Genomic DNA, 1,040,124 nt, shown 5'->3' on the forward strand with positions numbered 1-1,040,124 from the left:
GGTATGTCTACCCTAGCCCCCAACTTGAAATAGGGAGGTTAATGTAGGCATTCAAAGTTGTAAATGAAGCCCGGGATTTAAATATCCCGGGCTTTATTTGCATGTTCCCATCCGGTCATCATTTTTAAATTCCAATAGTCCGAAGTAACTGCCCGTGGCTACACGCAGCAGTGAAACGATAATTCGGACTAAGGACTTGGTTAGAAATACCATTTCACTGCCGTGTGTAGCCGTGGGCAGTTACTTCAGAGTAGTGGAATTTAAAAATGGCGACCGGACGGGCACATGCAAATAAAGCCTGGGATATTTAAATCCCGGGCTTCATTTGCAACTTTGAATGCCTACATTAGCCTCCCTAGTTTGAACTAGGGGGCTAGTGTAGAGATACCCTTACTTCCTTATTTATGTACTCTGACAACATTATCAATGTAGCACAGCTTAGAACAATGCTCTGTTAATTAAGCCTAAGTTAACCTTGTCGGCTGATTCTGTAGCAGTAAAGCACAAACTAGTCTAGGTCCTACATATTTAGAGACTGGGTCTACATGCTTGCTTCAGTATAACTACATCACTCAAGAGTGACAGTTATGCCAGCCTTGATGCCCCCAAAATATAGACTGTGATATGTTGGCAGGAGAATATCTTCTGTCAACATAGCTACCACATCTGGTGCAGGTGGAGTTAAGTTGACAGAAGAGCCAGTGCTTTTTTTGTGATGGTATGCACCAGAACAGTGTACCGTCACCTTTTTTTGGGAGCACTTGTCGCTTTTCCCGGGCACAGCCTTGGGGTATTGGGCAGCAGGCTCTGTCCCCCAGCTCCAGGGTCTTGGACTTCAGCCCTAGGAGCACTTGCGCCACACCAGATGGAAGCCCACGTGGGACATGTGGCAATTAAAGGGGCTGCAACTGCATTTCAGCCCCGGCGGGTTTTTTTTTTTGCTCAAAAATTTTTTGCCCGACATCTGGTGACCCTAGTGCCAGCACTTTTTTTTTTAAACAAAAAGAAGAGCTATTTCCTGTCTGCTTACAGTGTCTTCACCAGATACAACGTAGAGATGCAGTTACGTAGGTGGATTAATGGGTTATGTGGGCCAGCCAGTCAAATGCACTCCCCTTTGCAAGAGGACGCAACTGCCGACCCATTACCCTTGCCTACTTGAGAGATAGTCTTAAGTTCATATTTCAAAGCACACAAGATGTTTTTTAAAAGAGGCAGTACGCCCCCCGCCCCCCCGCCGCCCCCCACACACACACAAGTTACCAGTCCAGAGTCTGTATCAATCTAGTGGCCAGCTAGATTGAACACGGGGGGGAGCAGGGCCTTTGTTGATTGATCAATCCGATGCTTCTCTGGATTTGTTGGCAAGATGAATCCAAAGTTGCATAGCAAAGCACCCTGCTTTTATAATTCTTTTTTCTGTTGAAATCAATGTATTCCGCTGTGTCGTTCTGTGACCGGAGTGTTATCTTGTTGATGTCAATCGTTCCCAAACATTTCTTGAAGGCTCATCCTGTCCTGGATTGTTAATCAGTTGTTTTTAGGAGTGCCCGCCCTTCATCTTTAGAGCTGTCAATTTTGCCGATCTGATCCATTCTTGACCATGGGTATGCACTGACGGTTTCTCTGCTTTTCGCTGTCTGTCTTTTACAGTTTGTTTTCACCCCCTGTTCTTCCCCTTCTCTCTTGACCATCTGGCTCTAACGATGACCTTTACACAAAGGTCGTCATACAAATGGTCTTTCACACAGAATCCTTCATACAAACGGTCTTTCACACAGAATCCTTCAAAGGTAAACAATACTGTTTTATGTTAATCAAAATCAAAACAATTCACACTGAAGGCCCGGGCCTTCGATATTTCTAATCTTATTAGCATAGACACAATATAGGATCCTGTCTCTTTACTTACTAAAACTTTCAAACAAGAAAATATAGGAGATATATACTTAACTAAAGGATTTGCTTGCTACAATATTAAATATGATTATATATATATTACCAGAGCTAGACAAACCCCGGCGAGTGCCTCTCGCCAGCCCCACACTGCATGAGCAAGACCGGCACTGCGCATGCGTGAAGCATCGGTGAATGGGGCTCATGGCACGACCAGCTGAAATCTACTCACCACAGGCAAGTAGATTCAGCAATTTGTCGAGCCCTGTATATTACTTTACATTACTAAACGTAAGATAAGAAATATAAAAAGAATAAAACTTTCAATCCCAACAATTGGTGCAAATGTGTGGGGAGGAGGTCCTGTCTTCTCTCTGGGCTCTGCTCCTGGCTGTTGGGTGCCAGTGGAATAGAGCCAGCATATAGTGAATAGCTAGGTGGTGGGGGCTTTTCACTGTGAGAGTCCTCGATCCTCAACTCTGACTCATCAGATCCGAATCCTGCCAGAGAGCTATCCTCTATAGCGTGGATCACACCGTGTGACAGCAGAAGCTGATATTGGATCTTTTTGTGACAGGCACCATGGTTGGTAGTGCCTTTACTGGGCCATTTGTCCTCTTTCAGCAGTTGCCTGACACCAGCTTGTGATTCTTTCAGCTTTTTGCTGAGTATCAAGTTCTCTTGTTCGGTTGTTATCCACTTTTCATTTAAGTCCGGCAGCTGTTGCTCAAGCTACGTCAGCTGCATGGTTAAGCTGGTGATTTGTGCAGTCACCAAGCTGTGTTTAGCTGTCATTTTCTCCAATTCCTGATTTTTTTCCTCCTATCAAGCGACAGATTCTTTATTGCAGTTTTAACTGCCTATACAACTCCTTCCTAACCATTGCCAACCCGTAGGTTAGAGCTCTCTTTTGAAACTTCTTCTTGGGCTGTGCTGTAGTGACCAAATATCTCTCTGAGGACTTTCCCAATTTAAGAAGGGCATCCACAGCAGAAAATATCCCCTCCTCCCAGGAATTATGACCCTTGCCCAATAATGTCACACAATATTCAATTGAAGCTTTAATTAATTGAGGCTTCTAGCTACTGAGTCCAAAGACTGTCCATTTTACCAATGATTGTCTTAGCACACAACCAGCACAGTCCCCAAATAACCAACCACACTATACATGTAGACTTTCACCACTGCCTCCCAGGCCTTATAGAGGTCTTAGGTGTAACCTTGTCATGGCAGAAGTGGGAGACTGTGATGGGGTGGACTAGGCCCTATGCCTTCTGCTGAAAGCCTTGCCACATCCTGCCCCAGGGAGAAGAGCAGAAGAGAGGTCCTCCAAGCAGAATAGGGTGTCTGCTTCTGCTGCAGCCAATCAGGGTCCAACAGGCCGATATTAAAGAAGCTGCTAGACCAGGTCCTGGCATTTCCTCACTGGAGCTCAACCCAGGTAGATCTAGGCTCTGACTGTAAGGACAGCAGCACTTTGGACAGCTCCGAGGGTGAGCTGAACTTTAGCCCTGGTTAAGACTGGGTCCAGAGACTGAAGACCAGCCACAACTGTCTACAAAACTTTGCAGAACCTAGGACAGGGTGTGTTGAGACCCTAGCTTCAAAGCCCCAAGAGAGAGAGCTGGACAGAGCAGCACCATGGGGAAGTGGCCCAGGGAGCAAGGTAGCAGCAGACACTAGAGACTCTTAGTTGGCAACTGCTATTTACAGGGTCCCTGGGCCAGGACCCAGAGGAGTGGGTGGGCCTGCTCACCAACTGCAGCAAAGGGGTAAGAAGACCGGTCAGTTTAACGTCTGTCCCAGGGAAGATAATGGAGCAGGTAATTAAGGAAATCATATGCAAACACTTGGAAGGTAATAAAGTGGTAGGGAATAGCCAGCATGGGTTTGTGAAGAACAAGTCATGCCAAACTAATCTGATAGCTTTCTTTGATAGGATAACGAGCCTTGTGGATAAGGGAGAAGCGGTGGATGTCATATACCTAGACTTTAGTAAGGCATTTGATACGGCCTCGCATGATATTCTTATTGATAAACTAGGCAAATATAACTTAGATAGGGCCACGATAAGGTGGGTGCATAATTGGCTGGATTAACGTAGTCAGAGAGTTGTTGTTAATGGTGCTAAATCCTGCTGGAAAGGGATAACAAGTGGAGTTCCGCAAGGGTCTGTTTTGGGACCCGTACTGTTCAATATCTTCATCAATGATGTAGAAATTGGGATAGAGAGTACGCTTATTAAGTTTGCAGATGATACCAAACTGGGTGGGGTTGCAACTTCTTTGGAGGATAGGGACATAATTCAAAATGACCTTAGCAAGTTAGAGAAATGGTCAGAGGCAAACAGGATGAAGTTTAATAAAGAGAAATGCAAAGTGTTCCACTTAGGAAGGAACAATCAGTTCCATACATACAAGATGGGAAGCGACTGTCTAGGAAGGAGCATGGCGGAAAGGGATCTAGGGGTCATAGTGGACCACAAGTTGAATATGAGTCAACAGTGTGATGCTGTTGCAAAAAAAGCAAATATGATTCTAGGTTGTATCAACAGGTGTGTTGTAAGCAAAACTCGTGAAGTCATTCTGCCGCTCTACTCTGCACTAGTTAGGCCTCAGCTGGAGTATTGTGTCCAGTTCTGGGCGCCACATTTCAAGAAAGATGTGGAGAAATTGGAAAGGGTACAGAGAAGAGCGACAAGAATGATTAAAGGTCTAGAGAACATGACCTATGAAGCCAGGCTTCATGAACTGGGCTTGTTTAGTTTGGAAAAAAGAAGATTAAGGGGGGACATGATAGCGGTTTTCAAATATCTAAAAGGGTGTCACAAGGAGGAAGGAGAAAATTTGTTCCTCTTGGTTTCTGAGGACAGGACAAGGAGTAATGGGCTTAAAGTGCAGGAAGGGAGGTTTAGATTGAACATTAGGAAAAAATTCCTAACTGTCAGGGTGGTCAAATATTGGAATAAATTGCCAAGGGAGGTGGTGGAATCTCCCTCTCTGGAGATATTTAAGAACAGGTTAGATAGACATCTGTCAGGGATGGTGTAGACTGAGCTTAGTCCTGCCTTGAGGGCGGGGGGCTGGACTCGATGACCTCTCGAGGTCCCTTCCAGTCCTATGATTCTATGATTCTAAGACTCCTGGTCTGGGGAATGGACCTGAGATCCTCCAGGGAAATCTCCACTTCCGGAGACAGCCAGGCCAAAAATTGCAGATGTGACCTCGGCCACAAAGGGGCACTCACAGGAAATGGAACCCTTTACAAGGCCTCACTTATGATATGCTGCCACTTGGCAAAGCAAATGAAAGGTATGAGACGCCTAAGGCTAATGGGAGAAAAGGGCCTAAGTATGACTTACATATTTCAAAAACATTATGAAGTCATCAAACATTTATCTATACACATATTTACACAAATTAACGTATTTGCCTGGGTGCCTGGCTCCTACTACATTTAAACGGCAGAGCTGCAGCCATGGTAGCTCCTGGACCCTACCTTCCTTTATCAACTAATTCATGTAGTCAATAAAATTTGTATCAACTACATGATTAGTCAATTACCTGATTCTTAACATCCTTAATCAGGGAACATTTTTTTACTCGTTAGAAGAGAGAAGAAACATTCTTCACTACACTTAGTGATTATTAGTGACAAATAAAGCCATAATGCAGTTTCAACATTTGGGAAATATTCTACCAAATTGGATGTAATGAGAACTTGATACATCCAAATAAATAAGCTTTTGTCATATTTTTCTCTATCTATCTGAATGATTTGAATTCAACAAATGGAAGAAACTCTTTAGTAAAAGGTATGGGAGATCATCTGGGTACTTGTAACACATCTGTTTGATAAGATCCTGGGCACTATGTGGGGACTTTGGCTACCACCAGGTGACTTTTGGTTAATTCAGGAGCTGGAGACCCAGAGGGGTCTACTACTGTGTCCTGTCTGTAGCCAGTAGCCTCAAAAATAAATACATTTCCTCTGTAGCCATTAGAACTTCCACAATTAGAATATAAGAACATAAGAATGGCCATATTGGGTCAGACCAAAGGTCCATCTAGCCCAGTAGCCTGTCTGCCAACAGTGGCCATCACCAGGTGCCCCGAAGGGGGTGGACCGAAGAAAATGATCAAGCGATTGGTCTCCTGCCATCCCTCTCCAGCCTCTGACAAACAGAGGCCAGGGACACCATTTCTATCCCCTGGCTAATAGCCTTTTATGGAACTAACCTCCATGAAATTATCTAGCTTCTCTTTAAACTCTTAGTATAGTCCTAGCCTTCACAGCCTCCTCTGGCAAGGAGTTCCACAGGTTGACTACACGCTGTGTGAAGAAGAACTGTCTTTTATTAGTTTTTAACCTGCTACCCATTCATTTCATTTGGTGTCCTCTAGTTCTTCTATTATGGGTACTAATAAAAACTTTTCTTTATTCACCTTCTCCACACCACTCATGATTTTATATACCTCTATCATATCCCCTCCTCCCCCCATATCCCCTCCTCCTTCCTCCGGCTGCCTCCTGCATTGCAGGACTCTCTCTGCTTTTATACTCTGACTCTGCTAGGAGCATGCCCAGCAGGGCTGGATGGGCGGGGCCTTCTCAGCCAGGAACCTGTCGGCCCAGTCACAGAGCTCTTCAAAATTAGTGTAGAAACATTAAACAAATTCTAAAGCCTGTCAGCTTTTGAATGATTAGGACAAAACAGAGCTAGTCCCTGATATGTTCTCTGCCTCCCTGAAAAAAACACTTCACCGAAAATCAACATCTCAAAAGAACCATCAGATCTGGCTGGTGTTTGTTTACTAGGCTAGTGCAGAATGACGGATCAAACAGACTGCAGACAGATCTCGTTGTTTTCCCTTAAAATGCTTAGAGTTTAAGGGAGGAAAGTGAATGAGATCCTGATGTGAAACAGCAGAAAGGACCAAAATCTATTCTTCTGCAAAAATCTGTTCTCATGGAGCCTGGCCTGAAGTCCATAAGGCTAGAAAGATGCAACTGTCAACAGGAATTGGTCTGTGTCCTCATTTCCACCTGGGAAAGCAGTTACTTTGAACTTAATGGTTAATCTAGTCCTGTTGCTCGGGCCAACCTAAATTGACCTTGCTGCAATTTAAGCCCAGTGCTTCTTGTCCTATTATCAGAGGTCAGTCATTTCCCATTTTTGCATGTTTGCAACTGATTATTCCTTTTTAAGTGGAATACTTAGTATTTGTCCTTATTGAATTTCATCCTATTTACTTCAGACCATTTCTCCATGTCATTTTGAATTTTAATCCTAGCCTCCAAAGCAATTGCAAGCCCTCCCAGCTTGGTATCATCCACAAACTTTGAGTGTATTTTCTATGCCATTTTCTAAATTATTGACAAAGATATGCATCCACTTTACAGTAACTCCATCTAAGTTAGGTTATATTTTCCTAGTTTGGTTATGGGAAGGTCATGCAAGACAGTATCAAAAGTGTTAGTAAATCAGGATATACCACGTGTACTGCTTCCTTTCCATCCAAGATGTGTTACCCTGTCAAAGAAAACTAATAGATTAATTTGATATAATTTGATCTTGAAAAAATCCATGTTGACTGTTACTTATCGGCCTATTATCTACTAGATATTTGCAATTGATTCCTTAATTATTTGCAGCCCGGCCTTAGGGCAAGGCAAGCAAGATGGTTGCCTTTGGCCCCATGTTGCCTGGTATCCACCCGCCCAGCTACTCACTCGCTGCTGCAGCTGGGAACCACTCAGCTGCACAGTTCAGCCAACCACAGTGTGTTGCCTTGGGTCCTGCAAACTCTTGATATACAGTATATAATGTATACAGTATATATATCACCAGCTTATAGTACCTCCTGATAGTCCGTCATATCTGATAATCCGGCACCACCTAGGTCCCATAGGTTCCGGATTATCGGAAGTCTACTGTATTTGCTCTTTTTCAATCCTCTGCAATCTCTCCCGTCTCCATGACTTTTTAAAGATAATCTCTAATAACTCAGATAAGGTGCTGACTGAGGAGTTAAGTATTGTAGGATGCTTTTAATCAGGCCCTAGTGACTTGAAGACATCTAACTTGTCTGTCATTTCTTATTTGTTCTTCTCTATTTTAGCCTGCCATTTCCACACTTCTGCCATTTCCACACTTTCTGCTATTGTTTCCTCCCCTCAGTAAGTAATGGATCTACCTAGTTGTTGGTCTTCCTCTTGCTTCTAATGTATTTGTAAAATATTTTGTTGTTACCTCTTTAGTCGCTAGCTAGTTTAATCTCATTTTATGTCTTGGCCTTTCTGATTCTATATGGCTATGTTATTTGTTTATATTTATCCTTTGTAATTTGACGTAAGGTACATCTAGATTGTGTTGCTATTTCAGGATAGAGGAAGTGTCCCATAATAGCAATGCCATGTCTTTAAAAGCGCCCACTATTCCAGTGTCTCTATAACCCTCGTTTTATGAGGGTTAAGGAATTTTTCAGAAGAGTGTCTTATTTTGAAATTGGCGCTATTTAGTCAGCGCCAAATTTCAAAATAAGCTTTTTTGACTTAGACTCGGCATAAGCTACACAATTTGTGCTGCGCAAATTGCACAGCTTATTCCGACAGAAGGGTGCTATCTAGATACACCCTTAGTAGCCACATTTTGTAGGACTCTTTCTTTTAAAACATTTTTTAGATGATTGAAGATCTCTTAGTAAATCCAACGTGGTCTCCTATCTTTCCTACACAGAGATATTAAAGGATAAAACTAAACTAAGTCTATCTTTTATTGTGCTCTTTTCCCTCCTTCCAATCTTTAGAATCATGAACTCTATCATTTTGTGATCATTTTCACCTAAACTACCTTCCGTTTTCAAATTCAACCAGTTCCTCACCATTTGTCAAAATCAAATCTAGAATAGCCTCTCCCCTAATAGCTTTCTAAAATAAAATGTTTCCAAAGTATTCCAAGAAGTTGCTGGATAATCTGTGCTCAGCTGTATTATTTTCTCAACAGATGTCTGGATAGTTGATGTCCTCCTTCACCACCAAGACCTATGCTATGGCTTTTTTTTTTTAGTTGTTTATAAAAAGCATAAATTAATGCATTGCTAAAGAGTAGGAAGAGAGAAATAAAATGCAATGGGAGTAAAGTGTATGGTGGCCACCCTTTTCTTCTCTAAGCAAAACAGCACTTCATATATAATATAGTTTTACCTTTGGTTTGGAGAAAGCTCTTGAGCCTGATCCAACAACATTTGAATGCCATAGGAGCTGGCTCAGACCTTCTCTTGTAAAATGTGTCTGAATAACTTTTCCCCCGGCTCATTGGTTGTGAATCATTGGATATGATATTTTTCAATGTGCTCACATAGAAAATCACATTTACTTTATTGAATGGCATCTGCTATACAGAAACAGACTACTTTCTTGGGCAAATATCCCCACTCATACATCTCACGGGAAGTGGAATAGCTGAAGTAAAGAGTCAGATTAAAGGTGAATTTGCCCACATTCAACAGAGAAAAAATAATTAGAATAGTTACTGCACATCCCTGTGCATATTTCATTAAACAAATTGTTTTTTTTTAAAGTGCTGGGGCCTTTGCCACAGTTTAATGGTCTGGATCATAGGAGGCATAACAATATCAGGTTTTCAATGTTCGTTACCTAGAGATAGGGCATAGTGGTGTTCTATCACTTTTTGAAGCAGGAGCTCTCATAGACATTTTCTCTGTTACCCTATCATAACTTCCATAAACTTGGCCTGAATGTGCTTGAGAGTGAGGGACTGGGGAATCTCTTAATTCATTTTTCTGTTAAAGTATTTTCTCATGACCACAGCCAAGGTGGGAGGCACCAGCTTGTATTAAGAGCATTTACTGGAAATGTTTATAATTATTTCTGGCAAGTTGCACACAGTATGATGGTATAGCACAATGTTATGCAGGTATCATTTAAAAAGAGAGAGCAATGGTGAATAGTTTCATGGGGATGTAAGCTAATGAAGTTCCTATCTGCAGCTAACACACAACTCTCTAAGCACTGGATCTGAGCCAAGCTCTTAGCTTTGCTTGAGTTTGCCTTTAATGTTTGTAACAAAATAACTGAAACCTCAGCTGAAGCTTCTTCAAAAGTTAGCTGTTCCTGGAGTATTTCCTTGCAGGATCCCTTTTCCTCTCTTTTAGAGGGAGACATTAAATAGAAGAACTAGAGGACACCAAATGAAATTAATGGGTAGCTGGTTTAAAACTAATAGAAGAAAGTTCTTCTTCACACAGCGTGTAGTCAACCTGTGGAACTCCTTGCCAGAGGAGGCTGTGAAGGCTAGGACTATAACAGAGTTTAAAGAGAAACTAGATAATTTCATGGAGGATAGGTCCATAAAAGGCTATTAGCCAGGGGATAGAAATGGTGTCCCGGGCCTCTGTTTGTCAGAGGCTGGAGAAGGATGGCAGGAGACAAATCACTTGATCATTGTCTTCAGTCCACCCTCTCTGGGGCACCTGGTGTTGGCCTCATTCCACGAGGAGTAACGGTAGTTCGAACTAGGAAGCCTAGTTCGAACTACCTAGTTAGTGCCGCGTGTAGCCACGCGGCACAGGGTTCGAACCAGCCGGGATTTAAAAATGGCGGCGCCCGGCTTATGCAAATGAAGCCCGGGAAATTCAAATCCCGGGCTTCATTTGCAAGTGCGGTATGCCTACATTACCCTCCTATTTCGAAATAGGAGGGTAGTGTAGATATACCCTTAGTGCTTCTTGTGGAAATACTATGCTGCTCCCATTCGGGCAAAAGTCCTTTTGCGCAAAAGCTTTTGCGCAAAAGGGCCAGTGTAGACAGCTCAGATTTGTTTTGCGCAAAAAAGCCCTGATCATGAAAATGGCGATCGGGGCTTTCTTGCGCAAACCCACGTCTAGATTGGCATGGGGTTTTTTTCGCAAAAAGTGCTTTTGCAGAAAACTGTCCATGCCAATCTAGATGCTCTTTTCCGCAAAAGCTTTTAACGGAAAACTTTTCTGTTAAAAGCATTTGCGGAAAATCATGCCAGTCTAGACGTAGCAGTTCGGAAAAATAACAGGATGGGCAGAGTGTGCTGCTAGAAGAGCACTATGTTCTAGTGTCTGACTCCCTGTTACTCCTCTCCCAGCTTTTTGTTCTAAATACCTGACACTTGTGCAGTCTGGTGTTTTAAAGGAAAAGTATTTACTCTTCATAAATAGGAGTCCCAAACATAAGTTATTGCTGGCCGATACAGTTTATATAGGAACTCCATCATCCTAGGCAGAAAAGTAACTTTCATCTCCTCTTCAGAATGATTGGGGGCACTTTGCCACCCATTGTTAAAATTTCATCAGACGCTCCCTCTAGTACAACACTGATTTATGGAGCCACTGGCAATCACAATGGATCTACCTGACTCAACAAGAGAACAGGTCTCCAGTTGACAAAGAAACAAAACTATAGCACAGCATCTGAGAGCTGACATCCATGTGTCATGGGCAGTGTGTTGAAAAATGAACAACCATGAAGATGCATTGAGTATGGCATATGTGTAGCCTGGGATGTATTGTCACACTGGTGCCTAGAAATAAAATGTAAAAAAAATTAAATTCAGGAAGCTATATTCGGTAACATGAACAATTATTTTAGCCCAAGAACGTTCAGAGTTTAGGCTCATGCTCTGTTTTAATTTTGATCTACTATATTGTACAATGGTCCCCAGACTTTTTACCTCATTCCTCTCTTATCCCTGTCTGCTCCCTTTCTTCCCTTCCCCTGCCACAGTCGGGAGCCAGGAACAGGCCTCCTGTTGGGGCTAGACTGCCGCTGAGAGTGGGGCTGTGGTCAGGGCTGGGTGCCAAGACTGGGGCTCGAGTGGACACCAGGCTGGGAGCCAGGTCTGTGCCAGGGCCAGAGGAGGCAGGGCATCCTTGTCCCCCCCACGCCCGAGGACTGACCCATTCCCTATGGTGCACCCTGAATGTTTCTCTGTGCCCCTCAGGAAGGCACTCCCCATTACTGCTATAGTGGTTAGGCGTACACAGATTTTAAGAAACACAAAGAATTTTCCTGTCACTCTTCTTATAGCCTTTCTTTCCTACTTGTCATTCAAGCCAGTGAGAACAAGAACAGAATTGGATAATAGCTGCTATCTGGCCTTATCTCTTAGGAAATGTGGGTTATTCACTGTGCCAGGTGCATCACTAACTCTTCTCTCCACACTCCTTGCCAAATTTCACAAACTGCCTTCTCCCCCCTGTGTCTCCCTGCGTATTGATCGCTCTCCCTCAGCAGTTTTGTTTACCACCCACTCTCCTCCCACAACACATTATAACCTCTCTTCTCTGTGACTTTTCCCCTCGTGGTGTGATGTTTGTTTCTCAAAGTCAATAACCTTCTGAGTTATTAAATAGGAAGCAAGTGTTAGTGTATAACATGAGCACACACGCACATGGTGACAGAGGATGTTGAAGGCAGCATAGGACTCAAATAATGGAGAGGTTTTTGCATGGAAACAGAATTGAGGCATCATTAGCTAAAGATAATTTAAAATAAAAAGATAGCATGAAAGAGTCAGCAAAGATAGAAGCTGAATTAGCCTGAGGGTTTTAATCTCACTCCAGCATGTGGGTTTGTGTAGGTGCTAGCTGGATCCATTTTTAAAACCAAAAGTATGGGGACACCTTGGCTTCTCTTCTTCCCCTTTGTCTTTCCTCCCCTCTGCTTCCCCTGTCCCCCCCGCAGTCCTCATAACTCTGTCTGATAGTTTGTCCTTCACTCTGACTTCCTCTGTAAGGTCAGTCATCACTTCTTGAGCAACATCCCCTTTTTGAGCCTGAAAAGTGACAGTTTGTTTGTCAGGATAGATATTTCCTTCATCGTTCTTCTCCCATTTCTGCCTCTCTTCTTCTTCTATCCATTTATCACTACTGTTGTCTTTTTTTTTCCTCTGTCACCTTTTATCTTCTCTTTCGCCCATGTTTTTGCTGTTTCCTCCTCTTTTCCTCTCTCTCTCACTCCCAGCTTTGCTCTTTTTCTCTTCCATTTAGGCCCATGTCAAGTATTTCACCTTCACTGAGAATACAGAAGTTAACTTTTTGGGTGCTTTTCTTTCCCAGCAGTGCTGGAGCTTGTTTGGAGTCTCCTATGCCATGAGGTTTCCTCCTTTGACTAGGACTTTACCTCTGTCATCATGATACAAATGTTAGCCTATAAAATCACATTTAAATAAATGGAGTTTGTCGTGATATCCTTACTACAGATACAATTAGCTACCCAAAATCTTTCTTGATGCCATCTTAAAGTTGCTTAGTGGTGCCTCATCCCCTTCCAGAATGTCAAATCTAGCTATGCTCAAAACTGTGAAAACCAGGGTACAAAGAGTTACAATAAAGCAAACTCAAACATCTGAAAAAAAAAACCAGGAAATAGGGAGCTAAGGTATGCACCTCCTCTACAATGCAGTTTGCCAGTAGCCACTGGGAATGGGTCTGTGAGGATCATGATATGATCATTAGGAATGAAGCAGAACCAATTATGGCACATTCTTAATGATGTGTTCCACAGATATGAATTCCAATATTTATCTGATTGCATTCCGACTGTATTCACTGGGTTGGAGTAGCAGTGCTGAGTAGTGGAAAGATGAGTTGGAACGGGTTGGCAGAGTTGCCACAGTGATATGAGAACTATGCCTCCTTTCAGCATTGAGTTCTATAGGTTGTTGGTATTTGTGAATGGGAGGATTGTCTGTAGTGTAGGGGCATACAGGTAGTCTTGAGGGGTAGGTGAAGGCAGTATCTCAGAAGCAACCCTCAGGGCCAGAGGGAAGGAATGATAGCAGTTTGCAGGCCTTGAAATGGGCTCAGGGACTAAGTGTAGGCCATGTGTAGGTAGTCACTGTCTGTTACACCAGACTACTTCTTTTCCCTCAGAAGGAGCAGAAAGAGGGTTAGAGGAGAAGAGCGGAGCTCTGGGTATTTTCCCTGATTGGGGAGTGTCAGGGCTGTTCCCCACCCTGGCACTCCAAGTGCAGAAGGAGGGGGCCTGCAAGAGACCTTAAAAATACTTTACCTCTATAGGCTTCTGCTGGAAAGCTCCCCAAGGTCATAGATTTCCTGGCCTTGGGAGGTAGCTGCCACCATCAAATGATTTAATCCTTGAAAACCAGGAAAACACACTTGAATTTCTTCCCAAGGGACACCCCCAGCTCTTTTGCCACAAGAGAGCTTGCAAAAAAAAAAACAAAAAAAGAAAACCCCACACAGGAAACAAACTGCAATTTGGATAGCTGGCCCTTTAGTCTAGTCTACGTACAAGATAGGGACTGTAGGTTTGTTCTTAAGTTGAATCTGTATGTAAGTCGGAACTGGCGTCCAGATTCAGCCGCTGCTGAAACTGACCGCCAGTTCTGACTTACATACAGAATCAACTTAAGAACCCCAAGCGTCCCCAAGTCAGCTGCTGCTGAAACTGATCAGCAGCTGATTCCAGGAAGCCCGGGGCAGAGCAACTCTGCCTCCGGCTTCCTGTAGTCAGCACTGGTCAGTTTCAGCAGCGGCTAAATCAGGATGCCTGGGGCAGAGCAGCTGGGGTACTGCTGGGTTGCTCCAGTAGCGCCGCTCCTCGGCACTACTGGACCAACCCAGCAGCACCCCATCTGCTCTGCCCCAGGCGTCCTGATTCAGCCGCTGCTGAAACTGACCAGCAGCGGCTGAATCAGGACCAGAGCAGCTGGGGTGCTGCTGGGTTGATCCAGTAGCGCCCAGAGCGGCGTTGCGGGACCAACCGGCAGCACCCCAGCTGCTCTGCCTCAGGCGTCCGGAGAAAAGCCTAGTCTGCTGGGGAGGTGGCGGGGGGCGTACTAGCTGCGCCCCCCCACCCCAGCAGACCAGGAGGACACGGGCGGCGGACCAAGACGCACCGCGGTCCCGCCGCCTGGGTCCTCCGCGGCTTTGCTCCCCGTCTCCCTGGTCTGCTGGAGACCAGGGAGACGGGGAGCAAAGCCTCTGAGGACGCCGGCAGCGGGACAGCCGCGGGACGTCTGGGCTGTCCCGCTGCCGGCTTCCCCCGCAGTTTTGCAAAGCCTCGGGGAAGCCGGCAGCGGAGCAGCCCAGGTGCGTCTGGGGTGCCCCGCAGCCCGAGCCCCCCTGCGGCTTTGCAAAGCCTCGGGGAAGCCGGCAGCGGAGCAGCCCAGGCGCGCCTGGGCTGCCTTGCTGCCCGAGCCCCGCCCCCCCCTTCCCCCCTCCGCGGCTTTGCAAAGCTGCGGGGGGGCTCAGGCAGCGAGGCAGCCCAGGCGCGCCTGGACTGCTCCACTGCCGGCTTCCCCGAGGCTTTGCAAAGCCGCCGGGGGGGGGGGGGGGGCTCAGGCAGCAGGGCAGCCCAGGCGCGCCTGGGCTGCCCCGCTGCCCAAGCCCCTCCGCGGCTTTGCTCTGCGTCTTCCTGGTCTGCAGACCAGGGAGACGCAGAGAAAGCCCCAGAGTACACAGGCGGCATGACCGCGAGGTCCCGCAGTCCGTGTAATCCGGGGCAGCCCCGTTCGTAACTGCGGATCCGACGTAAGTCAGATCCACGTAAGTCGGGGACTGCCTGTAGTGAATGGGGGAGGGGGGAGGGGAGATGGAGAAGCACATGGATTTCACATAAAAATTTTACCAAACACTAAAATAAATAAAAATAACCTGATCACGATTAAGTATACATTTTCCCTCTACTCACGATCCATACCTCAAGGCCCAGTCCCCCATGCCAGTATTGTTTGTAGGCATGGTAATTCTGGTTGATTATTTCATCTTGTTCCTCTAGCTTCTAACTTAGACCTCACAAAGAGAAAGGGCAGCAGGATTTACATTTAGTACTGTAACCCATTGGTTCTTCTGGCCCTCTGCCAACATGTTGTATCATGCAAGCAAGATATTAACAAACTTCAACAGGCCTTTATTTACCAAAGGTGAAACCTCTTTACAAAACTGCTGCTGATCCCCTCTGTAGCTCTCATTCAGGCCTAGCCCATCTCCTCCCCACTCCTTCCTGTTTCCTGTGCTTCCAGATTCCCAACAGCCAGTGCTCCCAGTTCTAATAATTACAAGCAGCATCTAAAACACCACATTCCCTCCTCTCTTAAGAAGCTCTCCCAATTATAAAATAAGCATTGTTGTTCTAACCACAGCAACAAATATGGAACAAGACACTATACTGTTGGCAGAAATATTACACTGAAAACACTGTAAATACTACATAACATAATATCTACTCCAGACAGGTGGTCATCTAGGTCTGACTGACCATCTCTCAAACCCCAGTTCCAGTGCAATGTCTTGTTGTGTTGGTGCTACGGTGAAGTCATACAACATGGGCTGGGCGTTGGCATCATCTCCTCTTGGTGCATAGGCAGGTGCAAGATAACAAGCATTCCATACACGCCCATCAGAAAGTTGATCGGTGTAAGGTCCTTTCTTCTCTATGATTTTAAGAGAAGATATGAATTTATGGTCTCCTTTGCGTCAAATTCCAGGTTTTCTTACTCTAACAAAGGAACCACACTCAACTTAGGTTCCTTAGCACTTAGTTTGTCTGTGAAAGTCTTATACTTTGCTTGCTTCTGTTCAACTGTTCTTCTCACAGCATCCTCATTTGTTAAAGACAAGACCTGATGCACCAATCCAGCAATGTTCAGTTTAGTATTCATCTGTTTTCCATGCAGTAACTCTGTGGGTGATCTTCGCGTTGTGGCATGTCGTGTAGCCCTGTAAGCTTGCAAAAAATCAGTAGTGAAGGTTATCCACGAGTGCCCTTCCAGTTTAGCCATTTGCAAACTCTCTTTCAAACTTATGTTAAACCTTTCTATTTCCTCATTGGCTTGAGGGTAATACAGGGACGATCTTCTATGTAAAATGTTTCTCTCTGCAAGAAAAGTTTCAAATTCCATGGAAGTAAATTGACTACCATTATCTGAAACCAGTTCTTTGAGGTTACCTTCCCTGCTAAAAACTGTAGAGAGGAACTTAATTACTGTAGCAGAAGAAATTTGCGATGTAAATGCCACTTCAGGCCATTTACTGAAATAGTCTATTAAAGTGATGGAATAATGACAGTCAATTGGAGCAGTATCAAAGGGTCCTACGATGTCCATCACAACTTTTTCCCATGCAGAATCTGGAAGAGGAAAAGGCTGTAATGGTAGCGTACATGTCACTGCCATCTTATCATGCATTTGGCAAGTAACACTGGATTTTATGATTGCTTCAGTATGGGAGTCCATCCCTGGCCACCAATATAGATCCTGTAGTCATTGTTTGGTTCTGACAATACCTTAATGAGTATCGTGTGCCAGGTGTATGAGTTTTGGCTGTAATTCTTCTGGCACAAGTAGCCGGTGTGTACCTCGTAGCACACAGCCATCAAGCAAAGAAAGTTCATCCCGAATTCTAAAATAAGGCAGCAAAACTGGGTCAAGGTTTTTAGGGTTACTGGGCCATCTCTTTGTCAGAACTGCTCTCTTGTTACTGCAGTAAGAGTGCTTGTAATAAGCGCAACTGCTTCATCCTCATCTTCCGGTCGACGACATCATCTGGTGAGGACAAAGGCAGGCGAGAAAGGCAATCAGCTATCACATTTTGGTTTCCAGGCTTATATTCCAGTTAATAATTGAAAGAGAGTAGGCTTGCAGACCATCTAGCAATACGATTCCCTGCTCTTCCCAGTCCTTTCATGGTTAGCAATGTTGTCAAAGGGCTGTGGTCTGTGCGCAACTTGAACGTGTGGCCCCACAGGTAAGTTCTCCATTTTTCAGTAGCCCAGACACAAGCAAGTGCTTCTTTTTCAACTGTAGAATATTTTCTCTCAGCATCACTCAGTGTCCGAGAAGCAAATGCAACAGTCCTCTCTGTGTTGTCATGATGAAGTTGTGTGAGGACAGCCCCAAGTCCATAATCAGAAGCATCAGTAGTCACAGTTGTGGGCAATGCAGGACTGAATAGTGTAAATACTGGACTATCTACAATCAAGTCTTTCACGGTTTCCAAACTAGCTTGTGCATCCGTTGTCCACACCAACATTGAACTTCTCCGTAGTAATTCTCGTAATGGTTCAATGACAGAAGCATAATTGGGAATGAATTTTGCATACCAGGAGGTTAGACCCAAGAAGGAACGTAAGGTTTGCAAATCTGATGGAGGAGGAGCATTTGAAATTGCTAGGATGATATTTGGATCAGGTTTTAGTCCAGCCGGAGAAACTGTAAGCCCCAGAAAGGAGAGTTCTGTTTGTCTAAATTTGCATTTAGACATATTGAGCTTGAGGCCTGCTGTGCTGATGCAGTTTAGTACAGATTGCAGATTATTGTCATGTTCCTCGGAAGTATTTCCAAACACGATAATATCATCCAGATAGCACTGAACTCCATGTTGATTCTTCAGAATCAATGACATCATTTTTGGAAGGCACTTGGGGCAGATGCAAGACCGTATGGAACCCGTTTAAAACAAAATAGTCCCTCATGAGTAATAAATTCTGTGAGGACTCTGCTATCTTCATGCAACATAACCTGGTGGCATGCGCCCTGCAAGTCAAGAGTAGAAAACATCTTTGCTCCACAGAGTTCTGCAAATACTTCTTCAATGTGAGGAAGAGGGTGGCTGTCAATCACAATAGCTTTATTTGGCTCCCTTAAGTCCACACAAAGGCGAATGCCTCCATCCTTCTTGTGTGTCACTACTATAGGTGAAACCCATTCCAAGGAGTCAATCTCTTCAATAATGTCTTTTTGAACAAGTTTAAGTTCCTCTGAAAGAGCTTCCCTGACTGAAAATGGTAACGTCGTAACTTCTGTTGAACAGGCATCACACTATGTCGCATTTTAACTTTATGCACAAACCCATAAGCACAGTCAAGTTTCTCCTCAACCTGGTCTTGGGTCCCAGCTGAAACTGGTGTGCATACTGCAAGAGTGCTTTACTGAGGAAGATCAATTCGTCCATTAACTACCTTGAGGTTTAAAGCAACCAATAAATCTCTGCCAAGGACAGAAGTGCCTTTGTGGACAATGCAGAACTCCGCATTTACACAGCAATCACCAAAAGTCACTGTTGCTGACAGGCAGCCATGTACTGGAATTTGGTTTTTCAAATAGCACACCAAGTGACGTTTGGGTTCAGTAAGAGGCACATCTTTAAAGTAATGGAAATAGATGGAATCAGGTAGTATAGACACTGCTGAACCAATGTCCAACATTAGCTGAATAGGATATGCATTTACAGTGCACCTTATCTGTTCTGGAATATGTGCAGTAGCGATTTTGTCCACACTCAGCACAGTAACATCTGGTATTGTAACTGCATGCACCTGCTGATTGGACTGGCTACTGTGACATACCTTAGCAAAATGCCCAATCTTTTTGCAGTGATTGCACTGAGCTTCTTTTGCAGGACATCTTGTGTAGATTGCAAGGTGTTGTGGTGATCCACAGCGAAAGCATGCTTTTGCTGTGCTTTGAATTTGCTGATTCTGTGGTTTTTCATTAGTTTTCCCCTTGTGATTGTTTGTCTGCAGCAATCGTGGACTTTTCTGCAAAGGAGTCACAGCCTGGACTGGGCCTCCTGTATCCATGCTCATTATTTTGGCTTCTGCTATAGCTGACTCAATCTGGGTAGCAATGGATATTTCTTTTTCCAGTGTAAATGGTGGTTCTAGAAGCAAGCGTTCTCTTACATGAAGCATGGTTGTTTTCTCAATGAGCTGGTCTCTAATCATCTCATCTGCCATATTCCCAAAGTCACAAGTTATAATCAGACTCCTCAGAGAAGCAACATACTGCATTATAGTCTCCCCTGGTTTCTGCTCACGCTGGTGAAATCTGTAACGATTAGCTACTACATGCACTTTTGGGACAAAAAAGTTCTTTAATGCAATGAGTGTAGTCTCATATTTATCATCTGCAAGGGGAAAAGTGCAAAATATATGCTGCCCTTCTGCTCCAAGGCAGTGGATTAGCAGAGCACGCTTTCTTACTTGAGAAATCTCTGTAGGACTGAATGCAAGCAGATAAGTATCAAACTTATGGATCCAGACAGTAAAAGCAATTGGAGGCTCACCTGACCTTTGCAGAAAGGGTGCAGGTAGGTGCAGAGGCAGAAGGTCCATCCTCATTGCCAAAATGTTGTATCATGCAAGCAAGGTAGTAACAAACTTCAACAGGCCTTTATTTACCAAAGGTGAAACCTCTTTACAAAGCTGCTGCTGCTCCCTTCTGTAGCTCTCACTCAGGCCTGGCCCATCTTCTCCCCCCTCCTTCCTGTTTCCTGTGCTTCCAGATTTCCAACTGCCAGTGCTCCCAGTTCTAATAATTACAGGCAGCATTTAAAACACCACACAATTATCTGAGTTTAACCCTCTAGCCAATGAGTGTTGGCCAGGGGATGCTGGTCATTACAGGGAGCAATAAAATAAAAAAGTAGCCTTTTGACCTGGTGAAGAGGCTTGGGGAGGAATTGAGGAGGATTTGGGTATTTGTAGCATTAAGAAAACTAATAGTTTTTTCAAGAAAATATCTAACTCTAAAACAAGTTATGACCCTTATTTTGCACAGACTTATGTACATGCTTAAATTTATGCACTGGGAACAGTCTCATTTACTTCAACGGACTAGCTGTGATATGCAAGTCTTTGAAGTATCTGATCCTGAATTATACATTATATATTACAATAGATCCTCACTATAATGCCCTTTGTGATGGGGTGTGATCACAGAAAACCCCCTGAGGGAGCTTCCCGGAGTGCTGACAAAGCCACTGCCATTCACTTTTCTGCTCTCTGGGGCTTCTCAACATTTGATCCTGTGAGGCCAGCTCCCTCATCTCTCATAGCCAAGGCACCAAGCTGAGATTACTGTCTCCCCGAGAAGAAGCACAGACACTGAATCTATTCAGGTCTAAGGAAAATGTAGATCAGGGCCCAGCTTCCCGGGATACCACTCCCCAAATGAATCAGAACCCCCAAATGAATTAATTGGGTAAGCCCCTTTTAACAATGAAAGGGGAAATGTACACACTAACTGCTACCCTATGAAATAATTATTTACACTGGACTTGATAGTAAGTAAAAGTGATTTTATTCAGTAGAAGCAATACGATTTCAGTGGTAATAAGTGAGAACAGGCAGAGCAAAGTAGATTACAAAACCAAAATAACAGAAAACGCTTAGTGAACTCACACTGTAACCTCAGTACACAAACCTGTTACAGACTCATTACAAACTCACCCTACAACTGTCTCTTTTCCAGCTAAGTCTTCAAACCAGGGCTTTTCCTCACCCTGGGGTTTTTGCTCCTTCTCTCAGGTGTGCCAGCCAAAGACCAAACATTTCTACTTTCCTATTATTTTTAAAAATTCCCTTCTTGCATGAGAAATCACCTGGCCATTCCCTACCAACCACTGCTAAGACTTAAGGACAAAAGGCTGTTTGCATATGATTGTCCAGACATTGAGGCCTCCCAGCAGTGGAATCACCTTGATGGCTTTCCATTTACACATTTAAAATCATAAAGCATTTTATACTCCATGGGAACAAAGAGTAGGCTGCATCACCCAGGACCATGATGAGCATGTTCACCTCTCTGACTCTGATGTTCCAGTCCGGGAAAAAAGTTTTGGCTTGCATCTTTTGGAAGAGGCAGGAATTCCAAAAGATGTGCGTCTCATGCACCTTTCCCGACCATCCCACATTGATATTGATGAAGTGGCCATTCTGATCCATGAGCACCTGCAGCACCATGAAGACGTACTCTTTGTAGTTTATGTACTCAGAGGCTTGGTGTTTGAGGGTCAGGATGTGTGTGCCGTTATGGTGCCCCTGCAGTTAGGGAAACTCATGATGTCAAACTTTCCACAATGTTGTCAACATTTTCCAGAGTCACAACCCTCCATAGCTGGATGCTGTTGATGGCCTTGGCTACTTGTATGAGAACAGCCCCAACTATAGATTTCCCCACTCCAAACTGGTTCCTGACTGTCCGGTAGCTGTCTGTCATGGCAAGCTTCCAGAGGGCAATTGCCACTCACCTTTGCGCAATCAGAGTGGGTCTCATGTTCATGTCCTGTCACCTCAGGGCAGGGGAAAGTCATTTGTACAGTTCCAAGAATGTAGCCTTGTGCAAACGGAAGTTCTGCATCCACTGCTGATTATCCCTGCATGACAATGCAGTTCCACTAGTCTGAGCAGGTCTCCAGATACCAGAACTGGTGTTGCACTTTGTCTAGGGGACTGACTGGTGGCTGCAATAGCATGAGCACCAGGGCTTGCCTAGACAGCGCCTCTGTGCCATACCGAGGTTCATTGTCTTCGTCCTCCTCCTTCAGGTGGAGGCAACATGCAGGCACACTCAACGTACAGTGCCATGAGGTGCACCACGAGAGACATGAGCGTGGCAATGCTTTCTAGCACACTGGCTCCATGGTCGCAGTGCTCTTGTGTCTGCATGGGCAACCAGGGCATGAAAAGGTGCGTGCACATTGCCTCCCATTTAATTTGTGCAAGGTGGAAAAGACTAGAGAAGTGCCTTATGGGATGCAGCTGATGTGGACTCCTCTAATCACCTGTTGCCAATTTTTGGACCAAGCAGACAGTGGAAGCATAGGCCAGACTGCCTGGCTACCCACACTGACTTGCTTTCTGAGTCGCCAGCAGGCTCCGTAATGTGGACGCACTACTTCGGAGAGCATTTGATTCCTGCCCGTAGTAAGGACACAGACCTTTGCCTTCTCCACATCGGGTGCCCAGAAAGTGACCACTGTAGATTCAACCTTTTCTCATAATGTAGATGTGGCCTTAGATGGAAGGGCATAAGATACACTGTTAGGGTGTGCACTGATGCATCCCCACAGTACACTCATTCAGTTATGCCTGCTCCCTCCTGTGTGACTCTGCCGCTGAAAGTTTGATCTCACATACACCACCACACGGAGGGGCACCATTTTGCAGAGTGCATTTGCACTGCACTGCTCTCACAATCTCAGATACCTTGCATGTGCAAGGTCATGGTGGCAGAGGTGGAATGGTACACTCTGTAATATTACATCCTCTATGCATGATACCAGCCAAAATCATGTCTGGTTTTATACAAGCACCAGAAAAGGGGATAAACCCTGCAAAAACAGGACTGTTCAGATTAAAACCAAATGACTGGCCTTCCTATACATTCCTGTCATCAGCATTGCCTATTGCTTATCCTGCTCTCCATTCAGTTTGCAGGCTCCAGTAAATCTGTTTTTATGCACCTAACTCTTCTTATTCATTGTATAGGGAGCCTGGGTTTCTATCTTGGGCTTGTGAATGGCAGTAGGTAGCCTAAAAGTTAGGCACAGCCATCTTTAGCCTTAGCCTGTACTTTTGAGTCTCACCCATAGGACTGTGTACAGGATCCTACAGTATGTGAAACAATATGCAAAGTCTTATGTATTAATCTAAATATTAATGGTTTGATATTTTTCAAATGTACTGTGTACTTGGCATTCCCATTTTCTTTAGTGGGAATGGGGTTGCTTTGAATCTCTACCAATTAGGCCTTGTGTTGTGTATTAGACTCTATATTTATGGAAAGGAATTGGCTTATGCAACACACTGCTTTCTCCCCAGGGTACAGTCCCACCAAATTAAGGAGAAATGTCATTACAAGATCTGTAATGTAATCAAATAGTGAAGGAAATGGCTTAGTTTGAGTCTGCTCTTAAATATTTTTTGGCTTTTATAGGAGTGTTCAGATTAAACTAAAGATGATATTCCCAGCTGTCAAAAGAAATATAAGCCAACTTGAAAATAACCTAGTATCATCCTTACTGGGGTTATATGCAAATAAGACATCAAGAGAAGGAGGTTCCAATTCATTTTGACACAGCTGTGGACATTTAAGTTCCCTTGTCAAGCACTTTCATTGGCTGCTCTGTTCTGCATGGTGGCTTTTAATACAGTTGCATAATATCTTCTACAATCAACCTAGAATTGGGAAAAGAACATGGAAGCAATTTTGTTATAATAAACTGGGTTCAGCAGCAGCTGTTAGCCAAGGTATGGCAGTTAATGACTGTACACTATTCCAATCTGATTCTAGCACTTACTGAGTTTTTCTGCATGTCACTGACACAGTCAACTAATTATTCACTCTTGTCTCCTCACAAATAAAAAAAGACCAGCCTCCAACACTTTTGGCTTTATTAACCCAGCAGGTGTATGTAATTAGGTCACACATTTCTCATCATAGTAACTAGCTTTTGTTTGGCAGATTTTAGCAACTCACACATAGATGATAAAAATTGAACCATCAAGGAGGTCCCAATGCTGTAAACATATGAGTATTAACTGACTTTAATAGTGTGTTTTAAGCTAAGCATATGTTGTTTGCAGAATTACGTTGAAAGACAGGACTTCTAATCAAGTATTAAATAACTAAATAAACAATTAATTAAAATTTGTATTAAATTATACAGGAAGAAAAAATACATACCAAGAAAAAGTAGTTTCTCCTGTACTACTTTAACAAGCTGGCTAAGAAAGAGCAAGAAAGAATTAGACCTCTAAAAGAAAGGTCTCAACTGCAGAAACTGAGTTTGAGATTGAGACTGTGTGCTCAGAACATTGAACATTGTGAGCCACTTTGTTATCTCTCTTGGTCTCTGCAAGTGAGGGGTTTCCTGTTGCTAAGCAGTGTGTAGTTCCCTGACACACTATATTGTCTACCCTGCTAGTAAATTCTTAAGGACTCTTATAGTCCAAACCATGTGTTGCAGGTAACACTCAGTGAACTCCAATCTTGAGTTCCCCAGAAACATCTCTCTGCATCTCTCTTGCTGAGACATTAACTGAAATTATGAAGTTTGCTGTCTTCAAAGAGTCAGCACACACAAAAGCCTGTAGGTTTAACTGAGAACTCGTGCTCCATTTACTGCACAACACAGAAATATTTTTGTAATAAAATCAAGAATCATTCTATTAACAGAGTAATTTAAGTGATATTAAGGAAGAACAAAAGAGCTGGGTATGGTTACAAGCAGACAAAACCAAACAGTCCAGTGAGTAAAACTTAGTTCCAGCAAGTTACAATCTTTCTCGAAGCATGTTTTCACTCACATCAAGTTTCCAGTAGCTCTTGGTTTTCAGACCAAGAAAATGCAGTATTCAGAGACTCAGAGGGTGCTGGACTATATTGTTCCATCCAAGACAGATAATTAACATGTCTTTTTTCCACCTTTATGTTCCCCAAAGTCTATTGTCTCTATTTCAGGAGGCAGAAAGCTTCCTGGAATGCACATGTAACCCACACACCTTCTGCGTGCGGTTCATTGTCCCATCTAGTGGCACTTAGGGTATGTCTAGACTACAAGCCTCTTTCAAAAGAGGCCTTTTCGAAAGAATCTTTCAAAAAAGCCTCTTTCGAAAGAGAGTGTCTAGACAGCAACCAGTATTTTCGAAAAAGAGAGCCGCTTTTTCGAAAGAGCACCCAGGCAGTCTGGATACTCTCTTTCGAAAAAGCACTGTTTGTGTTCAATAATACACTTTTGAAAAAAGGCATTATTCCTCGTAAAATGAGGTTTTCCGCAGTTGAAAAACCTGCTGCATTCTTTCGATGTAATTTAAAAAGAACGCATCAGCAGTCTAGATGCAGGAGAAGTTTTTTTGAAAAAAGGCCACTTTTTTCGAAAAAACCCTGTAGTCTAGACACACCCTTAGACCATTTACAAAGATAAAGAATGAGTCTGCTTTACAGCCTTAGCTGAGTGCCAGCTGACTTTTAGCTCAATTGGTGGAGGCTCATGCACTAAGCTGCATTATTCCCAGGTTTGGTCCTGCCTTTTGGCATTACATAGATTTGGCATGATTGTTAAACAGTATACTCCACTTCCCATTTAGTTTGATTGAATTGTTTATCTTACATACAAATGTATTTCTATTGTCCTCTGTACAGAGGAATATATTATCTTTTGGTCTCAGAAGTTCACACTTTCCCAAGGTGTAAAGAACATTCAGTTAGCCTCTCTTTACCCTAGATTTCTATAAAAACTTACCAGTAAGAGTATGTAAATGCAATGGTTCATTTTCACTGCAATAATACATTGAACTTGCATGTGTTTCCCATTCAAGAATCTCAAAGTACTTTACAAATATTTTTCTTTGCAAGACCTCTCTAAGGTAGCTTTTCAGTTACGCATAGGTTTTAAGGTACTGGGCACTACAATTGATAAGGAAGATTGCTTCAGCTTCCAGTTTCCAGTGCAGTGAAACTTTATAACAATATTTGTTCCATTGTCACTATGTGGAGAATAGATAGGGTATTTAAAAAGCAAAAATACTTTATTTTAAAATGTCACCTCTAATTTTACCTTTTGGTTTTTTGTTTGCATTTAAATACTTTTTTGCAACCCAAACATAATAGCATCACCTTAATATAAAAGGGAAAAAAAGTGAAAATGAAGTGGGCTAAAAATTAAGTAAAATGAACATGATACTGACTAGTAAATCTTTGTTAGTAGAATGAGATGGAAAGTATAAAGAAAAAAACAGTGCAACAAAGCATACATTTTCCTTCAGTTTCACTACTCTTTAGATTTTTACTAATACAGATTAAGAAAGAAGAAATGGTGAAACAAATCATTTGTATTCCTTCAGTTTCAGTAAACTATGTATTTTATTAATACAGATGCACGTAGAAAAAAGTTTAAAAAGACTTTCTCAGCTAACAACTTATTTTAGAAAGATCAATATTATGATGAAAGATTGTGCGTCAGTTGCCTAAAATGCCTTATATCACTTTAAATTAAAAGTTTGCAGAAAAGCCTAAGGAAGGAGTTTAAAAATCAAAGAAATTATAATTGAATTAATTGAATATAAAATGAATGGTGGTAGTGTGATAGCATACCTTTTTGGTATGCTAATAATTAGTTTTGAAATAATGCTTTAAGTAAATAGAAATTAATAACAGAAAATCCAGTTAATGGCATATACAGGCATAATAGCAGGAAGTAGGGGTGGGGTGGGGTGCTGCAGCATCCCCAGGTTTTGTGCCTGATGACCCTGTTGCCACCCCCACACCACTGCTGCCCAGGGTCCTGTCCACCAGGTCCACTGCTGTCCAGAAGCTCCACTGCCACCCTCAAGACCACCTCAACTGCTGTTCCCAGGGGTTCCACTGCCAGCCCTGCATGCAGAGTGGTGAGTGGCGCAGAAAGGAGTAAGAGGAGGGGGAACTCAGCACCTCTACTCCAAAAACTGTATCAGTGTCACTGCCTAAGGGTGCTGTAATATAGTGGGAGATTTCATTTCTAAAAGACATAGGGATCCATTGTTTATGATGTAATAATTCACTTCCTGTGATGTAATGGTAAATTCAACTTTCTCAAGGGAATGACAGGAAGTAGCTCAAGTCATCAATAGAACAGCTAGAAAAACCCCATAAGAATATATGGAAAACCGTAGAAATGTATAAGGATGATGCAAATGGGTGACAAGATTGCATCATTATCAGGTGATGCAATCAAGGCACACTATTGCATCACTTCCTGTGGGGCTGGCTCAGCAAAATCTCATAGAGCAGAACAGTGCTGTACACCTGTCAGAAGATGATTACATAAAAGAAACCAACTAAGAAGCAACATCAGAACCCTGCAAAGAAAGAGTTGCTTGCAAAAAACAACTACTACAAAAGCAGTAGCAGCAATTTGCACCGGACAATGGCTGCTTCTACCACCCAGTCAGCAGAAGGCCCTCATAGTATCCACCAGTGCAGCAACCAAGCAGGCTTCTGTATCTGCTACCAGATAGGCTGATTTACCAGAGGAGCAGACAGGCACCCAATAAAGAGACAACTGCAGAGATTACAGCAGTCTGCAGCCATTGGACAATGCTCTCAAAGTTTGTGACAGAACAGAAGGACCTTTAAATTGTCTCAGAAGGAATCTTAAAAATCCTCTGTAAGATAAAAGCGTTGTCCATTTAACATCCTAAAGCATATGGCCTTCGTTTGTAAATAAAGTGACTGTGGTTTGAGTAAGATCTTTTCCTGTCCATATAATAAATTCCAGGCCAGCACTGACTTGACACTTAGTTTTAATGTTGAATATTTAATTCATATATTGTTACATTGTTATAAGGTAGAGAGCATTAAGTGAAGGTTTATATTGTTGTAAGTTATAGGAGTGAAAGTTTCAGAGGGGCAGCTGAGTTAGTCTTTAACAGGAAATCTTAAAAAACAATGACAAGTCTAGTAGCATCTTAAAGACCAAAAAAGATGACACCTGAAGAAGTGGGTTGTGCCCACAAAAACTCATGATACCATCTACATGTTTCGTTAGAATTGAAAGTGTTATTGTAGCGTGTCTTTATTTGCTGTGCGGCTTCATTCACTTTTTAACTGTAACCCTATTATCTATATCTCTACTCTTATGCTGTAACCACTCATTTCTAAATAAATATTATTCTTGTTTATGATATTCTTCATCAGAATGCTGTATCCATATCCTTGCAAGGGACTGGCTTTTCCTGGAAATTCTTTTAGGGCAGACCACAACCATAATTACTGGAATAGATAAATTAAGGATAAAAGGTTTTTAATTAAAAGCAGTGGTTTTAGGCAAGCTCATTGACTTAATATAATTGGTTTCAAATCTTTTGATAACAGTATGATACTGTGTTCCATTTTGTGCATATGTACAACAAAACGTCTGAGCTCAGCAGTAGAGGTTGTTCATAACTCTGAACAAAACATGATGGTTATTCTTTCAAAAGTTCACAACTGGACTTTGACTTAATACACTTTGAAATTTTACTATGCACAAGAAAAATGCTGCTTTCCCTTTTTTGAATAGCTTACATTTAATACAGTACTGTACTGTATTTGCATTGTGTGTGTGTTTGTCTGATTGCATCCTTCTTGTTCCAAATGAGGTGTGTTATTGACTAGTCAATTTGTAACTCTGGTGTTCCTAACTCCGTGGTTCTGTATTGCATCTCCCAGAGTTGTGGCAAGATGCTTCTCATTGGTCAGTTTTGTCCCATTGTTACTTTGTGCTCCCCCATCTGATTGCTCTTGCTACCTGTTGTTTTTCACCTTATATTTAGACATTGATCCTGGAGACACTAATGAATGTACTCCGCTTTACCATTCTGAGTAGTCCATTTGGATTACTTGCAGATGCACAGGTTTGCAGAATCAAGGAATTAGATAGTAAACTGTTTGGACTGGGACTGCATATTTATTATTTGTTTATTTAGTGCATAGCACAATGGGGTTGGGATATTTAAGTGCTACCACAATGTAAATAAATAATGATAATGCTAAAATGGCCTTTACCAGGTCAAAATTTGGAATAGAGCCATGCCCATATAAGGCTACATTACCATGATTCACGAAATAGATATCCCAATGCTGTGTATAAGTTTAAAGTATTGCCTCAATACTCATTCCTGCCTAGCCACTACAAAGCTCAAAATCCAGTCTCTCCAAATTAAAGCCTAACAGATCTTTGGGACTGCCAAATAAAAAGATGTCTATTATTTGTATTACAGTAGAACCTGGACTTCTGCCCAACTGAGATATGGGTCTGGCTGTTTTACATACTGTAGAAACTGAGAATGTAAAATCCTATTTAATTGGTTAACCGGTTAAATGTGATGTTTAACAGGTTAACTGATTAAAGGAGGAAAGGTTGGGAGGCTGAGACTGGGCTGGAGCAGCCCCTCCCCATCATTGCAGGCTTCAGCCCAGCCAGAGTAGCCCCTGCCTGCAATGCACCCGGGCCCCACTGTGCACAGGAGCTGCTTTGGGCAGCCAGAGCAGCCCTTGTCTTCAAGCGTGCCCTATGGGGCTGTAGCAGCCACCCGCCTGAGGTGAGCGGAGCTTCTTCAGCCCCCACGCATTAACCGGAACCAATAAATCTTTCATATCCCTCATAGATACATGTAGAAGACAATTCCTGTCCTGAAGAACTTATGCTCCAAGGACTTGTCTACTGGAAAAAGTTGTACCAGTACAGTTATGTTGGTATAACTTCCTGTTTGGACATTCTTATTCTGAAAATAAGAGGGCTTTTTGTTTTTGTTTAGCTTAAACAAAAACACGTTATGAGTGTCTGCATGGGAAGTTATAGCTGTATAGTAATAGTGGTTTAAAGTCAAACCATAACTTATGTAGATATTACTTGTTAAAGTCTTAAATAGATGAGACAAGACAACTAATCACAAGAAAGTGGCAGAACCAGGAACTGAATTCTGATCTCACAAGTTTGTCAGTTCCCTTCTGAAACCACCATCCTTCTGGAAGGATTTGTCTTTGTTTTAGGGGGCCTTATAAGATATATTTGTGTTCCTAACTTTTGGGATATGTCTTACTGATACTTTACACTGGGGTAGGTTCTGATGTCTGTCCTGCTCTGACATCAGTTGAAACACTGTGTGTGCACAAACGTACAGTTGCGCTGAGCTAGTGTTGCTGAAGGGCAGGTAGTTATGGCCCCAATCCTACAAAGATTTAAAGTTCCATCATGTGTACAGTTATGATGGACACAGGTAACAAGTCCATTGCGTTAGGTCTTTATGGAGCCAGGCTAAGTCAGCCATTACAGCAAGTCAAAAAGCCATGTCACCAAAGCAATGACACTGAAACAACACAGTCTACTGGAAGGCGCTAAAAGCATGGGGCAACCGAGATGCGTCCCAGGCCTAGTTGTGCTCTTCTAAGCAATCTGCCTGCACCTGGACAGGCTATAGGTGGGCGAGCCATAGTCTCAATCTGGTTCCAACTCAGAGCACCACCTCTCTGGGGTGAGGGGAACTGCTCCTGCTACGGCCCAGGGCAGTGCCCGGGCTGTCCCATCTACAGCACTAGCTCTTTCCGCCTCCGCCCACACCCCCTTTTCCCGCTGGCACCGCCTCACGTTGTGACTCCGGCCCTCTCCCTGGGTGGCAATAGAATTCTAGGGGGCGATCCGCTGGCCGGACCGAGGCGCGCGGGGGAAGGTTCCCAGCCGGGCTCGGCGTGGCTGCACCGCCTCCCCCTCTTCGAAGTGGCTCGCTCAGTGTCTCGCGCGGATCGAGGCTTCCTTCCGGCCGCCATTTTAGTTGCTGTTCTTGGCCTCGCGGCGCTGCCGCCGCTGCTGCTCGAGGAGCGGAGAGCGCGGAGCCGTAGCACCCATCCGCGCCCGGAGTCCCCGCCGCCGCCGGCACCATGTCCAAGCGCCACCGCCTAGACCTGGGGGACGACTACACCTCCAGCAAGAAGCGCGCTACGGCTGACGGGTGAGGGGCGCCGGGGCTAGGGCCCGGGCCTGGCCGCGCGGCCTGGGGGCGGGGGCTGGTCTCTCTCCCTCTTGGAGCGGTTCCTGCCTAATCCGCTTTGTGCCTCGGCGGCAGACTCGCTCCCTGCAGTGCTGGGCCTGGCCGAGGCGCGGGGGGGGGACCGGACCGGCGGGGCTCGGAGCCGGCCGGGCGCGGCACGCAGGCCCCATGGCGAAAGCGCTAGGCAGGCGCGTCTCCTCGTCGCGCTTGTGGGGGGAGGGGCGGCCCAAGAGCCCGGCGGCTTCCTACAGTCTTGGGAGGCTCCGTCCGTCCCGTTTAAAAGCCGGGAGTCCCGGTGCGGGGCGGGGGACGTGGTGGAGGCAGCGGGTACCGGGCGAGCTGCGTGAGAGTGGCAGGGAACCGGCCCCTGTGCCTTTCCGCGCAGGAATCGGAAATCTTGCCGGGGTAGGCTCCGATTAGCAGCCGAGATGTGCCGTGTGTCCGTGCAGTTGGGAACCCCATCGGTTACCCGACTCCTCGGGTCACTGAGCTCCCGCCGCGGCCCCGCATCCCGGGCGAGAATAGTCCCGTGAACCCGACTCCCAGTGCAGCGCTGAGCAGGGACCAGTATTTCTAGTGTTTTTTTTAAAATTCTGACAAGGCCTGAACCAGATCATAGTGTTCGGCCCTACGCCGACCGTCTTCCTTCAGTAAATTAGAGTGATCTCCGCAACTTCTGACTACAGCTTTTCAAGTTGCTGTTTACAGATAACGGTTACGATTGTTGAAGTTGGCGGGGGTGGGGTGAAGGGGGACGGCAAAGGTATTCTTTTGTGTGTGTTCTCTGTCCGCCTCTACATGCATTTTATGCCTAGTGAGTTTCATTGTTCCCCGTGTTATCAATCACTCCTTTGTGTGAGTTTTTCTAGAGGTGGACAGAAAGAGTGGGAAAGCATTTATAAACATAATCTTAAAATCACAAACGCAGGAAGCAATGGTGGGCGACCTAGGGGTGAATTTAATTACTTCTAAATTTATTTTTGTTTTTAACTTGCACTGAAAATTGATGGGGGAGGGGGGCTATGGATATTGAACAACAAAAAATTGAGGGTAATTAAATTAGTTTACCTTTGGGTTGAAGCATTTACATTCTGAAATCAAAAATATAATTCTAAAGATTTTTCTTGTTGGAGTGTGGACAACAGTTAAAGTTAAATGGAATGATTGAAAATGACCACATATTCATGGGAATTGCTGTGCTAGTTCAAATCATTGGTCTGTCTAATCCAGTATTCCATCTGTGAAAGTTAATAATGAAAGCTTCAGAGACAGAGGCAAGAAATGTCAAAGTAAACGTTTACAGAATAGTGCCTTTTCCTTTAGGGAAAATTTCATCCTAGTCGATGTCCATTGGTGACTGGTACATGCTTTAAAGCATGAGGGCTCCTGGTCTTTATTTACGAAAAAAATTACCCTATCTCATGCTGCTGTATGTGGTCTCATTAATAAGTCTGATCCTAGGAGTAGGCTTATTGAAAGCGTTTCATTGTCAAGGGATGTTCTTCTTTCAAACTCTCCCTCCAATCAAATATCTATTTTTAAGTCCTAGCCACTTCTGCAGCATCCCAATGGACTTCCCTTCCCCACAACTGAATACATTGCTTCTAACCCTGAAAACAAATGTCTTTTGAGTTGTAACTAAGTAACTAGGTAGTGTGAAGACATAAGAAGACATCAGTTTCTGTAAAATGTAAGCTTTCATTTAAAATTAGGTTTTAAGCTTTTTTTATATTATGCTCTTATATAAGTACACAGGCTTCAGTCACATAACTCTCATTATGATGGTGTTGGTCAAAAGGATAGCATGAAACAGGTGGTGGATAAAAGAGTTATAATCCAAGGCCCTGAGGCATCTTCTAAAAGCTCATTTTAGGTTTAGTGCATGAATTAAGATAAAATGGAACTAATTTTTGAAACAAACAACCAGAGGCACTAGAGAGGGAGAGTGAGGGTAACGATGACACAAAGTATTGTAGATTTTAGATCTCTTCTAAAAGACAAATTAAACAACATATTAATGGTGTCAGAGATTCTTGCTGGTCACCTCGGGAATCATACAATTAATGGAGGATTAAGATATAGTAAATTAGAGCTTTTGTGGGCCTTTTCTCATAAGAACAAGGATTATTGGCCTTTGCCTGGTTGCACAGCTACTTTTAAAAACAATCTTCATCCTAGAATGTGCAAAAAATAAAGCTACTACATGCTAACTTAAGCTGGTTATAAAAAAAATACAGTGGTACAGGTAGACACTCCTGTACCTAGTCATCTATTTTGTTAAAGGGAGGAATGGCCAGCAGCAGTCTGAGATGCATATAAGATGCTGTGGGGGAAAGTAATTGACCACAAACTCTCTTCAGGAACTCTGCATATTCTTGCAATTCTCCTGAATAATATGAGGCAGCCTGGTACACTGTATGAAGAGTTTGTGTTGCCCCCCAAATTTAAAGGGAGAATAGAAGTGTTCCTGAAGATATGAGTTGGCCTTTCACTTTTAGGTGAGAATATTAGGATTATTTTTGTTGCACCATTTGAAATTTGCAAATTGAAATTCAAAGTAATATGAAGTAGAGGGAATCTTCAGCTTGCAAGTCAAAAAGTCACTAATTATTCTTGGCTTTTTACATATGTAAGTATAACAATTGTTGTTGTAGTTGCTATGTCTGACCACTGAACTGTTTTGAGGCAATTTTATTTGTATCAACAGCATATTGTGGAAATTCCAGAGACGAAGATGAGGGCACTTCTAGTTGAAACAAAGATTTGTAAAAGGCACAGTTTCTATTTAAAGTGTTTTAATTAAATACCTTATTTATAGCTTTTCTGATAAATTAATAAATTACCTCTTTTGCAGCAAGAGACAGTGCTGTTACCTTGAGGTACTAAACTATGTACTGGTACAGTAAATATTTTCTAGGAACAAGTATAGTACATCCAACTATAGTTAATTTTTCAGAGGGTCAGATTCTCAAAATTATCCTCTGGTTTTAGGTGCTTGGCTTTAGACCTAGGGCTTAATTTTAAAAAAGCATTGAACACCTGCAGCTTCAACTGAAACTAACTGAATCAGGTTCTGCAGTATAGACATAAACTCAAAATTATACAGCACTATGTCAGTATAGTCACCTAGTGTAGATTAGGGATGTAAAAACATTTAGGAAATACCAACAGTATAATTGATTAAGTTACATGGTTAAATGGGTCCTATGGGCGCTGGTGGCTGCAAAATCCCAACAGTGCCAGTATGATTCAAGGCCTGGTGTAATATATAAAACCAGTCCCCCCCCCTACTCCCAATGAAAGGAGAATGGCTAGATTCCAAATTCACCACATCCCCTCCAGAAAACTATTCCTCAGGAATTGGGGAGGGAAATTAGGGGAAACATTTTTATTGGTCTACAGTCCTTGTTCTTGGAAGTCTAAACCCAAGGCTAAATTAAATTTGATACCCACCTGAAGGCAACTTGTAAAACTAAAACATGGATTGAGTTTACTCCAGCTATTTGATCTGAATATTCCCTCTTGCATCATTAGGATTAATCCATGTTATTTTAATTTTGTAGTTTCTCCCTTAATTTGAAAGAAATTTATCCTACAGTTCAGGCCCCAAATTTGATATGCCGTCTTATGTTTTGTACCTTAGTTTCTGTGTCTTAAAAAAAGCTTTCACACTGGTTTCTCTGACTATTACTGAGAAGCTTAATTATTTATTTTCTACAGGAGGGCTCATGCTACTAGATCAATGTTCTATAACCAAGAACATTTAATGATGCATTATATCTTTCAGATTAATTTATAACTAGATTTTGGGATATAGCGGAGAGGGTTGACTCCTTTGTAAATGCAGTTAGTCTTGAAAGTCTTGGGATTCATTTTTGAGTCTAAGTGACTTAACGTGTCAAATTTGCTCTGTTTAAGTATAAAGGGGATTTTTCTGATTGTTAGAGCTACAAAACCTTCATGGAATTTGAGAATCAGACTGTATTCTTTCTGGTTCATGCATCATTATCTTTGATAATAGATTTGAGCAGTTGGTACCGTTTTGCTACTGCACATGATTAAGAATAGAATTCAGCTTCCTCCCATAACTTTACATGGCTCTGTAGTGTTATCAATAGAAGGAATGAGAGAAAGCTGTTAGAAAAGTTAGAAGAGATAAAAAAGCCAGGCTTTCTTTATATAATTTTACATGTAATGGGTTAAGATGATGCTATTTTTGTAGTCTTTTCTGACTTTACCTGCTCTTAAAGGTACATGACAGCATTAATGAGCAGTATTTGTAATTTTTGCAGAACTAACATGACATACACATCAGACACAAAATTTGATCTGTGTAATGACATTAGTGAAACATATTTTTCCTTTTCTGTAATACACTTACTGAAACTGCTTGTGAAACTTCAAAGTATTTTCTGTGCATTCACATCGCTTGAGCTGCATAATGTATATCACAATGAATCATTAACTTAATTTCTTCATAAACTCTTCATTTTTCTCTAGTTCTGTTAACATTTCCTGCATTCATAGCTATATATCCTGTCTTGTATTTACTTAAACATTCTGTTTTTTTGCTGTGTTCTGGAATTCCTTTTAGGAAGGATCGAGATCGTGACAGGGATCGTGATGATCGTTCTAAAGACCGTGACAGGGATCGTGACAGAGAGAGAGATCGTGACAGAGAAAGAGACAAGGAAAAAGATTTGCGTCCTTCCTCTAATTCTATGCTTCTTCTTGGTGGTGGACTACCACCCCTAAAACCAGCAATACTTCCACAGGGTATCAATCCATTCACAAACCTACCACATACACCTCGATACTATGAAATCTTAAAAAAGCGGCTTCAGCTCCCTGTCTGGGAGTATAAGGATAGGTTTACAGATATCCTGATTAGGAACCAGTCTTTTGTACTGGTTGGAGAGACCGGGTCTGGTAAAACGACACAGGTAAGTTGTTGTTCACTTGATGCTTCATGCTTAAAGTTGAAGATTTTGGTATGGGCTGGAGTGTTTAAATCAATGTTTACTATGATACATGGTTTAGTATTGTTAGAAATTTTATATCCGTGCCTTAGTAGCATATCACAAGCTTTACCCTCTTGAACAATACTTATTTAATGAACTTTTCATTTGCTTAATAACTAAAACATTGATCTCTAAGATGCTAGTCAAACTAATACATGAACATTAATAGGGATGTAACCCGTTGAGTGGGGAGGCACATGGAGGGGCCACAGGCAGGGCGTGCTTCAGTCTGGCCCTGTCCATGGTGGGCCTGGACATGTCATGGGTGAGGACTGCTCTGGTTGTCTGGAATAGATGACAAAGAATGGGTGGAATACTGCCGCTGTGCCCCTGACCCCTCCCATAGAGGCGCCCCAGCACCTGCTCTTCCTGCCGCCCCCTGTCCTCCCCTACTGCTTCTTTCTGATAGAAGCAGCAAGAGGGAGGGTGACTACTGTGTCAACTAACTGATAAACTTTTGCTTTTGGTTAGTTGATTAGTTGCTTACATCCCTAGTTCTTGTTGTTCTCTTCTGTAGGTTGCTGGCTCGTTTAGAGGACATTGGGATGTCCTTTTGTATCCTAGGTGGAAGACTCCCCGGGTTAGACTTGTACTGAATATATAGCTTTCCAAAGCCACTGGTGCAATGAACAGTGTGCTATTTAGATCTAACGGTCCCCTGCTAACGCACAAAAGACTCAGGGACTTACAAAATAAACAAGACATTGGAAGTGGTATGCAGAATTGTATCACAAAATTGCTTGGGTATAGATATGAATACTTACATATAACTTATGTAGGGGTGGACAACATACAGGCTAAATCTGGCCTGCCAGTCCTTTTAATCCAGCCTCAGACCCGTAGCACAGAGCAGCACCGCTGAAAGTGGCTGGCTGCTCCTTCTGGCTCTCTGCGTGCGTGGGGTTGGGGTGGGATTGACCAGTAGGAGCTAAGAGATTTTTCTGGGGGAGCATCGTGTGAAGTCTCTGGTCCTCTGCCCCCACAAACACCCAGTGCAGAGCGCCACTTGGAACAGCCAGCCACTTTAAGTGATCTGGAGCTGCTGGCAGGAAAAGAGCCTGTCTGAGTGCTCCTGGCCTGGAGGTAAGTTCCTCCTGGCCAGAGCCTGACCTCCTAACCCCTCCTCCGCCCCCAACTCCCTCCCGCACATTACAGGACAGAATCCTCTCCTGCACTTATACCCCATCCTGGGTCATACATCCCACTCCCCTGCCTCAGCTCACAACCTCCTTCACCCAACTCCCTCTCGGACCCCACACCTTTTCCTGACCTACTTTGGGCTCCTTTCTGCACCCAACCTCGGTCTCCGATGCCACACTCCTTCCATAGACAAGTCCAGCTCTTGACCATTTACCCAAAATCTTGGAGTCCCCCCCGCCATCAACCCGGTTTCTGCTAAGAGGGTTGATGTGGAAAAGTCCTCTATTGAATTGTATACATAAATCTCCCTGTACAGGTAGAACAATAAATTCATGAAGACAAAAAAAATTTAAAAATATAAGTGGATTGAACTACAGGTTGAACCTCCCAAATCTGGGACTTTCTTGTCCGGCACATCCATGGTCTGGAAGGAGGGTTCCTGGATTTTGCTGCATAAGAGAGCCCCAGAGGTGAGGAGTATGAGTCAGCTAGGGTTCCTGTGGGTGCTGGGGAGCCCCAGATAGGCTGGCAGGGGCTGGTCCTGCGGTTGGTGGGAAGTCCCACGCTGGGAAGCCCCGGGCTGGGGAGCCCCTGTGGTGGCTGAAAGGAATCCGCAGTCCCAGTCGGGAATCCCGGCGGCAGCGGGGCTGGTGCTGGTGGGGAGGAATCTCTGGCTAGGAACCCCAGCATAGAGAGACTAGTGGTGGCTTGTGGGAATCGCAGCCCGAGGAGCCTGACCCTGGGAGCCCTGGCATGGGGCCAGCAGCAGGGAGGGAAGGCCAGGCTCTGGGGACACCTGCTGCACAGAGAGAAGCCTTGACCTCCCTTGGTCCATCAAACTAAGTGGTTTGGGACCACTGGGGTCCCAAGGGTGCCGGACCAAAGAGGTCCAACCTGTAACTTATAGCATATATTAGTCAAAATTAAAATGTAAAACTCTGGGAAAACATTGAGAACATAAGTACAAGATGCCCTCTCACTGCAATTTTTGGAGCCATTTGTTTGTCAGTGAAAAAAAAGCATGCTAACATACCTCAATGGTACTGCAGCTGAAGTACTTCTTTAAAAAATGATGAAGACAGCACTTTGTGAAATAGGTTGTCTGAGGCAACTCTGAATATAAAAAGCATTTGAAAAAGAAACTGGTATTCTCAGAACTCCATAAATGAAATCAGTTGCTTGATGGACTTTCATACATTCAAGGATAAAAGCTGCAGTCTCTGAAAATTCATCAGCAGTGGTATAAGATGGCCCATATCTGTCAAATTAATAGCTTAAACCTCCAGTGTGTTTGGTTGTGGGTCATATAGAATAACATTTTCAGAACTGACTGGGACTTAGTAGGCTAAGTCTTAAGCCATTTGCACACTACAAACTTTGGTCGATACAAGCTAAATTGGCATAAAGCCACCATTGTTGTGCGTGTGTATGCTTGTTTCCTTGTGTCAGTGCTTTGTGCACTGTATCAGTGAACAGTGCAGAGTACTATTGGTAGTTATCCTTTTGTGAAACATGCCACTGTCTAGCATACTGTATTTTGGTAATTTTTGGAAATGTAAAGTGGGGGCAGAAATCGGTCACACAGAGGTGAATGGGTGCGAGGGATCAACTTTCCAGTTTGAAATTGTTTCCAGTCCATAATGACATCCATCATAATTTTTATGCTCTTTTAAAAAATCCCATGAACCTGCTCGGCCATCCTTGCTCTCTGCTGTTTCTGATGGACACATGGAGCCTGTATAGCTCTGCTCTGTTGTCATAAGCCTTTCAAGTATAGAACAGATAATCCTTCAATATTTGCTGAGCTACCGAAGAAGTAAATCAACAGGGAACATGATTTCTTGGTGGACAGTTGATTTTATTTATATATATACATATATCTCAAGAACCAATTGGTGGTTGGCAATGGTGTTCAGAGCAGCTGCAGATGGTTGCTGCCTCTGTGCCCAAGGAATGAACACTTGACTGATGGGATTGCATGCTAATTCAGTTTTGGGATGATGATCAGTGGCTGTAAAACTTTTGGATGTGCATGGCCACATTTCTGGGTATGTGCGCTGAGCTTCCCCATGCCTTCCAGCGCCAGGATCACAGTGAGAGCTGCGGTCACAATGGACAAGGGAGTGGCAGTGTCACCATGGAGATTTAGAATGCTGGATCATTTTGGAATAGGAAAATTCACTGCACGGGCTTTCACGCAAGTGTATAAGGCTGTTAATTGTTTCCAGCCATGGGCTTGTGATTCCTGGCAATGTATATGATACAATGAATGGATTTGCAGCAGTGGGGTTTCTGAACTATAGTGGAGTAACAGATGGCACACTCATCTCTATTGTGGTACCAGACCACCTTATCACAGAGTATGCCATTAGAAAGGACTATTTTTATGCAAACATTGGTGGCTCATAGAGTCAACTTCACTGATATTAATGTTGGCTGGTCAGCAAGGTACATGATGCTCACACATTTAAGACTTTTCAGAAAGCTACAGGCAGGAACTTTACTGGAAATGTTGAAATCCTAGTAGTGATCCAGGGGGAGCTAGCCTGCCCCAGGCGCACTGGCTCATGAACCTGCACACCAGACGCTGCAACTGCATCAAGGAAAAATGCAGTACTGGCTCAGCAGGTACAGAATTACAGTTGAATATGCTTTTGGTAAATGGAAAGGATGTTGGCATTGTTTAATCACAAGATTGGATTTCAGTGGTTATTGATGCCTTCTCTTTCCTGCATAGTATCTGAAGCAAATGGGGAAAAGTTGCTGCCGTGATAGAGGTGGAACTCATGTCCGCTGAATTTGAACAGCCAGGCACAAGGATTCTTAGAAGAGCTCAATTTCAAGCTATGCGTCTTGGAGTCTATAAAAAGAGCACTTCAACAGTGGGTCACAGTAATGCATTATGGTATACTATGCTCTACCTGGCCCTACTGTTTTGGTGCTTTGTGTACATCTATAAATACAATGCTCAGTTAATCTATTAATTTTGCAGTGCTTGCTGTACATTTGATAACAGTTTTGTCACTGATCCTATGAGTTGTGGTTCACGTTATAGCAGGGCTACTCCACTTTGGAAGCCCTGGGAGCCACAATGATACTTACAGCACATGCCGAAAGTAACAAAACTAGTGCAAAGAATCTGCAATTTAAAGGCAAATACATTTAACTTAATTTTACGGAACAGAGCTTAAGTGGAAAGAGCATTTATGTCCATTTTAGCTACTTTTACAGCAACTGTGGCATTCATAGATGAGGGTATATAAAACCTCTTTATCCTTAAATTTCTCCCAGTGAGGAGTGGTAGGGCTAAGTTTGCGGTCTTGGGGAATGTTCAGGAAGAGGTGTAGGTAGGTGCTGTAGTGGAGTTGTCCATGGACTGCAGTGGCAAGTGAGCTACGATTGTTGAACTTGTAGATGCACAATTTTTAGTGTGGGCTGGTGCGGTGGAAAACTCCTGTTATATCCTGGAACTCCTTTTCCTGCTGGTACTCTTGGCGTGTTCTCCTCTCCACTCTTTCCTTCTCCTGTCTGTATTCAGTGTTCACCTTCCAGGGCCTCTGCTTGCCTTGTTGATAAAACAGAAGCTTGCAGAATCTAATTGAAAATGTCATTCCAAGTTCTCTTTTTTTCTCCTCCTTACTTAGCTCAGGCATTCCATGAGACAGAGAATCCTTCAAGGCTGCAATTTCAGCAGTGTTATCAGAATATCCCATTACTTTGCTTCCTGCTCATTTATTTGGATTACTCTTTTTTGGTGGGGGAGGGTTTACATTCCTATCAATGTGCTGCTTGTGGCAGTACAATCCTTTTTTTTTGTGGCGGAGCAGTACAGTGGTATCAGTATACTACTTGTGTTTTCACACACAGTTCTGCTACTCCATTCTGCAAGTTTCCTCCCAATGGAGCTTATCCAAGGCTTGGTTCTTCCCTCCCTAAATCAGATGAACATGTGCACACACATTAACAAGAGTATGTCTGAGAGGAACAGATTAATCAGCAGTCCCAAGCTGACAGCTTATGCCACTGGGTTGAACAGCAGTTCCAAGCTGTCATCCTCATACACTCCTACTTTAAGCATTTAGGTGGCTAAATAATTTTAGAAAGATATGGCTACAGGGGGTCCTTTAACAAAACTAGACCCTCAGTCCGGTTCTGTGACAGCCATCATCTCTCAACTGGTGGTATGCCTTTCTCTTCCTTTAATTCTTCAGAGATAACTCACGGTAGGTAAACTGAACATATAGAAAACTTATTTAGGGAAAAATTACAAAAATAGGGAATTCAACGGGTAACCCAAAGTAGTTCAAAACCAATTTAACCAGTATAGTAGTCAATCCCCAGAACCCAATGAACAAAATAAACTTTTGGCTGAGTATGAATAATAAGGTAAGTATGAGAGACAAATGTATAGAAACCATCTTGAAAGTTTCCAAGATGGATGTTCAGGACTTCAGATCTCATGGTCCCGGAGAGCTCTGTGAGAGGAACACTGAGGAGAGCCTTCATAATCTTTCCCGCTTCTGGTAGAAGGTAACTGTGTTGTACCAATAAAAGCAAGCAGGATCTTATGAGAGGGATAAGGCAAAAAGCCACATTTATTGTAAAGATAATAAAAAATAAAGAAAAGATAGAAGCAAACAATGTTGTTTAACTACTTATTCCTATCACTACTTAACTCTTATACACTTTTATTTATATATATATATATATATATATATATAAAAAATAAATAAAACATTTATTTATACATCCATTTATTTAAGTTCTGTGTATGGATACCAGCCTGGAAGTTGCTTGTGACAGAATATTGGCCAGGTACTCTGTACACAAGTGATGGTAGTGGGGAGCAAAGTTCTGATCAGATGCGCATCTGAAGCTCCCGGTGGGCTGGCAGCAGAACCTTGGACTCTAATTCCATAGTTTTTTAGTCCAGTTCTTATAGGAATTTTTTCCTATGCCAGTCTATGGAAATTGCTGCATCATGCTGATGTTTTCAGGGTGGCTGCCAGGTGCTCGTTAGTGATCTTATCGGGTGGACCTCCAGTACTTGGTTTTTTCCACTTGACACCTTTTGGTTGCACTGGCACCTGACGCCTTCTTCAGCCCTTTGTTGCTGTATTCTCAGGCTGGCACCTCTTAGAACCATTTTCAAGCACTCTCTCTTTCTTACATACATTTCCTAATTAATGTTTTCCATACAGTATTTTGTATAATAATAAAAGTTGTAGTTACAAAAGTTTCTGGGTGGTATTGCTTAAAACATTCTCTGAGTGCTGAGTAAAAAGTTACAATGTTTTAAAGAGAACAGGCGTTAATTATGTAACAATGCCCTTAGTCAATTACAGGGCTTGGCTCCCATAGCAGAGTTAGTGGCTTGACAATGCATTGTTACAATGTCAATTTCAAGCAGCCCCTTGTACAAGGTTGAGCATGTCCTGGGACACAGAGGGGGGGCTGTTTTTGGCTACATAGGATTATATTCTTAACAGTTCTAAGTTACATGATCTAATACATTATATTCTAAAGGGGGCAATAATAATAATAAATCTAAACATTTAACAATCTTAACAAATAATAAGAATAAGAATTAATAATAAATCTAAACACTTTAAGTTGTGAGGAACAAATTATGGGGAGTCACTTCCACTTGGGGGAATCATCTTTAATACATTGATATGTTATCCCTACAACTGGCAAAGTTGCTGGCTATCTAGTAGTATATGTGGAGTCTTCAGTATGATTGGTCCGAGTCTAGATGACCTGAAAAGGAAAACCCCACACAACCTGCCACTAGGATACGCAGCCCTGAGCTGTTTGGTTGCCAGCCTTTTATGCAATCTATGGCAGGAAACCCTGTAGAATCTGCCCCGCAACTCTTTACGGGTAGAATCTTCTGAGGTAATTCTGGTTCTCATTGGAACTTGTTTACCTCTCAGCTGTAAAAAAAGCAGGAAAACCTGTCAGACCCAATGTCAGGGGACTAATTTTCCATGTTGTTTTTCAAAATGGACACCCTACAATACATTTAATTATCAAAAACCTGGGATTTTTACCCTTAACAGCATGTCTGTATTAGGGATGTTAAAGTATATACAGGCAGTCCCCGACTTACGCGGATCCGACTTATGTCGGATCCGCAGATACGAACGAGGCTGCCCCCGAGTACACGGACTGCAGGACCTCGCGGTCCTGCCGCCCGTGTACTCTGGGGCTTTCTCTGTGTCTCCCTGCTCTGCAGACCAGGAAGACGCAGAGCAAAGCCGCGGAGGGGCTCGGGCAGCCCAGGGGTGCCTGGGCTGCCCGAGCCCCTCCACCTGCCCCCCCGCGGCTTTGCAAAGCCGCGGGGAAGCCGGCAGCGGAGCAGTCCAGGCGCGCCTGGGCTGCCTTGCTGCCCGAGCCCCCCCGCGGCTTTGCAAAGCTGCGGGGGGCCTCGGGCAGCGAGGCAGCCCAGGCGCGCCTGGACTGCTCCGCTGCTGGCTTCCCCGCGGCTTTGCAAAGCCGAGGGGGGGGGGGGGCCTTGGGCACGGGGCACCCCAGGCGCGCCTGGACTGCTCCGCTGCTGGCTTCCCCGTGGCTTTGCAAAGCGGAGAGGGGGGCTCGGGCAGCGGGGCACCCCAGGCGCGCCTGGACTGCTCCGCTGCCGGCTTCCCCGAGGCTTTGCAAAGCCGCGGGGGAAGCTGGCAGCAGGACAGTCTAGACGCCCCGCGGCTGTCCCGCTGCCGGCGTCCTCAGAGGCTTTTCTCCCCATCTCCCTGGTCTGCTGGTCTCCAGCAGACCAGGGAGACTGGGAGCAAAGCCGCGGAGGACCCAGGCAGCGGGACCGCGGTGCGTCTCGGTCCGCCGCCCGTGTCTTCCTGGTCTGCTGGGGTGGGGGGGGCGCAGCTAGTAGGCCCCCCCCCCCCCCAGCAGACTAGGCTTTTCTCCGGATGCCTGTGGCAGAGCAGCTGGGGTACTGCCGGTTGGTCCTGCAGCGCCGCTCTGGGCGCTACTGGTCCAACCCAGGAGCACCCCAGCTGCTCTGGTCCTGATTCAGCCGCTGCTGGTCAGTTTCAGCAGCGGCTGAATCAGGACGCCTGGGGCAGAGCCGATGGGGTGCTGCTGGGTTGGTCCAGTAGTGCCGAGGAGCGGCACTACTGGAGCAACCCAGCAGCACCCCAGCTGCTCTGCCCCAGGCATCCTGATTTAGCCGCTGCTGAAACTGACCAGCGCTGACTACAGGAAGCCTGAGGCAGAGTTGCTCTGCCCCGGGCTTCCTGGAATCAGCTGCTGATCAGTTTCAGCAGCAGCTGATTGGGGGACGCTTGGGGTTCTTAAGTTGATTCTGTATGTAAGTCAGAACTGGTGGTCAGTTTCATCAGCGGCGGAATCTGGATGCCAGTTCCGACTTACATACAGATTCAACTTAAGAACAAACCTACAGTCCCTATCTTGTACGTAACCCGGGGACTGCCTGTATAAGTAATCATGTAATTGTTGAAAATGTCAGCAGTTATATGTGGGGCACAGGCAGCTCCCACTTGCTGTCCTGTGCTGCTGCCTCTGTGTCAGAGGCAGCCATGCCGGGTGGAGGAGGATGGCAGCTTTGCTAGAGCCAGTACATGTGGGGAGTCGGCTTTATACAGAGGCAAGAGTATGGTATGGGAGGGGAAGCTGTGTGTAACCACGCATGTTAACCAATGAGCCTAGGCTCATTTCTTAACTCTGTTCATGACTACACTTTCACATCCCTAGTCTCAATCCCAATTTTTACTTTATGGTACTAACCCACTTGATGAGCAAACCCCACAAGATTTTTGGGCGCTGCAGGGATCTTTAGCTTAGGTGTGAGAAGCCTTGCTCCAGAGTGAATGGGGAAGCCAGAAGTACTCAGCATGGGTGGGCAGGTAGAGGGGGAGCAACTAGGTTAACCATGGAAGTTACTTATTTCCAGGTAGTAACCATACAAGGGGAGACAAACCAACAAAACCGTTGCAATATTAAATCTAACTGAAATTGGATTACAAAAAGTTAGGTTTAGCATACTGTAGCTGATGACACAAATCAGGGTTAGAAGGCTATACCTAGAGTGAGAGATGGATCTTGCCATTCCATGAAGCTTGAATTAATGAGGGCTCTCAGGTGGTGGTGGTAGCTGATGGTCTGGAGTACTGGAGACAAGCAGAACCCCCAGCACAGTTAGGATAAGATGAAGTCCCAAACAAACTGGTGCAGAATTTGAATTCATACATCAGAAACCTTACTTGAGCATAGCTAAGAGCTTTTGTGGAAAGGAACAAAGGTTCAAGGGGAATGCTAGATTTGTTTATGGGTAAACTGAGCATTTAAGGGAGTGTATGAAAGTTTTATTCGGGCTAGACAATAAGAACTAATCATTCCTGGCTGTGGATGGTGTTTCTTCTAAGGAGCTCATAATGCAATTAAGTAGCTTCAGTATTTTAGATACCAGTAGACGATTTATTAATAGAATTAGTCTAACTACTGAGCTGAATGTGTGTAGGCATGGGTTTGTTAACATCTGGAGCAGAGATTTCCCAGAATTCATGTCCTTCCCTGCTTTTCTGGTCCTAGTGTTCTTACCTTGAAATCTTGGTTCTCCATTCTATATGCTAATGGAAATTTTTTCCAATCCTGCCTTTGGTGTATAGGGGAGTTTCCTTAATCCTGTCACACTTGGCTGAAGTGGTTCAGTGTGCCTTCTCCTGCCTTTTCATTGCTTTTGTAAGTCTTCCAGTCCACATTGGTTCAAACAGAGGGGCAGAGGCCTTTGATGAATCAAGCAACCTGGATACTGTATCCTAGTTCCCCAAAGAACATAGAGCTGGTAGGTGACGGCAGCAGCAGTGAAAGCACACAGAGGTACCATTGTTGGCATAATCAGAATGGAAAGTGCAAATTAAGATTCACAACTCTTTTCCCATGCTCTCTTAAAGTTTATTAATCAACATGTGCTTATTGACAGTACTGTCAATAAATGATTGAATCTTTGCTGAAAGTACAAAACTCGAGTTCACCTTCACTCTGGAATTGTAACTGGCACTTGGATAATGCTCTTAAATTTTGTTAGTGTAGATCGACTCATGGAGATAATAGCTACTTCCCTGAGAGGGTCTTGTTATTAGGGATGTGAACGAGTAGTCTAGTAGATGATTAACCCATAAGCCTAGGCTTATGGGTTAATCTTCTAGACCACTCGCATTCTCCCCTGCCCCCCGCTTGCTGCCTCTGTATCGGAGGAAGGGGGGGGAGGCAGGAGCTAGTGCTGGGGGAAGCCATCTTAAAAGCTAGTTTTTCTTCTCTCTCTCTCCCCCCCCCCCCCCCCCCCCCCCCCGCCCCAGCATGGGCTCCACATGTCACCTGCCCACTAGGCAGAAGCTTGGGGCACCAGGGGGCTCCCTGGTAGTTGGGTCGGATTGCATTGACTGATGGCCACGCCCGTGGGGACTATAAAATAATTCACTGAAGAAGAATTCATGATTTTAGTCGAGTAATCTATTACCCGCTCTCTAGCATCCCTACTCATGCAGAACACAGCACTATCAACATGCCCGCAGTGATGCCTGTGCCCTGTGCTTGGTTTATAAAAATTGAGGCTGAATACATAGGAATTCTGTGTGTATGTTGTCCATCCACGAAGAATTACAAGAATTGTAGTTTTACCATGGACTTCGTGAATTTTGTAAACTTTTAAACAGTGAAGGTTTTTAGAAGATGAAAAGTCTCATTTAAATCCTGTAAACGCTACCTGTGTCCTTTCCTCTCCCTCTGCGCAAAAAACTCCAACAAAAGCAAACAAAAATTGGAATTTTTGGTTTGATAAGATTATTCATTTGACTTAATTTGTGTTTTTCCCCTAAAAGAACTTTACTGAATGGTCATTTAGTTTGTTTGGCTTGTCAGAAATGTATCCAAAGCTGGCTGTCTTAGGGTTGCCAGGCGTCCAGTGTTGGCCTGGACAGTCCGGTATTTGTGGCCTTTGTCCAGTAAAAAAAAAAACCCAGAAAATACTGGACAGAGGCCACAAATACCGAAGTTGGTTACTCTATTCGATTTGAAGACTGCAGTAGTGCAAATACTACTATTTGAAATTCTCTACCATCTGTTACTGGGGTGGAGAACTTAAGGCCCAGGGCCCAGATGTGGCCCCTGACTTCCCCGGATCCAGCCCTCAAGGCTCATGGGGGGCCTCCCTCTAGCATTGGGGAGCCCAAGTGAGGAGAATGTGGTGAGTGTCTTTCTCCTCAGTCGGGCCACAAAAGTGAGGGTTTTTTTCTTCTCATTTGTGTGGGGGCCCTCACCAATTTTTCTGCAGGTCAGTAACAAAGCTAATGAAAGCTCTTTCTGATCCATTTGATATCTGTGAAATGGCTTTCTTACAAGGAAAGTCCATTTTCCTGGTGACAGTAATTTTGGTTCCCACAATGGCATCAGATTCTTACTGATCCGCATGATGCTAAGTTTTATAAGGACTGTGTGGTGCCATAGTTTTATTGTAAATTCCTATCAGGGATGAAGACTGAGTTCTTTATTGTGAAACAGTCGTCTACCTTTGTGCTTGCACGTTGATTCTGGTGAGGCTTTTCTTTGTAAACTTGATGTAAAGAGATCTTGTTTTTATCTGAATCCAACTAAATCCCTGAAGTCCACCCAGCTTTTTTATTTAACACCATTATAGTAGATTCTGCTGTTACCAGGAAAACTTATTCTAAATGGCAGTCTAAGTGTATTTCTCACTTCTGTAACTTGGCAGTCCTGCTGCTTTAAGGTCATGTTGAGACTCTCTCTGTTTAGAGAGGTGGCACTTCAGCAGCTAGCTTCACACTTACATTTTTACTGGCGTCTTGCATAGTGGCGTCATTTTGCTTAACATATTTGAAGCATTTATGTGCATGTTTCTATTCAAGAATCTAAGTACAGCTGTATCCATGTTACCGAATGCACTCTTGCTACTTGTGTCCAAACTTTTTTACTCCTTAGGATTCTTTTTATTCAGATGGTTATTCCTCTTTAGACACATTTTATTAAGTATTCTTGGAAAAAAAAATTATAAATACTGCCAGTACCTATAGTTTTTGGGGACACACAATTTTTTTCTAGCATTGCAACACGTTTGCTTAAACAATGTAGTCGTAGCTGGGTGGGTGATTACATTTTTGGGTGTAAAAAGTACAAAAATAATAAAGCGCTGTAAAACTTAAAACAAAAATTTAGTTTCCTAAAAATTTAAGTTGACGTACCCCCCCAGACTTTTCTCGAGTATCCCTAAGGGTACTCGTATCACTGGTTGAGAAACACTGATTTAAAGTGTGTGTAAATTGCAAATTTTTTCTTTACAGATCCCTCAGTGGTGCGTTGACTACATGCGGTCATTACCTGGACCTAAGAGAGGTGTAGCTTGTACCCAGCCTAGGAGAGTTGCTGCAATGAGTGTTGCACAACGAGTTGCTGATGAAATGGATGTGATGTTGGGCCAGGAAGTTGGTTACTCTATTCGATTTGAAGACTGCAGTAGTGCAAAAACAATTCTGAAGTAAGTATTGTAACAGTCAATTAAAAGCAGTCAGTTGTCTTTTTTTGGGGGGGTAGCAGGCTTGTGCCAGGGGTAGAGAGTCTGGTTGGGTGTCTGGAGTTAGCAAAGTTATGAGAGAACGGAAAAAATATGTGGGCATAGAGGTCTTTCCACAAGGAATAGGAGAAATATAGGGTTTAAGCTGATTGGGCGGGGGGCGTGCAGATTTGCGGGGGAGAAGTGAAAGGACTTGTGAAGAGAGGATTTTCACCTATCATATTGGAGATAAATTGCATATTAATGAATTGCTATGGCTTATTAGAACAGCTGCTGTCAGGAGTTACCTAGTCCAGGTCCTCCAACTACAAAGTTAGGGTTGCTCTCTCACTGAGAGTCACTGTGGGATTCCAGTCACTCCTTTGTTTCCAATCAAGACATACTACCCATAAACCCCTTTTCTTCATTCACACTAACTCCTTTCTTCTCTTCTGGATGTCTGTATGCACATCTTATAGAGCACTTTTGGAGCTGAACGTTGTGAGTGATCATATAAAGGGGAGCAGGGCAATAAATTGGGATGCCTAAGAGACCTTGGTGTATCAGGTGCTTCTGCTACACACGGTTCTTTGTGTATTGTGGTTGGAATGGTAGAGCCCCCAAAGTGCTGGCATATGTAAACCAACACACACTGAGTTTCCCCTCTGATAGGCTCATGTGCAGCTTTTGGGATCCCTCCCCCTGGATTCATAGATATACTTGCTAATATTCCCCATCTCCTACAAGCTCCTGGCTCATTATGGTCATGTGCAGAGATCAGTTGGTTAGTCAAGGAAGTAGACTGGCATTGTAAGGAAATAAAAGCTGACAGTCTTAGCAGTTCAGTCCTTTTATTGTGGTGAGACTCAGTTTATTTGAATAGGGAGAAACAAATCTATATATTTCAAAATTCACCTATAATTAAGACCATGAGAAAATAGATGAAATCAGACTTGTGGCATTGGACGAGGCCCTCTTATTATCTAGAAATGAGTTTTATGACGTTAGAATCATAGAACTGGAAGAGACTGTAGGACGTCATCAAGTTCAGCCCCCTGCCCAAGACCGGACCAATCTCCACTAAATCAACCCATCCAGGGCTTTGTCAAGCTGAGACTTCACCTGTAGGGATGCAGATTCCACCACCTCCCTAGGTAACCCATTCCAGTACTTCACTGCCCACCTAGTGAAACAGTTTTTTCCTGATGTCCAACCTAGACCTCTCCCATGTTCAGGTTGCTCATTACCAAAACAATCCAGAGTATTTCCAGATATAAATACAGGTTAGACCTCTCTGACCAGACACCCTCAGAACCTGACTGGTTACAGATGAGGGATTTTGCCAGACCAAGGGAGGTCATTTCTGGACCCCCCCCCCCCCCCCATCCTCTCGCTGACAGTCCCAACCTCTGTCTTGTCCCACTGGGCTTCCCAGCTCTCCCTTCTCCCCCTTAGCCCAGCTGAGTCCATGTGCAGACTTCTTCCCCTCCCCCCCCAGCTAACAGGTAGGGGCTGGAGCAATTGCCCACCTGCCATGGGCAAGCAGCTGCTCCAGCCCTGTGAGGCCCAGCATGTTGCACTTGGGCTGCTCTGGGCAGGCTGAAGCAATCCCTGCCTATGGCAGAGGGCTATGATGGGGTCACTCCAGCCCATGTGGTCAGGAGCACCTCCTGCCCCAATAGGTTAAACTTGACATTTACCCAGTTAAAGTGGGATTTTACATCTCTACTCCCTTCCTGCCCTGGCTCCGTGCCACAGGCCCGTACAGCACAGCCTCATGTGTTTGTGGTAGAGGGAGGGTCTTGGCATGCTGCTCTTTCCTGCAAGCATCGCCATCCACAGTTCCCATAGGTATGGAATGGAGATCTTTGGCCAGTGGAAGCTGATGGGCATTGTACACCAGCAGAGAGGAGCAGTACAGAGCCACATGCCCCTCACTGTTAGGGCTCATGGCTTCCTTCTGGGAGCGGTGTATACCACTCTGCATGTCTACAAATGTTTGCCCACAGATAGACATCGGTATCCGCTGATCAGCAGGGCTCTACTTGCAGGGGACGTTACAGCGAAAGGAGAGGCTCTACTCCCAGGAGCCAGCGCCCCACACCGGCAGCTCCTCTCAGCGTGTGGCTGAACTGCTCCCAGCTCCTGCTGCCATCTGCGGGTCTTGTCCGAGATAACGGCCACCTTGCCCGAGCCTGCATTACAACCTCCAGCCCCCTCTTAAGAGCCAGCACTTCTTCCTGCATCGCAGGCCTGAGCCCATTCTTAGAGCCCAACAACCATACCTCTTCCTGCATCCCAAACCTCTATCTAGTCCAGTAAAAGTGAGTGGGTGGAGCTTGGGGAAGGGCCAGATTAGATCTTATGTTGCCCTTACATTTTTTTATCTTGGACATAAGGATGGGGACCACTGCTTTAGGAAGAGAAAGTTATTGCCCCAAAGAATTTATAATGTAAGATCACATATACGTGAGTTACAGCAAATGATATGAGGGAGCAGGGGTGTGAAAGATGAGGGTAGAAGTTATATCGGATGTATAGACTAGTAGTGTGCATAACCAGAATCACTTAATCCTTTTCTAGAAATTGTCCTTCTTTAAAAGAAATCCTTAACAAGCTAAGGACCCTTGAGCTTTAGCTCTTGCTTTATCTAATTCTCTTGATTAAAAATGTGATCCTGAGTCTCACTGGGCTCCCCCCCCCCCCCCCCCCCACACACACACACACACATTCCTGTAACCATTTGACCCTGAGTTGTTGCTGTTTGGGGGAGGAATTGGTAGGGTAGAAGTTATTGTGAGTGAGAGAGAATTATAGAATTTTCTATACAGATAATACTTCAATATTAATTTAAAATTATTGTGTTCAGGTACATGACTGATGGTATGTTACTTCGCGAAGCTATGAATGACCCACTGTTGGAGCGCTATGGTGTTATAATTCTTGATGAGGCCCATGAAAGAACATTGGCTACAGATATTTTGATGGGAGTTCTGAAAGAAGTTGTAAGACAAAGATCTGACTTGAAGGTCAGTACCACTTATGCTTTGTAGGAAGCAGTACCTATTCCAATTCTTTTATAGATGTCCTTATGTTTACTAATAGATTTGCTAACAATAAGGATTATATTTGCTTTGAGATATGACTTTCATTCTCTTTAATGAAAGCCATGTAAAAGCAGTTTTGTTATAAAAATTGTTTTTCTAGTGTTTGTTTCAATATATCAAGAAAACTTTTTCTACAGTTTCTCGTGGGTTGATTGTACCAGTAACCAAGGAAATTTTGGAATGCAATACTAAATTTGATCCTTAAATTATATATTTTAAGTAGAATTTCTCACTATCTATTAAATATAGAATACTGTAGGTTCATGATGTTAATTTTGGAATAATGCTTTTTTTCTTCTAAACTTACAGGTTATAGTTATGAGTGCTACTCTAGATGCTGGCAAGTTCCAGATTTATTTTGATAATTGCCCTCTCCTAACTATCCCTGGTCGTACCCATCCTGTGGAGATTTTCTATACTCCAGAACCAGAGAGGGATTACCTGGAGGCGGCCATTCGAACAGTAATCCAGATTCACATGTGTGAAGAAGAGGAAGGAGATCTTCTTCTCTTCCTTACTGGGCAAGAGGTATGTTTTGTATTTATTCATTATAAGAGCTAGGTTCTGAAGCTTATACGTATTTTGTTGCACATTCATGTTTTATATCCTGACAAATGTGGAATTTGTTTCAATTTATTTCAAATGTGGAATTAAGGAATCAGGTTCTGGGGAGTGAGGCAGTAGATAAATGTTGGGCTGATTATGTATATCAAAATTTTATGTTAAAAGAAAACTGCTAAGATTTTAGGGTCAGTCTTTTCTATATGGAAATTTAACATTAGATTCCTAGTCTCTTATTTTTATATAAGTAACTTGAAATTGATAAGTGCTATAGGTGGTAAATCACCAGTCCTTCATAGTCTGCTGTGATGTGAACATATATAACAGGATATAACAAAGTTCAAGCCTTCTCTTCTGGAGGGATGTGAGGGAAGAGTTTCTGGCCCTGGCAGAGGAGGGTGATGGAGCGGTGCTTGAGGCTGCTGCGGATGCTCCCTTGTGTACCGTGGCGTCAGGGGTGTCCATGCAGAGGGTGTCTATAGGGAGGGTGTCCTGGTTGCGCATGTCCAGAGTTTCCACACACCAATCTGCACAGGACCTCCACTTTGATGGTGCAGCCCTGTTTACAGGCACACATTAAGATGCATTGCTTAAACTCCTACATCCCTGTCTGCACGCTCAGGTTATGTGCCCTGGAACCTCCATGTAAAAAATTTAAACCAGGGATTCCTCTGCTCAGCCTTTCTATTCCCATCAGGACAGGGGATAGGGCAAATATATAAGGGTTCAAGAAGAGACAGTCAAAGCTTCACTCTTACTCCCAACCTGACCTGTCCCAAATCAGTGTCCAAGTGTCTTTTTTGGAGGGTGCGCCCGAGGGCAACATGCCCCTCAGACTGTCATGGTGCTCCTTAACTACAGATCATTGGATCATGAGTATGATGCCACAGGGCTATCCACTGTGGCTCTCTTCTACCTTCCATGAGCCTTTTTCGATCCAGCTTCAGGGACCCTTCTTCTGTAGGAGGCTGAAGGGTTTGCTGCAAATTGGGATGGCTGAGGAGGTTCTACATTGCAATTTTTTGATCCCTGAGGCCTATCTAAGGCACCAAGGGGTATGTAGATCTACCCTTACCCAGATGATTGGCTCATCAAAGACAATTCCAGCTGCAAGGTATGCTGAAATGTGGATTTTCTGCTCTGGCTGACACCACCTCAGCATGTTGGTAAAAGTCACAGCCAGTACTGCTCAAATGGGTAGGTCACAGGCATGGTACTTGACTTAACCTCCGCGAGGGCTTCCCTCCTTCCAGACAGGCTTCATGCCTTTGCAGACATCATACCCCTGCTAATCACTTCCGATGTCCATGGCCACAATATTCTTTCAGCTGCTCAGGCACATGGTGATTTCCACTTACATGGTCAAATACACCAGGCTCAAGATGCTTCCCCTTCCATGTGCATCCTCCAGACATTTCCTCAGCAGGCTTGTGACCGTTCTGGCTCCAGTCTTCTACACTCTCACCTAGTGGTCCAGCAATGAAAGTGTTCTGAGGAGAGGCTCTTTCCCCACTCCATAGAGCCAGGATTGGATCCCCACTCCATAAATCCAGTATTGGATGCCTCAGATCTGGGATGGGGCACCCATCTAGGCGACCTCTAGACCTGAGGAGGCGCTTCACATAAATGTGCAAAAGCTAAGGGCGATTCTCAGAGGTGTGCGAGGTCTTCCTCATCTGGTGGGTGGAGTGGTTTGTGTCTTCAAGGACAACATGGCCACATCCAATGCCCAGAGCTCTATCCAGAATGCTCTGTCAGGAGGCAGTCTGTCTCTGAAACTTCTGCATCCAGTGCCTATATTCACCTGGAAACCCACTATCTCCCAGTTAGTGGGCAGTTCTCATCTCACCATGAGTGAGCTCTCTATCCACAAGTTGCTTCCATATTCTTTTGGAAGTGGGGCACTTGGCAGTTGTATCTCTTTGCCGCTGAGCAGAACAGGAAACTTCTGCTCCATACCGCATGCGAGATTGGGGTCCCTGATGCGTGCCTTCCTCATCCTGTGATTGTCTGACGTGTTTTATGTATATTCCCCTTATTGCTAAGCTCTTTGCGAATGTCAATCAGGACAGAGCCAAGGTCACTCTCATCATGCTGGTGTGGCTTTGCCAGCACTGGTTTGCCACTTTCTGAGCCTCGGAGTGATTCCTCCTTGCCTCTCTGTCCAGACCTGCTCTCTCAGGATCATAGCCATCTACTCCTCTGGGACCTGTCATTCCACTTCATGGCATGGCTGCTCAGGTGGCCTTCCGGGTGGCGATTACATTAGTTACAAGAGTTTCTGATCTGCATGCCTTGACTTCAGAGCCCCCCTTACACTATCTTGTTTAAAGACAAGGTCCACCTTCAGTCATACCTCCCTTCTTCCTATCCAAGGTGGTCTCGCAATTCCACATGGGTCAAAGATGTCTTCCTCCTGGTATTCTCCCTGAAGCATCATACATCCAATGAGGAGAGGTGACTGCATGCCATGGACTATGACATGGCCCTCGCTTTTTATATTGACAGAAAAATGCTATTCCATAAGTCACCCCAGCTCTTTGAGGCATACACTGAGAAGATGAAGGAGCTCCCAGTATCGAGACACAGGATCTCCAATTGGATATCCGTGCATTCAGACATGCTACCAGCTGGCAGGAGCACAGCTGCCCCCACTTTTCAGGGCCCATTCAACCAAAGAGCAAGCCTCCTATGCAACCTTTCTTGCTAATGGTTCTCTCCAGGAGATTTGCAGGGCTGTGGTGTGGTCTTCGGTGTACAGCTTTTCTATGACTCAGGGTGTTGTATAACAAGCCTGAGAAGATACAGCCTCCGGAAGAACTGTGTTGCAGTCTGCATGTCTGTACATGCAGAAGTTTCCTGTTCTGCTCAGATGGGAACTCCTCCCATCTTCAGAGATACAGCTTGCAATTGCCTAAGTTGAATAGACATGAGCAAGCATTGGAAGAAGAAAAGACATTTCCATATTGTTCATATCCATTCAACATCCTACCCTTTCTCTTCAGTTGTGTTGTTTTCCAACAAGAAGGAACTGAGGGGGGAGCGGTGCCCGGATGAGCCCTATATAACACAGCATATGAGTGACATTTCAGGGGACGCCTGAGCCAGCTCCTCCATTTTCTATCACTGGTGCCTCTGGCAAGCGTGAACACTCTACATTGAATGAGCAACACATCACAAAAAACACCAGATACAGAAACAGGTAACTGTCTTTTTTTTCATATAACTCTCAAGGCATACTTCATACAAAATTTCAGTCTTGTAAAAAGGGCAAACATAATCTTTGCAAATGCCACTGCCTTTTCTGATGAGCTTGGTTTAGTATCACAGAGATGCTTTTGAAAGTAATGGTTGGCTTTCATACAGATAGCTCCTTGCTTGCTCAGCATTTTTCCTATACTTGATTTTCCTTGGCCCTTGTCTTTCCCTAAGACCCTACTGTTTGTACTGCAGATAGGACCTTGGAAGAGGTTTCTAAGGGTCACAAAATTCAGTTTCTTAAAGTTAGCCTAATGTGTTGCTCATAATATGACTATTAAAACATTTTAAACCCTGGTACGGTTCATTTGCTTTGATATTCAACATTTGCAGGCTTCTCCTTGGATAGTCTTGCTAATCATACAGTTGTGTTTCTCTGGTTAAGATTCAAGAGAGTTAGTTACATGATGTAACGGCTTCTGGTATCCTGTACTTCTTTTAAGACACCAAGATAGCACAGAAGCAGAGGCTCTGGTCCTGTTCCCTACCTAGATTCTCCCTCTGATATCCTGCTCCTAGATCAGTGAAAGTGAATAGAACCATTCAAGGTATAATCTGTCAACATTTCTGACTCAGATAATTTTTTCCTCCGTCTCACAATGTAGAATGTGACCTTGAGAATGGAGATTTAATGAGATTGCTGTGAGATTTTTTTTTCACATCTGGATTAAGTAAACAGCTTGAAACTTACCTGATAAACCTCTGTTGAGAGAGTCTGTTCTGTAATTTGGTACATTAGAATGCTTAAAAATCCCCTCACTTCCTTGAGGCTTTTTAATTAACTAAATGAATGGGTTCAGATCCTTGTTCCCATTCAGATTCCAGTACCTGAATTAGGAAAATGGCCTTTCTTCTGTGTATTGACTTCTGACCTTTAACTGTGTAATGAAGTGAAAGACAGAAACTGCTCCAGAAAGATGACTTCTAAAAGGTTTTTTTATGAGAAATTTGCATTGACTGATTTGGAAGCCTAGTGGAGAACTAGTGAATGTGACATCACAAGAGTGAAAGCCAGTAGAGAGGAAAAGGAATACTTACGTTAACATTTTTAACGTCTTTAACTTAACTGATTTTAACAGCTGTGATAGAGCTCCTACTCAAAACTTGGTGGGTCCTGTGCTTTCAGGCAGATTTTGCCTCGGGCTTTCAGCAGTCCTCAATTTAGGCACCAAACCTAGGGCATCAGCTTGCTGTTGGTTGAGCTGCTCATCATTGGCCAGCATAAGGTATAAACTCCGTAGTGTCAGTGGACTCCCAAATAATAGAGAGGGGGGGTAAACCTCTTTCCTTTCCCCAGCAGTCTTTTCTCTGAGTTGAGATGGGGAAGTGGTTGCTGGTGGGGATCCGGGCCCACCCTCTTTCAGGCTCCATTGCAGGGCCCTTTAATGGTAGCTGCCTATAAGGGACTCTAATACCAGCTGTGATATGGCTACAAAAAACACTGGGCTATTTCCCCAGTACCTTCCTTCCTTTCAGGCTCTTTCTGGTATGTGCTGTTGCTTGTTTCTCCTAAACGCCCGGCAGCACTCCCTCTTTCCTTTCAGTCACTTGTGCACCAAAACTAACAGCAGGGAAGCTCTTCTTATAACTGGTCTCAACTGGTTCTTTAATTGGCCCCAGGTATTCTAATTAGCCTAGGCTCACCTGACTCTGGAGGCCCACCCAACCAGCTCTAAGTGCTTAACTGCCCCAGTTGACTCTGCTGGCTCTGGACTAGTCACTTCCAGTTACCCTGGGTACAGAGATGTTCTCAATCTGAGGCTAATATACCTCCCTTCCATTACTCCTTTGTGTATCTCTGACCTGACTGTCACACAGCTTTGAAGGAAGCCTTTGTTATAGATTCAATACATATATTTGTCCCGTTAATGTGTTACAGTATGGATGTTAAATTACGAGTAATTGACTAATCGAATAGTCGATGCATTTTGCTGTCGCTTTTGAAGTGTAACAGCTCTAGGCAGCAAGGGAGTGGGGAGCTGTTGCTACACTTCAAAGCCTAGGGGGATATTTGAAGTAGAACCAAGCAGAAAAAATTCAAGATTGGTTTATATATCATAAAGAAACCAAAAAAGGGCAAAAGAGCTCACTATAGCAGCAACCTACAATTCAGTTTCTAAAGGGGTGTTCTGATGTTCTGAAAACTTACTATGTACACAAAGACTGAAAACTTACTATACACACAAACAATAGGTTTCTGAAGGCATGGTTACACACAGCTGCCCCTGCGTATGAGAGGAGATAGATGGATGGCTGCATCTAACCAGGCATGTTAACTGATGAGCCCAGGTTAACCATGTAATCATTGGTTAACCATGTAAATGGTTATACTTTTACATCCCTAATCTACAAAACTGGTATTACACTTGCTGGGGTCCGGGTCCAAGTCCAAGCCCCACTGCCCAGGCCTGAAGCTAAAGCCTAAGCTCCACCATGCAGGGTTAAGGTTAACCCTTGGACTTCAGCTATGGTCCCGAGTGATGGGGCTCAGCTGGGCTCAGTATTCAGTATCTTTCCCCTCCCCCTCTTCCCTGGAGTCATGAAATAAACTTTGTTGTCAGAAGGAAATCACGATGCAATGAAAAAATGGCTAGACTACGTGATTTGATACATTTCTTCTGGCCTTAAAATCTGTTGTTTCAGTATGGATGGATTATGAGGAAAGAATTTAGCAAGGTTAAGGAAGTGGCTTGGCACACCAGATTGGCAAAAGTATTTCTGTCTGGGCTTGGTGAAAATACTAGGTAGATAAGGGCTTAAGTTGAAGTGATGACAGCATTGGTCAGTGTGTTCCTCTTCATGCCTCAGTGTTCCAACATAAATCACTTGTGTTTAGGCCAGGGAAAAACTGCATATTGGGATACGTTCATCCTGATTGTTGATGCAACGAGGATATGAATTCTTAATCGGTTAAGGCTACGCTCCTCTCCCTGCCCCCATGGCAGGAGTGGGAGGTCTGGTCCAGCCCAGTGGTGGGCAAGTGCTCACCATCTCCTTTAATTGGTTAACCCATTGAACAGGATTTTACAGCAACCCTAACAGTAACCCTTTCTTGTATTCAAGTGCTGAGCCTTTTTCCCCTATGGTTGCCATGATAGTCTTCCCCTTCCACATGCATTTATCCAGAGGACAATTTTTTGAGCCACTATTCAAGAAACCCTTTATTTCTTACATAAATAATATATTGTGTGTGTGTGTCCCTCCCTCCCTCCAGTTGTAGCAGGGAGTTTCATGAGCAGATGGTGTAGTTTCTTTTCGTATTCCTCAGTGGAATCAGAGGAAAGAGGCCTGTAGAATGTGGCCTCCTGTTGGTAATCTTTCCTGTTCATGATGACTATAGTGGTTCCTTTGACAGCCTCTCTTATTATAATGTTGGAGTTATTTTTGAGGCTGAGGTTATGTCTCATGATATTGTTTGTCCACAGTGTCAGCCTGTGCACGTTGCAGAAGCAATCGGTGTAGAAGTCCATACTCTCATTACAACTGTTAGGAGGCATCCACATAAATGTCTACCTCTTGTGGGATGGATTGGGGGCGGATCCTGAGGGTCAGTACAATGTTTAGTGGTGTGTTAGAAATATTGAGCATCATTTACTGTTGAGCATCACTTGCTGTTTAAAAGATTGATCTATTCTAAAATACACATGCTGACTCAGATTGTCTGGAAATTATCTACTTCATGGGCATATGAGGTAGGATTAGTACTCCAAGCATGGGGTTGTTTGAGCAAGGGAATCCTGATTTAGTCCCCCCTAAAAATCAACTGGTTACTTTATTTGGCATACATTGAAGCTCTGGGTATGGCTGTAATCCTACTTGAACTAAGCACTGCATGGCACGCTGCCATTTTGGGATAGGCAATATTGTCAAAGATATTTTGGACAATGTTTAGAACTCAAGGTTAGGTTGAGCCTCACTCATGAGCCAGAAAGAAATGTGCTTATACAGTAAAACTAGGGCTCATTTTAAGCCAGAACTTTGGTCAGCATCAGGGGTGTGCCACAGGACTCCTCGCTGCTTTTGGTCAGCAGTATGCTATCAAGTAACTGGACGCTTCTGGTGATATACTGTGGCAATTAAATCTGAGCAACATCTTTGTACTGTGAGTTCAAGTCCTACGTATGGCAGCTTTCAGAAAATAGGCAGTGAGCACCAGTTGTTCATGTCAAGTTTTGTCCTCCTTTTTCTCTAATGTCACAGACTCTAACTTTGCTAGTCAAGGAAACTAACATGAGGGGGGAAATGAAAGATTCTAATAAGCCATTAGGTGAATGTAATCATGACTCAGGAGCTTTGCTTGTTTCCCGAGTAATGGGGACTGAGTATGATTGAAAAAAAGCGAGTTGTTTGGCCCTTCGGTAAAAGGATTAACATGCCCCTAACATGAACTGAGCACAAATCTGAAACATTTTCGGTGCTGCTAAGAAAGATTGAGTTTGGAGCAGTGAGGAGGGTTTGTGTGCGTGTACTGAAATAGTGCAGGAATTGTGGGCACTCAGGAGAGTGCAAGGCAGGGAATCTCCACCTCTGTCCCTTATTAGTCTAAGGGATCATACAAACACTGTTCTTGAAAACAGAGGTTGGTGACTGAGGAGTTGACAGAAATGGGTTTCCAAAGAAGTAACTTTTCAGTGATCCCTCAGTGAATAAGGAATTGTCTCGTAAAGAACCTTTGTCTTTGAGAACTCAGATCCTGACATAGCAGAATCATAAAGGGAAAAGTCATACATTCTTGGGAGAAAGGAAAATGGAGCCATCTGCTTCCTCATCCACCATAATTTTTCTCCATAATCCCTTTACTGAGGAAGGGACTCCAGGGCTCCTTAATCTTCATTTCCTTATTTCAGGAAAGGAGTTCAGAACTCCCTCAATCTATGCAGATATTCCAAGGAAAGTGAGTGGTTGGTACAAAGATCTAAGGTAGATCGTAGCCTTTATACAGTAATTAAACTCTGATAAAGTTATGGGAGCATTCATCCCTCATTGGGGAGGAATAATGATTCAGGACTTCTGCTCTTTTTGTCTCTTGTGTAATTGCAATGCAGCTCTGCTGTTCAGGTTTACATGAAGATTGCTATATCTGTTTCTATGAAGCATAACTGCAGCCAGCCTTTCAGTAGGAATCTATGTGTGGTCACAAATCATTATTTGGGTTCAGTACTTGAAATGTAACTTTTCACTTGCAAGTTCCATAGATTCTGTAGTATGCTCATATAAGGCTTTTCTGATGTTGGCATTGTAGCTATAGAAAAGGCAGATGCCTCTTTTCTATTTATATGAGGTGCAGATTAGACACTTTTATTGTATTCTCAGCTGTGCTGGTAATACAAGTTGGCATTGTTCAGTTATGCTTCTTGGAGTATTGTCAGTGCTTGCTTGCAAGAAGCACTTGCATCCTGCATAAGCCCAGGGCCCTTGTGAAATCTTAAATTGTTGGTAGATGTGCAGACTTCATTTTGAGCTATGGAATTAAGTAAGGTTATATAAGGAGGCATAAACCTCATGCCCGCTTAGTTTCTCATAGTAGCTGAAAAAGTCACTGATTGCTGATTACTTGTATTTTTGTTTTTTCCTTTAATTAAAATCTAGTTTTAATGTATATAGTTAAAATTCGTTTTAACCAAAAATGTGAGTGCTTAAACCAGGGGTGGGAAACGTCAGGCTCAGGGGCTGGATGCGGCTCTCGGCTTGCTTGGATCTGGCCCCCAAGGCTCAGCATTGGGGAGCCCATGCTGGCACTTGAGCCCTCCTGCCCCGTACCCATAGGGATGGAACACACAAAATTTACTAGCCTGGGCCCCTCTAGGCTCTGGGGTGCAAGGAGAATGGGGGGAGTTGCTTTTTCTCAGTCAGGGGCTTCTCACTTGTGTTTTGTCCCTGACTGCTTTTTTTTTTCTTCTGAGGGTCAGTATAAGGATGTAATTAACTAGTTGCTTCCCCTCCCTCCATTTGCTGCTTCTATCAGATAGGGGCAGCAAGGGGGGAGCTGGCTTTAAAAGCCGGATTTCCCCCCAGCACCATCTCTGGGGGGCAAAAGAGTCAGAGGCATACAGGGGGGGGACCAAGTATGAGCCAGGAATAAGCCAAGCTCCTACTACATGTAAAAGGCAGAGCCGCAGCTAGGTTAGCTTCTGGGCCAGATAGCTACTAAGTAGCTGATTACCAGCAATTTAACATCCCTAGGTCAGCAGTCGCTGGCCTAAACACTGGAGTGGAATCTATCCCTTGTTTCTCAACCTTTTTCATACTTGTTGCCTTCCTAAACGATCAGGGGTATTTCAGAGACCGTTGCCACTCTATATTCCTGTTCAGAGGCAATGTGAAGTATACCTAAACCAGTGGTCTCCAACCTTTTTATGCCAAAGATCACTTTCTGAATGTCAGAACAAGCCAAGATCTACTGCCCCATCCTTCACCCAAGACCCCCATTGTTCCTTGAAGCCCTGCCTCCCTCTCTCCCTCTCTTCCTCTCCCTCCCTCCCCCCCATCACTTGTTATCCCCATCCCTTATAAACTCTCAGGGTACAGCTACACTACCGCTTTTTTTCAGTTCTTTTGTAGAAAGAGGTTTTTCCAACATTTGGCCTGTCTAGACCGGGCCAAAGGTCAGAAAAAAACCCTTTTCGGAAGCCCCCTTATTCCTTATGGAAAGAGGAATACCGGAGTTAGAGAGCATGTTTGCACGTGGAAGAGTTTTTCCAAGATACCTCTGGAATACCAGAAACTCCTGCAGTCTAGCCGTACCCTCACTGGGTTGAGACAGGATGTGTGGGCTCTGGGGTGGGAATGAGGGATTTGGGTGTGGAAAGGGGTGAGAGGTGCAAGCTCTTGAGGGAATATGGATGCAGGAGGAGGTGGAGAAGGGGTTGTTGGCTTGGGGAGGAGGCTACAGGCTGAGGAGTGTTGGGGTCAGATGGAGGGTTTGGGTACTGAGCAAGCCAGAATCTTGTGGATGTGAGGGCACAGGGCAGGGATGTTGGGAGTATGATGGGCTTAGGACAGATTTTCAGTGTGTGGATGGTGCAGAAGTGTTTAGGCAGAAGACTGAAGATGTGGGTGTGCAGAAGTTTGAGGATGTGAAAGGTTCACTACAGGAGGTTCCAGTGTATGATAGGCTCAGATCTAGGGTTGGGGGGTGGTGTGGTGTGGTGCAGGAGTGTTAAGATGCTGCGGACACATGGGGGCAAGGCCCCAATTGGGGGTTTGTGGCCAGGCATCATTTTTAAATAAAATGTTAAACACAAAGTTTCATTCATGAGAAGGGCGGGGAACCTGTTTTGAGTCAGGGGTCACTGACCCACAGAAAAGTCAGTTGTGGCCACACAAGTGAGATGCAAAAAAAAAAACCCTCCTCCAAACCCCTCCCCCAAACCTCACTAATGTGGCCCCAACTATCCTGGTGGAAGTAGGGGACATGGTACTGGGGAATGGTGCTAGTGGGTGCTGGGGCAGGGGACAGAATGGCAGGGGGCAGGTTGCCAGTGGGTGCTGGGGCAGGATGGGGTTCTGTGGCAGGGGACAGGACGCCAGTGGGAGCAGGGGACAGGGTGCTGGGGCAGGGTGCCAATGGGGTCAGGGTGTTGGTGGGAGCACGCGCTTCCCCGGCACGTGCTTCCCCCTGGGACTCCGACCTCCTCCCCCACACACAGAGGAGGGAAACCCTGGCATGGCCCTCCTCCCAGGACTCTCTCCCCCGCCCCTCCCTCTGAGGAGGAAAGCCCCAGTAAGTGCCTCCTCCCAGGACTCTCCCCTTGCAGAGGAGGGAAGCTCCGGTGCGTGCCTCTTCGGGGGGACTCCTCCTCCCTCTGCCCCCCTGCAGCAGAGGAGGGAAGTCCCAGTATGGGACGACTCTCTCCCCCCCCCCCCCCCCCCCCCCCCCCACACAGAGGAGGGAAGCACCAGCAAGTGCCTTCTCCCAGGACCCCCCCTCTCCCTGCAGAGAAGGGAAGCCCCCGGTGCGCTCCTCCACTGGTGACTCCTACCCCCTTTCACTCCGCGCAGCAAGTCCCCGGCGTGCCACAGACCTGGGTCTGGTATGGCACTGGCTGTTTGAGGGAGGGGGAGCAGCTGGCGCACTTCCTGAAACCCCAGAAGTGGCGCACAGCTGCTGGACTTCCTTCCACCCTGAAGGAAGCTGGCACTACCTCCAGTGTTGCTGAAGATAAGTAGTGGGGTTTCTTCGGGGTGGGGAGAAATGGGGGTTGGTGACCACGGACCTAAACCATCCCTGAAAGGTGTTTGTCTCTAACCCAGTGGTCTCCAGCCTTTCTAAGCATGAGATCACTTTTTGAATGTAAGTGCAATCCAAGAGCTACCTCAAGCTCAAATTCCCTTGCACTGTCTTCTTCTTGCCTCTTCTCTGAGGCCCCACCCCTGCTCACTCCATCTTCCCTCCCTTTCACCAGGCAGGAGCAGTGGGTTGGAGCGCAGGCTCTTGTCTTAGATTAAGGGATTTGGAGTGCAAGGGGGGCTCTGAACTGAGCCTGGGGCAGGCAGTTGGGTTGCTAGAGGGGGTTCTAGGTTCAGGCTTTGGGAGGGTGCTGGATGCAGGGGTGCTTGGGGCTAGGGAAGGGGTCTGGGGTTCGAGGGGGTTCATGATTGGGATAGGGTTTCAGGATGTGGGCTCTGATTGGGCACTGCTTATCTCAGGTGGCTCGTGGGTGGTGGTGCAGTGAAGCTAAGGCAGGCTCACCCCTGCCCTGGCCCTGCACCACTCGCAAAAGCAGCCAGCAAATTCCCTCCCAAAGTCTGTTGTGCCCCCCGCTCTGCCCTGTGGAGATAGGATACAAGGTGGGAGAGGGGGCATCTTGACATCAGTGCACAACTTCTCCCTTCCCTGCCCTGCACAGCAAGCAGGAGGCTCCCGGGGGAGTTGGAGGCGGCATCTCCAAGACAAAAGGGCAGGAGATGTGCAGCTGTAGGGGGAGGGGCATCCGAAGTGCCAGCAATTGATAGCCTCTTGGCCAAACCAGTCAGGATCACTTGTCAGAGGCTCCAAGATCTACCAGTAGATCCCGATCTACTAGTTGGTGATCACTGCTCTAACCTATATGTAAAAACTGCGGTAACTGGGTTTCCGCAGTCTCTCTTGGTAACCTTTTCCAATAGTTAAATATCCTTATTGTTAGACTTTCTGAATATCTAACCTAAATCTCCCTTGCTGCAGATTGAGAAGATTGCTACTTGTCCTACCTTCATAGAAAACGCTTGTTTCCTGTCATCTTTATATATATTTTAAAACTAAATATGCCCAGTTTTTAAATTTTTTCTCATAGAGCATGTTTTCTCTATCTTTTATTACTTTTGTTGCTCTCCTCTGGAGTCTCTCCAGTTTGTCAGCATCTTTCTTAATATGTGACAGACACCCAAAACTGGACACACTGCTTCACCTGAACCCTCTGCAGTTCCAAGTAGAATAGAACAAATACCTCCTTTGTCTTAATATGAAAGTCCTATTAAATACATCCCATAATATTAGCCTTCATCACTGCATCACATTGTTGAACCATATTCAGTTTGTATTTCCTTTAAAGATACTCAATTTGTTAAGGTCTTTGTGAATTTTAATACAGTTCTCCAAAGTGTGAGATTCCTTCTAGCTTTGTATCCTCTCCTGATGCTTGTAAACATATTCTCCATTCCATTGTTCAGTTAATGAATGAAAATAGTGAATAGCACCTTACCCACGACAGACCTCCATGGGATTCATTGTAGATGCAGCCTTCCAGTTTGATAGCACAGAATTGATAATTGGTCTTTGAGTGGGGGATTTCAACCAGTTGTCTATCCTCTTCATCATCTCATATAGACCACATTTCCCTACTGTGTTTAAATGCTCTTTCAGTAAAGTATTACAGGACTTAACCTGCACCATAGATCTGCTCTTCCTTGAATGTTTAGGTGAAAATTGGTTTTGATTTTGCCAAGCTACAAGTCTTTTACAATTGCTCTCCACTAATCTACAGTAAACTCAGATGCACTAGAGATAATTCTTCTGAAAAAGGTATTGAGGGGGCTTGTGTAATTGACATGCACTGCATATTTATGGATGCCAACAGCAATATATGTACATATTGTTTACTGGAAGCTTGTGAGGAATGAGCATGTTGTACGACGTGTACATGGGACCCAGCCTCCTTCAGTGCTTAATTTAATGTGCACCTGAAGTTTCACTGATCATGTGTTGTTTCTCAAATCATACATCATACCCTGTGACTTTTTATCTATAGCCTTGTAAGAATCCCTTGCCAGATTTTCTCTGAATAATGAATAGGGAATGAAGCAAAAGCTCCAGAGAAGCCTAGCTTCATCCAGTGTCTCATATGTTTATGGAATCATTTTGCATCTCTTACACAGAATCCACGGAATAGTATGAGATGCTACAATAGTATCTGAAGTTTTTAAGAAAAAAATTCTTTGGCACTTAAAAAATACAGCATGGTTGTATAATTCAGGACATTGTAATGAGTTCACAGAGTAGGGATGTTAAATTTCGATCGATTAACTAATCAGAGTTGATGGATTTTCCAGCGACTATTTGATTAGTTGAGAAGAACTTCCATGTTCCATCTTTGAAATGTACATTTCAAAGTTGGAATGCAGTATGGAGCCACGGGCCAGTAGGGAGTCCTGCTGACCCCGGGCTCCATGTGGGTGCTTACGCTTTGAAATGCACAAGAGGCCCAGTGAGGGCTTCTTGCTAACCCTGGGCTCCATGCCCTGTTCCAACTTTGAAATGGACAAGAGCCCCAATGGGGGGACTTGTATATTTCGGAGATGGCCACTGCTGCGCCTCTGCCCCCTTCCATGGAACCAGAGCTGGGAGGGGGGGGGGGGAACTGGCCTTTAAGCTGGCTCCCTCCTCTTCCCTCCCCTTGCTCCCCTCCCCAGAGGCAGCAACAAAGTTGATTAGTCGCATACATCCCTACCACAGAGAGAGTTAATTATTCCTTCATCGTTACCTCTGGCATTTCTTGACTCTTGAATGCTTAGCTGTGAATCCTTAGTTCTTTCATAGCACATTTTTGTTAGTATACACTTAAAAATTAGCATTATCTCAAGACAACTTGAGAAGGAAGCAGTCTTACCTGTGAAAGTCTCTGTTCTGCTCATTGTTGGAAGTGAAGGTTTTAAAAGCTTTTATATGCTGCACATCTCTAGTATGATTTGAAAGAAAGTGAACTGGTTATAGATAAGGCTAAATAATGCTTGTTAGCAGGGGGCAGAGGGTAGAAGCATTTAAAGAAATAACATGTCATCTATTGAGGATGGAGACACCCCATGTCATTCCATCAAAATGGTTCATAGCCACAGGATTCTCCAGTGTTCAATATTGCTATAAGACTAACAGAAATGGCCATTGTTGCCCTTCATGTGCACCTGGGAAGGAAATAAGGTCCACACGGTGACTATAGCAATGGTTAGCTGTGTGTTTCTTATTTCTATGCTGGACTATTTTAATGAGTTCTGATTAGGATTACTCTTCATTTGGCAGCTCCAGCTAGTATGGAATACAACCTTCCTTCCCTTGAAGAGAAATGGGTGGCTTAGAACACAATACCTAACTTTTTTCTGTGCTGTTTGCAAATAGACAACTTGCTTGTCCTAAACTCAGTTTAAACATAAAATTACCTGTGAGATTACTGCAGTTGGTATTTAATTAAATTTGAGCACTTTGTGACCAGAAGCAGGGCTTTATTATTTTATGGGTCCTGTCTTTGGTATTGGTTGGTGGCATTCCATCAGAACTAGATTGCTTTCTTTTTCAGGGAAGGTTGCAAGGTGCATTTATTTTGTTTATCGCTTGACAGTTGATTTTTGCCAATGACATAACTAATTTGTTTTAATATTTATAATGGAAATGCCTAGATAATATAATTATCCTGGAAATGGATAAGATTGGGTCCAACTTCAAGCAATGGAACTTGTTTGCAAGGCTTACCTTAGTCTAGTAGAGGTTTATTTTAAGTACCTAGTGTATTTAAATTTTTAAGAAGATACAAAACTTACATCTGAGTAACCAAATATCACTTAAACTGATGTCAGAGGAAAGCTGGCAAACTACCTATTTCTGCTTCATTGGGCCTACGTGGGATGTCCATCTGTCAATATGACATGCGATATTGTAAACACTGAATTCATACTGAAGATTATTGTGCAGAAAACTCAAATACCAGTTAAATATTTATTTCCCATGTTTTGTAGGTTATACCTAATAGATGTTTTAGCAGTATGTTGCTACTTTCTTTTATATGTGAAATAACTTTGTCTTAAAGTTTAGAGAGAATTTCAGAGACTTAGATTAACTCTAAAAAATCCTTCTGGGCTAATCATACATTTTAACAGCATAACCCTAAGGGTGCCTAGTTATATAAGGCAAGGGATATCTGGTCTTATTATTTGGACATAATGTAGTAATTTTTGACTTCTGTTAAATGTGTTTTTCTTTTAAAGAAAACTTAATTTAACTCTTTAGTATGAAGGCTATTTGGGGAACAGTCAATTTTCACTTGTACCAAAAGGAGTTGTTAGCTTGCTATTCAGAGAGTATTTCATAGGATCACGAGCCACTGGCCTAAAATTCTGCTGTCTACAATTTCCTATTTTAATTAAACCTTCCCATAATTAGGGGTCATTTGACTAAAATAACTTTCATTTAAAATACAAGTAAAATAGAGTTGTAAATGAATGGGCAGCATTAAATATTTTCTGTACTTCAGAAACTAGATACTGTGGTACTATAGAAATGCACACATTATTTTTTTTTCCGGTGTTCATTCAGATGGATTGATGTATTCAGTGATTTTGTGTTCAGGTGGAATTTTAACAAATTTTAAAATAAGTCCTAAAATATTTGACTGAGTTCTGTCTGCTTCTTGAACATCCATGTTTATACTGTAAAGGTGTTTGTTCTTATTAGGTACAATGAAGCAAATCTTCCATATAATTGCATTAGTGATACGTGACATTAAAGCTTAATTGGCTTATTTAAAATATCTTGCACATCAATTTCTTTTAGATTGTGAAAATTGAAAAGGTCATGAGTGCAGTTTAATATTCCTGGGTGAGAGATTTCAATTTTAGTACAATTTGTAGAGAATTAATTAGGAAACAGGACTAAAAGAAAAAGGGGGTTGAATGCAAATAAGGTTACATATTCATTAGAGTACAGAAACTGAGGTATCATGGACTTTTATGGAAATCCCTTTGGAAGTTTTACAAGCACCTAGATTGGGTTTTAAAAGTAAAAAATTAGATCTGCTCTTTATAAATGGAAATAATTTAGTTGCTATGCAAAATTTTAAAATAAAATGACCATTAATTATTGTTATTTTCCAACTTTTGCTTTGTAGGAGATTGATGAGGCCTGTAAGAGGATAAAGAGAGAAATTGATGATTTGGGTCCTGAAGTGGGTGACATCAAAATCATTCCATTATATTCAACGCTTCCCCCACAGCAACAACAGAGGATTTTTGAACCCCCTCCTCCTAAAAAACCAAGTGGTGCAATAGGAAGAAAGGTAATAGTATCAGAAAATGTTTGTACTTTTGTGTGCTGTTCACTATCAAACTGATTATAGTGGTAGGAGGAATTAAATATAGTCAGTGTGCACTGTTAATCTTAAGTGTATTTGGAGAGCAAAAAATAGAAAGATAGGTCTCAAACTCTTCTTTTGAAGCAGTCTTGAGCAATATAACCAAATGTTCCTTAGGTTAACGGCTTACAGGGATGCTGTCAAATTAAATATCACATCTGCTTTGAGATGCAGTCTTTCAGTTTATTTCTGGGTGCAGTTCAAGGCACTGACTTCCGCCTACAAATCCCTGAATTGTTGAATGTTAAAGCTCTGAATGAAATGGGATCTGTCTATCAGAAAATTGCTCCATGTAATACCATGGTAGTTGAAATCAGCTGAAACTGGATCTGACAAAATCCTTTACTTTAAATGCTATGGGTGGTCAGTTAAAGGATTTTGAATGTGGAATTTGGTCCCACCAGAACACTTACTTACCTGTTGATCTACAAGGGAATTCTTTAAGGCAGGGTTTCAAGATATTTTGTCTAGTCTTTGAGAATTGGGTGAGTTAAGACAAACTATTTATTAATAATAAATATCAGAAGCCTTTTTCTTCTCTGGGAAACACCCTGAATTTAGGTGTTTTACTTTCCTATATTGCCCCTTTTGGCTTATTGGGGTTCCTATAAAACTGAAAAATTATATGTTACGACCTTAGATTTATAATTGTAGTCCATCTGGGTATAAATGATATTAGAAATCGTTCAATTTTCCATAGTTTAAAAAAAAATCCCGAAGGTCATCTAGGTCATTTAAATATTATCTAAATATTAGACCTGCACTGGCTATGTTAAACTGTAATGTTTATAAAGTTGAGCAGAAGATTAGGAATTTCAAAGCTGAATGTATTCTAGCCAGTGGTGTTTCTTAATTATTGCCAGTGCAGTGCATGTAGAATACTAGTGACAATTACTTGTGCTCTGGATGAATAAATTACTTATTAAATCTGGTGAAATATTCCTTTTTTTCCTAATGAAGTTAATATGCTTTCTGCAGTTCTTTGAGATCATGGAACTAATGCTGCAACCAGATTGTATTAGTACAGCTGGTCCCCAAGTTGCGAATGGTTGAGTTACCACCATTCGCATTTGACAAAGTTCCCCTGGAGCGTTCGTAAAGGCGGTCCCCGAGTTACAAACAAGAACCGTGCTTACAAACAGCACGGTCACTATGTAATTCAATGGGGTCCGAGTTACGAACAAATCGAGTTACGGGCAAGTGTTTGGTCTGTAACTTGTTCGTAACTCGCGGAAAGGCTGTAAATGACTTGAATGAAATTTGCTTCTTGGTGAGGAACAATCGATAGCATTGTATTTCATTAATTTTCCTTCATGTTAAAAATATAACTTGTTTCAGAATAAATAGTGTCTGGTTTTCTTGCTGAGTGATAACCAATGTAGATGCATGGCTTTTAGTATGCATTGCTGACAAAGCTAGTGCTAGTGTTCAACACTGCATTGATAACCTGGAAAAGTAGATATTATGGGCAAAAGTAGGCATACAAAATATTCATGCAATTACTTCTAACCTAAAGCGTCTATGTAAAAATGATCCTCTATGTATTCTGAATTGAACATCAGGATGCAACAAGGAAAGACTAACAGTTTCCATAATTCTGAGAAACTTGGAGAACTGAATTTTTTTTTTTTGTTAACTTAGTCCAGAAATCTACAAAGGCCACAGTTGCCATACCTATACCAAGAATACTCATCCAATAGGTTTGTTGTATCTTTGCACCTTAATTTTGGACCAGGTTGTAAAAATGTCAGGGCCCCCGTGTACAACTGCTCTAGATTTTCAAGTATCAGAGGGGTAGCCGTGTTAGTCTGAATCTGCAAAAGCGGCGAGAAGTCCTGTGGCACCTTATGCTCCTACACTTCAGTTAGTCTATAAGGTGCCACAGGACTCCCAGATTTTCAAGTGATTGAGAACACTGTTGTCTTCCTATGACATAAAAAGTTATGTTAATAGTGCTGCTGGTGCAGGAAAAAATAACATGTTAGCACACATTTAGAAATAGAGATGTAAAATCCTGGTAAATCGGTTAACTGGTTAAACATTAGTGAGTTAACTGGTTAAACATTAGGTTAACCTAAAGCAAGATCTGGGCTAGAGACTGCTCCAACCCAGCTGGAGCAGCCCCCAGCCTGCGGGGCTCCCATTCGCTGTCCTGGAGCTGGGGTTGCTGCTGGCTCCCAGTTCCTGCTGGAGCAGGGCTCCAGACAGGCTGCTCTGGACACTGGAGGAACTCCTGCCTGTGGGTGTCCCAGTAGACACAGGCCATATCAGTTGTGGGAGCAGCCTCTGACTGCAGTGTGACTTAGCTCCCCATGGACAGAGGCTGGTTCAGACAAGAGCAGCCCTTGTGGGTGGTGGGTATACTCTCCTGGGCTGGAGCAGCCCCCTTGTCTGTGGCAGGTGAGGAGCTGCTCCAGCCCCCACCAGTTACTAGTTAACCAGAACCAGTAAGCATCACCTTTTTAAGGGTGATACTTACCAGTTAACTTCTCATATCCCTATATAGAAACACTATTATTTCTTCTTCGAGTGGTTGCTCATGTCCATTCGAATCAGGTGTGCGCACCGCGTGCATCGCATCTCCGGAGTGTTTTCCCTAGCGGTACAAGTGGCGCCGCAATAGCAGAGCATAAGTACCCCTGCCAGCGCTCTCCCTCATCAGTTCCTTCTTACTGCCTGTGACGGTTTTTGGAGCATGTCTCTGAGTAGTTAATGGTTCCCGTTTTTCTCTTAGTGTAGGGTTTGTAAATACTTATAAATAGTTTTAATTAGTTATATAGTTAGCGAGTTCTTTGTTTTCCTTCCCCCTTCAGGGATGAGGAATGCCAGGGCCGCAAGGCTTTAAGGCTTGCGCAATACATGCCAAGTTCATGCCTAAAGGAGACCCTCATGATAGCTGCTTAAAGTGTTTGGGTGAGGGCCACTTAGCAGATGCCTGTAAGATCTGCACGTTGTTCAAACCGCACATGAAGAGGGAGCGAGCTTCTCCTCATGGAGACAGCTCTACAACTGGCACCCAGTGGCCACTCCATGGTGCGCAGTGTGCCGGCGCCACACCCCATCCTGTGCGTGGACTTCGGTACCGAGGGCTCAGCACCCTTCTCACTCCCCGGCACCAAAGAAACTAAAGACTTCGTGGGGTAGGTCTCCGAGTCAGAAGTCCAGGTGGGACGCTGGTCGCTTCGAGTTGCTGGTGCAGACATCTCCAAGTGCTGCTGTGCGGCGGAAGCGAGTGGGCCAACCATCCAGTCCGGGTCAGCTACCCTCACATGGTCCCTCGATGCTGGAGATTTTTGAGGTGGCGCAGGACTTGATTAGTCTCACTACCTCCCCTCCGTCGTCTGTTGAGGCGGAGACGTCGAGGTCTTCTATGCTGGCACCAGTTTCTCCTCCTCACTGGTTGAATTGGTTGGCACCAGTCACCTATGCAGTGGGACCAGTACCGCTTGCCTTTACGTCATTGCCAGTTTCAGCACAGGCTGCCAGGCCTCACCTGGCGCTTGACTGGACTCGACCTCCCTCAGTGCTGGGACCTCTCCCGGAACCCGTCTTAGCTCTGCCGGTGCCATATAACTCAGGCCTTGTGACACCGTCAATGGCACCATCAGCAGTACTGGCACCGGGCCTCTTGCCCGGGGTGCCGGTACAGTCATCGGCGCTGCTGCAGGTTCTGGCACGGATTCCAGTATCAGCATTGGCCCCATGGGCCATGCCGGTACCACCATTGCCAGCGATGCTGGTCCCTTCTAGGGTGGCCACCATGGCTCCGGCGTCTTCAGTTCTACCCACCATGGCGTCCACAGCGGCACCGATAGGGGCGCCATCTCTGGGGCAGTTGGACTCTGCAGTTCCATGCCCGCAACCGGCACCGACCTTGGCACTGCAGTCCACGTGCATTTTGTCGGCGCCACAGTCGAGCCCGAAGCCTGTCTTTCTGGTACTGGCACCAGTACGATCTCACCGCACGCACACGGGCAAGCCAGAATCCATGGCCAGGTTTGCCCCCTCGGACGCCGATGGGGTACTCGTCATCGGCGCCACCCTGGCCCGAGTCTGATTACTCTTCAGATTCAGATGTGGGCTCTTTCAGATCGGGGTCCCCGAGGGCTTAGTCACAGCATAGATCCCGTTTCCGGCACCGGCATGATCGTTCGCACGTGCAACAGACTTGGCCGCCTCAGCCACGCTGGCCTTTTCGGATGCCAAGGGCATACCGTCCGTGGCAAGGGCCTGTGCCCCCCGTCTGTGGTGTCCAGTGTCTCCGGGCACCGAGCGCCCCCATTGGCGTCGCTATCGCGACCCCCTCCCTTGCCCCAGAGGACTGCTACCATAGATGCTTTAGAGATGCATCGGTGCCAGAGCCACTTCCGCACACGGTGGTGCCTGTCCTGCTGGCCCCTCAATCGGGCCCTACGCTGGATTCGGTGCCGATTCAGGAGTCGTTGTCATTGTCTCCTGATGACGTCTTAGTGGATCCTGCACTGGCGATGCCGACCATGGATGCTTGGTCGCATCAGGATTTGCTCCAGCATCTGGCCTTCAACCTGGGTGTCCCAGTGGAGCCAGTAGTAGAGGACACGGGTCCGATGATAGACATCCTGTCTGACGATGCGCCCGCCCGTTTGGCTTTGCCATTCAACAATACTGTGGCTAAGATCACTAACGCCCTGTGGCAGACCCCAGCTTCCTTAACCCCTACCTTAAAGGGAATCAAGAGGCGCTATTATGTCCCGCAGTCAGGGCACGAGCACCTATATTCCCAGCCTGTCCCGGGGTCCTTGGTTGTCCAAACCACGGCCCAGAAGGAGAGGCTTCTGCAGCCGGTGGCCATTCTTGAAGGCTAGGGAGCCCAAACGCCTCTGTTTAATGGGGCGTAAAGTGTATGCCACCGGTGGGGTGCAACTCTGCATTGCTAACCAGCAGGCAATGCTGAGTCGATATGCCTATAACACATGGCAGGCGATGGATAAGTTCAAAGATAAACTCCCCGCTGAGGCACGTCGAGAGTTTGGGGCTATGACCACAGAGGACAGAACTATCCCTCGCACGGCTCTTCAGGCTTCCCTGGACGCTGTTAACTGTGCAGCCCACACTATGCCGTCGGGTGTAGTTATGCACCGTGGTGCCTGGCTGTAGGTGTCTGGAATACCTCCTGATGTCCAGGCTACTATTCAGGACCTGCCCTTTGATGGTCAAGTCTTGTTCTCTGAGCATACTGACTCGAGGCTCTATACACTCAAGGACACGAGGTCCACTCTCCGTCGTTGGGGATCCACACACCGGCTCCTTAGTGACGTCAGCTTCCCTACAGACAACGGGAGAATGCAGTCCCAGGTCCCCCGTGGGGATTACTGGAGACGCCATCCTTGTGCTCCCAGTGGGGGTGCGGGGGCGGCTGCGGCCCCGTCTTCGTCCAGAGCTCGTTGTTGCCACCCTAGAGGGGACATCCCCCATGGGGTTGGACAGGGCCCCTCTCAACAATCCAAGCACCCGTTTTGATGGTTTTCTAGAGCGTTGCACACCAATTTCCCCCCCCCCTCCCCCGACCCCTTGTTTGGGGCCAGGTTATCCCACCTTGCCCGCATCTGGGCAGAAATCACCACCGACGCTTGGGTTCTGAGACTAGTCAGGGATGGCTATAGTATCCCTTTCCTGGGCTCGCCCCCTTCCAACTTGCCCACCCCATTCCTTTTTAGGGACACCTCTCACGAAGGCATTCTCTGCCAGGAGGTGTTAGCACTCCTCCAAAAGGGAGTGGTAGAGAGGGTCCCTTCCCACTTAAGGGGCAAAGGGTTTAGTTCCCGGTGTTTTATTGTCCCAAAACCCAAGGGCGGGGTTCGTCCCACTCTAGACCTCAGAGACCTCAACAAGACGGTGGTGAAATCCAAATTCAGAATGGTAACCCTAGCCTCTGTTATCCCAGTATTAGTTAGGAGACTGGTACACAACTCTCGATCTCAAGGATGCTTACTTCCATGTGGCAGTAAGACCCAGCCATAGGAGGTTTCTCCCGTTTTATAGTGTTCCACTGTCACTTCCAGTTTATGGTGCTCCCCTTTGGACTTTCAACAGCGCTGAGGGTCTTCTCAAAATGCATGTCAGTCATAGCGACGTTCCTCCGCAAAAAGAGGGTACACATTTTTCTGTACCTAGACGACCGGCTAATTCATGGTCGATCCTATGAACAAGTGGTGGCTCATGTTTCCCTTACAAGGACTCTTCTTAAGATTAGGTCTCATGGTGAACGAGGAAAAGTCATCGTTGACTCCCTCTCAGCGCCTAGAATTCGCGGGGGCTTTCTTGGACTCCAGGGTGGCGAGAGCATTCCTCCCCAGGAACAGCTTTCTGGCTATAATGAAGCTGGTCTCCGAGTTAACCCGGTTCCCCATTATGACCGCCCGAGACTGCTGGGACACATGACGGCATGCACTTACGTAGTACGCCATGGTCGAATGAGGCTCAGATCGCTGCAGGCCTGGTTAGCAAAGGCGTTCAACCAGTCCAGGGGTCTCTGGGACATTGTTCTCCCAGTGCTTCCAGCGGTAATTGCTTCCTTATAATGGTGGACTCAGGAGGCTGTGGTGTGCAGCGGGGTTTCGTTTACTGTACATTCCCCCCTCGGTGACACTAGTCACAGACGTTTTGGACCTGGGTTGGGGAGCTCACCTGGGGTGTCACAGGACCCAGGGCTTGTGGTCCCCTGCAGAGCGGGCCCTACATATAAATGTCCGGAAGCTCAGGACAGTCAGGAGAGCTTGCAAGACCTTCCTGACAAAGCTGTCACGCCGCTCCGTCCTGGTGCACCTGGAAAACACAGCAGCTGTGTTCTACATCAACAGGCAGGGGGGAGACGGGTTGCCTCCCCTCTGTTGCGAGGCTTTGTGGCTATAGGACCTGTGCATAGCGTGCACAATGTATTTTTGCAGGCAGAATACCTGCCGGGGTGCAAAAATTTGCTGGCCGATGCTCTGAGCAGGTCCTTCGGAGCCCACAAATGGTCCCTCAAGGATTCGGCCCTTCATCAGGTCTTCCACAGGTGGGGTTGTTCCCTAGTAGACCTGTTTGCCTTGGCACAAAACACCAAGTGCCATAGTTACTGCTCCCTGTTGGGGCTGGGGGACCGCTCCTGGGGAGATGCCATGACCGTGCCGTGGCCAGCGGGCATCCTCTATGGCATGCATTCCCACCGTTTCCCCTGATGCCCAGGGTTTTGACAAGGGTAAAGACCTTTAGGTCCACGATCATCCTGATAGCCCCTCAGTGGCCCAGGCAGTTCTGGTTCCCTATCCTGGTGGATATGCTCTGCAAGGAGCCTATAATGCTCCCGCCAGTTCGGGATCTCCTGACCCAGCCTTGGCTCATGGTTCACCTGAATCTCAGCTGTCTCCACCTGACGGCCTGGTTTATCCATGGCTGATGCAACCAGAAAGCGAATGTTCCCAGGAGGTGTAGATGGTGCTCCTAGATAGCAGGAAGCCATCCACCAGGTGGTCCTATGCAGCCAAGTGGCGGCACTTCTCTTTTTGGGCGCTCAGAAGGGGGGGAGGGGTGCCTGTCCTGTGCACCTGTCCTGTCCATTCTGGCCTACCTTTTTTAACTCAGGTCTGGTGGGCTCTCTACCTCTTCTATCAAAGTCCATGTGGCATCACTCTCTGCCTTCCATGTTGGATCAGCAGGAGTCTCTCTGCTCTCTAACCTTGTGGTCAAAAGGTTCCTTAAGGGTTTGGATAAGTTGTACCCCTCGGTTAGACCGCCTCTCCCCACTTGGGACCTTAACCTCGTGTTGTCTAGACTTTTGTCGCCCCCCTCCCTTTGAGCCGCTGGCCATGTGCTCTTTGAGGCACCTCTCTATGAAGTTTGCGTTCATTGTAGCCATTATGTCGGCTCGCAGGGTCTCCGAGCTGAGGGCACTAACTATAAAGCCGCCCTACCTAGTGTTCTCGGAGAATGTGAGGCTCCGCCCTCACCCGGCTTTTCTCGCCAAGGTGGTGTCACTGTTCCATCTGTCCCAAGAAATTTACCTCCTGGTTTTCTTTCCAAAACTCCATGCCTCCCCTATGGAGCAAGTGCTCCACTCTCTAGATGCTAGGCGGGCATTAGCCTTTTATGTCGATAGAATGAAACCCTTTCGTAAGTCCACACAACTGTTGGCTGCTTTCGCAGACAGAATGAAAGGGCTCCCAATTGGGTCGCGGGGTGTATCAGGGAGTGGTATGTCTTTGCCAGGAAGGTCCCATCCCGGGTTACAGCACATTCCACCAGGGCGCAGGCGTCCTCTGTAGCCTTTGGGGCGCAGTTTCCAGTTACCGAAATCTGCAGGGCAGCCATGTGATCCTCACTGCATACCTTTACGGTGCAGTGTGCGCTGACACAGCAGGCCAGGAGGACGCAGGGTTGGGTTCTGTGGTCCTCAGCTCCATGTTGTAAATGTGTTTGTTTTTCTGTACCACATTGCACTTTTTTTCCCCCCCACAATTCTTTGTTCTGTTACTTGAATAAATATGTTTGGGTTGTTCAACTTTTGTGGATTTCTCTTTCTGGGTGCTCCGACCCCTCCTCCGTGAAGTGGGGTTAGCTTGATTCGAATGGACATGAGCAGCCACTCGAAGAACAAAAGAACGGTTACTTACCTGTAACTGTTGTTCTTCGAGACGTGTTGCTCATGTCCATTTGATTCCCCCCCCACATCCCCTTCGTCGGAGCATCTGGCAAGAAGGAACTGAGGAAGAGGTGCCCTGGCAGGGGTACTTATGCTCTGCTATTGTGGCGCCACTCCAGGGGGTGCCCTACGGGCACTACGGGTACCACTAGGGAAAACGCTCCGGAGACGCGGTGTGCATACCTGATTTGAATGGACATGAGCAACACATCTCGAAGAATAACAGTTACAGGTAAGTAACCGTTCTTTTCTCCTATTCTGTTTGACTATTCACATAAGATGTCCTGGTATCCTGTATGTACATAGTTGTAATTCTGCAAACTTAGGCACAGATTTGTATAGCCCTGTATTAAAAACATAGTTAGAAAGCCTGGACCTAGACAGCGGTGAGGAACCTTTTTTGGGTTGGGTTCCACTGACCCACAGAAAAATCAGTTGGGCTGCACACAAATGAGAAGCGCCCCCCCCCCCCCCCCCAAAAAAAACCCCAAACCCTTATTGACATGGCCCCTAACTGAGAAGGAGAAAGATGTCTCCTCACATTCCCGTCATGCACCAGAGCGTAGGAGAGCTCAAGCTGGTAGATTTTGTGTGCTCCAGCTCCATGGAGAGGCAGCAGGGGAGAGGGGGCTCGAGCACCAGCGTGGGCTCTCCAGTGGTGAAGGGGAGGGTCCCAGAGACTCAAGAGCTGAATCCAGGCAAGCTGAGGGCCACATCAGGCCCAAGGTTTCCTACCCCAGCTTAGACCATTAAGCTCCTTGAAGATGTTCAGTGTCCTGCCAATGAGATTAATGAGGTTATCTTTCATCTCTTGCAGGCTGTATGCAGGGCTTATATATATATATATATATTGCAACCATAAGGGCTATAAACTTCAGAGGAAAACCTAGATTTGCAGTATGTGAATCTGTTATGGATGGTGTTTGACTCTGCTTATGTAATCAGGCTTTAAATCACTCCTAGACATGTCCTCTAGCATACCGACCCTTCATACTTTTATTAAGATATTTTTTCAAAATCTGTACTATATATTGCATGTCTTCTAGTATAACTTGTTTATCTAAAGTCATCTGAAAATGGTCCCCCTTAAAGAACCAATGCTGCTTTGATGCCATCCTGTTATACTTTTGCAAGTGTTGTATTAATATGTGTTTAAAATCCTTTAAATTAGAATCAAATTTTTAAAATGGTAAAACTTAAAAGCACAACGTGATTCTGTGACGCATTGTTTTTCATACTGAATTTAGGCTCCTATGTACTTTTTAATTTTTTTGCCAAAAAATCCCTAGTGGTTGCAAAGCAAATAAAATTTTAATAAAGGATGTGAGTTAAAATTAGATTTTGTAGACATATTTATTATTAATATATTTAAGCATTTCATTATAGAAAGAAGAAATCTCACTATATTACAGAAGTATGTGTTAAATTCAGGTATATTTTTTTTAAATTGAGATCTGAAAGTTGTAAGGCTTGTTCCTTGGTTAATGAGCCTAATGTTTATTAAACTTGTAGTCAAACTGGAGACTAAATTGTTGTATCCAGTAATATAACCCGAGGGAGAATGAGTAAATATCTTTGTAGGCCTTGGGTGCTGGCCTGAAATACTGCCCCTTTACTTGTTCTCTGACTGCTAAATAGCAGACTTATCAGTGCCAAGTATTACCTCTTAAATTTTTTTTTTTAAACTAGCATGATTTGTAGTGAAATGAAATTGAGTGCTTGCTCATGTCCATTCCATATTAGGTACATGTGTTTGCCTCAAGCACCCATGCCTTAAGTTTTTCCCTTAGCAGTATCCATAGGAGACCTACCTTTGATGCCTTCTAAAGTTGTGCCCTCCTGGCACAGTATAATGGGTGCTGCTGGATTCCCTCACCCTTCGTTCTTTCTCGCCACCAGTAAACCGTTTATGGAACTTCTGCAGCTTCTGCCAGTTCTTGAGAAAATTCATTTGCACAGAGCAAGAGCTATAGCATAAATAGTAAGGATGTAAAATCCCATTTAATTTGAGTTTAACTGATTAAAAGGGGGAGGGGGAGTAGGTGGGCTAGGGAGGCACAAAGTCTTGTTTCTGCTGCTCAGGGACCACGTGGGTATTTGCAGCGTGCTGGTGGGAAGGCTTCTTAGATGAGGAGTGGAGTTGATGGGATAGACACCTCTGAAAGGAGCCCCATGTTTTTCTTAGGAAGTAGCTCCTGATGGGGCTGACTGCCTTGACCCTTAGTGTGTTGCGGTTGGAATAATTTACAAGCAGGGCTGGGAACATAAAGTTGTGTGGGAGTCCTTATGCCCGAACAATTGTGTCCTTTTGCTCTGTAAATAGAACGTGACCATTGAAAGTAAAATTCACTGATGGGCACAGAAGGCTTGCACAGTTCACAAGGTTTAAAGCCTGGGAATCAGGGCATGTCCCCTTCCTAGGCTGAGTTTCGTTCAGGACATTGACTAAACTATGAACTAATGCTAAACTATTACGCTAAGGGAACTAAGAATTATGAACTATTTACTAGGGATGTTAAGGAGTAACGGGTTAAATGGTTACCTTGTACCTATGAGGAGCCCGTGGGGGGGGGCGGGGAGGGGTAAGGAGGTCTGGGAGCTGTGGTGGCAACCCCTGGGGGATGGGAAGCAGCCAGGTTGGAGCAGAATTTATTGCAGTGTTCTCAATTCAACCCAAGCAAGGGCATTCCTATTACTAGACAGATTTAAAGACGTGATGTACCTCATTGTGGAGGTTTCCATACTTCCTCTGATGATGGCTAGGATGTTCCTGTGGCTGTTGGGTCACACAATGGTATGCACATACATGGTCTGTCATGCCAGGCTCTGCGTGCAGCTCCCCAAGCACATTAAAGATCGGTTAATTGAATAGTTAATAAACATCATGAGTTCTTATCCGTTAGTTGACTATTCTATAGTCCCTGGGGGCAGGGCCAGCAGCCAGTGCCTCCTGGCCCCACTGCCGAGGAGCCCCCTGCCACTCTACACTCTTGCCTCTGACACACAGGCAGAGGTGTGGGGTGCCAAGTGGGAGCTGCTCCTTAAGGGAAGCCAGTTGAAAAACCAGCTCCTCTTGTGGACCAGCTGCCTGTCGCCCTGCACTGTTGCCTGTCGTATGGAGTAGGCATCTAATAGTGTAGTTCAGTGTTTCCCAAACTATGGGCCGCGGCCCGCTACCGGGCTGCAGGAAAAAAATACCGGGCGTCAGCATTCCTGGTGGCTGCCGGCAGGGCCGGCCTTAAGCTGATTCGGGCCCCGCGCCCCTGAACCCGGAAGTGCCGGTGAGTTACAGAGCTGGGGGCCCTGCTCCACCAATACGTGGAGCTGGGTCTCTCCCTCGGCTCTGCCTGGAGCAGGCCCGGGCCCCCCTCCCCCCCCGCACGTCCTCCCACCCCGCCCCCAGAGCGAGCTGCGCATTGCGGGGACCTCCTCACCGTGTGCTGCTGCCCATGTGCGGCATTGCACGTGGGTGGGGAGGACCCCTGGGCATGACGTGATGTCACGGCCCGGGATTTTAAAACTCTTCGGAGGCACGTGGCGGGGCCACGCTGGCTCCGGGTTTGGTCTCCGGGGCCTGAGCGTGGCCTCCGGCCCTGCAATGTGGAAGGCAGAAGGTAGGGAATGGGCTTGGGCGGCGAGGCGGGCTTGGGCGGGGGTGGAAGGAGAAGGGGCTTGAGCTGGGGGAGGGGAAGGCACCAAGGTACAGGGTGCAGGAGAGAGAGACAAATGCCAGGGGGCCAAGTGCAGACAATGAGGGAAAGGGCAGGAGGGGAGGTGTCAGTGGGAGGGGGGACAGGGTGATGCTGGGATAAGAGAGGAGAGGGGAAGGGCATTGGGAGCTGAAAGAGGAAGTGCTGGGAGAAGGCTTGAAAGAAGGGGTGGGCATGAGGAAGGCCAGGATGGAGCAAGTCATGTGTGAGGTCACAGAGGGGCAGGAGGGGAATGGGGCAGAGAATGGTGAGGGGGTGGGTATTAGGGAAAAAGGGGGCAGGGGCAGTAAGGGAAGGGGGAGGCACCAGGAGGGGGCAGGGCTAAGGGAAGTTGCAGGTGCCAGGGGATTCTGGGGTGAGGAGGAGGGGAGAGCTGGTCACCGGAAGCAGCACTGGATCGGGGAATCGGGGCAGGCTGGGGAGATTGGGGGAGCTGGTGGAAGCAGGGCTGCAAGGGGGTGTGAGATTTGGGGCAGGGAGCTGGCCGGGGAGGATGTGGAGGGGGTGGGAGAAGCGGCTGCCGGAAAGAGGGCTGGCCAAGGGAGATTGGGGGGAGAACTGGCTGCCCAGGAGGGGGTTGGTGGAAATGGGGCTGGCCAGAGGCGCAGCGGGGGAGGAGTGAATTGGCCTGTGGGGAGTGGGACTGACCCGGCCATATGTAGGTCTTGGGGCACTGCCCTCGTCCGTCCCCGTCCCCCCCAAAGCACAAAGGATGAGTTAGTCCGGCCCAGGGGTTCTGTGTTCACCCCTCCACCCCCGCCAAGTAGTTGCGAACTGTCTGGCTGGTAGACACATGCAGCCTGAGCACATTTACCAGCTAGGCAGTTCGAAACTACAAACTGATACATCTAGTAATAATACAGCTTACCTAATGAGAAAATACCAGACATGTTACATGTCTGATATTTTCTCAGTTTGTTTTTTATGTGTTTATATTTTTGGGCTGCAAAAAGTAGTACTGGGGGGAAAAAAAGGGTTCCAACTAAAGTAAAAAGTTTGGGAAACCCTGCTCTAACCAGCTTTCTGTCTGTCTTACAGTCAGTCCATTTATCCAATGCATATTCCTTAACTTGCTGGCAAGAATATTGTGGGTAACCATATCAAAAGCTTTGCTAAAGCTGGCACTGGGGGTTTTGGGAGGACCAGAAACAACTTATTTGAATATTCATCATTTGTTTAATGAATATGCAAATATGCAAATGAACATTACTGGTCCTCCAAAAGTTTGTGAATGGATTTACTGGTCCTTGTGTCAAAAAGTTTGGGAACCCCTGGTGTTGTTGATTAACCAATAAGCAAAAGCTTATAGGTTAATGCTATAGACTACATGCATTTGTTGCCCCCCTTCTCTCCCCTCCTAACAGTAAATATTTTAGCAGGCTGGCCAGCAACCCAGCTCAGTCCTGGCTTGTGCCAGGTTGGGGACTTATCCCCACTGTGGCTCTGCATTTAAAGTGTATTAGGAGCCAGGTGGGTAGGCAGCCTGGTACAGTTCTAGCTTGTGCCGGGTCCAGGAGTCCTGGGACTATAGAATAGTCAACTACGAATTCCTACTAGTTAAGGTTAATCGACTGTTCAGTTAACCAGTATTTAACACTGCTAATACAGAGGCAGCAGTGCAGGGTGACAGCAGCCCCTATTCGGGGGGCTGGGGGGTCTGAGCTCCCAGACCCAGTATGAGCTGGAACTGAGCTGGGCTGCCTGCTTGCCTGGCTCCTAATACACTTTAAATGCAGAGCTGTGGCAAGGGTAGGTCCTGCATCCGGTGCAAGCCAGGACTGAGCCGGGCTTCTGGCCAGAAGGCTAAAAAATTTACTGGCCAGGTGTGGGGGTAGAATGTGTGTAGTCTGTAGCATTAACCGATAAGCTTTTGCTTATTGGTTAGTCGACTGTACTATTACTTTCCTAGTGTCAGCCTATTCCCAGTCCAGAGGTCACCTAGAAAATATTGCCAGTTTCCCCAGCAATACTTAATTCACTACAATGCTGAACAGACCACAAGAAAGTTCTAGAGGGAGTTCCCTTTGTCACGCCTATCATGTTGGTGCCTTCGCTGGATTGCACAAATCTGATATCTCCGCATTCAGTGTATAGGATCTTAGGGGGAGATACTATATATAAACAGCAAGATTCTCAGGGTGGTCTCTCTGGCACGTGGGCTCTTCCTGCTTCACTGTCCATATGGTGAGAGTCCTTACTAAGAATGTTAAAGTGAGCTTATTTTACTGATGAGTACTCGATAGAATTATTGACTGCTTCATTAGTTGATGGGGAAGGCAGCCAGCTCAGTCCAGGTTCGCGCTAAGACCAAACCTGGCTATGGCTTTGCAATTTAAAAGGCAGTAGGAGCCGGACAGCCTGTCCTCCGTCTCCTACTATCTTTTAAATTGCAGAGCTACAGCTTGGTTTGGTCCTGGTGTGAGCCAGGACTTAGCTGGGCTGCTTTCCCAGCTGGCGACAGCAGCCCCTGTTGGCAGGGATCTCAATTCCCCACTGGGATCCCCAAGGACAAGTGCTGCTGCTGGAGCTGCCTTCCTGACCCCCCTCCTCTCTGAAGCAGCAGCATGGAGGGGGAGGCAGGTGGCACCGTGGAGATGGTGCTGGGAGGAATCGGCTTTTAAGCTGGCTCCTGCAGTACTGGCTCCTGTCTCCCCCCCTCAGTATTTCTTGCTGCATCTGATATATTGGCAGCAAGGGGATAGATTTGAGTAGTTGACTTGACTACCTGATAAGCCTATCAGGTAGTCGATTAATCTATGCTTTTACAGACATAGCCCTCATGGACAGCATAGCCTCAATGCTGTTCATTTACAGGCAAGGGGGAGCATATTAGTCTTTTCTGTCTCGGGGGCTTCTTTATCAGCCACAATATCTACTTGGAAGCTCGTCACTTCCCTGGCATCAGGAATATGCTAGCTGATCATATTAGCAGGGACTTTTGTCATCATGACTTTTGGTGCCTTTGCTGGATTGCACAAATCTGATATCTCCACATGTCACCATTAGGGATGTTAAAATGTGTTTATTTATGTAAACATGTAACCACTGAAATGGCACAAACCAGTACCCTCCAGCACTGTTGGGAGTGGGAGGACTGCTTGTAACCATCCTATTAACCAGTGAGCCTGAGCTCATTGGTTAACTCTGTACACAGGTATACGTTCACATCTCTCGTCACTACACCCAGAAGGTGGCCTGCATCACCTTCCAGAGGTGGGGGAGTCCCCATGTAGACCTGTTCACTACTAAGCAAAACAGCAAATGCAATCAGATTTGCTCCCCGTGAGGTCTCAACAAGAGCTCCCTCTGCAGTCTCTTTTTCCTGTTGTGGTCCGGAGGCCTGATTTACATGTTTCCTCTGTGCCTTCTCTTGGGAGTATCCTGATAAACATCAAAAGGGACAAGGCACGGGTGATCATTATTGTCCCAGTGTGGCCATGCCAGTTTTGTGTAGGCATGCTCATGAACTTGTCAGCAATCCCTCTTTGGCCCCTTATTTCTGACTGTACCTGCTGTTGCAAACTTATAGTCAACTCCAGTACCCCAACCTCACCTCTCAGTGTGGATGCTCTCTGACTAAATCTAGAAGAGCGTACCTGTGTGGTGGAGGTCCAACATTTCCTCCTGGGAAGCAGGAAGTCCTTGACTAGGATGACTTACTTGGCCAAGTGGCTGAGGTTTCTCCCTCATGTTTTTTTCTGCAGCTCATCTTAGATTTCCTGTTGCGTCTCAGATATCAGGGCCCGCTCTTCCATCAGGGTGCATTTTGCAGCTGTCTCTGCTTTTCATTTGTTGATCCAGAGCCACGTGACATTTGCTCATGACACCATGGTCAGATTTTTGAAAGGTCTCTTTCCTTCAGGTGCAAACCCCATTCATCAGTGGAATCTTAACCCAGCCCTTTACAGGCTCACCCATCTGCCCTTCAAGCTACTGGGTGTCTGCTTATTTTTTCATCTACTTAGAACAAACCTAGCCCTTCCATTACCTCAGCTCTTCGTTGCAAGGGGCTGAAGGTGTGAGAAACTGGCGGCACCCCTTACAACAGTGGTGGGCAACGTGAAGCCCTTTGGGGTTCTATGTGTGACCCATGAAACATTTTGTTTACTGTTGCTCATGCACAGTGTTGCCATATTCTGCTGGTTTTCATCTGCATGAGGGATGTAAAAAACTTCAAAATGCGGATGCTGAATTATTGCTGTCCATGGCTGCAGATACTCTTGCATGTTTCGTTGGTTTATTTACTGTAATATCTGTATCTTACACATTTTCATGTTTTGTTTCTCAACAGGTTGTTGTATCCACTAATATTGCTGAAACATCATTAACAATAGATGGTGTTGTGTTTGTGATCGATCCTGGATTTGCTAAGCAAAAGGTAAATCTGATGTCATAACTTAAATTGCTTCTTTTTTGAGGCAGAAACTTGTTAGGGGAAGATTAAGCCTGTGGCGTTCTGGCTGTGAACATCTCTACTTTTCCCTAATTAATAGAAAACAGGAACAGACTTCTGTTTTCTTTTTCCTAATCCTCCTTTCCTTGTTATGTAATGTCACTGATCATGCAGAATTTTGTTTCTGCTGCTCATACGCAATGTTTTTTTAACCATATGGCTCAGTAGTAGTTGTGGTGTTTTTGCACTGGTGCCCAGGACAAGTCTGGGGTGAAGAAGCAGCAGCATAGGTTCAGTCTCTGTAGAAAGGAGTAAAAGAGGAGGGCTGATCAAGTGGACAAATAACTGAGTCCATGTTTGCAGGGGCTGAAAGTGCATTGGTGGTAACACACTAACCTACCTTAGGAAAGCTTGGCTTTGTTGCTTTTTACAGAAAACTCAGCCATTTGAAGGAGCCGTCGCTAGATTGTGAAATGTGGTGTCCTATCCATCTCAGTCAAAAGAAAATAGCTGTTGTATATTGATTTCAGGGAGGATGGGCAATTAAAGACATCTAACTTACGTTACAAACTTGTTCCAATCCTCTCCTTTTAGTTTTTTTGTAACTTTAGAAAATTCTTGGATTAGAAGGCTTGTCTTGGTTACAGTTCCAGAAAAGATTTTTTGAAAGTTTGAGCAAAGTCAGCTCATCATTATTGAGACTTCCACTTTTTAAGAAAAAAAATCAAAACCCTATTGGTGCAGTCAGATACATGCATAACTAAAAATGGCTGGATTGATGATTTGATATCTGTCCATTTTAAAAACTTTGAAATTGAAGCTGTATTAAAAAACAAGGCAAATTTTAAGTTGTGTTCAAAGATTTTCACTTGTACACAATAGGACTGTGCTTGTGGCCTTACATTCAGGGGTGGGGAACTGTTTTTGGATCGGGGGCCACTAACCCCAGAAAAATCAGGGGCTGCATGCAAGTGAGAAGCGCAAAAAAAAAAGGTGGCTTTGTCCATGTCTGGATATATGCAGGAGACAGTAGCCCATACAGAAGTAGATCATAACCTTTAAGATACACTGACATTTCTTTCTAACTTAAAAATAATTCCACACAAAACAATTCTTGTTGCAACATTAAGGTGGAAAAATTTATCATTAAAAGTTAGCAAATTCAGTATTAAGGAGGAAAGATATATTTCTACTATTAATACTACTATCTAGCTTTTTCATCATTAGAACTCAAAGCACTTTACAATGATCTGTTTTACAGATGGGGAAACAAGGAGGTAAAATAACTTCCCCCATGGTTACCCTGCAGGACAGAGACTGAGTCAGGAACAGAACCCAGGCCTTCCAAGTCCTAGTCCAGTGTTCTAGACTAGGGATGTTAGCTATTGGTTAATTGAATATTTGACTAACCACATGAATTCTTAGTGGTTAGTTGACTATTATATAGTCCCCAGGGCTGGAACTGGCTGCCAGTGCAATCCAGACCCACTCCTGGAGCTAGCAGAGGCAGCAGTATGGGAGATGATCTGCGAGGGGCGCCAGTTTGCATGGGGAGCTGTTTTTTAAACTGGGTGCCTGCCGCCCTGTGCTGCTGCCTCTGATATGCAGCAGTGTGGGGTGGCAGCGGCCCCAGCCCACGGAGGTTATGAGCTCCCCATGGACAGAGGCTGCTGGAGGGTGCAGGGACTCCCTGGAGCCCCCCATGGACAGGGGCTGGTCCTGCAAAGTAGTCTCTGTCTGCGGCAGTGGTGATACTGGCTGTGGACAGAGGCTGCTCCAGCAGCAGCTTCCCCTGGCCCTCTATCTGCTGGAGGAACTGGGTTTTAAGCTGGCAGCACTGGCTCCTGCTGCCACCCCCTTTGCTGCCTCTGATACAGAGCGCGGGGGGAGGGGGGAGTGGGGAATGTGTGAAGTCAGCTAGATTAAACCGATAAGCCTAAGCTTGTTGGTTAATTGACTAGTTGACTACTCATTCACATCCCTACTCCTAGACAGTAAACCATACTTTCTCAAATTCAGTTTTACTTTCTACTTGAAAATGTAGTTTCTTGATAGCCTTAGAAATCAGTGTGGAATAAACTGTAGAGCAGAATACTGATTTATAATAGAACCCAATGTGTAAAATGTAATTTTTTGTATTTTTGTCTTGATCTACAAAACTAACTCTAAAGAAAACATATTAAGTAGTGTAATGTTATATTTGTGCATGTCTAAAGATGTTGAGTTGAGGAATGTGTATGTATTGGATCAGTTCATGGGTAGAGCAACTTAGACCACGGAGCCTTCTTTTTTTAGATGCTTAAAAAAACAGTTCAGTAGTTATAAAGTAAGTCTGCAGACTACATGTATGTATCTCACATAAGGAAAATTCTTTTATTTTCAGTTTGCATTTTGTACTATGTGATGGATTCTTTATATTTTAAAATATAGTCATACTTTGTCATCAGCAGAGTTTTACAATTGTTTGATTTCCTGACCCCTCAGTATTTAATTATTCAGCGTTAATTGCATTGAGGATCTATTGTTTTGAATTGAGTTATTTGAACTCTGCAGCATGTTGAGCACTATATAGAACAAATTGGAGACATTAGTCCTGTCATGAAAATCTTATAATTTAAACTTAAAAGAACACAAAAGTTTATCATGTGCAGACTAACTCGGCTACCTCCTGAAGCTTATAATTTAAACATACACATACACATATAGTAAAATTGGACAGGGAAGCCTACCTGGAAAACATGTTAAAAAATGAGTTGGCAAGTTACCATTTCTTAAATACCAAGCCAATTGTTTCCTATAATGAGAATGTGGCTGACATTAATGCACATAATCCTCTGGTTAGAAACAAGAATTCAAAAATTTAGACTAAAACCTTTTCATTTTGTGCATAGCATTCTTTTACCTATATGTGAATGTTGTTCACTCTTTTTCCTGCTTGGTCCTTTACTATCAAATAGGTATACAATCCTCGTATTAGAGTTGAATCTCTTTTGGTGACGGCGATCAGTAAAGCATCTGCTCAGCAGAGAGCCGGCCGTGCTGGTCGTACTAGGCCAGGCAAGTGCTTCAGGCTTTATACAGAGAAGGCATACAAAACTGAAATGCAGGTAAGGTTTAGTTGAATATAGAATCTCAAAAATTGCTTTACCATGTAAGAAATCCAAGACAACTGTTCTTAAAAAAAAAAAAAAAAAAAAAAAACGCCTCCCCCCCCAGTAACTCCATCCATTACAAAAACAAAAGTGGAACGAAGTACACTCTATAACCCACAAAAGGTACTCAAATAAAAGATGATATCTCTCCAATCTTGTCTCAGTTTTACTAGACATTTTCCTAATTGAAGGTTGATAGAGAGGAAGGAGAATTAAAGACAAAGTGGAAAACATACAAGCATGCTTTTTTCTCCCCCCACAGGACAATACCTACCCTGAAATTCTAAGATCCAACTTGGGATCTGTGGTTTTACAGCTGAAGAAGCTTGGTATAGATGATTTGGTTCACTTTGATTTTATGGACCCACCAGGTATGAACTTTTTATCAAGTTTGTTTAAAATTGTATCTTGTGGATGGATGTACGTTTATAAGTATTTTAGTTTCTGTCACTCCAGAAAAATTTATCTTCAGTGGATACTGTGCAAGTAATTCATTGCATTAGATATTAGTATTCTATCTGCTAGTTTTATTTTAACTATTTTGTGATCATCCATAATGAACTTTCTCAGGCTATCCTGATTTTTAGTGCTCTGAACCTTTTGTTATCCTCTCTCCCAAGGAAAAAAACCCAATAACAAAACAAATAAAGCACAGCTCATCTTTCTGTCATTGCTTGTGTGATTGCTTTTTTTTATTTCAGGAAGGAGTAACATACCATGCCCCCTGCTTGGAGAGGATAAGGCAAAATCAAATCATCTGTGTTAGAAAACCTATTAGTTTAGTTAATGAGTTTTTTTTACTTAACACCTTGATTACACAATCTGATTGCACATCAATTAACAATCCCATGTAAATAAAATTGGCCAGCACTTATAAAGTGGCATATTGAACCATAAAATGAAAGCAATAGCTCAGTTGTGCATTTAATTTTTGCAAACCTTTAAAAATGTTAAAAAATCAGTTCATCTTGCTACTTAGATATTCGTCTGAGATCTGCTTTTTAAAAATTATGTATCACACTATTTTTAAATCCTTGTAATCATTGTTCCCATTCAGGAGATATTCATAGTGGTAAATAGCGTGACCTTTATCTATGTGTACCTACATCTGGAGGACATGAACAGCATTTTTGTAGGACCAGCAGACGTTTGTTGAAACTGCAGGCATCTACATTTTTTTTTATTTTAAAAGTCTGTCCTAAAATAGCTTGGTATTCAACAAGTGTCTATCAGTTCACTTGTTGACTGACTTTGTATGAAACTAAAGGAAAGACGTATCAGCACAATGGTAGAAGATGTGTCTATACCACTAATTGTGATGATATTTGTGTCTGGATTCTGAAGAAGTGTTTTTAAAAATAAAAATCAACTGCGGATTGTGTCCTTTACAATAAAAATTTAGTTTCTTTTTTTGGTGTAGATGGCAAACTTTTTTAACCCCATTTTTGCAAAAGAATGACAATTGTTAAACGGATATGTAATAAATTTACTTTGCTTAAAATTTATACTTAATTAGTAAAGTAATAGTTACACTGTACCCTCTAACACAGCTTTGCAGTTTATGAAAACTGTCATAAACAAAAATACATTTTCAGGTGTGCCAAGTTAAACAGAGAATATTACAGATGAAGCTTAGCCTTTCTAGTAGTAACATTTTAAAAAAGTTGTTACAATTGGAACTGGAGCATCATGATAAAGTTTCTGCCATCTTTAATAGGGTAAATTAACTAATTTAAAAAAAGGCTTTGAATTGTGTATAGAATTATCCTCTATCAAACTTTTGAGTATTATGTGATTCGTTGGTTGCTAGGTCTCTAACTGAATTTGATGACAACTTGTGTTCTGAATTTTTGGTTCACTACAGATAGAAAAAATACATTATGTATAATAGTTTGTCACGTAGTTTACTAAAGACAGCTTAACTAATTTTTTTTCTTTCAGCCCCTGAAACTTTGATGAGGGCCCTAGAGCTTTTGAATTATTTAGCTGCTTTAAATGATGATGGAGACCTGACTGAATTGGGATCCATGATGGCTGAATTTCCACTGGATCCACAGCTGGCTAAAATGGTTATTGCAAGTTGTGACTACAACTGTTCTAATGAGATCCTGTCTATAACTGCCATGTTGTCAGGTAATAGCAGGGGGAGGGAAAGAGATGCTAAAGAGTCCAGATCTTCAGTTTGGGAAAACATTTCTTTGTTTTTCCGAGTCAGTACATATAAATTACTATGAATACATCTTTTAATAAAGCTAGGATTGTGCCTTTTGAAGCTTCCTGTATAGAATTATTCATAATAGGTTAAAGTTTTAGAAATTAAATTAACACTTACTAAAACATGCAATATTCATGAAGTAGTGAAACAAGAATTTGACTTTGTCTATTCTAGCAATTTTTTTTATGGAAAAATTCCATGCCATTGGAACAGAAATGTCTGAGGGTTGTTGTCCATTTCTACTCAGGATTAGGAGAATTCATGTGGCCACTTTATTTTTAACCATACCCAAACTATTTTGTGGTATTCCTTTCCATAATTTGTGAACCCAACTCTTCTTAAAGTTATCTTATTTAAAAAAATTAATTGGTAATCTTATACTCAGATAATGAAATGCTATATACATTTCCAAGTTTTCAAAGTAAATGGGAAAAAATCAAAAGGGCAATTCTTTAGTAATGGCAAAGGAAATACAATTCTGTAACACATTAATGGATATGTCTGCACAGCAATATTTTGCTGCTGCAAAACATGAACATTACTATTCCATAGCAGAGCTGCTTGTCAAGAAATGTCTCTTCTGAGGAAAAAAAAAATCAAGAAGTCAAGCAGGTTCCATGTTTAAATCCCCGGTTATATAGAATGATTGACTTTATGCTCAGTCTTCACAAGGCAAGTTTTATTCCATTGTGGTAATGAGGATATTAATATTGGTTCTTAGCATTTACAGTCTTGTTTACAATTATACTGCTGATCCTTCTTGAAATGATTCAAGCTTAATATAGATGATGAGAAAAATGTTTTGGCTAAGTGTAAAATCTTGCTATAGTTTAGTCTTTCAGCATAATAATAATGTGAAAGTTTTGTAAGAACAAGCTAAAATGTTTGCAGAGTTTTTGACTGTTCAGACTCAGAGCAGATGGGCAGGGCAGAATCTAATAATTTAAAACAAAATTGTAGCCTTTTTTTGCGGAGGTGGTGGTAGGTTGGTGCCTGGCTTTTCTGTCACTTTATCCTTTCCCCTTCCTAACCACCCCAAAAGTCATATTAAAGAGAAAGTGTGAGGCAAATAAACTTGGAATTTAGTATCTTGCCTTTTGTTTTCTACTGAGTATTTTAGGGGTTATCTAGATGAACAGTGCATGGCAATCTAGTGAGTCACTCTACAGGGCACTTGCATGTCACACACTTACCTGTCTGTGTTCCCTGCTACCATACAATAGAGGTTTCCTAGGGGATATTGAACTTTTTCTGTTTCAAAGCTGAGAGCAGCCTAGGAAACATCTGGGGGGCGGGGAGAGTGCAGTGAACTCAGTGTTTAGCATGTAGTGCACTATAGATTCACATCCCAGCTTACTGTGCACTATCAGTTTGTCTAGACAACACTCTTTTTCTGTTGGGCTTTCTCCCATCCACGCCTAAATTTAAAAAATGATCACCATCTATTAGAATAATAATATAGAAAGCTCAATGTTTTGGATGGTCACTGTCTTGGATGTATTTTAATTACCGTTTGTTAAAATAAAAAATCCGATAAATGTTCTTCAAGGCAAACAGCTGTGTTGGTGACACAAAATGTTGAAGAAAGCACTGATAGCTGTCCAGAATCAATACAGAGATTAGCTGTTTGGATTAAATGGAAGAACTAAATACCAAAAAGGAGATAGAGCATTAATGAGTACAGCAGAAAATTAGGTAGCTAATCCATCATACAATACATTCCTTTTATAACAAACTGTTTTGAGAAGTTTGAAGACTTAATTTAAATTAAGTAAAACCACAGTATTCCATATTCGCTCCTTAATTTATTGTTTTAAATACTTTGTAGCACTTCTTTATGTGAAAATTGCCATTTTATGGAGATCACTGTCACATCTAGGCAAAACACTTGAGTCAAGAAGTGAGAGCATAATTAAGAATTATATTTGAAAACAAAAGCAATACAAAAATTAAAGTCTAATTTGAGCTAATAAAAACATAGGATCTTATAGATGTGGGATTGTGGAAGAAATATCTTCATTTACATTGTATTTGATCCATTGGTCTTTCAGATTTGCTACTATGTGAATTGAAGAGTAGGGTTCTTCCAGTAACATTGTTACAATGAATTTCATTCAGTATTCAACTTGTGCAGTATAGCTGATCTTTAAATGTAGCATTTACTAGCTGTTGTGAGAGATGAAAATCAAAAGGTCCTTGTCTGTGTTATAGACAAATGATACATAGAATAGTGTTTTTAATTAGGTTTGTGGGCTTTAGTTGAAAGTGCAGTAAGTCCCAAGTGACTGAAATAACCAAGAACTTCGGCCTTCAGGGCTCTCCTTTGAGCCTGTTTTTTAAACACATGCAAAACCTTACCATGCTGTCTACCTAAAGAAAAAAGTGTTTTTAAATGAGGTGAAGACTTTGTAGAATAACTCCAATCAAAATGGGGTAGGTGCTTATAAAATGTTGAAAGACCATAGAATTAAATGATGCTGCAGTAAATATTTGTGCACTTAACTTTGTCCATTTGTCTTTAACATTTTTTGTACTTAATTTCTGGTTTTGAGTGAAGTCGAAGCATTCTTTAGGGATAAAATTAAGTATATGGGCAGAAACTGAGGATAGATAGAATTCATCAACTTCAGAGTGAGAATTTTATTTCACATAGTGCCAAAGGGCGGTTTAACCTTCCACCACTACCGCTACCATCATGACCTTGGACTTTTTGATGCTTTTTTGTTCACATGAGTTTCTGTGAACCAGTGCTGATCGCAGTACCACTGGAGGTGACGGAATACACGTAAGGATATAATTACCTAACAGCAGACTAGTATTAGTTTCACCTCCTGTTCTAGTACAGTGTATTTCAACAACTCTTCTGCACTTCTGTCCACAGAGAGCCTCTCTAAAAAAGACTTTCTCTTAATTAGACGTTCATTGTCACTACAATACTGGTATGTGGTACAGCTATCAGCACTGGGTCTTGAAGTAAGATCTGTTGAGCCTTTTAGTATATTTAGGCAATCTTGATGGCCTTCAGAATAGAGATTTTGATGCCTACGTATAGTTCTAGTCAAAATAATCAGGTACTTTGTAGCTTTGAAACCCTCTTGTCTTACAGATGTGGTTAGGTGTTGATGTACCAAATCAAGGTAGTAAACAGTCCAAGATGCAGTTGGAGGCCATCCTGCCCTGCCCTATGCTCTGTGAACTGACCTAGCTAGGCCTTGTTCCTCTATCTCTGAATGCGTGACTCATCGATATGGGCGTTTGTGTTGGGCCCATACCAACCTTGTTTAGTCCCACAGTGTTTTGTTCGCCCCACGGAAGCCAAGAAAGCAGCAGATGAGGCCAAGATGAGGTTTGCCCACATAGATGGAGATCATTTGACTTTGCTGAATGTCTACCATGCTTTCAAACAAAGTAAGTGTAAACCTAAGCATTTATATAATCTATAACTTTTAATGTTCCATTCTCAAATCCTGGTGTCAGGTGCACATGACAAGATCCTATTTCAAAGTACCTGTTTTTTATATAAGAGTATTTTAAAATAAGTTACCATGTGGGAAACGATTGGCATCTTTTAACAGTACTATCTACTTTTATCTTTGCACTAGGACATCACCTCATTTATTTGGATGACTAATTTAAGACCTGAACTCATGTATTTTGCCAGTTCCCCATCTGCTTCTGCTAGATCTGCTCCCTAAGTTGTCTTACTGTGCCTTTCTGAATTGAATTAAGGCACTGTTTTTCAGGTGGCAAATGCTGCTAGTCTAAGAAGCTATTTGAAGATTATTTTAGAGTTTTTATAAACTGATTCTGATGTATCATCACCTGTAAAACTACATGCCGTGGTTATCACAGTCCATCCGTTGAGCTGTGAGAGCGGGAGAATAAAACCCCTTTGAGAGATGTGAAATAGCACATCTGTAACTCTCAGAAATCACTGTTTTAAATTTGGGTATATTGGTCTGGCCCTGGTCTTGAAGTGAGTGATGGTAGCCTAAGACAGCAAAGACTCTGCCTTTCCCAGGAATATGAAATATTAGGTGTAGAAAAGCTGTATTTTGCTTGTCTTGGGAAGAGGTTAGTGTCTATAGTAGTGGTCACCAACCAGTAGATCAGGATCTACCGGTAGATCTCAGAGCCTCTGACAGGTGATCCTGACTGGTTTGTCTGGGAGGCTATCCTGTGCCAGCACTTCAACTGTCTTTCCCCCCACCTCCCTGCTACTCTTGCCCTGAGCCTCAGAGCTGTCCCCTGGGAGCCTCCTGCCTGTTGTGCAGGGAGGGGGGAAGCCAGAAGCAGGGGGCTCTGATGTCACTCTGACCCTCTCCCCTGTACCCTGTCTTCAGAGTAAGGAGGACTGGGCCTCAACAAAGAGGTGGGACAGGGCCTCGGAGAAGGGGTGGGGCAGATCCTGGACTGACTTAAATTCAAAAAGTGATCTTGTGCTTAAAAAGGTTGGAGACCACTGGTCTATAGGTAGTTGGGAGAGGATCTTTCAGATTTGGTAGAGAGGACCATATCTGGGATCAGACTGATTTGGAAAAAAAGGCTGCATGGGTAGGAATAAGTCTCAAGGATATTAATCTTATGAAAAAAAATATACGTGACATGTCATAAGGAATGGTAAATTTATTACATGGTTATCACTTATACATACTGTCTGTGTGTGTGTGTCTGTGTGTGTGTGTCTGTGTGTGTGTGTGCACACATATAGTATTCTTCCTCCAAAACCATCACTCTTTTTGTTCACATTTATTTTGGCAGTTTGAGCAAGATCAAAATGACAGAACAGCTTATCTTCACTTCTCTATTTGTCTTTTTGAAAAATTACTATAAAAGTGGCATCCTGAGTTTCAGTATTTTGCATCATTGATTTCCATGTCCAAATTTGCTCTCTTTTTATAAGTCAAAAGATGACACTAACTGCCAAGAAAGCCTAAGCTGGAGTTTAGCAATTCCAGCTGTGTTTTTACATAATCAGTTAAAAAAAAAAAAGTAATTGCTACTCAAGACTTGGATGGCAGCTTTGGTATATGATGCAAAATTGAATCTAGTGTACTCTTCTATAATGTTATTGCAATTCTAATTAGAAACCTACAGTTTTTATTCCTAAGTTAAACTTGTATGTAGAGTAAAAATGCCATTATTATCTAGTAGCTTTTTTTACTATAACCACATGTAGCACTCTATAGTGAGAGATTGTCCGTCTTTTTGATAAAGAGCCTACAGATGTCTTCATATCTTAACTTTGAACAGTAGTTAAGAGGCTTCTGTGAGAATTTACTATTAGTTTTGGAGAAGCTTCTACTGCTGCCATCTTTATGCTATCTGCTCTTGAGGCTTCAAGATGCTTCATGTACATTTTATGGGCCCTTAATTCAAACTTTTATGGAAGTCTGCAAGTGAAGGAAGTGCTTGATTTGCAGGTGAAAACAGTGCTGGTTATGAAAATTAGATTTGGAATACTATGTCAAAAATGATAGCAACTTTCAGTCCTCACAATCAGCATAATATTTACTGGTGGTTTTGTGTTGGGTCCTAGATCTGTATTGTTTGCGATATGGCGGTTGTGGCAAATAACTGTTATTGTTAGTATACCTGTTTTTGCCACCAAAAAAGCAATATGCTTTTATGAATACAATTTTTCCTCCCAAAACACTGCCCTTACAAGTACCCTGCTGAATCATACGATCAGTAATGATCAAAGGAAAACTGGCTTGACAGTACATTTTGCAGCAAGATGCTGTGGAGATGTATCCAGTTTGAGTAAAATGCTACTCTCTTAAATCGGAAATATCTGGGGAACCAATTATTGCTTAATTTCACTGTGTTCATATGGTATGTTGTTTTGAAGTGGGAGACTGGGGACTTCAGGTGGATGTTAGAGGACACCATAAAATTCTTAAGTTCATTGAGTGGATAAGGTTTAAATGGCATGCAGTTGAGATTTTTTCCTCCAGTGAAATTTTAAATTACTTTAGGGCTGGTTTGTATTGTTCATTCTACCAAAAAGCCTCAATATTAGTCCTTTGTTTGTAAAGTGTATTACAGAGGTGGCCAACCTAAACCTGAGAAGGAGCCAGAATTTATCAGTGCACGTTGCCACAGAGCAACAGTTATGTCACCAGCCCTGATCATCTCCCTACCATCACACTCAGTACATCCCGCCTATTGGCAGCTCCACCTCCTCTTCCTCCTGCCCACTATGATCTGCTCTCTGTTGGAGACATTGGAGGAGAGAATCATGGGTGTGACAGGCTCAATGGCGAGAGTAGGCAGTGGCAGGATCTAGGGGGAAAGGGCCTACGGCAGAGCTGGGGGTTGAACAGTGGGCACCCTCCAGCCCAGTGAAAAGTTGGTGCCTGTAGCTCCATCCCTGGATTTGGTACCTATGTAAGGAGCTGCATGTGGCTCTGGAGCCAGAGGTTGGCCATCCCTGGTGTATTATGAGAGAAAAGTATATATAATAGTTAGAACATCTTCACTTTGACAAAATAACTTGACAGCTGCCTCAGTAAGAAATGTATCTTTTTTTCCTAGCCTGAAAATATGGAAAACTTACTCACAAAGCAAGTACCTTAAATTTTGCACAACTTCACACATTTCACCTTTTTGTTAAGTGAAGGATCACTTCTCTAAATGTTCAGGCTAATGTCTTATAGAATGAAGTGTTCCTGTAATCTAATTTCACACACACACACACACACACACACACACACACACACACACACACACACACACACACACACACACACACACACTCTCTCTCTCTCTCTCTCTCTCTCTCTCTCTCTCTCTCTCTCTCTCTCTCTCTCTCTCTCTCTCTCTCTCTCTCTCTCTCTCTACACACACACACACACACACACACACACACACACACACACACACACACACACACACACACACACACACACACGTTTTTGATATATATTATCAAAAATAAATCCAGACGAGGAAATTCTGCCCTACTTGGCATTGGTGAGGCCTCCACTTTTGTGGACCCCACACACCAAAAACATGTTCAAATTGGAGAGAGTACAAATGAGGGAAACAAAAATAAGTTCAGAGAATATGACTTCCAAGGAAAGGTTTTTTTAAAAAAGGACATATTTAGTCTTGAGAAAAGAAGATAGGTGGGAACCTGATAACATATTTGAAGATTTAAGGGCTATTATAAAAAGGGCAGCTCTGTCCACTGAAAATAGATAAGTAGTAATCTGCAGTAAATGAGATGCTGGTTAGGTATTAGAAAAAACTTTCTAACTTGAAGGGCAGTTTTGGGTACTAGAATAGGCTTCCAAGGGACGTAGTGTAATTCCAGTTGTTGGAGACTTTTGAGAATAGATTAGATTAATAGCCTCCAACCTTTTTGTGCCCCAAATGACTTCTGTTTAATTTTAGGGCAACCCTGGATCTACCCTGCCCTGAGACCCTCCCCCTTCTCCAAGACCCGCCCTGCTCATTACCTGTTGCTTGCTCCCCTCCATCCTCACCCACTAACACTAGGCTGAGACGGGGTTGGGGAGGGGAGAGGGCTCTGAGCTGAGAAGAGTGTTCGGAAGTACTAGATTAGGTTTTGGATGGGGTGGCGATGTGGGATGCTGGCTCTGAGGAGGGTTTGTGTTGGGGCAAAGATTGGATTTAGGAGGGAGTAAAGATATGGGATGCTGGCTCTGGGAGAGGGTTGTGGTGCAGCCTTCCACTGGGCAGCACTTAGCATGTGGGACTCCTAGGTGGTGTAGCAGGCCTAAGAGAGGCTTTCTGCCTGCCTTGGAAGGGGCCAACATGGTCATGGTAGTAAAGAGCAGAGTGCATATGGCTCTGCATATTCCCACCCCTCCCCCCTTTGCAGGCATTGCCTTAGTTGACCAATGTGCACTACCAGTAAAAACAAAAAGCCTATATGTATTATATATTTTAAAATTACCAGAGGGATAATTACCCCAGCCAGGACAGATTAGGCATTTTAGAACTCACTGCTCAAGTAATTACATTTCAGTGCAAGAGAAATAAAAAATATTAAGTGAATAGACCAGTCAAAACACTAAAGTAACACACTGTGAAATAATAAAATTATAGCGTGTGTGTACATTGCAGTAAGTACCAAGTAGTAACAATACAAGTATATGTTGGATGTGTGTGTGTGTGTGTGTGTGTGTGTGTGTGTGTGTGTGTGTGTGTGTGTGTGTGTGTGTGTGTGTGTGTGTGTGTGTGTGTGTGTGTGTGTGTGTGTGTGTGTGTGTGTGTGTGTGTGTGTGTGTGTGTGTGTGTGTGTGTGTGTGTGTGTGTGTGTGTGTGTGTGTGTGTGTGAGAGAGAGAGAGAGACAGACCCTAGGGGTGCGTCTAAACTACATTCCTCTTTCGAAAGAGGAATGCAAATGAAACACAGCTTTACAAATCTCACGTTTCATTTACATAATCAAGTCCGATCATTTTTTCAAAAAAGTTAAAAAAAAAAAAAAAAAAAAAGCAGTCTAGATGCAGTTCTTTTGGGGAAAAAAAAATCTCACCACTTTTTCAAAAGAACCTGTATTTCTGAAAAAGTGAGGTTTACAGGGTTCTTTCAGAAAAGGGGGTGTTTTTATTTTGAAAATTGTATACTGGGTTTTTTGAAAAAAATCTTTTGAAAAAGCGATCAGATGCGATGATGCAAATGAAGCGTGAGATTAGTAAATCTGCTTCATTTGCATTTTTGATTTCCCTCATTTGTATTCCTCTTTCGAAAGAGTAATGTAGTCTAGATGCACCCTAAGAATTTGTGCGAGAGAGAGAGAGAGAGATTAAGCAGGGTACTGACGAAATTTACAAAATTGTGCACTATTTCTTTGAGAGGTAGTCACACAGCTCACTGTTCAGAGTAGATTTCTCGGAATGCTCCTGAGCCAGCTAGGCCCTCCTGTGTTTTCCCAGGTGTGTGGAGATGGGGGACAGAGACAGCGAGACACCCTGACAGCAGAGCCTCCTCTGCTTTGCATAGCAGAGCCTTCTCTGCTTTGCATAGTAGCAGGGTCCTGGGAGCAAGTGTGAGATGGGGCTTCCAGCAAGCCTGCTTTACTGCTACAGATAGGGATTGAGAGTCTCCAGGATCAACTAGTCAGTTGCAATCAATGGGTTGGTGACTAGTGGATTAGACAAACCTCTGTCAAGGTTTGGTCCTGCTTCTGGCAGGGGCCTGGTCTGGATGACCTTTTGAACTTCTTTTCTCTCTGCCTATCTATGATTCTGTGATGAAGTAATGGTGTTTTTGTCGGATTAGTAAAGCCACAAAGGTGTCTTCCAGGGCATAATTTGAAGACCATCTGGCACTTCTGAGCTACATAAGAATGAAACACATTTGTTTTGATATTGTCTACATGTTTCTGATTTTTTTTTTGTTACTGAAGGAAACTGATGCTGCTTTAATGTTATCCGCCGCCTTTAAACTCACTGAAATGAGCTTATATAAAGTGCTTCGATAGCATACTCCTTTTACTGTTGGGAAAGGATGGATGTGTAAGCATTCTTATAATAGGCAACTAGACTGGATAATCTAGAGCACTAACAATATTTAATTCTGGAGATGTTCCTGTGATAGGCTGTGACCTGTCATTTGTCTGCTTTCATTTTCTGTTCAAAAGACAGAAAACACTTAACCTACCACTCCTCTAAGGTAGCCAAAGTGTGGTTCTATTGCTGTGTAAAGATACAAAAGCTTTTTAAAAGAAGGAGTTTTTAATATTTGGATTTGTTTTATTTAGTTGATCTATCAATGCAATATAGTTATACCAGGCTTTCTCATGCAATCATTACCCATACACTAAAAGATTTCCACATGCTACTTGCAGCCTGTTCATTTTTCCTAGCAGTGTGAACATTTGCATTTGCCTGGCATATTGCCTGTCTTAGGAGGGAAGATTCATTGGCACATCATTTCAGCAAAACAGTAGTGTTCAAATGTATTACATGTGTTACACCTCTTTAAACCAAGAATCTCTGGTCCGGCAACATCTGTGCTCCTACTGAACATTGCAAGATCAGAGAGTCATGGAATGCTGCATGCAGAAGCATGTGGGAAGTGGGAGGGAGCCCAGCATGCTGCAGAGGGAAAGGAGCCCGGCGCAGTGCAGCTGGTCTGGCCGGGAGCCCCGTGTGTGTCTCAGCTGGGCTTGGGGGGAAGCAGGGAAGACCAGTGGGGCAGCAGCAAGGGGGTCAGAAATGATCTCCCCTGTTTCGGCAAAATCCCTCATCCATGACTAGTCAGGTCTTGAGGGTGCAAACCATAGAGATTTAACCTGTACCCCACACACCCAAAAATGTTAAGTGTGTTCTTTGGTGTTCTCCACATATTTCCTGAGTAGAAGATAATTTAGTTAAGTTATCTGAACGTATAAAATCCATAGAAGAGCCTAAGGACTGTGTGGGTTTTGTTTGTTTCATCTGATAGACCATTCAGGTGGTCATTGTTTTATTTGTTTGTTTTAATTGGGTAAAATGTTCAGTTTTGGATGATGTTTTTTTTTTAATGTTGCAGATCATGAGTCGGTTCAGTGGTGTTATGACAACTTCATTAACTACAGGTCCCTGATGTCTGCAGACAATGTACGACAACAGCTGTCACGAATCATGGATAGATTTAATTTACCTCGTAGAAGCACAGACTTTACAAGCAGAGACTATTATATCAATATAAGAAAGGCTTTGGTTACTGGCTATTTTATGCAGGTATGTGTGTATCTCTAAATGAAATGTATGGACTCTTTAATTTTTGCAGTGCAAATTTTAACTTACCTTAATTATCATCAGTTATGGAAGTTCTATAAATATTACTTATAAAAATATTTAACCATAACTTATTCATGCCTATTTAGTAGGAGACTTATTGAGTAGGAGTGTGTCATCAGTCTTACAAATGACAGTCATCTCAAGAAAGCCACATACTTGGAAGAGAAATTGCAGTTGAACTAATCTAATTTTCTTAAAATGTTATTTCTGTAGTCTTTACTAGATACCTTGCTGAATAATTGACAGTTAATCCCTGGTAAATACTGTAAAAGAAACAAACCAAAAACCAATCTTAATAAAATTGTGTTTTTCAAATAAAATGATTTTAAAATGCAAAGCAGTCTTCTAGACATGAGTAATATGGCAGAACTTCAGAAAATATATTTCTATAATTATTTGATATTTAAAGCATGAAAAGGAAACTGCATTACAACTAAGGCTGTAAGTGAGTAATCAAATGAAGTTCTTGACTGCTAAGCATGAGAGGCAGCAGGGTGGGGAGAATAGGAGAGGCTGCTCCAGCAGCAGCCTCTGTCGGTGGAGGGGGGCCCAGCGGGCCCCCTCTTGGTCAGTGGCTGCTCTGGTACCAGCCTTTGTCCATGGCCAGCTCTGGCCACTATGAACAGCGGCTGCAGACAGAGCAGCCTCTGTTTGCAGCAGCCAGGACTGGGCTACTGAACCTGGCATGAGCCAGGACAAAGGAGTACTGGCTCGCGTTGGTGCAGGGTGTTGTGCCTCTGCATTTTAAATGCAGAGCCACAGCGGTCCAGAGTTGGTTCAATCTGGGACTGCTCAGCACCGGTCCAGCTGGCTCCTGCTACAGCTCTGCAAAGGGCACCCTTATTGACTAGTCATGTAGTTGACACAAATTGTATCAACTACACAGTTAGTCAGATAATTGCAATTTAACATCCTTAATTACGACTGCCATATTAGACTTCCAGTATGAAAGGGAGAAGGATCAGGTAGCTGCTTACTTTAGCAAATTTCAATTAAAAATTCAGTTTTCAGTGGCAATAAGCTTCCATTTGGATAATGGTCTGCTATGGGGGTTGGCAGTAATTTTAGACTGGGCCAAGGTGCAAGGAGAGGAAGTAACTGCAGATATAACTGCACTGTCCCAAAACTTAGAGGAAACCTGCATCTCAGATGTGTGAGGAGTCAAAGACAAAGTAAAATGAGTCTTCTATTGAAATCTAAATATTTATCAAAAATAATTTAAGATTACTACCATCAGTGGAGTATCTGATAAATATTGACCAGATAGTTTTTATTGCAGATAGTAGGCTTTTGAATACTGATACAAAAACAAGGGCTGAGAGAGGCAGGGGAAACCTTGCTGCTGCTGTAAAGGTTTTTGTCCTGGTAAATGAATATGCCTTTATAGTGCTTAATAGATTGGTGCCCTGATCTCATTATTATTTATTTTTATATATAATGATTTCCGACTATGACTTTCTTAATGCTCAAATTATAGTTATGGCTGTAACTCAAAAACGTCTTTTTAAAAGTGGTAGGTGCCAGATGTCTTTTTCAACTCTACTTCCATGGTTACTTCAGTGGAACCACTATTAATCAATATTAATAAAATAATAATAAATAGCTAACATCTCATTTTTTGGTATATTTTATATTATAGTTCAAAACCTTTCATCAACCCGGAACTACTCAAAATAATGAAGGAGCATTGCTGTCTCTGGTTATAAGATAAATAACCAGAAAATGGAAGAAGCTATGATATTGGGGGAACCAGATGTTGAGATTTTTGTGTAATTTTAAATAGAGCCAAGAGCAATTCAGATATTAAGCATACATGTTAAAAGAAAATATCCACCAGACAATTTCCTAAAATAAAATATGTAAATGAATTGTTCTTCTCTTAGCTCTTCCACATATAACAAAACCAGTTAATCAGTTCTCCCAGGAATATTTTACCAGTATTCCATTGCCAAGTTAAGAAACAAAATTGATTAAAATATTGTTTTAAAATGGCGGGAATTATCCAAGAGTAAAATATAAATCATTATTGGGTAGACATCCAGACATGAATTATAGTGGTATAATCTGTGAATTGTGTTTGTGTTGAAAATGAGGAGTGGGTAAAAAATTACTAATTATTTAAAGGAATATTTTAAACATTTTAAAACATACCTTTATAAATAAAATTCTACACATTGTAGAGACCATCATAGAAGGTGCAAAACGTAAGCACAAACACTTGAAAAAGCATATAAGAATCTCTTAATGTGGCATTGAGAAAATATCCTGATTTTCTATAAGTAAGCACAGGTAATTAGTTATTTCTTTAATACTTGTGACTAAAGCCAATAAATATATGTAATCACTATGGGAGCAAAAATGACACTGTAGAATGTGGATGGCAAGAAAAAAAGAATGATGATAAATGAAATAATTTACTGCCTGACGATTCTGGAAACATGGCCCAAGTTGCACTGATTTTTAAAAGAAGAATTGATGTAACTAGCTGTAACTCCATAATCAGGACTGTTTCAACTCTGCTATATTTCCTTTTGTTATTTTTATCACAATTTTAGTATGTGTCAAAACAGTTGTTGACAGTACAAATTATCTTCAATAAAAACTTAACTAGAGGGATGATAAATTAGCTTTAGATTAAGTCTATAAACAAAGCTACTGATATAAAGATCTCTGAATACTTTGCCAAATCCTAATAAATTAAGTATTGGAACAGCTCTGTGATTATCTCTTTAGACAGGGGAAACGTGGACATGAAGAGGTTAATTGACTTTACCATGGTCACAGTAAAAGTGTGTTGCTTAACCTACATTTCTCAACTCTAAATCTGATGCTATACAAGACCATTCCTCCTCCTGCGATATTGGATCTCTAGCTCTTTTTTGAGCTTAAGCACTTTTCAGATCCAAAGTGTTGTTAGAAATTGCAGTAGTATAGATCCCCTATTATAAACCAAAGTAATATTATAGTTGGTGTTAACTGAAAATTTAAGATCCAATCTAGTGTTCCTTTATTAGTCCAAGCGAAAGTAAAATGACTGAAGCACTTAAGTCAGATGTCCTTATTGTACTGATGTTGACTATGTAAGACACTGCTAATATGTATTTGTTTCAAAAGTTTTCATTTCAAGGAACTGTATTTGGTATGCTTCTGTGCTGTTGGTCCTCTTCTTGAGAGAACTACTAGCTATTTTTTTATCACTTTGCTTGAACCGCTTATGTATATTAAGTATATTTTAGCAATTACTAAAAATACTGGAAGTCTTGACAGGCAATAAATAGATACTCTTGGTTGGCAGCTATGCAAAGTCCATGTGAGACTTTAAAAAATATTCTTAACATATTTTAGAAAAAGAAACTATTATTTCCAACGTAAGAAGTCTGCTAGAGAATTGCATAGTCAGTAAACTGATGAGTAGTTTTAAACAATTTCAAACAGAGTTCATGAACTAGGAGAGAGTTTCTGCTGTGTAATGAAAAGCTCTGAGGGGTTTTTGTTTTGTTTGTTTTTGTTTTAAAATTTTAGGTGGCACATTTGGAGCGAACAGGGCACTACCTAACAGTAAAGGACAACCAGGTGGTACAGTTACATCCTTCCACAGTTCTTGATCACAAACCTGAATGGGTGCTTTATAATGAATTTGTTCTTACAACAAAAAACTATATCCGCACATGTACAGATATCAAGCCAGAATGGTGAGCAAAAAAGTCAACATTTCCTCTTGTTATAAGAATGCATTTTTAAATCTGAAAGTGTTTTCTCAGAATTCCCTAAAGTTAGTATGTTTTCCACAACTTTTTACTTTAAAGCTTTTTTTCCCAATAAAATATTTTGATAGAGTAGATAGATTTGTAGACTTACAGATGACTTGAGTGCCATTAATACATGCATTGATGGAAGTTATATGTGTGAACAAGGGGTTTTGGCTTCTGTTTTAGATATTTATATTCCTTAGCAAGGAGTCTTAGGATTTGTTTGGAGGGCAGAGCAGGAAGTATTTAACATCACACACCAGGGGTGAAATCCTGGTCTCAATCAAGTCCATGGGAGAACTCCAATTATCATTATTGCACTAGGATTTTTCCCTTGATATAAGAACTATAGTTTCTAGGGGCTAACTTTTTGGTGGTAGATATATGATTACGCAGGCAGCACTGCAACTTTGTCATTTGTTTTTCAGTGTGTTATATGTATGTCTGCATAGTTCTAGTCTAAGTTGTAAAACACAGTACTTTTTGGCATTACCTAATTATAAAGTAGTAAATAAAAATGTTGCCGTATATCATAATGTTTAGAACTTCAGTATTATTCAGTTCACAATGCTCTTTTGGATTATTGGAATACTAGTGTTTGGCTCGCAGGCAGAGTCCCCTTAAAATATATTCCACACACAAATGGAAAATGTTAAGGAGCACCAAGGCATGTGCAGATGTGCACCACCAGTAGCAACACGTGCTCTGCTAATCAGCTGCCAGTGTACCCAGCTGATTAGCAGAGTATGTATTCCTGCTGGTGGTGCACATCCTCACATGCCTCGGTGTGCTTTAACGTTTTACATTTATGTGTGGAATATATTTTAAGGGGACCCTGCCTGCGTGCCAAGCACTAGTATTCCAATAATCCAAAAGAGCATTGTGAACTGAATAATACTGAAGTTGTAAACATGGACATACTGCAACATTTTTATTTACTACTTCAAAACCAGATACTTTTTGGAACTATCCTGGATGGCAGCCCAAGTGCTCAGCCTATAAGAAACACATGGGTCAATGAGAACTTGTATTTCACCATAGCAGTTGATTCAATAAGAGATATTTCCTCATCTGCCCTGTCACCTAATTTTTAGTGAATCTTATTTCTTCTTAATAAGAATTACTGTATCTTAAGAGATCCTTTTGATCTTTGAAGTGGCTACTTCCTCGAGGCTAGCGTGAACACATTTAAATGTTGTACTGCATAAATAAGCATTTAAATTCTGGATACTTTTTGTATAACATTTTTCTGTTTGAAAATTCAAAACTTCCTTTGTAATGCTGGACCCTTGGAGCCATAAGATGGATCTGCACATTTCTAGACAGTACTAAAGAGATGGACAATGTTTAATTACTTTACATAGCTGCTAATTAGGCAAAATGGCTATGGGTTTTATAATGTTCCAACTTGTATATTAGTGACAACTTTTTCTTTTTTTGGCAGGTTGGTGAAAATTGCCCCTCAATATTATGACATGAGCAATTTTCCACAGTGTGAAGCAAAGAGACAATTGGACCGCATCATTGCCAAACTTCAGTCCAAGGAATACTCACAGTACTGAATTTATGCTTTGAACTGAAGTTACTCAGAGGACAGCTTTAAAAGACGAATGAACTCAGAGTTCAAGTTGTGCTCTTCACTTTGGTTCAATAATGGCCTTTATTTGAAAGCTTTTAAATTTTTTTCTTTACAGTAAATATTCCATTCTGATTTCATAAATTAAACATTTATGCCTCCCTTTTGTGTTGACACTGTAGCTCATACTGGAAAAGCTGATCAATGTTTTGCAGTTTATTGAAAGTAGTTCTATATATAACAATGTTATAAGCATTTCTTTAGAAATGGTTGAAAATGCTTCTAAAATGTGATTATCGACCATGGTATGCATGATCGTTGTAATTGTTGACATTCCTTTTAGAAGTTGTGAAATGTTACAACTTGTGCTTATGTAGACACAATCTTCAGCTTCAGTACAGAGATACTGACTTCAATAAAGTCTATTTATACTAATTTTGTGGCACAGTACTTCAGTATTTTTCTTTTTCATCAAAAAAATTGAAGAATCATTGAGTCTCCAATCTTTGGGTGAATTGCTTTTTTTTTATATTCCTTTTATCTTCGGTGTTCAATGTTGACATTCTGTGTATCACACTTAGTACAGATAGTGATAAGTGAGATCTCTTTTAACAGAGTTTAAAGAGAAGCTAGATAATTTCATGGAGGTTAGGTCCATAAAAGGCTATTAGCCAGGGGATAGAAATGGTATTCCTGGCCTCTGTTTGTCAGAGGCTGGAGAAGGATGGCAGGAGACAAATCGCTTGATCATTGTCTTAAGTCCATCCTCTGAGGGGCACCTGGTGCTGGCCACTGTCGGCAGATAGGCTACTGAGCTAGATGGACCTTTGGTCTGACCCAGTACAGCCATTCTTATGTTCTTATATTATTAATATAATCTGTAACATGAATTCCCAGACTTAATTCTTGAAATGGTTTAGTGATTTGTTTCAGATGGAAATTCCTTATAATCTTGTTGCAGTTTTGACAGAGCTCTTCCTCCGAACATGTTCATACACACTTTATTGGTCAGAATTGTAATGAGACTGCATCTTGGTTAGAGTCCTTATGGCCAGCTTGAAGTTACCCTTTTAGGTGATGGTCAGATAAGAGACTACGTTGTCAAAATGCAATAATTCTTACGAGGTTGGATACAATAGCATGAATGAACTATTCTACTGACAAACTCTCCAGACATAGTAGTCTTATTATGCTAGGTACTTTTCACTTCTGTACCCTAAGACTGAAGTTTTAAGTCTTTCCTTCTGGCCATGAGAATGGAAACCTAAGTTATTGTCCTTTGCTGCTGATACTATTCAGATTGTTCTTGAGTACTAACATTTAGGATGCTTTGTTTAAGTTATAACCTGTGTCTATAAAATACATGGAGTAAAGTTGATCAGGTTTCCCTCCCTTTTTCCAATTATAAACCTTAAATCCTTTTTTAAAAAATCTGACTTTAAAGAGGAAGGATGTGAGATTGTGGGGAAAATATCCCTTAGCAGCTTAATAAAGATGCTATAACATAGTCTAAAAGATAATTCTTGTGTGTGGATTCAGCACAAGTAGCATGATTAAGTACCAGGCATTCTGTAAAATCTTCCCATTCCCTTCAGTGGACTTCACTGCCCTGGTCCCAATTTTTGTTTAGAGTTTACAAAATACATATTGTGGAGAGGAAGGGGGACAAAGGCAGACAGTTTGTTTAAAAAGTAAATGTAAGATAAATTGAAATGGTTTAGAACAAAATAAATATTGCAAATTGAAAGATTAAACATGTACTTACAATGTAGACATGAACAGTCTTTATTTTCTCCACACATTCGCTAACATTCACCTTCTATCAAGTAAATTCTGCTCTAAAATAACTTGAAAAAATCTACTGTGGGATTCCATTTTGTCTTGCTAACTTCCACATCACACTTGTTCAGTGCTTGGTTTGCAAAGAAAAAGATACTAGAGTTACATTCTCTATCGTTCTTCTAGCTACAGAGTATGTCAGTGTAACAATGGCTGGAGTCCAGCTCTAAATGGAACATGGTCCCATAGTCAGCTGGCATAAGCTAGGGAAGCTTAGGTGCTTCTTTAACATTATGACTGGGGCAGTTTGAGAATTGGATAGCAACTGATTATGACTTCAAATAGTTCTTGATATGAAAGACTATGGCTAGCCCTACAAACTCAGTTTGAGCCTTGATAGTCAGTGTGGAATCTTTGTCACTCTGTAGTCTTCCAGTTAAGTCAGTGACACCTGTGCAAATCACCTGAATTAAATAGTGACACTTGCGAGACCCTCGCTTCTTGGTGTCATTGACTTACTTGGAAGACTGCTGGGTTTCACAGCAATCACTGACTTTTCTCATTTGTCTAGTAGTGTCTCCAGTACTAGAAGTGAAGAAGTACAGGATAGAAAGAGTCTGGTGTTGTCAAACTTTTTTTTTAAGACCAGTTTCTAAGTTGGAAGTTTAGCAGCCTTTATATGGAAGTCAGTGCTTACAAATGCCACTTACATATCTTTTTTTAAGGTTAGATTTGAACTTTTTGATAGCATTTTAATACTCAGATGTAACTTTTAAATTCAAAGTCAACTTTTGTCAAAGATATTACACATTTATGTGTATATTACCAACAGAAACATTCAATAATACTGAATTGTATGTTGAGCTAATTTATTCTATATATTAAAAAAACTCACATGCGACAGATGCAAACTATGCTAATATAACATTTTAGTACAGTTTAATAGCGCACTAGCTATTACTTCTACAATTATGCAGTATTTATCTTAGCCATAAATAAAAGTAGCACCGAGGCTACTTATTTGGCCTATACTCTTTATTTCAACAGTCTGTCATGAAACTTTTTGAATTGTGTATAGTGGCTTCTTGAATTATTGTATAATTAATATATAATTATTTACACTGCAGAAGTATGTTTGTTGTGTAAGAGCCCTACAATAAAAGGGCAAGTTAACAAACATGCTACTATCACTCATACCGATACAGGAAGTAAACTAGTTCTCAGCTCTGAGAGAATTGGAAAGGAGTGAAAGAGGCATGCTTACTGGATGTAATGGTTAGTAAAATACAATATTCAGTTTGACAGGTCACTTAACAAAACAATCTCTTTAAATGAGGTGTTTTATCTTAAGGACACAGGATAAATGCATATTTTGTACATAGATTTGAAAATACTTCACATAAACATCATTGTGATTTTGTTGCTAGAAAAACTTGAGGGTAATGAGGATGAGACTTCAGGTCACACAGTATCTCAGTGATAGAATTATGGAATAATGTTTGGTAGTGCTTGTATTTTAATTATGAGCATGCAAGGTTCATTGTCTGACACTTAAGGAATGTTATAAAAATAGTATCACCCTGTTCATCACTGTAACTTTGTTTTTAGCTATTTATAAAAGAGAAGGCAGTCAATTGAAACAAAATATGAAATCCGGTATTAATATATGGCCAAACAATGGAAATGAGTAACTTCTTAAAATTGGACAAAATACTTTATGCATAACAGTAAAATAATTCAAAGTCTTTCTATACTATGTAATGATCTATTCACGTTAAATAACTCCACTACCCCTCTTAGGAGGCCAAACAGATCTCCTTTTTCAGCCTTCAGTTCTTATGAGAAGTGAAATACTCTGCAGATTTCTTCTGGTATGTAGAACAAAAGATTTGAATAAAGTATGGCTACTGACATTAGTTTGCATCTGGTCAGACTCAGCTGTTTGCTTTCCTGTTTTCCTTCTACTGTATTCTCAACCTTTATAATTTCTTGTAAATTGGTGCATATGTATCAAACAGCAGTTAGTGTGTTTTAGGACACTCAAGGCTTGCCTATATTGCCATTTTACTATGCTGTAACTTCTTCGCTCAGAGATGTGAAAAAACACTCTAAGTGCAGCAAGTTACAGCATTGTAAAGTACCAATGTAAACAGGCTCCTAGTGTGTTTAGCTACTTCCTGCATTAGATGGTTTATCTGGACTTCTGGGAGAGCTCTCTACCAGCACTAGTTCTGTGACCACGTTGCCTTGTTAAAGTGCTGTGGTAGCAGCGCTGCCATAGCTGTGCTTTAAACTTAGAAGTGTAGACAATGCCACAGAATAAATCCTGATACAACTCTTCTGTAGTCAGTTTAACTTTTGAAAAATTACTGCAGTTGAGTTCTTAATGTGAGACTTAATGAGTTCCTTTGGAACGGTTGATGGAAAATAAGTGTTCTATTTACTTGTAGAGTGGTTGATTGTGGGAGGGAGGGTCATTTGCTGTATATGAAGATACCAGAGGGATGTAGAACTAAGTTCAAATTGGATTATGAGATTTTTGTTTTCTAGTTTGGGTTAAGTAAGGAAATAGTAGTACTAGAGAGTAAATCAGAGGAATGTGATTTTTCAATGAGGGAGAGTCCCCCACTTTTTAATAGGGCTTCTACTTAATTCCTCAAAGCAGTTAGGGCTAATGTTGATCTGTAATAAGTGTGTTTAAGTTTGTGTGGATGACAACTGCATTTAGAGAGATACCTGCTAATGTTGTTGGTGATTTGTTGTACAGAAGTGACTGGTCCTGCTTACTTTTCCCTATTTCTCTGTACTTTTATAGCATTTGTTGTTTCAGTGTAATAGAATAAATTCAAGCCAGTTTGCGCTTGTGAACTTGACTGTAGAAGTTTGAGTTTTTACTTACTAAATTTGTCTGCACATATAAAGAACAGTGATGTGCAGAAATTATGTACCTGTTGTGGCACATTTCTGGTAGCATGATGGTGAATAATTTTCATTGTTAAAAATCTTTTGGCATGGGGCAGTTGTTTGCTGTTAAGTGTGGTCTATTTATTTTCGCATCTTCACATCTAATTATAATAACTTCTGTGAGCTATTCCCTACTCTTCAGATGACACAGCATAAGTTTTAAACTTGGAATTAATTTTGAGCATTCTCTGCTGAATATTTTTATCTTGTAGTATAAACAATAAACTATGTAACTGAATAGTCTAAACTGAATTTGGGTTCTATTGGAGTGTAATACTTCAAAAAGGAATTTTTAAACAGTCACAGGAAAAACTTAGAAGGCAGTTACTACTCAAAGTAATATTTCCTTTCTGTTGGATACAGATTCATGTCTAACTTATGAAAGATTGCTACAAATTCTTTTTTACTTATTAAACTAGAAAAGCCGACATGTAACTAGATAATGAGAACCCACATAAATGCAGTTAGCTGTTTAAAAATCTTGTATGTGTGATGAGTAAATAAGTTAGGTTTTATCCTATGGTTTGAGCGTGAAAGACAATACCTTTGGTCCTAATCCTATACCACAGTTTTATAGTCCTTTTAAATCTACTTTACTACAAGGAATACAGTATGTCATGAGTATAGAAATTAGATACATTGTTCCTGTCTCTACTACTGCTCTGCCATTTCAGTTTTCTTTCTTGCATTTTTCCAATCACATTTAAAAATGTCCCATGTGATTAAAAAATATTTTTTAGATTGAATGTGGTGGCTTCAAAACAGTAAATAAGAGGGTTTTTTTCCCCTTCCCTCTCTTCCTTTTTAAAATACTTGCAAAAGACTAAATGTTATGATTATGCAGTACAGGTTGAACCTCTCTAGTCCAGAACTCTCTGGTCTGGAAACATCCATTGTCCAGAGTGATTTTGGTTAGCTGGATGCCCACTTTTCATGGGCGTGATTGAATTTCCCACAGTCCCATAAAGTTTGTTTACAGCCACCAGTCCTAGCTCTCAGTATTCTGTGCTGTTATTTAGTGCTAATTTACCCCTAAATGTCTACTAAGAGTCCAGTAAGCAGCGGAAGTGTTGGTAATGCTACTAGACAATATTGGCCTCCCATAGGCTGGAAAATTCTCTCATTCAGAACTGGTCAGGTCCTGAGGGTGCTAGATCAGAGACGTTCAACCTGTTTTGCATTTGAGATAAGTCGTTACTATTAAGGGCATCCTGACCTCCCAATATCAATGGGTTAAAAGAAAAATGTTGACAGCCAGTGAATGTCAGTACAACCGCAGTGGTCTGTAAATAGTTTTGTTTTGACAATTTTGAGGTGATTTCATTTTGTAGTCTTGATTAAGATACAATAGAGTCTTTAAGTATGTTGAATGTTGGAGGGGCACTACAATACAGGCAGTCCCCGGGTTACGTACAAGATAGGGACTGTAGGTTTGTTCTTAAGTTGAATCTGTATGTAAGTTGGAACTGGCGTCCAGATTCAGCCGCTGCTGAAACTGACCGCCAGTTCTGACTTGCATACAGATTCAACTTGAGAACCCCAGGCATCCCCAAGTCAGCTGCTGCTGAAACTGATCAGCAGCTGATTCCAGGAAGCCCGGGGTAGGGGCTTCCTGTAGTCAACCGCTGGTCAGTTTCAGCAGCGGCTGACTTGGGGACGCCTGGGGCAGAGCACCCCAGCTGCTCTGCCCCAGGCGTCCTGATTCAGCCGCTGCTGAAACTGACCAGCAGTGGCTGAATCAGGACTCCTGGGGCAGAGCAGCTGGGGTGCTGCCGGGTTGGTCCAGTAGCGCCCAGAGCGGCGCTACGGGACCAACCGGCAGCGCCCCAGCTGCTGTACCACAGGTGTCCGGAGCAAAGCCGCGGAGCACGGGGGCAGCGGGACAGCCCAGACGTGCCGTGGCTGTCCTGTTGCCCTTGGGCTCCGCGGCTTTGCTCCCCCTCTCCCTGGTCTGCAGACCAGGGGGACGGGGAGCAAAGCCGCGGAACACGCGGGCAGCGGACAGCCCAGATGCGTCTGGGCTGTCCGCTGCCCGCATGCTCCGCCGCTTTGCTTCCTCTCCCTGGTCTGCTGGAGCCCAGGGAGACGGCCCCGTTCGTAACTGCGGATCCGACATAAGTAATTCGGGGACTGCCTGTATTCACATGTATACATAGGGTTTCAAGTGATTCTGTAAAGCAACTATAATTGTATAGGGGAAAAAACCCTTACAAATTAATGCTGATAATAAATATTTCTTGTGCTTGCATGCTTGCTTATTTTTTTTGGTTGGATTTTATTCTTTTACGTAAAGCATGCCATTGCCTTCCATTTGACTAGTTTCTATTTTGTCGGCTTATCACATTAATGCTCCTAGGCTCATTGCCTCCAACAGCATAAACTGTAAACGTTTAAACTATCAAGTACTTACCGGGTCATGCAGCAGAGGGTTGCAGATAGATCTGAATGCTTTTTCAATTCAAAACTTCAACAATATAGTAGATAGAACCACTTCTGTTTTTTCCCTCCATCAAAATTCATTGCTACTTAAGAGCACTGCAAACTGAAGTGTAGAGACTTGACTCTTTAGACCTTAGAATTATGAGGTTATTTCATCTTACATGTTGAATAACAGGTAATTTATAAGCTGCTTATTATGGAAGGGTGCAGTGTAGTTTTTAAAAAGTTTAATTTACTTTGAACCTTTCCTAAAAGGCCTATAGTTTGTACAGGGGCAGAAGGTTAAAAGCAGGGAAAGTTACAAAAAATGTGGATGATAGTATCTGTCAAAGAGAACATCAAAAACATTGTTTTAATGAGTTTTTGGATGTGCAATAATATGGATGTTATCTTAAATTAGTGCTACTTTGAATAGCCTTTAAAAAGTCCTTGGATTAAGAACAGAAACTAAAGATCAAAGATTATCATGAATTTTGCATTCTGGGCTTTAATGTTTAAAATGAAGAACACCCTTTATGTTGAAAGCTGAGACTGGTTTGCTTTTCAGGAAATTTATTGACAGTAAATAGCTTTGCCCCATAGTCAAACAAGTGGGACAGAAAAATCCATAAAGGCAGTAAAAATTGAATATTCAAATACTTTTTCATTTTACAACAAGTAGTATAGTGTATAGTAGTTGAATATATAAGCTTTTGTGGGCAAGTGGAAAATTGATTAAGTTTTGCCCACAAAAGCTCGTGATACAGTATACTTTTGTATGTCTTTAAGGGCATGTCTACACTAGGAAATTATTTCAAAATAAGTTATTTCAGAATAAGCGTTTGAAGTAGTGTGTCCACACAACAGGGAAGCCTCAAGATTTGTCTGAGGCAGGCTCCCTTAATGTGAACATGCTACCTCAACTTAAGAGCCCCAGGAAGCACTGGGGAGTAATTACTTTGACTGACTTTGAGTAGTTCCTTTGAAATAGCAGTGGAGTGTCCACACTACTGCTGTTTTGAAATAGGTGTTATTCCTTAGGGGAAGCAAGAGTTATTTTGAAATAACCTGCCCATTATTTCGAAATAATGGGCTTGGTAGTGTGGGCACTCCGCTTGTTATTTCTAAACTCCCTAATGTAGACCATGGCTAAGGTGCCACAGGACTACTCTTGTTTTTGAAGTTAGACTAACATGGCTACCCACTGAGACACTATTTCATTTTGGATGCTAGATCATGGGTCTGAATTTCCCATCTTTGCTGTAAACCTTAGTGTTGGATCTGCTACATAAAGCATAATAGTCTATTTCTTAAAATGTCTACTCTAAAGATGTAGCACAGTCAAATACTGTCTTTAAACTGTATATAGTAGCAGAAGTGATTCTTTTTTTCCAATTTGAAGAAATGTGATTTTGGAAGCATGGAGTCTGTTTAGAAGATTTGATCAAACTAATATGTGCTAAAACAAGCCTGACTCTGCATTAGCCTTATTTCAGTCCATTGCAGATCCAACCTGTGACCTTTATATTTCGCTTCATGTTTGTTGGTTGTGTAATGGAAATGATAAATGTTAAGATATCACAGAGAGGTGTAAAAACTTAAATAAAACAGAATAGTTTCTGTTGTGCTCCTGAATAGTTTTTAAATTTTGTCCTTGTGAGGTTCAGATTCTGTCCCAATCTACTTAACAAGATTTCAGCTGTGGCAGTGTCCTGAGCCTATGTCCCTCTGAAACATTCTTCAGTTACTTTTTTTAGCTTTGATGCTTCTCTGTAGAGTCCCTTGTGTAAAACAAACTGATCAAAAGTTCTTGTGCATAGTATAGTGCCTGTTTCAGTGTACTAATAGTAAAGTGCAAAACCAGGAACAATCTTCCTGATTCCACTGTCATTGCAAGCCCTTTTTTCTATCAGTGACTGATAGTGATTGCAGAAGAATTTAACTCTTACAGTATGCTTTTGGAGGACTATGTATGTATAAATTTTAAATAATCATATGAATGGGTTGTTCAGTACATTAGGATGATTGTGCTTCAGAAGTTCTCCTAATAAATAAGTCTTCTTTGTTATACCTTTTCAAGCATTCTTGGGGTGGCATCCAGCAGTTTGGACTTGAGAGGCTTGATCCTGTTATATTGAAGTCATGTTATATTGAAGCTTTGCCATGGACTTCCACGTGCTCAGGATAAGCCAAAATGTTCTGTGGTTTCTTTTCAATAGCATTCACTGGGATTGCATTATTCCATGTATGGAAGCCTGTCAGTTATCCAATCGCGTCTCCTGTTCGACCAACTATCTTGCATTACTGTCAATTTTGACTCTTTTCTTTTGTCTTCTCTGCTTTATCTTACTGTAGCTAGTAGTGGACTTATGCGTTTAAAATTTCCTCTGTGGTGGATTAAATTTTGGATGAAATTTTGTTTTAATCACTTACTTATATTGCTAGTTGGTGAAGATTGCCATCAAGTTCAAGACTTTATCTAAGTTTTAATGGCATGTATTCATGGACTGATCTTGGCCATTTTGGAGGAGAGGTTGTTGAACTCTAATGGAGACTGACCCTGGATTATGATGACACTGAAAAGCTGTTTGAAAGCTTGAACTGGGAATTAAATTATCACTGTGACTTCATTTTAGTGATAACAATGACATTTAAAATGTCTTGCTTGCGGGATCATGAAACTCATCAATGTTCTGCTTCAGTAGACAGTTTCATTCAGTCACATATGATCTTATAGATTCCAAAGAAAACTATTTCCTGGACTTCTTGAGATGAAACATACCCATTTTATCTTGCTATTTAATTCTTGAGCTTTCATTTTACTTTTGAAGGTTCAGGTTTTACTTCAGTCCATTCACTTGCTTACACAATGGACTCCTGATCTAAGCCTATGGCTCCTATGCACTGAGTTAATACAAATAATAAGTAATGTTTCCTATCACTTCTGTTACCATAGAGATATCCGTGTGCTTAGAGGAGATCAGTGCATGGTTGAATAGCTGGCTGAAGCTGAACTTGAGCAAAGACAGCAGTGAAGCTGGTGTGCAGAGAAAAGAAAGAATTTAAGAGTAAAGCCACCATGCAGTTTTCTTTGGTTGGAAGTACAGGCCACTATTGGTCAATTGGTTTCCATAATGTTGTGGACTGATCTTTGCCTATGCTAAACTCTTAGTAGCAACCAATAACAATGTTCTACCACCTCCAGTGGGCTAGACCACGCCGGCCCATCCTGTTGAACAGTGATCTGACTTCAGTCATTTGTGCCTTTGTTATCTGTAGGCTGGACTATAGCATGTAGTATACATTGGCATGGAAGCCTTTCAGAATTTAGGAAGCTTCACTGGTACAGAAGCCTGCAGCACACCTTATTGGCATAGAGATGATGTGTTCCCAGTAGCCTATCTTGAACCTGCACTGCTTTCACACACAGAATATAGAATCAAGTTCAGAGGCTGTCTTTATCTTCAAGGGAATCAATGGCCTGGGACTAGACTCTCTAAATTATTACCTAAACCGCCTCTTTGGGATGCAGATTGTGGTCAACAGCTTTGCTTCTCTGGTGCAATGGAATGTTCAACTATAAGGGTGAAGCACATTTGTGCAGGAAACAATTTTGTCGGAAGGCCCAGTCAAAGACGAATGAATTCCCACAAGAACTAATTTTTCATTTTATCTGAATCGCTTACTGATTTAAAGTGTGCGCATAGACAAATATATTTGTCTTTCCCTGCATTCTTCAGAATCTGTATTGTGTGGTTTTATTTTGTGGATGATAGGGGTGGTGATCAAGTGAGGATAGGTTGAAGAAGTAAATTTTGCATTTTGCTCTAAAGGTGTTACAGATCCTTCTGACCTGAGTTCTGTCCTGTAAGCCAAGTTTCATGCTTAAGATTGGCTGTTCTAGTGACACATCCCTGTTGTGTGGAGTTATGATCACTTGGATGAGGTGATATTGTGAGTAATTTGGAACAATCCTCTGGAAGACTTTGAAGATGAATGCTAATCTTGGATTTGATCTGGTATATGACAAGAAACCAGTAAAAGAAACAAACGCATTTGGAGTGATATGCTGTAAGTGGCCTGCTATGATTTGATCTGGTTGGAGCCCATTTCAAGATTGTGGTTTCATTCTTGGATATTCCATCTTTACATTGTATTATGGACATGGACTTTGTTACTAGTTAACTAGAAATATACATGTGCTGGATTATTCAGATACTGAATGGAAACGAAAACAGTGACAATTACTTTTTTTTTTAATAGATTGGTTCGCTGGCACTCTTTAGTCTGAGATTTGATATTTGCTTTATCAATGTGGTTTTACAAAGTTGCACTTAATGTTGTCTTCTCCTTCCATTTATTTCAAGGGGACTAGGGAATTGCTACATTAGTTCTCAGACTTAATTTCCTCACATGTTACAAGGGCATAACCCTTATCCCATAAAGTGTTCATAAAGCATAATGAAGTCTTCTAATGGAAGGTACTATGAAAGCTTTAAAATACTAATACTTCTGACTAAGGTATAGGAGGACTTTAAAAGCTGTGTGTCTTCCATTTTATGGATACTCCAATATGTTTAAAGGACTTGTGTATGCACTTACACATTGGTGAAGTGAAGGGTTTTGGGGGTTTTTTTGTGCACACAGATACACGGACCACACGATGCTCATTTTGTTTTAGAAAATGTGAGATTATAGACATTGGTCCAAGCAAAAGTGGATTTTCAATTGTTGAGGCCTGGTAATATTTGGAATAAAAATATGCAATGCTAATGCTGGAAGCCTTAAAAATGCAAAAATTGCAAATCTGGCCTAATTGACTTGGGAGAAGTGGATCTGACAAAATTGGTTTCTTGGAAATGTGATGCATGACCAAAATCATTATGAGATGTTAATTCTTGCCTACAAGCTTTACATAAAGAGAGGGGCTGCTTTTATACAGGACCTTGGGTACTCTATTTAATTACTCTGGTGATAGGGGGTAGGGGTAGGGTATATATGTACCTAGATAAAATACACAACTTTAGAATATGCCTCAGAATTATACTCCAGAATCTAAGGGTGTGTTTACACTGCACCCTTAGCTCGAAATAAGATACACAATTTGCGTATCTTATTTCAAAATAGGCTATTTTGTAATTTGACATGTTTACATAGTGCCAGATTTTGAAATAACACTATTTCGAGACATCTTTTATCCCCTGTGGAACAAGGTTTGCAGGGATGCCGAAATAGTGGGTCTGCTATATTTCGCAATAGCAGATGCAGTCAAAAGACACAGAGTAGTTATTTTGGGATACCTCTGGTATCCCGAAATAGCCTTGCAGTGTAGACGTACCCTAAGCTTCAGATGACTATTCTGGAACTTAATTTATTAAAGGGGAACCCTGCTCCTCTTTGAGTTCTAATTCATGTCTATTTAAAGGGCATACTTTAAGGATTAAAGACTTTTGGTTATTCAGTCTTAAGGCAGTATGTATACATACTTAAAGCTAAGACCCATAAGAGGAGTCTTACCTTTTAGGAAATTCTTGCAAGTAAATGAGTGAGCATCTGGAAAAAACAATATGGTCCATGGCAGTAGCTTTCAGTCGTCATGAGCGAACAAGAACCTTAGCATTATTTGAGTGAAGAATTGTGTTCTTTTTGAGCACAGAAATCACGTTCAAATGCTTGCTGTTTAATGGGAAAAGTTAACTCAATTCCTGGGGCTAAGTAGTAACATGACGATTCTCCCCTCAATGTTTTAGGAAATGGATTTATGGAAATAAATGTACATATATCAAAGATACTTTGAACGAATTACTTCATGTTGTCTTAATCTGCTGGATTTATCTTATTTTGGTGTATGTATCATTCTTGCGCGTAAAATTAGACATACGGAGTAGCGAATACTTTATGGGTTTTAAATGTATAATGAAAGCCATCAAGGGTGATTCCAAGGTTGGGAGGCCTCATGTCTGGGCAGTCATATGTAAATAGTCTTTTGTCCTTAAGTCTTAGCAGGGATTGGTAGGGACTAACCAGGTGACTCCCCGTGCAATTGGGGAATCTTTAAAAGCAATCAGAAAGTAGGAGTGTCTTGTCTTTTGGCTGATGGGTGTAGCACACCCAAGGGGGGGAACCAGAGAACCCAGGGAAAAGAGACTTTCCTGGTTTGGGAGGCTTGGCCTGGAAGGAAACAGTTTTAGGGTGAGTTCGTAGTAAGTCTGTAATAAGTTTGTACTGAAGTTTTAATGTGGAAGTAGCTAAGCCTTTTCTGTTACTTGGAGGTTGTAATCTACCTTGCTCTGCCTGTTCTCACCTATTAACACTTAAATACTACTGCTTATACTTAGTAAAATCACTTTTATTTTCTATCATGCCCAGCATAAATAATTATTACCTGAGGGAGCAATCAGTGTGTACATTCCCCCTTTCATTGTTAAAAGGGGCTTACCTAAATAATTCATTTGGGGAGTGGAGTCCCAAGAAGGTGGGCCCAAAACATCATTTTCCTTGGACCTGAAGAGATTCGGTGTCTGCATTGCTTCTCGGGGAGGGGGAGGATGACTGTGATTCTCAGCTGTGTGCTGTGGCCAGAGAAGACCAGGGTGCTGGCCCAGCAGGTCAGGATGGCGAGAAGCCTCAGAGAGCAAAAGGAGGGTGGCAGTGGCTTTGTCAGCACTCTGGGACTCACCTCCCAAGGGGTTATATGTGATCATACCCCATCACACGCAGGAACAGGCTTTCCCCATTGTAATATTTCAATCCATAGTGCTACACATATGCTGTCTTGTGATCATGAATCTCTGATTATTTCTGGAATTCCCAACTCCTCCAAGCTTTGTTCTCATACCTCATCATCTAGCACAGGTGGTGGGCAACCTGTGACAGGTGGGCTGCATGCAGCCCTCTGGGCCTCCACTTTGTGGCATGCAGACCCCTGGCTGCCCCTCTCGCACACTGGGGCACCACACTTCCTACTCCTCCCTTTCCCAGCACTTTTGGAGTTCCACAAATCTGCTGATTTGCGCACCATCTCCACTCCCCCCACCCCTGGAGCTGCAACACAGAGAATCAGCCGTTTGCAGTTGTTCAAGCTCTGGGAGGGAGCACCAATCAGCAGATTCGTGGGGCTCTGAAAGTGATGGGTGGGAGAGTGAGAAGAAGGAAGTGTGGGGCTCTGGTGCAGGTATGTAAGAGATGTATGAGGAAGGGAGATGGAGAGAGGGTCCACGGGCTGCAGGTAGATTCCCAGTAGACTGCAGGCTGCTGTGGCCCATTGAGTTGGAGGGATGCTTATGCAGCCCACTGGCTGTTCTTGGTTGTCCATCACTGATCTAGGTTATGATGGTATTGCCTTCATTCTGTGGTGGTCCCAGGGCCTTTTGTTGTTAGTGTCTATTCTTTCCCCTTTACAGTGATTTTAAAAACAAAGTTAAAAGCAAACACTCATGATAGGTTTTCAATGGTCAAGAAAAGCCTCCCTCATTCTTCTGATCATTCCCCATAGAAATAATGATTTTTCTGTCCATCTTTCTTTTGTCTTTGAGGACTAGTCTTTACATACATATTTAGGCTGTGGCCTGGATGGGCTGAAATGTTAATCTATCATATGCCAAATTGAGGGTACTTTGGATAGTCAACTATCTGTTTCTCTGTTAAGATTCATATATGTGAAAAACCATTTAATTTGATACCTATCTTAACTGTTGAAAAAATAAGAGAAATTTCTCTGTGGGTTGCAAATGCTGTAAGGGAAAGTTTATATTTAAAATCCAAACCTTGCACTGGAATGAAAAAATAGGAATCATATGTGGATACAAAGATTTTTACAAAATAACTAAACCTAATTTTGAGCCTCAATAAATCTTTGACCTTCAATCCAGAATGGAGATTCATTGACATGGAATCTTACCTAGTTTCAAATTCCTGCTGCCAGAAATAATATTGAGAGGACAATAGTGTTTTCTTACAAATCCAAAATCAGAATAATTTAGCATATTAAAAAGTTAAAGGAATTGCTAAGTCTGGTTAATAATAAATAAAATGGTTTATTTTAACTTTATCCATAATGACTGGTTGAACAACAAACCAGTACATGATCTGGAGAAGCGGATACTGAGAATTAATTATTTTTAAATCCTGTTTTACTGCCAATAGAGCTGCTGGAATACTCGCCACACATCTATGAATTAGATTCTTATGCAGGAGAGTGTAAGCACTCCATTAAGTTCGAGTTTGCTGCACAATTAAGTTTGACCTCATGCTAAACAGGGACTCCCCTAGCATTAACTCAGAGATGAACTTTAATCTAACAGATTTTAAAATGGGGGAAACAACTTACAGTACGCACAGGGAAAAGTTTAAAAAAATCAGAGCATGATCTGCCCAGAGGCTAGTTAAGAACACACATTGCATTACAGGCACAGATGGTATGAATACCTATGAGCAAAAATAAAGGCAAAGTAAAGGGGTGTAGTAAAACCTGCAGGGTTCATTAGAAATTGGGGGGAAAATCCAAGCTCTAGCACCTGAAATGTGAATTTTGTCTGCAAAACGTAGAAAGGCATATTAGAACACATTATTTGAGGGTGCAAATTCAAAACTGTGCATATGAATTTAAAATACCTAACTATCACATTGTGTTTTTTAGAAGTTAGAAACAAGAAGTTTGGAAAGTTGACCCTGAGATCCAGCAAAGAGGGGAAAATCATTCTAAAAGGTGAAGTAAACAGCTAAAAAACGAAATGAATTCTCTGCATTAGTCTTTGCTGTCTCTGATGATGGAAAATGCCATTTTCATGGACAGCTGATATTAATAAAAATTGAAGTCTCTCTAAAGAAAATGATGGGGCAACACAAAAATCAGTGGGGTAGTATTCAATAATTTGAGACTATGTCTACACTTAAATCACTACAGCAGCAGTGCCTCTGCAGCACTTCAGAATAGATACTCACTACAGTGATGGGAGGGTTTCTCCTGTTGCTGTAGTTAATCCATCTTCCTGAGAAATGGTAGCTAGGCTGATAATACAAGTTCTTCTGTTAATGTGTTGTCTACATTAGGGGTTAGGTTGGTTTAATTGCATTGCTCAGGAGGTAGATTTTTCACACCCCTTCGGGATGTTGCTAGGTCTATCTAACTTCTTAGTGCAGATTTACCCTAAGTGTCTCCCATATTCTGTTCCTTTTCGCTATTGTGTTTTCCACATGATTTGGGGAGAAAAGTGTTTTTTTTAGCCAGGAAGCCTTTATATCAATCTTTCTGGCACAGGTTACTTGACATAGATGTATGGGTCAGGGGTGTGAAAAAAACATAATACGTAGCTGCCATAGCTATGCTGGCAAAACTCATGACAGAACTCATGTTATTTGGGATGATAGCATTGCTATATGAAAATAAAAATGTCTGGAGAACCAATAGGCATGAGGAACTTGGGGACCATCAAACAGAGAACTTTAAATAGACTTAAAAAGGCCTTAAGGCTCTCGGTTTGATTCAATAGTTCAAAACAGTGTTTTAGAGAATCCTGAAAGCTCTTCAGTAATCTTAAATTTTATTCTATTTGTCCCATTTTGTATGATTTATTTGGAGTGGTTTAAGTACACATTTAAAAAACAAACAGGTTGACTTCATGGAAAACACTTGAAAGCAAATTTACTTTTCTGTATGTTTCTTCCCTTGTATGTTGCTGCTCCAAATATTTTGCATGAAAGGGAATCTTTGTTTCTCAAGACTGTTAGAGAAGAAACAGGCAACCCAGGAGTGGATGGGTTAAAGGAAATGCTTTAGAGCTCATGCACATTTACCTCAGACTGGTGTCCATTCTGACACCATTTGCTTTAGCCACTTAGATGTTTCAATGGATCGCATTGGTTAAGTCTAATGGGCTCTTTACTGCAACAACTTCAACACAAAGCTAATTCCCAGTGTTACTAAGGAGGGGGTGAAAAGTGTTGCATTAACAGGTACGTTGTGAGCAAGACACAAGAAGTCATTCTTCCACTCTACTCTGCACTGATAGGCCTCAGTTGGAGTATTGTGTCCCGTTCAAGAAAGATATGGAGAACTTGGAGAAGGTCCAGAGAAGAGCAACAAGAATGATTAAAGATCTAGAGAACATGACCTATGAAGGAAGATTGAAAGAATTGGGCTTGTTTACTTTGGAAAGGAGAAGACTGAGAGGGGACATGGTAGCAGTTTTCAGGTATTTAAAAGGGTGTCACAAAGAAGAGGGAGAAAAATTATCCTTAGCCTCTGAGGATAGGACAAGAAGCAATGGCCTTAAACTGCAGCAAGGGAGGTTTAGGTTGGACATTAGGAAAAACTTCCTGTCATGTGGTGAAACACAAATAACTTGCCAAGGGAATCTCCATCTCTGGTGATATTTAAGGGCAGGTTAAATAAACATCTATCAGGGATGGTCTCACTACTGGCTCCTGCCATGAGGGCAGGAGACTGGACTCTGACCTCTCGAGGTCCCTTCCAGTCCTAGTATTCAATGACTCTATGAAAAGCTTTTTTTAACCACTCTGACGTTGCGTGGAATGTCTGAGGTAAACATGCGTGGGCAATAAAGCAGTTCTGTTTACCCCATCTGCTCCTGAGTTACCTATTTCTTCTCTAACAAAGACTATATATACCTCTGCTGATTTCTGCCTCTCTGAATTCATCGGTGGCTATTTCTGACATTAAGTATAGTTGATGTGGAAAATTGTTTATATTGGCTGAAGACTGTGCTCTCAGGTATTATACAAATGGTGCAGGTGAACTACTAAAGGGTCATCTTAATCTCAGTTGGCTGATTATCTTTACTATTGTGACAAACATCTAAATGACTGTACCTGAAAGATTAAAGATTTTTTGTTCAACTTTACTTAGTTTGACAATGGTGTGTGTATACTGAATTCTTCTATTTCTAATCAGAAAAAGTTCCTTGTTGATTTTTTGCAGGCTTTCATGTAACTTGGAGAGAAAAGCCTTTAACAGGAAAAACACCAAAGTTATATGAAGGGTAACTTCTGTACTTAAAATTATTCGAATTTTTAAACAAAGTTTAAGTTGCTGTTCCTCTTCCAGCAACAAATTTTACACATACCCCTTTCAAAAAGTTTAACTTACTCCAAAATTCTCATGCGGCTTCAGTAGCCGGGGGGAATTCCTAATAGCATCCTGCATTAGGTTTTATAGGAAGTACTACTATTGGGGCACTAACCAAGTTGTCTCAGAATTCAACTATTATTCCATATACTGTATGGACTTATGCTGGTGGAGGGTTAAATTGGGACAATTTATTTTTGTGTGAGGAAAAGAAAGGGCTTGCTAATACGTGGACATTATTTTTTGGAGAATGTAGATTTTATTGGATCATAGTCTGGAAATCTAAAAATGAACTTAATCCTGAAGGCGGGATGTAAAATTGGAGGCATGTAATTGAGTTTTCTTGCAGCGAGAAGCAATCAAAGGGCAGGTGTAAACGCTCTTGTGCAGTATGACGCTGGGGGTGGAAATCTGCACCTCAGCTCCCGAGGCGTAGGGGTAAAGCCTCATCCCCTCCTTATCTGTCCTCTTTGCTTGGTGCAGCAGCACGTTCAGCAAGCGCCCTCTTGTTTCCTTGCGCAGGTTGCGGGGCCGGAGGAGCAAATTGGGGTGGGTGGGGACGGAAAGGTCACCTGGCGCTGGTGATTTAGTACCAGGGGCTGTAGCACAGCGTGTCCCCAGCAGCGGCAGCGTCGGAGTGAGCGCGTACACGTGACTCCGGCTTTGGCTCCTCAGTGCCTCTACAAACAGACGCGCGCACACACATCCCCTCTCTTCTCCAACCAGTCTCTCTCCCCCGCCCTCACACACACACACACACACGCCGTGCAAGCAGCCACCGCCAGGGCAAAGCTCTAGGCACACGCCGGGGTAGCAGCGCCAGGAGCAGCGTAGCAGTGATCAGCCAAGAGGCAAGAGTTTGCGAAGGCTGCTGTGCCCTGCGAAAGAGGCTTCGCACGCGGAGGATGGCTGGCTGCGGGCTGTCAGAAGATGCCTTCTTCTCTTCCTTCTTCTACAACTACACCTCCTCCTGGGAGAGCTCCTACAACCAGGTAAGAGGTTGCGGGGCTGCCCGCCAAGCGCTCTCCTCGGCACCCACTTGCCGCCTCGGTGGGGAGACGTGGCTTTGCCGTGCGTGTGGCTCTGTATTGGGGAAGGGGAGGATGGTGCACAAATGACAGCGAAAAGGAGCTTTCCGGAGGTGGAATGTGCCTGGTCCTCGCTTCTCTCAAGCCCCTCCTGGGAGGACGGAGGAGCCCCAGCGGGAGGAGGAGAAATAGGAGCGGGTGCCGGTGGTGCGTTACCCAGAAACAACTCACAACAAGGCAACTCAAGCGAAACCTTCCCAAGTGCCCCCTGGGCTGCGCTCTTCCTTTCGTCTTGCACTGAGGGGTGTGGGGGCGCGCGTGCATTTTTGGGCGGGGGGGGGGGGAGAGGACAGCGCTGGTTGCGAAGCTGCTGAGCAGCCCCCCCAAAATGGCTGAATAGGTATCACATGTCCTAATTACTGACCCCGTCTGGATGGGAATAGTTCCGATTCTTCCTCCCTCCCGAAGCGCTCCCCACCGCCACTTAACTTTGATGACTGTGCAATGCAGCCGGTGCATCCCAAGGACCCCCCCCCCCCCCCCCCCCGCTTTTCCCCGGTCTCCAAGCAAGTGGTTTTGCAATGAGGTGCAGGCTGGGAGGGAGGGGAGCGAGCTGAGAAGCAGGAAGGGTAAAAAAAAAAATCTGTCTGAGGTTGTCAGGAGCTATTCTGGGCGCTTCCCGACTGTCTTCAATTAAATAGCGGTTGTCGTCTGCTGCCCCCACTGCCGGCCGGGGGACAGTCCAAGCGGCGCTCCCGAACAGGCGGGGAGGGGAAGGGCTTGCATCGGGGCGGCAGGGGGAAAAGTTGAGCCGAGGCTGAAGGCTGCGCGGACAGGTGACCTGGAGCCGGCTGCCTGCGCCCGGGAGCGGAGCGGAGGGGGCGGCGCGGCGGGCGTGTGCCTGGGTCAGGTGGCGGAGGGGCTCGGGGGAGGCTCGCCTGCGCGGCTCCCGCCCTGCTGGGGGCAGAGCTGTGCTGAGCTCATGGAAAAACGTGCGGCCCAAAGGGCCGGGCGGCTTCCTGGAAACAGTCGCTGCCGGTGTAAGGTTACCCCCTGGCGGCCGGGGCTCAGCCGCCGCGCTGCCTGCGGGAGGTCACAGCTCGGGGAGCCCGCGGCGCCTGTGGCTGGAGCCTTCGAGGGAGCAGCGAACTCCCCGGCCCTTGTCGTGGGGGGCGGAGGGGGAATGTCTCTGCACCCGGTGAGGGTAGATGGGGGGGAAAGCCGGGAGCACGCGAGCCTGTGTTGCTACGTGGGGGTAGGGTGAACCCCCGGCTGGCTTGTTGGGGTGATCCGCCCTGGGCTGCGGGTGTGCGCTGAACCCCTGTAACCAGAGCCACAGTCGTGCCCGCTTCCCAGGCCAGCCCCTGGCTGGAAGCACCGAACCGAGCAGTCAGGGGGCAAACGCGGGGATCGCCGGCAGCGGAGCGCGGCCAACTAGCCAAGGGCAGAGAGAGCGTGCTAAGTTTGCTGTGTGATTCTCATCAACCCACTGCGCCTTGCACTCGCCCTGAAAGGCAGGACCGCCGCTGCCCGGGGGGGGGGGGGGTAGGTTTTTCTCCCATTAGATATGAATCCACAGCATTAGTGTGTAATCTAACAAGGGTTTATGCCCCGTTTAAGGCAAGCAGTCAAAGGAAAGCTCCTTGGAAACCGGGGGGGGGGGGGAATATTGCTAAGAAGGACGCAGACAATAAATCAGGTCTAAACCAGTTCCTATAGATAAAGTTAGTTTCACTCTCTAATATTTCCATAAAAGGGAAACAGTGTTAAATGCTAGATTCTTTTATTCCTTTTCTTAAATTGCCAAACTGCAATGAAAACTAAGAATTACTGTTCAAGCTATACTTTATAGAGACCAGTGTTGAACTGGGGACGAGGAGTCCTGTGGCACCTTATAGACTAACTGAAGTGTAGGAGCATAAGCTTTCGTGGGCAAAGACCCACTTCGTCAGATGCATGGGATGCATGCATCTGACGAAGTGGGTCTTTGCCCACGAAAGCTTATGCTCCTACACTTCAGTTAGTCTATAAGGTGCCACAGGACTCCTCGTCGCTTTTGCAGATTCAGACTAACACGGCTACCCCTCTGATACTTGACAGTGTTGAACTGTATCTAAGGAAAACAGAAGATAATTTGGGATGCTGATCTATTTTTAGTAGGGCTATGTAAACTCTAAGATATAGTACACAAACTTGAATTAAATATTCATAATTAGGGAGGTAGAAGTAGAAGGTATGTATAATCATATATGGCAGTGCAACAAGAATGAGTGCATCAGATTTTCCAAAAGCTAAAACCCAGATGAATTTAAGATACAAATTGGTTTTGCTTCATGACTCCCTTGTGTTGTCATTTTATGTATCTCATGTTTGTATTTACAACAATTGGATTCACCTAAATGAAAATTAGCAATAAGCTGCTCACAGCTGATCTGTAATCCTACAATGAATACAATCAGTATTGCTGAGAATCAGTTTGTATATGGTTTTTTAATACTTAAAAGGTAGGTTTGGCCTAAATTTGAGAGCCAGACATATTTGTGTTTTTTTTTTAAATCTGAACTGCAGCCAAAAAAGCTTACAAACCGTTTCTTCTTACTAAAATAGCAACATTGCTCAAATCTAATTTGTTTTGTTTACTCCACTTCAGTTTTTTTAAAACAAGCCCTCAAACTTTAAAGCACTACAAAGTGCTTATGAAGGGAAGGGTTGATTCTACCGAAAAAACTATCTTTTTATTCCTAAATCAATATGATGCACTCTCAGCATCTAGTGCCATGTAAAAGGATCCTTTGTACATTGAACTGTTATTGATAAACCATACCTCACTAAGGAGATTTCTTCCTGGCATCTCAAGCTATGTTTTTAATAAACCTAAACACAATCAGAATAACACTTTTCAATATAAACAACCAAATGAAAGAGAATAAAGTGAATTCTGTAAATACAGTATAACAACTAGCAGCTCTGAAATCAGCAGTAGAACAATTATTACCCTGACTGAAATCTTAGGTTTAGGAGTTCTAATTTTTGTATTTTTGGCATATCATTGCAATTCATCTTTCAGCACTGGCTGTGGAGGGGTGATTTGTTGGTAATGTTCTTAGAAGTAACTTCTTGAATTGCATATAAAACTGGAAAACATCACAGAAGACTGTATAAAGAAATCTATTCTGAATACAGTTCTAAGGCACCTCTGCATGAAAATGAAGGCCTATTGTAGTTAAGCTTGCCATATTTTTGTGTTAATATAGTGTTGCTGAGAACCCTAAAACAAAACACTTGTGTTACTAAAGGTTTGTTTTTAATTTTAAAAGTGTAGTGGTATTCAAAGTTTGGATTACCAGTATTGGAGGCTGAAATTCTCTATTTATAGAATAGCACAAGTTCTATGAAGTGAAGGAACCAGTAGCTTTTAGGATGATTAATTCTATTACTTTTGAGACTTATCAACAAAGCTGGCAATTCTGTTGATGATTTTTAAGGACATTTGTGAGATTAACAAATGAGTCTAACTGACTCTAACTAAACTTCCCTTTCCATTTGTTTATGTAATAGTCATGAAACATTTACCATTACTTCTACTTACCCCACCATCCCCCAAAAGCTATGGGTTTTCTCAGAGCTGAGATCTAACATAGTGGCATTGTCCATAATTTCCACTTCCCCTCACTGTGAATTAATGTTCTTTGCATTAGTTAGCTGCTGCTTTCATCCCAGAGGTGTCTGCATTGCAATGATATTGAATCCGTGTAGTGATATGAGCTGATTTAGGATTCATTGCAGGTATTTCACTGATTCTAGTTGGAACTCTCAGCTGTAAGTTTGTTAGCTAAGCCTCCATTTCTCTTTATACTATTTTTAAGCATTGCAATATTTCGTATAAATACTTCCAGTGAAAGCAGTCAGTGGATGCAGGTAAGTAGCTGAAAGTTGAACAGAGAGTTGTTTCTGTGGTTTGGCTCTTTGTTCCTGAATATGGAATAGCCAAGGAAAAAACCTAGTGAGAGCATTTTGCCGATACTTCCTGGATGGTGGACTGAACTGAATATGTTGCTTTATGCATTTTCTTTTTTCCTATGTTGAGTAACTCCAATGGTTCGGCTTGTGTTTTGGCATATAATCAAGTCAGACCTGTGATTCAGCTGTGCTTTCAATATTTCTAGCATTTTGGATTTGATCCCTATATTTTAGATTTTCTGCTATTTTAAAGGTTACTGTGTAAGTATTTGTGCACTGAAAATATATACTATATATTTATGAGGTAAACAAGTGTCGAGTGAGATGCTGTACACATCTCTTCAGATAGCCCTGCCAAAATGTTTTAGGTTTTTATAGACTGGCACTTTTATTATGAAAAAAAACCCTATGAATTGTCATAATTTTTTGTTCCCCCCCTCCCCCCCCCAAGTCTTAAAACACTGGATTGAAGCTGTCATTTGTTTTCGCTTGTACGCTAATCAAAATTTGTACCCAGGTTTCTGGAGATTAAAAAGACACTGGTAGGTTTAATCCAAAATTTAGGTTATATACAACTTTTCTTATTAAGCAAAAAAATCTCCTCTGTTAGTAACAGAGATGGACTTTGTGATTTTGAAAAAATTAAAGTGTTAACCTTGCATTTAAAGATTTTCCGTGTCTTTTGCTATTCAAGTGTCACTGTGTGCTAGTACATATGAAGCAAAAAGTGAAAATAAACTGAAAATGAAACGGACAAACACATTTTGCTTGATTAAACTAAATAATACAAAAAGTAAACAAATAGCATAATTGAGTAAATGTAATTTTGGATTTAAAATCTTTCAATTTGAATAATTTAAAGTGTCCTTAGTTAAGGGCATTTTTGTTTTATATTTATTTCAGGATTTAAATAATTTAAAAATAGTGTTTTTACTGTTCTACGTAAAAGAGTTTAAAAAGATTGCCATCAGTAGTCACTGTTGATTTTTAAAATGTATTTGCGAGGGTTGTCAAATAAAATGATTGCTCAATTTTCAAAATCATTTTATTGTTTAATAATCACAGCCTCGATTTTAACAGGAAGTGGGTTTTTGATACCAGTTTAATCTGGCATAAATGTGTGTTTTAAACTGCGGGCATAATATTTCCTCATGTCCATGAGCAAAACAGCAAAATAATGTCCGTTTAAACAGATATGCAAAAGGGACAAAATGTTATTTAAAATACTGACTTAGAACAAAAGATTTAGCTACAATTTGTAAGTTACAGTTCATGATAAATGAATGCATTTTAGAAGTTCCCATGTGGGTATTTTTGAAGACCACAATCTATCCCATCAAGAAGGGAAAAATGCCAGTAGTTACAGCAGAAATGCATTCTATAGGAAGAAGGAAGAGAGTTCTTAGTTGGTCACATGTTCTTTTGGTCTATGCATTGATTATAAATGCAGGGTTTGCATTGGAATGAGAATGGGGCCATCCACCCTTTATACTCTTCATCAGGGAAGCAGTACCTTCTTCCAGAGAGGCCAGGGGAAATCAGTGGGTACTCTTTGCTAGTGTAGAGATAAATGTATACTGCAGAAGGGTATTAAATATAAAAGAGCAATGGTAAAATGATTTACTGTGTGAGGCAGTAAGACATTTTTTGGTCACCTGAGAGGATTTTTGTTTTTGAGATAATTATCTTAATCTTTTTTTCATATAGAGATCCAAAAAGATGATGATTAATAGACCTTTCTGAAGGAGTTTGAATTGTATATATTGAGATGCTCATGTATAGAAAGAGACTTACTGAGGAACATGTATGCATTTTTGAAAATATTACTTGATCTTTATCATTTAGATCATCATCTGATCTGATTTACGAAAAGCTAATGGGTTTTGTAGTATTTTTTCCTGAGGCAGTGTGAATATCTGAGATTGGGTTAGTCTTGCCATGACGGGAAGGTATCACTGAGGGATATCAGCACAATGAACACATTTAAGGAGGCAAGGATAGCTCAGTGGTTTGAGCATTGGCCTCCTAAACCCAGGGTTCAGAGTTCAATCCTTGTGGAGGCCATTTAGGGAGTTGGGGCAAAAATTCATCAGGGATGGTACCTGGTCCTACTGTGAAGGTACAGGACTGGACTCAATGACCTTTCAAGGTCCCTTCCAGTTCTAGGAGATAGGCAATCTCCATTATTATTATTATGCATGTAACGGAGAACCTGACATAAATTTAGGTATAAATGCTAAATTAAATGTGGAAAAGCAAGTGCCCATTTCTAATGTCTTTTTGGTTTATCTTATGCTTTTCTTTGCTTTGTGTGCATATCTTTTCATATATTTGAAACTTAGTGCTATAAAATTGCTGAAAAGGAAGGAAAAATAATACCTCTGAAGTCCTTTGCTCCAGAGCTATTTAAAAACATTAATTAAGCTCCAGGGACCTAATGTTGAGGGTAAATATTTGTGGGGGTAAGTACAAGCAGATTAAGGGCAACATTTTCAAAAGTGGTCACTAGTTTTAGGTGTCTAAGTTGAGACAATATGGGTTTTATTTTTGGAGGAGATTCTGAGTCACTAGGAGCTGCAGGTGATCAGAATGTCTGAAAATCACTCTCCACATGCCACAATTTAGGCACCTGTAGATTCTTGAAAACTTGGGCCTCAGTGTCTTGTACAAGTGCATATATGGGAAATATGTTGGAGAAGCAAGAATAGAAACAGTCTCCTGACTGTCTTGTGCTTTAATCATAAGAACTTCATTCCCTCCATAATAATCTGGTTCCTGTCAGCATGAAGAGAAGAGTGTCATCACCTGTCATATGACGTGAATGTTTGAGAATTTGGTACTTTTTTACACACACACACACACACACACACACACACTCTGTCTCTTTCTCTCTCTCTCTCTCTCTCTCTCTCACTTTTCACAGTTTTAATTCATTTTATTATTTGCAAGAATAATTTAGTCCCTTATGTTAACAATGAATGATTAAGGTTTTGTACTTCCATTTACAGCATAAATTAGCATTTTTGTTTTCCATTACAGCTTTTGAATGTAGAATTATAATATATAATTTACAGCAAATAGATGTTATCAGCTCTTTGGATTAGAACAACCACATAAACTTGTACAAATGATAAAAATGGAATCAATTACTTCTCAAAATGGAAGCAGCTTACAAATCTTCACATATAAAGTGGCAGGACTAGCTAGTTATTGTAACTAATAATTAGTTTTTAAAAAAACATTTATTGCATTCTGTTGACAATCTAGTAATTGTTCACAGCAGGCTGTCTCTCCTCCTCTCACAAAATACCCACCTATACATAATGTCTGCTGCATTTTGTAAACTACAGTTTGTGGTAATGATAGAAACTGCAGCACTGTTTACCCATATAACCCTTTCAAAAAAGGGAAAAACTGAGCTCTACTTCGCTGATAATTAGCATCTGTGCAAGTTTCACGATGCATTAGATGCCATAGACAAGGGTTCATACTCTTCAAGAGAGAACTATTAAGTGTGTTTACTGTGGGCCTGATCTAAACTTCATTGAATCTGATTAGGAAATTATTCATTGGCTTTATTGGGCTTTATATCAGTCCCTATAGTCAGTGGGGATGAGGAAAAGAGAGGAGATGATCAACACAAGAGAATACACCATTGAATTGGTAGGTGTTGTAATGGCAATATTTCCTCTATGCCTCCTGATAACAACCTTCCTTTTGTGGAACAGCCCTTACTCACTATTTTGTTTGTTTTGGTTACGTCTCATGATGATGTGCCATTTTCTTTGTCAATTGCTAAATCCTGTTGTTGCTTGTTTATACATTTGAGTGATTAATTCTTGGCAAAAGATCACTTCATTGTCCAAAATAAACTTACTTTTCCTCAAACTCTCACCACTCCCACCCACTGTTTTACTTGTGGCAAAAATACCCCTTCCATCTCATTTAGGACCATAACCTGAGGATCATAGCTGGCTGGAAGGGAATATGAAAGTCCATGTAGTCTACCTCTGCTGCTGAGACAGGATCAAGTATACCTAGATCATACCTGCAGGTACTGGTCTAACTAGTTCTTGAAAACTGCCATTGATGGGGATTCCACAAATTCCGTTGGTGCTTCCCAATATCCACTCTCAATTTCCCTTACTGCAATTAAAGCCAATTAATACTTGTCCTACCTCCAGTGGACATGGAGAACAATAGATCATCCTCCTTAAAAGATCCCTTAACATATTAGAAGACTTCCGCAGGTTCCTCCCACCCTTTAGTCTTCTTTCCCTAAGACTAAACATAATCAATATTTTTCCTATTTCCTTATAGGTCCGGTTTTCTATATCCTTCATCATTTTTGTTGTTTTCCTTTGAACTCTTTCAAGTTTGTCTACATCTTTCCTAAGCATGGTGGCCAAAACATATTACTTCAACTGAGGCCTAACCAATGCAGAGTACTTTCTTACGTGTAATTTTTTTTAATACCCAAAGTGGTATTAGCCTTATATACAACTGCATCATGTTGGCTTGTATGATATTTGTGATCCACTATAACACCCAGTTCTTTTTCTGCAGGACAACCACATAGCTAGTTACTCTCCATTTTGTATTTGTGCATTTAATTTTTCCTTTGTGAGTGAAGTACTATGCACTTGTTTCCCTCGAATTTCATCTTGTTGATTTCAGAAATATTCTCTATTTTGTCAATGCCATACCGAATCCTAACCCTGTCTTCCAAAGTGCTTGCAATCCGTGCCATCGTGATGTCAGCAGCATATTTTAAGATCATATTCTCCACATAATTATTCAAGTTAACAGTGAAAATGTTGAATAGTACTGCTACCCAGGTTTTCAGAACCTAAAACTGTGGTAATTTAACCTATTTTTTTTAGGTGGTATCAGGAATAAATCAGTGGGGACACAGCTCCTTCATCTAATAAAAGATTGGTACAAACAAGAGTGCTTTCATCCATAGCTCCTTCAGTACTGAGTCTCAAGCACCCCAAGCATAGTTATGCACAGCCTGAGATGGTTTCAAGTGGGTAACAGCTGGGCACCTGCATTCTGTCCAGATTTTGGGGAGAGGATGTCAGTCTTTGCTCAAAGAAAAACTACCTTGAACTGCTCCAAGGCGTACTGTTACTTAGTTTGACATAGTGAGCTTAAACAAAGTATATAGTTGCACCTTGTGGGTCACCATAGTAGCCCCAGTGGATCACTACTTCTAGCTTCAGCAAATTGCTCATGATCCCTTATCAGTGAAATATTTCTAGATATAATAATAAAACGTATATGTTGGGGGTACTCAGGCCTAAGGTTGAGTATCCACACACTTCAATTCTCATGGTACATTAAATCTCTGTCCCATCCTCCCTTTCTGATTAGCATAACTGCAGTCATGCAGCTGTTGACTTTGTCTGAGAGAGCCCTAACAATTTTTCCTAACTATGTGGTGTTTGGTTTTCAGCTACTGGATACAGAAAATGGCTGCAGTTAAATCCAGTTCAGTTTTTTAGTTGAACTGCCAAGAGAGACCTCTTTAGGACTCCACCAGATAATGTCCTTCCATTTGACAGTGAGTCATTAATAACTACTCTGAGTACACTCTTTCAATGAGTTATGCATACATCTTGCAGTAGTGTAATTTAGACCACATTTCCATAGTTTGCTTATGAGAATGTCATGTGGATGTTAAAAAACTTACTAAAATCAAGATATGTTATGTCTACAGAATCCCCACCATCCACTAGCTCAGTAGCTCTGTCAAAGAAGAAAATTAGATTGCCTGGTCATGATTTGTTCTTGACAAATCCATGTTGGCTATTACTTATCGTGTAGGTAATTTTTTCCAGGTATCAGAGTTAGGCTGACTGGTCTACAATTCACCATGTCCTTTTTAAAGATGGCTACTGTGTGTGCTCTTTAGGGAATCTTACCCTTCCTCCATTAGTTTTTGAAGATAATTGCTAATGTTTGCAAGATTGATTCAGCTGGTTCCTTAAATATTGTAGAGTGCATTTTGTCAGGCATTGCTGACTTAAATACCTCCTGACTGTCTTTGCCTTTTCTGGGTTATGTTCCTTTTTAGTTAAACTTTTTAGTGAAAACTGAAGTAAAATAGGCATTAAACACCTCCACCTTCATGATGTCTTCTGTTATTAGCTCCCCATTCCTGCTAACCAGAGACCTATATTTTATGTCTCATTTTCATCTTTCATCTTCAACTCCTTCCTTGTCCCATATTTCTTAGCATTTCTTTTTCCACAGCGTTCTTTTATCTAGACTTTCTATCTAAAACTATTACCAGGCCCTTATCATTTCTCATCTTGATTTTTTTCCCCATCTTCCTCTTTTCTGGTTTACCTGACACACATCAACTCTCATCTAGCTGATATAAATACAGTTGATAAAATAACTTTTCTGTCTTACTATTTGCTTGTCCACGCCTCTTTTTTTTTAAATCTGTGCTCTGACTCCTCTAGTGCATCAAGTTTAAACTTCTTATATTTATATTTGAGCTCTTACAGAATTTAGCAACCCTGTTTCTCTGATCTTGTTTCTTGTTGTGTCACCATACCTTCCATTCTGCCACTGATGCCAAACTTGATTCTCTTTTTGATTACTTTTCTCAAAGCCATCTGGATGCTCTTTCTGCACTTTATCTTACGTTTAAATACATTTTGGGTACGTCTACACCGTTGGCTAAAGTCAAGTTAAGATTCGGAACTTCAGCTATGTTCATTACTTAGCTGAAGTTGAAATAGCGTAACTTGGCTTTTGGTGCTGTCTAAACAGCAGGAAGTCGAAGGAAAAACACTCTTCCTTTGACTTCCCTTACTCCTCGTGAAATGAGGGTTACAGAAGTCGAAATAAGAAGCCTGTTATTTTGAAATAGGCTTGCAGTGTGGATGCACACTGTTATTTCAAAATAACATGAGTAGTTTCGAAATAAGCATGTAGTCTAGATATAACCTTCCTGAATTGATCCACATGGCTACTAACTTCTTTTCAAGACACTCTTCTCTGTGATAACTAAACGAGTCTGTAAACTTTTGGTTATTTTTATGTTTAAGAAACCATGGAGCAAACTAGACATGTACCAGCTATCCCCTTGAATAAAACTTACATATGTTACATCTCTGTACCAAACCCTTCATCTGTTTGCCCTTTCAGATTTCAAATTATTCAAGAGAGGCAGTCTTGAACTGCACACATCTTTAAAATTGAGCAGGAGTTTAAGTGATGTGCTGGGTTAGGGTTTTAGATCATTAGATCTTCAGGACAGGGATCTTGTCTCGCACCTATCTCAAAGGCCCAGTTCCTCAAAGGAATTAAGGCACCTAATTATCATAGAATGATAGGCTAGGGGAATTAAGTGCATAAACACCTTCAAGGAGTTGTGTCTGACATATAATCTTTTATGGAATATTGGTGGTAACAGTTTAGCAATGAGAAAATTAAAAGGTGAGTTAATTACAGTCTAAATACATAGGGAACAACATGATCCAATGAGTGGAAGTTGAAGCTAACAAGTTTGGACTGGAAATAAGAGCTTTTTTACAAACAATAATAGTAATTAACCATTAGAACATTTTACCAAGGGTTGTGGTAGATATTCTATTTCCAGCCATTTTAAAATCAAGATTGGACGATTCTTTGAAAGAATATGCTCTAGGGATTATTTGGAGGATGTTCTGTGGCTGCAGGGCTGGCCCGAGCCATTTGTGCGCCCCGGGCTCTGGGAGAGCGGTGCCGCCCCCGGGAGTGCAACGCATGCGTGGCCCCGCCTCCGGGTGCACAGCGTCTCCTGCCCCCGGACATCCAGTGCATGCATGCCCAGCGCATGTGCGGTGCCATCCCCTCCCAGCTCGGCAGACACGCGTGGCACCCCCTACAATGGGGCGTCCCAAGCGGTAGCCCGGTCAGCCAGTACCTTGGGCCAGCTCTGTGTGGCTGTGTTGTAAAGGCAACCAGACTAGATTGTCACAGTATTTCCTTCTAGCCTTGGAACTTATGGCAAATCCAAAAAAAAGTGTGAAGAAAACAGAGAGGAGATCAAGAAATTGTAGCCTGGTTTACAGTATTGATTATTGCATTAAAATTTCCAACTTTTTGAGATGGATATGCAAATAAGATTTTTTTTTAAATGTGGAAACTGAGCCTTGTAATAGAATGAATAGTTGGCACTTTTAAAAATGCAAAGTCATGTGAAATGATTAAAGCCATGAAAGACAGATTCTAGAAAACAGAAATCTTTACCTGGATTGTAAACCTGATAACAGGAAAAATCACAGCTAAAGATAAAGGATCTTAAATTATACTAGGGCAGGTGTGAGCAAGAGGCTGAAGCAGGGCGGAGCCATCCCACCAATCCACTGCTTTCGGCCCGCAGCTGCCTTGCTGGGACTCTTAAGCACCAAAGAGTGGCAGCTGCTTTAAATGTGGCTGGTCTATTTTGGATAGGGTTGCCAGATACTTTCACAAAAAAATCTTGAACATGGTGGGGGAAAAAAATTGATTGAGGGGACCAAAGTTGTTGAGCCAAAAAAAAAAGGTCACTGCGCCTTTAAATCCACACCCTCCTCCGCCAGAAGTGTCAGGGACCAATGTCCCCGATGGCCTTTTGTCTGAGAAAAACAGAAAATACTGGACATTCTCTGTTTGTTTATTTTTTAGTGGACAGGGGCCACAAATACCAGAGTGTCCGGGCGAAAACCGGACACCTGGCAACCCTAATTCTGGGAGCGAGGAGCGAGGCTTTGTCCTGCCTCTCGGCAAAATCTTTCAGCTCCCATTGGCTAGTTTCTGACCAGTAGCAGCTGACAAATTTTGCTGGTGGCAGTGGCAGCCAATGAAGCCTCCTTCCTCTTTCCCTTCTACTCCTTCACCTTGCCTGGAGCAGAGCCATGTAGAACTGTTTCAGGTTCCTGCAGGGCTGTTGATTAGGAGCTGCTTAGGTAAGTGCCTCCCAGCCAGAGCCTGCCTCTGGCACCCCGATCCTTTCTTCCCTCTCTCCCTCCCAACTACCTGCCTCAGGCCACCATCCAAACCCTTTGCACCCCCTTCACTCAGGTCACAACTTCCTCCCAGACCCTGTACCCTCTCCTAGAGACCCTCCATCAGGCTCGAATCCTTTACTGCACCCATACTCCTTCATGGATTCTGCACCCCAAGCCTCTGCCCCAGATCACAACCCCCTCCTTCATCAAAACTCCCTCTTAGACTACACACCCCTTCCTGCATCTCAGTCCCTTCTCCCAAGCTCTCTTCTGTACCCAATCTCTGTCCCAGACCCCAAACCCCATTGGTAGAAATGCAGTCCTTGACCACTTGCAGCACTTGATCTCTAAAATTTTGGAATGGCCTCCTATTAAAAATTATTGCCCCTCCCTCATAAGGGGGTGCTACTCGCTATGCTTGCCTACCTCTATGGCTGCTTTTGCTTCACTGAGAGAGCCTGTTGATGATGATGACATCATTCTGTTACCCGACAGGAACATTCTGTCATCTGGCAGGAAAAACCTTTTAATATATATAGAGAGAAGAACAAAATTAATTTACAAAACAAATTTGGTCAGCAGTTCATTTATTCATTTTTTAAAATGGCTTAAATATTTAAGTAAGGTTGCACTTAAGATTTTTTTTTAATTTTAGTACAAAAGGCTGTTAATTGTTAGAGGATTAAAATTATTTATATGCAAGGATAGAAAGTGATAACAGCATATAATGTGCAAAGGCCTGGGAGCTCCAGCTGCACAAGAATCTGCAAAAAGAATATTTTTCTCTTCGTGTGATGTCAAAACAAAAAAGAAGTCATGCTTCTTTGATGTCACTTTTAGAATAATGCAGTAGAAGAAATGGCATAATCTTATTTCTGTTTATCAAAAACCTTTTTTCTAGAGAAGGCACCATTGTTAATTGATTTTTCTGACACTCATAACAACACTTGCATTAAAAATAATTTATAAAGGATTTTTGTCCAGAAGCACAGCTCTGCATAATCTATTGTGGAAAATTGGGTAGATTAATTGAACATCAGTGTTCTGACAGAATTTATAATCCTCTTGATAGGTAAAATACATGTGTGTATGTTACATTTCCTGTCTCCAATCAATGGTATCTTCCAAACAAGATATACTTCTAACTGTTCTTGGGTGATAATAGCACCATGGTATCTTAAAATACTTTTTACTGTAACTACAGGCTCTAGCTAACAGCTGTTCAAATTGTGCTGGTGCAGTATTTCTCTTTGTTTTGGATGCCGTTTTTTGGCTAGGTTGTAAACATAGTGAAGCCTTACATTGGCTACTAATGGTTGAATTCTTTCCAGCTGTGAACACAGATGTGTGGATGTTTTGGAAAGTAATGTTATCAAGGGAGGTATATGCAATCTTTTTTTTTTTATTTGGGGCTGAGAGGATATATTAGAAAGGGAGGATATTTGCCTGAGCAAGAAATTAAATAGAGAACATCTGCATCATTATTGGAAAATTTATGGATGTACCTGTCCATGACAAAAAGCAACTCCTTATTTTTAAGGGAAGTAGGAAATAAAAAAGAAAAGACATTTAAAACAAAGTGATTAAATTGATAATTTATTTAAAATGGAAAACTAATAGATATGAGTGGTTCATTTTTTTTCAACTTGTACTTTAAAATTATTATTTGGTCATTCTGACCAGAAGACGTTATTTTCCAGAGACGTTTTCACCTCAACAGTTTCTGTGAATGAAGAAACAAGCAATAGAAATATTAAAAGACCAAAATCTGCCACGTGTGAAAGTATACATTCACCTAGTTTCTGAAAAGGAAATATCTGGCATGTTTCATACACTTTTCCTTTCTATTTTTCCTTTTCTATTTTATCTGGGCTGAAATTTATGCCTTTATATTTTGAAATATGCTAGCAAACACAAGTACTCTGGAGAAGAGATATCTTTTATATAAAAACCCTAAAGTTTGATTTCATTCTTACTTTTTTAATGTCATAGCTAATTAATGATGAAAGATGCAAATAATGTTGGCAGCAACTCATTTAATTTTTGTTACTTTTGGGCAAAGAAGTGAGTTTATGAAAGGGAAAACTATTCATTAGAGCATCCTGGAACTGGAGAAAAATGTGCATAACCTAAAGCTGCACAATGTGGTACATAGTAAAACCCCAGATGTACAAGTGTCTTTAGAATTATCACTAAACTTTCATGCTGAAACAAAACCACCATCTCATTCAAGAACCACCATCTCGTTCAAGAACCACCATTCCATCTGACTAAGAATGCTGTAAGTGTAAACCAACAATACCAGTGCCAGGAAGACGGATCATATTTAGGATGGTTAAAAATCAATTTTTTAAAAGCAGGTTTTTAAAATTAAATCTGATTTTGATTTAAAATAAATAAAAAATACCAAATTTATTTTTTAAAAATAAATTAAATTTCATCACACACATGCTACATGTGCATTTATGGTGTCATAAAAATAAATCAGTGACTGTAGTTTGTCCAGCCTAAGTACCAGCTCTTCGTTCTTGAAAGTTCTGAGTTTTTAATTTCTGTTTCTCAGCAGACTTAAGTGACATGTGCAAAGAGAGAGACCGGCTGAATAGGATTGTTTTTGTTCTGAGCTTATGTGGTGGTGAACCTGGGCCAAACATGGCAGAGGAGTTAATTAAGACATTGTCTTAAAGACAGAGACACAATATATAGGAAAGGATGGAGTCAGAGTAGATCTGAATAGTGGAGTGGACTGTAAAGAAACAGGGAAGACAGTATTCAGCATACACACAGTTTCCTATATTCCCCCATGCTTTTGCCACAGAAAAACTGTCATGGCTTCTGGGCATACCCTATCTGGGAATATTTTGACGAAATTTGTTCCCGCTGTAAAAAAGGAAAATGTGACCAGTATAAGGAGGAAATGCAAGATGTAGTTGCAAGAATGGAACATCATAAGGAAAAATGCTTCTAGAAAATATTTATATATAATGACGTGAATGAAGATGTGACTGTCTGAAGATCAATGTGGATCAATTTGATAATTAAATTTAAATAATTCACTTATTAAGCAATACTTACTTACTTACAATGCAGACTCTCTATGCCTTTTAATGTGAATTTTAACATGTAAATTTCCAAACTGTTTATATATGTCAATGTTTCCCAAATGGTGTGCCGAGGAACCCCGGGATTCCGCGAAGTAAAAATAAGGGTTCAGTGAGAAAATTCCATTACAATAACATTTTATGATTTAAAAAAATATTTAAAAAAATAACAATATTAATTATGTGCAATTAAACTAAATGTTGATCTCAGGACCTTGTTGAGCATTTGTTTATTATTACCCTTACTTATTTGTGGTCTACTTTTTCAGCTCCATATATTAGGCTGTTAGGGGTTCCGCAAAATTCTTTCGAGTTTAAAAGGATTCATGGCCAAAAAAAATTGGGAAACACTGATAAATGTGTTATGTGTTAGCTTAGCTAATCCTTATGGCTTATTAATTAGTTAACTAGGTTTAGAATCGATCACTTAAGTATCTACTACAGAAAACCGAAGTAAGAGAAATCTAGAGTTGCCGGTTGCCATGGAGTGTCTTTATCTTATTTTATATTGAATAATACACACCCCTTATTTTAAAACTTCCTGGCCATAGACCATAATGGTGATGTCATAAGTCTATTCCCTATTTTACTTAAGCATAACTCTGCTTTCCCAAGAGAACCCCATCCCATGCTTGTTTTCTCAAAAAACAAATGCCTAACTTCTGAAGATGCTGCTGCTGCCATGGCATAGACATCTCAAAATCACTCCTCAGTTATGCCATTCATAATACATTTCAGGGCAGGAGTGAAACCATATAAACAGTAGGGCTATGTCTACACTGGCCCCTTCTCCGGAAGAGGCATTCTAATTTAGAACTTTGGAATAGGGAAATCCGCGGGGGATTTAAATATCCCCCGCGGGATTTAAATAAACATGGCCGCCGCTTTTTTTCCGGCTTGGGGAAAAGCCGGAAAAAAGCATCTAGACTGGCGCGATCCTCCGGAATAAAGCCCTTTTCTGGAGGATCTCTTATTCCTACTTTTGGTAAGTAGGAATAAGAGATCCTCCGGAAAAGGGCTTTATTCCGGAGGATCGCGCCAGTCTAGACGCTTTTTTCCGGCTTTTCCCCAAGCCGGAAAAAAAGCGGCGGCCATGTTTATTTAAATGCCGCGGGGGATATTTAAATCCCCCGCGGATTTCCCTATTCCAAAGTTCTAAATTAGCATGCCTTTTCCGGAGAAGGGGCCAGTGTAGACGTAGCCTACATGTTTATTCATGTTTTGGACAAAGTCACTCACCTGAATTGGTGGGAATCATTACCCAGGCACCTTGAAACAGAGTTCCTTTAGTCGTTAAGCTAACTTTTTACAGCTGTAACTTCCTCTGCAGGCAGAGAGAGAATATTTTCACTGCTGGTGGTATTCTCTCAAAGCTAAGAAATTGACTGGGAGTTGAAAAAGCGGGAAAACTCATATTTCTGTTTTAGTCTATGAATCAAAATGACAGTGGGAATGGGGAATATGAGAGCTAGTTGTAGAAGTTAAGGACACTGTACATTTAATGTTCTGAGGACTTGGCAGAGTTAATAAAATTTGAAAATTAAAAAAAAAAAAGTTTAAGGATAGCTGTCAGCCAGCAACTCAGGAAACTGCTCCTATTGCAAATGGAAAACATTTATGTAACACTTAAGATTTAATTTAATAAAATAAAAGTGCTATTGTATATGTTTGTGATTTAGTCCATACCATTCCTAGTGTATTGCTGCATCTTCAGCTTGACATTGGTGTTAACTATTAGGTGCTATTGCCTAAACTAATAAAAATCAAGTTATTTTAAAAATGGTACAAAGTATATCCTCTTAGATGTTGTAAAATGCTATATTGAGTTGTAAATTAACATGTTTTAGTGATCAGATTTGCATCATTGTTGAAGAAATATGTGAAGTATCAGTGGGAAACTTGATTTAAATTGGTGATTTTTTTTCTTGTTGGCTTTAAATTAATCCACCCTGATCATATTTTATACCATACATATTTGTCTTGTTAATAGTCATTTTTTTTTTTTGGAAAAAGATTAAGTGTATTGCATAAAAAAATTGCTACAGAGCCAACCAAATCCATGTGCCTGAGATATCAAGGACAACACTTTCTCCTCAGAAGTGTACACTGTCCTGCATGCAGTGGAATGCATTATGAGTCTTGGATTGGCTCCCACTGGAAGAGTTTGTAAGAAAAAAACTTTGTGTGTTTTTAAAAAAAAAGTGTACAGCAAAACTAGAGTTTTGAAAGAGGGAGATATGTTTCACTGCAGAAATGAATCGCTGCCTTGTTTGTTGCTTTTCTGATTTTCCATATTGGAACACCTCTTCTGGTTAGCAGTCAGAGAGCAGAGAGATTACCATAATCTAAACTGGGCATGTGACAGTGTATAAATGAAGGGCTCGTTGGTTAATGTTGATGGTTACACTCAGTCTCCCTGTATAGTCTAAAAAGTCAGTTCCTGGCATGCACCAGCTCTTGGGGAGCCACCTGCCACCCCATGCTGCTGCCTCTGTATATAATACAGAGGCAGCAGCATCGGGCAGCATGCAGGAGCCTATATGCAGAGGGAGCTAGGAACATCCCTAATCTAAACACCTGTCTGTTTTGCCAGCAATGCTGAGCATCCCATAAATAAGGTAATCTATTGCATCTGGTAGTGATGTCTATAGTTAGTTGCTAACACTATCCATAAGATCCTTTTTTCAGTTGCTTATGACTTTGTTGAACTTTAAATATAGGAGCTGTAATTTTGCATGTCAGGTGTCTGCCTATGTTGGCCTGAAATTGGTGAGAGAGAAAAGGTTTCAACAAAAATGGTTTAACTTTTTTTCTGAGAATGAAATTAGAGAAATGTACGTTTGTATGCATTATGATATACGATGAAAGTCTATCCCTATTGAAGTCAATGAAAAAACACTTCATTTCCTCCCATGATTTTTAATTGTATAAAATATCTCTTCTCAACAGGGCAGTTTCAGGACAAAGCCAGACACAACTATACTAAGGTTTATGAGATTTTTGTGGTGGTGTTTTATAAACATTAGAAGAAATCTTCCTATAGAATCTAGAAGATGCATAATACCAGAGCTAATATATAAGCAGCAGGCAAAATCAGCTGTATTTGATTAAGAATCAAAAAGTTATTAATAGTACTGATTACCTTAGCATCTCATCTTTCCACTAATGTTACTCCTATATCTGTTTGTGAAACTAATCAAGCATTCTGTAAGCCCTTATCTTTGACCAGCCAGAAGACAAAATAATTGTTTAGTGAGACAGACTTTGATAACAGAGTGATTCCAATTTGAGGAATAAGCATCCCTTCTGTGTGAAGTGATATACCAAAGGTACCAAAAGTGATAACCTCTAGAAGAGTTGTTTTCTCTTCAAGTGGTCAAATATATAGTAAAATAGCATCTTCTAAGCACTCCCCATGTTTAAGATCTTGTTGAACACTGAAAATATGCACTTAACATATTTGTGGTAGGATAGATGGTCTGAGTGCTTAAAATAGGCTTGATTTGCAAAACTGCAGCATTTATTCATAGATTGTTGTTAGAAGGGGCCATTAGATCATCTTGTCTAACCTTCTGTATACTTTGAGCCCAGTAACTTTTATTTCATTAAACAGATCTTCCAGAAAGGCATCCAGTCTTGCTCCAAATAGTGCAAGTGATCAATCACATGATATACGATCCACCACTTTGCATGGTAGTTTGTTCCAGTGTGTGTTTTTCAATGTGCCTTATTTCTAATTGAATTTGTCTAGCTTCAGTGTCCAGTCATTGGTTCTGGTTATTCCTCTCTTGACTAATTAAAGAGCTCTTTAGTACCTGGTATTTTCTCTCTGTGAAAGTACTTAAGGCACTGTAGAGATGTTAACCAGTCCTTGCTGGCAAACTCTGGTTGCAGCCAGCTGCGCTGTGCCTTGCTAGAGAGCAGCCCTGGCCACAGATGGGCTGGCCGGCCAGGAGGACATACCTGTGGCTGTGGTATGACCTCATGGGCGTGGCAGGCCTGGCAGACTGGGTGGTAGGTTCTAAGTTGAAATGGTTAAGCACCAGCATTTAACCAGTTAACTCTGTTAGCTTCCCTAAATCTTTTTATAATCTAAACAGATTGAGCTCTTTATACCATTCACCGTATGCATTTTCTTCAGCACACATTTTTGTAGTTCTTTTGTGCCCTTTTCAATTCGTAAACATCCTATTTAAAATGTGGACACCGCCTGCAGTGTTTCTGTATCTCACCATTGTTGTACAGAGAGGTAGAATCACTTCCCTTCTTCTGTTCTCCTGTTTGTAAAAGGATCACATTAACCCACTTTCTCCACAGCATCCTATCAGAAGATCGTGCTCAGTTGTTTGTTCACTGTGACACCTAAAGCCTTTTCAGACTTGCGGCTTGCAATGCTACTGTGCTTATTTTGTATTCCTTATTCCTAGATGTGTAACTTTTTATTTGGCTATATTACTGCACATTTTATTTGACTAGACCCAGTCAAATTGGAAGAGAACCTGAGTTCTCTGTGTGGCTGCCCTTTCCTTTATATTTACCACTCTGCCAATTTTGGGTTATCCACAAATTTTGTCAGGAATGACTTTTGTATTTTACTCCCAGACATTGAAGAAAATGTTGATAGTGAGGCTTAGTACTGATGTCAGCAGAAGCCCCACAGAAAAACTTCCATTCAGTGATAATTCCTCACTGATGGTTGTTTGAGATCTATCAGTTAGCCAGTTTTTAAAAAAACGTAACTTTTGCTTTGATTGCGTGGTGCTAAATTTTAGTTGGTATTTTGTGTTGTACTAAATCAAATGTCTTACAAAGTCTAAGTACATTACTTCTATGCAATTATCTAAATCTGTAATGTCAAAGAATTGAATGAATGATGATACAATGTTATTAGTAATCTCTAAACCTTTTAGCTAAGTAATATTTGTCTCTTACGTAATGGTGTTCATCAATACATCTCAAAGTGCTTCACAATCTGTAATGTATTTATCTTTGCATCTGTGGGAGGTAAGGAAGCATTATTTCCCCCATATTACAGGCAGGGAACTGAGAGACAGAGAGGCTAAGGCTCAAATCTTGAAAGGTATTTAAGTTAGTGTTTAGCATAGCAATGACTCAATTTGGAGCCTAATTCTAAATTTAAAAAATTATTTAGGTACTTTTAGCCAAAAATCTGGGACTTTGGCACTGCAACTCCAAATACAGTGAAACCTGTGTTATCCGGCATGCTTGGGGATTAGGGCATTCTGGTTATCTAAAATTCCGGTTATCTGAAGGTCCCATCAACCTAGGAAAAACCAATGGACAATAAAAGTAAAATTCAAGTTTTTAATATTGGTAGTTTTGTAGTGTAAGGTAGTTGGTCTCACATTTCTGTTTTGGAGATAAAGATGATTAGTACTACTTAAATAAAAAATTAAGCCAATCATGGTAAACCAAGTCAGGCCCTGCGCCTGAAGATACGACAGTATTATGGCTGGGGGCAATGCAGGTTAACAAAGTTTTCTGGTTAACGGAATGCCGGATAACAACGGTTTAACTGTATAATTAAAAATCTGGATCGAAATGATGTACCCAAGCTCACATAGGAAATCTATGGCAGAGCAGAGAATTAAATTGAGATCTCTCATAATTTAAGCCAATGCCTTAGCAACTGGACCATTTTCGTCCTGGGAGTTACCCCACAGTGGCTTTGCAGTACAAGTCTTTTAGGAGCCTGCCCGCCTCCTAAAATACTTGTACAAGACTTGTACTGCAACGGGGTAGCTTCTGGGACCCGGTGCAAGCTGGGACTGAGTGCTTGCAGTGCTATATTTTATTGATTAATTGTGTAGTCAAAAAAATTGTTGACAATATGATTAACAAATTACACGTTTAACATCCCTATCGTGCATGCAGTTTTAAGACATGTGTACTTTGCATAAAAGACCAGTCCAGGAAGTTCAATGGGAAACTTACCTGCATACAGTCAAGCTTGTTTATATAACTGGGGGCTAAATCTATTACTGAATTTCCATTTTGGCTGTGTCTACATTGGCATGATCTTGTGTCAAAGTGGCCGCTTTGGCGCAAAAACATGCTGCCTGTCTACACTGGTGGGGAGTTCTTGTGCAAGAACACTGACGTTCTAATGTGTGAAATCAGTGCTTCTTGCGCAAGAGCTATGATGCTCCTGCTCAGGAATAAGCCCTCTTGCACCACTGTTCTTGTGCAAGAGGCCAGTGTAGACAGGCAACATTAATTTCTTGAGCAAGAAAGCCCGATGGCTAAAATGGCCATCAGAGCTTTCTTGCGCAAGAGAGCATCTACACTGGTATGGATGCTCTTGCGCAAAAGCACATGCCAGTGTAGACGCTCTCTTGCGCAAATACTTTAACGCAAGAACTCCTGCGTTAAAGAGTATTTGCGCAAGATCATGCCAATGTAGACGTAGCCTTTGAGAAAGAAAATAGTCAAGATATTGTGGTAGCATCTAGCTTAGGCAGTGGGAAAATCTACATGTAGTTGTCAGTCTGATGTACTTAAACCCTTCTGTCACTTTAAGTGGAGTTTTTAATAATTGGAAAGTTGCTCAAATTTTGAGCAACTCAGAAATAAACTTTTAGAAATTGTAGTTTCACCTTAAAGAGGAAAAGAAAATGAGCTATATTTACTCTTAATATAACTCCGGGTTTGGTACAAACTTATTGACTTCAGTGGATTTAAGTGTACATGTTCTTTGACTTGGAAAAAAATGTTTCTGTAACTTCGTTACAAAACAAAGCCACCGAATAAGTGAAAGTACAAATGTCTGAATTAAATTTCCTTTTTCAAAAGACATTGGGTGAAATTCTGGCTGCATTAAAATCAATGGGAGTTTTGCCATTGATTTCACTGGGGTCAGGATTTCACCTTTTATATATAGATTCATTGATTCCAAGATGAGAGGGGACCACTGATCATCTTTGACTTCCTGAATAAATATAGGCCATAGGACTTCCCAGGTTTGATTCTTATTTGAGCTAGAGCAAAGATGGGTATTTCAGAGTCAGTCACTGGACACTCTCTATAAAGTAAGTTCTCCACTGAACTGCCTCTTAATTTGTCTACATCATGCCTAAAGTTGTGTGTGCAGAGCTGCACACCAGTGCCAAATAGAGAGGAAAAACAACATTATTTCTGACTTGGTATTTCTGTTTAAACATCCAGGGTATGTCTACACTACCACCCTAATTCGAACTAGGGTGGTAATGTAGGCAACCGGAGTTGCAAATGAAGCCCGGGATTTGAATTTCCCCGGATTCATTTGCATAAAGCCGGGTGCCGCCATTTTTAAATGTCCGCTAGTGCAGACTCGTTGCCGCGCGGCTACACGCGGCACGGACTAGGTAGTTCGGACTAGGCTTCCTAGTCCGAACTACCGTTACTCGTGAAACCCTCTTAGATACCTGAAAACTGCTATCTTGTTCCCCCTCAATCTTCTCTTTTCTAAACTAAACAAACACAGTTCTTTCAGCCTTCCTTCACAAGTCATGTTCTCTAGACTTTTAGTCATTCTTGTTGCTCTTCTCTGGACCCTCTCCAATTTCTCCACATCCTTCTTGAAATGCGGTGCCCAGAATTGGACACAATACTCCAACTGAGGCCTAACCAGCGCAGAGTAGAGTGGAAGAATGACTTCTCATGTCTTGCTCACAACACACCTGTTAATGCATCCCAGAATCATGTTTGCTTTTTTTGCAACAGCATCACACTGCTGACTCATTCAGCTTGTGGTCCACTATAACCCCTAGACCCTTTTCTGCCGTACTCTTTCCTAGATAGTCGCTTCCCATTCTGTATGTGTGAAACTGATTGTTCCTTCCTAAGTGGAGCACTTTACATTTGTCTTTATTAAACCTCATCCTGTTTACCTCAGACCATTTCTCCAATTTGTCCAGATCATTTTGAATTATGACCCTATCCTCCAAAGCAGTCACAACCCCTCCCAGCTTGGTATCATCTGCAAACTTAATAAGGGTACTTTCTATGCCAATATCTAAATCGTTGATGAAGATATTGAACAGAGCCAGTCCCAAAACAGACCCTGCAGAACCCCTCTAGTTATACCTTTCCAGCATGATTCTGAACCATTAATATACTCTCTGAGTACGGTTATCCAGCCAGTTATGCACCTACCTTATAGTAGCCCCATCTAAGTTGTATTTGCCTAGCTTATTGATAAGAATATCATGCGAGACTGTATCAAACACCTTACTAAAGTCTAGGTATATGACATCCACCGCTTCTCCCTTATCTACAAGACTCGTTATCCTATCAAAGAAAGCTATCAGATTGGTTTGGCATGATTTGTTCTTTACAAATCCATGCTGGCTGTTCCCTATCATATTGCCACCTTCCAAGTGTTTACAGATGATTTCCTTAATTACTTGTGCGGTTATCTTCCCTGGCACAGAAATTAAACTAACTGGTCTGTAGTTTCCTGGGTTATTCTTATTTCCTTTTTTATAAATGGGCACTATATTTGCCCTTTTCCAGTCTTCTGGAATCTCTCCTGACTCCCATGATTTTCCAAAGATGATAGCTAGAGGCTCAGATACCTCCTCTATCAGCTCCTTGAGTATTCTAGGATGCATTTCATCAGGCCCTGGTGACCTGCAGGCATCTAACTTTTCTAGGTGATTTTTAACTTCTTCTTTTTTTATTTTATCTTCTAAACCTACTCCCTTCCCACTAGCATTCACTGTTAGGCATTCCTTCAGACTTCTTGGTGAAGACCGAAACAAAGAAGTCATTAAGCATCTCTGCCATTTCCAAGTTTCCTGTTGCTGTTTCTCCCTCCTCACTGACCAGTGGGCCTACCCTGTCCTTGGTCTTCCTCTTGCTTCTAATGTATTTATAAATAGTCGTCTTGTTTCCCTTTATTCCCGTATCTAGTTTGAGATCATTTTGTGCCTTTGCCTTTCTAATCTTGCCCCTGCATTCCTGTGTTGTTTGCCTATATTCATTCTTTGTAATTTGTCCTACTTTCCATTTTTTATGAGACTCCTTTTTTATTTTTAGATCATGCAAGATCTCGTGGTTAAGCCAAGGCGGTCTTTTGCCATATTTTCTATCTTTCCGGCGCAGCGGAATAGCTTTCTTTTGGGCCTTTAACAATGTCCCTTTGAAAAACTGCCACCTCTCCTCAGTTATTTTTCCCCTAAGTCTTGATTCCCACGGGACCTTACCTATCAGCTCTCTGAGCTTACCAAAATATGCCTTCCTGAAATCCATTGTCTCTATTTTGCTGTTCTCATTTCTCCCTTTATCAATGATGAGTTGTTTTCCTCTAGGTCATTGATAAAAATGGTAAAATAGCTCAGGGCCAAGAACCAATCTCAATTAGAAACACACATGCTCAATGGTTATTTATAATTACATTGAGACATGTCAGCCAGCTTTAAATCCATGTACTGTGTAACATGTTAATTTTATATCACTCATTTGTGCTGTGCCATATTAAATGCCTTACATAAATCTATTAATGCAATTACCTTTATCAGCTAAGTTTGTAATTTCGTTTAAAAAAGATACCAGCCACATTGAATTCAATAAATGAGTGCAAAATACTACATTTAGGAAGGAAAAATTAAATGCCCAAATACAGTCTGGGGAATAACTATTCAGGTGGAAGTATTGCTGAAAAGGATCTACAATGGATCACAAATTGAATATGAATCAGTATAATCCTGGGGTGAAAAAAAAGGCAAAAAGGAGTGTTGTATCTAAGACAGGGAAGGTAAAGATAGATCTGACTGGTGAGACCTCGGCTGGAGTACCATGTCTAGTTTTGGCACTCACTTTAACAGTGACAAGTACAGGTTAGATCGCCTTGGTCTGGCATCCTCAGGACCTGACTGGTCCCAAATAAGGGAGTTTGCCAGTCCGGGGGAGGTCAATTCTGTTCCCTCTACTGATTGCCTCTGGGCTCTCCTGGGCGGTTGCCCGCCTCCCAGTTGGGCTCCCCTCCTGCTGCTAGCTCTGCTGCAGGCCCTGGGCTTCTGGGCCACTGGGTTCCTGGTGGGGCTCTGCTCCTGGCCTCCTGGAAACCTCTGTAGCCTGGGCTCTCAGCTGGACCACAGGTATTGCCGGATCAGGATCCCTGGATCAGAGAAGTTCAGTCTGTAAACTGGAGTGTCTAGAGGTAAGTAATGAAAATGATGACAAGGTTTAGAAAACATGACTTATGAGTGTCAGGTTGTTAGAACTGGACATGTTGAGTCTACAGAGGGAGCTGGAGGGGCAGGAGGGAGGAGGGGAAAGGACAACAGCCTTTAAATAAGTATAAGTTTATTTATAAAGATGATGATGAAATTGTTCTCCCTGCCCACCAAGGGTAGGACAAGACATAATTGGCTCAATTTGAAGCAAGGGAAATCTCACTATGATGATAGGTTAACTTGTTCCAAAACTTAAACTAAGAGCCTGGGAAATGTTTGTCATTGGATGTTTTTAAAGAGCAGAGTAGATGAAGCCCTAGACCATTGCTGACAGGTGTACTTAATCCTGCCTCACTCACTGTGGGAAGATAGATGAGCTGATCTCCTGAAATCGCTTTCAGCTTCACATCTCTGTGATTCTTTCCAGTTAGTTTGATAGGATCTGTTTTCCATAAACCCATTGTAGCGGGGTCTGACTTAGTGCCACAGCACCTCCAGGTGGTGTGTCTGGGAATTAGCTCTATCTGCTTTTGGCTAGTGTCTTGCTCATCATCACTCTATACACTGTCTCCATCCTCTGGTTCTGGACTGTGATGCTCCTTGGACTGCAACATCATCTTCAGGACATTGCCTCTGGCAGTACCCACTACTCCATTCTCACCTTCTGATGGTATCAGAAGTTCTTAGTCCTTATAGCCACTTGAGTTGCAAACTGAATCCCCAGAGTCTCCTCTGCTGTAGGCTAGTCTATGAAGGCTGCTCTTCAGTGTGGCTGGGTACAGTGAAAGGAGTAAAGGGATCCTCAAGCCTGCCCAGGAACTCTATGGCAGCAGCCTTATTCTGTCCTCCTTCACTCCCTTTAACTGCCCTCATTGTTCCCTGGGCCACTTTCCTGTGACCCTTTGTATCAAGGCCACAGAATGTCAGGTATCAGGCTGTGTCTCCTTTCCAGCTCCCCTGAGCCTGCCTAAGCACTGCTCTGTCCAAGGGGCTTCTCCCAGGGAACCACTTGTTCCTCTTCACTGGTCAGGACTCAGCTACCCTCTACTCCACTGAGCAGCTCCTTATAAACAGGGCTGCCTCAGCAAGCTGCTTTCTGATTGGCTCCCTATGAACCTGTCCCTGATTGGAGGGGTTTGTGAAGCCTGGTTTTAACCTCTCCCTTGCCAAAGTGGAGCAACTGCTACGTTCATGTTGATTGGCTTTAACTATCAGACACGGGCAAATTAATCCAGTTCTCTTCAGGTATTTAAGGTTGAGCGTTTCAAGTAGCTAATGATTCTGGATAACTCCATCTTGGGAAGGCTCAGCTGTAAAGGGAGCTGACTTTTGGAGAGAGAATACTCAGTGGTTTCTGAAAACCAACCCCTTGAAGATATCTCAGTTTTAGCAATGGAAAAATAAGACGTCCAGAATCACCTGTTTAGTTTGAAAATCTTGGCATGCATGTCTATAACATCTAATGAATGTCAAGAGATTTGTAAGGGACTATGGGCAAGACTGGAGGCAGACCTTCGCAGTACTAGTAATTGACTGTGGTCATGGAGAAGCTGATTGCTATAAGCCAATGATGTACTCTTACTACAGTATTTTCACAACTTTCAGTAATCAGTGATTGAATTTTAAAAATGTTGTGTTGAAAATGTATCTATGGTTTGTTTTTTCTGTCGTGCCTAGGACTTCCAATCTTGTATAAGGGCCTTTCTGTGCTAGGCTATGTTCATTATGTACTTTGTGTTGATGTCTTTTCTAGAAGATAGATTTTGGTTGTGGTATGGTTATTTTGTTGTCAGAAATACACTGACCCTGTGGAAAATGTGTCTCCTGATTTATGCAGATATCTGGGGTAGGGATGTTAAATTTAGCTTAATCAACTAGTTGATGGATTTTTCATCGACTAGTCAATAAGTGATGAGCTGCAGCAGGGTTAGTTCCTGGACTAGGAGCTAACCCTACTGCAGCTCTGCCTTTTAAATGCATTAAGAGCCTGTCAGCTCTTAATCCATTTAAAATGCTGTTGTGCAGCAGTGGGGACCCTGTGTTAGCCAGGAATCAGTTGTTCTGGTTCATGCTGGCTCCCTCCTTTTGCCTTTAGCCTTTCAAATGTATTAAGAGCCTGTCGGTTCTGAATACGTTTAAAAGCAGAGGAGTTCCTGGGACTAGACGCAAACGCAGAGACGGTGCTGGGGGGAGCTGGCTCCATCCCCCCAGCACCTGAGGCAGCGAGAAAGCAATGAGTCAAAGGATTAGTCAGCTATCTGATGGGCTTCTGCTTATTGGATGGTCGACTAGTTGCTTACATCTCTAATCTGAGGGGCCAAAACTGTTTCAGTCTGGATGGTCAAGATGGTTTATAATTGCAACTGTTTCAAGCATTGGTTGAATAACAGGGGAGGAAAGGGGCACTTCTTAACACATGCTCCAAACTGCTTCAAAAAAATGACTTAAAATAATTCACCATAAACGGTGAGTGACCACCCATATTCCTATTAATCTTTTTCATCCATATGCAGATTTTCCATCCATGTGCAGAATAATTTTTATGTGCATCACCAGTAGAAACAAAAAAAAAAAAAAACCCTAGCTGTAGGCAGTCTGCTAATCAGCTGAGCAGCATTTGAATGTCTCCTGAGTGGCCACACAAGCATACTACTTACAAGGAACACTGGTGACCACCAAGGGGTTTGAATTGATTGTAATTGTGATTAGAAATATGGTGAGCTGGTTACTACAGACTGAGGGAAAATTTTTCAAATGTTCTTCAGTTTCATTTTTCAGAAGTGATTTAAGCAGTTGGAACCCTACGCTGCAAATGTTTTGCCAATAAAGGCCTCCCCATGGAGACATAGTTTATAAATACAAAAGCAGTATTTTTGCTGGCTTGGTACACTCAAACAGCTACTGTGGCACAGCTGCAGGTTCTCCTCTCAGCATAGGTAAACCGCCTCCCCAAGAGGTGGTAGCTAGATTGATGGAAGAAATATTTCATTGCCTAGCATTGTCTCCACACTGAAGGTTAGGTTTAGGTAGCTATGTCTCTCAGATGTGTGGATAGGCTGATGTAAATTCCCAGCACAGATCAGCCTGGGGGTAAATCTCCTTTGTGAGTGATGTTAGCAGGACTCTTTGCTGGTGCTGTTAGGTCTTTTGCCAGCATGGCTAGTTTGGCAGCATGTTGTTTTTCTCACACCTCTAGCCCATGTAGCTATGCCAGCAAAAATTCATAGTGTAGACCAGGCTATGTGTCTCTGAACATTTTACCCTTAAAATAAACCAGAAAATCTCTGCCAAATCCTTCCAAGCTAAACTCAGAAATGATCTTTAATTGTTTTGAGGTCAGGTTGAAAGTTCAGAACTCAAATTGCTTGAAGAGAGGGCAAGTTGGTCACAGTTGAGTTTTTCACCTCACCTCATAAAAATATAAGTACATACTAAAGTGCCTGTTTTAATGCTAACATAAATATATTGGAGTACGTTGGAGACCACTCAGTGTTTTCCCAGTGGGCAATTCAAATACTGCCTGCATAACATTTGCTAAAAAAGCGGTGTTGTATGTGCCTCTGTATTATTAACTGACTGTTTAAAGGTAAGAGGAGCAGTGATTCTTTATTAATAAAGCATGGTTCATATAAAACAAAAAATGTGGAATGTAGTAATTTAAACATCTAACTAAGGTTTGACAGTAGTCATTTAAAAATACAGGTACATTTAAAAAAACTTACTAATGATATAGCAGAGGGTCAGATGTCTGTTTTCAGACAAACGTACAGTAATTCCTCATTTAACATGTGTCCGCTTAACATGTTTTCGCGATAGCACAATTTTTTTTGTAGGGAATGTTTTTTGAGTTACACGACCGTCCCTGGGATAACACGATTTCCCCAGCCAGCCCGTTGCCAGCAGCTGCGTGGGGCTTCCCCTGCCTCCCCGCAAAACGGTGGAGGGTTTGCCACTCGCCACGCTGTTCCCCGCTGACTCCCCCTTGCCGGACACCTTGCCCCCTCTCCTCCTCCCCCATTTGCAGGCCGGCGGCTGGGTTTCCCCAGCCAGCCCATTGCCGGCGGCTGCACGAGGCTTCCCCCACCTCCATATAAAGTGGCGGAGGGTTTGCCGCTCGCCGCGCTGATCCCCAGCAGACGGGTCACAGGGGCATACTCCCAACCCAATCCCCCTCCTCTCTCCTCCTCTTCCTTTCCCCAGAGCCAAACACCTTCCCTCCCTGCTGTAACCCAGTCCCCTTTCTCCCCCAACCTTACGTCCCGGTCCCAACAGACACCACCGCTTGAAACGCAACCCCCACCTTTTCCATTGTTTTCAATGGGAAAATTGACCCTGCATAACACGTTTTCACTTAACACGATCATTTTCTGAAACGTATCTATAGTGTAAAACCTTTAAAACAGTGGTTTATTGAGTCTGAGCAAAATGTTTTTCCACCCATGCCCTTTTATAGAGTAAGATAATGTATGGCATTTAACAACTATCTAATCTTCTGGTTTTCTTTACCAGATCTTCTTCAACTAGCAGCAGTTTTAAGAAATCCATGAATAGTGTTATAGATTTGACAGCAAACTAAAGAAAATCATGTTACAATGTTTTGCATTTTTATACCGTTAGTGCCTTTTGTTTGAGAATCTCAAAGCATTTTATTTATTATCCAAATGGTAGGGTGATTACTTTCAAGGTGAAGCTGTGCTGGGCTGCTTGACAAAATACTGCATGATTAAGGTAATATAGTAAATGCTGCTTAGTTGGTACACGCTTGATCAGAAGACATTCCAGGTAACTGATTTAAGCCCAACAATACTTAATTGCAATGACTGCTGCTTAATGGGGATGATAATTATGTGCAATGGGACACCTTCAAATGATTTATTGGTGCTCTAGTCTTGTGTCTCCCTCATGTGTGGCTCTGTTTGTTCATCTACAGACAGCTTCCAGACCTTCAATAAATAACCATGATGCATTCAGAAAGTATATGAATTGTTGCCTGTTACTGGCTGTTAGTCTGTTCCTTTCATATTAGTGACTTTACCAACCCTAAATGTTTGAAGAGTCATGAGCCAGGCCCCTTTCCCCACCAGTCATTTGCCAAATCCTGAGGTTTATAATTATGGATTCTGGGTTCTTTTGATTTGTCCTCTGGTATGGAACCTTTAAGGTGATCTTGGGTCATGTTTTCAGGCTCTTTTTTTTCTGCTACTGTGAGGGCTAGAAATGTAAATGAAAGCTGAGATTTTTTTTTGAAATAATTAGTTTTCGGGAGGTGAGGCTTTATGTAAAACATCAAATAGGGGACCCATGATAAAATCACAAGGGTTCACATATGGGCTGTCATATGAGGAGTGATTAATAAGATTGGGACTGTTCAGCTTGGAAAATAGACGACTAAGTGGGGGGATATGAGAGAGGTCTATAAAATCATGACTGGTGTGGAAAAAGTCAATGCAGAAGCATTATTGACTCCTTCCCATAATGCAAATTAAATTAATAAGCAGCAAGTTTAAAACAAATAAAAAGGCAGTATTTCTTCTCACACTATACAGTTAATCATTTGAACTCTCTTGCTAGAAGGTGATGTGAAGTGCAAGACTCTAGCAGGGTTTAAAAAAAAGGGGGGGGGGGGCTAGATAAATTCAAGAAGGATAGGTCCATCAATGGCTGTTAGTCAAGATGGGTAGGGGTGTCCCTGGCCTCTGTTTGTCAGAAGCTGGGAATAGGCAACAGGAGTGAAATCACTTGATAATTACCTATTCTGTTCATTCCCTCTGGGGCATCTGGCATTGGCCACTGTCAGAAGACAGGATACTAGGCTAGATGGACCTTAGGTATAACCTGTAGGTGGTTATGTTCTTATGTGCCTCACTCATTTTATGCTATAAAACTTGAAACATAAGTAGGTTTTGACATTGATTCCTGCAAGTAATTTTTAATGATAGTAACAATAAAATGTTGAATACTGTCATTATTTGAAAAGTAGACAAGAGTCTGTCAACAAAACTTGTGGAGAGTTACAAAAAAATGCATGACAATGGAGGATATTTTTGTTGTCAAGCTTAGAACCAGCCAACATTATCCTTTTTTTTTCCTGAAGTGAAGAGACACTTTTTAGGATCTGGTATAATTACTCTTCCTTCAGAAATCCTCAGCTTTTTCATTTTAGAGTAACTGAACAACAATGAATTTGTGACTTTCCAAAGATCAAATAGGAAGCTTGTAGCAGAGTACACATCTCTGAGATGGAACACTCATATTTCCTCCACCAGCCATATCAATTATCATATAAGTTGTTTCAAATCAGGCTGAGAATTCTTACTCTCTTTTGTAAATTGCTTTGAGATCCACAGATGGGAGAAGTACCAAAAATGCAATGCATTATTATTAGCCATGTTCTTCAAAAAGGTAACTAAATACAGAGAGTTTCAATGACATGGATAGGCTGACAAATGGCTTAATAGATTGAATAGTGTGTCTCTTTACCTTAAGATTGATAATGTGGTGAGCTTTCATTCCATGTATTTAAAAATCGTGGCCAAGATTTTCAAAAAGTGTGTTTGGTTTTTGGTGTCTCAAGTTTGGCCCCCATAATCTCTAGCTCTGTTTAGCTACATAAATAAAAAATAAAAAATAATTTGAGACACAAATTCCCCATCATCTGGGACATTCCGGAAATACAAAATAACTTTGTTTCAAAGTCTATTTAAGTGAGAATAGTGTACTTACCTGCATCATCCTTTACAAAACTCAAGCACTTATTTTCTTTTTTAATAATTGAATAATTAAGGAAATAAATATAACACTATGTATTCAAATATTTTAGTCTTCTCAAGTATGAAGAAACATATATATTACCACAATGCATTTGACCAAATAAATCCTTTTTCATCAGTAATCTGCAAATATAAAAACCACAGATCTCCCAGAAAAAGAATAATAAAAATTATATATGTACAATCAATTTTTATATGTATCTGAGAAAGTTCAGTCCCTACTGTAAACCAATCTACATACATACTTTTTCATAAATTGGTAGTAATGCTCTTTTCCTATTAAACTCAGTAAGAAATAAGAAACAGCATTAAGTAATGCATAAAATATTCTATCAATAAATAATTTGGGAATATTATAAGTTAATCTATCAGAATACCTCACAACATATTTAGGTATCAAAATCACAGAGCTTTTTAAAAAGTCAGCAGTCTGAGTCAAAGTTGAGGTGGTTGTGGTATGGATGAATTATGCACTTACAATAATAATAAGTTTAACAAGACTTCAGATGGTGATAATCAAGGTAGCTGATATACTCTAACTGAAATTTTGGCTCAGTGTGTGTACACTGTGTAGTTTGAGTAAGAGATAGGAAGTCCCATCTGTTCATTCACATGTTTGAGAGTTCTTAAATTGTATAAACAATGTGATAGAGAAATTCATTGTTACTGCCTAATAACTTGAACTGGTTTAAAAATGAAATGTTTAGGTTTGGGGATTTTATTCAGATACAGTCTCTTTTATTTATTTATTTAATTGGGGATTCCTTATCCTGGGGATGGATGATCATCTGGCTAGGCCTACTGAATGAGTGTTCTTGTGCAATGACCAAAAAGAGAGGGAATTATTGTAACTTGGCATATGTAAAGTTGTTTAACAAAACATTCAGGTGTGAAACACCTTAGTTGGTTGCATGTAACTATTTTGAGTGACCACTTTCCCTTCAGCTGAGAGCTGGGAACTTCTGTCTGTAGCTCCTTCTCTTTCTCCATCATATGGTGGCAAGATTTGTCTATTCAGAGTAATGATATGAGAGAATTCCGGCAGCTCAGCCTATAGGTTATTGAAGCAGGGTGTGAGGAACCTGTTTTGAGCAGTACTGACTTGTCATTACCCTAATTTGCAGGAGAGGCTGCTGAGCACTTGTATAATTGTTCTAGTGTCTCTTACTGATAATGCTAATAGCCTCTTCTCGTTCATTATTTATTGTTCTGCAGTACCCAGAAGCTTGCTAGGTTCCTCTCAGAACAAATAAGAAAAGTCCACGCCCTGATAACTTGCAAATTAACTCATAAGTCATATGTAGGGTCATAGCAGATTCACATCCATGAAAAACATATTTGACCATGAAATCTAATTTCCCCTGTGAAATCTGGCTGTTTAGGGGAAACCAGATATCACAGAGCTGGGCAGCCAGAGAGCAGTGGCGGCTGTACTGGAGTCCAGTTCCATCAGCAGCAGCACAGAAGTGAAGGTGGCGTAGTATGGTATTGCAACCCTTCTGTGCTATTGGTGGTGGTAGTGCTGGTAAATTGTGTAAATGATATGATAGAAAAGTTCTTTGTTATTGCCTTATGCAGGGATTGCTTGGCTATGGTTGGCTGTTGTTTAATCTGCCTTCCTATTGGCTGTCTGCAGGGCAGCCTCTCTGGGCCTGCCTTTAACCTTTGCAGGGGGCCAGTGCAGGACAAGTGCCCCATCATTCCCTGTTGTGGGTCAGGACCCCTCCCTGTTACAATACCATGACATTTCAGATTTACAAATCTGAAACTATGACATTTGATTTAAAAAATCCTGTGACCATGAAATCTGGCCAAAATGGACTGGGAATTTGGTAGAGTCCTACTCTTGTGACACACTGACTGTAGGCAGCAGAATAAAAATGATGGGGAAGAAAATGGGTTATAGCAACAAGAGCTCTTCAAGCACCTCACACAGCAAAGGTGCTATGCATCATGGTGGGATGGGTTTTTTTCCTACACTTAAAATAGACAAAATTGTTTTCGCATATTTTTTTTGTGTGAGTTGCAATAGAAATGGAACTTAAGGGGGGATTTAAATGAGAACATAAGTGGTCCTAAGGACTAGCCTCGAAAGGACTGTAGGAAAAGAGGTGGAGAGACTTGTGGGAGAAAGAGACAAATGGGACAAATGTCAGAGACACTACTGCTAGATGGTGGTAGTGCTTCTAGTGTCATAAACTGATAATGCTATTAGTGTTATAACTGTTGTTAGTGTCTATTACGAGAAATTATTTCTCTATCGGGACAGTGAGTCATGCTGTCTCTGTGGAGAGAAATGTATTGAAAACATGAAATCTAGGGAATTATGTTATTGTTTTAGGAAAATGCTGAAATAGATCTTCTCCAAAGTCTGCATTCTAAGCGGGCTCTTTTCTGTAACCTAAAGAAATAGGAGAGGAGAACATGCAAGAGTAGTTAATGTTACATGTAGTGGCAGTGTAAAACGACATCTTCAGGAGAAATATGAAAAAGACAGTAAAGGATCTGAGAAGGAAATAGGTAAGTGAAAAATTAGACCTGGCTCTCCAGCAGTGATGTCATCCCTGAAGCAAGGGAATATGAAAAGTGCCACCTTCTCCAAATGAATTACAATATCAGGAATGGAAAGACAATGGCATGATCTTGTGGCAGGTGTTACACACAGTAGAACAATCAATTTAAAGTTCTTATATACAACACACCCATTAGAACCACTCAATTGTAATAGCAATAGCTTCGATTCTGAGTAGGCAAAATATAATCCTTGTTGATCATTTCAATTGCAGTAGCGCCTACGAGCCTCAACCTGGCCAGACTGCTTCATGTTAGGTGCTGTACAAACAACTGATAGCCGACAGTCCCTGCTCTCTTAAGAGCTTACAGCAAAGATGAGATGACATGCAGATGAGACAAACAAGCAAGTGAATGGAGGGCAGATGAAGCATCAAAATAATGGGATGTTTTAGCACACATTAGCTGTGTATGCAATTTGTAGCCAATCAGTAGCAGCAATCACTGTAATCACAACTTGCCACCTGCCTTGCTGTTATCAGATGGCAGCTTTTTGTATGCATTACGTTTTTTAAAAGTCTTTCAAACATCGCACCTGAGGCTGAAGAATTGAAAGAGGAAATATTCTGGGCTTTGAAAAACAGGAGGAGCAGCCCGGGGAGAGCTGGGGAAGGAGGAAAAAGGATAAAACAAAGAAGGGCCCTGATGGAGCGGAATGGGTAAGTGACATGATAAGGAAAGTTCTACAAGAAAAGGTAGGTAGTGTAAAAATGAGTGGTGGGACTGCAAGTGCTAATAGGCTGTGCTGCTACTGCTGCCTGACTGGGAAAACAGCCTGTGCCTGCTCAAAAGAATGAGAATATAAAACATCTGCAAGAGTCATGGCAAGCCCAGAGCCCATCTAAGCACAGTTATGCTTGTCCATCATTTCCACGCAATGTATTGTTGTTACCGTGGTAGTATTTAGGAGCTCTCCATCTCTGATCAGGACCCCATCGTGGTAGGTGCTGTATAAGCACAGGACAAAATGACAGTATGTGCCCCAACCGCTTACAATCTAAATAGACAAGATAGAGCAGGTGGAGATTGGCAGATGGATGACACAAGGAAACCGTGAGTGAATATTATGTAGTCTCTATAGCCCTTATTGTACAAGGAAAACAGTGAGTGCAGACTCATTCTCCCAACCCCTACTGACCTAGTGCTTTGCTAGCAGATACTTTCCCTTTGTCCTCAGTGGAGCTCTTTGTGCATAGAGAGGCTTGCCTGTGCTGTTCCTTTATAATGAAATTGCGGGGAAGGAGAGACCCAAGAGGGGCAGGCATTGCCAACAAGAGTCTGCTTGCACCCATTTAACAACCACATTAGTGAAGCCAGACATACTTGGAGGGAAGTCATGGCATAGAAATAAAAATAACTGCCACTTAGCCAGTTTATTACTTCAGTGACTAAAATAATGGCTGTGGCTTGTGGTTACTGGCCACTTTATTTGCTACAGAACAGGGAGCTCAATCATGCTGTTGCTTGTGTGGTTTTAGTTTACTATGTGCCTTTGCATTTTGGACAGTAGCTTGCACACTCTTGTAAAACACCCTATCTAGCTTTACTAAAGACGCTTTAAATATAAGAACAAATGTGTACTGAGGTCTCTGCTGGTCATGCTTTTCTGTTCTGTGTGATAGTACCACAGCAATGTATTATGTGAACAGGCAGGAGGGAGCACACTAAGGTGCAAGAGGCAAGTTGGTTGTGGTAGTTCCACATCAATGAAAGCATTACTCCGATAGCCAGCTACTTGCCCCAGGCATCCATAATCACCTCATGGACCATTTCAGCAGGCATTTTCCTCTTAGTCATGAGTAGTTTCCAATGTCAGGCATTCTCCAGGACATCTTCACAGTTTGGGGCATTCCAGGGACAACAGAAAATGTCATCTGTTTTGCTCTGAAGAGGGCATAAGTCCGGGCTTCCTATCCGACACTTTCCATCTCACCTGGCAGTCAGCTCTCCTGTACACTTTCCCCCTGGATCCCAATAATCCCACAAGTCATCCTCAAGTAGAAAGCAGATTAAGCAAAGCTCATTGTTGCCCAGCATGGCTGAGGCAGCGCTGGTTCTGTGACCTTATCGTGCTTTCCTTTCAGCCTCCCATACTCCTTCCTTTTCATCGTGACCCCCTCACACAGAATTATGGCCACACATTGCATCCTATGCTCAGCTCCTTGCATTCTGCTTTGTGGTTGAATGAGGAGAAAGAAAGTTGTTTGGTGGCTTTTCAACAACAGCTGCTCAACCGTTGAAAACCTACCAGAACGGTCCATTCAGCACATGGAAGCCATATTTTGGGGGGATTGGCTGTTGTCCCACAGAGCCTGACAGATGCTGGTTTCTGTCCAGGACATCTTAGTGTACTGTTTACATCTTCAGTTGTTGAGACTTGAGCTTAGTTTAGTGCGAGTGCTTCTGGCAACAATTTAGCATTTCATTCTCATTCAGGGAAATTCAGTCTTCTCCAGTACAATGATAGCAAGATTCATAAAAGGGTTTCTTTGCTTCCATCCTCTGGTCCCAGAACCAGTTTCTTTAAGGATTTTAATAAAAGGCTCATAGGTGCTAGAACTAGGGGTGCTGCTGGTTTGAAGTGGTTTTCATTATATAGAGGTTTGCCATTGGTTAAATGGCTCTTAGACGACCCCCCCCCCCATACAAATTTGTTCCAGGACCTCTTTTGGCCCCTGAATCTTGTTCCTTTCCACTTTTTGTGTGAGAGAACGATGTGTCTGATAGTGACAAATTCAGAAGGAAAGTCTGTGAGTTGCAAGGTCTGCTAGCAGCCCCAACACAGTAGCATTTGAAAGGGGATGACACAAAAATGACGAGTCAGTTAAATGGAAATTAATAGGTACAATGCCAAAAGAGAAATCCCTGCAAGCTCTATATAAACTTTTTAAAGACCCCATAATAGAAGCTCAACTTAAATATATACTCCCAATTAAAAAAAATACAAAAGAACCCCAAAAGATGCTACTATTATTAAACAACAAAGTGAAAGAAGCAGTGAGAAACAAAAAGGCATCCTTTAAAAAGTAGAAGTTAAATCCTAGTAAGGAATATAGAAAAGAGCATAAATTCTAATAAATGATGTGTGAAAATATAATTAGGAAGGCCAAAAACGAATTTGAAGATCAGCCAAAGACTCAGAAAGTAAAAGCAGACCATGTTTTTAAGTACATCAGAAGCAGGGAGCCTGCTAAACAGCCAGTGGGGACCACTGGACAAAAGAAATTCTAAAGGAATACTCAAGGACAATAAGGCCATTGTGGAGAAACTAAATTAATTTGTTATATTGGTCTTCATGACTGAGGAAGTGAGGGAAGTTCTCAAACTTGAGCTTTTTTTTTTTTTAGGTGACAAATCTGAGGAGCTGTCCCAGATTGAGCTGTCATGAGAGGAGGTTTTGGAACAAATTGGTAAACAGTAATAAGTCACCAGGATCAGATGGTATGCCCCAAGAGTTATGAAGGGAGACAAATGTGAAATTGCAGAACTACTAACTATGGTATGTGTAATCTATCATTTAAATCAGATTCTCTACCAGATGTCTGGAGAATAGCTAATGTGACATCAGTTTTTTTAAAGGGGCTCCAGATGAGATCCTGGCAATTACAGGCCACTAAGCCTGACTTCAGTACTGGGCAAACTAGTTGAAACTATAGTAAAGAACAAAATTGTCCAACATGTAAATGAACATAATTTGTTGGAAGAGACAACATGGCTTTTGTAAAAGGAAATTATGCCTCACCAATCTACTAAAATTCTTTGAGGGGGCCAACAAGCATGTGGACATGGGGAAACTGGTAGATATAGGATACTTAGATATTCAGAAAGTCTGTTCTAAGCAAAGTAAGCTGTCATGGTTTAAGAGAGGAGACCCTCTCTTGGTTTGATAACTGGTTAAAAGATAGGAAAAAGGGGGTAGGAATAAAAATTTTCAGAATGGAGAGAAAAATACTGGTGTTTCCCAGGAGTCTGTCCTGGGACCAGTCCTAATCAACATATTCATAATTGATCTGGAGAAAGGGATAAACAGTGAGGTGGCAAAATTTGGAGGTGATAAAAAACTACTGAAGAGTTGCATCCTAAAAAGATTGAAAAGAGCTACAAAAGGATCTCATCAAACTGGATGATTGGGCAACAAAATGGCAGATGAAATAATAAATGCAAGGTAGTGCACGTTAGAGAAAACAATCTCAACTATATATATGTAATGATGGAATCTAAATTAGCTTTGCCTCTCGAGAGAGGTCTTGGAGTCGTTGTGGATAATTCTCTGAAAACATTCCACTCAATGTATAGTGGCAATCCAAAAAACAAACAGAACGTTGGAAATCATTGAGCGAGAGAGAAAGATCAGACAAAAAAATGTTTCCTCTATATAAATCTATGATATGTCCACATCTTGAATACTGCATGCAGATGTTGTCATCCCATCTTAAAAAAAATTAAAATTAGAAAAAGTTCAGAAAAGGGCAACAAAAGTGGTTAGGGATATAGAATGTCTGCTATAGGGATTAATATGACATGGACTCTTCAGCTTGGAAAAGAGACTACTAAGGGGGGGATAAGATAGAGGTCTATGAAATCATGACTGGTATGGAGAAAGTAAACAAGGAAGTGTTGATTACTCCTTATAATACAAAAACTAGAGATCACCAAATGAAATTGATAGGTAGCATGTTTAAAACTAAAGAAAGTAGTATTCATGCAATGCATAGTCAGTCTTTAGAACTCTTTGCCAGAGAATGTTGTCAAGTCCAAGATTAGAAGAGAGTTCAAAAAAGAACTAGATAAATTCATGGAGGATAGGTCCATCGATGGCTATTAGCCAGGATGGGTGGTGTGGTGTGCCTAGCCTCTGTTTGTCAGAAGCAGGGAATGGGCAATGGGATGGATCACTTAATGGGTATGTCTAGACTACAGAGTTTTGTCGACAAAAGTGGACTTTTGTCGACAAAACTATACCAGCGTCTACACTACTGCTGAGTTCTGTCGACATAATGTCGACAGAACTCAGCAGTTTTGTCGACTCTGGTAAACCTCATTTTACGAGGCATAACGCCTTCTGTCGACAGAGTTTCTGTCGACAGAAGGTGTTATTGAATGTAAACTGTCCTTTGCGTCTACACTACCATGTCGACAAAGCAGCTTGCTTTGTCGACAGAACTCAATGTAGTCTAGACGCTCTTTGTCGACAGAAGTTTTGTCGACAGTATCTGTCGACAAAACTTCTGTCGACAGAAGCCTGTAGTCTAGACGTACCCAATGATTGCTTGTTCTGTTCATTCCTTCTGGAGCACCTGGCACTGGCCACCGTCAGACAGGCTACTGGGCTATGTAGACCTTTGGTCTAACTCAGTATGGCTGTTCTTATGGTTTTAAGTTTTCCTTACACACCGTTCTTTAAGGACAAAGTGACTTTATAGCCACAAGCCAAATTTTTGTCTGAAGTGGCCTTTTCAGTTTCCTTTGAACCAGGAGTATATTTACATGTGTATTCTCATCAGCCACATACATCTCTGGAGAAATAGTGTCTCTCCAGATGTACGATGTCCGGCTTCCTATCTAGACAAGACTGAGCCATTCTGTGCTTTGCCTTGCCTGTTTGTGTCACATGCAGATTGTATGAAGAGACAAGCAGTCTCCTCACTAACAATTCCTTTCAGGGCAGATGCAATTTTTGGTAGCATTGTCCTACGTTTTAGGTAGAATCTGAGCCCTGCCTTTGGGATAAGTACTGCTTGTGAGTCACCTAAGTAGAATATATGGCTTTATCTACCGAAAGAAGAAAAGGTTACTTATTGAAAGTGAAAATGTGATGCAGATAAGTATTCTATAAGCCACCCCTCTGTTCCCCTCTGCACTGGAGTTTAGTCTCAGGGCATTCAGAGTGAAGGAGCTTAGAGGGGCTCGGGGAGTGCCAATCATAGGCAGTGGAGGGACAAGGCATGAACACTGCCCCTCTATAATATTCTCTGGCTTTCTCTTGATTCTTTAAACCTTTTTAGTTTTAAAGTTGAAACAAAAAAAAGATCCTCCTTAACTAAAGAAATAAAATGTCTCTGGATCTTCCAAAGAGAGCTCCAGCAAAACCAGATAATGCCTGATTTAATATTGACATTCTTGATTTTTCTATGACAAATTAGTTGGGAATAAGAACAATAGAAAACAATAGAAAAATCTATTTTTTTCAGAAGCAAACCATGTTAGTCATCTTCATATATCGTAAAGAAAAAACAAACAAAAAAAACCAACTCCTCTCTTTCATTTGCTGATCACCTTTCATGCATTTCTGATTCCATTGTTTGGTATGGAAAAGAGACTAAATATCAGAGAAAGTTCTAGTTTGATTAATATATATCGAAGGATGTTTGTATCTTTTGAATATTTAGACATTTTTAGTCTATTTTGAGACAAGTAATAGCAATCCATGGATCTTTCTACTAATTTTTGCTGCTCCCTGATGTAAAATTTAGTTAGAAGATGCAAAGTTGGGAGCAGATCAGTTTTGGCACACACTCCCAAAAATATTGCATAGGTGCAATGGAAAGTTAAGATGTGCACCATGTAGGATGCACAGGTACTCTGTCCTGCCTCAGAGCATTGTAGGGTGAACAAGCAAGGCAGCAGGAGGCCTAATAATTAAACCAGATTTTTTAAAAATAACCTGGTGCAATGGTGACATGGGGGAGAGTTAACACTGTTAGATCTCTCACTCCAAGTGTCCTGTCAGGGAGGATACCTGAGCTGGGTTTCACATGGGCCAAGACAGGCATGAATAATTTTCCATTAAGAAAGTGCAACTGATCTCAGTCATTGTCTGATTTGTGATCAAGTCAAGCAGTGTCTCCAGCAGGAGTTAAATCTTGGCAGGGCCACTGTCGGAACTGACAGAGGCTGTGCATTTATGGTAGCAATCTGGATCTCTGGCCTCATAATAATTCCTTCTATACTAAACATCTTTTTGGAACATGTACTTGCTGGTGGGCAGCTTAGTAAATTTACATCCTAATTTGGCAAAGGCAGTGCGGTATCTTCCTTTCCAGTGTATAATTGGACACCTTTTAAGATCCTTAAGTGGTTCATTGATGTAGCAGCACAGTGTTATTATTCTGCCTGTTGCCTCGTTGGCAAAGAAGTAACTTGTACCAGGTTTCTTCCAATGCTCATGTCTATAAAATGTTGTGTCATAGAACTGCTTCTCTAACCACTTCTGGGAAATGAGTTCTGCGAGGTAATTGCAAGAGCAGCTGCTCCCTACACTGTGCCCAACTGAGAAGTATATTCTGTCGTGCCAGTTGATTTGCCATTTCTGCACAGACACAGTTCTGCAATCATCCTAATATGGGCTGTCTTCTGGTGACGCTGTGAAGCCTTGAACCTTGGATTCATAGTGAACAAGGCTTCTTTGTGCACACTTAATACATCAGGAAAGTTTTTTGTTTTTGTGAGAGCTGTTTTGCACTGCCCAAATCTTATGAGTGGTCTGGCTTGACTCAGCAGACGTATCTCTAGTGACAGTCTCAAATGGAACAAGTTCTGTGCATATCTGCTGTGTCAAATTCCATTGGACATGAGAATAGTTTGGACAGAGTATGATCTAAAAAGCATCCAAGTACAGCTTGTTTCCATATGTGAAAGTATGCGAGGTGCATCTTTTAAATTTTTTCATCCTGTATACTAAATAGGATTTTCACGGCCTTAGAAGGGAGACTGAAATGGACCACTTTTCCCCCACTGAAATAAAATTCCTCGTATACATGGATCACTGAAAGAAATGGAAACAAAACTAAAACATGCAACATGCCATATTTGTAAAGCCATTGCCTCCAAAGTGTGTTCAGCACACTGCCACTGGCATGCATGCTGTCCTCAGTCCTTGTAATGCAAACCACCCTTTTATTTGTACCTCCGGGGTCCAGAATTTAGTGTTATTTCAGGCACAACTGTTAGAGCTTTGGTGCCATTGACACTTCAGCAAAAGATGCCAATGAAAAGAGAGAGACACATGAAACATACTGATTGCTTGTTTAGCTCTCAGTAGCCGCATGCCTCCCGGCCCAGTTCTTTGAGAGTCCATACAACAGAGACTTGATAGGGCCTGGTGTATATATTGGGAATTTCAGCAGAACAGAAATGAAATCTTAAAGGAGAATGTGTGGCTCTGAGCACTGAAAGAGTATCTGGAAATAGGTATTCAACGAGGAAAATGTCTGCCATTTTTTTTTCAAGTGAAAGCTGCAGCTCTCATGAAAGTTGTGATTTAAACTTTGCATTTTCTTTTGTAAGTTAGTTGAATAACATTTTTTGGCAATAGTGTTACAAATGGAGCCTTCCACTTGTAACGAGGGCAACCAGGAATGGTGGGCCACATTAGTGGCCCTTCTCCTCAGTGGGCCATAGCAACCAGTGGCCTATTAGGGTTCCAACTGCATCCCTGAGCTTAATATTGGAGTTGGAACCCTAATAGGGTTGGGAGGGAAAGAGAGGAGCAAATAAGTGTAGGGCTCTGGTGCCCTGGTACATGAGTCGTGTGGTGAAAGGGGGGGACTCTCACGTACCAGGGCACCAGAGCCCTACACTTATTTGTTCCTCTCTTTCCCTCCCAGCACTTTTAGAGTTTGTGAATCGCCTGATTGATGCTCTATTCTCACTCCTCTTTCTCCCTCCTGGAGCTGAAACACAGAGCAGTTCTGATGGCAGACACAGTAGCATGATAAAATGTAGTAGTGGTTGCAGAGGGAATGACAGCCATTGGACTGGTAGTTTCAGGATTGTCACTATTATTGTACAGCACCATCAGAGCTTAATATTGGATACTTAAGAGGGGCTGGAGGAACGATGTTGCTCGCTCATCATATTCTTTCCCTGTCTTTTGTTTTTCTGGGCCTTTACTGATTGAGAGAAATACACCATGCAGATGACATTTAATTCCTTCCTGTGGGAGTGAAAATATCCCCTACGGGTTGTAATTTGAAGTTTTTAAATTGTGATTTGAGGATTTCAGTAACTCATCCAGAGGTTAAGAGTCTATGGCTACGTCTAGACTGGCATGATTTCCGCAAAAGTTTTGCGCAAAAGGGACTTTTGCCCAAATGGGAGCAGCATAGTATTTCCGCAAAAAGCACTGATTTCTTACAGTAGGAAGTCAGTGCTTTTGCAGAAATTCAAGTGGCCAGTGTAGACAGCTGGCAAGTTTTTCCGGAAAAGCGGCTGATTTTCCAGAAAAACTGTCCAGTCTAGACACAGCCTATTAGTAGAGTGAATGGGTAAGGTTCTGTAGCCTGCAATGTGCTAGAGATCAGACTAGATCAGTGGCTGCATGCAGCCCATTGAGATATTATCTGTGGCCTGCAAAACATTTCAATTACTTGCCCATGTGCAAGGTTGCCAGATTCTGCTGGTTTCCTTGAGGTTTCCAACGGGTTTTCTTCCTGTTATTACTGACGTAACACACATGTAAAGCAAGGGCACATGAAGTGAAGTGCATGATGATTGTACACAACATCGACTATGAGAGATGAGTGCTCGTTCTGCATGCAATCAAAATGCTGCTATGGTTCTGTCAGAACACCCTCAAATTCTAGGTACGCAAGTGCAGTCAGCAAAATTACTCTATCCCGGGAAACCATCTTAGCTACCATAATCTGGTGACTCATTGAGATGGAGGGTCTTCATGCAGCCCATTCCCTGGCTTAAGTTGCCCATCATTGGACTAGATAATTATGATGGTCCCTTCTGGCTTTGAATGTGTGAGTCTGTGACTAGCCCTTTATTGTGGGACCTATGAAGAGGCAGAACAGAACGTGTAGCAGAAGCAGAATTGGAAAAAGTTCATATAATGATACTCTCTAAACTTTTATTTGAATCCATTACAATGGATCCCCTGAAAGAGAATTTTGATTAATGCAGGACTTTTTTTTTCTTCATTTTCTCAGCTTTTGAAGTGGTGCAACTCATTAACACCAAGAACTTGTTCTTAAGTTTAAGGTTTTCTTTGGCAGGGTGGAGTACCTGTGGATAAGAGAAGTTTTGCTTGTTTGTTTTTTCTAGGTGAAGACAGTTAAGATTCAGCTCTTCAAGAATGCTGCTAATGTCATCTTCTGATAAGCTAGCCACACATGCATGTTCTACTGCAATATTACATTTCCTTTATCTTACCTGTGCTTGCAGCTGCAGCCACATCAATTTCCATCCTTTTACACAGCAAAAGCACAAGCTGGCTTATTTTATAATACATTTGAGGTAGTAAGACTCCTTTCCAGCCAACAGATGTTTTTTCTTTGTCAGATAAAGCATTGGTGTTTGGTTTTTGCTTGCTCACTGAGACTGTGGGTTGTTTTCTTGAAGGTGGCACAGTCGTTATCTTTCTTCCATCACAGCTATGACCAGAAGCCATTTTTTTAACTAACTTGACTTTGCTCTTTGTAGTAAAAGTCTGTGAATTGCTACTTATTTGTATTATGTGTGGTGAAAATGACACCTCTAGGTACAAGTGTATAGATGATAGAAGATGCTCTTCCCCTAGCAGTAAAGAGACAAATTAAGAGGAGTTCTTTCATGTCAATAGCACAACCAGATCAATTGGTAGTTCTTGTTAAGTGCAGCAGAGCATTAACTTTCAGGATAGACAACAGATGACAAAGCACCTCTCCTAGGGAGAAAGGTCAGTTCCCAAACCTGGGAAGAGCAGTGGTTGCCCTTGCCTAGAGTACAGTTTACCTGAGGAGCCTTGCTGTTTGCTCAAAGCAGGGACCGAGCAATGCATGCTCTTCAAATTGTAGTGGCCCAGTTGGGCCTTATAAATGTAGCAGAAAGATGCTTTGGCTGACATGAAAATTTCAGTGTCTGAGCACTGGTAGAGCTACTGTCATTTTATGATGGGTATTACTTGACACAGGAGACTGAATCAGCAGAGCAGCAGCTGGCAGGACAAAAACTACCAGGGTCAAATCATGTGTCTTATTTGTGTAAACAGTGAATAGTGTATCTACTGCTAAGCACTGAAGGTACAAATATTGAGGGCTGTTATCAACTGAGCAAATGAATCACCTATCGGCAGCATTATAGGGGCATGTACCACAAATACTGGCAATGATAGTAATACACCATTATGGGAATGTTTGGGGTTTTTTTTCTCTACTGTTTAATATGGGTCCTTTCTAAATATGAGGTGCATGTTTGCTTTACTTAGTTTTTTAGGAAGTAAATGTCCCTCCTATTCCAGTCTCTTTAGCAGCTTCTGCTTTGCGAAGGGATTTCCTACTGGGCTAAGCAGTGTCTTGGCAATGTCTGATGAATGTACTAATTCTTTAGCATCATTTTATTATGTCAATATGGTCAGATCTTGGTGACTTGAACCCTGGTTAACCAAAGCCCTCAGTTAGCCAAGGTCACAGAGGTTTGATTTCATTGCATAAGTTATAAGAATGGCCATACTAGGTCAGACCAAAGGTTACCTTGCCCAGTATCCTGTCTTCCGACTGTGGCCAATGCCAGATGCCCCAGAGGGATTGAACAGACCAGGTAATTGCCAAGTGATCCCTCCCCTGTCATCCATTTCCAGCCTCTGACAAACAGAGTCTTAATGTATTTGGTGCACTGGTTACATGTCAGCACGTAAATCTTTCCTTGATTGGCAGGTAATTGGACCAGATGACCTACTAGTCTTTTTTCCATCTTTAACTTCTAGGATTCTATGTACAGAAAGCCCTGGAGCTCAGCTACCTCTGGGTCCTTGTGAGCCAACGGGCCTGGGGAAAGGAAGCTGTCAGCGACTGAAGAAGCTCTTCAATAGACTTTAAATTGTGTGCTGCCTCAGGAGACCCTAACTCCAGGCTCCCCCAGTTACCCAGATCCACAGTTGTTTGGAGCTTTCAGGTGTCTCTCCAGACCTGTGGATAACAATATTCTACCACATAGTGTTCTGCTGCCCTTTTATTTTGAATTGCTGTGCTCCCAACTCCCAGTGTTGCTAGATAATCACTCCCCCGCTCCCCACAGAGGTGGTTTTCAGAAAGCGCTGGAAGAGATCTCACCTAGCACTCATGTGGTGGCCACACTTTCAATTTAAAGTGCTGCCCTGGCTGCGCTTTAAACTGTTAAATGTAAACAAAGCCGAAGTATTTTTTTCTCTGAGCTTTTCCCTTAAGCAGTTTTTGCTCCCAGACACCTTGAGGTGCTGTTTCCACTCTTATTGGAGATTGCTTCTTTTCTCTCTGGCTGTTTTCCACAGCTGTCCCATTGGCTTCAACAAGCAGAGAGGCACATGAGACACAGTCCCAAATATTGAGACTTTCCCAATAAAATTGGGAAATCTGGTCTCCACAGTGGATCTGAGCACTGTGGAGGTTGCCAGGGCAGACCAGGCTCTGTTGATCCAACATGTCCCCTGCTGCAGCTTCAGTTTCTGTGGAGTGCCTGGAAGTCACCCAAATCTTCCATCTCCAGGTATAACCTACAGGGCAGGGTAATGATGGAAATACTAACAGTGCTCAATTGCTGGGGCAAATCCTCACCATAGCATCCCCTGTGCATCAGTGCAGTACAATTGAGATACAATATAACTCCAATGGAAATGTGAATGATCAAGGCAGGGATCTTCTCCCCTTAGTTTACACTTTGTTTAATTTTCTTTGATCATTTCTTCTCACTTCCATAAAATGTAAACGGCTTCTTGCTGGATAAACATTTGTATTTAAAATGCTTGAAAGAGAATAAATGTACACAACTTCCAATAACTGGAAGATGGACCTGGTTTGCCTCTTACTGTAACTCAGGAGTAATGCCATGGAAATCAGTGGTGCAACACCTGGACAAAACCAGTGAAAGTGAGAGCAGAATACGGTTTGTGATCATTTGAAAAAACAACAAGCAGTCCTGTGGCACCTTAGGGACTAACAGATTTGTTAGGGTGTGAACTTTCCTGGGTAAAACCAACTTCATGTGATACAGTGGGTTTTGTCCACAAAAGCTTATGCCTTAATAAATCTGTTAGTCCCTAGGGGTACGTCTAAACTACATGGCTCCGTCGACGGAGCCATGTAGATTTGTTGTTTTGGCAAAGGTAAATGAAGCCACGATTTAAATGATCACGGCTTCATTTACATTTACATGGCTGCTGCGCTGAGCCGACAAACAGCTGATCAGCTGTTTGTCCGCTCAGCGCGCTAGTCTGGACGCTCCCCTGCCGACATCAAAGCCCTTTGTCGGCAGCCCCAGTAAACCTCATCCCACAAGGAATAACGGGGCTGCCGACAAAGGGCTTTGATGTCGGCAGGGGAGCGTCCAGACTAGCGCGCTGAGCGGACAAACAGCTGATCAGCTGTTTGTCGGCTCAGCAGGGGAGCGTCCAGACTAGCGCGCTGAGCGGACAAACAGCTGATCAGCTGTTTGTCGGCTCAGCGCGGCAGCCATGTAAATGTAAATGAAGCCGCGATCATTTGACGACAGAGGCATGTAGTCTAGACACAGCCTAAGGTGTCACAGAACTCCTTGTTGTTTTTGCAGATACAGATTGACATAGTTATGCCCTGAGACTTGTGATCATTTGAGTGTCTCAGCTCCCCTGGGGGTCATTTTGAAAAGTACTCATAATTGCTACCACTGAATTGTAAAGACAAGGTCAAGTTTCCATTTCTAGGTTTTTGGAAGACAGTAGCCAGCATACTGAGTAAATTGACAAAAATATATTTGCTTTTTTTTAAATCTCCTTGTCTTTTAGTATTCTTCCAGAGATTGTATTGCCTATAAAAATAGTCTAAACTATAAACAGAATGAGAGAGATGTTGTGAGCCTTGTGGAAGATGGCTGCTCAACTTGCCTCACTAGGGGGCCCCATTTCCTCTTTTAGAACTACCAATGGAACTACCAATTGCAGTAATTTTTCTGCTATTCTTATTGAAGTATATAGATGTGGCACTGAAACAATGTGGCAGGATTTACATAATGCTACCTGCAATGGAGGAGCAACAGAAGTTCACAAACTGCATTTTCTTCTCTCCTATAGGTAGTGGCTTCTAGTGCAGCAGTGAGAGGGCATGAGAGGAGATGGGAATGAAAAAAGAGATATAAGGATATTAAAGGGACAACGGAAATGATAGATAAGTGTTGAGTAAACAAGAGAAAAGCAGGAGTAGAAGAAAAAGATGAGACATAGGAAGGAAATGAAGAGGCAAGCTATATAGTAAGGACAGATAAAGGGTGATATTTGCAAAAGCACCTATTTTACTTAACTTCAATACCATTGACTTTGAGAATAATTTTCTAAAGGCCTTAATCACTTTTGAAAATGGCATTGAAAATTTTACACCTCCCCAAAAAATCTTACCAGAAAAAGCTGCTCTTGTTCTATTCAGGTATTGGAAATGTAAAAAGCAATAGGGAATGCCAACTAACCAAAGCAGAAAGAGTAGAAAAAGTTAATGTATAAGAAACCAATGGGAGGCGAGATGAAATAATGTCATTTAATAGCTTCCAGATGAGGGAGGAAGGACACTTGGAAAGGTTTTGATATGAATCACTTCCATTGGTAGTTCAGATCTCTGCCAGGATGGTGCAGCTGGACCCCACAGATCATCGAAACCAGCTAATTCTTAAATAGGGGGGAGAGAGAGAGAGAGAGTGTGTGTGTGTGTGTGTGTGTGTGTGTGTGTGTGTGTGTGTGTGTGTGTGTGTGTGTGTGTGTGTGTGTGTGTGTGTGTGTGTGTGTGTGTGTGTGTGTGTGTGTGTGTTCAGTTCTGCATTCAAATGTCAGCCTGCATGCTCTGTTCAGCATGGGACAAACGCTTTGGCACCAGAGGGCTTCTGATACCAGGGACTCTAGGGAAATCACTTTTAGGTCTGAATTCTGCCAGCAACACTCATCAGTGCTTAGATACCACAGTATGAAGTGCTATGTTTCTTTTAGATAGCAATTCCATGTGCCTGGAAAACTTCCAAATTCATCATAAACTAGGGTGCTCTATAACCGAAGAGTCATTGTTTGGCAAATTCCCACGCACCCCATTCTGTACCGTATTGGCATCTGCTGATTAAATAACATTCTTTAATGTGACACCATTACTGCATGTCTTCTAGCAGAATTTCATTAAATCTCCACTTATTTTTGTAATTCAGTTTAAAAGGTAAGTACACTTCTTCAAAGAGCTGCAAGGGAAAAACAGCGTGTCTATGCACAACTAAAAAGTGGAAGAGCCAATTCACTGGAACTTAATTTGCTACATGCTGCAAAGGCTAATGAGGAATCTGTACTACACAGGCAAAGAGAAAAGGGTAGGTAGGTGAAGAGCATCCTACTTTAATGCCTTGACAGTTTATGGAATACTTGTTTAAAAAGTTTGCATGATGTTGGTGAAGTCCTTAAGGCAAAAAATTGTAAAGGAAAGTGCTTCAGTACTTCTGCTCTATTGTATAAAGTGCCTCAATTATATTTACTCACGAGACCACATCTAATACCCTAACTGCTTTACCCTACTCTAGATAGCAGAATGTTTGAATCTCCTTTTCAATACATTACTTGGTAAAGGGAAGAGCATGGGGAAAAGCTGTGGAAAAAATTGCCTGAAACCTCTTTCCTATGCCCCACCACTTTGGCATAGTCTAGATGTTGAGAAAGAAGGTCCAACTACATTTATCCTATTTCTTCTGGACATTTTGTTCCAGCAGCTTCTCCTCTTAAACTAGGTCCTAGATAGCCTGATAATGGGTGCACAAAAAATAGAGAGCTAGGTAGAAGATACAAAGTTTCTGTAATCACAAGAACTTAGAGGAAAAGAGCCATTCTTGAAAACAACAGTTAAAAGTGCATTTTTTTTAATGAGCAGAATCAGATTGAAATATATCCTCTGGAATGGTGGTCAAAGCATGAAGGAGCATATATGGCATGTAAATACCTAGCAATGCCAGCTACAAAAGTTCCGTGTGAACACCTATTCTCACTTTCAGGTGACAATGCTGCCTGCTTCTTATTTAAATATATAAATATATTTATATAAATATAAACATATGTGTTATATTTTAGTGAGTGGCTGAACAAGAGGTAGGAGTGAGGAGACTTACAGCATCTAAAATTGTACATTGTTTTGTTTTTGAGTGCACTTATGTAACAAAATACATTTGCAAGTTACACTCCAGTACTTGTCTGAGTTGAATTGAAAAATGCTATTTCTTGTTAAAAATATTTGTATTCTCTTTTGTAATATGTCATTGTAATCTTTTGTAATAGAAATCAATATATATGAAAATGTAGAAAAATGGCCAAAATATTTTGTAATTTTCAATTGGAATTCTGTTCTTTAACAATGCAATTAATCACAATTAATTTTTGTAATTGCAATTAATTTTTGAGTTAATTGCATGAGTTAACAGCAATTAATTGACATGCCTATTTAAACTAATAGTATTTTAAAATTAATAAAATTGGGTCTAAATATTTGCCTTATGCATTTTTAGCATAGTCACATTGTCAAGTTTTTCTTGGTAACCATGATGACAAAACATCAATGCTGGCATGTTGGTTGGGAGGGGTGAGAGGCTATATTTCCCCAAACAGCCAGCTCTGACTCCTGCCTGCTTAGTCCCCCCACTCTTGTGGCTCCTCTCCATCCAGTGCCAAACTTGTAGATAGAATTCCAGTTCCAGTTGGGGGCTGTACACAAGCGAGAAACAAACAAACAAACAAAAACACAAACAACAACAACAAAAACCCCAGAGACATTCACCACATTCCCCTAGGGTTGCCAGATGATTTCAACAAAAATACTGGACACACTTGACATATCACAATCTACATTACATCTTATTTAGAAAATACCAGACATGATTTTTTTTGGTTAGTCTCTAAAGTGTCGTCAGAATACTGATTTTTTAAAAATGTATTTGATGCTGTTTAACATCCTACTGAGATGCTAGCGGAATGGGAACTGTTATGAGGAATGAGAGAGTACTTTGCTCATTCAAACCCGGCTGTTTCTGTTGAGACAGTTAAGCAACTGCGCTTTCCTTCCCCTTTCTCCCTACATTTCCAGGCAATTGTGGTCACTTTTCTGTTAGGAAATGGGTGAAAAACACAACTCACTCATTCACTTCCTGCAGGCCATCAAGTGGCAAACAGATATATATGACTTTTAGCTGCCTGACCCTCAACTTGAGCTATAGATGGAGAGGAGAAAGACTACATATTGCATTACTTGTTCCCTGAGCCATTCATTCTACACTCCTCCCTTCCCCCAATATAGCTGTTGATGCTGATATCTGTGAGTGGCATGCAGTCTCATTTCAAAATGAGAGACTACAGCAGAGTGAAAAATAATCCTCTGGCCATAAATCCCATGACACTGGAGCAGCAATTAACAGTCTTGTCTTGTCTTTCCTCACTGGGAGATGACTAACATTTAGATTACTGCCAAACATTTAGAAAAAATTTAAAAAACCCTCGTTCCAAATGGCCTATAAGTAGCTTCAGATTATCCTCATTTAAATGAAGCACATTTGTTGGTACAGGAATGCAATTTTAATCATTTCAGTACCAGGAACCAAAAGCAGGGCCGTGAGGTTACCATAATACTTGGAGGCAGAAATACGCTTAGACTTTCTGGCAATTGTACCCACTGGCACGTGACTGGCCATCCTGTGCATCAAGAGAGTGCAGAAAATTGGGTGGTTGAGTGGGTGGGTAAAGGGGTCATTACGCAGACCAGCTAGACTGTGTGTCATTTTGTCAATAAAGGCTTTATAAAAATCAGTAAGAAGCCATCTGGAACTGAGGCTGTGCCAGACTGAAGAGACTTAATAGCTTCTTGAATTTCAGCAGTAGAAACTGGGTCATGGAGGAAGTCAGTCATGTGCTCCGGAATGGCGGGGAGGTTTTTTATTTAATAAGTGAGAAGGCTTAAGATAACTATTGGTAAGGAGGGGAACAGAGTTCTGTACAAGTGCAGGTAAACATGCAAAAAGGAATAATTTAGGTCTTTAAACTAAGTTAATTTGGTTATCAGTCTCATTTTTATAATTTACAATAAGCACAAGACTTTGCCCCTTTTCAGGGCAGTTAAATTATCCTCCTTTCTAGCTTCCCCGTTAATATAGTTTACCCAACTTGTTACAGTTAGCCATACCGTAAGGGACCCACTAGCTTTTTTGAGTTTTGAGTAGGAGGTTGACTGAAAAAATAATATTTGCAGCTTCTAAAGATTGTTCTATTGTGTTATTAACCATACTGAAACTTAGTAATTTGTTTTGTGAAATTAAACAAGAAAAAGAATTGATTGTCCTGCAGAAAGTCATCTCATAAGAGCTCCCCAGAACAAAAAGAAATCATGTTTTTTCCACCGTAGTAAGATGGAAGTGATCAGCTTTCTATATGAGTTGACTTTTAAAGATAGGATCTTAATATGGAAAGCCATTGAACTTCTATACTGGGGTGAAACTCTAAGAGAAGAAGCACACATTACAGGTTGAAGCTATCTAGTCTGGCATCCTCTGGACCTGACCAGTTCCGAACCAGAGAATCTGCTGGACCATGGGAAGTCAATAATGTCTAGCAGCATTACCAACACTTTCACTGCTTACTGGGCTCTTAGAAGACAGTTAGGGGGAAATTAGAGCTAAATAATAGCACAGAATGCTGAGAGCCAGACTGGTGCCTGTAAACAAATATTATGGGACCAGGAAAACTTGGCTACACCCATGGTAAATGGACATCAGGGTAACTAAAATCATGCTGGGTCACAGGTATTGCTGGAGCAGAGAGTGTCAGACTAGAGAGATTCAACCTATATTTGGGCCTGTAGCATTCCATCAGCTCAAGAGTTAGTCCTTATGGATGCAATACTGAGGTGGATGCAGTGCTTAAATAATCCGGAGGGTGGGAGCAGTGATCGTGGTCTTCAGGAAACTTTGGTTATTATCTCCAATGTCCCAGACTGACCCTGGAAAGGTTATTTGACTTGTGCTGTAATTTCCCTGATTGGAAAGTAGGTATGTTGGTACCCACCATTGTGAATGTATTTGTATGAAAAGAATTACAGTGCCAAATATTACTGTATTTTGAAGATACATCAACAGAACCACAGGTTCAGAAGACAAATAAAGGCAGCATCTTAAGGGAAATTCTGATGCCAGGTACAGATTGCACTTGTATCTGTATGTCTCCCCCGCACGGCTCCCTGGTTACATTTGAACACTGGTAATGCTTCCAAAGAGGTTGTCACTGGATCAGCATAAGCTACTACAATGATTACAGGGGAAGAGCATTTATGTGTGGGGAGAGAGTCTTTTTTATAAAATTGTGGGCTGTGGGTACAGATGTCTTTCTTTCTGGCTCTATGGATGGAATCTACACAGCCTAACTGCATTTTTTTTCTTTCAAGAACAAGTATTTGTCTCTCTTGTTTTCAAAAACCACTCATTCCCATTTGGGCACCTGAATTAAATGGCCAGATTTTCAAAAGTGCTCTGCACCCAGCAGCTCATTGTTCCCACTTAGGTGCCTAAATTGGAATTGAGCTCTTTTGAAAATGTGATCCATTATGTTTTGTGGTGGTTGTGATTAAGGCACTGAGTATTCCAGGAGCATTCTATTGCAATTCTCCTAGATAGGATGCCTTACAGGGCCATTTATGAAACCATGCTGCTAGGTTAATATAAAACATTCTCAAGTTGTACAGCCACATCAAAGAAATAAAAATAGTGAAAGTAAATTGTTGTTTTCTTCTGGCTCAAGCATTCAGTTGCAAACCAAGTAAAACTCAAGCAGATGCACCCACTATGTAAAGAAGATATTGAAATAATGGTACATAGGTCACGGCCTTTGCAGACTTTTTTTTTTTTGAAAACAGATCACTGACAATTGCAGTACACATTTCAACACTGTCTGAAATACACAAACAGTGAGCATAAAGGTGAGAGGTAACATGCTGAAGAACATGTACAATTGAACAGAGAAAATGAGACAGCTTTCTATTCTTCATAACCTGAGAAGAGGAAGGAAAAAAAACATTAGGAGTCCTAGAGCTGGGCAGACTTCTGTTCAAGTGCTTAAATAAAAGATGGAATAGGAGTTCATATGGGAAATGAAAATAATCACTGGAGGTGCAAATCACTGTTATTATGCAGCATCATGTTAAATGAGTAAGATGAGCAAATGCCCTGGCAGTGCTCTGGCTTCTGGAATCTGCCCTCCAGGGATTTTCCTCAGTTTTTGTAAATCTGGCCAAGTAATTTAATCCTGTTGATTTGTCTCAAAGCCACTAACTATCTGGACAAATAAACTGTATAGTGTCAAAGCATGGCCATTATTTACCTATGCAGCATGTTCACATGGTACGTTCCTCATACCCATGGTAATAGCGTCAGAAACTTCTGAGGACATGCTGAACTTGCCTGTGGGATTCAGCAGTGAGAAGGCTGTGGCCGTGTTCAAAGCCAGACCACCTGCTGCCATGCTTAGAAAGGACAGTAGGTCAGAGGAACCACTGGGTGCAAGTGGAGAAGTGGCAGTGCTACGTAGCACCTAAAAAAGAGACTCTTCAGTAGGGAAGGGTGTGTTTGCAAACTCCCCAAGATACCCCTTTTGATGCCCAAACCTTTGCATGTGTTCACTGTCCCAATGCTCCCGCCCTCACTCCTGCCTGCTGTCCTAGGTTTCAAAGTGAGAAAAGGAACCAGAATTTTAAAGGGACTCTGGGTTAACAAACCTCAGCCTGAGAATGTATCAATCCAGCCCTGCTGAGCGGACTTGATATTTTTAAGGGAAATGAAGAACCAGCAATGATGGGGATGAGGACCCTTTTCAGTTTAGTGCATATACAAGCAAAATAGGGCAAAGCAAATCTTATTTATGCTGATGAGAGTCTATTGCTTGGCTTTAGAAACTGACCTTGGCCTATCTGTACCTTGGAAATTATTCTAGGAAGTTAGGACCTGTCTGTCTATACAGAAAATGCTGCGCCAGTAGTACTTACATGACCTCCATAATCATGATATCTGAGCACTTCACTGACTAATGAATTTGTCATTGTGACACCTGTGTTTTACACATGGGGAGCAGTTACCCTCAGCGGTGAAATATCACACAGTTAGTCTGTGGCAGAAGTAGCAATTGAAATAGGTTCTCTTGAGCCCCAGACCAACTTCTAAACCACAAGGCATCCTTCCATGTATTTGTATAACATTATGCATATTGCAGGAGTTTATAAAAAAAGTATCAATCATGGTCAGAGCTTTATTATACTAAGCATTCTACAGACAAACCAAACAGTTTGAAGTTTATGGAAAGATGTCCATTGACCTTGCTAGAGCCTGCATTGGGCCCATCTTGAAATAGTGACAGCAATAGGATGCTGTACTCCCTGCACATTTGGCTGCCTGTTTTAATGCCTAGTAAATAGAAACACAATATGAATGGCTGCTCTCTAACTTGAGGACACATATAGGAAAAAGTGCTACAAAAATACCTGTGTTCTGGAGATGTGTGTTTTCTGAGTTCCTTAAGCATATTGGCCTCACTATTTTTCTTTTCAGTACAGCACTATTACTGAAGGCATGTATTTTTCAGATCGTTATAAAGATACCTGGTGAGATAACATTGGAGAGGGAAAAATCCATGTATACAAGACAGCGTTTTAACAGTATGAGCATTTCTTGTGAGATTGCATTACTTATTTCCTAGCTACGCATCTGCTGTGAGCATCAAACCATACTTAAATTGTAATGTATGGTTTTAAAGTCACTACCGGTCATTATTGGATCAGTAATGACTGAGAAACTATATATTACTGCTATTATGAATTGGTTTTGTACTATTTTCAGGTTCCTATTTTATTGGATAGCTGTTGACTCCTTAGAGTGTCTCTGAGCTGGATTACAGTGGTTGATGTTGCGGAAATTTTGCTGATTTGGTTTGGTGTCTATTTTTAATACATATATCTATTGTTCTTATTTATATCCTGCCAAAAAATTAAAGTTTGTTTAGTGTGAAATATCCTGATGGCATTTTTGAACAAACAATACTGTTTTCTTCTTTCTCTCTCTCTCTCTCTCTCTCTCTCTCTCTCTGGTAATTGGTGAAATGCTCTTGGTAGAAGAAGACAGAATTGTTCAGCTTTCTTTTTTATACTTGTTTCATAGTAACTGGTCATTCATGAATATGAAATCAATAAGTATAAAAGCCTATTATAAAGCCTATTACAAAAAGTTTGTGGGTTCTTTGTTTTGTTTTTTAGGGTTTTTTTGTGGGGAGTAGTATGGGGATATAATAGCAAGAGTGTTATATTTTGTAATTAGGACAGCTGGAATATTCTGATTTTTTGCGGGGGAGGGAAGAGAAGGTATTGATCTTTGGGACAGAGTTATGAAACCATGAGTAATATGCGTGAAATTCTGTTGTATATTTGTTACTTTATTCTAATTTTATTTTCTATAAAGCTGTAAAAGGATTGTCACAAAATAATACAGATAGGAGAAAAGAGAGAAATGATGCAATATAATGATTTGCTTCTAAATGTGAACCCTTTCTCCCCCTAACAGTGTAGAAATGAAAAGGGAGATATTTGGTTGAATGGGAGGATAAAAAGGTCTTAATATTAAAAGCAGATTGTGACAAGAAATATACCTCAGAAACCTGGATTGTTGGACAATCCTCAACAGTTTCATTTGCCTTCCTGAATTAATATTTTAACTTCTTTCATATATGTATGGGAGATGTGTAGTGATTGCATTTGTCTTCTTTCACTGCATTGCTGTTAGATGGAAGACTGTATTAACATTTATAAGAGGCACTTTTAGCAATGAGTACTAAATAATATAGACCTGTATTAATTATTTCCCTTGTCAAAAGCAAAACATTTAACTATTATATAGCTCTGTCTGTTGATGTATCTATCAGATGACTGATAACTACAGCTAGGCTGCTACGATAGGGTTAAAAAAATAAAAAACAACTCCAAACTGATATGTACTTTTGTAAATCACTAAGTAAATGAATGGGAAAGATTTTAAGATGGATTAAAGTTTTTAAAAGGTTTGTTCCAAATGAAAAGTAAAAGCATTTTCATAAAGATTATCAGTGTAGTCCAGCTATTGTATAATATTATAGCTATAATGTATATAATTATGATACTGCTCTCATAATCTCTGTTATCATAATACATTTTTCTTCCACTAGAGAAATTAGATATGTAGTGCTATGTGGTGCACGATTTTGCCATCTTAAAGAGATGTTGAGTATATGAGTGATGGTTGAATTATCTCTTTTATACTTAAGTACATAGTCCCAAGAAGGTTTAAATCAATATGTTAATTGGTAAGTGATACTGTAATTATATGTATAATCATGGAAATTTCGAATCCAGATTATTTACTTGCTCTCAGGAAATTAATCTACAGAGGTCATATATTAGATTGCTTGTTTATTAAGTGGAACCCCTGTAGTTACAAAGTACTGATTGGCTATAAGCTGAATGAAGTATTCTTATAGCTGTATCCAGCAGGTGTCAACAGTTCAAATCTTTGAGTGCTTATTGATCCAGATTCAAACAGTTCATTAATCTAAGCACACATTATATAGATTTTTCAATGTAATTTTGAAAGGGTTGAAAAACTGTATTGAATGATGAGAGATGATACTCAAATTATGTTTTTATGGCATAGCTCCCTCGGGTTTGACACACATTCAGATGGGGATAGGTGCAAAAACTGACACCGGAAAGTGTCTTGATTTTTGTTATATGTTTTTTTCTGGCATAAAAACTACTCCTGTGGATGGAAGTACTCTCTGGTTAGTTGTAAATCCAAACCATCAACATCTTCATCATTGGGTTTCTCAAACATTACCTCCCCCCTTCCTTTTTTGCTCATTTGGGAGAAAACAGTGATGATACCACAAGCTGAGAGAGATGCCTTATTTTAGTTCTGCATGGGCTTGGCCTGGCAAGTTCTGTGGCCACGATCCAGCAAAGCATTTAAGTGCTTAAGTGAAACAGCATGAATGATACCATGAAAGTCAGTGGGACAACCTGTGTCCTTAAATTAAGCATGTGCTGAAGTGTTGTGCTGGATTAGAGCCAGAATGCTCAACACTCCGTAGGATTTTTGCCCAATGTCCATGGTAGGGAAATTAGTACAAGACATTGGGTCAAATTATCCATTCAGTCAAATTGTTTCATTTGAGGTACTGGAGGCAGAAATCAGCCTATTGAAGGCCAGGTCTTTAACGAGATTCCAAAAGAACTAGATAAATGCATGGAAGATGGGTTCATCAATAACTATTAGCCAGGGTGGGCAAAAATGGTATCCCTAACCTCTGTTTGTCAGAAGCTTGCAATGGGCTACAGGGGATGGATCACATGATGATTACCTGTTCTGTTAATTTCCTCTGGGGCATCTGGCATTGGCTACTGTCGGAAGACAGGATACTGGACTAAGTGGACCTTTGGTCTGACCCAGTATGGCCATTCTTATGTTCTTGGCTTGTCTGCCAGACATGGTTATACTTAGACATTATGAATATAATAGGAGAAATGTTGTTTTTCTCCCATACGGGATGTCTGTATTCTTAAAGAAACTTGTTGGTTACCATAAACATAGCTTTGTTGTTGGATTTAAGACCTATATTTCTCTACTAATTCCTACATTTCTTTGTGAGGGTAGGGGATAATTAAAAAAACCCACCACAGTATTTGTATTATTAATACTGGGACTCTAAATGGAAAAGGGATGTAAGTTTAATTCATTAGATTGTCATAATAATATACCTACAAATACCATATATAAGGGTAAGAATGCTTATTTTAACATTTACAATTGATAAAAGCTTGTATTTTTCTTTTTTCCAACCCCCTTTAGTTTCCAGCAGAAATTTGTTCAATGTTATAAAAGTTATCATTAAACCTCTTTGATACATTTGATAAAATTTAGTATGAAAAGCTAAGCTATAAAGATGATAGTGATTGTACAGTAGATCATTGTAGATCTACTGTATCAGATAAAAAAATCATATAAAATCTGACCCAGATATCTTGCCTCTTATACTTATTTTATTCTGACTGTGGCTGTTATTGTTTCCTTTCACTCTTAATGACTGTCTTTGAATTTTCCAGGTTATTTATTTTCTGTGATGAAGTCCAAATTCTTGTATATGTTTTGAAGAAATAAAATACAAAATTGCAACAAATATTGGAGAAGGGGTTGGTGGACCAATACATTCTCAAAATGAATTGACATGCCTGTCAAGAATGCTGATGGAATTTCATACATCTGCAGTAGGACACAAAATTAATTACCAAAGAATCTGACATTGTTAGTCCTTTTTATGCAGTTATATGATGGATTCAGTGCTCTGGAAAAAATAATCAAAGGAGAATTTAAAACTGTTCTCAGAATGCCAGTTTTTCATCTAAAAATGTTAATATATGTTAAACTTTAATTAAAAAGAAAGCGTGTCGTATCTTAACCTATTTTAATGTAGAATAATTATCTATCGCATATAGATCCTATATAAAAGGTAAAGTATTTAATCAAAATAATTCTGCTTTAAACATAAGTGAGCTGTGTATTTCATAGTTTCAAACCAAATAGTTGCCTTCCACTTAATATTCACATATACACACAATGGTACAAACTGCAGTCTTCCATGGAATGTGAGAGTGTAATTCAATCACAAAGATCTGATGACATTTCCAACATCAAGTGCAGACTGAGCACTTTATGCACATATAAAATACAAAGATCCCATTACAAGCCTTCTGCTTTTAAAAATATTTTAAAGTGATCATCACTAATTTTTTTGAAGTGCTGGAGGTTGTGAGCATGCAAGCAATCTTTTTTTTTTTCCCCCATTCTATGGTATTTCTGTACATCTCTGTGTGGAGTTAATGTTGTTCCTTCTTAGAGAGCCATTCAAAATGTGACGTACAAAAGTTACCTACAGTAATAGTGATATGGCTGAAAAAGATGGGCAGCTTGTGCCAAAGTTTATTTCGACTGTTTCTGTGAAAGTACAGAAGCTGATATTTGGAGCATCCAAAGCAAATAAAACTTTAGGTTATCCTGCCTAGCCACTAGATGTCACTGTTGCTCCATAGTAAAATGGTTGCACCTGCATATTTTTGGCTGTGATGTAAGGTGGCCTTGGCAAGCAGAAGGTTGTAAAGATCAGTTTTGTCTGTATGGCACATCATTAGATGGTACGCTTGTGAACACAGTTAGCAGTTAGCTGGCAAAACATTATTCTGTGTAGCTTAGGTATCCATGCTGACTGGAAATCAAATCATCCCATTTCCAGCCATATCAGTGGAAAGGCACATGGCCTATTTTTACGGAGTCAGTGATATTCTATAACAAAAAAAATAAAACAGATCTACAGTCTTTATCTTCAGTGTCAAGAAGAGGCCACCTTTATTGGTGGTCACCATCTAGTGGAGATTAGTACAAATTATGTTGCATTGAGGCCAGTACAGAATGGAAAATGTCATCTTTTTATTCATTTACTCCCTCTGAAACACTTGAGAAAAATATTATTAGGTCAAAATTTTTTATTGCTGTTAAATCTAAACATTCCAGAACCGCTATGCTTCATCAGAGGGGACACGAGGAAAGACGGTGATGGGGAAAATACTTCTGTTGGGTAATAACTACTAGTATGCTTTTATGCCCAAATATAAATAGCAATTAATTTGGAGAGGTAACAGGAAAATGTGACAGTGAAAACAGAAGTTATCCAGTGATGGGATTCTTAATTGGCTACAAGAAGGAAACCTGCCTTCCAATGAGAGACTAAAGAAGCCTGGTCTATTTAGTTTATCCAAAAGTAACATGACCACAGTCTATTATCACTTATGTGAGAAGAAGGTTTATGGTAGCAGAGGCATAACAAGAACCAATGCTAGAATCAAGCTAGAAGTAAGATTCAAATTTTTAAGGGTGGGTATTTGTCCATTGGAACAACCCATCCAGGGATGTAGTGAATTCTCCATCATTTAATGTTTTTAAAGTCAAGACTGGACTTTAAAAAAAAGACTGGATTTGTTTCTAATAAATATGTTATAATTCACTAACCAGAAGTTATGGGTATCATGAAGGGATGAATGGGTGAAATTCTATGGCCTATGTTAGGTAGGTCATAGTGGATGATCATGGTGTCTCATATTTCCGGAGGTTACAGCTACCCTGCCTTTCCCATACTGTTAAATAGGCGAAATACTGGCTAGATGGGAAACAATGAAAACCTCTCACCTAATGAATGTAAAATCTCAGTGCACATTTTTATTTTTAGAGTGCAGTTCTTGTCTGAAAAGTGACTCTGTAAAAATGTAGTTCCTGGTTTATTGTTCCAATAATTGGCATATAAAATGTGTACCATTTACAAGAAAAATATTTTTTTTTCTAACTGAGTTTGATACATTAAGTCTTGGTTCTTTCCTTCTAACATTTCTCCTCCTAAAAATTTCTGCAGCAGAGATCTATGTAGTCCAATTGCCTTTAATGGGTGTGTGGAGATGTAACTGACTTTAGCTTTCAGAGGGGTAGCCGAGTTAGTCTGTAACAGGAAAAACTTAAAAAACAACAAATAGTCTGGTAAAACTTTACATGTTTTGTTAGTCTTTAAAGTGCTACCAGACTGTTTGTTGTTTGACTTTAGCCAAGTAAGCAATCAGTTGACAATTTGCAAGAAGGGACTGAATTCGGCTCACTGTAGGTTCTTCTAGCAAGAACTGAAGAAGAGCACTGTGTGGCTTGTTTTTCTCACTAACAGAAGTTGTTCCAATAAAAGATATTACCTTGCCCACCTTGTCTTGGTAACATTCTCAGACAGACACAGCTACAACTACGCATCATTTGTAAGTAGTCACTTTTCAGAGTACAAAACTAACCTTAAAGCAGTAAGGACCAATGTCACAAACTGTAGTTAAGGTATGGCAAGGATCACATAAGTCAGCTGGTCACTATTTGACTATAGGGTACCTGTTATAAATGAGAAAGGGGCTACTTTGCCTACTATACTGTACTTAATTAAATCAGGCCAGATTACCCTCAGGATACTTAGTGGAACATTTGATCTAAGGTCTTATTATTTGGGCCTGTGTGCCAAGATTGGGGAGAGTTTGGCTCTGAGTGAATGAGAATACAGAGTAGATTCAGTCTTGCACAGGGAAATCTCCGACATGTGTTTATCATGATGATCCTTTGATCTCAGGGATAGTGTTGTCTTAAAAGCATCAGGCTTAATACATGAAATGCTTTTATCTAGTTGATTTTACAAATCATATAGCAGAAGACCATAAACCGAACACAGAAATGTGACCAATTCTGGGATGGGTCACAGCCATGCTATGGTGTACCGGTAACACTACTCAACAGTTGCTAGAGGGGAGTAGCAAATTAAACATTATAGATAAAAACGGGTAGTCCTCTGGCTCCTTAGAAACTAACAAAAATATATATAGTATGAGGTTTCATGGGCACAACCTATTTCATCTTCAGCTCATCATCTGATGAAGTGGGTTTTGCCCACGAAAGCTCATACTACATGTATTTTTGTTAGTTTCTAAAGTGCCACAGACTACCCATTGTTTTTAAAGGTTCAGACTAATATGGCTATTCCTCTGAGACCTTATAGATAAATTCTGAAATCAGCTGTGTTGGACCTTGGGCAGGACCCCAGGGCTAACTCCTTATCTCTTAAGAAAAATGCCAGAGGGCTAATAACTGTTAGAAGGTAAGAGCTTGTTAACATCATGCAAACACATTGATTCGGTAGTAGCTTAAAGGAAATAATGCTCCTTCTATTCCTTCCACATGTCTGTTTCTTGCTTGGATTTTCACATCAAGGTGAAAGTGGGGTTCTTGTAAAGTTGTGGCGTTAGGTTGTGTAGGCCTGATCCAAAGTCTGTTGAAGTTAATAGGCATTTTTCCTATTGACTTCAGTGGCCACTGGATGAAGCCCTCTCACTACAGCATCAATTGCTGTTCATTTCCAAGAAGTATCAGGCATCACCCAAATAATGGAACACTATTTGAATAGATAATCTTTGTGTAATGTTCCTTTTTTTGTGGCTCTAAAGCTCATTCCAAGTATTCTGTCCAAGCACTAAATAGTGAAACCCTATTAAGGAGTTGTTTTATCCCTGGTTCATAAATGGGGAAACTGAGTCACAGAGTATTTCATGTGACTTGCTTAATCACCCAGTAAGGTAATATCAAAACTGGATTCCAAGTCTCCTCCTTTAGTCATTAGATTCATTGTCCCTGAGGCTATGTCTACACTGTAGGGGTTTTTTTTTCAGAAAAAGATATGCAAATTGTGAACCTCAGTTTGCATATCTTTTTCTGCTTTTTTGTTGGAAGAGGCTTTTCTGACATTTGGCCCATCTACATAGATGGGCCAAATGTCAGAAAAACCTCCTCTTTCAGAACATCCCTTATTCCTCATACAATGAGGAATACAGGAATGCTGAAAGAATGTGTCTGCTTTTTTGGAAACTGTTCCGAAAAGGTGGAAGCGTTCTTTGGATGCTGCAGAGCTTTTCTGGATTACCTCAGTGTAGACATAGCCTGAGACTCTGGAGTGGAGTACTTTAGTACCTGCCTGTCCCTGTGAGACAGTTTTCATGGTTGGGTATCAGCAGAGGTATGGGTTTGTGTGTAACTTCTAGCTTGGCTGATTGCCGGTGATGTAAGTTACTGTGTAAATGACAAAAAGTTATTTGATTTTTGAGAAGTACAATTATGCAAATGCAGAGTGCTGCAATTGGCTGTATTGAACTTCATTCCAATGTGCTTGTGAGGCCAGGCACGGGGGAGGGGGACAGTAGATTTTACATCTGGGGTTACAGAGAGCACAAGGAAGGTGGGCAGCAGTAGCAGAGAAGGTTAGCACTAAAGGCGCAATGCTCCCTTCCATAAACCTGTGCCCTTGGAAGGAGGGAGTTACAACCTCAGCAATCTGCCTTTCCTCTCACCCTTCCCACTTGCTATGGAAACCCTTCCTGGAGGAACTGTGGGTTTCTGACTATGTCAAGTCAAAGGAGTAGGTGAATAGGAGGATAGGCTTGGATCCTTGGGATTCTGCTCTACCTTCTAAGCTTATGGAAGAACAGACTGAGAATTCCTATGGCCTCTCTGCTTAGAGGAAGCCTCCTTGGCATGCATTCAGGACATATACAACTGTAGGAGCCCATGGAAATAGGGGTCCTGCAGGAACTTTTTTGTCTCAATGGAAACAGGAAATATGGGGGCTAGGCACTAAAAAAAGAGGCCAGGAGACTCTGTGTAAGCTGCCTCTTATGGTTCCTTTGGGATTTAGGGGTTTTGGGAGTGGAACCATTGGCTTCTTCCAAAGCAGGTGAACCCTGGTCCCTATCCACACTTAGCATTTCTAGGAAACTCTGGGAGCTGACACTTGAAGCATTTCCTCTCTCAGGCAAGGATTATTCCCATACATAGACCAGAGGTAGGACAGAGAGGGGACTATAAAGTTCCTATTACAGGGACTGAAATGCCACTGCTACAATATGTTGGATTAGTATTTGGGAGCCACAAGCTATGAGGTAACAATTCAGAGACCTACTTTACCCAAACACCAGTATTTTATTTAACATGTATTTAACGGCAAAACTCTGCCTCTGATAGTATTAAGGCATGCTGGAAACTGGGTTTACTGTCTCTGGAATGTAGCCACACATCATCAGTGTCATAATTTATGTCCTTTTTTAGTAAGATACTGACTGCCAGCTGAAAGGTTAGAAATAACTTATTTTATTTTCAAATGCAATTTGCAATTTATCTATGGAGAGAAATGAGCAAAATGGATGCAGCTGTCTTTTAAATTAACCCTGTAAAACCATCAGGCTTGGAATTCCCAGAGAAGTGCTAATTCATTCAGCATTATCTCTTCACATCAGGAAATCCCAACTCTTCCTGGCATCTGAGAGTTGGGGGGTGAAAATATGTGCGTGTGAGTCACCAGGGAGCACAGGTTGCCATAGAGACAAACCCCCAAAAGAAAACAATGGCATAGCTCCCAGGGCATAAATTCAACAAAAGAGCCACTTGTTTTGGTGCAGCAGGAAAGCTGCTTGATAATGCAAAAAAACTACTGTTCTGGGAACTTTTACTAAAGGAAGCACTTTATTTTTAAAGCTTTTAGAGCTGCCCAACAATAACTATCTTTTGCCTCTCTAGTTAAGGTATGAACTTTAATCAGGTGCTAACTTTACCATGACCATTGTTGGAATTTCTGCCTTTGAATTAAGCAAGACTCCTGTTTAAGTGATTTCCTGAAATGTACAATTGTTGGGAGGTGTAAATATTTAAAGAGCTTTCATGAAACGCACAGATTTGACATTTGCTTCATTTATTTTGTGTTTGGTTTTTCTGGTGCATTTTTTACTTTCTTCAGATCAGTGTCACAGAGGAACTTGTAGCAAAGGAGGATAAATGCTGAATTAAGAGTTCCAATGGTTTAGTATTCAGTGTTGAGGTACTTTGTTATTTTAAGATTACATAGAAAATGTTTTTTAAAAATAGTGAGCCCCTAGATGTTTGTTTCATATCTATCACTCAGGCGGAGATAGCTTATAACGGGTATGACACAGAAGAAGGATTACTGTGTGTCTTTGAAGCATGAGGACATAGATTACCTGGGAAATACCATGGCCAAATGTACTAGAGAATCATCATTTTGTATTGAGAAGGTATTATTTTCTAACAATATAACTTTATTTGCTATGACAATGACACTGGGTGCTACATACAGCATGCAAGTTAAGTCAGAAATATAATCTACTTGGTATAAATGCATGTTTTCTTCCCACACAGCTGCATCATTAAAAACCTGATGACATTTATTTGTAGAACTGCAGTGGTTGCTTACTTCTTAAAATACTTTTCTGCACCATGTGCCATTTTAATGTACAAAGAAAGCTTGTTTAACATTTCCTACCCTGATGTCTTGTGACCGGGGAACCTAGCCTAATGTATAAAAACAGCAAGCAAACACTATGGAGGCTTACAATGAGCTCTGAGTGTGTGCGGTTCATTTAAAGTCTACTTAGATAAATCATAATTGAAAAATTATTGCTTAAGGTCATTTATTATTGAAGGGTTTTAAAAGGGAGAAAACACAAAATTTCTGAAGTCAGTCTTGAACTAAATTTTCCCTGTGTTTAGGAAATCAATGCCAATGATGTAATGGGAGTTTCTACATCACACTTGTATGTCATTCACACAAGGAGAGCATCGTGGGAGCCGGGTGAGATTGATGTCCTCTCTAAGAATAGCACTGATTATAGAACAGATTTTCCCATATAGAGCCATTTTTAATTCACTGCCTACTGCAGCTGCCAGCCTGCGGAGATAATTCCTTCTAGCAGAATAGCTCTAGATTATTATAGGGAAATCAAATTTGCATAAAAGCATTTTATCTCTCCTTTTTTTTCTTGTCAGAGTTACCAAACATTTGCTGTCAGTTACTTTTTTGTAGGTAGAACTTTGTTGCAACTCCTTTAAAAGCAGTTACTTAAGGTCTGTCCTATTCTTTTTTGTTTTATGCATTTCAGAATAAATACTACATGAAAATAAATAATCACTGTTATGAATGTGTGCAAGATAAAGAAAAAATAAATTTACTCCCATGGCCTAGTCCTGTAAACCTTTCATTTCAGGTAAATCAGTGGCACTACGTGGATGAGTAACGACTACTGATATAACTAAAGATTTAAATATTGAGTCCTTGTTGTCTAAAAGCAAGAAGATAGACCTAATCCCATGGGATTTGGTCTTGAGAAGGGCTCCTTTCAGATTGTGGTAAAATGATCATAGTAATATGTGAGCAGTGAGTATTCATCCCTTCATATCAGAGTCCTTTGCAAAGCTGGGTATGCATTGTTATGACCATTTTAATTCTGAGGAAACTGAGCCACAGAACATTTAATTGATTTAAGGTTCACGCAGTGAGCAGTTATCAGAGTTGGGAAAAGAACTGAGGTCTCCTGAATTACGGTTGGTTGCTCCATTTGCTGGGCTATCCTGACAACCCAATGCTATTTAAATGTGAGGGGATTTCATGGCATTGTGTATCTTACAACATTTATTTAAACTGATTATAAGGCTTGTGTACATGGGCCTCGCAATCTGGATTATGGGGGTGTGAAGTGCAGTGCACCCTAGTGTGCTGTGCTGTCATTCTCCTACAATTAGCGTGAGCTCAGGGCAGGTTGTCGGGTCCCTGGGAGTGACTGGGAGTGGCTACCTGCTCCTGGAAAGGGTGGGACCTTGGGCAGAAAGGGTGCGGCTTGACAGATAGCCCTCAGGGTCATGCAGAGCATGTCGCACTGGCCCCATGCACAGCCAGCCCTTAGAGCTGTGTGGTGCTCCTGCAGAGATTTAAGGGGCCTGAGGCTCCAGCCATCACCACTCTTGTAGTAGTGGTGGCCAGGAGCTCCAGACCCTTTTGAATTGCTGGGCTCTGGGGTAGCTGCCTCCTTTGTGCCCCCCCTCCCCTCAGTGGGCCTGTGTGAACCAAAAGGTACCTTATTTGTGTTACCTTAGAGGACTATGTTAACATGCACTAGGAACTTTTTATTTCATGTTGCATGCTGTATTTCAAGCCTCTATAGTCTGTACTGCAGGCTGTGTAGGCATAGCTTAAAATTCAGTGACATTTGATTACTTTTTTTGGCTGACATTTTTGTTATAGTTTTATACATTAGCATAGGTACCACATGATACTTTATAGACAAATAAAGCATGTCAGGTTCCTGCCCAGAGCAGTTAAATGAGAATATCCACAAAGACCATAGAAACAGGGAAGTATGCAGCAAAAACTTAGAGGAAAGGAAAGAATTTTCAAGACCCCCCAAGATCTCCCAAAATCACTGGCATTTTATGGGAGTGAGGAGTATAATTGTTTTCTAGTCTTTTTAGTCCTACTCCTTAGTCCCAGAAATATAACTGCTGTTCACAAATATGGTTAATTTGTCTCATTGTTAATTAAGTTGAGTAGAAGTTTCACAAATTCCAGAGGGCTTAGATAGTTCTTGTAAACTTAATCACAGAAGCAAAATACTTTTAAAAAACCACCTCAGAACCAATTGTAGTTACTTTTTTTTACTTTTGCCATCCAGGAAAGTGATGCTTATCTCTTTCTATTTGAGTAATCAGAGATTGCTGCAGGAGACATTAGGCTATACTCAGGGCTATAACTGAGAGCTGCTTGGCACAACAGAAAGGAGAGTCTGTGAGGGAACTGTTTATGACTCCTTATTCTTTTTCTTTGTTTGGCTCTGGCATAGACTGAAGGCTGCTGGAACCTATGCCAGCTGGCAATGGCCCCAAAGAGATCATCTCCCAACTAAGGGCAGCTGGTGTGTGGCAGAACTCTTTCACCACTCCCTCCCCTGATAACATCTGTGCTGGGGCCAGAATGGTTTTGGCATAGTGGTCAGCAGTGAAGTAGTTAATAATATGAGTTGCTGTATAGAAGAGATTAATTGGGGACATTTACATCTTTTTTATTTCATTGGTTTAAGTTCATCTGACTACAGACGCAGTGGTCCAGCTGACTCTACTGTTGAAAAAATGTTAGCAACAGTAGAGTACAAATATAGTTTTCTCAAGGTTTCCCTGCACAGTGTGGAAAGTTACATTTTCCCCTGGGAGTGTGCTAGCCTACTTGTGCTTTCAATGCTATCCACTTCTTATCTAGTGAGTTTATGGTAGTGACAGGCAAAATGACTCTGGGGAGTGGTGCTGTAATTTCCCCTCTAACTTGAGTGTTATAACATGGTATAATCTTGCCATGAAAGCAATGTATACTAGCTACTAAATTGTATTTCAGCCCTGACTTCTACCGGTGAAACAAAATCTTGTTACAGTATGGTCATAGAAGTTGTGTATTCTAAGGATGTTAACTAACGCGTGATTTACTTGTTGAGTAGTCGATGGAATTTCCATCGATTAGTCAATAGGCACTTCCACATTCCTCCTTTGAAATGTACAATAGCCCCTACAGGGGACTCCCCTGCTGACCCCAGGCTCTGCGCGCTTTGAAATGCTGCACTGGAGCCCCGGATCAGCTGGGGATGCCACAGTGTTTCAAAGGGGCAGCGCTGCATGGAGCCCGGGGGCACCTCTGTGTGGTGCAGCTGCTTTGAAATGCTGCCTCCGTATTTCAAAGTGGCAGCGCTGCACGGAGCTTCCCCCCCTTTGCAACCTCTATCTGATAAATTCATCAAATCTGGTTCTCTGAAGGCCTCAATGGAATATCCAAAACCTTTGAACAATCAGAAATGTGGATAACCAGAAATATTCAGCACTATAAAGCTCCATTGAAATGTCACTGTTGCAAACCTGGGGGATATCTGAGTCCAGTTAACTAGGGTCTGCAATGCAATCCCCAACATTGTCAAACTGAATGGGGCTGAGTCTCAGTTGTTGTCAACTGTTGCAGTTTCATGGCAGTTATGGCAGTCGACCCTGCTGAAGATCTTCCTCTCTGCATCGTTGCCCCCTCAAAAGTGGCTTCCCAGTACAGTTCTGTTTGTTTGTCTTTTACTGCTAATTTTTCTCTCAAACAAAAAACAACCCCCCCACAAGTGAACGGCAGAGCTGCCATTGGCCTGCAATAATGAGCTAAAGGCCAGCTAGCAGCACTCTGCTGAAACACGCATACAACAGTCCTGCTGAAGTGCCATAGATGACCGCATGCCTGATTTCAGTGGATAAGATTCTAGCACTTCTGCTGGGCCCCCTCTGCTGGAGGGGGGGGGGGGGCAAAGGGAGGGAAGAGTGTCTTCATCAGAAGGGGCAGGGCTGGGGCTAGCTTCCTTCATGCAGCCCTTGAGTGCTCCTAGAGCACAACACACAGGGATCTGGGCCACTGTCATAATGGTGGCGCCCAGGAGCCCCAGGTCCTTCTGAATTGCTGGGCCCTAGGGCAATTGCCTTCTTTGCCTCCCCTCGATATCCCCTCCCATTGGTGGGCCTGACTGGTGAGAGTGCCTTTGAAAATGCAAACCTATCATGAGGGCAGAAAGATACCTTTTGACTTTCGCTGCCGATCACAGGTTATACGTGGTCTTTCCCTGCAGCTGCCCCAGATTCTTGAATGATGTCTATATTAAAAGTGTGATCTCATAGGCCCCTTGTGATTTGTCCTTTGATCAGTTCACAGGTACAGAGGGCACTATTACCCAGATGGTCACTCATGGCACTTAGGTTGCTGTCAGCTGCCCCTCCAGCAGGCTGTCAGCAGCTTTCTCAGCTCCTCCTGTGAGAAGCCCCGGCAACTTTGGCCACAAGGAAAGGCAGCTCAGTCATGTAAGAGTTAGTATGGTCTAGTTGACTAACCATGTGACTGACAGCAAAGCCTCTGGTATTCCAAACCGACCTCTGCTACTGACACTCCCTCGGTGGGTGTACGTAAAATCTGTAGATCAAAATAATTAAAGTTGGGTGCCTGTAGTCAGGCACTTAGAGGTTTTAGTTGGGAATCTAAACAGAAGTGACCCTGTTTTCAAAGATATTGAGTACCCTTGTGCAGCTCACATTCAAATCCATGCCCTAACTTTTCCACATCTATGAAATGAAGATTGGGGGACCTAGTGTTGTCTCCCTCCCCACTTTATACTTTTAGTTTCAAGATAATTTGCAAAGAATAATTCTTCCTTCCCCTCCAAAGAATCCTTTCGCTAACTCTCTTCCAGATGAGTAAACAAAAGGAAAAACTATGTAGCACTTTAAAGACTAACAAGATGGTTAATAGGTGATGAGCTTACGTGGGCAAGATCTGAGGAAGTGGGTCTGGCCCATGAAAGCTCATCACCTATTAAGCCATCTTGTTAATCTTTTAGAGTGCTACATAGTTTTTCTTTTTGTTTTAGCAAGATCAGAATAACACGGCTACCTCTCTGTTACTATTCCAGTTGCTTAAGTCAGCCATAACAGTAAGATATGTCTACATTTGGAGGAAGTGGTGTGATTCCCAGCTCGAGGAGTCATACTTGTACTAGCTCTGCTTGAGTTAGCATACTTAAAATAGTAGTATAGCTATGATAGCCTGAGCAGTAGCGAGGGCTAGCCATCCAAGTTATGTACCCAGAGGGTTCAGTTCATAGGTGCTGGAATTGGGAGTGTGTGTGAGGGGCTGGTGCAGCACTCCCTGGCTTGAAATGGTTGCATCATATATAGGACAATGTCTCTCAGCAGCCTCACTACAATAATTGTTCCAATACCTCTGAGTCCAGTTTGTACTCAGGGCAGCTTGCTTCTCCCACTGTCACTGCTGCTCATGCTACCATGGCGACACTACTATTTTCAATACACTAACCTGATGAAAGGCAGCGTGAGTGTGTTCAATGGAGTTGGGAATTACCATTTCCCTACCCCAGCTTCAAGTGCAGACATAGTGATAAAGGTGTGATCACCATGTGCTAGGGTTGACAATGTATTTAAAAAATAAGGGACTGGTTTCTTAGCAACCCGACCTCACCCCTCCTCCTGATGTTAATATTTATTGCCATTGTCATTATTACTAATAATAAACAATACATCCAGTAGGGTATGTCTTGCTGCTTTTTGCAGCACTCAGCAATTTCAAATCTTGTTGTACAGAAATGGAAACAAACAAGGGATGACCTTTTTAAAAGTGATTTTTTTAAATGCTATAGAGTGCTGGAGCTAGTTCTTGTTTTTTGCGTGGCAAATTTTTGTTTTGCAGGCCCACCTAAAAATGTAAGGCCAGTTCTTGTTTTGGCTTTAGTGCAGTGTTTCTTAAAGTGTGTTCTATGGCACACTGGTCGGAGGTGTGCTGCGGAGAGAACAGAATTCAAAATGGCTGCCCTTAAAGGGGCAAGCCTCCTTTTTTTTCTCAACAACTTATCCCTGGGGAAGCGTTTCCCAAATGGTACTCTGCGGAAATCCAGGGTTCCGCGAAGTGGAACTCAGGGTTCCCCCCAAAAATTCTGCTTCTCCACCTCCTGCAGAGTCTGTAGGCAGCTCCCACTGAGGCTCTCCCCACCCCAGCCCACAGGACGGCCCAGTCCCATGGGGCCTCCAGTGCTGGGCAGCCTTCTCCTCCTCCACTTGTGCAGGCGGCAGCTTTTACAGTGGCTGCTGCTGCTGGGCAGGGGAGGGTGGCCAGAGCTGAGGAGCCACTCCCAGATCTCGGTGTTTTAAAACTGCCGCCTGCAGGGAACTTGGCTCAGGCTCTGCTGTCCCCTCCTTGAGACATGCTTGGGCTCTGCTGCCCCCCATGTGCTGCTGCTCTCTTTCCCCTGCGCTCCTTCCCAGCCTGCTGGGGAAGTGGCAGAGTTTAATCTGGTGGTGACGGTTGGGGTTTCTACTTCCTCTCCACCCCCGCCTTCCCAGCGGGAAGCCTGGCCTGGTGCTGCAGCTGCGCTGGGTTCCCTGCTGCATGGGCGAGGGGGAAGGGGGGAACTGAGCTCTCCACACACACACCCGCCCCACCTGAGGAACAAGAGTATTCTCCCTGGAGGCTTTCCCTGCTGCAGCAGGGTGCCAAGCCAGGTAAGTGTCCCCCCTCATGCCCAGACCCCGCATCCAATACCCCTCACTCCCCTCCCCCTGCCAAGACCCCACATTCCCAGCTTGTTCTGACACCCTGCCCCAAGTCCCCTCCTGCCACCCTCCCTCCTGGCCAGACACATGACCTTATTTAGCATTTGTTATTATTATCCTTACTTTTTCATGATGTACGTTTTCAGCTCCATGTACAAGACTGTTATTAGGGCAGTCTTCCTGGGGCGGAGGGTTGTGACACAGTTCAACCCCCAGGTCTCCCAGGTCTGGTGGTTGTTTTTTTTTTTCTTCTCAACAAAAAAAATCCTTGGTGTTCCCCATAAAAAAAAAAATGTTTGGTGTTCCTCAGTCTTAAAAAGTTTAAGAAACACTGCTCTAGTGTATGTAGGGCCTCAATCATGACTCTGTAGTAGCTTAGTGGTTCTCAACCATTTTTCATTTGGGAATCACTAAAAAATTTCTAATGGAGGGGCAGACTGCTTTGGAAATCTTAGACATGATCTGCGGACACCTAAGGCCTGTGGATTATAGGTTGAAAAATCATGGTTCTGTGGAAATGGCAACATTTTGTAGACATAGTCTGTGGAACTCCTGGATTCCTCAAAGCACAAGTAGAGGAGCTTACATTATGCTGGTTATCTTCATGGGTGCTTATATTGTGGAGAATCTTGGGAATCATGTAGGAAGTTTATGAGGCAGACCCTGTCTGGTATAAATTCTCAATGTGGAGTTAATGATGCTATGGTAATTTACCCCAGAAGCCATCACAAATATTACTGTAATTCTTTTTTGCAATTAATGTTTGAAGGAATACTTATAAAAAAAAACCTCTGACTTTCAGAAACTAAAGGAGATAGGATACTACTAAACATTTCAACCTATGTGCACACTAAATATATTACTAACCAAACAGAGTCTTTCAGTATAATCTCAATAAACGCTATGGCTGTGTCTACACTGGCACCCTTTTCCGTAAAAGGGATGCTAATGAGACACTTTGGAATTGCAAATGCCGCGGGGGATTTAAATATCCCCCGCGGCATTTTCATAAACATGGCTGCCGCTTTTTTCCGGCTCGGGGTTTTGCCGGAGAAAAGCGCCAGTCTAGACGGGATCTTGCGGAAAATAAACCCTTTTCCGGAAGATCCCTTATTCCTACTTTCAAAGTCTTGTGCATTCAAAGTAGGAAATAAGGGATCTTCCGGAAAAGGGTTTATTTTCCGCAAGATCCCGTCTAGACTGGCGCTTTTCTCCGGCAAAACCCCGAGCCGGAAAAAAGCGGCAGCCATGTTCATGCAAATGCCGCGGGGGATATTTAAATCCCCCACGGCATTTGCAATTCCGAAGTGTCTCATTAGCATCCCTTTTACGGAAAAGGGTGCCAGTGTAGACACAGCCTATGAGTCTGGCTACAATTCTGATAGCATTCCACCAGACATCAACATTTATTATGTCAAAGTGGTTTAAAAGAAGAAAATGCTGTAAGAAAATGCACAAGAAAGCTGCCTTTATTCAGACAATATTAGCTTGCAAATCATCATTAGCTCTAATTAAAAAATAGCTTTTGATATATTTAAAAGACCAGTCTTCATTGTGGTTTTACTAACTTGTTTATATGACTATCTTGACAAATACTTACCAATCATTACATTCTTGTAGCAATCAGATCAGCAGAGACTGATCAACTGAAGACATAATAAATTAAGGGTATAATAACGTTGCTTGTCAAAGTTGTGCAGACTAAATAAGATCTGGCTTGCAGTTTATCAGGTATATTTATATTAAATGGGGAATTACACTTAGAGAGTTATGTAATTGATTTGCTTTGCAGGTGTTTTTTAATAACAAATTAGCTTTTAAATTATGTTCTATTTGCTTTAAATAACAATGATTAGTTTGGTTCAGGCGTAGGATGAGGAACTCACAGACTGGAACAAGACCCATGGCAGATTAACAGCACCATCATCCTTTATAGTTTATGTTGGCAGTTAAAAAGGGTTTTTTCCCCCCAATTTCACTCTCTTCCCCAGTATTTAAATAGAGTGTTGGTATGTTCTTAGTGGTTTACATTTAAGTTTGCCATTATCAGCAGTTTACAATGTTCTGCATAAGCATTTTGCAAGGAAGGTTATAGACTCATCCAAAGCCACTCATGAGGAAGCTAACCTTAGGCTAAAGCAATAGAAAGGACAGAAGTGTTTTTTTATTGATGACACACACGCTAATCCATTGGGTTTAGAACTACCTTCTGGTTGACTCTTGATTCATTTGAAGCCCAAAAGACAAAACTTATTGACCAGACATAATGGTAATCTCGAATTGAGAAAGATAAATAAGATACTTAAAGTTTTTATATTTGAACACTCTTGTTATCATTATTGGCGTACTAGATAAGGAGTCGTGCACAGTCTGAGCAGGCATCCGTGTTGAGGGAAGTGTATGAAAATAGAACAGCGGATGCAATTTTTTTTTGGAAAGGAGTCAACTTGTGTTGCAGGTATAATTTCTGAAAAATATAAACAGAAGCAGATACCATGCAACTGTACCATCAATTAAGTTGGTTTAATAGCATTTCAACTTGTTATTAATAAAGCAAACATTTACTAATCTTATCTCTTGTAAGCAGGAAGGAAGTTAAAGTGCACACTAATGCACACTGCTGACAGGAAAAGTGGTTTATAATATCATATGGTATAATTTGCAACGAAGCAAAACCAGTAAATGGCTGTGGGATCACTCTTTATTCCAGGGCTGGAGAGCCTTTTTTGGGTCAGGGGCCACTGACCAAAGAAAAATCAGTCAGGGGCCGCACACAAATGATAAGCAAAACCTACCAACCCCCTCAATGCTGTGGTCCCCTCAACTGAGAAGGAGAAAGATCCTTCACATTCCCCTTGCACCCAGAGTCTAGAGGACCCCTGGCTAGTAGATTTGTGTGCTCCAGCCCCCCACAATTGGGCAGTGGGAGACTGGGGGGAAGGAGGGCTGGAGCACACAAATCTACTTGAGCCTTGGAGGCTGGATCTTAACAAGCCAGGGGCTGCATCTGAGCCCCTGGCCTGAGATTCCCACCCCTGCTTTATTCTCTAGATGTAACCTCCCACAAGCACTAGGGATGTGTGGTTTGTGTGTATAAAGTATATCTTTTAAGATCTCCTGTATTCAAGGCATTTCTGGCTGTATTCTACTAGAATACCTACTGTCTGACTGTGGCAGAGAATGTACTGCTAGTGAACTGATGTGAGGAAGAATAAATGGTATGAAATTTCCTCGTTTTAGGTTTTTCTTTTCCTTCTTCCAGGATTCAGCTACTTTGAGGAGCAATCAGGGTGATAGTTTAATTGTACTCCGAGGAATGTTCTGATACAATCAAGACTGACAAATGATGGTCTGAGAAGTGAGAACATTTATTTAAAAACATTATTTGTCAGTCATTATGAAATATGAGTGGTGAATTTTATTGGTTGATAAGGAAATAGGTACATTTCCCCTCATATTGCTGATTTCCCCCTCTTTTCTTCTCCTCCATCTGACTTTTAGTGTTTCAGGGGGTAAAATCAGGAGCAAGATTTTATAAAAACAGGTGACTAAAGTTAGGCTCCTAAATCTTTATTTAGAATAAGTGGCCTGATTTTCAAAAGCGATTAGTATCCCCGACCTCTGTTTCACTTCAATGGGAAATGCTGGCTTCTTTGAAAATCAGATTCTTATTTAGGAGACTCAATTTATGCTTCTATTCATGAATATTGTGTCCCAAGTATGGATAAGTACAGATGAGCTGTGACAGAGTCCTATAGCCAACAAATTCAGGAGTGTCCCTTGTGCTTCTCTTTTGAAGAGAATGAATTGCTGATTAATTAGGTCAGATTTCCATGCAAATCTATTTTCTGCAAACATTCCTCACCTTTTTTCTCTAAAAACCAAGTCTGAAAATGTTTAAAAGAATGTACATCTTATCTGTTGTGATGTCAACTGAAAAAAATAATTTACTTTTCACATGCTAAACGTAGGGGCAGTTGGTCTTTCTCTAGTACTATAATAATTTTGCAAAGGAAATTTCATTGATGAAATAGTCATAATTTACTGCTCCAGACTGCAGGGCAGCTGTTTTCTGCCTCTATCTGTATTCTAATAAGTCTTTTAAATGAAGAGATTTATGAGATTATTTTAATTTTGATGTCTTTTTAATGCTTCATGCATTTTAAATACAACCTTTTAATAGTTTTTGAGATTGAATAATTTAATTTTATTTTATACTGCAGAAATAAATGTATTCTCAGGAGACTGCACCATTATTATAGTTTTTTTTAATTCAGCATAACTGCCATATACAAGTAGAGTACCAACCAGAAATGATACACTTCACATGAAATACAAGGCTGCATTTGAGATTGTTAGGCAATTCGGTTTACTATGGGCAATAATGCTTGGTTTAGCTGCAGAGAGGACCCAGTCTGGCCTAAGTAAAGGCCATAATGCCCAGAATGCAATGAAATAGGTATAGTTTTGCTCTGCAAGATGCATCTGCATTCTCCTTGTCTGCCTCTGCAGCAGGCTTGTGGGAGGGGAGTTGGGGGAAAGTTAGAAACATAGCAGATTGGTCCATTCAATACAGATCCCTCAGCCAAACCTCCTTCATGTGTCATAGGATACAAAGCTTTGTTAGAGCCTCAAGGGAGGGAATCTGTACCACTTAGGCCTCCCACTGGCTTTGGTGAAGACTCTTTGTGTAGAATGAAGGACAGCAGCACAGAGTCTTTCCTTAGGGATGTCTGTTTTCTTTTTTAGTTGAAAGTACAAAATGGTGTCATAGAGGAGCATTGCTGCATCAAATTCATTTTCATCCTTCACAACTCCTCTACAGTCTTTATGTTCCACCCTATCCCCAATAATTTACATTAATCTAAATGTAAATCTGGTGAATTTTTCCAATTAATGTTTTCCCCTTAAGCCGTTTTTCATGTTGCATTGGAACATATGTTTGAGACAGGTTACAGTGGTTCCTTCTGTGAATCCCTGAGTTACAGCAAGTGCCAACTTGTTTAGCAGTTGCTGTGCTAAATTCTCATCTTTTCGCTGCAAAGTATAATAATCCACAAAAGATAAAAAAGTAAAACAGCTGTTGCTAAAAGTACAAATACCCGCTACTGTTTTCAAATGATTTCTATCTGTCCAGGTACTTGATGACTCCATTATTGCAGTTTCGGAGTGCATCACAATTACTTTATCCTCACAATACTTTGTGAGGGTAGGAAAGTGTTATTTGCTCATTTGTAAAATGGGCTACTGAGACAGATATTAAATGCGTTACCCAAGGTCACACAGTAAGTCTTGTGCCAGAGTTAGGAATTGAATGAGCTAACACTGCACTCTCAGTATTGCAAGCTACAGTGTTATGGTCTAATATTGTAGTACTTTTAAAATAAAGGCATTACAGGACTATTGGTGGCTGGCCTCTTCATTGGCTGATGTGGTCACAGAATAATGCCAACATTCAGACCATTTCCCTTTAGTATCTGTTTTATTTCAACTATATCAAAGGCAGCAGTAGCATTGCCCATGCATTTGAAAAGTGCTGTCAGAACACTCACATGTATTTTTTGAATTAATAAAATTCTGCCTCCTGGTTAGAGAGAGGCTCAGAGCTTCTTTGAGACCATTTCAAGCCCAGATAGAAATTGAGGGAACAGATGTGACCTCAAGGATGCTTTCTCAATGTCTAAGCATAGAACTTTGATCCCTCATGTCCCGAAAGCCAGGCAGTAGGCAAACCTCAGCTGAAGGATTTTTTGGCGTGACAGCAATGGAGGCTTTTCTGGCTAAGCATCTTTCAGGTCTTTACCATATCCTGCTTTAGTTTAGGGACATGTATATGAAGATGATAGAAAGGGTGGCCATGCAGCTATATAAATACACCAGGAGCCTGGGTGAGATAGTATAAACCATATTCCATTGATATCTCCAATTAGGCTGTGTCTACACTGGTGTGATCTTGCGCCAAAGTGGCCACTCTTACGCAAAAACGTGCTGCCTGTCTACACTGGCCATGTGTTCTTGCGCAAGTAAACTGACATTCTACTGTATAAAATCAGGCTTCTTGCACAAGAACTATGATGCTTCCACTCAGGAATAAGCCCTTTTGCGCAACTGTTCTTGCGCAAGAGGCCAGTGTAGACAGGCAACATGAATTTCTTGTGCAAGAGAGCTCTGTGGTTAAAATGGCCATCAGAGCTCTCTTGCACAAGAGAGCGTCTACACTGGCATGGATGCTCTTGCGCAAAAGCACATGGCAGTGTAGACGCTCTTTTGCACAACTACTTTAACGCAAGAACTCTCGCGCTAAAGAGTTTTTGCGAAAGATCATGCCAGTGTAGACGGAGCCTTAAACTTTTCAATTTGTAGATCCTTGGTCAACCACTTTTCGGACCAGGCACCCTCTTGGACCCAGATGCAGATAGCTGCTAATGAATGTGCTTAACTTGAGACATGTGATTAGTCCCATTGCTTAAAATTTGGTGTTGTCATGTTGAATAGAGGCCTTGAAAGTCAAGAACAATTCAGAAGTGGGTCATCCACAAGAAGACTTATCTGGACAAATGGAGCCTTAGAGAAAAATGTATTTGTTATATGATCAAGTCATGCAAATGGGAGCTGAATATGACTGAGAGCTAAGGAGTGCCTTGGGATTGCAGCTTTATGCATTTCTTTGCCTTGCTATAGTTTAGTGGGATAAGTTGTGAAGATAAACAAAAAAGCCATCTGCATTCTCATGACAGAGCTCAAACTCTAGGTCATTCCAAGAGTGTTTTGAACTCCTCAAGTGTTTCAGTGCTGAGACTTTTATTACAGTCATCCATGCTTCTGAGGTTTGTATAGCATCTTGGGATAAAACACTTAGAAAAATTAATCAGTTTATCAATGGCTTAATCATTAAAATGCTGGAAGATAGGAGGTGGATAAATGAAACCAATAGTGAAAATATTCCTTCTTTCCCGCTGGTTCTGCTTATTTTGAGTACCCTTGTCTTGATCTGCCTCTTTCTAGTTGTCAAGCAAAATCCACAGTATTTGCTGTGCATGCATGTTAGATTTCAGCTACCTCACTTTAGGTTTGTAATTAAGAAATTAATTAAAATAGTGTACAGTTTACTGCACAGTCTCTCAAGAGCAGGCCACTTTACAAGATTTTTACACACTATGTGTGCTATAAATTGTATGCTACAGTGGTACAATATCCTATTCACAGTGACATTAAAAGTTTTCCTCCTCTCTCAGAAGTGTATCATTGAAAATTGAGAAGGACCAGTCTGAGGTAACCGTCTTAGCAGAAAACCAGGTGAACAGGACCTAGAATTTTAAAACTTGAATCCTGACATGAGAAGGGAAAATTATAATAATGAGCAGGGAAAATAATTTTAAACTTGTGTATAATGCATTAATGTTTTAAATTGAGTTCAAGTTACCAAGGTTACTAAATATCTTTATCATTGATCCAAAGCTTCTGTTAACCTTCTATAGATGCCCCCTAAATGGCATGTTTTAGAATTCTAAAGCACAAGCCAGAAAGTTGTTATTCAGTGCTGTACCTTTAGCAGATTACTGAGCCCTTTCAGTTTCCCAGAGTTCACATTTGGCTACATAGTTCACCAGTCAGGGTTTAGGATGAATTTTTGGAAAGAAACACGCAATGCAAATGTTGTTAGGAGCTTCCCCCACCCCTTAACCCTGGGAAAGAGGGGAGAGGAGGGAGTTAGTAAATAAAAAAAGATAATACAGTAGAATTAGCACATAATGCTGACCTATGAATGGTATTGACAGAGCTTTGCTTTGGATGACCTTTTAGTACTGCCCGGTGTTTACTGCTATTAAGAGCTTTGATGCAGCTAAGGCCATAGAAAGAAAGACAAATGAGTTGAAGCTGGTGGGGGAGGGGATACATTTCAAAACAGAATGTAGGACAAATGAAACCAAATTAATTTCCCTATCTTATCAGTTTCAGCAGAAGTTGAATCAAATTTTACAGCACAGCAAATTTATTGATCTTTGTTTTTTTTTAACAAAAGAAAATTTCAGGCAACTCTTTCACAGCTTTTGAAGGTTGCCCAAGAAATGCTGAACAATCAATATGAATCCTCATAATCAGTTCTGTAAATATAAAATGGTTCCTTTCTAACCTTCACAAACATATTATATCAGTTGGGTGACTCCACTGAATTCAGAGGGTGCACACAGACAGCAGCGCTATTTCGGGATACTTCCGGTATCCTGAAATAGCATTTTCTGCATCATGACAATGCGCCCGTTATTTCGAAATAACCAGCACACTATTCTGACATCCCTGTAAACATCATTCTATGAGGATTAAGGGACATTTTGGAATAGCTCTCTATTCAAAATATGGCGTCATACAGAAAGCGTAAAATTTTGTAATAAGCTATTTCCAAATTAACTCAAAATAAGCTACGCAATTTGCGTAGCTCAAATTGCATAGCTTATTTTGAGCTAAGGGTGCAGTGTAGACACACCCAAACTGACTGGGAAAAATATGGGGAAAGACTAGCGGATTGATGTAAGAAATATATTGATTTTAAATCAAGTGTCAAAGATCTGTGTATATATAAGAATCCCATATTTTACTGTGTTTCTGTGAATTGTAACTAAGTATTGCTAAATCATAGGGTTAGATTCAGCAATGGTAGTCAATAGCAAATGTCCTTACTCAATATGAATAAGGATGTTTGGTATTTTGGATGCTGATGACTCTTAACTAATAAAAGTTCATAAGAGGTTATGCGGTATGTCTGATTAAAACAAAACCGTTGGGTCTGGTTCTTTTCTCACAGCAATGGAAAATGGATTATAATCAGTGTGAAAGGAGAATAGGGCTGTTAATCCCTTTTATAAGAATTCTTTCCCTCATCCCAGTCAGAGCTAGAGGAGACCAAAGTATGAAGCAGGGCAGATCTCTAGAGCAGCTAATTTACAGGTATATTTGAATATTGACTTATTCAGGATCTACCTGGTAAGGATTTATTTCATTTCCCTCTCCATATTCCTTTATTATTCCTGTTAATAATAAGAGGAGTTAGTGGGGTGGATGGAAGAGAGAAAAATCTCATATTGTAAAAAAAGTCCAGCACTGGATTTGAATGACTTGCTTTGCATGAGGGAATAAGGGTTAGTAAGAACTGTGTATGCACTAACTCAGTCTTAAGTGTATAGGCCATTCACTCCTGTAGCAGGTGGGCAGAAAGGGATGGCGAGTGGGCAAAACTTTGACTTCCTTTCGCAGTTATTGGCATACTGTAGCTCAGCCACCACAGAGAGGCTACTAACTGTTGCGATAGGCCACCAGTAAACTGCTTCCCACTGGGAGAAGCCAGGAGAAAGAGGGGAAAAAGGGATTGTGATTCAGGTTATCTCTGAAGCTACTCGGGGATCAGTGCAGATTTCTCACCACCTCATTCTCAGGGTGGAGTCTTAACTCACAATCTAGTCTAAAAGAAATGAAATTGAAGGAATTTAAGGTTTTTATTTGACTCACAAAACTCTAAAGGGTATGGCACCTGCCTACTTAAGAGATCCCTTCTCTTCCCTGGCCTTGTTGCCACAGTTTATCAATAGGGAACCTGTTTTGGATGGGATGAGGAAGGGGGCACTGATCCACAGAAAAACCAGACAGGTGAAGTCAGAATGGGGGGGGGGGGGGAAGAAAACCCCCACACCCTCATTGATGTGGTCCCCATATTCCCCTCAGACACTAGAGCCTAGGGAGTCCAGCCTAGTAGAATTTGTGTGCTCCAGTCCTGTGGTGGGGCAACGGGGAGGCTGGAGCACCATCATGGGCCTCAGATTCCCCACCCTTGAGCTAAGTCCTTGCTTTAAAAGGAAGAGGGTTGCTGGCAAATTGGACTCTGTAAGGTCCACTTCCTTTTGGAGTTTGCTTTCCCTAAAAACCCATTGATTGATCTTCTGGGCATGTTGCAAAGCCTGCCTGGTTGAGTAAGCATTGGTGGGGAGCGGAAGCAGTAACAAGTGGGATTTGCCTTGTGGGGTTTGTGAGCTTTATTGGTCATAAATGGTGATCATGTGATATGTTAGGATGGGAAGAAGTATGCTGCTTTGATCAGTTTTCCCTTTATATCTCCTTGGGTTTGGGGTTTATACATCTATCCCACAGCCTGGAGGATAAGCACCCTTTGGTGTAAGGCTTCTAGGAGACCAAACTACAAATAAATAAATACAATTCTGTCAGAAATTATGAAATATAAATGAATGCTCTGAAGTCCAGAAGCCTGATAGCTATTTTGTGAAGCAGTTGAGGAGTGTTCATAAGTACTCTGGTCTCCACTACATTATGGGAAGTATTTATTTCATGTGCATTTAATAATGCAGTAAAGATGATGCCTGAAATGCTGAAGTACAATGAGGAATTATTAGTTTTCTGCAGTGAAGGTAAAGGTACCATGTATGAGTGCCCTGGAGGATATGCAAGATACAAAAAATGAAATGAAATAAAATAAATAAAAAGTGGCAGATGACTGGTTTCTGGATATTGCTGGGTGGATTTATTAATTGCTAATATAGCACTGAGCCATGAATTACTCAGTCATTGCCATTGTTTCAATTTTATGACTTTCCTCTCAAATACAGATTCGTTAGGAAGGAATCAAATGTCACTGGGCAGTGAATTATACAGAAACAAATTTATGCTTGTGAATGCTGATATTCCATAATAAGTTATGACTTTAAAAGGACACAGTCAAGGTATTTTTCATAATTTTTAGACTAATTTTTTTCTCACTATTTGTAATGTTGGAAGGTGAAAAGCTATCTCCTAGATTCTTTATCCTCTGTTCCCCTCCCCTCCCCCCCCCGCTAATCTACATCCATAGTTTGGGCATGGTAGGGTTTCTTTTCCCATATATTTTAAAATTCTTGTCTTTCATTTTAGATGAAATAGCACTAAGGTATTTGTTTTAGAAGAACATATGTTAGCATTAACTAGCCTTTTGAAAACCAACACTAGCCCACAAATAAAAGTCACTTTTAGAAAATACCAACCTTGAGAGTGACCCTACATACATGGCTTTTCATTGCCATGGTGCAAAGCTCAGCATATCTCAGGCAGTCAGTTATCTCAAAATGCCTTCCTGCTGCAATCACAGAGCATGGCTGCATTGCATTTGGTCTGTCAAAATCTATTTCACAATCTGAGATGCTTTGCCGAGTGGGAGATTACCACGGTTGTGGCTCCTTATCTCATAGTCCATGTTTGATGGTTAAAGAATAGTTAATAACACTGTTAGAGCTTAAGCTAATGAAGAAAAAGAATATGAAGAAACAGTCTGTATTCCATGAACTGACAGGCATCAGAAAATGCCTCCAGTCCTTGGGATTACATAGATATAAAAGACCACTGTTGTTTTTTGTTTTTTAATATATATAAAAGGGTTATGTTGGATTAGTCTAGGCAGAATTACCCAAACAATACAAAGCTGACACCATTTTTAAATACTGGTGCTGTATGATAAAAGTGGAGTTACTTATATCCTTGGCATTATTCCTTCGTATTGTTGTTTATTCTTTGTAAGGAGATTTATGGCTTGTGTAATCCACTGTTTGTATGTACAGAGTGGGGAGAAAATATGGTCAAACAAAAGGTTCCAGTGTAGTGGTTTACAAGTACTGGGCTTGTGTTTGGCCATGTCTACACTAGCACTTATGTCAGCAAAACTTTTGTTGCTCAGAAGTGTGAAAAAACCACCCTCTTAAGCAGTGTAACTTTTGCCTGCACAACTTGTCTGCCCAGCACTGTGTCATTGGGAAATGCTATTCTGCTGACGTAGCTACTTTTGCTCACTGAGCTGGTTTTATTATGTCAACGTGGGAGCCCTCTCCTATGGACATAACACAGCTACATGAGCCCTCTTACAGTGGCACAGCTGTATCAGTATAGCCAGGCTGCTCTAAATTGCTAAGTGTAGACAAATTACAACCTATATTGGTTGTTCAATGTGTTATCTAATCAGGTCCAGGATATTGCCCTACAGAACGTTCTTTATTGCTTTGGACAGACTCCCTCTAACCATCCCACGCAATGATGCTTTTATTGAATTTCATACTATTCTTTTTAGGCATACTGCCTTTCACTGTTCTAAACAATTCTTTGGTTTTAAGATTTCTATCTGTGTCATTAGGCATGTAAATACCTTGACCTAAGGTTCCAGCATCATACCCAGCCAAATCTTGGGCCTGATGTGTGGCAAAAAAATCTTGCAGGAAAAACCTTGCAGAAAATGTAAAATTCCATGGGATTTATTTCTTCAGTGGAAATAACTTTGGTAACCTCAGTGAGTTAGCACAAAAATTGCATGGAATGGAAATAACTTGGAGACAAAAATGAGGGAGCTTTGAAATGTGTGACCAGAACATCTTTTTTTATCTCCACTATTTATAATATAATATAATATAATATAATATAATATAATATAATATAATATAATATAATATAATATAATATAATATAATATAATATAATATAATTATAATTATAATTATAATAATAATTAGGTAATCTTTTAAAGCCACAACCAGAATGGACTCATGATACTAGGCACTCTACAAAGTTGTTATAAATGCTGATAAGGCCCCATATCCCTAATTCTTTCCCTGTCCCTTCATGTTACCCTCTGCTGGGTCTCCCAATGTAGTTAAAAAAATGTAGATGGCCAGTGTAAATAAGTCTTAGAAGGGTAGCCGTGTTAGTCTGTACCTAAAAATTTTTAAAAAAAACCCAAACCAATGGTCCTGCAGCACCTTAGAGACTAACCAGAAATATATAGATACTATCTATATATATCTTCAGTTTTTCCTGTTACAGACTAACTTGGCTACCCCTCTGAAACCACAGATACTATCATGAGCTTTCATGAGCAAAACCCACTTCTTCAGATATTTGTCATCTACAGCTACAGGACCATTGTTGTTTTTAAGTTGGGGTATTTCTTGTTTAAATAGGGTTAGTTATTGCAGCAGCTGCAAATTAGGAATCTTAAATTAATATTGGGATTGAGGATTTGTTTTTTTCAAAAGCCTCCCTCCCCCACCCAAGAGTTATGTAGCTGAAGGAAAGAGTGGTATGTCTGTAGATATGAAGAGTAGACCATACAAAATTTATGCAGTGGAGAGCACAGAATATTGCTCTTGCTGATATTGCAGTACTATATGAATAGAGGTTTATAGAATGGTATAATAAGAACATATGGCCTTCAAGATTTATTAAGTGCTTATAACTTTATGTATCACTTTGTATCTGAGCATAACTTTTTTGTTAGGCGAATTGCCTTTTGAAAGGCCATACAAACAAAACTTTACAATGCAGTAACTCACTGAAGTAAGGTACAGTATAATTGCTGACAGGAATTCCTTCATAGACTATGTGTATTCTTATTATAAATAATCTACCAGCCTCTTAACTGAAAAACACCAAAAGATATAAGGATAATTGATCTCTTTCTCCATTCTGGGAACCTGTAATGATAGATCTACAGTATATATTGGAAGCACATTAATGCTATTTTTTTGGCTTAGAGGATGGACTTATTCTTAAGATTTTGCTATTTGAAGAAAATCTTTAGCCAAGTCAGGTTTTTAATCGCTGTGTTAGTCATCCCAGTGATTGCATAAGGAATGCTGTAGGAGCATTTCAAATACCATCAGCCCTTGGCACTGGAATAACAATGAGGATGAAGTATGAAAAACTATGAAGTCATAAAGGCAAACATGGCTAGATTGTTGCATTGAGAGATCATCTGAGTATTTGTGGCTGAATATATCTTTACATTAATTCATCTCATTTCTGAGACAACACGCTGGAAGAAAACATAATTTGAATTAATTATTTGCACATATGGCATGTGCCTGATGTCAGCTAATGCTACTTTAAGGACAGACATGCTGGGCACACATTAAATAATAGAGTAAATATTTGCATTGTTTATGATAAACTGATTCCTTCTACAGATCTTCTTTGTTTGTGCTTCTGTAAACATTTGTTAGGCTTATTTGCTATGATTCATATACTGTAGTATCTGAAGTGTTACGTGCTTTTTAAATATAAATCCCGCAATAAGGCCTAGCTCTATTTTCAGAACAATTGACTGTTTAGTAACACTGTAAAATAACAGCCAACATCATTATGACACATTATTATTGTATTGAATGTTTTGTTAACATTAATCATGAGGGCTGGTTTTGTGTCAGAAGTACTTCTATGGGATTTCCATTGTAATTCAGTAGTAATAAAGGATGCATTTATTTTAAAGTGTTTGCAAATATTTATTTGAAGTGTTGGGTGGGTTTTTTTTATAGGAAGAATCATTTATGTTCAGGTTCCCTAAACTTGTTCAGCATGTAGAAAGAGGAAGACTGTTGGTGCCACGATCAGGGCACTAAATAGAAATTTACTGCCCTTCTCCTAAGCCACTGTAACCATGGATCTGGATCCACAAAGGCATTTAGGAGTTGCACTGTTGCTTTTGTTAACTATCATAATTCCCTAAATCTAAAAATCAGATTCTCAGAGCCTTACTCAACTTGTCACCTAACCATGTAGACATCTAAAGTCCCTCTGTGCCTGTGTCTCCATTGATAAAGTTCCCTGGGTGTCTAAAGTTCTGCCAGTGATCATTAGCTTTGTACAGCTACTCGAGTCTTGGCATCTGGAACTTGACTGGGATCCTCAGATCTCCGAATTCTCACCTGATCCAGTAGGTGTTGTCAGAGTGGGCTTTACAAAGAACTCAGGTGGAGGAGGAAATGGTGGTGGTCCCATGTCCCTCATCATCTTTAGCTCACTGGTTAGAGCACTCACACAGGCTGTGAGAGATCCAGGTTCATATCTTCTGTATGCTCTGAAGCAGAGATTTGAACCCCTATTTCTGACGACTTATGATAGTGCTCTCATGAGACTAGGGGGTATTCTAGGATGGGTCTCTCATCTGTTGAAGCAGTTGTATTTTGTATAAATAGTCACTGAGCCAGGAATTTGAGCTCTGGGTCTTCCACATGCCAGGTAAGTACTCTAGACATTTTTAGGAGGGGGAGAAAGGAGGAAGCAGCACCACAACCACCTCTCCCCCACATATAGCATGGGGTTTTTTTTAACAAGAAAGCCTTAGGTGCCTAAGTTCAGGAGAGAGTTCACAGCTTAAGTGCTATTACTAGAAGTACTGGGGGTGCTGCAGCACCCACTGGCTTGAAGTGGTTTACATCATAGAGTGGGTTTACATTTCGGCTCAATGGCTCTCAACACATTCAGTATAAAAATTGTTCCAATGCCCCTGTTTCAGAGCATGGATCACAAGTAAAGATTTGCACTTCCCTCTCAATGATGCTTTGCTATATAGGTGCACAGGGGCAGTAAAAATATATCAGTGTGTTGATTCACTTGATAAAGAACTGATGAATATAGCCCCTGGTCACAGACAGCCAGATGCTGATCCCAGCTGTACAACTCCCCATACCTGGCTGCTTATCTTGCTCACTAATCAGCAACACGGGATGGCCTACAGAATAGGCACCTAATGAGTTTGTAAAGAAATCAGTAGTTTGTTATTTAGGGGAAAATGGGGATTAAAAAAAAGATTGATTTTTTTTAAAGTGTCATTTGGGACTGGCTTATAGATCCTACTGCATTAGACAGACTTTGGTTCGATTCTTGGCAGAGCTAGTTGGATTAGGAGTGTCTAGCATGCAACTCAAATCCTAAGATTGTGTGCCAGATATTAAATAATTCCATAAACCTAGTGAAAAGTGGAAGGATATTTCTAATAAATGACTTCTATTTTCTTCTGAAATGCAGGACTACATTTTGTTGATTGAGGGCTGGATGTGTTTATGCATTTTCAGTTATGATGAGACAATTTTGCAAAACAATTCGTGAACACGTTACAAACATAGACGATCAATTCATATTAAAAGTATCACAAATAAAGACAACCTAATTTCCTAAATTGCCAACACTTGGAATTGTTTTAACTAATCCTTGTGTTAGAAAAATCTCCTTGTAGGTCAGACTTGATTATTTGGTATTCATGTGAAACCTCCATAACACACATTTTTGTATCTACTGAGGAACGTAATGTTGTATGTACCATTTTTCATTTACACTCCCTTCATTATGTGAGGAATTAACATCCTAAAATGTAAGAACAAAAAATCCCCAGTAGTTTTGCTAACATGCTCTGATTTTTGACAGGTGTCTTCATGTGCCTAAACTGCATATGTGCCCAGTTAGTGAGTTGTGTCCTTATGCTTGGTGCACCAGATAGGTTAGCAGAGATGCTGCTATGTCACTTTTCTGTCCTCCCCATTAAATTGTGGGAAAACTTGAGGCTGGTTTGATCCCTAGCATAAATTAGACAAGACAAAGGGCTACTTTTAATTTATGCCTGCTGGAGAGGGCTCCTGCAAGCCATTCTGAGAGTCTGAGATCATTGGTATATAGTGTGATCCGATTATGTTGCCTATGACAAGGCTTGCTAAATTTCTAATTGCAAAAAATGGAATGCCTTGCTCTGCCCCCGCATTGTCCCCGCATTGCCCCTTCTCTGAGGCCTCACCCCCTTTCACATATCCTTCCTCCCTCTGTCGCTCACCCTCCACTACCTTCATTGACTCGTTCATTTTCACAGGGCTAGGGCAGAGGCTTGGGGTGCAAAAAGGGATGAGGGTTTTGGCTGCATGGAGGGGTCTGAGCTCAGGGTGGGCCAATGGGTCCTATGTGTTAGCGGGGGCTCTGGACTGAGGCAAGGGTTCAGTGTGTTGGAGGGGGTACGGGTTCTGGGAAGGGAGTGTGAGCACTTGAGTGGGGGTAGAGGTGAGAGGTTTGGGTGCAAGAAGAGGTTTCGGGCTGAGAATGAGGGTTTGGAGTGTGGGGGCTCAGGCAGGGGGTTGGGGTATGGAGGGGATGTGGGGCTCTGGGTGAGGGCATATGTATCATTTTCAGATGGGACCAGAAAGGAGGGGTTCAAGGTGCAGGAAGGAGATGCAGGCTGGAGTAAGGAGGTTGAGGTGCAGAATGGTGAGGGCTGCAACTAAGGATGTAGGTTCTGGGATAGGGCTGGGGATAAGGGGTTAGAGATACAGGAGAGAGCTCCAGGAGGAGGCCAAGAAGTTAGGAATACAGGAGTGGGTTTTAAGCTGGGGCAGGCAGTTGGATCTTAGGAGGGGGTTCAAGCTCTGGAAAGAAGTTTGGGAAGCTGGGGGGGAGCTCAGGGTTGGAGGTTGGGTTGCAAGAGGGGGGCAACATGTGGGCTATGGATGGTATTCACCTTGGATGGCTCCCCACAAGGGGCAATGTGTCCCTTGGCTCTTAGACAGAGGTAAGGCCAGGTGGTCTGTGCACTGCTTCCACCCACAGATGCTGCTCCTGCAGTTCCAATTGGCTGGCATTTCTAGCCAATGGGAGCTATGGGGCTGGTATACAGGAAAAAGGCAGCGCAAAGAGCCCCTATAACCATTATTCTACCTAGGAGCCAAGAGACATGTTGCCATTTCTGGGGAACTGTGCAAAGCCAGGTAGGGAGCCTGCCAGCCCTGCGCCAACTAGAGATGTGAAAGGTTAACCAGTTAACTAGTAAGCATCACCCTAAATGGGTAGAGCTTACCAATTTCACAGCCAGAAGGCTGCTCTAGCTTTTCAGGGAGCTGCCGTGAAAAGGGGCTACTCTCATCTGGAGTAGCCCCTGTCCACAGCAGGCCTAAGTGTCCCGCAAAGAGAGGCTGATCTAGCAGGGGCTGGGAGCTGGAGCTAGGAGCCGGGTCCGTCGGCAGCCCCAGCACTGGGCTAGGAGCCAGCAGCAAGCCCTACTTTGGGGTTGGGGCAGGAGCCCTGGGGACTTGGAGTTGCTTTAGCTGATGAAGATTTTACATCTCCAGTACCAACCAGACTTCTAATAGCTGGGCCAGCAGTGCTGACCAGAATTGCTAGGGTCCCTTTTCAACTGAGTGTTCCAGTCGAAAACCGGAAAACTAGGATCCCTACCTCTGATCTGTGTTGTGGCTGCCCCAGGCCTACACAAGAAGCTTTAAAGGCTGTATTTTTTTTAAATGTTTCTGACCGCCGCATTAAGGAAGTGGCTCAATAAAAATGATATAGTGGCTGGCTAACATCTTCCAACTACACATTGGCTTTTATGGTAATGACATGTATGTAACAAAGCAAAAGGTCCAGAGAAGAGCAACAAAAATTTTTAAAGGTCTAGAAAACATGAGCTATGAGGCAAGGCTGAAAGAACTGGGCTTGTTTAGTTTAGAAAAGACTGAGAGGGGACATGATAGCTGTTTTCAAGTATCTAAAAGGGTGTTACAAGGAGAAGGGAGAAAAATTGCTCTCCTTGGCCTCCGAGGATAGGACAAGAAGCAATGGGCTTAAACTGCAGCAAGGGAGGTTTAGGTTGGACATTAGGAAAAACTTCTTAACTGTCAGGGTGGTTAAACACTGGAATAAATTGCCTAGGGAAGGTTGCGGAATCTCCATCACTAGAAATATTTAAGAGCAGGTTAGACAGACAGACACCTGTCAGGGATGATCTAGATGGTGCTTGGTCCTGTCATGAGGACAAGGGATTGTACCCGATGATCTCTCGAGGTTCCTTTCAGCTCTAGCATTCTATAATTGTATGAAGCAGCATCAATTTTGCAAACAAACAAAACAAACAAAAAACCCAAAACAAAACCAAAAAACAAACCCAACCCATTTATTTCTGTTTTTCTTTCTCCAAACCCTGAGTAATAGAGCAAATATAACACACACAAAACATTAAAAATATACACAAGCTCGTTGTACATTGTGAATTCGTCCATGCCCAACTTATACATATGGCTTTCCCAGGGCTACTTGCTTGAGTACAGATAGTCCTGTTCCTTAGAGTTTTCGGTGGGGGGGGGGGGGGGGGGAGGTCCCTGTCTATTAAATTTTGGATACAAATATAAAAAGCAGTCTTGTTGAAGTTTAGCAATTATGTACCATAGTTAATTAGTCATGTAATTAAATGAAGTGAGACCATATTTCTTGAAATGTGTCAAATAATTACGATACATTTCAGTAATTATGTGTAATAAAACTAATTAAACATATAATTCAAAGAATCAAGAAAATATTTCTGAAAATGAATTTATCCTGTCCTTAGGTCAGAAGAATCTCTAATATTTTTTGTTAAATCAAATTCCCTTTAATCCAGTCCTTTATATTTTTGAAGACCTTGTAGATTTCCAATATTAGGTTTTTTTGGCATAATATTAACTCTTAGTAAGAATTTTTCTTGGGATTTTGTCATGTTCTTTAATCTTTATAATAGCACTGGTCACCCAGTATGAAAATCCTTGGATCTCTTGTTAGACTATTACTCAGAAAATAGATGTGACTGCTTTCGGGTGCTGATTTCTTGCTTTCCCACTGCAAAAACTTAAGGTGTTCTTACAAAATCAAAGGGAAATGAAAGGAAACAAATATTACCCATTGTGAGGTCTGTGTCGAGCGCTCAGAAGTTCTAATATATTATATTGGCACATGCCTGAAGCACTGAAGAGAGAAATATTCTGAGTTCGTACTGTGGACTAAGCTGACCTCACTCTCATGTTGCAACATTTTTTTATACTTAATTCTCATTTTCTCTGCTGCTTTGAAGAAATTCTACTGCCATTGCACATGACACTGTTAGATGGGGAAGAGGCATCAGAGAAGCCCATAAAATCAAGCTTGTGATGTTAATTTTGTCACCTTGGGCTTTACAGTCATTTTATGGTCATTTAAAAAAAGTTTTGGAGCCATAATGTTTTATCTGTCTTTATGGTCTGTTATGCTGTGTTTAGTCACTGTAATTATAGAAGGATAATTAAATCTAATATTAGTCGGTCTTACAATTTTAGCATTATTACTATTAATGTATCTTTTAAAAAAAGGAAAGCCTGTTTAAATCATGGTACTGTACATATCTAACACAGAACAAAATATTGATGCAGCCTTTTGGATATGCAGTTAAACTAAAGGAAGTGATGGTGCCTTTTGTTGGTACAGTAGCATGCTTCTGCATTTATTAGCTTATTTGCAACTGAGAAGATATTGTTTAGCGATGATAAAAACCAAGCAATGCAAAGCTGTTTTGTTTCAGGGTACCTGTACAACTGTACAACTCAGGCCCCAATTTAGCAAAGTACTGAGGCATTTGCTTAAGTCCTTCTCTACTCACCAAAACCCTTAATCTAGCGGAGGGAAAAATATGGCTCTTGGGCCAGATCCAGCCTGCCATAATCTAGCAGGGACCTTGGGCAGGCTCCCTGGCTGTCGTGGCCCTACATGCTGTGCAAAGCAGCTGGCTGCAGAGGTCAGCACTGTGCAGGTGTATCTCTGTGCAGCATGCTCTTTGGGAGGAGGGTGGTCTCTCCCTCTGTCTTCCCCAAGGGGTATGCTCTGCAGACACACACTTTGGCTCCAGCAGCTGGCCACTTTGAGCAGTGTGTACGACTGCGGCAGGCAGGGAGCCTGCCAGAGGGTCCCACTGGGCTGTCAGCTGGGAGCTACCTACGGTAAGTGCCTCCTGGCCAGATACTGTACCTGGCACCTCATCCCTTCCTGCACCTCAACCTCTTAACCCAGGTCACAACCTCCTCCTTCATCCAAACTCCACACTACACCCCACACCACCTTCTGAACCACAGTCCCCTAGTGAGCTCCCTTCTGGACCCAGTTCCATCCCAGACCCCGCATACCCTCCGTTAATATTGTATAAATGTACATCCCATGACCGCTTACTTTTGGAGTGGCCCCCTAGCCAAAATTTATTCCTTTCCCTGCCTTAACCCTAGGCTTAAAACTTCAAGCACATGTTTAAGTACTTTGCTGAATTCTGGCCTAAATACCTGCAAAGTCTATTTGTCTGTCCTTTTTTTCTGTCATAATTGTAGATCTATGTTGTGGACATCTAAAGTCTGATTCAGCCCACTGAATTCAATGGACTCATTGCCTTCTGCAGTTACCACTTATAATATAATGTGTTTATTTTGGGGCCATAAAAGCCCATTTATAAATTTGTAGCCTCTCTCACATTTGTGAAAATCATTTAGTTTGGCTCACCTAATGGCCATGACTTTGCATTTGTCATTATTGAAAGAGTTGAATCTGATCTCCATGCTAGGGACTGGAGGAGAATGTTGTGGACCTTTCCTGTGTCTCAGTAATGTCCTGTTATATAAAGCGGGAGCTTTGAGAACATTGGACCGGAATGACTGGAATTTATTTGGACTGCAATGGGATTAGCCAGAGGAGACCGAATGGAAAACAGGACTGAAGGAGTTGTGAATACTGCTGACACAGGAGTACAGATGGCCACCTGTGCTAGATTTATTCCAGCAGGACCAAAGGATGAATAAACCAATGACTAGATATACTTCCTGTAGCCTGAATACCTCTGCCTATATTGTGTGAAGGGGCTTTGGAGGAAGCTGCCTCCAGCTCTCTCTTCCTTTTCCTTCTAGATTGGAATTAGAACTCCTACTCAGAGGCGAAATATCACTCTGGAGTAGCTGTCATGGCAAATTTCTCCATTGACTATGAATTGCCTGTAGATGCTGATGAACTCCTACTTCTCACTCTAGAATTTTCATATATTTCAACCCCGTTTCTAAGTAGATGACACTTCAAACTGGAGGTGCGATTTCAAGCTTGAGGAGAAATACCCACACCAACTCTGAACTAACAAGTTAAATATAGAGTGTAGCCACAGTGGCATGATTGGCTGGAGAGGCTAGCTGCTCTGAATACGTATCTATCCAAGATGCTAGGATTGTACTGAGGGCACCTCCTACTGCTCAGGCTGTTTTGGCTATACTTTTTTTTTTAAAGTGCACTAGCTCAATCAGAACTAGCATAGGTTTGTCTCCTGAAGTTAGGAATTTAATCCTGCTGCTCAGAATATACATATAACCTAAGAGTGAATGATGGTACATTCCATTATTGGTTACTTATAATCCTTTTTTTAGCTTGTCTTTACAACATTTTTACATATATAGAAAACCCTTCCAACATGTGGTCTGCTGTCTATTTCAGTAATAATGCAGCTAAAGCTAAGCAATTGCCTCTTTCTTCTAGATTATGTGTGATGAGCTCACCAATTTTATTTATTTCATTAATGTAACTCCTGACGAATGAGCTGAGGAACCTAACAGAGATTGGACACTTAAAAGTGATAAGATTAGGACAGTGTATTACGAATGGAGTAAATTCTGTTTGATACCATGACCAAAAAAACCACACTGTTGAATTGTACTTATTGGCAAGCCTGTGGACATTCTTGAGGGAGAGGCTATGAATGTGGTCAGAGTGTGAACTATTCTTTTACCCTTTCCAGCTCAATTTTGAGCAGGGTTAGCAGGGTTGAGCAAGGATGCAAGTGCCACTAATATCCTGTAGAATTTCCATTAACATTAGTCTCCAAACACCTTTTAGAAGCACTACTTTTGCAAAAAGATTACAAAATATCTAACTTCAGCTCAATAATTTCAAAGAGGTTTTGCTAGGCCCTAATCATGCAAAGACATAACTTTACGCACATGAGTAGTCTTATTGAAGTCAACAGTACTACTCTTGTGCATAAAGTTTAGGTCATTCATGAGAGTTTAAACATTCAGGACCTTAGACTGGTAAGTTACTCTGGGAATGGATGTTTTCACTGTATATGTGTACAGTGTCTAGCGCAAGAGGCTCCCACTTGCTGACTGAGGCTTTTAGGAGTCACTGGAATGCAAATACTGATAATTAAGGTTACAATTTAGTCATGGAGCTTGAGGAATCCATGACTGCCAGCAAATTCCATGCCTTCAGCTTGTGGTGCTCCAGGGCTGCAGGGTCCTCTGCTGCCCATGGGGCCTCGGGGCTGCACACCTGTGCTGCATCTGGTGACCCTGGAACTCCCAGCCCCCAAAGGTACAGGGGCCTCCCAGAGCTGCAGATGGCAGCGGTACCCTGCAAGCCCTAGCTGTTGCAGGCGGCATGGGTCCTGAAGCTCCCAGCTGTTGGCTGTGAGGACTCTGAAACTCTCCAACTCCAATCTGCAGTGGGAGCCCCTTGCTGCTGTGCAACTGCTCTACTGCAGGTGGTGTGGGGACCTGCAGATCCCCATTCTGTTATAGATATTTTTAGTAACATTCACAGATGGGTCATAGTCTCTGTGAATTTTTCTTCATTGCCCCTGCTGTGTCTATAATTTTTATTAAAAGTATTTCTGACAAAATCTTAGCCTTACTGATAATGCACTCAGCACTTAGTTTCTTTTTAGCATCTATCCTTATTTTTGCAATGCACATAGCTAGTCTATTTACCACTGTAGAACCTCAGAGTTATGAACAGACCAGTCAACCACACAGCACATTTGCAATAAGGCAGCAGCAGAAACAAACAAAAAAAGTAAATGCATTTCAGTACCGTGTTAAACATAAACTACTAAACAAAGGGAAAGTTTAAAAAATATTGGACAAAGTAAGGAAACTGTTTCTGTGGTTGTTTTGTTTGGTTTTAACTCACATGAGAAAAATCTATGTCACTATTGAACTCAGTGGAGCTATGCAGGTTTACACTAGTTAGCAATTTGGTGCTAAATTCAGAAATCATAAATCAGGTTGCCATAATCAGACTCCCAAACAAGACATTTTAGGATTAAGACTGACTAAGGGTCTAGTCCTGTATGAACTCTTCACATACAACTCCCATTGACTCGATAGTGTCTTCATTTCATCTGAGTTGCAGGACTGAATTCTAAATCTCCACCCTGTACTCGTACCCTTGCAGAAGTCTTGATTTATTAATCTTAGAGTGGAACTGATTTTCTATGTCATTTTCCCAAGTCACAATGAAAAGAGTTAAAAACTCAATTTCTCTTAATGGTTAAAATTCCCCTGTGCAAAGGACCAACACAAGTTCTGGGCACCACCTGAGTTCTGCGTAAGCCCTATTTTAAGGGTTTAAGTAAGACTTAAGAGGGCTGTAAGTCTTGTGCTGGCCAACTGCACAAGGATCAATTTCACCCATTATTTGAGTGGCTACATTTTCAAAGCACATTTTCAAAGCCTGGGAATTTAGACGCAGAATTCTTATTAAAATGAATGGCTTATTAAAATGACATTTTTGGCTAAAAGTCCAAGCAGCCAGGGCCGGCCCACAACATTTTGGCACCTGAGGCGGGGAGCTCAAATGACGCTCCCATGCCAACTTTTCTCCTTTCTGCCTGTTATGTCTCTTGTGCCCTCCTTCCTCCACCACAGCACTCCACCATCTTTGTGCATCTAGAGCAGAGAGAATACATATGCACCAGCAGCAGACACATTTTCTACACTCTGGGTCCTAGTAGCGCCCCCCCCCCCCCCAGTCTGTCACCTGAGGTGGCTGCCTCATGGTAAGGCCAGCCCTGCAAGCAGCTATTTAAAAAAGAGTCATGAGAATATTCTGGTATTGTGAATGTATGTTTGTGATTAATATTGTAGTGCACATGTAACTCAAGTACTGCTGCTTCTCCTCCTTTTTCAGTGAAATACAAGATAGCAGCCACTCAGAGATTACCATTCTTGAAATAAAATGTTTATTTATGACTTAATGTGATTTTTATAAAGGTCCTGTCACTTTATGTCTTGTTGGTGGGTTCATAAGGAAAGAATTGGGTATCTGTGAGTGGAATGAAAAGGAACTTTAATCAGTTGAAAACATTTCAGAAACTACAGTTCATGTTTAACAAATCAATTCATGGACTGAGTTCTGATATTTTAAGCTACATAACTGATCCAGAGAGGCTTTTGTTTATTTATTTTTTTCCTATCCAGGTAATTAGTTCTTTACAAATAAAATATTCTTTTGCTATAGAAAGGTTCTTTTACAGTACACAAGGGAATGTCTTTAGAAAAAGCCAAAACAAGTTAATGGAACAAGTGATTTAAAAATTTTAAAAAGGATAATTCGTAGATGAGTTGTTATTACTCTGGCAAGCATTATGGTAAAAAAGAATAATATTTAAACATGAACATGATTGATAAGTAGTACAAAACTGTGCTAATTAGATTTCCAACATTCAGCTTTGGTTTTCCAGAGAAACTTTTCTCTGGTTCCCTTTTCTGTCCATGTTTGAAGAGATCCATATGGCTGGCGCTAGCTGTGCTTGTTTTTGTTTGTCGATTTTTATTAAAGGGGAAAGTGTTTGGGAAGTTAAAGCAATTAATGAATAGGGCTTTGCAGTTCGGGAATGCATTGTGAATAGTAGAGTCCATTTATAAGAGAAAAAACAAACCCATAAAATGGTCGTGTTTCTCTTCCCAACGCTGTATGTCAGTGGGACTGTTATTCTCAGTTAACAGTGATCTTTCCATGCTCAGTCAGAATCATGCTAGCAAGAACCACATGTGGCTCTTTAACTTCTGTCCCCACACTCTACCTGGGGTGGTCATTCTTTCATTCAGAGTTGAGTGCTCATACACCATCCTTGCCTGGTTTCTCTGCGAACACATGCTGTATAGCACATAAGGAATGGACTCTACAGCACCATTCTCCAAAAGGGAAAGTATTTGTCCCTGCAGGCCAGAGAAATTTGTGGAATACCCTGCTGGCAACAGTATACATGTTTAAATGCAGAGGCAGCTGGCATAATTCTGCTTCCAGTGTGTGCAAGGCTAATATTTAAAGTTGCAAAAACTGGAATGCCTGTAGAAGGTGGATGGTATGCTTATCACTTGTGCTGCTGCCATTCTCCTTTGCAGATGCAGGTGGTGTTTCAGGGAAAAATTGCTGGCACTATTTACAGCAGCAACTTTCCTCCCCACCAACTCAGCCTTGTCTCCGATTCCATCTCCACCCCTCATGATTTGCCTCCCTGAATATCTCCCCACATACTGCAGTAACTGACCATAATCCTAGTCCCTATTCCCAGCCTCAGAATTCTTCCCTACTGCACTGCTTAGCCTCCTAACACCCTGCTTCTTCAGCAGCAACTCACCTGCCTTCCCAGGGAGAGACAGATTAAACCAACAAGAGCTAACTGATTGTTTCAGTGTGGTGACCCAAGGATTCACTGCATAAGTGCTTCTTTCTTTTCATTGGACCAGTTTTCCTCTGCCATCTCTCTCCTATGTCTATCAGTCTTCCTACTTCCAGCCACCACTCTTTACTTTACAAGCCTACCTCTTCACTCCTTCCTATATCCCATTTGGCAAACCCTTCCCAAAGGCTGCCTGGCTACATTGCTACTTAGAATGCTGACCGCTGTTGATCTCCCAGCATTCCTTTTTCCACCATCTCTTTTCACTGCTGGTGCCTTGCCAACTCACCTGCTTGACGAGCTGCCTTTTCAGAATGGCACTGTTAGGTCACTACACTGTCTGAGAAGCTGTTGAATCCATGGGTTAACTCTTCGGATACCCCATTTGTATTAGACCTATTAATGATCTTTTATAGGATAAAAAGAGGGTGCAAGAGGGAATAGGGATACAAATGCTAAAAGAAAGCCAGTTTTAAAAAGGGAACCATGGCCCGCACTGTGCTGCCTACCTTGGGCCATTTACCTCTGAAAGAAGAAAAGCACTGATGAGAAGATGTGTTAGTAAATTAACTCCCTTGCTGCTGACTGATCCAGATCTCCTGCCATTAGGTACTAATGTATTTTGCATGAGCGCTTTGGGTTGATAAGTCCTGACTCCTCTATCACCAAGGGGTTAAGAACTCTCCATCAGAAATATGTGGGCATAAGGCAGTATCTTCTAGTGAGTTCTTTCTTTAGTTAATGGAAAGTGACATCTCCAGCAATCAACTGTAATTCAACTACATTGTATTCTTTGTGACTGAAGACATTAAGGTATATGGTAAACATGTGGCCTCAACACAGAGTCCATGCTTTCCAATATCCTAAACTATTTTATATGCAAAACCTTTGTAGTCTAAATTTGCAAAATTACAGTCTTTTGTAAAATTGATTTTTTTTATCAGAGGGTCTCAAAAAGGTTACACAAATGGCAATGCCTAAGCCAAGATATTGAAAAATGTATGCATAAAGTTAGGCTACTAAATTCAAAATTACATACCTAATAACAGGACTGATTCACAAGGTCCTGGAGAGGTAATAGTTTTGAAATTCAGGTGCCTAAATAAGGAGACTAATTGTAAGTACTTGTATTTTGAAAATGTATTTTTCTTCTGTAATAAAATGTGGTCAATTTAATCTCTTCTGCATATTTTTCAGTTATGACACGGTGTCTTGAGTATGTATGAACATTTGAATCTTTTGTTGAACAATGTTCGTGTGCCATAAGAAAGGTCTAATGGGGTCACAGCTCTGGAGTAGGAGACAAACTGTCTCCAGTTTTAATGTTGACATAGCCTTGCACTATGGCCTTAGCTAAAATTGTCAAAAGCATCCTTTGATTTGGATGCCTAACTCTAGACTCCTGTGGCCTACTTGAATCCAATTTTAAAGATTCTGAACATTCGCAATTCCAGTTAAAGTCAATGGGAGCCAGTCAAGAGATTGCTCAAAACCTCTGAAAATTCTAGTCCTCTTGATCAAGTTAGATATCGTGTTCTGAGACACCCAAAACTAATGGATCCTTTCGATAATTTTAGTGTTAGCCTCTTTGTATCTCAGTTTTCTTGTCCGAAAAATTGAGTTACCTGCTTCGCAGTGCGGTGTGGATATTAATTAATGTTTGTGAAGAGCTTTGAAGATGTGATAAATTGTCTAGCACACCCACAACCTCTATGGACAATATTTCTGTTTCATTTTTTCATGATTGCCAGTTACTGAATTAAGGAAATGTAACATGCAGGATCACTTTAGCTCAATGGTCCCCAACATTTTGGGGCTGCTGGGCGCCTGGGGGCGGGGCCACGTGCCAGGCACACAGGGGCAGGGCTGCACACGCGCCTGTGGGTGGAGCCGCACACATGCCTGAGGGCGGGGCCACCCATGCGCCGCACTCCCAGGGTCAACGCTGCTCCTGTGCTGCACGCCCAGGGGTGGGGCTGCCCATACGCCACACGCCTGGGACCGGCGCTGCTCCTGAGCCGTGTGCCCAGGAGCCGGCAGCACCCATGTGCCGTGCGCCTGGGGCTGGCGCCACTCCTGTGCCATGTGCCCAGGTGTGGGGACGCCCATACTCCGTGTGCCCGAGGCCAGCACAACCCTTGCGCTGTGCACCCGGGGGCAGGGCCGTTCATACGCTGCATGCCCAGGGGCCAGTACCACCCAGGCGCTACGCACCTGGGAGCAGGGTCAGCCCTGGTCACTTGGTGGGCACACAGAAATGACCCAGCGGGCGCCATGGTGCCCGCGGGCACCACGTTGGGGACCACTGCTTTAGCTGGTGGGAGAGAAAGGAACAGTATGTTTTTCTTTAAGATCATAAAAAATAGCTAATGAACATGGCAAAAATGACTTGGAGGAGACGTGTATAAATGAATGTTCATCCTAGCAAATCAATTAACAGCTTCCTCAAGATGGTTGACTATTTCAGGTTCAGTTGTCATAATTCAGATGTCAGCTAGGCTTTACTCTTTAACAGTGTTTCTTAATTAATTGCCACCCTCACATTAAACTGGAGGAAAATATATTAATTTGTAGACTTTTCAGTAGGTAAAACTAACCTTATGCTTGTTAATTGCAAAATGTTTACAAGTATAGCGAGCAGGCAGTTTAGATTACTCCTATCAACACGTGTATCTTTCTCTCTCTCTCTTTTTGGGGAGTAAACTATCTCCCCAGATGGGCAGAACTGAAATGATTGCAACTCTGCGAATAACTGAATTGTACAATTCTGAGCAAGCCTGTCCAGTGTAGCAAATGTCAAAAAAGTTGTGGATAGTTCCATCAGCTCAACGATATCCATTAATTTAATATCAGTTTTAAAAAGAAAACTATCCAGTGCAGCAAACAAGATTTGAGTTGAGCACCGTGGACAGAGATGGTGGTTGTAATTTGTTTTTTTGCTTATTTCCCCCTTCTTAACTGATAGAAGTAAATCCTGCTCCTGACTCCCATCAGTGTGATTGGGGGCTAGAATTAGAATTCTCTGCTGTTCAGATTTGTTAGGCAGCTATGCCCATGCATAAATGATATTAATTTGAACAGGAATGGGTGACTTCAGCTACCCAAACACAAACTGGTGTCACATCAGGACAGAAATTGTGTACCAGTTGAAGAGTTCTAAGAAGCACCCTGTTGGATTAGTGACTGCTTCAGCAATGGAACCTTTTTTTCTAAAATGTTCATAGGAAAGACATTGAAATGTGTTTGATCTCTAATCAGTTTTTGCAGTAGCCTCTTCAGATCAGCTGAAACCAATGTCCATCCTGCTACTCAATCAGGCTACTGGTAAATTAAGATTTTGGCAACATAGTTCTTATAATCTTATATGTATGTGTTTTATAGTTCCATGCATATGTAATTTTTGCAGAAAATTTCACCCACAGACCTGAAGAAGAGCTCTGTGTAAACTCAAAACCTTGTCTCTGTCCGCAATAGTAGTTGGTCCAATAAAAGATATTACCGCACTCACCTTGCCTCTCTAACGTCCTGGAACTGACACAGCTACAACACCGCATACAACATATTTTACCGTATTTTCCGGCGTATAAGATGACTTTTTATACTAAAAAACATCCCCCAAAAATCGGGGGTCGTCTTATATGCCGGGTATAAACATACTGTAGCTTCGGCTACATACAGAACGTCCCTATTATTACCTTTTAGCCTGCTGGATGTGCCCTAATACGGTACTGTAGCTTCGGCTACATACAGAACGTCCCTCTGCTGATACTGTATGTACGGCGCTGAGCCAATCACGGCAAGCGGTGTCATCTATTAATGCATACAAAGCCTGCTCGGATTGGCTGAGTCAGAGAGGCGGACTATTACAACCTTTGCCAATCCAAGCAGGCTTTGTATGCATTAATAGAATAATTTTAATTAAAATGATTTAAATCAAATCTGATGTTATTAAATGGTGTTGCCTCGGAAGGGGGGGTAGTCTTATATGGCGAGTATAGGCCAAAACCTATGTTTTAACTGGAAAATTAGGGGGTCATCTTATACGCCACAAAATACGGTAATATAGTCATTTTATCCCACATTCTTTTCTGGCCAGAATTAGTTTTAGATTTAAAGAATAGCACCTCTTATTAGATAGTTTGCCTCTGGCTGTATGTGGCAGAGAATGAGTTAACATAGGATTCACTATATTTGTCGTCACAGGCTGCTTACTCATTATATTGGGACACAGGTAGGGGTGATAGTAACTTAAAAGTCTTACTAGTACAGGGGCCTGGCTCTGGATCTACTGAAGAGGTGGGGCTAGGGGCTAGTCTCTCCCAGCCAGCCCTTCAGCACTGCCCAGGGCTCCAGTGGTGATTTAAGGGCCCAGAGCATTAGGTGCCAATTTTTCATTTTGCGGATGGGGTTCTTCCTCCCCTCCAAGCCCTGCCTTCACTCCACCCCTTCCCCAAACCCTGCCCCTATTCTGCTCCCTTTTTCTGTCTCCTCCCCCAAATGCACCCTGCCCCCGCTTCTTCCTCACCCTCCTGTTGTTTGAATTCTGTGAATCAGCTGTTCATGGTGCTTTGGAAGCACCAAGGGAGCGGGGAGAGGAGAAGTTGGTAAGCGTGGGGTTTCTGGTATGCATGGTGGGGAAGGGAGCAGGGGAGAAGAGCTTGGTGCCAGTGGATGCTCCACACCCACTAATTTTTCCCCTTCGGTGCTTCAGGGCTGAGCATGCACAGCGTCAGCACCAATGCCTGGGGCTCTGGCCACAGCAGCGGTAGTGGTGGCTGGGAGCACTAGGCCCTGGGGTAGCTGACCCTTTCCTCTCTCTCCCTTCTGTGTACTTATATTGCTGCCGTGGCAGCACTTCAGTGTCGGTTGTGTACGAGGCCGACGCTTTCTTACCAGTATGCTGCACTGGCCTACTTTCATCTCTGGGCGCAGGTTGCAAGAAGCAGTGGACAGACACATCGAATTCAGAGTCACTGTTTCTTAATGTTAGGAGTTCCAAAGACACATACTTTGATAAAGGTGCTGACATCAGTTTCAATACGCTGTGTTTTTAGGGTTTTTTTTTGTGGGGGGCAGTTCTGTTCCCCTCCCGCCATTTCTTGGTCTTTCTTGCTACCACATTGCTACTGATGTTCCCATCATGGAGACTTCAGCTGAAGATGTCTCCCTCTCCCCATATATATTTTATGTTTAGCAGCTTTACATCACTGGTGTCAAATAACAACTCATAAGGTGTATCCTGCCCACAGGATAGATTTCTGCGGCCTATATAATGCATTCAGATTAGTATCTAAACTTTCACTTAAACCCTACACTAGTTTATAGCCTTCATAATTGTCAAGAAAACTTTCCTAACAAGAAATGAGTGCAAACCAACCCAGTATTTACTATCTGCAAATTCCTACAAGTGGACAGCTCTGAACAATGGCTATGAGAGGTGTGCACTTGTTTGTCTCCCATTTATCTAATTGAGATGTTTACTCAAAAGCCTACTGACCATAGTACTCTGAATGTCAATATTAACTGCTTCATTGCTGATCATTTTAGCAGAAGGAGATGGGAAAAGAAGTAGGAATTAAGAGCTGTTACAGGCAGAGAAATCCAAAAGAGGAAAAACGATGAGTGACACAAAAACAGGAAAGGGAGAGAGAATCAGAAAAAAAAAAGAGGAGGAAGAAAGAGAAATAAAGGGCAGAAAATGTGGTGTTACTAAAGGTAGCTTATTTTCACACTGAGTGATATGACAGTAACATACTTTGGGCCAGAGTTCTAGAAGGCCTCAGCACCCAGCACTACCATTGTTTTCAAACAACAACATACAGCAAACATTCTCAATGGGAATGTTCTCTGTGGGAACTGCTGATTCTTCTTCAAGTGCTTCCTCCTGTCCATTCCATATTAGGGGTGTGCATGCTTCCCACATGCACCAGTGTCAGAAGTTTCCCTCAGTGGTATCCATAGAGGAGCGGCTCTGGCTACCTCTGCAGTGGATGGGGCTCTCCCTCACGGTGTAGTGTAGCGTAAAGGGCACCATTTGCTCCCCCACCTTCAGTTCTTTTTGGCCCCAGTGATGGTGCATGGAGCATTCACTGCTCTAGCAATGCTTAGGCTTCATTCAGAAAGACTTTGCTAAGTTGCAAAGAGATCTTCTGAAAAATTTCTTCCAAAAGAGCGTGTCCACACACAAATGCTCATTGAAAAAGCGATGTACTTTTTTGAAAGATAGCATCCACACTAATTGGACACTCTCTCACATAAAAGGCCACCTAGAACCAGGTCACCCAGGGCTTTAGGTCACCAGTGGCTTCCGAGTGCTGGTGCCATAGCCTTGCAGAGACATGTGCTTAAAGGGACCCACCTGGACAGCCATTTATCTGCTTCTGCTGCGTGCTTACCTCCCTCTTGAAGAGACAGCAAAGCTCTTGCAGTACCTGCTGTGGTTGCACTGCTTTTTTGGATGCTATAGCTTTTCTCTTGGTACCATGGAGCTGGAGCTGGAGCTGCCCCAGGACATGCAATGGCCTCAGATGGCCATGCTGCAGTTTCTGCAGCACTTTGTGCCAGCTTCTTTCCTGGTCCTGACTGAACTTGACCCCGAGCTCATTCTGGGGACCCTCTCCCTGGGTGCAGGAGCTCCACTCTGGCAACTGCACCCCACTGTTGAGACGCATTTTTGGAAGCTGGTCACCAGTTCCGACTGGTGGGACGGGCTGGTCTTGGAGTGGTGAGATGACCAGCAGTGGCTCCAAAACTTCCACATGCAGAAGGCCACCTTTTTGGAGTTGTGTGCCTGGCTTGCCCATGCCCTCTGGAGATGTGACATCCACCTGTGGCCTGCCACCCCCCTGGAGAAGTGTGTCGCAATCGCGCTCTGGAAACTCGTCACCTCTGACAGCTACCAGTCGGTGGGCAACCAGTTCAGCATGGGGAAATCCATTGGGGCTCTCCTCATGGAGGTAAGGCATTTGGGGCTGCAGTCTCTGCATGGGAGGGGGAGAGTCCTGGAAATGGGGGACCCTAGGGAAAGGGGGGTTGGTGGCTGTGAGAGATGGGGTTGGAGGTGGGGGGAAGCTCCATCCCTAGGGGTTGTGCCACACTGCCCTCACACAGCTCTGCTGCTGGGGGGCAGAGGAGGGGTGGCCTCATAGGGGATGGCTCCTGGGGTGTTTGGGGGATGGATGGGGTGGGCACCTCCCAAGGGCTCAGGTACCCCCTCTCTCATTCTCTGTTTGTGTGTTTGTTTGTCTCCTTCTGCAGGTGGTGAGGGCCATTAACTCTATCCTGCTGTGGAGGGTCATCCGCCTGGGAGACCTGTACCCGAACATGGCCGGATTTCCCATCCTGGGGTTCCCGAACTGTGCTGGAGCCATAGATGGGACCCACATCCCGATCCGAGCACCAGAACATCGAGCGGCCCAGTATGTTAATGGTGCTGCAGGCCCTGGTTGGCCACCGTGGACACTTTGCGGACATTTTTGTCGGGTGGTTGGGCAGGGCACATGATCCCCACGTCTTTAGAAATTCGAGCCCCTACGGTAAGCTGGAGACGGGCACATTGTTCACCTGCCATGAACTTGCTGTTGGGGACGTGCAAATGCCACTGTGCTTCATGGGGGATGTGGGCTACCCCCTCATGCTGTGGCTTATGAAACCCTATACTGGCCACCTGGACCCCAGGAGGAACTAATTTAATGTCCACCTGAACTGGGCTCCTGATCCAGGTGGTGTGCATCTTCGGCTGCTTCAAGGTGCATTTCAGATGCCTGCTGACCCACCTCGATGTGGGGGAGCACAACATCCCCAAGGTGATTGTGGTGCGTTGTGTCCTCCATAACATTGTAGAGAGGAACGGGGAGGGAGGTCTTCCTCCTGGGGTGTGGGGGCAGACACCGACCACGAGGAGTGAGCCTTCCAACAGCTGCCATCCAACAGGCCCATCAGACCGGGGTGCGCATCTGGGAGGCCATGAGAGAGAGTTTCTCTCAAGGACCCCAGTAATTCTCCTGAGGGCCTCCCCCCAGGGGCTTCTGGCTTGCAGCTCTATCCCTTTCCCACCACAACACCTCCCTTAGCACCTTTCCTGATCTCAGAATAAAGACACCTGTTTGGTTTTGAACAAAACAAAGTCTGTATTTATCTTTCATTAAAAAAAGGTGGGCAGGGGAGGGGCAGCCAGATATGCCCCTTTGGGTGCGTGGACTTTGTCGGAGTTGGGATTGGGTAGATACGAAAACCACAGGAAGGTGGGCAGGAGGGGGGGCCGGAGTGGGGTCAGGTATGGCAGAGGGACAGGGGGAGGATGTATGGGCATCACGTGGGGAGGGGACAGAGGCATTGCATAAGGGGCAGGCAGAGGGGGAATGGGCATAGCAGGGGGCAGGAGGATGGTAGCCAGGAGCAGTGACAGCAGGCGGGTGTGCCATCATGTCACGCATGATGGCACACATGCTATCACACCGCTGCATGAGCTGGTCCCATGTGTGGTTCTGCCACTGAGTCCTCGTGGACCTTCTGCTCCAGGGTCTGCTGCATGCCACTAAGTACGCTTCTATGTTGGCGCATGAGATCTTCCTAGACTGTGGCATGCTTTTGGGACCCCCAGGCTCTGGCAGCTGGCTCTGGTGGTGTGGCACACCCCTCAGTTCTGGCTGGTCCAGCTGTGGAGAACACAAAGAGGGAGAGGCGGTCAGTCATCCATGTAGACACTGTCCCTGAGGCCGTGCCCTCCTCTGTGAGCAGCAACCAGCAGTCCTCGGGGCAGAGGAGGGGGATGTCCTGGAAGCAAAGCCATGTGTGGCCTGCACAGCGGGTCATGCCTCACAGGGGTCCTGAGGTATCCAGAGGACCGTGATGTCTGCTTCCCACCCTGGCCCACACATACAAGCAGGCAAGGGAAGTGTCTGGCCACGGGGTGGGGGAGGAGGGAATGTCTACACTACAGCACTAATTCGAACTAAGCTAATTCGAATTAGCGCATCTAGACTTAAAAACTAGTTTGAATTAGCGTTTTGCTAATTCGTACAAGCATGTCCACACTGAGTGGACCCTGAACCGAGGTTAAGGCTGGCCGGAAGCAGTGCCGGCAGGGCATCAGATTAGGACTTAGAGTGTGGAGCTGCTGTCTCAGGCTAGCCGAGGGCTGTGCTTAAAGGGACCCGACCCCCACCCCGGACAGACAGTTCTCAGGGGTTCCCCGCTTGCAAAGCAGTCTTGGCTTGGAGTGCCCTGAGTGCCCACACTCGGCACATCACAGCACTCGGCCATCAGTCCGGCTGCACTTGCCGCAGGCTGCCATCCGGAGGGGGGGGGGTCAATCAAGGAGTTTCAGGAGAGCTTCCACCCAGAGGAGCCCGCAGAGCCAGCCCAGTCCTCCCCATCGGGGGCTCTTACCCCATTCCTCCCTCACCTCCTTCCACTTACCTCTCCCTAGCCCCCCTTCCTGATGTACAAAATAAAGGACAAGTGTGTTCAAAAATAGAAACTCTCTTTATTGAACAAAACTCGGGGAGACTGGGAAAAGGAGGTGGGAGAGGGGAAGAAAGAGGGTGGTAGAAGGGAGGGCAACTAAAATGATCAGGGGTTTGGAACAGGTCCCATATGAAGAGAGGCTAAAGAGACTGGGACTTTTCAGCTTAGAAAAGAGGAGACTGAGGGGGGATATGATAGAGGTCTATAAAAGCATGAGTGGTGTGGAGAGGGTGCATAAAGAAAAGTTCTTCATTAGTTCTCATAATAGAAGGACTAAAGGACACCAAATGAAATGAATGGGTAGCAGGCTTCAAACTAACAACAGAAAGTTCTTCTTCACAAAGCAAATAGTCAACCTGTGGAACTCCTTGCTGCAGGAGGCTGTGAAGGCTACAACTAGAACAGAGTTTAAAGAGAAGTGAGATCAAGTCATGGAGGTTGGGTCTATGGAGTGCTATTAGCCAGGGGGTAGAAATGGTGTCGCTGGCCTCTGTTTGTGGAAGGCTGGAGATGGATGGCACGAGACAAATGGCTTGGTCATTGTCTTCGGTCCATCCCCTCCAGGGTCCCTAGTGTTGGCCACTGTCGGCAGACAGGCTACTGGGCTAGATGGACCTTTGGTCTGACCCAGTACGACCATTCTAAGCTCAGGGCTCAGGGTCTGACTGGACCACCTTGATTTCCATGCCATCCTGCTCCTGGGTGGCCAGTCTGGCAGCTATCCTGCCCTAGACGGCCACTTTCCTGTGCCTAGTGCGGAGGTTGTGGATGAGGTCCACGATATCTGCACTAGACCAGACGGGCGCCCGCCTCTTGAGGACCTGGGCAGGCTCCCGGGAGCCGCCAGCCTGGTCCCGGGAAGATGCGGAGGGCTGGGTGGCAGTGGGTGGCCGGCTCGAGCCGTGCCAGGTGCTGCTGGCTGGGTGCTGGCAGGCTTGCACCTGGCACGGGCACCGTAGCCAGCCCGTGCCCCTTTAAGGGCTCCGGGGCCGGGAGGGGGGCAGAAGAGTTTCCCTGGTGGTGCCCAGAGTGGCCACCAGGGAAAGCTGGGGAGGACTAGCCTCCCACTAGTTTGAATTAAGTGGCTACACAGCCCTGAATTCAAACTAGTTAATTCGAACTAGGCGTTAGTCCCCGTGGAATGAGGTTTACCTAGTTCGAATTAAGTGCACCGCTATTTTGAATTAAGTTCGAACTAGCGGTTTGCATGTGTAGCGCCTATCAAAGTTAATTCGAACTAATGGCTGTTAGTTCGAATTAACTTTGTAGTGTAGACATGCCCTGGGATCCTCTCATGGGTGTCAGAGGAGCCAGGAGCAGCCAGGCCCTCCCTGGGGTCCGTACAAACACCTGGGGCTCACAGTGCTGCCCGAGGGCATGGGTGGAGCTTTGCACATGCAGGCATGCCTGTGTGCTGTGTGTATCACTCCTTGGTGTGTCTGGGGTCGTGCCTGCACCCTTGTGGCTAGCCTGCTTCCAGCTATGGCCCGACATGTGTGGCCTCCCCTGAGCATGGCAGAAGAATCCCAACTGTGCTCAAGGGCTGCCTGCTGTGTCCGCGTGGTGCACTCTAATGCTGCACGTGGTTCCGCAGCATGATGTCCAGCCTGAGCAGCCAGAGCAACACTCGCCCCTTCCCCCTGCCCTGTCTGTGTAACAAACTAAGACCACTCACTGAAGATCCCTCCCCGGCATCTGACGAGGCCTGGGAGACATCCTGGCTGACAGGCCCCAGCTCCAGGGACAGGGTAATGGTGTCCGTCTCCTCCTCCTCCTTTGTGCTGGCCCTGGTCCTCCTGCTCCTCCTCTGCCGTGACTTCTGACTGGGTGTCTGGAGGCTGGAGTCCACCACGACAGGTGGGGAAGACATTTCCCCAACCCCTGCAGGATCTGGTGCAGCTCCTGGTAATAGGGACAGGTGTGGGGTCCTGCCCGTGAGCATGAGATGTGCTCTCTGGCCCTGATGTATCCCTGGCAGAACTCCTTAACCTTACTCCAGACCTGTGTCAAGGTCCGGGGTGGGTGTCCGCACTCCACCAGGGACTCCACCATGTGCTCAAAAATATCGGCATTGTGTTGCTTGGAGCAGAGATCCTGTAATGTCTCCTCCTCGCCCCACAGCTCGAGGAGGGACAGGATCTCCGCTCTGGACCAGGAGGATGCCCTCCTCTTGGTACCCCTGGGTGGATCCTGGGACCCCTGGGGCTGCTCCCTGTGAGGGTTAGGGAGGTCTCAGGGGGCTTGTGGCTCCGCCATGGGTGGCAAGGCCTGTGGCAGGGAGAGCTGCATGGTGAGGTACTGCTGTCAGGCTGGCTTTCTGCCACAAGGCTTGTCCAGGGTGCCTGCAGCTTTAAGAGGAGCCAGGAGACAGGAACTATAGAGTTCTGATTAATTTGGACGGAGTGGCCACCAGGGCACCTGTGTTATTTCCTGTAGGCCTCTTCTTTAGAAAAAAAAATCCCCCTCCTCCCTGTCCACACACACCTCTTTCTGTAAGGGGATTCAGGACCTCTCCTTTGACAGCCAGGACCTGTTTGTAAAGCAAACACACAGCAAATTGCTTAGATTAAAAGACTCCAATACCACCTTTAATACCTTGGGCCTCTATGTAGTGTAAGTGAATATAAGTGTGCATCTTTATTGAGTGAAAAACAATAACAAAATGTGGAAATGGCAGAGGTACTTAATGACCTCTTTGTTTTGGTTTCACCAAGAAGGTTGGTAGGGAGTGGATAACGAATGCTGGAAAGATGAGGTAGGTTCAGAAGTTAAAATAGGAAAAGAAAAAGTTTTAAAAATTCATGTCTTCAAGTCACCAGAGCCTGATCAAATGCATCCTAGACTACTTAAGGAGCTGGTAGTGGACATATGTGAGACATAAGCACTATTATCTTTGAAAAGTCATGGAAGGCAGGAGAAAAAGGCAAATATAGTGCCCATCTATAAAAAGGGAAAGAAGGACAACCCAGGAAACTACAGACTAGTCAGATTAACTTCTGTTCCAGGAAAGATAATGGAGCAAATAATTAAGGAATCCATTTGCAAACATCAGGAAGATAAGGGAGTAAGTAACAGTCAGCATGGATTTGCTAAGAACAAATCCTTTCAAACCAACCTGATTGCTTTCTTTGATAACAAGCCTTATGGATAAGGGGGAAGCAGTAAATGTGGTATACCCACGCTTTAGTAAAGCATTTGAAACAGTGTGGTATGACCTCCTTGTAAATAAGCTAGAGAAATACAATCTAGACAGGGCTACTATAAGGTGCATGCATAACTACTCTCTAGGAATGGTTATCCAACCAGTTATCAATGGTTCACAGTCATGCTTGAAGGACATAACAAGTGGGGTTCAGTTTTGGGGTCAGTTTTGGGACTAGTTTTGTGCAATATCTTCATTGATGATTTAGATAATGGCATAGAAAGTACACTTACAAAGTTTGCAGATGTAACCAAGCTTAGTATCATGTGTTTTGAAGGACAGGATTAAAATTCAAAATGACCTAGACAAACTGGAGAAATGGTCTGAGATAAACAGGATGAAATTCAACAAGGAGAAATGCAAAGTGCTCCACTTAGACAGGGACAATCAATTTCACATACACAAAATAGGAAATGACTATTTAGCGAGGAGTACAGGAGTGCAGAAAAGGATGTAGGAGTCATAGTGGACCAGTGTGACACTTGCAAAATACGCGAATATCATTCTGGGATGCAGTAACAGGAGTGTTGTGAGCAGGACACAAGAAGTCATTCTTTCGCTCTACTCTGCACTGATTAAGACTCAGCTGGACTCAACTGGAGTACTGTGGCCAGTTCTGGGTGCCACATTTCAGGAAGAATGTGGAGAAATTGGAGAAGGTCCAGAGAAGAGCAACAAAAATGATTAAAGGTCTAGAAAACATGAGCTATAAGGGAAGATTGAAAGAATTGGATTTGTGAAAGGGGACATGATAAACAGAAGAAGGTACTCCAACATTATCGTAGTGGGCATTATAAGAACATGGAGGGTGTGTCTAGACTTCAGAGTTTTTTCGAAAAAAGAGGCCTTTTTTTGAAAAAACTTCCCCTGTGTCTAGACTGCTGCCGCGTTCTTTGGAAAGTAAATCAAAAGAATGCAGCAGTTTTTTTGACCATGGAAAACCTCGTTTTATGAGGAAGAATGCCTTTTTTCGAAAGTGCTCTATGTAATGCAAACTGTGCTTTTTCGAAAGAGAGCATCCAAATTGCCTGGGTGCTCTCTTTCGAAAAAGCGGCTTTCTTTTTCGAAAGTACTGGTTGTAGTCTAGATGCTCTTTATTGAAAGAGGCTTTTTCGAAAGTATCTTTCAAAAAAGCCTCTTTCGAAAGACGTAGCCAGAGAGAAAAGGACATAATGGAAGCCTGAGACAGGCAAATTGCTAGTCCAGGATCCTGAACTCTTTGCTACTTTTATAATTCAATTATCTCAAAGGAAGATTTAGCAAAACCGAAGGAGCTAGTACAGCGCATAAATGGCCTTTTCTTATGTTCCCATTAATTAGGACTGTAAAATGGAAATGGCCATCAAGATGCTATAGCCACAGAATAATGAACAACTTTGGGGTTTTTGGAACTGTCCTGCTAGCACAGAGAAATATAACGTTCTGCATTTGACAGAGGAAAAACCTACAATAAGTGTGTCAGAATTTTGTTTGCTTCCAATTTTATGAAATGTCTTGTTAGTAAGGGCAACTTAAAGGAGAGCCTGGTTGGATAGTTACATCCCATTTCCATATCTCTTTTTAATTGGTATTCTTTTATTATATCATCACTTGCTCTGCTTTTTTCCACGCAAAATGACTAAATTTAAAAACAAAATTTCATATTTAATCATTTCATGTCTTTAATCAGCCTACTTTGGATAATAGGAATTGAATATTGAATCAAAGGTCCATCTACTTAGCAAGACAGCAGCTAATTCCAGTTTTTCAGAGAAAGGTACAAGAGGCTCTGCAATTGGCAGCTCTGGAGTACTCTGCCTTCAAGAAAATTTTCTTCATTAGTTAGGATTGGCTTATGTGCTGAAGCATAAGGGTTTTTATCTTTGATGTGCTTCTTTGGAATGTTTTTATTCTTTTGATGTCTTTTTTTGAGATAAGGTGAAAAAAAAGCTGAACATATATAGGTTGAACTTCTCCAGTCTGGCACTCTCTGGTCAGGCACCATCCAAGATCCAGCATGATTTTAGTGAGCCAGATGTTCACTTATCATGAGTGTGGCCAAGTTTCCCATGGTCCCATAAGGTTTGTTTATAGCCACCAGTCCTGGCTCTCAGTGTTCTGTGCTGTTGTCTAGCTCTAATTTACCCAAGAGTGTTCTAAGAGCCCAGTAAGCAGTGGAAGTATTGGTAATGCTGCTAGACAACACAGACTTCCCATGGTCCAGCAAATTCTCTGGTTCTGCACCAATCAGGGTGCTGGACTAGAAAGGTTCAACCTGCAGTGAGGATACACCATTAATTTATAGCAATGACAATATAAATAGGGGCATAATAATATTTTCCATAGCGTTCTGTATTCCTGTCTCAGTACAGTCCAACATCCTAGTCACTGTTGATCCCATGTGCGTGCTGAGCAGACATCTTCACTGAACTGGCTGTGATTAATCTTTTTCCCTAAGATGTCGTAACTAATTTAGAATCCATCAGTATGTACAAGCTTCAAATTTGTTCCTTCTAGGGTGCTCTATGCTACACTTATTTATCCAATGAATTTCATTTGCTCTGAGGTTCCCCAACTGCATCATTATTTTAAAGTCTTTCTGGAGTTTTTCACTAAGTCTTTGTAGCTTCACTAACCCAAGTAGTTTTATGTAGTCAGCAGATTTTGCCATCATGTTTCTCATAGTTTGTTGCCCTCTTGTTATTAGTAAATATGTATAACAATATTGGTCATGGCATTGATCCCTAGACACCCTATTATTGTGCATACTACTTCCTACAATGAGGATAAACATTTATTCCTACTGTTCCCCCCACTCCAACTCATTGAGTCTGTTTTTAGTCCACAACAGGAATTTACCTCTTAATGTGTGGTTATCAGCTCATATGAAGGACTGTAACAAAGCCTTTAGAAATCCAAATAATGTATATCCATTAGTTCTATTATAGCCACTATTTTTATAATCCACATAATTCTGAATAGGTTATTAAAGCATAACTTGTAACAACAAATACTTTTCTGATATGTTTGTATTCTGTTATAATCTAGTATGTGCTTTAATCTATCTTTAATCATGTTTCATGCCATTTGTCTGGTTAAAAAGTTTGCACATCTTTCATTCCTCAGTTCACACATAATATATATTTAAAAGATGGATTCTACATTCCTCACTGTCAGTACTCAGGTACAGTAACTGTTCTAAATAATACATTACCTATTCTTGTTAGTGGTTCAGCATCTTTAGTCCTGGGTTCTTTCAGAACTCCTGGATGAAGGTTGCTGGTCAGGGAGGTTACATCTACACTAGCAAGGCAGGTTGACCTAAGTTATCCAACTCCAGCTATGACTTACCTTACATTCTCATGTGAGATAGAATAGAGGAAAATGTGATGAATTTGATAGATCTTAATTAGCCCTGATAAATTGACCACCAATGGATCGATCTCAGAGCATTGAGCTGGGATATATTATAGGCATAGGTGGAGAGAACAAACAATTTATCAAGTTTCATTCTCTATTTTGTGTTTTTGATATGCTCTGATAGCTCCAGAACTTCAATGCATATAAAGAAAAAACTATCATAGGTAATTCCTCATTATTTTTTGTGGGGAATAATGATCCCAAGAAATGTTTTAAATTCTCTTCAGTGTACTTATTTTCTTTAACTGACGTATTGATAACCTGGTGGTCTGATAGACCTACTGACTTTCCTGTGAATGTTTATTTCAGATATCCTGAAAGAATCTTTTATTTGTCACAGTGTATTTGGCTTTCTTGTTAGCCCTCTTAATCTCCTTTTCATATTTTTACTTGCTGAAGTTTGGTTTTGTCTATTACTTTTACATAGGCTAAGTTTCCATTTTTTAAAGGTTACCTCTTTGGCCTGAATAAACTCTCGTGCTTTGTTGTTTGATCATAGTGTTCTGTTCTTGACTTTTTTACTTACTTTTTTTTTTGTTCTGGGGTATGCAAACCTGCTGTAATTCTAATAAGGTATTTTTAGCAGCCTCCATGCTGTTTGCATGGATCTTAATTTTTTAACCAACCCCTTTTGGCATTATAACTTTTTTTTAAATTCCCTCCTTCAAGTTCAGTGCCACAGCACTACCTCTTGGTATCGTGCCCCTGAGAGGCTGTCAAACTTAATTATCTTATGACAACTGTTATTTAATGGCTCAACTACACTTACTACTTTTATCAATTCCTGTGACTACGTCTACACTGGCATGATTTTGCGCAAGAACTCTTTTGTTGAAGAGTTCTTGTGCAAATACTCTTCCCAAAGAGAGTGTCTACACTGGCATGGGCCTTTGCGCAAGAGATGTGCTTTTGCGCAAGAGCATCCTTGCCAGTGTAGACGCTCTCTTGTGCAAGAAGGCTCTGATGGCCATTTTAGCCATAGGGCTTTCTTGTGCAAGAAATTCATGTTGCCTGTCTACACTGGCCTCTTGCGCAAGAACAGTTGCGCAAGAGGGCTTATTCCTGAGCGGGAGCATCATAGTTTTTGCGCAAGAAGCACTGATTTTATACATTAGAACATCAGTGTTATTGCGCAAAAACTTGTGGCCAGTGTAGGCAGGCAGCAAGTTTTGGCGCAAAAGCAGCTGCTTTTGCGCAAGATGGCACCAATGTAAACACAGCCACTGTGTATTTAGAATAAGCTGCTCTTATTTGAACAAGACTTGTGTGTGCTCCACAACCAGCTACTTTAGGATGTAAAATATTTATGGTATTGAGAACTTGTTTCTTCAGTCTTTATCCTCATTTTTGCAGTACTGTTTTAGCCATGTTGGCCCCAGCAAATGAGAGAGACAAGTTGAATGATGCAGTAACTTTTACTGTACCAGCATTCATTGCTGAAGAAAAGTTTTTGAGCTTAGACAGAGCTCTTCTGCAACTCTATCCTGATGTAGCATTCAACCATTTTGGGTAGTTTAAGTCAACCATTCTTCCTGCTAGAATGCATATCACTTATAGATCTGCACTGCTGCCAAACAAATTTTAATTTGGAAGAATTTTAATTCCTGATCCCAACAATATCCTGAGAGTCAGGAACTGGAATCACCGATTTTGAGTACTACTGCTGCATTCTCTTCTTCCTCCTGTTCACCTCCTTACAACAGAGAGGATGGCGTCCTTTCTTTTGCCCACATGTAATGATGGGACAGTAGCACCAGCAAATTCTTATTTTCTTCTCCATTCTGATAGGTTAGGGGATGGCAGTGGCTTAATTTCTTCCCCTCTGAAAGGTGGTAAAATCTATCAGGAAGGGCTCTTGAGAAGGTAAAACATAGTCATGTAGTTTTCCACTACTTCTCTTTGCAAATTCCAATATCAGAGTGGTTATAAAAAAATCACATCCATAGATTCCTCCTTAGATTTCTCTGTCCTGGTCCTCTGCTCACAGTATCCATTATTAGATAAGGTATCCTTGCATCCACATAGCAAATTCTACAGTGAGTATCTCACCTATGGCAATATGTCCATGTCAGTTCATGACAAGTAGGTCCTCTTTTTTTTTTAAGCAACTTCCTTGACTGCTTGCATTATTTTGTCCAAGTGTAATCGCTCTGATTAAATACATCACTTTCTACAGTGGCTGCTGCTCTGTGATGATCATCTTGATTGTTTCTAGAAGCAGTTGCTGCTGTTTCCTTGATTTTTCTAATCTTCAGCTAAAATAAGTACACGGGGAAAAGCAGATGGTTCACAATTGAGCTGGGCATCATGCATCATGGTTTAAAACCACTGTAAAGTAACAACCACCAGTATAACACATTTTCCCCATCTCTTCCCTCTCCCACATTACTATGCAAAAATATTTTATTAGGTCAGATGACATTCTCTGCTCCAAAACATTCATATGGAAAAAATGGAAGAATTGTGATTAAAATTGATTTTTTTCCCTTTGGGAAGTTGGAATCAAAAATGGTTACCTGCTCATTTATGAAACAGATTTATTCTGTTGACATGGAGGCTTGTTTGAAATGTAATTGAATTTCTGTTACCTAATGGAAAGTGACAGTTAACAGTATTTATTTTCCATTTGTGTCTCAGCAGATAACATAACACAATTTTGATTTGTAGTTAGCTTTGGAATCTGAGATTGTTCTATCTCTGTAATTGAAAAGATGGGAGTGTGATGGCCTAATACAATCCCTTTTTGTTTTTTACACCAGTAAAGGCTGCATTAATACAGTAAACAGCATCTATTTTAGTTTAATGGTTATAAAGAGATGTTATTTCTGCATCATGCCTGTCTTATTAGACTCTGACACATAGTGTCTTGGGTTGATAATCCTTCCATTTAGACTCTGTTTTTGCCAACCAATTTCTATGGAGAATACTTCCTTTTTCCTCTGCACGCAGAAATAGCTTTTTACTTTTTCAGGTAGAATGAATTTCTTTGCAACAGAATTTCAACTATTTATGTTATAGCAACAAGGAGTCCTGTGGTACATTATAGACTAACAGATGTATCAGAGCATAAGTTTTCGTGGGCAAAGACCCATTTTGTCAGATGCATGTAATGGAAATTTCCAGAGGCAGATATAAATATGCAAGCCAGAATAAGGCTAGAGATAATGAGGTTAATTCAGTCAAGGAGGGTGAGGCCCTCTTCTAGCAGCTGATGTGGAGGTATGCACACCAAGAGAGGAGAAACTGCTTTTGTAGTTGGCTAGCCATTCACAGTCTTTGTTTAATACTAAACCGATGGTGTCAAATTTGCAGATGAACTGTAGCTCAGCAGTTTCTCTTTGAAGTCTGGTCTTGAAGTTTTTTTTGCTGCAGGATGGCTACCTTTAAATCTACTACTGTGCGTCCAGGGAGATTGAAGTGTTCTCCTATGTGTTTTTGTATATTGCCATTCCTAATATCTGATTAGTGTCCATTTATTCTTTTACGTAGGGACTGTCCAGTTTGGCCGATGTATGTAGCAGAGGGGCATTGCTGGCACATGATGGCGTATATTATATTGGTAGATGTGCAGGTGAATGAACCAGTGATGGTGTGGCTGATCTGGTTAGGTCCTGTGATGGTTTTGCTGGTGTAGATCTGAGGGCAGAGTTGGCACCGAGGTTTGTTGCATGGATTGGTTCCTGAGTTAAAGTTATTGTGGTGTGGTATATAGTTGCTGGTGAGAATTTGCTTCAGGTTGGTGGGTTGTTTGTGGGCGAGGACTGGCCTGCCTCCCAAGGCCTGTGAAAGTGGGTCTTTGCCCATGAAAGCGAATGCTCAGTACATCTGTTAGTCTATAAGATGCCACAGGACTCCTTGTCACTTTTGCAGATCCAGACTAACATGGCTACCCCTCTGATACGTAACTATTTTTGCTGTAATTGTTTCTTAGATGCTACAAATGCACCAAAATGAGTTTGTGGGGAAAAGCGGCAGCTTTATTAAAGGCATGATTAGCAACAAGGAAGAATTGGCAATGATGACATTTATACAATGTTATATCCATGACTACATCATCTCCCCTGTCTTAGATCATCACACAGCACCAGCCACTCATGAGGTGATAGCCAGTGTTTGGATCCCCGGGGGGAGGACGCGGGGGGTTCTATTAATTCTAGAATGAGTAGTTTCCAGAGAAAAGTATAACACCATCCAGTGACTGGAAGCTGAAGGTAGACAAATTCAGATTGGAAATAAGGTATACATTTTTAACAGTGAGATTAATTAACCACAGGAAAAACTTACCAAGGGTCATGGTGAATTTTCCATCACTGACAATTTTTAAATCAAGATTGGATGTCTTTAAAGGAAATACTCAAGGAATCATGTTGGGGAAATTCTATGGCCTCTGTTATACATGAAGTCAGACTAGACTATCATAATTCTCCTTCTAGCCTTGCAATCAATGAATCCCCAGGCAGCTTTGTCAAGTGAAGTTCTCTTCCTTTCAGGCCCAGTCTCCACCCATCCCTACGTCCATCAAGCATGATGGTATGCAAAGGGAAGTGCTATGAGAATGACAACCATCTATTCTTTTCCTTTTAATACTCTCCTGATGATGACATACCTATGTTGCCCAAAGTCAATGCACCATAACTAATTCAGGCAGGAGATGAATATTTAGAGATTATGAATTATTCTGCCTTTTGCGCTACAGCTCCCATTGATCAGACTCACGTCCCAAATTGCTGAGTCTGGAATGAGATCAACATGGTGTGACCCTAACTATTGCTGCTGGTTCATCAGCTTGCATAACCTCTCTTAACTGCTACTGTTTAAACTTACCTGCTAATCATTTTGCAGTTGCAAACTTCCTTCCATAATATGTGATTGGAGAAGGGACATTATTCAGAACACATTTTTAGTAATGTAAATAGTTATGAGCTCATAAAATCAAGCTTTTTATAGTGCATTAGATATAACTATTAATTATTATAGAACCAGAGCTTTTTCTTGTTCATGCTGATGAATGAATCAGAAGGAAATGAGATTGTTATGAGTTGGCTTGAATCTAGAGTGATGTAGGAGTTTATAGTTAGTACAGCAGTTTGAACATATCTAAAATGGAAGTCAGAGAGCATTTGTATCTAATGCAAGGATGTCATGTTTTGCAAAATAATTGTTTCATTATAGCTGTTGTTTAGAGAGATCTCATGCTACTGTAAAACCAAAAAGCATAGATACATATTACTCTAAACATGGAACCAGTTAATTAATAAAACACAGATAAGCAGTAAGTTTATAGTCTCTGCCTTTAAAATGACATTTTCAAAAACATTTTAATCCACACAAAAATCCCTTATTTTCACATTATAAAAATCACAGTAATTATCAATATGAACTTAATAGAAGTTGACTTTATCAGTTCAATACCATGATGAAAGTATAAATAAAAGTTCAGAAGGGAAATTAAATTTACAAACAAACTAATCTCAACTGAACTAAAAGTAGATTTGCTGCATTTAATGTGCCTGTAATGCATTTCCCCTGAAAAACATGACAATTCAGTGCTTTTGAAGGTAAACGGCAGAAGCTGTTCCTGCAGCCTGTATAAATCCTGCACAGACAAGGAAGATGCTTCGGGAGACTGTTTGTGCTGAAATAGGTTGGCTCTTCTGGTCCTGTAAATCATGAATGGTAGGGAGAAAACCTTTAAAAGGAGAAAGCATCAGTAAGTGAGTGAGTTGGGTCCTAAAACCAACAGGGGAACCCTCATGCCAGAAACCCCCTTAACTTTGTAAGGAGTCCTATAGAGAGGGACTGACTCTGCTGTTATGACACAAGGACTCCTACAAAGCTGCTATCAAGGCACCCCTGAAGTGGGTCTATACCTCAGGCTTTTTTTGCTTTTAATTGACCTCAGAAGTAGGGTTGCCAGGTGTCCGGTTTTGAACCGGACAGCCCAGTATTTGAGCTTTCTGTCTGGGAAACAAATTGAGAAAATATAAATGAGAAATATAAATGTCTGGTATTTTCTAAATAAGATGTAATGTTGATTGTGATGTAATGTCAAGTCTGTCCAGTATTTTTGTTGAAACCATCTGGCAACCCCAGAGGGGCTTGATTGGTGTTGACCTGAACTTTAGTTTCCCCCCCCTCACCCAGTAGCAAAGTACTAGGATAACCTCAGGGTAACTGGGTGTGGTGAGAGGCTGCAGCCCAGCTTGGGTCATGCCCATGTAGCCTCCTTTTACAGAGCTCCTGTGCGTATTTGGAATCATCATCACCAGTGATGGGCCTAATTTGATACTTCCACTTACAAGTTTGGGAGCTACTAGTGAACCATTATTTAATGAAATATTTAATCACACTTATGAATTTATAAATACACAGTTTCAAGCGATGGGCATCAAAGCCTGTAATGAGTAGATATCTCAGTATATTCTAAGCAGACCTGGAGCGGCACTTTCAATGCCATTCATTTTTTTTATTGTGGAAGATATGTAATAGAGTTGTTCATCAGATGCAGAAGATGACTAACTCTAATGATGTCCACAGATGAACAGCTCTATTCTATCCTGACCTGATCAAGTGAGACAAAATTTTCTGATCAGTCTGGAAAATCTTATTGGTTAGTGCTGCTCTGTGCTGAAAAACATAATTGATTTAAAAGAAACAAGTATTTCAGTGCATGTCTGAGGACTAGAAAACTACAACTGTTGCTTTCTTTGTTCTTTTGTATTTGCGTATGCAGCTCTGGCTATGGCCGACCCTTATCTATTTTTCTGGCTGGAGCTTAACCCTAGCCTGAGCCCATATATTGCCGTAGGCTCCCATGTGCTTCTTTATTCTTGCACAATCCAGGATGGGTTTCTTTAGTAAAGTAATTTCTTTCCTAGTTTAAACATAACCCAGAAAAATAGCTGACATTTTATCAGAAATAAACATGCATTGGCTGAAACAGCAAAGCCTAAGTGAGCTATATACTGGATGAAAAGGAAATTCGTGTCGTATTTTTCCTATTTTGTTTGTGATTATTGCAGTAATACATTATGTTTAGCCTTACAGCACTATGTACCTGATTAATGTGTATTGATCTGTGTGTGTATTGATATGTATGTGACCAAAATGGGTGTTTCACATGTCCACACATTAAGAAATGTATAGCATAAATTAAAAGGTGCAATGGAAGTGATCAGAACTGTGTAAAGATTTCCATATGAGCAGGGATTGAACAGGTTAAGACTATCTTAAGGGGTACGCTCCATTACTGTAGTGTTTGAGTAATTCCAAAATGTTTCTGATTTCTTTTTTTACAATACCAATCAGACAAGGAAGCATCACCCTCCTCTTCCCATACCTGCACCCCAGGCTCTGAGATCATCCCATGCCTGGGGATCTGCTGCAATGTGCAGCCCCAAACTTGGTGGCAACTGATTTGTCCCAGGCTCCATATCCCCCTAAAGATGTCCTATTAGACATGCCATGTCTTTGACCAACATGAAACACCTATCATAAGCTAACTTTTTGCTTTGTGATGTGCTGCATTGTCTATGGCATGCTGGAGCTGAATAAACAGATTGTAACATGCCTTAGACATAGGCAAAAAGCTTTCTGCCGCATATTGCACTCCCCTCATCTTTTGCTTTGCCATTTTGATTAATTTATATTTTCTCATGCATTGAGCTTTCAAACAGGTAAATGCAGTGACAGTAGTTGAAATTTATATCAGTAACTTGAGCTGTCGTATCTTAATTCCTATTGAATGATGTTTGGATAACTTATTACATGAAGAATATTATCTGTAATGTATCTGTCATGGGGGGAAAAGACTCTACATATGGATGAGTGTAATCTGTTCCTTGGTTTAAGAGCATGTTGCTGATGCACAGGGTGGATTTCACATTTGGAGCTCTGAGTAAGCTGAAAGATCTGTAAAATCACAGGTAGAGCAACAGCTTCTGTTTGACTAAGCATTTGATGACACTTGTTGCATTGCTTATTCTAGCAGGTGTATGGAATACATTTGCACTCAGGAAACATGATCCTGATGTGTGATTTCAAGACAACACCATGAAAATAACTGGTAATTAATACTAATTCCTTTAACATTTTGTTAGACAATGCTCCGTTTTCTTTACATTAGAGTATAGGCCCATCAGAAATGCCTATATGACATAAAAATATTTTAGAAGATGGTTGTATACCAGCAGAGACACAGTACATATGTAAGCCATGTGTGTATTTATGATCAGAAATAAGCCTTGCTGAGAAGATGGGTAATGGTATACAGGAAGTGAAAATGTTTTTCATAGGATTATGGCCTCAGTTATGGCTAGATCCAAAAACCATTGGTGGGACTCTTTACTTTGACTTTTCTCAGTAGCCCAGATGGTGCCTTTTATATATTAAGGATGCAGAGGTAGCATCTCTATCATTATGGTTGTATCAAGGTTTGCTTGGGACTAAATCACTTTGTGGATTATGGGTATGAAATGATGTATATCAGCACCAAACATACAGCACTTTTTCAGAGAGCAAAGACTGAATTTTCAGGAAAGTTAGTATATCTGATTAGTATGTATAATCTGTTTAACTCCTTTCTGAGACTTAGATTTCCTTTTCAAACTTTCCTTTAGCTTCTGCTATCTAACAAATGGCAGGGTTATAACACTTCCAGCTTTAGGCCTATTAATATTATACACTTCTTAGCATCCTTAGCATAAACTACTTTTATTTATATCTATGTAATTGAATAAATAATGCCTTTGGTAAACAATTGTTTGTGTTGCCTCACCCCCATCCATTGCCCTCTGCATTCAAATGTCCATGCTTTAGATAAGTTTTCTTCTATTGCTTCTTCACCTTATTTTCCTCAGCATCTGGTCAGCCTGCTAATGAACCAAGAAGTTGGTCTAGGCACTGGAACTGAAGGCCAGTGGGAAATGGATCTAAGGTTTGCAGGAGTGGGAGAAGCAGGCTGTTTTCTCTAACTAGAACCCCAATCAGTCTTCACCTTAGCTCCCCCTCTGCTTCCTCAGACAACAACCCATGGAACTGTTTTGCGAATAAACTAAAAAGGTACATGGAACTCAGGTGGCTGACTGGCCAGATGCAGAAACTGATACCACTGCAGATCTTCTAGGGAGCATTGCAGTAAATCTGACTCTCTTCAATTCTTGTGTGCTCTCTATTGTTGCATTAGGGAATAAGAGACCAGAAAATGACAATTTTTTGTGTGTGAAATTTCAATTTTTTGGTTTTGATTTCTCAACAAAAAAAATTGACCCCAAAATTGAAATATTTCTATTCTCAAAGAATATTTTCAGTACAGTATTTTGGTTCTCAGTAAAATATTTTAGATGTTTTACAAAAAAGAAAAAACATGTCCATTTTTTTTCTACAAAAATGTTCATATTTATGAAAAGGCCATATTTTGGTCAAAATTAATTTTCAACAAAAATGTTTTGATGACTGTAAGTAAGCATATATATACATGTTTATATAAATTTGTATACTGTATATGGAAATATGTAATATGTTTTGTGTAAGGATAGTCCCACATATCTTCTCTATATTTTAGAGCATTTCTGTCCATCCGTCTGTTCTTACCACTTAGAACTTCTGCTACATGGTAAGACCTAGGACCACCAAATTCAATATATAGCTTCCTCTTATTATAACTTAAAGCAAGGTAAGGGTTTGGTTGTGCCAGGAATGGGATTTCTTCTCATAAAATGATTTAGAAAAGAAACAGAATCATCAGATTGATGAAAGGGTCTAACTGGGGGCATTCCCCCACCCACCATCTGGGAGTGCCCCAGCCACAAGCCTCCCACCCCTTCAGGCACACTTTAGAGAGGGCAGGGTGGGCTGAAATTCCTACTCCCTCCCCCCCATTTGTACAGGGGCATTGCTGGTTATTCCTCCTTTGAGTTGGCTGTTCCCCATTTTGAGCTAGAAATATTTTGTGTGTGTAGTTTTCTGACAACATTCTAGTTTTTGAATTTTCTGTCTGGATGCCATTTACAGTTCTAAAGTACTGTACCTGGTTTTCAGTTGGAAAGTCTGGTCAAAAAGGGAACCTGGCAACTCGAAATCACTCCCAAACCAAAAGTCCAGCTACTGCTGGGCAGGGAGAAGCATTGGATCTTTAACCCACACCTGCTTAACTGGGACCATCTCATACCTGCAGGCAGGCTCCTTGAGATGATCCAGCAAGTGAGGGCCTGGAGGAAGAGTTGGAGAAAGGGGAAGGGCTTCAGGGATCTGGCTACCAGCAATTAGAAAGGTGACAACCCAGTGTGTGTCTATGAATAGGACTGTTAAGCATTGGCAATGGAAAGGGTCCCCCCCCCCCGAAGATCTCACTCGTCGGTGAACATGAAGAAAATAGTGAAACAATGGAAAGAAAAGTGTTGGAATCCTTAAATTTCCTGAGTAGCAGACAAGGCCAGGGTTTGTTTCAGTTTGAGGAAAAGGCAGGGATTCATGATGTCTTATTTTAATCAAACTGTTTTGCTCTTTATTTCTATTCCAAAATTCTTGACCTCAGCTGCACTGATCTGAGTTGCACTTGAATAAAAAGTGTTTCTAACTAAAGTAGGTTAAACCTACAGTATTCATGAAGCAAAACCTTGGAAAATGTTCAAACAATGAGAGCATATAAATTAAGTCTGCTGTGGAAAGTCTAAAGGACACATTTATGTGCATAAACTGACTGATTACTCATATATTAGTGGCCATTAAGGCATCATGAGTCAGTAGCCATCCCTTGACTGGAACTTACAATTTAGCTTTTATTTTGAATTAACTATTGAGGAGAGAATATATAAATATTGTGTCCTGTTTGTGAATTTCCTGGTAGAATACATGAGCTTGATTGGACAATAGGCTGAGTACTGTCAAATTCTGTTGATTTCATAGGGGATATAATATCTTGTGCAAGGAACTTGGCACCTTGAAGGATTGTGCCCTGTACATGCTGTTACATTTTGCTTGTCACAGATAATAACTGAACTGCTTTTTGTTCATTCTGTCATCTTTTTGAGATGGTAGCCATTCATATTTATTAATGTAGAACTGTTTTACTTGCCATAGTTTGATTGTGGAACACAAAATACACAGCTTTAATTTTTCCTCCCAAGGTCTGATACTGAAATATTAAAAATAATCATTCTTGAAATTATTTTTAGGCAGGACAGTAATATGCATTGTAAAACAGTAAATACTGTAAAATATAGATTCCATTGCTGACTAAAATCTGTTTGTTACATATGTTCGTCTTGCTTCTCTTAAGGTCAAGTCGCTTTTTCTATTGGCAATGTATTTTTAACTTTTAGCTGAATATTGGTATGTAGCTGAGTTACACGCAGAAGGACCTACTATTGCTTTTGATATGGATGCAAAACTCTGACATTTACAGCTTGTTTTTCAAAGGTAGACAGTCGCTTTGTATGCCACAGTTGTGCTCTCATAACTTGCATGTGCATATAAGAATTGTGTTACTGTATGCATGGTCTTTGTGTATGCACATCTGCTATTTTCATACATAAGGAAGGCATTCCTAATTGCACATGCCTGCTTTTGAAAATCATCTTTGTCATTAGAAGGTGACAGATTTCCTCAGGAGGTTATGAAACTCAATTTAAAATATAAACAGCAAGAAGGGTGCTTTATTTTTGAAAATGGGACCAGCTGTAACTCGTGATTTTGGTGATTCTTCACTCACCACAGATGCAAGTAACAAAAGGTGTAGATTAGTGCTTCTTTCTCTTTTTGGACAAGTAGTCCTGTGGCTCCTTAGAGACTAACAAAAATATACAGTATCATGAGCAAACTCACTTCATCAGATGAGCTGGAGACAGGCTCATGAAACTATGTACTTTTGTTAGTCTCTAAGGGTACATCTACACTGCACACTTATTTCAAAATAGGATATTCCAGAATAGTTATTCTGAAATAGCTTATTTCGAAATGGCACATCTGCACTGCAGAGAAGCCTCAAAATTAGTCTGAGGCAGACTTCCCAAATGTAGATCTGCTATCTTGACTTAGAACTCCAGAAGGCACTGGGGAGGAATAACTTAGAATGGCCTTGGTGAGGGGCTATTTTGGAATAGCAGCAGTGAAGCGTCTACCCAAGCCTTATTTCAAAATTGCTATTTCAGAATAGGTGTTATTCCTCGTAGAATGAGGTTTACAGATTTCGGAATAAGCCGTCCGTTATTTTGAAATTATTTAGAAATAACAGAGTGGCTGTGTAGATGCTTGCATTGTTATTTTGAAATAATGCTAGTTATCTCGAAATAATGGTGCGTGTAAATGCACCCTAAGGCAGTGTTTCTCAACCCTTTTTTATAAAGTACCCCTTTTAAAAAAATTATAAGTATCCCCAGTACCTACAGTTTTCAGACACACAACATTTTTTTCTACCTTTGCAACACATTTGTTTAAACAACTTAATTGTAATTGGGCAGGCAATGAAATTTTTGGGTGTAAAAAGTACAAAAATAATGAAGCGCTGTAAAACTTAAAACAAAAATTCAATTTTCTCCAAATTTCAGTTGTGTTGACGTACCCTCCAGACTTCTCTCGAATATCCCTGAGGGTACTCATTCCACTGGTTGAGAAACATTGCCCTAAGGTGCCTCAGGACTACTCATTGCTTTTAAAGTTACCGACTAACACAATTACCCCTCTGAGATTTTTTTCTCTTTTTTGGTGACTGTACTAGTTACCAGACTAAATCCTCAGCTGTGCTTTCTGCTTGCCATTCAACTGTGAGAATGCTAAATATTTTAAAAAAAGAATAACATGGTCTTTCTTCATTTCCCTCCTCCTTATGTTACTACTGGGTGTGGTGTACTGTCCTATATAATGACACTGAAACCACTTACACAGAGAGCAATGAGTCTGCTCTACAGCCTTAGCAGAGAGTAAGCTAGATTTTTGGTCATGCACTAAGCTCCAGAAGTCCCAGGTTCGGTTCTGCCGGTTGGCATTACAAGTGGGGGCTTGTCCAGGATTTCAATGGGGATGTGTCTGAAGTTCGAGACATGTTTCCTCAGTTAGGGGAAGTATGTAACTCTCAGAGCTGCTGCGTGCAGTGTACTATTCCGTCTAGTGGCACTGAGATCACTTACACAGAGAATAATGAATCTGCTCTACAACCTTAGTTGAGAGCCCAGCTGGTATTTAGTTCATGTGATAGGCTGAGCAGAGGCTCATGTACTAAGCTCCAGAGGTCCCAGATTCTATTCCTCTTGCCAAGTTATATTTACTTTTCCTTTCCCTGTTTCCTTTGCTTCTCTTTCTCTCTTTTTCTTCCTCCAACACATACTCCTTTTTATTACTTTCTTTGTATCTCCCTGTCTCTCTTATCTAGATGGGTGACAAACTTGCTGAGAATTTGGGAAGTTGCATTTAATGTTCATCTCCTAAGAAAAAAAATGCAAATACATAAAAATGTGTACACTCATTTATTTATACTCAGTACTTAAATAATATGGAGAGGGGACTTATAATACAAAGGCTGTATAAATAAATATTTTTTTCCTTCCTAAGATGATTACAGTTGAATTGCCAGCAATTGGGTGAGGTGAATAATGAGAAATGAAAGCATTTACGTGGAATAACATAAAAAGGAACGATAGATTTGGATTCTGAACTACTAGAATAATTGAGCCAGAGGGTTTATTCTTCTAAATCTATACTTAGAAATCTAAATACATGACCTGATTTTGAGAAGACCTGTGCACCCCACCTTGATTTCAGTGGGAGCTGCTTTGTGCTCAGCATTTTTTAAAATTGGCTCACTAATCTGCACGCACTCAGAAATCTAACTTTAGGTGCCCATGATTGAAAACCTTGGCCTTGCTCTTTGGTGGGTGAGTCTGTATAAATAACATGATGACTGGTGCCCTATACATCTGTGAGAGATGATATAGTAAATGAAATAGTGACCTTAGACCCCATTAGAAAAGTTCATTGGCCACATTTGACACATGGGACATGCTTGCCCATTTGATAGTTTATTTTTTTAATCCTAGTTAATGTTCATCAATATTTATTAATCTTCAAAGAGAACCAAAAAAGCATGAGAAGGAGGTAAGGTAAGTGATCCATTGCTTAGTCTTAGCTGTGTGTCCTTAAATTCTCTAGTATTTGTGGCAGCCATGAAATTACAAGAGAATAGGAGATCAGCCTGTATAAAAACAGTCCCTTCTGGGGGCCTAGAAATCAGCCACATTGAAATAATTTGTAATCATTTCCTTCTACAAGGTCTTGATCACATACATTTTTTTTTAACTTTCCTACTGCTAGAGTGGCCCTATATCCTGTGTACATATGCCTCAGCCCTGATTTATAATTAGGAGCATCTGGCCATGCTGCTGCCTAAAATAATTTCCCCTGGAGAAAGCAATGAGAAGAAAAACACAGTCATGTTTTACTGGCGGATTGAGAGCGGTAAGATAAGGTTTCATGCCTACCCTTGGAACTAAGAGCCAGATATTTGTCCCATTTTAAGCCTCATCTGTCTCAGCATCCCCGTTGGTGCTGCTCCAGTGGTACAAAGGCAAGTTAAATCTGCCTTAATGCAATCAGTAAGGATTCCTTTGAGCTGGAGGCAGGTTTTGCCTTTGACAGTGCTCAAACGTGGAGATGGCAGTCCTTAGCACTGCTGTGGCACAGCTAGGGAACTGGGTGTCTATGGGTTCCTTAGATCATGTTTGCGGAGAAGGGCTTTCAGGCAGTTGCACATGCACTCCTGAATGACTTGACTCTGATAACTTGTTGCCCCTTGCATTCACAGCAGAGGTGCCCAGTCCATCTATTCGGGAAAGCTGGTAAAATTGAAGTTAAGCTAATTGTGAATTATACCTAAAATGTGTATCTTGAAATGAGGAAAATAGCTAAAATGGTAAAACAAATGCTTTAGAAATGTTTTTGGTAGATGGTTCCATCTTACAGTTACATGCATCTCAGAGTTACTGTGTTCAGAGTGGTGGCTAGTAAAGGGCTCAGCCCTACCAATTAAATCTTCTCTCCTGTGTATAAATGCCCCATGTGGCCAATGCCTTTCATTTCTACCATGTGGCTCCAGTAACACAGAAGAGAGAGCAGCACCAGGAGGAGGAGGAAGAGGAAGAGTCTGGTACATTGAGCTCTTTCATTGCGGCACCACAGAATGCAGGATGGAGGAAGGAACAGGTGGAGCACCTGGTCTCTAATAAGCTACCTCAATCAGCATGGTTGAGATCAGAGCATGCTCATTAGCTGTCTTCTCAGGGTTTGTTCTGGATGCAGAAGAGTTGTGCCTTGGAGTGTAAGCTCAGGGCCAGCATGAGTACAGCGTTTCAGTTGCCACCGCAGGAGCAGCATGGGGAGAGGCTGAGGCAGAAGGTGTGAGGAGCTAGTCAGCCTGTTATTTCAAAGAGGCAGCAGGAAGGAATCTGGTTTCAGGGGGAAGATGTGGCTTGGGACAGAAGAGTGGAGTGGGGATGTCTGAGTTGGCTGAAGGCGAGGGAAGACCAGCAGCAGGATGGAAGGCAGTGCTATCAGCTCCTGTTCAGAAGGCACAGGGGAGCAGCACTGAGAGTTACAGCAAAGGAGCTGCTGGTGGGTGAAGGGGAATTTATTGAAGAATAGCAAATATGCCCCATGTGTCTAGTTGGTTGATTTTTACTTAGCAAATTAGAAATGATTCTGTTGTGTCTGGTGGGGAGCCATCATTTTTTTTTGAGGTGGTATAGGAGAGAATACCTAATTGCTGGACTGAAACCTATTACTTATCTTTTGCAATAGTTGCCATTCTCCTCTTATATGCAGCTGTTTATTGTAAATTGATGGTGTAAATAGAGAAGTCTTATGGTCAAAGAACCATACAGGTGCTGCTTTTCTGTATATAAATGATACACCATCAAACTCTAAAATGGTTAAAGAAGAGGATTACATGGCTAAGTTTTTCAGGTGGCCTCAAACTGGTACATTTGATGTGCAATTTTGTGTGAGTAGATAATTGTGTGCATAAGTGGCATAATTTGCAAAAAGCACTGGTCTACCAGCACAAGTCCTGTGTGCCCAAGGAAATTTGATGGCTCTTTTTGGAAATTTGGTACTTGGAATGTTTAGAGTATCCATGGAAATGAACCTCCTATGAAGGAGTATTGTTTAAAGAATGGTCCCATTCATAACCCATATTTCTGCCATAGAAAAAAAAATGAAATCCAGGAGAAAGATGACCTGTCAAAATAAAGGACCCATTGAACAATAACAACAACAAAAGAGTTTTGTTTGGAGTGCCAAAACAGATTGTCTCTTATAAGGCAATGGACACCTCCTAAGTCCTAAACTTTGCCTTCAGATCCAGATTTACGTCTCTTATTAAAATCAATGCAAGCTTTGTGTGTGCATCTGAATTTGGCCCTTAAATTTTATCTGCTTAAAGAGTAAACTTTTATTTAACAAATTTATTGGGCTGTGTGACAATGCAAATCTAGCAAAGCAGCACTCTGTAAACCTGAGAATACTTGTCTTATCTTTGTATTCCATTCCAACCATCCCCTGCCCCTTCCTGCAGTACATGTTGTAGCTCCTTGTTGCACATTAAATTCTAGCACTCAAGTGGCTAAAACAGCACATTTTTGTGTGTGTGCAGTGAAATGAGGCTCTCCTGGTGATAGCTAGAGCATTATGGTCAAAGGCTATCCGTGGTCTGCTATACTGCAGGTGCAGACTGAAAACTTGGAGACCAGTGCAAATCAAGTCAAGCAATAAGGTTTTGCATTTACTGTAACATGATTTACTCAGGGCCCCCCTGGTGTGTATTTAGTTGGCTGTCCTTTCCCTGGGCTCCCAGGTCTTCTGTATACATTTGTTATTCAGGTCTGCTTAATGTTTATAAAATGCTTCCTCTGCCAACCTGACTAAGGGTATGTCTACACTATCCCGCTAGTTCGAACTAGCGGGGTAATGTAGCATACCGCAATTGCAAATGAAGCCCGGGATTTGAATTTCCCGGGCTTCATTTGCATAAGCGGGGCGCCGCCATTTTTAAATCCCCGCTCGCTGGAACCCCGTGCCGCGCGGCTACACGCGGCACGAACTAGGTAGTTCGAACTAGGCTTCCTAGTTCGAACTACCGTTACTCCTCGTGCTTTTGTTATTAACTCCCTCAGAAGAATTTAGAAAAGGGAAAATATATGTAAATTTCATATGGATAGAAACAGCCTTTTCATTCATCTGTAAGTTACTTACACACACACACACACCCCATTTGTATTGGAAGCATGCACTCAAATATTTCTATAAAGCTCAGTTCTTCAGTCCAGGAAGGCAATGAACTTGTTAAAGACAGTAGATTGGGCAGCATCTGTTTGGCCAGCAGCTTTATGCTGCTGGAGGTTGGAGCTGATAACATTAATAGGAGCAGCATATTAAATTGAAAATTTAATGTAAGATACTTAGTTTGTCAATAATTGAATTATAAAACAAACATTCCAATTATTAGGATGCTCTAACTTTTGCTCACCTGATAGGCATCCAACAATTCTTGTTTATACCTGTCCCTCATAATTATTATATATACTTAACATTCTTCTTTATTTTTCCCACTTTCATACCAACTTTACTATGTTGTGACATTGTTTCCAGATATTTTGCTTGAATAAATAAATATATTACATTCAACTAGGGTATTAGATTATAAATTAGTTCTGTAACAAGCGTCATAATGTTATTTAGATTTTCAGTTTACACAGACCTTGTAGCAACTCCCCAGAGCTATGCTACAGAATTAGAGGAAGATGTGAGTTGATGTAAGAAAATTGGTTTTTGTAATATGCTGATGTCAGTAGAGTTTTGCTGTGTGGAAAGATATTTAAATTAACGTTTCTACTTACTCTGTCATATGGACTAAAGATTGGTAATGATTTCAAATTACTGATTTGTTGGCATTTGGACTTAGCATACATGACAATAAATGGGTTTTTTCCCCCAGTGGAGCATTATTTACACTAAAAGAGTTAAAAAAAAAAAAAAAAAGCCTACCCTGCAACCTCCCAATAGTGTAAAAGTGTCACCTCTTGTCAGCAGAATTCTATTTTACAGATTTATCCAATCAGAGTTTATATATTTTTAGGCTTTCTGCTTGATTGCAGTCCAGCTGGTGTCCAGTGTTCTGTGAGAGCCGACCTGGAATACTGGATTTGAATAACTATCTCATTGGTTAGCAAAAGAATGGTACTTTACTGATGAACTACTAAAGAGAGATGTGAAAACATGCACACTGAATAAATATATTTACTAACCAGATGAATGATAATGGTGACTTTTAAAGAGCTCTGCTCAGTAGTAAAAATATTTATAGTGTTTTATATTGAGATCTGTAATTACTGGAAGTTATAACCTTGGTAATGTTTTGGTGTGTTCAGTGCAGGATGGAAAAGCAGTGTCTATCAGAGCCATTCATCTGAAAAGTGGGGCAAGAACAATGGTAGGGCCTCAATTTTAAAAAAAAGTAAATGGTTGATTTGTTAATAAGGAGTTCCTGAGCCAGATAATTCTGTTCTCCAAGGAAAACTAGCACATGGGAAAAATATGTGTTGTAAGTTCTAAAGTTGTCTTGGACCAGCCTCATTTTGTTGAGGTAGAGCTGGCAGCTTCACAGAAGGGGCAGGACTTCCCATGCATATATTGTTAACTGCTGGACCCTCGAATCCCAACTTCCTGTATCTCCAGCCAAACCTGTGGTGTCAAAAGATCAGAGTAGCTGGTGTAAATCAGGAGTAACTCTACTCCTCAAGTTAATGAAATTATGCCAGTTTAACTAACTGCCAGTGAGAGGTGAATTAGACTCAAAGCCCTCCCACACAGCTCCCTGAACTCTCAAATGCCCCTCACACAGCAGCACGGATGTGTCACTTGGTGGACTGCCATTGATCTCTCCCTGGGGTGCACACACTTACAGCTGTGGTGTTTTATGACTGTTTCATCCAACTTCCCAGGGAAGCATGTAGAATGGCTGCCATAATCCATTTCACTAGCTAGCCACACCTGTGATTTTGTAATAGTGCACCACTGCTGCTGCTGACAGAGGTTTAGCTGTCACCTCCTCTCATGTTCTCCCACCTTCTGAGTTTTGCACATTTGCTTATTTCCCCATTACACAGTGCGGGCAGTACCTGCTGCTAGGTACAGTAGACAGTGAGATTAATAGGTGCTGCCAGATGTCCAGAATCTTTGACAGTCAGGCCATTTATTTAGGTGCTTAAATATGGTTTTAGGAGCCTCACTTTAGGCACCTTGAAATGTAATGTCTTAGCCATGGTAGAAATGAACGTGCAATTACTGTCAATTATAACACTACAGAAATATGAGAGATTTCAGCTCCCTACTGCCATACCTGTGGCATGTTCATCCCTATCTTATCAGTAAAAATTCATGAGCCATGGCATGATTTTATAGGAAAATATGTCTGAGGGTTCATATTCCTCACCTCCTCAGGAACATGCTATGAAAATCCACTATTTGACATGTGACTTGCCATCTAAATGAAGCCACTGTTATAGACGGAATGTCTCTTTGCTGTGAAACATTTTGCTCTTTTTAAAACAACTTGAACAAAGAGAGCACTTCATATTACACTTTGATGTGTGTCTTTATTGAAAAAGCTCCTCTCCATTGCAAAGGCAGTGGAGCATTTGCATTAAGTGATGCAGGGGATGCTATAGCAATTTCATGAGAATTACCCTTTGCAATGAATGTTAGATTAAATACCTAAGTAAAATCCCTTGAAAGTGGTCAGAAGATAAATTAGAGCACAGCTGCACTGAGGTAGATCTACCTTCTTTTTAAAAGCTTCCTTTTAAAATTGTTTTTAATTGATTTGGCATACTCTTTAGTTAGTTAATAAAGAATATTGTACCTGTGTCTATGTAATCACTCATGTGAGTTAGATCTACAGCACTAAGAAACTCCCTTTATCAAAGGAAAACAATTTCATGAAGAGGCTGTCCCTTTTTACTGCATTGCTGCTGATAATGTGTCTAGACTGTTTTCTGATTAGTTCTGCAGTGTTATACTAATACTGAAGATGTTCCCTTTCAGATAAATATAGATTCATCACGTCATTTTAGCATTGTAATCTGCTTCTTGCTTATGTGTCATGGCAATTTACTCATTTCATGTATTAAACCTTTTCTGAGCATGGGAGTTCTGAGTATTTCACAAATGAGGTAGGGAAAATGAGGAGAATGGGGAGAAGCTGAAAATTGATAAGAAATAAAGGGTTAGAAGTCGTGGACAAATTAGAGGAACTTGTTCTAATGAAAAATTCCTCCTATATTACTTCTCTGGAGGCCTGATTCTGAGTTATGCTGAACATACATGATTCCCATTACAACCCATGGGAATTATGGGTGCTCATAATTTTTGGGAACTAGCCACTAAAAGAGCAAATAATGTGGGAAAAAATGTTCAACATAAAATGAATCTCACTGTTCACTGGCAGCTTTATGTAGTTCTTTAGAACTGGACCTAACTTTCAGATGTTTTCTTCCCATCCCCTCTACTATGATCTCTCCAAAAATCTGAGAACAAAAATAAAATCTAATATCATCATTTTCAAATGCTTGTGTCCAGAGTTAGGCACCGAGGCCTGCCCCTATAGAGTGCAGAAAAGAAGTTCCTTTCATCATAAGGGGTAGATGTTCCATGGGTTCAAAGTCCCTCCTGCAGCAGCAGGAGGAGGAGCAGGTGAGGCCCCACTAGGCATAAAACTTGGGGAAGATATTACTGCCTCAGGCTGTAATGTTCCACTGAGCTCTCTCTCAGAAGTCCTGAGGGCCATGATGGCAAGCAGGAGTACTTAGTATTGCAGCTGCAGTGGCCACCAATACCGCTGCACAGGTGGCCCTGTTCTTTCCTGCATCCCAGAGATTAAACTCTTTGCAGATGAGCCATATAGCTGCTCCTCTTCACCCAGCTGAACAATTAAGGAGGAATACGAGAAGGAAATCCTTGTTTCCTTCCCATACCCATCTTTCATTGTTTTATATATAGGAGGAGTTGAGTCAGTCCTCAGTCCCAGGTTTAGACAAGTACAGAAAAGGGACCCACAACTCCATCCTGCACGCACCCCATAATTGACTATATTGTCTTAAAAATGTGTATTTTAATAAGATACCCAAGCAATGAACTCTTAACCCCTTCAGCAGCACCCAAATACATGTAAAATTAAAAAAATCCTACCTAATAATTATATAGAAAATATTTATATAACTTAAAGTATCACACATTTCAATTGTATCTAATTCATTTATGTATAAAACCACTATTGTATATATGACATGTTTACTACTGTAATTATTAATTTACAATATAAGGCAGCACTTTTATAGTTACGTTTATAGAGACTTCAGTTAGCTCTGATGTACTACAAATTACTGTTCTAAAATTAAGAATATTTGACACATACTCGTGATGTTATGTAGTGGAAGCTGGATTGTATTTTCTACTATTCCTTCTCCACTTTTAGAAGATCTCAAAGGGACTTCTACAAATACTCTCATTGAAGATATATGTAAGCAGGGGAATGGTCCTGCTATTGTGGGGAACTTTCCTGGCTTCTATACTACCCTGGTGAAATGGACCGGCGAAAGGATCTGAGTCCCCACTCCCACTTCTTTTACCCACAGGCCTCCGTGACCCTGAGGGCTCCCCTTCCACTCTCCTGAGTAGCAGAGTCCTCAAAATCTCAACAAGACTGGGACTAGGTTTTCTGGGGCTTAATCCCCAACCTTGTAGTCACTTGGGGCAGGGCCTAGGGTATCCCCACTCCGGGGTGCTCTTGGAACACTGGATGCTTTCTTGACCCAGTGATCATTACATACAGTTCAAAGCAAATACAATTTATTAAATAACAATGGATTAAAAAGAAAAGAATAAGGAGAAACGAGAAAGGTTAAATGAAAACACATAGTCCTGCTCTGTAGCACAGAGACATCACAAACAGCAGTTTGCAGAGGGTAAGGACAGTTCACAATCCGTTCCTTATAGGTCCCAGGGCTCCTTCTCAGGTCCTGGCTGTGCTGCAAGGGGGCTGCAGGTTGGACACACTTGCTCTGGCAGTGACCACACGGCCTCAGGCTCTAGGTGGCAGGACCCCTCTCCCAGCTGGAGTTACAATCCCTCTCCAAGTCTGGCCTGCAGGGCCTCTTGGCTGGTGGCATGTCCCTGCCCAGAGCCTCTTTTCCCCTCTTTGCTGGTCCCAGCTGCTCACCACACCCAGCTGCAAACTATGCTGCTTTGCCAGACTCCAGCTTTTTGTGTTGCTTCTCTGACCCCTTTGACTTTCTGGTCACTGCAGGTCTTCTGCTCAGCACAGGGTCTGTGCTCCTTGGGCTTGTATGTGGCTCTGTCACTGCAGGTCTGCCCCTCAGCATAGCTTACAGTCCTTGGGCTGAGTGTGCTGGCTCTGACACTGCAGGTCTTTTTCTCCACACAGCTTGCTCTTCCTACCACTCTTCTCAGCGCTCTCCTTTTCTCACAGAGACCCAGAAAATCCTAGCTCACACAAAGGACGGGACCTGACCTTCTAATTCTCTCATTGATCTGTCCAACCTGTCAGTCAGGCTGAGCTGGAGTGTTGGCCTCTTCCCGTTGTCCCTGGGGTCTGTCAGTCTCAGGGCCCTGATTTCTCATGGACCCTTCCCCTTTGGTACTGGGAGCTGGCCAAGCAAAAACTCCCACTGAGTTTTAGTAAGGGGCTAATGCTTCCCTTATATATATTCAGGATGTGAGTCCAACACTCTTCTTCAGCTTAGTAGCTCTTTACTCCACAAATAAGTCCAATATTGGTAAAAAGGCCTTCTTGTGGAGTAAGGCTGTACTTGTGAACAAGACTATCAGAATCTGTCCTTAAGTGATCAGAGGAATCATTAAAAAATATTCCAGTTCCATAGCCTAATTTTCAAAGTGGTTGAGTAAGCACCATTGTTAAATAAACTCTGTTAATTTGCAGCAATGGAACTCTTCCTTGTGACAGTCCTTTTTTTTTCCTGTGGATTTTAAATTTGTGTGGTTCTAAGCCCTATCAACCAAAATCAATTTCTGTACATCTTAATAAAGCAAAGATGAGTACACTATGCTAAATAAATGCACTGTCTTCTCCTTCTATGTGCAAAGCTGAGATAAATGAGCACACACCCTGGGCGATCTGAATAGGCCCTCTGTGTATTAACACAGCATATTGACTCATATCAGTCCTTTTGCCTGGTTTAAAATTGATCCCCTTAGAAAAGTTAAATATCACCTATGTTTGTAGATTGCTAGGCAGCTATTAGATAATTCTTTTATAAATACAGATGGTGCCCTTATCAAAATTACATAGCAGTAAATAGATGCAAGCAGAAATAATATGGCAGTTTGATTAGCTAATATAATGGAGCAAAACATGGAATAGGGATGCTAAGCTGCGTTGACAGTTTTGATACCGTCTTATTTATTGCTTACTCAGATTTGCTTAAACTATTCTCTTAAACTTTTAATTTAAAAAATCTGTGCTTTATTCTGTAAGATACAATATCCTCATTGTTGATTAAACTCTGCACCATGACAGGTAACCTTTGACATTCTTTTTAAAGGCAAATTGATAAGCCAACTCTCATGCCAAAAGCTCAGAAACAAAAGCAATGAAATATCCAATTAATATGTTATGTAGAAACTATTGATTTGAGCAAATAATTGCTAGAGATTTGGCAAGCAATTGATGAGATGTCTTTTGCCATGAAAGATACTGAAAATATTTTTCTTCTACCAGTGGACAGAATAAAAAGAGGAAAATTATACAGGAGGATGATTATACTCTGGGGAGGGAATTATACTGAGAAATTAATCTATAAACCATAAGGACTGTATCCTCAGCTGTTTTAAATCAGAGGAGCTCCACTGGCCCAATATGTGTCATGCATCCCTTTGTACATTTGTTGGTGTCAGGCATGTGGGAAATACAGACTGATCTTTCATAAATATCAAAGTAATCAAATAATTGATGCAGTAATTGATTGACTCTTAACTTGCAGCTATAATCAAAATGAATCAGATATTGGGTAAGATCTGCACCAGCGCAATGTGACAGATGAACATAGCACTTGATGTGTGGCTGAAGACCTGTTTCAAATGTATTGACATATAAAAGAGATTCATTTATAAACTTTTGTAAAATTATCACATTTTCTAAACACTATAGGGATACGTCTACGCTGCAGGCTTTTTGTGCAAGAACGGCCGTCTTGTGTAAAAACTTGCAGCGCGTCTACACTTCACACGTGTTCTTGCACAAGTAAATTTACAGTAAAGTGTTGGAAAAGAGGGCTTCTTGCGCAAGAGGGCTTATTCCTCGTGGGAATACTCAAGAAGGCAGTGTGGACACGCAACAGGGGTTTCTTGTGCAAGAAACCCCTATGGCTAAAATGGCCATCAGCAGGGCTCGACAAACAGCTGAATCTACTTGCCCATGGCAAATAGATTTCAGCTGGTCGCTCCGTGCACCCCATTCACCGGCGCTTCACGCATGCGCAGTACCGGTCTGGTGCATGTGCGGTGCAGAGCTGGCGAGTGGCTCTCGCCGGGGTTTGTCAAGCCGTGGCCATCAGAGCTTTCTTGCACAAGAGAGAGTCCACACTGCCATGGATGCTCTTTCACAAAAGCACATCTCTTGTGCAAAAACACATGGCAGTGTGGACACACTCTTGCATAAGACTTTTTGCACAAGAACTCTTGTGTAAAACTGTTCTTGCGCAAGAAGCCTGCAGTGTAGACATAGACTAGGAGTGTAAGATTTGCAGAGACGGTTGTCTGAAACAAGTTTAACACATTCCTCTTCTCAGTCATGGGAAAAGATCAGCTTTGGTCATTTCACAAAGTTTATGCTTATGATGTACAAGGTTCCTAGTTAGAATCTTGAATGTTGAATGATCAGGATAATCATGCAGGCCTGATCATTCCACTTACATTCTCACATGAAGGAGAGCTCCCTTCCCTCTGGTTCCTCCCATCTGGACCAGTAGCATCTCTGTGAATGGTTGTCTGTGCTGAAGAGGTGAAGATTGAGTGGGCAGGAGCAAAGGTTAATGCCCATCATTCCCACTCTAACACTACTGAAATTAGGGTTAAAAGACAATGCAAACCTTTGGTTTGTTGTTGTTTTCATATAGCCGCTTGGAAGTCTTGAAATGCATCAATGCCAGAGAGAAGCCAGTGTGGCTCTCTACTATTACTATCCTGGAATTGGTGTGAAGGCACAGAGTTTACATGAGGAAGTCCTTGGCCTCCTACACATACCCAGGAGAATTGTGAGCAGTTTCCATAGCCCTCTGTTGGGCAATATTGGGGAAATGTGGGAGAATCTTCCTGAGAATATCTTCATAGAAATTACCTCCCTTGGGACTCCCCAGAGTAGTTTTTTCCATAGGATGGGATTATTTAGGCCAGTAAGGCTATGATTACACTGCACTGTAGTTCAAAATGAGATATGCAATTTGAGCTATGCAAATTGCATATCTTATTTTGATCATATTTCAAAATTGCTTATTTCACAATTTGGTGCTGCCTACACAGCACTAAATTTCAAAATAACGTGCTATTCTGAAAGGCTTCTTACTCCTCGTGGAATGAGGTTTACAGGGACATTGGAATAGCAAGCCCAGAATAACAGGCTTGCTGTTAAGACGACGGATAGTTATTTCGGGATGTATCACAAGATAGTGCTGCAGTGTAGACGTAGCCTAAGACAGTTTATTCCCTGGTTATCTCTACTGATTTAAAGCAGTGAGCATAAATCTAGTTACCAGGTGGAAATCAGAGAAGTCCTTTCTGCCAGCTCTATGGATGTAATGAAATCCTGTGACTGTTCTTGTTTTCACCTGTAGGTTATTAAAAATTAAAAACCGATTTAAAAAAAATTCTAAACTAAAACAAAACAGCCCTTAAATTCCTGATCTTTATGGACATATTGTCAACTTGATGCATGAGTTTTTAGGTATGTGAATCCCTTTAATGCTAGTGGGAGTTGTACAGCCAAAGAATTACACATTGACTTAAGAATAATATTCCTTCGTCTATTATTTTTCATTTAGCCTTCCTATTGATTTTTCCCATTTTCTCCTCCTTTGCTCTTAAATGAAAATGTAGACTAATTTAATGCTTTTCTTTTCAGGAGTGAAAGGCAGGCATCCATGAGTAATCACTCCCTGGCTTACTACCCTGTGGACAAGCCTATACCAAAAGCTCACTTATGATAGTTAACACAATAATAATTAATAAGGGAAATCCCTTACCTTGCCAATGTTTCCCCAAAAGCAAGTGCAGTAGAATCAACATAGCATCACTCCTAGCTGCAATAATAGACTTTTTAAACAGCTGTTCAAGATGACTGGTTTACCCATTGTGGCTGAACTTTACTTTGCTACTCATAGTAATGTGGCTGACACAAACAGATGTATGTGAATCTAACATTTCAAGAAAGATCATGCCATATCCTATATATGTGACAGGGCAGAATTTTAACTTTCTTTCACTAGCTTAGGGCATAATGCAAATTGCTTAGTGAAAGTCACTCTTGCTCCTGAATTTCAATTGATTTTCTTCTCATTCTAAAAAAGGATTTACTTTGCACAGCAACGTGGTAGCTCTTTCCCTTCCTGTCTTAGTTGGTGGCAATTGACCTAAACACTAAGCCCAGTGGGACTACAAACAATGAAAACACCTTTATCTCTGAACTATATGAGAAAATGCTTGCTCTCTCTTTCTCCCCGAATTTGCACCATTTCCCACTAAATACCAACAAAACGTTGGAAATAATAGATTGTTGATCTGGTGAAACACATAGCCATGAATATATTTTTTAGTCAGTGCTATCTAGTTCCAGAGGAAAAGAGCTGTTGTTACCTTGCTGGATGAGGTAATCTATCCCTTTCAAAATGAGAACACGAACCAGATGGAATCCAGAATACTGAAAAAAGGAACTTTGCCTAAATGTCTATAAAATGGAAGAGATTAAAGCACTTCTGGCTCTGATTGGATTACCATAGTCCAGAAACACTTGAATTTCTACTACTGCTACTTTGTGGGCAAGGTGGTGATTGATGTGTGTGTGGTTGGATCATGTTGTAGAAGCAAATGACTGTACTTACCTTTTTAATCTTCTAGTCCTGTGGCTGTAGTGGCTGTAGTGGAGAAAGGTTCAGTCAGAATCAAAACATGGAAGTGGAAAATGCAAAAGGACAAATTTTGATAATATAAAAAAGTGAAGCAGGATTGTACCAGAGAAAAACCACAGACACTGAACTGAACAATAAAAGCTCAATAAAAGGGGAAAGAAAAGGGAGCTTATTAAACAGAAGAGACTGAAAAGAATATAACTGGAAAAGACTGTAAAAATAGTCATGGAGGGTCAAATAGAGTCTCTGTACATGCCTAGGATTCAGGCTTCATGATCCTCCAAGCTGTACATTGGTGAGGGCCACTCTCTCTATGGAAGAACATACTTCTTCCCTATGTATGGCACCCAAAGCTGACTTCCATCTTATGCAGGTGGCTAAATGACTACCTTTTCCTGAGTGGGTTCTGTGGCTTTACAAAATATGACTGCGAGTAGGCTCAGGAAAATGAAGTAGAGGGATGTGCTGAGATCAGCATGTCCTCCAAAATCTTAAACAATGCTAGATTTTGATCAGTTAAGATTAAGGAAACTGAATGTGACTGCTACTGAAATTCTCTGGTAGATTTCTGGTGCTCAGCAGGTCTCCTGGTGTCCAGTGCACCAGAACTCTGGTGCTGAGCTGTCCCAGAACATTGGACTTGGTGACATCTCCATGCAGTGCACTACTTTGTTTCTCATCATATACTGAGTCAGTGGACCTTAATTCCCCCTGTTGGTCATACCTGCCTTATGGGTTCCAATTTCATCAGGGACTCTAGGCATACTTTCTATGTGACCCTCAACCTCTGTGGTTTCGACATCAGTGGAATCAGCTGCCTACCCTCAATGACCATACTTTGTGCTTTGTCAGACCCAGAGGCAATAAGCCTCCAGAGTCCCTAGTGGGGCATACCAACAGGCAAGGAGACACCCTCCTTCAGCTGTAACAGCAAAGTGTTTGGAACCTCCCGAGCAACTACTGGAGGAAGTTGAAGAAAGACACCCTCAAGCTTAGAGGGTGGCAGAGTCTTGCAAATGAAGCTACACCAGGTGATGGCGCTTCACCACCATCTGTTGGACATTTTACACTCTTCTACCTTTGCTAGAGTGGCCTTCCCACTTAATGAGGCAGTCCAGAATCCTTTCAGAGATACGTGGCAGATGCCTATGTTCATCTTGCTGACATGGAAGAAGGCGGACAAAAAGTATTGTATGCTGGTGAAGGACACGGTATTTTTCTTTTCCCACCTGCCTCCAAATTCCATCACTCTGGATGTAGTTAATTCTAAGGGCCATCAGGGCTAGTTTAAATCCACCCTGTAGGGCTGTGACATAAATGTTTGGAACTGTTTGGCAGAAAAGGGTATTCGTCAGTCACTCTTTAGTTCTGGATGACTAATTAACAGGTCTGTTAGCCAAATATGAACTAGGTTCCTTTATAGATTAGCTCCTGGACTCCTCCAAAGACCAATTTATGGGCCTAATTAGTGAGGGCCAGCTGATGGCAAAAAGTCCCTCCAGTTTGGATTAGACGTGGCAGACACAGCAGCACATTCAGTTTCCATGGCTATGGTTATGAAAAGGTCTTTGTGGCTCAGTTACCTGGCTTCCTTAAAGAGGTCAAAATCATGGTGGTGGGCCTTCCCTTTGAGGGAATGAAGCATAGCAAATCTTTTCCCACAACTTCCACTAGTTGACTCTGAAATAGAGAAGGTATTGAGAAGGAAATGCCCACTCACTCTGGCTGGTGTTAAGGTGGGGAGGGAGGAGCCATATGACCACAGATGGGACAGATAGCTATTGAAAGTCTCCGTTCAGTGGCACTGGGTGACACAAACACCCCCTCTACAGGAGAGCACTTATAGGACACACATCTTGAAGAACTGTTGTTGCCAATGAAGTAATTTCTTCTTTTCAAGATGCAAGTGAAGAACAGAGTTTAGTAAGTGAGCCTGAAAATTGACATATATAAGGTCTTGTTAGGTAAGCTGTTCAGAAATAAGCTTCAATCCAATATAACATTAATGCTGGTGGTTGTTTGATTCACCTGAGCAAAAGTAGCTACTTTTCAAATTTTATTTGTACACGTTATTGGAGACACAGATAAGCCATACACAGAGGAGTAGTTTTATTAATGTGACAGCAATCACAGGCACTGCTATTGAAAATACACCATCTCTGTACCCTCCAGAATTAACCTCATAACCTTATGTCAGTGACTCACTATTATCCTAATATCTGTTTCTGGATTCTGTCCAGTCCCATTAGATATCCCCCCGTTGATTGCTCTGTTACTGGTGAATGTTAATTGCCTCCAAATCTCCTTGGAGTGCAAATGATTGGGAAAAAATAGTGAGTGGCAAAGCTGCTAGTTTTATTAACAGGCAAGTAAATAATAAATCTGTTTAGAGATCTGAGTGAAGTGTCTGAGACTTGAGATATAAACAACTGATCTCACATCTTTCTTTGCATGTCTGTCATATGTTAGTAATGAGATAGTCAATGTGTCTTACTCTGCTATCAACATTTAAATTTCAGCAGTGTCTATCCAAATCAGTGTGCTTTAAGAGGTGGAGTCCCTATCCTTCCCAGTGGAATTCTCAACTGCTTGATATTATGTGATGTCCTTTATTACCTTTTAAAATGAGTTTATATGTAGAGACTCTGTGTAATTAAACTAATGATATAAAATATGGCTATGACTTGGTTTGTTACCTGTTATTTAGCATTAGAAAATTTACCTGGCATTGCTCGGGTCCTTATCTCAATTTTTGTTTTTTGGAAAATACAATGAAAATTTGCATGCTTCATTTGAATCATTGCTTGGGGCTGGGACTGAGGGTTCAGTATGCAGGCTGTCCCTGGGAGAGAGGACCACCCCAGCTCTTTCTCACTGCATCAGTTTGGGGCTAGGTGAGAAGTGCCTCTCCATGGCTGCTGCAGCTCCAGAAGGCACAGCTGAGGAAGAGGTGCATGACCCTCTGCTGGGATAGGTCCAGGTTCTTCTGCCAACTGCATTCCCCTGCTAGAATAAGGAATAGAGCAAACTGTGCACTTTCCCCATGCCACCTGACAAAGGGTAACAGCTAGAAATGTTCCCTCATGAATCCAGGGAGTCAGAGAGCTTCAGTCCCTGCTTCTCTCCCTAACTAAAGCTGGGTCAGGGTCCCATTTTGTCTGCCTTCTGCACTCCCCAGCCAGAGTGAGGAATGAAGCAAACTGTGCACTTTCCCCTTGCTCCCTGATGAAGAGGAACAGCCAGCGATGTTCCTGTACAAATTTTAGGGGCTGTACATGCTTCAGCCCCCCCCTGCCCTCGCTAAAGGATGCCTGGGAGTGTGGGGAGGTTCACGGCTGGAGCAGTTCTGGAGGGGAGGACATGTTCCCGGCCAGCCCCTTTCACCTGCCTGGTGATTCTCTCTTTTCTGTTTGATTTTATGCAAAGTAATCTCATTTCAGGCACATCCCATTTTCATGGCACAACTAAACCCTTACCTTGTTTTTAGTTATGATAAGAGGAAGCTGTATGCCAAATTTGGTGGCCCTTGCTCTTACTGTTTAGAAGGAGTTCTTGAACAGACAGATGGACACATGGACGAGCACACAGACAAACTCCCTCAAATTTATAGTAGATTTTCCCCTTCCTGGCACAGCATTTTGGATGCATTGTATTCAGAGATGTTGATGATTTGCTTTAAAAGAGAAGAATCCATCAACATTATATATTGGAGATCCCAGAATACTCTAATTGCAGGATTATTTCTAGCAGTTAATTTTCTAGTGTTTATTTGGTAAAGTAACACACACAGCAATTAAACTTCATAGAAAAGTTTTTATAAAATTGAAATAAGCAATGTGAAAAGTGTACTGTAACCATGTACAACAGAATAATTTCATACTTTGGTAGCAGTGATCTTAAGACATTGGATGATATTTAATCAATTGGAGATCTCTAATAATTCACCTTAGACATTAATCCTCTAATTTTGTTACAGGAATTAAATATAGTAATGTCTGTTTGTACTGTAATATATTATAGATAAATAAAAACAACTCTAGACTTCATCTGCTAAATAGATTGGTAAAAGTGTTTAGTTACCAAGTTATATGGGGATGCTGGGCTGAAACTGAGTGTTAGCTGAACATATATATTAGGTCCGTATAAAGTCTACTTTAGATGAAGTGAAATAAAATTGCTATTTTTATTTTATTTATAAGTGGTTGTGAGGCTGATGAAATATAATAAAAACCCACAAACCCATACTTCTTTTGAGCTTTTTACACTAGATGGAAAGGCCTAGAAACTACAAACCAACATGGATGCTTTTAAGCAATGGAACGTGATAGCTTCCATCATTCATTTACTATATTGGTGAAGAAAATGTGAACAGAGCTAAAGTATTCTTTTGTGGGATTGATTAAAAATAGTGGAAAGGAGGGAGAATAATTAACAAGAGTTTCCCATTTACTAGACTTCAACCAGAGTTAAATCGCCATTGATCAGTGGTATTTCTTAAAACACTCATATACCAGTAAGTACTTTGAACAGTCATGATCCAATATTATTAGCCCTTAAACTCCTGCTTCCAAGAAATGGTAGTTATGGGAATGACTTCATATTGCCAACCAGTCAATATTTCTGACATCTCTAAAATAATGATAGTGGTCAAGATGTTTTTAAATGGGTGTGTTAAATTAGGCTTCCTAAATCATACTGAGGTACTTAAACAAGTGGCCTGACTTTCACAGTTGATGAGCACCCAGAAGCTTCCATGAATTTCCATTTTAAAAATGTTGGCCAGAACCCTGTGTAATGGCTTTCCCCCCGGGGTGCTTCCTGGAACTGAGATACTATCGAGTCCTCTGATTCACCAGCTTGGGCTCCCTCATACACTGTGCTGCTCTGACAAGCTGCAAATCCCTCTTGGTCCTATATTCCCACCAGCATTCACATTGACAGGGAAACACACAGCTTTAGTTACATGCAGGCTATGACCAGCCATTGCTTGAACCAACAATAGAAAGACTTCCGCCAACATAACAACCAGCTTCCCAGCCTAAGACCCCAGAGCTGTAAGATCCTTCCCTGATCAAACCCTCAAGCAGTGTGAATCAGTTTGCCACTTTCTTGATGTGGAGAAGAGTGTGCAACAAGCCTGTGTTAACCAAACTGAGATTTCCCTCCGACATTTCACTCAAAGGCACGCTGATTTAGATAAAGCACTCCCATCACCCCCAATTTTAATTAACTACAAAAGATAGATTTTATGTGATTATACTTGATAGCAAACAGATCAAAGCAGATTATCTAGCAAATAAATAAAAATGCAAACTAAGTGTAACGTATTAGATTGGATATGAATTGGCAATTTCTCATCTAGGCTGATGATACAAGCAGTTCACCAAGTTTCCATACATGTTAGAAATCCATTTAGCCTTGGATTATCACTTCCCCAGTTCAGTCTTTGCTCCTCAGGTGTTTCTAGAAGTTCTTTTGTGTAGGGAATGAGGCCAATTGGTGATGTCACTCCCCACCTTTAACATATGGCTGGAATCCTGTGTTTCAAAAACAGTTCCTGGTCCTGCCGATGAAAAAATACAGGTATTCAAAATAGAGTTCAATTTCATGTGGTCTGCTCATACGTCCTTGCTGAGTCATACCAGCCATTATTTACAGGAGGACTGAAATGCTTACAGGAAAGCTGAACTCTTTCATAATCTATAGTCTTTGTTGATGAGCCACCCGCGCAATTTTACTTCTTTATTGTTGTACCTGAAAGATTGGCTGTGGGCTGGATTCCCTCTAAGCTATGCATCTGTGTGGCTCCGCGCAAAAAAAGTTAGGCCCGCCTACCTCATTTGAAGAGCGGTGCAGCAGCACTCACTACCACTCACATTCCTGCTGGAACAGAAGGTTGGTGGTGGTGGTGGTGGCTTGGTGGGTTCTGGCTGGGTTGCGTGGCAGCAGGCGGCTGCTCCCTTGTGCTCTGGGTGGAGCAGGGGTACAGTTATAGCTCTGGCAGGCAGAACATCACAGCTTGGAGGGCGGGGCCATGTCGTATGTGGTTGCCCTGGTGTCTCACTGCTGGAGCCAGGCCACAGTAAGGCTGTCCCTGCTGGGATGCTCCCTTACCCCTTTCTATGCCGGCATCTAATTTTTATGCTCCCGGCATGGCAAGTTTTGTTTTATGAGAGCAGCCCTTTCCTTATTAATATACCATAAGTGAGAAGCACTCTCCTGTGATTAACTTGATTTTGCAGAGAATGTGAGCTCTCCCTGACAGAAGCAAAGGCATGTGGAGTGCATAGTGCACAGGTGGGGATAGAAACCATGATACATATATGTGCATATCATCCCACACCCATTGACTAGTCCTTCACTCCTGCCCCAACCCCCACTGCCATAAGTCTGAGTTAAAATAGCCTGAATGTGCGTTGTAAAATCACTCATAATATATTTGTCCACTAGATGCATTGCAGTGCACTCATTCGCCACATTCAAGGCCACTGTTTAAACCAGTTACAGTCCCCAGCACATTAAAATAAAAAAGACAGGGACCCCTAGGGCTACTGAAAATTGTGCAGTATTAATTTTATTTATTTGATTTCATATTATTTGAAGTCATGCACATTGTTAATTATCCCCTGTTTTAGTATTGTTTCTTCCATAACATTTAAAAATATATAATATATATTTTTAGTAACTGATGGGTATCATGGTGGCACCCATCTGAACAAGTGCATGTCCTCAATATTGGTGCACAAGACAAAACTCTGCTCACAGTTGGAAAATCTTAGAGGGAACACTGGCTGTGGGTGTTTTCCAGAATAAGCACATTTGAAATTCAGATACATAGTCAGTATTAAACTTCAAGTACAAGAATAAGACATGCATACAAATAAGATAATCATTCAGCAAATCGTAACTTTCCAAGGACACCTCACATAACCCATCTTAGACTCACCCATCTTAGACCCACCCAAAATAGATTGTAGTTACCTGACTGTCCTACAGCTATGAAGATTATGCGCTGCAGCCTGATCCTGTCACACCCTGATCCTATAAAGCCTGTTCCACTACTTTTCTGTATTTCTATACATGTTTACGAAAAATTTCCAGAATAAGGAAACCTAGTATGTCATGTTTTATAGTTTTTTCCTTTTTCATTTCAGAGTTTACGATAATATAAATCAAAGGAAAAGAAAAAGAATGAATAAAATATCGGCTTGTGTTTGTTTAGTTTTATGATGTTTGTGTTTTGCATTGTATGTATGTTAAATGTATTCATCATTTATTATTCTATAATATTTCTGATTGTGGGCCCTAATCCAGAAGCCGTTATGTGTGCACATTCTATTGACATTAATAGAAGTTTTATGTGTGCAGGTAGCTAAAGATTGGGCTCTGTAGGTTTACCATATGATTTAGAGTCACAATTTGGTTTCTTTCTTTGCTTCAAATAGTGTGAGCCTGCGCTTAGTGCAGGACTAGGAGCTGAATGTGGTCCTCGGCTTGCTTGGATCTGGCCCCTGAGGCTCAGAACTCCCCTCAGCATTGGGGAGGCAATTCTGGCCCTCTAGCCCCTCTCCTGCCACCCCACTGTGTGGCTGGAGCACACAAAATCTATTAGCCTGTCCCGCCCAGCTCTGGTGTGTAAAGGGCATGTGGGGAATGTCTTTCTCCTTCCCAGATTCTCAGTCGGGGGCCACATCAGTGAGGATTTGTTTGGGATTTTTTGCTTTTCACTTGTGCGTAGCCACCGACTGATTCTTTTGTGAGTCAGTGGCCCCCAACACACACACACACACACACACACACACACACACACACACACACAAGGTTCCCCACCACTGTCTTAGTGCAAGGTTACTGTTTCAGATTACTTCCTTTCCCATGCTGATGTTGCTGTGTTTGCTCGTATGTTGTTGCAAGGTGTTTGTTCCCCACATTTCCCATCTGTGCCTGTCCACTCTTTCCCTGCTTGCTCTGATGGGAATTAGCAGAAATGGGTGGAGTTTGGGTAGGGAGTGGGAAGAGGCTCTACCATGCCTGCTGGGAAATAATAATGGGATGCCTTTTTTACATGGGTCTGCAACATGAGTCGCAGCCTTTTCATTTGGTAGGAATAGACTCTAGTCTTTGATTATTACTTAAATGTTTTCTGCAGAATAATCAGCTGGGCATTAGAACAAAACAGGATCTGGGTTAGTATAGCATCTGTCATTGGGCCAAATCCATCTCTTATGTAAATTTAATTATGGGTTTGCATAAATTACATGGATTTACATTGGGGATGAATTTGATCCAATGACTACACATGGACCATATTCTTTGGCTGTTCATGGATTAGGTTGTCAAGGAGTTTCACTTTTGCTGAAGGGCTACTAGAAGAAATAGACCAAACTAGAATAATCACCATAATGCTAAAAAAAGGTGTATAGAATCACAAAAAGTAATCAGATATCGAAAAGAATGAATATTCTCCTTCTATTATGCAGAAATTCTACAAATTGCTATTGTGTCCAAGCACTTGCTAATATAATAAAATATAATTACATAATTAAATACAATATAGAATTTCAATAATAGGAAACTTTATTTCCTCATGACAAAATGTGAGTTGCTGATGTTAAAACCGGTGCTTAAGTATTTTAACTAATATCAGACGCTTACAAATCATGTACAATGCGACATTTGGCAACAATGAAATTTTTCCATTTGGGGAAAAATGATTAGCTAGACAAGTGAAAGTTTTATATGGAAGTTGTATTTAATTTAGTATTTGATAGTGAAATTCTGCTGGGTGAACAGGTAGGCTGGTAGTGTAAAGTTTTCGGGTCCTTTATTGCTGACTTAGGGGGGACTTCTGAATAATCAGGAACCCAGAAATGGACTCTTTTCCTATGCCAAAGAGGTTTTTTCCATAGTGTTTCTCTTTGCCTGTGTATGCTATTCACTGAAGTACTTAAACATTTGCCATAGTTTTACTGTTGCAACTGAGTTCTGAGATTCCTTTGTCTGGTGACATTCCATCAGACAAAGATTTGAGATTTAAGATGAAGAGTCATTATGGAGCCCAGCAGAAACACTGACAGATAAGCTGGATCCACCATTGGCTACTATTGGCTAATGGGAAAGTGGTCCTGGAGGCAGAGGCCTATTGGAATTTAAGGAGTGAAACACTTTGGTTCTTTTTGTTTAAGTTTTTTAAATCATGTTGGAGGGAGAGAACAAGCCATGGGATGTCTTTTGGACAGGAAGAAAGTCTGGGACAGGAAGCTGGATATCAGGTAAAGGAAATGATACCATGGCCCCTGACTAGAGGTGGGTGGTATAATGGCAAAGCTCTTGTCCTGCTAGCATGATGAAGAGATAAATGGTCCAAATTTGGGTGACCCAAGTGCCTACTTATCCCTCATCTTTGTAGTTGTTTGGTGCCCATGGGCACTAGGAAAGTCCCCAGGAAGTGAGAGGTTTGTATCTGGGCTTGTGATGCTTCCAGGGGATGCAGAGATGCAGAAGGAGAATGGGATCCGGGTACTCCCAGAACTGCCTTGCTTCTAGCAGGGACTAGAATCTTCAGCTTGACAGCATATCTGGGTAACAGCTCAGGCTAGGTGCAAGCAGAAGAGCTTTACTGATGGTGTAGGCAGTAGTTTGATAACACTCGTGGATCGTTCTTGAAAATGTTCAAAGGACCAAATTATTGAAATGAGCCAAATGTAGTGTCTGAAGACAAAACAGTAGAACACAAAAAGGAGACATACATATCTTCTTTCTGGGAAGCAAATTCTCACAGTGTGTTCAGCTCACACACAAGAGACTCTTTGAAGACATGCATTTCAGCTAGTAGTATTTATAGGAAGATTTTATAAGTTACAAAACTTTTTACACATTATTAAAAGGTGACACCCCTCCTCTTAGTACCAGTTTCTTAATTTGTTCTGTACCTTCCTTGGTTTTGTTTGGGATACTACCATTCTAGGTTCTGGTCCACCTTCTATTAGGGCAGAAGATTCATGTATTTTGCTTGCATTTGACACGTTTTCTGATTAATAATGCTAAATCTGCAGTCGCCTTTGCAGGTTGGTATGAGACACTTGACATTGGTGAACCGCATTGTAGAGAAACCATAATTTGTTCAGTTACATATAAAGCGTCGGGAAGTTATGTTAAGGTGTATTAAATTAATGGTATGCACATAATACCTGTCAATGTGGTGTGTACACTGCACCTAACATATATAGTGTGTATACTACATCTAATAGCTCAGAGCTGGGTGCAGAGCGATGTGGGAAGAAGAGCTTAGGTCTGGATGTGGGGCAGAAAGAGGGGAGTATTTGTAGAATTGGGTGCATGAGGGAGAGTGTGGATCCAGGTACAGAAGCAATGTAAGACAGCTCAGAGCTGGTTATGGGAAGGTGGGGATGGTAGCAGCAGCAGCAAAGAGAGCTGAGGGCTGAATGCAGGGCAGTGGAGGGAGCGCTCTGGATCCCCTCTTTAGGAAAATTCTGATTATGGTACTTCAGCCAGAGGACCATCTTGTGTTAATTTAGTAAAACTTAAAAATAAAGATGTTCTTTAAAGACATTAACATACCTAGAGAGTAAATAGAAAAACCTGAAGATGTGACTATCTAGTTAGTTTGTACTTCATATGTCATGCTGATGCACATCTGTCAATAAGGACTTTGTGCATGATTAAGAGATTAAAGGAGTGTATCCTTAGACTGTAAATTCTTCATGGTAGGCACAACATGTATGTAGTGTGAAAGGCCTGACTCACTGACCAATACTAAACAATACATTTTAAAATGTGTGGGTATGTGATACCGCTTACTCTCTCATAGGCGCAGTATGCAGTTGTATTGTATGAGTAGACTCAATATTGTAACTATAAATTCTATATTCCATTTATATGTAAACTTAAAAGAAAACATTGAAAAGCTGACCAGTTGCATGACTGGCTTCAGATATTTCCAAGGGAAAATGTTTGTGACCGAAATCTTATTAAAATTCTTATTTATATGCATCTTAGCGGTAATTTGGTTTAAAAACTGCAAGACTATAATGTCATTTGGCTGGAAGAAGATATGTGCAATTGTTGACCATCTGACTATAGTTCTAGTAGTGTAAAAATCTGTTGTAAATCAGTAAGAGAAAAACAAAGTACACATTTCCTAATAATTATTTACTTGACCATGCCGTTGAATTAGTACGTGTTGTTCACAGATTATATATTTCTAGTGCACTAAAAATATAAAAGGCTAAAGCCAGAACATTATTTTTCATATGAGTATATTGAGTTCCTCACTCTAGTTGCAAAAAAAGCTACACAGAAGATAATTAAGCTCTCAGCACCATGTCCTTTCTTTCCTTGCACGGTCTAATTAAAATTACCCCAAATTCCAAAAATATTTTCCTAGTTAGAGCTTTTCAAAATCTAGTCTCAGAGCTGCCAAACTGTAAAGATTGATTATAAAATTTGTGGTACAGTACTGTTGTTTGCTTCTGTTCGTATGTTTTCTTCAAAACTGGTGAGTGAGTGATTGTATGATTGGTACTTGTCAAAAGTGAAGAGTGAAAATCTAGCTATTATTCTCTCCTGTATATTCCCAAAAGGTTATTTTAATCCCATGGGTCACTGTTGGAATTTATTTTGGGAAGCAGACTCTGCAGTAGGGTTTAGAAATATAGCTGTGTTTCTCTGACAGGCTATAGGTAAAGCTATATAGATTTTAGATATATGGAAACAGGTTGTTCTGTGACGAGCATTTTTGATCATCTTAGTAAATGGCTTTACAGCTTTTTTGCAGCTTTTCTTTTGGCTGTCAATGATCTCATATGCCTGCCAATAATAGTCCTAATCTTGTCGTCCTTTTTCAGGCATAACCGTCATGGAGCAATATTAGCATTAGCAATAATTTTCATATGCGTGCCAATGAGATGGGAGTTTTGTCTGAATAAGAAGCTCAAGATGAGGAAGATGAGGCCCGAAGTCTGGTCAATGTATGGATTTGATTGGTTGTCTTATTTGTATTTATCAATTCTGTTTTACAGAATCAATAATGTATAGTAGGAAAAGGATTATTGTATTTGTCCATAAGGATTGGGCTTTATATACCCTGTACTATATATAATTAAATAGTCCAGAAATGCATTATTGTGCTAGTGTCTAATTGACTAGATATGACTGCGGATAATGAAAATACATTATATATAACCTGGAATCAGGAAAATTCATTGAGTCTCTAGTCACCCATCATCAAATAGATTTTATATGTGGATAGAAACCTGTTTAAAATGAAAATTTAAAGCTGAAATATATGCTGCTGAATGACTTCTCAAAAATTCAGTTTCTTATCATGGAAAATAAATCTGGAACATAGTTTCATGTGGTATTATAGATATAATTTGTAGAAAGAAATGTACCAATAAAAACGGTGAAATTATAAATATTTTAAATACAGCGTGTTTACCTGTGACACATACTACATGTTCATACAAGGACATTACTCTCAGGTGGGTATTTGCCATTTTGTAGGGATAGATACAAAATCTTTATTTAGCAAATATTAAGCTAATATCTGTCAAAGCTAATCCATTGAATATAATTTATATCTACATGTCAGAACTTGTACATATTTTTGCAAAAAAACTATATATTTTTTGTTTATCAGAATTTTTCTATGATGAATTCTTTTCTAACTTAATATTTAGTGAGTTACCTAGCTAAACAGTTTTCTTCATATCTCTTACTAGTACAATTGCATTGGTCAGCAGGGGTGCTGTATAAATAGTGTGGTCAGTAATGCATCCTACTTAAGTTACCTGTCACTTGTAACACCGTTTCAATAGTAAGGTCACAGTTAAATGCTTAGCTATAAAAGAGACAAGGCAAATAAGCCCTAAAAATTTTCATAGATGGGAGCCTCCTTTTGCATAATTTGAAATCCAATACTGCTACATGCTTTCATTTCAACAGCTGAGTCAAGGAGATGGAAAACTAAAAGACATTGGATCATGAGGCTTCCACTGGGTATGAACTCAGTGTACTGCGAGTGAAATGTCACATTCCTAAAGGTCCTGAAATTAATAGTCTCAGTGTCACATCACACTACAGGCTCAGTTCACATGATGCAAGTCCTGTTTATCTGACCTGACCTAAAATAGGAAGACCTTATGCTTTATTTATGAGCAGTGTGCTGCCATCACCATGATGATCGTAACCTTGGGGCACATATCATTTGATCACTTCAATTCACATTAACTACCTGTTTCTAAATGGGGAAAAATTATCTGGCACATTGTGTTATTCATGAGAAGTCACAAAGCAGTCTGTTGTACTGTCATTGGGGTTGCTTAACATGTAATGTGATCCAGCTGGTGGGCTTTGTAGGTCTTCTATTTCTAACATTAACTGTTTTTGATTCTTAAAAAAACTTTGGCATCATTCCAGCACTCCGAGAAGTAACGGTATATCAGGAAGTGAGACACGGTCCTGTTTACCATTGAAAATTAGAGACGTGGTATTGGCTAGCTGAGATGTCACTTTGCATTACAAGAACATTTAGCATTCCAGAGTACTGTATCTTAATGTATGAATCCCATCACCTGACCTGTCACCAGGAAGCCTTTTCATGTTCACAGGATAGCCACAGGAATTTCTGCATATTACAAGAATTCAGCCAAGAGAAAGCAATGAATTCAAATGAATTAAAATATCACAGGATTCTGGGATCCTTTTAAAATCCACTCTCCTTTTTATAGCTAAACCAATCCTGACTCCTTGAAGTAGATGTGAAATCTGGCATGTAAGATGCCTAATTTTTTCTGCACTCTCACCGACATTGTGGGTAGAAATGAACCTAAAGCAAATCCTGAAAGTTTAACTCTGGATGCAATGCCTGTGGCTCAGATCCTTCTTTAACTGTCAGGAGCGGGCATCAAGTAGTGTATCTCCCCATTAAATTATTCTAGTTGATGCACTCAAAAATAATGTCATCTGTGACATAAATATTTGATTTAGCCTAATTTATTTTTGGTATAGATGCAGAAACATTGTTCAAATACCAGTCTCTTGATATTACAGGGGAAGAGGCAGGTAGAGTTGATGAAGACAGACGACACACACTTATCTGAGTTTTACCATTGACCCAGAGTGGAAATGGATTAGGTAGGGAAAGAAACATAATAGCCTTCTGATTGGACTTCTGCACTAACACCCCATGGAAGCAGAGAAGCCTGCTCCCAAATTCCATGGTACCTCTACATCTGCTCTAGGACTTTCCAGTTTCCTTTGGCACAGCTCCAAGTGGGGTCTTGCAGCCAGTGAATCCCATCTAAGCGACTGGAATGTTGCACTGAGGCATTTGGGAAAGTATGATGACGCCTTGTCCATTCTGCCTTGTGCCTTGGGTTCCAAGCCCAGAATCAGTATTCCATCCTCATCCTCGAACTGTCAGCTGCCTGACATTGTTGAACTATGCTTTTCTTGAAATCTTGTCCTGGCTTGGCTTCCATGATTCTGTCCTCTCCTCTTTTTCCTCCTGTCTCTCCAAATGCTCCTTCAGTGTATCCTTCAAGGGATCCTCCTCACCTTTCTGTGAGGGTTCCATAAAACTCTGTCCTTGGTCTCCTCCTCGTCTCTCTCTACATCTTATCTCTGGGTCATCTCATCCACAAACACAAATTCAAGTGCCATCTCTGGTACTGGCTCACAAAGCTATCTTTCTACTCCAGCTCTGTCTCCATCTGTCCAAATGGAGATCCCATTTTGTGTCTCTAACATCTCTGTAGGGATGTCTGGCAATCTTGATGGCTAATAAAAAGCTCTTAATCTCTCCTCAACCCTTGCTGGTACCGTCTTTCTTAATCAATTTGGAAAACATGCTTAATACTCTGCACATTATCTTTGGGTGTGTCTAGACTACAGGGTTTTGTCGACTTTTGTCGACAAAACTATACCTGCGTCTAAACTGCCACTGAGTTCTGTCAACAGAATTCAGCAGTTTTGTCGACGGCTGTAAACTTCATTCTACGAGGAATAACGCCTTTTGTTGATGGAGTTCTGTCAACAGAAGGTGTTATTGCATCTACACTGTCCTTTGCGTCTACACTCTCATGTTGACAAAGCGCTCTGTTGACAGAAGCTTTGTTGATAGTATCTCTCGACAAAACTTCTGTCGACAAAACTTCTGTCAACAAAAGCCTGTATTCAAACCTCTCTCTAGCTACTCACATGAAGGCTATCTCTAAGTCTTGCTGATTCTTTCTGCATAACACCTCTAAAACTAGACATTTTCTATTCACCCTTAAAGCTCATAATTTCATATCTCACCTACTGCTACATCCTTCTTTCGGCCTTCACAACTTGACTCTTGTCTTGCTCATATTCATATAGTGCTGCAAAGACACTTTTCCATTCCTATCACTTTGACCATGTAAACTTCTCCCTTAAAATCACTCTGCTTGCTTCCCCTTTTATGTTGCATCAAACATAGCTGCTTGTCTTCTTTTTTTAAAGCTCCGCGTGATCAATTCCCACTTTACTTACTATTTTTCATTCACTAGCAAGGTATGCGAGCTCATTTCTGATTGGCCCATAATGCCAGGCTTCATCACTTACTTGTTCTCAGATAAATGCTTTCATGCTTTCTCCCAGCTGCAAAACTACCTCCATCTACCTTCGTATTCCTGCTCAAAGTTCTCTTCTTGTCAATGTCTACCCAAAACTTGGCGACTCTTAGGCTACTGTGTGCTGAGATTACTATGTGTCATGCGGACTCCTGGTATTCCCCTGTCTGTCTACATCTGTCTTTTGTCTTCTATACAGGTTGTCCACTCCTTTGGACAGGGACTGTCTCTTTTTATTTTTGTCTGCATTTTTACAATGCCCAGCAGAATGGGGTTGTGGTCCATTAGTAGGAATCCTAGGTGCTATAGTAACAAATAATAAACAATAGTAATAAAAGGAGAAGGAAAGTTGACTCCTGGTGTGTTTGCTGTGGAAACATGGGATTCCTTCTGTCAGTGGATTTGGAGGAACAGCTAGCCTGGGAAAGCACAATTGCATGTAGTGACATTTGCAAATGAGTCAGTAAGCAAACAATAAGTAAGTTCTTTTAGCAATTAGTTTATTTGTAATTATGTATATACTTATAATGGCTTCTCAATAACACGAGATGTTACTACAACAGTCTGCTCTTAAATCTTTTCTGGGAGTGGGGATGAACCTGTCAGTATACAGTGTGGTGATTATGGAGATTCTGTTGCACTGTATTTCTGTAGCTTAATAAGCATCCACAAGCAATAAAAATGTTGGGGCACTGGGTGTAGTCTGTTAAACAGAAATTGGCTACAGTGGACAAATAGCAACCTGTTCCTGCCACTGAGTCACAGATCGGCAGAGAGGCCCCCACTTCCATGCAGAGCAGAAAAGTAACTGAAAATAAGTAATTATGCCAAAGTTATGTAGCCACAGAAAGACTCCAATAGAGTCTTCAGAGAAGGAGTCTTGGAAACAGAGGCTCCTTAGCAAAGGTTCCCCTGTTCTTTTTAAACAACTGTCACCTCAGCCCTAAAAAACTCACTACACCGAACTCATGTTTTGCAGGATGTTTATCCATAAAGAGTGATAAGTAAGCTATCTCAAAAAAACTAGGAACTTGTCAAGCTTCATAATCATTGTTTGATGTGGATATAGGTGGTATTTAAGACGTAATGTATTTATTTTGAAATAGATAGATATTAGTCACCTACGGATAATGCATGTCAGTGATGTCCTATTCAAACAGGAGGGAGATGTCATTCCATCCTGTTCAGCCTGTGTTGCAATGTGAAGGACAACCCTTGTACAAGGCTGAGACTTTAAATGAACAACTATCCGTGGTTACTGCAAGCAATCTGCAGGTAAAAAACCCCAACTTTAAAACAAGACTGGCATGCCCTGTCTAAGAACAGAAACAAAAGATTGTTTCAGTACTATGGAGAGGAGGGAGAGGTCTTTTTGGATCCATTCATGGAAGAAACCCCTTGAAGAACTGGGTTGTTTTAATGAATGTTTAGATCCTGGTTCTTGTGAAACTAGCAAGGTCTGCAACAGACTGAACTTCGGAGGGGAAAAGAGACACTGTTTACTTGGTTTAAGGTTAAAAACTGGTAAATGGGTACACTGTCCCTTTGAGGTTGCAGAGCATCTGGAATTTCTGCAAGTAGCCACGTGTACCTGTTGTTAACCTGAAAGGCAAAGTTAGGGTGGCCTGGTCTAGAGGACAGTGCTTGAGTGAAGGCTGGTGATGATAGGGAGCTGACATTCAGCCCTGCTTAGGGAAGACTGCATCATGCTGGGAGCTCATGTCCTGGAAGCCCTGAGAACTGTTACTGAGACTCGCAGACAAAGCCTTGCTTTGAGAAACAGTGCCCTAATACTAATCTAATTCAAATCTCTGGTGGCAAGCCAACAACAGTTGAACCAATCTCAGTTGCCTTGGCAAGATATAAGGTGAAAGACAATCATGTGAGTAGATCAGTCCTAGGTTATTAAGGGCGTTGTATTTCAACAATGAGACCTTGAAATGCACTGGTGATTGGCTTGCTGGCTGCCAGTACAATTCAGAGGGCAACATTTTCCATGTTATGTTATATGTATGTGAGGTTTCATTCCTCTTTTGATAATTCCTCTAACCTCTCTGTTATGAAGGCATATGAAAAGGTGGCCTATGTGCTCTTAAATGCAGTTCTTTCTGGTAGATTGAACTGAATCGCATCCGGTATAGGTTTTTCCATTGTAGTGTTATCACTTGTATGTAAAATTCCCAGGTCTCTCTCTCTATATATAAACACAGCTTCTTTCCTACTCCCAGTTTTCTATGCTGGCAATTTTTTAGGGTCTAGGGACAACACTAATTTTTTTTTAAAATATATATGTTAAAGAGCCAAAATATGCATTGCTGGCAGATTAAGACAATTGAACCACTCACTGTCAATGTATAGTCTTTAATCAATCAATACAAAATTGCTTTATTTGCCAGTTTTGATGATATTAGCAGATACATGTAAATAGAAAATAAAATTAATCAGCTGCTGTTCAATAAAAAAGCATCATGTTTACTTCAGCCTTGTAGCTATTTTGCCCTCCTACAGGGCTATTTTAATTAGCAGCATGAGTTTTGGATAGTTTAATTTGTTTTATGATTGTATAAAAATACTCCTTTGGAAGGGTTTATTTATAAACTACCCAGGTAATTAACAATAATATTTCAACAGCAGCTGTAAAAGCAGGGTGTCCGGTGAAACATTGCTTTTCACTCTTCTTTATCCAGGCCAACATGATATTTACCGGGTTCTCTTTTTTCTTATTGCTTTTTAGCTGAAGGCAGCAAAAGGAGAACAGTGTGAAGAACAGATAATTAAAAGAGAAAATAAACATTTAATTAATCCCCTCCTCTGAGATACTCCTTTCATATAATATAGTAATAATAATACAGTGTACTTTTATGGTGACTTTCATTCTGAAGGATCACAGAAAACTTTACAAACTTGAGTATAATCCTGCACTCATTGAAGTTATGGCACCGTTTCTCCTCCCTTCTTTAGGTGTAGGACTGAGTGCAGCAGAACAAGAGACAGCAAGATAGTGAATGGTAGTTGATATTGTTCAGAATTAGGACCAAAATAAGTCCAGTAGTACAAACTCTTATTCACAAGAGCAGTTGCATTGGATTTTAGTGAGTAATGATGTAAGCATGGGTTTGCTGGGTATGTGGCTAGACCTGTAACTATACAGAGATTGTACACCACTGAACTACACCGCCCTCTAGGGTTAAATTGTACAACTGTTCTAATATCCATATACACTTCCTGAAGTCACTTTCAGCCCTCTCATTTCTGAGATTCTATTATCAGTACCTCAGCATCAAGCCAAATTTGTTCTTCACCTGTGGCACTTTGCCATAAAGCTCCATTGGGATCCAGTATAAACTCCTAGTACAAATCTCTTGATACAGTATTTGTACCTGAGGTGTTGCTCCTGCAAGCCTAATTAAAACAAATAATTCTTACTAACATGGGGAGCCCCCTGGAAATCAGTGTGGCTCTTTGGATAGGAAAAGCACTGCAGCTTGGCTCCTAGAAAACTTAAATTCTGCAAACATCATTTTTATACATTGTATTTGGTTTCTTTTTATTCACTGAACAAACAAACTGCATATTTTTTTAAAAAAAGTATATTAGCATATTCTTAGGGAATGCAAGGGTTTACAGTACATCATGGATGCAAGAGACAGATGAAGCTGTTTCTGATGTTTGTATAAGAAATTAAGTGTTATATATTGAAGATCTAGCTGAATCAAAACTCCCAGGGTATGTCTACACTACAGCGCTAATTCGAACTAACTTAGTTAATTCGAACTAAGCTAATTCGAACTAACGCATCTAGAACTAAAAACTAGTTCGAATTAGCATTTTGCTAATTCGAACTAGCATGTCCACATTAAGTGGACCCTGAACCGGGGCTAAGGATGGCCGGAAGCAGTGCCGGCAGGGCATCAGAGGAGGACTTAGAGCGTGGAGATGCTGTCTCAGGCTAGCCGAGGGCTGTGCTTAAAGGGACCCGACCCCCACCCCGGACAGACAGTTCTCAGGGGTGCCCCGCTTGCAAAGCAGTCCTGGTTTGGAGTGCCCTGAGTGCCTACACTGGGCACATCACAGCACTCGGCCATCAGCCCGGCTGTACTTGCCGCAGGCTGCCATCTGGGGAGAGAGGGCAATTGGAGGGCTGCAGGAGAGCTTCCACCGCCAGAAGCCCGCAGAGCCAGCCCAGTCCTCCCCATTGGGGGCTTGTACCCCATTCCTCCCTCACCTCCTTCCACTTACCCTTCCCTAGCCCCCCTTCCTGATGTACAAATTAAAGATAACGTTTCTTCCAACATTTACTCTGTCTTTATTGAACAAAACTGGGGGAGACTGGGAAAAGGAGGTGGGAGAGGGGAAGAAAAAGGTTGGGAGAGGGGAGGGCAACTAACATGATCAGGGGTTGGGAACAGGTCCCAGATGAAGAGAGGCTACAGAGACTGGGACTGTTCAGCTTAGAAAAGAGGAGATGGAGCGGGGACAGGATAGAGGTCTCTAAAAGCAGGGGTTGGGTGGAGAGGGTGCATTCAGAAAAGTTCTTCCTGAGTTCCCATAAAGAAGGACTAGAGGACACCAAAGGAAAGGAATGGGTAGCAGGCTTGAAACTAGTAAGAGAAAGTTGTTCTTCTTGACAAAGCAAATAGTTAACCTGTGGAACTCCTTGCTGCAGGAGGCTGTGAAGGCTACAACTAGAACAGAGTTTAAAGGGAAGTGAGATCAAGTCATGAAGGTTGGGTCCATGGAGTAGTCTTAGCCAGGGGGTAGGAGTGGTGTCCCTGCCCAAAGTTTGTGGAAGGCTGGAGAGGGATGGCACGAGACAAATGGCTTGGTCACTGTCTTCGGTCCATCCCCTCCAAGGTCCCTAGGGTTGGTCTCTGTCGGCAGACAGGCTACTGGGCTAGATGGACCTTTGGTCTGACCCAGTACGGCCATTGTAAGCTCAGGGCTCAGGGTCGGGGGGTCTCAGTGGACCCCCTTGATTTTCATGCACACCTGCTCCTGAGTGGCCAGGCTGGCAGCTCTCCTGCCCTAGCCGGCCACTTTCCTGTGCCTAGTGCGGAGATCGTGGACGAGGTCCACGATGTCTGCACTAGCCCAGGAAGGTGCCCGCCTCTTGCGGTCCCAGGCAAGCTCCCAGGAGCCGCCAGCCTGGTCCCGGGAAGAGGGGGAGGGCTGGGGGACATCGGGTGGGTGGCTCTGTGCCGTGCCAGGTGCAGGGTCTGCTGGCTGGGTGCTGGCAGGCTTGCACCTGGCACGGGCACCGTAGCCAGCTCGTGCCCCTTTAAGGGGTCCGGGGCTGGGAGAGGGGCAATAGAGTTTCCCTGGTGTTGGCAAGAGTGGCCACCAGGGAAACCTGGGGAGGGCTAGCCTCCCACTAGTTCGAATTAAGGGTCTACACACTCCTTAATTCGAACTAGTAAGTTCGAACTAGGCTTAATCCTCGTAAAATGAGGTTTTCCTAGTTCGAACTAAGTGCTCCGCTAGTTCGATTCAAATTCGAACTAGCGGAGCGCTAGTGTAGCGCCTATGAATGTTAGTTCGAACTAACGTCCGTTAGTTCGAACTAACATTGTAGTGTAGACATACCCCCAATGACTTCCCACTTTTGCCTGAGTGAGAGTTGGGTAAAATGCAAGCAAAGACTTCACAATATTAGTTTGTGTACTCTGTTTGTGAAGAAGTCATGTTCCCATTAGGAACTGCTCCATACATATATAGAGAACAAGATCTTGGATTTCAGAATATATACTGTGAGGTTCTGGGGGATAATTTTGCCCTGATTCTTTGCCATCAAGAAATTAAAATGGTTGCTACAGTAAATGAATGTTCTTTTGTGTAAATCAGAATTTTTTGAATATTTGATCAGTCCAGTTATTGTATATATGATTCCAAGAGGTTGCCAATTTGATTTCATATTTTCCAAAATCTCACCTGAAGAAAGTGCAATACAGAAACAGTCCTGCCCTGGATGGGATCTAAATGCATAAACATAATTTTTAAATCAGATACAAATAAACCAAAATGAACAGGATTTGTCACTTGGTATTCTTATTAAATGTTCTCTTCCTACTGAGTAGGATTGCGGATTATTATTAAATAAGAAAATAAGGTACATGGATCTATATTTAAACATTTAAGTCTTTTTTTAAATTGCCTTTTTTAAGGAAAACAATGTACAATACTATGGGTCCTGCTGTTAGAAAAGAATAATTATTTGCAACTACCATTACAATATACTTGCTTGATAAATGCTTAAATCTAACAATGCTACAATACAATGTTATAATGAACTTCATAAATTAGACAAAGATAGAATTTAATGGTTTTTGCACCTGACACACACTTCGCAAAGAAGATATGTAATTTCTTGTACAAGAGCTATCTTACCTTTAATGAATGCAGCTTAAAAGATGTCTCAGGATTCATGTAATTTAGTCTTTGGTCTGCCCGGTATACCATTTTACTTTTGTTTTTAAAGCCTTCAAACTTATTTTGGGATTTGTATTTATTTACTTATTCATTAAGGTAGTCGGCTTATATTTGGAATTTAAGACTGCAAGGTTAAAACTAGTAAGTCAGCCTGTTATTTAAGTGTATTTCAAAAGCATACTATTACTTCTATGCATTTAGAGAAGCCTGTATTTGTAAGTGTTAATGTAAATACTTGCATGGCTCACTGTGCATCTGCAAGAAAGCTGTAGATTATATTGTAGCTCACTGCGGTTTCTTTGACCTAAGCATCAGCCATGAAAGTTTAATGTAATCTTCTCTAGTGCACCCAGCAGCCATACAAGTGTAAGCACAAGACAGTATTCTCACAGTGACCTGTACGGCATTGGTGCAGGTCCATATTATTCTACTCTCAGGTTTGCTTTTCAGAAGCAGCATAGATGATAAAATAGGCAACATTCCCCCCTCCCTGCAAAATTTTTTATAGATCACTTGAAAAGCAGTATTTCATTGTGTGTCAACACAACTAAATTTACAGTGAAAACCAGTGTAAATGATTCTGGGAAGCACCAGGATATGCAACAGAGTAAATGTGGGCATTGTGGAAATCCATGCCTCTGTGTTGTTACTGTGATAAGCCTATGATCGTGGTGGTAGGTAGAATTTGTGTAGTATCCACTTCTCATATATATGCCAGTGCCATCTGCACAAAAGAACAAGCAGCAAGTTCCCCAAGGATCTCTCAGAACATACCTGCTGCCCTTCTGACCTGAGCAGTTCGTTCTCCTTGTCAGAGTAATGCTGCCTCTTGCTCCATTTTTGCTACTGCTTAAGGGAAGCTAGTGGGTCTTTTATCAGAGGTAGTGGCTGTTGACTGAATTTAGCCCTTGAGAGATGGAAGTGGTGGTGCAGATGTACAAAAATGACACACACATCTGTTTTCAGTACAGGCCACCTGTATCTCAAATGCCTATAGTTCTTGGGCACATCTGATTAAAATGCAATGAATTGTTTAAAACCTTATGAATCTGTTGAAATGTTGAAAAATTTGACTCCTAGTGACAAGGGATGACCTGTAATAATAAGAACTTCCCTTTTCTTATGAAGTATCTTTTCCTTCTGGCCTGAAGATGAAATATCGGTATTCCCTGGGCCCAAATATGAGAGAGAATATATTTCATGCAGCTGAGTTTCACAATACTGACTAGTTCTTTGCAAGCTTTAAAATAGTTATACCTTGCCTTTGTCCTAATGTCATTTAATTAGCTATAAGCCCATATACTGTTTAGTTCAACTGCTTTCTTAAAACAAGTTGTGGTTTCTCTTTTGGCTAACTCTCTACTTCTCCTGTGATTGAAGCTGTTGAGTCTTGTAATTCATTTTGTTCCATCATTATTGATTTGATGGCAACAGTCCAAACAGTGAAAAATATTTTCCATGTTGTTGCCCTTGGTTTACAAAGACATTGCGTAAAATGAAGAGTGTGGATCAGAAATTGAAGTATCAGTAGTGTCACCAAGGTTTGAAGATCCATTTTCAATAGCAAGAGCAGTTTATTGTTAATTGCAGAGATTTTCAAGGGCATCATGTTCTTCTGGTGTTCTTCATGGTGTTTGAGGAATATCCTTCTATGGGCTCTTTCTATCACATCACAGATTCCCACAATAGGAAGAAATCAAAGGAATCAGTTTTGGCATTTGGTAACACCCTGACGAGGCTGGTCTTGAAAACTTAGCCACAAGCAGTCTCCTAGACACATGATGTACTAGCAAGATCAGCTCATCAATCACCCTTTTAGTGAGGAGATGCAAAGACAGTTTGGGATGAGGAAGCTCCAAAGATTAGATGAAGCCATCAACTAGGGATATGAAAGTGTAAATATGTACATTACCAGGCTCATCAGTTAACCTTCAAGGTTACATGCAGGTGAGGAAAGGTTTCCATTGGTATCAGGTCAGGGCATAGGAGGGGAACATTCTTGAGAGACACTCCTGCCACCCCTAGCTCCAGTCTGAAAACTCCAGGGTAGAGCACAGCTTGTGCACAGACTACTCTTGTGGCTTAATGACAAGTTGCTCCCAGAAAGACACATAGGTGCATCCTCTTAGAACCAGGGGGTAATGTAATAAATTGATAGATGGCATCTAAGTGTGAGCTACCATGTCTTTGAGGGTCAATGGCTGAAAAGGGCAAGATGCTAGCGAATTTCTTGACCTTTTGGATGAACCAGGAGATGGGCATCATCTTGGCTATAGTTTACTCTGTGGGGGGACCTCTGCGGAGGCAAGAACTGTGTTGCCCTAAATGTGGATGTGTATGAGGCTGGAGAAAGGACTGTGATGGACACTGCTAAAGTGGGACTTGTGAGCACTTTGGACTTCATAGAATCATAGAATCATAGAATAATAGGACTGGAAGGGACCTCGAGAGGTCATCGAGTCCAGCCCCCCGCCCTCAAGGCAGGACCAAGCTCCACCTACACCATCCCTGACAGATGTCTATCTAACCTGTTCTTAAATATCTCCAGAGAGGGAGATTCCACCACCTCCCTTGGCAATTTATTCCAATATTTGACCACCCTGACAGTTAGGAATTTTTTCCTAATGTCCAATCTAAACCTCCCCTGCTGCACTTTAAGCCCATTACTCCTTGTCCTGTCCTCAGAAACCAAGAGGAACAAATTTTCGCCTTCCTCCTTGTGACACCCTTTTAGATATTTGAAAACCGCTATCATGTCCCCCCTTAATCTTCTTTTTTCCAAACTAAACAAGCCCAGTTCATGAAGCCTGGCTTCATAGGTCATGTTCTCTAGACCTTTAATCATTCTTGTCGCTCTTCTCTGTACCCTTTCCAATTTCTCCACATCTTTCTTGAAATGTGGCGCCCAGAACTGGACACAGTACTCCAGCTGAGGCCTAACTAGTGCAGAGTAGAGCGGCAGAATGACTTCACGAGTTTTGCTTACAACACACCTGTTGATACAACCTAGAATCATATTTGCTTTTTTTGCAACAGCATCACACTGTTGACTCATATTCAACTTGTGGTCCACTATGACCCCTAGATCCCTTTCCGCCATGCTCCTTCCTAGACAGTCGCTTCCCATCTTGTATGTATGGAACTGATTGTTCCTTCCTAAGTGGAGCACTTTGCATTTCTCTTTATTAAACCTCATCCTGTTTACCTCTGACCATTTCTCTAACTTGCTAAGGTCATTTTGAATTATGTCCCTATCCTCCAAAGAAGTCGCAACCCCACCCAGTTTGGTATCATCTGCAAACTTAATAAGAGTACTCTCTATCCCAATATCTACATCATTGATGAAGATATTGAATAGTACGGGTCCCAAAACAGACCCTTGAGGAACTCCACTTGTTATCCCTTTCCAGCAGGATTTAGAACCGTTAACAACAACTCTCTGACTACGGTTATCCAGCCAATTATGCACCCACCTTATCGTGGCCCTATCTAAGTTATATTTGCCTAGTTTATCAATAAGAATATCATGCGAGACCGTATCAAATGCCTTACTAAAGTCTAGGTATATGACATCCACCGCTTCTCCCTTATCCACAAGGCTCGTTATCTTATCAAAGAAAGCTATCAGATTAGTTTGGCATGACTTGTTCTTCACAAACCCATGCTGGCTATTCCCTATCACTTTATTACTTTCCAAGTGTTTGCATACGATTTCCTTAATTACCTGCTCCATTATCTTCCCTGGGACAGACGTTAAACTGACCGGTCTATAATTTCCTGGGTTGTTCTTATTCCCCTTTTTATAGATGGGCACAATATTTGCCCTTTTCCAGTCTTCTGGAATCTCCCCTGTCTGCCATGATTTTTCAAAGATCATAGCTAAAGGCTCAGATACCTCCTCTATCAGCTCCTTGAGTATCCTGGGATGCATTTCATCAGGACCTGGTGACTTGCTGACATCTAACTTTCCTAAGTGATTTTTAACTTGTTCTTTGTGTATCCTATCTTCTAAACTTACCCGCTCTCTGCTTGTATTCACTACGTTAGGCACACCTCCAGACTTCTCGGTGAAGACCGAAACAAAGAAGTCATTGAGCATCTCCGCCATTTCCAAGTTCCCTGTTACTGCTTCTCCCTCCTCACTAAGCAGTGGGCCTACCCTGTCCTTGGTCTTCCTCTTGCTTTTAATGTATTTATAAAAGGTCTTCTTGTTTCCCTTTATGCCTGTAGCTAGTTTGATCTCATTTTGTGCCTTTGCCTTTCTAATCTTGCCCCTGCATTCCCGTGTTGCTTGCCTATATTCATCCTTTGTTAGTTGTCCTAGTTTCCATGACTTGCATGAATCTCAAGGCCAGGACAACTAGCCCAAGAGCAACACATCATACCAAGCCAGAGGTCCAGACTGGCCAGCCATTCAGCTGCCCGTTTAATCGGTCTAGCACATCTCATCTTTTTGTGGCCCACCAGTGGGATCAGAGGCCTCAGGTGGGAGAGGGCAGAGTCGTACTGGAGCAGTACTGTTGTTGAATTCCCTACAGTTGCTGTTGTTGAATTCCCTTAAGTTTCCCATTCTCATTCTGGACTGTTGGTTTGTACCTAATCCCTTGCCTAACATTCTTTAATATATATGGTTATAAAACTCCTCTTTGTGCAATTTGGTTTTGTGTCAGGATTTTCTGGACCAATATAAACAAAGGAGACAAATTCCTGAGAAATAGGTGCAGGCTTCCTACTTCAGAATATCTATTAGCACTTGAGTCCTTTTTAGGGGTTGAGAGGAGAGGGTGTGTTTTCCCGTGTACAGATTTGTGCTCCTTTCTCCCTCACTTTTATTACAGCATTTCCTTTCTTGATTCTTGTAAAAGTCAGTCTACAGAATTTCTTATTATCACCACTTTCCACTTCATTGTGGTCACTGCCTTGGACAGTGAGGTGAGATGTATGTCAACAGTAGCTGTCAACATAAACCTTATTCGCTCAACAAGCTTGATTCTTCATAGTGTGTAAGACTAATAGGAGGTATTCATTTTTCTGACGTAGCTTATGGTACTAATTACTGTGCCTACATAATAAGAATTTACAAACTTGGCTCCCCTGCGTGTTCTTGCACTTCAACATCTATTTTCTTATTCAAATGTTAAACACTTGTGATGGAAAAACCTGATGACTCATCTCTTTAAACACATACTTTTATTTCTCACTCTCCTGTTTGATTTCTGTGCTATAGTGTTTGATGCCATGGACAATGACATTTTTGAGACCCTTTATTGGAATACAAGAAAATGCAAAAGTATAGATAGGATCCTATTTGCTTTAGAATTCTTAATTTATTTCCACAATGCATGCTTTGTTGACCAGTTTGAATTAATATAAAATCACACATTTCTCCAGTTTGGGTTCCTAGGCTCGCTCTAATTTGTAACACTATCTTGTCTCATTGAAAGAGTGAAGGTTGTTTGTGCAGACAAAAAACCAGAATTTGTATGGAGACAAATTCTTTCTCTTTTGTCTCCCCCATTGCTGGTTTGTTATAATGGAGCGAATATCTGTAAATAATGGAGTTGATTGCGAGGCTGAATCAGTGGTTGGCATTTTGTTAATAATAAATTGAGCTGCCCCCCATCAGGTAGTGTGAAAACAAATTCTGAGTTATTATGAATATCAAATAACTGTGTGAAGATTACTAAGTCACTTCATCAAATCTGTTTTGTCATACATCACTCATTTTTGACCTACTGTACATTGAGATGCTTGTTTATAAACTAATACAGGAAAGAACTCTGCTGTCCACTATGCAGACGTGAACGTCTGTTTAAAACCAACCCCCTGCAAGCAAGAATTCTGGAAGGGTCTTCCTAACTTTTGGCTCCGGATGATTGTTGTGTTTGTGTCATGAACTTAAGAGTGCGCTCTCTTGCTCTGCTGTTCTTTATTTTTAATAGGTCTTTTAAAGTTTGAATGGCATAGAGGAGAATTATGCAGTTAAGGTTCTAACCTGCACTAGATTTGTGCAGCATATACTTCTGAGCTTTTGCTGCCATTACATTGGTTTTGAAATCTGTGCCAGACTGAGTTTTAAATTGTGATCCTGACATTCATTGGATTATATGGATCAGCTCTTTTCAATACTTACCCATTAAACTCTTCACCTCCATCATCTCTATCTCAGGCCAGATTCTGGTCTGTTTAGAGTTTATAGGCTAGTCCAATTTTAAATCCACTTTTGACTGTGTCCTTTCTCACTTTTCAAATTAAAAAATAAAATAAATCTGGACTTGTGTAGAGGAAAGGGAAAACTTCCAGATAGTCATTGTTTGCTTTCAAAACATTTTGTTGTATTTTCAAAGCAGTCTATTATCACTTTAAAATTGATATTGGTAAAATGGGGCTGGGTATGGTGGTCTGTGTATTGTTTGGCATCTTTTCCCTCAAACATTCTCCTGAAGGCAGATAAACAGAATTAGAACACCCACACTACATAGGGAATCCTGCCATTCTTGGATCTGCCAGGTACATTAGCTGTTTCATGCTGGCAAAATAGTGAATTTGGCCCAGAGTCTCTGTGCAGGAGAGTTTACAACACAAGGGTTTGATTTTGCAAGCATTCATATGAGCGACTTTAATTTTTAACAGTAGTATTTATAGGCTCAGGCCTTAATTTAAGGTGAGAATGTTAGGAAGAGGTGGCAAACACAAGAGAGACCGAGGAAGGGTGATGGCCATATAAACTTCTGCTAAGTGAGTGATCATCATTTCTTATTATCAGTGAGGTTAGTTGGACTGTGGTTCTTTGTGCTTATCTGAAGAACTGTATTTTAAGGAGAGACCTGGAAGAAAGAGTGAGGAGGGATGTTGGGTTCAATCCAGAAAGAAACTTAACTGTCTAAGGCAGGGGTATTGTAAAGGCCAGCATGGTCTTGGTAAGAATCATAATGGTTGTAAATAAGTCACCAGGAAAATTGCACATCTGCATGGATGCAAAGCCACTGAATTGGGCATTGGAAAGGTGCCATTAGCCACAACTGATGACATCTTGTCGGAACTTTCCAAAGCCAAAATCTTTACAGCCTGTGATGTGACACATGGGTTTTGGCACGTAAGCCTGGACAAAGGGTCCAGCAGGCTGACAACCTTTCTAACCCTTGGCTGTTACAGATGCTTGTGCCAGTGGGCATCGGCCCAGCAGCAGAGATGTTCTTGTTCACCCAAGCTCTGAAAGAACTGTATGGAGTGAAAATAAGTTCAGATGATATTCTCAATGTAGGTCAAAGAAGTAATGATACAGAAGCTGAACAAGACCATGGCAGAAAACTGCAATTTCTACAGCAATACAGGGAGAAGAACATAAAACTCAAACAAAAAACGTGACCCAGTGTGAGGACATCTACTCAGAGAGGAAAGATTGAAAGCAAATCTTAATGGAGAGATCTTCTCCAGTGAGTATAAAATGGATAAAGCATTTCATAGGAATGATACATTTTCTGCACAAGTTCTATAGACCCCTGGCTGCAGTCATGGAACTCATAAATTGGCCAACAATGTAGGATGTTGGGTGGATGGCAAAGGTCCCAAACAACAAGCGTTTAAAAAGCTGAAACAAATGATAATGGATGCCCCTGTCCCGAGGTACTACCAGCCAGGAAAACCACGGACCTTCTGGTATAATGCAATGGAGAAAGGACTGGGCATAGCTCTTTTGCAGGAGGAGCAATTTTCTTGTCAGAAGTGCCCCCATCAGATACTAAACAGGGGAATGCCTTATAGAAAGAGCTGTCTGTGGAAAGGGAAAACTTCCAGTGACAGGGAAACTGAGAAAAGTTACTTCCAGCATGGTGCCTGTTGGGATATCACATAGTCTCAAAGACTATGTAATCATCTCCATCTGTGTAAAGACAAGACGCTAAATTTAGCGATTTGCTAACATCCTCAGGCTGAAGGCTCATGGATGGGAATCTGGGTATCAATTGCTTGTTTTTTGTTTTACACACATATATATATTAAAGTGTTTGTTAAATAGGGAACATCTGTCATGATCAGTGGAACTGGAGTCAGAGACCCCATGTTCCTGGGAGGGTCTGATGTTGCAGTGAGATTGCAATGTATGTTGCTGTGACTGCAGAGCTATCAAGTAGAAACCAAGTATTGTCCAGGATGATTACTGGTGTTAATCAACAGCCAGAGATAGGCATCTACATACCTAGTACTGCTGAGATTGGGGATGTGGATCAGGACATGGCAATGCACAGGGATAGTAAAGTTCCACTCATTCAATTTAACTTGCATTCAGCATCACTCTTCACAAATGAAACAGTGTGAATTCATCAAAGTATGTTTGTGGAATATCGTGTTTATTGATTATTGAAGCTGTTGATGTTTTATATGCCATTTATGCATGTTCACACAAGGTAAATGTGATCAATATTTTTAAAAGATAAAGTATTTCTATATCTCATTAGACTGAAACCCTTCTAAGATGTTCTCTGTGGACTTGAGGGGGATGATAAGTTTGTATCTTTATTTTGGATTATCAGATTGCAAGTATGCAAAGTTATGGCAGAGGAATGATAGTAATCTCTGTTCTGCCCATAACAAGGTGAGCTGAAATCACTTTTGTTTATGGAGTAACAATATAACTCTGCTTAGTCAGTAAAAACTTGTCCAAATACCAATTTTCTCTGTTTTCCCCCCTTGTCACTTTCCAATCAATTACAAGACAACAGTAATAATGTAGGAACTGGGAAACATTGGAAAGCAAGTGTAAGTGAATTGTGTGCATTATGTATGTTGCACTTGCTGCTTATTTCATTATAAGAATAGGAATCAGAAAAGCGAAGGCTGTAGTAATTATGGGAAGTGGCTGTTATATGTACAGTACCTTTATAAATCTAGAAAGAACATTTTGGTTTGGCCCAGGGGATGGCAAAGATTCTTTGAGCTCTGTTCTGCAAAGGGTTCTTTGTTCTATTCATTTGTTCTCAGTTTTGTGCAAGAGAACTTCAATATAAATAATAATATGACAACAGAGGTTCTGGACCTTCCTTATTTTAAAATGTCATTACTATAATATAACCAACTGTCTTAATTTTTAGTTGTGTGTTTAGCATTTGATTGGCACTTGTAACCATTTAAACAGTGTTGTGAGTCTTTGTAGTGATTTACATGTATGTGTTATATCTTCTTAGGTATTGAGGCTATTTATACCATAGAGCCATGAATGAAACCTTTAAATGGTCACTTCTCTTGTTTTCAAGGTTTAATAAGTTGTTTTATGGCTATGCGGTACAGACAGCTATCCTACTTCACCATTTAAAGAAACAAACACTGGAGAAAAATACAGGGTAAAAAGGGAGGCATTTATCAGCAATTTGACATCTGTCTTTTCTGCTTTTGAATTTTTAAAAATTGTATCATGTTGCCTTTCTTATGTTGTGTACTAATTTAAAATTACAAAACCACATATAAATATGTAGTCATGCAAGAATGACTAAGGATCATAAAATTGGAACAGTGTTTCTAAGTGCAGCATTGTAATCAATAGGACTGCAATGGTAATAACACCAATATGTCTAGTTAAAGAGATGTAAAAGGTTCTTAATCTGAAAGAAGATTAGAACCACGGTGGATCAAGGAAATGAATAAGCTGTAGCCATTGAAGCTACACAAGATGTCTGTGCCTACTCAGGATATGTCTTGCTTCACTAAAATTGACCTCAGAGGGCCGTCAAGGAATTGCTACAAGGTGAGCAAAACTCCAGAGAACAGAGAAGATGTTGTTCTAAGCAGCAGAAGAGCCCTGGTGCCTAAGACATATGAGAGAAAAATGGAAGGAAGACTTTTTGTAGAAGTAATGCAAGTTAAACCTCCTGAAAGCTAGGTGCCTGATTCTGCAACTTTTACTCATGCAAATGTAATGCAGCAACTCACATGAGTAAATACTACTCAGTAGAAATAAGGGTTGTAGATACAGACTTCCAATGTATTAACCAAGGCAGACAAGATATTTGTATTCATTAGCTATACTTTTACCAGTGAAGATTCACACTTGTTTTTAAAGGTGTCTTTTTCTGTACTACATGATATTCCTCAGTTACTGTAGAATACATAGTTCAGTTTGCTAACAACAGAATGCATTCATGTATAGAATTAAATACATACAAACAAGTGATCTCAAGGGCAAATATTCAGTGGACAAACCAAGAACTTTCAAAACAAGGACTGCCATTTCAACTTCAACTTGCCTTCTTGCATGGTAACACCTGTTTTAGCTCATGGAACACTCACTGTTTAGAGGACCCTTAGATATCTAGGTGTGGAACAGGTGAATTAATTCAGAGCTAAGGCAAATTCTCTGTCCTTTCTTTGCTTTTGTCAGTTTAAGTTGTATCCTTAACAGTATTCCAACACTTTTTTAAAAAAACAGAAGCATTCTAACTAAGGAAAACAAACCACCCACTGCTTTGCTTGTTGTCATTTAGGGCCAGATTTTTAAATGGATTTCATAAGCCCTGCCAATAAATTTTGCAAGCATGAGAACCATCATGTTTAGGATGGGAAAGGACCTGGTTTCTGTGAACAAACACACACGAGAATTAAAAATGCTCAGTATGCAAAGGACCCACATGAGGCCTATACACAACTTAAGCCCATACAGTGACATTCTGACCCTCTTAAAGTCAATGACCTGGATTTCCCCCATGATGCTTAATAGGCTAAAGAGGAACACAGGCTCTGCATAGAGTGAATTTCATCCACATTTTGTAGATTTTGCGTGTACAAACTAGTTTTACATAAATTTTACAGGTGTTTTTTCAGAGGCACATGAAAAGACTGGACTGGATCTTGAATTGCTGTAAATATTAATAGCACTACTGATTTCAGTGGAGATAAGGCAGTTTACACCAGCTTATGATCCAGTTTCTTTGTTCCTCTGGACCATATATTTTGTCAATGGTCACACTATATTGTGTATTATAAGATGCTCCCAAGGAATCAATAGAATTTTGTATGCTACAGTTATCAAGCATTTCTTTCAGTATTTCTAAGACATTGGTGTATAGTTAAAGAAGAAAAATACCTACTGCATATGCTTTGTAGAAATATACAGGAATGTTTTGCCCATTTTGAACTGTTTTTGCTCATTTTAATTGCTATAGTGGGGATGTATGTTTGTTAACAGAGAGCAGAATTTCCCTAATTGCTTATGGGAAACTTCAACATGGATAGTACATTTAGTATGGTTTTTGGCCAGTCCTGACACAGTTGGCTTTCAAACAATTACAGCCACTACATTTGAACAAAAGGTGCCAATCAATGCAACAATATTTTACATGGGAACTATTCAGTCTTCAGAATTTTTACAAGATTTTTAGTATGTGTAACCAGTGAACCAAAATCCCAGTCTTACAAGGGATCCTCTAGGGGGAACTTTGCTTTGGAACTGAGTTTCAGTGTAGCACATACAGATGTAGGATCAAAGCCAATGGTAACCTTCACTGATTTGTGAAAGTTTAGGAACCTCGCTGGGGAAAGATTTAAGAAGACCTGCTGCTGGCATACGTCTATGTAAGTATCTAGTAAGGAGATCACAGCCTAGTCTTCTTGGAGGAGAGTAGTGAGGTTGAGGTTGGTGGCAACGGGTGTAGCTCGTATAGGAAAAAGAGAGTGGTTTGGAGATAGAGAGGTTTGCAGGCAGAGAGAGATTGAAGAACCCGAGAAAAAGAAAGAAGATCCGGGGATAAGATGTTGAGAATTCTGGGAGAAGAGCTAAATGGGGAAATAATAGAGGATCTTTCAGAGGGGTAGAAGTTCAGGGAAGACCTTCGGAGGCATAAGGCATAAGTAATGCTTTGTGGGTTATTCCTGTAACTCTCTAGTGTATTTTTAAAGTTGCACATAACCCTTCCCTGGGCTCTCTCACTCCTTCAGCTGTAGCTGGTATTTCCTAATCCTTAGGAAAATAATTTGAAATAATGCTGTTGTTTTCAGACAAGCATGTCATTTGTTTTACCGGTCTGTAGTTGATTAATTTGCAAATGATATTCCCAATAAAGTGCTTAGAAGTAGATAATTACAACTATATTAACAGTTACCGGGGAAGCAGATGGTATTCTGAGGAGCTGCCATGTAGAATTAGTGCTGATGCTCTACTGTAATGTACCATATACCCCAGCAACCCACAAACAACAAACTAAAATCCTGCTGATATTCCAGATTGTAAGTAAATTGTGCTAGTGCTTCACATTCAGTTCTTATCTGAATTTTTATGTGTGTTTTCGAGATAGCTACAGTGCTCAGTGAGCTGATACTTTTTTATGTTCAGTCACATAACTCTTCATCTCTGTATTTTTGTATTCTCTCATTATTAAACCTACTAGAAACATGTTTTTAAGTGGTCTGTCTTTTTTTTCTCCACTATACTACCAAATATTCTAAAACATGATTATTTCTGTACGAACATAGAATTTTAATTTACCAAATAGCTCAAACCAAAATTCTGTGCAAGCTAGTAAGTTGTTAATTCTTGGAGGTAAAACAGCCTTATTTGTCTCTCACACACTCACATACAAACATACATCTGTGTTTGTTAACATCCATATTTTATTGTGCTGTCTGATAAAGTGGGATCATTTTTATGCTTCCAGCTATCAAGTAAAAGGTCATAATGTCACTGTGATTCCGTCTGTGCTTCTTTCCATCAATAGTTTTTGTTTTAAGTAGGATGGAGTTATGTAAGCAATAACACACAATAGGGTGTTAGGTCATAGCAAAGTTTATATTCATGCTCTGGGTTGGCCGAGTGCCTCTAGCAACCAAGAATTCACTGCTGCCAAATGGCCTGGAGTGAGTGTTGAAAATATATTTTACTTTACAATTGTAAATAAAACCAAGTATTCAGATTAAAAAAGAAGAGCTTAAAAACAGGATTTGAAAACCACTTCAGAAATTTTATTTTATTTTATTATTTTTGTGATGATTTAATAGTAGGGCCTGACCTACCCGAGGTAACTATGGAATAAAGGAGCTAAGGGCCATGACAGGCCTTGCTATCTTCTGCTCCAAGTGCAAGGTACATTTCTTTGACCTTGTCTTTTCCAATGTAAGTGTGTGTGCATATATAATATACATAATAAATTAAAAAAAAAAACACCCCACTTCTCTGCCCATGCTTCTGTTCTTGGAGAGTGGTTGGGAGAATAAATATGTAACAGATTGCAGTCACAGAATCACAGAAAGGTAGAACTGGATGGACCCTCAAGAAGTTAACTAGTTCACTCCCCTGCACTGAGGCAGGACTAAGTATTATCTAACCCATTCTTGACAGGTATTTGTATTACCTGTTCTTAAAAATCTTCAATGATGGAGATCCCACAACCTCCCCAGGTAATTCGTTCCAGTGTTTAACTATCCTGGCAGGAAGTTTTCTCTAATGTCTATCCTATGTCTCTCTTTCTGCAATTTCCTGTCCTCAGTGGAGAAGGAGAACAATGTATCATCCTCCTTTTTCTGACAACCTTTTACATAATTGAAGACTATGATGTCCCTCTTCAGTCTTCCATTCTCCAGAATGAACATACCAAGTTTTTCAGTCTTTCCTCATAGGTTATATTTTCTGGACCTTTAATCATTTTTGTTGCTTTTCTTTGGACTTTCTTCAGTATGTTCATATCTTTCCTGATGTGTGTTGGCCAGAATTCGATATAGTATGCCAGCAGAGGCCTTACCAGCACTGAATAGAGAAGAATGATTACTTCTCATGTCTTGTTTACATAATTCCTGCTTCTACATCCCAGAATTATGTTCTCTTCTTTTGCAACAGTATTATATCAAACTCATATTTAGTTTGTGATCTAATATAACTCATAGCATTACAGTATTCTTTCCTCTGCAGTTATTTTCCCACTTTGTATTTGTACAGTTGTCTATTCCTTCCTAAGAGTAATTCTTTGCATTTGTCTTTGTTGAATTTCATCTAGTTTATTTCAAATCATTTCTCCATTTTTCTAGGTCACCAGCACTTTTCCTAGGATCACCAGCACACTTCAGGAAAAGCCTTCTCTTTCACTCTTAGTTTTCTCTTATAGACATGGAACAAATGCTTCCCTGGATGACCTTGGCTTTCTGTGGTTAAGCTGGTTAAGACTGTTGAATACTAGCCTAGAAAACTGGATTCTGTGCCTGCTTTGCAACAGAATTCCTATGTGATTCTAAGGAAGTAAACTTTTTACAGGTGGTCACTAGATGTTGGTTCTTAATTTTGTAGGTATCAAACTTGGGATACTGAGGCTTGATTTGCAGAATTGTTGACCACTCACAGTTGCAACTATGAAGTAAATGGGAGATGAGCGTAAAGTCTCCTGTAATGCTAAGTTCTCTGAAACATCAGGTTCTAGATTTTTCAAATTGGGCATCCAAAATTAGTGGGTACTTTTGATTGTAATCTCTGTCTCTCATCTATATGAAGTTGGGATTTAAATAGTCCCTCATCTCACCTGGTGTTCTGAATGTAATTAACAAATGTGGATAGTCTAGTGCTGTAAGTTCAACCTATTTCTGGTATTCCTTTTGAATGAAACCCAAATAATATTCTTTTAACTTTGTTTTTCATGTGTAAAATATGCATAGCTTATTAATAGAGATGTTGGGCTTTGAGAGTGGCTCTTAGAATTTTTTTTTTACTGGTAAGCTGTTTTATTTGACTGTAAGTCTGAATTTAGAGAGTTTTTGTTTTATTTTAAGATAAAAAATTGGTCATGGAAATTTATCATTTTTTTTTCTATTGAAGACCCTCTACTCATGCTGAGTAGCATTTTTCAAGTCATTGAAGCTTCTGAAACAACTGGCTTGAGTAAGAATTGCAGATTCATACCCTCAATTTTTAACATATTATAGAGAAATCTCACAACATTTATTGACCTTTCATCCAAAGAGCTGATAACTCTTAAAAACAGACTAATATTAGAGATGGCAAACTGAGACACAAAAAGTTGAACATACTTACAGAAAATTACATATGAGAGAGAGCCAAGAATTACAACACCCACATATTCTGTCTAAAAGCTTAATCTCGCAAAGTGATGCCCTCTCTACAAACTGCTGACCTCACTGTAGTTGATAAGAGTTGAGGGTATTCAGCATCTTGCAGGATCACTCTCCTAGTTCCCTGCCTTACCCAGTTAAATCTTCATCTCCTTTAATTTTAGAAATTTAAAAACATATAGACTAATATAATCTCAGAAATGAATCCAATGAATTTGTGAACTTTGAACCTGTTCTTGTGGTTTGAGGTCAGCAGAGTCCAGAAAGTGAATTACATCTGTGCATTCTGTCTCTGATACAATGTGGTATCTGTTGCTTGAGAAAATATTGTAGCAGCAATGGATACATAGTAGTGCAAATAAAACTAAGCAGAAAGCTCAGTGCCAATGTATTCTTTTCTAGTGTGTTAGGTTTTGCTTTTTGAGTGATTCAAAATAGTGGAAAAGGAATACTTAATTTTTGTCTGTGCTGGTAAAAAATCTTTATTTCATAAATTCTGAATTGTAGTGTTAATATCTGCATGTGCACTTTTTCTATGGAAATTTAGTAATTATCATTAGAACAGTTAATAAAATATTAAAGTAGTTGTAGCAGTATCATTCATTAACATTCAAACCCCAGATAAATCTTTTCATTTTCCCTTTTGATGAAAATGTCTTGCTCAGTTCATGGGAACTACAGATTACAGTTACAGATTATTGAATAAAAGTATATATTGACTTTTTCATGGCCATGGGACACTAAAACTTGCAACCTCTGTCTCCAGATATTTTTATTTTCATTTTTTTAATACCCAGATCATGTGCTTTTCATTCTCTCTATATTTGGAAAATCCTGATATAAAAAAAGGCTGTGGTCTGCTGCTGAAGTGCTTAACCATGAATTGTTCCATCTGTTTTTGTGATGACAGCAGACTTCTGATAAATCATACAAGTACGTAAAGGACTGCTAATTTTATCTTCATGTGTTTTGTTGCGGTTGGTCTGTTGGTGACGTTTAGTAACATTATAAAGGTAGAACTTAATGAAAGAGTATGTTCTGTCTACTGTAATATCATCTTTTGAATCCAGTTGTTTAGGTTGTGTTGATACTGGTAAACCATCAAGAACATAAAATACCTTTTTTATAATAATCTCAAAGCATATTTTCACATAAGAACTGCTGTACTGGAACAAAAATGGTTTCTTTAGTCTAGTAAACTTTCACCAGTGGTGGTCAACACCAGCTGTTTTGTAGCAAGGAGAAATTCTTAGCGTGTACTCCTTTAGCCTAAAATAATTCTCAGAAATTATGACATTCTGTGTAATGTGTGAATCCCCTACAAAGTAATTGGAAAGGCTGTTCTGAGTCACATAAACAAATCCTTTCCTGAATCTTCCTTTACATTTTGCCTTAATAATATCCTGCAACAGCAGGTTTCACAGATTTACTATCTTATGCATATCATCTTCCATAATTCTGTGACCAGAGGGTCCTGAATTACAGTGATCTGTGAAAAAGCAAGGGTTCTGTGGCACCATTCCTCCCTGCCAGGGGCTTCATGGAAATTTGGGAATTTAGTTTCACTTAGTTTTTGAGCCAGGCTGGGTCTTTGTAGTGCAGAAAACAGCATTATGGTCATGTCCATACCAGGTGTACTTTGCTGGTATGCGTATGCTGTACCAGCAACATGCATCTAGTGTGTGGATGCATCTTATACCAGAATACCACTGACTGACAAAGCGATGCCAGATTAAGTCTGTAGTGTAGACAGACTTGAAGTCCTTCACAGATGCTTCCCAGTATGCCAAGGGGAGAGGGACAGGCAAAACAGCATTGCAGGGCAGCCACAGTCTAATTCTCCTAACTCAGTGGAGCTGATATCCTGCATCCTCTTGTCCAGATGCTGGTTTGCACTTTATCCCAATTGGTGGGACAGTGTTTTAAAATCCTGCATGGTTCACCTTATGGTTGACTCAAGTTGACTCAGAGTAGCTTTTAGAAATGCACCCTTACCTCTTGTTTCATAGAAACCCTTCTCTCTCTAGTAATTTTGTAGCCTTTCTTTAGGTGATGAATTCATTTATAGTAATCACCTGTTTAGTGGCTCTGTTTACATCTTCACATGGCTGTGTATTCTCTTCAGCTGACACTTGCTATTAAGTGAATGATTTTGGGACCACGTCCTAATGTCAGAACTCTGACTGATGCTGCCATTTTGAAATTCAGTCTGGGTGTGGCCTAAACATTACTCCCACCTTTGTAAGAGTGGTGACTGGAACTGGATAGGAAGTCACTAGAAGTTTCATGATACAGAGTTGTGTTCTGGCCAGCAATGCACATTCCAAGAAGCCTGTAAGGGGGTGGGAAGGTAGATAGTCTTCTACATCGCCAGATAAACAGTAAAATGTGCAGCTTTGCCATGTCTTCTTTTGGGGTGAGGGTGGAGTTATTTCATCCTAGGGACTATGGGAATACCTGTGACGACTACTGTTCCAACAGCAGATGAAAGGATGTGATCATAAGAACACAAGAAAGGCCAGACTGGGTCAGACCAAAGGTCCATCCAGCCCAGTATCCTGTCCATTGACAGTAGCCAATACCAGATACCCAGAGGGAGGGATGACAACAGATAATCCTCCCCGTCACCCACTTCTAGAGAAAAAGAGGGTAGGGACACCGTTCCTACTCATCCTGGCTAATAGCCATTGATGGACCTAACCTCCATGAATCTATCTAGCTCTTTTTTGGACCCTGTTAAAGTTCTAGCCTTTACCATAGCCTTTGACAAGGAGTTCCACAGGTTGACTGTGTGCTGAGAGAAGAAAAACTTCCTTTTGTTCGTTTTAAACCTGCTGCCTATTTAGTGATTGAAAGTAGATTTAAGGTGTTCTCCTTTTTCTGAATATCTCATCTCTCCCATGACGGAATTTTTTTTTTTTTGTTTTTCCATAAATGTCAACACAGCTATTTCCCTTGCTGTGTTAATTTGTCACAGCATTGGCATCCACAGCTATAGTTCATCTGACTTGAAGATAAAAGATAATATTTGCTAGATCTGTTCCTAGTGATGAAAATAGCATGATTTATCATCTATTTTATGTGTTACTAAGGCGTCCATCACTGTGCTACATACATTTTAAGCATTCAGTTTCTTCTGGTGAAGGGCACAGTTCTAGTTCCCTCTACTTCGGTCACAAATCTCTTGCTGATGGAGCCTTGATTTTGGATAGTTTAATCCAAGATCAGATTATTGGGGTCACGCCATGACTCAGCTCTTAGTGGAAATTATTAAAAAGTATCCTTTAAAAATTGGATGTTAAAACCAATAGAAAGAGGAAAATAGAAAGAAGCATAAATTCTGGCAGCAAATAGAGTGCAAAATTATAATCAGGCAGGACAAAAAAGAATTTGAAGAGCAACTAACCAAACACCAACAAACAAATAGCAAAATGTTTTAAGTACATCAGAAGCTGAAAGCCTGCTAAATAATCAGGGGGATCACTGGATGATTAAGATGCTAAGGAGCCACTCAAGGAAGATAAGGCCATTGCAAAGAAACTACATATATTCTTTATGTCAGTTTTCACTGCAGAGGATAGGAGGGAAATTCCCACACATGAGCTATTCTTTTTAGGTGACACATTTGAGGAACTGTTCCAGATTGCAGTGTCATTAGAGGAGGTTTTGAAGCAAAATGATAAATTAAATACTATTCACCCAAGAGTTCTGAAGGAACTCAAATATGAAATTGCAGAACTACTAACTGTGGCATGCAACTTATCATTTAAGTTATCAGGTAACTGGAGGATAGCTAATGTGATGCCAATTTTTTTTTAAAAGGTTCCAAAGGTTATCCTGCCAATTACTGGATGATAAGTCTAACTTTGGTACCTGATAAATCGGTTGAAACTATAGTAAAGAACAAAATTGTCAGACACATAGACGAACATGATTTGTTGGGGAAGAGTCAACATGGTTTTTGTAAAGGGAAATAAGAGAATTCTTTGAGAGTACCAACAAGTGTGTGGTCAAGGGGAATCCAGTAGATAGAGTGCACTTAGACTTTCAGAAAGCTTTTGACAAAGTTCCTCTCCAAAGGCTCTTAAGCAAAGTAAGCTCTTATGGGATAATAGGGAAAGTCCTTTCATGGATCTGTAACAGGTAAAAGGTTAGGAAACAAAGGGTAGGAATAAACAGTGGAGCTGACATCCTGTGCAGACCCTTGGGTAAGGGGTAGAGCTCCACACTCCCAGAAAAGGATATGGCCAAGGGCAGTCAGCTCTCAGAGCTGCATGGAGCGTGGTCAATTAGAGCCCTGGAACCTTTATGTGCTGCCACAGACACAGCAGTTGGGAACCCTTGGCCCCTTTGAATCACCGGGCCCTGAGGCAACTGTCACCTTCCTCACCTCCTGTTCCCCCCCATTGGCGGGCCTGGAAATAAGTGGTCAGTTTTCAGAATGGAGGGTGGTAAATAGTGGTGTCCCTCGAGGCCTTTTCTGGGACCGATACTTTACAACATATTCGTAAGTTCCCATATGGAAAAAGGGGTAAACTGTGAGGTTGCAAAATCTGCAGATAATACAAAACTACTCAAGATAGTTCAGACTAAAGTAGACTGTGAAGAGTTACAAAGGGATCTTACAAACAGGTGACTGGAAAAAAAGGGCAGATGAAATTCAGTGCTGATAAATACAAAGTATTGGAAAACAAAATCCCAACTATAGATACAAAATGATGGGTCTAAATTAGCTGTTACAAGTCAAGATAGAAATTTTGGAAGAACTATCCACAATGTACAGCAGCAATAAAAAAAGCTAATAGGATGTTAGGAACCATTAGAAGAGGGATAGATAGTAAGAAAATACCATATTTACTGTATATAAATCTTTGGTATACCTACATCTTGAATACTTGGTGCAGATCTGGTCACCCATTCTCAAAAAAAGGGTGTATTAGAATAAGAAAAGGTACAGAAAGGCAACACAATGACCAGAATACGGACCAGCTTCTGTATGAGAAGAGATTAAAAAGGCTAGAACTTCCACATGAGGAGAAATTAAAAATACTTGAAAAGAGATGACTGACAATCGCATGTGATAGAGGTCTATAAAATGACGACTTGTGTGGACAAAGTGAGTAAAAGTGTTCTTTACCTTGTACATAACCTAAGAACTAAGGGGCATGCAAAGAAATTCAGAGGCAGCAGACTTAACAAAACCAAAAGGAAGTACTACTTTACACAACACACATTCATCCTGGGGAAACTCCCTGCCAGAGGATGCTGTGAAAGTTCAAATTATAACAATGTTTAAAAAACCCTAGATTAGTTCCTGAAGGATTGGTCCATCAATGGCTATTAGGATGAGCAGGAATGCAAAGCCATTTTTGTCCCTATTCTCTGTTTGCCAGAAGTTGGGACTACATGACAAGGGGTGGATCACTCAACTGCCTTTTCTGTTCTTTTCATCTGAAGCATCTGACACTGACCACTGTTGGAAGATAGGATATTGGGCTGGATAGACCATTGGTCTCAGGCAGTATGGCTGTTCCTATATTCTTATGGAACACAGTTGATCCAATGCCAGTTTTAAATTGCAATCTGAATGTTTGAGATTTGGGTTCAACATAATCTCTGTTGACAGTGAATTCCACAGGGAAGGCCACTGGGAATATTGTGCCTCTAGCCTTGTGAGTTCAAATATAATCTCCATCAGCTGATATATTCCTGATGAATGTAGTTGCTGTGATGGGATGCAGAATTTCTTTGAATTGTCTAAAGTTTCAACAGCATCCCCTTTATAATTTTGAGATGGTTTTCAGGTACACATTCATGTCCCACTTTAAGACACACATGGTAGGTACATGTCCTTGTCTCCCTGGATCTAATAAATATTAGAAATTATAATAAAAATGAGGAGCACAGATATTCTTAAAACCAGGGTGCCCACTTATACAATAATAATTCAAAAATGTATCCAGTGTTTTTTTTCTGTGATACTAAATTTTCTCCAGTGAATCATCTTTGTTTTAATAATTAAACCAGTTTTCTTAAACTGTATTTTAGGTTAGCAGTAAATCACCATTTCAAATATCATCAGGAGGGATATCCAGAGGCTCTTTAGGATGGGCGACTGCATGTAAACATTAGCCAGGTGGAACAGTCCACCATTAGTCTTCATTTTCATTCTCTGTCAAAGCATTTGCATTAATGGAAGAGTATTTTCAGTGTAAAGGCTCATATTCTAGAGTCATATTCTGTCACTTTACTGATTTGTTTTCCCTTTCTGCTACTTGTATTATGGTAGTGCCTAAAAGCACCAATCAGTGGCTGAAGTCCAATTGTGTGTGTGTGGCGGGGCGGGGGGAGGGGGGGGGGCACCTAGGTCTAAACTACAAAGAAAAGCCGGAAAAAAAAATACGCAATTTGCATATCTTTTTGTGCTTTTCTTTGAAAAGAGGCTTTTCTGAAATTTGGTGTATCTACACAGTGCCAAATTTTGGAAAAACCTTCTTTTTCAAGCCATCCCTTCTTCCTAGTGAAATGAGGTTTACAGGGATGGCGAAAGAACGCATTCGTAGTCTCTCTCTCTCTCTCTCTCTCTCTCTCTCTCTCTCTCTCTCTCTCTCTCTCTCTCTGTGTGTGTGTGTGTGTGTGTGTGTGTGTGTGTGTGTGATGGAAAACTCTCAAGCCTTAACTATGTGCCTTACTTTACATACCTGAGTTAGATCAGGGCCTAATGTGTTTAAAATCTTGTGACTCTGTTCATAACTGGAAAATACTGAGGTTATGGCTACACAAGAGTGCTACACAGAGGTGCTGCTTTCAAGATCTCTTGGTAGCTGCTGTAATCAGATAAGTTGGCTGGAGAGCTGTCTCCTAATTACTTCAGATCCTGCAAATGGCAGTAGCTATCTCAGCAGGAGAAGCTCTTCCACCAACTTAGTGCTGTCCACGGGGTGGCTAATTCACACCCCTGAGTAATATAAGGAATGTTGACATAAGGTCTGATTCACTAGTATCCTTCATTACTCAAAGACATATGCTTGAAAGGACATATGTATATGCACTGTTATTCCCAAGTGGGAAAAGGTGTCGTGTCATATGATTTAAGGACTTGAGAGGGGAAAAAATGGACAGAGGGTGACAGAAGGTGTAATAAAAAACGTATAGGTAAAAACGCCACCACTAATAATCCTGCACCAATCTGACTTTTTGCAAGGAGCTTCTCATTCGTTTGCCCTGTCTGCATTAAATTTATCATCACCAGAGTAGCTGGGAAATGAAGGTCAAATTTCATTTTGGCCTGCAACTTGATAAAAATGACCTGCAAAAGGTAGATGACAGGCTGTTATTTTATGCACTGGAGAATAGCAAAGATCAGATACTATCTCCTTCATGTTCTCATTTTTGTGCATGTTACTACTAGCTTCTTTCTGTAATGTATCACAAGTCTGAATCCTGATTTGTTGGAAGGGTGGTCAAGGTTTAAACCAAGAACCATCTATTTCAGATTGGCAATCTCAGTCAGTACGGGTTGACTAGGCACTTTTGCCATTTGAGATTCCCACTGAAGCACTAACAAGTCATAAAAATATCAAGTGCACAGATGTAGTACACCCTTTCTTTTACTTCATTTAATCTAGAAAGCAATCCATTCATAATAATGAATCTTAAACCATTACATTCACCATATCTCAACAGCTTGAATGAGGTAGGAGAAATCCTGTCACTAAATAGAATGCATCAGTTTAGCTTGTGTATTCAAATACAGTGTAAAAGTTAGACTCTTGGAGGAAAAATATCCAAGCAAATATTTCTTTAGCATATACAGTATTTTGCAGTCTTCACCAAATGAAGACTGCAAAGGATTAGTCTGGGATTAAGAATCCTTTACATTTATGAAGTGCTTAACCTTCACTATGTCTGCTTCCTACACTGTTTGCAACACTGCTCTGCCACTTTTGCAGGGGAAGTGGTAGCAGAGTGATATTGCTGCATTGCAGCCTTCTTCACATTTTATGATTCAGTACTACTTTTGGTTTGCTTTTGCAAAGATCATTGCAAGGGCTTATCTTGTGTCATTGTTATTACTGCTATCTTCATTACAATATAATTACCTTTCAAAAATGGTAGATCTCTTTTTTGCTAATGTTTAAAAGCAAATAATAGGCAACTAAATTGCAAAGTCTTAGTATTCAGCAGAATATAATCATTAATAAAAATAATCTTGTATTTACAGTGTAGCTTCCTCTCCAGTTCTTCCAAGGAAAGGTAGATCATGTTTGATTTTTTTCTTGTTTGTCCTCTTTTTATATAGTTATGATGAATTTATAGTTTATAGAATTTGACCTGATCCTATCCTACAGAGGAGGCAGGATGAATATTCTGTCATTCCCCCAAACTATATCATGTTAATACAAATAATAATGAACAAATATTAATATAGTTCCTAAGGTAGGCTTTGGCTGAAGAATGGAAAATTAGAAAAAGACAAATTAACAAATCCCTTGAAAACAATCAGCACTAGCTATTTAGAGTTTAAAAATGTTTTAATTATTTTTTTTAAACTGACTTCTTACTTTGTAGCATCTAAATGCCCTGAGGTTCATGCTACATTTTGATAGGATCTTGAAGCTTTCTGTTTCCAGCAATTATGTACCAGGCATTACAGAGTGTGCCCTTAGTTAAATGTGAATGCCTCTATTCTGGATGCTGCTGTAAATCCTGTATTACCTGAAAGGTTAAAATATGGAGGGTAGGATATTAAAAAGGCATCCAGAAAATGTAGATGACAGGAAAAAAAGAAAATGCAGTGACAGAGGGGAAATACCATAGATAAAATGATAAGGCAGAGAAATAAAGCATGACAAGACCATGATCGTTTGCATAAGTAATGAGAATGGAATTTGTGGTTCTTTAAATTGCTGTTTAAATTCCTATTTGCATGTTTATCGGAAATCTCATTTGCTTAAATAAAACTGGCCTATATACTATTTTTTAATGAGTGTCTAGCACAGATTTTGTTGAACATAGAAGTCAGATCCAGTTAGACTGATACAAATGTGTTATAGAAATTTAAAAGTGAGACTGTGCACATCTTGGAACATTCTCAAAATATTTTTTTTCCATAAGGGACTGCTCCTGCTTCCATGAAGCCAACGGTAAAACATCTGTTGATTTTATTCAGAGCAGGATCAGATCCTGAATGATATGTAAAACACTACATGGTTATCTTGCAATGTACTGATCTCAGCCTTATGAATTCTGAGTACTCTGAGTCCAGCTTAAGTGGAAGTTGAGAAATGCCCTGTACCTTAGAGGATGGAGCCAAAGTTAACTTGTGTGTGAGATGCTGAGCACCTCTTGCATGGTGAGCACCCTTTAATTGTATAATGAAGTTCTGGATATTCAGCCTCTTAGGACATTGTGTCCCTGGTTTATGTCTTTTACACCACTGAACAGGGCTTCTTTACAACAGAGTAGAGATTAGTCATCAGTGATTCATCTGACTGGTGGCCAGTGAGGGTATGTCTACACAGCACCCTTAGCTGGAAATAAGCTAAGCAATTTGAGCTATGCAAATTGCGTAGCTTATTTTGAGCTTATTTTGAGAGAGGACAAATTTCAAAATAGACTATCTACACACAAGGTTTACTGGGATGTCAGAATAGCACACCCATTATTTCAAAATATATTTTGAAATAACGTGCATGCTGTGAAGACACAGAACACGCTATTTCGGGATACTGGAAGTATCCCAAAATAGTGCTGCAGTGTAGACATACCCTGAATGCCCTGATGTCCCACTTAAATGCAACTACAAGCCCATTCATTTTTGTCCTGAAAATGTTGTATTCCACTGGTGACATTTTGGACTGCCTCCTTTATGTGCAGGACAATGTTGCACTTTAAAGACTAACAAGATGGTTTATTAGATGATGAGCTTTCGTGGGCCAGACTCACTTCCTCAGATCAAATAGTGGACGAAAATAGTCACAACCATATATACCAAAGGATACAATTAAAAAAAATGAACACATATGAAAAGGACAAATCACATTTCAGAACAGGAAGAGGATGCCGGGGGCGGGGGGGGGAAGGAAGGAAGGTAAGTGTCTGTGAATTGATGATATTAGAGGTGGGGAGAGTGGGATGTCTGTGAGCTAATGGTATTAGAGGTGATAATTGGGGAAGCTATCTTGGTAATGGGTAAGATAGTTTGAGTGTTTGTTCATTCCTTCTCGGAGAGTGTCGAATTTTAACATGAATGACAGTTCAGAGGATTCCCTTTCAAGTGCAGATGTAAAAGGTCCTTTGCAGCAGAATGCACGTGGTTAAGTCATTGAGAGAGTGTCCTTTCTGGTTAAAATGGCAAGAAACTGTTTTTTCTTTGTGATCTTGTCTGATATCTGTTTTGTGGGCATTAATCTTTTGGCGAAGTGTCTGAGATGTTTGTCCAATGTACATAGCAGACGGACACTTTCGGCACATGATAGCATAAATTATATTTCTAGATGCGCAGGAATATGTGTTCTTGATCTTATAACTCACTTGGTTAGGTCCAATAATGGTATCAGCAGAATGAATATGTGGACAAAGCTGGCAACGGGGTTTGTTGCAAGGGAAGGTACCAGGGTTGGTATTAGTGTGGTATGTCCTGTGGTTGTTGGTAAGAATCATCTTGAGGATAGGTGGTTGTCTATAGGAGACTATGGGTCTGTCTCCCAGAGCCTCTTGGAGTATGGTATCCTGTTCCAGTATAGGCTGTAGTTTATTGATAATGTGTTGGACAGGTTTAAGTTGGGGGTTGTAGGTGATGACAAGTGGTGTTCTATTATTGGTTTTCTTGGGTCTGTCTTGAAGTAGATGGTTTCTAGGTTTTCGTCTGGCTCTTTCAATTGGCTTTTTTATTTCTCCGGGTGGGTACTTGAGGTTTATAAATGCTTGGTAGAGACCCTGAAGCTTCTGGTCTCTGTCAGTGGGATTAGAGCAGATGCGGTTGTATCGAAGGGCTTGGCTATAGATGAAGGGCTTGGCTATAGACACACCACACGATCCATCGTCTATAGCCAAGCCCTTCGATACTGGAACAGGATACCATACTCCAAGAGGCTCTGGGAGACAGACCCGTTGTCTCCTATAGACAACCACCTAACCTCAAGATGATACCATTATTGGACCTAACCAAGTGAGTTAATGCCCACAAAACAGATATCAGACAAGATCACAAAGAAAAAACAGTTTCTTGCCATTTTAACCAGAAAGGACACTCTCTCAATGACTTAACCACCTCCATTCTGCTACAAAGACCTTTTACATCTGCACTTGAAAAGGAATCCTCTGAACTGTCATTCATGTTAAAATTCGACACTCTCCGAGAAGGAATGAACAAACACTCAAACTATCTTACCCATTACCAAGATAGCTTCCCCAATTATCACCTTTAATACCATTAGCTCACAGACATCTCACTCTCCCCACCTCTAATATCATCAATTCACAGACACTTACCTTCCTTCTTCCCTCCCCCCACCCCCCCGGCATCCCCCTCCTGTTCTGAAATGTGATTTGTCCTTTTCATATGTGTTCATTTTTTTTAATTGTATCCTTTGGTATATATGGTTGTGACTATTTTCGTCCACTATTTGATCTGAGGAAGTGGGTCTGGCCCACGAAAGCTCATCATCTAATAAACCATCTTGTTAGTCTTTAAAGTGCTACATTGTCCTGCATTTTGCTTCAGCTACCCCAGACTAACACGGCTACATTTCTATCACTATCCTTTATGTGCACATGAATTGGGTGAATATTTGGTTGGGGAAGTGCATGTGCATACATGTAAGGAACTAAGAGAATATAATAATGGCAGATTTCACATTTCTTACTTAACCTATACATTCTAAAAGGACCCAGACCTTTGCGGTACTGACCACCTTCAGCGCCATTGGGACTTCTGGTGTTCAATACCCTTACAGAAAGCATGTAGACCACATAGGATAAGGGTCACGGTGCTCAATAGCGTAATTTTCAGTCAACAGTATTTTGTTTCAAAACTTTCTGAGAAAAAGAAATGGAACTTTTGAATAAATTCTCTAGTATGTAGGAGCTCAGAATTGGCAAAGGCAGTTCTTTCCTCCTCTATTAGGGGTATCCAGACTGTACAACCTTTGAAGGCTATAGTAGCTTATGAAGAGTGAAGTCACTGCAGATCTGAGTCATATGCCTGCTTCTTATATGCATTCTTATGGCATCTCTGAAACAGATGCAAATTGAATTTCAAACAAAGGTACCCACTTCTGCTGCTATAATGGTGAATGACCTACTCTTTGAAAACTGACACTACTGTACAAATGTGCAGGTATGCATCCTGCACTGGTAGTTTTTGGATACGCTACAGAATTCCTAGCATAACGATAATCTTCTAGAGTTTTCTATTAAAATATAAAGAAAACTACTCTTTCTATTTTTATATGTTAAAACATGATTTTAGTTATGGAAACTAACTGAACATATTTGAATTTTCATAATAAATACACATTGCAGTTTTTACATTTAAAATCTCTGTAATTAATCTCATATCTCTTCCAGTTTTCTGTTTTATAATAGACTGATACTATGGAAAGTTATATTTCTAATTTACATGTCCAAATTAGTTTCAACATACTTATATTGAATGATAATAGATTTTTTTCATATAATTAATGTTGTCTGCAAACGTAATGTGGATTAAATTTATCATTGTAAAGATCTTAAGATTTTAATATTTTTGCAGAGGCATAAATACAGTGTAGCTATAATTATTTCATTATGTATGTATAAAAATAGGATACGGGAAAAAGTGCATGCTTTCCCTCACTGATTACTCTTAATGTCTCCCAAATTTCCTGATTTACAATATTCTCTAAGGATGTAGATTTTTCTAATTGAAGTATAGTAATTTGCATATTTTTAGACCTTGTGACACAGTTAATTGATATGTCATTACTTACATGGTGCTGAATATATTTCACACATTCTCTGCAAAACAGGCTTAACTTAAGATGTTGTAACACTTTGTTAAGAATCCAAAACTATTGCGTTTAGCTTCTCTTTCCTATGCTTTTTCTCACCTCTCTTTTATAAAAGCAGAACAAAAATGGATGATGTAGTAATGGATATTGTTCCCATTCAAATGGAATAATTAAAATAATGATTCTCTGTAAATGACAGGACAGGAAAAATAAGAGCAAGTAAACAAAGAAAGGAAAAATAATGGGAGAGACAAGGACAAAGAGATAAGGTTAAGACTAAAAGGTGGGGAAAAGCTAAATGTCATTAGTATCAGTGCTCTGGGTTTGAAAACCAAATTGTCCTGTTTTTTTTCCCCTCTGCTCAGTATAAACTTGTTAAATGTTCAGAGTGTCTATTAATATTTTAATAGGGTTTCTCTTAAATGTAAGAGTACTATAGAGGACTACTATCTCCATCACATAGGATAGTAATGCTCATAGCTCCTGATAGCTCATACTTTGTTATTCTGATGGTGGGCAGTAATTTTCTCTCATGGTAATATGTTTGTTTTTTCAGCTGCATTACACTGAGTAGAATTTATTTTGTGTTTTGTTTCTTTGCTAAGTTAAGAAAATGGCTCTGACATGTAAAAAGAACTGAAGGGATTTTATTCCTCCTTTCCGCGGTCATGGTTAGATGTGTGGCTCATTGGCTGTGATGTTGTCAATTGCATTGTTCTAAGTGGCTGCTGTATCCAATCAGAGTATTATTATTATTGTTTATACAATGCCATCTTGAAATATACCTTTCATATAAACCTGCATTTTGTGCTTTTAAAGTGAACTAAGATGAAAGAAAAACTTTAAAAAACAACCAATAGTCTAGCAGCACCTTAAAGACTAACAAAACATGTAGCTGGTTTACAAATGCCTTTTTTCCTCTCTCATTAGCTCTGACATTAAAGTGCAGGTTTCCCATCCTCTCAGAATGATAACCTCATATGACAGGGTAAGGTGAAAAGAGTGACACAGTAGTAATCCAGCAGCATACATGGGTAGAATGAGCCAGGGGCATAGTTTGATTTAGAACTGAGTTTGCTGACAGGAAGCCATAGCCCAAATATCTGAAGAAGGCCATCCATCCAAGTAGAATATAGGCCATTCTCCTGATAGATGGACACATGCTATTAATCCGTGTAACAACACTGATATGGCCCTTTGCAGAATGAAGGCTCTGTGAAAATATGAGTGATTTTAAAAAAATGTTTTTAGAGCAATGCCATGGTAGATTTCTTCACGTAATGTGCCCCTCACACCTGCTGAATGGCCGCACATCAGCTGTGATGAGTCATCTAGGTATTAAAGCCTAACAACCTGTTCATGGCCACAGAAGTCCTCAGCCACATAAAAAGCAGTGAGGTTCCACTCAGCATTCCCTCTAAGAGTTTACAACCATGAGCATAGTGAGTTTTGACTTGTGCACCAATGTTGAGATCACGTGCACTGGTTTGGATGTGTGCCACTGTGGCAACCAATTTATTAACACATGTTCCTGGCTGAATCAGAATCCCACCCATCTCTGCCATGTAGCATGTCCTGGTCCAGCCGCTGGAGCAGACCCCTCTCCCTGCAGTGTGGCAGGTCCTGTTCCCAGCCCTCCTCCCCACGTGGCAGCCCCAGCCACCATAGCAGGCCTCCCCACCACATGGTTGTGGCAGACCCTGGTCTCCCACTCCAATGGCTCCCTTAGCCAGCCCTGCCCACCAGAGAAGCTGCCTGCCATGTGGGGGAAGAATTTTTTGAGCACAGCTGCTCAGACACGCACCTTAGCAGGAACTATGGTACCGCTATGTGGGAGCAGGGATGGTGACAAGAGTCTGAGATCCTAGAGTACGGGGAATGTGTTTACTGCACTCCTTGGAGCATTGCACTGTGAGGTCATTTTCTGTGCTGTCCTGGAGGCAATGTTTGGCAGTGTAGATCCTGGAGGCAAGGTTTGGCAGTGTAGATGCAGAGTTAGGGAGGAATTGGGAGTTTGGATAGGACAGCACAAACAAGCTGCAAGTGTTGCCACAGGTCAGTCCATGGCCTGTGTAGGTTTCCTCTTGCTTTCTCTCCCAGATTCAAAGCTGAAGGGAGTCAAGGAAAAGACTTATTGACTTTAGATGGCTTTAGCTCATGTCCTTTTTCTTCACAGGCACTGTAGTTTAGTTGTGTGCTAGGGACAAAATATTCCCTTGAATGAATATTCCTTGTTTTCATTTGTGATATCTCTTGTCATACTCAGAATCCATAACAAAACATACATACTACAAAGGCAGTCAAACCATTTTTTAAGATTTATATGATCTCCCGCTACCTTATAAAATGCAATCTGCAGGTAGCAAATTTTCAGATTATTTCATTGGTCTCAAACACTGAACTTTTAGGTGAATCTATCCCAGACTCTGTAAGCATATAAAGTATTGGCATATTTTCTTTGTTTCATATTCTTTTCTTTTTGAAATAATACTCTTTTTCTCATTAAATATTTGACCAACAGTCTGGGGGAAAGTGTAGAATGGTAACAATTTTAAGAATATTTAAATAAATATAATCTACTCTCTTTAATTAATAACTGTTTACAAAGACATTCCTTGATTATTAAATCAGATGATTAGATTTTGCATAGGAAAGCATCTTTCCATACACTGTACTTTTAATTTTAATTTTAATTTTGATTGTCTTGAGAAAAGTGTTTTAAAAAAACACTTAGAACTGAAGAAATATTTTCCCTTGAAAGCAGTTCTATATAGCAATTAGCATACACTAAATCAGAACATTTAAAAAAAGTAATATTTTTAACTGAAAGCTTCTGGCTGTTTTGTTTAGTCTTAAGATTGGCAAGGTGAGAACTGCAACTATCAGATTTTACTGCCCTTGAGAAAGCTGCATTTATGTATTGATTGTGTACATACAGAACACTATAATTTCAGAGAGGAATACATCAGGTGCCGCTGAGTTACAATTCAGCAATGCCTATGTGACTGGCAGTAATCCTACATTATTTTGGAAGATTCTGAAGGTTACTCTCTAAATATTAATGAGAGGTGGGCTTATGTTTCAAAAGACAAAACCTATTAATAATCATATATTTCCAAGGATTGAACTATGTTTTGCTTTTATATGTTTAATGTGATGTTTTATTAAAGTTTCAGGAAATTTCTTTTTCAGGATCAGGTTTCGTTGATATAAGAAACAGTCATTAGAAGGTGAGCAAGAGACAGTAGGATAAGTACAGAATAAATGTCAAAGATATTTTGTGATAAAGCATAGAATGGATGCTTTGCAATATGGATTAAGGAATATATCCTAAAGGCAGCATGGCAGGTTCCCTCATCTAGTACATAACTTGTCTTCCTTATAAGCTATAATGCTTTCTAAGCTGCATAGGTGGGAATCATTTGCTCTCCATGGAAATGTAGCTACTTCTGGGGCATTCTGTGCCAGCCATTCAACATGGATGTTCTTTAGAAGTGGAAGTAAAGAATAACTTCAGCAGCTGAAATGTCAAAGGAATTTTAAGAAGGCAGAGTAGCATTATATGAGTTGAAATTTAGTCAAGGCATGGCTTAAAGTTTCTACTCTTGAAAATGTCTCGTGATAGCTAATGAGCATGGCCCTGGATCTGAGAATTATACCATTGATTCCTGGATTCACCTAATGAGTGGTGGTGTTATTTCTTATTCATAGTCATGTTGATTACAGTAGTCCTTACGGAGCAACCAAGAATGAGGCCTTATTGTTCGAGGCACTTGACAAACACAGGGCAGTTGACAGTCCCTGCCCAGTAACTAACTTCCATCTCAATTAAAAGAAGTCTGATCCTGAAATCCTTGACTATGAAACACGGCCATTAACTTCAATGAGTATTTTGTATAAGTACAAGGCCTGTAAGTACAGTGCTCTCAAAATAGCTGAAGTACGAGTATTCTTATAGCAATATTAAAGTTAGACATAAACTAGAAAGTAATTATATTTTCCGAGAGAAAGTTTGTAAGAACCTGTTTCAAAATCTCTCAGTGTGCTGGGTTTTTAAACAAAATATGAAAAATTGAAATAATTTTATTTTACAAAACCAAACTAATTTTGATTAAAATAAATACTTTTTCATTTTGAAAACTGTTTTCGGTTTAAAAATCTGTTGGTATATTTTTTTAGGGCTTAAAATCCAAAACCTGAAAATTTGTATTAAAATGGATCAAAAATGGAAAATATTTCCAAAAACTGAAGAGAAAGCAATTTTTTTCCATTTCCTGTTTTATGAAAAACTTGGACTTTCTGACAAAAATTAAAATTTCTCATTAAGTTTATCATGTGAGTTGAAATATTATTTGTCAAAAATGTTTTGATGGAAAGATTTCAACCAGCTATTCTACAAGAAAAACAGCTAATTCTATATGTATCTTATCCATCATCAAATAAGGGCCTTGAAGCACGAGTAAGTTACTTGTAAGATAGGTCATGCTCATAAAAGTCCTTTGTTAAAAAAAAGTCTTCTACAGATTCCCTTTTAATATTGAAAGAGCTGACTCTGGCTGTACAACTGTAAATACATTTGCAGTGTTTTAGATGGGGTGTATTTCTTTACATACATAAATGATCAGGTTAAACTCCTATTGTATGTGGACAAACATTGGCTTGTTTTGATCCTTCCCAGTATCTTTTTAATGTTGTTATTCAAAGGTTAAAGAGTAAAGGTTGAACATTAAAGCCTGATAGGATAATGTCGACTACAAACAATGTCACTAGGGATGCGTCTAGACAGCTCCCTAAACTTGAAATAAGATATGCAATTTGTGCTATGCAAATTGTGTATCTTATTTTGAATCTGTTTCAAAATAGCTTATTTTGAAATTTGGCACATCTACACAGTACCAAATGTTGAAATGATGCACTATTTTGAGCCATCCCTTATCCCTCATGCAACAAGGTTTACCAGGATGGTGAAATGGCATGCCCGTTATTTAAAAAAATATTTTGAAATTATGGGTGGCTTGTGTAGACGCAGGGTAGTTATTTCGGGATACCTCCGATATCCTGAAATAGCTGTGCAGTGTAGATGTACCCTAGGTATTAATCCATCTTTTGAATGGTCAGCCACCCATTCTCTATGTTCCTCTTGAAATAATTATTTTTTGTCTCTTTTTCATAACCAATAAAAATTAGTTATGCAATATTTTGATCACTTATTTCAATTTTATTAGAATTAAAAACCCAAGTAAATGTCCATTAATTTAAAATATAAACTCAGTTCTTTACTGAAAACCATATTTTTCCAAACTCCTCATTGTTTTTAAAATAATATATTATTATAAACTATCAAGCTTCCTTTGTTGGGTGGTTCATTAGCTGTAGAATGATTTTATTACTCGCACCAAAAATCAGTAATAAAATTCTAGCAGTACCATTTAGAGATCATTTTTATGTAAAGCATTAAGCATCAGGTAATGATTTGCATGTAAATATCTGTTTCAGTAAGTGTTCATTACAGTTTAGGAAAAAACAATACTGAACATAATGCTACTATTGCTAATAATAATAATTAATAATAATAAATTAACTTCCATAAGTAAAGTATCAGAGGGGTAGCTGTGTTAGTCTGAATCTGCAAAAGCGGCGAGGAGTCCTGTGGCACCTTATAGACTAACTGAAGTGTTGGAGCATAAGTTTTCATGGGCAAAGACCCACATGCATCTGACGAAGTGGGTCTTTGCCCATGAAAGCTTATGCTCCAACACTTCAGTTAGTCTATAAGGTGCCACAGGACTCCTCGCCGCTTTTCCATAAGTAAAGGTACTTTCACTTTTCAGGTATGCTTGCACTTAACTTATTAAACATATAATTTTTAAATATAAAAATAATAGAAGTAGCCTGTAGTTCTTTCAGAACTAATTCAGCATATTGTAGGTAATTATGTTAAAAATGATGCAAATATATAAGATAAAATACCATATTCTTTAATTAGGCATAAATTTAAATGAATTTTGACTTCAAGTTTGATCCACTGAAGCATTAGCTGTTCATTAGTAATAAATAATATCTTACATTTACACATAACTGTATTCTGAAGCATCCCAAAAACATTACAATCAGAAGGCTAAATCCTGCTCACCTTTCCCTTTGAAGTAGTTCCACTGACTCTAGTGGAGTTGTTTATTTCAGCAACATATGCACAATTGATTGTACAGCACTTATCAGGGTGAATGCCTCTTGTATCCATCCTGTATCCCAGGTGAGTTCAGTGGGAAATGTTGCTTGCTTAACACTTTAGGATTTAAGAATCTGAATTTAGGCACCCAGTTTGGAAAATCTTTGATTTTTACTTTGTCTCTGAAAAATGACGCCTCTGAAAGCACAGAGGCAACTAACCCTTTGTGGGCTCAGTAATGATTCTGAGGTTTGATACTTACCTTTTTTTGTTTTGCCGGCTGTTTTGTCAGAGAAACATCTCCTTATGGGTCATTTCCTCACTCCAGTTCCTCTGTTGCTTGTTTGTCAGACTATTTCATGTTGTGTTTTACTAGTAGTATGGGGACCACAGTTTTTGAGAAGCCTGGCACAATATGCTAGGCTGTCCTAGGAGGTTCAGAAAAATTCTGGCTCTGCATATAAGTTTCATGGTCTTAAGAAATCACAGTAAAAGGCATCGGGATGAGAATGTTGAGCTAAGCTACTATGGTTTTATTTTGTTTTGTAATTTAAAAAGCATGGTTAATTTTTGTTCAGCTTCTGCACTTCCTGCTTTTGGGTGAGTTTAGAAATACACGTATACTCTGAGAGAGACCACCAAAAACAGGAGCTACTGGAAATCTGTATCAATATGATTGCAATAGTAAAGCAGCTTGAATAAGTATAAATTAAAACTATTGTCCTCCTTTTACAAATGGGGAAAACTGTCACGTGTAGCAGTGAAATGACTTTTCTCAGCAACAGATCAAGTAAATATCCCAGTCAAGAGTGCAGTATCTGGCTCTTAGTCTTTTACCCAGGTAGCTAAAATTACTTTCTCAGTGTAATGTGCAGCTCTATAAATTAAAGACAAAATTGTCAGGCAGAAGACTAAATGTTGTGCACTTGTATGATAGAATCTGTTGTTCAAACAATTTTTGAAGCTGACTTGCAAAATTTGCTTTGCGTTGAAACTTGGAACATATGTTCTGCTGGCCTGTTAGGGACTAACTTTCTCCAGAAATCAGAACACTCAGATTGCTCATTTTCTGAGTCTAGGAAATATCAAAGGTATAAAAAAATACTAGTTTTAGAGTCTTGTGTCTGTCCTACAACTTAAAAAACAAATTGGATTTAAATTACTTTTCACAGGGTGTTACTGCTTAATGTGGACTTAACCCACTTTGTATATATATACATAAAACCAGTGAAAGCAGCAAAGAAAATCATCTTTAGAAACCTTCTGCTGTGCAAAGGCAGTGGCTTTTATCACTAAGTTTGATAATCTCTTTATTATGGACAGCACGGATGGACCCACATGGCACCCAAGGAGACACTCCATTTTCTCAGGTAAATAATACATGGGTTTTTTTCCCTCTGTAATTACCTGACAGAGTAGAATAACTCCTTGGGATCCATTCCAGTCTATTGGGTAAATGATATGTTTTCTAATTGCATCTTTGCCCAACAGTGAAGCTTGTGAAATAATAATATATACAATGTAAGCTCTGTGGGGTACTGTGGTGAAGCAGTAGTTACTTTTCATAAAGTTTTTAATAGGATCTGAGCTCCAGGATTCAAGGAGGAGAACGTTTATGTCCTTCTCAGGACATCATAGAAAATAAACACTGTTACTGCAGCAATCCCTTGACAATTTCAATGGAGGATCATTACGAGATCATTTATGATGGGCACATGATTCCATTGCAAGTCTTCGGAGACCCTGTTAGTATGCTGGTACTGCTACTTGATATTATGATAGGAAAGCAATTTCAGTAGAAGTCCATAGAGACCATATGGCAATTATGTGACTGACTACGTCAAGATGATTTTAGTGTGTCTCTCTGGAGGCTCTAACTCCATAGTGAAATGTGATGTATTGTTGTACATACAAATGATATTACTGTTAGTGAAACATAAAACATGTTAAGCATAAAAAGTGTTAGATTTGAACCTTCATGTTGTTCTATCGAATTTCTGTTAGTTCACATAGTGTACCCTTTAATACACTCCTATTGTAGGCAACTACCAGGAACAGTTCTTGTTGTCATCCTTGCTTTCATATAGTAGACTAGAGGTGGGTGGCTAAAAAAATGGCATTTCTTTTGTGAGTTTAAATCACTTAGACCTAAATTGTATAGTTTAGACTTAATTTGGCAAAAGAATACTATATGTACACCCCTTAAATTTCTCTCAGCTCCACTAATAATGGTTTGTGGATTCTAGGAAGGAAGGGAGGACAATGTTAGCCTAAAAAGAAGCTGCTACCAGCTCATTACATGCTGAGCTTTAAAAGGAGAACTGCAACATTTCAAGTGCTGAAGGTACACAGTTTAACTGAGCCAGGGTAAAGTGCAGTGTTTGCATTTTATTGATTCCTACCTATTGATTCCAGTGGGATGAGCTGCCAGCATAACAGAAAGGAGACTGACAGCAAGACAGGATCTTAGGTATAAGAGACGGGCCAGGCCCTTCATGACAAGAGCAAATTATATAAACAAATACCCCTGATATTTCCTAGCTTGAATCACACCAAAATAAAAGAAAGAGCATTGTGTATCCCAGGAGGATCTGATGTGCATGGAAATTACTGAATAAAGCTTAAGTTGCATTTGACTGTTTTTTACAGATAAGGTAGAGCAGCACAAATATGCATTTCTCTACTTACTCCATTCTGCCATTTTTATATGCATAGTGCTATCTTTTGTAATACTAGAGAATGGCAAAATATGTATAAAATAAATTCTATCAGCCGTATGTCCTCACATCCTCAGTGAGGTCTAGTTCTGTGACTTTGAAATGGGTATAAAGGGAAATATATCCTGTCCTTCCTCGTAGCAGGCAGAAGTATGAACAGGTATTTAGTACCTGTGTAGTGGGGCTTGAGTTTTTGTAATTGTGTTTTAAAACTGTCTCAGTATTATTGAAGAAAATGTGCTCAATAGACATTGGTCTTATTAGAGGTTTCTTTGCAGATGCAAGTTCATATTAGGGAAGTATCAGCTACCCGATACACATATGCTATCAGAGAGAGGCAGCAAGAGGGGGAGCAGGAGCTGGTGCTAGGGGGAGCCAGCTTAAATGCTGGTTCCCCCTACCACCATTTCCACGGCAGGTGTGGGCAGGAGAAGTAGAGGTGTAGCAGGGAAACAGTGCGAGCAGGGACTGAAGCAGTCCCCACTCACACCGGTCCGACTGCTGTCTCTCGCTTTGAAATGTAGCAAGAGCCTGTTACATTTCAAAGGGAGAGGCAGAACCCAAAGTGAGTTGGGACTGCTTGAGTCCCCACTGCTCTTCTGCCTTTTAAACGTAGTAAGAGCCACGGGCGGCTCTTCCTACATTTAAAAAGCAGAGGCACAGCGGGGATAGTGAGAGCCCCACCTCACCCTATTGACTAACAGTTGTTGATTCATTGAAATTTAGCATCCCTAGTTCATATAATTACAAAGACTGTGAGAGCCCATCACAGTTTACAAGATTTGTATCTGATCTGATCCACGATTTGCAGATCACAGCCAGTTTATTGCGGTGCTCGTCAGTTTCTTGTTGTGCACACTGATGATTAGATTCTGGGCACAACACAGTAGGCACAGCCCAGGTGAAGAGTGGAAATAAAAGGGGCTTTAAGTCACGTTTATACTCTCCAGATTCTGGGCTGTAGCAGTAGCCAGGAATGCATATGTGCAGTTACAAATGCTGAGGAATGCCGTTAAGTTAGAGCTTTTGCCCTGGTGCTGCCTATGCTCTACTCTAGACAAGCCAAAATGGCCATGGAAGTGTATCACTCTGGTACACGCCTTTCTCTGTGGTTTGTGTGTCATATTTCTTTGGCTATTGGCTCATAACTGAGGAGTCTCGAAATCTTTGCTGCGGGTCATGAGTAAGGACAATGAAAATGGGGATATTTAAATCTGTTTTTGGCATTAATGGATTTGCATAAGGGGCCGCAGACAGACAAGGAATCAAGGAAAAGAATGAGGAGAGAACACCAGCTTCTCACCAAACTGTAGACTTCCTACTAGCTGCCTCCCTAGGGTGGAGTCACACTTGTTTTGTGTTGATGTATCCCTTTTTGCAGGCATGCACAGAATCATTAACTTGGGATTTACCAAGCCTCAGATCAGACCAGGTCATTAGTCGGGCATCTTACTTCCAGCAACAAGCTATGCCTGATGATTCATTGAACAGAAAAAACAACCGCAAAACAATGCAGCAGGTGGCACTACCTCTATCTGTCTAATCCTAACCCAAATAATCTGTTTTTATCAGTTGTGCCCCTCTCACCTGCCCTTAATACTTCACCAAGCAAACTGTGAGCTACAGAGGTGGATTTTTTTTTAAACTCTGATGTGGTCCCCAAATAGAGCCATAGTGGAGCTCTCAATTAGCCTGATAAACTATTTCTGCTTTCTCCCAACTTACCTCTTTCCAAATAATTTCCAGTCTCCCAAATAAACTCTATCAGCCCACCAACCAATGTGAGGCTCTTTCAAGCCTTCACCTGAGAGCACTCTTCTATAATCCTACCACTGTTTCTTAGCTTCTGAAAACGAGCATCAGAGTCACTGCCCACTGCTCTTCCTCTGTCTCTTCCTGGAAACAAACCAGTGATTAATGCAGCTGCTTACATGCTTAAAGATAAACTCGTTCCTAAGTCTTTGAAGGATCAAGGCCTATAGTTCTTAAACTGGCAGTTTCTCTTCATTTTCTGTAAATGATAATGTATTTCATGCACATACTGGTTCATATGTTCATGTACAGGAAGGAAAAATTATGTAAAAGAATTAATCAGTTGCTATGCTTCTAAACAAAGAAATAATTCAGTGAATTTTCTCCGTCAACTTTTGCCCTTCTTGCAAGAAGAATAATTTAGCCAGCTTGGCCAAACTGGTGCGGTATAGCATAGTATAAATGTCTACTTAACAATCAGCTGGAATCCTCTGTCAATATCCAGCTGTAATTACAAAGCCAAAGTTTCTTTGCTCTCTTTCCCAACTCTGAGTCACTCACTGATTTTTTTTCCACCCATCTCTGTGCCCCTCTGAATAGCAGATTGTCTGGGTTAGAATTGGACAGACGCAGGTGGTGCCATCTGCTGCATTGTTTTTTAGTTGTGTTTTGTTCTTTAGCTGCTTTTGGATTGGAGCTTTTAAGAGTTTGTTTAGTGGACAGAGAAGACAGGACCATGGATCTAAGTTTTTGCATTTAATGTTATAAAAGATGGTGGGTCCTGTCACATGGCCCTTATCAAAACTCCTGATATCTTCACGGGGAGTTTTGCCAGAGTCAGGCCTGCAGGGTTGGGCTCCATGAGAACACATTTATAGGTGACAATTATCTTCCCCCTGTGGCCAACCCTAAGTCATCCCTATGGTACAAATAGTATCTGGTAGAACTTTATGGGTCTGATCCTGCCAGGTACCGAGTGGCCTGAGTTCCTAATGATAGTATTGGTGTTTCATCTTTGGCCCAAATGTTTCACTATTATTTAGGACCTTATTGGGTTGTTTCTATTAGAAGGAGAAATTGACGATACAATCAGGTGGGTTTTTTGTTTGTTTGGTTTTGTGCAGTCCTGTTTATTTAACAAAAAATGTACGCAAAGTGCTGGCTTCCTGAACACAGTAGAATCAGAAACAATTGGCAGTTTTCTTGCTCACTAGTTCAGTCTGCCCATCTGGTCAATTCTGTGTTCAGTGTCTCTGTTCCCTCTCATGGGCCATGCTTACCACTGTTTCCTCTTGTCTGCTTGATAGAGTTTTTTTTCTTAGCCACCCTTCCCTGAACAGATATTTCCTCCCTACCCTTGTGTATTGGACACTTGCCTTTCTCATTCTTTTTAGTCCTTGATCTACTTCCCAAGTGAAACAGCCAAGTTCACCCCGACAAACAGCTTGCAGCTTCCATCAGCAGCTTTGCTGCCACCTACAATGTGTCTGACTCATTACTTGCATTCAAATTCCCACTAAGCTAACGGCTTGGATCCCAGAGATCCAAGGATCCTGATATGATCTGTTTCTGTTTGTTCAAATGTAAACAATTCCTCTCCCTTCTTGTTATTGTTTATGTTCCTTAAATACTTTGTAGGTAGCTTTCACATCTCATCTTTTAGTAACTGTTTGGCCAAACAATACAGATTTAGATTTTATAATCTTTCCTCCCATGACTATCCCTTAGGGTGTGTCTAAACTAAATGGCTCCATTGATGGAGCCATGTAGATTAGGCTGATCAGCAGAGGGAAATGAAGCTGCGATTTTAATAATTGCGGCTTCATTTACATTTAAATGGCTGCTGCGCTGAGCTGACAAACAGCTGATCAGCTCAGCACACTAGTCTGGATGCTCCCGCGCCAACCTGAAAGCCCTTTATCGACCTCCCCGTTATCCCTCGTAGGATGAGGTTTACTGGGGAGGTTGATAAAGGGCTTTCATGTCAACAGTGGAGGGTCCAGACTGCCCCGATCTGCCGACAAACAGTTGATCGGCAGAGCGGGGCAGCCATTTAAATTTAAATGAAGCCGCGATTATTTAAATCGTGGCTTCATTTCCCTTTGCCGAACAAACAAATCTACATGGCTCTGTCGACAGAGCCATGTAGTCTAGACGTACCCTTAATTATTCATGTTGCTGTTCTTTGTCTCTCCAACTTGTTATCCCTTTTCTGGTTTTGAGATATTAATGAATGAATACAGTACCGTGCACTTTTTTCCATGTCATCAACAGGTACATTTATTTTAACTGTACGTTGATTTTTGTAAAATAGTGGTGCAGGAACAACTCAAAGAATGCAGCCAAAATTATGTGATGTGTCCAAAAAGACTTAGCATTTCACATTTCACAGTTTGCTTTTTAAATAAGAGTATTAAATATACATATTGGTATGTACTGAATTTAGCAGGTTTTAGATTTGTTCACTGCTGGTAGAAATATTGTTCTTTGTTAGTTAAAAGTACAAAGCAGTGGGTTTTAGGTTTTTTTTTTTTACATACCCCTCCCTCTAGTTCTTTAATAAAGTTTTAAACCCAAACTCCCAACTCTGCACATGGGTTGGGGTGGGGGGGTAGAGGTTCTACTGCAGATTGGGAGGGGGTAGATGGAAGTACTAGATCTGTATGAAGTGCAAAGTCTCTATTCACCTGCTGCACAAGGAGAATAAAGATTTTTTTTTTCAGCCAGTACTGTGATGCACTGTTAACTGGAATTAAAAAAAAAAAAAATCAGTCAACCCCACTCACTGCCTACTTTGTGGTTTGTTACAAACATCAACTGCCATGCAAACTCGGATGTTGTCTGACTTGACATTTTTTTTCATGAAACTGTTCTTCATATCTGCCATAGCACCTGGTTGAATCTGTCTATTTATTTTTCTTTTAATTAAGAGATAATGTCAGTGGGAGGAAAATAAAACCTGACAGGATGAAGATCTACTGTACTATAAAAACAAAGTGAAGGTGAAGCTGTTATGTTTATTTTGAAAGTGAGAAATCAGCTTCTAGTAACAACATTTTATTACTGGAAGTTTGTTGTTATATTAATGAATGAAAAAATACATACAATGAAATGAATAATGGAAGATTGGTCCAGACAACCAGAAACTCATAGAGGCATTTATACAACTTAGGCTAGTGCTTGACTACTATTTTGGGGCAGCCTTATTGGCTCAGAGACCTTCTTATTCTAAGTTGACTGGCTCAAAGAACACCCGCCCCCCCCAAAAAAAATCCTGGTGTGATCCTAACAGACGCTGTGTGCCCTCAAATCCTATTGACTGAAGTGGGAGATGACAGTGCTAATGAACTGAAAAGTACTCAGCCCAGTTCAGTACCAGTATGGTTTTGTTTCCATTCTGGTTTTTAACTGGCTGAAACATGGTTTTAACTTTTATCAGTGTTAGTTATGAGCTGGTCAGCATTTTAACTAGTTTACACTTACCTCAGCTGCTTCACTGAGTCTTTTTTAGATATCAGCATTAGTATTAGGTTGGGTTTTTGGTTAAAGCCCTGGACTGGAACTCAGGAGACTTGGGTTTAATTTGCAGCATTGCCAGTAATTTCCTCCATAACATTGGGCAAATTGCTTAGTTGCTCGGTGCCTCAGTTTTCCATTTGTAATATTATGATAACATTAACACTTCATCTATTTTGCCTCCTGTTGCTGGTAGAGCTGTGTAGTCTGGGGTTGATCTGTGCTCAGCATTATGTGTATCTGATGTTAGTTCAGGCCTGAAGGTGAAACCATTTCACAAATGAAAAATAATAATAAAAAATACAGTACAGCAGTGTATGAACATATACAGATAGGGATAATTCTTGTTTTACACAATAGAAAATAGCTCTTACTGTTAGTGTAGTGCAGACCCATGACCCTGTGTGTGTGTGTGTGTGTGTGTGTGAGAGAGAGAGAGAGAGAGGGGTGGGGGAGAAACTGGTACCTACTTTTTAGATTTTTCAGATAAAACTTTTAAAAACTGATGCTTAACCTAATACATCTAATGTCATCCAACTGTTAATATGAATTGTAATGTAAAGGTGTTGATATTTTAAATGTAATTGGTCAACTCTAGCAAGCCTGTATGTTCAGTCCCATTTAACAAGGTTGTATTAGTCATTCAACACTGGTGTTAGATTTATGTTGTCAGATCCATGCCAGCTATTGAAACTTGACAACTAATTCTGGATAAGAATGATTGGAATTGATAAACCCTCCTTTATTTTGGGGGGAAAAATTGGAAGTGGCTGCTATTTCAAATAGAATCTCTTATCTAGTATGGCACAACGGCATTTAATGAAAAACATTCAAAGAAATCTTCTCTTGGATTGCCCTGAAGATAGAGAGTTGGATGCAATTCAAATAAGTTCTTTATTTTGCATAACTTTGGGATATGCTGAGACATTGCATCAACACCTATCATCATTAAATTTGGCAGCCACTACCTAAAATTCCTGCTCCTCCCAAGTACAAAACACCATATTAAACACTGTGAAGATAGTGTGTTTTCCTTCTGTGTGTTCGTAAAGAAAATTTACATTGGTAGAACTGAAATAAATTTTAGCAATTGAATGACCCTGAGGATATGTCTATACCACACTAAGGGTACGTCTAGACTACAGGGTTTTGTCGACAGAAGTTTTGTCGACAGATACTGTCGACAAAGCTTCTGTCGACAAAGAGCGTCTAGACTACATCCAATTCTGTCGATAAAGCAAGCCACTTTGTCGACATAACAGTGTGGACGCAAAGGACAGTGTAGATGCAATAATGTCTTCTATCGACTGAACTCTGTCAACAAAAGGCATTATTCCTCGTAGAATGAGGTTTACATACGTCGACAAAACTGCTGAGTTTTGTCGACGTTATGTCGACATAACTCAAAAGCAGTGTGGACGCAGGTATAGTTTTGTTGACAAAAGTCCACTTTTGTTGACAAAACCCTGTAGTCTAGACGCACCCTAAGAGACCTGTGGCTGGCCCATATCAGGGAATGGTCTCTGGGGCTATAAAACTGCATGGACATGTGAAATGTGACTGGAACCTGGGCACTGGAACCATCCTTCTCACAGGGTCCCAAAAAACCCAGGCTCCAGCTCAAGCCTGAATGTCTTACACAGCAATTTTATAGCTCTAAAGCCTGAACCAGCTCACATAGATCAGCTGCATGTGTTTTATTACAGCATAACCATATCCTGAATTTCTATACTGCAAAGGAATGTGACATTACAATACTTCAATTTCATGTACATTTTAGTTTTATAATTTTAAACAAAAGCCAGCCATAGGTTTATTTAATATTTTATGAATATTTCTAAAGAAAGTTGATATACTGGATTCCAGTTTCATTTATTTTGGTATAGGTGAGAGCAGAAGTTGGTCTAATATGTTTAATGAGTGTTTAATAGGTTGTAAGCTAGTAAAATTGGGTGAAATCAACCGTAATCATGTCCAGACTGTATTATGATGCAAATGTTGTTGTATTGTTGTGCTGTGCTATGCAAGGAGTATTCACGCTTAGGAGACGTGTGAAGTAAAATGGGAATGAGCTCCTGCAGTGGGGTATGCAGGCTTCTTTGGATTAGTATTATAGAATCCTAGAATCCTAGAACTGGAAAAGACCTCAGGAGGTCATTGAGTCCAGCCCCTTTCCTTCACATGAAGTAATCCTCACCACAGCTCAGTGCTACAGTGGTTGCCATGAAAAAGGCAACATTTGCTAGTAGTTACATACATGTTTTCATTTTGTAAGCATAGGTAAATAGTATTATCTTAGGTACTGAAACCCAGCAAAGGATGGCATTTGAACGATTACCAGAATGTCTTCTGAGTCCCAATTTGCAATGTTCTGCTGTAAGACTTAACAAATTCTGATAGACTTTCAGATGGAGCTCTTTCAATATGATAATGATTATGAATTAATAATGCCATCTTACCTTTACTCAACAAGAGGGTGACTCAACTGCTGGGATGGCCTTCTTAAACTAAACCCCCCCCACAAACCTCCCAAACACCTAAAAGTTGAACATTACTCCGCATCTTTCAGTATACCTCATCCTTTTTTATTTGAAACTCCCTTCGCCCTTGTAGGTCTGGTGACCATCCCGTTTTCATGAACCACTTTCATGAGTTTTGACAATAAGAATGTGTCTTCATTTTTACACAGTAGCCATCGTCATTAGCTCTCAAAAATGAACCTCTTCTCCCCTGTTTTCTTACCAGGGTGGATGTGACAAAAACTTGGATAGGGGTTTAAAAATTATATTACCTCTAAGGTCTATTTTTAGGCTGCTTTCCTTTGCTCTTATTGTATTAAATTTTTCTAAGTTTATGCCCAGAGCACATTTTTATAGCTTAGTTATAAAGCCTTGCAAGTGAAGATTTATACTAGGAATGACTCAACTTAAGCAGAGCAGTGCAAACGGCACCAAACTGAAACAAAAGGTTATCAAGACTGTAATTTATTTGTTTAAGTCACATGCAGTACAGTGCTTCTTATCTGCTCCCTGAGCAGGTTCCAACAAGCACCTTGCTGTCCCTGTCAGTCATTTTCTCTACTGAAGCATTTTCAGGAAAATGTTAGCTGAAACCGCTGAAATTAAAAATATGCTCACTGATTTTTTTTTTAACCCTCAAATTCAGAGCACAGATACAGTTCGTCTTCAGCTTTCCCATCCAGGCTGCTAGGATGTAGTAAGGGCAGTGGAGACTCTTCAGCTACATCTACACTGGCGTGATTTTCAGGAAATGCTTTTAATGGAAAAGTTTTCCGTTAAAAGCATTTTCGGAAAAGAGTGTCTAGATTGGCACAGATGCTTTTCCGCAAAAGCACTTTTTGCAGAAAAGCGTCCGTGGCAAATCTAGACGCGCTTTTGCACAAAAAAGCCCCGATTGCCATCTTCGTGATTGGGGCTTTTTTGCACAAAACAAATCTCAGCTGTCTACACTGGCCATTTTGTGCAAAAGTTTTGCGCAAAAGGGACTTTTGCCCGAACGGGAGCAGCATAGTATTTCCGCAAAAAGCACTGATTTCTTAAAGTAGGAAGTCAGTGCTTTTGTGGAAATTCAAGCGGCCAGTGTAGACAGCTGGCAAGTTTTTCCGGAAAAGTGGCTGATTTTCCGGAAAAAAAGGCCAGTCTAGACACAGCCTTCAAGTCTCATATGGGGGAAAGACTATAATAGTGAAGTGGCAAACTTATGATCCATCTTTAGAATATAGAGAGGCTTCAAATATAATTTATGTTCTAATGTGTATTCTGAATTTGTAGAGAATTGACTCATGCCAGTTGGTCAAAGATAGAAAATGCAAGTGATCAATGCAAGTTAAACTTCTCTTGCTATAATAATACATCAGCCCATTTTGAAAAGTGTTTGATTTTGTTTTTCATTAGCTCATTCTGCTGAGATGATTCAATGCTAGCAACAATAAAAATGGTGATAGCAATTAGTAATACCTCCTCCAAAGCCATTCAGTATATTCAGTCTGTGATCCTAACTTACCTGAAACTCCTGTTAAATGTCGGCAGAGGATAGATTTAGTACTTCCACAGAGGGGAACAGAAGAATAAGTAGTGTAGCCATATATAGGGATCTAAGGGTATGTCTACACTACCACCCAAGTTCGAATTAGGGTGGTAATGTAGGCAACCGGAGTTGCAAATGAAGCCCGGGATTTGAATTTCCTGTGCTTCATTTGCATAAAGCCGGGCGCCGCCATTTTTAAATGTCCGCTAGTGCAGACTCCGTGCCGCGCGGCTACACGCGGCATGGACTAGGTAGTTCGGACTAGGCTCCCTGTTTCACGAGGTAGTTCGGTCTAGGCTCCCTGTTTCACGAGGAGTAACGGTAGTTCGGACTAGGAAGCCTAGTCCGAACTACCTAGTCCATGCCGCGTGAAGCCGCGCGGCACGGAGTCCGCACTAGCGGACATTTAAAAATGGCGGTGCCCGGCTTTATGCAAACGAAGCCCGGGAAATTCAAATCCCGGGCTTCATTTGCAACTCCGGTTGCCTACATTACCACCCTAGTTCGAACTAGGGTGGTAGTGTAGACATACCCATTGGGAGTAGTGGGGGTAAGGGAGATTTCCTATTAAAAATGGAGGAAATCTACCTGTGATACAGGGAAGGACAATCCAGATCCCTAGGGAGCTAAACTTACTGCCAGCACAGATCTTTGTCTCTATGAAGCACCTCATTCTCTATTAGATAAGGCAGGGGAGCTTGATCAGTCAATATCATTTAGTGATGGGGTTTCCATTATCCGTAGGCTTGGCAGCATTTTCTGTACTGGACCTAAAAAGTTAAATACAGCAAGTTAGAAACATTGTGTAATATGTGTATAATGTTGCTGTGGTTAACATGGGTGCCAGTAGGGCTTCTGATACCTTGCCCTTTGGACATTCGTAGTTTAATAACTGAAAATGTGTACTGTGTAATCACTAGGAGGAATATTCTAAGAATGGGAAATGGAATGAAGTTTTGGAGGACAAGGAATACAGACATTTGGCTCAGACTAGCAGCACAGAGATTCATGCAACACTTTGTGAAAAATGCTTATTTGAAAGACCTGGGAGCAAACAAACCAAGGACTCCTCACTTCTGTCAGGCTGGAATGTTGGGACCTGGGAAACAAAACAAAGGAGAAAACATTTTTGTTTTCTAACACATGGGTTGCAAGCTGCACTTTTCAGCTTAAGATCAAGACCCCCCTATTGTATTATTTTTAAAAAATTAAGGTGTAATTTGTAACTTTCAGCCATTGCATTTCTTTCCTGATTCAGCTCAGGAGAATGTTAGGCTGGGATGTCAGGCTTTGTATTGTGTAGAGATCAGAGTAGCATGCACAGGCTGGACAGGCAGAATCCAAAGCTCTATTGGATCCTGAGGTCAAGATCTGCCATGTGATCTGAGAAGAATTCTTCCCCATGTTTAGTAGCACAGGTACAGGCAGTCCCCGGGTTACGTACAAGATAGGGACTGTAGGTTTGTTCTTAAGTTGAATCTGTATGTAAGTCGGAACTGGCGTCCAGATTCAGCCGCTGCTGAAACTGACCGCCAGTTCTGACTTACATACAGATTCAACTTAAGAACCCCAGGCGTCCCCAAGTCAGCTGCTGCTGAAACTGATCAGCGCTGATTCCAGGAAGCCTGGGGCAGAGCAACTCTGCCTCAGGCTTCCTGTAGTCAGCGCTGGCCAGTTTCAGCAGCGGCTGACTTGGGGACGCCTGGGGCAGAGCAGCTGGGGTGCTGCTGGGTTGCTCCAGTAGCACTGCTCCTCGGCGCTACTGGACCAACCCAGCAGCACCCCAGCTGCTCTGCCCCAGGCGTCCTGATTCAGCCACTGCTGAAACTGACCAGCAGCAGCTGAATCAGGACCTGGGGCAGAGCAGCTGGGGTGCTGCCGGGTTGGTCCAGTAGTGCCCAGAGCGGGCGCTGCAGGACCAATCGGCAGCGCCCCAGCTGCTCTGCCCCAGGGTCCAAAAAAAAAGCCTGGTCTGCTGGGGGGGGGGGCACACTAGCCGTGCTCCCCCACCCCCCAGCAGACCAGGGACACGGAGCAGAGCCGCAGCGGCAGCGGGGTGCCGCGCGCCTCTGAGGCTTTGCTCTGGCAAAGTCTCAGAGGCGCGGGACCCCCTGTGGCTGCGGCTTCAGTCCCGGTGCCTGTGGTCTGCTGGGGATGGTCCCCAGCAGACCACAGGCACCCGGACTTAAGCGGCAGCAGCGGCGGTTCCGCGCGCTTCTGAGGCTTTGCTCTGGCAAAGCCTCAGAAGCGCGGGAACCCGCCCGGTGCCCCTGGTCTGCTGGAGACGGTCTCCAGCAGACCAGGGGCACCCGAGCAGCTTACGAACGGGGCTTTCTCCCCCGGAGCTCGCAGGTAGCAATCCGCTACCTCGACCTCCTGGGCGAGAAAGCCCCGTTCGTAAGTGCGGATCCGACATAAGTCGGATCCGCGTAAGTTGGGGACTGCCTGTATATCAATACTCCCATGTGTATCTCTGGACTATTCCCCTGCTTCCCACTCTACCTGGAGTTAGTCTTTTTATCCCATAGGCTATACAACCTCTTTCAGATCTCTTCTTGTAACCTAGAGCTGTTCTCTCCCATCAGATTCCCAATGAAAACAAACCAGGGGTTGGGATGTAGTTCTCTGGGTTGGGGCCAAAGGGTTCAGAATGTGTGTGTGGGGCTCTGAGCTCAGTTTGTGGTGGGAGGAGGTATGGTGTGTGTGGGAGGGAGTGCAGGGTGACCGCTCCAGGAGGGGCTCGGGGCTAGAGCAAGGGGTTATGGCATGGGCTCTGGCCAGGCAGTGCTTACCTTGGGCAGCTTCCAGTTGATGGCACAGCGGGGCTAAGGCAGGCTCCCTACCTACTCTGGCTCCATGTAGCTTCTGGGAGTGGCTGGGCATTCCTAAAGCCTCTGGCGGGGGGGGGGGGGGGGGCAGTATCAGGTGGTCTCTGCATACTGCCCCAGACTGAAGGCACCACACCTGCAGCTTCCATTGGCAGATTTTCCCAGGCAATGGGAGCTGCAGAATCAGTATTTGGGGCAGGCAGTGTGGGAAGATCCTTTAGCCCTTTCCCTCATTTAGAGGCCACAGGGATTTGCTGGCTGCTTTCAGGAGAAGCACAAGGCCAGGGCATGCAGGGAGTTTGCCTTAGCCCCACTGAGCCACCTGGCTTTTAGCAGTTTAAAATCTCCCGGACTGACTTCAGCAGCCTGGGAAGATTAAGCCCAATTCTGGGAGACTTCTGCCATAACATGGGAGCAGAATGTTATTCTTGTCTGTACAGCTCCAAAATCATAGTTCACTCCAGCTAGGTTTCTGTGGGCATGCACAGCAGCAGAGTATATTAGATATTCAGCAAACAGTACATATTTTAGATTGGAAATTGGCCCTTATGACCAATGATCTTATTTCCCCATCAAGACATAACAGCACATGTACAGACACTTGCAGAAAAATCAAATAAATAATAAAAATAACTCTTTAAGCACCCCACATTTTAAAATAAATAATAGCAGATGAAATATGAGAGAATATGATAAGTATCAGTCACTTATTTTTCCAACAATGACAAATGTGTCTGGTTTAAAAAGGGCAATTGGGTGGTGCAATAATACAATAATATCTTCGCTTTCTCCCAGATTTTTTAAATCATACAAACTGAAACAAGCAAAGATTCAGGGGGGAGAAAAACCAAAAAAATCAAAAGCACTCTTTCTCAAGGCATGTGTTGGTTCATAACTAGCTTCCAGTAGAAAAGATTTGGATAACTGGAAAGAAAAGATGAAATCTTGATTCACTTGTTTCAAATAAGCATGCCAATCATTTTCTTTTCTTGAAGATTCTAAAACAATTTGTCATCTCCTACAAACATCAAGACACTTTAGAGAATTAGGAAACTGTGGACCATAAATTTTCCACTGCTGGCATTGGAATAGCTGCTCTATTCCATCCCAACTTTAGCTGCCGTTTTGTGCTTGGTGAAATGACCCTTATTAATATATCAGGCTGTATGACGTTACTTTGTTGCATACTTCAGAAAGATGGTTTTAAATTTACAGCAGAAAGACACTTGGATACTAATGTGTAATAAACCGAGGCCCAGAATGAGAATATAAGTCTAACTTCCTGTATTTATCTTTTGGGGTTTCCTGTGTCTATATACCCATATATCTGCAATCTATACATGAATTTCTGGCTATGCCCTCTGACATCCTTTTGTGTGGATACAATGTGCAGGTGATGATCTGATGTAACGCCTGTACCTTTGCTGCTGATTTATTCAGATAAATTCTTTCCTTTTGCACATTTTTCTCATGGTATAGAGGAAATTGAAGCTGCATTGTGTGAGTTTTGCAAAGCACCTCGATGCTTGCAAAAGTGCAGTTTAAATCAGTAATATTGAATGTTCCTAAATCATGGCATAAAAATGAGACCATTGCTTTCCTAGAGGTTATTTTTCTTAAAACATCTCACCTATCATTCTACACCCTCAGCTCACAAATGATAGTTTTCAAAGACATCAAGACAGAAAGAGACTATGTTCCAAAGCAGAAAATATATGCTGTACTTGATACGTTTATACAACTACCATGACATCAATGAGAATTCTTGCATAGAACATGGCATTGCATATTTACATATATTTTCGGGTTTAGAACATTACAGTTTGTGTTTAAAAAAAAAGGATTGGTTACAGTTTGGTATCAGGAAACAAGAAATCAAGCAAATTCTGAATTTGGGCATATTGCTAGTTTCTCTGCCTCCATTTCTCCATATGTCAAACAGGAATGACAGATATATGATATTGTTATTTTAGATGGAATATAACTTGCACCTGCTGTCCTTCATAGAGGTTTCTAGAGTACTTTATAACAGCTTTGAGATCCTTTGTTGAATGATGCTATACAAGTGCAAGGTATGATTGTAATGACTTCTAACATCAGGGCAATGTCAAAGGCAACCAGAATGTATAATGATCTGACACACGTAAATTAGCAACAAAAACATTTTTTGTGTTTGGAAGTAAAAGTGCATTAATTCTACCTACACCCATGTTTATAGTCAAGAGCATCTGGTTTCTCCCTGATTGTTTGCTGCCTTAATGTAAAATGCGGTGCTCATGGATACTGCCATGATAAATGCCATACAAATGCCTATATAATAATGTGTCAAGAACCATCTTCCTTCCACTTTGCAAGCAGGGAGTTTTCCCCTTGTTGGCGTAATACAAAAATCTTTACATGCCCTTTACATTTTCTGTCTAACACTGGAATCCCATCAATTTTTTCTGACATATTTTTACATATTTTTGAAATTATAAATACAAAATAAAAGGAGCTGCCACTGTAGAGTGTATTGATTTTAAGCATTTCATTGTCATTTAGTAAAAGAGAAAAATAGCAAGAGCTTAACAATTTTAACTGCTTGTAACCTAAACTTGAGAGCTTTGACAACATAAATATGTTAAGAGTGAGAGAGGAAGGGTATGCTGAAATGCAAACAAATGCTGTTACTGTATGGGTAGAAAATTAACATGGGAGCTAAACAATTCAGCTTTGTATATTTGCTTACTCCCTGATTGAAGATGAAATAAAGTTCTCTCATCTTGTTCATGCTGCTGATATGTTGGATATTTATTGATTTAAGGATCATAATGCACAATTTGTTTTCCATCTAAAGTAAGGATATTCTGTATCTGTCATGACTTCTATGAGTTATTGATTTACTATGATCTGTAAAACTGTTTGGTACCAATAGTCTCTGGTCCTCAATATTTCTGAAGGATTTTTTGAAGGATATTCATTCATTCTGCTAGGAATCAATGAATTACAGAAAAGCTCTAGCACTATACGATTAGATTTTCTCTAAGTCATTGAAAAAACCTAGATTTAGATGGAGGTAAAATCTGTTGAGTACATAACAATGTTTTATTTGTGGTTTGTGACTTAACTGTTTTATGGAAAAATAAAGTACCTGACCCTAGAGTAAAATGAAGAATTTGTAGCATTCTCTTCCTATTTCCATTGGTGAGGACAGAATTTAAGTATTTAAGAATTCAAATAACTTTTCAAAATAGTCTTTCAAAAGATCTAAGTAATATCCAACAATCATGCCCCTTCCCCCCGAAGAAGGGAGGAAAGACTATGGCCTCGATTCTCAGTTAATCAATTCCTGAGCTTAGCATTAAAATGAAGAGAAATGAGGCAAAGTGGCTTTAAGTCATTTTTTGTTGCCTGTATTCTAGGGGTAGGTGGTGGTGGTGGTGAGTCTTCCCAAGGCACAAGCTAGAACACTATTCAGGCTTCATCTTGAGCAGCTTGCACCACGGATTGGGTGCAACTTGTATCTAGAAAAGAATTTGCTCATCCTCACATGTGGTGAGGAGAGCCAACAGAAGACTGTTGTGGTAGCTCTTCACTGTCTAAGAAACTCACCTATATAGGGGCTATATCTTGGAGTGAGTTCTGCTGCTTTTAAGCCTCCTCATGATCCAGTAACTGCCAAAAGTGCCTTTAGGGCAATGGAAAATGTGTCCAGCATCTTTAGAAGAGCTACACTTGGACTATCAGTAGCCACAGTCAAAGCCTTTGCAAAATCTAATGTAGTCTGCTTTGCTAGTGATGCTGTTCAGGTTTCAGTTGAACTGAACTAGATGATTTCTGTCAAATACTTATCTTAAAACTATATTGTATTTGTGGCAATGGCACTATTGCTTATTTGTTGGGGATCTGTAACAGGCAAATGATTTTTGTGATCTGACAGGATTCAGTCACGGAAGTCACCTCTGGCTATGAGTGTGGAGTACTTGGCTAAAATAACTTTCCTTTAATGGCAAAAGTGAAGCTTTCTTGTGGGTACTTGAAACTCATAATGCTGAAGTGCTTCATTAGTGTTCAAGCAAACTAAAATTAATGTCAGTTACCATTCTGTGGATGGTCACATTGAATTGCTAGGGTTGCCAGATGGTTTCAACAAAAATACCAGACCCTCTTGACAGTACATCACAATCTACATTACATCTTATTTAGAAAATACCGGACATTTATATTTTCTTATTTATATTTTCTCAATTTGTTTCCTGAACAGAAAGCTCAAATACTGGACTGTCCAGTTCAAAACTGGACACCTGGCAACCCTATGAATTGCGAATGTGGCATTTGAGCTCCAAAAAGACAACAGATATTTTATCCAACTTACTAGGAAATGTAATAAATCCCTCTCCTTTCTCCATATTTTTGAGACTGTGTATTGGACGTATGACATATTTCAGACTTCAAGGGGTTTCAACATAGATGCATAATTTTGACAGGCATTGAGCTGAGCACTCCTCAGGATCAGGCCCTCAGATATGCTACAGCCCTAAAAAGCATCAGGAGATCAGATAAAGGTTCAGGCATATTTCTGGCTTTTTCCATTTTGATGGATTATTATGGAAAGACTTTGCAGAAGTTTTTTAGGGATTTGAAGAAGAAGAAGAGTTTGTTGTTTTGCACATAAGATGAGAGGGGTGGTTCTGGTCATAAGGCCTGAAAGAAAGTCACAATTAGTAGGGATGCAAGTAAAGAGATATCAATAAGGGAGCAGAGTTTCAATATTAGAATTTGTTTTTTAGTAATTTTTATTATTTTGAATATTTGAATTCTACTAAGTGTCCTAGACCTGGGACTTCCTAACCTGCTTACTTCAAGTCAGAGAGCCAAGGCATTTACTACATTCATTTAAGGTAGTAAAAAAGTTAACATATTTTAGGTTTGTGTTTGATTTCTAGTATTTTTCCACATTGCTCCAGGATAATTAGTCCTCAACTGGAGTGCTGTGTCCTGATCTGAAGTTGGAGAAAGTTAAAAGAGAGCAACAAACTGAAGTTTTAGAAAACATGACCAATGAGGAAAGATTGGAAAAATTAGGTTTGACTAGTCCGGAGAAGAGAAGACTGAGGCAGGGGGCATGACGATAATCTTCAAATACACAAAAGATTGTTACAAGGAGGAGGAGGAAAATTTGTTGACTTCTGAGGATAGAGCAAGAAGCTATGGGCTTAAATTACAGCAAGGGAAACTTAGGTTGAACATTAGGGAAAAACTTCCTAAATCTCAGGGTGGTTAAGCACTGAAGCAAATGACTAGGGAGGTTGTGGAATCTCTGTGTCTGAAGTTTTAAAAACAGGTTAGGTAAACACCTATCCAAAATGGTCTATTTATCATGGAATCCTGTCTTGAGTTCAGGGGACTGGACTATATGATTTTTTTGAAATTCTTTCCTCACCTGCACCTGTGTTTCTTTATTGTTTATTTTACTCATCATTCAGATCAGCTTTCCATCATGGGACTTCTCAGTGCTTCCTGGACTTGATTCATACATTTTGTCCCACTAAGACATTCCGTTTCTTTTCAGACTCTCATTGTTCGAGCCTACTTTGCCACCATTATCTTTGATAGAGCAGCCCACAGGAACAAGGGATATATTTTCTCTTTCTTCCTTTTCTCTGGCTTTCTAACTTCCCTTCTTTCTTTGTAGCTCCATAAAAGCATTCTAGCTCGGCTTCTTCTATTGCCTGTAATGACTGTCCAGAATCTGTGCTTAATGATTAGCTTGCCTATGAGCTCTCCAGACTCCTTTCAGACTTCCTGTTATCTGAAATTTTATTCAGTATGGCTTGAAAAAAAAAGCCTATCTTGCTTTGGACAGATAGAAAATCACATTAAGCAGCTTTCTTTCCTCCAAGAAGATTCTGCTAGTCACCAGACGATTCTCTCTTATCCCAGGTGTTCCCACAAGAAGTGTGATAGCAAACAGGAACATATAAGTTCCATGGTTCACATTTCCATCGTTGACACTTGCATATGAAGAAAGTTTCTGCTTTCCTTAGCAAGAACTCCACCATTAATCAACACACCTGTTTTTAGTTTACTGGCATATAATGCAGCATTTTGCTAAAATATGGTCCCTGTAATCTCTTCAAAAGCCAGATGAGTCCTATTAGAATTATTAAGGTTTCCTAAGCAGCCACATTTGGGAAACATGTAAAATGACCACTCCTCCTTCAGAACTATTTTACACCCAACCCAGAATTGACCAGGATTTTTGTGCTTTTGCAATAACAGCCCTGTTCTTGTCAACTTCTGTGAACTTGCAAGTAGGCATGTTTTGTAACAGGGCCTAACTTTTTCCCATAGCTTGACTCTTGCTAACTTTTTACTTCATTCTAGGAGGGCCTGACTACTCTGGTTGAGGCCTTAGGTTCCATACTAAACCCTTATTAGGGATATTAGGTCGTGTGTAATTGAATAGTTGTGTAACCGCATCAAAGTTTAGTGGTCACACAACTATTTGATAGTCCCTGAAGGTGGGGCTGGCATGCAGTGCGCTCCTGGCCCCGCTCCCAGGGAGTCCCCCTGCCACTCTGTGGTGCTGCATCTCTATCATAGACAGCAGTGTGGGGTGGCAGGTGGGAGCTGGTCTGCAAGGGGAGCTGGTTTAAACTGCTCTCCAAAAGATGCTGTCCTTTTAGCTTACTGTTAACTTTAATATGCTTGCACTTCTGAGGGCTTTTGAAGGGACTTGAGCTATAATAAAACACTTCTAAAGTGCAATTAGGCAGTCACCCTATCTCTCTTTTACATATTATGTGTTTGGTCTTGACCTAGGGGGCATTGTAGCACATCACCTCATGTCTTCTAAAACCATCTATTGTGAACATGTGAAGAAATGCAATAGTTCATGTCACAAAAAACATGCTCAGGCACCCACCCAGGTTTGATCCCTACACAAGATTTTAAACAGTGCCATTTGTCCTCTGCAGCTTGTCAGTCCACACAGGGCCTGCAGATCCTTTTTGGATCTCTGCTTATATTCATCTATCCATAAAAAAAGTTGTTATATCCCTTAAAGTTATCTTCCTAGTTACAATAACTTTAGCCCAGGTTGTTAGTGTGATAGGACTGGAAGTCAGGACATCAAGGTTCTAATCTTGGCTCTTCCACTAACAAGATCTATTACCTTGTGAAAGTCGCAGCCCTTCTATCTGCATCTTTTTCCCTTTCCACCTCCATCTTCTTAATTCTTCAGGGCAGGGAGGGAGAAACAGTGTGTTTATACAATACCTGGCACAAAAATTGGTTTTGTAGGTGTTACTTTAATAGAAATAATAGTTAGTAATGTGAAATCTCTGCTATTGTAAGAGATTTTAACTTTGCTGTTGATAAGCATATGTAAGTTGTGCTCACAGATAATATAAAATAAAGCTCTGTGGTCACTGCAGTTGAATATTTTCTCATACTGCTTCTGGATCTTCTCTCCCCAAATGCCAGCAATTTGACAATCTCTACAGACCATGGAATAACTTACGCATCTTAATGCACCATAACATTGCTGAGGAGGGGGAGAGGGAACAACAACAGAGGAGTGGCACCTCTTTAGGGAGAAAGCACAGTGAGAGTTATTCCTGGCTACTCCTTTCAAGGCCAGATTAGCCAGAAAATATACCCACAAGATGAAAATTTTACAAAAAATGCTAATCTATGCTGATATCCAGTGAGGATAAGACAGGACAAATGACTTGGCAGCTGTAGCTCATTGAGTTCAGGTGGTGTTTGTTGCTCTCCATTTCACTAGTCTACATTTTAGATGCATGGATCTATTCTAAACTAAGGTCAGTGCTCACCTCTGATGTATATGTGCCCGTTCTTTCATCTTGTGTTAATATTTGTTTTGCTTAATGCTGTCAGTTGGAAGTGCAGCCAAGGAAGAGGATATTGCTTTTTTGTGAAAGTTTAGGCAAACAGCTGTCGCTTCCCACATCTGGTCTCAGCCTTTTGTTTGTGATAACTCTGACTTTCAGTGGACAGGGGTTGGAAAATAGAAAGCAAATTAGGAACTTTGTATTGTTTGCTATTTTCAAGTCCACCAATGTAGTATTCCTTTTAGGACAATTATTTGCTAGCAGCCTTTTAAATTAATTGTCATAAACCTATTTAATTATGTTTTTTACTTAAATTCAGTACTGTCATTATTGTATATTTGTTAAATACTTAATTTAACTGACTTTAAAATAGTTACTTTTATTGACTTTATGGGTCAAAAGAGAAAGATTTACAAACTAAATGCTAATTTTTTAAACATAGTTTTCATATTAAAGTAATTGGGGAAAACATACAGATTAAAAATCCTTCAGTCTAGATCAGTCACTAGAGGAAAAATGGTTGATAACCCAGTTTGAAATAGTGAAAGAGAGTGAAAAAGATGTGTAGTGTCTTTTGCATTGTTCTCATCACATGGGCATGCACTAGCTATCCCTTGTCACATCTGAGAGTTTCAAGATAAAAAGAAGCTTCTTGCCATCTGGTGAAAGAATCCAGTTACCCCCCTCTCCACTCCCAGTGATTTAAAAAAATTTATGTTCTGATCCTTTCCTTGTACAGGGTGAAACTCTTTGGTCCGGAAACATCTGTCATTGAGAATGATTTTCGTTAGTCAAAAGTCCACTTTTCATGGGTGTGGCTAAGTTTCCTGTGGTCCCAAAGTTTGTTTACAGCCACCAGTCCTAGCTCTCAGTGTTCTGTGCTGTTATTTAGCTCTATTGTACCCCTAAATGTCCTCTAACAGTCCAGTAAGCAGTGGAAATGTTGGTAATGCAGCTAGACAGTATTGGCCTACCATGCTCTGGAAAATTCTCTGGTTTGGAACTGGTCAGGTCCTGGTCAGGTCCTGGTCAGGTCCAGGTCCTGTATATTAAATTCAAAATGATTGATCAAAATACAGAAGATAAATCTACGAGATGAGTAGAATTTCACAAGCTTTACACAGAACTAGATATTTTGCAATCTTATACCAAAAGAAGGGTCATAGGTTTTCTATCATTTGTTTGAGGCACGAGTAACAAAAATCTTCATGGCATCTGATAGCATAGTTATGACACAGCGAGGAAAAAATACACAGTATTTTAATGCCCAAATGTATCTAAGCATACAGTGAAGTTTTGTGTATCTATAAGAATGTATTGCTTTTTTAATGACCTAAAGAAATATCATCATCATCAACAACAACAAAAGAATAAACGGTAGTTTAAATAAAGTAAGAGAGTGGTTCCAACCCTCTTATGTGCTCCTCAGTTAGGGCAAAATTCAGCTGTCTGGTATTTGCTATGGCTAGGATCCTCAACTGTTGTAAATTCTCCATTGATTTCCAGGAAGATACTCTAGTTCAGTGGTTTTCAAACTATGGGTTGCGACCCAATACGGGGTCATGGAAAGTCAGGCACCAGGTTTAATTGTTGTAAGGGGTGTGTGTGCTAAGGCTACTTGCCTGTCCTGGCACCGTAGACTTCACTGTGCTCCAGAAACAGCCAGCAACAGGCCCCGCTCCTAGATAGGGGGAGAGAGTGTACTGCCCCTGCCCTAAGCACTAGCTCGCACTCCCATTGGCTGGGAACCTTCTGCTGCAGCTTTTCCCAAACTATGAGCCACAGCTCAGCACCGGGCCGCAGGAAAAAGATACCGGGCCTCAGCATGCCTGGTGGCTGCCGGCAGTGCCGGACTTAGGCTGATTCGGGCCCCACGCCCCCGAACCTGGAAATGCCGGCGAGTTATAGAGCCGGGGGCCCTGCTCCACCGATATGTGGAGCTGGGTCTCTCCCCCGGCTCTGCCTGGCACAGGCGCGGGCCCCCCCTGCCCTGCTCCACCTCACCCCGCCGTGCGCGGCTCCTCCTCACTGCCTGCTGCTGCCCATGTGTGGCGTTCCATGTGGGCAGGGAGGATGCCCGGGTGTGACATGACATCACGGCCCGGGATTTTAAAAGTCTTCGGAGGCACGTGGCGGGGCCACGCTAGCTGCAGCGGCCGCCGGCCCCGCAGTGTGGAAGGCAGAAGGTAGGGAACGGGGTTGGGCAGAGGCAGCGGTGGGCTTGCGCAGAGGGGGAGGAGTGGAAGGAGAAGGGGCTTGGGAGGGGAAGGCACCAAGGGACAGGGTGCAGGAGAGAGAGACAAATGCCAAGTGCAGACAATGAGGGAAAGGGCAGAAGGGGAGGTGTCAGTGGGAGGGGGGACAGGGTGGTGCTGGGAGAGGAGAGGAGAGGAGAGGGGAAGGGCATTGGGGGCTGGAGGAGGAGGTGCTGGGAGAAGGCTTGAAAGAAGGGGTGGGCATGAGAGGTGGGGATGGAGCAAATCATGTGTGAGGGCACAGAGGGGCAGGAGGTGATGGGGCAGAGAGTGCTGAGGGGGTGGGTATCAGGGGAAAAAGAGGGCAAAGAGGGCAGAGGCAGTAAGGGAAGGGGGAGGCACCAGGAGGGTACAGGGCTAGGGGATTCTGGGGTGAGGAGGAGGGGAGAGCTGGCCACGGGAAGCAGCACTGGATGGGGGAATCAGGGCAGGCTGGGGAGACTGGGGGGCCGGTGGAAGCAGGGCCGCCAGGGGGTGCGAGGTTGGGGGCAGGGAGCTGGCTGGGGAAGATGGGAGGGGGGAGAAGAAGTGGCCACCAGAAGGAGGGCTGGATGAGGGCAGCGGGGCTGGCCATGGGAGATTGGGAGGAGAAGCGGAGGGACCTGGCTTCCCCGGAGGGGGTTGGGGGAAGTGGGGCTGGCCAGAGGTGCAGCGGGGGGAGCAGGGAGAAGGAATGAATTGGCTTGCGGGGAGTGGGACTGACCCGGCCATATGTAGATCTTGGGGCGCTGCCCCCATTCCCTCCTCCCCCCCCACAAAGCACAAAGGATGAGTTAGTCCGGCCCGGGGCTTCTGTTGTCCCCCCCTCACATCCCATCCCCTCGAGTAGTTGTGAACTGTCTGGCTGGTAGACACACTCATGCAGCCTGAGCACATTTACCAGCCAGGCAGTTTGAAACTATAAACTGATACATCTAGTAGTAATACAACTTACCTAATGAGAAAATACCAGACATGTGATATGTCTGGTATTTTCTCAGTTTCTTTTTTATGTGTTTATATTTTTGGGCTGCAAAAAGCAGTATTGGAAAGAAAAGGGTTCCAACTAAAGTAAAATGTTTGGGAAACCATGGTCTTAATCAGCTTTCTGTCTGTCTTACAGTCCATTTATCCAATCCATATTCCTTAACTTGCTGGCAAGAATATTGTGGGTAACCATATCAAAAGCTTTGCTAAAGCTGGCACTGGGGATTTTGGGAGGACCAGAAACAACTTATTTGAATATTCATCATTTGATTAATGAATATAGAATCATAGAATCATAGAATAATAGGACTGGAAGGGACCTCGAGAGGTCATCGAGTCCAGCCCCCCGCCCTCAAGGCAGGATCAAGCTCCGTCTACACTATCCATATGCATATGCAAATATGCAAATGAACATTACCGGTCCTCCAAAAGTTCGTGAATGGATTTACTGGTCCCCGTGTCAAAAAGTTTGGGAACCCCTGTTCTGCTGGCTGCTTCTGGGTCACAGTTTTGTCTGTGGTGCCAAGACAGGAAGCCTGCATTAGTATCCCCTCTGCACTGCTGACTGGGAGCTGCTCAAGGTAAACCCCTTCTGTCACAGCCCTGACACCCCCAAAGGTGAAGCTCCTTCAAAGCTCTCATCCTCAGCCCCACTCTGGAGCCCATACTCTAGTCAAATTATGTTGGGTCACAAGCATCAACAATTTTCTTCAACTTGGTTTAAAAACCACTTCTCTAGTTGACACCATCTGAGAGAGAGATCAACCAGTATTTTCAAATTGACTACTGAGTTTGAATGTCTCAATTTCTGATGTAAAGTTTAAATGTTTCTTTGAAAATCAGGCCCCTTTAAGATGTCCCAGGATGAGCACTCAAAAATTGATGGCTCCCAAAAGCATTTGTTACTTCAGAGAATTTTGCCTTTTTATATCATCTATATGAAATGTGAATACTGCAAACTGTAACAATGTTAAAAAAGTTCTCATATGATGTTACATAAGAAAATATAGTTCTTAAGGGAAAAAACACTTTATAAAAAATCCCAAAGTACCTGCTTGACTTATAGTAAAATAGTTCTTTTTTTTTAAATGTTTATGGGAAAATACATTTCAAAACCTTGTAACAGCTGGAATATGATGATCTAATTGCTGTTTCAATAGCATTGTGAACATACAGACATATTTCCTATGCAAAATGTCAAAAAGGCAGCAATCAAAGGGAGGTTTTAAGCTTCAAAACAAAGAAACAATGAGCTGATTTGTAAACATTTTATTTCTAAGGTTATGCTCTTTTTTTTTTAAAGAAGAAAGGTATGGTTTCTGAGACAATGTAGCAAGTCTTTCTATATAACACAGGAGCTGGCAGGAGCAGATCACATTGACTATGAAAATACTTAAGATGCATCGAGGATTTGTTCAAAGTTTGATGGAATGACTTTAACTCTCTTTGCCTGATTCACACAACTGGTAAATCTTTATTGTGAACACAGAGGCATAATCTCTAGCAATAATGGGAAATATACATAAAGACCCACAAATATTTCATTCTGAGAACATAAATTAGCATTTGCTTTAATTTGCAATAATATGCCCTTTCTATTGATGTGGTTTACTTACCATGTGATCAGGGTCAATGACAATATTTACTCTTACTACAGCTATTGACCAAGGTAAGTTTGGAGTTTCTGTTCTGGGTTGTATCAGGATTTAGAATGACCTGGCAGTCCTGTACAATTCTTAGAACTAATTGGTTCAGGGGATAGTGTTTGTTCAGTTTGATTGTTTTCTGAAATGATAAATTATAATTTAAAGGTGAAGTTTCAATTTTCTTGTAGTTTTAGCAGTCAAGTGCACCAAGTGACTTAACTAGTATATAATATGAGTACTGGAACATTCACATATATTGCAATAATAAACTTGCTGCAAGAATGACTTTAGTGCCCATCAGTCTTCACAAATCCTGTCTGTGTAGCAAAGTACACTAAAAACAAATGTTGGATAAAGAAATAAAATTATTAAATCAGTACAATGATGTATCCCAGGAGAAGGACACAATTATCCTACCTGTCAAATGTATAATCGGTAGAGCCTGGTTCTTCTCCCTCCCACCCCAGTACACCCATGTAAATCTTGACTAATCTTGTTTAAGTCAATGGAGTTGCTTCAGGATGAAATCAGAATCAGGCCCATAAAATGAATACATCTACTGTTCACCAAATTATGCCAATAGAATACAATAAAAACCTTCTTAAATGGCTATCCGATAAAGAAATAAATCTGAGGACTGAATTTACTTTTCACCAAGGCTATGCATTTGTAAGATTTCTACTGTATTGTGCTTGCAAATAACATTTATTTCTGTAGTGTAAATATGCAAGAATTCATTTTAATAAAAAGTAAGCCCTAAAATAAGATAAACCCCATGACTAGACTTGCATTGAAGATTTAAAGTGCATTCATCTGCTGTTTTTCTATATAAATATTCATTGGTTTAGTGCTCTCAGGTGTTGGAACTTTTTAATCTGCATTCAGATGGAGGTACTTTAATCAGAGAGTTCATAAAAGTCTCTAACTTTTTTCATAAAAAATAGAGCAGTAGATATAACAGAGTGTATGTAAAGCTTAAAAAAGCTGAACTGCCTCTCTAGGAAAAAAAGTAAACACCAAATGGCATTTTGTGCCATAATATCAATATTCTATTAAAAATAAATCTCTCACTGTTAGACCGAAGAGTCTCAAACAACCTTGTCACTTTACTGCAGTCTTCAGAGATGACTGATAATGGGTAAAAAATCCCATAGCATCTGTTTACCATGTACTCACACAAACTGTTAGGAATGTTTTAAAATGTCAGCAGTAATGTATGCATGTATTAGCTATCACAGATCAACCACTCAACAAAGACAGCATCCATACCACACTTGGGGCTGCTGTTATAAATTAGGGAGGTCAAGTGACAGAGATACACACAGAGTACTTTTTAAAGCATATTGTATGCCTTGTGAAAACCAGAATACATTGTGCAGTGTACTGCAGTTAATAGTAGTGCCTATCAATAGAGTTTGAATACCTTCAAAATATCTAAATAGGATTGAAGTAAATATTGCAAGTGCAAGAAAGTGAACTATGAAAGACACTAAATGTAAGGTCAGTGGGAGGAGGGGAAAGAAAGCAACTTGATTTAAGCTATATTTTGCATTAGCAAGGTATCAGATTTCATTTGGTAACCTGAGCATTCATCAAGTATAGAGAGTCATATAAGTGCAATTGCTGACTAAACAATGTTTGTGTGACAGCATTGTTAGCAACTGCTATATTACTTGACAATTCTGCACTATTTAACTACTTCGATATGGAACAGGGTATGTTGGCCTGGCAAAGTCATTGTACTCCAAGCCACTTTTCAAGCTGAAATTCATAAATCATTTTTTCTCCTTCTACTATGTAATAGAAATATATATATTTTAAAGTGTGCACTTTGTTTTTTGTGTGATTCTGAAGGGATAAACGGTCAACTGTTAGGTCTGCAAAAGGCATTTTAAAAAGAGAATGTTTTTGTAACCTTGGCTTCTGCCCCTTTTTTGTCCACTTTATTGTGAAGTTGTGTAAAATTTAAGTAGTTAAAGTGTGTTAAGGTTTAAGGGAGCATTGGCTGATAAATGAGAGAGAAATGCATTAAAAAGAACTTGTACATTTCTTTGATTCTCTTATTTGCTGCTGGTCCCTGCAGACCCAGTCTTGCAAGCTGCTCTGTATAAGCAGATGCTTGTGCTAACACAGTGCCACAGTGACTTCCAGGGGCTTCAAATAGGATCTTCCCTATCTGCATCTGGTTGCAGGACTGGGTCTATAGTGTTTAAGAACAAGTCCTGTAGGAAACTATAGCTGCTGGCCTGATTCAGCACAGGACTTAAGTGCATATCAGTGGTGTAGCCAAAAGGTGGATGGACAAGAATGTGTCGGAGGAATCAAGACAGGAGGGACTGGGGGTAGGCCCCGACACTGCTCTCCAGCCAGGGGGAAGTGGGTTAAGTCCCATCTCTGCTCCCTAGCTCGGAGGTCTAGCCCAAAGAGCTAGGACGCAATAAGGCAAGCCCCAACCTGACCTCAAACACCATGACACAACTGGGCAAGCCCTGACTCCCTGCTATGGGACAAGCCCCAGCCCAGCCTAGAGCACCGAGGCACAGTGGGGCTCTCCCTGGATGAAGCTCCTGGCAAGAGTAGACCTGGATGTAAAGTGGATGGGCCATGGCCCACCCACGGCTACATCTGTTGTGCATATTTAATTTTACAAGTGTGATTAGTCCTGTTGACTTCAAAGTGGAACGTGTCTTAAGTGTTGTGTTGGATCAGGACCAGAATGCTTGGTGTATCAAAATACACTGTATGCCTTCTGTTTCACTGCTTACTCCTAGTAAGCATTTTGGAACTGCCTGTAAATGCATGCCATATATATGGTTTCTGGCCTTTAATGAATTAAGGGGGCTCCACTGGGCATTCCTATTTAGAATGTCTGCTGTCCTGACATTTCTTTTACATGGGTATGGTGGTTGATAGGCAGCTTCTATACATCCATAGTGGCCATAGAATCATAGAACCATAGAGCTGGAAGAGACCTCAGAAGGTCATCAAGTCCAGCCCCCTGCCCTAGGCAGAATCAATCCCAATTAAATCAACCCAGCCAGGGCTTTGTCAAGCTGAGACTTAAAAATCTCTAGGGATGGAGACTCCATTACTTCCCTAGGTAACCCATTCCAGTGCTTCACCACTCTCCTAGTGAAATAGTTTTTCCTAATATCCAACCTGGACCTTTCCCACCACAACTTGAGACCATTGTCCCTTGTTCTGCCATCTGTCACTACTGAGAACAGCCTCTTTGGAACCTTCCTTCAGGAAGTTGAAGGCTGCTATCAAATCCCCCCTCACACTTTGCTTCTGCAGACTAAATAGACCTAACTCCCTTAGCCTCTCCACGTAGGTCATATGCTCCAGCCCCCAAACATTTTGGTTGCCCTCCACTGGACCCTCTCCAGTCCATCCACATCCTTTTGTTGTGAGGGGCCCAGAACTGGACACAGTACTCCAAATGTCGCCTCACAAGAGCAGAATAAAGGGGAATAATCATATCTCTGGATCTGCTGGCAATGCTCTTCCTAATGCAACCTAATATGCTATTAGCCTTCTTGGCTACAAGGGCACACTGTTGACTCATATCCAGCTTCTCATCCAGTGTAACCCCCAGGTTCTTTTCTGTAGAACTACTACTTAGCTGGTTGGTCCCCAGCCTGTAACAATGCTTTTTTAAAAGCCCTAAGGAATAAAGATAGATCAAAGACATAATGTTCTTTATGAACCAGACTGAAATCCCTGAACAACAAAGAGGGTGGTTTTTTTAATTCTTTAATTATCTACATCATTTTGCCAGCTGTGAGCCAGGAACTCAGCTGGTCAGCTGTGGGTTTGAAACACCTCGGGTTCTTTGTTTATGTAACTCTTTAGGTTATGTTAAAATTTTAAAAGTGAATTTTTTCTTCATTGCATAATGGTTAGCCAGATTAATTGGAAAATAATTTCAGGTGCAGACAGAAGAGAAAACATAAGTAAAGAGTGTCCTCACATGGGTCTGAAAAGCCTTGATATTGATAATTAAACAAAATGGCTTCTGGCCAGCTTTTCAGCTGGGTAGTTTGCTTGGATCATAGCAGAGCTGCAATCCAATTCTATAACTTCCGTAGTGAGTAACAGCAGTTGATTTAGAGCCCTGTGAAAATAATTATTACAGTCGTCATAGAATACCTTGCCAAACTAACAGTAAATTAAACCACAGAATGAGAAACAAGTGGAAGTATTGAGAGTGGAGTTTGCTTTAAAAAATGTTTGTGCTTCAGAGAATGGGTGTCTTTAAGTGTTTCTACTAGCTTAAGAATGATTTGCCTCTGGTATTGTTAGGCTAGCACTTTCTGAATCCAGGCAGAGGCAATGGGTGAGAGAAGTTTTGTGGTCAAGAAAATAAAAAAAACCTTTGAAAACAGACAGAAGAAAATAAAATGTTCCGAAAGACAGGAAGAAGTTCTGTAAAACATAACAGAAGGAGGGATCAAAGCTGAGCACCCAAGAGAAAATGATATCCCTGAACACTATATCTTGAGAGATGAATGAAGTGTACATCTGGAGAAAAAGGGATTTCCTTCCCTGCATAGCTATAAGACATTAAGTTGCTCCACTGATAAGAAATTTAAGAAAGCAAAACTGTCCAAGTTAGAGTATTGCAAATTAAAAAAAAAAAAATTAAGCCTGATATGGGGAAGAAAGCTGCCTTTGATTTATTAATGGTATGAAAGTAATAAAGAGAACTGAATGAGAAAACCTAAATATAATAACAGCTTACAGCAACAGTATATCGATATCTATCTCGATAGCTATACTTTAGTGGAAGTTCCGTAGGCCTAGATTCTGCCACTCTTATTCATGCTGAGTTGTACCTTACTTGGCAAGTAGAACTATTAACAGTCTTCCTCATTCCTTCCTAAATTTCCATTATGCAGTCAGTTCTGGGATATAATCTTTTAGGCATAAAACAAGTTAGGACAAATAACAAGCAGTAATGTGACACCTTAGGATATGTCTACACTGCCACCCTAGTTCGAACTAGGGTGGCTAATGTAGGCATTCGAACTTGCAAATGAAGCCCGGGATTTAAATGTCCCGGGCTTTATTCGCCTGTTCCTGGGCACCGCCATTTTTAAATGTCTCGTAGTTCGTACTACCTGCCCACGGCTACACGTGCAGCACAGACTAGGTAGTTCGAATTAAAGCTCCTAATTCGAACTACCTAGTCTGTGCCGCATGTAGCCGCAGGCAGGTAGTTCGAACTACAGGGCATTTTAAAATGGCGGCGCCCGGGAACATGCGAATAAAGCCTGGGACATTTAAATCCCGGGATTCATTTGCAAGTTCGAATGCCTCTACATTAGCCACCCTAGTTCGATCTAAGGTGGCAGTGTAGACATACCCCTAGAGACTAACAAATGTATTAGGTCATGAGTTTTCCTTGGTAAAACACACTTCATCAGATGAGTTCGAGTGGAAATTACAAAATCCAGAATTATATATAAAAGCAAAAGAAGTTATAAGTTGGACCTCCAAAAACCAGGACACCCTCATCTGGCAACATCCAAGGGCTGGTAGGACCATGGATGTTCCTGGATCAGGGAGTCCTGGCTGGAAACCCCAGTGGCAATAGGTTTGGCAGCTTGGAGTCCAGCAGCACTCTGGGATTGGGGCCAGAGCTCTGGTAGCACAGCTGGGGCTGCGGCAGCCCCAGTAGCGGGGCCAGGGCCAGAGACGCAGCAGATGAGGCAGCCCCATAAGTGGAGGTGGGGCTGGGGCCGCAGCAGCATGGCAGCCCAGCATAGGGAGTGGCTGGAGACAGCAGTGGGGAGGGAAGGCGGGCTAGGGGGCTAATAGCGTCCAGCAAATTCTGTTCTTCCGAACTGGTCAGGTCCTGAAGATGCTGGAGAAGAGAAGTCCAACCTGTACCTGTCAATTTTAGGATTGGTGTTAATGAAGCTAATTAAGTCAGTCTGGATGAGTCTCATTCATTGTGGTTGATGTGGAAATGCAAATATCAAAAGCAAGGAAATTGCCTTTGTAGTGTGTTAACCAGTTAAGATCTTTATTTAAGCCTAAGTTGATAAGTGTTGAAGTTGTAAATAAAACCCAGTTCAGATATTTCTCTTTGCAATAGGGTGATAAAATTCTTTTGTAGAAATGGCTACTTTTAAATCCATTATTTAATATCCAGTGTTCTCCTACTGGTTTATGTGTGTTGCCATTCCTGATATCTGATTTGTGTCCATATATCCTTTGGCGCAAAGACTGTTTGTTTTGGCCAATATACATGGCAGAGGAGCACTGCTGGCACTGGATGGCATAGATCACATTAGTGGACGTGCAGTTGTATGAGCCTCTGATGTTGTGGCTTATGTGGTTAAGTCCTGTGATAGTGTCGCTTGTATAGATAGGTGCTGAGAGTTTGCAATGGGCATGGGCGTCTGGTAGCCTAGGCAGGAGAAGGCTTTGCTTTCTCAAACCGCCAGCCTGGCACTGTCCAAGCTCCGCCCCCAGAACACCCTGCTGTAGGCATTCTGGGGGAAGAGTGTTGCTGCCCCCAATGCCTGCCCTCCCTGTGCTCTGGGGTGGGGAGGCTGGAGCCATATGCCCTCCTTACCCCCCAGTGCTTCTGGGAGGCTTGGGCCTCATGGCCTAGTCCCTCCCCTGTGCTCAAGGCCATGGAGGCTGGGGTGCATGCATGTGCCCCCTCCTCTCTCTTCCCCTCCGCATGGTGGGAGAGGAGGGTCTCAGTAGAGGAGGCGGGGCTTTAGGTGGTGCTGGGGGCCTGCCTCCCCCAGACCTAGCTGCACTGACCGCCCATGGCAATGGGGTTTGTTGCAGGTATAGATTTCGGGGTAAGTGTATCTGTGCTGTGTTGTATGGCTGCAGTCAAATATTTGCTTCAGGTAAGGATTGGTCTGTCTCCCAGGTCTATGGGAATGAGGAATCATTTTCCAAGATAGGTTGTAAATTGTCAGTGATGCGCTGGTTGTTTTTAAAGTTACAGACTAACACAGCTACCCCTCTGAGACTTTTTAAGTCAAATAATCTTGTAAAATTGTGGTTCTTCTTCAAGTGATATCCCCATGGGTGCTCCACTCTGGGTCCTGGTATGTCCTCCTGCTGACAACCAGAGATTTTTCTAGCTGTGCCCTACTATGCCATGCACACGCTGTAGCATATCCTTGTGCAGTTGGTATTCATTAGGCATGTACGCAGCATGGCCCCTATGTTCTTTCTCTACCATCCTCGGCAGCAGACAGAGCACCTCTCACTCACCTTTTCTTTATCTGAAACAGTATAAACATCTATTGAATTTTCCTGAGTTTTTCCTCACTTCCAAGTTTTTTACTCCTACCCTTCCCATTCATCAAAAACAAACACACAAACCATCAAACTTTTTCTCAAACAAAGTGCCAGTTCTTTGTCATTCTTGTTCAGTACGCCTGGTTCCGTAGGCTGTAAGTGCCGTGATTCCTGCATAAAGTGCCTTGGTGAGGCACATATGATGCAGAAATGCTCTACAAAGAGATAATGCTTGCACTGCTCAAACCTTACTGCTAGAGCTTAGTGAGACTGCGCCAACAAACTTAAGACTTATCTATACAGAAAGTCACTTCAATCTTCACTATCCAGAATCAAAGACACAGACAAACCAAGAGGTATGGGCAAAGGTCCTCCCTCTATCTTGTCTGATTAGGCAAGGGTGAAAATTTGGATTTCGCTGGCGAAATCACTGCCTCCAGCACCGAGCTCATCCAGGGTGAGTGTAGGTGACAAGCCCGGCATTCAGTGCTGTATAAGAGAGCTCATTCCAAGCCCAGATAGAAGTCATCGGCACCGATGGCACTGCCTTCCACTGTGCTGACTAAACATCATAAATCGCTGCAGAAGATTGTACTGGAGACAGCACCAGATACAGCACCCAAGAGACCCCATATTAAGATGCTTCCACCTCAGGCATCGACTCCGACTCCATCCTTGGCATAGTCAGCTCTGCCCATGACACACCCTGGCTAGACACCCTCCATCATGGTTAGCCAATGCTTCCTCAGCACCGCCCTCACCAGCACCATCAGTGCACTCGATATACTCGCCTAAGTCATCAGCTCCATCACTCTCTTTTAGTGAGGCATCCAGCAGTCAGTGTAGTTGTTTCCCTGCTCAACACTTCAGCCCCACTCAGTGACATCCACCAGGGGAGCTCTGCTCCACAAAACCATTGCATGCTCCTTCACCATCTCACTGGTATTCTCACCATTGGCTGTATCTGCTACCTCCTTTTCCAGGCTAATGACATCCTTGGGACACTTGGACTTCCTCTCCAAAGGAGAGAAAAGATCCCCACTCCACATTTCTTCTTTATTGCCTAATGAGACCATCATCCTGACCTCTCCACTCATGACAGATGACACCAAACAATTTCAAGAACTGTTTAAGAATGTGGAAACTAGACTACCGAGCTCTTTGAGAGGTATTTTTCAAATGGGGACAACCACACACAGACCTGTTTGCAACCAGAGCCAATTGCAAGTGCCACCTATTCTGCTTCAGAGCAGCCTTGGGAAAGGGATGTCTAGGAGATGCTTTCTTCCTGAAATGGGATGCACCCCTCCTATATGCGTCCTCACCATTTCCTTTAATTCACAGAATAATAACAAACATCAGAGAAGACCAAGCTCATGTAATCCTCATTGCACCAACCTGGTTGAAACAAACCTGGTTCCCTTATCTGCACAGGTTAGTGGCAGCAGATCCTTACACTTGCACAGTGTACAATGCAATCTTCTCATTCAACATCATGTAAGAATTCTCCGTCCAAATCCAAGGAGACATCACAGAACTGGAAGGGATCTCAAGAGGTTGAGTCCAGACCTCTACCCGCATGGCAGGACTAAGCACTGTCTAGATCATCCCTGACAGGTGTCTGTCTAACCTGCTCTTAAATATCCCCAGTGATGGAGATTCTTCAGTCCCCCGGGCAATTTATTCCAGTGTTTAACAACCCTGACAGGAAGTTATTCTTAATGTCCAACCTAAACCTCCCTTGCTGCGATTTAAGCCCATTGCTTCTTGTCCTATTATCCTATTATTTTTCTCTCTCCTCCTTGTAACACCCCTTTCGATACTTGAAAAATACCTCGAGGTGTGGCTCCTTTATGGCTCCAGGATGCCAAAAATAGCTGCTCATATAGAACAAAACAGATACTGATCAACAGTAGGATGAATCTACCAGAAGATCTTACCTGTACAAGTGGACGAGGTTCTCCTAATGGTTAAAACAGAACCACCACATGCCACCCAAAACTATATCCATTCCCATCATACTAAACTATCTCTTATCTCAGGGAAGTGGGGCTCTCTTTTAACACATTAAAGGTTCATGAAGCAGCGATAGCAGCCTTCCACAAAACCAATAATGACCGCTTGAGTTTTTTCACATTCACTCACCAAATGTTTCTTTATGGATCTCCAGAATATTTTCCCATCGGTACAACTGCCAACCCACATTTGGAATCTGAATCATATCCTGAAGAACTTAACTAAACTCTCTTTTGAATCACTAGCCACCTGTTCCTGGTTACATCTCCCTGTGAAGGTGGCCTTTTTGGTAGCCATAACTTTTAGCAAGAAAGTTGGTGAGCTAGTGGCACTAATGGTTGACCTGCTGTACACAATATTTACCAAGGACAGAGTTACCCTTCGACCTACCCCAGATTCCTCCCAAAGGTCCCACCACCTTTCCACATAAATGAACCCATACATTTACCTGCGTTCTGTCCCAAGCCGCACGCTGATCCATCCCATGCTGCGCCACATACCCTGCATGTTCGGAGGTCACTTGCCTTCTACTTAGATTGAAGAAAACCATGAAGAATGTTAACGAGGCTCCTGTCATTTGCAGAGCAATCTGTTTCCTCTCAGGTAATATCCAAATGGATCTTGTCTTGCATCCACACATGCTACACTATTCATAACAAGCAACTGCCAGACACCGTCACTGCTCATTCTATGGGAACGGTTGCCTCCACAAGAGCCTTCCTCAAAAATGTGTCTTTAGAGGACATTTGTAAGGCAGCCACTTAGTCATCTGACCACACATTTGCCAAACATTATGCTCTCACCTCTGCAATAGCTCCATCAGTGTCAGTCAGATACGTGGTTCTATCCTCAATCTCCAGGGCTGGGCTTCAAACCCACCTTCACAATGCAGATACTGCTCTGTAGTAATCCAGAGTGGATCACCCACGGGGCCACACATCTCGAAGAACATCCGTTACTGCACTGGGTGAGTAACTCTCTTTTGTATTCAGTACCAAAATTATATTGTCATTCTGAGTACTTATCAAAATGTACAACTGAGAAGAGATAGGACTTAGTTTATCCTTTAGGGAGCTGAGTATCTTTGATGTGTATACCTTTAAAAAAGCAAAATACAACCACTCTTTTTTTTTTCTTGCAGGAAGATAAGCTAGCCAACCTTACTTATTTCCATTCATAAGGAGCTGCACTGATTTGCAACAGCTGAAAACCTGGCCCAGTATATATTTTAAAAAAGTAAATAATATCTATAGCTTTCTGTTGAAACTGGGCAGATTATTTGATGCAATTTGCAAACCCTTCCTATTTATGTTACTCACAACAGTCCATGGTTCTGAAATGGAGACGGTGTCTCTGTATGGTACAAAATAGCCCTTATTGTCATGAGGAACATGTTCAGCTATCAGCAGAGTAAAAAAAAAAATCCGTTTTCCTTGCTTCTGAGGGTAATAGCATCCATGAAGCAGCAAAAGTTCATTTGCAACATCATCACAATTGATGTGTCCTTTCAGCTTCACTGCTGCCCCTTGAGTGGCTGTCCAATCCTTAGACCATGGAAAATTCTGGAAAGTCCCGTGGACTAAATCAGTAACTAACTTCCACTGATATACATGTAATGAGGCTGTTCCTAAATTTGGGTTTTCTGCATTGCTCTCTTTTCAGGGCATGTCTGTACAGCAGTGATAAATCGGAGACAGCCTCCTTCCCAACATCACACTCTCTTCTTTCTTTCCTGAATTAATGTATTTGCAGATTAATAGAAGTCTGAAATGTTTAAGTACTGATAACTGTTTGTGTTTCTTTAACACATTTTCCTGGTTTTCTCATCTGGAAATTTGGGATGGTCATCACTCTGTTTCCAAAAAAAGATGAGAAACTAATGGCTATATATTGTGATTCATTAACCCATGCTGCTGTTAAAAATACTGTCTTCGGGCTAGAACAGTGGTTCATGGACCACCTGGCTCAATGCAAACTTTTCCATGGATCACCAGTTGCTGATGGAAACTCACCATGAATTGAATAATAGCCATTTTACTAGTGCTGCAGCTAATGAGAGTGGTTTAATTTAAATGATTAAACAGACTAAGTGTTTTAACTTTCTCATGTTAGTTTATCAACATCATCTTAAATTAAGTAAAATATTAATTTGTGTCCAACATGAAAGGTTTCAATGTTTTCCTTATTTATGACAGGGGTGGGGAATCTTTTTAAGGTTAGAGGCCACTGACCCACAGAAAAATCATGTGGGGACCACACAAGTGGGAAGCAAAGAAACTCCTCCAAAAACCCCCAACCCTCACAGATGTGGCCCCCAACTGAGACACCCCATACCTCTGGTGCCCCTGCCTCATGGGGCGAGGGGAAGGGACAAAGAAGACTGAGGTTCAGGGCTTCCCATTGGCCAGATTTACTTTTTGGGGTTTTAGAGTTAGTGGATTTTGTGGACCCCCCCCCCACTTAGACTCTGGGGTGGGAACAAAAATGTGGGGTTCATTATGTGGAATAGGTCTGCCAGCAAATGGGATGGGGATGGGGATGTATGATCTGGGCAGGAGGTGGGATGTACGAGAGGGTGGGGTGTGAGGTTTGGATGGGAGATAGGATGCAGAAACAGGCTGGAGGTAGGGTGTCTAGCCAGGAGGGAGGGAGCAAGAGCAAGGGAGGGTTCAGTGTGTGGCCAGGAGGCAGGCTGCAGGAGCAACAGTGGATGCAGGAGCAGGATGAGGGTAGGTGTCTGGCCAGGGGGGAAGTGCAGGAGTAAGGGAGGGTGCAGAGTGTGGCCAGGAGAGAGGGTGCAGGAGTAAGCGAAAGTGTAGGAGCAAGCGGGGGTGCAGAGTTTTGGCAGGGGGAGGGGAGTGAGTGAGGGGGATTGAGGTGTGGGGGTCTGAGTATGAGGGGGGATGCTTACCTGGCTTCATGCCCCGTTGCAGTGGGGAAAGCCTCTGGCCAGCGTGTCACTGCGCTGCTGTTCCCCCAAAGAGATATGAAGGGGGAGGGAACTCAGCTTCCTCCTGGCCAGTGAGAAGCTCCTGGGCTCCCCACTCTCAGGACTGTCCAGTTCATTTATCTAGCCAGAGATGTTGGCTCCCAGCATCCCCCCCACAGCAGGACTCTCAAGGATAAGAACATAAGAACGACCATACTGGGTCAGACCAAAGGTCCATCTAGCCCAGTATTCTGTCTGCCGATAGTGGCCAGCACCAGGTACCCCAGAGGGGGTGGACCGAAGACAATGATAAAGCGATTGGTCTCCTGCCATCCTTCTCCAGCCTCTGACAAACAGAGGCCAGGGACACCATTTCTACCCCCTGGCTAATAGCCTTTTATGGACCTAACCTCCATGAAATTATCTAGCTTCTCTTTAAACTCTGTTATAGTCCTAGCCTTCACAGCCTCCTCTGGCGAGGAGTTCCACAGGTTGACTACACGTTGTGTGAAGAAGAACTTTGTTTTATTAGTTTTAAACCTGCTACCCATTAATTTCATTTGGTGTCCTCTAGTTCTTCTATTATGGGAACTAATAAATAACTTTTCTTTATTCACCCTCTCCACACCACTCATGATTTTATATACCTCTATCATATCCCCCTTCAGTCTCCTCTTTTCTAAACTGAAACGTCCCAGTCACTTTAACCTCTCTTCATATGGGACCTGTTCCAAACTCCTAATAATTTTAGTTGCCCTTTTCTGAACCCTTTCCAAGGCCAAAATATCTTTTTTGAGGTGACGAGACCACATCTGTACACAGTATTCAAGATGTGGGCGTACCATAGTTTTATACAGTGGCAGTAAGATATACTGAGTCTTATTTTCTATCCCTTTCTTAATAATTCCTAGCATCCTATTTGCCTTTTTGACCGCCGCTGCACAGTGTGTGGAAGTTTTCAGAGAACTATCCATGATAACTCCAAGATCTCTTTCCTGATTTCATAGTCAAATTAGCCCGCATCTTACTGTATGTATAGTTGGGGTTATTTTTCCCAATGTGCATTACTTTACACTTATCCACGTTAAATTTCATTTGCCATTTTGTTGCCCAACCACTCAGTTTGGTGAGATCTTTTTGGAGTCCCTCACAGTCTGCTTCTGTCTTGACTATCCTAAACAGTTTGGTATCATCAGCAAACTTTACCACCTCACTGCTTACCCCTTTCTCCAGATCATTTATGAATAAGTTGAACAGGATTGGTCCCAGGACTGACTCTTGGGGGACACCACTAGTTACCCCTCTCCATTCTGAAAATTTACCATTTATCCCTACCCTTTGTTTCCTGTCTTTTAACCAGTTCTCAATCCATGAAAGGACCTTCCCTCTTATCCCATGGTGATGTAATTTACACAAGAGGATGCTTCACAGGCTACAAGAGAGCAAGGGACTGTGCAGCATTGACAGTATGACTGGTTACACAGGGATCTCTCACCTGGTGCAGAGAAGCAGCTGGCCCTGGGGTGGGGTAGGGGAGTTGTTTAGGCAGGGATTCCTGCTCATTGCTGAGATTCAGCCACCTCTGGGGAGTACCCTGCCCAGCTTGCTGGGAATATATTACCTCATTCTCAGTCTATCAATGGTCTCATCTATTGCCTTGTAGTGCTTGGTGATGAATCTTACTGAACAACCATGATTTACACTTTGTAAATGTCTAACTTAATTCTACATTGTTTAGAAATCAATACTTAATTTGAATTGATTATGTTTCTACACCCTGAAATCTTTTATTAAGTAAAGGGCTGACTCTGGCAGTGGTAGATGATCAAATTTCTCCATTTAAAAAAAAAAATCTAGGAAACATTCCAATCAGCAGAATGACATCTTGAGATGTTATGTTCAGAGTTCGCCCGATGCTGAAATGTTAATGTTTCCTCTGTTTTGAACCTGAGTATCCTGTTCAGATCTCACGCTCATTTGCCACCAGGGATAACAATGGAGGTGGATGTAAGACATAAGGTGCAAGGCAGCAGCAAATCAGACCCTCCGTCATTACATCTAGAGACCGTTGGATTAGTAGTCTGACTGGGAAATGGAAACTCTTCAGTTCCATCCCCAGTGCTTGCATTGACTACTTCTATGGCCATCAGCAAATCAATTAATATATTTTCCTCAGTCTCCTATGCTGCGAAATGGGGATAATAATACATGTTTAACTCCGAAGTTTGTTGCAAGAATTAATAATCGCAAAATGCTATAATTGAATTTGAAAAATTAGTTTGAAAGCCTCCTGACAGCTAAGTGTTTCTTTTTCACTGATAATGCAGGTATTTGAAGATCTGTAATTTTCCTTGTAAAGATAGCATCCAGTGACTTGAAGGAAGAGCCTGGAAGTTGGTATTATTGAATACAAAGCAGATCTTAATGATTCGGTAAAGTCAGAGTATAGATTTCTTACCTTTAACCTTACCTAAACTATTTACTTTGAGTAATTGCAGGAACTAAGAGTGTTTTCTAAAATTCCTTAGCTTGTTTGTGTTTACCATAAATCTGAGGCTGTGATATGATCAGCAAGCTTACTTACTCCTGAATACAAAGCATGAATAAAATGTAAAAGATGTAGTTTTCCTTTTAAATGTCTAACATCACAGAGTTAATACAACTCTTACAGTCACAGTGGACAGTCATCATGGTATCAGATATTGATTAGTAATTTATTTTGCAGTAAGATATTGTCATTCTCTCTATTAAGCATCTGCATGTCCCTTTTCATATTTTTCTCACCTTTTGCTAAGTTCTCAATGTCACTGAGGAATATATTTCCAGTGAGTATTATTCTTGCTTTCCCCCTCTTTCTTGTGTAGGCCAAGTTTGTTTCTCTGGAATTCAGTGGCAGACAGTTTTCAACATATATTTGCTGGGTGTGCTTCTGATTAAAAATAAAGCAAAATAAGAATGGCCCTTCTGTGTGTGCAGTGTGACCTTGAAATTGCATATTGATGACAATATCAGAGCCTGGCACAGTTCCCATCTTTAGACAGACACCAATGTGTCATGAGTGGACCTTAGCGACTGCTGAATCCCTTGTGCTTTTAAGCCCTCTGGGTCTGAGCAGTAACTGGTCATTGTTCCTAATTCTGACACTCTGCCTGGCACAGACCCCAGGTCAGTCACTATCGGGGCAGTGCAATCCTAGTTGGTTGCCTTAGACCAGTAGTCTCCAACCTTTTTAAGCATTAGATCACTTTTTGAATGTAAGTGCAATCCAGGATCTACCTCAAACCCAAACACCTTTCCCCCAGCTCCTTCCTGCCCCTTCTCCGAGGCGCAACCCCTGCTCACTCTGTCCTCCCTCCCTCCCCCTCCTCACTCACTTTTATCATGCTTGGGGCAGAGGGCTGGGGTGCAGGGGAAGGGGATGCGGATGTTCATCTTGGGCTAAAAGATTTGGAGAGAGAGGGGCTCTGAGCTGATCCTGGGGCAGGGAGTTGAGGTGCAGGAGGGGTGCAGGCTCTGGGAGGAGTTTGGGTGCAGGGGGACTTGGCTTAGAGCAGGAGTTTTGAGTGCAGGAGGGGTTCAGAACTAGGGCTCGGGTTCAGAATGCGGGCTCCAGCTGGGCATCGCTTACCACAGGTGGCTTCTGGGAGGTGACGCAGGGCCTAAAGCACGCTCACCCCTACTCTGGCCCTACACCACTCCCAAAAGCAGCCACCAAACTTGCTCCATCCCTGCCCCCTGCTCTATAGAGATGGGGTACACAGTTGGGGGAGGGGCACTCTGACATCAGCACCTCCTCTTCTTCCTGTACCCTGGACAGCAAGCAAGAGGCTCCCAGGGGTGGGGGGCAGCTCCAAGGCAGAGGGCAGGAGCAGCACAGCAGTGCTGAGAGGGGCAGATGAAGTGCCAGCACTTGACAGCCTCCCAGCCAAACCTGTCAGGATCACCTGTCAAAGGCTCCAAGATCTACCAGTAATCCCAATCTACTGGTTGGTGACCACTGCCTTAGACCATGGAACCAGTGCCTTTCTGTGCTCCCACAGTTGTGTAAATATTTTCATCCAGAGTGCATTTAGCTGTGTAGTTCTGTTTTCTTGATTAAATCTTAGAGGGAATATGTAGAAGGAAACCAAGGAACATGAGTTTAGCGAAGGAATTTCTTAATCACATATACATTACAAAGCATAGGCAAGAGTGAGATGTCTTTGAAAAATCATCTTGAACAAACACCTCCAAGTCTGATCTTTCCCTTCATGCGAGTCCTGGGTTTGATCAGCATCCTCAAGCTATGCAGCCTTTCCTCATTTGCCTAGTCTTCTGCGAAGTGGCATTTGTCTGACTCTTTGTTTAGAGAAGAACTTCTCTTTTAAAACTGCTAGTAAGAGGACTTCTGTGTAGAGTAAAAGTCAGTGGCCGTACTGGTAGAAAATCCATTTTTCCAGTAGTGAAGACTCATTCACTGTTGATGACCCTGGATTGCTCTGTTATAGTCTCTGAAAAATAGTTTTTTTCACAAGGCATGAAGCTCTTGTTCCAAAATGGGTGCTCTGATCCACAAAGCATGCTGCAATACAATAGGACAGTCCCACTTCAAAATGAAGATTTCAGTCCAAGGTACAGCCCTTAAAACAAACTGGAGTTCTAAATTAAATACAGACACACACATAAGAATTAAAATAGGTATGTTGGTTTATTTCCCCACAAATAATGGATTAGTGTTCCTCAGAGTATGTGTTGGTCAAAATTCTGGAATGCTGACTTGAAAATCACGCTCACTATTTTTGAGTCTTGTATATTGTGATGAAGAAGTTGCAAAAGCAGTTTTCTCTCTAAACTTTCATCCCTTTTTAGAATGACGATGCCAGGAAACTCCTTACAAACAGCTTGAAAGCTTTTTCCTGTCCCCTTTCTTACTGCTATGCTGTATCTGGAATCTTTTCCTTCATAACAAAACTATGTATGTTAGTATGTTTAAATCAAGGTGTTAACAATCTTCCCACACAACTTTCTTCTTTCCAGGGACAGTGTAAAACTCGGTCTTTTTGTAAAGTTCTAAAATTTCAAGTTAATTTTTTGTATCTTTTTTACCCCTATTTGTGTGTAGTTCTAGGTTTCTGATAGAATTGGGGGGTAATGGAATAACCTGAAAGAACCAAATTAGAAGCAAAAAGTATAAGAAATATCACCAGTCTTTTCTCATGGGTTTTCCAAAAAGTTCTTACTGACTCAAAGTGTTAGTTTTGTTCAGATATGTATCCACATTCCTTGGTGATCAATTATGAAACCAAAGCTGAACTCTCAATTCTTTGATGTTCTTCTACTACTGAATCTTATTTCTTTAATATGTATGTTTCTCCTCCAACTAGCAAACCCTAGGATATAAGGATATAACTAACTTTAGATCTGAAATATTCTAAATTATGTGCAGCTTTAATGACAGCAGTAGACTAAAATTCTGTGTTAAAAACTAGAATCACTGTCGAGACGGTTTTTCTTTCAATAAATCTGCAGAATTCCCCTAAAGTTTATAAAAACTAATACAATGAATTTTGCATGCTATCACATTTGTAAGAGGAAACTGATTATAAATTGATTTTAGTGCCATACACAATGTCATCTAGTCTTATTTGCAATGAAAATATGATAAAATATTTCAGTTTGCTAACGAACGCAGCAAACTTCTAATTTTCCACAAATATTTAATTACATAGGACTTTTCTTTCAGGAAAGGGAATAACTGATGCCTAAAGACACAGAGGGCATGTTAACATATATTGTTCACAGATAAACTTCCTTTATCTTCTGCACAATAGTTACTAAAACTCATGTTATTAAATTAAAAATGGTATGAATTAATGTGTAGAATGAAAACATATGTTGTACATCTATTTATGCTAAATATCATATATTGAAATCCTTCAGAAACGGAATTCCTGATAAAGGAATTAATTGATTACACAAGGTTATCTTCTTGATAGTTCATCACTGGTGCTATGCAAGATACACCTTCTATTAAGAGCAGAATAAGTATAAATTTGTTGTCCACCCTGGAAATTTTTAGATTGGATGAACATTTTTCATATTATGGTCCATTATTACTAACATGTTAGTAAACAGAATTGACTGGTAAAATACTACGTTACATTGACCTCTACTTAATTTTCTACATAAATGGAGAGGGGGAAAGAGTATTAACTGATTACACCATGTTTCATTTTTAATATCACACCCGTATGTCATGTTTATAGATGGATACGGATGTGGCATCAATCTCTGAACTGAAAAGCAATTTTTATTGTTTTTTATATAGTGTGTGTATATACAGGGATCATTATATATGTCAGAGCAGAAAATAAGGCACTTCATCTGAAAGGTATTAAGTTTATCAAAATTCCATGGCCTAGAAAAAGTAAAATCTTACGATGTTATATATAAAAAAAGTTCCACTAGTATATTTTTGCCTTTTGTGAGGCTTTGACTAAAACAATTGGAATAGAATGATATATTTGTGTTGTCTCAATCTGAAATTAAAAAAGGCAGGGATGTCAGCACAAGCATAGAACACCACAGCCTATATAGTTGAAGATGAACTATGCCTGTTTACCATTTTGCAATGCTTTAACCAGTTCTAGAATTAAAACCGATGAAACTATTTTCTGTGTGACCCGTAGCTGTTTCTTGTTTTCTGATCTTGTGACTTAAAATCAAAGTGCTAAGGTTTCAGCCTGATTTTGATGTCCTTGATTTCAGTGGAGTTATTCTGGACTTCTGCTAGCATAAGAGAAAGGAGAATCAAATCATCTGGCATTGTAAATTATAGGAGTAAAGTCCTAGTTTTTAATGCATATATAGCACATGGCCTGTTCAATGCAGCCAGGATGTTGCCTCTATTGGACATTCTACAGATAACTAGAATAGATGCAGTGTGAAATTCTGGATACATTGAAGTTTATGGCAAAACTATTGACAATCATAGAACCAGGATTTCATCCTTATTTTTTCCCCAGTGATCACATATTCTTTGAGAGTCAGGAATGCCAGAATAAAAAATAGATCTTGTACAGAAATCTCTAGCAATATCTAGGAAATAGAGGATGTGTAATAAATAGTGTCAGTGAAATTTCAGGATTATTTTTCTGAGTCAGAGTGTGGCCAGAGGTGAATGAAAGTGGTTTGACAAATTGTGGTTTCTGCTCCAAACAAGCAAAAAGCAGCCTCATGAGATTGTAGACCTGTACTAACTCCAGATCACTGACCAATGTGTATCTAAACATGGCTTTTCAAAATGATTCTTCTAACAATTATATAGAAATGCTGACTGACTGGCAATGAAATGATATTTGACATCATTTATTTAACATCTTCATTAATGATCTAGACAATGGGTTGGTTTCCACCCTCAACAAGATTACAGATGACACTAAGTCGGGGGTGGGGAGAAGGGAAGTGAGAGAAGCAGATAAATTGGAGGGTAGGGGCAGGATCAAGAATGACCTAGACATGCACAGACCAGTCACAAACTCCAAATAACCCACTTTGCAAGTAGTAAAAGTAGTAAAAACAACAACCCATGTATTTGTTGTGTCAGGAGATGAGTGAAGGGCATTTTGGGTGGGTGGCTGGGTGGGTGGGTGGGTGTGTGAGAGAGAGAGACAGACATACAAAGAATGTGCTAGAGACAGAAATTTGCATTGCCAAGCTCCCTCAATCGCCTTCTCTCTGGCTGTGTCCAGACTCAGGGGTTTTTTCGAAAAAACTTCACCTGCCTCCAGACTCAAGCCGCGTTCTTTCGAAATTAAATCGAAAGAACGCAGCTTTTCTTTCGATGGCGGTAAACCTAATTCTACGAGGAAGAACGCCTTCTTTCGAAAGTTCCTCTTTCGAAAGAAGGCGTTCTTGAATGTAAATAGGGCTTCCTCGAAAGAGAGCATCCAGACTCGCTGGGTGCTTTCTTACGAAAAAGCAAGCCGCTTTTTCGAAAGTTCCGCGTGTAGTCTAGACGCGCTCTTTCGAAAGAGGCTTGCAGTCTAGACATAGCCTCTGTGTGGAGACAGGATAGAGGAGTATAGGGAATAGGGACACCCTGACATCAGCACCCCCTCCCCCCCTTTCTCCCTCCCACACCCTGCACAATAAGCAGGTGGCTCCCAAGGGGGCAGCTCCAAGGCAGAGGACAGGAGCAGCATAATAGTGGGTGGAGGGGCAACTGGAGTACCAGTGCTTGATAGCTTCTCTGCCAAACCAGTCAGGATCACCTGTCAGAGGCTCCAAGATCTATCGGTAGATCCCGATCTACTGGTTGGTGACCACTGTTGTAGTCGATGTAAAAAACTCAGGTTTTTACGCTTTTTCCAATTTGTTTACAGGGGTGTGTTTTGAGAAAAACAGAGAAAGTTTCTTTCCCTCTTTATTTAGTTCCCTCTTTCTCATATAAAAGGACAAACTGCTTTGGAGCAAATAGTCCAATTTTCAGAAGAAAACCTAAAATGTTTGAAAGTCTAAGATGGAAATGGATTAAATCATGATAGGTCTATGCTATCATTTTTGCTTGTTACTGGCATAGAATTTCCAGATATGTTCTCTCAGCTTTGGTCACTTTCAGGCTGGTTTGTGTTACTAACATTCCATTCCCTCACTCCATAGTAGACTAATGTTGGCTAGCACTGTAGCACCAGAGCGTGATAAATCCTACTCAGGCTTGTTTTTCATAGGGTTGGAAAACTGGAGCAAGGGATAGAGAATGTGGTAGGATCAGAGATATCTTACAGAATTTGGATGATGGTATATGATTAATAGAATATTAGAGTTGAAAGAGACCCCAGGACCTTATCCAGCTAAATCATTCCAGCCAGAGCTTTCTCAAGACTTGCCTTAAAAATCTCTAAGAATGGAGATTCCTCCACCTCCCTGGGTAACCCGTTCTAGTGCTTTACCAATCTCCTAGGCTAGACTACATTCCTCTTTCAAAAGAGGAATGTAAATGAGGCAAATCAAAAGTGCATATGAAGCACAGATTTAAATACTCCACACTTGATTTGCATATTCGCGTTCGAGCGCATTTTCAAAAAAAGGGGTTTTCGAAAGTGAAAGTGCAGTCTAGATGGGGTTCTTTTGAAAAAAACAAACAAAAAAAAAAAACCTTTTTTGAAAGAACCCGTACTCCTGGTTTAAAGACAAATGGTCAGCTTTCATATCGGAGAGAGGTACACAATGGGGAGTCTGAAAGATCTGTAAAGGGATTTGTGCTATTCAACGTGTTCATAAATGATCTGGAAAAAGGGGTCAGCAGTCAGGCAGAAAAGTTTGAGATGATACAAATTTACTCAATATAGTTAAGTCCAAAAATAATGGTGAAGGAATTACAATAAGATCTCACAAAAGTGCATGCTGGGCGACAAAATGGCAGATTAAATTTTGTGTTGCTAATAGCAAAATAATGCACATTGGAAAAACATAATCCAAACTAGCCATACAAAATTAGCTATTACCACTTAAGAAATAGTCATTATGGAAAGTTCTCCAAAAACATTTGTTCTTCTTTGAGTGATTGCTAGACCTATTAATGACATGAGGCAACAGGAAGTACCAGCAGTGTTGCTCCTTCCTGAATCTCAGCCCCAGCTCAGTTGCAGACAGGGCAACTACTGAATGCATTCCTGCCATTCCCTCTCATTCACAAGATCTAAAAAGACAAGGCTTCACTGATTCTTATAATGTTGGTGTGGCCCTGCTGACACCTCCATTCGAAGACTCATCCATCTTCCCTTTAGTTGGAGTAGCTGGCAAGAAGGAACTGAAGAGGTGGAAGGTTGGTAGCAACCTATACACAGTCTAAGGGGCTCCACAGCTGACCTAACAGGCATTGCAAGTGGAAAAAAACATTCCGATGATCATGCACGCAGTGTGTGCACACCTACTTGGATTGGTAATGTGCAAAACTTCTCAAAGAAAAACAGTTATGAAAGGTAGGTAGTAATTTTTTCAGTGCACAGCAGCAGTCAAAAAAGCGAATAGAATGTTAGGAAGCATTAGGAAAGCGATAGAGAGTATGACAGAAAAGATCATGATGCCATTATGTAAATCCATGGAATGTCCACACCTTGAATGCTATGTGCAGTTTTGGTTGCTCCATGTAAAAATAAGATATGATTGGCAAAAGTTCAGAAGAAGGGTAACAAAAATTATTAGGGATCTGGAACACAGTTCCTACCCTGCTGCCTACCCTGCCCCTGCCAGCTCTAGCCCTAGGAAAACTGGTGGTGGCTGCCTAGCCAGGGTGAACAGCTTACTCTTGGGCTGCACCACAGCCCAGCTCCAGCACATGGCTAGAGCGGGCTGTGTGGTTGCTGCACAGCTGCTCCCAGTGCAGGTGGGAGAGATTAAGAAGACTGTTACTGTTCATCTTAGAAAAGACATGAAGGGGCATATGACAGAGATCTGTACAATCATGACTAGTGAAGAAAGTGAATAAGGAAGTGTTTTTACCCTTCACACAACACAAGAAGCAGAGGTCACTCAATGGAATTAATAGGCAGCAAGTTTAAAACAAACAAAAGGAAGTATTGCTTCACACAACAGTCAAACTATGGAAGCCACTGCCACATGATGTTGTGAAGTGTAGAAGCATAATTGGGTTAAAAAAAGAATGAGAAAAGTTCATAGAGGATAGGTCCATCAATGGCTATTAACCAAGATGGTCAGTGATGCAACCACATGCTTTGGGTGTCCCGAAGCCCTCTGCTGGGATAAGATGGATGGCTCAATAATTGCCCTGTACTGTTCATTCTCCATGAAGCACCTGACACTAGTCACTGTTGGAAAACAGGATATGAGTATAGATGGACCATTGGGTTGACCTAGAAGTGCCATTGTTAAGTAGGATCAGGGCATAATGTAGTCTAAAACGTTTATTGAATTTAGAGGTGAGGTTTTCAGAAGTGCTCCAGGATGGCCTAACTCTGCTCCCATTAAGATGAGTGGTAAAACTCACCATGTGATAAAACCGTTTAACAAACTCTGTTTAAAGTCATTCCTGGAGAAACAATCATTTTAGAATAGCATTTATGTCACACATATGTCTAACTGATAATCTTAGGTTTATCGGTTAATCCTGTTGACTACACGCATTCCCCCACTTGCTGTCTCTGTATGAATGGCAGCAGGGGTTGGGAGGGAGGCGGGAGCTGGTTTAAAGGTTGACTTCCCACGAGCACTAGATACACCTGCCCTCCCCTACTCCCACACTGCTGCCTCTGATAGGGAGGCAGGCGCATGGAGGGTGAAGGGGACACGTGGGAGCTAATGCGACTCTGGCTTTTGAGCTGCCTCTCAGTGCATGCCGGCCCCACAAACACACCTGCCCTCACTTGCTGCCTCCTGCAGAGGTAGGGTGGGGAGGAGGAAGGAAGCCTTAAAAACCGGTACCCCTCAGCACTGGCTCCGCAGTGCCACCTGCCCCCTCCTGTGCCATTGCCTCTATCAGAAGCAGCATCTTGCTGGGTGTGGATGGGGGAGACTGCCACAAAGCAGCCTCTGTCCATGACAGGCCCAGGCTCACCGCAGACAGAGGTTGCTCCAGCATCCCATGGAGCAACCTCTGTCCCTGTTGAGCCTGGGCCTGTCATGGACAGAGGCTGCTCTGCAGCAGCAGCTCTTATCTGTGGGGAGTGTCTAAGCTACCCATGGACAGGGGCTATTGCCACAGAGCAAACTCTGTCTGCAGGGAGCTCAGACACCCCACAGGCAGGGGCTGCTGCTGCTTCTGTATGACAGGCAGCAGCATGGGGCAGCAGGTGAGCCAGTTTGTGCAGGGAGCTGGGTTTTAATAGAGAGGCAACAGCACCAGGTGGCAAGGGGCTCCCCAGGAGTCAGGCCGGGAGTAAACTAGCTGCCGGCCCTACCGCCGGGGACTATCAAATAGTCGCGTAGCTGCTAAAATATAATGTGGCAACATGGCTATTTAAATACATGCTATCTATGCTATTAATAGGTGCCTGTTTTAAAACAAACGAAAGGAAGTTTTTCTTCATACAGGGCATGGTTGGATTGTGGAACTCCTTGTCAGAGGATGGTGTGAAGACCAGAACATTAACAGGGTTCAAGAAAGAACTAGATAGATTCATGGAGGTTGGATCCATCAATGGCTATTAGCCAGGATGGGTAGGAATGATGGATGCCCGTAGCCTCTGTCAGAGGCTGGGAATGGGTAACAAGGGAAAGATTATTTGGTGATTCTCTGTTCTGTTCACCACCTCTAGGGCATCTGCCATTGGACACTGTCAAAAGACAGGATACTGGGCTAGATTGACCTTTGGTCCCAGTACGGACGTTCTTATCCTAACATCCCTAGTGTATACATACTCTCTCTGTGTGTGATTCTTTAATTATGAGAAATGTAGCAGTACATAAAATGTAGTTTATATAAAGATAAACAAGATTTTTCTCAAGAGAAATTGAGAGAAGAATTTATATTTCCCATGGGAAGTTTTGAAATAATTTGGAATGAAAATTGTGAATTAACATTAAATTAATTTTGATTCAAAATGTTTTATTTTGGATTTCAAAAAACCAAAAGCAAACAAAAAACCCAAAAGAAAATGAGTTTCAATTGAAATAAAAAAATTGTGTTTAATTTCAGTCCAAAATATACTTTTTCATTTCCATTTTTTCTGTAAGGAAATCAGTTTTTTGGTCAGAATTGCCATTTTTCCATATAAACAAAATTTTATTTATAAAACTGTAGTTTTTAGCAGAAAGTTTTGTTTATGAAAAATTTTGATTAGCTCATAGAATATTAGGCAATTCCTGTAAGTATTTTCCTAGTATTTAACTTGTGCTATAGTTTCATTATAAAGATGTATTGAAATGACTACATTATGCTGCTAATATTTAAAGAAATATATATTCTGAAATAGCAAATGAGTTCTTCGTTAACACAGCAATAAAAGGTTTCTTTGAATCACACGTAAACACAATAATGTTTATTTAAATATTAACTAGTTTTCTCATCACTTATTATTTACTGATAAAAAAAGACATCATTACTGATTTTCTCTAAAATGACAATAGTGGAATTAAATTGCTACATTCATTTGTATTTAATTGCACTTTTGCTTTTAATGTGCTATGGAGGATATTTCTTTCTTCAACTGTTAGTTTTCCACACAACGAGAGAAAATGTAAAGCTATATTAAGGAAATATATTACATGGGCAAGACAAAGTCTCATTAGTGTTATTTATAGCATGCTGAAACCTCATTAGTAGAAGGTATGCTGGATTCAAAAATGCATTACTGGGAATGCTTTTTTTCCCTTGAAAGAAATAGCTTTTATTGTGTTTTTTTAAATCACATCCATAGTGGTCACTGGACATGTTGGGTATCTTAAAGTATAAAATAAATTAAGATAGAGCAAAAAAGGGTAATTAATTAATCTACTAGCAAATATAACCTCATTATACATGGAGAATAGCCCACACATGGTCACAAGGAATTTCTGTTTACTATTCACCTTAGTCTCAACTAACCATTAATTTTTAACTTCTTTCGCCGGAGGTAAAGAACGATATATTTCAGCATAGTAGTTTGCATCTTAAGCAGTAATAATGTGCTTTTAGTGCATTTCAGATCTGGGATGAGTGAAACTTGAGGTGTAGAGTCACAAATAGCCCAATTTAGGAAGTAGTATTTGTTCTAATGAGAGCTATATATCCAGTCCAGCATAAATGTTGTTTGGTAGGCATGCAAGGAAACCATTATTTGCAAGTAAATGGGAACAAAAGGAGAGTCCCTGAATTGTCAGTTTCAAACAGGAAGGTCATTTTATGCGGGTAATATTCTTTACCAGAGGTGTGTTACTGCTATTACTTATCACTGGCTAGAGCCAGCACTCCTTATGTTAGAACTGAAATCCCGCTTTTCTTCCAAACCTTGATCCCTGATGCCATTGGTGCAAAACAGATGTGACTAGTTAGTTCTCCCCTTCATTTTGTTCCCAGCTGCAGTTGGTCACTGTCAACTCTGTTCTACAGCTGACAAACTCTTTTATGTTGGTGCTTCACGAGGCTGCCTCTTGACAGCAATATTACCTCGTAGCCAAGCACATTGTTTTGACTTATTATGTCATACCCACTTTATACTAACAGACACACAGCCACTTTGATAGTGTATGTATCCATTAGACTTCTACATGAAATTTTGCATTAAAATGTGAGTTCCTGCAAGGCCCTTTAATAAAAAAAAATTATTCTTATAATGATATTAAAAAAAAAAAAAGCTGTTCCAGATGTGACTTCTGTGGCTGCAGCTGTTACATTTATGGATGGAGTACAATACTCTGTGGTTTGGAATGGGAGGCTAGCAGTTAGAATGTATGGTAACAGCTGGTGAAGGCTAGGTCAGCTCAGCAAATCCTAGAATGCTTTGTAGCTCTTCTCCATTTATGTTCTTAACCCATGATTTCCAACCAGTGATTTTTTAATTAATTGAAAATGATTTGAGATTCTCAGATTAAAGGTGCAATAAAGATGCAACATATTTTATTATTGTAGTCATAATTATAAAATCACCAAATTTATGACTTAATGAATGTGCAGTTGCAGTGGTTGTTCTATGAGCCAAATCCTTTTCCCAAGGCACTTAAAATAAGTGGGTTTTGAGCTGCAGAGGTACAGGATCACCAACAGGTAGGGTTGCCCCAGGGCACGTTGATTTAAAAGACTGTAGCAGCAGCAGCCAGAGTCCTGGACCCTTTACATCGCCACTGGAGCCCTGTGATTGGCAGGGGGGAGCATAGCCTGTAGTCCTGCCCTTTTGCCCAAGGCTTTGCCCCATCCAGGGAGCCTGGAGCTGAGCCCCCTCACATTGCTCAGGGCCTGGCAAAGTCTGTTACCAGCCCTGCAGACATGTAAAAACCAGGTAGATGAGAGAGGAATCTGACCCAGTAAGTTCTCAAGGATGTAATAGTGTCTGCTGATATGCCTCCCTTCCCTGCTCCTTAGGGACCCAAGTTTATTTCCCAATGGATGAAAATTATTATTATTACTATCATTTATATTAGGGGTAGCCTCAGCTGAAACCAGGGCCCCTTTCTGCTAGGAATTGTACAGATGTAAACTAATGGATAATTCTTGTCCCAAGAGCTAAATGGGCAAGCCCTGTGCACAGTGTGATTATGTTGCCAACCCTTTTGGTTTCTCTGAGAGTCTCCTAGAATCAGGATTGATCTCCTGGAGATTCCTGAAGCCAAAGCGGGAGATTTGCTGCTTAAAGTCCAGCAGCACAGTAGACCTAAAGCAGACTCGCTGCCTGTCCTGGCCTTGCACTGCTCCTGGAGGCAGCTGGCACATCCCTCTCTGCAGCCTATAGGCTGGGGGGAGGGGAATTCAGAGGGTCCCCACACATCCTACCCTTGCCCCGACTGATGACTCCACAGCTCCCATTGGCTGGAAACTGTAGCCAATGGGAATTGTGTGTGTGGTGCTTATAGGCAGGAGCAGCATTTTGGAGCCCCCCCCCCCCAACTAGAGGCTATAAAGAGGGACATACTGGCCCTTTCCAGGAGTGGCGTGGGGCCAGGACAGGCAGAGAGCCTGCCTTAGCCCTGCTGTGCTACCAACAAGGATTCAAAGTCACTCACGGTAAGTGCTGCCTGACTGGAGCCTACACGTGACCCCATCTCACACTCTAACCCCCCTTCCCAAGCCCAGAGCCCCCTCCTGCATCCAAACTCCCTCCCAGAAGCTGCACTCCCTGCTGCTCCTCTACTCAACCTTGAGCCCCCTTCCAGAGCTCAAAACCCACACCACCTCCTGCCCCAATGTCCCTCCAAAGTCACTTGGGGCTAATTCCAATCCTACTGAAGCCAGTGAGCAGATATGTTGAATCATCCCCCTAAATATCTGAGCCCCATTTTCACCTTCAGTCAGTTGGGAATAATACTACTTTCCTCACACTGATTCATGTTTGTAACATGCTGTGAGATCCTCCAATAGGATTGCCATTTTACAATGTCAAGGCATTTAAATAATTATAATAGTAGGATGTCCATGTAACTCTAGTGAATGCCAAAGGGAATATTAAGGAATTTCCTCTTTTTATAAATCTTTCATTTATAAAAAATAAAGCCTAGCCCATACTACTGGACAAAGGAAAGCTTTCAACCATCAAGACAAACACCTCTGTGATGGCAGAGTTTCTATGTGCAACATGGAGCATATCTGTATGACGATGAGTGACATAACCACAAACCAGGACACTGTTAGTCTGTTAGTCTGAAGTCTGAACCTAGGGTTCATTTGTGTGTCCTGTTTTTTGGGGGTTAAAGTTGTGCAAATCATGATCTCTTTTCTGTGTATTTCAGGGCCATAATAATCCGATTTTAAAAAGTGATAAAATCAAGTATAGATAGCGCCCCATGTGAACACAAAATTTTGTGTGAATTTTGTATCCACATCTGTATTTGCAAAAATGAACCGTGGATATCCATATCCATGGATGTGTGTGGTTACTCGCAGATTTGAAACAGATATCTGCAGATTTGCAGAGCTCTAAGTATAGACAAACTGCTGGCACACCTTGAGGTTTCCACCAGAACTGTTATATTGAATATTGAGGAAAGGTATCAAGTGCAGATTTACAGGGAGTGTTTGTGGGGAGATCTACTTTGGAAAGAAAAACAGGCAGCTTTCATTCTAGTTTGATTCTAACGGGGAAACAGAAAAATGACAGTGAATTTGATTATTTAATTTTCTCCTTTTCCCTAAATGATGTTCACTTTCTGGCATAATATAAAAGGAGCAAATAGAGCTTCCATCTGTCACTAGCAAACTTGACTCAGGATTTGAAGCAATTTATTATTTTAAAGATTTATACTCTTCCCCCTCTTTTCTACCTTATATTATTAGTGTTAGTACTCCTCTAACATGGGAGATAGAGTAGACGATTTGTTGCTCAAGTGTCCGTGATGATTTGTGAGAATTTAAACTAAAGACATTTAGAAGCTCTCCTCCACTTCATCACTGATCATGTGGATAAACTAAAGATTATTAGTTTACAAGAATACTTGCTTCTTACCGTATGCTTAAATAACAGCAGGGTAATATGTGTGACAGTGAGAATTAGAGGGAGTGTTCACTCTAAAATGCTAAACAAAATAATTTCCATTTATAAGTGGGAAATTAAAAATAACATTTTATGACCTTACAAAGTTCATCTGCTTAAGCTGTGTGAATTGTCTTGTCAAATAAAAGACAGCTGAGATGGGTCAAACAACATTTATTCTCCATCTTTCTTTTTATTTCAAAGAGTAGCAAGAACCTTATCAGAAACAATATAAAGTGGGAGCACAAAGCACCTAAATACAATTCTCATGAACCATTGCGGCATCTCATGGAGACATTGCTCCAAAATGAGACTGAAACAGTTTTATTTGTGTTAACCAAGCTCAAAATGAAATGTTTTGTTTCTATTTTCCCACCAGAAAGCTCTACAGGTTGGACCTCTCTGGTTCAACACCCTTGGGACCTGACTGGTCCTGGATGGGGGATTTTACTGAACCAGGGAAGGTCATTTCTGGTCCCTCTTCTTCTTCTTCCCCTTCTCCACCCTGCTGCCCCACCGGGCTTCTTGCCCCCCTCCTCCAAACCCCAGCTAAGCCATGCGCTGGGCTTCCTGGCTCCCAGCCCTTCCTCCTCCCCACATCTGCAGCCCAGCTGTGCCATGCACTGAGCTCCCTCCCTCCACACACACACACACACATTGCACCAAGCTCCCGTCTGTGCACCAGGATTCTCTGATCCTGGAATATCCATGGTCCTGCAAGACCAGTCTGGCAACATACATGGAAAGTTCCTGTTTATAGAAGTGCAACCTGTAGTAAATAATAATAAATTCCGAAAACAGTCAAAATTTAAATGTTCCTGTAGAAAAGTTCACTTTTATGGAAATCACATTTTCTGTTGTAAAAGCATTTGATGGACCTTTCCTATTTTAGTCTATCAAGTCCTATGGCTATTGCTAGCATATGTGGGAAATACCTCCTTCAGTATAAGGTCTTAGTGATTGCTATTTATCCCACCTTCCTCAGTTAGAGTCCAGCATTCTGTGGGCAGAGAGCTTGAACAACCTGCAAGACTATGCCTGTGCCTTGCACCCACAGTGCACTGAACTTGGGATTGGGCTATGTGTATCGAATCTTTCTCACGATTATGAAAATCTGCTGCTATTTCCTTGTTATCCAGACACCAGACTTTTTAATTCTCCGTAGAACAGCAAAGACAATTAAAAGTTGTATTGGGAAAGTCACATAATTACTGGAGGACTTTCAGCTCATTTTCTCTACTTTCTGCATTGGTGTGACCTAAAATTATATCATGGGAGGGAGAAAGTAAAAGGATTTTTTCTTTCCCCATATTACAAGCAAATCCCAGGCTTCAGTTGCTCTACTTTATATAAAATTAGAAGTTTAAAAGACCTCTTAGGTCTTCGATTCCTGTGGTTCCCAAACTATTTAGTAAGGCAAACCAATACCCGCATTTATACTTTTCTTCAGTGACACACCATTATATATAAGCATGGCTTCTGTCCACTGAGTGAGGCATGGCTCTTTGCTCTGGGCATAGTGACCTGGCAGATGAGGTCATAGTCTCATTCAAGTTTGGCCTGCCATCCTGTCATCATGACGGAGAGGTAACCGGGCCATATTTGGGTAAGTGGCATTGCAGTGTGGTGCATGGGGTCACAATATCTGGAGCAGGGACCTGGACCCAGCCCTGCAGGTGTTGCAGGTTAAATGAAGGATGACTCTACAACCTCTTCCCTTTCCTCATATGGACTCCTCCTCTATACTAGGCCAGAAGAAGCATATGTTTCCCCCAACCCCAGAGCAGGAAAGCGTTAATATAGCCTGATTTTGGTAACCGATCTAGAAACACCACACACCAGTAAGACTTGTTTCAATCCCTGAAGTAATGCAAATATAGCCAGAATATTAATAGTCATATAGTAGGCCCCAGTCCTGCAGTGAAACTACTCATATGCCCAAAGTACAGCCTCTCTCCGAGTTATGAACGAGTTACGGACCAAACACTAGGTGATAAGTCAATTTGTTCATAAATTGGACCTCACTGAATTACATAGTGACCACGCTGTTCGTAAGCACGGGTCATGTTCGTAACTCAGGGACCACCTTTCTGACCGCTCCATGGGAGCATTGGTCGTAAATGCAAACGGTCAGAACTCGACAGTTTGCAACTCAGGGACCAGCTGTATGTGTTTCTAAGACAGGGATGGGCAAAATATGGCCTGGGGGCCAGATCTGCTCCAGCAAGCCACTTGATCCGGCCCACGGATCACCCTGCTGGGACCCTCAGGCATGTAGCTGCGCAGTTTAAAGTGCAGTCAGTGCGATTCTCTGCTCTGCGGGGAGGGGAAAGTTTCTTGCAATCTCCCCCCCTCAACTTAAACCTCAGCTCCTATTGGCTAGACACAACTGACCCCAGCCAATCTCTCGGCTCCTATTCGCTGGAAACAACCAGCCAATAGGAGCTGAGAAATTGGCTTAGAGGATGGGACTGGCCCCCTGCCAAAAATTATTGCCCACCCCTGTTCTAGGATCAGGATCAAAGTGTGATATTCACCAGCGTGCCAAAGGGTCCCTGTACCTGGGGTTCCCTCTCACTTAAGCCTCATGGAAAAAGTTATGCAAAGTGTGTCTGCACTCTGTGTGCATCACAGCACATATTTGTGCTGACTATGAATTAGCCAATGCAGAAGGAAGGTTTCAAAAACATGAAGGATAGGGGCTATTAGCTCCATTTCTGTGTGAATGTAGAGACTCTAAATCCCCAGAACGAGGTGCAGAGTAACAGTAGATGCAAAAGAGATGTATAGGTCTATATTGTGTAGAAATATAGTGCCCAGTGCAAAGACCAGTTACCCTAGCTTTCTGTGGGAGGGCTGGATTTTAACATAATTATGAAATTTGTGTTGATCCACACTGCCTTTGATGTTTGCAGGGAAAAACAATGATCATTTGGGGCACTAATCTTATTTTTTAGCTAATTAAGTTTCAAGTTAAAGTTATATAGGAATTTATTATTTTAATGAAAGTCTTAGGGGATAGAAGGCATACAATGAAACTGGAGAACAAGAACATCATACACAATGTATTCAGGGCAGCATCTGGGGATATGTCTAAATTGCAAGCTTCTTTCGAAAGAAGCTTTTTCAGAAGAACTAGCAGATGACAACAGTGAGAGGGCACAAATTTTCAGTTCATTTTACATTGAAGGTTTTTTATGGTGGAGGATTGAAAGTTTCTTTAAACCAAATAGATGCCTGTCTGAGAGTACCAGTATGTACTTTAGAATGAGTAAACGGATTCCCCCAAGGATATGAGCTAGGCTGTGTCCAATCCCACCCATCCACATGAGTGTGGCAGGAAGAACTGGGAACAAGAAACCAACATGCTTTTGTTGGGGAGCATTAGTGCTATTCATGTGTGTGTGTGTGTGTGTGTGTGTGAGAGAGAGAGAGAGAGAGAGAGAGAGAGAGAGAGAGAGAGATAAACGAAGAGATTTCCTGGATTGGTACCATCTTGAGACAAAAAAGTATCTATCTATTTAACTGATTAACACCGGCTACAAATCTGCCCCCCCTAAAACAAGCTTTTTATTTGTTAGTGTTTTTTTAAACTCTGAGAATTCTTATTGTACTGAGAATTTCTGATCAGGTGGCTAAGTAATTGAGGTAGAACTTAGTTATCTGATTTGACAGGCTTGGTTGGTAGAGATCCAAAACTACATGGTAGCTAAAGGCAAAATATTAGCATACTTATCTGACCTCTTGATGCATTATCCCATACTGGCTTCTATCAAGGTCATAGGAACTTTTGAGTATACAATCTGCATGTTAATGAATCTTCAGTTAAACTAACAGGAAATTGTTACTATTTGTACTGTGGTAATATTTAGGAGCACAAATCAGAGACAAGGGTCCCATTGCAGTAGGCACTGTATGAACACAACAAAAGGATTATTCCTACCCTTTTGATTCAGTCCAAGAAAATCAAGCAAATTTGGTGTGAAATTTAAAATTACTTGGTCAACACTTCATTTGAAACTAATTTTGGGGTGTTTTAGTGGTTCTCTTCCACCTGCCTCCTCCCCCCCCCACCAGTGAAGTAAGCTAAAGGAAGTCTCAGCCATAACTCTAAATCTCCTTCTTTTGTGTTTTAAGTCAGATGCTGAATGTTCCTTTTAATATAGGCTTTTTGTGGCTTAATTTATTTTGGTTGGTGACAAATATTCATCACTCATATAATTCATAGGGTATCTGCTGATTCTTTTCTCCTCATTTGGTATTTTCTGACATTTTATAACACTCAATATTGATTTATACAAAATCTGTAGTTGAAATGTCCAAAGGAGTGTTTTATTCACCTGTCATTTGCTGTTTTTTTAAACTAATAAATATAACAGCCTTGTATATCAATCTGTTAAGATCTTGTGGTTGCTTTCAAAGAAATGACAATCCGGCATTAACAAATGAGGAATTCTCTCAGTCAGAAACTCATAGAGAAAAAAAATCACCATGATTATTTACTAGCAGGAAAGAGAAAGCCTATCATGTAGTCAAAGAAGACTTAGGTTAAGTAAAAAAGAAATGGATCTTGGATTTAACATTGTGAGTGTTACGCACCATGATACTCTGATGGCAACTTATTTACAGCTTGTCCACATGTAATCAGTATGCATTACACACACAGCAAGATTTATAAGTAGAACCCCAGGTGGACACAAAATTGGTATCCGAATTTGCATCTGCAAATATGAGCCTTGGCTATCCGTATCCAAATCCACAAATGCAAAGTGGAGGATTTGCAGAGCTCTAAGATCCCAAGTATCTTTTTAAACAGTGTTGCGCTCCCAGACTGTCCACTTATGAAGGATTTCAGTTACTTCTGCATGATTGTAACTGATTTGAATGAGAGTAACTCTCATCTCTACAATGAGGAAATGGACTGTAATGTTTTGGATAAATATTTTCCTAAGTGCCTATGTGGTTTAGGAACCTAACCCACATTATGGGAGTGATTTAGGATCCTAGGTCACTTAGATATTTTCTGAAAAAATTACCCTACGTGTTTCATTATTTTGATTTGGGGCCATATTGTAGATCTGTCAGCTGCATTTCCCCATCTCCTTATAAGTGAATTACAGGGATCTTTTGAGCTGTGATTCCATGCCTTGTGAAGAACAAAAGAAGGGAGGATTGTTGTTGTTATATTAAGCACAAGCAATTAGCTTGGAATTGTACAGGACACAAATAGGAATCATTCCATGTCCCCTGGAGCTTGCTATGTAGGAACCAAAATACACAAGAAAAGGTGCATTGGGACAACACCTCAAGGAGACTGTACATTTAAAGCTTTGTTTCTAGGATCTTGTGCTCTTCTGATGGAGAGGTTTAGAAGGCATACAATGTGGCTTGCGGGCATGGCAACAAAATGGAATCTATTGGAGGTATTTAAATGAGTAGCTGAATACCCTGGCCATGAACAGCTATTCCATGTCTTTTGGGGTAATGTAAAACAAGATACAAAGTCAGGCAAAGTCAGAAGGAAATGAAGGGGTTGCTGTAACTGACACAACTGGCAGAGCAAAGGGGGTCAAAAGGAGCATTTAAAGAGTTTATGGGCTGTGTCTTGGGTTGTGTCCAGCATGTCATCACAGCTTGTGAGTGGGTACAGTGGGTAGAAAAAGTGTTTTGTTTTGTTTTAACATAGCTTTGGTTTCCCCCAATATCCCGTTCAACATTCTGGAGAAGTTTGCCTACTATGATACACAGCATAAAGTAGAATAGGTTCAGAGCTTCTGTATTGTAAACCAGCTGCTAATATACTCAAAGGACCTTTTTAGCAACTGAGATCATTGGGATGCAGGGATATCTCCTCTTCCGCCTATCACAAACCTTGCATTGGTAGATGTGAGAGGTGATGGCATAAGCAGCTGATACTACATCTCTAAACAGAGGGTTTTCCTAGACAAGATCAGTCCTTTACTGGCCATATTTGATATGTTTAAAGCCACTATTCACCACTCCTGTTTGGCCATACAGAGTCTGAAAATCCAGCAACAGCATCACTTTCACAATTTTAATAACTGTTTTGAAAAATCAAACTCTGACTATGAGAATTCAGTGGTTAGCTGCAAAAATTACATTCCTTGCTTAATGTGTGTATTTCTCACATTGTTTCTTTACACTCCTGCCAGTATGTGGTATCACAATAACAAACTGTGGAGATATTTAAAAAATCGAAACTTTTACTGCATGTTTATGGCCTATGTCAGTTTTTGGAATGGAACTTGGAAGCATCCCGTTTACCGTGTATTGATAAATCTGTTTTCACACTGGTATTTTTCTCCCTTGTGGCAGTTGAATTGCTACTAAAGCCTTTTAGACTCTGAGCCGTAATATCTAGAGATGTTTTGTCTAGAGCAATGTAAAATCAAGTATATTGTATGAACTGCAAGCAAGATATATATGAGCAGAATGCTGGTTTATGGAGAATGATGTATGGAACTTCTTTAACTGTGTAGAGTTAGATTTGATTCTTAGCAAATAAGTGACAGATTCTTATGTAGGGAAAAATTGAAGTTTTCATCTCTATATTGGTTTTTATTATGTTTTCTTTGCCTCCAGCTCTAACATGTCAAAGTAATTCAGACACTATGGATGAAAAACATAGCTTGATTTCCATCAATAAATGTCTTCATATTCCTGCAGTTCATATACAATTTGTGCTGTTTCATATTATAAAAAAGACAAGCCAAAGTCATGAAATAATTAATTGAAGTCCAGCATAACTTCCGTTTGAAACATTGCAAATATTTAAAATTACAACTAAGCCTTTTCTACCAGATATCTTGCCTTAGATTTAGAATTATGCTCTTTGCTCAGGAAAGATATGTCAGCATGCTGGTTTGCATCTGTTTTTGCCATATTCAGTGTGAGGCAAGAATTTCTTTTAATTTTCATATCCCTACTAAATCAGACCATCTGCTGCCTAGATCCTATCTTTTGCAAACTACAGCACTCTTAAAACAGAGCTTGTTTTGTGTTGATTTTATTGGTATGTTTTGTTCTCACCAGACACTGAATCATATGATTTGTTATTTGCATTGGCAAGTAGCCTGTTGTTATCACACAAATATATTCAAAACATTCTTTTGTTATTGGTTACTATACTATACCATGCTGGACATTGCTGGGTTCATAACAATGAAAATGGGGAGGGGGCGGGCAGTGTTCTTACAAGTGTGTTGAAACCACCATTAAATGGTGACTTCAGTTTTTATTAATGTCAAATTTATTAATCCCCAAGAACAAGAAGGAATTTGATAAATATTTTCTTAAAGAAAAGTTGCTTTCCACCTCTTTTGTTGTTTGCCTGCTATGCCTCTTTGTGTTTGTGAAAGCATCTGAATACTTCCTGTGTCCGTATTGGTTTACCTCATGCTCTCCTGATCTAAAAATAAAATATCCATATGTGTAATAGAATCTGGTATTCACGTTTACTCTTGTTATGTAACATGAGTTCTAAAGTCAAACTGAGGGCTACAAGGAATATTGCTTTATTGTCTACATAAAAATCTTTGCATTACTTTAGCAACATTAAAAGAAATTCTGAGCTGAAGAGTGGAAATGTATTTTAGATGAATGATGTATGTGTAGGTCTGTCCTGAATGTAAAATGTCAGATGCAGGTTTGTATTAGGACTGTTGTCAGCTTGTGTAAGGTTCAAAGGTAAGAAATTGTGAAAACAAATATTTGTACAACTGAAAAACAATAGAAATATTTCCACAACATAAAAAAAAAAAAAATCAGGGGAAGCGGTGTTTGTTTTTAAACCTCTTTGCACAGAGTTTGCACTCCATACTTTACAGCACTGTGACAGTGTGTAAGAATCCTAAAGTAAAAATGGTGAACAAAAATGAAATCAACCTGTCTATTTTCATTGTCCCTATAGAGTGCAATAAAAAGAGCAATTGAATTCTGTGAATGGTAAAAGTAAACAGGATTTTTAAAAGTATTTCCGTTTTAATTCATCACAAATGTTGTTAATACTTGGATGTTTGTTTCTTTATGTGTGCACTCGTGTGTATATAAATATAAACATGACTCTATCCCTTTAACTATAATAAGCAGGCATGAAAGCTAAATTAGGCTTTGGCTTGTTTTGGGTTGAACAGGTCAGAGCACCTGTCATTTCATTTTCACCTACTATCAGTTGAAATCTGCTTAGATTTTCTAAGTGCGATGAGTTTGGTGATCTCAGCTAGTGAATAAAACAGAATAGTAGAAAACCAGTGCTAAAAAATGGCACAAATGTCAGCCTCTGCTCTGGGGAGTTAGTATGTAGGCTGAGGGATACTCTTGCTAGGTCAAGAAGTGAGGAAAAATGTCATAAAGTCCTGAGAACACATCTGCTGCACAGAGTCTGTGTGACAGGCATCTTCAGGCACAATGTAGAAAGAGAAGGCTCAAGTGACTTTTATTGATATGTTTTAGATAAGGACTAATTTTTCTGCTCTTGGGTAGAAATGCATGTATCCTGCAATATCCATTTCTGCACTGCTGAATCTGGTTCCTGAAATGGCTCAGCAGCCGCTATGGTAATAAGCCCATTTCTATCAAAATGGCCCATATTATTATTCATGTTTATTGGCTACTTTTCAAACAGATGCATGGAAATACATACATATTTTTAAAAATGGACTGCAAAGCTGGTTGTGTAGTCTGTGCTTGAATCCACTCCACTGATATAATCTTAATTACAATGACACAAATGAGCAATGGTATAGTACATGAAATAATATTTGGGAGGTAGGTGTGAAAATATTTTTATTTCATCAATCCTAATATATCTGACATCTAATTAAGGCTATTTTACCAAATCTTTATTTTATTTATATAGTATTGTGAGCTCCCTGGCTGCAAGTTTGCATTCACAGGAGCAGGTGGCACATGTCAGAGCATAGTCACACTTTCCAAATCTTTTCACATGTGGGTTCTTTATGTCCAGCTCCCCCCCCCCCCCCCCCCATTCTGTAGTGTGACATTTTCTTCATGACAGTTGGCCTCTAAACTGCACTTGCTGCTGCCTTGGTAAAGGCATACAAAGATAATGTAACAGCCAGCGGCCAATCGAGTTTGTGCAAGCTACATCAGCTATGGATGAAACATCCACAAGAGAGAACAAGGACTTAGAAGAAGACTGGATAAAAGGGCTGAAACGGGAAGCTAGCTGGCAGGTTAGTGATACAAAGACAAATGCTTTGGAAGTGCATTAAATCTTAGCACTAAAAATCTTTAAACTTTTTTAGCCTAAGTAGAGGGGAAACATGCACATTGATTTGTAGCACAGCAGTATCTGAAGACATATTCATGTGAGATATGTGATCATTATGTTTTCATTGTCTTGGAAAGAATAGTTATAGGATTCCAAATTAAATTTATTTCAATTTACAGAACAAGTAATAGGGTTTTATAAATCTACAGACATTACTACATTTATATTTGCTTAATAAAGGTCCTTACATTAACAAGTTTCAGGTGTCTGCTATAATATCAAAAGAAATGTGTGCATTTTGTCTGTGTAAAGGCTAGTTTATTCCATTCTAAAATTATAATACAATACCTGTCATCCTATGATTTCATGGTGTTCTACATTATGTTATGGGGATTGTTCTAGACTTTGTTAATGAGGTGACCATTGTTTTTAATGCATAGTGTATTTTTTCCTTATTGTACTCACAATAGGTATGCATGCTATTCAGCCCAAAGGCAGCCAGTTTTCATTAGTGTGCAAAGCAATAATATTTATATTATGCAGTACCTCTTTCAAATTTGCAGAATTTCATACCTGCTCAGCCCCACTGAGTGGCTTTGATTGCTCTTTACGTTGCATCCTATACTTAATCTATGCACTTTTTCTGCACTATTGCATTTTAATTAGTTAATCAACAATAATCAAGAGATGTATTCTGAAGCTGATTCTTCTTTCTTTTGCTGCTACCTACAAAGGGTGTGTGGGTGTGGTTGGTTTGTCCTGTAATACCATTATAAAGAGAAATTCAGATAAGGTGCTGATTTGATCTATTTCTAGCAGGTGAAGTTGTATAAGAGTTCAGGGCTGGTGCAGACTACTGTAGCCTTCATATCAAAAAGCATTTTTTCTACAGTGAAAAGAAAAAGGTGTTTAATTTGACACCTTCCCTGTAACGTCATGTTAGAGAAGGGAGCAGAATTCCCTATTCTGAGGGGTCCTGATACTGATTTTTATGTCAACTGCCTGCACAAGTGGTAAAATGAAATTCTCCTAATACAAAATCAGGATCTTCTCAATTAAAGGCCAAATGCTTCACTCCCATCTGTACCCAAGGAAGAAAATGTGCACTAAGTTGTGTGAACTAGGCCCAGAATTTGCAAAGGGGTTGAAAAGTATCTATGTGGCATTATTTATCTATTTGTTTCAGTAGCCACAGACTGGAAGAGATTCCTTCTCTGAAGAGCTCACAGTCTAAATTAGGACAGAATGCAATTAGTGAACTAGTAATAGTAGTGATGTCAATGTGTAGACGACTACATGATTAACCTGAGTTTATTGGTTAATTTTGTCAACTACACGCATTCTTTGATAGAGCGGCAGGAGTGCAACGGATGAGGGGGCAGGCAGGAGTCAATATGACTAGGTAGCCGGCTTTTAAGCCGGCTCTCTCTCCATGTGTGTTGGTTCTGCAGACCCGCCTGCTGCCTCCTGCAGAGGTGGGGGGCAGGCAGTAGGTGGTGCTATATCTCACCACCCCGTCCCCCACTGCTGTCTGTCAGCAGGGGTCCGAGCTCTTCATGAACAGAAGCTGCTCCACCATCCCATGCAGCAGCATCTGTCTGCGAGGAGCTTTGACCCCCTGTGGACAGGGGCTCCTACCGCCCCATGCTCCTGCTTCTGACACAGTTTTTAAAGTGGCTCCCACCTGCCACCCCGCGCTGCTACCTCTTATACAGAGGCAGCAGCATGGGGTGGCAAGGGGCTCCCTGGGAGTGGGGCCAGGAGCACATTGGCTGCTGGTGCCACCTCCAGGGACTATCGAATAGTCGTGTAATCACTAACATTTGATGCGGTTGCACCATTATTCAGTTACATGATATCTAACATCCCTAGTACATAGGCATCGTGGAGGAAGCAAGGTTGAGAGTGATGGTGATATGGGGGTATTCAGCATGTCGCTGTGCACAGCTAGATGGATTGAATCATGCCTCCCTTTATTGCTGTGATGTTCTAGTTTCTGATATTTCCAAGTACATGGGTTTTTGTCGGTTCTGGGGCCAGAATAAGGAAGTTGTTTTTCCAGACAATGAAACTCATTGGCTTTCCAGTAGAAAATTGTTTGGTAGTTACTGATACTCAGAGGAGAATTAATTTTTGGTCTTCCATATGTGCCTCCGTTTGGGGGTGAGGCGGCACTACACTAGTGCAGAACATTGGCCAAACCCAGCACTACCTTTGCTGCTAATAAGCGAGGATGGTGGACAGGGAACATCTCCAACCCTCCAACCAGATCCTTGAGATGCAAAAGGATGGGATCAAGAAATGTTACGTGCCACAGCCTGAGGATACTCTTCTCCCTCTCCATGCATCTGATTACTCCTGCTATAGCTTCACAGTTGTGAACATTTTATATTAATTTTACCTAGTCTCATATTTCTGCAGAAAAGGGGATGGTACAGTCTGAGATGTTTTACCAGGAATTTGTCCATCTTTTACATTTCTGTACCATTTTCAGACACTTCTGCGGGAATGGGGTTAAGACAAATTTCACTGAAATTGTAAATAATCCTGGGGTTTTTTTGTTTTTTGTTTTTCTCTGAAAGACTCCTGGAATTAGAATTAGAACAGAATTAGAATGAACACTGCAGAACTGAAACTCCTCTCCAGTGGTATGTACTAAAGAGCACCTAGGTCATGGGGCATATTTCTTTCTTTTAAATGGGCCAGGATATTTCAAAACAGGAGCCTTCAAATTGGGCTCCTAAATTCATATTTCGGCTCCTAAATAAGTGGTTTGGGCAGCCTGAGAAATTAATATATCTAAAAATCAGGCTATTTATTTAGGACTCATCCTATTGTGAAACTAAGATCTGTGCAATAATCAAATACACATTAATAAACATCCAATAGAAGAAGAAGAGATATACAGTCTTGTTTTCCAACTAACAAAGTTTGGAAAATCACATGTAAATTGTGGGTACATTACACTTCAGTGTAAGCCCATGGTCAAACTCAGACTTGAACTGAATGCTTCCATCTACATACATATTTTTCAGAGTTAGGCTTGGACCCAGGGTCATAGGTCCCTGTGGGATAGAGAATTCAAGCCCAAGTTAAGCCAGGACCCAGCATTAGTTTAGGAACTAATGCTTTGTAATGCAGACTCTGCCCCTTCAGGCTCAGGTTTTAGGAGTCTGCCAATAGAATCCTATGGGCCAATTTCCTTTTATCTCTCTATCTATTCCAAGAAATGCCAGTCAACTTCAGGGACACAGAAGCAGCCCCTCTTGAAGTGCCACAGCTTGGCTAGTCAGCATTTAACCCTTTCCATTACTTTCTGACTCTGAGCTGCATACAAACCTCCAGAGAACCCTCTGTCTTTGCAGTGGGGACTGGCAAAAGTATTTTGCAAAGCATGCTGCTTCATGGTCATTGGAGCACTGCCAGATACTGGTGAAACTGTAGTGCGAAGCCAACAGAATGTGGACTTTAGTGACAGCCCCAGAAATGACAACACATGCCAGCAAGTCGTGACGAAGGTGACAGACTAGCGATGAAGGCAAGGAGCTGATTAAGTAGCTCAAAACAGAGTAAAGGAAAGCCAGTGACTAGAACTGTAACTCAAGCAAGTCACTGCCAACATTCTAATTGTAAGCGGAGGAATGATCCCGCTATTGTGGGGAACTTTCTAGGCTTTTATACCACCCCGGTGAAATGGACCAGCGAAAGGATCTGAGTCCCCGCTCCCACTTCCTTTACCCCACGGCTCCCCTGTTCCTGAGGGCTCCCCCTCCACTCTCCTGAGTAGCAGAGCCCTTGAAACCCCAACAAGGCTGGGCCCAGGTTTCCTGGGGCTTAATCCCCAACCTTGTAGTCACTAAGGGCAGGAGTTAGCGTGTCCTCACTCCGAGGTGCTCTCTTTACACTGCAGGCCTTCTTGGTCCAGTGATCACTTCATAAGGTTCAAAGCAAATACAATTTATTAAACATCAACTGATTAAAGAGAAAAGAATAAGAAAAAATGAGAAAGGTTAAATGAGAACACACAGCCCTGCTCTGTAGCACGGGGACATCAAAACAGCCATCTGCAGAGTGTAAGGACAGTCCACAGTCTCTTCCTTAGAGGCCCCTTAGAGGCCTTGGATATGCTGCGGGGTGGGGGGAGGGGAGCGTTGCAGGCTGGACATGCTTGCACTGGCAGTGACCACACAGCCTCAGTCTCTAAGTGGCCAGACCCCTCTCCCAGTCCAGAGCCTCTCCCCACACTTTGCAGTTCCCCGCTGCTCACCACATCCAGCTGCAGGCTGAGCTGCTTGGCCAGTCTCTAGCTTCTTGCGTTGCTTCTCTGTTCCTTTTGGCTCTCTGAGCACTGCCAGTTTGCTGCTCAACACAGGGTCTGTGCTCCTTGAGCTGTGTGTGTCTGGCTCAGCTGCTGCAAAAACTGCCCCTCAGCACACAGCTTGCACTGCTTGGGCTGTCTCTCAGCTCTCTGTTTTTGCAGGACTTCTTCTGCACACAACTTGTACTCCTTGGGCTGTCTCTCAGCTCCCTTTTTGCTCAGGGAGAGCCAGAACAATCCCAGCTCACAGGGAGGACGGGGCCTGGCCTCTCCCCTTCCTCACTGGCCTGTCCAACCTGTCAATCAGGCTGAGCTGGAGTGTTGGCTGCTTTCCATTGTCTCTGGGGTCTGTCAGACTCATGTCCCTTCTGAAACTGGGAGCTGACAAACCAAAAAACTCCCACAGAGTTTTGGTAAAGGGTAACAGTCCCCTTACATAATTGTATGAGGAATTTGACCAAGTGCTAGGTACTGTGGCGGGGATGGCCACTTGCTGGCAGTGGAATCCAACATGGGGATGAAAGGATCCAACATGGGGATGAGCGTTGCCAGCAAAGTGACTCTTTTGCTGAAAATGATCCCAAAGGAGGCTTTTCCCTTAGGAGGAGCAACAGCAGCAGCACATGCTGGGACAGTACTCAGAGGAACTTTTTAAAGTTGTTCACTTCCTCCCCCCAAGGAGCAGCCTGCCGTGGAGATTACAGGAGACAAGGGACAGAAGCCACCTGAGAACCTGGTAAGTTTCTATCTTCAGTTTACTGTTTAATAATATAGAAATGAGTGGAATTTCCATTCAACAGACTAATGCAAGGTCATTAGAAAACACAGCTAGTAGTGTATTGTATGCCAACACCCTGGCCTGCTGCACCATGTGGATTTCAAAATGGTGACTGGGAAATGCAAACTGTCAAAATGCCTTGAAAGTGAATTTTTACTGGAAAAGGGCAGATTTTTGCTAGGGCATTCCTGTGCCGGACATGGCCATGCCGTCTATACACCATTCTATACCTGTTCAGTGGTGCACTGAACATCATGTAAACAGCAAACAATCAGGAGGGGAGGGGGAGTGGGGAGTGCTCCATTTACAAATATAGTTCTTATGTGACAAAATCATTTGTCCCAAATATGATGGAGGTATGAAATGTTGTCCAGAAATGTGCCAGAATGGGAGGGGGGGGGGGGGAAGAGGGTTGTGGAGTTCTCTGTTGGCATGAAGTCACAACAGTCTAGGCAATGCTAAAGCAAATAGAGCATCCAGAATTCTGACCCAGTCCCAGCTGCTGATAGCCTCAACCTTTTCTTGTATCAGGAAATCCAAATAGATAGTCCAGTTCTGGGAAACCTGGAGGGTGACTAGCCCATATCACTTGTAAATGTGCTATTTAGTCACAATACGGTACATTTGAATACATTGGTTGCACACACTGCTGATTTCCTAGCAGCAGCTTGGGATAACATCTCCTTTTGCCAAATGAGCACCACAAGAATTGTTATGTCCTCAAAAATGTGGAAGTCTTAAAATAATAGAAAAACCTATTTTTGAAAAACCTGGTTTTGTAGTATGAAAACCAATTATCCCCTGTAATTTTCTTTTGCTAAAACTAATGCGGGGTTGTCCCTGGAGCTGCTAGGGTTTGAACCATCCCTCTTACAACATATGGTCATTCTGTTAGGAAAAAAAATTTCTTTTATGGCTTTGGAATTCCAGATGGATTTTTCAGTGCCCTAGCACTGAGCTAGTTGAGATCATAACCTGCTGTATCTTGTCCTGTTCCAGGTGTCTCAGCTTCTGTGGGCTGCAGCATCTCCACTGCTTGCCCACACTGCAGAAGAAGTTGGGATCACAAACCTTCATGGACTACTCCAAGAGGAACGCTTCCATGCTGTACTTATGGCTGAAGTTCTGGAAAGGGCCAGCAAGCAGGTCCAGTGCCAAAGAGGAAAGGCTCAAGCTGCCTCAGCTCAAGGACAAGCCTTTTGCACGGGAATAGGCATTTGCTTTGCAATTCCTGGTGCCCAAAGAAGAAGGAAAAAGCTCAGCAAAATCAGCTGTTTGAGCAGTTGCTATCACTAATGGCCCCAAGAATACCAACTGCAGCTGTATCACCCACATCACGCACTGAGTCCTCTATGCAGTGCCCAGTCATGTATTCCAACAATAGCTTGGGAAACTCCGTGTCTGGGTGATCCATGCAATCGGACCCCTTGAGTGGTGGGGCAGAGCGACTATCCCCATGTAGCCCTCCCCTCTCCCGACGATGCCTCCATTCCCATTCCCCAGCACCAAGTGTGCAGCAAATGCGCAAAGAAGGGTAAGAAAAGCATGGGGCCAGTGGACATGCAGCAGTATGTGGTTTATATCTTGTACATTTTTTCATGAGTTGAATTTGTTCGTGCACTCTTGGTTTTTGTGTTACTGGTGTTCTCTTGTTGTAATAGCAGCTGGCCAATCTGGCCATGGGTGAATGTTGTCCTTTTGTGATGCATGTTTATAAATAAAAATATTTACTTTATAAAGGAAGTTTATTCCTATTACTGCATCAAACCAGACAACGTGAATTTAAAATAACAAAGGCAAGCACATGATTAGAGACAATTGGGAATTAGTATATGAACATGGTTCCTCAGGAATGGCGAGTGGGCCACATGAGTGGCCATCCTTCAGCTCTGTGGACTGCAGCAGCCCATGGCCCACTGGGGTTCCACCTGTGGTCTGTGGACCTCCTGTCTGTCTCCAGCCCCCAGGTGCACTTCCTACTCCTCTCCCTTCCCCCCAGCACTTTCAGAATCACCTAATTCATGCTCTGTCCCCGTTCCTCCCCCTCCTTTCCAGAGCTGGAATGTCACGAATCAGCTGTTCACGGCTGTTCAAGCTCAGGGAGGAGGGTGGTGACAGAACATGAATCAGGTGAAAGTGCTAGGAGAGAGGAGGAGAAGGAGGAAGTGTGAGACTCTAGTGCCCCAAAGGGCCAGAGATACATGGGGGAGGGAGGCAGATGGGGTCCATGGGGCACAGGTAGATCCCCAGTGGGCCACATGTGGCCCATCACTGATACAGATACCTACATCAGTCCAGTCTTATTGTGAATCAACTCTTCAATTGTTAAGTTGTCTGATCATTGATAAATCCATTGTGTGGCAATCAACTTCTGCCAAGCATGGAACCCACTCCTGCCACAAGCAATCAGCTCCTTCCTTACCACCCCCACCAGGCACATACATAAAGGTACTATTTCCTGTCTTCCACTGGGCCACTGAAGTCCATAAAATGGGAGCTCATGGCATCCCTGACTGTTACTCAGCTGCATCCAGCTCTCTAACGCAGTTCTGTAATAGGTCCATCTTTTGGCTGAGTGAACTGGTTCAGCTCTAGCATAAGTCCATTCAGGAGAAAAAGGCTTCACTTGGGCTTCACAAAGATTGTGAAGAGCACCAATCTAGAGTGAGGTGGACAGCATTGATAACACTGAAATCCAAATGCATCTGTAGACATCTCCCATGGGAATTCAGTTTGCCAAAAACCCATTCCACAACAATTCTAAACCTGCTGAGAGAGTAACAAAATCATTTTTGACAGGGCCTTTGAGATCAGAGTGTAATTTCATAAGTCAAAGCAAAATGGGGTATGCAGGGTCACATAGAATAACAATGGGTACAGTAACTCCATTTACGACAATGTCAATTGATGGGGATAGGGTCTCCACAAGTCCATGAATGTAGACTCCTGATCAGTGAAAACTCTTGGCATCATGAATATTTCAAGTGCAACCCAGGTTGACATTCAGAAATTGACCTCTGTGGCACAAGTCCCATAGTGTCTCAAGTGTGGTTTGAAACCCCAATTGCACCAATTCAGCAATTACTGAAACAATTACACATGCTTGCCTCAGAAATGTCTGCCATCACTTTTCCCCAGTCAGCTTTCCAACACCCAGCTGGCTGGCAATGGACATACAGCAGATTCCAAAAAGATCCTCACCAACAAAATGGCAAATGAAATTCAATGTGGATAAGTGTAAAGTAATGCACATCGGGAAAAATAACCCCAACTATACGTACAGTATGATGTGGGCTAATTTGGCTAATTCAGGAAACAGATCTTGCAGTTATCATGGATAGTTCTCTGAAAACTTACACACACTGTGCAGCGGCGGTCAAAAAGGCAAATAGGATGCTAGGAATTGTTAAGAAATTATTAAGAAAGGGATAGAAAATAAGACACAGAATATCTTACTGCCCCTGTATAAAACTATGGTACGCCCACATCTTGAATACTGTGTACAGATGTGGTCTCCTCACCTCAAAAAAGATATTTTGGCCTTGGAAAGGGTTCAGAAAAGGGCAACTAAAATGATTAGGGGTTTGGAACGGGTCCCATATGAAGAGAGGTTAAAGCATCTGGGACTTTTCAGTTTAGAAAAGCGGAGACTGAGGGGGGATATGATAGAGATATACAAAATCATGAGTGGTGTGGAGAGGGTGAATAAAGAAAAGTTATTTATTAGTTCCCTAAATAGAAGAACTAGAGGACACCAAATGAAATTAATGGGTAGCAGGTTTAAAACTAATAAAACAAAGTTCTTCTTCACACAACATGTAGTCAACCTGTGGAACTTCTTGCCAGAGGAGGCTGTGATGGCTAGGACTATAACAGAGTTTAAAGAGAAGCTAGATAATTTCATGGAGGTTAGGTCCATAAAAGGCTATTAGCCAGGGGATAGAAATGGTGTCCCTGGCCTCTGTTTGTCAGAGGCTGGAGAAGGATGGCATGAGACAAATTGCTTGATCATTGTCTTCGGTCCACCCTCTCTGGGGCACCTGGTGCTGGCCACTGTCAGCAAACAGGCTACGGGGCTAGATGGACCTTTGGTCTGACCCAGTACGGCCATTCTTATGGTCACACTGCTGGTAATCCCAGATCTGGATGATGTGAACCCATGGGTCTTTGTTTGTGGCACTTCATTAGAAATACCAGTCTGTGTAGATGGCACTAGTGGCTACAATTAATGTTATGAGCAGCACTAGCCAGTTTGTCTACCATGTCTGTGTCTTCCTCTTCCTACACCATTGTAAAAGATGCCAGGTGCCTTCAGTGGATTAGAAAATGACTCTGAAATATCCACCAACATGTCACAGAAGCCCTGTCTGTTCCCTGACCCAGAAGTGAAAGTTCAGCAAGAGAACTCATTCTAAAGATGCCTCCTCCATATTGCTGGCTCCTGTTTCCAGCCTTTCCCCTGCCAGAGCCAGCTCCAGTTCTGGCTCAATCATGGCTGAATCAAACCATGGCCTCTCTTTCTGGGTGCACACAACCAAAATAGCTGTTCAGTGGGATGTGTTGGCAGGTTATTCAACTTCCTATAATGTGCAGGATGCGTGAGGTCAAATTTTCTCACAATGCATCATCAAAGGGCTAGAGCAGCCACATTTTAGGAGGGTACTAGAGATTCTGTAATATGATTAGCTTGATGCAGGTCTCTCTGCTGTGAAGTGGCTACCACAGCTTGAAGTTCAAGTCCAGATTAAAAATTCTTAACCTCAGGTTGACAATCAGAATAAATGCTCAAGCACTCACTCATTAACCCAGGGTTAGCTGACTCAGATCCCACTAACTCTCTGTTTACATTGCTGAGTAGGCTGCTAAAGAGACACATTTTTCTGTGGAATAGTGATAGAAATGTAGCCGTGTTAGTCTGGTGTAGCTGAAACAAAATACAGGACTATGTAGCACTTTTTTTTAATTGTGTTCACTTTTTTTAAATTGTATCCTTTGGTATATATGGTTGTGACTATTTTCTTCCACTATTTGATCTGAGGAAGTGGGTCTGGCCCACGAAAGCTCATCATCTAATAAACCATCTTGTTAGTCTTTAAAGTGCTACATAGTCCTACATTTTTCTGTGAAATGGGCTAAAATTATAATTCTCTCCCTATCACTTAACTTTTTAAATGGCTTGTCCCACATCATTCCCATATACATTAGACTGCTCTGTAATAGTGTCTGTAACACCATCTATTTTTGATATTCCATGAGGAAAGATGAGCCTTCTTGCTCATGTTATGCAGTTCATCAGAGCAAGTTTCCAAAACCCTGTGTAATCCCTTTCCTGATGTTCCCTGGGATCCAACTTTCCTACATTATAGTTGTCATGAAACTGGCTCAATTTAACCATAGGCCACTGGAGTGAGTAGTGTTGTGCAGGGAGAGTGAAGGTAGAAATAATTACAAAAGATGTGAATGCTAATATTAAAAAAACTAAAAGAAGCTAGACCCTGCCTATTTAAACAGACAAATGGATTTTACTTCACATTTATACACCTAGGGCCAACTTTTTCCCTTGGGGATACTGGCATTGTTCCAGCTGATTTAAATGGGAGTTTTGTCTGCATAAATAAGAGGAAAGTTTAGTCCAAAATGTCCCGAGAAATGAAAAATACTCCTGTGACAGCTACTTGTCAGAGCAGCGAATCCCTTTGCTGACACGTTGAGATCTCAAAACCATAGTTTTCTACCTAATTCATGGCTCAATCAAACCATGGCCTCTGTCTCAAGTCTACTTTAAGCTTTCGCTTTGGTATGCTGAGTTATTATATAGCAGGAAATAAATGTCTTTATTGGGCAAGGAACGGATACAGCGGGAAAAAAAACATTAAAGTCATTCTTTAATCAGTTGGGATACTTCACCAAGATCAGCACACAGTTGATTAAAAATAGGCATTTTGTCAGAGCCTTCAACAGTTTGATGATCACTTCCTGACAGGATAATATGAACAGACATTCCCTGCCACTTCCATTTAAATTTTTATTCTGTTCTGTATTTGTGGAGAATGGGAAGAGTTTGGCTGAAATGAGATCTTATATAGCTTCAGAAAATATAAAATACAAAGAGTGAAAGACCCCTGTTCCTTCCCTAATGTCATGACATTAAGTGCTGTTTGAAAACACAGTTATCACTCTATTGTGTGTGTATGTGTGTTTTGTACAATGCAAAAAACAAAGGAGATTTGGAAAAGGAGTTATAGGAATCACTTGGCTGAAGTAATGTATAAATTCTCATGTTAATTCCTCTTCTGTGGTCTGGAGTAATCTATCCTAAAGCTTTTAAAATTGTCCATTTTTAAATTAATAAGTATTTACCCTGAAGAAATCCTTCTATCACATGTAGTAAGAGAATCAGAAATGTTAAGCCACTAATTTTTTTTCCCTTAAGGAAATGAATGCCATTTTTCTGAAGGCACTGAGTGGAAAAAAAAACCCTCACACTTTGTTCTTGTTTTATATTTGTTAGTGCTGATCATAGTGCTATAAGCACTGTTTTCTTGCCCTGCTTGTAGTCCAGAAGGTCTATTACAGAGCAAGTGATATGCCAATGCATTACAGACAAACATGCAACTATCTGAAGAAAACTTTGTGTCTCTTCCCACCCCCCACACTCACTGGATTCTCTTGCACCAGCCACCCATTCTGATAAAAAAAACTCACATTCATTTATCCTATCACATGTTCATTTTTTCCAATTAAGTTTTTCTGGTTTGCCATGTAGTTTAATTTTTCTTAATAAAGTGCAATGACTCCACCAGCCTCTCTGTTAGTTAGAGATCCAGGTGAGAACTATAAACATCTGAAAACAGATAGAATGGAAATGTTTAATTTTAGTGGTGGCTGCTGATCTTACTGTATTTTATTTCTTTAATTACTCTAATAGTATCAACATAGGGAATTCCATTATACATAAATATGAAATATCATGTGAAAAAGACGGCCTATTAGAGAAAAGGCAGCTAATGAATGCCAGTAAAGTTATATTTTAGGGTTATTAGACTCCAGAGCTGGTGTTCTGTCATCTATGAGATTAACCATGTACATTTTGACCTTTACTCAACCCATCATAATAGACGGTGCATATTTGGACACATCATATTTTGAAGGAAGGAACATGTTATGCCCCCTTCAGAGTTAATTACTGGCCACCAGGGCATGATTGAGGCTAAAACCCCATCCCTAGAGAAACAAAATGATTCCCCTTATTTCCATTAATTCTAGAGGTATATTCTCTTTCCGTGATGCTCCTCATAAGCATTAAATGAGGGTTTCTCTTTGAGTGATTGCACATGTCCATTCCACCATAGCTCTGTGTGCATCTTGTGCACAGTTCTCAGAAATTCTTCCCGTGCAGGTATAAAGGACACCATTGCCCCCAGAGCTCCCTTAGTTTCTTCTTACCACCAGTGAAAGTTATTGGAGCTGTGATCTTTGTATTTCAAAAAATGATCCCTCATCTTCTTGTGTGCATAGTTCTTGTCAGGTAGGATACTGTTTCTTGTATATAGTTATGTCAGGATAATGTTAATCCAGTTATTTGTGTCGACCACTCTCCCATACTACACTTGGGTTGTACTCTCCTGGCTTTAAGACCTTTTACACTTGTGACAAGCCAATACCAATGAGTGACCCCAGCTGCTTAAAATACCTCCATGGACTTCCCCGGGGTGTTAAAAGCCTTATTTGTAGAGGTTTCAAGTACCATTCAAAAAAAGTTCTTTACTTGACAGCATGGATGCTACATGACAACCTTCCTTGGAATGTCTTTGCTCTAATGGAATACAATACATTCTCCTTCAGCCAGGCCTACTTACTTTAAGAATTTCTCTATATGGTATGTACAAAGAGACATCCCCCCCAGCTGAGGCTTCAGTTCTTCATATCTAAGTTGATCTCCTGTACCTGAAATGAGGGCTTGCTGGCACTTCCATCAACATTTTCCTGGCAGCTATCCTAGCTTTCCACTATCTAGTAGATAACAGATCAGGTTTTTCTTAACTCAACGTGTCTGAGATTTCTAACAGGAGTAGGCAAATTATATCCACATGTTCACAGCCCAGTTTCATGGTGTGGTTTAAATTTGGTTCTAAGAAAAATATGGGTCCCCTCTTTGAGCCACTGGTGTCTTGTTGCCTGTTACATCTATCTAAGTAGCTTTCTTGGTCATGATTGTAACCTTGTGAGGAGAGGAAGAGAGCTGTGAGCACTGGTGTTAGGAACTCCATATACAGCATCCTTCAAAGTTCTTCTTTTGACCTCAATCTAAATTCCTAACTAAGTTGGTTTCAAGTTTTCACATGTCAAAATTTATTTACCAACCTTCTTTCCAAAGCTTCATTCCAGATGGCTTGAAGAGAAACTGCATTTGCTAGACAATAAAAGGTCTTTGGCCTTTTATTAGGTCTTCGGTGCAGCTATCTACGGGCAACTTCAGACAGTGTAAAGGCCTACCCAGTGTTCACTCCAGGAATCTCCTTCTTTGTTTCACACCATATTGGTTTATGCTAGTCTTTGCAGGTGTGGAACCTGCATCAAAAATAGTGGTTCCCACAACTAGATCACAGGCAGTTTCCAAGCCTTTCTGGCCTGGGTGCCCATTCTGAACATATGTAAGGCTTCAACCTGCTCTTTGCTCCTCATGGTTACCTCCCACCATGCCACTGCTCATCAATCCAGAGGTGATGCCAGATTTGGACAGGTAGTCCTACCATCCCTGTTTAGGTAGATTCTGAACCTGTGCCAGCTTGAACTGCTTGCAAGTCACTTAGGCTACATCTACACTGCAACACTATTTTGGGATATTGGAGCATCGTGAAATAGCTATCCTGTGTCTTTACAGCAAGCTTGTTATTTTGAGCTCACTAGTCCAGTGTCCCTGTAAACCTCATTCAATGAGGAATAAGGTACATTTCAGAATAGTGAGTTATTTCAAAATTTGGTGCTGTGTAGACAGCGTCAAATTACAAAATAAGCTATTTTGAAATAAGATTGAAATAAGATATGCGATTTGCATAGCTCAAATTGCATATCTTATTTTGAATTACCATGCAGTGTAGACATAGCCTTACAGGGATAGACGTGTCCAGTCACTCAAAGATAAAAACAGTTGCCTACCTTTCTGTAACATTTCTTCAGGATATGTTTTGCCTATCTGAAGTAATACTTAAGCCTGCATTGCTCTAGTGAAATCAAGAGAACCAAGGCCCCATTTCTGCAAAGCTTTTAAGGACATGCTGAAATCCAAAGCATTTAATTCAATGGGACCTAAGCATGTGGCCAAAGAGAAGCACATTTTAAGTATCTTACTGACTTGGGATGTAAGCCCAGTGGTAAGCAATATTCTATCCAAGTGAGTGAAGATCAGGCCCTGCACCAGCACAACTAGTATAAAAAAATTGCAAATGATTTGACAACTGACAAAAATAATCCAATCATTTATTTAACATATGCCATTTGAGCCTCTTATGGAGCTGACTGAATAATGGAAAAAATTATTTATTGAATAATTGAAGGGGTGAAGGCTGCCAGAATTCATCTAATAAATTGTCTGACTATTATTGGACAAGCTCTACATCTAATGTTTGTGCAGATGCTGGGTCTTGGCAACACAACTGGGAGATGCCACAAAAATAAATTCATCTTATTAGTTTATCTCCCCTCCTCCACACACACACTTCCTTAAAATACTCAGAAAGTATCCTGAGGAGGGAAAAGGTTGAAGCAATAGTTACCAATAGTAGGCCCAGTTCTCTAGTGTTGTCTAACTGCTTTGGACCACACACACACACAAAAACCATAGCAAGTATAATCCCATTTACATGGCCTGGGAAGGATTCATTCTACAGGTTGGACTTCTCTTGTCTGGCACACTTGGGATCTGACTGGTCCTGAATCAGGGAGTTTGCAGGACCAGGGGAGGTCAATGCTGGCCCCTCTGTTGCAGGGCTCCACCAGCTCTGACTGACCCCAGCTCTGGCCACTAGGTTTCATTTCGACAGCTGGCTCCTGCCTCAGCTGCCAGGATCCACTCCTGGTTTCTGAGCTCCACTCCTGGCAGCTGACCCCCAGCCTCAGACACTGGTCTACATTCCTGGCCCACACACTTGGCTGCCAGCATACACTCCCAGCTGCTGACTCTTGGCCCCAAGGCTGGCCACCAGGCTCTGCTTGTGGCTTCTGGGTTCAGCTTCTAGCAGCTGGCCTCCAGCCTCAGCCACTGGGCTACACTCCTGGGCCACGTTCTAGCCCCAGCAGCTAAGCTGCTACCCCAGGTGCTGCTCCTGCCCCAGGGCTCTACACCCAGCCACTGACCAGACTCTCTTGTCTGGATACATTCCTGGGTAAGAACCTGCTGTACCAGGTTTTTCTCCCCCATGAATATTCCAACTCCAGAGCACCCACAGAATCCCCAACTATGCTGGACCAGGGATGTTGCTGGATAAGAGAGTCCCAGACTAAAGAGTTTCAACCCATATGTAGCCAGTTCAGTCCCATCAGTGAGAGCCCCTTAGTGGCTACAAGGGAGCTCACAATAATTACCTCACCTGCTTGAAGGTGAGGCACAGTTCAATTGGTGGTTGAGGTGCAGAGTTCCCCCTTGTCCGGGGTTCTTCCACACACAGGCTAGTCTTCTGTTAAAGGATCTAGCCTTGCTTAGTTGAAAAGGCCCAGCTCTCACTCGGAACTGGCCCAGAGGTGCTGATGCTCCCAGTCAGCCCAGAGGTCTGATCAGGTTGGCTCCAGGTTGGAATTGCCTGGCCTTCACTTAGCAACAACTTATATAGCAGCCTGCCATACCCTGATTAGCTGCAGAGCAGGCTGCCCTTCTGCCCTGCTTGGAGGACCACTCCACTGTCCCTGCTGCTGGCCAGGGTGCTGAAAGGCCTCCACCAGGAAGGTCGGGCTCTGTCCACCCCATCACACCATAGTTGAGAAAATATTCCAGTGATGTAGAGCTGTCATAACTCCCCCTGCATGACTTCTCCTGGCTTCCAGTGAAGAAGTGATGGCTAGGGAATAAGGGTATGGGCAGGGCATCTCAGCAATACATGGTTACTGTAGTGACCAACGGGGCTTTTGGCAACCGGAGTAAGAGAGAGTGACCTTAGACTACTCTATTTTTCTCAAGAGTCTGTGTCTGCATCCTCCAGCCTGAGGATCTGATAGTTGCAAAACTTGTTTAAAGCTACCACTCCAGATTTGCACCAAACAAAGCTCAGTCCATCCAGGAAAACTTAGCCCTTGTTTATTTATGAAATTAACCCTTGTTTTTTGGGCTGTGAATTGCTCATGAATGGGTTTTCTGTTTGTAGTTGTTTGAACAAAAATTTTTTCATGGAACTGTTTGCTTCAACAATTTTTCATGGTTCATGGTTGGTCCTTCAATGGTTTTGAAAAAGTGTGGGTAATGACTAACAACATGCTTGCAACACACATGCAGAGTGAATGCTCAGCTATAAACCAGGTATCTAGAAGTTCAGGAGAACTTCTTGGGATTTGCAATGATGAGCTTTTCACAAGTATCCCTTGGTTTTCTGAATGTCCTTAATTATTAATGGTATCACCCCAAGAATCACAATGAGACACATTCAGCATTTCTATTCACATAAATATTTGTAATCTTTTTTTTTATTTATTGCCTGCAAATGCAAAATAGCAATGCGTATATTAAAAAAATCCATAAAACTACCAAAAGAAGACACTCCATTGTGCATGATTCCCCATCGTCTTCCCTGAGAGAGGACAAGAACAAATAGCACACGATTAGTGTATAGTCATATTGCCTAGTTCATGATCAGAATAAGTTCAGATACTACAAGAATGAGGATGATATAAGAACCAGGGATGATAAAAGCGCCCTAAAAGTGTGGAGGGCCACCCTCATCACCCCTCTCCCAACCCTCACAGCAGCTTATTCTCCCCAGCTCCCTATTCCTCCTATCTGAAGCCCTTCTCCCATGCCGCTCTTTGCACAGCTTCCTTCCCCACAATCTTCCTCAAGCATCCCCATGTCACTTCTTCTCCCCTAGCCCCTGCTCTCCACTCATTCCTCTCTACCCGCCTTTCCCCTGTTGTTCACCCTTACAGCTGGTAAAAAGTTACAGGGTCATGACATCCTAGTCCCCCTGTTCCAATGCTCCTGATAAGAACCTGTAAAGGGGAGAAGAGACTTGAATCAATCAACTGGAATACTTACTCCAAGCTGGGAAGAAGCATTCTTAGTCAGTAAGTAAATGTTGCTTCTACTCCTTCCTTCAGCAGCTCTTTGTGTGTCACCTTCTGATATGCCCTCCAGCCCTCATCTATTTAGGGAGTTAGAGCCGTTAGTCAGTTCCCATTGCTGGGACTCCTGGAAGGCAGCGTGGCATGTTGCAGCTGAGCCACTAGTTAAGTAACATGTTGCTTAGGTCTCCAGCAGATGTCCCTGCTTTTTTTTCCTTTTTAATTCTAGCAGCAAGACAACAAGAAATGCTATAAATGTAGTTTATCCCATTCTCCAATGAGTGTTTTTTCCGGACCATTGGGAATTCAGAATAACCAGTGTTTGACAACAGAAATGAAGTGACTAAACTAGATAAGAATGGTATAGAATAAAGTCACAAGCTTACCATCATGAACTTCCTTGATTAGTTTAACTAGAGGACAGAAGGTCTTCAGCATTTAAAACAGCTGACAGAAGGATGTATTCCCAAGCCTTTCCCTCTAGCTAAACCTGTTTTGTAGACTGAATCTCTAGGATACAGATTGTACTGTACTTTTGACTTTTAGCATATTCTCCATTCCACTTTGTCCCAGGCTATATTTCTGCAACATGAACTGGATTTTGCTTCTCTGCCAAATGATCATAGAAGATTGCAAAATCCAAATAAAATATCTTTTATTACAGATATTTTATTACTAAGCAGCTTTTTTTAATTTTAGCATTTACAGTGTAGGTTCATTTACAAATTGTATCTATTTATTTTATTATGGCAAAATATTTCAAATGTTACACCTTTTATATCTTGATTTAGAAATCACTCCAGAATATCATTGTAAATGAAATGCTACTTCATATTCTAGGTATTTTGCTTGTTTTCCATAGCAAATTAAAAAAAAATTGGTAAAATTGATTTTTGAACTAATAACATGAATTATAGGAGCTGATAAATGTGAGATTAATGGCTAAGAAAGCAGACATTTCAGATGGATAATTTAGATTATCATTTATTAATCATAAAAAGTAAACCTGCTATATAACTAATTTTAGTTTTATCAAGAAGATGAATTGTTTCAGCTAATGAATGTATAGATATTCTATGCCAAAGGCATTTGTAAGAATCTGTTAATCATTTAACTGTGTCATGGCATATGCTTTGTCTTCATAAACCAATTAAAACACATAACTCCCTCCACTGAAATGTGTGTAGGTCTTCAGTGCCTAAAGCAAATTAAAATAGCATTTGTCTTAGAATATTCTGCGGTATTGCAGATGCAGAATTCATTGGGTATAGTGTCTTCGGGCAAAAAAACATAGGTAAGCCAGATATATTGGTTTATTGGAAAGACCAGCTCAGTTTCTAGCATGTGAGGTGCTGCAAACTAAGGCTGTGATTCTGTAAAGACTTATGCACATGCTTACCTTGAGGCATGCAAGTAAGTCCCAGGGTAGTAAGTTGGACTACTCACATGCTTAAATTTAAGCATGTGCATCAATATTTCCTGAATTGGAGCCTACATCTAGAAGAAGTGCTGTGCAACTGAGGAAAGACCTCTTGTATTGCTTCTTGGTACTCATTAAAATACAGTGAGATAGGAGCAACGCCTTGTCAGATTGATGGTTGTCAATCCCAGTGTCACTATAATGTGGTGACATAGCATCTCTTATTTTGTGGGGTTGGAGTCCAGCAAGGAGAAGGCAGTGGGAACAGCATAAGAGATGGAATGTGTGGGAGTTCATGCCCCAAGCAGAGCCATATCGAGGCAATTTACCTTCTGTGTACAGTATACATTTCCTGAGGAAAAGCACAATACTGGTCCTCCTCCATCTCACTTTTAGCCAGGATGAGGACTCTGCGTTGATGTAAAAACTAAACAGTAAAAATCTAAACAGTTTTTACTGTTTGTTTACTAAACAGTTTATTGGGGACAGGGTGGTGAGTGCTTTCCTTTGGAAGACCTAGTGCAGTTTAGAGTATTTCAAGTCATACCAAATGCATGCCAGATGTACGTGTTATTTACTCTTGTTCCCCTAGAGGCTTTAAGGACACCTACCATCTGCTCCTGACTTAGAATATCTCCCTGAGTATCAGAGCCAGGATGAGCCTGTGATGGCTCATCCTATTAACAGATAGCTTCCTTCCACTGTTTTCCTGAAACCTTCTGCAGATGTGCACTGCAAGTCTGGAGATGCACTCATCCTATGACCCTTCTTTAGGAAACTCAGCTCTTGGCAGTGCTTCAAGCACAAGGGAGGAGTCACATGCTGAAGTGCAGCTGGGGGTTCATTTGAATAGCTTTGCTAGCTTTTCTTCAGTTGGCCCCTGCTGAGCATGCTGGTTTTGCATCATTCTTGTCTCCGACTGGCTATTCCAGAAGAGAGGGACCAAGGTAAAGCCACAACACAATTAGACTGAAATTTTAAAAAATGCTCAGCATTAGCCTATCTCAGTTCTCCTAGAAATCAATTATCCTTAGTTTTAGTGAACTATTAAATTAGGCCAGTGCTGAGTACTTCTGTAAACCCTACCATTAGCTTTCATTGTTGTGTGTTTAAAATATCTCTAAACAGCAGGACAGCCCCACAATATTTCTAATACACATATATCCAGATTGACACAATACAAAACATCTGCAGAAGTGCCAGATTTAAGTAAAAGGTAAGGAGATATTGGGAGGGAAAAAGGTAAATGAGCCATGATAAGCCATTATACTTGTATCATGCCCATCTTTGTACTCTCCATCTAAAAAAAAAATCCCCACTGAGAGAGGAATGATAAACTCATGTTTAAAACACGGAACTGAGATTTAGGTGATCTGACCTTGTCCCAGATTTCCTGTGTGAATTTGGGCAAATAACTAATGTAGGAGTAAATTGCATAACATTTACACTTACTTGCTCAAGGACTCCAATTGACCAGTAAATGCTCACCACTGTAAGAGTTGCCCAATCTAGCTGCTTATCTTGGTCTCCCATCTGTAAAATGGGACTTATAAAATTCCTGCCCCCTGCTCTTTTGTCTCTTTTCTATTGAGATGGCAAGCTCTCTGGGGCAAGGACTGTCTTTTCTATATATACATACAAGTACCATAATAGGGTCCACTCTTGTCATGGACCTCTAACATGCTCATTTCAGTTGGAGGTTTTTCTGTATTCAACTGGACCCTATGTAGAAGTAAAAACACTGCCAGGAAAAAGAAATCCATTACAACATCACTGCCTGTTGGAAAAGTTTAGGAGTTGCGACACAAAATCACAATCAATAGGAAGCTTAAGTTTTTAAGGCTGGATTTCTATGCTTTATTCATGCAAGTCTGTTTCTTCCTCAGAGAGCTGAATTAAAGATGAATGTGAAAGTATTTAAGTTTTATTTGCAGCATTGTACAAATGTCAAAATGAATTCAGGCAGCAGCCAGATAGAAAGGAGACAACAACAACAACAAAATCAAAAGGCAGCAAACAAAATAATCAGCACTAGTGAATTCAAATCTCAACCATAGGTTTTCTGTTTAACAGCCTAGATATTGCTATACGATCCATACAGTTACTTTATCTGTTTCCCTAATATATTATCTGCAGGCAACATTATGGGTCAAACATTGTTAAAATAGAGGGAAAAGTGTAGTTACTCCTATAATATACAATTTGAGAAAATCTTTTTAAGAAGCCTATCTGCAGTAATACAAAGGAAAACAGCATTAGAGTGGAACATCAATTATTTAAAACAATGTTGCAGCCATGTTTTACCCTATTGCTTTGCTAAGAGATAAAGTTCAGTCATTTCAAATTCAAGTTCTTAGATGCCTTCTTAGGTCAAAAGTCCATAGATTTATGATAGACATATTCATAAGACTAAGAAAAGCATATTTTTGGGTGCACCCAGCACAGGGATCCAGAAGGTGCAAGAGAGTACAATAGTAGCTAAGCATTTGTAGGCATACTCACAATATTGTTCAAATGATAGCTGTGCAATAAGGCAGAATTGCAGTTGGCTGTAGGTTTTATAGGATTTTGAGGAAAATAGTAATTTTAGGCCATGTTGCCCTAGATTTAACTGACTGCTGGGAATAAGGGTGGGAAAATGGATCCTTGTAAAGACTTGAAGAATACTGCTGAGAGGGAGAAACTGGGTCCTTATGGACCATTGAACCTGGTTTATAAATGGAGTGTGGAAATGTAAGTCATTGTGCACTTACAAACTTGGGAGTTTTGTATGGATATTACTTGACTGTAGAGGGAAATCTTCCCTAAAAAAGAACATCTTGCTGTGCCTGAGATGGAGGCATGGTGCTTTAATAGGAGCTAAGAAAAAGACAATGAGTAAGTCAAAGAAATAAACACATTTTGTCTGCTATGCGCACGCGCACACACACAAAAAGAACTATTTCATGAAAAAATCAGGCTTCTTGACAGTTAAATGTATTGGGTAAATGTGAAGTCTGAAAACTTTTTTCTTCTTGTTTATATTGACATTTGGAAATAGTTCCTTCCTTTTGTTACAAACAATGCACCCAGCAATAGCTTTTCAGTGCATGTAAAATCTTTAGTGGCACAAACCTCACAAAAATAAATGATACTTTGTATGAATTCTGAGTGAATACACATAGGCTGAGAATACAGTTAGGACAGCTGCCATTGCTTAAAGGTCAGTAAAGCATAGCATTAAACGGCACATTTTGTGCTCCCAGACACGTAACTCATGATAAATTTTATGCAGTACATTTCTGAAACATCTACAGACACATTTTCTTCAATAATTCACAATCCTTTAAAAGCTTTTTTTTCCTTTTGACAATCAATAGCAGGACTTGGTGTCTGTAAAACTTGCTGGTGCTGGACTTCAATGATCAGTTTAATTGGAGAACAGATGGTGTTAAACTTTTATAAACGCTGACAGAGGAATCTGCTTCTAAGTTTTTCCCTCTAGCTAAACTTGGAAGTTGCAGGCCCAGTCCCTAGGACACATATTGTATATCTGACCTTTAGCCCTTTGCTCATCCCACTTTATCCTGGACAATCTTTTCCTCTGCAAACTGAGTGTTTATCTATAAAGCAAGTGTAGGAGGATTCAGAACCTACATTAGCATGATATATTCAGTGGGAAATGTCATCTCTACTACAAGACTTTTTCCTGCTTCTGTTTGTTAGTGTAAAGTCAGCAGAAGTAAATTAGCTGGCAGATTTCAATGGAGACTGTTACCAGTGTCCTCTGCCAGACACTGCATGGAGTGCCAAATTAGAATTGATTTCTCAATAAAATTGAGTTCAGCCTCCCCAACATAATCTCAGACAGAAATGACAAAACCTCTCTAACTCACTTTTTAATTTTATTATTTTCAGTCAGTTTTGTTGTTGGATGTTTTTCCTTCCATAATTGCTTGTTATCCTCTTCCGAGCATCTTTTCCCTAGTCCAGGAGAACAAAAGCTCATCTGATTTTTACAAGCAGTTCAGAATAGTCAGAGGATCATTGCATAATTGCTACCTCCCATTTCTCCTCCCAGATTGAATTCTATGAAGACTCTTCTGGAATTTGAGCCAGGAGTACAAGTTTTCTCTATGCTGTGACTCAAGCTCAGAGCACAAGCTGTTTACAATCCTCTCTTCCCCCAAATGCACAGCACATTGCTTTCAGAACCACGAACCAACCTAATTAAAACAATTTTTTTTCCTATTGGAGGAGTAATTCCCCAAATGTGCCACCTCGCCAGAACCATGCTGTGTCTGCTCAGCTCACTACTTCAACCCCAGCGCCCACAGAGGCTCATCTTATTGTAAGAAAATCAATGCCTTCTAATGTGGCTTTAATTCTTAAATTTGGTGCATTTATCACACTTCTAGGGAACCTCCTCTAATAAATAGAAGTGCTTGAATGTCTTCTTTGCAAAAGGCCATACACAGTGGGTGACTTTTAAAATATTGTGATGTGGTTCGAGAGACATTCAGAATAAAATAAAGCAGAGTTTATTGAGGAGCAGGGAATCACTACTGTTTAAATTCTGTGACATTCAAGGGAATTCCAGATAACAGCACTGAAGATGCCTAAAGGCTCTGCCCCGCCCCTTTAACCTGCCGCTTACTGATACATACCAGCCACAGAAACTGGCGGCACATATCCATATCCATTGGGGAGAAGTGGAAGGATATGTTTGCAAAGGGGACAAAGTTGCAAGGAATGATGGTGAAATGCAAGTGGCCTCTTGTCACTTGCCTACTTTGTGGGGCAGTGCCTGCCGCAAGGATGTGATTTTTAAAGTTTACTAAAATGCCTTAATTAGTTCACCTGGACCCCCTGGTATGTGCTAAAGGATCCCAAATGTGGTTTACTATACTACTGTTTCAAAAAGCACAACTTCACATCAGTAGCTTCTACGCTGACCAGTTAATGTGCAACATATTAATGTGTTTTAGAAATCACATTTCTATAGATTGCGTTACCCAGTTGTGTAGACAAGTCCTTAGTCTAATATCCAAACCAGATTCTCTCCTGATATAAATTAGAATAACTGAGCTATACTAATTTATACTAGCTAAGAACCAGTCCTGTGTTTTTATAATCAATAAAATCTTTTCCTCCCACAACTCAACTATTTATCTGTCTCTGCCCTGACATAAAAATATAACATTTATGAAACTGTCTCAGCTGTTACTGAAAACAGTTCTTGAAGGAGTGCTTGAAGGAGTTTGGCTGAGGTTACACAAGAAGGGGCAAAGAGAATGTGTGTGTGTGTGTGCGCGTGTGCGTGCGAGTGTGCATGCGTACCCGCACACACACTTCAGGGGGGAACACAGTATGTTTAAGAATCATCAGGGTATATAGTAGTTCACTGATGTTCTCAAAGCCACTTCTTCTCCTCAGCTGTTTTTAGTTTGAGAAACTGCCACCTCAGTGTCTTGTGAATACCAAGCACTGAAACCACCTGATGTTTCCTTTCAGATCTGTGCCTGGGAGGGTTTCACACACAGACTACTCCTACACCCTTTCTAGCTGTAGCAGTTGAGTTTGGGATTGTGTGAGTTAAGGAGGCCATGGCTTCCAGGTGGAAAGCACATGGATCCAGGGTCATTTTCTTTTGGTCATTTCTAGCTAGCATTGGTTATTTTTGTTTAAATTATTGGAAAATCCAGCCTCTCTTCCATTCTCATTCCTTCTCATTAATGCTCACCCTCTCTGATATTGAGCCTTCCTGTTGTCTCACCATGTTAGCTTTTCCCTACCCCTGTTTTTCCCTTCAGTTCTCCACAATGCTATCTTTCTGTCCTAATCATTCCCATCTAGGCTCCATTCTCCTCTCTCTGTGTAATAATTGTGTGGAACACTTATACTCTCCAACTGAGGGCAAACGTTTACTAAGAAATGATCAAAATAACCCCAGGAGATAGTCCTCCTCACTTTAATAAAATGGGAAAACAGAGGCCTCAGCTCCCTGTGACTTCAAATGGAGTTGTGAGTGCTCAGATCCTCTGTAAATCAGTCTCCCAAGTGATTTGACTAAAGCTTCAAGTAGAGTCGCTGTCAGAGCTTGACCCTGCTAGGTTCTGAACACGTTGGCCCTGATCCAGCAAAGCATTTAAGCACTGAAGTCAGTGGAATACTCTAGTGTTTAAAGTTCAGAATGTGCTTACGTGCTTTACAGGGTTGGGGCTTGAATGTCATGAGCCACCCTTAGGTCAGTAGACCATACTAAGCCTCATGCTATTTAGTTGCTGATCCCTGCAGCCATGGACCACATGGGTATGTTTATGCAGCAATAAAACACCCATGGCTTTAGGTCAGCAGAGTTGGGCTTCAGCTGTGGGGCTGTAAAATTGAAGTGCAGATGTTTGGACTTGGCTGGAACATAGATTCTGGGACCCTCCTCATGAGCCTAGACTGTTCATCAAGACCAGCTACAGAGATTTTATTGCAGTGTAGACATACCCTCTGAGTGCTCAACAGAGAAGTTCTCTCAGCTGCTGGCAGGCAGCTAAGGGCCTTGAACTGGCCCTAATGTCAGCAGCAGTTTGGGAGAACCCTGCTACACATGTGCATTGTTCTGATTGGCTCAAAGGTGATATGTTTTTCACACGACAGATTGACCCCTAGGGTGTGTCTAGACTACATGCCTCCTTCGACGGAGGCATGTAGATTAGCCAGATCGGAAGAGGGAAATGAAGCCGCGATTAAAATAATCGCGGCTTCATTTAAATTTAAATGGCTGCCCCGATCTGCCGATCAGCTGTTTGTCGGCAGATCGGGGCAGTCTGGACGCAATGCGTCGACAAAGAAGCCTTTCTTCATCGGCACAGGTAAACCTGGTTTCACGAGGCTTACCTGTGCCGATGAAGAAAGGCTTCTTTGTCGACGCATCGCGTCCAGACTGCCCCGATCTGCCGACAAACAGCTGATCGGCAGATCGGGGCAGCCATTTAAATTTAAATGAAGCCACGATTATTTTAATCGCGGCTTCATTTCCCTCTTCCGATCTGGCTAATCTACATGCCTCCGTCGAAAGAGGCATGTAGTCTAGACACACCCCTAGTGACTGTAGCAGAGACAAGGAATAACTGATGCTTTTGAGAAAAATCACGATGGCACTCTTGCAACACCGACTCTCAAGACTGTCTTCACAAGGAAAAGGGCTATGAACTTACCTCATTTTGCCAAAATTAAGCTTGTGATTTGTATAGAGTAAAAAAAAAAAAACCAGGGGGAGTTGCATCTATGAGCTCTGTGGAGCACAAAGACTATGAGCTCTGTGGAGCACAAATTATATTTCCCACATTAATGACCTGGCTTACATGGCCTTGAAAATTGTTTATGAGGGGTAGGTGAGGGACATAGAAACTCAGAAACTGGAGAATGTTAGGTCGTCATGCCCTCTTCTCCTAATAATAACTCATCTTTGCATCCCACTGCCAACGTAGGTTTCTTCCAGGAATATGTGCACCCTGAGTCATGTTGTAGGGGTCTAAAGATAAAATAAAATATATTCTTGAATAGTTCATCTAGCAAAGTTCTAAATATCTCCAAAATTAGATGTATTTTGTTGAATATCTGTGTATATGCTGGGTACTACATATTGCATCTCCTAAGCATTATTATTATTATTATTATTATTATTACTTAGTATTTTATGATTAAACACTGGCACTCCAAGTTCTTCCTTTGGGACAGGATTCCACAGACTTATAGAATTCACTGTCCAAACGTTTTTATTGATAGCCTGTATTTTCCTTTGCTTAATTGCAGACTATTATATCTGCTTATGTCCTCTTGTACCATGATTATAAATGGTACAACATCAGTTTAGAAAGAATACAAAGAGGGGTTCCACATGATCAGTATTGGTTCCAGAATTATTTAATACTTTCTTTAACAATATACACACAATAAAACAATTTGCAGATGACACCAAATTAAGAGGGATCACAAATACAGTGGAAGACAGAGGGAGATAACATATGGGGCTTGAGAGTTTAAAGAACTGAGGAAAAATTAACAAGATGAGATTTAATTTAGATAAACTAGAAGGTCACACACTAAGAATGAAAAATATCAACTGCAAAATGGAAGAATGCTGGTTAGAAAACAACAATAGTGATATTTTTTACATACTTGTAGTACCTTCATCACAAGGAATCCCAATGTGCCTTACAAATTAAATAGACTAATTTGCAAACTGCATGCAGGGATTAGTTTATCCTGAAATGCCACCATCTCTAGTGTAGAACATGGCAGCTAATCAACAGCACCCAGCAACTGTGCACTATAATTTAGGGCAAAAGCAACAAATAATAGTGAGATTTAAGGATGTTAGAATGGGTTCAAGAACCTATTAACACTCCTGCTTTTCAGAACAGTACCCAGAAATCTTTCATGGTTACAAATAGTCAAGACCTTGATTTTATATCTCATTCTGCATTTACTGCAGCAAATCAGAGATGTCCCCAGTGGGGACAATGGACAACAATTATATGTGCACTAACATATGATGTATTTCTGACAAGTGAATGTTCTACTGAGAGATGAAACAATATAGATATATGTAAACAAGAGGAACAGTGATAAAATTCCTCTGTGCATATCAGTAGTAAGGTCAAACATGCAGTTGTTTGAGAGCTATTTATTATAAAATGGACAAGAAAGTTTAAGTGGAAGGAATAAGAAGAGTGAAGCTGGGGAAGAAGGGAATATGATTCTGAATCAATTACTGGGTGTGATATATGAAGAGAGATTAAGAGAATGCATAGTCAAGCAAAGAGGCAACAAGGTTTAGGGATAGAAGAGATAACACTATTAATACAAAATTGGCAATGACTTAGGAAGGGGTGTCTATAATTTAACACCCTGCTGCTGCAGAATTTGGTGGCATTCCTTTTCCACAAGAAAGCTTGCATTTCAAAGAGGGCATAAAAGATACCTGGGACAGGCTTGTTTTTTCTCCAATATTCTTGCTATGTTAAGCAAATATGAAAGGAAATGTACCATAGTTAGAGTTACTATAGATCATGTAAGCAATGGAATAATGTACCGAAGGAAGTGATTGTGAGAACAGTGCTAGTGCTAGAAAAACAGATGAAACGCTTATGAGATTACAGTAGGAGTATGTTAGTACAGGTGGAAAATAGTTTAGATTAGAAAAGCTATTTTCTAATCTCTATTATCTTTGATTGTGTCATTATGAACAAGTAGGAAATATCCATTGAATGGCATTGTTAACAATTGCTTTTGAGAACTTATGGAAAAAGGGTAAGGTCCCACAGGATGGAAAGAAGGGTAAACGTAGTACCCATTTTTTAAAAGGAGAACAAAAAGGAATGATAGAGCAGTTAACCTAATTTTGATACCTGGAAAAATACTGAAAAAATTAGTAAACAATCAATCTATAAGCACCAAGAGCAGGCCTAGCCAAAATTCGGCCCATGAGCTGGGTCCAAATTGCCAAGCCACCGGATCCAAGCCATAGATGCAGCGGGGTGCCCCAGGCAGGCTTCTCTGCTTGTTCCGCAGCCCTGCACACTGCTTAGAAAAGTGGCTGCCAGGCCATTTCTCTTTCAAACTTTTCTTGGAGGGGCAGGGGGGAAAGTCTTCAGGTGCTGTCACCGCCCCCAGTACAGTCCCAAACTGGCCAATGGGAGCCGTCTGTTTGAATAACAGGCAGCACTTGAAGCAATACATCCTTCTGTCTTCTGTCTCAGGGTATGTCTACACTACCCTCCTAGTTCGAACTAGGAGGGTAATGTAGGCATACCGCACTTGCAAATGAAGCCCGGGATTTGAATTTTACGGGCTTCATTTGCATAAGCGGGGAGCCGCCATTTTTAAAACCCCGCTGATTCGAACCCCGTGCAGCGCGGCTACATGGGGCTTGAACTAGGTAGTTCGAACTAGCGGGGTAGTGTAGACATACCCTCAGTTATTCACACAAGCCCATGGCCAGGCAGGCAGGGGTTTTAAACTCTGCAAGCATTTAGCTCTGCAGGCAGGCAGGCTGGTTGGGCTGCTGGCTGGTAAATCTTCTGGCCAGAGCCTGCCCCTTCCTTCCCAAACCCTCTGCCCTCCACTCAACATACCCAAACTCTCTGCTCCCCTTCTGTACCCATACCCCCTCCTAGATCTGGCACCCCATTCTCCTGCCCCAGATCACAACCCAAACTCCTGCACCCCAGTCTGCTCTGCTATATCACAAACCAACCCCCTGCACTCCAATTGCCTGCCCTAGGTCACAACCCCCTCCTGCCCTAGGTCACATTCCAAAATCTTGCACCCCAACCCCCTGCCCTAAATCACTACTTCCTCCTTCACCCAAACTCCATCCCAGACCCCACTTTCCTGCACCCCAATCCGTTATCCCAAGCTCCCTTCTGCACCAAACCTCCATCCCAGACCCCACACCTCCTCCATTAATATCATGGAAGAGTGCAGTCCTTGACCACTTTCTAAAATCTTGGAGTGGTTCCTCCATCAAAAATTATTGCCCATGCCTGATCTAGAGGATAATATGGTTATAAGTAACAGATAGCATAGATCTGATAAGAACAAATCACGCCAAACCAAACTAATTTCTTTTTTTGAGTTACTTCTCAGTGGAAAAAAGGAAGCTGTAGATGTGATATATGTTGAGTTAAGTCAGGCTTTTGATACAGTCCCATGTGACATGCTCATTAGTAAAGTAGGGAGATGTGGTTTAGATTAAATTACTGAAAGGTGGGTGCACAATTGTTTGAAAGACCATATTCACTGATTTGCTGTCCAACTAGCGAAGGGCATATCTAGTAGAGCCTGAATGGATCAGTTGTGGATCTATTAATAGTCACTATTTTCATTAATGGGTGGTGGGATGCTTATAAAATAAGCAGATAATATCAAGCTGGAAGGGTTTGCAAGCAGTATGGAGACTATGATGACACTTCAAAATGACCTTAACAAATTAGAGAATTGGGCTGAACTTAGTAAGATGTAATTCAATAAAGACGAGTTAAGTTGTAATAAAAAGAGTTGGACTTTTCAGCTTAGAAAAGAGGAGAATAAGGGGGGATAAGATAGAGGTCTATAAAATCATTATAGGTATGGAGAAAGTGAATGAGGAAAAGTTATTGTTCCCATAACATAGGAACTAGGGGTCATCAAATGAAATTAATAGGTAGCAGGTTTAAACAAACAAAAGGATGTTTTTTTCTCACAGTGCACAGTCAGCCTGTGGAACTCCTTGCCAGAGGATGTGGTGAAGCCTAAGACTTTAACAGAGTTCAAAAAAGAGCTAGATAGATTCATGGAGGTTTGGTCCTTCAATGGCTATTAGCCAGGAATTGTGTCCCTAGCCTCTGTTTGTCAGAGGGTGGGAATGGGCAATGGGGGAAGGATTACTTGATGATTACCTGTTCTGTGCACTCCCTCTGGGGCATCTGGCATTGGCCACTGTTGAAAGACAGGATACTGGGCTAGATGAAGATAGGAGAAGATGTAAATGGCTTAATCTGAAGCAAAGACAATTAGGATAGATATCAGGGGAAAGCTTTTTAACTGTGAGGGTAACTAAGCATTGGAACAGGTTTTAGAAAGGACTGTGGAATTCTCATCACTGGAGATTTTTAAGAACAAGTTGGGACCATCACCTGTCAGTAATAGTCTGGATTTACTTGGTCCTGTCTCAGCACAGGGTGTCGGATTTGGTGTCCTCTTGAGATCCCTTCCAGCCCAACATGTCCTTGATTCTATAGCATTGTGTGATTAAAGCACTTAGCCTTTGACCGTAAAACACTTACCCCTTGGCTGAAGTGCTCAGACAGATTTCCTAATGAAAACAGGGAGCAGTACAATGTTTCCAATTTCTGCACACCAGTCCATGCAATGGAATAAATATTGTGAACATGGAGATCAAGGTTAGATCCTTAAGCTTCAAAAAGCCATCTAGTAGTAATGTAATGTAAGCCAGTGAGCAGCATTTAACACAGAACACAAATGATTGTTTCCAGTTGGCCAAATTATTCTTGCATGGGGCCTATGGAAGTGATGTACCGTGAGTCCAAGCTATCCCTTTCCAGTCCTAAGAATATGTGATAACATGACCTGTAGAGAGGCAAATGCTAAGAATTGTGTGACTTTGGCATGCTTGATAAATGCAGCACAAGCTGCCTGCTGTTCATGGGGTCCAAAAGCTGTGGTTGAGTTCCGGTCCAATATAGTATTAATATAGTCCTGATGCTCATTGCAAAACCTAAAGCCAGTATCAAAGTATAAACAAGTAAGACATGCCATGTTTAACTGAACATCTCTCATTAGGAATGACTCACAGTGCCATTTCAGGAATCGCTTTATTGCATGTTACCAGGAAGACTTTTCTGCTAGTAACATGTGTAGCTTGAGTATGCTGCAGTGTACACAGGGGTCTGCCTGTTGAAGCAAACTGAGGGCTAAATTCTAAAATCAGATATTTGGTTAGAGTTTGTTTAAAATGTTACAATCCTCTGCTAAGCCACTACACGGTATGTGTTTAAAATCTACAGCAGAGTGTTCCAGCTGTATTCTGCAGTGTCCCTTTTAACCCACTTCCCCAGTGATGCAAGTAAACAAAAGTTCTTACTAGTATGGGAGGGGAGAACAAACCAGCTAAGGGTGAGGGCATGTGACTTCCCCAAATGACCCTCACATAACTCTGCCCCGCCTCCAGAATGGGATTCCCAGACCTCTGTGAGAGACTGGGGGATGGGGCTGAGAGTCTGCTCCTTTTCCCACCACCCATCCCAGTGGGGAAAGGACCAAAATTCTTAGCCCCTTCCTCTGCCCTTCTATAGAGCTGCCACTTCTCTTTGTACATAGGCAGAGGGAGGAGCTGGGAGAAGCAGTGGGAAAAGGAGCAGAACTCCCACATGGGGAAGACTAGGGTTGCCAGATGGTTGAAACAAAAATACCAACCACTCCACCCCCCCAAAAAAAACCAGGGAAAAAATTCTGTTGAAGGGAAAAAGGAAAAAAATTCTGTCGAAGGGGGAGAGGGGGAAGGAACTGCAAAGACTTCTTAAGCCAAAAAATAAAATAAAATAAAATAAAAATAAAACAGCACGTCCCCTTTAAGTGTGAGTGCAGGGACAGGAACAGGGGAGTGGTTGAGCACTAAGACCCAGGGGAAGCATTCACCTAGGTCTTTTGGCCAGCAGTCATTTTGTGCCGGCAGCATTGGGGAACCAGGTAAGCATGTGGGCTGGGGTTGAGAGGCTGGGGGTGTTGGGAGCCAAGGGAGGCTCGGGTGGGGAGGCAGGGCGCTGAGTGTTTGTAGGGTTGCCAGGTGCCCGGCATTTTTGCCTCCTGACCGAGGAAAAATTCAGAAAATACCAGACATCGCAGGTGTCCGGTATTCTCTTAATTTTTTTATCGGACAGGAAGCGAAAATACCGGACGGTCCGGGTGAATACCGGACACCTGGCAACCCTAGGGATGACTGGCAGGAAGTCTTTCTGGTACATTGGGCTGGTAAAAATAACTTGCCAGTACAGTTTAGTCTACTGGCTCACTTGCATCATGGACCCCCCCTTACGCCCTGTTCCTAAATATTTTTCTTTGGATGCACAAGTTAAAAAGAAAGGTGATAGTTTTCAGAGGTGAAAATTGGGCTCCTGAATCCTTTCTGTCTTTTTGGCCTATAAGTAGCCTGGTTTTCAAATGTGCTGACCCATGTTACTGAGCAGTGGCTATGTTTTCCATCTCAGTTTCAGAAATCACATAGGCTACATCTACACTTTGAGATGGGTATGTGATTCCCAGCTTGAGCAAACATATTTGCACTAGCTCTTACCAAGTTAGAGAGCTAAAAACAGCACTGCAGGTGCAGCAGCATGAATGGTGCATGTATGTGGCTATGTAGTTGGGTGGCTAGTCCATGCCAGTGCTGCCTGTGCTACCATATTCAGGCAACTATTTTTAGTGCACCAGCTTGTGGAGAGCTACAAGTACATCTGCTCCCTGGGAGTCAAACCCCGGATGTAGCCTTAGATTTACATTCCAGAAGTCACTTTAAAATACTTTTAGGAACAGTGTGGTCTGTTACATACTGGTCACAGATACTGAGGAAGACTTAATCTAGGCAGGGGTAGGAGTCACTGGGCTGGATTTTGCATTTTGTGTATTTACCGGTATAACTGTGAAAAAGACCGTCATTCTGATCTGGCAGCATTTCACATCCATTTGGCACAGGTCTGAAGCACTACACTAGGTGCAAGGCAGTGGAAAATCAGGCCCATTATGTTTGTGCTCTGCACTTCAGCTCAGCCTAAGTGCAAACCGGTACCCTCATGGTCCATTGACAGCAAATTTAGCAGCAGTAGATGAGCTAAAAGGGAGCCTTCCTCTGGCTAAGCCAGTGAGAGTTGTGCTAGGCTTGTTTCAGATAGAATAAACTACACTTTTCCTTTTGAACAGAGCAGTACTTCTGTTTCTTTTATGGGGGTGGATATTTGATTGTGGTGAGAACTATAGAATATTAGTGTCCTAGAATCTATGCTCAAAAGGTAATTTAAAAAGTAAAATGGAGCTTTTAATGCTGCAAATAGTCACAGAGAAGTCATTTTACAGCAGAGGGAATTCAAAATGGTAGGCATAAATGTGTGTGGGACTCAGACATCTGATATGCTTTAAAGTGAAAGCTGCAGTTTTAAGTATACAAGCTGCCCTTAAAGCTCTTTGGAGGAAGTCACCAAGCAAGCATCTCATTTGCTTTTCAGTCAGACTGAGCAGTAGTGGGAACTGGAAAAGAAGGAAGCTAACATTTTTGAAGGACAAACTGTATTCCTCTCAGAGGCTGCAGCAGAGGAGCTCGCTGTAGTCTGCTGCCATTTTGCTTGAAAGAGCTAGAGCACTTGAATTATGGTGACATCTATTAGAATTCAATTAGTGGTAGTTCACTGACCCAAATTAATGCTTCTTGTTAAACTCAAGCCAGTGTATATGTATGCTATTTTCAGGCCAAACGGACCTGCATGGAAGAGAGGCTGAGAATCTGAGTCAGTTGGCAATGTCTTAGTAACTGGATTCAGAGCTCAGGCTTAAATAATGCCAGTGCTTGAGGCTTGCTAATAGAATTGCACACATCTCTAGTTTGTAATTAAACTTTGTAGATCTCTAACTCAAGATGAGAAGGGAGAAAAAGGACAATGGAGACAACATCATAGTTGCTTAGCAGGCTCTTTGTTATGCTCTCTCTGGTCTACCTGTGAACATTAGCAACTTCTGGGACTTATTTACACAGTGAGATTCTGGATCTTGATCACTGCACTACATTTTTCTGGAGGGAAAACTGAGAGTGCAGGGGAAAGTCATGGCCTTCCAGCCTCTCTGTTCCCCACACTGTGCCTTTCACAGTCTCTGACATCATCATATCCACTCAACCCTTAAACTTGATCTAATTATACTCTAATTTCTCATTTATTTTCTTGGCTTGATTATTGGTCCACATTGTCTCACCACTCCCAGACATCCTAAACCTTTCTTATGCCCATTCTCATTCTTTTACATTAATTTTTGACCTTGTTTATGTATCAGTGCCTAGTATATTATGAAACAAAAAACAGGACTATGTAGCACTTTAAAGACTAACAAGATGGTGTCATGATTATGAGGGTTAGCCAGCAGTCTGGGGATTAAGGGGTTAACTACACCTAGCCAGGTGGAGTGACCAGCAGGAATGTAGGTGGGACTTTCAAACTGGGACAAAGGAATTTGGCTTTTTTCCTTTCTCCCTTTTTGTCTCTCTGAGAGAGAGTTCTCTGCAGTTACAGAGAGGGACAAGCATGTCTCTCTCTCTCCAAGACACCATTCTTCATTTTCTGTAAGTAGGGTAAGGTTTAGGTAGTTTCCTTAGCCTTTATTGTTTGAAGGGTTGGGTATGGGATCTGAGATCTGGCACTGTTTAAAGATGTTTTGGCTTTTCTTTGTAACTAAGTTCTAGGCCCATGGAGTTTCTCCATGAGTATATTTTGTTACCTTCCTATCTAGTAATTATGCCTGCAACAGGAATATTGTTGTAATAATAAAAGTTCTTTCTTTTCTTTTTATTAACCTGGCAGTGGTTAATTGTGTGCCCTGATTTTTATCTTAGGGGCGAGATTTCCCAAATGATCTCCCCTGATTTCTTTATCAACATTTGGGTGGTGGCAGCGGAAGTTTTATTCCCAAGATCTAGGTTTTTAAGATTTTGGAGGAAGTTTTATACCAAAGCCTGGTAGATAAGGCTTTGGGGTACACTTGCTAGCCCCCATTTCTGCATTTATCATGCCAGAGTGGGGAAGGAGCCATGACAGATGGTTTATTAGGTGATGAGCTTTCGTGGGCCAGACCCACTTCCTCAGATCAAATAGTGGAAGAAAATTGTCACAACCATAACCATCTTGCTAGTCTTTAAAGTGCTACATAGTCCTTTTTTTTGTTTCAGCTACACCAGACTAACACGGCTACATTTCTATCATTAGTATATTATGGGCCCTACTTCAGTAATGCATTTTTTGGAGGGGGGGGAGAGAGCGATAGAAAATTAAAGGAAATTCCTGTTCTCTCTTTCCCTCATCTCTGTTTGTTTTCTCACTGGAAACACTCAGTAACTTGTTTCCCAGAAAATATTAGTTGCTATCTGCTGCTTCCCTACATACCATTCCTATGGATTGCATTATTTTTTCCTAAAATATATCATTTCACAGTATTTATGCAGGTCTGCAGCACTGAGATTTGTGCATGGTTTACTCCCTCTAGGAATAAATAAATCAACGACTCTGGTCTTTTAACACCCATGACATTATTTGAGAGGAAAGCATGACATATTAGCAAACAGTTGTTAATGATTGATTTTAAAAAAGAAGAAAACTTATGTTAAAATATTTTTCACATACTCTAGTTCCATGCTGACATTTACGCTATAACAGTGGCCAGGGAAGACCTTGTTTATGTGTCACTTGATCTATTCCCATGTGTCACTTCAACAAGTTTAAGTTCTCAGTGGGAACCTCAGAACAATCAGCTTCGTGTATCTTGTAGCCATCAGTCATTATATTTCACAATTTAATTTTAACATCTGGTGATGTGTTTGTCAGATGTTGAACTATTTAGGCATTGCATTTGCAGGCATTTTTTCTCATTTTCAAGGTATTTATCTCAGACTACAGATAGAAGTATAGGAAATATATTCATTCCTTGTGTAAAGGAGTTGGATGCACATAAGCCAGATCTGAATTTGACCCAGAAAGAGGATGCACTGTTTGAATTGAAATTACTTCTTCCTCATAGCTTGTGTGTGGTGATTTCCATTGTGTCATTTTGTTATACACATTTTAAATATTTTGAATACACCAATGTGTGTGGAAAAAACCCAGCTGAATACCTATTAATATCCACAGAGAATGTATTTCTGATGTTGACTGTATCTGCTAGAAAGTATAACTTCAGAAAATCTGGTTCCACTATACTTGAAGATATTTACTTATCAGCAGCACAGATGGTACTTGAAATGCTGAATAATAACTGTTAAGCGCCAAGATAAAGAACAGCACAAATTTAAACATGGATACAGGAATTATATTCTGTCCAGGTTGCATCACTTGTATGAGCAGGTGATACAATTTACATGTGCAAAACCCATTTCATTGCGGAAAAAACCACTAATGTGTTTATTCATCATAGACAGTTGGGGGAGATGCTTGTGATTAAGGTAATAGAGGTGGGAACTAAGTTTTCAAAATCTACCAAAAATGTCAAAGTGCTTCTGTCCCAATCCCTAAGTGGAGAGGAAAGATGAGGTGCTTTCCAGCCATAACACAAAATGATCTAATGGCCTTTTGTATGCTGAATCCCAAGCCATTTCCTGTGGTTGTCTAAAGTCTCAACTATCTGATATCTAGTGGAAAATCTCCATGTTTTCCAAAACAGTTTCTTCCAAACACTCATAAGTTGTTAGCCAATACAAGTTCTTGTGGTACATTGGAAATGTTGGGGACAGCAAATTATAAACAGGAAAACATTCCCAATATGAACTGAATTCAGTATCTAATAAAATAGCACAAGAATGCTCTACTGATAGTATTGTTTGCTTATACATCTAATTCAGTAACAACTTCTGCTTCTGAATTTCCTCAAAACTGCTGCAGAAATGTCAAAGTGCTGGTGAGTTCAATGCAGCTGCTCTAGTGAACTGCTGTGTACACTGAGTTCTGTCTATTAGGGAAAGTGCATCCTGGTGCAGCATGGGTCAGTATGAGGCCTGTGCACAGTGTCAGCCTCACGTAAGCACTATTTTGAGGGCTTAAGTGAAACTAAAGTAGTGTCATTATTGTCTCTTTGTATTACAGAAGCACATATGAGCCCTAGTGATGAACCACGACCCCACTATGCTAAATGCTGTGTAATCCTAGAACAAAAAGATGGTCCCTGCCCAAAAGAGCTTACCAGTCTCCACTACAAAATTCAGTCAACCTAAGTTTCATCTGTGTACAGCCATCAATGTACAGGCAGTCCCCGACTTACGCGGATCCGACTTATGTCGGATCCGCAGTTACGAACGGGGCTCGCCCCGGAGGACACGGACTGCAGGACCTCGCGGTCCTGCCGCCCGTGTACTCCGGGGCTTTCTCCGCGTCTCCCTGGTCTGCAGACCAGGAAGACGTGGAGCAAAGCCGCGGAGGGGCTCGGGCAGCGGGACAGCCCAGGCGCGGGCTGCCCCACTGCCCGAGCCCCCCCCCCCCGCGGCTTTGCAAAGCCTCGGGGGAAGCCGGCAGCGGGACAGCCCAGACGCCACGCGGCTGTCCCGCTGCTGGCGTCCTCAGAGGCTTTGCTCCCAGTCTCCCTGGTCTGCTGGTCTCCAGCAGACCAGGGAGACTGGGAGCAAAGCCGCAGAGGACCCAGGCGGCAGGACCCCGGTACGTCTCGGTCCAGTGCCCGAGTCTTCCTGGTCTGCTGGGATGGGGGGGAGGCGCAGCTAGTACCCCTCCCCCAGCAGACTAGGCTTTTCTCCGGAAGCCTGTGGCAGAGCAGCTGGGGCACTGCCAGTTGGTCCCGCAGTGCCGCTCTGGGCGCTACTGGACCAATCCGGCAGCACCCCAGCTGCTCTGCCCCAGGCGTCCTGATTCAGCCGCTGCTGGTCAGTTTCAGCAGCAGCTGAATCAGGACGCCTGCGGCAGAGCAGATGGGGTGCTGTTGGGTTGGTCCAGTAGCGCTGAGGAGCGGTGCTACTGGAGCAACCCAGCAGCACCCCAACTGCTCTGCCCCAGGCGTCCCCAAATCAGCTGCTGCTGAAACTGACCAGCGCTGACTACAGGAAGCCCGAGGCAGAGTTGCTCTGCCCCGGGCTTCCTGGAATCAGCTGCTGATCAGTTTCAGCAGCAGCTGACTTGGGGACGCTTGGGGTTCTTAAGTTGATTCTGTATGTAAGTTGGAACTGGTGGTCAGTTTCAGCAGCGGCTGAATCTGGACGCCAGTTCTGACTTACATACAGATTCAACTTAAGAACAAACCTACAGTCCCTATCTTGTACGTAACCCGGGGACTGCCTGTAATTAAAGCACTTTTCCGTGTCCACATTACACTGGTAGTGTCAGCAGTGCATGTCCTCACCAGGAGCACTTGTGCCGAATTTACAGTCTGTGTGGGGCATAGTGGGATGGCTTCTGAAAGGCAGTAACAATCAACGGTAGTAACATGGTTTCTATATTGACACTTAATGTAAGGGCTGCCCAGAGCCTGTCCCACCTCCTATACTCCCGACCTCCAATACTGATTCCTTTTCTACACCCAGGCTCCTCATCCCAAGCCCCACTTCAGAGCTCCCAACTCCAGCCAGAGCCCTCAACCCACCTTAGCCCCTTTCCCAATCAGAGTCCCCTCCCAGACTCAAATTACTTCCCAGAGCACCCTGTGCCCACACTTCAAACCTCTCAGTCCCAGCCTGGAACCCGCTCCTATGCCTCAAAGCCCTCAGCTCCAGCCTCACAATAGATCACATATCCCCCAGCCAGAGTCCTCACACCTCCCCCCATGTCCCAGCCCTGAGCCCTCTCCTGCACCTCAAGCCTCTCATTCCCAGCCTGCCTCCAGATCCTGCACTCTCAGCCAGAGCCCTCACTCCCTGCCCCACTCCTCAAAGCCAATCTCCTGCCCCAGCCCAGTGTACCCTTCCACTTTCTGACCTCACTCCAGAGCCTCCACCCTCAGCTGGAGCCCTCATCTCCTCTCAGACCCAACCCTCTGTTCCAACCTGGAGCCTCCTCCTACAGTCTGAATCTCCTGTGCCCATCCCTCAGCCCAAATCCCCATTCTAAATCCCTTCCAAACCCCTCATTACCAGTTTCACCCCACAACCTGCACCCCAGTTGGCGCTCTCACCTCCTCCTGTATCCCAACCCTCTATCCCAGTCCAGTGAAAATGAGTGAGGGTGAGGGAGACCAAGTGACAGACGGAGAAGGGATGGAGCGAGCAGGGGCAGGGCCTCAGGGAAGAGGTGAGTCTGGGACTTATGGGAAGGGGTGAGACAAGGATGTCCGGTTTTCTACAATCTGAAAGTTGGCAATCATATCTGTAAATCTCATTCCTCTGTCCTAATCAGCATTGGTAGCACTAATCCACACCCACTGCTGTCCTCCAGTCTCCTTCCTTTCCCCAGCGTATGTGACCAGAGACATGCTAATATATTGTCAGAGCCTACTTAAGTTTTCTCCCAGGTAAATAAGCACAAAGAGAAAACTCATCTTCTCTCCTGCATAGAATTCTGCAGCTCTGCCTATGCATGAATTCTGGGCTAGTCAAATGTTCGACTATACCTTGAGGGTATTTGGGATGGTGAGTCTTTGGAGAGTCTCTTTTACTTGAAAAAAGCAGCTGGCTGTGATTCTGTTTCGGTCTGGCATCCGTGTTGGGTTGGGATTGAGATTGGCTTCTATACTTTGTAAATAAAACATGCACAGCATGTCATGAAGTCTGCATTTTCACAAACAACAGAGAATGAGAAAGTGACACCATTTTCTGAATTAGCACTGTTGGGCTCATGTCATGATATGTCAGTTTTAGCACTTACTTCTTCAGATAACTAAGTAATTCCTGATTATTTCTTAATGATTCAGACTGCCTTTTTTTGGCGGAATACCATACGAAGCCTGTGCCTTTCATACTGGACTTCCATAGTTCCCATACATACACCTCATCTGTCTGTATCCATCTGTTGTCTCTTTTTTATATTTAGTCTGTAAGCTCTTTGGATCTTATTGTTATGTGTTTGTACAGCACCAAGCACCTGGTCCATATCAGGAGCTTATGTGCATTATGATGCTAAAATTAATAACTAATAAAAATTCCATTGCATACATAGTAGTTGAATAACATTTTTGTACTCCATTGGTTACATGCTCCTCAGAGGTCAATACACTGTGGCATTTGCACTTGCATGCAGAAAATGTTCTACTAGTGGGAAAACAAAGGTACATGCAACTGTAACCACACTTTAAAAAGAGCTTCAAACTAGTGAAGACTGATTGTGTGCATACATTACTGGGGACCCTAAAACAGGTGGAATAAATAAAATAAATGTAAAAAATGGTAAATGAAAAATAAAGCAAGAGAAAAAATTACTTGCTTACATGAATAGCTTTAACAACAAAATAATTGTCCTGTGTTATGGTTATATCTAGGTTTGAGTTTTATGCCAGTGCGATATTATTGGGATGAAATTCTACAGTCACAACATGCATTAATGCATCTTATTGCAGTAATTAGACTGTATTTTAAGTTTATTAGTGGACTGATTAATGTACTCCTAAAAAGCTTTATTTGGAAGAAAGTCAATATATGAAGCCAATAGAGCTCTTGAGAGTTTGTGCCACACACACTCACACATAGAAAACCACGTTATCAATTTTCAAGTGACTTTTAATCGATTACAGTGACAAAGAGATGATTTGAAGTCAATTTTTGGATGGTTGCTAAATTAGCATCTGATCACACATGCTTATTTGGATTTTCAAAGTGCATGTATTTTATTTTCTTAAGAGCAACATAGGCCTCCTTATCAAAGGCTATCATGTTGTCTTCAGCAAGTGGAATGCAGTTTTTCTGTGTGTTTTTATATGCTGTATTACCTTTGGCAATGATCTCTTCAGCTTTCACAAGCTAAGTGGGCTTGAGCTGGGTCAGTACTTGAATGGAAGCCTCTAGATAATCACAGGAAGTGCCTCAGGAAGTGCTGATATTGATTTAGTGAAAGACTCTCTCACCAGTACTAAACCAGTACATGGAACTATGAGGAAACAAGTTTTTCCTCGTTGTTTTTTGACTGTAAAGCATCTTTCCTTTTTTATTTCTTTCCTTTTTGTCATTGTCGAAACCAAAATTCAAAAGAGGAAAGGTGGGAAAAATGAAGAGGAGAAGAAAATAGGGTTGCCAGATGGTTTAACAAAAAATACATAACACTCCCCTGCCTCCCAAAAAAAAAACCACGGGAAAAATTCTTTTGAGGAAAAAAAAGGGGAGGAGGGGAGACCAAAAGTGTTGAAAAAAAAGAGGTGCTGTGCCTTTAAGTGGCCCCGAGCTCTTCATTCTGCCCCCTCCAGAAGCAACAGGGGAAAATTGTCCCCACCAGTATTTTCTATTCTTTTTACCGGATGGGGGACCCGAATAATAGACAGTCCAGATGAAAACTGGACACCTGGCAACCCTAAAAGAAAATCAGAGATGGGGTCAAACTGAACAAAAAATGAATTAACAATTTTCAGTTTTTCAGGGTACTTATATTGAGACTAAGTTCAGAGTATGTATATTGAGACTAAGTTATTTTTGTCTAGCTAACTAACTAGCTAACATGGAAGTCGGAAGAGATTCCAGAAAACTGGAAAAGGGCAAATAAAGTGCCCATCTATAAAAAGGGAAATAAGAACAATCCAGGAATCTACAGACCAGTCAGTTTAACTTCTGTGCCAGGAAAGATAATGTAGCAGATAATTAAGGAATTCATCTGCAAACATCTGGAAGAAAATAAGGGGACAGGTAACAGCCAGCATGGATTTATAAAGAACAATTAATATCAAATCAATTAATGTCAGCTCTCTTTGATATGATAACAAGTCTTGTGAATAAGGGAGAAGTAGTGGACATAGTATACCTAGACTTTAGTAAGGGATTTGATATAGTCTCGCATGACCTTCTTATCAATAAACTAGGGAAATACAACTTAGATGGGACTATTATAAGGCGTGTGCATAGCTGGCCGGATGACTGCTCTCAGAAAGTAGTTACTAATGGTTCACAGTCATGCTGGAAGGGCATAAAAGTGGGGTTCTTCAGGGATCTGTTTTGGGACTGGTTCTGTTCAATATCTTCATCAGTGATTTAGATGATGGCCTAGAGAGTTCGCTTATTAAGTTTGCAGATGATACCAAACTGAGAGGGGTTGCAAGTGCTTTGAAGGATAGGGTCATAATTCAAAATGATCTGGACAAACTGGAGAAATGGTCTGAGGTAAATAGGATGAAGTTTAATGAGGACAAATGGAAAGTACTCCATTTATGAATGAACAATCTGTTTCACACATACAAAATAGGAAGTGTGTGTCCAGGAAGTACTGCAGAAAGGGATCTAGGGGTCATAGTGGACCACAGGCTAAATATGAATCAACAGTGTTACACTGCTGCAAAAAAAGAAAACATGATTCTGGGATGCATTAACAGGAGTGTTGTGAGCAAGACACGAGAAGCCATTCTTCCGCTCTACTCTGCGCTGATTAGGCCTCAGTTGGAGTATTGTGTTCCGTTCTGGGCGTCACATTTCAAGAAAGATGTGGAGAAATTGGAGAAGGTACAGAAAAGAGCACCAAAAATGAATAAAGGCCTAGAAAACATGAGCTATGAGGCAAGGCTTAGGAAACTGGGCTTGTTTAGTTTGGAAAAGGGAAGACTGAGAGGAGACATGATAGCAATTTTCAGATATCTAAAAAGGTGTTACAGGGAAGAGGGTGGAAAATAGTTTTCTTTGGCCTCTGAGGATAAGACAAGAAGCAATGGGCTTAAATTGCAGCAAGGGAGGTTTAGGTTGGACATTAGGAAAAACTTAACTGTGAGGGTGGTTAAACACTGGCATAAATCGCCTAGGGAGATTGTGGAATCTCCAACTCTGGAGATACTTAAGAGCAGGTTAGACAGATATCTATCAGGGATGATATAGACCATGCTTGGTCCCAGCCTGAGGGCAGGGGATTGGACTTGATGATTTCTTGAGATACCTTCCAGTTCTAGTGTTCTATGATTCTATGAACTAACTAACTAACTAACTAACTAACTAACTAACTAACTAACTAACTAACTAACTATTTAAATAAATAAAGTGATAGTTTTGACCAGCACTATCAGAGCCATTACAGATGTCAGTGAACTGGTGTTCTCTTCTTATAGGACACTAAAATATTACGATATTGTGGACCATATGAGCACTTTGTATATTGGCAAAGGGACAGTCTTCTTGAACAGTATATCACTCACTATATTCTGCATCAGTATCAGTTTCTGAATGGTTTTGCGATATTACCCTATAGAGAGCATGCTGCAGTAGTCCTATCTCAAAATGACAAAGGCTATAATACCGATCATAGTTTCATCCCATTAAAAACAGGAAAACTGGTCTGCATGATTTTCCAGCCAAATAATACTATGTATAGTAGAGAACTTTAATCTTTGTTTTGTATAGTGCATGCTGGGTAGCTATATGAGAGGACTCCGGGTTTATGAAACTAATCTAGCTCTTTAATAAGAGAACTTTTGACAAATGTGCTACATGTAAAACTAATATTCAAACCATGTGCTTATAGGCCAGCTTCCCCTGGTGCCTCTTCCAAGCTCTTCTTTCCTGCAGCCTGTGTTCCTGCCTCCAAGTTCTGTGCAGGTTGCTACATCATTCCTTTGAACAATTAGCATATACCAATTCTTCAAGAGAGCAGAAATTAACAAATTCTTCATGGTGGATAATGGTAGCAAGGTCCACATTTGAAATAAAAATCTCTTGGATCAAAGCAAATGTGAACATCCCCCCCCCCCTCAAAAACAGATCATTGCTGTGATCTGATCATCAGGTAAAAAAAAGCTGGGAATCTAACCAGATCTCTGTGCAATATTGGACTTGATTTACAAAATTCCGTTTTCAATACTTACCATGAAGCCAGGGAATGGATTTTCTTTCTCTATGATATGAGTTAATCTCACTGATTTTAATTTGTCTCCATTGAAGTAAATAGGAATCACTTATATCGTTTTTTCAAGTGGCTCCCATACTACTTTACGGATAAGTGTGTCTCCTTTATAAATATTGTAGTTGGCGACTTTGTTTACGATGATTCCTTAGGAAATATCAGTTCCAGTACTAAAATTTAATGCATTTGTTGACTGTGATGCATTAGCAATAGCAGAGGAAAACAATCTCTCTATTTTTCTGTTTACATGCACCTAATGATATCAAAAGGACTCTTTTCCAATTATTCTGGTTTTTGTTGTAAATTTTGACTGTCTAAACTTCGCAATCAGGATGAAGCCACTCCATTTGGGAGTATCACTTCAAATTCTGGAATAATGAAGAGTATTGTGAATTTTTGAAAAATAGTGTTTATATGCTATTTATAGATAAAGACCTCATTTCAGTATTGTATATGTCAACAAAAATAAGGCAGACTTTACATGTGCTAACTAAGGATGCTAACTAGTAGATAGGCACTTCCACATTCCTCCCTTGGGCTCTTATACATTTCAAAGGAGGAATGCGGAACTCTGTGTGCAGCATGCCAGCTTTGAAATGAAGTCCCACTGGGGACTCTTGTGCATTTCAAAGCAGAAGTGCAGCATGGAGCCCGGGGTCAGCGGGGGACTATGAGTCCCCCGCTGACCCCGGACTGCATGGTGTGCTGCCGCTTTGAAATGCCACGCGGAGTCTGGGGTCAGCAGGGGACTCTGGGCTCCACATGGCACTGATGCTTTGAAATGCTGAGGCGGTGTTTCAAAGGTGCAGTGCCGTACAGCTGATCCGGGGATGAGCTGTACTATGCTGCCCTTTGAATGCCGTCTTGGCATTTCAAAGGGGCAGCGCTGCAGAGATGATCAGGGATCAGCTGTGTGGTGTTGCAGCTTTGAAGTACCCCCTTACCCTGCCTTTTCTGCCTCTATCTGATAGAGACAGCGGGGGGGGGGGGGGGGGGGGAGGGGGAGATTGACTAGTCAACTATTCGACTGACTATCCAATAAGCATTTGCTTGTCCTTAACATCCTTAGTGCTAACAAAATAATGAGATGATATAGTGATGGAGGCTATAGACAGTGGGGCCAGCAGCCACTGTGGGCCCTGAGGCAAGGTGTGAGGGAGGACGGGCTCTGTGGTCTTGAAAGGAATGGGGCTGAGGGTGGTCAGCCATTAGCGCCATTCAGACCACAGTGCACCCCCGCAACCAACCTTTAGAGCTGTGCGGAGTGGCACTCTAGCACTCCCATGACAATTTAAAGGGGCGAGCACTGCCACAGTAATGGTGCTGGTGGCCGGGAGCTCTGGGCCCCTTTGAATCTCTGGGTTCCAGGGCAACTCTCCCCTTTATCGCTTCTGTTGGCAGACCTGGCTATAGAAAACTCCAAGGTAGATAGATATTGCATTGCTTTGTGTGTCTTTAATTGGCATAAATTTAAAAACACATTTAGCCACCGAATGGGGAAGCCAGCAGTGTGAGTTTCCTGTAAGACCACTTCAAATATGACCTAGAGGCTAGGCCTCTGAGGAGTGTTTCTGAGACTATATCCCTTGTTCTCACTGCTGCTATGGCCAGCAAAGGAATCACTGTGAGACAGGCCTGCTTCACTGGGACTGCTTACTTCCCATAGACCACCAAATGGTCATAATAAGGTAACCACCGATCTGGCCTGTAATCACTGACCTGGGTTGAGTTAAGCTTACTAACACAGAGTTGGATGACTCCATTTTTGATCATTCACATACTGAGCCAGGTTGTTGTTAAGGTTCTTACCAGTGCAGCATTTTTAAATGAAATATTCAATTTGAAAAAATAGTTTATAGATGTTCCAACTGCCATAATATATATTAAAACAGCAGTAAAGTAACTGCCTGCCACTTGAGGTTCAGATTTGATAGTGATACTGCTCCTGTTGTGAATGATCTAAATACACAGAGACTGTTTTAACATGAAGCAAATTCATGTGATGTGCTCTGTGGCTGTACCAGAACTTTTGGTCTTTAAAGCCAGTGCCAGAGATAAGGTCAGGGGATTAGCAATATATTTGGGAACCCTTTAGTGCTAGGTGACTATTACGAATCAGAACTAAATCAGTTATTCCCATTTGATGGCTGTTCAGTGGCCTATTAAAATGACCTGATGGTCTCAGTCCAGTTCCTCTTATATTTGCATCATCTAATAGGCACCCTTTGGGGAATTATCAGCTGAGAGATTTAGTATTAAATGGACATGGAGGTTGAACTGACTTCTTGGAAGTCATTCAAGGTCAGAGTGTAGGCAGGATGGGGGAGAAAGTCTTAATCTTCTATTGCCTGGGTTGTATATGTTCTGCGGGTAAACGGAGCGCAGTTTCCAGGTTTGTCTAACAGCTATCCTGAATACTACAAGTTCAGTTTAAAGCAATAAAACCCCAGTGAGGGAAGTTGCAGGGGAAAGATACTACTGCATTTTCAGTATCTAGTGGGGCATTTAGTGAGTGACACCAGCAGATTACTCGTTCACATTTTCGTTGCCATTTTAGTTTGCTGCTGTTAGAAGAATAGAAGGTCAGTTCTCCTCCCCATGAGAATGTTACACTGCAGTTCCCAATTTCTTCAGGCCTTTAAACAACTCTCCATCAAAAACTGTTTATGGCTCCCAGTTTTCCCTGCTTCTGAAATTCTTTGAAGTACAAAGATCCAGAATCCAAGCTATAACAACAAGGTATACATGCCACAGTGAATGAATGCCTCTTACATCTGAGATCTGGGTTTCCTCTCCTAATGCAATGCTTACCTCACTCCTATAAACAGGCCCACCGACGGGGGATAGGGTGGGAGTGCGCATAAGGGGGCAAAGGGAGAAACTCCCAATTCAAAGGGAGCTGCCCTGGATCCTTTAAACCACCGCAAGAGCTCCATGCAGTGAACTGCAGAACCCCAGACAGCACTTTCCAGACAGTGCTGGGGGGCACAGTCTGGGCAGCGCCAAGGGCCAGCTGCCCCACCTCAACCCCTTTTGTGAGCATGAAGCTGCCTCTCCATCTTGTCCAGAGGACCATCCAGTCTGTTGGCTTGCCTGCCCAATAATGTCAGAGGGAGTGACATGCCTCTGGAGAGAAATCAGGCCATAAACTTTTACATTGAGAGGTCACACTTGAGAAGCATTTGGAAGGGTAATAATTTAGTGGTTACTTGCATACATCAAAGCATTCTCACCCATTTTGTCCCAATTCACCAGGGTCTGTGGGTCTGATTTGTGTTTCTAGAGCTGTATGGGGATAGCTCAGCACCTCAGTACAGTACTTCATTTTAAATGAAGCTGTAACAGATGCAGCATTTGCACTTTGAACAGCAGGACTAGGCTACTATATTGCTAATCTCAGAGATTATGGATTTTCTCTGTGTGTCACTGAAAGCACCCTGATCCCAGGTTTTTTAAGATTGTTTTGCCCTCCCCACCAGTATAGCTGAACCGCTGTTTCAACTGTTACCTCATTCCGTGACATCTGCACTTGATTTTTTTAGCTGCTTTGCCTATAACTATGTGCAGTGGAAAATTCCCATGTGCTAAAGGTTGATGTACTAATCAGAGGTGACAGACAGTTCTAAACAGGAATTATTAGGACATGTCAAACACTAAAGATTAGGCAAAAAATGTTTCAGGAAATGGCAAAAGAAATAAAATGCATTTTATCCATCAAAACACGAGAATTAGAAGAAGGGGGTAGAGGGAGAGGATTTGTAATCTGAGGACTCTAACTATAACTAGATTTCTGAAGAACTCTTGAAATACAATGATCTAACCGTGACATGGAGATGATGATGTGCAATAGACTGTATCAACAGTTTCACAGATGTTTACTTGACGTTTAATGTTAATGAAATGCATAGATGTGTCTTGTGTGTATTTTTTCCCCTCAAGACACAGTTTTCACAGTTAGTCTTTCTTACACTTGAATTAATTTATCTCATTTAGCACCTAAAGAACAATGGTCTTCAGAAAGTCATTGCATAAATCACCACAGTGGGTGTCCTGATTTGAGAGTCCAGGCCTGAACCAATGTAGAGGCTAAAAGATCACCTAGCCTCTGGAAAGAAAGGTGTCCATTGAGGTGTATAGGAAAATTTTTCACTGAAACTTCATGGTATGACTTTTTAATGCTCGCTTGTCACAAAGACTGAACTTATCATTATTAAAAGTACTAAGTAACATATCATTACCTTTGTAACAGTAAAGATAACTGCATGCTACATACTTTAAGAAAACAAACTGGAAGAAAAGCCTATTTACATATACTAAGGATATGTACAGACTAGATACAACTGGTCTGTTTAAACTGTCAATCTGTATTATTTTAGAGATTAGATAAAAGTACATAGATGTTAGGCATAACAAATATTTGGCAGTGGTTCTCTGTCCTTGCATTATACTGTAGTTTATTATTGCACTAGCATGATACATGCGTATACTGTAAGGTGTTTACCACCTTCAACTCCATCATGGTAGGATCACACCTATGCAAGCAATTAAATAACACATTATTTTTAAAATGTGACAATTTTAAATATTAGAAACAATTTTATACAAGAAGCTGACAAATCAGCAGGTACATGAGTAAGATTGTTTCAATATATACATATTTGTATGCATTCCTGTTTACCTGATTACAGTGGTTGCTGTTAATGCTGTTACAATTCTCATTTGTAGGTAATTAATCTTGCTGAGGTAGGAGTTGGGAAAAAAGATAAAACTGTAAATATGGTTGCCAGGTGTCCGGTATTCAACCAGACAGTCTGGTTTTTGGGCCCTCTGTCCGGTAAAAAAAATCAGATAATACCGGACATGTATAATGTCCGGTATTTTCTGGTTTTCTGGCCGGGCTCCTGACGGAAGCCTGACAGGGGCAGGGAGAGTGGCTGGGAGGTGGGGCGTGATCAGCGCTGGGAGCCTCAGGTTGTGTCTGATGTAGGAGTGATACCTTGAGGAGGAGGAGAAACGTTGTCCATACTCCTGAGGGCTGTTCAAGCGCATTGTGGAGTTGTAGCCGGACTCACTCGTGCTTCGCCGGGACCATGCGTGGGCCAGGCAGCGCCCTGGGATCTCCAGTCCCGCTCCCTGCCGGCTGATTCTCTCTCCCCCGCCAGCCAGCTTTGCTCCCCCCAACCCCTCCTGACCAGCCCTGCTTCCTGCTGGCCAGTTCTCCTCCCTCCAATCTCCCCTGGCCAGCCCTGCTTCCACCGACCTGCCCCCGACCAGCCCTGCTTCCTGCCCCCTCCCCCATATCCCTGGCCAGCCCTGCTCTCCTTACCCCTTCTGACGACCCCTGCTTCCTGCCAGCGGCCTCCACCCCCGATCTCCCCCGGCCAGCCCCACTGTCCCGACCCTCTCCCTCACCAGCCCTACTTCCAGTCCCCCATCCCGGCCGGTCTCTTCCCCTCTCCTCCCCATCAAGTGTGTCTGGTATTTTTTCTGAAGCTACCTGGTTACCCTAACTGTAAAGATTTTTAGTGATGAAGGCTATATTTGTAGACACAGCATTGCATCCTATCGTCATGGAATGCCTTCTATAACTATTTTGTCTTTACTTTTTTCCCCATTTCACTAACATCAATAAAACTGCATACATAAAAAAACCTTTGTACACAGTTTTGGAATGTACAAGTGGGCAATCTTGAATTAAAGACAGCAGAATCCCTTTAAATGTGTTTAAAATGCTATGGTCCAATAATGCCACTTTTGCTTATACAAGTTGAACCTCCAAAATCCAGGATTCTCTGGTCTGGCAACATCCGTGGTCAGACAGGACCATGGATGTTGCTGGATCAGAGACCCCGGCACCCTGGAGTGCGAACCCCATCCCTTGGGAGACCCAGTTGGGTGGGGGATAAGCATGGCAGTGGAGGCTTGGGAGCTCCATCCCCGGGGAGTCCCAGCCAGGTGGGGCAGCAGCAGGACCATTAAGCCCTATCTCCAGCAGGGATCCCCAGTCGGACAGGGGAGAAATGGGGCCACGGAGGCTGGGAAGTTCTGTCCCTGGGGACCCTTGGCTACATGGATCAGTGAGTGGCAAAAGCGGGGCAGCCAGTAAGCCCTGGTCCAGGGAGCTCCGGCCAGAGGGGCAGCAGAGGGTCAGGAGAGCCCTGTCCCAAGTAGGGATCCCTGGTTGGGAGGAGGAGAAGCAGGGCCACGGAGGCTGGGGAGCTCTGTCCTGGGGAGCTCCAGCAGGCTGGAGCCCACGTCCAAGCCCTGTAGGCTGGAGCCCAGTGGCAGGAGCCAACTGCAGGAAGGGGGAGCATCCTGGGAGACCAGTGGCAGGGGATCTCCACATATCCAGCAATTCCCTCATTTGGGATGGGTCAAGTACTGATGGACAAGGGAGGTCCAACCTGTACTGAATGGCACCTTACTCTTCAAGGAGTACAGTCTTTGAGTGCTTGCTCATGTCCATTGCTGCTGCACACTGCTGGGTAGAGGGGCACTTCAGCTCAGCAGGAGGTGTGTGTGGGGTGTATGTGTGTGCTCCAGCCTGTCTAGGCTGGAATGGTTCCCCTACCAGTCCCTCCTTTAATTAGTTAACCAGTTAAACAATATGTTTAACCAATTAAATGGGATTTTACATCCCTACTTTGTAGTTAGTTTAGCCTGAATAAGCATGCAAGATCACCATGTGCACTAGTGCTGGAAGTTTTCCCTCTAGCACTACCCATAAGGGAGTGATTGTAGTAACCCCTGGTGTGGTACCTAGAGTAAAAGTCACAGTAAAAGGGGTGCTGTGTGCTCCCCACACCCTCAGTTCCTTCTTGTTGCCAATGATGGTGCATTAGAACATCTCGGTTGTTGTCTTCTCCACATTGTTAGTCTTCTCCACATTGTTAGCCCCAAAGAAGTAGGGATGTGAAAGGTTAAGCAGTTAACCCTCCAGCGCAGTGGCGCCTGCTGCACACTGCTGGGTAGTGGGGCTCTTCAGCTCAGCAGCAGGTGTGTGTGTGTGGGGGGAGAGGGGTATGTGTTCCAGCCCATCTAGGCTGGAGTGGTTCCTGCAGCAGTCTCTCTTTTAATTAGTTAACCAGTTAAACAATATGTTTAACCAATTAAATGGGATTTTACATCCCTACTTTGTAGTCAGTTTAGCTGTGGTATAGGTTAGAGCAGTGTTTCGGAAAGTGCTCTGAGAAATCACTTTCAGAAACACATTAGCTGGCTGCCCTGGTTTATTTATTTACTGGCACCGTGGCCATGGAGCCTCGTGGCTCCCATTGGCTCTGTTTTGTCCTTTGCAGCCAAGGGGAGCCGCGGGAAGTGGTGTAAGCCAGGCCACTGCTTACTACAGCTCCCCTTGGCTGCAAAGGATGAAACAGAGCCAATGGGAGCCACTAGGCTCCGTGGCTGCGGCACCGGTAAATAAATACACCGGAGCAGCCAGTTAATATGTTTCTGAAAGTGATTTCGCGGAGCACTTTCAGAAACTCTGGGTTAGAGTAGCTAGTCCCTTTAGGGACTTTGACCCAAGACAGGGCATATCCCAATCCTTGGGGTTTAAATCTTGTGATTCATGCAAACAGTTTGTACTGATCAGTGACTTCCATAGGAACTGGCTGCGCTGTCTCAGTGAATCGCACCCCATCAACAGGTGTAAAATTTGCAAGTTCTTTAAGCCTAGGACTAAGAAACCTGAGGCATTCGAATTCACACACTCCTAATGGTGTTGGCTCTAACTCAAGCACTGATGCACCGATCAGAGTTGGTACCGAGCACTGAGGAATTGGCATGTACTGTCTCAGCAGCACTGTCCTCTAGTTGGCACCCCTCTCCATCCCCAGCTCCATCAAAGAAGCCCATGAAAGCAACACGGGCCTGTTCATCCCTGCCTCAGAAAAAAGACAAGGTGTGGATGAGCTTGGGAGGCCTATATCATGCATAGTGGAGCACCTCACCCCACTCCATCTACCCCTCTCCAAACAGTGGAATTCTTAGTGACATCCAGGTGCCCTCCATGTTAGAGGTCCTGCAGGCTACATAGGAGCCATCACCGCCATCGTGGGTCTCTGTGATTCTGCGTTTCAGTGCTTGGAATGGTGCCTCTCCTCGGCATCGGCATCAGACTCTGCAGAGAGAAGGATCTAAATGCTGTTCACCAGCCTGTGATTGCCGGGAAACTACCTCAGATAGTCTGTCGGGCTGGATCCCACAGCAAAGGGGTTGAAGGCATGGCTCACCAGTGTGGGAGTATATTCTCTTGGAGGCACATAGTCTGCATCAGTCCTCAGCACTGTTGGGACACCTCCCCATACGAGCAGTGCCACCTCTTCCAACAGTCTCCTCTTTCCAGCTGTTGCCCAAATATGGGCACTACTTGTGCTCCACTTCAGGCTCCAGGTTGACAAGCACTAGACATATATAGCATATACAGACCATCACAGATCCGTCACCCACAGATGATCTAGGGACAGCCGGGCTTGGAGGGAGACTTCTGCTCCTGAGCTTAGTACTCCCCCTGACATGCATCTTTGATCTCCTGGTCACTGAGGGTCTGTCTAGACTGCATCCCTCTGTCGGCAGAGGGATGCAGATTAGGCAGGTCAACATTGCAAATGAGGCAGGGGTTTAAATATCCCATGCCTAATTTGCATAAAAATGGCCACTGCGTTTTGCCGACTCAGCACTTTGTCGGCAAAAAGAGGCAGTCTAGAGGGGGATCTGTCGAGAAAGAAAGCCTTTTTCGACAGATCCCTCATGCCTGCTGCAAGGAGGTTTACAGGATCTATCGAAAAAGGCTTTCTTTCTTGACAGATCCCCCTCTACACTGCCTCTTTTTGCTGACAAATTGCTGAGTCGGCAAAACAGGGCAGCCATTTTATGCAAATTAGGCACGGGATATTTAAATCCCTGCCTCATTTGCAATGCTGACCTGCCTAATCTGCATCCCTCTGCCGACAGAGGGATGCAGTCTAGACATACGCATAATGGTGAGTGTGTGCACTCTAGCCCTTTGTTGTGGGACTCCTGGCTGATGCTGGACTTTTGGCCGGACTTCTAGCACTATTTGTACCTCAGCCAGTGAAATGGCACCAGGTCCCATGGTCATCTCCATGTTACTACTAGTCTCCTTGGAGCCTTATTCACTCATCCCACATAACCAGTCAGTAACAGTGGTCTCAGACAAGCACACAGCCCACACTTCCCAACTCTGCGTGGAACCCTTGGTGGTAGGGTCTTCCTCATCCCCTCAGGAAGAATTAGCACCAGTGCTGTATCCATAGTGCCTGGCAGGGCACTGGAAGTGGGGCCTGCTTCCTCCTCACCCCTGGATGAGAGGCAATCATGGCCCCTCCCCCTCCCGTACCTCAGGAGACACCAAGGCCCACCAGGAACTACTGAAAAGGGTGGCCTCCAATCTCAACTTGAGGGTAGAGGAGTTGGAGGAGCCTCTGATAACATTTTCAATCTACATTCAGCTGTGACACTGGCTAGCGTGGCACTGCCTTTCCATGATGAGGTGGCATGCATATCCCAGGTGGCAAACTCTATCTTCTCTGACCCCTATCTCTAAGTGGGCAGAACACAGATATTTTGTCCCTTCTAAAGGTCATGAGTACCATTACTCCCAACTCCTTGGTGGTGGAGGCCATGAATCACAGGGAGTGCCATGGGCAGACCAAGGCTTCTCCTAAAAATAGGGACTCCCGGAGATGAGACCTCTTTGGTTGAAAAATGTATTCATCCTCCAGTTTTCATCTGAGAGTGGTGAACCACTAGGTTCTCTTGGGGAGGAGTGCCTTCAACTTGTGGCAGAATAGGTCCAAGTACAAGAGCTCCCTCCTGGGGGTAGGTAGAAAAGACTTTAAGTGGCTCCTGGGGGACTGGACAGCAGCAGCCATAGGTGCTCTCCAAGCAATCTCTGATATGGTAGACCCAGCTGCTTGGACCATGGCTTCTGCAATCTTCCTGCACAGAATGTTGTGGTTTCTTCTGTCTGGCCTCTCATACAAGGCCCAGAACTTAGGGTATGTCTACACTGCAAAGTTAATTCGAAATAACAGCTGTTATTTCAAATTACCTTTAATAGCGTCTATACATGCAAACTGCTATTTCAAATTTAATTCGAAATAGTGGAGCCCTTAATTCGAATTTGGTAAACCTCATTCTATGAGGAGTAATGCCAAATTTGAAATAACTATTTCGAACTAAGTGCTGTATAGACACTTAATTCGAAATAGGGGGCCTCTGGCCCTTCCCAGGGTGGCCACTCTGGGCACAAACAGGAAAACTTACTCTCCTCTTCCCCAGCCCCAGAGCCATTAAAGGGGTAGACCCTGGCCACAGTGCCTATGCCAGCTCCAAGCCTACCAGCCGAGAGCCAGCAGTGGCCACAGGGGCCCCTGACCCAGTGGCCCCAAAATATGAACCAGCTAGCCACTGGCAGCCAGCCCTCCACCACTCCCCAGAAGCAGTCTGCTAGCTCCCAGGAGCCTGACAGGGGCTGGAGATGGCAGGTGCCTTCCTGGTCAAGGGAGGAGATCATGGACCTTATTCAGGTTTGGGGGGGATACCCCCAACATCCATGATCTCCGCACTAGACGGAGGAATGCGGCTGTCTATGGCAGGATAGTTGCCAGCCTGGACACCAAAGGCCACATGCGAACCCAGGAGCAGGTTAGCATGAAAGTCAAATTGGTCTGGCGAGACCCCCAACCCTGAGCCCTGAGCTTCCCCTCCCCATTCTTCTCGTTGCTTCCCCCTTCCAGCTCCCTCCTCCCAGGTTTTCCACTCTCCCCTCTCCTGCCTCCTTTCCCCAGTCTCACCAGAGTTTCATCCCCCCCCCCAAGTTTTGTTCAATAAACCCAGTTTCTATTTTTGAACATACGTGTCTTTTATTTGACATCAGGAAGGGGGGATAGAGAGGGGTAATTGGAAGTATATGAGGGAGGAATGGGGCACGATCCCCCGGTGGGGAGGACCAGGGAGGCTCTGAGGGCTCCTAGGTGTAGATGCTCTCCTTCAGGGCCTCCTGGATCCTGACAGCCCCCTGATGGACCGTCCGGATGGCAGCCTGCAGCAAGTGTAGCCAGGCTGATGGCAACGACCCCACAAGATGCACTGGCATGCCATGGGGAAGCTCTGGCTCCATGTGGCCGAGTGCTGTGGTGTCCCAAATTTGGGCACTCAGGGCACTCCAAGACAGGACTGCTTTGCTGTCCCTCATCGAGGTAGACAAGCAAGCGGGGAACCCTGAGAACTGTCTGTCCGGGGTGGGGGTAGGGTCCCTTTAAGCATGGAGTTCAGTTAGCCTCAGGCAGCAGTCCCACACACTAAGTCCTAACTTGATGCCTTGCCAGCACTGGTTCTGGCCAGCCTTAACTTCGGTTCAGGGTCCACTCAGTGTGGACGCGCTTTTTCGAAATAGCAAAACGCTATTTTGAAATAGTTTTTGTGGATAGAGGCATTATTTCGAATTAGCTTAATTCAAATTAACTATTTCCAATTAAGTTAATTTGAAATAGCGCTGTAGTGTAGACATACCCTTACTGTGGCTTCAGGATCTTCCCTTCGAAGGCAAGGCCCTGTTTGTGGAGCAGACGGATGCTAAGCTTCGTGGCCTAAAGGATTCTTGAGTGACGCTAAAGACGCTCAGTGTTTCTGTACCTGTAGAGAAACACTCCTAGTGACTCCTGCAGTGACACCTCCCTTGAGTGATACAAGGAGCACTGAGTGCTTCCCACACCCTCAGTTTTTTCATGCTGATAAATTCTGACCATGGGGAAGGAGAGTGGTTTGTGGAATGGATATGAATAAAGCATGTCAAAGAACAGCTGTTGTCCAACACGCCAGAGTTTTTCCTTGCAGAGTAAAATACTACTCAATATGAGCAAGATGGCAGAATCAGGTCCTGAACTTGAATATATTTAAGAAATCATCTACCTCCATCCTTTGCTTTTCAAGCTCTTTTCATTGTGATTAATACTACTAAATAGATCTAATACTTGGCAGTTGATTAGTGCTTTACATTCACAACTCTCAAAGCACTTTACAAAAGTGGAAATGTATTATCAATTTAACAGCGAGGGAAACATTTCAAAAGGGGGTTCTCATTTTGGATGCCCACTTTAGACATCTCTGGTATATTTTTTCAGAGATGCCATTTTTTATTTTAAATGAAATGTAATTAAAACAGAAATACCATTCTTTAGCCCTAAGTCTGCAACTAAATATACTGTCAAGGTGTGGTACTCATGTAGAACCCCACTGACTTGCAGACTGCTGCATGTAAGAGCGAGGGGCCCATGGAGTGAGTCTGTTGCACACATCTGTGACTTTAGGAGAGAGGGAGGGCAAGTTTCCCCCGTGGGTCAAAGAAACAAGAAAAATTGAGACGAATGAAGTTCTGGGATAAAGAGGAGCCATATTTGTTGTGTGCATTATCAATGGGCATTTGTTTGTAGTTTTATAAATTAAAATAAAGTAATACATAATTGCAAGTACATAGAGATCAAAGCAGAAGGATTTGTAATAGCCAATCAAAGCCTAGCATTGAGAAGAGGAACACTGTAATCCAGGAAATATTTATTACCTAAAATACTGTCAAATTATCATCTAAATAAACCAGAATTAAATCTTATCTGAACTGAGAATTTTCCTGACTGTATCTGTGAGATTATTATGCAAAAATTTCATTGGGTTTTTTAAAGTGAGCACTAATTGATATTTGATTTGTATTATCTTTGTAGCACCTTTGGCAGTGACTTGGACTAAAGAGAAAATTTCAGAAATAAAAAATGGTTTTATTATTTTAATTAAGCTCAATAGTATTATAATTCACATGCCGCTGGTGCTCAAGACCTGCTTGCACAGCCCGTTCTGGTTGTGGGGAGCCCTGTGTCCTCATGGTTTCTCATTATCATCAGTGGTACTTCATGCAGGCACCAGCATCTGACTAGCTGATCACACTGCAAGATTGTGAGTTAAATATCCTCTAGCTTCTTTCTCTCCTTATTATTCTGCCTTCAATTCTTTTTCCCCTTTTCCTATACCTCAGTTCACACAATTAAATAAAATGTTAGCACCCAATAAGAAAAAATTATAGTGCAAACAATCCAATAAGAAATTATATGACATTTTGTGTTGTAAATTTGTGCTTTTAAATGTTATTTTCTTGGGTTTTCACATATGGTATCTCTATGTTAAACAAATTCACTTTCTTGGGACATTGTCCAAACTGTTTTTTTCCCCCTCTACATGGGTTACAGAGTTTTGCAGTATTTTAAAAAGCACAATATTGCACAATATGTGGAGCTTTAAAAGGGTTTACCTCTGTGATAATTGTTTCTATAACTTCAGAAATGTGCTATTTTATCTTGTCACTTTAGTAGCTAGCTACTTAGATAGGAATGATGGCCCATGCCATGATCTTCTAAGGAAGATAACGGAAAGCTCTTCTGAAGATGTTGTCAACCTCTTTTGAAGATGTTGTCTATGATGATATTTTCATAGGGGATTCTGAAATGGACAGAGTGATGTATTTCACTGAATAAAATTACTCCGATAGTGCTGCCGTACACGGGGGAGAGCATACATGTCCTAACTCATATGTGCTGTCCTACTGCTTGAAAGGGAATAAACGTGTGAGGGAACTAGTGACAGTGAAAAATTTAGCTACTGAGGCGTGAAACGAGAGGATGAAGGTAAATGCTGTTAGCCCATTGAGCAGGCTTTTGGGAATAATGACATCATGGCCTTTTTCACTGCATCATGAACCTGCTAGAAGGACAAAACTAGAAATCTTGTAAGTGTCTAAAATACCTTCTTACAAAAAAGGGACATGTTAAACCTGCTAAGTGGGGATTTTGGGGGGCAGACAGCATGGAATGTTAACACATTGAGTAAATAAAAGCTTCTAAGAAGGGTTTGATTAGCATTGTACCTGTAACACCAACCAGCTCCAACTGACTATAGAATTAATAATAGGTGAATAAAATGTTAAATAGCCTTAAATAAAGGGGTACAAAGTCTTATAACATGAGGTTTGATATGATTTGTTTTGTAATATAAGACTGAATCCTTTTCTCCCCCAAAATAACATTGTCAGTTAAATAGAAACACAAGTACTTACTTTTGCCAATGGAAAACTGCAGTAACAATCTTTGAATAATAGGTTTTAGAAATATCAGCTATTTGGGCCTCATACTTGCTTTGTCAGTCAATACAGAAGCTTTCCTTTGAAGAGGAAATAGTATTTGGAGATGGGGATTTATGCTACCCAATTTTTCTTACAGAATTTTTTTGCATCTCAGATGAATTATTAAATGCAAATTCAGCAATGCAAGAGAGGAAAAAACAGATTATTTTCCTTTTGAGTTTGCTGATTAGTCAATTGCTTAGTTCGTGGAGGATGCCACTTGTGTCAAGTTTCTGTATACTTTCATAGAACTGGAGCATGATACTTACCGTATCTCAAGTGAATGATTTTTCAATTAGCCTGCACTTCCTTGGCTGTATTCCCTTCGCAGTCCTATGTGGGTGATGTAGAACAAAGGTTTAAGAGGTTTTGGACAATTTATGATGTTTAGAGAGGCTGTTTGTCAAGAAACAATATCTGCAACAACTTTTATGTTCAATTTTAGTTGTGGGTCTTTTGTTTATTTTTATAACACTATTTTCTGAGGTGTTAAAGCACACTTGAAGGTATTATTAAAAATGGAGGGGGAAAAAAGGCCAGTGTTAAGGGATCGAGGTATCAGGGTGGCACACAACTGTTTTTATGATAAAGATGCAGACAGGAGTGCACTGTGAATGGGTTTACTCCTCCAGCCATACCCAGGAAAAAAGGAGAGATCAGAAACATTTGAAAATGAGATCATACAGCGTGTGAACTATACAGACATCTCACCCATGTTTTTTTTATGAGAAGTCTTACTGACATTTGAAAAGTAGGGACCTGTTCCTTAATCTTAAGGTTGACTGACATTTAAGGGCAGCGTAAGGCATGGTTTCCTCCTCCTCTTTTTAAATTGCAGTTTTCATAAATCAGTGTGAGTGGAGAAACCTGGTTACGTCTTGCAATGTGCGAAGATGTGAATAGAAATATGAAAAAGTAACAGATGACATTTTAAACACTGATTCGTGTGTGTGTGAGTATATTTATATAAAGAGAGAGAGAGACAGAGAATCTTGCAAAGAGAGAGAAGAATTGAAAATGATTATATTTCAGCCTTTATCTCAATAGCATGGGCACAGTTATAAGGAGTTTTATTACAAAAATTAAAATAATTGAGGGCAGACAGGATTCATTACTGCCATGTTACAAAGTCGCATGCAGGATTCCTAGGTCAGTCAGGCACCTAGCCTTCACACTATAGGCAGACTCAGACACTCACCTTTAGTGCTGCTGAGTTGAGGAAGGTAACAGTGCCGTGTACTGTGGCTCATGAATTTAATTGGGTGGGCAGTTGAGAATCAAGGAGCACACATTTTTTCTGATCATTGATCCAGTACCAGGGGCTTAGAAAACTTTCCTACTCTTGAAAACATCCATAATATTCCCAGTAGAGTGTTTCTCTGCTCTGGCAAGCAATGAAACATTTGACCTTAAAGTGTCAGTGCCACCTAATGTATTCAGTAATATTCTTTGCTCCAATATTTATTCTTTGCTCCAATATTTATGGGCAATATGAATTGCAATGATAGGAAATGTAACAAAATTTAAAGCTATGGTTTCACAAAGCTTAAAGCAAAACTGTGTTCTTCTCTCTCAGCAAAATCTAAGAGGTAGTTTGAATGCCATGCTTCTGACGACATCACAGTAAATTCCTATTTCTTTTTTGACTGATTGTTCATGTCCATTCCATGTAGGTGTACATGTGCTGCATGCATGGATCATCAAAAGATTTTTCCCTCTGCAGTACCTGTTGGGCCAGCAGGGGAGCCCCTTGGTGTGGCACCCATACATCAGTGCATATATACCCCCTGCTGAACCTCCACCCCCTCAATTCCTTCTTATCACCCGTGACGGTCATTGGAATGTGTCTCGCTTGCCTAGCAAGTGTGCTTTAGCAGTTTTCATTGTTCTTATTTACTTAGCAGTTTCTAGTTCAATTTTAGTGTTAATTAGTTAGTTTGTTGTTAGTAGTAGTTCATAGTGTAAATAGTTAGGGATTCACACGTGTGTCCCTATGCATCTTGAGCAGGGCATGCCCAGACCCAAAGCTTCAAGCCCTGTGCTAAGTGCCTCAAGCTGATGCCCTGTGGAGGTCCCCATGAAGCCTGCCTAAAGTGCCTCAGAGAATCCCATATTATGGACAACTATAAGATCTGCCATAGTTTCAAGCACTGTAATAAGCAGGAGAGAGTCTCTCAGCTGAAGATCCTCCCAATGGAGGCAGCTCTTTGCCTGGAACTGGCCGCTAAGATTGCACTGGCCACCCAGAGTGCACTGGCCTTGGTACGGTAGGCCCCCGAACATTCTTGCTCATCTCTGGTGCCATGGTACACCCTGGCCTGGCCCGGCACTGCTCCCCTGTGCCTCAGAAGAAGCAGAGACCTAGCAGGGGCAGATCTCCATTGAGTTATGCGCTGAAAGTGCATATCATACCAGGTGGGGCACTCGGTCTTTGCAGCCACAGTGCCCAGGGCACCGGTTCTTGGTCAGCACCAGTTGAGCCCACGTCAGGACCCAAACCTGTAAAACAACCTGGCTGAGGTGGACAAGCCCTCATGCTGGACATGTTTGAGGCTGCATGGGAGTTACCATCTTCCCCCGCCTCTCCTTCTGACATGGTACGAGGGCAAGACAGTCAGCCCTCCCGCACTGACCTACTGGCACTGGTGGGCTTGGTACCAGTAACCAGGCCTCACCTGAAGGCACGGCTGGCACTACTGACCTTAATGTGTCTACTGGGACCACCACGAGAGAACAGGACCCCAGCACCCAGGCAAGCTGGAGTCGATGGCCAAGCATGTTCCTCGGCACCACTCACTGGCATGGGGTACGTTGGCACTGCTCTGGTCAACCTCGGATTATTCCACTAACTCCAAGGCTGAGTCAGTTTTCTCCAAGGATGGTGCATCCCAATCATGCTTCCAGCACTGCTACTATTTGTGGCACTGCTCCCAGCACTGCAGTGTTTCAACTCAGCCTCCTCAGCCGTCATGGCTGCCTCAGTGGCAGCCCCCTCTGTAGTGGCCCTTCTGGACACTCTCGGCTTACCACCAGGCCCAGAGCTCAGGGCCCAGGTCCCTTCAACTGGCTTCTGCCTGCTCGGATGCTATCCTGATCCCCTCCATGTGTCAGTTCTCAAGCCCCCCATCTCCCAAACCTTTGGGAGATGGGGGGATTGAACCAGCCCAGGTCATGGGCACAAAGCAGTCAATTGCCTCCCAAGACTTGGAGCAACACCATCAGCAGGAGAAGCAAGTGCTGAAGGAGTCCTCATCTTCTTACTCTGATGAGGCACTGGGGGGGCTCCATTCCATTGATGCCCTTGATGGACTCGAGGTCCCATCAGGATCTCCTGAAGTGCCTTGCCCAGAGCTTGGGGGTCCAGGCTGAACAGGTGTCAGAGGACTCTGACCCTACAGTGGATATACTAAACGAGGGTGTCTCAAGCAGAGTGGCATTCATCCTCAACAAAATAGTGACCAAGATCTCCTAAATGCTCTGGCAAATCCCGGCATTCATCCTGCGAACTGATAAGTGGGTTGAGCAGAGATACTATGTCTCTCAGGTGGGCCATGAACATCTCTTTTCCTACCACTTGCCATGGTTCCTTGTTGTCCAGGCGACAAACCACAGGGAGCAACAGGGACAGCCAGGCCCAATACTTAAAAACGGAGAGGCAAAGCAAATGGACCTCTTGGGCCAAAAGTCACATGCCTCTGGCGGGTTGCAGCTCAGGATTGCCAACCAGCAGGTGCTCCTGAGCCACTATGCAAAGAACTCCTGGTTAGACAAATTCAAAGACCTCATGCCTTAAGACTTATGGCAGCAGTTTAAGGCTCTGTCAGAGGAGGGCAGGGTCATTTCTTGCATGGCCCTGAAGATGGCCATTTGAGGAGGCAGGCTTGTTTTCAGAGCTTACTCTGTTTCTCTACCAATTCTCTGTGCTACCTTTTGGCCTTTCTATGGCTCCCAGGGTTTTCACCAAATGCATGGCAGTAGTAGTCAGAAGCAAGGAGTTCAGATCTACCCCTACCAGGATGAGTGACTGGTTCAGGGGCCCTCTCCCACTCAGGAACTGGAGCATATATCCCTGGTTCGGGGAGTCTTTTTAGATCTTGGTCTCTTCTTGAATGAGGCCAAGTCCACCCTGGTCCCTACTCAGACAATAGACTTTCTGGACACCTTGCTGGACTCTATGGTAGCTGCAGCCTCTTGGCCCAGGGCTTGGTTCCTAGCCATCAAGGAATCCATCCTATGTCTTCAGGCCAGAAACTGTATGAGGTACCTAGGCTTCATGGCAGCATGCATGTATGTGGTGCAGCGTGCCAGGCTCTGTCTCCTCCCTTTATAGCTGTGGTTAGCTTGGGTTCACAATCCGGCCTTCCAACTGCTGGACATGGTGATGACAAGTTCCAGAGGACAATCTAATCTCCCTTGACTAGTGGCTCCAGGAAGATGTGATTTTTGCTGGGGTCTCGTTCTCCCAGCCTCTGCCGTCACTCCATCTAGTGACAGATGCATCTGACACCGGATGGGGAGCCCACATCGGGAACCTAAGGATGCAAGGCATGCGGTCCCAGTCAGAGCTGTCACTTCAGATAAATTCAGAAAGCTGAGGGTGGTTTGCCTTGCTTGTCAGGCATTCCTTCCTCAGCTAAGGAACAGGAGTGTCTTGGTCCTGTTGGACAATACAGCAACGGTGTTTTACATTAACAAACAGGGTGGTGCTTGTTCCCCTCCCCTTTGTCAGGAAGCCCTCCTTCTCAGTGAGTTCTGTGTACAGCAGGGTATTCATCCAGTGGCCTTGTGCCTCCTGGGGACCCAGAATACCCTGGGTCAGCAGTAGGGTTGCCAGGTGTCTGGTATTGAACCAGACAGTTCGGTATTTTCGCCTCCTGTCCGGTAAAAGAATTCAGAAAAAAAACAGACACCTAAAATGTCCGGTACTTTCTGATTTTTTCCTGGACAGGAGGAGAAAATCTTGGGCTGTCCGGCTCAATATGGAGGCAGCCAGCAACCCTAGTGCTTACTGGGTTCTGCAGGGAAAGCTGTCCGGCCCGGCACAGAGAGGCAAGATGGCAGGTGGCCGCTGGCAGTCTGGTAGGACCAAAAAGCCTCACACATGGTTTCTTTTTTTTGCTCAACAAAATTTTTCCCTGCGTGGTTTTTTGTTGTTGTTGTTTGGTATTTTTTCTGAAACCATCTGGCAACCCTTCTCAGCAGGTCTTTTTTGGGTCCCTCAGAGCAGATGTCATCCTTTGCATTTTCCCCACCTGGACCTGTTTATGACCCACAGGAACATGAAGTGCCCCTGTTTTTGTTCCTTCATGAACCACAGCCCAGGATCTCTGGGGGATGCGCTCCTTACTCTCTGTCCTCCTGGTCTGCTGTACACATTCCCTCTCTTGCCCTGGTCCACAAGGTGATCCTAAGAGTCAGGGAGTTCAGGTCCTCTCTGATCCTAATAGCACTGGCATGGCCATGGCGGCACTGGTTCACATCTCTTCTGAACCTCTCGGTAGAGCAGCCAATTACTCTACCAATGTACCTGAACCTGATAACTCAGGACCACGGCAGGCTTTGCCAACAGAATCTGTAGTCTTTTCATCTCATGGCTGGAAGCTCCATAGTTGATGGCACTGGAACCCCAGTGCTCAGAATGGGTCCAAAGGGTCCTGATGGGGAGCAGGAAACCCCCTATTAGAGCTACTTATTTCATAAAGTAGAAGTGGTTTTCTATCTGGGCTGCCCAGAGGAGACTCCCTCCACTGGACACCTTGATCCCCTCTGTTCTTGACTTCCCACTAGACCTAAGAGTTCAGGATTTATCTTCGTCCTCAGTCAGGGTACACCTAGCAGCTATCTCCATCTTTCACATGGGCTCTCAGGGCAAATCACTCTTTGCAAACCCTATGGTCTATCATTTTCTCAAAGATCTACACTTTACCCGCATGTCTGCCAACCTGTTCCCCCGTGGGATCTCTACTTTGTTCTCACCAAGCTCACTGGTCCCCCCCTTCAAGCCTCTAGTGACCTGTTCACTGTTGCATCTCATGTGGAAGGTGTCCTTTTTGGTAGCCATTATGTCAGCCAGATGGGTGTCTGAACTTAGGGCTCTCACATCAGACTCCCCTTTCCACTGTTTTCTCTAAGGATAAGGTCAGGCTCTGCCCACACCCGGCCTTCCTGCTCAAGGTAGTGTCCCAGTTCTGTTTCTCAGGATATTTTTCTACCCGTGTTTTACCCTAAACCACAAATTTCTGGTAAGGAACAAGTCTTACACACTCTAGACATTAAGAGATCCTTAGCTTTGTATTTAGATAGAACAAAACCCTTCCACAAGTCTCCTCAGCTCTTCATTGCAATAGCTGAAAGAATGAAGGGCATCCCTCTATCAGCCCAACGTATCTCATCACGAATCACCTCCTGCATTAAGGCTTGGTTTAGCCCCTCTGACTGCACATTCAGCTAGGGCCCAGGCCTCATCCACCATTTTTGTTGCTCAGGTGCTTATCCTGGAAAAACGTAGGGCAGCCACCTGGTCGTCAGTGAACACCTTTGTTAGTTATTACACCTTAGTGCACCAGGCTAGGGAGGACACAGCCATTGGTAGGACAGTATTCCATTCCATTGAAAGTTAAGGCACCGACCCCGCCTCCAAGGGTTCTACTTGGGAGTCACTTACACAGAATGGACATGAGCAATCACTTGAAGACGAAAAAAATGACTTACTTCTCGTAACTGTTGTTCTTCGAGATGTGTTGCTCATGTCCATTCCAAATCTAACTCACCTTCCCTTCATCAGAGAACTCTGGCAAAAAGGAATTGAGGAGTGGAGGGCCAGCAGGGTATATATGCAACGATATATAGGTGCCATTCCGGGGGGCTCCCCTGCTGGCCCAACGGATACTGCTGAGGGAAAAATCTTCTGACAGTCTGTGCATGTGGCACACCCACACCCACATGGAATGGACATGAACAACACATCTCGAAGAACAACAGTTACAAGAGGTAAGTAACCATTTTTTCAATATTTAAGACAAGTTTCAAGTGTGTAATGGAGTGAAATGAAAAAAAAATTAACCTTACTAAACAAATAGAGAAGAGAGTTATTTTCTCTATGTTATTCTGTTGACTACTTATAACTCCTCTCGATCATGGAAATGAGAATTGCATGCTTTTGGTTTTTTAAGCCACAATATTAGATAACTTATTTCCCTTGTTAAAGCGACACTCTCTTTGACCAGAGCCACTGGAACAGAAATACATAAGTGTCAGAAACGTAAAAATCCATAAAGGGACTGATCCACAAGTCCTTCCTAACTCAGGTGAATTTCTTGGGAGTTTAGCTTATGCAGGATTGGAAGATTGGCCCAAAATGTCTCTTGAGGTTTTTAAAACTGGCTTCCAGTGACAGTGTTAATACTGCTTAGCTAGCTTTACTTCTGTGAGTGATTAGCACCAGATGTTGAAGTTAGGCACTGAAGCCAATATAACAATTGCTTTATAAAGGGTGATAAACAACATGAATTGAGGACATTAATATTTAGGTGTTTTCATGCTAAAACTATCTGAAGAGGAGTGATATAAAGTGACATAAAATTCCCCTTTATAATTTGAGTAGCACAAAAGAATGACTAATAAACTGCATTGCTTTTATAGCTAAACAGAGTGAAAATAAGGCTGCTTTTGATATATTCCCACTATACAACTGCACGTGGGGGGAGGGGACTAGGCAATCTTTTTGTATTTTATGTGAGGCATCATACATTGTGTGTCTATGGCTTTCTGTGAGCTGAGGAACAAAAGTTAAGCATTGCAGTTTGTTTTAATAGATAAGAGTACATTTATCTATTTCTGAGCTTTAAACCATTGCAAACATATATAGAAAAGCCCATGTTGACAGTTTAGAAAGCCTCTGAGAACTAGGGCAGCCAATTTTGGAAGTTTAATCACATGACATAATCTGTAGTTAAAGAATAATTTTTAATTCCTGAAGACTCCATGACAATACTGGAATATTGGCAACCATAGTTTGAACCAGTGTAACTATTTTCTGTTGCATGTAACTTTTAAAAAATAACCATTAGATACTTAGGGCTGCGTTCTCTACTGCACCAATATCCTTCAGCCCTAGAGATATGTGAAAGAGATGGTTATGACTCCCTGATTCTTAAACAGCACTTACTCTGGGTCTGGGATAAATGATAGTTGTTTAGAGGCTGCTCCAACTTAACACAAAGGTGGACTCCATACGTGGCTGTACAGTGGAGCTATGTCCATCCTCATCCCTGTCATTTCACCTCCTTTCACATGCCTTCTACTTGGTGTAGGAGATGTCCCCAGAAGCTTTATACTTTCTGAGAGTCCAGTCTCAGTTGAGTAGCTGTGGCTAGATTCCAGTTCCTCATTCCACCCATATGATGAATGAGAGATAAAACGAGGAAAGAAAATCTGCTCCTTTGCAGTTGAGATTACAATTTAGCCTGACATTGGCTCTATGGGCTATATCCTGCAAAGACTTATTACTGGACATATTGTGCACTACTCTGAGTAGACCCACTGACTCCAATGAGAATGCTCATGGTAGTAGGTACTTTGCCAGGTAGTAAGCATTGACAATATCTCGACCTTTGGATAGCTGGGCATCAGCTTCATTCAGCTGTCAAAGAAGTTCAGTTCTAGTTTGTGCTTGAGAAGAAAAACAGGATGATGCTTCTCCTTTGCTGCTTTTTGGACTCTCCGCCACTTCCCAGATAGGAACTGAGACCCACTTACAACATTAACACAATAAAAACAATGTCTATTAGCAATTAAGTAATTGTAAGAATAACAGATGAATTTTGTCAAGGCGAGCATGAACTTGAAATAGGACCACTGGCTTGGAGCAAGCAAATGAAACACAGATCATAGTTGTCAGCGGTTCACGACTAGAAGGGCATATCAAGTGCAGTTCTTCAGGGATCTCTCCTAGGTCTGGTTATATTGAACATCTTTATAAATGATTTGAATAATGGTATAAAAATACACCTAGAAAGTTTGCAGATGATACCAAACTTGGAGGGGTTTCAAGTAATTTGGAGGACAGAATTAGAACTCAGATCTTGACTCAAATCATCAAGAGTTTGACATCTTGACTCAAATCATATGGAGAAATAGTCTGAAATAAATATGATGGAATTCAGCTAGGAGAAATGAAAAGTACTTAGGAAAAAATAATCACTTGCATAATTACAAAATGGGAAATGAATGTCTAGGAAGGTATACGGCACAAAAGTATCTGTATGCTATTGTGAATCAAAAGTACGACTCAACAACATAATACAAAGAAGTGAATATGATTCTGGGAGAATTAGCAGGGAGTGTTGTGAGCAAGACACAAGAAGTAATTCTGCCACTATACTCAGCACTGATAAGGTCTCATCTGGCATATTGTCTTCAGTTCTGGATGCTATATTTCAAGAATCATAGAAGATTAGGGTTGGAAGAGACCTCAGGAGGTTATATTGTCGAGAACAGGACCAACCCCAACTAAATAATTTCATCCAGGGCTTTTTCAAGCCTGGCCTTAAAAACTTTTAAGAATGGAGATTCCACCATCTCTCTAGGTAACCTTTTTCAGTGATTCACCATCCTCCTAGTGAAATAGTTTTTCTTACTATCCAAATGAAACCCCTATCAGTGCAACTTGAGACCATCGCTTCTTGTTCTGACATCTGCCACCACTGAGAATAATTTTGTTTGATCCTCTTTGGAACCTTCCTTCATCTAGGTGAAAACTGCTATTAAATCCCCCCCCCCATTCTTCTTTTCTGTAGACTAAATAAGTCCAGTTCCCTCAGTCTCTTCTCATAAGTCATGTGCCCCAGCCCTCTCATCTTTTTGGTAGTGGAGGGCCCAAATCTGGAGTGGGAAAGATCTGGACAAATTGGAGAAAATCTAGAGAAGAGCAACAAAAATTATTAAAGATCTAGAAAACATGACCAATATTGGAAAAAAAAACCCCTCGGTCTGTGCAGTCTGGAAAAGAAAAAACTAGGATCAAAGTCTTCAGGGAGGTTGAAGGATGAAAGACAAGGGTGATAAATTATTCTCCTTAACCAATAAAAACAGGGCAAGAAGTAATGGGCTTAAATTGCACCAAGGGAGATTTAGATTAGACATTAGGAAAAACTTCTTAACTGTAAGACTGGTTAAACATTGAAACAAACTATCTAGGGAGATTGTAGAGTATATCAATGGAGGTTTTTAAGGCCATGCTAGACAAGCAACTTTCAGGGATAGTGTGGATAATATTTAGATCTGCACCAGTGCAGGGGACTGGACTAGATGACCCATCAAGATCCTTTCCAATCCTGCATTTCTTGCAACCCAGGGTATCTTTTGACTAGAATGCAGGCTCTGAGGTGGGGTCAGGAGTGAGGGAGGGGGCTCAGGGTTTAGAGGCAGGAGATTGGGATGCAGGCTTATTTCCAATGACTCCCAGTCAGCAATGCTGCTTGTTTCCTGCTTGTCCTTGCACCACAGACCAGTCTGTGCCCCAGAAGTGGCCAATAGCAGGTCCAGCTCCAAGGCAGAGGAGTGCAAAGTACTGCCACAGGCACTGCCCCCCAGCTCCTATTGGCCAGTAACTGGCCAATGGGAATGGGGAGCTGGTGCTCAGAGCAGGGGCAATGCTTAGATTGCTGAAGGGCCCCCCCCAAAAGTCGGAGCTGGTCCTATTGCTTGTCACTTCCGGGGCACCACATAGCACATCAAAGTGACCCAGTGCCTGACTATCCAGGACACAGTACTGAGTCACAACCTGTACTTTGAAAATCATTGTGCTAAATTGTACTAAACTAAACTTGTTAAAAGTTATGCAGTCCTGCGTATGGACCACTAGTTGTCACAGCTACAGAATGTACTTTATGTTCATCACTTTATTTAGCCTGGTTTGGGAAAGAAACCAGCCCAGTTCAATGGCAGTCCACAACTGGATATAAATTGAGGCCAAGAGCTTTTCATTTGGCATAAATCAGTATTAAAGTCAATCATTACCATCATGGCAAATGTCAAAGGAATGTTGCAGATCAAGCTCTTTCTGGAGTGATCATGATCTTTCTCTCTTGGTTCTGCATTGAAATAAATGAAGCTGCTCCAGTCTACCATGCTTTCTCTTCAGTCTTCCTGTGGTCTTTCCTTTGTTAATATCTTTACATTTTTCTTCCATCAGTTAATGCTAGTGGCACTGAACAATGATGAGAAAAGATTTGGTCCATCATCAAGCCCTTATTTTTAGATAATTAATACTTGGCAGCAGAGTAGTACTTAACAACCATGACTGGGAGATGACTGGCAAAAAGTCTAGGCATGGCATCATCTATTTACTACTTTTTTGTCTATGTGCCAAGGACTTAATAATTTGTTACTTATATCCAGTGAGTGTGGGAATGATTATTATGACTTGAGAGAAGATACCAATGGGCTGCCATAAGTAACCCTTTGGCACAGAGAATAGATTATATCTGACAATTCTGCCAGCATAATATCCACGAAAATCAGATTCAGTGTATATAAATATTGTGCTATGACGATACAGCATAGTGGGTCCAAGCCTTTTTACAGATTCTACATGAGCATCTCTGTCTGTTGTCACAATCTCTGTCTTTCCATTCAATGAACTTTTGTGCCATGAAGTCGATAGCTCCTTCTGTGCTGCTGTCAGCCAACGGTCAGGGCAGTGTGTGTGTGTGTGTTTCCGAGAAAAGATTTAACGTCCGTGTCTTTACTGCTAGGACCGGGGTCCCGTCACAGAGGGTAGCCAGCAGGCCAACAGACGCCCCTTATTTATAGGAAGAGCTTATTTCACCTCAGATTTTAGCTGCTAGAACACAGGATTCCTTCACAGCGGGCAGCCTGGGAAAGACTGAGAGGTGCCCCAATGGACCTGTCACTTGGGAGTGACACAGATCCAAACGCCCAAGCTCCTCTTATACCTGTCCCTTATGACCGGCTGAAGTTCTTTTAAATTGTGCTTGGTTCTGTTACAGCAACTGAAGGAGTCAGGTTAAAACTTAAACAGATACAGGTTTATTAAAAAAAAACTTATAAAAGCATATGGTTACAATGGCTATTGCTCTCTTTCTTAACTGTTAGCAAATACAGATCTTAAAAATGGTTACAAAGGAAATAAAGATAGAAAATAGAAATAATGGTACCAAGTGACAGCTTAATCTTTAAAGAGCTCTAAGTTTGTGTGTACACTTAAGACAAAGGACCACATCCAGGTACAATTTTTACCCCTTTCTGTACCTCTTGACTCCAGCGTGTCAAGCCAGGGCCGGTCTCTCAATTCCTAGGAAAGACGAATACGAGGTGGGCGTCCCCTTGGAACCTCGGGAGATCAAACACCTAACCCGACCAGCAGGTAGATGGTAGATTGACACTCAGAGTAAATGTGCTGCTGGACCCATCTTTATACCCCTGGGGGCCTGTATCCTCTTTCTTATCTAAGATGTCGAATTGTACTGGTCCGTTTTGTGGCGCCAGTTCTTACAAGCAAGATTCAACTTAATTTACACTTGCAAGAGAGAGAACTAAATTGTGAGTACTAAACATTTTTTTACTGGGCGAGAGATTCCTTCCCCCGCGGACGGCTGTGTGTTCGTATCAATATGGGTTAAGTCAAGGGCACTCCTTGGCAGCCTCTTGGTCAGCAATTGGCATATCTCTGTTTATAGCCATTCACGGTCACACAGCCTGGGCCTTCTGCTCTGTGTGCTCTGTATGCTCCAGGCAAGCAAAAATGGATGTTACAGGGGGGTTCCTGTCTGGCTACAGCTGCTCTGATCAGCTCTACTATATTTCCCTATTTTAAATCTAGTTCTTGGTGTTCTACCATTTCCCCTTCCCTCTTTGATCAAGTTTGTTCTCTGTTTGCTTTTACTCTGTTTAAAAATGGTGACTCTGCTCCACAAGAGGATTATCCCAATCTCTTACTGGTATAAATTTTATCTAAATATAAATGAGCTATACGTTCAAGTGGATGAAACCAGATCACAAGTGACTGCATCGTTCATTTATTAGGGCTCTCACCTCTGAGCTACAAGACTACATGTTCATTAGTCTCATGAGAGGATTTGGGCTCATCCCCAGTGCCACTAGGGGGTATTATGCTATCCTTTGTGATTGTCCTTTAGATGAGATGATACATTGACACACCCTCTTCCTTTTGCTGGTGTCTGATGTCCAGGAGTAATTAGAAATACCTCGAGGATTTTCTCTTCAAAGAAATATATTAAGTGATAATACAGCTGTCCTAGCTAGCATTTCTTCTCTTAGCAGAGCAGGTTCAAATATCCACAGCTCTGTGTGTAAGCTGCTCCCGAGCACACAATGGCTGCTCTGTTTGTCTAAAAAGTCACTCCCCTAATAGTTAACTCATTTAGTATTGTAAAGAATTTTTAGGATGCCTTGTGTATAAAAGGCAAGTTATAAAATACTATTCCATTCTGGAATCTAAGCAAGTATGAGAACAAACAATCCATCTGTTGGATTTCATATTGGATACCATATTAACTTAAAAACTGAATATAAATGTAAATTGTTTGTTTACAGTGCTTTTACATAAGAGTGTAAGAACATAAGAATGGCCATACTGGGTCAGACAAAAGGTCCATCTACCCCAGTATCCTGTCTGCTGACAGTGGCCTGTGCCAGGTGCCCCAGAGGGGGTGTACCAAAGACAATGATCAAGCAATTTGTTGTCTCCTGCCATCCTTATCCAGCCTTTGACAAACTGAGGCCAGGGGCACCATTCCTTACCCCCTGGCTAATAGCCTTTTATGGACCTCACCTCCATGAATTTATCTAGTTCTTTTTTAAACTCTGTTATAGTTCTAGCCTTCACAGCCTCCTCTGGCAAGGAGTTCCACAGGTTGACTGTGCGCTGTGTGAAGAAGAACTTTCTTTGCTTAGTTTTAAACCTGCTACCCATTAATTTCATTTGGTGTCCTCTAGTTCTTATATTGTGGGAACAAGTAAATAACTTTTCTTTATTCACCCTCTCCACACCACTCATGATTTTATAGACCTCTATCATATCCCCCCTCAGTCTCCTCTTTTTTAAACTGAAAAGTCCCAGTCTCTTTAGCCTCTCCTCATATGGGACCTCTTCCAAATCCCTAATCATTTTAGTTGCTCTTTTCTGAATCTTTTCTAACGTCAAAATATATTTTTTGAGGTGAGGAGACCAAATCTGTATGTAGTATTCAAGATGTGGGCGTACCATAGTTTTATATAGGGGCAGTAAGATATTCTTTGTCTTAGTTTCTATCCCTTTTTTAATAATTCCTAGCACCCTATTTACTTTTTTGACTGCTGCTTCACACTGCATGGACATTTTCAAAGAACTATCCATGATAACTCCAAGATCTCTTTCCTGATTAGTTGTAGCTAAATTAGCCCCCATCATATTGTATGTATAATTGGAGTTATTTTTTCCAGCTTGTATTACTTTACACTTATCCACATTAAATTTCATTTGCCATTTTGTTGCTGTGTTGTTCCGAAGACATGAAAGAGATGAGGTAGGTAAGATAGAAGTTATTCCAATAAAAGACATTACCTCACCTACTCTGTTTCTAAATTATTACTCAGAACTACAATTCAGTTAACTTGGCAATGTCCCCAAAGCTCTTTTATAAACCAGTAACTTCTGGAATAAATTATATATCCTACATAATCCATAATTGTCCTTAAAAAGGTAATAATTGTTCTAAAAGGTACAGTTTGCAGTATATTTCACATGAAATATGTATAACAAAGCTGGACTGGAGATTCAGCTTCTAGTCACTTTGCCAGAATAACCTGTCTGCGATTCAGGTCTCTGTCCCAGTCTCATATGATACAAAATGGTATGCGTGTGTCAGTCTGATTTTTAGTTGTGGCAAGGAGTAGGTTTGAGGGTTACTCTTCTCAAAATGGGGGGGGGGAGAGAGGGAGAGGAAAAATTGAGTAATAATCACTGATATTTCTGTTCATATTCATGGGTTTCTCATTCGTTACCTCAGCATCTCCCACAAAGCATCAAGAGGTGGTATTCCACTATGTTTTCATGTATTGGTGTATGCAGTCTTTCCACAAAAACCAGTACCTCTCTGAAGTCATACCAAAGTGTAATATGTGCACTGCATTTCACCAAGTTTGGAGAGCTATGGTAGGATTATTGGTTAGTTTCTGCCTTATCTAGACTTGGAGCACCTTGACTTATGTGGCTGTTTGTTTTCTAGAGGGAATGGCTTTGTGGAGGTCAGTGGCAGCTCTGACATAACTAGATTTCTTGAGACCATGGTTTCAAATCCCATATGGAATCAACTTGGTCCTTTATTCTTCCAGGACAAATGAATTGTGTTCCATGCAGTCTGCCTCAGGAGGGACTTTTAGACAAGGCCTTAAAAGAAGAAAACTTTCCTGTTTGGTCTGCCTACTCATTAAATACACTTATCCTAAAGAGAAATGGTTTGGCCTAACATTCTTGGTCATCATGCAGCTTATCCACTTGTTGTTTGGCTAGTTGCTATCTTCTAACCTACACGTGGCTGTGCTTTAGTGATAGACAAAGTGATCTCTATCTTGCACTCAGGCTTCAGCTAGACTGCATGCCTCTTTTGAAAGAGGCTTTTTTGAAAGTTACTGTCAAAAAAGCCTCTTTCGAAAAAGAGCATCTAGACTACAACCAGTACTTCCAAAAAAGCAAGCCGCTTTTTCGAAAGAGAGCATCCAGGCAGTCTGGATGCTCTCTTTCAAAACACAACTTGCATTACATAGCGCCTTTTTTCGAAAGAGCACTTTCGAAAAAAGGCATTATTCCTCGTAAAATGAGGTTTTCCACGGTCAAAAAGCTGCTGCATTATTTGAATTTACTTTCAAAAGAATGAGGCAGCAGTGTAGACGCAGGGGAAGTTTTTTTTTTAAAAAAGGCCACTTTTTTCGAAAAAACCCTGCAGTCTAGACACACGCATAGTGTTAAACGTTCTAAAATGAAAGTTACTGTGCAAATTTCAGATATTACTACTGCAATGTTGATACTAAAATATACATGGATGTGTATTCAAGTAACCAAATAATAAACTGAAGATACCACAACATGATGAGTTCCAGTGTTTGTCTTGGTAATGAGCTGATTAGCTATTCAAAACTACTCATTAATTTTCAGTTAGAATTGTATTATTTTAGTGTTCTGAAAATGTTTTCATGATATGTATATAATAAAAGACTCTTCTTGCTCATAGCATGTTGCACAAAAAAGTATTTTCAAATTGAGTACTGAATATTTTTTTTTATTCCTTCATTTTCTTATAGTGGCAGTTTAAAAATGTTAATATTGGCTTAATATTATTAATGCAAACCTGACTGTCAACGCCTTGTGTTATACAATCAAAATCTCAGTTCCATTTGCTTATAGATAGCATTGTGAAGTGGACACCAAAAAGGTTATGTGTATTTTGTCTTTTTTGTTGTCGGTGTGCAAGACACATTGCAGGAAATATTTCACGTGGGAGCTAGTGTGTCACTTTAATAATTGATACTAGAAAGTTATGTGAAGGTCTTTTTGTGTTAAATAAACTAGCTTTTTCTCAGAATGGAAAGATAAATGGTGGGAGAGCAGAGAAGCAAGCTGCTCTATAAATGACCTAAGTTGTAAGATATATAAACTGCAGGAAAAGAACCCACATATTTTTATCATTGCTAAGAAAGGTCACTTTTTACTATAGTAACAGAATAATATCTTTAGTTAGCAGATAATTGCACAACTAGAAGATCAAATTCCAATAGATGTTAATAAAAATTTTAACAGAGAATTCTGCTTTACTAGCCTTTTATTGCCCTTCCGATGAATAGATGCTGTCAGCCAAAATACTGTATTCATATACAAAACTGTTAGACACAAGATTTTCTATAGTCCTGATGGGCAACCAAACTTGACTGCTGTCAGTGACATAAGAATAACATAAGAATAGCCAGATTGGGTCAGACTAAAGATCCATCTAGTCGAGTATCCTGTCTTCTGACAGTGGCCAGTGCCAAGTGCCCCAGAGGAATGAACAGAACAGGTCATCATCAAGTGATCCACCTCCTGTCACGTATTTCCAGCTTCTCACAGAAACTAAGGACAACATCCCTGCCAATCTGGCTAATAGCTATTGATGGATCTATGCTCCATGAATTTATGTAGTTCTTTTTTAACCCCGTTAAGTCCTGGTCTTCACAACATCCTCTAGCAAGGAGTTCCACAGGATGACTATGCATTCTGTGAAAAGATACTTACTCTTGTTTTAAACCTGCCACCTATTAATTTTATTTGGTGACTCCTAGTTCTTGTGTTATGGGAACAAGCAAATAGTTCACCCTTATTTACTTTCTCCACATCAGCCTTGATTTCATAAACCTCTATCATATCCCCCCTTAGTCATCACTTTTCCAAGCTGAAAAGTCCCATTCTTTTTAATCTCTCCTTATATGGCAGCCATTCCATACCACACTCATATTTGTTCCCCTTTTCTGAACTTTTTTTAGTGCCAACGCATCTTTGTTTGAGATAAGGTGACCACATCTGCATGTGGTATTCCATGTGTGGGCATACCTCTATTTATACAGAAGCAATAATATAGTCTCTGTCTTAGTCTCTGTCCCTTTCTTAATGATTCCTGGGGCTCCTTAGAGACTAACAAATATAAAGTGCCACAGGACTACTTCTTGTTTTTAAAGTTCCAGACTAACATAGTTACCCCTCTGAGAGTTAATGATTCCTAACATTGTGTTTGCTTTTTTTGACTGCTGCTGCAAATTGAGTAGATGTTTTCTGAGAACTGTCCACAATAACTCCAAGAGCTCACTTTTGAGTGGTAACAGCTAATTTAGTCCCCATCATATTGTATGTACCGTTGGCATTATGTTTTCCAAAATGCATTCTTCTTCTTAAACCCTTGTACTGTGAATTGAGCATAGATCATCTACAAGTCTCCTCCTCCTACTTTGCATTTATCAACATTAAAATTCATCGTCCATTTTGTTGCCCCAAAATAGTCTTATAAGATCCTTTCGAAACTCTCCACAGTCTGCTCGAGCAGTTTTGTATCATCTGCAAATTTTGCCGCCTCATTGTTTACCCCTTTTTCCAGATCATGTATGAATCTGTTGCATAGGGTTGGTCCCAGTACAGACCTCTGGGAGACATCACTGTTTACCTCTCTCCATTGGTTTTGCTATGACTTGAATTCTAAAATGTTGATACCTTATTTATAACAGGAGTTCAACTGTAAAATGTGCAGATGGGTTTTAAAATAAAATTTATCCTTAAAGTATTTGTGGGTAAGAGCATAAGAATGGCTGTACTAGGTCCATCTAGCCCAGTATCTTGTCCTCCAACAGTAACCAATGCTGGGTGTGCTTCAGAGGATATAGTTAGAAATGAGACATGCTTTACATATATTCATTTCCATACTGCAAATTAATGTTATATCCCTCCTGCCTCATATTTGTTTCTAATCACTGTCCTAGTCACTGAATTGCATTAAAAAAAGTATTTTTATGTACCTGCACTAGAACATGATCAATTGGAAGGTACTGGTCCACATTCTCAGCTATGCCTATATAACCCACACACTTAGGGTGTGTCTAGACTACATGCCTCCTTCGACGGAGGCATGTAGATTAGCCAGATCGGAAGAGGGAAATGAAGCCGCGATTAAAATAATCGCGGCTTCATTTAAATTTAAATGGCTGCCCCGATCTGCCGATCAGCTGTTTGTCGGCAGATCGGGGGAGTCTGGACGCGATGCCCCGACAAAGAAGCCTTTCTTCATCGACACAGGTAAGCCTGGTTTCACGAGGCTTACCTGTGTCGATGAAGAAAGGCTTCTTTGTCGGGGCATCGCGTCCAGACTCCCCCGATCTGCCGACAAACAGCTGATCGGCAGATCGGGGCAGCCATTTAAATTTAAATGAAGCCGCGATTATTTTAATCGCGGCTTCATTTCCCTCTTCCGATCTGGCTAATCTACATGCCTCCGTCGAAGGAGGCATGTAGTCTAGACACACCCTTAGTCTAGTTACTGATCAATGTAAATGGTACCTAGACCACCACAACGGTTAAGATCAAGAGACCTCTACAGCCTGGGCTGGGAGCCAGCTGCCTTTTAGCTCAGAGGATAGAGGCTCCTATACTCCCCTTCAGAGATCCTAGGTTCAAATCTGCCTGGTGGTGGTTACAAGTGGGGGCTCCACTGGGATCTCAACTGGGTCTCTGAAGTTCGGGATGTGCTTCCTCACCTAGGGGAAGTATGTAATCCACACACCTAGGCTATGTCTACACTGGCGTGATCTTGTGCCAGAGATATGCAAATGAGGGTAAGCATGGAATATCGCCGAGCCTCATTTGCATATCTAATGAGCCACCATTTTGAAGAAGAGGCTCTTGCGCCAGAAAGAGCTGTCTATACTTCCCCTTCTTGTGCAAGAAAAACCCTCTTGCGCAATGCCACTAGCTGATTATTTTCAGGAATAACGGCATTGTGCAAGAGGGTTTTTGTTGCGCAAGAAGGGGCAGTGTAGACGCTCTTTCTGGAGCAAGAGCCTCTCCACAAAAATGGCAGCTCATTAGATATGCAAATGAGGCTCACCATATTCCATGCTTAGCCTCATTTGCATATCTCTGGCGCAAGATCGTGCCAGTGTAGACATAGCCCTAGCATGGTTACTAAGCAATGCAAGTGGTACCTAGACCACAGCAATGGTTAAGATCAAGTGACCTCTACAGCATGGGCTGGGAGCCAATTGGTTTTTAGCTCAGAGTGTAGAGGCTCCTATACTCTGCTTCAGAGGTCCCAGGTTCAAATCCACCTGGTGGTGGTTACACCTACATCTACTATAAACTAGTCCATCTGAGTGAGAGGAACGTCAAGGAACCTCTCTTTGTTCTGGTTTTATGTAAGCTTGGGTTTAAGTATACATAGAACAGCTGTGGACCCAACTGGCTATTGTTCCAATGACTGGTATTCCAGCATAGAATAATAGTAGGCAAGATATAAGAAATTTTAGGTTCCATAATGTTACATATAATAGATACCATTAAATAATCAAAAGGTTTGTAATTATATTATAGTATCTCCTATTTAGCAGTAGAGTTGTTGTGGATTCCTGGATAGCAAATGTTCAGTTTTTAATGGCATTGTATTCCATTTTGTATCAGATCTGAAAAGCTTCAGGCCTAGTTTTGATCTTACGTTGGTGTAAGTGAAGACAGTAGAATTGCCTCAGTGTATAACCATTTCTATCCAAAGCCCATTGAAGTTAGTCCAAGTCATTTCATTTGTCTTTAATTGGTTGTGTCTAAATTCTAGAATGAAGTCCTTTTGCTGTTAGAAGCACAGTGCATTTTAAAAGTATGCTATACTTGTTTACTATTGTAAACAGGAAGGCCTCATATTACCTAGTGTATAATCTACTCTTCCAGAAGCACTTACCTTTTCTGAGACGTTTCCCATCCAGCTACTAAATGTAAATCTGCTTAGCTTACAAGGTCTGAAAATATCAGGCAGTATGAGTACAAAAGCAAGGACTTCTGAATTTAGTAAGAATTTTGGATATGCAGAGAACATAGAACTGGTTCCTGCATAGTTACAGAGGTGCAGTAAAGAAAAACATTTTCCATTTGTGTGATTGGAAGATATCTGGATCCATATTGTAAGATTGTCCCACATAATGAGGAAAAGTTAAGGTGCCTTTGCTGTTCTGTTGTTCCACTCTTATTTTTTGTGGTAAACTTACCAATGTAATATTACTTTCAGCTTCTTTTATGTTTTCATGGGAAACAAAACTTTAAAAAAAATGGTAATTGTTGTTGAAAATAGCAATTCCAATCCTAATTAGCATTTGGAAGATGCCAAATTTATCCTACTTTTTCTACAGCAAATTACAGCAAATCAGTATTTTACTAGAGAGAAATGAAATAACAGCAAGCAATCCAAATTTACCTTGCGTGCTCCTGAACTTTGAGGGTGTTCAAATCTGGAGAGCAGAATTCCTTTAATAGCTACATCTGGAAAGGAAAGGGCCATTTCTGCTTCAATGTCTCAGAAGTGGAAACTCTGTCACGTCCTCCTGTGTGGGTTGTATCTAAATCTGTCCAGGTTTTCTAGTAAAGCCTTCCCTCCCTTATTTATCATTTTTACTTCTCCTGGTGGAGTCTATATACCTCTGATCCTTGCTAGGCATCAGAGAGAAGTGCATTGTTCCTTTGTTCTACTTAATTCATTCTTTGGGGGCTGCCAATGCCCCTAATCCAGACTGAGGAAGTCTTCTGAGAGTGATAGGTAGATCAACACCTTCTACTCCTTGGGCAAATATGTTTCCCATTCACAACAACACCCCCTTCTACTAACCACCTCCCTATATACAGTGAGCTCAGTGCCTCAGAACATCTTGCCTCATTACAGTGTGGGCATTAAAGAGTTACATTTCATAAAGGTACATTGGCAACTGCTGGTTGTGTATCTTGCATTTGTCAGCCAATTTCTGTGAAAGAAGCAGTGCAAGGTAAACAATATTGAATGAACTCTCCCTCTCTTCCCTTGGCTGGGAAGGAGGAAGCATTCTGGTTCTACTTTGTGGCTGTAAACTGCTTTTGCTTTGTGTCAGAGTCCAACTTTATAGATTTGATCTCTTCCTTCTTAGTCTGACAGAGTTATTATATCGCTTTCTGTTACACGAAGAGCCCATGTTTGTGCACTACACTCTAATTAAAGGCTGATATCCAGCTGTAGTAGTTTACATTTCTGTAACCGCTTTTATGGTGGTGTCACATGGAGTTAGCTCAGTCTGAAGACAGCCAGAGTTTGCAGCAGTTAAAGCTTTTGAAGGAGATTACCATAATTACAAGTGATCAACATACAGTGCTTTCTCCCTCAATGTTCCTCTCCCCTTTTGCACAGCTTACTTCAAGGCAGGCTGTAAAAAAAAAAAAAAAAAAAAAAAGGTCAGTGAAAGTGGCTTCATAGAGAACACTAGTTAGCCAGTGGAAAATGCAAACATTTAGGAATGATTCTGGAAATACATTTAAAATACAAAATCTCTTTAGGCTGCTATTAATGGAATTGCTAATAGTGTCAACTTCTATTATTCATTGTTATTATTTTAGTTCTGATTATCATTTTAATTTTGAATCCTTTGTTTTATTCATATTTTAAATGCCAATGGTGTGCCCTATTCAGATTTAAGAATTTAACTCCAGGAGTATAATTTTATATACCTATTCCCACCCATCATATTGTGCCATTGTTTTCAGATAGTGGCCAAGAAATCTTGGTAGTGAGAAAAGGGTTAAAAACAAGAGATACAAGTATGTCCTGGATAGATGAAACCATTTTTCCACTAATTAATAGCATACTACTAACAATGGAAAGCCATTAAAATCCGAAGGTGTGTTTTGTGAATCACATTTATCAACCACTGTATATGCTGCAGTTCTATTATTTATTTTGTATTTTTAACGTAATATATGGATTTTTTCATTCAAATGTAAAAAGTAGTAACAAAAACATATTTTTATCTCCATTTAAAATATATTGAAACAAAAAGGAAAATGTAATAAGAACAGTACATTTTTATGTCAACGGTAACCTTTATATGGTGCTCTTTAGATAAAACTGTGAATATTGGAAGAGAAAAAAGAAAGATAAGTGGTTCCCTTATTCATCTTAGTCCAAAATCTATTTTGCCCACTGCTAGTTGTTGGCATTGTTTGATGATGTGACACAGTAACAGAGTATCAGATTATCAGAAAAGGAGATTCCCAATTTAATAGTTACTCACAAAAATCAAAGTATTTTTCCTTTTATCTCAACATCTCAAAATATGTAGCTGTTAAATTTCAAATCATGTCGTCTTCCTGATTTATCATCATATCATGGATGCACTTAGCTGTCTAGCATCAGGGAATCCAATAAGTCCTGTCACATAAGAAGAAAAGAGAAAATCCTATTGGATAATGGTTTACATTCTTCTCTACCAGTGATTTATTTTTGTCACAAGATTTAATTTTATCATAAGGCAGATGCTCCATCTATATCAATGCAATACATTCCTGTGTTCATTTGTTTCATACAAAAATTGTACCTGATGTATTTTTAGTTGCATTTTGACTTTGTTAGAACATGGAATGATTCTTTGGTGTTTAATCACATGCATAATCTCCAGTTTTTGTGATTTTCAAGTATCACAAAGCAAGTCCTATGTAAAGAAGCATAATATGAAATTAAAATGTGCAGAGTAGTAGCTACAGATGCAGCTGGTGTTAACGTTTTCGATCTCTAGTACATGTCACGGCAGTACATGTCAGATGGAATAAGTAGAGCTTACTCAGGTTATCAGGTGAGCCTCCTGGTGAGAGTGTGCCAGACTTTATCTTGAATTAATTTCATTGACATTATTATGAAATAAATTGTTGCTGTACTATGTGTTTGAAATCTGCCAAGGAGCTTCTATGTATTCTGTCTAAAATGCAAAAAGCCTAACCACAGACTGCTTTAATGACAAGCTAGTGTCCTATCAACACTTCCCTCCTTCCAGTCTGCCACTTAATACAGATAATACTCTTCTGAATAATCATCTTTATTCTTCGGGGCAGCTGAGGTCCACAGGTTGGGATCCTTCGCCAACTGTCATTATATGGTGGAAGCTGGCTGCATCTGCTTATACACATTGCTTCTCCACAGCCACTCTGAAAAAGCAGAACTATTTCCCTTACACACAAAGAGGTCCAGTGAAAGACTGTCAGATTGCTGAACTTTTCAATCAGCTCAGGATATATGCGATTCCCATTTTGACATTCTGCCTGGAGGACCATCTATTGTCAGCTGCCATTGACAAGTGACAGCAGAACTGTGACTTCCAGGAAGTTTATTTTATTTTTCTCCTTCCTCCCTATCTTTCCTTCTCCTTTAAAAATAAACCTTGATTAACTACTCTTTCTTCTGTATGGAGCGTGGACAAATGAAGGTAGGCTTGATGTAAAGTTTCCCAAATTTGCATTTTAGTGGTATCGCTAGAAGAAAGCTAATAGACAGGAAAGGAGACCAAGTTAATGACAATTCTCTAAACAGCTGTTGTACGATTCAGCTTCACTACTTCAGTTAATTAATCAGCACCTTGCTGGCAACTCTAGGGGAGATACTCGTTAGATACTGGTAGCAAACAGACAATGCTTTCATATCAAATATGTTCAACAACATCTAATGCAGCGATAACTTCCACAAAAAAAGGCAGCGAATACAGTGACTCATAAAGGCGCTCAAGAAGAGGCATTTGATATTATTGTACACATCGAAGTGCAGGATGCATTGCATATGTTGTGTATTTCATATGTTGTGTATTTGTATCATGTCTACCAAAATGTGAACTAAAAACTTCAAACTCTTCCTCAGATGCTCCTAGATTTATAAAAATACAATAAATGTGTATGTATATATCATGTAGTATTACATTCATGTACTGATGTCAGTGCATACAATACAATAATGAATTAAACATATTTTGTTTCAGGAGACTGAATTGGCCATTGTAAATATTTCATGCAAATATATTTTCAATAGAGTAAACATATAATTAAGATAAAAAAATTAGTCTATAATATGCTGAGCCCATGCATCACTATAGTAAAATGGTTGTTCTCAGAGCTTTTCCTCCATCATCTGTTCTAAACAGGAGATGCTTTGCATCCAACTTATCGGGTCAATACAAGCATTAATATTTTATGAGTAATAATGCACAGAAACCTTAAGCCAATGAAATTACATCTCTATATTTGCAGTACACTATCTAAAATTGTCCTTACAAATGTTAGCTTCAAATTCAAGGCAAAACGGACTTAAAAAACTATGGTTCTATTATCACAAAAATGTCCTCCCTCCTTGTTATTTTATAGTGAAGTTGCAATTTAACATATCTTGTACTTTCACTTTTTCTTTATCCATATCTCTTGATTTAACCCTGTTGTGGAAAAGATAGTAAATTGCAATGAAAATGACAAAGCTTAAGAGGTTGAAATATATTTGCTGTCAAATGCTCCATACTTGTTCAGTTTAATTTTTAATATGACTTTATTGACTTATTAAGAATGATAATAGCCTACATATCATTTCATATACATAATTGTCACATAAATCTTTAATATTACTGACATTTAGTTTTGCCGATTGTAAGATGTAGTGAAACATTTTCAATTTTAATGTATAAATGTTTGTGGTAGTCAGAGCTTTGTTGTTTGATTGCTTCTTGGGTTGTGTCATTTCCTTTTGAACCTTTCAAAATTTTGGTTGAGTAATGCAAGTTAAGGCTCATTGATATCATTCCAAGGGTCAGGTTATTGTACTCTGGAACAAGGGCTTGGAGTTATATCAACCAATGTGTATGGGCAGTTTATTCAGTCTGCTGGCATGTACTGATGTAGACAATTATAGCTCCAGCTCTTTAATGAAACTTACTTTATGGCAGGAAGAATATCACAGAGTTTAGAATACTCACGGGAGCTATGAAGATATATGTCCCTTTTAAAATTAGCTTTATGGCACTGAAGCTTTATGTATTTGCATGAAAGTGCACTATTAACCCAAACTACTTGTTTTGAACTAACACAGTTGTCAACTATAAGGAAGCAGCCCTGGCTATAAGAAAATTTCCTTTATATCTATTTTTGCACATTGATGGCATTTAATATGAATAAAGATCCTGCTAAAACGTCTCCTTTGCTGCAGTTGTTCACAGTACAGTGAGAGCAAAACGTTTTCTTAATCCTGCCTAATCTGCAGCAAAAACCTCAGATAAAAAAGGACTTTTGTCTAATCCGGTTTCTCAGGTATGGTGTACTTTTAGATTTAGGCTATAAATAGCTCTCTTTACTTTGTTCTTCTGAAAGCTAACTGCTAAAAAAGAGACACTGATTCCTTCTCATTTTCAAAAGAAAGGGTATTTCTAATTTAGGGAAAATTAAAGAGGCAAAATTTTTTGTGTATATTCTCTAGTCTGGGGACTTACATCTGAGCACACTCACACTATAGAGTTGTGTTCTCGTCTTATTAACCCATAGGCACAAGTGGTTGTAGAATTCCCACTGATAAGTGTTGCTCTATATTGCAATAGTGCTAAGCATCAAGAAATTCCAGCATCTGTTTTCATGATTTTAAGACAGAGTACATCTCAAAGCACTTGTGTATGACCTTTTTTTTCTTCACCATTGCTCATTCTATAAATCTTAGGAAAAAAAACCTTTGAAAGAGTGAACCAATCACATCCCTACATCTTCATTCTTAAAGAAATCAATAAAACAACAACAACAACAAAACCCCCACAGGACTCTGTGTGTGTGTGTGTGCATGTGCATGCATGTTTACAAAATCCTAGCCCCATTGAAATTAAGGGGAGTTTTATCATTGGCTTTGGTGGGGCCAGATTTCAACCTATCTAATTTGTCTTTCTGAATACCTCACCTACTCTTTAATTGTCTTGCCACTATTCTTACTACAGAAAGCCATTACAACCCTGAGTGAATTCTGTAGAAAGGCCCTGATGTCTGAAGAAACACCTTGTAGACCTGCCACACTGCGCACCAGAAAAGCGCAGTAGAGAAGTAAGTTCTCCAAGCTCTCTGGAGCAGCTGTGTGAGAAGCAGCCAATCAGAATCCAGAAAGCTAGTTTAAGGAGAGTTGCTTTGTAAGAGCATGGGCAGTTCCTTGCTAGAGCTGGAGAAGAGTACTCTGGGCTGGCTGATGGGACTCTACTGACAGAAGGCCTTGAGGTGAAGAGGAAGAATATGCTGGACCCATGAGGAAGTGGCCAGGGAATTTGCAGCAATAACACAGTTATTTAAAGACACATTGTAGACGGTTGCTATCTACAGGGTCCCTGGACTGGAACCTGGAGTAGAGGATGGGCCTGAATCTCCCACCTCTCACACCAGTCCCCATTAGTCACCAGGGGAAGTGGCATGGACAATGAGTCACCAGAGGGGGAAACAGAATGGTAGTAGCCCAGCTTAAGAGCTGAAATAAGAAAGGCCCTGAGTGGGTGAAGATGTTGCCTCCAGGGAAGGAACGCTGGAACACCACTCTCTTCCAGAGCAGGAACAAACAGGAGAAACATTACAGAGGGCACTGAGATAGGCTCCTGTTGCACTTGTACCCTGGAAGGTGTTTTGCTTGTTTTATTTCACATGCAGATTGTGTGTGACTCAGGCAGAGGACTGAGTCACTGAAGAATCACCACCAACAGGGAGCAACAGAGTGAGCATGCAGACACACTTGAACAGAGGGCACTCATGGGAGGTGAGCGTATTTGTTACACTTCCACTGACTTCAACAAAGCTAAATTAGGCCCTTCCATCTTTTCAGGCTACAGCAACAGTTTTTGTATCATGTTGGCTATGTCTACAGTGCAGCACTATTTCAGGATACTGGAGTTTCCCGAAATAGCTATCCCGCAACTTAACAGCAGCCTGTTATTTCAAAATATAATGGGCTCGCTATTCCAACATTCCTGTAAACCTCATTCCATGAGGGGTAAGGGACATTTTGGAACAGCAGGTTATTTTGAAATTACTAAATTAGGGTATGTCTACACTACCACCCTAGTTCGAACTAGGGTGGTAATGTAGGCAACCGGAGTTGCAAATGAAGCCCGGGATTTGAATTTCCCGGGCTTCATTTGCTTTTCGCTGGGCACCGCCATTTTTAAATGTCCGCTAGTGCGGACTCCATGCCGCGCAGCTACACGCGGCACGGGCTAGGTAGTTCAGACTAGGCTTCCTATTCCAAACTACCGTACTCCTCTTTCACGAGGAGTAACGGTAGTTCAGAATAGGAAGCCTAGTCCGAACTACCTAGTCCGTGCCGCGTGTAGCCGTGCGGCATGGAGTCCGCACTAGCGGACATTTAAAAATGGCGGCGCCCAGCGAGATGCAAATGAAGCCCAGGAAATTCAAATCCCGGGCTTCATTTGTAACTCCAGTTGCCTACATTACCACCCTAGTTCGAACTAGGGTGGTAGTGTAGACATACCCTTAGCTATTTCAAAATTGACTCGAAATAAGTTACACAATTTGCTCAAATTGCATAGCTTATTTCAAGCTACGGGTGCAGTATAGATGCACCATTACAGACCCTGAGATAAGTTGTTGGAGGAAGATCTTTATATTCATTTGATGTACTGTGTTTGTGTGGGGACAGAGTGGTGGAGAAGAGGAATGGTTAAAATTGGAGTAGCTGTCTGCAAAATAAAATGGATTGATTTGTGAGAAGTGGGTATAAAATTAATGGGCTATCTCAATGCTCTCAATCACTCCTCTCTCTCTCCCTCTAGTAAATGAAATAAATGTACTTCTTATGATAGGTGCCAGGCTGACAGTAGCAGAGACTGAATTCCCTCTCTCTAGCCAGTCCTGCCCAACACTTCCCCTGATCTTGGTCTCCAGATGATACTAAACAATGGAATGGGTTACTTGTTAAGCACCAATAAATAATGATGGTGTACAAAGCGCAGATATCAAGATATTTGCTGTCTTGGGCCTAGTCTGTTACTAACCCAAACTACTTCTGCTGCTATAGCTTGTTTGGTGAGCAAATAAAATATAGAGGCAAAAGCGCTTTTAAGCTGGTATAACTGCAACAATACTATGGCTTTTGTAGGCACAGATTTGTCGTAAAAATAACATAACCAATGTAGCACAATATTTTTCATTGCAAATCTGGCTTTGGAGAGTTTACAGTCTAGAAGAGAGAAGTAGAAAGACAAAATGCACTGGGGAAACCCAGAAAACAGAGTTCTATTTGATAATGTTGTAATATATCAATTTTTTTACAAGGTGGTACTCTCAGAAGTGGGTCTACAGGAGGGATTTGAATAAGGAGGAGATGGGGCCCAGGAACATTGGAAAGGCAGTCTACTTAGACATGGTAGCCTTGAAGAATATAGAGATGTAGAATTGTGAAACTAGAAGGGACCTCTAAAGATAATTGAATCCAGTCCCCTGCACTTATGATGGACCAAGGACCATTTACATCATCCCTGACAAGTGTTTGGCAAGTGTTGACAATCTGCTCTTTAAAATCTCCATTTAAGGAGATTCCATAACTTTCCTAGGCAATTTATTCCAGTACTTAACCACACTGGCAATTAAGAAATTTTTCCCAATGTCGATCCTAACTCACTCTTGCTGCAATTTAAGTTCATTGCTTCTTGTCCTATCCTCAGAGGTCAAGGCAAATAATTTTTCACCCTTCTGTTTTTAACAACTTTTAGATATTTTAAAACTGCTATCATGCTATCATGTCCCCTGTCAGCAGGGCTGGCCTAACCATGAGGTGAACTAAGGCGGCTGCCTCAGGTGCCAGACTAAGGGGGGGGGGGGGGCATCACTAGGACCCAGAGAATTGAGACCTTTCAAAGTTTTGGCCCAAGCGAGAGGGCATTAGGGTGTTATTTGAGCTCCCTGCCTCAGATGCCAAAATGTTGTAGGCCGGCCCTGCCTATCAGTCTTCTCTTTTCCAGATTAAACAAACCCAATTTCTTTCAAACTTTCTTCACAGGCAGGGGGGGGGGGGGGGGGGAACCTAAGGCCTAGGGGCTGAATGAGGTCCCTGGTTTGACTGGATCTAGCCCCCAAGGCTTAGCGCTCCCCTTAGCATTGGGGAGCTCATGTTGATACTCCAGCCTCCTGATGTTCCCCACAGGGCTGCAGCACACAAAATCTACTAACCTGTACCCCCCAAGGCTCTGGTGTGTGAGGGGAACGTGGAAAATATTTTTCTCCTTCTCGGTCTCAGTAATGGGAGGTGGGTTTTTTCTTCTTCTTCTCATTTGTGTGTGGCCCCAAACTGATTCTTCTGTGGGCCAGTGGTCTCCGACCCCCAAAAATATTCTAGATTTTAATTTCTAGATTTTAGTCATTTGTGTTGATTGTATCTGGACTTTCTCCAATTTGTCCACATCTTTCCTGAAAGGTGGCACCCTGAACTAGATATCATACTCCCATTGAGACCTAATCAGTGCAAAGTAGAGTGGAAGAATTACTAATGCATTCCAGATTGATGTTTGTTAATGAGTTCCTAGTTTATTAATGAGAAGGTCATGTGAGACTGTATCAAAAACTTTACTAGTATAGTCTAGTTATACCATATCTTCCACATCTCCCTATCCACATGGCTTATTATCTTGTCAAAAAAAAGCTATCAGGTTGGTTTGACAATATTTGTTCTTGACAAATCCATGCTGACTGTTACTTATCACCTTATTATCTTTCAGATGTTTACGGATGGATTCCTTAAGTATTTGTTCCATTATCTTTCCTGGCACAGAAATTAAGCTGACTGACCTATAGATCTTGAGTTGTCCTTATTTCCCTATTTATGCGTGGGTACTATATTTGCCTTTTTCCAGTCTTCTGCACTTCTCTCATCTTCCATCAAGTTCCAAAGCTAATGGCTCAGATATCTCCTCAATCAGCTCCTTCAGCATTCTAGGATGCATTTCATCAGGCCTTGGTGAATTGAAGACATCTAATTTTTCTAAGTAATTTTTAACTTAATTCTATTCCTATTTTAACTTCTGAACCTATCGCATTTTTCTGGCATTCACTATGTTACATGTCCCATCACCACTGACCTTCTTGGTGAAAACCAAAACAAAGAAATAATTAAACACCTTTGCCATTTCTACATTCTAGGTTATTATTTCTCCCTCATCATTGAGTAATGGATCGACCCCATCCTTGGTCTTCCTCTTGTTTCTAATGTATCTGTAGAATGTTTTCTTGTTATCCTTCATGTCTCTAACTAGAGTAAGTTCATTTTGTGCCTTTGCCTTGCTAATTTTGTCCCTACATACTTGTATTATTTGTTTATATTCATCCTTTGAAATTTGACCTAGTTTCCACTTTTTGTAGGACTCTTTTCTATATTTTTATATCATTCAAGATCTCTTTGTTAAGCAGGGTTGGTCTCTTGTTGTACTGCTTATCTTTACTATGCAGTAGAAGAGATTTGTAAAGTATCATGTCTGCAAATAAAAGGCCTAGGAACTACATTAAGCACATAGGAATTATAACCCTGGTCCTTATGCAATAGAAAATGTAAAAAGCACTTTCCCATAGCCTTTCCAAAGGTAATCCATTTTCCCAAAACTTGGTGAATGTGTGACGTGGAGGGGGGGGGGGGGGGGGAAGGGAGGAGGGAGGGAGGCAGAGGGAGCACAAAGTTCATCTAAGCCAAACAGAGCAATTTTTAGTGTAAAATTTTCTGAAAAGTGTTCATCACTTCATCACATTTCTATAACATGCAACCTTCTCAGACATATAGAACACTTTTGATTCTTTGACCCCCATTATAGATTTGCTCCTCTGGGTAATCCCCATTTAAAAAATCCTTTAAAAAGAAAAGGTTATGTAGAGCTTTTGTGGTTAGCTATGGGAACTCACTCTGTATCCAACCTTTTGGCCTGTGCTTTTCACAGTAGCTAGGTATTGGGTGGACTAAGAAGGTAGTTTCTGCTAGGTAAAGATTAAGTCTCCAAGTGATCAAAAGAAGAGCTTCATAGAGTCACGGAAATTTAAATTCTGGGTTACTTTTTTCCCCACTCCAGCTCACGAAAGCTCATAATACTATATATATTTTTGTTAGTCTCTCAGGTGTCAGAGGAGTACTCGTTTTTAAAGTTACAGACTAACATGGCTCCCCCTCTGAGACAGACACAGCTACCCCTCTAAGGAGAGTAAGGGATCTCGAGAGGTCATATAGTCCAGCCCTTTGTGCTAAGGCAGGAATAAATATTATCTACACCAGCCCTGACAGGTGCTTCTCTAACATGGTCTTAAAAATCTCCAATGAGAGAGATTCTACAACCTCCCTAGGTAATTTGTTCCAGTGCTTAACTACCTTTACAGTTAAGAAGTTTTTCCTAATGTCTAATCTAAATCTCCCTTGATGCAATTTAAGCCCATTACTTCTTGTCCTGCCCTCAGTTGTTAAAGAGAACAATTTATCACCCTGCTGTTTATAACATCCATTTAGATACTTGTTATCATGCCCCCTAAGTTTTCTTTTCTCCATACTAAACAAACCCATTTTTTCAGGTCATGTGTTCTGCACTTCTACTAATTTTTTGTTGCTCTGCTCTGGACTTTCTCCAATTTGTCCACATCTTTTCTGCAGCATGGTAGCCAAAAATTGACTCACTACTCCAGCTGAGGCCTTATCAGCTTTAAATAAAGTAGAAGAGTTAACTTCTTGTGTCTTGCTTACAATACTCTTTCTAATACATCACAGAATGATGTTCACTTTTTTTTTGCAATAGTGTTACTCTCCTGACTCATATTTAAGTTGGGGTCCACTATGACCCTGGATCACTTTCTGTAGTACTGCTTCCTAGGCAGTCATTTCCCATTTTGTATGTGTGCAACTAATTGTTCTTTGCAAAGTGGTGTACTTTGACTATTTGCTTCATTATCTTTCTGGGTACTGAAGTTAAGTTGTCTGGTTTATAATTCTCTGGGTTGTCCTTATTCTCCTTTTTATATTTGTCCTTTTCCAGTCCTCCACAGTTTTCACAGATAATTGCTTATGGCTCAGAAATCTCTTCAGCCACTTACTTAAGTATCTAGGATATATTTCATAACACCCTGATGACTTGAAGATGTCTAACTTGTCTAAGTAATTCTTAACTTGCTCTTTTCTTATTTATTCTTAGATTTTTGACCCCATTTACACTGATGTTCATTATGTTAGTTATCCAATCCCTGCTAACATTTTTGGTGAAAATTGAAACAAACAAAATGAGGCATTTAATATTTTGGCCATTGTTGCATTTCCTTTCATTGTCTTTCCCTTCTAATTGAGTAATGAGCCCATCCTGTCCATGGTCAATTTATATTTTAAACCAACATTTTCTCCTAAAAACAGCTGAAGTATATGTACACACTTATGAATATCTATTGGTTTAGGCTAACAAAACCTCTTATTTTATATTTTCTACATTCATTTAATTATATCCGCTGATCAAGTGTAGTACTAATAAGCCCTGAAAAAACCCTTTGACTTCCAGCATCATATAGAACCATTTCCTTCTTCCTCCCCCTCATAATTTTTTTTTGAGCAAAGAAATTATAGAGTCAGAAGCTGTAGACATACAGTGCTTTGTAATACCTAGGTAAAAGTCTTCTCTTGATCAATCTAAGTGCCAGGAATTTCTGTAACAGTTTCTCATGTCACTAATGTTTCCTTCTCCAAGTAGTCAAAAAGACTAAAGCACCAGTGTTCATGGAATGTGTACTACTACCCAGCAGGAGCTTAGTCTTCAGAGAGGCCAGCTGTGTTCTTACTCTTCTGAAATGGTAGATAGATGGTGTTAGTGATTTTTCTTGAAGGCAGATGACAGTTTCTTATGGATAATGTAGTATTTTAATAATTACTGTAGGAAAATGATCTAACCTAATGTGTATTCGTTCTGCCTACTATATATGTATCAATACTGTGGCAATGCTATACTGTTTAATGGCTGAATTAATGTCTTCACTGTGCATATTATAGAACACTGTTGTATTTATATCACATAATTTATTACAATGTGTACAGTACTATTACTTTCAAAACCCGGAGTAAATTATGGACAAAGAGGCTTGATTTCATGGATTGGTCATAGTGCAAATAGATTTCATGCCTTGTCACAGATTAATAGAAAAGTTGTACGTGGAAATTATTTATATAGCTTAAACAAATGGTTATCAATACAAGTTTTATGAACAAAAAAACCCAAACAGTCTCTAAACAGTGAGACTATTAGGATACACATAGTATTGCATTTGTTTTGAGCTTTTGACCACTTGTTCACAGGTATCAGCTTCTGTCAATACCAAAGGAAGCCTGCTACTGAAAAATGAAAGAAGTGGAAACATTAGTAACTTATAGGACCCATAAGTGATTAAAATGTTACCATATTACCAGAAAAATTTGAAAGGAGGATCAGTAAAAGAAAACTCCACTTGTTTATTGAATGTTTTAAAAAGCACTTTTTCTGTGAATAAATTGCATTTGAAAATATCACAAATATATGCCACTGGTTAATGTGTATTACAGGTCCCGCATATTCCTGCAGCATATGTGAGTCTGTTAACAGGCTAAGAGAGAGAATTTTGGCTCAAGTTCTAGCATGGTTTTAGCTCTGGTGGTCATTGGTTCAATGCCCGATGTTTCAGCCAAAATAGGGTCCATCATACAAATTCTTCTGAGCTTCAGGTTGGCAGTAGCCATTCTGGACACAAGCAGTAGGAAAGCTTAGTGAGCCAGCCTGCAAAAAGAAAAGACTCCATCTTGCTTACTAGCAATTTACTAATCATAAAAAGAACTGTACTGAGAGGAAACACATCCATCCATGATTCTTACTACTCTTTTCTCATCTCTCATTTTATTTTTCTCTTATCTGGGATTATAATGCTTATTTTGAGCTATAAGACTGATGAGATCAGTTTAAAAACAATTAAAATGCAAAATTTAAGGCTGCACAAGAGTATAATTTTATATGATTTACTATCTAGTTTTTGCCAAGTAATCCACAGTTACCATGACAGCATTCGGTAAATAACTTAATTTAAGGATTTAGATGTTTATACATTATGTTATCCATGTTAACCATTGCTTTATCTCTGTCTTCTTCTTTTGTGTGACATGCTCTGTTTATTGGGAAAAAATTCAACAGGATAAAGTTACTGCAACACAACTTTAGTATTTAAAAATTAACACTTTGCTTAAATATGAACATTTAGCAAAACACTAGGCCCATACATTGCATCAACCTACACGAGATTAGCTGATCTCTCATGAATCTTATGTTGTCCCTTATTCATTTTGTGCAAATGCTGTAGCCCAGACCCTATGCTGCCACACTTGAACCACACTCAGCATATCAATCCTCACAATGCATCTTCCTTGCTCCAAAGCAATGGCCTATACCATCAATGAATTTTTACTCACCTCTGTGCCAGCTCAGCTCCACTGATTGGTGCATTGTGAGGTAGGGCCTCCACCCATTCCAGCTGCTGTTGCAGAGTATGTGCAGGCTTTCACATCTTGACTTTGGCTATGTCTACACTGCAGAGCTTTTCCAGGATACTGGAGATATCCTGAAAAAGCTATTCTGCGTCCAAGGAATGCGTCCGCTTTTTCAGAACAGTTTCCAAAAAAGCAGATGCGTTCTTTCAGCATCCCTGTATTCCTCCTGTATAAGGAATAAGGGATGTTCTGAAAGAAGAGGTTTTTCTGAAATTTGGTCCTGTGTAAACAGGCCAAATTTTGGAAAATCGTCTTCCGAAAAAAAAGCGGAAAGAGATACGCAAATTGTGGTTCACAATGTGTGTATCTTTTCCCGATATAACTCTGCAGTGTAGACATTGCCTCTAAGTTTGGATAGCTCATGAAGGGATAGTGGAAGTGCGAAGCCCAAGCAACATTCTAACCCACTGGTGGACAACATACAGCACAAGGGCCACATGGAGCCTATCAGGGTTCTGTGTGAGGCCCACAAGACATTATGTTTACGATTGTTCATGCTCAGGGTTGCCAAATTCTGCTGGTTTCTGTCTGCATGGTTTTTTTGTATCGGTATTACTGAAGTGCAAGCAAGGGCACGTGAAGTGTGATGTGTGCTGATTTCACACAACATTGTGAGAGTTGTGCACTCCCTCTGCATCTAATTATGGCACTGTTATTGTTCAATCAGCACACCCCGCAAATTCTTGCTATGCAAGCACAGTTAGCAAAACTACCCTATCCCAGGAGATTGTATTGGTTACAACAATCTTGAGGCCCACCGAAATAAAGGGGGGCCATTCACTAGCCTGGGTTGCCCATCACTGGTCTAACCCATAGTATCTCCAACAAGAATCAGTGGATCAATTAATGACCATGGTGCCTTCTGTTATATGAAACCAAACTGAATGATTTCCTTAATGCTATAAGTTGCACTGAATATTCTTGTAGAAATGCAGTAGATACTATGCTACGGAAAATTAAGATTCAGTAACATTGTCATTAGTGTCTGCTATTGGGAACACAAAGATGATGTACTTGAGTATGAAATATAAATAGACGTTCCCTGATAAATATACCACAATAGATTTGGAGAAGAAAAAAATCTGTTGTCTTCTAATCCTCACTCCATTAAAAAGAACAAAACCCTATAAACTATTATTTTATAAAAATAGCTGTAGTAATATTTTTTTCAGTGGAGTGATGCATCAGACCCCAGGGTTCTTTGAAAAGCATTTTAATTTTGAGAAGTTGTCACAAAGCCATTTCCTTTATAGTCTAATTGATGTAGATAGTTGCAAAGCAAACCATTGTGAGTAGCCTTTAAAAAATACAAGTTCTGTTTATCTCATGTAAATGTTTTAGAAGCATTTTTACTCTGCCTTAAGGCATTTCATTTAATGCTCAGATACATGCTGGTAAAAGCTTTACCTTATGGTTGTTTAGTTGGTATTCTGTAGTATTCAGCAACATGCTGAGGGAGGATATCAATAGATAGCAAAGACGAACATGAAAAAGTGAACAAAATCTTTTTCTCTTCAGAGACTTCACATTTCACACTTTGTTTCAAGAAGGCTACACTCCTTCCAGGAAATGTATTACTGACTGAGATAAGTCTCTGTTGCTAGAGCTTAACAGGTTTTGCCCAGTAGTATTATGGTGTCTGTAGTCTGACTATGGTTGTTCCCAGACTGAAATCTACATTTTAATGATATTATGGTTATCAGCAAAGCTAAGGACCAAAGTTATCTTAATCTCCCTGTTGTGCTATGACAGTGCAGGGAGTCAGAATTATTCATGTGATGCACAGGCATTTTAAAAGTGCACATCATGTCCAGAGGAGCCAGCAAAGGTCAGGGCATAGTATACATTTCTGCCAATGATCGTTTTTCTGTTATGGTCTGTTATGGTGGAATTGGCAACTGACAGTGTTGACCCAAGACATCTTAATTTGCAGGATCGATATAATTTAAACAGATGTTGAATTTTTTTTAATTGTTCCAGGCAGAAACTGTAAAATTACTTCAGAATCTGTCGAGCAATTTTTTTGCTGTTTGAACGACAGAAAATCGTTACAAGTTGTGTAAGTTTCTGATGATTTTTTGGATTTAGTAATAAAAGGTGAAATTAAAAAATGAAGTTTTGGCAGGTACCATTGCTTTAGTTGTCATACCAGCAAAACAAACAAACAAACAAACAGGTTGTATATATAAAATATGTGAAGAGAAACTCCCAGCAGGATTAAGCTGAGCAGAGCTCATCCTGGTTGGAAAGAAGGTAAGCCTCTTTTTATCTCACCAGAAAAGAGGCTCCATTTGTGCAACAAGGGTCCTATATGAGCTCCAGTTGCAGAGATGTATGAAGAATGAGATCCACCTATCAATTTTTTGTCTGTGTTAGTGACTAACCATCAGTTTGCAGAGTCAATGGTAACACTTATAAATGTCTGCAATGTACATAATCCAGACCAATGTTTCTCAATTTTTTTTATAAAGTACCCTTTTTTCAAAAATAAATAAATAAATACCCCCCTTTTTTTAAAAAAAAATAAGTATCTCTAGTACCTACAGTTTTCAGACAAACAAATTATTTTTCTACCATTGCAACATATTTGTTTAAACTTATTTGTAGCCGAGCAGGTGATGAAATTTTGGGTGTAAAAAGTACAAAAATAATAAAGCACTGTAAAACTTAAAACAAAAATTCAGTTTTCTCCAAATTTCAGTTGCATTGACGTACCCCCCCAGACTTCTCTCAAGTACCTCTGAGGGTACTCGTACCACTGGTTGAGAAACACTGATCCAGACTATGAGGAGCACAATTGCTGAGGAATATAAGAGAAGGCTGCTAGTGAGCTTGCTATCCCAAAAAAATAGTGATACGTGTTAACTGCTTTTACTGGTGGTTTAATGAGAGTTTCTCTGATGCCTAACACGTATGTAATGTTCTTCCCAGCTCATAGCTAAAGTAATGCATATGTTCTCCCTTCCCTCTCTATAGTCTGCGGGTATGTCTACACTACAGCGTTAATTCGAGTTATTTTAATTCAAAATAGTTCATTCAAATTAAGCTAATTTGAATTAATGCATCTACATACAAAATGCAGCTCGAATTAGCATTTTGCTAATTCAAAATACTGCATCCACACTGACTGGACATAGAATCGGATTTAAGGCCAGCCAGAACCAGGTCAGGCAGGGCATCAGGTCAGGAGTGTCTGTGTGTGGCTACTGCCTGAGGCTATCAGATGCCTGTGCTTAAAGGGACACCTTCCCCTGCTCCCTGGGCCGTGGGTTCTCAGGTGTCCCTGCTTGCTTGCCTGCTTTGATGAGGGACAGCAAAGCATTTGTGTCTCTGCATGCTCTGGTTGCCCTCACTCAGGACACCACAGCACTCTGCAACACGAAGCCAGAGCTGCCCCTGGGTACTCTGGTGCTTCTTGTGGACATGTTGCTGCGAGCCTGGCTGCACTTTCTGCAGGCTGCCATCCCAGAGGTCCATCAGGGGCTGTCAGTATCCAGTAGGCCCTGCAGGACAGCTTCCATCCTGGGGAGCACTAAGAGCCTCCCTGGTGTGCCCTACTGGGGGCTTGTGCCTCATTCTTCCCTCCTTCCACTTACCCCTCCCTAATCCCCCTTTCTGATGTCAAATAAAAACACATTTCTTGCCCAAAACAAACTCTCTTTATTGACCGAAACTGGGATGGGAATGAGGGTGGGAGAGGGGAGGGTGAAACCTGGGAGGAAGGAGCTGGAAGGGGGAGGCAATGGGAGGAAGGGGGAGGAGAAGCTCAGGGTTGGAGGTCTTGCCGGACCAACTTGATTTTCATGCAAACCTGCTCCTGGGTTCACATGTGGCCTTTGGTGGCCAGGCTGGCAGCTTTCCTGCCATAGATGGTGGCGTTCCTCTGTCTAGTGCAGAGATCATGGACATTGGGGGCATCCCCCCAAACCTGAGTACGGTCAACCCTGATGTCCGCCCTGGACCAGGAAGGCGCCCGCCTTCTCTGGGCCCTGGTAGACTCCTGGGAGCTGGCAGACTGCTCCTGGGGCACAGTGGAGGGCTGGCTGCCAGTGGCTTGCTGGCTCATGTTTTGGGGCCACTGGGTCGGGGCAGTGACTGCTGGCTCTGGGCTGGTAGGCTTGGAGCTGGCACAGGCACTGTGGCCAGAGTCTGCCCCTTTAAGGGCTCTGGGGCTGGGCGGAGGAAGAAGAGTTTTCCTGGTTTGGCCCAGAGTGGCCACCAAGGGAAACTGGGAAGGCTGGAGGCCAGCTAATTCGGACTAAGCGTCTACACAGAGCTTATTCCTAATTAGGTGATTCGAGTTTGGTGTTACTCCTCGTAGAATGAGGTTCACCAAACTCGAATTAAGTGCCCCGCTATTTCAAATTTAATTCGAAATAGCAATTTGCTTGTGTAGATGCTAGTAAAGTTAATTTGGAATAATGGCTGTTATTCTGAATTAACTTTGCAGAGTAGACATACCCTGCGAGAGTAGGTAATTTGTTCCTAAATATGGAGCAGTCTTTAAAAAAATTGAGATATTTAAAGAAAATAAAAGGAGATCCAAAGAAATTTCAAACTCACAGCCAACATTGTGTGAAGCAGGAGTGGGCTTCATCCCATGGGACATTCCTGCCAGGGTTCAGGTCTTCATCAAGAGCAGGGCCCCAACAGGCACATCCCAACTCATGATCGTCTAAAGATTGTTGTTTGATGCTCATTGGGTCAGCAAGTTTAACCACCCCTGGCATATAGATTTTCTACAGGTGTTTCCTAGGGCCTTTTAAAAAAAAAAAATCTCCAGGGTCTTTTTTCTGTATTCTCGTGTGTGTCATTGAAGTGGCATTACTGCTCTCTGCTACCAGAGCTTGGATATTTCTCTTTTACTTTATGAATTCTAGAATAAAACAACTTCCATTTATATCAATTTAAATATTGTATGTTGAGTGGGTATGTAGTTTTATATATACACACTGTAAAATATAGTTTTATAGATCACATGTAAGTTTTGCTTTATAGACATACAAATATAGGATGCATATGTATGTTAATATGATCTCTGGTGAGATTTGGGAGAGGTGAAAAGCTGAATCTGCCATGATATCTTCTTTAGGTAATGCTCTGTGAATGGAATGATTATTTTTAGCATGTGGATGATTGGGACTCCATAAATGTGATAACTAGGGTAGTTGGAAGAATAGAGGTGATGGTGGCTTGGTGGTTTGAGAAGGGATTTGAAAAATGAAACTAACAGGCATAGGAGGAAGCTTATGAGTGTGAATGAGAAGCAAGGCTCCCAGAAACCAGGGGAAAAAAATAAAAGAAATGAGACATAGGGCATTAATCAACCAATGTCAGAATACACCTAGAATGTGCAGACTGTTCTATAACTCCCACTGATCTATCACTTGCATAGGCTGGAGTACTTCTTGGCACTTTTAGTCTGATGGCTATTTTCGGTGGCATTGGTTAGGTTTAATTAGAGTGCCTGTGCCATTAAAAGTTTGAAGGGCTTTTTATGCACATTCCAAATATTTGCTTTAGAGAGTAAATTGAACCCCAGAGTTGAAGTGGCTTCAATATAGATGCAAAGACTTATTTAATTCCTGCTTGGATTCTCTTTTTATTAGAGGTTCTGTAAGTAGGCTAATATAAAACATAATGATTTGAAATGTGCACCTGCCTAATTTAAAGCAGCTATGTAAATATAGAAACAAACAGTAGAATACTTGTTTGTGTCTTTTCCATTATTGTTAATTAATTTACATCCAGAAGAGCTTGAAATGTATATACAATTATACATTAATCATGTTTTTAATGACACATTTTGGAAGAGTAAGGCTTATAATTGTAGTCATGTAGATTCAGAAACCATTAATGTTTCTGATGCCCTGTGGTAGAAAACTTATATTAAAATTGATTTTTGCTTTCTGCTGTTGTGCTGGTAATATCTGTAATAAAGGATATAGCAGAAAATATCCTTTAAAACTGATATTTTATAGCCTTTTAATTTTGGGTTTGTTTTTTGGTTTTATTACTGGGTTTATATAGCATAGTAAAAAGGTCAAAATCTGAATATGATGGTTTTATTCTTATGTTAAAAAGTGTTGTTGTTAGAAATCTTGCATTATTTAAATATCAACCAAATATTTGGACACTGCTATGGTAAACACTATTATTGAAACAAATTTGGAAAATGTAATGTCCTTTCAATGTAATGTTCTATGGTCAATAACATTAATTCTCTCTCTCTCGTCTTGCAACCAGGTATTGCTTGCTGCTATAACTGTACTCTCTGTGCTTTGAGTGATGAGACATGTATTTATATTACTTTCATTGTTATGATTCAATCTTCACTAGTTTACACTTTTATAATTAAAAAAGCTTCTGTTCAGCCAAGAAAAGCAAAACTACAATGTGTTTCATAGCTGCTTCTAGTTCACAGCCATGGTGTACTGAACAAGAACTTCTGTCAGTTGGTTTTCTTTTAATAAACCATTTCTTAAAAAACCAACTCCATGTTTTTTAAAAAAGTCCGAAATATGATTGTGCAAGCATGAAATAGCATGGAGTTGTTTCAGCTGATTTTTCATTAATCAGATATTAGTTTCAGTATTTTTTTTAGTTTTGCAATAAGGTAGATTTTTGAAATAACTAGAGAGAAGTAACACTGTCAAATGTGTAGATTTATCATATGTTTTATAATTCAATAGGTGTCTTTGCTGATATGGATCTGTATTAAAAAGGAAAAAAGCATTTGATTCAATATAGCCGTGATGGTTTGAAATGTTAATTGCCCAACCACCTAAGCTATATAAAGAATGACATTTTATGCAGTATCATTCATCATATTTTTAAGAGTACTGGTGATGGATTAATAAAATACTTTAAATCTTATATGCAAATAAATGTTTATAATAAATGGACTATAAGGGTACCACTGTTAAATAAATTGAAGTATTGAACACAAGATAAGTCTAATATCATGGAGACATGATTTCAGTGCACCAAAAGTTAATGTCTCAATAAGTTAAATTTTTGGAAATGGCTACCTTGCTATACTGTGCTACTTAGCTACATGGAAAGTTTATTCTCTGAACAAAGTTTGTTTGGGGTTGAAGTAGATAGATTTTAAGAATAGAATACGTTTGATGGATACAGGCCACAGTCATATCTGAGAGGATTCCTTCCACATATATTTGCTGAAAAGCAGTAACTCTGCTGACATATGTAAAAGGTTTAGTGCCTTTTTAATGTTGGTTTAAGATCTGTAGATTTTCACTCTCTATGTATTGCAAAACAGGTAAAATAATATAAATATAACAATATTAATTTAATATCAAGCTGGCATCATTTATCTCTAGTTTACATTTTTTAAATCCAAACCTGGATTCTTGTTCCTTGTAGTTTGATTATAACAAAAACAGATTTTTTCCCACAATTACTGTTTGTGAGAATCATTCACTTCTTAATTGTATTTATATTGCATTAGTAAAAATCTAAGAGAGGTGGAAAATAGAAAGAAAGTGTGATTTGCTATTTAAGCCTTTTGTTCTACAGGTTATGTTATGTTCATACCCACCTTTCTGTTAAGTCATAGCATTTTTTTCTTCTAAAATGTACTGTAAGTTTTAAAATATAGTGATTATTAAAGACTGAGGATGAAAACCAACATCCTCAGTTTACCCATAGAATAAGCATAGTACATTTAGCAGCACTGCAGACTTTTTCTCAATGCTGCACCAGTATGGGGAGGATATGTTCTTTCTCCCCACTCAATTCTTGGCTACTTTACTAAAATTGCCAACTAGAGTTCCCTGCTGTTGTAGTAATTTCTATGATCTGGACACCTGACCACTAGGAACTGTATTTATTTTAGTTTATTTCACCAGTATGTATCTCTCTCTCTCACTCACACACACACTGGCCATTAGTGGTTTTGAGCCATTACCAATCTTTGTCATACTTTGCCTGGTGAACTAAAAATGAAAAGACCAGTATTAAACCCTTAAAATATTCAATCTCCCAAATATTTTCCTGCCTCTCTTCTATTTTTCCATTCTGTGCATAATTGTTATTGCTAATCTAATTCCATGTGAATGTGTAATATAGTATATCTGCAAAGCAACATCTAATGATTTGCTACTTTTTTAGACTTTGCCTTCTGGGACAAACCTGGTGTGTTGTGATGTTACTTCATTATATTGTGTCATGATGTCATGCTGCAAATACAAGATCAGATCTTGCAAAACACTTACATTTTGCTTAGCTTTGCTCTCATGATTATCCCTTTTTGCAGACTTCATTGAGACTAATTGTTTCTGCAAAGATAAACCTATCTTTGCAACATCTGTTTCATGACCATGTTGAAAGTTGTTGAGGAATTAGGAGGGTTTGGCAGCTGGGTAGCGTTGGCTGGAGAGCTTTTGCCATGTGTAGGAGAAGGTGTGAGGGGTTTTAGGATTATGGAATAGGCACATTAAATGGATTTTTCTGCTAAAATGATCAGCAGTGAAACAGTTAACACTGTTGACACTTACGGTGTCATAATTAGAACTCAATCCCTAATGAGATGAATTGGACAATTTACATCTTTTTAGAGCTATTGTTTCAAGCCATTTGCAGATTCAGGCAGACATACTGTATTCTTTTGCACTCAGTTAATGATAAAAAAATTGTTTAGCTTTTGGAGCATGGTTCCACAGCAAGTGGTAGACGGTATAGCAAATTAAAAGGCCATAGAGTCACTGAGCACAATGAGCCTCTAAAAATAGTGTATAAAGCTGTTTGGAAGTGAGACGGGGTCAGTGTCAATGTAAGTAACTACTGTTAGATAAAGATATATTTCTGAAACCTGGAAGTTGCAAATTGGCCTCACATTTGTTTAAAACATTTATGGCCAAATCCTGGTGTTTCCATGTTGTCATTTTGATCCCCTATCTGGGGATCTTGTGTCTCTCTGATGTCATACTGACATTCCCTCAGAACAGCTTGATGCAAATGAATGTGTTGGTGAACACATTCTCCAAATAACCACACTGTTCAGTCCCACTTGTTATACCTGGAGGAGAAAAGTAGGCCAAGTTCTTCTATGCAGGCTCTAGCTAAACACTAAGTTTACTGTATTGTGCTTTAGTGACCTTTTCGGTGTGAGGCATATATTAAAAAAGCAGAATCTTCTTGAGTTGTCTCTGATGTGGAGTATTATTAAATTAGGGTTTCCAGATGGTTTCAACATAAATACCAGACACACTTCACATTACATCACAATCTACACGACATCTTATTTAGAAAATACCAGACATTTATATTTTCTCATTTATATTTTCTCAATTTGTTTCTCGAACAGAAATCTCAAATACTGGTCTGTCCGGTTCAAAACTGGACACCTGGCAACCTTATATTAAATGCCATAGTCCTATCATATCTCTTTAAAAGTAAGCACTGTTACTGATTCTTTCCATTGGGTTGTATCCAGTTTTACTTCCTTAGGTTCTCTCAGTACCTTCAGCTGTTGCTCAATCCACTGCTCTGTTCCTTTTAGAAATTATACCAGCTGACTCTGGTACAAAGGTAGCCTTTCTGGTCTTCATTCATGGGGGGGGGGGGGGGGGCGGCAGAGGGGAGTCACAGGATTTACACGTAGGATTGTTTTATTTTATCTGTATTACAATTAGATAATTATTCATAGGACATTTATTCATTTGTTGGGAACTGTGAATTTCTATAATTCAGCTACTTTCCTTAGAATTTCCTTGGAAAGCCCTTCGTCTGCTATTCCCCTCAAGGTTCTATTGTAAACCCCTTGGACAGGGACTATCATTTTGTTCTGCGATTGTACAGCATCTAGCACAATGGGATCCTGGTCTATGACCAGGGTTTCCAGGTTCTACTATAATATAACTCATCATAGCAACAATCATAGCTTCAGCTTCCAGTATTGTCAGTGTTGTATGTAAGACTGGGGACATAATTGTCCTGCTCTACTAGGCACTAGTAAGGCTTCAGATGGGAACTGTGTCCAATTCTGGGCAATACACTTAGGGAACTATGTAGACCAATTGGAGAGAGTCCAGAGGACAGCAGCAAAAATAATTAAAAGTTAGACCACCTGACCAATGAGGCAAGGTAAAAAAACAGGACATGTTTACTCTTGGGAAAGGAAGACAGAGAGGGGCTCTGGTAACAGACTTTGTATAGCTAAGTGTTATTTTAAAGAGAACATTGATCTGTTGTTTTCCACATTCACTGAAGGTAGGATTAGAAATAATAGATTTGATCTGCATCAAGGGAGACTTTAGGAACAACTTCCTAACTATAAGAACACATATGTCCTGGAACAGACTACCAAGGGAGATTAAGGAATCCACTTTATTGGAGGTTTTTAAAAACAGGTTAGACAGACATTTCTGGATGGTCTAAATTTGCTTAATCCTGCTCCACCTAGGGACTGGACTTTACTTTTAAGGTCCCTTCATCTGTATGATTCTATGTGTCTATTCTGCATGTCTTTGGCCTGATACCTATCTCAGCTCTACTCCGTCATTATCAAAACTGGCTTAATTTTAAGTAGCCACCACTCAAATCTTTCAACATGAAATCCTTGGAACAGTCTTTATTTTCTGACAGCTCCAGAAATTACTGTCTGGATCTCTAGCTATCAGTTTTCTTCCAAGTACTTCAACTTAAGTTTTTAAAAAATCAACCAGAAGGCTTAACTAAATAGGTTATTGAATAGGTTATGTTCAATAATAGTACCAAAGGAAATTATTCTTTCAATGGTTAGTATTTCCATATCTGTTCAATGGTGGGTGATGAAATCTGCAAGCTTTCACACTAAATCATAAATACAGTCCTGTCATTATCCATTTTTATAAATGTATTTGGAAAGTTCTTCTGTGGATTACACTCAAGGTGAGAAAAATTATAGTTTAATAAAATAATTGTTTGCTTGATATGCTATTAATTCCAGTGGTGCAAAATGCCTGCTTGTATTAGTTCCAGTAACATAAAACAGTATTATTTATGAACACTTAGCACTTATATGGCGACTAGCATCTTCAAAATGCTGTACCCGCTAACAAATTAATTCCCACAATACCACTATGAGGTAGTTAAGTAGTAGTATCTTCATTTTATAGATGGGGAAACTCAGACAGAGAGGTTAAGAGAGACTCTCTTCAAATTTTAATAGGAGTTTGACGTCATTTTTCAGGAGGTGGGCCAAAATTAGGCGCAGTTATGTTTCTTGTTGCTATTTCATCCTTCACTTGTCACCCAACAAATCCATAGTCATATAAGCAGTCCCACATTAAACAATAATGACTTACATAGATTGATCATGCAATTTCCATTTTCTGGGATTGTGGGGAGGGAGGGCACTTTCATTTAAATTCAATTATGAAAAAAGGTTTTATCGTAAGAGGTGGGTATTTTCATCTGGGTTATTAAATGGTTTGTGAAATTTGCCAGTGTTGTGAGAATTCCCTTCTGTTAAACCAAAGAAAAGAGTGCATGAAATTCTAGTATAGAAATTTTGCTTTATCTTTAAGGAACATTAAAATGGACATCAAATAATGTAATGCAGTGGGTTTAAAAAAATTCAGCAAGAAGAACGTGAATTTGTGTGACAACCAATTTCATAGCAAAAACTTTGTAAGAAATAATTATGTATGTGCAATACTGATAAGACATTGTGAATGCAAGTTTTAAGATGCATGTGTCTTAGCATTCCATCCTTTCACCACAGTGCTCTAAGAATAGTTATCAGAGTTCAAAAGCATTCTGTGTAAAAGTGAGAAATATAGGGCAATGACAAAAGTCTAAAACACATTCTTGCAAAGTTAAGGACCCTGACATTGAAGAGAGTTTGTATTGTATCTTTCCCAACCCCTCACTCCTCTTGCAAACTCTGTCCCACTATCTGCCAGATCAGCTTGAAATGAAATATTTGTTAAATTGTCCCTTCTTCAACAGCAAGAGACCTGGTGGGATTTACAGGTAGTAAATATTCAATGCACAGGCTAGGTGGGTGGGTGGATAAACAGTGGGTAAACATATGACAACTTCTACAGCAAAGCAGAGCCACTAACATATATTGATCTTAAATGAGTTTTGCAGTACACTAAATGGTATTTTTAGGGCTGTCAAGTGATTAACAAATTAATCACAATTAATGGCATGATTAAAAAACTTAATCACGATTAATCGTGCAATTAATAGGGTATGTGGCCCCTTTGAAACACCACTGTGGCACTGCCACGGAGCTGACCCCGGGCTCCATGCAGTGCTGCCCATTTGAAACATTGCCAAGGCATTTCAAGGGGCAGCCCTGCTGGAGCCTAGTATCTGCTGGAGTCCCTAGTAGACCCCGGGCTCCCGCAGCACTGCCTCTTTGAAATGCCACTGTGGTGTTTCAAAGGGGGCGATCAGCTATTCAAAGGGGAGTCCCCAGCTGACCCTGGGCTCCGTGCAGCACTGCCCCTTTGAAACACTGCTATGGCATTTCACAGGGGCAGTGCCGCACAGCTGATCCCAGGCTCAGCTTGCGCTGCCCCTTTGAAATGCCTCAGTGGTGTTTCAAAGGGGCAGCGCCATGGAAACGCCCATGATTAATGTGTTAAAAAATTATCTCGTGAATTCTGCCCTGCATTAATCGCAGTCGTTAACACATATTAATTGACAGCCCTAGTATTTTTTAATGTTAGTAAAGTAGTATGTATGATACCTATTGCTTTATCCTGAGGCTCATTGCTTATTGATGTTGGGCAGATTATAGTAGTAGTGCACATTAAGTGACTGGTAAAATTGGTAAATATAGTAGTTCATGACATGAAGCACAGAAGAGATTGGACTTGGACATGTTCCTGATAATGATGTGTCGAACAGCAAGTTTCAGTTAGACTGCGTGCTGATGCTATACTTTTTCAGGACTTGCACCACCAATACCATCTCAGGTTGCCTCTCTTTACTGCAGCGCTTTCCTCACTGAAAGTTGAGCTGTGAATAAGGTTACCAGCTCTGAATGAATATGTTCTAGGAGATATTTTTTCCAAACGACATAATGCCATTGTCTTAAAATATCTTATTAAAATCTCCAGGATTGATTGCAAGAGTCTCTGGGAGGTTGATCCTGGTTCTAGGAGACTCCAGGCCAATTCTGGATGGTTAGCAACCAGTGCTCCCTCTAATCTTTTCCATCTATGGGCGGAAAACATTTTTTACATACATCAAGGCAAGTATGAATTTGCACCACCAGTAGAAACAAAAAATCCTAGTTGTGCAGCTCTGCTAATCAGCTGGGTGGCATTTGAATCTCTCCCAAACAGCTGAACCAACACACAGCTGACAGGCAACACTAGTTAGGCACTTGCCTTGATCTTATAAATATTAATCTAAAGTATACATAGAATGTTTTCAATGTGGAGAGTGTTATTAAGAGGACACCTAATCTTTACATAGCAACAGTATTCATCTTGATAGGTAAAATGTATGGTAATCATGTTTTACTAATGTTTGCTGACAGGATTTTGTTTCTAAATAAAATGGTGAGGTAAAGAAGGAGCAGAGAACCTCACTGCTGAAGAGAAAAGAGTGAGTTGGCCTTGGTTTACCTAAGGCAAAGAGGCCAACAAGTGGCATATATATTATGTTGATCATGTGCCTATTGTGTCTGCTTCCTGTTGAAAGTATAGTTTATGCAGTATAGAGTCATCAAGAGCCTACCTAAAAGTCCATCCCTACTTCTACTCAAGGCGATGTTTGCTTTTCCATCGACTTTAGTGGGAACAGAAATAGTCCCTGTAGGTGTAAAGCATGTACTATAAGAGGGCCGGAGAAAGCCTCCATTTGGGTATGCACAGATGTAGGGCAGGGTGTGGCAGAAAGTTAGAAGCATTTTATAAAATAGACTCTATGTTTGCTTCTTTTAGGGTACTAGAAGCAGAAAGGGTTACAATTCTTTCTGATCAAGTGATGACCTCTTTTCAACCTGCCTTTTAGTGTTATCGCCATTAGTTTTCATACAAAAAACAACTGTCCAAAAATCCCATTTTTCCCTGCAGAAATGAGTGTGGTATTTTATTTTATGTAAATTTAAATGGAGTGATCTGTGTGTGCAGAGGGGAGTATTACATTGCTGAGGCCCTTCCATAATACAATTAAATAGCAGTGTAATTAAGGACTCTAGCAATTTGCCATCTCTTTTTTCACATGGAATTACTTCAGATGTCTGGCATACACACTTACCCTGTTGTTCAAAGCTATTACAGTCCATACAGTCAATAATCTGAAAATTAAAAATTCAATAGTAGATGCATTAAAAATTGTACACCTCCAATTCAGTCCATACTCCCAGTTCAGTCAGTTTGATGGTGGAAGGATGTATTGAGAGGTGCTGGCCCCTGGGAGATTCTGACACATTTTCAGTATATCTCAAAACATGCCTTGCTCCATTATATTTGCAGGACTAGAGTTTGCTTGCAGCTTGGATTTAATTCTGTAGAAAAAAAAAAGGACACATGAAAAAGCATTGTAATGCTAACGTGCCACAAGCCAACTAAGTTGGTTACTTTCTTTCTGTAAATGGAACATAAATCCCTGGAATGAACCGCTGTGTTAAATTCCACCCATAAAATTAACATTCCCAAGAAGCTCAATACCCTTATAATGCTATGGTAAAGCATTGGTCCAGCAACCATTTAGAGAGGAGAGCACCAGTTACTGATTGTGTCATCAGCGCCACTTTGTGCAAGTCCTGTATGTTGCTAACAGTTTGTCTACACTGTAATCGGAGATGTGATTACTGCCAGTGCCCAGTGTACCCTTGCCAGTGTCAATGCACTTAGCACTGCTAAACATCACGGTGAATGTGTGGCAGCAAGGGCTAATAATATGAGGAGACATTCCGGTTCCCCAATGTGCTTGTACAACTTGCACTGAATACCCTGCCAATGAGTCTTTCATGCTATTTTTAGCAAGCTAGATTAAAGCTAGCCTAGGTATGCAACCCATGTGGCAGTCACATCTTTGATTGCAGTGTACCTCTATTGTTAGACATTTTCCCCTCTATGTACTACCTAGCTCAATCTTGTGAGTTCAGTCAGGAGAACACATTGAGGTAGGATGGTTGAAAGCAGTCCTTTGGGACAATTACTCTATGGGATTCCAATGAAAGAATCTGAAAGTAAGTCTCCACTGAATCATTTTTGTTTTTGAACAATCATTTAAAAAGACCTAAAGTTTTTAACATCTTTCTTCTGGTTGTCATATCCAATATGTTATTTCTTGTCTTCCAATGTTTTACATAGGAGTTCTAGAACATTGAGCTGACAAATTGTTTGCAGTATTGTTGTAATTGTGTTGGGCCCAGGATATGAGAGAGAAAAAGTGGGGGAGGTAATTTTTTTTATTGGACCAATGTCTGCTGGTGAGAGAGACAAGCTTTCAGGCACCACAAAGTTCTTTGGAGACAGCATTACAAATGTTACTTTTCGGGAAGTAGCTGCCACCATCATGAGACCACTATAATTTAAAAACGTCCTTTTCAAATACATCTCATTGCTTACTCCTGGTGAGAAAAGTTTGTTGTCACTTGAACTTTGAGCTGTTCATGCTGAGCAAATTGAGTGGAGTTTTTTTATTAAACAAAAGAAAATTCATAGCCAGCAACAGGATGACTCCCCTTAGCTTATTCTGGGTTCGCCATAGAAGCCACTATTTGCAAGATTTTTTTATCCAGGAATTTTTAGAGGAAAGGTAGAGCTGGCAAAAGCAGCATTGGTGAATAGATAGAAGCAGACACAGCATATAGCGCACTGTTTACCATCAAAGTGCAGTGCTTGACCTTGAGTGAGAGGCTACTTCATTTTCTGTGGCTTATCCTTGGCATCTTTGCTGAGATATTGAATAGGAGTAGGTGCAAGCAGATGCCTGTATGGAAATTGTAGATACGTGGGAATATCAGTGATGGACACCACTCAGAAAGTTTGGAAGTGTGGTGCATTTTGGGTAAGCTTTTGAGAGTAAAATAGAAAGTATGGATGATTATATGAACTAATGTATTTTGAGAATCATTCTGATCATCCTTCAATCCCATTTAGTTTCTTGTGGGAGTGTTATCAAATTTCATAGGTTCTTTGAATGATTTTAGACTAACCACTCTCCAACTTGAGTTCTCTGGGATCAATCTCAGGCATCTTCTATACCCATCCCTTTCCTGAGCAGAAGACCCTCATATCAGCCACAATACTTTCCTTGAGATGGGCAAAAGCTGCATGACTTCTGTCTTCAGACTGGCATTTTCTTGGAATCATAATTTATGTACTATTCTTGGGAAGAAACATTTATTCCTATGATGTCCTCTGTTCTTAACCAACAGGAGTGTAACTTCAGGGGATGGAGACTCCATAACCTCATCCACCTCTGCAGACTTCTCAGCCCTCTTCTAAATAATTGCAACCGTACTGCTATCCCTTTTGAATTTTCTGTCTATGGCTTTTTCCCCAGTAGCTGCATCAGACAGCTCAGAAAGATATTAAGTCCTCAATGGCTGGGGAAAAATTGACTCAATATGTAACAGGGATGTTAGAAAATACCAGGTGACATTATTTTCAATAATCCTTGCAAGAGTATCTTAAACCTTTGTTTACACATGGTATTGAGGAGAGCAATGTATTCTCCAGATGCTTAAAAGTCTATTTCTTTTATCTTTGGTAAAATTATGTTTCTAGAGTGAAATTCACCCATCATGGGAGGGGGCAAATAAGGACTCTAACAGCATCATGAGACTACCATGCAAGGAAAAAGGCACACATTGAACAGGCGAATGAGGGACTGCCTTCTATGCATGGCCAACCTGGATTTCTCCACAGCTCTGGAGGAGAAGGGTTGAAAATGCCTGGAAAGGAAGTTCCACTGGCCACAATTCCCTATGAAGGGCATATACAGACGTTACTGTCTTTGTATGGGGGTGTGTGGAAAAAATGAGTCATGAATTCCATTGTAAATCTGAATCAGAACTGCTTTTTCATAGATAGATTTTTTGTAGGTTAATAGATGTCAGATCTTTATGACAGATTAATATATATAATTCTGTTGAGCTCCTGCATATCCCCAGCTGAGCTGAATTTAACCTGTGTATTCTGGTAAGCAGAATCTAGTTGTTCTGTTTAATAATTGCTACTAATAATCTGCATTTCTATAGGGCCTTCCATCCAAGCACTCTGCACACATTAATGAATTATGCCTTTCAACACCCTGGGGAGTGAGCTGAATATCATATCATTGTGTGTACTGTGCTGAAATAGTAAGATGATATAATTGTACCTCTCTCTGTTTGAGGTTTTTTTATTTATCTACCTCATAAAAATCACCTACAAAAATCTATCATTATAGGAATCCTTCTGGTAGTTAAACTTCAATGTCAGATTAGCAGTCAGTGTAGACAGAAACTTAATTAGTGCAAATGTTCGGTTAGTTTCTAATAAACATAACAGAATTTTAGTATTTAAATGATATGACATGAAACTAAATAATACAAGATTTACTATGCATTAAATTGAATGCAGCACTGTCAATGAGTAGAAATGAAAGGTTTAATTAATTGGTCACAAACTTTTTCACATAAGCAATAGAGGGATGTTATTCAAAAGTGAATGGGAATGAAGATGTTCAAAGTAATAGTGAATAGGTGAGTGAGTGAATGGTGATTCAAGAGAAAGAATTAAGATGTGCTCCCTATCATGAATGAGTCAGAGAACTCCTTAAGAAAACCCATAAACTGATTTAGAGAATGTATAGGTATTCTTGCAATGAGATAAGTAAACAAAGGAAAGATGTAGATGCGCGTTGATTTTTAGGGGGATATTCCCTGTTTGTCCCTTGTAGATGATTATGTGCTGCTAGGACTGTCTATACAGTAGTTGGAATTCAGATTGAACTTTATTTAATAAAGATGCTTAGCTTTACATCAGTCCTATGACTGAACTTTATTAGCCTTATTTTAAAAGTAATACAGTAACATTTGTTGAACGTGGTTTTGCATAGTGAAAACTAAAAGGATTATTTTTAACAAATCTAGAAAGTCAATTTGGACTTGCTTTCACATTCCACCATGGAACACATTCTGATACAGCACAACAGCTGAAATGTGCAAGTGAAACGCATTTTATTTATTCTTGGCTCCAATACCCACTAACAATTTTGCGAATGGGCATCCCATTCAAATTCTGGTGCATTTTATCTGACCAGGTGTCCACTCACTTGCCTGCCTTATTCTGTGTCAAAAAAGGAACTCCTCACTCATATTAGAGTTCATTCTGAAAGACCATATGGTATGCAATACCTCCCCTTCAATCAGTGCAGTACATTTGCATTTATTCTCTGATCAGACATTGAAGAAAGGATTCTTTTCAATATGAAGAATTCTGTTATCCCTCTGGTAACCCTGCTGAACAGATACTACCAGTATTGTGCCATGTGGTGAGGCAATTTTGTGTTTTGGACAAATCTCTGGAACAGACTGGTTAGGTACATTCTCATCTAAGTTTGCTGAGATTTCTGCATCTCTCCCTGTGAATTAAGATAAGACTAGCACTAGGTTTGCACATTCCAGCTATCTCTTAAAACATATTTTTAAATATCCAAATATGAATTAAAGTTTGCATATAAATACTTTATATCAGATAACATTTCTCTCTCTCTCTTTCTGCTTCAAAGGGGAAAGCCCAGCATGCTGGACTGTCTATTAATTATAGGGATTATGTTTAGACTGCTGCATTTGGGATTTAGCTTTGAATTAGAAATGTAGGTATTATTTTTTCATACTTTTAAAACTATATAATTAATCTTTAAAAAACAGGTTTCAAATTAAGAGCATGTCTACACTGACTCACAGCTCTGACTAAGTCTATGTCTACACTGCACATTTATTTCAGAATAAGCTATTCCTGAAGAAATATTTCGAAATATGTTATTTCTAAATAGTGCATCACACCAAATGCTCACTGAAATAGTGCTGAGCTGTTTGAAATAGAGCATCCACACTGATTGGATGCTAAGACTACGTCTAAACTACACCCCTCTGTCGGCAGAGGGATGTAAATTAGACGTTTCGAAAGTGCAAATGAAGTGGGGATTTAAATATCCCGTGCTTCATTTGCATAATTGCGTCATGGTGCTGTTTCGAACAAGTGCCATTTTGAAACTGAAATCGCGGTTTAGACGCGTTTTTTTCGACAACAGAGTGCTTTTTCGAAAGATCCTGTACTCCTCAGAGGGGTGTAGTTACACGTAGCTTAATCACATTTAAAGTCACCCAGAACCACTTCAGGCAAGGCATCATAACAGCACTCACTTCCAGTGGCTGCTGCCTGTGGCTATATGAGGCTCGTGCTTAAAGGGACCCCCCTGTATGGGTGTGTCTCAGGTTTTTTTCCTTTGCCTCTCTCCTTGAGGGACAGCAAAGCCTTTTCTTTTGCCAGCTGCAGTTGCCCTTGCAGACACCTCAGCAATCCAGGTATGGAATTGGAGCTGTGTCTGGGCAGTTGACAGCTATTGCAGCTTGTGTTGCACCTCATGCAGCAGTTTCTGCGGGCTGCCTCCCAGGTCCTATAGGAACCCAACCCTCTGATCATTTTGGAGACCCTCATCAGCTCTCTGTGGGCATGGCTGATGCTGATAGATCCCCCCTGCCCTCCCCTGCACACTGTGCACCGCTGCTTCTGGACACCAGTGCTGACTAGTGGGACCAGCTCATCATGGAGTGATCTGAGGACCAGCAGTGGCTCTAGAATTTCTGGATGAGAAAGGAGACCTTTCTGGAGCTGTGCGAGTGGCTTGTCATTGCCCTCAGGCAGTGGGACACTCACATGAGATCCACTATGCCCCTCCAGAAGTGGGTTGTCATAGCCCTATGGACACTCGCCACACCGGAGAGCTAACAATCTGTTGGGAACCAATTCAGCATGGAAAGATCAACCCTTGGTGCCCCGGTCATGCAGGTAGGGTGCTCTCGGGCTATTGTCCTAGGAGGGTGGTGAACTGCTGGAATGGGGTTCCCTAGGGAAAGTGGTGGGGGTTCTGATGATGGTGCAAGCCCACTCCCTGGGAGGTTTTTCACTCCTGCCTTCACAAAGCCCTGCCAGGGGATAGGGGTAAGTGGGGGTGTTGCTCCTGATATGTGTGTGGAGGAAGGGAAGTTGGGCTTGGGGACCTCCCAAGGGCTCTGACCACCCTGTGAGTCTCAGTTTGTTTGTTTGTTGTCTTCTGCAGGTATTGAGGACCATCAATACCATCTTGCTGTGCAGGGTCATCAACCTTAGTGATATAGATGACATCATCGCTGGCTTTATCAACATGGGCTTCCCCAACTGTATGTGTGTGTGGAGGGGCGGGGGCTATTGTTGGAATCCACATTCCCATCTGGGCCCCTGACCACTGGGCTTCTGTGTATATTATCCGGAAGGGGCACTTCTTGATGGTCCTGCAGTCCATCAGGGACCACCAGGGCTAGTTCATGGACATATACGTTGGGTGGTCGGGGAATGTGCACGAGCCAGCATCTTCCACTACTCGAGCATCTTTGAGAAGCTGACCGCCGGAACTTTTTTCCCTGACTGCACCATCAGGGTTGGGGATGTGGACATGCCCATGCGCATAGTGGGGGAAGCGGCCTATCCTCTCTCATGAAGCCCTACACCGACCACCTTGACAACTCCAGGGAATGGTACGCCAGGCTCAGCAGGGCCCTTGTGATCATTGAGGGCACCTTTGGGCATGTGAAGGCATGGTTCAGATGCCTCCTCACCCAACTGAATGTCGGGGAGCAAAACATCCCACATGTGGTGGGCCCATGTTGTCTCTTTCATAATATTTGTGAGAGGAAGGGGAAGGCATTCCTGCCAGGTAGGGATCAGAGGCTGACCGCATCAACAGGGCCTTCGATCAGCCGGGCACGGCTGCCATCCGGCAGGCCCACCAAGGGACCATGCATATCCAGGAGGCCCTGAGGGAAAGTTTCTCACAAGGACCCCAGTAACACTCTCTCCTGGGCCTCCCCACTAGGGGCTTATGCCTTGCCCCTCTCTGCCTTTCCTCCTATGCCTCTCCCTTCCCCCCTTGCCCTGCAGAGATGATAAAACTGTTTTGGAAAAAATAAACTCTGTGCGGTTTTTTTATTTGTGGTCAAAGAAACTGGGGAGGGACTGGGGAAAGAACCTGGGAGAGGGGAGGAGAGAATGGGGAGGGGGAGGAGAGGAAATGAGAACCTTGGAGGGGGGACAGGGGAGGAGGAATGAGGAGAGGCTCAGAGCTGGGGCTCTGGCTGGGAGTGGTGCCTGACTCTGGTGATCCCATCACCATGGGTGTTGGGGCATTGGTGGCTAAGGGGGAGGGTTGGGGGAGGAGCCGGTGCAGGTGCACGCAGCATGCTGGAGACCAGAGACTGTCTGGCTGCACACATGGTGTGGCCTTGTTTCAGCATCTTCTGCTAGGTGTCTTGTCACAGCTGGATATCTTCCTGAAGTCCATGTTCCAGGATCAGCTCCATGGATCAGAGTGCTGCAACTGGCTTCCTCTAGCACTTGTCCGTGGGTCTCTGGCACTCATGGGTCCCGCAGGGTTGGGAGGCTACCCCGGCTGTGGAGAATAAAGAGAGATGGTCAGTCATCCCAGGAGACACTGTGCCTGAAGCCTAGCCCTCATCTCTGAGCTGAGAGGCTCTAGCCAATGGGCCTTTGCCTGCTGGGGTCCAGATGTCCAAGGGGGAACCCTCACAACCCCCAAGTCCCATGGACAAGCGGGCATGTGAAGGTGCTGGCCAGACCAGGATTCTGCGGGTGGGAGGGGGGCAATAGGGTGGCTGGGTTTCCCTGCATGCCACATGCACACTGGGTCTGGCAGTGGCAGCGTCCCGCAGAGAGAGAACTCGTATACCTGCCTGCTGGAGACGAGGGGGACAGGATTTTGGGAGGGAGGTGTGTATAAGCGGCAAATGCTCCTGTGCCTCATGCTGTTCCTGGCAGTGGATACTGCCCCAAGAATCTGGGCATGCCCTTGTACTATGTGTGATACTGCTCTGTGTGTGTGCACGCGCATGTGTCTCCATGTTCCCAGCCTCTTTCTAATGGTGGCTTGTGGAGAGAGGATGTCCCAGCCAGGAGGGTGCCCCATCCTGGTGTCATGAGTATGGCATGCCTCTCCGGACTCCCTGTGGCTGATAGCAAAAGGATCCTGTGGTGCAGCCTGCTCGGGCAGTGTGTCCCGGAGTGACACGGCATGTGCTCCCATGTGCACAGGCTGCTGCATGATCTGTAGGCCACAAAGGCTGAGCAAGAAGCGTGCTCCAGCCCCTCATCACCTGCCACCTGCACCCTCTGTGTGTAGGGAACGTGATGGCACTCACTTGAGGTGGCTTCCATAGCCTCCGATGATACCTGGGACACATCTAGGGCATGGGGTACCCGCTTCAGGGTCAGCATGGTCATAGTGCTGGCCTCATCTAGCTCCTACTCTCTCTCTCTTCCTCCTCGTCACTATCCCCTGGGATGCCGACAATGGGCGTCCCAAGACCTGAGTCTTCTACCGGGGGTGAGGAACTGCTCCATCCCCCAGGATGCAGTCCAGGTCCTCATAGTACGGGCTGGTGTGGGGTTTTGCCCCGGAGTGGGTGCTTTGCTCTTGGGCCCTGGCACATGCCTGGCAGAGCTCTTTCACTTTCATCCGCACCTGCTCCTGAGTGCGGATGTTGTTGGCCAGGCTCTCGGTCATGCAGCCATAGACATAGTAGTTCCTGTGCCTGGTGCAGAGATCCTGGAGGTTGGTCTCATCACCCCAGGCCTCAGTAAGATCTAGGATCTTCACACCAGACGAGGAAGGCGTGCATCTCTTTTGGCCTGAGCAGGCTCCTGGGAGCTGTCTGACTGCTCCCTGGGAGCAGTAGAGGGCTTGGTGGGAGCAGCAGACTTGCTAATTGTGGCCCAAAGGGAAGTGATGGTAGCTCCTGGGTGGCTCAGGGCTGTCAGGGCCTCCTGTTTGCCACAAGCCCTTTCCCCTGAGGCTGCAGATTTAAGGGCTGTAGGGGAAGGGGGGACTATAGAGTTTTGCTGAGTGTAGATAGAGCAGCCAGCCAGGTTCTGTGGGAAGGGCTAGAAGCCCCTTATTTCAAAATAACTGCAGCTGCCCTGTCTACACAGCCACTATTCTCAAATAGCTATTTTAGAAGAAGCATTATTCCTCGTAGAATGAGGTTTACAGACTCTGAAAGAAGTTGCCCATTATTTCAAAATGATTTCAAAATAACAGAATTGCTGTGCAGATGCTTGCATAGTTATTTCAGAATAACGTCTGATATTCTGAAATAACGTTGCTGTATAGACGCACCCTAAGGGACTGTGAACAGTAGTGTGCACTGAAGTGCTTCATTGTAACTCTCTATATGGACATTGCAGAAGCGATTCTAAAGATCCTGAGTCTGTGAGCTTTTAGTTTGCACCCGTCGGATCCATATAGAGTTATAGTGCAGCATTTGTGTTCACTGTTATTCATACTCTGTTTATCTGACCTGTGTTCCAGTGTAGACATGGACTGAGTCTCCTTGAGTTTTGCTTTATTCTTCATACTTCCATTCTTCATTCTTACTGATTGTATTTGAATTGTTTGGCTTATACTTTAAGTGCTTGATCCAGAGCCTTTTGGAGTCAATAGAAGAACTTCCATTTACTTTAGTGGCCCAAATTATGGAAATTTAAGTAATTATTTTTCTTTTAGCACAATATTTATGTGTATTAATAATAACTATTAAACTACACTGTATTTTCAATAGCGCTATGAACTTTAATAAAACACTAGATATAATTTAGTTTGATATTTTTATGCCACCATAATGAATTTATTTGTTATTCATTGTAAACACCATTCTCAGTGCATAAATCAATTTTGCTTAGCATTCAGTCCAGATAACATGCATTTCCAGAGGTTCTCCAGTGTAAAAAAATTAACATTTATTAATAGAAATATAAATGTTATTCAGTGCTTGTGATACAATTAGAAAGCATGAGTAACAGAAATCCCAGCCTTGAATTTATCTCCCATTTTGGATAATATATTACAAGAACTCCCTTTTCTGTTTAACACTTTGGCTTTAATTTATTATGAACCTTGGGTGATGTTAACATTTTTGTTTTATAATTGCAAGCAAAGGGAGTGTAACCTTTTCTCAAAATATGGAAAAAAGAAATGTGATGTTTCAAGAGAAATCATATGTCACCATCTTTATCTCCTTTTTTTTCCTCATTAGTCATGCTCTTATTGCTCTTCCAGCTAACACTGATATACAGTGACACATAGTGAAAGTAGTAAGACTGCAGCAAAACTATATGCTTCTATGATGCTGATATCTCATTGTTGGGATTACAATTCATGGTCTTTTTGGCATGTTACCTAAATATTGAAGTAACTTCAAGATCCACACAGGCTACTGAGATCTTCTTTATTATAAAAACAGTGATTAACCCAGCTCTAAAATACTAACACAGACAAGTGAGGCCCAATCCAGAAATTCCTGCTTGTGCCATTATTTTCACAGACTTCTAGATTTTTGATACTTAATCACAATGGACTGTGGTGGTTCTTTAAAGCAAGGGTGGAGAACCTTTACTGGGTCAGGGAGCCACTGACTGAATCAGAAAAATCAGTTGGGAGCCACACACAAGTGAGAATTAAAAAAAAAATCTTCACTGATGTGGCCCCCCACATTCCCCACCCACACAAGAGCCTAAGGGGTCCCAGCCTAGAAGATTTTATGTGATCCAGCTCTTTGTATCTCTAGCACCACCTTTGTGTCTTTAGCACTACCTGCCTTTTCAATGTGGAAAGCATTAGGGGCCTGCTCCAGGGCCCATTGAAATCAATAGGACCTTTTCCACTGATGTCGATGGTTGTTGGATCAGGCCTTAGGAGCCCACATCAAAGGCTTGTCCTTCTTCGACTGAACTACAGCCCTCTACTGCCCTGTGCTGGGTTCCATTTCACACATTCTCATGGCGACCTCTGCTGAGCTGGACTCCATACCACATGTATGTGCCCAAATCCACCAAAGCACTTACGCATGTGGTTACATCATGGGTAGTTCCACTGATGTCATTGAAAGCAACTGTACTGCAAGTTAAGTATGCGCTTACGGGCTTCCCTGGATTGGGGCAATAATGTATCTCTGCATGGCCTTACCCTACCCTTCTACAACAGAACTGAATACATTCCATTGTCAAGAGCCTCTGCACCTAGAAAGGATTGCTTCTGTATAACTATAGAATAGACTTTAAAAATTGAGTTTGCTCAGCATAATTCTGTACTGTAGCTACAGTATTTCTTGCTACATTAGATGCCCAAAAGAGTGAAAATCTCAAGAGTTTTAAAAATGTAAAACATGGAGATCTATTAAATGAAAATTGCAAATATGACGCAATTACTAAAAAAGTCATTAAGGAAATTACTAATGCTAAAAAACAAATGTTTTATGTTACACCAGCCTATGTCTGGGACCAACCTATTAGCAAAAATGCAATACATGGAAACTGAAAATCCCCATGCATTACTAAACTGCTAGAGTGGAAAAATTCTTATTTCTCTGGACAAATACAATATAGTCAGCTTGTTATAAAGACCATGATATTTTAAATTTTTTGCTTCTTTTTTTATTATATCATTACAGTGTCAATGTGGTGTTGGATTTCTTTTGAGAAATCAAATATCCTGAATGCTGTTAGAAAGAGAGCATTATCATGGTAAAAACAGAATATGCTTAGTCACAGGCTGATGATGATATGGATGTCTCTTCCTCTACTGCAGTATTAGTGATGATATATAAAAAAATAGAAAGGAAATTTTTATTACTTTTGCATTTTAGATACCTAAGGCCATAATCAAAATAATCTTAAATGTCTTTTAAATGTAGCATTTTAAATGTATGTTGCTTTTAGAAGTAGGCATTATATATATATACATGCACATGCACACCGAGAGAGAGAGAGCGAGCTGCAGTATATACACATATGTGCTTATTACACCAGCTTACTGTGGTTGTACCATAGCATATGAACTATAAAATTTAAAACAAATTCTGTTAGTTCATTGATTTAATTTAGATTTAACTATCCTATAGAGCTTCAGGATGTGAGTACTGGAGATCTGGTATGCTGAATTTCTTATTGGTTGAATGTTGTGGTTTAGGCACAGTATATTTATGGTTTAAAAGAATGATGAGTCAGCTAACTTGCTACATAATAATCCTTACTTCATTGTTATACTGTAAGTGGTTAAAGCCAAGTGTCCATGAATATATAATGTGTTCCTTCAGTTTTGTAGCATAGTAATACATTATGCTGGTGAGCTACTGAGACATTTATTCCAAAGGAAATGCAGAGAGTGATTTAGAAATGCCAATAACAATAATGCAATTACAGTTGCAAAACATCTTAGTTGACCAAACAAATCTTTTCTAAATGCACCTACTATATTTCTTTAGCACATTTAATTAAGTATATATTCAGCATATTTAGTTTGAGACTTAATTAAGCACCAAAAGCATAAACAAGTAAAATAGAGTCTCTGCCTAACAGGTACTCCTGTTCTGCAACCGTTACATTTGGGACTACAATATCGTTGCATTGGAGGTGTGAAAGGACACCACCAGCACAAGATATCATAGCTAAATAATTGTGGTAGCTACAGTAAATATTGTTCACATAGTATAACATTTGATAAATATTAATGAATATAGGTTTTAACTCTGTAACTTTAGAATCCTGTAACTCTTGCACTATTTTTTTATTGATGTCTCTTGTCACATCTATTGGTCTGTCTCTCACTTGCACATGTGCACACAAATGGCTGTGTTCGATCTTTTGATCTTTGTAAGAAATAGATTTTGGTGCAGTAGTTATAGCCATAGTCTCTGATTTGTATATCAAGGTGTTAGGATGTCTCAGGGCCAAGCAGCAGGACACACACAGTGAAAGTGACATGAGGTTACATCACTTTGAACACTATTTCATGATACTGAGAAATCGACAGTGAGGTAAAGGGAAGGGCATTTTCACTTACAGCATAATTCTATATTAATGACTAGCTATTGCTAACTGTCTTTATTTTCCATAAATAATAAAGAGCTCCTGTAAATAACTTTTAAACTCAAGCCCTAACTTGTGTGAGTTCACTATGGGGAAAAGAGCATAGGGTGATGCCTAGTTTGCTTAAAAGGCAGCAGCACAAGATTCCTGGCACTCTAGCAGTCCAGGGAGGTGGGAGTACCCAAGGTATTTAGATGCCAAACGCCTATTAAATTAAATGGGAGTTAGGCACCCTACATCTTTTGGAGGATTTGGACTTATGGCCCCATCAAAGCATAGTTTGCCAGTCAGAAGGCAGTGTTCATATGTTCCTATCTGTACTCTCCCGAGCAGTTGCAGGTATGCTAGGGATTTATCTTGTCCCCTTTTATTAAAGAGCTTGCAGTGTATATCCCCCACTACACATGTCCTCCTGCCTGTCCTTGGTCATTTTTCCATTCACCAATAAAATGGCTTCTGCAACCTATAGATGGCTGCACTGTTTCCATAATGTCACTGTGACCATTATGTTATGGGATTTTTCCTTTTCTACCAATCTGGTATAAAATTTTAACCAGGTTATTGAAATGTTGTGTTGTTTATATTGGTAATGCCTTTTAAAGTAGAGTTAGTACTCATGGGACCTGACTGGATCTTGATGTCATCTAGGGGTGCAATATAACTAGAAGACATCCAATGCCACTCTGCCAAAGGATCTCAGATACCAGCCCTGCATATTCCTGTATGTGTAATTGTTTTCAAAGTAATTGCTGAAGTATGGTAGTCTGCCCTTAAGACATTCTGGCATGTCCTTGGCATCAGGGGAAGTCTTGAGTTCTATGTCAAAGAGGAGAGTGTTTATGGACTCTCTCCTTAAAGATACTTTCCTATCACTGGTTGTTGGTTTTTGTTACAGGAGCATGTCCTTAAGAACTGTTGTATGCTTGAGGTTTAGGTAAGGGCAACAATGGAAATATATTAGCAGGAAAAATCTCCTCTGGATATCTGATAAAGTATTCCTTACCCTTGAAACATTTTTAGGCTGCCATATAATCTTGTGACACCATCTTAAACTGTCAATTACCCACTGAATATGTAAGACATGTGAAGTATGATACGGCATAACAAAATGGAATCCACTTATTCAAAATGGCAGATAGTGACTATACTGGATTAATCTTAAATTTTGTTGATGCCAGATGGAATGAAAGATCACATAATGTCCATTTAAATAGATTAAGGTTAATCCAAATGTCCTGGTCAGTTGGGACACCATGCTAATTAACTGGCACAGTTGTTTCTAGCCTTACGTGGGATGTTGCTGAAAGCCTACTAGTGGCTGGCATAGTTATATGCAGTCACTATCTGTACATAATGCAGTGTTTTGTTTTGTTTGTTTAGTGCAAAGGGATTTTCAGAAAGCTGCATTGCTTCTCTCGTTGCTCACGTGTTATAGTAGTTAACTCATTTTGTATATATCTGTTAAGCTGTATGCTTATAAATAAGAAGATTGCACTGACTTTTCAAAAGGCTGATTTGCTCTTGCTGTCTCTATCTACTTGTCAGGCAGAAGCAGAGACCATTAGTTCAAACTGACTTTGATACCCTAATAGTTAATGGCAGCTACTTAGGAGATGCTACTCCCTGCCCCAGAAGGCCTCTATACTTTGCATTCCATGCAGGACCTTTACTTTATTGTGACTAGGAAAAGGAACTGTAGCATAGGAACATTTTTATATGATAAAATGTAATATTTTATGGGAAATGTGCTCACAGCACTAAAAATCCTAAAAGTACATTTTAGTTACGCAGCTGTAGTTTGATTTAATTAAGTTACATAGAAGTGTTTTACTGCAAAGTTATGTTTCATTATAAGGTAAATAGATGGATTTTTCTGTCTTCAAACCAAAGGAAGATACTATAATAATTATTCATTGATATACAAATTTTACTCTCCTGTGCTAATCTGTATCCTCTCTCCTAAATATTCCTTTTTCTTTTTCACTTCCCCATTTACTCCTGGCTCCTCACTTGCTGTATGTTAAACTTTATCTCTCTTCTGCTTCAAATCCATTCATAAAACACACATCTCTCACAAAGCTTTTTTGTGCCTATCTCATCACTGACCATAGTGTTTTACCTTCTCTCTCCCCCCACCATTTGTTCTTTGTCTCATGTTTGTTCGAGTGAGATTATGAGCTCTGTAAAACAGAAGATTTGTCTTGTTACATGATTTGTAAAGTACCAAGTACATTTATATAAATAAAAAATGAGGGCCATGTCCTATGTTTTTACTGCTCATATTATTCTGACTGGTGAGGCATTCTCAGTGCAGAAAGGCACTTGCTGAGGCACATGTGTATATTAATGTTATGTAAGTACTTGGGGGAAAGATTGTTTGATTAGTTTGAGGCTCATTAAGAGTTCCTTGGACTGATTTTGTCCTTCTTCACATGTATCACTCTACCTTCCCTTCCAATTTGCACTATTGGAACACTGCAGAGCCTTTAGTGTTGGGTTGAGGGTACGTCTACACTTGCTACCTAGTTCAAGCTAGGGATGCAAATGTAGCCGACCGAAATTGCTAATGAAGTAGGGATTTAAATCTCCTGCGCTTCATTAGCATAATCCCGCCCGCGCGTTATTCCGCTTAACAGCTGATTCGAACCAGAAAGTGAGCTCCGGGACGCATTAGTTTGAATGAGATCCCTTGGTTCGAACTAATGTTACTCCTCAAAAATATATATATGTAGATATATACGCATGGTCCTTGTTCTGTGTAAAATGAAGCAGCAAGGAATAAGGGATTGGACAAGTAGGAGGACATGGGGTAGCTTATTTGTGGCTCACTAAAACCAATGCAAACCTGGAGTAAGTCTTCCAAAGCTAGTGGATTTACTCAGCTGCAAATGAGATGAGATGTAAGTTCTCAATATACTGCTTAGTACAAGTTTCGCTTTGTTTGATATATTGTAAAAGCTAATCCCCCCCCCCCACACACACACACAAAACGGTGGATATTTCAGTCTATGACTTGTTTCTCTGTCTGCTTGTTCACTCATGATATGCAGTGATTTGAGCCATGCTGCTGAGATTAGAATCTGGCTTTAAAAGACCAAGGTGTGAATAATGCCCTGAACTTTTGGAGGACATTTTATTTTCTGCTATATTTCCTTCCCAGTGTTTGTATGATGCAGTGAGATAGTCTTCCTTTGTACACTAATGTTATTTTTCTGTCAGTTTTTTGGCACACAAAATTAGGAAAGAATTTGTCCTAGTATTAAACTAGAGACTCATGAGCTGGGAAATACTCCTGCTCTGTACGCATAGCAGTACAAGGCAATTCTTCAACATGAAGGGACTATAGAAGGCAACACATTATTTTGGCATTTGTTGCAGTGAACACTGCATTGGCTGGCAAGGGGCTCATCTTGTTGGGGACAAAAAAGTGAATTTCTCCTTTGTGCCTGCATCCGTATCTCCCTCCTGATGAAAACAGAGCCTGCTTTAATCTTCTTGGGGCTGACGGAAAGGTATCTTGCAGACTGCAAGTCAGCACTTGCCCACACAATTGTTTGGTAAAATCTATTTTTAAAAGTCCATAAATTCCATACTAGACAAACTGGGATATGACAAAAAATATAGTCACTAATGTGTTATCTTTTAAAGAAAGACAATACCTTCCTTCCCCTGTCATTCCTCTCTTTTTTTCCTCTCTCTCATGGAAAACCTGCATATCTTAAAGAAATTCTTGTCATGATAGACCCCATTCTTCCACATTATTCTGAATCAGTATCACTTTGCTCTGAGTCCATTTGTGACAGTGGGACTATATATGGAGTGAGATATTATGCAGTGTGAGGAAGGGTAGTAGCATCAGGCCCCATCTAGACACAGATCTGCTAGTTCTGAGTTTCTTGAAGTCAGACATCTCTGCAGATCGCGGGAGAATGAACTTCCTGATAAATGCATCAGTGGAGCTGAAAATGCAAACCAGGAAACCAGGTTGAGCCTCTTTTTGGTCCCTCCACTTTGTTTGTTTGTTTATTGTTCACTGAAGTGAGCTATACAGGAAGCTTTTGCTGACTCTGGAGTTAGTCTGGTAATTTTTTTCATTTACTAACATTCCTGACTCAAGAAGAGTTAATTGCTTCTCTCTTCCACTGTTTAGAAAGCCTTCCAGAAATAAGAATATACCGTATACATGAGTCACCCGCCCTAAGTACCATTTAAAAATATAGCCCTAGGCTTTGATGCTTACTGTTGTATTATTTTTTGTATATTTTAAATCATTCATAAGCAGTTTTCAGGCTGACCTGCTGATCTCTTATGCAGAAAATTGTACAGGTTACCTGAAGCTAATCTATACTGCACAAGTTTATTTAACTGTATATAGTCACATTGGAGGACTTCATATATGAAAATGTTATCTGTTCATGAATGATTTTGTACTGCAAACATAAATTGTTTATGTAAATACTGCAATCGTATATACCTTAATTTTTTTCTGAGGAAACCTTTTTCTGTTAACCCCCAAAAATCAATCAAACGCAAAATGAGAGCTGATTATGACAGAATTATGGTTTTCAATGTGTACTATTATATGTGGCTAAGTTTAGATTCCCAAAGGGACCAATTTACTAATATTAAGTGTTCTCGCACTAAATGGGAGGTGGTGAAGAGGGAGCAGCACATTTTTAAAAACAAGTTTAGAGCTGAATTTCAAATGACTAATAGTAGCACTGGAGTTGCAAATGAGTGGGACTTTTCCCTAAACCTCTTGTTAATTAGGAATTATCATAAGGCAAAATATCTGCATTAATTTGCTAAAGGCAGACTAAAGCCTGGTGTATTGCAGTACCTACAGACTCATTCTGGTGGTACTGCATTGCACAAAACTTCTAATAAATTGGGAATAACTTTGATGAATTTGACAACAGGCAATTAATGCTAATCCTTCCTCCACAGGGGCACATTTTATGCTCGTTTTCTATTAGCACAAGCACTAGCTTTTCTACTTTACTTTCAATCATCTTGGATGTGTGAATTCTGCAGTATATTACAGTAATCAGTAAAATGCCCCGTGTAAAGAATCCTTGCGGACCAAAAATGGTGAGAATCGGAATTATGGGGCAATTCTTGAGAGATTAGACAGAGTAAGACTGTGCTTGGCTATTTTTGCTATTCTCTTTGAAAAATCCATTGTCTTCAGCAATGAGAAGATGTTTTTTGAATAGATTGTATTGTGTCCTTGAGCAGCTCATTGTTGTGAGCCTGAATTTCGGATGCATGTGATCCCAAACCTATTCATTCACTAAACAAGAGCTAGACATTCCGTGAAAGAAATGGTAGCATTGTATAAATCTAATTATTTTATTTTAAAATCAAATATAACTGAAATTATTTTGAGCCATAGTTGAACAAAAATAGCTGTTGTTCCTTGTAATTATAATGCAGTCCAGTCAGGCAGTTCTAGTTCTTTTGCATATACTATGGACGATATACAACACATCCACGGATGTGGTATTTTAAAATTTCTGTAGATGTAAGGATGACATGCTATATGGAAATAAATGATATCCTGTTAATGATTTTTGATATTCAAAATGGGTGCAAATGGTGCCCTTTCCTATGCAATTGGGAACTTGGCAGAACAACAGGTTACCTTAGGGGTTACAAAATAATGACCCACTCTTGCAATCGGATATAATTTGAGTGTCCTTAGGCTTCTTCATGTGTGCATAGGCTTACCAGCAGAGATTATATGCTGACTGGAAACTGACATTTGCCTGAAATAACATTTCTCTTTCTTGAAAAATTTGTAAGCACTTTCTGTCTGGGCCAAAGAAAGACAGAGACATCAGAGCCTGGAGTAACATGAAGTTAGAATTTCATCTTTTCTTTAAATTAAACATTTCTTAGGTCATATGCATGCAGAGAAAAGCTTGAAAAGATGACCTAAGTATAACTGATGCCTGCCTGCAGACAGCATGAAATAATAGCTCCAAGAGGCATGAGCCACCCTTACTTATCTTAACTCTGAACCTGATGCCATTCTATGTAGGGGCAGGGTCCATAGGGCAAGAGCTCAGAGCAAGGGTGAAAACCCAGGTGGGCTATGTCTAGGACTCTTGGTTATCCTAATTTGTCCTTGTTTTTAGGCCAGGGGGTTAAGGATCTGGTGCATTTCCATGATGCAGCCTCAGTTTTCAGGGTATCATCATGTGGCCCAGTGGGCTGAAATGACAACTGGTCATTCCAGATGTTCTTTTATGGAGCAGCATAAACTGATTAGGCTATTTTAGTACTAAAGCATTAAACAAAATAGATTTTTAATGTTTTTAGATGTTTGTTCTTTTTGCCAAGCTCCATCCTTTACAGGCTATTATTTTAAGAGACATTTTATCTACAATTAGTATTTAGTGTGGGCTATTCATTTTGGCATCTCGTGTTTAATAGCTCAGCCATTTCATATTGGGTTAAACCATAGCATACAAATTGGTAGAGCTGAATATTTGTAGATCAGGTTTAATTTCTATTGACAGCACAACTGACTAGGCGGTACTATTTCAGAGAATTGGATGTGGGGGGTTGCAGTGAATCACAAATTGAACATAAGCCAAGAATATGATGCAATTGTGAAAAAAGCTAATTTTATTCTGAGATATATTAACAGAAGTATCATATTTAAGACACAGAAGGTAATTTTCCTGCTTTGTTTGGCACTGGTGAGGCCTTAGCTGGAGTACTGTGTCCAGTTTTGATTGCCACACCTTTAGAAAGATGTGAACGAACCAGAGAGAGCCCAGAGGACACCAACAAAAATGTGTCAAGGTTTGGAAAACCTGACCAAAGAGGATAGGTTAAGAAAATTGGGCATGTTTACTCTTGAGAAAAGAATACTGAGGGGGGACTGAAAAATGTTAATATATTAGGGACTGTTTGTTATGAAGAGGACAGTGATCAATTGTCTTCCATGTTCACTGAATGTAGGATAAGAAGTAGACAGCTTCATCTGCAGCAAGGGAGATTTAGGTTAGATATGACGAAAACCTTCCTAACTATAAGGATACTTAAGTACTAGAATAGTTGTCAAGGGGGGTTGTGGAATCCACATCATTGGAGGTTTAAAGAGCTGGTAGAAAAACACCAATCAGGAATGATCTAAGTATATTTGGCTCGTTCACTATACGGTCTCAGCACAGGGTAAGAAGGACGAACAAGATGACCTCTTGAGATTCCTACCAGTCTTCCTACCAGAATAAACTTCTGTGATTCTGTAATTATTGCTCAGTAAGGCAGAAAATATACATTTCTATGGGTCTTCAGATTCTTTTTTTAACCAGTCTTTCCTTCTTTTCCTTCCAGTTGTCAGGGAGAGTGTTCTGAATGGGGGCTCGGTGGATTTCTTTCTTTCTTTCTTTCTTTCTTTCTTTCTTTCTTTCTTTCTTTCTTTCTTTCTTTCTTTCTTTCTTTCTTTCTTTCTTTCTTTCTTTCTTTCTTTCTTTCTTTCTTTCTTTCTTTCTTTCTTTCTATCTATCTATCTATCTATCTATCTATCTATCTATCTATCTATCTATCTATCTATCTATCTATCCACACATATTAGCAGATGCACCCAGTATTGAGTGGGTTCTTAACTGTAGTAATGGCTGTTTATTTTAAATTAAAAGGAAAACGTACGTTCTGTATTTAAATTATTGTAGAAGGCAGGGGGTTGGATGTGTGTGGGGAGGGGATTGAGGGTCAGAGGTGGGAATGCAGGAGTCAACAAAGGGGGCTGGAAGATGTGGGAGACTCAAAGCAGGGCGTGGGAGTGAAGGTGTAGGGCAGGAATTGGGGGCTCAGGGCATGGGGGAGGGGTACTGGAGTCAGGGCAGGGGACTTGGAGTTGTGGAGGGCTCAGGGAAAGGTGTGGGGAGTGCAGGAGTTGGGGTCAGGGGCTCAAGGCAGAGGGTTGGAGGGGTGGGAGTCAGGTCAGGAGGGGTACAAGTGTCAGAGCAGGGGACTGAGGTGTGGGGGAGCTCAGGGCAAGGAGGATGCAGGATTCAGGGTGCGGGGGTTCCTCAGGACTGGGGGCTGAGAGGTCTGGGTGGCAATGGTGAGGGAAGCACTGCTCTAGCAGTGGTGGTTCCCTGGGGCACCCAGAGCTGCGTTGCCCGGCCAGTGGCTCCTCACAAGGTGGGATAGGTGGGGCTGCATTGCCAGTCCCGGCTAGTGGCTCTTTTTGTGGTGCAGCTGGCCCACTGTGGTCTCTGCCAACAGTATATCTGTCCCCATGCTCGTTGGCCCCTTCTGGTCATTGCAGAGAATAACTGTCCCTGCTCTCAGACTCCTCCCTTTTTGTGTTATGGAAAGCAATCCCATTTTTCTCGCACAACTAAACCCTGACCTTGCTTTAACATTAAGAAGAATCTGCATATCAAATTTGGTGGTCCTAGCTCTTACCATTTAGAAGGAGTTCTTGAACAAATGGACTCACAGACAGATGGATGGACTCACAGAGAGATAGATGAACAAACTCTCTCTCTCTATTTTGCCTGTGTATGGCCTCTGGATAAATATACAGTCAATCAAACTAGCAACAGAACAAATTAGCAAAAGTTGCCCTATGCATTAAGTTCACTGCATTTTATTCTGGGTATTTTGATAAGTAAAGTTCCATTGGAATTCATGGGTTGCTGTCACTGTTGATTTCAGAAGTAAAAATAATAGGCCATCATATTTTGTTTTAGTGCGTGACTTAACATTCGTGCCAGTATAAAGATAAGTTGCTTGTCTTGTCTTGTATGTGATTTGTGGTTGTGATAAAATCATTGTTCTGTCTCTGTAGGCAAATGTAACACTAGTTTCTAAATCCTTTTCCTAGTCCAAGAAACTGATCTGGGTGCTAAGGATCTTTTCAGGGGCAGATGTGGGAGGAAGTTTCCCTCACCAGATTATAGAGCAGTAATGAAGCTGCTCCATGTTTTATAATTCAACCTCAATGCTGTGGTAGTCTCTTAGTTGCTAGGACACTCACAAGTTGAGGAATGCATACAAGCATGCGCGCACACACAGAGTCCTGTAGTAATGACTGGGATGTTTGTAACCTTGCTTCCAGTGCACATTGTAAAATAAAATATTGCATAGCATTGTTTACCTAGGCATTTTGCAGAGTATTACAATACAATGTAATAACTATATCCGTTACACTGCATCTTAAAAAACACTGAAGTGTTTGCTATTAATTTGACTCAGAAGTTTATACTGCAACTTGTTAAAACTGAAGATAATTATATTTTAAAATAATTTAACATTCAGATTCTGATTTAAATCCAGAAAAACAAGACAATTTAAGTTAAGGCAGGAGTCAGGAGTGCTGGAATAGGGGGGTATCACTTAGAAAAGTGGGAGAACTATGTTCTCCCACATTTTACTGGCAGTAAAGATGAGCAGTGGAGGTGATGGGGAAGGAAGGAGTTACTGGAGGGTGGGGTCTTGGGCAGGAGGAGGCAATGTGAGGGCCAGGGCTTGGGGAGAACCAGTGGTGAGGGGATGCGGGGCCACAGTTAGAGTGCCTGTGACCCCTTCATTTTTAGAGAATGTCTGTTGCTCCCAGAAAGAGTGATCCTAAATCAGAGGGGCTGGGGAGAGTAAATCTAATTTTTAGCTAAATTTGGGGGATAGATTCGAGGTCTCGTAACAGTGAAGAGTTAATAGCTCTTTCCTAGATCCTGCAATTTTACCTCACATCCCTGATAATGTATTTCAGTCCTTGACTCTCTTAAATAGGCATTGCAGATCATGGCAGTTCATATGGCAATATGGGGAAGTGGGATAAACAAAGGCCACCAATCTCATTTGCACTTGCAACTTAGAATAATCAAGGTTTGATTGTCCATTTTCTGCAATAAAAGGTCAATTTACTAACCCATAGTGCCACCTCACTCCCTTTCTGCAGATGTATTGGAGATCATAAAATATGTAAGATTGGCTGCTGTTTGGAGAGTATCTGGTAGCCTGATCCCTAATGTTATTTTTATATATTTTTTCTTTATTATTATTTAATCTTGTATGCCCTGGTAGAGCTACATTAATGGATCAGAATATACCAGGATCTTACAAGAATTCCACTGTAGTAGGTAGATGGTTGGATGGATGGATGGACAGACGGATGCAAGTTTAAAGCACAAGTGGATTTACATATTGGCTGCGTCTAGACTGGCAAGTTTTTCCACAAAAGCGCGTGCTTTTGCGGAAAAACTTGCTAGCTGTCTACACTGGCTGCTTGAATTTCCGCAAGAACACTGACGATCTCATGTAAGATTGTCAGTGTTCTTGCAGAAATTCTATGCTGCTCCCGTTTAGGCAAAAGCCCTTTTCCGGAAATGATTTTGCTTAAAAGGGCCAGTGTAGACAGCTAAAAACTGTTTTGTGCAAAAAAGCTCCGATGGCGAAAATAGCGCAAAAGCGTCCGTGCCAATCTAGACGCTCTTTTCTGCAAATGCTTTTAACGGAAAAACTTTTCAGTTAAAAGCATTTGCGGAAAATCATGCCGTTCTAGACGTAGCCCTTTAGTTCTGGTTTACAGCCTTCTTTAGAGAGTGGGATTAATGATCTGCTAAATTATCACAATTGAGAGTCTTCAACATTAGTGTGAATTTGTATCCAGCTAGACTAGTCCTACAACTTTCTGGAGACTTGTAAGAATCTCACTAGGGGTGCTAATTTGCTGGTAAAGCAGGTAGTGATCAAGTAAGGTGTATTGAGAAAACAGTCTCATTTACCCCCACCCCTCCAGTTTCTCAATATCATCTATTGTAAGAAATTATCTGTAAGGAGAAAGAAAGGGATACTATACTCCAAGAAAAGTATGCATTTGAATGCTCCAGAATCCTGTGTTCAGACTTCACTAATAGGTGTCTCTCTCAGGAACTTTTATTTTGTAGAGGGTAAACCTTTTGAGGACCATGGAGACTTTGTCTGAGCCCCGATACCCCCTAGCAAACATTTTAATCCTGTTAAATAGTAACTTTAAGAAAAATAAAACAGTGCCTCTGGACAGGGGAGCGGGGATCAAACCAGAGACTTTGGAATCTAGAAGCATGAACCTCTGCCACCTGAGTTAAAAGATCCAGGACTTAGTATAAAACCATTTGCAGACTCAACTCATAAAGCTCTATATAGTGCAGACACTAGAGGGGTTCACTCTATAGCCAGTTCAAACAATGGTACTAAACCTGCAGTTGCATAGAGCCCGTGGGGTATGGGAGCTCTACCCCCATATGTTGAAATGAAAAATACTGAATCACAGCTGCAATTTGTTGTGGTAGGATTGTGTTTCTGCCCTGCCTGCTAAGAGCTAAACATCACTGAGAGCTGAAATCACTTGTGGGGCAATGTTTCTGCCCAGCCTGCAATGAGCTGAAAATTACTGAGAGACTGAAGTGCAGAGTTTTATGAGGAATAAGGGCTCTTCTGAAAGAGGAGGTTTTTCCCACATTTGGCCCCGTGTAAATGGGCCAAATGTCGGAAAAGCCTCTTCCGAGTAAAAATTTGGAAAAAGTATGCAAATTGTGGTTCGCAATTTGCGTACCTTTTTCTGAAAAATAACTGCAGTGTAGACAAAGCCTTACTCACATTTTATGTATATGAACCCTGTTTGAAGTGTTTTCCCAAATTAATGTAAAGTTACTTCCCTTCCTGTAATAAAGTTTTCTACACTCAGACTCTGTGCTTGAAGGTAGAGAAGTATTGCCTCTCAGAGGCACCTAGGGGTAGTGTGTAAATTTCCCGGGTTACAGGGTGGGGGCTTGAGTTGGTGCTATGCTGTATTGATGGAAAGAAACTCCTAGATATTGAACCTAGCTCTGGTTGCTGCTGGCTCCACTTAGCAGAAGGGTTACAATACATAGGAAATTTTTTGTATATTCCTTCTCTTTGGAATTTAACACCCTCAACTGCCTGGCATATAAGTATTAGGTAGATATAAGGCGAAGACTGTACTCTGACTAAGCCTTGAGCATGGGCACTCAGCTGAACAGCTTTGCAGGATCCCCAGATTTGCTTATACAAACCTCAATTCTGCTTTTTCCCATCTCTTCCCTATTCATGCATCTGTAGGATACTAGGCTAGATGGACCTTTAGTCTGATCCAGCGTGGCCGTTCTTATGTTTTATGTTCTTATTTCATAGTTTCTCTCCAATGCTATTCCAATTCTGTTCTCTCTCGTCCATCCTCCCTGTTGAAGGGAAAGGACTGGGCAGGGATCGTCGAATTGAGGACGTAAATGCGTGGTTGCGCAGGTGGTGTCGCAGAGAGGGCTTTGGTTTCTTCGACCATGGGACTCTGTTCCGGGCGGAAGGATTGTTAGGAAGAGATGGGATCCACCTAACGAAGAGAGGAAGGAGCATCTTCGCGGGCAGGCTTGCGAACCTAGTGAGGAGGGCTTTAAACTAGGTTCGTCGGGGGACGGTGACCAAAACCCTGAGGGGAGTGGGAAAGTCAGATACCGGGAAGAAATGCATAGAGCAAGGAGCGAGAAAGGAGGACCCCAGTTTCGAATGGAGAAGATAATGCAATCAACTGGTTACCTGAAGTGTTTGTACACTAATGCGAGAAGCCTGGGCAACAAGCAGGAAGAACTGGAGGCCCTGGCCCAGGCCAAGAAATATGATTTAATTGGGATAACAGAGACTTGGTGGGATGACTCGCATGACTGGAGCGCTGTCATGGAAGGGTATAGATTGTTCAGGAAGAATAGGCAGGGGAGAAAAGGAGGAGGAGTTGCACTATATGTAAGAGAGCACTATGATTGCTCTGAACTCCAGTATAAAGAGGGAGAAAAACTTGTTGAAAGTCTATGGGTCAGGTTTAAAGGAGCAAACAGCAGTGATGTTGTGGTTGGTGTCTGCTACAGGCCACCGAACCAGGTGGATGAGGTAGATGAGGCTTTCTTCGAACAACTGAGCGAAGCTTCCAGATCGCAGGCCCTGGTTCTCATGGGGGACTTTAATCACCCTGACATCTGTTGGGAAACCAATACGGCAGTACACAGGCAATCCAGGAAGTTTTTGGAGAATGTTGGGGATAACTTCTTGGTACAAGTGCTGAAGGATCCGACCAGGGGCCGTGCACAGCTTGACCTTCTCCTCACAAACAGGGAGGAACTAATAGGGGACGTAGAGGTGGGTGACAACCTGGGAAGCAGTGATCATGAGATGGTAGATTTCAGGATCCTGACCAAAGGAAGGAAAGAGAGTAGTAAAATACACACCTTGGACTTCAAAAAAGCAGATTTTGACTCCCTCAGAGATCTGATGGAAAGAATCCCCTGGGATGTTAACATGAAGGGGAAAGGAGTCCAGGACAGCTGGCAGTATTTTAAAGAAGCCTTACTGAAGGCACAAAAAGAAACCATCCCAACACGTAGCAAGAGAGGCAAACCTGGTAGGAGACCAGATTGGCTTACAGGGGAAATCCTTGGTGTACTTAAGCACAAAAAGGAAGCTTACAGAAAGTGGAAACTTGGACAAATGACTAGGGAGGAGCTTAAATGTATAGTTCGAGAATGCCGGGGGGTTATCAGGAAGGCGAAAGCGCAAATGGAGTTGCGACTGGCTAAGGATGTGAAGGATAACAAGAAAGGTTTCTACAGGCATGTCAACAAGAAGAAGGTGATCAGAGAGGGTGTGCAGTCCCTAATGGATGAAGGAGGTAACCTAGTGACAGAGGATGTGGGGAAAGCTGAAGTACTCAATGCTTTCTTTGCCTCTGTATTCACGGACAAGGTCGGCTCCTGGACTTCTGTGCTAAGCGACGCAAGATGGGAAGAAGATGGACAGCCCTTGGTGGGTAAAGAACAGGTTAGGAACTATTTAGAAAAACTAAACGTACACAAATCCATGGGTCCAGACTTAATGCACCCAAGGGTACTGAAGGAGTTGGCAAATGTCATTGAGGAGCCTTTGGCCATTATCTTTGAAAAGTCGTGGAGATCGGGCGAAATCCCGGATGATTGGAAAAAGGCAAATGTAGTGCCCATCTTCAAAAAAGGGAAGAAGGACGATCCAGGGAACTATAGGCCGGTCAGTCTTACCTCGGTTCCTGGAAAAATCATGGAAGGGATCATAAAGGAGTCCATTTTGAGACACTTGAATGAGAGGAAAGTGATCAGGAATAGTCAGCATGGATTCACAAAGGGCAAGTCGTGCTTGACCAATCTGATTAGCTTCTATGATGAGGTAACTGGCTCAGTGGACATGGGAAAGTCAGTGGATGTTATATACCTTGACTTTAGCAAGGCTTTTGATACGGTCTCCCACAATATTCTTGCCAGCAAGTTAAGGGAATGCGGATTGGATAAATGGACGGTAAGATGGATAGAAAGATGGCTAGAAGGCCGGGCCCAGCGGGTAGTGATCAACGGTTCGATGTCAGGATGGAGGTCGGTTTCTAGTGGAGTGCCCCAAGGTTCGGTTCTAGGACCGGTTTTGTTCAATATCTTTATTAATGACCTGGATGAGGGGATAGATTGCACCCTCAGCAAGTTTGCAGATGACACTAAGCTAGGGGGAGAGGTAGATACGCTTAAGGGCAGAGATAGGGTCCAGAGTGACTTGGACAAATTGGAGGATTGGGCCACTAGAAATCTCATGAGATTCAACAAAGACAAGTGTAGAGTCCTGCACTTGGGACGGAAGAATCCCAAGCATAGTTACAGGCTGGGGACCAACCAGTTAAGTAGTAGTTCTGCAGAAAAGGACCTGGGGGTTACAGTGGATGAGAAGCTAGATATGAGTCAACAGTGTGCCCTTGTAGCCAAGAAAGCTAATGGCATATTAGGATGCATTAAGAGGAGCATTGCCAGCAGATCCAGAGATGTCATTATTCCCCTTTATTCGGCTTTGGTGAGGCCACATCTGGAGTACTGTGTCCAGTTCTGGGCCCCCCACTACAAAAAGGATGCGGACGCATTGGAGAGGGTCCAGCGGAGGGCAACCAAAATGATTAGGGGTCTGGAGCATATGACCTACGAGGAGAGGCTGAGGGACTTGGGTCTGTTTAGTCTGCAGAAGCGAAGAGTGAGGGGGGACTTGATAGCAGCCTTCAACTTCCTGAAGGGAGGTTCCAAAGAGGATGGAGAGAGGCTGTTCTCAGTAGTGACAGATGGCAGAACAAGGAGCAATGGTCTCAAGTTGTGGTGGGAGAGGTCCAGATTGGATATTAGGAAAAACTATTTTACTAGGAGGGTAGTGAAGCATTGGAATGGGTTACCTAGGGAAGTAGTGGAGTCTCCATCCCTAGAGGTGTTTAAGTCTCGGCTTGACAAAGCCCTGGCCGGGTTGATTTAGATGGGATTGGTCCTGCCTAGAGCGGAGGGCTGGACTTGACGACCTTCTGAGGTATCTTCCAGTTCTGATTCTATGATAAGGGGATGGTTGGATGAAATAACATGATCTTGGTAACTAATTGACCATTCATTTCCAGTTGGAAATAGGTCAATGGAGGGATGATAGGAGTTGCTATAGGGAACTTTCTGGGTGTCTGGCTGGTGAGTCTTGCCCACATGCTCAGGGTTTAGCTGATCGCCATATTTGGGGTCAGGAAGGAATTTTCCTCCAGGGTAGATTGGCAGAGGCCCTGGAGGTTTTTCGCCTTCCTCTGTAGCATTGGGCACAGATCACAGCTGAAGGACTCTCTGCATGTTGGGGCCTTCAAAGTATTGGAAGGCTTCAATATCTGAGACATAGGTGAGAGGATTATTCTAAGAGGGGTGGGCGAGATTCTGTGGCCTGCACGGTGCAGGGGGTCAGACTAGATGATCATAATGGTCCCTTCTGACCTTAAAGTCTATGAGTCTATGAGTCTACCCCTTCATTTTCATGTGGTTTAATTTTATCCCTTCTTCTTGCTTCCTTTATCCTGTTCTTCCAATCCCTTATCTTGCACGCACTTTTTGCCACAGTACCGACTGTTATCTAGTATCTCCTTTGCTTCCTTATTTTTGTCTCTCCTCTTCATTAGCTTCCTTCTCCATCTCAGAGTCTTCCCACGTCAACCAATATTCCCTCTTAATTTTTCCTTCCATGTGTGAAATAAATTGGGTTAGGTGCACTGAGGCATGTGCAGATGTGCACCACCAGTAGGAACATAGGCTGATGGCTGTGGGTTTTGTACGTGCTCAGCTGGGTAGCATTTGAATCTCTTCTGGGTGGCTGCCCAAGCACGCAGCCTGCAGGGTACACTGACCTCGACCCCTTATTTCTCTTGGTTGTACATCCAGTCTCTGTTTACCCTCCCATGTACCCCTAGTCTCTTTCCTTCTCCTTTTCCCCTTGCATTGTAGGAAAAGAAACTGAAGTTTGAAGAGGGGTGTTTCATTACCAGTGGCAACATGTAGCGCACCAGACTCCCTCTTCAGCAATGGGTAAAGTCTGCCAGCGCAGATGCAAAAAGGCACCCACTTCCAACAACACATGTTGCACTACTTTCAGATCAGCTCTGACTATCTAAGCCAAAGTTCAGCTGAAGGGCAGCAGTATAGTCAGAAAGTCATGTGGCTCTCATGTTGGTTAGTATGTCACTTTGAACAGCTCTTATCTGATATTATTATGACTAACCTAGTGCTGACAGCATGGAACAGATTACAGAAGCCATGTGATGATTATTTAAGGCAGCACTGAGTATACCATGCAGCTAATATTAACCCATTCTTTCCGGAATAGCTTTACTTGTAAATTGCCATGACGGAGTGGGGGGCTTAGCTGGAGAACATTTGGTAACTATGATTATGTTTGTTTCTATGTTGTACAGAAGAACTTTTTTTTTGATCATTTGACCATTCGATATCCTGTGGTTCGCAGATTGGAGTGCAGATTTGTGGAACAGAATTGTGAAGCTTGCCTTCTCCTTTTTTCTTTTTAAATAATATCAGTTGTGGCAGGTGCTGATATTTCAGAATTTCTTTGAACAGCATGTGCCAATAGAATTCAGATGCCTTTTTGTTTTGTCATGGCTGATCTTTAAAGTTATTGAGAAATGCACTGAAGTCCTAGCTGGTGAAATAGAGTTTCAGTGTTATACATAAATGTCAGCAATGAGAAGGTGAGGATTTCAGAGAAGTAATGATTTGCACATTGACTGGGGAGTGTGAGGCGAACACACACATTGTACCCTTTAAACAGTCTGACAACTGTACCAGGTATTTAAAAAACAATGTCAGAATGCAGTGTTACATAAAGTGCAGTAGTAGCAGAGATGTTAAATAGTTTTGACAAATGTATTAAATGTAGCACATGATGATATCAACCAAGTAAATGCTTCAAATCAATGGAGATAATCATAAATCAACATAATGAGTCAAATCCTGCTCTCCCATACCTGCAACAAAAAACAGGACTATGTAGCACTTTAAAGACTAACAAGATGGTTTATTAGGTGATGAGCTTCCGTGGGCCAGACCCACTTCCTCAGATCAAATAGTGGAAGAAAATTGTCACAACCATATATACCAAAGAATACAATTAAAAAAATGAACACATATGAAAAGGACAAATCAAATTTCAGAACAGAAGGGAGATGGGGGGGGGGGAGGTAAATGTCTGTGAGCTAATGATATTAGAGGTGATAATTGGGGAAGCTATCTTTGTAATGGGTAAGATAATTAATGTCTTTGTTTAAACTTAGGCGTAAAGTGTCGAATTTAAGCATGAATGACAATTCAGAGGATTCTCTTTCAAGTGTGGTCTGAAAAGGTCTTTGAAGCAGGATGCAGGTAATCAAGTCGTTGAGACAATGTCCTTTCTGGTTGAAATGGCAAGAAACTGGGTTTTTTTTTGTGATCCTGTCTTATATCTGTGCCGAAAGTGTCCATCTGCTATGTACATTGGACAAACGTCTCAGACACTTCGCCAAAGAATCAATGCCCACAAAACAGATATTTGATTTGTCCTTCTCATATATGTTCATTTTTTTTAAATTGTATCCTTTGGTATATATGGTTGTGACAATTTTCTTCCACTATTTGATTGGAGGAAGTGGGTCTGGTCCACGAAAGCTCATCACCTAATAAACCATCTTGTTAGTCTTTAAAGTGCTACATAGTCCTGTTTTTTGTTTCAGCTACACCAGACTAACACGGCTACATTTCTATTACTATTCCCATTCCTGCAGATAGTCCTGGTACCTGGGCTTTGTCCCATCATTTGCCTCTCCCATCAGATAACTTTTAAGGTGTAAATGATTCTGGAAGCAGATGAGTAACATTATGCATGTGAGTAAATTTACTCCTGTGCCAACACTCCTATTCATGGGTGTAAAGATACTCATGTGATGCAGTATTTGTCAGGATCAGGGCCTAAATTTCCCCCCTAAATGGGGAGGAGAGGAAGTGTGGGCCAGAAATAGTTGACTTTGTGGATACCTTTGATCTTCTATATGCTATGAAGTTTAAGGACTGCTACAAAATAAGTGAGAGGCATTCCCTCCCCCTGGGCCTGACTGTGCTATCTGTACAGCATTTCTACCTCCTGCAGGCCTGCACTGAACAGAACCTTTTTGAGGTTTACAGGATCTTTCAAAAAAGGCTTCTGTTTTTGAAAGAACCGTGTCTAGACTGCGCTTTCACTTTCAAAATAGCGCTTTGACTAAAGAGCACCATGATGTGAATATGCAAATGAAGCACGGGACATTCAAATCCTGGTTTCATTTGCAATTTTGAAGTGTCTAATTTACATCCCTCTGTTGAAAGAGGGATGTAATCTAGACTTACCCCCCGAGTTTACACTGCATGCTTATTTCAATATATGCTATTCCATAATAGTTATTCCGAAATAGCTTATTTTGAAATAGTACATTTACACTGCAGGGAAGCCTCAAAATGAGTCTCAGGCAGGCTTCCCTAATGTAGATGTGCTATCTTAATTTAGAGCCCCAGGAGGCACTGGGAAAGAATAACTTAGAATGGCCCTGGTGAGCGGCTATTTCAAAATAGCAGCAGTGGAGCATCTAGACACGCCTTATTTCGAAATAGCTATTTCAGAAAGGCCTTATTTGAGGCCTTATTCCTCAAAGAATGAGGTTTACAGATTTCTGAATAACCTGTCTGTTATTTTGAAATTATTTCAAAATAACGGAATGACTGTGTAGACGCTCGCATTGTTATTTTGAACAATGCTAGTTATCTCGAAATAACTGTGCAGTGTAGATGCACCCTGAGGTTCTGGATGCTGCATACTGGAGGTGGGACTGCTGGACTTAGTAAGGGGAAGTGGATTGGTAGGGAAAGTTTATGCATGGGATCATTCTTTTATAAAGTTGGCAAATACTGGGGTGTGAAATTAGCATTTTCTTGCACAGGATCAGACCATAAAGGGAGGTGCCACAAAGAATGACCGTCCCCTGTCCCTCTTGCTCCACCACATTTTCCCTTTTCTCTGGAACAGCACAGCCTTGGACCTGGGGTAGGAATGATTCAGTATACAACTCCCCCCTCCCCCCCCATTTTGTGTGTGCATGTGACTTTTGGCCTCTCTACAGGAAGGGTGAACTGAGGTAGGTAGGGTTGCCAGATGGTCTCTCCAAAAATACCGAACATGTGGGCTTAAAATTTGTTGAGGAAAAAAAAACCCACTGCCACGAACACACATGCTATATTTAATACTTAACTTTATTATAAACAGTCTTATTATAAACAGTCTTCATCCTTCACCATCTCTATGTAAAGAGGCTTAGAAGTAATTGTGCAAATGTGCATGCTATTTTCATTGTTTTCTATTCCTCTAAAGCTAAGGCTATAGAAGAATTTAGAAGAACTCCTTTTTATCCTGCAGCTGAAATGATTGTAGAGAACTCCCAGCACCGATTGCGCCCCGCCTCCCAGCCACTCACGCCACCCCCACTTAGGCTTCTGGGCTTCTGATGTGCCCAGAGCGGCGATCGCGGCTCCGCCTCCCAGCTGGGACTCCCAGGCTGGGAGGCAGGGCTGCTATCAGCGCTGGGAGCCTGTTCCAGCCACTCCCTCTGCCCCCGCCAGGCTTCTGCGCAATCACAGGCTCCTAGTGCCGATCGTGGCCCTGCCTTCCAGCCTCTCCTCCCACCCATGCCAGGCTTCTGTCCAGTGTGTAGCCAGAAAAATCAGAAAATACTGGACATTGCACATGTTCGGTATTTTCTGTTTTTTTTTTACGGGACAGAGAGCACAAATACCGAACTGTCCAGTAGAATACTGGACACCTGGAAATCCTAGAGTAGGAAGGACTGAATGATATGGACTTTGGGTGGACTAATTATGGGCGAGCCTCCAGTTGCTTTCACATTGGTTTTGGATAAGTGTCCAAAATTCTAATACTTCTCTGAGGGTTTTGTTAAAACCCTCTCACACTAGGAATGTCGCAGAAAGAAGGTTTGCTTGTGATATTTGTATCACTTCCCGAAAAACTAAGAAGTGTAAAGCGAAAAAACAAAGCAAAAAAAAAAAAAAAAAAAAAAAGAGATTCATGGAAAATTAACTGAATTAAAACTAAAAAGAATTAATTGAATAACAGTTCAGCTTGGTTCATCTGATGAGAATTTGGACCAGTCACCGGGTTTCTTTGTGCCTCAGTTTTCAATCTGTAATATTGGAATAATAAATTGCTACTTCAGAGGTGCTTTATGAGTTTAAATCTTTAATATATTTTTTTAGATCCTTGGCTAGAACATGCTGCAGAAAGTCAAAGAATAATTAATTTATTTTACCAGAATTAATTCACATATTCCTCATGTCCACAGAAATCTATTTACAGGCTTTATTCTATATGTTATGTTTATCTTAATGCTGTTTTATTGGGAGAGGTGCTGTTGAAATGTATTCTGGTGTGAAGCAGATGTAACCATTTAATAGTTTACTTTGATGGCTCCTTTAAGAGGTTTTATAATTTTTATATTTTTCCATTGGGTTAGGAATTTTATGTTCTTTTACCGAGTGTATTACCTTGATCAGATGCTTTTATTTTAAACTGTTTGACTTTTGAACACATGGCCTGCAGGGACTGATGCACAGTGCATTTATTCTTTTAACAGATTGATTCCTATATCCATTTTTTATGTAGTGCAGGAGTTTACTGAAAACAAAGATGGTTGATAACTGTTGTTCATTAGTAAAACAGAACTGTCCTACAGTTGAAATCTTTGCTTTCTCCAGACTCAAATATGCCTGTAAGAGATCATTAGAGATGTGAGAACACTTAGAAAAGCCAATTAACAATAATCTTTGAGGTCAGAGTTTTTTAAAAAAGGATTTTTTTTTAAAAGACATGTATAGCACTTATTTAAAAATGACCCCAGTAAAGCTCCTACCTGATGAATTTTAACAGAATCTAGTAAAAAGTTCAATCTGTCTGATATATGAGCTGGAATGCAGCAGCAGGGCCCTGAAATGAAAATAGCTTATGTAATCAGTAGAATATAAATGGCAACAGCTCCTGTACTCCCTTTTATGATGGTGGAAGGGGAAGGAATTCAGTGGGCAGCCATATGACCAAGTCCTGCATGACTGAGAAGCTTAGATTTTTTCATTGTGCTGTAGCACAGAAACTTGTGTATCCAGGAGGAGGTAAATTGCTTGAGTGCCTTGTGACTAGAAACTGTGTCGGGGAGGGGGGGGGGGGGGGGGCAGAAGAAAGGGCTGTTATTTTAACATAGGCATTAAAAATCTGTACAACTGCTGGAAGCATTAATTAACAAAATATTTTCTCATAATGGCCCCAATGTCCTTCTGAAAATAGAGGAAGCTGTTTGAAATAAAAACTGCAAATAAGGCTGGGAGGTTTACAGTTTAAGCACTGCCGATGCAGAAAAAAATGCACGGATCATGTCTGGAAATGCAAGGCATGCAAGAATCAATTTTTCAAGGTTTAAATGCAAGGAAAGGTTTTAAGTAATTTTATTGCATATGTGATCCTTTCATCATGAATATATGAACCATATGTTATTGCCAATATGGATGACCTTCTTTAGAATTCGGTTGGAGTGCAGTCCGTGTTATTGCATGAAATGAGTTTGATGGTGTCAGGTCAATGCCCTAGGAATGATAATCCAGATTATAGAGCTATTGTAAATGATTCAGCATGATTTAGTATCATTTTCAGCCAGTGTCCGGGAGAGGCCAGGAATGAGCTAGCATTATGAATGAACTGTACATGCTTCCTACTCTTACATAAATAAGGATCGAGATCACAGACAAGCATTGTACGAAAGTAACCACTGCCTTTCTTTTGCTATGTAGAGCACTAGGCTTCATAGAGAGAGGCTTTGAACAGGGTTATAAGCATATTTGTATTTCAGTTCTTAAAGTGTTTTGTGTTTTCTTGCAAAATTTGGACCTGGTTCGGCAACGTACCAAAGACTTCCTTCAACAGTAGTTAAGAACACTCAACACAGTGACTGTAGGAAATGCACAGCACATTACAGATTCAGGCCTCTTGTTACTAAGGAATAGAACATATCTGTTTATTGCCAACAGTTCAGTTGCCAACTAGGTGCTGCCTAGGTGGCCACTACCATTTGCCAGTTTTGATTGTTTCTTCTTTAAAGTGTCAGTAAGGCCCCCGTTACAAAATTAATTGTTCAGGGTTCAGAAATTGTTTGATGGGTGAGTACATTATCATTAGTTTTTATCATCCTGGTAAAGATGTTGAGTAGATTTTTGTTACTAGATTGTTGTGGGGTTTTTATTTGGGGGGAGGAGGTTGGGATGTAGGCTGGTACATTTTCATGTGACTTTATTCTACAAAAGGGCACTAATATACAGTACTTCAAAAATAGGGGATGGGCCAAAGGACAGGAGATAACATGGAAGCAGAAGCCCTTAGGCAAAGTTGCGAACTGTAAAACACAGACGTTAACTTGCAAGACTTTGATTACAGTTTTTAGCAGCTTCTTTGGATCTTGCCCCACTGTTGCAGAGGTCAGCTAAGGTGGCAGCAAATAACCCACTCAAGAGAATAAATTCATTTGTATTTGGTCAATTACAAGTGGCTATTATTAGAATGTGGACAGAGTAAACCTAATAAGCAGGTCTCCTGCATGGCATGAATTTAGCTATTCAGTACAGCCTAACTGGTGGTACCTCATTCATAGATGTCAATTATCTTGAGCACTCTTTTCATTAAAACATTTTCTTGTAGTTCTGAGGGACGAAAAATCATTGCAAATGTGCTACATTAAACATGGCTGATTCCTGCTTTCTGTGCTCTTCGTCTTCCTGTATTCAGAACTCTTCTGCAAACCTGGTCTGAGTTTCTCACAAATCTACATTGAGTTTAGTAATCTAGTTTATTGTCTGACTTTGTGGACTGGAAACTGTGTGGAATTTGATGGCTTCATTTGATTGGGGGCTCCAATCAGACAAAATTTGGCACATTTTGTCTTGTGTTCTTGGAACTGAAGGTGTCCAGAACCATTAGTACACAGAGAAGTTGGGATTTCTGAGGAGGAGTTTGTTTCTGTAATGAAGTTGATTGTCTTCTTAGTGGTATTATTTTATCTGTGTGATAAGAAGGGAATTGAAAAGTAACCTTTTTGTTCATGCAAAGAGTTAGCTAGAAGGTTTCTCCACCTTTTTTTATAAAGTACCCCTTTTTCAAAAAAAATTGTAAGTATCCCCAGTACCTACAGTTTTCAGACACAGGGTTTTTTTTAAAAAACCATTGCAACACATTTGTTTAAACAGCTTAATCGTAGCTGTGCATTTTGGGGTGTAAAAAGTGCAAAAATAATAAAGCGCTGTAAAACTTTAAATAAAAATTCAGTTTTCTCTAAATTTCAGTTGTGTTGATATACCCCCCAGACTTCCCTCGAATATGCCTAAGGGTACTTGTACCACTGGTTTAGAATCACTGAGCTAGAATCAACACTGGCAGAAAGTGTCTATGGTGGCTGTCTTCCCATGGTAGTTGTATTAGTACATTTATTTCTAGTTCTTAATGGTTATACTGCCTATTAAAGTATGGACATGTTCCTTCTTTTACAGAATTCTCTTCCCCTTTTAGGATTAAGCATCTCTCATAGTGCAGCAACAGCATAACCATGTATATCCCACACAATCAGGCTTTAAGAAACAGAAATTTCTGTGCTTCTATTTTCAGTGTATTCTGTACTGTTATTTACAAGGAAATTCCATGAAAAACCCACACAAACAGAGTTTATCTTGTTAACTCCTCTCTTCCCACACTCCCCTGCCAAGGGCCATTGTTTAAAATGTCAAACAGTAGAGCGTACAGTGTGTCATTAAGGCTTTAGAAGTACCCCAAATGCAGGACTATGCAGCATTTTACACAGTGTTTTGGAAGGGATTAATATTCTGTATTAACCCCAAACTTTAATTCTGAAGACCAAAACAAAAAAGCTTTCTCCTGCATCCAGGCCCCACAATTTGTATGTAAGTACAGCTTGTTATGCTGAATTATCTTGGTCTCTTTTTTCCAAACTTCATACAATGTACCACGCCGTTATCTACAGACATCAGGTCTGTTGTTTGCAATTTTTCAAAGGGTCAAGGTCTTTCAAAGTTTAAATGTTAATGTACAGACCAAAGGATCAAAAGTAGGATCAACATTCATACAGACTGGGCAAATGCTGGGAGAAGAGCTGTGAATGTACACCAATGCAATACTGCCATCCGCGTTTCTGTAATTGTGGTAATCTGGGGAGACAGGAAACATCACAAAGCAATATGTCGTTTTAGTGACCAGCTCTGAGGCAAATGAGTGATTTTTCTCTAGCCACATCTAGTCTTTACTGACCTGTTTTATGATATGCCCCCCAGTGTAGATTCAGTAATTTAAGTGTGCTGTGCAAAAACCTGACTTTTGAGTGTGTCTAATTTAGCACTGTTCCAACTGGTCTGAAGGGGAGCTCTTGCCTATATCATTAGCTCCAGTGAGGTGAGCTGAATACAATAGTTGTATGACAGTTCCTCCTGCAGCAAGTAGAAGGAATCCTCTACATTTAAAAGTGAGCTATGCAGAATAGAGAAGGGCAGCCAGCACCTTTCAATCACATAACTATGTGCCCCAGAATAATGAAACTCTGTACCACTGCGTGAGGATCTTTGAGAACCAGTTAAATCCACTCTTGTGTCTGTCCAACTTTTAGAGGGAACAACAAACAGAAGTCTTCTCTCAGCAGAAATGATCTCCCAAAGAATTTCACATTATATTATTCTCTTGTCCTCTCCAGGTTCTCACAGTAACTTTTAAGACTATAAAATAAATAATATTGGATGATGATTAGACAGAGGACACCCAATGAAAATTTAAAAGAAATATTAATCTGGGTTTGAAGGGAAACCTAGTGAAAATGAGACAGAAGAAGAGAAAGATTGTAGTTCCTAATAATTTAGTGTTGAAAGGCACCAGTTTAAACCATGAACACTGCATTCCTCTCCACACCCAATTTACACACTAGTTGGATAACAGAGCAAAATGTGTATTACTCTTATTATTTGTCAAAAGTGACCTGTTAGTCTCAACACTGTGCAAGATTTTGCACATGCGAAAGGTTAAATAATTGTTGCTTTGAAGTATGTGCAATTCAGAGTTCTACATTATAATGTCCGTTTCCTCTGTTTTACCATCTTGTTCTCCTTTCTTTGTAATGTTTTTATTTTTTGTATCATTACATTTATGATATTTCTTTGAAAATTGTAGGCATTATTTTTATGCTCATTTTGACGCATTGTGATGGGATTTGTTTAAGCAAATCATTGTGTTTAAAATGTGTAAAGATTGCAGCTGTAAAATTAATTTCATTTGTATTTAGTCAGGTGTGGGCAATGTCAGTCAAACAACATATAGCGTGGTAACTCAGGATTAAAAAAAAATTCTGGGTTTTTGTTGTCTTCCATGCTTTACTCCATTATTTTACTTAACATATAGGCTACTCTTAGTTTTGCTATAGCAGGGGTCTCTCATTTTGTTTGCTGCTGTTTTTACTGTGCTGAGTCAGTAGCTGCAACATAACCTTTTTTTTTCTTAGGGTGCACACAGTCTGAAAAACAGCTTTATCAGCACATGAAATGGTAGAACTTGTTGTCAATAGCAGCTCTTAATCAACTAGGTCCTGACAGATTAGTAGTGTGTCAGTCAGACCTCATTTTTATATGGGAGAATCTCCCTTCTTATTAGTAGATGTAGTAAAAACCAGAGATGTTTTATTACATCTTGCTATTTATTTATGTATTGGATTTGTGTACTATAGGTAACTGCAGTATAACCTGCCTCTTTCACAAATTCAGCCTGGTACTTGGAAAATTCCCCCTTCTCAGGGTGAGAATATTTCACTTTCCTTGGCCCTACATGATATCTTCCTGCCTCATGCTAATACCACTCATACTGAATCATTCTAATTACAAACATTCCAATTCTATGGATTTGGATTTTAAATTGCTTTTTAATTATGCCTTATATTGAGACTCCCAAAAATGTCAATGAGGAATTAATAGTAGACTTAAAGAGGTTATAGGCCTGCATTTTATCCACTAAACTACCTAGTTCACACCTGGAACTGTGCCAAGTTGTACATCTGCTATATATCTCAATGAACAAACTATTCTATCCTGTAAGATTGGTATCAGCAGGGTCCTCTGTTTCCAACCAAGCACATTTGCTTTGAGTCATGAAATTAATTAATTGAAAAAAATTTACTGTAAAATAGAGCGGCAGTTCTGATTTACTAGACTTCTGTGCATTTGCAAATATTTCCCCCTATGGCTAGCGATATATTTACAGGTTTTGTTTCAATAGATGAACTGATGCACATATTTTAAATGGTGATTTCAAGAATTAAACACTTGTACAAACTCCCACATGGTATACATGAATAGATATGACAGATTCATACTATGCACCCCACAGCGTACTCACTGTATCTACTGTCTTGCCTCCTATCTTATGTATCAAGCAACCTTTTCTCGCTCTATACTGAATCAGCATTTCTTGAATGCTTATACCCTCACATGGTGTGCTTCTATAAATTATACTGGAGCATCAGAGATTCTTCCCCCACTAACTTCAATGCAAGCAGAACTCAGCCCTTAAACTACATTTTTGGGTGATTTTAGAATAAAAAGTGGTGCCTCTAGAAATAGTTCTGACTTTTATTCAGAAGGGCTTTTTTTGGTCTTGTTTAAAAAAAGTTAGACCCAGGTAAGTCACAGTTGGGATGGATGGACATCAGTAAGTTCACAGTGTCATTAAAGATTTGGAGAAAGCCACAGATGCATGGGGAATCTCTTTGTAGTTAAAAATCAATTGAAGTTTTGTGCCTAATTCCCCTTCATGCCTTTGAAAATCTCCTCCTACTTATGTCTTCAAGTGTAGATATACTAGACAAGATGCTGAACCTTTTACTTATAATGAATAGCATCTTCAGACACAAGTCCTATTGAAGTCAGGGAGCTATTTGTGGAATAAGGCACTATTCAGTGTGAGACAGCCTCAAAGTTTGGCCCACAGCAAGGGGCAATTCCTGCTCCCACTGGCATCAGTGACTAGACTCCCATTGACTTCAGCTGGAAAAGGGTAGGATCAGATTCTATATGTGTATATGTTCTATTTCTCTTTGGACATACATTAGCCATATAATACTGTGGAATCCTCAAAGAAAAATCACTCTCCCATAATGGAAATCAATTTGAGTGAAATTTCACAATGACCAGGGCTGGATCCTTAGGCTCTGTATTAATTCATTTAATATTTGTGTTGCTGAGTGGTTTTTTTCATGTATTCAAAGCATTTGTATACACACACATACACACACACATCTACTATGATGAATAAAAACTGAGCTCTGTAGGCCTTGATTCAGTTAATTCCTTTAACTTCAATAGTCTTAAATAGTTAAATATCTGTAGTAAACTGAACTATATGGGTATTGCTGCTCTTTACAAGATAGTTAGTGCTTTGCATGTCTAATATGTAACATATTAATTAGTGTTATATCAGGAAGCTGTGTTTATTTTACAGGAGGAATAGTTCATTAGATGTCATGGGAAAAGATTTTCAAAGGGACATCAACCTAACCTCTGCTTACACATCTCTGCTAGTATGTGTTTCTTGAGCAGACTTGTACACGTGGGTGAGAGGATTTACATGTGTTATGTCCATTGTCTTGGCTGACATAATGGGGATTGAGACAAAGACTTCCAAAGGTAAAAAATAATGAGCCCAGCTTCTCTAGTTGGGGTAGAAACAAACCCAGATTCTCTGTAAAACGAGGACAAATAAGGGGGATCTGCAACACAAAACAATAGATTACGTATGCACAATTCTCAGTTGTCTACATGGGTTTTGCATGTGTATATTTTATCATCTCTGCCAGTTACTGTGTTAAAAATCATGTGTGCTCATGGAGAGTTGCACATGCACAAATGGAGACTCTGTTTCAAAATGTGTTCAGGATTAATGGAGAACTTGATCATCCAGTTATTGTCTGAAACCATATACCCTGTGAATGCCCCAGGTATTCCACATACAATGTTATGTATTTGTATTTTTAAAGGTGGTGATTGTGGAGAGGATTATCTTTTCTCTGTTTACTTTATTAATCCAATTAAAAATATTCAAGACTAGGAAGTACTTTTCTGGTATTATGATCCCATTAGTTAAACAAAAGAGGTTATAAGTGAAGAAAGAAAACACACTACAGTGAAAGTTGTGTAAATAAAATACAATAACTTTCAACTGGCTCTGAAAAGTAACTAAAAATGGCAATGTCTTACTCAGCAGACCTGCTCTCTGTCTGTTCCCTTAGCTCTGTTGATATTAGGGATATAAATATGCTTTTACTACTTTTTACTTGTGGTAGTATTGCAGAGCTATCAAAGTTAAAGGAAAAGGAGCTGGATACAATTCTGGCTCATGCATCATCTATCGAATTATTAATTAAGAGCCAAGGTCTGCCCAATGGTGCACAAATAAAATTTCCACTAAAACCCATCAATGTTGAATCTCTGTATCTCAAGGCCAAATTTGCAGGACCAAAATCTGCCTTTGCAGAACCAAAATCTGCCCTTGCAGTAGGCAGCAGAGTTGCACAGATGTAAATGAGAGCAAAATATGCTCTATAGGACTTTTTGTTTCATGGTGCCTCACTAGCCAGAAATAATTTTGATTGATAGTAATACCTCAATATTGTTCACAGGTTGGCACTTTGAAAATAATCATTTTGTTAGGTGAGAAAATTGGATTGGGAGAGAGACATAACAATAAACATAGAACCCCAAGATGCAATCTGTACATAGACACTTTTCAGAGAAGAGCAGCACCTTAAGAACATTTCATTTTGTAATAGGGAAACTCAATACTGTCTTATTAATATTTTTAGGATTCTGTGAGAGAGAAAGTGAGACATGTGATTTCATACATCATCACCAATCACTGCATTGTATATTCTGCAGTCCTTTCATAAAGATGCCAGTAAATGAAAGCAAGGGACTCAATATGAGAAACAACTTTCTATCTGTGGGGAAGACTTTCTAGAATAGATACTGAAGTAGCAGAGAACTGAAAGTGGTTTTTGAGAAGTGTTGACCTGCTTTCATGCCACTTACTGTGAATTAAAGCTGTGAGTGAGAACTAGTTTGGGCATGTGGTACAGCACTTACAGCAACTGCTGCCAAGGAAAAAGATTTGTGTTTCTAAGGAAATGCAACAAAGGAAAATGGTTTAAGAGCCAGTAGCTGTCACAGTGTAAAAGCTGTCACAGTGTAAAAGTATCTATGTTCAGACAGGGAGGGAAAAAAAAGCTGAAATAGGTAATTTATACACAGGTTGCAGTATGTTCTTATTCTAATAATGCAAAGTTCAAAAGCAAACAACTGTAAGTATGTAGGGTTTAGTACATCTCATACCAGTATAGCTTTTCAAAGTCAAAGTGGATAAAATCAGTTGTGACCCACTCTATGAATGTGATTGTACCATGACTTCACTGTTGTTTTTCATTCCTTTGGGAGTTATTAGTAACAGTGAGCTACTATATAAAAGGCAAAGTTTTCATGGCTACTTGGGAATACTTTCTTAGCAAACCAAAAGGGAGACATTGTCAGCACTCCAAAAAAACAATGCTGCCAAACACGGTCAATTTCCACTACATTATGGTTATAAATATCTAGGGACATGAAGCCAGTTTACATACACTTAGTGATTTGTAGCAAGGATGTTATAAGATTTGGTCATGCAATGAAGTGTCACTGAAGGACAAAAACCATGGGCAGAATGTGAAGGAAAATTACTTCCATAGGTAAACTGTGTCTTTAACTCGTTTTTTTCCCTTCAATTGGAAAGGGAACCACCTGTCTCTGTTGCTTGTGTCACACTGCTCTGTGGAGACATAAGGCTATTGGAACGCACATGATACTGTACATATTTACACCAAGCCCATATCTGATTGAGATTGGGCTTTGAGACCTATGAGTTGAAAGGTTTTTTTTATACCATTATGCATTAAATCTGTTTGAACTCACTTGAAAGCTGTGTGATCTTATAATAGATGCATTTACGTAATAGTTAAATGAATGATCATGTGCTCTCCAACTCCTTTACCATGCAAATCCTGAAGAAATTAAATATTATCTTATGCAGCGAAATGTCCTCAACAACAAATTACTGTTTAAAATAACCAATATTTGTATGTATATCAATTGCCTAGCAGATATTTTTGTCTGCTATTTGCATGATATGGAAAAGACTTTCGCTAACAAGCGTTTTAAGCTATTTGGTGTTGTTTTCCCTTTGGAATGATCAGAAATGTGCACATTTGGAGATGTATTTTCCGTCTCGCTTTTTGAAGCCAGCAAAGTATCTAATTTGTGGAAGAAGAGAAGAGTCTGAAATAGTAACAGGGACTCAAGCTTGAACTAGAAAGTCTTTGAGCAGTTCTGGGAATCCTTATTCCGTAGCAACTGGTAAAAATGAAGGACTTCATTATGCCCTTGGATGTACTGTTCAGCTCCCAATCAAGACAGTGGGAGCCAAATGGGAACATCCAATTGCAAATTTGGCTCTAAGAGTTGTTATGTTCTCTTGTAAGGACATAACCTGTAATCAATGGGAGTATTGTATGAAAAGTGACTGCAAAATCAGGCTGTTGGATAGATACTGGCGGAGTGGTCATCAAAGGTTCTCTGTACCACAGAATCTCTGGCATATCTCTACACAAGTTTCATGAAGTGGTTTCATGTAGAGAACTTTTGAATTTATTGTGCACTACAGTGGTGGACTTTGTGCTTACTCAGGGCAAATTTGAAGTGGGCTGAGTGACAGGCAGGTGGAGCTGTGGATGCATGAGCTAGGAATCCTCACACTTGGAGCACAGAAGAACATCAGACAATATTCATCCATAGCGTACTGCAGCCAAGTTGCCCACACTAAAGATTGGGAGTGAATTCTTTTCATTCTAAACAGCTACATGAGTCTGATCATCAGTGTTTTTGTAGGAGTCAGGAATTTCATCCTTCATTTACCATCCTTACCTTGATGAGTACCTTATTCCAGGGATTGTTTCAGTGATTTTGTTGGGACTGCTGGATCAAATTCTACTCAATGTGAGTAAATGTGACACAGTCTGGTCCTGTTGTGGTAACAGAAGGACTGGAATGAGACCGATAGGTAGGATTTTCAAAAGAACCAAAATCACTTAGGAGCAAAAATGCTCTTGAAAATCAATGGGACCTTATTCCCCTAAGAGTATGTCTACACTACAAGGGTTTTTTGGAAAAACTGCCATTTTTCCAAAAAAAACTTCAATTACGTCCACACTGCAATCGCTTTCTTTTGAAAAAAAAAATCGAAAGAAATGAGGGTTTTTTCCAACATTGATATACCTCTTTCTACAAGGAGGAAGCCTTTTTGCAAACGAACTCTTTTGGAAAAAAGTGTGTGTGGACGGGAAAGAGGGAGTTCTTTTGCAAGAAGTAGAAAGAGGAAAAAGCACAGGTGCTCTGGTGGCCGTTCTGCCCATAGTAATCACAGCTTACATGCGAGATGGCGTCCATTCAGGGTGGACGCTATCTGTTGAAAAAGCAGATCGCTTTTTTGATGTGCTTTCACAGTGTGGACACTTTCTTTCAGAAGAAGTTTTTTCGGAAGATCTCTTCTGGAAAAGCTTTTTCCAAAAGAAGCCTGCAGTCTAAACATAGCCCATGTGACTTAAGCACTATTGAAATCCCCTTGCAAGGGGTCAGTGCCTAAGGGTTGGCTCTTGGATTACACATGAAGAGATAAAAATCTCCACTTTAAATTTTAGAATCATGTTTCTATTTGTCTTGGCCACCAAAAAATGCTTGAAAATAGGAATGTCCTAAATCAGCTCTGCTAGAAGGATGATTAGCCTGTGTTTCTCTGTCATCTCCTAGAACACAGAAGTTAGGGCTGGAAATGAGCTCCTGGATCATCTAGTCCATTCTTATATGTTAGCACAGAGTTCTCTTGTATACTGAAATCCTCAGCGCTGTAATATATGATTGATATTAATTAGTTTTTGCAAAGTACTGCACTCATCAACTTGAACTGAACTAGAAATAAATATATTGCCATATATTAACATTTTATTAGTTGAGAAGAAGAATAGGATGAAGGCACCTATGTGAAATCCCAAATACAAGCTTCAGATTGAATTAATGCTAGCAGTGCCTTGAGATTAATTTGGTTACTATGGGTACAGCATAAGAAATAGTATACCATAATGTAACTCTGTTTACTGATTCATTTCTGGCATTAAAAACTAAAGCCACATTATATATGCAACAACAGTCTTTTCTTCCTTGGAAGAAGAAGGCGGGTACATTTTAGTAATTAAAGTGAATGTTGCCCTCTGAAAAGTGCCAGTGCTCTACTGGAAGAAAAGCTACAGTTCTCCTTCAGGATCTGCTCCACCACATGCAGCAGAGTGTGATATATCAAATGAGAACTAAAGGGAAAAAAACCTCATCATCCAAGGAAGTTTCCAGTCTTCTACACCTTCTTGTTAAGTCTCTTTTGTAACATGATGACCTCCATTTTATATGCCATTCAGTTGTATTGGTCAAATGTCACTTTTCTAACATCATGTTTCTTCATATCTCATCAGTATGTAAGAGATGGAACAAGTTTTGCATCTTAAGATGTTGAAAGCTGGGTAATAATAAAATAATGCAATGAAAGTACCATATATTCAGAAAGCAATTATTTTAAAGGGTTTCAGTTTTGACATGCCTAGATTAAGTATAAAGCTTTTGTTTCATACACTTGCTGTCAAGAATGTTGTTAAATACTGATACCACCTCCTAAGAGAACAACTTTTAAATTCTAAAATGCAAAGGATAAGCACTAAATATTTTGGTAGATATATTATGCTATAATATCTACTGTGTTGTTCTTAATACAAAGCGCAGTAGGGCTTAATTAAAAAGTGATTGTACAATCTATCACAAACCTGCATTAGGGATATGGATGCCAAGAAAATTAAGTTGTATAGGTGGTGATAATGAAATCGATATTTTATTGAATAGTTTTTATTTCTATAGCTTTGTTTTCTGTTCTTGCCTCTTTGTCAGCAGTTGAGACATTCTCCATCCAAACGCTTTGAAAAAACTAAGTTGAGTCTGTTGCTGCTTTGTTTATATGTTTATGACCCATTCAAGTTATTTCGTTCATTTTGGTATGTTAAAAATCTTGATAAACTTTTGACTCAGAGGATCAGTGTAGAGGAATATGACAGTCAACAAAGAAAAGCAAGACCTCTTGTTTTTGCTAGTTTCTCCAAAGGAATATATAGGTAGCTTACCAGCACAAAGTTGATTTTGATTTCATGTAAGCAAAATTCACAGAAAAACTAAAAGGCACAAGATACAACCTGATATCTTCACTGACCTACCCCAGAGTAAGTAATGGTCTGGCATGTAAATATGATAAACAGAAAGCAGTAATGAAGATGAAACTATACTTGTTGTAGTGAAAGAGATGGTAAAGAATGTAAAATGTAAGTAAGTGTCCCAACTTTTATAGACAGATTTATCCTAGATGTAACCCCATCAACTGAATTCCATCAATTTTTCAATTCCATTGGCATTTCCAGTCATCGGAATTACATTAGGGATAAATTTGAACCTTTCTGCTAAAGCCAAGCATAGTTCTTACATAAAAAACAAAATGCAAGGAAATAGTCATTGTGTGCTTTGCCACGTAATTATTCCTCGTCAAATAGTAAGTCAGTCAGAGCTGAACGTGCTGTGTGAGAAGTCACATTATTAAATATTTAGAAATAGAGCTGAAGCAGAGTAAACAGTTATTGAGTAATTATCTGAATACATCCTTTTCTTCTTTCCTCTCTCATTTCTATACTTGAAAATAGTTGGTATATTGCAAAATACAGAGCCAGGCTTTCCTAAGCAGATCTCCAGGATCAGCCAGAACAGCTTCATTTTCACATCTGAAGTTCTCGTGTTCAATTTTACCAGTGTCCTTTAGCTGTGAACTCAAACAGCACAACAAAGAGGAAATACTGCTTTAAGTGATCTTGCTGCTTGTCCTGAGCCCACATATTGCAATGCACTGCACATCGCAGCTAGCAACTCCTGTCGTGCTTTGGCGCAATATGCAACAAGGGATAATGTAATAGAGAAGACAAGCAAAGCATAAGGCATTGAAAGCCATAAGAAGCACTGAAAGCTTACGTTTCTGGTATGCAGCAGTTACAGATATTTGAAGGGTTAGGTTCTGTCTATTTTTAGCATTGGGACTGATCTAAAAATGAGGGTGATGTCAAAATTACACGTATCTCTCCTGGTTTGTCAAAGATTTTGAACAAAATGTATAAAAATACTGCTCTCTAAATCAGCTGAGGTATTTTGAAGTAAAACTGTGCCTTTTATTTAGAAAAGAATCTTTTATTTCCTTGATTAAAATACTTTTACTGTTTATTTCAATGTCAGATTTTTAGACTTTAGCAAAATTAAAAATACCACTTTCCCACTTATTGTTTGGGAAGATGTATTCCCTTATGTAAATAACTTTTTAAAAAATGGCAACGCATTTTATATAATAAATCTGACAATAAATTATCTGTACTAGTTAATATCACCTATCATTAAAATGGCTAACTGAAAATCAAACATATTTTTATTTAGTGCCTGCATCTCTTTTGCCTGAGACAAAATTGAACATGTATATTGGGCAGGAATTGCCAGCTATGCTATGATTTATAGCGCTGTCCAGGGCTCGGATTAACCTTTACCATGTGTTTCCCCCACCCTATCCTAAAACTGTCAGCACTCTATCCCTGAAGTATATGTCTGTGGTTTGCTTTGCACACTCTCATTCAGCTTTAAAAGAAAATCTGCAAACAATGTAATATTATCTTGAGCTAGAGCAAAAACGTTTTTCCATTTCTTTGAAAACAGGGTTGCATATGAGAATGAAACAGCTGGAGATACACCTTCACAAAACCCCTGGGAATGCTGCTTAGTCATTTCTCCATTGTATGCAGTTTTGGTTTAATAAATTGGTAATAATATTATGATGAAGTGCTTTCTGTTTTTTGTGTGCTTGCCTTTTCTTATTTTTTACTTGCAGGATCTACTTGAAATTCATAAATTAAAATAAACTTCAAATGAAGCAGCTTATTATTTTTGGCTGGGTGGGAGATTGTTTCTTTTTTGGTGGAAGAGGAAGGGTGAATCAACAAATATGAGAGAGACACTGAAGTTATAGCCAAGCCAAGTGTTGGGTGCAGGCACTGCTTCTGCTCATGCATCTAAGTCCTGCTCTGCTTTTCCAGGTGTGGAGTTTTATTAAGCAGAGATTGCAAATATTGCTGAATTGTGTCAAGTTGCCTGGGAGCTTTGACGTGTGGAAGATATTCACTAGGGACGTGCATGAGACCAGCAAATTCGTTTTACTTATTGCCTGACATAGATATGAACTTTAACTAGGTTCCCCTTAGAGCTCATGATTTTGGCACTGAAATGATAAAAGAGTAGGCATTTAGAACAGCTTTCAGGATAGGGTTTGTAGATATTTATGAAACAAACAGGAGACATTAACCTGTTATGAGCATAGTCAGTGTTATATGTCTGAGGGAAGAAACCATTCTGCTGCCCTCATGGCAGGACCAAGTACTGTCTAGACCATCCCTGATAGACTTTTATCTAACCTACTCTTAAATATCTCCAGAGTTGGAGATTCCACAACCTCCCTGGGCAATTTATTCCAGTGTTTAACCCAGTGGTCCCCAACACGGTGCCCGCGGGCGCCATGGCGCCCGCTGGGGCATTTGTGTGTGCCCGCCGACAACCTGGGCCGGCCCTGCCCCCTGGCGCGCGGCGCATGGGAGGCGCCGGCCCCAGTCGCGCGACACGCACTGGCGCCGGGTGCGCGGCGCTGAGGCGGCCCCAGCCCCGGGGCATATGAGGGCGCTTGGGTGCATGGCGCTCGAGCGGCGCCAGAGCCAGCCCCAGAAGCACGGCTCGGGCGGCGGCGCTGGCGCCGGCCCCGGGCCCATGGCACAAGGCACTCGGGCGGCCCCAGCCCCGGCCCTGGGGACACGCCGGTGCATGTCGCGCGACTGGGGCCGGCGCCTCCCATGCACCGTGCACCGGGGGGCAGGGCCGGCCCAGGTTGTAGGCGGGAACACACAAATGCCCCAGCGGGTGCCATGGCGCCGGGTGCAAAGGCATCACTGTCTCCTGGCATGCCCCCGGACGTGTGGCCCTGCCCCCGGGCGCCAGGCGCGTGAGTGGCCCCGCCCCCCGGGCGCCCGGGAGCCTCTAAAGGTTGGGGACCACTGGTTTAACCTAAATCTCCCTTGCTGCAGTTTAAGCCAGTGCTGCAGCTTCTATCCTCAGAGGCCAAAATGAACAAGTTTTCTCCCTCCTCCTTATGACACCCTTTTAGATACTTGAAAACTGCTATCATGTCCCCTCTCAATCTTCTTTTTTCCAAACTAAACAAACCCAATTCTTTCAGCCTTCTCATAGGTCATGTTCTCTAGACCTTTAATCATTCTTGTTGCTCTTCTATGGACCCTCTCCAATTTCTCCATACCTTTCCTGAAATGCGGTGCCCAGAACTGGACACACTATTCCAACTGAGGCTTAACCAACGCAGAGTAGAGCGGAAGAATGACTTCTTGTGTCTTGCTCACAACACACCTGTTAATGCATCCTAGAATCATGTTTGCTTTTTTTGAAACAGCATCACACTGCTGACTCATATTTAGCTTGTGGTCCACTATAACCCCTAGATCCCTGTCTGCGGTACTCCTTCCTAGACAGTCGCTTCCCATTCTGTATGTGTGAAACTGATTGTTCCTATAGTGGATCACCACATCAAAAAGAAACAAGGAAAAGTTTTGTGGAAGCATTTTTACTCTAAATTCTCTTGGTTCCATCTTCAGTGACAGGGCCTTCAATGCCAATGGAAGTCAATGGAAAGACTCCACTTCAGCGGGTTTTGGTCAGGCCTATGGCAACAATTTTCAATAAGGCTCTTCTAGCTTCCTCTCTTCAACTTACTGCACATCATTCCCCCACCAAAAAAAGTCTCATTGCATGAATATGATTAATTAGAAATTAACCAAAAATTACCTGAACTTGATTCACATTTTTTAGAGCATTGAAAATGTATGGCCAACTTTCCTCCCATTGTACCTCATTTCTCTATACTGTCCTTTAGCCCTGGTTTCAAGGCAGATGTGGCAAAATAGTGAACAAAGCCTCACTGTGGGTGAACTGCAGAAGATTTGGGAGTTTTCATTTGGTCGGAGTAAAGACTCAATGGCTGAGGTGCTCACCTGAAGGTTAAAAAAATTATCTTGATGATCATGATTTGGGTCTGGCACATTTGGCCATTCAGATTAATTGTGCTGATCAAAAGAATAAGTTTTGAAAGAATACCTGGACTTTTAACTGCTAACAGTTGGACACCTGGAAATATTTGAAGATTGATCCAGCATGTGTCATAGTTTACATATTGCAAACTGTAATTCAAGGAGAGTTATGGATAAAAATAAGAATTGGGCTCAATTATGGCTGGCAGGAACAACTCTGGGTAGGAGTTCATGGAAAGCTGCTCCTCCAAGAGACATTGTTCTGAAGTGAGGATCTGTTTGTCAGTGCAGAGTGTGGACAATACCTCGACTCTGTCTCCACTTGGCTGATCTCTGCCCTTTTTGCGGTACATTCTGACTGCAGGAACATGAAGAAAGACCATTCTCTTCACATTGGGGGCAGAGGCTAAGCTGGTGCCAGCTGCTGAATGGGATAAGCTTCTTGTACCGTTTCCACATCCTTTCCTTTCCCATTCTTACTTAATGGGAATTCAGGCACAGCCTTGGCCCTTTATGGTGCAAATTCAGTTTTTTTAATTCCCATTTTTTTGAATATCCTATTTTCTTTCATGTTCATAACAAGCATATCTATGCCCTGTGTTGTAAAGATTATGTTGAATGACTACCGTTTAGAATGTTTCCACATTATAGTTTGCTTTAATATGAAAAATGCCAAGAGTGAAGCCCAAGAAAAAAGGCTGACTCAGTTGCACAGAGCTCTGTCTGAGGGAGGTTTTATTTGAACATAAGAGATGTGTCGGTAAGGCTGTCTGTCATCTCTAGTTTATTAAAAAAAAATTGCTAGGAGGCACTAAAGCTGTCCACTGCCTTTCCCTCTGTTCCTTCACTAAAAGGTGCTTCATTCATGTTGACTTTACTATAGCCATTTTGTGTAAAACAAGATTTGATTTTAGGGTATTTAAAGGTTAGTGTTCTTTTCAGTACTGTGCTGCAGACTTGTATACACTCCAGTGAAACCACTTTTCTAACCATTTTATAGAACAGACAAAGTTGCAAAGCTATGTCATGTATCCCCCTTATTAGCTATAGGAAAGCTTTGAAGTGGAACTGCTGGAGAAGGCTATTGTGCTTGTCAGTGGCGGATTTAGGGCAGGGTGAGCGGGGCAGCTGCCCCGGGTCCTGCGCTTCCCGAGGCCCCGTGCATGCGCCTTGGCACCACAGCACATACGCTGTGTCAAAGGGGGGGGGGGGGGGGGGGCTGAAATTTTGCTGCCCGGGGCCCGCGGCACTCTCATCCACCCCTGGTGCTTGCCTATAGTAGTGGGAGCTCCCCCAATATTTTGGCTTTTGCTTGGAGATCCCAGTCCCAGGAACAAGTGGTCACCTTGCAAAACCATCTTGAAAACTGACTCGAATTGGCAATCCTATCAGCAGAATGGTTACTTAGTCTGAACTGTCCTTTGCAGTCCAGAGTTGAGGTACATTTTTGGGATGTTATGGAGAAGCTTCTTTTGCTATCATTCATCCTGTGGATATACCAAGGTCTCAATTTCCATAGTTTTCTAAACTACTCTTTGGAATGCACTACCTTTGCATTCAAACCCTTTTTTAAGGAACAAAAATTTGCATAACTCTAGGCTTCCTACTTAGCAATCCTTTCCAGTATATAATACCTGTACAAGGCAGCATTTTTCAAATATTATGGCAGCTGTAGAACAACATATATACAGAGAACCAATAAAAATGGCTCCATGACCAATTCAAATATGTGTCTTCTCATAATGAGGACAATGCATTACACTTTGAGGCTACAACTACACAGCTTCCCTCCTCCATAAAAGCCTATGCAAATGAAGCGCAGATTAGCATATTGCTGTGCTTCATTTGCATAATTAATTAGGAGCCATTTTTGCACAAGAGGTTTTTGTGCAAGAGCCGTTCTTCATGAAAAAATGAGGAAGAACGGTGGTTGTGCAAGAGGGGGTTTTTGCACAAAAAGGTGCTGTGTAGATGGATTTTTGCATAAAAGGGTGCTTTTAGAAATGTAAAGAATTAATTTGCCTTTGAGAGCAACTCATCTAAAAATAGATGCGTTATTGTTAGTCATATGTTAGTATTTATAGTATTTACAGTACCAAGCTAGGGATGTAAAATCCCAGTTAATCAATTAACCTAATGTTTAGTTGGTTAACCTAACATTTAACTGGTTAACCAACTAAGTGGGATCTCATCGCTCCAGCTCCCCAGTCTGCGGGGCTCCCACTTCCAGCCCCATGCGGGGGCTGCCACTGGGACTGGGACTGGGACTGATTCTGCTGGCGGGGCTGGGGCTGATGCTGGCTCCCAGCCTCCACTCTAGGGCTGTAGCTATGCAGGGCTGGATGCTGGGGGTGCAACAGCCCTCCACCCATGGCAGGCTGCTGGTAGTGGTGCTACTTCCCAAGGAACCAGTTAGCCATTTCCCAGAAAGCATCACCCAGTAAGCATCACTGGTTACCTGTTCACATCTCTCCTGAGAACCAGAATAGAGACACAGAGGGAGTCACAGTCCCTGACCAAAAGGGATTCTTAATGTAAACTTCTTCAAAGTTCTTTAGACGAGAATGTTAGAACAGTCTTAGCTTCTAAAACATTGCCCAAGGTTTACATCAAGGCATCAGGTATGCCCTGTATAATATCAGATTATGCTACTTAAGTCTTGCTCAGAACAAATCAGAAAAATATTGATCATTGCTAATGATAAACAATGGAAAATGTTTCTATATGTTACTATGAGGAATTAAGAAACTAAATTGATGCTAAACGAGATTTTTCAAAGCATGTATGAGAGTTAGGAGCCCAAGTCTTATCCCTTAGGTGCTTTTGGAAATCCCACCTCTGGAACTTCTTTGTTGTGTTGGAAGAGGAGTTGCACACATGGAAAAGTGCAATGATAGTAAAGTCCTGAGCCTGCTGTATGGAATTGGTGTTTTCGAACACTGGGGGCCAGATTGAGCAGGAATACGATTGAAGAGTTTGCAATCTGCCCCTGCAACCCATAGTCAGTCTTTGCATGCTTCTGAGTGACTTGAGAAAAAGGAAGGGGAAATGGGAGAGAGAGAATAATAACTCAGAGATTCCCATCCCATTGCTGTAACAAAGAGGTGTTAACAGTAATCTGTGGTCCCAATTCTGTAGTGTCTGATGAAGTGCACTTTACCCACAAAAGCTCATGATATAATATATTTGTTAGTCTCTAAGGTGCCACAGGACTGCTTGTTGTTTCTTAAATATTACTATAATATTTACTAATAAATAATTTCATAATATTTGTTGAGGGGAGATTTCAGAAATGCTAAAGATATTGAGGAGTCTGACTTTCAAAGAGGCTTATGCTCTGAAATCATTTAGGCACTTTTGAAAATCCCCAAAACTTTCAGTCATAAAGGGCCATAACTGTGAAACCCTTACTTCTACTGATGAGCACTTAATCTGATAACTGTTCATCTTCAAAGCAATGGAATTACTTATCCCTGTAAGTGTTTATCAGTGTGAAGGCTGTGTAGTTGGGCACAAAGTTTGTGTAAATATCTGTTTTTAGACCTGATCTTGGCCAAACTCCCATTGTCTTCACAGGTGGAGGACTGAGGCCATTGCACCAGTATTGGAGATGGACAGTGTTCTTTTACCCATTTTTGACTTATTGGAACATCTCATGAGTACAAGATGTTATTGGGTTCGGGTTCTGCATAGAGCAGACTGGTAGGGAAATGGATCGGTCAAGAAAAAATCCAATAGGGCAAAAATACAGCGCACAGCTGGCAGAGAGGTAAACAAATATAGAGAGAAGAGGGGTAGAGAGAACATTTCTAATAAAAAATTAATGCAGCATGTATACTTTGAGGACACCCATTTGTGCTAGCTTCTGAGCAGTTCTTCTGTCCTTTATACATAACACAGGCTTATCTTACATAAAAAAGGGGTAGTAGTGGAAATTAGTTTAAATTTCATGAAAACTAGTTTTCAAACTAACTTTCTGAGAATCTGACTAGTTGTTTGTGAATTGTGATACCTAAGTGTTTGCTCATCACTAGCGTCTCCTCTGCTAAAATAGCTCAATCTGTTAAATATCAGCAACGTACCGTACTTAGGGGGACAGGAAGAAGAGCTCTTGATCAGTGGTATAGGTGAAGGAAGGTGGGCTAAATTTCTCAGACGTGGTCTCAGACTTTGGATGTGTGAGTTCCTGGGTGCCCAGCTGAATCATAGATAGAAGGTGAGGGCTAAAGTGAGCCAAAAGGTATTAGAAGAAAGACAGCAAGTGAATGATGTGTGCAGAAAAATATAAGAGGTCTAGAGGTGGGATCCTGGAAGATGAAAAAAGAGACATTGGGAAGCACAGGGGGACACAGTGCTGGCTTAATGAGAAAAAAACAAAAACAAAACAAGGTGCCAAGGATGCCTGTATTACCACAACAAGATCTCTCCGATGAAGTGATTTTTTGTTTCTTGTGATTCTGTAGGGCTGTCTAATTAGTTTGAAAAGTCTACTTGTAATGAGTGTGTCCTCAGTAACTGCCTAGAAAACGTGTTTGTTCAGCTTTTATAATTTACGAATCATTAGGGGTGAAAGTCACTGAAGCTGGCATAAGGAGGTGTAAGAATCCAGGTTTCCTCAGGGGAGAATAGCTTTAATTTTGAATGTCAGCATCCATTAGAAGCTGCATCTTTATGTGTTAAAGCTGCACAATTATATGAACCCATCTCTTACTTTGGAGTGGCCTTCAGAAGGCACCCACTTGTTAGAAAGCAGTCTGTGGCCATTTCATGCTTCCTTGATAGATCTGGCCCTGCCAATGTTCTTTGCTCTGTAGGAACAATGTGAGAATCTATTCCTATCATTTAAAAGCCTCTGTCTACACCAGGAGTGGGCAATAATTTTTGATGGGGGGGCACTCCAAGAATTTGCTAAGTGTCAAGGTTGCAATCTTCCATAATATTAATGGAGGAGGTGCACAGGTTTGGAATGGAGGTTGGGTGTGAACTGAGGAAGAAGAGCAAGAGGGCGTCCGGGAATTTGGGTTGATTTAGAGCATCTGGCTGCAAGGACTATGTGCTGCTCTGAATACTGCAAGCCCAGGGCGGAGGGATACTTCACCCGCTGCATGTCCTGCAAACAGGAAGCTCCTGTTGAACAGTTTGCAATATTAGGGGTCGGGGTGCAAGAGTGGAGGCAGAGGGTTGGGGGGCGGGAAGGACTGGGGTGCCAGAGGTAGGCCCTGGCTAGAAGGTGCTTACCTGGATAGCTCCCAGCCAGCTCCTCAGCCTTCCATGCCCCAGCAGGCCACTCAGAGCAGCTGCTCTGAATGCTGCAAGCCTGGGACTGAGGGGTACTTTACCTGCTAACTGTCCTGTTAGCTACTATTGGCCTGTTTCTGGTCAATGGGAGCTGTAAGACTATGCTGGGAGCAGAGGCAGTGTGCAAAGCCTCTCCCTTGCCCTCAGGGTCACTAAATTCAGCTAAACACATGGCCATCACAGCATGTAGGAGCAGGGCAAGGAGGAAGACTAGCTGAGGCTCCCACTGAGCTGGGGGCCAGATCCTGTGGATCACATTTTGCATGCCTTTGGTCTACATAGTTGTTTATGGATAGGGTCCTGCCAAAGTTATAGCCATGAAACGGGAGCTTCCTGTTTCACCAGTGTAAGCTGGTTTTTGTATGTGTTTTACCCTATACTATACACATTTCATGGGGGGAACCAGTGTTGCCCAATTTGGGAATCCTGACCTGAAAGCGAGTTACAGAAGCATTTTGGTATTGCCATCCTTACCTCTGGATGCCTTCAGAGCTGGGGTGCATCTACAAAGCACCCTTACCTCGAAATAAGCTACGCAATTTGCGCTATGCAAATTGCATAGTTTATTTTGAGGCAGTTTCAAAATAGCTTATTTTGACAAATCCCTTAATGTTACAGGGATGTCAGAATAACATGCATGTTATTTCGAAATATATTTTGAAATAATGGGTGCATTTAAAGATGTGGCATTTCTATTTTGGGATACTTCTGGTATCCCAAAATAGCCCCGCTTTCTAGATGTAGTCTGGCTGGCCAGAGAATGGTTGCTGTTGGTCAGGTTCTAGGAAAGTTCTTTCATCTCTAAAGCTTCTATGAAATCACCACGCAGGTTACAGTTTGTATTTATCAGTTAACTTGCTAATTTGAAGCAAAAGCAGTGAAGTGGAATTGTAGAAAATAGAAACAACATGAGCAGGTCAAAACATCCAAAACAGCAATATAAAATGTTCCAGTGTAAATACATTTGTATAAAAGGTGTGAATGGAACTTTAAAAAAATGATGGATTTTGTACAGTCAATGAACACAATTATAAGTAGGTATTGAAGGAGAATATTCCACCAACCATGGATCCACAGATAATAATTAATAAGAATTTACTCCACTTCAGTCAGCCGGGTACCCAACATTATTTCACAGTTGACTGTTCTGAGGGTAGAGGTAGTGACCTTTGCCCCCGATCTTAATAATTTACTGCAGTTTTATCATTAAATCAGCATATAATTGGGAAGGAAATGAGGTTTTTTTCATGGTGAGAGTCAAGTAATATTGTTAATTTAATCATTTGTAGGAAAGGGCTTTCTGTAGTCATAGGGTATTTTGTTGTGGGTTTTTTTAATTAAGTAAAGTAGAAACAATGTCATTTTTTGTCATTTGTGTTTGATGAAAATTTGACAGTGTGATGTGATTTGCAACTTAAACTCAAGCAGGGAAATATGTATTTTTTTCAAATCTGGCAATGATAAATTGTCAAACAGCCAAAGTGTTTACCTGTGACTTGTTATAATTTTTGGAATGCGTTTAGTGTTTGAAAAATAACCTCTTGCAGCCTCTTTTTGTCTTTTCTCTAAGCAATATCTCTGTATCTTGATAATAACTATATTCATTTAACATTTAGAATAATCAAGTTTGCAAATAACAATGAAAATGAATATTTCATAGCAAGGAGAATGACCCACTATGTGACTAAAACTACTAGTTCAGCGTGACTCATATATAGTGCTTATATTTTGCAAACTAGACTGTTGAATCTAGCTAATTAAATAAAGATTAAAGACACAACTTCTTTAAAAATGAAAAGGCAGGTGGAGATGTTTAAAAAAGGCCTTTATTTTTTTTTCTGTTTTGGGAAATGTTCTGCAGTTATGTTTAGTACCTTTGGTTTGTTATGTATTCAATGTGTAATGTCATCAGAAACCAGTTGCACCTGCATCAGCTCCCATTGTCTCAGGGACAGAGCTGCAAAAGGCTTAAAGAAGAAACGCTTCTGTTAATAGCATGTCGTGTTTTCACATGACAACGAGAGCATTCTTGTGTTCAAACAGAAAATGCACAGCCTAGGTCAGCGAGGTTGGAATAGAGTGTTTATACAAAAATGCACCCTAAGGCAGCACTGAGGAAATACTACTTACATGAAAATGCAGACAGGAATCTGAGCAGTTATGGGCAGGACTACCTCAGTTGTATTTAATAACAATGTTTTCTGGGGTGCCTGCATAAGAAATGGAAACGATTAGAGAGGAGGTGAAAAAGCAAAAAAAATCTGTATTTCAGTGGGAACAGAATCAGGCCCCTTGCTAAATAGCTAAAGTAATATTTTTGCATTGATGTTTGCAGCATCACTGTGAGATACATTCTGTGTAGATGCCTTTGCTTTTAAAAAAATCTCCAGGAGTTATTGATCAGAAGTTTCTAATATGCCAGAATTAAAAATATACTCCGCTAGGTTTAAGATGACTAGTAAAAATTAATTATGCAGTAACTTTTTACGTACCTCTCTAATAGCATTTCCAAATTAAACAGCACTGGTTAGCCCACTTAGAATCAAGGTATTCAGAAATATATGTTTTAACTCAGATTAGGGTTACTTTTCTGGTGTCTTTGTAATAAATACAGCTTTGCTGTTTGTTTTGGAAAAAAAGAAATTAAAAAAAGATTGTAGGGGATTTTAGTTATATAGCAACAGCACAATTTAGAGGTGTGGCATTAAAATCTGATTTTAATCACAGTGTGGTGCTGAAGACTCAAAGGTCTGAGTGGTTTTTAAAAAGATTTACTTCACTTAAGCCTAGGTCTGCCTCTGACTAGTGACGTCACTAGTTTTAGCAGCAGCACAAGAAGGCTGGGTGAGTGACAGCCCAGCCTACTTTTTAAATAGCTTTGTCATGTGACTGGGAACAGTAGTAAGACAGGTGCCTTCAGTTCACTCTCAGTAAGGGTCTAGTTGCCTGCATGAGTGTTTGCTCTGTGTGAGACTGTGGATTGTAGTTTAAAAGCTTTACTGCTGTCATTCAGGAGCTGGATGGCGTGGGACATGTGCAACCAGGACTCTGTATGGAGTGATATAGAGGTGAGCTTTGCATTATGAACAGCATGAGAATTGTTTTGTGTGCAGCCCTTCTGGAGGTAATTTTTTAAATTGAATAATTATAAAAGTACAGTAGATATCATATATTGAAAACAGGTCTGAATCTTATGTGAACCCCAATAAGTTTTGGTATTTTAAGGTTACTCTGTGATGCCTTGAGCAAATCAAAGCTTAGCTGCTGTCATCAGGATCTCCTGCAGATGGAAACTATTTTCATGTGCCTTTGGCTCGCTTTCCAGTCATATGCAATATTTATGCTCTAAGATATTGATATGAATCAGTGTCTGAAGTCTTTCCAGTGGCATTTAGTGGCCTGGTTGGAAAAATGCCATGTCTATTTATAATTAGATTAAGACTTTTTTTTAAAAAAAAGTTATAATTAATCAGTGGTTTCATATTTGGGTTTTTGTTAGGTTTTGTGTTTTGCTATGTTCAGGATTTTTCTCATTTATCAACTGCAGAATTAACACAGAGACAGACAAAGATGAATATAATGTTGCTTTATTGTTTTAAATTCCTTTAAAACAGATTACCGGAAATACATGTTACTTTGCTTCTGATTATTGAACTGGATTATAGTATTGCAGTTAAAATGTTCCATAGAACAAGGTTCTCAATTAAGCTCAGTAATCCAGCAAATAGTTAAATCCTACTGTACAACAGAGACAACAGGATGAACCATGAGAATAGAGTTTATGCAGGACTGTGTGAGCTGCTGCTGCTGCCGCCGCCGTTGCTTCTATAAAAATAGATGGCAATACATCAAATCCACAGCTTCTGCTGGCTACAGTTCATAAAGGAAAAAAGCAAGCAATTCCCTGGTAATCTCTGGAGTATAAAGTGAGGTTTGAGGATTTCTGCATATTTGCATTCAGCAAAATGGAGCATTATCTGAAAGTTCTGGCAACTTGTGAAGCAAGGGAAACTTTCTTTGGACCCAATTGAGAGGAATCTAAATGACAGACCAGCTTAAAGGAACTGACCCCACTGACGACAAGTTTGGAATAAGTTCTTAAAATGTTCCCTTTAGAGATCTGCTAAATAAGATGTATGTGTGGTGTAGAGATGCACATCTACAGTGAAAATGTGCTAGTGTTCTCTGTGCAATTACATTTTTCCTATCTAGCAAGGCGTGCATCAGATTCTGAACTCTTTTTGTCCTGTTTTCAATATTTGCAGCGTGTCATTCTATACACTGATTTCTGTTTGCATATTGTAATTGCTCTTATCTTGTTTTGACTTCTTAGTAAAATGGAATAGATATGGATAATTCATATGTCCTGTAGCTATTATGAGTCAAGGCTGTAAGTGGATGACTTTCTGGCTCCAAAGTCCTAATTGTTTCTGAGTAGCTGGAGTATCCTCTGGGTTGTTGTTTGGCTTATAGTGTGGGTCTCAGCTGCTGTACTTCATTTTTCCATCCATGTATTATTCCTAATGCTGCTAAGATTTGATTGAGGAACCAGCTTATGTGGAAATATTGAAGATTTATTTTAATCACCAGAGTTCCTGTAGTAATTTCAAGCTAGTAACAGAATAGATAATTTATGGCAATCATTTTTTTTTCACAGAGGAAAAAAGGGTTGATCTTAATATTAATTGTGTGGTGGATGGATTAGCTGTTGGTAGAATTTTACCAACTGGCTCTTGCATTTTACTTTGTATAGCGACACAGTAGTGGCTGCATGCTGTGTTGGCTCAGGGGAACACCTTTATGAGCTACGGTATTACTAGCAGCAGGTATTGTAGGCAGCTATTATATTTTGAATCGTTAATGTTTGTTGTCAACTTAAAATGCATTATACCCTCTTGCACATAATGACAGGCTACTGTGTTGCTTAATAAAGGCCTGCATAGCTATAGCTGATCAGCGTCCCCAGTGTTTCACAGTTTAATGAAGGTGATGTACAGTCAGGTTGCAAAGATTGATAGAGAGAATCTACATGGCACATATTCCATCAAGTCTGTCATTCCTTACTGGGTTCGTCCCCTTGGCTGTTTCAACAAACTTGTTAAAAATAAAAGGAAGATTATTTTTACATTAATATAATTAATGTGGCACAAGTCCAGTCTTTTTTTTTTCAATTTATCTTCAAAGGCACAAAGCCATCTAAAAGGTTAATGAAGAATTATACTTAATTATAATGAATCATTCTCATCAGTGCAGTTAAGCTAATTTATTGTTTGCTCCTTAACGAAGAAAAAAGTCTGTTGGGGTGAAATAATACACAATAATTAGCCATTTATGTTTAGTGACTACTCTGTCCTCTTAAACTGTATTATAAAATTAAGACTATAGTTATGAAGTAACTGTCATACCTGTAAAAAGGCAATGAAATGTGTTTTGGCAATGCAGGCACACCTGTTACAGACGTAAAGGCAAACAGTAAATATCAACATGTCAGATGAGGACAGTTATAGGACTTAGAGTGTTAAATCTGGCATCATCCAAAAGCCAAATATAAATTAATAACAGGAACACTTGCTACTAATGTGTCTCAGATTAGAAGCATAATGCCATATTCAGAAACATCGATTTTATTATCATGTCAACATTGGCAAGAGCTTGTGCACTTCATTACAGCTGTTACATTTTTAAGTGACATTACCATCATTATAAACAAATGAAAGCTGCAATGGATATTTTTTATACAGCTGCTTATATTACTTTTAAAATGTCCATTGCAGGACTTTAAAAATGCATATTACTGCAGCCCCTAAGATGTTTAACTTGGTGATGCACAGAGTGAAGCTATTTTTACAAACGAAAGTAGTAACAGATCAGCAGGATACTTTAGAAGTCTACGGCATCAGTTTTAAGCCACTGACCTCCACAACACAAACCTGGGAATGATGCTGAGAATCTACCTTTTCAGTCAAAAACTAGATTATCCTTTAATGAGATCACAGATTTCATCTGTGCATCAAAAAAAGGTCATCTCGGCATTATAAGATTGCTGCTGGAAGGTTATGTCCGCGCTAGAAAATGGGGAAGCTTTTTAATTTCTTTTCTTTGCAGTTTTTCTGTGGTCAAAATAAAAAGAAGTAAATTTAATTGTACAACATTTCGCCTAAGCAAGGCCTTGGCCTGTTGAAGTTCCAAGCCCTCCTAAATAATAGGAAGAAAAGCAATTGATATTTCAAAGGCTCACCTTGCAACCCCTGGGTTCTTTTGCTCCTTGGCCTATTGTATAATTGTCTTGTAGTATTCTGGTAGACTAGTGGAAGTTGCATGGTAAATTATAGCCTTTACTAGCTGGACTGAGTCTATTGACTCGGATCTTAGTTCCAAGAATGCTGCTCATCATTCTGCTACTGTGTATAGCCCGTGCAATTCAGACTTGCAGAAATTTCCAGATACAAAAATCTCTCTGAAGTTTATTTTTATTTAAACTTCAGCTCTTTCCTATGACTGGAAAAATGTTTTCAAGAGTAACATAACAAATACTGAGTCATTCACCAGTGGGCATGGTAATGGTATTACCCAGCAAATCTACCTATTTAGATGGTGTTACAGCCTGAATCTCTCTAGTCCAGCACTCTGGTCTGACAACATTCATGGTCCAGCAAGATCTCAGTTAGCCAGATGTCCACTTATCAAGGGTGTGGCCAAGTTTACCATGATCCCGTAAAGTTTGTTCACAGCCACTAGTCCTGGCTCTTAGTGTTTTGTGCTGCTGTTTACCTCTAATTTATTCCTAAATGTTTTTTAAGAGCCCAATAAGCAGTGGAAGTGTTGGTAATCCTGCCAGACATTATTGACCTCCCATGGTCTGGCAAATTCTCTGATTTGTAACTGGTCAGGTCCTGAGGGTGCTGGACGAGAGAGGTTCTACCTGTGCTTCTGGGATTGACTTCATTCCAGGTTGAAGATAGGAGATGCTCAAAGGACCCACTCAGCTAAAGGGAGTCCAAGAGTTTCTGAGGTCTGGATTTTCTGTTTGGTTCATCCTTAAAATGAACATAAACTGATAAAGCTAGAAACAATCAATTACAGGAAAAGTTGAAAACCCATTCTCAACTGGCTTTGTTGTGGCTCTTTAACCCCTTACTTGCTGGGTCTGCTAGCAGCCTCCGCACAGAGAGGAAGCCTCAACCTTTCTTTCCAATGATGTACATGAGGCACCAGTGAAAGTAGCTGCTGCATTGGTTATTGCTGAAGGTGTAGACTTTAGTTGCACGTTTCCTAGTGTCTGTTAATTATTTAAAATGGTTCAGATGGTACTTTTAGTATTAAAGTTTCTGTACTAAGAAGCATTGTATAAAAGTGTGTATTTTTAGTTCAATTAATACTTAAGACTGATCTGATATACTAAAGCAAATAATCTGGATTTATATTAATGAAATTGATACTAGACTGGTCTATATTCCATCTAAAATATGCAAAGGATTACATTCATAGTAATGAAGAAAAGATCCACACCCTTAAACAAATCATTTCATAGTAGGCTTAAATACTGTACCGCCCTCTGCCTTATGGTGAATTTTACCAGCAATGTCAAGAGGATGAGAGAAGTGTAACATTGTGCTGAGTGGGTAGGTTAGAGGAAAGCTCCATTTTGGTGCTTCTGAAATAGCCACAGCTTATAGATTGTACAGCTCTTAACTGCAGCAGTTTATGCACAAACAACCAGCACAGCCACTGCTGTGGCACTTGGCAGGCATATGAGGTACCCTTCATGATTTGCTTACTATGAGGATAATGTTTTAGATTCAGGTTTTTAAAATCTGTTCCGTTCCTGAGGATGTTGATAACCCAGAGCCTTTGGTAGATGGGTCCAGAGGTGCACGGCCTGTGGCAGACCTTCCTAAAGCTTCTGGAAATACTGATACAACTTCCTGACTGACTCACGAGGGATTGAACCGAGGCCACATATAGCTGAAAGCATGATCCTCTACAGCTTAAGGTGCAGAACTAGATGTAAACTGTAACAGAGTCAAATCTTCTGTGGGTTGGGTACAGAGAAGGTTGCGTAAAATGTACTGACCACTTGGCCATGCACTCCCATCTTTCTGGTGGCTGGGACAGAAAAGAGAATGGGTCCTTGTTGGGATCTCTAATGTTGCAGATGCTAGACTATCCACGGAGCATAAGAAGAAGGAAAACAGCAACCACTTTGCCCACCTGTGCAGTCTAGCCACTGTCTAACACTCAGTGTGGCTTTCTAACGAGATTAACTCTAGTAACCTGCTCTGTAGATGTGAGTGACTTAATCAAGGCTTAATTTTCATCTCATGCAGTTCTAGGTAACACGTTCTGGTGATTAATAGAAGTTTGTGTTTCTGTTCTTTTCCCTGCAGTGTGCTGCTCTGGTTGGTGAAGACCAGCCTCTTTGCCCAGATCTCCCAGAACTTGACCTCTCTGAACTAGATGTGAATGATTTGGATGCAGACGGTTTTCTGGGAGGACTCAAGTGGTACAGCGACCAATCAGAAATCATTACTAATCAGTACAGCAATGAATCATCAAATATATTTGAGGTAAGGGAAGCCAATCCAAGAATACATTTCAGATTGCTTCATGTTTTTACCAGATGGAATGACAGTCTTCTAAAAAAAAAAAAAAAATAGATGATGAAATACAGTGGTGACATCTGCTGTAGCGTCCAACTGACACCCTTAATCCTCATGATCAAAACCAGACTTCTTATCTGGAGAGAAGAAATGCTTGGAAAAAATTAAGTGGGATTCTGATTCTGGAATGAAAGCACTGAAGAGATAGCAGGTTACACTATGGCATAACATCGAGATATTGCGAAACAGTGCTGCAAAGAAAAACAAAAGTTGAAACCTGTTTATCATCTTCCATGCTCATTTTGAGAAAATAGACGCAGTGGAATATAGCATGTGTTAATGGCTCTTTAATGTTAATACATTACTAATTGTTATTACACCTACAGGCCCCAAACGGCCCTGTTGAGCTCTGTGTTGTACATGCGCATATTAAAAAGTCTTCCTTTCTAAGTATAAGATGAGGCCATAAGTGGATACAACAAAGAGACTGTGGGGATCCAGCAGATTATTCTGACTGGCATAATAGTCAGTGGTCATGGCATGCCAACTGGCTAGCCACTGGTGTGTGTTTTGTAGACATAAGGGAAGAGTGCAGTCTACTTAAATACTGCAGTGGGGGCCAAGGTGTATAGGAGATGAGTTATACCCTCTTTGCCTCAACTACTAATTCTCTTTTCCTGTGTAAGACCTCAATATTTTCTATTACTTAATTCTCAGACAACCATGCCCCTCTTGAACCTTAATTTTCTTTCCTTCTAGTTGGTAGTAAATACAGTAGATCATCCTCCAGCTGAGAAATTGGGCAATAAGACATTTGATGAGCTGGCGGGAAGACCTTGTACAATAATACGCCATCACCTCCACTTCACCTCTGCCCAGCAGATCACAAGCATGTCCTCTCCAGAGAGCACTCCTGGTCCACTTACTTAGGGGAATCCCCAAAATAAAGTTTGTTAAATTTAATACCTAACAAATGGAGATAAAATATAGCCTTCATGAAATACTCAGGGCCAAAATCAGCTATTACTTACACTGGCATAAATCCAGTGTAATTTAACTGCAGCAAATGAAGTTACTCTGGATTAACACTGATGTCAGTGGGAGCAGAAACTGTCCCTCTGAGGCTTGTCTTTCCATCAGTCACAGTGGTGTAATTCAGGCGTCATTCTATTCAAGTCTGTTGTATTATACTGATAGAAAGCCAGTGCAAGTGGAGCAGAAGCTGGTTTTCTATCTCCAGGGGAGAAATTTTGAAACACTCTGAAGTTTTGTGAAACTTCAAAAAATTGTAAGTGTTCTGCTTAAATTTCAGTTATAGCAAATAAGTACACATGCTATAATCCTGTAATTAGGCTGCTCTGATATGGTATTCTTAGAGGGTCAATATGGGAAGGTATTAATAATATTTCTAAAATGTTAAAACAGTATTCTATGAGAGTTAATGCGTTAAAACTCCTGCTTCGGAATGAATCGCTAAAACCCAAATGTATTGGCTGAAGTAAAATCAGCAAAGAATTGTCTTCTAAAAATTAAGGTCCTGATTCTGCAAGGTCCTAAGTGTGTGTGTGTAACTTTAATACATTTAATCCCAATGGGATTGCTCACTCCTTAACGTCAGACATGTGCTTATGTATCTTGCTGAATCGATGCCCACATTTACAAAGGACAGCGTTGTCATTTATTATACATGCTGATTCCATTCCTGAAGATCAAAATGATATAATCTTTAAATTGTCTTGGCTGGTGAAAATCAATATTGAGACTTTGGTCTGTTGCATGGCTTTCAAAGTAAGCCATTTGTGGGTGCATTTGGAGGTGCAGGGCATTAGGGTGCAGTAGAAAAAACTAGATGGAATACATCTAGGGAAGTGCATTATGAGGCCGCAACTAACGTGTGAGAAACCTAGTTTTGGAGGAGTAGTGTTTTTCCATTTTCTTTACCAGACAAAATTCTGCCATTGTTTACTCAAATGCCACCCTCAGACTCCAAGGAATTCACTGACTTGAATTACAGATTGCACTGAAGTAACTGAGGGCACAGTTTGGCACAGAGACAACTTACTCTGAGGGGCAATATTGTTCTCTAATAGCAATTTGCCATATTGTGACATAAGGACAACACTGTTTTCAGTCTGTCATGTATTATATTTAAACTGCCTGAGTTGGTGCACAATATGTAGAGCTAGTGGTCTCTCATGTGGCATTGGGATTTAAAGTAATAGTCACATTAGTGTGCCTGTGTCATACACCAATATAGACAGACGTAGGAGTATTATGTCTACAAGGCAGCAATTACAAGAGACTTGAAAAGTGCAGTGGACACTCTTTCTATTCTGGACTAATAGTTGCTTTCAGTTCTCAGATGTAAGCAGAGTTCTGACACAGACTAGTAGGCCCTCTCTGCCACCCCCACCCTCCATAGGAATCGGGGACTGTTGGCAGCCCTAGCACACCTCTGACACTTTAGCCTTAGGCCTGGCATAGCAAGTGTCAAGAATTCTTCCTGCATGCTTGCAAGTGTTCAGCATATGCTAAGACACAGATTTTCAAAGGTATTTAGGTTTTGCTCCATTCAGCTTTGCTCTGTGCTATGGATTTAGGAACCTACATCTCATTTTTAAATGGGATGTAGGCACTTAGGAACCAAATCCAACTAGCAGTCTATGATATTTGGACTCCTACACTCCTAAATCACTTTTGGAAATGAGAATTGGGCTCCGAAATCAAATAGAGATAGCAAGGCTGAGCACAACGCCACCTAAATACCTTAAAACTACTGGGCTTGAGTTATTCTACAGTTGCACTGTTATCACACAACCATTCATGACTGGTCAGAATATCACCCATTGTGTGCATAAGCCTGTGCTAAACTACATGTGATACAGGCTATGGAGAAAGGAAATGTCCCTGTACAGCTTCTGGCCATCTGACTGAAGGTTACACATATTCCATATCTTGGTATCACGTTAATAATTTCCACCCCTACCGTTCTTTCTCATTATGTAGTTCCAAGAAGGAGGGGAATGAAGCAGTTGTTTTCTCATTGGGTAGGTCATAGTGATTGGGCAGTTCAAACTGAGTAATAGAAAACTTTTGTTTCTGGGCCAACTTCTTGCAAACTTTAAACCCTGTCCTCATACTCCATTATGCAGCTGTATATGAACTATTTCCTGTCTCTGCTGCTCCTTAATGAGACAACTGGGGGTGCTCAAGAACAATAAAAGATGTGTCCTTTCTTTGGGGAATATGTTGGTGATGCTCAGAGACAAACTATTTGTCTTGGCACAGAGAATGGGAGCTCTACCTAGTCTCTTGTTTGTTAATTTCTGGATTTTTCTATATTGACTAGCTTTGGCATTTCAGCTCTTTCTTTTTGAAGAAAATATAATAATTGTATCTTAATTATACTGGAACAATATGTTTTAGAAGCCTTAAAGTTTTAAGAGCTCTATTTGAGAGCTGACTGCTATGAAAACATGAAATGTATTCCAGATATTTTCAAAATGAAATTGCAAACAAAAGATCGAAAGTAGAAGCAGCACAACAATAATTGAAAACCTAACCTTAAGTGAACCACTCTTTCCTTTGAGTTACCAACATATTACTTATGGCACTGTCTAGGTGAGGGCCTATATTTGCAAAAGCGACTTAGCCTGAAGCATCTTCAATGGGACTTGTATTTCAGAGGATGCATATTCTGCACATTTGTCTCAAACTGAAAATTAAGTTAATTGACTCTTTGAAAATAGTGTGGTGTAGGAATAATAATAATAAATAATTATTTAATATAATTATTTATTGTAGTGGTTACAGGCAAACTGAAAACATGACCCTATTAGATGGTGTACAAACATAGATTAAGAGATAGTCAAGTTTACAATTTAAATATGCTGAATTTAATGAGAGATTACAATTCAGATGTGATTCTAAAATGGATGTAGAATAGATATTTCTGATTCATCACTACACTACTCCATTTTTATCCCAGTGCAAGTGGGATTACACTGGCATGATAGTGGAAGAACACAGTGATAAATTCAGGCCTTACTGTTACACTAATGTTGCATGTTCTTTACCATTGTTATACATGTGCAGACTAAAAGTTAATTTTCTTTTTCTATTTCATTTTCTCCCCTGACTTTCATTGCCTGCAAGTCTGACCATTGCAAATGTATGTGAAGGGAGCTTTTACCCCTAAGGGCACTGTCTATTGACATAAGATCATGCGAGTAAATGGTTAACTGATCCTGTGTGACTTGTGTAGATGACTTTCTTTATCATTCACTTTTATGATATGATTTTGAAAAAGCTGACTTTCAAACATTATATTTGTAAAAAAACTGATTCTGCTGCTTTTTATAAAAAATAAACTAGTTTCATTTCTTAAAGTTATTGCTATATGAAATGTGGAGGCCTGTAGATCTTTGGGTAATGTGGATTAGAAGGTTTTTTTGTGTTCTTCCTTGGAGATGAAAATTGTTACCTCCTGGGGTGTTCTTCAAACATACCATACCGTATTTTATAAGCTTAGTCACATTTGAAATTATGTATAAAGAGTGGACAGCAGTATACAGAGGACAGACAGGTACCGAAGATAAGTATACACTGTCTGCATCACTCAGAAATAGATCAATGGAAGTCATCTGAAAAGAGAAAATGCAGCTAGGCAATGGCCAGTTAAACTCTAATTTCGCAGTGTAGTATCAAAAAGAATTTTTAAATATGGTGTTGAGACAAAGTACTTTTCACTTTAAAACAGATTTAATAAGACCTGAGGTTTGAGGTCTGCCCTGAACTTAATTGCTGTTTTTTGTTACATTTGTAAATTAAATTTTCTATTTTTAAACAATTGCTTGCTTTTTTTAATTGTTCAGCATAGTTGAAGTTACTTTCAGGACTGTGTTTTCTGTTATATATTTAGAAAGCTGAATAGGCTACAGTGTTTCACTGTGGGCTGCCAAAAATGCTATATTACAAGCAAGTGAGAATGAGGGAGTGAGAAAGAGATTCACAATGAATTGCATACTCTGTTGTTCTTGGCAAAGGAGAAATTTATGAAGATAAATGACTGCTTATCCATTTGGAATGGTTTGCATGAAGAAGATGATGGGGGGCTTTTAACACTATGAGGTTAATTTGCATCAGTTCAGATTATAAACTCTAAGCTTCAGTGGTGCTGCCAGTCTTTGTTACTACTCCAAGTTATTCATTTCAGGTTTGAAGCCAGATTGATTAATGAATTACCAGATCTTACGTAAAATAACTTGGCCTGACTTTTAAACAACCACCAGTGTTTTCTTTGCCAGTCTTGTGACTGGTGTTAATGGGTTTCCAGGGACTGAACCTCTATAGATTTTTCTGAACTGGCCTCTTCCAGAATTTTTTCCACTTTTTAATTTTCTCCAAAACTAGTAGCCCAAGGCAGGCAGTTCAAGGAGATACAATCTTGGGGAAAAAGACATAGTAGTCAAATCCTTGATGGCTGATGCCCTTCAGTGCCAATTCAGCATGATTTATCATAGCCATCTATTCAGCACAACAGAGTCTAGAGGTGAGCCGCATGGTGTACCTCGCACAATATGCATAACTAGAGCTCTGAACTTTGAAGGAAAGCCTCAGAGCTATTTGCAAAGTGCTGGTGCTTAGTGAATACTAAATTACATTTAGGAAATAGTCTACTGCTACCAGTTATACTTCATTTTTATTCTTGACACAGACACCTAAATCAGAGAACAGTAACATTTCAGAGATTATGGAAGCAGTTTGGGTATGTTCCAACACTATAATAGGATCAGAATTTTAAGGCCTTTTTTATTATTACCAATAGTCACTTAGTTTCTACTGCAGTGTACTTTGTAGGGAATTACAGCTTTTACTAAAAAGATTAAAATGCTATTATGCAAATGATTGCAGTATGTTATTATGTTTACAAATTAACATCCATGGCTCAACACACAAATTAACTAACTATTCCATCTATATTATTAAGGGTTTAATAAAGTAACTGTTGATAAAAATGGGGCGGTTGGAACAGTTAATAGGAACTGATTGTGATTTAACATAGAACTTAAACATTGTGTTTAATGTTCTAGATGGTATAATGGCAAAATAAAGCTTATCAAAGTGCTTAAATGAATTGAGATTGTGTGAACAGCACAGCAATGTGTCTTAGGAAGCATAAACCAAATAGTTCTGGACAATAATATATAGTGTGCAAAATATCAGTAAATCAAAAGGTAACACCAGGACCATCGTATACAGATACATACATTACTATACTAATATATAGTTTATTAAAATTCAAATTACTGTATGTTAAATGTTTCATATATTATAAACATGTCTAGCATACTTGGCATACCTCTAAAATGCATCTTGCAATGAATTTTTGCTATGACAAATGGGATTTCACTGCAGAGAGTATCACTGTATGACAAAAGAGGGGAAGGTTGAGTTCAGACTCAGATGGCTTTACAAACAGTACTGCAAATTGCTATTCCTAGCAGTTTATAAGAGATCATAAAAGCAAGCAGATAAGAGCCACCAAGGTCCTAGAGAAATGAATGTATAGTATGTGGTTACAGGATAGATTTAGTACAGAAACAGATAACATTGTAGGTTTAGTACAACAATAAATATAAAAGGAAGAAAATGCAGATTTGAGGGAGGAAACTTTATAAGAACAATAAAAGATAACATTGCTATAATAAAAAAATTAAAACTGAGACCGACCCTCAGTTCCAACGGAACAGAGGAGCGGATATAGGGCAAAATAGCAGGTAATGGAGCAGTGGTAATGTAGCAATGACAGCTATGTTATACAAATGTGTTTACCTTTACAAATATCTTTGGCTTGAGTTGTATAACACATTAATAAGAGTTAAGAATGAGATTAATGGGTAACACTGCATACCCTTGGAGCTCTGAGTCTACTGAATAAGTGCTTCTCAGCAACAGCATTACATCTGTATGGCAGGTGAGTGTAAGCTATAATCCGCCAAAAAGTTTGCTTGGGTTTAAAAACTCTCAAGCAGTAAGTGCAATTTATTTTGTTCCAAGCAGCTACTATGTTATTGGGAAGTGTTTATGCAAATTTTCTATATCTTGCTTTAGCAAGGTGCATTATTTCTTCGTTCTCTTTCCCAACTGAACAAACTGTGCTGCACTGTACTAGTCCAAATTTGCCTCTGTTGAAGTAAACTCTTGTAAATTAGCTGAAACCTTCAGGCAAAAAAGAACCTGCAAAATGAAGGGAGAAAAAAAAGACCAATTTCTTTGAGAGCTTACTGTTTGATGGCTTAGTGGCCTTGTACCATTCCCAGGCATGTGCTCAAGAAAGGGCACACAATCAGCCACGCAATCCTGTTATGCGTATATTCCATTGCACTTCCCAACATTTCACTTGGTGTGGCCAAAGTTTCATGTACTCATCATATCTTTACTCAGCCTAACGTATGTTCCTTTTGCAACAGGGAAAAATAACATTCACCCAGAACAGTGGTAAAATACTGGCAGACAAATGGCTTGGCCTATGTTAAGAGGCTTTTAAGGACACACTGTTCTACTGTGTTCCCACCAGTCACATATCTAAATACAAACTGGTGTCAGTTGCCATACAGACAAAAATGTAATAGTCTCCGTTCACATAGGTCATCGTAAATCTGTTTTGGTCACAGTCAAACTGCACATCTGTTTTAGTGAGATGCAGCTTCTTAAAGTGGCTTTTGGACTTCATAAGCACACAAACAACCAACCCATAAATTGCCACTGCTGGAGTTATTTTGAATAAGTGTATACTGTTTCATATTTATAATGGTGAGACTTCATAATATTCACAGTGAATATATAACACAGATCAGTTCAACAAGCATGAAATTGTATGTTGTCAACTTGTCACATAAATAGAGCCATATTCTGGCTTACAATAATGTCAAACTAAACATTTTCCCCTAGAATTGCAGAAAGGGTCACAAAAAGTAGGAAGGTAGCTTTTCCTTTTGTGAGATACACAGTCTTTGATGTTCAGAAGTAAACATTGTTGTGTGGCTTTTTTCTCTTTCTCCCCATTTTTTGACTTACTTAGACAAATGCTAATTGGCTAAACTGCTAATCTTTCCCCCCAAGTGCAGTGTATTCTTTGTTGTTGTTGTTTCTATTTTTGTACTGCACATCAACACTAATTGCTACTAAATGCTCCAACTTAACCCTGATATGCTCTCTTCCTCCTGACCCATCTCATTTAACATTAACTCAGGCCCATGCTATTAAAGGAGGATAAAAATCATGGCTAGGCTTAATGTATATTTTGTTTTCCGCAATACCACCAACCTATTATAAATGCATTTTGGGTGTGTCAGATGGAAGGGTTTGCTGAGGCAAAGTCACATAGGAAGAGATACTGTATATAGTGTTGACTTTATACAGTGAATTCTTTAAATAAATAATTCATCCAAGCAACAGCTTTCCCTAATGACTCTAATAATTACACATTAAAAATCTATGACTGAAATCTTAGTTGTACAGAATATGAAAAGGCTGTTTTCAAACATTCTGAACAACACACTTCCAGATGAAGTCAGTGAGAGCTGTGAGTGCTCAGGGCCTGACCTTTAGCTTCTGGCTTCTGGTTATACGTATGCTTTTTTGTGGGTACACGAATGCACGTACATGTTTTCTGTGTACTAATGTCTCTGATGTGTAAGTGACATATAACAGTGGAACATGCAGGAGTTAGAATTTGCACAGAACTCCACTAGGAGCACTTCTGTATGGATCAGTGAAGGACAGGTGTAGGCCCCTCTGGAAATCAGACTCTATAAAGTGTATAGGAAATGTCTTTGAATGCATTTTACCTACTGATACTCAGACATGAAGAGTTTTATTTCATAATAGAGATATTAATTTGCAGTTTGTGATAGGGATGAGCATTGGAGGCTGTTGGTTTGGCTTTTTGCCATACCTCAGTCATGTGTGTTGGTTTTTAAAGTACAAAACCAAAAGTTGCCTCACATTTTGGATTATGTTTTGGGTAGGCCTATTAGAACAGAGAGTTTTTTCTGTGAGGAACCCATATTCTAGTCTCTCATTCTTAGTTTTACTCTACTTCTTGATTTATGACACCACCATTGAGCTGTCTGAATGGATTATCACCATCACATGAAGACTAGAAAGGGCAAATTTACCACCTGTATCTCATGGAATTTGATACAGAGGGCTGAATCCCTGACAGACCTAAATCTGTAGGTGCTGAAAGGTAACACAGAGAATTTCCACTCCTATTGACTTTTGTCTGCAATAACAGCTGCTCCTTGAGGGTTCTCTACAGACATTCATCTGGTCCTTATACTAATACAGCAGGAAGCCTGCTAAACAACCAGTGGGGCCCCTGGATGATCAAGATACAAAAGGAGCACTTAAAGACGATAAAGTCATTGTGGAGAAACTAAATGAATTCTTTGCTTCAGTCTTCACAGCTGAGGATGTTAGGGAGATTCCCAAACCTGACCCGTCCTTTGTAGGTGACCAGTCTGAGGACTTGTCACAGATTTGGAATTAATTGATAAACTTAACAGTAACAAGTCACCGGGACCAGATGGCATTCACCCAAGAGTTCTGAAAGAACTCAAATGTGAAATTGCAGAACTATTAACTATGGTTTGTAACCTATCCTTTAAATCGGCTTCTGTACCCAATGATTGGAAGATAGCTAATGTAGCACCAATATTTAAAAAGGGCTCTAGAGGCGATCCTGGCAATTACATACCGGTAAGTCTAACGTCAGTACCGGGCACATTAGTTGAAACAATAGTAAAGAATAAAATTGTCAGACACACAGAAGAACATAATTTATTTGACAAAAGTCAACATGGTTTCTGTAAAGGGAAATCATGTCTTACTAATCTGTTCTTTGAAGGGGTCAACAAACATGTAGACATGGGGGATCCAGTAGATATAGCATACTTAGATTTCCAGAAAGCCTTTGACAAGGTCCCTCACCAAAGGCTCTTACGTAAATTAAGATGTCATGGGATAAGATGGAAGATCCTTTCATGGACTGATAACTGGTTAAAAGACAGGAAACAAAGGGTAGGAATAAATGGTAAATTTTCAAAATGGAGAGGGGTAACTAGTGGTTTTCCCCAAGGGTCAGTCCTAGGACCAATCCTATTCAACTTATTCATAAGTGATCTGGAGAAACAGGGAGGTGGCAAAGTTTGCAGATGATACTAAACTGCTCAAGGTAGTTAAGACCAAATCAGACTGTGAAGAACTTCAAAAAGATCTCACAAAACTAAGTGTTTGGGGAACAAAATGGCAAATGAAATGTAATGTGGATAAATGTAATTTAATGCACATTGGAAAAAATAACCCCAACTATACATATAATATGATGGAGGGCTAATTTAGCTACAACTAATCAGGAAAGAGAGCTTGGAGTCATCATGGGTAGTTCTCTGAAGACGTCTATGCAGTGCGCAGCGGCAATCAAAAAAGCACACGGTATGTTAGGAATCATTAAAACAGGGATAGAGAATAAGACAGAGAATATCTTATTGTTCTTATATAATTCCATGGTACGCCCCCACCTTCAATACTGCGTACAGATGTGGTCTCCTCATCTCAAAAAAAGATATACTGACATTAGAAAAGGTTCAGAGAAAGGCAACTAAAATGATTAGGAGTTTCGAACGGGTCCCATATAAGGAGAGATTAAAGAGACTGGGACTTTTCAGCTTGGAAAAGTGGAGACTAAGGGGGTATATGATAGAGGTATATAAAATCATGAGTGGTGTGGAGAAAGTGAATAAGGAAAAGTAATTTACTTGTTCTCATATGTAGCAAGGGGATTCCTTCGTCCTGGCACGGGAATGCGTAATCTGCCCCTGTTCCTCCCCGAAACCCTCCTTGCCTCTGTCCATTCCGTTAGCCGCCCCTGCGGTCCATAGTTCCTAGTCCACCTCCTCCAAGTCCAGGACCTCCTGCCTTGCGAGTTCCCCTGCCTCCTCGGGCCAGCGTGGCGCTGCCATGCTCTCCGATCGGGTGGCATCCCCGGACTCCCCATGCCTCTCCAGCCCCAGCCCCGGCATCCACCCCTGGATGGCACCCTCTGCGGGCTGCTCTGGGCTCACCTCCCCTGTCTTGGCCAGCAAGTGAGTTGTAAGTGCCGCGCCAGCCCCCGCTCTGCTCCCCTCTCCTTCCCTTCCTCCCTCCTTTTGACTCTCCCACCCAGCATCCTCATGCACCACGCTTTCGTTGCCCCAGCCTCCTCCCAAGACGTCCACGGCTAGGTCCCTCCCTGGGCCTAATGCTGGCTGGGTACGTGCCGGACTCTTGTGCACCTGCGCGGCACTGCCGCAGCTACCCTCCGGAGTTCCCGCCGCCTCTGTGCTCCTGCCACCGCCTGTCGGGTTGGGCCGGCCACTAGTGCAGGGGCGAGTGCCCCCGTCACACCATAATATAGGAACTAGGGGCCACCAAATGAAACTAATGGGCAGCAGGTTTAAAACAAATAAAAGGAAGCTCTTCTTCACACAGAGCATAGTCAATCTGTGGAACTCCTTGCCTGAGGTGGTTGTGAAGGCTAGGACTATAACAGGGTTCAAAAGAGAACTAGATAAATTCATGGAGGTTAAATCCATTAATGGCTATTAGCCAGTATGGGTAAGGAATGGTGTCCCTAGTTTCTGTTTGTCAGAGGGTGGATACTGATGGCAGGAGACAGATCACTTGATCAATACCTGTTCAGTTCAGTCCCTCTGGGGCACCTGGCATTGGCCACTGTCAGCAGACAGGGTACTGGGCTGGATAGACCTTTGGTCTGACCCAGTATGGCCATTCTTATGTTCTTATATGTTTTTATGGATTATTCAAATAAGGCAAACCGGGCCTGCTGGTCTCCCTTGTGTGGGTTCTGCTTAACCTAAAACTGGAAAGAAGGACTGCTGGCTCATGGGATGATTTTAATGAATAAGACCCTTACCAAATTCAATCACCGCTCTCAGGCCACTCATCTCATCGAAATAAGGGTGGCACTACCATGACCCTCCCTCCCCACATGCCAAAAGAACCATGCAGTCCCTTTAACTTCCTTTTGGGTCAGGACCCTCAGTTTGAGCGATGCTGATCTTCCCTGTGAAATTTCTATTGTATAGGATAAAAAGCGCACACACAGAATATTTCATGGGGAGAGACCAGATTTCATGATCTGTAATGCATTTTTTGTGATCATGAATATGGTAGGGCACTGTCTATGAAAAAACAATGCTAACCAAAATTTGAAATATCTGTTTGGCTGATGACATCAAGTTTTCTCAGTGAGATGTTCAGAGGACTTCCTTATCAGGAATTTGGGGTGTGCTAAAAACTACCCCCAAGTAAACTCATCTCTGAGAAGGAGATAATTCGTTTTTCTCCCAAATTGCCTTCTGAGCCTCCACAGTTGACAGATCTTTCATAAGCCAGTCACTGAGACAAGAGAACTTACTTTGGTGAAGTGGTACCTTCCACCATAATGTTGAACTTGGAGAAGACACCAGGAGTTGATCCAAGGCTGAATAGTAAAGTGATGATTGAACATTCTCTTGACCCAGAGCGGAGCAGAAGTGTTTCTGATACAATGGGGTGACAGGGTTATTTTACATAGATGGTTTCTAGGAAGTCTCCAGGTTCCACTTTGATATGCTGACAGTTTTCTCTATTGTTTATCCTTCATATAAATCACCTTGGCTTTCTGTTTACCAAAGCTAGTGGAAGGGGCTCCATTTGCTCAATTCTATATACAGTAAGAGTACGTCTAGACTACAAGCCTCTTTTGAAAGAGGCCTTTTCCAAAGAATCTTTCGAAAAAACGTCTTTCGAAAGAGAGCGCTCAGGCTGTCTGGATGTACTCTTTCGAAAAAGCCCTGTTTGCATTCAAGAACACCTTTTTTTCGAAAGAGCACTTTCAAAAAAAGGCCGCCTTAATCGTAAAATGAGGTTTACGACTGTCGAAAAAACTGCTGCATTCTTTAATTTCGAAAGAATGTGGCAGCAGTCTAGGTGCAGGGGAAGTTTTTTTTGAAAAAACCCTGTAGTCTAGGCATACCCTAAATGACCAATTCAAAGATTGTGTGTGAGAGCCTCCATTTCCATATGTCCCATTTCACCCATTCTGTTAGGCTGCCTATTCTTTGATAGGTGAATTAGTGGGATAAGTGCATGGCTGGAGAGCATAGCAGACCTCTGTTTGGAATGGCCTTCCAGGGCATTCCACTAGTCCACAAGGGAATTGGGACCTTACAAAAGGAGCCAAATGGCAAGTGGAAGAGGAGATACAATACTTCAGAGATTTCCTCTTTTTCTTCTGTAGACTTTGCTTAATTGCCTTCCCTCCCTTGGAATAGGTTACAGCGGAGGAATTGGACATGAGCAAAAGTCACTATTTTCATTAGCAGGAAGGTTTTTGGGGAAAATGCTGCCAGTTTATCTCCCCCACTACATCTGGAGAAAAAGCCAAAATTCATTTGTTTCCTTATGAGTGTGAAAATGTTCACAATTCTAACACCTCTGAGCTTTCCATTTGCAAAACACATCCCTTTCTAACTAAGTATGTTAATTTGTGTTTGCTTATACATGATTTTAACATTACCATCCCTTATAATTTCTTCGCTGTTGATCCTGCTGTTGCATATAAAAGATCAGTTCAAATGTTGTTGGAGACCAAGTCTCCCATTTGCAAGTTGTCTCTTGAGGGGAAGAAGATAACACTTCAAAAAAGAGGGTAACATTGCAATAGGTTTCTGCTTCCTCTGGCACAGTCTAGAGCTTCACAGACCAGCACCTTATTATCTGTGTTTTTCTTTAAATCCAATCTGACACTGTCATTATCAGTCTCAGATAGGTGAACAACATCTGGGTGAAATAAACCTGTGCCAGTAATGGCCTGCAGGGGCTCTTGTTAGTTAATCATCCCTGCCTTGCCTTTGATTACTTAATTTGTGTGTCTAGCCATGAAGGAGCCCCCAAGAGCCTCTTGTTAAAAATCTGCCAACAGATGGATGATAGGAAGATGGGGATGATTTCTCTGCCTTGGATGGAATTCATACTATCTTTGATAGTGTTGAATCGTACGTAATACTTCATTTGGGGTGGGATCTCTGTGTTAGAATATTGGCAGTACATTAATCTCTGTGCATTTAGCCCTTCAAAGCATCATCAGTGACTCAGCTCCCTAAAAGTTCATATACATTAATTACATAACATTACTTTTGATTCTTTGGTTAGATGCTCTTGTAGTTTGTCTGCCACCACACAAATTTGATTGTGTCAGAACCTACTATTTTTTCTTGAAGACATCATCATCACAAATACTATTATTATTATGTAGAAATTGTGCCTAAGGACCACAATCAGGGATAGGGGCCCCAGCGAGTTTGGAAGTGTACAGAAACATTAAATAAATGTCTCTGTCTCTTTCTTGATATATTCTTGGGAGTGCTAGCCTCTTCTGTCAATCCAAATGACAGCATTCAAAAATATTGCCATCTCAAGAGCATTAGCTCCTAGTGGTACCGCTAACATATAAGAAACTGGGAGACTCGGTTGTTTACACTGATGTGGCCTTCCCTTATTTTACCATTTTCCCAATTAATTGTAACTTGCCCTCTGTCAATAGGATACTTAACTGTGTACCAGAACTCCTGTGTACTAGCTAGTTTTCTGACCAGAATGCATAAGGATGTACAAAAATCCATCCACACTCCTTGTGCCTTCTAGTACTTGCTTTTGGGAGTTCAGTGATAGATACCGATTTATTGTATTTCAGCACTGCTGTTATGTTTACAGCAGATTTAAGAGTTTACATTAGGTCACAGTGCTATCTTCCACTTTTCCTAATTCTATCTCCTGGCAATCCCTCAGTTACGCAGTTGCGATGACTGCCCCGTCCCAAAGGGAATTTGTGTCAATTTCTGCAGGGACAAATCCTCCCTGTATTAAATGTCTTCGCAATATTTGATCAGACGAAATTTTGACAAAACATTCTGTCTACATACACCAAAAAAGATTTTAAAATGTGCTTGAAGGTAACTGGATGTTGCCTGTACCTGGCTGATAACTGAGCCTGTGCATCTATGTAGCATTATCCATGCCTTTTTAATTTGTCTTTGAATGACAAATGCGTATCTTCACTGAGTCAGCAAAAGAGATGATACCCTGTAACAGCACTCCTGGCCCATCTATGGCTTTTGTAATGGGGAAAAACAATTGGTTTGGCCTGAATTTTTCCCCTCTCCCTTTCTGCCCCTCAAAAAGGAAGACATTTAAAAGCTAATTTAAACAAACCTGTAAAAAACAAAATCCTTCAATATCTTGTCGAGAGCACCCTAAATTCTGAATGTGTGACAGGCAATCTCTGATCAAGAATCATCTATTGTTTCTTTAGAACCAGAATAGCCCCATTTGGGTCCTGATACATTCCGTTTTCAGAAAGAGTTATGGCTCTAGATCTTTGTAAAACTGATCAGTTTCACACTGCAGGCATTGTTGTATCATCTGCCAGTGTTATCATGAATTTTGAGTGTGACTACCTCAAAGAATAAAAGAAAACACATCCAAAGCAACTACATTTCAGTGAGAAACCATGCACACACAAATCAGCCCAGATTTGCTTGAAAGGTTTGCAGACTTTTGAAGGAATGAGTTTTGAGTTTATAATTAGACAAGTTTTGCAGTTCCAGTTTTCATTGCAAGCATTTCACAGAGCCCTAAAATGATACCCCTTTTAACTTTGTAACGGCTAAATGATAAGCCAGACCTGCCTCATAAATGAGATCTTGGCAAAATACCCCTATGGTGTGGCGACAGTCATTCATAATAGTACCCATGTCTCCATTAGCAGAGAATTTAAAGTATTTATGGGAATAGAAAGGAAAGATACAAAACACCATTGATTGCTGCTTAACATTGACATGGCCCTGTGACTGAGGAGAAAGGCACTCCTCCCATTCTCCTCACACACTGGAGCCTGGGAGGGCACAGGCTAGTAGATTTTGTGTGTGCCACACCCACAGAGGGTCACGGGGGGGGGGGGGGGAAGGGGGAACAGAGCACCAGTGTGCGCTACCCAATAGTGAGGGGAAGCCCTGAGCCTCAGGGGCCAGATCCCCACCGCTGTTATAAGGAGTTATGCATTGTTATACATTGTAGGCCACCGTTCATCCCTTAGTTGTTCTTCAGATGCTGGACTGTCAAGAGTCAATTTGATAAACAAGCTAAGGCTATCAGCTGCTTTGCCTGTCATCTAGAAGTGTTAGAACTCACAGAATGAACAACAAAGTTAGTTACTTTGCTGCTGATTAGCAAAAAAGAAAAACTCAATATAAAGGTGTGATGACGAATGAAAGTAATGCATGCATTTTTTTTTCTGTCTCTGGAAGTGGGTAGTCTTGTAGTTGTTCAATATGAGGCGCTCAGGAAAAAAGAGCCCAAACCTGAAGTTTTTGCACAAGATAAGGATGCACAGAAGCTATCCTATTTCTTTTTAGACTCCGGTATTTTAAGTATTATCCTAATTCAAAAATAAAAGCGTTTTCTTTTACAGTAACATGGGTGAAACTGCTGCATGTAGTTTTCACCCTCAATAAGCTTAAGCCACGCACCTTTCTCTGACCCAAGGCTGTGCTTTTGTCAGAGTGTTTACTAGTCTTCCCAAAATACATTACATAAAGAGGCTATGAGAGGCCCCATTTAAGCATCTTGTTCTTCAGGAAAAGCCATTGTACCAGTATACCTCTCCTTGCTGCCTTTTAGTATAGCTCATTCCCCTGTGAGGTTTTATATATTAATTTCTGTATATATTAGTGTATTTGCTCACTTTCAAGGCCATACATTACTCAGCCAATCCCTATATATCAATCCTTTCCCCTTTTGTTCTACTCTGCCAGTAATGCCATCTCCAAATGTTCATCTTTCATACAAATATTTCAGTGACTCTGTTCATGCTACTTCTTGATTCATGAATTGCTCTCTCAACGCTGAGTTGAGGGTAAACCCACTATTCTCACCTCATTTAAGCCCCACTGGCAAACTAACTTCTGCAAAGCCAACAGTAGTGGAAGCAATTATATATACAGAGAGACAGAGAGAGAGTGTATATGTATATAATATGTGTGTATGTAAATTCTGAAATTTCCCTGGGCAATTTATTACAGAGGTTAACAAAAACTCCTACCTTTTATGTACTTGAAAAGAGTTGTTATATCCCCTCTCTCGTCTTTAAAATAAAAAATTACTTTGTTTTCATTCTTTCCACATAGGTCATGTTTTCTAGATCTTTAATCATTTGTGTGGCTCTTCTCTGGACTTTCTCCAGTTTGTCCACATCTTTCCTGAAATGTGGCACACAAAACTAAACATAATACTCCTATTGTGGCCTAATTACTGTGGAGTAAAGCAGAAGACTTAATTCTCATATCATGCTTAAGCACTCATACATATCCCAGAATGACATTTGCTTTTTTTTGCAATAGTGTTACACTGTTGACTCATATTTAGTTTGTGATCCACTGTGACCACTAGATCCCTTTCTGAAATACTCTTTCCTAGACAATCTTTTTCACATTTGATAGGTGTGCAACTGATTGTGCCTTCCTAAGTGGAGTTCTTCGCATTTGTCCATATTGAATTTCATCCTATTTACTTTAGAACCCTTCTCCTGATTGTCCAGATCTTTTTGAATTTGAATCCTATCCTGCAATGCACTTGCAACCTCTCCCAGCTCAGTATCTTTCACACACTTTGTATGTATACTTTCTGTGTTATTTTCTTAAAAATATCCTGAACAGAACTGCATGCTGCAGGACTCCACTCACTGGATATGTCTACACTACAAAGTTTTATTGGAAAAATGCCTGTTTTTCCGACAAAAATTGAGGAAAGCCCACACTGCAATTGCATTCTTCCACAAAAAAATCGAAAGAACAGAGTATTTTTTCCAGGATTGGGAATCCTAATTCTAAGAGGAAGAAGCCTTTTTGCGAAAGAGCTTTTTCACAAAAGGTGTGTATGGATGGGGAAGAGGGAGTTATTTTGGAAGAAGAGGAAAGAAGAAAAAGCCATTCCGCCCATAGTAATCACAGCGAGAGAGCGTCCATTCAGTCTGGACACACACTTTTGAAAAAGCAGATTGCTTTTTCAATGCACATTTGCAGTGTGGACACTCTCTTTCAGAAGAAGTTTTTTTGGAAGATCTCTTCTGAAAAAAGCTTCTTCCAAAAGAAGCCTATAGTCTAGATGTAGCCACTATGCCCTTCTAGCTTGACTATGAACCACTGAATAATTACTCTCTGGGAATGCTTTTTCAACCAGTTATTCGCCTCATTTATAGTATATTACTCTACTTAAGACTCCCTAAACTGGAACAACATACAGGACTATGTAGCACTTTAAAGACTAACAAGATGATTTATTAGATGATGAGCTTTCGTGGGCCAGACCCACTTCCTCAGATCAAATAATGGAAGAAAAGAGTCACAACCATATATACCATATATATGTCATCTTATACCTCCAGATCAGCGGCACAGCCATGGGTACACGCATGGCCCCACAGTATGCTAATATCTTTACGGCTGACCTAGAACAACGTTTCCTCAACTCCCGTCCCCTTTTACCCCTTCTCTACTTACGCTACATCAATGACATCTTTATGATCTGGACGCATGGCCAAGAAACACTGGAGACATTCCACAGAGATTTCAACAACCTACACCCCACCATTAACCTCAGCCTGGACCATTCCACACGAGAGATCCATTTCCTGGACACCACAGTACAAATCAACAATGGAAAATTAGACACCAGGACATACCACACTAATACCAACCCTGGTACTTTCCCTTGCAACAAACCCCGCTGCCAGCTTTGTCCACATATTCACTCTGCTGACACCATTATAGGGTCTACCCAAGTGAGTTACAAGATCAAGAATACATATTCCTGCGCCTCCAGAAATATAATCTATGCTATCATGTGCCGAAAGTGTCCGTCTCCTATGTACATTGGACAAACGTCTCAGACCCTTCGCCAAAGAATCAATGCCCACAAAACAGACATTAGACAGGATCACAAAGAAAAAACAGTTGCTTGTCATTTCAACCAGAAAGGACACAGTCTCAATGACCTGCTAACCTGCATCCTACTTCAGAAGACATTCAAATCTGCACTTGAAAGGGAATCCTCTGAACTGGCATTCATGCTAAAATTCGACACTCTCCGCACGGGACTTAACAAAGACCCCAGCTATCTTACACATTACAAAGATAGCTTCCCCAATTATCACCTCTAATACTATTAACTCACAGACATTTCCCCTTCCCCACCTCTAATATCATTAACTCACTGGCATTCACCTTCCTTCTCCCCCCCCCCCCCCCCCCGCCACATCCTCCTTCTGTTCTGTAATGTGATTTGTCCTTTTCATGTGTGTTCATTTTTTTAAAATTGTATCCTTTGGTATATATGGTTGTGACTCTTTTCTTCCATTATTTGATCTGAGGAAGTGGGTCTGGCCCACGAAAGCTCATCATCTAATAAACCATCTTGTTAGTCTTTAAAGTGCTACATAGTCCTGTATTTTGTTTCAGCTACACCAGACTAACACGGCTACATCTCTATCCCTAAACTGGGACTCTCTGATCCAGCAACTTCTGTGGTTTCTGCACCAGACAGCCCTGGGGGGAGGGGGAGAGTATCTCCAGCAGCACTGGGAACCCCACAGTGCAGCTGGGAGCTGCGAGAGCTCTGGTGGTGCAGGGAGCCAAATGGCAGAGGGCTGTCTGGCAGTGTGGCTGGGAAACTCACTGCAGGGGAGTCTGGCCAGGGCTGGCAGCACAATGGCTGTGCGTGAGGCAACAGAGGCTGGAAGGAGGTTCAGCAGTAGGCTGGGGGAATGATGGCAGGAGATCTCCCCTGGTCTGACAAATCCTCTCGTTGAGGACTAGTCAGGTCCCAGGGGTGCTGTATCAGGGAGATCCAACCTGAACTATACTATCTATGTTGTATTTCCCTATATTGTTTATGAGACGGTCATAAGATCATATCAAGAGCTTTACTAACATCAAGGTTTACCACATCTACCACTTCCCCCTTATCCACAAGGCTTGTTACCCTGTCAAAGACAGCTTTTAGGTTGGCTTGACATAATGTGTTCTTGACAAATCCTTGCTGGCTGTTACTTATCTCCTTATTATCTCCTAGGTGTTTGCAAAATGATTGCTTAATTATTTGCTCCATTATTTTTACAGATACTAAAGTCAAGCTGACTGGTCTGTAATTCCCTGGGTTGTCCTTCTTTCCTTTTTATAGATAGGTGCTATATTTGTCCTTTTCCAGTCCTCTGGGCTCTCCCGTCTTGCATGAGTTTTAGAAGATAATCACTAATGCCTAAGATAACTTCTCAGTCAGTTCCTTGAGTATTCAAGGATTTATTTCATCATGCCTGGTGACTTGAAGATATCTAACTTACCTAAGTAATTTTTAACTTGTACTTTCAGTATTTTAGCTTCTTATCTTACCTAACTCACTATGTTATATATCCAATTGTTACTTACTTTTTTTTTGGTGAAAAATGCCACAAAAAATCATTTACCACGCTGCCATTTCCACATTGTCTGTTATTGCTTCTTCTCTTTTCCCTCCAACTCCCTACCATTGCCTAATGGGCCTATCCTGTCCTGGGTCGTCTTCTTGCTACTAATGCATTTATAGAATATTTTTGTGTTACCCTTTATATTTTATGTTTTTGTTTCAGAAAAGTAATAATGTTAATTTATATATTTATCTATTTATTTATTTATATATATATATATATGTGACTATGAAGGAAAGATTTGAGAAATCTTATTATATATGTTAGAAATGTACACCTGTTTGTCTGTCTGTCTGAGTCCGTTTGTTCAAGAACTCCTCCTAAACAGTAAGCACAAATTTGGTATGCAGCTTCCTCTTATCATAACTTAAAGCAAGACCAGAGTTTGGTTGTGCCAGGACTATGCGATGTGTCTGGAATTCAATTGTTTCTCATAAAATGGAACAGGAGGGGAGTCTGGCAGGGGGGAGTTATACTATAGAATGACCAAATGCGGGCAGCAAGGGACCAGAGATGAGATCCAGGACAGCTATAACTCCACTGGGCCTAGTGGGAAGGAGGAACAGGGGTGAAGAAAGAGACAGCTATCTACTATATATTTCAGGAAGTGCAACGCTCCCCTTGGCTGTGCCTGCTGAAACTGAAGCGGCCATGGACAGGTGCTTCTTATCTGGACCCAAGCTGCTACAGTGAGAGTGGGCTGGAGTTGTCCTTTCCACCTGGAGCAGCATGCATACTGAACCTTTTACTCCCAACCCTACCCCAGAGCAATGATTGAAATGAAGAAAAACAAAACTTATTTGAGTTAAGCACTTGAGCAATGCCAGGTAAATCTTCTATTAGATGAGTAAAATTGGCTCCACATGCTCAAAGGTAGGGCTTGCTGAGCAGCCAAGTGACAATGAACATGTTGTTTATTTGACAGAGATGCAGTGATCTTAACTCCTGACTTACAGAGAAAAATTTCCTTCCAAAATGAAGAGGTATGGATGATTTTAATGACAGTTGCAAGACATGTGTCTATATTACACCGCTCAGCTTTAACATAGAAGGGCTCTGGATGTATATCTTCTGGGAAATCTGTCATTTCCACCATTCCTTAAGAGTGAACACATTTCTCACCCTTAAATATAAATTATATCTAAGAGGAGAGCCCCAGCCAGTGCCATAGCAGTCAAATTAATCTTCTGGCCAAAGAGCCAGATATTGCTACCAATATGGAAAAAATCAGTTCCACAGCTTTATAGCTCTGGGTCCTGGTCTAGCCTTTTTCTGTATGCTGACCTCACTTGGAGTGTTTTAAATCTTTCAGATAGGTACGTATGGTGTACTTTGAAAATTGTAGCAAAACCAGCCTTACTGGAAAACATGAAAATTTGAAACTGCAATTGTTTTCCAGCATGAAGCTCCGGGTGAAAGGGAATACATAGAAAATAGTTTAGAGGTGTTTGTGCTCTTTTGAATCTTGGGAAGGTCCCGCACGCAGTGACTACTAACAACGGTAGAGCAGACTGTGTCCAGAGGTGCTGAGAGATGAAACAACAAGAGGGAATATTAGTCATGATGTTTCTGTGGTTCTCTCCTTAATGCTACATGGTTGCATTTGTAATCATACTTTTCAGGCTTTTGGTAGTAGGGGTAAAATGAACTTAAGTACTGAGAATAGTGTGCTATGATTTGGAAGTGGTCCTTGAGATGGGATTTGGAATTTGCAAGACTGAGGTGCTCAGTAGTCGATGCAGAAAAGTGGTGGCTGAGATTCTCAAAAGTGATTAATGATTAGCTTTTGGGTGCTCATCTTGACCCATTTTAAAGGGCCTGATTTTTAGAGGGCAGGTGCTTAAGGCTTTATAAAACTCACCCCCTTTAAGGTATCTCAGGTTGATTCCCCCACATTAGGGCACCCAAAAGAACTAGTCCTTTTGAAAACCTTGGACAGTGTACTTTGTAATTTCTTAATAAAATATAACAAACCAGATTTTTGTTTTCTCGAGGGATGCAAGAGAGGGTGAAGGAGTGGCCGGGGAATGGTATGTTTTGATTTGCTGTTGTATGTGGAACATTTATATTCCAAAGAGGTATTTCTACCTATCTTGAGTGTTTGGGAGGTCCAACAGCTCATCAGATGTTCACGATAGCACCATTGCTCAATAGGAAGGATTCATAGGCACAGTATCCCCCAAGCTATATCTTGGAGAGAAAATGTGACAAATAGAATCAGAAACTAATTAAACAGACAGCTAAAGCAAGCATAACTTTAAAAAGCTCTAAAACTACCAAAAATGGAAACCTATTCCGGTTATCTGCATTCACAGTGCAGAACAAGTTTGGTAGTATTTAAGATAATTCTCTAGTGCCTGCTATTTTTAGTCCAAGGGTAAGCTTCTGTAAGAGCCTTTCAGCGTTGCATCCCTTTAACCTGGCCTAACAAGCTAAGCCAATAAGCTGTCTGATTTCCGTCTTACATGAGGAAGAGAGATAGCTAAAACAAACCATTTGTGGTGAAAATGTTCAGCCTATCTTGTATTAAGAGCTTTTTTCATATAGATTTTTCAAACATCCCAATATTAAGTGTTGCTTGTCAGAGACCAAAATGTCAAGCTTTGCTGTTTGGAAATTGTAGAAGCACAGATGCAAAAGGAGAATTTTATAGACCCATCCTAATGGAAATAAACATTAGTATGTTACCATTGATGACAATGAATCTTTTCAGCTCAAAATATCATTATCAATGTATCTGAAAGAAAAAATAATGTGTTCAGTTTTTCTTTAGACATAAGGCATTTAATTCACTTCTCACACCAGATCTGAACGGATTTAAATCTACTGACTTAAGTGGAGTTACTTTTGGTTTATACTGTTGTTCATGGGAGGAAACTCCCGCCTAAGATCATGGTGATTGTAGGACTTTGAGTTCAGGACCTAAGGCTGTCAGAGTAGAAAGCAAGGACAATGCCACTTTAAAATGCTTAGCCAATCATTCTATGCTTAATTGGGATAGGATAGAGTGGGGGTTGTGGTGCAAAACATTCTAATATATTGGGTTACAAGTAGCTCTTTCTTCACCTGAAATGGTATGGGGTTTTTTGCCTCAGTTTGTAAGATTAAATAGTGCTCTCCTTTGTATTCATCAAAGTTTACAAAACATTATTTTATTGCTGCCTAAACATGAGTCCCAGCCACTCCCTCAACAGCTGAATGTGCAAGAGTTATGAGTTTCCTGCCCTTTGTTTAAAATGTTGTAGTATTAGAGGTCACGCTGCCTGGGTTAATGTAGCTGCTTCTGGTTAAAGTCATGCTGGATTACAGGCTCTCCTGCCCTTGCCCCCACCCTTTTATGGGAATAGAGCGTCCTCCCCCATCACATTGCCCCAGGGCCCACAGAGGCTTCTATTCTGCATTATCAGGGAGCTGCATGGGTGGTCCAAAATGCTGCTTATATGCCATTGCAGCCAGACATTACTCCCACTTCGAAACAGAGATACAGTTGGTGGAGGGCACAAGTCTCAATGTATAATACTCCATCTTGATACGAATGAAGGCCACCTGTTATGAACAAGATCTAGTATATGTCATGACTAGTGATCTGTAAGAATCACATATCAATACTGAAGGTGAAGGCAGATGCAATTTGCTCCATTTCTTGCAAATTAGATTCACCACCCTCAGGTTCCTGGCTGCACTTTCCATTCAGTTCCTTACTAGTGTTGACTTCAGTGAGAAAAGTGCAACTTGGCATGTGTAAGTGTATGAGAATATTGTCCAGACTGATTATAAACTCACTAGGAATACAAGGTCAGATTTCCAGCTAAGTGTAAATTGGTAAAACTCCATTAAAGCCAAAGGAAAGAGACAGATTTACACCAACTTTTCCTTATGTGTAGAAAAAATTAAATAAAAGCCTGTGGTGTTTTCTTTTTTCTCTCTCTCTCTCTGTCTCTCTTTCTCTCTCTCTCTCTCTCAGATGTAAGAAATAAGCAAATAAAATCTCTGTAATGTCTTTCCCAGTGAGGAGTGATGGGCCAAGAGCATAGTTTTAAAAGTCTACTCAAGAGTGAGCGATATATTTAATTTTTATAAGAAATGTTATCTTTGAATGAAAGGAATGCAGCTGATGTGTGTTTCCTAATAAGCATAGCACCAAATAGTCCTGTCTCTACTAGACTGGTGGGAGCAGACTAGCAAAGCATTTTACCTGTTATACAGAACCACATTTAATCAACTGTATCTATAATGACTAATGAGATGCAGAGTAACTTGAAACCAGCAGATTTACTCCAGAGAAACATTTGTAACAGAGACCCCTTGCAGTGATTGTTCTATATAGTTTGCTATTTAAAATCTCTACCTCCAGTTTATGATTCTATTCACACAGGGAAAATTGCATTAAAAGAACATTAAAGTCATGGTACATGGTGACAAATCAAAGAAGTATATAGTTAAGGGTATTATGAGGTGGCTGAGACAGCTAAGCCAACCAGATTGCTTGACTGTCTGAACATTCTGGCACAACTCTTTAGAGAGGAGATGTTGGCTGACTGTACCATCCTGTTGCCGCTTTTTGTGGTGAAGGGGTTGTTTAAATATTGTGTAATGTTTATATTTTGATTTAAGACAAATGAGCTGAAAAGAATGGTAAAATGCATTTGTGCTTCCTGTTACATTAGTACTTGCACCTAAAAGCATTACTTACATTCTATTATTGCCTTCACATTCTAAATTAGAGCTTTGCTGTGTGATTTTTGTTTGTTTGTTTGCAGATATGAATAGAGGAAACTATAGGCCCGACCAAAGCCACTAAAGAGATTTGTGAAGACAATGCACAATTGTGCATCGATGTCAGAGGTCTTGCGGGGCCAGGTTCCCTCCTCATATACCTGATTATAACTCCCATTAATTTCAAGACTGTTTAACTTCACAAGAATTGTGCACACATCTAGGCTATGTCTAGACTGCAAGCCTCTTTCGAAAGAGGCTCTTTCGAAAGCATCTTTCGAAAGCGCCTCTTTCGAAAGAGAGTGTCTAGACTGCACGGAGAAATTTCGAAAAAGCGGCTTGCTTTTTCGAAAGAAAGCATCCAGTGAGTCTGGATGCTCTCTTTCGAAGAAGCCCTATTTACATTGAAGAATGCCTTCTTTCGAAAGAGGAACTTTCGAAAGAAGGCGTTCTTCCTCGTAAATTGAGGTTTACCGCCATCGAAAGAAAAGCCGCGTTCTTTCGAATTAATTTCGAAAGAACGCGGCTTGAGTCTGGACGCAGGGGAAGTTTTTTCGAAAAAAGGCTACTTTTTAAAAAAAAAACCCTGAGTCTGGACACAGCCCTAAGGATAGAATTTATCCCACTGCTTCTGGTGTGTTTCCTTTGGTTATTCTTGTGTTAAGTCTTATGAATGTATTTTGGGTTTTGTCTGTATCAAGTCACTTAAAACCACCCCAGAAATGTAGAAAGTGTGCGTGTTGTCAGCCATCCAACTAGATGACAATGAAAAGTTTATGGGAAACAGTTGTGCTAATAATATGCTGATTGATTCACACTCCAGATCTAAGAGAAACCTAAATATGCTGGCTCATCTTGTGTGAGGAGTAAAATCTGTCTATTTGAAATATTTGTTCAGTAGGCCTGCTTGCAGGACTTTGATGAAGCTGAACCTTTTGACCAATTGAAACATTCTAAAAATTAGTTAATAAGACACTTCTCAAATGCTAATTTCTTGGTCAAAGTAAATTCAGCTTTTTAAATAGCAGAAGGCCTCAATCAAAGTGCCTCTCACATTTTGATCTTTCAAAAGAAACAAAAAATAAAAGCATTAGAAACCATTTTAAAAATCATTGTCAAAAAAACAAATAGAATGGTAGGAATTATTAAAAAGGGATAGAGAATAAGACCGAGAATATCTTATTGCCTCTATGTAAAACCATGATACACCCACACCTTGAATACTGCATACCGATGTGGTTGCCTCATCTAAAAAAGAGTTTCAGAAAAGGGCAACAAAAATGATTAGGGGTCTAGAACAGGTACCATATGAAGAGAAATTATAAGGACTGGGACTTTTCATCTTAGAAAAAAGGACACTAAGGAGGGGATATGCTAGAGGTCTATAAAAGTCATGATTGATGTGGAAAAAACGAATAAGGAAAAGTTATTTACTTTTTCTCATAACATAAGAACTAGGGATCACCAAATGAAATTAATAAGCAGCAGGTTTAAAACAAACAAAAGGAAGTTTTCCTTCATGGAGCACACAGTCAACCCATGGAACTCCTTGCCAGATAAAAAAGATAAAAAGAACTAGATAAATTCATGGAGGCTAGGTCCATTAATGTCTAGTAGCTAGGATGGGTAGGTATGGTGTTCCTAGCCTCTATTTATCAGAGGCTGGAAATGGATGACAGGAGAGGGATGATGTGATGATTGACTATTCTGTTCACTCCCTCTGTGGCATCTGGCATTGGCCACTGTTGGAAGACAGGATACAGGGCTAGATGGACCTTTGGTCTGACCCGGTATGGCTGTTCTTGTGTTCTTATTGTATTTTTGTGTTTCCTCTGATAATAAGAAAGGACTCCATATATTTGATCCAAAGTTTTTTAAAAATATATAAAATTTCCTCGTCTTCTGGAAACCTGAGTATGGTGTGTAATTTCACCATGAAAGGAATTTATTTTTACAAAGAGTTGTAAATCTCCAGAAAGTGGTGGGGGTTATGATGGAACTTCTGACATAGCCTTAATTATTGTAAATATAGCAAATGTGACACTCTAATAATGAGATAATTATGTTGCAGAAGAAGTGTATATAATGCCACTGTAGTACGTTATTATGGAGACGTCTGGCATTATCAACAAGAAGAAGGATTGGCATAGATTAAATGTGTGAAATAATCAGTGTAAAATACAGTGACATGTTGTTTGATTCTCCCAAACATACTGCCTAACAGGCTGATATATGGAGCAAAGCATGTGTTGTGTCTGAGGTTTAAGATCAGTGTGCAGCACACTTCAGATAAATAAAGAATGGTAAATAAACAGACTCTGCTGGTGTATTTGAGCTCCAATGCTGTTGGCTTCTTCAGCAGAAAACAGTGTAAGGGGAAAGAGTCCCACACACTTCTGTTATCTTATTACTGTCTTTGTGCTTTCTCTCAACTTCCACTTCTTTTGTTTAATATTCTTGGACCAGAGCCTATAGCTGTGAAAAGGCCAGCACATTGTCAGGTACTCAGGACCATGTCAGTCTTATGAGCTACCAGAGAAAACCGTGATGCTGTGGGAAAGGAGGCGTGCATGGTAAGCATTATATGCCTCTGTGAAGGGGTAGGCCCCGGTCCCGGAGTGGACTCCCCTTGGCTCTGGGAATACCCAATCTCTTTGGCCTGGCCCCAACATTCAATGCCCCTCACTCCGGGGTAATACGGCCCTCTGGGCCTAGTCGCTAAAGTTCAGTGCCCCTCAATCAGGGGAAAAATGGCACTCCGGCCTGGTTGCTAAAGTTCAGTCCTTTTCTCAGTCCTGGAGGCTGGATTACGGGGGTTTTTGAGGAGGGAGGGGTACCCAGGTGCTCCCACTCCACCGGGTTCCAGCCCAGGGCCCTATTGGCAGTGAAAGTATCCACTGCCTGGTCGGCGGGGATGTCTGCCAGAACAAACCGACCTCCTGGAGGTCCTTCCACCACCCTGGACTGCTTCCAACCTCTTCTTTGACTAAGACTATGGCCCGGGGCCTGTGGGTAGTGTGGTGGCTCCTAGGAGGCTGTATCAGCAGGCCTAACTCCTGAGGCGGCAGTGATGGCAGGCCTGGCTTCGGGGAAGACGGGGTCAGCCTAGAATCTCTTCCCTGCACTTCTCCCCCTTCGGCTACCTCCCCTAACTACCTACTTTCCCTGGCTTTTATCTCAGGCCTCACTCTTGAGCATGCCCAGCAGGGCTTTGTGGGTGGGGTCCGCTCCACCCCCCGGGGCCAGGTGAACCTCTTTAGCTTCAGTGCAGGGGCAGTGCCACCAAGTCACAGCTTCCAAAGAAGAAGTTGCTAAGTTGTAAGCATGGAAGTTTCCTTCAGATACTCCCAGTTAGCCTGAAATTTCCTTTTGTCTCTTGCAAGTTCAGACACTCCTCACAAGCCTGGCTATTCTCCCAAATTTCACCACTTTTATTGGCATTCTCAGATTCCCTCTCAACTCCCTCCCCTATCAAGACCCCATGCTCCCTCAGTCTCCACTTCCTTCATTCGCACATTCACTGTGGTACATGCTAAACTCACTCCCATTAATAGAGGCTGCCAGTCTCTCCTCCTACCTAAGGAAAATGCCCATCCTCTGCCTCTCCCTTTTCCTCTACCACTCCTGATTGATCTCCCTCCATTTGCCCCTGTCACTGTCCTCCATTCTCTCTCTGCCAAGGAGACGTGGGCAGAGCCTTACACTTGAATGGTAGAGCTCTTGTGGTCCACAAGGAGAACATTCCAAATTTACACTTGTACGTGCAGTTCCACATTTCTGGCCATGGACTTCACAGAGTTTTTTGCCACGAGAGGTCATAATGTAGCTCTTGCATGTTGTATTTCTTGTCACTGCAAAGCAGGAGATAGTTCCACTAGGTGTCTCGACACTGTAAAAATGCAGTTAATATGTTAATGATAAGATATCTGGTAATGCTTTTACAGTGTCAAGTTCTTTACAAGTTTAAACGTCCCTCTGGCGAGCTCAGACCAGTATAAAACATAGGTAATGCATTTATTTAGTAATCAGCAAATTACCTTATGTAGTCAGTAAATGTTGAAGCCTGAACTGCTGATAAGATCATTTGCTTTCAGGTGTTTTCTCAATATTGTGCTCAGCATCGAGTATAAATTGAATAGAGTGACCTTTTGATACTGAGTCAAATTGACTGCATTTCCAAAGATTCTGTGGTTTCAATTACCATAAATTTTTGATATTGGGTCCACAGCCAGTGCATTGGCTCCAGCATAACAATATCTTATCATTGGTCCTGTTAACACAGTGAGCACAATTATACCTTGTCCTCTGTGTTTTTGTTGTAGGTTTGCTCTCTGTTTTGGTTTTTTGTTTTTCTTTTTTGTTGCTGAGAATCAAAGCTTACTTTCAAGGAGAGGAACAATATTCTGTTTAAACAAATGAAATCTAATCATTAAGTGTCTTTGCAAAATGTGAATGATTTTTGGTCAAAAGATGTAAAATGTGTCTCAGGTTGCTAACTGGGATCCTGAGATTGTGAGATGGATAAGTCAATTAGTAGCTCCTCAGTTTGTTAGAAACTTAATTGTCAGTCTGTAATGGAAACTTCTGAACTGCAACAACTCATTAGATGTAATAAAACATGCCTTTTTTTAGAAGAATATTGAGAGGACTTGTTTGTGTATAGTACGAAAGCTGAACTTCAGACTTGGAAAGAAGTTTCAAATTAAGGGAAAGTGAGGGAAGATCCTTTCTGAATATAACCTGTGCCTGTAGTTTTCAGCGGATATCTGTTGCCTAAATAAGAGAGTCTTGGTAATGTTTTTAGAATATCAGGTTACGAGTTTAAACATTTTTCTGGTGAACTCCAGCTGGTAGTGAATAAATATATGTATGTACAACTAATACTTGACTACCTGATTGGCATGTGCACAAATCACAGTTTTTTTCTATATAACTTTGCTCTGAAAGATTGCAAACGCAATTTAGGAGCTTGAGAGAAGATTCCTTTGAAAATGTGTCACTTTCTCTTCAATCCTGCATAGTGCATTACTATTTCTTGGGGCCATTAGCAAAGTGCTATAGTAGTGCTATATCTTCCTATCAAGAAGGAGGATAGGTTGGGAGAAGATACCAAAAAATGGGTGCAATGATTATGTGGGAAGTAGCAGATGCCAACTATATGAATGTTTGTTTTATTACCATTACTGTTGAGTTGCTAAATACTGCCACTCTGTTCGGCATCGATAGAGAAGAAATGAAAATGGCCTTTGTCCTGAGGAATGTACAGTTTAAAAGACAAGCACAAAGAACATGATGCACTGATAGCTGGCCTACTCCTTTTTTGTTGGCAAAGCAGAAGTACTTTAAATGAGTACAGTACTGGATACTCCCTACATGGCTCTAAACAGAGGCCACATATGGAGTAAGGGCCACTATCCAGATTTGCTGCTTTGCTTGTACTGAGCATACTCAGATGGACAAAGCATGCTTAGTAACATTGCTGAAGCCAGCTGCCTTCGTGCTCCCCTCCCACTATCAGGGTCCTCCATGGCTTTGAGCTAGACTGTCTCTGGCCTCTTAAGGTGGAGTGGTTCCAGGAGCTTTTCTCCTACACCCTGGCCCAGGGATAGAACAAAACACAGATGCACAAGGACAAACCCTAAATTTCTTCTACATACAAAGGAGTCTGGCTGAAATCTTCTCCTAGTGGACTCCATTTTTGTTTTTAAAAATAATTGATAAAGTTGAACAGTCACATTTCAATTATAGGAAAGTCTGAGACATTGCAAATTTGATAATGCTGTCATCATGTGGATTTTTACCACAAATCTCTGAAGAAAGTTCATAGAGATTAATAAAATACAAGAATCCAAATATAAAACAAAATTAAAACCCTTTTCAAACAGATACTATCAGTGACTGATAAATGAAGATGTTGTCATTTGCCTCAATTTACGGATTCTATTCTGGCCTAAGGTATAAGGATTCTCAGGGAGAGAAATCTGGGTTATGTTTCATCCTGTGTCAATGACTCATGTGGTGACCAATAGCAAATCAGAAAACCTGTCTGGGCCCCAGTTTTTCTAAATACAAAGCGAGGGTAATAATACCATTCTCACAAGGCAGTTGTGAAGATTAAGGTTAAATTTTTCAAAAACGACTTTTAGGCACCTAAACCCTATTGAAAGCCATTAATGCCCTCTGAGGTTGAGTGTTTCGGAAAATTTTGCTTTAATACTGTACATTACTATGTGTAGAGCATTGTGAGATTCTCAGTGGGCAGTGCTATAGAAAAGAAACTTTTACTTTGTTAAATTATTATGTAGTAATTGTGCTAATGTAATCTCCCAGACAACCAAACAACTCTAAGAAATTAGTTGATGTGTTGAAAGGACAATTCTCAAGGGCTGTAGGTGTACAGCTACCTGATACAAACTATCCTTACCTGCCTCCTTTTGCCACACAAATAGTTATCTCACATTTCCCTGCTCCTATTTTCCCCTACTTTATTCTGCTTGGCTGCAGGAGCTGGCTCTCCTGGTGATTAGGTATTTATTCTGTGACATATTTGTTACTCGTTGCCAGACTCATTATAGAGGCCAGAGACTCAGTGAGAGAGGGATCTGAGCTCCCCATTTATTCCCGGAGATGGCTCCTCTGGTACAGATATTTAGGTGGCGTGGTGCAGTTGCACTTTCTTCTTCCTGAAAAGAGCATCCCAGTTTCCAGGGATGTCATCTGTGGTGATATCATCAGACTAAATTAAAAAACATCTTCCATCACCACCAGCACCACATCACGAGTCCCTAAACATTCAGGCTATATCTACACGGCAGGCTTTTTGCGCAAGAACGGGCGTTTTTGTGCAAAAACTTGCGGAGCATCTACACTGCACGTGCATTCTTGCACAAGTAAATTTACAGTAAAGCATCAGAACAGAGGGCTTCTTGAGCAAGAGGAATAAGCCCTCTTGTGCAAGAGCTCTTGCACAAGAAGGCAGTGTGGATGGGCAACAAGGGTTTCTTGCGTAAGAAACCCCTATGGCTAAAATGGCCATCAGAGCTTTCCTGCACAAGAAAGCGTCCACACTGCCATGGATGCTCTTGCACAAAAGCACATCTCTTGTGCAAAAGCACATGGCAGTGTGGATGTGCTCTTGCGCAAAATAGTTCTTGTGCAAGAAACCTGCAGTGTAGACGTAGCCTCAGGGTGCCAGAGTTCCAGCAAATGCAAATCAATACTGCTTTTTTATTTTAGTTAACAAAGCTATGAAAATTTACACCACACACAAATCTAGCCCATCATTTTAAAGAATCTTTTTCCATTGCTAGTAATCACTCCGGCACTTTGTCATAGAATCATAGGGCTGGAAGAGACCTCAGGAGATCATGGAGTCACAACCCCCTGCTAAAAGCAGGACCAATCCCAACTGTCCTTGGGTTTTCTTGTGGAATGCGAAACTTGATTTTATTGTAGTCACTAATAATCATACCTACATCTTCTGTCGTGCTTCTCATTCATACATATCAAAGTGCTCAAACCTCAGATACTAAAATCAGCTAATGATGATGGTGCCTCAAAGTTTGCTTCTTATTGATCATTTGGTTGATGAGAAGGAGCTGGTTTGTAGCCTCCTGAGGCTCACATTGAAGATTCAGGACTCACAATAGTGACATTACTCCACAGCCATGAATTGGGAGCAGTAGAGAGTTGGGCTACATCTACATTACGGGTTTTGCTGGAGGAGACAATGCAAATGAAGTGCTGCTTAGCATTTTCTCGTGCTTCATTTGCATTATCTCTTCTGATCTGTTTTTGCACAAGGAATTTTTTGTGCAAAAACAAGCAGTGTGGATATTTCCATTTTGCGCAAAAAAGCCTTTTTGTGCAAGATCCTCGGGGAGTGGCATAAGGATCTTGTACAAAAGGAGTTTTTGCACAAAAAGGAAACATCCACACTGCTTGTTTTTGTGCAAAAACCCCTTGCACAAAAATGGATTGGAAGAAATTATGAAAATGAAGCACGAGAAAATGCTAATCAGTGCTTCATTTGCATTGCCTCTTCCGACAAAACCCGTAGTGCAGACATAGCCTTGCAGGGCTCCAACAGACAGTCCTAGAGTCCTGGTGTAAATTGTTGTAATGTAGCTATGGGAGTGCAGCATGCACATATCTTTGTGGCTAAACAGCTCTGCCCCCAGCATGCCTCTTTCCTTTAGAAGAATTAACCAGGGACTGTCCTTAATCTTAGAGGTGTGTAAGGACTGCAAATGTGAATGGCTGTTACACTGGTGGCATAAAGTGCCATGCTCCTTGTAATGCACACCTGAAATGGCAGACAACTTCTGGTCCTAATTTATTTTTATCAGCTGATCTTTTAGCAAAAGTTCAAGCATGTGTGACAAATTGGGAAAGCAGGACATAACTGACCTGATGACAGGTGCTTTGCAAAAGTCACACTAACCAGTAGCATCCAGTCATTGCACGTGTTCTCATAGAGTCCCTATTTGTATATATTTGTATTCACATTCAAGGTATCTGCCCACTCCATCTTCCATGCAGACATGCATTCAGGTAATTCTCCGCAGTTATCAGCTCCTTATTTAGAGAGAAGCCAGTACAAATTTAGTGTCATTGTGTTTGGAATTTATGGGCTCAATTTGCTGAGCTGAAGAGTGCCTCTGGTGACATGCCGAACATCCTCTGTTCCCATTGACCTCAGTGGGAGCGAGGGGTGCTCAGTGCCTTGCAGATGGTACTCAGCAACTTGTGGGATCAGGCTCTGTGACATTAGAAGGCTGGATGCCAGTATAGAAAATGACCCTTAATGGCAAGGCTAAAATAGTGGAATTTACTGCATTTAGCCACTGCATACCTTCTCCCTAGTGCTGTCAACACTAAGACTTAGACTGCGATAGTAAACCAGAGTTGTCACTATAGTGATTATTACTCAGACATTGATCTGGTATACCATCTCACTCCCCTCAGCCCAGTGCCTGCTGTATCTTATAAATATGTTTCTATATAAACTAATTTAGGACAATTAGGAGCAATAGCATAGTTAAACCTTTTAAAGGTTATCTTGCAATGTCATTTTACTGACTAATGTGTTCCTGCTGCCATGTCGTTTGTGAACAGACATGTGTTAGCCAGCTAGTGTGCTTCATCTGTGGTGACTTTGATTTATTTGCTCTGTAAATTGGGACTGAGGCAATAATGGAAAGTGACATTAATTGTTTAACAGAGTCCTCTTTGTCACATCCTTTGCTTTCTCTGGGGTGTTTGATTGTTGAAACTTGTACAAAACTAATTGAAATTGCTATGATGAGGAGCAGTGTCCACTCAACTTTCTGTTCTTGAATGTCAGAGCACTAGAATGTCTGTTTAAAGCACAAAAGCAAAGCAGCTAACAGCAAATATCAGGGTTTCTTCTGGCATTATATTATTGAAGGAGGCATTCCAGGTCAAAAATAGTAACACTTAGGGCTCTGCTATAGGTTTAGTAGAAAAATACCATACCAGCAAAATTTCTAGAGGCATTCTCCTTGCAGAGCTAGTGGTCAACTGGGCAGAATGCCTCTGGGGTCGCTTCGGGCAATGTGCTTACACCTTCTTTTTCAGACTTTAAAAGTGTAGTCTGCCTCCTACAAAACAAAATATATATCTGCTATACATTTCTATTAATAGGTTTAAATAGTCAACAAAAAGGTATTAGTCTAATAGTAGGCTGATTGATGACAATATTTTGTTGTTAGATTATTCAATTTTACTACTCTGTATAGAGAAATATATTTTAAGATATCATGGTATTTTATATTGTAATCTTTGTCCATTCCTTTATCTTCTAAACTGCGAGAACTTTAAGAACGTTCAAATTTCTCTGACGTGTATATTGGGAGCCTGGCCTAACTCCCATTAAAGTCAATGGATAGACTACCACTGACTTCATGGAGATTTGGATCAGGCTCCTGAAGTCAATAGGAGTCTTTTCATTAACTTAAATGGAAGTGAAATCAGAATCTAAATAATAAAAGATTGATATTAAAATAATTAAAATTAATATTAATTTTGTATTTGGTGGGAAACCATATTTTCCAAATATACTACCAGGAAATGAAAAGAAAGGAAATTGAGAATGTATTGCCTTACAAAAATAAGGAATTTAAATTTATTTAATTTGACATATGTCCCATTACTGACGAATATAAGGTATCTAATATAAATTCACATTACTGGCACATTTGAGGAGGAATTAATTTACTTTTTGTAATTGCAGACTGAATTAGATACATGTATACAATAGTCTCATCGAACACTCAGACTACCTAAATGGGAAAGACAACTTCAAAGGCAACCTGCATAATACATTTATTTTAAAAGAAACCAAAGAGTCTATCAATAATGTGAGTGCTGATTGCTAGTCTTACATAGAAATGTTCGAGAATAGGAACTTGTGTATTTGTTTTTGGACCAGGAACTTTTAGAATGAAGTAAGGGGAGACACGAGATTGCCTACATCATCAAAGCTTGCCTAATTTCTCAACTAATACATTTTGGTATCCTGATTAGCTGTCTTATTCTGTGATTCTTGTAATTTTGTCAGGTCAATTAACTGGAGTTCAGTTCTAGAGAGAGAGCAAGAAAAAGACAGCCTGGGCAGTACTAGCTTCATTAGATGTCAGTAGGTTGGGTGCATTCTATAATACAATCTGTGCATGATAATTTAACCTTCGTTGTTAATATTGGATTAAAAAAACATCTAAGGAAGAAAGCAAATTGGAAAAATATACTGCAACTTCAAACATATTTCTCCCACCAAATGCATAAATGGACATTTCATTGCCAAAAATTGCATTTTATGAGATCCAGTGGTAAGTGGCTCTTGCAAAGACAAGTTTTAGCCAAAGTTTTATTTTTCGTAGATTCACCATTTTGTTTCTCCTGTCTCTCTTACATCTGTAACTCTCTCTCTCTCTTGTCATACAGAAGATAGATGAAGAGAATGAAGCAAACTTGCTAGCAGTTCTCACAGAGACACTGGACAGTATCCCTGTGGATGAGGATGGATTGCCTTCATTTGATACACTGACAGATGGAGATGTGACCAATGAAAATGATGCTAGCCCTTTGCCAATGCCCGACGGCACCCCTCCGACTCAGGAGGCAGAAGAGCCGTCTCTAGTAAGAACCCTTCCTACTGTTTAACAGGATATGGATGTGCCTCTGGCTACCCGCTGCATGGGTATGATGTAGTCACAGTAAGGTTCGGACTTTTCATTTAGACTGATACCAAAGGAAAATAAAGTCAAACACTAAAGTTTGCCCTGGGGGCGGGGAGGGGTAAGAGGGCAAACCCCAGGATGAATATTAAGAACTTCTATTGAAAAGAATGTGTTGAAGAAATTGATTTTAATTTGAGATTCTTATTCCTGAGACTGGCACTTTTGATTACCATTACATTCACATCAACAATAGTAATGCTTTTAATTCAAATATCCTTTCTTGAGTCTCTGTTTGTATGTATAGACTTCCCTTCTGATAATGTATAAAGAGATGCTCATTAACGCTGGATAGATATGATACTAGTTTGCATGCCTTTAACAGTTACTTGAACAGTAAGCAACAGCATGGTATTAATAGGGGCGGGGTGTCAACCAGAGATTCTTTGCCTTTAGCTTTCTTGCCTTCTGCAAATAATAGCATCACACCCACATCTGAAGCATCCTGATGTTGTCCAAGTTGCATAACCTCACAGATACTCTTTTTTTAACATATCTCACTGAGTGTAGCTGAGTTTGGAGGTGTAACTGCAGCACAGACTGGCATAGCCATGGTAGCTATTTAGCTAGCGTGGCTAATAGCATCTGTGAAGTTGCATCAGCTTGCCTTCTGCAAATAATAGCATCACACCCACATCTGAAGCATCCTGATGTTGTCCAAGTTGCATAACCTCACAGATACTCTTTTTTTAACATATCTCACTGAGTGTAGCTGAGTTTGGAGGTGTAACTGCAGCACAGACTGGCATAGCCATGGTAGCTATTTAGCTAGCGTGGCTAATAGCATCTGTGAAGTTGCATCAGCTTGGGCATCAGGTTAGCAAGCAATTTGCATTGCTTGCTAACCTGGTGCCCAAGCTGATGCAACTTCACAGATGCTATTAGCCACGCTAGCTAAATAGCTACCATGGCTATGCCAGTCTGTGCTGCAGTTACACCTCCAAACTCAGCTACACTCAGTGAGATATGTTAAAAAAAGAGTATCTGTGAGGTTTCTAGGACCCCTTGCATCCTTGTACAGCCTGAGATGAAGCCCATGCTACTATGATTTCATTGCTATTTTTAGCCATGCTGACTAGATTCAAGCTATTGTGGATACATTAGCCCATTCTACAAGTTACAGCTCCAGTTCAGTGTAGACATACCCTTATGAACCCAAAGTCAATGGACTTGTAGGACAAATCCATCACTTTGGCTTTACAAAAGCAGTTTGGGTCCTAATCTTGCTTTTGTTGAAGACATTTGAATGTTAACTTAACAGGAGCTAGCCCTTAATTTTAAGATTTTAAACTTTTATTAAGGTGACTTCTCTTCGGATAGAACAGAAATGCTCCACTTATTGGCATTGATGACTGGAGAGAGTCTCTTTTGCCAGGCCTTGCAAAAACAAGATTTGCATGTTTTCTTTCTGCACTATAGTATGCTGTAGTGCAGGAAAAGGAAATACGCCTGTGAGCATCAGAGAAAAATCAACCCTTTTTTGCCTGGGGATTACTGGGGACTTTGTTCTGTGTTACTACTCTCTGCTTGAAGAGATTGATATAACTAATTTTAAGTAACTGTGCAAATAAGATAAGTTATTTTAATCCTTACAGATGCATAACTTTTTCTCTCCACTCCCCGCCCCCTTCTTCTTCCCCGATGTGTTTGTAGCTTAAGAAGCTCTTGCTGGCTCCAGCCAACATTCAGCTAAATTACAATGAATGCAGTGGTCTCAGCACACAAAACCATGCAAACACTAATCACAGGATCAGAACAAGCCCTGTGGTTGTTAAGGTACAAACTTAATCTTTGTAATAAGGCAAAAAAAAGTAACAAAGACTTTTGCTTTCAGCAGCTGAATAAGCCGTAGATCTATATGTACAATATTAATCTGTCCAGCATCCTGCAACTGCTTCAGAAAATGTGAACAGATTATAGATTGGGTTCCAAAAAATCACTCTAGCTCCTTTATTCTGTGAATAGTTAATTTATGCCTTCTCTCTTGGCATTTAAGAGGCAGCCCCACTGTTTGCAGTCTGTTACTCTTTGCCCACTTTATTGATATACAGAATAGTAGGGAGTGCCATAAACTTTGCTGATAGGCTCATGTTGCTTATGAATGATTCCAAGATGCAGTACTGCCGTTTTGCCAGCTATCTAGCCTAAGAAAGATTTCACTGGAATCCCGCCGAAAGGTCCTTCTCAGCCATTAATTGGGTAGAATGCTGGCAATGACATAATTCTGTGAGCAGGCTGTATTAAACAATGTTTGTCTTGCCATTCACTGTAACTGAAAACGTAGCATTTAGGGGTACTTAAGAGAGTTGTGAATACTGGGCTCAAGCAAATCAGGAGCAAATTAAGGTTTCAACCAGTTTATTTTTTTTGTTCACAGTAAAGGTGCTGTAGGGTCTTGTTAGTTACATGTTGCTGAGTAGGAACACTGAAATGTAGAAGAAATGAAATAAAAAGCTGCATAAATGTCATTTAGGAATTTTAAATGTAATTTTCTTTCCTTGTTCTGCAAACAATTATTCACAGCTCATAGATCTAGTACACTTAGACTGAACACTTCATTGAAAATCTCATCTCTTCAGAAAACCTATATCCATTCTGATAAGGTTCAGTTCACTAATTTTAGCTTTTTTTTATTATGCCTTGATTTTAAGACCGAGAATTCATGGAGCAATAAACCGAAGAGCATTTGTCAACAGCAAAAGCCACAAAGACGTCCCTGCTCTGAGCTTCTCAAGTATCTGACTACAAATGATGACCCTCCTCAGACCAAACCCACAGAGAACAGGAACAGCAGTAAAGACAAATGCATCTCCAAAAAGAAGCCCCATCTGCAGTCTCAGGCACATCATTTGCAAGGTAGGCTCGGGACCCAAGAATGTAATTTTGGCAACAGCATTAATGGCAGGAAACTGAAGTGCAAAACCAATGAAAATACTAAAACCCAGTTCTTCCTCTGTCCTTTGCATTAGTATTTGTGTGCTGCAAATTCAGACGCCATTCAGCATAGGGAGAATTAGTGGTCACTGCAATGAAGTTAGTTAAACATAGCCTTTTTAATATAGACAATTTAAATCCCCATCCCTTTAGAAAAGGAACATGAAATTTTTAACTGATGTACACACAATTAATGGACACCGAACCATCAATGGAGGTTTAACTATCGAGTTTTGTGTCACTAAGTAATTATACATCTGAAGAATCTGGGCAAGCCAGTTCATTAATGTGCTTCTTTCTTTTTGCCAGTGTAAAAATGAAGGCATTGTTAACTTGCCACTTGTGTCTTAAGAGACAACAAATAGTGCTCTTACCGCTACTGAATGGGCAATAAATGTGTCATTCCTATTACAGAGAGAAAGCCCATTTATATTTTTACTTTGTAAATTGTTGAAGGTTTAGAAACCAGCATGACCCTTCTCTCGCTCTTTTTCTTAAATTTCTTTAAGGCCAAAAGTAAACATCTGTATTGACTTTTAGCATCCTCCAATGTACAAAGAGTTTGGCTGATGCTGTAAGTAGCTGCTGTTGCAGAGATGAAAGAACTGAGAGACACTCCCCTGTCAAACATTTTCCATTCTTTTCTTTCTCCCTCCTCCTCTCAACAAGGATAAAGAAAAATTCTATAAGCTGATGGGCCCAAAGAGAACCTATTTCAAGTTACTGTTACTTTAAAATACATATGTCTTTATACTAGCAGTGCTTCCAAGAGAGCCAAGATCTGATCTCAGTTATACCCCAGGATAACTTCATTTGAGTCGATGGAATTTACCCCAGTGTAACTGAGATCAGAAATTAATCTGAAAGTTGCTGCTCTGATTTGTTAGAGTAGGAACAGAAATATTGTAAAGTGTCAGTTCTAAACTTACGCAACGTATTTTTGTTTTGTTTGCCCCCATTTCCCTGTCAGTTACCCCATCCGTCCCGTCAAACCTCATTCTGACCCCTGATTAAAACAGGTTTAAATCGCCTCTTCCCCATCCCTTTTAATCTTCTTCCAGCTGCAGAATCTGACCTTTGTAGTTTGGTATGACCCATTTTGGTTCAAATTCATGTAAGCAAGAGGTTTCTTAATGCCTAGTGACATGCCTTCTTGGTGGTTTTAACAGGCTGCTTCAGAGCAAAACCACACTGGATTGTTCAGGGTTGGTAGAGGTCTCTCTGCCGAAATGACTGGATAAATTCAGTGCACAGATGCAGGCTAAATTTGGGCTTAGGTTAAAGGTGAACAGGAGAATCAAGACTCCCCAGTGTGTCTGTATCTGGTCTCTTGTCTTACATTGCAAGCTCTTTGGAGCAGGGTCTGCATTTGTGCAGCACCTAACACATTGTTTTTCACGTCCTAGGTGTGACAGTAATATAAATAATAAATAAATAACAGGAAAGTCCCCACAAAAACTGTATTTATGGGAGGTTAAACAGAGTTTGCTTGTCGGCTGTGGCTTTAGAAATACTACAGATGAAGTTGTAATTTTTTCAGTTCTCATGTCAATATTATTTTCTTGAGTTCCTGCAGTTTAGTCTACAGTTTTTCATCAAATACTGTTCTCGCACACCAGTTCACTCCGATTGATAGCAGTGGTGCAGCTGAGAGCAAAATTAGGCTCATAAACAAAAATGGTCGACACCAGGCAAAGTTAGCCTCTTTTATCTTTATTTAGGTGTCTAAATTTGAACTTGGAATGTAACATTAGGCACTCATATTTTTTTTATATCTTTTCCTTTGCCTTTCAGAAACCAGAACATACATACTATAAGTATAAGAGATGTGTGAAACGTTCAACTTGAACAACAAATTCATTTGATATCAAGCTTGCAAATTCAACCCATATTCCCAAATCAGCAGTAGTTTGCTTAAACATTCAAGCAAAGCTGAATAATGTCATTTTTTGCTCCTTCCATAAACATGAGCTTGCTATTTTATTTCAAGTTCAATTTACGTTGACTGGGAAGGTCACTGAGGGGGGAGTCAAATAACATTTTCCTTTAGAGTCATTATCCCAAATTCTTTGTGAACCAACATGAATGTCCACAAATCCATGAGACTGAGCTTGTCTGAGCTTTGCAATGGAATTTGTCCATGAGAAAACTGGATTCATTGAAAACTATATTTTTATGAAGAACAAATCCATGTGAACCTTTATTGGCATTAAATATAGAATAGATATTAGAAGCTATAATAAACAACCAGTAAAGAACATTGACATTATATTGAGTAAATATTTCCTCACAGTTGTGTGGGTGGTGTTTCTTCATAGAGTTTGTATTCAGATTTAAGTTCAGGAGCACACAAAACTAATAGGCTACGTCTAGACTGGCATGATTTTGCGGAAATACTTTTAATGGAAAAGTTTTTCCGTTAAAAGTATTTCCTCAAAAGTGCCTCTAGATTGGCAAGGATGCTTTTGTGCAAAAGTGCTTTAGCGCAAAAGTATCAGTGGCCAGTTTAGTCGCGATTTTGCACAAGAAAGCCCCGATCGCTATTGTATCCATCGGGGCTTTTTTGCACAAAACAATTCTTCCCTGTCTACACTGGCCCTCTTGTGCAAGTATTCTTGTGTAAGAGGGCTTTTTCCCGAGCAGGGGCATGAAAGTATTTGTGCAAGAAGCACTGATTTTGTACATTACAAAGTCAGTGTTCTTGCGCAAATTCAAGTGGCCAGTGTAGACAGCTGGCAAGTTTTTGCACAAAAGCAGTCGCTTTTGTGCAAAATCTTGCCAGTCTAGACACACCCTATCGTGGTTTGTAGTTTGCTAGGTGAGTTTTGGGGCATTTGAGAATTGGCCACTATCTGCTTAAATTTATGGTTCAAAGCACAGGTCTGAAAACTAGTATCTGAATTCAGTTCCCACCTGTGTCCCATATATCCCTTCCTGTGGCTCTGTTTTCCAGTCTGTAAAAAATGTCACTGCCTCAGTTTTCCAGTCTGTAAAAAAAAATTGTTATTTTATACTTCTCTTCCTTTCTTTTCCCTGTTGTGAAACTCTCTGGGAAAGGTTTTTCAAAAGCACAGAGGATGATTAAGCACTTACTGCCTATTGAATGTATCAGTCAGTCATCAATGTGCTACATCGATTTTATTCCATTAACAGATAATTCCACAAAACTGTTTCTACTCATTGTCACTATGGTTGAAAATATCTTGATGTTTTTAGCCATTTAAATCTGTTGCTAGCCCTTGAGGACTGTGGCAAATCTCAATGAACTTATTTGTCTAATACATATGTATTTGCCTACATACTATGTCTAAAAAACATCTGTTCATCTCATGGTAGCTCATTAGTTAGTCCATAGCATCACCCATACTCAGGCCCACCAAAGGAAAGAGGGTAGGCAAAGGGGTGCAGTTGCCCCCACACCTATTAAATCACTTCTGAAGTGCTATGTGGCACACTCTGAGCAGCTCTGAGGGTCGCCTGGAGATGAGGAACTGGGGCATGGTGCACTGCTGGCAGTGCTGAGATCTGACTGTCCCCAACTCTCCCCCTTCTGGGAGCACAGAGTCAGAGGACCCCCACACTGTATCCAGGGGCCCAAAGAGTCTTGTGGCCCCCTGGGCCATACTGGATCAGGCAAGGGGGCTCTTTAGGTTAATTTCCTATCCCAGGCTGTGGCCAGTTCCTGGTGCTTCCAAAGAAGGTGAACAGACGTGTCTAATTGTCCTTCTTGAATTTCTAGAGAAGAAGAAGGAAAAAAAACCAGCTCATGAGGATTGGTGTAGACTTTTTTTAAATAAAGTGTCATTGGGAATATTCAAGGGGTTACTAAAATAATTAATTTGCATGTAAGTGGGGATTGCACACTTGGAATGAATGCAGATTATTCAAGAGCCACGTTCTAGACAAGAGATCTGCAGTGCAGGAGTGATAGACAGGAAAATGTTGTAAATAATTAGTTTTCAGGAGAGTCTCCCATAGCTATTCTTGATATAACACTCACTGCCTTTAAAACTAAATCCAATTCCTGCATATTAAAATTTTCAAGTAGTACTTTTAAAAAATTTTAAACACTTTATTAGCAATTAAAATGCTTAACTAGTTGAAAATATCTTCTTCGTTTTCTGTATACATAGGTCTAAACAAAAATTTCAAAAGAGTTGTATTCTGTATCTATAACTTTTGTTTTACATTTATCTCAGTTTAAGCTATCTGTGACTATATCTGTGGCATGCCATAGTTTGCAGAGTAACTTGCAAAAATGTGGATTATAGCCAGTTGGGTCTTGTCCTCACAGAAACAACTTAATCTCAGTGTTGGACGTAGAAATGTATGCTGTTGAAGTAAAATCAACTGAATATTCATAATGTTCTGCTACTTTGTAGCTATTCTGCTGCTCTCGGTTCCAAACAAAACATGAACTGTAGTTTAAATTCATTCTAAGAGACAAGATTTTCACAGCATGTTCTGTAAATTTCTCCATTGGTGTTAACATGTACCACTTAATTTCCTGAAAGGTTCTTTGCATTTGAGCTTTATACCATACTTCAAAGGCTCAGTAATTGATGTAAATCAGTGCTGGAATTTTGGGTGCCAATAATAAGGGGTCAGAATGGATGTCATTTTTATTTAACCTTAAGCTATATTGAGGTGCCTTCTTGAACTACTGTTCAGCCTCATGGATTCAGGAAGAATTTCTGCACTGATATAAACAAAACCCTGATAATATAAATTTCTGAGTCTTCACACAATATTTCATAATCAGTTTCTTTTTTTCCTTCTTCAGCCAAACCAACAAGTTTATCACTTCCTTTGACACCTGAGTCACCAAAGTAAGTATTAAGAAACGTAAAAGTTTACAAAAGGGAGGGGGTTTTAATACATTTTGGCTACAGCAACTCCATTTCAGCTTGTTTTTATAAATGTGCCCTGTCTTCCAGTGATCCCAAGGGTTCCCCATTTGAGAACAAGACTATTGAACAAACCTTAAGTGTGGAACTCTCTGGAACTGCAGGTGAGAGATGTGAAATGTGGGCTTTTTTCTGTGGACCTGACTTTTTTTAAAGTAAGAAATGTATAGTGAGATGTTCTTCAAGAAATTCATTTTCATGGTTTAGCATTGACTTTTTGCCTCGTAGCCTGAGATGAGATGTTTAAAATTGTAACTCATAGTTAACAAGCAAAGCATGGTTTCTGGAAAAATATGAATGAAAGCATTTTGTAGAAATGTTTTCCCATTTGCTTACTACTGGGCATTGTTTCTCAAATATAGATCCCACAGCACAGAATAAGAGAGTTTACAGATGAAAAAATTGTATCATTGTGTCAGTCTGATGCTAATGTAAGGTGTTTCCTCACTGCATCTGTGTTACTTTTTGTCTGTTCTAGATTTAAATGCCACAAATGACAGGGTTTCTTCCTTTTTCCTTGGGGCACTATGCCAAAGCCTAAATGGAATATTTTCATGGTGTTCATTTTAATCTTTCCTTATCTTAATTTCATCTCACTAGCTCTCCTTTGGGCTATCTCAGTCATTCTTTCCATGCGCTCTGGTGTTTCCATCCTTCAGATATATGTAGACTTACGTCTTGTTCCCCTTTAGTGGACATTTCACCAAGGTATACATGTTTAACTCATTTGCTTTGTCATAAAAATTCGTTCTTCCAGAGCTTGGATAATTTCTGTTGCTTCCCTCTAAACACCCTCCAGTTTGCCAATGTTTGCCTGGGAATTAGATGCTTAGAACTGAGCACAAGATCCAGGATGTAGCTGCACCAGAATTGTTTAGAGAGACTGTTGCATCCTTTTTCAGCATAAAACTAAAAGACAGTGTAGTAGAAATGGATTTCACTTACCAACATGTAAGGGTGGATGCTGAGGTATACTTTCTTACGCTTAGAAGTGTTTTGTTAAGTTCAGATCCACAGCTAGTGCAAATCAGCATAGCTCCATTGAAGTCAAAGTCTGATTTATGCATATTGAGGATCTAGCTGTAGGTTTGTAAAGGCACTTTGGACTATTGATCTTATGCACACACACAATCCTCCTTTCACTTCTTCAGAAGCTGCCTCATTATTTAAGCATAAATGCCTTCCTTGCAGCATCTTGCTAATCTGCAGCCGTACTTCCTCATTATTCAAGTGAGGAAATAAGTTTTTTGGGGCAGGAGACCATCTTTTAGTTCTTTGTTTATACAGCACCTAGTATATCGGGGTCATGGTACATAATTGAGGCTCCTAGATGCTAATGCAATACAAATAAATAATAATAACTAATTATGATATCAAACTAGAATGCTATGCAGGGTTTCTGTAGCCATGTTGGTAGTAGAAACATAAGGTGGGTTAGGTAATATATTCTATTGGACCAAATTCTGTTGATTAGAGAGACAAGCTTTCAAGACAAGCATTGTCCAATAAAATATATTACCACACCCACCTTGTCTCGCTAAGCTAGAATGGTAACAATTGAGCTCTTGGGAACAAAACGCACATAAGGTTCTTTTGGTACCACAGGCTGGGTACCACACGTGGCTAAAGGGATAAAGTGCTTCCCCATAGTGTTCTTCTGGCCTCTGATTTCAGCTGAATAGTGTCCAGGCAGCACAGGGCATAGCCCCTAATAATTCACATAAGAGTATAATTATATGTTTAGGAATCTTTTGTCACTGAATCCAGTCTTTGAACTAAGATTCTGTGTATTGTAAAAGACACCTTCCCTGCTCCCAATGAACCTAATCTTTATACAGCAAATTGGATGTCTTTGAAAAACCAGAAAAAACAACAGTGAACAACACTGTGTACTCATGGAAACCAGGTGAACACCAGAAAGGCTTAGGCCCAGTGAAGCCACCCTCATTGTCACTACAGAACAGCATTAACCTTTTATGAGGCAAAACAGCATTGTGTTAACATCTTGGATTCTCCTGCTACTATCTGATGTCAGAAGTGGTGATGTGATGAAGTTCCACAAAGAGCAGGCTGTCATCCCTTCCAGCTCAGGAAATCAGCAGCCTGCACTTCACATTGGCCGATTTGGCCATGAATAAGAAGTCAGTGTGATCTGAGCCCTTGTAGTGGTGCAACAAGTCATGACAGTTGGAATGGCTCTGGTATTACCAGGTTCATTCCACTGATTCATCTCTGTGTGTAGCAGAGAAAGGTAAAATCCACGCATCTGAAAAAGTGGGTTGTATCCACAACCTCATGATACTATATAATTTTTGTTAGTCTCTAAGGTGCTACAGGACCACTCGTTTTTTAACTTTTTTTGTAGTCATGTACTGCAGCCACATGTAGCACTGGCAGGATAAGCTCCATGAATATGAGCATTATCACATAGATATACCCTGCCTTTTTTCAGGAGACTATGTCACTTTAGTTAGTCAATAAGTGGGGTGGGGAAGGGGTCAGAAAAGAGAGGAGGAATACTGGTCTTTGAGTTGGCCCTTGGCTTCCAGACAACATAGAAGACTACCTAGCAGCACCACTGTCAAGTGCCACATCAGAGCTATTTCTCTTTTATTTCCAGTTGTCCGCCTTTGTGTGTGTGTGTTCCATTACTCAGCAGTTGTGTTAATCTGTACCTTTTTGTACATACGCAGTGGGTGGAAGTGACCCATTTTCCAGTGTAGTATTACTTATTTATTATATGTCTTGTGGTAATGCCTGGAGACCCCAGCCCTGCTATTCTAAGTACATAAAGCAAAAAACAAGCACATCAGACAAAAGGAAGACATACCAATCCCAGGGGGCAGTCTTTGCAGGGTCAGGGTCTAACCAATAATAACAGTAGCCATAATGATTAATTATACTTCACAGTTGTATACAGAAAGACATGCACAACTCCAAATTCTACCCAGATAACTGCATTGTTCAGTCAGTTTATACATCACTAGCACCGTTTATTATAATTTACATGGCAGTTGCCTTGATCTCACAGCCCAACTGAAAAGACGATTAGCGGTGCTGCTTGCACTATTGAAGAACAAAATATATTAGTATAAGTGGCAGCTCCCTTGATCTTTCTGTTGAAAGAACCTTTGGTCCTTCACCAATGAATTAACTGTACGTTAGAAAAATAAATAAAAGCATTCCCAATTCCAGCCATCAGTGTTGAGTACACCTACATTCTGGATGCATGTGTGTAAAACTGAATTTAAAAATTGTTTTCTTACCTGAATGAAATTTTGTTTTGGAAGGGGCTGCAGATGTACTTTTTTTCCCTTTCAAAAACTGAAAAAATAATTTCCATTTTATAATTCCAGTATTGCCTAAAGCTTCATATAACTCCAGGAAGTTAAAAGGAAAAGACCTTTTATAAGTGACAACACTTGTGTAAGAGTTTCTTAGCCTGTAACATTCACCAAATGGACTATAAGCATCAAGTCCTACTACTACATAAAATCACAGCTCCCTATGTGGATTTCTGGCTGAAACAGTAAACCTCTGCCCTTAATCATTTTACACACATTCTATATTGTAAGACCTGAAATAGTTTCTTAAAGGAACATGTATGCCACAAAGTGCTGGGGATTAGGAGCAGCCCTAGACGAGCTGCCGGCAACTGGCGCCCAGGGCGAAACGCACGATCGGCGCCCCCGCCTCCAAAGCCTTCAATGGCCATTTATCTTGGCGCCCTAGGCGACTGCCTAGTTCACCTGTATTGATCGGCTGCCACTGCTGGGGATTCCTGGGATGTGTAGTGTAAATACAGGAGGTCAAATGACCCATGTAGTGTCATCTGCCACAGCACCAGTGGCGTTAAATTGGCTCATGCTGAAGCTTAACTGGGTTGATTTAGAGCTGCTTATGGAAACTGGAGAAAGCGGTACAATCAGCCAGTATGGGGTATAAATATCCCAGGAGTTGTTTAGCAGTAGGACCATGCAAGTGCACTAGCACCATCCCTTCTAGCAATTCCCAGAGCAGAAAGAAAAACTTGCTGGGCTCACAGTAGGAGTAGCAGTAGACCCAGAAGAAGTAGCACAGGGAGGCTCTTGTGATTGTCATGAGAAGGAGCAACAATATTCAGCAAAACAGCCCAATAATCAGCCGGACTAGCTGTACTATCAGCCACAGGAAACACGTCCCCAGCAGCATTAACAGCAAGGAGCAGCAGATTCCCTTCTGCTGCGGGGAAGGGGAAGGCATCAGAACAAGCTGTCCCTGCCTCTGCAGTATCATTCAGATAAGTCAGAAGTAAGTAAACCTGATGCTGAAGGGTTCAGTAGTGATCGGCCTCCTCTTGCTTGTAAAGCTGTTGTACTTGTTAGGCCTCCAGCTGCCGAAAGTCTTAATAAGCAGGTTCTTTTTCCTCCTCCTTGGCTGCTGCTGGTTCTTGATCATCCCTGTCTGTCTTCAGGAGTCAATCCACCCCCGCAAGTTCTTGCTCGTTTTTTTCCATTACTCCTTCCTGCCAAGCAAAAGCAACACCCATTTCTATGCTTTTTGTGGCTCCCTGCTGAATGGCCGAGTCCTCTCTTCCCTACCCCCAATTTCCTGCAACATTATCATTATTGATGAATTCCTTCCTGTCAACAGCCCTTCGTTAACCTCAGAGGTGGGATCAGGTGACTGGGTGGGGAATGCTTGGGGAGATGTGCTATGTAGAAGTGGTTGCACTGGACTGTTGTTACCAGGTGCTGGTCCTTATGCCTTGGCATCTGGCCACTGCTGCTCATGGTGAATGATCATTAGCTGGGGTTGGGTTTTTTTGTTTGTTTTTTAAACAAGGATTTTCTTGGTTCCACATATATTCCCTGCCTCCTAACATGGCCCCTGATTTGCCAAAATGCCCAAAGCCATTCTGTAAGGTACATTAAGAGCTGGTTTAGTGAACAACAGCATAATGTTTACACTTCTTCACACCCAAAATCCTGTTTGAATATGAGTAAAAACTCACCAAATTTTCATTCAGTCAAAATTTGGCCACTCAGAAGAGCTGACAGAAAGTGTGTGTGAACAGAAATTGAACAGTGATTTGGAAATCACAAGCATTTGAGCAAACTCCAGTATTCAACTTTCTCTACATCTGAACAACCTCTTGGTTGTCAGAACAAATGCTTAAATTCTACTAGGCAAAAATTTGTTTGGCCTCAAAAATGATTCCTGGTACTTGAGACAGAGAAAGAGAAATATTAGTCCAAAGGGAATAAAATCTAGTAAATTATTAGATATTTTCAGGGTCTATATTTATCCTCTGTAGAACTGACAACAAGATTAAACTGACTGCTCAACAAGCATGTAGTTTTTTTATTATATGATGGCTATTTAATTTTATTATATTTTCCTGGCTTCTGCAGTCTTGTGCCGTACAAAAGCTCTACTGATTATTCTACTGAATCAGGCTATTATCTTGCATTCAGTGCTTTAAGTGGCCTTAAATAATGTTTCTCTTGATAATCCCATTTTCAAACTCATAAGGTATAAAGGAATCCATTTTTAATAACCCTCAGAACCTCAGTGCGCTTGTACAAAAGTTCATCTAGATGCATTTCCTGAAGGATGTGAAGGCTCCAAAAATATACCAACAAGCAGAAGCATCATCAAACATTTAAATGCTAACAGTAACATTAGATTTTGCTGCCTATATGAAACAGCATTGTAAATGAGTCTTAAAAAGTCAAGATGTGACATTTACTGTAAATATATTCCCCTAATTTATTCTGATCAACCTAGTCGAGCTAAATGAGTTACTAAGTTTCCTTTACTGCAGTTCCTGCAATGTGTCAAGATGTTATGAAAACTTCTTCCTGTCCTCAGAGACTTTTCTATAAAACAGATTGCTGAGCTGAGCTAACAGAGCTGGCATAGATGTGGTCTGTTGTCACACAGATATAAGAAGCGGTGCTGATTTGGCATATACACTGTTTTAAAGCAGAGATCATTGAGCGAGTTCATACTATATAGATGAAGCGAAGCAAAGTACAAAGTTACCATTTACCAAAGCCATTCAATTAAAGATAAGTCCCTACAAAGAAAATGGTTTTATAGTATGTCATGAAAAAAATACTTGCCTTTTACTTTTTAAAAAAAGACAGTTTAAGGGGATGATTGTAGCGTATGTACCACTTCTAACAGATTTGCTGTGCAGAAGTACATAAGTGTGAGTGATGTAGAGGTACTTGTTTATTATAGAGCACATTTCAATGCAGTAATCATAAATATTGCTAAGGTTGTGCTCTGTTGAAATATGACCTACATACTCTTGATTGTTTGTGTTACGTGATTTGTCTGACACCCATTACATTCTGGGTAATGGCAGCCATTTGTTGCTGTGCACAGCAGGCTCTTTTGACAAAAGAAAATAGGCAGCAATAAAAAAGCTATAGTCTGAATTACATTCTGCACAGTGCTGCACTGCTGAGAGTTTGTGCAAGTGTGTTAACAATGCTCTGAACTGCCTCTTGTCAGCCTTCAGCCTGTAATGGCCATCTGTCCTTACATAAATCTGTCAAAACCTGCTAAGTTCAAGAGAGAGCCCGGAATATACCTTGTACTGTCAACACTTAAATGTACACATTTGCAGAGAAATCAGTGTGCATGAAATAATCCAAAAATCAAAGAATATTTTAGCACTTCTGATTTAGAATCATGGTGTGAAATTAAGATTAGAGAGTAAAATGAGTAAAGGGTACACTGATGATGAATAAGTACTGAATTGATTTTCTCAAAATTCAGTTGTTTGGATGCAGTTCATGGGAGGGACTTAGGGTGGAGAATTCAGCACTGACATAGACCAAACAAAAAGCCAACTCCAAGCTTTGCTGCAAACTAAAACACAAACCTTTTATGCAGATTTCAGATGTCCATTGAACTTTTTGAACAATTTATTTTCTCATTTATGCTTCATTGTACGCTTCTGCTTCTGTCAAGACCAGGACAGATGCCAAAATGCCATGAGGAAACCATTCCTCGGGATATTTCCGGCCTGGTTTTGCAAGTGAAAGAAACTCCAACAGCTAGGCTCAGCATCTGGATTTTTAGGTTTTTCTCTACACTTAGTCTTGGTCTCCTTTGTGGTTGGCTCAGCATCACAACTGCTGAAAGCAGTTACATTGTGCATAAAGCCAGTGTTCATACAGAGTCAGTTTAACAAAGAAAGCATGCAGAGATTTGATTTGGATATACAGTATAAATAGTTTTTGTTTTGGTTTAAAAATCAAAAGTAAGTAAATATTTCAAATGTTGACAGTAGTAGCAACTAGTGATGGGGATAAATATTTTCCCTGGTCATTCTTCCTGAAGCGGCCATTTTATGTTGTCTTTTTAAATAAATGTAAAAATTTAATAACTAACCATGGGGTATCTAATTTTGCAAACAAAATGTTCCTTGTGAATTTGATTTAACAAAAGTAACTGCATTTACTTATTATTTGTTGATTCTGAGCCATTATTTTTATCCAGGAATGGTGTTGCAAAAAAATGTTAAACGGAATTGTTCTCTCCAATATACGGAACTGATCTTAGCCCATCTGGAATATTTGGCATGAATATATTGACCAGTTAGCTAGTTTAGTGGGGAGGGAGGAGGTAGGCAGAGAGGAGGAAAAAAATGGAAGATGTGAACTAAAGGAGATAGTTGAATTGATTTATAACTTGTGCATTTTTCTGAGGCAGTTTTAACTCGAGGGTCAGTGTTTGTGTATTAGCAGTCACTGACCTTGATGACCTAAGAGGAAGTCCTTAGTACACATGAAAAGTTTGTAAACATTATTTTCAAATGTTCAAACAGAATCAGACATTACTTTTGCATCAAGTATTCATGTCTTGCCGTTCCTAGATTTTTGTTATTGTTGTTCTGTTTGTTGTTTGTTTGTTTTCTGGAGCAAATTCATTGCAGCTAATGCAGTGGGACTCCCAGTCTCCATTTATGTCCCTTAGAGAGTACTATGCATTGATGGAGTCTTTTCCTTCTTTGCTGCAAACTGCTATAAAACATGTTCCATTTGCATTGATCTGCTGAGCTCCATTGTATGGTTAAAATACAAAACAAAAGGAAACTCTGTCATATTTTAAATAGGCATTTTCTCAAACTATATTCACATTCCCTGGGAATTCTTCCTGGGGAAGTGATGGAAGGCCCATTGCTTGGTATTTTTAAAACTGCCCAGGACAGCGTTAGAAAATACACTGCATTGACTTAAGAGACGGTGTAAGGGATAGACTGGGTAATCTAGTGTGTATTTTCTGTGTCTGCAATTTTTTCCTATCCTTGGCTCTGGATCGGGAAAAGCACTTAAGCACATGCTTATCCTTAAGCACATGATTAAGTCATAGGAAAGTCAATTAGATGTAAATACATGCTAAGTTAAGCATGTACCGAAGTGCTCTCCTGAATAGTAATGTTTTCTTGAACAAGAGCTCCGATTTACTATTCTAGATTTGTGAACAGAGTTGTCATTTTATGCAATATGAATGTTTCCTTTTATGAAGTCTGAAGGAAACTTTGAGAGCTATACACTTTCTCTTCACAGAAATATTGTAAAATTAGCTGTAGGATGTAGCTTTGGCCCTCTGCTTTTTAAAGATTAGTTATAGTTACATTTCCATCTCTATCTAGAAATGTAACTTATTGAATTATCACTATGCTGTAGAAAAAACGTGGTAGTTATTGACATGATATTTATCTAGTCTTTATTTACTTAACTCAGGTAAATTTCAGTCTCTCCACCTGATGACACTCCAATAATATTTAGTTCTAAATAGAATGACTCATTTCAATATCTGTTGTTACCATTCACTTAGGTTTTTTGCTGGAGAACCACATTTTTGGGCAAACTGTATTTGTTATGCTTACAAGAATGTATTATACATACATTAGCAATGGTTTACTAAGTTAATAAACTGTGGAGACAGAATCATTGCAGTCAAGTTGTATAGTTGATGTAGTTCATTGCATTAGTGCAGTGTGTATTACAGAAGTTCCTTTGGTAGCATTCATTTCATTTTTCAAGATTTGCTTTCATCCAGGTTTTCATCTGTTAATTTCTTTGACCTCAGGACAGATTTATTTGTGGGGGGCGGGAATTGTGTGAAAACTAAAAGTAACTTCTTCAGCATACATCTTATGTAATAAGTATGGTTGACATTAGTGCAGGATTGACTCTCTCCATACACACATGCAACACACACACATGTATAATGTTAAAGTGAGTAGTAGATGCACTTGTAAAAGAAGTGACAGAGATAATGTTGAAGAATTTAGGGCAATGTGTTAATATTTGCTAATGTGTTGATGTTGTTAGAATTGCTATCCAAAACTCTAAATACTATTGCTGGTGCATAAAATCCTAGTAAAGTGAATTATTGGTAACAGAGGTCCCTAGAAAAAACAAGTCCTTTCAGGCATTGGAAAGGGTATCTTGGTTTAATTTCTTTTTCAAAGAAGAAGAACCTGTGTTTTCTGAAAAATCATTCCCCCCTCTCTTAAAACTCTTTCTTTTTTTTAGGCCTAACTCCACCTACAACCCCTCCTCACAAAGCCAACCAAGATAATCCTTTCAGAACTTCACCCAAACTGAAGTCATCATGCAAGACTGTTGTACCACCCTTAAAAAAGCCCCGCTACAGTGAATCTTCCAGTTCTCAAGGAAATAATACAATCAAGAAGAGTCCAGAACAATCTGAGCTGTATGCACAGCTTAGCAAGACAACAGTCCTGTCCAGTGGCCATGAGGAGAGAAAGACAAAACGGCCAAATTTGCGGCTTTTTGGTGACCATGACTACTGTCAATCTGTGAATTCGAAAACTGAAATACATATTAAAATATCGCAGGAACTTCAGGACTCTGGACAACAAGAATTTAAAGATTCTTCATCTGTGTGGCAGTGTCAGATTTGTTCGTCTTTAGAACAAGACCAGTATTACAAGAGAGACACTTTACAGGCAAGTAAGCAGGGTTCCCTGTCTAACAGCCGAAAACAGCTCCAAGATCAGGAGATCCGGGCTGAACTGAATAAGCACTTTGGTCACCCCAGCCAAGCTGTTTTTGATGAAGAGGCAGATAAGGCCAGTGAATTGAGGGACAGTGATTATAGCAATGAACAATTCTCCAAACTACCTATGTTTATAACGTCGGGACTAGCTATGGATGGCCTCTTTGATGACAGTGAAGATGAAAGTGATAAACTATGCTACCCTTGGGATGGGACACAAGCCTATTCATTGTTTGATGTATCGCCTTCTTGCTCTTCTTTTAATTCTCCATGCAGAGATTCATTGTCTCCACCCAAATCCTTATTTTCTCAAAGATCCCAAAGGATGCGCTCTAGATCAAGGTCCTTTCCTCAACACAGGTCTTGTTCCCGTTCTCCATATTCCCGATCGAGATCAAGGTCGCCATGTAGCAGATCCTCTTCCAGGTACTGTCTGAGAAAAATGCAGGACAATATAGCACTTTAAAGACTAACAAGATGGTTTATTAGATGATGAGCTTTCGTGGGCCAGACCCACTTCCTCAGATCAAATAGTGGAAGAAAATAGTCACAACCATATATACCAAAGGATACAATTAAAAAAAATGAACACATATGTCTGAGAAATGCATTTGTAAATATAATGGACACAAAGGAAAATACATTCAGTAGCAGCTGAATCTAGAGCAGCTTCTTTTACTGCCTTTGAGATTATTAATACCAAAAAGCTTGTTGCCATTGTGATTTAAACTTCCCATTGTTTTGAGCACTCCCTAGTGGAGACAGTCAGATCAGAAATGAAACACAAATAGATCTAATTGTCTAACATTGCAGGAATTTGTGTATATACAGAACACACAGATCATACAGAACACACAGATCAGTCTCTCAAATGTGTGTCAATCTAATTGAAATCCATACAAGATAAAATTCACACTGGCTGCCTTCGTTCTCTGTCTAAGCATCAATAAGGGTCACTGCAAAACAAAACAAAACTCGCCACTCCAAGGCCCCTAAGCTAACTAGGGGATCACAACTGTCACTAGAAAAATCTCACAGATTATTTAAGAATAGCCATACTGGGTCAGACCAAAGGTCCATCTAGCCAAGTATCCTGTCTGCTGACAGGTGACCCAGAGGAAATGAACAGAACAGGTAATCATCTAGTGATTCCTATCCAGCCTCTGACAAACAGGCTAGGGACACTATTCCTTCCCATCCTAGCTAACAGCCAATGGCAGACCTATCATCCATGAATTTATCTAGCTCTTTTTTGAACCCTGTTATAGTCTTGGATTTTACAACATCCTCTGGCAAGGAGTTCCATAGATTAACTGGGAGTTGTGTGAAGAAGTTGTTTTTTTTTGTTTACCTACTACCTATTAAGGTCATTTGGTGACTTCCAGTTCTTGTGTTAGTGAAAGGAGTAAATAACTCTTCTTTATTCACTTTTTCCACTCCAGTCATGATTTTATAGACTTCTATCATATATCCACTTAGTCATCTCTTTTTCAAGCTGATTTCTTGAAAGAAATTGTAGGCTCATATAATATAAACATGGTGTCAGCAGCAATATTCCCTCTAGTCTTCTCCATCTATGTGCAGAATAATTTTATGCATTCCGCAACAAGTGTGAATGTGCACAACAAGTAGAAATACAAAGCCTATCTTTGGGTGCTCTGCTAATCAGTTACACTGCACTGGAATCTCTCCTAAGTGGTTACACAAACACACAGCTTACAGGGAACACTGGTCAGCAGTCTTGTACTAAATGACAAAAGCAAATAGCCTCTTGTTTTCCTTCTTACAGATCTTGTTACTATTATGAGTCCAGCCACTGCAGACACCAAGCATACAGAAGTTCTCCTTTATATGCAAGATCACGATCCAGATCACCATATAGTTGTAGACCCAGGTAGTGTGTTTTGTTTGTTTTTGACTCACTTTTTATTTTGTTCTTGTGAGATAATTAGACGCTCCAGAAATTGTATTATTCATTTTACTTTTCCACATTCAGGTACTTGATGTAATGATTAAGTTATATTTCCTAGATATGACAACTATGAAGAATATCAGCATGAAAGACTGAAGAGGGAAGAATACCGCAAAGAGTATGAAAAACGGGAATCTGAAAGGGCCAAACAAAGGGAGAGGCAGAGACAAAAAGCAATTGTAAGCAATGTGAAGATAACTTTCATTTTGAAAGGGTTGTTTTGTTTTGTTTTTGAAGGGGGTAGATTACTAAAGTTAAGGCTAAAGCTTTCTTCTTTCTCTTCCTTTATAAAGAACAAACAAAATCCACACAATAATCTCTTCACTCACATTCTTTAATATTTCTGATCTCTTAGGCTAATATATGTTTTCATTTAAATTTTCACTTTGTACAATTTTCTTTAAAGGACTGAAAATTGTACATTTCAAATCTAGTCATAGTCAACCAATAGGCTTTAATACACAAAGCTTTGTCACAGATAACAAGTAGCATTATTAAGCAATGGTCCCATCTATTCATCATAAAGATGCATGGAAATATGTGAATTTATTAGAGAAGCAGCATCTGATAAAGTGTATCATTTACCGACAATATGACACAAGTGTGTACTCCAACATTTCAGTTTGTTACACAAGAAGTAATAATAGGTGTCATTAAGTACACATCTTAACACTTGTGTCTTCATAGTACTCAAAAACTGAACCTAGAAATCCTGAAGTATAGTTCTGTTGTGGGAGGGCAAATGGGCCCATAATGACAAACACACCATCTCGATCTGTGTTCTGTCTCTGATGTTGTTAATATTAAGAGAGTTTATAGTAGCCATTTAAACTGGCCTTTTCTAATAAACAAGTGCTGTTTAATTACACTTTTTCTCAAAGTCTTCAAAACACCTGATGTAGTGGGGTTTTCTTTTCTATCCTAGAAGTCCCAGGCACATGGTGCAAGGGAAACTGTGCTGTTGCTGAGATCAGTAGCAGTATTGTAAAAGTAGAGAAGTAGGTTGGCTCCAGTAGGGAAGGGCAGAGGCTGTCTTCTTTGGTTCCATGCTGTCATTGTATGATAGTCTTTATAAAACTAAATGTGGGGCCGCTTTCAGTCTGGCATTTCCCCATGGCTCCCCTGTCCTCTTCTTTTGGTGGTCTGTTTTAGTGTCGCCTACTTTTCTGCTCATTCTCCTGTTCAGGGATGGGCAGGGCGAGCCCTATATCCACCACCCCAGGCCCCGTGCTTCAAGAAGCCCCACGCATGTGCTGTGGCAAAGCGGGGCCCCGCAAAATTGGGCTGCCTTGGGCCCCGCAAAATGGTCATCTGCCCCTGCTCCTGTTCTTTCCATTCTGCCTTTTTCCTACTGCTCCGCCTTATCCTGCCCCTCCAGTTACTCTGCTCTATTCTATATGCCCAGTTTGGGCTCCCTTTAGTTTCCATAGCTCTTTTCTAGGACCTGATCCAAAGCTCATTAAAGTCAATGGAAGTAGCTCCATTGTTTTCAGTGACTTTGTTTCAGACACTTACTCATTTAACTGACTGCTGCACTGACACATTTCTCCTCACACTTGTGAGGGCCTTAAATATTGAGATGAGGCCACAAAAACTGCATTGAAGGGTAGCAGTGTGGTGAAAGTAAGGAGGTACAACCTAGTGCACCACTCCAGAAGGAACAGACTGCACTCTGGCAAAAGCCAGCTAGGTGTGCTGCTCTGCAGAAGGCAGGCAGGTGATTTTAAGGGGCTGGCTGGGGGCGTGTTGTAGGGAAGGCATGCATGCTTTCAGCTGGGTTACTGGGAGGGGCTGGCAGCCGCTCCCATCTGGCCACATTGCTCAGCTTCACTCCTGCCAGGGGGTCGGGTACAGAATTGGCACCTGTCCGGCTGACTCCTACACCACTCCGTGCCCCAAAATTCTGAACCCCTTGCACTCCACCCCACGCTTAATTTTCTTATTGGTACTGTTGTACCGCACCCTGCCCTGAGGCCCAGCCCCTGAATGGGGGCAGGTTGTGATAGTACAGTATATGTAAGTGATTTAAGTTTCTTCCCCTCTGCAGTGTGGGTTAGTGACTAGAAACCTGGAAAGGAACAAAGGGGGCCTGGATTCTATTTCCAGCTCTACTACTGCTGGCAACCAGGAGGAAATCACTTCCATTTTCTGGGCTGTAAAATGTTTGCTGGCTGTAAAATATCTTTTGCAAAGTGCTTTGAGATCTGTGGATGAAAGTGCTCTCAAGGTCTGATCCAGCGCCCACTGACTTCAGCCTAGATCAGTCTCCGTAAGAACTGGCTGTTGTTACTCTTTCGTAAAATATCACTGTTGTATGCTAAGCCTTCACTTCCATTTTTACTTGCACTATAACTTTCTGGCTCAACAGTGTGAAAAAACAGTGATCTCAGTAAGCTACAGTACTGTGAAGCGCCAGTGTAAACAGGCCCCCAGCACTGTTAGATAATCCCCTCCTGGAAGTAATTTACATAGAGCACTGGAAGTGCTCTCTCCCATTGCTCCTGCCATGGCCACTCTTTCACTTTAAACACTGTTGCAGCTGCATTTCAATTTTAGAAGTGTAGACAAAGTCTAACTTCCAGTAACTGTAACTCTCACCTCCCCTTCTTTGTTAGGTACAGTGCTCATCGGAAACCCAAGTATAGTTCCCTCAGAAATATGTAATGTTACCTCAATTTCAGTTACTGTACTCATTGATATAAATAGTACAGAATCATGCAACTGAGTACATAAAAATATATTCGTAACTTCAAGCTGCGAACACCTTTGTTCTCTCATAGCCAGTCAAGTAAAAGTGAGGCGGCTGTGGAAGGTTACAGTAAGGACGGGGGTGAGGGAGAATAAAAATGAAAACAAAATCAAGGTCTCCCCAGCTGCATTTCCTGTATGTTAGAAGAGTTTTAGACATTTCAAAACCACAACTCCATTAAAAAGCAAGCACCTGCTGTGTATTTATCCGTAAATCAGTATTTACATAATCTAGCAGTGTGGCAAATTATATACTGTAAAAATACCAATAAATGCAGCATAATAAAAACATTGAGCCCTTGTGTATGTTGCAACAGAAGAAGCTGAAGTCATATGGGGGGGGTTGCTATCATAAGCATTCTTTTTTAAAAATCTGTATAAAATCAAAGTAGGTCTGCTCTGTATGAATGAGCACTGGAGGTGAAATCCTTGCACGCTGAAGTCAATGACAAAATACCCATTGACTTCAGTGAACCAGGGTTTTACGTTGGGTCTCTCTGTCCCCTTCTCCAATGCTCCTCTTCTGAGAGAGCAATTTTTTCCACATCTTCTCTTTTTAAAGACTCTCCTCATTGCATCTTCAACAACAACAATCTCTTCTTCATATTCTTCCCTTGGGACACTCTTCTCACCCACCCTCTCATTTAGATTTCTTTATCCTCCATCTTATGACATTTCCCCAACTTCCCTTTGACTCTGCTTTCACTCTGGAAGGACTGATCTGTGTGTTCTGTATATACACAAATTCCTGCAGTGTTAGGCCCCACCACAGTCTCAGGCCACTGAGGTTGGATTGGACAGGTTTCTTTTCTTCACAAGAGACACAGAGATTCAGGAGCTAACTGCAGAAGTGCAAAGGTGGGAGGTTGCACAGGACTGGGTAGCAGTAGAAATAATTGAACTAAGTCCAGACAGATATTAATGGATCAATACACAGAATCAGCTAAATGATACAGCAACATAAATGCATCCAGAAGGCAAGGGTAGATATCTGAATTGGATAATTAAATCTGTCAAAGCCAAATGTGCGTAAATGCCTTCTGATTGCACATAGCCAGCAATTTATACATGAAGTTAGCATATTCGAAGTTGCAAATGTGTATTTTAGTCACAAAATATTGACCAAAAATACATGTTTCCAAAATCTAGATGTCTGCTTGTAGTCCTGTGTGGTGACTGTTTCGGTGGATGTCCATTCAGTCTAGTCATGCAGAAACTGAGGCCAGGTTGAGACTGACTAAAACTCTAGGCCAACATTTTCAAACATGGATGCCTAAAAGGCCCCTAAATTCAGGTCTGACCATCTGAATAAAAGTGGTTTAATGTTCAAAAGCAGAGGCCCCCTCAACTCCCTTTGACATTAATTGAAAGTTAACTTCCTCAAAATGAGGCTACTTATTTGGGTGCCTCAATACCAATTTAACTATTAATTTTAGGCGATTGAGTGTGAAAATTGTGGCCTGAGACAATAAGTTGTTTTTAAATGGAGTTGAATAGTTTTATTATTGCTATTGTGCTATGCATCTGTTATGAAGGTAAAAAAAATTGCTTGAGCTCCGAAACCTCTCTCATTACTAATTAAACACTGGAAAGAACACTAAAAACAGCAGTGAAGATGCAGTGGTGTGCGTTTCAGTGCTGGCTATCAGTGCGAGTATGTAGTGTAGGAAGGCTGGGAGTGCAGGTCAGGCAGGGTTGTGCAGCCTGTGATGAAGAGTGTGCCACCATATCCCCATTGCTACAACTAGCACTAGTATGTCTGTGCAAGCTGCAAATCAGACCTTCGACTGCAATGAAGAGGTACCTTGAGACAGACAATACAGGGCTTTGTAGAAACCAAGACTCCAAACCAAAACAAGGGATGTGCAATGAAGATTCAGGAGTGTCTGATCCGAGCAGCTGCAGGTAATTTCTGAGCTGCTGCAGAGGCTAACACTGCCTGTATTCCTGCATGTCTAATAATTCCCGAACGGTGGTTTCAGAATGAAAATTACCACTTTTCATTCTTGGAATCTGTGGTCAGGATTGCAATGTTTAAGTAGCAAGAGCAATTAGCAGGTGGGTGAATGTAACAGAAGAGACACTGTATTGGCCAAAAACAAAAAACAAACAAAAAAAACCCAGAATGGCATCACCATAGTGTGCTGTCCAGCATGTGGTGGGAGGAAGTTTTATGTAACTGGTGAAAAGGGAAGAAATAGCCAGAAAGCAAAGGCTTAAGAGCAGTGGTGCTCTAGAGGCTTCACTATACTGCAGAGGAAGCTGGAGAAGGCTTTAGAGCTGCAAGTGTGATGGAACACAGAGCCGCCTTCACAGCATTTCTGCTCTAGGAGGACTGATACCCATTGATATTCCAGCAGCTGTTGATGCACCACTAAAGTGATGCCTTAGAACCAAAAGGCTAAACCATATGATTAGCAACCTAGCATTCATAAATCTGCTGTTGCTGCAATGGTGATCTTCTGTAGAAATTTCAGTCTCACTTCATTTGCAGCCTGCGCAATCTGCAGGCAAGGAATCAGGGGCTATGTCTATACTACGGAGAATTTTTGAAAGAGGATCTTTTGAAAGTGAAAGTAGTCTGGACATGTTTTTTTCGGAAAAGAAAACCCTTTTGAAAAAAATGCTCTTCCTTAAAAAATGAGGTGTACAAGGGTTTTTCGAAAAAGGGTTTTTTCCCCAAAAAACCACATCCAAACTACTTTCACTTTCGAAAGATCTTCTTTCGAAAGTGAGATTGGAAGTTTGCATATCCTCTTTCAAACAAAAAAAGTAGTTTAGATGTATCCAGGGTAACAAAACGTCCCTTTAAAACATGAAACAAGAAAATTACTGTCAACATCATTAGTTCTCATTTCTTAAGTGCGGACAGTGGACATGATACAAATCTCAGGAGAGTTCCTGTCCCAGAGAACTTACAGAGACAGGAAGGTAAATGCACTGGGAGAATACAATGGAAAGCATAATTTTTTTATCACATATATTATCTTACAAAATGAAGGCAAGAGAAAGATCTTTTTTTATAAATGAATATTTGACTTCTTTAAAACACACCAACCACTGTCAAAAAGTGAGTAAATCCCCAGTGGAGAGAGGTTCACAATTTGTTTTGTTTCCATGATTTTCCATTGTTTTATTTATTATTGTACTGCAGTAGCACCTAATGGCTCTATCTCATTGCACTAGGCACTGTACAAACACAGAACGAATTACATACGTCATGAATTTTTCTGGGTGCATGCCATGAAAAATCACCTTTTTTTGCCCACTATCTAGCTGCTCACCTAAGTATATTGTAGGATCATTGCAAATATGGAAATTCAAAAATACATGTTACACTTTTTCTTTTCAAGTCTTTCTGCTTTTATTTTTGCCACACTTGTTTCCTCACAAGCAGCATTTTCTGGTGATTCACTTTCCAAAACACGTCTCTCTGGTAACCCTGCTTAGGTTGGAAGAAGGTTGAGCTTTTCCCCAACTTTTTTTCCCTTTTTAATTTCTCAATCTAACCATTCCCACTTCACTTTCCAGTGGGAGCTTTGCCTCCAGCTATAAAGATGACCTCCTTTATTAGCTTGTGCTAAAACTGACTTGCTGATCACTCATCATGGGAAGCAGGGTAGTGATAGCATTGTAACTTACTTTCTACCCACTATTGGGGAATCAGCAGATCCTTCAGACAGCCCAGAAAATGGTGGAAAGTGTTCAGATTTGCCATTTGGTCTGCTATGATACTGCCTGAGTTTGTGTAGCAGCTTGACATATACTGGATGATGTAGCATATGGGTTTCAGAAAACTGCATCCTGGACATACCCTAGGATCATTTTCCCAATAATGCAGGGCAAACATGGACCATCTTGGAAGGATGCAATGATGAACATTGCATGAGCCTTTCCCAGTGCACTGCTGTAAGCATGCCAGCAATGTTCAGAGGGGAAGGAGAAATGGTAGGAAGAGACATGGCTGAGTATGGCTTTCTCTAGCGCTATTGCCTTTGGTAAACACAGTGCCCAGAAGTCACTCAGCAGCAGCCCAGGAGGCAAAGAGAACAGGAATGGTGGTCACAGTAGACATGCTGTCCTTGTTACCTTTTTAAATTTGAAGCTATACATTTTATTTATAGATATACAAGTTTTCCTACTCACATAGTCAGTAGTAAGCTAGGACAGGAAAAAACGCAGGAAGGCAATCTTAAATCAAAAGAAGGACAAGAATGTTGGGCCAGAGGAGGTTAGCAGGTCACTTCTTCATGTACACAGCAAATCGTTGAACCATGCTCGGTGATGCATGTGATGCAAAGTAAATGATCTGCAGACTTGGGGTGAAAAGCTTGGCAGTGTTTCCCAGAGTTTTCTTCACATTTCTCTCTGTCCACATTACACTTGAGACTGAACCTTTTCTCTGTAATTTTTTCAGTGTCTCAGTTCATACATCATCTTCTCTAATATATGGACTTGCGAGTGTTACCTTTTATAAAACAAAAAGAGGATGTTGTCATCTTACTATGTTTGCGTAGCTACTGTTATTAAAGAGGAGGTTGCAAATAATCTCCTTATAATCACATTTAAATAAACAAAAGCCAGCCAATCCAATGTCAATGCTGAAACAAACCTGGTTCTCACTAAAACTTAGACACCATGGCACCTCCTTTAAACAAGCAGTTATGAGAAAATCTTCTTTTGCCTACATATTGAAGGGCATATGGTACATTTCAGCTTTACATTTGAATTTCCTTAATTTTGTAGATTTAACTTATTCCCTTAATGGTACATTAGCAGGATTTTTTTAATTATTCAGTTTTGGGAGGTTTTTTTTATAGTTATCCTAAAGATAAAGGATCAAAAAATATAAAACAAAACAAATAACCCTGCATGTGAGTCTACTCGGTCTCATGGAAGTATGTGCTATGGTTATTTCCATTACATTGTTCTGTACTAATTTCAGTATCAGTGTGTGTTACTACATTTCAAGTAAAAAAACCTGTAATGTATCTCAGCTGAAGTGCATTAGTCAGTTTGCTGTGTTATGTTATGCTCCATCTGGCCAGTCATTTAGGTTCAATAGCTACTTTCTTAACAAGTGTTTCAGTGAGGTTACACTCTCAATTTGGTAAGACATTCTGAAAAGTAATTATTGTGCATATGCAGACTTTTCTGTTTTTAAAGTTTGTGGATCTGTGTTTCCTCATGCCCAACCATGTTGAAAGACCCTCTGTTCATGGCCATGGATCTGTGTGTGATATCCTGGAGTTGGAAGTTGAGGATGGGGCCAAGAAGCAGCTGTTGTTGTTAAAGTGATCTCCTCATAATTCCCTGGTTATGTACAAGCAAGTTAATACTTCTTTTAGCTGCATTAAATTCTGTCCTGCACTGCTGTCAAATTCTCTACTGGTGTAAATTGGTGGTGCTCCATTAGCCAGTAGAGCTGTGCCAATCTTTAGCAGAGAATTGGTTCTGGGACAGAATATTGGATAGATATATAGGTGAGAAGAGCCAACAGGAAAAACTTGATGATGGTTAGGCTACTGTTGTGGAGATACCTTGCCCTGTCTTGCTGGATTAATACAGTTTCATTGTTTCCTTGAACTCCACCATCTGTCTGTCTATCGCCATCTATTGTATCTTGTATTATACTTACATTGTAAGCTTTACAGAGCAGGACCATCGTTACTGTGTTTGGACAGTGTCTGGCACAGTGAGGTCCTGGCCCATGTCCACTAAAGGAGTTCTTCAAAGAACTGTGCTGTCTAGGAGAAGCTATGGGGCTAGTTCTTCTTTGCCCTGTGGACTTCGGGATCTGTGGAACTTGGCAGTTTCTTTCCACCTGTCATTGTCTGCAACTTGCTAATTCCCCCCGTCCTGAATGAAGCATTGGTCCGCACCTCCATCAAGTGGAACTCTCAGAGTTCCCTACGCTTGGTCACTCTGTCATGGATTTTCATTTGGGGGCTATGATACAGACCTACATCTGGAGATTGTACTTTAAAAAGTAATTTTGTTCCAAGTATCAAAGGACAACATGCTGGTCAGCATCAGTGCCTGCAAAACTGAACAATTCAATAAGAATGTTTCAACATTTTTGCTAATAAGTCAAAAATGTAACTGTAACTACAAGAGATGTTTTGTTTTGCTTCCACAAAGAAACCACTCACGTTATTAGAAATTGCCTGTCATGCTGAGAACAGGTCTTCCTTCATTTTGAAGTTTTAAATCACTAAAAACTATATGTGGTAGCAATGCTGACTAGATAGGTCTGCTTTTTAAGAGTTTAGAATGTATTTGTATTATTGTGAAGTTTATTTGTTTTTAGTATAACTCCTGCCCCCAGTTGAGATGGGGTCTGTTTGATGTGGTACAGACACATAATAAAAGAAAGACCCTGCCCTAAAGAGCTTACAGTTCAAATGAACAAGCAGACAGGACTGTAGTGGATTAGAGGCATAGAGAGATGTCTGTCACCTGGACCACACTACTTATATTAGTATTTATATTATTTAGCTATCTACTATGTCCTTCAGAGAACAATATTACTGTTGGCAGGGTAATGGATTTAGTAGGTCTTTTCCATCTCTAACTATGCTCCCATCATTTTGCAGCCTGAGAATACCCTATATATGTAAATATACCTCATCTGGACTGCATCTATCATAAAAAGTCTCTCTTCTTCCTCCTCCCTTCTCAACAGGAGGAACGTCGTGTGATTTTTGTGGGTAAAATCAGAGCTGATACCACCCGAACAGAACTGAGGGATCGGTTTGAAGTTTTTGGTGAAATTGAAGAGTGCACAGTCAATCTGCGGGATGATGGGTAAGAACTTTAAAGACTATTTCTTGTTTAGAAGCTGACCTATGTTTAAAAAAAAAGTATGACAGTAAGATCACTGATATGGGTGTTACCAGTGTAAGTACTGTGGCAGATGACATGCTGAGTTCAAAACCTTATTTATTTTCTTTCAGACTTATTTATTAATGTTGCTAGTTGAGATTTCCTGTCCCAGAAATAAGTATTTAGCTGCATGACAGGACAATCACGCTGATAAATGGATGCAGTAGATTTGGCATTTGCACTACACTAGCACCAGTAAGTTCCTGCTTTCAGGAAAGGGTTATGTTGATGTGCATTAACGCTTTTTAACTTTTCTTCACAATTGTATTTTTCAATTACAGAGACAGCTATGGTTTCATCACCTACCGCTATACTTGTGATGCGTTTGCTGCTCTCGAAAATGGATACACTTTACGCAGGTCAAATGAACCTGACTTTGAGTTGTACTTTTGTGGACGCAAGCAATTTTGCAAGTCTAACTATGCAGACCTAGGTAAGTATTTTGCTGTATATGAAATGTGAGTACTTGATATAGAGATCAAAAGGAAACACATATGCCAGGGTTTGGTTTTTGTTCATAGCTATTATATTTAAGTGTTGTTTTTAAAGGCAGATGGCTTCTGCTTATTTGGCGAAAGCAAGTGTAAAAGCTACAACTTTGTCTAATGGCTGAGTGGCAGGCTTTCTTAGAGTTTATGTACCATTCATTTGCAACTTGTCTATATTGGTATGGAAATCATTGGCCCTTCTGGAAAATATTGCCATAGCAAAATGACATACTCTGGAAACTTTCTGCATGCTTTATTATACTCTAAAATGTAAAATCTTCATCATGCTGATACTGGATGTAATTATATGATCCGTAAATAGATATAATGGTAGTGTCCTCACGAAAATAAACTAAGTCATGATTCTTGCCCTTTAAGGTGTTTAGGAGGTAGTAATGTAGAACTAGCTGGAGACAAGGACTACAGACTCATAGGGTATGTCAACAGTGCAATAAACCCCCATCAGCTGGCTTATGCTAGATACATTGCAAATGAATAGTACATAAATTCATGCCAGCTAACTTGGGCTTGCGGGGCTATAAAATTACAGTGTAGCTATTTTGGCTTGTACTGGAGCTGGGGCTCTGGCATCCAGCAAGTTGAGAGCGTCCAGAACCAGAGCCCAAGCCAAAGCATCTACAGTGTTATAGCGCTGCAGCCTGTGCCCCACAAGTCCAACTCAGTTGATCTAGGCCATCTCTGGGTGTTGTATTGAAGCATAGACATGCCTGTATGTTTTAAAGCCAGAAAGGTTTATTATGATCATGCACACCAGCCCCTTGAAGATCACAGGTCATAGATTCCACCCTATGATTCCTGCATTAAGGCCCAGTTTGTGATGGAGACTGGGCCCCAAGGCAAGGTGTGTGTGTGTGTAGGACGGCTCCATACCCCAGAAGGGGTGGGAACTCAAGTAGAAGGGGTAGGGCCTCTGGCAGTCAGCCCTTAGTGCCGCACAGATTGCGGTGCACACCCCTAGCTCTCAGAGCTGTGCAGATTGGTGCTTTGACAGCAATTCAAAGGGGCCCGGGACTCCCAACTGCTGCTGTAGTAGCATTGGTGGCAGCCATGAGATCTAAGCCCTTTTGAATCTCCGGGCCCCAAGACAGTTGCCCCCTTTGCTCCACCCTGTCAGTGGGCCTGGTGATGGCGCTAGAGCACCGCTTTTACAATCTTGATTATAGGGTCTCCAACTGATGGAGAATTGACCCTCTTCCTTGGCATGCCCTGTGCCAGTGCTTATCTTCTAATTGCAAGCACATAAGGTTCCGTTGCCACAGCCCTTGCTGATATTGGCTCATGCTGGGAGTAAGACCTCAGTTTCCTCCATTGTTCAAAATGTGACTCAGGCCTTGGCCAGAAGAGCAGGAGCTCCTCCTCCAATGCTGCTTCTCACAGGTAGAACAGTTTGAAGTGTGTGTGCAGCTGTTTGTGTGTGCACATGCAGAGGCCAGATAGATGCACCAGAAAATTGGCTCTGAAATATGCTATCATGGATATATATACATTATACATACAAACATCCTATTTTAGTGGGCTTTTAAAATGCAGATTATTCACTAAATATTAGGTCTTAGTTTGTAACTGTCCAAATAGAATTAAAGTATAGTAGATATCCTTTTCTGACAAAAAATCCCAAGGGACATGTTATTACAGTACCTTCATTAATTGGTTATTGTGTTTTTATGAATTAATGACCACAATCATTAAAATCTCTACATAACCCTGTAACACAGGGCTAATGAAATCTTGTATGAGCTGCCCTTGGCTTTGAATGAAGCAAGAAGTGAATACAAATATATTTTTTCTAACCAATTGATGTCTTCTCAGAGTAAATGATAAAAGTGATATGCATTGTTCACAATGAATATGCTATAATTCACTTCACTTGCTAAATAGATAGTGTAGAGTTGGGAAAAGGCAGCTGCCTGCTGAAGAGATATAGGACTGATGATGAAAATATAAAAGGTGGCAAGTCATTTGTTCAAATGTTGGCTGATAAAAACAGAAAAGACAGATTGAAGTCTTGACTTGGTTTGACATATCTTCTGCAGTGATGAAGCCAGAGGTGTACCTAGTATCTCAATACATCTGGGGTTTAAAATAAGCTTCCTGACGGGGACCCTCTTGAACATTATTCATCATTGACTGTTGGCCCTTGAAGATCTTGCTATATTGAGTGGGATCCTTTGAGTATTTCTGAGCTGAACACCTTTGCTTTGTATTGCTGGCAGCCTGTGCCTCTCTCCACTTCAGATTGCTCTCTCTGAATGTCAGAGACTGTATATCAGACATAGGGAAATGATGGAGTGAACTTTTAACTTCATGAGTCCATAAAAGGGCAGAGGCAATAAATCAACAATGGTTTGAACATCTGATCTACAGAATCACAACAAAAAAATACTGGGAGCTACTTTTGAAGTGGTCAGAACTTTAGCATTTCTAGAATGTCTAATTTCAAAGTCAAAAGGACTTGTAATGTGCATTGTGTCTTCATGTAAAAATATCTCATGATTCAACTTAAGGTGTTAATCATATAAGTAGTGTAGCATTAATGCAAGAACTAGGAATTGTCAGTGTTAAATAACAATTATAAATAAAAATTAAATAAGAAGAGGCAGGAGAAAGGCTGTTCTCGGTAGTAACGGATGGCAGAACAAGGAACAATGGTCTCAAGTTGTGGTGGGAGGGGTTCAGGTTGGATATTGGGAAAAACTATTTCACTAGGAGAGTGGTGAAGCACTCTCTTGGGTTACCAAGGGAAGTAGTGAAGTCTCCATCCCTAGACATTTTTAAGTCTCGGCTTGACAAAGCCCTGGCTGAGTTGATTTAATTGGGATTGGTCCTGCCTACCACAGGGGACTGCACTTTATGACCTTCTGAGGTCTCTTCCAGCTCTATGGTTCTATGATTCTCTGATTCTATATCCCTGAAATAAAATGCCTGAAACCTCCTCAATGTGTTAATGTCCCACTTTTGCAAGACTATAACCACATGCATGACTTTTCCTACAAGAGACTGGCCTCATTGAATTAACATGACTAGAATTATGTTTGAATCTCTATATCGTCTTCGTCACACTGTGTAGGTTACCTACAAAATACACACTTCATATTTGTTTAATCATTGTAATCTGAATTGTTAAAAAGGTGTTTTTCCTTAATTCTCTAGCTTGGGGTGCCTTTAACATCCACTCCTCATCTCCATGTTACGGCAAGGATACAGAATATTGATACACATATTTTACCAGGACAATAATGTTCAGCAGATTAGGACATTTCAAATGATAATTCACTCAATGATTGCCCTGTTCTATACATTTCCATTGAAGTACTTGACATTGGTCCCTGTCAGAAGACAGGATATTGGGCTAAGTGAGCCTTTGGTTTCATCCAGTCTAGTCATTCTTACGTTCTGTACAAAGCCACAATCTCTGCCTTGAAGAGCTGATGGTCTAAATAAACAAAATGAACAAAAAACATGGAAAAATAAAGTGACTTGTCACGTAAGAACAGTTGCCACATCTGAAATAAAGCCCAGCACTCCCGAGTCTCAAGTTTATTGTATTGTGTAGCTCTTTATCTATGATTTTAATCAATCTTTCTTCAAGCTATCATTTTATTAGAAAACTCCTTTTTTGCACAAAGCTTCTCCACTAACCAGAGTTTTGATTATAGTACCCTGTTGTATCATAGAGATATGTGAATTTGCTCACCGATGCATTGTTGCTGGTATGAAAAACAAACTGCAAGCCTTACGAGGAATTATTTGTTGGAGAGGGAAGCGTCAGTGGAATTTGTGAGATCTCTTAGCTCACCTCTGCATTTTTTGGTTTCAGACTCAAACTCAGATGATTTTGATCCTGCTTCCACCAAGAGCAAATATGACTCCATGGATTTTGATAGTTTACTTAAAGAGGCACAGCGAAGCCTGCGTAGGTAACGTGCATCACAGCTGAGGATAATGGAGGGATGGCGAATACCTCACGGACATCATGTCCTTCAATAATGGACAATTTAGAAGTCATACTTAGGAATTTCTCCTACTTTACACACTCTGTACAAACTCTCTGTACATGGTTTACATGAAATATAGCTGCTTGAAGAGTGAAGAGGCAAAATGGATATCCAGGAAGCACATGTATGTCCATGGGTGTCAGCTTTACTTTCCTGAGGTGATTGGGATTGGGGGGGTTCTGATGCTCATAGAGTGCAAGTGCATACCCCTTGAAATGGCAGCAGTTCCGCAGAGTTACACTTAATATGCAGAACTTCAAAATGTGTACATATCACACTTTAACAAAACACAAACAAAAGTCAAATTGAGAACTACAGCTGCTGATGTCTGGGAATCAAATACTGCATTTCTTTTAAAAGGCGCTTCTTCCCACAACACAATGATAATATGACAATCCAGAAGAAAACACGGGGCCTAGAAGCTGACTGTCCTTTTATTTTGTTTTTCTGATGGAGGAGAAAATGAAAGGCTAAACCTTCCCTGACATTTTGAAGTTTCATCTTTAAATTCTGACACCCATGTAAATATTTAAACCGTTGATCTTCCGCAATGACATTTTCAAAGCCTTGTTAATGGTCAAATGTGCAGCTTGTTCAGCGATTTTATTCTGATGAGCGGACATGGTGTTATATTTCTAACAAGAGTTGGGTATAACTATCTGAGGGAGCGATGTGTACAGACAGCTTATTTGCTACATTCTCTAATGTAGTTGAGTATTTACAGATGTGAAATGGGAGTATTTTTATTTTGTGTACATACTGTATGACAATGTTCTTTTTTGTTACAGCTATGCACTGTAAATGCAGCCTTCTTTTCAAAAACTGCTAATTTTTTCTTAATCAAGAATATTCAAATGTAATTATATGAGGTGAAATAATTATTGTACACTAACATATTTAGAAAGCTGAACTTATGCTTATATATATTTGATTGTAACAAAAAAAGAAGTGTGTGTGTGTGTGCGCGCGTGTGTTGAGTGCAAAAATATCAATGCTTTACACACATTCATCCTTTCTTTGGTGACCTTATCCAAGTATTTGTCAAGAATTGTCCAAGCCCAAAAGGTATTAACCTCTTCTGCAATGTTTTTCCACATTTTTCTCATTGTTTGTTTTTCTTTTGCAGTTTTATACACTGAATGTTAGGGAATAAAATTCTCATCTAAAATTTTCTAAGAGATAGCATAATTTTATGTAAAATTTCTTAAATGGGTAATCATTAAGAAATGCTTTTATTTTATGTATCAACAGTACTTTAGGAACTAGAAGTCAAAAATCTTTTTAAAATGGTGTTATGTTTTAATTTTTGTGATTTTAATTTGATAAAAAATGCTGAGGAACTAAGCATGGAATGATTTTTACAATAATAATTATGTGTCTCTGAGCACTGTTCTTGAAGCCAGTAATCTTTTCATTGACAGAGTTTGATGGTATTTATCTATATTTTTTACAGTTATGCATCCTGTATAAATACTGATCCTTCATTCCTTTGTTTACTAAAGAGGCATATTTATCAATTGCAATTAACATATTTATTATAAATTATGAGTTGACTAAAATAATAAAAAGGCCAGTGGAAATTTTATACCTAGGATGCATGACTCTTGTCAGGTTGGAGTAAGCGCTTCATTTGGAAAATTCAGCTTTTGGAGAAGCAGTGTTTTTTTTTACTATGCACTAGCATGGCCTCAGATGTGCCCATGACATTGTTGATGAAATTGCTTCTGCTAAATTAAATAGAAACTTCAGGAAAAAAAACTACCATTCTGAATATCGGGATTTCATCTGAACTTGGAGCTTCTAAACTGAATCAGTAAGTTTGGAGTCCGCTTGCAAGTTTATAGATTGGTATTCTATTACTGTTTGGCATTCATGACTTCTTTTAAAGATATGGCACACCTACCTATTTAATCTCCCTTCCCACCCCGACTCTTAGAAAAACGATTTCACCCCCAAGCTAATGCAGCTGATTTTGATAGCTGCATTCATTTTATCACCAGCATATTGTGTTCTGAGAGATTCCACTGTCTGTCTTGTCGGATGCTTGCTTGATTTTTTGGCTTCTTATTTCTAAGTAGATAGATAGCAATAAAAAAGAGAACTTTTTCACAGGCTCAGTGTTACAGTTGTAACATCCTTTAATCTGTATAATTCTTGTTGTTGTTGCTCTGTAGGTTAAAATGCAGGTATTTTAACTTTGATTGTGTGAATGCCAAACTAAAGTTTACAGTTTTCCTTTCTGGATTTTGAGTATCTTCTGTTGTAAAGAAAAGAATATTAAAAGCAATAAATTATTTTTAAGAAATCAATATTTAGTATATCATATTATGTGTTCAAGGACCAGATGCATTACCTATTTTGCCTTTAAATTTCTGTGATTAAATTTTAAATACATTCTATTTTGCCCTGGATTGCTGAGATGAACAAATTTTGTGCTTTCTTCTTTTTTCCCCCCCAAACAGACATTATGCCACAGATCAATTTTTTTTTCAGTGGCCTGACAAATATTTTCCTCTTGAAAATGGCTTTCCTCTGTGGATTTACAAATTACATATGAAATCAATGTAGAAGTAGGATCTCTGAATAATCTGAATAAAGTTGTTTGTATTTTTGTATACGCTGTGGTTAGCCCATCACATGTAAAGTTAGGTATTTTTTAAAACAAAATTTCAAATTAGCACATGTAACTCATCATCACTAGAGGCAAACTGCAGAATAGATCTGTATGTCTTTTAGATTAAGATTGTACCGTTGCTTCCATGCTGTGGTAAACCCCACATCTGCAATACTGGGGAACAGAACTATGGTCTTTTCTAGAGATGTAACAAAGTGATTCCTACATAACACAAATTGATCTGAATCCAAACAAAAGGAGCCCAAAATGGGGGGGAGGGGAGAGGAATCTCAGTCTGTGTTAACTCTGAACAATAGTTGGGTTGTCATTGCCGATAATAGCATGGAGAAGAAAGTTTGTGCTACTAGGGTGTAATAGTTGGGTCAGCTGAAAAAAGAAAGCCTTCTTTTCATCTCTTTAGATGTAAGCTTACAGTAGGTAATGATTATGTGTCCTTTTTGATGGCTGTAATGAGAACTTCAATCACTGTAGTATAAGATCTGATCTATAAATGACCTAGAATAGCCATGTAATATAATGTGATTATTCTAAATTTGTACCTATATGACAGACATTTTCAATAATGTGAACCACTGATCTGATGGAGCTACTGTAAAATCTGTACAGTAGGTGAAAGTGTAAAACTATTGGTTGTACTATGCTGAACAGGGAAAATGAACTATTACTTTAGCCCTGGCTGGGCTATTTTCCACCTGCCAATTCTACATGTACTGTCGTGGTTTAATTCATTGTATGAAAATTCCTGTGATTTTTTTTTTTAATGTGCTGTACACATCAGCCTCACTGAGCAAATAAAGGGAAACGAATGTTTCAAATCCATTTCTGTTTCTCTTATTTATCGCAAGTGAAATAATGGCCCATTTTCAAGCTGGACACGCACTGGGTTTTCCTTTTAATCTGTATGTATGTTCATAGCTGATTTCAAACAGTAGTACAATTTGCATTTGGTCTGTTGTTCCTTGTTTTAAGCAGGGGGCCAAAACAGTATGCTTAAGAAAGTAATTTACTAGATGAAAAACTGCTCTCAGGTTTTTTCACCTGATGTAGTTAAGAATCACTTTGAAAGACCAGCAGATGCCTCACAGGAAAATGCTGGCAAAGTTTCAATTTAGAAATCATGGAGGTACCATCTTTCACTTCTAGGTCACCCTAGAATCTAGATTAATCTGTTAAAAAGTGCTATAAATATTGGTTGATTGCCTCCATCTACTACCTAATGAATAATAAGCCTCTGTATCATAGAACACACCATCACAATTAGCACTCATTAGCATTTTTATCTTAGTAGAGGGGTCAAAGCATCAATGAGCATGGAGATTTGGGGTGCAAGTCCCCTTTGCAAATAGAAGATATACACCTGATGAGTCACAAACAAGTAACAACTGCAAATTTCGGACATAGTAAAGTGCACACTGAGGATGGTGACCTGACAAATGACACTGTCAGCATGAATGCACAGAAAAGGGGTGCAAAGTGGAAGGGGAGAGAAGTGAGTTTATTGCTGCAATTACACTGAGCCCTCATGCATGATACATTAGTGAGTAGCCAGTGACCAGGAAAACCCCTTGTTTTGTTGCTATGCCAGGAACCTACCAAGATTATTAGTAATAAAGCATCAGGCAAAATGGCCTTCTCAGTGGCTCTTTAGTGAGCTCCTTTTGCATAATACTAGCTTGAGCTTTTAGTAGCCCTCTCCTCCAGAAGAGAACTGAAGCACATTGGCAGAACAGGATGGGGATAGTGCCAATACCAATGCTGGAGGTAGACGGAAGAGGGGAGTGCCTATCTGAGAGGTTTCAGGAGCACTACATTCACATTTAAAAATAATTCTGCTCATAAAGCATATTTCAGGTCTGTCAGCTTCTACCCTATCCAAATTACAACTCATTCCAAATCCTGTCATTCATTTGATCTTCGGCCCGCATATTATAACTGGAGCTTATATGCTTCCTGCTTCAAAAGCATCCAGTTTAAGGTGCTGACTCAGGTGTTTATAAGGCCCTTCACTCCAGACTGCCATCTTAACTAAATATCATGGTTTCAGTAGAGAACCAATTTTGAATCTCTTTTCATTTCAAAAGACAAAGCAGCTGCAGAAGCAGTTTTAGTAGGTACTGCTGCAGTGAAAGGGAGAAGTGGGCCTGTCAGGGCTGATCCCCACTCTGGCACTCTAAATGCAGAAGGTGGGGGTCCACAAAAACTATAAATATCCCTTGCCACTACAGGCACTGGTTATAAAAGCTTCCTGCAGAATCACAAATACACAGATTTTTTTGGGGAGGGGAGGGGGGGAGTAATTGCCACCATCAGGTGATTTCTTTTATCCCTAAATCTGTGGTAAACACTTGAATTCTCTCACAAGGGTACCCTAAGCTCTTCTGCCACAAGAGATCTTGAAAAAAAGAGAAAAAACAAGCTGAAGTCTCTAGTAGTTGACCTCAGTCTGAAGCAAGCAGGCACATGCAGAAAGACAGATCTACTATACCTTCCAGGACATAAGAATCAGATCATCACCTTAAAGTGATTTTTATTACAAAACAAAAGATATACTTAATACAGCTTGATACTTGGTTGCTAGCTATTACAGAGCAACTAAGAAAAATAAATTAAAACACAGAGAAAAATCTCTGGGAACAGTGCTTAGATGGTAAATGGGGAGTAGAGGCATAGATTCACACAGAGCAGTTCAAAACAAACCACCAAATAAAGAAAATACCCTGATCATGACTAGATCCACTTTTTTCCTTTACTAACTTCTAATCTTTTCTTGGTTCAGTCCACTTCCATGCCCTAAATTCCTTGGAGACGTGGTAGTCCTGCCTGGGATTCAATCATTGTGTGTGTCTCAACTCTTGGTTTAACTCTCCCCCCCAAAGAAAGCAGGCATGATATCTATCTATATCCAGTTCAGATTTCAACCCTCTATCTCAAATGATTCTCCTAGCCTCCTGACTAACACCCTTGCTAGCTACCTGAGTTTTACCCCTTAGTCACTGGGTGCTTGTCAGAATTCTTCTTGTCCGTTACAGGGGCTCTGTAGGGGCTATACCTACACCTCAATGTCCTTTGGACCCAGAACTGTACAGAGAAAGCAACAGTTTTTGTGGGCACACTGTGCCCTCCTCCATACTATCTGGTAAGACACACACTACAAATGCCCACCTCAGAGCAGTTTCTCAAAAAAAGGGGATAGAGGCCTCAAACTCTTGCTATTGTCTAATTAGATTTTACTAAGCCAGTAGCAAACATGAACTGCAACAATCTTACCACAGCATTATGGTAAGATTTGAGTGAGAACAGTATACAGGCATTTCATAGAATATATAGTTTTACTCAAAATAGATATTAGGCTTAATGCAAACATACAGGTAATCTGGTCTGGGCTCCAACTACAAGGCTGTCATTTCCTAGTGAATGCCTGGAGCCAGTCAGGAGCTGGCATCTGGCCTGCCAGCCTCACACCCTCCTCTCCCCCTCGCAGCCAAGTGGCAAAAATAAATGTCAGGAAGAAGCCAGCACAACAGCTGCAGAAGCAGTTCAAGCAGGATCTGCTGGGCACCTGATGATGTCATTGGACTGCTTTTTGCTTTTATCACTGTGGACACTCTCATTGTAGTGTTGACTGGCTGCTCATCCCAAACCTCTGTCTTCCCTTCTATTGTGTGCCTGGCTACGTAAAACCCTAACAAAACCCCATCCAAACAATTTAAAGGCAAACACTAAGCAAAAAGCCATGGCACAAATATGAAGATTTAAAACCCTGCACTCTGCTTATATGTTCTAATTCTTTTCCTATTACGATTTGCCTTTCATCTCGATTTGAACTTACAGTTCTTTGGCAAAAGGACTTTCTTCTATTCTGCATCTGTAGACAGCCTAGCTGTTGGGCATTGCTAAAACACACATAATAAGAAACCATAATATTAGGGTTTCTATTTAGTAGCTACATTTTTAACCATTTACAGCTCCTAAATATTGAGTTTTTGCTCACATTGCTCTTGGAATGAAATTCTTCCTGGTGTGGGATTGACAATGACACATTGTTCCAGTTCATATTAATGCCTAAAACTTAGCAGGCCAAATCCAGCCGTGATGTAATTAATCAATGTCAGTGGAGTTGTACCCAGAATGAATTTAGCCCAATATTTCTCTAGTTACTGTGCTATTTAATTTAATTTTGTTTATTCACGTCATGACTTTTGCAAAGCACTTTAATGCTGGCAAAAAGCACTCTATTAAATTTGCAATAAACTAAAGTATTTCTTTTTTCCCTTTCCATCATTTGATATTATTAAGGCTTATTGCATAAAATCAGGACTTCATTTAGTAAAAAAGCATCTCGCCTATTGCTTAGTCTCCACCCAAAGTCTTAGGCTAAGTATTCAACATTATGATTCTGTGGCTACATTTTCTTAAACTTGAATGAGTAGTCATGTTTTCAAAAATACTGAGCTCCTGGCAGTTCTCACTGACTTCACTTAAGGCTTGAATACACTACGGAAAAGATTGACCCTCTGAAGGTCAATCTTCTACCGTTTGATTTAACAGGACTAATGTAGGCCCCCAAATTGAAGGTGAGGGCAGCCCCCAGTGGCACTGTGTACTCCTCATTCTGTGAGGAGTAAGGGAAACCGATAAGTGTGTGCGCTCCCATTTGGCCTTCCATAGTGTAGACAAGCTTCAGTGGGCTCAGTTTAAGATAAGCCGAATCCAGCTACTCATTTTGCATAGCTGGATCATATACTTTAAGTTGACCTGCCTGGCCTGGTCTACACTAATGTAGTGTAGACCAGGCCTTAGGGTGGCTGGGGCTCAGTACGATAAGATCAGATCACATCTTTAAAGCTGCAATTCAATAAACCATTTAAAGATGTGCTTAAGTTCATCCTGAATCAGCAAATTACTTAAGCACGAATTTAAGTGCCATTGAAGATAAGTGATTAAAAGCTTTTCTGGCTAGGGATGGAGTGCTAAATAGGAGTCTACATGTCTAATTTTGGACTCAGAAATCTAATTTTAAGCATCTATTCTTGAAGTTCTTGGCTTTAGCAATAATCTTTAACCTGCTGGTAACCCTTGAAAAAGTTAAGTTTTTTAATGCAAGATTTCCAGTAATAATTAAATACTAGTGAAATAAGAGAAAATGTTACACATAGTCACAGTTGTTCCATAACAGAATATTTAAAAAGTTTTATATGTAGCTTTAACAAGATAGTTCACTTTATTAATATCATATCTAGTAATATAATATGATATAAGTGCTTGAATATAGCATGTGCTATTATTCTAGTGTTATTCATAATTAATTAATAAACCACTATATAACAGTGTAAGCAATGTAATGTTTTCCTGATATTTTGCACTCAGCATTGATATTCCATGTTCACAATAAACTATAAATCAATTTTCTTTACTTTATAAAAACAGCAGAAAGTAATAAATAAAGGTCACAAACAGTACAGTAATTCTTCGGAGGTTTGTAACATCATGATCTAAAGCTTAAAAAGATTGAATCAAAAATTGAATTAATCCCTAAGGGGAAAAGATTCTATATAGATTCTATTGATAGACACAGGGCAGCCCATCTTTATTGGCATGTAGTATATTTGTTAATATGCTAGGACAATGGGAAAAAAATCTCAACAAGAGAGAATTAAATCTTCAGGGGAAGGAAGTGAAAATGTCCTAGACAATCCCACCACTTTATGCTGATCTGCCTTCCTTTCTGCCAGAAAAGCACCACACAAACCTCTTCCCTTGAGGATACCCCATTTTTCTGAATGTGTAGTATGTGGCCTTTGTTTATGAGTTCTGAGACCATTTTCTTAAAGAATAAATGTTGTTTACTCTCAAATAATTGTAAATATTCCATGTGGCATGTTCACTAAATCCTAAATGGATGTGACTGGATTCAGATAATTTCCCCACTAATCTCGGCAGGATACGAACTAAAGGCAGAAGGAAGAGTTGCTCATCATCTGTAGGTTCAAATGTCAAGGCTTTGGAACACGACAAATACTGTTCCAAATCCATAGACATAGAGCTCTAACAAGAGCTGGCCTCCAACTCCTTGGTGAATCCAGAGTTTTTAAAGACACATTAATTAAAAATAAAAATCTTTAACCTAGCCAACACAACTAGACTAGGTGAATCTCTCCATCCAAACGTAAGTAATAAATAGAAATAGCTCCTTGGTAAAGAAACAAATTAAAATATTTTTCAATAACTTCATGATGTGATAGTTTAGAATAATTGTACATACCGAAAAAAATGATAGTGATGAACTCTGAACTGTAAAATATCTTTTGCAAACATATTCAGTATGAAACCAGAATTTCAACTTCCTCACTGAACACTTTCTCATGATATTTGTTAATAGAAAATCAACTACCTATGAGAGAGAGAGATCTAAAGAAAAAACCTTAGGTGAAATCTTGATCCCTTAAAGTCAGTGACCAAAATATGCCAATTCAGTGATGCTTATGACATCACCCCCAGTGTTTACATGAATTTGGAAAATAGCGGATACTTACCAGCCATCAATAATCCCATATGCCTTATCTTCTGTGTAATGGCGAGTTCAATTATATTCAGGCCAAGTGAAAGCCAAAATTAAGAGCAAAGAAAACCATGTTCTAAATGGTGACATATCTAAATGACTGTGAGGGCTGTTAATTGAATAAAATGTTCTCTGCAGTTTATTCTTGGTATGATACATGCCAATCTCAAGTGAATTAATACTTAATAAAGTAATAAAATTGTTACAGCCATAAAGTTATAGCCCTATGCCCCGAAGACAAGGCATTTAAGAGTGCTTCTTTGTGTCTTCATAATATTGATTTTGGCATTATGAAAAGCATGTTCTTGTACCTCACAGTAATGTTTTCCTAATGCAGTCTTACACATACAATGTGATGACAGTAACCTTTTTTAAAAAAAATGCATCTACCACACACATGAAAAATGATGCATTGCTTGCTCTCTTTTAACCATTTACTAGGCCCATGGCATTGTAGCTGCAGTTTTCTACTGTATGAATAATGTATCATATTAGTTAGACATGCTCTCGGTTACAAACTCCTGCCAGCAAGTAGTGGATAGCAAGTGCTATCACTGAATAATGATTAATTGCTCACCCTTCTGAAGGAGCCTCGTTTCATAAACTGGTCACACAGCATGTTACGTGGACTGTGTCAGCTTCACATGAGGTTTCTTGCAATCACATAATGAGACATAATGATGCACATCGCAACAACGCTTTATTGCACGTCTTTGCGCAATGGGAGTATAGCTGGAAAGCCATTTATTTACCTCTCTCGTTTGCCAGTGGGTACAAAAGTTTAGCACAGCACTTCGGGTACTACTGCTGCAATGCTGACACATTACAGCTTTTTTAGATTCCTAGATCATCATCTTCAGGGTATTTTCTTTAGACAGAGTGGGCTAGCAAGCAGTGGTGGCAAACCCCTGAAGCGGTGAAGGCTGTGTGGATTGGATACTTACGTGATGTGTGTCCAACCCACCTCTGATTTGGAAATCTATTGGACATCTTCACCTGTTATTATCAGTATACCTGAGCACTGTCTGGGCTAAGAATACAATATGAAGAAGGTGGCTGTTTTTCGAGTGTGTGTATGACAATGTGTGCCTCCTATTCTGGCCAAAATTTCCTATTTGGAAACTCAGGAATGAAAAACAATTATTCCAGCTCTTTCTGAGCCTTGGAAAAGGTTTGATTTGTTTTCAGTTCATGCACTTTGTGAAAGTTAAGGCAACTTTCTGTTTTAGCCAAACCACTTTGCTCAGCCCATGTTGTGTCTTAACAGGGAGACATCCTACAACAGTAATAATGAATTAGAATGCCTACATTAGCTCTTCTGTTGTCATGTAAAACATCTCCTTTAAGTGACCTGGACCTCATAAATTCCAAATGAATTACTAAGTATGGTTAGTTCTCAGCTGTGTATCATTCTACTGGGCATATTTATGGATCCTCCTCCCCCCTTGCACACAGTGCTTACGATGAATCACATCTTGTATTGATAACCAGATCTCATATATTTCTGTGTAATACACATTGAATTAAGTAGATCCTGTTCATTCCAGAGCCCATCAGAGGTTGATTATTTGTTTTCTTTATTACAAGGGACCAATGAAGGGCTCATGGGGTAAGATTAGCTAACTGGACTGTTCAAGTGTTTCCATTTCCAAGTAGTAGGTATTTATCCTGATATTTCTTAAAGCCTCACTCTTGCCCTCTAGCAATCTCATAACCTCAGTCTGCACCTCAGTCTCCTGTGCATGGCAGCCATGCAAACCACAATAGATTGCTATGGACCTTTTCTCTGAGTGGAAGGCAGCCACAAGAGTCCTTCATGTGATACCAGGAGCTTAGCAGCAGAGTGGAGGAAATCCATCTGTGTGTACCAGACCCCAGCAGGGGAACATTACAGAGGCGTGCTGACTGCTATGATACTGTGGTATATTGGCTGAGTGAGTAGCTAGTCTAACTCTACAGACAGCTAATAGATATTCTCTTTTAGCAGAAACAGTAGAAATCTACATTTTGGGGGCTGAACATTGTATGTGGTTTAACTGACTAATGTCATATCTACATGGATTCAGGGCTGGATCCTCACATACTGACAACTTGGGCAGCTGAACTGAGAGAGATCTGTGTGCAACCCATCAACGAATGGAGACAGGAATGGGACAAGAAGCACTGAGCAAGTGGACTGTTCTATATTTTGCTGTTACTTTTACAGAAGCACAGAGGAAGAAAGTCTGCCTTCATCCCTTATGTCTGGCAGGGATAAAATACAACCACTATATGACTGGCATTACAAAGGCTGTGTCCAGACTCAGGGTTTTTTTCAAAAAAAGTAGCCTTTTTTCGAAAAAACTTCACCTGCGTCTAGACTGCAGCCGCGTTCTTTCGAAATTAAATCGAAAGCATGCGGCTTTTCTTTCGACAGTGGTAAACCTAATTCCACGAGGAAGAACGCCTTCTTTCGAAAGTGCTCTTTCGAAAGAAGGCGTTCTTGAAAGCAAACAGGCTTTTTAGAAAGAGAGCATCCAGACTCACTGGGGGTATGTCTACACTACCCTCCTAGTTCGAACTAGGAGGGTAATGTATGCATACCGCACTTGCTAATGAAGCCCGGGATTTGAATTTCCCGGGCTTCATTAGCATAAGCGGGGAGCCGCCATTTTTAAATCCCCGCTGCTTCGAACCCCGTGTAGCGCGGCTACACGGGGCTCGAACTAGGTAGTTCGGACTAGGGTGCCTATTCCGAACTACCGGTACTCCTCGTTTCACGAGGAGTAACGGTAGTTCGGAATAGGACCCTAGTCCGAACTACCTAGTTCGAGCCCCGTGTAGCCGCGCTACACGGGGTTCGAAGCAGCGGGGATTTAAAAATGGCGGCTCCCCGCTTATGCTAATGAAGCCCGGGAAATTCAAATCCCGGGCTTCATTAGCAAGTGCGGTATGCATACATTACCCCGCTAGTTCGAACTAGCGGGGTAGTGTAGACATACCCTGGGTGCTTTCTTTTGAAAAAGCGGCTTGCTTTTTCGAAATTCCGCGTGCAGTCTAGACGCGCTCTTTCGAAAGTATCTTTCGAAAGAGCCTCTTTCGAAAGAGGCTTGCAGTCTAGACATAGCCAAAGCAATTGGTAAATAAATTGCTTACAAGAACAACTGCTTCATGTGCTGTCATGTATGTCTGCATGTTCACTGCAAGTGCACCATACCAATGAGTGAAGAATTCTAGCTCCTTCTACATTCCTCCTGCCCCACATTTCCCACTCTCTGACCATTAAAATCTTACCAGGGTTATGGGGTTTGTTTGTTTGTTTTTTGGGGGGGAAGCAATCCATAGTGCCCCAGTAAAAATGGCCTGACCAACAGTCAGAGTATTGAAAATGTGGTGGCAGAGGCATATAGGGTATCTGGAGTGCAAAGCTATGATTCAGTTTTTAAAGATTTTACGTGCATTTTGGATGTGGCTTAGAAGCCTGGATGGAACTTGGAAGAATCCCCTGATTTCAGTTCCCCATTCCAAAGCTAACGAAGCTGCCATTTGGGAAAGGACAGAAAAGATGGAAGAAGCAGCATGAAGAGACGGGGCCTTCATCTTCTCCACCTCTTCCACTTCCATGCCCTCTCCTGCAGGGGTAGTGTCTCTGAAATCTGCTCCATAGCAATGCAGAAAAATGCAAAGTTTATTTTCAGCACCATTTTTTTCACTTTTTAAACTTTTATAATAAACACAGGTAAATGTGTGAGAAAATGTTTAAAAAATAAAAAACAAAAACTGAAGGACCATGATTATTTGGAAGATAACATTTTCTGAAAACTACTCTTAGTCTTTGCACAAATTACATAATACAATATTGGACAAAGATTGTAACAGAGTAAACTACTTGATGTGACATACTAAATCCAGCACAATAATAGATGGGAGTTATTCGGACCCATCTGTGTTTGCTAAATCTAGCTGACTACTGGTCTCTGTAATACTTGCAGATTCTTATCACTCTCCCTCGAGAAATATTAAGCTAGGGCTACTGTATGTTGGCACCTAAATAGTAAATACAAATACTAATGTGCATGTTGCTGTACAAAATATAGTTGCTGTCCCAAAATCTTAAAGACAGGTACAAAGAAAGTAAGACTTACCCACAGAAGTAACTAGCTAGGAGATTTCTGCATGACGCAGAGGAGGGAATTGCCAGGAAGCTGTGGTTTTTACTTTTAATAAATCACAATATTTGATGGTTTTTCAGGAAGGATCTTTGTTGCCTTTTTGTCATAGTGACAGTCTGGCAAAATAGTCTGCATGGCTAGCTCCATCCCTAGCTTCTTCAGCAGAGGAAATGGCGATGGTCCATCCAGCATATTTCCTAGCATCTCAGAATCTGTGACGGGGGACTGCTGAGTCTCATTACAGTCTCATGCCTCCTGTTCCTCTTGATTGCATGTCTTAGTATTGGCTGTGTAGGGCCCTTTCAAATGATCAACTGTTTTGTACAATAGCAAGCGTTGCTCAGGCTCTCATACCATTTAATTTTGCTCCCAAATAAGTACCAGCTAGGCAATGCCTTGGAAGTATTTCTTTTGTCAAAGGGAAATTTATATGGGTCTTTTGCACTTTTCGCAGCCTGTCTGATCTTACTTTAGATTTGATCTCTTAGAGTACATCTACACTGCACGCTTATTTTGAAATGAGCTATTCCAGAATAGTTATTTCGAAATAGCATTTCTACACTGCGGGAAAGCCTCAAAATTAGTCTGAGGCAGGCTTCCCTAATGTAGACATGCTATCTCAATTTAAAGCCCTAGGAGCACCAGGGAGGAATAACTTAGAATGGCCCAAGTGAGGGTCTATTTCAAAATAGCAGCAGTGGAGTGTCAACACACACCTTATTTCCAAATAGCTATTTCAGAATAGGCCTTATTCCTTGCTGCATGAGATTTACAGATTTCAAAATAAGCCATCAGTTATTTCAAAATTGATGCACCATTAGGGTGTATTTAGTCTGTTACAGCAGTATACACAAGTGGAATCTTCTCCTCTCCTCCACTCAGAGTATATGCACATTTTACATCTACTCCAAATATAGCCCTTACTTTGGGGCTAGCTTTACTAGTAACTCAGATGATGACAACAACAAAATATCAGCTTCAATCTAACTTTTCTTCTTAATGTTGGCTGTTTGTAAGATTTTATTCCATATCTTCTATTTCTCAACAGTTAGTTCCTTCATCCAAGAGAAATACCCCAACTCTGCTTATATTTTTAATTTAGTGCTAACAAGATCCAACTACCAGCACGAATTGTGTCTTTATGAACATACGGTTGCTCAGCAGAGGAACACTGAATTCTTAAATCAGCCAGGTATAAGTAGGAATTAATGGTCTCAATAGCCTGTTCACCTGTGTTGAGATTTTATTCAATTTATTATAACGAGTGACTGCAGAAGAGCCTGAAGTTCTTGCACTGGGGAATCCAGGGATTTTTTTAACCCCTTTATGCCATCCTGGCTTTTTTATCCAGCATACAGGGGTCAGTAAGGGCATGAGCATCTCACCCCTCATCTTCTCCTCATGCTAACATTATTCAGGGACTTCATCAAAGTTACCCAGGAAAGATCAGGAAAAATATGCAATCTCCTAATATCTAAGACAAGTAATCAATGGTCATCAAGTACTCCTGTCAACCTAGCTCACAAGTGTCTAGCCCTTCTTTTTACAGGGTCTTATCTGGCAAGTGAGTAATTTTTAATGGTTTTGTAAGCTGGATATGCTTGCTTCCTTGACAAAGCTCAGACTTGGCTATAGTCATTTGAATACCATTCCCAATCCCCGGTCATAAAATAGACATCTTGGCTCGTTCAGCACATTCCAGTCACAGTGTTGACACAATTAAGATTTACTTCAGCTTTCAGATTTATGTAATGAATTTATTTATACATCACAGACATTTAATTGGCCTTCATCACCATCTTCTCTGGGCACAAATGGTTTAGATGATACACAACACTGAGCTGCTAGAATATATGTGCCAAACTCCCAGAACTTCTCATATTCTTGCAACCTTACCTGAGAGGGGTAGGAAAATCAGTCCAGCAGGCTGAATTCTAGGGGAAACCAGAAATAACCATTAGTTGTACTTCTTATTTTGCATTGCTCATTTCTACCAACCTCCCCCTGCTTTCTGGTTTGTTCACACACAACCGCCAGCATGTAACTTACTCCCAGCTGAGTTATATGAGTACTCTTAACAAGCCACTCCTGAATTATACTGCAGAGTGTGATGGGGTGGACTGGACTCAGAGGTGCCCTGCTGGATATCTCAGGATCCTGCCGCACCCACCCCAGGAAAGAAGCAGTGGAGCTAAGTCCTCCAAGTGATCTAGAGAGACTGCACAAAAAGCAGCTAATCAAGGGGAAGTTGCAAGGAGCTAGGTAATCAAAGGGCTGCAGGCTAGTGTAAAAGAACTGTAGTGCAGCCCAGTCTGGTAAGGACTGAGGAAGAGGGCCTTGTGGATCTCTGGGCCAGAGCATAAGAGCCTAGAGATAAGGGTGAAGCTTGAGCTGTGGGGAAGTTGTCTAAGTATGTAAATGCTGTTTCACTAAAGGGACACAGTGCTGTGTGGCTTGGCTCCAGAGTAGTGGGTAGGCCTAGGTGCCTCCCATCCTCATCAGCCACTGGGGAAGTGACTTATAATTGGACAGTATTTAAATCCCCAGAAGGGGATCTGAACTATGTAGTGTCCCAGCTGGAGTGTCTGCCATTTCATTAACAGAAAATTCACAAACCTTGTTATCTCAAATGGAGCTTCCCAAACACTTCATTCCAAACACACACTGACTTAGATAAAACAAGTTTATTAACTACAAAAAGATAAATTTTAAGTAATTAGAAGTAATGAGGCATAAAAGTCAGAATTGGTTACCAAGAAATAAAAGGTAAAATGCAAACTAATACCTAACTTAACAAGCTAAGTGAATTCAAAGTAAAAAAGTGGCTTGTGGGCTTTTTTTCATCACATGCTTACAGCAGTTTGGCTGGATCTCTTCAGCTGGGACCTCTTCCACAGTTCAATGAGTTGTGGTGGTGGTTGTTCATTGTTAGGTGATTGGAGTCTCTGTTCCTTGTTTTTTTCCTAACCTTTCCTCCTCTTTGAGAGTTCTCTCCAGCCTGGGTTCGAGCAACAGCTAGTCTAACTAAACAGGAATCCCAAACTGATGTCTAAGTACATTAGATCTACTGTGTCCCCTATGTACTTTCTGAGAACATTCTCTATTGTAATTCAGAGTGTGTTGGTTCCTTTTACTTTTGATATAACTTTACCACTCACTATGTCAATGAGAATAGCATGCAAAGGGGTAAAGTATTTTGTACAAGGAGACCCCATGTTGGCTTTTTGAGAAGGGCCTTGAGGAAATGGATTGCTTCTTATACTAAGTTGTGGGGGGAAATAGACTATTTTCCCAAAAAATCATGTAGTTAACTGTAATGCTAAGTTGGTGCATGACTGGTGTAAGCAGAACTGATTATTTCTGTGGGCAACTGCAATAATGTTGCTGTGTACCATATATCTTGTTCTTCATAATGGTAATCTATCTCATTCTCATAATGTTGAGTTAGAAAAAATATATATTTACTGGAACTCAAATTTACACTGTACTCAAAGGCCTAACATATTGGAATTATTCTAAACCTACTGGTATAGATCAGGAATAATGATTTCTGACTGGTGCAAAACTGATATAAGCAAAGGGAGACTCGGTGGCTACATCTACACTGGCCCCTTTTCCGGAAGGGGCATGTAAATTTCATGAGTCGTAGTAGGGAAATGCGCGGGGGATTTAAATATCCCCCGCGGCATTTAAATAAAAATGTCCGCCGCTTTTTTCCGGCTTTTAAAAAAGCCGGAAAAGAGTGTCTACACTGGCCCCGATCCTCCGGAAAAAGTGCCCTTTTCCGGAGGATCTTATTCCTACTTCGAAGTAGGAATAAGATCCTCCGGAAAAGGGCACTTTTTCCGGAGGATCGGGGCCAGTGTAGACGCTCTTTTCCGGCTTTTAAAAAAGCCGGAAAAAAGTGGCGGACATTTTTATTTAAATGCCGCGGGGGATATTTAAATCCCCCGCGCATTTCCCTACTACGACTCATGAAATTTACATGCCCCTTCCGGAAAAGGGGCCAGTGTAGACGAGCCTGGTGTGTGTGTGTGTGTGTGTGTGTGTGTGTGTATATATATATATATATATATATATATATATATATATATATATTTACTTGAATGTATGTAAGTAACCATCATAGCATGTGACATTGGGCCCGATTCTCCCTTTGCTTATATCAATTTTGCACCATTGTCAGAAATCGTTGTTCCTGATCTACACCAGTAGGCTTAGAATAATTCCAATATGTTAGGCCTGTGAGTACAGTGTAAATTTGAGTTCCAGTAGTAGGTAGAGGACAAGGCCATCAGATAGAGATTGCAACATGCCATGTGTCCTTTGTCCCTTTATCTCCTCTTTCTCTCATCTCTCCCATTAGCTTTCCTGTTTGTCATAACTTTCTTTTTGGCCTGGCTTCCCAGAACTCTCATTCACCCTTCATATTAAGCTAGATTTAACTGTAGGCACCTGACTGTTTTTCTTTTCTATGTATTTACTGAAACCTTCACTGCAAAACTTCTTTTTGACCTCCACTAATGCGCTCTCTATATTTTTGTTGGGGCCACTACCCTAAACAGTTTGCACAGCAGATTGACCTCATGATCAGATCTCTGGATTTGTTCTATATGCTATTGAATGAGCTGATATTGATGTAATGATTTACATTTCTGTGGGAAGTCTCAGCTTGGGTGTTGTACCTCTTGGCCATTGTTATGCAAATTTGGGGAACAGAATTAAGAACAGTAAAAGAACTCACTGAAGTTCCGTGCCTTCCTTTATGGTCACATTGGGGTCCAGGAAATTCACATATAATAAAGCCATGGTGCTTTACACTAGCTCACGCAGATCATCTCCCTGTATTATTTCATGCTAGTGGCAACAATTCACAGAAATATATGGCACTATTCACTGCTGTCTCTGAACAAACATGGAATATGGGGACAGGTGCATGTTTAGTAGCGAAGGCTCCCAAAATAGGAGATTCACTGCAGTGATGCTAAAATAAGAGTCAGGCTTTCAGAAGAAAAGTAGATGTTTGTTTGATATTATTTTGTAATTATTTGAAGGAAATATTTCATGCTATGTATCATGTATTAGCATCCTACAACAAATCATTTTACAATGCTCTTATGTAATTTTCATATTTATCAATCAGATCGAAGTTCAAGTGTATTATATAATAATGATTAAATTCTTCTGCTTTTGTTGCACATCACTATTCAAGTGGTAATAAAACTGATTTGAGGAAAGTGTAGATTGTTAATTTTACAATGTCCTCTGAAAGCCATTGTTGGGTAGTCCATTTCTTGTTTAGAATGTGTACTCTTTTCACCAGAGAGCATGCCAGTAATATGACCTGAAGGCAAATTGTTTGCCTTATTCTCCACACATACTTGTGCAGGGACATGCATTCTTAAAGGGGGCTTTAGTTAGCCCCTGGCCTTTTGGCATTCTTTTAAAATGTTATTGCAATAGTAACAGATTAAACGAATTAGTCAGAAAGAAGCATGTTTCAGCACTTAAGTTAATTGAACTGTTACAAACTAAATATGATTCTAAATTGTTTCTGTGTTTCAAACCTCTTCATGCATGCAGATAAAATGAAAAAATTACTAAATCGTTTTGAAATGTGCAAATCAGGCATACAATACTGACATTTAGATCTGTGACCTGATCACAATGTAGTGAGTACCATTTAAAATCTGCAAAGTTTTTAAGCTGTCATACAAAACCTTTTGGACCACTGCTTGATGTGATATTCAATAAGTGGAATGCAGACTGCAATCGAATTGTGGAACTGTCTGCATCAGAGTTTTACTACCAATTTACCCAGAAAATAATCTTCCCTGATTCATTTCACGCGCCAAGTAAGAAAGAGATTGTTGAAAGGAGCAATGACTTAATGTATAAAATACCATACTTTCATCTATGGGGCTCTGGTCTGAGTTCAATTTGTGGTCCTAACTTTAATGAGCAGCTCATTCCCCAATGACTAGTAGTCCATGTCGTTCAACTACCACACACAATTAGGTACAATTGGCCATCTCTGCATAGGAGAAGTTGAAGACTGATTTAGCATGGAGACTAAATCATGTCTCTCAACCATAAAGTGGGATGGCCCTTTCTGGGACCGTGTGACAAATAATAAAACATTGTTTCTTTACTTCAGCATTTCTCTGGAACAAGAAAAATAAGGGATGGAAAAGGCTCATTCTCTTGTAATGAAAGCCAGATGGCAGCCCTAATTTGCAGCAATTCTTTTTTATTAAGAAGCTAGCAACTGCTATAACTGGCAGATTGTTGGTGAACATACTGGTAGAGAGAACAAATGCTAAAAAAAGTTGTACTGTATAGGATGGAAATGCTTTTGCTAGGAAGACTTGGCAAGACCTCTATTTAGCGACAAGGTTTGTCTACACTGGGATTTCAGCATGTTTGTGCTCTGGAGTAAGTTGCAATGACACTACAATGGCAGAAGCCATCAGTACAAATAGGGGTTGTACAAAGAGGAAAAGAAAAAGGAATGGCAGGTTGGGCTCAGTGAAAGAATAGCAAAGAGAATTGAGAAGCATTAGAAGGGGCAGAGTGGGCTGAGAAGAAAAATGAAGCTGAACTACCAATCTGAGGAGCTAATGAGGCTAAGGGGGAATACTAATGTGGCAGAAAGTTGGGATCGGTTAAGACAGTGCAGCTATTTCATTATACCCCAGTTGAGGACATGGCCCATGATCTAGAACAAAAGTGGTATTCAACCGTCCAAACATATGTTGTTCTTACAAAAGAAACATAACTTGCTAAAGTGAGTAACATACTATATCTGGTATTGAAAACTATTGGTCTGTATTTACCAACATTAATCCCTGAAAGGGATTCACAGACTTTTTTTTTGTAGATTTTTAGCCCTTCTCAGAGAATCCATTAATTTTCATTAGTTGCTGTACTTGTCCCTTTTATCTCAGCAAGAAAAGGCTATACTTGGATGTAGACTGAAACTCTACTTTTTTAACTACTGGAAATGAATTTAAAAAAAATGCAATCACAATAGAGGGTACCAATCTCATTCCTTACAGATATCAACCCCACTCTAACAATGAATTTCAAAGTGTTGCTGATGTAAACTCTACCTGAAGCCTGTTTGATCTCAGATAAGTATCTTCATCCCATTCTTCATTTCAAGAAAAGAAAATCTTACTGCACAGCAACATATTCATCTGCTTTGGGTTCAGTTCAAGATAAGCCATGCTTTGCAGAAAACCTAATTAATATCAATCACATGGAAAACAGAAATTGGAAAGAAATGTGCTTTCATTTCTTCATAAACAGATCACCCATGATACACAGGCAAAAGGACAAACCAATTTGTTTTATTGTGGAAGCACCAAAAGACAAATTTTAGTTATTGAGGTTGTTATTAGAGAACGCTAGCCTAATTGTATACTCATTTACAGCTGTGCAAATAACGCGACTGCAGCCAACAGATTTATAATAGTGTACGGCAGAGACGAATTAGACCTGCATACTGTAGAATCTGTAGCGATTAAAAAAAAGTATTGTCAAAAGTTGAACAATAAAATAGTGCTCATAATGGGATATGTCCTTTTATAGAAAAAGAAATGGTCTTGTCTCTAAGACCTTACAATCTAGGTTGGGGTGAATATTGATGTACTACAGAAGTAGTGACGAAGTAGGACAATTCACTTCTACTACCAACCTAAATCCAAACATTGCACATTCCTCTAGTCTCACCCACCAGTTCTGTGTATTGGTTTATCTTCCCAATCTTTTAACAGAATGCCAGAAAGATTAGTAACTAAGATATAGGAAGTACAGCAATTCAATAAACTGTTTCAACTAATAAAGAGGAGTTCAACAAGTATTAAGAAAAATATATGATGGGTACAAGGTTACAAACCTACAGTTACACCTGGTGAATGGTCAGATTAATTTTCCTATCGCTTGCTGAATTTATTTTGCTCTTGTAAATCTAATGTATTAAGGTGCAAGTAAGCCAGGTGAAATTTATATTACTATTTTGTAGTTTGTAAATGTTTTTTGAAGCAGCGTATGTGTGTGTTCTCTAGAGTTAACTATTTACAAATGATTAAAATAACTTCTAATAACATCCTTTCTCTAATACTCTTTTATATTTTTACTGAATGTTTAAAGAAGTTTGTACAAATTGAGTACAATATATCAGGTTGGGTGTATTCCATCTCAATGTGACCATAAGAGACAGACTAAGCTTTTCTGATAAAATCACTTCTCCCATATTGGCTGGCTGCAGAAGGTGAAATTAAACCAAATCTTTACTGACATTCATGAATTATTTGGCTATCTGATTTTTTTTCAGATATTCAGACAGTACCAGAAATATTGAAGTAATGTGAGAATTTGTTTGTATTTCTGATAGCGTTTTCATGTCTGACTAAAACTAGAAGTGCATTTTTTCCATGGGCGGGAATCTATTCAAGAGATTTCCAACACAGCTTTGCCTATTCAAAAAAAAAAAAAGTGTCTAGCTCATATATGTTGCATAAAAAAGCCTCCACCTGTGCGTACTTGCTTTTACACATGCATTTGCTGAAACTACACTAAACTGTAAGGCCTAAGGTTTTAAACTGCAACTCATGATCTTTGTCAAACCTTGCAACTTGCTGTAATCTTTGTAACTCTCAAACTTACTGTAAGCTGCAACTTTGTAACCTTTGTAACCCTCAGCCACTTTGTAACTTGCTCTAAATTGCATTCTCCTCTGTGTGTGTGTGGTTTAAAGTTGCAATGCTAAGACTGGAGTACGTGGTGATGAGTCATCACAGACTGCTGCTTTTGCTGGATAAAGGGAAGTCTGAGCATGCTCCCTGATGAGGAGGTGAATGAGTCACAGGGGATATTAAGACACAATATAAGGAGAGGGAGCACATGTGAGATTCTCTTTCTTCCTCTGCTCCTGAGAAACTCATCTCTACAGCCAGCTTCCCCAGCCAGGATGAGCAGACAGACCCTCCAGGACCTACATACCTTGGCTCCTTCTGCAACCCATATGCCTGTGTGAGTGCCTGGGGGCAGGAATGAGTGTGTGTGTGTGTGTGAGAGAGAGAGAGAGAGAGAGAGAGAGAGAGAGAGAGAGAGAGCTCTCTATCTTCTTTAGTTTATACCTTTAGTGGCAGCTCTATCTTCTTTGGTTTAACTTTGTAGTGCAAATAGAGGAGTGCTAATTCCTCAAACAGTAAACCCATACTAGTGTAACCCTGGGGGGTATCCAGTGAGAATATTTTTGAGGTAACTATATAAACCTCTACATAAGTATTAGATTTACCTGAACCAAATCTGATTACTCCATTTTTGAAGTTTTGCCAATCTTTCATGGAAATACAACTATGCTTGTTTTTCCTTCTTTTGCAGCCCTTAATGTTTTCCATAAGGTAGAGCACAGACTAACTAGTAACAGATCTGCTGTTTGGTCTCTGTCTAATATAGCCACACATAGAATCATAAGGTTGGAAGAGACCTCAGGAGGCCATCGAGTCCAACCCCCTGCTCAAAGCAGGACCAACCCCAACTAAATCATCCCAGCCAGGGCTTTGTCAAGATGGGACTTAAAAAACCTCTAGGGATGGAGAATCCACCACCTCCCTAGGTAACCCATTCCAGTGCTTCATCACCCTCCCAAGGAAATAGTTTTTCCTAATATCCAACCTAGACCATCCTCACTGCTACTTGAGACCATTACTCCTTGTTCTGTCAAATGTCACAACTGAGAACAACCTCTCTCCATCTTCTTTGGAACCTCCCCTTCAGGTAGCTTAAAGGCTACTATCAAATCCTCCCCTCACTCTTCTCTTCTGTAGATTAAAAAAAGTCCAAATCCCTCAGCTTCTCCTCATAGGTCATGTGCTAATAATACTCTATCATCTTTAGTGAATAAATCAACCATTCTGTGCACACTCAATGAATAACTATGATTTTACAAAATGGAGACAGCACTCAATGTTTCTGGAGCCCCAGTTTTATTTGTACAAGGTACAAGTCACTCCCATGAAATTTGTGTCCTGCAGGGGCAGACTGAAGCACCAGGCTGATGAAAGGCATGTTCTTAGTGGTCATCCATGCTGTCCTTTTTTAAATTACTCCTGATAATGCCAAATATGTGGCAGGGGAGAAACAGAAATAAAAAATAGAGGGAAATTAGTTTTAAATTGCTCATTTAGAATTGCTAGTTTCAATCAATGACAATTTTGAGACATTAAACACATTTCAGAGTAACTTGTCAAAAAAAAAAACCCGTGCAGTTGCTGACATTCTCAGAGGTTTTTTAATAAGATCAGGGTCAGTGATGGGAAATAAGCAGGAAGATGAATAGGATGTCAGAATTAAATTGAGTTCCAGAAGAGTTATCTCAAATTCCCCAGAAAAAGGAGCTCATGAAACTTTGTCTCAAACTAGGTGGTTAGTGTGTGTTTCCGCTTAGACAGCACTGGGAAGGCTGATGATCATCCCTAGAGGTATTAGCAACCATGCTTTTTTTTATCAGCGTGAAAAAACACCTCCTTCCTTTGAATTATAGGAGAGATATCATTCTGCTCATTTTAATGCCTGATGATTTCTGCTTGACCAAGCTCTTTCTTTTTTATACAGGAAATCCAGTTTAATTGTCTCAATCATCTGACTATCCATTACAATCACAGGATGCATATCTGGCTAAGACCTCAGAATTGTTGGAGAAAATGCAATTTGTAATAACCCATATATCCTTGGATTTTTGTTTTCAGCTATTTTGTTAAATATTATGGTACTTTCAATTATAGTTTGAACTACTCTATAAATCTACTATTGACAAAGATTGTCAGTGATTACCCACATACCAATAATCAAACTTTGAGTGAGGCAAAAGTTGGACACCTGGGACTGTGGACTAATTAAAGTTTCTGAACAATAATATTTTGGTATTATTTGGTAACAGAGTTTATAATATGAATGTATCAACTCTTTATAGTATCTCTGTTTATTCTAATTGATGTCTAAAAGCTTACTGGAGCATTGCTAGAAATATCTAATGAATTGATTTCTTAGTGGTTTCCATCCTCCACGTCCTCTTTGGACAAACCCACCTCTAGTATGTTTGGATTCTAGGGTTAACATTTAGTTTAGGTGTGTATGGTTAAACTATTTCATAACGTCTGGTTATGAACGTGCTCGCTCCTAAATACATTTTGAAGTTCTCAAGAGGTTTTGAGCATCTTACTTTTCAATGGTCAGACATGGAAGTGATTTGTAAGGGTGTGTCTAGACTACATCCCTCTTTCAACAGAGGGATGTAAATTAGACACTTTGAAATTGCAAATGAAGTTGGGCTTTGAATTTCCCGTGCTTCATTTGCATAATTGCATCGTGTCGCTCTGTTGAAAAATCATTATTTCAAAATTGAAACCGTAGTCTAGACATGGATCTTTCGAAAATAGAAGCCTTTTTTGAAAGATCCTGTAAATCTCAAATACTAAAAATGAGGTTTACAGGATCTTTCAAAAAAGGCTTCTATTTTTGAAAGAACTGTGACTCGACTGGGGTTTCACTTTCGAAATAGCACTTTTTGAACAGAGCGCCATGACGTGATTATGCAAATGAAGCACGGGACATTCAAATACCAGCTTCATTTGCAATTTCTAAGTGTCTAATTTAGATCCCTCTGTCGGAAGAGGGATGTAGTCTAGACACACCCTAAGAGTTAAGGCCCAGATCCATAAAGCAACTTTAGTTTCTCTGTCACTAAGCATAGAAAACCACAGGAAAGTGGTTTCACAAAGCCCAAGTTAGATAACAATGCACCGCACACATGAGAATAGAGATGCCAAAGAATCTGATCCATAAAAGTCAGAATGTTAATGAGGGAGCCTCCTAAACTAACCAAGGGCAAAAGCTGATAGGTGGCATGTGTCCTAAGCATCATCTTTCTGATGGAGAAAGGCATCTCCCTGCTAGCTGGGTTTAGAGTCCTATTACAGCTGGTGACCCATGGCCAAGAACTCATCTTCTGACATAAGGCAACTGAGGTACCTCAATCATTTATTGTGAGAATGGGTAAGGAGCTTTCATAACACCACACAACAGGCAAGAGATGTCAAAGATGGTTATTATACCCCATTGAGGTCAATGGTTAGAGCATGTGTCTTGTGTATACACTAGGCCCAGGTTCAAGTCCACTCTGTCTGAAGGAGAGAAAGGATGCGTGCTCTAATCACCATACTACAGACTCAGTTTCACTTTGGTCCTATGACTCATTCACTATTTAATTCACAGTGGAACAGCTTCCCATGACCTATGAGGGAACACTGAAAGAACTGGGGTTGACTGGGGTTGTTCAGTTTAGAAAAGAGAAGACTGAGAGGAGACATGATAGCGGTTTTTAAGTATCTAAAAGAAGGAGGGAGAAAAATTGTTCTCCTTGGACTCCGAGGATAAGACAAGAAGCAAGGGAGGTTTAGGTTGGACATTAGGGAAAAACTTCCTAACTGTCAGGGTGGTTGAACACTGGAATGAATTGCCAAGGGAGGTTCAATCTCCATCACTGGAGATATGTAAGAGCAGGTTAGATACCGGCCCAGGCTGATCTAGACAATACTTGGTCCTGTTGTGAGGGCAGGGGTCTGGATACAATGTCCTCTTGAGATCCCTTCCAGTTCTAGGAATCTATGGTGGAGGGAGGAAGGGGGATAGAGTGGGCAGGGTGAGGCCATGGAGCAGGGGTGGGGACCTCAGAAGGAGTAGGGATGGGGACCTCAGAAGGAGCAGGAAGGAAGTGAGACAAAGGTATCTGGGTTTGAAGTAGATCTTACATTGCACTTAAATTGAAAAAAGTGATCTTGTGATATAAAAAGGCTAGAGATCACTGACCAAGAGGGAGCTAAAAATACCCTCTACTCTTGTCCATTCTATGTGGTTCAGTACTATGGTGTGCAGTGGGTTCCCACCGCATCTCAAAACAACTGCTCCTCTCTCAGGCTGATACATTTTTCTGAGTTAATAGTTTTCAAAGAGAAGTCAGATATTCTGGGTGGCTGCTCAGGAAGTTTGCTTCAGCAATTTAAAATCTAATGACTTTCATAGTTAATCCTGTTTCATTTGCAACTGCTTTATTTCTTTTGATAATGATGTGAGCTTGGATGTAAGTATGAAGGGCATCCATATATAGCAGGGAAATCACTTAGGTCTTTGATTTTATCATGAAGATCGCTGTTCTTACACAGACCTGAAACTTTGCAAGGACTAGATATTGCATTTATTTCAGATATAGAACACTTTTGCTCATCTTCATTCTCTCAGTTGAAATGAAAACCACAGTGAAATATAAAGGCTTTTTTGTACCCTTCTTCCGATTCCTTCCATTCTTTTTCCAAGCTACCCCAGCTGTATGCATAATAATATTAGCGCCACGCTGCCACTCTGACATGGAATCAGAAGCTGGTGTAACCCTGGATTAGCAATGATCCACCTCACTTAAGGGTCTGATCTGGCTCATTGAAATCAAATTTCCACAGATTTCATTAGGAGCCAGATCTTGCTATAAATATCTGAATTCAGCATTCTGAAAATGGGAGTGGCCAGGTTTTCCAGTGAGTCAGTCCAAACGTCCAGAACATCTGAATAGAAGATTTAAAAGTAATTTCCATGGTACAGTAACAGAAAAAAACTGAGCAGCTGAATTTCTTGAATGTCAAGAATTTACTGAGTTCACAATCTTTTTCCAGTAAAAAACTGATTGGCTTAAGACTTTGATTATATTATGTATAGAACTAGTATCTCTACTTCGTGAATGTCAAGTCAGTGTGAGAACAATTTTGGTTCCGCTGGAAGCGAGATGGCCTCAGAAGTAGCTGAGCCATATGACACAGTTATGACCCATTTCTTGATTCAACTAGAGTTCAGAAAGAAGAGCAGAGTAGATAACACTAGCTCACAAAGTAGATTGCCCTTTCAGTCAGAGATTGTTTGCTTGGTCTCTAAACAAAGTGGATATTATTTGAGCAACATTAAGATTCTCAGAGAAAAGCTAGATAGAGCAAAATAAAAATTTCTATGGAAAGCCTCAATGTAAAGGAAAAGGAGAATTGGACTAAGAATACCCGGTATGTAAATTAATAGAAGTCCATGTTTTGTATTGTATTGCTTCTCTATTAAATTAAATCTTTGTCCAATTTAAAAGACCCATCTCATTCTGTCAATCTCCTGAACAGCTATTCAGTAGTCTATCAACACAACAGAATTCTGTATGTTGAACATTCTTCTTCATTTTTGCGTTGTATCTCTGTTGTTCATTACAGTGGTGCTGATAGCACAGCTATACACAATAGGGCTTCAATATTTCCGTGCTACACCCTATTTTATTGTTGGATGTTTATAACCAGATCATTCTAATTTGTTTCTTCAAGATGAAGCTAAATAAAGTTCTTCTGAATCCTGATACCAATTCTTCTTCAGAAATAACATTTTACATTATTGGCTCATATTTTTTTAACATTGGCCCATATTTTTTTAAACTAGAAGGTCAAAAATCCAGACACATATTCAGGGTGCAAACAGAGTTTATCACTAGCTGGTCTTATCCTGTGTTGTGTGTGCATGTGTTGTTTTTTTTTAATTGGTTTAACATTTAATACAAAGCTTTGTTGATAATGAAATCTCTTAATTCTGGAAAGAAAGTTTTTGGCCTCAGAACTTAATTATTATCACTTGTGTTGGTCCAATACAAGGAATGGTACTATCTGTGATGGAGGATTTTGTTTGTTTGTTTTTTGCATTATTCCATTGCAATATTTTTGCTATATTTCTATAAGTAAAGGTCTACTTCACACAGTCATACAATTCCTCTGTAAGAGAGCATAAATGATATTTATGTTTATGTCCCTTCTACTGCTGGGGACTGTGTGTGGTACTTTGCTCATCATATGCATTGCTGGGGCTAAGATAAGCTCTTAGAAGGTGCTGCCTCATTTACATGCTATTTTTAGTAGGAAGACAAAGCTCTCATCTTCATTATGGCTGTGCCTTTTATGCAAGTCCATGGAAATGAGCCACGTGGTAGTTTAATATTCATCCCCATAATCACCCCTCAAAGGTGCTTTTCTGCCTGAGTTTTGCATGAAGCCCCAGACTGGTGACCTTTGCAGACCTTGCAGGCCCAATCCCCCTTTAAAGTAGCCCATTAAACGTTTAAAAAGTCAATTGGGTGAATGGGATGAGGGAATTATGCATAGTATTTTTTTTCTTTAATATCTAATATCACATGCCCTTCAAATTCTCTGTTTGATATTAACCTGCAAGGTATCAGATCAAAGGAAGCTGTTACGGGAGAAACGAGCAGGAAAGATAATATAATGGCCTAGATAAAGAGCATCCCAACAAATAAAATAGCAAGGTTTAGATCTATAAAAACATGAATCCTTGGGCTCAGCCTGATAAACCTTCTTGTTTTGCCAAGGCTGAGAGATGGCACTGAAGAAAGGAACACTTAACCCTTAGATGAGACCAGAATTTAGCAAAGGTTGTGGAGAGTGGGCTTTGTGCGAGAGGAGTCAGTGAAAACTGACACACAAGAGACAGAGTGCCTGCTGTGGGCAGGAGAGGCAGTTCCTCCGACTCACAGATGGCAGTTAGCAGGGTTAAGGAGAATTTGCAAAGGCTATCATGGAAAGCTTAAAGTGCCTTATAGAGATATGAAGTTATGTCACTTCGTTTGAAAGATGTAATTTTGTTTTGAGTCACAGGCCTCTAGACCACAGGTGGGCAACATATGGCCCACGGGCTGGATCTGGCCTGCCAAGTTGCTCCCACTAGGGCTGGATCTGGCTGCTCCCACTAGGACTCTCAGGCACAGAGTAGCCAGCCACTTTAGAGTAGCCCCACACCACTTTAAGCAACTAGCTGTTCCCTGTGGCTTTCTGTTCTGGGTGCTGGAGAGAAGGGGAAGCTTTGCGTGCTGCCCCAGACCACCAGCAAAATCTCTCAGCTCCTATTGTCTCCCTTAAGTATTGTTCTTAACAGCAGAATGGTTTCCCAAGAAGTCCTTGTTCCTAGAAAAAAATACTTTATTTTTGGGCCTAACACCAACTACCCTCATAGTGGCATTATGCATAAACGAATCTCCCTGACCCCTGAAGGAGCTTGTGCTGATCTGCATTTGATTATTCTGGCAGTTGGCCTGGAGAGTATTATCAAAGGGCAGAATTTAAGATCCACAATCGTTATTGAAACAAGTGTTTGTAGTTGCTTGTTAAATCTGCTGAAGGTTGAAGCCTACTTGTTGGAATAATATAGTGAATCTCATTTAAGGACCCATTGGGCCACCCAGATGAATACTGTCATAGTTCAGGGCCTCTGCACCTGTATTCCCCCCTGTAGCCCAGCAAGGGCACACACTTTAGTTCTAGGCTCCTCGGCCGTCACCACTCTGACCCACATCATTCCCCTCACCTCCTCCTGACTGGAGTATTTCCAGACTGTACACTTCCCTAATCTGTACTATGATATCCCTAACAAAAGGCAGACTGCTTAAGCAACCCCTTTTCAGTTCCATCCACAAAGATGATAAACAGTGTAATTGCTCACAATTAAGCTTCTTTTTAAGTGAACATTTTATTTTAAGATAAAACCATTTCAGAGAAAACCTATTAAACAATAATAATGTAGTAATCTTACCAGAGGTCGTCCCCCTACTCTGGAAGGGCTCTGGTTAGTCATTAGTTCACCATGATCATCAATTGAAAACATACATTCAGTATTCTGGGTCTCAGTGGGCCAAAGTTCTTCCAACCTTTACCTAAGGAGTGGGCCCTCCCTTGGACCAGAGGTCCTGTCATTCTGCAGGACCAGAGAGCATTCTCTGAGTCAGCTTAAACTTGGGTTCCTTGTCTATCGGTCCCTGGAGAATCCATTTTGAGCTATTATGAGGTGGTTCTCTGAAGGTGTTAAAACCACTATTCCCTGTTCTTAGTTACTAGAACTATTGTTTTCCCCTCTTCACCTGCCCCGCTCCCAGTTACATTCTATCCCTCACCCAAAATGCTACATGGACTTAATGCACTAAAGTTCGTCTATGATACTGTAGGACATTGCCATGCCTGTCACAAATACCACATGATGAATTTTGGGTGATATGCAAAGTGAAAGAGGTAGGGTAAGGATTTGTCATATGCTAGCTGGATTTCCACGCTGATCATTACCATGGTGCTAAGATCAGATCTTGATATAAGTGCCCCCCCATCCCAGTTCCCAAAATGGATGTGCTCAAATCCATGAGTGAGAGGAGCACATCAAACCTACCAGACTAAAGCTTCACATATTTTTTCCAGTGGGCAGAAGGGGAGGGGACTTATGCATTAAATTTCACCCATGGATAAAGGCACACCAGGCAAAATTTGCATTTATTCATATTTTTATCTGAATTTTGCACTAAAAAATCCCCAAATGAATATGAATGTCAGCCTCTGTTCACAGCCTTGCTCTTTATGCTTTCCCTTGGTAGTAAATTTGACTCCTACTAACAGCAGGTGAAACTGCTGTGCACAGAATAAAAGAAACTGTTTAAAAATCTTTAACTCTTTCTTGTTGGATTGGTTTAATCATTGATGGAGGCATATATTAAAGAGTTGATTTCAAATTTCAATTAATCAATCCCTGGGCTTTTTCTTTATAACTATTTGTTTGAATTCTGATTGTGTTTCCAAAAATCAACATGAACCATTGTCCATCAAAGCAGACATCAGTCCATACTGTATGCAGCAGTCCTTATAAATTCTGAGTTTCTAGAAGTCACTGGCGATATCTGATGTTAGCTGCCCATTTCAGTCAGTGCTGGTAGCTGGGAAAGTTGTTATCCAAACAGGTTCCACCTCTACTCCTCTGTATATGAACAGAGCATGCAAAGCTAGCTAAGATTTCCCCAGTGTAATTTAGAACAGCTTTGTATCCATTCTAAATGCCTCTAGTTTGTAATAGATTCCACAGGGGGGTTTTCCTGGAAAAACTCCGCTGCGTCCAGGGAACAGATTTGCTCTTCTGCTTCTTTTGCGGAAGAGCAAATGTGCTCTTTTGGGGAGCCCTGTATACCTCGTTCTATGAGGAATAAGGGCCCACCAAAGGAGGAGGTCTTTCTGCCATTTGGCCCCATTTAGATGGGGCCAAATGGTGGAAAAGCCTCTTCCAGAAAAGCAATCAGAAAAAGCTATGCAAATTGCACTCTGCAATTTGCGTAGCTTTTTCTGATAAAAGAGTGTAGTCTAGACCTAGCCAGGGTGTTAAGCCAGTTAAGGATTACCAGAACACCGGGCATACTGGCCACAATCCATCTGTTTCTGAAATCCTCCTATTAGGTCATTTGAACAAGCCCTTTTCACTGTTGGAGCCTCATAACCAGCCACCTGATTTTAAAGGTGCAAGTGGTTTGGCTGTGCTTTAATTCAGCCATACTTTGGATGTTTCTCTGAAACTGAACACTGAGGCTGCGTCTAGACTGGCATGATTTTGCGCAAAAGCAATTGCTTTTGCACAAAATCTTGCCGCCTGTCTACACTGGCCGCAAGTATTTGTGCAAGAACACTGACTTTTTAATGTACAAAATCAGTGGTTCTTGCGCAAATACTCTGACACTCCCGCTCAGGGATAAACCCTCTTGCTCAAGTATTCTTGTGCAAGAGGGCCAGTGTAGACAGCAACGTTAATTTCTTGAGCAAGAAAGCCCGATGGCTAAAATGGCCATCAGAGCTTTCTTGCGCAAGAGAGCGTCTACACTGGCAGGGATGCTTTTGCGCAAAAGCAAATCTTGCGCAAATGCACACGCCAGTATAGATGCTCTTTTGTGCAAATACTTTTAACGGAAAAACTTTTCTGTTAAAAATATTTGCGCAAAATCATGCCAGTCTAGACGCAGCCTGAGGGGGAGATTGTGAACCCCTCATTCCAATCTTTGAACAGTTACATATAAGTATTAAGTAAGAGCTAGATGCTGCTGCATTTACTCATGTTGATCAGAACTTTGCTCTGGGCCAAATTGTGATGTCAAATGGGACTGTTCCTGGAATTACTATTCTGCCTCTGGATGTTATGCAGCTTTGGTGAGAGTATCACCTGCTGGACCTCTATAAGCAGTCTCACTGATACTGCAGAGTAAGTACTAGTCAGTGTAAAAAAGGATTCTGTGACTTGGTATTACCAAGCTATCAAATATTGTGAGTGAATGCTATCCCTTTCAAAGAGCTACATTTTCGGTTTTATGTTAATATCCACTACTGGGTTTCATTGAACATTTATACTACTTGATATATAGTTATTTTAATCAATCAAGCAGTATCTGTAATTAGTAGCTTTGGAAAACTTTTTTGAAATGTAATTGGGTCTCACCAGCTCTTTCAGAATGAACAAAAAAGTAGTGTAAACTCTGGTATCCGAGCTAATTGACTGATGTAAGGGTATGGTGTGCAAATGAAGAGTTTGTCCAACAAAAACTTTTAATCCTAAAATCACCAAACCACACATTTTCCCCAAAATGAGATGTAGTGAAGTTAAGATAATTATACTATTACAGTAATGGAAAAGAAAAATCTAATCAAACATGAACAGCTTGTATAACCATTAACCAGCCTATGGTGAACAATTACTTAAATCTGACTTAAGCGATCCATCATGGGATTCAAGGCAGCCAGTTAACTAATGCTTAAACAATTCTACAGTAATTTAAAGCTGAGGTGAATGGCAGCACTCAACCATGCAGTCACTCTTTGGGTTTGTAGTTTATTTTTAACTTGTATGAAGTTATGCTACCCCCCTCTACATTTGCAATATGCAGAAGGATCTGTCTTTTTAACTTCTGTATAAGAACTTTCTATGTTTAAGTCTCACGTCTACCCCACGCCCTCCTTTTCAGATACTGCAGTTCCTCTTAGAGCAATTATCATAAGAAGGTCCAAGCAACTTGTGCTGCCAGGTGAACTGTTTAATATAAGGCTGATTATAGTTGGTATTAGTGTAAATTTTCCAATAGCTCTATTTATGGTACATTATATTAATTTGTATCTTGCCCTGGAACAGTAGGGTATTCAGAGAAACTAGAAGAGAAGTAGTTAAATTAACTTCCCATACAACAGGGGAGACAGTATGAAAGAGCTTAAAAAGAGAAAAATGATACCTATTGCACTGATGCTGACATTTCCCACTACTCTACAACTGAGCCCAGACTAGTGACTAGCATCAGTGCTAATGAGGAGGATGTGGCAAGGTGCTTTTGTTGTAGCTGCTTCATGAACCACCACAGATGACCTCCCAAGAGCTCCTTTCTGAATAAGCAAGTTGTTAGTGTGGAATCACCCATGTCCTATAACAATAGTGTGAAACACGTTACATGCATTTGAAAGAAGAGAGGAGAGAGGGAAAAAGTAATGCTAATGCCGTTCCAAGAGGGGCTGGATATTAAGCTTCAGCACCTATATTGCCATACATTACAAGATTTGTGAAAAATTGAAAATGAATTTAGGATCAGATGAGTGAAAGGCCATGTGTGAAGAAAAGCAACAGCTTTGTTGGGAGGCATACTAGGAAGGTTAGGAGGAGTGGCTGAAATAAAAAAATAGCACCTAGAATGTTTTTGGTTTAACAAGAATAACAATAATAACCAAAATGCCACATAGTTAAAAAGAGATTGTGATTTGGGGAGCAGGGAAAGAAAAATGTTTGAGGCAAAAAGAATGAGTCAGAAATCCAAGTACAAAATAAAGACTTTTCAAAGATGTACAAGGTTTGCTAGGACAAAATGCACAGAGATACATGACACCCTGTCAACGGGAAAACCACAAATATGCTTTAACTTCTAAGTCTTGCTGGTGCTATTCCAGAAGAACATGGTGGAACAAGTATGCCTAGAATCCAGATCACGCATAGAGAAAATTAGTGCAGGCCAAAAAGAGCTGGACATTTTACCTTGCACATTAACTGTTTCAACAAAGCCAAAAAAACCACCTTTCATTACTTTGAAATATATTTAAAATTTTGTTCATAATCTTGTTCAGAGCATCTCTTAATGAAAAACAACTACGAGCATTTCTATTTGAGACTCATGCTTGCCTTCATTTCTGCGCGGGTCTGATTCTAATCTCGCATGCATAAGTTTGACACAGTTTTCATGAAATTACTTATTTACATTACTGGAAGATGAGATCAGGATCAGATCCTACTTTTCTAGTATATTAGCTGCATATATTTGAAACCACATAGAGAAGTACAATAGCATGGTACCTAACTGTGTGTTAGGCGGATTGTTTGCTTTCTGCAAATGAACTTCTTCAATGACATCTCTTGCCACAAGAAAATTGTTGACAGGAATTTACTGAATTAACCTTTAAGCTCCAACTCATGAGGGTGCAGGGCACCTAGATCAGGGGTATGCACTGGTGTAACAAATAGAGTTAGTTACAGCAATGAATATTTTTTAGCTTTTTGTTGATTGCAAGTAATTTTCCTCTCCGTCTGTCTTTAATATAAATCTGTCTGATTTAGCATTCCCTCTTAGCTCATTTGCACGAGTCACACAGTAGCATAGTGTATTTTCCCAGTTCTTGTTTACCTGGAGATGATAGAAAAGATGAATTTACAGGAGTGGTTAGCATGTCTGCAAAAGTGTCATTTCAAAAGCAGGACACATCAGTACATTGCGTGACAAGTGCATGTGAAATATGAATTACTTTAATTGGGCACACAAGGCACAGTACATGTTTCTGATACCTGATTAGAGAAGTAACTCTTAGAATAACTCTTAGAAGCAACTTTATTATGTGAATGACCATGTTTCTGAACCTGAATGTTGCTTTCTGAGCCTATTCTGCAATACTCACTGAACTTTTGCTATTCCTAGCAATATGCCCATCTGATGTAGTAATATATATGACAATTGAACTCAAAGGGTGTGGACATAGTTAAAACAAGTATTTAAAACTGGTGTCAATATTTGAAGAGAACAGGTTGTGGTATTTGCTTAGCTTTAGACCTGAAGCCACATACAACCCTTGCCTTCTCTCCCACCTCACATGAGTAGTTCCATTGCTGTCAATGGGAATTCTCATCTGTGTGTGAGGAACAGAGTTTGGTCCTTGATTCAGGACTGGAGGCCTGATTCAGGTTTAAGTCATAAGCAGTTTGGGACTGAGATGGTATTTTTATGATACGTATATAACATTGGGGCCTAATTGAAGATTTTAGTCATTACTGGAAAACCCATCATAATCATTACTGTAGTAATTACTCTTTCATATATCACAAGAACTAGGGATCACCCAATTGAATTAATAGACAGCAATTTTCTACAGTACAACATCAGTTTACTTGCGCAAGAACACGCAGCCAATATAGACAGGTGTCATGTTTTTGTGCAAGAGCGGCCATTTTCACGCAAGAACGCGCCAGTTCTTTAGTTAACTTATACTGGAGTACAAAACTATAGTGTATCTATGGCCTACTGGAAAGTGCACTCAGATCAGATGTAGGAGCTTCAAGTCCCTATTCCAAAGCATATTTGCATATCTCAGAGAGCCATCAGCTTCAAAAACAGGAGCTAAGCAAGCTCAATCCCATATTTGGTTAGAGTGCTCACCTGAGAGATAGGAGACCTGAATTCAAACCTGGGTCTTACACATTTTGGGAAACACTATAACCATTGGACTATAGATTCAACAAGCAGGTATGTGCTCTCCCTCCCCCTCTATTTTGTTTCTCTCTGACACATACACTCACTCACTTATTCACCCACTTTAGTGCCCAACTTCAGGAGAAGGTTTACTGCTGAGAATCACAAGCAAAGGAATTGCCTCTGCTGCTGGATTTAGGCACCTAAGCATTGTGAAGGGAAAATCTTATGCCCCTCTTTCAGCATTTCCTCATTGATTAGGTGGCTCCCTGCTTAACTTGCTGGAGTTTGTGCATCCTGGGTGCCAAACTCAGTGCTGTGATTAAACTAGGCAGCAGGACACCTAAACATTAGGCACTGCGTGAGTCTAAATTCCCTTTTTAGTTCTAGCCCCACAAGTCTAGGTATAAGTGTTGGTTTTCCTCTACCAAACTGAAATGATCCAAGTATTTCTTTATCTCATTCACCCCTCAAAACTTGAAAGCGTTTATTTAGATCCCTTTTTATGGAAGATGGGGTGAGACATTGCTTAATATTTAGTTTCAGTCCAGTTTCTTTAGATCTTGAGATATACTCTTTCCATGTTATTTGTTTTAATGCTATTAGTTTCTAGTCTCCTACACTGTTCCAATAATTGTGAAATGGAAAATACACTAGAAGGGAGTAAGTGAACTGGATCCAATACCTCTTATTAATGAACTATTATAAGCACTACATGAAGGTCGCAACCTTTGCCAAAGTAAGAATCATGCTTTTATGAAGAGCATATATTTTGCAATCTGATCCTGTGAAGAAACGGTTCTGAAATGGTGCATTGCAGAAGGAGAGATAGAGAGATTCATAAATGAGTACTTCTTTGTAGTCTTTGATTTGCCTAAATCATAAACCTGTAACTCTGCAATGGTTTTAAAATGTTAATAGCCTTCAAAAAAGGTTGTCAAAAGAAAATAAACAGATGAGTTAATTTTATTTTTTTACTACATGAAGTAACTTGCTATAGTGTTTATGGACTAATGAAAAAGAAAACAATGTTTTCACATGGAAAGTGAATAATCCCATTCCCTTAAATATATTTATTCAGACAAATGCTTTTCTTACCTATTGTAAGACATAAATCAGTAATATAATTTTCAGAAAAAGATTTTTCTATGGTCCAGAAAATGTGAACTTCGTCATACAATTTTATGTTTTACAAGGAGTGCTTAAAATTACCTAAACAATGATAGAGATGCAGTTAACATTGAACTTGGGGCATTTACTGATTTGTGAAAAAGAGATACCCATATCTTTTTTAGACCTAGATTTCACACTGCTGCTCACATCACAGAGTGCTTTTCTGATGTAAATGTTACAAATTGTATCAAAGAAATAGATGCAATTTCCCCCAATATTTATTAATGTGCCCATGAACACCTTCATAATATAGCTGAATATTAATTTTTTTAGCAGGGCCAATGAAAAATGGCAGAAATCACTCTCTTCACTCTAAGTATTGTGGCTTATATAGCTATAAATTGCAGAAAACTTTCTAATTTTCTGTATTGACAAACCATTGTTCAATAGTTGCCTGGTGTGGACTACTATTTTTTGTAATTATCCTGTGTAGGGTGAGGGGACTTCCAGGATAGGTCACATGCCTCTAAACACCAACAGCTAGATCCACAAAGGGGTTTAGTACCTAACTGATACTTTAGGCACCTAAATCTAACATTTAGATCCTCGAAGCCCAAGCCAGCTAGTGTTTCCACTGATGAAGTCTCCATGGTACCTACCTTGCGATGCCTGTGTGCTTAACTCAGATCTGAGTTCTCGCGAGATCTTCAAACATTGTTGCTTTGTTGACCAGCTCAGGGACTGCACAACACAGTCAGACAATTTCCTTTCCCTCCTATGACTTTCAGCCCAGTGATTGGAGTGCTCATTCAGGCCATGGAAGAGGCAGGTTTGAACCGCCCTTTGCCCGATATGGTGCACAGGTTGGATCCCAAGTGTGGTAATCTCCGGGCTATGGCTTGCTCAGTCTCTCCTATTGAAGCTATTTCACTTTGTATGAATAGTCATTGGGATAGAGATTTCATCTTCTACTTCCCAGAAGATGTCTACAATTACTGGCTTATATAGGCACTCACTCTCCTTCTGCTCCAAAGATTACTAATATTTCATACAAAGAGTAACAGCTTCGACAGACAAAATTGGGAGAGATCTATCCCATAGCCAATGATGACACTAGTTCCAATCTCTACTTGATGTGAAGCAAAGTTTTGATTTGAACATGGTCTCCCACATCACTGGTGAGTGCTCTAACAATGGGGCTAAAGTTTGTATGAGGGATAGGAGACAGGGCATCATCTTCTCCTTGTGGTGGTGGTGCTTTTTGTCTTTTGGTTTTGCAAGAAAAAATATGTAGAAATGCCAATCCAGAAGGGATTAATTTGTGACTAGTTTGAAGACTGGGATAAAACAAAAGAACAGTTGATAAAGATCAAAAGAATAAGTCAAAAGTTAGTCAAGACAATACAATAGGCATGTGGCATTCTTTAGATTGTAAGCTCTTTGGAGCAGGAGTGGCCATTTTCTGTGTTTGCTGTTTTCACAGTGCTTAGCACAATGGAGTCCTGGTCCATAATAAGGGCTTCCAGGTGCTATGGTAAACAAACAATAAATCATAGCAATTCCATCCTGCTCCTAATGCACCATATGCATCCTGAATCTGATCAAAACATAACAGATTCCTGGGGTTTGCCTATATTTTTGATTGAAATAACAGTTGGGGTACGTCTAAACTACATAGCTCCGTCGACGGAGCCATGTAGATTTGTTGTTTTGGCAAAGTCAAATGAAGCCGCGATTTAAATGATCGCAGCTTCATTTAAATTTACATGGCTGCCGTGCTGAGCCGACAAACAGCTGATCAGCTGTTTGTCGGCTCAGCGCACTAGTCTGGACGCTCCCCTGTCGACATCAAAGCCCATCCACAAGGAATAACGGGGCTGCCAACAAAGGGCTTTGATGTTGGCAGGGGAGCGTCCAGACTAGCGCGCTGAGCGGACAAACAGCTGATCAACTGTTTGTCGGCTCAGCGCGGCAGCCATGTAAATTTAAATGAAGCCGCGATCATTTAAATCGCGGCTTCATTTGACTTTGCCTATGTGTCTAATCTACATGCCTCTGCCGACAGAGGCATGTAGTCTAGACACAGCATTGGTGTCAGGGGCACAACTGGCTCCTGGCCTGGTTGCTAGGCAATTCAGCAAGCTCAGCTGGGCCCAAAGTGTCATCTTCGAATAGCTGTTCTTCCTGATTGGGCAGGACAGCCTTCTACCTGAGCCATTCAGTGGCAGCGGAATAGTGGCTGCTCAATTTGCATCATACTTGCATTTGTGCATGTCCGGCTCCTTGTCCCAGGCCTGCCTCCAGTGCTAGCTCTTGCACTGTTCCAGCCTTTCCTCCTGGCTGCTCTGCCTTCTGTCCTGACTCTGGTTCCAGACTTTGGTGTGGCTTTTCAACCCTGACTTTGGCTTTGGACTCAGTTTGTCCCAAACTCAGCCCAGTTCTCACCTTTGACCTGGTTTCTCAACTCTGACTTCTGTCTGGTAACTAGCTCCTGGGTTGATATCCTCCACTACTCTAAATTGCCAATGGAACCACCAGTCAGGGTCCTACTCCACCCACTAGGTAGGCTGCCCATGCCTCTGATAGCTTACAGTTGGTTGGATGACTCCAAGAAAACAATTTTTTAAAGAGAAACAGACATGAAATTTTCTACAATTCCCACGATACCTTTTCTTCTGCAGTTCAGGAGTTTTCCTTGCAGTTCAGGAGTTTAGATTTCCTTAAGATTTTTCCTTGCAGGTTTCCTTTAACAGACTGTAGGTACCTCTTCCTTAAAGAGATACACAGCACTTTTTTTTCCTACGTCCTACCGTGGAGATAATAAGGGTTGCCTTAATCTGGCTACTAGAATGAGTCAGCAGAATAGTTCTTCATTTCTATGCAGAACCCTAACTCCTATGGCTATGTCTACACCAGCACTCACACCAGCAAATCTTCTGTTGCTTGGGGATATGAAACCTTCCCTCCCTCCCCCCAGCAACATATATTTTGCTGTCATAAGCACTCAAGTGCACAGTGCTATGTTGGTGTAAGCCAGTATCCTGCCTACATGCCTACTGCTGCTCATTGAGCTCATTTTATGATGTTATGTTGACAGAGCAATCTCTCATCAGCATAATATGGCTACACGAGTGCTCTAACAGCACCACAGTTAGGCCTGCCAGTGGAGGGAAGGGAAAGAGGCAGTTGCCCCAGAGCCCGACGATTCAAAGGGGCCCAGGGCTTCCAGCTGCCACCACTGCTATTGTAACAGCAGTGGTGGCTGGAGCCCCAGGTCCTTTAAATTACTGCTGGGTTGCCAAGCACCACACTTTATGTGGCTCTGAGGCACGGGGGAGGGATGCAGAGGGCTGGCTGCTCCTAGCCCCGCCCCATTGTCCAAGGCCCCACCCCTTTTTGGAGTGCAGAACTGGGGGCCTCACACACTGCCCATGGGCCCGCTGAGGCTGTCTGCTCCCTGAGCACAGATGTACTGGTTCAGCACTGTCATTGTAAGCTGTTAAGTGTAGACTTGTCCTCAGATCAACAGAATAATGCCAAATATAGGCAAGGAAATAGTACAACTGATCTCCAATGGATTGAGAGAGACATTCTTCCAAATTTGTTCTTATTAAACAGAAGGTCTCTGCTGACCATAGCTTTAAAACTCTAACATTTTTGGTATTTCAAAAAGGGAAAAACAAAACTGCATCTGGTCTGAAAACACTTGTGCCATTTTTTAGCTCGATGAAATTTTAAATAAGTTGTTAAACACTGAAAATCAGGGTCCACAAGGGAAATGCCTGTTCAGCTGATTCTAGTGCAACTGGTGCAGCTATAATAGGCTCCAGACACTCCTTAAATAGCAGATATCTGAGTACAGTTGCAGAGATGTAGACAAGAAAGAAAAGCCAGATGGTGTACTTAACTGCACTTAAAATCTGATTGCCACTGTCAATAATGAATTCCAAATTGGGTTCTTCCATTAAAAACCAAATATCTGCACAGAATAGTGGAACAAATTCCAACCCAATAGAAAATAATATTAGATGGATTCCTAAACTATAGTTGTTGCTATTATTGTTGTCTATTTGTTTGCCCTAAATTTATAAGATTTTCCTAAGTATCTAAGGTTTCAAATGCTAATGCCCTAAAAATACAACACATAGTCCATATGATTTGGTCAATTGTAATATAATTCTGACAAATAGAAAACTAATACAACCAATATTAAAATCTATTTGTTAGAAATAGGCTCTAGCACTCGATCTCCACATGAGAATGCTAAGCGGATTCCACAGACTTAACATATCTTTGCTCAGTAGAACACCAGGATTAAATCTTTGCAGGGTCACCTGAAATTTTTATCTTTTCAAGGTAAAGTAAACTGCACATCAGAAAAGAAAACCTACCCCCATGGAAGAGCCAGATAAATTCATGAAGGATAGGTCCATGAATGACTATTAGCCTGGATGGGCAAGAATGGTGTCCCTAGCCTCTGTATGTCAGAAGCTGTGAGTAGTTGAGAAGGGATGGATCATTTGATGATCACCAGTTCTGTTTATTCCCTCTGGGGCACCTGGCATAGGCCACTATCTGCAGACAGGATACTGTGCTAAATGTATCTTTCATCTGTCCTAGTATGGCTGTTCTTATCATCTTAAGTCAATAGGGTATTTGCCATGAACTTCAATGGTGCCATGACTGAACTTAAACATGTATCTTTAAGTCCTTACAAACTGAAGTCATGCTCTGTAGGCACATAAAATATCCCATAGCAACTCTTGTGTAATAGTAAGGATTTGCTCCATTGTTCAGAGTAAATAAGCATAATTAAACTAAAAACCTGAGATCAAAGAATAAATTGAACTGAGATTCTTTCAATTGATCCCTCTTATCATAGAATCATAGAACCATAGAACTGGAAGAGACCTCAGAGGGTCATTAAGTCCAGCCCCCTGCTCTAGGCAGGACCAATTCCAACTAAATCAACCAGGCCAGGGCTTTGTCAACCCAAGACTTAAACACCTCTAGGGATGGAGACTCTACTACTTCCCTAGGTAACCCATTCCAGTGCTTCACCACCCTCCTAGTGAAATAGTTTTCCTAATATCCAACCTGGACCTCTCCCACCACAACTTGAGACCATTGCTCCTTGTTCTGCCATCTGTCACTACTGAGAACAGCCTCTCTCCATCCTCTTTGGAACCTCCATTCAGGAAGTTGAAGGCTGCTATCAAATCCCCCCTCACTATTCACTTCTGCAGACTAAACAGACCCAAGTCCCTCAGCCTCTCCTTATAAGTCATATGCTCCAGCCCCCTAATCATTTTGGTTGCTCTCCACTGGACCCTCTCTAATGCATCCACATCCTTTTTGTAGTGGGGGGCCCAGAACTGGACATAATACTCCAGATGTGGCCTCACCAAAGCCGAATAAAGGAAAATAATAACATCCCTGGATCTGCTGGCAATGCTCCTCTTAATGCAACCTAATATGCCATTAGCCTTCTTGGCTACAAGGGCACACTGTTGACTAATATCCAGCTTCTCATCCACTGTAACCCCCAGGTCCTTTTCTGCAGAACTACTACTTAACGGGTTGGTCCCCAGCTTGTAACTCTGCTTGGGATTCTTCCGTCCCAAGTGCAGGACTCTGCACTTGTCCTTGTTGAACCTCATCAGATTTCTTGTGGCCCAATCCTCCAATTTGTCTAAGTCACTCTGGACCCTATCTCTGCCCTTAAGCATATCTACCTCTCCCCCCAGCTTAGTGTAATCCGCAAACTTGCTGAGAGTGCAATCCATCCCCTCATCCAGGTCATTAATAAAGATATTGAACAAAACCAGTCCTAGAACCGAACCTTGGGGCACTCCACTAGAAACCGACCGCCATCCTGACATCGAGGATGTTTGAGGATGCTCTTCTATATGTTAATAGATCCCCCATTCATGCTACTGTTCTGTGACTAGTGTCATTGCCTCCAATGGAAATTTTTGTACCAACCAACCAATATGAGTGTGTATAAAAATTTTGCCCTAAATAAAGGCCACATTCTGTCACGCTTACTCAAACTCAAGTTGAATAAAAATTACTCTATTATCAATGGGATCAAATGTAGAGTAAGATGCCACTTATAGTCTCTATCTCATATATTGGTATGATTCCCATCACTGTAGTATCAGAACATCTCACATCCATAATGTATTTATCCTAATGTCTCTGTAAGGAACATTTTACAGGTGGGGAACAAGAGAAGAGAGACAAAGGCCAAAAGCCTTAAAGGTACTTAAGTGTTGCTCTGCTCAGCACTACAGTGCCTAACCCCATGTGGTCTGCTGTCCAGTAGAATTTTCAGTCCTGAGCTAGGCATCCCATCTGCTCATATAATGCATGGGAAAAGTTAGGTAGGAATTTTCAGAAAACAGCAAATTGAACAGGAAGCCACATCAGCCATCCCGGAATGAAATGCCAAGGAGAGGAGGGCCAAGATGAATGGGAAGAGGAGGCAGGCTTACGTGATGTGATTCATCTGGTTCACCAGTCTAATGGGCCAGAGATAGGTATTGTCTTATACTTCACATCCCTCAGCCAAAAACCATCTTATGGAGTTAGGTATTTAAGCCAAGTCAGCTGCTTAGATAGCCCTCATCCTAGCAGTGGAAGCTATCTCTCTTTGTTGCTCCTGTTCATGCTTGAGACCTCACTCACTCATCCAACATTTCCCTAAGCCGCCACCTGTCTTTTGTGCAGGTGTTCTACTGTCACCATCCCCTATCCATGAATATAGACTTCCTCATGTTTGATAGGTATTAGGTTTTAATTGTGCTCAGACCATACCTATAGGATTGGGTCCTGCTGACAGAGACATTCCCTCACCTAGGTTGAAAATCCCTCTTTGGGGCCCATGGGGCTTGAGGTAGGCTCCAAACAGTATGGTGGCTTTGAGGCCAGGGCATCAAGGTTTGGGCTTTGTGAATGCTAAACAGTGGAAACTTAGATGCTTAGGTGACTTAGACACCCACAACTTAGAAAATGTCTAAAGATGCAGATAGGTGGGTAAGTACCCTGAAGGATCTGAGCCTTAGTGACTTTCTTAGTGTTACAGAGGTTGGCTGTAAGCGTGTGTCTAGACTACAGGGTTTTGTCGACAAAAGTGAACTTTTGTCGACAAAACTATACCTGTGTCTACACTGCCTCTGAGTTCTATCGACATAACGTTGACAGAACTCAGCAGTTTTGTCGACGGCTGTAAACCTCATTCTACGAGGAATAACGCCTTCTGTCGACAGAGTTTTGTCAACAGAAGGCGTTATTGCGTCTACACTATCATGTCGACAAAGTGGCTTGCTTTGTTGACAGAACTGGATGTAGTCTAGATGCCCTTTGTCGACAGAAGCTTTGTCAACAGTATCTGTCAACAAAACTTCTGTCAGCAAAAGCCTGTACTCTAGACGTACCCTTAGAGCAGGGGATTGAATCTAGATCATACAAGCTGATCTCAGTATCCTGCGATTTCACCTGAAATGAGAAGTAGTTTTCAAAACTAAAATCTAGTAATTTTTTTTGCAGATTTACTGTAATTTAAAAATAAAACCCAGCAATTCTGGAGTACAATTTCATGCTATCAAACTTTCCACAGACATTACTCTGAAATCACACAAAACCAAAAGCTGAAGAAGTGATGGTGTACTCTACCAGACTGCACCATTTTGAAAAATGCTTACATTTTAGTTGTACACCTGGGAGTAAGCAAGAGATTATCTAAAACTGAGTTTAACTCTAACGAGAAAGTGGACCTAAATCAGCAGTTCCAAGTAAATTGAACCTGAAACCTTAAGTGCCTTAAATGTTTGAAATTAAACCTTAAATAGTAGCCTGATTCTTAAAGAAAGTCAGTAAACTGCTCACTGAACAACTGGATGACAAAGGAGTAAGGCTGTTGAATGGTGAATAGACTGATACCTGAGTGTAGGAATTTGGAAGAGTAGGCAAGAGTGGATTCTCAATTTCCAAATTAACATCACAAGAAAAATATGCATAGACTATTTGGCTATAAAGTTACACTTTGTTAAATCCCACAGGTCTTACTTGGGGTTGGTGAGCACACCCATAATCGTCACCAACATGGCTCACCTAGATGTTACTGTTATGGCTGACATTCAGCTTCCTATTTATTCCCCTTCTCCCCTCAACTAGTATACAAGAGAAAACCCCAAGGAAACAAAAAAGAAAACCTGACCCCCAAAAAACCTACATGAACATACAGGCAAAATAAAATTAGTCACATTTTCCTTTAAAAGAATCTGCCATTATTATCTTCAGTGAGTTTTTGTGATAGTGAAATGAGTGATAAGATGCTGCTAGATGAAAAGGAAAGCTTTTAATTTACTAAGGCAAAAACCCCAGAAGGCTGCTGTGACTGGCATTATTAAAACTTGCTCCTCCGTAATTGACTTGCCTCCCATCAAACATATTTTCGCAGCATTAGTGTTGGCAATGGCAGTAAAGCTACATTACTCAAACCAAATAAAACAGCAACGAGCTGCTTTGTCTACAAATGAATTGGAGAGCAAGGAGGTGGAGGTACCATCACTGGCAATAAGGAGTTTTGCTCACACTAGCTTTCTCATCAATAAAGGCTCAGAATCAATCTTGCTGGTGTAAGTGAAGGTATTTAAGAGAAAAAACATCCATTAGTCAGAAATGTAGCTCCTGATTACAAACAAGGGTTTGTTGCAGTGGGTTGGGAGGCTCATAATTATTAGCCAGAACATCTGTCCCTCACATTTGTCAAGAATGTAGAGATCTGATTTCAGAGTGACTGGAGTGGAAACTGAAATTGGACTATTTTATTTGATTGGGTGCCTCTTACTTATGTCTGTAGTTGTGTATGCTTTGCCCCTGAATATACGCCACTCCCCAATTCTGAAGGCAGAGCAGAGAGCAGCGGCTGCTGACTGGGTGCCCTGTTCTGAAAGCAGCACTGTGCCAGCAGCGGCACAAAAGTAACAGTGACATTGTGAAAAGTGCTGCATGTCAATATCAATTTCCGCAGTGGACTTACAAGCTCAGGAGTGAGGGAAGCAATGTGAAAACTTGGCTTCCACTGATATCTTAACTTTTGTGCTGCCATCCTTTGGCTTCCCAGTGATGTATTGAAAGGAGGCGGGGTGGAGGGAGAGGAAAGAAAAGCCTTAGCCTGGGCTGCTTACTGTTGAGGGACTGAAGTGGGTAAGGGAAGAAAAGGAGAGCCTAAGCCAAATGGCAGGGCTCTGACTTTCAATCCCACACAGAAGATCTCTGGCATCCTCTTTACCCTTGCCTCTTGGGTGTGCAAGGCCCTTCTGCAGGAGAGCCAGCGATCTAGGGCTGGCAACCTCTCCTACCCGCCACATATAGCTTGTACCTTCCTTGATACATTCCCACCTTTCCTTGGGAGGCCTGACTCATAGTTTGAGAACTGGTGGCTTAGAGTACTTTAGCTGGAGCACAATGGGAACACAGCTATGAGCCTACTGAGTCAGGGGCAATTGCTATGGAAATCTGCACATTCAGATATTTTTATTTAGCAATAAGAATTTGGGGGTAAGCCCCCACTGAATTCATGGGCTTTATGAATGCTATAGACCAGTACTTCTTACTGTAAGTCCTGTGAGCAAGTGGTGGCTCCTTGGACCCAAAGTGTGGCTCCCTGTTGATTTGTAATCGCTGGTGGTAGAACATGGCTACCCCTAAGGCAGGCTCCCTGCCTGGTGCTACACTGCTCCTGGAAGAGGCCAGCATGCCTCCACAGCCCCGAGAGGTGGGAACAGAGGTATCTGCATGCTACTCCTGCCTACAAGCAGGACATGTTGTCCCATTTGGGAGTGGTGTGGGGCCAGGGCCACCCAAAGTAAGTGCTGCTCCCACCTGCACCCCACCCCCAATCCGGAGTCTCCTCCTGGAGCCAGTCCCTCATACTTCCTTCTGCACCCCAAGTATCTGCACCAGCCTTGACCACTCCTATCAGAGCCAGCACTCCATACTGCCTCCTGCACTTGAACACTCTGACCTAGCCTGGATTCTTTCCCGCACCCAAACTCCCTCCCAGAACCTGCACACACCATCCTGCACCCCAACACTCTGTCCCAGTCCAGAGCCTCCTCCTACACTCAAACTCCTTTGCAAAGCTTGCACCCTCCCCTCTCCCCCTGCACCTTAATCCCTTGCCCCAGGCTCAGGTTTGAGCCCCCTCCCACAGTGCAAACCCACTGACTGCAGCCCAGAGCCTGTACCTCCTCCTGAACCGCTACGCCTACCCCAGCCTGGTGAAAGTAAATGTGGGTGAGTGAAGGAGGAGGGAGAGGAGATTGAGTGAGGTGGGAAGAGGTGAGGGCCAAAGGAATGTGGCCCTCACATTGAAGGTTTTTTACCAAACTGCCCTCCCACTTAAAAAATAGTGAAGAGCACTTACTTACTTTATGAACTAGTAGGAGATTGAGGAGTTCCTAACACTGAACACCTCAAATTATAATAGGTAGGGTGCATGTATAAGTTAGTTTATTTATCATTCACTGATGTTGTAATTAAAAAACAGTAACAAATGTATACAGTGAGCTTGCAAGAAGCTTGCAAATGGAATACACTATGTCATGCATACAACCCATAGTTACTGGTGAAATAAAATTGCTGTTTTTTCTTCAGTTGCAAAATCATGTATTTCACCACATCAAACTCCTCTGAAAAGGTAGTTACCATGCCACACAATCTTTCAGCAGGCTCTGTTTATATTGAAAAATGAGTTTACATTACTCAGTCATTGTAAAAAAACACTGTAGGATATAGGGATGCTCACACACAATCTTTCCAAGGCATGACTGATCTGATGCTAAGGTGCTTTCACCAGGGCGTGGACAGATCAGTACATCCATGTTCTGAGTTTGCATTATCTCTGCTTACTGCACAGATATTACATGCATATATACTTTGTAAACTGAGGGATAAAAATGGTTCAGATAATTGGTCATTCATAGGATTCTACTGTAATTTAATACAAATTCTCAGTGCTATTGGGACAAAAAACGCAAAATATTGTTGCTATTAGTCAATCTAATCTAGGTCTATGCTTTACATGATTCCTGTCATGTGATTTTGCTAAATCTGCAGAATGAGCTTTGTTGTATTAGCTCATAGACCTTCCATTGAGTTCCACTGGGATTTGAACACCTATTCCATTAGGCTGTGATCAACTGGGGTATTAGGTGCCTAACATCTAGATTTAGGCCTCTAAATCCCATTTTTAGGCATGACTGTGATCCACATAGCTCCCAGCTAGTTGACTTAACATTTGGCACCTACGCTTGCTCAACACCTAAGTTTTGGCAGTAAAAGTTCCCTAGGCATCTATGTTCCAGCCTCAGGAGTACCACTTTAATTAAATATTTGTTACATTACATATTAATTAGACCAGAGAATCTCTTCCTTGCCAAATAGACACACACCTGATTTGAACCAGGGTTTCCCACCTCTCAGGGGAAACACAAATGCTGACTGAGGATGCCATAGGGCTCAAGCACCCATTGAAAAATATAGGGGGTATCCAGCACCTGCAAGGCTGGATTAATCATTTGTGGTCCCTGATACCCGGACTTTTGCTTCACCCACTGTTCCACTCAAAGACCCTGCCCCCACTCAACCTCTTGCCCTGAGGCCCTGTCTGCTGCTCCACCCTGAGGCCCTGCCCAAACCAGCCCCCCCAATCCAAAGTCTAGCCCACTGCTCACGCATGGTGGAGAGGTGTGAGCAGGGCATAAGTAGAGCGGATAGAGAAGAGGGACTAGCAGGGGAGGTTCAGGAGGAAGACACCACTGGGGATGTGGTCTCTGGGAGGAGCTGCAGGCCAAGGCCATGTTCCGGTTTGTGGAGCCCCTTTTGTATGTGGCACTACTGGCACTATTATAAAACTAGCACTGAGCACCCCCCCAGCCAGCTTTGCTTACAGTTTCATCCAGAAAGTAACAGTGACATCTTCAAACTGGGATGTTAGTGGAGGAACTTGTAGGTGAGTGTTAATATACTGTAATTCATGTTAATGTGATTATTTAGTTCATTAATATTTTAATAATGATTACATTAAGATACCAATGATAGACACATTCAACAACTTCAGTATGAAAGACGTGTATAAATAGGCTGAAAATAGCTTCCCCCAAAGCACCCTTCCCCGCCTCCCCAACACAAACACTTCTTCAAAATCACCCTATGGTAAAAACAAAAGTCAATGCCTGTGGGTGAGTACACCAACCACTGGGCTAACGGTTACAAGAGAGGACCTTACCCATCACAGCTGCTTAATGTGAAGTTAGGCAGTCTCTGAGCTGCCTACGAGATTGGTCTGAATGCCATGTAGGCAGAGGAGTTACTATTTTCCCTTTTTCTTCAACAGAGATTGCTAGCTGTTGAAGGAGTCTAGGTACCTAACTCGGCTTTATGGATCACAGAGTTGTCCAGGTGATTCACTAGGAACCAAAAATATAGAGGTTACAGTACCTAACTCCCTGCTTTAGGCCCTTTTCGGTATTTCCTGAAGCTGAACTATTATTACCAAAATCTAAATATTCTACCCCTTTGTTCATCTCTTTGTTTAGGCTCAGTTAATTCCAACTCCTTCAGAAGATAAAAACAGCCTTCCTGAGTCAGACCGGTGATCAATGAATGAGCAGAATGGGGCAATTTTTTGAGTGATCCATTCCCTGTCATCTGGTCCAACTCTTCTGGCAGAGACTTAGGAACAATAGAGTTACACCCTTGACCATCTTGGCTAACAGGCATTGATTAGACTGTCCTCCATGAACTTATCTAATTCTTTTTGGAACCCTGTTATTCTTTGCACCCTAACAGGATGCATTAGAAATCAAGTTCACACGTTGACTGTGTGTTGTGTGAAGAAGTAATTATATTTTTTTAATTTGCTGTTTAATAATTTGTTTGGGCAATCCCTGGTTCTTTTGTTATGTGAAGGGATAAATAACACTTTCACTTTCTCCATACCACTTATAATTTTATGGACCTCTATCACGTTCCCCCTTAATCATCTTTGTTTTTTTTTAAATAAACAATCCCTGTCTTTAAAAGTTTCAGAGGGGTAGCTGTGTTAGTCTCTTTCAAGTCTCATACCACTATCTACGGGTTTTTTTAGTGTGGTTTCTGAAATTGCTTTACAATAGTATAGTCACTTTTAGATCCATAAGTGAGTTCCTGGGCAAGTTGAAATGTGTCCCAACAGGTTTCTGTGTGTTACCATTTTGAATATCTGACTTGTGTCCATTAATCTTTTCCTGTAGAGACTGTTCAGTTTGGCCAATATACATGGCAGAGAGGCATTGCTGGCACTTGATGGCATAGATCACACTGGTGGATGTGCAGTTATATGAGCCTCTTATGTGGTGGCTTATGTGGTTAGATCCTGTGATGATGTTGCTTGTATGGATGTGTGGACAGAGTTGGCACTGGAGCTAATTGCAGGGGTGGGTTCCTGGATGAGTATGATGGAGATGTGCTGTGTGGTTGCTAGAAAGAATTTAATTCAGATTAGGGGGCTGTCTGTAGGCGAGGATTGGTCTGTCCCCCAAGGGTTGGGAGGCCTAGGGGAGCTGTAGATGATGTCCAGTGGTGTTCTGCTGTTTGTGTGTTTGGGCCTATCTTGAAGAAGCTGATGCCTGGGTACTTGTCTCGCTCTGTCAATCTGTTTTTTCACTTCTCTGAGTGGTTATTTAAGTTTTAAGAATGCCTTTGGGTTTGTCTCTGTGGGATTGGAGCAAATCCGGTTGTATCTTAGGACCTGGCTGTAAATAATTGATTGGGAAATTTGTCAAAGATGGAAGCTAGGTAGTGTAATGGTCAGGAGGTTTCTAGTGGAGAGAAAAGCTGCAGAACTTGGTTTCATTTACAAGTATGACACCTTGCATAGAGGTTTAAACAAAGACCTTAACGGGATGAGCCACTACATTCCACATCCTAATGACATAAAAAGCTAAGCATCGGGTACTTAGAATACTTAGAGCCCACTCTATTTAGCGTCATTTAACACTGACAATATTTTTCCCCATTTTTCCTCCTTCTTTCCCGCCCCATCACCCCTCTCTGCTATTTATTTGTATCCTGGACCTCTTAACTCCACTCATCTGAAAAAGTGCATTGTGCCCACAAAAGCTCATACCACTATCTATGGGTTTTTTTAGTCTTTAAGGGTATGTCTATACTGCCACCCTTGTTCGAACTAGGGTGGCTAATGTAGTCATTCGAACTTGCAAATGAAGCCCGAAATTAAAATATCCCACACTTTATTTTCGTAGCACGGGCTAGGTAGTTCGAACTAAAGTCCCTCATTCAGATAAGGGGCTTTAGTTCGAACTGCCTAGCCCTTGCCGCATGTAGCTGCTGGCAAGGAGTTCGAACTACGGGGCATTTAAAAATGGCGGCGCCCAAGAACATGCAAATAAAGCCTGGGATATTTTAATCCCGAGCTTCATTTGCAAGTTCGAATGACTACGTTAGCCACCCTACTTCGAACTAGGGTGGCAGTGTAGACATACCGTAAGGTACAGGACTATTCACTGTTTAAGTTTTTTCAGTTACAAACTAATACGGGTACTCCTCTGAAATTATATTAATATAGATTAGATATTAACATATAACATTTTATATTTCTATAATGTTTTATGGGCCTTACTGTCATTATATTGGTGTAAATCAGCGTTATCAATGAAGTTACACTGAATTAATGTAAAACTGGTGGGAGTGATTAATAAAACCCTACATATTCAAAATGATATACATGCATTAGGTCATTTAATAACTGTAAATGATCAGGACACAACCTTAGTAGGGCTACTGTAGAAGGTGTGTTTGTTATTTTTAATCTAACTTCTGACCTTGCACCCATCAATCATGATGTTTCTTTTGGGGCCAGTATTGTTACATATCTACATCCTCCTTTTACATGTATTTTTAGACTCTAGAATATGAAATATTACTGTTATGGAAATGACAGCCAAATCTATTTTGCTCTTTCAAGTGATATGCCAAGACAGTCTCTGTTCTCTCATCAAGCTTTACCAAAGGACAAATGTGGATGGCAGAAAATGTTTTCTAAGTTAAAACAGAAATGCTGAGAATTGACTTTGCTAATTTATCAAAACTGTTTCCTGGCTCCCCTGAGTTTTCGTTGGCGGCCATCATATTCTCTTTTCCAGTACAACCAGCAGCTTTTTGGAACTAAGTCAATTTTATCATTGAAGCCTCATGTTAACAGCAGACTTGACATTACGAGGTGCTGAGTCTCTTGAAAGGAAGCCTCTTCCATATTACAAGTTAAGGATGCTCAATACCTTGCTGGAGGCATCCAGTGTTTTGCAAGATCAGGTTTAGCAGCATTAAACACTGTTAGCCTGATGCTCCACTACTTTGAACCTTGTGAAGTTAATTACACCTGAGCAAAGTGGCTCTAAAATACTCTAAATCTAAACTGGTAGCATGTCACATGGTTTTGCCATAGGTATAGGTGGCTTCAAAAGGAACAAAACAATGATGAACTAGGCTACATTTTCTTTTTTTTCCTCTGGCGTTCTGCTTCTTATCCCTGGAGACAACACAAGCACAATACCCCTTCTTGTCCTTGATATGCCCCCTCGCTTGTGCTGTTTCAGCTGACTGGTAGTCCTATGGAGGGATTTTTGCAGACTCAGAGCAGGATATACGATGCAATAGACCAGCTTTTTTCTTTACACCAACTTCTGTCCAATTTTTAATTCTTTCTTTCAGAAGAGCTGGATGGGAGCAGGGAGCCCATTGTTTTTTCCATTTACCAACAAAGAAATATTACTTGGCTGTTCAATGTTTTGTGAGCCTGGCTTCAAAAGAAGGCTGTATGCTGTATATCTTCAGGAATTGTCTACTGCATCTTTTGTTAGCTGGAGTCACTGATAAAGTTCTTCAGGGCCCTTAGACGTGAAAGAATGCTGCTGTCAAGCATCTCACCTTCATTGCCTTCTTCTCTCGGTATATAAAGTTCCTCTTTTCACAATAATTATATTAGCTTCCTGCAGACAGTAAATCAGTTACCAAGACACACAGATTAATCTAGTGCATGCAGTTGATAGGCAAATAGTCTCTTTCTGCAAGTGAGAGGTGACCCTAAATTTTTTCAGAAGCCTCAGTGATAGAAGTTGGCCCTCTGCTATTATGTGAAGTGATATGGTTATGGAGATGTCAGTCATGTTGTTCTCTTCCCACATCAGCATTCCCTGCACAGCAATGGAATAACCACTGTACCTGCTGGACCTTTTAAACCTTTTCAACCTCCCTTTCCTTCCTGGGTTACTTGAGAGCACACAGCACTCACCTGTGTGCCTGTGCACCTGATGTTTCTTGACAGTACAGGAGATACTGAGTATCCCAGTGGTGATGTGCAATAGGTCGGAATTGTCTATCTGTACCTCTGTTGCAGTCATTTTGCTTCTAGAGGAAATTAAAATTGATGGTGCCTTCACCTTGCTAGGCCCTGTACTCACTCAGGGTATGTCTACACTAGGGGGGTAATGTATGCATACCGAACTTGCTAATGAAGCCCGGGATTTTGAATTTCCCGGGCTTCATTAGCATAAAGCCGGCTCCGCCATTTTTAAAAGCCGGCTTGTTCGAACCCCGCGTGTAGCCGCGCGGCACGGGCTAGATAGTTCGAACTATGTAGCCATTCCGATCTATCTGTACGCCTCGTGGAAAAACGAGCCCCATGCCGCGCGGCTTTTGCGGAAAAACTTGCCAGCTGTCTACACTGGCCACTTGAATTTCCAGAAGAACACTGACTTCCTACTGTCTGAAATCAGTGCTTCTTGCAGAAATGCTATGCTGCTCCCATTTGGGCAAAAGCCCTCTTGCACAAATGCTTTTGCGCAAGAGGGCCAGTGTAAACAACGTGGTATTGTTTTGCTCAAAAAAGCCCCGATCACGAAAATGGCGATCGGGGCTTTCTTGCACAAAACTGCATCTAGATTGGCACGGACGCTTTTCCACAAAAAGTGCTTTTGTGGAAAAGCATCCGTGCCAATCTAGATGCTCTTTTCTGCAAATGCTTTTAACAGAAAACTTTTCCATTAAAAGAATTTGCGGAAAATCATGCCAGTCTAGACGTAGCCATTGTGTTCAGCTACCAGTTCAGGGACATTCAAATTGGGCAGGTCTGCTTGGTGTCTGGGCATCAAGACTCAGAACAACAATGCTAAGTTTAATACAGTTGTATTGATTGTAATTTGCCTGGGATGTTGTGCCTGGAGGAAGCTCTAGAATGGAAGATTATAATATATTATTGCATTTACAATATTGATAACATTGTAAATTGTATTCTATTTTTCACAGGAATATTTTGGACACATTTTGCAAGCCAAATGGCAATATTAACAATAGTCCTTTGTCTTGGGAGAGAGGTGTTAGATTTTGAACATTGTAACAGAGTTAAGTTTGCTTCCTAATTTAGGAATTGTTAAAACTCTGTACACACTAAACTTGTTTCCAGATGGATTTTAAGATTTAGATTAGTCAGTGGCTGCAAACTTACAATTATAGCTTTTAAAAATGAATACTGATGTGAGCTGAAGAATTAAAAAGCATCCACACTGATTTTTTTTCTCCAAAGCATTTAACCTTTATTAAACAAGGGAAAAGTTTCCAAGCAGTATTAGAAATCAATGCAGTCATAGAAGTGTTTCCAGGAGATGCTCCAGAAGCTCTCAAGCTACACTTCTGTGCATTTCTGTCTTCAGACTAACCACTCACAGCAGCAGTCTTGAACAGTACTGCAGCACCAGTGGCAGTGGAGTCTCATGAATGCACTCATCATCTCAGAACTCCAAAATACCCAGATCTATAAGACTCAAAGGGCACCCTCCAAAACAACTCCCAGGCCCCTTTCTTTTGGGGGGGGGGGCATGAAAAGGGGAGACCCAATTTTGTGGGTTCTAAGCCAGAGATTCTCAGGGCTTTTTTCTGAGTGCCACCCTCTCCCCCACCCCATGCAATAAAAATTCTGTGGACCAGCTGTGTCACAACAACTGTTCTTCTGCATATGCAGTGGTACTGAGACCACTTACAAAAAGAGAATGATGAGCCTGCTCTACAGCCTTAGCTCATAGTCTGCTGGGGGGCGTGAAGAAATTCCGGGGGGCACGAGACGACCTAGCCTCCCGCCCCATCAAGTTTTGCTGCCCTGTTTAATTCCTTTTTTTTTTTTTGCTTGACAAGTTTTGCTGCTATTTGGGGGGGGGGGGGCCATGAGGGTTTTTTCAAAAATCAAAAAGGGAGGCATGATGCCAAAAAGTTTGGGAACCACTGGATTACAGTAATCCCCTTTTACTTTATCCAAATGTAGTCCCCTTACTAAAGGTGCCTCTGACTTTTTCTGGGAGGATCCAGTGTGCTGCAATCTAGCCCCAGGGACTACAACTCCCATGAGCCTTGAGGAAACCAGGAAGAGAAGGCTTGTCTGGGCATGTAGAGAGAGGGTCTCAGACTGGGATTCTCCATTTTGGGACAGTGGAGCAAGGCTGCTGTGGAGGAGCCTTATCCAGTCCAGGAGCTGTTATGTTGCAGCTACAGCCTGGGACTGAGAGCCTTTGGGGCTTGGATCTAGCAGGCTGCTTCTGGGGCAGCAGATTACCCTAGAGCGGAGAGACTGTGGCTGTGCCTGTGGCTCAGAAGGACAACACAGCAACCAGCACACAGGAGGAGGCTGTAAGTAAATTGGCTCTTTGGGAAAGTGCTGCCTGGGATAGACCTCAGAGATATAGACTAACTCTGGGTCCAAAGAGAGACAGAGTGTCCATCCCAGTGAACCAGAGCTGCTGGCATTTGGTGGTGCCTGCTCCAGTGGCAGAGGGAGCTGGCAGCTGGCTGCACATCTTGGCTTCACACACAACCTACAGAGAACCTCCACGCCAGCTGCAGATCTTGAAGCAAGCCCATACAAACAAATGTCTGGGACTCTGAGTCTAGAGAAGTTCACACTCTGTGATGGGATAAATGGTGGCAGTGCAAATGCCAGATAGATAAGTTCCTATTATTTTTCTGTACTTTGTTAATGGTATTCACTGTTAATCTATTAACTGTTAATGTTATTCACAGTTAATCTGTTTCTTTAAATTAATCTGTTAATCTGTTTCTTTAAGTTGTTAAGTAAAGGTGAGGTGTGTTCATTCTAATGTAATCAGTTAGATGTATATTATTTATAATTTGCAACTGTTGTTCTGGAGTTATATCCAGATTATTGCTGGAATAATTTTATTCCTGGAGTCTCCTAAAGCACACCATTAAGTGTGTCCAGGGTGGTGCACATTAAGTGTGCACCGCCATTGTATATTCTTTATGAGCCAGGGACTGCATCAAGGGAGTGGATAGGGAATCCCCAACTAAACAACATCACCACTGGGGTACTCAGGATCTCCTTTTATGTTAAATCCATCAGGTGCCCAGGCACACCTGTGAGTGTGACCTGCTCCCGAGTAACCTGGGGAGGAAAAAGGGGATTACACAAAGAACAACTAATGCACATATAGGTGTGAAGCCCTATTCCCTGCACTTGATATTCGGTACTTACAACTAAAAATGATTTATGGCAATAATTCATCACCCTATTCCATACAGTGAATATAACCAGTGAACAGCGTAGGGGACAATTCAATACAGGGATGTACAAAGTGCCTACATGTCTCCTGTGCTTCTGGACTCATTTCCTGACAAGAAGTGGAGTAACTGTAACTCCTTATTCACCTCAAGGCTCCACAGCCACCTCTGCAACCCCTTGTTAGAGGGTAGCATAAGCAGAAAAATTGTTTAAGCAAGATCAGAAAATAGGCATGTCTGAGTACCATTTCCCACCATTCCATTTTCCATACTATGGTATGCAATAGTTGCCAGAAAAATTATTGCAAAAATTGACAGGAATAATACAGGGGCTATGTTGGGAATTGTGCTTCCACACCACAGCCTGTTCTTCACTGAAGCAAAAATCAGCTGATGTCATTTGTTGCAGGAGTGTTCTATGTCTTTTGTACGTTATTATGTAATACATAAGGTACTGGGGAAAATGCTCAAATATGTAGCATATTTTATAGGGTCAATAAAACTTCTTCACTGCAAATGTTTTCTCTCTTTTTTTTTTACTGGTAGCTCTTTACACCATTTACAATGAGGCTGTAATCTGGGATCAAGGTCAACCGTATCAGGGTATCAAAAAAATCTTCAGGCTATCTACTGACCATTTGTGACCCACTCTGACTGTGGTGATTCCTTCATGGTATACTGTAACTTAGGCCCCTATAGCAACACAATAGATAGCTGGTAGTGCCCAGACATAGTTTTTCATATGGGGGGGGGGGGGGGGGAGAGAAAGGGGGAGAAGAGAGCTAGATATTCCAGTCTTGATTAGACCCCTAGCACTCTAAAAAAACTGGGGAGAGCTATAAAAAAGCACTCTAAAAAAGCTGGGTGTATGTATGTGTATTGTGGGCCTACTTGAGCACTGGTCTCTGCAACTGCATAGTCACTTAGGCCTAAAATGTTCATTGGTAAGCCAAGTAATTTTGTCTACCAAAGAAAGAGTCAAAGGTATAGAAAATTCCTAAATATTTACATCTGGAATCAGAGTAATATTAGCCTAGCATATACCCTTTGAACATCAATCCAAGACATACATATTGCACAATAGCACTATCCTACCTCCGTGGGTTGTTTTGAGCATAAATGTGTTAATGACTATGAGGCGTTCAGATAGTACAGTAAAGGATCCTTGTAAAATTGACAGAGAGAGAGAACCAGAAATATATGAGAAATATAAAACAACAGAATGCCAAGAAACATGGTTTCAAAACAGAGACAATGTTTCCTTCCTCCCCCATCTTCTTACAGGGTTTTTCCAAATAATGTAAATGCTTACGGAACAACTATAGCATCTTTAGAAGATAGTTAGATTATATGAAAGAGAAACATAATATACATAAAGAAAGATACTGAAAATGACAGTACGTGGATTGAGTCGGAAACCCTCTGATCTCAAAAGCAGCAGATGATGCAGATAAAGTGCAGGCTTCACTGGCACAGCTAGCGGGGAACTTTTTATGCATATATAAAGCAATCATAAAAGGTGTTTGATTTTACATTAAACCAGACAGTTAGGTCCTTTTAAAAACTATATATATATATATATATATATATATATATATATATATATTTAGCAGACAACAACCTAAAATGAAGTTTGGAAAAGGCAAGAACTATAAAGGGCTTTTAAGTGCTCAGAACAGTAAAGCTGACATGACAAAAATAAGCTTCCCTTCCCCCCTCCAACCCTCATTTATAACCTGAACATGACAGCTTTCCAATGTAATTGATAAGGACAGTGGTTTCAGAAAAATTCTTTTTGGGCCAAGGACAAAGTTGGATTTTAGACATGAACCTGAAACACAGCCTGTTGGGCACCTCACTAGAGACAGTGTGTCAGCCGTGAATGTGTACACATACTTTGGGGTTATCCTGATGATGATGTTGTTTGTTTTGCAAGTATGTTTCTCTTAAAAACAGGGAGAGGTCAAGGAAAGCCAGTGACGAGTAATTGACTCTGACATAGAACACAGAGCACCGAACCTACACTACGTTGGAGAATGATGAAGTCTTGTTTGTTCTGAGCTGTTGTAACTGCACAGTTGTATTACACAATACTTTTTTGTTTTCACTTGGAAATGTTTTTCAGCAGGTTTTCTACTGAATAATATTGCCCCACTATGGGATGAATTTAGAGGGCAGTGCTGAATGACAGACATCAAACAACTGCCCATATTAACATGTTTGCATGATTTTATGTAGTGACACTATAGCCTACTAATATTTACTTATGTAATACTTGCTTTTAGGTAAATAACATGGCCAATATAATATTCATCTCCTTCATTTCTGTTGGAGGAAAAATGGTGTTTATTAAAGATTATTTAATAATTATTTATAAAACATAATGGCAAGAAGCAAGTTGTAGATAATCTGCACACAATAAGTCATGATATCTAAAGGCTCTCCTGGTCTAGATGGAAAGAGTGTGCCCAACACAGTTGTGCTTGGCAGCATTTTAAGGACTGGAAATATAGATGAGTTAATAAATCACTTTTTGGTTGAATGCAATTTAATTTTTTAAGCAGTTTTAGTTTGGATCCACTCAAAACTGAATTTTTGTGAGGAGTTTTCAGTGAATCACTGAAATATATTACACAGGGGTTCAAACCCGGTTTTCCCAGGTCTCTCACGGGTGCACTAACCACTCAGCTAAATGCAAACTCAGAGCGTGGGGAGCATTAGCTCCATATTTTCCTTTTTTGTGTGTGGCTGTTTGTGACTGGCCAAAACTAGTTATGTCAAATTTGAGTATAGTTTTGGATTGACTTGAACTGCATTTTTTGTCAGATAAACTAATTATCCACAAAATCTTGCCCAGCTCCAGTTGAGAATGCTCCATTCATAATTATGTGGGTAATGAAGTAACTCAATCAATACAGCATGTCATGCTCAGGGATTATATAAATCATATTGTGGTTTGTAAGTTTACAAGAACAGTTTATATCGTGCTAGTCGCCTTTACTTAGTCACAGCAGATGCCCAGTTACATAGGGCAATTTCTTGCAATCAATTCTCCTTAATGAACTTGAATAATGTAGACTGTAGTTCTGATCTGAGCCTCCTTGTAACATACACCATTGACTTCCACATGACTTGCTTTACTGTGACTCTATTGTATCCTACTGTATCACAATTTGTCATCAATTATCTGTGGTCACTTTGGCTACGTCTAGACTACAGGCTTCTTTCAGAAATAAACTTAATTTGCAGCAAAGGAAAAACTTCTTAACTGTCAGGGTGGTTAAGCACTGGAATAAATTGGCTAGGGAGGTTATGGAATATACATCACTGGAGATATTTAAGAGCAAGTTAGACAGACACCTGTCAGAGATGATCTAGATATGGTGCTTGTTTCTGCTGTGACGACAGGGGACTGGACTTGATGGCCTCTCGAGGTCCCTTCCAGTTCTAATGATTCTATGATCCAGCCCATGATTAACACCATTAAGTTCTTTACTCACTGTGTTCAAAGGCCCAAATAGGAAATGAATGTAAAAACAGGTAGCAGATGAGAAAATTGATTCTATCAGTGTGCCTTTGTTAGATGGTAAAAACATGAAGGTATAAATAAGAATTTTAATATTTCACTAAAAGTTCAGACCTTAAAAATCCTTGTAGGACAAGTCAAATGCATATGGGATAGGATGAAATGGAAGTATACTATATTTATAAAATTCTGGTAGCTTTAATATCAATGTGATTGTTAGAGTACTTATTCACTGTACAAATGGCTAGTGGGATGCATGCAGTTTTTAGTTATATGGCATTTTGCTGACAACAATAAAATGGACTTCCTTTCTTAGATTGTAATGTGCTATGTCAGGAGTAAATTATATAATGGATGCTTGGGACTCTGTCTTGTGGACTGACTCTATAACAAATTTCACCCTTCTTTTCCTCAGAGAGGGTAATTAATGGAGTGTACCATGATTTCCATACAAGATAATCTTCAGAGAACCTTTTTTAGCTGTGTATGTGCAGCCTTGTGAATCCTTTGGTTTAAAAAGGGAATACGTTGTTAAAAGCCTAAAGTAGCACACACAAGCCATAATTCTATGGAGAACTTGCTTTAATGGATTTAGAGTTACAAACTTTCACCTCCTGAATTAAATATATTGCTTATCATTTATATAACTCTATATGGTTGTGTGGCCCTTCTTAAGTAAATATTGTACTTGCCTCAAGGTGCTTAAAATTACAATTACATTGTCAGTGGAAAGAAGGACTTTTCTAATGAATAGAGGGAGGAGGGAGTTATAAGATCAAGCCCTAAAGAAGTAGCACTCTGTAAGTAGCACACTTGCATGTACTTTGGTTCCAGGGAATAGATCAGAATAGAGCAGGTAGATTGTAGAGTGATGATCGCATTATTCAAATGGAAATCTGATTATGGTGATCTTGGCAAGCTGATCTTCCCAGCAGAATTGACTCAGGCTCTTTAAATGCAAAATGAGAAATGTATACAGAGAAAGGGGGAAACACACACACACACACACACACACACACACACACACACGAGCAAATGAAATTTCTCTTTGACTTTATTGTCTTTGTTCAGCTGTACAGTAGAAGTTTCCTAACTGAGTATGTGGTAAAATAATCATTTGTCAAAGGAGTCAACTTACTGTACATGAATGTACTATGAACAGTACTATATTCATAAAAAGTCATACTCAAGACCAAATATTCTTACTGTAGTTTTCCATTGTCTCTTCGAATGGATGATTAAACACTCAGGGTGTGTCTAGACTACATGCCTCCTTCGACGGAGGCATGTAGATTAGCCAGATCGGAAGAGGGAAATGAAGCCGCGATTAAAATAATCGCGGCTTCATTTAAATTTAAATGGCTGCCCCGATCTGCCGATCAGCTGTTTGTCGGCAGATCGGGGGAGTCTGGACGCGATGCCCCGACAAAGAAGCCTTTCTTCATCGACACAGGTAAGCCTCGTGAAACCAGGTTTACCTGTGTCGATGAAGAAAGGCTTCTTTGTCGGGGCATCGCGTCCAGACTCCCCCGATCTGCCGACAAACAGCTGATCTGCAGATCGGGGCAGCCATTTAAATTTAAATGAAGCCGCGATTATTTTAATCGCGGCTTCATTTCCCTCTTCCGATCTGGCTAATCTACATGCCTCCGTCGAAGGAGGCATGTAGTCTAGACACACCCTCAGGGATCATATAGACTACACTAAAGTGTCGAAAGAGGAATTTGCATATCTTCTTCTGATTTCACTTTTGAAAGAAGAGCTTTAGAAAGTGAAAGTAGTCTGGGTGCTGTTTTTTTGGCAACTGCCCCCATTTTTTGAAAAGCTGCGTAAACCTCATTTTGGGGGGATTTGCATATCCCCTTTTGACATGTAGTCTAGACATAGCTTAGGTGTCAAGACACACTATATTGTACTTTGTATCAGTGGGGCCCTGTACTTAGCTTCCTTTTTGGGGCCCCAATGGGGATCCAGCCAAGAAAAAGAACATTTACTCTTCCTGCCCATTCCATTTTTCATTCTTTTTTCTTCACCCTCCTTATTATAAGTAATAAGAAGTAAATGAAAATAAACTGTAGGGCCTTGATTGTTTTTGTAGTCTAAATTTTTTTTTCACAGACTTAAAAATTGCTAAAGTCTGGGGTTGACCACTTAATGATCTTTCCAAATTTGTTTGTAACATTAGCTAACTACTGTAAAGTGCTTTGGATAAGAGCACTTTATTTTTTAAAAAACCACCATAATCTTCATGGCCGTGGAGGATAGCGTTAAGTGCCCTAGTGGCCCTGCACTGGCTGGCCTGGAGAAGTGGGCAGAAACCCACATGTGCTCTACCCAGAGGTGGGGGAGGGAGCACAGTTCCATCGGCCATCTGAGCGCCATGGGCTCTCCATCCCCTAGCCACTCTTCCCCCCACCTGCAGGCAGCCGCCACTCACCAGGTGGTGGCCAGCAGCACAAACACGGGCTGGAAGGCTTCAGAGGAGCACTGGAGAGCCGCATAGCTAGCAGCCAGAGTGAAGCGGTGCTTTCCCACTTCAAAGCACCACTTTTCTCCAGCCGGCTGTGCAGCTGCCCTGTGCTCCTCTGAAGCCTTCCAGCCTGTGTTTGTGCTGCTTGCTGCCTCCTGGCAGCTTACCTGAGGTTGCAGCCTGCGGGTGAGCCTCCCTGCTCTCTCCCCCCCCCCCTCCAGCCCTCTCTGCACAGGAGAGTGTCAGACCCCAGACCCAGGGCATCCCCATAGCCTGGGGGGGCCCCACTCCAGGACACAGTAAGTCTCATTGTAAATCCACCTCTGCTTTGTACTACATACTGACATACTCATTAGCCCACACTTTTTGAATTTCTGATTTATTTATATATATCCACAGTGCTTTTTTTGTGACGATACTGCCCGGGATGCAGTACTGCACCTCCAGTTAGAGCGCAACAACTTTTCCCCTGGAGTACTGTCAGCCGACGGTCAGGGCAGTGAGTCCCTTAAGACTGGCTGAAGTTCTTTTAAATTGTGCTTGGTTCTGTTACAGCAACTGAAGGAGTCAGGTTAAAGCTTAAACAGTTACTATTTATTGTTACAGGGTAAACTTAGTTGTTAAATGCTACTACTGTGTTACAGATAACACAGACACTACAAAGGACAGGACAGAAATTACACTAATAAGTCACTTACAGGTACCATGAAACCCTTTGGTTCTCTGAGCTCTTATTAAATGCATGCAAAATAGACACATAGCAGGTATATATTCTCACCCCTGCGTTCCAGACTTGGCATGGCCAGCGTCTTTCTCTCAATCCCTCGGGAAGAAGTAGGGCGAGGTTGGGCGTCCCACAGACCTCGGGAGACAATCAATACCTGCCAGCAGGTATAGATGATTGGAGCTCAAATGGGGTGGGCTGCTGAACCTCTTTTATACCCCTTGGGTCATGTAGGCTTCTTCCTGGGCTCAAGTGGCCAATTAGGAAAAATGGCTTTGAATGCCAAGTTTCCTACGAAGGGTGCAAAGCTTAATTCACACCTGGGAAAATGCAGACAATGGGCACCTCTGGTATGTGATGGGCGAAGATTCCTCTCTGGGACAGTGCAGGCGTGTCAATTACTGGTACTAGCCATCAGGGCGACGGGAGGCCCCGGGTCGTCAGCTAGCCCATATACTGTCTGTTTTCTGTTTATGGTAGAGTCAGGGACAGGCAGCAAACCTGTGTTCCCAGGGCATCAAAGGCTGACTGCCTTTCTCTTGCTCTCTGGGGGGGGGTGGGGAAAAACAAGATGGGGCTCGTGGAAAAACAAGATGGGGTTTTTGTGTCTGGCTACAAGTACCCGCACCATTTTTATTTTTTTTTTAAACAAAAGAAGCACTGTGTATATATATAATATGGATTTCACAAAGCTGCTTATAGGCTGTAATGAAAAAAACGAAAACATTCAGTCAGTATGCATTGTAGTTTTGAGAATACCATGCTTTAGTCCATGAAAGCCTGGGGTCATTTCAGCTTGGACATTGCATACAGTGTGCCTGCCAGATTCAATATATATATTCCAGTGCCAAGTGACTGAAATTAGGGTTTTACTATTTGATCTTTCAGGCAAGTAAGCAAAGTGTCGCTTTCATTTCCAAATAAGTGCGGGGATAACAGATCTGACTATTTTCCCCAGTCTATGCTATTAACCAGGATAGAGAGGACAAAGTCTGATCAAAGGTAATTAACAAATTGGAATGAGATTTCATTGAGGTATTGGATCATTTTTCTTTTTCACATGTCAAGGAGAGTACAACATCTGCAGAAAGGGAAAATCTGGGTAATTGAACTGGTAAGATTTTTTGTGAGTTACACTGAAATACATCTTCCAGAGGAGATGGTTATTTTAAAAGTAATATTTTAAAAGTCTGACTTTATAGATCATGATCTGAAAGATGGAGAAGGACCTTAGATGCTGAATGTCTTCAGTTTCCTCTGACATCATTATCCTCATTTATTTGTATTGCAGTAGTGTCTAAAGGTTCCATTCAGGACTGGGGCCCCATTACATTTGATCTGTCAAAATAGGGACCTAGTAGAACAGTGCTTGCCCCAAAGAGCACAATCTAATTTAACTGACTGGGAGTTGGAGGTATCAATAGATAGAATATTTAAACAAATTTAATAAATTGCATATACAGTGCACATATGCTATGGAATAAACTTCAGTACAATGGACACACAACTGTCTTAAAAATAGTGTACCTTCACAGGAAAAGGAAAATCAGAATTTTTTAAAATACTACTTAAGAATATTAAACAAGCAAGCAAGCAAATAAACAAAGAAAAACAATGTAGACAAGAATAAAATACTGCCACAATCTACATATAGAGATGCACAGACTCACACAAAATCACAGAGCTACAAGAAGAGTATGTATTCATGTGTGTATCAGTACATTTTCTGTCAGATGATTGGCTGTGTACTGATCAATTTGGGAACTGACTTACATTGAAGATTTGAAAATCATAACAATATTTTTGAGGGATAATTGCTGGGTGCCTGTTATATACCACAGTCAAAATATCTCTTGCGCTTTCATTACTAGAAATCCATCATTAACTACAAGGAAGTGGAGAAGATATTTATATTTTTAAGAGCACTTTTTCACATATTACTAATCTTTAGTCTGCAAACCCACCATTAATGGCAGCTTTGTTGGAGTGTAAACCTCTCTCCACTTTGCCTTGGGCTGTCTGGTTTGTTTAAGTTACTGTGGAACAGAAATAGCTGTGGTTTTGGCAATATCAGCCTTGCTATGCTGTAGGGAATACATCACTATTTAGCACTGAACATTTTCAAATGCAAATGACCCTCCAAATTAGGGATGTCCTGCTTCTTAGAACCACTACTAAACCACCACCTGCATGTGTTCATATTCAAAGCTGGTCTACTCACCCCATATGCATCTCCTCCAGTGTTTTATATGACAATCTGTTTCAGCTTCACAAGGGAGTTAGCAAATTATGTATTGCTCATTTTGTCGAAGTCATCATTGATGACAATTCCGGCATCAAGAGGCTCATTTTATTCTGCAGATGTTTTTTTTCTTTTTCAAATAGAGGATAAATCACGGTTTTCAATTTTATTTTGAATTTGTGTTAGTGTGTGTGTCGGGTGAGCATGTATGTGTTATGCTTTTGGTAAACACAACATGCAGGGGGACAAATGGAAAAAAAAACCCTTTAAATAAATACACTCATAAATAAATAAATAACAGACCTTAAGAGGATTTCCACTTCAAATCTGCAGAGCTCACCAGTAGGTGTTATATTTAGCACCAGTGTAACAGGCAGGGAAAATTATTTAGCTGTTTACATGGAGAATGGTTTTGTTTCACCCCTCCGTTGCTGTGGTGTCCAACACGCTAGCCACGAGCCACTATTTAGCCCATTGAGTGCGGCTAGTTCACTACAGCAGTAGCACTACAGCAATGGCTACTACTTCAGAACTGGTTGGACACCACGATTTAAACTATTTACACTAAGCCCAATACAGAGCTATTTTGCAACACAGCATCATCCACAACTGCAGAGGGCAGTACTGTTAGGTGAAAAGAACAAGTGAGCTCACTGATAAAATACCATAGGCATCTTTCTTTACATACTTCAATAATGCAGCCCATCTAAGACTTTACAATGCTATCAGTATCTGCAAATTGCAGGTAAGCGTCTGTCAATAGCCAGATTTCTAGAAGTGCTGGTGTTCAAAAATGAGGTGAGATTTTAAAAAGAGTTAAGCTGCCATTCAGGGCCCTTAATGAGGTAGACAGAATTTTTCTGAGAACGCAGCGCCTAGAAGCTATTATTGGTCTTACTGGGAACTGTTGGCTACTGGGCAGACTGATCAGGATCTCTCGCTCCCCCTGAGAAAAGTTGACTATTTTGTGAAAAAAACAAAAAAGTTGTATTTGGACATACTGCCTTGGTATCTCATGGGAGTTATAAGTAGGGCCCTACCAAATTCACAGCCAGGAAAAATGTGTCAGACTGTGAAATCTGGTCTCCCACCATGATATCGGATAATTTGTGTGCTTTTGTCTTTTACTATACAGATTTTTGGGGATACCAGTATTTCTGAAATTGAAAATTCTTACCCAAAGAGAGTTGCAAGGGGATCACAAGATTATTTTATAAAGGTCATGATATTACCACCCTTCTTTCTCCACCAACTTCAAAGCTGGGCAATCGGAGAGTGAGGGCTGTTGGCCAGTGGCCCAGCTTTGAAGGTGAGCTGCTGCTGGTGGGGTGCAAGAAGGAAGGATGGCAATACCAGGCCATTCTACTCCTACTTTTGTTCTTCTGCCTTCAGAGCTGGTGGCCAGAGAGTGATGGTTGCTGGTGGCAGCAGAGCAGAAGTAAGGTGGCAATATCATGCCATGCCATCCTCACTTTTGCACTGCTGCTATTAGCAGCTCTGCTTAGCTAGATGCTGCTGCTCCCCAGGTGTTTAGCTCACAACACCATGAAATTTCAGATGTAAAGAGCTGAAATAATGACATTTATTATTTTAAACCCTATGACCATGAAACTGACCAAAATGGACTGCGAATATGGTAGGGTCTTAGTTACAGATGAATACCTCATACTCCTACACTTCTACAGAGGCCAAGCTGCCTGGTCAAACTACCCCTGCTAGATTCGTGGGGATTTAGGGAGGAGAGGAGGTGTATCATGGGAGTCCAATGGCCAGCTTGCATCACGAAAACTCAAGCAAAGCTAAGGAGCCTGCCTGCACCATAAACGAGAATGGGGACATGTGGCAACTGAACGATAACTTTCATGAGGCACTACAACAGCGTAACTATCCAGATCAAAATATTTTGGTTTTCAGAGAGAAACTATTTTACCAATTTTTGCTTCCTGTTTTGGGGGATTCTGTTTGTCAACAAAAAATCAAAATTATTTGTCAAAATTAGACATCTCTCTCTCTCTTTCTCTCTCTCTCACACACATTGTTTAGTTTTTTCTCTCCAAATTTCTAGTTGAAAACACAATTTTTCACTCAGAAACAGTTTTGATGGATAATTTTGAAAAAATATGTCCCCTTCAATTAAATACAGGCAGTCCCCGGGTTACATGGATCCGACTTACATCGGATCCCTACTTACAAACGGGGTGAGGCAACCCCGCACTAGCTGCTTCCCCCCAGCAGACCAGGGAGACGCGAAGCTAGCGCCCCCCCCCCAGCAGACCAGGGAGATGCGGAGCAGCTTTTCTCAACAGATACATCAGCTTGAGAATAAAGGACTGAGGGAAGTGAGGTGTGGGAGAATGAAACTGAGCTCTGGAGAAATGTTTGGCTAGAGTTTCCCCTACAATATGTACCAGCGCCGACTTACATACTAATTAAACTTAAGAACAAACCTACAGTCCCTATCTTGTACGTAACCCGGGGACTGCCTGTACCTAAATAGAAGCTATTGAAAAATCTGGTTGCAAGTATAGAGAAACAATCAAGTAGTTTTGAAAAAAAATGTAACTATAATTTAGTGACTACAATGTATTTTAAAAATTAAAATAGAAATGCTTGTTCTGTTTGGATAAGAATCTCTTAAAATAATGGCTGTTATACCACTTGTCAGCCATATCTCACAAAGCTGGCCTTTGGTTTGCCTGACTTCAGTTTGACTTATTTATTGTATCAAGTAGGACACTGTGCCCTCTTTTCTCCTCCGCCCTAAAAAAAAACCTGAACGGAAGTCAACTGTAATGAAGTGTTGCTCTTCATCAAAGGTAAATAGATCTTCCCCCACATCTCCCTATGGTTGGGTGAGCAGGTCAGATGGTAAGAGTTTTGTTGTTGGCAGTTATCACGTGACTTGAGGGTGTTACGCTTCTCTCTCAAGGACTGAAGTTGAATATTTACTCCCAGACAGTAAGCACACACTTGAGCTCATCTGAGAGTGCTGTCCATATCTGGGTGTGAGGCATGCATTCCTGGAATTACATGCACACATAAGGAGGTGAGTACAACAGCTCCGTCTTTAAAATATGATTTCATCCTTCATACTCAGCTCACACTTAATTTGAAAATAAGGCTCTGCTCCTACCAGTACTTGGTTTTTTGTTTCCTGGCCATCCTGCAGTATTACTGTCTTGGCTGGATATCCTAGGTAATATCTGGTTGTACCTGTTAACACTAGAACGTACTAATTAACATGCTCTGCAGTCTCTCTGGAGCATGATTGTCTCCAGTGATTTGTGGTCTTATTGCACTATTACTGGGTGGCCATAGGGGCACTGGTGGAATTGCTCCACTCCAAATCTCAGCTCCTTTTCTATTTGGTGTCCCTCTGCTCAGATCTCTGAGAGGGCTCTTCTGACATAAGTGGCCAGCTGCTCTTGCGCACAGCTGCACCCAGGCCTTTCTTTGATGTATCACATGGCAGTGTCGGTGGTTCTCAGGGCTGGTATTACTCAGGACAGAGGCATCTGTTATCATTTGTCTCACTGTGTCAAATGCTTGGTGTTGGGAACCTGCCCAGTCCCACACAATATCCAGGCCTTGTGAGTTGATGTATGAGCTTCGCTGCTACAGCCAGGTGTAGACAGAACTTGGACAGAAAATGTAACATGCTGAACTCCTTTCATATCCACTGGAGTGTGGTATGTCCGTTCTGTCCTAAATTAAGCATTTGGTCCCCTAAAGGTGCACTGGATGGTAACACAGAGCTCCTCCCCATCTTGCTTCACAGTTTCATTCTGCTTTAAGTGCAAGAGATCTCCTGGTCTCCTGCGGCTGTTGTGAGCCTTGAGGCAGTGGATAGCTTTAGAGTAGTGCAAGCGCTTCTCTGAAGTAAGATAAAAGAACAGTTGCACTTTCCTGCTGTTGTCCTCCTGCATGACCAGGTCTGTGTTCAGCTGGAACTCTTCCTTCCACTGGGTCCCATGGGCTACAGTCAAGTCTGCAAAATCCAGGGTGTTGTGGGAGGGGGTTTCAGACTGAAGTCCTTGGCTCACATTGCCATATGCTGCTGCACTGCAAAGAACTCACACCTCAGATGCTGTCACCATGTTTCATTAGCAAGGAGTGAAGCTGAAAGCAGGTTAAGCTAAACAAATGGAATTTTATTAAATGTTGTGCACTGCTCTGCCCTTATGGCCAAATTGCTTCCAGCCCAGTTCCTCCTGTTTCCTGTTTTCCTGGGGCTTCATCAACAACAATCTTTTCAGGGAGCAAGGGCTCGCTGACTCCACTTCCACTGATCATGACACCGTGAGCCATTGCAATACTGTCAGAGAAATGCAGCGCAGGCAACAAAAAAGAGACAATGAATTATACAGCATGTCCAGCAAACTAGGAATGGACCTTTTCACTGTAAAATATAAAATGCCTCTCACAGGTGGCAGGTGAAGCCTCCCTTTGGGGAGGCTAGTCCCAACTCTGCCCCTTCCATCTGCACCTTCACCCCCACCCCCCAGCTAAAGCCCCAAGACCTCCACTCTTCCCCCTGCAGCCAAAGGAGCTCCATCCTTTCCCTGCCCCCATGGCAGAGTAGCCCCAATGCAGCTGGAGCCCCCCCAGCTCTGCCATGCCTCCCCAGACTCCAAGCCACCCTGTTCTTGTTTCTTCTTTTCTGGGAGAAGAACCTGAGTTTTTGATTTGCCCATTCAGGTTCCAGGGTCGCTGAGGAGGCAGAATCTGCTACTCAGCTTCCTAGGTCTATAAATAATCTCTCTGTAGTCTAGGGTAATTACTGATGAAACCAGGAAACTGAACAGCAGCAGGTACTATCTCTTTGGCCATCCCAGAACCTGCATTGGATATAATAATAATCAAAAACTTCTTCCACTAAAGCGGCAACCGGTGTCTGGCAGTCACAGCTGTGCAAGGCCAGGCTTAGCCTTTCCTGGCCTATTATATCCACCACCCATCTTACCTCCTTATTGGAGACTACTCAGACCTGTGGGACCAGAAGAACTGCCAGACTCTCCCACAGGATATATCTATACAGCAAAGTTATTTCGAAATAACAGCCATTATTTCGAAATAACTTTACTAGGTCTACACAGCTAAAGAGCTATTTCAAAATTAATTCGAAATAGCGGAGGGCTTATTTTCAAATTGGTAAACCTCATTCCACGAAGAATAATGCCAATTTCAAAATAGCTATTTCAAAATAAGTGCTGTGTAGACACTTATTTCGAAATAGGAGGCCTCCAGCCCTTCCCAGGGTCCCATGGTGTCCACTCTGGCCTCAAGCAAGAACACTCCTCTCCTTCCTCCCCTCCCTGGAGCCCTTAAAGGGATAGACTCTGGCCACAGTGCCTGTGTCAGCTCCAAGTCTGCTGGCCCAGAGCCAGCAGTCACTGCCCCGACCCAATGGCCCCAAAACATGAGCCAGCAAGCCACTGGCAGCCAGCCCTCCACCACACCCTAGGAGCAGTCTGCCAGCTCCCAGGAGCCTGCCAGGACCCAGAGAAGGTGGGTGCCTTCCTGGGCAGGGTGGAGATCATAGACCTTATTCAGGTTGGGGGGATGCCCCCAACGTCCATGCTCTCCACACTAGATGGAGGAACGTGGCCATCTATGGCAGGATAGCTGCCAGCCTGACCACCAAAGGCCACATGTGAACCCAGGAGCAGGTTCTCATGAAAATCAAGTTGGTCCGGTGAGACTCCCAACTCTGAGTTTCCCCTCCCTCTTCTTCCCCTTGCTTCCCCCTTCCAGCTCCCTCCTCCCAGGTTTCCCCCTCCCCTCTCCCACCCTTTCTTCTCCCCTCTCCCGTCTCCTTTCTCCAATCTCACCAGAGTTTCATCCTCTCCCCCTGCCAGTTTTGTTAAATGAAGAGCGTTTATGTTTATGAAAATACGTGTATTTTATTTGACATCAGGAAGAGAAGCTAGGGAGGAGTAAGTGTAAGGGCATGAGGGAGGAAGGAGGCACAAGTCCCCAGTGGGGCACACCAGGGAGGCTCTTAGTGCTCTTCAGGGTGGAAGCTCTCCTGCAGGGCCTCCTGGATACTGACCGCCCCGTGATGGACCTCCTGGATGGCAGCCTGCAGAAAGTGCAGCCAGGCGTGCAGAATCGTGTCCAAGAGAAGCACTAGCATGCCCAGGGGCAGCTCTGGCTCCATGTTGCAGAGTGCTGTGGTGTCCCAAGTGAGGGCAACCAGAGCATACAGAGACAAAATGCTTTGCCGTCCCTCATTGAGGTAGGCAAGCAAGCAGGGAAACCTGAGAACCTGTTGTCTGGGAGGAGGAGGGGGCCCTTTAAGCACAGGTCTCAGATACTTCGTGTGGCTGCTGCCTGAGGCTAACTCCTGACCTGATGCCCTGCCGGACCTGTTTCCAGCCAGCCTTAAATACGATTCAACGTCTACTTAGTGTGGACATGCTATTTCGAAATGCATTTTGTGTGTAGATGCATTATTTTGAAATATCTTATTTTGAAATAGCTATTTCGAAATAAGGTATTTCAAAATAACACTGTAGAATAGACATACCCACAGTGACCATTGTAGTCAATGCAGCAGGCATGGCTTCCCACACTGTGTAGATTCGGACAACTTGCAGTGAGTTGTGCTATTTTTTTTTTACCAAGGAATGGGAAATCAGTCATAATCACCTCACTGCATGCAAGCAAATGGCAAAGCCAAATCAGCAGTTTAAATTGCTAAGGCTCTGCTTTTTTTCAGCTTTCTTTAATAAAGAAAATATATGCCGAGCTATTCTTAATTAGAACAACACTCCCAAAGAAGATCTTAACAGCAGCCTGCTACAATGCTTAATTTCAAGACATTCATGTGTATCTTGGTGTCTATAGCCATAGCAGGTGGTGGTGAAAAACATCTCAGACAAAAAAGGGAGACATGCAAAAGCCAAAGGCTACTGGGACAGACTAACAAAAGTCCTTTCAGAACTACAGCTGGAGTCCCTCTTAGAATTAAATTATTTCCAGGGGCCAAATCATGCACTTGGAAGCAAGCTACATGTGCGGAACAGATAAATCCTAATTCATATAACATAGCTGTGCATCAGCATATATTTCACCAAAGCCACACATAGATTCACACAAGATAAACACAAAACATAAACATGGATTTGGAGGATGGTAAAATATGACTTCTGCTGAAACTTGATCAGCAGGCCATGGAAGGAACACAGGCCAACAAACATCTGATGAATATTGGAAGAGACTCTCAAAACACAAGACCACCACAAGAAATCAAAAGTGCATAGCAGTCTCCTGTCATCATAAGAAAGACTTGCATTTGCTCCAACGTCAAACTGCCGTTGCATGGTATACACAAGACTTTGTACGAAACAAAGGTATGAAAGAATAACCTTCCCAAACCCAGAGGAAAATACCTTGAGTAAGCTAAGAATTAATTTAAAAGACGAGGAGTTGGTGTGAAGTTATATAATATGATGTGATAAACTTTTTAAGAGAATGCAGCAGAATGTTAAATATGTCTGCAACTTATTGTATCCATGTTTAATTTTGAGATCTCTAAAGTTATGTTACGACAGATAGCTTCCTCATATAGAGAGGTTTAGTACGACAATACGAGTATGTATAAAATCATATTGTCCAATTAGAGAACTCTGCTTTCAGGAAATGATTGATGAGAGATGACTGTTTATGTAAAGGAAGAAATAAAACCTGAACATCATAGTGCCTCTTTCTTTTTTTATGCCTGAACAATGGGAATATTTGAAATATTCCCACACAAACGTGTTGCTCTAATATGCATAAAGCAAGTGGATCAAAACTGTTGTGTACTTGATCATATCACTTACTCTGCAGCCGTAGAGGTAGTCCAAGACCAAGTTCTCCTTCCTTTTCCTTTGAGCCAGAGCCAGTGGAAGGATTCTATTGGAGTCAGTGAAAGGCCTCTCTTTGGATTCAGGCCTTATAGAGGAAAAGCTCTTTATTTATTTCTTTAATCTTTCATGTCAAATGTTTCTTTCCAGTCTAATTGTCTTCTTTCTGTCAGAGAATCTTTAGAATTTACCCAGCAGCTTCACTGTAGTTTGCTATTTAAGAAAGAGTTTCCATTTTATTTCACATCATCCCCTATCAAGTCTGAATAAAAACAAGCCAGTCAATACGTATCTCTATAACTGGGGCACTACAGTGGCTTTTTATGTGGCTTTTTTTGTAACCCATTTACCTTACTTCCATGTGATTTACCATTAAAGGTTTAGGCAGAAAGAGATACTGAAAGGCAAATAAGGTTTTAACAAGCTTTGACAAAAGGAGCTAGAAACCTAGAAGCATGAAAATAATAAGCAATGGGAATGCCAACAAATACAACCTTCAAACTGATCCAAAATAAAAATATATGTATTTGTATCTTTCAGTTCAGCTTTATTTTAACTATTTCATTATCTCCCTGTTTGGATTTATTTAATCTCTTGATGCCTGTTTGCATTTCCACCCCTATATTCTGCCTCCTTGCTTTAAAATCTTTTATATGCTGATTTTCAGGCACAGTTTACTGTTTCTTACAAATAGAAGATATCATGGAACTAGCAGTATGAGTTATTGTTGGAGCACAAATAGCCTAAGACAGAATGTAAAGTCCCTGATGATCAAGAAACTACATAATGCTGACTAGTTTCAGCAGTGACAGCAAAAATTTCATAAACCAGACAGTCAGATTTCAGCAAGCTCTTCCTCTTCAACTGTTTCCCTCTGGAAACTAACTAAACCCAGACTTATCAGTGCTATTAGCATTAGTTCTTCCTGGTCCTAAAAAGAATCCCTGGGAGTTTAGTGCTAAACCACCTCTCAGTAAATAACCACAGGAGCTGATCTGGTCTGAGTATGTCCGAAAGCAGCTGAATTCCTCCGCTCCCATGGTATTAAATGGGAGATTTGGGTTCTTAGCATATCTCAGGTGATGCTCACTAGCTTCAAGGATTAGGCTCCAAGGGTATGTCTACACTACCACCCTAGTTCGAACTAGGGTGGTTGATGTAGTCAATCGAAGTTGCAAATGAAGCCCGGGATTTAAATATCCCAGGCTTCATTTGCATCTTGCCTGGCACCGCCATTTTTAAATCCCCGGTAGTTCGGACTCCGTGCCTGCGGCTACACACGGCACGGAGTAAGTAGTTCGAATTAGGCTTTCTAATTCGAACTACCATTGCACCTCATTCCATGTTCCACGAGGAGTAACAGTAGTTTGAATTAGAAAGCCTAATTCGAACTACCTACTCCATGCCGCATGTAGCCGCGGGCACGGAGTCCGAACTACCGAGGATTTAAAAATGGTGGCGCCTGGCAAGATGCAAATGAAGCCCGGGATATTTAAATCCCAGGCTTCATTTGCAACTTCGATTGACTACATTAACCACCCTGGTTCGAACTAGGGTGGTAGTGTAGACATACCCCAAAGGACTAAGGGCTTGTCTATATAGAGAATTTTAACTGGACTAGCTTTGGAAGTGGACTAAGCCAATCTGCAAAAAAAGGCATGCACTGAATTATTACATGGGGAGCCATTTCAAAATAGCATCCATACTTTGAATTTGCCCCTATTTAGACAGAAATAATTTTCAACTGTGAACAAATCCTAAACCATAAGGAAAAAGAAGTGAGAGAGGGCCTGATACTGAAGGGTACTAAACGCATCAGGAGCTGCTGAGCACCTTGATGAATTGGGTCCTAGGTCTGTGTCTTATTCTTATGAATAAGAGCATTAGCACGTAGGCAGGATGATAAATAACTTATCTTGGCACCAATCTGCTTGCTTATAATCAAGACATAGTGTACTCTGTGGTCAGCTGGATCTACATTCTGCTACAAAGTCCCTGGATTCTGTTCCACTCTGATGGGGTGGGACTGGAAATTCTGCAACAGATTCCTTTAAATTAAGAGAAGGAATTTACTGAATTAAATAAGAGCATGACTAATACAATCAATGCCTTAGCCTGTTTTATTTATTATGTTATTATATTTAATTTACAGGCAGTCCCCGGGTTACGTACAAGATAGGGACTGTAGGTTTGTTCTTAAGTTGAATCTGTATGTAAGTCGGAACTGGCGTCCAGATTCAGACACTGCTGAAACTGACCGCCAGTTCTGACTTACATACAGAATCAACTTAAGAACCCCAGGCATCCCCAAGTCAGCTGCTGCTGAAACTGATCAGCAGCTGATTCCAGGAAGCCCGGGGCAGAGCAACTCTGCCTCGGGCTTCCTGTAGTCAGCGCTGGTCAGTTTCAGCAGAAGCTGACTTGGGGACGCCTGGGGCAGAGCAGCTGGGGTGCTACTGGACCAACCCATCAGCACCCCATCTGCTCTGCCCCAGACGTCCTGATTCAGCCGCTGCTGAAACTGACCAGCAGCGGCTGAATCAGGACCTGGGGCAGAGCAGCTGGGGTGCTGCCGGGTTGGTCCAGTAGTGCCCACGGGCGCTGCAGGACCAATCGGCAGCGCCCCAGCTGCTCTGCCCCAGAGTCCAAAACAAAAGCCTGGTCTGCTGGGGGGGGGGGGGAGCACACTAGCTGCGCCCCCCCCCCCCAGCAGACCAGGGACACGGGGAGCAGAGCCGCAGTGGCAGCGGGGTGCCGCGCCTCTGAGGCTTTGCTCTGGCAAAGCCTCAGAGGCGAGGGACCCCGCCACGGCTGCAGCTTCAGTCTGGGTGCCTGTGGTCTGCTGGGGACGGTCCCCAGCAGACCACAGGCACCCGGACTGAAGCCGCAGCCGCGGGGGGTCCCGCGCCTCTGAGGCTTTGCCAGAGCAAAGCCTCAGAGGCGCGGGGAACCGCCGCTGCTGACGCTCCAGTCTGGGTGCCTGTGGTCTGCTGGGGACGGTCCCCAGCAGACCACAGGCACCCTGACTGAAGCCGCAGCCGCGGGGGGGTCCCGCGCCTTTGAGGCTTTGCCAGAGCAAAGCCTCAGAGGCGCGGGGAACCGCCGCTGCTGCCGCTTTGACTGAAGCGGCAGCAGCGGCGGTTCCCCGCGCCTCTGAGGCTTTGCTCTGGCAAATCCTCAGAGGCGCGGGACCCCCCGCGGCTGCGGCTTCAGTCCGGGTGCCTGTGGTCTGCTGGGGACCGTCCCCAGCAGACCACAGGCACCGGGACTGAAGCCGCAGCCGCGGTGGGTTCCCGCGCTTCTGAGGCTTTGCTCTGGCAAAGCCTCAGAAGCGCGGGAACCCGCCCGGTGCCCCTGGTCTGCTGGAGACTGTTTTGTGTTTTTATCCAGAATGTGGTATATGAAACATGGTGGCAGCACTCAGTCTACCACAAAGAAGAGACAGCGATTAACAAGCAAACAAAACAGCACTTAAAGAGAGAGCAATTAGGCAACATGAAAGGACTCAGGCAATTGGGAATGTTAGGGTACGTCTAGACTACAGGCTTTTGTCAACAGAAGTTTTGTCAACAGATACTGTCGACAAAGCTTCTGTCGACAAAGAGCATCTAGACTACATCCAGTTCTGTCGACAAAGCAAGCTGCTTTGTCGACATGACAGTGTAGATGCAAAGGACAGTGTAGATGCAATAACGCATTCTGTCAACAGAACTCTGTCGACAAAAGGCGTTATTCCTCGTAGAATGAGGTTTACAGCCATTGACAAAACTGCTGAGTTCTGTCGACGTTATGTCAACAGAACTCAGCGGCAGTGTAGATGCAGGTAAAATTTTGTCGACAGTCCTAACTAACTTGAGTAACTTGTGATTGTATGCAAACTTTGCTGTCTCATTTTTTACCCACTTTTCCATATCATTTATGAATATATTGAACAATACAGCTCACATACTGATCTTTGGGAGACCCTGCAGTTTATTTCTTTTCATTTGTGAAAACTGACCATTTATTCCTACCCTTTGTTTCATGTTTTTTTAACCATTTACATTGATGAGAAGACCTTCCCTCTTATGCCATGACTGCTTACTTTGCTGAGGAGTATCTGATGTAGGCTTTCTGAAAATGCTAGTACACTACATCCACTGGATCACTCTTGGCCACAAGAGTACCTCAAAGAATTCACATAGATTTAGGAGGCATGATTTCCCATTACAAAAACTTCTGGTCATGTAGAAGCTGACTTTTTAACTCCTTGGGCTTTCTTAGTTAGACCTAGGATTGCTCACTTTCCCAACCAGACCACTACCGCAAATATGGCTTGTCTGTTTGGTCAGAAAATTAGCAATACTATTTAGCCAGAGTAGAGATCAAATGATAACTGGCTAGAATCTTGTTAGGAAGCTCTCACCTAGCCTAGAAGCTTCTTGATTCATCATATGACTCAACCAGCAGACTATACTATACACTTCAAGAAAGCAAGAACACAGCAAGCAAGCAAGCACACAGCAAATGATCCAACAGACAACAAACTAACTCTAAGGCTATGTCTACATTGGCATGATCTTGTGCAAATACTCTTTAACGCAAGAGTATTTGCACAAGAGAGCATCTACATTGGCATGTGCTTTTGTGCAAGAGACGTGCTTTTGCACAAGAGCATCCATGCATGTGTAGATGCTCTCTTGCGCAAGAAAGTTCCGATGGCCATTTTAACCATTGGGCTTTCTTGCGCAAGAAATTTGTGTTGTCTGTCTACACTGGCTTCTTGTGCAAGAACAGTTGCACAAGAGGGCTTATTCCTGAGCGGGAGCATCATAGTTCTTGCGCAAAGAAGCACTGATTTCACACTTAGAACGTCAATGTTCTTGAGCAAGAACTCTCCGCCAGTGTAGACAGGCAGCATGTTTTTGCACAAAAGTGGCCGCTTTGGCGCAAGATCGCGCCAATGTTGACACAGCCTAAGGGTCATAGAGTCTCTCTTCCTTTACCTGGTGAATTTCCTCACAAAACTCCCATTTACTGTTCCTGTATGCTGCCTCCTAGCAAAAAATTTCCTATTTGTTAAGTATTTATTCATGTTTTAAGCAAAGGCAAATGTAGTGTCCTGTCTCATTTACCCTTCATTACAAGTAATTATTAGCATACTAATCAATTCATGGTCCTTGGGTGAAAACTTTTAATACTGCCTGCCTTGTGATACATACTTTACATTATTTTTATACAGGTTTGACTTTTGCTAGTGAAATTTGTCAGAGATTAGAACCAAGTTGGAAACAGAGCAAGTCATTCATGCACCTCTCTGGTCTGGCACCCTCAGAACCTGACTGGTCTTGAATTTGCTGGATCAGGGAATGTCAGTGCTGACCCAGGACTCCGCTTTTCTCCGGCTGTCAGGGGCTCCACTGCTGCCTCATTGACTCGCTTTCCCCAGCTCCTCTCTTCTGTCCTGCTTTACCCCCCAGTGCCTAGGGGCTTGGCTTTCCCTCCAGTGTTGGCCCCACTGCTGCCAGGGGCTCTGCTTTCCCTCCCACCCCAGCCACTGGGGGCTCTGATCTAATGTAGTAACACTTCTGGCCCCAGCCCATGGGGTCACTGACAACGCTGGACGAGGTGTTATTGCTGGACTAGTGAAGTCCAGATTACAGTGGTTCAACCTGAAATAATCTTTATAAGGATAAGGGATTGTTTGAGAAAAGTGAGACAAATGGAACTGTGGATTTAAAACTCCATTTACTAGTTCTGATCATACAGCTACATACAAATCTTTTTAGCTCTTTTATTAAAGTTACAAAGCCCTGGCAAAGCAGGATAAAGATCTAGTGCTGGCATCATTTTCTGCATTTAATCTACCAAGCCAAAATGACTGCAGTCCTCATCCATAACTGCAACTTTGCCTCTCTTATTCTAACCAGTTTCTTCAGAGAACAAAACAGACAGGAAAATAGTATTGCTGCCTGCCAGACTCTCATTCCAATACTGGGGCAGAATTTTTTTAAAAAAATTAGACCACATGAAAGAAAAAGAAAAGCAAGGATCATCATTTTTTTCTAGGCATCTCTCTGAAAATCTCATGAGAGCCTCACATGCTAGACAGTTTTTGTCTATTCCAAAAATCCTGTGCTGTTTTCCAGGTATAACTGTTGCTTCTCCATTCTTCTCAAAGACAACAGTGGCATACAAAGCATTTGACAATACATTTTCGACAGGAAAGTCACAGGATCCATAAAACTCAAATACATTTCACCTCAAGTCCTTACAGTTTTGTAATAGATGGCCCTGTAATTGCACAGCCTTTTACTTGGGAATTGACAATCTGCGTTCACAAAAAGAGGAATTTATTGGCGATTCAGAGATGTGGACAGGCAAAAGGATCAGCTCGCTTCTTCAAATAGCAAACAAATGAGATGTATCATTTATTTGAAGGTGGGGAGTATTGGGTTGATCAGACAATGTCACGCCAGTATATCATCAGCTTCTTCTTGCAGCATAGTGTGGAGAAACATAATGCTTCCTTTCAATTTCAGTGATATTTTGTTTTAAATCCATTGCAAATTAAGTTGATTGCCTAGAGACTATAGCTTGCAAGAGAGCCAGCACAATGCAATGATGTGTGAGTGCATACCACACATGTAGACTACAGCCATCATTCAACTACAAAATCTTCAGTATCAAGATTCATTCAAGTCAGTGGGAGTCTTGTAGTTAAAACCCTCTGTGCTGCTTAGAAAATGTGGGGCTTAATATTACTGAATGCAGCTTGAAAAAGAAGGGAAGAGACAAAAAGTGAGATCAGAGCAGAAGCATAAATGTCAGAATTTAGTGCTCATTGCTGTACATTACTTTTTGAATAGATGCTCACAAAATAAACATTTTTAAAAGAAAACAAATGGCAATATATAATTTCTCCAAAGGTATAATTATATTTTTTGTTCTGCTCAACAAAGTTATCATCCCTTTTTCATGAGCTTCAGAAATATTATTTTGCAGAATATTGATATATTTCCAAGCAAATTCCAGTAACTTTTTCCTTTTGGACTAATTGACAGTTATAAAGTGGATCCTTGGCATTTGAAAGTGTTAAAAGGAAAGTTAAACCTTAATTATGGTCTGTGAAATCCTAAAGAGAGAATACTACACGGTAACAATGACATCTGGACTGGTACTAGTGCACGTAACACATATCTGTCACTGACAACTCACTGGGTTACATTTAATTCAAAATCATCAGTCATGTCTTCTTCTTCTCCAAGCACAGAAAGAAGTACAGTGGAATCAGTAAAAGAGTACCAGCGGAGCACAGACTCCTTCACATGCAGGTCTCGGGCAGGGGGGTAGGGGTGTAGCAAGAAGACAACCTTACAGATGTTAACATAATGGACACAATAAATGTCAATAAATTTAAAGTGACCAAGAGTTTCATACACCTTTGTTTATAGGCAACTTTATAAGAACAAATGAAGCTTTGTAAATAATCTTTTGCATACACTCCCTTAATACTGCTGGAACTGATTCTTCTACCTCTTTCACCTCAGTGGAATTACGCTATATTTATCCCAGTATAACACTGAAGGAAGATGTGACTACCTTCCACTTAAGTATATGAAATATCTATTTCCATTCTTAGAAAGCTAAGAACATAATCTTAAGCAGTTACAAGATCACTCAAATGGGTGTTTGAGAAAAGTCATGCTCTACATGCACCACATATTAATGCATTGAAGAGGCAATAATGGAATAAGGATTGAACGATATTAAAAGGAACTATACTTAAGTAGGGGAGAGTCAATATTGGGCACACAAACCTACATGCAGAAGAATGGGCAGCTGTTATATTGCAGCTCTATAGGTCTGATCAAACTGAGTGCACAGCCTGTAGGACTGTCTGTGACTGTCCTATAGACAACCACCTAACCTCAGGATAATTCTTACCAACAACCATAGGACATACCACACTAATACCAACCCTGGAACTTTCCCTTGCAACAAACCCCGTTGCCAGCTTTGTCCACATATTTACTTTGCTGACACCATCATTGGACCTAACCAATTCAGTTATAAGATCAAGAACACATATTCCTGCTCATCCAGAAATATAATTTATGCCATCATGTGCCAACAGTGTCCGTCTGCTATGTACATTGGACAAACGTCTCAGACACTTCACCAAAGAATCAATGCACACAAAACAGATATCAGACAGTATCACAAAGAAAAAACAGTTTCTTGCCATTTCAACCAGAAAGGGCATCGTCTCAATGACTTGACTACCTGCATCCTGCTTCAAAGACATTTTAATATAAGACTTCAAAGAGAAACCGCTGAACTGTCATTCATGCTTAAATTTGACACTTTACAACTGGGCCTCAACAAAGATGCTAATTATCTTACCCATTACAAAGATAGCTTCCCCAATTATCACCTCTAATATCATTAACTCACAGACATTAACCTTCCCCACCCCCATCCTCCCTCTGTTCTGAAATTTGATTTGTCCTTTTTATATGTGTTCACTTTTTTTTGATTGTATCCCTTTGGTATATATGGTCATGCCAATTTTCTTCCACAATTTGATCTGAGGAAGTGGGTCTGGCCCACGAAAGCTCATCATCTAATAAACCATCTTGTTAGTCTTTAAAGTGCTGCATAGTCCTGTCTTTTGTCTGGAGATGTTTCTCTTTAAACATGCTACTTTTGCTTCCTCAGCTTCACAAGAAGGAGACATATGGATGCAGCCACTTTTAACTGAACAAGTCAGCCAAGAGAAGCAAAACAGCAGAAGCTACTGTAAATTAAACCACTTTGATCCCAAATGAAATGACAATTCTAAGGCTAACTCTTGTCAAGATGCCTTTGCTACAGATCTCAAAATCTGTTTGGCAAGCTCTCACTCATTTGGCTACCAGTATCTCAGCTGTCCTCCTACTAGATGCACTGTTACCACAGAAGTCAAGATAGAATGAATAGATGACATCATCTTGCTCAAACACTAGTATTGACTCACACATTCATGCATAAGAAGATGCAACTTTGAATTGTCTTGGCAGAGAACTCATCTGACACATGCACAATTATATATTAAAAGAATAAGCAGGTGCTCTAATCAAGGCTCTTTAGGCTATGTTCCATGATTTGACCACACATCATTATGTTTGTCCTTTTATGCTATGAAGTGACCTCTGAGAAGGTGCACATTTTCCTACAGTTTATGGCAGTTGTGCCTCTTGTTCATGGTAGATTGACTAGAATCTCTTTCAACTATCTGGTGTATAATCTTTCTTTATGTACCTCTGCTATAATACCCTGTGCATTAGCACTGGCCCACTGGGTATCACTTTTATTCCAGGCTTCAAATATTTATTCTAATTATTCTACTACTGTACCACTGTTGGAACTTAATGTTTGAAATAGATTCTACTTTTCATAAGGTCCACCAATGAAATTACAATTTGTGACACTTTAGGTTAAGCATCCCCTAATAAATATGAAATAATATAGCTCTTTATAGTGCAATGCATACTAAATTGCCAAGTTAAAATCACATACAAGCAAAGAAATGTATACCGTTTCAAATTATCTACTGATTATTATAAACCATATTCGTAATGGCATCAGTTGAAAAGTAAGGTGTTGTAAGTTCTATAATGTGTACTATGCTAAGCTGTTATTATTATTAAATTGCATTACAGGAGCTCTTAGAGGCTGAAGCCCCATTTATTAATGCTTGACCCTGTATACACTAAGCTCCTTCTTTGCTCTGGCAAATTTACAAGTTCCCTTCTGACCACAATCACTACTATAGCAACCATTGCCATTACCATACACCTTCCTGTGACCAGTCTATCCTCTTTCCTTCTCTCTCTTCACCTTCAAACAACTTGGGTAACCACCTCTACTCCACATTCTCCAACCCCCAGGATTTTTTTACTTTTCTCCCACTGCAAAGTCAATTACACTAGCCAGCAATCCTGGCTCACCCTGAATGTTTGCCTCTTCCATAACAACTCCCACAACACCGACTGACTCTGGGAAAAATCTCTTGGCCATGCTCTCCTTTTTTGGCTTCATTATTTTCCCAGCTAAACAATATTGTTTATCATCCCGTCCTTAGCTCCTTATCAAAAGTTACAGACTTGATTCCCTCCTCTTAGTGCCCTAGCCAGCATGCCTGAACTAGTGTAAGGTGCAGGGGCTAGCTCAGTGGTTTGAGCATTAGCTTGCTAAACCTGGGGTTGTGAGCCCAATCCTTAAAGGGGGCCATCTGGGGTAAATCTGTCAGGGATGGTACTTGGTCCTGCTGTGAGGGCAGGGGACTGGACTTGATGACCTCTCAAGGTCCCTTTCAGCTCTATGAGATAAGGTATCATAATCTGACACTGGCATATGTCAATAATCAATTGCCTTTACTCAGAGTGGGAGGGATTTGTGCCTCAAAGTGGTACCTATGAGGCTCAATGCCTTTCAGGGGGGAAGTGAAGCTTAAATATGACTTCTTGCACAAGGGTGGGACTAAAGGTCCAGTCTGCTACCTTGGAATATCCCATTTTTAGAACCTTATTTGAATACAGGTTGAATCTCTAAAATCTGGAACTCTCTGATCTGGTAACATCTGTGGTGTGGAAGGACCTGGATATTGCTGGACCAGAGAGCGCTAGCTGGCCTGGTTCAGGGCCTGGGCTGGTGGTGGGGAGCGCAATCCTGATGGTAGTGGAACAGGCATGGTGGGGAGAGTAGCTCTGCCTGGCCAGAGGCAGCAGGGCCAATACCCGGGAGCACAGCCTGGACTGGAGCCAGAGAGTGCAGCCCGGGCTGATGGTGATGGTGAGAGTGCAGCCCTAGCCATGGTCAGTACACTGTGGAATTCAGCTTCGGCCCCAGCCGGGATGCATTATCCAGGCAGGGCTGGGGGAAGCAGGCTTGTGGTGCAGAGCAAGGCTAACACCCAGGAGAGGAGCCTTGACCTCTCCTGGTTTGACAAACTCTGTCATTTGGAATTTCTCAGGTCCCAAGGGTGCTGGACGAGGAAGGTCCCACCTCTAGTAGATTTTCGAGGTCATGTTAATATCACATGGACCGTGTCTATGCAGCAGAATTCAGGATTCTATATATTTCTGTTACTCTCAGCGGGTATGTCTACACTACAAAGTTAGTTCGAACTAACGGATGTTAGTTCGCACTAACTTTCATAGGCGCTACACTACCGCTCCATTAGTTCGAATTTAACTCGAACTAATGGAGCGCTTAGTTCGAACTAGGTAATCCTCATTCCACGAGGATTAAGCCTAGTTTGAACTAGCTAGTTCGAATTAAAGGGTTTGTAGCCCCTTAATTCGAACTAGTGGGAGGCTAGCCCTCCCCAGGTTTCCCTGGTGGCCACTCTGGCCAACACCAGGGAAACTCGTATGCCCCCCTCCCGGCCCTGGACCCCTTAAAGGGGCACGGGCTGGCTACGGTGCCCGTGCCAGGTGCAAGCCTGCCAGCACCCAGCCAGCAGACCCTGCATCTGGCACAGATTGAGCCACCCACCCGATGCCCCCCAGCCCTCCCCCTCTTCCCGGGACCAGGCTGGCGGCTCCCGGGAGCTTGCCTGGGACCGCAAGAGGCGGGCACCCGCCTGGGCTAGTGCGGACATCGTGGACCTCGTCCACGATCTCCACACTAGGCACAGGAAAGTGGCCGGCTTGGGCAGGATAGCTGCCAGCCTGGCCACCCAGGAGCAGGTGTGCAAGAGAATCAAGGGGGTCCACTGAGACCCCCGACCCTGAGCCCTAAGCTTACAATGGCCATCCTGGGTCAGACCAAAGGTCCATCTAGCCCAGTAGCCTGTCTGCCGACAGAGGCCAACCCTAGGGACCCTGGAGGGGATGGACCGAAGACAGTGACCAAGCCATTTGTCTCGTGCCATCCCTCTCCAGCCTTCCAAAAACCTTGGGCAGGGACACCACTCCTACCCCCTGGCTAATACCACTCCATGGACCCAACCTCCATGACTTGATCTCACTTCCCTTTAAACTCTGTTCTAGTTGTAGCCTTCACAGCCTCCTGCAGCAAGGAGTTCCACAGGTTGACTCTTTGCTTTGTGAAGAACAACTTTCTGTTACTAGTTTGAAGCCTGCTACCCATTCCTTTCCTTTGGTGTCCTCTAGTCTTTCTTTATGGGAACTAATGAAGAACATTTCTGTATGCACCGTCTCCACCCAACTCCTGCTTTTAGAGACCTCTATCCTGTCCCCCCTCCGTCTCCTCTTTTCTAAACTGAAAAGTCCCAGTCTCTTTAGCCTCTCTTCATATGGGACCTGTTCCAAACTCCTGATCATTTTAGTTGCCCTCCCCTCTCCCAGTCTCTCTCTTCCCCTCTCCCACCTCCTTTTCCCAGTCTCCCCCAGTTTTGTTCAATAAAGACAGATTCCATTTTGGAAGACACGTTATCTTTATTTTGTACATCAAGAAGAGGGGCTAGGGAAGGATAAGTGGAAGGAGGTGAGGGAGGAATGGGGCACGAGCCCCCGATGGGGAGGACTGGGCTGGCTCTGCAGACTTCTGGGGGTAGAAGCTCTCCTGCAGCCCCCCAATTGCCCCCTCTCCCCAGATGGCAGCCTGCGGCAAGTGCAGCCTGGCTGATGGCCGAGTGCTGTGATGTGCCCAGTGTGGGCACTCAGGGCACTCCAAGCCAGGACTGCTTTGCAAGTGGGGTATCCCTGAGAACTGTCTGTCCGGGGTGGGGGTCGGGACCCTTTAAGCACAGCCCTCGGCTAGCCTGAGACAGCATCTCCACGCTCTAAGTCCTCCTCTGATGCCCTGCTGGCACTACTTCCGGCCATCCTTAACCCCGCTTCAGGGTCCACTTAATGTGGACATGCTAGTTCGAATTAGCAAAACGCTAATTCGAACTAGTTTTTAGTTCTAGATGCGTTAGTTCGAATTAGCTTAGTTCGAATTAACTAATTCGAACTAAGTTAGTTCGAATTAGCGCTGTAGTGTAGACATACCCAGCGTGTACATAGAATGTTTTTAAAGTTGTGTGTTTGATAAAAAAACAATATAATAATATAATCAATACAGTCACTAATGTATTTGTGTATTTAAAAACTGATTTTTACAGAAAGACAAGTGGGGGGCAAATAAAACTAATTTCTAAAGAACACCACTTTAAAATATTGTATTGCTTTTTAAAAATACAGCTTTTTGTTATACACAGTATGTAAATTCCTGGATAAATTAGAGAGAGCCTGCATTTTATGCTGAAATTTGTGGCAGATCTCTTTTAGTATGCATAGATGTTCCAACATAATACAATTCATTTAGGAATATGACACATCTGTGTAATTTGTAGGTGTTGACTGTCTAACCTTCAGACAACTTGATGGGAAAAAATAATTCATCCATAACAGAGACCTTTATTTTTCTATCCGTAACATTCTATTTAATGTATTAGAACTACATGAAAAGACTAGAAACACAGAAAAAAATAAAACAACAAGAAGAAATGTCTTACTGTACAGAGATTCAACAAATAATGTAAAGATGGATATTTTCTGTGGTTTCTAACCCTTTACAATACAAGAGCTATAGGTCTTTCTGTGGAACTATCTTACTTATCTTTGTGACAAAGTAAGAAAAAAGCCATTATAATCATATATAAATATGACATATATTCTTCCAACAATTTGGATAACTCAAACAAGACAACACTGAAGAGTGTGTTATGACTACTTTATCTCATGATTGGAATCAACTTCATATTTAATGCTAAACCTTCACATACTATAACTGTGCCATAATACACAATTACATGATTTATTTACACCACGGTCATTTTTATCAAAAGAAAACAGGTTAGAGATCGCAAAGGCAGGATAAGTAAGTAAGTTACTCTAGTCCTAAAATGAATTTGTTTTTCCTATTCATAATAAAATTAGTTAATTACAACAAAGTGCATTTTGATTACCCCAGAAAATAAGCTCTCTCTCTAAATTCTGTCATGGTACGTGTTGGCGAATTTTGATAATAGTTTAGGGCAATAGAGAACCACAAAGCACTAAGAGCTGCAGATTCTAAAGTAGCTCACAGCTCACTCTAGTACTAATAATTTTTTTCCAGAAGTGGAATCCCAGCTTTGCAACAATTCTACAACCTGCACGTGTGATTTCGACTCTTCCTGCATGCACTGAGAAATACATTGATATGCCATATATAGTGATGCACCACACAGAATCAACCCATCACATCAGGATCCACAATCACAAAGTTGGAGAAGCCCAAAAGGGAATCAGTTTTGACTGCTATTTCTTTATTAAAAAAAGAAATGTTATTTGGCCTACCCTCTCCCATTTTGCTAGCTCTTCCTCAGTGCAGGCTCTGAAACCAGTGCTTTAATAATTTTGAACTCATTTTTTTGCAGGTCACTTTTGCATTTGGATCAGGAATTGTTGACAGTTTTCTTTGTGTGACAGCTTATTTACAAGATGTACATGAGTCCTATCTCTCTGAACAGTGGTAGGAACAAATTAGTTATATGAACTGCTCCCTTTTGCAGGAAGTGTAGTAGAAAAATCATTGGCAGGCCTGAGAAAGCGGCTACTCTGAGCCCCTGGCTAACTTACAGCCAGACGAAGACTATTTCCTTCCAAGGACCCCACTAAATGCAGTCCTCTGACTGTCTGATACACTGATTTGTTCCAGCCGTTGGGAAGCCCCATTAGTTCCATCCTCTCTCTGGCCCCCCTCTTTTGCATGTAACTACTCCACATGAGAAAAGGCACTTAGCTACTCCTATAGTTGGGCATAAAAAGTGCTTCTGTCCCCTAATAATGGGCCACGACTACTTCATTCATAACAGGGGCAATCATTTAATGACATTTATTGTTCCTTGACCAGTTTTTTTATTTTTTATTTTTTTACCATCAAACTTTTGTTTGCACAAGGGGATGGCTTTATCGCCTGGAATGAGTCTAACAGAGCACACCTGCATATGTTACATCAGCAGCCAAGCAGATGGCCTGGTGGCTGCTAGTGCTGTGCAGCCTCTGTTTCAATGTGGATGGATAGTGTTTACATTCTCAGGAAAACCTTTCTACTCTCTCTCCTCTCTTTCCAACTTCAGAGGATCCAGATCCAGTTCTGGCAGGAAGCAACTGGTTAGAAGAGTACAGCCACATTTGGAACTACTGGAACTTTTCTGGAAAGGCTGATCCAGCATCTGCTAATTTGGTAGAATGCCGAGTTCTTTGTCTATGTAACACCTCCCATCCCCTGCTACCCCCATTTAGCTGCACAAGAAATATAAGATAAGACCTTTTTTCTGCAAAATATTACAGAAAAAAACCTGCTCTACTATATTGCATATTGTAAAACGTTTGGCTATATAAATAAGAATCTTTTTTGAAGTATGATAGAATGCACAGGTATGGTGTGCTACATTTTTTTTAAAAAAGTAATGAATTTTATGCCTGCACGTTTCTGTTCCTTTGTCTATTTTTAATTCAAATATGTAAAAGCTTTTTTAATACAGACTCCCAGGTGTCAGTTGCTGCCTGGAGTCCCTTTTCTTTCCTCTATTGTTCTCTTAATTGTTACTTCAAAACAATTAGCTGGGCATTCAAATGCAAATGAATGCAAATGTACAGGGGATTGGGTGTGAGAGAATACCACCATTCGTTAATTTCCACTTCAAGGTCTGCTGGTAGGAACGACAAAATTGCTTAACAATGTATTTTTCCTGGTTGGTAAAGGGTGAACTCATGAAGGATCCAACCATCCTGCTGGCTCTGCAATTGTTCAGATTCTACTGTGTTACTGGGTGAGATATTGTGAGGGTTTTGTTTTTGACACAGAGATTTTGCTGAACCTCTTACTCTTTATTTACCTTGCTCTTGTCCATTCCTGTTCAAGGACATGCCTAAATAAGTTGAGTGCACCCCCTGCTTTAGCTGTGATATGATTTATTTATTTTGTTTCTTATTAAGATCCATCAAGAGATTAAAAAAAAACTTCTCCCCAGTAAGAATTTTTCATAGCTCAAACAAAATAAAACTTTTACACCTTTTTAAAAACCATGCTGTATTGCATTTCTGCCACAGAAGAAAAGACATGCTGACTGATGTGTTGAGACGATGAATGAATTCTAGACAGATTTTTCTCAGTTGTTGAGATAAATTTGATCTTTTTTGGAGCCTTTCCAGTTTATTGTGTAAATCTGCATTACTATATTAGGCTGTGCATAGTAAAATTCCTTATGAAAAGCAGTTGGTTACTAAGCATTCAAAACTGCTTTCCAAAGATAAATACCTTAGTTTTTTGCAGCTAATTAATGCATAGGAAGCAATCATGAGATCAAATCCTGCAATCATCACCAAGAAAAAATTCCTAGGACTGAGAACCAAAGTGTACCCTAATCAGAAATTTCCTTCCCAGCGCAGGAAAATTCCATTGTTCAGCTATGTATTTCCTATCCATTAGATTGCTTCCAGAAGACATAACTTCTAAAAGGGCAGCATAGCTCTCAAATGTTGAGAGCTGTCACTCCAGTTTAAAAAAAGTGACCTTTTTTCGAAAAAACTTCCCCTTCATCTAGACTGCCGCCATGTTCTTTCGAAATTAACCCTCATTTTAAGAGGAAGAATGCCTTTTTTCGAAAGTGCTCTTTCGAAAATAGGCGTTCTTGAATGCAAACAGGGCTTTTTTCCAAAGAGAGCATCCAGACTGCCTCGGTCACTTTTTCGAAATAAGTGGTTGCAGTCTAGACACTCTCTTTCAAAAGAGGCTTTTTCGAAAGATTCTTTCAAAAAAGCCTCTTTTGAAAGAGGCTTGTAGTCTACACGTAGCCTTATTGTTGAAAATTGAGCAGAAATAAAGGACCACAAAACTAGGTTCTTTGGGCAATGTCTTTATGTGTTTGTGTGTGTGATTATACATAGCATAGCACTTTTTCCGGAAAAGCGTCCATGGCAAATCTAGACGCGCTTTTCCGCAAAAAAGCCCCGGTCGTCATTTTCGTGATCGGGGCTTTTTTGCGGAAAACACTGCTGTGCTGTCTACACTGGCCCTTTTCCGGAACAGTTTTCCGGAAAAAGACTTTTGCCCGAACGGGAGCAGCATAGTTTTTCCGGAAAAGCACTGATGATTTTACATTAGATCGTCAGTGCTTTTCCGGAAATTCAAGCGGCCAGTGTAGACAGCTGGCAAGTTTTTCCGGAAAAGCGGCTGATTTTCCGGAATAACTTGCCAGTGTAGACACAGCCAGTGTGTGTGGAGGGGGAGGAAGGGGAAGAGGAGGGGAGCTTCCTCTTGCATCAGAAGGGTTGCCCAGTAGTTAGGACAAAGGACTTGACTTGGGAAATCTGAGTCAATTCCCTGCTTTGCTACAGACTTCCTTTGTGGTTTTGGCCAAATCACTTATTTCTCTTTGTGCCTAAATTCACCACCTGAAAAATGAGGAATATAGCACTTCTCTACCTTAGAGGGATGCTGAATGAATTCTAGAGCATTTTAATTTTATTTTATGTCCATTTCCTTCATTTAGAGGCCTTTGCCACACACTGTGTGCCATTTTGGGGCCTTTCTGATGCCTGAAAGTCATGTGGAGGGGATATGCTTTTAATCCTGCACATCTGCCAAAGGGAGGAAAGGGTATGTCTACACTACAGCACTAATTCAAACTAACTTAATTTGAATTACCGTATATACTCGAGTATAAGCCGACCCGAATATAAGCCGAGGCACCTAATTTTACCACGAAGAACTGGGAAAAAATATTGACTCGAGTATAAGCCTAGGGTAGGAAATGAGGCAGCTACTGGTAAATGTAAAAAATGAAGATAGATACCAATAAAATTACATGAATATTTATTTCAAAGAAAAACAATAACCTAGCTCTGTAAGTGGAAAAGGGGATCAATAAAAACAATATGGTATCAAAAATACCGTAACTCCCGCTCAAAGTCCTCCCGCCAATATAATGAGCCCCTGAAGGGCCGCCTGCAAGAAAGCACCCAGCGCCAGCACCAGTCACACACGGGAACAGACGCTCGGACACTCGGCCCAACCAGCTCAGCCCCCGCCACCCCCGCCGGACCTTTCCCAGGCCAGAGCCCCTCTCGGCTGCTCCCCGAGCCTCCCTGCCGGCGGCCCCGGGGCGAGGCCGCTGGCTCCGAGCAGCACCTGCGGGCGCACCTGCAACCCAAGCGGCCGGCAGAGGCTCCAAGCGCCCCGCGCAGCGACGGCCCCCGACACACGGAGCCCAGCCCGCTCCCGGCAGCGCCCCCCGCCCCGAGCGCCTCGGTTACCGGGGCCGGAGCTCCAGGCTCACGCAGCTAGACCCGGCCGGCGGCAGAGTCCGCCCGCGAGCAGGAGGCTGACTCGAGTATAAGCCGAGGGGGGCATTTTCAGCACAAAAAATGTGCTGAAAAACTCGGCTTATACTCGAGTATATACGGTAGTTAATTTGAACTAAGCTAATTAGAATTAGTGCATCTAGACCTAAAAACAGGTTCGAATTAGCATTTTGCTAATTCGAACTAGCATGTCCACATTGAGTGGACCCTGAACCGAGGTTAAGGCTGGCCGGAAGCAGTGCCGGCAGGGCATCAGATTAGGACTTAGAGTGTGGAGCTGCTGTCTCAGGCTAGCCGAGGGCTGTGCTTAAAGGGACCCGACCTCCACCCCGGACAGACAGTTCTCAGGGGTTCCCCGCTTGCAAAGCAGTCCTGGCTTGGAGTGCCCTGAGTGCCCACACTCGGCACATCACAGCATTCGGCCATCAGCCCGGCTGCAATTGCCGCAGGCTGCCATCCGGCGGGGGGGGGGGGGGTCAATCGGGTGGCTGCAGGAGAGCTTCCACACCGAGGAGCCCGCAGAGCCACCCCAGTCCTCCCCATTGGGGACTCGTACCCCATTCCTCCCTCACTCCCTTCCACTAACCCCTCCCTAGCCCCCTTCCTGATGTACAAAATAAAGGACACGTATGTTCAAAAATAGAAACTCTCTTTAGTGAACAAAACTGGGGGAGACTGGGAAAAGGAGGTGGGAGAGGGGACGAGAGGGGGGGGAGAGGGAGGGCAACTAAAATGATCAGGAGTTTGGAACAGGTCCAATATGAAGAGAGGCTAAAGAGACTGGGACTTTTCAGCTTAGAAAAGAGGAGACGGAGGGGGGATATGATAGAGGTCTCTAAAAGCATGAGTGGTGTGGAGAGGGTGCATAAAGAAAAGTTCTTCATTAGTTCCCATAATAGAAGGACTAGAGGACACCAAAGGAAAGGAATGGGTAGAAGGCTTGAAACTAATAACAGAAAGTTCTTCTTCACAAAGCAAATAGTCAACCTGTGGAACTCCTTGCTGCAGGAGGCTGTGAAGGCTAGAACTATTACAGAGTTTAAAGGGAAGTGAGATAAAGTCATGGAGGTTGGATCCATGGAGTGGTATAAGCCAGGGGGTAGAAATGGTATCCCTGGCCCCTGTTTGTGGAAGGCTGGAGATGGATGGCACGAGACAAATGGCTTGGTCATTGTCTTCGGTCCATCCCCTCCGGGGTAGTTGGTGTTGGCCGCTGTCAGCAGACAGGCTACTGGGCTAGATGGACCTTTGGTCTGACCCAGTACGGCCATTCTAAACACAGGGCTCAGGGTCGGGGGTCTCACTGAACCACCTTGATTTTCATGAAAACCTGCTCCTGGGTGGTCAGGCTGGCAGCTATCCTGCCCTATATGGCCACTTTCCTGTGCCTAGTGTGGAAGTCATGAATGAGGTCCACGATGTCCGCACTAGACCAGGCGGGTGCCCGCCTCTTGCGGACCCGGGCTCCCGGGAGCTGCCAGCCTGGTCCCGGGAAGACGGGGAGGGCTGGGTGGCAGCGGGTGGCTGGCTCATCTTGTGCCAGGTGCAGGGTCTGCTGGCTGGGTGCTGGCAGGCTTGCACCTGGCACGGGCACCGTAGCCAGCCCATGCCCCTTTAAGGGCTCCGGGGCCGGGAGGGGGGCAGAAGAGTTTCCCTGGTGTTGGCCAGAGTGGCCACCAGGGCAAGCTGGGGAGGGCTAGAACCTCATTAGTTCGAATTAAGTGGCTACACAGCCCCTAATTTGAACTGCTTAATTCGAGCTAGGCGTTAGTCCTCGTAGAATTAGGTTTACCTAGTTCAAATTAAGCGCTCCGCTAGTTCGAATTAAGTTCGAACTAGCGGTTTGTATGTGTAGCGCCTATCAAAGTTAATTCGAGCTAACATCTGTTAGTTCGAATTAACTTTGTAGTGTAGACACACCCTTAAAAAGAACAGAGGAAGGCTCCTACCTATGTTTGATGAGCACGCAGTTCCCTCATAAAGAGGCATGTGATGTGATCAGCATAATCTTGGATGGCCAATCCCATGTCACCATGTGGCTTTAGGGTGTATAGGCGTGTGACTGGCTTGCACACACTTGCTCCCTTTCTGCATGTCTGCACCATGCTGTTTCAATTAGTGCCCTCTTTCTGCCAGGAGGACATCCCTTTGTAATGTTTTGATCCCAAACAGAGACTTCAGGATTTGGTCCACAGCTAATATACAAATGTCAGAGAGGGCCTTTAATCATAATGGTTCTATTTTCCTCCTGCTTAAAACCTGGAGAAATTGATATATTTGTCTTCATTATGACACAAGCACCTGTGGACACTTGGAAGGTACTGGATATAGCTCCTTATGGGAGGAATAAATGTCTCATCCCAACAGTCAGTGCCTTTATTGCAACCTATTCATACCTCACCAACCAATATATTTTATCTTCATATATGGCTGAAGATTTAATGGAATTTTAAAAGGCAAATAAAATACATCTATCTTCCAATAATTACAAAAGAGGTTATTATTAGCCAGTGAAGTAATACTACAACAGGCTGAAGTACAAGAAAGGGGAAAGGATTTTCATAGCAAAAAGATAACCCTGTTATAACCTACAGTTGTTAGAATGTTTTGTCATAAATAAGTTCTTTCAGACCTCTTCTTTTATATAGCTGATGCGGTTTAAGATATGACAAATGTTGGTAAACAGGAACAATGGTGATGAGTAAATAGATCTTGGGGTCTCTCTGAAAACTTTGAGGAGTCCTGTGGCATCTGAAAGACTTAGGGTGAGTCTGCACCCTTGCCTCGAAATAAACTACACAATTTGTGCTATGCAAATTGTGTAGCTTTTTTCAAGTCAATTTCAAAATAGCTTATTTCAAAATTTTGGCACTGTCTACACAGCACAGAATTTTGAAATAAAGCACTATTCCAAAACATCCCTTCACTCTCATGGAATGAGGCTTATAAGGATGTCGGAATAGTGAGCCCATTATATCTCAAAATAATGGGCATGCTTTTTGGGATTCTTCTGCTATCCCAAAATAGCTCTGCAGTGTAGACTTAGCCTAAGAGATTTAATTGGGCAAACCTGTTACTCTTTAAGGTGCCACAGGACTCCTCATTGTTTTTGCAGATATGGACTAGCATGACTCCCCCTCTGAGGCAGATCTGAAAACTTTGTTTTCAATGTGGACTTTGTCCCCTCCATCTAAGCCTGGGTCTCAGCTGCTGGAGCTTTAACAGAGGGTGTGCAGTTGCAGTGACCTGAACACTAATAACCTCTGTGCCCCCTTACTTATTTGGTATTTGTGGAGATTTACAGAGATTGAATGTATTCAAGACCAGTTTTAGGCATACATGACACAGACAATTATCTAGGATGCCATGATGGACCATGGGTTCTTTATTGCTGTTCTCTGTGTTCTGCAGCTGTGAAGGGAAGCCTAAGCAAAGGTCTCCTTCTGGCTGGAGCGGTAGCACTCTCCTGTCCATAACACTCTGTCATTAGATCCTGGAACCGTGGCTCCTCAAGTGTGTCCAGCTTGCAAATTTCATCAGTCTCTTTGGTTGGGAAGTGTCTGTGTGCATATACATGTGTGCCTGCACACCATTATAAGGTACATGAATGGAGAATGGCTTCATTTTAGGATTGGGGATCCAATATACCAATCTTATCAATAAACAAGGCAAATACAACTTGGATGGGGCCACTATAAGGTAGGTGCATAACTGGCTGGATAACTGTTCTCAGAGAGTAGTTATTAACAGTTCACAGTCATGCTGGAAGGGCATAACAAATAGAGTTCTGCAGGAGTCTGTTTTGGAACTGGTTCTGTTCAATATCTTCATCAACGATTTAGATGATGGCATAGAGAGTATACTTATTAAGTTTGTAAATGATACCAAGCTGGGAGGGATTGCAACTGCTTTGAAGGATAGGATCATAATTCAAAATGATCTGGACAAACTGGAGAAATGATCTGAGGTAAATAGGATGAAGTTTAATAAGGACAGATGCAAAGTACTCCACTTAGGAAGGAACAATCAGTTTCCCACTGACAGAATAGGAAGTGATTGTCTAAGAAGTAGTACTGCTGAAAGGGATTTAGGGGTCATAGTGGATGACAAGTTAAACATTAATCAACAGTGTGACACTCTTGCAAAAAAGCAAACATGATTCTGGGATGCATTAACAGGAGTGTTGTGAGCAAGACACAAGAAGTCATTCTTCTGCTCTGCTCTGCTCTGATTAAGCTGCAGTTGAGTATTGTGTCCAGTTCTGGGCACCACATTTCAAAAAAGATGTGGAGAAACTGGAAAAGGTTCAGAGAAGAGCAACAACAAAAATGATTAAAGGTCTATGAGCTATGAGGCCAGGCTTAAGGAACTGGGCTTGTTTAGTTTGTAAAAGAGAAGACTGAGAGGGGACATGATAGCGGTTTTCAGTATCTAAAAGCGTGTCACAGGAAGGAGGGGGTGAAATTGTTCTCCTTGGCCTCTGATGATAGGATAAGAAGCAATGGTCTTAAATTGCAGCAAGGGAGGTTTAGGTTGGACGTTAGGAAAAACTTCTTAACTGTGAGGTGGTTTAAAAACTGGAATAAATGGCCTAGGGAGGTTGTGGAATCTCCATCTCTGGAGATATTTAACAGCAGGTTAGACAAGCATCTATCAGGGATGGTATAGACAATGCTTTTCTCTGGGATGAAGTGCACTGCTGCCTCTGGGATGAAGTGCCGAGCTGAAGACCAAGATGGAGTCCACCACATGGCCTATTTATCCCTCCTTCCTGGTCTCTTCTTGGCTACCATGAGGATAGGGGACTGGACTTGATGATCTCTTGAGGTCCCTTCCAGTTCTGGTATTCTATGATTCTGTTAATCCTGGCCAGAGACAGCATTTTTCAAAAGGCTAGACTCTTGTGATGCAGCTCCTGATGAGTAAAAAGGATTGGTAATAATTTAAAAGAGAAAGTATTCCTTTATCAAAGCAATGGATGTAACATAATATATATCTATCACATTTTATGCAGAAAAGATAAATAGAAAGAACACAAATGTGTTATCCCATTGCCAGCATCAAAGCATGCAGATTTCAGAAAGAGAAAGCATGATTAGAATGTGATTCAAGATATAAAGCTTTTCACATCTCAGCAAAATGCATATATATTCTCTTGCGTAATAAAGTCTGTGTAGCTCAGATCTCTCTCTTTAGTACAGTCCAGTGTCCTTCCTTTTATGACTGCCACTCCCCATTCAGATATTTTTTAGACAGATACAATCCCTCCATGCCTTTCTCATTGATAATCCTTTTCCTCCCCCCCACCCCCATCTATTTTTTTGCCTCCATTATTTAATTGTGCTACCTCCACAGGCCTTTACACAAGGTTGGTCAAATTAAATGTTAGCTAGTTCAATAGGTAGTTCAATAATTTTTATTGCTAGCTACTAAGATAAATATCCAGCCCCTGGTTGTTGGACATTTCTTCTTTTCTACCTTCATTGTTTCATGGGATCATTTTAAAGGGACAGGTGAACCTAAAAACATGCAGTAACAGCAGTTGGTTTTACTGCATCATCTTGATTTGATATGTCTCTTGTGGAGTGTTTAATATTCTTGCTGTGACTAGTAACTGCTGCTACTGCATGTCAGAAGATTTCATGATTGCCTGGTACACTCTGAGGTAGAGATTCCAGAATGTATTCTAAAAGTCAGAGCAGCAGGACTGAACAGAGGAGCTACTGCAGACCCAATGGCTCCACAAGACTTCAGCCGTGAGAATGCATGACTAGAACAGATCATAGGTTCCAGAACTTGGATATGATGTGGGCTCCTGTGACAGACCGGACCGTGTCTGGGCACAGCTGAGGGCGTCTGCTCAGGGCGAATTGCTCAACCTCGGGACTCCGTACAGTCCCCAGACTGGTGACCTCTCCAACCAGGCCATAAACCAGTCCCACAGAGCGCTTCAGCAGCCTGCCTGAAGCCTCACGAGCAAAACCCCTCCGACACCCCAGCAATATCCGTGCCCCAGGTGGCCCCGGGGCTCATACACAGGTGGTGGGTCTTAGCACCCAATCCCACCTACCTCGAACAAGTTCTGTCCGGTTCCAAGAAACCAACCACAGATCCCTGGTCAATTTACCCTCTGGACCTTACCCACAAATCATGCTGAGCCAATCCTTTAGCATCTAACATCTAAAGGTTTATTATTACAATAAAGAAAAGCATGAGAGTAAGATTGTTAAAGGATAGTATGTTACATGCATCGAATCTCCCAGTTCTCAATGCAGGCTCTAGCAGAGATGTTACAGCTGCTGGCTCAAAAGTCCTTATTGCGCATCCTAGGATCAGGATGGGTCCACAGTTCTTTCTGGCTCTTCGATCCCTGCACTGCTCCCTCTGGGATGAAGTGCTGAGCTGAAGACCAAGATGGAGTCCACCACATGGCCTATTTATCCCTCCTTCCTGGTCTCTTCTTGGCTACAGCAGGTCATCTGGCCCACGGCTTATTCCTGTGTTCCCTGCTGGTAGCCCTTAGGTATGAGTCACCACTCATTCTTTAGGTGTGTCCTTGGCCCATTGAGTGCCATTGTCCCACAGGGCCTCGCTGATTAGCATGTCCATAGGCCAGGCTCTACCCACTGCTTAATCACGTGCAGAGAAATATTCAGTATCTACATAGATTACAGACTCCTAACTACACACACAGACATTATACAATCACATGACTAGTGTACATAGGATTAGCAGACAGTAAGCTTCTATTGAACACCCCACATGGCCCCTTTTATACCATTTTTGGGGCCAACACCCCCATATATGGGTGCATCAGTGATCTGGCCGCTTCCCTCAAAATCCAGTAACGTAACAGCTCCAAAACAGAGAAGCCTTCCAGGGCCATTTCCTTAGAGCTAAGCTACCTCAGCAATCCTTTTGCAGTTGTCTCAGTGTGAGCTTGCACTTCATTATAGCACTTATTATATCACTAAGGATATGTCTACACTGCAGCGTTATTTTGAAATAGCATATTTCAGAATAGTTATTTTGAAATAGCTTATTTCAAAATAACGCATCTAAACACAAAATACATTATAAAATAGCATTTTGCTATTTCTAAATAGCGCGTCCACATTGAGTGGACTCTGAATCGCTTTTAAGACTGACCGGAACCAGTTCCAGCAGGGGAACAGGTCAGGACTTACTGTGTGGAACTGCTGCCTGAGGCTATCTGAGGTCTGTGCTTAAAGGGACACCCCTCTACCCCGGACAGCCAGTTCTCAGGTTTCTCTGCTTGCTTGTCTACCTCGATGTGGGACAGCAAAGCATTTTCTCTCTGCGTGCTCTGATTGCCCTCACTCGGGATACAACAGCACTCTGCAACATGGAGCCAGAGCTGCCCCTGGGCACTCTGGTGCTTCTCGTGGATGTGTTGCTGCGAGCCTGGCTGCACTTTCTGCAGGCTGCCATCCGAGAGGTCCATCGGGAGGCTGTCGGTATCCAGGAGGCCCTGTGGGAGAACTTTCACCCTGAGGAGCACTAAAAGCCTCCCTGGTGTGCCCCACTGGGGGCTTGTGCCGCATTCCTCCCTCACGTCCTTTCACTTACCCCTCCCTAACTCTCTTCCTGATGTCAAATTAAATACACATATTTTCATAAACACAAACTCTCTTTAATTAACAAAACTGGAGGGGAGGGAATGAAACTCTGGTGAGACTGGGGAAAGGAGGTGGGAGAGGGGAGAAGAGAGGGTGGGAAAGGGGAGGGAGAAACCTGGGAGGAGGGAGTTGAAGGGGGAAACAAGGGGAAAAAGGGGGAGGTGAAGCTCAGGGTTGGGGGTCTCGCCGGATCAACTTGATTTTCATGCAAACCTGCTCCTGGGTTCTCATGTGGCCTTTGGTGGCCAGGCTGGCAGCTATCTTGCCATAGATGGCTGCGTTCTTCCTTCTAGTGCAGAGATCATGAACGTTGGGGTCATCCCCCCCAAACATGAATATGGTCCATGATCTCCACCCTGACCAGGAAGGTGCCCACCTTCTCAGGCTCTGGCAGGCTCCTGGGAGCTGGAAGACTGCTCCTGGGGAGTGGTGGAGGGCTGGCTGCCAGTGGCTTGCTAGCTCATGTTTTGGGGCCACTGGGTCGGGGCAGTGCCTGCAGGCTTGGGGCTGGCAGAGGCACTGTGGCCAGAGTCAACCCCTTTAAGGGCTCCTGGCAGGGGAGGAGGAAGAGAAGTGTTCTTGGTTGAGGCTGGAGTGGCCACCAGGGCACCCTGGGAAAGCTGGAGGACCCCTATTTCAAAATAAGTGTCTACACAGATCTTATTTCAGAATAGTTATTTCAAATTTGGTGTTATTCCTCGTAGAATGAGGTTTACCAAATTCGAAATAAGCGCCCCGCTATTTCAAATTTATTTCAAAATAGCGGTTTGGCTTTGTAGACACTGGGAAAGTTATTTCAAAATAAGGGTTATTATTTCAAAATAACTTTGCTGTGTAGACATACCCTAAGTTATTTCACGGGCTGGGTAATAATCATCTAATCTAATATATAATATTGACATAACCCAGGGGGACAAAACAGAATAAATGGTAACCTGGCAACAGAATAGCAAGGTGCAGCCAGTTCTCATGTTTGGGGGAGGGGACACTTACAAGCCCTGCTTATATAAATTGGAATGATGACCACCTGCACTAAACTAGACTTTTGAGGACATTTTTGACTGAGGCTTGGATCAGTCTCTTGATGACATGAGATGCCCCAGACCTTTCATGAAGCCAGCTTGTTGGTTCCTTGCTCCACTTACCTACCTGGGGGGCAGAACAGCCAATCAGAGCTACTATAAGAAGAGATCCCATCCTTCTCAGCAACCTAAAGCTGTTTTCATAGAAGAAGAGGCAGGAAGATGGAGCTAAAGATTCCACCAGGTCTGTGCACCTCTGCTCCATCCAGGGGCAAAGGGGACAGGATACTATCTCTACTCCTCCCCACTTCTTGCAGCATCTTGCCAAAGAGGGGACAGAGAGTAATGAAGATCTTCTGGAGCAACCCCTTTAAGGGCAGAGAGCAAAGGCAGCCTAGAAAGGACAGAGGGAACCCCTTTGTAGCCTCCAACCCTGGGAGAGGAGGGGTAAGAGCTCCAGGACAAGTAGAGGTGAGGCTGAGCTGAGGGTGTAGAGGCAAAATTAATTGCTAGGTAAGGGATGGTAAGATGTCAGGGGTAGGAGCTCCTGTAGGAGTAGGAGCCAAATTACCTTTGCCCAGTACAGTCAGGCGAATTGGCAACAAAAATTGTTTCTTTCAAACACACTGAGAGTGGGCAGGGGGAGTTCACAAATCAAAAGACAGACCAAAGAACACAATATAGTCTCTGAATAATCTCAAGGTTTGGGGGTTCAATCTCATGATTTTTCAACTCCTGAAGTTTTCAATACTGCAATTGCCTCATTTTGGCAATTGACTAGCCTGGAATAACTACATGTTGCTTTGAAACGGGAGTTTGAAGATAAGCCCTAATTCGAATTAGCTGTTATTCCTCCTGGAATGAGGTTTACAACTAATTTGAATTAAGGACTTTACTTCGAACTCCCGTTTCACTGCTGCATGTAGATGCGGGCAGTTATTCCAGGCTAGTCAATTTCCAAAATGGCGACCGCCCGGGAACATGCTATTGAAACACGGGATATTTAAATCCCGCACTTCATTTGCAATTTTGGTCGCCCTCATTAACCTCCCTAGTTTGAACTAGGGGGCTAGTATAGACATACCTGTACTGCTTAGGTAAAAGGAATAACAGAACATACTGGAAAAATAATAAGCCATAGCCAGTTTTAAGATCTACTAATATATGTTCATTCTCAAGTGTACAGGGTGTTTTGCTACAGTTAGTTTGATTGTATTTTCATAGACTCATAGAATGAAGGGCTGCAAGGTCACCTCAAGATGTGCCCTAAGGTAGGACTAAATATACCTTGACCACCCTTACCAGGTGTTTGTCTAACTAACTTGTCCTTCTGAAATTCTTATGATGGGGATTCCACCTCACTTAATAGCCTGTTCTGGTACTTAACTATCCTTATCCATTTTTCTAATATGTAACCTAAATTACCCTTGCTGCAGAGAGCAAGCCAATTACTTCTTGTCCTACCTTCAGTGGACAAGGAAAACAATTGCTCACCATCCAAAATGTAATGCTACTTAACTAGCTTATGAGTACAGCAAGTCCTTGGGACTGACGCTGTCCCTGCCAGACTCTGTCCCTTCAGTTGTAAGCAATCAATAAAGCTTACTGACATCATTAGGACATTAGCTCTCTCAGATGAGTAGTGACTGGCTACAACAAGCAAGGCAGCCAATCCCATGAAGGACTCCCTTTTTTGCAATGGATTTTTCACAGTTCTGAATGACTGACCTGAAGTGCCAACAACTTACTGCCAGCAAATGCAATCAGATAAACAAATCTGTCTTCCACCCTCCACTTCTGATGGCTCCTTGCCCAAAGAAAGGTGGCTGGGGACAGTTAGTACTGCCAGGGGAGAGACATTGGCTTCTGCACTCACTAATGAGCTTTTACATGCTGTAGTTGGAGTCTTCCTCTGGCATATTCTCTAATTATTCTCTTTAAAACTGTCCAATCACTTGCTATCTAGCTATTGTGAATGTATGCATTGAAGGTCCACTAACACTTGTCTGACACTTTTGCACCTCTAGTCCATTCCTTGGGCCAGCTGGCTGTTTGAATGGGGTTTCCATTGAAGCTGCAAGTTGTCTGACTGGAGTGGGGAATGGAGACTCTTCATACTGATTCTAGCAGGCATGAGAAACAGAAATTCATGACTTTGTCCCCTCTGACTATTAACTGGGCAATCTAACTTGGTGCCAGTACTCAGTGTGAATGGTCCTTTTCTGTCTCACTCACTCAGCTAAGAGCACTGCACCCTTCAATTAGTTATGGACCATTTCTCCCACCACCATTTACCCTTTCCTCAATATCACTTAACAGGGTAGTGTTAATTGCGTACAGATTTTCCTTTCCTGTCCACAATGCTCCCATAAAGGTCTTGTGCTTTGCACTCTTACAAACTACCCCAGCAGCTACTAATCCATTGGAAAACTCATGGACTCTGTTCAGATTATGAAGCACATTGAGAGAGATTCACTCCTACAATGCCCTTGGCTTTTGTTCTCATCTATCTTAGTGCTTCTCTAATTCTTTCACCTTGTCGTTCCTTGTTCTGCCACCCATCAATACTGAGAACAGCCTCTCTCCATCCTCTTTGGAACCTCCCTTCAGGAAGTTGAAGGCTGCTATCAAATCCACACTCACTCATGTCTTCTGCAGACTAAATAAGCCCAAAGGCTCTCCTTGTAGGTCATGTGCTCCAGCCTCCTAATCATTTTGGTTGCCCTCCGCTGGACCCTCTCCAATGTGTCCACATCTTTTCTGTAGTGGGGGGGGGGGGGGGCGCAGAACTAGATGCAATACTCCAGATGTGGTCTCACCAGTGCAGAATAAAGGGGACCAATCACTTCTCTAGATCTGTTGGCAGTGCTCCTTCTAATGCACCCTAGTATGCCATTAGCCTAGAAGGGCACACTGATGATTTATATCCAGTTTCTCATCCACAGTAATCCCCAGGTCCTTTTCTGCTGAACTGCTACTTAGCCAGTTGGTCCCCAGCATGTCACAAAGCTTGGGATTCTTCTGTCCCAAGTGCAGGACTCCACACTTGTTCTTGTTGAACCTCATCAGATTTCTTTTGGCCCAATCCTCTAATCTGTCTTGGTCACACTGAATACTATCCCTGCTCTCCAACATATCTACCTCTCCCACTTGCTTAATGTCATCTGCAAATTTGCTGAGGATGCCCCTAATCCAGGTCATTAATAGAGATATTGAATAAAACCCGCCCTAGAACCGATTGTTGGAGCATTCCACTTGAAACCAACCACCAACCTGACATCGAGCCGTTGATCACTACCCATTGGGCCTGACAATCTATCCACCCTACAGTCCATTTAGCCAATCCATATTTCCTTAACTTGCTAGCAAGAATATTGTGGGAGACCATATCAAAAGCTTTCCTAAAGTCAAGGTATATCACGTCCACTGACTTTCCCATGTCCACAGAGCCAGTTACCTCATTACAGAAGCTAATCAGATTGGTCAGGCATTATTTGCCCTTGGTGAATCTATGTTGACTATTCCTGATCACATACCCCTCTTCCAAGTGCTCCAAAATGGATTCCTTGAAGATCCCCTCCATGATTTTTCCACAGACTGAGGTAAGGCTAAGGCTGACTGATCTGTAGTTCTCTGGACTGTCCTTCTTCACTTTTTTAAAGATGGGCACTACATTTGCCTTTTTCGTATCGTCCAGGATCTCTCCCTATCTCCATGAGTTTTCAAAGATAATGGCCAAAGGCTCTGCAATAACATTTGCCAACTCCCTCAGTACCGTTGGATGCATTAAATCCGGACCCATGGATTTGTGTATGTCTAGGTTATCTAAATAGTTCTTAACCTGTTCTTTCTCCACCAAGGGCTACCCATCTCCTTCCTGTACTGTGTTGCCTAGTGAAGTAGTCTGGGAGCTGACCTTTTCTGTGAAGACAGAGGCAAAGAAAGCATTAAGTATTTCAGCTTTTCCAATATCATCTGTCACTAGGTTACCTCCCTCATCCAGTAAGGGTCCCACACCCTCTCTGATCACCCTCTTATTGCTAACATGCCTGTAGAAATCTTTCTTGTTACCCTTCACATCCCTTCTAGCTGCAATTCCAATTGTGCTTTGGTCTTCCTGATTACTCCCCTGCATTCTCAACCAATAGATTTATACTCCTCTCTAGTCATATGTCCAAGTTTCCACTTCTTATAAGCTTCTTTTTTGTGTATAAGCTCACCAAGGATGTCCCTGGTAAGCCTACCATATTTGCCTTTCTTACCGCATATTGGGGTGGTTTCATCCTGTGCCTTTAATGAGGCTTCTTTAAGTACTGCCAGCTCTCCTGGACTTCTTTCCCCTTCATGTCAGCATCCCAGGGGATTCTGCCCATCAGTTCTCTGAGGGAGTCAAAATCTGCTTTTCTGAAGTCCAGGGTGTGTATTTTGCTACTCTCCCTTCTTCCTTTGGTCAGGATCCTGAAATCTACCATCTCATGATCACTGCTTTCCAGATGGCCACCCACATAAACTTCCCCTACTAATTCCTCCTTATTTGTGAGCAGCAGGTCAAGCTGTGCATGGCCCCTGGTTGGTTCCTTCAGCACTTGTATCAGAAAGTTATCTCCAACATTCTCCAAAAACTTCCTGGATTGTCTGTGTACTGCTGTATTGGTCTCCCAACAGATGTCAGGGTGATTAAAGTCCCTCGTGAGAACCAGGGCCGGTGATCTGGAAGCTTCTCTTATTTGTCTGAAGAAAGCCTCATCTACCTCATCCACCTGATCTGGTGGTCTATAGCAGACACCAAGCACAACATCACCCCTGCTGCTCCTACCTCTAAACTTAACCCAAAGACTCTCAACAGGCTTTTTCTCCCTCTATATACTGGAGCTCTGAGCAATCAGACTTTCTCCCTGCTTTCTCTCTTCTTCAGCCCCACCAAAGCTTATTGCCTACTGACTGTGAGCATTGATTCTTCCACATATTTTCCCATTTTTTCTCTTCATCTAGGTATAGGTGTCCCACACCAGGTCCTCTTTCTACATCTGCTCTGTGCCATATACCACAGCCCTCCCCAATATCTTTAACCCATCCTGCTTCCTTCTCCACCATTCCTTCCCCAACCCTTGCTTTCCATTCTACGCTGTTCCTACTATCAACCTACCATTTCTCTTTTAACTACACCTTTTAACAACAAAGACCTCAACCCACAACCATTGTCCTTCCATGCAATTACATTTGGTTTATTTCTTGCTTGTTTCCTATCGTTTCTAAAAATCTGTTTTGCTGCCGCATCCACAACAGCTCCTTAGAAACCAACTATCCTCTACTCAGCTCCAGGACACATTTTATCTAACCTGAGTTTCATCGTGCAGTGGAAGAGAAAAAAGACTGGAATGATAAAGCAGACCTTTGTTAAACAGACTATTTCTGCATCCATCCTATCCTGGGCAAAATTCAGATTAATCCACAATGCTACATCTTTCATGTTCTAGGGCACAGCGCCAGTGTTGCAACTACTGCAGAAGGCAAGAACAAAGAGTGAAGATAAGGAGCCGTAGTGTAACAGAAAGGCAGGAGCGAGAGAGGTGGGAAAATATTTTGCATTCCTGGAATGACTGTGACACAATCATAATAATTCTGAAATAATTATATTTGTTATCAGTCAACATAATTTCCTGCCGTTCTCCACACAACATCATTTTCTTTTCCTAACAGTCAGGCTGAATAAACGGTTCTGTCCTTGTTATTATTTTAGCACGAAGCAGAGTAATGTTGGTTGAGCTAATAGTGTAAACACAGGCTATCACTTAAAAATGCCAAAAAATGATATGCAACTTTTTTCTATTGTTTTTCAAAAAGGGAAAGCCACACTTGGTAACAATGAATGGTTTCCAAACATGTTGCCTACACAGTTGTGGTTTTGAATTAGAATATTGGACTTCAATATTGCAGTAACACCAAGTCTATTCTATGTAGGTTACGACATTGAGCCTGATACCATAGCATCTGAGCACACAAGAGAAATACTATTCAGTGCAATAAATAACATCAGACAAATCAAGTATCATGCTGTAGGCTAACACATAATACATTTAAAATAACGAATGGATTTTTTCTTATGATTTATAAAAAGGAAGCATATCTATGCCCTTTTTCTCCCATGGCGACACAGACATGTGAATTTCATGTCATTCCTCCAGGAAGCCCGGTTCTTTTCCAAAGAGATTCATCAAAAAGAAAGGTGATGTCACTCTTGACCCCCACCCCCACCCCTACCCCTCGCCCCAGTTTCACCTTTGGAGTTCTGCCCAGGAGGACAGCAGCTGCAGCTTGTACTGTGAGCTCCATAGGAATTCTGACAGCAGGAGATGCACTACATCAATATATCGCCTGGCTACCATGGTCATGCCACTTCTTGGATGGAGCCACACAATTTTTAAGTTCCATATTGTGCTGTGGCAAATTATCCTGAGTGATCTTTCTATTTCTAGGAGCCCCAGAGCTTGACTTACACTAATAGAAGCTATCCCCAAACCAGGAGTAAATCTGGCCCAGTTGTCTTGCGATATGTCATTACAAATATAAATATGAAAAAAACAAAATGGAGTCTAAGAAACTTTAGTAGCTTGGGTGGGAGCCAAGAAATGGGAAAGCAAGAGTGGTAGATATAGAAACTGAATAGGGGAAATGACTTGTTAGGTCATTTGTCCGTGCTTGTTCTAATGTGAGACCAGTTGGGCTCTATAATATATTCTAACACCACTAACTATCATATTTATCCTTATTATTTCCTTGTAATCCCCCATATGGCTCTGTCAATTCATTGTCTCTTATCTTATACTTAGATTGTAAGCGACTTGGGGCAAAGACTTGGGGAAGGTGATTGTGTTTGTACAGCGCCTAGCACAATCAGCTCCTGATCCATAACTAGGGCTCTGAGGCATTACAGCAGAACAAATACCGCTAACACTGGTACATCCACCAGGCTTATACTCTCCATTTTAAATGGGCTTCAAAGACAGCTCCTACCATGTTGCCAATGCCACACAAATAGTAATATTGCAAGAAGGTTTTGAGTCAAGTGCCACAAGACTCTAAGTTAACTGTGGACTTATTCAATATCTTTATTAATGCTGTGGGGGATGTTGATTACATTTACAGGTAATATTAAATTGAGGGCAAATATTAATGAGGGCAAATTAGACAATAGAAACTTGAGAGGTTAGAAATATGGAAAGTAGGAAAATGAGATTTAGCTGGTAATACAGTCAGCTGGGAATCATAACCCAACCAGAAGAGTGGATGCAGAACACACACCCCTTACTTAAGGCGTCATGAGACTTGTTTTCGACAGCCTACATCAGCGGTCACCAACCAGTAGATCAGGAGCTATCGGTAGATCCTAGAACCTCTGATATGTGATCTTGATTGGTTTGACCAAGAGGCTAACCAGTGCAGGCACTTCAGCTACCCCTCTCCTACTGCTGTGATGCTCCAGCTCCCTCAGGAGCCTCCTGCTTGCTAGACAGGGTGAGGAAGGGAAAAGAGGAGGGCAGTGATGTCAGAGTGTCCCCTTTCCCCCCGTCTCCATAGAGAGGAGGACACAACAATGCTCAGATTGGAGGGAGCTTACTGGCAGCTACTTCTACGTCTAACTATGCTTATTTAAAGGGGCAATGCGCATCTCGATCACTCTCGCACACTATGTCTCTGATGCTCACACACATTGTGGTTTCTCTGTCTCGCGCACACTCTGTCCTTCACACTCACCTCCAAACCCAACACACACTTGTGTTGTTGTTATTGTTATTTCTTTTACTTCTTTCAAGTCTGTTATTTTTGGACTGGTCTCTTATGCTTACATTTAATTCTTTGACTAGTGAGTTCTAAAATGTCTAATCTGTCATGGATGGAGTACTTGTCCATGGTAGTTTTGAAAAATAAATATTATATCTAAGTTTTTGGTTTATATTGGTGCTGCACATCTGCACATTATCTCACTACTGGTGCACATAACAAAATTAATCCCCTCTATTTTTTTCTATGTGCAAAACACTGGCTGGGAGTCTCCTAGAATCAGGCTCAATCTCCTGGAGGCTCTTGTGGCCAAATCAGGAGTTTGGCCTCTAACAGTCCAGCAGCACTAAGGTAGACTTACCCCTTCCTTTGACCTGCACTGCTTCTGGAAGTGGCTGGCAGGTCCCTGAAGGAGACAAGGCCATGGGTCTCCACATGCTTCTCCCACAACTCTGATTGGTTGGGAATAAGGAAACATAGCCAATGAAAAGTGTGAGGGTGGTGCCTGTGTAACTACCACTGGGCAGATTTGAATCTGGGACTAGCTGAAGCATAGTATACAAGCCTCTACCCTCTGAGCTAAAGGCCAACCAGCTCCCAACCCCTGCTGTAGAGGTCTCTTGATCTTAGCTGTTGCTGTGGTCTCACCACATGGGACAGTGAACCACACTAGGTGTGTGGGTTACACCTGCCTTCTGCGAGCAGTATGCAGAGCCACCTGCCTCTCCTCTGAACATGTCAGTTGCTTCTGGAAGTGGTGCAGGGTGGGGGGGGGGGGGGTGAGCCTGCCTTCAGCCCACTGCACCACTGCCGGGAAGCCTCTTGAGGTGCCCACATCCTGAACCCCTGTCCCAGCTGTGAACTCCCTCCTAAACCCCAACCTCCTGCTCCAGCCCTGAGCGCCACTTGCACACAAACTCCCTCTCAAAACCTGCACCTCAAATACCCTCCTGTATCTCAGTCCTATGCCCCAGACTCATTCCAGAGCCTACCCCACACTCCAGACTCCCTGGCCCAAGACCAGAGCCCGCACCTCTCTGCAATGGAACTCCTGACCCTGGTGAAAGTAAGTGGGAACAGAGCAGTGGGATGGGGCATGGCCTCAGAGAAGAGGTAGGGAAGGAGGTGGGGCATGAGTATTTGGGTCTGAGGTAGATCTTGGATTATGCTAAAATTCAAAGTGATCTTCTGCTTAAAAAAAGTTGGAGCCCACTGGCCTACAAGGAAAGCCCCTGCTACAATGTGGCCCACAACTGCAGCATCATATAGTCTTCCATCAACAGCAATTGAACTGGGGTGTCTGACAACAACAAAACATCAAGAAGAGACAATATTTAGGGAGGCTGCCATGCATTAGTTAAAGGGAAGGAATTTTGATTTCCTGAGTGGGGAGAACATTTCTATCATTTATTTCAATGGAAAAAAAGTGAATTTTGAATTAAATCAATTTCAACATATGTTTAAAATGTTTTAGGGCGTAGTTTTTAAATTGATTTTATTTACTTCACAAGCATTGGGACTCAGGATTTCTATAGGAAATGAAATAATTGGACTCCCCGTGCTCCTGTGTGTGCTGAGAACACTACTCTGGATTCTCTGTTTCCTCCACCAGGGTTCAGAGGATTACACAAGAGAGGTTTCCATATCTGTTAGCTCCTCTCTCTTTATTCTTATTCCAAAATCAAGTTGACAAGAAAAAGGCAGGTTTTTTAAGCAAGGATGAGAACTGACAACAAGCTAAAGCCTTTTCACCAAAACATAGCTATTTCCAAGAAGTAAACATTTTGTGTGTATATATATATATATTACACAAACATACAGAAAATGTAATAAATGTCTATAACTAAATGGATATGGATGTAAAGTGTTTGTATATATCTAATCTAAATCTATATCTATATCTATCTACAGGCAGTCCCCTAGTTAGGCGGATCTGACTTACGTCGGATCCGCAGTTACGAACGGGGTTTTTCTCGCCCCGGAGGACGGGAGCGGCGGGATGCCCAGATGCGCCGCGGTCCCGCCGCCCGCGTCCTCCGGGGTGAGAAAAGCTGCTCCGCATCTCCCTGGTCTGCTGGGGGGGCTGTCCCCCCCAGCAGACCAGGGAGACGCTGAGCAAAGCCGCGGAGCACGCGGGCAGCGGGACAGCCCAGACACGCCACAGCTGTCCCGCTGCCAGCGTCCTCCAAGGCTTTGCTCCCCGTCTCCCTGGTCTGCTGGTCTCCAGCAGACCAGGGAGACGCGGAGCAAAGCCGCGGAGGACCCGGGCGGCGGGACCACAGTGCGTCTCGGTCCACTGCCCGCATCTCCCTGGTCTGCTGTGGGGCGGGGGAGGGGGGAAAACAAGTGGGCCCCCCCCCCCCCAGCAGACCAGGGTTTTCTCCGGACACCTGTGGTAGAGCAGCTGAGCCACTGCTGGTTGGTCCTACAGCGCTGCTCTGGGTGCTACTGGAACAACCCAGCAGCACCCCAGCTGCTCTGCCCCAGGCGTCCTGATTCAGCCGCTGCTGGTCAGTTTCAGCAGCAGCTGAATCAGGACACCTGGGGCAGAGCAGCTTGGGTACTGCTGGGTTGGTCCAGTAGCGCCGAAGAGCTGCGCTACTGGAGCAACCCAGCAGCACCCCAGGAGGACCCCAGCTGCTCTGCCCCAGGTGTCCCCAAATCAGCCGCTGCTGAAACTGACCAGCGCTGACTACAGGAAGCCTGAGGCAGAGTTGCTCTGCCCCAGGCTTCCTGGAATCAGCCGCTGATCAGTTTCAGCAGCAGCTGACTTGGGGACGCCTGGGGTTCTTAAGTTGAATCTGTATGTAAGTCGGAACTGGCATCCAGATTCAGCCTGTTGAAACTGATCAGCGGCTGATTCCAGGAAGCCCAGGGCAGAGCAACTCTGCCTCGGGCTTCCTGTAGTCAGCTGCTGGTCTGTTTCAGCAGCGGCTGAATCTGGACGCCAGTTCCGACTTACATACAGATTCAACTTAAGAACAAACCTACAGTCCCTATCTTGTACGTTACCCGGGGACTGCCTGTATATCTAATATATAAAGGAGAATGTTTGTAAGTTTGTGTGCTAATTACTTGGACACTATAAGACCTACCACAACCAAACTTTGCATGGAATAACCTTTCATCCAGGAGAACGTTGTAAGGTACTTTTGGACCTGATCGGGCCCGAGTTCAAGCTGTAAAAATCGAAAAGTAACCTGACGCACTGTGCTGCAGGGGCTGCCCTGCCCACCCTAGGTCTGGTGCCCGCTGCCTGCGGCCCCCAGCACCTTCCAGGACTCACCTCCTCCCACCTGCGAGGTTACATAAGTGACCCTCTCCCTCCTTCTCCCCCGCGCCAGCACACAGTGCCCTGACCACCATGCACACAACGGCTCGGGCACCCACCCTGCGTGCAACCTCCCCTCCACCCGGGGTTGCATCCCCTGCTCCGGGGATGATGCGGACCTACATTTTACTCCCTATAGAAATCAGTGCATCTTTTCTACCATTCAAAAAAAGATAATGGACTACTGTTTTTCTACATTTTGTTCCTCTGGTTTCCCGAGCAATGCCGGGTAACGCCAGCTAGTCTATATATAAAAGATTGAGTAGGAAAATTCTGGCATTTCCTACAAATGATACACTAATTCACCAATTTTAGGCTTTTAAATATTTTATATCAAGCAATGGGCACTTCAGAATCTCTGGAAATCATCTCCTAAGTGAACACCCATCACTCCAATCAAAGCCATTTGGACCAGAGGAGAGTCAGTCTCAATAAAATCAAGTCCTTCATCTCATCAGTTGTAAATTCCAGAGCATCCAGTGAATCTGAACATCAGCAAATTTAAAACAGAGACAGAGGAAGTCCTTTTTCTGCAGTGTATAGTCGTGAAAATGGCAATCGGGGCTTTCTTGTGCAAAACCGCATCTAGATTGGCACGGACGCTTTTCCGCAAAAAGTTCTTTTGCAGAAAATCATCCGTGCCAATGTAGATGCTCTTTTCCGCAAATGCTTTTAACGGAAAATTTTTTCCATTAAAAGCATTTGCGGAAAATCATGCCAGTCTAGATGTAGCCGAGATGTCAAAATGCATATAGCTCTGTTTACAATCAAGTGAACAAACAGTGGAGGCCAAAGTCAAACTTCTCAGAGCCCAGGAGAAGCTGCAAAAGTGGTGACACACGTGGCTGCCACTGTGTCCTCTGCTATGCAGGGTTTGCCCTTATGGCATTTGTGCCCCCTCATTTGTACTTTATGCTCACATTGAATTCACTTAATTCAGAAACCTGTCTCACTCAGACACTACTTGTTGAGCCTCCCAAATCTGAGACTTTCTGATCTGGCAACATCCGTGATCTGGAAAGACCATGGATGTTGCTGGACAAGAGAGCCCCACAGGTGAGGACATGAGTCAGCTGGGAGTCCCATGGGTGCTGGGGAACCCAACTGGGCTGGCAGGGGCTGGTCCTGCAGTGGGTGAGGAGTCCAGCCCTGGGGAGCCCCTGCAGAGGCTGAAAGGAATCCCCAGTCCCAGCCGGGAACTCAAGTGGCAGTTGAGCCGGCCATGGGTGTGGGGAATCTTCAGCTGGGAACCCGGGTGGAAGCAGGGCCAGGAGTTGGCTGGGGGATCCCTGGTGGAAATGGGGCCAGCAGCAGTCAGAGGGAATCCCCAGCCTTGGTCTGGAACCCCAGCGGCAGCAGGGCCAGTGGAAAGCCCCGGCCTGGTTGGGAACCCCAGGGGAGAGGAGCTGGCAGTGGCTGGGGGGAATCCTAGCCTGAGGAGGCTGACCCTGGGATTCCCAGCATGGGGCCAACAGTGGGGATGGAAGCCCAGGTTCCAGGGCCTCCCTCACCCCAGAGAGGAGCCTTGGCCTCCCTTGGTCCATCAAACTCCGTGGTTTGGGAGCACTCAGGTCCCGAGGATGCTGGACCAGGGAGGTCCAAACTGTTCTGCCACCTACCCATTCATCCAGCCCTCCATGTTCTGCTTACTCATCTAGGTGCAAGCACCCATGTAATCGCACACATACCCCCACCACAAACATTCTCTAGGCCTATACTCTCAGCCAGGCACACAAACATACTCACTTTCCCACTCCCCAGAGGTGCTGCTGAGCCTGTGCCTGAAGAGTGGAGCTTAGGTTTAGGGCGCAGAAGGAGCATTTCCACTGAGTGGGCAGTGGTGGAACAGTGGCCAGGAGGAAATGTACTTATGCGGGGAAGATGGGGCTCAAAAGAGGGGTCAGCTGATGGTGCGGGAAAGAGAACATCAGACCCCATGCAGCAACACTCAATTTCTTTCTGCTGGCCAGGAGGCGCAGTGTTGTGCACCTGTTCATATCAGCAGTGCTAGGTGGTAGCATCACAGGCCTCACAATATCACAGTCTGTGTCAAGTGCCCTGGCTGGCTTGTCACACCCCTAGCCTGCCGTGTCCAGCCCACAGCAAAGCATACAATTTTGCCTTTGTGGTACACCGTCTATTAGATTCAATGTTTTCACTTTACAGACATGGCTGCATCTTCCACCCATGGCTATCAACTGCATTTGTGAAGTGATCACAACATATATGCAGATATCCCTGCAACAGGAAAAAGCAGCTGTTTATGGACAGAATATTTCAGTTGGTTTGGCAAATCCTACTCTTTTACTAACTGCTACGTAGTACTCCCATCAACAGATAGACCTCAAGGGATATGGCCATGAGGAGCTGCCTTATAATCTGCCTGATATTTCTATTTCAATGATACCTAATGTAAATAATAAACCATGTATTCACTGGTGAACTGTAAACCACAGCTTCATAAGCCTGTTGCTGATCTCAGATGGTGTGCCAAGCGACAAGCAGTCGAGATCAAAACTCAGGAGAAGAAAACTTACCCGAATGGAGATAGCATGACCCAGCAGAGATAGCTCTATGATGATTTAAAGCAGCAATTTAGGTTTAAAATCTCCTTTCAGCTGAGAATCCTCTGGCAGGATATGATACAGTGCACCTGTAGTTTTGAGATAGATGCAGGAAAATTTAAAAGTTGCTAAGTAAGAGGTTACTGACAGTTTGCAGGAGGAGCAGTGATAGCTAAGCCTCTAGAAACCTGATGGGATGCTGGTATGATTGGACTTCAGGAAAGGAAAAAATTGCTAAAGCAACAAAGTAACTCTCCTAAATGAGAAATCAGGGAGCACCCTCACTGCAGACTTATCTTTGATATATGAATACTATATGCTAGCTGCCAGTTCCCTTGAAGTTCTTGATAATTTAAGATGCTTTTTTTATAATGCACCTTGGTATAGCATATAAGTTATATAATGTTGTGTAGAATTGTATTATACAACAAAGCTTTGATGGTCTGAACTGAAATTAATGTTCAGGTTTAATACTAATGCACAGGTACTTAATTACTCATTTTGGTTTGATTTACTGATGTTATTGTCTTCCTGTTTCATGTTACCAAAATAAATAAAATAATAATAACAAAAATAATAACTAAACATTACAGCAAGAAATTTGGCTCTGAATGCCACAAGATGTGGGCTCAGTCTAAAACAAAATATAGGTCAGTTTGATTTTTGAAAATCAAAAAGCACCATTCCATTTGCATATTAAAACATATATACACAGTCACATATAAACTGCTGCTTCAAGTGGTGAATAATACATCAGCTACCAATGTCGTGGCCATTGAGAAGACAAGAGAAGTGATTTTCAATTGTCTAAAATAATTAATTTATATACTATTTCATAATCACATTGGTTGGCTAGTTGTGTGCCTGCTATTTCAATATTAATTATCACACCAGACTCTTTGCTCTTTTGCATATCAGACTAGTTGCAAATTAAGTTGTCATTCACAAACTCATAAAGAGGTGAGCCATAGCTAACCCTAAGAACAAACACACAGCCATTTTATGGTTTAAAATGTCTTTTTATATGATCTTTTAATGATTCTTTACCTGTTCCTATGTCTTAAATTTTATGTTAATTTAATTAAATATTGGAACTCAGGGGCATGCTAAGTGCTAATTATTTGTGCTTGGTTTAAGCACTAGATCTGGACTACGGGCTTTACCACTGCATTATTTCAGCATATGAAAATCAATTGAAATCAATAATGCTACACTGGCATAAAACTGGACTAAAACAGTAGAGAATCAGATCTCTCTCTCTCTTGATCTCTCTCTCTTTCTCTCTCTCTAGTCATCCAACATCTTAAGTTTTTCAGAATGGTTTAGACCTTTTTAAATTTGCCCAGTGTGAATGTTACTGGTTTTCAGGTGTTTGTTTTTCCATTCCCACTCCTGTTGAGTATTATTTATCTGTCTGCAGCTCACATATCAGGGCCCATTATTTGCCTGATCCTCATCTGGTGTAATCTGATGTAGCTCCATGAAGATCTGGCCCTTTGGGTTTGGAATAGATGCTATTTTTCTAATGAAGACTCAAAAGAGCTGCTGAGCTGCAGCTTTCCGCATGTTATCCTGTTATTCTGCTGTCTGTTTCTCCCCATGTTGTTCATCTACGCACATGTGCACAATCTCCATGTTAACTACAGATAAGCAATTTTATAGGTGCTTTTCCTGCTTGGACTATGAGATCCAAAACCCCCTGTCTCATGAAAGAAATGCTGTTTCTGCCAAGACTAATTCAGGAGAGGAATGTCAACTAATTATTCCTTCATTACAGGGGCTTGTCCTGCATGCCCACCCAGCGACGCAAAGGGACATAAGGCATGCCCTGACTTCTCAAGTGACACCTAGCCCCTCTGGTGGGTAGTTGCGATGGAATATGGGGGAAGCAACCTCTACAGAGCCACTACATCCTCTTCCTGTGCAGGTGGAACAGGACAAAGAATAGCAAAGCTTCAGCTCTTCTCCTCCAGTGCAAAAGACAGAGCAGATGTACTGAGACACCCAGCTGTGGGGCAGTGCAGGAAGCAAACAATGGGTCTCTGAGTTACAGTCTGGATTCTGAACTGCTCCAGGAGCAATGTGAAGCTGCTTGTCTCAGACTACGTCTGGACTGCAGGCTTTTTGCACAAGAAGCTTTTGTCGGAAGAGATCTTCGGCAAAGACTTGCGAAAGAGTGAGTCCACACACAAAAACGCATTGAAAAAGCTGCGCTTTTGTGAAAGAGAGCGTCCGGACTCATGCTCTATCGCATAAAAGACCACCTGGAACCACTTCAGCCAGGGCTTTAGGTAACCAGTTGCTTCCGAGTGCTGGTGCCAGAGCCTTGCAGAGACATGCGCTTAAAGGAACCTCCCTGGACAACCGTTTCTCTGTTGCTGCTGTGTACTTGCTACCTCTTTGAAGGAAAGCAAAGCTTCAGCAGTGCCTGCTGTGCTTACCCTCTTCTTTCTTAGATGCCACAGCTTTGTTCTTGAGTGCCATGGAGCCGGAGCTGCCCCAGGCAGGAGATGGCCCCACACGGTCATGTAGCAGTTTTTGCATCATTTGCTGCCAGCTGCCTTCCTATTCCTGGAGGACCTGGACCCCAAGCCTCTTCTGGGGACCCTCTCAGTGGCTGTGGCTGCTCCACTCTGGCAACTGCGCCCCGCTATACAGAGAAGATTCTGGAGGCTGGTGACCAATTCAGACTGATGGGACTGGCTGGTTCTGGAGTGGTGGTTACAGACTAGAAATGGGTACAGAACTTTCAAATGTACAAAGCCATCTTCCTAGAGCTCTGTGCCTGGCTGGCACCTGCTCTCCTGAGATGTGACACCCACCTGTGGCCCGCCATCCCCCTCAAAAGTGGGTCACAATCACCCTGTGGAAGCTCCCCACCCCAGACAGCTTCAAGTCGGTGGGCAACCAGTTTGGGGTGGGGAAATCCACCGGCAGGGCCCTCCTTATGGATTTAAGGAGCTCTCGAGCTGCAGACCTTGCAGGGTGGTGGGAAGAGAGAGTGTTGGATAAGGGGGACCCTCGGGAGATGGGGGCTGAGGACTGAAAGTGGGTGGAGTGGGGGTAGGGGGAAAAGCCCTGGCCCCAGGGGCTTGTGCCATCCTGGCCTCACACAGCCCTGCTGCTGGGGGAGGGAGAAACGGCCTCATAGAAGGTAGGTCCTGGGGTGTTGGGGGGGGGGCAGAAGAGGGGAAGGAGATGGGCACCTCCCAAGAGATCACACACACCCTCTCTCATTCTCTGTTTGATTTATTTGATTGTCTCCTTCTGCAGGTGGTGAGGGCCATCAACTCCTTGCTGCTGCGGAGTGTTGTCTGTGTAGGAGACCTGGGTGTGACTGTGGCCGGATTTGCTGCCCTGGGGTTCCTGAACTGTAGGGGAGACATTGACGGGATGCACATCCCGATCAGAGCACCAGACCATCGAGCGGCCCAGTTCATAAATCGAAAGGGCTACTTTTCTATTGTCCTGCAGACCCTGGTAGACCACTGGGGAGAATACACAGCCATATTTGGGGGTGGTCAGGCAAGGCACGTGGTGCCCAAGTCTTTAGAAACTCTAGCCTATGCCTCAAGTTGGAGGAGGGCACCTTTTTAACACTCTGGGACTTTGCAGAGGGCAATGTAAACATGCCACTGTGCGTAGTGGGGGGCATGGCATACCCACTAATGCCCTGGCTGATGAAGCTGTATACCAGCCACACTGACCCTGGCAGGGAGCAGTACTATGCCCGAGCTTGGATTCAGGTCGAATGGGCCTTTTACTGCCTCAAGGCATGCTTCTAGTGCCTCCTCACCCACCTGAATGTCGGGGAGCACAACATCCCTGAGGTGGTGGTGGTGGGCTGTGTGCAGACGCCGGCCACGAGGGCCTTGCATTTCAGCAGCCCCAGACAGCTGCCACCCACCAAGTCCATCAAGCCAGGGTGTGCATCCAGAATGTCCTGAGGGAGAGGTTCTTTCAAGCACCCTACTAACTCCTGCCCGGGCTTCCCCAATAGAGGCTTCTGCCTTGCTGCTCTATCCCTTCTCCTTCTCAGCCTCTTCTCTTGCCCCTTCCCTGACCTCCTAAAAAACACACCTGTGTGGTTTGAAAACAAAAGCAGTCTTTTTTTATTGAACATTAAGAGACGGTGGGCAGGAGGAAGGAGGAATTCTGAACGGAGAGGGGGAAACAGGACCGGGAGGAGGAGTGGAGCAGTGTGAGGCTCCCGCTCAGGTGCAGGGACCTCATCAGGGTTGCTCGGGGGCCCACAAAGGCATGAGCAGGAGGGAGGGGCTAGAGCAGGGTCAGGGTTAGCTGGGGGCAGGAGGAGGGCCATAGGCATCACTTGGGAGAGGGGCATGGGCATTGCTAAGGGAAGGAGCAGAGGCATGGCATGAGGAGGGATTGGATGCATAACAGGGTGGGCTGGAGGATGGGCAATGGCCATAGGAGGGGGGCCAGGAGGGTGGAAGCCAGAGCAGCAGCATCAGGTGGGTGTTCCACCATGTGGGAAATGATGGCACACATGGTATCACAATGTGACATCAGTTGGCCCTAGGCACGCTCCCACCACTCCAGGTCCACACTGACCCTGCACACCAGGTTGTGGTGGACATCTCAGAGGACGCTGACATGCTGGCACATCAGGTCCTCTTGCACCCTGGATCATCTATGCTTCCCCTGGACTCTGGCAGGTGGCTACAGGGATGGTGCGGCTCAACCCTGGCTGGTCTGGCTGTGGAGAACACACAAGAGGGAGAGGCGGTCAGCCATCCCTGCAGACACTGTCCCTGAGGTCATGCACTCCTCTGTGAATGGTGACCACAACATTCTGTAGCCTAGAGGAGGGGGGATGTCCCAGGTGCAAGGCAATATGTGGCCTGCACAGCAGGCCCTGTCTCCCAGGGGCCACAACATGCCCAGAGTACTGTGCTGCCCACTTTCTCCCCACACATACACCATGGACAGGCAGGCAAGGGAAGTGTCCTGCCACAGTGGGATCCCCTCATGGGCAGCTGAGGAGCCAGGAGCAGCTTAGCCCTCTCTGGGGTCTGCACATACAGTTGCTGCACCCTCCCACTGCACATGATTGTACATGCATGGACTGCAGCATGAAGTGCAGCCAGAGCAGCCCGAGCGACATTTCCTCCCCCTCCTCCCCCCGTGAACCCACCTCCCGTGCCCTGTGTGTGTGACAACACACCTGAAAATCCCTCCTGGCTGGCGGTGACCTGCTCAAGGTCACAATCCCTGTCTCCTGCTTTTCTCATCCGGGGCAACCTCTGACCAGATGATTATAGGGGTCTTGACCCCGGAATCCACCAGGATGTTAGGGGAAGACATTTCCCCACCCCCCAGGATGTGTTGGATCTCTGCATAAAAGGGGCAGGTGTGGGGTCCCACCCCGAGCGCGCGCTGTGTTTGGTGGCTCTCACATACTCCTGGTGGAGTTCTTTTACTTTGCTCTGTACCTGCTCCATGGTCCTCGCTCTGACAGGGATTCGGCCATCCGAGAATAAATCTTGGCATTGCACCTCTTGGCTCTTGCGGTGACTCCTCCTCACCCCACAATTCGAGGAGAGCTACAATCTTCAGTCCAGACCAAGTCAGGGTGCACCTTTTGGTCCCCCTGGAGCTGCTCCCTGGAAGGGACTGGAGGTTTCTGGGGGGGCTTGTGGCTCCGCCATGGGTGGCAATGCCAGTGGAAGAGAGAGCCACACAGTGAGGGTACTGTTCTCAGACTGGCTTCCTGCCACAAGGCTTGTCCAGGGTGCCTGCAGCTTTACTAGGGGCCAGCAGACAGGAACTATAGGGTATGTCTAGACTACATGCCTCTGCTAACAGAGGCATGTAAAATAGACGACCCGACATAGTCAGTGAAGCGGGGATTTAAATATCCCTGGCTTCATTAAAATAAAAATGGCCATCATGCTGTGTCAGCTCAGCTCATCATCGGCACAGTGCGCGAGTCAAGACGTGGATCGGTCAACAGGGGAAGCCTTTGTCGACTGCTCCTGTAAACCTCATTTCACAAGGCATAAGAAAGCGGTCAACAAAGGCTTCCTCTGTCGACTGATCCGCATCTTGACTCATGCGGTGTGCTGATGATCAACTGAGCCGGCACAGTGTGGTGGCCATTTTTATTTTAATGAAGCTGGGGATATTTAAATCTCTGCTTCACTGACTATGTTGGGTCGTCTATTTTACATGTCTCTGTTGGCAGAGGCATGTAGTTTAGACATACCCATAGAGTTCTGATTACTTTCGACAGAGTGGCCACCAGGGCACGTTTTTTTTTCCTGGAGGCCATTTCTTGCACAAAAACCCCTGTTCCCTGTCCACACACACCTTTTTGCGAAATAACTCTTTCACAAAAAGGCTTCTTCCTTCTAGAAAGAGGAATACCAATTGCACAAAAAACCCTCTGTTCTTTGGATGTTTTTGCACAAAACCGGCTTGAGGTGTGGACACTCCACGAATTTTGTCGGAAAAACGGCCATTTTTCTGACAAAATTCTGTAATGTAGACATATCTTCATATCTGAAGCTTGTGGCCAACCCACAGACTAATCCCAATTTGTACCTTTGTCTTCGAGCTGTGTGGCTTTTAAAAATGATGATCCACAGACACAACATAGACAAATATTGCACGTGGCACGGCAGTTTTCAACTGAAACTCTGGGTTAATCCATCATTAGAAGTTCTGAGATAATGTCATTTGGTTTTGCTTTAAATTGAAACAAAACCGAACTTTTCAAGATTGCTCCTGAACTGATAATCTCTCCAAAATGTCATTTCACAAACACCAATACATGTGTTGTTATGAAATGAAATAAACTCGCCAGACCTGCAGCTGCTGAGTGAAATTGACATTCTTGTCAAAAATGTCTATTGCAGTCACAGCTGCTGCAGCTCCCTAGTCTGCATCTCAGGGCAGCCCAAGAAGACAACTGGCCATAGAGACTGGAAGCCCTGGTTGATGTCACAGCACAAGGGCATATCACTCAGTGGCCTGCCTCAAAACTCTGCACACGGGAAACTTGAGCTGCCAACAGTCTATCGGGTGAGCTGGAGGGAAATTCTCAGTAACCTGTCTCTGATTTGAAGGAAATTTACTGAACTTTACCCATTTTTGTGGGATATTTTGTTAAACAAACTGGCATTGTCTGATGAAACTTAGTTTTACTGGAGAATTTCTGAGCAGCTCTATTTTGTAGTTCTCAGAAATGGAGAAAGTGGCAAAAGGAGTACACAAGCAGCAGTATATATTGGAAGCAGCTAGAGTTTGCTTTAGATTTCTGTGATCAGAGTGTTGTATATGCTAGTTTGTATCTAATAGGTAAACATAAGACCGACCATACTAGGCCAGACTTGTGGTCCATCTATCACAATAGACTGTGGCCAATGCTAGATGCTTCAGAGGGAATGGACAGAACAGGGAATCATTGACTGATCTATATTCTATCATCTAGGCTGTGTATTGTCTGAAGAACTCATTATGGGTATGTCTACACTACAGCGCTAATTCGAACTAACTTAGTTCGAATTAGTTAATTCGAACTAAGCTAATTCGAACTAGCGCATCTAGAACTAAAAACTAGTTCGAATTAGCGTTTTGCTAATTCGAACTAGCGCGTCCACACTGATTGGACGCAGGGGGGCATTTAAGGGCAGCTGAAACAGGTTCTGGCAGGGCATCAGGTCAGTAGTTGCTTTGTGTGGCTGCTGTCTGAGGGTATCTGAGGCTCGAGCTTAAAGGGACCCCCTCTGGACAGCCGGTTCTCAGCTTTTCCTGATTCCTTGCCAACCTCGCCGAGGGACAGCAAAGCGTTGGTCTCTGTGCCCATCTGTGTCGGTGCTTCCCTTCGGGGGGGCCGCCGCAGGTGGCAACATTGAGCCACAGCTCGCCCTGCACCTTCTGGTGCACTTTCTGGACTTGCTGCTGCAAGCATGCCAGCAATGGCTTGAGGCTGCCTGGCACCACCTGGTGCACATCAGCCCCCTGCCTCTCCGCCTGGCCGCCTTGGGGGCCGTGGAGGAGCTGAGGCGGTGCCCCGGCACCGGCGTGACCCGCCGCGTCTGGTGTCTGGACACCACCACCGACTGGTGGGACCGCATCGTCCTGGAGCGCTGGGAGGACCAACAGTGGACCCAGAACTTCAGGATGAGGAGGGACACCTTCCTGGAGTTTTGCAAGTGGCTTGTCCCTACCCTGCGCAGAAGGGACACTCGCATGAGGCCCGCCATCCCCCTCCAGAAGCGGGTGGCCATCGCCCTCTGGAAGCTCTCCACGCCGGACAGCTACCGATCCGTCGGGAACCAGTTCGGCGTGGGGAGATCCACCGTCGGAGCGGTGCTCATGCAGGTACGGCACTCGTCGGCCACCGAGCCTGGGGGGAGGGGGACTGCGAGGAGGGGATGGGCCGCTCCAGGGACAAAGGGGGGGGGGGGGCGGGATGAGGCGAAAGCGCTCCGCACCGGAGGGGTCGGTCTGTCCCGGCCGTACTACACGCCGCCAGGGGGGTTGCTACCGGGAGTGGGGCGCGGGGCACTGCCAGGGCACGAAGGCTCCCAGCCACCCGGGCGCCCCACTGATTGGCGCTTTGCTGTGTCTCTCTCCGCAGGTGGTCAAGGCCATCAACCGGGTGCTGCTCTGCAGGGTGGTCCGCCTCGCCGACCCGGACGCCGTCATCCGGGGCTTCGGCGCCCTTGGCTTCCCCAACTGCGGGGGAGGCATCGACGGGACGCACATCCCCATCCGTGCCCCGGAACACCAGGCCTCCCAGTATGTGAACTGCAAGGGGTACTTCTCCATCCTCCTGCAGGCCATGTGTGACCACCGGGGCCAGTCCACGGACATTAATGTGGGCTGGTCCGGCAAAGCACATGATGCCCGGGTGTACCGCAACTCCTCCGTGCGCCAGCGGCTGCAGGCCGGTACCTTCTTCCCCGACCGCCACATCAGGGTCGGGGACGTGGACATGCCCGTGTGACTGGTGGGGGATGCTGCCTACCCACTGCCGTGGCTGATAAAGCCCTACACGGGGCACCTCAATCCCTCCCGCCAGGCCTTCAATGCCAGGTTGACCAGGGCCTGCATCGTGGTGGAGGGGGCCTTCGGGCGACTGAAAGCCTGCTTTCGATGCCTCCTCACCCGTCTGGACCTGGCCGAGCACAACATCCCTCCCGTGGTGGCGGCATGTTGTGTGCTCCACAATTTGTGTGAGCGAAAGGGGGAGGCTTTCCTGCCAGCCTGGATGGCTGAGGCTGACCGCATGGCTGGACACTACGGTCAGCCCCGCACCGCCGCCATCCGGGAAGCCCAGCGGGGGGCCGTCCGGATCCGGGAAGCCCTGCGGGAGAGCTTCCTGGTGGAGGAGGAGGACTGACCTCTCCCTTGCATGCCCCACTGGGGCCTTCTTCCACCCTACCCCCTTTCCCCTTTCCCCTCCCTACCTACTGTAAAATAAAGACACCTGTTTTTCAAACAAAAATGTATGTTTATTTAACATAAGTAGGGTGGGGGGAGGGAGGAGAGAGGCTGGGAGAGGGGAGGGGGAAACCTGGGACGAGGGAGCTGGAAGGGGAGGGAAGGGAGGAAGGGAAAGGAAAGCTCAGTGGTGGGAGTCCGGCTGCCTCTCCTGTCTCACCACACTGCGGGTCCGGAGGTGTCGGTGGGAAATGGTTGTGGAGGGGGGGGCAGGAGGGACAGGGGGTGTGGAGGAAGCAGGAGTGGAAGCAGGAGCGGGAGCAGGAGGGGGAACATGGGGAGCAGGGGGAGCAGGAGGAGCAGGAGGAGCAGGGGGAGGAGGAAATGGGAAGTGGTCGAGCTGGCTCTGGAGGTGGCCTCGCAGGGCACGGCCCTGCTCCTCCAGGGCCTCCAGACTCCTCTGGCGCAGCCTCAGGTCCTCCTGGACCCAGTGGTCCTGGGTGCGGAGCTGGTGATCCATGAACCGGAGGTGCCGCCTTTGGTACTCCTCCTTATTCCTGGCTCTCCTGCTTGCCCGGGAACGGGCAGCTGCTGCAGGTGGTGTGGTGCGCCCTGCAGGCCCAGGTGCTGCAGCTGTGGTGCAACAAGACCAGCGGTCAATTACCCCAGGGGCCCAGGTGTGTGAAACCCAGCTCCCCTCTGCAAGGCCAGGGCCCCTGCAGGATCCCCAGCTGCTGCTCCTTGGTGGGCAAGGCCCAGGCGCACGGTCCCGGGACTCCCTCTCGCCCCAGCCCCTCGTACACATAAGGGGAACACGATGGTACTCACATGTGGACGCCTCCCCGGCCTCGGACGACACAGGGGAGTGGCTTTATGGGGTGCCTCGGGGGTCCTGGGTCCCGGGCAGGCTGGCGGCAGGCTCCTGGCTCTCAGAGCCCTCCTCCTCCTCCTCCGTCTCCTGGAGCGGGCCCTCTGCCCCGGGGTCTATCACGTCCCGGGGGGCAGGGATGGCATGAGCCCCCAGGAGGCGGTCCAGGGCGTGGAAGTGGGGGCAGGCTTCCGGGTCGGCCCCTGGCTGGCAGGCCCGGGAGTAGGACTGCCGCAGATCTTTAATCTTGCAGCGCACCTGCTCCCAGCTGTGCTGGTAGCCCCTGGCGGCCAGGCTGGCAGCCATGCGGCCTTAGACGGCCGCGTTCCTGTGGCTAGTGCGGAGATCATGGACATTGGAGGCTTTCCCCCAAACCTCAATGAGGTCCACGATCTCCGCACTTGACCAAGCGGGTGCCCGCCTTTTGCGCCCCCGGGCAGGCTCCTGGGAGCCACCAGGCTGGTCCTGGGGAGCAGTGGAGGGCTGGGTGTCCTCGGGTGGCTGGCTCATAGTGTGGCAGGTGCAGGGTCTGCTGGCACGGGTGCTGGCAACTGGCACAAACTGTGTAGCCAGCCCGTGGCCCTTTAAGGCTACGGGGCCAGGAGAGGGGCAATAGAGTTTCCCTGGTGTTGGCCAGAGTGGCCACCAGGGAAACCTGGGAAGCCTTAGCCTCCCACTAGTTCGAATTAAGGGTCTACACAGCCCTTAATTCGAACTAGCTAGTTCGAACTAGGCTTAATCCTCGTAAAATGAGGTTTACCTAGTTCGAATTAAGCGCTCCGTTAGTTCGAATTAAGTTCGAAATAACGGAGCGCTAGTGTAGCGCCTATCAAAGTTAGTTCGAACTAACGTCCGTTAGTTCGAACTAACTTTGTAGTGTAGACATACCCTCTGTTAGTTTAAAGCTTGTTGCCTTTTAATTTTATTGGGTTATCCTAGTTTTTGTGTTGTGTGAAGGGGTAAATAATATTCCTTATTCACTTTCTCCACATTTATTTTGATATCTGTGAAATCCGCCCTTACTTGTCTCTTTTCCAAGCTGAACACTTCTACTCTCTTAAATCTGTCATAATATATGAGCTGTCCCATACCCTTAATCATTTTGTTACCTTCTCTGTATCTTTTTTATTTCAAATATTGTTTTCTGACATACATCAACCAGAACTGCTAGCGGAATTCAAGGTGTGATTGCACGACAGATTGATATAGTGGAATTGTGTTACTTAGGCTATGGCTACACTGTAGACTTCTTCTGGAAAAGCTTATGCAAATGAAGCGTGGTGTGAACTATTGCCATGCTTCATTTTCATAATTAATTAGCAGCTGTTTTTGCACAAGAGGCTTGTACGCAACAAGGAGCCATCTACACAACTCCTTTTTGTGCAAAAGCGGCTTCTAATTAATTATGCAAATAATGCATGGCGATATTCCACACCACGCTTCATTTGCATAAGCTTTTCCGGAAGAAGGCTACAATGTAGCCGTAGCCTTTCTGTGTTAGGCTATGTCTACACTGGGATGATTTGGGGACAAAAGTGCTGTCAACATACAAAAGTTGTCAAAAGTGACCAGTTTTTCTGCCTCCCATTGTTGGCATTTCATGGCCGCAATACTAGTGCCCTGTCAACTAATAGAGCAAAATAATGTGGGCAAGCATCCCACAGTACAGTGTCATGGAAAGGCAGAGCTGATCCTTGCACTTCAGAGCTCTGTGAGCTCTCCATGGTGAGGAATGTCAAACCAGCATAGCAATCTCTCCAGCTCTTCCCCTGCAGCAGGAGTCTGCCTGCTTCTGTGTTCCTATCAGGGCAAAACAGAAGCATTCCAATGATTTTCTCATTGTTTGTTCCCCAAACAGAACAGCTCACTCTGCTGTCAGAGCCTGGAGCTTTGAAAGGGGAGAGGTGCATGCCTGCAGGGCAGCAAAGATCACAAAATACTGAGCACAGCCGTCAGGACAGGCATTTTGGGAGAAGCCAGTTTTCTCGACAAAACAAACAGCACAGTCCACACTGGCTCTCCTTGAACAATAAAGGGAGGGAGAAAAACAAAAGTTTCTCACAGGACTGGAAGGGTTTTTTCCCCAGCAAATCTGTTTGTTTTTACTTACGAAAGTTGCATTACAGTGTAAATGCTTTCACTGCTTTGTTACCAAAAAGCAATTTTTGGTGACAAAATGTGCCAAGGTAGACAAGACCTTATTATCTATCCCTGCTTTAATGGCTCCTTACATTCTGTTAGCTTTTTTGGCTGCAGCTGCACAGTGAGTGGATGTTTTCAGAGAACTATACACAATGATTTTATGATCTGTCTCTTGCATGGTAAAAGCTAATTTAGACACCATTATTTTGTACACATAGTTGGGATTATGTTTTCCAATGTGAATTACTTTTTAGTCATCAACATTGAATTTCATCTACCATTTTTGTTGCCCAGTCGCTCAGTTTTGTGAGGTGTCCTTGTAACACTTCTCAATCTGCTTTGGACTTTTGTATAATCTGCAAACTTTGTCACCTAATTGTTTACTCCTTTTTCCATATCATTTATGAATACATTTAATAGGATTGGTCCCAGTACAGACACTTAGGGAACACCACCTTTTATCTCTCTCAATTCTGAAAATTGACCATTTATTCTTACCCTTTGTTTCCTGTCTTTTAACCAGTTTGAATCTAAGAGACAACTGTCCCTCTTATCCTATAACTGCTTTGTTTACTTTGAATCCTTAGTTGAGGAACATTTTTCAGAGGATTTCTGAAAGGTACATTATCAGATCGCTTAAATATTTGGGAAATAGTTCTCTGTGTAGGTTCCCATTCTTTTTATAGTTGACAGTGCTCTGACCAATAGCTTACCTCACAATAATAACTAGCTTTCATTAAGCACTTTTCATCCATACATCACAAAGCTCTTTACAAGCAAGGTCAATAACAACCATGTGATGTGGGTTCCCGGGGGGTCTCCTAAATCGCACTAGGTAGCACTGCCCTCAACACATTACTATGTCAAAACTTCATCAGCAGTTTGAAAGTTGTCATTACCGAGCAGAAATTTTACAGGGAATCATAACTACATATGAATAAGCTTAGATTTCAAAGATGACCAGGGGATTTAGTTACATTAGTCCTAATTGGTGTTAATAATAACTTAGGATGTTTCTACACTACAAAGTTAATTCGAACTAACAGACGTTAGTTCGAATTAACTTTGATATGCGCTACACTAGCGCTCCGCTAGTTCGAACTTGATTCGAACTAGCGGAGTGCTTAATTCGAACTAGGTAACCCTCATTCTATGAGGACTAACACCTAGCTCGAATTAGCTAGTTCGAATTAAGGGCTGTGTAGCCACTTAATTCGAACTAGTGGGAGGCTAACCCTTCCCAGCTTGCCCTGGTGGCCATTCTGGCCAACACCAGGGAAACTTGTTTGCCCCCCTCCTGGCCCCGGAGCCCTTAAAGGGCCACGGGCTGACTACACAGTTTGTGCCAGTTGCAAGCCTGGACCCACCCAGCCACCCGATGCCACCCAGCCCTCCCTCTCTTCCCGGGACCAGCCTGGCAGCTCCCAGGAGCCTGCCCGGGGCCGCAAGAGGCGAGCGCCCACTTGGTCAAGTGCGGAGATCATGGACCTCATCGAGGTTTGGGGCGAAGCCTCCAATGTCCACGATCTCCACACTAGCCACAGGAACGCGGCCGTGTATGGCCGCATGGCTGACAGCCTGGCCACCAGAGGCCACCAGCGGACCCAGGAGCAGGTCCGCTGTAAGATCAAGGACCTGCAGCAGTCCTACTCCCGGGCCTGCCTGCCAGGGGCCGACCAGGAGGCCTGCCCCCACTTTCAGGCTCTGGACTGCATCTTGGGGGCTCACACCATCCATGCCCCCCAGGTGGTCATCGACCCTGGGGCAGAGGGACCTGTCCTGGACACCGAGGAGGAGGAGCCGGAGGACGCCGAGAGCCAGGAGCCTGCCCAGGACCCAGGACCCCCGAGGAACCCCACAGACCACATCTCCTGTGTTGTCCGAGGCTGGGGAGGCCTCCACCTGTGAGTACCATCATGCTCCCCTTATGTGTACGGGGGGTGGGGGGGAGAGGGAGCCCAGGGACCGTGCGCCTGGGCCTTGCCCACCATGGAGCAGCAGCTGGGTGTCATGCAGGGGCCTTGGCCTTGCAGAGGGGGGCTGGGTTTCACCCACCTTGTCCCCAGGGAGAACTGACCGCTGCTCTTGTTTCACCACAGCTGCAGCACCTGGGACTGCAGGGCGCACTACCCCGCCTGCAACAGCCACCCGTGCCAGGGCCAGCAGGCATGCCAGGAATGAGGAGGATTACCAGCGGTGGCACCTCCAGTTCATGGAGCTGCTGCTCCGCAACCAGGAGCACTGGGTCTGGGAGGACCTTCGGCTGCACCAGTGGAGTGTGGATGCACTGGAGGAGCAGGGCCGTGCCCTCAGAGGCCACCTCCAGACCCTGGTGGACCGGTTCCTGCCTCCTCCTGCTCCGGCTCCTGCGGCTGCCCCAGCTCTCACTCCTCCTCCCACCCCTGCTGCCCCTGCTCCCCTACTGCCCCTGCTCCCTCTGCTGCCCCTGCTCCCTCTCCCACTTCCTCCGCACCCCCCGTCCCTCCTGCCCCACCCTCCACACTCATTCCACCCCGAGGCCCCCACACCTGCAGTGTTGCGAGATGGGAGAGCCAGCCCGACCCTCAACCCTGAGCTTTCCCTTCCCTTCCTCCCCTTCCACCCCCTTCCAGCTCCCTCCTCCCAGGTTTCCCCCTTCCCTCTCCCACCATCACTCCTCCCTCCACCCACCCCAGTTATGTAAAATAAAGAGAGGTTTTTTTTTGCCAAAACAGGTGTCTTTATTTGACATTAGGAAGAGAGGTTAGGGAGGGGAAACGGGAAAGGGGGGAGGGTGGAAGAAGGCCCCAGTGGGGCATGCAGGGAGAGTTCAGTCCTCCTCCTCCACATGGAAGCTCTCCCGCAGGGCTTCCTGGACGGCGGCGGTGCAGGGCTGAGCGTAGTGGTCAGCCATGCGGTCAGCCTCAGCCATCCAAGCTGGCAGGAAAGCCTCCCCCTTTCTCTCACACAAATTGTGCAGCACACAACATGCTGCCACCACGGGAGGGATGTTGTGCTCGGCGAGGTCGAGGCGGGTGAGGAGGCACCTAAATCGGGCTTTCAGTCGCCCGAAGGCCCCCTCAATCACGATGCGGGCCCTGATCAGCCTCGCATTGAAGGCCTGGTGGGAGGGGTTGAGGTGCCCCATGTAGGGCTTCATGAGCCAGGGCTGTAGGGGGTAGGCCGCATCCCCCACCAGTCACACGGGCATGTGTCCCTTTCTGCAGTCCCTGACCCTGATGTGGCAGTTAGGGAAGAAGGTCCCAGGCTGCAGCCTCTGGCACACGGAGGAGTTCCGGTACACCCGTGCGTCATGTGCCTTGCCAGACCAGCCCACATTAATGTTCGTGAACTGGCCCCGGTGATCACACATGGCCTGCAGGAGGATGGAGAAGTACCCCTTGCAGTTCACATACTGGGAGGCCTGGTGTTCTGGGGCACGGATGGGGATGTGCGTCCCGTCGATGCCTCCCCCGTGCAGTTGGAGAAGCCGAGGGCGCTGAAGCCCCGGATGACGGCGTCCGGGTTGGCGAGGCAGATCACCCTGTGGAGCAGCACCCAGTTGATGGCCTTGACCACCTGCGGAGAGACACAGCAAAGCGCGAATCACTGGGGCGCCCGGGTGGGTGGGAGTGTTCATGCCCTGGCAGTGCCCTGCAACCCACTCCCGGGAGCAACCCCACCGGGCGGCATGTAGTATGGCCGGGAGAGACTGGCCCCTCCGGTGCGGGGCACTTTTGCCTCCTCCTTTCCCTCCCCCCATTTTCCCTGGGGAGGCCCATCCCCTCCTGGCAGCCCCCCTCCGCCCCAGCTCAGTGGCCAGCGAGTGCCGTACCTTCATGAGCACCGCTCCAATGGTGGATCTCCCCACGCCAAGCTGGTTCCCGATGGATTGATAGCTGTCTGGTGTGGAGATCTTCCAGAGGGCGATGGCCACACGCTTTTGGAGGGGGATGGCGGGCCTCATGCGAGTGTCCCTTCTGTGCAGAGCAGGGGCGAGCCACTCGCAGAGCTCCAGGAAGGTGTCCCTCTTCATCCTGAAGTTCTGGGTCCACTGTTGGTCTCCCCAGCATTCCAGGATGATGCGGTCCCCCCAGTCGCTGCTGGTGTCCAAACGTCAGATGCGGCGGGGCACGCCGGCGCCCGGGTGCCGCCGCAGCTGGGCCATGGCCCCCAGGGTGGCCAGGCAGAGAGGCAGGGGGCTGATGTGCACCAGGTGGTGCCAGGCAGCCTCCAGCCATTTCTGGCAGGCTTGCAGCAGCAAGTCCAGAAACTGCACCAGAAAGTGCAGGGTGAGCTCTGGCTCCATGTTGCCACCTGCGGCGGCATCCCCGAAGGGAAGCACCGACACAGACGGGCGCAGAGAAAAACGCTTTTCTGTCCCTCGGCGAGGTAGGCAAGCAAGCGGAAAAGCTAAGAACCAGCTGTCCCGGGGGCTCCCTTTAAGCATGAGCCTCAGATAGCCTCAGACAGCAGCCACACAAAGCAACCACTGACCTGATGCCCTGCCAGAACAGGTTTCAGCCGCCCTTAAGTGCTCCCCAGTGTCCAATCAATGTGGACGCGCTAGTTCGAATTAGCAAAATGCTAATTCGAACTAGTTTTTAAGTCTAGATTCGCTAATTCGAATTAGCTTAGTTCGAATTAACTAATTCAAACTAAGTTAGTTTGAATTAGCGCTGTAGTGTAGACATACCCTAAGTGATGAGTGCTTTGAAAATCTTGGCCATAGCCTAGAATGCTCCTCATAAGACCAACTTCAATTCTGGTGCAAGTGTAATAAATACGTAAGTTAACTTTTTGAAGAGCAGTCTGCTTTGTGTATCTTGCAATAGAAAAGAACAAAAGGCCAGAAAGAGTCTGCCAGTGGATTCTCTGTTGCAGCCTGGAGTTAGTATAATAAGCACCAGTCTGTAAAGTGATATGACAGAGGAATTGTTCAGCAAGGTCTTTAGTGTTACCTTAGAGTACCTGTATCAAAGTAATGCAAATAAGGAGACTAAAGAAACCAGCCAAGCACCCTCTAAAATTATCCCTGGCATCAGAAACAACTACCGTACATCACAGAATTGCTCTATGAATAGAAGCTAGAGTAGCTCTGGAAGATTTGCAGATCATGTAATTTTGCAGCTGAAGTTGATGGCTGGCAGCCGTTTATGGCTCTAGCAGCTGAATAGCGACAGGACTTTAGAGCCGTCCAAATGAAATCTACAAGCAAATTGCAAGGTACTTCAATACTTGAAAATTACATATCTCTCAAAAGCTTTTTGTTACATCAAAATAAATGTCAATGAATACAAGCATGGCAACATTTTCTGGTCAATCAAGTGAATCCTCAGGAGACTCTGTTGAGACTGTTTTCCAGTTGTACAAATCATAGACTGATCTTGGAAATGTTTAGCAGACTTGGCCCTGGTCTACTCTAGGGAGTTATTTTGGAACACCCTCTCCCCTTATTTTGAAATAGCAAGCAGAGAGGCAACACTAACAAGCCCATTTTTTCGAAATAACAGACTGGTTATTTCAAAATCTGTACCCCTGCTTTCCTTGAGGAAATGTTATTTTGAAATAGCATTAGTGTGGATGATCCAGTGCTGCTAATTCAAAATAATTGACCTCCAGAGGCCTCTCTCAGCTACCCTTGTGGCTGCTCTGGTCACTCCTGCCAGCTCCCCTGCTTCCCTTCTCCTGAAGAGCTTAAAGCAACAGGCTGCAGGAAAACAGCTTGTGGCACATGCAGACCTTTGCCAGCCTTGTGCCACACAGCATTATCCCAGTAACACCATTCCAGCAGACCCCAGAACTTCCTCTGAGCCCCTCCTGGCTGTCAGCACTCTAGCCGCACCCTCCGCTGCCACTCGTCAGGGACGCAGGAGAGCACCAGCCTGGACCGCTGTGGAGATCCTGGATCTCACTGTGGTCTGAGACAAGTAGATATGTCAATGTCTATGACCATATGACTGCCAGGTTGGCCAAAAAAGGACATACCCAGGCCCTTGACCAGGTATGGATGAAAATAAAAGAGTTCCAGCAGGCCTACACCAAAGCCAGGGAGCAGAGTGGATGCTCTGGGGTGGCACCTCACACATATCCCTACTATGACCAGCTGGATGCCATCCTGGGAAGGAGGCTGGTCATCTCCCCCCTCTCCATCATCATCAAGTCTGTCCAGGACACGCCTGGCATCAGCCTCCATGAAGGCAGGGTTGTGGAGGAGGAGGAGGAGGAGGAGGAGGAGGAGAAAGAAGAGGAGCAGGCCATCCAGGTGACCATGCCCACAAGCCAGGAGCTACACCTCACCCTGGAGCCACTCCCCCCCTCCTAGGATGCCTCCCAGGCATCGGATGAACCTGGGGAAGGCACTTCAGGTGAGTTCTGTAACTTTCCCTATACACACACAGGGCAGGTGACGGGCTGGGGTGAGGGTGGGGGGCTGCATGATCCTTGCTCAGCCTACTTGGTCTGGGGGGGTTGCACAACAACCTGTGCACACGAGTGCAGATGGAACACCAATCTAGAGCACTCAACTCCTGATGCTCTCTAACAGAAACCCTCAGTTCTTCTCACCCCAGGAGCAGGTTCCTGGACAGGCCTGCCTTATTCCGGCCTCCATGGTGGGACACCTTCCCACAACAAGCCACCACTAAGGAGTCCTGGGTCATGGAACCACACAGCAGTGCCACACATGGCACAGGGTCATGCCTGCACTCGGACAACATTTGCTAGGGTATGTCTACACTACCCCGCTAGTTCGAACTAGCGGGGTAATGTAGGCATACCGCACTTGCAAATGAAGCCCGGGATTTGAATTTCCTGGGCTTCATTTGCATAAACGGGGAGCCGCCATTTTTAAAACCCCACTGGTTCGAACCCCGTGCAGCGCGGCTACACGGGGCACGAACTAGGTAGTTCGGACTAGGCTTCCTATTCCGATGGGGGAACGAGGAGTACCGGTAGTTCGGACTAGGAAGCCTAGTCCGAACTACCTAGTTCGAGCCCCGTGTAGCCGCGCTGCACGGGGTTCAAACCAGCGGGGTTTTAAAAATGGCGGCTCCCCACTTATGCAAATGAAGCCCGGGAAATTCAAATCCCAGGCTTCATTTGCAAGTGCGGTATGCCTACATTACCCTCCTAGTTCGAACTAGGAGGGTAGTGTAGACATACCCCTACTGATCAAGTGTGGTGGTGCGGAGGAGACTGATCCTATGCATAGGAACCTGCTGGGGGGAGGAAGGGGAAAGGGAACCCAGTAGCACTCTCTCTGGAAAGTGGCCTCTGCCACTCACACACACCTCCCGCAATACCCTGCCCCTCCTCCAGTGGAGAGCAATAGAAGTTCTCTCTGTGTGAGATGCTGCCAGTGCTGGACCTGGCATGTGTGTGACATGGAACGAAGCCGAGCCACCCCATCCCCCACTCTTGCCCTCAGGTTCCTGGCATGGCCGACACCTTCCCATGCTTGCTTGTCCCTGGGCCATGGGTGTTGTGATGCTTCCCTGGGATGTCTGTGCCCCTGCAGGAAAGTGTCCACTGTCTAGGGAACATATGCCTTGCTCGAAGCACATTGCCATTGTCTGAACCGATACCTTTGGTGCTAGCTCAGAGATTAGGACTAGGCTTCATACACTGTATCTCTGGGGATGACTGCCCTTGTAACTTTTCTGCACAGATGGGCCGTCTGAGAGCTTAGCATGTCCCCCACCTTCCGTGCCATCTTACTGACTCCATGGAATCCACCAGAGGAAGAGAACCCAGTAAGACCTTCTGTTTGAGCAGATGGCCTGCCTCCAGTCCCTCATCCAGGGGCTCAATGAAGAGTGCTGGGAGTGGGCTGCTGACTGGGTGGAGCACTGGGCTGACTGGGAGCAGTGCAAGGCCACTTGGGACCAGCTGGCATGCCAGCATGAGGCCATGTGCTCCTCACTCACCTCTGTGATTTAGCACATGGCCTTGTGCATACAATAAGACACTAGTCACCTCCCCGCCCCTCATGGGCCTGCAGAACCATGGAGAAGTACCACTTTCTGTTAATATTCATGATGGTGTTGATGTTTCCTAGAGCAATGACCCTTCATAGTAAGATATTATTGATGGCCTTGGCTACCTGCAGAAGCATGGCCCCAACTGAATTTCCCCACTCCAAACAAACATGCATCTGATGAAGTGGGTCTTTGCCCACGAAAGCTTACGCTCCAATACTTCTGTTAGTCTATAAGATGCCACAGGACTCCTTGTCGCTTTTGCAGATCCAGACTAACACGGCTACCCCTCTGATGTTCCACTCCAAACAGGCTCTCAATGGAGAGATTGCTTTTCAGCATGGTGATGCACTTCTGCAAGGGGATGGCGAGTTGCAGTCAGGTGTCCTGTGACCTGAGGGCAGGAGTGAGCTACTTGCAGAGCTTCAGGAAGGTAGCCTTCTGCATGCAGAAGTTCTGGTGCCACTTCTGATCGTCCTATAGATGTAGACAATGTGGTCCCATCAGTTGGAACTGGTCTCCCTCTGCCAGAAGTGGCATTCAATGGTGTCCAGGAGCTTGAGGGGCATTTGCAGCAGCAGGAGCACCAGGACTTGGGTGAAGAGGTCCTCCAGTCCAGGCTGGTCATCGTCCTGCAGGAGCAGTATGTGGGCAGTCTGAATGAAGTGCACCAGGAGGCACAGCACAAGGCCCGTGAGCTTGGTACTGCTTTGCAGCAGCTCCGACTCCATGATGTGAGTGCTGTGGCATCCGCAAAGGCAACAAGAGCATACTGCATCATTTGGTATCCCATGGACAGGAGTGACATGTGTGCCGTGGCCGTAGAGAGGAGCCACTGAAAGCACATGTTGCAGCTTGCCTAACCAAGCAGCCACAGGTAGTATCTGCCCTCCTGGTGCTCTCCCCAGAGTGCTTCCAGGGGCTCTAAATCCAAGACAGGCTCAAATCAGCATGGACATGCTATTTCAAAATAATTCGGAGCTATTTCAATGCTCCTCCGTAATGAGGATGTGCTATTTCGATTTTGTTATTTCTGGAGTTATTTTAATTTTATTTATTTCAAAAATATTTCCTAGTGTAGACATGCCCATAGTGATTATTTCTTGAGCTAGTTAGTGCTTGTAGGATCAGGACCAGTGGATTATTATTTCTCTTACAGCTGTGCCTAGGGATCACAAACAGGGATTAGGGTACCACTGTTCTAGGCACAAATAGCATAAAAACAGTGCTTTCCCTAGAGCACTCACAATCGCTGGTTAGACAACACACAGGAGGTGAATAAGTAGTGAAAGAAGGGGAAGAGGTGAGGGAGGAGAAGGCTGACTGTATAAGTCAGTAGTCAAAACGGTCATAAATGACTGCCAGCAATATTTGCATGAGCACATTTGAATGAGTGTCCTTTTTTTATTATTGAAGAAAGTTCATTTAGAATACTTGTCATTCAAGAGCGTGCGGGCATGGTAAATGTATATCCACTCTTACCTGACAATCTCATCATATATTTTGAGAACCAAGGTTGTGTTCCCCATGCCATACCATGCTATTACAGATGTCTACAAATGAAACATCTTCACTCCAAATTAATTATAATGTGATTGCGAATAGCAAGTATACTCCTTCAACCTGGTTAATGTTTATGAGATGCATTTCAGGTTACAGGTACATATAGATTGCCTGAAAAACTACCAGATCTTTTTATTTTCTTTTAGGTTAGTGATGAAGGAAGACAAGAATATAGATCAAAGTATTCTACTCCTGTTTGAAAATCACATGGAGGGAAACAAATGAATGCAAGAAACCAAGATTGCATAAAGGAATTTCCTTCCCTAACTTTCTTGGTCTATGGGACTGGCTAAGGAGCAGACACAGCTGGACTAAACCAGACCAAAAAAAAAAAAAAAGAAGAAGAAGAAGAAGAGAGAAGAGAGAAGAGAGAAGAAATGAAGACTGGAGATCTATGAGAAACTAAGACCAGAAGTCTGTAAATTCTCAGCCAGATGTGTGAAGGGTCTCTGCCTTGGAAATTTCGTTAGGCAACCCTGCTAGTCATGGCACCAGTCCCAAATGCTCTCAGTGCTTCTTTTATCTGCCTGACCCATGTGTACACTTTATAAGGAAGGGCTATAAAGGATTTAACACTGCTTCAAGCTATTGTTATTTTATTTAACGTATGAAACCCAGCTTTCTCAATAAAAAATGCCATGTGCATCTACTGCTTCCTACTTCCTTTTACATCTACCCTGCTATGCCCATGTCAGTCACTTGCATGTTTTGTGGGAAGGAATGTACCATTTGCATGAAGTAACTGGAGGAGATAAACTGGAGGGGATAAAACCTATGTATTGCTGCTTAGGGGCTTTTAATACTATTTCCCCCACCATACCCGCACAAATAGGGAAACCAGAGAAACAGGCAGAGGGATAAACTACATTTCAAGGTAGTGGGTAATACTTGCATTACTTGACATATTGGAATAGGGTAAAGGAAATCACTACTGTATCTGGTTTACAGTACAAATGATAATGATTGTCTTATGTGTAGCACTACCAAAAGTTATGCAAGATACTTACTCAAGGCTTGTCTACACTACAGAGAAGATCAACCCTCTGTAAGTCAATCTTGTAGTGTTTGAATTAGTGGGTCTAGTGAAGACCTGCTTTTTCAAATTGAGAGGGCGCCCCCATTGGTGCCAGTATTCCTGAATCCTGCTTGTCATGAAGAGTAAAGGAAGTCGACAGGAGCATTGCTACTGTTGACCTCCTGCTGTGTGGACAGCCCAAGTTTAAGATACATCAGCTCCAGCAATGTAATTAACATAGCTGGAGTTGTGCATCTTAAGTTGACCTTCTCCTTTCATGTAGACCAGGCCTTTGACACAGAGCAACCAATGGGCTGGAGTCAAATGCACAGTTTTGTAGCACTACTGTGTAATAATTTAAAAGCAGAGAGTAAGAGAAGGATAATTATCCACTAGAAGCCTCAGGTAAGTCTACACTTCCCCTTTTCCTCTCAGTAGCACTGAGATTTGAGAATTGTGTTATTTGCTTGGCACGTTAATTGTTAATTTTGGTAGCTGTATTAGTTAAGTTTTTACCAGGCCATCTAAAATAAATAAGAAATTGGTTAACTCGGGATGACAGAAAAAGAATGAGGCATGGTGTGAGGGGAGGAAACAGACCACCCCTGTTAAAAGCCTTGTATCTAGTTTCTCATGTAGGGTTGTTTTCCCTCATTTTCCTATTCTTCATTACTTAATGATTTTTCTGTCATCAGTGGAGCTTTAATTGAGTGGGATTAGGGGTGGATTAAAGGATCTCATCAGTGTTCATACTCCCTGCATCCCTTTTCTGTTGGAGCCTCTCTATTGAAGAGTTCTTGGCATTAGAAAAGTGAAAAATACTGAGGAGGGATCTGAATTAAAATGTAAACCCATTACAGAGTAACAAATGTAAAGGTAGCATGCCACGGAATCATAGAAATCAGAGAAAGAATTATTTATGTTACTATGCCCATTCCAGATTTCCCACAGAGTTTAGTAGTATCCAGAGAAGAGGTGAATTCCACCATATTCAAGGAAATTACCTCAACCCCTCTTCAGATGATGGATTTTTAATGAAAGTTCTTTTCCAGCAGCATTCTGCATACAATGTAAATGATTTTCCCAATTAAATAAGAACATAAGAACATAGGAACGGCTGTACTGGGTCAGACCAAAGGTCCTTCTAGCCCAGTATCCTGTCTGCCGACAGTGGCCAACACCAGGTGCCCCAGAAAGGGTGGACCGAAGACAATGATCAAGCAATTTGTCTCTGCCATCTCTTTCCAGCCTCTGACAAACAGAGGCCAGGGACACCATTTTATCCCCTGGCTAATAGCCTTTTATGGACCTAACCTCCATGAAATTATCTAACTTCTCTTTAAACACTGTAATAGTGATTGATCTTACATTCAATTGGCAATCTATTCACCACTTTGAAATAGTAAATAATGGTAGAAGCATGTTTTCCGCTTTATTTTATTTTAGAGTGCCAGCTAGTTCTTGGGTTGGCCTGTTACTTTTTATTTTTTCTTTAAAATATTTAGGTTTTTTTTATCCTAATTGGCTACTCAAAGTTCAGAGCTTTGCCAGAGTTCCCAAGAGAAATTAAAATCAAGAATGGGGTCTGGTATTTTATTTGATGAAATTTTGTTTATTTATAAGGAATGGCCAAAGAAATCACAGTTGCCTTTGCAGTCTACATTCTATACCTCCATTTTTTCTTGTGGCTTTAGCTTTATCTCAGGGGTGCATTATTATGTTTCCAGACTGTATCTGCTTGACTTTCCTGGGTTTTGGGGGTTTTTTTTGTTTGTTTTTGGTCCCTGTATCTCCTCTCCTTGTTTTGTGTCTGTGGTGTCCCACCCCTTCACACCCATGTCCTTACTCAAAAAACAATGCTCAGTGAAATACTGTCCATCTGAATCATAAGATCTCCAATCCTGAGTGACCTTGAGTTTGCCTTTGTTTTGAAGACCACAATTGCTTCTTAAATTTAGCTTGAATAAAGGACAGCCTTAAGAGATTTTAATCACTTTAAAAAGTTTTAATCCATAAGATACGATGCAGGAAATGAGGCAATGTGCATTGATTTCCGCTGCATACTCACCAAAATATAGGGCACAATCCTGGCCCAATTGAAATTAAGAGCAAAATTCCCACTGATTTCAGTGAGAGCTGGATTTCACCCAACATGTCCTAATAACAGGCAGGGGGCAGTTCCACTCTTCATATAGCCCTTTGTGACTCCCACCGAAATCAATGAGAGTTCTGCATGCATGTTAGAGGAGAGGATTGTGCATCATATAACCCTAATTATACAGCTCCTAGAACAATGTCTACATCCCATCAAAAATCACTCCTTGGTTCTCAGATGTTACAAGAGCTTTCCAATACCAAAATTCTCCTTAAAGATCTGCATAGCAAGTTTTGACTCTGATATGCTGCTGACATTAATGGGAGATCTGGGAGTATGTGGTGCATAGGATATACATGTCAAAATTTGCCATTAGCTTCTTTCAATCTCTTTCCCTCCATTTTGGCAGTATTAAAGCAAGTGGAAGCCTTTCAGCCCTTTTGGTGTATTGCTGTGTGTACTATAAATGGTTCTGAGGCTCAGTTCAAATGAGCCTCTAAATATTTTGCCTATTCAAAGTGATCCGAACAACTCGACTGTAAGTCTTATGGGGCTATCTTGTGAAATGGATTATTTATGATAATGACCACTATTGTGTATTATTTACTGCGTGCAATCAATGTTCAATGTTGGAAGGTGCAGAGAGGCTTAAATAAGAAAGTAAAGACAAATGTATTTCTGGGGACAGGGCAGAAGGAGGAACTATCCTGACTTGTGGATCTTTTTCGTGTGCAGGTTTTTTCTAGGTTGTGGTCAAAATTCTAATAATTGTTTACGTAGGTTAAATTATGTCTCTTAAATTAGCATTTCTATGTGTACTATACATTAGACTCCTGCCCAGTATGAGTTATTTAAGAATGTTGATCGTTCATGGGCCCTTTAGGCTATGTCTATAGAGCAGTGTTATTTCGGAATAACTAATGTTATTCCAAAATAACAAAGTCCGCATCTACACTACAAGCAGTTATTTCAACATAATGTCGAAATAATGTCAAGCTGGAGAACTTCTTACTCTGACTCCTGTAACCTTCATTGTATGAGGAGAAAGGGAAGTTGGAGGAAGAGTGCTCTCTCAGTCTTCCTGCTGAGTAGACAGTGCCAAAAGCCGAAATAAGCTGTTTCAACTTAAGCTATTCAATTGACATAGCTCAAGTTGTGTAGCTTATCTCAACTTTAGCCCTACTGTATAGACATGCCTTTACAAGCTCATCTAACAGAACTCCAAGTAAAATTGCCAGTAAGAGTTAAAATTTACCATATTATATCATTGTCACAGTAAAGGAAAAACTACCTTCTTCCAGTTCTCTACAACACATAGGATTGCTCTGATTAAGTGCATTACACGTGATTTCTGTGAGTGTCCTGTCAGAGACAGATACTAAACTACATGGATTGGTGATTTTTTTTTCTGATATAGAAATCCCTATGTTCCTAATGTAAATACAGTATTTTCAGAAAATATTACTGCTTATACAACCTGAGGAAATGTTGTTTGAGATACAAGAAGCCCTTTCAGAACTTTGAATAAAATAAGTTGACATGCTTGTATTGTTAAAAAAACCCAGAAATCTAAATATAAAGAAGCTTTGCAGATCAAGGCTTTGAAATAAGCTGGATTTACACTAATAAGGTTTTATAAAGCATCCTGTCTAGTAGGGTGTGGGACAGCAGATAAAATATTACAAAGGTAAAATTTTCTATAGTCACTGAAAGTGAAGCATTGTCTCAATTGATTCATGTTTTTTGGCCATTGTGATATCATTGTGCATAAACACTCTTCACAGGTATAGAAAGTTTTGGGATGCTGATTGCAAAGTGATTAGTCATCCCTGAACTAGAATCTAATTAAACTACCTGCACTTATGTGTCATTCCTGTACTAGGCTTCACAAGCCAGAAAATGGTCTGGTGACTCTCAGGGAGGTATATAATCCTAACAGGATGACAAGAAACTCAGTCTGATCCAGGCCATGGAACTCTCCTATCTGATAGTGGCAATAGACTCCTAAAGCCTTAGTCTGCTCTGGTTTTGATCTAATTTTAGCCCTGGTCCAGCCTGGCTCTCACTCTGACTTTGCTCCAACCCCACTCTGGACCAGTTATGATGAGAAGACCTGACCATCCTCACCATGGTTTCTGACACCGGTTTACTTCTCTGCATATTTGAGAAAGAAAGAGTGACTAAAATAGTGAAAGCAAGTGGGAGTTTGATGGCGATGGATAAGATCTGGAAAAGTAAAGTGATTAGCTTAGGAACGAAGCTGAGCATCTTGAAAACATGTGTATTTAGCAGCATGTTGTACAGATATGAGACATGGATAATAATGAAAGATTTGAAGAGAAGGATATTGGTGTTCGAGAGGAGTTGTTATAGAAATATCCTGAGAATAGGATGGATGCAGAAGGTCACCACTGAGGAATTATATAGGAAGATACTGCTGAAAGAGAACCTACTGCAGAAGGTTAATACAATGGAAGTTACAGCTATTCGGGCATATTTATTTATTTATTTAAATATTTTTACACCGCCTTTCTTTTTAAAATATTCAAAGCGGCTTACAAGAACAAACAAACAAAAAAATACAAATATATATACAAATTTAAAATATGAGAATTTAAAATATGAGACCACAGAGGGACATAACCAGCTAAAAACATATAGGGTATGTCTATACTACAGCACTAATTCAAACTAACTTAATTTGAATTAGTTAATTCGAAATAAGCTAATTCGAATTAGTGCATCTACACCTAAAAACTAATTTGAATTAGCGTTTTGCTAATTCGAAATAGCACATCCACATTGAGTGGACCCTGAATCGAAGGTAAGGCTGGCCGGAACCAGTGCTGGCAGGGCATCAGGGTCAGACTTAGTGTGTGGGGCTGCTGCCTCAGGCTAGCAGAGGGCTGTGCTTAAAGGGACCCGACACCCCATCTTGGACAGTCAGTTCTCATGTTTCTCTGCTTGCTGGTCTACCTCACTGAGGGACAGCAAAGCATTTGTGTCTTGGAGCGCTCTGCTTGCCCTCACTCACGGCACCACAGCACTCTGGGACATGGAACCATTCCTGCCCCCAGGGACTCTGCTGCATCTCAAGGACACGTTGCCGGCAGCCTGGCTTCACTGTCTGCAGGCTGCCATCCGGGAGGACCATCGAGGGGATGGCAGGATCCATGGAGCCCTGCGGGAGAGCTTCCACCCTGAGGAGCGCTAACAGTCTCCCCAGTCTGCCCCACTGGGGGTGTTTGCCCTATTCCTCCCTCTCGTCCTTCCACGTACCCTTCCCTAGCGCCCCCTTCCTGATGTCAAATAAAAGACACGTATTTTCAAAAATAACAACTCTCTCTATTCAACACAACTGGGGAGGAGGAATGAAACTATGGGGAGAAGGGGGAAAGGAGGCAGGAGAGGGCAGGAGAGAGGGTGGGAGAGGGGAGAGGGAAATCTGGGAGGGGGAAGCAAGGGGAAGAAGGGGGAGGGGAAACTCAGGGATCAGGGGTCTTGCCGGGCCAACCACCTCCCAGCACGATGAGGGAGGGGGCTTCATCATCCCTGGGGGGATGGAGTGGATGGTGCGGAGGTTGAGGTGGGGGGTGTGGACATTGAGGAGGAGGGTGTGGAGGTTGAGGAGGAAGCAGTGGGAGGGGGAGCAGGAGTGGGAGGAGGGACAGTAGTTGTGGGGGCAGCAGGCACAGGACCGGCACGGGGCACCATACTCTGCAGTAGGGCCTGCAGGTTAGCGTTTCTGGCTCGGTCCTCAGCCAGTTGCTCCCGGCAGAGCTGCAGGTCTTCCCGCATCCAGGCCTCGACGGTGCGGTGCAGGGATTTCAGGGCCCCCAGGTGCTGGTCCTAGTACTCCTGCCACGTAGTGGTGGTCCAGAGCAGGCCATGGGTATGGAAGCATGTCCCGGGTGGGTAGTGCGCCCTGCACGAGCAGCTGGTGCAGCTGTAGAGAAAGAAGAGAAGTGGTCAGTTCTCCCTGGGGACACAGTGGATGATGCCCAGTCCCCCCCCCCCCCCCCCGCGACATGAGGGCGACCGTGCCCTGCACCATCAGAACCACTGTGCTTGCATAGAGGCCATGGTCAAGATGTCTGGCTCTCCCCAAGACTGGGAGCTGCCCCAAGACTGCACCCATGCCCCTGTGCCATGTATAGTGTGGCCAGGGTAGGGGGGAGATGTCCCCTGCCTCTGTGTAGAGGGGGTGTGTTAAGGGAGGGTGTCCTACTGGGTCCCGCCCCGGGGTCGGGAGTGTGCCAGGTCTCTTCACACACGCGTGTGCCTATTGGGCCACGGCCCCTGGATATCACGCAGCTGGAGCCACCTGCCCAAGGGTGGCATGGCACGTGCTCACATGTGCACAGGTGGCTGCGTGATCCGTGGAAGGCATGGCCCATGTGCATGGTCCCTGGTCTCCCTCCCCCCCGGGCAGGGGACAGTGCTGGCACTTACCCAGTATGACCTCCCTGGATGACTCTGCCGACTCCAGTGCTGGAACAGCTGGCGGTGGCCCCTCCGGTGTGCCCAGGTCAGAGCCCTCTGGTCCTGGCTCGCTGCCTCCTGGGCTGACGCAGACCACCCCACCCCCCAGGTGTTGGTCAAGGGCAGGGAAGTAGGGGCAGGTGGCAGCCCCCACTGCTGCACCACCCCTGGTGGCCCTGGCGTATGCCTGCTGCAGCTCCTTCACTTTCAGGTACACCTGCTCCTGAGTGCGCCTTTGTCCCTTTCAGGGCAGGGTGGCCGCTAAGCAGCTGTAGATGGCCACGTTCTTCCTCCTAGTGCGGAGATCATGGATGTTGGGGGCCTGCCCCCAAACCTCAATGAGGTCCATGACCTCCGCACTAGTCCAGGAGGGTGTGCGCCATCTATGGCCCCTGGCTAGCTCCTGGGTGCTGGGAGACTGGGCGGGGGATGGTTGGCTGTCACTGGCTGCCTGGCTTATCCTGGGGCCACTGGGTCAGGGGCAGAGACTGCTGGCAGGGCTGGCTCTGGCAAGAGCCGACTGGCCAGAGTCTACCCCTTTAAGGGCCCTGGGGCTGGAGGAGAGGAGTTTTCCTGGTTTGGCCCAGAGTGGCCACCAGGGGGAACCTGGGAAGGGCTAGCCTCCAGCTAGTTCAAATTAAGTGGCTACACAGCCCTTAATTCGAACTACTTAATTCGAACTAGGCATTACTCCTTGTAGAATGAGGTTTACCTAGTTCGAATTAAGCGCTCTGCTATTTTGAATGAAATTCAAAATAGCGGTTTGCATGTGTAGCCCCTATTAAAGTTAATTCGAACTAATGGCTGTTAGTTTGAATTAACTTTGTAGTGTAGACATACCCATAGAGAGGAGGAACACACACAGACAGACTCAAACATTAATAAAAGCATGAGTAAAAAGGGTTGTTTTAGCCTGATGCCGGAACAACGCTAGGATTGGCACCATGCAAATATCCTGAGGAAGAGAATTCCATGGCCTAGGAGCAAAAGCTAAGAATGCCCTGTTCCGCATAGATGTTAATGTTCATTCATATCTGCAGAATGAACAAGTGAAAAGTTAAGACCCTGGTATTCGGCAGAATGGATGGTCCAAATAGGAGAGGCAGACCCCACAGAGAATGAGTAGATGGTATAGTAGATTGGTGTGGAGCTAGTCTACAGAATCTAAGCCACTCTGCACTGGACAGGGAAGGAAATAGTGAGGGAGGCATCGGACACCAATGGACGTTGAGCCCATGGTTGTTGATGATGATATTTGAGTCAAGTAAATCTTGAATAGGTCAATGGAGGGATGATAGGAATTACTAGAGAACTTTCTGGGTGTCTCGCTGATGAGTCTTGCCCACATGCTCAGGGTTTAGCTGATCGCCATATTTGGGGTCGGGAAGGAATTTTCCTCCAGGGTAGATTGGCAGAGGCCCTGGAGGTTTTTCGCCTTCCTCTGTAGCATGGGGTACAGATCACAGCAAGAGGATTCTCTGCGTCTTGGGGTCTTTAAAGTATTTGAAGGCTTTAATATCTGAGATATAGGTGAGAGGATTATTCTGGGAGGGGTGGGTGAGATTCTATGGCCTGCACTGTGCAGGGGGTCAGACTAGATGATCATAATGGTCCCTTTTGACCTTAAAGTCTATGAGTCTATGAGTCTACTGGTCTCTGAGAAATTATAGGATGTGTGTCACATTTATTAAGGCCTATGAGTGTGTTTTGGGCAAGGAATGATAACCAATACAGTTAATATTTACCAAACAGAAAGATTTCCAATATTCATATCTTGTGAGACAATGAGAGCTTTGACTTACTTTTCTTTGTTGTCCCCTAATAAGTACTTACACAAAGAGCATGCTAGAGAATATCAAGGGAGGTTATCCTGCTTAGTCCAGTAACATGGTGTTTTGTTTGGGCAACAGTTACACCCTGACTGTTGGGAAATACAGTTGGGAGGGAGATGGGTATAAATTATTGTCTCTGAGCAAGAGCTGCTCTGTGGTTACCTAAGTTGATAAACTGGAGCCTCATGGAAACCAATGGAAATTTTAATTTAAAGTAACCAGTAAGCAGGCACTAAATGTTTGAGTTCTTCACTCCATAGAATTCATGTTCAAGAGTACCAGGACTTGAATTTATACAAGGGATTTAATTACTTCTACCATTACAGTTAGGAATTGGCTTGCTTTTATACCAGTTTTATTTTGATAGGGGTCATACATGCTGCTGTGAACACTTTGGCACCAGTTGGCAATATTGGACTTCTCTCTCTCTCTCTTTTGAAGATGGGTGGCAATTTTTCATGTCAATGTCATGACTGATGTAGGTTAACTTTCACTAACAATCTTTTGAAACATTTTGAGTAATGTTAAAAATCCTAGTGTGCAGTATATCAAAATAGGTTTCTAGACTTATTGAATAGATAAATGTCAGGGGAAAATGAAAGGCAGCTACAGTATTTTGTAAGCAAATTTCCAAATGCATATTGCAGGCTTTTCTGCACCATTCAATACACTAAGATATATATTGCATTTTATTAAAATATAGTTGTGAGTGGGAAACAGATGGTGATCGCCTACTTTTGTGTCTTTGCACCTGACAATTTGAAATGGAGATTAATATACTAAGAAAAGTATCCAAGCATGGATTATATGACCTGTCTATCAAGTGTAAGTTCCCTGGGGAAGTCCTCAATCTTAGGCCAAATGTCTGTGTTGTAATGTCCAGCATCCTGAGTATGGAATATGGAATTACACAACCATCTGTTATTGACAGGCAAATGTTGCAGCTACTGATCTTGAGCAATCAGATTCTGCATAGCACAGGAAATCCCTCCCAGATATAACTCACAAAGACAAGCAAAATGAAGCAAAGAAAGAAGCAGGAATAGGCAGTGATGTGTTTATCCTAACAACAGACAAAAACAAGACCATCTCCCCTACTGTCCCTCAGTCATGTAAATATGAATAAGCTGTGTTAGGTTAATCAGGTCACTGGTAGTTGTACAGCACAGATCTCTTCCATTTGTAAGGCCAACATCTTTTCATTACATATTTAATTATTAGAAGAGAAGCAGCAAAGGCATACAGGGAAAGAAGCTGTAGCCTCTGTAATCAAAAGTCAAGTAATCTAAATTATTATTCTCCCTGTTAAGGCAGCCACTTACATTTTGGGGAACTGGAATGTTAACATAAAAAATCTGAACTGAAGACACAAATTGTAAAATTGCTGAAGATATTGAATATTTGAGCCTGCTTGATCATTCAGTGTAAGAAGATAATACTATTTCAATCGAAAGGATACACGGCACTTCAGAGCCTATGTTGTAATCCCTTGTACTAATGTTAGAAGTATCATGAAGAACAATCAGGGGGAAAAGCCTCTGGTACAGTTTGCCTAACAGGAAACATCAAAGCCACGGAAAACCAACTTTCAAAGATATATTTGATTGTCAGAAGTGATGCTCCTGGAGCAAAAGGCTGACTAAAGAGACACAGTTTTGGATGAATACATATGTATCCTTAAGCAGGGTATATTGCAGCCTAAGAAACACACATCAACCTTCAAATTTATTCTGGCAAACAGGTATGAGAAGAGTATGCTTGCACTGCTGAATACACTCCTTTTATAAATCACACGGGTGATTCTGCAAAATACACTCTACTGAGATGGATGCTTCATTGGAAATAACAGCATGTCTAGTCATGAAAATAAACTGATTGTCCATAAAATAATGCAAGCCGAATGTTCTGCACAGTGCCAAATAGGAAAATGCTAATGCTTAGTTGATGATAAAAAAAAAGTTCATGTCTACACAGGCAGAGCATCTGTCTGTCTATCTTGGATATTTCCAGGTGCCCGTCATATCATTTGAGCACCTGAGAACATACTGTCACCAACAATTGCAATGTACTGGCACCAATACTACATCATGCTTCCCGTGGAATGCTGTCACTGGTACAAAACTCATTGGAGGGCGGATGTGGTAGTGTAAGGTGGCTAAACCTCACCTCTGGCAGAAAGCACTTAGCTGGCAAGGACAGCCCCAAAAGTGGGCCTCATTGCTATATTATAAACTCTGCAGGGCTGGGCCTGCCTCTTTGTTGTGTTTGTACAGTGCCTAGTCCCAGTCCATGATTGGTAGGGCCCTACCAAATTCATGCTATTCAAAATGTGTCATGGATCATGAAATCTGGTCTTTCAGTGTGAAGCTCTTTTGTGTACTTGTACCTTATTCCAGCTCAGATTTCATGGAGGGAGGCCAGCATTTCTCAAAGTGGGGACCCCAACCCAAAAGGAGATGGGGGGCACAAGACTACTGCATGGAAGTTGCATTGCCCCCTTTGTTCCTATGCTGCTGTCAGAGATGGGCAGCTGGGCAGTGGTGGATGCTGGTTGGCTGCCCAGCTCTGAAGGCAGTGCTACAGCCAGCAGCAGTACAAAGTAAATGTGACAGCACTCTGGCATTCATAAGGTTAAAGGGGCCTTGGGCAGGCTGGGGTGTGTGTGTGTGTGTGTGTTTGTGTTTGCATTTGCCCAGCACTGAATGCCCAGCTCTAAAGGCAGCTCAGCTGCCAGCAACAGCTCAGAAATAAAGGTAGCAATACTATGACCCCCTCTACGAAACCCTATTTTCTAGAATGCCCCCCCCCACACACACTTCTCATGACATTTCAGATTTAAGTATATAAAACTGTGAAATTTAGAACTTTAAAATACTGCAACTGTGAAATTGACCATGAATTTGGTAGCACCCCAATGGTTGTCACCCGATATTACTGCAATAAAAGTAATAATAATAGCAGGGCCATGAGCCAGGCCTTGTTATGAGCAATTGATTTCTTTAGAAACAGGAAGGAGCTACTCCCAGACAGCTGAGACCATGCTAGGGCAGTTAAGAGCTTATGGTGTTCAGGATATTTACCTGAATAAAAATAAAGAACTCTGCTCTTCAGTGCCAGAGTCTCATTGGTCAAGCTTGCATTGACATCAAAAGTACAGGATCAAACCCCAGATGAGATGACAGACTTCAAAAGACTGTGTATATATGTGAAGATGAACTTCATATTAATTATAGCATTATAGTCCATGCATTAGTGACTATTATTTCATTTTGACCTTTTTTTAAGGAAAACGTCTTTTTTTTTTAATTGCATCTCCTTTTAAAAACTTTTTGGGATATATGATTGTGGAAGAACTATTGCCATTATGGAAAAAAAATGTTTGTGATATTTTAGAAATATTTCAATAATTTTTTCCATATGGTAATAAAAATTTTAGCCAAAACCATGATTAGTAAAATAAAATAAAAGTAAAATAAGAGGTTTTCATCAGTGTCAAAATGTCCCAATACAATGAAAAAAATATTTGGATAAATTCAGAAAAATACTAATGAAAAATAACTTCCTGTAAAATGGACACAACTTTGAAGTTTGTTACATTTTTAAAAATTTTCTGACTAGTTCCAGTAACTATCTTTTGGGATACTTTTTAGAGTATATGTGTATACTTCATAGATCCTTATAATAAATATGAGATCCATGTGATTACATGATAAATTGAATTCATTATGCAACTTTGACAATCCTTACATATATTCTCCCACTGATCCATCTCTCCATGGGCTTCCCAACCCTGCCCCTTATCAATAAAATCACTTTATATGGTATTTTATCACCATGTGTTCTCTTTGAGCTATGATATAATTTGCAAAGTACAGTATTTAAAATTTTAGTTTTGTTACTGATATTATTTTTCATATAATTCTACCTCTGAATTTGTGTTTCTTTAAATACCTTGCACAAGGATGTTATTTGTTACAAATCTCTACAATCTATTCTAGCAAAGTAATAGATCAGGGTTTTGTGAGTGTTCCCCTCCCAGACAGTATGGATATCCTGCACAAGAGATCAAGGATGATCATTACATTTTCTCACTCCCCTGCACTTGTGTGGCCACAGTTAGACTCTGCATCACTAGAAAGGCTGACATTGAGATTTATCAGCCATTTCCTGCTCTGGCTGTCCATGAGACAAGTCCCTGAACCCAGTAGTGGCCCAGGTTTGGATATTATTTGTCCTGCTCTCTTGACCATGCCATTTGAATTCCTGCAATGGCATTCCTGACTTACATGTGTAAGGAGAGAAGGAAATGTCTGAAATGACTTTGCTGGCTGGTTACTGGACACTATGTTTATTTCCAGTTCAACATCTAGGCAGCAGAGGTCTCCATCACTTCCCTAGCACAACAAAGGGAAGTATAACTTGGTTTCAGTCATTTCAAGGAGCAGGCTCTGTCTGATATTACTTATATAGCAGCATGGTTTGGTGACTAAGGCTCTGATTCAGAAAGATACTTAAGCTTAAGGTTAAATTTGTGCTTACAAACCCATTGAAGTCATGTGTGTAAAGGTAATCATATTCTTTGCTGAATCAGGACTAATACAGGTGAGTGGAAATCTGGACTCCTGAATTCCTGTCTCACATTTGCCACTGAATCATTGTGTAGACCTAAATTTTAAAACCAGCTATTAGATTTTGGTTCCCTCAACTTTTGACGGACATCTTGAGAAACTGAGTGCCTGGACCTATAACCCTAAGGGAAGTCAAAGTATGCAGTTTCTCCATTACTGGTGCCATTCACACCTTTGTCAGTGAGGTGTTGAAGATGTTGATTATTTAACATTTGTAAATCTCATTGGTGAAACATGGCTGAAATGGGCTATAAAATGCAGTGACCATTTTTATCAATAATTATTCTAAACTGTATATTTACTGTCAGTGTGAAACTTCTATCGACAAAAAAAAAGAGCAACAACAATTATTACAGGATTAGGGATGCGAAGAAAAAGTGAAGGAAACTGTATATGGCCAAATTATGAGAAAGCATTGGGAGTATGAGAATGGAAGTCAGGAGAGATTCCAGAAGACTGGAAAAGTGCAAATATCATGCCCATCTGTAAAAGGGGAAGTAAGAAAAACCTAGGAAACTACAGACCAGTCAGTTTAACTTCTGTGCCAGGGAAGATAATGGAGCAAGTAATTAAAGAAGTCTTCTGCAAACATCTGGAAGATAATAGGGTGATAGTTAACAGGTAGCATGGATTTGTAAAGAACAAATCATGTCAAGCAAATCTGATAGCTTTCTTTGATAGGATACAAGTCTTGTGGATAAGGGAGAATGGTGGATGTGGTATAACTAGACTTTAGTAAAGCATTTGATATTGTCTCACAAGATCTTATCAATAAACTAGGGAAATACAATCTAGATGGGGCTACTTAAGGTTGGGTGCATAACTGGCTGGATAACTATTCTCAGACACTAGCTATTAATGGTTCAGAGTCAAACACAAACAACCCCAAAACCGGTTGTTTTGGGACTGGTTCTCTATTGGCATAGAAAGTACACTTATGAAATTTGCAGATGATACCAAACTGGGAGGGGTTGCAAGTGCTTTCGAGGATAGGATCATAATTAAAAATGATCTGGACAAACTGGAGAAATAGTCTGAGGTATACAGGATGAAGTTTAATAAGGACGAATGAAAAATATGCCAGTTAGGAAGGGACAATCAGTTTCACACATAAAGAATGGGAAGCGACTGTCTAGTAAGGAGTACCAAAGAAAGGGATTTAGGGTCATATGGACCACAAGCTGAATAGTCAACAGTGTGACTCTGTTGCAAAAAAAGCAAACATGATTCTGGGATGCATTAAGGGAGTGTCGTGGGCAAGACATGAGAAGAAATTCTTCCGCTCTACTCTGTGCTTATTAGGCTTGATTAGTTCGAGTGTTGTGTCCAGTTCTGGATGCAACATTTCAAGAAAGATGTTGAGATATTGGAGAAGGTCCAGAGAAGAACAACAAAAATGATTAGAGGTCCAGAAAACATCTATGAAGGAAGACTGAAATAACTGTTTAGTTTAGAAAAGAGAAGACTGAGAGGGGACGTGATAGCTATTTTCAATTATCTAAGAGGGTGTTACAATGAGGGGGGTGGAAAATTGTTCTCCTTGGCCTCTGAGGATAAGTCAAGAAACAATGGTCTTAAATTGCAGCAAGGGAGGTTTAGGTTGGACATTAGGAAAAACTTCCTGTCAGGGTGGTTAAACACTGGAGTGAATTGCCTAGGGAGGTTGTGGAATCTCTGTCACTGGAGATGTTAAAGAGCATGTTGGATAGACATCTATCAGGTATGATCGAGATTGTGCTTGGTCCTGCCATGAGGGCAGGGGACTGGATACAATGTCCTCTCGAGGTCCCTTCCAGTTCTAGTATTCTGTGCTTCTATAATCTATGGCTGTGTCTAGACTGGCCGCTTTTTCTGGAAAAGCAGCCGCTTTTCCGGAAAAACTTGCCAGCTGTCTACACTGGCCTCTTGAATTTCTGCAAAAGCACTGACGATCTCATGTAAGATTGTCAGTGCTTTTGCGGAAATACCTTGCTGCTCCTATTCGGACAAAAGTCTTTTTCCGAAAAACTTTTGCGCAAAAGGGCCAGTGTAGACAGCAGAGATTTGTTTTCCGCAAAAAAGCCCCGATTGCAAAAATGGCGATCAGGGCTTTTTTGCGGAAAAGTGCGTCTAGATTGGCCACTGACACTTTTCCGCAAAAAGTGCTTTTGCGGAAAAGCGTCCTGCCAATCTAGATGCGCTTTTCCGAAAATGCTTTTAACGGAAAACTTTTCTGTTAAAAGCATATCCGGAAAAACATACCAGTATAGACGTAGCCATCAAGTATAAATTGTTCAGTGAAATGCAAGAGGGTGTAACTAAGTGTAATAGAATGAAACTGAGCAAAGAAAAGTGGAACCTGAACATCAGGAAGAATGTGCTAATGATGCAATCAATTAGACTGTCAAATCATTTCCCAAGGGAACTAATGAAAGTCTCATTTCTAAGCCAATTTAGACTGGACAGAAGAGTGCACCTTATGCGACATTCTGGCTCTGATAAGGGACAAACTAGATAATCTATTCCTATTTTGTTTGGTTCTTCAAATTAAGAAAAACAAAGGGCAAGTTCTCTGATCTGGATGAGCTGCAACAGCACAAGATTTGGGATGGGGATGGATGAAAGTGGAGTTTAGCTATCTATGTGTCACATGGATCCTGTGAGTAATCTGCTCTGACTGGTCCCTCCAACACAAGTTAGAACAACCATTACAATTGCCTGTTTTACACTAGCAACTCTCACCTTCCAAGGGGTTATTCAGCAACAGGGGATTAGCGGAGGCATAGGATCATCCAATCTGCAGCCCTGGCCCACGGATTGGTTGTAGGAGGTAGAACGCAACACAGCAGCTCTAGGTCACATAATGAAGAAGAAAACCTCAAGAGAGACAGTTAGGATAGTTTTAGCACTGTCCTTTTTCTGGAGTACCCCAAAGCAGCTGGAGCAGAATTGAAGATTGAACCCTCACTGTTTGAAACATTTGAGAACAGAGCAGCATAAATACTAATAAATGCTTAAAAGTTGTGAATGTGGTCATGTTTTTCTAACACATATGCTCTAATTTTAGCAGGAATTCTTTTGAGAGTAGTCCTATGGGCTGTGTTATGCACAAATCTGTTGCCAGAATGGGTGGATAAGGCTCTGTGGTCTGTGATGTGCAAGCTAGACTAGATACTCACAATGGTCCCTTCTGCCCTTAAAGTCTATGAGAAGGATCCCTGCCTTGGAATCCTCAGTGGAGTTATATAAAACCAAATCATAAAATATATACCTGCATTACATAAATGCTTCTGTTAAAATCAGTGGGGGAATTGGCTTTGGCTCCAACAGGACAGGTTTGGGCCCTGTATTTGTGTGCATTTGAAAATCTTTCTCCTTAGTATTGTTTGGGGCTTTGTGACGATTGAACATGAGCAAAACTAAGGCTATGTCTACATTGCCGCTTTTTCTGATAGTTTTGTTGGAAGAGGCTTTTCTGAAATTTGGCCCTTCTACACTGGGCCAAATTTTGGAAAAACCTTCTCTTTCAGCATGAGGAAGACAGGGCTTCCAAAAGAGCTTGTCTGCTCTGCCACAAAAAATGTTGGAAGAGCAGATTTGTTCCCTGGATGTTCCTTCGGTATCTTGGAAAAAACCCGTAGTCCAGACATAGCCTCAGAGGGCCAAATTCAACTCCTACTAAAGCCAAGGGAAAGAATCCCAATGATTTCCATGGGAGTTGGGCTGGACTTATATTTATTTCATTATGTGTATTTACTTTGGTGAAATTTCCAAAAAAAGAGTTACCTAGCCGAAGCTCTATGTATCCCTGACCTATACTGAAAGACCAAAATAAATTAGCAAATAACTCCACAACAACCAACAAAATTAGTCTCCTATCAGGACTGTAATAGTCTGGTGACAGTGAAATCCTCCTCATGTGCAGCTCTGAATGGACTCCCTCCCCCACTCTCGCAGTGTTCTGACGAGTGCAGGAGTAAAATCTGCTGGCTGTGCAATCTCACCACGCTGGCGCTAACAGCTCTAGAAGGCAAAAGGAAGCAGATCTATACAGCACACACATGTCTCTGTATCCTAGGGGACTGGTAAAATACATCACAGCTTCTGATTGTATTACACATCATAAATTTAACTAATCTTGGGAAAGGTGTTTAAGAAAACCACAAGGCCCAAAGAACATGTATTTCTATTCTATATGAATATCATAAGCATATCCATATAATCCCAATGACAGCATCACAATATACTGACAGTTAAGTGAACTAAACCTTTTTTTTTCCATGTTGTGGAACTGTTTGGTAGCTACTGAGCAATTTCCTGGTCAGTGGCTAATTTATCTTTTTAAAGTGAATTAAAAAATACATTTAAAATCTAAAAATATAATGTAATATGTGGGGCTCAAATCTGAAAAGCTGTTTGGAAAATTTCTCAAGTTACAACAGTGGTTAAACAAACCCTGGACAGACTCAACAGAGCAAATGGATTATTATACAAACAAGAATAAAGCAGGAAAATGCAGAGCTTTCAAACTGATATAAATACCCAATCCAATATGTTATTAATAAATAATAATTAATGAAACCAATTTATCTAGCGTCTTTTGTACAACAGAAATGTATTGAAAAGCACTATGGAGGTTTAGTAATATTGTTATAGGGGGTATGTAATAGAGTTACCCAAATACATATGTGAATTCTACCTTCAGTTGCATGTGAACAACTCCCACTGAAATTAGTGACAGGTGCATGTATTTGCCAAGATACAAGCAAAGAACTATGTAATGGATTTATATACACTAGGCCAGATCTTCAGCTGGTATATATTGCCAAAGCCTCACTGCTCTCGGTGGAACCATGCAGATATAAATTGAGGGAAAATATAACTCCTACTCTTTAGGATGAGAAATGATCGCGAAGTTTTATGTAGTGATTGCTACCTCTTTCCCTATAATTTCATTTAAAACAATTTTCTTCTAAATGCAACACTAAACTTGAGAAATCAAATAGTCAAATATCAGAAAAGTAGAGTTAAGGTAAGATGCCCAGCATTAACTCAGCCTTCTCCTGTTTATGTCTTAAATTATGGCCAGTTTTATGGGCTAGAACCAAAGACCACTGAAGTCAATGGAAATAGTCTTTCTAGGGCCCATACCATTTTAAATTATTTGTCATTTAATCTATGATTGATAGCTAGTGGAATTTCTTATACCTTCAACTTACATTAAGTGTGACAAACATGAGCTAACTTGACCTGGAAGTCACAAACTGACAATATCCTGAAACTTCACGCTACAGGTTTTATAGACTCACATTTTGTAGTGACACCACCCTTTAAATTTTTATGATTATATTCTACCAATTTATAGAAATGTAACATAAATTGAAGTATTTTATTACTCCAATATGACACCTTTGCAGGTATACATAATGATCATTTGCACACCTTATACATGATTTATACGGAAGTAACTTGGACAGCCATTGAAAAATGCCTGTGTTGCTTTTACACATACACTGAGCTCCCTTCTCAAAACCCCAAACCTCACCTTCTGAAATAGAGTATGCCTTCTGGTGTCTGCAACTATGCCACAAACTCCTACCCAGCAGATGTACCATAAGACATTTGTGCCTAGTTTTGTTTGTCTCATTAACATGAATTCTTGAGGTACTTCATGATAAAGCACAGTCCACAATAACCTAAGGAGCTTCCTACTCTACCTTTCTGGAGTGGAGGGTGGAGAAGTTCCAGGTGCAGCTGCATTAAAGGAAATTCAACATTACCAACTCCAGGTGCCCCAAATTTGTAATTCACGCCCTCCAAAATAATGTGGTTGGCTGAAAAAAATGGAGCATTTTAAAATAATTAGTTTGAGGGGTTTTTTTAATTTCCCATGTGCTTTTTTAGCCTTTAGGGTATGCTTTCTTCATGTATTCAAACTCTTCTTCACAACTATGAAGGCTAAAAACTTATTTTAAATGTGAAAGCTGAAATTCTCATGGAATCTCTTGACTCTAGGAGCCAGGCTGGCTTTAAGAAAAACACTAGCTAACATGAGATTCACGAAAGTTAGCAACAGTGGATAGCAGCATGGCTTCTTTGAGTGCCATGGGGCTCCTGAAGCAAACATGATTCCGTGTGAAAGTCTCTTGCCTTCAAAGGATCACCAGGATTCTGAGGGTTTATGGTTTCTTCTGTGTATGTGCAGGAAATGGGGAGGGCAAGGGAGAGGGGAAGGAGAGAAGGGAAGGGATAGTGACTTCAGACAAAAGAATTATAAGGCAACCTTGAGTTTAAAAAATTCACAGTGTTTACCCACTTATTTTATTACTGTTGTTTGTTAGGCATGAGCACTATGCTATAATACATGTGAGTACAGTGTAATTCTTGCCTCAGAGTAAACTTGTTAATAGTTGTGAGGTACTCCGATATTATGATTTAGATTCTAGACAAAATTGTCTGGAACTTGTTGCAGTGGAGTTCATTCCTCAGCCAGAGGTCTAGCTTTGACGGGTTTGTGCAATTATAACTTGGCTGAAAGAAGTATGGTTTCGATGTAACCCTACAGAGATCACATCTGGGATAAGAATGGGGAAGGTGCAAACTCAGATGAAGGCGCAAGATTCACAAATTTCAAAGTCTTAGCACACTTTTACATATTTTGGCAGATGTCCTCAACATTAATATTTCAGAAGATATTCTGATCTCCCTTCACTACTTTTTTGGCATGAGATCTCTCCCTGCAGCTTTCCAGTATAACATGTTTTATCACTGGGAAGAAGGTAACGTCTCTCTTGTTTAGTGGGAATTTCTACTCTTCTCCTTTAGTGAACTACAAAATAAAGCAGAACACTATTCGGTAAGCAGGCTAATACAATAGTCTGTCCCTTCCAGTGATCATCTAGACCTCTTTACTATTTGTTACTGTTACATGTAGGTTGAATATTGTACTCCCGGGAGAAAGATTTAGCTTAACACAGTATTTGAGGGACTTGGGGTATGTCTACACTACCCCACTAGTTCGAACTCGCGGGGTAATGTAGGCATACCGCACTTGCAAATTATGCCCAGGATTTGAATTTCCCGGGCTTCATTTGCATAAGCGGGGCGCCACCATTTTTAAAATCCCGCTCGTTTGAACCCCATGCAGCGCGGCTACCCGGGGCATGAACTAGGTAGTTCGAACTAGGCTTCCTAGTTCGAACTACCGTTACTCCTCGTAACTCCACCAGCCCAGTTATTCCTTGCAAGGTGACCCCAAAAACACCTCTGGTCCTGATTCTCCATCAAACTATCTCCCCCATAGAGTCCAGTTCCTTTTATTGGACATTCACAGGGGTAACACCAAGTTTCCTGAATCCAAAGAGCTAGTACACACAACAGCTGTTAGTTCCACTGAGCACTGAATCCAGAGCACTGAGATGGTTGGTAGAAAACTAAGAATAAGTTTACTAACAAAGAACTCTGATTTAAATGATTTTAAGCAAGAATGAAAGGCATATGAAAGGGTTACCAGATAAACAAAAACAACATGCTTTCTAGTGTCTAAAACTTAATTCTAGCAAGATGTGGCTTTGTCTAACATAGTTTCTTGCCTACATCAAAATATTTGGCATTCTCAACATTACAGGTTGTTCCTGTCAGGATCCAACCCTCATCAAATTGAATTGCCAGTTTGTGCATTCTCACAGGAAATTGATAACTAAAATGGCTTTTGGCTTCTGCTTAGATTTCCCATAATTCATCCCAGAGTCAGGATGACTGTGGCTATTCTTCACTTCCTGTTTACTTTCCAGACTGCCACTGATTTATATGTAAACAAAACTTACATTGTTTTTATTCCAGAATGCTTTATCAACATAGCTATCTTCTCACCTATTGGTGCAGGACACCTGTTTCTCCCTTTCTTTGGTCGTAGAGGCTACATCTACACTGCACATTTAATTTCAAAATAAGCTATACTGGAATAGTTATTCCGAAATAGATAATTTCGAAATAGCATGTCTACACAACATGGAAGCCTCAAAATTAGTCCGAGGTAGGCTCCCCTCATATAGACATGCTATCTCGATTTAGACTCCTAGGAGGCACTGGGGGGGAATAACTTAGAATGGCCCTGGTGAGGGGCTATTTTGAAATAGCAGTAGTGGAGCATCTACACAGCCATTCCATTATTTTGAAATAGCTATTTTGAAATAGGTGTTATTCTTCGTAGAATAGGGTTTACAGATTTCAGAATAAGCTGCCAGTTATTTCAAAATTATTTCAAAATAATGGAATGGCTGTGTAGATGCTGACATAGTTATTTTGGAATAATGGCGGTTATTCAAAAATAAATTTGCTGTGTAGACATACCCAGATTTTAAAACAAAACATCAATGAGTTATCAATAATTCCTCAGATATCATTAACACATACATTTTACAATTCTATTGATCATCAGTGTGCCATTAGCTTTGATAAAATATCTTAGTTGAGACACTTTTTTATAATAACATTATACAAGGGAAGATGAGGAAAAATTGGAGAAAGGCCAGAGAAGAGTAACAAGAATGATTAAAGTTCTAGAAAACAAGATCTAAGAGGGAAGACTGAAAGAATTGGTTTGTTTAATTTAGAAACCAATTAATAAGACATAATAACAGCTATCAAGTTCCTAAAAGGGTGTTGCAAGGATCAAGGAGAAAAATTATTTTCCTTAATCTTTCATGATAGGTCAAGAAGCAATTAACTTAATTTGCAGCAAAGGAAAAACTTCCTAACTGTCAGGGTGGTTAAGCACTGGAATAAATTGCCTCGGGAGGTTGTAGAATCTCCATCACTGGAGATATTTAAGAGCAAGTAAGAGAGACATCTGTCAGGGATGATCTAAATGGTGATTGTTCCTGTTGTGAATGCAGGGGACTGGACTTGATGATCTCTCGAGGTCCCTTCAGCCAGATCTACGCTAGGACTTTAGTCCAAAATTAACCTCCCCAAGGTCGAATGTATAAGAAATGTATCCGAACTCCCAGGCCCGTTGTTCTGAAATAAGGGGTCCTGGAATTTGAACTCTGCTTTTCATGATGAATAACGTTATTCCTGAACTTCTATCTAAGTCTGAAACAACGACGCTGGTAATTTGAATTTATTGGCCCCTGGAAAGCCTCCTGCATCTCCCCAGAGTGCTTCATGGAGCTCTGAGTCTAAGGTAGAGCATCCATGTCAATGGAGCCTGCCTAAGACTACATTTGATTCTTCCCCATAGTGAGGACATGGAATTTTGAATTTGTAAAATCGGGTGTCCAAAAGTCAAACTTAGTAAATTCAGACTAATCTCCTAGGCTGTGTCTAGACTACACCTCTCTGTTGACAGAGAGATGTAGATTAGGCACACTGAAATTGCTAAGGAAGCAGGGATTTAAATATCCCACGCTTCATTAGCATAAACATGGTCACTGCTTTTTTTCGTAATGGAGCTTTTTCGAAAAAAACCCCGGCAGTCTAGATGCAGATCTGTCGAAAATAAACCCTTTTTTAACAGATCCTGTAAACCTCATTTTTTTAGAGAATACAGGATCTGTCTAAAAAGAGTTTATTTTTGACAGATCCATGTCTAGACTGCCATTTTTTTTTTAAAAAAGCTCTGTTTTGAAAAAAGCAGCGGCCATGTTTATGCTAATGAAGCACGGGATATTTAAATGCTTGCTTCATTAGCAATTTCGACGTGCTTGATTTGCATCCCTCTGTTGACAGATGTATGCAATCTAGACGTAGCCCTAGTGTAGACATTACCTACTATTCTTTTAATCTATACATAATCAGTTGATTCAATTCCTTATTCTTTGGAATTCAAATTCCCTGTGCTCCCGCTATGGTGTCTGTACCTAGGTTATGACAATAACCTCCCCAAATCCCATATTTTTTATATAAAAATGGCAAATCATTTGATAAAGTGAGTTCAATTGAGTGATTCTGTCATAATATTCTATAATCTTAAAACTAGAAATAAAAATTGGAAGTATTAAGCATTCTGGAAGACATGTTGTTAATCCCAAATCCAGAAAAGTTTTGAAGTTTAAAATTTAATAGTAGTGATAAGAAAATTGTTTAAAATATTTAGAAATAGATTTTTTTTTTAAATGGGGTATTTGTAAAAAGATTTTTATTTCCTTTACAACAGCTTGAAAGCTCTTTCATGAGTATCATTCAATTAATTATATTGACCCATTAATTATTAGCAAGTTAAGTGAATGTTTATTTTATACTGACACTACTCAGGTGAACCCCAGAATCTGGTCCATAATTTCTGTGTGCTTGCTAGGTGGCAATTTTTTCCTAGGTAAGGTATTGCTTCATCAGAAAAGTCATATACCGTATTCAGCAGTGAAATAGTGATCATGTATTGTATCTGAATGCATAACTATTTTTATAGAGTAGGTCTCCTCCTTGTGTTTCCCTAGAGACTTTAAAACTACTCTCCCTTATTTTATGATCTTCGATATTCCAAAAAGTGGAGCACATATAATAATTTTCTTAACTGAAGAATCTACCCATGCATGTGATGTTCCTCTTATTGGAGCCACAGAAAACAAATTGTTTAAGAACTCTCCAGTAGCATTTGATAGGCATTTAGACTAGCAGCCTGAGAAGAAACCACACGTTTCATTTATGCATTTCTGTATGTTGAGACAAATTTTAAAAAAAATCTCACTCATAGCTTTGCAAACAGATTTGCATATTAAGTGAAAGCAGCAAGCCCTGGATATTCCTCTGTGTTGTGAAAAGACACATTTTCTTTTCATGGTTTGGATTTGCTCATTTTTGCCAAAAGTGAAAAATGAATTTATGCAACACAGAAAGTGGCAAGGAAGGGAAACTGGTAGAGGTCAAAAGTGAAGTTCTGCTAGCTGTAGTATACTTTTGTACTGGAATCTTTACCCAAGTTGTTGTAGGACTTGATCCAAAGTTCCACTGACTTCAATGGGTTTGGAACCAGGTCCATATTTACTAGCATAAAAATCAGAGAGGATAAGTACATTCCATCTGAAGAAAGAAGAAACATTTAGGAACACTACTAAAATCTGTCATGGAGTGAGAGTCATTTCATTTCATTATGCCCTCTGTTCACGTTTAACTTCCTCTGATGAGACAGGAAAATGGGCATAATGAGTTGTAAGCTGTCTTTACTTGCTGGAGCAGAGAGAAACTACATATATGAAAACAGCTCCAATATGTTAATTATAATTGCATTACATAGAAATGTTACTAGATGTTAAACTACATGCGTATACATATAATTGACAAACTCCATATGTTTTATTGTGATATCCCTAAAAAAAATTATGAGTGTTAGTAGTGAATTAAGCAATGCAATAAGTTAGCATTGACTGTTCTCTCCAGCTGCACATTAATCCACCCCATTAAGACAAATGCTAGCCTTCTAAACCTCTGAACAGTCTCAAACATTTTAGGGGGAAAAAACCCCACTGAAGTAGAACTATTCCTCTCTCCACACGGAATTCTCCTGACAGTCCTCAGCATTAAACTGGTCTAAAATGCAATATAGGCAAAATCCCTTTGGGACCACTGACAGATTTGAGATCAAATATAATTATGATCTGGTAGGGTATGTCTACACTGCCACCCTAGTTCGAACTAGGGTGGCTAATGTAGGAATTCGAACTTGCAAATGAAGTCGGGATTTAAATATCCCGGGCTTCATTTGCATGATCCCGGGTGGGCACCATTTTTAAATGCCCGTAGTTCGAACTACCTGCCCGCGGCTACACGCGGCACGGACTAGATAGTTCGAATTAAAGCTCCTAATTCGAACTACTGTTAAACCTCCTTGCAGGAGGAATAATGGTAGTTTGAATTAGGAGCTTTAATACAAACTACCTAGTCTGTGCCACGTGTAGCTGTGGGTAGGTAGTTCTAACTATGGGCGTTTAAAAATGGTGCCCGCCCAGGAACATGCAAATGAAGCCCGGGATATTTAAATCCCAGGCTTCACTTGCAAGTTAGAATGCCTACATTAGCCACCCTAGTTTGAACTAGGGTGGCAGTGTAGACATACCCGTAGGGTTCCACACAGTAGATTCATACCATTAGAAAGCAAAGATTAATTATTTGGGGGATGCTTAATTTCCTTCTCCTGCTCTCTGGTCCCATTTACTTCTTTTAAACTTATATTTAAGTATGTTTTTAAAAGATCAGCTTGCTCATCAGGTGAACTTTTTACAATCCCTCACACATCTAGTCATGTTTAATATATTTTGAGATTAAAAACAAACCAAAACCTGAGCTCTGAGCCCAATTAAACGCAAAGTGATTAGTTGTGAATAACTAAAAAAATAGCTCAAAAGCCAGAAACAAACTGAGCTTGAAATTTCTCATGAAAAGAGGAACTGTTCACAAAGCACATAATCCATATTTTGAGTCTTTCACAGTAGAGAAGTAGCTTATAAAACTGATGCCATATTAATTATTTATATGTGTTACTGTAATTATAGTATAACTGAGATCTCAATCTCACATCAAGCTTCCCTAGTACAAGTGCCTCTGCATTTATTTAGGGCCATCGGTACCAACTGGACTTCACGTGGGTACAGATGGTTGAGTTTGTGTATGCTGATGCAGGAATAGGGACTAATTCTTCTGCTGAGCCCTACATTTTTCTTACTGTACCCAACAAAATGCAGGATTTGTTTGCTTGTTTTACTTTTCAATTTATTTTAATGGATGGAAGAGCCCAGTCTTGTAATTGTCTCCACTGAGATGCTGACCACAACCAATACCTATAGACTTTTATGGGAGTTATGTACATTTAACCCCTCACAAAAAGTACTCAGGCCTCAACTGTACAAAGAAATTAAGTTGGTGGGCCAAGTCTTCACAAGAAAGATGGTATGTCTGTAACCATGTTAACTAACACATGTTAAAATTCTAGTGTAGACAAGGCATGTTGTAATTTTGTGTAAGCCAATTGAAGGAAAACTCAAGGCTTACCTTGACTAGTTAACATTCTAAAAATATCAGTTTTGGGCCTCAAATTAACTGGATGGAGTTCCCATTTCCACCAGATTTTGTACATAACCCGTGTCAAGGTGTGTCCTCTCACTGAGGCTTTGTATCCTGCCCATAAAAGGGGTGGACAATATTTCATTGTTCTGATCCTCTGTCATTCTTTTCTATTCAAACTCTAATTTCTTTAGGGAAAGGGATGTCTCTTACCATGTATTTGTACAGCATCTAACACAATGGTACTTCTAGGCATTGTTGGAAATATAACAAGAACAACAGGAGGAAAGTCTAAGAAATGGGCAGCAGGTGGAGCCCCATTTGGGAAGGCTCGTCCTTGGTACCACCCCTTCTGCCTGCAGCTGTCCCTCAGGCCAAGGACCAGAGCCCCTTGGCCCCTCCTAGCTGGAGTCCTGAGAGTTCCTCCTCCCTCCTCATAGCCAGAGCAGGAGCATTCCCAGCCCAGAGGAGCCCCAAGTACCCCACTTGCCTGAAGAAACCCTAGACTGGCTGGAGGCCTAAGCAACCTCCCTCTCCTTGACAGTAAGAGCCTCAGGCTAGCTGAAGCCCTGAGCTTCCTCCACACATCTGCCCAGAGGGTTCATGGGCCAGCTGCAGCCACACCTCCTCTCTTCTTCACAGACTCTAACTCTCCCGAGAAAAGCTGCATCATCTCTTCTCAAAGACAAACCTGATTCTGGAGTGGCTGACATATCTGCTACTCAGTTTCCTGGGTTCATCAGTAATCTCTCTGGAGTCCAGGGAAATTATTGGTGAACCCAGGAAGCTGCATAGCACACACTGCTTCCAGAACCTGCAAGGGGCATAATAAAGCAAAAACTCCCCCTGCCAACTCCACAAGTGGGTGTCCGGAAGCAGCAGTAGCCCCAGAGAAGAGAGCAGAGTCCCCTGGCCTACTATACAAACCGCCCATGATCTCTGGGAAGGAGAACACCAAATTGCAACAGAAGAAAACGATCCTATAGTTGGTACCTGCCTTCCAGATGATGTGGTATCATCGCAAAATGATGATGCCTCTCCAGGGGAAAGAAGTTGTTATTAGGAAGAGAAATATAATAGTAATGGGAGATTTGATCATTTGAAACATAAATAGCTGCATTTCTGATGACTGGGAGAACTGAATGGTGATTTGCTTGCCTCATGCAAAGGTTGCAGATATCTCACGAGATGTAGACAGACTTATGGGTAGTGTTGGGGAGCAGCCGGTGGTCATCATGCATGTAGCTACCATAGGGGAGATATCCTGGAAGCTAAATCTCCTCGTAAGAGATTATAATCCAGAACCTCCATGGGAACATTATCTGAAATTCTTTCAGGTCCCCAAGCAGAGCCAGATAGACAAGCTGAACTGTGGGGTCTCAATTTGTGAATGCAGTGTGGAGAGGAGGGATTTAGATTTTATTAGGAATTGGGGAATGTGTTGGGAAAGGAAGCGCTCCACCTAAACCAAAATGGAACTGGATTGCTGGCACATAAAATAAGTCATCAAGCAGTTTTTAAACTAAGAGGCTGGGGAAAAGCTGGCAGGTATGGAGGAGCACATGGTTTGCACAGAGACATCCATCCCTTAGAGGAGTATCTATTAATGGAGATGCTCTTTGCCCCAGTAAGTAGGATAGGATAGAAGATGAGAAAAATACAAGTAGGATTAGATGAGAAACAGGCAAATGAAAGAGTCCAATTCAATTACATTACATCATGGTAGACTGATAAAAAGTGAAAAGTTTTTAAAGTGGTTATATATAAATGCTACAAATATAAATACTAAGACAGGTAAACTTCAGTGCCTCATATAAAATGAGGATACTGATATAATAGGCATCACAGAAACTTGGTGGAATGGGGATAATCAATGAAACACAGTAATACCAGGCTACAAAATATAACAAAAGGATCGAATAGGCTTTTCTGTTGGAGGAATAGCACTATATGTTAAAAAACGTGTGAGTCAAATGACAAACATATTAAATTAACCAAATTGTGTCATAGAATCTCTTTGGATAGTTATTCTGTGCCTGAGTACTATGAATATAGTAGTGGGGATATACTACCTACCAACCTGGCCTGGATGCTGCTAAAGACTGTGAAATGCTCAGGTTGATTAGAGAAGCTATACAAATAAATAACTCAATAATAATGGGGGATTTCAACTGGGAACATGTCACCTAAGATCAGGATACAAAGATAAAGTTTCTTGACACCTTTACTGACTGCTTTTTGGAACAGTTAGTCCTGCACCCCACAAAAGGAGAGGCATAGGATTTAAGTGGAACATAGGATCTGGTCCAAGAGGAGAATATGGCTGAGCCACTTGGTAAAAGTGACCATAACATCATACAATTTCACATCCATGTGGGGGTACAGGGGAACACCAAAGCAGTCCACTATAATAGCATTTAATTTTGAAAGGGGAACTTCAGGTTGAGCCTCTCTAGTCCATCACTTTCTGGTCTGGCAACATCCATGATTTTAGTTAGCCAGATGTCCACTTATGGGTGTGACCAAGTTTCCTGAGGTCCTGTAAAGTTTGCTTACAGCCACCAGGCCTGGCTCTCAGTGTTCTGTGATGTTATTTAGCTCTAATTTATGCCCAAATGTCTTATAAGAGCCTAGTATCAGCATTACCAACACTTCCACAGCTTAGACACTATTGACCCCCTGTGGTTCAGCAAATTCTCTGGTGTGGAATAGGTCATGTCCCAAAGGTGTCGGACAAGAGAGATTCACCTTTACAAAAACTGAGGAAGTTAGTCAAACAGAAATTAAAAGGTTCAGCGTCAAAAGTGAAATCCCTGAGTGCTGCATTTTTAAAGACACAATAATAGAGGCTCAATTTAAATGTATACCCCAATTTAGAAAAATAAGATGACCAAAAAGTGCCATTGCGGTTAAGCAATTGAGTCAAAGAAGAAGTTAGAGGCAAAAATACATGCTTTAAAAGTGGGAGGTAAGTCCTATTGAGAGTCCTAATAGAAAGGAGCATAAAGGAGCAAGTGAAGTGTAAAAAATATAATTAGGAAAGCCAATAAAGAATGTAAAGAATATGTAGCCAAAGACTCAAAAAATAAGAACACAAAAATTATGATACACAAGTAGGAAGCCTGCTAAACAATCAGTGGGACCAGCGGGGGTGCATCTACACTGCACCCTTAGCTCAAAATAAGCTATGCAATTTGAGCTATGCTAATTGCATAGCATATTTTGAGTTAATTTCTACACAGCACCAAATTTTAAAATAAACCACTATTCTGAAATGTCCCTTAATCCTTGTGAAATGAGGGTTACAGGGACATTGGAATAGCAAGCCTGTTATATTTCAAAATAACAGTCTTGTTCAAAAAATGTGGAATAGCTATTTCGGGATCCCTGAAGTATCCCGAAATAGCACTGCAATGTAGACGTACCCTGGATGACCAAGATGATAAAAGAGCATGCGAAGAAGATAAGGTTACTGTAGAGAAACTAAGGCTACGTTTAGACTGCAAGCCTCTTTCAAAAGAGGCTTTTTTGAAAGGTACTTTCAAAAAAGCCTCTTTTGAAAGACAGCATCTAGAGTACAACCAGAACTTTCGAAAAAGCAAGCCACTTTTTCGAAAGAGAGTGCCCAGTCAGTCTGGATGCTCTCTTTCGAAAAAGCACAGTTTGCATTACATAGCACCTTTTTTTGAAAGAGCACTTTTGAAAAAAGGCATTCTTCTTCAGAAAACGAGGTTTTCCACGGTCAAAAAAACTGCCGCGTTCTTTCGATATACTTTCGAAAGAACACGGCAGCAGTCTGGACACAGGGGAAGTTTTTTCGAAAAAAGGCCACTTTTTTTAAAAAAAAACTTGTAGTCTAGATACATTCCAAATGAATTATTTGTGTTGGTCTTCATGTCTCAGGATGTGAGGAAGATTCCCAAACTTGAGCCATTCTTTTTAGGTGACAAATTTGAGGAACTGTCCTTTACTGAGATTTTGTTAAAGGAGGTTTTGGAGCAAATTGATAAACTAAACCACTAACCCACAGAGAATATCAATGTTGGGTCACACACAGCCCCATCGGGGAAGCATGGAGGCTTAGGATTTACCCCTACACTCTGAAGCCAGAAATTAGGGATTCAGGGTGCAGAAGGGGACTGCAGGCTGGGAGTGAAGGGTTTGTAGTGCAGGAGCTTAGGGCTTAGGGTTAGGTCTAGGGATTGGGGTGCAGAAGGGTGTTCTAATCTTGGTCAAGGAGTTCAGGGTGGGGGGAGGGGTCTGTGAGGTGGTTGGCATGCAGATGGGGCTCAGGCCTGGAGACGCTATCTGGGATGGAGGAGGTATGAGTGGTGCAGGCTCCAGCCAATCAGTATCACAGCAAGGTTAAGGCAATCTCCTCATCCTTTGCTGGCTCTGCACTGCTCCTGGAGGCAGCCACGATGTGGCCAGGGGGTCTGGGCTGTGTGCGTTGCCAGTACCCATAGATGCTACCCCCACAGCTCTCATTGGCCCTGGTTCCCAGCTAATGGGAGCTGCAAGGCTGACACTTGTGGATGGGGGCATATGCATGTGGACTCTTGGAGCCAAGCTTCCCTGATCACTCCTGCACTTAAGGGCCAGCTAACCATCCTGGCACCCTAGCTTCCCCCTGGAGTAGGACTAGCCTCACCAAAGGTTCTTAAGCAAAGTAAGCTGTTCTAGTATAGGAGGGAAGGTCCTCTCATGGATCAATAATTGGTTAAGAGATAGGTAACAAAGGTCAGTTTTCAGAATGGGGAGAGATAAATAGTGGTGTTCACCAAAGGTGTGAACTAGAATCATTGCTGTTCAACATATTCATAAAAGCTGTTATGAAAATTAGAAGCTGATACAAAATGACTCAAGACAGGTAAGTCCAAAGCAGACTGCAAAATGTTACAAGGGATCTCACAAACCGAGGTGACTCAGCAATAAAAATGGCAGATGAAATTCAATGTTGATAAATACAAAGTAGTGCACCATGGAAAACATAATCCTGAAGGGGCAGGGCCTCAGGTGAAAGGGGCAGGGCCAGGGCTAGCTTCCTCTCCTCATTCCCCAGCAGCCATTAACATGGCCCAGAGTATACCAGGCATCCCTGAGGGAGCCCCAGGCCCTTTTGAACCCCCAGGGCAGTAGCTCTCTTGTTCCCTCCCATTCCCATTGGCAGGCCTGCACCAGCATAACTGAAAACAGAATCTGGCCTTCTTGTCTAGCTGCTGCTGAAACATAGAAGAAATCTTATCACCTGAAAGAATATTGCGAGAGTGGTGGTTGGGATTATGACACAGTGGAAAGCAGACAATATCAGACACAGAGACAAAGCTGGCATCCTACATCAGGAACAATAATAGAGGGAAACAGAGAGATTTTTATGTTTGTAATAGAAGATTCTAAAGTATTTATATATCTCAGAGCTCACTGAAGAGAGAGTCCAACAGACAGCTGAATGTTTCACACATAAAACAATCTCTCTACTAAGAATATGAGAGGCAAGAGAATTTTTTTGAAAGGAGAGGAAAGCTAAACGTTTATTCTGTTCATCAAAGGGAAGGAAAAAGAAACGAATCAGAAATCAAAGATTGAATATCATCAGTCTTGCTGACAAAGCAATCAGCAATCCCCTTACAGCAAGTACGGGGGTTGGGTGAACAAAGCAAAGGGATTTAAAAGCCTTGAACAAAACAGTATCTTTCCATTTATAAAATACTATACACATTTTAAGAACAACATTTTGATTTAGAAACTGCATTACAGTCATATATTATATATTGTTTATCTACTGTTTTAGAGAGTTTGTCTGTCTCTCCATCCATCTGTCTGTTCAAGAACTCCTACTAAATGGTAAAAGCTAGGATCACCACATCTGGAATACAGCTTCCTCTTATAATAACTTAAAGCAACGTAAGGGTTTGGTTGTGCCAGGAAAATGGGATGTGCCTAGAATGGGATTGCTTCTTATAAGACCAAACAGAAAAGAAACATAACCATGTGAAAGGGACTGACTGGATATATTCAGCCCCACCCAGTTTGGGACTGCCTCAGCCCCAGGCTGTTCACCCCCCCCCCCCCAGCACCCTTTAGGGAGAGTGTGGGAGCTGAAGTTCCCCCTCCAGATTCATTTGGGAACATTGTTGGCTTCATCAGGGAGTGAGGGGAAAGTGCACAGTTTGCTGCATTTCTGACTTTGGCTGGGGAGTGCAGGAGCCAGACAAGCTGTGCACTTTGCTCTCATTCCTTGGCAAGGACAGGAAGGGGAAAAATAAGCAGTCCTAGTACAAATGGGGGAGGGGAGGGGACCTAACTGAGTTAAGGACCCAAGCAACACCAGGTAAATGTGCTTGTACAATTAGTACTGACTTTCTCCAATCCCTCCCTAGCCTCCTCTACGATTCTCTTGAGAGAGCCCCAAAGGAGGGAATTTTCACCTGAGTTGACAATCAATGGCATTTCAATGAAGCATGCATCTCCAAACAATTATGCAATTGAGAATCATGTAGTTTTGTAACTAAGTCAGGAGACCAAGCCTGCAGAAGTAACAATAGTAATTTACCAGCAGAAACCTAGACAGAATCCAGACCAACAGCCTCAAAAATATAGGGCCCAGGTCTACTCTTACTAACAGCTTCTGTTTGCTTATGCAGTAATACCAAACTTTAAAACATTATGTTCAGTCAACAGGAGGCAAGGCAGCATAATTCTTTGAAGTTTCTTTTCAAAATGCATTTTGTTAGGTAATCAGTTCTCTGTTTTGCGTGTAAGTAGAACTTGCAGAGAGAAGGTGCAATGGATAGCTTTATTTCTGGCATTGCCACTGACCTGCTGTGTGTGACCATGCACAAGTCACTTCATCTTCCTCTCTCCTTTGTTTGCCTCCTTTGTTAGATTGTGGGCTCTTTTGGAATGGGATTCTCTCTCATGTCTCTATACTAGCAAAAGAGAGCCCTCATCTCAACTGGGGTCTAACGTAACCCTCCTTCCACATACTGTGAGCAACTGCAAAAGCCAAGTTCAAACATCTACAGATTCCCTCTGAAAACTTAACAACAGTAGCTCGTGTCCCCATCCAGAAACCTGGGAAAACTAAATATCCCCTGAGCATCTTTGATAGGCAAGAGCAGAGTCTTTTGTATAACAGGAAGAAAACTTTACTGGGGAGGAGGGTGTGGCTGGGAAGAAAAGATTCATAGGATAAACTTGGGAAAGCCAATGCTAATCTGTCAACAATAGCTGTCTATGTATAAATGCATGAACTAAGGATTCCATCTCCATGGAGGTGTTTTAGCAGTAGTCTTAATCTCAGTCCTCCTCTCCCAGAGTGAGTGTCCAACAACTCAGTGTATTCCTGGAATTGCTACATCCCTCCTCACTCTCCTTCACTGCTGCACTACTACTCACTGTTTCTTGTCTAGGGGAGACAGTGTCCAGAGTTCAAGCAGGTCCATCGCTAGCTCCTAAGAAAAGTGCTGCCTAGTGTGCTCTAGGACCTCTGTCATCTAACCCAGGGGTGGGGTGGGGGTGGAAGTTTTTTTCTGTGTCCCTAAAAGCTGTGTAGTGTAGACATGGCTTTAGCCTTTGTTTAGGGTGCTCCTTATCCCAGACACATGTGATGCAACAGTCTTGTATTTTTGTTCCCAATAGGGCTAGCAACATATTACCCCCACACTCAAAACTTGATGGCATTTTGTACAAAATGCCACAATTGTCACATAACAGAAATGCACGAGGCCTGGTGCATTCAGTCCTTTTCCCTTATTCTTTAATAGTGATGGCAGAGAGCTCTCTGCCTGCTAATTCCCTACCCATTTGGAGTTCTTCAATTAGCCTGGGCCAAATTCTCCCTGTTCACCAAAAGATGTCATTATTATGCACCCTAATCAAGGTCACAGACCTTACCGATAATACAAATAATAATCATGAGGATGCAGCAGTCCTGGACAGTATTATATGCCTGTAAATAGAACACAAGAAAGTCAGAAAATATTTAAATATATGAATGAAAATTGTATCATTTCCACAGCAGTGAGCAAGGAAAAGGCTTTTCAGTTTACACTATGTAAATTACAGAATTTGTGTTCCACAGTGCTATACAGTAAGTACTCAAAGTAACAACAAACTGCCAATAAAAACACAGACATTGTCTTATGAAAGCATATGAACAAATGCAGCTATTCTTATTCTGCTACTCCCAAATTTTGGCAATGGTAATGGAAAAGAAAAGAGATCAGCTGAGGCTGCTTTCAAGAAATGGCAAATTATCTAGTGGCTAAAGCCAAGTTTCCGTTAAACATCTCATGTTATCTTAGGTACCAGTCATATAATCCCTTATCAGCAAAACTTTTTTTTATAATAAGGAACATGTATTAAAAAGGCCAAAAAGGAATTTCTAATGAGAAAGGATGTGCTTGCTTTTTGGGAAATTAACTGCTCCAGTGAATTGCAAAGATAAAGCAGAAGAAATTATCCCAATAATGTGTCTCTTGTAATTAGAGATGGGCCTGAATTGTGAAGTTAACAGCTAAAGATCCAAACATACCCCAAATGTAGGGGTTTTTGGATTTTGGACTGGGATCATCTTTTTGTAAGCAGGCTAATGGGGAGAGCATGTACAAGTTGAAATCCAGGGGCCTATTCCCCTGACACAAGATATAAGCAATTTTCATTGACTAAAATGGCAGTTATTCAGATCAGATGGCAGAAGGTTAGGCACCAAAAACTGAAAGTTAGTGGTGTTCAGCTCAAGGTATTTTCCCAATGGGCACAACACTGAAAATCAATACTATAGTATTGAGGCCATAGTAATTAATTAATCTTATCCTGCAAGGGGAACATTAAGTCCCACATGTTTTTAAACAGACAATTACAAGGTACCAGTCTTTCGACTATATGAAAGAAAAAAAATATCCTGGAAATCTAAAAAAAAAAAGAAAAAAAATTGTTTCAGCTCTTTACCTCTTATCGGAAAAGTGGGGGATGAAGAGGGAAGGGGAGAGAAGAGGAAGTGTGATATAAGTCAATAGGTACCAAGAGCTTTTTAGCAAACTCCCGCCCGCAAATAGACATAGTCAGGTGACATGTCTTCACAAGGTAACTAAAGACCAAACTAGTACGCCAAAGCCTTGAACTATAGTAATTTATTTGTATATTTTAAGGCCAGAAAAGACCACAATGATGATCTAGTCTGACCTCCCACATAACAAGCCATAGAAATTCATCCAGTGAATCCTACAAGCCCATGCCTTGTGGTTGAACTAGTGTCTATGTTTTAGATAATGTGGTTCAAACCATCTTTTACTGTTTTTTACTTAAGCAATAGAAGTGAAAGGCACTAGGACCAAGAAGATATTAAATGCAGATAATCCACTAGGCAAGCAGAAAAAAGCAACAATGCAGATAAATTAATTAAGACAAGAGAGATGGGAGAGGGGGAAGCAGCAATAGAAATGTGGGTAGTAATCCAGAGGATGAGCTCAGGCTAATAGATCCAATATATGAGGAATTCTAGTCCACACTAATAGTGATCCTTGGAAAGATGCAGTGCAAGGGGGGAAGTAATCAACAGTTGAAAAATACCAGTCCAGCAGTCCAAACAAATTAATACTGACCTTCCAGAAAGTTGCTACTGTAATCAGAACAGCTGCCCTGAGCCAGTTTGAAACAAACAACAGAAGGTAAAACTGCATCACAGATTCTGGTTACCACAAGTTCAAAAACAGTGAGTGAAGTACACTATAAACATTCCTACTAATTAAGTAAAAACTAAAACAAAAAGCAAAACAATTATCAAGCAAATAAAGGAAGCTAAAATCAGCCCAAACCCTATAAAATCTGGAGCGAGAAAGCCGCTAAAACATGAGTAAAGCAAACCTCAAAGTACAACAGCCATCTGTGCCAGCCAGGATCTTGTAATAATGTGATTCCAATAGAAATACAAATAATAAAAGAAAAATCTCAGAAGCTACCAGGGCTTTATGGTGACAATACTAGATTCTTTCTGTGGTCTCTGATCTTTGCTCATGAATCTTTGCAACTATGTTTGAGACTTGTGGGGACAGAAAATCTCTCGTTTCCAAAACTAACTCTGTATTTTTACACAACTTGGCCAAAATCTCAGTGAGCACAGTACTGTGCACTGAGGATTTAATGGAAGAATTCGTCCTACTTCCATGCTGTTCAGCCAAAGCTATTCAGAGTTTCTCTGAATTCTTTCTCTTGTAAGTTTGATAAACATAGCTTCCAGTTAGACATTCAGTTAAGGAAAAGTGAGGGAGAGCATAGGACTCTCTCCTTTGCTAAAGATAAAGGAACAGCTTCCCTGTTCCTCCAATTCTCTGGTTTTCCTGCTCCTCTAGAGTTTGCCCTTCTATTATCTAGTGAATTAAGGACTCAGTAGTCAAGAGTATATGAGAAAAATTAAGCCCAGATGCTCAATGATATTCAGTCATCTAACTCCCATTGGAGGCCATTTGAGGATCTGGGCTTGAGTGTATGACTGAGGAGTTTCTATGGGTGTTGGCCTTCCTGTCAGCAAGTAGGGTAAGAGCAGTAGAAAGGACCTGACTCAAGTCAGGAGTGCCCACACATTAAAAATGATGTTGAAAAATTAGAACGGATTCAAATAAGAGTGTCTGACATGTTTCACAGTTTGAAAACCATATAGAGTAAGTGAACTAATGAGCTGAATATATTTAGCTTTTTGAAGAGATGGTTTACAGGTTTATTGCTCATGTTCAGCTGATTATTCACCATGACCCCCAAATCTTTTCTCACAGTCAATATAGAGTCCCCAGTCATGGTGGATAATTAGCTGAATATGAGCTTCCAATGTGATGTGGTGGATACATAAACAAGGGACATTCAAGTAAAAGTAGTGAGGTGTGGTTTTGGCCCTGGTATATCTGCTGGTGTAACTGCTGCTGGAATACTATGTCCATTTATGGTGCCCACAATTCAAGAAGGATGTTTGATACATTGGAGGAGATTGAGAGAAGAGCCATAAGAATGACTTACGGATTAGAAAACATGCTTTATAGTGTATGAGAGAATGTATCCCTGTGTCTACACACTGTTGTAATAATCTTTGTACAAGATAGCATCTGAAAACTCACAATTTTCTGCTCGGTGTTGTCCTGTTAAAATATGTGTTGCAATGTTCTATGTGTAGTTATAAGATTCCACTGTTTGGTGGTCTTAACAAATGTTCCACACTGAGGTTGCCAAATAGCTCTATCTTGATCAAAGATATGTATACTCTGCTTAATTTGTGTTTAAACAATAAACATAGTCATCATGCAGGATGGGGAGGTGAGGAAATCTCAAACAGGTGACAAAAAGCAGCAGGAAACATCCTTTTCTAGAGACGCTTTATCTCTTGAATCTCATCTGGGAATGTTTTCCAAGGAGAGGAGTGACACTATAAAAAGGCAACCCCTCTTCCTCCCTCTCTCTGCCCATTGATTCACTGTAGCATAAGGAACAGAAGAAGCAGACATTACATTGTAATAAAAAGGGATCCTGACCTAAGAAGTTTGGCCAATAAGAGTATTATGAGCATCTCTTGAGAAACACTTTAATTTGAATGTAACATGTTTTGCTAAGCAAAGTGTTCTAGTTTTATTCTTCTTGTAACCATTTTTTTACTTTTAAGCTTCATTACTTGAATTCATTTAAAACTCTCTCTTTGATGTTAATAAATTATTTTATTTTCTTATTGATAATAGTGTGTTTGAATTGACATATTTGGAAAACTCTGTTTGTGATACAACATGTGTTCATGCCTTTTCTATTAACAGTGCACTTTAAATAAGCTTGTATTGTCCAGAAAAGGATAGGGCAGTATAGCACATACATGTCGGGAGGCGAAGTGGGAGGGCAGGAATCTAGGAATGGTGTGGCAGTGTTGGCTGGTGAAAGCCACAGTGTAACCGAAGTGTGGCTGGCAGGCTACAGTTGCACATATACATTCAGGGTGTGACTTGCATGCCTGACAGCTGTTTGTGAGTAGCCCAGGTGGAAACTCCTTCAGTAAGCCATTGTAAAACACCTGTAAGGTTACAGGACAGGAGTGTCACATAGTGATTGACTGGATTGTATCCTGGGTATGATAGGCAGAAAGAGCTCTATGATTCTATGTTTGGGGCCTGCTGCATATAGTCTGCCCAGAAGGATTCAACCAACAGAGGCGAGATGTAACTTGCACTCAGATCCTCCCTTGAGGAGTTTGCTAAGGAAAAGAAGATTTACTTTGTGGCTAGAGCTGCACTAATTGAGGCAAGAAATATGCAAAATCAGGGCATACTTTGTATCCCAGCTATGTCTGCTTCTGGCCAGAGGACTTTCAACCAAGAATTCATTCTAGCCATATTGTGCTGCCACAATCTTCTTCTGAGGGTGCATCTACACTGCACCCATAGTTTGAAATAAGATATGCAACTGAGCTATGCAAATTGCATATCTTATTTTGATCTAAATTCAAAATAAACCACTATTACAAAACGTTCCTTTACCCTTGTGGAACAAGAGTTACAGAGACATCAGAATAACGAGCCCATTATTTTGAAATCTATTTTGAAATAACTGGCAGGTACAAAAGATGCAGAATAGCTATTTCGGGATACCTCTGGTATCTGAGTGAACTTTCTGTACCATGTATGTAGCACATCCTCTGTATAACGCTGAAAGAAGCAGAAATGATCAAGTTATTTAAAAGAATATGAGGGTGTTTTTAACTTTGAGCTGTTATTCAAGCAGTATGGGCTTACGTGTAATAATGTAGCTAGCACAGAAGTTCAGGAATATCAGTCTTCAAATTTGTCCACTCACATTAGCCTATTTTCAGTATTGCCAACCCCCTTCATGAATCAGGGCCCAAAAAATATCATGAAATTTTAAAAATAATAAATGCTGTTTTTTTTCCTTTGCCTTGTGATTTTTGTGTTACTTCTCAAGCTTTTCTCTAACTATGAGGCTTAGAAACTTACTTTTTTCTTCAAACCAAAGCTGTAATTTACACCTAATCATGTGATTCCAGAATGGTGGGGTGGAGGGGGGGAGGAGGGGAGAACAACAAATAGCATGAAAGTCGTGTTTAAATTGCAAGAACTGGAAATACTGCATTATGGTTTTCAAAATGCTTACAGTCACAAAAAGGCTCTGCATGAGGCTATCATTACAAGCTGGCAAGAGCTGTCCTTAAATGAGTATTTGAATGTATTTCTTGTTGGACGATCTTCCTATTTCTAAACAAATATTAGAAAACAGCAATTTTTTGTGAGGATGAATGAAACTGAATCTAATCCTTATGGAGAATCTATTTAGTTCATTTTCATAATTTAAAAATATTTTACTTACTGTAATTTAAAACAACCTTTTTGAAGTTTTCAGATGCTATCTGTTTGCTTTGAACATTTTTCCTCCATCACGATAGCCTGCACTTGGCTGTTGCTGCTGCCATTTTCTCCCGCTCTCTCTGACTTGTTTCAAGATGGCCCAAGGAAATGTCATCAGAAGAATAAACACCAGATAAGACGTTCAGATATCCTAGCTCTGTTTGTGCTTCTTCTCTTGGCCCTCTCTCTCTACGGGTCATTGATTCCAATCTGAGTAACTTACCTTCACTCGTTACATTTGAGAACTGATTATAAGAGTTAAACAAATTCAATGAATGAACAGACAGGATACCATGTGATAATCATAACTAAGTAACTGAGTTCAAATTACCCATTTCAATGGGCAAACTAACACCTAAACACAATTCACAAAAAAATCAACAAATAATTTCAATCAATGAATAAATCAGAGAAGTATTGATCTTACTGGTGGACTTTCTTGTGTCTGAGCACATGATTCTTTCTGGAATTATTTGCTGACCTTTACTTGTGAACATGTTATATTTAGATTCTAAAATTTACAGGAAGTTACACTGGCATAAAGTGGATCTTGCATTTCAACTATGCTCCCTTTCCTACAATTGGACCTATGTGAGCCCACCCTGGCCTATGCGGAGCCTCGCCTACACCAGTGGAACTCCAGGCAGGCATACAGATCCAGCCATCCAGAATAGATTGCAGGATCAAGGCATATGTTTAAAACCACTAATAATATCCTTGTGGATCCAAACTGGGGGATGAATCTGGAGTCTATAACTTGGGAAGAATGTTCAATTTGTGCGAGGCACATTGAGGCAGCCCTACTGAAAATTACGTTAAGCACTTCTGCAATGAGTCGTTGTAATTTATATACAAGTCTGAATAAGAGCATTGAATCAAGAAAACTTAATTTTGACAGGCCTGATATATAGTCTATTTTGGTTAACCAAAAGGAACACATACATTTTCTACATTAGAGAAATTTCCATTATTTTTCTCTCATCCATGAAAATCGATTTTGATGTGATTACACTCAGAGGCTGCTTGATGTGCTTCTGACAGTACAAAATGGATAGAAACGGTGGGTGGTGTTGAATTGAGGATACTGTGGTTAGCTGAACTCTGTCACAAGCTGAAAATGGTAAGATTAAAGCACACACCATTAATGTATTGTGCGGGAGATTGAGCCTTAGGAAAGATGGTGACTGCAATATTTTGATAGTGAAGATTGCAAATGATTCAGAGGGCTTTCATCACCTTCTATTTACTGTAAATACTGCTACTTTTGAAGTGGGAGGAGATCGTCAATACTCATCAGATAAAAGCAGCTTTTAATAGTAAATAGTGGGGTATTTCTAAACATAGATGGATATATGTAAACAGAGAAAGTCACATGGTATAATACATTAAACATCAAATACTGGTCTCATTTACACAAAAGTAACTATCGATATCTGTGAAACAAGTCCAGTGCCTGAGAGCAAAATTTGGCCTTATATTTCATTTGTTCGAGAATGATAACATTTCTCATAAGACTGAAATGTTTACTCAAAGTCTAGCATGTAGAAACACCCCCTTTCATAAAGAGACTGCATTGTTTGTAAATACAACCTCCTGCAACATATAACCATGTTTTAAATATTTCACTTGAGAAGAAAATAATGACAACCGAATCTCAAAAGGGTTGGACATTCAATTCAGTTAGATAGCCAGAAGTATGGACACTTTTCTGAAATTCTTGGTCTTATCCATACTAGAGTTTGCTAATTTGGGGTTTAAAGACAGTTGTGGCTATTAAGGCCCTAGAATATTTCTCTAACTAGTATGGAGATGTTCTTTTAAAAAACAAACAAACAAACAAACAAACAAACAAAACAAAACATTGCTTTAAATCACATATATAGGTTAATACAGACATAGGTGCCTGCTCAACTTTTCCAGAAAATACATGTTAGAACCTTGCCAACAAATATTCAAAAGCATAGCTGATATTAGTAAATGTCAACCCTGGTGTAGCTAGGCATTGGAAAATTTACAAGAACAGACTCTCCTATGGGATTTCCTTGAGTTCCTACTTTTGGCTAGAGAAGAGAAAGAGACAGTGACAGAGCAGGGGGCTGGACTTGATGACCTTCTGAGGTCTTTTCCAGCTCTATGATTCTATGACTCTGTAATGCTGAAATGCTGGCTGTTCCCTCTGGGCAGCACTGTTGCTTCCCACCGTGGCACTCGGCTGACTTCTGCGCTGCTCAGCCAGGCCACCACAGGGGAGCAAGCAGCGCAAGCGGCCGTTTGGGCCCTGTACTCCCCATGCAGCATGCCTGTGCTGCATGGGGAGCACGGGGCTCAAACAGCCTCCTGTGCTGCATGCTCCCCCACGGCAGCCCAGCTGAGTGGCGCAGAAGTCAGCCAAGCACCACGGTGGGAGGGGAAGGGAACGGGGAGGTGTCGTACATGGCCAGGAGGTGGGGGCGGGGCCTGGAGCCACTGTCATGCCACACATCACCACCCACCCCCCCTTCGCTTCCTGCCATGGTGCTCGGCTGACTTCTGCGCCGCTCAGCAGGGCCACCGTAGGGGAGCCCAAACTGCTGCTTGCTCCACTTGCTGCCCCGTGGCGGCCCAGCTTGGCAGCCTGGCTGAGTGGCCCAGAAGTCAGCTGAGCACCATGGCGGGAGACGAAGGGGGGTGGGACGGTGATGTGCGGTGTGATAGCTCCATACTACCCATGCAGGAGGAGGAGGAGAAGAGAAAGAGAGAGTGAGAGTCAATAGGAGGAGAAGAACAGAGAATGAGAGGCAGGAGAGGAAGGAAAAGAGAAAGAGAGTGAGAGGCAGGACGGGAAGAAGAGAAAGAGACTGAGAGAGAGGCAGGAGATGGAGGAGAGCTGAGGGGGGAGGAGGCAGTAGGAGGAGGGGAGAGAGAGAGAGAGACGGAACGAGAGACCGGAGGCTCAGAAGAGGAGACCGAGATAGAAAGGGAATAAGACGTGGAGGAGAGACCTGAAAATCCCATTTTATGATGGGCTAATTGGCTAGTATCATAAGAACTAGCGGTCACCAAATGAAATTAATAGGTGGCAGGTTCAAAACAAACTAAAAGAAGTTTTTCTTTACACAGCACAGAGTTGGTGTGTGTAACTCTTTGCCAGAGGAGGTTGTGAAGACCACGACCTTAGCAGGGTTCAAGAAAGAACTAGATAAATCCATGGAGGTTAGGTCCATCGATGTCTATTAGGATGGGTAGGAATGGTGCCCCTAGCCTCTCTTAGAGGCTGATAATGGGTGACAAGAGAGGAATTGCTTGAAGATTCCCTGTTCTGTTCACTCCCTCTGGGGCATTTGGTATTGGCCACTGTAGGAAGACAGATTACTGGGCTAGATAGACCTTTGGTCAGACTCAGTATGGCCACTTTTATGTTCTTATTTTCTGGAAGATGTGGGCATTGTGCGTCTTCCTCGACCAACCAATGCTGATGTGGGTGAAGTATCTCTTGTGGTCCATGAGGGCCTGCAGCACTATGAAGGAGTATCTCTTTCTCTTTATGTTGTCTGAGACACAGTGGTTAGGGCCAGGATGGGGATGTGAGTGCCATTTATGGTCCTCTCCTTCCCCCTGCACAGCTGGGGAAGCCCATGACGATGCTGTCAATCTTGCCCACTGTGACGACCCTCTGTAGCAAGATGGTGTTGATGGCCTTGGCTACCTGCAGAATCACGGCCCCCAACTGTGGATTTCCTCATGCCAAATTGGTTCCCGATAGAGTGGTAGCTGTCCAGCACTTCCACAGGGCACAGGCGATACACTTCTGCAGGGAGATGGCAGGTCACAGTCAAGTATCCTGTTGTCTGAGAGCAGGGCTGAGCCAGAAGCAGAGCTCAAGGAAAGTGGCCTTCCACATGCGGAAGTTCTGGGTCTACTGCTGGTTGCCCCATCACTGTATGACGATGCAATCCTACCTGTCTGAACTGGTCTCCCTCTGCCAGAATTGGCATTCAATGGTGTCCAGAAGATTGAGGGGCATATGCAGGAGCAGGAGTGCCAGGACCTGGGTGAAGGAGTCCTCCGGTTTGGGCTGATCATTGTCCTGCTGGAGCACCACATGGGCAGTCTGGACAAACTGCGCCATGAGGTGTAGCACGAGGCTCATGAGCTCGCATTGCTTTCCAGCTCCATGTTGTAAGTGCTGTGGCATCTGCAAGGTCAGCCAGAACACACTGAATCCATTTGGTGTCCTGCGTGGGGGGAAGCAGTGGAGGAGTGGCGTGTGAGATGTGGCAGTAGAGTGGAGCCTCTGAAAGCACACGTTGTAGCTTGCCTGACCAAGCAGCCACAGGAAGTATTTGCCCTCCTGGTGCCCTCCACGGAGTGCTTCTGGGGGCTCTTAGTCCGAGTCAAGCTCCAATCAGTGTGGACGCACTATTTTAAAATACATATGAGTGATTTTGATGCTCTCCCATAGTTGGGATGTGCTATGTCAATTTTGTTATTTCAGGAGTTATTTCAATTTTAAATATTTCAAAATTATTTCCTAGTGTAGACATGCTCTTATAGATTTATTAAGGATGTAATCCATAAAGAGATACATACATATATACGTAAATACATCTACATGCACACGTATGTATATAGTCTTTTGGGAATACTATAAATATGTACAGCATTAAATAGAGAATTATATTCATCCTGCAACATTTTTAAACCATCCTGTAAAATGTAAGAGAATTATGATCTGCTCTTTACCATGATGTATATAAATCCTCTGAATTTTCTCTCCCTGTTGGGTGAGTGTGTCTCCTGTAACTTGCATGAACCTTCCTTTGCAGTCCCTTTTATGTCCCGGTGGCTTCCGTTTGGGAGTTTGCTGCCCTCTGCATAGGGTTAAGATCTCCTCCCTCTGATTCCAGGACTCTCTCTTGCTTAGGGCACTCCTGGATTAACCTGCCTCTCCTCCAATCGATTTTACTTTTGCCCTTTTAAAGTTTTCCTCCTGACCATAACTAAAGCCCCTCAAAGACACCTCTGGGACCTTTCTTTTCAGTGTGGAGGATTTATACACATCACACATGTGCTAATCTGTTTGAGCACATGTTTAAATCCCATTGACTTTGAATATTAGCACATACTTAAGTGCTTTGCTTATCAGTCCTTAATCTTTCTGGGCCTCAGTTTCTTGTTTGTAAATTGATAATTTACTTCCCAAGTGCACACTTACACATAAAGGCTACGTCTACACTACAAAGAAAAGTCGGAAAAAGATACGCACATTGTGAACTGCAATGTGCATATCTTTTTCCGCTTTTCTTTTGGAAGATGCTTTTCCGAAATTTGGCGCATCTACACGACACCTAATTTTGGAAAAACCTCCTCTTTTGGCACATGCCTTCTTCCTTGTACAACGAGGTATACAAGGATGGCGAAAGAGTGCGTCCACTTTTCGAAAATGTTTTTCAGAAAAGCGGACGCATTCCTTGGATGTGACAGTGCTCTGGTATCCTGGAAAAGAGCTGCAGTGTAGATGTAGCCTAATTATGGCTCTGAGATGCTCTGATAATATGTAGAAAGGAGCCACATAAGTATCCATACAGACACATGCTATCTATATTTATAGTCTCTCCTTTCTCCTCATTTTAGCCCTGACTCAGACCCCCCTCAGAGTTAGTGGGGATCTTTCCAGTGATTTCCATAGACCCACGGACACAATCACAATCATATTAAAAACAATGCATTTTCTGACCCTGATTTTGTTTTTGTAAAAAACAAGAAAGTGTAAAACTTTTCACTTTCTTTCCTCTTTTCCCTGTGCTAAACATTCTTCAACCTTTCTCCCCTCAATAAAAGCATTTAGTTCGCTTGGCCTTTCATCACAAATAACTACACAAACTTATTGCAAACTCACTCTAAAACTATCTCTTTTCCAGCAAAGCCTTCCAAACCAGGGCTGTCCCTCACCCTAGGGTCTTTAGTTCACCGTCCTTGGGTGTGTCCAGCCAGCCTAAACACCCAGACTCCTACTTTGCTATTGTTTTTAAAGATTTTGTACTTGCCTGAGAAGTCACTTGGCCAGTTGGGGTGGACATGTGATCTCCCCAGACCAACCACTGCTAAGACTTAAAGGATAAAAGAGATTGTTTAACAGTTGGTCATCAAGACATTGAGGGTAACACCTGTAATGCATTTCATTTACACATTTAAAAACCATTACGCATTCCACATGACATATCTCTAATTTTATACACAAGAATGATACATACACCAAAATAAGATAAATAGATCCAGCAGATTGAGACATGAAGATTGATAGTTACATGAAGTAATTTGCTCATAACACCTTTGAGTTCTGTACATTTATACTTATAAGGCCATGTGATAAAGCATGGGGGGGAATGAACCATCACAGAATACTTCTAAATTAGAGGGGAAATCCATTTTAATTGTTGTCATTGACAAAGCTCCTGCCAACTTCCATGGGATTGGTTCCTATATTGTAAAGCCCTTGGGGCAGGGATGAAGTTTTGCTGTTTTGGGGCACTGTTCCTCATATCGGGGTCAATGTAGTTGACTAGAAGACTTACCCAGCCTTGTCCAGGTCCTTTAAAGCAGGGGGCTGGCAGTGTGGGGAGACCAAGAGTCAAGGCAGGACCTTGGAGATGTGGGAGGGAGTGCAGGAGGCTCGAGGCGGCAAGGAGGATGGGAGAGTTAGTGTGTGTGTGGGGGGCGGGGGGTGAGGAGTAGCTAAGGGCAGGTAGTCCCATCCTGCAAGAGGTTTTTCTCTCCACCCCTGTTCCCGCCCCCAGCCACCAGGGGCCTTTTTTCTCCTCACTCCCCTCCTCCCACCCCTGTATTGTAGCCAAGGGTTGGGGCAGGGGGGCTACTTACTTGGTGTGCTGGCAGACAAGATGGCAGAGCACAGTCCCACTAGCCACTCCCTTGGTGGTCTGGCTGCCTCCAGTGGACACTGCAGGATAACTCTCCCCTGTGGGCTCGCTTCCCCCAGTGGCCACTCTCATATCAGATTCCTCCAAACAGGGTTTTTTATTAAGGCAGAGCAGTATGATTACTGTGCCTATCATTCTTCCTGGGATATGCCACAATCCTCAGGATCAGTTAATCCTATTAGAAAACACTTAGGTACTTTTGAAAATTTTGATCAAAGTGATCTGGGGTATGTTTGCACTGCTATAAAACACCTGCAGTGGACTAGGGCTCACAGGGCTCAGGCTATGGGACTATAAAACTACAGTGTAGACATTCAGGGTCAGTCACTTTTTAAAAGTATGAATGGTAGAAAAGTACTATACAGTAGTCAACTCTTCATGTAAATGCTTAATAAGCCAGAGGTGTCTATTTAATAACCCATTAATCTAAATTAAACTCAGGTGCTAGTAGTATATTCTACCTGTAATGTGTTCACATCTCCCATTGTCAATTAGTGAGAGGTAAGTGGGTGCATCAAGAAGAAAATCAATCCCATGGGATTACATTTTTAACCTGTTCATTCACATTCTATTATTAGGCCAAACCTGGAAGCTGTTACACATATTTTTCTCAGTCATCACTCAGAATTTGTTGTTCTGAATTTGGCCCATGGTTAGCATGAGTTACATCTAATCTGTTTTGTATGCAAATGTCTTCCCTTTTTAGTGTTAACTAACACAGGGGGTTTATAGTAGGTAAGTTTATAGGTTTATAGTGTTTGGGTTGCTTTTTGTTTGCTTTCTGGCTTTTTGTAAATAGAAATATATTAACGTACTGTGCAGTTTTCCCCGTGTCTTGATAATTTCCATAACCCAGTGATTTCCCATTTTTCCCTGACATTTTGGGCTGTAAAGATGGGCTGAACTAATTTTCAAAATACAAGTAATTCTTTCCCTGGGGTATTATTGGATGTCAGACATATAGATCTTTTATTTTAATGCCTTTACATACTCTTGCCTTTTTGAATGGCCATGTAGACTGGATTGTAAATTTTAACAAGATGAAGGAGTTTAGCATGAAAGTGATTCTTTCAAAAAATCCTCTTCTTCTAGTTCTCTTCTGCTTTCCTTCATCCAAGAGAAAGGGTATTAGTGGGAGAAACATGCAGGAAGGAGGAAAGGATGAATCCTGTCCATTAGCCATGAGTACTTGTAGTGTTAATCACGGCCCTATCATGGTCACTGATCCTTTGCAAAGAGAGGAATGTTGGTCATGAAAATTGTAATGCTTTCTCTGCCATCTCAATCCTACCTTTCTTCTCATGCCTCCCATTTAGGCTCTACCACTGCTTCTTGCTCTTTCACTTCTTGGGCCACTCCCACCTCCAATTAAAGCTCAACAGGGCAAAAATTGAGCTCTTTATTTTTATTCCTTATCTAAAACTCCACTTCAGTGAGAGGGCATGGGGAGTAATGAGGGTTCAGTAGGAAAAGTGAATTCATTTGGGCCATATTAAGTTAAACTTGGTGGTGAAATATTCACGAAGGGATGTTGGTGTGATAGGCTCCTTGCCTGTTCTTTGAATGATATTCTAATGATATTCTCCACCATTTCCTTTCCTTCTCCATTTCTAATTGTCCTGTCTTCTCCCATGGAGCCCTGACACACAGCCCCTGGATGCTACTGCAAAGCAACTAAAACAAATTATGAGACTCAAGCTGCTCATCCTCACTCTCAAAGTTCTACATAATCTTGCTAATATCTATACCTCCATTCTCATTTTCTCTTCATTTCTGTCTTCTCCCTCTCATCTGCTTAATACACCCTGTGTCTCTTCCTACTCTTAATGCCTCAATCACATTTTACTCATCTACCCTCCCTTCTACTCCTTCAAATCCCTCTTGAAAATCCACTTCTCCAAGCAATTTTTCTTCACTACCTTCTTCTCATAGCCAATAATTTCCATAAGAATTGTTCAATATTCCCTTATACAGAGGGATTTGGTGAAATAAGAGCAGGATGATTGCACCTTGTAATGTCTAAAAGCAAAAGTAGTGTTATTTCTAAATAACAAAGTGAACGTCTACATAGCAAGCCTGTTATTTTGAAATAATTTTGAAATAACAGGCTTCTTATTTTGAATTCTGTAACCCTCATTTTACGAGGAATAATGCCTATTCTGAAGTAGTTATTTCGGAATAGGGTGTATATAGTCAGGGCAGCTGGAGTTATTTTGAAATAAGTAGTCTCCAGGACCTTGCTAGCCACTCTGGCCACACACATTGAAACTCTGTAGTTCCCCTTCCCCTGAAGCCCTTAAAGACACAGCCACATGGGAAAAGGGCTTGTGGCACAGCATAGGTGCTGACAGCCCTTTGCCACATAGCACCAGCTATCACAGCTGTCCCTGCTGATATGAGTGACCCCTGTGTTCCGTCCGAGGACTCCATGTTTGCAGCTGATCAGGCAGCCAGCTCCCAGGACACTGCCCAGGGATAAAAGAGGTGTGCTCCTTTCTGGTCTGATGCGGAGATCCTGGACTTCATTGAGGTCTCGAAAGAGGAGGAAAACCTCCATGATCTCTGCACTAGGTGCAGGAACGAGGATGTCTATGGCTGGATAGCTGATGGCCTGGGACACAAGGGTCACATGCACACCCAGGAGCAGCTGTTCATGAAGATCAAGCAGGCCAATGCCAAGCCCAGGCACCCACTCTGGGGTGGCTCCACTGAATCCAGGGTGGGACTCAGTCCCTTCCCCCTATGGGCCAGTGGATGGCAGCCTTTGCACCCCACCCTGACAGGAACATCTCCTTCTTACGTTCACAAAGGTTGTAGAGGACACAGCACACAGCCGCCACTTGGGGGATGTTCTGGGTTGCTGAGGCCCAGCTGGGTGAGGAGGCAATGGAATCTCCCTTTCAGACATCCAAAGGCACCCTCCACCACAATGAGGGCCCTGATGAGCCTGCCATTGAAGTGTTCCTTGCTTTGGTCAAGGTGTCCAGTGTAGGACTTCATTAGCTAGGAGAGCGGAGGGTAGGCAGTGTCCCCTACAATGCACATCAGCATGTCCACATCCCCGACCCTGATGGTGTGGCTAGGGAAAAAAGTGCCTTCCCTGACCACCCGACACTGATGACTGTGAACTGGACACGGTGGTCCACAAGGGTCTGCAGGACCATCAGAAAGTACCCCTTGCTGTTGATGTATTCGGATGCCTGGTGTTTGGGGGCCCAGATGGGGATATTGGTACTTTCAATAGCATCCCTGCAGTTGGGGAATCCCATGGCAACAAAGATGGTGACAATGAGGTCCACATCATCCAGGATTATGACTCTGTGCAGCAGGACTGTGTTGATGGACAAACAGAGAATCACAGGGCTGCCAGAGCCCTCAGGAAGTGCCTGAGCCCAACTCCTCTTCCTCCCATATACCAGGAGCAACCCCTACTTACCCAATCCTCCAGCAGGGCTTTGTGAAGGTTGGACTGAAAAACCTCCTGAGGAGGGGTCTTCCATCCCCCCCCCTTCCCTAAGGTACCCCATTCAAGCAGTTCACTGCCCTCCTGGGACAACAGCATGAGAGAGTCATACCTGCATGAGCATAGCCCCGACAGTCCATCTCCCCCTGCTGAACTGGTTCCACACAAAGCAGTAGCTGTCTAGCACGATGAGCCTCCGGATAGTGATGGCAACCCACTTCTGGAGGGGGATGGCAAGTTGCAGGTGTGTGTCCTTTCACATGAGGGCAGAGATGAGCCACTCACACAGCTCTAGGAAGGTGTTCTGCTTGAAGAAATTCTGGAGCCACTGCTGGTCGATTGACCGCTCCATGATGATCCACTCCCATCAGTAGGAACGAGTGTCCAGTCGCCAGAAGGTGTGCAGTGGAGGGCAGGTGGGGTCATGCTTCATGAGCAGTACATGATGAGAAGAGAAGAGGTGCCCCTGCAATGAGCTGTATCCTCCTGCAGAGCCGTGAGGGCAGCCTGCAGAAACTGCACCAGGAGGTACAGCATGAGATGTAAGAGCTGTTGACTGCTCCATAGCTGGGAGTGCTGTGGTGTCCACAAGGGCAATCAGAGCACACATTGAAAAGGCTTTGCTGTCCCTCATGGAGGTAGGCAAAGGAGAAGAGCCTGAGACATGACTGTACATGGGGCCATTTTAAGCAGGAGCCTCAGATAGCCTCAGGAAACAGCTTCGGAAACTGATTGCTGTCCTGATGCAATGTGATACAGTGTGTGATACAGTGTCCAATGAGTGTGGACAATATATTTTGAAATTGCTCAGTGATATTTCAATGGGCATTTGATGGGTAGACGCGCTATTTCAAAATAAGCTATTTTTAAATATATATTCTGAAATAAGTGTGCAGTCTTGATGTAGCCTAAGATAATACAGCATCATGGAGGACACTTGATCAGGACACCAGTGAAAGCAGATGGCATCAATATAACCAAGATCACTGAAAAGTAAAATCCTGCTGAAAGAGGCATGTGACATTTTGAAGGAAATCTGCTTTTTGATTCACTAGATAAAATTGTATTACAATTTTTAAAATGTAGGAGGTCTTTTATGAGAAGGAAAACATACTCTCGGGTCCTGGTGGTATTTTACAGATAACCGTATTTGCCGGGGTGGGAGACACTTCAGTGTCATTCATGAGTCATGTGGTTAAGTTACATCAACAACATACATTACCATATGTAGTTCATTGCATATTGTCAGGGGTTAAAAGCACGGCTGCCTTTGCCCTTTCCCTTCCCCCTTTTACAATCTTGGGGGAGCACAGCATCTGTCCAGGAAGGAAAGTATGATAAGAGAGCAGCAGAAAGAGTTGGTCCCTGATTAAGGCAGTTATGCCTCCTATCATTCCTGCCAGTAGGGGGAGCCACACCCTCCCCATCTGATTGGAGGATAGGTGTCCCCTTTCTGCCTCATCTCTTCTGCATTAAAGAGATCTTCCCCTTTCACATATTTTAATCACTGCATAGCCTGCACGTGGGCTCCAGAATGTACCAAGAAGAACAAGCAGTATGTCTTTGCCTTCAAATAGCCCTAATTTGTATTTAGGCAAAGTGAAGCTCACTCTCACTCTGTCTGGATATAGAAAGGGATATGGTAATGGGAAATGGCATTTTAATCTTCATTTGATAATTATGGCTAGAACCTATGTAAACTAACATATTTAAGTGATGTACAGTACGTGATGCTGTTATTTGCAAGGCATAAATTATATATATGGATGCAGTTCTCTGAGCATGAAAAATGCTAAGAGCATTTGTAAAATGTTAGTTACTCAAATGTAAATATTAAACCATGATAGCTGCATGAAGCTAATCAGCCCAAGCATTCTGTCAAAGCTCACATGACAGGCTCGCTCATCCCTGACAGCCTAATTGTCACTATTAATCTCACAAGGAGAACAACTCTCACAATAATCTACAGCAAGTGCAGATGCAAAGAATTTATATACCCTAGTCTACCTTTCACCTACATATTTCAGAAACAGTGTTTAGCCTTGTATAATAACTGCTTCATATTCATAAATTATGTGCAGAGGCAGCAGCACTGTGCATCCTTCCTGTGTACTGAATGATGCAAGGTTCCTGTGAGAGGAAAAAATCAATCATATAATTAAAGACTGTGTCAAAATGAATATGCACAAGAGGGTGCATGGGCAGTCTTAATTCGGGCCATTCCTAATTTTTGCAACCTAATGTTCTTCTAATGTAGTTTTTATTTATACACACCTTGACCAATGAATTCCAAAGTATGTGTACAATGCATGCATATCAACGTATGCCACTATGTGGCTGGCAATCACGTGGGCACCAAAAACCTTGTGTGGTCATGCAATAAGATTACCAGTGATGAACATAAACTGAATCGCCAGACAATACAGCTGAAGCATGTAGCCAGAGTCTGATCCAGGTGTTGTTCCATCTGCAAGGAAACCGCGTGCATTGGGATTTCCCATCATAACGATGAGCTGCATGCATAGAAGAGAGATGCCAGCAATGACACTTAGAAGATCTATCTCTGCAATCCTTAATCAAGCAGTGAATTTCTCCACTCCCAGAAAAGTGTGTGTGAAGGGAAACATGCTACTCCAGAAACTGTGAAGGCTGCCACCACAGACTCTGTACCAAGTGAAGAAATGTTTGTCTTTGCAAAGAGAGGAAGGTACACATGTTACATGCACCATGGAGTGAAAGGAACCATGAGAAAGTAAAACATAGTCCTATACAGTCATGAGCATTCCTGGAGATTCTGTCCTCTCAATGACACTATGTCCATTAGGAGCCATATTGCCATTGGTTATATTCTTCTTCCTTCTTTGATGGATGGTTGGTGTTGTGTAAAAGAGTCTTTGTCTCATTAACTAATGCATATACTTCCACTTGGGAACCCCCCAAATTAGGACAGGAGCTTGCTGCTCAGCATGGCTGCCTTCAAGAACTACAGTCTTCTGGTTACATGCTTAAGAGTGCCCCTACCCTACACAGGTTTTCTGTAATAGCTTCTCCCTGTTTCCAGGAAAGAAAACTCACTCCTAGGAGAGATGACTTTACATAGAACCGTTTTAGTTGCCATCACATCTTATCTAACTAAATTGCTATTGGCATAGCCATAGATGATGAGACACATGTCCCACATTAGAGGTTAACCTAACAGGTTAATATAGCCCTTGGCAAGCTGTTCAGGAGGCAGCCAGTCAGAGGGGTGCTGCAAGGAATAGCCAATCAGGGCTGTGTTGGACCACATAAGAAAGGTGGTAGAGCAGAACAATGGCAGTCACTCCTTGGAGCTTGAGGAGGGAGACAGACTGAATACCTTGCAGGCTGAAGCCAGCAAGCACCCTGAACCACAGGCACAAAGTATAAAACATCAAAGATAGTGTAGTCCATAGTTAGACTTGGGCTTTTTGGCATTACTGTATTATAAATAAAATAATAATCAATAAAAAGCCAAGATCTCTTGATCTCAGAATCCAAGGATTTTACAGTCTAAACTGGAAACCTAAGGAAACAATGATCTTACAGTCATAACAGTGAGGTTTTAATATTACTGCTCATAGAACTTGCCGCGTCTCTATATAGAACACAGAAGAACAATTGCCTCTCCTTCCATCGACGAACACTGTATTTATGGATGTCACCGTATTTCTCCTTTCCTTCTCCCTTCACAGGATTTGCATACCCTATTTTTCCTCTCTGCCCACATATGTTTAATGCAGTGGTTCTCAAACTTTTTGGCCTGTGTCCCACCTGGCTCAATGCAAACCTTTCTGCAAACCACCAGCTGCTAATGGAAACTCGGAGTTAATTATATAACTATGCCCAAGCCATTTTGCTAGTGCTGTAGCTAGGGATAATGGTTTAATTTAACCAGTAAGAACGGAAATATTAATTGAAGTTATTAAACAAATTAAGCACTTTAACTTTCTCATGTTAGTTTACCAAACTTCATTTTAAATAAAGTAAAATATTAATGTATGTCCAACACAAAAGGTTTCAACATTGTCTTTATTTATGGCAGGTTTGGGGTACCTGTTTGGGTTAGGGGCCACTGACACACAGGAAAAATCAGTTGGGCACCAGACAAGTGATCAGTAAACCCTCAACCCTCACTAATGTGGCTCCCAACTGAAATACTTCACTCCCCTGGTGCTCCAGCCCCATGGTGGGCAGGGGGGCAGGGAGGACTGAGGTTCAGCGCTTCCCATAGGCCAGATTAACTTTTCTGGAGTTCTGGAGTTAGTGGATTTTGTGGACCTTCCCTGGGATTTAGGATGGGGCCAAAATGAAGAGTTCAGTGTGTAGCACAGGGCTGACAGTGAGTGGGATAAGTGTACAGGATCTGGGCAGGAGGTGGGATGCAAGAGGGGGTATAGGATCTCTGGCTGAGGGGAGTGGGCAGGAGCAGGGTGGGTATAGGGCAGGTGTGGGAAATAATTTTTGCAGGGGGGCCACAATGAATTTTGGTGCATGGTCACAGGCTGAATCCACCCCTGGAAGCGGTGGAGCTGGGGAGTAGTCTCCCCCCAGAGTTGTGTCTAGCCAGGTGTCTTGCCAGAGAGGAGGGGAGAGGGAAGGGTCTCTGATGGGGGGAGGGAGCAGGAGAGCAAGGTGGGGGGGAGGGAGTCTGGCCAGGGGGAGGGTGCAAGAGTGGGCTGCAGATGCAGAATCTCAGTGGGGGTGCGTGTGAGAGGGGTACAGGTTCTGGGCATGAGGGGGAACTTACCTGCCTTCATGCCCCCTGCCGCTCCCAGACACCATGTAACATGGCCTCCCACTGCTCCCATTGGCTAGGATCTAGCCAATGGGATCAGTGGGGAAAGCCTCCCAGTGGCACAAGGCTGGAGCACCAGCTCGGACTCCCCACTGTGGGGGGAGGCAGAGGGGTTGAGCTCAAGCTGAGGACCTCATTTTCAGAACCACTGGATTAATAGATAAGCCAATCCTCTGTTGTTGCTCAGATCAGACACCTGTTTGAATAGATTGCACCTGATTATGAAAATATAACAGAATGTCATATTCCTCTTTATTGGTATTTTTAATTTCATATGGAAGTGTGATTACAATGAACTGCTTTGGAAAATAGGATCATTATTATTTTTAATTCAGTATTTCACTTTGTATATTAATTCCTGAATCCTGTGGCACTCAGAAATTGTGTTGATGTTATGCATCTACACAGTATAGAGTTATAGCTCAATTGTTGTCACTTAGGTCCCATTTTCCTGCTTACAATGTGGATGGCATAGGTGTTCTTTTTCATTACCAAACACCTGCTTTTGCTTTCCTTTAGTTGAAAAGCTATTTACTTTGGAAATTACATTATTAATTGAAAAGCTTGTAAATATTGGTAATGTCCCCACTTACAATAATTGCCACCACATTTTTGCTGCACATTCCCTCCACATTTGTTGACTATAAATCCTGCTTTGTTAACACAATGAGAAAGAGCTTGACATTACACAAAAATCTTAATAATATTTAAGTCTGGATCTCAACAAATTGTGATAGAAACATGAATAGAAACTACAACATCCCTTTGTGACTGGCAAGCATTGAACAGGGTAGCTTAAGTAAAAGAAAGGTAAGTAAGCTGCTTAATTTCATATTTATTATGTTAGCAGGACTGCATGTGGGCACAGGGGTCTTGCCAGGGCTGTTCCATTTTTAAGATTAGGACTTAACTCTGTAGCAGGGCTAGGCTAGAATCCTGCTTCCCAATCATATGCTTTAACTACTAAACCATACTTCCTCCCTAACCAGATTTTGAGATAGCTAGTGTACTCGCTTTAGTAGCTGTTTTGGTCCCCAGGATAAGGCATGCTTTTCCTTTAAAGAGGAAAGAATTGTGTGATGACCCGAAATTAAATGTGGGCTCCAATCCTTCAAGCCCTCAATTCTTATTGGGAGTTCAGTCTGAGGGATTTACAGACTTGGGTCAATAGACTCTAAAGAGGAGAAGGAGACAGAGAGAAAGATTGCAAGGGATTTTGTGGAGGCTGATACAGATGGAAAATATGGCCCCTGTTTATATCTTCAATGGTTTCAGGAAAGTTCAGCTCAGACTTCAAAACAAGGAGTCCAAAGAAAGCATCTGCCTAGGCTTACAGCTTGTGGTCCACTTCTTTATTAGATTCTTATAATATATTTTAAAAGACAGCTGAAACTGAATTTTCAGTAATAAAATCTGATTCCCCTGCTCATACATGTGCATCTGACTTGATATCACACTAGCTAGAAGAGATACAGCACTAATAGCAGAACTTGTTGGCCAATTTAATTAATCTGTTTTCTCTAAAAAGTACTAAGTTGACTAGTAACCTGTTTAAAAATTGAACTTCTTTGTAAAATAAAAAAAGAAACAAAACAAACAATCTTTATAAAGAAATTAAAATTCTAACTAAAAAGCTAATTATAATGGTATTTGTTTTGTTTGAGGTAAGGCACATCTATTATCATAAAGATAATTAACTCAGTCTGACAGATCTAATAAAAGGACAAGTTTAGCATTGGCTTAGCCAGAAGCCCAAGGCAAGCAATTTTTATAATTACTAGTTATTGTAACTGGGCTCAGAGAAAATGGTCTGTGATATTTAAACAGTAATGTTAATTTGCATTTAGACCTGTTTTTTTTCCAGGCAAGATCTATTTAACCGGAATAACTAAAAGAAACTTGAATAACTAAAAGGAAAAGAAAAAAATATTCAGAATGGCTCTCTCTTCACAGAAAAACTTAGTCTTTTTATGTCTGGATAATTAATATCCTTACAAGGTAAGTGCTCTGGTAATCACAAAACAATTAAACATGTTAACACAATTTTAACATGCAGAAAATGTAGAATTTTCAGCTTGAACTGATGGGATGCATCTGGGGCAATTGTATTTATTAATCCATGGATCTGTTGCGTGTACCTTTACTGTGCATGCCCTTAACTATGGTCCTGTAGACCAAGAAAGGGTGGTAGCTGCAGGGAAAAAATAAAAAGAATCATTCCAACTTCTATAGCCAAGTGGTACCCATTCACAAAGGAAAAAGAAACACAAATGATGTTTAGGAATAGATGCATGAGCAGTAAATTTCTCCTGTTGGCATCTTGTAGTAGCCCTTTACTTAGTGCTTACCTCAACATTTCACAGCACACTTTCTGCAAGAAAAACAAAACCAACATTTTAAAAGGAGAAAATGATTTTAACTGCTTCTGTAATGAAGGTTTTAGAAATAAGTAATAAGCCGGGTCAGAAAATATGTTGGCTATGTACAACTCAAAAGCACTTGGCATTCAAATAGGAATTTCATTATGTACTACTTCCAAATAATGCTCTTCTATTACATTTTGCCAATGCAGGGCCAAATCCTGGGGAGGATTGCATGCATGCTTGCAATCTCAATGTGGGTTCAAGGATGTGGGGCAGATCCTCAGCTGCTGTACAATTGTCATAGCTCCACTGAAATAAGCTGAGGACCTGTCCCCATGTGTTAGGCTCACAGGAGAAAGGGAGCAAAACATTGGCATTCCTATGGGCAGAGGGTAGAGAGTACAAATTGTGGATCTGTATACCTCATCAATCCAATGGAACACAATAATGCACACTGGAAGGGCAGGTATCATCAGGCTTTGACCACTATTCTCCCCACCTCTGAGCCTCGTAGTTGTGGTTGCTCCCCAGCTTCAGTTACTTTGGCTTATTATGGCAATACATGTCTGTTCATCAGTCCCATTACTTTTTCATGTGCAGCAAAGCCTTTTTGTTCCAATTCCCAAGATTTGGCCTATGACATCTTATATGTCCTCATTATTTGTAATGTTCCCTGGTGAGTACATTTGCTCCATCAGCCCAGCTAACTGGAAGAGCTGGCATGTTCTGGATTGTATCAGAGATGAATGTTAGCAGCTGGCTGTACCTGCCTTACTGTAGCTATCAGTGTATTGATAAAGATAAAGATATTGCTCAAACTCAGAAGCTACCATCTCTTTTTCTGCCTGGCTGTTTGATATTCAAGCCACTATGCTTCTCATGCTGCACTCTCACTGGATTTCATGTGATTTTTTAACATTACAGCCAAGATTTTTTTTTTTAAATGGGAGACTAAATTAGAACCCTATCTTCCTTTTTAAGCAGTTCAATTAGGTTATGCTTTATCCTTCATTTTTATTATTGGTTTTGTGTTAATAATTTGTCTTCACTAAGTTTAGAACCCTTCCCTTTTAAGTATTTTCCACTTGATAACAAAAAACAAGAGTTTTGACCATTTTAATAAATATTTTGACCATTTTAAAATAATGTTTTTGCTTTCACATTTTATGATTTGAGGTTTCACACCTTATGTGGGATTCCCAACTCAGGCCGGGATGCAGCAAAATACTTAAGCACGTGTGCTTAAAATAATACATGAGTAATCACAGTAATCACTACTCACTTGCTTAAATGTTATGCTGGTGCTGAAGGCCCAGATCCACAAATGGACTTATGCATCTAGAAATTCACAGGACCAAAAATATCCAGAAAGCCTGAATTAGGCAGATAGGCTCCTTATAGAGTGGTTCTCAACCAGGGATATTGTGATGGATAGGAGAAATGCTGGCCAGCATCCAGTGACTCAGGGGTTAAAATCAGATAGCCAGCAAGGGTGTTGGCACGGGACCAGAAGGCCCAATGGGGATACAGTACTGAAATCTGAATTGGCTATAGATACCTGGTCTGCTCTTCCTTTGGGGGATTTCTATGAAAAGGGCTGGAGAGAGCTGATGCAGGTATCAGAATAACCATGCCTATAAGAAATACTGGACGGGCTCGTCTACATTGGCCCCTTTTCCGGAAGGGGCATAGTAATTTTTGAAATCGCAATAGGGAAATGCGCGGGGGATTTAATTATCCCCCGCGGCATTTAAATAAAAATGTCCGCCGCTTTTTTCCGGCTTTTAGAAAAGCCGGAAAAGAGCGTCTACACTGGCCCCGATCCTCCGGAAAAAAAGCCCTTTTCCGGAGGATCTTATTCCTACTTTGAATAAGATCCTCCGAAAAAGGGCTTTTTTTCCGGAGGATCGGGGCCAGTGTAGACGCTCTTTTCCAGCTTTTCTAAAAGCCGGAAAAAAGCGGCGGACATTTTTATTTAAATGCCGCGGGGGATATTTAAATCCCCCGCGCATTTCCCTATTGTGATTTCAAAAATTACCATGCCCCTTCCGGAAAAGGGGCCAATGTAGACGTAGCCGACATGGGAGTGAACTGGACCTTCAAGTACACATCAGCATATATTGTGAGTAGAGGGAAAAATGTATCTAGTCGTGATCAGGGTATTTTTCCTTATTTTTGTATTTTGGTTTGAACTTCTCTGTGAATTTATGCTTCCCCTCCCCCATTCACTATCTAGGGGTATGTCTACACTGCAGAGTTTTTCTGGAAAAATGTCCGTTTTCCCAGAAAAACTACACTTATGTCCACACTGCTATTGTGTTCCTTTGACAGAAATCCAAAAGAATGGAGGGGTTTTTCCAACAGCAATAAACCTCTTTCTATGAGGGAGAAGCCTTTTTCGAAGAGCTCTTTCCAAAGAAGAGGCCTCCAGGCCTCCACTCTGCCCACAGCAATCACAACTGAAATGTGAGATAGTGTCCAATCAATATGGATGCTACCTTTCGAAAAAGCAGATCACTTTTTCTTTGTGCTTTTGCTGTGTAGACACTCTTTCAAAAAAAGTTTTTCTGGAAGATCTCTTCCGGAAAAGTTTCTTCTGAAATAAGCATGTAGTCTAGATGTAGCCTAGGAGCTGCTCCCAGAGATTATGTCTGTTTTAATTTATTTTCCTTAATTGCTCTGTACACCTAGCAACCAAGTATGCTTTATTAAATATATCTCTTTGATTGTTAATAAAAATCACCTTTTTTAAGGTGATGATTTGATTCTTGTGTCCTGGAAAGTAACAGAGGGGTCTGTGTGTGTATTTGCCTGCTTAAGACTGGGCAGTCAACTATCAGAGACTGCAGCTTGTTTCTCTCTTTTCTTTTTTCAAGCTTGGGGAACTCCTGGGGAAGGAATTCAAGTATTCCTTCCTGTTTTTTAGGGTGAAATCAATTGATGGTGGCAGTTTCAAGTAAAATGTCATACAATGCATTGTTTATACTTCTATATAGAATATACCCTGAAATTCAAGTAAAATATTTATATTTCAATTGACTTATTTATAATTATATGGTAAAATGTGTAAGTAAGCAATTTTTCAGTAATTGTATATATTTTTGTATTTTTATGTTTGATTTTGCAAGGAAGTAGTTTTTAAGTGAGATGAAATTTAAGCCAGTTAAAATTCATAGCTGGAGTTGGCTTATTTTAAGACGAGCTTGGTGCCGATGGGAGCAAACACTCCAGTTGTCTTCCTTTGCTCTTTGTGACTATGAGGAGTACAGGCACTGGCCAGAGCTACTCTCAGTGGTCAATTTATGGGATCGTAATTAGATCCGCTAAGTCAGCCTCTGATGCTGCGAGTAAAGATGTGCCCTTAGGGGCATGCAAGACAAATCAGACTCCTGAGAGTAGCTCACCCACCGGGTGATCTGGTCTGATTTTGAATGGGCCCCAAACAGGTAGGAATGCTCTCGGTTTACCTGCCAGACTGAATTCCATGGTGAGATAAACAGAAGAGCATTCATGGAGGCTACGTCTACACTGGCCCCATAAAACGGAAGAGGCATGCAAAGCAGGTAAGTCAGAATAGGGAAATCCGTGGGGGATTTAAATATCCCCCGCGGGATTTAAATAAACATGTCCGCTGCTTTTTTTCCGGCTTGGGGAAAAGCCGGAAAAAAGCGTCTAGACTGGCAAGATCCTCTGGAATAAAGCCCTTTTCCGGAGGATCTCTTATTCCTACCTCTACTCATTGTGGAGAAGTGAGAGAAATCTTGGGGTCTGGATTTCTCAAGTGGCTGGTTTGTGAACTCAGGTTTACACGGTTCTTAGTCCCAAATCCTGCAAAGTAACTTAGTCATTTGACTGTTAGTGAAACTAATAATAGTTGGGGGAAATTTTTGCTTGCTTCTGCAGTATTGGGAACGGGTCACTTGCAGGTTTTAACTAGTGTTGCTGGTGGGTTCTCTGAAACCTGAAGGCTACGTCTAGACTGGCATGATTTTCCGCAAATGCTTTTAACGGAAAAGTTTTTCCATTAAAAGCATTTGCGGAAAAGTGCATCTAGAGTGTCACGGACGCTCTTCCGCAAAAGCACTTTTTGTGGAAAAGCATCCGTGCCAATCTAGACGTGGTTTTGCGCAAGAAAGCCCTGGTCACCATTTTCGCCATCGGGGCTTTTTTGCACAAAACAGTTTTTAGCTGTCTACACTGGCCCTCTTACGTAAAAACATTTCTGGAAAAGGGCTTTTGCCCGAACGGGAATGTCAAAGCATTTGCGCAAGAAGCATTGATTTCAGACAGTAGAACATCAGTGCTTTTGTGCAAAATCAAGCGGCCAGTGTAGACAGCTGGCAAGTTTTGGCGCAAAAGCAGCTGCTTTTGCGGAAAAACCTGCCAGTCTAGATGCAGCCCAAGTCTTTAAATACATTATTTGAGGATGCTAGTAACACAGCCAGAGGTTGGGCATCTACTACAGAACTGGTAGTTTGAGCGTCTGTGGGCTGCAATGTACAAGAGGTGAGACTAGATCATGATGGTCTCTTCTATCTTTAAAAGTCTATGATTCTTCCTAAATATCTTTGAGGATCTGGATATGACTGCCTTCAACAGTCATGAAATGTTTAGCAACTAACAGACTCAGATGCTATTTAAAACTGAAACTGAGACAGAAGCACCCATTTTATCAGATGCACCCTTTTCTGTCCAGCCATGTTATTGGCTCAGAGGAATGAGGGTCTTAAGTATTGGAGGAGAAAGACAAGTCCTTTTCCAATAATCCTGATTTGCATTGGGGATAAAAATCCCACATCCTGTTCTACTTCTGAATTGTTGCACAAACAAATAATCATCAGCAGGTCCTCTTAATGAACTCTGTAGATTTTTTGAATTTTTTTTCTAGGATTCTGTTTGTTTCATGCCATAAGCAATACTCTAGATTTTTTTTCAGAGAATCACAGAATGAAGAAGGCATTTCCCATCACATTTTAAGAATTTAAAAAGGATATTTTTTGCCCAAATAGATTGGCTTTTGACCCTATAAATATACTTCAGTTATAGCATGTTATTAATCACTGTAACAGATATAAAATGCATGGTCTCCTTGCTGAGAATAGCATGTTTTCTTTTGCCTATGAATTGATCCCTGGAGTATTCCACATGGAAATGTATACACACACACACACATTTATAAAGTAAAAGGTCTTTAAACTAGAGATGTGCTAATCTTTAGGTGACTCCAGAACTCATTGATCTGTGGGCAGCATAGGTATTAATCTATCTTGGTTGGAAAACTGAAAACAAGAACTAATTAAATAGCCTTGAGGAAATTTTTTAAAAATGCCAGTGTAAGCAGTGATGGACAAACCTCAAAAGGGTTAGGGAAAGGGTTCAGTTCAGATAAGCTCCCTAATTTTCAGATCTTTAGGGGCTGCTCTAGAAGAACAAAGCAATTTTGAGGTAATATTTTATATTAGGAAATCATTAGTCCAAGATAGGGGTGGAGAAAAGGGTCTGTAAATAAATTCTAATTCTTCTTGGTGAAAGACAAGACCTGGCTGTTCTCTGGAGGTTCCAGCATTAGGGTGGAATACCATAACACAAGTTTTGTTCTTCCCATTTCTGCTTCTCCTTTGAGTACCTACTTTGGAAAGAGATGATAACTTAGACCTAAGTAAAGATACCAAATAAGTGCAACAAATGTTACACTGGTAAGTGACAATATTCAGATTTTTTCCCCAAAATCCTTAGCCTGGGACATATTAGTTTACCATCTCTTATGACCTCCAAAGCAGAAAAACATTTCGCAAAGCAACTAATACCAACCCATAATCCTTGTCTGCTTCACCAACAGCCAGTTTTTGCCTTCTTCCTGTGCACGAAATGCCCTCCCCAAATTCATTTACAAGTTAACTACTTTCCCCTCCAAATTCCTCCTGAAAAAACACTTCTCCTGTGACACCTACAAGAGTAGTTTGAGAGGGATTTGTTCATAGAGGCTGCATATATATGTTTGTGTTTTTCATGCCAAAATTGTACATATCTTGACTGTATTCCTTTCCCACACTTTTCATATACTGCTTGTCTTAGATTTGAAATTTTTCAAGGAAGGGACCACATCTTCTTTTGTTTGTATAGTACCTGGAACAATAGGATTCCATCATGACTGATGCCTCTGGATATGATTGAACAACTAAAATTTCTACTTGGGTTTTTAAATGAGAGTGTGTATACACGTCTCTCAAAGTCCCTGCTACAGTTTAGCGACATTCAAGCTCTAATATTAACAGATCTTTGTTAGATCTTATAGCCAGATGGTCAGCAGTTGTGAACTGCTTACTGAACTGCTCTTGAAGCTATGCCAAGATATCTGTATATGTGCATTCCTTCCGCAAGCCAGTGCTATGAGGTCACGAGAATAATAAGGTTACAAGTGATTTGGCTTATGATTAGGGGTGTGTGCTGGCTCCCCCAGCCATGCACAGTTGTTGAGTTGCAAACACAGCAAGAAGGACAAATAATTTATAACAAGTCATTTATTCACTGACATTTGCCTCTTCTTGTGTTTGCAAATTATCCATGTACAGATCCTGATTTTCCTGAACATATTTGTTATTCAGAGTTATATGCTGATAAAGGCAGCAGAAGCTGTGTAAGTAGCATATGGGGAAAGCAGCCAGCTGGTGCTTCCCCTTTCCTCACCAGACCCGAAAAAGAGTGGGAACAATCCTTCATCAGCTGGGCCTCCAGTCACGTGGGCTGAAGAAAGAATTATGGTAGACCTCAGAGGTGGCAAAGCCCAGGGAAGAGGAGAAACAGAAATGCAGACAACATCAGCAACTTTGGGGTACGTCTACTCTGCATGGCTACCCCATGTCTACACAAGCTGCCCATTAATACGAAATATATTTTGAAATAACGGGCAAGTTATTTTGCCATCACGATAACCCTCATTGCACGAGGGATAAAGGATGGCTTGAAATAGCATGTTATTTTGAAATTTGGCGCTCTGTTGATGCACCAAATTTCAAAATGAGTTATTTCGAAGTAGATTTGAAATAAGATATCCAATTTGCATAGCGCAATTGCATATCTTATATCATGTTTATGGTGCTGGGTAGATGCACCCTTGCAGTCTCTTGACCTTCGTGACATCTCCAGCTATGTTCCTCAGCTTGAATTTTGGAGTTGGATTCTTTGTGTGTGGGGTAGTTGTAGAGTTCCCAGTACTGTGCAGTTGCTCAAGAGGACCAGAATGAGTTCTATTATGGAGCTTAATAAACATAGGAATTTCCTGGTAAGGAAGTTCTCTAGTTGATGCTTAAAGCAAGTCTCTTTGTGTTTGGCCTCACACTAGAAGGTGTTTGGTGTTCTATCCTCTTCCTCCTGCTGGCTGCTCTTTTCCAACTGCCATACTTATCCTGCTGCTGGCCTTATTCTCCCTATCCACCAGACCCTTTCCTTTTCCACACCTCAATTCATTCCTCTTCCTTCAATATTCATCTCATCTTTCTTCTCTCCCATTCCTTCCCTCCTATAGTTTCATTCCCTCCCTAACACATACTTCCAAAATATTTAAAATAGAGGTTTTGTTAAAAATATGAAGCCTTTTCCCAATCATAATAAGACAAAGTCTGAATCTTAAGTAAACTCAGTATCTTGTTTATGTAACCATTCACTCCCTTCAGCTTTTGGCTTCCATTCTTTTTATTATCTGGTGCCAATGTACATGTGGAGTGTCTCATAGTTATGTACTGAAGATAGGGCCCTGCCCTGAGCTGCTTAAGACCTATATAGAGAAATGATGGTGAAAGGGATAGGACACCACAACTATTATTTATTCTTTCTTTCTGCCCCTTTTGTAAAAATTAGTTTTATTTAGCTGCATATGTTTGACCCACATCCACCCTGAATGAATTTACCTCATTAACACTGGTCCTACACATGATAAGTAACTCCCTTCTTTTGATATACTAGAATGTGTATTGGAGTGGACATTTCAGAGGCAGGATATATATATGTGTGTGTGTGTTTATATATATATATATATATGTATCCCTGCCCCTGAAATTTCCACTCCAATGCATCTGACAAAGTGGTTTTACCAAAATAATTCTTAAAAAAACAACAAATAGTCTGGTAGCAATTTAAAGGCTAACAAAACATGTAGGGGTACGTCTACACTTGCTCCCTAGTTTGGACTAGGGATGCAAATGTAGCCGACCAAAATTGCTAATGAAGCGGGTATTTAAATATCCCGCATTTCATTAGCAATTTCGGTCGGATACATTTGCATCCCTAGTCCGAACGAGGGAGCAAATGTAGACATACTCTAGATGGCATCATGAGCTTTCGTGGGCACAGCCCACACAGAAGAAGAAGTGGGCTGTGCCCACAAAAGCTCATGATACCATCTACATGTTTTGTTAGTCTTTAAAGTGTTACCAGACAATTTTTTTGTTTTTTTAAGTTTACCCTGTTCAGTCTAACTCGGCTACCCCCTGAAGTTTCCAAATAATTTTTAGTCTTTAAGGTGGCATAGGACTCCTCATCGTTTTTGCAGTTACAGACTAACATGGATCCCACTGTAAGACTTAAATATATTTGAGGTCACATTGTCATGTCTTCATATAGGCCCTGACCCTGCCATTGGATATATATAGGTAGACCCAGTTACTTGTGTGCAGTTTGTTTTTGAGCTATTTGTTGAAAACATTCAGTAATTGTATTACTTCAGCAGGACATGTAGTATATTCCTGGTCCCTGACTGGATGCACATAACTCTTAAAAATGTTTCACAGGTGCAAATATTCAGGGTTACAAATTCAAAATTCAGTCTCCCTTAATATTTTGGAATATTTTCTTAATTTGAAAAACAACTGTGACTAAATATTCACAATTTCTACCTCCACTCAACATTTTTGATTAAATAGAACTTTTCTGACTGCTCTAGTTTCAGCAAATATTCCTGACATTAACCTAATTAGCTAGAATATTTGTGGAAAGTGGAGATAGAAGGAGTGTAAATGCAAGCAAACCAAATTTGATTATAGATTAAAATGAATATTCACAGAAATATTTTGCAGTATTCAGCCAGTTCTAGGTGAAACTCCTACATAATTTAATTTATTTTAATGTAATTAATGAATTTATTGTCTGTAGCTCAAAGCCCTTTCTTGCAAAGTGAATTCCCAATACAGAATGCAGTTTTGTACTTACCATGTGTTGTCATACATGTGAAATGAGTCTTTAGGTGAAAAGGTGTTTCAAAGGAACAATACACTGGGTCATCAGTTGTCATGACTTTCCGAAAACCACTGCAAAAAATAAAATCAAGAGCAGCAGAAATTTTGAAATGGGAAGGCACAATTACCAACTGCACTATTTGACAGTGTTCAGGTTTTTGATCTGTTGTTCTCTTTATACAAGGCCAGCAGCATGACTTACATGTCTTCCCTGCTGATTGTTAGGTGATAGTTTTCTCAGATATATAGTAAGAATGGTGCCCTGGATAAATCAGTTGTTTCCTGTTCAGCAGGCAGAAACAACTTTATGAAAGCTGTTGAATTGCTTCTTTAGGTTGCACTGAAGAAAATGCACTCCTTCATCCTGTGATCACAACTCCAGGTGTAATTCTCTTGGGGAGAATCCAGAGCAGTGATACTCCGTAGCCTCTCAAAAGAGAACTGTATTCATGTTCAGCAACTCCATAGTTCCCAAGTTTTCAGACTGCCTGTAATAACTACCATTTTAGACACCGGAGTAGTCCGGGTTTGCCCTTAGTCACAAGAGCTTGTCTCTTTTGGCTCTGCTTGCAGATCACCTGGAATCATTTTTTCCTCACTGATTTCTCTGACCACAACACAGTTTTTCAGACTTCATATATTTAAATAAAATTCGGATACCACTTTGTTGGTTTTTCCCCTCTTGTTCTTGGCATCACTTCTGCTATGAGGAGGAAATGTGAAAAAGCCCACTAGAGCAACGGAAATTAGCTCTCCCTCTCAGGGGAGCGTTCAGTAGTAACTAAAGTCAGTATACTGTAGCTATCTTTCTTTGCTTACTCTTTGTATCTGAAACAGACCTAGACTCAGCCTCATGCCAGATACTAATATTCTCTGAAGACAGAGCTACTGAAGTGAGACATGCCTCTCTTGCTCCTTAAGTTATCTTATCAGCTTCCACTGCTGATCCCTAGGATGCAAGGGAATTGCTAGCATAAACCTTAAGCGCTCCCACAAGCAACCAAGTCAGCTTAAATGCAGAAATTATTAAGCTTCTTAATTTAGTCATTTTATTTCTTAAGCCTTGAATCTCTCTAGAAAGTGGAGAAAAGTCAAACATTTATTAGAGTAGTCACTTATCTGACTCATTCCAGCCTCCCTGTAAATCGCTTTGCCCTTTCCCACACCATCTGCCCACTTTCCAGTCTCCTTACCTTTGGAAAAATCTCTCTTGGAATGAGGAACTTCAGAACTAGAAAACGGGAAGGCATCCAAGTGAAGAAACTTTGATTTCCCAATTAACATTTGAGACTATGGTCTAACTTCATATGACTTCATTCACCTTACTTTTTAAAGTCTGAGAATATAACAACAGAGCATTTTACATCATCATTGCTGACTGGCCAGAAGAGAATGCTTAAAATGTCAGATGACATCATATTCACATTCCCTTCTATTGTTTTTTGGTCTGTTCCAAAAACTTCTGCAAAAATTTTGTGATGGCTTTTGTGTCCCAGAGACATATAGAAAACTTTGATTAGTGATGGGTTTAGTTGACAGGGACTTGCATTAATATTCTGCTTAGAGAAGAAGATGACATCAATCTTAAGAACTAAACATCAGCAACCCACCAATACCTAACTCTAATCTGACAGTAAAAGAGCTTGTTTATCTTTCAACACAAATTAACATTGGGGCAACTTTGTGTATATGCTTTACTACATATCAGATATTGACATTTTGTGTTTGCCTTATTCTGCCTTCTTTGTCCTGTTCTAGTTTCATCACTCTTTGATTGCCTCCCTCCCCCGCCATCACCCTTTTCATTTAACTCCTCCTTGTTTGGACAGTCACCTGAGCTGGATTCATGCCACTGTTTCTGTGACCATTGTTTTCAGTATGTCCTGCCATGATAACTGAGGTTTGCTGAGGGTTTTTGTGTGTTGATGGATGACATTCAGTTTTGGAAGAGTGGTGACAGAGCATTCTCAGAGAAAAGTCATTCCCTTTGGCTACATCTACACTGCAGCGTTTTTGCGCAAAAAATCACAATGCGTCCACACGACAAGTGCACTTTTGTGCAAGAAAATTTACAGTGCATCAAAAAAAGAGAGGGCTTTTTGCCCGAGAGTTATTCCTCTTTCTATGAGTAATAAGCCTTTTTGCGCGAGAGCTCTTGTGCAAAAAGGTGTGTGGGGACGGCAAACGGGTTTCTTGTACAAAAACAGTCTATCGGAACAAGCACAGGTGCTCTGATGGCCATTCTGTTAATGGCAATCAGTGTTTTCTTGCACAAGAGTGTCCATGCAGTTTAGACATAAAAGATCTCTTCCGCAAAAAGGTTCTTGTGCAAGAAACCTGCAGTGTAGATGTGGCCTTTGAGATTTGGTCACCATTATATTGCAAAGATTTCTGTTGAATTACTCTTCAGGTTGCACATAGTTTGGTTGATTCTATTTTGGTTTGGTTATAGTTAATTGGATGTCTTGGGCCAAGTGAATTTTATGAAGGATAGGTCTATATACGAGTTAGGCTGAGCTCTTTAAGGCCTAGTCTTCCTTCTGTCATCCAGTAAGGAACCCCTATTGAGGTAAGGGCAAAAACAAACTTATAAAATTATATTAATTATTATTTTGTGTCTCCTTAAATACTTTTCCAGTGTTACAAAATTCTGTTTACCTTGAGTGAATAATTGTCTTGGAGGGATAAGTAAAATCTTTTAAATTTGCTCATTGCTATTGTTGTCATGCTAACACACAGGCAGAGAGATATTTTTGCTTAGGTTGTAAATTACCAGCCCAGTTTTGCTAGTCTGGCAATATGCAAATAAATAAATAAATGTAAATATGAAATGAAAGTCAAGGAGCAAAGAATTGATTGTCCCTTCCCTCCTGCACTCAATTCTGATTTCTCCAGGTTAGGGGCCTGATCCAAAGCCCACCGAAATCATCAAAACATTTCCCATTGCCCTCAATGGGAGTTGAGTTAGGGTAATGCTGAGTGCTCTTAAAAAATCTCCCCTTGCTTATGAGTTAGATTATAAAACTTTTGGGAAACAAAGCCATCTTCTCTTTGCTTTTTATGAAGCACATAGTACAGTCCTGGATAGTAAATTATTATCAGTTACTAATCAAACATTGAGTGTAATTTTGCCACTCTGTTGCTATGGATGTTACCATGCCCCACACATTCTCCCATGGTGTCCTAGGGACGAGCACACTTGGAGTCAACCTCGTGATTTTACACTTCTGGGTTATGTCTAGACTGCAAGCCTCTTTCGAAAAAGAGCGTCTAGACTGCAACCAGTACTTTCGAAAAAGCAAGCTGCTTTTTCGAAAGAAAGCACCCAGGCAGTCTGGATGCTCTCTTTCGAAAACACCCTGTTTGCATTCAAGAATGCCTTTTTTCGAAAGAGCACTTTCGAAAAAAGGCGTTCTTCCTTGTGAAATTAGGTTTACTGCCGTCGAAAGAAAAGCCATGTTCTTTTGATATAATTTTGAAAGAACGCGGCTGTAGTCTAGACGCAAGTGAAGGTTTTTTTGAAAAAAGGCTACTTTTTTAGAAAAAACCCTTGAGTCTGGACACAGCCCTGTAGTTTCCCCTTTCGGATGGCAATGGCTATGATTCTAGATATGACATGCAGATTTTAAACTTCCTGATGCTACAGTTCATACACATAACATTTCCAGGCCCATGACCTTATATTCTTGCTTCACCTGATCTGGAGGGCACTACAGGAGCATATATACCTATATGCAACACTGTGAATGCTCAAAAATGTATCCCAGACCACTGAGGATGTGTCTCTACAGCAGGGCTTAACTTGAAATAAGCTACACAAATTGCGCTATGTCTACTGAGTTGCTTATTTTGAAATTGAAATTGGGAGCATTTACACAACACTTATTTGGAAATAAAGCATTCTTCTTCTGACTTTCCTTACTCCTTGTACAATGAGGGTTACAGGAGTCAGAATAGTAAGTCCTCCTGCTTGACAGTATTTCAGCATTATTTTGAAATAACTGTCTGCTGTGTAGATGCAGACTAAAAGTACATCTAGAATACAAACCTCTTTCAAAAGACAGTGTCTAGACTACAGCCAGTACTTTCAAAAAAGTGAGCCACTTTTTTGAAAGAGATTACACAGGCAGTCTGGATGCTCTCTTTTGAAAAAGCACATACATAGTGCCTTTTTTCGAATAAGCACTTTCGAAAAAAGGCGTTATTCCTTGTAAAATGAGGTTTTCTGTGGTCAAAAAAACCTGCCGCGTTCTTTTGCGTTACTGTTGAAAGAACGTGGCAGCAGTCTAGACGCAGGGAAGTTTTTTTTAAAAAAGGCCACTTTTTTCTAAAAAAATCTATAGACTAGACACACCCTCAGTTATTTCAAAATAACGCTAGTTATTTCGAAATAATGTTGCTGTGTTGACATACCCTGATATTTGGTATTGTTCTTAAAAAGTCTGCTTCTTGGAATTATGAGGAACTCAGCTGTCTCTTAGAAAAGGAAGTTTCTAGCCTCACAGTTGTAATGAAGAACTAGAAAACACAGAAAGGCTAGCCTAGAAGTTTAAAAAAGAAACTAAAACAAATTTTAAAAGTAGCCCAACATTTATTACTTATAAAAAGTCATGGCTTTTGGGACTGACTCATGATTTCTAAATTCTTGGATTTGGCAATGATAAATAAACCAGTCATTGTACCTTTAGTTATGGCTTGTTGCTCCTTTAGTTCAGAATTAAAGATCTATTAATAGTTATTTTAATTGTTGTGTGTTCTTAATACTTTGGGGGATGGTTCCAATGCAGCATACAGGGATTTAGCATTGTGAATCCTATTAAAGTTAATGGAGGTCATTCATCTCCATTTCCATGCATCGTGCCAAAACTTTACCCCAAAAATGTCATTAATGTACATGTTCTTTCCTGTTCTGCTCCTCAACATCAAACACAACATGCCCTGGCCCTCATTTCTGATCCCACTAAATCATGTGCAGCAGTTGTGTCCTACTATACATTGCATGATGCCATTGACTGTTACCCTTGCCAACCACATCCAGCTTTACTGCTGTGCCCACAAAAGCTCATCACCTAATAAACCATCTTGTTAGTCTTTAAAGTGCTACATAGTCCTGTTTTTTGCTGTGCTGGTGTTTTTAATTATCACACTCCTGATGCCTCTCCCTATGGTATATACAGGTACAAAGTCATAGACAGCACAGTTCCAACAAACAATATCCAATTGAATAGATAAGTGGCAAACACAAAACTGATGGATACAGGATACCCTCACATTCTCTCTCTCTCTCTCGCTATAAATAAAGAGACTGGATAGCACATTTTTCTATATCATGTGAAGAGGAAAATAAACAGTTCCCATTCAGGCTTAATATTTTTAAATAACTATAATACTAAGGGAAAATGCACAATATATGTCTGATTATAAAAAAAATTGTCTCATTTTTGTCTTCACTTTCACCTTATCTTTTTTAATAAGGGTTGGCAGCTGATGTTCTTCATCTCCAAGTATTGTCTTTCAAGCTAACACTGACCTTCATGGCTTCTTTCAGCATCCTGAACCATCTTTTACTAGATCTCCCTCATGGTCTTTGTCCCATGACTATTTAATTTTGCACTCTGACTGACATATGACACATCACAGATGGTCCCATGGACTTTGCTCTTTTTCTTTAGCTTACTTAGCACATTGGAATTGCCACAAATTTCCATCAGCTCCCTCCATTTGCCCCAAGTACTCTTCATGTGATTGCTAACATTGGCATCCACATTGTCATTGTAACTCAACAATAATGTATTTGAATTGTTTCACACACTTTAATTCTGTACCAACTTGTTTCACTGGCTACTTGTTGTCCCTCCCAAAGCATCATAAATATTCAGCGGATTCATTAACAATGTTCTTCTCAGGTATCTCTCCTCATTGTTCTAGATCCTTTTCCAGTTTTTATTTATCTTTATGACACAACACAATATCATCAGTGAAAAGCATGCTTCATGGAGCCTCTCACCTAATCCCCTGCATCAACATGTCCATTACAATCACAAATAGGAATGAGCTTAATACTGATTCTCAATGTAGCCCACACTCCAGTCAATTACATGCTATAGCTGCAACTGTTTCTCACTACCATTGTGCTACTTTCTTACACATCCATGGTAATCTGGACATACCTCTCCAACAGATTGCATGAACATAGGAAGCACTATGACAATTTTCTAAGAACCCTGTCATAAATCCCCTAACATTAAATGTGATTCCTTGCTCTCTTTCCCCCCCGTGGTTCTCCTGCAATATTTGGGCTGCAAAAACTGCAACCATTGCTGGCCTTTCTGGCATAAATCCAAACTGGTTGTCACTTGCTTTGTGTCACAGTTCCCGAGGAAGTCCTTTTTCAATAATTCTTTTCAACCATCTCATGGTTGTGGTAGGTTTGTAATTGCTACATTCTTGCACATCTGCTTTATGATTGAAAATAGAGACCCATGTGCTCTTCCTCCAGTTGTAAGGAATTTTTCCATTTCAGAGGATTAAACGGAAGAAGTTTGTCATTACTCCCTATTGTCATAATGCTTTAAATGCCTCAATTGGTATACCACCCAGTCCCACTGCCTTCCCACATTTCATCATCTCAAGTGCTATCTGAGACTCCACCACTGGGATAAGTACTGTGAGGTTATTATGTTGGCATACTTTCCTCAATGGTTTCCTCAGATTTTCTTCATTGTACAGTTTCTTCTAAAACCACTGTCATCCCCGTTGATTTCTCTGTCCTCCACCACTGTTGTTTCACTTGTGTCTTTAACACATCACGACGCTCACATCCTCTGTACATCTTTGCCAGAAGTTGGCTAATCTATATATACAGTATTCTTTTTCTTCCTTCCTGTTCTGCACATAAAGCCTTAATTGAATAACACTTACTTTCTGCAACCAATCTTTTGGTCTTTTCCTTTATTAGCTTTTACTCCTCATAACTTTTTCACCTTTCTTGATTTCTGCCAAGACAAACTTTTTCTTCTTCTTTACTGTGTCTTGGGTGCATTGATGGACCACCACAATCTCTCCTGGCCTTAATATGTCTCTCCTTTAGTTTGGCCTCAGACAGCTTTTCACACTTTCTGTCATGTATGTGGATATTTTTCCCCAAGTCTCATTGGCATAATCACAGTTTGTTTGGTCATTGTCCAGCCTCTGTAGAACCTCATCCTTAAATATCAGACTACATCACTCATTCACAATCCTCTAAGCCTCTACCGCTTTATCTTTTGTTCTACACCTCTTCTTTAGTCCTCAGCAAGCCTTTCCATCTAGAAATCCATTACAAGCCATCTATGCTGCTCTGCACTGTGCTCTCCTAGAATCACTCTACAATCTCTCACATGTTTTAGATGTCTTCTTCTTTTCAAGAACTTGAGACCTGTTGGCTCCTCTGTTGTATGTATTTAAATATTTCTCCCTCTTTATAAAGTATATATTGGCTACAAACAGGCACAGGTGTTGGCCATGGGCATTGGAAGGACAACAAGACTAGAGGCCAAGCCCCTTCCAATAGCCCAACCCTCCCAGCATCCCCACTCCTTTCAGTCCCACCTTACCATACCCCAACCTCTCTCACAAGCTTCTCCTTCCTGGAGCCCATGCCTCCTTTTACCTTGCTATCTCTGCTGACCAGACACAAGCCCTTGAGTGATGCGTCCTTTCTGTTTCCCAGTCCTGATGGATCCAAGAGGAGCCTTTGCTGCAGTTTTGGAAGCTCACTGGTGAGGACCCAGCTGTCAGCATGTGGCTCAATGCAGAGTGGGATCTGGGTGCCAGCCAACTGGACCAGCCAGGTTTTAAAAAGGGGGGAAGGGACAGTAGCCCTTCAGGTGCCAGAACCTTTCTAGAAGTTTGGGGAAGAGAGCACTGCAAAGTGTCACAGAAAGTTATACTTGAATATCTTGCAGAGCACATGTTTCTTTTGTTAAAAAGTGTATGTGTGGGGGGGAGGGTATTGCCCTCTAGTCAAACCCACAAGCACTGGGTTCGGGGGGGGGGGGGGAGGACCATCTCTAAGGCATCCTCACCAGCTTCATTTCTGGTTCCAAAGCTTTATCCTCTAAAACAGTCCTTGTAGTCTTCACAGTGTTCTACATGACCCCTGATAATCAGACAGTCACAGCTTGTGGTACTTCATTTATCACTTGATCCGGCACTATCTGGAATTCCTCCGGTTCTGTCGTACAGCAAGCTTGTGGTGCATATCTGTATATCACATTGCATAAGAATATAAAAATATAAGAATGACCATACTGGGTCTGACCAAAGGTCCAGCTAGCCCAATATCCTGTCTGCTGACTGGCCAATACCAGATGCCCCAGAGGAAGGGAACACAACAGGTAATCCTCATTTGATCCCGCTCCTGTCACCCATTTACAGACAAAGACATACAGACATTAAAATTTGGTCTCTCTTCAGTATTGTATTAACTCTTATAGACCTGTTACTCTTCCTTTGGATGGTCACTATCTTATCCTGTAATGTTTCCACTATGATTATTCCCAGGGCTCGACAATTAGTGTCATCTACTCGCTCATGGAGAGTAGATTACAAGCCAGAACAGCCACACAATGCGGTAAGCGCATGCACTGCGCTGTCTGTGCATGCGCAGCGTGCCGAACCACGTGGCTGGTGAGCGGGGCTTGCCGCTTCTTGACAAGCCCTGATTATTCCTATTCTAGGCCTCTTTGCTACTAAGCCATGACACATTCTGTAGCCCTCCCCTATCTTCATGGACTTCAATGCCTCCTATTCAGTATACAGGCAATATGTACTCTCCTTCTCTTCAGAATATCAGCTACTTGTTAGTTTCCCAATTTAAATGACACAAATGTACAGCAAGTGCATTTCTGAAGGAGGAATGTAGGTTTATCAGAATCTCCTTAGTGCTAACCTGAACCCTACAGCTGATTTGATGTGTGGTGGTAGGCAAATCACTGTGGGATAATTTTATCCTCATATTCTCCTGCAGTGCAAACGGAGTTGTTATCCATAGTTTGAAGAGGATGCCATTTACACCCAGAGAAGCTGAGGGAATATAAAATAACACAGCAACTACATATGTCCTCATTGAAAAATGAGGATGTTCAGCATCTTGCAGGACTGAATTTAAAGTCCGAAGGGCATCTATTCTTTATGACTTCACGCTAATAAATAATTAATACAGTAGCCTTTTTATTTACATATCTTTTATTTCCATGCATATATTTTGATTTTATGAATTAAGACTAATTTCATCCCTAGTATTTTCCATCCAGACTACTACAGTGTACTTCAATACAGAGCAGTTTCTTTTCAGAGAGAATCAAGGAATCTGAATTTTGTGGTTAAGAAATGCCTTTCTATGGAAACCTGAGTTCTTTCTCTCTGGAATTAATTTTCTGATGTTTGGAAATCAAATGTTACTGTCTGAAGAGTGTTTAATGTTTTCAAACAAAATAGTTAATGAAAATTAATATATAGAATACTCAGTCTTACTGTATCCAACAACACATATTTCCATTTTAACAAATTATTTTTATTTGTGCCCAAATGGTTTTCTACTGATGCCAGTAGAATCCCCTCAATCCAAAATATTCATATATCTAAATAGTTATACAATTTTTGCCTAAGCAAATATTTTTTCAGTCAGGCAACATTTAACCTAACCAACATATACTCAGATCAATACATTTTAATTGAAATTAATGGCAGGTTTAAACTAAGTACATTAAATCAATACATATCTAAATTTTGATATATTTTGGGTAAAGTTTTTTTTATTCTTCACTAAATTCATTTTTATTGAAACATTTGAATGCTAAAAGTAATCAAAGTGATTGTGAGATATAATATTGGTGATATCAATACATTTAAAAATGATAGGCAGAACTTATATATATATATAGTGTATAAAGGAGAATGTTTATATGTTTGTGCTCTAATAACTTGGACACTATGGGTATGTCTACACTACAATGTTATTTCGAAATATCTTATTTTGAAATAGTTAATTCAAAATAAGTTATTTTGAAATAACACGTGTGACGGACCCGGCGGGGTCCACACTGGCGGCGGGGAAGGGACTCCCCCTCCCGCCTGGGAAAATGGCTGCCACAAGCGGCGCGCGGACCGACGCTGCAGCCCAGGAACCAGGTCACCGGGGAGCCCAAACTGGGGCACCCCGCCAGAAGCGGGGGAGGGCGCGGACCGGGCAGAAGCGGCCCGGCCGCCCTGGCTTACGCTCCTGAGCAAGGCACGGGCACACGCCGGGGCAAGCGCGGGGGTGGCGGTGCCGCACGGACGGGGCTTATCGCCCGGACGTCACTCCCCGGCGCTGATAAAGGTGGCGGCCGGGCAACTAGAGGGGGGGGAACGAGGAGGTGGCGGGCCCTGGCTTCCAGGGGTGCCAAGTTCCCAGCCCCCCGGGCAACCAAGAAGGACGGCTCCGGCAGTTGGCAGCTCGCACTGGGACGGACCTGGAGACTTTGGCGCGGTGAGTGAACCCCGACCCACCCCGTCACCGGGGCATGTCAGCGGGGAGTGGAAGGAGACTGAGGCGGGGCCCTTTTGGCGCCCGTGGGCGGATGAGTTGAGAGCTGCCGCCCCATCCGCCGTGGAGGGCGATGGCCTGGACGCCAAGCTCCACTTAGGGCCTCGGGCTGGGACCCGGTGGTGAGGGAGGGCCCGGGTCCCCCACTCCCCATCCTCCCCGCAACACTCGAGAACTGGGACCAGTGTGGATAGGACTGTAGAAGGAACTACCCCCTGTCCAAACCCACGGCCACGCTATGGCCCCCCCCCTGGCTGGAGGAGGGGGCCCGGACTAAGGGTCCGCCGAACCCCCTCAGCCATCAGAGGCCGAGAGGTGATCGCACCCTAATCAGACTCCGCAAACGAACCCTGGGTCCGGACAAGGAGAGTGATCTAAGGCAGTGGGTTCGCGGAGCCCCGCCCCCTCAGCCCGGTGGGAAGCAGAAGGGGGGGGGTGCGAGGAGCTCGCACCCGTAAACCCACCACAACACGTCTAGACACAAAATGCATCTCGAAATAGCATTTTGCTATTTCAAAATAATGTGTCTGAGACATAGGGTAAAACACAACTACTACAGAAAGGCCCATGGAGACCCATAATTCAATCACTGAAGATTTTCTGCAAGGATTGCTCATAGTCAACCTCCTCTCAGTCAAATCTAAAAAGAATGAAAGGAATATATTTAAGAAATAACGAGTGTCTTTATTAAAATCCTAGCATGATAAAAAAAATAATACTAATTAACAGATTAATTTATACTACATGAGAAAGCTACTGCATTGTCCATCCACATTATCTTCACAATTGTGCATAAATGTAAACAAAAAAACAAATTAAATCTAAACAGATTAGTCCCCACAAATACACGAAGGCTACATCTAGATTGCAGCCCTTTTTCATAAAAGGGATGCAAATTAGGTGTATCACAATTGCTAATGAAGCGGGGATTTAAATCTCCCGCACTTCATTAGCATAAAAATGGCTGCCGCTTTTTTTCAGCACAGAACTTTGCCGGAAAAAAACGCCAGTCTAGACGCAGATCTTTCAGAAAATAAAGCCTTTTCTGAATGATCCCTTATCCCTTATTTTAAGGTTTTATTTTCTGAAAGATCCGTGTTTAGACTGGCGCTTTTTTCTGGCAAAGCTCCGTGCCGAAAAAAGCGGCAGCCATTTTTATGCTAAAGAAGCGGGGGAGATTTAAATCCCTGCTTCATTAGCAATTGCGATACGTCTAATTTGCATCCCTTTTATGAAAAAGGGATGCAATTTAGACGTAGCCAGTGAGAAGTAACTCAGAGTTCCAAAAACATCAGTTGAGTTCACTGAGTCTCAGTTGGAGTCATAGTTCATCAACTCTATACAGTCTGCTGAGTCAATGCACTGCAGTAGTATCTTCCCTCCTTTTGCTTGAAGAACTGTTCCATTGGACTCCTCAGCAGGACAGCAGAATCACTCAGGGTATATCTACACTGCACACTTATTTTGAAATCAGCTATTCCGGAATATTCTGAAATAGCTTATTCCAAAATAGCACTGCTATACTGCAGGGAAGTCTCAAAATTAGTCCAAGGCAGGCTTCCCTAATGTAGATGTGCTACCTCGATTTAGAGCCCCAGGAGGAATAACTTAGAATAGCCCCAGTGAGGGGTTATTTTGAAACAGCAGAAGTGGAGCATCTATACACGCCTTATTTCTAAATAGCTATTTTGGCACAGGCGTTATTCTTCATAGAAAAAGGTTTACAGAAGTCAGAATAAGACGTCCATTATTTCAAAATTATTTCAAAATAATGGAATTGCTATGTAGACACTCCATCAGTTAGCCAGTGAGCTAACTAATTAGCCAACTAAGCAGTACTAAGTATGCAAATGAAAAACCCGTGAAAAGAAATATACAAAACTAGGAAAAGCAAAATATAAGCATCTTTCTCCATAATCACGTTTAAATAAGAAAGGAGTTAGTGAATCATGCTGGCTAAACCCAAATAACATTCAAAATGTAGAACTAAAATAAAAGAAATTAGTTTTCCCTTCCAATTTCCTCTTTCTGTGACTGACAGTGCTTCCCTGTGTTCAAATGTTGAAAAATTAGACTAACCTGCTGCAAAGCCCTTCAGAGTTTGGGGAAACCACCTGCTTTCTGATCCTGTCGCTGTGCCTTCCAAACCAGGAAGGTCACTTGTCCTTTTTGTACAGTAGCTATATAGACTTCAATGGAATCTGAGTCTGCCTAAAGGGAACCCATTGCACATGCCCAAACTACCACACCCAATTCTAGAAACTGTTGGATACGGAATGCTACTTGTGTGGGTACCTACTTGCAATGACTACTCACTCCTCTCCTCTCTAGAGCTCTTGAAAAAGGTATCTCCCTAATAGGCACGTGGGTTATGTAAGCTCTTTGGGACAGGCACTGTCTCTTACTAAGTGTACAAAGATCACCCAGCACAACGGGGCCCAATTTCAGATGAGGTTTCTAGGCACTACTGTAAAGTTAATAATAAGATTCAGTGTTCACATTTGTGCTGCCTGGGTAGAATTGGATGCCTCGGTGGACACAGAATGGCATTTGCCAGTGTAGTTTGTGAACATTTCCACAGGAGGTACTCAAGAGTGAGGAAACAACTGCATACATAAGAGAAAGAACACACAAATGACTGGGTGGGATTGGGGCTGACATGTGGTCATTGGTTTAAGTACTCAATTACAATCAAAATATAATTAGACTGCTAATTGCTTGTCCAAATTTAGTTGATGATTTTGTATGTGTAATTATGATTTATTGAAACACGCGGTGTTAGAAGGAAATAGAGAGCCAAGCACTGCATACTGAGGGACAGGCTTTATGTTTGCTCTCCTTTGCATTAAAGTCACATAAAACACATTTAAAAGACAGCTATGAAACACACACAGGTCTGCCAGATACACCTCCGTCCTGCTGTACAGAAGGCCACATCCGCATGCCTAGGTACTTGTTTCTGTGCTTTTCTACGGAGCCCTCATCTTGTCGTCTGATCTGTGTGGGAAAATTCCTGTTCCAGTGTAGGGCTGTGCTAATGTAGGTGGAAATACTTGAAGGTCTAAGGCCTTTATGAGCAAATGTCAGCTGCAGAAAATGGGAATATGGGTCTGTCTCAGGATGTATCTAAACTGCAGGGTTTCTCTGGAAAAATGGCCATTTTTTCAGGAAAAACAATACTTGCGTCCACACTACCATTGAGCTCTTTCAACAGAAAGTTGAAAGAACAGACGGGTTTTTCCCAGGGTGGTAAACCTCATTCTACGAGGAAGAAGCCTTTTTCTGAAAAAACTCTTTTGGAAAAAGGCATGTGTGGATGCAGAAAAGGGAGTTCTTTTGAAAGAAGAGGCCTCCAGAAAATAACACAGGTGCCCTAGTGGCCACTTCATCCAAACTAATCACAACTTAAATGTGAGATAGTTTCCAATCAATGTGGATGCTATCTTTCGAAAAAGCAGATCGCTTTTTCATTGTACTTTTGCTGTGTGGACATTCTCTTTCGAAATAAGCTTTCCTGGAAGATCTCTTCTGGGAAAGCTTCTTCTGAAAGAAGCTCGAAATCTAGACGTAGCCTCAGACTTCAGCCATCCATTAGTAGAAAGGAAAGAAAAGCAAGAGTTGTCTGAAACCAACCCTAATACTTTATATGCTGAACTTTTGGTCCTGCTTTCTCCACAAAAGAGATGCATAAGAGCTATGGAGCCTGTATCAACTGTTAAACTGAAGTAGCCCCCTTATCTGCAGTTTACTGGGAACATTTCCTCTCCTTTTGCTTTCACTAAGCTCCCCAACATCCAGTTGAGTTACTTGGGCTAGGCCTAACGGAGAGAATTAGTCTTTAATATAAAATTAAAATCTTGGAGGAAGCTTTGTTTTTATTTGAAAAAAAAAAAAACCTTATAAAAGGAAGTTCTTACAACTTCTATGACAGTTGTTGTCAGAAGATATAAAGAAGTTATGATTCCCCTTTATTCGGCACTCGTGAGGCCACATCTGGAGTACTGTGTCCAGTTCTGGCCCCTTCCCCCCACCACCATAGAGAGGATGTGGATGCTTTGGAGAAGGTCCAGTAGAGGGCAACAAAAATGATTAGGGGGCTGGAGCACATGACCTTTGAGGAGAGGCTGAAGGATTTGGACTTATTTAGTCTGCAGACGAGAAGAGTGAAGGGGGATTTGATAGCAGCCTTCAACTTCCTGAAGGGATGTTCCAAAGAGGATGGAGAGAGGTTGTTCTCAGTAGTGACGGATGGCAGAACAAGGATCAATGGTCTCAAATTACAGTGGGGGGAAGTGTAGGTTGGATATTAGGAAAAACTATTTAATTAGGAGGGTGGCAAAGCACTGGAATGGGTTACCTAGGGAGGTGGTGGAATCTCCATCCCTAGAGGTTTTTAAGTCCTAGCTTGACAAAGTCCTGGCTGGGATGATTTAGTTAGGCGTGGTCCTGCTCTGGGCAGAGAGTTGGACTCGATGACCTCCTGATATCTCCTCTAGCCCTAGAATTCTATGATTCTATGGTTACCAGGATTCCTTCCCAAGAGACTCCAAGATGGCAGTCCCATGACATGTGAAAGAGAAGCCTCGAAAGAGAAATCTCAGAGGGCTAGAGAGTCCATCACACTTTCAAAGAGAGGCCACTGTATGTAGAAGATGGCCTGCACCGAGGGAGAATTCATACTCAAACATACAGCCTTTTGATTCCATGAAGGAGAAACAGAATTTGAGATGTTGCATGATAAAACTGTTGATCCAAACATCTCTCTAACTAAATGTTGGCGGGACTCAATATGTAAATGTTTTTGCCTGAGCCTTTTTTTTTTTTAAATAAGTTTTAGTTCATTCCCTGCTTATCTGAAAACATGAAAATGTGGTGAAGGTCAGCTAAGTCCAGTCCCTTTTGAACATAGATTATGAGATGGTATATATGTAAAGTATCATAAAATCTAGACAAACGTACTATACACTTTTGCCACGTGAATTGTTACTCTTTATGAAACATATAAGCTATAGAAGGCTAGACTTTCGTATGCATGTATGTGGTACAAAGAGGTTGTGATCTTTAGCCCAGGTTTATGCTAGTGAGTTATTTCAAAATAACCCCTCTTATTTTGAAATAACATGAGGAGCATCCACACTACCAAGCCTGTTATTTGAAATAAGGGACTAGTTATTTCAAAATAAATACACCTCTTTCCATGAGGAATAACACTTATTTCAAAATAGTTATTTTGAAATAGCAGAAGTGTGGATTCTCCTCTGCTGCTATTTAAAAATAACTACTCCACAAAGTCATTCAAAGTAATTACTCCCCAGTGCTTCTTGGGGCTCTAAGTTGAGGTAGCACATCCACATTAAGGGAGCCCACCTCGGACTAATTTCGAGGCTTCTCTGTAGTTTGGACGCACTGTTTCAAAACAGTTATTTTGGGAGTTATTATTTCAAAATAAGTTATTCTGAAATAATTTCCTAGCGTAGACATGCCCTTAGAGACCAATAATTGCATCTTGAGTCCGCGTTGCTGAACTTAAGGAGCAGATGGAGATGGTGACAACTTACCCGGACACAGAGCAGGCATACATCCTGATGACGACAGGGAACTAACTCTATTGGAAAGAAAGAACAAAAACACTCCCTTACTTTTGAACTACAAATTGGACCTCCCTGGTCTGGCACCCTCAGGACCTGAGCTGTCCCAGACCACAGAATTTGACAGATCAGTCAAGGTCAGTGCTTCCCTGCTGGCTGCCACTGAGGCTCCTGTCCTTGGGGCTTCCTGGCCTATCTCTGGCCCTGCTAACGCTGGCCGGGTAGAACTCCTCACCCTGCTGCCTGCCCACTGCCCCATGGTCTCCCGGGGTTCCCCATGGGATCCGGTTGATTGCTGCTGGCCCCACTGCCACAGAGTGTTCCCAGGAGTTCCTGGCTGGGGCCACCCAGCCACCCTGCCCTGCTGCTAGGCCCACCCCACTGCCACTGGGGATTCCGTGGGTTCCCTGGCTGGGGATGCCCACCTCTGCCAGCCCCGCTTCAGCCTGGGTTCCCCGGCAGAGGCTGTTCAGTCACCCCAGCCCCACTGCCACTGGGGGTTTCCCAAGGTTCCTGGCCAGAGCCACCAGGTTGCTAACAGACCCCCACTCCCCCTCCCCCCCCCACAGATGTCGCCTGGCCCAGCTGGGGCTCCACAGCCTCTCCATTGTCTCAGCTGGCTCCAGGGCCCTTTGGTCCAGCAACATCCCTAGCTCTGCCAGATCACAGATATTGCTAGATCAGAGCATCCTGGATTTGGGAGGCTCAACCTGTACTTTTCAGTTGTTGCTGTGACTGACTGTTTTAAGTAATAAGTTTAAAACATTGGATTTTTCTTGTCTTGAGCCTCATTAGGATGCGTAAGGCCTCTTGTAGGAAAGGTTAAAGGTTGTAAGTGGTTATAATTTTTATTAGTGTCTTTTGATATCTTCTCTCTAACTCTTCCAAGTCCATAACAGATTGACCAGGGACAGACATTTTCTATTTCTTGTCAAAAAGTTAGTCTCGTTGTTTTCAGGACAGAATTATACAGGGATGTCCAACAATATTATACTAATTAATGTTATTTCAGTAGTAATGTTGTCCTTTCCCCAGGCATCCTGATAGGTTGGTATTTCTCAGTGTACTAACTCCATTATACATTTTTTACCCAGCTCCATGCCTCAAAAGAATATTTCTGTATAAAATGCCTGTGGCATCTCTAGTGCATTCTTCTAACACATTTCTTGAGGATGAATATATAGAGAAAATTCGAACTTACTTGTGCAGGCATAGTTGTCCACCAAAACTTTTCTCAGCCAAAATCTGAAGCATAACTATAGGGCCTAGCTTGCTTCCATCAAAGCCAGAGAAAAAGGCTGAAACACAATTCAGTCAAGTTCCAGAGAAGGCAGGGAAACCACTGCTAAAATGTTCAAGGGAACCCTATTTTGCAGATTTGTATTTTCTTTGGCCCATCAGTTCCATTGTACAGTACTGCCAAGTTAGGCAATGAACAAATGAGATTCTTGCCCAAGGGACGAGCACTCCTCTCGGCACAAGAAAACCAGGAGTTAGTCTAACTTTTAGTGACCTGTTGTTATATTTCTGTGGACTTCAAAGCCCTAATTATTGAGCAAGAACTCAGACCCTATCTTAGAAGGCAGTTAAATATTGTTCCCCATTTAACAAATAAGCCAACTCGGTACTTCTTTATATACTGGAAGGAATTAATGAAATATTCAAAACTGCTCCAGCCTTGCTGCCCTTCAAATGCCTGCACATAGGGCAGGAAACTGCAGTCCTTTTAATTAAAAAGAAAACCTTAACCTCTTCCCTGCTAGCCTCTGTGATCTACCCATCATACTGACCAATTTGTAACCAAGAGGACTGGTTAAAATTAATTATACAATTCAATACATTTCTCTCCCTCAGTCACACACAATTTGCAGCTACATGTTAAATGCAGCACTTAATTACACCTACCTTCCAGCTGTACTATAAGTATGTTCATACAGTGCCTTGAAGATACAATACACCACTGCAGTGATTATGAATTTTTATTATTATTGCTAATAGCTTAGAAGCCCTATTCTGATGTTGGTTTATATGACAATACAGCACCTTGCAATTTTGAAGCAATACACAAGATTCAGACTCTGAATATTACTTATCATTGGAGGGTTCAAGAGACAAAATTCATGCTAGCATAAACATCAGTCCTGTTTAATTACACTATTATGTGGTATAAGGTGGACCTGTGAGATGACCTACAAGAGGAAGTCAGCATTATTTGAGTGAGCACCAGCAATTTTTTACATTTGCTTTCTTCAGCCTTCTCTCCTCTTTCAAATGGATCAAGTTCCCTTTCTTTGGATCTTTAGCTTTTGTCCATTAGTACATCCCCAAAGACTATTTTATCAAACAAAGCAAAACACTTTAGAAAAGATTTTAGGTTCTTTCCAGAGTTATAGCCAATGCTTTGTTTATGTATAGTGATCATTTACTGAGTTAGCACTCCCCAAAGAAAAATCTGGGTAGATACCAAAAAAATGCTTTAGATAATTGCTACTTGGCTTGATCTCTTGGTATTTTTGTGGTATTTTATGCAGTCTTAATGGCATCATCTGAGATTCTCTGGGTACAAAAGTATTTTAAACTGTGGTCCCTAATAAATTGTAAGGAAGCAATTTTCAAATCCCTATAGTAACCAGCTATGCTGAAAATATTTTAATGTCCAGACTACTGTTCTTGATAACATCATAATAAATGGCTATACAAAATTTACATCCATGAGGAAGATTGGGTCAAGAGATCATGATCTTTGTAAACCTAAATCTTTAGTATAATCAACAAGTAATTCCATTCATTTTCCTTCTCCCTTTCTATGTTTTTATCATTAATAGAAGCTTGTTGTGAAATGCTTATTATTTACTTTGTTTACATCCTGAGATCTTTGCTAAGTGTTGATTCTATCTCAAAATATTGTTATTTTCTAAAACAATAGCATGATCCTCTCAGTTAACTTCTTATGGTGGCTTTGTTTACAGAATACATTTTGAAAAGAGTTATTTTTGGGTCTACATATGTGTTTATCTTGAGTTTATACAAAGCTGATAGTACTAACTATACATCTAAATACTCAGAGGTCCAAAAAGTTATTTCCTTTGTACAACCCTCTCAATTTAGTCTAAATAACGAAGAAAAAATCAAGAGCGATAAGCCCCGAAACTTTAAAAAAGCTTCATCTGCTTTTTTTTTATTTTATTTTTTTGTGCCATTGATAGCATATCCAAATAACGCAATGCTAGCCTCTAAAAGATTTAGGAGACATCTGAAGATTCTCTACATTTTGAGCCCAGATGGTCAAGAAAATCCAACCATTCCATTAAGATGTTTTAAATAAAACACTGAAATAGTCTAGCCAAATCATGGAATATTTCAAAACCAAATCAAACTGATTCAGCCAATATTTTTTTGTTAAACAACATTATGTAGGTGTCTTTCTTGCCCAGTGGTTATCATTAGCCTGACCTATGTATTTCAAAGCCTTAATCCTGTCGTTTCAAGGTTAATGTTCACATTATATATATTGAGATACTGTAATATGAAATCAGTATCACTCTAAAATACCCTTTGGAGTTTACATTCAGTGTTCTGTTTGCTGGGAACTGGCGTTGCAAGATAGTAGATTATTATTAGAAATTTCTAAAAATAATTGTAAATGTGGTAAATTGTGCAACTTACAAAAAAGTCAGCAGGCTAAACTCTGCCTTCATTTATTCACATGTAAATCCAGTCTTCGGTGTGTGAGGAAAGAATGTGGCCAGTCATCTATATATAAAGAAAGCTTTGTCAACATATTAGTTTTTGGTAATCAATAATGTACATGAGGATTCTGGGAAAAAGTTATTCTATATGTAGCCACTACATCTCTTTCTCTTTCTGTAGCTTGTCATCTCCTCTCTAATGCCAGCTGCTAGTCCATATTTGTTCATGTGAAAGTCTACGTGTGTGCGCTAGTGGGGAGTATCTCATCATAGATAGGAGTTGGCAAAGAAAGAGTACCACATTATTTTTCCACAAAGGCAACTGTCACAGTATTTCCCAAGTGGCCAATCACTCTGTAGGGGATAGCTTCTTCTGTACTGTACCTGCTTAACATAATTCATTAACTCTGTCAATTACCATCTACTTCAGCGGCTTTTGTGAACGTGTTGTGCAACTTATTCTATCCATGGTCCAAACAGGACCACTTTTAAGAAACCCTTTTATACAACTTCAAGTGATTCTAAATGTGGGTTGTAGCTGAAACAGACTGTCTGGCCGTTTCATGGCCTGATTCTGAAAGATGCTCAGCATCTGCAATTCCCATTGTATATTATACATATTGTGGATTCAGAGAACCTTGGAAAATCAGACATATGTCTGTAAATGATGAGTATACTTTCCTTGACAGTGCATTCATGAATGCATCCCTTGTTAAACAATCACTGCTAATTCTATTTTGGCATGTTTTTAAGTCAAACATTCAGTTTCCTTTGCTCCCACCTTCGTACAAAGCACACCTGCTTTTAGTCTCTCATTTGGGTTTATGAAACTACTGTGGCAGGAATGTTCTTCATTTCCCTGCACGTCCTTCCTATTTCTTCTCTCCTCAGTTCTTCCAGAAGCTAAGGGAAAATTCTCAAAATGATTTTAGCTTGTCCACTATGTTTATGGATGTCTTGGAAATGTAGTTTTGCCCCTGTAAATTATCACATGCTTAGAATATTCATTTTTAAACTCACAAAGGGCTTTTGCTTATAGCTTTGGTGAGACATCTAACTATGTGAATTGTTATACTAGCAAATTATATACCTAACTCTCAGATTTTAAGAGAGTAAATTATTAAATTAGATGTCTATGTACTTGGTTGGTATATGAAAATCTAACACACATGCTCAAAAAACTTAAAAATACAGAGGTCACTTTTGAAATTAAGAAAATTCTATATTTCAATATGGAAAATCAAATGCCATCAACATTGACCTACTGCCTGAAACAAAGAGACTCAGGATTAGTAAAAAGAAAACACTTTTTATATCATTCTAGCATCACGTATTATAAAGAGAACAGATAAATAAAAAAAACAGAAGTCATAAATACCTTCCAATTATTTGGATTTCTCCTGGTCACTTCCCAAAAAGAAGCAACAAATGGGCAATATCTAGCACTGCTGAACGTAGGATCCCGTAGGTCAGATAGGGATTGCTTTCTGTTCTCCATTTTCCAAAGGTGGAGTCTGAAATGTATCTTTTTTTATGTGCTTCAACTTTCCAAAAGATGCCCTCCCTACCCCCCTCTCCTGATTCTCTCCTGATTGCTCTTTATTTTTGCGTTTCTGTCCAAATCAGTAGAGTTCCTTGGATTTTAGGGATGCTGTAGCTTGCTGCTAGCATTGGTCAGGGGAGTTTCTTTGATAAATCAGAAGCAAGCGGCATTACCTGGAGTCTCTTCCCATGCTATGGCATGGTGCAAAGCAATATGAGTTTCCAGTACACCAATTAGCTTTAAAATACCATAAGATCATATTGAGAAACAGCTGATACCAATTGCCATATGCCACATTAATACCAAGACTGCCATTTAGCACACCCCCTGGGAACAGTACTGAATTCCTCAGTACAGCTGGAATTTCACTGAATATGTGTAAAGAAGGTCTATCGCTGTGTTCATCACTGAGTTTGAAATAATTTGGCATTCGCTTCTATATCCTGCATACATTCAGAATTTTATATTGCTGTCTGGCCCGAATTTTTTTATTTAGTATTGGAAAGGCAATCATTTAAAGAGAAATCTCTAATGGCTATAAAAATAAAAGATTGCAATTCTCTGACATGTCCATCACCTGAATTTTGAATTAGTCCAGGGGGAGAGGGTGGGGCTTTGGGAATTGCAATATACTGTCAGCTAGTTCCATTCTGACAAAGCTGTTCATAGTTAGGTGCAGAATGACTTTAAAAAAAATAAAAATGAGCATTATGCAAACACAGCCTGACTTCTTTTTAATCTGTCAGCACATTCTTTACATCTGTGCATAAACATTATTATCACAAACTCAGTGTGTTACTGCAAAAATTATCAGAGTCCTCAAAATATACTGTCTGCAGCTTCCAGTGGAATACAAGTTTAATGCATTAATGTGAAAACAAGCAAGCTTGAGGAAGGAAAAAATAGGCTTTTCATTTTCACAGAAGATTAGCCAAGGTTTCCTTCACTATCATACATACGTACAGGGTAAATACTTGGTGTTGAATACAATTTTGTCTTAAGACACATACTTGGCCTTGATAAAATGTTTCCATTGTATTCACATAAAATATTAACTGTTGATGAAAACACACATTCAGACTTAGGAGGAGACAGGGATATGGCATCTCTTCAGAGATTTGTAAAGATTACCTTGTGAGGTGGGAACTTCTAAGTGTATGGGTGTGGTGTCTGTAGAAAATAATTACAATCAGCTTTTTCAAGTTTTTAGGGAAAACCTTTTATGTTATAGTATGATGCCTTGAAGCACTGCTATTTTTAATTTGTTTATATATCTTCTGAGACCATTTGGGTCTCATTTTGTAATATACAGTACCAAAGCACGTATATTTGGTCAATGAATTATTTTGTGCCTTCATATTTATGGTAAACTCTCAAAAAGAGGTGTGGAAATGTTTCAGGTTTTTGTTTTTTACTGTCAGTATTGCTGTATACCTAATGAGGTGACAGAAAGAATTAAAAATGACAGATTGTTTTGGTTGCAGTGGGGCCATCTGAGATATATTTTCCTATAATACAGCTCAATAAACCCAGCTTGTGTGAAGTCCTCTGTGTATGATTCATTGCAGCAGCAAGGGTACTCATGGAGGTTTAACGAGAGATGGGCTTGGGCTGGGCAGCAGGGAACTAGAATTGCTGTCAAAAGACAACGCTGGGGACTGCTGCCAGCACTGCTACATCGATTCACAGGGGGTTGGCCAAGCTACATAATAACTTACATTACTCCCTAAAATATCTAATAGGAAGTTGCACAGGTTGGTTTACAGAAATAGGCAAACAATGAAAATAAGTAGCTTCCAGTCAGCAGTGCTTGCAAAAGTGTGATTGTCCCTTCTGTGGCCACTCCCTCAAACCTTTCAGCCAATTATGTAAAATAAGCAGTGAGATTAAAATCAGACTTTACTTCTGCAGTAATAAACGTCTTAACATCCATATGCCATTTTGTCACCAAGTGTCTCGCAGAACAATAAAATATATCAGAAAAGATTCTTCAAGAAAGAATGGTTAACTACAGGTGTTAGACTGATAGCTGGTGTAATTAAGAAAAAAAGATCTGTCATTTCAGTCAGTGCCGAATAAATTCCAGGTATCTGTGTGTAATCTTTCAAAGTACCTTTATCTCTAGAGCCAGTGAGGGTGACCACAGAATACCCTGAACCCAATTATGTACTTTCTGATTATCATATTTTTATTTCTCAAGACACATGGCTAATATGAAAGATCAAAAAATGTTTGAACCAGAGTAATTTCAAATGTCAAGAACTAGTTATTCTTACAACAAGCTTCCAGATCTTGACAATGTAAGCTGTTTCCTGTTTGGTTTGATTCCTCTAGGGGAGGGGAAATGAGGGACTAGGGGATTTAAAGTGACTTTGTAGTGTGGAATCAACATATGCTATTGAGACCTGCAGTTGACACTGGCTTTGTGGTTTTTTTCTGAGAGAAACCTGCAGAGACTTTGCAGCCTGTCACAAACAGCAAATTTCTTTTTAAATCTGCAGACCAGAAGAATCGAAAGAGGTAAGGTTCTGCAGAAAGGGACTGGGATGTCAAAAACATTAAAAAAAAAAACTAACAGAATATAGTCACATAACAAATTCGCCTCATAATAGAAAGTAATGTTATCAATACAACAATTTTACAAGGAACAGAAAGTACACTAGTACTTCACAAACAATCCCCAGTTTGGAAAAGGTTTCTTAGGGGTATTCATTTTGCTTTCATAGTCCTTCATGCTTATTGGAAAAAAGTATTATTGTAAGAGGAAACCCAGTGCAGCTCTCCCAGGGGTGCTGTTACGCATGTAATGCAAATGTGCAAGCAGCTTCAAGATCTTCAGCTCATGGGATGCACTGTGGAGAGGGGATGCCCTGGGGGCTTGATCCTTATAGATGCTGAGCACCCATAAGCACAACTGAAGAAAGTGGGAACTGGGGGTGCTCAGCACTTTTAAAAATCAGATGCTAGGTATTTGGACGAGAGAGGAAACTGGTCCAGAAAGAAACTTTTCTTTCTCCTGCTGGCTAATCAGTGACAGAGCATTCTTACTATGCTCAGAAGAGACTGTAAATTCTACCCTCTTGACCAGAGGAAAAATGATGCAGCAGAAGCCAGGAGCTAATTAAAAGAAAAAGCTCTGTAATAAAGAAGAAGGCTTTGTCTATGTATGAAAAATATACGGATTTGGCCAATAACAAAAAAGAAAGTGAAAATAACTTTTAAAGGGGTTACCCATTTTTCTCCCTCCCTCCCATTACACTTCCACATTATTTCAGTTACAGACAAACCAAGCTAAGCATTACGCACCAGTTTTGAAAACTAAAATAGAAATGGAAAAATACTGCAAGTAATCATGCAAAGTGGCATTCTGAGAATAGCTTTAAGAGAACAAAACAAAACTGTTTTCACTGAGATCAATCATGTTAGTTTTCTGTGGGGTTTTTTGGTGGGTTTTGTTTGTTTGTTTGTTTGTTTTAGTTCTAATTATCAGTGCCATGCAGGAATCACAGATTAGACATTATTGAAGCTATTTTTAAATTTAGCATATTGAAACCTGTTTTTTTCAATGAATCTGTTCAGAACAAACTCAGTTTTTAGATTGTCCTATATACTGCTCACAATATCCCTGAAAATGAATACTGAAAATGAAGACACCACTGCCAGTAGCCCAGAGGCACACACGCACACACATTAAATCAGCCAAGCAGCATATCATTTGCTGAGGACACCCATAGGTTAGTTTTATAAAACTTTTGCTGTTTGGGTTTAATTTTGCAAAGCTCTGTTTTGATCTAGGAACCATCAAAGTTTGAGAGGAGTGACAGTTTTGGCCCTTCCCTAACATCATTTGAAAGTGGCTCCTGATTTTAGGGAACTGTAATGCTGAAAAATAGGGCAGAGAAAGCTATCATTTTGAATTGTGGTGGTAATTCTGATGGGAAGGCATGCTAGGCAAAGTGTGCTGCTATAGGAATCTGAGGTACAAAGAAGTGGTAGTTTGGGGAAGTAAGGAGGGAATAAAAGAGATGAAAGCTTTTGTTATTTTAAAATCTCTCTAATTCTATATTTATTTAACAAGGGCGGTCTAGGAAAACAGGCACAAAGGAAAAGTGAGAAGAGGAGATGGAGAAAGAGAATGAGAATGATGAGAAATGTTGAAAGAAGAGAGAGTATGAAGATGACTGCTACAGAAGGGGAACTGAACAAAGATAGGAAAATAAGAATTAGAAGTTGTGAGATTAAATAAAAGGGGGTAAGATAAAGGAAGATGGAAGAACCTGGTGGAACAAAACTTACATAGAATCCTAAAATTGCTCATCATGGCTCAAATCCTACTACTAAACCATTCCAATATGTGTGCATGCATACACACGCCTATATAAGTGTATGTGTACGTATTACACAAATGCAAGATCTGGTTAGAGGAAAAAGGCATCCTTTATACACTGGTTACAAAATTATAATGAGGAAAATAGAAAAGACCATAAGTTAGGTGTAGAAGTATAATAGGGAAGGCCAAGAATGAATCTAAAAAGCAGCTAAACCTATAAACACAAATATTATTTTTCAAGGTAGCCTGCCAAACAACTGACAATTAAGGCACTAAAGTGAGTACTCAAGGAAGACAAGAACATTGCATGGAAATAAAATGAATTATTTGCAACGGTCTTCATTTGCAGATAATACGGGGAGAGTCCAATACCTCAGCCATTCTCTTTAGGTGACAAATCCTAGGAACTACCTACATGGAGGTCTGAGTACAGAAGGCTTTGAAACAAATCAATAAATTAAAAAGCAATGACTTACCAAGCCCAGATGGCATTCACTTAAGAGTAACGAAGGGACTCAGATATGAAATTGCAAAGCTACTAACTGCTGTATGTACCTTATCACAGAAATCAACCTCTGTAAAAGATGACAGTATTTTTTAAAGCTCCAGAGACAGTCCTGGCTTATACAGGTCAGTAAGCCTAACATTAGCCCCAAGCAACTCGTTGAAACTAGAAAAGAACAAAATTATCTGGCACATAAATTAACAAAATGTGTTGGGGAAGAGTCAAAATGGCTTTTTTTAAAGGGAAGTCAGGCCTCACCCATCTATTAGAATTTTTTGTGGGTGCCATAAAGTGTGTGAACTAGGTTGATTCACTTGATATAATATACCTGAACTTTCAGAAAACCTTTCACAAGGTCTCTCGCCAAAATTTCTTAAGCAAAAGAAGATGTTGTGGGACAAGAGAGAAGATTCCCTCGTGAATAAGTAATTGGTTAAAAGACAGGAAATAAAGGACAGGAATAAATTATCAGTTTTCACAATGGAGACAGGTAAATGATGAGGTCCTCCAAGGATCTGTCCTGGGATCCATGCTATCAACATACTTATAAATGATCTGGAAAAGTGGGGAGAGGGAAATTTGCAGATGATAAAAATTTGCTCAAGATAGCATCATTGAAAGCTGACTGCAAAGAGTGACAAAAGATCTGACTGAACTGGGTGACTGGGTAACAAAGCAGCAGATAAAATTCAAGATTGATAAATCTGAAGTAATGCATCTTTGTATGTATAGCTGGGATTATTTTTTCCAGTGGTGATGTTTAAATTAACCTAAATGCTGGTTTTTAATTGTGCATGAGAATTTAAGAAGTTACACAAATACATCAGGCCTTTCTCTTGGTGACAGTTTGTATCTAAGTGACAGTCAATAAAAGAGCAAGATGCTGGTTTTATATGCAGTGGGTTTACATAAAAATGTACGCATTTTCAAATTTATTCAAGAGACTGGATTGGGCTCGTATAGCAAACAAAGACTCCAAAAGGTTTGTACATTATTAATGAGACAGTGGAAGTACTCTACAATCAGCTTTCATCTAAATAAAGGTGATGATGTTTATCTGTACCCTTTGTATTCATTGTTGCCTTGAGTGCATAGTGCTTCCTGGTGGTATGCATGTTATCGATTTGCTGACTAATCTTTTTATCTGATCATTATGGATTGTAACTCTGCATCTATAACCTTTAAACATACTTCTCTTGCGGTTAAATAAAACCAGATGCAAAATAATTAACATGTTCCCATATTGATATTTCCCTCTTAGCAAATAGTGTAAGCAAGACTTACATTTGACAACTAGAAGCAGTAGTTTTAGGGAAAAGTGTAAATAGAAGATGAATATACAATCTTTAGATCCTTAATACAAATTACTCAAGAAGAAATAGTATGTTGCCTTGGGGAAATCAACAGCTTCTTCAATTGGATTGCTTCTGTCACTGCATGGACACAGTCTTGTTTGATGTCCTCCTACCATTTGTCTTGTATGGAGTCTTTTATCTAAATCCAAAGCAATGCAGTCATCACTGCTGCAATTTAATAATGGCTCCACAGGAGCTGTCATCCACAGTTTGCTATTCATCTCGTGAAGCCTTTGAGTTTTCAAAGTACCAACTAAGGTTGGTATTACAATGCTGTGGACAGATCACTTAAGGCTCTTTTGTATGTTCAAAACAGGTCTAAATTGAGGCTCAGCAGATATTGAAATACCCACCTTATTGTGCCGTGGTGACAAAGATACAAAGAGAATGTCAGCTGGTAATTAGATAATTTGACCCACCTTCTATATGAGAAAGTATGACATTGTGGGTTGAATCAAGATTTGAACTCAGTATCAGCATTGTCTGGCAAGAACAAACGTCACTTAAACAAGACAAAAAGAGGATGGTGTGAGGAGGAAAAAAAAAGTGGAAGTGGCCATTGGTCGTACCAGGAAGTGAAGAATTATTATGTGACAAAAGCTTGGAGTTTAGAGTAAGAAAAGCCTTTATATAACTTTCTTCCAATGTTTCCTTTCTAATGACAATTGACAAATAATTTATTCCATTCTATTCATTTCTTAGAATCATGCCGTTAGTATGTATGCAACATGAGTATGGAAAAATACTCATATAAGACAAATATGATATTCAGAGTTCATCTTAGCACAATGTAGATGGGTAGGAAGGAAGGAGAGGAAATGTGTTATACAACTCCCCTTTATCTACATCACAAAGACTATGGCACTGCTGAAATCCTATTTTAAAAGCTTCAGCAATATACGAACCTACTATTGACCTTTTGCATCATGCTGAATTCTGTCCTTAGAGACAATGAGCAAGAAGCCACTCGGGTACTAGAATCCTGGTATGCCCATTCCCTGCATGGTATTGTAGAGGCAGCTCACAGCCAGCAGCGTTCCAGAACACAATGGAGGGGTGTGAGCTCACTCTTCCTTGTGCAATTCCTTCTTGTGGAGCTGAACCCACTGTCAAGGACCCATTGCAATGATAGAGAGGAGCTAAATTTCCCCCTTATTGACAGAACAGGTAGCTTCTATGGGTACGTCAGAAAAACAAGTGTTTTTTCAGCATTCCTGTAAACTTCATTCTATGAGGAAGAAGGGATGTTCCAAAAGAGGCTTTTTTTCCAGACATTTGGTCTAGTATAGACAGGCCAATTGTTGGAAAAGACTTTTTCAGAAGAAAAGTGGAAAAAGATATGCAAATTGTGGTTTGCAATTTGCGTATCTTTTTCTGATAGAACTTTGTAGTCTAGACCCAGCCTAAGATACTCAGACATTTTTCCTATATTCTCTAACCTCCTCCACTCTAGTTTAAATGCTACTGCTTTCTTAGTAAGTGCTAGTATTGAGAAAAACCATAAATATAACAACCTCCTGGGCTAACCTTATTTCTAACTCTTCCATTATTCTAATGAAATATAATCAAAATGCAACATGAAGATGTATTTTCTATTCTTTTTAAATGAGGTTTGCAATCTTTTAAAAATAACAAGCGAGTCAGTTAAGCATTTAAAAAATAAAATATAGATTTAACATTTTTTGGACATAGTGGTATAGAATAGAATCTAAATTGAGCATATTTCAGCAGCATTGGGAGACCTCACCCCAGAGCTAATAATATAATAGATCTAACTCACCAACAACTTCGAAGTTGCAACAGAGTTTTATCCACAAAGGAGAGTTCTCTGGCCTACTTTATTAAATACCTTGGAGAACTCTGCTTGTACCAGCACAGCTGAACAATGCAATTTATTAAGATCACTCTTATTCTTCTTACTTGAATTTTAGCCATTTTGTATCAGACCCATTTATAAATAAAGCATATAGAATAAATAAACTTCATTTAAAATATCTAGCCTCATAAGTTACACTAAAAGGAACCCTAGCCTTGATTTATATACTATACAGTATGTATGTATTTATTGACCTGACCATTTTGCCATGAGGAATTAGATGACTTGGATTGATACAGGCAGATGCGGGAATTTTGAAATTCCCATAGAGTTGGACAAGTAATGGAAAACATAACCATTACGTATAATTAAATGTTACAAAATTAATTTAAAACTAAGATAAATACATTCCATTTTGTATGTGTATTTGTGTGTGCATCTCTCTCTCTCTCTCTCTCTCTCTATATATATATATATATATATCTTTTAAAAATAAGAGAGAGAGAGAGAGAGAGAGAGAGAGAGAGAATCTTGTGTCATAAACATGATAAACTGAGTTGGGATAAAAAGTAGTGAGGAGCACATATAGGAAGGAAAGACAATAGTTGCAACTGTCCATTCACACAGTTTATACAGTTCGAGTATATCCTTGTGGCTCAACTAATTATTTTTTTCAGTGTCAGTTTATATTTATTTCTAGGTGTGTCATTGAAATACGGGATTTTACATATTATAAAATAAAAAAATAATCAGGATAACATTTTACTAGCTCTAGTTTGGATATTGAAAACAAAGAAAGGAAACATAGAAGAGTGCAATTTTGTACCATCACCCTGATATTGCATATGAGCAAAGTTCTACTTTACATATTCTGTGATTTCATGAAATAAAGGATAGAAGCAATACTTCCTTGACAACAAGCTAATTTCAGAGCCTAGCTGACACGACTGAATCACAAATATCCATCTCATCATTGAAAAATATAGACGACAGTCACCCAGGGTATGTCTACACTACCCCGCTAGTTCGAACTAGCGGGGTAATGTAGGCATACCGCACTTGCAAATGAAGCCCGGGATTTGAATTTCCCGGGCTTCATTTGCAGAAGCGGGGAGCCGCCATTTTTAAAACCCCGCTGGTTCGAACCCCGTGCAGCGTGGCTACACGGGGCACGAACTAGGTAGTTCGAACTAGGCTTCCTAGTTCGAACTACCGTTACTCCTCGTGAAATGAGGAGTAACGGAAGTTCAAACTAGGCTTCCTAGTTCGAACTACCTAGTTCGTGCCCCGTGTAGCCGCGCTGCACGGGGTTCGAACCAGCGGGGTTTTAAAAATGGCGGCTCCCCGCTTATGCAAATGAAGCCCGGGAAATTCAAATCCCGGGCTTCATTTGCAAATGCGGTATGCCTACATTACCCTCCTAGTTCGAACTAGGAGGGTAGTGTAGACATACCCCCAGTGACTATTGACTATGACAAAACATTTGATATCATCCAGCACATCCCACTTTGCAGGATACTGGCATATATAGGGATTCCAAGCATCTCAGTGAACTCATTACAAGCCTCCATTTCCAAGAACGGAGCATTTCCTGGCTAATAGCCTTTTATGGACCTAACCTCCATGAATTTATCCAGCTTCTCTTTAAACTCTATTATAGTCCTAGCCTTCACAGCCTCCTCTGGCAAGGAGTTCTACAGGTTGACAACACGCTGTGTGAAGAAGAACTTCCTTTTATTAGTTTTAAACCTGCTACCCATTAATTTCATTTGGTGTCCTCTAGTTCTTCTATTATGGGAACTAATAAATAACTTTTCTTTATCAGCCCTCTCCACACCACTCATGATTTTATAGACCTCTATCATATCCCCCCTCAGTCTCCTCTTTTCTAAACTGAAAAGTCCCAGTCTCTTTAGCCTCTCCTCATATGGGACCCGTTCCAAACCCCTAATCATTTTAGTTGCCCTTTTCTGAACCTTTTCCAAGGCCAAAATATCTTTTTTGAGGTGAGGAGACCACATCTGTACACAGTATTCAAGATGTGGGCGTACCATAGTTTTATACAGGGGCAGTAAGATATTCTGGGTCTTATTTTCTATCCCTTTCCTAATAATTCCTAGCATCCTATTTGCCTTTTTGACCGCCGCTGCACACTGTGTGGAAGTTTTCAGAGAACTGTCCACGATAACTCCAAGATCTCTTTCCTGATTTGTCGTAGCCAAATTAGCCCCCATCATACTGTACATGTAGTTGGGGTTATTTTTCCCGATGTGCATTACTTTACACTTATCCACATTAAATTTCATTTGCCATTTTGTTGCCCAATCACTCAGTTTGGTGAGATCTTCTTGGAGTCCCTCACAGTCTGCTTCTCTCTTGACTATCCTAAACAGTTTGGTATCATCTGCAAACTTTACTACCTCACTGCTTACCCCTTTCTCCAGATCATTTATGAATAAGTTGAAAAGGATTGGTCCCAGGACTGACCCTTGGGGTACACCACTAGCTACCCGTCTCCAATCTGAAAATTTACCATTTATTCCTACTCTTTGTTTCCTGTCTTTTAACCAGTTCTCAACGCAAGAAAGGACCTTCCCTCTTATCCCATGGCCATGTAATTTACACAAGAGCCTTTGGTGAGGGACCTTGTCAAAGGCTTACTGATAATCCAAGTATACTATATCTACTGGATCCCCCTTGTCCGCATGTTTGTTAACCCCTTCAAAGAACTCACAGGATATGTCTACACTACAAAGTTAGTTCGAACTAACGGACGTTAGTTCGAACTAACTTTCCTAGGCGCTACACTAGCGCTCCGTTAGTTCGAACTTAATTCGAACTAATGGAGCGCTTAGTTCGAACTAGGTAAACCTCATTTTACGAGGATTAAGCCTAGTTCGAACTAGCTAGTTCGAATTAAGGGCTGTGTAGACCCTTAATTCGAACTAGTGGGAGGCTAAGGCTTCCCAGGTTTCCCTGGTGGCCACTCTGGCCAACACCAGGGAAACTCTATTGCCCCCCTCCCGGCCCCGGAGCCCTTAAAGGGCCACGGGCTGGCTACACAGTTTGTGCCAGTTGCAAGGCTGCAAGCACCCGTGACAGCAGACCCTGCACCTGCCACAACATGAGCCAGCCATCCGAGGGCTCCCAGACCTCCACTGCTCCCCAGGACCAGCCTGGCGGCTCCCAGGAGCCTGCCCGGGGGCGCAAAAGGCGGGCGCCCACCTGGTCAAGTGCGGAGATCGTGGACCCCATCGAGGTTTGGGGGGAAGCCTTCAATGTCCACGATCTCCGCACTAGCCACAGGAACGCAGCTGTCTACGGCTGCATGGCTGCCAGCCTGGCCGCCAGGGGCCACCAGCGCAGCCGGGAGCAGGTCCACTGCAAAATTAAGGATCTGCGGCAGTCCTACTCCCGGGCCTGCCAGCCAGGGGCCGACCCGGAGGCCTGCCCCCACTTCCACGCCCTGGACCGCCTCCTGGAGGCTCATGCCATCCCTGCCCCCGGGACGTGATTGACCCCAGGGCAGAGGGACCGCTCCTGGAGACGGAGGAGGAGGAAGAGGGCTCTGAGAGCCAGGAGCCTGCCGCCAGCCTGCCCGGGACCCGGGACCCCCGAGGCACGCCACAGAGCTGCTCACCTGTGTCATCTGAGGCCGGGGAGGCGTTCACCTGTGAGTACCCTCGTGTTCCCCTTATGTGTACGGGAGTCTGGGGCGAGAGGGAGCCCTGGGACCATGCGCCTGGGCCTTGCCCACCATGGAGCAGCAGCTGGGGATCCTACAGGGGCCCTGGCCTTGCAGAGGGGAGCTGGGTTTCACACACCTGGGCCCCTGGGGTAATTGACCGCTGGTCTTGTTGCACCACAGCCGCAGTACCTGGGACTGCAGGGCACACCACCCCGCCTGCAGCAGCCGCCCGCGCCCGGGCAAGCAGGAGAGCCAGGAACCTGGAGGAGTACCAGAGGCAGCACCTCCGGTTCCTGGATCAACAGCTCCGTCTCCAGGACCACTGGGTCCAGGAGGACCTGAGGCTGCGCCGGAGGAGTCTGGAGGCCCTGGAGGAGCAGGGCCGTGCCCTGCGAGGCCACCTCCAGAGCCTGCTCGACCGCTTCCCATTTCCTCCTCCTGCTGCTCCCCCTGCTCCCCCTGTTCCCCCTCCTGCTCCCGCTCCTGCTCCTGCTTCCTCCACACCCCCTATCCCTCCTGCCCCCCCCTCCACAAACATTTCCCACCGACGCCCCCAGACCCGCAGTGTGGCTAGACGGGAGAGGCAGCCGGACTCCCACCCCTGAGCTTTCCTTTCCCTTCCTCCCTTCCCTCCCCTCCCCTTCCAGCTCCCTCATCCCAGGTTTCCCCCTCCCCTCTCCAACCCTCATTCCTCCCTTCCCGCACCCAGTTATGTTAAATAAACAGACGTTTATGTTTCAAAAACAGGTGTCTTTATTTTACAGTAGATAGGGAGGGGAAAGGGGAAGGGGGGTAGGGTGGAAGAAGGCCCCAGTGGGGCATGCAGGGAGAGGTCAGTCCTCCTCCTCCTCCACCAGGAAGCTCTCCCGCAGGACTTCCCGGATCTGGACGGCCCCTCGCTGGGCTTCCCGGATGGCAGCGGTGCGGGGCTGACCATACTGTCCAGCCATGTGGTCAGCCTCAGCCATCCAGGCTGGCAGGAAAGCCTCCCCCTTTCGCTCACACAAATTGTGGAGCACACAACATGCCGCCACCACGGGAGGGATGTTGTGCTCGGCCAGGTCCAGACGGGTGAGGAGGCATCGAAAGCGGGCTTTCAGTCACCCGAAGGCCCCCTCCACCACGATGCGGGCCCTGGTCAGCCTGGCATTGAAGGCCTGGCGGGAGGGATTGAGGTGCCCTGTGTAGGGCTTCATGAGCCACGGCTGCAGTGGGTAGGCGGCATCCCCCACCAGGCACACGGGCATGTCCACGTCCCCAACCCTGATGTGGCGGTCGGGGAAGAAGGTCCCATCCTGCAGCCGTTGGCACACGGAGGAGTTGCAGTACACCCGGGCGTCATGTGCTTTGCCGGACCAGCCCACATTAATGTCCGTGAACTGGCCCCGGTGGTCACACATGGCCTGCAGGAGGATGGAGAAGTACCCCTTGCAGTTCACATACTGGGAGGCCTGGTGTTCCAGGGCACGGATGGGGATGTGCGTCCCGTCGATGGCCCCCCCGCAGTTGGGGAAGCCGAGGGCGCCGAAGCCCCGGATGACGGCGTCCGGGTCGGCGAGGCGGACCACCCTGCGGAGCAGCACCCGGTTGACGGCCTTGACCACCTGCGGAGAGAGACACAGCAAAGCGCCAATCAGTGGGGCGCCCAGGTGGCTGGGAGCGTTCGTGCCCTGGCAGTGCCCCGCGCCCCACTCCCGGTAGCAACCCCCCTGGCAGCGTGTAGTACGGCCGGGACAGCCCGACCCCTCCGGTGCAGGGCACTTTCACCTCCTCCCGCCCCCCCCTTTGTCCCTGGGGCAGCCCATCCCCTCCTCGCAGCACCCCTCCCCCCCGGCTCGGTGGCCGACGAGTGCTGTACCTGCATGAGCACCGCTCCGACGGTGGATCTCCCGATGCCGAACTGGTTCCCGATGGATCGGTAGCTGTCCGGCGTGGAGAGCTTCTAGAGGGCGATGGCCACCCGCTTCTGGAGGGGGATGGCGGGCTCATGCGAGTGTCCCTTCTGCGCAGGGCAGGGGCGAGCCACTCGCAGAGCTCCAGGAAGGTGTCCCTCCTCATCCTGAATTTCTGGGTCCACTGTCGGTCCTCCCAGCGCTCCAGGACGATGCAGTCCCACCAGTCGGTGGTGGTGTCCAGACGCCAGACGCGGCGGGGCACGCCGGTGCCGGGGCGCCACCACGGCTCCTCCACGGCCCCCAGGGCGGCCAGGCGGAGAGGCAGTGGGCTGACGTGCACCAGGTGGTGCCAGGCAGCCTCGAGCCATTGCTGGCAGGCTTGCAGCAGCAAGTCCAGAAAGTGCACCAGAAGGTGCAGGGCGAGCTCTGGCTCCATGTTGCCACCTGCGGCGGCCCCCCCCGAAGAGAAGCACCGACACAGACGGGCACAGAGACCAACGCTTTGCTGTCCCTCGGCGAGGTTGGCAAGCAAGCAGGAAAAGCTGAGAACCGGCTGTCCAGGGGGGTCCCTTTAAGCACGAGCCTCAGATAGCCTCAGACAGCAGCCACACAAAGCAACTACTGACCTGATGCCCTGCCAGAACCGGTTTCAGTTGCCCTTAAATGCCCCCCTGTGTCCAATCAGTGTGGACGCGCTAGTTCGAATTAGCAAAACGCTAATTCGAACTAGTTTTTAGTTCTAGATGTACTAGTTCTTATTAGCTTAGTTCGAATTAACTAATTCGAACTAAGTTAGTTCAAATTAGCGCTGTAGTGTAGACGTACCCTAATAGATTAGTAAGACAGGATTTCCCTTTACAGAAACCATGTTGACTTTTGTCCAACAAATTATGTTCTTCTACATGCTTCACAATTTTATTCTTTACTATTGTTTCGACTAATTTGCCCGGTACTGAAGTTAGACTTACCGGTCTGTAATTGCCAGGATCGCCTCTAGAGCCCTTTTTAAATATTGGTGTCACGTTGGCTACCTTCGAGTCATTAGGTACGGAAGCCGATTTAAAGGATAGGTTACAAACCACAGATGATAGCTCAGCAATTTCCCATTTAAGTTCTTTTAGAACCCTTTGATGAATGTCATCCGGTCCCGGAGATTTGTTAACATTAAGTTTTTCTGTTTGTTCCAAAACCTCCTCTAATGACACTTCAATCTGGGACAGTTCCTCAGATTCATCACCCACAAAGGACGGTGTAGATTCAGGAATCTCCCCAACGTCCTCAGCCGTGAAGACTGAAGCAAAGAAATCATTTAGTTTCTCCGCAATGGCAGAGGCAGTAGATACATTTAGGTATATGGGATCAAATAAATATAAAACATTCTGGAAGAATGTTAATATTAAGAAAGAACAAGTGGGATGACTTGGCTAACATAGGCCAATTAACCTGGCATAATTTCCAGGCAAAATAATGGAAAAGCTGATATGGGATTGAATTAAACATTTCATAGAATCATAGAACACTAGAACTGGAAGGGACCTCAAGAGGTCATCAAGTCTAGTCCCCTGCCTTCATGGCAGGATCAAGCACTGCTTAGACCATCCCTGATAGATGTCTATCCAACCTGCTCTTAAATATCTCCACAGATGGAGATTCCACAACCTCCCTAGCAAGTTATTCCAGTGTTTAACCACCCCGACAGGAAGTTTTTCCTAAAGTACAATATAAACCTCCCTTGCTGCAGTTTAAGCCCATTGCTTCTTGTCCTATCTTCAGAGGCCAAGAACAATTTTTCTCCCTCCTCCTTGTGACACCCTTTTACATACCTAAAAACTGCTATCATGTCCCCTCTCAAGTCTTCTCCTTTCTGAACTAAACAATCCCAATTTTTTCAATCTTCCTTCATAGGTCATGTTCTCGAGACCTTTAATCATTCTCGTTGCTCTTCTCTGGACCTTCTCCAATTTCTCCACAGCTTTCTTGAAATGTGGTGCCCAGAACTGGGCACAATACTCCAATTGAGGCCTAATCAGCACAGAGTGAGTGGAACAATGACTTCTCATGTCTTGCTCACAACACTCCTGTTCATGCATCAGAATCATGTTTGCTTTTTTTTGTAACAGCATCACACTGTTGACTCATATTTAGCTTGTGGTCCACGATGACACCTAGATCCCTTTCTGCAGTACTCCTTCCTAGACAGTCGCTTCCCATTCTGTAAGTGTGAAACTGATAGTTCCTTCCTAAGTGGAGTACTTTGCATTTGCCCTTGTTAAACTTCATCCTATTTACAGGGGTGGATGAGAGTTTTGCGGGGCCCAGGAACAGGGCTTATTGAAGCATGGGGCCCAGGGCAGCACAATTTTGCACATGAGCCATGGCCACAGCTGATAGGAAGTAGAGCATGTGCGGGGACGCTTGAAGCACAGGGTCTGGGGCAGTCGCCCCGCTCTCCCTGCCCTATATCCGCTGCTGCCTATTTACCTCTGACCATTTCTCCAGTTTGTCCAGATCATTTTGAATTATGACCCTATCTTCCAAAGCAGTTGCAACCCCTCCCAGCTTGGTATCATCTGCAAACTTAATAAGTGTATTCTCTGTGCCAATATCTAAATCATTGATGAAGATATTGAACAGAACCAGTCCAAAACAGACCACTGCGGAACCCCACTTGTTATGCCCTTCCAGCAGGATTGTGAACCATTAATAACTACTCTCTGAGAATGGTTATCCAGCTATTTACGTACGCACCTTACAATAGTCCCATCTAAGTTGTATTTGCCTAGTTTATTGATAAGAAGCTCATGGGAAACCATATCAAATGCCTTACTAAAGACTAGGTATACCACGTACACTGCTTCTGTTTTATCCACAAGACTCGTTATCCTATCAAAGAAAGCTATCAGATTGGTTTAATGTGTTTTGTTCTTTACAAATCCATGCTGGCTGTCACCTATCACCTTATTATCTTCCAGGTGTTTGCATATGATTCCTTAATTACTTGCTCCATTTTCTTTCCTGGCACAGAAGTTAAACTGACTGGTCTATAGTTTCCTGGTCTGTTCTTATTTCCCTTTTTATAGATGGGCACTATATTTTCCCTTTTCCACTCTTCTGGAATCTCTCCCATCTTCCATAATTTTTCAAAGATGATAGCTAAAGGCTATCCTCCTGTATCATTTCCTTGAATATTTTAGGATGTATTTCCTCAGGCCCTGGTGACTTGCAGACATCTAACTTTTCTGAGTGATTTTTAACTTGTTCTTTTTTTATTTCATCTTCTAAACCCACCCCCTTCCCACTAGCATTCACTATGTCAGGCATTCCTTCATCATCAGACTTCTCAGTGAAGACCGAAACAAAGTAGTCATTAAGCACATCTCCCATTTCCAAGTTTCCTGTTAAGGATAAGGATACAATTAAGGCCAGCAAACCTGGTTTTATGTAAGGATGTTAAGAGGCAAGTAATCCACTAATCTGTAGTTGATAAAACTTTTATCAACTACATGATTAGTTGATAAGGAAAGGCTTCCTCAGTCAAGGCTCGCTCCAGGTCCAGGAGCTACTCCTGCTGCAGTTCTGCAGTTTAAATGTAGTAAGAGCTGGATGCGCAGGCAGCCCACCTCCTACTACACTTAAACTGCAGAGGTGCAGTGGGGGTAGCTCCCGGACCTATCACTAGCCAGGGCTGAGCCAGGATTGCTCAGTTCCAGCTCAGGCAAGGTCTATCTGCCCCTATCCACGGAGGGTCCAAGAGTAGCCTCTGCCCAAAGCCAGCCCAGGACGCCGCAAACAGGGGCTGCTTCATGGCAATCTTCCCTGCTCCCCCCTCCAAGCTGCTGTCTCCCCTTAGCACCAGCTAGCTCCCCTAAGCTGGCTCCCCTTAGCACCAGCTCCTGCTTCCCCACCTCTTGCTGCCTTTGATACAGAGGCATCAAGGTGCGGGGAAGCGAGTAGTCAGCTTGACTACTCACTTACATCCTGAGTTTTATGGAAAATTTAACCTAGAAACCTGAGTTTATTCTTTGAGGAGATTATAAATTTGGTCGAGAAAGGTAACTGCACATGTATAATCAAATGTGGCAGGTGTGTCAATACCTATAAAACCCATGTAATATGGATTAAGAGCTGATTAATTGACAGATCTCAAAAACCATCGAAGGGGGGGGAGCAGTGTTTCTAGTGGGGCTCTTTGTACTAAGCTGTTCAACCTTTTCTCAGTGATCTAGAAATCAATATAAAATCACTGCTGATAAAATTTTTAGATGATGCAAAGATTGGTGGATGTGAAATAATGAGGAGGATAGTGTGATAATACAGAGAGATCTAGATTGCTCAATAACAAAAATGTGTTTTAATACAGTAAGGCCATACGTTTAGAAGATAATGCAGGTCAGACCTGCTGAATGACTTACTGTACCCTGCAAAGCAGTGACTCTGTAAGGGTATGTCTACACTAGTCCCCTAGTTTGAACTAGGGAGGCTAATGTAGGCATTCGAAGTTGCAAATGAAGCCCGGGATTTAAATATCCCAGGCTTTATTTGAATGTTCCCGTCCAGTCACCATTTTTAAATTCCGCTAGTCCAAAGTAACTGCCCGTGGCTACACGCGGCAGTGAAACGGTAATTCGAACTAAGTCCTTAGTTTGAATTAACTGTTACTCCTCCTGGAATTAGGAGAATGTTAAATAACTGGAGACAGTGCAGAAAAAAGACCCACCAAAAAATGATTCAATGGAGAAAATGCGTCACAATGATTTAAAGAGCTCAATCCATTTAGCTTATCAAAAGGAAGATTGAGAAGTGATTTGATTACAGTGTCTAAGGACCTTCAAGGGGAGCAGATGCCAGGTACTAACCAGCTCTTTCATCTTGTGGAGAAAGGCAAACAAGAACCAATCTCTGGAACCTGAAGCAGACAAATTCAAAATGGAAATAAGGCACACATTTTTAACATGATTAGCCATTGGAAGAGAGTACCAAGGGAGGTGGGGGATTCTCCCTCTTTTCATCTCAAGAGAAGATGCCTTTCTGGAAGATATATTTTAGCCAAATACAACTTATGCATTAGTGAAAAATAAGTTACTGAACTTAATATGGAGGCCATTTAATGGCCTGCTAAATTAAGAAGGTCAGACCAGATTTTCCCATGCATCTGACGAAGTGGGTCTTTGCCCACGAAAGCTTATGCTCCTACACTTCAGTTAGTCTGTAAGGTGCCACAGGACTCCTCGCCGCTTTTGCAGATTCAGACTAACACGGCTCCCCTCTGATACTTGAGACCAGATTTAGTGTCTCTTCTGGCCTTAAACTTTATACATGTGGTGTTTTAGATGCTGTTTGTAATTATTAGAACTGGGAGCACTGGCTGTTGGGAATCTGGAAGCACAGGAAACAGGAAGGAGGGGGGAGGAGATGGGCCAGGCCTGAGTGAGAGCTACAGAGGGGGCAGCAGCAGCTTTGTAAAGAGGTTTCACCTCTGGTACATAAAGGTCTGTTGAAGTTTATGACTACCTTGCTTGCATGATACAACAATACATCAATTAATATTAGTTAATATTCAATAGAGTATCTTGGTTGGGTTTTTTTGTGGAAGTTCAAAAACCTATATTTACCAAGTCAACTAATATAATCACATGATTCTGGGGCTCTGAACCCAAGTGAGTGAGTACAGAATATGACTTCTTTTCCTGTTCTAATTTAAAAATACATTTTTATTTATACAAGTCCAAGAAGCATCTGAAAATAATAAACTTGCTTTTCATTTTCATTTATATATGGCTGTACCTAGAACAATCTTTGCTTAGTCTTTCAAAGCTGTATCTCTTCTCCAACAATCTGCACCCAACCTCATTCCTGATTGTTAATTATAAATAGAACTCTTCATTTTGTGTAATTTGTGAGACATCACAAATATGTAAAACATTAAAAAATTAATACAAAATGATAATTTGCTGCTTTGGAAATTGATCTTCCCCTCCCAGGTTGAAATCTTGTTTTCTCTAAAGTTCAGAGCCAGTATGAAATTCATTGATGGTTAATGTGGAAAATAGTGATAGATGAAAAAAACAATATTAAAGTAGCACAAACAGTTAAATTGTAATCCAGGAGAATGAAGTGTAAAGAAAAAAGCCTGATTCATATGATACAATGAACCTGGCCCACTGCCGAGGTGAAATTCACTTCTCTGCAAGGGCCTCGCGCATGGTCTATACAAATCCCATATAAGTCTTATTTTGACAGCTTATTTGGGATTCAGGTGGCACAACTTGGTTATGTCGCCGTCACCCCCCAAGATGAATTTCTCTCCAATTTGGTAAATATGAGTTTTGGCCATTGGCTTCAGTAGGAGCAGGACTAAGCAATACTTTTCATTTATCTGTAAAAATCTGTTAAAATTGTTATGGAGAAATTTATCCAAGAATTCTTTATTTTTCTTTCCGCCTTTCACAGATTTTAAGAACTTTGTACTGAGAATCGTATCTATGGTGAGGATAAGAACAAAAAACAAAGCAAAATCTCACTTGCATCACTTTCTGATAGTTTTGTTGTTATGCAGTCAAAACTTATCTTGACATTAAAATTAAAACACAAGTTTTTGTCAGCAGAGATGAATACTTGATGCATGTTGTGATTTGTTTCCTCTGTGTGCCATTTTCTGTGACAGATCACACAGTCCAAAGTGCTGGCTATCCTTCTTTTACATTTTCAGTTTTGTTATGTTGTGTAGAATAATGCTATGCTAAGCTCATCTGCATTGAAAAAGGAGAATAGTGAGGCTTGGCTCTACAAAGAAATTCTCTATGAAGTGGCATTCTGCTTAACTTCAGCAGCATCTGTAGAATAGACTATGTCAAAAACAGTAAGTGTCCTTCCCTAGTAATGTTCCTTATTTGAACTGTTTTAGCATTCATTTTGATTTCATTTCATCTTTTTTATCAACTGAATGTCAAGACGATGTCTATATTTCATGCACATAAAGCAAATGTGGAAAGTTTCTCTGTGGATACCTTTTCAGCTTTTTAATAAATTCTTTCTTTTGCCTGAAGAGAATTAAAGGCTGGCTTTTGACCTCTATTAATTTTTTTAATTTAATAGTTCTCTGCATGCATTAATAAATATTATTAGCTATACTTTGTTCTACAGCATTTCCATTTCCTCTCTCCCAATGCTTTCTCATCTGCTGCAGCAGGTACGCAGTTGGAGAGCAGATTAGCAAATGTAAAGGGACTAAGTACGGAGACTCATCAATATTTCAACTCATCAAAAACAAATATAGGGGGCTTAGTAAATCTCTATGTCTACCCATGCTTTAAAAATGTAATTATAAACTAAACTGCTATTTAACAGGTTTGAGTTAAAAACAATGTGGTTTACCATAACATTATTTAAAAGGCTAAACTGATCTCAGATTATAATATATTGAATAGACTTTTTTTTTTTACTTAAGGCTAAATTGTGCCACCTTTACTCATGGTGAGTGGTACCTGACTATGTGTATAATCGCACTGATTTCAATAGTACTGCTTATGGGGTCAAATTAATTCTCTGTGTGAGCAGGAGTATTAGAATCTGGCCCTTGATGTAGTAGTTCTTCCAATATAACCTCAAATTTATTTCAATGATAAATAATTCAGTTTCAAAATAGAATGAGGCTATAAGTATATAATATATCCTTAAGTCAAGCTGCAAATGCCACTTACAGGTGGTGGTAATACAAGCCTTAATATTTAAACCTAATTTCAGAACCATTTGTATGTTCCTATAGGTTTTTGTAAAATGAACATTATGTGAAAGTTCAGTAGGCTGTCTGGTAATTTATTACCAGGGCAAATAACTTTTTACACTGATTTTTGTTTTGTTTTGTACCTATAGTGACAACTAATAGGCATTCTTAGGAGGCTAGCCACTTGACAGTGTTAGAGCAAAGCATTTATCACACAGGAACAATTGGCCCCTCTAGTGGAATCAACAATGTACTGCAATTGTATGTTTATGGCTACTTAGAATTAGCAATTCAAATAGATTCACAGTATAGTAATTCACAGTATAGTAATTCACAGTATAGCATCTAAAAATGCTAGTAGGGATCCATAAAGGGAAGGCTCACTTCTTTCTTAAAGCCTATAAAACCCAAAACAAAACCTTAAATCCTTAAAACTTCTACTTTTTCTTTTCTTTGTGCTTTCCTGTGCTTGCGTAATTCCTGTGTCTATTCTGCAATTACTCTGAATGCATGCTCTTCTGTCCAAGTACTGTTTGTATATGTTGTACAATGCCAAGTTCATTATTGGCACTTAACCTGTAATAATAAATACATTAATGCCTACTCCCATGCAAAAAGACTGGTTCCCATCTACTGATATATTAATTTTAGTTTGTAGCTGGTTTGGATTCAGATGATAGTTGAGTAGGGAGTGGTTCCCAAAGAACTTTAGAGAATTAAATAATAACATAAGGATATGTTTGCATCAACGTTTTTACAAATGCTTATTTCTGAGGTAATGATTCAGAGTTTCAGAGGACTTCTGTACAATATAGCAACAGAAAATGTATAATTGAATAGAATAAAGTAAAAAAAAACCCATAGATTATAAGCACACACTCTCCTGATTCATCTAAACTCCTCTAATTCAATTTCTTCCTCAAACCATTCTCTTGCTTATTTCCTATCACTAGTGTTGACACATGCTCCTACATTTGAACTGTTTTCTGTTGTTGTGTTTGGTCTTGCCTATGGTACACTGCAGTATCTTTGGATCTGAGACAGTCTCTTATTCTGTGTTTTGTAAAACACTATGTATGTATACTGCACTAACTACTTAATGACAAAAGGAAGGAGACAATATTGCTATTTAAGAAACCTTCAATAAAGACCACATCTGAAAGACAATATCCTGTCTTAAAGGATCCCTTAACAGTGTTCAGGTTTTCTAACACTGCTTTGTTTGATGGTTAGCTAAAGGCCACCTCTTAGACAGGCAACCAATTTTTGCTGGTCCTTTGGGTTCTTGCTTAACACAAGTTTCACTGTATGTGAAAATTACTTTTGGGGTCTGACATATATTCAGAAGAAGTTGAGAATTTAAGGCTTGACCTTTTGACTAAGATTTATTAGTAGTAATACCAAAACCTTGTTTAGTGGTCTAGCACACACACAGCTATGTCATCCATGGTCTTCAAAATCTTTGCAATCTAAAGCCCCATCCCTACAAATATGAAACATGTGGATAGACTGTTCTGCTTATATGGAGCCCCACTGAAATAAACATTAAAGATCAGCACAAAGAAGGTAGGTCACATTGGGGAGCCTTTAAGAATTATCCTAAAGGGTTTATGGTATTTAAGAATAAACCTGGAGGGTTTTATGGTATTTATTTCTTCTTGTCTTAATTTTGGGAGGGAAATACCTACAAAATGGTACAGTTCATATACAAGCCACACTTATAGAACCATGTAATAACAAATATGAGTACATAACATTCTGGCTTACAAAAAACCCAAACTCATCATTTATGTGTATTTTCTCCTGGTGAGAAAACTATACAAACCACTACACGTGATACACAGCCACCTGTGTAGTTTACCCTTTAAAGGCTCAATGTCATATAAGAACCTAAATACAATGGATTTTACAAGCACCTTGAGTGCAGCAAGGATAGTAGCTTTGTGAACTGGGGATTTAAAATATCTAAGTCATTGTCTCTTGAGTGCAACTATATTTGCAGGGGAAACGACTTAATGATCCAAGAAGTCTTGGCCTTATCTGATTTCTATAATCCATTTCATTATGTATCCTGCAGAAGTCTGGAATTATACTGATCACATGATCTGAAATGTCCTCTTTTCCCTCCCTATGTACTTATATGACCCCTAACCAGAATAGTAAATGATCAAGATATTTATGAAACTCCTTAGTGTTTAATACATGGAATTTTATGATTTTAACATAAGCTAATTTATATTTGTATCTTGTTTTGTTTAAGTCAACAGTAGCATTTAAACATGAAAATATACTAGAAAGGTCTATAATTTATAACACTGACATTGACATCAGTGTTGCCCACAAAAAATGTATGCCACATCCTTATTATCTTCATGTATAGACTAGAATGAAGTCGTCGGATCATTGTCGAGATACTTCAAACCAGAATTGCACCTTCTAAAACTAGTAGCATGCATCATTTCAATTTGTTCTTATGGAGGACTGCAATTCCCCAGTTATTAAAGCTATGGCTGGGAATTCTTCTAATACTGACCTTGAGGATACAGTGGGTTCTGGGCAGATCCTTATACCCAGAGTCCCCATGGGTGAATCCCATTGTGGGATCAAGGTCATACAAAGATCCCTGGATAAATGTAGGGTAGCTCATTTTATTTTCAAAATGAACAAAATAAAAAATTTCTCCCTAGCAGAGACTTTGTTGATGAACATGTACTTTAGAGCTATTTGTTATAGCCAAGTTCTGCTTAGTAAGTGTTATATGTCCTTCAATTGTTATGCTTGCATTTACATCGAGAAATTTGATCATTGCTTATTCCCATTTTTGAAAAAAAAAACATGCTGAACTGACCATTGGGTTTGCAGAAATCTGAATTAGTTGTCACTCCAACAAGATGTTAACATTTAATGTAACCTTTAGTGTATGTTAGTAATTGTTTTTAATACACCTTTGGATTTGTGTTAGTTAATCAAAAACAGGATTTGAGAACATAACTTTGAACCATATTGGCTGCATTGTGGATTTCAGCCAGATGATTCATTGCCTCCATTTTTGGATCCTGTAATTCCGAGAACTAGCACCAAGTATATGAACACACTGCACTCTGTATTTATACACATAAAAGGGATAGACTCTGAGGAAAGTTTATGTTTCAAGAAATCACAGCTGAGCTAAATATTACCAGCTCTTGAAATACTCCTGAGCCCAATCAAAGCACATTGCTCAAGAATTCAGTGTCTTATCTTTGAGAGGTCTGAGCTGTAATGACCACATATATATCTCCCCCAGCTGTTGAGAAAAGATTTGACATCAGTCCAAGATCAAATGAGAGATAATCTGTATCAGGAAATAAAAGAAATAAAAATCCTTGAAGGGCAGGTGTAAATTGGATAAGCCAAAACCCTGTAAGCCTAAGAGAATGCTAGAAAGCATTCAAGAACAAGAGATAAAATTTAAGGCTTTGTATACCAGAAAAATATTATGTATATCATAACTTGCACATGAAACATTACAGCAGAAATATGTGACTCAATATGTATTTGAATGGCTGACTAGTAAAAAACACAATAAGAGGAAATTCAAAAATAATACAAAATCAGACTCACAATAGTAGAAATATAGAAAGGTGAAATTGAAAGGAAAGGTTCGATTGTAAATCATGTTTGTGAAAATGAAACTGGAAATCCATCTGTTAGTGGACCAATCGAAGTCAATGTTAGTCATTACATGTAGCTGTAAATTCTCAACATGTGTCTGCAACAGTGTGACTTGTATGTTTAGAAGTCGCAAATTCATCTATGTATGGGAACAGTATGTTAGAGAAGCCAATAAGACAGAAGCTTGAAACTCTGAATAAAAATAAATCAGTTTTGTTAGCCTCTAACAGATTGAAATCCTGGCAGGGTAGGAGAAATGCAAGGGTCCTGCTGTGAGAGTGAGGCAGGCATGGTAGATATGTGATGAAGGTAAATGCTGATATCCTAATGAACCATTTGTGCCTGAAGGACTGATGTTGGAAAAGATAAAGCTGTGTATTCGGTTTAGAAGAACTCTGCAAAGGCTACAAGGATTTGATGACACAGAGTGGAATTCTACATACCTAGTCCCCAGAACTCAGTGCACCTATTCATAGATCCATTACTGAAAAATAATCATTTTCACTTGTAAAATAGAAATGATTTGTCACCCTTTAGAATAATAAATGAGTCTTGTCCTTTCTGTCTGTCTGCCTGCCTAAAATGTTTATAGAACCATTTCCCTCCCTCTTAGCATTTTCATTCGGGGAGCGGGGAGAGGATATTTCCGACTAATGCTAGGTAGGCACTATACATAATTGTTAGCCTTTTATTATAAATACAATCCCACAATGTTCTAGCCCCATTTCGCTTGAAAAACCATTAGTTTTCTAACATAAGCATGGTATAGGTCACCTTATACCCATTAAATTTGTAATTCTGATGAATGAGTAAAAGGAGTCTACATTCTAAAAATCTGTCATTTATTAAAAGCCAAGGGTATTACTAAAGATATACTAAAGCCCTGATATTTGCAGACCTTCAGCCTACGCAAAAGTAACTACAAAAACATTTGCTGCTTAAATATAGTAATTTAATAATTAGTGCTGATTTTCCTTATATATTTGCTGTTCAGCAAATGGTATTGGCCAAATTCATCCCTGCAAGATCTCCACTCCAATCCATGGAATTACACCACAGGTTAATTTGACCCACTATGTAATATTGTGCACTTCATGATGTCTCCTTCAGGAAAAGGATAGAGTTTGGAGTTAGAGGACAGACTGACTCTGAATAGATCCATGAAGTCAATGAAGCTATTTCAATTTATCTCTACTCAGGGTCTGAGCCTAGATTTGTAGAGCTGAGGCAGAGGAAAAATAGAAATATAAACCCCGAGAGAAAGGAGAGTTGCTTTTCTCACTGAAGGGAAGTTAAATCAGTATCTCCAACACAACCCAAAGAACGCAGACACACTTAAGTTTACTATCTATTTCTATAATAGGTCTAAAGTGTGTGCATATACTGTACACACATAACAGCTATGTGTGCAAGAAATTGTAAGCTCTGCATTACCAACTTAACTCAGTATAACTACATTATGCAGACCCCACACCCCTGAGTGATGCAATTATATCAACCTATCCCTGGAGCAGACAGCACTGTGTCAGTGGGAAGGTCCTATTCGCTCATTTGCTATCTTTTGGGGAGATGGAGAACTTATGCAGATGGGAAAAGCTACGCCATTGGTGTACAAATCATTTCATTAAACCAGGGATGGGCAAGATACAGAAACCTGCCCAAGGGAGCTGAGAGATTATGCTGGGGGTAGGGGTAGCATGTGAAGCCTCCCTCCCTCCCCAGCATGTGGTGCAGAGAGCCGCATGGAGCAGTCAGCCACTTTGAGCAGTCTGGGTCTGCTGACAGCCAGGGAGTTTGCCTGAGGGTTTTGCTGGGCTGCTGGCCAAGAGTCACCTAGATAAGCACTTACTAGCCAGAGCCTGTTTTTGGCACCTGACCCCCCCCCCTCTCACACCTCAATTCCCTGCTACATGTCACCATCCTCTCCGTCCCAAGGTTACCACCCAAACCCTCTGCACTCCACTCCCCAAATCACAATTCCCTCCCAGACCCTGCACACCTTCTTATACTTCTCCCCCAGCCAGAATCCTCTCCTGCACATATACACTCTCTCTGACCCTGCATCTGAATCCCCTGCCCCAAGTCAACACCCAACAAACCCTCTGCATCCTTCTCCCCCTCTGCCCCAGGTCACAGTTCCTTCACAGACCATGCACTCCTTTCTACAGCCCTCCCCAGGCCAGAATCCTTTCCTGCACCCATGGCCCATCCCAGACCCTGCACCTCAATCCCCTGCCCCATCACAACCCCCTCCTTCACTCCCTCTCAGGCCCCACACCCTCTCCTGCACCCCAGTCTCCTACCCCAATCTCCCTTCTGCATCTAACCTCCATCTCAAACCACACACCCCTCCATAGAAACGTGTGGCCCTTAACCACTTACCAAAATCTTGGACTGACCCCCATAAAAATTATTGCCAACCCCTGCATTAAACACTACAGCACTGCAGCTGTATCAATGCAGTTGTGCTGCAGCAGCATTGTAAGTGTTGATGGGTGTTTAGTAACAATCTAGTTAATTTTAGAGGTGAATGAAATTATTGAGGGCAAGCTGGGAGAAAAGGCAAATATGAGATGTAGTGGGATTTCAGTTCTTTCAGACAACAATAGACCAATGTATGGAGCTCTCTAGGTATTTCTTCTACATTCATCATCACAGGATTCACTGTGCCTTATAAAATCTTAAAGTTATATTAATATAAGCATTTCTGATTCTTTTTCTCCATCCTTTATTTAGGCCTGAATATATGACAGGAGAGTAGGAAGAGACACGAGGAAACAATAAAATTCAGCTTTGCACTGAATTCTGATTCAGAATTTCATAATTTTTAAAATTAAGTTTTTTTCTATTTTCCAACACACAGTTATGGTTTGAGAATGTCCATGTTCAGGCATGAGTTTAATTTCTGAGAGTACAGAGCTACACAGACAGTACAAAATTGGTCCTGGTCACACTAGCAGATTACCTCCTGATAGCTATGAACAGGGAAAGATCTAGCAGTATTGACAAGGAGAGCTGTCAGCATCATTGGACATATTTGTCTGCAAAGTACAGCTAGCATATTTTCTGGACCTAGTAGTGGTCAAAAGAGTTGTGTTAAGTTGACTCTGCTTATTCTTATATGCAACATTGTTGTAGTCATGTTGGTCTCAGGATATTAGAGATAGAATTTGGTTAAAGTAATATCTTGAGAGGGACAAACTTACATTTAATTTCATAACTTTGCTAGACTATAAAAATCGTGGTCTTAATAAAGACACTGGATTTATGTCTATTAACAATAAACTGTAACCCACTAATGTTTTTTTGTCCTATGACTACAGGGTTTTAATGGACTACTTTACCTTAGAATGTGCTAACTACTAATGCTAAACTGTGTGTTAGATTTTGTATTTAGCTGTGATGTCCTAGTGCTATTTTCAAGACCCAAAGAACTCTGTATTATTCAAAAGCTTGTCTCTCTCACCAACAGAAGTTAGTACAATAAAACAGGGATTCCCAAATTTTTTTTTCCCCTGAGACCAACCTTTGCAGCTGCAAAAGGCACTGTGGCCCATTATTAACAATTCTTGAGGAAAATTATTAATTGTAATTATTATATGCATGGCCAGGTGGAGCCAGCAGTAGCCAGGCCCGGGATCAATATCTAGAGGTTCTTCTCTATCCATCCAACACTGAATGGGTTTAAGCCCCCACCCAATAACCTGGGAAATTCACACATCACCCTTCGGAGCTTCTGAAAAGCAATACTTCCCCACTTGCAAGCTCAGAGTATGAGTGTAGGAAAGAAACTTTTAGTAATAGGGAGAAAAGTAACTTGACATTCATTTGGAAAAACACTACGGACACAGTTCATAAACATCAACCATGAGTAAAATCCCACCACCCCACGTATGTCCTTTTCCTCTCAGTTTCCTAAATCCAGAAATCTAAATTACCCCTTCACATGCCAAACCCTTCTCCGCATCCTACTCACAGTTGCTGCCCTTGGTCAGGGCAGACCCAGAGCTCAGAAGTTCATTTGCAGACTTTGCCTCCCATCCTGGGCAAGGGACAGTAAAGAGGCATGTTAATCACTCCACTGGTGACTTGCTATCTACCTGCTTACTGCTCTCCACCACCACCATGATGGCTTCTCATCACATCTCTTCACCATCACCTTGCTGGCTGTCAGTCACCATCTGATGCCATCCACCTTTTAGTTATGACTTCTGCCCATCACTCTCAAAATTATTTCAGCTCCCAGCTCTTAGCAAGCAGGGCAGAAGAAACACAGCTCCACCCCAATTAACACAAGAAAGAGGTTCCTAATGATGCCTATTTAAGCTCTGGTCTTTGAACAGTGTGTGTGTGAGAGAGTGTATGCATGTGAAGGATGTATGGGTGTGTATGTGAAATAGTTCATATTAGTGCAAGCAGGGGAGAGTATATAGCCTGCTGCCCAGAATAACCTTCCTTTGCTCTCTTAGGGTATGTCTACACTAGCCCCCTAGTTCGAACTAGAGTAGCTAATGTAGGCATTTGAACTTGCAAATGAAGCCCGGGGTTTAAATATCCCGGGTGGGCACCATTTTTAAATCCCCTTAGTTTAAACTGACTGCCCGTGGCTACGCACGGCTGTCAGAAGTTAATCCGAACTAAGTCCTTAGTTCAGATTAACTGTTACACATCATTGCACCTCTTATTTAAATCCTAGGCTTCATTTGCAAGTTTGAATGCCTACATTAGCCACCCTAGTTTGAACTAGTGGGTTAGTGTAGACATACCCATAGAGCTCTGAAAGTCAAGCCCCTGTTTAGCAAAGTTCTTTCTGCTAATTGTGAATCCTTTCTTTTGGAACAATGTAGAACAGTCCTACTTGTCTGTATTTCCATAAAATTGCAAACATTGATAACTATATTTCAGCTATCCCTTTATTTAATACAAACATAGCTGGTGTTGAGTCACAAAGTTGATTACAATGAAAAAAATACCAGTCTATCTGCTGAATGGCTAACAAACCTAAGCAAAATAAGAGCAAAATATAGTTACATAGACATACCAGGGTCTCTTCCCTATTCCTTCAGTTCCCACTTATGTCTGTAAACTATAACTCTATAAGCGAATAATGTACGTTTCCTTTCCATTTTAATATAAACTGATGTAATTATATTCATTTCTAGCCACAGGTACTCAGAGACATTTTTCAAGATCTTTGAAACCAAACAGTTTCAGTAAAACTACAGTTCAAAAAAATGTTGCAAGCAAAATTTCATGTTCAAACTGGGAAAACACAATGTATAAATGTACAATGTAGAAAACGAAACAATAATCAACACAAAATGTTAACAAAATTGTAAAAAACCCACATTGTGTTATTTTTTTATTTAAAACCAAAATAGCTGTCTCACTTTGAACACTATAATGTATTTTCATTTTTAAAATAAAATGTGAGTGTTTGTGCTATATAAAGACCCAATCTCCTCTCTAATCAAACGTTATAAATATAAATATAAGATATATTCTATTATAACACCAAGAGGCAACAAGCATTCATCTGATTCAGAAAAGGAAAATCCAAACTTCTAGTATGTGTCATATTTTCTTACCATTTTCTTTATTTTTTTGGAGGACAGGCTCATTTCATGTAGATGTAGATGGTGCAGCACTTTCACTATCTTCTCCACCAGTGCACTCTTCTTATTTTCAAATAATAAATCAATCCATGTCATGATTGAAATACTGCTTGCTATCTTTTATGGTTGTAAATGGCAAATTGAGTGTACATTGCTAAGTTACCTTGCATTGAAATGCACCATTGGAGTCACAAGAATTAAACTTGATAGATTGCAGATTATTTTTAAATAAATAAATAAATAAATATTTTCCCTATAATCTGTCTCACATACACATCTCAAAATATTATATTTATATAGCCGAAGGGTGCGGAGGAGCACATGGATCAGACAGAGACATCTATTAGGGGAGGTCCCATTAATAGAGATGCTCTGTGTTCTAGTCAGGAAGTCTGGGTCAGATCAGATGAGACACAATCAAAAGAAAAAGAATCTAACACATCAGGAAATGACAGACAGATAAATAGTGACAAATTATTAAAGTGCTTGTACACAAATGCTAGAAGTCTGAATAGTAAAATGGATGAACTAGAGTGCCTAGTTTTAAAGGGGGATATTGATATAATAGGCATAACGGAAACTTGGTGGAATGAGGACAATCAATGGGACACAGTCATACCAGGGTACAAAATATATTGGAAGGACAGACAAGGTTGTGCTGCTGGGGGAGTGGCATTGTATGTGAAAAAAAGTAGAATCAAATGAAGTAAAAACTTTAAATGAACCAACATGTTTCATAGAATCTCTATGGATAGTAATTCCATGCTCCAATAATAAGAATATAGCAGTAGGGATATATTATTGACCACCTGATCAGGACAGTGATAGTGACTATGAAATGCTAAGGGAGATTAGTGAGGCTATCAAATTAAAACACTCAATAATAGTAGGGGATTTCAACTATCCCCATATTGACTGGGTACATGTCACCTCAGGACAGGATGCAGAGATAAAATTTCTTGCTACCTTAAATGACTGCTTCTTGGAGCAGCTAGTTCTGGAACCCACAAAGGGAGAGGCTATTCATGATTTAGCTACCCAGCTACTCCTAGGACTGAAACTCAGGTGTTGGAGGCTGATACCTTATTCATTAGGCTACTGAAGGACATGCCCCAGGCCTAGACTTCTCAAGTCTTCCAGTGTATTCTCAGATGTTCTCTGTGATAGAGGGCAAGACAGAAACTTCTCCTTTTATAGTAGTATAGATTATTTTTATTAGAAAACAGATTGTAAGAGTTATCAGGAAAAAAGTGACATGTCCAATCAAGATAGCCAAGTTTGAATTTCCAATGTGAAATATCTGGATTGAAATGGTGTAACTGTCAGTCCAAGGATATTAGAGAGAGCAGGTGGGTGAGATAATGAATACAGATGATGTAGTATTATGGCTGATTACAACAATCTAAAACCCACTAACAACCTCTCCTTCCGGTTGCTTTCCTTTTCCCCTTTCTTTCTTCCCTATGACTGACTGTAGGGGTGTTAACAGGACTCTTTCACCTTTAATGAACCCCTGAAATTTGTATGAACTACTTATGCTAAATAGTCTGTTCCATCTTGTATTTATCTGAGACACTGAGTAAGTTTCCCATACCTGAAGAAGAGCTCTGTGTACGCACAAAAACATGTCTCCTTCACCAACAGAAGTTGGTCCAATAAAATTCTCAGTTATTAAATCAAATTTAAAAAAAATCTTAACTGCCCAGCAAATGGGTGACTCAGGGTAATTCAATGGCTGTATTCCATCACTAGAACCAGAAAGTAAGGGCAGCAAACAGGAAGATTCTCTTCTGAAGACATAGGAGTTTGAGTTAAGCTGTAACATACCATTTCACCTTGGCTGAATCTTCATCTTATTTGCATCTAACAAGACCACAACTGACAGAAGAAATTAAAACTGAAGAATAAGAAGTAGTGGCTGCTTGTCTGAAACATATTTTAGGACAGCAATTGCATTGATGAATTTTCTAACAAAATTTTTGATGCAGTTTAGTGCATAATATTTCAGATAGGTGGAAAGCCAGAACTGTTCACCTTCCTAACAAGGGTTTGCATATTTCAAGGTTTCCATCTTCTCAGTAACTGATTGAGTCACAGTGGGCAACTGTTCTGAACATCAATAACCATCATTTGTGAAATAAATTAATGCTGGATTTTGCTTGGTTTTGTTGAAAACTTATTATTATTCACCCTCTAATCATCTCAAATAGTTTTGTCATGCCCACCTTTTCTTTATTACAGAGAAACACTAGTCCCTCTATTATTGCAGTTGCAACCACCTTCTGAAGTCCAATTTGTGTCCTTCTTTAACTTTGGCTTGGAAAATTGGTTTCACCTGAATATACTTTGAAGGAAAAAGAGAATGATTAATTTTCTTCAAACAGCACATAATCAAACTGTTTTTAATTTAGAGGTCATTTAAAAATTACCCTGACTGGAAATTTACTTCCCTAATGTATCTCTGTCTACCTTTATCTCATATGCAGCTTGTTAATACTGCTTTCAACTTTCTGTAAAGTTATATCTATTTGAAACCTCATGAACCAGCTGTATTATAAGAAAAATACATCGTAATTAAGAAAAATTAGTCATTTTTGTTGTGGATAGTTTTGAGTCTCATCCTTTTCCCACTTATTTAAATGGACATTTTTATTTTCCATTGACTTCTGTGGAAATAAGAATGAATGCAATATATTTGTGAGCACATTGCGTAAGATTCTGCTACTGTAAAATGACATATGGGTTCTTCTATAGCTTAACATGTAACTGAGAACATCTTTTAGCCCAAGACATTAAGACCTGTGTCTTTGAAGCTATACAAATTCATACATTTCTAGATCCCAAAGCCAGAAGCTACCACTGCTATTATCTAGTCCCCTCTATATCGCAACCTAAAGAACTTGCCCCAAATAATTCCTGATCATATATTTTAGAAAAACATCCAATCTTGAATTAAAGATTCCCAGTGATTGAGAACCCACCAAGGCCCTGAGTAAATTGTTTTAATGGTTAATTATCCTCAATTAAAATTGTATGCCTTCTTTTCAATCTGAAATTGTCTAACTTCAAGTTCCAGAAATGGGATCATGTTGGACTCTGCTAGACTGAGGAACGTATTATAAAATATTTATTCCTTGTGTAGGTACTCCTAGACTATAATCAAATCACCCATTAACTGTCTCTTTGCCTGGGGAGCACAGAGTGGTGGGTTCAATTCCTGCCCACCCTAGGAGCAGCAGAGCCAAAGTAGCTCCACTGCTGCTCTGGCCCCACCCTGCCCCGCCCCTAAAAGCAGCTGGCATGTGCAGCAATGGCTTTATGTGCTGCCCCTCATCCACAGGCACTGACCCCACAGCCTCCACTGGCCAGAGTTCTCCATTATTGATCAGTGGGAGTTACAGGAGTGGTGTCTGCTGGCAAGGAGAGCATGTGGGAGAACCCCTGCTCTGACTTTCTCAGGGGGCTTCAGGGACATGCCAGCCACCTCCAGGAGCACAATTAACCATAGGGATAGCTCTGTGAGTCTATCTTGGTAAGGCATACTTTCTAATTCTTTAACCAATCTTTAACCATCCAATTTATCATCAACACCTTTCTTGAACTGATTGAAGTGGACACAGTAATCCAGCAGCTGTTGCAACAGTGCCAAATATAGAGGTAAAATAACCACTCTACTCAGTCTCAAGATTCCCTTTTATGCATCTGAAGATTGCATTAGCCCTTTTGGCCATTGTCATACTGTTCAACTGGTTAGTATGACCAGCTGGTTAGTCACCACAACTCCCAAATCATTTTCAGAGTCACTGCACTTCAGGATAGAGTCCCCCCATCCTGTAAGCATGGCCTACCTTCTGTGTTCCTAGATGTACGTATTTACACTTAACCATATTGATTACTTATTGCTTGCTTACATCTGGTTCAATTAATTGTCCAGATTACTCTGAAACAATTACCTATTCTCTTCCTTACTGATCAACATACCAATTTTTGTGTCATCTGCAAAGTGTCAGTGAGGATTTTGTGTTTTCTTTCAGATCATTCATACTAATGTTAAATACAGTGGTAAGGCCCAGAACTCATGCCTGTGGACCCCACTGGAAATACAACTATTTACATTTTGAGACCTATCAGTTAGTCCTGCTCTAATCCAATTAATGTGTGCTATATTCATTTTACCAATTCAAATGTATTACAGAAGGCTAAATCTGTTACATCAACTCTATTACCTTTATCAACCAAAAATGTAATCTCATCAAAAAAGAGATCAAGTTAGTCTGACAGGATTTATTTTCCATAACCTATGTTGCTTGGAATTAATTATATTGTCCTCCTTTATTTTTTAGTAATTGAGTCCTGTATCAGCCACTATATTATTTTGTCCTGAATCGATGTCAATATAACAAGTCTTACTTATACAAGTCATCTGGTTTACTCCTTTTAATTCTTGGCAGAACATTACTTTCTTCCAGTCTTTTGAAATCTGTCCAGTGTTCCATGTACTACTGAAAAGTACTATTGGTTCACTGAGCTTCTTAGCCAGCTCTTTTAAAACTTTTGGATGCAAGTTATCTAGAACCACTGATTTAAAGAATATCTAAATTGAATAGCTGCTATTTAAAATCCTCCTAAAACACACTTTCCATTTTTATATCAAATGATCTTATTCCAGTTCTGCAACTGTGTACAATTTATTACGGACAGGATGTACTCTATTAGTTTGATTTTGATCCCCTTCATAACATCAAAGAATTCTTACATTTTCATATTTTATGATAACTCTTATTACAACTAGAGCACTTTCAGAAAAAAAACTGGATTTTATTCAGTGCCATGCCATTAAATTTAAATTTATATACTTCTGTCATGTTCCCTTTTATCTATCCTATTCTACATTATTCTAACCTAAGGGACTCAAGACTTTTCAATTTCTTTATGAGAGTTTCCCTTCCTCATTCTCTTTGCCCTTGTCTGAACCCCCTGTAGTTTTCCAGTATTTTTTTAGAGTTCAAGGTGACCAGAACTAAACACTTAATTCTACACGAGGCTGCACCTTTGTTTTTTATAATAATTCTCCATATTATTTATCATCCTATTCTTTATGCATCCTGACATCTTGTTTGTTTGTTTTCTACCCCAGATGAAGGTTGAGCAGAAGTCTTCATTAGAGCTGTCAACAACGATGCTAAGGTCCCTTTATTAAGCTGAAAGAACTAATGTAGAATCTTGGACAGTGTCTGCTTAGTTTTCCGTCCAATGTGCATTACTTTTGTTTATATCAAAGTTTAATATAATTTGCCATATCATGGCATCTAGGTTGTTTAGGACTCTCTAAACTTCTGCAAAGACTTCTCTGATCTTGACTAACCTAAATAACTTTGCTACACCCCCTCATTGCTCACCACTCCCTCTTCCCAGATCATTAATACATTAAACTATGCAGAACCTAGCATAGAACTTTAAAGCACTCTGGTTTTAACTTTCTGTTATGAAGCAAATTGACCATTTAATCCTACTCTTCACTTTGTCTCACAGCCAGTTTATGATCTGTGACTACTTAGTTTCTTTATTAGCTTCTTGTGCAGAACCTGCTCTGAGGCCTTTTGGAAACGTGAACAAATTATGCCAGCCAGTTCTCCTTGTTCACTACTTTAGTGACACACTGTGACCTCAGAACTTCTTGGTGCCAACTAGCAGCATTTGCAGCAGTACACAAGTCTCCTGGGTCCACCAGAAGAATGCCATGAAAGATCTTTAATGAAAAACCATGTCACACTCAATCACTGAGAGATGTATGTATGGAAAATATGTGAAGAGTTATGGTTGGATCACTTGATGATTACCTGTTGGAGTACCTGGCATTGGCCACAGTTGAAAGACAGGATGCTGGGCTAGATAGACCATTGGTCTGACCAGTATGCCCATTCTTATGTATATATCTAGACAGAAATAAAGGCAAAGGTGGTAAGTAGCATTGTATATAAATGATGGTATAGACTAAAGAAATTAGAAGTAATGGAATGGATAAAACAATTTTTGGGGGTCAGAATGACTTGTAAGGAAACAGGGAACAGAAGCTCCACTGAAAAAGTATTTGGTGTATACTTCAGATCCCCAGATCCAGTCTGGATATGAATAGAATGCTCTTTAATGTTTGTAATGAAGTAAATACCGCTAAGAATAATTATTATTCCCAGAAACTAATTTACCAGATATAGTTTGGAGGACAGATACTACAAATAAAGGTAGGCTCTAGATATTCCTCAATGAGATACCTGGCAGATTTCTTCACCACATAGCCACTGAAACAATAAGAAGTGATTCCATTTTAGATTTAGCATTGGCAAGTAGCAAGGAAACCATAGAAGAACTGGTGGTAGAGGACAATATTGGCTTAAGTGATCACGAGCTAATTCAATATAAAATAAATGAAGAGATAAACAAAAAAATAGGTCTAACAAGGGCCCTTGACTTCAAAATGGCAAACTTTAAAATAATTAAGGGAATTAGTTAGAGAAGTAGACTGGACTGAACAACAAGGATCTGAACATGGAGGAGATTTAGAATTACTTTAAATCAAAGTTGGTGAAGCTACTTGGAGTCTACATCCCAAGCAAGGGGAGAAAACATGGAGAAAGGTGGCAGACCTTAAGAGCAGAAAACCTACAAAAGAATGATAGATGAGAAAAGAGAAGTGGTGCCTGGAAATCAGAAAAGGAAAAAAAACTGCCAAAAAACCAAGCAGAGTTGGACCTTAGGGATAATCTAGGCATGGATCAACACTTAGAAATGCTTTGTTTCCATTTTTTATAAGGTAAATGAGGAGCTTGCAGATAGTGGCAGGGTGGCTTATGGAAATGAGAAAATAAAAATTACTAGATCTGAGATGGAAATCAAATGCAAACAGGTTAATGGGATTAAATTGGTGGGAGGGGGGGGACTAGACAATCTCCAGCCAAGAACATTAAAGGAACTGACATACAAACTTCCAAACCCAATAGCAAGGAATTTAATGGATCCGTATACTCAAGGGTCATGCTCTGTGGCTAGAAAATTGCTAATCTTCCTCTATCTTCACAGGCAAGGTGGGCTCCCAGACTACTGCACTAGGCAACACAGTATGGGGAGGGTATGGGCAGCCCACAATGGGTTAAAAACTATTTAGAAAAGTTAGATATACAAAAATCCATGGGGCCAGATCTAATGTATCTGAGGATACGGAGCATTAGCTGATGTGATTGCAGAGCCTTTGGCCATTATCTTTGAAAACTCGTAGCAGTCAGGGGATATCCTTAGTGATTGAAAGAAAGGAAATGTAGTGCCCATCTTTAAAAAAGGGAAGAAGGACAACCCAGGGAACTACAGACTGGTCAGCCTCTCCTCAGTCCTCAGAAAAATCATGGAGGGGATCCTCAGGGAAACCATTTTGAAGCACTTGGAAGAGAGGAAAGTAATCAGGAAACAGTCACCAAAGGCAAGTCATGCCTGACCAACCTGATTGCCTTCTATGACAAGGTAACTGATTCAGTGGACGCGATATTACTAGACATTAGCAAACCTTTTGATGTGGTCTCCCACAATATTCTTGCCAACATGTTAAAGAAGTATGGATTGGATAAATAGACTGTAAGCTGAATAGAAAGCTGGCTAAGTTGTTGGGCTCAATGGGTAGTGATCAACAGCTCAGTCTGGTTGGCGGTTGGTATCAACTGGAATGCCCCAAGGTCAGCTCTAGGGCTGGTTTTCTTCAACATCCTTATTAATAACCAAGTTTGCAGATGACACTAAGCTAGGGGAGAGGTAGATACGTTGGAGGGTAGGGATACAGTCCAGAGTCACCTAGACAAATTGGAGGATTGGGCCAAAATATATCTAATAAGGTTCAACAAGAACAAGTGTAGAGTCCTGTGCTTGGGACAGAAGAATCCCAAACACAGTTGCAGGCTGGTAACTGACTGCCTAAGCAGCAGTTCGTCAGAGAAGGACTTGGAGATTACAGTGGATGAGAAACTGAATATAAGTCAACAGTGTGCCTTTGTAGCCAAGAAGACTAATGGTACGTCTACACTCGCTCCCTAGTTCAAACTAGGGATGCAAATGTAGCCGACTGAAATTGCTAATGAAGTGGGGATTTAAATATCACATGCTTCATTAGCATAATCTCGCCCGCGCGCTATTACACTCACCAGCTGATTCGAGCCAAAAAGTATGGTCCGGGATGCGTTAGTTTGAAACAAGCCCCTTACTCCTCAAAAAATGACAGCCCCTTAATCGGTGCTCTCCTCATAAGTGATGTGCTCCAGCTCCCTAATTACTTTTGTTGCCCTCTGTTGGACTTTCTCCAATGTGTCCACATCCTTTCTATAATGGAGGGCTCAGAATTGAATGCAGTACTCCAGATGTGGCCTCACCAGTGCTGAATAAAGGGGAATAATCACTTCTTTAGATTTACTGGCAATGCTCATAATAATGCATAATAATATGCCTTTAGGGTATGTCCACACTTGCTCCGTAGTTCGAACTAGGGATGCAAATTAAGCCGACCAAAATTGCTAATGAAGTGGGGGTTTAAATATCCCGTGCTTCATTAGCATAATCTTGCCCACGCGCTATTCCGCTCACCAGCTGATTCGAGCCAGGAAGTGCACTCCGGGATGCGTTAGTTCGAATCAAGCCCCTTGGTTCGAACTAACGTTACTCCTCAAAAAAGGAGGGGTTTGGTTTGAACTAACGCGTCCTGGAGCGCACTTCCTGGCTCGAATCAGCTGGCAAGCGGAATAGCACGCAGGCGAGCTTATGCTAATGAAGCACGTGATATTTAAATCCCCACTTCATTAGCTATTTTGGTAGGCTACATTTGCATCCCTAGTTCGAACTAGGGAGCAAGTGTATACATACCCTAAAGGCATATTAGGGTTCATTATTATGAGCATTGCCAGTAGATCTAAAGAAGTGATTATTCCCCTTTATTCAGCACTGGTGAGGCCACATCTGGAATATTGCATCCAGTTCTGAGCCCTCCATTATAGAAAGGATGTGGACACATTGGAGAAAGTCCAACAGAGGGCAACAAAAGTGATTAGGGGGCTGGAGCACATCACTTACAAGGAGAGGCTGAGGGATTTGGGCTTACTTAGTCTACAGAAGAGAAGAGTGAGGGGGTATTTGATAGGAGCCTTTGACTACCCAAAGTGAGGTTCCAAAGAGGATAGAGAGAGGCTGTTCTCATTTGAGACAGATGGCAGAATGAGAAGCAGTGGTCTCAAGTTGCAGTTGGGGAGGTTTAGGTTGGATATTAGGAAAAACTATTTTACTAGGAGGGTGATGAAGCACTGGAATGAGTTACTTAGGGAGGGGATAGAATCTCCATCCCTAGAGATTTTTAAATTCTGGCTTGACAAAGCCCTGGCTGTGATGATTTAGTTTGGATTGGTTTTGCTTTGGGCAAAGGGTTGGACTCAGTGATCTCCTGAGGTCTCTTCCAATCCTATGATTCTATGATCCTCAACTGTGGGAGGTGGGGCAATAGATGGGGAGGGCACTGAGTTACTATGGACAATTATTTCCCAGATGTCTGGCTTATAGGGCTTATGGATACACTCAGGGTCCAATATCAGGGATATTTAGAGTCAGGAAGGAATACCTCCACACCACCCTTGGTCAGACAGACAAAAGACCTTAGGGTGGGAAGAGGGGAAGTTGTCTGTCTGCAGCATGGAGTATGAATTACCTGGTAAATGGTGGAGTCTCTGTAACTTGAAATCTTTAAATCTTCATTTAAGTTAAATAATAGATCCATAACCTGTGGCTGAGTTACTGTAAAGAATGGGTGAGGTTCAGATTAGACAATCATAATGGCCCCTTTTGTTCGGTTTAGTGTCCATACTTTAAAAAAGATGGACAACTTGGAAGAGGTATAGGAATTATCTGAGTCCTTGAAAACATGTTTAATCATGTCTTAGTTCTTACTGAAGAAGATCATTTTGCTTTATCCAAGAGCAAGTTAATAGGTGACTTTGCCACAATCTACAAATCCCTACATGGGAAAGAAATGTATATTAGGTCTTTAAATTTTATCAGAAAAAGACAGCAAGAAGCATTATCCAATGATTGGAAGCTGAAGCTAGACAAATTCTGACTAGAAATAAGAAGCAAGTTTTTAACAGCAAAGATAATTAGCCATTGAAATAGTTTATTTAGCGATGTGGTAGAGTCTCTATACTTGAAGTCTTTAAAGACTGAATCTATTTCATAAAGCTATGCTGTAGCTCAAACGGAAGTTATAAGCTTCATGCAGAAGTTACTGTGTGAGGATTTATGGCCCGTGTTATGCACAAAAAGTGACTGGATGATCACAGTGTTCCCTTCAGGGCTTAAAATCTATGATTCTATAAAACATTTACTTCAGCATTCTAGCAAACAAGTTTCCTGTCAGGAATGTTTTCAGAAACAGCTAATTTTAAGTGAGGATTGGAAATCTAATCTTATGTAACCCCCTCTTTTTTCCCTGGGTTACTCGGGAGTAGGCAACACTCCTCTGTATGCTTGGGCACCTGATGTTTTTAATATTAAAGGAGATCCTGAGTATCCCAGTGGTGATGTTGGGTAGCTGGGGATACTCTATCCACTCCTTTGCTGAAGTCCCTTGCTTCTAAACAAATATAAAATGGATCACTTCAATGTCTGCAGCTGGAGTGGAGACAGCACTGTGCATGTAGTGTGTGTGTGTGTCAGTTCAGGCGAGCAAGAAGCTGCAAAATCTCTCTGACACTGGAACTGGCCCTACCAAATGCCAGCAACCCTGGTTCACTGGGCAGATCACTCTGGCTCTCTTTGGACCCAGAGTCAGTCTGTCTTCTGTGGACCATCCCAGCAGCACTTTCCCAGCCATGTTACTAACATTTACTTCTATGCAGTCACTTCTCAGCCACAGGCACAGCCAGAGTCTCTCCACTCCAGGGACAATTACCAATAGCCCCTAAAGCAGCCTGTTAGATCAAAGCCCCAGCAGACTATAGCTTCTAACAGCAGCTCCTGGACTGGAAAAAGGCTCCACACCAGCAATCTGGCTCCACTCTCCAAACTGGAGCCCACCAACTCTCTTCCTGGAAGAGTACAACAGTTTCCCTCCTTTTTCCCCAAGGCCTCATGGAGTTGTAGTTTCTAGGGCAAGATTACAGCACAAAGGGTCCTCCCAGTGGAAGTCAGAGGCTCCTATAGTAAAGGGAACCTACATTTAGAACTGAATTCATTCTATAGGAGAAGAAGAAAAACAGTATGGCTACGTCTACACTGGCCCCTTTTCCGAAAGGGGCATGTAAATTTCACTAGTCGTCGTAGGGAAATCCGCGGGGGATTTAAATATCCCCCGCGGCATTTAAATAAAAATGTCCGCCGCTTTTTTCCGGCTTTTAAAAAAGCCGGAAAAGAGCGTCTAGACTGGCCCCGATCCTCCGGAAAAAGTGCCCTTTTCCGGAGGCTCTTATTCCTATTTTTATTTAAATGCCGCGGGGGATATTTAAATCCCCCGCGGATTTCCCTACGACGACTAGTGAAATTTAAATGCCCCTTCCGGAAAAGGGGCCAGTGTAGACGTAGCCTATGTGGCAAGGGCAACCAGCGATATAGCCTATATAGATATCAAGTGCTTGCAACAAGCTGATGTGAGCTAGAGACAACTAATTAATAATTTGTTCAATAAATTACTTTTCTGCTCATGAGCTTTCTTTGACTAGATTATGAATCTCAAATTTATTTATTTGAAATGATCAGTTATTCACCTTGTAGGAGTGTGGGTCAGCTCATTGTGTATTTTCAGTAACTTGAGCAAACTGACTGCAACATTTGTTTTTAGAAGAAGTAAGAAAAAAATAACTTCTCTGGAATGATCATATCCTTAGGCCAGCTCACTTACCTTCACTTTCTCATTTAAGCATGTAGTTTGGTGTTTTGTATTGCTATGGAATGTGCTGGAAATACACTCTTTTTTTGGGGGGAGGGGTGAGGGCTATGCCCTGTAATGAAATAAAAACATAAGAACAGCCATACCGAGTCAGACCAAAGGTCCATCTAGCCCAGTATCCTGTCTGCTGATGGTGGCCAATACCAGATACTCCAGAGGGAGGGAACACACAGGTAATCATCATGTGATCCCTTTCCTGTCATCCATTTCCAGAGAGAGGCTAGGGACACCATTCCTACCCACTCTGGCTAAGAGCCATTGATGGACCTAACCATCATGAATCTATCTAGCTCTTTTTTGAACCCTGTTAAAGTTCTGGTCTTCACAACTATGAATGTTTAGATTGCCATGATGGACTTTATTGGTGGATTTTTTTGTGATCATCAAACGAGCCTCAAGAGAAGGGTGGTAGAATTTATGAAAGGTTGTGCAAGGGAGAGTAAGATTTATACGGGATCTTAAAAAGGTACAGGTTGGACCTCCCTGGTTCAGCACCTTTGGAACCTGACCAGTCCTGGATGAGGGATTTTGCTGGACTGGGGAGGTAATTTCTGGACTCCCGCCTGCCTCCTGTCCAGTTCCCAGCCTCCTGTTGGCCCCTGCTGCCCTGCCAACCTCATTGGGCAGCCATTGCTGACATGGCTCTAGGACCAACTGTGCAGCCACGCACATCATGCTGGAGCTTCGGGACACACACGGCAGCCACGCATTCTGCACTGGGGCTCTGGGACCTGCAGGGCAGCCATGGACTAGGGCTTCAGGTACCACTGGGCAACTGCATGCGCCGTGCTGGGGCTCCAGGATCCACCAGACAGCTGCACGCCATTGAACTACTGCAGCTCCTAGCCATGCCGAGCAGCTTCACACTGTGTCTCCCAACCCCACTGGGCAGCCCTGCTGCCACGCGCTGGGTGGCCTTGCCATCAGCTCCATGGTGGCCTCATAGGGATTTGTGCCACTGGCCCTCCATTGGGACTCTCTGGTCCTGCAACATCCATGCCGGACCATGGCTGTTGCTGGACCAGAGAATCCTGGTTAAGAGAGTTTCAACCTGTATAACAGAGGGAGGCTGCTGACAAGGAAATGGTCACAAAGTATTGCTCAGTAAACAGCAGTCCTATTACATGCCCATAACTGAAAGTTTTGCTATTAGAATTTAAGCACATATTTTTTAAAACATATGCCTATAAAGCTTTTCAAAATCTTGCAAAGCAAGGAGAGACTCAAGATCACCTGGTGTCATTCCAAAACACACAAGAATTTTTTTTCTCCAACATTCCCTCAGCTGAAGTGAAGGAATTTCCATTGTTCAGAGCACTCGCTGGGTAGGGGGAAGGCCTGGGTCTAATTCCCTGTTCTACCACAGACTTCCTGTGTGATCTTAGACAAGTCACTTACGGCCAGATTTATTACATAGATGCCTAACTCCCATTGAAATCCATGAGAGTCAGGCACCTAAATACCTTTAAAATATGGCCCATGCTCTCTGCGTCTCAGATCCCTACTTCTAAAATGGGGATCATAGCACTTCCTTATCTCCAAGGGGTGTGTAATCAGGATGGGACAGTAAATGTTATGGAGTACTCAGATACTACCATGACATGGGCCATATAAATACTTCAGATAGAGTACCCAGGAAAAATGTGGGATTTGTCCACTCCAATCTTACATTCCATTTTCAATTTACTTGTGAATGTTTTGAAACCTAGACAGTGTTTTTAAGTAGCAGACAACTCTTGGTGTACTTCTAATGACAATTGCACTGACATACATGCTCTTCCTGTCCCACGACACAGAGGATCTGTTCACCAGGTCATGCTCATAGCTTTAAGGAATGACTGCTGCCAGTTTGTGATCTGATATAGCAGCAACACAAGGAGACCTGCTCACAGTGGCAGCATTATTTTTGGGCTGTTGCACAGGGCTGCTGCAAAAGTCATGACCTTAACAGTTGGAACAGGAAGGAAGCCAAAGAGAGGCAGAGCCTAGTAGCATTACAGATGAGCGGTCCAGTGAAACTATTGTAAAGTATTCTGGAGATGTTAAAAGGAGGAGATAATTTCTTAAGGTCAACTAAGAAAATGCATTTAAAACTGTGTATCCTACCTATTGTCCATCTTTCATAGCCAATTCCGAGTGTCCATCACCATCAGCCCTGTGTGGTGGAAATCTCCTTATATGACCAATTCTCACATTATATCTGTTATCTTGGGGATCATCCAAACTGATTCAGAAAAAAAAAACCTTCCAAGTTAGAATCAAAATGATAAGGATGCATTTAAATCTAAGGATTTGAGTCCGATTTCCCCTCAAATTCAGGCACAGGAAAGATTTTGACATGCATCTGACGAAGTGGGTCTTTGCCCACGAAAGCTTATGCTCCTACACTTCAGTTAGTCTATAAGGTGCCACAGGACTCCTCGTCGCTTTTGCAGGAAAGATTTTGTTATGGTTTCCTTTCTTTGACCATCTCTACAGATTTATCAATACAGATTTATCAATTTATTGCTAAATAAGATGCCAAATGAGAAAGCTTTGGTATCTTCAATGTATTTATCATCTGAGGCCATTGCCAATACATAGTTTGCATGTTCCTGTATTCTCTTAAAAATACATACACAATTACCTAATGGTATATTTATAAGAAAAGGATAAAAATCAGGAGGTTTAAAGGGAAGTCTTGCCTTTGGATTACTATTTCTTTTTACCATTGTGTTAGGTGTTTGTTTAGCTACCATTGATTTTAAATGAAAGCCAATTGAATACACATGGTTCTTATGCTCAAGTATTTTACTTTGCCTTTGTGTGATTTTCTTTGTATATTTGCATTTAGATATATTCCTATAAAATAAGAAATAATTTTTTAAACAGGGAGAAAGAGGAATGAGCATGTTTCAGAAAGAGCAATGGAGGGAGATGAAGAAAGGACGTTTCTTTAAAATCAAAAAATATGAAGAAAAGGAACACTAGAGAAGAAAGTGAAAGAAGAGAAAGTAAGAGTAAAAATATTAATACTGTGATGTGACAATACTTTCTCTTACAATCCTGCTCCTTTTAAAAAAAATGTTGAGAAAATGAAAGAGATTGCATTTCAACTGAATAGAGGAAAGAAAAAATGGAATTCTCTAACAATAGCTTCAGTGGCCAATTTCACAAGAGAGGCAGAAGGGCAAAGTCACTAACACGCTTTTTGTGATGGAAGAACATTGTGAATAAAGCTGAGAGCTTCCTTATTGACTGGACATACCCCAGGCCTTGGGCCATACAAGAGCTTACTGTCAGTTTATAACCTTCTGTCACTGGGACACACAAAGACCAAGGATGAAAATTCCTCACATTGTAGCTTTCATTATACAGTGCTCTCTGCAAGAGAACAGTTCTCACAAGGGTAGATAGCTGTTCCTTCTGGTATCACAGCTTCCTTCGGCTTGTTTTTCAACACATCTTATTTTGTAGAGCGTAAGAAAGCTCTGAGGAGGAGTTTGGTTTTATCCACACTAAAGAACTGAACTATTTATAAGTGCAATAGTTGCAGTGAACCAATTTAGGCATAAATGGGTCAGTGCCATCTTGCTAGCCATGCAGAACCCTGTGAAAGAGCCCTTGCAGATTTACCTTGCATCTAAATAGACACTGTTCTTAATCATTTTGCATCATACCCTCTGTGTAGTTGGAGTGACTGAGGATGAAATGGTAGACTGACTATCATTCATAATTAGGTCCCTGTAAACTGTCCTGAATTCTTCTGTGGTTGGAAGTTGGCCATTTTACAATCACTTATGGGAGAACAAATGCATCGTTCTTTGGTGAAGATAAGAACTTCTGAGAACCACTGCCCCCAAGCAGTTACTGATGTGGGTGTAAAATTGCAATAATTTAAAAGATCAGGTAAAAGTAGTACCAGCTCTGTAGAGGAGCAGATGTAGGAAAAGCAGTTCCAAGATACTTTCCCTCCCTCTTTTCCCTGTTACCATAATCATTCTTCCTAAAGACAGTATGAAAGTCGAGGTGCGGAGAGGAAGAAATAGAGTTGGAGCATAAGGAAGGCACCTGCGATGGATAGGATAGGCTAGCATTCAGGGTTAAACTCGGGTAGCTAGTGGATGTTGGTAGGGAGCCAGGAAAGCCAATGGGAGAGGGTATTGAAATTTGAATTGAAAAGATATACCTGCCTGATATTGTGGGGTCCGGTTCCACCATCTCTGTCTAGGTCTCTGGCCCTGGGGTGTCTGGGGATACAGACTGGGCCTCTGTAGAAGGCTCAAGAATGGGGTTAGGCATGGAGACCTGCTTAGCCTTGCTGCAGGTGACCATTCCCACCTTCTTAGCTTGTCTTACATCATTGGCTATGTCCTCTCCCACAAGCATGGGAATGGGATAATCATTACAAACTGCAAAAGTTCAAATTCCTGACCAACCTTTGTATGTAGCAGGCAACTTGGCTTTGGGCAGGACAAAAGAGTCTCTCTTGAAGGTTTGAACCATTACTTTGGCCTCTGGGTTGATGAGTTTAGGATTCACTAAGGACTGGTATATCGCAGATGCTTGTTCTCCAGTGTTTCTCCACACAATAACCTTCTTCCTACCCACACTCACGTTTTCCCTTCACTCTGGAGGTCTCTGGGAGGCATCTGGGCTTGAGGACACTTGTGACACCCTGGTGTAATGAACAGCACTCAGCTGATGCTTTTGGGGAAGTTGGTGTTCACGTACCCCAGCACATCACATTTGAAACATCGCCCAACTGGCTTGTCAGTGGAGTGAAGTAGATTGCTAGTGAACGGGGCTGTGGGATGAGAGAGTGTATGTGGCTTCCCTTGGAGTGAAGAGGGCTCTTCTGTGTGAGTCAGGCCCTTGGATTGCTGCTAGTGGTGGGATGCCATTTCTGGTCACCCCTTGTGGTACTACTTTGAATGGCTGTCAGTTTTGTTCCCCTTCGTCACCTCCAGCCACGAGGCTCCCATTTTCCCTGCCTCTGTTATGGTTTTAGGCTTCCCATCTCAGATGTATCTGTGGAGCTCTAGTGGAAGGTCCTCTCCAAATTGTTCCATTTGCATCAGGAGAGAGAGCTCTTCCATAGTCTTAACATTTGCTCCTGATATCCATGCTTCCCAGTTCTTTTTAATCTGGTAGGCACATTGGGGAAATGCCATGTCTGATTTTGACCTTAGGGCTCTGAAACGGTGATGGGCATGTCCAGCAGTGAGCCAAATCCTAATTCCAATGGCCTTTTGTTTAAAAAGTTAATGTGTTCCCCAGACATTTTAGAGGCCACTTCTGCTAAAATTCCACTAAATAGTCCACTAATCTCACTTCTATCATGTACTGATTTGGGGGGATGTTGTATCCAAGACAGGCCCTTTCAAAATTCACTGTTAAGGCCTCTGCATCATCTCCTATGTGGTATACCACATATTTCTTGGGCTGGGGAGCATTAGTTGGAGCAGGTGGTTAGTTAGTGTAGTTGGAGTGCCCAGCTTCTTAGCTTTCTCCAGTTCAACTTATAACAGTTCTATAGGAAGAACTATATCTCACCCTTAGTTAAATGTCTGCCTGCCTCAAAGACACTTTCTCACCCTGAGGATGCTGGTGTGGGAGGGGCATGGATGCCACCCCCTGCTCCTTCCCCCATAAGTTTACTTTCCCCTGGCTTCACAGGGACATTTTCCTGTGCCTCCACTTCATTGTATGAGTATTCCCCAGAGGCAGACATCTCACTCTGATCTGAAATTGTTTTCATCTCGGTACGTCGCTTAGGGAAGGCTGGTTACTCCAGGGCTACTTTGCCCCACTGCAAACGCATGCATTGGGCTGCTTCCCAGCCCTACTCTAGCTTAGCTATCCAGTTGCCCTGAAATATAGCAAAAACCAAAACAACTGTTTTGGACTCTCTGGCTGTTCAGGTTTAATGTTCTGTGTGCCTTTCCCCCCCTCAGCCAGCAAAAGAAGAAAAAAAGTTCCAACACTTCCAAACAGCAAAAGAGAGGGGTGGGGGTAAGCGTCCTTTTAAAATCCTGAGGTCTGTGTTTCTGGTTCAAAATGATCCTACTGCTGCCACCATGTCAAGGCTGCTTCCTACTCTGGCACTCTGAGTGCAGAAGGTGGGGGCCCACAAGATTCTTAAAATACATAAGAACATAAGAATGGCCGTACTGGGTCAGACCAAAGGTCCATCTAGCCCAGTATCCTGTCTACCGACAGTGGCCAGCACCAGGTGCCCCAGAGAGGGTGGACCGAAGACAATGATCAAGCGATTTGTCTCCTGCCATCCCTCTCCAGCCTCTGACAGACAGAGGCCAAGGACACCATTTTATCCCCTGGCTAACCTAACCTCCATGAAATGATCTAGCTTCTCTTTAAACTCTATTATAGTCCTAGCCTTCACTGCCTCCTCTGGCAAGGAGTTCCACACTGTGTGAAGAAGAACTTTCTTTTATTAGTTTTAAACCTACTCCCCATTAATTTCATTTGGTGTCCTCTAGTTCTTCTATTTAGGGAACTAATAAATAACTTTTCTTTATCAGCCCTCTCCACACCACTCATGATTTAATAGACCTCTATCATATCATACCTTGCCCTCTGTAGGCTTCTGCTTAAAAGCTCCCCAAGGTCACAGATTCCCTGGCCTTGAGAGATAGGCTGCCACCCTCAAGGGTAAAAAACCCTTTTTGCTTAAACCCAGGAAGAAGCTCTTGAACTTCATCCTGAGGGGTGCCCCAAGCTCTTTTACCACAAGAGAACCTGAAGAAAACAGAAAAGAGAAAACAAACTGCAATCTCTGATGGCTGACCTCTCAATCTTAGGCATGCATTCACAGACTTCCTGTTACTTTCCAGGACACAAGAATCAAATCATCACCCTAAAAAGGTGATTTTATTAATAAAATATAAAGATATAGTTGATAAAGCATACTTGATTGCTAGGTGTCACAGAGCAACTGAGAAAAAAAAGCTGATTAAAACAGAGAAAAATAGTATCTCTAGGTACAGCTTAGATACAGCTTAAGGGGGTGGGCACAGAGAAGTTTAACCAAATAAAAAAAACCTGATCATGACTAAACAGACATTTTCCTATCTACTCACAATCTGTACTTCAAGGTTCACTCCATTTCCATGCCCAGTGTTCCTTGTAGACATGGCAGTTCTTCCTGGTTCAATTCATCTTGTTTCCCCAGCTCCTAGCTTAAAACTCCCAGAAAGAAAACAGCAGGCAGGTATATCTTTTTTATTCAAATTTCAACACCCTCTCCCATTGACTCTCCTGGCTCCCTGCCAACACCTCCTAGCAACCTGAGATTAAATCTTTAGACCCCAAATGCTAGCCAGCACTCCTTCTATCCATCACAGTACCCAAAACTCTGCTATCAGGATTGCTATCTGTCTTGAAAAGAATCAAAGAATCATAGAACACTAGAATTAGAAGGGACCTTGAGAGGTCATTAAGTCCAGTCCCCTGTCCTCATGGCAGGACACAGTACTGTCTAGACCATCCCTGATAGATGTCTGTCTAACCTGCTCTTAAATATCTCTAGAGATGGAGATTCCACAGCCTCCCTAGGCAATTTATTCCAGTGTTTAACCACCCTGACAGTTAGGAAGTTTTTTCTAATGTCCAGCCTAAACCTCCCTTGATGCAGTTTAAGCCCATTGTCCTTCTTGTTCTATCCTCAGAGGCCAAAGAGAACAATTTTTCTCCCTCCTCCTTATGACACCCTTTTACATACCTGAAAACCGCTATCATGTACCAGGGAAGATAATTGAGCAAGTAATTAAGGAAATCATCTGTAAACACTTGGAAAGTGGCAAGGTGATAAGGAACAGCCAGCATGGATTTGTAAAGAACAAATCGTGTCAAACCAATCTGATAGCTTTCTTTAATAGGACAATGAGTCTTGTGGATAAGGGAGAAGCAGTGGATGTGGTATACCTAGACTTTAGTAAGGCGCTTGATACGGTCTCGCATTATATTCTTATCAATAAACTAGGTAAATACAACTTAGATGGGGCTACTATAAGATGGGTGCATAACTGGCTGGATAACCGTACTCTGAGAGTAGTTATTAATGGTTCACAATCCTGCTGGAAAGGCATAACAAGTGGGGTTCCGCAGGGGTCTGTTTTGGGACTGGCTCTGTTCAATATCTTCCTCAACAATTTAGATATTCGTATAGAAAGTACGCTTATTAAGTTTGCAGATGATATCAAGCTAGGAGGGGTTGCGATTAATCCGCAGGATAGGGTCATAATTCAAAATGACCTGGACAAATTGGAGAAATGGTCTGAGGTAAACAGGATGAAGTTTAATAAAGACAAATGCAAAGTGCTCCACTTAGGAAGGAACAATCAGTTTCATACTTACAGAATGGGAAGCGACTGTCTGGGAAGGCGTACGGCAGAAAGGGATCATGGGGTTATAGTGGACCACAACTTGAATATGAGTCAGCAGTGTGATGCCGTTGCAAAGAAAGTAAACATGATTCTGGGATGCATTAACAGGTGTGTTGTGAGCAAGACACAAGAAATCATTCTTCCGCTCTACTATGCGCTGGTTAGGCCTCAATTGGAGTATTGTATTCAGTTCTGGGCACTGCATTTCAAGAAAGATGTGGAGAAATTGGAGAGGGTCCAGAGAAGAACAACGAGAATGATTAAAGGTCTAGAGAACATGACCTATGAAGGAAGGCTGAAGGAATTAGGTTTGTTTAGTTTAGAAAAGAGAAGATTGAGGGGGGACATGATAGCAGTTTTCAGATATCTAAAAGGGTATCATAAAGAGGAGGGAGAAAACTTGTTCATCTTGGCCTCTGGGGATAGAATAAGAAGCAATGGGCTTAAACTGCAGCAAGGGAGGTTTAGGTTGGACATTAGGAAAAAGTTCCTAACTGTCAGGGTAGTCAAACACTGGAATAAATTGCCGAGGGAGGTTGTGGAATCTCCATCTGTGGAGATATTTAAGAGTAGGTTAGATAAGTGTCTATCAGGGATGGTCTAGACAGTATTTGGTCCTGCCATGAGGGCAGGGGACTGGACTCGATGGACTCTCAAGGTCCCTTCCAGTCCTAGTATTCTATGATTCTATGTCCCCTCTCAAGTCTTCTCCTTTCCAAACTAAAAAAGTCCAATTCTTTCAGCCTTTCTCTAATTCATTCAGCAGAATGCATACAATCAGCCCTGAACTGATGTTTATCAGAAGGGCTTGTTTATTATGAGTTTTCAGAACTTAGACCAGGCCTGGGCAAAATATAACCCACAGGCTGATTCCTGCCTGCCAAACCACCAGATCTGGCCCTCAGACGCAAAGGGGAGCCCCAGGTAGGCTCCCCTGCTTGCCCTACACACCGCTCAGAAAAATGGATGAGGGGCCATTTCTCTTTATAAACTGGAGGAAGGCTTCAGGTATAACTTCCATCCCCAGCACATATCCAGTGGCCGGCTTCTGGCCAGAAACTGGTCAATGGGAGCAGCCTGTTTGAATGAAAGGCAGCACATGAAGCACTATGCCCATCCCTTCCCCTCCGGCTCAGTTATTCACACAAACACATGGCCATGCAGCCTGTGCAGATGTGGGGCAAGCAGGCTGGCTGAGAAACTTTAAGCTCTGCAAGCATTTAGCTCTGCAGGAAGGCAGGCTGGTTGGACTGCTGGCTGGTAAGCCTCATGGCCAGAGCCTGCCTCTGGCACCTCAGCCCCTTTTTTCCCCCAATGCTCTCCCATACCACTTAACATACCCAAACCCTCTCCCACCTCCTGCTCCCTCCCAGATCTTGCACTCCACTCCTCAGTCCCAGATCACAATACCCTCCTACCCTAGGTCACATTCTAAAACCCTGAACCCCAGTCCCCTGCCCTAGGTCATAACTGCTTCCTTCGCCCAGACCCACTCTCCCTCCTGCTCCCCAAACCCATAACCTAAGCTCCCTTCTGCACCCAACCTCCATCGCAGACCCCTCACCTCCTCCATTAATGGAAGAGTGCGACCCTCAGCCACTTTTCAAAATCTTGGAGTGCCCCCCCTTAAAAATTATTGCCCACCCCAACTTAAACTTTAAGTGAGCATTAGAATCTTTCCTCCACTCACTCCCCAGGGGGAACTTTAGGTACTTATTTGACAACTTCCCCCTCCCACCACCACAGAGTGCCTCGCAAACATTAATTCATGCTCACAAGAATCCTGTGAGGTGGGAGAAATGTTATCCCCAGTGTATAGATGGAAATTAAGGCACAAGGACTTAAAGGAAGTCCTAGCCCAATGTTGTAACTACACAAACACTGCACCTTTTTCTTGCATAGAGAATAAATCTAAGAGTCAGAAAATTTTCCACCTTACTATTTATATTCAAGAGACTAGAGACCAATTTATCAATGCACGGTCTTGCTTTGACCACGATCTTTCAACAAAGCATAGAAAGACCATTTTAAAATCGCGGTGTCATTTTTCAGCATCAAGATGGAACCATGCAGGAGGGACAAAATATATAAAAAAGGAGGGTCCACCTGCAGAAAAACAATTTTTCACCATAGTTTGCAACTGTAGTGAGCCACTTGCCAATAGCCATAGGAGAATTTGAGATGAATGTCCTTTTAGAATGTCTACAGAATCATTGGTTTTTGAAGAAGCAGAACCATATGAAAACTTGGCCGTCCCAGACTATTATGTGCACAGTTAGTGTAGTTAACAAAGTGCAGTAAAAGGTTTAACCATTCCTTTTGCACAAATTTTGGTGTATTTGTTCCTGTTTAGTCTTAGGAAGAACAACAAAATGCAGCCTGGCATCGTTTTTTTGCTTTGTTTTTTAGTTCTCTTCCTCTAAGGGACTCATTAGAAATGTTTATGCCTAACAAAGGAGGAGATGCAAGCTACACTAGTACCCCTCCAGTCAAGGATCAGAAAATGTTCATCATGAAGTAGTTGAAGGATTTATCTTATAAATACATTGTTTGCAAATCAAATAATAAACACAGAGATAGCACAATACATAGAGCAAAACAAACAGTGGCCTATCAGTGCCATTATCTCACACACTATGGGACTGTTAACATCCTATAAGAATTATTGCAAAATGCCTTGGAGTGAGTGATACTGCATAAAATTGCAGTTATCTTTTTAGATCTTTTAATTTTTGTTCATCATTCAGTCCCAGGTTGGGCAGAATACATATTGTGAATAATTGGTTGCTTGTCCTTGTGTTCAAATAGGGCCAGGTTATGCCTTTATTCAAGCTGATAAGCAGCTGTTCAAACGATGAATGCCACTGATTTCAGTGAGACAACGCATGTGAATAAGTAACTGTTCTCCAATATGAGTAAGGTGTCTGCTGGAGGGGTGGGGAGGGTTACAGGGTCTAGTTATCTCGAAGGCAACAGATTTTATGAATGTGCTTCCTTTTTTGGCTCAGTGTTTTAAATGAACGTTCTTGTGCTTCTGGGTGAGAATATCTTGAATAATAGATTTCTAAAGCAGTGGTGATCCAGTTGGTTTCACAAGCACCCTTTGACTTTGCAGGCTTCCTCTGGAGCTCATCTGTGATTGTTGGAGTTGGAGTGCCACAGTAGACAACTCTGTAATGATCTGAGGCACATGGCCAAATAGTTCGTATTTGGTTTTCATCCAAGGAAAAAAAAATAGTATTCAATTTCTAAAGTCTTGTATCATGCTGGTGACATATCTGGAGAGTGATTAATTGTACCGTTGGGGTCTATGTAATATTCTATTTTGGACAAAAATATCTTTTAAAATATATCTAAGAACTATAATTATGAAAGAGAATGGGGACCCATAACTGTATACTGGTTCTCTGTGTTCTTTAACTAAGTACCTGACAACAACTGAAAGATGGAAAGCTAGAGAGCATTTTTGTACCAGCAAGCAGAATGCAGCAACTTTTCAGGATAAATTTTATCTGCTGTGAACAGTTTTGTCTAGTAAGAACCAATGAATCTATTAATCTGTTCTACAAGACAATGGATAGTGACGACCTGTCAGCTTTGTGGGATACATCAATGTCTAGCATTATCCTTTTGAAGAAAATCCACATGCCCTCTGCAGGCTCTGCATTACAGTAGCCCTGTTAACACTGTCAGCAAGACCATTATGAAACCTGCTCTTTAGAGCTTTATAATGCTGATATTTTAATATTATATTATGTAAACTTTAACCCCATGTGAGAGTCTCATCCACAGAGTGGTTTTTTGGTTGTGATAAAAGGTTTTTTTCTTAAGACAATTTAAGATAGAAGAAAAAAACCTCAGAACTGTATGTTTAGTTATACTAAAAAATTACTATTTAAGACATTTAAAATGAGTGGTCTTTGTCTGTACTACCTGAGAGACTAGTAAATATATGTCTATTTAAAACATTAATCATATCTTTAAAGGGTTTTATCAGATATAGTCAACAGCTGTGCAGTTTTAGAACTGATTTTAAAGGTCTACACTTTATCTTGTATGTTGCATCTATATTAATTTAGTCAACATTTAAAACAAATCTAAAGGGAATTTATGGCTCAAATTTTTGCATTCATTTTTAAAATTCCACTAACCCATTGCTCCTAATATTTAACTTTACACCAAATAATCCAGAGTTTATTAGGTCAATGAGCAATTAATTCATTGGTCTTTGCATCAGACTCATAGTGCTTTAATCTTCTCTCATTCACACTAACCTATGTCAGAAATAATTCTGCTGAAGTCAATGTAATCTCACCCATATAAATGTGGAATGAATATAGAATTAGACAACAGCATCCAGGGGGTGAAAGTTTACCAGCTGTAGAGCCTATACAGTGGCAGGCTCTAAAAATGTTATACGGAATTCTCCATAAAGTTCAGTTCTGTGATTCTGGGGTAAATACACAAAAATTAGAAAATAGATAGTTACAACATTGAGAGAGCAATCAAGAAGCTGGTTACCAACCCATGAAATTTAACATAGAAATGCCCAAGCGAGTATATCTTACAAAAAAAAAAATTTGAAGCTCAAATAATTAAATTGGAGGGGGAAACAGGGAAATTACAATGCTTGAAAGAGATCTACCAATGAGGAGAGCCAAAAGGGCATGCCTACACTAGAATGTTCTTCTGCTTTAACCAAATGGATATCATTCATGCTTTATAGCCTTCCTAGTAATATCATCATGTAAGGTACTTCATCCTGGTAGCTATTTCCACACTGAAAGGAAAATAAGCTATACCAGTATAACAATCACCACCATTATGCTTTTCATTCATAGTTCTCAAAGCATTCTGAAATGGAGGTTCAGTATCACTAAACCTAGGACCAGAACCCAGTCTGCCTGGGTCCCAGGCTGATGTGCTGTCCATTAGGGGGAGTTGGAATAGTTTAAGAGATGCTGGAGAAGTGGGAATTGAAAATGAAGCTGGTCTACACTTCAGATTTACAATTGTGCTCCCACTGTCATAAGTCACCTCCTTTATTGACTTAATAATGCTGCCTCCATTGGAGTAGTAGCATTTAGGTTAACGTAGTCAGGGTGACACAGCGTCCGTGCAGTCACTGTTCATGTAGTTGCCAGTGAGAGCCCAAGTAGCCAGCCTTACACATGGTTCAATTTGCCTACCAGCAGTGAAACTGAACTTGTTATTTTTGTGGCTGCTGTTTCACTCTTCCCCTCCAGCTCCAGCAGTCAGCCCTGCTGGGAGGGGCTCCAGCTGTAAGTCCCACATGGGGCTGACAGGGGAGACAAAGTCCCACTTCAATCACTGCAAGCACTCCTGGTAAGACACCACTGGCAGGGGGAGGACAGGGTGGACATCAATATCTGATTTAATTCCAGTGGTAGCTGTAGGTCGACCTAATTTTGTACTGTAGACAAATGCGTAATAATGAGAAGGATTATTTGTAAGAGCGTTGATTAACTCAGGAATAGCTCACTTAGCAGTAAGGACAGAATAGAAGCAATACGGTGTTAAATGTGTATCAGAAAAAATCAAAGTGAAAACTACTTTCCCATGGGACAGGAAAACTTCAGATGTTGTAGGAAAATTGATAACAGGTTTACAGAAGATGTCAAGAAAATGAAACAGGAATACGGTGTGACAGTGAGAAAGTGCAGCACACTTAGGTGTACAATAATTGGTACAGTAAACATATATACTCTTTTAAAAAAAATAAAAGGAAACTATGGAATGAAGTAAAATATACTGAATATCCAATATCTAATAGCTGAGCCTGTGTAATCTTAAATGACACCAGTAAGACCCTGAAGGATTTGGATTATTAAGACTGACAACATTCAGGTACTGTATATCTGACAAATAATGAGAATTTTAGCCCAGTGTTCTGCAAGAAACTCCATACAAAAGAAAGCCTGCCTAAAGCTTTGGGCAACCTTAACATGCATTTTAAACACTGGCATTATAAAACATAAATCATCCAAAGCACCCACACTACTTCCCCTCACCCTACCTTGTCAGTCAGTCACTAGTCATGTGATCAGCAGTTTCAAAACCTTACTGGTCTCTCCCATGAGAGAAATCTTACCTCAAGAGTCCCACCCCATCACCAATGCCACTCAACTAGACAGGTTTTGCAGCATGCCCCACGTCAACAAATTCGGGCTATTCTGGACCTTTGTGGGCAAGACATTCCAAAGGCAAAGGATCACATTCTGTGAGCAAACCTTGCTCTCTTATAATGAGGAATATCAGACTCGAGACTCTCTGTTGATCAGAGCCATAACAAAAGACACCTTACATGGGGAACAGAATAGAAATCTTGGGGAAATTTAAATGATGAGTTGGTAAATTAAATTTGTAATATATTTTGACCAGTGTTAAAGTCAGGGTAACTATAAACACTAATCTGGTAGTGGTAGGAGCTGTCCTTGTACATGTACAGAATGGTCATGCCAACATAGAGCAAGGTGCATAGTAGCAGAAACTTAAATATATGTGAAACAGAACTGCTCAAAGACTGACTTGGAAGTTGTGCTTTAGTGTGGGGATGCAACCATTTCATGCTTGCCTATGTTGATGTGGAGCTGATTCCAAAATGACCTTAAATTGTGTATTCTTTAACATTTTACTAAGCATTGACATGGTTATCCATGAAACAAAGCAGACTATGGCACAATATGATAGTGTGCTGCAGAATATTCTATGCCTTGTGAAATGAGCACAAATGAAGTGGGAAGAGAATAAGAAAAATGAAGAGCTGGTGTAACTGAGATGCATTCAGACAGAAGAGTGACTGCAAATGAAATTGCAAACATAAAGATCAGTAGAGTGAATTGAGTGTACAAGTTACTTCCCTCTATAGGGAATAGCAATACTAGCACAGGTACAGGGAGCAGGCATTTTGAATCTGGTTTATTAAGGACAGTGGTATATCAAAAGTGTGGTGGTATGGCTGCAATAAAGAAGAAAAATTATATGGCAAAACATTGCTGTGAGAGTTGACTAGTAAAACAGAACAAAACCTGAACTAGTGGGAAAGGAATTACCATATATACTGTACTCAATCATAAGCTGAATTTTTAGGGTAAAAAAAGACGCAGTAAAGAGCAGGGGTCAGCTTATGACTGGGTCATTGTGTTTTACCAATTTTTTAAAACTTTTTAAGCTTTCAGTTCCCAGCCCAATATGGCAAACCAGGAATTTTGTTTGCTCTGAGTGCAGACACAGAGATCCTCAGCTGCCATTGGGGGAAACATTACAGGCTAATGGACATGCTGGCTGCCACTTTTCACCACTCCAGCTGACCAGAAACAGAGAATCACAGATACTGGGAGCTTCAGGACTCCATGCCTTCAGACACTCCAGGTAAACAAAATTTCCTGATGTGCCAGTGGGTTACGCTGATGAGCTGGGACCAGAAGTTTGCAAACTGCCAATATAGAGTCGGCTTATGAATGGGTCATTGTGACTTTTTACAATTTTTTTTAATATGGGGGAGTTGGCTTATGAACAAACAGGCTTATGATCAAGTTTATACAGCGGTATATAACAGATGTCATAGGAAAGTTACTTTGATTATCCAATGTCCTCATGCTTTTAGACTCCACATAGCATGTATATGAAATGCTTGTTTTACAAATTACATTATCTGATAAAATCACTGAACAGACCAAAAATGTACAACTCATGAATTACCACATTTATGGATAATGACAATGGACCAACATTTATATCAGTTCAACACCTTGAGCAAAATGGGATGCATTATAAACCCCTGACACCATTGTGACTGGCACCAAAACAGGACACTAAAGATTGTTTAATGTCAGCCAAATGAAAATTACGACATGCATATGTGCATATAGCATCCATCAGGTTAATCCAGGGGAGCCACTCCAAAATTATGGAAAGTGGTTGAAAGTGAAATATCACTCTTTCATTATATTAATGGAGGAGATGCGGGATCTGGGATGGAGGATGGGTGCAGAAAGGAACTTATGATAAGGGATTCAGGTGCAGGAGGGCATGTGAGGTCTGGGATGGAATTTGGGTGAGAAGATAGTTGTGATCTGGGGCACAGGATTGGCATGCAGGGGGTTGGGTTGTTACTGAGGGCAGTAGGGGGTTGTGACCTAGGACAGGGACATAGGAGGGGGCACATGGGTTTGGGTTGTGACGTAGGGCAGGAGGGAATTGTGATCTGGGGCACGGGATTGGGGTTCAGGGTCTGGGAGGGGGTATGGGCTCAGGAGAGGGGCAAAGGGTTTGGGTTATGTGCGGTAAGGGAGGTCGGGGGGGTGTCAGAGGGCTCGGGAGTTGGAGGGGCTGGGGTTCCAGAGGTAGGCTCCCGCTGGTGGGAGACTTACCTGTGAGACTCCTGGCCAACAGCCCAGCATGTTTCTCAGGCAGGATCCTACCTCGCCCCCCTGAGCTCTGTGAATAAGAGCCTGAGGGGAGAGGGTAGTTATGCTTCATGCACTGCCTGTTCTTGAAACAGTCAGCCCCCATTGGCCAGAAACTGGCCAATGGATTGTATTGGGTGCGGAAGAAGCTCATGAAACACCCAGCTGCTGCTTTTCTGAGCGGCATGCGGTGGGAGCGGGGCAAGCAGGGGAGTCTGCCTGAGGCCTCCTTGCTGCACCTGGGGGCCAGATCTGGTGGCTTGGTGGGTTGCATCCGGCCCGTGAATGATGTTTTTCCCAGGCCTAGGTTAATCAGAAAAGCATAAGTGCTAAATTATTCTATTGAAGAGTTGAAATGATTTCTAATACAGAAGCATATTACAGTCTACAACAGGAGTTTAGCCCAACCAAATCACTTTTGAGACAAGTGATTATGACAAAAAATGCCAGAAATAATGAAGATCAACAGCAATGATTTAGAAGTCAGAGACAGAGAATAGAAGAAGGAGAAGAGATATGCAGATCAAAGGAGAAGGCTTGAAAATTCTGAGCTACAACCCAGGAGACCAAATACTATTGCAGCAGAAATGCAAAGATAAGATTAAAACTACTTTTGAGAATGATCCATATCAAGTGATTCAGAAAAGTTTCTGAAAATGCAGTCCTCTGAAGAATAACTGTGTATAAGAGGAATTCATTGAGCACAAAATAAGAATGAAGAAACTATAATAAATCTGATATAGGAGGTAGCCAAGATGAGACTGGCGGCTTTATTAGTCAGAGCAGTAAGAAGAACATTTTTCCAGCTAGACCAAGCACAATTTTTTTAAAAGCCAGGAGGGTTTTTTTAAATGTTGCAAGCCAGAAAGACAGACTAGTCAGATGCTGAAAGACTATAGGCAGATCCTTCTGCCTAAGGAAAATAACGTCAGCAGAAGTGCTCTGAAGTATTCATGTATAAGAATTTTTTTAAAAAACATGTTGAAATATATAGCAGTTCTTAAAGAATTTCAATTGTTTACAATGAGACAGTGGTTGACTGAAAAGGAAGAAAGGAATATGATATCTTCTTGTTTTAGATTAACATCAAATGGCAGAAAGCACTACCAACTAGTCCACAGAGCTGACGTCTGCTGCATGATTCTGAGTAGACACACAGGAAATAGGAAACTGAGGGCTAGTAGGTTAATGAAAGAATAATAAAACGTTAGTTGACACATAGATTGCTCATGAATGCCACCTCTGTGTTGAGTTATTCTGAAACTCAAGCTCAGTGATTTGTATATACCTTTACAGAAAAAGAGAGAGAGAATATTACACTAATCTGTGCCTTTGCTTATTTAAGGAAACAAAATTTTTAGAAGTATATTATTTAGAAAAACTATTGGGTGGACAACATGACCTATTACTTTGACTGAAAGTTTCAAGATATATTGGGAGGCAGACTTGTAAACATACCTCTAGCCTTTAAGTCATTCTTTGGGATGCAAATACATGATTCCTATTAATACAAACAAGAGTCATATGGCTAAATCCATATGCAGTCCCATGGCTGCCAACTTGAGGAAATTAAAATGTTTAAAAAAAATCTCAGCTTTCACGTGAAATAAATTAGAGAAGTAAACTGATTACCTGGATTGGAAGGAAGTAATACTGGGTTCCTAGCAAGAGGCAGGGATGGCCCAAAGAGAAAGACAAATCTTATGTAAAATACATCAGTTAAATTTGGGATTTTTCTGGTTAACCCACCAGAAAAATTGTTAGGTCAGCTCTGTGTAGCGATGAGATCAATGAAGGGACAATCATTGCAGAGGCTTGAAAAGTTGCAGAGGCTTGAAAAGTACTTTATTTAAATGAAGTGGGATTTGGCCTCAGATATCCTCAATGTTGCCATAACATCTAGGGAGAGAAACTCCCACTATCCTCAAACACCTTCTTCTTACACCTTTGCCCATTTACCCCCTTAAATCCTCACTTAAAGAAACAACTCCAAAGCCTCATTTTCCTTTCTTCCACAAACTTTTCATTCTCTTCCAGGCTCTTTATCCATTCTTTCTTCTCTCTTCCTCTTCCTCCTGTCCACTTGCATTTGTTAACTAAGATGGTTGTGATGGGGAATGCATCCACAATTGTGTAACTTGATTGTGCATCAAGTTTTGGCAGTTACATGACTATTGATAGTCCTGGCCCCACTCCTGGGGAGCACCCTGCCACCCACCACTGCTGCCTCTGATACATACAGAGGCTGTAGGGACTGCCTAGTAGGGATGTCAACATGTAGATGACTACGCGATTAACTGATAAGCCTGTTTATGGGTCAATCCTGTTGACTACACCCATTCTCCCCTCCTTGCTGCAAGGGTTGCAAGGAGAGAGAGGAGCTGGTGCCCATGAGGAGCTGGCTTAAAGCACTGGACCCACCTGCTCCCCACCCACATGTTGCCACCTCTGCTAGAGAGGCAGCGGCCTGGAGGATGAAAGGGGAAGATGGGAGCCGATACATGTGGGGAACCAGTTTTTAAGCCAACTCTCCACACGTGCTGGCTCCATGGACTCGCTTGCTCCCTCCCCTTGCTGTCTCCAACAGAGGCAGCAAAGCAGGGGGACAGGGATAAGCAGGATCCAGTACTGGGGAGAGCCAGCTTTTAAGCTGTCTCTATCAAAGGCAGCAGTGTGGGGGGAGGGGAAGTAGCCACTGTCCCCAGGAGTGAGGCTGGGAGTGCACTGGCTGACGGCCTTACCACCAAGGACTATTGAATAGTCATGTAACCACTAATAATCATGTAGCTACTAAAATATAATGCAGTTACGTGAATATTCAATTACATGCTATCCCCAATATCCCTACCCTGCAGTATGCCAGAAGGGGTTACCATCACACTGTGGTGGTGTAAGTGCCACACCTCCCGGCTGTACTGGCCATTCTTGAACTGCTGGGTGGTATAAAAGGAAGCAACTCAGCTCAATCCTGGCTTGATGCTGGAGAGCAAGGACTTGCAATGGGAGCTCCAGTCCCAGATTCCATTGTCAGATGTGGGAGACCTTAAGAGATGGTTCTTGTCACCTCAAAGATTAAAGTTCTGTTCCTAGCTCTGCCAAGCTTCATGGACAAGTTTGGGTGAGTCATTTAAATTCCACATAACCCACTATCCAATATAGAAAATGTATCTGTGTTCAAGTTCCTAAGCAATTTTCTGAACAAATCAGGTTTCTAAGCCAAAATTATAAGATATGAAAATAGGGATTGCTAATGTAAGCTTGTTGCAACTGATGATGAGAATCATCATGATTCAGGTTAAATATCTACTTAAACTTAAAACAATATTAACCTACTGATACAAACCTTAGTGGCTATCTATACTTTTGCATTGCAGCATGAAGAAATCTACATTGTCATTTGCCATGCATGTGTGTGAACATAATTGATTTTTCAAGGCTGTCAGCATGGAACTTTTCATGGGCACCAATATCATATTCAAATTCACACTTAAAAAATTAATAATGACATTTAAAATAAGAACATGTTTTAAATGAAGTAGCTTCAATAAAATTAGTCTGAAGGAATAGTATCACACTCTTCTAACTGGGTCCCCATCTACTCGCTAAAATTTTTCCCTGGAATTTAATATGTCAAATAAAAACTCCAAGAATTATTTTTAATACATGCATATTGACTATTTATCTTGCCATACTACATGAAGAAATCAAATGTACAGAATACAATCAGCTAGCAGTGCAGATCATTACAAAATCTAGAAAATTTAGATTTAAAGCTACAAATGTATTACTGTGTAAAGGACAGCATAAGTCTTGATTCAGAATTTGCTGTCTTTTATTGCTTTGTGGCACAACCTTAATGTTATTTAAACTCACTTTTTGTACTTAATGGATTTGAGCAGCCTGATGAGTGCAATCTGATGGCCAATAACACTCATAAGTACATGTGTAACTGAGTGACCTGAATGATCAGAGGCTAGAGGTTCTGATTACTAGCACTTGCATTCTGTGCTAGATTAAACTTTCAGGAGTAAAATTTCAGTACAGTATACAGAACAGTGTTGTACATATTCCATTATTATTAACTATTCCATGCCTATTTACCCCCCATACACCATGTGCCTAAAATGTACTTGGATCTGTCCATGAAACCTAAAGTCAGAAAACCAGTCTCATACCTTAGACATGCAGATTGTTCATACAAACCTACAGCCAGCATATTACTGATATAATACAATTAAAGCAAATCTGTCTTTTCAAAAGCATAATACCTACTGTGTTTGAGACAAATGAATTCCAGATAACAATCTAAAAGCAATAAACAATAAACTTAAATTATAGTAAAAGTCAATTAGTATGCCAATTAGTCTATATTGCAAGCAACTTGAATGAAAAATCTTATTTTTCACCATCATACAAGGTGTCAAGGAATGAACTTTATCATTTAGGATTCACTAATAATTATAAAGGGGAGTTTGATATATTATGATATGACTCCATAAAGTAGTAATGTAAAATAGCTAACTGCCAAATGGTAAAAGCTTTTATACTTCAGCAGTTTTTAAAAGGGTACACATGGTAATAGCAACTCACTTTGTAGTAAGACAAATAAATCTGGGAACGCATATGCTTTGTGTCAGTTTCATGTGGTTCCTAAACAAGATTTTTTTACTGGAAATGTTCTAAATGCAAAAAGATAATAACATGAAGAAAAATACACCATTTATCAAGCACAACACACAAAAAGCAAGACCTCACTTTATTCTTGGGGGATAAACTAAAAAAAGCTAATCTGCTCAAATCAGTGGAGCTCGCTACACTCAGAATGAAATGATACTGTAAAAGAAAACAAACACTTTCAAATAACATTATGCCACTATTACATATTGTCCATTAGAATTGGAACATTACAGAGCAACAGTCTCCATATGAGAAAAGGTTAAAAAGACTGGGACTTTCCTGTTTAGAAAAGGAACAGCTAAACGTGGAGATGATAGACGTTTATAAAAATCATGAATGGTATGGAGAAAAAGTGTTATTTACTTCTTCGCATAACACAAGAACCAAGAGTCACTCAATGAAATTAATAGGGTCTGGTTTTAAACAAAAGTAAGTACTTCTTTATACGACAAACTGTTATTGGTTGTGGTTGCCAGGAAATGTGAAGGCCAAAAGTTTAAAAAAAGTTACATAAGTACATGGAGGATAAGTCCATCAATGGCTATTACCTAAGATAATCAGGAATGCAACCCCATGCTTTGGGGGTCCCTAAATCTCTGACTGCCAAAAGCTGGCAATGGATGATAGGGGATCCTGTTTTGCTCATTCCTTCTGAAACATCTGGTATTGGTCACTGTTGGACAGGGTACTGGGCTAGATGGAGCATTGGTCTGACCCAGTGTGACCATTCTTATATTCTTATTGTACACTTCATGAAAGTGCATTCTAAGTCAGTGCAAAAGGCCAATTCAGATTTGTGTTTCTTGTTCCTGGCTCAAACTAGAGTCTGGGGTTTTCAGTGCCACCAAAGGGATCTGGATGCTCAATTACTGTTAATTGTAAAGGAATTGGGCAGCCATATTCCTTTGTCAATATGAGAAATCTCAGCCTAATAGTTCTGTGTAGTCTGCTTCCCTTAGGATTAACTAGCCTTAGAATTTGTTTGTTCTATCCTTGCACACAGATTGAAATACTCTGCTTATAACTGACTGACATCTTCATTTGGCTCTCAGAAAAAACCTCCGTGGAGATGCTAGCTGGACACTCAGAGTCCATAATTAATGTTTTCCATTTTGTGTCTGGACTCCCTGCATGTGTTTGTCTAACCTGCATATCGTGTTGGCTGAGAAACTGGGACCTTTATGGTCTCTAGGCAGCAGTTTTACCCAGAGAAATAAAGGAAAGCCTTCTTCCGGCTGAAAATTGTTGTAACTATGCTACATTGTTTCATCTGTTAGTTGATATTAAACTTTATGTGAGAGCCAGATGTGATGTAAGTAGGCTGTTAATGTACTCTCCTTGGAATCCAGCACATAATGTCTTGCCTTTTTTTCTTCCTGCTAAGAAGATTTGGTAAATTTCTATGCTCTTTAGTCTAATAATCCCCCTCTGAATGTGGGACTTGTTCTGTAACTGAGGCAATTTTTTTTTCTTTATAAAAAGTCTCTCCCAGTACTTTTCTGCATGGAAATTGCTGAAGTAAAATACTAATACAGTGAAGTAAAATGAAATGCAAAGCAAAAAGCCTGTTTAGCAGATGAAAGCAGAGCATGATTTGTATCTAGACTGCTTCTGCATCTAAAAAGGGGCGGTCAAGAATTCAGGAAATGACTGGCCACTGAACCTTTGGTGAAATCATGGTAGATTATATGGAAAAAACACAACCATTTTTACATATTTGTCTAAATACAGCATCCATGTTTTACAATCCAACCGTGCAGGATTCCATATTATTTTATTTTCCTGTTGCCTTCACCATCATGGATTGCTCTGAAGAGGCAGCCAGTTTATAAGCTTTAAACTCTGGTCCCCAATACGTAGGACACACTCCCTTAAGGGGTCATAAAGGAATGTTTGGGAAGGAGGAGAAAGCCTGTGATAGCCCCCATAGGAAGTGAGGAGAGCATGCCACTCATTCCCCCGCTGTCTGTCTCCACCTGCTACTTGTCCTAGGCCTGCTTCTGACCATTGGCCCTGACCTTTCTCTCAACCCTGGCTGCAGCGCTTGGCACTAGTCCCAAATGTGGCCCTGCTCCCAGCCCCAGTTACACTCCTGACAGCACTTCCTGGCCTCACTCCTAGCCCTGCAGCTTTGCCCCCCTCTGGCCCCACAACATTGCATCTCTTTCCAGCCCCATCTCCCTATTACAGCTCTGGCTTCTGGGGGGCACAGACCACATAAGTAGTGAACAAGCTAAAAAGTTTGAGTGCCACTGCTTTAAAACTTTGTTTGAGGTACCGCATTGGCTTTTAAAGCATCTAGAGTGGATGTGAGTACCCAGCTACAGCATGTACAATGTAGATTTACTCCTACAGAGTGCCCCAGCTGATAGGATAGAAGGTAAGGGTGGGGCTATCACCATAGGTTCAGAACGTGAGCACTATGCAATACTTTATTTAAGCAGCTAATGTGCTGGCAAGTAAGAATGGGAGCTAACATGCTGCCAGTGTTCCTGTCTGTGACATATCACAACCCCATACAATATCTTGGTGGGGTGAGGGAGGAATATTGTGTTCAATTTATGTACTATGGTGTGCCACAATCTTCATGCAACTCTAGAGGGAAGGTTTACCACAACTTCTGCAGAAACCATTGAGCAAAGATTAAGATAAATCACATAAGTTGTAAGCCTCTGAAGAGAGGTGTGATCCCACTCCTGGGCTATGTCTACACTGGTGCGATCTTGCACCAGAAATATGCAAATGAGGGTAAGCGTCGAAAATCACTGAGCCCCATTTGCATATCTAGTGAGCCGACATTTTTGCGTAAGAGGCTCTTGTGCAAGAAGGAGCGTCTACACTGCCCCCTCTTGCGCAATGCTGTTACGCTGATTATTTTCAGGAATAACGGCATTGCGCAAGAGGGTTTTTCTTGCACAAGAAGGGGCAGTGTAGATGCTCCTTTTTGCGCAAGAGCCTCTTCTGCAAAAATGGCAGCTCATTAGATATGCAATATTTCTGGTGCAAGATCACGCCAGTGTAGTCAAAGCCCTGGATGAGGCTAAAACTGGGCTTTCAAGCAACCAGTAGACCAAGAAATGGATTTTGGCATAAAAAAAACCTACACTTAAACTGACTCATGGCCTTCTTACTGATCCAATAAACAGACAACAGACCCTTCACTCCAAGGTAAGTCTCAACACTTGCAGAAAATGGGAGGCATTGGTATTACTCTATAACACCAATGGATGATCTCTGGTCAGCTTCCACCTGCATAGAGGAACATTTATTTTTCTGTGTCTTCTCTGTAGTTCTTTTACTTAAAAAGAACAATGTAGTAACTTGGAACTGCTGCCATTATACTGTTTGTAACTCTTGTGTAAAGCTGACGGACCCTGGTCATCAGCAGGTGGAATCGAATTTAGGATCTCAAGGGGCTGAAGCCATGAATCTCTATCACATGAACTAAAAGCCAACTGGCACTGAGGTAAGGCTGCAGAGCTGATGTCACTGTTCCTTTCTCACTGCCTCTGGGTTATAGCACATCTCAAGTTTCAGAAACCTCCCACTAGGTCATCCTAGCCAAGCCCCCACTCCACTTCTAAAGCCAACAGATGTGGGTTGGCAACAGGTGGGTTTGCAGCTGGGTCCTTAGAGACTAAAGCCATGTGCCTCTGCTGCATGCACTGAAAGCCAACAGGCTCTTAGCGAAGGCTGTTGTGTAGAGGAAACTTCATTCTCCATTTCTCAGTGCCTCTGGGTTATACTTGAAAAGAAGGTAATATACTTCCCTTTAACCACATTAGCTTGCTGGGACTATCAGAATATAAGGCAAGGAATTATAGTTTTGAAACCCTAGTCAGGAAGGAGAGAGGTATATATCTCCACCCCAAAAATGTGATGTTATGAATCAGAAACTTTAAGTGGATGTCCCCAAGGAACACCCCAGGAAGACTACAGGTAGAGTTATACTGAGACAGTATCACTTCTGGAGTGAGACAATCACATCTAGTGTGCTGGGCTCTGCAGATGTGTAGGGCTGAAGATTACTTTTGAGCAGGCAGAGCAAAAATTGTCTGAATGCTGGTGACAGTTTTCCACTCAAAACTTTCAAGGTTGTTTCAAATGGAAAGGTCATGTTAAGAAAATAAGTGTGCTTTATAATATTTGAATGCATAAGAGCAGGGCAGCAGGACAGGCCTGATTTTCAAAGTTCAGCACATGTCCTACTCCCTCCCGCCAACATGTGTCCCACCAAACATGCTAAATCTTTGGTTGGTGCGTACCTAGCAGCCCATCTGTGTGAAATACTTGAAAAGTTGCCTCTTCCTAGGCACTAGGGCCTAGACCTATATCAGTTTGGTGTTGCAGCACTGAGCTCAGCATGGCCTAAATGTCTTTAAAATACACGGGTGTAAGTTCAAGGATTCATGGAAGAACCTGGGAAAGCTTTTCTGGGAGTAAAGATGCTTCGAGATGAGGGCATGGGTATCCCAGGACCCAGAGAACACTTAACTGTGGCAATCACAGGCACAACTGTGGGAATAAGTTTGCAGGGACAGAGAAGCATATATCCCCACTACCAATTTCAACTTGGGGCAGAAAACCTACCCTCCACCTCCATCCTCTGTCTTGTATGGCCCTACTGAAGGGAAGGAAGAGTGGCTACTGAGAGAACTCTCTGCTAGCTAAAGAATACATTTTTATCCTACTCTAAACATACCCTCTGAATGTAATCGTGCACCCTAGCAAGATGAAGATGAACCTAAGGAAAAGGAATAAACGTTAAAAAATAAAGTTGCCACATGTCACTTATGTTTTAAGTAGATCAGAACAAACTAGTCTGCAGCAGGGTTGGGCCCAGGGCTTATTATGCAGTAAAAATGAATAGACATGAACAGTAATAAACAACCATTGTTTTCTTGCATTGTTGTCACACTTTCATATTACTGAGATGAAATGTGAAAAAATGAGTTTTCCTGGTAAATATTTTGGACATGATACAGTTCTAATACCACCAGTTATTACTTATTTCTGACAGAAAAAAAAGCATAAATTATAATAAAGTGTAAAGGTTCTTGATGATTTTTTTAAATTAACTAAAATTTTTAATCAAGATAATTAAAATCAAAATCCTTTGTATTTGAACACTTGATGTTGCTTTGTTCTAACTGCACAAAAGTTTTGCAACTATAAAAGAAATCAAACAATGAAGTGTATTTTAGCATAACTTACTAACATTTTAGTGCAGAAAGTTATTTAAATAATTAAGGGCATAATTAAGCACCATCAACATACTGAACTGTTTATTTTTCAGATTAAAACTTCATAGGGATTCTTCTCCTTTCATCTTTGTTAGACAAAGTATTAGTTTTGTATTTTCATGGACATCTAATTAATGTTATCTGTTTAAAAATGAATAATTCCCCTTTTTGTTTGTCATTACTATATACTAATACATAGTACTGTAGTTACCTTGGCACTCCCCGGAACTTAAACCACATTCAGTGAGGAGAGGAACCATACCACACAAGCAGTGGTGCCAGAAGTCATTATACCTATGTCTCTGTTATACACAATGCTTCCGCAGTCCTAGCCAGCATTCCTTTTAGCCAGGCACAATTCAACCCTCCTTTGATTGATAAACAGTACATGTTCTTCCTTGCTGTTGACATTGGATGAAAAGCTGAACAGAACAGTATTGCACTAAGACTAAAACAGTCACTTTATCATAGCCTCTCCTGATGCTTCCTACCTTTCCTTGGCAGAGCTCTTCTTTCTGTTCAGATCTCTTCCACATCTACATTTACCCTTAACTCTCTAGATGGAGCTTTCCTGACTGGCCAACAGCTAACCAAACAGAGGAGAAGAGTCTCCTAATCATATTGTAGGGTCAAATCATTTTCCAACACCCTCACTTAATCATTGTATTTTGCTCCCTCTTTTTGTTTCCTGGGTCATTATCTGCTCCCACTTAGGGTAAGTCTAGATTACCTCTAGAATCCTGGAAAAGCTCTGTATCCCAGAAAAGCTATGCCATGTCCAAGGACAAAAATTTCAGAAAAGCAGATGCGTTTTTTCAGCATCCCCATAAACCTCATTCTACAAGGAGGACGGGATGTTCCAAAAGAGGGTTTTTTTTCCTGACATTAGGCCCAGTGTTGGTAAAGCTTCTTTTGGAAGAAAAAGTGGAAAAAGATATGCAAATTGCCATTTGGAATTTGCATATCTTTTTCCAACTTTTCTTTGTAGCACAGACACAGCCTTAGGGTGTGACTACACAGCACCCTTAGCTCAAAATAAGCTATGCAATTTGCATAGTGCAAACTGTGTAGCTTATTTTGATGCTATTTCAAAATAGCTTATTGCATAATTTGGCGCTGTCTGCACAGCGCCAAATTTCAAAATAACTCACTATGCTGAAATTCCAGGATGTCAGAATAAGCCGCCTGTTATTTCAAAATAGATTTTGAAATAATAGGCTGATTCAATAGACAAGGAATAGCTATTTCAGGATGCTTCTGGTATCCCAAAATAACTCCACAGTGTAGATGTACCTTTACTTCCCACTGTGGTGGTAGATGTGAGCCTGCCACAGGGTCTGTTCACTGCTAATGTGTCTCCACCCAGTCACTCTGTGGGTTTAACTGATTCCAGGTCCAATGCCTCCTTTCTACCTGTCACCACAGGCCCTGCCTTCTCTTCTTGGCTCTTAATGAAGAGCAAGATGCTCTCTATGATGATTTAGATCACCAGTCAAGTCACAGGTATCTTCCCCTTCTGTTGTATCAAAGTCAGTTCTTACAAACTGGTTCAGGCAGTCTTTCCATTCACTGCCCATCCCGTGCCACTTTGTCAGTGGCTGGTTGGAAAACCTGGGCCCACCCTCTATTCTGCCCATATCATAGGCACTGTCTGTTACATTGAATCTTACTACCTTTTCCCTGAGCCTTGACTAATCTTCTAGCCACCCTTCTCTAGGTTTGCCAGCCTCAAACTCCTGGCTTCCACAGAGGTACTGTAAACTACTTTGATTCCACAAACCCCAGACACACTTCCCTTCCTCCAGGAAGTGTTTGCCAACAATTTCCCTACAGCCCCCTCTCTGGTAACATCCTGTCTTTATAAATACAGCCCAGCTCATTCCTCCTCAACTTGGCTTCCTCAGTTTTCAGTTAGGGGAGTACATTAGCCACCTGAATCCCTCAGCTGTGGGCAGTCTGGTTAATTGGCCCTCTTCTTAACCTACATTACCTCCTTCAGGGTAAGTGTGGGTGGGGATCAATACCCCATCACAGAGCTAGAATGAATAGCTCTCCTTAATGGTAGATTTGAAAATACAGCTACCATTTTAACTTTCCCATTGAACAAAACACTCAGTTTAACATTTTAAACTTATATCTAGGATATGGCTAGCACCCCATACACCACATAAACAAACCTCAATACTGAATATATGTTCTTGTTGCTTCATGGCCCTACAGCATTATATTTTGTACCCACTTGTGAGAGTCTCATTACAGTTGAGAGAAAGAGAAGAATTGTGTGAATCTAGCCAATGATAGTTGAATGTTCTTCCACTTTACCAAAAGTAGCACCGAGACTAATATTAAAAACAACAATGTGTTTTCTGTCATGATAAAGCCTAAGGTTATCCAGTATTGGCTGAAATACAAAAATAATACAGAATTGTTTCACTGCTAGACTGAAAATCATGCTGCTCACAGCAGTTCATTTTTTGAGTTATTGCATTAAGATCCTGAAAATCTACTTGTAACGCTGCATAAGAATGATCCATGGATTAAAAATCAATGAGAAGCTTTATATATCACAGAGGAGCAAAGTAAAATAGTAACCTGAAACTTCAGATGCATGAGGAACATAATCTGCAAGGCAAACAGAGGCAAGATCCACATGAGCAGTTAATCAAAGGGTATTGTAAAGCCTGCTCTAAAATATGGAAATGCCTTTACAAGTCTGTGTAAGAGAGGCCAAATCCTGAGCTGGAGTAATTGGGTCAAATGAAGTCAATAAAGGTACTTCCATTTCATCAGCTGGGGATCTCATCCAAGGTTTGTAAAATGTATGGCCTACACAATATTCCTTTAATTTTTCTGCTAGCAAGCTGGCGAGGTAATTAGTATACAGCTGCATCACCAAGAGTGTTGTTTAATACAAATTTTTTTTGCCTTGCAGCAGTCCGTAAAGGCACCCAGAGAGGGTAAAGAGCCAGAGCGCCTGACACACTTTATATTCATATACATGTATAGAATAGTGGGAGTAAATGTTTCTGATTTGGTATACAAAGTGCAAGGCAGCGGAGAACCAGGCCCAGTAATTACGATATTTGAAATGAAAACCCAAACCATATATAGTGTTGAGACTTCTTGAGTCCCATAGCTAACTAAGAATAGGAAAACATATACCTAATAAATGAGAGATATGAAGAAGGCAGAAAGGAAAATATGGTGAAATGTGAAACAGAGGATGTGTGTCGACTGGAATGTTCCAGCAATGAACTTAGAAAATAAACAGTCGAGTTGGAATTGCTCCTGAGGCCAAGCAACATTCACAGAACAGTTTTTCAGACAGAAAAATCACCATGAACCTAAAAGGGACTAAAAGAGTAAAGTTGGAAAAAACTGATGGCCAGCAACCTACCTAAATCTCTCAGGGTTGGGCAAAGTTGTTAAGGTGACCTAAGCCCTGATGTACCGCCTCAGAGTTGGATTTACTACAGCAATAGAAAAAAACCAAACCCTTCCATTGCTGTAGTGCCCACACTTTAGTGCTACAGTTGTGCTGCTGTAGCATAGACCCTGAAAAACACTGCAACCATTTCAGGCAGGCAATTCCACGCCTCAGTGGGAATTCCTAACCTTGTAATTAAAGTGCATGTGTAGGAAATACTGTAAATACAGTGGTAACATTGTTTAGTTGTCTACGGGAAACCTTATGGATTCCATTAGATGGGTAAATATAGACAGTAACCACCCACTTTGTGCCTGATTTGCATAGTGTTGAGAACTGACCTATTACTTCAGTTACCATTGTGCAAATGAAGCCACTGGACCTTCAAAGTGTTGAAAAACAGACGAAGGATTGCTTTGCACAAGGCCATGTCAAGGATGCATGTTCCCCCTTAGAGTAGAAATTAATCCTGACATTTTCAAAGGTACTAATACAAGTCAGGGAATCCAATTCCCATTGAATTTCATTTGGATGTGGGAGCCTAATTCCCTTAGTATTCTTTTAAAATCCCAGCCTAAGGGCTTGTCTATCCATGGAGTTATTCCTGATTAAATCAATGTGTGGAAATTCTGATTCTGGACTATGAGGGCTTTGTTCCTTAACCCACTTGGAAATGAAATGTTTTCCCTCTTCTCAGGAATGTCAATCCTGCTGTCCTGTTTGGCTACAATGGAGGATAACCTTGGTCTGAGGAACATGTTGTAACTATACAGTATGTCAGTTTCTTAATAGTGGTTTTACAGGGGAGTCTCGTCTCCTTGACCATTTAAAGAGAGCTTTATTTTCCTTTCCAGACAGGCTATTTGATCAAGTAATTTAATATAAACTTCCAAAACATGAGCAATACAGGTTGTGTTCCGATCAAAGGGACCTTTAAACTTAAAAATGTATCTGTTTTTGCCACTCATTGACCTTTAAGAAAACATTTATCCTGTTCTCTGTGTCTTCTTTTTCCTCTCTTTTCAAGCACCAAGCTTTCTGAAAGGGTTTTACATGGATCACGTTTAGCAAAACCATGAAAAACAGTATGCTTAAACTATATGGATGTACAAATGATAATTGTTACAGGGAGACTCAAGACCAGGAATTTTCAGCAAAAATCACATTGGCTCCACATTCAGCAAAAATCACATTGGATAACTTGCATTAGAATAAAGCAGACAAAATTTGGACTATTCATTAGAACACTTTCTCCCCAGAATATTAGGCATATGTTGTAGCAAGAAGCATTAACACTTTTTTGCAGATCATGTAACAAAACTACAAATTATACAGTATTTTTCTATAAAAATCTAGGCTGGTATTTTCAAAAGGAGCTTAAGAGAATTTGATGCCAAATCCAATTAAGTTCCTTAGGCTCCTTTGAAAATAAAACCTCTTGCCTTAATTAGTATGAGCCAAACATCCAGCTAGAATTATTGTGAAAATAATAATGCATTGAATTAACTAGTTTTCAATCTAAATAAAACCATTGTTTGCAACAGACTCAGGTCTTTACTGAACTCCTTTTTTTTAATTTAATTTAAGAATTGATAAATACATCAGCTACACAAGCACTTTAAATTCAGTGTCATAACACATCTGTTTATTGGAATCCAGTGGTAGTCAGGAAGACACTGAGCGGATCAAGTGTGACTACAGGGCTTTGGGAGTACGGGTGAGGGAGTTTGGAGCGCAGGTGGTATTCTCTTCTATCCTTCCTGTCAAAGGTAGGGGCCCAGGCAGAGAGAGGTGCATCCTGGAGGTGAATGCCTGGCTGCGACGATGGTGTCGCCAGGAGGGATTCGGCTTCCTTGATCACGGGGTGCTCTTCCAGGAAGGACTGCTTGGCGGAGATGGAGTTCACCTTTCCAGGAGTGGGAAGGCCTTGTTTGGACACAGACTGGCTAACCTTGTGAGGAGGGCTTTAAACTAGGTTTGTCGGGGGCAGGTGAGCAAAGCCCACAGGTAAGTGCTGAATGTGCGGGACTGGGAGATGGGTTGGAAATGGGGGGGACTACGGCCTATAATGGCAAGGAGAAAGGAGGGTCAGGGCACAACAGGGAGGCAAGATCAAATCAGTATCTTAGATGCCTATATACAAATGCGAGAAGTATGGGTAATAAGCAGGAAGAACTGGAATTGCTAACCAATAAATACAACTATGATATCATTGGTATTACAGAAACCTGGTGGGATGGGACGCATGATTGGAATATTGGTATGGAAGGGTACGGCTTGCTCAGGAAGGACAGACAGGGAAAAAAGGGAGGAGGGGTTGCCTTGTATATTAAAAATGTACACACTTGGACTGAAGTGGAGATGAACGTAGGAGATAGCTGTGTAGAGAGTCTCTGGGTTAAGCTAAAAGGGGTAAAAAACGAGGGTGATATCATGCTAGGAGTCTACTACAGGCCACCTAGCCAGGTGGAAGAGGTGGATGAGGCCTTTTTTAAACAATTAACAAAACTATCCAAAGCCCAAGATTTGGTGGTGATGGGGGACTTCAACTATCCAGACATATGTTGGGAAACTAACACAGCGAGGCACAGGCTATCCAATAAGTTTCTGGACTGCATTGGAGACAACTTTCTGTTTCAGAAGGTTGAAAAAGCTACCAGAGGAGAAGCTGTTCTGGATTTGGTTTTAACAAATAGGGAGGAACTAGTTGAGAACTTGAAAGTGGAAGACAGAATAGGGGACAGTGATCACGAAATAATAGAGTTCATGATCTTAAGGAAAGGTAGAAGGGAGACCACCACAATTGAGGTTATGGATTTCAGGAAGGCAGATTTTGATAAGCTCAGAGAACTTGTAGGTAAGGTCCCATGGGAAGCAAGACTGAAGGGAAAAACAACTGAGGAGAGTTGGAAGTATTTCAAAGGGACGTTGTTAAGGGCCCAAAAGCAAACAATTCCGCTGTGTAGGAAAGATAGAAAATATGGCAAAAGACCAGCTTGGCTTAACAAGGAGATCTTGCATGATCTCAAAATAAAAAAGGAGTCATATAAAAAATGGAAACTAGGACAACTAACAAAGGAGGAATATAGGCAAGCAACACGGGAATGCAGGGGCAAGATTAGAAAGGCAAAGGCACAAAATGAGATCAAACTAGCTACAGGCATAAAGGGAAACAAGAAGACCTTTTATAAATACATTAAAAGCAAGAGGAAGACCAAGGACAGGGTAGGCCCACTGCTTAGCGAGGAGGGAGAAGCAGTAACAGGGAACTTGGAAATGGCGGAGATGCTCAATGACTTCTTTGTTTCGGTCTTCACCGAGAAGTCTGGAGGTGTGCCTAACGTAGTGAATACAAGCAGAGAGAGGGTAAGTTTAGAAGATAGGATACACAAAGAACAAGTTAAAAATCACTTAGGAAAGTTAGATGTCAGCAAGTCACCAGGTCCTGATGAAATGCATCCCAGGATACTCAAGGAGCTGATAGAGGAGGTATCTGAGCCTTTAGCTATGATCTTTGAAAAATCATGGCAGACAGGGGAGATTCCAGAAGACTGGAAAAGGGCAAATATTGTGCCCATCTATAAAAAGGGGAATAAGAACAACCCAGGAAATTATAGACCGGTCAGTTTAACGTCTGTCCCAGGGAAGATAATGGAGCAGGTAATTAAGGAAATCGTATGCAAACACTTGGAAAGTAATAAAGTGATAGGGAATAGCCAGCATGGGTTTGTGAAGAACAAGTCATGCCAAACTAATCTGATAGCTTTCTTTGAAAAGATAACGAGCCTTGTGGATAAGGGAGAAGCAGTGGATGTCATATACCTAGACTTTAGTAAGGCATTTGATACGGTCTCGCATGATATTCTTATTGATAAACTAGGCAAATATAACTTAGATAGGGCCACGATAAGGTGGGTGCATAATTGGCTGGATAACCGTAGTCAGAGAGTTGTTGTTAACGGTTCTAAATCCTGCTGGAAAGGGATAACAAGTGGAGTTCCTCAAGGGTCTGTTTTGGGACCCGTACTATTCAATATCTTCATCAATGATGTAGATATTGGGATAGAGAGTACTCTTATTAAGTTTGCAGATGATACCAAACTGGGTGGGGTTGCAACTTCTTTGGAGGATAGGGACATAATTCAAAATGACCTTAGCAAGTTAGAGAAATGGTCAGAGGTAAACAGGATGAGGTTTAATAAGGAGAAATGCAGAGTGCTCCACTTAGGAAGGAACAATCAGTTCCATACATACAAGATGGGAAGCGACTGTCTAGGAAGGAGCATGGCGGAAAGGGATCTAGGGGTCATAGTGGACCACAAGTTGAATATGAGTCAACAGTGTGATGCTGTTGCAAAAAAAGCAAATATGATTCTAGGTTGTATCAACAGGTGTGTTGTAAGCAAAACTCGTGAGGTCATTCTGCCGCTCTATTCTGCACTAGTTAGGCCTCAGCTGGAGTACTGTGTCCAGTTCTGGGCGCCACATTTCAAGAAAGATGTGGAGAAATTGGAAAGGGTACAGAGAAGAGCGACAAGAATGATTAAAGGTTTAGAGAACATGACCTATGAAGCCAGGCTTCATGAACTGGGCTTGTTTAGTTTGGAAAAAAGAAGATTAAGGGGGGACATGATAGCGGTTTTCAAATATCTAAAAGGGTGTCACAAGGAGGAAGGCGAAAATTTGTTCCTCTTGGTTTCTGAGGACAGGACAAGGAGTAATGGGCTTAAAGTGCAGCAGGGGAGGTTTAGATTGGACATTAGGAAAAAATTCCTAACTGTCAGGGTGGTCAAATATTGGAATAAATTGCCAAGGGAGGTGGTGGAATCTCCCTCTCTGGAGATATTTAAGAACAGGTTAGATAGACATCTGTCAGGGATGGTGTAGACGGAGCTTGGTCCTGCCTTGAGGGCGGGGGGCTGGACTCGATGACCTCTCGAGGTCCCTTCCAGTCCTATTATTCTATGATTCTATAATAATGCAGAAACAAAATTTCAAAGGTTTCAAGTTTATCTGAAGCCACTTTTGTTACATAGCCCAACAAGACCTTTCTCTTTCAGTGGCCCCTTCAACTATATGGCCCTAGTTTTAATCAATAGCTCATAGTTAGAATCATATCAGCTTCACTTAGGCCTAGGTTCTCAAATTCCCATTAGGCAGCTGGACACTTGAAAACACATTTCTAAGAGTATGTGTGATTCCCAGCTCAGCTAAATGTACAGCCATTAGCTCTGAACTCAAAATAGCAGCATGGGTACAGCATCTGTGGAAGGCTGTGCAGGCTAGCCGCCAGAGAATATATCCAGGGAACTGGACAGGATTATACTCCGGTAGCTAGTGTAAACTGTCACTTGTGCAGCTGAGGCCAGGTTGTTATTTTTAGCATGCTGCTTAAGAAGAGCTGGTGAGTGAATCTTTCTGTGGCACCCTTTTTTCTTCTCGGGATATCCAGGAACAGTTGCTAGAGAATAGGATTGTTTCAGTGTCCAGTAGTTACCTGAAGCTGGAGTACTTGTCTAGGCAAAACCAACACTAGCTTCATTGGGTCCTAGCTGAAATCCCACTTGAACTCTAAGGGCATCTCTACTCTAGGAAATTATTTCAAAATAAGCTATTTTGAAATAACTCCCAAAATAACTACTGTGAAATAGCATATCCATACTATAAGGCACTATCAAAATAGTGCAGAATTATTTTGAAATAGCATGTCCACAATGATTAGAATCTGGCCCTGAAAGCACTCTGAAGAGGGCACCAGGAGAGCAGTCACTTCCTGCAGCTGCTTGCTGAGGCTGAGACTTGTGCTTAAAGGGGCTCTTCTCTCCAGTAACATCTCACACACCACTTCTCCACTGCCCACTCCTTTGTGTGACATCAAACTCATGTTGCGTGTCTGGTCGCCCTTGCAAACACCACAGCATTGACTGTGGGAAGGCAGTGCCAGGCTCACCGGCCTCATGCTGATTTATCCACACTGACCATGTGGTGATTCAGGACCATGACAACCAGCCCGGACCAGGGAACCTCTTCACTCTGGCTCTGGTATTCCTGATTCACCAAAAGCTTCTCCATCCACTGCACACAGAGGAATACCTCTTCTGGCAGAAGGAGACCAGTTCCAACTGGTGTAACCACATCTTCCTGAAGCAATGGGATAACCAGCAGTGGCTCCAGATCTTCCACATGTGGAAGGCACTATAGCTCTGTGAATGGCAAGCCCCTGCCCTCAAGTGACAGACCGCCCAGATGAGACCTGCCACCCTCCCTGCAGAAGCTCACTGCTATTGTCCTGTGGAAGCTTTCCATACCAGACAGCTATTTTACTAACAAGGTGCCGAACCACTGGAATGATTTGCCAAGGGAGGTAATAGAGTTTCCACCCCTAGATGTTTTTAAGACCTGGGTTGACAAAGCCCTGGCAGGGATGATTTAGTTTGGGTTGGCCCTGCTTTGGGCAGGAGGTTGGACTCAGGTTGTGTCTAGACTACACCTCTCTGTCAACAGAGAAATGTAGTCTAGATGTAGCCTCACTGACCTTCTGAGGTCTTCTCCAACACTATTATTCTATGTTTCTACAGGCAGTCAAGGCTATCAACACCATCCTGCTGCAGAGGGTCATTACCCTGGGGAATGTCAACCCCATTGTCACTGGCTTTGCTGCCATGTGTTTCCCCAACTGCAGGGGGCCATTGATGGAACCTTTTGGCTCCCGACCACCATGTGTTGGACCATATCAACAAGAAGGGGTACTTCTTGATGCTGCTGCAGACCCTTGTGGACCATAAGAGATGGTTCATGGACATTTATGTTGGGTGGTCAGGAAGGGACATGCTGCCCATGTATTCTGAAACTCAAGCCTGAGGATGCATGTCAACACTTTTTTTTTCCACAACCATACCATCAGGGTTGGGAACATGGACATGCTCATGTGCATCCTTGCTTCCCTGGCTCATAGACCCCACAAGGGGCACTTCAATGCCAGGCCAATTGTCCCTACAGTGCTTTCCTCCTCTGACCCTCCTTTTCCCTGCCATTGCTTCCCACCTTCCCCTCTCCTCTTCAGACCAAATAAAAAAGCCTTTTTGTTTTCAATATGCAACAAGGGAAGGATTGGGGAAAGAATCTGGGAGGGGGGGAGCTGATGCTGCATGAGAGTGTGGGCATGAGCCTGTGCCACGTATAGCACTGCTGTGTGTTTCCATGGCCCAAGCCTCCTAAGTGGTGCCTTACTGTGGGAAAGTGTGCCACTGTGGAGTCCGGAGTAAGGTTGGCCTGTGCAGGAACCTTGTGAGAAAGAACAAGGGGTTCCTGTGTGAGAGCATCATGGAGCTGAGTGCTCCGGACTGGTGCTCTATGTGCACCCACATGGTACACAGGCTGTTGTGACCCCCCAATCTGAGAAGGCTGAGCGAGGAGCACGCAGCCCTTTTCAGCTCACCACCTGCCCCCACGTGTGTATAAAGAAAGTGATGGAACTCACTTGAAGTGCCTTCACTGGGATTGTCTGAGCCCTGGGAGACATTCTGGGAGTGGGGATGGGGGACTGGCTCCAGGCTGATGATAACATCTTGGCTGGTGGGCATGGTGCCCTAGCTAGCAGCATCCTCATTCTCCTCTCCCACAACCCCATCCTTGTGGAGACTGATGCCGGGCATGTCCTTGCCTGAGTTGATGATGGGGGGGAGGGGACATCCAGATGCTCATAAAAGCATGAACTTTGCTTCCTGGCTTTGGTGTTGGACTGCCAGAGCTCCTTCATTTTCATTTGGTCCAGGGTCCTGCTATGCCCTTTGTCCATGAGGCAGGTGGCCATCTGGCCATAGACACTCATATTGCACCTATTGGTTTGGTTATTCTGAGTGTTGGTCTCCTCCCCCCAGACCTTGATGAGGTGAAGGATCTCCATACCAATCCAGGCTGGTGCCCTCTTTTGCCCCAGGCCAGGGGCATCAGAAGTTGCTGTGGGAGTGTTGGCAGATGTGGGGGTGCAGAGGGAGTGCATGGGTCAGACATGACTCCACTCAAGGATGCTATGTGGCATGGGGCTAACAGAGCTTGCCACAAGCCCTTTCCCTCCTTCCTGCAGCTTTAAAGTCTGCAGGAAAAGGAAAACAGTGGAGTTGTCAGGGGCATGGCCAGATGTAGGTAACAGATGTGGTCCAGATGTGGTCACAAATATAGCTGTAGAGGTCAGAGGCCAATTATTTCAAAATAGCAGCAGCTGAATGTCCATACTAACACTATTTTGAAATAACAATTTTGAACAAAGTGTTATTCCTCATGACAAGCAGGAGTTATTATTTTGAAATAACCGGTTGATTATTTCAAAATAATGGGTTTGGTTGCGTGGATGCTTCACTTGTTATTTCAAAATAAAAGGAGTTATTTCGAAATAACTCCCTACTGTAGAGACTAAGGGCTAAGAGACATTTCACAATTTAGCTAATTGGTAATGGTTTAGAAAATTAAGGTAGCATGTTTTGCTTCTGAAACCCTAGATTAAACTCTAAATTTCTGCAGCTGCACACTGTAAATCATGTCACAACCTACTAATATATCTTAGGAAGAAATACAACTCAATAAAAGTAGAGTATTATGAGCACTAAAGCTCTGCTATGTCTCAGTCAAAGTCTATCAGGCCTTTTACTGTTGTATTCTACTCAGTATTCATGCAAGAAAGTGACTAAAGAACCACTATTTCTCTCCATATACAGATTTAATAATTACTATCTGATAGTTTTAATGTATGCAAAGAGTCACACCCCATCCAAAACATAATTTCACAAAACAGATAACAGCAGGGATCTCTTTCAAAACTGTACTAATAAACTGTTATGTGATTTTTGCAATGTATATGAACAACAACGCTATGTTCACCAGTCTATTAAAGGCTATGATTTTTCATGAAGAGCTGTAACCCCCATCAGTGGTTATTCCATATTGTATCAAGTAGTTATTTATTAATGATCGTTTATTACTTTTTTGCAGAGGGGTTTGCATCTGGCAAATCAAATAACTATCAACATTAAGGTATCACTTCTATAACTTCTTAATAGCTATTTTGGCAACAGCTGGCTTGTAAGTACTCATATTATCCAAAACAATGGTCATCAGTAATTTCACAGTACTTTCCAGTTGTAAATAGTTAAAAGCAATTACATTGTTGCACCACTAAGTCATTCTGAAAATCAGCAGTACTATGGGTGAAGCAAGAAATAGACAAAGACAAGTTAACAAAAAATCATAAGGCCAGGTCAGCTTTCTTAATGTTTTGAAATGTAAAACCAAGTTCTTTGTTCTTCAGTTTCAACGACTCTCCATGGAAATGTTGGAACTTTGAGGCTTTGATATTCAGAAACGTTTTAGCTTTAAGTGTACTGCTCTTCATTAAGTGAGCAAAAACTCTGAAGGTGTCTTAGGACAATAGTGGCTCTATGACACCTTTGCATTCTCAGAATTCTGGGAGGATCCAGGGCCAAAATGGCTTCTGACATAATTTACTCAGCATAGTGGATGCTAAAAGTTATTACAGCTCTCTCTGGACTATCTATAGTGGGGTGGACAATAAGCGACCCACGGGCCAGATGTGGGGTTCACCAGAGGCTTTATTTACTTGCGAGTCTGCAGGTACAACTACTTGCAGCTTCCATTGGCTGTGGTTCACTGTTCTCAGCCAATGATAGTTGCAGGAAGTGATAGCCCAGCCTGCACCACTTCCCACAGCTCCCAGTGCCTGTGAATGGTGAACTGCAGCCAACAGGATCTGTGTGTGGGTGTACCTGAAGACATGCAGAAAGGAATCTAGGTGTAACAGTGGACCACAAGCTAAATATGAGTCAACAGTGTGACGCTGTTGCAAAAAAAGCAAACGTGATTCCAGGATGCATTATCACGTGTGTTGTGAGCAAGACATGAGAAGTCATTCTTCAGCTCTACTCTGCACAGATTAGGCCTCAGTTGGAGTATTGTGTCCAGTTCTGGGCACCACATTTAAAGAAAGCTGTGGAGAAATTGGAGAAGGTCTAGAATGATTAAAGGTCTAGAGAACATGACCTATGAAAGAAGACTGAAAGAATTGGGCTTGTTTAGCTTAGAAAAGAGAAGACTTAAGAGGGGACATGAAAGCAGTTTTCAGGTATCTAAAAGGGTGTCACAAGGAGGAGGGAGAAAACTTGTTCTTCCTCTCCTCTGAAAATAGAACAAGAAGCAATGGGCTTAAACAGCAGCAGGGGAGGTTTAGGTTGGACGTTAGGAAAAAGTTCCTAACTGTCAGGGTGGTTAAACACTGGAATAAAATGCCTAGGGAGGTTGTGGAATCTCCATCTCTGGAGATATTTAAGAGTAGGTTAGATAAATGTCTATCAGGGATGGTCTAGACAGTACTGGGTCCTGCCATGAGGGCAGGGGACTGGACTCCATGACCTCTCAAGGTCCCTTCCAGTCTTAGTATTCTATGATTGTATGATTCTTCTTGGCCAGCTCCTTTATGTTACTGCTGCTATACAGGGACTGTAGAGCAGGGAGAATGTCTGCATATACATGGAGTAATGGCTTGTGTAATTTTCAAGAACAGTAGTGGAAACTACTAGTATAGGAAATACAGATTCAACTTCCAATCAGCAACTCTAACTGTTCTCAAGTATTCTTTAAATGTACATTCAATAAGATTTATTTTTTGCTGCATACCAACTAATAACAAGAGGTCCTGCACTGCCACAGACTGCTGGAAGCAACCCAGCTAGCCCTCCTGCCCTTTGGCTCCCGGGCTCTCTAGTCCAGGAGCATCCATGAACCTGCTAGATGATGGATGTTGCCAGAATAGGGAGTGCTGGTTTTTGGAGGTACAACCTATACTTTAATAAGATGTTATACAGCCAATATTTCATATACACTTCACATGTCTCATCAGGATTTAATTTAGGCTTTAATGGGAGTGCTATTCTGTTGATTAATACATTTGTAGCACTGATTTTTCAAAAGAGGCAAGACAGATAGTTACCATATTGTAAGTTTAACTCCTGGCCCTAGTAACATTATGAAGCAAACAGAGAGAAAAAAAATTACTAAACATCTAGAATGCCAAGGAAGCAAGAGTCAACAAGCAGCCTGGTTTAAATACAAATTATTTGCTTTTATAAAAATACAACTGTATTTTAATAGTTATAAAGAAGACATGTAATACATATGGTTTTAGTATAACTTTTGAGATCTCATCCTTTCAGGGCTTACAAATAAAATATCAACCTTGTCTGTCCTTGGGTGTCAGCACGGGTACAGGCATACCAAATGACTGCAGAAACAACGTATTAAGTGCATACAAGGTCTTATACACTGATTGAGCAGGAATAATAGAAGAGTGAAACAAGGTAATGGGGAAGTAGCCCACCCTCTGACCCACGCTGGTGACCATGACCGCTGATTTCAGAAGCAAGAAAGCTGTACCTCTGTTGCCATAAGTTACTAAGTTAATACAACAAATGTGGCAAATATTAATATATTATTTTTTGTTTTTATTAAAAGTTTTAAATAAGTTCTTTGTGAGGAAGCAAAATCCTTCCAGACAACTGCTGAAAAAAGGTTTTTATGTGTTTGTTTTGTGTCATCTTATGCCAAACCCTTAAGGTCAAAAACAGATTTCAGCATACTGAGATCTTGAGGGTACACGTATTTGATTGGATGAATAAATTGGGGCACCCTACGAATATGTATTAGTAAAACCACTTGATGCCTTTTTGGACCAGTTCACTGAAATGGGAAAAATAGGAACCTGCAGTCAGGTAGTTATGCCTTTCGTTTCCTAGATCAGCATGTTAGTTTGGCTGGATCTTGCATTTTTTAACCTTTTTTGATCTCACAAGGTATTGACTCACATCTAATCATGCCAGTCTAGCCATTATGAGTGTTCTGACCCAAATGAAGATTTCACCACAAACCCTTTCACAACTTCTAAAATCTATAAACAGGATTATATATATTTTAACCCTTATACAACTACTGCCAAAACTAACTTCTTAAAGGGTAAAACCCCTTGCAGACCCTTGCACTCCTGCTAGACTATAATGAAAACATATATATGTAGAAGAATATACAGAAGCACAGGCTACACATTAAATATAGCGAAGCATCAACTACACAGGTATTCCCCATTCATTTGATTTTTTTTCTTCCTAAGTAGCATTTTGTGCTTGTCTTTATTGAATTTCATCTTGCTGATTTCAGGCAAATTCTCCAGTTTGTCAAGGTCATTTTGATTTCTAATCTTGTCCTCCAGGGTGTTAGGAACCTCTCAGCATTTAGCGCTATCTGCAAATTTTACAAGCAAACTTTCTACCCTATTATCTAAGGCTGTGTCTACATTGGCACCCCTCTCCGGAAAAGGGATGCTAATGTAGACTTCGGAATAGCAAAATCCGCGGGGGATTTAATATCCCCCGCGGCATTTGCATTTACGTGGCTGCTGCTTTTTTCCGGCTTGGGGATAATTCCTACTTTCAAGAATAAGAGATCCTCCGGAAAAGGGCTTATTTTCTGGAGAATCACGTCTAGACTGGCACTTTTCTCCAGCTTATCCCCAAGCCGGAAAAAAGCGGCAGCCATGTAAATGCAAATGCCGCGGGGGATATTTAAATCCCCCGCGGATTTTGCTATTCCGAAGTCTACATTAGCATCCCTTTTCCGGAAAGGGGTGCCAATGTAGACACAGCCAACATGTTTAATAACAATATGACCACTACAGGACCCAGCACAGACCTCTGCAGAAGCCCATTAGATACATCACTCACTCAAAACCCCATCACAAACCCTTAAAACAGAAAGATTTTGAAAAAAAATAGGAGAATGATCGAAGAGCAACAAAAAGGATAAAGGGTTTGAAAGAGTTGATTTATGATAAAATATTTTTTAAAAGCTATATATGCGCATCTTGTCTAAGAGACAGTCAGGCGATCTGATGACAGTCTGCAAGTATCTAAAAGATATAAGTAACAACAGCCAAATTCATCTTTGTCATAACTGCACTGACAACAGTGGAATAGCACAGGAAATGAATTTGACCTTAAGGATTAGAATTCTTTAATGTGGTACACTGGTGTATAAACAATGCATTGGAAAGGAGAGACTGGATAATTCAATAGATCTTTTTCATCTGTAATTTCTTCAGGATTTTGAAACAGCTGGCTAGGATAGTTTATTTAAGTGTTACAACTATTGTTTAATCTCATTAAATATTCTTAACTATTAACTGGAATCTGTAATAGTAGCTATACCCATGTAGCTGATGACAGAATTGGGTCCACAGCAGATAATAAATACTTTATATCTTTGCTAAAGCATTTCATTTAGCTGAATAATTTACCACATATTGAATAATTATTAGGTGCATATTTACCGAAATTCAATTGTTTGACATATATCTCCATAACATTGTTAAAATTCAATAAATATTCATAGTAACCAGTGTATATTTAATTAACATATAATAACACTCTCATTAAGTCTAAGTTAAATACTTTGGGGAAATATTTCATTTAAAGTGTAACTAGAAATCTCTCCTTGGAAGATTACATAATTAACCTTATTTTGGTTCATGACCAAGACATGGCACCTGGATGGCTATGCTGAATTGTCTACACTTTGATAAAACATGTGTCTACACTTTGTATAGAATGGAGAGAAACTTGATGGGATCCAGAGGCAAACAACAAAGATAATCAAAGAGATGGAATACAAGCCACATGCCGGAGACTGGACTTGCTGACCTCTCAAAGTACCTTTCAGTTCTATGATTTTATGATATGAGCAAAGGCTGAAGGAACTGATTAAGTTTACTTTGGAAAAGAAAAGACTGAGGGAGAATATGATAAAGGTCTTTAGATAAAAACGTAAGAATGGCCATAGTAGGTCAGACCAAAGGTCCATCTAACTCACTATCCTGCCTTCTAGTAACCAATGCCAGATGCTTCAGAGGAAATAACAAAAAGAGATAATCATCAAGTGGTGACCTGTCACCCATTCCCAGCTTCTGGCAAACAGAGGCCAGGGACACCAACTCTGTCCATCCTGGCTGATAGGCATTGATGGAGCTGTTTTACATGAATTTGTCTGACTTTTTAAAATCCTGTATAGTTTTGGCATTTACAACATTCTCTAACAAAGAGTTCCACAGGTTAACTGTGCATTATTCACTATGGCTACATCTACACTGGCCCCTTTTCCGAAAGGGGCATGCTAATTTCACAGGTCGTAATAGGGAAATCCGCGGGGGATTTAAATATCCCCCGCGGCATTTAAATAAAAATGTCCGCCGCTTTTTTCCGGCTTTTAGAAAAGCCGGAAAAGAGCGTCTACACTGGCCCCGATCCTCTGGAAAAAAGCCCTTTTCCGGAGGATCTCTTATTCCTACTTTGAAGTACTTCACGCTACTGGCCGCACGTGGCAGGAGCCCCCCGGAGACCACCTTTCCCAGCTCTGCCACGTGGCAACTGTGCTGCCCAGCCACCTCAGCGCAGGCATGGCAGCTCCAGGTGATCGTCAGTCACCGTCACCCGGGGCAGGGGAGGAAGCCCCCAGGGGCTGGAAACACAGGGCCCCATCCTAGACCCCCAGGGAGCTGGAGACCCTCCTGGACTTGTGGGAGGAGGCGGAGGGTCTCCATGACCTGCAGTCCCACCGCTGGAATGCAGACTTGTACACCCATCTGGCACGGAACCTGGCCCAGCAAGGCCACCCCAGCCGCAACTGCGAGCAGGTGCACTCCAAGGTGAAGGAGCTGCGGCTGGTGTACGTGCGGGCCACGAAGGGGAGGAGAGCAGGACCCGATGCCTGCCCCTATTTTGAGAGGATGCAGTCTTTTCTGGGCGAGCCAGCCCCGCAAGTCCCAGCTGTCCCTGTAGACACCTGCCAGCACCCCCCCATCAACCGTCCCACCGAGCCGGAGGAGGGAGACGACAGTGGCGGCGCGTCGGGAGAGGAGGCCAGCGTTGCCACCCAGCAGGCCCCCTCCAGCAGCTCCTCTGTGGCTGGGGAGGAACCCACTGGTGAGTCTTTGCAGGTTACACTCCCAAAGGGCGGGGGGCGGAGCGCGGGGGGAGGGAGAGCCAGGTGCCCGGAGGGGGGAGGGGGAGAGCATGTCACTCAGGCCACGTGAGCTGCACGCTGCGTAGCATGAGGCAGTTAGCAGCACGTGCAACCATGTGCAGCCTGGTGACCGAGCGGCATGTGGCCGTGGCAGGCAGCTGCAGGGCACGCCTGGGACCATGCTCTTCGCACACATTCGGCGGGACCAGGGGGAAGGGTGGATGCCGGCTGGAACCGGCCAGGACCCCAGGGACTCAGCCCAGAGCCCGCAGCTCCACCAAGGGGTGCAGCCCAGGGAACGGCACACTGTCCCAGGCCTGGCTGTGAGGCACAGCCAGCTGCTCCTGGGATAAACGCAGCGTCACAGTCCTGTGACTGTGGACCCCCACCGAGCCCCTCACCTGCTCCCAGTGCCTTGGCAGGTTCCCCGAGGGAAGTCCCCACTGTGGCCACACCTGTCCCTGGGGTACCAGGCTTGCGGGAGGGATAGTGGGAGGGAGAAGGGCCCCTGAGTTTTGCTGCAAGGATGGGACATCCCCCCACCCAGTCACCCTTCTGGTTCTGTCCAGGAGATATCCCACGCGAGGGGATCTGAGAGCCCAGACCGCCACTGACAGGTGTACTCCCAGGCACTGCCGTGGAGATGCATCTCGCTCCCTGTCAAACACCACTGATTAGCCCTAAGCTTTTCACAGTGTCCACTGGCAGGGAGTTCCACAGGTGAACGCAGCACAAGCACCCTCCCACCCTGCATGGGGCCAGGATACAGACCGGTGCTTACAATACTGGAGGGACTCCCAGGGGCAGTCCTCCTTGCCAACATACAACACGGAAGCAGGAGGGGAACCGAGTGGGCCCAAGCCACAACTGTGCGGTCACCTGGGCTCCGGGGTGGAGGGCATGGAGGTGTGGGGACAGTGGACGGCCTGCCTGACTGACCTGTCCTTTCTTCTCTTCCCTGCAGCGGGACCCAGCACCAGACCCGCGACTCCAGCAGCAGCGGCACCCCCAGCTGCCCAAGCCCGGAGGCCCAGGCTCCAACACCGGGACCAGCTGCTTCGGCGTCATGTCACCGCAGTGGAGGGGATCCAGACCTCCATTGCGGAGCGTGTGCAGGGGGACCAGGAGTGGCGGCAGGAGGGATGGGCTGCGTTCCTGGAGGAATGCCGCGAGATGCGCGCCACAATGGGCACCCTGACGGCACATTTAATACATGCCATCCACTACGGCATGGCCGGACCGCATGCCCCCGCCATCCCTCCCGGAGCACAGCCCATGCCCCCTCCTATCCCTGCTCCTTTCCCAGCTCCTGCTCCTCTCCCTGCTCCTGCTCCTGCTCCTGCTCCTGCTCCTGCTCTTGCCCCTGCCCCAGCTCCTGACCCTGACCGTGCTCCTGCTCCTGACCCTGACCCTGACCGTGCTCCTGCTCCTGCTCCTGCTCCTGACCCTGACCCTGACCCTGACCATGCTCCTGCTCGTGCTCCTACTCGTGGGCACCTCAGCATGCAGGGTGCCCTGACGCGGTCTGCCCAGCATGGGCAGGTCCGCCCCCAGAGGGGCGCTTGCAGGGGCCACCTGTCCCAGTAACTGCCCCCCTTCCTTCTCCCAGTTAAAGGTCCCCTCCCTCCTTCTCCCAGTTAAAGATCCCCTCCCTTCTTCTCCCAGTTAAAGGTCCCCCCCCCCCTCCTTTGTAAATAAAAAGTTCTGTTTTCATTTGAATCTTGTGTGGTTATTGTGTTCCTCTAGTAACTGTACAGAAATTATGTGAGATGGAGAGGAAGAGCCAGGAGATCCCTCGATGGACGATGACAGCGAAGCTGGCCACCTCAATCCTTTGGTCCTTCTGGGCCTCAGGAGAGGAAGAGCCAGGAGATCTATCGAAGAAGGCACTGATGTGAGCCTTCCGCACAAGTCCCAAATCCTGTTGGCTGTTCTTCAGGACGGCGATGGTGGCCTAAACCCTAGCCTAAATTAAAAGAAAAACCCTAACTATGCCCGACGCACCCAACGAACAGACTCGATGACGGCCAATGTGCTGTGACCCGACGCTTTACTATACTATTGGGGAGGGGGAGGTAAGGGGAGGAGGTGGGGAAGGGTAGGAGCTGGGACGGAGTACTCTAGGGTGACCCAAGTGACCCTGCTATGGGGCTTGGGCAAACATGTCCACCAGGGCCTCTCTAATGCGCACCGCCTCCTGGCGCGCCTGGCGGATGGCAGCTGTGGCAGGCTGGTCCAAGGTCTGTGCCTCAGCTGCCACCCATGCAGGGAGGAAGGCCTCCCCACTGCGCTCCACAGTATTGTGGAGCACACAGCACGTGGCCAGTACTTCCGTTGCATTCTGCTCACCCATGTCGAGACGGGTGAGCAAACAACGGAAGCGGGCTTTTAAGCGTCCAAATGCCAGCTCCACTGGGTTTCAGGCCCGGTTGAGGCGGTCGTTGAACCGGGCCCGGTTCTGGTCCGGCTGCCCCGTGTAGGGCCGCATGAGCCAGGGCATCAGGGGGTAGGCCGCGTCCCCGACGATGCAGATGGGCATCGGCACATCCCCGACAGTCAAGTCCCAACGGGGGAAGTAGGTGCCCGCCTCCAACCTCTGAAACAGTCCTGAGTTCCGGAGGATGCAGGCATCGTGTGCCCGGTCGGACCAGCCGCCGTAGATGTCCAGGAAGCGGCCCCAGTGATCCACGAGGGCCTGCAGGACGATGGAGCAGTACCCCTTTCTGTTCATAAAGTGGGCTGCTCGATGCTCCGGGGCCCGGATGGTGATGTGGGTGGCGTCCAGGGCTCCCCCACAGTTGGGGAACCCGAGGGCAGTGAAGCCGGCCATGGTCTCATCGACGTCACGCAGGCGGATGATTTTCGGGAGCAGGATGTCATTGATGGCGTGGACAACCTGCAGAAGGGTGCAGAGAAACACAAGGGAACACATTACATACAGCCAGGGGTGAGTGTGCGCTCCCTTGGGTCCCCCCCTTGATTCTCTCTGTCCACACACACACACACACACACACACACACACAGACACACACACAGACACACACACCCCAGGGCCCCCCTCGCCCCCATGCCCCCCCCCCCCCACCAGCGGGCCTGTGCAAGGGAGGGACAGCCGAAACCCCTGGGCGACCCAGCCTGGAGTCTTGGGTGTCCCTGGGCCTGGAGTGGAGCACCCTCCTCCCATCTCACTCCCCCTGGGACTTACCTGGATGACGATCACTCCAACGGTGGATCTTCCCACCCTGAACTGGTGTGCCACCGAGCGGTAGCTGTCCGGTGTGGCCAGCTTCCACAGCGCGATGGCAACCCTCTTGTTGACGGGGATGGGTGCCCGCAGCCGGGTGGCAGTTCTCTGCAGCGCGGGGGTGAGCCAGGTGCACAGTGTCATGAAGGTCCGCTTCCTCATCCGAAAATTCTGGATCCACTGGTGGTCGTCCCATTGTCCGAGGACCACACGGTCCCACCAGTCGGTGCTCGTCTCCAAAGTCCAGATGGGCCGGTCTATGGTAGGGTGCTGATGCCACGCGGTTGCCAGGACCTCCCTGGTGAGGGAGTCCAAGGTGATCTCTGCCTCCTGGTATATGAATGCCAGGGCACCAGCCTGCAGCACGAGCTCCAGGCACCTGTACAGGTCCAACAGGGGCCCGAGCAGATACATGGCCGCCCACGGCTCCATGGCAGATAGAGCAGGGCAGAAAAAAGAAGACGCTGGGAAAAGCAGTTGGGGGCCAAAGGGTGGTGTCCCCAAAACTCACAGGGCAACCACCGACCCTGCGAAGGGTGCCAGTCCCTGGCAGAGGTCACAATGCACGGGAGCACGAGACCAACGGCTGCCCGGCGAGACCCCTTTAACCACGCGTCTGGACGGAGCTCCGGCCCCGCCCCCGGAAAGGTCTGGTGGCCTTTGCCCTTTTCAAAATGGTTCCAGGCTTTTGCTTTTCCGGAAAAGCGCGCCACCAATGTAGACGCACTTTTCCGGAAAAGCGCATCATTATCACGGAAACTCCGCGGCCAATGTAGATGCTCCTTTTCTGGAAAAGCTGAAAACGGAATAGTATTCCATTTTAAGCATTTCCGGAAATTCATGCCAGTGTAGACGTAGCTTATGTGAAGAAATGCTTCCTTTTGTTTATTTTAAACCTGCTGCCTATTAATTTCATTTGGTGACACTTAGTTTTTGTGTTATGAGACAGAATAAATAACACTTCCTTATTTACCTTCTCCACACCTGTCAAGTTTTATAAATTTCTATCAAATCCCCCTTAGCTGTCTCTTTTCCAAGCTGAAAAGCCCCAGTCTTATTAATCTGTCCTTATATGAAAGTTGTTCCATGCACCTAATCATTTTTGTTGCCTTTTTGTTTAGTCTTTTCCAATTCCAGTATATCTTTTTGAGATGGATTGATCACATCTGCATGTGGCATTCAAGATGTCGGCGTACCATGGATTTATGCAGAGACAATATGACATTTTCTGTATTATTACCGATCCCTTTCTTAATGATTCCTAATATTCTGTTCATTTTTTGACTGCTACTTCAGACTGAGTGGATGTTTTCTGAGAACTATCCACAAAGACTCCGAGATCTCGCTCTCTCTCTCTCTCGAATGGTAACATTTTATAGGCATCTAAAGATATTTGAAAGGGTGCCATAAAAAGATGATGAAAAGTCATTCTCTTTGTCCACTGAGAACAGGACAAGAGGTAAAGGGTTCAAGCTACAGATTAGCATATTAAGAATAAATCTCAGGAATGCTTCCTAATTATAAGGACAGTAGGACATGGAACAGACTGCCTATAGAGGTTGTAAAAGTTCCTTCACTAGTGGTTTTCAAAAGGAGGCTAGATAGACATCTGTCTTGGATTATTTGGACACGAATCCTACAAGTTTGCAGCGGGTTAGACTAGATGACCTTTGTTGTCCCTTCTAACTCCATGCTACTATGTTTCTGTGATTCTGTTCAACTAATTTCCATTCAATGCGGCACTGAGGGATGAGCGCCACTTTAACTACCAGATGGGTATTTGGGTCCACTGTGATAAGACTGTCCAATTTAATCAAGAGGGAAGGGGAAACAACACTGAGCTTTACCCAACAGCCCTCAGAATAATTTTTAATTCAAAGTGATCACTGAGTTAAATGAGAGATGTTTTAAACATAATTTCACTAAGTTGTATTTTAAAAAAATACCCTTTCCAAACATCATCATACTTTGGATTAGAAATGAATATACATAGTATATTTTATACTGTATTTCAATAAAAGTGTTTATTGCACCAAACTCCTTAAAAACATAAAATCTAATTAATTTAAACTACATAACGTGTATAACAGGAATATGGAAACTGTAATATTCAGGAAATTAGCTTCATAATTCACTAGAGGCTCCACTACTCGTGAGTTATGTGTTTCTGCCACATCTTTCACAGATTGATTATGTATTTTTGTTCTCTATTTACTATACTTTATCTTCCTTTGAGTGTGTGTGTGTCTGTGTGTATATACAGACACACACATTTATACATACATTCATCTATTTACATATGCAAATAATCCTACACTACAGTTTTTCATCCCTCTTGACTACATGTGTTATCACTTCACCAAACTAACAAATTAAAAACAATTTCCAATTTCTTTCACAAATACCCAGTGGCTAAACGTTATTAATGCATTTGTCGGCAAGGCACAAACTCAAACATTGCTCAGTTAGGGAAGAAGAATATACAAGGTTGATTGTATACAATCAGTTTTTGTAATCTGTATTTTCTTCACGGAGCTGAAAGTTTATCTCACAGTAGAACAACAGTTATAATTTCACCACAACTATTCATCAGAACTGATATTTCAGAGCCAGGCACAAACCATCACTTTTTGAGGCTACAAACTAAGCAAGCTGTGGACTTTTTCTCAAGTGCTCTTTTTTCAAAAAAGTGGCTGCCAGCAAGTTATGGGTTTATCTCATACATTTGAGAGTACTTCAGTAAATCAGTTTGCCTGCAGTAGTCATAGATTATGAGGCTTTTATAATCATGAAATAAGCCCCATAGCCCACTGCTGTTTTCAGAAGATTGAACATCAGTGAGCATTGTGCTCTTTGTATAGGTGTGGGGGTGTCTCATTTTTCAGGCGCTAGTGTTAGAGTTAGCTATGCTGTCAGCATGTATCTTGTACAACACTAATACTTTCTATAAGTGAAGAAATATCAGGGAGGTTTTTCAACTTGTGCCGTCTTCACTATGATAAAATGAAACTCTCTTCAGGTGTTTCAAGTTTCTGAAATCACTTTTTCTTTTCTTTCCCCTTTCAAGAATGTTAATCTTGCATAATCTATTATAACACTGCACTTTGAAATTATTCTGTATTTCACAAAGCACAGGCAAGTAATCTGAATGAAGTCTATGAAGGAGATTTATCTGAATTCACCCTCAGAACAATTACTACCATTAGACACACCAATATCTTTGTATTCTTAATATTGCAATAATCTTGAAATAATGACTGGAAGGAGTTTCTCACTGGAAGTAGATCTAAACCCATCTAAAAATGTGATGACTTTCTCATCTACATAGGTTTTGTGAGTTGTAAGCAAGATAAGGATGACAGATATTAAGGTAAGTGTAATTATCAGCTTTCTACCCCAGGTCTTATTGGCAAACTATTTACGTCTCTCATTTTATTACTTCCATTCCCTGAAAATGGACTTTGCAGTTTTACATTGTAAACATTTATGTCAGTTCCAAAATAGGAATTCCATTTCTGCTTTAAAAATCCCTCTTGTTCTACTTGATTTTGCTTTTTTAAAACCAAAAGGTGCAGGTATAAAAAAATTAAGAGAAAGAAACCAAAGGAAATTTGCCTTTAAAGCTACAAATGTTCAGAAATAGAGATTGTAAAATGGTATTTTATTCCAGAGAGAGGAAAATAGCAGAAACAAGCTAAAATTCAAAAAGGAATTGTTGTGTCAGGTTTCCATTTACATTTCTGATACTCCTGCAATTATTAGATAGCTATTTGCTTTAATCTTTCCGTATCAGCCACAAACTGCTTGTACACGTTGTGTCATAATCACTGTGATAGGAACTTTATCCCAGTGGCATTCAACTTGAAATTATTATGCCTAAATTGCTGGATGATAACTATGTGTGAGTGTGATATAAAAATCTTATGTAAACAGTGCTTTAGAATTATACACATATCTTGGCTGCACTAAATCAGCAAAAGTAGTGGTGTGCTCATTCAAAGACACACTTCAGTGGAAAAATGTTTCAAAGCCAAAACTAACATGAACTACTCTGCTCAATTGGTCTTGTGAGCTGTGAATACATGGGAACATGATAATAAAGGACAAGGTCAGCAAAGTGAGCCCTATTTCATTCGTTTTTTGTTGTAATACTAGTCAGTATCCAGACATATTAAAACTCTTTCCTTCCATGTAACAGAGCCCCTTCTGAATTATGTGTCTTTGAAATTACTCATTTTTCCCTCGAGAGTCACTCACTACAAAAGAGCAACTCATTCAGAAGTCATTGGCTAACATCATCCCATGAATATCTCACACACTAATGGAATATCCTTTTCAAGTCACTCTTATATAGTGGAGTGAATGTGCCAGGCCTAAATGGTGCACAGTTTGGAGTAGCTCAGTGTGTATGAGCCTGAGTCCATCAAGTTTGTCAACTTTCTACTGTCAGTCATGATTTCAAAGCTTCTGCCATTTTCATAAGGTAAAGCCGTGATAAAACACTTTGTAAGCTACACAGTGAAGGAAGCAAATACTCCTCTTTTTTCAGTGATGACAGCTTGTCTCCTTATTTTTCATCCAAACAAGTAGAGCAGTGTAAATCCTGCCCAGGGGATGCAGACTGGAAGAATTAATGAAAGCTTTGCTTATGAGCTGTGTGAAGCAGATTAAATATGGTGTTGACAATACAATTTGCAAATTATCTATCAACATCAACAGAAATATGACAGCTGATCCTGATTTCAGTAGGAGCAGAATTGGCCCCAGAGAAGTAAGCAACGTTGTTCTGGCTACCTCCAGGCCTGAAGTTATCACCTAGATTATTTTCTCATATTTAGTCCTTGAATCTAAGTCTTTGCGTGTTTATACAGGAGCCTATGTGCAATTACTAGACCACTTCACCACAGCCAAGAAATGCTCATTTTTGAACTAATCAACAATGAATTTCCACGGTGAATCAGTGATCATTAACATAAGATTTTCCCTAATTGCAACACACAGGGGAAAATCATGGGCAGAGGGACCCACAGTTCCTTTGACTGTTTGGCTAAAGCCGAGAGATGAACAAGTGGCTTTCTGTCCTATAAAATGTTTTATATTTAAAATAAACCCTCCCTACTATGCACTAGGGCGAAACCAAGACCTTCAAAAATTTTCTCAGAGCAAGGCCCCTACACACACACACACACATAATAGCAAATACATCGATGGTTAGGGGACTCATCTGGAACATGCAGGTCCAAGTTCCTTCTCTGACTGAGACATAGCAGGGACTCGAATCTGGGTCTCTGTAACACATTATAACCTCTCTGAGTCAGTAATAATAAGTTGTGATGGTAATTAGACTGTATGCCCACTCCCTGTCACACCAGCCTGTCTTCCTCACCAACAAATTCCTTAAGATTCTGTAGGCCCCAACCTGGCCTGACACATAACAACTGATGAACCATAGCCCCTGAGCTCATCATTCTCAGCAATGCATAGATCCCACCTCTTTGCACGCACAGAAGATACTAAGTTTCCTGCTCTGTTAAATAGTCAGTACATCACAGCTTATTCATTTAACTAAGGTAAATACACCCTTCAACTCAGACACAGCACTGAATTGGTTTATAGCAAAAGTAAAATAAGCATACTGACAATGGGAATTGATAAAGAAACATCAAATAAAAGCCAGTAAGTTACCGATGTTACAAGGAAATAATAATGAAAATACAAATCTAAAAGTCTAAATCTGATAGGATTCAATCTTTGTTCAAGACTGGTTCTTTTACCTCCAGTCTCCTTTCCAGGTTTTTATAGGCCAAGACGCATTACAGAGATCAGATGGCTTGTTTTGTCTCCTTAGGAGAAAGTGAAAGATAGAGCCTCTCTCTATGTTGTTGTCTCACAAGACAGGAAGACCTCCTGAGGTTTCAATTTCATCTGTCTCCCTAGCATGCAGGAGCCATGATTATTCTGTCTCCTGAGTTCAGAGTCAGGATTACTGGCATGTCTTTTACTGCTCATTTGTGAAATGAGGTAAACCCACATTGTAAGCTATCTAGTCTAAAATATGTTTTAGTAACATCATAAAAAGGGAATTCATAACTACACATATAACCTTAACACATGCATTTTACAATTATATTGATAGCTAACATATTATTAGCTTTCATGTGACACCTCACAAAGCATATTTTATATAAATATTATTACAGTAGTGTGTAGGGTGTGAATACCTAGGTGTAAAAGGTAAACATCATCCAGACAAGTGCCTGAAACATTGGGATATTGGCTATTCCAGAATCCCTAGAAATTTCATCATGAAACTGAGAAAGTTTGGTTAAAACTAATATATTTCCAGAAAAGTTTTTAGTTTTGCCAATAAAAAACTGTTTTATCAAAAGAAACTTCCAAATAGCTCTATTAAAGACACCACATACACATTCAAGAGGAAGTAAATTTTGAAATTTTGGATTTATATTGTAGTCAATTTACTGATTTAATGATGTACCCAATCAGATCTCATACAGCAAATCCTATAGTCCTGTATTATGTACAGTCCTTAGAGATAATACATTTCTATATGGGAGTTATTTTGAAATAGTAACTCCCGAAATTACTATTTCAAAATAAGCTATTCCTCTTCACAAGCAGGAGTTATGTCAAAATAACAAGCCCCTTATTTCGAAATGAGGACGTTTGCCATGTTATTTTGAAATAAGGGGAGTTATTTCCAAATAATTCCCCAGTGCAGACATGTCCTAAGAATAGCATTTTATTCAAATAGCAAATATTAACATTTCTGTAAGTAGTAGGTGGATGAAGTTACCTAAATATCCTTCAATTCAGGTATTTAAGGCTCACCATTTTCTATGTCCAGATTATAGTCCTTATTCTCAATACATTGTAAAACTTGTAGAGCTCTACAAATCTGCAGACAATGCTTGTAGACCACATATTAGATATGCATACAAATTTTGTATCCACACAGGGCTCTAAAACTTGGGCCCAGGATGGCCTATGGTTTTTTTCAGTTACACTGCTATAAAAACAGAACACTTCCATTGATTTAAGTGTATTTGCTCCAGGTTTTTCTCCCCGACAGTAACAGTAAAATACAGCCATATCTATTTAAGAAATGGAAACTTTCAGATGGAGGTACATATGTTTGTGCATGTGTTCATATGTATAGTTTTTTTCTATCAAACGAATAAGATTGTGTGGCAAAAATTGTCACATTTGACTATGATACAGATATTTTCACTCACCTATCCTGTGAGTGACACGCAAAGCTTTGCTAACTACTGAGGAAGATTAGTATATAAGTAGAGTGGGGTGGGAAGAGGATTTTCCATTTTGTGAGAAATTCTGCAATATAAAAAAAGTTGAAGGTCATTCAATGTTACATTTTGATAAATCTGAAACATTTTGTTCTGATTTTGACCTTTACTTTTTAAAGGTATTTATATTAAAAAAATAAATTCCATTTCAAAAAGTCATTTTGAAACACAAAATCAAAAGTTTTCATTCTGAAAAGGTCAAAATGAAACACTTCAACACTGTCAAAATGCTTGGATTTGTTTTTTCTACACAAATGATATTGCTGAATGTGACATGTTTTTCATTGCAAAACCATTTTGACAAAAAATTTCCAGTCAGTTCTAACCCTCAGTTCATGGTATAGTCCTGAAGCCTTAAAATTCATCCTATCCTGTAAGATAGTTTCTGTTGAATAACAGTGAGTTCATATGAGAGAGAATTTTCCTTCCTGAAGGTACCATGGTGATGAGTGATACAGGAATCCCTACCACCCCACATCCCCAAAATAATCACCTTAAAAAACAAAGTTTGGTTTGGCAGGACTATATCAAATACAAATACCTATTTTAGAACTTATACTACCTGGGGGGAATATGACCAATGCTTAATTTGTAATGAAATGTGTACTGGGGTCTGAGCAATTATTTTACATTCATAACTGCTGCAGCATTCCCAGAGGTGCCAGGATTATGAACGGCCAAATCTACAGGTGTAAGAACTCAGCCCTGGCAAGCCCCCCGAATAAATTAAGAACTGAATATGACATGTCTTCTTGAGCTAAGAAAGAAGTGTGTCTCACCGTGGTGCTTAGGAGAAGAACTAAACATGCCTAAAAAAGAATGTGAAAAGGGCTGGCATTGGAGCACTCTCGTAGAGTTAGGTATTTTTCAGTTTAAATGTATTAATAATTATAAAGAATTTTGAAATTCTTGCAATATGCTATTGGCTCTGCTCTATTTTAGGTCACTAAAACTGATGGAGCTATATTGATTGACACGAGTTGAGGATCTGGCCATATATATGCCTAGTGCAAAGTGTTTATTAAAGAACAAACAAAAAAAAACCCCTAAAACCCTGATGATTAATTTAGTCTTGGTTTTCTTTCCTTTCCTTTGTAAACAACATTAAGTCCTTTTAAGAACACTTGAGCTTGAGTCTTTAGAGATGCTCCACAGTTGGATTTATACAGGAGCTGCAGTATTTCTCATTGTTTAAATCAATTCATTTGCATTGTGTTGAGTACTCCCATGCTACAAGATGCTTATATTGTGAAAAATAAGCCCTTTCTTCATCTTACTGGCAATGTACTGTAAACCACAGCATATAAAATAAGCCACTATGCAAATGATTTCATTAAGTTATTAGATTTTGTGAGATTAATATTAACAACTGACATTGCTCCATATAACAATAGAGGCTTTTCATTGGTACAGCTAATTTTAAAATAGTGTGTTGTCATTCTTATCATTTAGTACCAGATGAGAATAATAAGAAAAGAGCTTCCTCCATCGAACAGCTGGGAACCCCAGCTTCATAGATAAGAGAGGTTGTGTTAGTTGCGACAAAGAGTGAAATGTACTGATTTTTTTTTAGGAATAATGAGATCTGCATGGAAATGCAAAGGCCAATTTAACAAATTTGTACAGGCATTAATCTTATGTTTTAAGCTCATCTTAGAAAACGTGGACCTAATTCATGCTTGCTGTAACTTACATTTTCTTTCTGGGTTTTGAATAATCATATGTGGCTAGTCTTTGTCACAAGAAAAATTAAGCATAATGATCAAAATACTGAAAAGAATTGGTTCAAGTCAGGGTCAAAACCAGAATATTGTTGTTCTAAGATATTGAATAAAAAGTTGGGGCTTCCAATGGTGTGAACATTTTGAAAAGAGGGAGAATAGAGATGGGGTACATTTTTGGAAAGCAGTCCTATTTGGGGCATGGGCTTCAGGGAGTGGAGGGGCTCCAGCAAGGATCATCACTACAACATTGTTATAAGGCCAGTACACACCAGTGCACCCGAGATCCTCTGAAGACATGATCATTTGCAGTAGGGCAGAACCTATCCTCAGCTCTTCACCTCAATTGAAGATGCAGAACCCTGGTGGAAATCTACCTTCCCCTTTGCCTCCTAGGCTCATCAAACACTATGCAGCCACATGTGAGGATTCAGCCTGTGAATCATATTGTTCAAAGATGAACAATGGGATTTTTTCCTGTCTTACATTGCATATGCTGAACAGTCAGATTCTAGCTTGAAAACATAGGCCGTTTCTACACTACAAACTTGGGTTGATGCATGTTGCCCAAGTTTGTATATTGTTTGGGTGCCGGGATACTTAGCTTCTTTCATTAACATTGCATAGAATCATAGGGTAGGAAGGGACTTCAGGAGGTCACTGAGTCCAACCGCCTTCTAAAAGCAGAGCCAGTCCAAACAAAATCAGGGCCAGGGCTTTGTCCAGCTGGGACTTAAAAATCTCTAAGGATGGAGATTCCACCACCCCCCTAGGTAACCCATTCCAGTGCTTCACCATCTTCCTAATAAAATAATTTTTCCTAATATCCTATCTAGACCTCCCCCACTGCAACTTGAGACCATTGTTCCTCTTTCTGTCATTTGTCACCACTGAGAACAGCCTCTCCATCATCTTTGGAACCTCCCTTCACATAGTTGAAAGCTGGTATCAAATCTCCTTTCACTCTTCTTTTCTGTAGACTAAATAAGCCCAAATCCCTCAAATTCTCCTCATAAGTCATGTGCTCCAGCTCCCTAATCATTTTTGTTGCTGTCCACTGGACTTTCTCCAACACAGCCACATCCTTTCTGTAAAGAAAAGGCACAATTCTCCAGATGTGGCCCCACAGTGCTGAATAAAGGGAAATAATCACTTCCCTAGATCTGATAGCAATGCTCCTACTAATGAAGCCCAATATGTTGTTACCCTTCTTGGCTAAAAGGGCACACTGTTTATTCATATCCAGCTTCTCATTCACTGTAATCCCCAGGCTCTTTTCTGCAGAACTGCTGCTTCGCCAGTTGGTCCCCTGTCTGTAGCAGGACTCTGCACTTGTTCTTGTTGAACCTCATCAGATGTCTTTTGGCCCAATCCTCCAATTGTCTAGTACATTTGTATTAGCCTCCCGAAGTCCCATACAAACTGAGGGTATGAGTATTTCTTCTAGGACTGTTTGCTGAAGACCCGGCAAAAATAATTCATGGAACAGCTGCAGATGGCAGCATGCTGCTTCTGGGTTTGAAAAAAAAGCACTGACTGGTGGGATTGCATGATGATGCAAGTTTGGGACAACGAGCAGTGGCTGCATAACTTTTGGCTGCAAAAGGCCACTGGATCTGTGTACTAAGTTTGCCCAGGCCCTCCAGAGCAGGGATACTACAATAAGAGCTGCCTTGACCATGGAGAAGTGTCTATTGCACTCTGGAAGTTTGCAATGCCAGATTGCTACCAGTCAGTAGGAAATCCTTTTGGAGCTAGGAGATCCACAATAGGGAGTTGTGGACATGCAGGTGGGTAGGGAAATTAATCATCTCTTGCTATGTGAGATTGAGACTCTTGCAGTAAATAGTGGATGGATTTGCAGCAACTGGGTACCCAGTCAGTGTTGGAGTGATAGATGGCACTTATATCCCTATTTTGGTATTAGCCCACCTTGCCACAGAGTACATCAACAGAAAGGACTCTGTTTCTGTGGTTAATGCAAGCATTAGAGGGTCCCTTGGGATGCTTCACTGATATCCCTATGAGCTGGTCAGGGAAGGGGCCTGACACTGGCACCCATAAGAACAAAGGACAGTTCAGCAGGTTGCAAGAGGGGGTATTCTTTCTTAAAGGTAGATTTAAGGTGGTATTTAGTCACTAGATGGGATCTCAGTGAAAAAAATATCCCGGTGATTACAGCTTCTTGCTGTGTTCTGCATAACTGTGGGGCAATGAGGGAAAAGCTGCCACCAGGACTGAGGGTGTATAGCCATCTGCTGAACTTAAACAGACATTACAAGAGTCCAGTGCAGAACTATTCAGCTGATGAAGGTGTTGAAAGACCACTTTACCTGACAGCCACTGTAGCGTTTGCTCCTAGAGTGTTCTCTGGGGCTGGAGCTTTGTGAGCTCCCAAGAATTTTATAGTGCTTGCTGTACATTTATAAATGCAACCAGGTATTTTCCTGAAGTGATGAATTCTGTGGCGTTTGCTGGGCATTTAGAAGTTCTGTTTGCTTTGACTACTGCTATCCATTCTGCAATATTTGCTATGAACTAATAAAAATAATTTGATTCTCCAAATATAGAACTTTACTAAGTAGAAACAACCAGTGTAGAAAATCAAAGTGGACCCTCTCTCCCACAGAGAATGTTATACAAATTTTTAACATAACTTAGTGGTGGGGATGAAAATTTAGAAATAGAAAGGAAGTAAACACTTGTATCCATTTAAATAAACAACTGTTGTCTGTTGCCACTACACATACACTGATCTGTGAAAAACACATGTAACCCTTCTGCTGAATAGGCCTGGCAGCAACCAGGGCTGGGTCCATTTTACACAGAACCGGCTCGAGTCCCCACCCAGTAACCTGGGAAATTCATACAACCCTGGGTGCCTCTGAGAGGCAATGCTTCCCCACTCACAAGCATAGAGTCTGAGTGTAGGAAAGAAACACTTAATGAAATAGAGAGAGAAGTCATACGGCATTAACTTGGGAAAATACCACGGACAGAGTTCATAACCCAAACAAGAGCTAAGCCCCTCACCCCCAACCAAGAATCACCCGAAGTCCCAAAGTCTGACACCCCAAAAGTCTCTGTCCCTAGTCAGTGCCACCCAGAGTCCAAAAGTTCACCTGCAGGGTTTCACCTCCCAACCTGGGTAGACATGGGGGTGGAGGGATAGATGGGGGCACCTTATGAGTCACTTCGCCACGCTCCATCAGCTGTCTTGTTCCATGCCACTGGACGCTCTGCTGGTCACCTGCCGCCACTCCTACCAGCCGCGCCATGCCGCTGGTCGCTGCTCCTCGCCTGCCGCCAGTCACCGCTCCTTGCCTGCCCCCACTCCATGCCACACCGCCAGTTGTCGCTCCTCGCCTGCTGCCGGTCGCCACTTCTTGCCACGCCGCTGGTCGCTGCTCCTCACTGGCTGCAATGGGTCTGGTTCCCAGCCAAACCAGTGATTTCAGCTCTTAGTGATTTCAACTCTTTAGCCACCATCTGGACTGGCAAAGGATTCCAGCTTCCACCGGACTAGCAAAAAGACTCCTCATGGAGTCTGCTTTAGGTCTGTCCTTAAAACAAAGAGGGAAAGGGGCAGGTTGGGTCAATCTTACAGCTCACACCTGGCAGGTGTGAAGCAGGTTGACTCAAGCCCTTTAACCCTTCCCCCCAGCTCAGTTCACTCAAGTCTGGAAGTGGAGAGGCTTGTTCCTCGGATACGTCTTACAATGATGGTGGTGTTTCTCCTGCACTGGCGGCATGTTTTACAGTTCCCACATTTAGGGGTAGCATGATTAGTGATCCCCACAACAGTCCCAAATTATTTACAATACATTCCACATTCCATTCCAACACTGATCCTCCATCAGCCCTGGCTGAATTGGATTTACATAGCCACACCTTGTATTCCCTCCCCATCCTGGCATGAGCTGTATTTACATATCAACAGTTAACAGTAAATTATCTTGCACAGCTAAACAACTGTAGTGGGCAAACCCTTCCCAGGGCAGATCTCTCCTTTTAGCTGGCTGATAGCAAGCAGCAGTTCAGCCCCTGCTTAAACAGAATTGTTATGTGTGAAGTGATTTTCTTTTCTGTTCCCCTGGCTATGTCTACACTACAGGGCTTTATGGGGGAAAGGTACACAAAATACGCTTCACAATTTGTGTACCTTTTTCTGATAGTTTTTTCAGAAGAGGCTTTTCTGAAATGTGGCCCATCTACAGTGGGCCAAATTTCGGAAAACCCCTCTCCTTCAGAAGATCCCCTCTTCCTTATGGGAGGAGAAAGACAGGGCTTCTAAAAGAGCATGTCTGCTCTTCCACACAAAAAAAGCAGAAGAGCAGATGCATTCCCTGGACGTGGTGGAGTTTTTCTGGGATACCTCTGGAAAAACCCCATAGTCTAGACATGATGACATATGGTATGCTGGGAGGGTGTAGGAAGCAGAGACCCTGGACTTCTCCAAAGGCTGCAAAGGGTGGCAAGTCTAGGATATTTGGATCTCTAGGCCAATCAGGGTCTGAAGCATTTACATTTGTTGGCTGGAAGATCCTTTATGTCCTGGTGCATTTTCAGGAATTGTCCTGGTTGAATTCCTGGGCATTTTTCCAATCCTTTCTATCTCTGTCTATGCTCTTGGCCATATTGACCCACCAAGGCTTTTGTTTGATGCAGCACTCTTACAAGATCTTGAAGAATATTTTGAGCAGTTGGCTTACAGAAGTCCCATTGAGGTTGTCACACAGTGTGCTGAGCAAGCCATTGATCCCTGCCACTTTCCTGTGCTCTGGAGCTCCCTACCATCCTGTCCTGCTGGACCAGAAGCTCTGGTCTCTCCCAGCCCAGGCACAGAGCTGAGGTTACCACACCCCAGCAGATCCCACAGTTACCACACCCCACACAGATTCACAACCAGCTAAATTCTGAGAGGACTCAGCTACAACACCTTTTATGACACTCAGGAACACAGGCCCAAAAAGGAACCAAAATCACAAAAAAATCTGTCTTACTCTGTATAAAAGATTTACATAGAGAAAGCTTGTAAGTTCACTCTCTTTATCAATGAAAGAGAGATATGCACAGTGGTTGCTCCCCCTCAGATAACAATTATTTACACTAGACTTGATAATAAACAAAAATGTTTTAATTAAGTACTAGAAGATTTACCCAGCATTGCCCAGGTCCAGGTCAGGGTGTGGATGGGGCCGTGTATCCTGGCTGCTGACTTCTCACCAAGCCAGCCCAGAAAGGGGTGGGAGATGCGTACCCTTGCTGCCAACTTCTTCCCAGTGCTGGCCAGGGGAAGTGTGGTTTGCTGTGGGGCATGGGGCTGGGATAGGCATGCACCCTGGTCGCCAACTTCATGTAGACCCAGGAGTGATGGGGGGCTACACAGGCTAGCACTTCCAATCCTTCCCTCTGTACAGTCTTGGATATTTCCAACAGGCATCATAGGTGGTAAGTGGAGCTGTTTTCCTGGCATCTGACCACTCCTATTGTTCAGTTTCCTCCCTTTAAATCTCTTTTTGCCCAAGGTGGGAATTCTTTGTGCTCAAGTTCAAAGTTTTCTCTTGAGTGAAAAAGTATCAGATCCAAAATGGGTTTCAGCATGAGGTGGCTTCACATTTCCTTGTAGGACCAGCTATAATTTGGGAAAAACAAACCCATTTACTGATCAGTGACTCGATCATCAAACCATCAAGTTCCTAAAGTATCACTAATGGCTTTTACTATAATACAAGGACTAAGAAAACAGTTTACCACTTAATATTTCTAACTTCACATACAAGAAAGACACACACACAAAAATAGAATACAGGCAGTCCCCGACTTACGTGGATCCGACTTACGTCAGACCCGCACTTACGAACGGGGCTTTCTCGCCCCGGAGGTCGGGGCGAGAAAGCCCCGTTCGTAAGCTGCTCCGGTGCCCCTGGTCTGCTGGAGACCGTCTCCAGCAGACCAGGGGCACCGGGCGGGTTCCCGTGCTTCTGAGGCTTTGCCGGAGCAAAGCCTCAGAAGCGCGGGGAACCGCCGCTGCTGCCACTTCAGTCTGGGTGCCTGTGGTCTGCTGGGGACCGTCCCCAGCAGACCACAGGCACCGGGACTGAAGCGGCAGCAGCGGCGGTTTCCCGCGCCTCTGAGGCTTTGCTCTGGCAAAGCCTCAGAGGCGCGGCACCCTGCTGCCGCTGCCGCTGTGGCTCTGCTCCCCATGTCCCTGGTCTGCTGGGGGGGGCGCAGCTAGTATGCCCCCCCCCCAGCAGACCAGGCTTTTGTTTTGGACCCTGGGGCAGAGCAGCTGGGGCGCTGCCAATTGGTCCTGCAGCGCCGCTCTGGGCACTACTGGACCAACCCGGCAGCACCCCAGCTGCTCTGCCTCAGGTCCTGATTCAGCCGCTGCTGGTCAGTTTCAGCAGCGGCTGAATCAGGACGCCTGGGGCAGAGCAGATGGGGTGCTGCTGGGTTGGTCCAGTAGCACCGAGGAGCGGCGCTACTGGAGCAACCCAGCAGCACCCCAGCTGCTCTGCCCCAGGCGTCCCCAAGTCAGCTTCTGCTGAAACTGACCAGCGCTGACTACAGGAAGCCCGAGGCAGAGTTGCTCTGCCCCGGGCTTCCTGGAATCAGCTGCTGATCAGTTTCAGCAGCAGCTGACTTGGGGACGCCTGGGGTTCTTAAGTTGATTCTGTATGTAAGTCAGAACTGGCGGTCAGTTTCAGCAGCGGCTGAATCTGGACGCCAGTTCCGACTTACATACAGATTCAACTTAAGAACAAACCTACAGTCCCTATCTTGTACGTAACCCGGGGACTGCCTGTATATACATTCAGGGGATCCCAGGTTCTTGAATGATCGATTACATTACTTGTTTTGCATAAAATGTTTTTGACTTATGCATATTCATAAGCAAATTTTCATGAAGCACGTCTTCCCTAATTCTCTTCTTCCTCCTCTTCGTTAGGGTCAGGGATTCTGTGGTCAGGAAAAGGAAACTTCTCAGCTACAACACCAATAGCTGCGCCATTAGATTTGCTGTCAGAGTAGAAAGGGAAAGATAAGTTTCCAAATTCCTTCCTTTATTCCAATAAACATTTTTTACTTATTGACACTTCAGCTTTGAAGCACCACTCCCAGCTACAGTGCATATGAGCTGCAAGGGACTAGGGGCTGAAGGATTTTCTGTTTCATGACACTATAAAATGTTGGTCCCTCTACCCTGGGTACAAATATACAACAATGGGACTGAATACTGACACTATTTTCCACAGACACTGGTGAGTTTAGCTGATATCTCACTCTTGAGGCTCACAAAGGCACAGAAATCACAGTTATTACATGTTGTCCCTAAATTGCCTATATATTGCTAGCCCATTTATTGCAATGATGCCAGCTGAATTCATCAGAGGGATGTGAGAAAATATCTGACTCTGGGGGTGCATCTACACAACACCCTAAACTTGAAATAAGATAAACAATTTGTGCTATGCAAATTGCATATTTTATTTCAAATTATTTAAAAATAGCTTATTTTGAAATTTGGCACGTCTACAAAATGCCAAATTTCGAAATAATGCGCTATTTCAAGCCATTCCTTGTCCCTGGTACAACAAGGTTTACCAGAATGGTGAGAGAGCACACCTATTATTTCAAAAAGTATTTCAAAATAATGGGCGGCTTGTGTAGATGCGGGGTAGTTATTTCAGGATACCAGAGGTATCCCAAAATAGCCATGCAGTGTAGATGTGCCCTCCAAGAAGAAGCAAGGCAGCCATCACTAGAAACCTTTGGGAGAGGACTGCAAAGTACCCTCATGATAGTTTCATTGAGATCTCTCAGGAGGATAAAATGGACATCCTTATTCAAAGGATGCATCTCCAACCCCTTACTCCTTATTAATCTAACAGGAAAATTAAAAGCAGATGCCCACTTTTACCATTTTTTTGTGCCATAACCTCTTCTAGTGCCATGACCTTGTCCAGTCTGAGAGAAACAATGATTAGTCTATACCTGTGTCTTGTTAACATGGGCTGGGCATCATCTTTAAATGTAAACATTGTCAGAAAAAATGCATTCATCCACTTACCTGAGTTTCCCTTGGTCAGGTTCATCCGCTCTCCCCTGAAGGGACTGTCTAACCTTTGGCAGAGTCTCAAACAGGTCCTGGCTCATGGCCATGCTGGATTCCCCTTCTGTCATTCCTCTCCCCACCCCCTGCAACCTCCACACTCTGGGTATGTCTATACTGCCACCCTAGTTCGAACTAGGGTGGCTAATGTAGGCATTCGAATTTGCAAATGAAGCCTGAGATTTAAAATATCCCAGGCTTCATTTGCACGTTCCCGGGTGGGCGCCATTTTTAAATGCCCGTAGTTTGAACTATCTGCCCGCAGCTACACGCAGCATGGACTAGGTAGTTTGAATTAAAGCTCCTAATTCGAACTACCGTTAAACCTCTTTGCAGGATTCATTTGAAGCCGGGATTCATTTGAAAGTTTGAATGCCTACATTAGCCACCCTAGTTCGAAGTAGGGTGGCAGTGTAGACATACCTTCTGTCTTGAACTCCTCTCAGGTATTCAGTGTTCTGCCAAGTGCTGGTGAAGTTTCCACCAAGTATGCAGTTAGTGGTAGATGTAGCAGGGGTGTGATACAGCATCAGATCTACTATTGCATTTTCTTGCATTGTGGGATTCCTAGCAAAATTCCTTTGCTTTCACATAGCACTGCTACTGTTCTCTGTCAAATCCTTTTGCCTTCATCTCCAGTGCAAGCTTCTCACAGCTGTCCACATTTCCACAGCTGGCCCATTTCTGGGATCACACGGACTCTTATCCCCACTTGCCCAGGAGGTCTAGGACTTTCAGTGTTCTTCAGGCAGAGGTGGAGAGAACTGGCATAGTCAGGTGGGCAGTTTCACACAACAAAGGTAAGTTGTGTGGGGTGCTCACCGAAGTGGGTAATTAGGAAAAGGAATTTCAAAAAATATACAGGTGACTTTAAAGGATGGCAGTGGCCTTTAAAACTGTGACTGGGGTCACAGAGAGTAAACTCCATTATTGCAAGGAATGAGGACATTTTGGGACACCTGCTGGAGGACAGTTAGGATCAATACAGGTCATGCAGTGTCTACACTTGCACGCCATTACTCTCAGTAGATCATCCACAGCACTATGCCATTTGGGGAAGTGGTCTTACTACTGAAACTGGGTGCTTATGTCAGCCGGAGACAAATCTGAAGGTAGACACAGGCACAGATAGATGATTTACCTCATCCTAACCATATACAGTAGTTCAGGCCATAACTAACATGCACATTACAACTGCTGCTGACCTTGGTCCAATAATGAAAGCCCATGGAAATATACATTTCAAACAAAAATAAATCAAATGTTCTATTTATATACCTTTATGCATTTTCTTGAGCCTCAGCAATCAGTTTTTGGAGTCAGTTTGACATAGAAATGGCATAAGTAATTTTTGTAGATCGCCTGCTCCAAATGAGGGGTGCTGAAATTGTGTCTATGCAGATTTTATTAAATCTGTCACTCACCTTGCATACCATTGACTATGAGGCATTGATGACTTATTTTCAGTGCCTTCATGGAACAGCACTTGTAGTCCAATAACCAATTTAAATTCACTTTCTGCCACAAACACTAACTTAAGAGTGCTAAACAGCTCCCAGTTGAGGTTCTATAAATAAGAATTGAAAGTTGCTGGGTGAACAAAAAAGGCTGCTTGAAAGGACAAGGGACTTTAAAAAAAATTAGCCTCTTATACTTCTCCTAAAAATAAAAATGGAGAAGGAAGCCAAGACAAAGGCATGAGTTTCCTGTGCAGAGCAGTGCCACATGAGGACCAGAAAGGGCAGTAGTGAGCAAGAAAAGGTAGAAAACTGTATTTTGAAAAATAGCTGTTTAATTATGCGTTTTCATGGATAGCTCCCAATGCACTTTCCAGAGGAAAGCATTACATCATTTTACAGCTACAAAAAGTGTGGCATTGAGAGGTAAGGCGGGGCAATGTCATAGATAGAAATAGAACACCACTATCTTCTCGTTATTACAGGAGGCTCTGACAGCGACTCCAATATTTTGATTGCTTAGCACATTTTCTTGTAAAATATTTTTTCAGCCTTGTTTTGTGAAGCTGCATCACCTCTGGGATTGTTTGCCGCAGGCATTTGAAATTTGGCAGGAAGAAAGCCTTTGGATTACAGATGTGCCTTATCTGTGTCCCTTAAAATTCCATTCAGGTTTTGCTAAGAGTAACATCTTTGAAATCTCAATTTCCCTCCTCTCACTAGCATTGCCCAGGAAAATGTTGGCAATACGATGAAATAACACAACGTTCACATTCTAAAGAGAAGGCCCATCCTGCTACCAAAGCAGCAGCAGGATATAGGGAATGCTGGGAGCTATAGGAGCAGCAGGATTGGGCAGAGAGTTGGGTTGGGCTGGGATCCCTCCAGATACCATCCTTAAACCAGCACAGGGTGCCTGCTGCCCATTTCCCTTCTCTGTAATAGATTCCCTTCTCTGTGATGATGATGGGGGAGGGGGCAGAGGAAGGTGTTAAATTATGCACAACTGGTAACTTTTTTTAAATCTTTTTTTTATCCTAGGAAATTACATACCAAAAATCATGTTAAAAGAATGTTGGGTTTTGCCATATAAATTCAAATATAGACATATGGAGAATTAATATCTGGAGTTGAATTCTGTCCTTGGATTCTACAAATTCATAAAACTACAATAGACTTCAATGAGAACAATAGGGAAAATTGGCCCTTAAATTGTTCACTGGACACCCAGATGAGTGAAACAAAAAATGCTCTATTCAATGCTATCTTTTAGCCATTATTCATAGTGTAAAGTGACCTTTAATAAAATTAAGGAGACATGGGATGCCCACTGTGTTATGTACCTTTTATGGGAATGTACTTCAGCAGTACTCAAAGAACTAAGGAGAACTCATTACCAAATAGAGGCTTAAGTGCTTTTTACACTAACGGGTCTATTCAGTGTATGTGTTAAGCCCATTAATATAAATGGCAGCTACACTGATGTATCAAGGGGAAAATGAACAGTGAGTGATTATACATTATTTCAAAATACAAATGAATTCCACTCTCTTTCAGTGATATGCACCTAGTCATAGATTGCCTATCTGCTTCTGGACTTGTGGTGCAAAACATATTTACACTGCAAAGAACAAACATGTTTTTAACTATTCTTGTCAGCAAATACATTATGAATGTGGTGATGTATTATTTTTGTATCTTAGAGGTTTTTTAAGCCTTCCTGGAATTAGGGGCATACTTAATATGCTGTGTACAGAAGGCCACATTTCACATTATTTATAGAGAATAATGGCCCTATGTACTTTTGTGAGACTTTGCATAGAAAGTTAGGGGGAGCAAGTTAGATTATTTAAAACCTACAAAAGCTCCAGTTGGAGCCTGGATCTCCCTGCTGGCTGGCCTGTTACTCCCCAGCATCAGCTGATCCAAAAGAGTCTGCTTTCCACAGAAAAATTAGAAAAATTGACTTTTCATTGGAAAGGAAAACACCCAATTCTCCTCTTTCCCCCAAAAAGTCTGGTTTAAAAATACCACTACGGTACCTCATGCAAGTTGTACTTCATGCTCCATTTTCCTTTATGGATCAGGTTCCCCTTCTCTGTCTTACCTAATGTGTCCTGGTGGTTCAACCATGGTAGCAAGAGAGTAAACCCTGAGACCAGGCAAGAAAGGAAGGATGCAGCAAGTGAATTAGAGCTCCCAGCAGGCACTTTGGTTGACATTCCTAAATTGAAATTGGTAGTTTTCAATACAAATTATTCACATTAAGAAAAATATTCTGACCAGCACTAAATATTGTTCAGGTTCTATATTTTAAAGATTTCTGTCAATTGTCTAACAAGTAAACAATTTTAAAGGTTACAAACCAAGTGTGTCCATTTCCTCATTCCTGTGGTTTTTTCCACCTTTATCTGCCTTCTTCCTATCCTGTGCCGCTTCTTTCTTTTCTTCCTTATCCTTTTCCTCTGCTGCAGTAGATTGAGTTGCAGACTCAGTCTATATTATTTTTTATCTATAAAAGATAATGGTCCTTGTCCCAAAGAGCTTAGGGTACGTCTACACTGCATGCCTAGTTCGGACTAGGGATGCAAATGGAGACAACCGAAGTAGTTAATGAAACGGGGCTTTAAATATCCCACGCTTCATTAACATGATCTCGCCGGCGTGCTAGTTTGAATCACCGCTGATTCGAACCAGGAAGTGCGCGCCAGGACGCGTTAGTTCGGATTAAAGCTCTTAGTCCGAACTAACGTTACTCCTTAAAAATGAGGAGTAACGTTAGTTCGGACTAAGGGCTTTAGTCCAAACTAATGCGTCCCGGCGCGCACTTCCTGGTTCGAATCAGCTGTGATTCGAACTAGCGCACCGGCGAGATCATGTTAATGAAGCACAGGATATTTAAATACCCACTTCATTAACTACTTCGGTCGTCTCCATTTGCATCCCTAGTCCAAACTAGGAATGCAGTGTAGACGTACCCTTACAGTCTGATTGAATATAAGATACAACAAAGGAATAACAGTCAGCGGATGAAAAGGAAGAACTAGAGCAACAGTAATAAGCACACTATGTCTACACATCAGCATTATTTTGGAATAACTGACGTTATTGTGAAATAACAAATAGCATGTTTACACTGCAAGTTGTTATTTCAAAATAATGGTGAGCTAGAGGACTTCGTACTCCAACTTCTGTAACCCTCATTTCACAAGGAGTAAGGGACATCAAAGGAAGAGTGTTCTTCTTTTGACTTCCTGCTGTTTAGATAGCACCAAAAGACTAATTAAGCTATTTCGACTTAAGCTATGCAATTAACATTGCTCAAGTTGTGTAGCTTAATTCAGCTTTTGCCCTACTGTGTAGATGTGCCCATAGGTACAGTGGCTCTCCATGTGCACAATGAATCCATCCCCTCTCTTCCTCCTACAACTCCCACATTTTTAACGAGTAAAATGAAACAGGGACAAGAACAGGGGTGTCATTTCTGAACTAAATGAATGAAAAATTAAACCAACCAATAACACAGGAGATATGCTGAGTTCTTTATTTTACCATTCCTAAGTTTGGCTATAAAGTTACCAACTAATTTTATCTAGTTTGCTGTTCAAAATGTAGACTGAATATGTGTCCAAACACTCACAACTCATATTCACCAGAACTCTTTTCCTTAACGGTCATATTTTCTTACTGCCAAGGTAGCAGTTCTTTCTATAACATTTGTTCAATTTATTACAGATGTGTTTTCACTGGAATACAGCCTAAGCATTACTTTCTACAGACAGTTTGTAAATCACAAAACTACATGTATCCACTCATGTTCAGAGCTCCTCAATTTAAAAAGTCCCAGATCTTTCATATTTTAATGCAATAATAAACTTTAACAAGTACCTTGGTTTTCAGCTATCGAGCTGTTAAACTCCATTTGCTTCTTCCATATATTTTATATTCTCAAATCCTCTAACTAGCTACAGTGATTTCAAGTGCACAGCATGATTCTGCATAGGAAAGGTCAATCATTCTGAGGTATACTATTTAGTAATTTTACTGCCCATGTAGGAGATCATGTTGATTACACTTGGAGATAATATTTATTTTTTGCTTTGTATCTGCATTACTGAAGCAATTATCAGAGTTAATGCCTTAAGAGGTGAGCAATCACATTGCTTTAGCTTCTATGTATAGGTTTTCCTTCACTTTTACAAATAATGATTTATGCAAAGTCACCCAGACAGCTATTGCTTTCATTGCAAAGTTTATTATCTCCAGGATGAACAGACAAGTCATTAAGCTCTCATAGGAGCATTAGCATAGAAAGATCGCTGCTTTGTGATTTTCTGGTTACATGGTTCAATACAATGATGGTTTAAGGAAGTAAAAGCCAATTTTAGCACTGTCATTATAGAACACCGTATGTCATCAATAGGCATTCATAAATACTATCGCTGATAAGAGTTGCCTCTTCATAAAGGGATCTTTCTGTTTGCAACAACCAAGTGAGTAACACATGAAAATAATTTATGAAGAATGGTATTCAAGATTTATCTGTAATCTAACCAGAAAATATATTTTCCGTTACATCTTTGAGTCTAAAAGGATGTGTAGCAAGACAAATCTTCTCTAGAAGGTTCTTTTCATGTCTCTGTACACTTTCTCATGACAGATGAGTTTTCAAAAATAACCAAGCTAATTAACTTGTTCTTAAAGAGGGATTCTGTGCTTTTGGCTCTAGCACTAATCCAATATACATCGTCTCTCTTGCTGTTAGAAAAGGACATATGATCCTCTCTGGCATATTATGTGGCAAGTTATTCGATTCCATTGTAAAATAAGCATAACCTTTGCAATTTGCATATTTACAAGTCATTTAACAGGAGAAAATCTGGGAGGAATCCTTTGATCAGGTTTCTTGGTTGGCTTGGTATCAGCATGTCAGCATATTGCTCTGCTATTTAGAGGCTTTTTTATTCCTGCTTCTGGAATTCTCAGGTTTTCAAGGACACTTTTGATCCCTGCTTCTGTACATCATGTGCATGACAGGTAACACTTATGGCAGGATTCTCCAGCAATAGTGGAAAATGTGCCATGTGTAGGGGAATTCTCCACCAACATACAACTGCCAGGGCTGTTTCTGATTTTATACCAGACCCCATCCCATCCCAGTGTAAGAGCCATTCCAGGGATGTTCCAGCTGGGTAATGGGTGGCTATGTGGGATTCTTTATATGAAGGCCTGCCAACAGGGGAGGGGAAAGCAAAGGTGGCAGTTGCCCCAGGGCCAGCAATTCAAAGGGGCCCAGAGCTCCCATCCTGTGCCCTTTAAATCACCACTGGAGAGCTAAACCACATGCTGCATGCAACTCTGAGAGCTGGGATTGACTGCCCTGGCTCAGCCGCTTCTGCATGAGACCCTACCCCTTCCAGGAGCATGGTGCCATCCCCTCCCCAACTCCTTGTGCAGGGCCCCCCGACTATCAGTTCCCCTGTTTATGTGGCACAGCAGAGCCTTGTCATACATAATGTTCCACAATCAAAAAGCCCCTGAGGGAATCTTAACTTGCTCTGGGGCTGAGCAGTTTTAAATCACAGAGGTACAACTGGCAACTTTTGAATTAAATTGATTACCTCTATGTTTAAGCACCCATAGGTGATTTCAGTGGGAGTTAGGTATTTAAAAGACAGATTTTTAAAGATACTTACATACGTATCAGAAATCTCTTCCCTGTATAGTCTGTGGCAAAAGGTAAAGGGGTGATTCCCTTGGATAAATTAAGTAGATTTAGTTTATGTCTACACCACAGAGCTTTTACGGGATACCTTCAGCATCCCAGAAAAGCAATGCCGCATCCAAGGAACGCATCTGCTTTTTCGGAACAGTTTACAAAAAAGCAGACATGTTCTTTCAGCATCCCTGTATTCCTCATTGTATGAAGAAGAAGGGATGTTCCAAAAGAGGAGGCTTTTCTGAAATTTGGCCCCTTGTAGACAGGCCAAATTTTGAAAAAGCCTCTTCCGAAAAAAAAAAGTGGAAAAAATATGCACGTTGTGGTTCGCAATTTGCATATCTTTTTCTGACTTTTCTTTGCAGGCTAGACATAGCCTTAGCTTCTTTTACAATAGATAGGATGATAAATTGTAAATTCTATGACCTTGCACCCTTTCAATTTTCCTTTTTTGAGCAGAAAGGATAAGAAATCCAGCAGTACATGTGATTTCAATATTAGTTAAAAAGTCATCTAAACTTTGCCTGAAAGTGTTTAATATCCTCTTCTTTTTTCTCCCTGAAGCATAGAAACTTAAAATAACAAAATGTGGAATACCAGCCCACCCACATAATATGATATGAAAAGAAATTGCTCAAATTTAATAGCTTAAACTTTTTAAATATCTCACTCATTTTCCTCTTATCTATATAAACTTTTTTTTTCTTATTTAAAAAAAATGATTGTCGGCCAGAACATTTAGGTATCTTATAAGGAAAAGATCTTACAGGTAACTAGGTTGCACAGCATCTTTCAAGTACTCATGAAAGCCCAACATGAAGAGAAACAGATTTTAAAAATTGGCATTCTTTGTACTCATGGAAATATTATGAAAGATTGTGGGGGGATGGGTGGGTGGAGGAAGAGAGGTACTTTCTAAGAACCTGTGTGTGGACAAGTATCTAACTTATGCTTAAAAACAAATTAAAGGCACTCAAAATTTGAATTTATTCTTCTGGGGTTTATACAATATTCTGGTCTTAGTGAGTGTTCCTAACTGAATATTCTTCAGCTGTGCTTATAGCTCACAATGAATAGTCCTTCACAGTGGGTATGTCTAGACTACATGGCTCCATCAACGGAGCATTGTAAACTAGTTTACCCAGCATAGTCAATGAAGTGTGGATTTAAAGAATTCCCGCTTCATAAAAATAAACATGGCCACCGCGCTGTGCTGACAATCAGCTGATCCGGCACAGCGTGGCAGTCTAGACATGGATCTGTCAGCTGCGGAAGCCTTTGCCGACCGATCCCTCATGCCTCGTGAAATGAGATTTATAGGATCGGTTGGCAAAGGCTTCCCCAGCCAACAGATCCGTGTCTAGACTGCTGCGCTGTGCCGGATCAGCTGATCGTCAGCACAGCGGCCATGTTTATTTTAATGAAGCGGGGATTATTTAAATCCACGCTTCATTGACCATGCCAGGTAAACTAGTTTACATGGCTCTGTCAACGGAGCCATGTAGTCTAGACATATCTAGTGATAGCACAACACAGTCCAAATTCCTTCTAAGCAGGTTCTTCTCCATTAATTCATTATTTGCCCATGCTTGTTATAGTCTGTTCTACAAAGCTAGTCTCCTGTAGATATTCAAACACAAAGAAAATCAAAAATAGCATCAGATGTTTTATCTTGACTGTTAGGTAACAATCCGGGACGAGTGAATATGGGGTGCAAGAGCAGATTCTGTATTTATCATTCATGTAATGGAAATTTTCCCCAGGGTTGCCAGGTCAAGTGGGAAGAGCCCTTTCCCAAAATAGCAAATTCAGAAAAAAAAATTACAGATTGTCATTTGTGCAGTCCATTTAATGTTTGCATTTCACATAGCAAGGACAGCATAGCCCATATTTTAAAAGTGGTCTCTAAGCCCTGGTCTACACGAGGCTTTATTTCAAAGTAACTCCCCTTAGGTCAAATTTATAAGCAGAGCATCCATACTACGAAGCCCGTTATTTCAAAATAATGGGCCTTTTATTGCGAAATCTGTACTCCTGCTATCCTCAGGGAATAATGCTAATTTTGAAATAGTTATTTCAAATAGTGTTAGTGTGGATGCTCCAATGCCACTATTTCTAAATAACTATCCCCCAGAGTAATTCGAACTATTTACTCCCCAGCACTTCCTGTGGTTCTAAGTTGAGGTAGTGCATCCGCATTAACGGAGCCTACTTTGTACTAATTTCGAGGCTTCCTCGTAGTAGGGACATGCTATTTCAATTTGTAAAATAGGTAGGTATTAAGTCAAATTTAGTTATTTTGAAATAATTCCCCAGTGTAGATATGCCCTAATTTTGGTACCTCCATTTTTGTGGACCCAATTTTTTTACATTTAGGTCTCATTCCCTAATGGCATCTTGACTGTCTGAGTCTAACACACACAGTAATACTAATAAAACTGAGATTCAAGTCTTGATGTCTTTAGTCTGACAAATTCCTCTCTACCTGATAGGAGCCATGACCAGATTTAGACTTGTTGGGTGGGCTTCCTATATACTATTTTCAATCACATTTTTAAAATGCGGGAAAACAAAAACTCACCATCACACTTGTGCATTTTAACATGACCAAAAGCTTGGTCTTAATCTATCTGACAGTATGAGAATATGTTTCAGAATAATAAAATACATTTTCTTCATCAAAATATATGAAAAGAGTAGAGTACATTAAAAATTTCAATCACTTTTTAAAAATATAACCACTTTATTCACATTGGGTCTAGAGACATCAACCTCATTTCATTGGTCACTGTGAAAACATATAATAAAGAGATGCTTGAAAGAACTTACAATTTAGGTATAAGACTAGTGAGAACAGGTGGATATAACAGAAGACAGAGGCAACACAAGTGGACAATGAGAAGAATATCATCTAGGTGAATACACTGTCAGTAGAACACAAGCTACCTAACCATTTTCAAATTTTGGGTATATATCACAGATGAGATGAGTTTTCTATACTGTCCACAGAGGAAAACTTCATATAGAAAGAGTAGATAAAATTTCTTACGAAGACGGGTAGAGGTAAAACATAGCTAAACAATGCAAAATGAAAAGAAAGTGGAGTGCCAAAAAAGAGGAGAGTGGATGGAGATAAAATGTGAGCATTTGACTATTGAGAGACCAACAAACATAAAAAAGAAAGTTACCATAGTTTGTCTTGCAGTAGTAGACCAGCTCAGTATCCGCTGGAAAAATGTCATGTAATTACATATAAATAATAAGGCACTCCAGGAGCCGGTGTAGCTGAGAGATAATGTCAGCCCTTGGGTGTGACCTATGGCATGATGTTATCTCAGCAAAGCATATGTCCTGTACTGCTTCTGAGTTACAAACAGTGAAGTTTTTCTTATACAGACTACTTGGTTAACTTTGTTTATAGACTTTCATCTCCGTGCTCTGCAACCTTAACAGTCCAAATGCGAGTCACACTGTTTTGTGGTCAGCTTATTGTGAACAAGTGCGTTGGTGCTACATTTAGAAGGGCAATCCATGAGTAAAATATGTCAAGCACAAGAATAACTGAGTCTGAAAGAAATATTGGACTATGAAAGTACAAACCAAGCTTAATACTTAGCAAAAAGTATAGTGTATTTTCTCCCTGTGAATCAAAGCATGCAGTGTGTTACAAATCTCAGCTGAAACCATTGCCTTCCTGAGCCAGCTGGAAGCAGTAGATTTAGCATTAGCAAAACTGAGAGTTGGCCAAGAGGCTCTTACTGATAGCATGGTCCCTGTAAGAGTCCATGGGTTCCTCTTTTGCAGAGTCCCATCAAAATTTCTTACCTTCTAAATTGACAAGTGTTGAGGAGAGAAAACAGCTACTGGATAGTGGGTGCTAAGTAATTTAGTTACACCTCTGATGTTGCTATTAAAGAGTGTAAGAAAGGCCTGAGCAGTTGAACTTGCCCTGACTATAACTATAACAGGGATAAACAAAGGTCATTACACTTTTTGCTTAATTTCTCCAAAAGTTCCTGTCTCCAGAGATTTCATTTAGTTCTAACTTATGAGAACCATCTCTTCACCCGCACCAAAGTTTCAAGGAGTTCCTGCAGAACTGATTATTTGAATGCTGCTGAAATGTAATGTAATAACTTTTATTGTATAATTAGGTGCCCTAACATAATTAAAGCCTTGGAGAGGAGACTATTATTTTACATCTACATAAATATAAAATATCCTGGATGAGCTAAAAAATTAGTGGCAAGAAGGGATGAAGGAAAAGATAGAGGAGCTGCTGTCAAGGGAGCTGGAAAAATGTGTATAGCAGGGGTGTTAAGAGCCATTGAATCAAACACATCCTGTATGTGATGGAAAACACCTGAAGCTGGGGATGTTGCCACAGAGAGGAGACTTCTGGAAGCAGAATGAATGGTTAGCTAGGGGGCTGGGGAATCAGAACAGCTATTGCTGGTTCACAGCCATGATAGCAGGAGATGTTAATCTCAGACCTTGCTGCTACTACTACATGCCCCCCACCCTGTGGTAAAGAGGCTGAAGCCTAAGCCACTTGAAAAGTTCATTCTACAGCCTGTCACGGGATCCTCACCACTAAGACAAAACTAAGCTGGAAGGAAAATGAGGCCTCATGCCTTAGACTCAAGGGCATGGAGCCAGCCCAATGTTCTATTTGTGTAACAATGAAGATATCTAGCAATCAGAGCATTTGACTCACATACACAATTCCCACCGTCTCATTTCAGCTATTAGAATTGCAATATGCAAATTAACTGTACATAAATTGGGATAGTTGATTGAGTTACCTCTGATGTTGCAATTATAGAGCTTAAGAAAGGCCTGAGCAATTGAAATGGCCCTGACTATAACAGGGATAAACAAATGTCATTACACTTTTTGCTTAATTATAAACTCTGAATGTGTCTGTTTCCAGAGTTTTCATTTAGTTCTAACTTATGAGAACCATCTCTTCACCCGCACCAAAGTTATAAGGGGTTCCTTCAGAACTGATTATTTGAATGCTGCTGAAATTTAATGTAATAGTGTTTATTGCATAATTAGGTGCCCTAACATAATTAAAGCCATGGATAGGAGACTATTACATCTACATAAATATAAAATATCCCAGATGAGCTAAAAAATAAAGACCTCATAACTAGAGCAAAGGGCTTAGCTCCACTTTGGCCAAAGGGCTTGTCTCAAATCTCTTACCTAGACAACCCATATTTTTGCCATATTGTCTCTTTAACATATCATATTCTCGGACCCTATCAAATAGTACAGAAACAATGTAGCTACTATGTGATGCTTCCAAGTTAGGCAGATCAAAGAAATTTTCCTTAGGAGAGACAAGTTTTGGTTTTGAAATCTTCACAGCAGCCTTCCAGCTTTACACAAACTAAACCTTTTAGGAAAAGAATAACAAACTGATTTTTTTTAAATTAAATTGATTCAGAGCTCTCAGAGAGCCTCAGCTACACGTGGCCCTTCAACCTATCTGCCAAGAGGATTTTAATACCGTGATCATTCATCCACAGGCCCATCGTAACTGCATGCCAGCATTGGTAAATGAATCAGGGAAAACAACCAAATGGTCCAGGCCTCCTTGGCATTTCTTTTACAGGACAGTTTGGAGGTACTGGGGTAAAAATCAGTTAAGTTTGAGAGTAATCAAATGGTACTGTCCCAACTAGGAAATAAACAAGAGAACTGTTTGATGAATGCTTTAGTCTTCTGCCACTGGCACAAACCAGACTGAGATCAGATGAAAGGGGAAGTAGCATTTAACTTCTGGTAGGAGGGCATTCCTAGTGGCAAACATGCTGTTCAGAGTCCTTCATGCTACTGATCCTCTCCAAAGATGGCTGTCGAGGGGCACTTTGTCCACCCGCCACAGAAGATGGTAAAAATCCATGATGGTCCCTCAAACTCCTGTTTCCCTTAGGGTGGCCTATCAGCCACAATGTCTATGAATTGCCACCTGTGCTCAGGGTAGTATGGCCCAGTGGCCTCAGAGTCAATTTACAGTTCCTCAAAAACCAGAGTAGTACAGCCCAATGGCCTCAGAGTCTATACAGTGTGGCCAGCAGCCTCAAAGTTTATACACAAAATGGCCCAGCGGCCTCAGTCGCTATACATCCCTCTATTCAAGCTATTATAGCCTAGCAACCTCAGTCAATATCTCACCAGACAAGCTCCTCCATGGGATGGTGGGGGAAGAGAGCACATAAGGGGAGGGGGAGTCAAAAAAGCAAACAGGATGTTAGGAATCATTAAAAAAGGGATAGAGAATAAGACAGAGAATATCTTATTGCCCTTATAGAAATCCATGGTACGCCCACATCTTGAATACTGTGTACAGATGTGGTCTCCTCATCTCAAAAAAGATATACTGGCATTAGAAAAGGTTCAGAGAAGGGCAACTAAAATGATTAGGGGTTTGGAACGGGTCCCATATGAGGAGAGGTTAAAGAGGCTAAGACTTTTCGGCTTGGAAAAGAGGAGACTAGGGGGGGATATGATAGAGGTATATAAAAACATGAGTGGTGTGGAGATAGTGAATAAGAACAGTTATTTACTTGTTCCCATAATATAAGAACTAGGGGCCACCAAATGAAATTAATGGGCAGCAGGTTTAAAACACATAAAAGGAAGTTCTTCTTCACACAGCTCACAGTCAACCTGTGGAACTCCTTGCCTGCGGAGGTTGTGAAGGCTAGGACTATAACAGGGTTTAAAAGAGAACTAAATACATTCATGGAGGTTAAGTCCATTAATGGCTATTAGCCAGGATGGGAAAGGAACGGTGTCCCTAGTTTCTGTTTGTCAGAGGGTGGAGATAGATGGCAGGAGAGAGATCACTTGGTCATTATCTGTTCAGTTCACTCCCTCTGGGGCACCCGGCATTGGCCACTGACAGAAGACAGGATACTGGGCTGGATGGACCTTTGGTCTGACCCAGTAAGGCCATTCTTATGAAGGGACTCAGACCCTCCCTTCTCCGCCAGATCCCAGCCAGGGCCATGATGGAAGAGGCACAGTGCACTGCTCCCTCAGTGGGGAATCTTGCCGCAGCACGCTGAGTGCTCGGGGAGCAATTCCCTGCCATGGGCTAGTTCCTACCCGATCTTGTCAGAAGTCCTCTCCATCCCCATGCTCAGGTCCTGTGGCTTCTACTGTAGCCCCTCTCAGCCCAGCTGCTGTTGGTCTAGCTGTGCTTCCTCCCCTGGAGCTCCTGCAGCACCTCCTTCCCCTTTGACAGTCAGCCCTGACTGAGCTGCGCCAGAGGCCTTTATGGCCAGTCTCCAGTTGGAGCATGCCCAGCAGGGCTGTGAGGGTGGGTCCCTCTCAGCCAGCTGGGCCAGGATAACTCCATTAGCTCCAGTGCAGAGTCGATACACAGTAGCAAAAAATGCAGCTTCTGAGACCAAGAGGTGGCTTTGAGGCAGGAAGTGGTACAGCATGGCGTTTTCTGAAGCCATATAGGGTAGCAGTGTCACCACGGACATTGCAAAGTATCAGAATCAGATGGGTTACAGTAACTAGAAGGTTCCAATATTTAAAACCATATTCTGCTTTCTTCTATATTAATCTTTACCTCTGTGTCTTCTCTAAGGTTTTCAAAATTTCAGCTTTGGCTTCCAATCCAAGGGAAAATATCACTTGTTAAAACAAAGAGTTATTCTATAATTGAGCATTTTTGACTGAATACTTCACAGGTCATACACCAGAAAGGTGCACTAGTTAAAGTAACTCCTCTAGCATAAAGTGAGCCCATGCTCTGGATAGTGCCAGTCATCCAGTCTGTGATCAATAATCAACCATCCGCAATAAGAAATAAAGCTCTCCTTCACATTGTCACAGGGAGTGAACTATATTTTCATTATGAAGACAGTGCCAGGACCTTCTTTTGAAAACTAAAGAGGATTTACTTCTCTGTGACCAGAATTGCTGATCAAACTGAGAAAGTATGGCTAGGAACTGAAGTTATGCTGATGTTCATTCCTATGCAGAATAGGTACACAAGTAAAAATGCCCTCTTCACTGTGCCTAGCCTAAGTAACTGAGCTCCAAGGAGCACAGAAAGATGAAGTAATGTTCCCATACCGCAAAGCAATGGAAAAGGAATAAGTTACTCCACAGTCAAGGCTCCACCTGAATGCATTCAGTCATAGTTCCAAGTCAGAAAGGGCTTAAAGATGCCCCATCATAACCCACAAGAGTTACAACATGCAATTGCACTAAGAACCTAGAGAGGATGAGATATGTGGCTCCCCTCTGTGCTGACTTCTTCCTAACTGTGACTGCTGTACAGCAGGACTTCAAAAATTCTACTCAGTCAGGGCCTTCTGCCTGTGGACTTAAAACTTTCATGTCTCCTTGTGGTTGATACCAGAAATCAATAGAGGTGGCAAGTGACTAAAATGTGGAATGCTTGCATTTTGTGATGCTTCACACCATACTTGACAGATCATAATGTTTTTAAACACAAACCTGGTTGCGAAGGATTCTTTCTCTTTGTTTTATACAAATTAAAATTGTGTAAGGCCTCTTGTAGTGACTGGTCAACATAGGGGATAGCAATGTCTTCTGTAACTCAAGTCGCTGAAGACTTGTTCTGGGCACCTAAAGGTCAATGATTCAAGATGCCAATGGTGGAACTTTATAGCTGCATATGGAGGAACTGGCTTATCCAGTTTTATAAAAAATAACGATGGGTCTGCCATATTAAAGATGTAGTTTCTACTATGATCTTGTGAAACCTTTCCATTGTCTTATTTGTAAAGTGAGTCAGGCTAACTGTGAACCCTAAAGTGAACCCTAACTGATTGCCTTTTAGGGTAGGGTTATGAAGTCTCAGCCAGGCAATACCATCTGGAAACTACACGGAAATATAAATGATAGTCAGGACCATGGAGCCCAAACAGCATGATCTCCTGGCTTCCAGCTCAGTGCAGTTTCCCCTCCCATGTCCCTTCCTCTCAGCCTGCAAGTGGAGCATGTCACAAAATTTGGTACATTTGAGAGGGATGCACTTAGGGGAAAGGGTAAGAAGTATGTCATGGACAGCTGTATCCATTCTGAAAAAAAATGTTTATTATTATTCCTAGCACAGCAATAACAGTGGTTTGTCTCAGTGGACATTCGGCCCTAAATCAAGCCTAAACTGCATCTGTTTATGTCTCAGAAGTAACAAAGTCCAGGCATGGCATTAGTTTACCTTAGTTAACAAAATATAAACCACACTCATTTTTCCTCCTTCCCTCTGCAACAGTCTCCCATTCTCCTTTCACTTGAGCAAGGCTGCAAAAATGCTAAATTGCATCTTTATTGTGTTAAAATTGCAGCTTTTTTTTTTACTTTTTCAACTTATGTCATTTTTTTCATCTGCTGACTGTTTCAGAAGCTTTTAACCTGATGCTGAGCATTATCTCTCTGTTCTGCCTCTTAGTAGAAGATATTTTGTTATTCTTTGCCTGAAGAATGCTATACAAAAATAAATTGTATTGTGTTATACCTGAGACATTCCTGTACAGCAAGAGGCATAAAAAATACTTCAACAGATTTAAGAAAAGATTGCCATCGGGTGTTTAAATGCTTCAGTTAGTTCAGCTACCTATTAAGTAGGTGGGTACCAGTTTGTTGTCAGTCAGCTTAACAGGTGCAATAATTAACAACTTTCTGTTATGGTATTTTGAGTAGGCTCTAGAGAACCAATTCATAAAACTTCTGATTTGAAAAAATATCCAGAGATACCATAACTATATACATCTACTATATTTTAGAGAGTTTATCTCTCTCTCTCTCTCTCTCTCTCTCTATCTATCTGCATGTCTGTTTGTTCAAGAACTCCTCCTAAATGGTAAGAGCTAGGACCACCAGATTAAGTATACAGCTTCCTCTTATTGTAAGGTAAAGCAGCATAAGGGTTTGGTTATGCCAAGAAAATGGGATGTGCCTGGAATGGGATTGCTTCTCATAAAACTATAGAGTAAATAGACAATCACCATGCAGGTGTAAGGACCTGGCTGAGACTACCCCAGCCCCAAGCATCCCACTCCGCCTGCGCTGTTTAGGAAGGGTGAGAAGGGAAGGGGCTGATCTCCACCGCTCCAATTCATACAAGAACATTGCTAACTGTTCCCCTTCATCAGGGATGAGGGGTAATGCACAGTTTCCTTCATTCCTCACTCTGGTTGGGGAGCTCAGGAAGTAGAGGAACCTGTACCTGCCCCAGTTGGCGGGACATGTACCTCCTCCCTCTGCTGTGCCTGCTGGAGCTGCAATAGCCATGGAGAGGTGCTTCTCACCTGGTCCCAAACTTCTGTGGTGAGAGACAGCTGGAGTAGTTCTCTCTCCCCAGGGCAACCTGTATACAGAACCCTTCATCTCCACCCCCAACCCAGAGCATTGATTTAAATGAAACATGAGCATTTTCATTTTATTTTCCAAAAAAACAAAAAGTAACTGAGTTAAGGACCCAAGCAATGCTGGGTAAATCTTCTATATACTAGAATATTTATGCAGTATTGTTTGGGTCCTTAACTCAATTAATTTTTGTTTTTGGAAAAAAATTATACACACACACACACACACACACACACACTTCTCAATATGATTTATTTAATTTAGATACATTAGTGACCCTATATCTGAATCTAATATTACAAGTAATTGCATTGGCAGCTATACTTCATTCAGTTGGTTTCACATGTATATTGTGGGGAAAATAAATGCAGATTTGGTATAAAAGACATACTAAAGGACAGTGGATTTTCATAGGAAACCCACCACTTGACGAGTGGGCCAAATTTTAAGAAAATCCTAAAAAACACCTGCTAAAATAGTCAAAGCTGCATTTATGCATATGGTTACTTCCTGTATATTCCCAAATGCCTGCTCCAGTACCTCCAATTGTGGTATTTGGGTCTTGCTGGCTGAGTTGCACTTAATGCCATGAGCAGAAAATAGAAGGGTTATTTGAAATTCTGCTCATTAAAGATGCACTTAAGTAGGTCCCTTCCCTGAAGTATCTGATACCAGAAGTGGGCTGAGTGCTTTTATAGTAAAAATAGAGAAACCATGCTTCTAGACATCTTACAGTCCCCTTGTACATATAATATACTGAGTGTGGGAGGGGATGGTAAAGCAGAATGAAGGGAAAAGGGATGAGGAAGGACAAATATTACAGCAGTCAGGTTAGGAACATGTACATCTTGGGGTTTCAGCAGTATTATTTAATAGATCCTCCTCCCCCACAGAAAAATCAGCAGACATATTGCATAGAACTGTGGTGTCCAACACGCTAGTCACTAGCCACATGTGGCTATTTGGCCGGTCAAGAGTGGCTAGTTGGCTTGAATAATGTGACTAGTCTAGAACTGTTTGGACACCACAGGCATAGAATGACATAGTAAATACAAAATATTGAGTGGATTTGAGACCTGCAACAATGAACTATTGCTTGAAGGTTAAAGCCATTCCTGAGATTATGCAGTTTTGCACAAGCCACTCTCAGGAAGTTTTAATATCCTCAACCTACAATTTACTCCTATTTTCCCTGAAATCCAGTCATCATTTATTTAATTAACAATTTTGGATATTTTTCTTTAATAAAAGGTTTGTTCTGGGAAACTCAGAGGAGCTGAAATACAAGCTGATATTCTCAGCAATGGCAGTAAGGGTGGAATGTGCATGTTCTTGTTGGGTGAACTGTTACTTTCTGCACTGGGATGGTTAGCCTGTTCTTTCAGTTTGGGAGCAATAATGTGCATATTCTTAGTCAGATAAGCATATCTGAACTTATTTCAATTGTTTTAAAAGTTTAACACAATTTTTAAAAGTTTAACACAATTGTTTTAAAAGTTTAACACAATATAAAGCAACTACTGTGTGTTATGATTATTATAAAGTACAGGCATTTAATACTGCATGATAATCAGTTTAGACAGAGGTGAATGGGAAAAACCATCTATCTATCTATCTATCTATCTATCTATCTATCTATCTATCTATCTATCTAATCTAGTTTATGCATCCCTTTGTCCATGAGTCTGTTCATCCCGGAGTCTATTTGTGCAAGAATTCCTCCTCAGCTATAAGAGCTTGCACCATCAGATTTGGTATACAATGGGATGTGCCTAAAATAGACTTGTTTTCCATAACATGAAAGGGAGGAGTCTGATAGGAGGAACAGTTATATTCCACAATGACCACTGGAGGTAGCAAGAGGAGGAGACAATTATACTGGTGAGTGACTACAGGGAGGATTATGAAGGGCCAGCAGGGGCCAGAGTTCTTGCTGGCCACCAGCCCATATAAGTGGTCCCTCTGCTTCCAAACTTCTCCTACTGCAGCCCTTGGCCACACTGCCAGATAGGGGGGAGCCCTGAAAGCCAGCAGCCCTGCCACAGTAAGCCTGAACTCCCAATCTCCGAAACCTCCCTGCCCTGAGCCCCCTATACACACATCCAGGCCCCTTGCCCTTACCCCTGCATCCCCCACACCCACATCTCCCTGCCCCAGAGGACCCTAGTAACTAAATCTTCTAGTAAGAACGTAAGAATGGCCATACTGGGTCAGACCAAAGATCCACCTAGCCCACTATCCTGTCTTCCGATAACGGCCAATGTCAGGTACCCCAGAGGGAATGAACAGAACTGTCCATCATCAAGTGATCCATCCCTGTTACCCATTCCCAGCCCTAACAAAAGAGGCTAGAGACAACATCCCTACCCATCCTTGGCTTATAGCCTTTGATCCACCTACCTCCATGAATGTATCTAGTTCTATATGAAATAACACAGTGGCCCAAATTGAGAAATCTGGGTTCAGCTTGTAAATAATCCAAGGGTGTGTCTAGACTACATGCCTCCTTCGACGGAGGCATGTAGATTAGCCAGATCGGAAGAGGGAAATGAAGCCGCGATTAAAATAATCGCGGCTTCATTTAAATTTAAATGGCTGCCCCGATCTGCCGATCAGCTGTTTGTCGGCAGATCGGGGGAGTCTGGACGCGATGCCCCGACAAAGAAGCCTTTCTTCATCGACACAGGTAAGCCTCGTGAAACCAGGCTTACCTGTGTCGATGAAGAAAGGCTTCTTTGTCGGGGCATCGCGTCCAGACTCCCCCGATCTGCCGACAAACAGCTGATCGGCAGATCGGGGCAGCCATTTAAATTTAAATGAAGCCGCGATTATTTTAATCGCGGCTTCATTTCCCTCTTCCGATCTGGCTAATCTACATGCCTCCGTCGAAGGAGGCATGTAGTCTAGACACACCCCAAAATTTGGTGATGTTAATACTGGGGAGGGGGGTTAGTTACACGCATTTACAAAGGAAGAGACCAATTTTTTACCTCAATCCAGTTTGGACCAGGATTTTAAGCATCTTCCAAAATTTGCTTGGATAGAGATGGGTTTGCGGTTAGGCAAATCTTTAGGTTATCCAAAATCAAAAGTAATGAAATAAAATAATAACCACACTCAGATCTGCATGATTTGTGAACTCAACTATTAAGACAGAAATGAAATAGCATGCGCATATAGAAAATGTTTGCTAATCAGGTCTGCAGTGGGTGTGTTGAATATTTCAGCATCAGTAAGTTCAAAAACCATTACAACAGTTAAGAGAAAGCAATAAATGTGGGTCACTTGAAAATCCCTAAAGCCAGCACTGCAGCAAGACATTTAATGATGACATGATGAGTTACAGTCTGCCAGCTTGGCACAGATTCAAGTGGCAGCAGCTGAGGTGTGCTTTAAAAATAGGGATTTTTTAATTGGATTCAAAATCAATTAAAATCTCATTAGAAACAATTGTAGTGATACAATTCATAAAATAAAATTTTACAACAAACTGTAAAACTGGGGAAGCTTGCATAATCAATGCTATGGACTACGCAGGAAGACCCATGTCTTTCAGTCATGGACAGTAGATATGTAGAAATGATGTCTTTGAAACACAGAAAGTAAAATTTCAAGAGAAGGTCAAATTACATGAAACTGGACTCAGAGGTTCCTGTGTACAAAAGTACTTTGACCCTCCATGGCCCCACACTAAACATTGCTGTTTAAAGTTACAAGGTGGCAAATCTAAATCTCAGGGCAATGAGATGCACATCATGAGTACTGTGTTCATTTCAGTAGAAATGGTTAGTAGTTAACTATCCAACTCTTGATTCAAGTTGCAGAAATGTTAAGGGCCAAGTAATGCTGATGTAAATGAGTGCCACTCCCTGCCAGCTGAACTGTGTCCATTGTCAGAGAATTTGTGCTCAATTGTTTCTTTAGGAGAAAACAGCAGGTGAGTGTGGCAATTCCAGCACCCTGTCTGTCAAATACAGAGATGAAACCCTACAATTGAATCAATTACAGTTTTACTGAGCTGTCAGTCTACCTTGGACTTTCCTAGCACCGCCATCTCTCCAGTTTCTCATTACCAATTCTGAGTTTCTATATAGTAGGTGAAAATTTGACTTTTAATTTTTTTTTGGACTTGTATTTTTGGACAATTTTTTGTGACTAGATCAATGACCCCTCCTGAAAAATTAAGACTATGAAGATGTTTTTAAATATTATTTCTAGGTTTCTGGTCAATATAACTTTTTCAACTATTTCCGCAACCAATTTTGTTTTATGCAACATGTATATCTTAATAATATTGCATACTAGAAATTTTCAGTTACCACAAGGTATCAAGATTTTTTTTGCAACGATACTTGAAGTTAAGTGACCCTGTAAAGATTAAGTGCATAACTTAATTGTCCTTGTATCAGATGAAAAAACTCTGATTCCCCACAGCAGCCTATTGACTCTTTCAACCTTGCCTCTTGAAACCTTACTGAACGCAGAAGCTGATACTGCAGGTTTTATATTTATAATGATTAATTAATTCTGCACTAAGCAATGTTCCTGACTGCAAGAACAAAATCCACTTTAGAAAACATAAATGACAGCTTGCCTAAAATAATTAACACCAGCACTGATAGAATTGGGATATTCTCCCTCTGCTTTACGCTGGTGTATTTGAGAGAATTTAATTACTAATATTTCTGACTAGCAAAAGACTTGCATTCAGAAAAAGCACTTGATGTGGTGGGACTGAGAATTCATATAAAGAATACATGTTATAGAAACACAGTGCAACCAAATGATAAATACTGGCCAAAAATTTATATAATTAAATAAGTGCACGTGAATATTTGTTTTCCCAGACAAGCAGATCATGTTTAAAAAAAATCTGCTTAAACCAATGTCATTCTTCCCACCACCCTCAGCATGTATAGCACCAGAGTCAGCTGTTCCGCGAGGGTTCTGCCATGCAGGGCAGCAGGCTATGGTTCTGCATAAAATTCTTGCTGTGACAATGAACTGATGGCATATTGGAGGTCATGATTAGTGCGGCTTTTTAAGGGGAAACGCAGCTGCCCGTGGGGCCTTGGGATGAGTGTTCCATTGCCTTGGGCAAGTCCTTTCTTCCCAGCCATTGTAGAAGTTCTCTGCCTACCATCTGTGTCCTCTGCCTTTGCTCAGGGAGAGAATTTGGTTCTTGGTCTGTTCAGTTCTTCATGCTACTTTAAACAAGGCCTCAAAATATTACCCCTCACTTGTGTGGTGGGTGAATTTTCTTGCTTTTCCTCTTCTTTTGTCCAAGCTAAAAGGTCCCTCTCTGCCATTCCTAGCTACAGTATAACTATGTACAGAATTTCTTAACCTCAGATTTCAAAGCTCTGATGACCTGCTCCTGTGGTGTAACTGAGGGTAACAGGCACACATCTCACTGTCTATTTCATTTCCCCAGGAATTTCTGGCCAGATTATATCGGTTTTGGTACAAGTGGAGCTCTCAGCCAAAAAAATGGCAGCTTTACTTATATTGTCCTCAGATTCCACCACCGACCCCCTACAGCATGGGTAATTTTATATTCTTGCACTTTGATTTAAATTCTAGGTATTGAGATGGAAATGTCCTAATACTCCTTCTTTCCCTTCACCCCCTCATGAAAGGAGATGTGTGTGTCCACACATAACACACACAGAGTAACACGTTTTACCTGAGAATGACACTACGAACAGTAGTTTGAATGCGATGCTATGGGTACTGCTACTGTTTAGTCTTAGCTGTCTGCACATTTGTATGTGTTTCAACATGCTCACAACACTCACTTCCCATTGCATCACTAGATCACATCAGTTATGGAGGACAAGGGAAGGCAGTAAGATCAGGCTTTGTCACGTACTCATCTTGCCCTCTTCAGGTTTTCGAACAAGTGAGTTTGTGAATTGCCAGGCAGAATTTGGTCCTATTTTTTTCCTGGTAGGTTTACACCATGAATTTTGATACATCATCTAGGGCCTAGTCCTCTGAGGTAGAGAGTCTTTAGTACAATCAATTGCTCCATTTTGTAACACACCCTACCTCCTCTCTTGGATTGTATGCATATCTCACTTGAACATTGAATTGCCGGAAGACAAACTTTAGATCAATTCTCTGCAGCCTTTTCTTTACCTATGGGATAGAGACAGAGAGCTGTAGGGCCAGAAATACTGAAGTGAGTGCAGGTATGTGTAAGCTATCTTCCTGAACCAGCCTGTCTCCTCATCCCTTGGGATTCACCCCAAGGGAGAGGAAATGATTGTGAGATGGATGAGAAATCTATCTGCGGTACTTCTTTAGGTAACTTCTGCTTAATTCTAATCATTACTTAATAATGCATAGCATTTACATAGTACTTAACATGTTCAGAGTGCTATAAGAGCATTAACTAGTTAATCCTCATGACACTCCTGTGAGTTAGGTACATAAGTATTAGCCCCATTCTATATGTCTTTCCATAATAAGGGAACAATTACGGTGAAATTGATCGGCTAACTTTATAGAGACCCTAATTCCTACAAATAGGAAATAACAGGCCTAAATGGGTATACTTCTGGGTGTTTAAGAGCAGTATTCATCAGCTGGATTGCAGCTGATTTTTCAGTGTAATTAACTTTGTATCCAAAAATAAACTTTATTGTTTCACTTCTAGTATATTAAGCACAATAGGAGGGATGCCCCATTTTCTCTGGCAATCATCAGGTTCCCTTCAGCCTTGTAATTGATTCAAGCAGGAATCAGATTATTGTCTAGTAAAACAGAGCATCCCTCCTATTATCCCTTAAGTAGCAGTCAGTCTGGGAATAAAACAGTTACAGTGATGTATGAAGTTCAAGGCAGATGCCAGCTAAACAATTCTCTGCCTATGCTAGAAAGAAAGGGCCAAATAGTCTGAAGAATCAGCAAAGGTTCTCTCTCAGCTAACTGTTGGACAAATGCAAATGCAAATCATACAAATGTGCTCCTCTTCTAACTATCAATCTTGTATTATTGTTTATAACAGACAAGGGTCTCCTTCTGGCAATATACTTCCTTCCCCTTCCTTGTCCCCTATCCCAAAGATTCCATCATTTAGATCTAGGGCTCTACCAAAATCATGGTCATGAAAAACATATCACAAGCTGCGAAATCTGGTCTTCTGTGTGCTTTTACCCTATACTATACAGATTTCACGGTGGTGAGAAGACACCAACATTTTTCCAAATTGGGGGGTCCTGACTCAAAAGGGAATTGCAGGGAGTCCACAACGTTATTTTAGGGGGGGGTTGAAGTATTTTCACCCTTACTTCTGTGCTGCCTTCAGATCTGGGCAGCTGGAGAGCAGCAGCCGTTGGTTAGGCACCCAGCTTTGAAGGCAGTGTCCTGACAAGAGCAGCACACAAGCAAGGGTGGCAATACCATACCATACCACCCTTCCTTCCGCATTATGGTTTCAAACTGGGTGGCCAGAGAGTGGTGATTGTTGACTGAGGGTCAAGTTCTGCAAGCAGCAGCACTGAAGTAAGGGTGACAGTATCATACCATGCCATCCTTACTTCTGTGCTGCTAGTGGAGGCAGCTCTGCCTTCAAAGCAGGGCTCTTGGCCAACAGCTGCTGCTCTCTAGACCCTACTCTACACTAGGGAGTTATTTTGAAATAACCATCCTTATTTCAAAATAATAAGTGGAACATCCACACTATCAAGCCCGTTATTTCCAAATAATGGTCTGGTTATTTTGAAATCTGTACTCCTGCTTTCCTCGGGGAATGATGCTTATTTTGAAATAGCAGGAATGTGGAAACGCTGCTGCTGCTATTTCGAAATAACTACTTCCCAGAGTAATTTGAAGAGCCCCAGCACTGGGGAGTAATAAGTTGAGATAGCATGTCCACAATAATGGAGCCTGCCTCGGACTAATTTCAAGGCTTTCCCATAGAAGGGACATGCTATTTTGACTGTGTTATTTCTGGTGTTATTTCAAATTTAGTTATTTCAAAATAATTTCCTAGTGTGCACATGCTGTAGCTGATTAGCTGTAAAGGTGGTGTCACTAGCCGCAGCAGCATGGAAGTAAGAGTAGCAGTACCACAACTCCCCCCCACCCCCACACACACAATAACCTTGCAACCACCCCACAACTCCTTTTTGGGTCAGGATCCTTACAATTACAAAACCATGAAATTTCAGATTTAAAGAGCTGAAATCATGACAGTTATGATTTTTAAAATTCTATGATTGTGAAATTGACAGAAATGGAACTGTGAATTTGGTAGGGCTTTATTCATTTTTGCAAATAGATTTGAGAGTACGAAGAACTGCCTTTAAAGGGCAACCAGGTAGGGGACGGATTATAAGACTAAAATTCTGGGTGGGGACTTCAGCCATCCTTTGAGTTCTTTGCTAACAATTAGGCTATTGCTCTACTACAAACTTTTTCTGGAAGAAGAAATGCAAATGGAGTGCTCTCATTTGCATATTCTCTTCTGATCCTTTTTGTGGAAGAGGTTTATGCGCAAAAAAGCATTGTGTAGACAGGGCCTTTTTGCGCAAAACCCCCCTTTTGTGCAAAATCCCTTCTTCCACAAAAATTGAGGAAAGAGGGATCTTGCGCAAAAGGGGTTTTTTTGCGCAAAAAGGTGCCATCTACACAGTGCTCTTATGTGAAAAAACCTCTTCCACAAAAAAGATTGGAAGAGAATATGCAAATCAGAGTGTGCAATATGCAAATGAGCACCCATTTGCATTTCCTCTTTCAGAAAAAGATGGTAGCCCTAGCCACCATTTTAAATGAGGTCCTTATTGCTGCCATCAACATCTGGCAGAAGGGTTACACACTTCGCAGGACACTTGAAATGTTTAGGGGCTTACTCTTGTGAAATAAGCAGACTCATGCATAGTTGCAGCAAAAGAAGCGGCGTAAATTAAAACAGATTGAGTTATTTCAAAAGTTTGTGTGTAGATCAATTCTGAGGCTGAGACTTAGGCAATCTCTTCTAGTTTGTATGACTAATAGCAACCAACCCTACCTGCCTCCCATCATGCTGGCAGCTCAGTTCTATTGCTCTGCTCCCACCCTCCCTCTATTCCTCCCTCTCTGACTGCCAACTCAGTAGTGCTCTGCTTGATGTCATTCTGCCTATACCCAGTCTTACCTGCTGTCCTTGTCTGGTAAGAAGGAAACCTGACACTTTCACTCGCTAGGACCAGCACTTCTATCTGTCCCAGGTGCTTGTCCAGTAGAAATTGCCCTAGTGTAGCTTTTTAGTTCTCCATGACAGAGTGGTGAATAGCTTCTTAAGACAATTAATTAAAATTGAGAGGATATCCCTTTTGAGCTCATCACTTCATGAGAATGCCTCTTTAAATCTCATTGTGCACAAGATGCTAAGCCGAGCACCAAGTTCCAAAAGCCCTATTTTAGACAATTTTGATCCAAAAATGAAGATCAAACAGATACTGGCACAAAGAGGACTGTAAGCCACTGATGGATATCCAGCTCTTGAAGGAATACAGACATAGTTATTACAGCTAAACTTTCCCATTTCTCTGACATTATTAACCACAACAAATGCTGCCCTTTAGCTTTATTTTGTGGGTAGATCATCTATTTTAACCAAAAGCAATATAGTACTCTTCTGCAGCACTTTCAAAAATCTTTTCATGCCTCTGAGAGTTTGGCTTATTTCACCCTCCCACACATACGCACACACCTTTAAAAATAAAGCCATTTTTTCTTCCATTTTAACATACCAGGAAAAACTTTCTTCTCTCTCCAGTCATGCAAATTTAAATAAACACTTCAAAATAAAACCCAGAAAAGTTTGTCACAATTCATACAGCAAGAAGCTCCACCTCACCCCAGATCCCGGAAAAGTTTTCCGTTAAAAGCATTTTCGGAAAAGAGCGTCTAGATTGGCACGGACGCTTTTCCGCAAAAGCAGTTTTTGCGGAAAAGCGTCTGTGGCCAATGTAGACGCGCTTTTCTGCAAAAAAGCCCCGATCGCCATTTTCGCAATCGTGGCTTTTTTGCGCAAAACAAATCTCAGCTGTCTACACTGGCTCTTTTGTGCAAAAGTTTTGCGCAAAAGGGACTTTTGCCCGAACGGGAGCAGCATAGTATTTCTGCAAAAAGCACTGATTTCTTACAGTAGGAAGTCAGTGTTCTTGCGGCAATTCAAATGGCCAGTGTAAACAGCTGGCAAGTTTTTCCGCAAAAGCAGCTGCTTTTGCAGAAAAACTTGCCAGTCTAGACACAGCCAGGGAGTGGACAGGTGTTAGCCCACTCACTTCCAAACCCCCTCTCCCAGCCCTGCGAGAGGGATGACTAGACTCAGGGTCCAACCAATTCTGGGGGACAAATAATAACAAAAAGGTCTAAGTGTGTGGGTCAAAGGTTTAAAACAAAGGAACTAGACAGGGACACCAAGCAGAGAACCCTAGACAGCACCCACTGCTCCTCAAAGCTGTCAATGGATCCAGTGGATGCTGTCCAGAGGAACTCTGCTTGGATGTGTGAGACCAGGGAGGAATGGAAGTAGGCCCCACAGTTGCAGAGAACCCTCTCGTCCAGCATCCACCTTCTGGTGCTGTATATGGCAGCTTTCTCCAGGGCCAGGTGGAGGTTGACGAGGAGGTCTCGCGACTTTGTGGGGACATGGATGGGGTGTATATAAATAAAAAGGTGAGGGGAAAAGTGCAGCCAGAATCTCAAAGAGGTTCTGGAGGAGCTGGTACAGGGGCTGCAACCTGGTGCATTCTAAGTATGCATGTGCCAGGTTTTCCCTCACGCTGCAGAAAGGACAGGTGTCTCAGATAGGGGTGAACCACGCCAGGTAGACACCTATGCTCATGGCTCCATGAAGGAGCCACCAACTGATGTCTCCTATGGGCCATGGAACTAAGGTGGAATACACACTGGCCCATCGGGGATCCCTACCCTTGACTGATTGTAGGTAGTCCCACCACTTGGTATCGGGGCGGGACACGAGAGTGAGGAAATGCAGAGTGTGGAGCATGGGCGTGTACAGATGTTTCCTGCAAATCTGGCAGCTGTATGGGGGTCTGGGAGTGGGAAAGCCGGGGGCGGGGGCATGGCACAGGAGCCTGATAAGGGCTGGAGGGCTTGCAGTGAGGGGAGGGGGTATACCCTCTTGAAGGGACCGCTGCAGGAAATTGAGAGCGGGCTGCGACAAGGCTGCCTTTACCTCCTGGTATATGCGCAGGAGGTTTCAAGGGGTGGAGAGCCCCATGCGCTGAGCAAGCACTCAAGGATCCACCCAGTCCCCCATTCATAGTCCAGGAGGTCTCTGACCTTGGTGGTTTCTGCCAGGACCAGCCTCCAGCGCACCGAAGGAGACTCCGCCACCTGCATGCGCAAGGCTGGATTGTGGAGCAGGGGCTCCATGAGGAGGTCTGCTCCCTCAGTGGCCACAACAGACCTGGTCACCAAGAACAGCTTCTAGGTCTGGAGGAGTTCCTGGTAGAATTCTGGCAGCTCTGAGAGATCTCGCGGAAGACCCCTCAGGTGGATGAAAAAGAGCTGCCGGTTGTATCAGAGCCCTCGGAGGCAGCAGAGGAAGGTGTGCGCCAAAAGGCTCCATGCTGGACTACCTGCACTATACAGGAGTCTCTGCAGGGCCTGGAGGCAGAAGGTTGCACATACAGACCAGGACCTGGTCCCCCTCCTCCAGGGGAAGACACAAAACCCCTGCGGAGACCCAGTGCATTACTGTCCAGAAAAACTCCAGGGCTATCCTCTGGAGTCTGGACAGGACCTCTGGGGCCGGGCTCAGGGTGTTGAGCCGGTGCCAGAGCATGGATAGGACTAGTTGATACAGCACTAGCACCCTCCCACATAGGGAGAGACCCTGGAGCGGCCCTGTCCATCTCCGCAGCCGCCCACTCACCCTGGCCTCCAAACCTTGCCAGTTCTCCGGTGGAGAAGAATGCATGGTGGATAAAAAGATGCCCAGATAGAGCAGCAGACCCATGCTCCACCTGATGGTGTGAAGCGCGGGTGGGAGGGAGCCTGCCTGCCACCCGTCCCCAACCACCAGGCTAGAGTTCTTGATCCTGTTGACCTGGGCAGAGGAAGCCACAGAGTAGACCGCTTGTCAAGCCTCTCCCGGCTCCAGATCGCCCGGGTCCTGGATCGCAAGGAGCACGTCATCAGCATATGCTGAAAGGACCAGCCTCAGCCTCAGCTCTCGGAGCACCAACCCCGTCAACCTCCAGTGGAGGAGACAGAGGAAAGGCTCAATCATCAGGGCATACATCTGTCCCGACAGTGGACACCTCTGATGTACTCCATGCCTGAAGATGACCATGTGTAGTGAGGCGGAGTAGCCACCCACTGACCTGGAGGGAGAGGAGCCCCTCACTGAACCCTGGTGGGCAGAGTCTCCCTTCTCAGCTGAGATATACTTACTCATGAATCTAGCTGTATAGCCATTCCGTTTTTGCCATTTACATAAACATACAACATCTACAGACAGTTAATAAACCACATACAAATACCATATTATGACTGGACCAACCATAAGTTGGTCCATAACCAAAAGCTGTGGCCTGGTCCAAGTATCTGACACTGTGAGACCTTAAATTGCACAAGACTGACTGTTCAATATTGCAGTAAGCCTCTGCTTTTCTTTAAGATCCCAGTGTACCTCTAATCAAGTTATGTTTGAAAGCATATGTGAGGACCACAAAGTGAGGATCCATAAATCTCTGATAAAATTCCACTGTCAAATTTTCTTCATATGAGGAGGTTCTCTTTGTCACTGACAAGACAACTGTGTGAATCTCCATCTCTTCTACGCTTCTCACAAGCAAGTTCAATTCCTCATCCACCAATGTTGGAAAACCTGCAATGCTTTGTTAGGAAGAACGGAACTTTGACTTTGAAAGAGCACACTGCAATATTACTAAACTAGCTTCAACTTAACAGTCGAGTCATGCTTTCCCAGTACTACAATCCCATAACCCAACCATATCTTGCTGTATAGTGGTAAAAATGTAGCCGTGTTAGTCTGGTGCAGCTGAAACAAAAACAGGACTGTGTAGCACTTTAAAGACTATCAAGATGGTTTAATAGGTGGTGAGGAAGTGGGTCTGGCCCACAAAAGCTCATCACCTATTAAACCATCTTGTTAGTCTTTAAAGTGCTACACAGTCCTGGTTTTTGTTATATCTTGCTGTAGTCTCTTTTTCCTAACATCCTGAAAATATATCATTGGAGACTACCCAATCTTTTATCCCAAAGTCCTTTCCAAATGTAGATGATTTCCACTGGCTTTGGTCATTGAACCATTTCCTTCTTAATTCCCTCTAATACCCTTATTTTGATACATTCTCTACCTTTCAATGAACTATTGATACCTCATAAATCGCTCTGCATTGCTAAATAAAGCTTGTAATCAACTGTATACAGACTTTCTGAAAAGAAGAAAAGAGAGATCACCAGGATCTACTTTATCAATTTCCACTGTTCTATCTGAGAGGCATAAAGCTCCTAAAATGCTTCTTGTACCATAAAGACGTTGTCAACCTTTCTAATTGTCTATACATTGAATATGTAGTACAGAGTTTTGTTTCCAGTAACCCCAGCCAAATTACTGTTCTATACACTCAGGATCAACTCACATCAAGCAGGAGTCAAAAGAGTCTGCAGGCTGCGCTGCACTATCCAACAGCTGTTTATTGAAATAGCATGCACATATACCCTGACCTGATTCCCCTCTAAAAAATGTAAATGCCCTCTGCTTTCTTCAGCATCGATGCCCCAAAACATCCTTTAAGCCAGTGGCATCACACACTGTTTGCAATAAGTTTCATCAGCTCACAACCCATTAGCTTGCTTCGCTCTATCAGTCACTGCAGCTAAACAATTAAAATTCTCCATTAAAAAAAAAACAACTGTTGAGAAATTAATAAGAAAAGAGCAACCTCTATGAAAATCTCTCTCCTCGGTTTCAGACATGGTGGGTCACAGATGGAGACACATTGATACCCAATGTCCAAATAACAGAAATCAACTAACACCCCTTTTCTGGCTGTAGTTTTAACACCCTCTGTGCAAATACCCCTTCTCCATCATAACTGCCAGGATTCTGGACCAAATGGTGGGAGTTCTCCTTCAATCCCTCTTAGCCCTGGTCTACACTAGTCACCCTCCCTCCTCCCCCCCATCATCATCAACTTTGGCCATGACACGCCTGGCAACACTCTCCACAAGAGCAGGGTAGTGGAGGAGGAGGAAGAAGAGGAGGAACAGGCCAACTAGGACACCATGCTTGCCAGCCAGGAGCTGATCCTCACCCTGGAGCCATTAATCCCCCCCCCCCCCCAAAGAAACCCAAGAAAGACATTTCAGGTGAGTTCCATCACTTTCACTATACACACGCAGGAGCAGGAGGTGGGCTGCAGGGGGCTGCACACTGCTCACTTGGCATTCTCAGCCTCGGGGGGGGGGGGGAGGGTGTCACATAACAGCCTAGCACCAGTCCAGAGCACTCAGTCCTATGACGCTCTCACACAGGAACCTCTCGGTCCTTCTCACAAGGTTCTCAAAGAGGCCTGCCTTACTCCGGACTCCGTAATGCGACACCTCCCCACAACAAGCCTCTACTAAGGAGGCTGGGGTCATGGAAACACACAGCAGTGCTGCACATGGCCCAGGCTCATTCCTGCACTCGGGCAGCATCCACTCCTGGTCAAGCACGGTGATCTGGATGGAGACTGATCCTTTGCCTGGGAACCTACCAGGAGGAAGAAGAGGAAGGGGACCCAGTGGTATAGTCTCTGGCATCTACCACTCACACACACTTCCTCCAAATCCCCTCTCCCTCCTCCAGAGAGCAGGGATAGAAGTTCTCTCTCTGTGGGACACCACCAGTGCTGAACTCAATGTGTGCAGGACATGGAAAGAAGCCGAGTCACCCAGTCCCCCCTTCCCACTTGCAGGCTTCTGGCCTGGCCTGGCTGACACCTTCCCATGCCTGCTTGTTCCTGGAATGTGGGGGTAGCAAAGCTCTCCTGGGATGTCTGTGCCCCTCCTGGAAAATACCTGATGTCTAGGCAACAGATGTCCTTGCTCAAAGCACATCCCCACTGTCTGAACAAAGATCTTCAGTGTCGGCTCAGAGATAAGGGCTAGGCTTTATACAGTGTATCCTGGGATGAATGCCTTTGTAACTTTCTTCACAGCTGGTCTAGCTGCGAGCATGGCACATACACCACCTCCTATGCCATCTTCCCAAATCTTCAGGGTCTGCCGCAGAAAGTGCACCAGAGAAGACCTGCTGTGGGACCAGATGGCCTGCCTTCAGTCCCTCATCTGGGGGATTCGATGAGGAGTGTCAGGAGCAGGGCTCTGGGCTAACTGGGCAAGGAGTGCTGGGCTAACTGGAAGCAGTGGAAGGCCATGTGGGTGCAGCTGTCATGCAAGCACGAAGCCATGTGCTCTTCCATAATATGCAAGCACATAGCCACATGAATGGAGTAGACCACCAGCCACCTCCCCACTTGTGCCCTCCCCAACTCCCTATGCCCCCCAACTTCCTGCCCCCACCCCCTCCCCCGTGGGCTGCTAGGGCCCCCAAACATGTGTCAATTGGACCCGTTGGGCAGCTGCAGCCTCCTGAGGTACCTGAGGCAGGTGCCAGTCTCTGCCCCATCCCTGAGTGCTCCTCTGCCCTCCCCCATTCCAGGTTCTTTCCCCAGTCCCTCCCCTGTTGTATATCTCCCAAATAAAAAAATCAGAGTTGTGTTTTCCAAACAAAAAGGCTTTTTTATTTGGTCTGCAGGTGAGGGGGGAAGGTGGGAAGAGAGGGCAGGGGAAGGAAGGGGTAGAGGAGGAAAGACACACAGAGGGAATGCAGGGGTCCCTTGTGGAGAGGCCCGGGGAGAGTTTCACAGGTGGTCTTGGCTAAAATTCTTCCTCAAAGCCTCCTGAATGAGCACAGAACCCTGATGTGCTCTCCTGATGGTGCTGGTGTCTGGCTGCTCGTATGCCCTGGCCAGCCAATCAGCCTCTATCCCCCACCCTGGCAGGAAAGTCTCCCACTTGTGCTCACATATGTCATGGAGCACGCAACAGGCCATTACCACATATGACAGGGGTGGCCAACTCGCAGCTCGTGGGCCGCATGTGGCTCTTCAAAGAAAAAATTGCAGCACCTGCACCCATGGCTCACGGCTCTGAAAGGGGCAGTGTGTTTCCGTCTGTCCATGCAGACTTCAAAATGGCCACCTTCAAAGGGCAATGTCTTCTTTGCTCTTAAAAGGGAGAGAGGCAGCAAGGGAGGGAGCAGGAGCCAGTGCTGGGGGGAGTTGGCTTAAAAGCTGGTTCCCCCGAGCACCATCTCTGTAAGGGGCAGGAGAGGTAGATGCACAGTGGGAAATGGCAGAAGCAGGGACTGAAGCAATCTCCACTCACACCACTTCTGCTGCGATTCTGCTTTTGAAATGTAGAAGAGCCCCAGCTAGACTCTTGTACATTTCAAAAGCAGAAGCCCCAGAGGGACCGCAGGGCCAGTGGGGGACTCCCCATCCCCACTGGCCTTGAGCACCCTGTGGGGCTCCCTTCTGAAACATACAAGAGTACCACTGGGGCTCTTGTACATTTCAAAGGCTCAGGTACATAGAGAGTGTGGGGCCAGTGGGGGAATCCCCCTCTCCCTGCTGGGCTTCCTTTTGAAATGTACAAGAGCCCTGCTGGAGCTCTTGTAGATTTCAAAAGCTAAGGTGCCACAGGGAACGCCATGCCAGTGGAGGATTCCCCCTCTGGTCCCACGCTCCCTATGCGGCTTCCTCTTTTGAACTGTAGCAGGTGCCCAGCAGGGCTCCTGCTACACTTCAACGGTGGAGGCTCCCTTATAGACTAATTGAATAGTCAATGGAAATCCCATCAACTATTTGATTAGTTAATCTAAATTTAACATCCCTAATTAGAACCACTTACTAGTGCCACAACCTACCCTAAATGCTCTCTAAAGTTGGAGGTACAACAAGATGCATGGCTCTTCAGTATGCCTATAGTAATCCCACAAAGCACCTAAGTAAAGTACATTGGGAAGATGTTGCACTGATTACTTACCTGCAAAAATGAAGCAATGCTTTTCACTTCACTATCGCAAACTCTGAACTGATCATAAACTTTAACTGAAGGCTGCAACATTTTAGCATAACATGAAACTCAGTGCTGAACATCTGCTTCATGTATATTTTCACTGAGGCAGAAAATTGTCACAGGCTTAATAGCAGGTTGGGATAAGGAAATGGCTATTAGATCATCTCTATCCATAGTCCCCTTCTTAACTCCTAACTACTCCCAGAAAAATTCTACTTCACCTTAAGTGTAAAAGCTGATGTCAAATTCTCTGCTATTTGGCAAGTGTTCACAAGAGAATCCAAAAGGATTTGTAGAATCCAACAACAAAATCCCCAGTGGGACATTTGCTGTGTCCCTCATGTAGCACAGTCAAGTTACATATTCCTGCTGAAGCATTGCAGCAAGATATTTCTACTGGGATGAAGCCCAATCCTGACTTGCTATGACTGCTGCACAGGATTTCTTCCTACATGGCCCTTCAGGACATTCAGGGCTGGAAACAGATTCCTCAAATTCTTCCTTATTGTCACAATTACTCAGGTGCTCATTCATGACAGGTCTTGGTGCTCCATTATGAACTCTGGGGCTTTTCTTTGTGCTTCTAGAAGCCCCTCAGGTTCTAGAAGAACAGAAAATCTCACTTTAGATTATTACAAAAATGCTTTTTTCAGCCACTTTTCCCTGTGTTCAACTCCTACCCTTAAAAGTCCCCTGAGTTGATCTCTTAACATGAGCAGACCTCCTGTAGCGAGGACATCCCTCTTGTAGCCCTCTCACCACTGACAGGGCAAGGCCAAACTGTCCTTTATCCCTCCCTACATTACTGACACAGCACAAGTGTGGCAAAGATCCACTGTGTTTCTGAGCCTTCCCGAGACCCCATGTAGAGAGTTAAATGGAGGACCCGCCCTGACAACCATTTCCCAGAGTAAGGGGACATAGTTCCACCACCTCTGTATTCAGGGCTCCCTCTGGCAGTTGCACACCAGCAACATGAAGCTGCAAAGCAAATTATTTTTCCTTTTGCACAAATACTGGCTACTTGGTGTCTCTTTCCCTTCCCCATCACCAGTGCAGTTCCCGAGTCAGCTGCCTCACAAACCCCAGGCACCAAAAGAACAAGGCGCTGGTTGATATCACCCCCAGCATCTGCCAGCCTGGGCACAGGGACTTCTGCATCAGTCTCCAGACAGACTCACTCATCATCACATCCAAACAACTCGTGGGGCTGAGGGAAGGGGACAAAGTCTCCTTCAGCCTCATCATCGAGGTGACAACTATTTTGACAGGAAGAGGAAGTGAGAATTCTCTTTGTTGCCTCCTTGAGCCTTGTTTCCAATTCTAGTCTTACATAATTACCTTGCTGATTGTATCAAATCCTTTTATAGATTCTGCTCTGGGGAAGCTTTAACCTTACTCATGTAGCAACAAAAATTTAGAGGCACAGACATGGTGGTAGTAAAATTAAAGCATAGAGCTGCAACACAAAACAACTGCAAACAAAACAAAACAACTGCAACAAAACAAAACAACTGCAACACCTTAATTTTACCATCACCATGTCTGTTCCTCTAAATGTTTAATTGCTATATGAATAGGTTTCCATATTCTGATCAATCTTCATGAATAATATTAATTCCTCATGGGGGACAGAAGTTCTTGCCATTCACACACCACTGCAATCTAATGTCATTAGCCCTCTGATTAAACTAAATCAAAGGCCAACCTCCTCTAGCATACTATAAGGTCTTTCCATGCACAGTTTGGTATCTACCAAGTTTCCATTTCTTTTTACAATTTTAAAGAAGGCCTTTGAGAAATAACTCAATTATGTGAACATCTCCATTTATTTGATCTTAATGAAAGATTTCAGTCTTGATAAAAAAAAAAAATCAGCCAGTACAGGGGAGTAGCTACTTTCCAAAAGACAGCAATGTTCTGTGTTAAAGGACTTTGGCTGCTGATCTGTTAAATATCAGTAGCTCAGTGTGGCCCTTTGGTATCATAGGCAATGTCTTTTTCTGCAACTGATATTTTCTTGCTTCTGCTTTTATTTTTAAAGTCTGCTCAGTTTCTGTGTAGAACTGTTTCTTTAATGTTCAAGGGTCAGATATGCCCTCTTAGATCCTTAATCATTTATAGACTGTCATTTTAAAGAGACAAGCAAATAAGATGATCTTCATATGTTGTTTGCATTTAGAAGACATTTGGACTTCAAAGTAGACCATCACTGAACTGAATATTGCTCCAAAAACTGCCTGAGGCCTCCTACCCTTTCTCAACATTCTTTGGGTTCCCACTATCATTTACTTTAATTTTCTCCTGGGAAGAGGCTGTCTCTACACTTTTCTTGTAGACTTTCTTTCTCTAGTGTCTTCAGAAGGGTCTCAATAGGGAGTTTACTCAAATAACAATGGTGTGGTATGCCCAAAGATCTTTTCCCCACTGACTTAAATTCAACTTTTCTCTATTTTTGCTTTGTTTGTATGACTCAGAACCATGTTACTATGCAGAAAGGTGCTAACCCCAACCATCAGATGAATCTGCCAAGCACTGTCCTTCATGCTCAACAGGGAAGCAGTCAACCCCCCTGTAAGTAATAAAAGACAACAGCAACCAATGGAGAGACTGCCCAAGGCTGTAAGTTGCATGGCAAGTCAGAGCTAAATTATATTGGGTTTCCTTGCTGTAAATCGAAAGGCTAGTTGATTGAGTTGAAGCATGTTAGAGGCACCAAACTAGGAGGTGTGTGAGTGTGACCCTAAGAGAAAGCAAAGAGACAGCTTTTCAGGTTTAGTGAGCGTTAGAGTGGCATGCTTGGAGATTTCTGACAAAGGAAACTACCATTCCTATTTTGGTCAGCAACGCTGGATGAAGTGCGAATTTTTTTGTAAATAAACAGGAATACACCAAAAACTTACCTGACTCGTATAATCAATTTCTCATCTTCTTGGAAAAGCAAGGTTAAAAGTATAGACTAAACACTTGGAAGAAAGGGGCAACACTAGTGAAGATACTAGCTTTAACATTTAGGACAGCTAGGTACCCATTATACGCTTTGTGAGCACTAAACTTGATATTTCTCAGTGAAGTGGCCAGAGAGCTTACAGTTCACTGTTTCTAACTTAAAAGTTTAATTGAGATGTAATGTATTCCGAATTAACAGAGCATAATAAAATAAATCAGTGGATTGAAACAATTTTTCCCCTAACCCCGACAAATTTTATTTAGTACCTATCTAACCTAGATTCAGAGACTAGGCCATTCAGTTCAAACAATTCTGAGACAGTGCAAGAAAATATCTAGATTTAGTTCAGACTAAACACACAATTTCCTTTCCTCAGAGAATTAACAGGGAACATGGGTAAATGCAGCAAAGCTCATTCATCTGTCTCAGTCTGGAACACTGAAGAGAAACACCATGCAAATCAATCTCTCTGTGTTAGCACTGTGCTTTCATAGACTGCAACACAGAGACAAAATCTGCGTTTCTGTAACTATATAAAATAACATGAAAATAAGTTATACTCTTGGGAAGCCATTTTAAAAAATAGCATTGATTTAATGTTATTAAATAGTGGCAGCAGATAATCTGCACCTTGCCACCATTTTTGGAAGAAGGGGAAATATTGAATAGCACTTCTGCTGATTTTTTTTAAGATCTGGACACACCAAAAAAGTCAACATTATGAAGCAATATTGATGTTCGAAGGAAAAAACAGCAGCTTCCTCTCCTCCCCCAGTTCAGTGCAGTAACCTTTATGCTATTGGAAACCAATGTACAGCTTGCAAACTGTTACCTTAGCCCTTGATGTGATTAAACATACTCCAGCCTTACGGTTTACAAGCTGAAGAAAGTGGCAGTGTATTTGTCATGGCATAAAATAAATGTCATGCATCTTTAATTAGCAATGTATATCAGTGTTGAAGCTAATACAGACATAAATAAAAGATAGGAATGGCATTCATGTTCACTAAAACACAGAGCAGAGATGTAAAGATTAATAAACAAAGGAAATCAAAAAGTTTCTGGGAAGCCACATGAATGGATACATTGAAAACAGCCAGTCTTTCTTCTGCGCGCTCTCTCTCAGGCATTAAACTCAAAGCATTACAAACATTATAAAAATATTCTTTACACAGAACTAAATATTGTTCAGTGATAAAAATAGCTTGCTTTATTCTCTGTTAAACAGAAGAGAAATACCCTCTGGCTAGTAAAGGGCCTTATCAGCAGGGAACAATAAAAAACTGATCAAGGAAAATAATCTTCCTCATCTCATAGGGACAACTACAGTTGTTACATTCTACTTGTTGCAGTTAATCTATATGCAAGACTTTACAGTATTTTTCAAATTAATTTGGCATCTCAGACACCAACTATAGCTTCAGGTCAAGTGACTCAGTTTGAAGATTTTTTACACTGGGTAGTTATTAACGGTTCACAATCATGCTGGAAGGGCATAACAAATGCGGATGCACAGAGGTCTGTTTTGGGACCGGTTCTGTTCAATATCTTCATCAGCGATTTAGAAGATGGCATAGAGAGTACAATTAGTGGCTAAGTGTCTACATTGGCACCCTTTTCCGGAGAAGGGATGCTAATGAGATACTTTGGAATTGCAAATGGCACCCTTTTCTGGAGAAGGGATGCTAATGAGATACTTTGGAATTGCAAATGCCGCGGGGGATTTAAATATCCCCCGCGGCATTTGCATGAACATGACTGCCGCTTTTTTCCGGCTTGGGGCTTTGCCGGAGAAAAGCGCCAGTCTAGATGGGATCTTTCAGAAAATAAAGCCTTTTCCAGAAGATCTCTTATTCCTGAATTTATTCACACTTTGGCTACATCTAGACTGCACACCTTTTTCAACACAGGCTTTGTCGACACATACTGTCGACAAAGCCTCTGTCGTAAAAGAGCATCTAGATTACATTATGTGGATCGAAAAATTGATCCACTTTTTCGAAAAAGAATGTCCAGACTGCTGGACGCTCTGTCAAAAAAAGAAGGCACCCGGAAGTACTTCTGGCAGGGCATGGGGGCAGCCTTTATTTCCAGTTGCTGCTGCCTGCCCTTTGCAGAGACGCGTACTTAACGGGATCCCCCTGGACAGCCATTGCTCTGCTCCTGCTTCTGGCTTGCCTACCTCCTAGAGGGAAAGCAAAGCTGCTGCAGTGCTTGCTCTGGTTGCCCTGCTTCCTCGGACACCACAGCAGTTTATTTTCTGGGTTTTTTTTTCTGCTTTTCACTCTTTTTGGCCATGGAGCCTGAGCTGCCCCAGGGCAGGCGATGGCCCCACGCTGCCATGCTGCAGCTTCTGCTGCAACAACATGACTCTGTCATGAATCTCGAGCCCCATATGGATCCGGACCACACTGAAGAGACCCTCCTCCAGGATGCAGGAGCTCTGTCCTTGCCCCCAAACTTTTGGACAGGCAGATTTGGAGGCACGAGACGTGCTCGGACTGGTGGGACCGGCTCGTCATGCAGCTCTGGGACGACGACCACTGGCTCCGCAACTTCCGGATGCGGAAGGCCACATTCCTGGAGTTGTGTGCCTGGCTTGCCCTTACTCTGAAACACCAGGATACTCACCTGTGGCCCACCATCCGCCTGCAGAAGCAGGTAGCAATCGCCCTGTGGAAGCTGGCCAACCCCGACAGCTACCACTCCGTGGGACACCAGTTTGGTGTAGGGAGGTCTACCGGTGGGGTTGTTTTGATGGAAGTAAGTCACTGTTGGGGGACAGGCCCTGCTGAGGGGGGGGATGGTGAGAAAGGGGGACTGCCAGGCAAGGGCAAGAGGGAGTGGGGGATGGAGTGGCACTCAAAGGCTGCTCCTCGGCAACCCCTGCACTGATGCGGGAGAGGGGGGCATCCTGACAAGGCAAGGGGTGTTGGGGGGGAAGGGTTCTCCTCCCAAGTGCTTATGTTGTCTAACTCCCTGCTTTCTGTCTGTCTATTTGTCTCATGCTGCAGGTGGTGAGGGCCATCAATGCGGAGCTGCTGAAGAGGCTCATCCATCTCAGGGACCTGGGCAACATCATCGCCGAGTTTGCCACCCTTAGCTTCCCAAACTGCGGAGTAGCCTTCGATGGGACACACATCGCAATCCACGCTCCACTCCATCGAGCAGCCCAGTTTATAAACAGGAAGGGCTACTATTCGATGGTGCTGCAGGCCCTGGTCGACCATTGGGGACACTTTATGGACATTTGTGTCGAGTGGCTGGAGCGGGCACATGATGCCCGCATATTCAGGAACTCCTACCTGTACCGCAGGTTGCAGGCAGGAACATTTTTCCCCCAGCGGCACCTCGCGCTCGGGGATGTTCAGATGCTGGTGTGCATAGTGGTCAACACGGCCTACCCCCGATGCCGAGGCTCATGAAGCCCTACAGCGGCCACCTGGATGCGAGCAAGGAGCTTTTCAACACACATGTTAGCCAGGCTCGCATCCAGGTGGAATGCACCTTCGGTCATCTGAAAAGGAGGTTCTATTGCCTCCTCACACTCCTGGAGATGGGTGAATGCAACATCCCGGAGGTGGTGGCCGCATGTTGCACCCTCTATAACTTCGTGGAGAGGAAAGGGGAGGCCTTGCTGGGGTAGGGGACAGGTCCTGATGGCGAGTAGAGGCAATTTCAGCAGCCCCGCACAGCTGCCATCCGCCAGGCTCACCAGGCTAGTGTCCAAATCTGACACTGACTCTCTCCAGGGCCTCCCTCATGGGAGTTTGGCCTGGCCCACCGCAACCTTTCCCTCCACAACCCTCACTCTCTTCCCATTAAGAACACGTATAAGACCCACTTTTCTTTGTAAACAGAAATTGGCTTTATTAGAAACACAAGCAGTAAAGAAAATGTGTGAACTGTTTAATAAAACTTTCTCTTTTAACTGTTCACCTGTTTATCCACAAAGTCAATCTGTCAGTCAAAAATAAAGATTTTGTTCCATAACTGAAATGACCTTTAACTGGTGTGGTAGGTGACTGAAAACCTGGAGCAGGGAGGGGGATTGGAAACCTGGAGGGGAAGGTGACTCAAGAGGGCCACTGTTTCCCTTATTGCAGGGTCCTGCCACCTTCCTGCATCCTGGCATCGCGATGGCCTTGGGATCGGGTGGAGCAAGAGCCAGTCCTGGACTGAGCAGGACAGGGAGGCAGATGTTGGGCCTGTGGGGGCTCAGGAGCAGGAGGTGCTGGGGGGGAAGAGGGGGCTGGAGGGGCTGGAGGAGCACAGGGGATTGGGGGGCAAAGGGGAATTGGAGGAGCAGGAGGGGCTGGGGGGAACAGGGGGCTGGAGGGGCTGGAGGAGCAGGGGGGCAGGCAAGGCAAAGACCTCCCGCATTGTGGCACAGATGTCAGTGCGCTGCTGGACCAGCTCATCCAGCAGCCTGGTGCGCCACCCGGCCTCTGCCTGCGTCCACTGCTGGAGGGTCCTGTTGAAGTCATGCAGGGCCACTTTGTGCTCCCTCAACAGGTCCGTGTACACATACCAGTGCCTGCGGGTGCCACAGGTCCGAGATTGTGGTGGGGCGGGTGTGGTGCTCCCCTGGTGGGTAGAGGGTTCGGCCATGGAGGAGAAGACGAGGAGACAATCGATGTCTGTATGGACCCCTTCTGTCCCCGAGGGCATGCCGTGGCTGTCAGGGGCTCTCCTTTGGACAGGAGACTCAGGGGTGTTACACATGACACTGCATGTGAGTTGGACAGCAGCCTGAAAGCCTCACAGGGACCCCACAGTGGCAATGGGAATAGCTGGCCCCCCACACTGCCAACCCACCCATGTGAGGTGACCCCTCAAAGCACTCAGCTGATGTTCCTTCCCCAATGTTCACGGACGCCTAGGAGGCCTCTGGGGTCTGGGTTGTGACCGACTGGGCTGGCTCTGGGCACAGCTGAGGGCATCTGCTCAGGGTGGATTGCTCAAATTCGGGGCTCTCTCTAGACCCCAGACTGGTGACCTTCCCAAATAGGCCACAAACCAGTCCCACAGAGTGTTTCAGCTGCCTGCCTGAAGCCTCATGAGCAAAACCCCTCCGATACCCCAGCAATATCCATGCCCCAGATGGCCCAGGGCCTCATACACAGGTGGGAGGTCTTAGAACCCAATCCCACCTACCCCGAACAAGTTCTGTCCAGGTCCAAGAAACAGACACAGATCCTAGGCCAATTTACTCTCTGGATCTTACCCACAAACCACGCTGAGCCAATCCTTTAGAATCTACAATCTAAAGATTTATTACTACAAGAAAGAAAAGCATGAGAGTAAGGTTGTTAAAGAATCATACATTATATGCATCGAATCTCCCAGTTCTCGATGCAGGCTCTAGCAGAGATGTTATAACTGCTGGCTTAAAAGTCCTTGTTGCACATCCTGGCTACGTCTACACTAGCCCCTTTTCCGAAAGGGGCATGCTAATTTTAAACTTCAGAATAGGGAAATCCACGGGGGATTTAAATATCCCCCGCGGGATTTAAATAAAGATGTCCGCCGCTTTTTTCCGGCTTGTAGATAAGCCGGAAAAGAGCGTCTAGACTGGCCCGATCCTCTGGAATAAAGCCCTATTCCGGAGGATCTCTTATTCCTACTTCGAAGGAAGCAAGGTCTGTCTGGGTGTCTGTGCCTTTAAGAGTCTGTGGCCAGGAACCACAGAGTTGTGATACGTGTAAAGGCTAGACTGTCCACCAGGGCTTCTTCCTTGTTTCTTCCTTCCTTTCTTGTTGTCAACAGAACTGGCTCCCTGTGTCCACACACACTCTTTTGTTGACAGATCTCTGTCTACAAAGGTGTTCTTCCTCGTAAAAGGAGGTTTACCGCTGTCAACAAAACTGCCGCGTTCTGTTGACTTACTGTCAATAGAATGCAGTGGTAGTATAGGCGCAGGTATAGTTTTGTTGACAAAAGGCCACTTTTGTCGACAAAACCCTGTAGTCTAGACACACCCATACAGAATGTCAAGTGATTGTATAGGAAGGAGTACTGCTGAAAGGGATTTAGGGGTCATAGTGGATTACAAGCTAAGTACGAGTAAACTGTGTGATACTGTTGCAAAAAAAAGCAAACATGATTCTGGGATGCATTAACAGGAGTGTTGTGAGCAAGATATGAGAAGTCATTCTTCTGCTCTACTCTGCGCTGATTAGGCCTCAATTGGAGGACTGTATACAGTTCTGGGCACCATATTTCACGAAATATGTGAAGAAATTGGAGAAGGTCCAGAGAAGAGCAGCAAAATGATTAAAGGTTTATAAAACATGACCTATGAGGGAAGACTGAAAGAACTGGGCTTGTTTAGTTTAGAAAAGACTGAGAGGGGACATGAGAGCGGTTTTCAAGTATCTAAAAGGGTGTTACAAGGAGAACGAAGAAAACATTGTTCTCCTTGGCCTCTGGGAATAGGACAAGAAGTAATGGGCTTAAACTGTGCCAGGGAGGTTTAGGTTGGACATTAGGAAAAACTTCCTAACTGCCAAAGTGGTTAAATACTGGAATAAATTGTTTAGAGAGTCTGTGGAATCTCCATCTCTGGTGATATTTAAGAGCAGGTTAGACAGACCTCTATCAGGGATGGTCTAGATGGTACTCGGTCTTGCCGTTAGGGCAGGAGACTGGACTTGATGATCTCTCGAGGTCCCTTCCTGTTCTAGTATTCTATGATTCTATGAGCCTATGATTTCTAGTGAGTGTAAACTAATGGGGTAGCTTTCATTTTGCTTCTAGGTAGTTGGCATTGTGAACATGGGGCTAACTAGATGCAATTATGAGGCCTTTATTGAAATCTGATAAAAGCAAATGATGACTTTGTGATAAAGGTTATTTAACATATTTCAGGTGAATGTAATATTTGGAGAAAGTGAGGGGTTGATAGTAATTATCTGTTACTAGGAGCTATTAACATACCTCCCTCAACACAGTCAGGCTATGAAGCCCATTTCTATCCTCAGGTAGGATCTGATCCTGCTGCTAACAGTTTCAGTGATTATTTCAGTGCAAGCTCAAACTGCTACACTTGTGTTGTGTTTTTTCCATTAGGAGATGCGCATTCATATCTATTTGCACAATTGGGCCATTTTATGAGTAGGCCTTGTGCAAAGCTCTCTTCAAACCTCTGATAAAGCACCTCATTTGAGACTGGCTTCACTTCTGCTCCCTGAGTCGAATTCATCCCTAATGAAAGATTATATGCTATTATGGGGTTTGCTTAGCAAAGGCTGTTGTTAAGGTTACACACACATATCCATTATAAACTCATTTTCACTTGCTTATAGCTCTCTGAAAAATTCTTTTGAGATTAGATTTGCAGGCTTGTTCTTAGCCCAAAGGTGAATGTTTTTGAACATTTAAACAAAATCCCTTCTTCTAGTTTTGTGGTGGGGGAGGCTATGGATAACATACTTTCTTTAGTGCTAAGACTTCAAAACCTTTTTGGCATAAGGATTATTAAAACAACTGAGCTACATAAACCAAATCTTTCCAAGTAGCCAGCCCCTCCAGGCCAATTTACAACACAAATTATAAAATAATCAATGTCTAGATGAGGAGACAACTGGATCTGGATCTAATCAACATTAATTTTTCTTCAAGTTTATGTTTTCAATGCTAGCTAGAGGTGTCAAAAGGGCACTGTAAGAATTAATGCTGTTGGATTTGCTAAACCCAAAAGTAGAGCTGATGAGCTGTGTCACTTCCAGATTATTAATAGTAAAAGCAGTCACCTCTTTGTTATAACCACACAGGCCTTTCTGCACTCCTGCCTCCGTCATATGCCAAGAATTAACAAAATTGAACTGGAAAAGTGTCACTGGTTTGCACTTTCATTGTGATATGCACTCAGTGTGGATCTTGCAGACACATGATGTATCCTGTGTTTTCAGATGAGCTAAGCTGCCTTGTGTCCTCCATCTGTTCCAAGAAGGGCCACTGTATCCCACAGCTCCATAGTTTTAAGTAACTTTCAAATGTTCTGTTAATTTCCTTATCTCTCTGTTTTTCTCTTCACCTTCCTCTTTTCAGTAATAATTCATTTGCAAAAGTCAACAATTACTAGCTATTAATTATCCAGCTCAAAATCACTCAGTTCTCTTGCATTTGGGGTCTCAGAAATCCTGTAGAATTTTTTTAACGTATGAAGTTAAAATAAACGATTACCTCATATCTTTGGGAACGCTCATCTCCTATTCCATTGTTAAGATGAATAATTTGCATCGTTTTAACATCATTAACTGTTTGCTCATTGCTGCTCTGCTCGCTGTAATGACAAAAATGAAGACCACAAAAAGTCTCTGATATTACAGGACGTGCTGCAGTGAGAAATATTTAATGCTATTGCAGATAGTCAAAGGCAAAAAGCAGCAAATGAAAATTACAATAAGTAAGTATAGAATTATTATAAAAATGTCACATTTCTAATATTTCATTTCACTTCTGACCATAAGCTCCACAGCTATAAAAGCAATATCTTTTACTCCTGAATGTGCACTGGTGATGGCTTGCATTCTTCAGGGCTTATGATGTTAAAATGCCTTTAATTATGTCCTAGATAGCTGTTCGCAAGACATTTTTAAACCTCTTCAAGGTCAAAGCCTTACTTCTTGCTGATCCTCAGATCATCATTCTATGATTTCTGTTCCACTGACATAATATCTGTATTATTCTTGGGAAACATTATATTACTGTGTAGGCCACAGAGGCATAGGATAACATCAACTGTCCCTAAAGGTTCAGATGCTGTTTGCTGATGTCTGTTTCTCCTTTACTAGTCTTTAAAGGTCAGCTAGATTGAAAACTAAGGTATGTACTTATTTCATATTTGGAACAGATAGCAATATTACCAAGTTACTCTTTTTTGTTGCAGCTGGGTCATGAATATCAAACATATGGTAAACAGAGGAAACATCTTACAGACTTGTATTTTGATGATATAGTATAATGAGAATGAGAAAGAAATGATTGGGGCTTTCAAGGTGCCTGGTTGTACCTGTGATTGGCAACCAATCTGTATGTCGTTTATGTTGAATTTAAACGATTGCTAGCTATACAGCCCATGGTAATAAACTCTGCTCCCAAACCATTAATTTAAAGTCTCAGACACCAAAACTCAAAGAAGACTCTTCTTCATGGATCACTGACCTTGTTAACAAGTATCAAATAGGATAAATTGTATATTACTGTGGTGCTCACTAGTTCTGCTATATTTAAGGGTCTTTCAATGTTTTTATAAACCCCATTTCTTAAGAAGTTATAACATCCCCTATTTTAAAAAATCTCCATATATTAAAACTGGAGGTTATTTTGTACATATGCTCATTTGGAATGCACAATATAGTCTCTCTCACATGTAGAGTCTTTTTTAATGTACAAACTCACAGCTACAGTTTTATGGCTTATTGTGCAAATTTCTCTTTGATCATTGTGTGTAGACATAAGAGATGTATCAGGTCCAGAAAAGTCATTGCAAAGTATGTATGTGATCACTCATAATAGTTTTCAATATACCACCCAAAACAAGAGTAATGAATGTTAAAGTAATAGTAAGGATCATCCGCACAAGCAAGATTAAACTTTTGAACACTCTTATGTTAAACCAGTGAAACAAGAAAATCAAAAACAGGAAATGGTCCTTAACTCACTGGGTTGTGAATGGGAATTAGAATAAAAGTAAGATCAAATCCTGCTTTCATAAAAATGCTCATGGCTCCCACTTAAAGCAACAGATGCATATTTTAGTCCACAGCTTAAGTTTCAAATTGCCATTGGGGAAATGAAGAGACAGGGTGGAAATCTTATCTCAATTTCCAAAGTTCAACACACATTCTTACAGGTTTTATTGGTTCAATGGTGCTACCACAATCTTTTGCATGTACTTAAACTTCTAAGTTTCATTAAATCCACCCAATATGGTATATTTTATTTATCTGCTTATTATAAAATAATGGTATGTTATAGTTCTGATAATTTATAAGCCATTTAATTATTAATTATAATTATTTAAGCTGTTTATGCTATCTCCCAGCACAAACTGGGATGAAATGACTGCATGTTTTCAATGCAGCATTCAAGAGAAGGGTGTTTTAAAACTCCTGTTCTCAACAGTAAGAGATGTACATTTAATTATCTGTTAGTTGCATAAAAACTGAGTGCTCTATGTAATGCAATACTAAGGTAAACATTTACCTCATCAAAATATCCAAACATGCTGATGAGTGTCCAAAATATAGCAATGCAAAGGAGAAAGTGTAGTGGGCCATATAGTAAGCTGGGTCTTTAAAGAAAGTCCATTATGTCGTGGCTAAGTACAATGGATCTTCAATGAGTCAGTGTGGATGCTTGTATTTCATCCTCCAAGTACACCAACCCAGAATACTTATGAACCTATATAATATCTAGTTCACATGATTGTGTTGCAGACTTTTGGATTGTGTTTCATATTTTTGGCCCAACTGGTCAGAAGCTGAATTCACAGCAAAAATTTATGAGAAGGTTTGCATAAGGGACTACTAGTGATTTTTGGATGCCTCAATTCAGAAGCCTGATTTTCAGAGAGAATGCTTCTTTAAAATCAAGCCTGCTTAAAGTGTCTCAAGTTGGGCACCCAAAAACCAAAGTGACCTAAAATCATTGGTCCATTTTGAAAATATTGACATCCTAAATCAGTGAATATTAAATGATTGGGTTAAAATATCCCTTGTGCAATATGTTTACATGATGTTATGCATTTTAAAACCAAATGCTATTTATAACATGAAACCATGATGGTCTCAGGTACAGAAAAATGTAAGCAGTGGAAAAAGTTAAAGAAGCTTAAAGAAGTTAGTCTGATAATCTAGTCTGGAGAGCAGTTTTATTCATGAAGATGGACAAATGCATCCAGCCTTTCAAACTCATCTGTTGCTGTTACCTCTAATTAATATTAATTAAAGTTGAGGCTCTTAGACATGGCTCTCAGACATAAAATGACTGAGGAAATCTGCAGGGTTCAGTTTCCTATTTGTCAACTTTTATTTGAAAACAGCAGGTGAAATTCTGATCTGAGCAACGTTTAGCCCCAAACTATCATGCAGATTGTTTTGTATCTATGTAATTGCAAAAAACTGCTTTTGGTCAAAGCTCATGAACACTTTTTATTGCTAATTTTGGCAATAAACCTGTTAATTAGTTAATTGTAAAACATTAGTGAATCAAGCAAAAAGAATCCATCTGTTTATAAAATTTCAAGGATTTCTTCTAGGCATTACATTTCAAAACTATGATTGTCACTGTATCACTTATATTGAAAATAAAACCTTCTTTTTCAGATTCCTATAGAGCCAGCTTTTATAGCCACCATGTGAACATTTAATGGAAACCATCATATATCACCCAACAATAACAATACCACAATTTTATTTAAAATACAATTGGGGTGGACTGGATGGCTTGGAAGCCTGGTAGAAGGATACAAAACCTCTCCCCAATTGATCTGAATCTAGCCCAGCTCCCAGTGATAAAGCTATAACCATCCGACAGCTGTTCAATAGCGTGTGCAGAGACCAGACATTATTGGAAAAGTAACTATATATAATTCCCTATAAACTACTATCCCAGTCTCAGCAGCAAGCTTAGGGCTAAAAGTGAGACTTGAATAGGAGACTTGACTTAGCTTCTCCAGGTCAATATTTAAACACTCTCGGAAATTTACATTATCATTATCTATCCATTCTATGATATGTTAAACTGTCTTCTTTCCTCACTGCATTCCATGTGGCACCTTTCCTGAGCAGTACATTCATTTTAAAGGAGAAAAACTATGTACAAAATTGTAATGTTCCATCAGATTTAAAGATATTGTAGGAAAAAAGCAAACCCTTTTACAGAAACCGAATCACTTGTATATTCATGTGGATTACAAAGTAGTTTTCATACCAAAATATTACATTTCTTTTATCAGAGCCAAAGTAAAGATAATATGATACTATTGTCTGAGATTAAAAATATATAAGAATGGAATATTGATAGCACCATACAATATAAAATAAAGGAGGATTGGATGAGGTACCATGGGAGGTGATAAGCATTATATGGTTCTCGCAGAAAAGTAAAATGACATAAAAAGATAGAGATTGATGGCCATAGGAAATAAAGCTATAATGAAGATCAGAGAAGTAAACAGGGACTAAGTTTGAGCAATTCTGCAGATAGAAGAATATTACAAATACTGTTAATTGAATTATACACAGTGGCCAGCTAGTGTTCTGCTGCTGGAAGGTGAATGCTGTGACAAAGCCAAGGCATCTTGGCCATCTCAGGTGTTTCTTTTCCACCCATTCTGTTAACAGTCTTTAGAATCCTGCATGAAGTAGCTGATGTTCTGCTGCTCTATTTGTGGATATAGCTTATCAACTCCACCTCAGATGTAAGGGAGGGTTGAGAAGGTCTCTGGGCAAAGAGGCAACTAGGATTTTCCCTTCAGGGCTTAGTCAAAGCTCGGGAAGGAACTTAGAGGCTTTGGTTTATGTTGTTCTATTGTTACCAATAAAACCAACCTACAGAAAAGCAATAAAAGTGAGCACACTATGGGCACATCTACATAACAGGACTAAAGCCAAAATAACCTACGCGACTTGAGCTACGTCAATTGTGTAGCTTAAGCCGAAATAGCTTATTTCCACTTTTGGTGCTGTCTACACAGCAGGAAGTCTGAGGAAAAGCACTTTTCCTCTGACTTCCCTTACTCCTCATAAAATGAAGGTTACAGGAGTCAAAGTAATAAGTCCTCCAGCTTAACATTATTTTGACATTATGTTGAAATAACTGCTTGTAGTGTTGATGCGAACTATGTTATTTTAGAATAACGTTAGTTATTCTGAAATAATGCTGTTGAGTTGATGTACCCTAATTCCATGTCTTCATGCTCTGCTGAAAATGGGTGTTAGATTGAGCCATTAACATTAGTACAAGAAACAGGAGTGGTCCTGGCACATCTGGCTTTGAAGCAATTCACAAAGGAGCAACAAGACCATGCCAACAACAACAACCTCATAATAAGCCTTAGCCCAGCAGTGGAAACTGTTCCAGGAAGTTATTCATCATTGATGTTGCTAGTAAGCCAGACATTTCCTGTCCAGGCGTGGATCAGAAGACAACCCAGAGACTTATTTATTTAAGAGTGTGTAGTTGTTACAGCTCAGTGGGAGCTTTGATCTCTATCTGGGGGTATGTCTACACTAGAAAGTTAGTTCGAACTAACGGACGTTAGTTCGAACTAACTTTCCTAGGCGCTACACTAGCGCTCCGTTAGTTCGAACTTAATTCGAACTAACGGAGCGCTTAGTTCGAACTAGGTAAACCTCATTTTACGAGGACTAACGCCTAGTTTGAACTAGCTAGTTCGAACTAAGGGCTGTGTAGCCCTTTAGTTCGAACTAGTGGGAGGCTAAGGCTTCCCAGGTTTCCCTGGTGGCCACTCTGGCCAACACCAGGGAAACTCTATTGCCCCCCTCCCGGCCCCGGAGCCCTTAAAGGGCCACGGGCTGGCTACTCACTTTGTGCCAGTTGCAAGGCTGCAAGCACCCGTGCCTGCACAGCCTGCACCTGCCACACAATGAGCCAGCCATCCGAGGGCTCCCAGCCCTCCACTGCTCCCCACGACCAGCCTGGCGGCTCCCGGGAGCCTGCCCGGGGGCGCAAAAGGCGGGCGCCCGCCTGGTCAAGTGCGGAGATCGTGGACCTCATCGAGGTTTGGGGGGAAGCCTCAAATGTCCACGATCTCCGCACTAGCCACCGGAACGCGGCCGTCTACGGACGCATGGCTGCCAGCCTGGCCGCCAGGGGCCACCAGCGCAGCCGGGAGCAGGTGCGCTGCAAGATTAAAGACTTGCGGCAGTCCTACTCCCGGGCCTGCCTGCCAGGGGCTGACCCGGAGGCCTGCCCCCACTTCCATGCCCTGGACCGCATCCTGGGGCCTCATGCCGTCCCTGCCCCCCGGGACGTGATTGACCCCGGGGCAGAGGGACCGCTCCTGGACACCGAGGAGGAGGAAGAGGGCTCTGAGAGCCAGGAGCCTGCCGCCAGCCTTCCCAGGACCCGGGACCCCCGAGGCACGCCACAGAGCCGCTTGCCTGCATCATCAGAGGCCGGGGAGGCGTCCACCTGTGAGTACCCTCGTGTTCCCCTTATGTGTACGGGGGGCTGGGGCGAGAGGGAGCCCCGGGACCGTGCGCCTGGGCCTTGCCCACCACGGAGCAGCAGCTGGGGATCCTGCAGGGGCCCTGGCCTTGCAGAGGGGAGCTGGGTTTCACACACCTGGGCCCCTGGGGTAATTGACCGCTGGTCTTCTTGCACCACAGCTGCAGCACCGGGGCCTGCAGGGCGCACCACACCGCCTGCAGCAGCCGCCCGCGCCCGGGCAAGCAGGACAGCCAGGAACCAGGAGGACTACCAGAGGCGGCATCTCCGGTTCCTGGACCGACAGCTCCGTCTCCAGGACCACTGGGTCCAGGAGGACCTCAGGCTGTGCCAGAGGAGTCTGGAGGCCCTGGAGGAGCAGGGCCGTGCCCTGCGAGGCCACCTCCAGAGCCTGCTAGACCGCTTTCCATTTCCTCCTCCCCCTGCTCCCCCTCTTGCTCCCCCTCTTGCTCCCCCTGCTCCCCCTCTTGCTCCCCCTCTTGCTCCCCCTGCTCCCCCTGCTCCCCCTGCTCCTCCTGCTTCCGCTCCTGCTTCCTCCACACCCCCTGTCCTCTCTGCCCCCCCCCTCCACAACCATTCCCCACCGACGCCCCCGGACCCGCAGTGTGGCGAGACGGGAGAGGCACCCAGACTCCCACCCCTGAGCTTTCCTTTCCCTTCCTCCCTTCCCTCCCCTCCCCTTCCAGTTCCCTCGTCCCAGGTTTCCCCCTCCCTTCTCCCACCTTCATTCCTCCCTCCCCCACCCCAGTTCTCTGAAATAAACAGACGTTTTTGTTTGAAAAACAGGTGTCTTTATTGTACAGTAGATAGGGAGGGGAAAGGGGAAGGGGGGGGTAGGGTGGAAGAAGGCCCCGGTGGGGCATGCAGGGAGAGGTCAGTCCTCCTCCTCCTCCACCTGGAAGCTCTCCCGCAGGGCTTCCCGGATCCGGACAGCCCCTCGCTGGGCTTCCCGGATGGCGGCGGTGCGGGGCTGACCGTAGTGTCCAGCCATGCGGTCAGCCTCAGCCATCCAGGCTGGCAAGAAAGCCTCCCCCTTCCGCTCACACAAATTGTGGAGCACACAACATGCCGCCACCACGGGAGGGATGTTGTGCTCGGCCAGGTCCAGACGGGTGAGGAGGCATCGAAAGCGGGCTTTCAGTCGCCCGAAGGCCCCCTCCACCACGATGCGGGCCCTGCTCAGCCTGTTATTGAAGGCCTGGCGGGAGGGATTGAGGTGCCCCGTGTAGGGCTTCATGAGCCAGGGCTGCAGTGGGTAGGCGGCATCCCCCACCAGGCAGACGGGCATGTCCACGTCCCCGACCCTGATGTGGCGGTTGGGGAAGAAGGTCCCGTCCTGCAGCCGCTGGCACACGGAGGAGTTCCGGTACACCCGTGCGTCGTGTGCTTTGCCGGACCAGCCCACATTGATGTCCGTGAACTGTCCCCGGTGGTCACACACGGCCTGCAGGATGACGGAGAAGTACCCCTTTCTGTTGACGTACTGGGACGCCTGGTGTTCCGGGGCACGGATGGGGATGTGCGTCCCGTCGATGGCCCCCCCGCAGTTGGGGAAGCCGAGGGCGCCGAATCCCTGGATGACGGCGTCCGGGTCGGCGAGGCGGACCACCCTGCGGAGCAGCACCCGGTTGATGGCCTTGACCACCTGCGGAGAGAGACACAGCAAAGCGTCAATCAGTGGGGCACCCGGGTGGCTGGGAGCGTGCGTGCCCTGGCAGTGCCCCGCGCCCCACTCCCGGAAGCAACCCCCCTGGCGGCGTGTAGTACGGCCGGGACAGCCCGACCCCTCCGGTGCGGGGCGCTTTCGCCTCCTCCCGCCCCCCCCTTTGTCCCTGGGGCGGCCCATCCCCTCCTCGCAGCCCCCCTCCCCCCCGGCTCGGTGGCCGACGAGCGCCGTACCTGCATGAGCACTGCTCCGACAGTGGATCTCCCCACGCCGAACTGGTTCCCGACGGATTGGTGGCTGTCCGGCGTGGAGAGCTTCCAGAGGGCGATGGCCACCCGCTTCTGGAGGGGGATGGCGGGCCTCATGCGAGTGTCCCTTCTTTGCAGGGCAGGGGCGAGCCACTCGCAGAGCTCCAGGAAGGTGTCCCTCCTCATCCTAAAGTTCTGGGTCCACTGTCGGTCCTCCCAGTGCTCCAGGACGATGCGGTCCCACCAGTCGCTGCTGGTGTCCAGACGCCAGATGCGGCGGGGCACGCCGGTGCCGGGGCGCCGCCGCGGCTCCTCCACGGCCCCCAGGGCGGCCAGGCGGAGAGGCAGGGGGCTGACATTCCCCAGGTGGTGCCAGGCAGCCTCGAGCCATTGGTGGCAGGCTTGCAGCAGCAAGTCCAGAACGTGCACCAGAAGGTGCAGGGCGAGCCGTGGCTCCATGTTGCCACCTGCGGCAGTCCCCCCCGAAGGGAAGCACCGACACAGACGGGCACAGAGACCAACGCTTTGCTGTCCCTCGGCGAGGTTGGCAAGCAAGCAGGAAAAGCTGAGAACCGGCTGTCCAGGGGGGGTCCCTTTAAGCACGAGCCTCAGATAGCCTCAGACAGCAGCCACACAAAGCAACTGCTGACCTGATGCCCTGCCAGAACCGGTTTCAGCTGCCCTTAAATGCCCCCCTGCGTCCAATCAGTGTGGACGTGCTAGTTCGAACTAGCAAAACGCTAGTTCGAACTAGTTTTTAGTTCTAGATGCGCTAGTTCGAACTAGCTTAGTTCGAATTAACTAATTCGAACTAAGTTAGTTCGAACTAGCGCTGTAGTGTAGACGTACCCTGGCTTCCTAAGGTGCATGCACAAACCACCTATCAGACCACAGATGAGGGTATTGCTGTAGATGGAGACCATGAAGCTGATGGTGGAATTTCTGAGGAATCCCAGTCGTGGTTTAAAGGTGACCCCCCTTTCTTTAGAAATGTGGCTTTACTGCTTTGCCTGACACCTGACAAACTTGGCAACTGACTGGTTCAAGCCTCAGATCCAAACAATACAGAAATAAATGAACTAGATCTTGGACCAATTCATAGTGCTGTGCCTGAGAGATTGCTGAGTGTATTAACACTTCATAGGGCCATTGAAGATACTATTGTAGATATAGCTGCACGCTAAACTGAATGACATCTACACAAGCCAACAAGCCATCAGGAGGAAATATACAGTAATGGGGACTTTGAGAGAGGATAATAAAAGGTGCTTACTTAGGGCACATCTATACTTACCGGAAGATGAACGCTTCAGAAGTCAATTTTCTGGCATTCAATTTAACGGGTCTAGTATAGACCCACAAATTGAATGCTGAGGGCAGCTCCCATGGGCATATGGTGATACTGCTTTTGCGAGGCATAAGGGAAGCTGATGGGAGAATTTGCTCCCATCAGCCTCCCACAGGGTGTGTCTAAACTACACCCCTCTGCTGACAGAGGGATGTAGATTAGGAACATCGCTATTGCAAATGAAGTGGGGATTTAAATATTCCACGCTTCATTTGAATAGAAATGGCTGCCGCTTTTTGCCACAGTGGCACTTTGCCGGCAAAAAGCAGCAGTCTAGATGGGGATTGGTCGACAGTGAAAGCCTTTTCCGACTGATCCTTATGCCTCGTGTTTACAGGATCAGTCAGAAAAGGCTTTCCTTGTCAACTGATCCTTGTCTAGACTGCCGCTTTTTGCTGGCAAAGTGCCGTGGCGGCAAAAAGGGGCGTCCATTTCTATTCAAATGAAGCGTGGGATATTTAAATCCCCACTTCATTTGCAATAGTGATGTGCCTAATCTACTTCCCTCTGTCGGCAGAAGGGTGTAGTTTAGACACACCCACAGTGTGGACACTACCAAGGCTTGGTTTACGGTAAGTCAACTCCAGCTATGCATTTTACATAGCTGGAGTTGTGTATCTTAAGCCGATCTTTCTGGTCTAGTGTAGACCAGGCAGTACAGTGTAGTAAGAATACACAAGAGGTTGGTGTAGTGGATTTTTTTTGTGTGAGAATCTGTGACACAAAGGAACATTGTTCCTGTGCCAATCACAAGCATGGGAAGATAGGTGGTTTGACTAAGGTCATGAACTTCATTAACCTTTGTCAGCATTGCAGGTCTTTGCAACTAGATGGTATCTAGTCTGGTACTTGCAGGATGTGCCCACATGTTAGTATGGGAAGGTTTGGTAAGTCATATGCTATGTGTTGTAGCAACCAAGGTTATAAGATTCAGAACAATGAAATAAATAAAATACTGGGATCACTTGGGGAAATCTGACAATGCAGTATTCCACAGAAACCAAATTAATTTCAAATGAATTCAAGAGCCATCTCAGGCATGTCAGTGAGAAAGAAAAATGAGACACATTTCATCATTCTCAAAACACTTGTATTGTTGTTTATAACAAATATTTGGATGTTTGAAATGGAAATATGTTTCCTTAATGATCTTTTCTACAAATCCTGCCACACTGGTTTATCATATACAATTTCTCATGAATTCTAGTCCTGGGAATCTTAATACATAAATCATGTAAAACATTTACTTTAAAACATTGACTGAAATTTTTCAACAAATAAGAGACAATTTAAGAGCATACCATATTTGACACTTAAATTCTCATCAATTTTAAGAGAGAGAACAGCATGAGATAATAGAAACAATAAAAACAAACTGAACAGTCAAAACCCTAGCTTATAATTAATGGTACTAATGTAACTTAGTGAGCTAATCAAGTGCTGTAAATTTCACTCCAATACACACAACACATATAGAAAGTCTCATGCATCTGTTAAGACCCCTTTAAGTGCTTATACAGATATTGAATACAGAGCTGAATTTTGCTCTTTGAGTTTTGAAAAACTACCTTTCATTCTGATTGTATCAGAAAATTAATTTGTTCTGTGCTTCAGCAAATCAGAAACTGGTTCATTCATAAAAGTGCAGTTTTGAACAATACAGTTTACAATACATTCAGGAATAAACTCGTTTCAGATTGATTGAAAGGTTTTTATTCTTTTTATCAGTAAAAGTGGTTTGTTGGTAGGGGCATTGACATGTACAGTATTTCAACTGCCTTGACTGGAAACTATAAAATAGAAAGACCTTGACAATAACATTTAGTGAAAGACATTAAAGCCACTGAAAGCAATGGATCAGAGTTAAGTCACTTCACCTGGGGATCTGGCCCAAATGATTTCACCAGCATGGTGAAATTGTAAAAAGACAAAACAAGAGATCTTTGTCATAATGTTCATCTTGGTTTTAATAATTTCTTAATTACAGTGAAGTTGTCCCAAAATAAGAAGTGTCACATGCAGAATGAGCTGGACCACTTTTAGTCCACAGTGCCCCCTCATGGAGTGAACAAGAGTAGACATGCAAGAGGTCTGTGCAGTCCTCAGAGCCATGAAGGGGCAGATATTCATGTTGGTCATAAGCAAAAGCAGTAGAGGCAAGCTTATTAGATCTGCAATTACTCAGATCCAAAGGCACAAAAGTATCACCCAGGTACTTTAGGCTACATCTAGACTGCACTCTAAAATCAAAAAATGATATGCAATTTGCGCTACACAAATTGCATATATTTTTTTAATTTAATTTCGAAAGAGGCTATTTCGAAATTTGGCACATCTACACTGCACCAAATTTTGAAATAAAGTGCTCATTCGAGCCATCCCTTATTCCTCTTAGAACGAAGTTTACAGGGATGGCAAAAAAGCATGTCCGTTATTTCGAAAAAAAAATTGAAATAGCAGACACGTTCATTGGATGAGGCATTGCTATTTTGGGATACTTCTGATATCCCAAAATAGCAATGCAGTCTAGATGTAGAGGGGAAGATCATACTGTAAATATGGCCATTGTGCATGCGGCTATAAAGTGCAGCTCTGTAGTAAGTCTAAAGGTTTGGGTTGTGAAGTCTGTCCTTCAGCCCTGGAGAATTCCTCACACAAGGACCAATTACTTCAGTTTTGTGCAGGGAGGGTTGAATTTCAGTCAATCTACATATCACATCATCCTAATTATCCAGTTCTTTGTATTAAGGGTGAAATAATACAATCTTCTATTTTCTCTAATTAAGTTTATTATGGAGACATTTTATGTGCCTATTTTTAAAAAAAATGAAATTCCATTAAAAGTCAGTGTCTCAGATCTTATCAATTCTATTACATTACAACATGAAACATTTCATCGGGAAAAAGAAAAGACTGAATCAAAACGAACCGTAGCCTTTGATAATACAGATAAAAAAAAAGCCAATGCATTCACTTTTCAATTTTTTTGTTAACATTCTGAGCAAAACTTTCCATATGGGAAGTTTTTAAATCAAAAGAGAATGAGGTATCTCATTTTCATAGAGACACATTTTGTCTGCTTTTCTGGGTTTTGTTGTTGTTGTTCTTTTCCCTGGGAATGCTATGAAATACCTATGCATCTCAGTATGGCAATATTTTTCTCAATTTAATAAAGAAAACTTGATAAAAAAAATTGACACCAATTACCACTGGGAAAAACAGGTTTGTCTAAAGGATCTTTTAATAATTAGGATGACACTACACTTTGCATGCTGTCAGTGCCCAATGACAATTGCTACAAGACAACTGATACATTGGGATGTTTTCTTTGTCACTGTTGGACAGTAGGGACTTCAGTTTCAATGATTTTCTGTCATCATCTGAAAGTGATAGAGCCTATGAATGGTAATAGCTAGATAAAAGATTCCTTGATACCCCATAGAGGAGGCAGTATGTTTTGCTGTTCTCCTAGCACATTCCATAGATGTGACTCTAGGGTGAATACAACTTAAAATTTTGGCATAAGCTTGAAATCTTGTATTTTTTGTTGAGCTACTGCACAGCATGGCTAGTATGCTGCTTTGACTAAAGATAGACCACACTGGGTAGCTGACAGCAGTAAAAATATTGGACCTCATTTGTAGCTGCCAGAGGCTGAGGGACTCTTATTTTACTGTTTTTAGAAAAGAAAGTCATAACCCATTTGAATAGCTGTAGCAAGAGAATATATAGAGTGTGTCAAGAGAGTAAAAATATCACTTATAAAGCACATAGTAGAATTACTTGTAGCACATATCTAATTGGCTTAAATTGCTTACTTCGATCTTCAGTAAACCACAATTTATGCCGTATAATTTGTCTAACCTCAGCTATTTTCCTTATGCAAGAGTTCATCACTCTAGAAGGAAGTATAATTCCTTGAATTATATACAATAGAAACACAGGTTTCTTCAGCCTTATTCCTTGTCTTAGAGGTGACTGTAATTAGGACAGCTGGTTCCTGTTTCCTAGGATTGTTGGAAAACAGATGCCTGATTCTGATTGCAATTGTATGGCTTTAAACTTCACAGTTCTCACACTAGTTTGACTCCATTGACTTCAACAGAGTTACTCCTGATTCACATCAGCTTGACTGAGATTAGATTCAGTCCTTGTAAATCTCTGGTGAGTCCACATGTTTTTCTGAACTGGCCTTGGGGAAAAAATGTTGTTTATAATGAAGAATGGTAGTTTCTTTCGAGTATTTTAAAAGTAAATAAGAAATCAGAGCCGAGAGTCCAGAATCATGTATAAATAAAAATGAAAACTTGACTTTAAAGTGGACATTTTTAGGCTAACATCTAGAAAACTAAGGACTAGAGCTTGTCATTCAATGGCATTTCAAAATCAAAAGTTACAGACTCAAGGAAAGAATTCATAAATATTTGTGAATTTCCCTCTCCCTCCACTGACTCCCCCTTTTCCAACCTTCTACTGAGGATGCATCAGCAGTCAGGAAAAACAAGTTAATAAAAAAAAATCCAAGCAAACAAAAAAGAAACCCTGTCGGTGTGGTAAAATGGATAGGACAGCAGCCTGCAATTCAGGAGACCTGGGTTTATATTCCTGCCATTGACCTGTGATTTGACCTCAGGAAAGTCACTTCACTTCTCTGTGCCTCTGACTCTCCTCTCATGCTTTGTCTTGTCAATTTAGGTTGGAATCTCCTTAAGGCGGGGAATGTTTCTATGTTTGTATAGCAGCTCATTGGGGCCCTAGTTTCATGTGGGACCTCTAGGAATTATTAGAATAAGTAGGAAACCATTTTTCCATAGGCTGAGCACTGCTTTCTGATTCAAAGCCACCTCTTTGGCCATGACTTCACAAATTAAAGTTCAAAGTACATAAATTAACCACCCATATGCATTTTCTCTCCTTACAAAGAGAAATGGAGAGGCATCACTTATAACACATTCTAGTCACTTTGCTTAAGGCACCCACCATTCCTAGGATCTCAGACAGCATGGCGAGGGGTGAAGTTTAAAATCTGAGTAGAATTATTTGGCTTTTCACTCAAGCCTATAATAAATAATGATATAGAACAAATTACATTGTGTCCCTTTACTAAGAAATGCTTTGATTATTACTATTATGTAACAGCATTATATGGCTGGTAACTACTGAGATTTCAGACCACTTTTTCAATAATGATCTCTCTGTTTATCTTTCTTAGAAGTTGTCTTTTTAAAATGGGGGAGGGGAAGCTAAATATTTTAGTCATTTCCTAATACTGGTAATGAAAGAGTTGCCTTGCATTGTAATACCATGTTATGTTAGAGCACAAAGCAGAGCCCATATTTCATTACTGCTTAATTCCAGAAAAATGTTACTATCATCCATTCACAGGCTCATGAACAGGGCCTTTATTTACTTGCATGACACAACTTTCACACATTTGATAGACCATTGCTCATGCTCTTCATTGTCAAAGTATTAGTGAAATGTAGCATAAGCACTAAATTTGCAACTGCTGTCTAATCAATAAGAAGATCACATGATCCGAATAATGCTATATGTGACATTATCTGTTCAATTGTTATGTTCCTTGCAACTTGTGAAAACTGTCACATTGGAAATGAACACCATTTGTGCAGACAGACTTTTCTTCCTATTCAACACTTTTAATTAATATATTGCAAAATGAGGTACTAGATTAAATAATATTTTGTGTCATATAAAAACAAAGATATTAATATTATTTGTAGCAGTAACATTACAAGGAAATGTACCTTTGCAATGCATTAGCAAGAATAGGATTTTTAAATTAGATAAATCATGGTAGGTGTAAACTTGCCACAGCAGGGATGTGTGGACCTTTGTTCCCCATATTTTCACAACAAGAACAAAAGTGTACTTTGGCATAGTTACAAAAGCAACAAATTAGTATCCAAACCAGAATTCATTTCTAATAAAAAAAGTTCAGTAAAGAAAGCCCTGTAAACTGTAATAAAAGACTCCGGTATCATTGGAGCCTAATGTGACAAGACTTTTATTATGCATTCTATCTCTAAAGTCTTCAATATAGATATTTTCCCTGCAGCCATGTTATTTTAATTTGTGCACAACAGGATTTTCCCCCCTGAAAGGTATCTCCGTTAATCAAATTGCACCATCTCCAACAGAATGGCCTATGGCTTACAGCTCACTGGGCACATCATGTATTATCCTGTGTGGTACAGAATGTACTTCCTGTGCAAAAAGAATTACTTGTACAAATCTCCCCAATACTGTCAGCTGAAGCCCCATGCAGCATGACAATGTTGGAAAGTTACTGTGTAAGAATGTTTTAAAAGGGTTCACATTCTGCCATTCTGTTCTCAGCTCCTGAACCCTTTTTCAGTGTCATCACAAAGTGTGCCTTTGTCTTTCAATAAAGGTGATCCTAACAGGATTAACTGTAATTTAGAGTCAATAAGGTGAAGTCTGGTATCAGGTAGTATCATAGGAGAATGGTTTATCAGCATGTATAGGATTTGCAAGGTTTTCCATGACCCATTCTGCTGTAAAAAATGAAATTGCAAGAAAGCTGTCATTCTCACTCAAAGCCTCTCTCTCTTACTTCTTCTACAGTGCAAGCAAATCCATTCACAGTCCATTAAAGGAATGAAAACTGTATATTATATCTTATGAGTAAAAGCACATTTACAAGAAAACTGAAAACATAATGTAAAATTCCTACCACAGTCTCATTTATTGCAGCTATAGTGGTAAATAAAATGTTTTCAGTTCTGCATGACACTCTGGCTTAATATACAAAGGCATGTAAAGCCAACTACATGAAAAGGCTTGAGGTTGGATTTCCAGAGTGGCAGCTCCTAAATCATAACACTGCTAGCAGTAATATTCAGCATATTGGTTCCTCAGGTCTGTCTCTATATGTATGGAATACATGTTGTGAGAAGGTCATTCTTTACAGAAGTTTCCTTCCCACTGGCAAGGCAAAATCAGGAAGAAATGGCTTCTCAGCAGAGAAATGCCATGCTGTTTAAACAATGCTGGTCAAAGATATTAGCAAAATTCTGCTACATGAAAAGTCTGATTCTTATTTCACCTCTGATAGAAGTAAGAATGCTTTGTACTCCTGTATCATCTTCCTCCCAAGGGTCTGCCGGTGTGTTAAAGAGTCAACAATGGCTGAGTAATCCTCATCTTCCCATTCACCAGTTTCTTTCCTAGTGTTTGTTCCCCTTTCTCAAACTATAATCTATGAGAACTTGAGGTTAAGGAGCATAGTCATTTGTCATAGTAGGACAATTATCCTTAGGGTGTCAGCAACCAGAGGGTGATATATTCTCACCCACTAACCATTCTGAATGAATTTCATGTCTGTTTGCTGGAATTAAAGATGTGGACATATCAAAACTGCACTGAATGGAAAATTAGTTACAACCTTCACTGTTGTAAGACCTTCTCTCTATAATGTAGTATGTTACATTTACAAAGCACCTTACTAATTAATCCCCAGGGTGGTCCCTCTGAAGTAAGTATTCTTATCCCCATTTTTACAGATGAGGATGCAGAGAGGTTAAATGACTTAAGAGTTTGTGGAAGAGGGAGAGAACAACCCTTATACAGCACTGAGAAATAATTATTCCATTTTTTGTGGCACAGATGTATTTTTGGTGGCGAGCAGAGCAGGATGGAAGCAAAAACCATTGTACTTCTAGGTACAATAAAAGTGTAACGAAAAGCAAAATAATTATATTTAAGGAATATTTTTCTGTGTCACAATTCTGATAATTTTCACAGAACTCACTAATGAAGTCCAAATGTAAAGCACGTATAAAGAACACAAAAGAAAAAACCTCAAGTACTTTCAGTGCTATTTTCTTGAGAATACCACATCGCTTGTGGGAAAATGCCAACATTTTTAAGGTTGTTCTCCTTTCTTGATGGATGACCCCCATTTACTTGTACCAATACACAGCTTACTGTGTTAACTATTGTACAAATCCATGTACAACTTCTTTTTAAAAAACCCTTAAAGATAATTATTTTTAAAACTGAATGGGCTTGTTAAAGCTTAAAAAATGGAAACATGATTAACATGATATTTAAAGCTTTATCATACTTTGTGTTGTGTATTATATGCCACTAAGGACAATTATATCCTAAAATAAGGTGATCACTACTGAATATGGTAATCCAGGTGAGTATATAAATAGTAAGTAGACAGTATAAATTCTATCTAGCTTGATTTATCATCTGCTTCTCTAGCAATGAAACACAGTAACCTATTTGACTTTTGAACTGCATCTAGAAATTCAAAAGCAGCTTTTAAGAATTATCAAATTCTCTGCTGGACACTATGTTGGGAATTTTTTTAGTGTATTAATTGGAAATACTGAATTTGTTCATTTATGTACATAAAAAGTTTGGCTGATTTTTACAGCCTTAACTATTTGTAATCACTGTTTCTCATATGATCCATAGTCTCATTATTTCATCAAATTACATCTAAAATATTTCCTCTAATATTAAAAAACAAAACAAAATTCTACCCTGATCCTTTGCTAAATTAACAAAAATCCCTTCCAGCTTTAACAGAGGTGGTCAAAAAATTGCATGAAAATATTGACCCTTGGAAAATATAAGTTTCTCAATATCAAACATTTCTTGGGAAAATGTTGATTTCAGTGTATTTTTTTTAAATTACCCAACTGAACATTTTGAAACAAACTCTTGAGCTTGTATTGAAATTTCCATTTTTTTGTTTTCCTTTATACCTAGACTTTAGTAAGGCATTTGATACGGTCTCGCATGATATTCTTATTGATAAACTAGGCAAATATAACTTAGATAGGGCCACGATAAGGTGGGTGCATAATTGGCTGGATAACCGTAGTCAGAGAGTTGTTGTTAACGGTTCTAAATCCTGCTGGAAAGGGATAACAAGTGGAGTTCCTCAAGGGTCTGTTTTGGGACCCGTACTATTCAATATCTTCATCAATGATGTAGATATTGGGATAGAGAGTACTCTTATTAAGTTTGCAGATGATACCAAACTGGGTGGGGTTGCAACTTCTTTGGAGGATAGGGACATAATTCAAAATGACCTTAGCAAGTTAGAGAAATGGTCAGAGGTAAACAGGATGAGGTTTAATAAAGAAAAATGCAAAGTGCTCCACTTAGGAAGGAACAATCAGTTCCATACATACAAGATGGGAAGCGACTGTCTAGGAAGGAGCATGGCGGAAAGGGATCTAGGGGTCATAGTGGACCACAAGTTGAATATGAGTCAACAGTGTGATGCTGTTGCAAAAAAAGCAAATATGATTCTAGGTTGTATCAACAGGTGTGTTGTAAGCAAAACTCGTGAAGTCATTCTGCCGCTCTACTCTGCACTAGTTAGGCCTCAGCTGGAGTACTGTGTCCAGTTCTGGGCGCCACATTTCAAGAAAGATGTGGAGAAATTGGAAAGGGTACAGAGAAGAGCGACAAGAATGATTAAAGGTCTAGAGAACATGACCTATGAAGCCAGGCTTCATGAACTGGGCTTGTTTAGTTTGGAAAAAAGAAGATTAAGGGGGGACATGATAGCGGTTTTCAAATATCTAAAAGGGTGTCACAAGGAGGAAGGCGAAAATTTGTTCCTCTTGGTTTCTGAGGACAGGACAAGGAGTAATGGGCTTAAAGTGCAGCAGGGGAGGTTTAGATTGGACATTAGGAAAAAATTCCTAACTGTCAGGGTGGTCAAATATTGGAATAAATTGCCAAGGGAGGTGGTGGAATCTCCCTCTCTGGAGATATTTAAGAACAGGTTAGATAGACATCTGTCAGGGATGGTGTAGACGGAGCTTGATCCTGCCTTGAGGGCGGGGGGCTGGACTCGATGACCTCTCGAGGTCCCTTCCAGTCCTATTATTCTATGATTCTATAAAACACCGTATCTTCCTTTCAGTTTTGGGGACATGAACTACTTTTCGATGCACAGCAAGAAAAGCAAATATGGTAGGGGACCAGATTGGCTTATCGGGGACATCCTTGGCGAGCTTAAACACAAAAAGGAAGCTTATAAGAAGTAGAAACTTGAACGGATGACTAGGGAGGAGTATAAATATATTGCTCGAGAATGCAGGGGACTTATCAGGAAGGCAAAAGCACAATTGGAATTGCAACTAGCAAGGGATGTGAAGGGTAACAAGAAAGGTTTCTAAAGGCATGTTAGCAATAAGATAGTAAGCACAGAGAGTGTGGGGTCCTCTAATTAAGAGGGTGTGGATGATGGAGGTAACCTAGTGTCAGATGATTTGGGAAAAGCTGAAGTACTCAATGCTTTCTTTGCCTCTGTCTTCACAGACAAGGTCAGCTCCCAGACAAATGCACTAGGCAACGCAATATGGGAAGGAGGTGGACAGCCCTTAGTGGGGAAAACAAGTTAGGAACTATTTAGAAAAGCTAAACATACACAAATCCATGGGCCTGGATTCAATGCATTCGAGGGTACTGAGGGAATTGGCAAATGTCATTGTGGAGCCTTTGGCCAGTATCTTTGAAAACTCATGGAGATCGGGAGAGATCTCGGATGACTGGAAAAAAGCAAATGTAGTGCCCATCTTTAAAAAAGGGAAGAAGGACAACCAGGGAACTACAGACCAGTCAGCCTTACTTCAGTCCCTGGAAAAAATGATGGAGGGGATCCTCAAGGAATCTATTTTGAAGCACTTGAAAGAGGGGAAAGTGATCAGGAATAGTCAACATGGATTCAATAAGGGGAAGTTCTGCCTGACCAATATGATTAGCTTCTATGATGAGGTAACTGAACTGGCTCTGTGGATATGGGAAAGTCAGTGGATGTGATATACCTTGACTTTAGCAAAGCTTTTGATACGGTCTCCCACAATATTCTTGCCAGCAAGTTAAGGGAATACGGATTGGATAAATGGACTGTAAAATGGATAGAAAGCTGGCTAGACTGTTGGGCCCAACGGGTAGAGATCAACAGCTCAATTTCAGGTTGGCGGTCGGTTTCGAGTGGAGTGCCCCAAGGATCTGTTCTAGGACTGGTTTTGTTCAAAATCTTTATTAATGACCTGGAGGAGGGGATGGATTGCACCCTCAGCAAGTTCACAGATGACACTAAACTAGGGGGAGAGGTAGATACGCTAGAGTGTAGGGATAGGGTCCAGAGTGACCTTCGCATTTTAGAGGATTGGGCCAAAAGATATCTGATGAGTTTCAACAAGGACAAGTGTAGAGTCTCAGCTTGACAAAGCCCTGGCAGGGTTGATTTAGTTGGGATTGGTCCTGCCTTTGGCAGGGGGCTGGACTTGATGACCTCCTGAGGTCTCTTCCAGCTCTATGGTTCTTGATTCTATACTTGTTTTTCCATGTGAGGTATCTGGATTTTCAGAGTTTTCTCCTCTTTTTCTCTCCTTTTTTTAATCTCAAAAAACTTAGAAACCAGTAAGAAATTGTGGAAAGTTCTGCTTTCCTCCCACACTGTTACGTAGTGGGATGGGACTATGGCATTGCCTTTCACCCTCTTACAATATCACACTATGACACCAGGCGTTGGAGATCTATTTTTAATTCAGTAGCTGAGTTAGAACTAGCACAGGTATGTCTCCTCAAGCTGGAAATAAACCTCGAACCTGAAGTGTATGCACAATCTAAAGACAAGATGTAACAGGAACACACAAGTCAGTGACTCAAGATGGGGATGGAGAAGACACAGCAACTGTGTCAATTAACACCTCAGTCTTTCAGTCCCATGGCAAGATTCATACTCTTCATTTGTGGACAGGCATTTTCAGCTCCCAGTGAAGAAGGCTTTTCATGTATAAGGAGTTAGCCCCAATTCTACAAAGCATGTGGTAAATCCCATTAATGAGGCAGATCCTGAGCGGGTGCAAAAGGTGATCACTCTGTTGAAGTCAGTGGAGGCAGTTGAAGATCTGCCCCCACTGACTTTGATAGGACTAAACAGGTGCGTAAATGTCTTACTGACTACAGATCTTAAAAAGGATCACTCATGACAGCTTTGATGGGAGTTTTCATACTGGCAGCTTTAATCACAAATTAAAAATTAACTAATCACTTTAACGTTCAGCAACTTCTAAAATTACTTTCAATAAACAGATGCAATAGTAAAGCTGTTTTGGTTGTAGAGTGATTTTGGAGATGTTAATTCCTGTGATCAATTAAAATAATGTGAAAAATAGATGTGGCTCTCCTTTAACATATAAGTTTTCATTTAAATAAAACAAAAATAAAACATGCCATCACTAGCACTCAGATGACCTTCCAAATTTCTATGTACAGTATCTATGGATATTTAAGTATAATTAACATCTTCCATTTCAGTATTTAACTTGTTTAAGTTCTGTTTTTTTAGCGGTCAAAAGCTAATCAATCTTGTTCTCAAATGCTAATACAAGCAATTAAAAATAACATTAATTGAAATACTGCAGGGGCTGTACTTTTTTTTTATTTTAACCTCATGGCAACACTAATTTACAGTACTAATTAGTGAATTGCCCTTTGTATTATAAATCTTTGGAAGGGAGAACTGGCCTTTAAAGCCCAACAGAGAGATGCAGATGGTCACTGCACTTTCAGTAAGCCTGCATGCCAGCACTCAGAATATTTTTTTCACCTCGTAGACCAAATGTGATAGAATCTATTATTTACAATGAAAACTATTAATTTCTTTTGCAGACATTTTGAAAACTATTAATTTCTTTTGCCCATTTGCAATGTTGTAAAACTTGCAAATATGCCCTGTAGAATAAAATAACATTCCACCAATATCCTAATTAAATGCAAGAAAATATTTCCATCTTGTCCAGTACTACAGGAGGAGTAGGTAAATGGTAAATAAAACATGCTGTAACATGTAACAAGGAAGAATGGGCAAAAAAACACAAATAAAATAAACTATATATTTTAGTTTTGAGTCAATGTGATATAAGAACTTTTCACTGTGCAATTAGATATCGATAACTGACAAAGCACAAAACATTAAATAAAAATTAAATCATTCCTATTTTCCCTTGTTTTTAATGTAAATCCAGTTTAACATTAGGGCTGTTCAACCCTCTATCCCATGTAACTTAGGGTATCTTAAAGTGAACATGAAAGACATCCAGAAATGTACCATGGGCTCAAAGTGACTTTGTCTACACTAAGGAGAAGATTGACCCGCTGAAGGTCAATCTTTTAAGCGTTCAATTTAGCGGGTCTAGTGTAGACCCCCAAATCATACACTGAGGGCATCTCCTGACGGCATTGTGTACTCCTCATTCTGTGGGTAAGGGAAGCCGATGGGACTGTGTGCATTTTGTATAGCTAGATGGTGTACACTAAGCCAACCTGCCTGGTCTAGTGTAGAGTAGGCCTTAGTGACCACACTATAATCTAGGCAAACAACAAAAGAGCCCTACTTCCTTTTTAGGCTACCATTACAGCACTTTCCTGGTGAGACAGGGCTCAATTTTACAATATACTTAGTAACAGTGCAATTTGAGGGCATATATCGTGTCACATCAGGGAAAAATCAGGACCACTGAGAGGAATTTTTGGGGGCTTTTTAAAAACTGGAAATGAAATGTGTCATGCTTTTATTACCTATGCAAGCAGAGTGCTAGACAATGCCTATTACAGTGTGCATATGCACATGCTGAGACAGTTATAACCAAGGGAGGATGGAAAGTAATAGTTTCCGACTGATGAGTCAACAAGAATTGAAGGAAAAATTATCTCACTATGTTGGAGTGGTCAGTTCCATAAGGACTATGTAATACCATATAGAATTCCTATTTATTATGTTCATTAGGCAGGTTGCACACACTAAATAAATGAATCAGGCAAATATACCATGAACACAGTAGTAAAGGCCTGACATCCCAGAAATCCAAGTAAATCCCTTACAATAGAAAATAATGCTATCCCTGACTGTATGGATTAGATGAAGGATCTCCTGTTATGGGAAGCCAATGATATCATTTTGCAAAAGCAGGAAACCCAAACTAACAGACTTGAAGCATGCAATAAACCTACTCAGGGATCTAAATCCAAAACCACTGACTCAAAAAGCCTGTACACTGCATGTAAGTATTAAAAAAGGATTGCTGAGAATCTCACTGACATTTCATTAATTATGTGTTTAAGTGGAACTATCAAGCATGATGCAGAAGTGGTTAGTTCCTAATAAAAATGCTGATTCAATTATATTAGGTGGGTTGTTGTCGCAATGCGCCTTAAAGCCCTATCTCTTCACCTTGCATGAATATCAGGAGATGCACACAGTCCTTCTTACACAATATGCTTGAGAATGATGTTAGATCATACTCTGTAGTTGGCTTTTACTTCATTAGGAAGCCTGGTTGAAAGGACTCCTTAGGACTCTCCCCTGGCCTGGCATGTTTCAAAGATACCTGTGTTGTAAATAACACTGATAAGCAACAGACTTTAGCCACAAAAGTTTATGATCCATCTCCTTGGCTGAAGCTAAAATGAATGCAGAATAACTCAGGGGAGAATCTCTTAGCTTGTGCTAGATGCTGTTGGACCCCTGGGACCAATATAACAGCCAATGATGGCAATGTTTGGAGTGTAGACAAGGATTTTATGACAGTCTATGCTATGTTGCAGTAAAAATGCTGGTAGCCAGTGGTGTTTTGTCTACATTAGGGTTCTCAACATTTCCACCAATGGCAGAGTTACTCTGTTGTTAGCAATGCTGGAAAATTCTAGTGCAAACAAGAAAGTGAATAAAATGCTCCTTGAAACAGACACAATAAAGTAGCAGAAGAGAAAAGAGAAAAATATAAAAAGTTTCTTCCACAGCAAGGAAAGAAAAATCACACCAAAGGGCTATGTCTAGACTGCATCCCTTTTCCGTAAAAGGGATGCAAATTAGACACATCGCAATTGCAAATGAAGTGGGGATTTAAATCAGCTACTTTATTGTGTCTGTTTTTCCAGAGCTTTGCTGGAAAAAAACACCAGTCTAGATGGGGATCTTTCAGAAAATAAAGCCTTTTCCGAAAGATCCCTTATTCCTCTTAAAATAAGGAATAAGGGATCTTTTGGAAAAGGCTTTATTTTCTGAAAGCTCCGCGTCTAGACTGGCGCTTTTTTCCGGCAAAGCTCCGAGCCGGAAAAAAGCGGCATCCATGTTTATGCAAATGAAGCAGGGGGGACTTAAATCCCCGCTTCATTTGCAATTGCGATGTGTCTAATTTGCATCCCTTTTACGGAAAAGGGATGCAGTCTAGACACAGCCAAGGAGTATAATTGTGATCCTAACTTTCCTCTGAAAACTGCTGTTGCCAACAAGCCTCACATTGCAGTTGGTGAGCTCAAGTCTTCCATCGATAATGTCAAAAGCCAAGAGGTTAATTTTTCATATAAATTGATTTTAAGCGGATATTCAAAAGTTATTGCAACTTAAATTTTATATTGAACTTTGCATGTTAGATCATGATAAGCTGGGCCACCTAGAGAGGAGGCATAAGGGAAAAGAGAACACAAGTTTAAGATTTAACTTCAGTATAAGAGCTGAATATAAAATTCTTGTTCTTGATTAATCTATTTCCCCATCTGTAAAATGGAAAACATAATAACTGCACCCATTCTTTCAAAAGCACTTAGAGATCCTTGAATGAAAGACACTACACAGAGTAAGAGCAAAGTGTTATTAGTTTCTCTCTTTCTCTCTCTTCCCTACACAGTCAATAAAAATGTCAAAGAGAGAAAAATAAAGTCTTAATCCTACCGGAGCACGTAGTTGTAACAGAGGAAGAGGTAAAGTAGACGTGGCTTTTATAATAAAAAAGGAAGAAAGCCAGCAATCTTACTCGTTTATATATTAAGTCTTTTGTGAACAGCTGCACATTGTACGCATCATATGTATGAGTAAAACAACTTGTTTTTAATCTAAGCATCAGAGCTGTGTGTTTAGTTTCTAGGAAAGGTTTACGTTTTTTCATATTACTTTTCCTATTGCAAATGCTTCCTTTTTATAAAGAGCAATTTCAACTTTTTTATCCTCATTGTTAGAGGCATAAGGCTGTTTGGTATTGTACACTGAGCCCTTTGCTATAGCAGGTCTTTTTTCTTTGGCTCTGATGTGAGCTTTGTTACAACACAAGAATACTGACAAATTTTCAAAGACACATGAATACATTTTAAAGGGATACCATCAACTTAAAGATTCATATTTCTGTCTGACAATTTTTTATCTACCATAAGCCAAATTTTATCATTTGGTACAGCCTGAACAAGGCTTGGTGCAGAACTCCTGGAGGCACTATGCTTCAAAGAGGTGCCATTCCCATGTTGCTTCCCCTTTTCCTGGAGAAAGTGGGGGCTGTAATTTGCGGCTAGACCCCTCACACTGGTTTAGCTGTGCTGCTTGACATTGAAGGACGGAGGCTGGGTCCAACTCACCCTGCACTCTTTCCCATCCACCTACTCTGTTGGGGGACAAGCAAATGCAGCATGCACCCAGATTCATGATTTAGGTATCGCTACATAGTAGTGCGAGACAGGGTCTTATTTTTCTGCATGAGTGTGCGGTACAAATCACAATCTAACCCCACATTTGTAAGATTACTCTAACTGAAAAGAAATTAGAAGGGATTTGTCATGGGACAGCTGACCCACTCTGGCTGAA

The 1,040,124-nt window shown here is 41.7% G+C and overlaps 2 protein-coding genes and 3 long non-coding RNA genes across 9 annotated transcripts; all 5 read left to right on the plus strand.

The window, feature by feature from the left end:
* Positions 1-30,883: 30,883 nt before the first annotated feature.
* DHX15 (DEAH-box helicase 15) lies at positions 30,884-108,074 on the plus strand. 2 transcript variants are annotated; one of them, XM_075930636.1, is made up of 14 exons: positions 30,890-31,164; positions 35,798-36,146; positions 48,698-48,891; positions 51,776-51,935; positions 52,323-52,541; positions 69,185-69,352; positions 86,088-86,174; positions 89,147-89,296; positions 89,604-89,712; positions 91,283-91,474; positions 94,842-94,964; positions 102,064-102,254; positions 105,837-106,006; positions 107,508-108,074. In XM_075930636.1, exons 1-14 carry the CDS (start codon positions 31,094-31,096, stop codon positions 107,623-107,625), a joined length of 2,301 nt encoding a protein of 766 aa, XP_075786751.1. In that variant the 5' UTR covers positions 30,890-31,093; the 3' UTR covers positions 107,626-108,074. The 2 variants fall into 2 exon arrangements, with proteins under 2 accessions (XP_075786752.1, XP_075786751.1); XM_075930637.1 differs by lacking the exon at positions 94,842-94,964 and having other exon boundaries at positions 30,884-31,164.
* Positions 108,075-126,446: 18,372 nt separating this feature from the next.
* PPARGC1A (PPARG coactivator 1 alpha) lies at positions 126,447-638,894 on the plus strand. 3 transcript variants are annotated; one of them, XM_006138159.4, is made up of 13 exons: positions 126,447-126,878; positions 564,653-564,832; positions 601,173-601,367; positions 603,119-603,241; positions 604,117-604,321; positions 609,183-609,228; positions 609,337-609,410; positions 618,849-619,761; positions 621,125-621,229; positions 621,366-621,486; positions 630,741-630,862; positions 631,222-631,373; positions 635,267-638,894. In XM_006138159.4, exons 1-13 carry the CDS (start codon positions 126,792-126,794, stop codon positions 635,368-635,370), a joined length of 2,427 nt encoding a protein of 808 aa, XP_006138221.1. In that variant the 5' UTR covers positions 126,447-126,791; the 3' UTR covers positions 635,371-638,894. The 3 variants fall into 3 exon arrangements, with proteins under 3 accessions (XP_006138221.1, XP_006138222.1, XP_025034802.1); XM_006138160.4 differs by lacking the exon at positions 126,447-126,878 and adding an exon at positions 559,161-559,333; XM_025179017.2 differs by lacking the exons at positions 126,447-126,878; positions 564,653-564,832 and having other exon boundaries at positions 601,293-601,428.
* On the plus strand, positions 126,889-401,779 carry LOC142829668 (uncharacterized). Its single transcript, XR_012904355.1, has 3 exons — positions 126,889-128,112; positions 395,322-397,793; positions 398,835-401,779. It is a non-coding gene; the product is annotated as an uncharacterized LOC142829668 (long non-coding RNA).
* LOC142829667 (uncharacterized) lies at positions 144,086-175,233 on the plus strand. Of its 2 annotated transcripts, XR_012904354.1 has the most exons (3): positions 144,086-163,143; positions 165,832-165,983; positions 174,174-175,233. It is a non-coding gene; the product is annotated as an uncharacterized LOC142829667 (long non-coding RNA). The 2 variants fall into 2 exon arrangements; XR_012904353.1 differs by lacking the exon at positions 144,086-163,143 and having other exon boundaries at positions 163,150-165,983.
* Positions 638,895-657,674: 18,780 nt separating the features above from the next.
* Positions 657,675-659,765, plus strand: LOC142829475 (uncharacterized). The gene is made up of 2 exons (XR_012903899.1): positions 657,675-657,825; positions 659,413-659,765. It is a non-coding gene; the product is annotated as an uncharacterized LOC142829475 (long non-coding RNA).
* Positions 659,766-1,040,124: the final 380,359 nt, after the last annotated feature.

This window comes from Pelodiscus sinensis, chromosome 5, assembly GCF_049634645.1.
Source record: "Pelodiscus sinensis isolate JC-2024 chromosome 5, ASM4963464v1, whole genome shotgun sequence".
NCBI classification, from domain to species: domain Eukaryota; kingdom Metazoa; phylum Chordata; order Testudines; family Trionychidae; genus Pelodiscus; species Pelodiscus sinensis.

Excerpts from the sequence above, each read along its gene's own strand:
- DHX15 (XM_075930636.1), top strand. The coding sequence starts at position 31,094 with ATGTCCAAGCGCCACCGCCTAGACCTGGGGGACGACTACACCTCCAGC. Across the intron at positions 51,936-52,322 it reads GACAAAGATCTGACTTGAAG|GTTATAGTTATGAGTGCTAC; the intron begins GTCAGTACCACT and ends CTAAACTTACAG. Across the intron at positions 52,542-69,184 it reads TCTTCCTTACTGGGCAAGAG|GAGATTGATGAGGCCTGTAA; the intron begins GTATGTTTTGTA and ends TTTGCTTTGTAG.
- PPARGC1A (XM_006138159.4), top strand. The coding sequence starts at position 126,792 with ATGGCTGGCTGCGGGCTGTCAGAAGATGCCTTCTTCTCTTCCTTCTTC. Across the intron at positions 126,879-564,652 it reads GGGAGAGCTCCTACAACCAG|TGTGCTGCTCTGGTTGGTGA; the intron begins GTAAGAGGTTGC and ends TTTTCCCTGCAG. Across the intron at positions 604,322-609,182 it reads TCAGGCACATCATTTGCAAG|CCAAACCAACAAGTTTATCA; the intron begins GTAGGCTCGGGA and ends TTCCTTCTTCAG.